Source organism: Crotalus tigris, unplaced genomic scaffold (assembly GCF_016545835.1).
Source record: "Crotalus tigris isolate CLP2741 ecotype Arizona unplaced genomic scaffold, ASM1654583v1 scf7180000023658.1318691, whole genome shotgun sequence".
In the NCBI taxonomy this organism is placed as follows: domain Eukaryota; kingdom Metazoa; phylum Chordata; class Lepidosauria; order Squamata; family Viperidae; genus Crotalus; species Crotalus tigris.
In genome coordinates this window covers 15,001-860,000 of record NW_024100104.1, presented here as the reverse complement: position 1 = coordinate 860,000, position 845,000 = coordinate 15,001, and the positions used below count along the sequence as shown (strand labels likewise).

The 845,000-nt window shown below is 37.4% G+C and overlaps 19 protein-coding genes and 1 long non-coding RNA gene across 58 annotated transcripts in view; 11 read left to right on the top strand and 9 right to left on the bottom strand.

Moving 5' to 3' along the window:
• GPC1 (glypican 1) overlaps positions 1-107,643 on the top strand; it is a 258,712-nt gene extending 151,069 nt beyond the window's left edge. The window contains exons 3-9 of the mRNA XM_039320553.1: positions 83,451-83,842; positions 94,793-94,958; positions 96,083-96,213; positions 100,489-100,608; positions 103,339-103,472; positions 104,957-105,132; positions 106,536-107,643. Of these exons, the coding sequence (XP_039176487.1) occupies positions 83,451-83,842; positions 94,793-94,958; positions 96,083-96,213; positions 100,489-100,608; positions 103,339-103,472; positions 104,957-105,132; positions 106,536-106,756 (1,340 nt within the window). The 3' untranslated portion in view covers positions 106,757-107,643. The remainder of the gene's footprint in view (positions 1-83,450; positions 83,843-94,792; positions 94,959-96,082; positions 96,214-100,488; positions 100,609-103,338; positions 103,473-104,956; positions 105,133-106,535) is intronic.
• Positions 107,644-110,930: 3,287 nt separating this feature from the next.
• Positions 110,931-147,720, bottom strand: ANKMY1 (ankyrin repeat and MYND domain containing 1). Of its 4 annotated transcripts, none has more exons than XM_039320580.1 (18): positions 147,490-147,720; positions 145,891-146,197; positions 138,293-138,439; positions 137,487-137,956; positions 135,918-136,134; positions 134,812-134,976; positions 133,427-133,788; positions 131,272-131,443; positions 130,200-130,352; positions 128,960-129,106; positions 128,272-128,379; positions 126,416-126,547; positions 125,513-125,626; positions 123,700-123,865; positions 120,763-120,832; positions 119,829-119,980; positions 115,015-115,065; positions 110,931-112,154 (listed from the first exon to the last, which is right to left on the bottom strand). In XM_039320580.1, the coding sequence occupies exons 1-18, from the start codon at positions 147,522-147,524 to the stop codon at positions 111,952-111,954; spliced, it is 3,171 nt and encodes a 1,056-aa protein (XP_039176514.1). In that variant the 5' UTR covers positions 147,525-147,720; the 3' UTR covers positions 110,931-111,951. The 4 variants fall into 4 exon arrangements, 3 of the variants coding, with proteins under 3 accessions (XP_039176514.1, XP_039176515.1, XP_039176516.1); XR_005553857.1 differs by having other exon boundaries at positions 112,062-112,154; positions 115,015-117,876; XM_039320581.1 differs by lacking the exon at positions 115,015-115,065.
• A 5,946-nt stretch (positions 147,721-153,666) lies between these two features.
• Positions 153,667-155,456, bottom strand: LOC120297677. Its single transcript, XR_005553858.1, has 3 exons — positions 154,705-155,456; positions 154,509-154,600; positions 153,667-154,387 (listed from the first exon to the last, which is right to left on the bottom strand). It is a non-coding gene; the product is annotated as an uncharacterized LOC120297677 (long non-coding RNA).
• A 10,880-nt stretch (positions 155,457-166,336) lies between these two features.
• Positions 166,337-183,601, bottom strand: MAB21L4 (mab-21 like 4). Its single transcript, XM_039320575.1, has 5 exons — positions 182,987-183,601; positions 176,413-176,626; positions 172,069-172,222; positions 169,930-170,286; positions 166,337-167,863 (listed from the first exon to the last, which is right to left on the bottom strand). The coding sequence occupies exons 1-5, from the start codon at positions 183,489-183,491 to the stop codon at positions 167,771-167,773; spliced, it is 1,323 nt and encodes a 440-aa protein (XP_039176509.1). The 5' UTR covers positions 183,492-183,601; the 3' UTR covers positions 166,337-167,770.
• Positions 183,602-188,963: 5,362 nt separating this feature from the next.
• CROCC2 (ciliary rootlet coiled-coil, rootletin family member 2) lies at positions 188,964-289,087 on the top strand. 6 transcript variants are annotated; one of them, XM_039320570.1, is made up of 35 exons: positions 188,965-189,177; positions 195,208-195,358; positions 196,545-196,690; positions 199,034-199,192; positions 202,214-202,297; positions 206,033-206,139; positions 211,209-211,347; positions 214,794-214,900; positions 215,436-215,633; positions 216,749-216,845; positions 217,042-217,131; positions 218,409-218,624; positions 221,607-221,806; positions 225,165-225,347; positions 226,439-226,583; positions 228,277-228,423; positions 232,194-232,424; positions 233,082-233,275; positions 235,438-235,565; positions 238,318-238,487; positions 240,845-241,024; positions 242,471-242,605; positions 252,348-252,491; positions 258,403-258,641; positions 258,751-258,910; positions 259,475-259,642; positions 260,667-261,018; positions 261,636-261,820; positions 267,608-267,728; positions 271,454-271,617; positions 273,795-274,235; positions 275,862-276,011; positions 284,619-284,693; positions 286,263-286,442; positions 287,946-289,087. In XM_039320570.1, the coding sequence occupies exons 1-35, from the start codon at positions 189,124-189,126 to the stop codon at positions 288,027-288,029; spliced, it is 5,724 nt and encodes a 1,907-aa protein (XP_039176504.1). In that variant the 5' UTR covers positions 188,965-189,123; the 3' UTR covers positions 288,030-289,087. The 6 variants fall into 6 exon arrangements, with proteins under 6 accessions (XP_039176508.1, XP_039176504.1, XP_039176503.1 ...); XM_039320569.1 differs by having other exon boundaries at positions 284,619-284,750; XM_039320572.1 differs by lacking the exon at positions 188,965-189,177 and adding an exon at positions 195,904-196,153 and having other exon boundaries at positions 195,221-195,358; positions 284,619-284,750.
• Positions 289,088-305,471: 16,384 nt separating this feature from the next.
• Positions 305,472-397,073, top strand: SNED1 (sushi, nidogen and EGF like domains 1). Of its 7 annotated transcripts, none has more exons than XM_039320584.1 (33): positions 305,475-306,241; positions 341,504-341,791; positions 342,491-342,631; positions 344,752-344,914; positions 346,881-347,006; positions 347,196-347,309; positions 347,878-347,991; positions 348,233-348,346; positions 348,665-348,781; positions 350,673-350,798; positions 352,272-352,376; positions 353,099-353,212; positions 353,915-354,034; positions 355,071-355,187; positions 355,269-355,385; positions 357,091-357,204; positions 357,862-358,035; positions 360,512-360,625; positions 365,543-365,656; positions 366,711-366,824; positions 367,000-367,113; positions 367,811-368,107; positions 375,167-375,350; positions 376,066-376,178; positions 376,972-377,250; positions 378,284-378,428; positions 378,558-378,640; positions 378,731-378,832; positions 378,973-379,089; positions 380,974-381,061; positions 381,551-381,634; positions 382,088-382,116; positions 397,005-397,073. In XM_039320584.1, exons 1-32 carry the CDS (start codon positions 305,759-305,761, stop codon positions 382,107-382,109), a joined length of 4,617 nt encoding a protein of 1,538 aa, XP_039176518.1. In that variant the 5' UTR covers positions 305,475-305,758; the 3' UTR covers positions 382,110-382,116; positions 397,005-397,073. The 7 variants fall into 7 exon arrangements, with proteins under 7 accessions (XP_039176523.1, XP_039176520.1, XP_039176521.1 ...); XM_039320585.1 differs by lacking the exon at positions 397,005-397,073 and adding an exon at positions 392,562-392,580; XM_039320583.1 differs by lacking the exon at positions 397,005-397,073 and adding an exon at positions 382,839-385,220.
• Positions 385,193-393,228, bottom strand: MTERF4 (mitochondrial transcription termination factor 4). Of its 2 annotated transcripts, none has more exons than XM_039320595.1 (4): positions 391,378-393,228; positions 389,026-389,527; positions 387,430-387,614; positions 385,193-385,907 (listed from the first exon to the last, which is right to left on the bottom strand). In XM_039320595.1, the coding sequence occupies exons 1-4, from the start codon at positions 391,411-391,413 to the stop codon at positions 385,563-385,565; spliced, it is 1,068 nt and encodes a 355-aa protein (XP_039176529.1). In that variant the 5' UTR covers positions 391,414-393,228; the 3' UTR covers positions 385,193-385,562. The 2 variants fall into 2 exon arrangements, with proteins under 2 accessions (XP_039176529.1, XP_039176530.1); XM_039320596.1 differs by having other exon boundaries at positions 389,026-389,157; positions 391,378-391,671.
• PASK (PAS domain containing serine/threonine kinase) lies at positions 395,102-432,301 on the bottom strand. Of its 4 annotated transcripts, none has more exons than XM_039320591.1 (19): positions 432,228-432,301; positions 430,419-431,542; positions 428,151-428,361; positions 427,234-427,469; positions 425,418-425,588; positions 422,448-422,588; positions 421,767-421,901; positions 421,249-421,560; positions 420,325-420,475; positions 414,943-415,114; positions 411,923-413,070; positions 410,723-410,904; positions 408,285-408,452; positions 404,897-405,022; positions 402,404-402,538; positions 400,458-400,657; positions 399,637-399,770; positions 397,542-397,688; positions 395,102-397,227 (listed from the first exon to the last, which is right to left on the bottom strand). In XM_039320591.1, the coding sequence occupies exons 3-19, from the start codon at positions 428,314-428,316 to the stop codon at positions 397,037-397,039; spliced, it is 3,915 nt and encodes a 1,304-aa protein (XP_039176525.1). In that variant the 5' UTR covers positions 428,317-428,361; positions 430,419-431,542; positions 432,228-432,301; the 3' UTR covers positions 395,102-397,036. The 4 variants fall into 4 exon arrangements, with proteins under 4 accessions (XP_039176525.1, XP_039176527.1, XP_039176526.1 ...); XM_039320593.1 differs by having other exon boundaries at positions 411,923-413,067; XM_039320592.1 differs by lacking the exons at positions 430,419-431,542; positions 432,228-432,301 and adding an exon at positions 428,897-429,390.
• A 93-nt stretch (positions 432,302-432,394) lies between these two features.
• PPP1R7 (protein phosphatase 1 regulatory subunit 7) lies at positions 432,395-459,580 on the top strand. The gene is made up of 10 exons (XM_039320549.1): positions 432,395-432,537; positions 435,715-435,837; positions 443,609-443,664; positions 445,524-445,589; positions 450,867-450,997; positions 452,045-452,207; positions 452,806-452,922; positions 453,692-453,796; positions 457,011-457,097; positions 458,683-459,580. The coding sequence occupies exons 1-10, from the start codon at positions 432,468-432,470 to the stop codon at positions 458,857-458,859; spliced, it is 1,095 nt and encodes a 364-aa protein (XP_039176483.1). The 5' UTR covers positions 432,395-432,467; the 3' UTR covers positions 458,860-459,580.
• Positions 459,581-460,741: 1,161 nt separating this feature from the next.
• Positions 460,742-516,161, top strand: ANO7 (anoctamin 7). Of its 7 annotated transcripts, none has more exons than XM_039320543.1 (25): positions 460,742-462,480; positions 465,113-465,167; positions 468,236-468,543; positions 470,131-470,191; positions 471,366-471,526; positions 476,302-476,409; positions 486,519-486,658; positions 489,372-489,429; positions 489,636-489,746; positions 490,925-491,090; positions 491,527-491,617; positions 491,961-492,057; positions 495,221-495,364; positions 495,441-495,578; positions 496,820-496,918; positions 497,087-497,189; positions 498,567-498,678; positions 500,880-500,934; positions 502,101-502,198; positions 507,283-507,422; positions 508,146-508,351; positions 508,984-509,126; positions 510,836-510,926; positions 511,568-511,687; positions 514,658-516,161. In XM_039320543.1, the coding sequence occupies exons 3-25, from the start codon at positions 468,277-468,279 to the stop codon at positions 514,718-514,720; spliced, it is 2,772 nt and encodes a 923-aa protein (XP_039176477.1). In that variant the 5' UTR covers positions 460,742-462,480; positions 465,113-465,167; positions 468,236-468,276; the 3' UTR covers positions 514,721-516,161. The 7 variants fall into 7 exon arrangements, with proteins under 7 accessions (XP_039176477.1, XP_039176475.1, XP_039176478.1 ...); XM_039320541.1 differs by having other exon boundaries at positions 470,128-470,191; XM_039320544.1 differs by lacking the exon at positions 514,658-516,161 and adding an exon at positions 512,312-513,067 and having other exon boundaries at positions 470,128-470,191.
• On the bottom strand, positions 515,511-585,709 carry LOC120297661 (high density lipoprotein binding protein). Of its 3 annotated transcripts, none has more exons than XM_039320538.1 (28): positions 585,614-585,709; positions 561,167-561,231; positions 551,517-551,629; positions 550,032-550,183; positions 549,246-549,461; positions 547,565-547,771; positions 545,692-545,907; positions 544,940-545,146; positions 544,347-544,454; positions 543,523-543,627; positions 543,018-543,096; positions 542,506-542,645; positions 541,348-541,452; positions 540,764-540,877; positions 539,507-539,593; positions 539,202-539,333; positions 536,328-536,546; positions 535,115-535,336; positions 534,786-535,004; positions 534,042-534,180; positions 531,434-531,588; positions 530,116-530,220; positions 529,283-529,417; positions 520,261-520,416; positions 519,892-520,077; positions 519,321-519,437; positions 519,066-519,194; positions 515,511-517,652 (listed from the first exon to the last, which is right to left on the bottom strand). In XM_039320538.1, exons 3-28 carry the CDS (start codon positions 551,590-551,592, stop codon positions 517,566-517,568), a joined length of 3,813 nt encoding a protein of 1,270 aa, XP_039176472.1. In that variant the 5' UTR covers positions 551,593-551,629; positions 561,167-561,231; positions 585,614-585,709; the 3' UTR covers positions 515,511-517,565. The 3 variants fall into 3 exon arrangements, with proteins under 3 accessions (XP_039176472.1, XP_039176474.1, XP_039176473.1); XM_039320540.1 differs by having other exon boundaries at positions 520,273-520,416; XM_039320539.1 differs by lacking the exon at positions 585,614-585,709 and adding an exon at positions 575,046-575,141.
• Positions 585,710-585,814: 105 nt separating this feature from the next.
• On the top strand, positions 585,815-607,336 carry SEPTIN2 (septin 2). Of its 3 annotated transcripts, none has more exons than XM_039320551.1 (13): positions 585,815-585,918; positions 589,630-589,659; positions 590,884-591,007; positions 591,401-591,487; positions 592,241-592,364; positions 596,984-597,118; positions 597,940-598,057; positions 598,398-598,499; positions 599,309-599,454; positions 600,939-601,022; positions 601,718-601,775; positions 602,865-602,977; positions 604,492-607,336. In XM_039320551.1, exons 2-12 carry the CDS (start codon positions 589,651-589,653, stop codon positions 602,967-602,969), a joined length of 1,092 nt encoding a protein of 363 aa, XP_039176485.1. In that variant the 5' UTR covers positions 585,815-585,918; positions 589,630-589,650; the 3' UTR covers positions 602,970-602,977; positions 604,492-607,336. The 3 variants fall into 3 exon arrangements, with proteins under 3 accessions (XP_039176485.1, XP_039176486.1, XP_039176484.1); XM_039320552.1 differs by having other exon boundaries at positions 585,885-586,012; XM_039320550.1 differs by lacking the exon at positions 585,815-585,918 and adding an exon at positions 585,920-586,050.
• Positions 607,337-615,043: 7,707 nt separating this feature from the next.
• FARP2 (FERM, ARH/RhoGEF and pleckstrin domain protein 2) lies at positions 615,044-683,759 on the top strand. Of its 2 annotated transcripts, XM_039320597.1 has the most exons (27): positions 615,044-615,198; positions 623,431-623,663; positions 632,282-632,386; positions 633,503-633,545; positions 636,303-636,381; positions 637,297-637,394; positions 638,812-638,926; positions 640,595-640,742; positions 641,424-641,519; positions 642,698-642,861; positions 643,018-643,086; positions 644,406-644,463; positions 647,298-647,550; positions 656,622-656,773; positions 659,111-659,200; positions 659,715-659,848; positions 661,705-661,783; positions 664,671-664,908; positions 666,648-666,778; positions 670,112-670,180; positions 670,283-670,372; positions 671,834-671,916; positions 672,488-672,606; positions 673,202-673,365; positions 676,504-676,611; positions 678,329-678,480; positions 680,369-683,759. In XM_039320597.1, the coding sequence occupies exons 2-27, from the start codon at positions 623,460-623,462 to the stop codon at positions 680,457-680,459; spliced, it is 3,132 nt and encodes a 1,043-aa protein (XP_039176531.1). In that variant the 5' UTR covers positions 615,044-615,198; positions 623,431-623,459; the 3' UTR covers positions 680,460-683,759. The 2 variants fall into 2 exon arrangements, with proteins under 2 accessions (XP_039176531.1, XP_039176532.1); XM_039320598.1 differs by lacking the exons at positions 678,329-678,480; positions 680,369-683,759 and adding an exon at positions 674,983-675,122.
• Positions 683,760-684,771: 1,012 nt separating this feature from the next.
• On the bottom strand, positions 684,772-699,909 carry STK25 (serine/threonine kinase 25). The gene is made up of 12 exons (XM_039320599.1): positions 699,721-699,909; positions 698,662-698,767; positions 693,408-693,638; positions 692,528-692,584; positions 691,586-691,694; positions 690,533-690,690; positions 689,906-690,091; positions 689,360-689,505; positions 688,279-688,393; positions 687,511-687,582; positions 685,596-685,732; positions 684,772-684,834 (listed from the first exon to the last, which is right to left on the bottom strand). Exons 2-12 carry the CDS (start codon positions 698,761-698,763, stop codon positions 684,795-684,797), a joined length of 1,353 nt encoding a protein of 450 aa, XP_039176533.1. The 5' UTR covers positions 698,764-698,767; positions 699,721-699,909; the 3' UTR covers positions 684,772-684,794.
• A 17,326-nt stretch (positions 699,910-717,235) lies between these two features.
• BOK (BCL2 family apoptosis regulator BOK) lies at positions 717,236-750,511 on the top strand. Of its 2 annotated transcripts, none has more exons than XM_039320562.1 (5): positions 717,236-717,504; positions 719,122-719,490; positions 729,623-729,751; positions 747,192-747,355; positions 749,127-750,511. In XM_039320562.1, exons 2-5 carry the CDS (start codon positions 719,268-719,270, stop codon positions 749,127-749,129), a joined length of 519 nt encoding a protein of 172 aa, XP_039176496.1. In that variant the 5' UTR covers positions 717,236-717,504; positions 719,122-719,267; the 3' UTR covers positions 749,130-750,511. The 2 variants fall into 2 exon arrangements, with proteins under 2 accessions (XP_039176496.1, XP_039176495.1); XM_039320561.1 differs by having other exon boundaries at positions 717,239-717,504; positions 748,964-750,511.
• Positions 750,512-752,463: 1,952 nt separating this feature from the next.
• On the bottom strand, positions 752,464-768,758 carry THAP4 (THAP domain containing 4). 2 transcript variants are annotated; one of them, XM_039320554.1, is made up of 6 exons: positions 768,610-768,758; positions 764,192-765,345; positions 756,989-757,148; positions 756,578-756,687; positions 756,297-756,400; positions 752,464-752,794 (listed from the first exon to the last, which is right to left on the bottom strand). In XM_039320554.1, exons 1-6 carry the CDS (start codon positions 768,690-768,692, stop codon positions 752,675-752,677), a joined length of 1,731 nt encoding a protein of 576 aa, XP_039176488.1. In that variant the 5' UTR covers positions 768,693-768,758; the 3' UTR covers positions 752,464-752,674. The 2 variants fall into 2 exon arrangements, with proteins under 2 accessions (XP_039176488.1, XP_039176489.1); XM_039320555.1 differs by lacking the exons at positions 764,192-765,345; positions 768,610-768,758 and adding an exon at positions 759,772-760,380.
• Positions 768,759-769,318: 560 nt separating this feature from the next.
• On the top strand, positions 769,319-793,650 carry ATG4B (autophagy related 4B cysteine peptidase). 2 transcript variants are annotated; one of them, XM_039320557.1, is made up of 14 exons: positions 769,426-769,465; positions 770,003-770,101; positions 773,129-773,227; positions 773,856-773,927; positions 775,165-775,263; positions 776,056-776,157; positions 779,451-779,523; positions 781,510-781,589; positions 782,120-782,316; positions 783,049-783,127; positions 786,415-786,560; positions 787,349-787,405; positions 790,436-790,529; positions 791,352-793,650. In XM_039320557.1, the coding sequence occupies exons 2-14, from the start codon at positions 770,071-770,073 to the stop codon at positions 791,423-791,425; spliced, it is 1,203 nt and encodes a 400-aa protein (XP_039176491.1). In that variant the 5' UTR covers positions 769,426-769,465; positions 770,003-770,070; the 3' UTR covers positions 791,426-793,650. The 2 variants fall into 2 exon arrangements, with proteins under 2 accessions (XP_039176492.1, XP_039176491.1); XM_039320558.1 differs by lacking the exon at positions 770,003-770,101 and having other exon boundaries at positions 769,319-769,465.
• On the bottom strand, positions 791,983-801,990 carry DTYMK (deoxythymidylate kinase). 5 transcript variants are annotated; one of them, XM_039320567.1, is made up of 8 exons: positions 801,483-801,990; positions 800,104-800,212; positions 798,397-798,487; positions 797,314-797,511; positions 796,918-797,096; positions 794,979-795,068; positions 794,655-794,835; positions 791,983-792,889 (listed from the first exon to the last, which is right to left on the bottom strand). In XM_039320567.1, the coding sequence occupies exons 1-5, from the start codon at positions 801,610-801,612 to the stop codon at positions 796,986-796,988; spliced, it is 639 nt and encodes a 212-aa protein (XP_039176501.1). In that variant the 5' UTR covers positions 801,613-801,990; the 3' UTR covers positions 791,983-792,889; positions 794,655-794,835; positions 794,979-795,068; positions 796,918-796,985. The 5 variants fall into 5 exon arrangements, with proteins under 5 accessions (XP_039176501.1, XP_039176500.1, XP_039176502.1 ...); XM_039320566.1 differs by having other exon boundaries at positions 794,655-795,068; XM_039320568.1 differs by lacking the exon at positions 794,655-794,835.
• A 601-nt stretch (positions 801,991-802,591) lies between these two features.
• ING5 (inhibitor of growth family member 5) lies at positions 802,592-818,852 on the top strand. Of its 2 annotated transcripts, none has more exons than XM_039320560.1 (8): positions 802,592-803,092; positions 805,250-805,321; positions 806,895-807,061; positions 808,264-808,375; positions 809,702-809,795; positions 813,084-813,219; positions 813,894-813,955; positions 814,641-818,852. In XM_039320560.1, exons 2-8 carry the CDS (start codon positions 805,294-805,296, stop codon positions 814,678-814,680), a joined length of 639 nt encoding a protein of 212 aa, XP_039176494.1. In that variant the 5' UTR covers positions 802,592-803,092; positions 805,250-805,293; the 3' UTR covers positions 814,681-818,852. The 2 variants fall into 2 exon arrangements, with proteins under 2 accessions (XP_039176494.1, XP_039176493.1); XM_039320559.1 differs by having other exon boundaries at positions 802,595-803,088.
• A 1,924-nt stretch (positions 818,853-820,776) lies between these two features.
• Positions 820,777-833,509, top strand: D2HGDH (D-2-hydroxyglutarate dehydrogenase). Of its 2 annotated transcripts, none has more exons than XM_039320576.1 (10): positions 820,777-821,527; positions 822,985-823,391; positions 823,766-823,823; positions 825,871-826,010; positions 826,612-826,805; positions 827,061-827,229; positions 828,834-829,006; positions 830,460-830,576; positions 831,945-832,110; positions 833,118-833,509. In XM_039320576.1, exons 2-10 carry the CDS (start codon positions 822,992-822,994, stop codon positions 833,378-833,380), a joined length of 1,680 nt encoding a protein of 559 aa, XP_039176510.1. In that variant the 5' UTR covers positions 820,777-821,527; positions 822,985-822,991; the 3' UTR covers positions 833,381-833,509. The 2 variants fall into 2 exon arrangements, with proteins under 2 accessions (XP_039176510.1, XP_039176511.1); XM_039320577.1 differs by having other exon boundaries at positions 820,780-821,527; positions 828,834-828,977; positions 830,434-830,576.
• The last annotated feature ends 11,491 nt before the right edge of the window (positions 833,510-845,000 follow it).

Genomic DNA, 845,000 nt, shown 5'->3' with positions numbered 1-845,000 from the left:
CTTTGCCATGAAAACCCCATGGACAGTACTAAAAGGCAAAAAGATATGACGCTGGAACATGAGCCCCTCAGGTCGGAAGGTGTCCAATATGCTACTGGGGAAGAGCAGAGGGCTAGTACCAGTAGTGCCAGAAAGAATGAAGCGACTGGGCCAAAGCCGAAAGGACGCTCAGCTGTGGATATATCTGGTGGTGAAAGGAAAGTCCGATGCTGTAAAGATTTTTTCTCCATAGGAACCTGGAATGTAAGATCCATGAATCAAGGCAAGCTAGACGTAGTCAAAAAAGAGATGACAAGACTGAACATCGACATCTTAGGAATCAGCGAACTAAAATGGACAGGAATGGGTGAATTTAACTCAGAGGACCATCAGGTATACTACTGTGGGCAAGAATCCCTCAGAAGAAATGGAGTAGCCTTCATAGTCAATAAAAGAATAGGAAAAGCAATACTGGGATACAATCCCCAAAATGACAGAATGATCTCAATTCGAATCCAAGGCAAACCATTCAATATCACAATAGTCCAAATCTATGCCCCAACCACTGGTGCTGAAGAGGATGAAATTGACCGGTTCTATGAAGCCCTACAGCACCTTATAGAATTAACACCAAAAAATGATGTCCTTATCATCATGGGGGATTGGAATGCTAAGGTAGGAAGCCAAAAGATAACCGAATAACAGGCAAGTTTGGCCTTGGAGTACAAAATGAAGCAGGGCACAGGCTAATAGAATTTTGTCAAGAGAATACAATGGTCATAACAAACACTCTTTTCCAACAACCCAAGAGACGGCTCTACACATGGACATCACGAGATGGTCAACATAGAAATCAGATTGACTATGTGCTCTGCAGCCAAAGACAGAGAAGCTCTATACAGTCAGTAAAAACAAGACCAGGATCTGACTGTGGCTCAGATCATGAGCTACTCGTTGCAAAATTTAGGCTTAAATTGAAAAAAGTAGGGAAAAGCACTAGGCCACTCAGGTATGAACTAAATCATATTCCTAATGAATATACAGTAGAGGTGACAAATAGATTTAAGGAATTAGATCTGATAGACAGAGTGCCTGAAGAACTATGGATGGAAGTTCGCAACATTGTACAAGAGGTAGCAACTAAAACCATCCCAAAGAAAAAGAAATGCAAGAAAGCAAAATGGCTGTCTGAGGAAGCTTTGCAAATAGCTGAGGAAAGAAGGGAAGCGAAAGGCAAAGGAGAAAGAGAAAGATACACCCAATTGAATGCAGAATTCCAGAGAATAGCTAGAAGAGATAAGAATGACCTTCTTAAATGAATAGTGCAAAGAAATAGAAGAAAACAACAGAATAGGGAGGACCAGAGATCTCTTCAAGAAAATTGGAGATATGAAGGGAACGTTTCATGCAAAGATGGGCATGATAAAGGACCAAAATGGCAGGGACCTAACAGAGGCAGAAGAGATTAAGAAGAGATGGCAAAACTACACAGAAGAACTATACAAGAATGAGCTTAACACGATGGAGTGGTCACTGACCTCGAGCCAGACATCCTAGAATGTGAAGTGAAATGGGCCTTAGGAAAGCTGAGCAACAACAAAGCTATTGGAGGTGACAGTATTCCAGTTGAGCTATTCAAAATCTTAAAAGACGATGCAGAAAAAGTGCTACACTCAATTTGCCAGCAAATTTGGAAAACTCAACAGTGGCCACAGGATTGGAAAGGTCAGTTTACATTCCAATTCCAAAGAAAGGCAATGCCAAAGAATGTTCAAACTATCGTACCATTGCACTCATTTCACATGCTAGTATGTTGCTTAAACTCCTACACGCTAGGACTCCAGCAATTATGTGGATCGAGAACTCGAGATTACAGGCAGGATTTCGAAGAGGTCGAGAACTATAGAATCCAATTGCCACATTACGCTGTGATCTGATAAATCTAGGTAGTTTCCAGAAAAACATCTACTCCTGTCTTCATTGACTAGCTAAGCCTTTTGATTTGTGGTCACAACAAATTGTGGCAATTCTTAAAGAGTGGGCAAATACCAACCATCTGTTTGTTCTCTTGAGAAACCTATATGCGGGTCAAGAAGTCAACGGTGAGAACTGGACACGCAACCACGATTGGTTCAAATTTGAAAGGAGTCCGGCAAGGCTGTATACTGTCACCCTGCCTATTTAACTTATATGCAGAGCGCATCATGAGAAAGGCAGGGCTAGATGAACCAAAGTTGGAATTAAGATTGCCGGGAGAAATATCAACAACCTAAGATATGCAGATGATACCACTCTAATGGCAGAAAGTGAAGAGGAACTAAAGAGCCTCTTGATGCGGGTGAAGAAGGAGAGTGCAAAAGTTGGCTTGAAACTCAACATTAAGAAAACCAAATCATGGCATCCGGCCCTCTCAATTCCTGGCAAATAGATGGGGAAGAAATGGAGGTAGTGACAGATGTTATTTTTCTGGGCTCAAAGATCACCTCACATGGGGACTGCAGCCAAGAAATTAAAAGACGCTTGCTCCTGGGGAGGAAAGCTATGGCAAATCTAGACAGCATACTAAAAAGCAGAGACATCACCCTGCCAACAAAAGTGCGTATAGTCCAGGCCATGGTTTTCCCCATTGCAATGTATGGCTGTGAAAGTTGGACCATAAGAAAGGCTGAGCGCAAAAGAATTGAGGCCTTTGAACTATGGTGCTGGAGAAGACTCCTGCGAGTCCCTTGGACTGCAAGGCGTTCAAACCGGTCAGTCCTAGAAGAGATCAACCCCGACTGCTCTTTAGAAGGCCAGATCCTGAAGTTGAAACTCAAATCCTTTGGCCACCTAATGAGAAGGAAGGACTCACTGGAGAATAGCCACAAACCTCCGTCTCTCACACCCGCCTTCCCCTAGGGCAGCCCCAGCCCGCCCCCGGCGGGACCCCTCCCCTCTCCCCCACTACCCACCCCCCTCCCCCTCCTACCCACCCCCCGCCCCCACCACCCCCCCCCCCCCTAGCCCCCCCTCCCGCTCACTCCTCCTCCGCCCGCACCCTCCCCCCCCGGCCCCCCCCCACACACTCACCCCCACCCACGCCCAACCCTCCCCCCCCGCACCATCCCCCCCCCCCACCCCCGCCAAGCCCCCGCTCCTCCTCCGTCCCTTACCCCCCACCACGCTCCCCCAACCAACTCGCCTCCCCACCCCCCCGCCCACCCCGCTCCCACCGGGCCTTACATTCTGGAAAGATTGAGGGCGAAATAGAAGAATGGGACGACAGAGAATGAGATGGCTGGATGGAGTCACTGAAGCAGTAGGTGTGAACTTAAATGGACTCCAGAAGATTGTAGAGGACAGGAAGACCTGGAGGAACATTGTCCATGGGGTCGCGATGGGTCGGACACGACATCACAATTAACAACAACAACATCGTATCCCAAACATGTGTGTGAAGCACAACATACTATTTAATCAAACAGTAATATGTAAAACACTGTTCTGTCACAATTATACATTCTAATAGGGCCCATGAGGACATTTTTTAACTCCATCATGTTTTGTTTCTGCTTGCTTAACCACTGCTGCAGTTATAATTTGGCTTGTGATTCAAGTAAGTCAAATAATGTAATAATATTTCATAAACAGATTTTCACTGGCTGACAGAGCCATACTTTTCTTTCTTTACAGTCTGCTAGATACTTTAGATGGAAATAACTGGATACTGAAAGAGGAATTTTGGACAAACACATATATATAAAACTCAAGGGAGAAGTCTATGCCAGACCTTTGCTCTTTGATGTGTGATCAGTATACTCAAAGAGTGGAGGGATGGCTACAAGTCCAGATCTTCCATTAAGCCTGAGTCTCCTCATCTGAGACTCCTTGTCTTCTTGCACTGCAAGAAAAATCCATTACAAACTCTTCTATATTGTCTTTCTCCTAAACACTTAGCACAAGTCATCCCTTCAGGGATGTCCAGATCAAGAGATAGACTTCACAAGAAGATTAGAACTGTGTTTTATTGATATAGGCTATAGTAACAATCTTGAAACTCTGCTTGTGTTTTCCCTTCTGATTCTCTTATACCCCAGAGAATGAGGGAGGACTCCATTTGAGTCGCTTTCTAATACCTTCCCTTTTCCCAGGGCTCAAGACATGCTTCTGCACATTTTATTGATGTACTATAGTGATTTCTGAGCAGTTTTTTTCCCCTAAGATCATCTTCATGGTTCTCTACCGCAGGGATCCTCAACCTTGGCAACTTTAAGACTGGTTGACTTCAACCCGGTTGAGGAATTCTGGAAGTTGAAGTCCACAAGTCTTAAAGTTGCCAAGGTTGAGGACTCCTGCTCTACAGCATAGTACATAAATTGCCAGATTAACAATCTTAAATTCTACCAATTACCTCCATAGTAGTCGCAATCCAGATACAGAAGGCAATAAAATGGTTGTTTTAACCTTGCTTCCATACTGCTTTATATAGGTGGATTCCTTATAGCGTGGTTTAAAATACTCATCTAGAAAAGAGTATTTTAGAAAAAAAAAGTCTTCCGATGTTTTCTGTGATCTGTTCACTCTTCTTATGACACCTGCTTGGAAAAGGGATTGGGAAAGGAAAGAGCAAAAGACCTTTAGCTAGTTCACTTTTTCTTTGGGGGGCTAACTTTAGAATCCAATGACATTAAGCTTTAGAAATTCTGACAGTATGCGATTAGTTTTTCCATGACAATGAATAATGGTTTCTTATAGTTTTTTTTTCTTTTTCTCATAATCATATACTTCTTAAGTGGTTCATTTTAATAGCAATTAAGGCATACATAATTTACATAGTAATTAATAATATTAGCAGAAGCATGGAATGATCTTTTTTTAAATGTGTTAAATCACAAATTGGAAGAAATTAATCAGATCACTGAATTTAACAGTTTATTTCTGTAATATTCAGTTAAAAAGGATGGATGGGTGAATTTGATAAGTGGATTCACAGAGATAGCTGCTTTTAACTTTTATGATAGGCTGGTGTGGGTTTATAATTTTTTGTAATTTAAATAAATAGTTAGATGATGGGAATTCTGAGCAGTTGCTGTTTACCAAGCTTTCCTAATCACATGTTCAGTAAAACAAAAATGTTATCTTAAAATAAAAAATTTAAAAGTACAATGTACTTTTTAAAATTTATCTCTCAAACTTATATATCAGTTTAGTCACAACCAACTCTAAGCAGTGCATGCTTTATATCAGTAAAAAAAGGTTGAAACAACTCATAGCAATATCTTAACATGTTAAACTTTGTCGGTTCCATTGTGTGGAAGAACATACGGTCAACCCTAACTAATCACTTATGGGATACATTGGGGGATAGATCTACATTCAGTCCCCAAAGAATTCCCAGAACAACCAGGTCTTAATAGTAACAGGTTAGGACCTGTCCTAATCCCTTGGGGAGCGAGGGGCAATTTGGTTCCAGAGAAGAGAGCCAGGTGCTTGCAGAAAGAAGTCAAATCTTATATATCTGTTTTTTGTTTGTTCCATTAAATTATATTTAGGTGCAGTATTGCTAACACATAAGAGCAGATCCTGCTGTCAGATTCATTGGTAGAGCAGAGTTCAATTTCATTTAGGTAGCAACTGTGTTTTGATACCTCAGTTTCAAAGAAGTATTTAATTTTCTCAGTCATTGTTCTACTTTTTATTTTGCTTTTTCATAGCTCTTTTTGGGTGGGGAAGCCTAGACTTTTGCTCTGTATACACAGGAGTAGCTGTACTTGTTCTCATCTTGCATGTACAGACATGAGCACAATGCTTTAGAATTAGAACGACATAGGATTCACCACACTCTTGTGCTGCTACTGTTGCTGATACGCAAAAAGCAGCTCTATTATTGCCACTTAATGATGGTAAAACCATCTTGACAACTAGAGCTTATGAAATAATTCTCAAACATTAGACAATTTTTCCTTTCCTGCTGGCAAATGTTTTCTGCCCACTTAGAAAGTAGAAATATTCAAGAGGCTACGGACAGTTCTAAGCTTAATGCTTATGTTTTCCTACATTGTGAACAAATTTAGAGAACTTCCTGAAAGTAATTCAGTAGGATTATTAAATACAATCACAAAATTTCTATAGTATGTAAAGCTGTAAATTAGTAAGAGAAACAATTGTGCCCACTTTAAATATAAACAAACCCCTCTTCTTTCCTCTCAAAAATTTCCACAAAAAGTGCTAAGTGTGCCCTCTGCTGGACATTGACCAGACCTTTCTATCGCAACTGTGCCATGCCCAATCAGTAAGCAACAAATTCTTAATTCTTTCCATTTAAGTTTGTATACTTAGAAATAAATAATTTCAGTTGTACATGCATTGTCAAAAGATTGTTTGGAGATGTAAGTTATGGATGGATAGACAGGCAGATAGCAGACAGACATTGCCTAGTCATTGGGGTATAGGCAGAAAATTTCCTAAGTTTGGAAACTTCTTAATATTTGCAAGATGATACATTTCCAGTAAAACTTTGCAATAATAACTTGGTTTTAATTTAAAATACAATTCAATTATTAGTATGAATAGAAAGGTAAGAAATTCAAAGAAAGCAAAGAAGTTTCCTAATCCTCATTTTGACTATAATTCATGGAACTAAGCCTAGCTAGATGGCAGCACCTGATCAACCATCCCTGATCTCAAATTACACAGCCCTGACTTTTATTAATAGTGGAATAAAGAATCATCAGGATTCTTACCAAGTTTATTGGCCAGTTGGGAGGGGAGGAGGAACATGGAGGAGGAGCATTTCCAAGTTGTTGCTGAGAAACCTAGATGGACAGGCCCATGAAATTAAAAGATTTGTTTATTCTAGGGACACTTTACTTTTATATAGGACTGAGCTTTCAATTATTGCTTCAACTATCTCTCTGTGGGCAAATGTTACTTTATGAAATTTTCTTCTGTATATATTGGTAGGACTGAAGTTTATCCAACACTATACAAGTTGTTTGGTTTTGTGCAATGAAAATCCCCTGTCCTTCCTTTAGTAGTTCCCACAATGCAAATATGGTTACAATGATCCTTCAGTTCCCTAAAGCAGTGTGCCTTAACGTCATCAACTTGAAGATATGTGGATTCCAACATCCAGAATTGGCTGGGGAACTCTTAAAGATAAAATGTATTTGGGAGAGTGATTAATCATTTGTACTCTTGGACTGGTCGTTGGATATTACTATACATGGTCAGTTAGTACATTTGGCATTTATCAAGAAGCAGGGACAAAAAGATGAACACATTGAACAGAACACATTGAACAGAACAAGGCTGTTATTATATTAATCAAAGCTTGATTGTTAAGTCTTAAAAGTGTTTCCCAGTTTCTTTGATTGTAATATTGTACTATTCCTCTCTCCCCACCATAGTTAACTTTACAGTATAATACCATAACTGAAGCTTGGAGCCAAGACACTTGTAATCCTTTTGAGAAGATATTAATTTGCTATTTCAAAAATATACATGATTTCTTTAAAACTCTGGGTAATTTATAGGATATGCTAATGTTAGTCCTTAAATTTTAAAGTATTTGTAAGCTTTTTTATTCTAAATTACATAATTATATATCCTTAGCACAGTATTAGTGGATATAATTTTGAAAGCTTGTTGATTTTAAATTGATGAATGAAGCCATTAACAAACAAAATGAAGAAAGTTTAAATCATGACTCTGGCATTTTATGCAGACAATTACATATTCTGAAAAAGTGGATCATTAATTCAGACTGTAAGAGGAAGGAAGATTGTGTTGGAAGTTGTCATTGTCTAAAAATTAACAGTCTTTCTTGAATCATATTTCAAACCCAAAGAAATGCTTATTTATAAGGGATTCACTGACATTAACAGTGTTTCAAACAGTGTTTCGTATTGAGTAGGTTCAGTATTGTCATACCACTTGTATAGACTTGACAGATTTACGTATGAAAAGAAAGCACTATTGAGCTGATATTTCAGTGGTTGGGAGAAACAAATAGCAGAATCTTTGCTTATGTTGGACTTTCAGATTAAATCCGCCAAGTCTATACAAAAGACAATATTTTATGAATTTTATCTTTTGATAGATTGCATTAAGTTGCATGATTATACTTTCTTCTGCTGTCACTGTTTGGGAAGCAGTTTTGGAATATGACAAACATTGTATATTGCCCCAGAGAGGAGCATGACAAAAGTAAAGAGCTGTGTTGAAGTGAAGAGCCTTTGAACAAAGGAAAAATATTTTTTATGCCTCTTGGAAGAAACAGATAATAGACAGCCTGAAGCATCTGCACTTTTTGTAGTGAAGGGGATGAGATCTGTATTAAGTGATCCTAAATATTTATTGTTCCATTCTAGGAACAATAGAATAGACGAATGGTGGTGCAGTTCTTAGAATGCAGCATTGCAGGCAAACTCTGCCCACAGTCTGGAGTTCAATCCTGACGGAGCTCAAGGTTGACTCAGCCTTCCATCCTTCCTAGGTTGGTTAAAATGAGGATGAAGATTGATGGGGGCAGTATGCTGACATTGTAAACTTCCCAGAGAGTGCTGTAAAGCATTGTGGGGTAGTATATAAGTCTTAAATGCTAGTATTAGTGCTAGTGCTTTTTCTGCTCTCTGAGCTTGGTTGTTTTCTTGCAGATGTTTCATTACCAAAACTAAGTAACATCACTTATTAGCTAACAATAAATAATCCAACCAAAGCACCCCCAAGACCAACATTGGCATGGCAAGCGCCAGAATATAAAATGAGAGCAAACCCCACTGCCTACTAGCATTGGCAATATTATTTAGTTTGGGTAATGAAATGTCTGCAAGAAAACAACCAAGCTCAGAGAGCACCAAACTTGGTGCTTTCAAACTTGAGCTACAAATATTCTCCTCTATCAGGTCTGTATTAGAAAAATAACCAAAAGTAATTCTGTTACTTCTGCTTTCAGCAGGAATCAAACCTTGTCAGAGAAACCATTCTTTCTCATACAGTCAGTAGCAGTGTCTCACCCAGTACTTCTCCTTTAAATGAAATGGTTTAGGTGTCCATCAAAGCACATTCCAGAACTTGGAGAGATTAAACCTGTCAAAGAGTAGCCTCTGGGAAGTAAAGACTTTTCTTCACCTGTAACAGCTTGAACATCTGAAGGTTTGCTTTCCCCTTAAATGGCTATTTCTCCCCTTAAATTTTTCAGCTTTCACTGTAGGTTCCCACACATGATTTTGGGTGTGCACAGCAGTTTACTTTATAAAAAGACAGGGATGCTATTTCCCTTCCCCGCTGTTATCTCTTTTTTATTTTTTTAAACCTGCCAAATAGATAAAAAGACAATGCTTCTGGGTTCATTGGACAAGGAATAACAAACCTAAAGCAGAGTACAGAATTTGACACACATCATGTGCTGCAGGGCTTAAAATAGCTGAGATTTAGGTTAGAAGAATACCGTGCTTGCTTGGTCTCTCTGCTCAGTGGCACAGGAGATGTTGCCATATTGGGTCTCAAAATGAATCAATGGTGCTCCAACAGAAGTCATATTATATCTGTTTTGGGACTTTAAAGTCCTGTTTTGGGACTTTAAAGCCCTGTTTTTGCTGTGATTGACAATTACATATGCTATCCTGCCCTATGGAGTAGAGAGTTGGTCTCTGACAGAAGGCCACCTGAAGAGACTAGAAGCATTTGAAATGTGCATTTACAGGCGTCTGTTACGAATAAGCTGAGTTGACAAGATCAGATATGAGGAGGTGATAAGCCGCCTGGGAAAGCCAAGGGAAATCATCAAAACAATTAAAAAACGAAAATTAGAATATTTCAGACATGCGATGCGACACCCAGAAAAATACAGCATATTCCATTTAATCCTCCAAGGAAATATTGAAGGCAAACAGGGTCCAGGCAGAAGAAGAACATCTGGGCTTCAAAATCTAAGGGACTGATTTGGACAAAACTCAACAGCACTTTTTCGTGTGGCTGCTGATAAAAACAGGATCGCCAACATGATCGCCAACGTCCAATAACAGATATGGCACAAGAAGAAGAAGAAGAAGTGATTGAAGTGCAGCCACGTTAGAAGGCTACTTTGGTGGATTTTGCTTTAATGTTCCATGAACTCAGTTCTAAATTCATTTAAACCTGTCTCTGTCCTAGAATATGCAATAAATCATACAATAACTTTGATTATCACGGCATGATAGACCATCAGTTACTGAAGAGGTCTTTGGATAAATCTATCCATAGCCATCCAGCTGGCTGGGATTCAGAACTGTAAAATGACATGGGAGTACCTACATTCCTTCTGCATCTTTTTACCAAGAAGAGTAAAATCTATATTATTCCTGATTTTACAAAAAAAAATATGGTAAAGTGTTTGACCAGGACTGTTAACTGGGAAGAGTAAGTTTCATATTTACTCTCAGGCATGGTAGCCAGGCATCGACAGATCAATGTACTTCACTGGATTATTGTGTACAGAAATTAGACAAGAAAGTGCTAAGTATGTATCTTGAGAAACCAGAAAGCAGGTTAGAATTCAAAAGCAACTTATATATAAGAATCTGATCTACTAATAGTCAAGGCAAATTGACACCAGATAAGAATCATCAGACTTTAAGATAGGCTGGATTTAGGTCCCTTTCAGGGGTGTAGGTAACTAACCAGCAGTGCATCTTCTAGCATCCAGATGGTCTGCTCTACTTAATAATAACCTTGCTCTGAATACATCAACTGATCATTAAACTGTAATCATACTGCTTAATCAATTTCTATATCTTGGGTCCTTAATCATTTGAAAATTTCAATATGACTATTTTCAGAGCTTCATTTCTGCAAAGCAGAAAGGATGTTGTACTATCTTTATTCTTGATTTTCATGAAACAGTAGTTTAAAAATAATGCTAAAATCAGGAATATATGTGCATTGTTATTGCATTATTCTTTCCTCATTAGGGCAATAAGAAAATTGGGGGAAAGATTGCTTGACTTTGTATTCACTAGTTAAGATATGGAAGTCCTATTGACTTTACACTAGTTTCTCATAGATTTTGGATCAGTATTCATCTGGAATAGTATCTTTCTATATAACACAATCTGGTACAGTTGTATGTTCAAATCACAAATGAACTATGATTTTGCTGGGTTCCATTCCATTCCATTCACTAACAAATGTGTGCATATAGGTACTGTCATGAAGCAGAAAACCTATAAGAATGGTGAAGTTCAGAAATATACTGATCTGTTCACATCTGCTACATCGTCTTGTCTTTCCATTACACATCAGGAAACTAGCTGAGATGTCCATTAACTTAATTAAAACAAACTTAATTAAAAAGCTGTTTGTTTTAGGATTTAAGTAAGAAGGCAAAATGTGAGAGTAAAGAATAAAGATTTCTTTTGTAACTTGCTTTTCTGAAATGCGCAAATGCAAATCTCCTAGCTGTATATACTTTATATCATATAAATTGAGTGGACAGTGTTAGATTTTTGTTAATAGCTAGAAATTCTCAGGCAGATTTAAGGAGAACATGGGAAATAGAAGATCAGTTTACCATTATGTAGAGCAGTGGTTCTCGACCTTTTTAATGCCGCGACCCCCAACCGGTCGTAAGTCGAGGACTACCCAACCGGTCGTAAGTTGAGGACTACCTAACCGGTTGTAAGTCAAGGACTTTCCCTGCCTGGAAGTGCCATGCATGCGTGGTGTCGCCCCCTGCACTGGCCGAAGCATAGCTGGCAAGCGGAAGAGACGGCACAGGACGACCACCGGCTGGGCGACCAGCTGGCCCAGCCCAAGGGAAGTAAGGCACCCGCCAGGCTCCACGCGCGCCAGCAACCCTCCCTGCGCCCGCTGGCCTCCCATCTCCCACCCCTGGCCCTCTTTTACTTACATTTTTAGTAGTTGCTCAGCAGGGAGGGGTGGAAACTTCCAGACAGCTCGCCTTCACTGCAGACAACTTGCAGCACCGTTTGCAGAATGGGGCTTTTGGCAGGCTCAGCAGGGCAGAGACAGCCTGGACAATTCCTGTTGGCTTTTGAAAGCCAATAGAATTAGACTCTATTCAAAAGCCAATAGAATAAGAGGGAGTAGCACAGATAAGGAAAAGGGGGAAAAATAGCGGACTGTGTTGTTTGGCGACCCCCGTGAAATGGTCCATTCAACCCCAAATGGGGTCCCGACCCACAGGTTGAGAACCGCTGATGTACAGTATATGTGGAAAGCAGGGGCACCAGATTGAACCCAATATATATATATATATATATATATATATATATATATATATATATATGTAGGTCTTTGGTTGTTCGGGTTTTCTCCCGCGTAAAATTGGAAGTGTCTTGGCGACGTTTCGACGAAGTCCCATTCGTCATCTTCAGGCTGGTGTTTTCAGCTTCGTGCTTTGAGCAGCAATGTGTGGTCTTAGCTGTTTCTTCCTTTTAACTGCCAGTGGGGGTATGAACTGATTGGGTGGGAGCTTGGCTGTGTTCTGATTGGGTGGAGGTGTGTTCTGAATGGTTAGGGGCTTGGCTGTGCTCTGATTGGCTGGGGGAGTGTTCTGTTTGGTTGTCCTCAGGTTAGTCTGAGTTGCAGAGGGGTTTGAGATTTGGGGCTGCCTTGCTATTTTTTGACTTCGCGTTCGTGGTCGTGCTTCCTCTTCATGGAGGGTGTCAGTTTGCTTCATGTATGGATTGGAGAGGTTTAAAGTGGCTAATGATGCCTGTGGTCTGGCTTCTGGTTTGTGGTCGTGCCTCGTCATCGGTGTGGCTTTGGGTTTGTTTTTTGCGTGGATGTGTGGTGGTGACATCCTGTGTGGTTTTTGTGAGTGTGGGTCTGTTATCCTTTTTTGTGTTAGGGAGTCGTTTGTCAATAAGGGTAGGTTTCCAAATGGCTGGTAGGCGGGAGGTATCATCTCGCTTGTTCATGCTGTGTGGGCGTTTTTCTATTTCGATGGCTTCTCTGATTATTCTGTTATTAAAATGTTCACTTTTGGCAATGGTTCTGGTATTTTTAAAGTCAATTTCATGTCCTGTGGCTTTAAGGTGTTGGACCAGGGAAGATGTTGGTTCCTCTTTTTTGACTGAGTTCTTATGTTCTTCAATGCGTGCACTTATTCTTCTGTTGGTTTGTCCGATGTATGTGGTGGGACAAGTGGTGCATGGGATTTCGTATACTCCTTGATTTCTAATTCAATTTTATCTTTGTGGGTTTCTAAGGATGGTGGATATTTTTCTGTTTGTGCAGAATGCTGTTTTGATGTTGTGTTTATGGAGGATCTTACTTATTCTGTCTGTGGTGCCTTTTATGTATGGGAGGAGGGCTTTGCCGTTTTCTTGTTCTTTGTCTTGGATTTTAGTGGGGGTTTCTTTTTGGATTAGGTTTGTAATCTTATTTCTATGGAATCCATTGGATGTTAGTACATTGGTGAGAGTGTGTAGTTCGGTTTTTAGGTGTTGTTCGTCAGCTAAGCGTTTTGTTCTGGAGATGAGTGTCTTGGCTACAGAGTTGATCTGTGCTGGGTGGTGGTGTGAGAGAGCGTGCAGATAGCGGTTTGTGTGTGTTTTCTTCTGGTAGATGGTGTGTCCTAGGGAGCCATTGGATTTCTTGTAGACTAAGACATCCAGGAAGGGAAGTTGGTTGTTAGCTTCTGTTTCCATGGTGAACTGTATTTTGGGGTGTAGGCTGTTGAGGTGTGTGAGGAAGTTGTCCAGTTTTTCTTTCCCATGTGGCCAGATTATGAAGGTGTCGTCTACGTATCTGAGCCAGAGTTTGGGTTTGTGATCCGATTTTTCTAGAGCTTGGGTTTCAAAGTGTTCCATGTAGAGGTTGGCAATGACAGGTGAGAGGGGTGATCCCATGGGTCCCTTATGCGACCTCCATTCCTACGCAACTGCCGAGATCAAAATCTAATCCCCACATGTTTCCAACTGAAATTCCACTCCAACTCTGCAGCCACCAAACGGATCCTGAAAAGAACAGAATTGGCCCTAATCAGAAATGAACTTCACACAAAAAGATTCCTCCTAGACCGAATTAACAAAGATCTCCTCACACTCCACCTCAAACTCAGCAACAAGATCCACCCCGCACTTTGGGACAAATCCAAACAACTCGCCGTCTGGAGAGCCCTAAACCTAGACCACCCTCATACAGATTAGACCCACACCCCCCAACTCCGATACACTAACAAGAACGCCAGAAACAAACCCCTCCTCCCTCACAGCCACACATGAAACAAACAGTGCATAACATCTCAGATAGGATCCTCACCAAAGCCGAAACCAATGTCCTTTCCAAAGGATTCAACTTTGCAGTCGCTCCCCAACACATCCCCACTGAAACCATTATATGTGGAGTTGAAACCAGCCTGACCAAAATCAACCCCGATGACGCTAACAAAATCAGACTCAAAATCACCAACATCCTCTGCAACAGCAAGCCACCCAAAAGCAACTTACCCAAAGAGGAACAGACAGCACTACGTAACCTGAAAGAAGACACCAGCATAATAATCCTACCAGCAGACAAGGGCAACGCCACGGTGGTTATGAACACATCTGACTACCAAACCAAATTACCCAACCTACTCCAAGACTCCACATACAAACCCCTAAATACAGATCCCACCACCTACCTGGAAAAAACCACCAGATCCAAAATAAAAGCCTCCCCCATTAGCGAAGAGATCCAGCAAAGAATCATTCCCAGAGAGAAATCATCCAGATGCCCCAAACTCTATGGTCTCCCCCAAGATACACAAAGAAGGAACCCCACTCAGACCTATAGTCAGCTCCATAGGCTCACCTCTACAAAACCTAGCCAAATTTCTCGCCAAACCACTACAGCCCTATGCAGAATCCATCACCTCACACGTAAAAAACTCATTCCAGTTTATAGAGATCATAAAGAAACAAAGCTTATGTTAAGGTCGCATAAATGGACCCCCTGTATCACCCCCCGCTCACCTGTCATTGCCAACCTCTACATGAACCTTTGAAACCTCAAGCTCTAGAAGAATCAGCATCACAACCCAAACTCTGGCTCGATCTAGACGACACTCATAATCTGGCCACATGGGAAAGAAAAACTGGACAACTTCCTCACACACCTCAACAGCCTACACCCCAAAATACAGTTCACCATGGAAACAGAAGCTAACAACCAGCTTCCCTTCCTGGATGTCTTAGTCTACAAGAAATCCAATGGCTCCCTAGGACACACCATCTACCAGAAGAAAACACACACAAACCGCTATCTGCACGCTCTCTCACACCACCACCCAGCACAGATCAACTCTGTAGCCAAGACACTCATCTCAAGAACAAAACGCTTAGCTGACGAACAACACCTAAAACCCGAACTACACACTTTCACCAAAGTACTAACATCCGATGGATTCCATAGAAATAAGATTACAAACCTAATCCAAAAAGAAACCCCCACTAAAATCCAAGACAAAGAACAAGAAAACGGCAAAGCCCTCCTCCCATACATAAAAAGCACCACAGACAGAATCAGTAAGATCCTCCATAAACGCAACATCAAAACAGCATTCTGCACAAACAGAAAAATATCCACCATCCTTAGAAACCCCAAAGATAAAATTGAATTAGAAAATCCAGGAGTATACGAAATCCCATGCACCACTTGTCCCACCACATACATTGGACAAACCAACAGAAGAATAAGTGCAGCGCTGATACATAAAGAACTCAGTCAAAAAAGGAACCACATCTTCCCTAGGTCGCAACACCTTAAAGTCCTACCTGACCAATAAAATTGACTTTAAAATACCAGAACTTGTCCAAAGTGAACATTTTATAACAGAATAATCAGAGAAGCTCTGAGATAGAAAAAGGCCACACAGCATGAACAACGAGATGATACCTCCCCGCCTAGCCAGCCATTTGGAAAACCTGAAACCTGCCCTGTATTTTACAAAACGACTCCCCATAACCACAAAAAAGGATAACCAGACCCACACTCCAAACACACAGGATGTCACTCACCACACTCCACGCAAAAACAACCCAAATCCACACCGATGACGTGGCATGACCACAAACCATAAGCCATACCACAGCTGCATCATTACCACTTTAACCCCTCCAATCCATACATGAGCAAACTGACCCCGTCCATGTAGAGGAATCCGACCACGACGCGAAGCCAAACAAATAGCAGGCAGCCCCAAAATCTTAAACCCCTCTGCAACTCATACTAACCTGAGCACAACCAAACAGAACACTCCCCCAGCCAATCAGAGCACAGCCAAGCCCCTAACCATTCAGAACACACCTCCACCCAATCAGAACACAGCCAAGCTCCCACCCACTCAGTTCATACCCCCACTGGCAGTTAAAAGGAAGAAACAGCTAAGACCACACATTGCTGTTCAAAGCACGAAGCTGAAAACACCAGCCTGAAGATGACGAATGGGACTTCGTCGAAACGTCGCCAAGACACTTCCAATTTTACGCGGGAGAAAACCCGAACAATATATATAATCAGCCTTAATGGCTTAGTAGCTAACAATTGATTAAAGAATTCTCTCTTGAAATCAGTATGTAGTCCAAGTCCTATTAAGTCTTCCGGAGGCTTCAGCCAAGTTTATGCTTGCTTTAGAGAAACCTGAAAGTTCAATGATTCCAAAAGAGAATTTGCCATAAAACAAATCCTTTTAAAATGACTTGCAAATTTCATGTCAATGTATTATCATCATCCTGGAAATCATTCTTCCTATCATGCAAAATCTGTTTGGATTCAGCGTTGAAAATGCTACAACAAATCAAGCTGTTATCATTGCCTCAAAGAGTGGAAAGGTTTCCTCGTAAAACATAAAGCCCAGTTCTAATGCCAGTAAAAAATGAATAAATTGTTCCTTGAGGAAAAATAAATGGCAATAAACATATTGTTCTGCAACATGTAGTACATTTGGTATTGAAATTAAACTCTGTAGGGAGTGAAACGTTGTTGCTCTAAAGGAGCAATATCAAACTGTTGTTCCATCATCCTTTCACTCTATAGCAGATGCTGCTATTCCTTTCCAGGAAAACACTTCACAGTGCCCACGGTCCTCTTATTGATGTCAGCTAGTATGCATTTTTCAGTGCCTGAGGCTTCTTAGTTTAGTTTTCCTTTTAAACTTCCAGACCGCTCTGATTCTCTTCCCATAGAGTTTTTGGAAACAAAACTTTAAGTAGGGTAATCTTTCCCTCCTTGATCTCCCTTTATCATTATGTCTCTTTCCCTCCCTCCACAACTGTTTAAAATCATTTAACAGAATAACAGAGTTGGAAGGGACCTTGGAGCTATTCTAATTCAATCCCCAGCTCAGGCAGGAAACCCTATACCATTTCAGACGAATGGTTGTACAATCTCTTCTTAAAAACTTCCAGCGTTGGAGCATTCACAAATTCTGGAAGCAAGTGGTTCCACTGATTAATTGTTCTAACTGTCAGGAAAGTTCTCAGTTCTAGGTTGTTTCGCTCCTTGATTAGTTTCCATCCATTGGTTCTTATCCGGCCTTCAGGCGCTTTGGAGAATAGCTTGACTCCCTCTTCTTTGTGGCAACCCCTGGGATATTGGAACATTGCTATCATGTCATCCCTAGTTCTTCTTTTCATTAAATTAGATACAGTATACTTAATTCCAGCAACCGTTCTTTATATGTTTTAGCCTGTAGCCCCATGATAATATTTGTTGTTCTTCTCTGCACTCTTTCTAGAGTCTCAACATCATTTTTGTATTGTGGCAACCAGACCAAGATGCAGCATCCCAACTGTGGTCCTACCAAGGCATTATAAAGTGGTATTAATACTTCGCATGATCTTATTCTATCCATCTGTTAGTGCAGCCTGGAACTGTGTTGGCTTTTTTGGCAACTGCAGCACACTGCTGTCTCATATTTAAGTGATTGTCCACTAGGACTCCAAGATCCTTCTTACAGTTACTACTATTGAGCCACGTACTATACCTGTGCATTTGGTTTTTCTTGCCTAAATGTAGAACAGTTGAGATTGTTCCCTATTACTTAAGCATGCTTTCCCTAGGAATAAAACAGCCATGAAAACAATTAGCATGGAGAAAGCTGCATACTGAAGAGGCATAATCTATTTGACACACCAATAGCTTTTCATCTAATTATTTCAACTGCATCTAGACTTATAGCTCCAACCTTTTGCTATTTACCAAAGCTTTGTCCATTGCCTCTCTATCCTTATTTGCTTTATCTAGGTCTATGACAGGGGTGTCAAACTGCCGGCCCGTGGACTGGACGCATCACACGGAAGCCGGCAATGGCAAAACTGTCCCGATACGTTGCACACCATCATGTGACATTGCGAGTTTGACATGTCTGGTCTATGTGGACATTTTCGCTCCAGAAATTTATCACTCTCTGTTGCCCAAAGCTTATATTGTCTTAAGCAACTTTATTTTTAGATTCATACATGTAGTTTATTTGGTTTTGGCTTAATGTGTTGTGTAGCTTTTAAAATTTAAAATTTAATTGATTAATTAATTAATTTAATTGTGTGGATATAACAACTTATAGTTTGTTAATATGCAGTAATTAAATAGACCATGATTTAATGTACCTGTTTTGTGTTATTGGCTATTGTACCCAGAACTACTGCTCTAAAAATATATATAGTTTCACTTTTTTCAAGGAATACTTCAAGCCAAAGGAAAAAAACTTCAATAAATGTAGATAGATTCCTTGATGTTACTGCATCGCTGCCCCTTGCCTGTTGTCTTTATTGTGTAAATAAAATCTGTTGTAAAACATTATATACGTGTCATGCAGCATTCTTGGAGAGCTAGGAAATTTTCCAATGTAATGTAACTGGGTTGAGCACAGGGAAGATACAAGAGGAGAGATGCTTGTTATCATACAACTTGACTTCAGTTAAACAACAGAATGTGAGTTTAATGTGATTCATTTGTTTTGGAAATTACCCATAACCTGTAATACTAGCCCATCTCAGCCCTAAAAATTATTCCTAGCCCTATATCCTTGATAAGGAGAGGCATCCCCAAGTGTGAAGTCTGACCCTCTCCCATACTTGTGTTAATTTGCTCCACCAGATTCCTTTTCCTTAGTTTCTTCTTCTCACTGAAATGTAGCCTGAGATGCAGTGTTTTGCATTGCCAACCTTTGATTACTTGTTCCTCCATCTAACTCTCACAGTAAAGGTTATGCTATATTGATTATTAAGAGAATAAGGCTTTATTGATTACCTTCCATGTGCTATACTATTCAATAATGTCTATGCCACCCTTCAGTTCTCTCAGTACACTGCTAAAATCAGTTTTGGTACACAAGAGCAACACAAATTTGTACAGGAATCTGTAGATCTAATAAAGAACACTTTACTACAGATAGTCTATTCTACAGTTGGCAGATTCACATTTAGGCCTTTTATAATGATGCATTTATACTATATAGATCCAGTCCTACTCCTCCAATGAAGTCTACATTTTTACTTTGATCCTATAAAACAGCCTTCTTCAGTCAGGTACAGTATTCATGAGCTTCTGTTGGGCTACAGCATCCATTATTTTAAACCAGAATAACCAATGTTGGTTGAGGGGGTCTAGCGAATTATAATCCAATATCACAAGAGGATATCATTTCAGAGAAGTCTGACAAATTCAGCCTCTAACATTTCATTATCTTCAATACATGATGGCTATTTATTTTTTATGAAGAACAAAGGACAAAAATTCAAGGAGATTTGATTATTAGGATTTGATTATTAAAGATCAACTCCTTTGAAAATTTTACCTCGCAATGGCTTAATCCACTTGACTAGTTTCAAATAAGAAACAGAAAATTGATGGTAGAAAAAAAACCCTTGAGGTCCATCAAGTCTGCCCTTAGAAGTGTTTGTTTTGTTTTCTTTTTAATGTATGTATTTATTTTTTATTTTACCTTTTATTTTTTATGGATCATGGACATGTGTTTATCCCAATAAATAGTATAATATTTAAAAAACTGCATAAAAAAGATGGAATAAGAGACTTGCCTGAACTTGGAAATCTTATAATACCTAATTTAAAACATGCTGGGCCTTATTTGTAAATTGCTGGAGAGTATGATTCAGAACCAAATAAGTCAAAGACTATGATTATATGGATGCAGAATTTAATAATAATAATAATAATAGGTTTGCAACAATGGAATTTCAATGGAAAAATATTAAATTAATGCCAAATATCCTTAGAAAAAAATGAGATGTTTTATTATTGTATATTAATCCAGTTCTGATGACTAAAATGAATAGTTCATATTCTAATAGTTGTAGGACATGTAATGATCAGATTGGATTCTTGTTTCATAACTGGTGACAGTGTTATAAAACTCAACAATTTTGAACAATGATTCATAAAAAATAAAACAACTCTTAATAAATTCCCATTTTAACTTGTAATATTTTTATGAAACTCCACTAAACCATATATTCCATCTAAGTATACTAAAATTAACTTTGTCAATGCTACCTGCTGTAAGATACTATAGGACTTTTATTGAGACTTTTATCTCTTCTATGGAAGAATGATTAAATTATGGGAGTATGCCATGATGGGTATTATCTTAAAAATAAATCTGGTATAGAGTTTAATTCAGATTGCACACCATTCCTAGGCTATAGTTAAATACATTGATTTGTGTCATATCCAAACTTTGGATTTGTCTCTGCCCAAAAACTATATTTCAATTTTGTAAGGTTTCTAAATTAGAACATACTTTTAATAGTGTTATACTTTATTCTTTCTTCATGATTTATATTATGGTGACTAGGTTTTAATAATAACAATAATAATAGAGTTGGAAGGGATCTTGGAGGTCTTCTAGTCCAACCCCCTGCTCAGGCAGGAATAGTTTTCTGATAGTTATGCTTTGCTTAGAACTCAGTAGAGATTTTCAGGTTTTTAAAACAATATAATATTCAATTTTTCACAAGCACTTAAGAATGCACTGGAAAAATACAGTCTGTATGACTTCATAAATTCCTTACGTATTCATTTGTATTCTACTCTTTTATCCTTTCCTTTTGTTCATTTTCCTTCCTTATATATTTAAAATTTCCAATAGACAGACAGACAACAAATCCTTCCTTAATCTGGAGAAGATTGCCACGTTCAATTTTTTAAATTAAATTTTATTTAAATATACAATTAAGATTACCTGCTTGAAGTTAATATACAGAAATTCATCATTCTGAGTACTCAAGGCCCAAATCTGATGGCTTCTTTGTTACTAGAAATAGTCTTCTCTCTCTGTCTCTCTTCAGGTTTTATAACCTTGCAATAAATTCAAAGTTTCTTGAAATAATGTTTAAATGATTTTAACCTACTCATCCACCAAAACAAAAGAGCGGTGGCGGGGGATGAATGTTGAACATGGCTTTAAATGGTGGCTTATTTTGCCTGCTATTCATTCCTCAGTTTTGTTCTCATTGTATGATTTGAAACTTTAATTACATCTCATGAAACCGGGCTCATCTCCAAGCAGTCCAAAACATTCAGATGACAAGATTTCCCAAATCTGCTACCCATAAGGAATGCTTATTGTCACTCAACTTTTGTTTTTAACCATTTCAAATATAAATACCTCTTTTGTTTATCTTTGGAATTGCCTCCATTTAAAACTTCTTTATTATGGTACAGTTTGGAAGACAACATTTACTGATTATTAAAAAAACACTTTAAACATCCCACTTTTTAAAATTTTCTTAGATTCTTAAGATAAGAACTTTTTTTAAAAAAAAAAATTACATTGCATTCTTATATTTTTGTGGGAAGGATCCAATTAAATTCCATGGGCATTCTGAGAAGAAATACACAGAATTTTACTGCTCTGTGTTAAATTGTCCTAAAGAATTACCATCTGGCATAGGCTATATTTGTACAAAACGTTAATGCTATTTGAATACATCTTGAATTCTTATGTTTCTTTTTCCATATGTGGCTGCTAGAGATTAGAAATAGGCACTTTCAACTAATCAGTGTGCTTATTGAGATAAATCTTAGTAAAAACCACCTATAATTCTGGTTGGTATCAAATGGTAGAAAATGTTTCAGATCACCCTGCATGGTTATTCCAGAAGAGAATTGACACACAGTAATAAACCAATTATTAATTAATTTTTAAGAATTATAAATCATCTGTGGCATGTATACCAATGCAATCCCCAGAGATTTTCAAAAACTAAGGCAAAATGTGTTGATGTACATTCTCCAGTACAGGAGATGGATAATCCACGGATGGGTTTTCTCTGTCTGCCTGCTCTTGAGACCAAGTAGCCAAAGCTTGACACGCCCCCACTTCCTGTGGAGTCCATTCTTAACTTGGTCTCTGCTCGGAGAAGACTCGTTTTGGCGTGGCTCTCAGCTTATCAGGTTAGACAAGAAATCCATTGATTGATTATCCCTTGATAATTGGCTTCCCCTTCCAAAAAAAAAATTGCCACCTATAGGAATTTAACCACAAAATTTTCTGGGGATCAGTCCTGATCTCAAACCTAAAATTAAAAAGGGGATTGGTGGGGAGGGAAATTTCCCCACAGATATCAGCCAGCCCCAGGGCTCTGGGGGGTGAAAAGGGGGGGAAGAAGGCATCAGCAGAGACTACTTGCTGAACCTTTTCCCCAACCACTAAGTTTTCCTTGGGATCATCCCTGATCCTATATTAAAATTGAAAAAGGGGGTGTGGGGGGGGGAAACTCCCCACGGATCCCAGTCAGCCCCAGGGCTCTGGAAGGGGAAAAGGGGGGGAAAAAGGCATCAGCAGAGACCACTTGCTGAGCTTTTCTCCCCAACCTTCCAAGGGATTTTTTCCTCAAATTGGGGGAAAAAATAACAATCTCCAGGTCCGGATTCAAACTTGAATTCGGATCATCGGAGATTCCCTAGCAGCCCAGGGCAACCGCGGGCGCCATTTTAGTTGCCGTTTTCAGACAACAAAGGCAATCCCTGATTGGGATTCCCTTAAAACGTCACAGCGCGCCAAATTTAAATCCCCGGGCACAAGCAGCTTCTGGGAGGCTGCGGAGCTTATTTCAGAGGGAAACGAAGCACAGGAAGGGAGTAAGCCCCAACCAAGAAACGGAGGCTAGAGAACCCTCCTGGGATCCGCAAAGCCCTTTTTCAGGGAGAAACGAGCTGTGGCTGCCATCTCTTGCCAGAGAAAGGCAAACCGAGCTTAAGGAAGCTCTACATCATATCTGGAATCACTGATAGAGGCGGAATAGGAGCACACAACCAGCGCTCCACCCCGATACACACATATAATAATAGGACAAAATATAATAATAATAAAAATAGATACATAAATTTTAAAAATAATAATAATAATAATTAAAAAAAAATTTTTTTTTAAAGCTAAAAATTAAGCGACTGCAGGGCCAACAGGCCTAAAGACAGAACACACAATATTATCATCATCACCATTATTGTTGTTGTTGTTATTATTATTTTATTATTGTTGTTGTTCCTATTATTAGTATAATAGTAATAGTATTAATAAGAATAAATTCCGCTCTAGGTGACCGCCATTTGATACCTGCTGTGTATTAAGTCAGGCCTACAGACCCTTTTGAGGTCGCCACTGATATTTTTTGCCTCCCTTTTCCTTTTTCTACTGGTGCACGTTGCCTGGTCACCTAAGGCCTCCGGGCGGAACCCAAAGAGTGGTTCCAAACGTGCCTTCGGTACCTCCCTCAGCTACCGTGACCTTAGCCCAGAGAGAATATTTTTGTTGTGGTCGGGTGATCAGGGGAACAGTCCTGGTACTTGTTCCAATTTCGCTCCCGCCAATACTTGCCTGCCTGAGCTTCTTCTCAGTTTTTCTGGGACTGCTCAAGCGGAATGGAGGGACCCTCGTTGCCTCAATCCATGAGCACGACCCCTCCACCTCCCAATTACGGCTGCAACACACCTTCTGACCAGAAGGCGGCAGGCAAGTGCAAAGCGAAGACAAAACACTCGCTCAAGAGGCCCTCCAAGTTGGCGGAAAAGCAAGCCAGCCGTAGGCACCAGGCCCTGGAGAAGGAGTTCTCCAGAGCGCAGAGGCAGGCCCAATTGGAATTGGTTCAAATAGCGGCCACCGAGATGGAATTACCATTGGGTCCATCCACATCAACCCAGAGCGCGTGGTCCATTCCAGGAACACCGCAACCACTGGATCCGCCATCTACATCAGCCCAACAAACAACCACGGCGGCAGGCACAACCACTGAGTCCAACTCTCCACCTGCGGTCACCACACCCAAAGGTAATGACATAGGGGACATCTGGGCAGATGGACGGCTAGAGGCCCTATTAACCAAAGTGGTGGACCGAGCCCTAGCACAGCGCTCCGCCCACCACGACCAGGGGCCCTCCATCTCAGCCATGCCACACTCGGAACTCCCCTCAGAGTCCTCAGGCATTCAGGAACCCGTCTCCCCGGCCCAGTCCTCCATGAGTGGTTATTCTTCACCACAAGAGGAGGATCAACCTGGGATCTCTATGTCAGAGGATGAGGAACTTCCCCTGAGCCCCCCTCAGGGGGATTATTTAATCCCAACCGCTTCCTCACGATACTACGCAAGGCCACAGCCATTGCGGACATGGGGACGGATCAGTTTTCTCAGCCGCAAGCGACACCGGCCACCACATCCAGACCCGTATTCGTAGAAAAGGTGACAACGCAACACCATATACCTTGCCCCGCCATTTTCCTGAAAGGGATCAAGAAGCCATGGGACTCTCCCGCTTCCTTCCCATCAGTGAGTGGTACGGACAAAAAATTATACAGCACTGCCACAGACCTCAATGAGGCCTTAGAAATTCCTAAAGTAGATGAAGCCTGGACCCCCTTGGTCTCCCAGACAGCCATGGCTGGGGACCTAGTGGAGGCCCTTAAGGCAGATGACAAAAAGTGGGAACAAGCCTTTCGCAAAACCCACCAGACAGCGGCATGGGCCATCAAAGCAGCCACCTCGGCCTCCTTTTTTGTCCGGGCCACCCTCATCTGGTTGCAACAACTACAAACCATAGTTCCTATGGAGGACATACGAACACACCAGGACCTGGCTAAGATGGTAGCAGCCACGGAATACGCTGCAGACGCAACGTTCCAATCGGCCATTTTTTCATCCAGATCCATAGCATCCAACATAATTGCCAGGAGAATGCTATGGCTAAAACACTGGCAAGCTGACACCAAGGCTAAGTGGCGGCTAGCGACCGCCCCTTACTCAAGCAACGGTCTGTTTGGGGAGGCCTTGGACCCCTATCTTGTAGAGAACAAAGACAAGCGGAAGGTCATGGCACACTTGAACAAAAGGTCAGACAAACGTACCACACCTTACTTTCGTAGGCAGTCCTTTCGCCAACCGACAACCACGCCTATCAGTCAGGCACCCAAGCCATTCACTCCCAGGCAGAACAAACCGTACGGCCGCCCCTACGACAGACCGGGGTTCCAGCCCAGACAACAAAACCAGTCGAGACGACCCTTTCGTGGAACGGGTCGTCCGTACCGGAAGACAAAATGACTCCTACATAGACCTACCCATTGGAGGAAGACTAGCTCACTTCTTCCACCAGTGGGAGCAGACCTCCACGGACAACTGGGTACTACAAACCATCCAGTCCGGGCTGTCCCTGGAGTTCCTGGTCACACCCCCAGACCGACTCATCAACTGCTCGGTCTCCAGGAACCCCACCAAACGCAAACTCATGCAGGAGGCCATCCAACACCTGTTGGACATTCAAGCAATAGAACCGGTCCCAGCGGAATACAGAGGCAGAGGATTTTACTCCATCCTCTTTGTGGTTCCAAAGACTTCAGGAGGATGGAGGGCAATCCTGGACCTAAAAAACCTCAACCGCTACATCACATACAAAAAATTCAAGATGCAATCCCTTCAGTCCATCCTGGGAAGCATCAGAGAAGGAGACTTCCTGGCATCGATAGACCTCACGGAAGCCTACCTTCACATCCCCATCCACCCAAACCACCGCCGGTTCCTACGTTTCTGTTACGGGGAAAACACTTCCAATACAGAGCTCTCCCCTTCGGTCTATCTTCGGCACCCAGGGTATTTACCAAGATACTAGCAGCGGTAGCCGCCAAACTGAGAAAAATCCCAATACGCATCCAATGTTACCTAGACGACATACTAATCCAAGCAACATCCCTACAGACAGCTCAGGCGGACGTAAGGACCGTCATTCGCGTCCTCCAATTACACGGATTCTCAGTAAACTTTCAGAAGAGCCAGACAGTTCCCTCGTCCAGGCTGCTGCATCTGGGGGCCATGATAGACACAACCAACTGTATGGTCTATCTCTCCCAAGACCGGGTGGCCGGCATCAGGGAACTGGCTCGCTGGGTTCACAGGCAACGTTCAGTTCCGATACTAACACTTTCCCAATTATTGGGCAAGATGGTATCGGCCATAGCCATTGTACCCTGGGCCAGACTCCACCTACGGGAACTACAGTGGTTTCTGCTGCCGTACCAACGGCAGAACACCAGCGCATCCAACCACCTAGTCAGGGTCACGGCACAAATCCGCAGGGCGCTACGCTGGTGGTGCTCTCGGGCCGTGACCAAGGGGTCACCCTTCAAGGAACCAGTCAGAGTTACCATCACTACAGACGCCAGTCTGTATGGTTGGGGAGCCCATCTGGACTCCCAGTTTGTACAGGGACGTTGGTCCGCCACGGATCTGAGAAACAACATCAACTGGCTAGAACTCAGGGCTATCCACCTAGCCTTGCAACAATTCAAAGACATAATCAGAGGCCACCACGTTCTAGTCCTAACAGACAACGTAGCAGCCAAGGCGCACATCAATCGGCAGGGGGGGACCAGATCAAAAACCCTGATGACAGAGTCACGACTCCTATTCAGCTGGGTAGAGCCCAATCTGAAGTCACTAAAAGCGGAACACATATCGGGGGTCAACAACCAGCAAGCGGACTTCCTAAGCCGCACCACAGTGGACCCTTCGGAGTGGGGGCTACACCCGAACTTGTTCCTAGACATCTCCCGCAAGTTCGGGTACCCGATCCTCGATCTGTTCGCATCATCAGACAATGCCCAGCTCCCCAGATTTTACTCTCGTTACTTCAACCCGCGAGCAGAGGGGACGGATGCTCTGAGAACTCAGTGGCCTCAGGGTCTGCTTTATGCCTTTCCCCCACTACCACTCATACCGGCGGTCATCCGAAAGCTGATTCAGGAGCGGGCAGAAGTGATCCTAGTAGCACCATATTGGCCACAGAGACCGTGGTTCGCCGACCTGATGAACCTGTCTCAGTCGCCCCCATGGAACATTCCCCCTCATCAAGTGTCCCTACACCAGGGAACCATCAGTCACCCGGAACCCCAATGGTTACAACTGACCGCCTGGCACTTGAGCGCCAGATAATGGCACAGGAACTATTCTCTCCCGGGGCCATTACCATAATTCAAGCTTCACGCCGTCCGGCAACAAACCGCATTTATGACTCCACTTGGAAAAATTTTTGCCTTTGGTGCAGGGAACGGCAGTTTGACTTACACAAACTCTACATCCCTCAGATAGTAGATTACCTCTTGGAGGGACTAGACAGAGGCCTCGCCCCCGCGACCATCCGCAGGCAAGTGGCGGCCTTGTCCACCCTCCTCACCTGCACGGATTCGGTTCCCTTAGCTCACCACCCCAGGATCCGCGCCTTTATCAAGGGCGCCTATAACACCAGACCTCCAGTAATTCACAGGTACCCGTCCTGGGAACTACCGCGAGTCCTTCACGCACTCACTTGGTCACCATTTGAACCATTGGCGACCGTTTCCTTGCGACATCTGTCGCTAAAGGTGGCGTTCCTGATTGCCATCACATCGGCCAGACGAATTTCGGAACTGGCCGCACTGTCAGTCAGAAACGACCTATGCATTTTCCACAAGGACAGGGTGGTCCTTAGGTTAGATCCTGCCTTCATACCGAAGGTGAATTCACTCTTTCACAGGACACAGGAAGTAATTCTCCCAAACTTCTGTCCAAATCCAACACATGACCGGGAGCGGCAGTGGCATACATTGGACGTCCGCAGAGCCTTGCGGCGTTATATAAAGCGTACAGAACCCTTCCGCAAATCGGAGGCCCTATTTGTGTCCTTCCAAGCGGGCACCTTGGGGCGGAAAGTTTCCGCGGGCACCATTGGAAGGTGGATCCGAAGCTGTATCGCAGAAGCTTACAATGTATCATCCCTGCCGCCCCCAAGTCATCTCACAGCCCATTCCACCCGAAGCGCTGCAACTTCGGCGGCATGGGCTACCCAGGCGTCAATCGAGGAAGTTTGCAGGGCCGCGACATGGTCCTCGCCTTCCCCGTTTATACGACACTACAAGATAGACCGCTTTGCATCGGCGGACGCCTCCTTTGGTAGGAGGGTCCTCCAGCAAGTTGTCTCAGAGATCAATCTACCGGCCTTACCTGTTTCCCACCCCTTGGGACAGTGAGGCTTTGGTACGTCCCATCCGTGGATTATCCATCTCCTGTACTGGAGAAGGGGCGTTGGTCTTACCTGAACGCCTTTTCTCAGTACGGAGATGGATAATCCACACCCACCCCAAGGCCAGCAGGCCGCTAGTAGGGAGCTGAGAGCCAATACCTCGTCAATCATCAGCCAATTCGCCCTCGTTAAGAATGGACTCCACAGGAAGTGGGGGCGTGTCAAGCTTTGGCTACTTGGTCTCAAGATTAGGCAGACAGAGAAAACCCATCCGTGGATTATCCATCTCCGTACTGAGAAAAGGCGTTCAGGTAAGACCAACGCCCCTTCTCTCAGTTTGTTAGACTGAATAGAAATAAAAAGCTATCTGAGTGGTTAGTCTGAAACATGGAAACATACAGCTAGAGAAATGAGGGAAAGTGTTTGCAAACAAATGAAAAATATTTAAAGGAATAATGGAGTACAGTAGCATGTTGCTGAGGAATGGTTCATTTTTACGAGAGGCAGCTATATTTTTTTATTGAAAGGATTAAATAGATTGGAATCAGGGCTCTCATAAAAAATGGTTGCCTCCCTCTTGTGCATTTGAAAAGAAAATAGCTCCAAGGTAACAGCTGGTATCTGTGCAGAACATAAAAGTACGACATGACTGAAATATTTTCTTACCAGACCAAAAGTGATTAACTGTAGCATTAGGTTCAATCACTTTGTCATTCCAGTTAGATTTTTTTTTGATACTTCAGTTTCTGTGCAGGTACATAAGCGTATATACATCAAACAACCCACAAATTCTGGATCCAAATGGCAGATTGATACCCTTGCAGTGCCAAGAATTAAATTTTATTGAGTGCACATCTTCAAAATAAGGGAGGGAGGGAGGGAGGGAGGGAGGAAGGGAGGGAAGGAGGAATTTTTTCAGTGTCCCTGCCAGCTTCCCACAAAAAAAAAACAACTCAATGGTGAAGCCAGCAGAAAATCAGGAAAAGCTCCTGTTCTTTCATATTAATATCTTGCCAATAGCGTCACAAAAAGTTTACCTTTCTTTATGCCTAACCTCGCTTATATCATGTTCGTCATCTCATTTATTTGCATAATTTGTAAAGTTTCTAAAAAATAAAGTAGCATTATACAGAAAGAAGATACATTCTTTATATGACATTAAAATTCTGAAGGTTTAAAAATATTTTCATGAAATATGACAGGTTTTTTTTAAGTTTAAATTGGCTACAGTTTAAATACAGACTACAGGCTCCTTAACTTATCTCTTAAAAGTATAATATGATGCAGGCCATATAAATATCTACTAGAAATTTCTTTCTGTCTCCTGCCCAGGTTTTGCACCTGCATTTCATTAGATTGATAATTTCTAAAACCTGAAAACTTTGAGAGTTTTCCTGCTTTTGTAATAAATGTTATACTATTTTTTCCCATCTGGACATGGGCCTAGTGAAGCAACACATATGGCTACCTTTTTCTAAGGACAAATAGCATCAAGGGTTTACAACTCAGCTAGGACTTAATTCAGAATAATTTGAAATTTGATTCACTATAAGAGTCTGCCATTGGTTATAATAGGAAAGCATCAAAATGCTTGTTCATGTGCTGTCTTGGCACAATGGAATAAAAACAGCAGGGATGGTAGACTAATTATAGGTCATTAACTCTGCAGAGTTTCAACCAGATACATCCAAAGATTTCATCCCATTATGTCCTTGAAATCTATATTTCCAGAGCCCCCAGATTTTCCAGCAAACAGCCCATTTAAATCTTTGATTATCTATTAGTTCAGTTTGTAAAGCTTCACTCTCACCAACTAATCCTAGGTGATTTAGAGAGGATTAAAAGAAACAAAATGAAAAATAAATAACCACAGTTAAAGCAGCTGTGTCATGGGTAAAGAGAGACTCAAATACATATTTAGCTGATATTCATAGATCATTTCAGCTCAGTGGTTGTAGGAAGAAACAAATCTGTAAAGGCTTTTAAGAGTTCTGATGAACTAATGCATAAAGCAGTGGCCCCCAACCTTTTGGGCACCAGGGACCAGTTCCATGGAGAAAGGTATGTCCGTGACCTGGAGGGGGTGTTGTTTCATATGCTGCCTGCATTCCACAGATGGGGCTTCACTTGTTTGGATGGCTCAGTTTCTGGCATGCAGCATCCTGGTGATGGTTCATGGACCAGGGACTGGGAACCCCTAGCATAAAGCATCTTGAAAGCTTTCAAATGTTTGTTTTTTAAATAAGCTCTTAACTGAAAATAGATATTTATTTATTTAAAAGATTTATATAGCCATCCATAACAAATGTGGAGGGGAGGCTTCCAATCAATAACTTAGTATCTACTGACTGCTGGCTTCTGGCTTTTCTGGCTTGACAATTGACAATCTTATTGTCATAATTCATTTGTCATGGTTAGCATCTTCTAAAAATTAGATTATGTTCTATTTGTGTAATAAAAACATTTGACTATGATAATAAATATATTCTAGACTGTGCATACTATCTCAAAATATCTCAAACAATAGAGGTTCATTTTTGGTGCAAGGAAAGACAGACACAAGTAACAGAATGAAACTAAAAAATTACAAAAAAAAGATAAAGGAATTGGAGGAATAAGAAATGGAAGGGTTGAACTGTAACCACAAAAATGAACAGGGATTGTACTTCAGGTGAAATAAATATATTGACATATAAGGAAGATAAAGCTAAAGTAGTATGCATTTAGAGAAAAATAAGGAAAGAACAACAAAGATTTTTTAAAAAATATCAAATTTTGATTTTTTTCCCCTCTCCCCTCCCACTGGTGAAAGTGCAAACTAAATTCTAGCAGAAAAATGTAATGCAAACAATTGTTAGCAACACAACTCTAATAGATGGGTTGTGAAGTGATAAAGACTACCCCAATGCCTGGCCAATAGCATTTCACATATACTGAATGATAACAGTATTTGAAACTTTACAAAGCCAGAAATATTAAAAAGTTTAATCTGTAAATTGACTTTGAATTATTGGAAGCAATTTAAAGGCAGCATATGTTGTATTCAAATTTGATGAAATCTTGCTTCTGCGTTTGTTAGATTTATATGCAAATGTTTATTTAAGAGCTTAAGGTATCATGCATGATGCTTCCTCTCTGGTTTTTCTTGATTAGCAATAACTCAGTGAAATATTTTGGAATACAACTCACTTGAATGTGCTTCTTTCATATTTTCACTCAGTTTGACAATCTGTATTCCTTCCATAGATATTTGTTTCTGACGTTATTTCTTCTAAAGTTATCATACAGATTCTTAAACATCTCTTCTCACTGCATTCACCCTACTTTGTTTCTTCTAATAACACTTTTTTTCTACTCCAAGACACTGTCTTCCAAGTGTCATTTGTCAGTGGCCCTTTAGATAATGATCTCTGCTACCTAATATGACTTCAGTCAATTGACATTTTCATATGATGCTCTTTAGTAATTTAGAGAAAGTAGAGATTAGGATATCACGGCTTGGAGCATTCTCATGTAATGGTAAGGAAAAGAGCAATTATTATTATACATTTTGTCCAGGATGTCACAAATACAATCAAACCTACCCAAGCTTATTTAGGCACCTACGCAAGCTAGGAATTTTAAATTAAGACACAGGAAGATGTATCAGATATTCTCAACTTCAGCATTAGGTTCTTATGTCTACATATTATGTTTATACATTAGAAGGTATCCAGTAATGTTCCTTTATTGGTGGAGGGCTATTTAAGTTATCATGAGATTCGGTGAGCTGCCCAGAATTGCTTGATCGTGAGATGGGCAGCAAGGGAGATGTAATTTCAACAAATTTACCCATTTATGCAGTCAACCTATTCTCTTCCAAGCTGCTCAAAAGAATCCACCAACTGTCTGAAACATTACATCCAACTCCCTGGAGGTATATGTGCAAAATGAAGAGAGAATCAATGCAACTTTCCTTTCTTTTTTGATAGCTTTTCAAGGATGGATTAAAGAATATGTTGTGAACTAAAAATGCCACTGGATGCAACCTGTAACACTTAAGTAGTTAGTAAATCTTTCTCAAAAATCTGATTGCTGTACTTACAGAGTCCAAAAAATGCAAAACAGAATTTATCTATGCTACATTAAGCTACTATAGCTTGAAATATCTTCTGTGGATATTTTTATTGCCGAGTCATGATGAGATACATGCTTTTACAACATCTTTTTAGGGAGTGTGTTTTTATAAATATTTTCTATCACCAATACTACTTTGCTTTATTTCTTTTATTGAATCTAAGCCCTTTTTCCCCCATGAACACAAAATTGATTGACTTGATTCTTTCAAAGGTTATTACCAGAAAATTTATCTCATCAAATGCAAGTTAAACATATTTCACTGTTGTGCAATTATCTTGTCTGAAAATGAAGCAATATGTCAGGATTTATCTGTATTTTATTTCACACTGTTCTGAAATGCTCACATCATGAAGAACATCAGGCTGGGAATGTTCCTGTAGATTCTCCCAATTTCAGCTACTTAGCTGTAAAAAAATCAGTGCCAAATTGTGTAATAACAATGCTTATAAGAATTGAAACTGTTACATAAATGGTTGTAACTAAATCATTTATTTTACTTTCCTGACTGGGTAACAGATGAAAGCTTACAGGGAAAAAAACAATCAGTAATCAAAGTACATACTGAAACAATCCCTCTTTTTCAAGGAGTCCAGCAAGGCTGTATTCTGTTGCACTGCCTATTTAACTTATATGCAGAGCACATCATGAGAAAGGCAGGGCTAGATGAATCAAAAGTTGGAATTAAGATTGCCAGGAGAAATATCAACAACCTAAAATATGCAGATGATATACTCTAATGGCAGAAAGTGAAGAGGAACTAAAGAGCCTCTTGATGCGGGTGAAGAAGAAGAGTGCAAAAGTTTGAAACTCAACAAAATCATGGCATCCGGCCCTCTCAATCCCTGGCAAATAGATGGGGAAGAAATGGAGGTAGTGACAGATTTTATCTTCCTGGGCTCCAAGATCACCACAGATAGAGACTGCAGCCAAGAAATTAAAAGACGCTTGCTCTTGGGGAGGAAAGCTATGACAAATCTAGGTAGCATACTAAAAAGCAGAGAAACCATCCTGCCAACAAAAGTACGTATAGTCAAGGCCATGGTTTTCCCAGTTGCAATATATGGCTGTGAAAGTTGGATCATAAGAAAGGCTGAGCAACAAAGAATTGAGGTCTTTGAACTATGGTGCTGGAGAAGACTTCTGTGAGTCTCCTGGACTGCAAGGCGATCATACCGGCTAGTCTTAGAGGAGATTGACCCTGACTGCTCTTTAGAAGGCCAGATCCTGAAGATAAACTCAAGTACTTTGGCCACCTAATGAGAAGGAAGGACTAACTGGAGAAGAGCCTAATGCTGGGAAAGATTGAGGGCAATACAAGAAGGGGACGACAGAGAATGAGGTGGCTGGATGGAGTCACTGAAGCAGTAGGCATGAGCTTAAATGGACTCCAGAAGATGGTAGAGGACAGGAAGACATAGAGCACTGGTTCTCAACCTGAGGGTCGGGACCCCATTTGGGGTCGAACAACCATTTCACGGGGGTCGCCAAACAACACAGTCCACCATTTTTTCCTCTTTTCCTTAGCTGTGCTACTCCCTTTCATTCTATTGGCTTTTGAAAGCCAATAGAATAGACTCTCTTGAATAGAGTCTAATTCTATTGGCTTTCAAAAGCCAATAGGAATTGTCCAGGCTATCTCTGCCCTGCTGAGCCCGCCAAAAGTCCCATTCTGCAAACGGTGCTGCACCAGTTGAGTAGTTCTCGACTTACGACCGGTTGGGGGGTCGTGGCATTAAAAAGGTTGAGAACCACTGACCTAGAGGAACGTTGTCCATGGGGTCGCGATGGGTCAGACACGACTTCACAACAAACAACAACAATAATTCCATTTTTACTTCCTCTATTTTTTATATCTGATTTTAAATTGTAAACTTTTTGAGAGCAGAAACATAAAGCTCCATGAATATTGATGGTGCAAAATGAATAGCCATAATAAAAGTATTGAGTCTTATAAATATGAAGTGCTGCTTTTCTCCTGACTCTACGGGAGATGGAAAGTTAAGAAATAATGAATAAATAAATAAATCTGAAATAGAAGCAGAAATAGAGATTTTTGTACATATTTTGTTGAAACAAGATTTACTAAGACATATCTTAAAAAAACCATTTTGGCTAAATTTAAAGCATAAATTATTTCATCTGATTTTCATAAGATTCTTTCATTCAAAGGAATAGGTACAACAGAGTCTTTCCAAATTAAAATTGTAGACAGGCTTGATTGCTGTGCTTAAAGGAAAAATTAAAGCTTATTTGAAAAATGAGAATAATCATCAGAGCAGTGGCTAACCCAATGCTCCTATAATGCCCTCAATCAGAGGAGTAAACTGGTAGCTGGCATTCAGTGGTATGCAACTGTAAACCAAGCCAGCAGATCATGAATAGGACCATTGACAAGGCTTAACATGAATTCAAATCCTAGATCAGACATGCCAAACACAAGGCCCGGGGGCCAGATGCAGCCCGCAAAGTAGTTTCATGTGGCCATGAAGCCATCCTGGAAACAGTGAGGGAATGGCCCCTGCTGCCTTGGCCCTGGCCCAGGCTGGCCGGGAACCAATGTACAATTTTGTGGTGGCCATCTATGCTGAAATGCATTCAGTCTTAGCTCCACAAGGCCGTCTAGAAACAGCGAGGAACCAGCCCCTGCCGCATCAGCCCCACCCCCTGGGTGCATGCTGGGGAGGTGTCACCCTTTGTGAGGTATGAAGAAATGGACCATGCCTTAGCGCTTGCCCTGGTCCCACCCCCTTCTGCCAGAGATCCTCAGATCTGTCCCACTTCTGCCCAGGCCCTCAAGGCACCCTTGACATGAACAATGTAGAGGTGGCCATGTCCACCAGTAGGCCACACCCACTCCATTCATGCCCACTCAGTAGGCTGCACCCACCATGGCCACACACACCCGCCCCCCCCCAAGGGCAACCGCAATGCTGATGCAGCCCTCAATGAAATTGAGTTTGACACCCCTGTCCTGGATTATTCTATACAATTTCATGTGGTCTGTATAAAGTTATTTTCATATCATTTATTCTAAACATTCTTCACAAACCTTATTTTAGTTTCTAACTTTCATTGAAATTCTCCTGCTACATATTTATAATCTCTGGGTTTTTTTTAGCCACCATGAAGACTAGGAACTCAACTGTTTTTGAGGGCTACTTAAAAATTGAACAAAAAGATGAAGAGCCACTTAATGCATGTATTTAACCTGTTTACATCAAGTGCAAAAGTCTTCTTAATGTAAACTGACCTACTTGTTACAGTTGTAAAAGAGTTGCTCCTTGCAATTATCTGGTTTCAAAAGAAACTGAAAATTATTGCAAATTAAAGGCTTAGCTAGAGCAGACTAGGGGTGTTATTGTAACCTCTATGGAATAATTGTTAGTTATTGTTTTTGAAGTGCGGTTTCAGTTTGTACTGTATATGGATACCAACCATTTGCTGTAAAACTATGTTATAGTTAAATTTCCTAGACTATTAGCATTCAAGGAGATTTCATTTTTTATACTTTCACTTTTAGAATGAGATTCCATTCATCCAGTAAAGAAAAACTATTTAATTGTCTGCCCATAATGTTTCATTCATGCAGGTTTTTGTAGTAGATCCAAACATTTGCTTTAAAGTCTATATATAACATAGTGGATTTCATATTTCAATATATATTAACTGTTAAGAAGAAACAATCTTGCTTTAAAAATTATTTTCATTTATATTTTATTTTAATTCAAATTATTTCAATTTTTCTGGCCTTTCAGCAAAATAATTTCATCTGCGGTCGTCAAATAGGAGAAACAGCCCTGAAAAAGTTGTCACAGTTCTTCAATCCTTGTTTATTTAAAACCAAAGTTCTTTGCAATGAATAAGGGAAGAATTGCTTAAGACTTCATGTGCAAGCATGCATATATGCCATGAGAGAATCAAAGCAGTTATAAACATTGCAAGCTTGATGGTCTAATAAAAAGGGCCAGTTTTATCAAAATGAGAACATTCTGTTGTTAGAGACTATCAGCAATCAGTATAAAATACTGGTGATCACAAATGCCACAATAACTTTTTAGAAGCAGAGTTTGCAACCGAAGGATTGTGAAAGCATTATTTCAGGAGTTAAAATATATTATTTTTATACAATAACACTTTATGTATGAAAAATTTAAATTCTCTAGAATGTGCTTATGAATCAAGTGTAAAATGATACTGAAAATGCATTCCACATGAGACTAATATGACCTTTGGATTGATTATTTCTTGACATGGAATATAAAACTGGGCTTCTCACCTCAGCTGAAATCTGCTGATACCTCACAATTTTTGTTATGATTAATATTGTTTTGTTACCAAGATTGGTTGGGTACTGTGATGGATAATTACAGGGAAGGTGGATTTTTTTAATCTCTCAAAGTTGGAAGTGAGAATTGGAAGCACAGTTTTGCAGTCCTTGGTTCAATTGAATGGATTGATTCCAGGGGCAGTTTCTGAAGAATTATTTAATAGAGCTATGCATTCTTCAAAAGTTATTTGGAAACAATCATAACTCCTCTCTGTTTCTCATTAAAACAACTTCCACATAAGCCTAGAAAACTGATATGACCGATTTAATTTTAATGAACTCCTTAGCATTTTATATAATGAAACATCTTAAAATAATTTAATTGCCATGGCAGCAGGTAGCTGCACCAGCTAAATTTATCTGATCTGAAAGCTAACCTTAGGTCACCCGAGGCATCATTTTATAATGCATGGGAAAAGGCAATAATGACCATAATTATATGGCACAAATGATAGACCCTTCAAATAGGATGACACTCAATAAACTACTAAGGAAGAGCTGAAGATCTTTCAAACTATTAATTGTCTTTATGTCACTGTTACATTAACATTTTCCACATGTCTAATTGCTGATATTGTCATATAGGAGAAGACAATTAAAAGCGCAAAGTAGGATCATGGAATATGGAAGCAGGAATATATGAAAGCTGAACACAGTTAAAAGTTTGAGTCAATTACAGTACATAGTGCCATCTTAGGCATCAGGTCTGAAATGGACTGAAATTACTGTAGATCAATCAATGATATGACAGTTACCAAAATTATGATCCAATCATTGATGCAGAGAAAGAGGAGGAACAAGTTTGAACTGATAATTAAGAAAACAAAAAAGCAATGTGTTTCTGGTTAGAAATAGGAATGCCAAAGTTAGAAATAATGAGGAAAATGTGGCTGGACTCTATGGCCAGGAAAAGGAATTAAGCAAGTGAGTGACTTAATCAGTTTTAACCATTCAAAACTACAGCTTTATAACTAACACAGTCGTGAAACAATAAAAGCAGTGCCTATATACATGGATGTTATCATATAGAACACAGAGAAGTCAAAATGATTGTATAATTGGTTTGGGGAATTGGAACAGCTCAGTTAAAACAACAAATAAGGCACATAGTATCTTTAATTTCACATGGTACCAAAATAACACTCATTCAACACAGATAAATGAATCATTCAATAAGGATTAATATTATAGATCCTTAAGGGAAAGGCCAAATGTTCCAGCTGATTGTAGAAAAGGCTGAGAGACAAAAGACACAATTGATGAAACACACTGGATCACTAAGAAAAAACAAAGAATACCAAAAACCCAAAAAAGTCAATATGTGTTTCATTGATTACAGGAAGGCCTTTGATTAACTTGAACATATCAAACTATGAAATGTCTTTGAGAAATTGGGAATCCCTGATCATCTCATTGTCCTCATGGAAAATCAACATACAAGACAGGAAGCCACAGTTTCTACAACACATGACAAAAGATTCCGGGCTGGCAAAGGAGTCAGATATGGCAGTATACACTCTATTTATTCAATTTATTTACTGAATATACAGCAAGGGAGCTTGGACTGAAAGAAGATGGGCATGGTTTTAAAATCAGAAGAAAAATCTTCACTATGCTGATAACATTTCTCTCCCAAGTAAAAATCTGAACGATCTACAAGCTCTAATAATATAAATTCAAGGATCACAATGAAAAAAAAAATGGGACTAAGATTAAATAGAGGCCAAACTAATGATGACAGGTATAGCAACCAACCTTAGAATTGACAATATGCATATGAAATAGTGGATAGCTTCTGCTTTTTACAATTAACTATCAACAATAGAAAAACTAGAATGAATATATTTGCCACAGACTAGCACTTGACAGAACAGCAGCGAAGGCCCCGAGAAAGATATGCAGATGCTGTGACAATTTCTAACTAAAAAGATCAATTTTGTGAAGGAACTAATTTTTCCTGTGACTCTCTACAGAAGTACAAGTAGGATTTGAGAAGTAGAATAGAAAGATTATTGATGGTTTTGAACCTTGATTGAAGAAAAGTTTTGAAATATCATGGATAGCCAAGAAAACAAATAGAGGAAGCATAAATCAATCTGAAGTTCTCATTTGAGATACATGACCAGGCTCAAATAATCTTATTTTGGATACATTATTCTAAGGCCTATCCTACTTGAAAATTCTATTCTGGGAAAAGAGGAAGGAAAGAGAAGACGAGGGCAACCAGGAGCAAGGCAGATGCTTTATTACAGCAGCATCAGGTGGACCATTGGAAGACTAAATTTTCAAAATCAGAAAAAAACAAAGGACATTAACTCCTAATGCTCATGGTTTTCATTGTCAATGCTCAAAATATAGGAAACAAACATGAGCTTCAGCTGTTAGAAAATATTTAAGAGGGGGCACCCAGTGGGATGACTGTCATGGAAATATAGTAATTGAAAGAGACATTTTTTTTCCAAAAAGAAGAAAAGCAATACAATGGAAGGAGGAATTGCACAGTATTTTAAAAATATCTATTCCTGCTCCAAAATTTAAATGTGTGTGCTAGGGAATGCTGTAGAGAGCATTTGAGTTAAAATAGTGGAGGAATCCCCTCCCTTCCCAAAAGCCACCCTGCTATTGTTGTTTTCTAGTCGCATCCTCCCAACCAAGGATAAAGTTGTGATAAATGATACTTTCCAGAGGCAAGTTGCTGATCTTCCAAAGAAGCATGAAATCATAGTGATGTAAGGCTTCAAATAATGCAACTGTCAGGAGAAAATTTCTGCCAAACTTGATTCTTCTGGTTTGCTTTGCTGATAATTTTCACAATAGTAAAGGAAAGCACATGAGGATTACCTATCTTTGACCTGATATTTATCAATAGTGAAAACATAGTAAAAACACTGTGGACAATAACCATGTAATCATCAAGTGTTTGATTTGAAAGTAAATGAAGTGAGCATAATCAGAATGTATTTTGGACTTTTTAAAAAAGTAATTTTTCATAAACTCAGAGCAGTGCTAAATTCCAGTTTGTTGATTCCAGACTGGTGGAAACTCCTAAAAATGTGGCCTTAAAAGCACAGTTGCAGGTAGTTGCAGTGAGGAGAACAGCAGAAGAAGTTACTGTAGCTACACAAAATAACTTAACGTATAGTATATATATATATATAAAAAAAGGACTCAAATAGTAAACGGAAATAGGCCTTAATACAAAAGAAGAATACAGAGAGGTAGAAACATATACTTTTCCAGAAGCATAGAGCTGATAAGAAAAAAAATCAAAATTTCATAATGAACTGAATTTAGCGAGAATGCTAAGAATAACACAATTGACTTCTTTAGATATGTTCAAAATAAAAAGAAAATAAAAGAATGTGAATGTCAGCGGTTGAGTGAAGGCAAATTTCCAACAGGTAATAAAGAAAAGACAGAGCTATTCAGTGTTCAAAACAAATTATGTGTTCCAAAAGGAAATTATAAAGGAAGAATAAAGTGGCAATATTGAAGTTTGAGAATATTAAGAATATGCTTTAAATGAGTTTAAATTTCTAAGACTAGATGTATTATAATATAGGATACTAAAGGATTTAGCTGATTATATGACAAATTTTCATGTTGTCCAGATGCATAAAACCACAGATCCATTAGATTGACATTGGTATGTTGGAAAATTCTACAACAGGTCATTAAAATACTGATTGAAAACAATTTAGTAATTTAGAAAAGTCAGTGCAGATTTGTCAAGAACCAATATTGCCAGATTGATCTTCTCATTTTTAATTGGGTAGCTTGCTTATAAATTGTTGGAATGCTGTAGACATAATACACCCAGCAAAGCATTTGACAGATTACTTTATCAGCTGCTAGTTAATCTTGTCACATGCCAATTACCAAGCTAATTACATGTGATTTGGTTGCTATGACAATTAAATATTTTATGGCTTGTTGAATAATTTTTATTCAGTGAGTACTCATCTATAGTTGTTCAATCAGGCCTAGAATCTTTATTCTCAATCTTTTCAGTAGTGGTCTGAATAAAGAAGTTGAAGATACAAAATTGGGCGATGATGGTACTTTTGAAAAAGAACTTGTAATAGTGCTTGATTGCAGATGAATATGAACCAGCAGCACTATGTGGCTGAAAATCCAATTTTAGCTATTTTAGAAGTATAACTTAGTTCCCAATGACACAAAGTATTTTTTTCTATAGCTCATATTCTGACTTACAAAAGTTTTATGTTTAAGTTATTAAGTAATACTGCTAAATTGAAAATCAAATTACTTAATTCATTGAGAAGTATTTGATCACAACTGATTAATGAGAAGAAGTTTTTTTAGGTGGGGGATGGGATCCAAAGAAACATGCCCACCAATATGCTTGTGATATAGGAAATGTTCAGATGTTACTTCCCTCATAAGTGCCTTGCTTCCTCAGAACACCCTTTGATCAGAAGCAGTTGGATTACCAATGTTCCATTAGGCATAGAGGGCTTCCATCAACAGCACTAATAGCCCCAGACTTCTATGGATGCAGAAGTTATTTTCACACAAATATATAGATGTAGGGGTTGGTTTTTAAGCAATGTGTAATTAATGCATCTTTCAATTATATTCATATAAGAATTATGGTGATACTGTAAATGGTTTTCAAAAGCAAGCTCTTGTGGTTTGTTTTATGTGAATTACTTAAAACATACTTCTACTTTAATACACACACACACACACACACACACACACGCACAAGAATATCTCCATCAATGTTTGGTTGAAGGGGCTCATTCTGAGATGACTTGTATATAGCTAAATAATGGAAACTCTAAATAAACTTTTGTTAGTATAGTCAGCAAATACAGCATTCTGCTCAGATCCAGCAATTAATAATGAAAACTCTACAGCAATTAATAACAAAAACTCTTATATAGGTATTTAAATATCTGGTGAAACGTTCATCATTAATAAAGGTCCACGGTAGATGTTATATTTTCCTGCTCTTCATTTTAAAAGCTTTCTCCATCTGCTATGAAAGGTACATAAATTTAATTGCTTTCTTAAAGAAGTCAAAGATATATGAATCATAGTAGGTGGGTGGTATCATGCCATGGTCTTTGTATAGCCAAGGGAGCAGATGTCACCAAGGAACATGAATCATGATGATGCCATGGTGAATAAAAGGATCCAAGACAAAAATAGTCACTCAGTGGCCTTTCTGGGTCACAGTCCTGATGCTGAGAATGGTGCCATTGTGTTGTATGTTAAGTTTGGGCTTGAATCAGTAGCTGTGTGAATCAGAAATTGAGGGGAAAATGCTTTGGGATATAAATTACTTTTTTATGAATAGTATGCATTCTAAGGCTTACTTTAAATCATTAGCATAAAATGTGATATGTTGCACAAGCATATGTCAACATTCCTTTGTTAAGCACAGGGGTCATAACCACTTTCCTAGCATTCTACCTCATTTTGTCATCAAAGTGGCTTGTATTTGGATAGGAGAAGCATCTTGGAAAAATCTAATAAATATATTCATGTGTCTGATTTAGAAACAAGATGCTTGTCTTTGTTCTCTGAAAAGATTTGTTTTCCCCTCAAGCAACCAAAGTAATTAAAGAAAGGAATTTTACTTTCTGAGCTCTTAATCCTAGTTTGGTAAAGTCCATTGCCCTAGACTAATGCTGGAATGAAGGAAAAAGTAGAAGACTCGGAATCTTATAAATCATTGTGGGTAGGAAAAGCCACACCCTTAGGCTTTGTAAAAACAAGCAACTGTAGCCCGAATTCCATATTCCAAACATCTGTATGGCAAATGTAGACTTTAAATAATTATTAAGATGGTTTTGCTCTTGTTTTTGTTGGTTTTAAATCCTGTTTTTGTTACTTTTAAAGAAGACAGGGCAGACATACTTTACATATTTTAGAAATTATGAGACCATTAATTGTATCTGTCATTCTAATTTTTATGTAATGTTCATGGGTAGAACATAGGTTGTGTTCTGTTAAAGCATGCTGAAAATATTTAGTCTATTGGAGGAATTCTTGATATTTGCAATATAAATATTGATTTTTATTTTGTTGGAACATCATTTAAGGCAGCACTATTTGTTTCAATACAGTAAACATATTTCTACATAACACTCTCTCACACATCCATTAGCAATCAGCTGTTTTCAGATTGCTTTTTTTCACTGTAACTTTTTAGTAAGCATTTTTTCTTAGTGTGAAGAACAACTCATTAAAACAATTAATAAGTTGGACCACTGTACAAATCCAGAACACAAATATGCAAACCTATTCAGTACTTATAGTTTTTCAGTTAGTTATTTCTTTCACAAAAATTAAGCAATACTCAGTAAAATAATTGTTCTTTCTTACACAGACCCTACCCATTGCTGGACAGAAAGAGAATTCACTGATGACAAACTAAAGAAGCTATGTTTGGACCTTTTCAAGAAAATCAAACTTTCAAAATTTAAACATTTTGTTGCTCAGTAGAACAGCTTATGGAGGATTGGGAGTTTTTGAAGGATTACTAAGGATAGTAATGGAAACAGTTGCTTCCTACACGCTTCCATTCTCAGCCTTAACAATCATAAAAGGCCTAAAGAGTAGACTGGAAAATATGTATCCCTCCCATTTTGAAGAAGTCATTGCTGTGACATTCAGACCTCAAACCGGTCAGCACTTCTCACGTGAAAGCTTTCAGTAGTCAGGTAACAGGCTAACATTGCCTATTTGAATTGGCAGTGACTCTTCATGAATTCAGTTCATAATCTGAAACCTTAAAACAATAAAGCTGGGGGTTAATCTAGGATGTTTTTGTATGTAAAACAAGGGCTCTGCCAGCAAGCTGTTGTGTTTCCCCACTTATATTGCCATTTGTCTTATTACAAATCAATTTTGAACAATTAGTGACCTACATTCGTTCCTCTAATATCCCATTTATGCCCCTCTCAGCATAAGATTAGTCAAGGCTCTCAGTCTAAAGATAAATCATAATGGGCCAACAAAATGACTTTGTTTCTTCAGAAAGAGGTAATAGTAATAGTAGTAAAGTTGGAAGGGACCTTGGAGGTCATCTAGTCCAACCCCCTGCTCAGGCAGGAAACCCTACACCATTTCGGACAAATGGCTGTCCAGTCTCTTCTTAAAAACTTCCAGTGTTGGAGCATTTACTGCTTCTGGAGGCAGGCTGTTCCACTGATTAATTGTTCTCACTGTCAGGAAGTTTCTCCTTAGTTCTAGGTTGCTTCTCTCCTTGATTAGTTTCCACCCGTTGCTTCTTGTCCTGCCTTCAGGTGCTTTGGAAAATAGCTTAATTCCCTCTTCTTTATGGCAGCCCCTGAGATATTGGAATACTGCTATCATGTCCCCCCTTGTCCTTCTCTTCGTTAAACTAGACATACCAATTCTAGCAACCGTTCCTTATATGTTTTAGCCTCCAGTCCCCTAATCATCTTTGTTGCTCTTCTCTGTACTCTTTCTAGAGTCTCAACATCTTTTTTACATCGTGGTGACCAAAACTGGATGCAGTATTCCAAGTGTGGCCTTACCAAGGCATTGAAGAGTGGTATTAATACTTCACGTGATCTTGATTCTATCCCTCTGTTAATGCAGCCTAGCACTGTGTTGGCCTTTTTGGCAGCTGCAGCACACTGCTGGCTCATATTTAGGTGATTGTCTACTAGGACTCCAAGGTTCCTCTCACAGTTGCTACCATTGAGCATGGTGCCACCTATGCTGTACTTGTGCATTTGGTTTTTCTTGCCTAAATGTAGAACCTTGCTTTTTTCACCATTGAATTTCATTTTGTTAGTTAGTGCCCAGTTTTCAAGTCTGTCCAGATCCTTCTGTATCTTAAGCCTGTCTTCTGGAGTGTTGGCTATTCCTGCCAGCTTGGTGTCGTCTGCAAATTTGATGAATTCCCCATCTATCCCTTCATCCAAATCGTTGATGAAGATGTTGAAGAGCACTGGGCCCAGAACAGAGCCCTGGGGCACCCCACTACACACTTCCCTCCATATAGATGCAGTTCCACTGAGGACCACTCGCTGAATATGGCCGGTCAGCCAGCTACGGATCCATCTGGTGGTGATTCTGTCTACCCCACATTTTTCTATCTTATCAAGTAGTAGGTTGTGATCTACTTTATCAAATGCCTTACTAAAGTCCAAGTAAATTATGTCCACAGCATTCCTCTGATCCACTAATTTTGTCACTTGGTCAAAGAATGCAATAAGATTTGTCTGGCATGATCTATTTTTGACAAATCCATGTTGGCTTTTAGTATGACTTTGTTTGCCTCTAGGTGTTCGTTGATTCATTGTTTGATTATCTTTTCTAGGATCTTCCCAGGTATTGAGGTCAGGCTGATAGGTCTGTAATTTCCTGGATCCATTTTTTTTTCCTTTTTTGAGGATGGGAACTACATCAGCTCTTTTCCAGTCCTCTGGTAGTTCCCCTGTGCTCCAGGATCTTTGAAAAATATAGTTCAGTGGTTCCGATATCACATCTGCCAGTTCCTTGAGAACTCTGGGGTGTAATCCATCTGGTCCTGGCAATTTGAACTCATCTAGGCTGGACAGGTGCTCACTTACCATTTTCTTGCCTATCTTAACTTGTGTTTCTATTTTGTTTTTTATGGCACTATTTTTGATAGGTTGGTCTGTTTTTTCCCTTTGTGTAAAGACAGATGCAAAAAATGAGTTAAATAGTTCTGCTTTCTCCCTGTTGCTTGTCACCTTCTTGCCACTTCCACCCACTAATGGACCAATCATTTCCTTCACTTTTTTCTTGTTTTTTACATGTTGAAAGAAGCTTTTTTGTTATTTTTGACTTTGGTCGCAAGCCTTAGTTCATTTTGAGCCTTGGCTTTCTTCACTTCATCTTTGCAGGCTCGGGCTATCTGCTGATATTCTGACTTAGTTATGTTCCCCTCTTTCCACTTTCTATACTTGTCCTTTTTATCTTTCAATTTGTCAGAGAGTTCTTTATGCAGCCATGCTGGTTTCTTTTGAGAGCTGTTGTTTTTCCTCTTTGTTGGTATTGTGCTAGACTGTGCTTTTATTATCTCATTTTTCAAAATTTCCCAAGCTTCTTGAGTTGTTTTCCCCTTGAGGATTCTCATCCATGGAATCCTTCCCAAGCCCTCTCTAAGTTTATTGAAATTAGCTCTCTTGAAGTCCAAGACTCTAGTTTGACTGTGTTCTATTGCTTGTGCTTCTATAATGTTGAATTCTAATATTGCATGATCACTTCCTCCCAGGGTTCCTATGGCTTCAACACCTTCTATCATTTCATCTCTGTTAGTGAGAATTAGATCCAAAATGGCTAATCCCCTAGTTCCCTTCTCTACTTTTTGGGAGACAAAGTTGTCTGCTAGGTTTGCCAGGAACCTGTTTGATCTTCCACTTGGTGCGGAGTTTGTCTGCCAGTTGATGTCAGGGTAGTTAAAGTCCCCCATTACTATTTGTGTCTTGTTGTCCAGTGCTTCTCCAGTGGATATACTTAATCCAAATGCTAAATTCTGGCAAAGATATCAGAGTGGTCCATTCTTGTAAGATGCAGTAAGTATTAGGGAGGTGTGTATTAAGAACTCAAAATGTCTGATACTAATTATACCTTTAGGCTGAAATATCTTGACTAAGTGGATAAAGAGGTAATGAAACACCAGAGGTGATGGCATACCTTTGCAGGCTACCCCTATCCAGAGTCAGGCTAATGGCAGCACCCTGGATTTCTAGCCTACAGTATATGTCTTTTAAATTGGAAACACCATTTCTTGTTTTGATTAGGAGCCCTTTTTATGAGCCCTGTTTTACAGGTCATATCTTTAAGATCTACAAGCATCTGAGTTCAGTTTTAGATTTACAAGAATTATTCATTGAAATACATTTATTCCTTGATCAGAGATGTATAGGTCATCAAAGGCTAAACCTCTTATACGTGGACTCCATTCCTGGTAGCTTGTCTTCATTGCTAAATTACTGAGAATGCTGTTCCTGTTTACATCTTTTAGTGTTTTTAAAATATAAAACACTTACACATTTAAAATAAACTGTGATTAGCCAATTATTAGGGAAACCATCACAGTGTGGTGCAGTTCTCTCTATCTTCCTTCTCCCATTTCTGGGCTTGACAAGAGAGAGTAGAGAGAAAGAAAAGGGCTGGGATTAACAATGTTCAGCATGGCTTGACCTTCCCCCAGATTTGCTCAGCACCCATAGCTTCTCTGTTCATGTAAGATCAACTCTAAGGGTCTTCTGCCCAGTCCTTCCCTGGAAACCAGGGCTTTGTCATCAATAGCCAACCTACTCCTTCCCCTTAGGTCAGGGGTTCTCAACCTTGGCAACTTTAAGACTTGTGGACTTCAACTCCCAGAATTCCTCAGCCAGCAAAGCTGAATTCTGGGAGTTGAAGTCCACAAGTCTTAACGTTGCCAAGGTTGAGAACCCCTGCCTTAGGTGAAGCTGCAGTCCTCTGCAGTCATTCAGGTCCCTCCTTCCCATTCTTGGGTCTTGGATTGAGCTCTCATCAGTCTGGCTTTTTACATTCCTTCTTCCAGGGAAATCACCCCTGGATCTTTATTCTCCCCTTCCAATTACAAACTAATGACTGCTCTGCACACTTGTCTCTCCAGCCACTCCATGCACAGACCTTTTCTCTCTTTCATCTTCTTTGTTTCTCCAATTTTTAGTCAGATTGGCAAAATTTTAGAAACTAAGGAAGTGTGTATCTCCTATAGCTCTAGTCCCCAACACCAATATACCAAGGTGAGGCAATGGGACCTCTGTCTTAAAATTACACACACACACACACACACACACACACACACCCCTCAACTGCTCTGCTGCCAAGTCCTCATTAGCCCTCATGACAGCACAGCTGTTTTTCCAGGACAGAACTGATAATCTTGCAATATTTGAGGGGCTGCCACAAGGAAAGAGGGGTTCAATTTATTCTCCAAAATATCTGAAGGCAGAGAAACAGCTTGTCTCCAGAAGTTGTGGGTGCTCCATCACTAGAGCTTTTAAAGAAGAGATTGGACAGTAATTTGTCTGGAATAATATAGGGTCTCCTGCTTGAGCAGGGGGTTGGACTAGAAGACCTCCAAAGTTCCTTCCAACTCTGTTATTCTGTAATTCCCTTCAATTTAATGTATTGGCTCACCACATCTGTAGAGCAACTACGCCAGGACATCAAAATCTGTATGCCACACTATTATAGATTTAGAAAAAGATTTGTTTAGTTAAAACTTTGACTTTTATGTTTAAACTATGTTTATACCTAATTGAGATTCAATGTCCTTTGACACAGTATCTCAGCTGAAAATAACCCTGGGGGGAGGATGCAGAAGATAGATAATAAAGTAGAGAGTTTCATTTTCAAGAAATATGAAAAGGGCTCATCTTTTCATAACAGTAGAAGGAATTTATATTCTTTCAAAATGTAGATCAGGGTTGACAATAAGAGCCAGACACCAACCTCTAGGCTAGATCTGACCGACTACCTGAGTGGGAGCTTTTCCTATCTATGTAATATAATTAATCATGTATTCATATTTTCTGTCTCTCTTGTAATCCTTTGCCAATCTGTTCTTAGGACTCCCAATCATTTAGGCTGGGAACCCAAGGATCATCCTAACAGGGAAACTGTTTCAGATTTCCATTATTTGGGTTCAAATTATCATGGATTGTTATTTTTCCACAACATTATGATTCATAGGAAGTGAAACAAACTACACCTCCCCATTTTTAAAAAAAGAATAACACTTGTAATTCCTAGGCTAATACATATTATTATTGCACTTCATTGGGAGTTGACAGTGTTCAGAGAAATCTGCAGACAGATTACAGGCAAATAGCAGAGAGGCATTCACTGAGCTGGGAATAATCATGTGGCAAACCAGTGAGGGAATACTAGTTTTTAAAAGTAGATATCATACATGTTCATTGCCTTGGGTAGAATATTTTCTTTAATGGTACCCAATTTATAAATGTCTGTTTTTATCACTTTTTCTCACCCGTTGGGGCTTCAGTTAAGATCAGATGTTTAAAATCGCTTAATACTGTTTTGTGGAGTCTTACATCCAAAATGTCACATCCACAAAACACTGCCGGACCTTTTCCTTGGTGAAATATTTCCATCAAAGAAAAGGAAGGAGTTACTAATATATATTCTTCAGTATGGTGACCTCCGATAGACCATGCTAACTGGGAATTTTAGAGATTGCCATCCAGTTTACTTGGTTTGGGCAAATATTACATAAATACTTTCTGACTCTCCTTACTTAATATTCTCTGTCAATGGGAAGAGAAGGCAGAACAATTTTCATATCTTAAAGAAACACTAGATTGAGTTTCAGTCCAAATTTTCTTCAGAATTTTGCTCTTGAATCTTCCCTATATGGTATACTATGTAAATGAAAATCATTGAATATAATATGGAAATCAGAGCTTTTCAATGAATTAAATGAAGATTATATGTATATCCCAATCTAAAAGTTTATTTTTTAAAAATATGTGGTGGTCAAATCTTGTGTAGTTAGCAATTTCTCTAGATTTTGAACATTTAAAAATGATATTTCTTTTATTTTGATTCCCTTAGAAGGAGCATCTGCAGTTCTCTCCCAAACTAAGTTGAGAACCAGACATATAAATCATTTAGCTTTATAGTTAAAATCTGTAATGATAGTTTAAATAATATCAGCATAACATTTTAAAACTTTTGAAGCCTCCTGGTCATTGTTATTCAAAGACTGAAATCGAAGAGTAAACTGGCTAGTTCTAATAAATGCCTGAAATTCAGTATTTTCTGCATTCCTTCTTGACTTTATCACTATTCCTTGTGGGAAAGTTAGTCTGCATTTTTAAAGTAAAGAAATGTTAAGGGGTGCTCAGGGATTAGGGAAGCGTGGCCCTTGAGCTACCCTTCTTCCACATGGCACAAAATGATGGGACAGCCAAGAACTACCTGAAGTCCCATACATTACTCACCTCTGATTGCCATTAATGAGAAGTTGCTTGATTGAACAAGGAAATAAATATTAGATTTATGATTGGAAGAGGAGATAAATATTGTAGCTTTTGCTATTCCCATATATTTTATTTAAATGATTAAGCACCAATGCATATAGGTCTGATTCTGTTAAAAAGATGATATCTTCAAAAAGCTTGTCCATTTCCTTGAGCTGTTAAAGAGCTTGTCCATTATTATTTCATTTCCTCTAGAACAGTGGTTCTCAACCTATGGGTCGCGACCCTTTTGGGGGGTTAAATGACCCTTTCACAGGGGTCACCTAAGACCATCGGAAAAAAAAATTTCCGATGGTCTTAGGAACCAAGACACCGCTCCACATCCATTTCCGCATGGCCTTCTCCTCCATTTGCAGAGAGAGAGACAGAGAGGCACTTTCGCTTCCCTTCTCTCTCTCTCTCAGGCAGACTGCAGGGCTCCTGAGGGCTCCTGATTGGCCCTGTGCCCGGGTGCCCCACCTCCTGGGAGAAGCGCGGCCAGGGCCTTCAGCTATAGAATTGCGGATTTTCACAATAAAACCTGCCTTTCACTCTGCAGGAATCACTTCTTGCCTTCAAACCAGAGAAGGGCCAACCAAGCAGAAGTGACGGACGTGATCTCAAACTAATGAATTGTTTACATGTCTGCTGAGCCCGAACCGCCCCCCCCCACACACATACAAACACTCCGGAGCACCTCTGCCCCACACCCACAACAGAACCAACACACCTGCTGTTGCTCGCAGTTGTCAACAACACCTCCAGCGGCCTCTGGGCCTTCCGAGGCTCCAGCCTTCCTGCCCCAGGCTTTGGGAGCAGAGTTCATGGGGAAGCAGAAAGCGCAGCACAGGCCAGTCCCACTGCTGAGCTCTGGCCGCGGCCCTCCGGAGCGATGGGCCATGGCCTCCCTCCACATCGCTGCCGAGCGCAGCCCCTTCTCACCTGACTCTCCCTGCAGCGCTCCCTCCCCCGGCGGCCTCTCAACGGATAGGCTGGCCCGCTGCCGGCCTTGGGAAAAGTGGCTAGGTGAGGTTCCGCGAGGCGGAAAACTGCGGCCTGCCCGGCACCCCCTCCCGCGGCAAGTTTGACGCGGGAGGGGGTGCCGGGCAGCTCTTCCAAAGGTCCCGGTGGCGGCTCTCGAGCAGCCCGGGAGGAACCTTGGCCAGGCAGGGCAAGAAGGTTGCCCCCTCCGGCGGGGGCATCCAGGAAGCTTCGGCTCCTCCCCATTGCGGGCCACTTCAGCCTCTCACCCACAGTCTCGCCTTGCCGAGGGCCTGGGACTTGCAGACCCCCGCGACTTGCCACCGCTCCCAGCAACTGGACTGAGCCTGCACGGCGGCGAGGCCTGGTGCCTGACCGAAGCTTCCAGCTGCATGGAGAAACGCACTGGGCAGCGCAACTGGCAGAGGTGGCTGTTCCCACTCTCACCGCTACCGCCCAGCCAAATCTCTTCGGGGCAAAAGAAGCCGCTGCTTCCCGTCCTGTTCCCCCCTTTCCTCCCATTCAGCTGAGGAGGCGGCGGAGGTCGTGCCAGGGGCAGCAGGGACCCCAGATGATGCCGTAAGAGAGAGAGAGAGAGAGAGAGAGAGAGAAACAGGAAAAGAGAGGAAAGAGAGAAAGAGAAAGGGAGGAAACAGAAAGAGAGAGAGAAAGAGAGATGAAAGAGAAAGAGAAAGAGAGAAAAAGAGGAAAGAAAAAGGGGAAAGAGGGAGAGAGAGAAGAGAGAGGAAAGAAAGAAAAAGAGGAGAAAGAGAAAGAGGAAAGAGAAAGAGGAAAGGGAGAAAGAGAAAAAGGGAGGAAAGAGAGAGAGGAAAGAGAAAGAGGAAAGAAAGAGAGAAAGAGAGAGAGGAAAGAGGGAGAGGAATGGTGCTTCTCCAACCAGGCTGGGCGGAGCAGGCGGAGTGGCCTTCCTGCCCCCCCTCTCTGGCCAGCTGGATGAGGGGTTGGGGGTCACCACAACATGAGGAACTGTATTAAAGGGTCGTGGCATTAGGAAGGTTGAGAACCACTGCTCTAGAAGTTCTTTCAAGTAAGCTTTCCAATCCTGATATTAATCAAAACATCATCTCTTTCTTTATGATTTATGTGAAAATTAAATATAAGCCAAAATTATCTCAAGTTTAGAAACTGAACTCTGCATATAATGCTCTTTTTTTGGTCAAGTTGAAATGCCTATACAGGTAGTCCTTGATATACCACAATTCATTTAGTGACCATTCAAAGTTACAATGGCACTTTGTAGCATCCCCATAATCATGTGATCAAAATTCAGATGCTTGGCAACTGGTTCATACTTATGACCGTTGGTTCCTAAGGTCATGTGATCACCTTTTGCAACCTATTGACAAACAAAATCAGTGGGGAAGCCAGATTCACCTAACAACCGTATTACCAACTTATCAACTGCAATGATTCACTTAACAACTGAGGGGAGAAAGGTCATAAAATGGGACAAAATTCACTTAACAAATGATTCACTTAACAACAGAAATTTTGAGCTCAATTGTGGTTGTAAGTCGAGGACTACCTGTACACTTCCCACTAGCTCAACTAATCGGTGTTAAAGGCCTCACAGTACAATGCAGAATTTGACAGGCAATATTAATGAAGTAGTTAACTAGAATAAAATATATTCATTTGTTATAGTGTTGAGTTTATTAAGAAATGTCTCAGCCTTAAAAATCTGGATGACAATCAAGATTGAGAATTTTTCCCCAAATCTAAACCTATAGCAGGTTTAAGATAAAAAGTAGCTGTAAAATGTGTATAAACATTAAAAATAGTACAAGTCATTTTGTTACCATATGACTACAAGATAATTTTCTGTTTGAGATAGACTTGTCCAAGATAGTTTGTTTCACATCCTAGTTGAATGGGTTATAACATTATATTGCATTCATCATTTTACCCAGGTTTTCAGGCTCTTCTTGGAAAAGAACATTTCTATGTGGGGAGTTAAAAATGGTGTACCTCAGCAATTCATGCGTGATTTTTATTAGAACTTATCTGCCTATATTTTTTTAAATCTAAAAAGCTGTATCACAAAACCAGATTGGGTTTGGGTTTGGGTTTGGGTTGCTTTTCTCTTTGTATTGTTCCATACTATACCATATGTTTGTTTCAAAAGCAAATTGCCATGAATCATAGAGAACTGCTAGTCAAAGAATTCTAAGGCTGTAAGACCCTTTATTTGGGAATAAAACATTAATGACCTAATAAAAGCATTGTCTCTATGGTTTGGATTTCTTTTTTTCCTAATGGCCAACGTAGGATTTAAATTAAATTCAGTGAAATTTGGTTTAAAATAAGAGTACAACTATGCATGCTACCTGGTCCATTTTGGCTCCTAGAAGTACTGTAGTGTCACAGTATTTGAACTGTAGTTCAGATATTTAACATTGTATTGTGATAACTTTTTGCTAATATATCATTCTTGCTTTATGGTTGTTGAAAGCAGTTTTGCAATCAATGGTACAAAGATACAAAAGTTTTGTAAAAAGCAATGAAATGGGGAACATTTATCACTTAAGCATGAGAATATGTGAATATTGAAAGGGATGTTATAAAGAGCAGAGTTACTGATAAAATTTTTATAAGTGCAGTTTATGATGCAATTGTTTTAACTGTTTAACTACATGATTTAATACATTTAACTTGAGATTTATCTATTTATCTATCATTTTCAGAATTCCCTCAGAAATTTCTTTTTGGGACAAAGAAAGGTTTCTGTTGTAATTTTGTGTGGGAAGGGATTGAAAAAAGCAAAGACACAAATCTTCATATGAAAAGACATTGAGATTAAAAATTTTTTTAATCAAATGTATATGACTACCCATTTCACTGGAAGTGACTCTGGACAGTATACAATAATTGAATAAGACAACACATATATGCAAACAATAATTATAAAATATTGAAAACCAGTATTAAAATTAAATAATATAATTAAATAAAATGAATAATCTGATCCATTGTTATTAGTTGCGAATTAGTGTCCGACCCATTGCGACCCCATGGATAACGTTCCTCCAGGCCTTCCTGTCCTCTACCATCTTCTGGAGTCCATTTAAGCTCATGCCTACTGTTTCAGTGATTCCATCCAGCCACCTCATTCTCTGTCATCCGTAGCTTCCATTAAAATAGACTCATAAAATCAAGAGCTGGTTCAATTTATATACACAGTGGCCAAATAGGGAAGACCAAAGCTATAGCTGCATTATGTGTTTATTTAGCTTTAGCCTTCTTTATGCATCAGTTGCTTAGAGGCTTTCACTATTTATGAATTATTACTTTTTCCCACTTTTAAAAAAGAAAGTTATCCTAGTCTTGCTTAGCAAAATTCTGTTACCAGTCAAGATAAAGAACTACCATTTAGGGGGAAAAAAACTTAACACAATTGAATTCTGCTTTAAATTCATGGATTTAAAGGCTTCCCAGCCACAACCAAAAATAGTGGGCTAGATATCACACCCCAAAATATAATAGTATAGTTACAGTAGCGTTTGAGGCAAATCTTATTCTCCACTTTATACATCTCCTTTATTATAGCAATAGCACTTAGGCTTATATACCGCTTCACAGTGCTTTACAACCCTCTCTAAGCAGTTTACAGGGTTAGTATATTGCCCCCAACAATTTTGGTCCTCATTTTACCGACCTCGGAAGGATGGAAGGCTGAGTCAACCTTGAGCCGGTGAGAATCAAACTGCCAAACTGCTGGCAGCCGGCAGTCAGCAGAAGTAGCCTGCTGTACTGCATTCTAACCACTGTGCTACCACTATTAATATTATTATTGGCAGCAGGTATTTATCTTTAGCAATTTCTACATATTCCTTTAAAGTATTATATAGGGATAAGAAAGTAATTACCAAACTACTACTACTACTACTACTACTACTACTACTACTACTACTACTACTACTATTATTATTATTATTATTATTATTATTATTATTTTGGTAATTACTTTCATCTCTACATAATGCTTTAAAGAATATGTAGAAATTGCTAAAGATAGATCCTACTGCCAATAGTGTATCAGTAGTTCATAAAAGTTTGTTTTTTCTGAACCAAGTATGGTAAAGGCCCCTATTCTTTTGTCCTGTCCCAGGGCATCTCAAAGATCTGACTGTAGAGTCTATAACATGGGTCAGCAACCCATGGCTCCGAAGCTGCATGTGGCTCTTTGAGCCTTCTCCTGCGGGTTCCAGCCTCCTCCACCATTTGCAGAGACAGAGACAGAGAGAGGCACTTGCGCTATCCTGTGTGTGTGTGTGTGTGTGCGCGCGCGCGCGCGCACGCGCGCGTAAGAAAGAGAGTGGCCTCACCCTGTTCTTGGACAAGCTGACAAGCTTATTGGGCGGGGCTCCTGCCTTTGCTGCATCTCAGCAGGAAGCAGCAGAAAGCAGCTTCCCTCTCTCTCTCTCTCTCTCTCTCTCTCTCTCTCTCTCTCTCTCTCTCTCACACACACACACACACACACACACACACACACAGAGAGAGAGAGAGAGAGAGAGAGTGGGGGAAGAGGACTGGCTGACCAAGGGCAGGAGAGAGCCAGCCTAGTAAGAATGTGTGTCAGCTGTCAGAGAACAGTGTGAAGCCACCTTGCCAGGTAAGCAGAAAATCGGACAGAGGGAGAGAGGGGGGGGAGAGAGGGAGGGAGACAAAGAGAGGGAGAGGGAGGGAGGGAGGGAGAGAGAACTCATGTACAGCAGCCTCTATTTCTTTTTAATTAAACTCTTCAATCAAGCCCCCCCACCTCATGCGCACACGCAGATTTTGTGGCTGCCAGTGTTTTCTTTTCTCTGGGAAACAGGTCCAAGTGACTCTTTGAGTGTTTAAGTTTGCCGACCCCTGGTCTATAGTAAAAAAACCTCAAATGTATTATTTATTAGCTATCTGTTGGAAATTGGCTTCATCTGTTACTGTATTTTAGCTTATTTTGAGATGGCATTGTGGAACTGACAACATCTCTATCGCTTGTTTATTTATTTAGAAAAATTATATTGCCACCTACTCACACATGGCAATTCAAGACAACTTATACAGATATTAAAACACCATATAAAAGAATAAAATATAACAAGCAGAAAAATAATAAAATAGCCCCCCCACCATGGTGACAACACACGTTCAAGGTAGCCATTTAATAGGTTCCATCCCACTCTGGGTTCCCCATACCCGCTGGCAGAATCAGTCTTCAGTGTTTTCTGAAAGAGTGCTAGAATAGGGGCCAGTCTAACCTTTGGGGGAATTATGTTCCAGAGAGAGGGAGCCACCACAGAGAAGGCCCTTCTTCTGGGTCCCACGAAATGTATCTCATTAGGGGATGGGACCCTCAACATTCCTTGCCTTCCCACTCTAGTGAGTCGGGTAGATGTGACCAGCAAGAGACGGTCCCTCAGATAATCTGGTCCCAAGCCATGAAGGGCGTTAAAGCAACTTGAATTGTACCCGGAAGCAAATCGGCAACCAATGCAGCTCCCACAGGAGAAGTGTCACATATGCACACTGAGGTCTGCACAAAACCGTGCGGGCTGCTGCAGTTTGCACCAACTGGAATTTCCAGATGCTTCCAGATGCTCTTCAGGGGCAGCCCCATGTAGAGTGCATCATTTAGTCCATCTTATCTAGGTTGTGCCAACACTTTTTTCCATCAAATTCAGATGGGTTCTGACATCCATAGATGAAATAGCACATTTTGGTCGGCATAGTGTTGATTGTTTCCCATTTCTCTGAGCAGTACATAATTTAGATCCTTTGACAGAGAGAAAAGCTAGGTTATTTCCTCTATTTAGATAGGCTGGCCATATGGCATCTATGTATGTATCACTGTGTAACATCTACTAGCCTCCAGAGTTTAAAGTAAATATTAAAAGTTAGCTAAGTCTCACAGAATCTGTTTTCACATATGACTTTATTACTATTTTTAAAAGTGTGATTAAAATGCATTGTCTCCTATGTATATGTTTGTACATAATTTATGATCATATGCAGATAAGTTGTAAATATTTTTCTTTCTTTTTTTAAAAGAAGGAAGAATTTACCTTCCTCAAAATATCTGCATATGCATGAACTAAGTACCCAGGAAGTTCCATAATGTCTTAACATAAGCAACAGAAGACACCAAAGAAATATTTCTAACGAACAGTTAACAAAAGAATTTACAGGAACAAAATAAATCATGTCAAATACATTATTCCATAATAGCTTTCATCCATCTGTCACTTTTTTAAAAATATAACAGTTCTCATGGGATTAAGGTTGAAAAAATGATATAAATAGTATCTAGTTTACTAAGTAACATGTACAAATATGTGTAGATAAAATATCAGTCTTTCTCAGTCTGGTGGCCTCCAAATAGCTTGGGTTTAGATTTGAATAATCCCCATAATACTATCTGGGTGATTCTGGAAGTTGAGCACATCCATGAACATCAACTAGCAGTCAAATAACATGATGAAAACTCTCTAATTGCACAACACTGTAGTTTCAACTGGGAGGTGGTGAGCATCCTACATCAAGGCAAGCCCAAAACATTATAAAATTCCTTAAAGCAGGCATATAAAGATAAAGAGCATCTAAAGACCATTCAAAAGTGAGAATCAAAAGTGGCAATCATTGAGAGACCACAATACCACCTGATCAGCAATCAACACCCAGATAAGCAGAGATTGACATTAAGCAGTAAACAATACTCCAGTCAAGGAACTACCAACTCAATAAACAAGAGCCTTATCAAGGATCCACCAAGAACATTTCCATCAACACTGATAGGGCAAACCACTTATCTATAAACAGAGGGAAACCCCCAGTTCCTTCTAGCATTAATAATGCCACCTAGTTGGGTAATGAAACATCTGTAAGAAAACAACCAAGCTCAGAGAGCATCAAGACCCTCACCATTCAACCCTGAGCTACAAATATTCTCTTCTGTTGGGATTGTACTTAATTATGTATAATCCCCAAAATATCAGTATGCTGAATATATCTATTGGTGCAACATGAAGACAGCATGTTTGTTTGTTTTTCATATTTCTAAACTGCCCATCTCCCTCAGATTTGCAAAATAGTCTCTAGATTAATGGTACAACCTTGCATAGAATAGCATGAGCATACTTGGGGAAAGGGACTATAGTTGTGCTTTGGCTTACTGGCCAAAATATGGCCAGTACATAGTCATTAACTGCAAAATGTCTATGGCATGGATAAATGTCTGGTAACTAAAAAAAAAAAGGTTGTGCAGAACCCTTGATTGACTTAGGGACATGGCAATTGGAGCGATAGAATGAGAACCATTCATAATATTTTTCAAGTTATCCATAAATTGAGATGTTAATTTATTTCCCTTTTTTGTCTAGCATTGCAGGTTCCATGCTTCTTACTTTACTCATTAATAAATCCTCCACTACAAGTTATTAATATTAATACAAGTGGAAATGCCAAGCTTACCCACTGGACTTTCTATCATTTTTCTCTCCTGCAACACTTTTTTTGGCATTTTAATAAGTTTTCTGGAGCATCACACTTACTTTTTATGTGCATAACAACTGTATTTATGTCATGTGCTAATATGATTATTTTCATGATTTGCAATCCAGATTTCAACAATACGTGGAATGAGAACTGCCAAATGTATAAGCTGGTTGAAGAAAAAGCAGAAATATCCAAGATTATATTGCTAACATCCTTTGGATAATGAAATATGCAAGGGAGTTCCAAAGAGATGTTTATTTATTATTTATTAATTATACAATATATTTTGGCTGTGAATAGCCCTGAAAACAAAAAAAAATGTGGATAGACCTAAAATCATGGATATAACTAGTGAATTTACCAGTGCATTGAAGAATTTGTGCAATGACCAGGAAAAATGTTAGAACAGAACAATTAAGAGGTTTAGAATTAAGGTAGCAATGCACCAATATTACATATTGTCATCTTATTTATTCACAATTTCTTACTTTATGCTGGAGTAGAATAAACAGAAAATGAAATTAAAATTGCTACAAAAAAATCAACAAATGCAGATATGCTGATATCTGGAAATGACCATAACTTAAAGATTCTCTTCTTGAAGGTGAAAAAGAAAATGCAAACCTTTTGAAAAAAATCAAAATGGATTTAAGGTAATCTTAAAAATTACAATTTATAAGAAAGAGATGGAAATACCGATGGATTAACTGCAATTTATTACAAGATGCTACTGGAAGAAATGATAGAACCATTGAAGGAACTTTTTAATGACATTTTGCTTGGAAAAGGGCTTTCATATCATTGATTCCAAAGGATGATCAGGACTTGTCCCAGCCTAGAAATTATAGGCCTATATCTTTGTTAAATACGGACTATAAGATTTTTGCAAAGATTTTGGCAAATAGATTAATGCAGGTTTTGAAACAACTGATTCATACTGATCAATCGGGATTTATAACGGGAAGATACATGAAAAATAATGTAAGACAATTGGTTAATATAATAGAATATTTGGATAAGAATAATCACATTCCTGCTGCCTTAATATTTATAGATGCGGAAAAAGCTTTTGATCAATTAGATTGGAAATTTTTATTGAAAGTGGTAGAGGAAATGAATTTTGGAGATAAATTCTTGTGTGCTCTTAAAGCTGTATATCAGCAACAATCAGCACAAATTATAATTAATGGGGGATTAACAGAGCAATTTAAAATAGAAAAAGGTACTAGGCAAAGTTGTCCTTTATCCCCTTTGTTATTTGTATTAACTATGGAAATCTTACTTATTAAAATTCGAGAATCCTCTAGATTAAAAGGAGGATCTTAAATAAGATTGATTATAGGTTGAAAGCTTTTGCTGATGATTTGGTGGTGACATTATCTTATCCAATAGATTCGGTTAATGAATTGGTTGAAATTTTAGCGCAGTATACACAGGTCTCTGGTTTCAAGGTGAATAAGAATAAAACTAAAATTTTACTTAAAAATGTGTCTATGAAGGGAAAAGATACTATAGCTGAAGCAACAGGTTATGATGTGGTTAATAAGGTTAAGTATTTAGGAGTATATATCACAACATCTAATGGGAAATTGTATAAGAATAATTATGAACAATTGTGGATAAAGGTACAAAAAGACCTAAATAACTGGCAAAAACTACAACTATCTTTGTTGGGGAGAATTTCAGTAGTAAAGATGAATGTTCTACCAAAGTTTCTTTTTTTATTTCAGATGCTACCCATTTTGAAAAAGGATGCAAATTTGGAAGAGTGGCAGAAGGGTATCAATAAATTTATGTGGGGTGGCAAGAAACCAAGGGTTAAATTTAAGATTTTACAAGATGCTAGAGAAAGGAGTGGACTTAAAACACCTAATCTGAAATTATATTATGATGCGGCCATTTTAACTTTAGTAAGTGATTGGCTCAATTTAACAAACAAAAATATTTTGGTTCTTGAAGGCTGGGATTTATTATTTGGTTGGCACGCATATTTAGTTTTTGATAAGAAAGTAGATTGGGTGTTTAAGTCACATATTTTAAGAAATGCCATACTCTGGGGTGTTAGTAGAATTGGATTCAGAAGCAGAATTAGTTAAAGAATGTATGGTCAAATAGGCACAAAATTTTGAAGAACTGGTTCTATTAGATATCTGGGAAATTATTTGGGTGAGGAATGTTAAATTTACACAAGCCCAAAATTTAAGGGAAATTTTTATAAAATGTTTTATAGATGGCACCTTGATCCACAAAAAATGTCTCGTATGTATCCTGACTTACAGCCTAAATGTTGGAGATGTGGATGTTTGGATGCTACTTATTATCATATTTGGTGGTCATGTAAAAATATAAAAGCTTTTTGGATTAAGATATGGTGGAATATCCAAAGAATTTTTAGAAGAAGGGTAAAATTTACCCCACAATTGTTTTTGTTAGGTATTGTTTCTGACTGTGATACTAAAGAGATTACATTGATGTTAAATTTAATTACAGCGGCAAGGTTGTTAGTAGGGCAATGTTGGAAGAAGGAATCTTTGCCCACCCTGCAAGAGTGGTTTTTTAAAGTTTCTTATTTGGCGGAAATGGCAAAGATTTCGGCTTTCTTGAAAGACCAATCGCAAGAGAAGTATTTTTTGGTATGGAAAAAATGGATAGACTTTATACAATATAAGTTGGATATAAAAAAATATTATTTAGCTTTTCAATAACTTATATTTAAAACTTAAGATATTTTATAGACTTCATAGACTTTTTTTTCTTTTTTTCTTTTTATTTCTTTTCTTTTCTTTCTTCCTATTTTCTTGTATTTCCTTGTATTTTTGTCTTTTTATACATATATTATTGTTAACTATTTTATAATTTGTTTAATTAGTGTATTTAGACTTGTTTATGGTTCATATTTATTTTAAGACTTTTTGGAAAAATTTTAATTAAGCCTGTATTCAACTCTGGGAAGGTCGGGGGAGGGTAGGGGAGGGTTGGGGGATTCGGGGAAGGGAATTGTATTGTTTTGTAAAATCTAAAAATTTTCAATAAAAAAAAAATGCCATACTCCGTGTCTGGAGGAAGTATTATTATAAATTGAACTATAAAATACCCATTTGGGGGATTCCTGGACAGGCAATTCAAGGGGTTTCTAAAGGAGTGAATTTTGACAATATTTCCTATAAAGAGTTGCTCATTTGGTCAGGTACAGATTGGCAATTAAAGTCTTTTGATTTGTTAAGGCAAGAAAATATTTTACAATCATGGTTTCAATATTTACAAATAATGGAGAGATGGAGGGTAGATAAGAAGGTGGGAATTACTTTAACAGATGAAAACTTGGTAATTCAGATTAAAGATCAGAAATTTGCTCATATCAAAAGAATTTATAATGAGTTGATAAAATTGGATTCAGAAACAGAGTTAGTAAAAGATTGTATGATCAAATGGGCCCAGAATATACAGGAACCAATCTTAATGGATTCTCAGGAGATAATCTGGGTTAGAAATGTTAAATTTACTCAAGCACAAAATTTGAGGGAAAACTTTTATAAAATGTTTTATAGATGGCATTTGGATCCTAAAAAGTTATCTTGTATGTATCCGAATTTGCAACCCAAATGTTGGAGATGGGGTTCCTTGGATGCAACTTATTTTCATGTTTGGTGGACTTGTAAAAATATTAAAGCTTTTTGGATTAATGATTTGGTGGAACATTTAAAAGGTTTTTAAAAGGAAAATTAAATTTACTCTCCAATTATTTCTTTTGGGTATTTTTGTGGATTTTGATGTTAAAGAAACTATTTTAATGCTGAATTTAATAACAGCAGCAAGACTATTGGTGGGTCAGTATTGGAAAAAAGATTCTCTGCCTTCTTTGGAAGAATGGGTGTTCAAGGTTTCTAATTTAGCAGAAATGGCTAAAATTTCTGCTTACTTAAAGGATCAGTCACAAAAGAGATATGTTTCTGTATGGAGAAGATGGATAGAATATATTCAGAAGAAGTATGGAACAACAAAGTTTCATTTTTTGTATGAATAATGGATTTTTATTAAATTATGAATTCAAGTTTGCAGAATGTTAAGGGTTATTAGGATTCCGGTGTATAAGTAGTAAATTTAAGTTGACTATGTTTAGTTTTCTTTTTTTTCTTTTCTTCTTCTTTTTTTTGTAACCCTGTACGGAGCTCTGGGAAGTCGGGGGGGAAGGGGGGGAGGGGAGAGTATGGGTAGTATGTTCAATAGTTCAGATTTTGGTGATAGAGGATTGCTCGGGCATTTCCCCGCAGACCACATCCGATTGAGAAGAAGAGGAGAGGGATAAGTAAGTAGAAAGATGGAGGAGAGAGAGAGGAGAGGAGAGGAGGAGGTAGAAGGAAGGGGGAAGTGAAGAGATGAGAGGGGGATGCGGTCTGGGGGGAAATGAGTGAGCAATGTCGGAATTTGTGTGTTGTATTTTAACTTCTTATGTATCTGAATTTTTTTTCTTATGATTGTAATGAAAATAAAATAATAAAAATTGGGAAAAAAAAGGAAGAGATGGAAATACTGAATTTGCAAGTGGAATTGGATGATCATTTAAAAATCAAAAAGCGTATACAAAAATTCACCTAAAGACTATCCTTTCAAATTGAAATATAAGAGACTTACTGGATTTATTTCATGGAGATTAAAAATTACAAATCGACAAAAGAAGCAAAAATATGAGAAGACAAGAATTAGAACTGTATCTATGAGGTTAAAGGAAAAAATATAAAATTGATTTATTTGATTGTGGTTAAATAATTAGTTGTTATCTTTGATGATGTTTAACTATCTGGCTTGGATATTTTCTGTTTTGGAAATGTTTAATGGTGCAAGGGATTAATTTGTAATATTTATGTTTCTATTTTTAGAAATCTAAAAAAGGAGTTATTATTTCTAGTAATTTTAATATTTTTTTTGCAGTGTTTAATTCTTAAGAAAAGAATGAGGGGGATTTACCCTAAAAGTAAGAACCTTTGTTCCATAGATGGCACTGAGTAATCTCTAGAGATTAGACATCTAATCTAGGTGTCACATTTTATTGTCATCTTTTAGAGAGCATTGTGTTCTAGAAACCTGTACAATAGTACTTTCCATAATTCTGGAACATTATTTTCATTTTCCTCTATTGATATTAGTAAGACAGTTCATGAAAGATTGATATAGAAGAGTTTTGTTGATAAAATAATCTGGAGGGTGCGCACTTCCTAGGAAATATTCAACCACCCTCTCCCCAATGTCACAGTTGTTTTATCAGAATTAAATAACCTTGAATATGTTCTTTCTTCCCTCCAAAGCTCTTGTGAGTGCAAATAAATAAATTCCATACAGTCTATGGATGCAATCCTCTACAATTTACCAGGGCATAAATCATAATTAACACAGTGGAGCTTATTTCTTAGTACATGCCCAGGTTTACATTCTAAGAAGATTAATGTGAGTTGTCATTTAGATGATGCCTTGTTAGTTTCATTGTTTACGTGGATTTAATTGCTTGAGAAACCATGAACCTTTTATTAAAAGGAAGATTTAATTTTTATGTGGCGTTAGGGTTACTTCAGAATGTTCAGGCTTAGATTCGTTGATGTCACAGTTGAACTATATTAGTTCAGAAATGCTCATTTTATGTGAGTGAATAAATTCTAATTCTTAACAGACAAAGATTATGGAATAGAATGACAGTCTAACTTAACAGTTGTCTCAGTATTGGAGAAAAAGAACACCAAAAAGGGAGCAGCTGTGTTGGGCAGCTGCAGTCAGTATGCAAAGCAAGATTATTATGATGTGAACAGATGGAAGGAGCTTTGAAAAGCTCCAGGTTAGAACTAACACAATTGTTTGCAAGAAGACCAGAACCAAAGAAGCAAAGCCAGCTGTAGCAATCCAGTTGACAGCTGCCCATCACAATTTCTTTTGCTCTTAGAGAACAGACAACTGTGGTTACATTCCTCTGCATGCTTCAAATTAAGACAAACATGTTTGATCTATTACCCAGGAATGTAGAATTCATCTGTCACTTACATTTATTCTGGTCTTTATATTTTCCACAATTGAATAAACAGTGTTGCCAGTATAAACAAAATGCAAGTCACCTCCTTTTTCCATCACTTTTTAGTTTTCCTTTTTAACATCTGTTTTAAAGCAAGCAAGTTGTTTCACTTTATTTTTCCTCGTTTGCTTCTAATGAATGTCATGGATCTAATTGTAAATTATATAAATACGGATACATATGTCTGTAGAGATGAAAGCAGCAATCATATTCTCTCTTAGTGGGTGGGATTTAGTTATGTATTTATTTATTTAATTATTCAATTTATGCGGATAGCCATCTCACCCTAGCGGCTCAGGATGGCTAACAGTAGTTAAAAACAGAAGCAACTACAAAATAAAAAACAACTGGCAGCTATTGTAAAAATAAATCAATCAAGAGTTAAAATAGTCCCTCCAGACTCTAACTGATAATCCAAGCCCCATGTCAATGAACATAATAATGTCTTCAGGGTATTGCAAAAGGCTGATAGTGTTGAAGCCAATCTAATATCTAAAGGAATGATGTTCCAAAGAACAGGAGCCACCATAGAAAATCCTCACCTTCTAGGTCCTGCAAGATGACATTCTTTAATTGATAAGATTCATGCTATTTCTTTTCTGCTGGATGTCACAGGATAGGTAAAAATTATTAGAGAGAGGCAGTCCCACAAATAACCTAGCCCCATTATTTAATTCAATGGACCTTAAGTCTAAAAAAATATTCACATGGCTCCACCCCTCTATGGCAAACATCAGGTATCATCACATAGTCTCATGTAATAGCAATAGCACTTAGACTTCACAGTGCTTTACAGCCCTCTCTAAGTGGTTTACATTGTCAGCACATTACCCCCAACAATCTGGGTCCTCATTTTACCGACCTCAGAAGGATGGAAGGTTGAGTCAACCTTGAGCCAGTCAGGATCAAAGAAATAGAACTCCTGCAGTGTGAGCAGAGTTAGCCTGCAATACTGCATTCTAACCACTGTACCACCACAGCTCTGGATAGATGTAATGGTTAATAGATATATCCCTGAAAAACTCAATGAATCACCCCTGAAATATATATCCTTATATTTTATACAATGTCAGTGTTTCCACAAAATTTTAATGAGATTTGGAATTTATCTCATGAGATAAGAAGTTTCAGAAGAATACTGAAATTTTGTAACTATCTAAATGTAATTCCTACCATGTATTGGTTAGGTTTATTATTTGATTTGGGGAGCTTGCTGATCTACATTGCCAATTGATAATTAAGAGTCCTTGAAAGGAAGCATAGTTGAAGACCAGGATATTAAACTTATGAATAAATATTCACAACATATGGTTCTATAACTACTAAAGGGGCTTTTAAATCTTGTTTTTTTTTAAACTGGAAAGACTGAAACATGATGTTCATTTTCCTATAGAAATCAATAGATATATTTAGTTTAACTAGAATGTGTCCCCTATATTCTGATACTGTTGGAACAGTCAGCAGTTTCCTGAATTACATAACATTTTTATATATATTATGGTATTGTTTTGGTTCATGGTACTAAGCATTGCATGAAGTTCAGATATCCTTTTTATCTGCTTTTTACACAAAGTTGCCCAGGAGCCCAAAAGTAAGGTTTTCTTGATCTAAGAGTTAAATGAAAGTACCTCACATTTTCCAAGTACCACCGAATAACCACAGGTCTTTCAACTTCGTATGGAGACCAGAAAAAGTTGGGTTGCTTTAATGAATAGCAGAGAAATAATGTTCTCAAGTTTGTGCAATTTCTAATATTTTTAAGTCATTACAGCCTAGTAAAATAACAGTCCTTTAGAGGAAAACATGTAGACTTTGTGTATTGTTATGTCTGTTTCCTGTAAGACAGAACATTAACAGAGGAATTGATCTGTGAAAATATAATATTTTTAAGTAGGTCTGAGTGGTTAAACACCCACACCCACATACACATACACAACTTCCTGTTTCTATGGTCATGGAAAATGTAAATCCTGTCCTAAAGAAAGGAATTCCCAATATCCTATAACATCATTGAATTCTCCCCACTTGTGATTGTTGTGACAGCAGATAGCTGTTATATGACCTTAGTACTTCCCTTATTGGAAAACATTCATATAGTTTGGTCTCTTTTAAAATAAATATAGGCTTGTTTTCTTTTAATTTAAAGCAATAATGTAGAATAAGCTTTTCTCATGTTCTGGGTCTCTTTGGTTTATTGTCTATTTGCGCAGCCCAAATTAATTCAACATGTTTCTGAGCCCGGAGAGACAACAGAGCTCCACCACACATCACTATCCAATTCAGTGGACAATTCCTTCCACTCCCCTTCACTAATAAAACATTAAAAAGGTCAGGTCAAAGAACCACTGGGAGAAAATTTCATATGGGCCTCTGGGAAAGAGGAAAATCTTGCAGCAGGCAGCATTACAGAATGAGTGGATTACCTTATCTTTTACTACTGGTATTCTCTCACCCGTTATACTAAGGTCTGTGTGAGAAAAAAAAAAAGATATTCCTTGGGTAAACTTTCCATGCCCTATTTTGATTTTTATGATTGGGAAAGGCAGGAGAGGAATGCTTTTAACAGCACTTTTCTTCTTAACTCTTTCTTATCATCTACAGTGGTTAGCTCATAACCCTACTGGCTTATCTCCACATCCCTTGGCTTGATCTAACCTATTTTCATATCTCTGTTTGTTGGCTTCTTCCCCTCACTTCAAATTTTAATTTATTTTGTTCAATTTTCTGAGTTATCCTATGATGAAAGAATTTTAATCCTTGTACATTCCAAGGGGTTGGGAAAAAAAGAAAAAAAGCTAAAACCACATAGAGTTTCAGATAAAATCATTTATAGTTAGCCGAGCTGTGAACAAGTTGCTGATCTTGAATACAGTCTTGGGATTTAGCACACATTTACTACAGAGCTGCTGTGTGGAGGGCTATTTCTGAACCTGGTACTTACCTGTTGTTTGAATATTTATTAGTCCTCCTGCTCCATTTATGATTTTTTCATAAAAACTTCTCAGTTTTATAAAATATAGGTGTGGGGGGGGCAAGTTAAAGGAAGTCAAGAACAGTGCTCCATCTATGAAATTCAACGGTGAAAAAAGTAAAGTTCTACATTTAGGCAAGAAAAACCAAATGTACTGGTATAGTATAGGTGGTACCTTGTTCAATAGTAGCAAATGTGAGATGGATCTTGGAGTCCTAGTGGACAATCACTTAGATATGAGCCAGCAGTGTGCTGCAGCTGCCAGAAAAGCCAACACAGTGCTAGGCTGCATTAACAGAGGGATAGAATCAAGATCACGTGAAGAATTAATACCACTTCACAATGCCTTGGTAAGACCACACTTGGAATACTGCATCCAGTTTTGGTCACCACAATGTAAAAAAGATGTTGAGACTCTAGAAAGAGTACAGAGAAGAGCAACAAAGATGATTAGGGGACTGGAGGCTAAAACATATAAGGAACAGTTGCTGGAATTGGGTATGTCTAGTTTAATGAAGAGAAGGACGAGGGGGGACATGATAGAAGTGTTCCAATATCTCAGGGGCTGCCACAAAGAAGAGGGAGTCAAGCTATTCTCCAAAGTGCCTGAAGGCAGGACAAGAAGCAACGGATGGAAACTAATCAAGGAGAGAAGCAACCTAGAACTAAGGAGAAACTTCCTGACAGTTTAATTAACCAGTGGAACAACCTGCCTCCAGAAGCGGTGAATGCTCCAACCCTGGAAGTTTTTAAGAAGAGACTGGACAGCCATTTGTCTGAAATGGTATAGGGTTTCCTGCCTGAGCAGGAGGTTGGACTAGATGACCTCCTAGTAAGGCCGCCTTTTGCAATTGACTAATAGTGAATTTGTCAATGCCAATGGTGTTCAAGTGGTGCCCCAGTTGTTTTGGGATTGCACCCAAGGAGCCTATTACTATTGGTACTACTACTACTACTACTACTACTACTACTACTACTATTATTATTATTATTATTATATTATTATTATTATTATTTGATGTCCTGGGTCTAACCACCAAATGAGGAATTATCTAGGGACTTCTTGGCAATCTTTGATGGAGTTATAAGGGCGCTGTCTGGTTTTCACCAGCTTTGCCTTTGTATAAAGGGAATTACATGGAAAATTTCATATTTGGGAAAAGAAAAACTGATTTCTATATATTCAGGTTTTTTTTCAGCAAGCAGTTAATTTAACAGAAGCTATAGTGAGCACTTTGGTACCATGATAAAGCTAGGGCATTGTCACAGGATCAAAAAAGCACAGGATCAAAAATAATAGTTAAAAGAAGCCTTTCATGAACTTTAAAAGATGAGACATTGCAATTTTAAACAGTGAGCAGATATCTTGAAAGCATCTAATGATTCTTTGAAACCTATAGCCTTCTCATAGTTGATTCTCATTTATGATATTGACCTGAAACAGAAACAGTATTTATGAAACCAAAAATAATTATGCAGTTCTGTATTATATTTTCCAAGAACAATTGTATTTAAATAAATTAGTAATGGTGATTACAGGGTACAAAAATATCCTTTAATATGAGGTCAAAGTATGATCATATCATTTTAAGTCATGTCCAACATTTGCACACCTCATCTGTGTAGTTCTTTTGCTTGCCAGGAATTGAAAGCAATAAAAGTAAGAGAAATAAATATTATCCTATTACACTTCCCCAAAGCCTCTTGACAAAGGGTTGGCCGACGAGTAAAAGCAAATAAACATGTAGCATATAAATACAGAAGTATGGACTTTGAGTAATTTAGGATTAAAAAGTTAAGGTGTGTGTGTGTGTGTGTGTGTGTGTGTGTGTGTGTGTGTGTGTGTGTAAATGGATGCATGGCAACACTGAAATCCCACAATATATTTTGTGCATGTTCCAAATCACTTTCCCACCATTCAATTCTTATGACAGATTATTTAAAATTAGGGAGATAGGTTTAGCTGAATTGTTCCTTTTTTCTCTCCTTTGTCAGTTTATAATAGTAGTAGTAGTAGTAGTAGTAGTAGTAGTAGTAGTAGTAGTAGTAGTAGTAGTAGTAATAATAATAATAATAATAATAATAATAATAATAATAATAATAATGAAGAAACAGTGGACCACTTGGTAAGCTGTTGCAAGAAGATTGCACAGACTGATTACAAGCAGCGACATGACAAAGTAGCAACAATGGTGCAATCTGCAAAAAATATCATTTGCCTGTAAGCAAAAACTGGTGGGATCATAAAATAGAGAAAGTCATAGAAAATTAAAATTAAAGGGACTTCAGAATTCAAACAGACAAGCACCTGGACTTAACAATTGTCGATAAGAAAGACAAAAAAGTCTGGATAGTTGTTGCCTAGCAGAATAGAAGAGAAAGAACTTAACAAAATACAAAGACCTACAAATAGAAATAGAAAGACTGTGGCAAAAGCAAGCAAGGGTAGTACCAATAGTCAGTTTGGGCGCAATCCCAAAACAACTACCACTTGAACACCATTGGCATTGACAAAGCTATTAGTCAATTGCAAAAGGCGGCCTTATTAGGAACTGCTTCCATCCTAGATACCTGTAATACCATCAAACATCCACATCTGCCTATCCCAGGTCCTGGGTAAGGACTCGATAGGTAGACAAAATACCAAATCCAGTCTGAACATCTGGCTGACTGTGCGATGATTGAGAATAATAATAATAATAATATTGGAAGGGACCTTGGAGGTCATCTAGTCCAACCTCCTGCTCAGGCAGGAAACCCTATACCATTACAGACAAATGGCTGTCCAGTCTCTTCTTAAAAAGTTCCAGTGTTGGAGCATTCACCGCTTCTGGAGGCAGGTTGTTCCACTGGTTAATTGTTCTAACTGTCAGGAAGTTTCTCCTTAGTTCTAGGTTGCTTCTCTCCTTGACTAGCTTCCACCCGTTGCTTCTTGTCCTGCCTTCAGGTGCTTTGGAGAATAGCTTGACTCCCTCTTCTTTGTGGCAACCCGTGAGATATTGGAATACTGCTATCATGTCCCCCCTCGTCCTTCTCTTCGTTAAACTAGACATATCCAATTCCAGCAACCATTCCTTATATGTTTAGCCTCCAGTCCTTAATCATCTTTGCTGCTCTTCTCTGTACTCTTTCTAGAGTCTCAACATCTTTTTTACATCGTGGTGACCAAAACTGGATGCAGTATTCCAAGTGTGGCCTTACCAAGGCATTGTAAAGTGGCATTAATACTTCACATGATCTTAATTCTCTGCCTCTGTTAATGCAGCCTAGCAATGTGTTGGCTTTTTTGGCAGCTGCAGCACACTGCTGGCTCATATTTAAGTGATTGTCCACTAGGACTCCAAAATCCGTCTCACAGTTACTACTATTGAGCAAGGAACCACCTATACTATACATGTACTTTGGCTTTTCTTGCCTAAATGTAGAACCTTACTTTTTTCACCATTGAATTTCATTTTCTTAAATAGCGCCCAATGTTCAAGTCTGTCCAGATCCTCCTGTATCTTCAGCCTATCGTCTAGAGTGTTGGCTATTCCTCCCAGCTTGGTGTCATCTGCAAATTTGATCAGTTTCCCATCTATCCCCTTGCCCAAATCGTTGATGAAAATGTTGAAGAGCACTGGGCCTAGATCAGACTTCCCTCCATGTAGATGCAGTTCCATTGAGGACCACATGCTGAGTACAGCCGGTCATCCAGCTACGAATCCATCTGGTGGTGATGCTGTCTAATTCACTTTTTTCTATCTTCACTATCTTTCTATCAAGTAGTAGATTGTGATCTACTTTATCAAATGCCTTACTGAAGTCCAAGTAAATTATATTCACAGCATTCCTCTGGTCCACTAATTTTGTCACTTGGTCAAAGAATGCAATAAGATTTGTTTGGCATGATCTATTTTTGACAAACCCATGTTGCCTTTTATTAATGACTTTGTTTTCTTTTAGGTGTTCCCTCATTCGTTGTTTGATTATCTTTTCCAGCATCTTCCCAGGTATTGAGGTCAGGCTGATAGGTCTGTAATTTCCTGGATCTATTTTTTTCCCTTTTTTGAAGATGGGAACTACATCAGCTCTTTTCCAGTCCTCTGGTAGTTCCCCAGTGTTCCAGGATCTTTGAAAAATATAATTCAGTGGTTCTGAGATCACATCTGCCAGTTCCTTGAGAACTTTGGGGTTTAATCCATCTGGTCCTGGTGATTTGAACTCATCTAGGCTGGACAAGTGCTCACTTACCATTTTCTTGCCTATCTTAACTTGTCTTAGTAATCTGGTTTTTATGATACTGTTTTTGATAGGTTGGACTGTTTTTTCTCTTTGTGTAAAGACAGATGCAAAAACCGAGTTAAATAGTTCTGCTTTCTCCCTGTTGCTTGTCACCTTCTTGCCATTTTACCCCACTAATGGACCAATCATTTCCTTAACTTTTTTCTTGTTTTTTACATGTGAAAGAAGCTCTTTTTTTGTTATTTTTGACTTTGGTCGCAAGCCTTAGTTCATTTTGAGCCTTAGCTTTCCTCACTTCATCTTTGCAGGCTCGGGCTATTTGCTGATATTCTGCCTTACTTATATGCCCCTCTTTCCACTTTTTATACTTGTCCTTTTTATCTTTCAATTTATCAGAGAGTTCTTTATGCAGCCATGCTGGTTTCTTTTGAGAGCTGTTATTTTTCTTCTTTGTTGGTATTGTGCTAGACTGGGCTTTTATTATCTCACTTTTCAAAATTTCCCAAGCTTCTTGAGTTGTTTTCCCCTTGAGGATTCTCATCCATGGAATCCTTCCCAAGCCCTCTCTAAGTTTATTGAAATTAGCTCTCTTAAAGTCCAAGACTCTAGTTTGACTTTGTTCTATTGCTTATGCTTCCATAATGTTGAATTCTAATATTGCATGATCACTTCCACCCAAGGTTCCTGTGGCTTCAACAACTTCTATCATTTCATCTCTGTTAGTGAGGATTAGATCCAATATGGCTAATCCCCTAGTTCCCTTCTCTACTTTTTGGAAGACAAAGGTGTCTGCTAGGTTTGTCAGGAATCTGTTTGATCTTCCACTTGGTGCAGAGTTTGTCTGCCAGTTGATGTCAGGGTAATTAAAGTGCCCCATTACTATTGTGATGTGTTTCCTACATACTTTAGTTAGCTGATTAGCAAAAAGTTCATCTATTTCCTCTGTTTGGTTGGGCGGCCTATAGTACACGCCTATGGCAATGTCATTTTTTCCCCTTTTATATTGACCCAAATGTATTCAAGACAGTTTTGATCATTGTTGTGCTCTATTTTTGTAGAGATGTAGTTATTTCTTATATAGAGAGAAACTCCACCTCTTCTTTTATTTGGTCAGTTTCTTTTAAATAATTTAAATCCCTCTAGCTGTGTGTTCCATTTGTGGGTTTCATCGCACCATGTTTCCGTAATGGCAACAATATCATATCTGCCCTCATTTACCTATATTTTATACTTTCTTTGTCAGTCTATACCTTAATTCTTTCAGCATCTTCTTTACATACTATTCATCATACTTGTTTTCTCTTATCAACAATGAAGGAAAGAGAGTGCCCAGAAATAATTCTTGCAGGTTTGCAATATAAAATAATCTAGGTTTTCATGCAAATATTTATAATTTACAATTACCTGAAAGTTGCTATTATAAAAAGGTTTTAAATGTAGTGAAAACTATATTAAAGTATAATTAACAGGATATGCATCCTAAGCTATATATTTAAAATGACCTGTATAATTTAATTTTGAAATGTAGTTTTCTGTAATGAAAATGTGGAAAAAAATCATATTCATGTTTTAAAAGTGACTCAGAAATTTGCATTACATTTCTCTAAAGTGCTTTTGAGCGTAAACATGTATTTTTAACTTAAAAAGTATGGATTGCTATAGCCTTTAAATTAATAAAGTATTTATAATGATATGACTGATGATTGGCTTGTGTTCTCTCTGGAAGCACAAATGAATTATCTAAACAGAAAAAAAAGCGGCCTGTTTGGGGAGAAAGTGGGATGGAGAAAGAATAATCTGTTGTGTTTATATTTCCAGAACAGCTGCTTGAAAACCAAAATCAAGATGCCTCTTCCCAAAATTTTATATAACAGACTTTAGTAGCTTAATTGTAATGCTTTTTTCTGGCAGGATAGATGCGGGGGGGGGGGAGTCATGAGTATGATAAAGTGCTCAAAAATAACATAATGATGCTGTACTTGAACAACATCTCCTTTAGGGTATAATTGGAGGCTTAATGTTCATCTACTCTAACAAAGAAGTGTGTTGGATTTTAAAGGAGGAAAGCTAATGGTTTTAATTACCAGCACTTAATGACCAAAATTGTCTAATTTTTTTTCCATTTTTAATTACGGGAAGAGCTTAGCTAGCCTCAGGCCATATCATTTAGAGATCTTCTGTCCACTGTATACTAGCTCATATTTCCATAGCAAGAATATTATTGTGATTTTTCATGGTATTTAAAGAGATTAGCTCAGTATTATAAGAACATGGTCTCTGCAGAAATAATTCTAGTGGTCCATTAATCACTGGTTCATGGACACTACTGTCCATGATTGTGAAAGTTACTTTAAAAATAATAATAATAATAATAATTCCTACGTTGAAAGGAAATCTGAATACTGCTGTTCCTCATTATAACAAAATGGAATAAATGGCTTGTTCTGAGTTCTTGGTGCGTATGTGTCTTTTAAATAAAGAAGCTACCTTAAAAGTATTAAATTAATAGTTGACCGTATAAAGACCTTCTTTCCATCCAAATCCAGTCCTGAACCTCAGGAAGACTTTGTGAATTCTTTTAAGTTGTTTAATTTAATGACGTGAGTGAACAGAGGAATTATTCCTCTCCATCAGTCATTGTTTTAAACTGACTCTCTAAGAAGATACCAATCTTCTGGAATGTTTAGCTATTTTTATATTTATGTTGAAACACGCACATTTTGATGAAAGACTTTTTCACAGCCCAGATGATTAAATGGCACACCAGTTGCTATTTGCTTAATGTTGTTTACCCAGGAAGAGTAACAATGTGTAAGTATTGAAAATCTGTTTTTTTATCCAAGTCTTAAGAAATAATGAAAACTTAAAGTAGCCTTTGCCAGTTTTAGTGGCCTACAAATTCCTACATTTCCCACTATCTCATAGAAAAAGTATCTATGTTTTCTCCTTCAGGGATTTTCAAACTGGGAGTGGCATGAAGAAATTTCAGGGAGGAATGCAAGAATGTGAAACTTGCATTAAAAAACAGTGAAAAAATGCAGTAAAGTTCAAATGATGATCAAATAGAATACTGTACAAAGGCTGGTAGGGCTGGGTGAACTGATGGGATTAAATATGACAAAGGAACATCAATGACTGTGCAACAGGAAAGCTGGAACTGGACAGGTTGAAGGGAAAGAGGGAAGAAATGTGCTATAAAGATTGACTTATACGTGGTCAGAAGATCACTCGTAGATTATTGGAAAAATGGAAGTGGAGGCCCAAAGTGCCCTTCTATATATGTATCAAATTTTCATTCGTTCGTTCATTTGTTCATTCAATTTCTATAATCATCCATGTCAGCCAAATAATTCTGGGAGCTTACAATTGTAAGCTAGCTATAAATAATTATAAATAGTATCATATATAAATATTATAAAAGTTAAAACAATTAAAGCAGTAGAAATATCCAAAAATACATACGTATAGCAACCAAGATAATTAACCAATTAACATCGGTAAAGCCAAGAAACAAGCCCTCAGCACATTAAGAGCCTTGGGCCCAGATACACAGCCAGGTTTTTATAGCCTTACAAAAGATCAATAGGGTTGTGAACATACTTAACAAATATTCAGCAAAGGAAATATGAGAGTTTCTGAAACATCAAAGATGGGGCATGATGCCAAAAATTCCTCATTTTTTTAGATTAATAGAGAATAAATCACAACACATCTAAAGAAAGACTGTCTTAGAGCAGTGCAAAACTTGCCCAAAACATATTGCCTATAACTTAAGGAAATTGTATCACTGTGTAGCTAGTTCACAGAACACTGCTCATTAACAACTGCAGGCTTTGGGAGCAATGAAACTATTTAACTTTTGAATTCCAGCTGATAAAGCTTTGGAAGGCTACTACTCCTTCTGCTTCACTTATAGTTAAAGCACTGTATACAAGAGCAAACTATAGGTTTCCAGATAGTGTTCATTTATTTACTAATCTTCTAACCAGTAATTAGTAAAGAAAAAAAAGGAGGGTGGTCATTAAACATAACAGAAAGAAAGCATTAAACTTTAAAGGGTCTGTGAAAAGAGAAGGCAAAGCAGATAGCAGTGTGAATGTCAAGCAAGCCATTTTAGGAGACCAGTCCACTGTACAATACAATTAAAAATTCCTCTCTTTTATAACTACATGCCTAACCTTCATTTGGAGATCATTCTGGAGGAGCACCTTCAAAGATGACATGGAGACATTTCCTTAAGGAGCAGCTCTCATCATTCCTGAGAAAATGAATTAAACAGGAAAAAAGTTTGTTTTTATGAGTGAACCACAAAAAAATTGTCCTGAGGTAGTAATAGCACTCTGACATGCATTGGATGTTTTTATTGCATTCAACAGAAACAAATAAAAAATTATGATGTTAGTCCTATTTGACTTTCCCACTCATCTGCTCATTTTGGGACATCTCTTGGGTTGGGTTGTTTCAGTTATTATGGTAATTCTTACTGTTAGTTACTTAGAATGAGAATTGTGCAACTTAGATTCCCGTTTAAATAAGAGCTGTGTAGTGTTTCATATACAAAGGCAAAAATTTGCTTTGAAATACATGGGGGCATAAAAATAGCATGCATCTTCAACTTCTAAAATCAAATTGTCTTTTCCCAGGATTATGCAGAAGCAAAACTGTTGTTATGCAAAGCTGTGCCATCTTGAGAAATGGAGCAATTGCTTTAACAGGTTACAGACAAGTGTGACATGTGTGCATTCTGAAGCATCCTTCAGATCATAAGCATTGTGCAACTCTATATATTTATTGTAACTGCATTTCCAAGGAGTGTTGTATACAACAAAGGAGTGGCAATCCTAGTCAAGTGGCTGATTAAAATGAGCTACAAAGAGTATGCCTAAATTGAAGTTTTTGCCAGTCAAATCTATTTCTGCAAGTTAATAACACAATACTGTATAAGGCAGCCTCCCCAGCTTGCTTGCCAAGTTTCCCAGCAAGTATAGCCAGTGCTGAGAATTACAGAAATTCAAATCTATATATCTGGAGGGAGATTTTAAAAATTGCATCGGGTAATAAACTCTGTTTATTATTGGATATAGTTTGGAGTGCTGTTCATTGAAGCCTATTAAAATTAGAGCTTTCCTACAGCTTTCTTTGAGCTGTTCCACTGTCTGAAATATGAATGGAAAATGAACAAAATTTCAAGAGAATGCTCAAAGAGCTCTCAAAAGCTGTTGCTTCAATAATAATAATAATAATAATAATAATAATAATAATAATAATAATAATAATAATGGCAAAATAAAGCATTTTTTGTCAAATTTATTTTAAAAATTTCAGATAACCAAATGTGGATTGCTTTAACGCTAACATGTCATCATAACTTTAATATGCTACCAGACATATCAGGGATTTGTGAAAGTGTGATAATATTATAGGGATAAATCTCCAGTCCACAAATATTTTCTGAAACACAACGTTAGGAGTTCTTTCCAGGCAACAAAGGAAATTGAATTTTTAGCATGGAGGAGAGATAAAATGTGACTACGGTAAGAACCTCTGATAAGGAGGATCCTGCCTGAAAATGAAAAGGTTATTCCAACAGTCAGTTTATCCTCTTCTTTCCTCTCAGTGGGGAAAATCAATATGTCAGATCCACTGTGCAGCATAAATCCCTTTAGCCTTTTTAGATGTTAGATGTTAAATAAACGGGGCCTTTCACATTCCAGATGGAAAGAAATATCTTAAAACAGGAAGGCTGCATAAAAACAAAACCATAGTTATTTTCATATTCCATTTATTTGCCATTATAAAGTATATATGTAGATAGTGTTACTTTAAATTTATTGCCTGAGAATTAGTGTCAGTCCTACTGACTGGAGCAACTTCAACATTTTATTTAATTCTTACTTTGCTTTCCTCCAGCTTTTCAGAAATACTGCTTTTCAGTAGGTCTCATGTTTATCCCTCCTTTGCAAAAAAACAAACAAATATAAAGCTCCTCCCTTTTACTAAAACAGCAATATACTTGTATATATGTTTTGTATATATTTCTTTGCATATATACTTCCTTCTGCAGTATGGCCTTTATCTTCAGGCAGGAATCTGTTCCCCTAAAGAATAAGCAAAAATCTTAAATGGCATAAAATAAAATTCAAAACAGAAAGGGCATGAAATTGTGTCAGTGGTGGTCTCTGGTATTCAAAGCTAGATAAAGTTTTGATTCATCAGTTTCTTTCTATAAACATAAAATTCTGCTTCATTCAAAGCAACTAATATTTGGGTTCAAAATCAATCAAATAGCTATTCCAGAAATAAATGGCAACTCTGGACTTATCTCTCTACTTACATAAAATAATCAAGTGTGGATGAAACGAGTTGGCTAAATTTACTGAAAGATGGGAACAAGCTTACTTGCACAAAATTATTGGGTGAAATAATTCCTTTACAAGTTCTGCAGTGGTCAGAGATTTGTGCCATTTGTTACTTGAAAACGGGAAACTAGGAATATGGGCTAGTTAATGGATCCCTTGAGAAGCTGCATCCTCTTTAATGCAATAACTCAGAATTACTAAGTCAATTGGAATGGTACTCATTCCCAAAAGATCAGCAATCACAATCTAACAACATTATATGGAATTCAAACAATATTATCTAGCAATAAGGCAAAGCACCTTGCTTTGTGCAGAAGAAAATGGGTTTGTTTTGCTGAGATGATAGTCTTTGAAAATCTATATTAAGATTCACACTGTCCATACTGCCCATTTGCAGAATCTGCTTACAATACTGTTCAATACAACATCTTCTCAGCAGACTGAGACATTGCTTTTAAAAACATATCTACAGTAAATTTCTTTGCATACATACATTCTCAGATATAAATACATATACAGACATATGCACACACAATTTAAATTTCTATTTAATTTGAAATTGTCTTCATAAAGCTTTAAAAATGGAGCTCTCCCTTAGCTAGTTAGGTGCCATGAAATTGTCTCAAATCCTGATAACCATAAGCCATCCATAAATTCTTGCCATCTTCATCTGCCCCCTTAATTAATAGCTCTTCCAAGGAAATTCTAATGATTTCTTTGATCCCACCTTTCCTTAATATTTGTTTTCTTCTCTTCTTATCAAGAACAATCTTTTTTTTTCTAGGCCAGCTATTCATTAACTAACCCTAAATAGCAGATAGAAGAAAACTGATGGTAAAGAGAAGAAGGAGGAGCTGCAGAGCCATAAATAACATACTTCAAAATATTTCAGAAGAAATATTTTAGGCTTCATACAATTCATACTGTGACCAATCTTCCTTTATTCATGAGAATTGCTAAAAGAGGGTTTTTATCCTACAGTTGGGAGTCTAGTGTATTTTGGAACAGCCTCTTACTTTAGACTAATTGTGGTCTGATTTTTATCAGTTTAATTATTTCTATTGGGCTGCTGATGGCTCCATATCATAGTTATGATATTGTCGTGGTAAATCCATTCTGAAATATTTATATCACAATCAGGGTCTTTACAACCATTATCTTCATAGGGCACACTTTGCATCTCAAAATTTTCAGTGAACTGGACATGAATTGAACTGGACATACTACACATGAATTCTCTAATCTCATTATTAGTAATAAGTTTTACATTCTCTCCAACCTCTAGTAGAAGGGACCAGTCATTAATCTGTTATGGCAAAGACTGCTTCCTAAACTTTTCCCATATGATAAAAGGAAGCTAATCTGAACCTAATATATATCAGCTTGTTTGTTACCTTCACATATTTCTCCTATGTTATTCCTTCTCTGCTTTTATATTAGAAGTAATATATTTTCTTGTTGTAATAACCTAGTTATTAGATCCTTGGAGACTTAATTTAATTAAAAGATTGGATGAATTTTCTTAAATCAGAGAAATTGTTCTCACCTGTTAGAAACTATTGTAGATATTGCATTAGTGAATGTAGAAGAGCTACTAATCTTTACAAACAAATTACACAAGAGAGTTAAAAGCAGTCTTTATAGTTGAAGTACATGCATAAACCTGCCTTGTGATATAGTTCTTTCAAGAGATGTCTTATTTATCTAAAAGAAGATTATGTCTTGTCCATTTGCATAGATTCTCCAAAATGATTTTCTTGGGGCACTTATTGTAGTTAAAAAGAGATCAATATATTGGAGAGTATTGAGTAGAGTACCATAAGGATCAGACCTGGGTCATATAACCTTCAATATTTTTGGGTGGTAAGAAGTAATAATCTTCATTAATTAGAGAAATAGTTCAAAGTAACATTGAAATTTAACAAAGACAAATATAAAATTCTTCACTTCAAAAACATAAATAATAGATGGGGGTAGGATGGAATAGCTGACCTGGTAGTGCTATTTGTGCAAAAAGATCTGGAATAGTAGTGTGATATGGCAGAGGAGGAAGAGGAGGCTATATCAACAGGTGAATGACTTCCAAATCACATGAAATAATAATCAAAGTTCTGAACTTTTAAAAAGAATCACATAATTTTAATATGATCAAAGAAGGGCAGGCAACAAGGGTTATCAAGCTATTGGAAATCTTCTATGAAAATAGATTGAAGGACTTGGATATGTTTAGTCTTAAGAAAAATCACATGAATAGGGATATATATATATATATATATTCATTCTGAGATTTTCGCGGGTGTTTGGTTATTCGGGTTTTCTCCCGCGTAAAATTGGAAGTGTCTTGCCGACGTTTCGACGAAGTCCCATTCGTCATCTTCAGGCTGGTGTTTTCAGCTTCATGCTGAAACATTGCTCCTCGAAGCACAAAGCTGAAAACACCAGCCTGAAGATGACGAATGGGACTTCGTCGAAACGTTGCCAAGACACTTCCAATTTTACGCAGGAGAAAACCCGAATAACCAAAGACCTACCTACCTACCTACCTACCTACATACATACATACATATATAAATATATTCTTCTATTCATATTCTTCTGTTCAATGTCTGATTCTCAGAAACTGCCTGAACAAGTCCCTGCAATTTTCTTGGAATTTGTTTTCAGTAGTGGCTTGCACTCATCAAATATCTGAAAGAATGCCATATAGAAATCAAAGACCCATTATCTATATTATTAGAAAGTCCAGAATACAAAATAATGGATAAAAGTTATAGGAAAGCAGACCGGAACTGATACCCTAATAATAAAAACAGATAGATGGTGGAACCAGTTTCCCAGAGAGGTGATATTCCACTGGATGGAATCTATTTAGAATGCTTTAATTTGGATTCCTGCATTAAGAAAGGAGCTGGAATCAATGACCTAAATGTATCTTTTTAACTGTTTGGTCCTCTGGTATCACCTATTAAGGTGATGGCCAAGCAATCTGCTCAATTTTAATGTAGTATATCAGCATTAACATTTAAGATACTGTGAAATATTTTCTCTTTTATGGATGGATTCCATCAATTCATCACCATCATCACCAGTTTGTGAATTGTTTAGCACTTACAAATGATTTTAACTGTTCCCTAGTTTGGAAATATTGTTAGAATGAATAGATTGTTTAAAAATTGCAAAAACAAATGAGATATACCATTTTAACTATTTGTTCAAGAAGCAGTGCTTTCTGAAGGACTACAGGAACTTTTTGCTGCTATGAATGATTTCTGAGCTGAATAATTTTAAGGCAAAACACTTCAGCCACCCCTTGAGCATGGCAGAAATATTAATATTTCTTCCTCATAATCTGCATACATAACTGCATAGGGTCTCTTTGTATTAGAAATATGATTGACCGACTATAGCAAAATTATTCTGGGGTCCCCAACAGGCTTAGGAACCCCAGAGTGATATGCAGCCCATCAAGCAGGCTCATTTGATGTTATTGCCAGGGGAATAGGGGGCTTATTTCTTTTTGTATTGGGGTTATATCCTTGTAAGCCCCCCGGAGTCAATGAGAGTGAGTTTGGCGGCCATATAAATGTTCTTAAATAAATAAATAGCTGTGGTCTGAAAGAGTCAAAAAGAATGGTGCTATTGTTAATTGATACTAATATCAGTCAATGCTGCTACTCCATTCAGATACTATTATATGTAAAAATACTTGGTCTGATTCAATAGAATAATACAGACTGGCAACTCAACATTTCATAATCTCTATGTCTAATTTCAAAGAAAAAATAGATATAATTGCATTTCACAGAAGAAAGTAGATAAGATAAACTAAGATAAGACTGTAATGTGTAGTAGTTCTTTAAAATAGCGTTACTTTTTTACCGTATATTCCGGTGTATAGGGCGACCCGGCATATAAGACGACCCCCTAGTTCGACGCCGGGTCACAAGACGATCGACGCCAAGTCGCATGCCTAGAAAGTCGTCTTATACGCCGGAAACTACCGGTATTTCCGGCGTATAAGACGACTCAGCGTATAAGACGACCCCCGAGTTCAGAGGCTGTTTCGATGCTCTCCAAAGTCGTCTTATACGCCGGAATATACGGTAATTGTGGCATCTTTCAACATTTTTTTCCAACTGAGCTAACTGAAATGAAGAATGCTTGGGATTCTAGGATAGTAACAGATTTCTGTGTGAAATGACTGAATTCAATGCAGTTGTAAAGCTAAAATCTTTTACAATGTCCTTTGAGATACATTTGTTTTCATTCTAGGTATGCATTGATGCAAGATTCTTATTTAACCATTCTTTTCCAAATAATCTACATTTAGCTGGAGTCATACCACATGTTTAGCTATAAATCATTGTTTACAAACCACAATGTTTATATTGACAACTCACTGAGCAAAACCCAAATAAACCATATCTGTGTGATTTCAGGCCAGGTTTGTGCTTTTTGCAGCTGATTCTGGTTGGTAGATATTGTCAAGTAACTGATAAAACTAAATAAGAGTTTCACAGATCTACAATTGGCTGCAACCTAGGATGATTCCCTTAATTTTGCGTAGGGAGTTCTTAGTTCTTATTTTTCTGTTTTACAAGGGAAGGCCTTGCACTAAGGTGTACTAGCATTATAGTATTTAGTGACCTGCTATTCTTAGTATAAATATTCATAAATAATATCTAAAAGGAAATAATGTCTTAGCACCATGGAAAAATGCTTTGAAAGGATATAGTATTTGCTCTCTTTTAGTAAAAGTTAGATCAGTGGTAATGAACCAGCATGTTGTAGCTTTAAAAAAAAATAAAAGTGTAAGTAGTCAAATAATTTTCTAAAGGTCCACTTTTAATATCAAGAGCAAATATTGAAACCTTTTAGTCTTCATACTTAGAACTTCTAAATGTATTTATTATTGTTACCGTATATTCTCTTAAATAGCATGGTAAGCTTATGCACATATGTTTCTGTCAGGACCTTTTATCATACTGATTTATATAGTGATTTGCATATGTTATATTGGGAATTAAGCAATATGATCAAATTTAAATGTAATTGTTATGTGTTACCATTTCATTTAAAATGTATTTGGGCATATTTCACATGGATAAAATTTCACCAATGCCTGATTTCCAAATATACAATAAATAAGGATGAATGTAGTGTTATATCTTACACATTCATGGGAATGTTGAGGAAGTATAATTTTGGACATGAGCTTTTTGGACAAATCTTTCACAGTTCTGAATGTGAATCTGGTTTTGCATCTATACAGTCAAACAACGAAATGCAAATGACACGTATTCATTTTCTGTGCTTAACTATATCAGTGCACTTAACATACCAGTTTTTTTATTTCCTTTTAGTAATGGTGCAATAAATTAATGTGAAGATGTCTTTAATTCTTGTTAATTTCATTCCAGAAATTCCTGATTCTTCTAGTGACTTATTTCTCCTACTTCTTTGATTTCAGGTTACTTCCAGGATTTGTTAAACAAGTCAGAGAAAGCACTTTATGACACATTTCCTGGTATGTATGGAGACCTTTATCTCCAGAACATAAAGCTTTTCAAAGACTTGTATAGTGAGCTGCGGCATTATTATCGAGGCCCCAACATCAACTTAGAAGAAGCCCTCAATGAATTTTGGACTCGCCTGCTAGAGCGGCTCTTCAAGTTGATGAATCCCCAGTACCAGCTTCCGGACGAATATATGGACTGCATAGTGAAGCACTCGGAGCAGCATAAGCCATTTGGAGAGGTTCCAAGGGACCTGAAGCTCAAGGCAACAAGGGCCTTTATTGCGGCCCGTTCCTTTGTGCAGGGACTTGGTGTGGGCAGCGATGTTGTCAGAAAGGTCTCTCAGGTAGGTCATTAACTTAAATTGCTGTGTGATCACCATTTCTGAGTAGTTTTAAAATACCTATTTACTATGAGAAATATATTTACCATTGTATTAAACAATACAGATAGATTCATTGATTGGTGCCATTTCTGCTTTGCATAAATAATTACTCCAAGCAGAGAGCTCCCTTCAGTGTGTGGGTGCTGTTCCTGAAGTTTGTCATAGCAGGATCTATCCTGCAATTCAGCAAAGCAGTGGGACCATTCTTTTGAATTTCTGGGAGATACCTTTTTTTTCTTTGCTATGTTACATCAAATCAATCTAGTATCTGGTGTACTGTGGGAAAAAACACAAGTGACTATCAAAGCTAAATATACTAGGAGGGCATGGCTTAAATCATAGTAGCTTCCTTATTACTGAAAATATTATGGGAAAGAGCCTTAAGGAAATTAAATATTTGTAGATTTGTTCCAAAACATGTCCAGCATCTTTTATTCTTGGTATTATAAAATGCACATGCACAAAGAAACAGTGTGCAGATTAGCACAGCAAAACACTGAGAGGGTGTTCAGAGATTATTGTTAGTTTATCTCTCAATGAAAAGTTACATGTTTTTTCCACACAAATGGCCTGTAAAATACATATTATCTTCAGATATAATAAAGAAAAACAAATAGCCTGAGTTCCCAAATGTTTTATGTGGTATTATAAATAATTTGAAAATGATGGAGCCTTTATGCACAGCCAGTAGCATTGGACTTCTGGTCCATCAAGCAGATTGAACACAGAGAAGAACATAAGCTATATTAGTAAGGTGACCAAGTTTTTTACAATGAAAAGGAGGACAAAAATAAATTGAAGAAAAAAATATCATAAATAAAATAAACATTTTATTCATTGCAACAATAATACAGACAACTTGCATGTGCAAAATTTGCCAGCCGGGTGTTTTGGTGCGCTCAGCAGCAATTCCCATTGGCTTTCAAAAGCCAATAGCGGGAGTAGCACTGCTCATGCAAAAGTTGAAAAAAAAACATCAAAAAAAAGTGCCGGAACGCCGTTCTGAGCATTCTATGAGAGGAAAAAAAGCCCTGCAGATTAGTCTTCAAATATTGAAAAGGAGCATATGTAGGAGGACACTTTTTGAGGGAGAACAGAACTTACAAAAAGAGGACCGTCCTCCCTAAAGGAGGACAGTTGGTCACCTTAATATTAGAACTTGGCACAATTCAGATAAAAATGTAAAGTCTTCTTGTTTTCCTTTTGAGTATTCAGTATGCTTCTGGTTTAAAATAATATTCCACTTGGGCCTGAAAGTGTGAACTAGCTAGTTTAACCAGTCTGTCTTCATTTCCCTTTTCCTGGGTGCCCTCAATTCAGAAGTGTTTGGTTCAAAAGTTTAGAGATTAAGTCATGCATTCCAGGACAAATGACTTTTCTATGTCAGTACAATGCATTTATCTCCTGATTGGTGGTATGTGAACAACAGCGTTATTTTGCAGAGTAAATTTTTGCATTAGAGTTTGCAAAGAAATGAGCGTAAGCATATTTGCCGTAAAACAACTGGCTGCACTTTTCGTCATGCTTGCTAAAATTATAATGAGTGGCAGAGTACAGTAACTATTCTCTGGAGTATGTCTGTGAAAGGAAGAGAAAAAAAAGATACATCTGAAAGAAGCTAGCCTGAACTAGTGGAGTAAAGTTGTTCAATATATGCAGCGAATGAATAGAAAGTGAACACAAGGAAAGAAGAGGTAGAAGCTGCTTGGAACATAAAAAGACTTGTGTTATAGAGTGCTGCAGAGGTACAATTAAGAAATATTCTATTTCTTGTGTTTAACCCTCGTCTCATTAGCTGTCCCTTTGCAAGTATTAATAAAATAAGCTTTAGTATATCAAAGAAGTGATAAATCATACAGTGCTGGAGAATAAACATTCAGAATCATTGTATTTCCTGTGCATTGTTTGCAAAGATTTGCCATCTAATTTCCTTTATCTGTGATAAAATACACCTAATTTGCGTGATTGCTGAGTCTGTATTCATATCTATCTGAAGATTTTATTTATTTATTTCATATTACTTAATATGGATACAGCAATCTATGCCATTCTTTTTGTAGCTGATCCTTATTCAGTAAAATCTGCTGTAGATAAAGCAAAGAAAAATACACAGCTCATAAGCCAGCCTTAGAGAAAGCCAGTAAATTACATAAAGACAACTATTTTGTTGGTCAGCTCAAGCAATATTTACATTTTTAATTACTACTGCTTCTTATTTTTGCTACAGTTTGTCCCAGCTTCCAGGACTTGTATCTTTTGAATATTTCAGCCATTTTCCTTTTCAGTTTGCTCTTCAGTTGGATCATTACATTCCAGAAGCTCTTGTGGACATAGAAAGTTTTGCATGTGGGCTGGACTGAAAGAAAAGAGAATGAAAGCTGTTTACCAAATTGCCCTTTAGCGGGGGGGGGGGGGGGGGGGGGGGGGGGGGGGGGGGGCTCTGCTCACAATCCTAAGATCTCTCTTTCCTGGAAATGGCATAAAGCATTACTGTACTTCTTCCGTTAGTCATCCTGAATGAAGAGTAATTGAAACTCTTCATGACTATTTTAAAATACCCTTATTTTAATATGAATGAAATATTTTGCTATTTGGTGACTCTGGGTAGCCAGTATGGAAATCTCTTACCAGTCTTTTCTTAGCATATATGAGACTTTACAACCTGCTAAGAAAGCATTTTGTATTATCCACAAGATAATCCCTGGTTAATATTTTCACATAGCACTTTAATTCTGCTGGCAGGTTAGTAGAATTAAGGAAAATGGGCTTTAGGAATGGATCCATGAGACTGCTTTTCACACACTGTAAGGTATTTTTTCAATAGTCACCCTGTGGTAAACACCTTATAGAGGTAGATCAGGTGAAAGAACCAACACAACAATATACCTTGGATTTTCTCTTTGACACACTGGATCAAGTGAACATTTTCCGCTGGTCTTCTAAGTGTATTGACTTCCGGATAGCAATTTTTGTCCAATAATTTGCTTTCTTTTCATAGTAGTAGCCCAAATTAGTAAACCACTGGAATAGGACTTTTTGTTCAGATGTAATAGAATTATGTCAAAAAGTGTACCAGTATAACAAACATCACTGTGAGATTAAACTGCATTATTCAGACACCAGATCTATTTTAAAATAGTGTTCCAAGGCCTATGGACAAGTTATAAAGCTGGGGGATCATGATTAAGTGATTTTTAATTACTTAATAATTAAGTTTACCCTGAAATTAAAATCATATTATATTTTCAATGGCTAATGATTCCAACAAAATAAACAAATAGTTACAGTATAATAATGTTAATAGTAATGTTAATAAAGGAATGCTTCTACCATTCATGCCTTCTATAAATTTAGGGTAGGTCTCTAGATTGCAAAGCATTGTTCTTTTGGAAGGCCACAGTTTCTAAGAGCAAAAGCTTGAAAGACATACCATAACAGATTTTTGCATTTTCATAATATCACAAAACCTTTCTCAACATGTCTTCAGGGGATCAGGTTGGGGAAAGCTGGAATTGGCCCTTAGGCTCAAACTAGATTGATGTGACAGACCCATCTGTTAAAACAGATGGTGGATTACCCCATAGCCCCTCTCCCTCCTCCCATTCCTTTATCCCCAGTGGAATTCCTCTCTGTCTTTGGCAGAAGAAATCAGTGCTTGAAGCAAAGAGTGTGGGAGGATGAACCAGGTTTTCTCATGGTCCATCAGCACACTTCCTTTTGGCCTAAGTTTTGAGGTAAACGTCAAAAGAAAGATAATATGTTGTTCTACACAGTGGAGAAATATAAATCCAATATAAATTCTAAATCATCCCCCCATGGATTTTTTTTTTCATTCCAAAGTTCTGTCAATATTTTTAATAAAGGAGAGAGTGAAGATGAATACACCAACTCTTCCTAGAGCCGGCCCTACAGAGTGCAACACACCCCAAGGCCCATCTGCTGGGGAAGGAAGGCTGTGACTGTAGGAGGCAGTTTTTCAGGTCCACATCTCAATATCCCCCCCATCATGAGGACAGAGAAAGATCTTGCTCCCAGAGCCAGTGAGAGGCTTGCTTAATGTGATTGTATTTCAGAACTGTGCAAGGGAGCAGCTCTTTGCTAGTCTCTCAGGGAGGCTTTGTTGACGCCTTATATAAATTGGATTTTGTCTTCCTTGAATAAAAATAGGATGGGGAAATAAAAGATGAATACACCAATTCCTTCTTCCCCCTCATCAGTCTGGCCCTCATCATCCTACCAAGCTCCCTATATGATGTAGGATCCTGGAATTTCCATATCAGCCAGACAACCAATTCTGAACCTTAGAACAGAGGAACTTCAGAAAACTTTTATGGAATCTCCTTTTCCAAATAAAAAAGGAGATAACTGCATATAAGAAGTGATTATCACAGAGAAATATTTTTTATTGATAATATTGTTACAGATTTACTGTACAGTTTATACATGCACATACATACGCAAAGACATTTCTGGTGGATCTATAACAGTGGTTGCGAACCTTTTAGAGACTGAGTGCCCAAACTGCAACCCAAAACCCACTTATTTATCACTGGGTGCTCGGTGGGCGTGGCCCACTGGATGGGCGTGGCTGTGGTGGTCATGGCAGAATGGGTGGGTGTGGCCAATGTGGACGTGGTCACCTTGATGTTGCTTGTGGGCAGGGACTCCTGCGGGGGCCGGACAGGGTTGGGGAGATCCAGGGGGTCTCTGGTGGGTGGGACAGTGGGCAGGAGGCTCATCCTGCAGGGTGAGGGGAGACAAGGCAGGGCGGGGGTGCCATTGTCACAGGGAAAGGCAATGCAGAGGCCAGGGTTGCTGCTGTCTGACACCATCGGCCCCCGCACACAGAGGCCAGCGAGCACATGGGGGCCGACGGTGTCCGTCAGCAGCCACAGCCTGCCGGCCCCTTGACTGGCACACTCTGGGGCTCCGCTGCCAGCAGTTCAGAGAAGCCGCCTCTGAGCTCAAGGCCAGCCGACAGCTGAGGAGGCGATACAGTGGATCGTGCCCGGGAAAAGGAGAGCATGAAAGGCCAGGAGGGACGGGATGTGGAGGGAAACCAGCTGTGCTGGGATGCATCTGGCCATGTGGGACCTCGGCGAGTTAGCGGGCGGCTGCTTGAGGGATGGTTGCCATCTCCAGGGCATAGCGCGTGTGCCTACAGAGAGGGCTCTGAGTGCTGCCTCTGGCACCCATGCCATAGGTTCGCCATCACTGATCTATAAACACATTCCCTTCAACTTAATTGACTTGAGCAAGCAGTTTGACAAAAATAAATATCACTTCAGTATAGAGGATTATAGTACATTCTCATTTTCATTGTCACACTATATCCAGATATCTTTTTTCCTCATGAAAGATCTGCTAGTTTTCTGTTTGTTTTTAAGGTGGAGGGTAAGTATATGTTGAGCAACAATTCTTGGAATATTAATCATTTTGCAACATAGGTGTTGTAACAATTAGAATTCTCCTTTTATGCTATGGATTGCGACTGACCATGGAGCAAGGAGAACACAAGCCTTAGTCTTGTTTTTGCTACCATCATTTAGATAGAGTAAATATATGAATCCAGTTTTATTAAGGATTATTGATTACCACATTAATTTAATTCTCTCTCTTCTCCCCACACACAACTCACAAAGGCATGTTAGTGCATATCTCAACTTAGACCATAATTACACAATATTGGCTGGTGACAGCTTTCATAAAATGTAAAAGATAGCACTATATGTGTGTTTGTTGCTTTCCATTAGACACTAAAATCCAATATATCCCTGTATTAAAATTACTTTCTATTTTCATTTTGTTTTGTATACTTCTGGGTATATGTCTGACTAATTCCCTGTCTTCAAGTTTTATAGAATTTATCAAAATATGAAGCTTTTAAAATCAAGACAAATCGCTCTACAATAGATAAAAAGTCTAAACTAATCCCTAATTCAGTGGAAATTGTATTCATCATTAAAGATTCTGACCTTTGTGTGTCCTTGATGGATAAAAATAAGTTGTTAATGAATTTCATTTGAATGAGTTGATTATAACTTAGCATATTTAAAGTATAAACAATTGTAGTCACATTAATTTAAAGGAGCATACCTATGAATAACTAAGTTTGAATAATTATAGTTAGCTCTTAATATGAGAGCTGGTGTTATACTTTCTGCTTATATATTTATCTGAGAAACTAGTAAATTCTATTTTCATATCAGTTATTAAATTTGCAAACTGCAGAGTTTCCTGGCATATTGTAAAATGTAAAAAATGTTTTTCAACATAAATTATATCAAATCTAGATGACATACTACTCTGATTTCCTATGAGATAATTATTTAAAAAGAGAAATAATTCAAAGGATTGTCTAGTTGATGTAAGTAACCTCTAGTTGAATTCTCAGCCAGAATACTTTGACATAGAAATAATAAAATAGATATTTTAAAAAAATACATCATATTATATTAGCCTTGATATCCCACTTATCTGTATTATTTATTCATTTATTCTAGAGTATAATGTGCATATTTCTTACAAGCAAAGAGATTATTTATCAGGATACTCACACAAACCTAAACAAGTCCTTAACCGTAACCACTTTGTAATATGGCCCTTGGAAAATACATCTTTAATATTCCTCAATTAAAGGTAAAGAAAGATCTTAAAAGTGTCAAGAAGAACGCTCCTCATTCATCTCTTTGATAAAAGCTTGTTGGAATACAACTGAATGAATGAGATAGTCAACCAACCAAAATTTAGCTCTCTAAAATTCCTGCTGAATGGGATCAGAAAGAGTAGTAATAAATCAAATTATAAAAAGCAGTGCTATTTTAGTAATGCATTTATACCAATAATTCAATTCTGCCCCATGTTGGGAAATTCATAAGCCAAAATGTGGTTGAAGGCCCAGTGAAATTAAATTATCTTTGAATATTTGAAAAGAATGAAGATGTATAGATGTTAGGGGTAAAGAATTCCACAGTATGGGAGCTGCCACACAGAAGCCTTGTTGTCTTGCTCATGGCAGTTTAGATACAAGGTAGACCTAACCAAGAATTGTTTATCTACTTGTTGCCTTGATACTGGTTCTGCCCTCTCTGAGTTAAGGTCATCCTCTATTTTTGGTCTCTTAGTAAGCTTACCAGAGAAATATTCTCAATAGATGGATAGATTCAACCCTGGCAGGATGGTGCTTGATATAATGAAAGCCAGCTGGGTGACTTTGGGCTAGTCCAGTGATGGCAAACCTTTTAGAGACCGGCCATGCCCACTGGGTGTGAGTGGCTGTGGTGGTCATGGCAGAATGGGTGGGTGTGGCTAAGATGGATGTGGTCACCTCGATGTTGCTTGTGGGCAGGGACTCCTGCGGGGGCCGGAGAGGGTTGGGGGAGATCCAGAGGGTCTCTGGTGGGTGGGACAGTGGGCAGGAGGCTCATCCTGCATGGTGAGGGGAGACGAGGCAAGGCGGGGGTGTCATTGTCACAGGGCAAGGTGATGCAGAGGCCAGGGCAGCTGCTGCGTGACACCATCGGCCCCGCACACAGAGGCCAATGAGCACATGGGGGCTGACAGTGTCCATCAGCAGCCACAGCCTGCCGGCCCCTCGACTGGCACACTCTGGGGCTCTGCAGCCTGCTGCCAGCAGTTCAGAGAAGCCACCTCTGAGCTTGACGGCCAGCCGACAGCTGAGGAGGCAATACAGTGGGTCGTGCCCGGGAAAAGGAGACCATGCGAGGCTAGGAGGGACGGGATGTGGAGGGAAACCAGCTGTGCTGGGATGCATTCAGCCATGTGGGACCTCAGTGAGTTACCGGGCGGCTGCTTGAAGAGGGATGGTTGCTATCTCCGGGGCATAGCACGTGTGCCCACAGAGAGGGCTCTGAGTGCTGCCTCTGGCATAGCACGTGTGCCCACAGAGAGGGCTCTGAGTGCTGCCTCTGGCACGCGTGCCATAGGTTCGTCACCACTGAGCTAGTCATTCTCACTCAGCCCATCTCACCTAACAGGCTGTTGTTTTGGGTAAAATAGGAGAAGGAAGGAATATTAGGTATGTTTTGCCACCTTATTTATAAAAATAATAAAGACAAGATACAAAAATCTAAATAAATAGTTCAGTGCTATGTTAGCATCAAATTTTATTAGTAACTTATAGCAGATAACCAAGGTAACAATGTCAGGAGAGTTGTTACCATGCTTTGGCTGGATTGATTTACCCGTAATCTCACTATACATATTCAGGATCAGCTGTAATTTTTGCATTACCTCTAAAGGCTACTCCAGAATGCATTATAGTAATCTAGCAGCTTGGTATCCAGCAGGTAGCATCTGAGTCTACTGGAGTTGGGGAGCCAATAGAATTTAATAAATAAACAAATACTTAAATAATAAATTCCAATACCTGTCTGTCCCAGTCCCATGTAAAGTGTAACATCAGGCAGAACTTTATTTAACTACAGCCTCCAGAAGGAGCCCCAAATTACACATCAACTCTTTTGGGTGGAATACTTCCCCATCCAAAGTAACTACCAAGACCAACATTCCTGGACATTATTGATGGACAATTCAGTCTTAGAGGCACTTAATTTGAGTTAATTTTGCCCCATTCAAAATCTGATAAACTCTGGACACTGGTTCAAGATTTCCATGGCATCTCCAGCCTGATCCAAAGTAGCAAGGTACAACAGTGTGTCATCAGCTTAGTAATGACAGGTCCATCCTCCCTCATGATATGTTCAGCATATAGATTAAATAAATAAGGAGATAGTATAAAACTTTATCTCAAATGAGACAATTTGGAGTCAGACTGTTTGCCATATTCCATCTAGAACAGGGCTTTTTTAGGTTTTTCAATGATGATAATGAAATGTTCTTGGATATCTACTTTTCTGAGAAGATTCCACATAGTTAATACAGTCATGGTCTTTCTATAATCAATGAGCTACATATTTGTTTCTTTTGGTATTCTGTGGTTTTTTCAGTTATCTGGCTCTTATTTTTCTGCCTTTTCTAAAACCAGTTTGAACATCTGGCGTCTGCTTTTCCATGTAATTTCTAACTTCTAATCCTAAGTATTACTTTACTAGCATGTGAAATTAAGGATAATGAGTGATAGTTTGCACATTATGTTAAGTCTCCTGGACTTTGGTATTAATATCTAAACTGTCCTTGTCCAATCTGTTGGTTGTTGTACCATTTATGCAGATTTGCTGGTGTCAGTTAGTTAGAATCTTTACACATTCTGAAACTATTCAGTGAGTTCCTGTTGCTTTCCAACTTGGTAATGATTGGAGTACTAATCTAACTTTATCTTCTAGTACAATAATTTACTATAAATTTCATTATCTAATTCTATTTGTAAATTGTCATCTCTTTTGTAAAGAATTTAGTAGATTCTTTACATTATTGATCCTATTTGAATCAGTTCATGTCTGTCCGTCCTTTAGTATGCAGATTTGTTGTTGGAACCTCCTTTGATGGTTACAATTCTTTTGGAAGGCTTTTCTTGTTTATCCATGTCCATTTCCATCTTTGGTGTCTTTACATTCTAATATTGTTTCTTGTATCTTCTAATGACTCTCTTAAATTCTGTAAGTTTTTTCTGAGATCATTGTCTTTCTTGGCTTTGGCTTCTTTTCTTGACAATTTCCACCATCTGTTCTGATTTCCAGCTTACTTTCTTCTGTCTATTGATCTTTGGCAGTCTCTTTTCCATTCATTCTTAACTTCTTTGATTTCATTCCATAGTTCCTCTGGTTCCTTACTAGTGAAGTTCAGGACTTCAAAGCAATTTCTGGTGATCTTGAAAATAGCCAGCATATGTTCAAGATCATATTGTAGAAATTGGATAGCTTTGTTCTTCTGCTTTAGTTTGACTTGGAACTTGCACATGATCTACTCCACAGCCAGTTCTTAGGTATGATTTTGTTATTATAACTAAACATTTCCAATTCCTCGTACCAAACCAATCAAAATGAAAGTATCCAAGTACAGTCCATTTTGTTTATCCTTTATACAGTACTTTCGGATAACCTGATCCAGTGTCATTGTTATGCTAATGATATGTCTATTGGTCTTTTGTGATCTTTGATACCAACATGTGATGACCCATGATAGAGTGTTTTAGTAACATTTCCTTTTGGAGACCATTTTAAAATAACGGCAATGAATTACGCATATACACTATAATTTTGAAAACCCAAGTTTTCGCACTCCCTGGAATAGTGTTTTGCACCCCCAGGGGTGCGAGCACCCCCAGTTGGGAACCCCTGCTTTATAGGTATCTTATTAGTGTAGCAGTTACGGCATCAGGCTAAAAGCAGGAGACAGTGAGTTCTAGTCCTGCCTTAGGCACAAAGCCCGCTGGGTGGTCATGGGCCAGTCACTTTCTTTCAGCCCTAGGAAAGAGGCAATGGCAAACCACTTCTGAAAAAATTTGCCAAGAAAACTGCAAGGATTTGTCCAGGCAGTCTCCAAGAATTGCACATGATTGAACAGAAGAAAAAAAAGGATTTTAGAACCATTGCTGGCATCTATAACATTTATCTGCTTGTTTCTTTATTGTTCTCACCTTTTTTAAATTGGCAAAACATCAAAGAAACAATTGTGGAGTAACTTACAAGTTCTATGCATTCAGACCTGAATATTACAGAATGCAAGGTTTTTAGGGATTTTGAAATATTTCATTATGAAAAGTAGTCCTACTCTGAAATTAAGTGGGCTATGCCCAAGGATTTCATATAAGAAACAAACTAGGTTTCTACTTAATGGATTTAGTTTTAAAATTTATATAGATTTTCTCTACACATGCACAAAAATACTTTTTCTCTTTTGAATACTATGTTGTGTTTTAGGTTACATGTTGTGTTTTATAATTGTTATATATATCTGCCCTTAAGAAATCATTGTTTGTTTGTTTTAAAGGTCCCTCTGAGCCAGTATTGCAATCGCGCTATTATGAAGTTGATGTATTGTGCACACTGCCGGGGCATGTCAAACATTAAGCCATGTAATAGCTATTGCCGTAATGTCTTGAAGGGTTGCCTGGGCAATCATGCTGACCTGGACACTGAATGGAAGAATATGATTGGTAAGATCTATAGATTTTTGCTTGAAAAAAATGCTTTCACTGACATTTTTTGCAGAGTTCTTGTTTTTCCTTTTAGTTAACTGATGCAAATTTGGAGATCAATTGAAACATGCATTAGAGGAATATTTTCAATATCTCTGAAGCATCACTTCTTCCTTTAGATGAGCCTTATCCAATATTATTCTCCATATGTTTTGGAATTCCATAGTTCCCATAACAGATTATAAGTTTTTCAAGTTTAGGATATCTACTTAGAAGACACCAGGATATAGAAGTTCCAAGTATACATCAGTATCACAGACTGGATGATTTTAAGCAGTTAAAAAATTAATAATGGCCTCAGAAAAGGTGGGGTTTTTTTTTACCAATGAGTAAAAAGTTCAGTCATCTTCAAACTGAATTCTATTTCTAGTAAACTACATGGACATTTTCATATAGAAAAAGTTTTAAAATTGAACAATGGTTCTCAGGCTTAATTATAAAATTTTGTTTTGTATTCTTAGATTTATTACATCACTTTATCCTTATGACTTCTTTTTCTGACTTTCAGGACCTAAACTGATCAATTGATTGAATGCTTTCGAGCCAGCATTGACTCTTAATGACACCCACATAGATTTATTTCATGATGATCTGTGTCTCGAGTTCTTCAGGTTTTCCAACAGTACATCCATTGCCATTTTAATTGAAGCCATCCACCATTACAGACTTCTCAAGAGACCTACAGTTTTCCATAATGTGTCTAAAATAGGAGAGGTTGAGCCTAGTCATTGTGCCTTGAGTGAGAATGCTGCGTTGATCCATTTGTTTAGTTGGCTCATTGTCCATAGTATTCTTGAGAGTTTTTTCCAACACCAAAGTTCAAAAGCATCAGTATGCTTCCAATCCTGCCTCTTTAAAATCCAACTTTTGCTTACATAATGCCACTGTTTGCACTATTCTGATCTTCGTAGGTATAGGTAAATCATGGTATCTGAATATCTAGGATATAAGTAAATATATAAAATATTCCATTGATATATATTGCATTTTCAATATTGGTTATAGCAATTACAAAAAGACCATCTCAAATGTTTGTTTGATATACTTCTTAATCAGTATCTTTTTATTCTTTTCCCCAATAGATTCATTACTGTTGGTGGCTGATCGTTTTGATGGACCATCTAATGTAGACATTGTAATAGGTACAATTCATGCTAGGATTGCTGAAGCCATTTCAAACTTGCAAGAAAACAAAGAATCTATAACAGCCAAGGTAAGAGCTAAATTGTGAAGTTCAGAATATAACTTTACCTCTTATATATTTAATTGCCTATATTTTTCTTATTCCTCACCCCCCACACACAAACACACCTTCATGGTATTTCCTGTAAACCATCACCTAAGCATGCCAAGTGACTTTGGATCATAACCCAGGAATTTTTAGCCAGTGACATTCAATGACAAGTTACCAGGAAAGGATCCCATTGTTTCTACTAATAAAAAATAGACTTGTTATGCTCGCCATTCTTCAGTGCTCAATAGGTGGAATGCCACTTTTACTGTCATACAAGAATTATTAAACCCAAGACTTCCAGTTTTGCATCGTAGCTACGCAGCCAAGGGATTAAGAGGCTCCACACCCCACAGCTGGTTTTGTCCTGCTAGGGGATCCTAAATGGGTCTAAAGTCACCCCGGAGAGGCAATGAAGAAGGGGAGGCCCCCCGTTAATCACAGAAAGATGGTGGTCGATCCGTTTCATCAGGGGGAAGCCCTTCAAACCAACAGGAGAAAGGCTAGCTGCACTCCGGTGACTAGCCAAAGCTACTGGCATCCGAAGTCCAAAAGCACCAACTAAGAACAACTTTGAACAGTGTGTTTGGAACTGGGTGAGAATATTGATCTTCTCGTCTCTAATTTGAAACTGATTTCCTGGAAAAGATTTCCAAGAAGCAAAAAATCTTCTAAAAGTGAGAAGGAAGGGGATTATAACCGCTCTCTTCCATAGATGAAAGCAGTAATTTAATTTTCATGGGAGACAGAAATATATTGAGATGGATTAATGTAAAACTATAATATGGATAAAACTGAAAATTATGGAAATTAAGATTTTCCATTTGAAAGAACATTGCTGAAAATACAAGAAAATAATATTTTCGTTACTGGGTTGTTTTTAAGTGGTTGAATATTTTGGACTGCAACCTTGGCTAGTTGATAATTGTAGGATCCCTGAGCAGACAAACTGTTATAAAATATAGGTGTTAGTGATGGATTGACAACTGGAAACGCATTGGACTATAAAGACTATACATAAAGATAAGAATTATGTAAGACTTTGGTGTTTGGAACTTAAGAGTGGTTGGTTTGAGGTTGCATACCCAACCAAAGGTGGCAGGAAACCACACTCAATATTATTTTCTAAAATCCCCAGTCTGGTATATCAGAGATCTGCAGGAGTAATACTTCAAGACAAGAAGTAGGAAATGCATGTTATGTTGCAATTAATTCAAATGACAATTGTTTCAAATCATGATGAGATTAAAAATAATTTTGATGATATAAATGAGCATATCCTTGACCTAAACTCACAATTTAAAAAACTCTCAGAAAATGCTGGCAAAGAATAAACAAGTAAATCAAGCAATAAAACAAAAACCAGAGGAAAGTGATCCAAAGACAGAGGCTATAAACGAAGAAAATCACAGCTTAATACAGACAAAGAAAAACCTGCAAAACTCTGCTATAATATTGGAAATGAAAAAGACATTCTATTTTTCAAGACTTCAAAACAAATCTGAGATAAGAAAGAAGTTCTGATGAAATGGATTATAGAGCTGTCAGAAAACCTAGAGTTTGGGAGACAAAAATGAAAAGAGAAATTGAGGGAGAAGTAAAATAGACGCTTCCTAATGAATATACATGGACAAAACTCCCCCTCAAAAGTGCTTCACTCAATTTGTCCTTCCCATTCTTAACAACACTCATAAAAATATAGGAAGAATCCCCTGGCAAACTGAACACACTGATTCGGAAAGCTGCTTGGCAAAAGAAGAATGTGAGAGCCAGACCCAAGAGAGATGATTTGACCTACCAGAAGGAGTACTACATGACTAAACATCTGTTTGAATATGGTTAAAAGAATAGTTAAATTTTGGATATGAATGGGTTCTATAATAAGAGAGATTTGACTTATAAGTAATATAGCATTTTCTTGTGATATGGGAAATGTAAAAATATTGGGATGATTTAAATGAACAAAATGTTTTGGATACTTAAATTAATCAATTTTGAGAAAATTATAACTGACAAGAAATGTACTGACCACTGAGGGGAAATTAAGATTAAATAAGAATAGTCAAGAGCCAGATTTAAGAGAGATGATTTGACCTACTAGATCAGTGGTTGCGAACCTATAGCACGCATGACAGAGGTGGCATGTGGAGCCCTCTCTGTTGGCATGCACCATAGCACACGTGGTCTCTAAAAGTTCACCATCACTGGCCTGCCAGCTTGAAGCCACCATTGAGGAGATGCCCCCTCCCCCCACAGCAGTGCAGCCGTGTCTTGCTTACGGGCGGACAGGGCAGGGCCTTGCGGAGGAGGAGGAGGAAGAGCTTGTCCCTCTGTGATAAACTGCAGCTGCGCTTGGCGGGCAACCTGTAGGAGCCTGACCCCATCGGCTGGCCATGTGGTTGCTGTTCACCCTGCTGCGCCTGCTGCTCCCGCCGTCCTCCAGTGGGTCTTCTCCTTCTTGGTGCTGGGTAAGGATGGGACATGCTGGCGGCAGCAAACTTGGCTGTGTCCCAGCTGCAGGAGAGGAAGCGCTGGCCAGTGATAATGGCCAATGTGGGGCAATGGGCTGATGGTTACAAAGGGAGTCTGAGATGAGGGCGGGAAGGCAGTTATGGTGCCCAGCTTGGCTCTTATTGGTGGCAGCTTGCTTTGCTTCATGTGGGGCTGCATCCCCAAACCCCGACTGCTCCAGCCCTCTCAGCTGGGGCTGTCTGCAGGCGGGAGCAGCCGGAGCAGCGGGCTCCTAAGCATATTCACAGTGCCACAGCTGCCACTGCTTGAGGTCTGTCAAGGTGGAGGAGAGGGTCACCCGCTGCTTCTCTCGTAGCCAGGTGCTGCCTGGGGCTTTATCTGGTGGTGTTGCTCAGGGACGGCTAGCTGTTTGGATATGGTTAAGAGAATAGTTATATTTTGGATATGAATGGGTTTTATAGTAAGACAGATAGGATTTATAAGTAGTATAGTATTTTTTATGATATGGGAAATATAAAAATATTGGGTTGATTTAAGTGAATGAAATGTTTTGGATATTTAAACATAATCAGTTTTGAGAAAATTATAACTGACAAGAATTGTTTTGAATACTGAGGGGAAATTAAGCTTAAATAAGAATTCTGAAAACAGGACCTATAGTGATTTACATAAGATGATTTTTTGCAAATGCAACTATAATATAAGCTGATTAGAAAAGATGCTACATACTGATGTTATTGTTATTCACACAAATATTAGAAAAATGTTTATATTCAATTTTGTATTAAAAGTACTAAGAACTATATTTGCTCAAGGTTAGTAAAAGGAGAACACTATTGGAAGAAGAGAAGATCAAGGAAATGTATTCCTAGTTAGTATGTTGATTATGAAATCATAGAAATTAATTATTATTGATTATTGTTAAATATATGAATTCAGACAACACAAGATTGTTATTTCCCAAAAAAATCAATAAAATATATTTTTAAAAAAAAGAATTATTAAACCCCAGACCTGTCATCTTTAATTGGTATGTGTTGGCTGGAATGTGTCTCCTTCCCAATATACTGTAAGAGTGAGCTCACTTCTCCTGAGACATTTGTCTATCTCTTCCTCATCACCTTTGATTTCCAAACATTTGTCCTACCTGTGTTCCTAAGCAGAGTGTGATATTTTAGCCCAGCATAAAAGAAATTTGCTCCATCGCAAATCCAAAAATGGCAGCTTCCCATCCAATTGACCCTGAACAACATAATTTGAGTTCCTGGAGCCCAGCTAATATTCTTATGGAACAGAAGAACTGTAATTAAAGCTGCTGAGAGAAAGTGCATCAGGAACTGACTAGCAAGTAAATAAGTCATCAATAGACTGGCAGAAAGAAAAAGAGAAGTCATAGTACTGCTGCCTAAAATATATAAAGCCATCAGTTCAGAGAGTGAACATGGCTTCAAAATCCATTAATCATTAGATTGTTAAGCCAATCAACAAAAGAAAACACTAGGCTGGATTTTTATTCACTAATTATTATGCTTATATGACATCACATATCGATACTAGTTTCTGAGAGCTTAAGTAAGTTAGAAAAATAGAGCTTGTGCTATACGTTTTTAAATCAGGCTTTTGAATCAAGCAAAACAAAAATATTAGTATCAAATATATAAGAAATCAGAATGTCCTCATATTTGAAATGAACTGTAAGTAAATTTAATATTGATGAGTAAATGTGCAGAGACTTAATAGAAATTACTTTTTTTTTTGAGATGTGGTTTTCTTTGATTTCCCCAGATTTTTCAAGGTTGTGGAAATCCCAAACTCAGTGCAAAAGCTGCCAATGTTGAAGATAAGAAGAGACGTGGAAAATATGTCCTTGAAGATAAATCTTCTGGGCTTAGTTCAGATAAATTTGTGAGTATAGAGGGTTTGTTTATTTAATTCTGCACTAGAACTGCTTGTATAACCTGTTAATCAAAATGCTCATAAATATGTTCATTATGTGAAGGAATACATATAAGCACCATTTAGTTTCAGTGTGGAGCTTTTATTTCATTGGAAGAATACACATCAGTGATCTGTAAAAATTAAAGTCAATTTAGCCAATCACCAAAATACACTTTTTAAATATACCAAATCCTTAACAGTCCTGCTTACCAATATAAGGATTTATTTTTCACATATTTAGACTCTCAGCAAGTAAAAATATTTCTATCTCATCTAGTAATCATGGGCATCTCAGACACATAGAAGACATACTTTACAATAACAATAAATTGCACTGTTATATCATGTATTTTAGAGATGTGCAAATCTCTAAAATTTTGCAATATACGGTAGGTTGTAATAATTACAAGGAGACCATAATAAATGATTTACTTGATGTGCTTCTGAGCCAGTACCTGTTTATTCTGATAGCTGCTGAGCTAGGGCTGGAAAAGGAGGGAAGATGCTGAAAGTTTGAGACAGAAGGAGCAAGGGATAGGATGTATTAGAATATGGTAGCAGCAAACAGGAGGGAAGATCACTGAGGACTGACCTACACATCATGTAAAGAAGGCAATAGTAGTACCATATGTTTGTTTCTAAAGGAAAGGAGAAAGAGACACCAGCCTTACTGTACTCCCTGTATAAAATCATCCTGGGATTCTTTTGCGGTTCAGCTAAACCACAGCTATTCTGGAACACTCTGAAAGAACATATTATGTTTGTAAAATGCAGACAGCTGATGGATTGAGTCTCCCCGGATCTTATCCAAGATCTAAACACTGCTAGCATTGGCAGCAAAATTCCTCTGATTATTAACATAAGATTCAGATCAGGTATATGTGATCTGCAGAAAGAAAGATACATAAATAGACTTTCTAAACTGAAAATTATTGCCTCAATGTGCAAGGAAAGTGTCTTAACTGTAAATATTTTAGTTTGGAGTAGCCAGTTTATTTTCCTTAATAGTGTCTTGAAACATAGCCTTTCTCCTGCTTTTGTTTTGGGATGTCTTTCAATAGCATCCAAAGTTCCATTTCCCTTGCTAGCCTTTATACTAGACTAAAGAATTCTCATAATCAGCTATATTCTTCAAAAGAAACAATGAAGCATATTTTCTCATTTGCTTTATTTAATTATCAGATTTGTTATTCTCTTTTCATTATTATTGTATGAATCCAAAGCAGGTACAAACTAGACATAAAATCATAAAATATGAAGTCTTCATCAGATATAAAAAGTTATCTTAGAATATTGTCCCTGAAAATTTGAGCTGTTAAAAGTTTCTTGGTCTGTATTTAATACTTATATATTCCCAGAGCTATATTTTCTTGTTTTGCCACCTATAATTTTTTTTGCTATCTTATTCCCATTCTTACATTTCTCAGTCAGAGCAAAAATCTGATCTATACATGCCCACCCTGGCAAAAAACCATAATGGTCTTCCAAATTTTGCTGCCTGTCATCTCTTGTATCCTTTTTGTCCCAATTCTTGCAAAATATCTTTCCAGCCACACGTAAACTAATCTTCCCGTAACATTTGCCTTTTTTTCTTGTGACTTACCTTTGTAAAAAGGAAGAAAATAGCATTCTTTCAAGACTCAGATGCGCAATCTTCACCCATTTAAAAAAAATCACACAACCATATTCATAAGCAAACTACATCCTTTACCATTTATACATACAACCTTATCATTTTCCAAATTTCTTGAAGCATTCCAAGCTTCTGTTTCATTCATTTTTTCTTCATACAAACAAATATAGCATCCATTCTTCAGAACATCCCTATCTTTCCCATATAAAATTCAAAAATGCTGCCTCCAGTGATCCTTGAGTTCAGTTTCCTTCTAAAACATCTTATCACTTTTATTTTTAATTGCATTCATTTCATCTGTTTCCTAATACTTTTTCCTGTAGGACTCATATTTTCTCTTCCTGCAGTTATCCTACTTCAACAGTTGTTTCTTTGATTTCTTTCTTGCATTTTCGTGGCCATTTCATGTCCTTCTGTTACTCTCATCTCCTTCATCCTTCGTCTTTCTTAGTTTCACAGTTATAATACGTAGCTATTATTTTCATTTCATTTCTTAATATAGTTCCTTTATCATTTACTCCTCCTCCATGTCACAATCTATTTGCCATTGTTTTCATTTCACCACAGATATTGATCTCTGACACCCATTATGGTTTTGGACAATCAAGGCTTTCAAATAACACTTTTTAATAAAATAGATGAGATGTAGACTGGTTTACTAGCCTTTGTGGTTTCCATGCCATGTGTAGTATTCCCAGCTAATGATAAGAGTAATATTGATCAGTTGGGACAGTATGTGATAACTATAACCAAAAATTAATTTTATCTCAAGCACAGCCATACCATTTTATGCAAGCAGCATTTCTAAGCTAGCGATTTCCTTACAAGCCAACTTATTATATAGTGATACTCAGGATATGATAAAATATCCTTTATCTTTAATTGTTGTTATATACTAAAATAGATAACACTTCAGGGTAGTCACTGCAGTCTTATTTTGTTTTTAGTCACATTACAATTGAATGCTCTTGGAATGAATTCTCATAATGCATAATGCACTTAGAATATAAAGCTGTTGATGTTAAAATGTTTTGTCCAACCTTAATTACTCTTCCTAATGACAGGTTTCAGATGCCAAAGGGAAGCTGAGGGAAGTAAGAGACTTCTGGGCTCTTTTGCCAACGACACTTTGCAATGAAAAAATATCATCTGGTTCTGTAAATGAGGATAGATGCTGGAACGGAATGACCAAAGGCAGGTAAGGGTAATCAGCTGTGCAATAATGAGACCGTGTTACTATCCCATCTGTGCTTCAAAATGTTTAGGCAATGCATAACAAATAAATATTTGAAATTTCCTTTTGTATTGTATTGCTGTGTTTCAAATGTATTGATACACAACAATAATTTTTTTCCATCTTTTTAAAGATGTAAAACATATTAAAACAGTGCATAAAATGTCTAATATTTGAAAATATTTGGCAACTTTTGGAAAATTGTTAATGAAAAAATTGAGATGGGTCACCTTTTCACATAAGTTATAGGGTATGACATAGTCACCAGAAGGTATTGATTATTCTTTAGTTCCAACTAAACAGGCCTTGGAGATTGTTGGGGTGTATAAGAGGGGCATCAGAATTGACTGACATACGAAGGTAAGTTGATATAGGGAAGGAACTCCTCAAATAACCATCTCAAAAACTATTCAGTGTTTTAGGGCTTATCAGAAGCAATTGTACCAAGCCAAACCACACTGGTAAACTCATACTGTCATCTGCCATTTTTATGAAGTTTTAGAGCTTGGAAAAATGAAATGCTATTACAGAGGTGGATAGGAAAGAAATCAGATGAGATGAGAATGTTATAATTCATTGAGGTCCCATCTTTTTCTTTATTTACACAAGATCCATGCAAGGTTCAGCAGGTGAAGCTCAAAAGAGAAGACTGGTGTAAAAAGGCTTAGGCAACTATCCACAACATTCACCTGATATTATACTTCCATTTCCCTAGGTCAGTGGTTCTCAACCTTTTCTTCACTATGGACCCCTTTAAATGCCACTAAGACTCAAGATTTAAATTGTAACATGCCCTCATGCCTTTGTGGACCCCCTGTGATGACATCACACCCTCCCATGGGTCTGTGGAACACAGGCTGAGAACCAGTGACCTAGGTCATTATAACTGCCCTTGAGAGTCTTCTAGGAAGGCTGCTGTCTAAACACTAAAATAAATTTGGCATTTATGAGAAGAGGAAGCCCAGTATCACAGCTATCAACTTGTCGGAACAGTGGAGGAATTTGTGACCTCTCACAAATTTGGTATCTCCCCTGAAAAGCTAATTCACTTTTAGAACTGAGCTCTCTGTCCTCCACGGACAAGTTTTCCACAGGCTCCAATATTTTCACTACATTACTGGGCTGAAGCCAAAAAAGCATCAAGCAGAGGTTCATAATTCATGTCTAAAGGATCATTGACTTGATTCATGAAATACAAAGATGAGATAGTGACTAAAACAATTAATTTTCATTTTCTTCTGTTCTTATTGCTCTATTGTCTCTCTTCTTTTGCTATTTTTCCTTGATAACCAGCTAGTAGGTAACAATAAGAAAAGAAAATGGGAAATAAAAAAAATTAAAAAAGAGTTGGTTAGGCTCCCACTCACCCAGTGAGTTCAGTTGGATCCCCATGAAGTCTAGTTCTCCAGAATTAGCTTTCAGCATGAACCTATACATTCTCTTTACAGATACCTTCCAGATGTGATGGGAGATGGTCTAGCTAATCAGATCAATAACCCAGAGGTTGAGGTCGACATCACCAAACCAGACATGACTATTCGCCAGCAAATCATGCAGTTGAAGATTATGACAAATCGATTGCGCAATGCATACAATGGAAATGATGTGGATTTCCAGGATACAAGTAGGTACAAGCTAAGAAAGTGGGATTATTCATAACATTTCATGTTCAATAAGCAAAGGACAGGTTCATAAATTGTGATACAGTGTTCAGAGCAGTGGAAAATTATCCCTCTGTTAATTTTCAATGGCTAGATTTTTAATCTGGATGAAGACATTGCCCAAGTGTTAAAAACATTAATGTTTATTGATAATCAGAATGCTTTTATTCTTCTCTGGCGTGCTGACTTACTATAGATATCCCCAAAAATGCATGTATCCACAATTCTCATACACTAATCAAAGTCAAGTGAGTGAGTGAGTGAGTGAGTGAGTGAGTGAGTGAGTGAGTGAGTGACAGTTCAGGCCATTATATAATGGATAATGAAAGTCCAGTGAATTATCCAGATTAATATGTAAAATAAATTCTGCCTCAAATGGAGCCCTATAGCAAAGAATTCTTATAATTTCAGAGGAAGAGAATATATATAGCTCAGGGTGAACTTAGAGTCTTCAATGTTCTTTGAGCTTGTTTGTTTGTTAGCAGACATTTGCAGACATATCAGTCAGGTTATGAAACATCTGCAAGCAAACAATCAAACTAGGAGACATAAAGACATAAAGTACTCCAAAATTGTAAGGCCTGAAAAATCAGGTCCACATATGAAGGTTCAATTAAATTGATTTATTGCTAAAACCTATGCACAGGAATCTTCTGAACTAATGGTCAACACCTGGTTAGAGTTAGATAAGGGCCAGAGGCACTCAAGGGGGCAGCAGGTTAGTTAGTTTGAGGCTATGTAACAATTCTAGGCTGATCCCCCTTTGCATTTCATCCCCAGGTTCTGTCATTCCTTCTACATTAATTCTTATAATTGATTTAAGAATAATTCTTAAAATTAATACTCCTACTGCAAGACTAATTGTAATTCTTTACTAATTCAAGATTCCCAAGCATTTTGGACCGGTAGGTAGATCTGAAGCTTGAAGAATATATCGTAGCATGTGTTTCAAAATTGCTACATTGCAGGGTATAGCAATTGTCTTGATAGGCATAAGTCAGTCATGAAATACTCATTTCCTAGGCAGAATAATTAGGTTGCTCCCCACCCTTCCCTGCGTCCTCCATGATGTTTCAGTTTTCCATTTGGTTCTGAGGAGATTAGCATACTTCCAAGGACATGTACTGGGATGTAGTATTTACCATTATAGCCCCCCATGATTGTTAAATTCTAGGACTAGCCAGGAAGTCAATCTAGGACCCACTAACATTTTTAAAAGGATATAATATACTAGAGATTAATCTAATTCTGCTTTTCTGCATTCTGCATGACAGGCAGTTGCAGATTAACTTCTACCAAAAACATATTGGCTACAATTCAGCCTTTTGAAAAAGTACCATACTAATTTGATTTTTGTCTTGGCCAGGTGATGACAACAGTGGTTCTGGAAGTGGTGATACCTGCCTGGATGAAGTCTGTGGCAAAAGACTGCCCAAGAATTCTAGCACCCGGCCACCAGAAATACATCCTATGCCTAAACAGTCAGGACAAGGCGTTGGTGGAAATAACAGCAATGTACTTTTGCCTTCATACTTCCTTTTATTACTTTCTTTGGCTGCTATAGCAGCCCAGTACCTGTGGCGGTAACTTGTTTGAGCAGCTGCAAAAGAAACTGTAGTGGCTAAGTCTTAACTTTGCCAAAATGGTGGACATATTTAATTCAACTTGATTCAACTTGGCAAAATGAGAGAGAGAGACAAAAATTCTTTATGGTTTGTGATAATCTGGCAGTGCTAGAGTTGGTTATTTTTCCTTTTCTTCCTTCTTTTCTTTCAAATATTGGGCCTTTCCTTCTGTCCTCCATTTAAACAAGCCTTTAATTTGCCAAAAAGAGATACCTAGGGGCTATGACAGGTAGGTTTAATGAACAGAAGAAATAACCCCCCAAGGCAACACCATTTTCATTGATTGGAATAAAATATGCAATATCTCATATTTTTATTTAACTGTGGCCAAGAGTGCATTATATTTGATTCAAAACAATACATCTCTTTAATTTATACATTTTCAGACTGCTCTAAAAGGGTTTTAGCTCAGCTCATAATTTTCTATTCACCAAAGGGAAAAGAATCTTTCCTTTGCATGGATGTAAGAGTATTATTTTGTATGATTTCAGTTAACAAAGGAATTCTTTATCCCAGAGTTTGGAATGAAGATCCTTAAGTTTTTTTTTCTAAAAGTAATCATTGTACCCACTAATATTATTCCCACATCCATGGGAATAGCAGTAAAAGATTAGTGTATTGCAGGATCCTGTGAAAATAGCTTTCAAACAATAATAATGTGGAACAGTGTACACAACATTGTGGTATAAAGAAAGACATGGGAGGATGTCATTCTAGAATGAGCTAGAGCAATGGTTCTCAACCTGTGGGTCGGGACCCCATTTGGGGTCGAACGACCATTTCACGGGGGTCACCAAACAACACAGTCCGCTATTTTTTTCCCCCTTTTCCTTAACTGTGCTACTTCCTTTTATTCTATTGGCTTTTGAAAGCCAATAGAATAGACTCTCTTGAATAGAGTCTAATTCTATTGGCTTTCAAAAGCCAATAGGAATTGTCCAGGCTGTCTCTGCCCTGCTGAGCCCGCCAAAAGTCCCATTCTGCAAACGGTGCTGCACCAGTTGAGTAGTCCTCGACTTATGACCGGTTGAGTAGTCCTCGACTTACGACCGGTTGGGGGTCGCGGCATTAAAAAGGTTGAGAACCACAGAGCTAGAGGAAGAAAAACTTCCTATTATGAATAATATGACAAGAATCAATATTTACCAAAAGAATAATACAAAAAATGTGTTTTCATGTGTGTGTATTATTACTTATCCTATAATTAAAACTAGAATTTGCATGAATTGATGAACTTAGGGCCAAGTTAGATACTGTCAAATATATCTAGAAATTTGTTTATCAAAATCTCTACTACCTGAAATTTTCAAGAAAACCTCTCAGAATTATGTTGGTGGAATGAGTAAGCAGACCAAAACTATCCATATATTGGTTTAATTAACGGTGGCTATCAGAGTGAGATGTCCAATCAGTTTTACACCAATGTGTATCTATGTGTATATTATATCAAACCAACCCTACCATTTTGACTGAATAATAGGAAGACCTTGAAATGAACTTTAATGTTAATTTACTTTATTTCATATCATAGTTTCTTTGAGAAGCAAGTGATGTGAAAGCATAACTTTTATTTAAAATACATGGGCTTTTCATAAATGCTGAAATGTTTCTATTCTTTGTCTTAAAGCAAAAAAAATTATTTTCTCCGGACAGCAGTCAGAGCTAGAAACTATTATCAATTCTGAAACATTCCATTTCTAGCATCTTAGCATTCAATAGGATGAAACAGAGAGTAGAAGCAAATGAATTCAGTTGAAGGATTCTGGTTCTATTTTGTTGATTACTGGGAAAAATTAGTTCTTTAATCAACCCATTCAGTATTGAAGGGTCTCCGAGATTTGAAAACTTAATTAACAAACAGCAATGCCAGAAGGAATTCTTTGTAGAAAAATACACCTAGTTTGGTATACATTGTTTAAATCCTTGTGAGTAAAACAGTACTCCCTTCCACTTTCATTACTGATTTGGTCTATTTAATACGTTTTTTATTTTCAGTTACACCATTCTTAAAATGAATGTATTCGTAAAGAGAATACAAACGAGGCGTGGAAATCAAATATCCTGCCTTCTTTGAACATGCTTGAATGCAAAAGAAAGTGGAAAGTGCCACATTGAATTAGTGTTGTAAATGTATGTCTGTAAAATACACAAAGAAATAAACTGCTATACATCATGTAGGGGAAAAAATATTTGCCATTTCCTTCTCTGAATGAAAATCTGCCAACTTGCTGGAGAGCTGTAAACTCAAAACAGTTTGGAACCTTTTCTAAAACTCAAACGATGTGTGATGTTGACAATGTATTGTATTTTAGAAGCCCGAAGCCTCCCTGAATCTAAAAAAAAGGAATATGACAAAAAATTGAGGTGCAAAGTTGAAGGACTGTTCATGCTTTAAAAATGATTTTCAAGGAGTCTTTGTGATATGTGGGAACATGAATACAATACCTCTTTAAGATAGCTGCATCATTTTTCAGGCTTTCCTATTAACTCGATAAAGCACAACTGTTTTAATTAGTTACATTAGAGTTGCACATTAGCATTACTTTAACAGGATAATTCATTAAAACAGCTAGAAGCATGAAAAAAAGACTGCCACTTTGAAGTTGTGCTGCACATATTCCCACACATTCTGAAGCACCTTTTTAAAATCATTGAAGGACACCCAACCCTGGAAAAGAGCAGAATGGACATGGGGATGTACATCCTTCTTCACTAGCTGAAAGATCAAATGAAATTAAATTACGGACAGCAAGAAAAAGGAGTATCCTGCCTTGCATATCCTTTATGCTCTTCAATCTAGCATCATTTTCTGCTTAATATAAAATTGGAGAGCCTGATTTAAATGAGTCTTCCACCATTGCCCATCATTTGAGCCCCAGTCTTCGGTCATAGCATCGTATTTTTTAAGGTTTATTTTTGTTATGGCAGTGCTACATTTTGGTATTAAAAGCATTATGCTACAAGGTGTGATCTGTTTCAAGTCCCTTGAAATAGAAATGAGTCATGGATGTATTTTTTCATGTGCCATAATGTCTGTTTCAGAAGGAGAAAAGGGTCAACAGAAGGTTTAAGAGCATTGCTATTTATCCTTTCAATGACAAAAACCTGTTTTTTTCTGGTGGGCTTGTTAAGGAGTTAAGATACAAATAAATCCAGACTATATCTTGGCTTTTAAAAAAGCAAAACAAGTGCAGTTCCATCTGCAAAATGTAAGACTTATTTCACATTATCAACAATCTTGATCATTTATATATATATATTTCTTTTGGTTACCAAGTTACTTGTAACTACCTTGCACTGTTGAATTATGATCTTTGAATTCTTGTATAAATAAAAAAAGACTGGAGACTTAAATAAGTATGAATACCATTTGGAACAGGATGCTGTATTCTTTTGCTTTATAGAATTTCAACAGTAATACTGCAGGTCACCAACTGGCTTCATGAAAACCAGAGTATGCGTTAGATCACTCATAATAATAGCATAGAAAAGTGTTTTGCCCAGTGTGGTGAAATTCCATCCCCAACCAATCAGCGTAACTATTCCACAGATGTCTATCGTATCTGAAAGAAATGGCATGAAGTTTATTCAGAAATAAGGCCAAGTAAAATTTAGAATTGCAGGGACAATGTAAATACTTGGAGGCAAGAATGAATCACTTGTTCTATGGGTCTACTGTATGTGATGCCCCCAGTTTCTGCAAATGGTATGGTTTGCTCTGTGGAAAACAATCTTTTATTGCAATGAATTACATACTTTGCCAGCTACTTGTGATAGAACTGTGGTTTTACCTTCAACAGATACCAAGCATTACTAAATAATGCACCTGCCAGAAAAGTCTGAGTCGTGGAACACTCATTGTGTATCAATAACTAAAAAGTAGCCATTGTTGAACCAATCTCTGGAAATGAAAATCACCGTTCTTTGGGAGGGACTGTTTACCTGGGAATACAACCTAAATAGGTTTACAGACATTTGACTCCTCTGTCTGGATGTATTCCTAGCTCCCCCCCCCCCTTATAAGGAATAGATATCATTCAAGAAACTCACTTCTAAGTAATTATACATATAAGTGCCATGTTATAAAAACATAAAATATTTTATTTATATTCACAACTAAAATAAGAAAACATGTTTTAGAAATAATTCAGTTGTTTAATATTTGAAATATATTACAGCAGAGGCACAGCAATAGGATACTTCAGTGTTGTTAACAACATCAGTAGCCTTAAGTGAGACAACTGCTAGCATTTTTTTCACCCTCAATTACAAGTACCGACACCACTAAATTCTACCCCAATTTTCACTGACTACAATAGGATCTATAATTGAAAAGATCACTAATAAATATTTCACTACCAGGCCTACGGGGATCACATATAAAAACAATAGTTTTCATTTAATAATACTGTACGTTTTCAACTAAGCTTCAGTTAAAATAAGATTGTGCTATTTTATTACTCTGAAAAGAAGCTTTTAATCATGAATTCTACTAATTTAATGCTGCAAATAAGATTTCAAGAATAGGGTGTTAAAATCACCACTCACAGATGACTGAGAGCTGGGTGTGTCTCAGAGCTTGTGACCAGCTTTGTTTCTGTCAACTGAACAGATGAAACAATTGCTTCGGTTCTCTACTCATACATTTTTAAAATAAAAACTGATTCTCCCTGCTTTTTGAAATTCCTGGAACAACAATGACAAAGATACATACATTTATGTTTGTACTAGAACCATCAACTGCTTGGCAAAAATTACATTGTTGTGGAAACTAAGCAACACATCAAGTTAAACAATTATGAGGGTTAATATTACCCATCAGGTGAGGAATTTGAAAGACCCGATAATGACAGAAATGTCTGTGCATCACCAGAAGAGTCATTCTATCTTCCCAAGTTAAAGTGCAGTAAACATTACTAGATTCTTTAAAAAATAATAATGCCATATTTATTGAAAAGAACAGTCTTTGGAAGAATATGGGCACTTCACTACTACATCCATAAATGAAAATACCAGCATTTATTTAAACTGGTTCCCCAAAATAACACAAAAATACACTATTTCTTAATTTGCCTTAAAAACAAGTCTTTTTGTATCCTTCCTTATGCAACATTTTGAACATCAAATTTACCAGACCTGCATCATGAAAAATAACATCTAAATGAAACTATAGTTCCCAGTGTAAGGGAGATCTGCTTGACTGCTAGCCTGCACAGGGGTTCGTCGTCTTCTATCGTATTTCCATTTTTCTATGTCTTCCTTTTTATGCTTGGCTACTATCTGTTTCTTTGCTTTAGTGTCCTTTGATTTTACAGATTGAAGAGTCACTTTTGTTTTAATGCTGGCTTTACGTTGTCGCACTGCCAGAAAGAACAGATAGACAATTAGCATTTTTAAAGCAGATTATAATAGTTATTTAATTATATTTCTAAGCACATATGCACCAAATTAGAAAAACTTATTCAGTGCACATTGAGAAAAATAAATCGTGCCTTCCTCTCATCCCCACTGTAGATTATACAGCTGAGTTATAAACTCATCCAAGTTTCAATAACCTCCATTTATAATAAGCAGTCAAAGTGCCTCCTGGTGGTCACTATAACAGGCACAGGCTGTCCTTTATGAGCTGATTTGATCTCACAACCGTGGAAGACAAGGTTGATATAATTGTCCAAGTCCTGTGGGTGGGTTAATCTTCAGCTGTCTCTTTACCTGGCCAATCTGTCTTCAACAGAATTTCTTTCCCTATAATACTCACCACCCCCATTCAACTTTCTCTTACCCAAACATACATACATACATTGCATTTATATCCCCCATATAGTCTTAATTGTCGCCTGGAAATTTAAGATCATCCCTTAATCATAAACACTTCCTCTTTAGAAGTCCATGAAGAAAAAGATAAATGGAAAACAAAAAATTATCAAACATATTTCAAAATTCTAGGAAAGCCCTCAATACAAAACAAGTCTTTTCATAGCTGCTGTTTTATTGGAGAGCAATAAGGCTAGGGAAGAAAAGCTAGGAAAGAAACAATAAAAAAGGCACAACGCAGATATGTGTACAAACAAAGCAGTCAGCATGACATGCTGACAGAATTAACTTCTTTATGACTGCTGCTAAAACATGTAGTATGGGCAGGATAATCTGAACAGCTGGCTAATTTTGGAAAATACAGGCTAAATCTTCACCATCCCTTTGATACAATCTACCACTTAGCAGACTTTACTGCATCTATAAATGTGTTCTACTTACGTTTATAATTTTCAAGTCAGCTTACAACATACACTATGAAGCATTAGTAAACATTTCACTTATTTGGAATATGGAATATCAAAATCTGACATAGCTTTGAAACCAACAGTAATAATAAGCAGTACTAGAGTATTAACGCAAACATCCTATGTATTCAGTTTAAACGCAGTTTATAAAGGAATCAAAGGATGGGATCATTTTAGAAATAATATACTGGAATTTCATACCATTCCAATTAGAGGGGGAAAAAAGGATGGGCAGCTTAGGTAACAGTTGTAGATGCACAGGGAGCTTCTGAATTAAAAATACATGTATAGGAAATGGAAAATAGGTACAGTATAATCACTATGGAAGAAATAAAAAATATCTGTAAAAATAAAGAAAGGCTACATCTGAGTTTCAAAGAAGCTAACAGATGTCATTTCTGATCTTCGAGAAATCATTGACATAATACAGGACCAGAGATGGACAAATTCTCTTCAAAAAAAGATAGTAAGAGATGGATAATTACTGATCAGTCAGCAAAACTCTGGAACTGTTGATTAAGCACTCGATGAGTATTTAAAAAGAATACATTAGCTAGCAAGAGGTATGGTAGGTTTATCAACAATAAATCACCACAAACCTGATATTTACTCTTCTAATAAAGAGAACAGTTTAATTGACCACAGAATAGTGAATATTAACTTGATGTTTGATGAAGTCTCTAATAAAATTCTAGTCAAGACCATGGCAGTATGCAGATGCTTGAACAACTATACCCCCCAAGTATACATGATTCTGTGTCAGAACTAGAAGCTTGGGTGCAACACCACTGGACTTTGCTTTAGGCCTTTTCCTGCTCAACATGGAATAGAATAGAATAGAATAGAATAGAATAGAATAGAATAGAATAGAATAGCTGGAAGGGACCTTGGAGGTCTTCTAGTCCAGCCCCTCACTCAAGCAGGAGAAAAATAAAGCATTACAACAAGCATTACAACATTACAGTAATGTTAATTGACTTGGATGAGTGATCATGTTGTATGATTATCACTTTTGCAGATAACACAAATGTAGAGGGGAAGGAATTACAAACTTCTTAAAAGACAGCATGAAGATCAAGATTCAGGAAGATCTTGACAAGTTGAAACTACAATCCTGTATCTGGCTGAGAAAAATCCAAGCCATTTGTATATGATGGAGACTACAATCCTGGGCAACCTATGTGCAAAAATAATTAGGGTGTCTTGGTGGATCACATGGCAAACATATGATGCAACTACAAAAAAAACCAAATGCAATCTAGATCTCATTAATAGAAATATGACAAGAAAATCCTTGCTCCTGTCTAATCAGAACTGATCATATTATAGCTAGAAACTGTCCAGCAAGTATTTTAGGAAGGACAATAATAAATTTGATAGTGTCCAGAAAAATCACATGGTTAATATATTCTGGAAGAAAATATTTATGAAGCACTGAATAAGTTCTATTTAGAGAAAAGATAAATGTGATGTGATAGTTATGTCTCTGAAAACCTGGATCTTTCCCCAGGCCTTGAGTTGGGCTACGTGGCAAGTCTCTTATAGGATTGCATATGCTAGTCTGAATAATTTATCTTATGGATGTACATCATTCTTTTCTTTCTTTTATTGCTCTTATTGTTATTTTTGTGTTGTACACAGGCTAAGAACCAATGTGTTTAAATTACTAAAGATTTTAATTGGACAACAGAAAGGTAAGAGTCAATGGAAGCAATTACTTTGCGAGGTGGGGAACTCTACTTCAATGGAAATATTTAAACGATGTATGGCCATCTCTTGGATATGTTGCAGCAATGGCTTCTGAACACAGGGTTGAACTAGATGATTACCAAGATCCCTTTCAACCCTATGTTCTAACACTCTGCATGAAACAGTAGTACTATGTAAAACAAAACCAAATGTGATTAATGAAAGAGGTTGGTAATGGGAATTTACTTACCCTCCCTAACAGGTGGGACTTCTTCTTCAGACTTAGGTGGAGATGTACTCTCTTTTGCATCAATAAAATAAGTTGGAAAGACATTTCAGAATGCTCAATAGTATAAAATAAGGTTATGTATGCCTCAAAGAACCTGTATTTCTGTGGTATATTAAAATCCAATGTGATTTATTTTTTATTAAATTAAAAGCTACAAAAAATTCTGATTCTCTTAAATACATTCCTAAAGTACAGGGCAATATTTTCAAAATACATAACACAGTAAATATTATCTTAGACATTAGATTTGTTTATACATTAAAACATTTTCTGCAGTTACCTTAATCCACATGCACATGAACAATTTATTGTCTTAAAACTTCTTAATTCCAATTATATTATTCAAAAGCAAAAGTTAAAATAAAATAGATGTAAGGATAGTCTTAAAGAGACAGACTATTCCTTGGAAGTAAATATTTCTATAAACCAGTAACTGACTCAAGCCAGTAGCATCCTCAGTTGAGAGTATATATACAACAGCATAGTAGAGCTTTATTCATGCTGCTATAACTGCCATCTCAATTTTTCAGTGTTCTCTAGGATGTCACCTCATGTTTTTTTTAATATTGTCCTCTTGTGGGAAATCTATTTTTGTACATAAACATGAAGACAATATAGATATGTACTGCTATCAGTGTTCATGTGTCCAGGTTTTCAGGTTACTACATCACAGATAACTGAAAATTCTATATTGTACATTAACATCTACAGTCTTAAAATATTTACTTTTTAGTAATTTAAATTATTTGAATCATATTCCACTAAAATCGTTCAGGCATTCATATGATGAGATTTATGTCCTTATTGCCATTCTGAAGAAGCACCAGATAATACAGCTTCCAAGCCTTAGCTGATCTGAACTATGGAGATCTCACTGTACCAAACATGGTGAAAAAGATGAACCACTGTAAAAAAAAATGAGTTCAAATACATGCCTCAGCATGACAATATTGATTGATCAGACTATTAGTTCCAGAATTCTGTATAGTGAAATTATCAGCACTGAAGGAGGTGTAATACTGAAAGACAAAGTAATTATAGTAAATGCTTCTGAAGAAAGCTGTATAATCTCAATCTTCTCAATCTTTTGTATTAACTGCTTTCATCTGACTTTCTTCTGATAAGAACTAGGATGATAACCAAACTCTTATTTGATTTTCAGACTGTCTGATGCCAGCTTGATCCAATATTTTTGTAAGCAAATAGATTTTATCACAATCTGGAAAATTTAACATTAACCTCAGTATTAAACAACTTCCTTCCATAGAGTATGGAAACTTCATTAATATTGTAAATAGCACACTTATGTTCATTAGCCACTTCTTAGCAACTGGGAGGGGGAAATGGAGGAATGAAGATCTAGTTGAAAAAAACCCAATACAGAGGGATGCTCTGTAACTCCCTTTAGGGGACATATCAGTTTCCCACGTTGTGAGATGATACAAAATTTAGGCTTGATGTGACAAAATGGGAGAAAACAAGTACAAAACTGATAGAAATATGAATGAATGCCACATTTTTTTGGGTATTTACTCAATTTGAATCCCTTTAGCTATAGAGATACACAAACTTGCTTTGGTAGAACAAAATGGTCTAAAACTGATACAAAATGTTGGCCATAATTGTGGTCAACATCATTACATTATTAATAGGTTGCTCTATAGCTTGAAGAGAAGTCAGTGAGCCACATTGTGTAGTAATAGGCAAACTATATTTCAGAGGCAAAAATAATACAATAATGGTACAAACTTTAACATAGATTTTGAATAAATGAAGCAACACTGCTTTGGTAAAGTTTTCTTCTAAACTCCAATCTAAAATGTTGGTATCTTCTGGCCATGAGGGACATAAAACGTGGGGTTGGTTGAACAAAGTAGAACAAAACAGATACAAATTTTTGGAACAGGCTTTGTGTTGAAACCAAATTTGGAGTTTAGAGTTAGCTGCTACATTTTTTTATTCATACTAAAACATGGAACATCCAATGAAGCTTGAAGCTGAATTTTGTTGATTTGAAGAAGCAACAAGGAAATGCCTCACATAGCACAATTCATTACAAGATGTTGTGAAGGCTAGTAATTTGGTTGGCTCCAGAAAGGGGCTACACATTTTTTGCTGGCTTTATTCCTCTTTCACGGAATGAAGAAGATGAAATCCAGAGGGTGAAAAACTTGGGAGGAAGACTACAGTATTATATTCATGTCCTGCTCAAGTGCTTCCCAGTCATACCTGATTGATCACTGTGGAACTAATCCTTTGCTTTCCAATATCCATTTTATAAGTAGACATGAAATTTCCTTATTTCAGTTTCTGAAAGCTTGAAAATGCTTTGCTTTAATTTCTCCATCCAAATGAGATTTTGATGCCATATTCTTCATGGAATCTTTTTTAAAAAATCTTCCTTAACCCATATCATTTTGAGAAATACACAAAGTACTGTAGGTTTCGAGATCAAATTCTAAATTTTAATCTAGAAACCCCTTCAAGAAAACACACGATTGTCAAAATAAAAAATATATATTCATGTACAGACTTGGCACTTTGGTACTTGGCACTGAGCTTACACACAGTCCATATATTAATAAGATTCTTCTTACATGGCTCTCTCATTGTTTCTTCATTTGAATGAAGACTTCTCTTGCCTTTTAAAATCATTCTCCTAACAATCTTTTGCCGTCTTTCAAATCCAGGTGTTCAATGAATCCTGCTTTATATTTCAAGAGTTCAGTTTTTCCTGCAACTTTGATCTTATATGTTTGTACATTAAAGTGGTCAGGAAAGTAACAGTTTGCAAATTATTTTTCTTGTTCTCTCTACCTTGTTCTAAACATGAGAGAAAACATATTCAGTCCAATTAAAGTAACTACATCAAATATTTTTTAAATAATTTGCTTCACATTATAAGCAGCAGTGTCCTTGTGTTCAATGTAAGGAGTTTTTTTGACACTACAAAAGTTAGCTGATTGCCAAAAACTGAAATAGATTGAAATCAGTATTTAATATAAACAGATTAAAAATTAACTTACGTTATACAATATAAGATGTAAGATAAATAATCTCACGAAATTTAAATATGTATATATGATGCACAGTGAATTAGAGCAGTATTAAATGTTTGTTAATACTATCAAAACATAATATTTATAAAGAAATTATCTGGGAATGAGAATTATCGATGAAGTAGAATAGCAGTCCCAAGTGCTACTTAAGAAGAATGAATGTGATATAGAGACATTTATGTCAGCATCTCAAACCACTACTTCAGGATTGTTCATATCTTCCCTATAATAGCACTCATGTGGGAACTTTAATGTCTGAATTAGATCTAAGTAATATAATTAGTATTTTTAATATAGTATGTAATTCTGCAGATGTTTCCCAGTAGGGCAATAAAATGGACCACCCATAGCTTAAAAAGCTACACTTTGGTGGATGCTGCTGGTATACACATCTGGATTTCTAAAACAAAAAGAGGGTAAAAGGGAGATCTGTGTATGCTAACTGAAATCCAAATGACACTGAATGTTAGCCCACAAAAGTTAGGTGAAATAAGCACAGAAAAAAAGATTGGGGCAACAAGTTCCTAAAAATACATATAATGTGCAGGAAAGGAATTAGGTTCAAGTGATATGAACTGTGAAATTATTATCCATTTGTCTTACATAATCTAACTCCTTCCAAATTCTGCCTAGGTTACCATCTTCCTATTAAGTACAGTTATCCATCTGAAATGAAGCCCAGGGAAAAATAAATGTTTCCAAAATTTAACTAGCTATAGTCTCATTTTTAAAAGAAATCTTTTATACTGCAAATAAGATGGAACATGAAACAAACTTCAATTCAGCAAACTATGTACTCAGAGCTGAAATAGAATATTATAGGAAGAACAATGGCACTATAGTAGTCAGTGATGGAATAAATCAAAGGGCATCACATTGCTCCAGAATGCAGTGGCCTGTGCAGTGTTGGGCGCATCTAGATTCATCCATGTTATATCTCAGTTGCGCAAGTTGCACTGGCTCCTTGTTTCCTTCAGGTGCCAATTCACAATAGTAGTTATTATCTTTAAGCCTATATGGCACAGGACCAGGTAATTTGCAGGATCATCTCTCCCTCAGGACACCTGTCTTCCCCACATATTAGATACGATAGGTACACTCTTGATCCCTTCCCTTAAATGCTGCCATCTTACGGGGCCTATGAAATGTGTCTTCTCCTGTCCTACGGAACGCCCTTCCTCCAAAGGTCCAGCAGGCCCTTACCCTTTTACCCACTTAAGACCTGGTGGTTTCCCCTAGTGCTGAAATGAGGTTGAAATTGGCATGGGATAAACTTGTTAAGAACTGCATGGGAAAGTTTAGCTGTAGTGCCAGGTCTTTTTTTGTTTTGTTTTGTTTTAATACTTTTCTTTCACTATTGATATATTTTGCTTTATTTTGGGGTTGTGAGCTGCTCAAAGTCTGGTTTAAGATAGGTGGCTGTATAAATGTTTTAAATAAATTAAGTAAGTAAATAAATTTTACTGCAGATTTTATATATGTATTGTTCAAGCTACTGTTTCAATTTAAGTATGGTTTAGCTGAGTAGTTTTCATAAAGATGAGTTTTCATAAGGATAAGTAACTGTTGACGTTTACAGATACTAATTAAACTAAATAAAACAAGATTACTTACCTTTTTAAGGACACTTTGTTTCTTTCTAAAATAAATTAATTGCAAAAATTTTTAATTCTATCTCAGTCCCACTTTGTTCTGCATGCCATCATCCCCACCTACCTGTTTGTAAACACTCTCGCTTATGCCGGTCATTCCAAGCCTTGACTTTGCAGGACTTGCTGCAAGTGAAGATCTCAAAACAATGTGGACAAGGTGTAAGGGTCACACCAACAGATCGCCCACACTGGTAGCAGTATTTAAAGAAGAGCAATCTGTTAAAAAAATGTGGTTACAAGAAAGATTACGGACATAACATATACATATGTTTTTTGGAACACACACGACAAAGAAATTTGCTCAAATATTAAAAAATTGGAATACATATGATCCTGTATATGATTCTGTACATAGAGTTTTGATCTTCAACACTTGTTTCTTTATATTGTCATTCTAAAGTTATTTTAATAATTTCTTCTCATATACCCTTGCGGCCCCTTAATCTTCTAATTAAGTGCCCCAAAATTTAGCTTCCCCAAATTAAAGTTCTATGGGTTTGTCAATATACCAGTCAATAAGCAATTTTTACTGGTGCTTATTTTCTTAATATTTTTTCAGCTAATCATTTTTACATCACACTCATAAGAAAGCTGAACACTGAATTTAAAGTTTAAAGAGATTCAGTAAGAGGAATGCACAATAAACCACTTATGCATTTTATCTCCAATGTATATATATCATGCATGTATGTGTGGGTATGTACACACACACACACACACATATATATATACATATACATATACTATATATAGACAACACACAGCAACAACATTATCGATACTAAATTTAAAATTAAAAAGGAGCTCAATATTTGGATTTAGGACATCTGTTTTAGAAGCTATATGTAGACCAATTGGCTTAAAGAGAACATCATTTTGAGTTCTGCAGCAAAATAAACATCCATTAGTGATGACAACAATACTAAAACCATCTACCACAGAGATAGATGTGACTATAATTACAACAAATAAATCATATTTTGATTCATAGGACTTACTTTGATGAATCTGTTTCTGGTAACTGTCCTAAAGCGATACCCATAGATTTCTTTCTTACGCCTACAGAAGCTGAAATGCAAATATTATTATTAATATTATTGATTTGTCACAGAGTCACTTGGTTAAATTGGATTTGCCATTTTTATCCACCCATCAAGTCCTTTCTAAGGACTTAGGATAGGCAGATGGTCTTGTGTGATCGTGTTAAAGGCTTTATGGTTCATTGTATAGTGAGCCAGATCTTTGTATTTGCCATTTTTTATCCACCTTTTGAATCCTTCCCAAGACTTGGGTTGGGTACATGTTATTGTTTGATGGTGTTAAACATATTATTGCAGGATATAAGCTGTTCCAAATAATTCCTTTTGCAATTGACTAATGGTGATTTTATCAATGCTGATGGTATTCAAATGATGTTCCAGAAGTTTTGAGATTGCACCCAAGGCACCTATAACTATTGGCACTATCTTTGCTTTCTTTTGCCACAATCATTCTATTTCTATTTGCTGATCATTGTATTTGTGATCTTCTCCAGTTCTTTCTCTTCTCTTCTGCTATCTCCAGGTATTGCCACGTCCACTATCCAGACTTTTTTGTCCTTCTTATCGACAATTGTTATGTCTGGGGCGTTATGTGGCAGATGCTTGTCTGTTTGAATGCTAAATTCCCAGAACACATCACTTCTTCATTTTCTATTACTTTCACTATTTTATGGTCCCATCAGTTCTTCCCTGCAGGCAAATGGTATTTCTTGCAAATATTCCAGCACACCATTGTTGCTACTTTGTCATGCCATTGTTTATAGTCAGTCTTTGCAATCTTTGTGCAGCAGTTAACTAAGGATCCAATGTTTCTTCAGCTTCTTTGCAGAGGTGGCTTTTGCTGTCTGTTGATGTCTTCTCCAATTCTGGCTTTGAATGCATTTGTTCTTAAGGCTTGGTCTTATGCAGCCAGTATTAGCCCCTCTGTCTCTTTCTTCAACTTTCCTGCTCATAGCCATAGCCAGGTCTTGTTGTTATTTATTTTTCCTGCTCTTTTTTGAAGTGTACTGGCTTTGCAAAATTTTGCCTTGCCATATCTCTTTCCTATTCTTCATTTGGTCTTTCTTGAAGGCCAGTTTGTCTCTCCACAACTCAGTAAGCCTACAGTACTGAGTATGCTAGCTTAGTATATCATCTTCACTCTCCTTCAGATATTCTTCCAATGCCCTTTTTTCTTCTTCAATTGTCTAGTGTGCTTGCAACATTCCATATTCACCTATTTCCTTGGTAAGAACAATCTATCAACATTGCTGTGTGTATGAAGGGCATAAGTCATTGCCATTATTTTTCTGTTCTTTCTATTTGGGGCTTTTAGTTATGCTTGATTCCAGTCCACTATTCAAGCTGTACATCTAATGACTGGAATTATCCAGGTGTTAATTGTCTTGGTACTGCCTCAACTGAGTGTTATGACCCAGATGGTCAAGACAAGGCAGGCCTCTAAAAAGTTCTTTATTTCTCTTAACCAGTGTTCCAGCCAATGGCCTTCCAACAACCAGTAAAGCTCCACCTTGATGCTACCCTGAAGGCATCCACCCTCATTCCCCCAAACAACAGCCCCTATAGTACAAAGAAAGCCCACAGAGTAGGAGCACGCTCACAGGGCAAGGTCCAGTGTTCCAAGTCCAATCCACCAGGCAGGGTCCAGGCACAAGACAAGGGCAGTTGAAACAGGTCCCAGAAAAGAAGCAGTTCCAAAGCCTCAGTGAAGCAAAGGCCAAACATAGGCCACAAGAGAAGGACGAGGTCCAAAACAAAATGCGAAGAGCAATTTTCCAAGCGAGGCAAGGCAAACAGCAACAGACATAAGAAGGGAGTGTAAGGAAAGTAAACAATTGCTCCTGGCAAAAACTAACTCCCCACGGCTTCTCCTTAAGTTACTTCCCTCCAGGTATTCCTTGTGAGGAGGAGGTGAGGTGACCTCCTCCCAAGTAGCCTTGCAGCCTTCTCTGAGCTTGCCTATGCTCCACTCTCCTTGCCTTTGGATCAAGTGGAATAGGCAGCTGTATCTCATCAGAGGAGATTGGCTGCCTAATAGCACCACTGGCGGTCAGCAGCCAATTCTTCCGGGTCTGTGCAGGGAGGCAGCTCTCCATTTGGTCGACCACATCTTCCAATGCCTGAGGGGCCTGGGACACATTGTCCTGAGACCCTTGCATGCCTTCCCTGTCAGATGGTCCCAGCTCCAACTCTTCTTCCTCCTCCAAACCGGCCTCTGAGGGGACCCTGACATTGAGTTTGGACTTTAAGATCTTCATTACTCTCATATTGTATTCATTTCTAACCTCCTTCTTGATTATAGGGTGCTTGATGTTGTCAGCTTGAAGTATGCCCCAGTATTTGTAGTGATCATCTTCACCCAGTCTCATTAATGTTATTTCATAGGGTATCTTGAGTTGTTCAGTTTTCACTATTTTTCCCCTATTATAGTTAGCTGCACAATCAACAAGATGGTTTATACTGGATTTGGTATTTTCATCCACCTATTATTAAAACTGATCTCATCAGAGCTGTTGTTGCTTTTCTAAACACCAGAGTCAATCATTTTTTCAGAATTGTTAGCAGTATTAGCCAATTTTTTAATTTAAAAAATTGAATGTCAATGTCTGAAAATGAAATTAAACATTAGAAAGATTTCATGATAAGTATCAGCATCCTTAGCCTCATCTCTTTGTCTCAACACAGTATATCTTGCGAATACAAAAAGATAACATATTACCACATTCCCCAGATGTTAGGAGGAAAGTTGACAATGAATCCCAAGTTTAACATTTTAGGTCCATATTTTAAATAATCTGCAGCTGCAAGAAAATACCTCTGCCCTAAGTATTCTAATCCCAATCTAGAACTATTTCATATTGGTTTTTTTTATTTTAAAATCTAATTTGGACTCACCAATTTTGATTTTCCTAAGTTCTTCTTCATCCCACTGTTTTTCCTTTTCAATGACACACCCACGAAGCCGGTCACTGAGAAAATCCAGCATCTTTCGTCGAAATGCATAAGTATCCCTCTCTACTGGTGACAGAGAATGGAGGGGAGTATGCAACAGTCTTTTATCCTGCAATACATAAGAATTGTTTTTAGTATGTAACTAGGAAATGTGCATAAAAATTATAGATAGCAATAGACTTATATACCACTTCATAGTGCTTTACCGCCCTCTGTAAGCGGTTTACAAAGTCAGCATATTTCCCCCAACAATCTGGGTCCTCATGTTTACCGACCTCAGAAGGATGGAAGGTTGAGTCAACCTTGATCCGGTGAGAATCGAACTGCTGCCAGTCGGCATAATTAGCCTGCAATGCTACATTCTAATCACTGTGCCACCACAACTCATGTGGTCAGATAGTCAGGTAGTCCTTGAATTATGACCATTCATTTAGCAATTTTCAAAGTTAAGATGAAGCTGAGCAAATGATAGTAATAATTGGTCCTTATAAATCCAATCATTGCAGTATCCTTACAGTCACATAATTGTATTCTGGGCACTAGGCATCCAGATTATGACATTGCAGCAAGTTGCAGTCATGTGATTGTGATTTCTGATGTCCCCTGCCAGTTTCCCACAAGAAGAATTTATAATCTATTTCTGATAAGAACAATGCCACCTATGTTTTTTTTCTAATTTTCCTAGCAGACACTTAGAAAGCCAGTCTCCAGAACATCCCTTTATGCATCTTCCTATATGCAAGGGAAATAAATTCATCAATGATTCTAATCCATGATGGCATAAATAAAAATATGCCTTTAACAGACAATGATAACATTGTTTCCTATAATGTAACAATATATTATTTGCAAGTAATTTATAAATAGAACTGTAAAACATAAAGTCAACATCCAGTGTATTTGATGAAAACAATTACAAATAACTATCTGTCAAACCCCAAGAGCTATTCCCTGAAACCCCACCTTTCTATCCATTCTATCCATTATCCACCCATGATAACGTAGCACAGATGTTTTGGCACATGTAGATCTCTGGGCAGAAGCACTGATAGTTACTGAAGCATCTCAACTACATTCTAGGTCATCTGTATGCTTGTGAAATACAGCAGGTTTACTTAATTCAAGACAATAACACCAAATGTTGATCAAAGTACATTGATCAAAGAAAATGAGAAAAGTTTTCAAATTTGTGGAAGTGTATATATAATACACTTCAAAATAAGCAATGTGTAAAATTCAAAAAAGAATAAGAAGTTAAGATAAATGACATTCAAGAAAAAGGGAAAGGGAAAGGAAATCTAAATAAATTTCATTTATAGTACATCAACACCATTCATTATACCTTTCCATTTACATATCAGCCTTGTTTCCATCACATTTACATTTCTATTGCCACATTACTTTTCTGTGCTCTCCTTATCTTGTCAAGGATCAGTTCCATCTAACTGTGACTTTTTCAATCGGTCTCTTCTTCTCAACCATACCTTCTTCAAGTATTGAATCTTCATTTTCTTCATATGATTAAATCACCTGAATTTAGTTCTTCTTAGTAGTTTTTTGTATTTGATCCATTAATTCAGCACCCATTCGTTCTTCACTCTCATCTTACCATAACATTTAAATACCTTATTCAAGTTACCTTTAGGTTTTTCTGACATACATGATTCTCATTGAACAGTAGCAAGAATTTACAATCCTCAAAACACAGGACTGTAGATACATCATATTTTGAATTTTCAAACACGGAAAAAGATACCTGATAATATTTGAAATATGCATAGTCCACAACTGTCCCCACTGCAGTTCTACACTCATCAATAAGAGTAATTGGCATCAACATCTCTGCACCTGCTGCTATGAGAGAATCAATCTAAGTAGAGAAGAAAATAAATGTAGAACATTTAGAGTCATATGCAGCCATTTCCACCAATGTTGCACATAGGCAAATCAATATAGTCCAACCTGAAGGCCATTGATTTATTGCTAGCATTTATATAGAAATAAGGCATAACTATACTACATGACCAACTTTTCTTTAAGAAGAAGCGTACAATTCAGTTAATGCTTAAAAGTGTCCACACACATGCATATAAACCTAATAATGTTACTTAATTACATTAAAGATATAAAAGCAAATTTATTAATGTTTCAGTATCTTCTTCTTAAGCCATTATGTTACAACGGGAAAATGAAGATCTGGATAATCAGATGTACAATTTAATTTGTGTTAAAACTGAACCACAACCAAAATTAATATGGGGCTATAGCATTTTTCACTTTGTGAGGTATAGATAGAGAATAAGCTTATATATATATATAAATAATTATTTATGTAACTAGACTGGAAAGACATATAGACAAATTAGAGCCATCAGTTTGCAATGCTATCTACTGTTCACTCAATCCCCTGCTCTCTCAGCCATCCAATATGCTGACCTATCTCTGTAACACTAAAAATCTGTATCAGCTCTATTTCTAATTCTTTGATCCTTGGGCCTTTTACAGCCTCTTTTTTCACCTTTTTCCTCTATTCATGGCATTTTCATCCTGCTTCACCATTATAATGCCTTATTTTATTTTACTTTTATTCTGGCAAGCGATTAGAATAGTTTATAATTTTTTATTTGAAAAGTAACCAAACATGCAAGACTTTTCTTACCAGTGCTATCTTAGTTGCTAATGTCCCATTCTGCTCATATGCAGGATTAATAACAGCACACAGGGCACTTGCAAGACTTTGGCTTAAAGGTAGATTTGGATCAGCTCCACCAGCCAGAAGTTCAGCAACTGCCTAAAGGTAGGAGAAAGACAAGGAACTCTCTTTTAACATTAATATTATTGATTCAGATATGTGTATAATGCCTTGCCTACGCAAATGTTGGGCATGGCTAAAAATTGCCAACATAATATTTTTGTTAGGGATTTAAAGAGAGAAATCGGTGTCCACGAATTGGCTTCCACATTCTTAAAGCAATGACTTCATCCATTAAAGATGACCAAAATAGGGAAGTTCTATATGGTTTCAGATAAAGACACAAAACTATTTTCTCTATTTCTTTCTTGTTCTTGTCCTTAGCAGCTAAATATGAGGCTCATATACCACACTAAGGGAATAATTAGACAGGACCGGTCGTCCAGCAGTAATGTCCTATTCTGGTGTAGCAGAAGGGTTCATACTATATGGTGAACTATAGCAAGAATGTGGCGAGAAATATCTAATCTCCCCTGTTTGCAGCCAAAGGCCAAAAAAAGAAACTGCTTTGCACTGAAACTGTTTTGTAAACCTGATTTTTTGTATATACTCTATTTTTATAAAAATAGCAAAAGTGGGTTAGAACTGGTTGAGGAAAGGATGGCACTGCCAAGCCTTTACACAGTCCATGTTAGGAGCAACTACATGTCTTTGGCCATGGGGTACACTTTTTGACTATTACTCTTATCAGCTTCCATGGGCTGCATCAGAAAATAAATACACATTAACACAAGGATATGGTGTCATGGCATGAGAAAAAGCTATTTTTGATCTGAATCATTCCTTTGCATCATCTGTTAAGGAATATCAAATAAATGTTATTTATTCATTCATTTTATCCATTCAATTAATACTGTTGTCTACCTGACTTATGATTCACAGTAGCATCATCCAATGCCCGAGAGAAAAGCCAGGTCTTTAGACACTTTCAGAAGATAGGCAAGCTTTCCATATTTCAGCAAAATGCTGTGGTATTAATTTTATTTGTATGTAATTTTATTGTATTTATGCTTACTTTTTAATATTTTCAATAATTTTAGGTGTATATATTTTAGGCAGTTTTTTTTTTCTGGCCTAAAGGCCATGGTAAAAGTTTGTATTGTTACTGAATATAACAAAGAACACAAAACATGTATTTTGAAATTAATAAATCCATAATCCAATTCACAATTAAAATACAAAAAATAGTTAAAAATAATTTGACATTTGTATGGCACTGTCCATTGTCAAATGAGGACTGCAGGAACAAGAACTCAACTTCCTCCTGCCCATGGAGACACCTGATTGAAAATCGATCTTCTAATATCACCAATTTCCTAAAGACAAAAACAAGCAAACTAACAAACAAAAATCCTAACCATGTGAATATTAACATATATAGATAGCATGATTGTAAATTGTTGTCATTTTCTGTTGATCTGTCCAACTCTTAATGAATTTTTAATAATAATTTTAAAAATCCAAATCAATAGATTTGTAGCTCTTACTAATAGGATTGACTATAAATAAATTATTTGAACAAAATAGCTGATTACTGAATCAGTATCAACATGTCTCAAAATATATGTATATATTTTAACTTTCTGTAAGCTTCAAGGAATCTTTAATGTCTATTTTATGCTCTAGCATCATTGTATATATTACCTACAAATGCTGACATAAGGATTGGAATCACTGCTCTGAGTTTGCCAAAATTAGGATGATTTTGAAATAATGTTTACGATTGTTGTTAAAAATGCTTGGAAAGACAGAATATTGCAAACCTGTTCATTTCCACTGGCAATTGCTAGTGAAAGAGGGGAATGGCCACTCCACAGAACATTTGGATTTGCATTGTGATTTAACAGATGATGAATAACTTTGCCAGCATTCTGATGGGGAGAATAAAACAAAAAGAGATCAGTACAGATACTGTTTTTAAAATTAAAATAAATAATAAGGACACATTTAAATAAGACATTTAAGTTAAGCCACATTTTTAAATTTAAAGCAAAAATATTATACCTATTTTATCTTGGGGGAAAAAAGCTGAAGCTGGTTGCAAATTGGGCATTTATTTATATCCCTGCATCTAACCATATTCAGACCAGAACAGCATATCACAAATTAAGGATCTGGTGCAATGAATACAAAGTCACAACAGTAAATAATATATTCTTAGACCGATTGGCAGATATGGGAATTTATGAATGCTGTTGTTATCAGAGATTACACCAGAGATCTGCATTAGATTTAATATGTCCAGAATGTCCATTTATTCCATATAATTGAAATTCCTCAATTTGAGCTCAGGCTTAAAAATTAAATGTCCATATTGATAAGCTGGAGCTAGTTGACCACAGACTTTTTCCTTTTACAAAATAAAACTCTTACCAATACAAAATGTGCTATTCAAAAACTGAGAAAAAACAATAGAATTTGTAAAAGAGAATCTCAATAACTATCACTTACCGTAAGATTGTCTTCCCTCTCACAGGCAATATGAAGAGGTGTCCTCCCACCTTCCTCTGGGACAATAGTACATTCTTTGTAGTAATGTTTGGGTGGTCCGGTTTCATTATTCATTTTCATGAAAGATACTGATTCACTAATATCAAACTAAAAAAGATAATTAGATAACTCAGTTGAGGAGCCATAAATTGTTGTTCCCTGTCATTTCCTACAAAGAAAAAATAGATGGGGATCGGAATTTTCTAAGGAAGAGGACAGTCTTCCCTTAAGCCTGTTCTCCCTGATGTTCAGCCTATTTTCACAAATGATCTCAGTCTATGGACCAAATACACACTCATCTGGCCTAAGATACAGTGATTTAACTGTTCTTAAGATTTAATAAGCAGGTGTTTACTACAGTTTCCATATGCCCCATGAGCTGTGTTTATCCATACATAGTTGCTTTATACTACATCATATTACTAATTAATCTCAATGCAGCAACTACTTAGTAGTGGTCTTCCACAGTAGCAGTTTAAGATGTTACCCAGGTATCCTCTTAATCATAGATGTTCAGCTCTATTAATTGTTGCTTTATAGAATCCAAGCAACACAGAAAGTAGTCAGTGAAATTTGCTATAAAATTATATTTATATCTATATTTTTGTTATTTTACCTTCAAAACTTTTAGTTATTATTATTAAATACTTTAATCTTGTTGTGTAAGCTGCCTAGAATTTCTTTGCAATCAAAGTACCATGCAAGTGACAAATAAAATAAGAATATATATTTGAAAAGGCAACTCTACCTAAATATGTATCATTGCAAGCTCACTTCTTAGAATTTGTTTGTTAAAACACTATTTCAGCATACAGCATACCATAAAGTAATTGCATTATGAATTTTATTTTATATCACTTTGTCATGTACAAGCTGTTTTTTTCTCAGCTCTTCTACATGGATTACAATATAGTATAGGCCTACTGTCATGGAATCTATTATATAGAAACTGATACTTGGACAGCAAACATGATAAAAGAATACTACTTCAAGTTGGAAATATAATTGAATAGGCCAAATTTATAGGTATAAGAAGCCTCTCTTCCCCCTCTCTATTTCACTCTCTTTTTCTGTGTGTCTGAGTCTGTGTGTTTGTATATAAACGTTGTTGTATTGCTTTTTGTCTATTATTCTTTATTTCATTGTTGTTTTGTGTGTGTTTTTCTCTTTGTTCTGATTTATTTAATAAAAAAATAAATACCTTGGTTGGAATCTTATCTAACCGGAATTTATCTTTCTCATCTTCTGCCCTTACATCAGGATCTGCAGCAGCATGAAGTAGCAATTCTGTGATTACAATCCCTTCTACACAAGGAAGGGCAGCAGCAATATGAAGAGGAGCCACACCCCGAAGCTGGAAAAACAAATGCTGCATTTATTTCCAAAGCAAAACACAAGTCACAAAAACATTTCACCATTGCATGCACTCAGTCCATTAAATGCTCATTATGACAAAAAGGTATTCCAGCTTTCAAATGATGCATATTTAGCTAAATTTTAAGAACTAAAGAGAATGAAACCTTAGGGAATATAATTGCCCAAGTCATTATTATCAAAAACTAAATATTTTCATCAAATATAATCAACCTTCTTTGTTATATGCCAGCTTAATACACTAAAAGTGTTTCTGAACCAAGCTACTAAAATGATTAATCAGTAGCAATGAAACAGGAACAGAGAACATGTTTTTTTAAAATTAATACAAGGCACCATAAACAATTTATGTGCAACTAGAGTAAGTTTATATGCTTAAAGCATAAATCATTGAAATAAGTGGGTTTCAAATATTTATCTACTTTTTTAAAACAATTATGAACTTCCAATAACACTGGAAGGATACACAGACTTTTACAACTTATTTTTATAGGAAAACACTTTTAATAGACCAATGCAACTTTACTGCAATATCTCATTTTGATACCCAATTTTGAATTAGAAAACACTCACTAGGCAATGTCCATACAATAGACTAGCTCTGAGAACAAGACAGGTAATCTCTAAATTTGACAAATAAATAAAATAAAAACTTATTATACACTAACTCAGTCACTACTCACTTGGGACTAAAATAACCCTTTTTATTTGCTACCTGATTCAGAGGACAAAAACAGATTTCATAAGTATCTGGCAAGTTAACAAATTCTTGGGCGTGGGCTACATTTGTGATGCACACTGCAAGTATTAAAATTTATATCAGAGCATTTACTTCCTATCATAAGCTAAAACTGTAGTTTTTAATTGAGAACTATCCCATAAAAAACACAGCATCCTACTCTGGTTGGAAGTCGTATGTCAGTCCGTGCTCCAGCTTCTAGAAGTATACGCACAGCCTCTGCATCAGCGGCTTTAACAGCAAAGAACAGTACATGCATTGGGATGTTGGAAATATTTGGATCAGCACCTCTTCTTAGGAGCACTTTAATTATAGACATTCTCTTTTTTTGCCTAAAATCCAGCAGAAAAAAGATCCATGTCAATACCTAAAAACTTAAAAGATTAGTATGCATAATGCTACACAAGCAGATAAGAAGTTCTATAACCACATGCTCATCTCTACAAAGATATTTTTTTTCTTTTGCAGGTTCTTCTAATTGATGGGATACAGGCAACAAAAAGATAGTTTACAAGGTTGTCTCTAAATAAGAGAGCCCAGCCTGCATAGATTATTATTAGCATATTTAAAGTACATACATACAGTATGTACATACTGTGACATACTGGCCGAAATCGCATAATTGGAATAGTATTCTAATTATTAGTAAGGAATATTGTATTTTTTCTGATAAAGATATTATGTGAAAGCTTCAACTGACAAAAGCCATACAGGAAGTCCTCAACTTATAACCAATAACTTAGCAACAGCTAGACTTTACAGCAGACCCTCCAAAACAGTGGTTCTCAACCTTTTTAATGCCGCGACCCCCAACTGGTCATAAGTCGAGGACTACTCAACCGGTCGTAAGTCGAGGACTACTCAACTGGTGCAGCACTGTTTGCAGAATGGGACTTTTGGCAGGCTCAGCAGGGCAGAGACAGCCTGAATAATTCCTATTGGCTTTTGAAAGCCAATAGAATTAGACTCTATTCAAGAGAGTCTATTCTATTGGCTTTCAAAAGCCAATAGAATAAAAAGGAGTAGCACAGCTAAGGAAAAGGGGAAAAAAATGGCGGACTGCGTTGTTTGGTGACCCCCGTGAAATGGTCGTTCGACCCCAAATGGGGTCCTGACCCACAGGTTGAGAACCACTGCTCCAAAAGGTCTGCTGTATTATTAATGCATAGGTTAATAATAACAGTTATATACTAGGTAACACTGAATGGTGAAAATGGAAGAATCAGGATGAATTTTGAAGTGGGGAAATGGGCAATATTCTATTAATGTGTAAATATGTCAAAGGAACAAATATATATCTAAACATTTGATTGTTTATGATAGAAGTTATACAAGAATAATGAGAGGTTCTGGATATGAGCTAGACATTTTTTTGGTAGAATCCTAGAATTCCTAGGAAACTAGGAAAGAATGGACATGAACCTATAAAGAACTGAAGGATATAAGAGCTGAAGCAGAATATTTCTAGTAGTGTTAAAAGAGGAACTTTGGAAAAATAGACACAGAAGGAATGAAAAACAGTGAAAGAAACTACAACAAAAGTAGAAAAACTGCATAAAGAAGGATCTCAAGTCCTAAGTGAATGGGAAAAGTTATAAGGAAAGAGGATGTGGAAGTGGCTTAGAACAGAGCAAAAAGGACTAAGTTTGCGGCAAAAGATAAAACTAATAAAAATATACTGCTTAATGTGTAATTGCAAACAATAAAGTGAAAGAGAGCAAGCAATGTTAAGATTTAAACACAGAAAATACAAAGTGATTTTTATGGAAACAAAAAGCTGTTTTTGAAGTGAGTGAAGAAGGCTAAACAAATTGTAACCATTAACATAATCTGTCCAATATTTCACACCATATTCAACGTTTGCAGTAAGAGAGAATTATAATACCATTACCAAGCGATCAAAAAGCTTTGCAGTATTGCTAGCAAGTTTTTATAACAGTATATATTGCATGATTTTCGTATCATAAGAGCTTCCTCAACCTTTATTTATAGAAACACCTTACTTACAAAATTACCGTAAATGCCGGCGTACAAGGCGACCCGGTGTATAAGACGACCCCTGTCTTTATAGCCGGGCCGCATTCCTAGAACGTTGTCTTATACGCCGGAAACTACCAGTATTTCCGGCGTATAAGACGACTCGGCGTATAAGACGACCCCCATCTTTGGCACCGATTTCAGCGCTCGCGGAAGTCGTCTTATACACCGGCATTTATGGTAACTTCTAACAATCTAATTATCTTCAAAAAAACACAGGGATTGCCTTGACCATGGTACTTCAGATGATTCATCTATGTTCTCCTAAAGTCACTTACTCTGTTAATGATGCTGCCATTTTCCTTAAGGTGCCTTCCTGATGAATAGAGTCCCCAGTGTCTGGGTAACTGTGAGTCTGTAACATATGCTGGCTAAGAACAACTGCACCATGATGCATAGTTTCTGGAGAAATCTTAATTTTGTAGTTGTAAATACCACAAATTGTCCCAGAGCCCTTTTCTCCATTATCTGTTTCATCTGATGACTTAATTTCAACATCGGGGACAAATTCTGTCTTTTCAGCTGAGAATGACAATGCTTCAACTGATACTGGGGTGGTAGCATTTGTACTCGCTTCAGATAACTGAGATATCTCTGACTGTATAGATTCTTTAGACGTTTCTTCAAGGACGTCTTCTAACTATATAAAGTAAAAAAAAAGATAAGATAATCACTTATAAAACTAACAACTATATCTTGTCAGGAAGACAATATATTATTAGGATATGTATTAATGTGCAGATACATATATTTCTATCACCAGGTTATTATGCAAAATAGTAAAGAAGTTAGGTAACATTCTACCAAAATTTTGCACATGTGATTTCATTATATCATCCTTCCTTCCTTCCTTCCTTCCTTCCTTCCTTCCTTCCTTCCTTCCTTCCTTCCTTCCTTCCTTCCCTCCCTCCCTCCCTCCCTCCCTCCCTCCATTATGGTACTCAAGTACTCTCCTGTCCATAAATACTCACCCGACTTGGATCTGGCCAACTTGCAGCTTCATATGACTTCAGACTATGCCTATATATCAGTTATACAACTCACTATAGACAGCAAAGATGAAAACATCACTATCTTTTAGTGGCAATAACTGCTATTTGGTTTTTGAAAACAAAACATCTAAAAATCATAAATACTTTTAAAAAACTTTCAATAAGCACTGGCTGCACTTTATATTATAAAACTAAAAGTGAGAGAAAAGACACTTAGGGACCAATCACTATAGAGAAGCTCTAATCCAAGTTATTTAGGGATTTAAGAAAGAGCAGTAGAGCAAATACCACAACACACAGAAATAAGCATTTTAAGCAAAGAACATTTGGAATTGTGGGTAACTCCATTCCTACTGTGCATAACTTGGCAACCAAATTAAACCCTTATTAGCAAATTTAACTTTCATTTGAGAAATGTAGTTTCACAAACACAAAGACCCCAGACAATTTCAAAAGGAAAATCCAATACCTTCCACGGAATTTAGCACAATGGTAACCAGTGTGGTTGGTTAATACAAATTATGGGGATAAGTTTACATCTCTTGCATATGCCTCTTTATTCCATATAATCAGCACAATTCGTTTAAGTGCATGCTCTCTGTATTGAAAATGAAAAGTATGAAACATTTTGCTGAATTTTATTTCAGATTTATATATTATGAAGGACTAACCTCTTTTATAAAGATATTCCTTTCAGCAATATTGGGATGAAATCCTTCTGCGGGGAAATAGTGAATAACACACATGGATAAAGTTGATAATCCTTCATCACTGCATTTATTCACATCAGCTCCACAATCTAGAAGAAGGTTGATGATGTCTTCTTGATAATTTAACTGCACAAACAAACTATTTCAGTTATTTTCACAAAGTTTTTTTTAAATTCCAGTCTGTGCACATTTTGAGATTATGAATTTGATTTCTCCAATGAATATGTATAATGAGTCCATCACTCCCTATCTGGTGCTCCAAATATATTTGGATTATAGTTCCAAAAATGCATAAATTACATGTTGGCTGAGAATTCTAAATCTAGTAATCTAACCAGTTCTCTAAGGTATCAAACTGGTCTACAATGACTGTCCAGTAACACTCTATTCTTTCATACTTTCAATTGCTTTTGACAAATAGCATAAATTCTTTTAAATCGCTCAAGCCACCCAGAGCTGTAATAACCACTGATTTTTTGCTAATACTAACATGCTGAAAGTAATTAAGTTGGAGGTAATAACTACGGTGGATCTTGAGGGTTATTGATTATTTAAATTCAGTTTAGACTAGGTTCTAGCCTGATTATATTACATTACCAGCACAGCATCTTCAGTTAATTCAGTCTCCCAGACATTTTAAAATCACAAGGACACCCTGCTTTCACATTTTCAGCTGGTGGTTACAAAAATGGCCTTTCTTTGCAGCGACACCTGCCCTATAGAGTAATGCAAGGCCCCAGTGCTGATCTATTTGAAGCATCTTTCAAAGACTTTTATTTTTATGTTAGTTTTTAATCCTTAACACCTGCTAATAGGTTTTTAAATGTAGTGTTGATAACCTGCTTTAATCCTATATCCATAGCACTTAAATTATTTTAAGATTGGGAACCAATGTGCAAATATTATAAATAAAAAAACAAATAAACAAACAAACAAATACATTAAAATAAAATAAAAATGGTACAATACTGTCACAATACAAAAAGAAAAAACTGAATTTAGCTATAATTTTACCCACCCTTCCAGCTTCACCATGCCAGAAAGCATAATATATAATAAGAACTTACAGCAGCAGCAGCAAGAGCAGTATATCCACTCATATCTGCTATATCTGGATGGGCTAGATTGTCTCTCAGAATCTCATACACTCTTTTATAGTCTCCTTCTGCTGATTTCTCAATCAGTTCTTCAGCAATAAGCTCTTTGGGACCTTTGGGTGCAAAACCATATCGGTTGCCTTTGATAATGGCATTAACATCCCCATCTATTTCATTCTGACAATGCCTAAAAGTAAGCAAAGACATAAAAAGCTAGAAATATAATAGAAGTACAGAGTGTTATTGTGGCATCTAAGTCAGATGGACATATAAGGCATGGGTTTTTTTTTCTTTACTTCTCCTTATCCATCTCTGGTCGCTTAGTGAAATGGTAATTCTGTTTATGGGATTTACTACAGACTAAAGACATGAGAAATCACAAGATTCAGTATCCCCCTACATTCAATATTCTATCTACCTAAAAAATATATTCCCTCTCCAAAGGAAATTAGTTAAGAAGAGAAAAGGCTTTAATCTTGGTCTCTCCTGAGCTTATTTATTTAATGTGAAGAACAATCATGTAAATGATCATTTTCAATCTAAAATGATATAAACAAATATTAATCATCCAAGCAAAGAAAGTTTTTTACTATTCCACTTTTTTGGGGGGAAAAGGTAAGAAAACAGCTGCAGGAGCACATAAGAATAAATCCTATGTGCATGTGCACATACACATGCACGCACACACATTTACACAGATTTTCTGATTATTTTCTCCAAATGACCACATTTTATAGAACTAGAACTAAACAATTGGGTAAACTAGATGCAAAGAAATTGAGGGCCAATAAAAAAAGTACTTTTTAGACACAGTACAGCTAGGGAACCTCACTGCCATAAGATCTAGTGATGGCCGCCTATTTAAATTTTAAATTTAAATGATTTTAAAAGTATCAACAGACATGTAAAATATTAGTTATCTTTAGTTATTAATCTTAAGCTCCTGAAGCACAGAAAACATCTAGTGAAAGTGGCTGTAGCCCTCCCAGCTTTGTTTGTGAATTTCTCAAATCCTCTTAAGTTGTTACTGTGTGTCAGATAATGCTGGACTAGATTGGATCTCTGCCTTTCTACCAGGCTCTTCTTATTTCTTATGTTTCTTTCTCTCTCAAGCCCACTGCCCAACCTTCTTAAACATTAAACTAATTAGAAGTAATTAAACATTAAACTAATGAGAAATAAAAGTATTTCTGATAACTGGAATATGGATGGGGTTAGAAAATTGGTAGAATCAATCAAGATTTCAAACAATATTTTAAATAATATTTATGAATATCTGATAAATAATACCTCCAGTAGACACAACGAGAAGGAATTGGCAGAATAATAAGTTGTGCAGGATTTTGGGGAAGAATTAAGGGCGTAAGTAAGGAAGAAGCTATATTTCATCAGCAGTTGAAAGGACAGAATGAAGCATATAGTATAAGCTTTTAAAACACACTTAATTCATTGAATTGTATAAACTATTCAGCTGAAAAGAGATATGTCAGAAAATAAAATTTCAACTACATTTTCATTTTATCAATTGTCAGTTCATACCTATACTTATATATGTTTTTCTGCATCTTGACCAGAATAGCAGTTGTGTTGGTTACATGCCATGGTTTTTCAGAAGCGGTATGTTTTCTTTTCTTAAAATATTGAAAATCAAACTCTTTCAAGAAGGATTGAGTAAGAGGAAGATTATCTGCATCAATTGAATATATATACATATTAGCAGGCAACGTATAGTTGTCATCATTTAGCAGAAGACGTTTGAATCTGTAGAAAAATGGATCCTTTTCTTCATTCAGGTCCCACATAGAAGTGCTTTCCTCTGAAATATACTGTTCTTTAGACTCAGAATCAAAATAGATATTGAGTTCTGGGAAATCAGAAATAGTAAAATGCTCATGAATTTCTGTACATAGTTTAATAATATGGTTTCGGTGCCACAGGCCAACATCTTGCCTATCATCTGGGTAAGTTTCAATTCCTGGTCCAAAACGCTCATCAGCCTTATAAAGCCCCTTTTGAGGAAAAAAAATGTTTAAAAACAAAAGAAAATATGACAGAATAATACAGACAAAATACAGAAAAGAATGCATTTTAATGTATTTGCATGTTTATTTATTCAAGGAATACTAAACATATTAAAAAGGATTAGCAACACTATGAAAAAATCAGCAGTCTATAAACCCTATAAATAAATGAATAAACTTTGTGCTATTCCTAAAAACATTCATAACCTTGAAAAAAAACGAGTTTCTCAAATATTTGTTGAATTTATTCATTTTATAAACATGATAGTATAGTGTTGTAATTATTATTAGAATTCATATAATATTTTAAAAGTTTGTGGTTACCTGAAATCGTTTTCCATCCGTAAATTCGATGGTTCCATAGCCTTCTTTACGATTAAGATAAAATGAACCTGTAAATCTGGAGCCATTAGGCCAAAAGTAAACTCCTTTGCCATGACGGTGATCTTTATAAAATTGCCCTATATATCTCTGCAATAAAAAATAAATAAAAAATAAATGTATTCTACTTTAAATGAATATATTCCAGTACATCTAGAGAATTTCTAAATATTAAGATAAGCAATACTGCAGCATCCATGGACATAGTTCATCTACCTTACATAATGTAGCATTTGTATGCATTTTTCTGCAATTATAGTATTTGACAACAGAGAACTATATTTTCATGACTAAATGATCCCCTGTATCAGGTACTTTGGAAGAAAGTTTCAGAGTGAAAAATTCCAGCTTGAACCACAGGTCATTTTAACTTTATAGTTCTTTAATCTCTTTCCAGAGGATTCCCCCAATTTTCCAGCAACAATTCTTAAGCTAAGTAGATGATAATTAAACTATTCTGAGAATAGAACGGGTTAACTTAATACCACCTTTCATTCCCATATGCCAGCTTTTCAGCTTTGTTGTGAATGAATGTATAAATGTGTAATTCTTAACTTCTACTCTAAATTTTAAAATTTCAGGATGGCTTTAACATCTATTCTTTCTAAATGTTTGAACTAGAGTCAAAAGTTCACATTTTTTAAAAAGTGTGGACACATTTATCAAGCATATAAAAGAGGTTAAGTTGAATATATAAGGAATTTTTATGCCAGCATTACACTGTCTGGCTTATTCTCCATTCAGATGATGCATGTCAAATTACCCACTAGGTAGCACTTAAATTAATATTAAATTATGTCACACTAGGACCTTATGTGCGAAAGAAGCGTGAACCACAATTTGAAACTTGAGCACAAAACTATTTTGAGCAGTATGCATTTTTCTACTTTATTCCTGGTAGTGTTTATACAATACATGTTGAACAATTAATACTGTGTTTTAAGAAAATTGAAGGAGAACCCAGGTAAGAAGATCAAGCATTAGAGATATCTGTAAATAAACATAAACTAACACAATGTATATAGTTATGTTTTCTAAACAAAAAGAGAAAAAATATAATTAATCCAATGAAAACCCCAAGTTAAATGCAAACACTACAAAAATATTTAGTATGTGTAAAAAATGAAAGAGCACTGAAATTTCAAAGAAAACCCAGCTATAAATGTGATTTATGTGATCTAAATTGTGTTGAGGGAGGCTCAGCTGAACATATATAAGGTGAACATGTATAAGAGGGATACTAAATGGGGCATGCACAGTAGGCCTTCTTGTTTCTCTCTATAATGTCCATCCATTCTGCTCCAAGTTTGAAGGAAAGCTGTATGTTAGAAAAATTGATTTGAAGACAAAGAAAATAATCTGACTTAACCAATATAATGATTAACACCATTTCTAATTTCATAAATAAATTATGCATTGATTTAAAGATGTGACAAGCAACAGGGAGAAAGCAGAACTATTTAACTCATTTTTTGCATCTGTCTTTACACAAAGGGAAAAAACAGACCAACCTATCAAAAATAGTGCCACAAAAAACAAAACAGAAACACAAGTTAAGATAGGCAAGAAAATGGTTAGGGAGCACCTGTCCAGCCTAGATGAGTTCAAATCGCCAGGACCAGATGGATTACACCCCAGAGTTCTCAAGGAACTGGCAGATGTGATATCGGAGCCACTGAACTATATTTTTCAAAGATCCTGGAACACAGGGGAACTACCAGAGGACTGGAAAAGAGCTGATGTAGTTCCCATCCTCAAAAAAGGAAAAAAAATGGATCCAGGAAATTACAGACCTATCAGCCTGACCTCAATACCTGGGAAGATCCTGGAAAAGATAATCAAACAACGAATCAACGAACACCTAGAGGCAAACAAAGTCATTACTAAAAGCCAACATGGGTTTGTCAAAAATAGATCATGCCAGACAAATCTTATTGCATTCTTTGACCAAGTGACAAAATTAGTGGATCAGAGGAATGCTGTGGACATAATTTACTTGGACTTCAGTAAGGCATTTGATAAAGTAGATCACAACCTACTACTTGACAAGATAGAAAAATGTGGGGTAGACAGAACCACCACCAGATGGATCCGTAGCTGGCTGACCGGCCGTACTCAGCGAGTGGTCCTCAATGGAACTGCATCTATATGGAGGGAAGTGTGTAGTGGGGTGCCCCAGGGCTCTGTTCTGGGCCCAGTACTCTTCAACATCTTCATCAACGATTTGGATGAAGGGATAGATGGGGAACTCATCAAATTTGCAGATGACACCAAGCTGGCAGGAATAGCCAACACTCCAGAAGACAGGCTTCAGATACAGAAGGATCTGGACAGACTTGAACACTGGGCACTAACTAACAAAATGAAATTCAATGGTGAAAAAAGCAAGGTTCTACATTTAGGCAAGAAAAACCAAATGCACAAGTACAGCATAGGTGGCACCATGCTCAATAGTAGTAACTGTGAGAGGGACCTCGGAGTCCTAGTAGACAATCACTTAAATATGAGCCAGCAGTGTGCTGCAGCTGCCAAAAAGGCCAACACAGTGCTAGGCTGCATTAACAGAGGGATAGAATCAAGATCACGTGAAGTATTAATACCACTCTTCAATGCCTTGGTAAGGCCACACTTGGAATACTGCATCCAGTTTTGGTCACCACGATGTAAAAAAGATGTTGAGACTCTAGAAAGAGTACAGAGAAGAGCAACAAAGATGATTAGGGGACTGGAGGCTAAAACATATAAGGAACGGTTGCTAGAATTGGGTATGTCTAGTTTAACGAAGAGAAGGACAAGGGGGGACATGATAGCAGTATTCCAATATCTCAGGGGCTGCCATAAAGAAGAGGGAATTAAGCTATTTTCCAAAGCACCTGAAGGCAGGACAAGAAGCAACGGGTGGAAACTCATCAAGGAGAGAAGCAACCTAGAACTAAGGAGAAACTTCCTGACAGTGAGAACAATTAATCAGTGGAACAGCTTGCCTCCAGAAGCAGTAAATGCTCCAACACTGGAAGTTTTTAAGAAGAGACTGGACAGCCATTTGTCCGAAATGGTGTAGGGTTTCCTGCCCGAGCAGGGGGTTGGACTAGATGACCTCCAAGGTCCCTTCCAACTTTACTACTATTATTATTATTATTATTATGTTGTTTTGTAAGCCTTGAATCTGCTTTCAATCAGTTTCACTGGATATTCTGAATTTTGGTATAATCTGAACCGTCATAGTCTTTTTACATCATAAACCAATGGTGGCGAACCTATGGCACATGTGCCAGAGGCAGCACTTAGAGCCCTCTCTATGGGCACACATGCCATTGCCCCAGCCCCGCCTCCCCTGCAGACCCCTCCTCACCAGCAGTCACCCCAGAGGAGAGTCGCCCCCGGGCCTGGCCCACAAAGAGCAGCGCAGCCAGGTAGCGGGGACAAGACTCCGCCCTCGCACCCCATCACATCAGATGATGCTGCGGGATGCGGGCGGAGGGCATGGCTGCCATAGCGTTGCTGGGACATCTGGGCGATCGGCACACTGTGGAGGTGGTGGGTGGCCCTCTGGGAGGGGCAGGTGGCAGAGCGGGGGTGAAGCGGGCAGGCTGGGGGGCAGGCAGGGGCAGTTTTTGAGCACTCAGTCTCTAAAAGGTTCGCCATCACTGCCATAAACCATCAAACACGAAAAACTTCAGCACACAGGGAACTAATAGAATTTGGTAACCAACTCTGAGTTAAAGGGAAAATCTGGTTCATGGAAACCTTTGTTTACCTTACTAAAGTATTAGAGTAAATTATAATTACTGAAAATCAGGAAACCAGGCAGGAAATTTAAACAGACAGAAAAAGAACCCTAATGGCCAAACCATCACTGAGGTTTAGTATCTGAAATAGACCAATCAACAAAAAGTCTGTATTTAAGAGATGTCCGTAGGTGTAATATGATGAATAATTATTTCAAAATATGTTACAAAGACTATCTAAAGATTTTAGGCCCAATTGTTCTAAGGCTTAAAAATAAAGAGGCTCTAAACACTCATAGGAGTGTTGTATATTCTGCCTTCTAAAAAGCTTCTCTGGGATGCCTCTACAGGACACATATGAAAGCAATCAATATATACAGTGCCTCATAGATGCACTGAATCCCAGCCTATATTCTAGACGTTGACAAATTTAGAGAAATCTGCAAGTTTTCTTAAAGTTCTCACAGAAAGTTGATAAGAAATAATTAAAGGACACTAGCAATTTACAACTGACTGCCAGTATATATCACAGCTCACAAGGGAACAAAAAAAAATATTTTAACTGATATTTTCAAAGAATTTGAATATAGTAGAATCATCTGCAAGCTTAGGAAATTTATTCCAGTTAGCTTCATCCATGGAAAATAACTACAGATTATACATATTAAGAATTACAACATTTAATAAAGAGAAATCTATGGAGAATAAAACTCAAACAAAGCTATAAACCCAAACCAATCCACGAATTTTATTCTTGGTAAATTTCATTAATATTGCATTTACTGCATGAATTACTGTCACAGTAAAAAAAACTGAATATCTGTTTTCAGAATGATATATTACATTATTCAGTATACAGTAAATAAGGTGAAGTAATTGACAAAATAAATAAATAACATATAAATTGTATCTGAAAGGAGCACATCGGAACTATATAGATTTGAGGTTATTATTAACTTTCTATCAAACTCAAACAAACTCAGTCTAAATATATAATGGCATTCAGACATTTATGAATTATTGTCTTCTCAATCTGATTCCCAGAAGAAAATAGTCTTATAAATAATCCCTTTAAAATCTACTAAGAAACTAGTAGCTTACAATATTATTTTCAGGGGAGGGTATAGGAATCTAATTTATTAGCCATTGCAAGCTAATAATTCAGAATCTGCATATAACATAGACTAATAAGGGACACGGAAAGTACTTGAAGAGCCAGTTTGACCTAGTGGTTAAGTCACCAGGCTAGAAAGCAGAAGATTGTTTATTATCTTAAATAAAACAAACCATAAACATTAAAGTAAGAATCAAATTACAGTACAGTTGCAGAATATTTCAAGCAAAAGATTCCAGGCATTTCGAGCTAGAAAAAAAAATCTGATTTTTCTCTCTAAAAAACTTGCAACTGTCTGCTAGAGCAGCGGTTCTTAACCTGTGCGTCGGGACCCTATTTGGGGTCAAATGACCATTTCACGGGGGTCGCCAAACAACGCAGTCCGCCATTTTTTTCCCCTTTTCCTTAGCTGTGCTACTCCCTTTTATTCTATTGGCTTTTGAAAGCCAATAGAATAGACTCTCTTGAATAGAGTCTAATTCTATTTGCTTTCAAAAGCCAATAGGAATTGTCCAGGCTGTCTCTGCCCTGCTGAGCCCGCCAAAAGTCCCATTCTGCAAACGGTGCTGCAAGTTGTCTGCAGAGAAGGCAAGCTGTCTGGAAGTTTCCACACCTCCCTGCTGAGCAACTACTAAAAATGTAAGTAAAAGAGGCCAGGGATGGGAGGTGGGAGGCTGGCAGGCGCAGGGAGGGTTGCTGGCGCACGTGGGGCCCGGCGGGTACCTTACCTCCCTTGGGCTGGGCCTGCGCCATCTCTGCCGCTTGCCAGCTACGCCTCGGCTGGCGCAGGGGGCAGCACCACGCATGTGCAGTGCTCCCAGGCAGGGAAAGTCCTTGACTTACGACAAGTTGGGTAGTCCTCGACTTAGGACTGGTTGGGTAGTCCTCGACTTACGACCAGCTGGGTAGTCCTCGACTTACGACCGGTTGGGGGTCGCAGCATTAAAAAGGTTGAGAACCACTGTGCTAGAGTAATGGGCTAGGTAGTCCAATAGTTTGAACTGATAAAAAGGCAGTTTCCTTATTGTAATAATAAAATTTCATAATATTAAACCTCCCACAAGAAGTCTTGCAACAGATTGTGAAAATTATCAAGCTTAGAGTTTGATGAATCCAGTAGAGTGGACAATTTTTTACCCTTAAAACATACAGTGCAACTCAAGGATCTTATGCCAGTTTGACTTGGGCATAACCAAGATGCACAAACTTATTTACAGGCATTTATGCAATGAGAAGTCTTTTTTATATAGACATGCACAGACATGGTTTTCAAAGGTTTACCCTGGGGGAACAAAGAAGGGTAGACTCCTGTTCAGCTGTAAAGAACTATGCAAGGATTGTTTGACAAGCCAATAGGAGCACATAAAAAATATAGGTTGGTGGCTTTCTTCAAATTACTTCTTTTGCTCACAACCTCTTTAAGATATAGTCTAGCCTTCTTTCTGTTTCATTCAAATCTATGCATAAATACTAAAATAATAACAAACCTAGAAAATCAAGGGATGAACTTTCAGCCAGGCCAAATAATCCCGACTGAAAAATAAAATTCAAGCTGTTTAAGGCAGGGATGCCCAACCCCTGAGCCACAGCCCAGTAATAGGCCACAGCCCATTCAGAACCAGACCATGCAAGTGGCGGATGAGCAAGTGAATGTATGCAGCTCCATTTGTGTGAGCTACGGGAAAGGTTGGGGACCGCTGGTTAGGTGATACCAAGAAATTCACAGCTTAATTGTATGTATACCTTTATCTATTTACCTAGCTAGTTAGCTATCTATCTATCTATCAATCAATCAAACACATGCTGCCCATCTCAATGAAGGTGACTCTAGGCGGCTTACAAACATTTAATAAAATGCAGAATAAAATATAAAAGCAATAAAGATCAAATTTAAAAAATTGAATTAAAACTAAGCAGAATGAAAAGGGAAGGTGCAAAGCGTGCACAAAGAGGCGATGGGGTGTTCTCTACTCCATTAGCCAACTCTAACACGTTACACACTCCATTAAGGCCCCAGGCTATGACTTCAGGGGGCAAGAGGTTCCAGAAAGTGGAAGCCATGGCAGAAAAGGCTCTTCTGGGCCCCGGCAGCCGAAATTCTTTGCCTGACAGGGTCTGAAGCATGCCCCCTCTGCTAGCACAATTATATACATGTATTTCTCACATGTATGTGGCTGCCCATCTCACATACTGATCCTGATGTAGAATTATCTCCTCAGAAGTCTCACAAAATTCAAAACATCTACTCCTAAAGACAATGCACATAAAGGCAGCACTTTCAGCTGTTCAGAGACAGTATAGTTTTTTAATCATAAAACAATGTCTCATGAAGCTTAAGAGAAGCCAAATTATGTGAAGAATCATTATCTGCCTAATATTATAAACAAAATCCAAGTTTCCAAGAATAAAATAAAAATTCAAAATAATTATATTGTGGAAGAATTTATTATAATTTGTACATATAAAATAAAGCTTTTAGAATTTTTTGAAAACTGTCATCTATTACAATAGTCAGAACACTTTTTCTGTCTTATGTATTTTGAAGGATATTGTGACAGATACCTCTGAGCATGCATGTTTGGGCATGAACGTTAACCTTGACGATTCCTTAGCTGTTTTTATTATGTAAAGTTGCAATAGTAATAATACTTTATATACAATACCAAAATAAGCACATTTTAAATATTAAACCAGTTTACCTCACCATTGTCCCATGCAAATTCTCCATATCCAAGTTTTAAATCAAATGAAAATTCGCCTTTATAGCAAGAACCATCTGGCCATTCTTGCACTCCAGATTTATACTCAATCCTATTATTGTTCAGATCATCTTCAACTAATATATCTCGCTGTTCATTACTCTCTTTCTCATAATCTTCTCTCTCTTCTTCTTCACCACACTCATAACCAACAGCAGGTATTTGCTCAGTCTCAATTTCACTTTCTTCTTCTCTTGAGAATAAATTATTTGCTGAGAAGCCATCTCCTGGTTTATTTTTCTTCTTTCTGAAATCATAATCAGGGACAGTTACTATTCTTTATCAACTAAATTCATCCAATACTACAACTTTTTCACACATAATGTCAGTAAGTAAATGTATGTAGTTTAGATTCCTATTCTTACCTATCAGGGAATATGCTTAATTTAAATAAGCAAAGTTTATTTTTCAGGAGACATGCCAAAGATATTGGAACTGTACCAATTCTGCTGCTAAACATAATCAAATACAAATTAGCAAAAAAAAGCAATTTTGTTGCTGGTTTATTTTGCACATTTAGAGAAATGGCAAATGACAGTAGCATCTTAAGATCACCAAATAATGTTGGACTATAAGCAGATATTACCATAACTATTCTAAATATCAATTTGTTGTTATCAAAAAAAATTAACTTTCAAGTCAAGTCAAAATAAGACATGAAGTGAAAGAACAAAAAACAATGGCCTGAAAGCTTTGTACACATTAAATAAAACAGCACATCTGCAATGGGTTGAGGCCCACACTATAATGTTTTAAACCAAATTATGGCAGGGAAATAAGTTTAGAAATACTTGCTAAATTTTTCAAGAAATATGTAACCTAGTGATTTTTAAAACTGGACAAACGACTAATGACATTCGTCCTGTCCAAGGATGTCCTCCTATTTTGTACAATCACCCTTCTCATTCACGTAGTTGTAAAGGAATCCCTGTTACAGTATCAGAAATTATTTTGTATTTTTTCTTCTTACCTATCTGAGAGGAAAAATTACCAAGAAGAAAAATAAAGAACTGCAACGCCTTTTGATTAATGACACTTAAAAGCCTGTGTCTGGATGTGATTATTTTTACTCATATCCAGAGGCTTTTAATACCCTTATACCTTGTCCCATCATTCTATAGTAAAAGCAGATTATAAACACGGTATTAACATAATATCGTAAGTGTACTTGTTTGCACTTTATAGTCGCATTCATAACGAATAGCGTTGCTATCCGAAGCAACAGATACTTATTTTTACAGCACCCGCTAGCCGTACAAAGCCTTCCCCGTGCAAAAAGATGTGCGCGGAGGGGGGGGGGACTTTCGTCTACCGGTACAAAAACACCACATTCCTTCCACTTCACACGTGAACGACACGCCGCTCCGCGGTCCACCTATTCTGCCTTCGCAGCCTCTGGTCAGGCCCCTTTCCCGATTCACGTGGGTGTGCATACTTGCCGCCGGCTTCCGCCAGAGGTCTGTAGAGATTAGGAATCTAGTTCTCATGGACCTGGGAGATCCGATAGTTTAGAGCCCCATAGAGAGCGGCACCACCCACCCAAGAGCCGGAGCGGCAGCCTGAATAGACTCCATTGGCTCTCAAGGTCGGAGAAGAGTCCTCCGGCCCCGCAGACGCCGCCTCATAAGGGCCGGGGAGGAGAGCAGAGACGTAACAGTCAGTGAAGACGTGCTCAAAGCGCTGCTCCTATCGCCCCTCACTAGCAGGGAAAAGGCGGGCAGGTCTCTCTCGGCAGCTCTGGATACTCCTCTCCTGCCTGGGCTGCGCTGCATCCCGGTTTCCATAGAGACCAAGGCGGAGTTTTATGGAGCGCGAAGTGGCTCCACCTCGCAGGGAGTTTTTATTTTTTTTTACTGGCGGTTCGGTTGGAGTAAATGCTCCGTTGTAAACAGACTATGGTAATGTTGTATGGTAATGGCTTACAATTGGTTTTCTCAGTGATCACATTAAATTCGGTGGGTACTTTGATCTAGATCAGGGGTAGGCAACCCAAAACACTCAAAGAGCCACTTGGACCCGTTTCCCACCAAAAACAAAACACTGGGAGCCGCAAAACCCTTTTGATATCTAAAATGAAGATAACACTGCATATATCCTTTCTAACCTTTATTATAGGTGTGTGTATGTGTGTGTGTGTATGTGTATATGTATATATACACACACACACACACACACACACACACATATACACATTAAAAATAAAAGTAAAAATATGACTCTTGGGAATATCCATACTATTAAAACAATGATCACCAAGAGAATGCTTTAAGAGAATAAAATTACATACACACACAGGTAAAAAAAGGATATATGCAGTGTTATCTTCATTTTAGATGTCAAAAGGGTCTCTCCCTCCCTCTCTATCTGCCCTTGGTCTGCCACTCCTCTTCCCCCACTCTCTCTCTCCTCTCTCTCTCTCTTTCTCTCTCTCCCCCCCCTCCTATCTGCTGCTCACCTGGCAAGCTTCAAGCTGTTGTCCAACAACCTCCGGGTAGGCAACCTCGTCTCTTTTATGACTCATGGACTTCAACTCCCAGAATTCCTGAGTCAGCCTAGCTGGGCTAGCTAGCTCTCTCCTGCCTGCTTCCTGCTTCCTTCAGAGACGCAGCAAAGGGAGGAGCTCCGCCCAGAAAGCTTTTCAGCTCCTCGGAGAACACTGTGAGTGCACTCTCTTTTACACATACACACACACACACACACACACACACAACACACACACACACACACACCCAGACACACACACAAACACACAGAGAGAGAAGCAGGGAAGTGCAATTGCCTCTCTCTGTCTCTGTCTCTCTCTGCAAAGGCAGAGGAGGCTGGGAGCCACAGGGGAAGGCTCAAAGAGCCGCATGCGGCTCCGGAGCCGTAGGTTGCCGACCTGTGATCTAGATTATATTCCAGGAATATTTTTAAATCTTAGCACTTCCTTGATGTTCAAAGTAAGGATGAATTCCTGTTTTGTTGTTGAACTAATTATCACCAGTTATGGTCCTGTGTAGTAGAAATGGTTCTCATACAAGACTTAATACCACCTCACCTTGCCTACTGCCTCTGTCCCTACGGAAAGAAATTCAAATACCTTAATTCCTCTAGAAATATAGTAAGTAAAAATATTGTGGGAATTCTAAATACAAACTGATAAAGTCTTGGCTCATAACATACAAGATTTAATTGTGATGGAAAACATAATGTGGATAATTGATGTGGCAATATCAGGAGTTAGTAGAATAGAAGATAAAGGATTAGAAGAAGACCTCAAAGTATTAAGGTATGAAAATCAAATTTGAGATTATGGCAAAAAGCGACCATGGTGGTCCCAGTGGCTATCAGCACACTGGATGTTATACCAAAAAATCTTAGACAGCACCTAGAAAATCTGTGCTTTGACAGAATGTCCAACTGTCAGTTACAAGGGCCACGCTGCTTGGATCCACATAGATAGTACAACATCTTATGTTCTTGGGAAGAACGGGATGCATATGAAGGCTAAAACCAGCTAAGAACTAGAAGCTGCGATTTCACACTTTTATGTACATGATACTAATAACAAAGAATTGAGGAGATAGCAAGAGACAGCAAATGCCACCTTGCAAAGAAGCTAAAGAAATAGTTAGTTAGATATTGCAAGAAAATTGCAGTTTGACTACAAACAACAGCATGACAAAGTAGCAACAATGCTGCATTGGAGTATCTACAACAAATACCATTTACCTGCAAGCAAGAACTTGTGTAACCACAAAATAGACAAAGTAATAAAAAATGAAGAAGCTGAAGTGCTCTAGGACTTTAAAATTCAAACAGACAAGCACCTATCACATCCCTAACAATTGTGAAATAAGAAAGACAAAAGTCTAGATAGTGGATGTGGTAGTACCTGGAGGCTGCAGAATAGAAAAGAAAGAACTTGAGAAAATCACAAATGAAAGACTGGAAGTAGAAATAGAAAGACTGTGGCAAAAGAAAGCAAAAGTAGTACCAATAGTAATAGGTGCTTTGGATGCAATCAGGAAAGTGGAACACCATTTGAATGCCATTAGCATTGATAAAATCACCATCAGGCAGCTTTAGTAGAAATAGTTTATATCCTGCAGTGATAGCTTTAACACCATCAAACAATATCATCTGCCTATCACAGATCCCTGGGAAGATAGGATAAGTGGATAAAAGTGCCAGTGTAAACACCTGGCTGGCTGTAAAACAAACTGGAGGGAAAAAAACACAACCTGAATGACTACCTTAAGAAAAGCCAAGAACCCTTGCTGAAGGAAGTCAATCAAAGAAAACAAAGGCTGAATATTGGGGGCGGGAGAGAGATTTTAAAAAATCCAATTTGTTAATTGGAAGAACAAGCCAATGCATGGTTAGTACTTGAAAGAAGGAAAAGCTGATAAAAAACGTAAATGAAGTTTGTTAAGGTCAGAAGCATTAAAGAAACTGAAAGCTTTGTTTTAATGGCTCAAGAAGATTTGCCAACTAATTGCATGAAGGCAAACATTCAACATGTAACAAACAGCAAACGTCATCTTTATAGTGAAACATATGAAACAATTGACCATTTATTAATGATTGAAGCAAAATTTCACAAACAGAAATCATGACCAAGTTTCCAGAATTATTCACTGGAAATTGCCAGAGGTGAATCAGAACAAGGAGCTCTTTCAGATAATTCCTTATCCATCTCACAAATGGATTATTACAATACACTGTATTGGGGGCTGCCCTTGAAGACTATCTGAAAGTTGCAGTAGGTCCAGAATGCAAGAGCACAGATAATGATGGGATTACCCCATTATGCACACATGACCCACTATACTATGAACTGAACTGGTTAGCAGTTGGCTTAATAGAATTAGGATAGGATGGGATGGGATGGGATGGGATGGAATAGGAATAGAAATAGAAATAGGAATAGAATAGAACAGAATCTTTACTGTCACTTTAAATGTAAGCTAAATCAGCATACATTAAAATGAAATTTCATTGCATTTAATTCTCAAAAAAATACCATTATGCATATACCCACATACACACACATATATGAACGACACAGAGAAACATCAGTCTAAGTCGAATGTATATATATATATATATGTGGTAAAAAAAGAATCCTGTGAATTTACAAGATGGATGGCATAAGGAACAAAGCTGTTACAGAATCTAGTAGTTCTGCTATAAATACTTTGACACCTCTTCCCCGAGGGAAGCAAAGGAAACACACTGTGAAGTAGGTGTGTAGCATTTATAAGCAATATCCTTAATAACGGGAAGCAAGCTTCCTATAATCTCAGCTGTCCTTACCACTCTCTGTATGGACTTTCTATCTGAGGCACTGTTGCCACCAAACCAAACAGTGATGCAGTTTGTTAAAACACTCTCAATTGTGCCTCTCTAAAAAGTGGCCAGGACAGGAGGAGAAAGATGTGGTCTCATCTGATGCAAGAAATGCAAATGCTGGTTTGCACGCTTCATTAAAGATAACGAATGAAGAGACCAGGTCAGATTGTAACTTATCTGCACCCTCAGGTACTTAATACTATTAACCACTTCCATAGCTGCAACTTTGATACAAAGTGGAATATGACTATGCCGGCTCTTTCTAAAATCAACAATGATCTCCTTTGTTTTATTAACATTCAAAACCAGGCTATTTTTATTTCACCACCAAAGCCTTCATCTCCTTCCTATTGCAGTTGGCTTCTTGGTACAATTTAAGATGCTGATTCTTCTTTAAGGCTATCTGAGGGACGTCTTGTCTCCAGTTGTTTTGCCCATCTGGTAAAGTCCAGCAGGATGCGTGTATTCTAGATCCTGTCAATTAAACAATGTCATGCAGTGGGACCCAGGAAGCATGCCTGCTCTTACAGCTCCTATCCTCTGGAATGATCTTCCTCCCCAGCAAAGTTTGTGTTAGGAAACAATTGAAGATCTTCCAGGGCCGTGGGAACACAATAAATGAAGAGATTTGTTTTGTTTTGTTTGGGAGTCTCTGTAGGTTTATTGTTTATATGTTGCTCCTCTGTTTAGCTATGTCATTTATATTATTGTTCTTTTTAAATTATAAATTTTCCAGAGTTGCTTTGGAATTGAATGGCCTTGGAATTTGATAAATACATTTTGATAAATAAATCATTGCTTTCTATTCTGTTTTGGTCATGCCATATTACATACATTTCTGGCTTCAGATTTTTAGAAAAGTTGTTCATATACTGGAGCATGTTCGGAAGAAATCAGGTGAATAAAAAGGGACTAAAAAGAGAACATTTATGTGGAAAAGGGATAAATTAGGCTGAAAAACTAAAGACTGGTGGACAGATTGTCTTGAGTCTGAAGGGCTCTCAAGTAAAAGATGGGTCAGAATTGATGCAATTGACTATTGTTACTGCTATTGGGGGATGTTTTAATGGGGGATCCTGCACTGGGCAGCAAGTTGGACTAGATGATTTCCAAGGTCTTTTCCAACCACTACCTTTTATTAGATCAATATGCCGATTGAAGACATAAAATGAACCCACCTGTTGAGTGTACACTGGAATGTCAGTGCATCTTGCTTTTCTGTGTATATACGGTTGAGAGAAATAGAAAAGAAAACTTAGATGAACTTCTAGAGAACCTATGACTTCAATAATGGATCTGGAATTTTTGATGTTTTGTTTCAAGCAGTTTGTTGCTATGGTCTCAGAGAAGTCTTAATCCTCACAGTATGTTAGACTGGAACTGCCTTAACTACTAGCCTCCATGTATTCTTCTGTAGTCAGTTGGACTAGGAAATGTATGAAGGTTATGGGGAAAATGAGATTTTAAGTGGAAGATTTTGAAAATAGGTACTTATGCATTTTTAAACAGTATTTGTGGATAATTCTTGATACATTTACACAGTACGTTGGCAGCATACTTCACTGCTTCCTTCATATCTAGTCTTAGTAATGTATTAAACCTGGATCTTGTTTACAAAAAAAAACCCACTTCACTTGAAACACAAAGGCTAAATTAGATACAGTGCTTTTTTGTAAAAATGATAAAAAAGGTGCCAGAACTCACACACATCATACAACCCACCTTGCCTACCCTACAAGGTTTACCTTTGTAGTTGGAAAAAAAAACCTTCAATTTTTAGTGTATCTAAAAGACTAGGATTTTGTTCAAGGCAACTCTGGAAAATCTGTCAAAAAAAGATGCTGGAACTCTGTTCCGGTGTGTTCTATGACAAAAAAAGCCCTGCATATTTTAAACATTTTTGCTAATCTCACCAGTGTTAAATGCCATCTATATAACATTTTGTATAAGTTTTCTTTATATGTTGCCGCTTTTGTTATTTTAGAGTTTCTTTCCCATAAGCTTTGCCACTTATATCCAAACTTCTTTGCCCATATTATCATTGTTTCTTTTACTTGTTCCTCTTCCATCTTTAGCAAATATTTGTAGTTTTTTATCAGTTTTTCATCTGTTTTCAGCAATATCTGGTCAAATTCTGTCTGTTCTTTGTAAAATCCCATTGTTTTAACATCTTTTTCTTAACTTGTTTGAATTTGAAAATATGACCACTATGATAAATCAATATCCTGCTCTTCTAAATCTTATCTGTACTTCAATTTCCCTTCATTGTCCAGAATATCTTTATAGGTCACAACTTCCTTGTAATTAATCAAGTTTGGGTAAGCAAATGCTTCCATTGTTGAAAGCCATCCAGGTATTTTAATATAAAATTTCACTTTTGTTTTTTCCCATTTTAAGAAAAGTGCATTTCTTATATAATGATTTTGAAAATATCTATGTATTTTATTCTTCCCATAACACAGAAAGGCATGCCATTCCAGTTGTAGGTCATCCCCACTAGGTCTAGTAATCTTTTGTCTAAGCATTGTCCACTCTTTTATCCATATTAATATAGTTGCTTGATAATATAGCATCCAGTCTGGCAGTCCAAGTCCTCCATTTTCTTTTGCTTCTTGTAACATTTTCAGTCTAATTCTGGCTTTTTTTCCTTGCCAAATAAATTTCAATATTATTGTATTTAGTTCATCAAAAAACGTTTTTCCCAATCCTATAGGTATTGTTTGAATAAAAAAAGTATTTGTGAATGTTGATTGTTGGTAGGGAGGTATCTTGACCATTTTGTTTCCTTCTTGGATTCTTAATTGAATTTTCAGAAAAAAGAAAACTGGAAAAAATCAGAGAGAAAATTTTTCTTTTCTTTTTTTTTTCTTTTTTTTTTGCATGACTCCTATGTAAATCTCCTATGAAACAACAGCCTGTCATTACGATTATTTCACTTTTGTCGAATAAACATAGCATCTCATCTTTGTCTATGTTGGTCGAACGTTTGTGAATAGGTGTACCTGGGAGCTCATCTCTTCTTCCTCCTCCATTGCCTCCATCTCCCATTGCCTCAGCCTCTCTATTAACGTTGTGGTGTCAGAGGTCAGCTGGGCAAGCCCTGGGGAAAAAATAATAAAATAACTTGTACTTGTGAACTTGTTAAACTTTACATAAAGCCAATCACTCTCATTTTAAAAATGAAAATGAAAATTAATTAAAATAATTAAAATAATACTCACTCTCCAGCTTTTTGGAGTTTCTTTTTAATCTCATAGTTTTCCTCCACAATATGTGCTAAATTGCTGGCAAGTGCTTTATTTTCTTCTTCCAACTAAGACATAAAAATGACCAGAAGCATACATCAGTCATAGAATAGAAATAAGCAGACCAAAAGAGAAGCTTAAGACAGGCTTATAAGGGAAACAACTGACTCACAGCGGTTATTCTGGCATTCTTTTCCACCAGCTCCTCCTGATGGCTTGCTGTTATTTCATGGAGATGCTCCTTCTACTTTCTTCATTGCTCTTGGTATTTCCAGAGACACATACCTGCCAAAAGAAGACACTGAACCCTTTGAACAGAGGAGGCAAATTTACTAAGCAAATCATAGTGTGGGACTGTCTCAAGACTCTATTGGTATTAAAGAAAAAATTACAAGACCCAGAAAACTGTCCTGTCTTCCCTCAATCCTTCTCACTAACCACTGTTAACCATTGTTAAGCAACAAACCTCATGACATCACCTGAATTTTTGCCTCTAGCCAGCTGCAGGGACAACTGAAGTTGCCTTTAGCTGCTCTACTGTTAAAGTGATTTTATAATGGCCGTTTTGTTCCAATTTAAACCTTGCTGTATGAACAATTGACACTGCCTCCAAGATAGTGTTGATGACAACATGGTCAGAAGCTAGGATCCTCCCATCTCTAGTTAGAGTAAGGTGACTCTGAGCCTCCTGACTTAATTAGGAATTAGGGATTTGAGGTCTCTAGCCAGCCTCACAACTGCTTTTCTCTGCACCCCAAGCAAAGCCACAGAGCTATGTTTCCCAGCCTTTCTGGAAAGCTGTCCTGTGGATGCATTTAAACTGAAGATATTAACACAGTTCATGAAGAAAGTGCCTGAAAGAAGATGTGCAGATACCGTATATGCTGGCGTATAAGGCGACTTCCGCAAGCGCTAAAATCAGCGCCAAAGATGGGGGTCATCTTATACTCCGAGTCGTCTTATACGCCGGAAATACTGGTAGTTTCCAGCGTATAAGACAACATTCTAGGAATGCAGCTCGGCGACAAAGACGGTCATATTATACGCCGGGTCGCCTTGTACGCTGGCATATACGGTATTTTTAAAATATTTTGGTTCAAAGGTTATTCTAAAAATTATTCTAAAATGTTTTTGCTTGTTCCTAGATTCTTTTGATTCCTGTTTTACTTCATCATTATCATTACTTATATCATGTTATCTGTCATATTACCTCTTCGAATTCTAAATCCTACAGTAAGACATACAAGCTGACAAGTAAATAAATAAAACCAAAGATCTCTTACCTCAAACAGGAGTTTCCCTGCATAATACAGGAATGTCTCCATTATAAATGAAATGTGCGAAACTAAGCTAAACTAAACTAATCCTAACTAAACTAATTCAACAAATATATGAAATATGATAAAAAATAAATAAACAGTATGTGTAAATAGGTATATTAAGTAAAATGAATAAACAAATAAATACTGTAAAATAAAACAAACCTAAGCTACATAAATACAGATAAATAAAAGCATAAGAAAATATAAGCAACCAAATAAAAGCAAATGAATCTAAGTGCCCACATGAGATAAAACTCTTGAGTGAATAGTTTTCACTCAGCCCACCCAAAAGTTGTATTTACTTCTTTGTGAGCTGATGCCGCTGTCAGCACCATTATGAGGCATGACCTCACAAAGAAAAAGCAAAGCAAACTGAGTGACTGAGTGAATGCTGCTCAGAGTTTTATCTATTTTTCAATATTGGTAGAAATGTAACTACAGAATTCTGCTGATGCATTTAGTGCAATCAAAGGATGATCTAATAAGAAAAATACACACAGGTGAGAGTGAAAAGGGGCTGCAGTGGTGAATGAGCAGACCTGGGGAGATTTCTCTGCTTGGCAGAGTAAATTGCAATAGGATCTCACTTTAAAGAGCTTCCACACATTGCTTCTTGTCCAGCTCTTAGGTGCTTTTGAGAATAAGTCAACCCCCTCATCTGTATGGCTGCCCCTCAATTATTGGAAGACAGCTGTCATGTTACCCCTAATCTTTCTCTTTGATAGGCTAGACAGAGCTAGTTCCCTTAACCAATGGTTGTACAATTTAGCCTCCAGACCTCTTATCATCTTAGTTGCTCTTCTCTGCACTCTTTCTAGACTCTCAGCATCTTTTTTGTATTGTGGCAATTTTCCAAAAAGCCCTTAAGAAGACCAGGTCCAAGTGTGATGGAAAGTGCACCTGAAGGAGCAGTGGGGGAGATTTTGGGCAACACAGAGTTCTCCCAGAAAGAGACCTGGATCAAGAGATTGTGCAGATCCGAGCTGGAAGGGGGAGCAGGAAAGAAGTTCAGTGTAGCTTGAATTCACACAAGATTCTCTCAGAGTATATCTAGTAAGTTAGAATTTGGCAAGATTCTATCGATTAGGTTTAAGCAAATAAAGGATTGAACTTAATTGGATTTCGCTGTGCCATTCCTGAACTTGGGCCTGACATTTCCTTCAACTATGGGATTTCTAGTTTTTTTTAGGATATCTATTATTATGGTCTTTTATATTTGTATTTGCTATTTTTCTCTCCCTAGTTTTTGAGTGGGTAAAAGTGAGGGATGGGAGGGATAGTTTCAGGCTTGCATAATTTTATTAACGTAACCTCAAACGTACATAGAACTAGCATTTCTGGTTCTGCTTCTTGTCTAGACACTAGAAATGTTAAGTTAATGTCAGGCCCATCATACATCTTGCAAATGAATTTAATGTCAGTTTTTGATGCAAGGATATTATATATTCTTATTGGAAAGTTTATTTGATTTTCACCTTGGAAAAATGGTTAAGCAAGCAAGGAAAGGTCGTTTTGATGTACAGAATAATTTTCTACCTTACAAGTAAATCTGATGTAGAATTCAGTTCTCAATGAAAACACCCTTGGAGTATACCGTAACTGAATTCATGGATTTATGCCTCATCCAAAATTTAATAGAATAACAGAGTTGAAAGGGACCTTGCTCAGGCAGCAAACTCTATGCTATTTCAGACAAATGGTTGTCCAATCTCTTCTTAAAAACGTCCAGTGTTGGAGCATTCACAACTTCTGGAGGCAAATGGTTCTACTGATTGTTCTAAGTGACAAGAAATTTCTCCTTAGTTCTAGGTTGCTTCTCTCTTTGATTAGTTTCCATCTGTTGCTTCTTGTCTTGCCTTCAGGTGCTTTGGAGAATAGCTTGACTCCCTCTTTGTGGCAACACCTGAGATATTGGAACACTGCTATCATGTCACTCCTAGTTCTTCTTTTCATTAAACTAGACATACCTAATTCCAGCAACCTTTCTTTATATGTTTTAGCCTCCAGTCCCGTAAAATTTTCCAAGGATAGAGTTTCCAAGGATAGAGCCTCCAGTAATTCTGCATATTAATGCAACTCTCTACTATTCTTTGCCAAAGCATGGTATATGTCATAAAGTTTATCAGTACATGATTTGAATCTATTTATTCCTGAAGTTTCCTTGACAGCATCACCTACTGATAATTCTAGTCTGTGATTAGCACAATGCCAAACTATAAGAGAAGGAAAACGTTCTGACAGCAAGTTTTTCATTCCACTTTTACACCCTAACATCACAGCAGCGCCATCGCACGCCAGAGAAATCAAATATTTTTTAAATAATCTTCTGTCATCCCATAAGAGTGAAGACATTGGAGGGATACTTCCGGTGGATAACGTCGATGATGGCGGCTACCTTGTAGCCATCCTCCTGGAAGAGCGTGAGAACCGTGGAGCGCAGCAGATATCAGCTGTCCCGCGGCTCGAAATCCCCTTCCCGGGCGAAGGGGGGGAAGAGAATCACCCGAATAGAGGTAGAGCCTCTCAAACCCCCCAGGAATTTTTTTCTTGGGGGGTGAAAAGAGAGCTCCCTCGGAGTTCGGGTTGCCTCCGCCTCCCAGCTGTCTTTGATCCTTTGGGAACAAAGTAAAACGCTGCTATCATCTCCGTTCTTAAAGAAACCTGGTGAGTTATTTTTAAAGCGGACAGAGCTGGGTAAAGGATTGAACTTATTGGTTTTTATTTGATTTTTAGTTTAGGTTGATTTTTTCTTTTTCCTTTTTTTTTGTTTGAGTGGAGAGTCAAAGTAAAATGGCGATTTGAAAGTTTTTTTTTTCCAGAAAAAAGTGAGTCAAACGGAACGTTATGGACTATATAGCTTTCTTTTAAACTTTTTTCCTTTTTTCTAAAAGGTGGATTTGAGATTTTTAAACTCTCCTTTGTTTTTTTTTATTCTTTTTGAGGATATTTTTATTGCTTTTTTTTAAGAAGGAAGAAAGAAGAAACAAGATTTTTTTTGTTTTTTTTTTTAAATGGCTTCAAAGAGACAAGCAGCTTCTACAGTTCCAAAGGTGTCTTCTTCTCCTGCAATTCTACCGGCACAACAACCTAAAGCTACACCACCACCTTCTCCTCCTTTGCCAACAATAATGGTACAAGATATGAAAGATATAATGGGAAATGCTGTATCTCAAATCAGAGGGGAAATGAAGGAGCTTTTAGAGCAGAATAAAATCCAAATCAGAGGGGAAATGAAGGAGCTTTTGGAGCAGAACAATACTATTCTGAGGCAAGACATAGTTATGGCATTAACAGGACTTGCTTCTGTGGTTGAGAAGCTAGATTCTAGAGTGGAAGAGGTTGAAGATAAGGTTGATATTCTGGAAGACAAGTTTGAAGGCATGGAAAAAAAGATGGAAATTTCACAAGATGATATTGTTATGTCTCAGTATAGGGAAATGGAATATGCTTTAAAAATTAGGGGGCTGAAAGAGGACATGCAGCAGGACCTGACAGAGATTGTGGTAAATGACCCTGCTGTTATTTTGAATAGAAATAAAGAAGAGATATTTAGAGAAGTGGAAAAAATTTACAGAGTTAACTCCTGGGTCGCAAAACAAAAAAACTTACCAAGAGATGTGGTGATTTATTTTGCAAAGAGATCTCTGCGTAATGAAATCATACAAGCTTTCTATAATAAGAGATTCCAGATTGCTGCTCAAGATGTCATTATTTTAAAGGAGATCCCATCTAAAATTTTAAGAAAGAGAAAAGACTTTGCCTTTTTAGCTAATGAGCTTAAAAAAAGAATGATGCCATTTAGATGGGAGATTCCGATGGGTATTGTTGTGAGCCATGCGGGGACGCGCTATAGACTTAATACAGTTACTAAAGCAAAGGAGTTTTACAGTTCGGTCCTGGGAGCAGGCTCACCATCATCTATGATGCAGAAAGGTCTGGATGATAAAGAGGTGGAACAGCAGTCTGAAGTATTAGGTGTGATGTTTGCTGTAAAGCTACAGGCGGAGTGGTCGCGACAAACAGAGATCAAAGAGCAAAGAATGACCCGTCAGCATATAGACGTAAGGAAAAGGAACAACAGAAGAAAGAAGTTAAAGAATCTCTTCAAGAAATTGTTTCACTGCCGGTGGGAGAAGCAAGACCTAAGAGTTCTGCAGCACATTCTTCAATGGCAGATCTTTAAGCAGTCTTCTCCAGGCTTCTGGTTAAGGGAGATGGTAAAGCTCCTGACCTGGAATGCTAATGGACTTAATTCCCCTCAAAAGAGAAAGAAAATCTTTCACTACTTAAAGCAACATAATAATGATATTATTTGTTTGCAGGAAACACATATTACACTTAAAGATCAAAAATATCTAGTTAACGCTCGCTTGGGATCTCATTTTGTATCTTCTGCTCCTGGGAAAAAAGGGGGAGTAGTTATTTATGGTAAGCAAAATTTATCAGCCTGTTTGGTAGAATCTGATCCTCAAGGGAGATATGTTATGATTGAAATTGCCTTATATGGTAAGAAAGTACTTATAGTGGGATTGTACGCACCAAATCAACAACAGGAACAATTTTATAGACTGCTACATCAGAAACTAACTTTGTTGGATTACAGACCTGTTATATTAATGGGAGACTGGAATGGTGTGTCAGATACTCAAAGAGACAAAAAAGGATCTTCTACTTCTTTCAAACAGGCTAAATTACCTAAAGCCTTCTTTGAGTTGAAAGAGGATTGGGAGCTGAGAGATTATTGGCGTGAACGCAATCAGGAGGAGAGAGATTTCACCTTCTTTTCAGATAGACACCAATCTTTTTCAAGAATTGATTTCTTCTTGATTACAACTGATTTATTTTTCAGGGTAAAGAACGTTAAAATTTTTCCTAGGACATTGACGGATCATAGTCCAGTTTGGATGGAGTTGGTCGATGAAAAAGAGGAGAGGAGATCGTGGAGGATGAATGAAAACTTATTTAGACAAGAAAAGAATGTCCAAAAATTAAAGGAGCATTTAAAGGATTATTTTGTTTTAAATATGCATAAGGGAACTTCAATGTCTATGGTATGGGATGCAGGTAAAGCCTTTATGCGAGGGATTTTGATACAAATTAATAATGCTCACAGACAGAAGCAGATTCAGAAACGTAAGGAATTGGAAAATGAGATTAAATTAAAAGAAAAAACTTTGATTCTAAATCCTACAGATGAGAAGGTTAAAGAATCTATAAAAATGCTTAAATCACAATTTAATATGTTGATGGCTGATCAAACTGCAACTAATTTATTGTATATGAAACAAAATACATTTTGTAATGCTAACAAACCAGGGAGATGGTTGGCATATCAATTGAGAAAGAAACAGAGACAGAGAATTATAGATAAAATAAATTATAATGGTAAATTGGTTTATCAGAAGGAGTTGATTAAGAAATCTTTTTTAGATTATTACCAAAAATTATATAAGAGTACCAAAGTACAGGTTTCAGATATAGATAATTATTTAAACGAAGCCAACTTCCCTAAACTAACAGAAGAGCAGAAACAAGAAATTAATGGTTTGATTACTAATGAGGAAATTGAGATGGTGATTAAAGAATTAAAATTAGGTAAAGCACCGGGTACGGATGGCTTGACATCTATTTATTATAAAACTTTGATACAAGAGATGGTTCAACCTTTAAGTGAACTTTTTAATAATATATTACAGGGCTTAGAGATTCCCCCGTCATGGGGTAGAGCCTTTATATCTTTAATTCCAAAAGAAGATCAAGACCTTATTTTACCAAAGAACTACAGACCTATATCTCTTTTGAATGTAGACTATAAGATTTTTGCGAAAATTTTAGCCAATAGGCTTATGAGGGTTTTGCATCATGTTATACACACAGACCAAACAGGTTTTATAACTGGAAGGTATATGAAGAATAATGTTAGACAAATCATTAATTTATTAGAATATTTAGATAAAAATAATCAAGTTTCTGCAGGATTGATATTTTTAGATGCTGAAAAAGCTTTTGATCAATTGAATTGGCAATTTATGTTAAGATTAATTGAGAAAATGAACTTTGGAGGAAAAATTTTACAAGCTCTTGGTCTTATTTATCAAAAACAAACGGCACAACTTATAGTTAATGGGGGTTTGTCAGAGGTTTTTACAATAGAAAAAGGGACTAGACAGGGATGTCCATTGTCACCATTGCTGTTTGTTTTAACCTTGGAAATATTGTTGATTAAAATTCGAGAATCACAGCAAATAAAAGGAATAGAAGTTAATAAAAAAGAATATAAATTAAGAGCCTTTGCAGATGACTTGGTGGTTACCTTATCACAACCTATTTATTCTGTAGTAGAGTTATTACAATTGATACATCAATATGGATGGGTCTCGGGTTTTAAAATTAATAATAATAAGACTAAAATATTACCCAAAAACATGACTAATCTCGATAAGCAGACTTTGGTTAATTTGACAGATTTTGAGGTTGTTGACAAGGTAAAATATTTGGGGGTTACTTTATCTGTCTCTAATGCAAAATTGTATAAAAATAATTAAGAAAGGCTGTGGGTCAAGATACAAAGAGATTTGAAAAATTGGGAGAAGTTGCAATTATCTCTTCTGGAAGAATTGTGGTGATTAAAATGAATGTTCTGCCAAAGTTTCTTTTTTTATTTCAAATAATACCTATTTTAAAGAATGAGGTTAATTTAAATGAATGGCAGAAAGGTATCAACAAATTTATCTGGGCAGGGAAAAAGCCAAGAGTGAAACTTAAAATCATACAAGATACTCGTGAGAGAGGTGGACTCAAGGTACCGAATTTGAAATTGTATTATGATGCTGTGGTTTTAACATTAATTAGTGATTGGGTTAATTTAACAAATGTAGAAATACTCCTCTTGGAGGGTTGGGACTTACTTTTTGGATGGCATGCCTATTTAATTTTTAATAAAAAGGTTGATAGGGTTTTTAAATCTCATATTATAAGGATTTCTTTATTTCAGGTTTGGAGGAAATATTATAGAACTGATTCTAAAATTCCATTATGGGCCATACCATGGCATGCGATAGAGGGGATAAGGAGAGAAGTTAAGATGGATAGTGTTTCTTATGCACAATTACTTAGATGGGATGGTAAAAATTGGCAGTTAAAATCTTTGGAAGATTTAGCACAAGAAAATATTATATATTCATGGTTTCAGTATAGACAAATTGTGGATAGATGGAAGGTAGATTGTAATGTGGGTTTGCTTAGAGAAGATGAGAATTTTTTTAAACAAGTAAAAGATCAAAGACGAACTCACATTAAGAGAGTTTATGGGGTGTTAATAGAATTGGATTCAGAAGCAGAATTAGTTAAAGAATGTATGATTAAATGGGCACAAAATTTTGGTGAACCAGTCTTATTAGATACTTGGGAAACTATTTGGGTGAGAAATGTCAAATTTACACAAGCCCAGAATTTAAGGGAGAATTTTTATAAAATGTTTTACAGATGGCACCTTGATCCACAAAAACTGTCTCGTATGTATCCTGACTTACAGCCTAAATGTTGGAGATGTGGATGCTTGGATGCTACTTATTATCATATTTGGTGGTCGTGTAAAAACATAAAAGCCTTTTGGATTAAGATATGGTGGAATATTCAAAGAATTTTTAGAAGGAGGGTAAAATTTACCCCACAATTGTTTTTGTTAGGTATCGTTATTGATTGTGATACTAAGGAGACTACACTGATGTTAAATGTAATTACAGCCGCAAGGTTGTTAGTAGGGCAATGTTGGAAGAAGGAATATTTGCCTACTTTGCAAGAGTGGTTTCTTAAAGTTTCTTATTTGGCGGAAATGGCAAAGATTTCAGCTTTCTTGAAGAATCAATCGCAAGAGAAGTATGTTGCGGTATGGAAAAAATGGATAGATTTTATACAACATAAGTTAGATATAAAAAATATTATTTAGTTTTTTAACAATTTATATTTAAAATGGAATATTTGGGGTTTTTTTCTTTCTTTGTTCTTCTTTTTTCCTTTTTTTCATTTTTCTCTTTTTTAAACATTTATTTTTTGTATTCATGTTTTCTTTATACATATACTATTGTTAATTATTTTATAATTTTTCTAATTAATATATTTAGATTTTTAACTAATGTTAGATTTATTTATGGTTTATATTTATTTTTTTTTTTAAGATTTTTTGATGAAATTTTAATTAAGCCTATATCCAGCTCTGGGAAGGTCAGGGGAGGGAATGGGAGGGTTGGGGAGGTTGGGGGGAAGATTGTTTTGTTTTTTGTAAAATGTCAAAATTTAATAAAAATTATCTTTGAAAAAAAAAAAGAGTGAAAACATTGGAGTAAAGAATCAAATACTGCTTCTGCTGTTTCTTTTTCAAGTTCTGCCAAATCCAAAAACAAATTTATCGGTGAATTCATTCCAACACTTTTGATACAGCATTGAACATATACTATTAGGGTAGTTTTTTTTCTTATTGTGGTTGATTCATCAGTTATCAATGAAATTTTATTATTGGATTGAACAATTTCTTTAACTACAGTTTTTCTCATTTCTTGACTTATATGATTATCAGTGTTAATACACACATTTGTAGAATGAAGAATATGACCCATTTCAACTCAGTTCAGTTCTTGAAGATCAATTTCAGTTTCAAAATGATGGAATGATTGATATTCCTTTGCAGTTATTATTTTTTTCATGAAATAATGAGGTTAAAACAACATTCTCAAGAGTCATTTTTTCGCTTTCAGCAACTATTTTTAATGCTGCTTTATGTGCAGCAGATTCTCTGTGATCAAAAAATTTTTTGGACGCGAGCTCAACTATTGCTTCCTATCTTTGCCAGAATAGGTTATCTTGTTGTTGGTCCATTGTTTGGAAAGTTTCATTCCAATTTTATTTCAATTCCAAGAGTTCCAACTTTTCTACAAGGCATACAGCCAACTTTCATTTTGTAAACACAGAACCATTCATTTTTCAAGCAAAAATCATTTTTTTGATCATAGGTCCAGCAGTCCGGCCAGTCATTTGTAGTTTGGCATTGCTTCTCAAGATCAGATTCAGAAATATCAACAGGCATCATTATTTCTGTGTGTTCTGTCATTGTGTCTGTTAATATTCTGGCCTTTTTATTAGCAGGACCGGTGGTTGAGAAGTAATTAGTAATTTTTTTCATTTTTAAATTTGGGGTCACACTTTTACACTAAAAATTAAAAAAAAATTCACCAATGATTTTTTAAAATAAATTATTTACCTTTTGCATGTAGTCAATCACTGTATACAAACCCACACACATCAATTGTGTATCGAAACAACGGTTGCCACCCTCAGTAAGCACTCAGCATGCAGTGACCAATCACAAGCCCAGCAGTGACCACCTCCCAACAAATCCTGCAAAAGGCGGTGTAAACATTAAGGGCTACACAACCCTTAAGCCCTTTGTCTTGGAACTGGGTTTGTCTGAAACCAATAATACTTAATCCATGTTTCACCTGCAAATGCAGCAGATGCCACCTGAGGGTTCCCCTTGCAGTTCTTTTTAGACCCAAATCTACGCAGAATTAAGTGCTGCTCCCCCCACCTCCCACCCCCAGTCCTCTCTTACTCACAAGATGGTGCGGTTGGGCAGCAGGGGGGGATGCAAAGATTCCACCAACTCGCCTTTGCTGCAGACAACTTTGATGCGCAGTGTTTGCTGGCTGGATCCCTTGGAGCACTTGGAGGGGCAGAGACAGCTTTCAACAACCAGGTCCAGGCAATTCCTGTTGGCTTTCGAAAGCCAACAGAGGGAATAGCACAGCCCGTGCATGCCGAGGGGACAGTGTCTCGGTTCTCCTGCATTTTGGTGGCTCTAAGTAAGAAGTGGTGGCGCCACTTATGGCATAGTCAGCATGCACAGCAACCTTCTGGCTGTGAAAGGGAGTCGCTATCCACCCTCACACCTCTGCTCCTCCTCCTTCTCCTCCTCCACAGTGGGTCAGAGACAGGAAGTGCTCCCTCACCCTTTCACCGTCGCTTCCTGCCGTCGAATCTCTAGGTGGACTACACAGCGCTTTTGTGCTGCCTCTCACCTTTTGGCCGTTGAAGGAATTACTTTTCTTAATTTTTTTTTCTTCAAATGTTTCTCGGGGGGGGGCAGTGTGTGCTGCCTCCGAGGGATGCTCCCCTCCCCTCAGGAGACAGCATCCGAGTCTGATGGTGCAAGCACATGAGTCGTGCCCCAGGACTAACCCATGCGCCAAAGCAGCATGAGCTGAGTGAAGAGCCACCTTCACTAGTGTTTCTGTGGAAGTTGAAAATCTGTTGAAAAGAGATGCTGGAACACCATTCTGTTCATTCTATGACAAAAAAAAGCCCTGATTATATATATTATGTATTGTATTGAAATTACGTTGGTTCCATTAGTAAATGATATATTTACAGTGTGATTAGAATAAAACTGAGCCATACACTGGGAAAAAATAATGTATGATACCAGAATCAGATAGCAAGTTTTTATATAGAATTGTATTACATTATTATTTTTCTCACATATATGAATTAATATACATAACATGGAATTAAAAATAACAGTGACTACATGGCAGCGCCATAAACATATATACCTTTAGGTATAATCATACAAAAAGATATGCTATAATTTTGTTACTTCATAAATTCTTCCTATGCAGAAAGAATACAGATACATTATATGGCTATAATTAATATTATATAGCATCTAGCATTGCTTTGTAAGTATGCTCTTCACAAAAGACCACATTCTACAATACAGATGGCAGCCATTTTGGCTCCAAGGGCTGCATGGGAAACAGGGTTTTCCAGATTAACATCCAGGTTTTCATAGATGTATGCATATGTACATTTATACAAACATGTTCACAAAATGTGCAGTTTTAAATTCATAGATGTACTACCAATCATCAGTAAGGGAGGACAGTGAACAAAAAACTGCTGAATTTCCTACTAAGGCAATAGATGACCAGAAGTTCTTACGCTAGATATGTTTTTCATCAGGTTTTCAGCCTTCAGAAACGAAGGATCAGAGGAAATCTGCAACAATAACATACTGTACTGTCCACATATACCTGAGCACTGAAAAAGCTATAAATACAATTTTACTTCCTTTTTAAATTGTTTTTTTCCTGTATTAGTTCTGAACATTGGCATTTTCTAAAGAGACTCAGAATATCTTAATATTTTCTTCTAATATAGGAGCATACTATCAGGGAGTATACTAGCTCCATTCTGTAGTGGTGAATGGGGAACAAAAAGAAAAACTGTGAGAGACCTGGACAAAAATGATACTAATTTTAAGTTACATTAAGTAGATTAATAGGATTACTCTGCATGCATTTAATAATTATTGCTATCATATTCACAATTACTATCTGGTAGCAACTTTTGGAAGAGTTCTGTTTATTCTTTCTAAAGTTTGAAAGACACCAGATTATAAATCTCTGATAAACAGTATGCAGACAGAGAATTAAGACCACTGTATATATTTTACTTACTGTATAAAAGATAGTAGTTACAAATTGGACCATCATTCTTAGTAGTGAAATTGAATTCAACAAGTGCTACCTTTATATACTGTAGAGCAGTGGTTCTCAACGTTTGTGTGACGGCGACCCCCGTCACACAAACGTTCTGCACATGCACGGCGCCGCACGCATGGGGGCGCCGCCCCCTGAGGGGAGAAAATGGCGGATCGCCTTCTTTGGCGACCCCCGAAAAATGGTCGATCGACCCCAAATGGGGTCGCGACCCATAGGTTGAGAACCGCTGCTGTAGAGTGATATGCTATATGTGCTTTATTTTCTTGAGCAAGAAACTCACAGTATCAGAAATGATGCTTGATCACAACAAATAAGCTAAATATAAAGCATATTCATCCAGGCAGGAAAGACAGAATTTTCAACTCTGGTTATGGACCATTTTCTTAATCTTTGATAAGATACTTGACATAGCAGAAATCCGTTGTGTGTCTTTAACCTGATATGCCTGAAACTGGAAAAAAAAAAAAAGTCAACCTATATCAAGTAACATGGTCATCACTGTAGAACTGGCTTTTAAGGAACTGTTCAGATCCAACAGGCTGCCAAGGTAAGGAGACTAACAAAAGCAGCATTGCCATGTGGTGTTATAAGTCCTGATCTCTTTGTGTGCTGTGGTGTCACAGGCACATCCTAAAGGGCCAAAGTATGCAATGTAACACCACGACACTACTCATTCTGACAAAAACAGCAAAATCTCATGCATATTGCGTCATCAAGTTATTCTATAATTAGGATGGATTCAATTTCCATACTTATTTAATGGAATGGTTAATTTGTCAGTAATTGTTTCTCACAATGGTTGGCAGTATTGTGGACAAGATTTACAAAAAAACCAGCTTCTTTTTTGCTAAATGCATCCATATTTAATGGCTTTGTAGTTGTTCTTCCTTAGACTACTTCATTTTTTCTTGCATATGTACACAAGAACCTTGCTAGACTTGCACAACTTATCAGTGCGGCAGTATATTATTATTACACACCTCTCACTCTAGATTTTAGATTCTATTGGGATGATGCTCCCTAATGTTTCTGTTCTCACACCCACATTGGTTTATATTTGTCCTCAGTCTTATTAGGCACTGCTGTATTGTCATATCAAACACTGCTGTATGTTTTGCCCAATCTGTTTTATTTTCTTTTGTGCTCTGTGGCTGGCTGGCTGTAGATCTTTAATAACTTATTAGCAACGATCTTCAATAGCATATAATTTATATCCTCTGCATAATGCTTGATATATAAAATATTGTTGATTTCTCAGTGGGAAGAACTGTTTTTCTTTATTTGAGCAATCAACTTTTCTGCTGTAAGATTTGGTGGGTTTTTTTCTTTAGTAAATCTACCAAGTCATAGTTAAAAGGCTAAAAACAGTACTTCATACTTGACTTTAAAACAATAAAGTAATAACTCAAGGAAAGAAAAGTAGTATTTTTTTTTTGTTAAATTGGCATTAACTGGAAAAAAAAACCTTAGGGCTAGGTAGAAGCCCAATGAAAAACAGGTAGCACCCTTAAAAACGATAGGTCCAGAACAAAGGTGTTAAACCAAATTAAGATGCAACTGGGAAATGTTTAACAAAATAAAAATACAATAAAATAGATAACATTGCATTTTAAAACAAAATAATAATAAATGAAACCACAACACTCTGGGTTTGTGACTTGCAAGGAGCACCGCACAAGTTTGCCATCTCAATTTAGCCGCTGCAGCAAAGATTGCTTGGGGCTGCCACAGTGCAGATTTGGCAGGACCATCACATGACAGGTATTCTCTCTCAGACTACGCTGCAGCAACAACAAGTAGCTTTGCTGTTGAGGTTAAATTGAGGGGTTAGATTGTGCTTTTTCCATGTGACTGACAGAAGGTAGGCAGCCTTGCACTGGTAGCTGACTGGCTCAAGATCTCCCTCCAAAACAGATTCAAATTCCTTCTTTGCTCCCAAACAGGTTGAATCTGTAAACTACCCAGAGTCATTTAGAATAGATAGTAAGATAGGTGCTGCCTAAATTGATAAATAAATAAACATGAATGTCTCTTTAGAAATTATCTCTAACTCTCAGGGCTCCTTACTTGTAAACACAAGTGTATTATTGCTTTTGAGTAAAGTTTTATCAAAGGCGATTTAAGCTCATCAGAGGCCCTTATTAGAGGATATAATCGAGGAGAGTGCTGAAATAATACTGAGTAAGCTGTAGAATGCCCCATTAAAAAGAAAACTATCCATATACTTATAGGATGCAAAGTAAAGGCTTAGCTCAGCTATCAGTGAATGCTAACAAAAATGTACTATATTGTATTTGTAGTGAAAATTACATATATGAAGATAGAAAAGCTTCACTTCTATTTAAACTTCAATTACAGTATATCTAAAGAGATGTACGCAGAAAATTCCCTTTTGTGTCTTTTGGTCTGATAAGGTGTTTCTAACAAAAGTAATTTTGCTTGGGAAAATCCTAAGATCTTACAGATAGGAAAAAGATCAAATTATAAATTTTAAACCTTGTATTTATAACTAATTACCTTGCTAAGCAGCATATCAAAAAAGGCAGTATCCCAGTAGTCTCTGTTTTCAGCTGGGAGATGAAATAAAGCTTTGAGACCATTATCCTTCTGATGGAATTTCTTGCCTTCTCTTTGGGTGAAATTAAACTTTAGGAAATGCTTAGGACTTATGGCAAAGCTTTCCACTTTGGGGTACAAAGCACTTAGGTCCAGACTATCATTATTGAACAGATTTTGCTCTGGATATAAAAAATGGGGAAGATCTTTGGTCACCAAGCAACAGAGTAAGATCACCAGCAGACGATATACTGATCCTTCCAGACTCAGCCAGTCTTCAGAGGAAGAGAAAAAATGAGTAGCCCACAGCAATAACATCTAGGAAGAAGTAAAAATAATTACTAAATGCAGTGCAAAAACGCCTTTCAAATATATGTAAAACCAAACATATTATTATTGTTCATTTTACATTGAACAAGAGAGGCAAGATAGCCATTGTCATGTAAAAAAAACTCTATAGATGATCAGAGGCACTTATCTGCAGAAAACAAGCTATGAAACCTTGTTTAAAAAGTTGAACTTACAGACAAGCTGGGAATGCTGCTGTTGTAGCAGCAGCCTTACCTACGTTTCCTGATCAAATACATGGGAAAATCTCATTTGGGGGCAAATCCACTTAGAGTTATGATTAGGTCACCGTGAATTCGGAGAGCAAAATGGACATCGCCAATGAATTTGTAACACATTGGTACAGTTAGGAGGACACTGACTTTGAGCCTACCTTATCTACGTTTCCTGGTGAAATACTTGGGAAATTCCATTGGAGGGCAAATTGACTTAGGGTTAGGTCTCCATTAATTCAGAGAGCAAAATGGATATCGCTTGTAGTGTGTGCTGAATATTTCAAGGACGGTGCTGAATATTTCAAGCCCACCTTATCTATGTTTCCTGGTAAAATGCATGGGAAAATCCCATTGGAGAGCAAATCTCTTAGAGTTTGGATTAGATATCCACAAATTCAGAGAACAAAATGGGCATTGCCATCAGATTCATAGTGCATTGGTTTACTTATGAGGGAGCTGATTTTTTGAGCCTGCTTAATCTACATTTCGCAGTAAAATATATGTACCACACAGCAAAGATTTTGTTTGAACTACTAGACATTGTTTTGGGAAGTGTAGTACAGTTCCCTGGGTAAATGGTGTGGGGAATAGTGCATTGAAGTAAGTTGCTTCTTTGATGTTTCCTAAGCTTAAGTTGCAATTAAAAAGAAAATGCAGGTACTGGAAGTTTTTTTTAAAAGCCATTCACAAAGTTAAGGCAAACAAGATAAACTTAATAAACTATTGTCCAATTAATAACAGAATTCATAAACAAAGCTGAACAAAAATAAATCATAAATCTTACTTCAGTTCATTCTGAAATTGGCCTCATTTCTGGAATGAACATATAGCTAACTTAAATTCAAAAGGTGCAATGATTAAGCTACATTCTATGCACAAACCCAGATTTTTGTAAAACACGTTTTGCTACTCCCATCTTTTCTAACCTGCAGTGGTAAGGAATGGATCACATCCAAAACATGAAATTCAAACTGCCCTAGCAGCATTTGAAATTCTGCTAAGTTTGTAAAAACTCTAGCCCTGCATTGAGTGAAAGCAAATGTACAGAATATTTCAGAATTGCTCCCTCTTACTGATTTGCAATCATGTTTAATTTACACAATATTCAGCAATTTGTTTAAGCCATATTTAATCTTTGTTCAATTACTATATGAAGCATAAGGACATAAGTGGGACTTACTAGTCCTGATCTCCAGTACTCTATGGCATTCCCTAGTAGCCTCCTCTGCCAATCAGAACTAGAGAAGATATATATAAATCTATACATATCTATAAAGAGAAGCTTTCCTATTTTCTGCCTTTACATAAGTACTTTCCCTACCTCCTCCCCTTAAAGATGCTGCCTAAATGGTTCCTTTGATTCAGAAAGTTGATGCCCAATATATCAGGAGGCTTCAGGGATGGGGGGAGACTGCTGATCATTCTGTTATCTTTTCTGTGTTTGCCAAGTATATAATAATGCTTGAACTACTATATTAATAGTTATCTATTTGAACCAAAATTAAGTTTTGCACTCCTGAAAAAAAATCCCACCAACCTTCAAATGTTGAAATGTGAGTCCTTTTTCCTTCCCTTTCTCTCTCCAATACTCATGGTTGATTTGATCAAGAAGACAGAGACTGTCCAGGCGATATCCCTTTAGGGTGCTTACAGTTTGAACAAGTTTTGAGATGGGACAATTGGTGGAATAGCTAACAAAAGAAATATGCAATTAGAAGTTAACACTTTATTTCAGACTTCAGTCTGCTTCATTGTAGGATTCATTCATCCACAATTCATATTAATATCCATGCTGAGAGTTACTGGAGAAATCAACATGCATATTAATATTTCAAACTGATTTCTTGAGGACATGGCCACCTAAAACAAGGCGACTCTCCACTTCCTAACACTCCAACTAGCAAAGGTAATGAAATGCTAAGAATGTAATTGAATATCCATAGAGCCAAGGACTTCCTAGTTGTTTTTAGGGACCTAAGAACTGTGGAGACCATTGACAGTTTTTGTGATTCTCAAGGAAGATGCACTGTTTCTAAGCTGAACATACATGACAAAGATCACTTCACAAAAATCAGTTCCTTGCATAGTTCCCACATTTTAAACTATACAGATTTCTGTACAAACAACATTAAAACATTCTTGTACACATTTGCAATCAGAATATAATATAATCATATGTTTCCTCCTAGGAAGGAAAACATATATGTACATGTGCATATGTATTTAGAGTCCAAAATGTTTCTATTTCATAATGCATTGGTTTATCCTCTCAGTTTTCATGGTAAATATTTGCACTAACAAGTGAATAGGATTCCACATATATACTATGGAACACCTAGGCAGGTCAAGGGTGGGATAGTCAGGTTCAGTAACATTTCCCTATCACATACTATATTGACTGTAGCCAGCGCTATCATTTTATATGCTATTTTTATTGCAAGTATGTAGATATTTCAGGCACTCCCTCATTTGCAGATATGTAACAAGTAAAATCAACCCATAGGTAACATTAGCAAATCTTTAGCGTCCCTCATTTTGTTGTCAACCTCTTGATAGTTGTGTGATCTCAAATGCAAGCAAGACTTTCCCACCTATTGTGTACTACACATCTGTTCTGGCCAGATCAAATAGGTTTTCTGCTTTGCTTCTGAAGTCTCTCTGAGGGATGCCTTATTTATATACCAAAAAGAGATAATTATTTTGTAAAATAAAACTTAAACGTAACTAGGAAAGTGGAATTCGGCTGTAACAAAATTCAATATTTCAATGAAGGTTCATTCTGGCACTGCATTATATAAATATTTAAATTTAAATTACAATTTTCCACTATGGCAGAACAATAATTGCAGATAAATAATTTTTCGAATTGACCAAATTGTAAACCCTTTCTTCAGAGTGATTTCTAAAGACTTCTAAACTAGATCTTTATTATTAATTGTGCTAAATATGTCCTGTAGTAAATTAGTTGACACCAATTGTCCTCTTCTCAAGATTACATATAGATTATTATATGTCATAGAAAGACTGAGAAAAAAATATAATCTGTACAAATATTAAACATAGCTGGCTACCTTATGTTGATGACCTTGATGGATCTGCCTTTAAATATTTGCAAAGAGCTTTTATTGGTCATAAATAATCCCAATATAAAAACAGTCAACTGTTAAATTCATTTTTACTATGGTTAGAATATGGACCAGAATGGCAACTCTCTGATAGAATGGTATATTAGATTACCCCTAAAATCTAAACAATTGCCAATCATATACCTAAAACTATTTTTTAAGTGCTCTGGCTATACAGCCAATTGTTGTATAGAAGATACAGTTCCTGTAGAAGATACAGTGCAGTTTGTCACTGATGCATCAGTATCTTATCTTCCTACCCAAGAGGACCTTTTCCCAGCTTCACCTGGTATGTCAGTTGGTGGCTTTCTCAAACTGGGATGCTGTTGCAACAGCAACTCAGTTTCCCATCTCTTCATATTTAGACTACTATAACACACTTTACAAGGTGGTTCCTTTGAAAACAACTTGGAAGCTGTAGTTGATTCATATTAACTATAGTTCAATTGCTGATGGCAAGGTATCAGTGTCATATTGCTGACCTATGTTGAGATCACTGTACTGGTTACCAATACACACTGCGACCAAGGTGTTATTTGAACCTATGAATTTTCAGAAGTGTATTTTGGCCAAAATGAGTTTGCCCTCTATGTTCATACTGCGAAGTACTGCTTTATGTCCCACTCCCTGTGAAGCTCAGTAGATTGGAATCCAAAAGCATGTCTTCCTGGTTGTAGCAGCTTCACACTATACAATACCTTACCTCTTGAAATAAGAGAAGCCCTGAATTTGCCAGGCATTTCGTAAGATAATAAAAATCTTATTCCAATGAGCTTTTAGAGTTAACAATGGATCTGTGCTGCATTTGAAATTTTGTTATTTATATTTGATGTTTTCTATTGTGTAAATGCCTAGTGTCAAAAGAATTAGGGCATTACGGGTAGTCCTCCCTTAATGATGGTAAGTAGGACCAGTATTGTTGTCACTAAGCAACACAGTTGTATGACATCACATGAGTATGGTTCTTGGTGATGGAAATTCCAGCATTTTTTGTTGCTGTTGTTAAGCACAACTTCATGTGTGATCTCCTGCTAACTCACCCATTGACTTTGCTTATAGAAAGCCAGCAAAAAAGGGTCACAATTAGTAATCGTGATCATGGAGAGACTGCGACCATCATAAGTACAATGTCTGGTTATTAGTACCACTCATTCATAGTATCATCATAAGTTTAAACGTTGCTAAATGAGTGGTCTTTAAGCGAGGACCATCTATATAGGCATGTAGGAATAAATAAAAAATTTGGTCTGTTTTTAGTACTCAGAAGCCCATACCTAAAACTATGCCATGAAGCAAGCAAGACAAACAAGTGGAGAAGTTTTGAGATTTAAGCTTCCATTTTGGGACTGATCAAATTACCAGTAGAATTTGGAGCTCAGATGGCAGTAAGAATGAGTCCCACAGAACTATTAGAACCTGATCTCTGCACAAGTGTTTACAATCTCTGCATGCCTTTGTGAAAAACACAGCAATTACTGACAACACCAGATTATATCTATTCCGGATGCCAACCTCTTTGATTTCTATCTATAGAGATTTTATGAGTAGATAATAGTACATATCATGCCTAAACAAGTTGCTTAAGAAAATTGCAGCAATACTTTGTTTGACAGCTTTAAACTATAAACATCAAACAAAGTTTTGGGTAGCCCAACAACTCTTTGACATAGTATTGTCTGTTCCTTATATCAACTATGAAAAGTTCACAGGTGAGAAACTTTAGTGGCCAGCAACCATACTTAATATTCTTGGAGAGTATGAAAACTGCAGAAGTAGAAGGAACACCTCAGAGATATAAATGGGACAGGATGTTAACTTTTCCTCTGGATTTTAAATGTTTTAAATAATTTATTTTAAACTTACAGGTGTTATAGGATGTTTATTGTGTTTCCCATCTCAAAATGATAGATTTCCATTCCTTTGATTTTTGACAATTTTATTATAAGAGGGCTCCGAGGGACTAGAAAGCACAAGTCTGGAGAGACCTGTAACCTTGAAATCTCATTGCTCTAGGATAATATCATAGAATTTTGGACAAAATGCTCTACTCCAAACTCTATTCTAAAATAATTGAGTCTACATCTAAGCAACCCCGACATACTGTATGTAACTAATGTTTTGTCTTTTCATTAGGGGATACTTACAGTTCCTTATAACATGAACCCAGAAGGAACAAACATTTCTCTTGCATTTTACAAAGCTAAATTTCCTATGTAAATTTTTGATATGTAAGTCCATGCTGCTGGGAATTCTGATCTGCCAAGGAAGGCAACCTAGCCTGTTTATTTTTTCTCAGAAAATTTCAGATTCACAAGAAGAAGGCAGATTACCTCCACTGCATTCATACTTGAATTTAAAAAGAAGCACATCTTCAGCCTTCATGAACTTGGGTGTAAAAATATGATAATATGTTAATAGGTATGAAATGGGATCCGGAGGCCATGTATATGATCTATCATTTTCCCTCTGTTACACTATACCAGGGGTAGGCAACCTTGGCTCTTTTATGACTCGTGGACTTCAACTCCCAGAATTCCTGAGCCAGCATGGCTCAACTTGGAAACCTCTCTTTCCCCTCAGCATGGCTGGCTCAGGAATTCTGGGAGTTGAAGTCCACGAGTCATACAAGAGCCAAGGTTGCCTACCCCTGCCTTATACCATAGGAATCTTCTTAGAAGTGCATCTGGAAAGAGGTCTTTATGTTAAAAAATAGGACTTTTCCCATAAACTAGCTTTCATAACAGCATCAGTTTTACCTCCAGTGATGGTAACTGGTAGGGATGAAAACAGCTTCTTGCGTGACTTTGCTCAGACTGCCTTTTGGGAAACCTCTTTCTTGCCAGTTGTTCAGAGTATCCTGCTTTCTCCTGATTACTGGAATAATATTGAAGCAGATAGTTTTCCAGTCACTGGACACCAACAAAGGCAGCTGCATCCCGTCTTCATTTAGCCTCTCAGCACTAAGTTCACCTGATTTAAGGTGAAAAAAAAACACAGTGAAAGTCAAAGGGCTATGGCAAACTAGTCCTCAACTTCAGCATCTTGAAGGAATCTTAACTCCTGGGTCTCAGCATCTTTGGCAAATAATGCTTCTGTCCAAAAGCATGAACAGGAAGCAATGCCTTAAATCACAAAGAGGGCAATATTGGAGGATTCCACTTAATGAAGAGTTCAGCAGAACTTAGGTACAATAAATCAAAATCAATATGAATTAGTTTTTTATGTTTGCAGAGTGACTTAATAGTAAACCCTTGCCAGTAAAAGTATTCTCCATATTATCTAACTAGATGAAGTACTTATATGTCATAAATTGTTAGGACTACCTATTCTTTAAAAATATGCTTTTTCTACTGATTTGCCTGAATCAGACACTGCATCCTAAATCTGATTGTGTATTTTAGCATTTTTGAATAGTAGCCTGCCTTCCCTCAAATTTTCTATACACCTTGGTAAAATAATTTGCCCCACCAACTCCTGGAATGATTGCAATGTGGTATTTCCAATTAAAAGATGTGAAGTCAGGTCATCTCCCAGAATATATTCCAAGAGAAGGAAAAAATAGAGCAGAGATTTGACAGGGGTAGAAGCAAGGATGAGTCTGGGGGCCAGGGCTATATGTCCCCTGAAAATAACTCTCCGTCTGGGGCACATATTAGGAATAATTTGTGGACCAGGGTAGGTAAGTATTAATGGAATATTTATACTTCGTGGAAATAATTGAATATTTACTAAAACAATGTTTAATTATTTAACAAAATTCCATCTGTCCCTTGGTTTCTAGGTAAATCAAGTGTATTTGCTATTTATAGCTTTTCCACATTCCACCCAGTTACATTTTATTAGAGTCTTAAAGAATTTCTAAAGCTAAAATAGGTGTAGTGGTGGCAGTAGAACAAAGAAGTAATAATAAAAGAAAAGACCTCCATAACAAGGAAAACAGGTGACACCTCCCTCTTCCCTATATGTCACTATTCATACTTCAAAGTATTCTCACATCTAAACAAAGAAAATTAAAGTGGGGAGAATAAACTTCTGTGGTATAAAAGAGAGACCTTCGCTGATTCTTGTTATTAGTTGCATTGTAAGTATCGCATTGTTTAGAAATTTTAATCAATATAGTTATTGACATTACTGTGACAACAGTAAGGCCAATACATAAAAGCTATTTTAAGGATAAAATTACCTTTGCAAGTAATAGCAGTTTATTCTGTAATAACGGTTAAATTTTGCAAAAAGAAAGTATCATGGTAGTTTCCCTCATCTTATCCAATAGTCAAGCTAAAAGTAGCTTGCTTTAACAGGTCTGAAGTATCTGATGATTGGCTTTCTATTTATCAGAATTCTAGAAATGGACACATGGATTTATAAATTTGCGTCTCTGGAACTGTAATTCTTTCATTCCTGTCCCAGTTTTGAAATTTTTAAAAAAAGTATTTCAGTTGTTTTTGCTCCAAGCAAGCATCCTCCTGATACAGGAACACAATTCCCCTTACTACAGATAACTCTGCTACCTGATGGTGATAGGAATTACAGTCTATTCATAGAGGGTACCAAGTTGTAGAAAATGAGCAGAAAAAAAATTAAATAGTGTTTTGAAATCAACATAAGTATCCATAGTAAAGCTAGTAGTGGGTGTTGACAGCCCATATGTGTTGTTGGAGTTCTTATTTGAACAATGAAAAATCAACGGCTAATTGTTGGGAAAGAGCTTGGAACTTGTTCAGACCAGTACCTGTTATGTCTATTCGCATAATGCAAACATGTTAGTTCTTTTTTTTAGAATTTAATGTTTATTCCATTTGTCTTCTAATAGCAGCATACCATTAGAAGGGTGGGGCAGATAACAAATTTGTATTGCCTTTTTCTGCCCTATCTCTGAATCCATAATCTTCATAATCTTATAAGTGAACATACTGCCTTTTCCTATATAAACCTATGAATAAACATTTTGCCAATTTTTAACAATACCATTCATAGTTTTGATTGTACAATTCAAACAACCATATTTAGTAATATTTTAGAAATTATATTTAACATTAATATAAACATTTCTCCTTGCCTTTAAAGTTTAACTTATCTAAACCATTATAGTGCTAACAATTTCTGGGTTTATATTGCAAGGATACCACTGTATCCAGTGGATAGTTGTATTCACATCTTATAGTGTAGTAAAACTTGAGGAAAAATATGTGGCTGGACTACTTTATTTACTTTACTTTACCTATAATATTTATATGCTACTCAATTTTCTGATAACTCTGAACAACATGTACCTTCCCAACATTCATAAATTATTATGAGAATGTTCAGCCCAACAACTCACCACAGTAAAGGAGCCTAGGTCTCAATCTTTCTCCACCATTACCAACTGGAACATTCCTTTTAAGAAGGGAACCACCACCAAATGATCATCACTCCCAAGCCTCAGAGACCATGACAAAAAGTGAAGGCTACCAGGCAAATTCAGTTGGACACATTTCTTCTATCCTATTATCACCAGACTTCCATAATACGAAATGATTTTTAATATGAATAATAAATTAAATACAAAATGAGTGAGGTTTACAACATTCTATGCTCTATTCAGACCAAGCAACAATGCCTTGTTTTATTTCCTTTCCCTTTAGTTTTTCACTTCCTCGCTGTGTTCAGCATTGTGCTCAATTTCTCTGGACCATTATGTTTTGGTTCTGGTTCTTCTTAATATTGGAAAGCTTATTCAAACCATTTATGTATTGCCTTTGATAAAAGCAAGGAGGATATGTGGAGTGTCATGTATTTGGAGGAGCAAATGTCACTGTTTTCAAAATGAACAAAGCAAAGATAAGTATGGCAGATTCTAGAGCCAATCATAATGAGATTTATCAATAAACTTTAACAATATTAAGCTGTATATTAATTTACACATATACATATACGGCAGAGCTACTTAGCAGTCTTCTCCACAATAAAATGCATGGAATAAAATGAGAAATGACTTAATGTTAACACTTGTGAAAAAGGTCTTAGAATTATAGTTGATTGCAAATGAAGTGAGTGTGTGACGTCACTGCCAAAAGGGCAAATGAACATTTTTTGTCTACATCACAGAAATATAGTTTCTAAATTAGAGAAATAACAGCTCCACATCTTTCTTTCTTTCTTTCTTTGTTTTGATCAGATACTTCATTGAGTATGGTATTGTATCCAGTTATACACAATATACTTTAGGAACTTGAAATAGGTTCAGAGAAGAGCTGTTAGGATGTCCTAGAAACTAAGTCTTCTAAAGAACTTGAAGGAGCCTAGTTTGTTTAGCCTTGAGAAGAGAGCTAAAAAGATCTATGGCCCTCTTTAATTACTTTAAAAGTTATCACACACAAAAGAAAATCAAGATAGGTGCTCCATCAGAGCAGAGTGCAAGACATGGAATGGTGGATTTAAAGTATAGGATTCCAAATGAAAGGTGGTGGAGGTATGGAGAATCCCAATAGTAAAACTCTTGTCAGTGATATCAATTGACATGAGGTGGTAATCTGCTTTCATGAAATATATGTGAATAATAGTTAGATAATTACACAGCCTGAAATACAAGTAGTCCTCAAGACTACAACTGAGCCCAAAATTTCTGTTTCTCAGTGAGACAGTTGTTAAATAAGTTTTGCCTTATTTTACAACCTTTCTTGCTGCTGTTATTAAGTGGATCGTTGCAGTTGTTAAATTAGTAACATGGTTGTTAAGTCAATCTGGCTTCCCTACTGACTTTGCTTGTCAGAGGGTCAGAAAAGGTGATCACATGACCCCAGGATGCTGCAACTGGAATAATATGAGTTAGTTGCCAAGTGTCTGAATTTTAATAACATGTCCATGGGGATACTGCAATGTTTGTAAGTGTGAAAAATGGTCATAAGTCACTTTTTTCAGTGTCATTGTAACTTCTAACCAGCACTAAAGAAACTGCTGAAAGTCAAGGACTACCTGTACTTAAAACTGGGTCACTGAGTAGAGACATAGACCTGCTGGGTGTAAATAGCCTATTTCAGTTCCATGACTCTGTAATCTGATCTGAAGTGAATAGAGACTAGGTATATATATCCCAGCCCTGTGCTGGCCCTTTAGTTCTGAATATCTTTCCTGTCTGTCCATGCTCAGCTTAAGCTAAAGAATTGTATTAAGGGAGAACACAGCCATGAAGCTGCCCGCTAATAATAAGAATCTGGATTGAACAGGAAAAATAAGTCAGCTGGTCATAGTCTGCTGAGATACACTTATGTAATAAAAATTATTATTTCACAATTTTTATAAATTTTTAAATTGTTTTTAATTTTGTATAGCCTACCATTTACATACTGTAAATGATATATTCAGATTATAGAAATCTGCAATCTGTTTTGTCTTTTAGTAATGTATTTCCTCTATATCAGAAATAAATTAAAATCCTGCCCTGGAAGATGTATATAGTATATATGTAAATATTCTTCAAATAGCAAATACTTTTCAATTTTTCTGGAGTTTTATTAATGATTATAATTGTTTGGTGTAACTGTTACTTTATGTTTGGTTCTTGCTGGGTTATGATTATTACTCTGCTTTTATGTTTTTTACTGTAAATTGCTCTGATTCAGTTTAAATCATTTCCTGTAATTCTTCCTGGCTTGATACAAGTACCTGAGAAAACATTGCTGTAAGGTGTAACAGCATCAAGCAGCATCAAGCAGATTGGAAATCAGCAATCACACGAGAAAAATGCATTCCCTTAAAAACAAGCAGAAACTAAGTCCCTCAAGCAAGAAAAAACTTATCCCAAGCAAAGTATAGTATCACATTAACAATTTGAGGCTGGATAACAACACAGTGCGAGTTTGGCTATTATAAGTGCAAATGAGAGCTGTAAAAACATCTGTTAAATTTACTTATAAATTTTAAAGTAAGCCAACTTGGGCAAAGCAACATATATGCTCATTTCCAGCCTACTGAACTGTCCTTAGATTATACACCATTAGAAATAAATAGTACAGAGCCATCTGAGTTGATTTGATTAAGAGCACCTGTACATTTTCAGGCTTCAGTGAGAGCTTGAAAAAAAGAAAGATACCACCATTTTAAGAAATCCACCCATTAAAGTCAGGCAGTGGTACTTTTTTTTATGTCACATTCCTTTAATGAATAACAAAGGTGCCATGCCAAAGTGAGGTATGAAGCATTTCTGATTAATGTTCAACGTGTAGGGCTTTGCCTTCTCCAGAAATGACTCAAAAAGAAGTTCTTTGGGATTCCTGCAAACATCACTACTTTGCTATTCTTAATGTAGCTGGGCTTGTTTCCAAGTTTCTATATAAGCCTGAAAAAAATGTGGGTGCTTCCCAAATTTATGGCAATTGAGCACTAGGTGCTTGCTATGTTACTATAATTTTGAAAACTGTGCTAATTCATGCTGGGATTTTCTTTGCAATAAATTTATGATGTTCATAAACTACCCAGAATCTAGGTTGCTGGACTATATAGACATGAACAAAATTAAATAAATCAATAAATACAAAATAATCTTCAAATTTCTTTCAAGTCTAGCCCCCAAAGTCAGCATTTAGTGAGTATTCATTGGAAAAATGAAATCAACCACATTATGGATTCATTGGTTTATGTATAATATAATAAAGTGAATTGTCAGTGATAATTAGTATAGCAGACACAGTTCTTTTACTAATGCTTGCACAATTTCTGGATCCTTTAATTAGGAGCACTGTTGAAAGTCTGTAATATGCCATGAGAGAAGTAATACTTCTTTTTTAAAAGAGAGAATACCATCAAGGCTTCTTTCTTTTATTTTATCTCCTTTTCTATAGCAATAGCAAGCAATTTTTTTTAAATGCTTAGCTTCAGCCTTATTAAACTGGCCATTGTGAACTCATTTCTACTACAGTGAAGTTACGAGTTACCCAAATGTCTACGGTTAATATTTATTATTATTATTTTGTTTTTAGCAGCAATATGTTAATCACCTTGTCTCATTTATTATATTAGAACAAGAGTGTATGCTGTTGCAGCAGCATTCTACAAATGCTAACCTTTTGTGAGTGCACACTTTAATTGGATACTAGCTTAAATTGTTCATCCTGGTTCTCTGGTGTATTTTATCATACACACTTGGAGGTACAGAATAGTACAACATATACATTAGATTTTTTTTTTAATATACCCTCACAAGATAGCATGCTGGTTTGATTAATGATTTACATCTAGCCTCTTGTATTCTTCCAATTCTCTCACTCTTTTCCAATGCTAATCCTGAAAAAAGATTTTAAATATTTTAAATAGTTTGCTGTCGTTCTCTCTTTACCTCTGAAACAGTACCTGGCTTAATAAGATTCTGGAGTTTGCAGTGAACAATGGCAGCAACTATCAGTTCTTTCAGGAGATGAAGGACTTTGCCTGGCACAATATGTCCCCTGGAATCAGCATCTTTCACAGCACTGAACACATCTTCTTTGGTCCAGTTTTCTAGGCTGGTTTCTTGCTTGGGTACCCTTAAATAGCATGGTCCTGGCATCTGGCAATTCCTATGAGTAACATTCTCAGAATTACTTTGTTCATCTGTACATAGTTGCATCAGGAGAACCTCGGCATTGACACGTAAGGGAACCTCCATGGTAACTTTATCTTCTGCAGCTGAGAGGGAAAATTCCAAGGCTTCCAGGTTTCTTGAATAATCCACTATAAATCTAGGATCCATTGTCTTGACTCTTTCCAGTACAATAAACAAAATGTTTTCTGCCTTCTGAAAATGCTGCACTCTCTGATATTCACGGGACTGAATCACCTGAAGATAGCTGTGCCAGTTAGAAACCTTTTCTGCCATGATGGAAGGTTGGCAGAGATGAAATTCCTCCTGTAAATCCTCTTGTTGCCCAAGGTAGCTCTGGAAGCAGACAAAAACATTGGTATAGCCCTGAAAAATCTATGATATGCATAAAAGTGGGAGGGGAAGGGTGTGGCCAGGAGGACTAGAGTAGGGAGGAGCTGCATATGCAGTAAAATTCCACTCATGCATTAAAAAACTCTTGTGTTTCCCTGTTTCATAGTTGATAGGGTGCCAAATTATTTTAAAACAATAAAACTGGTATGTTCAGGTGAGACAGCTGAGACATCCGGTTGTCTCAATATTATTTTCTGGTATATCAGACTTGTCCTAGCTAGCTAGCCTGAAAAACTGGGTTTACTGGAATAAATCCATACAAATAAAAGTGGGGCTAATCCAGCTGTACTGACCGAAATTCAATTCCTTCTAAGTCACAAAGCTCACTGCAACAGTTGTCAGCATCTCAACAAACTTTGTAATGAAGGAAAATTGTATACATCAACTCCTGGGTAACGTATGGGCTAATGAAATATAAACAGGCTAAAATTTGTGTTTATCAAAATAATACTGCCAATGGTAATTCTTCTATGATTGTGCAACACTTTGGGTGGTCACTCATGCCTTAGTGGCCTCACATTTGGACTCTACATGCAGCTGTCCTTGAAGTTTCAGTTGATCCAAAAGGCAATAAAGCAGGTAGTTATGGACACAACCTGTTACACCCATATGACACAATTACTCAGCAAGCTGCACTGGTACCCAGTAGGCTTCTGAGTGTAATTCAAGGTGCCAGTTATCACCTTTAAAGTCATACATGATATGAGGCTGGATTACTTGTGAAACTCCTCCTAAGAATATCTGTTCACCTCACACGCTTCCATTGGGATGGCACATTCAAACTTTGCCATCTTATTATACCTTTTTTATGGCTGTTTCTGTGCTCTGGAATGAGCTCCCTCCCCCTGCCCTGACACACAGTAGTCACCCCAAATCTGCTTGCTGTTGTATAAGCCATCAAAACCTAGGGGTTATTTTCTCCAGGCATTGAAGTCCTGTTGAGTGGAATCCCCTTTTGGTTGTTTAATTACTATGTTCAATTGCCATTTTAAATTTTATATGTTGGGTTGTTTTTTTAAATGTTGGGTAACTGGGTTTTTTTTTCTGCTTACTATTTGTTTTTGTTGAATGCTACCCAGTCTCATTGTTTGTTGAATGCCCTATAAAACCATTGAATAAATTAATGAAATGACTCATTAAACAAATAAACTCAGAAGTCTCACTTGAACTACAAACAACCAGGCCTAAATTATCCTGTTGTTGTTGTTAATTGCGAAGTTGTGTCCGACCCATCGCGACCCCATGGACAACGTTCCTCCAGGTCTTCCTATCCTCTACCATCTTCTGGAGTCCATTTAAGTTCACACCTACTGCTTCAGTGACTCCATCCAGCCATCTCATTCTCTGTCGTCCCCTTCTTCTATTGCCCTCAATCTTTCCCAGCATTAGGCCCTTCTCCAGTGAGTCCTTCCTTCTCATTAGGTGGCCAAAGTATTTGAGTTTCAACTTCAGGATCTGGCCTTCTAAAGAGCAGTCGGGGTTGATCTCTTCTAGGACTGACCGGTTTGAACGCCTTGCAGTCCAAGGGACTCGCAGGAGTCTTCTCCAACACCATAGTTCAAAGGACTCAATTCTTTGGCGCTCAGCCTTTTTTATGGTCCAACTTTCACAGCCATACATTGCAACTGGGAAAATCATGGCCTGGACTATACGCACTTTTGTTGGCAGGGTGATGTCTCTGCTTTTTAGTATGCTGTCTAGATTTGCCATAGCTTTCCTCCCCAGGAGCAAGCGTCTTTTAATTTCTTGGCTGCAGTCCCCATCTGAGGTGATCTTGGAGCCCAGAAAAATAAAATCTGTCACTACCTCCATTTCTTCCCCATCTATTTGCCAGGAATTGAGAGGGCCGGATGCCATGATTTTGGTTTTCTTAATGTTGAGTTTCAAGCCAACTTTTGCACTCTCCTTCTTCACCCGCATCAAGAGGCTCTTTAGTTCCTCTTCACTTTCTGCCATTAGAGTGGTATCATCTGCATATCTTAGGTTGTTGATATTTCTCCCGGCAATCTTAATTCCAACTTTTGATTCATCTAGCCCTGCCTTTCTCATGATGTGCTCTGCATATAAGTTAAATAGGCAGGGCGACAGTATACAGCCTTGCCGGACTCCTTTTCCAATTTTGAACCAATCAGTGGTTCTGTGTCCAGTTCTCACTGTTGCTTCTTGACCTGCATATAGGTTTCTCAAGAGACAAATAAGATGGTCTGGTACTCCCATCTCTTTAAGAACTTGCCACAATTTGTTGTGATCCACACAATCAAAGGTTTTAGCATAGTCAATGAAGCAGAAGTAGATGTTTTTCTGGAACTCCCTAGCTTTCTCCATGATCCAGCGTATGTTGGCAATTTGATCTCTAGTTCCTCTGCCTCTTCGAAATCCTGCCTGTACTTCTGGTAGTTCTTGATCCACATACTGCTGGAGTCTAGCTTGTAGGATTTTAAGCATAACTTTACTAGCATGTGAAATGAGTGCAATGGTGCGATAGTTTGAACATTCTTTGGCATTGCCTTTCTTTGGAATTGGAATGTAAACTGACCTTTTCCAATCCTGTGGCCACTGTTGAGTTTTCCAAATTTGCTGGCAAATTGAGTGTAGTACTTTTACTGCATCGTCTTTTAAGATTTTGAATGGCTCAGCTGGAATACTGTCACCTCCACTAGCTTTGTTGTTGCTCAGATTTTCTAAGGCCCATTTCACTTCACATTCTAGGATGTCTGGTTCGAGGTCAGTGACCATCTCATTGTGGTTATCTGGGATGTTAAGCTCATTCTTGTATAGTTCTTCTGTGTAGTTTTGCCATCTCTTCTTAATCTCTTCTGCCTCTGTTAGGTCCCTGCCATTTTGGTCCTTTATCATGCCCATCTTTGCATGAAACGTTCCCTTCATATCTCCAATTTTCTTGAAGAGATCTCTGGTCCTCCCTATTCTGTTGTTTTCTTCTATTTCTTTGCACTGTTCATTTAAGAAGGCATTCTTATCTCTTCTAGCTACTCTCTGGAATTCTGCATTCAATTGGGTGTATCTTTCTCTTTCTCCTTTGCCTTTCGCTTCCCTTCTTTCCTCAGCTATTTGCAAAGCTTCCTCAGACAGCCATTTTGCTTTCTTGCATTTCTTTTTCTTTGGGATGGTTTTAGTTGCTACCTCTTGTACAATGTTGCGAACTTCCATCCATAGTTCTTCAGGCACTCTATCTATCAGATCTAATTCCTTAAATCTATTTGTCACCTCTACTGTATATTCATCAGGAATATGATTTAGTTCATACCTGAGTGGCCTAGTGCTTTTCCCTACTTTTTTCAATTTAAGCCTAAATTTTGCAACGAGAAGCTCATGATCTGAGCCACAGTCAGCTCCTAGTCTTGTTTTTACTGACTGTATAGAGCTTCTCCATCTTTGGCTGCAGAGCACATAGTCAATCTGATTTCTATGTTGACCGTCTGGTGATGTCCATGTGTAGAGCCGTCTCTTGGGTTGTTGGAAAAGAGTGTTTGTTATGACCATCGTATTCTCTTGACAAAATTCTATCAGCCTGTGCCCTGCTTCATTTTGTACTCCAAGGCCAAAATTATCCTATGTTATACATATTAGGCAAAGACCGAATTTATTGGTGAAGATAATAATGTTAGGAAAGATGAAAGGAGAAACAAGAAGAGGATGATCAGAGACTCTAGAAAGAGTACAGAGAAGAGCAAAAAAGATGATTAGGGAACTGGAGGCTAAAACATACAAGGAATGGTTGCAGGAATTGGGTATGTCTAGTTTAATGAAGAGAAGAACGAGGGGGGACATGATAGCAGTGTTCCAATATCTCAGGGGCTGCCACAAAGAAGAGGGAGTCAAGCTATTTTCCAAAGTGCCTGAAGGCAGGACAAGAAGCAACAGATGGAAACTAACCAAAGAGAGAAGCAACCTAGAACTAAGGAGAAACTTCCTGACAGTTAGAACAATTAACCAGTGGAACAACCTGCCTCCAGAAGCGGTGAATGCTCTAACACTGCAAGTTTTTAAGAAGAAACTGGACAGCCATTTGTCTGAAAATGGTATAGGGTTACCTACCTGAGCAGGGGGTTGGACTTGATGACCTCCAAGATCCCTTCCCACATTATTATTATTATTATTATTATTATTATTATTATTATTATTATTATTATTATTATTATTATTATTATTATTATTATTGTGGATGGACTCAATTACAGTAACAAAGAGTGTATTGTTGAAGATCAGAAAGACCAAGATAGGGACAGGCCATCATAGACAAAATTTATGTGCTTGATTATGTGCACATAGTAAGTACTTACAACATATATTAATATAAAAGAAACTCAAAGATACAGAAAATTAAATCTAGTAATTTTTTTAAAAAGTTATCACAAGAAACAAAAGTATTTTAGTTCTGAGAAAAGAAGTCTAAGATTGCATTGTATCATATTGTCTTCAAGAATATTATAAACTGGTGATTTAGGGATTTTATATAATGTACTTAAAATATTTTCCTTTACATTTAGTTCAGGAAAAAATTTGAAGAATATAGCCTCATGGCATTGTTGATTCTAAAAAAATTACTCAAGTGCCATACCTTGGTGAATTTACTGCATTTTTTAGAAGGAAATGTTGCTATATCAAGAAAAAGGAAATACAGTCTAAAATTGATTCCTTAGCACAGCCTTTTCCAATCTGGTATTTTTCAGGTAAATTGGACTTCATCTCCCAACAGCTATTGCCTATGCTAATAAGATTTATGGAAATTATGGCTCAATAGAAAACATACATGGACCCACACATGCTGCCTTTTAAAAAAAAAGTTTAAAATGAATGCATTGCTGGAAGTACACTGATGTAATATTTATGTTGAAAACCACTTCACAAATACTACTAATAAATTCTTTGCAAATTGTCTACGTATTTAATTATTCCTATCATAAATATGGAAGTAAAATGCAGTATGATTAATCAAACATATTTCCTAGAATATCCTGCATAACTATGATGCATTAATAAGGAAATGAGATTATTTATATTGCACAAAAAAGTCTGTTTTTAAAAAAATAAAGATTAAATCACTAGAATAAAGTTTTTCGCAGAAATATGCTGCAGAGTAGAATAGTAAAATGTGCTGTTGTTGAATGTTTTGAGGATGTGATTCTTGATTCAGATTGTCTTCTAGAGAACATCCAACCATCTTCATTCTGAACAGAATAAGTCCCATTTTCGTTGCAGCCTGACTTAGGAAAACAGTTCGGTTTGTCGCGTCTCTTGTCACCGTGGCAACCCCGGGTGCATTCTATTTATATGGCAACTCAAGGGACTCGGCGTTCCTATTGCCTTAGCAACTGGAGTCAGGTCTCTTACACACCTCCTCCATTCTAAAAGGCAGCGAAGAAGGATCAACAGTCATTGACACCGGATTAGTTGGGACATAAATATGCATGCACTTCTCTCGTTCTGCATATAGCGCGAAGTCTTGCTAGGCTAGCGTTCGTTTCCCTCTTCGGGCTTGGCCCGGTTTTGAGCGATGAGCGAGGGAAATGAGGAGAAGCCAAGTTTAAGGTTGGAAGCCGCAATCCAGGTTAGTGAAAGAGCAGCTTTTTAATACCTCCTCTCGAATCCCTGCACCGGAGACAAATCCTTGTGTGACTAATCACACTTGGCCAAATAAAGTATTCTAACTGAATAATTTCAAAGCAAAACAGGGCTAAGCTCACTCTCTCCTACCTCTCAACATTCCATTCCTAAAGGAACACCTGCTGGGAGGAAAATACATTGAAGGCCTAATTCTGGTGTTCAGCTTGGGTAGTGGAATAAGGAGAGTGGAAGTGTTAGTGTCCTCCCCTGCACTTTTTTTTTTTATGGACAAAATACAGCTGATGGAATGCTAATTTTGCTTTTTTTTTCTTTAAGAACACTGTAATAGTTTTAACTGAATTTATTCGATGGGTTTCAATTTAAGTAGCCCCTTGATGCAAATGCCAGTGTAATATTTAGAATATTGACCTAGGAGTCAATAATTATACTCTCTCATGTCTGAAAGTTTGTTGGAGTGTAATGAGCTGTAATATCTTCTACCCCACCAGACTGTTGTGAGAAGAATGTAAGTAAAGGACCATATACATATTAAGGTCTAAGGCTTGGAAAAGGGAAATAGATTGTGGTTTCTTAAGTAGTTTCAAATTAAATGGAGAACTCTGTGAAAAAGATCATGCTTTTTCTATATGGAACATATAGAAAAAAAGTTTGATGTCATGGACAAATTAAATTGGAATGCAAGAAAGTTGTATCAAGTATTACAACAGATAGTTTATATAGAAACCATGAAGCCATACTTAGTAAAGATTCTGCAGGTCAGTATCTCAACCTAGAAAGTGGTTTAGTTGTTTGTAGTTTTGTTTATTGTAAGCAAAATTATTGTAATTTATCACTCAATTTATGAAAAAAGGGAAAAGTTTTTTTTTAGGTTAGTAGGGTTTATAAACCCATTCAATTTTGTCTATTCAATAAAGAATGATTAAGTAAACTAACCATAGGTTAATATGTTATGCCTACTATCATGATCCAGAGCCAGACATAGAATATATTATTTCTCCCCCTTCAGACTATTTGTAATCTAAAGAACACTGATATCTATTGCAGTCATAAGCTTTGCTACAAGTTGCATGCCCTGACATTTTAAAATATAATTTCAATTACATCAGTATCAAGTAGTTTTTCTTTTTTCATGCATGGTGTAAAGTTGCCTTGGATCTTATGGAGTTATCAACATTTTAAATACGCTAGAGGGCAGTAAGATTTAAGGATTGAGAATAAAGAACAAAAAAGTGGTGACTGCAAGGAAATTGCTTTCCAAGTAACTAAATAACAGCATTCTTTTATACAAGTTTACTCAGAAAGCCCCTTGTGCTTAATGGGACCCATTCCCAAATATGTATAGAAACTATTGCAGCTCTGGAGTGCAATTTCATAGTACTTTAAACTTTGCAATGATTTTTATTGAACTTAACTAAGACTTCTCAGTGAATATCTGTAGAATTCAGATACATACTGTTCAAACTTCTCCTTTCCTGGGTATAGTTCCATTGGGATTATAAAACTAGATCACCACAGAAGAAACTAAACATATATCATCTCCTAGAATAATTTGCAAAACAAATAATAACTCTGGAGGTTCCATTAGCTAATTTTAGCAGTATTCAAAATTTGTTTAGAAAGGCAGTTTTTGGATGCTTCACACACATTCCACTTTAAATAAGTGCAAATAAGTTGCAAGTTTTTCTCTCTATATCGTTCAGAATAAATATATATAGACTAGATCTCCTTAACCAGTATTCAACCAGTATGTTGTATAAACCCAGAAATAAAGCCATCATTTTCAATAGAAATTACAAAAGCAAGCTTTAGCTAATTGTGAAGATTCTAAAGGAGCAATTCTATAGTACTTAAGTTAGATTGTTCTTAGAAAAAGGTGACAAGAAATCTTTGAAATATAATTGAGCATTCTGCTGTATAGTACAATAGTACAACTTTTTGACATAAGAGCCAGTTTATGATTCCTATTCAAAGGGTACTTTCAAGAGTAGAACATAAAACCTTTTGTGCTGTAACTGGTTTTTCTATCCTATTTGAAATGTAATGCATTTGATATTAATAATGTGATCTCAGTTATTATTAATCTATGTTAATTGTAGAAAATAAAATGTCAGCTTTCTATTGTGCTGATCTACAAACTACCTAAGAGCATCCTACATTAGCATGTTGTATGAACCCCACCCAGAAATAGTTCACATTCTTCAGTGCAGCTAACAGAATAGGTTAATTACATAAGCTATGATTAAGTGAATGATTGGTAAGCCATGGGAATATCACCTCAAAGTCACACAAGGTTTATATTTGTGTGATATTTATTGGTGAGTAGCACTTTCTTTCACTTTTTGTGAGTGGACAGTATACAGTACTCTGTTACTTCAACCTGATTTTTTCCCATAGCTGCCCCATTTGTGCCAGCCTCTCCCACTGCAAAGGAAGCAGCTCTCTCCATGGTCCCTATTCAGAGGCTGAATGAACTGTAACTCATTACCAAGCTAGATTTTTTGAATTCATGCTGTAGCTGATAGGTAGCTTGATTGTTACAGTTATACAACTGGCATTTTTGCAACTCTTGCATTTTTTATATTCAAGCACAGCATCTGTTATGTTAAAAGGCAGAAACACTAAAATGATTTAGACTGAACAGTACAAGTTGCTAAAGGGAGATGATTCCTTTACAAAACTATGTATTCCTCAGGGTTCTTTTTCCTGAAAGTTTTATAACTTTAGCTATCACATGCATTATGTTGTTAGTGCAATGTTTCTCAATCTCAGCAACTTTAAAATGTATGGGCTTCAACTCCCAGAATTCCCCAGCCAGATTGTGGGATTTGAAGTCCACACATCTTAAAGTTGCTGAGATTGAGAAACATTGGTTATTGCAGTATTTAATTAGATCATAACATTTGGGTTATTTCTTTACAGTTAATTTTTTTACTCATATTTGAGAAAGATTAAGAGATCAAATAAGATGCTCAATCTGTTCCCATCCCATAACAAGAATGAGACCCAGAAAATATACACGAATTTTAAGATTAGGTATATAATTACAGTAAATAGCTTTCTTTCTTTTTCATGAGAGCACAATAAGCAGATAATACATCTATGACTACACATATACATGCAAACACAATGAATACAATCCTAACACAATGTGCTTCTAAGTTTCTCAGGGATAGTATTATGTCAACCTATTGAGACAAGTGAAATCTCCAGGTGCACAAGCAAAATATAGCAGAGATCAGACCTGGATAACAAACTACACCTAGATTGAGTCCAAATTTGCAATTACAGTAAAACAAACAATATTGACAGAAAACTCTAGGATATAGGGGTGTCTGAGCAAGAAATCAATGATCTGTTGGTTTTGCATATATCAAATCCTTCTCTTTAGCCTCTAAACACAAAACCCAACCACTTTTTTTCACTGCTCCAATTTTTAATAAATTACCACAGGCATTCAGTAATCATATGAGTAGAATAATGGCTGTGTTTGTATAGTAGTTACCATAAGCAGATGCATTTCTTATCTTTGTCAGGTGATGATGTCTGACTTGTGCTGGGAATCAATGTATTAAACTATTAAACTACATTCGGTGAACCTCTGGTTTGCCATATTATTTCTTTCACACTGCATATAGAAAGGCTTCCCTAAGCCTTCTCTTCTGATTTTTAGATTCTCACTTTTTAAAAACCTTTTATGCTGTCTATGTCTCAGATATACAGTATGTACCTTTTTAACTTTACATGTTTTACCTTTTTACTTTATTTTTCTTCCAATTAACTGTACCCCAATCCCTTAGGCTGGCCTATGATAATAAAAACCCAATTTGATTTGTTACCTTTATCATTTTAAGGGAGGTAATAGAAATCCAAGGAATGGAGAGATCATTAGAGACAAAATTTAGAATTACATAAGCCATAAAGCACATTTCCACCAGCCTTTTGACTTTATTTTTATTTTTTGAATTGAAAAGTCGTCCAGTAGCGCTAATCTGTTTTATTTATTTATGTATTTTTATACTTCAAAGACAGCAGAAGTTTATGATAGTGCCCAAAATATTCGTGCTCTATAAACACTAGTAGAGCTGCACCAGTGAAGTATTATTGTCTCAGTATCATTACACAGACAGACACCTGAATAGCTTCGGCAACAAGATGAGAAATGTTTCTATTCACTATTGACTATAATCTGCTTAAATACCAAATCTCATCTTATTTCATAAGAGAGTCATAAATTGCTAGCATCTCCTGGGATAAATTAAGCCCTTCTCCTGTACTTGTCCAGAACTTTAAAAGTATCACACACCAGGGAATAATATATTTCAACTAGCAGCAAAATTACTATTTGACCAAAAAATACACTCTCTGAAATTTTGCAGATTAAAAATAAAATCTAGAGCACAATTTTCAGTAGTGGTACATTGATACAATTTCTTGATGGGATACAAGGGAGAGAAGAATCCCAAATGCCAAGAACATTATTTCATTAGAGTCCAACATGTTATAGAAATGAATTCCTTTTCAAGAGCAGTCTAAAAGCAAAAAAACAACACAGAAGAAAACATTAGTATATAAAATGCTTACAATATGAATACAATAATATACCAGACAATATATGCCCTAACTGATTCAGTTTATGTGTGAAATAGGATTGCCTTAGGTTTTAATATAGGCAAATAAATGTATTTCTTTAAAAAGTGTTCTTATATCTATTTATTTAGCTTAATTACCACAAGAATTTTGCTATAATAAATACCAAGTGAGTGTCAACAAGGAACATGAACATTCTTCAGTATATTGCATGTGTTTTGGCATAGATAAAAAGTTAAAAAATGAAAAGATTCCTATAAATCCAAAACAAAGCACAGAGATTATTTTAACTTTGCAAAAATTTATAAATTGGCATAGTGTATGAAGTTAAATGAGTTGAAAACAACTCTTATGATTTATAGTACAAAAAATTGTGGACTGAAGGGGCAAAATATTTAATGAAAAGACATCTTTAAAATCAGAGGTAGATTCTGAATACCTTCATCTGGTCCCTTAGACTATTCTGTGATAAAATCCATTTGCATTTTTTTTTTAGTAAACAGTCTCAGTTTTGCTTCAAAAATGTTTTAGAGTCAAAGTATAAATCTGTAATATTTTGTCTAAAAATATTTATCTTAAGGCGCTCCTGTTTGGCATTGCCAAAATGTTCTTTTGTACTGATCATTAAAAGTTTAATAGTTACTGTTAAATAGGTACTATATGGCATACACAACATGAGGAGAGGACAATAAGAAAGTTGTTTGCCCTTCCTACTTTCTGTTTGTTTTTTAAATAATAATCTGAGTTCTGTCTAGTAATCCCTGGAGTTCTTTCATCTATTTACTTACTAGTCCTGACTCCACAAAAGACTTATTCTGAACAAACTCTAACTATGGCATGAGCATACCCCAGTAGGCCATCTATCTATCTATCTATCTATCTATCTATCTATCTATCTATCTATCTATCTATCTATCTATCTATCTATCTAATAACTTCATGATGTTTCCCTTTCTCTCCTTAGCTCATAGCTGTAGCAAACACTAACCTAACCCTAAGGTTAGGATGCTTCATCAACATGATAAGAGGCTGGGATCCAAATGGCCAGATCTTGTACAGTGTCTAAACTCATTCCTTTCAATGAGCTTAGACAAGCTGAATGCATACTAAACTGAGAGAGTAAAGCTAAGCTATAATACTGGGTCTACTTCGAGGCTTGCAAAGTTCCCCAGCACCACCTTCTGTTAGCTATATATTACGCATTGCTGACTGGGAAGGGGAGACAATGCAACTAAATTCCCATGAATCTTGGACATCAGATTGTGCAGCACTCCAGCAACTATAGAAACTTACATATGTAGGTTGCCTGTATATATTTTCACTCATGGGTATGGAGGAGTGTTTCCAAGTAATCCATCTTCTATGAATGGCTGACTAAAATCCAACATATTTTTCAGCCTGGCTTTGATGTTTGAGTGTATTTCAGACCCTAGAAGATACAGTGCTGCATCCCAGAGCAAGCAGAGATGACAAAGCATTGACTGTGCGAGGAGAAGGAGAAAAGGCTACACCTACAACAATCCCAGCCAGAATTCGACAGATTATTACAGAAAGCTTATCAGATCCATCATCTTCAGGTATGGCCTTAAATTGGACATCTCTTTAGCAGATAATGTGTGTAGATTCAAAAGCAGGAAAGTGGTGAGGAGGCTGAAACTCATAAATTGATATTAGAAATGGATTGACTTCCTAACCGGATATGTTCTGGATGTGTTGTTCCAGTAGCTCCCAGAATTTCCTTCACAAAGAATGTGAAAAGAGAGCTAGTCATCTATTCTTTCCAGTAAAATATTTGGTTTCCTCTGGTTCCCTGGCAGAGTATCAACTGAGCGGCTGTTGACTTGGAAAGGTGACTGGATTCATTTCCGCACTTCAGTCTCAATCACTCCTTAAACAAGCATAAGCCATTTCTATAATAGTTCACAAGTATCCTTATTGCACCAAGAGATGAGTAGCAGTGCCTCCACTTGACCAATGAGGGAGTGTAGAAATTGGCCAACATTACATCTCAGTTCTATTGTGGCAAGGAAAAAAATGTTGATGCTAGTATCCATCACATATTTTATAGTCATTAGCAAAACAGTTTTAGTGCCCAACTACTTCTCATTTATTTTTTTTACAGGAAGGCTAAAGGAGTTGTGATAAGAGGTACTATGAAACTGGAAACAGCAAACTCTTTCAGGGGCTCTTTCAAGAAGAATGTGTATTCAAAATAAGGAAGCAAGTCTTCATATACCATAGACCTGGAGGCTGGGTTGATTTTTTTTTTCCCCAGGCTTAGTTTTTCTTAGGTCCTCAATTTTGCAAATTTGAGAAACTATGTGAAAATGTCTATGGACATTTAACATCATTTCATGTGCATTTCTCTGTAGGTATGCATCCTTGTGAACATCCTTTCTACTATATTCATTTTCAAATTATTCTATATTCAAATTGTTCTATAAATTGAGGTGGCTTTTCTGTAGTCTGTCTAATCAAGTTCTGATGCAACAGATTTATCATCCATCTCTATTTATGTCAAATTTTTGCTAAATCCAAAATACCAGCTTATTCTTTTTGATATGACATACTGGAATTCAAATCTATTTACTGTTGGCACTACATTGCTAAGAGAATTACCCATGTTCCTGCTTTCTAAAAAGAATAGTACACGGTGTTTGTGCATATGCATAAAGCTACATCTCCAGCTAAAATAATAATACTGCATTGATTTTAAGTCACTAGTTGATTGACTTGCCATAATTTATTTGTTGATGTTTCCAGATTTATCCAAAACAGACTTTCCAGCCAATATGCAAGAAGAAAACCGCTTATTGCAGAAGGAACTTTCTCGTCTCGAAGACCTCTTGGCACACACTCGTGCAGAGAAGGATGAGTTAGCTAGCAAATATCAAGCTATTAGTGAAAGGGTAACTTAATAAACTAATTTTTGAATAAAGATCTATTGATAGAAAATGGGAACCTACATTCAAGTAATCATAAGTGCTTACTTGGCTGTGAGCACATTTCATGTATAACACACAGAGAGGGAGGGAGAGATACAAATGAAAGAGTATGTACAATATATATATTGTATGTATGTACAGTATATGTCAATAGAAATTTTTGCATTTCAACATTTATTTAAAGGAGAGAGTAATTTAAGTTCTGTCATGCCTGATGGATTGATATAACTTCTAAATGAAACTGAAGTCTCATTGTTTGGGGAGCTATAGTATAGTATAGTATAGTGGTTAGTAATTTAAATAGTACTTTAGATTTTAAGAAATCAGATTGCTGCAAATTATAATCTGTAATGGTACTGTCTATTTAATAATTAATTTAGGTTGTTTGAAAGAATGATGGTATACAGTAGGTTTGCCATATTTCTTTAAAACATATCAAATGGTGCAGGACAAGAAATTAATTCAAGTTTTGTTTCAAATAACCAGATGAATTATAGGAAACACAAGAAAATTAAAGAACATCTTTCTTTAAATTAATTTAGAGAAAAAAATAAACTGCTAATAAACTAGCACAGCAGCATAAAGTCCTGAAGATTAAATACTGTTTATATTTGCATTTGTTCTCTATTTTTCCTGGCAGATTAACTCTGTCTTTTTAAGCATTTGCATTAATTGATTCAATGGATGTGGCATATATTTATATAATTCTAAAACTATGTTTTCATTTGAATAATATCTTTGGCAGAACTTCTCCATTTCCATGAATAAATGTGTTCTTATGAGAAGAGTTTTTAAGAAAAGCTAATTATTTTTAAATTTGTTTTGATCTGTTGAGATGGCACGTGAAAGGTTCTGTCTGGATAAGCCAAGCAAATTATTTTCAAGAAAAAAGTATATCTGTCCTTAAGTGTGCATGCCATAAATATTATGGCATGATTGCAGAAATGAATAATTTATTTATTTTCTTTCAGAAGTGTTTCATGTACTGGTAGCCTCTAAAATAGAGAGAGATAATCTTTATTGTCATTTACCTGTATACACGATGGCACACATTAACATGAAATTTTAATGCCCCGCTCTTGAAAGAAGAAACCACCCATCGAATAATGCCACCATTCCAAAGATAACAATAATAATATTATAATGGCAGCAGCACCGAAAATGCCAAGTTATACAAAAATGACATTATATTAATCACCATCCATTTTGAATACATAGCAAAAAAAGGAATCTTGAGAGTTAACAAGGTTGACACTATATGGAACAAAGCTATTTCAGAATCTAGTTGCTTGGGATACGACAAAGCCTCCTCCCAGAAGGCAACTATGAAAACCGGTCATGGAGAGAATGTGTAAAGTCCCTGACAATACTACAGACCCTGGTCCAGCAGCATTTATATGCCATATCCGGGATAGAAGAAGTGAACTTCCAATAATTTTTTCCACTGTCCTCACCACTCTGCACAGCATTCCTGTCCAAAGCAGTAATACTTCTGAACCAAATTCAACAGGATGCTTTCAACCATCCCTCTACAGAAAGTAGTAAGGATAGGGGAAGGAAGATGTGCTTTTTTCATGTGACACAGAAAATGCAATTGCTGTGGTGCCCACTTCACCAATATGCACCCCCAGAAACCATCTCCATAGTCTAATCATTAATACAAAGAGGTGTATGTCTGTGCCTAAATTTCATGAAATCAATGATGATCTTTTTTGTTTTTCCAACATTTACAACCAAGCTGTTTTTTCACCAAACCCTCAGACTCCTCCCTGTAAGCACTGTCATTGTCATCCAAAATAAGGCCCATCATTGTTGTATCATCCACATACTAGAATGGCAAAGCAGCCACCTTTATATCCAACCAACCATAATAGTAACCCTTTGAAGGGAACAACCAGGACTCACATTCTGCAGTGTAAATTAGAGAGTCAATAGTGTGCAAAAATATCCCATGGACAGCACTCTAGATATGTAAGGGTAGATGAGATGTTAGTTCCATTTTTATAGGCTGCTGCTTCTAACTATGCAACTGCAGCTGGACATGGTATACGGAGTGTTTGAATATGATACTTTCCAAAGAAAATGTATTTTAGCAAAATCTTTGAAAGAAGCCTAAAATCCTCCTGGAAACAGACCTGTAATTTATTGTCAGAAAAGTGGTAAACCGTTTTTTTTTTCATGCATGAAATTGGATCCTGACACATTGTACTTACGTAACTTTTAAGAAACCAGCCCTGTATTTTTTGCTATTCCGTACCCAGAACCTTGTTTTGCCAATTGGATCACAGCAAGTATTTATTTCTGTAGCTGCAGCAAGCACAACGAGCAGAGGAGGAAGGAAGCACAGCACTCCTGCAGATGAGACAGCAGTTTAAATCAGATGAAAAAGCACATAAGCGTAAACTGCAAGTCTTCCAGGATGGGCAACAGCACCAGGCTCAGCTAGTACAGAAGATGCAAAACAAGGTGAGTGGTAATTTGCCATTTGTATCTATGACAGGACCCTTTTGATGGAGCTTATAAGGATTGAACTTATTGGGGCTTTTGCTGTATTTCTTTATTAATTTAGAATACAGACTCCTAGAAGGTCTGGCTTCCTTCTGTTGCAGTGCTTGCTAGCATAGGAGCAATATTCACAACGACAATTGTCCTGCTGCCATTTTCTTTCTTTCTAGCTCAGGTTATTGTTGAGTACGGCAGGCAAGTCATCTGAATTACTCATCATGAAACCATGTTCAACTTTGCAAGCCATCACAAACCTTAACACAGGAGAGATTAATCTGAATCTAGGATGAGTGATGGATTGGATAAAGGCAAACATGTTGAAAATTAATCTAGAGGAGATTAATTTAATCTAATTTACATAAGGTTTTCCTTCTACAAGATCAGAAGCCATAGAATTGCAATGGGATAGATATTATAATTTGATATCTAAGGAACAGGTGGTAACAACTTAGTATTTTTCTCATGAAATATAATAATAATAAATATAGTATTCATTATTATTAATGAATGATAGATAATAATTAACTTGTTAGGCTGATGTGCTCTGTTATATTTATATTTATTATATTTATTTCTGGAGAATGTGTTAATTGTTTTGCATTGTTCTGTCTCTTAAACCTGCCTCTTCTCTGAAATTAGAGGATTCTTTTAAAAACCCTGCCGGTTTGTTGGAAATGCCTGATAGAGTTCCTATACTTTCCAGACTTCAGTTTTGAACTGTTCTATCGTAGGTTCCACTCACTGATTACAGAAAAAATACTAAATATGTATTGTTTTATTACTTTTCAGAAACTTAAAAGTCAGTGCTTAAACACTGACTTAATTTATGTGTGATTACATGCTAAACTTTATTTTACTATTTTGCCTGTGTTGTTTCTTTATATTTATACATTTTCATTGATCTATTCTTTGTGAAATAGAATTAAAAACTGTAGTCATTTAATAAAATAAAATATTTTAATAAAATTGTGATGTTAAAGATTAGTTCTCATTATGAGCTGTTTAAATCAGCATTACTCATGTTGGTGTAGGACAGTGTTTCTCAACCTTGACAATTTTAAGGCATGTGGACTTCAACTCCCAGAATTCCACAGCCAGCAATGCTGGCTGTGGAATTCTGGGAGTTGAAGTCCACATGCCTTAAAATTGTCAAGGTTGAGAAACACTGGTGTAGGAGAAAGAAAGACAGAGCCTGGAGACATAGTCAAGATAAGAATTAGTCTGGAGTCATTAAGTTCCTACAAGCAGTCCAAATCTAGCCCCTCTTGAATTCTGTTAACTCTTATCTAGCACCAACTTAGTGCTGCCCATTCGTTGACTAGATTCTGGTGTATAGACATGAACAATAAATTAGCTTAACTGAGACTTAATCCATTGTCCTGATTCTTTGCACCTGACAGTTAGTGCCCTTCAGAATCAGAAGTACTCTTTAACCTATAAACTATGCCAATGATTCTCAACCTGTAGTCATCACAGAGGGTCTGCAAAGACTTGAAGACATGTTATGATTTAGATCTTTAATTAAGATTTGGAGGTCCATAGCCATGGTCCGTGGCAACAAAAGGTATTTAAAGGGGGTCTGTGGTAAAGAAAAGGTTGAATTATGCTATTTCAGAAATTATGATAATTGAAATGCAATATGTTTATGGACACCAAATTGGGAAAGGATGATTTAAATAAATAATTTGCCATATGAATCATACAATCTAGATAGATGTGGAATAGTAGCTTTCAATTGTCATATGGGTGATTTTTAAGATGTATACAATAGCTACTATTGTATACATAGTAGCTATTATACTGTTGTATTGAGGGGAAAACATACATTCTATCTAAAAAGCTCTGTGTAAGTTTTCAGAGAAGAATTGAATAAACAAGGTACCAGCGTTGCCTAGTTGTAGTACCAGCCCATTAAATCAAGAAACCAGTTTGGAGTTTATTTGGAAGCAGTTTCCATAGGAAAGTACAGGGTTCACACAACATGCGAAAAGAAATCCAAAAAAAAAAAAAAAATCCCACCCCACATTATGACTTAGTAGAGTATTTAGTCAGTCTGAATGCTAGCTAGATGTTTGGATCTTAACGAAATTCTTCCTTTCATCTCTGCAAAATTTTCTGGAAGAACTAAGAAATAGCCTTCCCAAGATAATACTCCTCAGTTGTATTCAATCAATTCCTATATGCACAAGATATTTATCCAAAATCTGTATCCCATAGGATACAGTGTGAGAAAAGATCTTTGAAAAGACTGGTTTCTAGTATTTAGAGAGTCATATTACTGAAAGTGAAAATTCCTCCCTATTGCATCTTCTGCTTAATATACACACTCATGGATTTTTCCCCCTCCTAAATCTTTGCTTTTTAAAATCTGTGATACACAGCCAAAATGTCTTTTTCTTTTTGACATTTTTAAAGGCTTTCCTCCCATAGTATGTTCCCTGTCTTCTCCCACTATAGTTTTGTCAGATTTCTGTTTTTCTTCTTACTTTTAATTTGACCTGGTTCTTAGCACAATCTATATTTTATATATTTGTCTTCCCCATCTTCGCCACTCCCCACAAAAACCTACAATATGTCAAATAAATGACTAAGTAGCAATTCAGGGAAGTTTTCATATAAAGATGAATATATTGTCTCTTAAACTGCCTGAGAAATTAGGGCTCGGCTAACAGATCTGATTTCAGGTCTTGCTGCTGGCCAAGTATGGTGGAGCCAGAATGAAAAAATATACATTGGATCTGATTGCATTTAAATGTAAAATTAATTGAAAATTGCAATTAAAATATTTTCATTCCTTATGCTTTAAAATTATAATTTTTGGAGAGGTCTGGCTTGACCTGGAATCTCAAGATGCACAACCCTGACCTCATGGATCAAACTTCTGCTTCTTTTATTTTAGTTAAATCATTTACCCTGAACTGCTCTTTTCTTTTCCTCTTGAATATTCTGATTACCTAAATCCCTTTCTCCATCATGGTATAGGTGTTGCAGTATAAAAAAAGATGTGGAGAACTGGAACAGGAGTTGCTGGAGAAAACCTCTGAGTGTGAGCGTCAGAAACAGATGGTCTGTATTTTATGTGAGGGTTTCCCCCATTAATGATGAAGCATATGGCAGGGGTCCCCAACCCTTAGTCTGTGGCCCATTGCGAACTGGGCTGCTCAAGTAATGGGCAAGCGGGCAAGTGCACAAAGTTCCAATTGTGCAAGCAGCAGGCGTACAGGTGAAACCATCCCCTCTTCCCCCCCCCCCATGCCACTGTTGCCGCTGCTGCCTCTCCACAGAGCCAGAAAGGTTGAAACCACTGGCATATGGCACAGACTCTCAACATTGTGTATAACCCTGTTCTACACTGCCACGCTCAATTCAGTGGAATGAATGTTTGGAAACTAGGCTAGCCAGCCAAAAATCATATCTGGTACACGTATTTGTTGTATAATTCATATCATTTAAAGATTCCCACAGGTTTCATTTCATGAATATCCAGTCGTTTCTTCCAGTAATCTATAGTTTTGATAAACAGCCAGCTGAGTTCTTTATTGTGAGACAAATCTTTTACTCAGTCAGCTATCAATGATAATTTAAGGCTAAACCAGTTAAGCAAGAAAAAATAATTTTTCTATGTATGTAGGTGGTGCCCCACAGAGGTTCTCTGGGTGGCTTTCATATAGTTACAATACAAAATATATAACTATTAAAACTTTTAAAAAGTTAAGCGCAAATTATAGGCTAAAATCATGTTATTTCAAAAGACAAAGTATATGGAAGGTTGCACTGTGTGACCCTGTGTTGTTAGCCATTGGAATACTTATGAAAGTTTCTAAGCTGCTGACATTTGCCAAAAAACATTAATATCTGTAGAAAAAGGCATCGCAGCAGTCAGCAGTCAGCAGAGATTACACAGAACACCCGGGTATTCAGTTTTCTACATTTATAGGCTTGGATGTTAAAGCAGCAGTTAATTAATAAATAAAAACCTTGTGAAGTCCAAATCTGTAATTGCAGTTCTCTTCAGACAGTTATCCTAGCAACCCCATATGATATATAGCAGGTGCCTGAAAATAACAGCCAAATTAATCTTAGTACTCTAAGTCTATATTGTTCATCCTAGAGGCACTAACTCTGGTGGTGTATAACAACTTCCCAACCTGGGTGTTCTAGCTATCTTGGATTTCAAGTTCTAGAATTTTTAGCATTTGCCATGATATATTGTCCATGTATCTGGAAGTCATCCAGGTTGAAGACAGTTTTAAAAAATTTCAGTTAAACAAGTTACAGTGTTTCTGAAACACTGCAAAACTTTGCAGAACCTGAACAAAGAAGCATATGGAATTAATAAGCAAGGATGTTTTTACCTCTGTTAACGCTTCTTTGGTGTTTTGGAAAAATATATACCTGATTGAGGCTTTTTTTCTGAATATATTATTTTATTGGCAGGACCTGCTTTTAGAATGGTCATATAATTTTTTATGTAAAAATACAATTGGAGGGAAAGAAATACCTAAATTGTCTGATATTGGGAGCAAATGCACCAAATTAAAAAAAAAAAGTTTAATCTGGATGTTAAAATTGCCAAAGCCTCAATGGGGATTTGAGCAGATTAAAGGAAAATCTTTAAACTGCCAAAAGAAAGACAAAAACAAGATCAAAACATACTGAAAGAAGAAAACAAAAGTGAAGTAAAAGCAAGTAAGAAAGTTTGTTCAAAAATCTGCCTCTTCGTGGGACTTCTAACCATGATAGTTCATGGGACTTCTAACTATGATAGTTAGAAGGGACAAAGCAGAACTATTTAACTCGTTTTTCGCATCTGTCTTTACACAAGACCAACCTATCAAAAATAGTGCCATAAAAAACAGAATAAAAACACAAGTTAAGATAGGCAAGAAAATGATAAGTGAGCACCTGTCCAACCTAGACGAGTTCAAATCACCAGAACCAGATGGATTACACCCCAAGGTTCTCAAGGAACTGGCAGATGTGATCTCAGAACCACTGAACTATATTTGTCAAAGATCCTGGAGCACTGGGGAACTACCAGAGGACTGGAAAAGAGCTGATGTAGTTCCCATCTTCAAAAAAGGAAAAAAAAATGGATCCAGGAAATTACAGACCTATCAGCCTGACCTCAATACCTGAGAAGATTCTGGAAAAGATAATCAAACAATGAATCAGCGAACACCTACAGGCAAACAAAGTCATTACTAAAAACCAACATGGGTTTGTCAAAAACAGATCATGCCAGACAAATCTTATTGCATTCTTTGACCAACTGACAAAATTAGTGGACCAGAGGAATGCTGTGGGTATAGTTTACTTGGACTTCAGTAAGGCATTTGACAAAGTAGATCACAACCTACTACTTGATAAGATAGAAAAATGCAGGTTAGACAGCATCACCACCGATGGATCCATGGCTGGCTGACCGGCTGTACTCAGCGTGTGGTCCTCAATAGAACCACATCTACATGGAGGGAAGTGTGTAGTGGGGTGCCCCAGGGCTCTTCAACATCTTCATCAACAATTTGGATGAGGGGATAGATGGGGAACTCATCAAATTTGCAGATGACACCAAGCTGGCAGTAATAGCCAACACTCTAGAAGACAGGCTTATGATACAGGAGGATCTGGACAGACTTAAATACTGGGCGCTATCTAACAAAATGAAATTTAATGGTGAAAAAAGTAAGGTTCTACATTTAGGCAAGAAAAACCAAATGTACAGGTATAGTATAGGGGGTACCTTGCTCAATAGTAGTAACTGTGAGAGGGATCTCGGAGGCCTAGTTGACAATCATTTAAATGTGAGCCAGCAGTGTGCTGCAGCTGCCAAAAAAGCCAACACAGTGCTAGGCTGCATTAACAGAGGGATAGAATCAAGATCATGTGAAGTATTAATACCACTTTACAATGCCTTGGTAAGGCCACACATGGAATACTGCATCCAGTTTTGGTCACCACGGTGTAAAAACGATGTTGAGACTCTAGAAAGAGTACAGAGAAGAGCAACAAAGATGATTAGGGAACTGGAGGCTAAAACATATAAGGAACGGTTGCTGGAATTGGGTATGTCTAGTTTAATGAAGAGAAGGATGAGGGGGGACATGATAGCAGTGTTCCAATATCTCAGGGGCTACCACAAAGAAGAGAGAGTCAAGCTATTTTCCAAAGCGCCTGAGGGCAGGACAAGAAGCAACGGATGGAAACTAATCAAGGAAAGAAGCAACCTAGAACTAAGAAGAAACTTCCTGACAGTTAGAACAATTAATCTGTGGAACAACCTGCCTCCAGAAGTGGTGAGTGCTCCAACACTGGAAGTTTTAAAGAAGAAACTGGACAGCCATTTGTCCGAAATGGTATAGGGTTACCTGCCTGAGCAGGGGGTTGGACTTGATGACCCCCAAGGTCCCTTCCAACTTTATTGTTGTTGTTGTTGTTGTTATTATTATTATTATTATTATTATTATTATTATTATTATTAATGTGTTGATAGCCATAGGAAAATCGTGAGGTGAAACAAAGACTTCTGCAAACTGAAGGTTTTTCCTTGACTGCTGAAAATTCAACTCAGAACACATTTCATTTCTAGAGATTGCTAGTTGATGGCATTTTACACAGTAACGTATCTTTTCTCTCAAATCATGAAGCTCAAATCGTTAAAGAAAAGTTTCAGGATTTTAAGTAAGCAAATAGTATGGTGTATGACACATGCAACTGCATGCATATCCTAAATCTGCTAATAAATCTTTCTGTACCTTAATTACTATTATAGTTCAGTCTGTGATCTTTTCTTCTTCCTAGCTGCAGACAAGATTAGACTCAACAGACTTTCATTTACGACGCATTGAACATGACCATAATACAGAGTTGGAGAACACTCTCATCCACCTAGAAAAAGAGCAGCAGAGGTAATATTGGTGTTTTTCTGGGATAAATTGTTTATTTTATTTGGAAGATCCCAGGTTGGAGAAGGCTAATTAGTTGCTTTAAACTGAAATGTACAATTGTAGGCCACTGAAATTTATGTGACATTAGCAATATGTTTTCTGTGACATATTATTGCAACTACGAGCAAGGCTTTAACCTCTGACTTAGATTTAATAATAATAATAATAATAATAATAATAATAATAATAATAATAATAATAATAATAATGGTGGAAGGGACCTTGGAAGTCATCTAGTCCAACTCCCTGCTCAGGCAGGAAACCCTATACCATTTCAGACAAATGGCTGTCTAGTCTCTTCTTAAAAACTTCCAGTGTTGGAGCATTCACTGCTTCTGGAAGCAGGTTGTTCCACTGGTTAATTGTTCTAGTCCCACTGGTTAAGAGCCAAGGTGGCGCAGCAGTTAGAGTGCAGTACTGCAGGCCACTTTAGCTGACTGTGTTCAGCAGGTCAGCGGTTCAAATCTCACCGGTTCAAGGTTGACTCAGCCTTCCATCCTTCCGAGGTAGGTAAAATGAGGACCCAGATTGTTGGGGGCAATGTAAATATATATATACATTGCTTACTGGTGTACACCGCTTAGAGAGTGGTTGCACTTAAAGCGGTATATAAGTCTCATAAATAAATAAATAAATAAATAAATAAATAAATAAATAAATAAATAAATAAATAATTGTTCTAGTTCCACTGGTTAATTGTTCTAGATTTGAGAGACCCAGGTTCCATTTTTTGTACTTTAAGCTTTCTTACTAAGATCTATTGATAACATGTAATCCTTAGCTTTCTATAGCTCTCCTGAAAAGAACTACACATCATAATTAGGAAGTTTCTTTCTCAGTTAACAACTTTACCTGTTCCTCTTCAAAACAATCCAGATCAACCATAATGAGAAATTCCATTCCAGGAATTTTAGGATCCAAGATATTATGCTGATTTTCTGTGGATTTTCTACCACCAGCAACAGAATCAGTTGTACAAAAAACATGCCCATTAACTGACTTTTGGAAAAAGCTAGCTGGGGCTATGGAAAAAAGGGGGGAAATGCAGGTTCAGAAACATTTGGAGGAATCCTGGTAATGATCAATCCAAAAAGTGAGAGCGATTTCCTACCAGCAGCAGAATACCATGCTTAGAATAATGGCTTATGGTTCATAGACTTTGATGCCTGAAGGGGAAAAAAGCAGCTTCTAAAATTGAGATCCCATTTGGCCTTAGAATACTCCCTTTCATATTTTTAAATCAAATACTAACCTGGGAAATCAAACATAGACTTCCACTCTAAGGAGTTATCAAATACAATATGGAAGAATACACAGAACAATATATAAGCAGGAATAAGACCCAGAGAGCATTAATATTACTGCAAAAGGGAAAGAAGAATTAACAGAAGCTCATGTAAAATAAATGAAGTGATTGTCACTAATGTCAATCTAGGCAACTAATAAGAATAAAATGGGATTATATGAACATGATAGAGGGATTTGTCTGTCTTAGAAGAACCCACTAGAGAAACTAAAATTACCCCAGAGTGAGAATCTTGCTATCTGCTATATAATTGAATTGTTAAGTGTCCAGGAATTAAAAAAAAAATCATGAAGTTCAGAAGTTATTTCAATAATGGAAGACAGATAGAATTGTTAAAATACAAATAATACAGTAATCATCTGGTAATACTTACTAAATTTAAAGCATTGGTGTAGAAGTAACTATGCACGCAGACAGGTCTTCTAGGTAGGAATGAAAAAAAGTACTGAATATAGGATTGCCTCAATTAGCCTTAAACACAAAACACAAAATTATTGTGTAAACAAATAGGAAAAGTCTACAGGAAAAAGTTACCAAGGGAGCTGAACAGGATGAGAGGACAAAGAAATCTATTTATTTATTTCATTTGTTTGCCATCTTCAAAGCAAAATTAATGACCAGAAAAGTATTGTGTGTAATTATTTATACATTTTCAGTATTTATTTATGATATGTATATATGTCCAATGTTTATAAGTCTATGTAATTGTGAGGGATTGTGTGATCAGCTGTGAAAGATGAACATGTCAACATCTGAATTGTTGCTGGTTGCAAGGATGGTGCCCCATGAGCTGTTCAAGTAGCTGAAAAACTGTTCATGACTCACAGCAGTTCTGGGATGTTTGTATTCCTACTTTCAATGTGTGCAAGCTTTTAGTGGGTTTGAAGAAATAGTCAAAGGATTAGAGCAGTAAATGGCCACACTACATTTAACTTAGGGAGGTCATCACATGTATTAGCGAATATTATTATGTACAACATGAAAGATGGTGCCTAGAAATGAGTCAGGGAAAATTGCATAATATCCTGCTTTAAGAATTCAATTTTATTTCTCCTGAGAGAAGTAAACATTTATCAGCACAAATAATGAAGGATCTACAGAAGGCCTGAAAAAGGAAACAATTTTCTTCATGGAAGGCAGTCTAGCAAAGAAGCAAGTTCAGGGTTTCAGTCAGAAGCAAGAGACATACATGTTACAGTGCTGGAATTCAACAACTGCTACGAAACATTTGGAACAGAAAAATCTACAGCCCTGCAGAAGAAACAGAGGCACTGAAGAACAGGTGACAGGAAGGAGGTCCCTGAAAGTAGAGAGGATTTAGAAGATGTAGTTGAGTTGCTTTTCATAAGGACTGGCAAAAATGAGTTTGATCAAAGTATGTCAAGGCTGACCGAGAGACTTTAAATTGAAGCTTGCAGGAGATGAAGAAGAAGAAAGCGCAGCAATAAAGGACTTCATACTCAGATTTGTTCACTGAAGAAGGGAATGAGAGTGTTGTTATAAATAGGACCTATTGAACTGTTCGCTGTTTATTATACTCATGGCATGAACATAAACTAGGGCAGTGATGGCGAACCTTTTAGAGACCGAGTGCCCAAACTGCAACCCAAAACCCACTTATCTATTGCTGGGTGCCAGGTGGGCATGACCCACTGGGTGGGTGTGGCCAAGGTGGGCATGGTCACCTCAATGTTGCTCATGGGGAGGGATGCCTGTGTGGGCAAGGCAGGGTTGGGGGAGATCCAGGGGGTCTCTGGCAGGTGGGGTGGTGGGTAGGAGGCTCATCCTGCAGGGTGAGGTGAAGCAGGGTGGGGGTGCCATTATCTCAGGGCAAGGCAAGGCAGGGGCCAGAGTAGCTGCTGCCTGACACCATCGGCCCCCACACACAGAGGCCAGTGAGTGCATGGGGGCCGACAGTGTCCGTCAGCAACAGCCTGCTGGCCCCTTGACTGGCGCACTTTGGGGCTCTGCAGCCTGCCACCAGCAGTTCAGAGAAGTGCCCACAGAGAGGGCTCTGCCTGCTGCCTCTGGCACGCATGCCATAGGTTCACCACCACTGGACTAGGGATACAAAAATATATAATAATCATAATGGCAACTTGGTAGTACATTCATGATTGAAATATAGGTAGTTTTCAACTTACAATCACAATTAAGCCCAAAATTTCTGTTGCTAAGACAGTTGTGAAATTAGTCTTGCCCATTTTATGACCTTTTTTGCCACAGTTCTTAAGTGAATCATTTGGTTGTTTAAGCAAATCTGGCTTCCCGTATTGACTTTGCTTGTTGGAAGTGAGCTGGGAAGGTTACCAGTGGTGATCATGGGACGTTGGGGCATCATAAATTCATGCTAGTTGCCAAGCTGCCAAATTTTGATCATGTGACCATGGGGATGTTGCAATAGTCTTAAGTGTGAAAAATGGTCATAAATCACTTTTTTCAGTGTCCTGTCATTTCAAATTGGTCACTAAAGAATGGCTTTCAGTCGAAGTTTCCTGTATTGGAACTGAAAGGTATAGTTTCTTCAAAACAAACAGAAGCAATAGAAAAAAAGTGAAGAGTTGCTCTGTAATTATTTATAAATATTCACATTTGCTTGGAAATCGAAGAGCAGAAGCTTGTCACTTTAAGGTTAATAGAAAAAAAAGGAAAAAGCAGGCTTGAGGTGTTCTCAGAGAAGACTGCTCTATGAGATAAGTAAAGCCATCTGGGGTTGAAATATTATAAAAAGATAAGAGTCAGATCTACAGCAGTAACTCTTAATAATTGCTTAAGACTGTTGCTCCCGTAGTCTTGATGGGGTAAGTTCTTGGGATTTAGACTAAGCCACAATTAATTCAGGCAAATCTCACCCCCTCCCCATCTAAAATCTGTCAGCAGTACTGGTCCAACAGGTGAAGTGCCCATAGTGAGAATGATTTCAGAACCTTGAGTATCGTATATTCCGCCGTATAAGGCAACCCGGCGTATAAGACGATCCCCGTCTTCGGTGCCGAGTCGCATGCCTAGAAAGTTGTCTTATATGCTGGAAACTACCATAATTTCCGGCGTATAAGATGACTCGGCGTATAAGACGACCCCCAACTTCGGTGCCGATTTCTGCGCTTTCAAAAGTTGTCTTATATGCCGGAAAGTATGGTATGCTGTATTACATAGTTTTGCTAAAGAGGCATATAGTCCTTTGGCAGGTTTAAGTGCTGGAAGATATGGAAAAAGCCTAACAGATTGTTTTCTTTTCAAATGTTTCTAGGAAAAGAGGGGGATTAAGAGCCTGAGGAAATTTTAAATATAATACAACTAGTCCTTAACTTACAACAGTACAACAGCACTGAAAAAAAGTTATTTATGACCATTTTTCACACTTACGAGCATTGCAGCATCCCCATGATCATGTGATCAACGTTTGGCCGCTTGGCAACTAGCTCATGTTTATGACAATTGCAGTGTCCTGGGGTCATGTGTGCATCTTTTATGACCTTCTGATAAGCAAAGTCAATGGGGAAGCCAGATTCACTTAACAATCGTGTTACTAACTTAACAATCGTGTTACTAACTTAACAACTGCAGTGATTCACTTGACAACTATGACAAGAAAGGTTTTAAAATGAGACAAAATTCATTTAACAAATGCCTCACTTAGCAACATAAATGTTGAGGTCAACTGTGGTCATAAGTCAAGGATTTCCTATAGTACTCTTGTGCCCTTTGTTTCATTTTCCTGTAGGAGTGCTACCCTTTCCCAGATGAACAGTCTACTTCAGGAACAGCTGGAAGAGGTGAAATGCTCAAAACAGAGACTAGCTGGGGAGCTAGAGAGGAATACTACTGATATGCACAGACTGAGAAGTGAACTAGAACAGAAGGTATCTCTTTGGTACAAAGGCAGGAAATATTGCTTGACTTTTTTTTTTGAATGGCTTACTACACTATGATTAAAGATCTATTAGTTCCATGTTACATTATTATAATGCACTGAGGTAAATTTGTTTATATTTTTGTTTGTGCATTTATTTATTTGGTGATTTTAATCAATTTAGTATTCAAGTTGGGTTAATGGTTTATAAGTTCATTCAGTCCCAAGATTCACCCTCCACTTTTCTTATCTTATCGTTGCTATTGAAAAAAAACAAGGCAAGAGGCATATGGAGTTAATTAAACTCAGCCTTTCTGATACCACTACACCCAATTATAGAAGAATATAATATTAACTATTATATTTATCCAGTTCCATTGCTTTGGAAAATGCTGCAGCCTGTATACTCTCTTCTCTAGTAATCTCACCATGCTAGTTGAAGCCTTCTGCACTATGTGCTAAGTAAGCTTTGGTGGTGGGAGTGATTTGGAAGGACTTAAACCAGAGGATTACAAGCATGTTTCTTCCCAATCTAATTCCAGTCTGGATTAAGAGTTCCTCATCCACTTTGTTTCAGCTTTAACAATAATTGCATGATTATTAATTGCATGATTATAATCATACCTGATTTTGTCCTCACTATTATTTTGTTGGAAGGATTGACTTTTCCTTTTCATGTGTTTCTCTTTTTTCAGTGAAATTTTGGAAAGGTTAGAGTTTCAATTTAGCACATAATGCAGATACATTTTATGTTTATTTCCCCTCATTGAATATAGAACTGTTGCTTAGAAAAATGAAGAATAGGCTTTAGTCCAACAGATAACTGACTCATCTCTCAGAATGGTCAAATGAACTCACAAATTTATTGGAGATATTGTAATATATATGAATTTGGTGAATTTAACAAGTTCATGAATTTCAATATGTTATTCCAAATCAGTAATTATACTATGGATTTGTTTTTATATGTATGCAATTTTGTTCAACTGTTTAGTGCAATGTTCCACCCATAGTTTTTACAGAGTTATGCAACAAAAGCATATATTTCTGGGGGGGAAACAAGGTAAAGAAGAAGAATGCATGTAAAGGGAGAAAATGACTAGTTCCTTTGATTTAAAAGAAACTATTATTTATGTTTACCAAATTAGACAAAAGGCAGAAAAAAGATGTGGACAATTGTTATTTCAGTGAAAGATACTTTCTACTTTTGCAGTATGTTGCCTACAAGTATTTTGTCTACTATAAAGAAACTCTGTAATAAAATACTTAGCCTTTATTACCATTTTTTTGTTGGAACAACATGTCTATTATTGTTTACATATGAGTTATATTATTAGAATTATATTTTTTTGATCTCCGATTATTTGGCATTGGTTCATAAATCTTAGACATATTGGATCACAACCTGAATTTTTCTATGTGTTCATTTTTGGAGGAGGATAATAGTAGTAGTAGTAGTAGTAGTAGTAGTAGTAGTAGTAGTAGTAGTAATAGTAGTAGTAGTAAAGTTGGAAGGGACCTTGGAGGTCATCTAGTCCAATCCCCTGCTCAGGCAGGAAACCCTATACCATTTCAGACAAATGGCTGTCCAGTCTCTTCTTAAAAACCTCCAGTGCTGGAGCATTCGCCGCTTCTGGAGGCAGGTTGTTCCACTGGTTAATTGTTCTAACTATAAGATTCCTCCTTCTTTTTCTGAGCACTAACTAGATTGATAAGATTTGAGTTTTTTACTATAGTCTACCCAAATCTGAGTTCTACTTTGTGGACAATAATCTTGGTCATTTTTATTCCATGTTAATTTCTGACATTATTTGAAATAATTTAAGCTAGGTATATTGCTTAATATAACTATATTATGCAAATATATTCATTTAATCTCAGCTTCCTAAGTAATTATAGTAGACTCTCATTTAAAGACTGCTATTTCTTAACTGTTTGGGGGAACTACATCCACTGATGAATAGTACAACTATTTCAGTGTTCTTAAAATCCCTTCTAAAAGATAAAACCTAAATCCAATAATAGAAAACTTTTCAAAAGCTAAGCAGTAAAGTTTGTTAACTAGTATTATTATCTTCAAAAGAATGAGCCTCATATAAAATTCAGATATATAACATAATATTAGCTCAAATTAATATTAGCCAGATTCTGAGTTCAGATTCTTCTTTGTTTAGCCAGAGAAGATGCTAACCTTACCACACAGAGTGGAGAATATTAGAGTTTTGTTATATTTGCAAGATGATATAGCAGTTTCTCTCTTCATTTCAAAGTATACAGGTAGTATATTTACAACAACTCATTTAGTGATCATTCAAAGTTACAAGGGCAATGAAAAAAATGACTTATGACCGTTTTTCACACTTACAACAGTTGCAGCATCCCCATGGTCATGTGATCAAAATTCAGGCGCTTGGCAACTGATTCATACTTATGACGGTCTCAGTGTCCTGGGGTCAGGGGATCACGTTTTGTGATCTTCTGACAAGCAAATTCAATGGGGAAGCCAGAGTCACTTAACAACTTTGTTATTAATTTAACAACTGTGGTGATTCACTTAACAACAGTGACAGGAAAATGGGGCAAAGCTCACTTAAAAAAATGACTCGCTTAACAACAGAAATGTGGGGCTTAATTGAGGTTGTAAGTCAAAGAATATCTGTAGTTTATTAGAAACAGAATGTTACTTTTTACTTGTAAGTAATGTATTTTTTCTTATATTTTTCTTCATTACTTATATCTTTTTCACTTAGACTTTCAAGATATTAAATATAATTAATGGCACAAAACCAAGTAATGCATTTTTGATCCTGCTTTTTCCAAAGTTCATAATATAGGTAGTCCACGACTTACAACTGTTCATTTAGTGACCATTCAAATTTACAAGGCCACTGAAAAAAGTGACTTATGACTGTTTTTCATACCTATGACAGTTGCAGCATCCCCATGGTCATGTGATTTACTTGATATCTGGTTCATATGTATGACAGTTGCCGTGTCCCAAGGTCATGTGATCACATTTTGCAATCTTCTGACAAGCAAAATCACTGGGAAGCCAGGTTCATTTAACAACTGCAGCGGTTCACTTAACAAATGTGGCAAGAAAAGATGTAAAATGGGGCAAAACTCACTTAACAAATTTCTCACTTAGCAACATAAATGTTGGGCTCAATTGCAGTGGTAAGTCAAGGATCCCCTGTACTTTGCCATGTTCCCCTTTCCAGGAATTTCAGTAAAATGTAGGTAAATAATGCCTTCAGTAATCCTACTATTTGGCTGTTCTACATTTCCTCTAGTTCATAAGTCTTGTACGGAATTCTGCAGTATTGTAGGAAATTGATTTAAAACAGTAATTATTAGTAGCGTGGGTGACCCCTTTTGCTATTCTCCATCAATAAAACATTAAAAGTGATGGAATCTGCTTTGTGCCACTCATATTTTTTCCATTGTTCTTTCTAGAGCTATGATTCCTATCTCAGCAATGAACACAGTGGAATTCTCCTTCTGTGGCGTCAAGCAGCCACACTTCGTGGTAACTTTGCAGAGCTTCGCACAACAGTGGAGAAGTGGGTGTTACCTAAATTTACCATTGCTATAAGAATGTTTCTCATTGTTCTGTGAAAAATTACCAGACAGAGGAATGCTCTGAAACATCAGATACCACAGTATTTATGCCCTTGTGTCGGAGCCCTATTTTTTTTAAAAAAAATGTGTGTGTGTGCACATGTGCATGTGCACATGTAAAAGGAGTATGCAAAACGTTCCGATCTTGAAATAATACTTTGTGACCTGATAGTTGTCCTTAAATTAGGAGATGGTTATCCTTAATAATAGTTATGTTCAAGTCAGGAAAATTGACACCGCATAGCTCTGAATGCTTCAGCATCCCTTATATGGCTAACATAATTGATATATCTGGAAAATGTGAGTATAATATATATTTCTAATTTAAATAGAGAAGGTTTTTCTGAATTCGAATTATTGGCAATTACCAATAATGTCATTATTGGCAATTACCAATAATGTCACCTGGAATGTTAAGTATTGTAATGGTGTATATAGAATTCTGAGTGAACAAAGATATTATTCTCTCATTCCCAGAGGACTTGCTGAAGCAGGAACTGACATGGCAAGAGCTTCCCGCCGCCTCCAAACTGCTTGTCTCAATTTGGATTCCAATTTGCGCCTTTCTGAGAATAGCTCTACCTGTTTGCTAGAGAAGCAGCTTCGAGAGAAAGTCCGAGAGATGATTCAGCTACAGAGTTCTTGGGATGGAGAAAAGGCCATTCTAAACTCAAAGTAAGAGGAAGACTTCTGTGTCTTTGATTTTTAGAACACAGATTATTAAAGGACAAGAAGATTTAAAAGGCCTGTCTGGGATAGGCAACCTTTTGGGTCTGGGGAATGCAGTTGGAATTTTGAGAACACATTATCCTATAAAATGACTGTCTTAGTGAGTATGGTTAGTCATAAAACATCTACTTCCCAGACAATAAATTAGCCCTCCAGGATTCCCTTTCTTATCCCTGTTGAATTTTTATGGGACTCAAGGCAACTGCAAATAAATATATTAGAGAATGGCACTTTAAAAGTCACATCCTGATTTCTTGACCTTGTTAACAAAAACAACAAAGACCATAATGACATCTTAAAGAATAAAAGACATATTATTGAATACATTTTTTATTGTAACCATCGTATGTATCTTACTTCTACATCAAAGTACAGCTGTGTATGTCTGCAAAACTCCTTTTTCATGACTATTTTACATACATCTGATTTAGTACAGTTAGCTGTATGAAAGTTTATATGATAATAAATGTATCTATCTTTAGGCATCTAGTTGAGACAGAAAGCCCAATGAGGCCAGGAGAGCCAGTGCTATAACTGAGCATACTTATGTACCCTGAGCTTGGGGACTTAGAAAACCAACACACACACACACACACGCACACTAAAAGATGGATTGTCCGCAGGGAACAGCATTATCAACAAAAGCCTTGCAATCTCCTATGCTCCTTGTAAATACAGGCAATATATCATGCAGAAAGTAAAAAGTAAATGTTGGAATGCTGGTTGAAGGACTGACTTTTTAAGTTTGCACTCCTTAAGAAAGAGGTTCCAGACCTTGCACTATATACACATGCTCTACATCCCCTTGAGTATTCATGTCAATGACACAAAGTTTCTTGCTGGATTTGCTTTTTTCTTATCATTCTGGGGTCTTGGACTACAAAGCATATTGTGATCTAATCACTTTCAGCTCTTTTCTCCAGCCTTTTTAAGATGATGTGTGAATTGCAACTGTTGTTTCTTTATAATGATCTCAAAGATATAAATAATATATCCTTTATGAGTTACTGATTAATCCTCCTGACTAATACATCATCTTTGTCTGGTTTCTTGTCTTACAGGATTACTGAATTGACCACTTTGGGTGATAAATTTAAGGAACAGAACACAAAGAAAGACAAGACAATCTCGGCCTTAAAAATGGACATTCAGAAATTGGTACAACCCCCCCCCCCTTCAACTCTACTTTCTGTCATTCTGTTAAACAAAACCCCAGTTGTTTACTACCACAAGCATTCTCAAAAAGGGCATAATAATCATGTTGATCTACAATACTAAATTGATTTGCTGTCTCATGTTTCTCTGTTCTTTCCCCATGTCCATTTCTGAGCAACTGTTTGTCTTTGAACTCTAGGAAGCCAGTAAAATTGGAGATCTAGAAGAAGTGAAGAATCTGAAAGAGGAAACTGAATCTTTGCATCATACTTTAAAAAGCATCACAAAGGTATGTGAAATATTAAATCATAATGTACTTTGTAGGTAAACAAGGTCTACCATTTACTTTGATGCATGGTACATATTTTATGGTATAGAGAAATATAAATAAGATACCATTTATTAGAAAATTCTGTAGCACAAGCCTTACTGAAATGAATGGAAGCTATGAAAGAATATAGTATTCTGCTGGTATAACATTTTCACAGATTGTGCCCTTGTGTAATAGAATTGAGTTATTTGGGCTGGTTCCTAAAAGCCATCCGGGTTTTTTTGGCACAAGCTTACTTTTTGGTTCCTAAGTCTTAAACCAACAGAATCGACAGCAATTATTTTTTTATGAGAAAAAAAATATAGATGTGAACTTTCTACCTGAACATTTCTTTTCATATAAGGAAAGTCCTACTGTATATCTAAAACTGTTCCCCTTAACTTGTAAGAAAGAGTGTCATCTTTTTTTTTTACCACTATATAGGGTGTGTGAGTGTTATTTGCTTTTCTTTAAACAAGCTTAAGGAAATGATGGTTTAATTCCCATTTGATATCAAATAGACACATATGTACTTTTAGTAACAATAGTATTTTTAAATCTCAAATTTCCATGACCTCAGATTGCACAGGCCACATATGTCCCTTGTCTCATACAAGTTAACATTGAATGAACAGAGGCTACTTCTTCCTTTAGAGGATGCCCTTGAAACAGACGCTACTAAATATCTATGAGCAGACCCAAACCCACATTGCTTTTTATTTGCAGATGGGTCTCCCCACTTGAGCAATAGTCCTTTGCTAGCTATAATAAAATACTCTAGGTCTGAGCTAAATTAGCTAAACATCTGTCCTTGTGAATGCAAAGTAGGGGGCTCTGAAGTACTGATCTGAGATGCCAACATGTTGAATAACTGTCAGTCAGGAGGCAAATATTTGAAAACCAATAGCCAACTACCCTAATATGGGAATGTTTTGTACTATATGTTATAATATTACTGCAACTGTAAAAAGCTATACCATAGAGAACAACAGTTCAAAAATACAGGAAAAGCAATGGAATTGTCATCCTAATATACTATTACCTAAGATGTGCTACCCTTATTTCTGCTTGTTAAATAAAATTATAAATTAGGACCTGCCTTTTAAATATGTTTGTTGTACTTCACAATGCCATATGAATTTAACTTAAGAGATACTGGAATCCAACTCTGACATTCTAGACAGCACTCATGCACCAGAATCTATTCAATAATATTCACTTGATTAGGATTTATTTCTTCTCTGTTTTCCTTTTAGTTGGCTCTTGCTGAATCAAAGAACATAGGATTTATCTCCAAAGATAATGCCAAAGCTGTACCAGAAGAAAATACTGTATGGCATACTTATCCCCTGGGCTTTAGCTCACCTCAGCACCAATGGACAACTCAGTCCCAGATACATTCTCCATCCTGCCAGAATGCATCAATACAAGCAGTGCAAGCCCTTATCCAAAATTCACAAAAACATGAGCAGGTTGGATACACGAGTGCTTTTATTTTATTTATCAAGCTTTTATCTACTTGCATGTTATCCAGGTCTGAGCAACCAACATACCTAAATCGAATAATAAAATTAAAACATAATTTAACAAAATAGCACAATATAATCAATTACCTCATGCACTGAGAAATAACCCATAATCCAGTAACCAACATTCCTCCTCCATATGAATTCTCAAATGTTCACAAAGTCAAGTTTTTATTCATTTCAAAAAGCCAAGGAAAGTGGGGCCCATCTGATCTCTATGGCAGCATTATTCCAGATAAGAGAGGTAGATAATCCAGCCCTTGTTTCCTCTGAATTATAGGGGTATCAGGTTATAGGATCAGATATGATCAAGTTTAATAATAATTCATATACATTTCAAATAATATTAAATATGTTTATTGAGGAGTTGTGAGTTTTATGGAGAATGGGTTAGTTGTGGTTTCCCCAACTTTGAAATGCAATTCTTTGTTATATTTGGCTGCAAAGGCAGTTAAGACAATTTGCAATCAATCTTCAGTGCTTGATATAGAGAAAGATGAAAGTTCACTGGAGTGGAAAGACTTTCACTTGGGGAATTCAGAAACACTTATTAATTCTCATATACTTTGATCTACAGTATTTTAGATCTGGGCTAAAATATTTGTCTCAGGATTTAGTTTTGTTTCTATAAAAAATTGAGAAGTTGGAGGTGATATCTGGAAGTTGTAACAAAAGTTTAAGTGAAGATGTTTGTAATTCTGTGGTTCATATTTCTTCTTTTTTCCTATAACAGCACCTAGGCCGCCATTTTAAGTGATTGTTTTGTTAAACATAGCCATGTGGCTGACCCTTTATGAATAAAGCTTAGATATCCTTTGGAATCAAGCATTATCACTTACTGCATAAACTTATCTTTTTATTGCAAAATTAAAAACAAAACATACTGAATAATGTCTAAGTACCACACAGATCCTCACAACAAAAAAGTTGGCAGTGTTCTTCCTATTTTGTTTAGGGAATTGGGGTAGAAGTGGAAGGCAGAGTTGCTTTGCCCTAGCTTAGTTATAAGTTAAACAGATATTAGAAATATCCCATTAATGTGCAATGTTCTATATTTTAATATATTTTGCGTTGGCTAGGCTTATTTTCTGCCCAAGAAGTAAGGAGCATAATGCTTGTACTTCAATTAATGTTAACATTTTAGTGGCTATTGCTATCCACGCATGAATGCTGGCCATCCCAGGTGGATTTTGTGAATGCTGGAAAGATATACTAGATCTACAGCCGCAGATTTATATCTTCCACTGTATAACTATAGTGGACTGTAGTAAACAGATGCAGGAGATAATTTCAGGTAGTAAAACAGTGACCAGAGAGCAGAACTGAACTCTTTCTGCACTTACAGCTGTTCTCCCCAGCTGCTCTTCTTCTGTGCAGGTGAAACTGAAAAGCCCAAATGGGATAGGCAGAATACCTTAGGGCAGGGGTAGGCAACCTTGGCTCTTTTATGACTCATGGACTTCAACTCCCAGAATTCCTGAGCCAGCTATGCTGGCTCAGGAATTCTGGGAGTTGAAGTCCATGAGTCATAAAAGAGCCAAGGTTGCCTACCCCTGCCTTAGGGATAGAGGAAATATTCAGCAATCTTTACCATCTCTCTGTGAATTCTGTTTCCACTTCCCATGCATAGGAAGTTTCCTACATTTAAACTTAATTACATCCAAAGCCTCTCCCTTTCTGTTTGAACTGTCATGTCCATTTCAAACAGCTTCCATTGTGGTATAGAAGTTAGTGTGGTAGATTAAGATTTGGAAGATCATAATTTAGATTTTGGCTATATAGTTTCTGGATGATTTAACCTGGGTATTGCTCTAAGCATAATGGAGCCTACCTAAGAGATTTGTGGTAAACATTAATAAAAAGAAAACCCCAAAGGATAAAGCTACATATTGAACCCATCAGCCACTAGATGGGAAAGGAAATTTGTGAATAATAAATTACCTTGGCATTTTTACAAACGCTCAATTTTCCTTCCTTAGAGTTATTCCCAACTCCCATTCACAAAGACACTCTGGAAAACCTCTCACCCATCCATTTTGTTGCCTTATAAGTTTCATGTATATTGAAAGCTATTTGAATAGTGTCTGCTTCTTTTCATTGCTCTGTATATCTGGGGAAAGCTATAGATCAGGAAACACAACCTATGACCCCCAACAAGGCAGCATTCAGCTCTACCAACCAACTACTTTTGGGAGGGGAAGTCTGCACAGCCACTTCTGACTATGGAGCTAGACTTCAACAATCTCACTACCAAAAATCAGAAACATCAATTTGTGGGAGGGAACATACACAAAGTATAAACAAGCTGGAAGATCCCAGCCCATTTTCTATCATTGTCCCATCCTCAGCATCCCCCTTTGAAATTATGAGTTCCTAAAAAATTATCCATTCCATTCTAGATAACTGCTAATTTACAAAACTTGTCATCTCTTTATTAATATGTATTCTCACCCACTTGCTTCGCTAGGTTTCAGTGGAATGCAAAGTTCCCAAGAGAGGAAGTGTATATCCAAAGTCTAGATTTCACCAATGGAAGTAAAGTTCTTGTTTTTACTCCTGTACCTTACTCCTTCATACAATTTATGCTAAAGAAAGAAAGAGGGGAAAACTATTCCCATCCCCCTATTTACATGGCAAAGAAATAGCTGCTATAACTCCTTCAACAACCATTACTATTGAGCACATTGTCAGTGACAGAAGATATCAGAAAGGCCAAGGGACTGATTTTGAGGCATAAGTTTCAGTGCTCATTTTCAAGGTTTCTTTTAGAAAAACCAAGATCCATTGTAGAGATTTGGCTGATTAGGATGGATGTAGATATTGATTGGAGCACTTGATTTATTTGTTTAATATGGGGAGATTTTTGTTTCCCTTGTGTATGTTTTGTGGCATTTGATGTGGAACTTCCTGTTTGATCTCTATGAACAGGAATTGCTTGTGCAATTGGAATCCTGCAGAGATATCCTGGGATCTGTCAAGAAGCAGCTTGTGGACTGCCAGCAGGAAATGAAGGCAGCTGATCAACAGCTGCAGGAACAGAAGCAGGAATGTGAAGAGCTGACAAGGACTCTGGAGGACTGCAGGCTGAAAGCACAGCATTGGAAATCCTCAGTGGAAGTTCTAGAAAGGTGAAGGTGGGGGAAAAAAAGGCTTGGGCTGTTACTGTAATGATCTCAAGGGGCATGGCTTTGACTCAGTTCTTTTGGCAGTTGCACTGGTTGTGACCTCAGAAGATGCATCATAGAACCTTTTTAGTGATTTGTCTCTTACAGAAACTCTTCTCGTTATGCAGATTCCCATAACTTCTGGGGAAGGACTTTGGCACAGTAACAGAGTATCTACTTTGCACCAGTGGTGGGATTCAAATATGTTAACAACTCGTTCTCTGTGTGGATGCCGCTTCCGGAATTCCATTCTGGGCCTGGGCAACAAAAAAAATAGCTACCGGTTCTGCTGAAGTGGTGCAAACTGGCTGAATCCCACCACTGCTTTGCACACAGAAAATTTCAAGTTAGCATTTCTTAACAGGACTGGAAAAGGTTCTGCTGGAGAGTTGTTGCCAATCGTTAAGTATAAACAACATTGTACTAAATCAGAATGAAGCATATGCTGCTCCACCAGAATGCTTTTTTGCAACCTTTGAACTCTGATTTCATTGCCAAAGTTCAGTGATAAGCTACCAAACAACAGCCCTTTTTGATGGGTTGCATGTTGGTATATGTATTTCTTTTTTAGAAAATAAAAAGTATGTTATTTTTTAAAAAAATAAAAAACCATCCAGTTGTGGAGGGAAAGGTCAAAAATATTGGTCTTTCCCTTCTGATGACATCTTCACATCAATTCTATGTCCCTGTAGCCCTTTGTCATTGAAAACATACTATAGGTTATTAAAATACTGCAGCCCCTGGTCCTGAGTTAGATAGAATTGTTTTTTGACCCAGTATAAAGCAGCCCCTTATGTCTGTCCAGGACATAATTTTAATGATTCAATTTGGTATTTACTTATGGGAGGATGAAGAAAAGCGTACGATTGATTTTTCCATGATATTAACATGGAAGGTTCTTTTGTTCTGATGATGTGATTTCACTCTTTAACATTATTTTTTGTTGTGATAATCAGCCAAGGATGTGAACAGTGATGATTAAAGTGATGATTAAAAGCTGGCTTCAGGAATAACACACATCAGCATTTGTTGTTGCCAAAGTTATCAAATATCTCCACTCATGGACTCAGAAATATTATACTGATATTATTTAGCTTTGATGTTTATAAAAGCATATGTACACAATTAATTTGTTCAGAGAAAGTTGTTTGGCAAGGAAAGGTATCCAGTAACATATAAAGCAATGGATATTTACAGATCCTCTAAAATAATGCAGACAGAATAGTGGACAAATGCAACTTCCATGCAAATACATTTTATAGCCTCACAACAATGCAAAAGACCCCCTTGTGGGTGCCATAACCTCTTACAGTAAAGTATATCTTCAAAAAGGCCTCTACTGCAGCATTCTGCTGTTAGATAGAATAATAATGATAAAGGCACACTTAGAACCATTTAGGATTTTAAAGGTTAATATCAATGCCTTAAATTGTTCCTCATGAGCAATATTTTACATATGCAAGATGGTGAAAGAATTTATTTCTTCTATGTTTCATCATTAACAAAATTTGTGGAGCCCTTAGAGTAATGCTAAGATATTTGCAGGAAAAAAAATTCTCTTCTCTAGGACTTCCTACAATTGCTATATGATATGGTGGAGTCACATGGCTATTCCAGTTAGCAGTGAAAGCATAGAGACCCCTATCTGCAATAAGCCTGGTGCTGCTATAAAGATTTTTTTTAAAGTTAAGCAAAGCCAGAAGAGATTTCTGGCTCAGATGACATAGTTTAAAAAAATAAATGTAATCCTTGTTCACTCCCAGCCAGTGAAATTAATATTTTTTGTAGAGTTTTAGAAAAATCCTTACAAAAATTGTCCATTCAAAATGGATAAGTAAAGCAGATTTTTAAAGATCTACCATCCCTTAATATGTAATGTATTCTGTTAACAATCCATTTGAATTTGGATTGCGATGTGTCATAAGTCTGCCTTTAATTGAAGATTAAGTAAATGACCTTTAATTCTTTCCATTTCAGTCATATGATGATGACTGAAAAAATAGTTTGAATTCTCATCTGAAAGCTTGTCTGCTTTTGATATGCTTTGAACTTAAAAAAAACAGTTCTAGAAAGATATTAGAAACAGCAGCTCAAAAACAGAAGAGATAAATATAACAGCTTTTCAGTAATAAACATGTACAAGAGTATATGCAGAAAAATAAATGTCCATTCTCCTACTGTCATAATAGGGGAGTGATCTCAGCATTTCCCTTGGTTAGGTAGTGTTGTGGAAATCAATTATGCTGGTTTCATCTATAACTGGGGTGCTTGTGAACCCCTAATTCACACATTCACTACATTCATTTATAAAGTTCTAACTCCTCGTGCTTTGCTTAAGACACCAGACTAAAAAGCAGAAGAATGTGAGTTCTAGTCCCACCTTAGCCAACTGGGGGACGTTGGGCGAGTCCTTTACTCTTAGCTCAACATATGTCCAAGGATAGTTATTGCCAGGGAATATAGGAGGGAGAAATTGTGTTGACTATGTTGCCGCCTTGAATTATTTATAAAAATAATAAAGATGGGATACAAATAAATAATAAATACAATTTCTGCCGCTTTCCCCCTTGGGAAAGAAAAGTCCTCTCAGCCCTTGGGGACTGCCATCAAACTGTTCCTGGCTTTATTTTCAGGACCAGCTGATGTCAATAGGGAGTCAGATTTCACTGGAGGGCATTTTTGCATCACCACATACATTTATCCAAATAATAGGAAGGGCCTACGAAACAATTGCTAGACCCAAACTCCCATTACTGCCAGCTAGCAGTAATGATCATAAATAGCTTTCCAGTCAGGAACCTGGGAAGGCAGTATGCAGAATAAGGACTTCATTCTTTACCATAATGCAAAAGCGAAATGTTTACTGCTGTCATCATGACCATGGTTTTTCAGAGAAGCAGTTTAAAGGAATTCTTTTGATCCTTATGTTAAATGAAATGTAGTTTTATTTATTTGTTTGTCAGTCTATTGTAATTGAATGTGTGGATTCTCAGAATACCATATACCCAGTCTACTATGAGATCATCTCAAATCCCGCCTCCCTTTTTCTTCCAACAAGTATTTCAGATGTACGGCTTTTATAATTGGACAAAGAGCAGAGGGGAAGGTAGTTGGAAAGGAAGGATTTTGATGGGGGAGGGAGTGAACTTGTTCCTTCTACATTTTCTGATAGAAAATGAATTATTCATCCAAACCCTATTTTGCAAAGAAGCAACTGGTCTTTAGAGATATGCAAAGATAGTTCCACTCTGACAGGCAAGGGCATGCCCATGGTCTGAATGATCTTGGCCCAAAATTGTTCATATTTCTTTTCATTTCTCAGAGAGAAGGAGGCCTTGGAGATAGCAATCGAAAGCCAGACTCAACAACTTGATGCCTCCCATCTGGAGGTAGAGCGCCTGAAATCGATGAACGGAGAGCTACAGAAACAGCGAAAACTCCTTGAAGAGCAAAAAGAAGATGCGATTAAGGAAAGGGAGAGGACACGGAAGGAATTGGAGCGGGGGTGAGATGCTGCAGTTGTGTCTCTAGCACTGTGTAATGAAAGAGGAATAGGACAAGAGGATATTGGTAGGTAGCAGTTAGTAGAAGAACAACTGAGACATTCCATTATGTGGGTGGGAAAATAATCTGTGAAGAACAAATCCTTTTCACTCAGTGAAAAGAAAGTCCTGTCAAATTGCTACAAAATTTCAGGGCTAATTAATTAGGATTAGGGTATAACTAAAAATAGAAAAATAGGCAGAAAACACTTATTTATGCAACAGTTGTGGAATTGGATGCTGCAATATATGAAGGCAATCATTTAAGATTATTTAAAAATGTAGATATGGAGAACACAGTCAACAATAAACTTAGATATGACTATAGTTAATTGTTATTCCACAATTAGACACAGCACAACTTTAATACTTGTTACTGAGCTGTCGTGACACAGTGGTTAGAATGCAGTACTGCAAGCTAACTCATTGCTCACTCCAGGAGTTTGATTCTGAATGGCTCAAGGTTGACTTAGCCTTCCATCCTTCTGAGGTTGGTAAATGAGGACCCAGATTGTTGAGGGCAATATGCTGACTCTGTAAACCACTTAGACCGGGCTGTAAAGCACTATGAAGCGGTATATAAGTCTAATTGCTATTGCTACTGGAGAAGAACAGTAAGAACATCTATTTGTCCTTAATGTCTAATCTGAATCCTTTCCAGAGTCATGGTTGCCTGGGATTTAAAATAAAATCCTGGAATGGGGGGTCCTAACAGATCTTTTACTTTCTCATTATTGCAATCTTGTCAATGACTACATCAGTATTTCTTGATAAATGTAAAGACAGTACAAATATGTTTTGGCATCTTTTGGCCAATATGCCAAAATCCAGTTTCCACACTGATATTCTCATTCTGTTTTATGCAAGTTATGATCTATAATCCAGAGGCTCTGGATTATAGCATAATTAACTTGCAAGTCAATATCCATATTTTCCAACTCAGATTCAGAATACAAACATGGTATCCCCACACATTCAGGATGCATCTATAATGTGTTCAGCATAATCTGCTATGGTTTATGCAAAGCCTAATTAGACTTTTCTCTTTTCACAGGCAAAGGTCTCAGGAGCAACTTGAGGAAAGAATGTCAGTCCTGAAGAAAGAGTTAGTGAATGTGAAGGAATCTTTGAACCAAGCCATGCTGGAGAAAGATGTCCTGGAGAGCGCAAAGGAAGGCTTGAGCAAAGCACTTTCCAAAGTAAGGATTGCTTGTTGATGTGTTTTCACATACCATTCGGCTCTATTTCCATCTCTTGCCCTGACTTGGCAGATGTCTCCACATTCAGTTCAGAAGTAATCCTGCTGCAACATTTCACATTGTCGCTGTATCTTGCTTTTCTAAAAAATATTTTATGGAGGATATTCTATGTAAAACGTTAAAGAAGTGTTAAGTGCTTCTTTATTTTACTAGTTTCTGCTTGCATAAACATAAAAAGATGTTGACTCCAGCATAGATGTGATGCTTCCAGCTAAATAAAAAAAGTGAGATAGTACTGACCTTAATTCTGTAGATTGGTATTGTACTTGAACCTGACCCTTGAACTGTTATTGCCCAGCTGAATGCTGACACCTCAGTCAGTCTACTCTAGACTAATATATAAACTTTGTCCCTGGAACAGTATATTTGACTGTGGTTATTTGTACCTTAATTGCCATTCTTATAAGCCACTCAGATTTGAACTGTTTGAATCAGCATAGAAATAATTGGCCATTTGGGGTGGGAGTTCCAAATGGAAACCATGAACACATAGAATGAAGAAAGCTGGCTACCTTAGTTACATCAGGTCTATATTACAACTTTAGAGAAGAGTGTTTGAAGCATCAGGTTTTCAAAAAATGCTAGAGACACCAGATTGGAGAAAGCTAGTTTAAAATACCTAGAATATATCATTCTCTAATCATAAAAATCATCAATTGCTTTCCTGATGATGAAAAAAACATACAATAAAACAATTAGCCTTTACTTTATTGCAAAGCAATGACAGAGGGGGGAAAATAGGAAATCTGAAACAGGCTAATGCTGTAGGAAAAAAACAGCCAAAGTTTATTTTTCACAGCTTTAGAGGAGAAAACAGCAGATCTGTGGATGAATTGCTTGCATGCTGTCATATTTTCAGAGTTTAACATTTCAAAAGAGCAATTTGTGTGCAAAGTTAGATCTCTTTTCTCAGAAATATTATGCCCACCAATCCTGTGATTCAATGAAGTCTTTGGGCAGATCCTTCATGAGTAAGTGTGTTGGTCAAAAACTTCAGTAAAAACTACTACAGCTGCTCACATTGGCTCAGCTTAATGAGTAGCAGAATTTTTTTGCCACCCACTCTTTTGGGGCCTGTTTAACATTTCTGGAAGAAAAATGGCATTTTTCTAATAAGAATATTTCTGATTACATAATGATCTTAAAGAGAAATAGCACTTTCATTTGTACTTATGGATGCCAAAAATCATTCTCTGTCTTGTTTTAGGATGCAGTTAAATTTGAGTAGCATTGAATAGGGAATGGCCTGATCAGATTTACATTTTTAAAATGTAATATTTTAATAACGTCCTTGATCTTTATGTTAATAATTTTGTACAACCTTTATTTTAATCTACATCTGATGAAACAACTAGCACTCAAAAAGTATGCATTTTCTCTCAGGAATCCATGCATTGTATCGAAGAGAGCAATCAAGATAGGACTAGACGGAGACATTGGAGTAAATATGCATTCAGAATTAAAGAATTATTTACCATGTCATGCAGATAGATGGATATTATTGTATTACTAATTAACTAGTCATTAAAAACTAATTGCCATGCTTACAGTTTATCCAAATAGTAAAAATGATAAGGTTTGATGACATTGTGAGTGTAGTCTAATCTGAATATGCCTACAATTTCCACCTCAGGTTGAAGCCAGCAACACTGAGCTTGAACTCTCCATACACAAAATGAAATCAGAAGATGCTGAACTAAGGGATTCGCTAGCCAGGATGGGAGCTCTGAATGAAGGACTAGCAAATGACAAAATCAAACTAAACCACATCATCCTACAGGTAACAAGATACTACAGTAATTGTGCTATTGTCAGGCGTGAAGAATCAGGACCAGTTCCAGTTGAGATTATTTATTGCTCATGCCTATACACAAGAATCTTAGTCAACGAACAGGCAGCACTAAATTGGCACTAGGTAAGAGTTAACAGAATTCAAGAAGGATGGGACTTGGACCTCTTATGGGAACATAACAACTCCAGGCTGATTCCTCTCTTGATTCTGCCCTCAGGCTCTGTTTCTCTTTCTTCTACAGCTATGAACAGACCTTAGCAAAGAGCAATAATTGTACACGTCAGCTTGTTTGCACTTGATGAATAACAACTTTCAAGATTTAAATATTGAATGAAAACTACTAACAGATTCGTAGATTGAAAATAAACATATTAATTGCACTTTATTCAAGAGAAAGGGCATAGTTACTCTTCAAGATAATAATAAAGAATACAGAATACAGAAAAGTGAGATACTGAAACAAAACAAAAGCAAAACAGAAAAATTATCATAAGGAGGAACTTTCAATAGCTCTCCTTTTCCCTTTCTTTTCATAGTCCGTTTCTAATCACTACATAAATATTTGCACTTTTCTTGAAATATTGGAGATTGTTATTTACATTTGTTTAAACCATTTCATTTGATATTTTTATAATTGATCTCATACCTCTTTTTTCTTTAAAAAAATTTCCCAAATGTCTAAGCCTGCCTTTTTGTATATTATAGAAAAGGGAGCAATTCTTGCATGAATTTAGTTAAATAAATATATAGAATGAGCTCTGCTCTTGCTTCATATTCTCTGACTTTAATCTCCCATTCTTGTATTATTGGCAGATTTTCACTTTTCTAATATTGTAGCAAATTGGTTCTGGTCACTGCCAGTACATATCTTATAGATTATGATACTTTTTGTTTATGTTGTCTGGAATTATTCCTAGTAAAAATATGTATGGTTTTAGTTAAAATTCTATTTTTTAAAAAAAACCCATAAAGTTTTAGTGTTATTTCCTTCCAGTATTTTGGACACACATACAACACAAACACACAAACATAAAACCAATGCATATGGTAGAATGTGTTTATATATATATATATATATATATATATATATATATATATATATATATTATTGTATTTCCCATATTGATTATAGTTAGATTCAGTGGTGGGATTCAGCCAGTTCACACCAGTTCAACAGAACCGGTAGCTAATTTTTTGTTGCCCAGGTCCAGAATGGACTTCTGGTAGCAGATCCCAGAGTGCCGATTATTCACATATTTGAATCCCACCACTGGTTAGATTTTCCCATTTTGGGAATCATTGACAGGGTTTTAAACTATCCATAAAACATTTTGTACCAATTGTTCCTAAAATTGTAATTTGGAGTCAGTTTTATTGATTTTTCTATAGTTCTTCCCATTGTTACAATGTAATTATGTCTTTGATATTTCACATTCCATTTTACTATGCTGTTTATAATTTATTCTATCTCTGTATCATATGTCAAAAAAACTTTATAGAAGAGTCCCAATAGATACTGATTTTGTATATTTCAAAATGTAATGTTTCAAATTCTGCTACCTTTTTTGAGGTGCCTCCTTCTTCCCCAATGTCACTTTAGGCACATTAACCTTGGTAAGTTTTTACCTTCATTAGCAAGTCTTGCTATGTCTCTGCAGTAATACGATTTCTGAATTCAGATAAGCCACATTAGCAGACATGATGTTTTATAGATAGTATACAGCTTTGTCAATTATTCCAAAGAGGGACAAATCGTACCATAATCAATGTGAGAAATGCAATAATAAATAGAACATTCTACCATGTGCATTGCTCTGTGTGTATGTTTGTGTATGTTTTATATATATACATATACACACAAACATACAGACAGACACACACACACACATATATATACTTTCATGTTAAATTACATCAGAATAACAAGTATTTGATGGTGATGCTAATGGGGAAATCACCAGTCTTATCGTCAGAAAGTTCCAAATTTTTTTTAGCAGACTTTCTTTCATAATATATTTTTGTTGCCGCAGCGGCGGCAGCAGCGTTTCTTTCTTTGTACCATTAATATCTATGAAGTCCATTGGCTAAACTGTCTCCTTCTAAAATTAATATTCTGTTATTTGAATATTTTATCCCTGTTATTATCCATAATAGACAATTTACTTGACAATATAGTTTGATCTTAGAAAAAACAAGTCTACTATCTTTTCAGTCTTGTAAGATTTTGAATCTTACTCTTGTGTATTCTCCATTCCATATTGAATCTGTTAATTATTCGTTTTCATTCCTACAAAATTTTATCTGAAATTTGAACTGCTGCAAAAGCTTGCAGAGAATAAGCCATTTGTGATAGTTGTTGTTTGACATTGCTATATAACAATGTTTTGAATTGTTCTCCTACATTCATTTTGTCTTGGGCCTCTACATATAGTCACTTGTTTTGTGAAATAGGCAGCTATATAAATTTGACAAATAAATAAAATTTATATAATTCCTAGGTCTGAGAGAAAGAGAAAGAGAGAGAGAGGGAGGGAGGGAGGGAGGGAGGGAGGGAGGGAGGGAGGGAGAGAGAGAGAGAGAGAAAAAGAGAGAGAGAGAGAGAAAAAGAGAGAGAGAGAGAGAGACTGTCTTTTTGTTTCTAATTTGGTTTAACAACCACACTAAACAAAGTAAATTACTGCAAATGTTTTTAAAATTATAAATTATATTGTGGGTTGCTCCTAGCAAGATCACAGGAGATGAGATTTAAAAAATTTGTTTTTTTAATGATATGGCTTCAATTATATGCACATGCATAGCGCACCTGCCTACACTATATCCATTGAAGTAACTTCATTAAGGCAATGGAAAATAGGAATAGTTTAAAACCCTGTGTAGTGATCCCACTGTTGTATCTGCCCTTACGATAATAATAATAATAATAATAATAATAATAATAATAATAATAATAATAATAATAATAATGCCAAATCCAGTCTGAACATCTGGCTGACTGTGCGATGATCCATAATAATAATAATAGTAATAATATAGTAGTAGTGGTGGTGGTGGTAGTAATAGTAATAATGTGGATATTAATTACATACATCTCAGTTGGCTCTTAGGATTGCAGGCTGGAGAATTGCAGATGGCTGGAAATGTGCAAGTCTGTGTATAAAATTTAAATCAAATTTTGCCTAAAATGTTTTTCAGCACAAATGCCAAATCTATATTGACTAGGATCCACAATCAAACCATCAATATTTCTGTCCTGTTGTTATTTTCCATTTGACAGTTGCACATTTGGTAGAAATTTGTCAATATAAAAACACAGAACTAGGTAAGCAGACAAACAACCTGACTTGGAAGAGAGGGCAAGGGAGAAAAGTGTGTTTGTGGGTCTGTGTGTCTCTGTGTGTGGGTCTGTCTGTCTCTGTCTTTATCTCTGTCTCTGTCTGTCTGTCTCTCTCTCTCTCTCTCTCTCTCTCTCTCTCTCTCTCTCTGTGTGTGTGTGTGTGTGTGTGTTTGTGTGTGTGTGTGTGTGTGTGTGTACACACCAGTATATACTTACATAGATGCAGCCGTCTATGCTTATAAAGTTGCTAATTTATTCTCATTTTGCAACTTACAAATAAAGTTACTGCAAGATTGCAATATTTCTGCATCATTCACTTTTGCTGGCATGACTACAAGTTAAGCCTGCCATTTATGTTCCTGTCCACCTTCTGTCCTCCCACTTCTAGAACTTGTACATCCCTGTGTTTCCTCTTCCTGTGTAGCTTGAAGATGAGAAGAGCAAGCTGGTAGGGAGGAAGCAGGAGCTGGAGCAAGAGCAAGTGGTTTGGCGAGAACAGCTTGCACTCTTTGAAAAGGAGCAGATGCACATGAGGGCAGAGAAACAAGAGTTGGAGCAGAGTTGCCAAGCCTTCGAAGAGAAAGGGGAAATGCTGGAAGGAGAAATAGCCTTGCTGAGAAGGGAAAGAGTCCAGCTACAGGACCAAATGATGCAGGTATGAAAAGATGAGGAGGCCTTTTATCACAGCAAAGTACAGTATGTACATCAGAATCAACTTGGATTAACTTGGTTGTTCTGATTCAGACTTTTGCATTTAGCTGGATAACTCTGGAAAGATGACAAGCAAAGCTTGGTAAACAACTAGACAAACTTACATTCTATAGCCAAAAGAAAATGAATTTATGCAAATCACCCAAACTTATTGTATTTTTTTTTCTTGATTGCTAACATTATGGGGAGAGTACGTTAATCTATAACTTTGCATCCCTATCACCAAGGACACTTTTTCCCCCTGTCTTTATATTCTGGCATGTTAGGTATATGGAATAGTACTAGGATCCAAGGATTGCTATGTGACAAGGATATAAATAGATCTGTAAAACCCCTAAAGGCTGTACATTTTAAGATATAAAGTATTCGGTTTAATAATAGTTTCTGTGAAGGAATTCATAGAAGACTTGCACTCAAAGTTGTAGCACAATGAACACAGGGCTGAAAGAAGATTCTTTTTAGAAAAAAAATTAATGGATCATTTTATTAATTATATTTATATCTTTTTTTTCTTTAGAACTTTTGCCTTTTTTATAAATTCTTCAGCTCCTGCTACTAGTATCTGTCTCTCTGATACATGTTTTTATCTATATTCTACCAGCTGAATAGCCAGAAACAAACTCTAGGTGAGCAACTGGCCCAGAGCCACAGAGAGATCGAAATGCAGACCGAGTCACTCATCCGTGTGCTACAAGAGAAGGAAGACATAGCTAAGGAAAAGGCACAGCTGGCTGTGGAGCTCACTGCATTGCAGAGACAGAAGAAGTTGTTAACAGAGGAGATGGACACTCTCAGGTAATGATTGTCTCTGATGAAATAATGGGATATGAAACAGAACAGTGACCTGGAGTTAAATGCATGCAAATTCTGAATGAACATTAGAAAAAAATTCTTAACAGTAAAAACAGTTATATATTGGAATCAATTACCAAGGGAAGTGGAAGTCTCCCTTTTAATGAATATATTCAAGCAGTGCAGCCATTTATCAGGAATACTTTAATTTGGATCTAAATCACTTGTAGGTTCCAAAACATCACTCCTTTCAATTCTATGATTTGATGATTCCCTAACAGTAACATTGTGGATTAACTTAAAGCTTAAGTTAACTTAATGATTCAGTTATGACTGGCCTCACATGAGATTAAGTTACTTTTATCAGGTAAGATTTGCTCTATTCTTGCTTAAACACACGAGTTCTGAACTTAAAACAGAGATCAAATGTTCACATGAATACAGGCTGTAGAGAAGTACCTCATAATATATTAAATGAGACAGGAAAGCTGAAGATTTTTTCCAGTTTCTTGTAAATGTATTCTGGCATAACTACAGTAAGTTTATATTTAACCCATCCCTGAATCATGTTTATTCATTATTTTACCAACTACCTGAGGAGCCAATTAAAATAAAGTTTCATGGTTTCACCATCACATAGAAAATTAATACTTTACAGGTTTTTTTTCCTGATCTAAATTGGATAGCTTTACTTTTGCTGCATTCTCTTTCAATTTAGAGTAGGCTGCTTGTCTCCCAAGATCATCCAAATCTTTAAAGGACACTGTTGTTCTGGCAAATGAATTATTTACTAATTGTTGGCTTTAACTAACTCAAACTTGGGTGGTGGTGGGTATTTTGGTTCTTACTTGACAAACAGAAGAAGAGATTGGTCTGAAATGGTATAGGGTTTCCTGCTTGAGCAGGGGGTTGGACTAGAAGATCTCCAAGGTCACTTCCAATTTTATTATTCTGTTATTCTATTAACAAGGTACTTCTCTATGGCTTATATCTCCAATTGTCCAATTTGCTGTTTCTATCTTTTTTTTTTTTTTTTTTTGGCTCTGCCTTGCTGCTACTGATTCTCCACATTCCATAGAAGCATGCTTGTTTGTATATTAATAATTATAATAATGCCTCTAGTTTTCCTTGCTTTAGCCACCCCAGTGTGATGAATGAGTCAGTTGGGGCAAAAAGTCAATTATGGAGGAGAATAGGAGAACTGTAGTTCAAAGTAAGATCTATACAGAAATGTAGCAGTGATGAAGACCTACTTGAAGAGAATTATTAGTTCCTGAACAGACTTTGCTTTCAGATTGACTTCTCCAGCTCCTACTGTTGCAAAGCTGGATTTCTCAATGTTCAATGCTCTCTAAACTATTGGTGTCCCATGTCAGATATTTATAAATGATTATAAAACTGTGCTTGCTAATTTCTGATCTTTGTTAATTTCTTGTCTGTCACTGTTATCATATAGCTCCTGCAAATCCATTTTTAAAATCTCAATGAAATAATGTTTAGTTCTGTATTGATTAATATGTCTGTAGTGATTGAAAAACTAAAGGAAATCTGAATAAATATGGTGATTTTCAACTTTTTCCTCATTACCAAGGCTTATGTTTTATTTTACAATTGTTTTAGCAGTAGTATCTAGCCAACATTGTCAAGTATGGGTTTAAATGCTAAGCAAGGTCAGGCCAGATTAATATTTAGATGAGAGAACATCAGAGAAGCCCAGGATATAGGCTAAACTGAGAAGTAAGAAAAAAAATCTTGAAAGAAAGCAATGGCAAATTACATTGGTACTACTGCTAAGAAAACTGCAGGATGCACTCTTGTAATTAAAACTAATATTTATGGTTCTCAGAGTATCTTTCCCCACAAATATAGTGCAGAAATCTTGCCTTCTGGATTTCACATGAGTGAGTGGTATCAGATCCTGTGGTGGGTTGTATTACCAGTGCCAACAAACATGTATATTACAGAAAGTCCTTGACTTATGACCCAAAGCTGGCTGGGAAGGTTACAAGCATGGTTCCGGGACAATGCATCGGTCATAAATATATGCCAGTTGCTAAGCTGAACAACAGCCTCTTTTTAAAGATCATTGCTTTGTGGATGTCTGCAGATCCAAGGTGAAGATAGTCTAATTGATTGGCACTGATTATATCCTAATGTGCTTTTAGAACAGAGAAGGAATCCCTGGAAACCAGCCTTTTTGAGGCACAAGAGCTGGCAGCTCAACTTGAAGCCCGCAAGGAACAATTAGAAGGAGAAAATCAAGGCATTGATCTTTCCAGGAAGGCACTCCAAGGTACAGTAGGCATAATCTGATTCAACAATACATTTGGATACAAAAATTCAGCAAGTCTGAGTTTTTCCACTGAGTTTATTTATTTTATATGGCCTAACAGAATACAGCATTAACTGTTGTATTTATTTTCGGTACTCATGCTGCTGCTTCTTCCCGGGAGATCCTTGTGAGGTCCAGCAGCCAGAATGTGTTGACTATTTAGCCACAACAAAGTCACATTGCCCAGGGTGCACCACGAGGAAGCATGTCTGCATTGCACTCATTTTTTACTGAGTGACAATATTTCATAAGAGGGAAATCTTTTATCCAATTCTGGGAATTTTAGCTGGATATTTTAAAACCATTTTATGCAAGGCAATTTTTAAAAAAAAAACTTTTGTGCTAACACAGCTTGGTTGTTAGCATTCTCATAATAACTAATAAAAACACAGAAAATAGAGAGCAGCAGTAAATAAACATTTCCAGGCTAGAACCATATGCAAAGTGAAGCCTTCAAGAAGCTGTTTTGATACCAAAACTTTTAGCCGTTTATCAGTTGGATTTAGGCATGAACAGTTAGATGAGCTATGAGATGATGCATCACAATGTTGCAGCCGCATCACACTGCAGACTCATTTTCAATTGGTAATTTTTTTACAGGTATTAATACCAAGCCAAGTGTCTAGCTTCCAATAAATAAGTTCTCCTGCTACCATATCACACTGCTAATTCATATTCAGTTTAATTGTTCTGGTGCTTTTCAATTAACAGTCATATTATTTGAACAGAAAAGATACTGACTCAATTTCATAAAGTACGGTAGCTGCAACTTTTTTTCTAAATGGTTTTGGAAGATCTACAATCAAAACTCATATTTACTACCTTTTCTGGGTGCAGTGCCCATTTCATTATTCATTTTGATCAAAAGCAAAGAAAATGTTCCAAGAAGCAGGAAAAATACTTAACAGTCTTCAATAATTAATATTAGTTTTATGGTTCTCAGGACATCAGATTCTACAACATTAGAAAATCAATTTTGCTGTAACAGGATATTAAAAAACTAAAGTACATCTTTCTTTTGGATCATCTTCATTTGTGAGAGATAATATTGGTTGAAAAACACAGCAACTCTGTGTCTTTAAGAAATGAAGCATTTTTAATGAAAGATTGTTCTAATCACATCTGATCTCCAGATTGCGCCTGTCAACAAATTATTTTTTGGACAACAGTGTTGTATATCGGCTTGCATATGTTACAATCTTGTGTATTTCTTTAAGATTATAAATGTACTTATATATTTTTTAAAAAAATGGAGAAGTAGATGGTCTTTGTTTCTTTTGTGCTTTGTATCTGTTACTCTTGTTCTTTGATTGGTTTTACTTTTCAAAGTTATTGAAATTAACATTATATTTTTTTAAAAAAATTGATGGGATATAGTCTTAATCCCATAGAGAGCTCTATGCTGACTTCTGAAACAGTAATTTTGAAATATCACTTTCTGGGAAGCCTTATATGCACATTTCTGAGGCTCTTGAATGCATTTGATAGTCCACTCTATGACACATTTAACGAAGAGAAGGACGAGGGGGGACATGATAGCAGTGTTCCAATATCTCAGGGGCTGCCACAAAGAAGAGGGAGTCAAGCTATTTTCCAAAGCGCCTGAAGGCAGGACAAGAAGCAACGGGTGAAAACTAACCAAAGAGAGAAGCAACCTAGAACTAAGGAGAAACTTCCTGACAGTTAGAACAATTAACCAGTGGAACAACCTGCCTCCAGAAGTGGTGAATGCGCCAACATTGGAAGTTTTTAAGAAGAAACTGAGCAGCCATTTGTCAGAAATGGTATAGGGTTTCCTGCCTGAGCAGGGGGTTGGACTAGATGACCTTCAAGGTCCCTTCCAGGTCCCTTCCAACATTATTACTATTATTATTATTATGGATTATCGCACAGTCAGCCAGATGTTCAGACTGGATTTGGCATTTTGTCTACCTATCGAGTCCTTACCCAGGACCTGGGATAGGCAGATGTGGATGTTTGATGGTATTACAGGTATCGTCGCAGGATGGAAGCAGTTCCTAATAAGGCCGCCTTTTGCAATTGACTAATAGCGAATTTGTCAATGCCAATGGTGTTCAAGTGGTGCTCCAGTTGTTTTGGGATTGCACCCAAGGAGCCTATTACTATTGGTACTACCCTTGCTTGCTTTGCCACAGTCTTTCTATTTCTATTTGTAGGTCTTTGTATTTTGTTATCTTCTCCAGTTCTTTCTCGTCTATTCTGCTGTCTCCAGGCACTGCCACGTCCACTATCCAGACTTTTTTGTCTTTCTTATCGACAATTGTTAAGTCTGGGGTGTTATGTTGCAGGTGCTTATTATTATTATTATTATTATTATTATTATTATTATTATTATTATTATTATTACATAATGCTGAATTGAATGGACCATTGGCCTGATCTAGAAAAACTGACCTTATTTGTAGTTTTCTTTATTTTATTCTGGCTTTCTGGCAGTTTTAGCAAGGTGGTTAGCAGTGGCTACAACCAAATTCAAAAGCAGATACCACAAAACATATCAGAGCAAACAATGTTTAAAAATACTGTTAATAAAGAATAATTAGAGGATGGGATTATTATCTTTTTGGAGGAATAGTATCAGTGAACTAAAAGACAATGGTGAAGCCTGGTATGATTGAAATCTTTTTCAACATTGTGTGTATTGGAGAATATCTAAGAATCTCTTCTAAGTAGAGTTTGTTTTCTTTCACAGTGGAATTAGGAAAGGTTCGGCAAGAATTTGAGCTTCAGGAGAGTACCCTGAGAAAAGAGAGAGAGATGTTGAAGCACCAGTTGACTCAAACAGAAGAAGAGTGTCAATTGTCTATGAAACATCAAAAGCAAGCTTTTGAAGAGGACCTTGGGACTCTTAGAAAAGAGAAGGTCAGTTATGTAGGTTCAAGAAATCAACAGTCCTAGAGCAATTTATAGTGGTTGGTATCAAATAGCCCTTGTCTCCCCAAACTAAGATCAATTCTAATACATCGTATCAGGCTCCATAGTTGGTAGCTGTGTTTGTTTTGGAGGTAAAAGCAACAAACCAACACATGGCAAAAAATTAACAGATTTATAATTACAGGAACTTTAATCAACCACACTTTCATCAGAATCCATTAAAATATTGTTTAAGGCACTACAAGAACAATTGTTGGATTTATAAGAATACATTTGCTTCATTGCTATAATTTAAATAATAAAATAATTTTGATTTTGTTTTTCAGCTGTTTACATGTATATCCGCTATGAGATCATTCTCCTTGCTAGGGTTGATAGATATTCATTATGAAGATACGGATTATCTCAAACTTTCTGAGAGAGAGTAGTATCTACTGTAATACTTTGCCATAGAGTTAACATAAACAACTTAAGATTTCCATTAAATAGACAAAATAGAATCAAAGAGCTTTGATGCAAATATGATAAATTCTCTTTGTCTATTCTACTGTCATTATTTAATAGTTCCTAATATATTTATCTTAAGTAACTTGGAGAAAATTATATAATTGCATTTTCCTCTGTCTGCTGTGAAGAATTACAGCTTCAACCTAGTTATATCAGTCATGTGTCTTTGAGAAGGATGATTGTGAGATGGGATACATTTCAAGTTGACCTCCCCTCTCCCCAGCCTTATAATTATAAACATAAAAGGTTCAAGATTTGTAAGAAAGTAAGGATAGTAAAGAGATACCATAATTAACATCTGACTGGCAATTTATTTTTCTTATGAATATTAGATTATAGATCTTCAGTTCCTGATTTTTGGAATGACAGATTGAAGAACATATACATTTGCTTAATAAACCATAAGATTGTTGCAGCTAAACATAAACCAGCATGAAGTTCAATATATATTCTCTTATGCTCAAGTCTTTTAATGTAATGCTTTTTAATAATATTTTAAAAAAGAGTAGACTAGGTTACCAGTTTAGTCCTCCTATACAACATGCAGCATTCCCAATTATGGTAAGGATACAATGCCAGTTTGGGAACATTTTGGCCATTATGTCACAGGTGCAACTAAAGCCCAGTTTTGTACAAGGTGTGCTTGTGCCATTCTATGCAAACTAAGGTCTCCAATCTTGCAAATCAACATATTGTTGCCAGTACCACAGCAACCAGAAGATACACTAGATGCCCTGGCACACTCAAGATTCTTTATTTTTTTTAATAAATTGAGGAAGTAACTGTATCTTACTAAAAATACAGAACTAGAATAGAATGAATTATGCAAAAGTTTGATCTTAAAATAGGTATCTTTTCTCTCTAGCTATGAAGTTCAGTGACTGAGTTCAGGTTATTAGCTATAAGTCAACTTATTTTAACCTATACTATAAAGTTATTAAGATGATAAAATACAAGGACCCACACAGATGATCCATGGAAAGAAAAGTGTAACAGAAACCTATATTAATACATCCATATACAATAATTCTTTATAAATTGCATATTATAATTTAGAATTTGAATAAAAGTGAATATATGTAGCTCACGGTTAAACTGTGAAGTCTTGGTGTTCTCTGAATTTGGTTGTTTGCTTGTAGACATTTCATTATCCAACTAAATAACTTCACCAATAATATCATCATCCACACTTCAAAATCATTTCCAAGCATATCATGCATGAATGATAGTCCATGGCCCAGTACTCCATTTGCAAATACCATGAGATTGCAAAATAACAAATTTCATCAATGCAAATATTTGTGCTTTAATTTCAAAAATGGACTAATATATGCAAAATCCAGCTGCACAATGTTCAAGTAAAAATGCAAATATAAGACTGCTAATAAGACTAGAAGGCTTTTTGGAAGTAAACTGCTTCTATACCTAGCTTTATGCCTCCTCATCTCAAAACTGATTAAGAATTAAGTCACCAATTTTCAGATCAACCCATTTGAGTAACGTTGCCCATAGAACTAAACAGCAGATCAGGAGGATGAATTCAGTAAAAGTTCTGGCTGAAGTTCTTGGATGAGAAGCAAAATGTCTTCAAGTCCAGTTGCCTTTTGAAAAAACTTCTTTGGGGTGCCTTTATTAAAAGTTTATTTTCTGTGTACTCTGATACTCTCTGAGATGAACCCAAAATGCATAGTTAAATGTCTATGAAGATTCTGGATGACTGAGAATCTCTGAGATCAAAATTTCCAAAAAGTCCCAGAAGACAGGCTTTTAATCGTATTGAGCTCATATTCAGTAATATTTTAGTTGATAAATACTGTACAATACACTGCTGATACCAGGAGATCCTACGTCTGGTCCTGATGGAGGAAAAAGATGAAAGTGTGAGCTGTCTTCAGCAAGAGAAGGAAGAATTGGTGTCTAAGTATGAAGCTGAGAAAAGGGAGCTCATGGAGGAAATCCTCACTTTGCAGCAGCGCAGAGATGAAAGTCTCCTTATGCTAGAAAATGAAAAACAAAAGGTGAGAGGAAATAGTTGAAAGGTTATACAAGATAGAAGGAAACTTTGTTCCCCATCTCTCCCGTGATATTATCTATTGAGGACATTACATACAGGGATTTACTCAGAGCTCAATGAACACGGACTGTCAAAATTCTCCATACTGGGTAATATTCAGAAGGGAAAAGAAGGGTATTTTCCCCAAAATATTTTTTGGAAGTAGTGCAGTTGCATCTGGTTCTATTATCTGAAATTGAAAACTTGAGAATTTGTTCAGGTTCATATTTTTAAGGAGACAAACCTCATTCACTTTTTCTGGATTAATAAGGAAATTGGGATATGTTTATCCTTTCTTTTTCATAGATTTTTTTAAAAGAAGTAATATTCTTATTTTAGCATTAAGTACATAATAAATATTCATATATTGTGGGAAAGTATGTTAAAATGCTAATTTTCATACTTTTAAAAATATATGCAGATTGAAATAGAAGAGAGTTAGAACATTGATGTGTAAGCATAAAAGAAACTGAAATAGACTGGAAAGAGATTGATCCAGGCATTCTTAATACCTAATAGTTTTCAGTATCCCTGAGGTATTTTGATATCATTCGCTACAGACCTTATTTTAATGGGAATAAAATATTTATTTATTTTACTAGACAGTATCATTCATGTAAAATGGAAAGCAGACAGTCCCAGTGCCATTCCATGGAATTACCCCTGACCCATAGAGTTATTGCAGCTAGCTGACCTTCTATGCCAGATCTCTCTTGCAGTTTGGTATTGTAACTGGACACATAATACAATCCAATTAGTGCTTTATTTTAGTTACACTTTGTTGAACAAATAAAGAGCTGCTCCATAAATCATAGTTACAAATCACCGTAACATCTTAGCCCAAACAAAACAAAATAGTATTGCAATGGCTTGAGTTAAGTGTAAATTGAAAATTGCTAGCCGCCGTTGTTGGGTGCAACAGAGAAAGGCAATTGAGGTAAATAGAAAAAGATATCAAAAAGAATTGCAGGACTGACAGGCTATGGACTTCTATAGAGGAAAAAGTAAACAAAATAGTCATGTTTCCTGCCCATCCATCAAATATGATTTTGTTTCTCCTGACAAACATCCCTGAGAATTTTGCTTTAGAGTAATCTTGAAAAAGTGTGCTGTCCTGATAAATCCACGGACACATCCCTGTAACATTCTTGGCAACAGCACAAAAGGGGTTTCCTATGTCCACTTTCTATGATGTTTTACACTATCCCAGTCTAGCCCATAGTTCTGATATTTCTTGATGCTTTTCCATCTAAATCCTAAACTGGTCAGATCTGGCTAGATTTCTGAGATCAAATACTATTTTAAATATGTTAATAATGTCAATATTGTTCATAAATAAAAGTCATAAACTATATTCAGGACAGTGTAAGGTTGATAAAGTGATGAGGATGTTTGTTCTCATCATCTTTAGGCAGTCTCTCAGAAAGAAGTTGAAAAGAATCTCCTTGGTGAAAAGCTCAGTGAGTTACAACGAGAGCTGAAATATGCCAGGTCTGAGATTGAACAGGTGAAACTTGATGCTCTGAAGCGACAAGAGCAGGATAAGGTGAGTATAAACTTTTTCCTGTGACATAAGGGCAGAATTTTATTCCTTGCAGCTCTTTCATCCCAAAGAACACCTAGGACCACACAAATCAGAAGATAACTTCTTATCCTTTCATGACTAGTGGGTAGAAGGATTTGCTTGTGGCTTTCCATATCTATGTCACCTTTTGTGGAACTCTCCCACAATAAAGCCAGCCTGCTTTGGTCCTTAAGGGATATTCAGAAAAAAGATGAAAATGTTTTTGTTCTGCCAGCTATATGGAAGAAGTGGATGTTTATTCTTACTGCTGTGTTGTTAGGCTTATTCTGTTGACCTTGATGACTTTGTTACTTTTGCATAGAATTCTAATGATAATGTTTCTTGAGTTCTTTTATAAGTAGAAAGAATGAACATTTAAAATGTGGTTGGTTTCTTAAGCATTTTTTAAAAGCTAAGTAGAGAAGTTTAAATATTTTTCAGTATCGTTATTGGAATGAAAGATAACAAGATTAATGGAAATAACAAAGCAATACAGGTTTAAAACCTAAAGTTTTGAAATCTATGTTGTGAAATTATTGGACAATAGTACAATATATTCGGCTCAGCAAGGACCACAGAAAAGGACAGGATCTGAGGGTTTTGTTTTCTTTTGCTTTGGTGGAAAAATGTAAATTTCAGAAAATTGAGACAGATTACTGTAAAGTTTTGTTTTCAAGCACAATTATTTAGCATCTTATAATATTGACATGCAGTGGATCCCTAGGCAGTATAGGATATTAGCATACATTTCATGCAATTAAAAATAAAGCATATAAAGAAAATTAAAACACAGAAAATATAAAAATACAAATTAGCAGTGGAGGGAGAAAATCAGCTGGAGAGTTCAAGTACGGATTAATAATGTCCTGGATTTGCCTCCAGTTCTCAGTCATGAAAATTGTACAGATGCCAGCACTTATTTAGGGCTCTGTTTTATTGACATCTGTGATAAAAGGTTTATTTCCAGCTACATACAAACTGAGATTAAGAAAATGACTACAGATTAAGTTTCCCAGCATTCATATCCCAACAGTTTCTAGAAAATCTATAGTGCCATAAGGGGGCAGTGTTCTTGCAGAAAATAAAGTCAGCTCTTCTCCCCCTCCCCTTCTGCCCAGCCAGATGGACTGAAAATGGCAGCTTATTCAAAGCTCCTTCTCCTTGATATAAATGAGGGTAACAGCAAAAAGAAAACATGTTTGTAAGCCATCTGTGTATATACATAGCAGCTATGAGAACTATTGAATACATTTAGTAGTATACAAATATATTAAATATTTTAACAATGTTAAATATTCAAGTGCATTTTAGTATTCTATATTTATCATCCCCCTTTTCTTTGGAGAATGAAAACAGTGAGCATGAGAAATTTAGTTGCACAAAAACAATATTGGGGTTGAGAAAGAGTGATTAGTCTACAGCTCTATGGTCAAGGAGGTCAGTTCCCTAATCCCAATGCAACAACTCACCACTCCCTGGGAGAAAGAAAATGTGGGAGAACTATAGCTCTGCCCACTTCCCCATTGTCATAAAGTATCAAGAGCTTCTCTGAGAGAAAACAGCTACTATGGAGAAAGGACAATCCACTTTTGCTCCATAGATGAGGTATAGAGATGTGGGATTGATACTGAGAACCAGTTTCTCGGGGCAGTACATAAACAACCAAAGGGCTCCTAGTTACAAGGCTGAAGTGTGCAAGGGAAAAATCTAACCAGGTGTGCGACTGACAGAAAAAAAGTGCTGCAGTATAAAAGGGGACTGGATTCTCAAGCTGACCAATGGCAATTAAACAGCATGGACAAATCGTTGTTAACATCTTTCCTGAACTGCTGTAGCCTTAATTTGAATCAGAATTATTATGGTTGCTTTTAATGTCTTCTTTTTTTAATGCAAGAAAATTGATCAGTGGATTTTGTGGTTCTAATGTCTTCAAGGTTGTTTTTTAAAAGCAAATCTGTATTTAGAAAGCATGGGAATGTAACTAATTGAAATTCCAATTACTTGAAATTAATGTGGCATAGCACCAAGGATGAAATACTAGCAGTTATAGGAACCTTGTTCTTTTTGTAAACATATAGAGAAGCATGGAAAGAGATAAGTAGATACTGGTGATGTCATGAGGACATCTAACATAGGGATGCTATGCTGACACAGGCATTCTTTGATTAGGCTCCACATTTTGTTTCTCATAATGCATCTCTGGATTTTTCCTTTTTTCAATATCCTTTGTGGGATTTGCTTTTAAATAAAAACACATTGGCAATATCAGCCAGAGCCCTCTTGTATCTCCAGAGAAATCTATTCACAAGCTTGTGAAGCACAGCCTCTTAAGACAAAGCAAACAAACAGCACAACAAGGGTGAGAAACCCCACCAGAACAAATCTGAAAAGCATTTCAGCTGGAAAGATTGACTGAGAACCAGAAGAAAGCCAGCTTTAAAACAAATACATTCCCTGAAGGACTGTAAACAGTAACTCCACCTCAATTGTTTTGAGCAGCACAGAATGACAGAAATGGGCCCTGTTGCTGTGATTTTCTGGAAATCTTATTTCTATCCCTCAATTTCTTGATTTATGAAACAACTTTAGGCTCATTGAAGATGACTGTGATCCTACTGAGACAGAGAGAGATTGGACCTGATTCAGTGAGCTATATTCTGCAAGGTACTACATGCAGAAACAGAGTAGGAACAGAGGCTGGAACAGAGAAGGGCGAGGTAACAAATGCAAGCCAGATGCTCCTCCCCAGGGCAAGGATGTTGCAATTCATAGCTGGAAGCCGCATGGCTGTGTTCCATACATGGTCCAAACTCCGTCCTCTTGGAGAAGCTTATGAGTGGCTTGCAAAGCAGTGAGCAAGTTCTTGGCTCCAGAAGAAAAGATCTTGCCCAAGAGCATCTCATTTCCTGGAGCTCCCCCTCTCTGAATCCCCAGAGGAGCTCCCTTCAGCCTAGATGGCAAAACACAGCTTCCCAAACACAACAATCATCCTGCTCTACTCTGGGAACTGCAGTGCCGCCAGGGGTTTCCTGCCCCCTCCCCTACACACAGAGGGATGGAGGCATTCTGTGATGTTACTTCTACCTTTTCTACTGCTTTCCTGTCATTGAAAAGACTGATCTACTGTATATGATTTATTCAAAGAGAATCCAACTGTTTTGTTAATAATAATAATAAAAATCATCATCATCCTAGGTCCGTAGAAAAGACTCGCTAGATGAATAGAAATGACTATGCAACTAATACAACAACAACAACAACACATTTCCCTTGTTTATTCTGAGTAACAAAACACAGAAACATGCATAAGTATGCTGGCTAGGAATTCTGGCAGCTGCATTACAAACACATCCAGAGATCACAAGTTTGGCAGTTGTCTTGAAGTGCTTCAAGATTTACCCAGTTAAAAGTTGAAGCAATGTATGCAATGAGGTGATGACAAGGAATATGCTGGCTAACCTTGCCTCACATGTAACATTCCTGTACCAGCACTGCAACCATCTATAGACATTATTTCTGCAACAGGAGAGTAATGAGCATAGAAACTGGGATAAAAGTCAGCAGGCAAAGCTAGTTAGCATGTCCCTGCTCTCTAATCACATTATCAGGCTACTTGAAGCAACATAACTACCTCTGAAATAAATTTCTCAAGAGATCACAGCTCTCCTTTAGCCCAGGAATTCTGGAAATTATAGTTCTACACAGCTGGAAGTCACAGGGTTGAAAAGTTTGGACTATCCTAAATCAGAGGATCAGAATGACAAGTGATGTTTCCTCCAAGAAGTCCTGTGATGTGGATGTTGTTTCTAATTATAAATGGGATGATTGAGGAAGCCAGATGTGTTCGATAATGTCCTGGGGCCAGTACCTCTGACACTCATTATTAAGTAATTGTTAAGTGAATTATTATGTATTCCAAAGTCTATTTTAACCCATGCCACTCGGTTAACTCTGGAAATGGTTTTGCCTTCCAGATGTATTGGATTACACCTTCCAACAGCTATAGTCAGGATGACTAACTATATTAGCTACAGATAATAAATTGTCAACACATCTGGAAGGTATAGGATTGGGAAAGATTGATGTTCTTGAGGAATCTTGGATGATGCACCTATCTAGATTATATCCTATCATCAGGATTGGGCCAGTGTCTCAGACTGCTGCTTCTTAGATAGCACTAGGTGGCACTCAGTATCCACAAGTCAATTCCCCATGTAGGCAAGTGACTTTTATTATAAGAATAAAGATAAAAATGGGGGGGGGTAAATATAAGCCCATGGCAGCAGCATCTAAGTCTTAGATAGCATAGGTAAAGCATATACAGTGGTGGCAGACCAGATTTCATCAGGATACAGATATACTGACTGTCCTAAATTGATCAGTATTTCATCTGCAGGTTGAAACAGTGGAATCTCTGATCTGAATAATATTTTATTAAAAAAAAAAGTATGGGCTCAGATGGATAGCTGTAGAGGAGACAGATAATATAAACATAGTTAAAATTTTGTGGAAATTTGGATAGTAAGAAGATATAAAATATATAGTAAACTATTCAGTTCGATAGCACTAGACAGTTAATTACTCTAAATGAAAGTAAGTTATTGTAGATTTTGAACAGTAGTTTTAAAAATGTTTTTTTACATATGGAAAATATGAATGTTTAATATGAGCTGGCCATAGAGTAATGCACAGGCTTCAGACCAACTTGCTTGATTTTTAAGCCTTTCATCTCTCTTTTCTGTGCAATTTCAATATGTAGAAAGGCACTACTATTTATGACATTTCATCAAAAAAGCAAATCAATTAACAAGACAATACAAATATATTCAACACTACATTACAAATACCCAAACTTCCTTTTCTGTTCTTTAGAAAGATCTGGGAAAATTTAACTCATGTCTTCAGATTTGCTATTAGGGTTGTTGTTTATTGGATTTATCAAGATTTTTCAAAAGCCTCTATGTGCCTAACACAGACTTCTTTTCCATCATAGCTAGTTGTTATTCCTTCAGTATTTCATACAAGATTTTCTTTCCATACCCATGGAAATGATCTGTCATGGTCGCTATGAATCCTGAACTACACCTGAACCCTGCCCAAAGTCCAGAAATTGAAGTCTCCCAGGGAGATGCCAATATATGCCCAAAGATGAGATCCCTGAGTCATTTTGTAGCAAGATGGTCACCTTCCCTCTTTTTTCACTCCAGATGACTATTGCCTATCTCTGTCCAAGGAACAAAATAATCACCTCCATGTCTTATCCCACTTCCCATAATCCAGTATATTAAACCTTGGACAAACCAGTCCACTAACAGTTGACTCATTTGCCCTCTTCCTTGTCTAGTTAAGTTTGCATATTTCTGGCTAGTCTTCTCTCTCTGTTTCAACCTGCTTCATCCTTCATGCAACTCCAACTCTTTATACATCCCTTCATTTTTGCCTTCTGCCTGTGACTTTTGCAATAGGCATTCTATTTCCACTGCTCCTCATACTGGCCACTGCCTTCCACCATGCTGGCCAACTGGTTTTTAATGGCAGCACCAATGGATAAAGCCATCCTTAAATATAACAATCACAGGATGGCTAGGACACCAGAACCCTAATTGCAATTTCTGGCCTCCTCAATCTATGTTTTGCATGCATAAGATCCAGGTTGACAAACCAAGAATAAAACCAGCAACATAAATTTCAATCCTTCCCACTAAAATCCCCTTTATTACTTTTGTCAGGCTACCAATTTACTTCCATGAGAAAGTAGAATTAAATAAGGAGGGGTTTAATGACACTTTCTCTTCAAAGGAAAATAGATTGGCCACTTCAAGTTCAACAGAAGCACACACAGAACTCCCCGTGGAAATCTGGCCTATGATACAAGTCACAGTGGGGCAGAGTCTTCTGCCAGGATAATGGAAAGTGCAGCTGCTTTCCATGAGGCAATCACAAAGGGTAGAGCCTGGGGGGAATAAAATGCCTTCACCTGTTCTCTCAGCTGCCCTACTTCCTTTGCTGAGCTCTAAGATGTTTGGCAGGAGCAATCCTGAATTTTATTTTGTTTTATTGGATAAATTGCTTATACACATCCAATGTTAGTCATCTTTATTGTTTATCTTATAGATAAACTGTAGGTAGCAGCACCAGCTAATTTTGACTGGACTCAGAGATTAAGGACGATTCCTTTGGTTGGAACTTGGATAGGAGAGTTCCAAGGAATCCTGGGCTATAGGCCAGATTGGGCAGGTAAATGCATCCTGGAAGAGGGTATAACAAACAGTTTCTATACGGTTGCCTGAATATGTTCAGATTGTCACCAGGAGTTGAATTCAATTTGAAGGAAGTTCACTTTTTACAACACACTTTTTACAATAATGTACAGTGTGTGTTGAATTGTATTACACTGCTGTACATTTTCAGAGCAACCAATGATTAGTTTTTTGCAGTTCCTCTCTTCTAGGTAGAACTACCAAAAGGAGAATCATAGGACTGGAAGGAGCCATTTAGCTGGGGTTTGAACTTCATACTTGATACAAAGTTCAAGCTAAGCTAAATGCTGGAATCATATTAAAATATCTCTTAACAGATATCCAGTGAAAAGTCCAATATTTCTATGAGTAATTGGTTCTAATGTCAAAATTGTCTTACTGTAAGAATTTTTCTCTAAAGTTTTCACAGAGTCAACTATACAGACAGTCCTCGACTTACGACCATACTTGACCCCCAAATTTCTGTTGTTAAGTGAGACACTTGTTAAGTGAGTTTTGCCCCATTTTACAACCTTTCTTGACATAATTGTTAAGTGAATCACTGCAGCTGATAAATTAGTAACCTGTTTGTTAAGTGAATCTGGCTTCCCCATTGATTTTGCTTGTCAGAAGGTTGCAAAAGGTGATGACATGATTCCGGGACACAACAACAGTCATAAACATGATTCAATTGCCAAGCATCTGAAAGTTGATCACATGATCATGGGGATGCTGCAAAGGTCGTAACTGTGAAAAACAATCATAAGTCACATTTTTTAGTACCATTGTAACTTTGAATGGTCATTAAATGAACTGTTATACCTCGAGAACTACCTGTATCTTCCAGAATTCCTCATTGCTAGTTGTGCTGGCTGGGGTTTCTCAAAAATAGTTCAACAGATCTAAAGGATATCTGGTTCTCCATTTGTGCTATATGCCAGTGATACAACTGCTATATGCCAGCATTGCAACTGCTAAGTCAAATGGCACTCCCACCTTAAATTTTGGATCACAGTCCACTAAAATTTGTTGTTAAACTGATTTTTTTAAAATGTAATTGATATTAAATATGAGGAGTAAATCATATTAACTGAATTAACCTATAATTCATTACTTTTAAGTTAATGATAATGTAAATAAAATGTAGTTTTAATAGGATACTGCTCCTTTGGTTATCCTGGCCCTGTTCTTGTTCTAGATTATAATCCTTGCTTTGTTACTCAAGAAATATAAGCTATATATTGCTGCTTTACTCTATACCTTAAAGTTAAATTTGAATCATTTTATAGAAATGTAGAAGAAGTAAGACTGTAAGCAGCCTATTGCTGCTTACACTTCCCAATTTCCATACAGCATCTTGGCTTAGTTTCCAGTATCTTCCTTTTCTCTTTTGCCAAGGGATTCATTTCCCATAAAAGAGACAAATGTTCTAATTAGTAGTTTTTACTAGATGACTAAGTTGCTTGTCTCAGTTTTGCTACATGATCCCATGTCATAGAAGAGGAAGAACACCTAATCCATGAGTTATAATAGGGAAATGTATGGGTATTTTTTATTTCTCATTTTCTGACCCCAGAAAGGGGCATTAATTCAGCCTACTGATATTTTGAATGTTTGTCAAAACTTTTGGACAATGTAATTTTAGAAGTAGAGTATAGGATTATGATTATTTAGTAGCAGCAAAAGACCAACTCATCAGTCTTTATGTTCCTGCTGAGCTTATTTGAGATCAAAACATATTCAAATAATACAATAACTCTATTGAGATTCAAATATTCTATATTTTGACCAATACGTTGCTGAGTTAAGCCAGGGAAACATAAATGATCTAATCACTCACTTTCAGTTTTGGTATATGATGACTATGAAATACAATTTCATACAATCATTAATTATCAGAAAGCAAAAACAAAACAAATCTTTCAAATAAGATTAAAATTATGGAAAGCAACTTTAGTATCATACAAAGTTCTGTTAGTGAAAGTTGTTAGCAAATGTTTAGGTTTAGAGCAACCTTCCCATTCTGGATCTAGGAACTTTCCAGAGATGTGGATTTCAATTCCTACAATTCCCCAGTCAGTGTGGCCATTGCTGAGAATTCTGGGACAAAGTCCACACTTGTGGGGGATATCCAAATTGAAGCCTTATAGGATCAAGAGCGGGCTTAATGGTATCTGCAATAGAGATTTGTGGGCTGTTTAGGAAGGAGTGGGACAGTCTAAGACCCTGCCTAACGCAAACAGTCAAACCAACTAGAAGTGTCTCCCAACTCAGTATGTTGCAAATATCATTCAGAGAATAGGAATAATTTTGGTTCTTTTAGTTGGTTCATATCTCACCTTAAGCCATAACACAGTTTGGGATAATTGAGATATTGTTATTTGAAAGTAACGGTTTGTTATGCAAACATAACATTATGGCTTCTTTAACCAATCTTTGATTATATAACTGTAACTTGATTATAACTGTAAATGATTATAAATTCAATCTTTATATAACATGATTAGTAGATTTTATGAAACATTGACTTGCAGAGCACTGGCACCCTTCGGTAAACGGTGTTTGCCTGATATTGGACTTCTTTCTTATATTCCACCAGTATGCAAATGAAACACTCTTGAGTATTTCAGTCTCCGATGTTGGAATTCACTTTCCAAGAAGAGAAAGAAGTTGTCACTGAAGAAAATAAAATTAATTGCTTTAGTAATGGTATTTATGGAGAGCAGTATCCTTTATTAAAAAGATTAGCAACCCAGATACTGTTTTATTCTATGACCATAAGGCTTCTTTCATGATATGGATAGGATAGCCAGATTTTACCATTCCAATTTCTTGTTTAATTTAAATAATTACAGTTTGTCTAAGTACAAGACCTACATTTCTAAGGGATGTACATAAATATCAAATATTGTACATAGTGATTGATAGATATCTCTTTCTATGCACAAAACACATTTTAGCGCTAAGAAAATGGTCACAAAGTTACTGAAACAGGCATGGGGTAGGATCTTTGTATACTAATACATTTAAAGGGAACCCAGCCTATACTGTAGCGATAGAACAAGCTGCTGGCATAATGATGCATTGTCTCAGCTCTTTTGGCTCTCCTTTGTGTTTTACTATTGGCTGGAGTTCTGTGATATAGAAAACAGTGAGATAAGGCTATATAAATCATGACCTGTGCTCAAGTGAAAGTGAACATCAGGGGAACAGAGGGTAAAAGTAGTTTTTCCCGGCCATTCTGAAGATTTTGTGAATCACTAAGAAAGAAAAGTTTACATTTCAGTTATGTAATGCAGTTTTCCTGCTCTAATACTTGAGTATCCCCTCTTGCAGGTTCTTATAATCTGTGCTGCTAAAGATCTTAGGAGATAGTAATACGGATCAATCCAAGTAATTGGTAAACGAGAGTGTAACTCTATTTAAATATGTATAAAGCAAAGCTAGATCATACCATACTTTTTCCTATGTTCTCTTCATTACAGAACACAATAACTAGCATCAACAAAGAACTACAGACCTTCCAGGCTCAATTTGAGGATGCAATGGCTGCACACCAGAAAGAGGCTAAACGCTTAAATGAACATATAAAGGAGCTGGCAAGAGAGAAAGAACTTAATGGGCGGGAGGTATGTATGCCTCTTTAGCTGTCACATCTGGTCATTTCCTCTCTATCCTTATTGAATATTTGTCCAAAAAAGTGGATTACATATCCACTTGTCAACAAAGGCTATCAGTGTAGGCTGGGAACATAGATATGAAATCTAAAGACTTCTGCTCCCATAGAAGATAAGAGTGCTAAATGTTAGGAGAAACATCTGACAAAACATTTTAGGAAGTCGATGTTGGAGATGCAGCATTTTTCAAATGTCAGAGTAATATGATTAAGCAGGAGTTTTTAATACGATATAAATTCATAACACTGCCACCTCTGGACAAACAAATTTAGCAAGCTTTGAAACCTCTGCAAACCTCTCTAAAAGGACAGCAGCTATGTCCAACAGCAGAATCAATCTACTCCTAGATTTGCTGTGCTGTATTTGAAACTGCAATGAAACTTTTCCTGAAGAACTGCTGAGCAGTCTGTTTCTCCTTTTGTAGAAATTCTTACCCAGCTTTTTTCTCTAGCATATTCTCTGATTTTCCAGGACAGCAGAACTTGAAATTATTATAGGTCAGTTTCACAATGTTTTAAGGGTTTAGGGAATGGAAATGATTATACAAATGGTGCCGTGTTGTTCCCTGTATGAGCTTAGACCTCAGGGGCTTTTATCATAGCACGTTGAACTTGTTGAAAAGCTGTCATCTGCCTGTATTCTGGATGGATGTGGCCTCCTGCAGAGCATGTGGAGTATCCAATGTGCTCCCAAGATGGGTATTGGCTAGAGTAATTGGAACTGATCCAGCTAGTCAGTGCCTTTACACCAGTTCCAACGCCGGCTTGTCATTGGTTAAATTGGAAGCAGAAATCACTGTCCACCCTGTCATGTCCCCTCTTTTTAATATCCAACTCTAGAGGGTGGTTTTTTACATTCTTCCAAATATCTACAACTCTGAAAAACTTCCCCAGATGGTAACCCTCACCCACTGCCAGATGTTTCCAGGGTTCTAATTCTTTACAAACAGCGAATGCAGAACAAAAATGACCCGAGCTTGAGGGAGGAAAGAGAAAGAAAGGGATGGGGCGAGGGGGAAATAGAAAATTAAAGGACATAAAAGAGGAAGAGAGAGTAATTTAACATGACAGGCTGTTTATTTTGGCAAAAAATGGCCTCCTTTCAACAGATTTCAAAGTCCAGCCCCAGGAGGGACCACACAAGCAAGAGAAGAGGGTTGTTTCAGAGGGCAGGGAGGCAGAAGGAATGGGGATGGGGCAAAGGGGGTGAGGAAGATCTTCAGAGATGGAGGCAGGATGGGCAGAGAAAGACTAACACAGGATGGGAACAGAGACAACAGCACGCGAGAGAAAGAGGGAGAGGGAAAGGGGAGGGGGAGAAGTAAGCTGAAGGACTAATATAACAAGCCGAGGGCAAAGAAACACAGAGCAAAATTCTCACAGGTGCCAGCATTGACCTACTTATCACCATGGGAACCATAACATTTTCACAGCCTTTTAACTTGAGGAAGTCTTGAGTTGAACAGAGCTGCCGTCCCATATGTACAAGAACACTGACGCGGACACTTCTGTGCATGTACACTCCACACAACAACAATTAAACATGGCAGTCCATTTTGGCAAGTTGCCAGTAGCATGTATTTGTCCATTGCTCACCTAGACATTCTTGTTGTCCAAGATTCTCATGTACATATCTGTTCTTATTATGTGAACTTAATTATTTGAATTCGCAGACTCTTGCATATCTTAAATCATTCTTAAGTCACACTTAAATGCATGCTGACTCCTATCCACGTACATACCACCCCTACCACCACACAAATATGTGCCTTTTTCTCCCACTTCGGATACCTTTTTCCATGTGTCTAAGCTTCAGCTGGAGGCTTGACAACCCAGGCAAGATTTCAAAAGATGCTGTTTATAAATGTTATTCAATATATAATTATAATAATTTCATTATGAGCTTAGCTGAAATGTTCTTGTGAAGGAGAAAACACAGAGGGGAATTAGCCAGGAAGGAGTGAATGTATTGGGATGGGGGAGTTTTGTGTGTTTTCTTTTCAGTCCCATCCACTGCAAACCCCCTCTCCTTATCCTGGGGAATAAAAACAGTTTATTTTATGATGGATCGCCCTTCTCTTTGGTCACTGACCTTTCTTTGTGAATTTCTATTGAGCTCAGCAGAAAAATGCTGAGTGCATTTGTGGATCCCATATGTGGGTGGGGGCTGGTAGAAAAAGGGTCTCACCCTAATCCTTCTCAAAAACAGAACAACAATAACACAGAGCTGGTTGGGATAAGCCAGGCCAACAGGGAGGATCTGGACAATGTTAGAGCTTTTCAGAGTAAAAAGAATTAAAAAGAAAAAGAAAACTCAAAAGAAAAACATAAAACATTGGGGTTCTTATACAATTCTCCTACCCTTCCCCAAAAATATACCAGGCATAGGTCATTGCACAAACAAGCACAGCTTTCCAAGGAAGGCTGAATAAAATCCAGACCATTCTTTCTTCTCCATTTTAATTCACACGGCAGTTCATGGGAAAGCTCTTAAGCTAATATGCTTCTGTGGCTGTCCAACTGAAGTTCAAATGGTACATGTGCACTGCTACCGGTTTAATCTAGGGATTTTATCTATGTTATTATTTGCAATTATTCAGATACTTCAAAACTGATTCTCCATTTTTACTGCTGTTGTTTTTCCCAACCTATTGCTGTCAAATCTTTTATTGGCAGACCCCATCCTCTCCTACAGACAAGGTAGAATTGGTCATCTTTTATGTCATTCAAGAGTGGGGGGAAAAATCAGGGAGAAGGAAAGTTTTAAGGACAGATCTGTAGACCACATTAAGTTAAGAAAGATTGCTATATTTTTGCAATATAATTCCCATAGAACAGATACAGTCAATCCTCATTATTTGCAGATTCCGTATTTGCGAATTCACTTACTTGCTTAAATGTATTTGTAACCCCAGACCAATACTCAGACCATTTTCATGGTCATTCACAGACATATGCAGAGTGGCAAAATAATTGATTCACTCAATATGCACATTCTCAACTGAATGTTGAACAGTTTAACAAGGTGATGCTCTGCCTTCTGGGCCCTGTATTTCTCTTATGAGCAATGGTTCGGTATGCACTAATTCAGTGCATGCAGCAACTTTATAGACCATAATTATCATGAATAATAAAAACTGACTGTACTTTAAAAAATCAGTGTAATTCTGTTAATATAAACATACAAGGTTTCTCAGTATAGAATATATGAAAAAGAAAAGCCTTAAGTTCACTGAAGGCCATAAGCTATTATTGTAATCAGTTTTCAGAAACATAATTCTACCAATTAATTCTTTATTTGCTTCCTTCCAGATACACAGTCACTTTATTCTTGCTCATTTTCACATTGAAATCTACATGCATGCAATACTAACATCTTCAACGATATATCACACTATCCTGATAACTAATAGCTGTTTACTGGGAGATACATAAGCTACAATTTTTGCTCATAAACACAAGGTCAAGCTGATTAAGAGTGCAGCACTGCAGGCCACTTTAGCTGACTGTGTTCAGCAGGTCAGCAGTTCAAATCTCACCGGCTCAAGGTTGACTCAGCCTTCCATCCTTCCGGGGTAGGTAAAATGAGGACCCAGATTGTTGGGGGCAATGTAAATATATATATACATTGCTTACTGGTGTACACCGCTTAGAGAGTGCTTGCACTTAAAGCGGTATATAAGTCTCATAAATAAATAAATAAATAAATAAATAAATAAATAAATAAATAAATAAATAAATAAATAAAATATAGATTTCATCATATTCACTCTTGAACACATTCCTTATTTAAAAGTAGTAAAAAGTTACAATTAACCAAGAGTTATATGAATTTAAAAAAAACCTCATATCTTAGTTTGTCAGCTAAAATTTATATATTATTTGGTGTTCTCAGTGCTGATTTGACCATATACTGCACCCCATCCACACTGACTTGGTGCCATGTCCCAAAGTGAAGATTTACAGTTTTTGAGTATTTTAGAGTTTTATTTTCAGAAGGAGGGGTGGTATTGGCACCTTCCAATGTTTGGCAACCTAAGTCAGTGTCTACTCAGCCTTAGCTTAAGACTGCTCTTGGATATCTTGGTCTTCCCTAAGTACTCAGAAGTTACAGGAGTAGCAGTTTCTACTCTGTTTCTTTCTCTTTGGAAGAAGTGATTATGGCAGAGTTTTGGCATTTTTATAATGTTTAGGTTTTGTTTACAAATACAAAATCTAAGCATTATAGGAAGCACCAAGCTGAGAACAGTAGAGAGTCATGTAATGTATCAGTGAGAATGTTGGACTTGAACAAGAGAAATATTCTGTTTCTAGTCCATAATCATGGAAGATTACTTGATATCTTTTAGCCACTCTTTCTTAAACCAGTTTACTCATCATGGTTATTGTTCTTCTTCAAGACCAGAATTTTGCCTCATTCTCTCCTTCCCTTTCTTATTTTTAGTTTTCCAAAACTAACTTCATTCGTTTTTTACATGAGCTGTTCTAACTGATATTATCCCTGCTAATGTGGGGGATGCACAAGAAAGTATGCCAGTTTAGAAGGAAATTTGTATCAGAAAACCATCTTTTAACAATCAGCTTCCATAACACAACGTTGTTGTTGTTGTTAGTTGCAAAGTCGTGTCCGACCCATCACGACCCCATGGACAACGTTCCTCCAGGCCTTCCTGTCCTCTACCATCTTCTGGAGTCCATTTAAGCTCACGCCTACTGCTTCAGTGACTCCATCCAGCCACCTCATTCTCTGTCGTCCCTTTCTTCTCTTGCCCTCAATCTTTCCCAGCATTAGGCTCTTCTCCAGTGAGTCCTTCCTTCTCATTAGGTGGCCAAAGTACTTGAGTTTCAACTTCAGGATCTGGCCTTCTAAAGAGCAGTCAGGGTTGATCTCCTCTAGGACTGACCAGTTTGATCGCCATGCAGTCCAGGGGACTCGCAGGAGTCTTCTCCAGCACCATAGTTCAAAGGCCTCAATTCTTTTGCGCTCAGCCTTTCCTATGGTCCAACTTTCACAGCCATACATTGTCCATTAATATTATTTGCCTGACAAAAATATTAGCTACAAACTACCTTAGTAACAGTATGAAAGGTAGGTCAAATTTTCATTAGAAAAATTTTATCTAATATTTCAGACAGTGAAATGTCATTATGACTCATTTCTCACTTAAAAAGGAAGTCAGTAAAATCCTACGGTATAAAATTACATTCAAAAGTAAGTCCTACTGAACAACTTTTATCTTAGTAGATATATATATAATTCTAGTATATGTGGATAATAGATTTTTTTACTGCTACTTTTCCCTTTAGATAATATATGTTACCAATTCTGTGTTAGGCTTTAGATTAGAATTATATTTCCCCAAAACCTGCATTTTAAATACTTCCTTTGTTTAAATATAGATAAAATAAAAAGATTGCTGAAGTTCAATATAGTTGGAGGGCATCAAGCAGGGGCAAATTATACTAAATTGCAGATGTGTGCCTTTCCCTCTGGAGATCAATTTTTCATCTGCATGTTTTAATCAGTCAAGACTGCAATCCGTTGCGTATTAACCATGTGATATAGATAGAAGCGAATATTTCTGTTTCAGGGTTGAACAATGGGGTCCTTGATACTTTCTGTGTTTGGTTGTTTTATTGCAGATGTTTCATTCCAACTAGGTAACATCATTGGTGCTAGTCCTAGTCCATCCTAGCACTGATGATGTTACCTAGTTTAGTAATGAAACATCTGCAAGAAAACAACCAAGCTCAGAGAGCACCAACGACCCCATTACCGTATTATTTCTGGATAATAGATGCCTAATAACATATGCATTTTCCAAAGTGCCTTAAAATTGATGTACTGTAGCTTTTTCTTAAAGGCAGAACAGCTCAAAGCCCAATTACGTTTGGCAGAAGATACCTATGCAGATGTTCACAAAGAAGTCACTGAGCTTCACCAGAGACTACAGGAATCGGAAGAAGCTTGTGATCAGCGACAAAAAGAGCTACTGGAATTTCACAGGGCTGTAGCAGATGAGAACAGAGAAAAGGAAGCACTTCAAAAGTCCAATGGTGACCTCAGAGCAGCTGTCAAAAAAACAGAGAATGAGAGGCTCAGGTCAGCAGATTTGGCACAGTGTTAGGCTGTGAGAAGAAGTTCATATACATTGATGGAACAGACATAGTGATTTAGAGATGACTGATAATAAACACTTGACCTCTTGTAGACTGCAGAGAATCAAGGAAGAACGAGAACAGAAAATTGCCATTCTGGAAGAAGCAAAAGCCACAATTGAGGGAGAGGTGGGAGAGCTCCGAGTAAATCTACGGGAAGTAGAGAAGGCACACATGGAAGCCCGAAGAGAGCTTCAGGAGCTGCGCAGAGAGGTAGCTTTCAAACAGACTTTCTCATGGTTCAGTTCAGGTCCAAGAATATAACAGGTTAATGGAGGGAAACACTTGACATGATCAGATAGAGGTTAGGAAGGATGTGTGCAAGATCATTTGACATTACTGTTAACTCCTGAGACTGGTACCTAAGTATGAACTATGGCAAATGCAGTAGCACCACTCCAAATACAATTCGTGCTATTATTTGAAAATATTTTGGAAAGTATCCTGATATCATTTCTGCATGTAATACCTCTCTCCTCTCTTCTATCTTCTCAATTATGATACAGTTTTGTCCCTATAACTTCTTTTTCCGTTTCAGGCCTTTCTGATATCATGATACATATACAACAAATAGGCAGCATCTTCTTGCTGAAGAATCTAGTAGCTAAATTAGAGCTAAATTATGATTGGGGTATGATATGGTCAGTCATGGTAGTTAGAAGCAGTTACCAAGCATGGCAATAATTGTTTTATGCAGAAGATTCCGCATATAATTTGGGAGTTTGAAACATAGATTCTGCACTGGAGAATGGCTGCACTCAAATTGTTTCTGCATAGGTAAAGTCCCTGGAGAACAAGAACAGCAAGAAAACCCAGGAAGTCACTGAATTACAACATCAGTTGCTGCAAAAAGAACAGCAGGAGCAGCAAAACAGCAAAGAGGTCCTGGATCTTAAACAGAAGATATCTATTCTGGAGATTGGCCATGATTCTGCTCATAAGGAGGTAACAATGGGATAATAGCAAGGAGTGATTATTTCATGAAAGAAGAATTGAAGAATAAGTTGAAACAATGAAAGAAGGCATGATTTTGTGAAAGAATGAAATAGAAATAAAATGTTTGGTAAACTGCATATTCAATAGGGTAAGGATGTAATTGTGAAGACCAACACATATAATAATACAGTATTTTTATGTGTAGTGAAGTTGACTTGGTGACTTAAAGAAAAATAGAAACATAGAAAACTGATGGCAGAAAAAGAATTATGGTCCATCCATGCAATTTTCTTAGCAATAGTATAAACTAAGAAATAATTTGCCACTATTTTTTCTCTATTTCCCTATTTAAACTACAGCTGTGGAAGTTTCTGGAATTTTTCCCATCCAAATACTTACCAAGCCCAATGCTGCTTTGCTTCTAAGCCCAGACAAAATCAACCAGGTTCTATTATCTGCTGAATTACAGGCAGATTAGATTAGATTAGATTAGATTACTTTTGCAAAGTCATTAATGGACAGAAAATAATACATGATTAGGGGGTTTATGGAAGATAGTAAAAGTATCATATACACTTATAACTATATGTATTTTTTTGTAAGTATAAAGTATAAAATTCGTTTTTTTATTTATGTCCAACTAGTTATGTATCATGTTCATTGCTCAAAAAATTTTTCTTACATTAGAAATAGCATAATATATTGAAAGAACATTCTTGAAGAATGATTTATTGCAAAATGTTACCTTGTGACTCACAATTAATGTTATAACAATCTTATTAAAACGTGTGTGGAAGTTAAATAAATAAATATTATTCAAACAGGATATAACCTCGGTTTACAATTGGATAAAATGTCAGGATTGTGTAACTGGTTAATAGTAGGTGGGTGGGTATAAATTATTGGATACCTTTTGGTAATATTACCATAGATTTGTTTGCACTGGCAGATATTGTCAAATTCCTGAGCCAGGGTCCTTGAAGAGATGGGAGCAACATACATGCATTGCCCTTGTGATTTTGTTTCCTTCCAGGTGTTGAACTTGCAGAAAAAACTGTCTTCTGCAGAGGTGAAGTTCCAACTTCAAGAGCAGGATTTAAAGCATAGCCTTACAGAGAGTTGCATCAAGGAGAAGAAGTGGAAGGATGATCTCCATAGCCTGGAGGTGAAGCTTCAGGAAGCAAGCAGGACAAACGAAAATCTCCAGCTGCGCCTTAGCACCTGTGAGGGATGCATCCATGGCTTAGAAACAGAACTAGCCAAAACTGAAGCAGCCAAGAGGGAGGTTGAGCTGAAGTTAGTGGCACTCCACTCCACTCTCCGTCGCACTCTGGGACTTGGCAGCCGGAGTCCATCTCCCCAACGATCCTCCTCTCCAGTCAAAGGTTATTTTGTAAATTCTCCTCACTGCTATGGGCTAAGTTAGGTTAGCCACTCAGAGCCTGTTGGAGTAGGTATTATAATAGATTAATAAATTTAATGAAATAACCAACCAACAAACAATTGGATAATGGCTATATTTTGATCTAACATTAAACCAACATTTTAGGTTAGTTTTTATATTGTATAATACCATAGCTTTAAAATATGATTTATTGAATAAATCATAATTGATTCATAGCACTAATCCATAAATCATGACTTACAAACTACAAAGAAAATTTGAAAAGTACATTAATTAAAACTATGTATTTAATAACTGCTTAAGTATCTTATTTTAAAAAGAAACATCATAGCTGAGAGGCAGTTTGAAAGCTTTTATGGACAGTGGTGCTATAGCCATCTGAAAAGATGTAGGGAGCTAATTATGGTAAAGTTCTCTCCTTAGGCAATAGAAAGCTCGTGGCAATCCAAAAATATCATCTGTTAGATAACCTTATTAACTAAATAAAGTAAATAAATCCTAAATAACGTTGTCTGTGAAGTCTTTTCTTCTTGAAATCCCATTCAGCCTTGTCTGTTGGCTGAGACCAAGCAAGTATTTGGTTGTTGTTTTTTATAGGAACCAGTGGACGCCAAACACCTGCATCTCGCACTGGATCACCTGAAAGGAGCCGCTCCCGTTCACCATTTCATCAACCATCTCATCTCAGGGGAGAGCAAAGCACAAGTGAAATTGATCCAGAAGTAGTTCGAGATGCTTTGAAGGACTTCCTTCAGGAGTTGCGGGACACCCAAAGAGAGAGGGTAAGCAAGGACCTCCCTTTCAAATATTTCTACCTCCATAAGGATCTGGAGAATATGGTAAGGATATTGAGATTTAGATGGTATAAATTTGTGAACTTTGAAAAACTCATAGCTATGAATTTGGTGTTTTATAAAACTATAAGAGAACATTCACTAATTTATCACAATTTGAGTGCAAATCAATTTTATTTTAATAAAACTAATGCTAAGGAGTTGTGGCAAAATAGTGCCTTTTTGCACTTCTGTTAATAATAATAATAATAATATAATAAAGTTGGAAGGGACCTTGGAGGTCATCTAGTCCAACCCCCTGCTCAGGCAGGAAACCCTACACCATTTCGGACAAATGGCTGTCCAGTCTCTTCTTAAAAACTTCCAGTGTTGGAGCATTTACTGCTTCTGGAGGCAGGTTGTTCCACTGATTAATTGTTCTCACTGTCAGGAAGTTTCTCCTTAGTTCTAGGTTGCTTCTCTCCTTGATTAGTTTCCACCCGTTGCTTCTTGTCCTGCCTTCAGGTGCTTTGGAAAATAGCTTGATTCCCTCTTCTTTATGGCAGCCCCTGAGATATTGGAATACTGCTATCATGTCCCCCTTGTCCTTCTCTTCGTTAAACTAGACATACCCAATTCTAGCAACCGATCCTTATATGTTTTAGCCTCCAGTCCCCTAATCATCTTTGTTGCTCTTCTCTGTACTCTTTTTATTTTACTGTACATACAAAGAATTTAATATAGATAAACATTAGTCCTCATATCAATTGAATGAGAAAAAAATAAAATCTACAATTAGGTGACTATTAAAAATAGGTTTTAGATGCATCATCCACTGATTTCCACTAGATTATCCATATTCTTTCAAATCTTTGTTCAGTTCCTTCATTCATTGGATCTATCGAGAAAAAGTGGACTATTCTAAGGTTGAAATTCAATGTACAAAAATTGAGACTTACTGAAGTAGTAACATTTAAGTACTAGGAAGTATGTTTAAGACATAAATAGAATAGATCTAGAATTATGCACTAGAGCAGGGATCTTCAAACTTGGCCCTTTTATGACTTGTGGACTTCAACTCCCAGAATTCCTCAGCCAGACACACTGGCTGAGGAATTCTGGGAGTTGAAGTCCACAAGTCATAAAAGGGCCAAGTTTGAAGACCCCTGCACTAGAGTCTCTGTTCTGCTATTCAGCATATGTACGAATGCATCCCTTAAGCATGTGTTTTAGGTATCCACTTGAAATAATATGCCATACTTTTTTTCAGCATCCTGTTAGTTTTAAGGGCGTTTACCAGAAATTATTATCAAAGTTTCAACATGATTATTTGAAAGCATAGAGAGCATTATGCACATAAATCTACCTAATCATTCTGGATCAAAGCCAATAATAGCTTAAAATATGTAACAAATAAATTAGTCCATTTCTTTTACTCAGAGCAAAAAGGGATTATTTTATGTAATGCTGTCTTAGCAGTGATAACCTCCATCTTTGTTATCATCATCATCAACATTCATAGAGAATCAAATCCTTAAGGACTTTTGATGATGTACAGATGATACATAAGAAATAATAAACAAATCTGCAATAAAAAGACCATATAAATAAATAAAAAGTACACAAATACTACTGGAAAATTAGTAATTATATTAAATGAATTAAACCAATAAACCAAATAAAGCAGGAAACTGATCTGAGGAGCTTCTAGAAGATAAACAGAGTGGAGGCCAACTAGATTTCCATTGGGACACCATTCCAAAAAACTGATGCAACCACTGAAAAATAGCATAATCATGTTTTGCCACTTTCATTCCCCCAAATTCCTTAACTACTATATTACTAGTAGTTTTTCCTGGTAAATCAAGCTGGTCAGGTCCATTCCAGTTAGAGAATGCAGTTCTGTAAATAACTAGGCACCAAATTATGTAAGGCTTTATGGAATAGTACCATGACTTTAATTTGCATCCAGAAGCCTATTAGCATCCAGTTTAGGGCTTGCAATGAGTTGCTCCCATCAGCAAACTGTTCAGTTGGAGGCCATTGTCACTGATCTTGTAGGCAACTGACCTTCAAAGTAGCCCGATGCAGAGCATGTTGCTACAATCCAGGGGTGTCAAACTCGCAACATCACGTGACATGTCGCAATGTATCACAAGTTTTTTTCCATTGCTGGCAATGGGGTGGGCGTGGTTTGGCATGATACATCCGGCCCGTGGGCCGGCAGTTTGACACCCCTGCTTTAATCTAAGCAGGTGGTGATGAGAACATGATCCCTCCACTCCAACTAAACTTATAACTGATTTACTAGCCAAAGCTAGGAAAAGTCTTCCCACCCTACCCCCAGCAGCCACAACATCGACTTGCTATTCCTGATCCCCAGTCATGAACCTGTATTTTTATGAGTAGTACTTCCCTATCAAGAGACCCTACTGGAGCACATAGTAAACCTAATGGAGAAATAATCATTCAATTTTATTAAAATTCTGTTTAACCTATTGTTCCCCAACCATCTTTCAGGGACTGAGACTTCAGTGGTAACACCAGCCTGGTGTAGCAATGTAGAACTGGGTATTATAAACATATTGATATTGGAGAATTGCCAACTAGGCTGGCAGGAGGAATCAAGTGAGGGCCTACCTTGGAACTCTTGCATAGCTACAAACAGCATAAGCATGATCTCCTCCCAAATCCATGAAGCCTTATCTGCTCAGTCCCAGGGGAAGGCAAGCAATCTGGTGAGATTCTTGTGGCACTGTTTTGCAGTGCAGCTGATGAACAATATATTTTCAATCTGAGGTTATTTATGAGTGTTCTGGTTGCTTGCACCTTACATTTCATAATACCAACCCCCCAAAACTTTTGATGATCTTGCCTGGTGCCTTCTTGTAAACATTAAATAGCAGATGGAGAAAACTGGCTCATGCAGCACTTCACAAGGGATTAAGCATGATCTCTCCTGCCCCACTAGCATTAACTGGAACTGTTGATAAAGAAAGTAGAGAAACCATTGAATACAGTGCTATTTATATACATGACATAAGATAATTTACATGCATAAGATCATGGTATGAACAAGAAGTAAATAAAATCTATAAAAAGAGCAGTGTTGTTAGGTACAAAATGTTACTTTGGGGATAAAAGACTTTTGTTCCAATCCAGCCTCTGCTATGGTTGGGTTGATATATCACACAATAGTATTAAAGATTTTGTTTGGTTTTGGCTTAGTATGAAGTATATATCTTTTCGCTATAGTTGGGGTTTTTTTTCAGCAGAGTTTATAAAGGAATATTGTTTCTTAAAAATTGCATCTGTAGTTTTGTGAACCAGAGAGCGATATTCAAAATTCCTTCCAGTTCATTTATCTAGAATGAAAATCATCTAACTATTCTAACTCCATTTTACAGGGATCATATGAGCCAGCCTAACTTATTGTGACCCCAAGTTGACTCTCAAGACATATGTTTAGCAACATTCAAGGGCAGTTCAGCCCTTTCTCTGTCATGTGCTATTTATTGCTCAAAAGCATGCCTCTTGTAAAAATGAATAAATATTTATACTGTACTAGAATAATTAAAAAAACATGGCTTGTCACAATAATCATAGCATCAGATCATCCAACAGCCTTTCTGACAAATGAAGAAATCAGTTAATTCTGGGCTACATCACATTTAAAACATTCCTTGCTTTGTTGTCCTGTCCACCAAGATCCTGGAATTTATTGTTAACTTGTGTAAACCAGAAAGGGGAAAAAAGCAAAAACTATCTACAAACAATAACAACATGTTTCAGTTAACACTTTATGAGCTATAAGAAACTTAGTGTTCTTAGTTTTACCAGGAAGTAAACTTAATTTGCTCAGGAAGTAAATTTCATAGCATGGGCTTAGTTGTAAAGAAAGCTATGTAGCCTCAAACTGAAGGTATTTTGATTGACTGAAAATATGTTAGTAGCAATTGTTTCCAAGGCCTCTAGCCTTGGATTCAAGAGGATTCAGAGATTTAATATGTACTTGATTTGGATTTAATTTGTACAGTGATAGTTTTTCTGAATTACACAGATTGAAATTGAGATATGCTGTATTTTCCAGTGCCTGTAAAAACTACCTCAGATAGACCCTTTCGGGCAGTTTATGCAATGAGGGGAGATGGTAGCTATTGAACCCTCACTTCCACTTTGAGGAAAATGGGAAAAGAACTAATTTAAATGTAAATTTAATCAATTAAGCAGGTAATATGAATTTCTCCAGGCACCAGGAGTCTGCAGATCTCCCTCTTTTTATCACTTCCAAATCCAAAGCATTTTGGCTAAGCAAACATTGATTATAACTGTTTTGGGGTAGGCAAGGCCGTTCTTTCAGAAAGGAAGAGTCAAATTAACAGTCTGACATTCATAGCAGGTAGTCTATTTCTGTCTAAGACTTGAGCAACACTAACATTTCTAAAATATTAAGGGCTACTTCTTTCATACCAAACAATTCAGTAAGGTGTCTTCAGTTACAGGTGTGAAACATGAAATCTGGGGTTTTTTAAGACAAGAAAACCATTTGAGTTAAGTTTAGAGTATGACAATATATATTTAATGCTTGCTTATGTATAAAGAACAGTAAAAGCAGTAAAAACTAGCTCATTTGCAAATTATTTCTCTGAGAAATCACTGGCAATATTGTGGCTGATGTTTATGATAATAGTCTGATTTCCAGTGATTTATCATTTGTTGAAAATGCAGTTACTTTGCTCTAATTTTAATATTTGTTTTATCTAATGTTATTGTTGATTTTGGGATATGTATTGTTTTTCAAGTTGTTTTTCAAGATGGATTATATAGTTGTTCAACAGTTGTCCATGTTAAAAATTACCCTTGTGGATACATACATTCACCCCTCAATTATTCTTATTGGGTATCTTTGTGGATTTAAATGACAAAGAAACTATTTTAATGTTGAATTTATTAACTGCAGCAAGGTTATTAGTAGGCTCGTATTGGAAGAAGGACTCGTTGCCTACTTTAGAAGAATGGATATTTAAAGTTTCTAACTTTGCAGAAATGGCAAAAATTTCTGCTTATTTGAAGGATCATACACAAGAAAGATATATTATTGTATGGAGAAGATGGATAGATTATATTCAGAAAAAATATGGGATTATAAAGTTTCATTTATTTTATGAGTAAATTTTATAGTAACTGTTGTAGAGATTTGTTTATATGACTTAATTTAAGGGGAGTTAAAGGTTAAGTATGATTTTTTTTCTCTTTTATTTTCTTTTTTATTATTGTTAACTTTCTTAATAATAACCCTGTATTCTGCTCTGGGAAGCGAGGGGGGAGGGTTGAGGGTGGGTGGGTGGGTGAGTGGGTGGGTAATGATAATATAGACATGATAAATGCTTGGGCATTTCCCTATGCTGCGTTCATGTGTGTGAGAGGGATGAGAGGGGAGGAAGGAGTAGGGAGGAAGTAGGATGGTTAGAGGAGATGGGGAGGGGAAGAGAGTAGGAAGGGAGGAGAGAAAGAGAAGGGAAGTGGGGAAGGATTAGAAAGGGTGGACGCAGCCTGGGGGGAATGGGCAGGCGGTAGCAATGGTTAGGAATTTAATTGTATTTTGTATGAATAAATGGAAAATAAAAACTTTTTTAATAAAAAATAAAAATAAAAAATTACCCTTGTGGCTCAATAAAGCAAATTATACACAGTATAAAATAAAATTAAAAAATAAATGTATCTTGGTTGAGTTTTATATCTTCCCTGGTGACAAGCCAAGGATATCATGAATATGTCCATATCTCTTGCTTCCAGGATGATCTAAGAATTCAGGTGATGAATATGAGTCATCAGCTGAATGAATTGGAGGCTGATCGTGACCGAACACAAAGCCGTATCCTGCAACTCCAGAAATTTTTAGCAGACAGTGAGGAAGGTCTGTTCTTTTTCTTCTTCTTCTCTTACTTTATACCTTCATTCATAAGAATTTCTTCGCCTATCTGTTTTTTTCCTCTAGTTCTTTGCTTGTTTAGTTGGATAAAAATTACAGTTATGAGGCAAGTTGTATAGAAAGCAAATTAAATGAAGCTCTAAATTTCTTTAAAAGCTGCATGGAGACTGCTGCTTCAAGTGAAAGAATATTGATATCAGGGCAGATGTTTGATCTCTATGCCAGATGTTTCTCTGCTCTGAATTTGCTTTTTTCCACATACGGATCAAGATTTTGTGGATTTAGACATTCATATCTGGACTGAGCAGCAGATTCAGGACATGGAGAGAGGTCAGGAAGAGGATTAAGCTTATCTCTGCTTTAATTGCTTTTCTTCTTAAAATCGTAGCTCAGAAAGCTGCTTGTCATTTAAAAAGCAAATGTTGGGAATTAGTCACATATACTTGTAAATCATGTCCACTCCTCATGACTCAAGTGGGCATTCCTAACATCTTTAAAAACAAAACAAAAGCAAATATTATATAGGGCCTGTGCTTTTAATATACCAAAATATTGTAAATCAATGTCAGGCAATTCATTTTAGATGGAAATTGTAATTCTACCACTGTTAAGCATGTGAAGCTCCAGCCTAATTTTCTAATGCAGGTAGTTAGCGACTTAACAACCATTCATTTAGCAACGGTTCAAAGTTGCTGCAGCACTGAAAAAAGTGACTTACAACCAGTCCTCACACTTACGTTTGTTGCAGCATCCCAATGGCCGTGTATTTATGGTGGTTGCAATGTCCCAGGATCGTGTGGTAGCTATTTGTGACCTTTCCAGATAGCTTCCAATAAGCAGAGTCAATGGAGGAAGCCTAATTCACATAACAATTACGTGATTCATTTAACAACTGCAGTGATTCACTTAACAACCATGGTAAAACTGCAACTGCACAACTCACTTAACAAACGCCTTGCTAGCAATGGAAATTTATTTATTTATTTATTTATTTACAGTATTTATATGCCGCCCAATCCCAAAGGACTCAGGGCGGCATACAAAGTTAAAAACAATAATAAAACAGTAAAATAAAGCAGTCATACCACAGTCATACCACGAGTCCGATCATATCCCGGCCCCCCCGGGGACATCAGCCCCAGGCCTGCCGGAACAGGAGGGTTTTAACAGCCTTCTTAAAGGCCGGCAGGGTGGGAGTTGTTCGAACCTCGGAGGGAAGTTGATTCCACCAGGTCGGAGCCACCACAGAAAAGGCCCTTCCCCGAAGGCCCGCCAGCCGACACTGTCTGGCCGACGGGACCCGAAGGAGGCCCACTCTATGGGACCTCACCGGTCTCTGGGAACTATGTGGCAGAATGCGGTCCTGTAAGTAACCTGGCCCTATGCCATGAAGGGCTTTAAAGGTGATAACCAACACCTTGAATTGCGTCCGGAGACCCACAGGAAGCCAGTGCAGCTCGCGGAGGATAGGTGACACGTGGGCGTACCTCGGCGCACCCACAATCGCTCTCGCGGCTGCGTTCTGAACCAACTGCAGCCTCCGAACGCTCTTCAAGGGTAGCCCCATGTAGAGCGCGTTACAGTAATCCAGTCTTGAGGTGACAAGGGCATGAGTGACTGTGAGTAAAGCCTCCCGGTCCAAATAAGGCCGCAACTGGTGCACTAGGCGAACCTGTGCAAAGGTCCCCCTGGCCACAGCCGATAGATGTTATTCCAGATTTAGCTGTGAGTCCAGGAGGACACCCAAGTTGCGTGCCTGCACTGAGGGAGGTAGATTTGCCCCCCCCCAGGACTAAAGATGGACCATCCAGTTGACCTTTGGGAGGCAAGACCCAGAGCCACTCGGTCTTGTCAGGGTTGAGTCTAAGCCTGTTCACCCCCATCCAGACCCTCACATCTTCCAGGCACCGGCACATCACGTCGACTGCTTCACTGAAAGGACACGGGGTGGAGATATATAATTGGGTATCATCCGCGTATTGATGATACCTCACCCCGTGTTGCCGAATGATCTCACCCAGTGGTTTCATGTAGATGTTAAAAAGGAGGGGGGACAGGACCGAGCCCTGAGGCACCCCATAATCGAGGCGCCTAGGGGTCGATCTCTGTCCGCCCGCCAACACCGACTGCGACCTGTCAGAGAGGTAGGAGGAGAACCACCGCAACACAGTGCCGCCCACCCCCACCTCTCCGAGACGACGCAGAAGGATACCATGGTCGATGGTATCGAAAGCCGCTGAGAGGTCAAGAAGCACCAGGATAGAGGAATGACCCTATCCCGGGCTCGCCAGAGGTCATCGGTCAGTGCGACCAAAGCAGTCTCAGTGCTGTAGCCGGGCCTGAAACCAGATTGAAAAGGGTCCAGATAATTGGTTTCATCCAAGGATCGCAAGAGTTGGGATGCCACCACCTTCTCTACAACCTTCCCCACAAAGGGGAGGTTGGAGACGGGACGAAAGTTCTTCAAAACAGCTGGGTCCAGGGAAGGCTTCTTGAGGGGCCTCACCACCGCTTCCTTTAAAGGTTGCGGGAAAGACCCCTCCATCAAGGAAGCATTGATTATCGCCTGGAGCCAGCCTCGTGTCACCTCCCTACTGGCAGAAACCAGCCAGGAGGGGCACGGGTCCAGTAAACAGGTGGCGGCATTCATTGCCCTCATGGCCTTGTCCACTTCATCAGGGGTCACAGGGTCAAACTCGCTCCAGATAACATGACTAAGACCAGCCCCTGGCAACTCGGCTGGCACTGCCCAGTCGGAGTCCAGGTCTCTCTGAATCTGGGCGATTTTGTCCGACAGAAACTGAACAAACTCCTCAGCTCTCCCCTGCAAGGGTTCCTCCGCCTCCTCCACTTTAAGAAGGGAGCGGGTCACCCTAAACAAGGCGGCCGGGCGAGATTCTGCGGACGCAATAAGTGCGGAAAAGTGAACACGCTTTGCCGCTCTTATCGCCACTAAATAAGTCCCAATTGTGGTTATAAGTTGAGAACTGTCTGTACAGGTGGGTGCTGAAAGGGGTTAGGAAAAGGAAGGGCCACCTGAGGGTCTTTTGCATGAATGGCTGCTTTTACCATTTAGCCTCATGAATAAATGAATGCCTCATTGGGGATTCTGCCATTCATGAGAAATGATTAATTATAATTTGACTATAATTATTCAGGTATCAGAGCAAGCTGCCTATGGTTTCTATAGTATACCATAAATTAAGAGTGTCTTTTTTTTCATAAAAGCAACCAAAAATGTCACTCCATTTATTCATTGATGGCCATAACACGATTTCACATGATATAGGAAGCCTTTGTTGTCCAGGAGTGTAATGCATTATTTCATATTCTAATCAATCAGGCATGTACAGTAATACTACTACTACTAGGCAACACTGTGTAGTGGATAGGCCATTTGATGTTCTTTTGATGCTTTGGTTTACAACTCCCAGAATCCTTTGTCATTCACATGTTGCTTGATGGGACTGGAGCCCAAAACCTCTGAAGGCCACAAGCTTTCCCATTCATACTGCAGAACAGGTTCTCTTAACCTCAACACTTTTAAAATGTGTGGACTTCAATCTCAGAATACCCCAGATACCATTCTGGGAATTCTGGGAGTTGAAATCTACATATTTTAAAGATGCTGAGGTTGAAAAACACTAATGTAGAATAAATGATTTCACTGCTTAATCCATATATTTTGCAATATTTTTTGCTACATTTAGGCAAAAGAGGAACAGATGGTCGTCTGAGCAGTGCACAAGTAGCCCTGATGCTGCAAGAGGAAACTATTCGCAAAACAGAACAGGAACGCCAAGCATCTGCAGAACAGGTGGTCAACCTGGAACACAACTTACGTATCTGTCAGGATAGGAACAAAGAATTACAGGTGGGCAATATTCGCTCTTTCAGTTAGGAAAAGTTATTTTAGTGTTATAACTCAGGACAAATCCCTTTTCTGTGATATTCTCCTTTTTATACAACAGCCCAGCCAGCTCTTGAAAAGTAAATAAATAACAAGATTTAGAGAAACCTCTAAAGGTTTAATGACTAAATGCATTATGAAAAGTTGTTATCCCACAAGATACATTGTGTGGCTAAAGATCCTTTCCTTAAAAAAAACAACAGTAGAATTTACTTTTGAGTAAGTCCATTTTGTACTGTAAAGAGGAGACTGAAATGGAATGATTAGTACTGATTTTGGGAAGTAATGGATACTAAAGAATTTTGGAAAAGCTAGTCCACAAGATAGATTTTAAAGAATTATCACTGTAAGAAAGTAACATTATCTCTTTGATGGGGAGATTGTAGAAAAGCAATTACATCCTTATTTCTAAGAGAGATTTGTACAAATTAATGCAAAAGAATCTCATAGAATAATTGCTGATTTTACCATTATATAATTATTTTTATTCAAATTGGCAATCAGCATAAACAGTTTGGAAGCAGTTTTATCCAGTATCATCTGCCTAACACTTTTTCTTCCTTTTCATTACTTTATTGCTATCATAAGGCTATTATATGGTAAGTTTCTGTATAAATTGTTGTATTGCCATGGTGGTCTTGGTTGTAGGGTAAACAAGAATGCTTTTATCTGGAAAGAAAAGGTAAAGGTGCAGTGAGAAGCTGGCTGAGAGGGGGTCACCTTGAATAGTCACTGCCCTTGTCTTCACTGCAAAGTTGTCTGGGGAATTCTTAAAGGGCCCCAGGTTGAGAAACACTGCTTTACTATATTATTCACTATTCATTGTGTTCTAATTTATGTAATATTCTTAATTTATAAAGAACAACAATATTGATGTAAATTTTAAATATTTCTAAAAATATATTGCAGTTAATTTATTTCAATTATATTTGCATCTATTGCTCATTTTTTAATTAACAGAACTTCCCGCCATTTCTCCTTTTTCCTAATTTAATTCCTGTTTATTACATCTTATATTCTTGTTTTGATCTGATATAGTCAAACCTTTATAATTTTACTACTCATATTTTACTCCCTCTTCATCTTTAAAATTAAGAGATTATGTCAGTGCACTGCATACAGTTTTAGAACTATCAAATCCAAGGTCACACTTGCTCTTCTTGTACTGTATAGCCAAACAGAATTGCAATTCCTAAAACCTTAACCATTAAGAATTATGTCCTCTCTCAATTACTAGTGGATAACTTTTATTATGTTGTCGTTTTTATGGTTTGTAAAGAATCCACAAAGAGAACTTCCTTATTAGGCAGATTAGGTAGCAAAGGTATTTAGCAACACAAACTGTTGCCACATCCAGGTTCTCCATGGCTAGTCCAGCAACTTCCTAAAAATAGAAACCAAGGTACCTACTAGTGGCCAAAAAACTTTGAGAGGACAGGTCAGTGGGGCAACAAATCCGCAGCAAGGAGAGATCCCAAAATTGCAAAGAGCCTCCCAGATACATTAAAAGAAAAAGGTTGAGTGGAGAGACTTTTGCCTCTGGTGTAAGATGAGGATGGAGATTCATTCTCCGAGCTTGTAGGTTGGTTTCTGAACATTTCATTACCAGGCTATGTAACATTTTCATGCTGAAGATGTTACCTAGCCCAGTAACGAAACGTTCAGAAACTAGCCCATAAGCTCAGAGAATGAACCTTCACCCTCACTTTTGCCTCTACTGGGAGACAGCCCATACGGATAATATCCATCTGGAGTGGGTAAAGACCAGGTTCTCTGAATTAGTGTTCTCATTGTTAGATGAGTGGGCATTGCACTAGTCTTTGTTCTTTGACTAGCTATTCAGTGGTGAAGATTGTGCCAGTAGTCAGCAGAATGAGGCTTTAAATGACATCTGTAGTAGCACTCCTAGATATAAGATGTTCCCATAATTTAATCCAAGGTCATCATGTGTCTCCTTAAACATGTTTTGCAGGAGAGGAGGCATTGATAGAGTTTAAAGGTTCTTCTACTTTTACATTCTAGGATTCTACTGTGGTAGTTTTGTAGTAAGGCTCTGATTTCACCTGGCTTTGGTGGCCAATCCACAAAGTTAGCTGCTCTTCTCCCAAGCTTCTGGTGTTCAAGATGTTTTTACATTATAGGAAAAAGTCAAAGATTTTAAAACCAAGGAAGCCAAACTGGAAACAGAAAAATGGAAGCTAAAAGAAGTTCTAGAAGCGGCAGAGAGCAGGGCCACCAAATTGGAGCTGAGCCGTAGAGCAGTGGAAGGAGAGTTACAACGAACACAAATGAGCTTGACATCAAGGGATGAAGAAATCCAGTCCCTGCTAGAGCAGATCCAAGAACTTCGATGCCAATTAGGGGAAAAGGAAAACAAAACTGCAGTACTGCAACGAGAGCTTGACCACCTGACTCATTCACTAGCCAGGACGGAAGGCACTGAAAGTCACTTCAAAGATCGGGTACAAACTCTGTCTCAGGCACTCTCCAGTGCTACTGCTGGAACGTCCTCCCTGCAGGAGAACATCTCACAACTCCAAAAGGCCCTGACAGCTGCAGAGCAAGATCGTCGGCTGCTCCAGGTATGAAAACTCAGTTACCTGCACATCTTTCCTGCACATATTACCTGCACATCTCAATTACGTATCTTACTATCTAAAGTTCAGCAATATTGTGCTGTGCAAATCAGTCCCTTTCCAATACTGGGATCTGTTACATATCCCCTGCTTTCTTTGAAAAAAAAGCCATGACTGAATCATTCAAAAGTATTTAAATGAAAAAGCTGATATCAGAATCCAAATTCAGTTCGGTAAGCCCCTGCAGCATCTCCTACATGTAACATCCTTTCAAAATTTCATTGATATCATGCTCTTTTTTTCTCCAATAACCCAGATTCAGATGTCTTGTTAGTGTGCTTTGTCTTAAACCATAAACTGTGATTACTAACTTTTAAAATATCCAAGAAGGTATGTAGTAGAAGACATATTTTGCAAGCATATTGACCCAAATTTAGTTCTTAGCATCTCCTAATAGAGCTGGTCCCCTCCTGAAACTTATAAGTTGCTGTCCATCAGTATAAGCAGTTATAAACTGGATGAATTAAAGATCTGACTAATTAATTTTGTTTGTTCCTAATAATTTCTGAAAGAATATCAGTGCAAAGGAAAAAAAACCACACTTTTCATTAATATTGCAGTACAATTTGTTCCTTTCAAATGGTCTGAGCTGTGGTGGAAGCAATGGAAGAGGCAGGCTGGTTTGCCAGATTATGTTTAATCATGGAAATGGTCACTAGAGCAGAACAGAATAGAACAAAATAATAACTTTATTGTCACTTTGAACATACACTAATCGGCATATATTAAAATGAAATTTCGTTATGTACAGTTCTCAAAGGGTTACCACCTCCAATATACACTACATAAATATGACAAAAATAAAGCAGTTGTGGGTCATCAAGGTGAACAGTAGCGGACTCAGGACACAGGCCTGTGAGGAACCTGTACTCACAGATGGAGTTGGAAACTTTCTTTCCAACTCGCACAAACTGGGACCTATCAATAATGAAATCAAGTATCCAATTACATAAAGGAGTATTAAAATCTAATAGGCCCAGTTTGTTCACCAGATGCTGAGGAATGATTGTGTTGAATGCCAAACTAAAATCAACAAACAGCATTCGCACATGAGTATTCTTCCTCTTCAGTTGCGCCAAGCTAAGATGAAGCACACAAGAAAATGCATCTTCTATAGAGCTGTTCTCTCGATGGGCAAACTGTAATGAGTCAAATGTAGGGGGAAGGCATGAAACCATATAATCCTTTACCAATCTCTCCAAACACTTCATCATAATGGAAGTGAATGTAACTGGACAGTAATCATTAAGGCATATGATTATAGTTTTTTGGGGCACTGGTACAATGATTGCAGTTTTAAAACATGATGGAACCATGGCCTGATGCAACAAGAGATTGAAGATGTCTATAAAGAACAGCGGCCAGCTGGTCAGCACACTCCTTAAGTACTCGCCCATGGATATTATCAGGACCCACAGCTTTCCAAGTATTGACTTTCTGCAGGACCTTCCGAACAGCAGTTGTATCAAACCTGCAAAATTGCTACAAGCATTATATTATTTAACCAAATGTCCTTGAATTATTCTTTCATTTCATTTCAGGTTAAATAACAATAATAATAATATTTTCCAGGATCGCTTTGACTCCATGCGACAGGCATTGTCAGACAGCAAGAGGCAGAATCATAGCTTGACTAATACTGTACATTTGTTACAAGATCGGCTGGCTGACATGGAACTGCAGTACAGAAATCTAGAGAAGGAGAAGCACCATCTTCATGAAGTAAGTGATGATGGGAGAGGAGGATTTATTTAACAAAATGATCTTATGGCTGCATATTATCTTGAATCAACTTCAAGCCAAGTGGGACTCCATCCTTAATTGAAGATTACATGGATTATAGCAAGCCAAGTGTCACAGAGAAGCTCCCTTTGAAAAGTGCATATGCCGTTATTGTTGAAAAATGGCAGAACCTTTTTCCGTAAAACTCTGCAATTTTATGAATTGTGTTTGCATTTCTAAAGTTATTGTGGCTCTTATTTTCCTTGTTGAAATACTCAACCAGAGAAAACCTTACCAATACTTTTTTTAAAAAGTAACAAATTGCATCCACCAGATTTTACTATAATATTTTATTGTATCATACCTTTCTTTATTCTTCATAGTTAACTTCTCCCAGCTCAAAGAGCATCTCCTGCACTGAAAAAAAAATATTTTTTTCAGGTTCTATGTTTCTTGGCAGAAAAGGCAACTTAAAGAATTTTACAATTCTTTTGTCAAGTATTGTGGTATTTCCCACCTTGGAGAAGTAAGACCCAGTTTTCTTGGAGGAAGACTGGAAGAGGATTAGCAAAAGAGTTCCACAATTTGAAGCCATGGTTTGTCCTGGGTATGCCTTTTGAATTGTTTAAGTCAGTGATGGCAAACCTTTAGAGACCAAGTGCCCAAAAACTGACCCTGTCCCTGCTCCACCCCCCCCCCGCCCCACCACCACTCTGCCCCCCCACCCTGCCTGCCCACAGGACCACTCATTGCCTCCAGGGCCCGTCACAGATCACCCAGGTAGCCCAGCAGTACTGTGGCGGCCACACCCTCTGCCCGCACCCTGCAGCATCAACTGCATGATGGGGTGTGAGGGCAGAGTCTTGTCTACGTGCCTGGCTGCCATGTCCTTGGCTGCACTGCACCATGTGGGCCTCGCTCGGGGGCGACTCTCCTTCCGGGGGGCTGCTGGAGAGGAGGAGGTTGTGGGGGGAGGCAAGGCTGGGGCAACAGCACGTGTGCCCACAGAGAGGGCTCCGAGTGCCGCCTCTGGCACCCGTGCCATAGGTTCACCACCACTGGTTTAGATAGTAAAGCGAACAGATGTAACCTGATAGTTCTTCATAACTATTGCTTTTTATTACAATTTTAAAACATAATATAACATATAATATACAATATACAAAAGGAAAAGGAAAAATTACATAATTATTTCTATACGTTTAGTGCCCTAACAAAAGGAAAATGGCAGCTAGAAGATGGGCATCTGCATGTGACTTACATTTCTGCTCAGTGCATAGTGCACAGACAAAGTGACTTATTCTCCATTTTCATTTTATTCTTAAGCACTATAAGATAGCAGCAAGCAATTTTAAAAAACATTATATTCCTATTTGAATCCCTTATTGACAATATCCTTATTGACAAACAGTATTGATTGTCATTGGGTTTGGGGGTTTGGTTATTTTTCTTTTCTTTCTTTTGTACCTAAACCCACCTAATTGTCTTTTGCATCATTGTAAGTCACTCAAGAGTCTTTCTTCAAATTGAGCAGCATATAAATTGCAGAAATAAAAAAGATAACTATTGTAAAATGTAAAATGTGATTTTTTAAATATTGTTTTAAAGAAAAAGATTTTTCAAAGAACTTTACAAAAGAAATTTTTTATGCCTACAGGAATAGAATTTCTATTCTTCCAGGCAAATGAAAATATTTGCAGTCTTTGTTTTGCAATTCCTCTCAAATAATTTTGCTATACATACTGTACATGATTACTGCTCTGATGTTCTTTGGATGTAATCCAAATAATGCACACAGTATTGTTCCTTAAAGTGAAGTTTCAGATTACACTTTAGGTTATCTGCTTTCCTTGTCTGTTCAGAGAAGTAACTAACATACAGCATCAAGGCACTGGTTCAAATTCACAGAACTCATTTGTTACACATGTGTTTGATATCAGCAAGGGCATTCTTGGATTAGCCTAATTAGCACTAGCAATGGAAATGCATAATCCAAACCATCCGGCAGGTCCTTCCACTGAAATTAATGTGAGCTTCTTCTAAGTGACCTTTGTACATTCCACATACAGCTCCCAAAAAAGGTTATTTCTACCATTACTCTTATCCCATTTTCCTACTCTAATGCCAATAAACCTGTGCAACAAAAAAAAATCAAGTGGAACAAATCCAGAGACACTGTTTGAATCTGCAAATGGATAATGCTAGCCCTGCCTTGTTCTAGTCCTCTGTTCATAACTGCTAGCAGTTTTTATTCTAATAGAAAAGAATGTAACTCAGGTTTTAACAGTTGGTTTCTTCATGCTATCTGAGCTAGGATGTTTTCTTATAGACTCAACTAGTTAACATCATCAGTATGGGGGTAGTGGAGCTTCCTGGTTGTTTATATACCATATATTAGCTTGCCCTACCAGTCTTGGTCAGAGTGTGGCTTCCTCCTTTAGGGTTCCTTGATAATAGTAATGTTTCTTCCCTATATTGCTTCATGCTTAACTGGGTGTTGGATGCTGATGCGGATGTGTTCTAGGCTGTTTCTTTCTTTCCTAGACTCTTGATTGTGTCTTTTAAATGGTATGTAAATAACATTCATTTTTACATGTCTGTTGATGGCTGATTTATCTGAATGCCAAATTTCCAGGAAATCCTTAGCATTTTTCGGGTTTGGTTTGGTTTGATAGTTTCCCAGTTGAAACTATAGTTGAGCCTGACCATGTGTTGCAAGATTAAGGAGCTTTCATCTTGTTGTGGCAGTTAGCCATTTGATGTTCATGGATACAGTCTGTCGGTCTTCTACCTGTCCTCCTATGTAGTAGCTGTTATTCTTACACTGCCATGTTTCCCCGAAAATAAGACCCACTCAGAAAATAAGCCCTATCCTGATTTTTTTTTGGGTGCTGTTAATATAAGAACTACCCCAAAAATAAGCTAGGGGCAGGAGTGGGCATCGCCAACACAGGAGGCAGTAAACCGGCAGTAGTCACAGCCAGCGCAGGTAAGTCCGAGCGCAGGTAAGTCCAAGCGCAGGGGAGGCAGCGAATCCAGTCTCCCTCTGGGCAAAAAGTGTTTGGGCACCTATGGGGGGGCTTGGAAACGGAGTGAATCACTCTTACCAAGCACCCATAGACACCCAAACACTTTTTGCCCCGAGGGAGAAATGACGGAAACTGGAAGTTTTGTCTGCTTCCAAATGGGGCACTTGGAAACGGAGTGATTCATTCCGTTTCTAAGTGCCCCATTTGCACCCAAACACTTTTCACTTGAACAGAGAACTGATGGAGACTGGAAGCTTTGTCTGCTTGTAAAAGGAAAGAGTGTGGCAGGCAGAGGGAGGCGGCAGGGGAGGCTTGTGCCGCCTGATCCTTCGGCTTCCCCTGCCTATTCGCGCTGCTCTCCTCCTCGCCTGAAGGTGCATTCGCTGCCACTGCCCTCACTTCCCGAGCATCTGCCCTAGGAAACCCTATAAGCCGTTGTGGCCATGGGCAAGCAAACAGTGGGAGGGAGCCAGCGGGTGACCACAAAGTCAGACATCCTCCGAAAATAAGTCCTAATGAATCTTTTGGTCAAAAAGAAAAAGACCTATTTTCAGGGAAACATAGTATATCTTGTAAATATCTTTTGAAACTGAGAGAACACTAAAGGAAGTAGGGTTCAGGCCTGTTTATCATACTGATCCAGCAATAGTTGCACTTACTGGTAATATTTGGAGCAGCGGTTCTCAACCTATGGGTCACGACCCCATTTGGGGTCGATCGACCATTTCACAGGGGTCGCCAAGCAAGGCTGTCCGCCATTTTTTCCCCTGTTCCACGGGTGCCTTACCTCCCTTGGGCTGGGCCAGCTGGTGGCCCAGCTGGTGGTCGGCCTGCTCCGTCTCTGCCGCTTGCCAGCTACGCCTTGGCCGGCACAGGGGGTGGCACCACGCATGCGTGATGCTCCCAGGGAAAGTACTCAACGTACGACCGGTTGGGTAGTCCTCGACTTACGACCGGTTGGGGCTCGCGGCATTAAAAAGGTTGAGAACCACTGATTTGGAGGGATCAGGGTGGTGACAGGTGGATTCATTTTGTCTCTTCTTTATATCTTACAGCCTTTGATACCATTAATTGTAGTACTGTAGTAGAATAATTGTAGTATTATTCTGGACTGATTTAGAGAGATGAAAATGGGAGATACAGTATTGCAGTGGTTTTTCTCCTATCTCCAGCATTTATTCCTTGTCTAAACATGTAAGATCTGGGATTTCACAAGGTTCTGTTGTCTCTCGAGTTTTTTAAAATATCTACCTGATACTGCTAGGTGAAGTCATATGAAGATAGAGGGTTAAGAATCATCAGTGTGCTAATGACATTTCATTCTACATCTCTGCCCCAGTAATAGTAAGTATTATTAAGTAATAGTATCAAATACCTGGCGAATAGGGCCTGGATTGGGAAGAACAGGTTCAGCTTCACCACTGGCATGACTGAGTGGCTATAAGTTTTGGGACTACTCACAGTCAAAGACTTATTTTTGCCACAGAATGGATTAACCTTCCTTTACGTTGAGCTGGTGTGCAATTTGAGCATTTTTTTAGACTCTTGTCTCCTGCTTGAGAGATACTATGGCTAGACGGGTCTTTCCATACCTCTATCTTGTGTGCCAATTGTGCCCATTACTGAACCAAGAGATCCTGCACTTTGGTTGCTTCCCATGTATATTAATGTAATCTGTTCTACATAGGGATACCCTTGAAGACCACTTGGAAGTTGCAGCTGATCCTGTATATATGTATGTACTGTGTGTGTACTATATACATAATTATATACATACATACATACATACATACATACATACATACATACATACATACATATGTTTTCTGAGGTTTTCGCGGGTATTTGTATGTAGGTCGTTGGTTATTCGGGTTTTCTCCCATGTCAAATTGCTCCTAGAAGCACGAAGCCGAAAACACCAGCCTGAAGATGACGAATGAAATTTCGTCGAAATGTCGTCAAGACACTTCCAATTTGACGCAGGAGAAAACCCGAATAGCCAAAGACCTACATAGATAGATAGATAGATAGATAGATAGATAGATAGATAGATAGATAGATAGATAGATAGATAGATAGATAGATAATGTAATTCCTTATGTTGTGTTACGTTACATTATGTTATATTATGTTAAACAAACTTATATGGCTGCCAAACTCACACACAACTCCAACAGCTTACAATATTAACAACATCAAACCATATAACACCTCTATTCTGCATGCTGTACTTGTTCCCAGCAGAATTCCTAGTGTAAATGAAGGTGCTGGTTGTCACCTGTAAAACCCTTCTTAGCATAAAGCCAAGTTATCTGTGGGATCACCTGTCTCTAATTACTTCTTCAATGACTGGCAGTGATTGTTTGATGCTCTTCTTATTCTTTTGAGTTATTTAAAAAAATGGAGCACTCTCTTTTATGCCCCTTTCAGAAGGAAGAAACCCCTCTCCTATTTTGCAGCTGTTCTTACATTCTCTGGGTCCAAAGGCAGGAAGACAAATTAGATATCATTATGTTTAGAATACATTTTAAAGAACAAGAACACAAATTCTGGTTAAGTACTGGTCCAATTTCACATGCTGGGCCAAAATAAACGTAGAGTGCCATGCAGAGCAAGTCATAGATATTCCTTACTACTGTGCTTCATATATGCTTAACTAAAAAAAAAAACTGATGCATTTTCTGTCATATGTGCTAATTTAAAGTTTTTTTACTTGTTTTTTTATTTAAAGTTTTGAACTAGAAGTTCTGGTGATTTTTCCTATGCTCTAGGTGTTGTGTCCTGAGCCTGCAAGAGCTGAAAGCAGGCTCAGAATTGTTGCAAATGGTCCCGGACAATCCAAAAGCTGCCCGGGATCAGACAGGGTGGCGCCAGCCGGGTGTGCATGTGCAAGGCGCGAAAATGGTCAGTTCCTATTGGTTCACACTCTCTGGGTTTCATGCCCTATAAAATGCCTGCGTGCCTTTTGCTGTTTGCTTGGTTGTAGAAGTGAGGAATAAAGAGCTTGTTGTTTTCACCATGTGTCTTCGTCAATTGCCAACGAACTGAAAACACAACATTGTGTGTATGATTTTTATTAAAAAATCTGTAGCCATGATTATTCTATTTCTAGCTGTTGTGAGCATTCCTAGAAAGGGTTAAAAAATTCCTGCCAGGTCCCTCCAGAAGTGATAGAAAGAGTCAGGCCAGGCATTTGTTGGAAATTATTTATTGTTCTTGGTAGATTTTTCTAGCTGGAGAAATGAAGAGGGTGACGAATGTGCTATTTTTCTGTTATGGCAAAATAATGTTACAAGCATTTATCTCTGCAAGCATAAAATAGCCGTATGTATAATGCCCCAGAATTCCCCCATGCAAAACTTCTTTCCCTGGGCTGAAGAAAGGGTAGTTTCTAGTTAATGAGTTCCAGAACATAGGCCAGCGGAGGTAATTCATATCAACCTCATAAAACCCTTTATTGATGTCTCCAGAGGGGAAATCCGGATGTGACCATTTATTTATTCTGGATTTTGGCCATGTATTTATTCTGGATTTTGCCTCTCTCCCCTCTATTTAACATTTGCTTCTAGTGAGTCTGTACATTGCTTAAAGAGACAGAAGATCCCTTCCTTCAAGCTGTTATTTGGAAGTTTTGTCATCTTGCATAGCATATGTCCATTAACTCTTGCAATCCACAGCCAATTCAATTCTCTCCCTATATGCTCTTATTCAGTTTGGGAGATATATTTTGCAAAATTTTGGGAGGGGCGTTTTTTCTTTTTCCCCACTCCCTTTGGATTAAGACCTCGGAAATTGTTAAGAATGGTTGAACTAATGCAAAAATACGGGTTGAGCTAGGATGCCACACACTTTTCCATTATAATGGTGTTATCTGTAGTGGTAAATGTATGGCTGCCTTTTGGGTGATTTATTAGAGCTATAATGCGTATTGCAAAAATCCAGCTATTAGAGTATCGCAGAGAGAGATATAAAAAAAACCCTTCTCTTTTCTTCAATACTCTGAAGTTTGGAAGCCCAAATACAATTGTTCTACATTTACTACATTTACTAAACTTGTCTCAACAGATATGAATCTAGATTTAACGGATGCATCCTACAGAAAGACAAGGCCTTTTTCCAAAACTTTCCTTTTTTCTCATTATTAAGCTTGCTTACTACCATAAACTGTCCAGCTTATGGTAAAACAATCCCTAGGCTAAACAATAAGAACAAATCCAGCAGAGAAGAGTCAAAATCACCACTTAAGTTTAAAATGAAACAAAGCAATAGACCTGGCTATTAACACTGATGAGACAAAAACACTTAGGAATGTTAGGGATTCTGATAAAGCAGTTCCATGAGATGCTTCAATGGGATCTGCCAGCCTTTTAAAGGGAAAACAAGTTCATCAAACAGGAGACCAGGAGCAGCATCCAAGGAAAAAAAAAAATAGATCAGCCAATTTTGATAGCCTGATCAGAGGTCTTCCAGGGGATGAAAATCAAATGGGGATATAGATTTATATAGAGCACAACAACTCCATTGCCAACATTCAAATAGTAGGGATCAACACAGAACAATCAGGCAGAAAACAATAATCAAGAAACCATTAAGGAAGAAACTACACCAATACCAAAACCGGCAGGGCAAGCTACTGTGTATAAACAGGCCGCAAACCCCATACCCACTTGCACTGATGATGTTACCTAGTTGGGTAATGAAATAGCAAACAACCAAGCTCAGGGACTACTAAGAACTCCATGGTAACTGAATCTGAATTACCTTTCTCATCCATGCAGCAATATCCACAGAGAGGGTCAAAACAGGAAAGGGTGACAGTTGTGGTATCATATTCAAGCCCTGCCCATTTATATATACACACAATGTTCATAAATGTACTAAAGCAAGGGTGTCAAACTGCCGGCCCGTAGGCCAGTTTCATCATACTGAAGCTGCGCCTACCCCATTGCCGGCAATGTCAAAACCGGCCTGATACGTTGCGCGACGTCACGTGACGTCGTGAGTTTGACATCCCTGTACTAAAGGAACAGTGCTTCTTAATGATGTCATGACCACCATGTTGCCTATTTTCACAGCACCTGCAAATATCCTTTCCCTGCTTCTCCTCACTATTGAGCATAAACAATCCATACTTCCTACATGTCATCCTATTCAGTGTTCATCTTTGTACCTTGAGTGCTCATTCCACTATCACACTTGCATCTAACATTCCCCTAATATGCAGTGGAAGAAAGATGAGATGGATGAACAGAACCAATTATGACCATTAAAAACCTGATGGAAAATAATTGTTGTATATTAGAGACTATACTATTAATATAGAAACAAGGAAAATGGAATTGCATGTGTTATGATCAATGCCAAAATAAAGCTACAGCATGTGAAAACAGCACATAGTGAATACAGATATTGGGTTCAGTCATGCTCAGTCAGTTTGATTCACACCAATGTTAAACCACAAATTATGGTTCATAAATAGTACCTCAAAATTGTGTTCACAGATTGTACTGAACAAGAACCAAATAATTAATAATTTAGCATTATCTTTGAATAAGGGATTTTGGTGTCTTTTTTGCAGGCAGAGCATGAGAAGTTTGGGAAAGAAGATGATACTTTTAGACTCAGTCAGATGAGAGGGCAGCTGGATCTATCGGTGAGTAGCCTACAGCAGGAGATGGAAGACATCATGATGCAAAATGAACACCTGCAGGTTTGTTGGACATTGAATCTAGAGATTACTGGACAGATTAATTATTCATAAAGTGGTGCGACAGAGAGCTTTGTAAAATAAAAATATTATGTGTACTTCTGCATTCTTATTTGCTAGTCTGAGAAACTTATACTGTACCTTGTTCTAACAGCCCATCCACCCTTTGGCTGGTGTGTTGATGAACAGCATAGTTTACTTTTTATCACCTCTTCACAGTTCTTCAAGCACAATAATTAGAGGAGAAAGCAGCCAAAGCTCATACCTAACATTTGATTTCTTTAAAAGGTCATGGATCATATTCTACTGCAGCAGAGAAGAAATAATTTCTCTAATTATTATAAACCACGTTATAAAGACAGGGTGAAATGAAATTTATGAGCAACTGGCAAGCAAAGAATTGTCTGGGTGTTTTAAGGAATATTTGGGGTAGAATAATATACATTCTGGGGAATTACTGAATGACAAGTTCCAGTTATGCTTTTTTCTTGTCTATTTTCCATTTGTTCTCCAAATGCATTAAGATCTGACCTGGAAAAGACACAGATTACAAAATCCAGCCATGTAGATAACTGAGAGAAGAAAATACAATACCTATTAATGTAGGTCTTCTTCTGCCACAAAAGACCAGTTTAGGCTCATGATGAACATGCCCTGTCCCTTACCTGCTACCTGCAAGAAAGAAAGAAAAAAACATTTGAGAAAAAGAAGAATCAGAAAAAAGAAAAGGGATTATCACAGACAAAAAAAATCCTTTAGCCCTACCCGCCACTTGCTTCAGGTCAGGCTATCATGTTAACAGAGTACAGGTAGTTCTCAACTTACAGCAGTTCATTTAGTGACTGTTCTAGGTTACAGTGGCACTGAAAAAAATGACTTACGACAGTTTTTCATACTTATGACCTTTGCAGCATCCCCATGGTCACATGATCAAAATTCAGCTGCTTGACAACTGGTTCATATTTATGACAGTTTCAGGGTCCGGGGGGGGTCATGTGATCACCTTTTGTGACCTGACAAGCAAAGTAAATGGGGAAGCCAGATTATTTAAGAACTTTGTTACTAACTTAACAACTGCTGTGATTCGCTTAACAACTGGGACAAGAAAAGTCATAAAATGGAGCAAAATTCACTTAACCAATGTCTCGCATAACAGAAATTTTCGGGTCAATTGTGGCCCTAAGTCGAGGACTACCTGTACCTTGTGGCACAGTGGTTAGAATGCAGGATTGCAGCCAAACTCTGCCCTGGCAGGCTCAAGGTTGATTCAGCCTTCCATCCTTCCAAGATTGGTAAAATGAGGCCCTGATTGTTGAGGGCAACATTGTAAGCCATCCAGAGATTGTTGTAAAGCACTGTGAAGTGGTGTATAAGTCCTATTGTTGTTGCTACCTCTGAGGACATGCGACCTTCAACAACAAAAACATTGCTAACCCCTGCAGTTATGAAGCTCTAGAAGCCAACTTTACTAATAGCCCCATGAAGGTAGGTATTATTTTTGTGCACTTATTCTAGGTCCAGATTGCAGAGCTGGAACAAACGCATGCCCAGCAACTAATGGAACTGACATCACAGCATCAGCTAGACATGGAACTAGAAGCAGAAAGACTACGCAGTGCTCAGCTCCAAACTGAACGGACATTGCAATCCCAGGAAAGAACCCATCGGCAAAGGGTGAAAAATTTGGAAGAACAGGTACAATATATGTGTAGACTGAGTATCTTTTTCTTAATAATCCTTATTCTATTGATGTCTAAAATCTTTAAATAGAATACTGACATGCACACTGAAAGATTTATATAAACTTCCTGTGGTTCTATGAGTTGGGATGGTGGTTGAAAGAATGAAGAAAATTCTGAGGATTTGGTTTGTTTAAAGGCAAAATAGTGAAGACATCAAGGAGAAAAAAGTTTGTTGCTTCTTCCAAATTCCTCTGTGAATGGACATCAGGCCAAAAATCTTAAAGCAGGACAGAAAAAATCATTCTGTCCATTGGATTTTCTAGATAAATAATAAAACTCTTTTAAGTATTTGAGTTTAGGAAATCCTAGTAGTGTAACGAATGGATGGATGGATGGATGATTGTAGTTTATTCAATATCTTTTGGCTAAACAAGCTTCAGTCCAATGAGCAAAACTTATTCTTCTAATTCATTTTTGTCTTCATCATGATTGGAACACGTCATAGTGGCTTGGTTTATGCCAAATATTGTCATAAAACCACAATGGCTGGATTTACACATGAACTTAAGCCAAAATCAAGCAAACCATGTTATAGTTTATGAATGCACATAAAGAACCCAGCCAATCTATGAGATAAGTGAAGGCTACCAGGATAATATCAGGAAGGAGATGAATAAAATAAGACAATTGATGGAGGGGTGCAAAGTTCAATTTTCATCTATGCTCAGCACAAGAATTTCTTATAATAGGAACTATAACTGTACTTGATGTGATTTTGTTTGACGATCCTAAACCAGAAGCATCAATGTACTGGCATTAAGAAAGTTTGTGAGTATTTTAATATTCACAGTACTTCAGCCATTTCCCAAAAAAAGAAAAGGTATAAGATTTCCTCCCACATTGTACTACAGTAAATCCAAATCTGAATTTATACCACCTTTTTTTATCTTGATCATACAGCATTTGATCAGCATTGCCTCCTAATCATAATTAAAACCAAACAGGAGAATCTTTCACATCAGGACTATATGTAAATAAATATGATTTTTTTTCTTACTATAATTTCCTATCTGAAGCTCTCTCATTCTTAAAACGTGTTTTTAGAAGCGAAGAAAGGGATGGAATGAAGTTGTAAAAAACAATTAAGGGTGTTAATTAAAACAATTGAAGATAGTGCTTATGCTATCCCCACAACTTTGATTTCTGGAAACTGAACTAATGTGAAGATGAAGCATTGGTTTAGACCAGTGAGAACTGAATCTAAATCCTCATTATGGTCATGAAGACTCATAGTAACTATGGCCTAGTTGCTATGTCTCAGCTTTAATACTTACTGGGCTTGTGAGGTCAAAAGCAGAAAACTTTAAGCACTAGAAGAATGTAGCAAGAAGGATGATTTGTCCCAAAAATTCTTTAGGCTGCTCTGATGACCCTGATACTGGTTGCAGTTGAAGTCAGAACTCTGAATTAAATTATCTATCCGTATGTATCTTTTGCTGTGCTTATGTTTTTGCAGGTGAATTCTCTGAAAGAGCAATTGGATCAAGAAGTGAGAAGACGACAGGTGTACCTGAGCCAGGTGCTTCATACAATAAAATGATGAATAAGCCAAACATTGCACCTGGATCTGAGATGCCCCAAAAGCAGATCCATCCTTCAGCATGATCCATACACTCAAGATTTGGATTCATTCATTTCTTGCATTAGGGCACTCAACTGATGCACAGAGAAACTGGAGATCCAAAACTAGCAATGCAAGCATGCAGTATTTCTCCACCCAAACAGCACATACTCTGTACACTTGGAAGGCACAGTAAAAATACCAAATAATTAGGCAGCAAACTGCCAAGAGGAAACCCTGCTGTGCGGGCAGCTGTTCCCTTTAGGATGCTTGAAAGCCAGGGCATCAGTGCTTAACTAATTCATTTAGAAAATCTGACAGGGAATTCTCATTTCTTGGGTCCTGGGGTAGTGTATCCCGGCATGATCTCTTGGAGCTTTCAGTACTGGCTGTACAAACTTTAAAATTCCAGGTGCCTGCTAGGAGCACCCTGCTATTTATATATCTCTGCATTTCCATCAGTTGTCAGATTGTTTGTCCCTCCTGCTGGCAAATATTGTTTGATGCACTGTGCAAAATTAAAGCTTCCTCTTCCTGCATAGTTACACATGTGGCAGCTATCTGGTTGCAGTCACTCAGTGCCACTATTAATCTGTACATCATATGAAAACATGAAATACACAGTTCTGCTGGCACCAGATTTATAACTCAGTACAGAGAAATTAGGAAGAATAGTGAAAACAACACCCAGGAACTGATCAAATCTTTTGCTGTGTCTATGAACATCAAGCCATTTTCATGGTGGCAGGTGGCTGAAATTAATTCAAACCTAAGTCATTGTATGACATGCTGGACTCCAGATATGTCAAAGTATTAACATTTGACATCCACCCACTCTGCCAGCTGACAGGCTCCAAGAAATCCCTTCTGGAATCAAACACTGGTTTCCCTGGGAATGACAAGAAGCCATCTTGGAATTGCTGTAAACATCACCTGTTATCATTGTTTCACATTTTTTCCTTCCGAATATTTGATTTTCCAAATCAAGTTGGAAAACGCATATTGTCAGTGAATAAAATAAAGATGTAAAAAACACATTTCCTAAATTGAGGAAAGTCGTTCGCATTGTTTTATAGAGAAATGTGGTGTACAGTATGTTTCCACTGGTTTGCAATAGGTAGTATTTAAGATGTAGCCCTGAAATGTGGACAACTTTTAACAGCAGAGAGTTTTGTGGCAGATTTCTTATAGTATAAGCTGTCAAGCCGGCTGAGAATCACTTCATGCATCTGATGATGTGGAGTGTAGCCAATAAAATGTTTGTGGCAAAACAATCTGTTTGTCCTTCTGATATCCCCAAATCTCTTTATTAAAATAGTCTTGCTACAACAGTTAAAATAGTCCCCCTATAACTCCCTATTGCGTTAATCTCCTTCTTGATTAAACACAGCATAAAGGACCCACTGTCCAAATTGAATCCCATACAGTGCGTCATACTTGTATTATAAAGTAAGATCCAAATTTATTCATCTAAACAAATAACCTGATACTTCCATAAAAGGAGACTAAGGATTGCTAAGAATTACTAGAATTCTGAAAATACTCTTCATGATTCTTTAGAGAAAATCTTTGATGGTTAAAATCTGCTTAAAGCTGACTTACCTGAGGTTACATGGTGCGCATCAAGAACCAGATGATGAAGTTTGCAGTCGTTTGTATTAATGTTGATTTGTATACATTTTGCTTTGACTCCAGAACCTGATCCATACTGTGGCATATAAAAGCACCAATATGCCTAATAAACCTTTTATTTTCTTTGGTGTGGTGCCTGCCAAATTTCAGGTTCCATTTGAAGTCTAACATCTAAAAAGCTTTAAAAGCAGGAAAGGTTAGAGTTAGGGAATATACCACTAGTAGCACAGTTATTTCCACAGATGCCTCTACCTTCTAGATGGATCCTGTTCAGTTGAGGCGCAGCTCCTTGCTTTGTTTTGGAGTATGTTCACCTACCTAGAAAAAAAAGAAAGGTAGAGATGGGGTAGTAGAGGCATTCTAGTGAACTGGTGCTTTTTAATCTATTGTATTATCTGTGACTTTAATTTTTTTTTTTTATTGAATTTTTTTCAAAAATTTTACAAATAAACATCCACCCCCCCTCCCAAACCACCCCACCCTCCCCCCCCGACTTCCCAGAACTGAATATAGGATTATTTAACAAATTTTAAAAAATAACGTATACAATTTATAAGATAATTAATAATAATAATAAAAATCATAATAATAATATATATAATAATAATATACGTAAAAAAAAAGTTAGAAGAAAAAAGGGAAAAAGAAAAGAGAGAGAGAAAGAAAAAAGAAAGAGGTAGGCGAAAAATAAAACATATATAGAAAAGTATATAAATAATAATACAGAAGAAGAAAAAAAGAAAGAAAAAAAAAACAATCATTACAAGTTATAAAAAGGCTAAATAATATTTTTCCATATCTAAATTATGTTGTATAAAATTTATCCATTTTTCCCATACCGCAAAAAATTTCTCTTGAGATTGCTCCTTTAAAAAAGCCGAAATCTTTGCCATTTCTGCCAAATACGAAACTTTATAAAACCACTCTTGTAAAATAGGCAAGGATTCCTTCTTCCAATATTGTCCTATTAACAGCCTAGCGGCTGTAATCAAATTTAGCATCAATATAACCTCCCTAGCATCACAATCAGTAACAATACCTAATAAAAATAATTGCGGAGTAAATTTTACCCTCCTTCTAAAAATTCTCTGAATATTCCACCATATCTTAATCCAAAAAGCTTTTATATGCTTACACGTCCACCAGATATGATAATAAGTAGCATCCAAGTGTCCACATCTCCAGCATTTCGGCTGTAAATTAGAGTACATAATGGACATTTTCTTTGGATCAAGGTGCCATCTATAAAACATCTTATAAAAATTCTCTCTTAAATTTTGCGCTTGTGTGAATTTAACATTTCTTGTCCAAATAAGTTCCCAAATATCCATTGAAATCGATTCACCAATATTCTGTGCCCATTTAATCATACAATCTTTAACTAATTCAGATTCTGAATCCAATTCCACTAAAACCCCATAAACTCTCTTAATATGGGTTGGCCTTTGATCTCTTACTTGTTTTAGGAGAGTTTCATCTTCTCTAAGCCAGCCCATTTTACAATCCATCTTCCATCTGTCCACTATTTGTCTATATTGGAACCATGAATAAGTTAGATTTTCATGTATTAGTTCTTCCAAAGATTTTAACTGCCAGTCTTGGCCATCCCATCTAAGTAACTGTGCATAAGAAACCATATCCATATTAACCCCTTTCCTTATACCTTCTATGGCATGCCGAGGTATAGCCCATAATGGTATTTTAAAATCAAATTTATAATACTTCCTCCACACTCTAAGCAAAGAGATTCTTATAATATGAGACTTAAAAACCCAATCCACTTTTTTATTAAATATTAAATAGGCATGCCATCCAAAAAGTAAATCCCAACCTTCCAAATGAAGTATTTCTATATTTGTTAAATTCACCCAATCGCTGATCAATGTTAGTACTACAGCATCATAATACAATTTCATATTTGGTACCTTGAGTCCACCTCTCTCACGAAAATCTTGCATTATTTTAAGTTTCACCCTTGGTTTTTTCCCTGCCCAAACAAATTTATTAATACCTTTTTGCCATTCATCTAAATTACGATCACTCTTTAAAATAGGTAACATTTGAAACAGAAAAATAAACTTTGGCAGGACATTCATTTTAATAACTGCAATTCTACCCATAAGGGATAACTGTAAATTGTTCCAATTTTTTAAATCCTTCTGTATCTCCGTCCACAACTTTTCATAATTATTTTTATACAGTTTTGCATTGGAAGCAGATAATGTAACCCCCAAATATTTTACCTTATCAACAATTTCAAAGTCTGTTAACTTAACTAAAACCTGTTTATCACCATTAGTCATATTTTTAGCTAATATTTTGGTCTTATTATTATTAATTTTAAAACCAGAAACACGTCCATATTGTTGGATCAATTGTAATAATTTTACCACCGAACAAATAGGTTGAGACAAAGTAACAACCAAGTCATCTGCAAAGGCTCTTAATTTATATTCTTTTTTATTAATTTCTATTCCTTTTATTTCTTGAGACTCCCGAATTTTAATCAACAATATTTCCAATGTTAAAACAAACAATAACGGGGATAACGGGCATCCCTGTCTTGTACCTTTTTCTATTACAAAAGCCTCTGACAAACCCCCATTTACAATAAGTTGAGCAGTCTGTTTTTGATATATATTAGATAGTACTTGTAATATATTTTGTCCAAAATTCATCTCCTTAATTAAACATAACATAAACTGCCAGTTCACTTGGTCAAAGGCTTTTTCAGCATCCAAAAATATCAAGCCTGCAGAGACTTGGTTATTCTTTTCTAAATACTCTAATAAGTTAATAATTTGTCTAACATTATTTTTCATATACCTTCCAGTTATAAAACCCGATTGATCCTTATGTATAATCTGTTGCAAAATCCCCATAAACCTATTAGCTAAAATTTTTGCAAAAATTTTATAATCCACATTTAAAAGAGATATAGGCCTATAATTTTTAGGCAATGTAAGATCTTGATTGTCTTTTGGAATCAGTGATATAAATGCATTACGCCAAGATGGAGGGATCTCTAACCCCTGTAATAAGTTATTAAACAATTCACACAACGGTTGAGTCATCTCTTCTACTAGAGTTTTATAATAAATAGATGTCAACCCATCCGTACCCGGCGCTTTGCCCAATTTCAATTGTTTAATAGCTGTAACAATTTCTTCCTTAGTAATTAAACCATTAATCTCTTTTTCCTGATCTTCTGTTAATTTAGGAAAATTAACTTTACCTAAATAATTGTTTATATCTGTAGTTTGAATATTAGTACTCTTGTATAATTTTTGGTAGTATTCTAAAAAAGATTTCTTAATCAATTCTTTCTAGTAATAGTAGTAAAGTTGGAAGGGACCTTGGAGGTCATCTAGTCCAACCCCCTGCTCGGGCAGGAAACCCTACGCTATTTCGGACAAATGGCTGTCCAGTCTCTTCTTAAAAACTTCCAGTGTTGGAGCATTTACTGCTTCTGGAGGCAAGCTGTTCCACTGATTAATTGTTCTCACTGTCAGGAAGTTTCTCCTTAGTTCTAGGTTGCTTCTCTCCTTGATTAGTTTCCACCCGTTGCTTCTTGTCCTGCCTTCAGGTGCTTTGGAAAATAGCTTAATTCCCTCTTCTTTATGGCAGCCCCTGAGATATTGGAATACTGCTATCATGTCCCCCCTTGTCCTTCTCTTCGTTAAACTAGACATACCCAATTCTCGCAACCGTTCCTTATATGTTTTAGCCTCCAGTCCCCTAATCATCTTTGTTGCTCTTCTCTGTACTCTTTCTAGAGTCTCAACATCTTTTTTACATCGTGGTGACCAAAACTGGATGCAGTATTCCAAGTGTGGCCTTACCAAGGCATTGAAGAGTGGTATTAATACTTCACGTGATCTTGATTCTATCCCTCTGTTAATGCAGCCTAGCACTGTGTTGGCCTTTTTGGCAGCTGCAGCACACTGCTGGCTCATATTTAAGTGATTGTCTACTAGGACTCCGAGGTCCCTCTCACAGTTACTACTATTGAGCATGGTGCCACCTATGCTGTACTTGTGCATTTGGTTTTTCTTGCCTAAATGTAGAACCTTGCTTTTTTCACCATTGAATTTCATTTTGTTAGTTAGTGCCCAGTGTTCAAGTCTGTCCAGATCCTTCTGTATCTGAAGCCTGTCTTCTGGAGTGTTGGCTATTCCTGCCAGCTTGGTGTCATCTGCAAATTTGATGAGTTCCCCATCTATCCCTTCATCCAAATCGTTGATGAAGATGTTGAAGAGTACTGGGCCCAGAACAGAGCCCTGGTAAACCAATTTACCATTATAATTTATTTTATCTATATTCCTCTGTTTCTGTTTCTTTCTTAACTGATAAGCCAACCATCTCCCTGGTTTATTAGCATTACAAAATGTATTTTGTTTCATAAATAGTAAATTGGTTGCAGCTTGATCAGCCATCAACATGTTAAATTGTGTTTTTAACAGTTTTATAGCTCCTTTCACCTTTTCATCTAAAGGATTTGAAATTAGGAGTTTCTCTTTTAATTTAATCTCCTCTTCTAAATCTTTACGTTTCTGAATCTGTTTCTGTCTATGCAAGTTATTCATTTTTATCAAAATACCACGCATAAAAGCTTTACTTGCATCCCACACCATTGACATTGATGTTCCCTTATTCATATTTAAAGCAAAATATTCCTTTAAACATTCCTTTAGTTTATGGACATTTTTTTCTTGTTTAAATAAATTCTCATTCACCCTCCAGGATCTCCTGTCTTCTTTCTCGGCAAACAGTTCCATCCAAACTGGACTATGATCAGACAATGTCCTAGGAAAAATTTTTACATTCTTCACCCTGTTGTATAAATCTGTTGTAATAAAAAAAAAATCAATTCTTGAGAAAGATTGGTGTCTATCTGAGAAGAAGGTAAAGTCCCTTTCTTCCTGGTTACGTTCACGCCAATAGTCTCTCAATTCCCAATCTTCTTTCATGTCAAAGAAGGCTTTAGGTAGCTTAGCCTGTTTAAAAAAAGTAGAAGAGCCTTTTTTATCCTTTTGTATATCTAAGACACCATTCCAGTCTCCCATTAAAATCACAGATCTATAGTCCAACAAGGTTATTTTCTGATGTAGCAACCTGTAGAATTGCTCCTGTTGCTGGTTTTCTTGCCATATAAACCAAGTTCAAGCATAACATATCTTCCATGAGGATCTGATTCTAACAGGATAGCAGATAAATTCTTCTTAACATAGATTACCACACCCCCTTTTTTCCCAGGGGCGGGAGATACAAAATGAGATCCCAAACGAGGATTGTTTAAATATTTTTGGTCTTTAGATGTAATATGAGTTTCTTGCAAACAAATAATATCGTTGTATTGCTTTAAATAATGGTAGATTTTTTTTCTCTTTTGAGGAATATTTAATCCATTAACATTCCAGGTCAGGAGCTTTGCCATCTCCCTTGGCCTTGAGCCTGGAGAAGATCCCCTCAAATTCTGCTACTGAAGAGTATGTTGCAGAGCTTTTGGGTCTTGCTCCTCCCACCGGCATTGAGACAATTTGCTGAGTAGATTCTTTAATTTCTTTTTCTTTTTTCTGTTGTTCTTTTTCTTTGCGTTTATGTGCTGCACAGGTCATTCTCTGTTCTTTAACCTCTGCTTGGGACATCCATACCACCTATCCAGCAGTCATCACACCTGTACCTTCAGGTTTCTGTTCCATCTCTTTATCACTCAAAACTTTGTGCATCATGGGCAGAGGTGAGCCTGCACCCAGGACCGTTTTGTAAAAATCCTTAGCTTTAGCAACTGTGTTAAGTCTGTAACGTGTCCCCGCATGGCTCAGGACAATACCCATCGGAATCTCCCATCTAAATGGCATCAGCCTTGCTTTAAGTTCATTTGCTAAAAAAGCAAAATCTTTTCTGCTTCTTAAAATTTTAGGTGGAATTTCCTTTAATATAATAATATCTTGGGCAGCAATCTGGAATCTTTTGTTGCAGAAAATTTGCAAAATCTGGTTTCGCAAAGACTTCTTAGCAAAATATATCACCACATCTCTAGGCAGATTCTTCTGTTTTGCAATCCAAGAATTAACTCTATAAATTCTTTCCACTTCCCCACGTAACTCATCTTTATCTATGTTCAAAATAACAGCCAAGTCATTAATCACCATTTCCATCAAGTCTTGGGTTTTATCTTCTTTCAGGCCTCTTATTCTCAAAGCATATTCCATCTGTCTATACTGGAACATAAGAATATCATCTTGTGAAGCTTCCACTTTTTTCTCCATATCTTGGAATTTATAATCCAAAAGTTCTACTGTTTCTTCAATTTCCTCCACTCTAGAGTCCAGCTTCACGACCACTGAGGCCACTCCAGATAAAGCTAAAAGTATATCATCCCTCAAAATAGTATTATTCTGTTCTAAAAGTTCCTTCATCTCTTGCTTCATTTCTTCCTTACTTTCAGATTTATTCTGTTCCAACAATTGCTTCATTTCCTCCCTAAACTGTGACACAGCATTTACCATTATTTCTTTAATGTCTTGTGCTGATGTACCAGATGGGGGAGGTGAAGGTGGAGTAGTTTTAGGTTGCTGCACTGAGGGTATTATTTTAAGTTGTTGTTGCCCAGTAGAAGTAACAGGAGAAGAGATTACCTTAGGAGCTGTAGTGGCTGGTTGTCGTTTTGAAGCCATTTTAATTTATCTTCCTTTCTTCATAAAAATACCAGTAAAAAATAAAAAATCCAAAAGATTAAAAATAAAATAAAATAGAATAAAATAGAATCAATTTAGAAAACTCCCAGAAGATAAAAAAAAACTTAAAAAAGAAAACAGTATTAAGCAATAATTCAGCCAGTCCGTCTTTCAAAAGAAAAACTTTCAAAACGCCATTTTACTTTCACTCTCACTTTTCCGCCCGCGAGAAAAAAAAAGAAAGCTCAAAAAATAAAAAAAAATCAGCACATACTAAATAAACTAAGTAAACTAAAAAAAAAAAAAAATAAAGCTAAACTATAAATAAAGTCCTTTAAACAGTTCTGTCCGGTTTAAAATTACTCACGGTTACTTTAAATACGGAGATGGTAGCGGCGTTTCGCTTTGTTTCCGAAGAAACAAAGACAGCTGAGAGGCGGAGAAGGCAATGAACTCCGAGGGAGCACTCTTTCTACCCCCCTAAAATAAAAATCCAGGGAAGGTTAAGAGGTTCTACCTCTATTCATGCGATCTCTACCCCTTCCCTTCGCCCGGGAAGAGGATTGCGAGCCGCGGGCCAGCTGATGAACGCTGTGCTCCGCGGATCTAACACCATCTCAGGAGGACGGCTACAAAGTAGCCGCCATCTCCACCGCCTTAACCACCGGAAGTCCCCTGTGACTTTAATTTTATGATTGAACAAGACTGCCAGTTTATAGGATTGACTACAACATTTTCTCCAAAGTCCTGACACTCAGTATAAAACAAAAGATGTATATACCCATAAGTTTAGACCTACTTCTATCCTGGTATGTAATCCCAATTCCACTCACTGTTTATGAAATGCAGATGTGCATGTGCCCATAATGGGGTTGATTTATTCATTCTTTAAACTTGTCTAAATCAGGATTAATTTAGCCAACTTCCAAGGACCATTTTCTACCTCTCTCCCATAGATTTGAGCACTAAACCAATAGGTGTTTTTTTGTTATTTTATAAAATAATATAAATCATTATCTTTAATGCTAGAACATTAAGTGCCAAGCAGCAAGAGGGAGTTTGTTCTGTTTCTAATTTCCACCACCTGCTTTTGAACTACGCATGGGCAAAGAGCTGGGAATCCCAGAAAATATGTATGCACTGCTAACAAAGTAAGTTCCAAGGAAGGAAAGTTTCCATGGGTGAATTTAGTTAATCTGATGTTGTTCCTTCTGAGCCCCACTGTTCTTTTTCTGCTCGGTTTCAGTTTTTACACAGGAATCTGTTCCTTGGCCTCCATTCAGCACTGAAACAGACTTTGCAATAATTACCACAGCAGATATTTCTATTGCTTTTTCAGTATTGAATGCAAGCAGCTTCAAAACAAGGTCCCAGTGGAAAAGAGCTTTATCTTCCAAACATTGAAAGCTAAACATTCCCCTTGTAGCTACCAACAAACACTGTAAAGTTTTTTGTTTTTCTACAAAATGTATCATAGCAGTTGCAATTGTGTGGATGTGTATTTTTTGAAGGGTAAAAAAGGATTAAAACAAATATCAGCTTTGTTAAGCCATTTCACACTCCTATTGGATCTTGTTAGTATAATTCATAGTTCAGACTAGTGGAAATGAAGTTTTAAGAGGGATCTGACTTACTTTACATGAGAGCAAGTCCCATCAAAAAGCAACCAGAACTACACGATACAAATCTAACAGCTTGTTGAATTTAAAAAACATCTTAACAGATGTGTTCCAGGAAGCATTTCCCAGTGGATTCATAGGATCTACTTTTGAGACTGTTCCTCTGAAATAACAGAATGGGCACACAACTATGTCTTACTTTTAATAATAAATAATGTCCACATTTCAGTAGGTTTATTTCTAATAAAATGTATGATTGCCATGTTAGTTGTGATCAGTTTAACTTACATAGTGCAACTTGTAAGTTGTTGAGTCATATAAAATATATTTCATAAGTGAACTACTCTGTCAATTTACTTGCTTATTTTGACAAGATAAAAATGCTAGTCATTGTAGATATTATATGAATATTGCAAACTACAAAAAACACCTATCTCCCTTCCCATCTTTTAAAAGGGAGAACTCTTTTTCAGGGATCTGAAAAACAGTGTATAATGGCCAAGAAGCATGACATGTAGTCTAAGAAGCATGTTATTATTTTGCCGCTTTGCCACATAGAACTCACATTTCCAGAGGAGTGGGGATGAAATTATCACCTTTTTCCACGGGGAAGGGTGGAAGACTGGGATGGAATGGAATGGCATGTTTAAAGGGACATGGGTGTATCCAACCTCACAAATTTAAAGCAAAGTTTTAAAAGTACCAAAATGTGAGGTCACCAGATATGGGTTCTGTCACTAAAATTCACCAGTGTGATATGCAAACATGAGGAAGGGTTACATATAATTCAGATGCTATGGATTCCGATTTTTTGCCGACCTAAGGGAACATTGGGATATAAGCGTCAACAAAATAGCTTAGCACCAGTGAGGATGATCTGATTTCCTCCTCTGGCATCTTTTCCAACTTGAATATGACAGCAATTTCTTGAAGTTTATAACAAAGATAAATGCAGGAAAAGAACAACACAGAGCAAACAGGAAAAGGAACAAATACTTGTTAACTAAAGAGGCAAGGATTAAAGATTAGTTTGTTCTTTGGAAACAAAGTATGTACTTACATAAAAGTTCACTGTTTATTCAGCTAATTCTTGTGCAACTTTGTCAATTAGTTTATAACTTTTATTCCCGAGTGGTAAGCTGCATGGATGGATCTTAATGAGCTTTTGTGTATCCTCTAAAATATGTCCCTAGATAAAGCCGGAATTAAATAGGAATAAGCCTCCCTTTATGTGGCAGGATAGCCGAGTGACATACATGGGCTCAGTTGTGACTCAATGAGAGGAGATAGTTGGGGGACTCAGCGGAAACTATTCCAGAGCTGTATGAATGACAAACAACATACAATGCCACCATGATATACAACAATATGTATGAAAAAGAAATGAGATGATCTGATACTCATGGCACTCGTTTCCCAGGAGAATGAAGCCACAGAATGGAAATATCTTGCTTTTTAAGTTAACTTTCAAAGAGCCGTATGTTGGAATGGATATGTTGTTTTAATTATTCAGTTTCCAAAACACTAATGAGAAAAATAATTGTTATATGTACAGTATGTTCTTAGCCAAGAACTTCCTATATGCTCTGGAAGATTGTTTTCCAACTTCCATGGGAAGGAATCACTTCTCAAAACGTGGATTGCCAACTTTGCTGTCAAGAAGAAAAATGGTCTAGCTGGCTGTGATGCTTCCTATTAAAATGTCGCAGGAAGATGGATAACCTAAGTAGTTGTTTATTTGAGAAGCTATATTTGGCCTCATGATCTAATCTGTTGAAAAATGAAGACCATCTCCACACTGAAAAATATTGAGCTGCTTCACACATAGCACTAAGCCATGATTCATTTAACCAAGATTTATTGCATAAAATATACTTGGCTAGGCTTGCACATCATATTAAGCATTAACAAACCACACAGGCTGGGACTATATCTCTTCCCATTTATGATAGATACACTGATCATTGTCTGTTAAGTCCATTAAGCTCTAAGATAATGATTTTCCAAGTTTTCCTTCATTACCCCAAACTGTTTATCAGAAAGTCTTTTTTAACCAATGTAGATAAAGCACTTTAAGTCAATTTAAATGCCCTGATTGTGATTGGGTAATGGTTCTTGTGTCATGAAGCAAAGGAAAACCAATTTTACCCAATTTGGGGTAACTTACCCAGGTTTGGGAAGCACTGCTCTAAGGCAGGGGTCTGCAACCTTAACAACTTTAAGACTTGTGGACTTCAGCTCCCAGAATTCCTCAGCCAGCTGTGCTGAAGTCCACAAGTCTTAAAGTTGTCAAGGTTGCAGACTTCTGCTCTAAGGGATCTGATTTTTTTATCATACTATATAAAATCATGGTATGTTTGGATTGGTGAGACATACATTATGTATGTTATATAATATATGGCTATAACAGTAAGACATTAAGAATCAATCCAGAAAGATAATCAAAAATCAAATTATGGACCCGAGCAATATTTTATACCAGTTACTGCAAAAAGATTCAATCAATCTGTGCCCAAGTAAAGGATAATTGCTTCCTTCATGCTATGCTTAGCAACAGAAATACACATACTTTGAAAATGTGATGAGAGTGGATGATGGTCTAAAAAAAAAATCCCAGCACTTGACAAGAAGTGGAAGTGCACAGATAAAGTGGATGGACTGGATTGAAGAAATTATAGAATGGTTCTGGGAAGAACTTCAAGTAACTTGCTGAAGACTGAAATAGATGGCAAGTAGCTATCTATGATGCCACCTAGTTAAATAATTGGTAGTACCTAAAATACTTTTAACTCTCTAGAATGAAGATAAGCAGACAGAATCGGTGATAACTTTTTGTACAAATATTTGTATTATTGTAGGTTGCTTAGAATCTAGTTTACAAATAAATAACCTGTAAATGGTTACATTCCTGCCTGAAGTTACCTGATACATATTTGCTCACAGTGATCCTTGAAGAAAAAGTTAGAGGATTGGAACAGTGAGTGCCTCCATTTCAGCTCATAGGCAAGGCTGAAGATCAGTCAAATAAAAAAAGAAGGTACTACAAGAGATTAGAAGTTCTCTATACAGGTAGTCCTCAACTTACAACAGTTCATTTAGTGACTGTTCAAAGTTACAATGGCACTGAAAAAAGTCACTTATGACCACTTTACACACCTACGACTATTGCAGCACCCCCATGGTCACATGATGAAAATTCAGACACTTATCAACTGACCCATATTTATGATGGTTGCAGTGTCCCGGAGTCACGTGATCACCTTTTGTGACCTTCTGACAAGCAAAGTCAATGGAGTTAATTTCACCCAACAAGAAAGCAAAGAGAAAAAATATTGTAGAGTGACTTTCTCTTAGAAGGGACTAAAGCAAATATAAGCTGACCAGACCAACTGACTGGTGAAGCACATTCTCTTCCAGAGTGAAGCTCAAAGAAATAGCAGAACAAATCACAGAAATGCTCTTGTTGCAAAGAACAGCTACAATACTATCAATGGACTTTGAAGATCTAGGAAGGGAGTTTTGCTCTTGTCAGTGTTCCTTCCCCATTCACAGTACTGTAGTTATTTGGAGGAAAAAAATAAACTCCTTACACAGGATGAAATTTAACAGACACAAATGGAAAGTTCATCACTTAGGAAACCAAAATTAAACAACAGCTTTAGGATGGGAAATACCTGATTTAAGGTTTGCGCTGGCACAGGAATAGTCCACTAATTGGTTTTTGGGATTTTTTTGGAGGACAAAAGTGCACATTATCCTCAACCTACCCACAGACCACCACGAAGATAACCTCCCTTTGTCTTTTCTAACTTCATCTTATAAATAGTTGTTCCAACTGTTGCTGGCAAAGTGTGCTGTGTGGTCCATCTGCTATACTTCACTGTAAGCAATTGCTTCCAATTGGCTACTGTGCAACAGTTGCAGAATGTCCACTTCCTTTTGATCACAGGTCACTGTCTTCCACAGCCATTTTGTCCCTTGTTATTTACTGCTTGCTCTTTATTGCTCACAATGCACCTTTCTTTTTTTTTTTTAATTGGTGGACTTGTAAAATAATGAAGCTGGGATTTTTGTTTGTTTCATTAATCTACTGTTGGACATTTTAAATTTTAAAAATTCCAAAGCATTAAACATCGGTGGTGCAGTGGTTAGAATGCAGTATTGCAGGCTATCTCTGCCCACAGCCTGGAGTTTGAAGCTGATTCAGCCTTCCATCCTTCCAAGGCCATTAAAATGAAGACCCAAACTAAACTGAGCAGAGTACTGTAAAGTACTATGCGGTGATATATAAGTCTAAGTGCTATTGCTATTGTTAAAACAATTACAAGGGAGAATCAACAGCAAGCAGGTTTATTCAAAAGATCTCTAAATGGCAACCATATGCCTGCAAAGCCCTGATGTGCACTGCTTTTGAAGCTCTAGGTCACTCGTTCCTATCTATATGCGTAAGTGCCTACCAATCATTAAGACAACCAAAGGACCAGCACACCACTTAACTTTGTAGAACATACACATTCCAGTGAAATGAATCTCCCTCCCTCTCTTCCTTTCTTTCTTCCTTCCTTGACGAGTTCTGCCAGTTCCCCCCAACTGCAACAGTGCTGTGATGCTACCCTGACACTTGACAAGCCAGGGCCTGATAAAAATGTTGATTGCATATTTGAACCTCTTGAAGCAATTGATTTTCCCTTATCAATGTAAAAGTGCAGTTCCTTCTTATATCCATCATATTTGAAATTTGGAACTCTTTTTCTCTCACTTTTCCCCACAGCTTACATCTTGATTTTAATTTCTCAGGCTTCATGCTAGGAAGCAATCAATTGTTCACACAGGCAACAGTCCTGCTCTGACAAACTGGAGATGAATATGAATCACCAGCGTAATATGGTTTTTTAAAAAGGGCATATGTAATTTTAGGCTGCATCAACTAAAGCATGGTTCCCAGTAATAGTTCTGTACTGATCAGTTGCTGCCTCAAATATTGTGATTGCCTGTGGACTATACTGCACATTAAAAAAAATTCAGATAAACTAGAACAGACATGGAAATTGTAGTGAGATGATGGGGGGGGGGAAGGACTAGGAATTATGTCCTGTTCAATGTGATGAAAGAAATTGGGCATGTGTAAGGGAGAATATGATATTACACTTCAAATATCTGAAAAGATGTCAAACAGAAAAAAGGTCAAGTCTTCTTTATCATCATTTAAGACATGGAATAATGACTTAAACTAAGAATGCTCATTAATATAGGGTATGGAATAATGAATTTAAGGCATTCACATTAGAAATACTGAAAAAAGTAAAAAAAAACCACTTCCCTGCAGGAAATGTACTTCAACAATAGAATCACTCACTATGACGGGTGATGGACACCACTTTAGTAGAATGTTTGTGTCAAAAATGCTTTGATTAGATTCCTGTACCAAGCAGAGCTGGACTTAATACATAAATGGCTCCTTCCAATCTGATGATTCTAAATGCCAATCTCAGGCTATTATGGCCTGTGACCAGCAGTCTGACATCCTTCTCAAGTACACAACAATTATGATTTCAGGGAATGCAAAGAGTACTGAGCTGAAAGTGGGTGGAACAACAGATTCCAAAAAGAAAAGTTGAGGGAGTATTTCTTTCTCTAAATAATATAGATTAAGATACACACATTCACACTTTTCATAAGTTTTCCATTGGGATATCTGCCTAAGAGGCCAAGAGTTGAAGGTACAGTGTTGATCCTGAAAATGCCCCCCACCACCAATGAACATGGCTATATTAGAAGACACAAAAATGGAATTTGAAAAATAGAATAGCCACAACACTTAACTAAAACACTGTTGTCTCTCAGATTTAATTAGTTGCAAAAGCCATTAGAGATTTCAGCATGTAGCACTTTCAACAAGCACCTTGAGTACTTCAATGTATTTCTCTATCTTTTTTATTCACACCACAATTCACAAGATCTTTAATAGCAATATTAATTCTCTATAGCAGAACTCAAGTGAGGATTCTTTGATAGTTGAAGATAAAGTAATACTTTCAGAATATGTGTTTGCATATTTTTCCAAGCTTTAGTTAACTAAGCTAACTACCCTGTCTTTTTGTAACACACAGTCATAAACTTTGTAATCTAACTTTTAGTGTAGTGGTTAAGATTCTGGCCTAAAAACCAGGAGATTCTGAGATACAGTCTTGCCTTAATTATGAAAGACAGCTAGGTGACATTGGGCCAGTCACTCCCTCTCAACCCAGCCCATCTCACAGAGTGGTTCTTGTGGGTAAAACAGGAAGAGGAAGGGGTCTTAGATATATTTATCACTTTATTTAAAAAGTAATAAAAGTGGGATAAAAGAATCTAAAAAAATAAAATGTGTTTTACAGTTGCAGGGCATGCTTGCCCGTTGTTAATACAACCATGTTTTATTCACTCCTATATGCTATTTTATAACAGCAAATAACAATAGGCTAATATGTTCTTGACATGCTTGCCAATTTAGACTAAAGTGGCTTAGATTTTAAATTCTTCTCAATTATTATGCACCTGTAACCACTGTTAACTTTATCATGCTTAACAACACAATTTTCATAGTTTCCATGACACTCTGAACCGTAAAAGGAATTACACAGAATGAGTTTTCACAACTTGCTAGGCTAAAACCTGTGGCCTGGATTATAGTGTAGTGGCTTTTGCACATCCACTGTGCTATCAGTAAACTGCAGGTTAATCTTAAAAAGGTTTTACATTTTGAAACACTAGAATCTGTAGCAGGGGCTTAAGGCCAAGAGAACACTGGCTTTGGGAATGCCCAACATTGGCCCTCCTCCCAAATCATTCCAAAAATACAGACCTTTGCATCATTAGGAGTTGGCGTCATCAGTCACTCTAGCCTAGGGGGACTATATACCCTTGAGCTAGCATTAGTTTGCAAGATCCAGAAAATAGCAATAAAGTGAAGAAAATGAGGGAGTTTCATCTTTTGCTAGAAAGGAGAATGTTCTTTGATAATTGATTCTGGGAATAGAAGAAAATATTTTTTACATACATCTTTGCTTCAACTAGATCATTGTTGTCAATGGTTGGGAGACACAGACTGTGAGATTTTAACCACCACTTCCGTAAAAATGAAATCTGGAAGCTTTTTCACGCAAGAAGCAGTGAGAAGTAGAGTCAGAGTATGGCAGGGGGGAAAAAAGCTCTCAATACTTTTTTCCTCTATCAGTCTTCCTAATGGCCGCATCTCCGTTTTTTTTGAGCACAAGGCTATGTTTGAGCTCCTATGCCCAAGAGACAGTGGAGTAATGTTGTCTGTAAGCAGGGTGGATTCATCTGTGTTACAAATTACAAAGCAAATTACTTCCAAGTGCTTAGCTAGTTTATGGATCGGTGTAGGCACAGAAACTCTGGTTTTGTATCCTCCCAGCAAGGCCTGCAGCATAAAACCAGTTTGGCTTTTTGGAGTAATAACTTCGAAAGGATGCCAAATGCTAACTAACCCTTGTGACTTACTAAAGAAGGAAAAGGTGCAAAGTAGCACGCAGTCCCATCATTCTTAGGAAACTCACTAGGGACTGCAGCTTAAGAAGGCAATACCGGGTACCTTGAACCAACTTGCCTGGCTGCCAAGCATTCTGCTGCTGTTGCTGCTGCTCCGCGAGTCGAAGCCTTAAACTATCCCCGACGGATCTTCATAGCGCTTTAAGAAAAGGCTGATCCTTCTAACTCCGCCCCTAAGGTCCCGGGACGCCTCCGTCAGATCCCATCCCAATTGGCTGACTAGGATATGAATATTTATGTCCTGACCTGTGTGAATGAGGCGCCGTGCCCTTCCTCACCGCCGCACAGAAAGGCTCAGGGAGCGTGCGGGAACTTTGCTGAGCCTTCGCTCTTCTGGTCGCTCGCCGAGCGTGTCTGGCGGCTCTGGAGCCGGCGTGGTCCTGCCACAGAGCCCAGGGAGCTCCTTGCCTCGCCGCTGCCAGCGCCTTCCTCCTGCCAGGCACGCTGCTTCTCAGCCGGCCCCGTCTCCACGCTCCTACTTGCGACGCCTGCCGAAGAGATGCGGGGCCTGTCCGGATGGATGGTGCTGCTGGTGCTCGGCAGCTGGTTCAGTCTGAGAGCCAAGGGCGCCGTGCCGCTGGCTGGCTTTTATCCCTTCGGGCTGGCGCAGGGAGACGCGGCCACCCCTCAACAAGACGACGGCGGCTCTGGGCTCCAGCCCATCGCCGTCAAGTTCCCCTTCTTCGGTGCGACTCACACGGCACTCTACGTGAGTAGTCATCCCGCCGGTGCTAAGGAAAGTGCGGACACCGCCGCGCGGGACTTTGCTCATCCCTTCGGTTCCTTAGTAAGAAGTGGTATGCTTAGAGCGGAGTAATAATGCCTTGACTATATGCCTCAGCCCTAGCCGGGGTAGTCCTTTCTAAAACATATTTTAGTTCTGGATATTTGTTAACTGCCATGCTTGCCATTGGGAAAAATTTTCCCATGATATGCCTGCCAATTAGATTATATTGCTATGTCAGATGCTTGCTTTTTTGCTTCCCGCTCTAGGATGCTCTGTCTTCAAAGCATTGAGTATCGATCCTAAGTGTCTTACCCAAACAATGGATCTGGGTTTGGCTAGCCTACAGAAAAGGAGGAGGACTGGGGGGGGTGGGGGAGAGACATGATAGCGGTATTCCAATATTTGAGAGGGTGGTCAATTTGTTTTCCAAAGCACCAGAAGGCAGGACAAGAAACAATGGATGGAAACTAATCAGGGAGAGAAGCAACCTGGAATTAAGGAGAAACTTCCTAATTAACCCATGGAACAGCTTGCCATCAGAAGTTGTGGGTGCTTCATCACTGGAGGTTTTTAAGAAGAAACTGAACAGTCACTTGTCTGAAATGGTATAGGATCTCCTGCTTGAGCAGAGGGTTGGACTAGAAGACCTCCAAGGTCCCTTCCAACTCTATTCTGATTGAAACTGTAGTACTTAGAACCCCAGCCTTTGAACCATTCAACTGGTTCCAAAGCGAACTCAGATATTAATTGGCTTCCTAAAGATTAGAGCTGGAGGCTGATAATAAAGTTTATGCATCATGTTTAAACTTCCCCACAATCCTCTTCTCCCCACATCCTTCATACAGGATGCTAGAAAGACAATGGGGTGTTATGAAAGACTACATACCAACCAGTCTTCCCTGAATTACTGATTAATGATCATGGACGATGTAATATAACACATTAGAAAAGAAAACAAATTAGGAAAGCTGCTGAATTCACACAGAATCACTCATATTAGCAGCCAGTGTTTTGATTGCTCAGCCTTACTAGGTGGTGACACATAGCTGAACTTAAAAATTTGATCTTAAAAAATTGAGTGGGGCCAGGTCTATTAGAATTTGGTTAGGAGACCATTAGGCAATCTCAGGGCTGAAAGTTGAACTGGATTTTTTAAATAAAAAAAAAATCCTGGGAAAAGACATGATACTAAGAAAATTACAAGGATGTGTCCATGTATCCAGTACTCAGGTTTGATTTGAGAGAGATTTTGCATTTATTGGATCCTTTGGATAGAGAGATTTTTCCACTAACTGTCAGTTAATATGACAACTTACATGCAAGGTATATAGTCAACTTTTATAATAAATTGTTCATAGTAAGAATAATTGTTAGCATTAATAGAATATATATATAAGAAATGGATAAGAAAAGCCATCAGTGGTTTACAGGGAGAGATGAGACAAAAAGAGACACTGACTACAAGTCCCAGTTTGTATTGAATAGTGCTAATTCTAGGGCAGTGGTTCTCAACCTTTTTAATGCCGCGACCCCCAACGGGTCGTAAGTCGAGGACTACTCAACCGGTCATAAGTCGAGGACTACTCAACTGGTGCAGCACCGTTTGCAGAATGGGACTTTTGGCGGGCTCAGCAGGGCAGAGACAGCCTGGACAATTCCTATTGGCTTTTGAAAGCCAATAGAATTAGACTCTATTCAAGAGAGTCTATTCTATTGGCTTTCAAAAGCCAATAGAATAAAAGGGAGTAGCACAGCTAAGGAAAAGGGGGAAAAATGGCGGACTGCGTTGTTTGGCGACCCCCGTGAAATGGTCGTTCGACCCCAAATGGGGTCCCGACCCACAGGTTGAGAACCACTGTTCTAGAGGTCAGTAGGTTTTGTTTTAATGTAACTTGTTTAAGTATCCCAGTTTGAAAATCTACTGTTTGAATAATGTCATTTTTGGTGCTCTAGATTAAAAGAAGCACATGAAGATTCTTTGCTCCTGAGGGAGGTCACTGCTCCAGATCTAGTTTGACCTATTAAAACAACTTCCTGGAATCTGCTTTTTCCTTTACTTGTGTTTTCTAATCAGAGAACAAACCAAAACGGTTAGAATTTATTAATTGTAAATAAAAAAACTGCTTCCTTTCAGTTATTTCAGAAAGCATCTGTAATCAGCTGAGATGTTATAGTTGGAGCTGGTAAGAGTTGTGCTCCAAAACATCTAGAGAACACCAGCTTAGCCAAGATAAGACAAGATGATGCTACAAAATCAGCTTTGTTTTTTAAGAGAAAACAAAAGAGGCAACATATTTGTCTTCTTGGCATCATGCATTCTGTATTTGTCATGTTATAACAGTTTTTCAACTGTCCAGTAATTATGGAAATTAAACTAGAATTCCCCATCTTCTCATACCCTAAAGCAGATTTGAGAATAAATATACTATGGAGTGCTTTGTAAATAATCTGGTTGACAACTGGAGGTTGTGCAATCAACAAAAATCAGTATTAATCATAGCTAACCAAATAGTTGGCATAGCTTGGTGTTTAGGTTGATTTTCACAAATTGGTGTCCTTCAAATGTATTGGAATCTTTCTGGTTGAGATTTGTAGCTCTTTTACAAATGGAAAGTTACTATATTTTAAACTTCAAGATTATTAGGAATACAATGTGAACTAATGAATCCTTCCAACAAATCTTATTTTCCAAATCCTTTAGCACTAATTGTCATCAGATGGAAAGGCTAAGATAGTTTATGATCTAATCCAGCTTGTTGGTAGCCACAACAATATTATGGCTTATATAGTACCTTTAGATATTCAAAACATTTCGCAAACAGCCCAGAAGATGATGTTCATAACTTTTCCTGGGAAAGGCGCATTTGGTCATGCTTGGAGCCATACCTCAAAAAACAATTGGTAAATCCAGGGCTGAAATTGAATTTGATTCTGTTCCTTTTAAATATACATTAATTGTAATACTGTATAATCAGAATAATTGTTTTTCAGTCAGATATTAATAGTTTTTGCCTTTTTTAAAAGTAAGAGTTTCAATACACCTTTTGGAAGTTTGGGAGAGCTGTATTTAAGGCTTTACGTTACCTGGTGCACAATCTAATCATAATATTATACAGCATATACATACTTGAGGATTCCCAACTTTTTATCTATATCTTGTCATCTTTTTCCAGGAAAATAGGTATTCATCTCTACTTTAGATAACTGAACTTAAAGAAGTTCACAGAAAGAATATTTTGTGATTCCTGCATAAGTGATCCTCGACTTACAACAGTTCATTTAATGACCACTCAAAGTTACAACGACACTGAAAAAAGTGACATGACCATTTTTCGACCATTTACAACTTTGTAGCATCCCCATAATCATGTGATCAACATTCAGACATTTAGCAACTGGTTCATACTTATAACCATTGCCATGTCCCAAGGTCACATGATCACCTTTTGCAACTTTTTGACAAAGTCAATGAGGAAGCCAGATTTAGTTAACAACCAAGTTATTAATTATGGTGATTCACTTAACAACGGTGGCAATAAAGGTCGTAAAATGGGGCAAAACTCACTTAACAAATATCTCACTTAGCAACAGAAATTTGGGGCTCAATCATGGCCGTAAGTTGAGGGCTACCTGTATTCGCCTTTTCCCTTCATTATTCCTCACCTTTCATTGTTGAAAGACCAAATACATAATCAGAAGCTTTTTGAGGTTTATGGAAGGATGGAGGAAAAAGAAAATTATTTTTTCATAGGTATCCTTAATGTAATTTATCCTAGGATCAATTTCTCTGGCATCCATTGTTTCTCAGGCTTCAGATTTAAATCAAAGGCCTCTACAATCTCCCTGAAAACTCTTGAAGAATAGGGGATCCCCACTCCCATTCCATGACAACTCCAATCTCCAATGTTAGAAATGAATAGCTTTATCTGCCTGCTAAGATTTTTGTCTCTGCTTTTTTTTGTTGTTGTAAAGTCACTTATATTATTCCAAAACCATCTGGATTTACTTGGGGACAGTCAAACAGTCTAATTTAATTTAAGGCATCAAAGCTGTAACAGGATGTTGAGAATCGGAGTGTCTTTGCTGTATTAGGCAATTATATTCTGCAGCCAAGGAGTCATAATGGCCTAAATATTTTGGGTTCAAGGAAAATCATAACATAGTCTTTCCAAATTCTTCTGCTACCCAGATTCATGGGCTGATGTAACTTGAGATTCTGTAAATTTGGAGATGATTTGCACTCCAGTATGATACTTTAGAATTGCCACTTTCTCTGCTTTTCCACATTGAAACTGGTTCCAACAGTGCTTATAACACTTCCTTTTTTAGGAACTTCTATCCTCTTTGAGCATCTTTTCCCACTTGTTTCCTTTGCCATGGAATGCTACTTATCACTGCTCAGGGAATAGTAGAATTTAGTTTCTTGAATTTTAAGATACTGTATATATTTTAATAATGAACTTTATATTCTTTAAGTACATTGCATAATCACATCCACCAATGTGCCTGCTATTTCCACCTCCTAAAGGATAGTTAATCTTATTGTGTTCCTCCATTATCTTACTGTTTTCTTTTACCTGCCATAATAGGAAATTCTTTTGTGGTGCTAATCAAGCAAAACTTAATTTCCTGGAAAAAATAATGAATGTTAACATTATCTCTGCTGAATCTGTTACTTTAACAATACACAAGGATCCTCAAGAGATGTCTCTTGCCTCATCAGGAAATAGGCCAGTGAAAGAGATTTCTTTGGCTGAGTCAACCCAAAACCTTGACTCTTGGATTCATTGTGATGCTTTAAATTGGCCCACAGATACTGCTTTTGTCTTGCTTTTGTGATATGTGACATAATCTTATATGACAAGCAAACAGATTTCTTGTTGTATTTGCATATACATACCCCAGTAAGTATTCCAATCAGTGATACCTATCAGGGTACATGAAATTTGAAAATCCACACAAAAAATATATCATTCTACAACAAGTTATTCAAAATATACTGCTCACAAAAATAAAGGGAACACAAACATATAGGATCCTATACGTTTGTGTTCCCTTTATTTTTTTGAGCAGTATATATTTTTGCAATGCTGTAATAACAATTGTAGCATCATAAATTGCACTGAAATATAATTGTTTAGCTATCCTCAGGCCCTTGAGGATTATCAGCTGGTTGATATTTTCTTTATAAATATGTTTGTTTAAAGAATAATTTTTGAAGAAGTTCAAGCTTGAAGGATGAGTTCAGCTGAAAACTTTCTCAGTTGACCCTCTTCTTGTGTTCATTAAAACATGACAACACAGTGAGTATTTGTGTTAACAGGGCTAGTTCAGACATAGATTATACTCTTATATAATCTGAATGTTTGACCTTATGCTAAATCTTTGAAATACAACATGGGACCATGAACAAACAAACAGGCACCAGAGATGAGTGACAAGAAAATGCTGACATACACTGACAGGTGACTATTAGTCAAGTCAGCAAGAAAGACATAGGAGTGTTAGAATATTTTCATTACTAGTTTTCATTCTGTAATGAGAGAGAGGATGTAATTTCCTATGAGCAATGTTATTTTGCCTGATCTATTTTGTTTTCAGATTCTGTGATGCATTTGGGGGTAGCAACGCAAGTAGATGGATGGAAATAAGATGATAAAAGAGATGGTTGTTTTAGGGACCCCTTTACTCTTTGGATTTGTCAACTCCAAAGGGCTTGATTTCTCTCAATTTTGCAAACAGTTCCAGAGCTTTATCTGTAATATTCCACCTCTGTGTGGACATTCTCAAAGACGACAGCCAGCAGTGTGCTGAGCTGCCAAAAAGCCCTAGGCTTCATCAACAGAGGAATAGTATCAAGATCACGTAAAATGTTACTACTTTATATTGGTAAGACCACACTTGGAATACTGCATCCAGTTTTAGTTGCCATGATACAAAAAATATGTTGAGACTCTAGAAAAAGTGCAGAGAAGTGCAACAAAGATGATTAGGGGACTGGAGGCTAAACTGTACAATGCATAGTTGCAGGAATTGGAAATATCTAGTCTAATGAAAAGAAGGAATGGGAGTTGTATAATAGCAGTTTTTCCAATATTTCAGGGACTATCATAAGAGAGGAGGAGGTCAACCTATTCTCCAAAGGCATCTGAAAGCAAGATAAGAAGTAAAGCATAAAAAAGAGAGATCCATTGTAGAACTAAGGAGAAATTTCCTGTCAGTGAGAACGATTAATCAATGGAACAACTTACCTCCAAAGTTGTGGGTGATCCAACACTGGAAGTTTTTTTTTTTTTTTTTAAAAAAAAGATTAGACAGCCATTTTTCCGGAATTGGATAGGATCTCCTGCTTGAACGGGGGGGGGGGGGGTAGACTAGAAGACCTCAAAGGTCCTGTCCAACTCTGTTATTTATTTATTAGTTTGCCTCAGGAATCCTGATAATGCACTATGTTTACATTTTAAAAAAACATAGAGGTGGAAGGACCAAAAGCTTCCAAGAAGGAAGGAGGTCATAAATAAGGCATCCCCTCCCTTCTCAGAGTCTTAGCATTTTAAAATGATATAATAGATAAGAGCATTTGATTTTTAAATACTTTCCTACACTGAAAACTCAGCTGCAGTTGGGAAGCTCTCTGTTTCATGGTTTAAAATGTGACAGAGCATTTAGAACGTCATCGTCTCCATACGTAACCTGAAAGAGAACTACATTTTATAATCTGTTGTCCACTAAATTATTATTACTCCTGCATTATTATTTACAAAATTCAGAGATGAGTGAACAACCTTTAGTTAACCAAAACACTAGCAAGCTTGGGGGGGGGGGGTAGCAAAAGGACAAAACAAAATGCATGAAGTAGTTTGATTCTAAATGTTGACTATTACCAAGACAGAAGTCATTAGGTTTATTCATAGGGATCACACAAACATATTTATTGTTTTAGAAGTCACAGCACCAGAAAGTTTGAGAACTTTTGGCTTAATGCAATATGTAAACCCTGTCATTCTGTCTACTAGGAATGTAGGTCATTGCTTTGCATGCAGCTTGGAAAAAAAATTGCCCCGCACAAACAGGTTAAAAACGTTTTGTAAGATAATAAAGCAAGACTCCTGGATGAAGCTTTGTGATTTAGCAGATCCGACATGGGAAAGCTGGTACACAGGCTGCGATTGAAGACCACCCAGAAATTTCAGTTGGTTCAGAATGCAGCAGTGTGCACAGTAATGGGGCTTCCTAATTTTGCCCATGTTTCACCTTTGTTGCAGAAGTTGACTGGCTTCCAGTTTCTTTCTGGGTGCAATTCAAGGTGCTGGTCATCAACTTTAAAGCCCCTGTATGGCAGAGGTCCAGGTTATCTGCAGGACCATCTTTTCCTAAAGACGTCTACCATCCTAGCAGATCAGATAGGATAGTTCTTTCCCCTAAATATTGAGATTTGAGGGGATCTAGGAATTGTGCCTTTTCATGGCAGCCCTTTTTCTGTGGAACACACTTTGCCCTCTGAAGTTTGGCAGGCCTCTACCTGCCTTACCTTCCTAAAGAGTTGAACCTGGCTTTTCCCCCAAGTGCTGGGATAAGATTGGACAGCTGCATATTAGAAGTTTGATTTGGTGCCTGGTTTGGTTGTTTTTAATATTTTAATGCGTTTAGTTTTATAATATGGTGTTATATGTTTTAACTTTTGATTGGGGGCAGTTCAGAGTTGGTTACCACCATCTATGCTATATAAATGTTTTAAATTAATGAAATAAATTAATAAAGGGTTAAAATATTTGCACCAAACCAGGTGCTCTTTGAAGTGTTGGGACTACAACTTCCAAAATTGAATGCTGAGAATGTGGTCTAAATGCATCTGGATAACATCTGTAAAAAGTGGAATCAGATTACATTATTTGTAATGTCTCCATTGAAATGTGTATTTTTAACTTGTTGCAACAATACAAGAAGTGCTTAAGTTTGAAAATTCTGTCTATAGATAGAACATTGGTAAGTTAGGCAAGGTTACTTATTGGTTGAAAATAGCCATTATGTGTATATATCGATCGTAAACTTCATGATGGACATTGATTGGGGAGGAAAACAGAGCTAAAGTTGGCATCTATATTCAAGAACTGTCAGCTGATAAAAGGGAAAGTAAACAACATCTCAACTCTGGGAAAGGAAAGAATATCAATGAGAAAGAGACACAAAATAATAGTATAAGGAGGGCAGAAGGAAACTGGCAGGTTTTCAAGATACTGTTATTATATTACTGTATAATCTACAAGAGTAAAGAGGTGTTTATTTATTTATTTTATTTATTTTTAAAATTTATAAGCCGCCCCACTCCTGGAGGACTCTGGGCGGCTAACAATAAAAACACATAAAACATAACAAAACAAACAGTACAAGAACAGTCATCCAGGGGTCAGATTTTATAAACCCCAGGCCTGCCGGAAAAGCCAGGTCTTAAGCAGCTTACGGAAAACCAACAGGGTGGGAGCGGTCCTAATCTCCGGGGGGAGCTGGTTCCAAGACGTGGGCGCCATCACAGAGAAAGCCCTCCTCTGCGGCCCCACCAAATGGCACTGCTTGCCCGACGGGACCTGAAGGAGGCCCAGCCTGTGGGATCTAACCGGACGAAGGGAACTATGAGGTAGTAGGTGGTCTCGCAAATAGCCTGGCCCTGAACCATATAGAGCTTTAAAGGTAATAACCAACACCTTGAATTGGACCCGGAGACCAATAGGCAACCAGTGCAGCTCACGGAGGATAGGTGTAACGTGGGTGTATCGAGGAGTACCCACTATCACTTGCGCGGCTGCATTCTGGACCAACTATAGTCTCTGAATACTTTTCAAGGGAAGCCCCATGTAGAGCGCGTTGCAGTAGTCCAGACGTGAGGTGACAAGGGCATGAGTGACTGTAAGGAGAGCCTCCCGGTCCAGGTAGGGTCACAACTGGTGCAACAGACGAATTTGTGCAAAGGTCCTCCCAGCCACAGCCGTCAAATGATGTTCCATATTCAGCTATGGATCAAGGAGGACACCCAAGTTGCGAACCCGCTCCGAAGGGGGTATATTTTCCCCCGCAAGAGTCAACACTGGACAGTTGACATGGTCCTTGGGAGGCAACATCCAAAGCCACTCAGTCTTGTCAGGATTGAGCCTGAGCCTGTTAACCCCCATCCAGACCCTCACGGCTTAGAGACAATGATCCATCACATCGGCCGCTTCGCTGAGAGAGCTCGGGGAGGAGATATATAACTGGGTATCATCAGCATACTGATGAAACCTCACCCCGTGCTGTCTGATAATCTCACCCAGCGGCTTCATATAAATGTTAAATAGGAGGGGGGAGAGGACCGACCCCTGTGGCACACCGCATTCAAGAGGCCTCGGGGTTGACCTCTGCCCTCCCACCAATACGATTGTGACCGGCCAGAGAGGTAGGAGGAGAACCACCGTAAAACGGTGCCTCCCACTCCCACTCCTTCAAGTCGTTGCAAAAGGATACCATGATCGATGGTATCAAAAGCCGCTGAGAGGTCAAGTAGCACCAAGACAGAGGAATAACTCCTGTCTCGGGCCCACCAGAGATCATCCATCAGCGCGACCAAAGCGGTTTCTGTGCTGAAGCCGGGCCTGAAGCCAGATTGAAAAGGCTCTAGATAATCCGCTTCATCCAGAGACCGTCGGAGCTGGAGCGCCACCACTCTCTCTACAACCTTCCCCACAAAGGGGAGATTGGAGACTGGACGGAAGTTATTTAAGTCAGCCGGGTCCAGGGTAGGCTTCTTGAGAAGGGGCCTCACAACCGCCTCCTTCAAGGATTGCGGGAAAGACCCCTCCCTCAACGAAGTGTTGATCAACACCTGGAACCAGCCTCGTGTCACCTCCTTGGCAGCCGAGACCAACCAGGAAGGACGGGTCCAATAAACAAGTGGAGGCGCTCATTGGTCCCACCACTCTGTCAACATCCTCAGCGGTCACAGACTCAAATTCATCCCATAAAACTGAGCTAAGACCTGCCCCAGTCATCTCAGAAGGCCCTGCCCAATCGGAGTCTAGGTGTGATGGTTCAGTGGCTTATTGATGCTGGAGATGGTTTCTGCTCCAGCAGTTTGAGTCCTCACTCAGCTTCTGTCCACTGAAGGCCAAATATGGCTGTTTCATGCTCGTGCCTCAGCAGGCATATTTCCAATGAGACAGACCAAGTCAGGAAGATCATTTTATTACAATTTATCAGAATATTCAGACAAAGGGGATTCCTCTCATTCAAAGAAGGAACCCCGATCCTTAGCTTACATCCCTTTTATAGTTAACATAACAAATTATGAAAAAGGAAAATTGGTTGAACAAGATAAAAGTAATCCCTCCTTGTCACAGTAAATCAATTGACACTAAGAAACTTTTTCTTGGGGGGGGGGGTGGAAATATACAGCCATCCTTCTGTTAGAAGCTATCTAATCAATCCATACAGCCATAAGATAAGACGTTTTCCTACATTCCAGTTATAAACTTTATCATTATTTTAAGAGACAAAAGTAAATAAAATCAAAATATAAAGTAATTAGGTTTAAAATACAAAGTAAAATATAAAATAACTATATTAGCTAACAAATTACGAAGTCCATGTCATTTGCCCCTCACCACCTAACAGTTCAAAAGTATGTTCTATGCAAATAGATAAATAGGTACCACTTCAATGGGAGACGAATTGGCACTTCATGCAGGCAGTCAGATTCCTACTCTCTGAACCTTCCTGGTTGTGACACCCATTCGTGAGGCAGTTCCAGGAAAGGAGAAGGCCTTGGATGCTGCTGCAGGAAGAGCTGCTTGTCTTTTTTCTGGTGCGAAGCCAGCTTGCCCCCTTGTGGCGCACCATGGGGAGCACATGAGCGTGTCCTAAAACAGAGCTGGTAGTTTGGCAGTCAAACTACTACTCTGCAATTGCATTGTAGTCTCCTGGCTAATATAACAAGAACATACGCTAATACTAATATATAAAGTAAAGTGGAGTCCCAGTAATCCTTGCAGTATCTGTTTCCTAATTTGGTCTCCCTCAAACAGCTGATATTGGCCAGTTCAAAAAAGGAAAATGACAAATTCTGAGACAGCAAATAAAAATTGAAAACAATAACTTTGATGTGATCAAAATCCTATGTATTTTATTTTAAAGAATAGGCAAACTTAGCTACATTCAGAGAAACAAAATCACATTGGTTGGACAATATTAGTTATAAATAAATCTGGATGGCCTGGAAATTTGACTTGATGGGGAATTATGTAACAAAAGATGACTTAATATTTCAGTAATTCCTTGACCACAGAGACAAAGTCTTTGCTGAAATTTAACCTCAAGAACAGCTATTGGAAGGGAATTAAATCTTGACAGAATTAGGGGTCTTCTGAATTTGAGAAGCATTATTTGGCTTAAATATTTTGCTGGCTTAAAAAAGAGTGACTACTCGAGAATACGTCCTTAGGTAGGGCAGCCACATCTAATCAGCTTTCCTAATCCATGGCTATTGTTTAAAGGCTATCACTACATGCTGATATCCCATCATCAAAATTGTGAGAAACTACATTTCAATTTCTCATGCAATGATCTCCTGGATGAACAAAAAAATAATTAAGATCAGGGAAAGAAGCCTATGGTTGAGAAAAGTAGTTTTAGGAGAAGATACATGTCAAAATATGAATTTCAGTTTTGTTCATGCCAGTCTTGAATACAAAATCATGTTAGTAACATGTTATTGAATTTGAAATATGTTTCTTAAGAATTTACAATCTTATAATTTAGATTAAATTTACCTCCTCTCCAAGAGGGAAGAAACTACAGTCTCATTTGGGCCTCAAACAGAAGTTGTGTCCAAACACTAGCAGAGAATTGTTTAAGTATAACACGTATGAATAACTCATCTCTAGATAATAGGAAGATTGCAGGCCTGTTGCTAATTTATGTGTATTTTGAACATGTTCCATACATGCCATGCATGAAAGACCCTTGTTAAATCCTTGAAAATTTTAACCTGTTCTGTCAAGTACATATTCAGTTGCCAGACATGAATGCTGAGGTATTTAGCAAAAGCTAAGATCTTAGATTTTGTATAATGAGTATTGAATACTTGCATGTGGTGTCTGTGGCTAAGATGTGCAAGGCTTTTTTTAGGCCGATTGGCAATATGTATGTGTGTATTTGTGTGTGTGTGTTTATGTATGTATGTATATTTGTATATCTTGATCAAGATGGCTATATTTAATTTGAATGTAATTAACACACAATTCAATATAATTAAAGAACAACTCTTCCCATCTAGAATATGGTATTCAGTTTGGAAAATTTTTCCCAGCTGAAAGGTTGAAGAAGAGCAAGATGACCTAAAGAGAGTCCGCAAGGATAGTTCTACTTCTCTTTATAGACAGTTGATTCAGTGAATTAGTTGAGTGGCAGGCAGAAGGTTAGGTTAATTTGATTGTCTTTTACATAAGAAAATGTCACAAGAAAGGTAAAGATGTTTTGAGAATGTCAAAAGATACAGTGACTTTACAAAAAAAAAGCCAGTAATAAAATATTGTAAATATCTTAGCTTTGGAATCTCTTTTCATGGAGATCATAAGAAAAATATGGGCATTTTGTATTTTCCTCACAAAAGAGGACACCCCATCCTCATCTTTTTAATATAATTCTCAGATGTGTCAAGGTTGAATTGCTAAGATACTTGCTAACTTCTATAGCTGCTCAACTTGCCATAGAAACAGGAGGGAGGGGGAGTCTGGGAAAGAAACGGGACACATTGAGTTCCATTCAAACAATGACAATGTAGTCTACATTTCTAGATATCTAATCTACATAGTCAGAACTTGACTATGTGCCCTGCTGTAGATTCAAATTGCCAGTGAAGATGTAGAATGCTTCTTGTTTCCCAACATAGCCTTTTGGGTTCAAAGATGCTTTCACATTCCCTTCTTTATTATGAATGTATATGTAAATGCAAATCAGTCTGTTAAAACTTTAAAACTCTAGGCTCAAAATATTCACAGTGTAAAATGATGAGAGCCAGTTTGCTGTAGTGATTCAAGCACAAGACTAGAAACCAAGAGATGGTGAACTCTAGTCCCACCTTAAGAAGAAAGCCAGCTGGGTGACCATCAGCCAGTCACTTACTTTCAGCCCTAGGAAGAAGGTAATAGCAAATCACTTCTGAAATCTTGCTGTTTAGAGACTTGCCCAGTCAGTCATCAGGGGAAAAGATTGATTCAATGCCATCCTTCCCATCAAAAAAAGTGTAATGTGATTCGGTGCTGTGTTCTAAGTTGCGTGGATTCCTCTCCACTAATATTTGTCACTGTATTTTTAAAATCTTAGTTGTCTCTCATGCAGCCAGATCCTATTCTGACAGTAACTGATTGATTAATTTGCTTACTTGCTCAATTTTTTCCTCTAAAAGTTCATTTCAATTGTTCATGTATATACATTTCTGCAGAGAGATTATAGACCCCTCCACCCCTGCCATTTCTTTTTAAAATGCCATTGTTCTCATTGAATGTGAGAACTGTTTATTTGGGATGGTCAAAAATGTTCTTACCCAACTATTTCTCTCATCTTATGTCTTTGTTTTACTAATTTGGTCCTACTCTGTTGTGTTCCTGATGCAGCTATTTGCGGCCTAATGCCCCATAGATGTGCTGTAATGGAACTCCCATAAATCACAGTTAGGTATCCTGCTGGTTAAAAGAGTTGAATTCAAAACATCCAGAACAGCAGTCCCCAACCCCTGAGCTGTGGCCCACTACTGGGGAATGACCTATTCAGAATTGGGCCATGAAAGCGGCTGGCTGGAGTGTGTGCACATGCAGTCAACTTGCATGACTAGCAGGCCAGTGTGTACTCACACATGCACGCCGGCCCACACCAGCCTGCCACTCGCACAAGGGCCTTGTAGCATGCACAGCCCAGTTCCCCTATCCCCCAGCCGGGCCACCAAGCCGCAAAGGTTGAGGGGTGCTGATCTAGAGAGCATCAGGTTGAGAAAAGTGGCCTCAATGTGAAACTCTTGAAGTTTCCAAAACTATTATGTAATATTTTTATAATCTGAGAACCTGCCACCTTTTTTTTATGCGTGTGGAGAACCAATGCTGACTTGTATATTCTTTTAAACTGCTTCTTTTGTCAGCAATTTCTTTTTCCAAGAAAAAGATCAAGGGGTAAGATTGCACATTGTTCTTGCATCATCAGTTCAACCCTGCCCCATCTAAACTACACTGGCTCAGCTCTAAATTCACACAGAATAGTTGTCAAGGACTCCTATTTTTTGTAACAGAGCCATATTTTTAATGGCTTGCTTTCGACTATGCTTTAAACAGCAATATCAAGTGCAAAGGCAAAAATGAATCAGGCTAAGAAATCTTGTGCTAGATAAATTTTCGAGTGTCATAATAAAGGCTTTTTCCTCCTTATGGAACATGAAAGGGTCACACTGAAGGGCTGAGGCACCCTTTCTTCCTACTCTGTAGCATTACAGGCCATAAAACTAGTCCCAACTTCCCATTACAACTGCTGTCCTTTTTCACAGGAGGCAATGGACCAACTCCTACTATCATGCATATATGCAACAACTTGGGCATCTCAGAGTACTTCTGCTTTTGTTCAGTACAAGAATTGATGGGGTGGGGTCTCCTTTAAGGAGAAAATTATGCTTGCAGTATGTGGGCGAAATTAATATAAAATTTAATTCCTAATATTTTCCAAAAACCAAACTCCTTTTGCTCCATATGACAGGCAGAAATTGTAAATGTTCTATTTTTATGTTTTAAATTTGAGCACTCATGAGAGTAGAAAAGTAGGGAATATCCTGAACAAATAAATGTTTGTTCAGGGACTTTATCTTAGTAATAGTTTATCTGCTGAAATGCATAAAACATACCATACCAAAGCTCCCTAAAGTATAATAATCACAATAAAGTAAAAGATGATGCCATACCGTTATTCTTCAAATACTCTCTGGAAAAGCTCTGTTTTAAACAATTTCTGCTGTGCCATCAGAATGGATGCCAGCTTAACTTCAGAAGAGAAACTATTCCATAAAATAAGGGCCATCACCAAAACATTGTTTTGTGCCCCAGCCTCCCTCCCACATTAAAGTGGGGAACTACTGCTAGGAAAAATGTTAGATTCTGATTTAAGGAATCTTTACTGGAGAACCTGGAATTCAAGCCACGTGGAAATTTACAGTATAGGTTAAAAGCAGCAGTTTGAATCGCATCATAATCTACTGGAACCCCACTACAGGTGTCATAGCACAGAAGCCAAAAGCTTACAACAGGTCTCAGTCAGAAATAGATGAGTTGCTGTATTTTGCACCAAGTACAAACTTTGAATGGAATTTATATATAAAAATGCAATATATAGAGCATTGCAGTAGTCTAGCCATATGGTAATAAGGGCATGAGTTACTATAATCAGGTCCCTCTACTCTAGAAAGAGGCACAGCTGGTACATAAATGGAAAATGGCCTAAGATCCCTCTGAATAGTGCCTCTCCCTGCTCATCCATCAATAGATGTGAGTCCAGAAGACCGCAAAATCATGGACTTGCACTTTCAGGGGAAGTGTCTCCCTGTCCTGGATTAACACCGGAACTGATTGCCTTTCTGAATGAATATTACTCCTGCCCCTAGACATCAAAACCACCATAGCATCTTCGGTCCAGTCTAAGGTTGAGATATATAACTGAGTTATTACCAGTGTATTGATGATATTCATCTGAAACTGACAAATACCTCTCTTAGCAGTTTTAGGTAGATTTTGAAAGATAGAGGGAGACAGTCAAACTATAGACATCCTATAGCCTCAGTGTACAATCCATAGGCCTCTCTCCTTGGCCCCTGGAAAGGGATTTCAGGGCTGCAGTTAAGGCAGGGGGAGGGTGTGTGAGATCAGAAACTTATCAATTCTGCTCCTCTGCTCTAATTGTGTTTAGATATTTAGCAATTCTAAAAGTAAGCTGTAAAGAAAAGAAAAATAGTTACAGAATGCTACCCTGTGTTGAAGGAAAAGTCTTCATCAGGGTTCAGTCCAAGCTGGGAATAACTTCATCACCTGCTTATATCATTTTTAAGTTAAAATGGATTACCTAAAATATGCATTGATGGTACCAGCATATGTACTGGTATTTATGATTTTTTAAAAAATAATTAGTTTGACAAATGCAAGCAGAGAACTGGCTCTTTAAAAATTCCACATACTGTATCTGGGAGATTATTGATTCCTTTGCCAGTACAAGGATAATTTAAAATCTGACTACAGTAGTGAGGCATTTCCAGCTCGGAACAAGTTCTTAGTACAGTATGCATATTAACTTGTGAGATAACACTTCAAGGATCGATTGCACAAGTAGATGAAAAGGAGGCAAATCATCTAAATGGTGGAAAAACAGAAGGCTTTTTCTCCCTATCCAGCCTCCTGCATCTCAGAACTTAATCAGAATACTAGATTAACAAATGATGCTGAAGAGAATTGAAACAAGAGGTATTGCATAAACCCATATCTCCTGCTGTAGAGGGAGATGGAATATTCTGCTTCCATTGTCATTAGAATTAAGAGCAGAAAGTTTAAGCCTTAGCTTCCATTTGTGAATGATTTCAGACCTGACCCCTCTGGTCTGTGTTACATATGTTCTCCTTAGCAATGTTTTATTTGGCAGCAATCACATGGGGATGACTCCAGGGAAGTGAGACGCACTAAAATGAAATAGTTTGATGCATGTCTCCTTTGGGAAGTGAGGGGTGTAACTTTAAAGGAGGATTTTTTTTACCTCATTAACATACTGAACTCTGGCTTCCACTGACAGCTGTAGTGGGAGTAGCTAAGTAGAAGATTGGCCAAGGCTTCTTTTCCACACAAGCATCAAAAGCAGATGTCTATGGAATCTTGCCTGGATTTTCCTGATGGGCAGTGTTGATGCCCATACAATTGTGCTCTGAAAGGCAGAACTAAGGATACAAGGGAGAAATCAGAGAAGCCAGTGAGTGCCCAGTGTCTCTCTCCACTCTCAAACTTGCTACTTGTGTACAACCATGATTATTAAGCAATGGGATTAAAATAAAAATCCTTCCTGGCATGTCTTATAACTTCTATGGAAGGTGCTATTGAGATAAAATGTGCCGTCCTAGAAGATCTGCTTTCCTAGTCCTTCAAATTGACAGAATGAAGAAAGATGACTCAAAACTGACTCCAAATGTAGCAGAAGATTAAAGTTTTAATCTTACTCTTAAAATTCCAGTTTCATTCAGTTTCGTAGGTTTAAATGACCTATCCTTTATGGAAGTGCTGAAAGAAAAATCATCAAGTCCAGTTCAAGCCAGGAATAAACAAAATGGAGGCTGTTTGGAAAAAAGCTTGTTGTTTATTGAAGAGCAGAACCAACAGCATGTAGTTCTGGGAAAACTGACAAAATGGAGCTGGGTGTGGTGGATTTTTATACCTGCTTGGGCTTTTGTGTTTGAAGTTGTTCCTGTTCCTGTGGCATGTATTTTGACCTGAGTTTGAATGTACCCTTTGGTATTTTAATGGTGGTAGGTTAATCCTATTATGTCCTAAAGGTCATGTCTTGCTTCTCTGGGCTGTGGCTGAAAGCATTTTGCTTATGAATAGGTGGCCCAATCTTTCTGAATGGGATTATCAAATCTGTATTTCTGCAGAGCAGGCTGCTCAATTTCTGCCTGGGGAAACTTGGGCAGAAAAGCCTTTAAAGGTTTTTTTTTCCCTCCATTATTCCTTTGGAGAAATATAATATTCTGCCTTTTTTAATATCCCCAAAAATATTTCCTTTTCTAGGAGGGTGAGTGGGTGCTGACTTCCAACAAAAGGGTGTATGTGTAGAGCTGTAAAAAGAGATAAGATATTATTATAATCACTATATACAGGAATATTTCTTCCTGGAATAAATAAATCTATTCTGGGTTCTTTGTTCTGAATAATAGAAAACAAGTCTTGACTCTCTCTATATTTTTCAGATATTTTTGAAGTGCTGTTATATCCATACATAAATCACTTATTCTCAAGGATAAACATTTCCAGTTCCTTCAATCTGTCTTCAAAGTTTTTGTTTATAATCTCCTGGTCATTCACACTGCCCTTTTCTGAACTTATTCCAATTTATCTAAATTAATTTTAAAGTGTGCTTCCAGAATTGAAAGGGGGGAGGCAGTTATCAGTGCATAATATTACAGTTACATCTCATGCTTTTGAAACTATTGAATAAGCCAAAAACATAATTTCCTTTTTTTTTGCAGTAACATCCTACTGATTCATATTCAGCCTGTAACCAACTAGCATTTCAAGACTATGTATGTGCACATGCACAAAATGGGTGCACACATGGTGGAAGCACCTGCATGCATGCACAAGTAGACCACGTGCACTCCTGGCAGTGCTGGTGCCTATGCGCATGAACAAACAGGCCACTAGTTCCCACGTGATGCTGGTGGCAGCACTAGCACCCTATGCATGTGCAAACAGGGCTGCTAGCACTCGCACATTGGCACTAGCAGGAATGGGGAGGGTGCATGCACATGTGTGTATACTCGCCAGCCATTCCCATGATCCGTTGGGGCTGGGGACCCCTGTTATAACTGATGTTACCAAGCTAGGTAACATAATTTTGCATTGTCTTGATTAAATATAGTTATATTCAGTTTAATCTTTCTATCTGATTGTTATGGGCTATTTTTAGCAGCATGATTTCCCGCCCCCCAAGTAGAATGGTCAGAGATAAGCTCTAGGAGGAAGTTAGCTCTCATTCCCTACCTCAAAGATAGTCCAAAATCATGCTATCCAAAGTAGGCAAGTTTGGATAGTATGATAGAAAACTGCATGAGGTTTTCTGTCCTCTCTTTACCAAGTGGGCCCAGTTTACCTGAAACAGGATTGTGGGGTATTGTGAAAATGCAATAAGAGCAGAGAAGCAATGTTAGTTGACGGACCACCTGTCTCCTGTTGTATTTACCTGATCAATCTGATCTGGCAGGATTGGGTGCTCTTGGTTCTTTCTTTTTTTTTTGGGTTAAAACTTTTTTATTAGTTTATAATATAAAATACAAAAGCAAATAGTGGGAAAAATAAGGGAAGAAAAGGGGAAAAGAGAAGTGTAGAAAAGAAGGGAGAAAAGAAAAAAAGGCGTTGACTTCTGACTCCCTTTGGTGCAGAATATGAAGTAACATCACACCTCAAGTTTTTACTTTTACATAAGAGTGTAAACTAGCCATTTTTCTAACAACAAATCTATCTAATCAGTAAAACCCAAAATCAAAGTTTCATTTTTTTCCCACCTCAAGTACAAAGTTCAGAAATGGTTTCCAAGTAGAAACAAAAGAATTTGTGTGTTTTTTCTTTGATCAGAGCAGTCATTTTAGCCATCTCTGCTAACCCCATCAATTTTTGCAGCCATTCGCCCATTGTGGGGGTTGAAATGTCCTTCCATTTTGATGCATAAAGTAGTCTTGCTGCCATCAACATATATAACATCAAAGTTCTAATTTCCCCCCCCCCCCAAGTCTTTTTCAATTAACCCCCCCCCACACACACAAAAATAAATTCTGGTTTTATCTTTATGTTCACTTTAAGAATTTTCTGTATTAGAATATGAATCCTACTCAGTATTTCTTTGCTTTAACACATAATAAAAGATACCTTCTTTATATTTTCATTTCCAACATTCATTTGAAATACCTTTATACATTCTGGATGACTTGTCTGGTGTAAATATCAGTGATACATCGTCTTGTAGAAATTTTCTTTTAAATTGCAATTTAATGTGAATTTTAAACTTTTCATCCACATATTCTCCCATTGTTCAAGCATAACATTATATCCAAAATTCCTTGCCCACTGAGTCATACAATGCTTTACATGTTCACTTTCCAAATTCAATTTCGGTAACGTTTTATAAACTTTAGCAATAATGTGTTCATCACTGCCACACAGTAAGATTTCCAATTCATTTTTAACAAAGGCAAATCCATACCTCTTTTTATCTAGTTTAAATCTTTCTTTCAATTGTAAGTATGTAAACTCTTGGTTCTTTCGATTAACAGGGTCATCTATCAGGATCCCAGAAGCTAGCCTTCTCAGTACTACCCTCTCGAATGAGATTCCCTCTAGATTTGAACCGTGTCCAACTCACTGGTGTTTTGGAGGACCCTCAAGGCCTAGCTCTTCATCCAGGCCATAGTCAAGAATGATTGATGCTCCTTTTTTTTCTTTTCCTTGTTTCCACCTGGATTAGTTATCTTTGCCATCTTTGTTCTTTTTGTTTTATGTTGTTTTCTTGTTTTAATTTTTTTATAAAAAATTGTAAAATAACCAAAATCTCTGAGAATTGGGAGGCGTATAAAATAATGTAGCGAAGCAGCCACTAAATGGCTTTAATGGCTACAGTGACCATGCATTCTTTATTATAAAGAACAGTCCGTTATTTTAAAAATTTGCTCTTCAGATTTATTTAACTTAATTGCTTATTTTCTTGGGTTTCTCCTGAATTTTTCTTTGTAAAACAAAGCTATAAATGTAAACATTTTTAATTCTTACAAACCTCTTTCAGATTTGCCTTTTTTCAGATTTATCCTTCATTTTTTCCAAGAAAATATGGTCACTGCACTTATGTCTCTTCCAGAATTGTTACTACATTACTGGACGGCCTTTTATGTCCCTTCCATTGATGAGACTGATCATTTTGGCCTCCAACCATAAAAATGTCCCATTGTTGATTTAGTATAATGGCTAATGTGACCCTGGATTGTGACTTATAAAGTATAAGTTTATTTATTTATTTAACTATTTATATAACCACCCAACTCAAACAGCTGCAGCTTTAAGCAGCATACAATTGTAGTTAAAATTGCTAACTATGTTGCCTAGTCAGTGCATTGTATAGCTACCAGTAGATAGTAGCTTAGCAGGATATGTTAAACTGACTTGAGCATTCCCCCCCCAAAAAAAATATTTAATAACATTTGGTTTGTTACTTTTCTACTAAAATCCTTAGAATCTTGTGGGAAAATTCAGGTGCATTGTGTATTTCATTTGTTTGTGCTATTGAAGCCACTGCTTGATGTGGAGATGGGTTGTTTTGGTTTTTGGTGGGGGTTTTTTTTGTATGTGTCTTAAATGTCAGCAGTGCATCATATGTTTCCCAACACAGTGATGTTTATTCTCTTTTTCATTTATGTTCCCTCATCATGAACATTAATAAGTTGCAGGGTTCACCCCAAAGATTGTAATGTTCTTTGCATCACTGCATGAAGCTTGCGAATATTCTATTTTTTATCTCTAAAGCCATTGGTCTGGCTGTGACTAAAGTTCATCTGGAGTAAGTAAAAAAGTACATTCACTTGTGAAACTAAGTTTTCCAGCTAGAGAAAAGTTCTTAGCTATAAATAAAAAATGCCTGTTATTCTGTATCAATACTAGCTGCCATTTTGCTGAGATGGATTTTGTTTTTTGCCTGAGTTACATGGGTGGTGCCTGGATTGGCTTGTGTATTGCTGGATTTTTTTCTCAAAGATCAGCTTGATTTGGCTTGAGAGTGTTTTTCCCTCTGTGACGTTTTCTGGGTTTAATTTAGATTCTCTCTCAGTGCCTGCATACATGCACGCACGCACGCACACACACACACACACACACACACACACACATTGTTCTGCTTTTATAGGTTGTGTTTATCATTTTACTTGTTAGTTGCTTTACAGTTTCTGCATGAAGGCATCATTCATGGCACATGTAATCAGCAGGTGGTTCTCTGGAGTTCTGACAAATGGCAACAATTAGAAATAGGGGCTTCTCTAGGGAAAGCCTGTGACCCCATTCCTGATGTGATTTCTTGGAATATGTGGATTTTGTGATTCATATACCTCTACTTTGTGCATTCATGAAATGCATCTGCATTTAATTTGAAAGTGCATTTTAAGCTAAATGCATGGACTTTCAGAAATGGTTATTTATAAACTGGAAATCACATCTTAAAAGCTTTGTTTAAAACTGTATACTGCTATTCAGCCAATTCTAATAGAATATAAATGATAAGAAGATCCACTATGCAACTTTCCTTGAGTCTCACTTAAGAGGCAATTATATTTTGGCCTGGAATAGATAAAAAGCTGACTCAATAGAGAATGCAGATATCTTTGCAAGTAAGGTTTATACTAGAGAAGCTTAGGAGAGAAATAAAGGTACGGTTTTCTATCAGTAACTCACTAACATCTTACAGTATATGCCTCTATAATGTCTATGAAAAAATGAAGCTGTTGAGTGACATAGATTAATATTTTGATAGCACACAGGGTTGTGACACATTATGCTAAAATATAGTTTTAAACAGTTTATTGAATACATCACAATTGGGCAAATTTATTGAGTATATTAAGTCAAATCATCCACAAATCAGTGATTAGATTCTATAGAATTCTAAGCCACAAACAAGACATCTTACTGGTTTAGCATACTGTGAATCCACTTTGCACATCTAGAAACTCATGAATGAGAACTGTCTTCATAATAAACGTGACTGAGCCTGGATTGGATTCCTGAACCTATGCACTAAAATGAATGTTTATTATTTGTTTGTTATTGTTTATCTTTGTATCCAGACTTACTTCCAAGTTCTTGTGGCAGTTTACATGGGGATCTTCCTCTCTTTTACTCCCCCAAAAGCATCTCTGTAAGGTAGATCAGCTGACAGAGAGTAACAGATCCAAAGTCATGTAGTAAGTTTCCATGGCTGAGGCTAGACTTAAATCTCAATCTTTCCCGCCCTAATACAGCACTTTAATCATTGTATCACAGCCATAACTGGGATATTGATCTTTGCCATTTAAAGCTTTGAAGAATGAATAAGTATCTTTGACATGGTTTCATTTCTGTGTTATGATTTTGTATTATGAGAGAAGTTACTTCTCCAATGTGTATACATAAAAAAAATATCTGCACATCTCTATTGAGAATTCCTGAATATATTAAGGATATATTTATTTAATATGAAGTGTAAAATTCTTTTCTACAGTAAGATGAGAGAACTTTAACAGCTCATAACATTCAAAGTAAATGTTACTAAAACCATATGCTTAACTATTACTTGTTAGAAGTAAATAGTTGGACTTACTACCATGTAAATATGCTGAAGCTTGCAATGACTGCTTGTTATGATCCCTTGTTTATTGTATGGATATGGTGATAGAATCTAAATAACCTGAATTGCTTTGAAAATCCAAACTAGTTTGAAGCACTCTTTCAAAAAAAATCTTGGCTTCTGCTTCATCCCATATTTCTTTAATAATAGGAAGAATGTTTCCATGTGGACATTAAAAGGTTACTAAGAATTTATGAAACACTAATCTTATTCCCCTTAGTCATGGCAATAACTCAACGTATGTTTACACAGAAGAGGTTGCCTCATACAAATGCTGACCTGAGGGGTTGCTATATCAAATTCTTCAAGAATATGTTGGGTAAGCAATGGACTTAATGTCCAGAGCATGTAGAAGTTTTGTTTTATTTTATGCCCCCGCCCCAAGCTAGGAAGCAAGATGACAACAAATAGCAGTAAGTTAAAAGTATGTTGGTCTTGAAATCCTTGTTAGGAAAAATGTGTGCCAGAGGGGTCCATCTGAATAACAATATCAAGAAGGCTCACAAGCCTAAATTTCTTAGCATATTTTGTAATTTATTCTCTGGTAGACTAAAGATCTGCTGCATTAAATAGATCTTAGTTATCTGCTATGAAGTTTCTTATTTATAACTATCTGAATTTGGGGCTCCTTTATACTACAGAGGCTAAATCAAATTCAAAGAATTGCTAAAACAGAATGGCACTATGAATATTTCTCAGTAAAACCCAGTAGAAATCACCTAAGAAAATTTTGGATGATTCAAATCTCCAGAGAAGAAATGGTGGACTGAAGATGGCTCTGCTAAAAGTGAAGCTGATAACCATGGTAGAATGAAGAGGAGATGGCTCTTTGTAATTCCTCTCTGGACAGGGAGAGCATTTGAGGTTGCCCACAAATGTTCCATACTGTTGCTCCTCACAATGGGTTTAGATCTCTGAGAGATGACAGAATAACCAAAAGACACTGAATTTGCATACTTCTTTTTCTAATCACTTTTGGAAATTTCTTGTTAACTGCTCTTTGGCTATTAGGAACTTTTGGATCAACAAGTTTTACACCATTGGGTGAGTTTCCTTCAATCCTTAGTGAAAGAAATTTTAAAAACAAATTTAAAGATTTAAAAATATTTTGAAATTAACAGCAAAAGGATGATTAGAACTTTGATTTTGGAAAGTTACACATGGACAGATAGATTTGAAAAAAGTTTTTGGAATTAATTGTAGAAATCCTTCCCATGGGACAATGCTTTTGTTTTCAATTCTCTTAAAAATATGATATCATAAGACTTTGGACACTGAAGTGAACTAGGAAGACCTGAAGATCAATTAAAAGAGAAAAACACTTCAATCAGGTTACAATTAGTTTGACTTACTAACACAGAATGAAGCAAAATAATTTAACATTGAGCATACTAAAGGCTATTTTGAATAGTGGATTCAGAAGTTAAATACAGTGGGGCAAAAAAGTATTTAGTCAGCCACCAATTGTGCAAGTTCTCCCACTTAAAAAGATGAGAGAGGCCTGTAATTATCATCATAGGTAGACCACAACTATGAGAGACAAAATGAGAAAACAAATCCAGCCAATCACATTGTCTGATTTGGAAAGAATTTATTTGCAAATTATGGTGGAAGATAAGTATGTGGTCAGCTATAAACAAGCAAGATTTCTGGCTCTCACAGACCTGTAACTTCTTCTTTAAGAGGCTTCCCTGTCCTCCACTCATTACCTGTATTAATGGCACCTGTTTGAACGTTATCAGTATAAAAGACACCTGTCCACAACCTCAAACAGTCACACTCCAAACTCCACTATGGTGAAGACCAAAGAGCTGTCAAAGGACACCAGAAACAAAATTGTAGACCTGCACCAAGCTGGGAAGACTGAATCTGCAATAGGCAAGCAGCTTGGTGTGAAGAAATCAACTGTGGGAGCAATAATTAGAAAATGGAAGACATACAAGACCACTGATAATCTCCCTCGATCTGGGGCTCCACACAAGATCTCACCCCGTGGAGTCAACATGATCACAAGAACAGTGAGCAAAAATCCCAGAACCACACGGGGGGACCTAGTGAATGACCTACAGAGAACTGGGACCAACGTAACAAAGGCAACCATCAGTAACACACTACGCCGCCAGGGACTCAGATCCTGCAGTGCCAGATGTGTCCCCCTGCTTAAGCCAGTACATGTCCGGGCCCGTCTGAAGTTTGCTAGAGAGCATTTGGATGATCCAGAAGAGGATTGGGAGAATGTCATATGGTCAGATGAAACCAAAGTAGAACTGTTTGGTAGAAACACAACTCGTCGTGTTTGGAGGAGAGAGAATGCTGAGTTGCATCCAAAGAACACCATACCTACTGTGAAGCATGGGGGTGGCAACATCATGCTTTGGGGCTGTTTCTCTGCAAAGGGACCAGGACGACTGATCCGTGTACAGGAAAGAATGAATGGGGCCATGTATCGTGAGATTTTGAGTGCAAACCTCCTTCCATCAGCAAGGGCATTGAAGATGAAACATGGCTGGGTTTTTCAGCATGATAATGATCCCAAACACCATGCCCGGACAGCGAAGGACTGGCTTCGTAAGAAGCATTTCAAGATCCTGGAGTGGCCTAGCCAGTCTCCAGATCTCAACCCCATAGAAAACCTTTGGAGGGAATTGAAAGCCCGTGTTGCCCAGCGACAGCCCCAAAACATCACTGCTCTAGAGGAGATCTGCATGGAGGAATGGGCCAACATACCAGCAACAGTGTGTGCCAACCTTGTAAAGATTTACAGAAAACGTTTGACCTCTGTCATTGCCAACAAAAGATATATAACAAAGTATTGAGATGAACTTTTGATATTGACCCGTACTTATTTTCCACCATAATTTGCAAATAAATTCTTTCCAAATCAGACAATGTGATTGTCTGGATTTGTTTTCTCATTTTGTCTCTCATAGTTGAGGTCTACTTATGATGACAATTACAGGCCTCTCTCATCTTTTTAAGTGGGAGAACTTGCACAATTGGTGGCTGACTAAATACTTTTTTGCCCCACTGTAACTATTTGCCTCTAAAGACAGACTGTGTTTAAGAGATGCTATGAAAGAGGATCAAGTTGTATCTGACAAAATTGATCTGATCTAAATCTGGATTTAAAAAGGACAGTTTACGAAAATGATATGGAAAAAAATGCTGCATTGAACATACGAAGTCTGATGTCTTAATAATTAAAAGGAATATACAAATAATAAACTAAGCAAGTGATCTGAATAATGTTTCTATATTGAATTTACAAAAGAGGCTTGTTAAATCTTTGAAGAATTTTGTGAGAAAATATAAAGAAAACATTAAAAGAAGTCAAATTCTAGCATTATTTGAAAAAACTAAAAACCGATTGTTAAAAGTAAAATATAACGCTTGTTTATTTGAACAAGGTTATGTCTGGTAACCCTTAGTGGACTTTTCCTGACATAAGTACTGAAAGCATGAGGCTTTAAGGATTTGTTTATAGATAAGAGCTGGAATAGAGGAAGAAGAGATCATTTATTTTATTTTAACAGAAGATTAGTTTTTCTTTCTTTTCTACTTTTATTTTTATTCTTTTCTGTACTTTCTATTTTCCTTTATTTTTTAATTTTTATTAGTTAAAATAATTAAAAAGATAAAAATTGTAAGTTTTAATAAATCTGCTATTAAAAACTTTTGAGGATTCAATTCAATTAGTTTATTAACTAGTCGTTTCAATGATATATGCATAATAATATTCTTGACTGCAATCAAATAATAAGTGATCAGTTGACAATGGGAATCCTAATGTTGTATAAGAGGTAAAATAGGAGAACATTAACTTTGATTCCCATTATTTAGAACAAACAGAAAATGCTGAGATGAAATTACTACAAATAGTACTAAGAGAGGAGCAAGTAGGGGGATAGTGCTAGGAATATATATAAGATGGATGAGTATCAATGGAAAAAGTGCTAATAAATCTGTAGAACTGAAAATGTTCTTAACTAATCCTATGCAATGTATTCAGTTTTACTTTTTTTTTTAATTGAACTTTTGTGTAGTAAATTATTTTTAGGTCTTTAATGGTGCATATTAGGCAGAATTCCAGAGATGAACAATTTAAATTCCACATACAAATGTGTAAAAGTATTGTATGTTTGATTGGGATATTACAAGTGTGTTGTCTGATTATAGATAAACTGTTACATTTGTAGTGGCTTTGTTAAAGCTGTTTTATGTAGTTTGCAAGATATAGAGAGGCATAGCTGCCACGGGCAATAATGACTAAAGAAACCAGGCACCATTAGGACATTGCATGGTCAGCTAAACAGATAAATGATACATGGAGTAATAAGGACAAAAAACTCTGCTTTCCTTGAAAATGGATCTTCTTCCTTTAGCTAAATCCTTACTCGTTGTTCACTCTCCACCCTTCTACCCACCATTACTTATTTCCTTCTCTAATATAAACAACAAAAGCCCATTGGGCTTGTTCCTTGTAGGATTTGTTTCCAGCTCTAAATCTGAAGTGCCAGTCTGAAAGTGGATTAAACCTAAAGAGATGTTATTTTTTTAAAGGCATGAGTGTTGTTTTAAATCTGCCCAGATAATGTTCTTAAACAATGCCAGAAATTATATTGGGCTTTTTCTATGTCAATTATTTTCCTTGGATCATGATTTTCTAGGTTGATGAGGTTTTGTCTCGTACATTTATCTCTTCTTTTTTTTCTTTTCATCAGGACAAGTTAAGTCCATATTTTAGCATGCTGAAAACTATTATTTTTTTAATATACTCCTATGAAGCCTAGGTATAGTTTATCTATTGTATTGCTCAGTATCCAAAGCCATTTAGGGGTTTCTGAGAGGAGCAATACCTTACTTGCTGGCATTTCTGAGTAAATTAATTTAGTAATCAAAATTCTATTGGTCAAATTTGTATAGCTGGCTATCTCACAAAACATGACACTTGGGCAGCATATAACAATCAAACGACAAATATCAAGAAAAGAAATATAAAAAAGTTCAGACTTTTAAAAAATATTTTAAAAACAGATATACAACCCCTCAGCAAAAGAAGGATAAGAATAGGAACCAAGCAATGAAGTCCCAGGTCTGTTTACATAACCAGATCTTGATGGACTTCCAGAATCTTAAAAGAGACTAAACTAATCTAATTTGAGGGGAGGGGGGAAGAGAAGATTATTCCATAAGGCAGAAGCAGTAATACAATTTGGAGGTGACAAGGGCATGAGTGACTATAAGTGGGGCCTGCCAATCCAGGAATGGGTGCAACTGATGCACAAGACAAAGCTGTGCAAAGCCCTCCAAAACCACGACTGCCACCTGTGAGCAGGATTCACCAGTGTAGAAGGCCTTCCAGATTGTACACAAGATCTTCCTCAGGTCCAGCTGGCATCTCCACTGGACGCAACAAGGCCACCATCTAGCAGGGAACAAATCCAAGTGATTTTATCCATCAGATGCTGTGCACAATCCTATACATGTCCCTGTAGGAGGTTTTCCATTCCTCCTTTACCCAAGAAAACATGAGCCACCCGAAACAGAGCTGTGGGATGACAGTCTCAAGAAGGATGGCAAAGTATTGATGTTTCACTGCCCTTATAGCCACAAGGTAGGCCTTAATAGTGGCTCTTACCAGTGTTCTCTTGAGTTTGTTCTTTGTTGAGTGTCAGCAGTGCTTCAGACATCTCTTCTCTGTTTTCAAATCGCTCAATTCCTCCATAAACCATGGAGAGTGGCTGGGTCCATGAGAGGGGAGAGGTTACACAAATATGATCTGATCCAAGCCTTAGCTACCTACGGTATTCCAAGCAATAATTAAACCTTCAAACAGACTGTGCAACAGACCAACAGGGGCAATCCCCCAGTTTCCTTTGAAACCCCTCCAGTCCATCAGTCACCAGGGGCAGACCAATCAACTTCTCTGACAGAAACAGCCAGGGCTTTTTTTGTCACAGAATGCACCGGAACAGAGTTCTGGCACCTTTTTTCGACGGATTTTCCAGAGTTGCGTTCTTTTCCTATTGTTTCCCTTCCTATCCTCGTTTGTTTTTGAAAATGCCCTGCTGGCGGCACGGTGTGGGGGGGTCCCCTCCGGTGCTGTATGCCTCCTCTAGGAGGGGCTATGAGGTGCTGGAGAACCACAGCCAGAGTGTGGCTTGATTGTCTGGGTCAGACCATGTGGTGTGGAAGCCGATGGTGGTGGTGGGAGACACATAAACATGGAGGCCAACTTTCATGAGAGGGTGACTGAGCCCTTTGCCTTCCCTTACAGAAGGTGGGATGTGAGGTTAAAAAGAGGCAAAGCGAGAGGAAAGAAAGGCGGCTGGCATGGAAGCTTGTCCGACAGCGAAACTTTGCTGTTTCGGTTCCTTAGGTAGTTCAAAGGCTAGGTTGTTTACGAAAATCTCTTTTTAGTCTTTTATACTTTATATTCAAACAGCAGAGAGGAAGAATAAGAAAAAAGCCAATGTTTTGTGATTTGGAGGTATTATTATTAGTAATAATATATATTAATTATGTATTGGTCAGATGTAAAGGTAGACCTACAGTATAAGGTTTAATCAGATCTATTTATTAAATTGGGTTTAACTTAAAGGTAAATTAAAAGTAATCTGTTCACTAACAAAGTTTCTAATTTGTTTCAAGTCAATATCCATATTAAACTCTAAATATAAATTTTTTCCACCTTGTTTGACAACTTTTTAAAAATAATTCAATCTTTTACAAGCAACCAAATTTTGTTTTATTGAGCCAATTTCATTCCACATAGAAAGCTGACATTTCCACTCATTAAACTAAATGGGTATGCCAGTAATAAATGTCCCAAAAGATTAATAAAATGCCTTCTTGTAATTTAAAGCCACACAGTGCATGGTAACATTAATAGTATTAACTTACCTTGAACACAATCCTAGTCTTTTAGATACACTAAAAATTGAAGGGTTTTTTTTCCAACTACAAAAGTAAACCTTGTAGGGTAGGCAAGGCAGGTTGTGTGACGTGTGTGAGTTCCGGCACCTTTTTTTTTTTTTTTCAAAAAAAAAAAAAAGCACTGGGAACAGCTAACTTGGCATCTGGCCGCTGTCCCAAGTTGGGTTCTGGGTGTCGTGGAATAGGCTTGTGGCTTTCATGAAAGCCATGAACTCCCAAGCCACCTCAGATGACATGCCTACGGAAAGTGGATTAAAGTCCCCCAGAACTGTAAATGTGGAGAACTCCAGTGCCAACTCAGAAGTGGTCAAGATTAGTCAGGGAAATTGTTACACAGTAGGGAGCAACAGCAACAGTAAGAATCCTAACTGATTCCTTGAGCCCAGTTTAATTAACAGGGTCTCACAATCAGTGTCTTTGAAAGCCGTAAAAGATTCTTTGATGACAATGACTATGCCTCCACTGCTGCCCTGGAGTCCCAGCTGATGCCACATTTAAACCAACCCTAGAATATGTAAATCTGTCAAATACTCTAATCAATTAGACCAGAGCAACAGATTAATGTTTAAAAGCCTAATTATTTCAAGTAAAGATTATATCTAATTAATTAAGCAGTATGTTTGTTGTTTTAAAGTAATTAAAATGCAGCAGATGGCAAGCATTATCTTTAATAAGTGCATCATTTATTTTATCTCAGATAAATGTAATGTTTACAGGTTTATGCAGTGACTAAAAAACAATTGCCTTGCTTCAAAACTCATTATTGCACCCAGCTTTTCCTCAGCCTAGTGCAGTGGTGGCGAACCTATGGCACTCGGAGGCCTCTCTGTCGGCACACATGCCGTTGCCTCGCCTCTCCCCGTGACCCACTCCTTTCCAGCAGCCCCCCTGAAGGAGATTTGCCCACATGCAGCACAGCCAAGGACATGGCAGCTAGGCAGTGTAGACAAGACTCTGTCCTCACACCCCATTGTGCACAGTTGATGCTGCAGGGCGCGGGACGAGGGGGACCGCCATAGCGCTGCTGGGTTGCCTGGGCGATTTGTGGCAGGCCCTGGAAGCGGTGAGTGGCCCTGCAGGTAGAGGGGCGGGGGATGGGGGTATGGAGCAGAGGTGGGGCAGGAGGTGGAGCAGGGGCGGGGCCAGTTTTTGGGCACTCGGTCTCTAAAAGGTTCGCCAACACTGGCCTAGTGCCTTGCTACGGTCTGAGATTCCCAATCAAGAAACTTTTCTGCAATGTTTCAGGTAATTCTAAGAGCTCAGATCCCTGAATACATCTGAAAGTGTCATGCCTGAATTCACATTTAAACCTGTTTAATTGTTTAAAACTTATTTAGCTGAGAAAGATTTTTCTAATAAGTTGGTAGCGGTAATAGACGATTGTGTGAAGGCTGCAACTGATTCTGACCGATTCTGTTAGTTATGTGAGTTCCCTGTTTCAGCCCTATATCTTCCAAAGTAAAAGGCCCACACTCCTAATATTGCCTGGTTAATCTGTGCCCTTTATCGGTTTTACATCTACATAGGCATTGTATCCTACCTTTACTTTTCCCTGTTCAGCCTCATAATGATGCGATTCTCAGGCTTTACTGAGATTCCAAGGACATGACTGATCACTTTGCGGAGCATACAAAGCATTTTTTGACTTCTGAGTTTGCTTACCAGAGTGAAACAGCCTCCTCCCCCAACAAATGTCACACCTGCATCTCCAGACCACATTCCTTCTATGCACAAAGGCTCAGCTTCTTTCCCCAGCAGAATTTTTTTCATGCTATTTTATGCACAGGCTAGAGTTCAGAGTTTTGAGGTTTCTTCTAATTCCAGAGAATTGAGTGATCTCTGTGTACACACTGAACATGAAAGAGTCACTGAATCAGAGGGGGCTTCCTGGCAGTGCAATGGCCTGATTTGAGCTGCTTTATCCTATAAAGATAATATTAGCAAAATGGTAGCATGTAAGACATGTCTTCACTGAATAACACCTTGCCTTTTGCCCCATACAAATATTGTTATTGTTAATGGGTCTTCATTGTTCGATTAAATGTACAACAAATTTATACCATCGTATTCTTGAATTATCACATCTTTAACTAAAACAGCCGTATATGAGACAGTACCAAAAGCAAATTCAAACTAATAACATTGTAAATTGTACTGCAGTGGCTATCTGACATTTAAATGCTATTAAAGCTAAGTAGATGACTTTAGATTGACATAGGAAATCTTTGGCTTTATTTTTTCATCCCTACTTAGCCAGCATTTCATATAGATTTACTAACCACTTCCTGAAATTGCACAAAACAGAGACAAGCTGGCAGCTGCTCCAACAGGCTTAGAGAGCTAACAACAGAGAATCTTATCTGGTGCTGCTAGATGAAAAATGTTCTACTTACGTTACTCTCTGGTTGGACCTTCAAGTGTCTCCCTGCATGAAAGACACTCTTTCTTACATGGAGATTGACTGTACTGTATATAGTAAAACTTCAGTTAAATGAACCATTTGTGAAGAAAGGTTTCTATTATATATGAATGTCCTTGGCAATCAAATTTACATTATTTGTATAATTATGTAATTGATATTTGACATCATTTGTACCAGTTTTCCAGATGATGCAGATTGACATAAATGACACAACGGTCATTGATATAGTATCAGTGGTATCACTTCATGTTCTAGCTCCTTGGTGTCAGACCCTATAGCCAGACAGCAGACCATAAGTGGCCTTAAATGCCAGGTTGGTTTGTAATAAGCCATTCTTCATCTGCGATTTGATTGTGCATGAGAGGGCTAACTTAGAATGATTTACTGAACTGGCTGGGTCCCAAAGGGAGGAGGCTTCCTCTCAGAGATGTGCCTGGGGATGTTTTAAGTATGGCATCAGCCAAGAACCTAGGCAGAGATGATGGTATGGCAATTGTCATCTGAGAATCACTTACAGCTTTCAGGAGTGCTGTTCCACAAGTCACTGGATATGACATCTTATTCATTAAGTTGGGCCTAGGGATCAGTTAGGACTGTTGCTCTTCTACCAGGTTCATTGCTGCATAGCAACCTCCCTGCCTGTTCCTTGCTTCCATCTCGAAATTGCCAATGGAGTTCCCTTGACCTGTGATCTTAGGGGACTTCCCAATTTGCCTTCCCTGAAAGTGGGATCTGAGATGACTCAGGACTTATCCCAGGTCATCCAGAGTGCAACAAGGTATCTGTAAACTGTAGCTGGTACAAAACAAATGTCACACCTCTGCTTCGTGAGCTGTGTTGGTTACCAGTTTGTTTACAGGTCCAAGGTGCTGGTATTGATCTTAAAACCCTTCATGGCATGGAACCAGATTATTTCAGGGGCCATCTGTTCCAATTTCAACTTCCCATCCTATCAGATCCAGCAGAGAGGGCATGTTGGGGGTTCTATTGCCTAGGGAGCCAACTTTGGTGGGCCCTAGATGATGGGCCTTTTCTGCTATGGACCTTGCACTATGGAATTTTCTCTCCCCTGAGGTGAAGTTCACCTTGTCACTGTTGAGCTTCCAGAGGTTCTCAAGACTTGGTTATGCTAGCAGGCCTGGGGACCCTAGGGGACAGGTGAACTAGTGAGATGATTCCACTATTTTTAACACTCTTTTGTCTATTATTCTTTGTTTTAGCTTGGTTTTCATGCTTTTTAATCTATTTATTAACTGTTTTTAGTTCTGTTGTATATCTCCCAAAGTTGCTTGTTTGTGAAATATTTGTTTGTGAGCTATATAAATTGGTTTAACAAACAAACAAATAAATAAATAAATAATAAGGCAATTTATGTAATTTAACTTGAATGACATTTAATATATCAGCTGCCTGCATTACTTTGAACACAATAAACTTTGCCTGTTTGGAAATGAAGTTGTTTGTGTCCATTGTAGCAGAAGTCCACATAGTGAAGATCCAAAGAACCAAGGTTTGACTTCATTTGTATATGGCCTCCCAAAAAAATGTTCTTCAAAGGCTTGAGGTTCTTAGGTGGTAGAGAAAACACTACTTTACGTATATCAGCAACTTTCTGCCTGGCTGAAGATTTAAGTGAGGGAGTAAGACAGCATTTCAGTCTTTTCTCTGTGATGCCGTTTCTGTACATGTAAGGAGTGTTTTCAAGGGAAAAGATAGCATTTGGAAGACTTTATTTTTACAATGGCATAAGACAGATTATAATTTACTTCATTAGTGTGTCTTCCACTGAGGATTTACAATGTGATTTTTTTTTCTGAATAAGAGATTTTAATTCTTTTACATAAAAATCATATTTATGATATTAGTAGAATGCCATAATATAACTCATACTTCTTTCTCTGTTTTTGAAATTGCTTTTGCTATAAATTTGGTTAATAACAACGATGTGTATCAAGGGGATGGAACTATATAGAACAGTAACAAATAAAATAGTGTGTCAGAACAAATTATCTCTGGCCATAAAGTGTTAGCTTCTACATGGATGGTATGGTTTGCCTCTTGATTTCATGGATCTGCTTCTAGTTCACCCCAGCAAATGCTGCTTTGATGGAAGAGTCTCACCTGTCCTCAGAAATGCTGTTTGTTTCTGAGCACCTTCAAAATATACTTTTCTACCTCTTTAAATCATGGGAGGAAATGCAAAGTTTGAGTGCATTTGAAGGTGAGACTGGCCCAAATGAACTTCACCTTGTTTGTTTAGATCACTGTGGCTGCTGCAGTTTTCTCAGCTGTTCCTCCTTCCTTTGGCCCATCTCCGGTAAGAGAACAGGGTATGGTTTGTTCTGCCTGCCTTCTTAGATCCTTGGGCGATGGCTTTCCAGCCCTATTATGCAGTGAGCAAGCAGAGAGTGTGGTTAGAGGAATATCTGAAGGCGGAAGCAGATCTCTGACTATTTATGGGTACACTTTTTCTTTTGGTTTAAAAGTTTGGAGAACGGCATACTTGTATGACAGGAGGAACAGATATTTAATTTCAAGATATGGTTTCTATAACATGGACCGAGACTTATATTGCGGTGTATTTTCTGGATTTTTATGTAATTTCTGCTGTCTTTTTGGTGGAAGGTCAAGTAAGGCAAGGGAGTTTGTTTTATTCCCAGTCTCTTTTCACTGAGTCTGTTTAATTTTTTTTACTATATCTAATTTTTTTTCCTGCCTAGGTAAACAACAATGGAATCATCTCCTTCTTGAAAGAGGTATCTCAGTTCACCCCCGTGGCTTTCCCTATTTCCAATGACCGACGTGTTGTTGCTGCATTCTGGGCTGATGTTGATAACCGGCGTTCAGGACAAGTGTATTACCGGGAAACCACAGACCATGCTGTTTTGGAGAGAGCCACTAAAGATATTGCACAGTATTTCCCAGAATTCCCAGAGTTCTCAGCCCAATGGATATTCATAGCAACTTGGAACAAGGTTACCTTCTTTGGAGGAAACTTGTTTTCTCCAGTAAGTATCAGAACCAGAATATTGACTGATGGGTAATAAGAATAAAAGAGTTTCCTCTCTGCCTTATTGTGATTAAGCTTGGGCAGAACAGAAATTGTAGTAAATTGTTGACTTATCAGCAGAGTAATCTTCATTTCAGACCCAAAAGTGCTTTTCCAAAAGGCAACTGGGTTTCTTGGTTTTTTTCCTTGAAAAAGTTTTGCTTCTCATCCCAGAAGCTTCTTCACTTCTGAACTGAAGAAGCTTCTGGGATAAGAAGCAAAATCTTTTCAAGGAAAAACCAAGGAAGTCCAGTTGCTTTTTGAAAAGCACTTTTGGGACAACCATGACCTGGATGATTGAGAATCATCTTCCTTCATTTCAGTCATCAGCATTCTATCTTTCCTATGATATGAGAGATCAGAGAATAAAATACAATACTCGTTCCATTGACAAAAGAAAAAAATACAAATTAAAACATTATTTTAAAAGATAGGAATTAGCAAAACAATAACAAGTTCAATATTCTTGGCATGCGTCTGTGTTCCTCAGAGCACTCTGACTCTCTTGCAGCCAAACAGCTCTTCAGGACTCAAAAGGGTTCAAGAATTATTGATGGAGACCTTCTTGAGAAGGTTTTACTTTAGTATTAACCAGTGCTGCAACTTGCTGAACATTGCCTATTGCCTTAATATTCTCTGTGTGTTTTTTTTCTTGCAGGTAAATACTTTCCAGATAGTCCTCATCACTGATGGCCTGCTTTCCTTCACTATCTTCAACTATGAGTCAATAACCTGGACCACTGGCATGCATGCCAGCAGTGGAGGAAATTTAGCAGGCCTGGGAGGGATAGCAGCCCAGGTAGATTACATGATCACGCTCAAACTAGTCTCCTTTCTAATACATGGCATACATTCGTGGAGATTGCTAAGGATGATGTTGATTGTCTTGATATGGCCATGGCCCAGATAATCCTTAGCCTCAACTTCTTAAATAATAATCTTATTTTTCCCATCCCTTCAGAGCTTAGACTACATAGGACCTTTAGTGAAGGAAACTGCAGCTCTTTATTTTGGCCAGTGCTTCTGAGTTCCTTCTCTTCATTAGCCACCAACTTATTTAAAAGAGTCACCCAGCAATGACTGCAGCAAGTACAACTTTCTCTTGGCATTTGTATTTCACCCTATATGTTGTTTTCTTTCTTTTAGTTGGTGGCTGTTCGGATGTGTGGATATACTATTAATTGATCTATGCTTGGCCAACTACTAGCAGTCATCTCCAGTAAGCAGGAAGTTGCAGGTGTATAGAAAATTAATCCATTTTCAGCCCCAGAAATTCAGGAGTGTAGGCTTTTATGATTGTAAACAGAGCAGTAACCACATGCTTTGGATACTGTACAGTGCTTTAGGAACACCCTGCCTTGGCTCAGCCAAAGTGGGAGAGAGAGGAAGTTGAAAAGTTTTTCACCAGGCACTGGCTTCTGACCAAATTTGTGAGAACTTGCTGCTGTAATTCACAAGATGATAGAGTGGCTCAGCAGAAGCACCTCGCAGCTCAGCATGGCAGAGGCTGCTGCTTGGCTTGAGCTAACAGAGCTGTGCTCATTTTGTGAAAAGCAGCAAAAGAGTCCAAAATTCTCTTGGATTCACCCTGTATAGATGAATGGGGATGAAAATAAGCTCAGTGTTTTGTGCGCTTTCCAGCTAGTGAGTCATGGATGAGTGGGGATTACTGGGGCCTTTTGGTGCCAAAAGCCATTTGGGAAAAGAGTTGCACTAAGTAGACCATCTGAACTCCCTCTTCCCCTCCCACCTCCTTTTTTTCCCCTTTTAATGATGACAGTTATCATGTGTTGTAGCCAAAGTCTTTAATCACAGATGACATTCAAAACAGTAGGAGATGGCTTCTAGACTATACACTGCTTATTTTCTCCTGGTCTGTCCTGAAGCAGCTGGAACAGGGGTCCAAATAAATGGTTGTCCTGGAGAAGAAATGCTTGCCTCAACATAAACTTGCAAGTAAGCCTCCAGATGTTGGTGGCCACAACAAAGTTTGCTAATTGTGAGCCAGTTTTAGTCATTTATGAACTGACGACTGTATGATTGCTTAGTCAAGAATTCTTATCCCAAGAGTCCTGACTCCTGGCTTACAAGGAGACTCAAACAGCTACATTCTGGCTACATTTATTACACTCATATCCCCTTTTCCCCCTGTGGAATCAACTTGATATATGCTGGGGTCTCCCATTTAGGCGTTGACAAGACCAAGGACCATAAAGTTCAGGCAACATGTTTCATCACAATTGAATGCCCTGGGAAGTGAATGTTTAAAAAGTCCAGAAAGTGGAGATAATCTAGGAACAAATGAAGCTGCCATATATCAAATGAGATCATTGGTCCCTTTTGCTGAGTTCTGTTAACACTAGCAATAGCATTTCAAGATTCCAGATCAGAGCCCTTCCCAGCCCAATTTGTAGAGTCAGAGGATGCTCCATATATACAAAACGTGTGATTTTTCACTGAACCATAGAACTTTTCCTTGTAAGTAATTTGTCAAAGAAAAACTTCTAGAACAGGGGTGTCAAACTGCTGGCCCGCAGGCCGGTTGCATCATATGGAGGCTGTGCCCACCCCAGCTCCGGCAATGCAAAAAAAGTCGCGATATGTCACAACATGTCATGTGACACAAGGAGTTTGACACCCGTGTTCTAGAAGAGCAACTATTATCTCCACTGAGGGAATCAGAGGAGTTGTATTGCGAGGGTTGCTAATACCTCCTATGCGAAATAGTAGCTATTTAGATGAGAAGCAGAAATATGAAGCAACATTCAGCAAAATTGGATGCTTCCCTTCCTTATGTTCTTGCAGTCCATTCCTCTGCAGGGCACTGGGCATGGTGGAAGACAGAGGTCCCTTGCATTTCCCCACAGCTGCCCTGCTTTCCCCAGCAAGAGGTTTCAGTCTCTGCCCTTGTCTTCCTAGGCAGGTTTCAATGCCGGTGATGGAAAACGGTATTTTAACATCCCCGGATCCCGCACTGATGACATTGTCGACGTGGAGATGACGACAAATGTGGGTATCCCCGGGCGCTGGGTATTCAGAATCGATGATGCCCAGGTGCAAGTGGGGGGCTGCAACAACACAAGTAAGAGGACAGCAGTTAGGTTTATTTAATGAAACCAATTCTCCCAGCCCTTCTCTCTGTCCCTGTGAAGGTTCTAGTTCTATGAAGGGCAGGAGCCATTGTGAGTGGCACATAAACTTCTGAATACTTTACTGAGTTGTTACATTAATGCAGTATAATAAATATGGGATGTACTGTGCAAGTTATAAATTTGGGGAATATGGCTATGCTACTCAGACTGAATCCCTTGGTGGCTGTAGATCTTTTCTGGTTGATTAAGAGCTACTTAATTATTTCTGAGAATGAAACTAGTAGAAATAAGACATAAATAGAATACCTCTGAGAAAGCAGGTCTTTATATGAAAGGATGATGATCCTGAAATTAAGATGATTCCATCTTTCCCCACAAAAGGTGGAGTGAGAGAACAAATTCATCCACATCTTTACTGTATTCTCAAGTAAATCCTAAACGATTCTCTAATTTTAACACTGAATTATTTGGGAGATGAGGGAAAGCTAGTTTCTTTTTAGTCAATACTCTGTTTGTTACACTTCATATCATAGCATTCATCTCAACCATGAGCTAAGAGTGGCATCTATGGTGCTTTCCTCTCCTGTTGGGCTGATAGAAATTGGCCCCCAATTACCTACTGAGGTTCATGGTGATCAGAACTCAAGTCTTCTCATTAGTTCTTACATGCCAAAGCTGTTGGTTTAGAAAAAAGACTAAAGACTCTTAAACTGTAAATTAATTCCATACAAGCATAAATCCAAGCATAATTACAAGCATAAATCCATAATGTTTTCTTAAATCAATTCAATCGTTTTTTTTATAGGACTGGGTCCCAGAAGTAGGCCAGTTTTCTCCAATCTGATGCCCCGAATATGATAAGACTGCAGTTCCCAGATTATTCCGCAAGAGCTGGAATTCTGAAAGTTGCAATCTCAGTGTAATATCCAATTGGATATATTAGATTCTATCCCAGGTTTAATTGCAAAATATTTAATGTGTGGAGCTCTGAGGTCACTAGTAGATATGTTTGCAAATCCATACGGGGAGTGAAATTAAACCTCTCCTAGGGAGGCTTAAACCATCACTAAAAGCTATCCATCAAGGCCGATATTATTCTCCTACAACGCTGAGGGTTTGTTCAAAAATTGAAACTTCCCACAATCTGTGTCCATCAGTTTTGCAGGGTCTGCATGGCTTCTAAATAAAAACATTTCAGATTTTTCCCAATCTTTGGCTCCATAGAGTTAAATGAGTTCTCTTCTGACTCTTTATCCTTAATTTAAATTTATCTATTTATCTTCGGGATATGCTTCTCTGGAGCTGTCTAACTATTGTTCCTTCTTTCTTCTCCCACCCCGATTTCCAAATTTAACAATTCTAGAGATTTAGTAGATGATTTTCTCTGCCTCTCTTTTATTTCCTTGAACACATAATTATGTTAAAAATATTAATAATGTTGGCAAAATTCTTTAATAATGGAAAATTTGTTGATATTAATGTAGTTCTTAATTCTTGGGGTTGTCATAAAAGTATTACAATATAGCAAAAGGCAACAAGATGCCATGAAGATTATAGAATTGATCAAAAGTATTTTGCTGTGAAAATGATTTAATAAGTTTATTAAAAGTTCACTTAATAAAAGGCTGAATATTGATTTATCAAAGATATTAATTTCATTATCTAGATTTTCAGAAAGATTGTAAAACTCCTACATAGATCAATAGAAGTACTGGCCTGGACAGCTGGGGCAATTGTAATTTTAAATCCAATTTAAATGTGGATAAAGTACATTACATTGTGTGGTTTTGAAACAAATGTGATACTTCTGTATATTAGTGATCTAAATTCATTATAGGGGATCATCTACAAAGACAAAGGAAGTTAGATTAGTGTGATGCTCCTATTGCCACATCATCTAACTTCTCCCTGATCGTGCTTCTAACTATTGAATAGTGGGTTTATTGCTTCATGCAGCTTCTGTATGTTTGACACTTCGTCCTTGCTTGAATGGAGGAAAATGTATTGAGGATTGCATTACGGGGAACCCTTCATACACCTGCTCTTGTCTCGCTGGTTTCACTGGAAAACAATGCCAAATTGGTGAGTCCTGCTTGTCTGCTGTGCACAATTGTACAGAGCAACTGTACTATTTCAGCAACAAATTAGACCATATATAGCTACTTGTTTTATTTTAGATGGCAATCTATAGATTATTTTTTTTCTCCCCTGGGGAAAGAGGAATTGAGTGAGTAAATCCTAATTCATAGCACCTCTCATTTTCTCTTCCAGATGTGGATGAGTGTGCTTCCAGTCCATGTCATAATAAAGCATCTTGTATTAGTGGCATCAACAGCTTCAGCTGTTGGTGTCCACCAGGATTTAAAGGAGCTACATGTGAAATTGGTGAGAAATATTGTGTAAGAGCAAAGACAAAAATCCAATAACAAATTTAAGGAGAAAATGTGATTATGATTTTACTATTAATAATATTTAGTATTTAATTTTTTGTATTGTGCTTTAATTTTTTTATCTGCCTTGGGTTCTTGCTTGAGCAGAAAGCAGATTAATTAGACACATAACAAAGACAAAGTCGTAGCAGAACTTCTTTGTGGCAATTACTTTAATTTTAGGAAAGCAGGTGCTTTAATGACATAGTATCTTCAGGGTTGTTGAATTACACTTCTCAGAATGCCCAGCTAGGATGACCAAAGAGATGAAATGGAAGTGTATGCCCCAGATAAGGCAGTTCAGTATGGCTATTGGTACCATGAAGCTTCCCATATTATTTTTCCACATAATTTTCATTACAATCTCCTTATCTTCCATTAAACAATATTAATTTCAATAGCTGGCCTGTGTGCATATTCAGAAGCTGAAAGATTCTATAGCTTATATGGTTTTCTCGGTGAAAAAAATATCTTAATGTCATAATTTAATTTTCTTTTTTGTTGTTTTTGTTGAAATATAATAGAGGAATCGCCATGTGAAACCAAAGAATGCCAGAATGGTGGGGAATGCCAAATAACAAACAGAACAGCTGTCTGCCTTTGTCAGCCAGGTTATACAGGAGAAGACTGTGAAATAGGTGAGCCAAAAATAAGCATGTGTATTTAATGTAATCACCATTTAATCTCCTGCTCATCTGATAGCAATTGCATTGTTTATTTCTGTTCTATGTTAATAAGTACTTCTGTTTATTTAATCAGTTAATTCCCTATTTATGAATAACAGCTCTTATACTGTTTGTGCAGTATAGTTTTATACAAAATGAACACTATACCTTCATTTCAAACTTAATATTTTTGTTCTCTTTCTTTTCTCTGCAGAAATAAATGAATGTGAGTCCAGTCCGTGTCTGAATGGTGGGCAATGTATGGATCTTGTCAACAACTATACTTGTGCCTGTGCAACACCTTTTACTGGACACCATTGTGAAATAGGTGCCTGATTTTATAACTGCGTGATGGCATCCTTTTTCCTACAAAACTAGTCTTGATTGTTCTTTCTCTTTCTTTGCTACTTTCAGGCCCTCAGCTTAGACCAGGAGTTTTCAAACTTGGCCTTTTCATGACTTGTGGACTTCAACTCCCAGAATTCCTCAGCCAGGCACTCTGGCTGAGGAATTCTGGGAGTTGAAGTCCACAAGTCATAAAAGGGCCAAGTTTGAAGACCCCTGGCTTAGACCCATCCTTGTATGTGTAATCTTCACTTATTCAGCTGCATTGATCTATACTGAGGCTTCCTCTTCTTCATTCTAGATCCTTCAACCTGTGAAGGCAGAAACTGCAGGAATCGACAGATGTGCAACTATATTCGTCCAGGGCGCTATGTCTGCACATGCTCACCAGGCTACTATGGGAACAACTGCCAATATGGTGAGCATATTTGGTGCTCCCCTGTACATCCTGCTCTCATAGAATGCTCCCTGCTAATTTTTTTTAATCCAGTGACTAGTTATCTTTGACATTCAAATGGTTCAGCTTCGTCTTTAGTTTATTTTTGGGAAATGGCAATTGTGTTTCATCCTCCAATTTCTGTTTATTCATTAAACAGTACAGCTCAAGGATAGGGAGCTTATTTTGACCAGAGGTTCAAGTTGACTGCATTTAGGTGACTGTCAGCATGAGTAATCCTGTTCCAGATGTACTTGCTTTGGATCCATGCTTAGACTGAACTAGTCACTTTACTTAAACCTTGCATAAAGGAATTCATTGCCCTCACCCCAAGCTCCTAGTTTTTAATGAAGCTTTGAAGTTGCCTTAAGTGATACCAATACAAGGTGAGTATTTTAAGAACTCAATGCCATACTGTATGGAAGTGTGTTTTGGAGAGGAGTCTCCCTATGTATGCTTACTGCACTTTACTCCTGATGTTCATAGCCCCCTTTGAACTTGAGTAATAGGGCATGTGTTATCTGATCATTAAAAAAAATCTTTATAAGAAGTAAGAAATATGTCATTACCTGATGGTACCAAGCTACTAATAGACCTTACCACTTTGCCTGATGGAATGAACACTGGCATCCAGACTATAAGTTTTTTTTTATTTCAGTTTTTAAATATAATATAATTCTAATTAACATTACATGAGAGAGCACTTAGGTACAAAGCCATTAAAACATCATCAATCAATAGAATATATAAAAGGGTAAAATATTTAAAATGGAACAATTAAACTACAATGAGTGATAAGTTCTACAGTCTTGGGATGACAATTGAAAAGGTCACTTCCAGGGAAGAAACAACAAACTGAGCTGAGTGCTTCAAAAAAATGGAACAGAAAAGCTAGCAAAATAAAGGACTGGCAAGAAGACTGGTTTTCATATTTCCTCTGCTAACGTGAAGAGGGTGCAGTCATGTGATGCCTCAGTGACCATGCTGTTAATAAGGTAGAATCAGTCTTTTGGGCAGAACTTTCCATCCATTATCTTATCCTTAGTAAAGCATAGCCCACAAGTGACCAAACTTTTTGCACTTCATGTAGGTCCTCCCAATATCCATGCAGTGGTAAAGAAGAGTTGATATGTAAAGCTGGACATACAGGAACTGCCTCCTAACTTGAAAGCCTACATTTTGGGGGTGCTAGATTGTGTAAAGTCGTCTGTGTTTATTTCGCATGTGTCCTCCCTATAGAATATTAAGAGAATAAATAATTTTTTACATAATCAAACTGAGTGGTTATCAGATAAATGCATACAGAACAATAAAATAAGACAGTAATAGAAACAAAGAAGAAAATATGGTAAAAATCAGGCAGCAACCAAGCAAACCCACATTGCCCTGAAGGGCACCTCAATCACTTTTGCCAAAGGCCTAGAATAGATGAACAGCAATGTCTTCAAGACTGTCCAAAATATCAGCAGGATGAGGGCTATCTGGATCTCAAGGGGAACCTCATTCTGGAGTCAGGTGCTGAACAGAGCACATTTATTTATCAATTTTATTTATTTATTGAATTTATATAGCCATTCACCTCACAAAATACAATTATGTATGGTGTACAACAATCTGTATATTCGTGATAGATAGCATTATTTAATCAAAAGAAGATGAAGCACATCAGCCCTGCCAGATGGGATTGGCTGGATGGATGCTATGAGAGATACCGGTAGGTGGTCCCAAAAGTAATCAGGCCAGATATCATGTAGGGCTTTATAGATAAAGACCAGCTTCTATATTTGATACTGAGAAGATGTTCTAATATTCTTTTTTATGCTACAGAAATATATCACTATTTGATTCATGATTCCTTTACTAATGTTTCTAGGTGGCCCCAGAATATCTAATGCCTGTAGCTCCAATCCATGCCAGAATGAGGGTACATGTCTTGAAAGCAGTCAAGGTTATATGTGTGAATGTTTAGAAGGATACACAGGAACTGACTGCAGAGATAGTAAGTATTAGAGTCAAACATACTAAACAAAATGTTTGTACTCTCCTTAAGCTTCATGCATGTATACTGTTTCCAAATTAGTAGTGGAGCGCTGCAGTCTGGGTGGGCAGTTCGCAGAAAACAAATCATTTTTTGTTTTCTTTTTCAAAGTGATTGTATCTGAGCAGATTTTAGCTCTATAAAAATTACTACTACTACTACTACTACTACTACTACCACCATTACCACCTTCTCCAATCATATTAAATTCCCAGTTGTTTTAGATTTATCAGTAATAATAATAAGATCCTGTCAGGAACCTGCAAAGGAAAACATTGACATAATTAGCAAAATAATAAGGGAATTGATGTCGCTATTTGCATGTGGTGGTACTGATGACATGGGAGATAGTGACATGACTTCAAAGTTAGATGCATGGTACAGTAGCTACTATTTCAGTTTTCTGTCATAGCCATCATACCTCCTTGCTTGAATTCTGCTCTCAGAATTTTCAGAATAGAGGTTTGTAATGTTTTTCTGCTGTCAAATTTATTTCAAAAGACTTGCAGATTTGGGGTGTTAACCATTTCAAACTGGGGATTAAAAGCCAAATGGGCTGCAGTAAAAGATTGTAAGCAGGATTTTAACATTTCACTTTTGTTGTATTTGGGGGGAATTTGAGATTTTTCTTTAACTATATAAAGTCTGTTTTAAGCTTTACACTTTCATCACCACCACCAACCCTGGTATTTTTGCCTAAAAATATTAGGAAATTGTATCAATGATTTTCAGCAATGGTAATATTAAAATTGGTGGTATGATTGAAGGGAACTCTGACTGATGTAAATAAAGGCTTTCAGCACTACATAGGGCTACCTGTCATTGTTACACAGAGAACAGAATCAGTTCCTCTCATGTGTTACTAAGCTTTGACATGCTAATACTTCTAGATGATTTTAATCCGGGGCATTTTTTTCTCGAATTTCTGGAGAACTAGTTTCTTTCATGCTCCCACTGTATCTCCTGTTGACCTCATTCATCTTCATTAAGCTTTTCCCACTCTGAAGCTTACAGGCACTAATTACTGGCTCATACCATCTTCTAGGAAGAGAATAGGCAGTGTTTGACATACCATTTTTTAAAAAAAGCAATAAAGCTCATTAGAGTTGTTGAACCAAGGACAGATACCACCACAAGGGAGCATTTAATAGGTAAAGTGTAATTACTCCTGTAGGGAGCACAACTGGTTTGTAATTTGCCATTGCTTGCGTAGTAATTAAAGAAAATAACTAATGTTACAAGAAAAGGAAGTAAAAGTTCTTCAATATAAGATGTATAGCCAACTCTAATTCTGATGTTTCCTTGCTGCAGGCTGCATCATCCTGCTTTGGTTACTGAATGGAGGTAGATTAATGCAGGTCTCAGATTTGCTGGCTCAGACAAGTCTAATTTGTCTTGATCAACTTTCTTCTTCCCTCCCTTGAATTTTTGTAGAACTCTCAGAAGACTGCGAGTGTAGGAATGGAGGAAAGTGTCTGGATGGAAATGTCACTGTGTGCCATTGCCCACCTGGATATTTTGGGCTTCTCTGTGAATTTGGTAAGAGAAATGTTTTCTAATCTATACAAAACATTTATTTCTTTAGATTCTTGCTGCGTGTATGGTAAGGTGACAGAGTATACTGCGGTACCTTTAAGTACAGTATAATCCATTTACTTCTGTGCAGATGTTTATGGATCAATTCTGAATCATGAAATCTTACATGACAATCAACTGGTGAGTCTTTAAGGTGTTATCAGATGCTACTTTTTGTGTTGCGAAAGATTACCTCTCTAGAAACTCCTAGAGTGTAATGTGATGTTATTTTTATTCTGACTGACATTTCCATTTGTGAACATGGGCAGATGAACTGTTTTCACCTAACTGCCCAACCAATGTTTTAATTCCTTCAGAGCCACTCCCTGGCATATGATTGCTAAAAGCACCAAGAACCAAGCTAACAGTCCAGATTTTGTGGGCCACAAGTAATAATCTGAGTCTTATCTATAGCTGGTACCTTCCAGTTCTTTTGGACTACAGATCATATCAAACCAGTGGCTGATAATCTGACCAAGTTGAAGGGTTTGTCTAAGGAAAATAATTTTATACCATGCAGCACTGTTCCTTCTCTATATTTTCTTACTTTGTAATATTATAGTTTTCCCGGAGCTGGATAATTAATTCTGCTGAGTATCTAATGGGTGATATTTCTCATCATTATCTGTAGCATGCTCAGCTGTGTAATAGAGAAGCATCCTATATGTGCTTTTGATCTATTGCAGAAGTGACTACTACACCTTGCAATATGAACACCCAGTGCCCTGATGGGGGTTATTGTATGGAGTATGGTGGCAGTTACCTTTGCGTGTGCCATACAGATTATGGCAATAATCACAGTAAGTAAAACAGACTCAGAAGACTAGAGTGTGTCCTGACTTTAAGAACCATGATGGGGAAGAGAGGAAAAATTCATGTAATGATGCCAATCAAAGGCTAACCTGGTTAGTGAAGGTTAAGGGATAGATTTAAAAATGAAAGAGGGAGAAATGCAATCTTGAAAAATGCAATGTAATTTATAAGGAACATGCAAGTGACATAGTGTGGGAAAATAATGGGCAAGTGACTTGTACTATCTTTGTTGCTGTTTATGCTTTCTCTTATAAATGGTAAAAATTGGTGAGAATATCAGGTGGGCTGTTAAGTTTGTGGTTTCTAAATAGTAGGAAGGAGAACCTGGTATATCTTTTTACATTCTAAAAAACAATTCTTTGAAACTGACATTTTCCAGCATCAGTTCCTTTAGAACATTAACATCAAAGAATAGAGGGGTTTTTTTTTCAGCCATGCAATATGAAAGAAAAGAGTTAGCCATCACTCTTTAGAGTATTGCAAAATCTCCAATCACACCTCCATCTTGACCCTGTGTATATTTAAGATGATGTCATTCCTATGTCTGCATGGCCTAGAATATCCGTGGGCATCTGAATTCAAAGAGATGTGTCCTCTTTTTCCATGTCATTTAATTGAGCTCCTCTCCATGGGGCAGGTGGGTTTTTCATTTAGCATCAGCCCATGTGAGGCCATGTCTGCTTTTGCAGCTGAGCCACCCTCTCCATGTGACTCAGAGCCCTGCCTGAACGGTGGATCTTGTGATGCTCATGAAGACTCCTACACCTGTGACTGTCCCCGAGGCTTCACTGGAAAACATTGTGAGAAAGGTACTTGACAACACAGAGGTGATTGAACAGAATCTACATTCTCAAACTTGTTTTGATGAGAGACAACCTTTTCACCCTAGAACAGGATTGGGTGAGAAACTGATTGCAAGGATTGGTACTTTTTCTTTCATATGATTGAATTAGTGTATAGTTCATCCTATGGCCAGCTAAAGTTGGGTGAGACCATTGAAGAAGTATACTCTCTCTAGAATAGGGGTGTCAAACTGCTGGCCCGCGACTGTTTGCATCATGTGGAAGCTGTGCCCACCTCAACTCCGACCATGTGAAAAAAGTCACGATACGTCACGCCACGTCGCATTACGTGGCAAGTTTGACACCCGTGCTCTAGAACATTCATTATAGGATCCTAATATGTCTGTATCAAAAAGTACCCGATACATTGGCCTTTGGGAAGTATTAGATTTTGGAGCTTGGTGTGTCTTAACCTTATCTAAGAAAGAAGTATTGGAGTAGTTCTTCTCAGTCTTGCCAACTTTAGGATATGTGGACTTCAACTCCCAGAATTCCTCAAATTGGCTGGGAAGTCTTTATTTGGAAAGGGGAAAAAATGGTTTTATGTGGACAATCTATATTGAAAATAATTTTGAGCATTCATAGGGACATGCAGAGTACTGCTGACAACTCCTTAAATCAAACACTCCTTTTCCTGGGGTCGGCAGACAGTTACACAGCCACCACTAGAGAGTGATCGTCTAAGTGTCGCCACATGCTCTATGAGACTTTTCCCTTTTGTCTAATGCCAGTTTGTTCACAAACCATTCTTAAAACAAAGATTGGTTTATCAATATTTGTGAACGTTATACATAGCAGAAATTGACTTTGGCAAAGTATTTGGTTTTTCTATCTTGAATTTATTCATAATCTGTATCTGTGGATTGGTTGCTGTAAGTTTAGGAATTAGTTTATTGTGATGAAAGAATTAGACCAGCAAAGAACAGACTATTCCTTTCATGCTACATGCATGGGTTTATTTTCAAAGGATATATAGCAAGTATCACTATTTTTCTCTTGCCAGCAAGACCCAAATTGTGCAGCTCTGGACCCTGCCGCAATGGAGGGACTTGTAAGGAATCAGACGGGGAATACCACTGTACCTGTCCCTACCGCTTTACAGGAAAGCACTGTGAGATAGGTACTCAATGACGTACTATTTTGTCCCATTGAAAGGCTTTGCAGTTGTACTCTTTGTAACTTAAATCTTTTATATTTATAGGTAAACCTGATCCTTGTACCTCAGGGCCTTGTCATAATGGGGGCACCTGTTTCCATTATATCGGCAAATACAAATGTGACTGCCTGCCTGGATACACTGGACGGCACTGCGAAATAGGTATTGGAATAGGAGGGATCTTTGTCTACTGGAGCTTAATTGTGAATCTGAAGACTTTGCCTGCAGCCTTTGGGTTGGGCAAGAGGTTTTTGTGGTTAGGTTCTTCACTCATTAAAAGCAACAAGTATTTCTACCCCCCAAAGAATAAAGTTAAGGACATGCCCACTTTGCATTAGTATTTAAAATATTTATCAACAATAACTGCCATGAGAGGATATTTTAAAACGGCATTTATTGTAACAGAAAAATGTGATAAGTCTTTGATAACAATTTATCTCTTCTTAATCCAGAGGATAGTGCACATCCCTTCAGTTGTTGCTGAACTATAGTTTCCAACATCTTTCGCTTTTGGCTTGTAGGAGTTCAAATCCATATTTGAAAGACAATACAGTCTCCATCCATATCCTAATCCCCTGAAAGTTACATTAAAATAAAAGCATCTGAAAAAGTGAGGGAAAGGTTATGTTCAAAAGCTTCATTAATTTTGATGTTGCTTGTGTAAAACTGCAAATATATAGTTTAACAACTCTTGCCTACTATACTTGATTAACCTCTTTGATAAAATTAATGACTTCTGCATTGAAGAGAGACAAGATATAAAATAAGTTGAAGTTTGGCTACTGTAACTCGCCTTTTAGTAAGTTTTTAAGATAATTTACTCTGTGGGTATTAATCATTTACCTCTTATATCCCCAAACAACCTGGATCCCACTTCAAAAAAGTTTACTTTTTTCCAAAAAGGACATTAATATGCTATCCTGTTCTGTTCTATTATGTTATTGATTCTTTCATCCTCAGTGTCATGATCATTATCTTCTTGAAAGCAGCAGAGAAAGGTTTCAGCCATATAAATAAATTTTGGGTCTTATGTCACATTAAACTCAACTGGATATAAGTTCTGAATAGGAACTTGATTGGCACTTCAAGACTCTACCTGCTTTATATACGTATAGTAGAAAATAATTTGATAGTTTTTTGCATGAATAGACCAAAATGATGGAAGAGAAAATAAAAACAGGTAAAGAATGAAAAGGCGATGTTAGGTCTACCTTATAAGTGACAAGTGACGTCATTATACTTCCAAGACTGAAAAAGCTATTTAATTTAATGAAATATACATCAGCTTAGATTCCAGGAAATTTTAAATTATTGCTTTGATCTGCAGATTTGAAGGACTAAGCTATATTAATGTTTAAGGTGCTGGTCTGAGACTAGAAGAGCCAAATGCAAATCTCCACTTGATCATGGAGCTCATTGGGTGGCTTAACTCAGTTCTTCATAGTATCACTGTAGTAGGATAAAGTTTCTCCATGTACAGCATATTGAGTCATCAGAGAAAAAGGGAATATACACATAATAATAACTACCTAAAAGATATATATTTGGCTACAGATTGGGTTTTCTGTGATATTTCCAATGGACACATAATATTATTGGATAGGGTCACACTAATGCCTCTTCAACAGCCAGCCCCTCCCTTCTCTTCTCTTCTTTCATGCCCTGAGATGCCCAGGCAAGTCTAATGTTGCCCTTTGTTTTTTCTTACATTGAGAAAAATGTTTCAACAGACAAAGCCTCCATCTAACCTCCAATTTCTGCCATTAGTGAAATTGTATTAGTAATCTCATGTTAAGGTCCTGCATAGAACCTTTTGTAAGCTGGGAATGGAACAGTTTACCATGCTGGAATGGAATCTGTTTTACAGCTCCTTCTCCTTGTTTCCTGCATCCATGTAAAAATGGGGCCACTTGTGAGGATTTTGGCAACAACTATGTCTGCATATGCTCTGCAGGTTACACAGGAAGACATTGCCAATCAGGTAACTTTAGAAAAGCATAATACACTCTTGAGAAGACAATTCCTTGTTGTAAAAGATAATAATTATCACCATGAGATTCATCTGTGCCAGGAAAGAGGGCAGTGCCTACATTTTTATTAAACAAAGCACCGGTTTTCTTTTTTGAATAGAAATACCAGTGTTCTAGAATATTCTACTTCACACATTTTTTTTTTATTTTTAGAAAAAAGTGTTTAAAACCTGGCAGCACAGCTAGGGTAAGGCATGCTGGAATTCACAGCCCAGAGCTTTGCAAATAATTTTCTTTTCCCTCAGAGACTAGGGAACTAAAGTTTGTATCCATACTGATTAGAAGTTGTGCCAAACTTGCATTTGTAACATTCTTTAAATAAGCATGCAAGTATGATTGCATTCTTCTGGATGCCAATAGCTGAAAGCCTGCCTGATGGCAAGCTACAATAAAATACCTTTTCTAAAATAACTCTGCACTCACGCATGAATGTGCCTTTATATTTACACCCAAAAGGCTCATCATTGCTGCAAGGCCTTTATTTATGCAAGTCAAAGATTATACTGGTATTCATTGCTTTTTATCTTTCTCCTACTCCCATTGTCTTTCTCTTCTCTGTCTCTCCATGTGTGTGTCACTCTCTCTCTTTATCTCTGTTTTTATTTTAGAGATTGACTGTGGTATCCCCACTGAAGTGAAGCATGCTCAGGTAGCATTTAATTCCACTAAGATGGGCTCCTTGGCAATATATCACTGTGCTCTTGGTTATATTCTGAGTTCCCAAAATAACCCTCGCCTATGTTTGGCACAAGGCATCTGGAGTGACCCACCAGAATGCAATGGTAATTTGATTCACTGTATATATGTGTGTACGTATGTATGTGATAGAGAAAAAAAAGTGAGCATTGTTTTTCTGTCAACTTCAAACAAGTATTTCTCTTTTGAGCCCTACTCTGTAACAATTAAACATATTAATCTTGAAAGAATGACTGAATGAAATCAATCCTCCTTTTGATTCCTATATATTCTTTAATTATGCTTTTAAAAAATATTTCATACTTAATTTATAATAGCTGGGAGAATGTAAACTAATTTCATTTATCAGTAGCACCAGGATGGACTCAAGTTTGCAGGTGTTTTGGAAGCTGGTATTTATTGATTTATTTCCATGTGTGACAATATATGAAATATGTATATGAAGTTTCCTTGCATTGAAAATTATTTTCTTGCCAATTCTCTACCTTAAGATAAAGGTAGGGAAATGAGACTTTTTAGTATAGAACTTTTCTTCTCAAGCATCTCCTCAATTTTGTACCTGCTTTGTGCTATTAAAAGAGAATATCCTAAATATAGGAGACATTGCCAGGACAAATAGTTATCCAGGACCAGGAACAGGCAATGTGGTGCTCTATACAGTTTTTGGGACTAGGTCTCCCAGCCTATTATTATGAGCCATGTAAGCCAGTTCTGATGAGAGTTAAAATGTGGAATGCTTGCAGAGCATCTGTTTGCCGTGGTCTATTCTGAGCAGTTTAGTTCAGACAAGATTCCTGCATTATGCCCAGCAAATATAGCACTTGCAAACTCAAGAAAAATATTGTGTGGATAATTCTTGACAGAAGAATAAGAAGTAAGATAATGCTGATATGGCTACAAGACGTAAAGATTGAATAGATAGGGTTTATTGTGAAGGAGAAGCAATTCCCTTCATCATCCCGTAAATATAATAGAAAACTCCTGTTATCTACTGTAATCAATGGCGCCTACAGATGACTGGTGTAATATCCTTAACTCCAAGAATCATTAAACTATTTAAAACAAAGTTTCTGGTTTGCTGCTGTATAAATCATAGCTTTATGCTTATAAAGATGCCTGTACCCTAGAAGCGATTTAGTCTAAGTTTCTGAAAGCCATACTTCATGTCCTTCATTGAAATGACCTTGTACAATTAGAGCTTGGCTGCATTTTTGGGGGGCTAGCCTGAGACTTTGCCATCTCAGATTTTGGCTGAAACACGTAGAAAAAAAGGGTGTTCCTGATTCATCACCTCCTACTAGATAGATTTTCCTCATCCCTGAAGAAATAAATTGACTCTGATGTAGCATATTGTGACTTTTCATTCCTGGCAGTATTGATGCTTGGGTCCAGATAAAGTCTTAATTGAATTTAAATAGAACTTTTGAGGTTTATAGACCTACAAAATGGTACAGTTACAATCATGCACCCTTATGGAATAATTGCAGGTTCTTCATGGACAATTCCTAGATACCTCTACAACATCTTACATGTTCCACATAGGGGATTTTTTTTAATCTTAGCTCAAATTGGCATACTACCAGATATACTAATATCCTGTACAATAACCATATGTGTATTTACTCTGATTTAAAATTTGAACCATGTATTGTTGCAATGCCAATTGTACCACCCATGATGTCTGGCATTCATAAACCTGATTTTCAAAAAAAACCTAAGTTATATGATCAAGAAATTACAATCTTCCTTCTGCAAGATTATAAAGGTTACAAGTTTCTAGCAATAGCTATCATTTGCAGAAGTCAGCATTTTTATTGTTTTTTATTTTTCTGTATGTTAAATATTGTATCCGTGTTTTAATGGAGTAAAGGGAGGAAAGAAGGAAGGAACTCATTAACTACATTTCCATAAGAAGTTTCTGCTCACATAATGACTATAATAACAACAATAACAATAATAATGAACAGTGATTCTTCCCTACAATAAAGCATTACGAATAAAATTCCAAAGGGAAGTAATCCTTCTTAAAGAAGGGATGAAGCATCCCTATTTTCTATGCTTCAAGTCTACCAAATCATCAGAAAAATCTTCCAGAATTTAGGAAGCTGTCTTTTAAAATGACATTATGTATACAGATATAAGGTCCATTTGTAACCATTTACAGTCACTTGTACTGAGTTGTAGCAGTTCTTCCTTATTTTGGATAGATCTCTTAGTTCCACTTAGGTTGTTAGGGTTTGAATCTATAACTTTTTGTATCAGATATGGCTTTTCCCAGTTATATGAAATGTGTTGGGGAGAAGAGAAGATATTGCAATTGTTTACTCCTTTTTGTCTATTTACCTACTTCTCTTAAAAACCATATTCCCTGTGTTCTGATGATTGGGAGGGAAGGTTATTTTTAAAATGCACAATTTTTGATGTTCAAGCTAATGATACTCAATATCAATACACTTATAATTTAAGAAACAAGAATGCAGCAGTCTCTTTCCAGATGCTTTCTAGACATCAGGTTTTCCATTGCAGATAGGTGATGGGTGCTTCTTTTACCTTCTTTTGCAGAAATCGATGAGTGCAGATCTCAACCCTGTCTGAATGGGGGGTTGTGCAAAGATCAAATTGCCCATTACCTTTGCTTGTGTAAAGCTGGCTATACAGGAAACAACTGTGAGTTGGGTAAGAGAATATATAAATATCTTTGCTAGGAAATTGTTTAATGTCATTGTTTATTAATGCAATACATTGCTAATTGGATCACAACTCTGTTAATACTTTGGATCCTTTGATCTCAAAAACAGGGCTACATCACATGGGGTGCCAAGGTCAGAATGACCCCTATGAGATGACAAAGAGATTCAGAAAACTCCAACACTTTCTTACCATCTAGTGCACTTCCAATTTTAGCAGCCCATATATGATAGCCATACCTGAAAGCTTTCCTAAAACGTTATATTGTAAGAACTTGACAAAAAGCTATGAAAGAATGGGCAAGATTCTTTCTGGGCAAACCACCCAGAGCCATCTGGTAGCCGCCCAGACTCATTGGACTAAGTTGGATGCCTATATAAATTGAATAAATGAGTAAATAAATACACAAATAAACAAACAAACAAACAAACAAATAAATATAAAAAATTGCATAAAAGTTCTTAGGAAATTTTTGTTAGTTTGTCTATCAGATCTTACTGCAATCAAAGGGCTCCTGGCATCTTCCAAGCAAAACGCTAATCAAAACATCTACAGTACAATTCAAAGTAAATATTTTAAAAATTTACATTTAAAATCATATCCTAATAAATCATCCACAACAATCACAATAACAAAAACAAAAAATGAATAGAATGTGGTTCCATGACATACTAAACTGAAACACTCTTCAAAAAGCTCAAACTTTCATCTTTGCCTAAAAGTCATCAGGAAAGGAGCCAGTCTAATCTTTTATAGGAGACCATTCCAAAACAACTGAAAAGCAGCATTTCTTGGCTTTAGTTCCTTGTCAACACCAGCACTTTTAAAGTATACTTAGAAACCAACCAACAACTGGTACAGGAGCTGACAGTATTGGAGTTATGTGTTCTCAACATTGGGTACAAGTCAAAACACAGGCCTCTACATTCTGGCTCAACTGCAGTTTCTGAGTGTTTTTTAAAGGAAGCTTTATATAGAATGCATTGCAGCAGCATGAGGGTATGCATTGCTGTAGTCAAGTCTTCCTGCACTAGGTAAGGCTGCATTGATTGCACCAGCTGAAGGTGGACAATGGCCCTTCTAGCACAATTTCCATTTGCTTTTGAAGCAGAGCTGTGAGTCCAGAAGGACTGTAAAATTGTAAACTTGTTTTGGAACCTAGAAGTCCCTTGGATGTAGTAGATATATTTGTTTGGAACTGCACTGTATTTTAAGTCATTATCTATCAAATGAATCAAACTACAGTTCCCAGAATTCCAAGCCACTATGAGTAATTGAACATATCTAGAGTATACTAACTTGAATAAAGCTAACATAAGTGAGAAATGTTGGCAAATTGTGTGAAACAGCTATATTTGGGGAGGGGATGCAGTGATGACAGCAAAGTATAATACTCTAATCATTTTTCATTGAGTTATTTATTTCACACAACTGTCTGTGCCTACATATGCAACTTTTCTTCTTCCTTGCTTGCTAATGTTCTATGGAGAGGAAATATGATTATCTAGAAAAGCATTCCATCATGTAATTAAATACTTAGCCCATGTTTCCTTTCCTAACAGACCTAAGGTGGCAATGTTTTATTTGCATGTATTTTAGGAAGGACATTTTGAACGCACTTTAGGACAGGAAGAACTAAGCGTTTGAGCACATCAGGTTTGGAATATTATCACCTATAGTATATTGTGAGCCATGGTGGTGCAGAGGTTAAGAATGCAGTATTGCAGGCTAATTCTGCTGATTGCTGACTGCCAACAGTTTGGTAGGTTGAGTCTGACCAGCTCAAGGTTGACTCAGCCTTCCATCGTTCCGAGGTTGGTAAAATGAAGACCTAGATTGTTTGGGGACAATATGCTGACTCTGTGAAGCACTTAGAGCAGGCTGTAAAGCACTGTGAAGCGGTATATAAGTCTAAGTGCTATTGCTATTGTGTGATTTAGCTGTAAACTACTGCAATTCCTTTCAGATTTGGATTCTTTTAAGATCTCTTGCCTAAAGGCTAGAAAGGGGCAAGGTCCTATTACTTCTCCATAGTGAGCTCTTCATATGTTCTGGAGAAGAGTTCTTCCTATAAAGAGTCCTAAGTAAATAAGGAAAACAAAAACATCACATCCCGAAATGTCCACAACAGATCAGATTAAAATGGAAAATTAAAGTGAATTCCATTTAAGTGCAATTTCACCAATCATTATGCACCTGACCTCCAGATGTTGGGGGATAATCTTAACAACTAAATTTGTGGTGTGTGAAATATCCTGGTCTCAAAATAAGATTTTTATCAGCTGGATCACAGTTGAATAGTTGTTCTTTTCGTTCTCTGCTTGGGAGAACAGCAGAACTTTTCAGATATGAAACTTCTGTTTGACAGAGATAAAGGCAAAACCCAAGCCATTAGTGCAATTCTTCTAAGAAGAATGAGAGGAATTAGTGCTGGGAGCGCTGCAAATAATTTATTCAGGAATGGAGTGATGCAAGCTTGAAATAATGCCATTGTTTACAAGGGGAGGGTTTCACAAAAAATGAAAGTAGCAAAATATTAACCAAACAAATAGAAAGTTATGTTATAAAATGATGGCCAACACATTCCACAGTACTTTTTCAAATTACAAAATAATCCCAGGACATTCCTTAACTATTGGATGTATTGAATTACATTTATATCTATTTCTTCATCGGGCTCAGTTAGCAAACTAAATAAATAAAAATAAAATCTGCCTCTTGTTCAATCAGTTCTCTCCTTATAGAATTATGACTATTGTCTTTTACCTACTGTGAGCAAGGACATCTGCTTTTGCTTGAGTCATATAAAAGCAACAACATAAAAATAGCTGCTTCCTTTGTTGTATCTGTTTATTCCTGGATAAGGTTGTCCTGTTCTTCTGTTGCTGCTGTCCCTTTTTAACATGTCATCAGACAGTGAGGAAAACAATGATGGTGCACTGAAGCACTGTGCATTGAGTGGCAATTCAGACTTGGCTCCTCTAGTATGATTTGTTTGCTTTCTATCCCATGCCCTGCAAGAGTACCACTTTTTTTCTGGGATACATGTCTGTCTACAAGTCAGTCTTGACTACTGATCACTGCCTGGGCTACACTCTGTGGTTTTCTTTGCAGATTTTCAGAAATAGTTTGCTATTGGATGCTTTCTGAGAGAGAGGGACTGGCCCAAAGTCATCCAGCTGGTTTTGTGTCTATGTGCCCCAGTGTACTCTGCAGCAGCCACCACCTGTACATGTTCATGCCACATAGTTCCATCCACCTGGGTACCCTACCACATTCCTCTGCAGCCATGCTCCTGCTTGGCTATGCTCACATCATGTCATGGTAGCCACCTGCATGCTCTCCCACACTCTGCAGCAGCCACCCTTGCCTAGCCACACTTGTGGTGCACTGCAGCAGCCATATCGTCACGGGGCTGCATTCTGTAACATTCAGCCACACACTGGCCTGCTTGCAAGCTGCCCAAAATTTGCCACTTTGTGCCAGCTTCCACGTTGACTTTGTTTGTTGGAAACCAGCAGGAAGCCCTTACTTAACAATCTACAGTCCTCTCTTAATAATGGCAATAGGGACTGCCAGGATTGCCATTGTTAAGCCATGTGGTCACATAATGTGCTTTACAACCACATTGCTTAGTGACAGAAATTCCAATCCCAATTATCTTAGTTAAGTGAGGCTACTTGTGTTCTGTTTCAAGGTTTGACATAGTATTCAAAGCTGTCAAATTTCAGGTTAGGTTCATGGCTTTTAACAACCTGTAATCATAAAAAATATGGCTATTGTATCTTATGGTACAGATACACTGCAGGATATTCTTAAAGTAAATTAGCAGTAACATCTCCCTTTTTTCTGGAGTGAAATTGTAAAGATCTGGTCCTCTCTCCTCTGCTTTTTGAGAGAAATTAGTGTCAAACGTAGTGTCAAAAGTGAGAGATTTGAAATGAAGTCAAGAAGCACAGTGCTTAAGAGAAGAGCAAATGCTAGGAGAAAAATGTCTGTAGGAAGTCTGGCTAGTTACCAGAAGGAGAGGATCTACTTGCATCTCCCAACACTCTAAAAACAACCTCTGATCACACACTGGACATTGGAAGGGGAAAGTAATACTTGTATACTGATACAGTTTATAACAACCTAAGGCTGTCTCATTCATTGACTGGGAATATGAGAAAAACAACATTTTGATGCAAAGTGGGGGATTGATATTGTCAAGGCATAGTTGTACTATAGCTATAGGCACATGACATATGAGTCAGTCATTCTTCCAGTCATAAATGACACCCTGTGGTGTTGTTTTTTGGAATTCCTCCTAGGAATTCTGTTGCTACTGCAAAATTACAATTAAGTATGACTGTACTGACACTTCTTGGCATATAATTCTAAGAAATGTATATTATCCTAAAGCATATCCTCATCTACACCAAAGTGAGGTATCTGCCAGAGCCACTTCCAAATATTTTCTGTCTCTCGTGGGCTTTTTGCCCTTTATTGTCCTGGCAAGGATTTTGCATATCTCTGTCAAGGCCACCTCCCTTACTCACTGTAGTGTAGTATTAATTATAATGCATCATTATGTTGCATATGTTGATCTTCATATTGTCTTGCTGTCCCTTTACTTGCACAAATAATTGTTTAATCTCATTAAATTTTGCACTATGTAGTTCTTGGTGACAATTCATTGCAATTCTTAAACTTTGAGGAGCTGCTGTGGCTATCAAGTATGAAAGTTATTTTGTAACTTTGCAAAAGTAAAACAGTAAGGTTTAATTGAAATGGTAGATAAGACAATTCACTTTAAACTTCATGAAAAATTATCCCATGGATGTTCAGTGGTGCTGGTTTTCTAGCACATCATTATTGTTGGGTTGAATAATCAATTAATTTTTAATTTTTCTTTTACACCTGCAGAAATTAATGAATGTCAATCTAGTCCATGCAAAAATGGTGGAGTCTGCAAAGACCAGCCAGGATCATTTATCTGTCATTGTACTGAAGGCTTCATTGGAACGCATTGTGAAATGGGTAAATAATGAATGAGTGAAAATGAAGTCTAAGAAAGTTCTTTAGAACTTCCAATATCACTTGTTACTATCAATGGAAGATAAGCATCGTTGTATTGTTTGATCTGTCTCATAAATACACTTTATTCAGTATAAATGTTAATTTAACTTACAGGAAAAATCATAGCTATTTAAAGAAGTTATTCCTTTTGACATTGGAAGGCCGGGTGTTTTTTCTATAATTAGTTTTTTCTATAATTAACCTTGTAGCTGATCTGTGCACAGCAGTATAAATTAGAACATATCACTGCTCTAATTCTTTAAAAATGCTGTTTAAAAATTTACAGATTTTATACATTCTGATAGATATTTTAGATGGCGTGAAGTAGTCACATAATCATCTCACTGATGATTATGATAATCTGCAGTGATTAGGCTATGTTGAGCCAGCTGTGATGTATTTCTATTACTTTTATATGTTTTTGTACATTTCCACTGTCATGATGCTATTCATTATAGACAGATTGTCATTTCAGATAATCACCCAAATGATATATTTCTTAATGAAATAGAAAACCTCGGAAAAGTTTGCTAAAAAAACAAATCTGAAATTGCAGTCACCTGGGCCCTTTAAGTATTTTACCCTTAATGTTTTCTTGAATAGATATAATGTTGTCATTATCTGACATAATTTCCCTCCACCAATTTCATGCTTATTAAAGAGAAAGTATACAGTGTATTCTCATTAATCTACACTTTTTAATAAATTTACAGATATTTCTAAAATTCTATTTTCACTTTGTTATTATGGGGTACTGAGTGTAGATTAATGAGAGAAAAAAAGAATTTCAACAAGTGTAGAATCAGGGTACAGCATAAAAAAATTGACAAAAGTGAAGAGGTCTGAATATTTTCTGAATGCACTGTATATTATCTGGATCCAGCCAAGGTGTGTTATTCACTGCATTACAGCAGGCATCTTTATAAAGGGCTATCCACCAGAAGCAGAGTCATCTTCTTAATTCCATGTGACACCTTCCTACAGATATCTGAGTGAGTGTATTTATGTTCCCCAGAAGTGGATGCCTGTAAATCAAATCCATGTCAGAATCGAGGAAGTTGTGAAAATCACAGTGGTTCTTATCTATGTGTCTGTCCAGAAGGCTTCTTTGGCTATCACTGTGAGTCAGGTAAGGTAACATGAATGCAAGGGCATTTAGTAAACTCAAAGGTGCTTATTTTCCAAGACAGTAAAAGGAATAGATAAATACTTTTTAATGAACTTCGGTCTTCCCTTACAAACATTTTCACTTTCATCTGTATAAACTGTGTTCCTCAATGAATTGTTTTGTTCTTCTGTCCTAGTTAGTGATCCCTGTTTCTTCAATCCATGTGGAAATAGAGGCTACTGTCTACAAACTAATGAATCTCACATCTGCACCTGCAAAGTGGGCTATACTGGCAGGAATTGTGAGAAAGGTAATCAAACTCATGCTCATCCTAGAAAATAGTAATTGTATGGATTGAATACATTTTCCTCCTCATTTTTTTCTTCATTTGGGAAGAAAAATTGACATCCATGTCAACAATTTAAATTGCTGGATGGAGTTTCATTAGGAAAGTGTCACTGGTTTTAGTATAGATACTGTAATTGCAAAAAACATCTTCTCATGATATTTTGTTGATTCTTCTGAGATAGCTAAATTCTATTATTTTATTTTTGTTTCCCAGTTTTCCTTCCAGGTATATTGTAATGTTGGCCAAGGAAATACGGGAAGGAAAACCTTTTCATTAAAAGGGCACAGTGTTAAAAAAAGTCAAGATGATCACCACAGCACAAAGATCCATCTCTTTATATATACATGTTATACTGATGGGCATATATATTGACTGGGACTTTGATTGCATTGCTACAACTGTTGTTGTGACGATTTACACAGAGAGAGAGGGAGAGAGAGAAGTGGGGAGAGAGAGAAGAGGCTCCTAGTATGGCAGTAATTTGAAACAGTCTGTCATGAATTGTAACAAATGGCTATTCTCAAACTAGGGTGCCTCCAATATGGCTACATATTCTGGAAGTTGTCTGAAAGAAATTAGGCAGTGGGAAGCCAAACTAACTCATTTAAATGAGTTATATATTTTCTTCCTTCTTTTTGTTGGCACTGATACGATGAAGAGCTGCTGCCACCAATGTCATTAAAGGTGGAAAAAGTGGAGGAGAATGGGTTGTCAATCTCTTGGCGCCCGCCCAAGGACCTGACTGCCAAACATATGATTGATGGCTACGCCGTGACGTACGTATCCTTCGACGGCTCTTACCGCTGGACTGATTATGTGGACCGAAGTCGTGCTGCCCACCATTTGCGGGCACTAGCCTCCGGCAAAGCCTACAATATTTCTGTCTTTTCAGTCAAACGCAAATCGAATAACAAGAATGATATCAGCAGGCCCATCATGCTCGTCACTCGTACTAGTGAGTAGCTCCTTTAGAGGAATAGAGTTGTGGGTACAGAAATGCCTGGCTGCAGTAGCTAGAATGCCATGCAAGTGTGCTCAAGGATCCTCAAGGCATTTTGCAAGATCCTTAACATATGTAACAGCCTTCCAGAACCTGGCTATTCTCCCTTAGAGTTCCACAATCTACAACTAGCATGGACAAAGGGCATTTGATTGGGGAAAGCTGTACAATAAGAATAGTGGGACACCATTCTTTAATTCATAGTAGAAATTTCCTCTATACCAAACTAGCATCATCACATTTAGACATGCTGCTTATCACAAGAATATCAATCTATAACTAGAGGGAAATGAATCGTAGCATAGGAATGAAAGGAAAAATGCTGCATTAATTTTGTCATCTTCTCCAAATATATTACCTTATAATCACAATCTGTAAAAGTCAAAGTTGCAACAAATAATTTGCAATGGCAGTTACAAAACTATAATCAGGCATTACCATGCTCATTGTAAATATTTTTTATATATGATGTAATCTTAGGTTGAATTAGTTCAGATTAATTGCATTTTCAGACAGTGCTTAAAACGCTTCCAACAAAGATTCAACTTGCTACTGCATGCTAGCTAGCTTGTAATATTTTGATTTCTTTAATTGTAATAAACAAAAAAAAATTAAAAGAACCTGAATTATTATGCTTGATAATTTATTAGTATCCTTTGGATATAGAAAGTGAATTAATTTTGATTATTACTCTTAAAGATATAGAATGTGTAGACAAATTATTTACAAGTTTATATGTGCTTTACTGTTTCCTACTTGTCTTTGATTTGGGATTTTTTTTTCCAAAGAAGAGTCCTAAAATAAATAACACTGAGAGTATTTAATAATCCAGGTGTATTAAAGAGTAGAATTCCATAGAATGGCAGAGAATAAAATGGTTTAAAGTATTTTAATTGGGTAGAAACAATTGATTTGAGCAAAATGACCTCTAGCCTATTAAATGACCTATTAATCTGCAATTCTTCCCTTCTTTTGTCCTGGTTTTTAGCAATTCAGTACATTAGGATAAATTAAGTGCAATTGAAAGACACCATATCATACCTTATTAAAAAAAAAAAAAAGCATGTGAAGCCATAGACAATGAAATATCCTAGGCCAGTGGTGGTGAACCTTTTAGAGACCGAGTGCCCAAACTGCAACCCAAAACCCACTTATGTATCGTCGGGTGCCGGGTGGGCGTGGCCCATTGGCTGGGTGTGGCCAAGGGTGAATGTGGCCCATTGGATGGGCGTGGCTGTGGTGGTAATGGCAGACTCGGTTGGACTAAAAAGTCCAGTCAATCAATTCCAACTTTGCAAGATCATTTTTTTCCCCGAGAAGTTGAAATTGATTGATTGAACCTTTCTTTTTTTTTGCACACGGCAGCGGAGGCTTAAAGTGAAAAGGTTTTATAAAACCCAGCTGAAGGCCTAGAACTAGGGCGATGGTGCGCGTGCCCACAGAGAGGGCTCTGCGTGCCACCTGTGGCACGCATGCCCTTGGTTTGCCACCACGGTCCTAGGCAATGCTGCTAAACTTGGGGTTCTTTTTTTAGTCTAGGAAAACAAGAGGAAAGTATTTCTTCCTCAAGTATATGAACTACAGTTCCTGAAAAGAATTGCTCAGAAGGAGGAGCCATAATATTTCTTATTATTATACAATGGTATCATTACTAATGTTCACAATTAAAGAAGACTTTTGCTTTTATTTCTTCTAAGAATTGGGCACTGCATCTGATACTTAATAAATTCCCACAGGACCATGCATACGGTATATTCCTTAAACCGTTGAAGGAACTGGGAGCTTAAGAGAAGACAAATGTCTTTCTGCAGTATTAAAAATCTCTAAAAATCTCCAATAGTTCTGTTGGAATTGTATTGAGCTCTAATGATACTTCATGTGAACAAAATTTATTTGCATTGTTCTCATACTAACTTACTAGCATGTATTGATCTCACTAACTTGTATCGATCTTCTACTTAAAACATTTTAAAGGGAAAGGCTTTTTCAAGTTTTATGTGCGCTGCTTTATAGCCATAATGATACAGATATTTTTCTTATTTATTTTATGGCTGTTGCTATTTCAAAAAGCAGAATAAGAACCAGTTGGATTACTAGAGTTGCTATGCCAATGAAATATTTGGGGGACTTATTGTTTATGAGTGATGCAGCTAAAAGTTTGAATATTTTTCTATGGGATTATGCTATAATATGAATGCATAAGACTTATAAAAGTCACATGGCTTTAGTACATTTGTTCCAGGGACTTCCCTACTAATATGAATTACATAGCACTAAATTAGCTCTGAAGAAAGTTGCTGAATAGATGGTGCTATTGTTCATGGACTTACATTTTCTATGCTCTTATGTTCATGAACGACTGGTGAGAGTATCTGTCCCATTGGTCCTCTCCAGAAGTTTGGAAATTATAATTCTCAGAAAGTCAGGAATACTAGCCCGAATGTAAAGTATCAGGTTGGAAGCAGCAGAACTAGAGCTTGCTATGTAAAAGGAATAATTGTGTGTATTCCTGAAGTATCTTTATTAATCACATTTATGTAGCCTCCCATCTCATGAAAAGTAACTCTGGGTAGTGTACAATAATTAAATAAAAACAATACCATTAGTCCATGACTTACAATCACAATTGAGCCCAAAATTTCCATTGCTAAGCAAGACAGTTGTTCAATTAGTTTTGTCCCATTTTATGACCTTTCTTGCCAGTTATTAAGTGAATCACTGCAATTGTTAAGTTACTAAGATGATTGTTAAGTGAATCTGGCTTCTAATTTTTGATCATGTGACCATGGGGATGCTGCAACAGTCATGTCACTTTTTTCAGTGCCATTGTAACTTCAGATGGTCACAAAACAAATGGTTGTAACTTGCAGATTATCTGTACATATATAAAAGCATTTTAAAATATTTAAAAATCAACATTTAAAAATTAGAATTTAATTTAAAAAAAATTAAAATATATAAATCCCAGGCAGAGAAGGATATCTTGCTGCTAGTCTCAAATACAAGCCACAAACAGACTTTCCTGGATACTGGTGTAAATTGCAGCTTCATCCTTTCTATGCCATTCACTTTATTTTTTTATGGGATGTTTCAGTGCTTTACTCTTTCCCCACTCTTTTTTTTTTTTTATTGAAAATTTTTAAATTTTTACAAAAACAAATCCCCTTCCCGTACCCCCCCCAACCCTACCTCACCCCCCTCCTCCCCAACCTCCCAAGCCCTCCCCTGAACTTCCCAGAGCTAAGTACAGGCTTAATTAAGAAAAAAACTTAAAACACTTTTAAAACCTAAACAAATTTAAATACAATCATCATTCTATATAAACTCCCTCCAAAAACGCAAATTTAAACATTACTTTCTTTGAATATCTATGCCTATAATATAAAATCTAATTTCTCCCTCTTTCTTTATCCTAATACAAAAAAATAAACATATAAACCTTTGTTATACCATTAAAACTAAATACTCTTAGAAAACTTAAAATAAATACATATTTCCTTCAATCTTCATAATCTTCTCACCTATCCAAAAAAAAAAAACTTAAAAATCCTAAACAAATCTAAGCAAATTATTTTCTCTTAAAAATATTAATAATAATATTTAAAAACTTGAAACACTTTTAAATCCTAAACAAGTCTAAATACAATCATCATTCTATATAGACTTCCTCCAAAAACACAGATTTAAACATTACTTTCTTTCCTAAACAAATCTAGACATTTAATTAAACAAATTATTTTCTCTTAGAAATATTAATAATAATATTTAAAAACCAAATTTAAGCATTACTTGAAACTTAAACAAGTTATACTCCCTTCGAAACACAAATTTATTAGAATCCCCTCACTGAAATAAACAAATTATAATCCCTTCAAAACACAAGTTTAAACAATATTATCATTAAAGGTTTAAAACTTAAAGCTGAAATATATTATTATCCCAAAACACATGTTTAGACATTACATAAGACATTTTCCAAAAACGATATAAGTTTTACTTCTCCGACAATCTCAATAGTAAACTTCTTGTCTAAAGTTCTCATTCAATGTCCATAATTTTCTGTCCAATAACCAGTTGCATCCACTATAAACACAAACTTCTTATCTAAAATTTTCATTCAATATCCATAATCTTCTGTCTGATAGCCAGTTGCATCTACTATAAGCACAATCCATATCAGTCTCTCTTGCCCGCAAGCATCGAAAAGAATGCGTGGAATTCTGCCCTTGAAGATCGCTCCAAAGAGTTTGTAAGTCCTGGTTGACCCCCAAGCTCAGGAATCAGTACCTGTGAAACTTCCTCAACCTCCTTCTTCTGTTGGTCTTTCTCTTTACATTTATATGTTACTTTTTCTTTACATTTATATGTTGCACCAGTCTCAAGGACCGATACCTGTAAAACTTCCTCAGTGAATTCCTCCTTGTGTTGATCTTCACAATTATAAGTTGTACAAGTTATCCTCTGCCCGTTCCTCTCTTGTCGGTGCCCCTCAAGCTGAAATTTCCCAATTTCCATTTCTGAAGATTGCTCCAAAGACTTTGTAGGTCTAACTTCCGAAGCCAATACAGGTAAGGATTCCTTAAATTCCTCCTTGTGTTGATCTTTACAATTGTAAGTTATACAAGTTATCCTCTGCCCGTTCCTCTCTTGTTGATACCCCTCAAACTGAGATTTCCCAATTTCCATTTCAGGCAGCAATTCCACCCTTGAAGATTGCTCCAAAGACTTTGTAGGTCCAACATCTCCCAGAGATTCAGAGACCACTGAATATGAAACTTCCTTAACCTTCTTCTGTTGCTGCTTTTCTTTGGAATTATGTGCTACACAAGTTGTCTTCTGCTCCTCAATCTGGACTTGTTGAGACCTAATAGATGGCGATGCACATACCCCCAGGACCGAAGTATAAAAATCTTTTGCTTGAGAAACAGTATTAAGTCTATGACATGTCCCCAGGTAGTTCACCACCATTCCAGTCGGAACATCCCATCTGAATAGAATTTTTCTCTTTTTAAGTTCATTTGCTAGAAAAGCAAACTCCTTTCTTCTTCTTAAAATTTTAGATGGGATCTCCTTAAAAATTATGACATCTTGTGAAGCAATTTGAAATCTCTTCTTATAATAGGCTTGCACAATTTCATTGCGTAAAGATCTTTTACCAAAGTAAATTACCACATCTCTTGGCAGATTCTTCTGTGCTGCCACCACAGAGTTAACCCTAAATAATTTTTCAATTTCACTAAGTATTCCCTCTTTTTCTTTATTCAAAATCAATGCAAAGTCCTTTGCAACCATCTCTTTCAAATCTCCTTGCAAAGACTCTTCCAGGCCTCTGATTCTTAAGGCATATTCCATTTGTCCATATTGAAGCATAAGAATCTCATTTTCCATTTCTTTTTCCATACTTTCAATTTTCCCCTCCATTATGTCCACTTTTTCAGCTACCTCTTCCACATGGGAGTTCACCTTTTCAAGAACAGAAGCAACTCCTTCTAAAGCCAAAACAAAATCTTGTCTCAAGATCTTATTATTTTCCTCTAAAATCTTTTTCATTTCTGCCCTAATTTGAATTATAACATCTCCCATCATGTTTTGCAAATCCTTCATAGTTATTAGCTGACCCCCAGAAGAGGGTGAAACTGTTGATTTAGAAGCTGTAGAAATCCCTGGACGCTTTGGAGCCATCTTAAAGAAAAACCTTTAGCCCTTCTTAAAAAATTATAAAAATTCCTTCAAAAATCATAACTCCCTCCAAAGAAGGTCATTATAATAAAAAGAAAAAAGGGGAAAAAAAAGGAAGAGAAAAAGAATTAAAAAAAAGCTTTACTCCTTCTTAAAAATTGCAAGAAATTAAACAGAAAAAAGTCCTTCAAAAAAGGGTCATTACCATAAAAAGAAGGGAGAAGGAAAAAAAAAAATTAATTAAATAGAAAAAGTCCGTTCCAAAAAAAATACTTAGAGATACCAAAAACAACCATTCCAATCATAAGAAAATAAAAAGGGAAAGAGAAAGGAAAGAAAGAGAAACACCAAAAAGCCTGCCGGTCAGCATTCTAACTTCAGAAAAAAAAACACCGAGAGATTTGCCGATCGCCATTTTACTTTCCCTTTCAACAAAGAAAAAAAAATAAAAAGAGAGAATAAAAATAGAAGCAAGTCTTAAAACTTAAAATCCAAATAAATCAAAGAAAGGAAAAACTAAATCCTCTACTCAGCTCTGTCCGTTTATAAAAAAACTCACCAGTTCTCTTTAAGCACGGAGGTGTTTGCAGCGGCTCGTTTTGTCCCTGAGGACAAAAACAGCTGGGAAGCGGAGACAAGTCTGAACTCCGTGGGAGCACTCCTTTCACCCCCCCCCCAAAAAAACTTGGGGGGTGCAAAAGAGGCTCTACCACTATTCAGACACTCTCTACCCCCCCCCTTTGCCCGGGAGGGGGATTTTGAACCGCTGAACAGCTGGTGTCTGCTGTTCATAGCGGTTCTTACACTTACCCAGGAGAGACGGCTACAAAGTAGCCGCCATCGCGCGCGCAAAATCCCCCCACTCTTTTTTAACATCTATATGAAGGTGCTGTGTCAGATCATCTGTTGACACGGGGAATGGTATCAATATGCTAATGATACTTAAATGTACATCTCTACTTTGACTTTACCAGGTGATGCACTCAGTTCTTTTCCATTGCCTGGAAGTTCTGAGAGTTTCAATAGAGGAGATATAAATGAAACAAATAGTTACTTGATAACTGAGCATGTCACAACTCTTGAGGGAGTCCTTTACTATAGAATAAAATGCTTTCTCTCCAGTACAGATGCAAGATGCCATGTCGTTTACTCCCAAAGGGGGGGATGCATTTTGTTGCAGAAATCCTGTCAAAATCCCAGAGCAACATTTGTCTTAGTAGAAAATAAGAAAAAGGTTTCTGATAGGACTGCTTCTTGAGGAAGATCAAGAGGGTGTGTTGTCAATTGCAGTGAGTTGTAACAATCTCTTGTACTTCCCTTCTGTCATCTTAACAGGACCTCACCCAGTAGAAGGATTTGAAATAGCCAATGTGACTTCCACAAGCATTACTGTGCAATGGGCTCTTCACAAACTCAAACATGCCACAGTCAGCAAGGTGCGCCTGTCCATATGGCAGCCAGAGGATGTAGAGGATCATGCTGTAGAATTAAACAATACTGTGACCAAATACACATTTTGGTGAGCAAGCAGTAAAAGATATATTGGGGTGGAAGAATGGAGGTAGTGGTGAATAAATAAAAGTAGTCCAGAGAGGTTTTTTGTAACATGGCTAAATAGCTGGCTTGATAGAGCAAAGATTAGGCCTGGGTAAACAATTTAATGAGAAAAACACTCATATAGATCCACTCCTCAAAGCTCCAGAAGAGTGATTGGAAAATTGGCATAGCTGTTTCAAAGGTCTCCTAAGCTTTTGGGGGCACTATCAGATTATTTACATAGGCCTAGCTGAGATTAGAGATTAAACAGTTGTATTTCTTGCTTAGATATTTTTTTTTGAAGCTTAGGAACCTCAGTGTACAAATGCTTTATCAAGAAATTAGCTCTAAAATTAGTTGTTCAGTCCATCATAAAGATGGGGAAAGGAAGAGAAATCAAGAAGACCAAGTGGCAAAAAGAAAAGGTAAGTTTATGCTTTCTGAACCCACCTTTATTTACTTCCATTAAATATAAAAACTTCTCAAATTAGAAGGACAATTGAAGCACATATGTGGCAGAAAATTGAAGCTGGCAATGATTCAAGTATTTATCTTATATTGAACAGCTGTGTGCGCATACATCTGACTGGGTTGTTTAACTAAGTTTCTGATTCCTCAGTAAGGAATAGTATGTTTTTTTCTCCCAAAATCCTAACCCTCTGATTAAGATTTATTCATCGTATTTAATCTTCCATAAGGGACCTACAACCAGGACAGAAGTATCTTATCCACATGTGGACCTTGAGTGGCCTTAGTAGTGAAGATCATCCCACAGAGAGCTTTCCTACATCTCCTTTTTACGTCTGGACCCGTGAGTTTTATTGAACATTTTCTGCTTACTTTTTGCTTTGCCATTTTGTAATTTATAATTAATAAATTATAATTATTATAATTTGTAATTAAAACAACAGAGAAAAACAGTGGTATAACTGTTTGTAGTCCCCTTGCTGATGCCATGGGAGAGCATCTGACCAAACTTTCCACTAATTCTGATTTGAATTATCATTTATTTATAAAAAAGGAAAGAGAGTTTTTTTTTCAATTCTAGTACATTTCTTTTCACATATAAAATGACTGAACAAACTGAAAGAGTGAATGACTTACCTTGCATGTCAATGTATACAGCTGGAATGAACCCTTACTATTCAGCGTACATGATTTTCTGCTTAATATTACATTATATCATTAGATTAGCTGATACAGAAGGATGGTTCAAATATTACTTAATAATTCCATATGTAATGAATTTAAAATCCATCTCTAGTTTAAACTACTTTGAACATTGTTCCTCCTCTATACTTCTTGTTATGAAAATTAGCAATCAAATAAATGCAATACTTTCATAGTATACATGGGACGCCTTCTTTTCTATGAATGGAATATAATTGGGGGAGGAGAGAGGATACAAATATACAAGAGGACACAAAGGTAATACAATCACAGGAGCCAGATAATTAGTGAAGTCCAAGAAGCTGCTTGCTCATTTATGAAAGCAGAGAAGTGAACCTAGTACTAATTTTGAGAGTTCCCCCATTTTCATAACTATTTATTTGATAGGCAGCTGAAAAGAATTCCAATCAAATTTCCTTCTTCTCTCTAAACAGGACCTCTTTCTCCTAGAAACCTCACTGCATCCAGAGTTGCAGCCACCTCTGTCCAGATGACTTGGGAACAACCCCTTGTGGGCTCAGTGGAAGGCTACATCATCAATGTCAGTACCAGCCAGAGTGTAAAGAGCCGCTATGTCCCCAATGGAAAATTGTTTTCCTATACAGTGCGTGACCTGAACCCAGGTCAAAGGTATCGCTTATCTGTGATGGCTGTTCAAAATACCGATCAAGGACAAGTGATGAGTGAGCCTGCCCATCTTTATATTACAGCCTGTAAGTATAGATCACACATTTTTCTTCATACTGCTATTGTTGTATGCAGAGGCAGCAGTAGCTTGTATCTGTCTATATCAGTGATGGCGAACCTTTTAGAGACTGAGTGCCCAAACTGCAACCCAAGACCCACTTATACATCGTCAAGTGCCAGGGGGTGTGGCCAATTGGGTGGGCATGGCCCATTGGGTGGGCGTGGCTACAGTAGTAATGGCAGACTGGGTGGGACTACAAAGTTCAATCAATCAATTCCAACTTTGCAAGATCTCTTTTTTTCCCGTGAGAAGTTGAAATTGACTGATTGAACCTTTTTTTTTTTTTTTGCACATGGCGGAGGAGGCCTAAAGCGAAAAGGTTTTATAAAACCCAGCTGAAGGCCTAGGACTGGCGCGTGTGCCCACAGAGAGGGCTCTGAGTGCCACCTCTGGCACTCGTGCCATAGGTTCGCCACCACTGGTCTATATCCTTCATGCATTCAATGATCAGCTACGTCTATTCTCTATGATCAAAGCAAGATGATTTTTTTTTAGCAAAACCTAAGAATCAATGTTTGCATCCTCTTTCCTTTGCTGTGCAAATGAAAGGCTTAGATAGCTTGCTTATCCTTTTGATTTAAAGCAAAATCATGCTGATACCAAGGAAGCAAAAATAGTTGTTGGAAATCAATTTTTGAGTATCTTTTTATAAAAAATAAATAAATAATTGGGAGGGAAATGGAATAAATCTGGCTGTGACTGCATCCCCAAGGAAAGTTAACCTATCTGTCCAAGATTATTTTTATGATGACGAATGTCACCCTTGCTGAATCTGTTCTATTCTGGGAAGATTTTTATTGGGTAAAATGGCCTAAAAGGAAAGGCTTAACTCTACCATCTGCACAACATCATAGTTACAATTAACATTCACCAGCATACTTTGAATTTTTTTTTTCCAAGACTGTGGCATACCCTGCTGAAAAGGAGACAGGCCCGGAGTTTTTTACCCAATTTTTGCATTGCATTCATCCAGTTCTGTTACCGTGTCTTGTATTTAGTGCAGAAAGATGGCACCTCTGAAAGACGCTGGAGCCAAACTGTGCATCCGCGGGTGCTGAGAAACAGAGTGCCCCCAGCCTTAATACCAGAATTGCATGTGCTTGCTGAGCACTCTGTCCCCGAAGACCCTTCACTAACACCCAGGTAAAGAATGAAACTAGATTACAATAATGAAACTAGAATAAAATAAGTATAGATGCACGGCGTGCTGAGTCTGTGCACATCATTTCAGCTTTGCAAATGGGAATGTCCGAATGTTTCTCTTTTTAAAAGATTTACAGAACTGGTGGATGGCAGAGGAAGGATCACTACTAAAATCAGCAGCTCTCCAAGTCGATCAGTTTCTGTGAAAACACGTATGTACTGTTCACCCTCCCTTCTTGGCTTTCTGTTCTGTATCATAGCACAAACTTTCTGGTTAAAATATCCTTGCCTGCTTCTTCTAGAACCAGAAGCTCCCATGAAAGTTGAAGAAAATGTGGAGGAATCAACTAGTCGGGCCAAACTAGCACTGCAGCTGTCAGAACCTGAGAGTACCAAGAGAGAAAGTATGTTTGAAGAAAGGAGATAGAGATGGTCCAAGATTACCCCCTTGCCTCTCCAACCTTAAGTAATGTTTGATTTGTACTGGATTATCAAGAATCTTAAAAATAGCCAGAATATTACACCCTTCCCTTTGCATTACCAGGTGAGAGGCAGAATTGTTCCATAAACTTCTGCAAAAATGGTGGGACCTGTGTTGCTGGCTTAGAGTCTTACAATTGTGACTGTACTCCAGGATTCAAAGGCAGATTATGTGAACTAGGTGAGTTAAGAGAATAGTGTGCTTTTCTGAACAATTTTGCCACGTGCTACTAAGAGGGAGAGAAAGAAAGGAAAAAAGGGGGGGGGGTTAATAGGAAACTGCCTGGAAATGCAAGCGTTGCTCCTCTTTTTAAAAGGGATGAAAAACTTACATACAGAATTAAAAGTGATGTTTAGCAGTGTACGATAAAAACAGCATAGATGTTTATCCATAGGCTGGAAGGATATCCTTCAGAGTCGAGTTAAAAATCTGCATGGGGAAATAGAGGAAGAAATAGATTTATGGGCTGTAGGAAAAATATCCTGCCGTACTAAAAAAAAAAAAAAAAACCTCTTTCTGGCCTAAAGAAGAAAAGTGCCCATGCCCTTGTCGTAAATGTAATGTTCATCTGTCTTCAGGAGCTAATAAAACCATTAATATAGGCCACTAATCCTTGCAAAGTATTGTTGACATGTCAGTCTGCTACATGGCTAAGGTTTGCCCCATGAACTGAAAAAAATATATTCTTGGAAGAGGAAGTAGGATTTGCGTAGTTATAGATTCTACATATAGAATCTAATTATGATTGCTACAGATGCATAAAAAATATTGACCTTGCAAGCTACGTTTATTCATGAAATCTATTTCTGGCCTATAAATTAACATTAAAAATCATACATGGGAGTACCAGTTTGGGGCATGATTGGAAAGTAATAATAGATATTGAAAAGATGAAATAAGGTGTGTATATAAACTTATGACAAATCTTGTCTCTTCCCTTACAATTATTTCCCAACTCTGCCCTTTCCTTTGTGTTTTTATATTGTCTATAAATCTGTTTAATGAAATTATGCCAAGAGTAGTCTAGAGAAAGGGGTTGTATTTAAACTAGATATAATAGACATCAAACATCTTACCTTAGAGTAAGTCACAGTTAATTAAGGAGGCTACTGTGAAGATTATGGAAGTGTTCCAGTCTGATAAAAGTTCAGATTACTCATTTTACAAAATATAGGTCTCCATCTTTTTTAATGGAAAAAAGAGACTATAGACATAGCTACTAGTTTGCATAATTAAGTAGACAGATATATGGATAGAAATTGAGCAAAGGTCGAATTGCTGCAAGCTTGCTTTATGGAGTGGAATTTATATTTCAGTATTGCCATTAAGAATAGGAACTACTGTATGTCTGCATTGCACAATTTGTAATTGTGTATCTGTGGCCAGAACTATAACTGGGAGGAGAGATTGAAGTTTTCATGGCTGTGTTGATTAAAATAATGCATAATTATGATGCTGAGGTTTATTAAAAATTCTAAACTTATGAGAGCCAGTTTAGTGTAGTGATTGAGGCATCAGGCTATAAAACAGACCTTTGTGTCTTTGGGCCAGTCAACATTCTCTCAACCCTAGGAAAGAGGTAATGGCAAACCACATCTGAAACACTTTGCCAAGAAAACTGCAGGGACTTGTCCAAGCAGTTTTTGAGAATCAGACATGATTGAACAGAAGAAAAAAAGAATTAAAACAAACATAAGGATGTAGAAAGCACCAAAATTCTTCATTTGAGATGACATTCACATGCTTTACAAAAGCTGTTCTTGCCTTGTTTGCTACAGAAATTGCAAGGTAATCCCATACAACTCTGTTGGTATAGCATATTTTATTATCCAAGAGCAAACTGCACTAACATATGGTACAATCAAGTTGTATCATGTATTTCTGTTATTGGTGTTTTCCCTCTTCATATCTCTTTCAAGATATACTTCCCCCCCCCCCACATAAGAACAGTTTAATTCCATGGCACTGCTCTAAATAATTTATCTGATTTGTGCAAAGAAAATTAGATCCAAATATTTATCTCTATTTATTGAAATGTCCTCAGTACATGTTTTTCCCGTTCAGCTTGTAAAAAGGTGCCTCAGCCTTGTACTCGGCTATACTCTGAAACAAAACCTTTTCCAGTCTGGGAAAGAGGTGTTTGCCATTATCTGTAAGTATTGTCTTGAGCATTTTTTTTTCTTCACATATCAAACTTCAGATTTTAGCCTGCTATCCCTGACGCCTCTGTTTTTTATTCCAACCCACCTGTTTGCTTTTTTCCATAGGAGCCCAGGGAGGAGGGGGGAGACATGTCTTTTACACTGAATTAAGGGTATTTTAGTTTTATACTAGAAATATCATTTTTCTGCCTCAAAAATAGCAATATTTTTATTTAACTTTCATCAGTTGCACCATCAAAAATTGGCAATATGGTTTTGAGGAAACTGCAGGTTGCCTAACTCTGCTGAGGCTTTAGGGGAAATGTGAGCCGTGTCTTTCTGCTAAGTGGTTTTATTAAGGCACTGGGGGATTGTTACTCTTGCACAGTAAAAAAAAATCCAAGAGATTTAAACTCTGGGATTTAACTTACAACCGACACTATATTTCTTTATGGTCAAATTTGCCTTCATTTTTTGATATATGTTTGTTTTCCTATCAGATACAAGAGAGTCTACAAAGTGCATCAGGACATTTGCTATAAGGAGAGTTGTGAGAGTACTGTAACAAATAAGGCACTCAGCAGGTAAAACAAATGTAGTTTTTATAAGCCATCATTTGGGAAGAAATCCTAAGAATGCCTAACCTCCAATTTCTCATAGCACCAATTACAATTTTTAACAGTATGGTGAACACCATACAATCTGGATGCTAATTTATGGGGGACTTCAGCCAATTTGGGTATTGTAAGCCAGCTGACCTTGAGCCAATCACTCTTTCTCACCCCTAGGAAGGAGGTAATGGCAAACCACTTCTGAAAAACCTTGTCAAGAAAACCACAGGGACTTGTTCAAGCAGTCTCCAAGAATCACTTATGAAAGATCCTTAATACTTTAGTCAATACTTTATTTGTTGTTTCTTTGTCCCTTCCTTTGCCTAACACACTGTTGGAATTAAGTAGCATCAGAATAATGAAGTTCTTAGAAATAAGTTACTGTGCAAGATAAATTGTCATATATTAAAACTTCTCTTATTTCAGAAAACAAATCAACAGGCACTGAAACCACAGTAAGTATCTTTATTGGGTAATGGATGGGAATGAGGATTCCATTAACTGATATACCAGTTAAACCATGGAGTTTAGATATTTGATAAATTAAGAGTTCCTTGGACAGGAAGTGTCCAGGCTCATTTTATAATTCCCCATAACTTAAACCATGGGTAAAGCATCATTGACAAGCAAATATTTATATCTCCTTTTTGAAGAACCTCTAAGATATTGATAGCCTGCCAAACACTAGAAGGAAATTGTATTTATATTCATTGAATGCCACAAAATATCTTGTGAATGGAATGGAATTAGCAAGGAATGCAAATAATGACTGTTTTTTAATTTAAAAAAATCAGGAATAAGAAAATTCATGAGAATATATTCAATATTTATATTTATGTAACATTATATATATGATACATTACATTTATATTTTATGTATTATAGAGCTAAGCAAAACTGAGCAAAATGAGGCTTCATAATATATAGGAATGTGTCTTTTCAAATCGGTAAAGCAGCCAAATTATTCATGCAGTTACTCTGAAAGATGCTCCTAGCTGCATGCATGTACTTGTGCAGACAGCTAGGAACAGCTCACAAAGTAGCCATGTGAGTCTTGCTAATGATTCATTGGTTCTGTTTGAAAACAGGTGCTTTGTATGTTCTTATATGCTGCAAATCACTTTTAAGATTTATTCACCCATAGTATGCCTCACCTTTTTAATATATTATATTACAGATTTTATTTCTGCTTCCCTATAAAGAAATGAAAAGTTAGTGCACATTTGATAATGGCTGGTGGAAAACAGTTTCTCATTTTAAGGTTGTTTCTCAATCCTTAAATGGAAGAGGAAGATTCCCTCCATTAATTCTTCTACTGATGAGTGTCAGAGTTGTTGTGCCAACAGAATTCCTCACCGTGATCCTACTTGCTTTTGGAGTACCAAGGAACTGCCCTCAAGAAACGCTGAATAACAGTGATCTGCTACAGATTTTAATTGCAACATGAATAGAGAACAAATCCATTTATTAATTTACAATCAAAATGCAAATATTTGGCATGAAATTGAGAATGATTACATCAGTATCTGCAATACTGAACAATCTAGATAGTCTTCAGCTATATATTTCATCCCAAGGATACAATAGCTTCATCATGTCTGTTGACTGATTTTTTTTAAAAGGGGGGAGGAACTTAGCTGGAACAAAGGACTTTCTACCTTTTTTGTTCAAGAGATGTTTGCCATATAGCCCCTTCTCTTCAGCAAGATTATAATAACACTTTCATTTTCAGCTTCTTTTCATCATAGGATTTAATTTCTTTATATAAGTTGAGTAAAAGTTCTTTTGCAAGCTACCCGCAGAACAGTACTCAAGCTTCACAGTATTTGAGATTTGGGCATATAATCTGATTAATGGACTGCCTTAAATCTGAGTCCTGGGAAAAAAGTGTTCTCTTTATAACCTAAAAACAAATCTTATTGCCTCAGAAATTGACCCCCTTGGGTTTTTTTTTTTGTTTGTTTGTTTCTTTGCAAAATTAACGTAAATGAAAAATTATCCCATTTTTTTCAGCCAACTCCCTCAATTCCTTACTAACAAATTATTAGCACTTCATAAGTTAGAATAATGAAGAAAAAACTGGCGGCGGCAGCAGCAGCAATAGAGCATGCTACCTGTCTTTTAGAAAAGCCAAACAGATTTTTAGTTGTTCTGCCTTCCAATGCTGTTTATGACAGTTTCTATGCTTTCATAAAGAATTTTCCTGAAAGCCTTAATGTTTAATAGGTAAAGTATTTCCTTTGATATTCTTAAAAGACAAAATTGTGATGCCAATGGGGGAAAAAAGCTTTCATCCATCTTCAGTGGTGTTTATTTTGCAAAACATGATGACTAGCCTTCAAAAAAGCCTTACTATTACCTAGCCTTTGTGAACCGTATGACTAGTTAAAACTATAAGGTTGTGTTTAAATAGACATATATTGTATTTTATAAAACAATACAACTAGAGAGTCATAGTTTTAAATTACTCTTCTGGCAGGTATTGGATTATTGCTGAAAAGGTGCACCCGTTGCCTGCAAAATAAGTCATGGCAAATTTTAAGAGCTGTAAATATTGTTTATTTAGCATAGAGGAGCATATTGAAAAGGGGATATTTTTCTAATTGGAAAGACAATAATCCTTGCTATTGGCAGAAATACCGTAGCACAAAGTGGTTCCAAAGTTCCTTCAATCTTTTAATATTTTAACTAGTTTTTACTTGTCTTATAACTTTTAAGCTGCCCAGAGTCACCTTGTAGGGTAGATGGGTGGTATAAGAAATAAATTTTAAAAACCTGGTAAGTCATCAAGAGATGCTTAGCTGCATTCCTATATAAGTTATTTATGTGTGTTGTGAGTAATGGATAATACTGTCCATTTGTGATTCTTTTCCCTGATGGGGATGGCACAACACTAAAGGGCTACAGATTAAAAATGTAGAATTACAACTTTTAAAAACCCAGTAATCTTCTGCTACAATCAATGTAGCTAGCAGAAATATTCACACATTTATATTACCTGGTTGAACTGGTGCATTGTTCCCTTTACTTCTGATGTTTAGATGTGCCCTACAGTAACATAACTTGCACACAAGAGAGCCAGCACCAGGCTTAAGAGAATTACTGTGTAAAAACTTAAGATTGTGGCAGAATCTGGAAAAAAATAACCAAATGAGAACTGAGTATGGTCAGCAGAAAGTGTGTGTTGGGAAGACTACAAGAAGGAAGAAGGAAATCCTTGAAATTTTGAACAACTACTTTAGCACTGCAATTACGCTATGTATTTGGCTTATGAGAACCATCTCACCTTTTAACGAGGATATTAAAGTTTCCAAGAATAAAGAGAATGAAAGGGTAGCACCAAAATATTACATTTTTCAAAATCCAAAGTAAATTTTTAAAATAGTATCTGCAAAAGACAAACGGTATGAAAGATCTTTATTGCTTGTTCCTTGTTTGTCACAATTTTTCCTAGAGACTGTCTTAAGGCAGAAGAGGACCTTTATCAATCCAGTATTCTGTAGTCAGATCAAGGCATATGTACTGCATCAATAAAGTAAAAAGGTTTTATTTTATTAAAGTTACCTTGTTTTTTTCTCATTTTAGACTAAATATATAATTTATTTCAAAATCATTCTGCTTTTTTTTTAAGAATGAAAGGATTCCTGGAGTTAGCTATAAAAATTGCATTTAAAAAAACATTTCTTTTCAAATAAGGCTACCATTTAGAAACTTTATTTAAAGCCATATTTATGAATTGATATTTTGAATTTGATTTCCCTACCTGCCTTTTATTTTTTAATCTCATTTAAAAATATTCATTTCTCTATTATCAGAAGTATCCATCAGCTCCCTCCTTCCTATCTTAAAAAGGCAAGCAAATACTACTACTACCAGATAGCAAAAACTTTTAATTGCAAAATTATTCAGAATCAGCTCCATTATCGTTCTCTGAATCTGATAATTCTTCCATTGTTTCCTTCTGTTGCTTCCTCTGCTCTTCTTCATCAGCCAACAACTTCTTAAAGACCTCATATTCTTCAATTGAAGAGCAGGCTATTTCAGTCACAAAATCCTGTTCAGATGCTCTAATAATTCTCTTCAGTTTGGGATTGACAATTTGGGTCTGTCCTTTCTTATCAGGAGTTTGATAGTGTCCTAAGCGCTCCAAAAACTGTATTCGTTTGTTTATTTCAGCCAGTGATGCTTGGAAGAAACCAGACTGCACTATCTCTGCATGTTTAATTCCCATCCTGAAATAGGCAAACTAAAAAACAGAGATTATTAAGTGAAAGAATAAACACTAACATTGTAGTACAAAGAATGTAAGTCAAGGACACAGTTCAACACAGAAGTACACAGAATTCAAGAAGGTTGTGCTCTTAATATATATAGGCACAACTTGCAGCTGCAAGAAAAATCTTTCTTTATTCAGGCATGAAATGTGAACAAAACAATTTGCTCTAGGGCAGGGGTTCCCCCCCCCCAGTCTGTAGACCGGTACCGGACCATGGCATGCCAGCAACCAGTCCACACAAACAAGCAAAGCCCCATCCATGGGATCAGGCAGCACACAAAACCACGCACTCTCCAGACCATGAAAAAACCTTTCTCCACGGAACCAGTCCCTGGTGCCCAAAAGGTTGGGAACCTCTGCTCTAGGGGGTATTGTCACATAAAATATACTTTTATTTTAAATCTGAGAATCAATTGGGATCTGGAGGAATTGAAACTGCTATATGTGTTAAAATCCAAGCATTATAATTAGTTATGATAATTGGTGCTAATGGAATTGAAATCCAAGTAACCAATCCATATTATGGTAGATTATGGATGAAAAATGGGGGGGGGCTCTGTTTTTTAATTGCAAACTTCCTCTAGCTGTATTTTTCTACTATTCCTTAGTATTCCTTACTATTTTCTGTATTTTGCCCCACTATTTTACAGCAAAATCAAGCAAATAACCAGCTTTCTAACTTCCAAGGCATTTGAGTGTTTATGTTCTAAAACTGAAAGGGAATTTGGCAATTTTAATTAAAAAAAATGGCTGTGGAAATAAAAATGTGAACAGAGTTAGCCATCCAGGAGAAAATGGGTTATTGTAAAATTTCACAGAATTAGTAAATCATAAACCTGGAAGGAGTCTGAGAACTCATAGGTTCCAACCCCTTTCTCGGTAGAGGATGTGCTAAAGCATTTTAGGTAATCAAGTCTCTATCTGAAGATCTCCAATAGGAAGAATTGTGCCACTTCATGAGCAACTAGTTCCATAAGTATAAAGTCTGACCAAGGCAGAGTAGAGTGGGACAATTACTTCCTATGATCTGGACTTTATGACTCATGTACCATTTTCAGCAATTGTTAGAAAAAAGGTGTAATAATGGAAGGTTCTAATTTTAAAAAATGACAGAAGGAAAATACAGTTAAAGTTTGGTGAAATCAAAACATTAGGAAGCAAGCTTCCCTGAAATAAGATATGAGGCCAAAGTCTTCAGCATTATATCTTCAAAAGCAAGAAATATAACATAGATATTTCTCAGAATCCATATAATAGATTTTAATAAGCAAAAAACAAAGTGCATAGAAACAAAATTTTCTCTTAGAAAATTATTTGAAAGAGTGGTAAATGCAACTATTAAAAAAAATCACATTCTGAAAACATATTGAAATTTCTTAATATATAAAATCTCTTAATAAAGCCTATTTATTTTCTGAATTGATCAAATTCAGCAATGGAAAAGTGTACCACTTTGTGGAATCTGACATCAGCAAAGTTGTTCTGCAAATACCTGGAATTTGTATTCTACATCGTCTAACTCTTCTAAAAGGAGCTGTGGACTTGTTCGTAGAATTTTTGATACTTGTGCCATTGTGAAGAGACATTTTTCTTTAAGGAGACTCTCTAGGGCTTTGATTCTCTTGTGTGGTATTGTAAAAATACTTGGAAAATGTACTGCCACATGGTTAACGCTGCCTATTAAAATAGGAGAAAAGAAATAAGATAGTGCTGACTAAAATCCTCTATTCTTTCTCTTTAATCAAACCCATGTATCCCTAGCAATATTAAGAGCAAACTAGTGTATTTTTAAGATATAATTTTTCCCATGTGTTTCACATAACGCCTAAGCACGTTCTCTCTAAATAACGCATTTGGAGTACTTCTGGGTCTATATTAGTAACATTATCCCAGTTATGTACTTAATTTACTGCTCTTCAGTGCAACAATAGCAATAGCACTTAGACTTATACACTGCTTCGTAATGCTTTACAGCCCTCTCTAAGCAGTTTAGAGAGTCAGCATATGGCCCCCAACAATCTGGGTCCTCATTTTACTGAACTTGGAAGGTTGGAAGGCTGAGTCAACCTTGAGCAGGTCAGATTGAACTGTTGGCAGTTGACAAATTAGACTGCAATACTGCATTCTAACCACTGTGCCACCATGGCTATTTCATGTGAAATATTTCCACGTTGGCCATTGCTTACAATTCCTTACTGATATATATATAGCACAAATGTTCTTTGTGTGTGTGTATTTACAAACAACCAAAAATAGAACTTTCTTTGATTATTCCATTAAAAAGAGCCTGAATGAAACACAAATTATTCTTGAAAGATGAATTATCCTTTTTCTATTTGATTTTAAAAAGATTTCACTGAGCAAACATTTTAAAGATACAAATCATTATTTTAATGATTTGATTTTCCCTTTTTTATAACCTATGCCATAAGCATTTGAAAATGTATAATTTTACTCTTACCTTTCAAATGAAGCTAGTAAACAAATCACCTTCACTAAGTATCTTTTTCCCCTATAGCCCCAGGACATTGGAGCTCAATCTTTTCACCACTGAATTTCAACATAATTTCAAAAAACAGCAAAAATATCAAAATAGATGTTTAAGGATAACAGAAGCTTAAAGCACTTGTTCAGCCCAATTCTAGGATCTCCCCCAGAAGTGTGTGTATGTGTGTGTGTGGCAAAATAATCCCATTTTGTCGCGTGACAGCACTACTCTAGACTCTTTAGTCCTCTGAGATGTCCACTAAACCTCCAAATGTTTATTCTGACAGCAAAAAAGATTATGCTGAAATGAAAGATGGTGGGTGAAATATCCTAATATTCTCTTTTGGCAAGCAATTGGCACTTATATATAAGAAATTCAGTGTAGGTTAAGGAATTGATCCAGAAACGTATGTAGCTATTTGGAGCAATTTGATGAATATCGGTTGACTGCGTATGATTAACTGAACATGAACATTTTCCTTAATATAAGGGACAGGAAAACTGAATATATTGTGGACAGAATCTAAACAAATTAGAACTAAATAATCCACTCAATTCAGTGTATAAATTCAGTAACTGTACAATTCAGGGAAAGCATTACCTGCATCTAAGCCAAATCTCCTCAGAAGATCTGCACGTTCCTTCAAATGTTTTGGTGACATTCTCAGCAGTTCAGGCTTCTTTTCTAAGGTCTTCAGTATTGTGGTTATGCTTAAACCCAATAGGAGTAATTCTGAAATTGCAGTCAATTTTGACTGAAATGGTACATCCAGCTGCAAGCTAAATAGCTGTGTTATCTGAGCAGGACTGAATCCCAGGTTAACATAAGCACTTGTGTCCTCTTCTAGTTTCAAATAGTCCACATCAGTTGCTTTTACTTCTTCTACTAGTATATTATTTAAAGTTTCTTGGGGCTTTGGAGAGCATTCATAATTTGACCTATAAGGGGGCAGACCTTTTTTGCTTTGTACAAAAGATCTGGTACTAATCAATCTGCAATCTAGGTGTTGATGAGACCACCAAAATGTAACTGGTAGTACACTGACAGACGTTAAATGGATATAGTCATAGGCAAAGAGGGGAAAGCTGTATTTCTCAAAAATCTGCAAAAATAGATTTAAAAAAGCAAACATAATTGTATTTTAAAGGAAAGAACATGTATAGTTGTCAGCAGATCAAAGGTGCTTGCCAAAACTAAATTAAAACCACTCTCACACCATAATTTATCAAATATTAAAGTTAACTGCCTCCCAATTTACCTTATTTGAGGTATTTAATTACAGTATCCCTGTATTTCAGACCATTAAATTTGTCACTACAGAAACAGTTGTTCAAAAAGTGTTACAGTTTATATTGAATATAACCACTTTTAAGCCTAATTTAAATCACAAAGGCCAAATATGTTCACAAATAATAGGTGGGAGAGAAACCTCTTGGTTTTGATCAACAAAACAAAAAGAAAACTTTTCTGCATAAATTATCAAACATTAAGTAGTAATATATATATAAAGTGCTTCATTTTGGGATATTTCAAAATTGTATTTAAATGAAAAATATTCTCTAGATAACATTTGAGAAGCATTTTTTCCAAATAATATTTCTGCAGCTTTTCAGAATAGGTTGGTGCCCTAGTCTGTTTGAAAGATAAAATGTTCCATATTAATACTTATAAAACATTAATTTAAAAGCACATCAGACTGTTCTATAATGATCTCACTGCATACTATCAAAATTGAAATGTAAAATACCCAGACTTTAATCTTGAACTATCTACAGTAAAAATAGTGATTCACACAAATGTGGCCCCAAGCTCAGGTTAAAACATTAAGATTGCTACATTCAAATGACATATTGTATCCAAACAAAGACTTAATCTGATTTACACATTTAAAAAACCCTGACTATTCTACAGCATATTAAAACACAGTGGCTCCATTTTAGCCAAGTCTAGCATATTGTGTACCCACAACCTACCCATGGCCAAAGAACATATGTAAATATAAACGCTTAACTCATCTGATACAGTATATGCTTCAAGTTGAATAGGAATTTTAAACTAGTTTGCTATCAAAAAAAGACTAATTTCATATTACATTTGCAATTCAGTGTACATTTACATAAGAAATAATCCCATTTTGCTTTTAACTTGTATGGATATGCAAAGTATACCAAAAATTGATCTTCATAAACAATTATATAAATTACATCAAATGTCATTTTCTTCTAAACACCATACATACACCCATATATGTAGTAAGTATATATTTTAATGTCTTTGAAATCTACATATACATTGAATGAATGAATGAAAACTAGATTGTGATCTTAACAGTCTGACAGGAATCCCTGCTCGAACTCGTCCCTTTACCATCGACAGGTAAGATCAACCTTTCCCTTTTTATGAAAGCCATCCTCCTCTGCACACATGACTATATACCCTGTGGATGAAGTGATAGCATCGCTAGAGCAAGCATTAGGTTGGAATGATTAAACAGACTTGAGTATGCTTCCCTCTCACCCATGCATAAAAGGGAAATAGCACTTAATTAAGCGATGGCTGGATGGAGTCACTGAAGCAGTAGGTGTGAACTTAAATGGACTCCAGAAGATGGTAGAGGACAGGAAGACCTGGAGGAACATTGTCCATGGGGTCGCGATGGGTCGGACACGACTTCGCAATTAACAACAACAAGCGATTATTGCCTGATGAGCCACAACTAGCTTGATTTATGTTATCACTCAATCGTAAACCATGATTACAAATTACACTTGCTGCGTTCATACAGGACACGATGAAATATATGCAAACTCATCGGGTGAGTACCTTTTCCTACGTCTGCTTATAATTCATGAAAATACAGTAATTCGCGTTTTTTCATGCTTATAATCCATGAAAATACAGTAATTGGCGTTATTTTTCGGTGGACAAACTGATAATACGAAGCGTACTCACGCGCCAATAGCGGATTGCTAATTTCATATTCAGCATTTCTCAGAGCTTTCGCTGCTTGGGCAAGTAGAGAAAACGAAAGAGGAAGGTGTTCGCGTAAACGCTTTCCTACCGAAACGGAAGCTGGAAACGGGAAAAAAATGTTCCGTAGAGCAACCGAAGGGCGGATAGAAATACCTTGAATTAGTTGTAAAAGGTTATGAATGAAAACCCGGCGGGGCCAAATCAGAAATGTGAACAGGTGGAGTGCTCGATTATCTTTCCCAAGAGTAGTTAAGGGCGTATCACACCTGATATTTGTAGAGTCCTACTTGAGTAAAAGTCCGATTCTTATGGATATTCATATTGCTTGTATAGGATCTACCCGAAAGAATCCGATTACATCTCCAGAAAACAAGTCGTTTCGGTCACTATATTGCAGAAAAATGACAAAAACTAACATTTGTGCTGCAGTCCCTTATGTATATTTCAATTTTACTTGGCAGCAACAGTCGTAGATTACGCCCATCTACTTACGTAAATTAGCATGATTATAGAACTGTTTCTGATATTGCCACAGCACAAAAATGCACTGAAGTGGTACCTCAGATCCACAATTTTGCACGACATAGGAACATTTTTTAAAAAATATCAGGATTTTTTTACTGTTATGGAAGACAAATGTGACCTATAAGACTTTGTGAATGTCCATCGCTTGAATCGGTTTTTTTGCAACACCAAAAAGCATCAGCTTTCTATGTCTTAAGCATTTCAGTGTGAAGGGAAAACATTAAAGAATCAGGGAAACCTAGCTTCAAATGTCCAATCATTGGAATGGTTCATAATTTTTTTAAAAGTGAGGTGAAGGGGAATTAAATTGAGTTAAATTATCGCTATTGTTTACTTGTGTCAGAAGCATCACAATTAAATAAGGCATACTATGACATAAAATTTAAAATATAAAATACAAGATTAAAATATGTACATTAAACATCTTGCCCCAAATTAATTAATTGCACTGTCACGCTGCCATGAGGTCCTCAAATGTGCACTGATCAGGACACAAAGGACAAACGTGCATATGTGTTGTCTGTATGTCCCCAATATTGCAAAGGGCAGAGGCCACCAGATAGGCCCGTTTGTTCAGAATATCTCTAGATTTTGTTCTATTCATGTGCAATCTATTCAACGATTTCCATACTTCCCAGCTTTTGACAGACCCTGCTGCAACTCCTCCAATGGTTCCATCCAAGGTTGGTTCTTTGTAGCTTTTCATAGGTCCTTTCTGCTTTTAAATTATTTTATATAATATCCCTATTTATATAAGTGATATAATTTATTCTGAGTTTGATTACATGTCTTACTGGGGCAATGTATTTCTGATTTAGCATGTTTGATTCTGATTAATTTTCCAAATTCTATCTTTATTAAGATTTGTGGATCTTATATATGTATCTAATCAATTTTTAACTGAAACTGAAAGCAATATAAAAGTGATACTAACCATCTGACATTTGAAATGAGATAAATATCTCAATTTAAAGATACTTTGATATTTTGAACCACAAATTCAAAATTTGGGTATTAATAGATTTTTCTTCACAAATATACATTTTAGAGAATGCTCTAGAGCAGGGGTGCCAAACTGCCAGCCCGCAGGCCAGTTTCATCATACTGAAGCCACGCCCACCCCATTACCGGCAATGCAAAGAGTCGCAACACATCACGTGACATGGCGAGTTTGACACCCATGCTCTAGGGATTAATTTGGAAGAATGAAACAATAAAACTAATGATGAAAGTTAGCCCAGAGAAGAAATATTAAAAAGGGCAGAAAAATATATTTTTCCTCAAAAGGACTTTTTAAAACCAAACCTGGCCCCAAATCTATCTCTCTGCCCCAAGCAAGACTTTAGCCCTATACAAATGCAGATGTAAAACCATCAGAAAGTTGAAGCCAGAGCAATCAAGAAGACAAAAGAGAAGATCTGCATACCCCACCCAAACTCTAGGAGTCAGCCCCATCACCTGGGAAGCAGGATATGATAATAGAATTAAACCACAGATATCAAGGCCTAGACAAACACTCAGAAACAGCCTCAAGGTTCATGCCACAGGAACAGGAAACTATTCCAAACAAAAGGCTAGGGGGGGTATAAAACCTACTGCCCATGTGCTCAATCTCTCTGTGTTCTTCTCTCTCCTCTGCACTTTCCTGAAGAACCATCTTTCTGCAATAAACTGTAACCTTCTTCCCAAAGCAGTCACCATGTTTGCTTATTTATTCCCGGCTTGGATGAACCAGGATGAAGACTTTACTTCTAACACTAACATGATTGGAACTTATCCTCCCATTACTACATTTTGGTCTAAAATGTAGTATACTTTTATCTGTTAAGAAGGCATATGTTTTTTTAGTTGTGGAACATACCAACTTATTAAATTTTATATTCTTTTAATGGATGTTCCAAAGAGAATTACTATACAGGATTAATTTTATTGTACGCAATCTTCAGATTGTAAAAATATTCTTTCTAAACATTTGAACTGTTCAGTCAATTCTCAAGTTTGTATGTAAAAAAAAGTAGTGTTCCCCTTTTCTTTTTAAGATGTATATTTATAATTTTTACTCCAATAAATTGTGTTTTGTAAGATTTAATTATGCTTATTCAAAAACATAATTTAAAAATGAAGTTTATTGGATTACTTGGAATGCTTTCTTTGTCCAGCAAGCTCTCTGTCTAACCTTCCTCACAGGGTTGTTGTGAAGATAAGATGTTTGTTGTGGGAAGCCCTGGATTCCTTGAAAGGAAATACAGAATAAAATTCTCATACCTAAATTAATAAGTATACTGAACAGGAGAAAAATATCCTGGGTGAAAAAATGTTACCCCATATTCTTCAAGCATGTCTATGAAAATGAAGAATTAGTTTTCAACTATTCTCTTTCTTTTCTAAGAAAAAGACATCCAATGCATAAATAGTCCCTGAGCTCTAGGACTAGTGAGACAAGTTCCGACTTTTCTGTTTTTAGTGTGTTCCAGCAGATTCTGCTAATTCAGTATTTTCACAATGAAATCAACAAAAACATTTATGGTCTGAATGAAGAGTTATTTCCCCTACAATTATTTCTCCATGAAGCATAATGTCATGTAGAAGGGGAGAAGATAACTCCTTTTCCCCTTTGTAGGCTGTTTTAACTCCTCCTTTTGAAGGAAAACAGACATATAACAGCAATATTGATAAACATAGAAAAATGAAGAAACATCTTAAAAACTGTAGCAGGCAGTCTGTCAAATTATGTCAATGAAAATATCTACACATTATATTCTAATCAAAGTGTTTTGATCTCCTCAAGGAATGTCCCTCCTTCCTTGTTTTGGTCAAACGATGCTAGAGATGACGTCCCTAAAAATATATTGTTATGATATTCCCGATTCTCTTTTAGTTGGCACTCACAAATTTAATTTTTTTAAATGTAAGTTTTCTTTTGATTGTTAATTTCACTGAGTGAATTTGGATAATTCATTCTCAACTGAATCTATTTTAGAAAAATGAGATTGGAAAGGGAGAAAAAAAAGGAGTCAGATATATCACCCTGAGTTCCCTAAAAATAGCAGGATAAAAATAATATATATCTCTATCCTTTTTCTGTAAATAATAGGAAATGTGCGGGGAAAAAATGCTGCAAAAAAAAAAAAGACTGGACTATAGCTGTTCATGAAAAGAAAATAATATGAGACATACATTAAAATACTGCTGTGTATTTCATTCATTTCAGCAAATGATTTAACACAATTACAGCAAATATAATTCAATAAGTTCTCATAGTCTAAAATAGAGTTTATGGCAAAAATTCAAGATTGATCCGATTATTATAGTTGTGCAAAAGAAGTGAATGAGGTGCTTCACAAAGTACATTAGCTAAACAAAGCACCTATTTTCCTTGAAGCATTAAAGCACCCAGCTCCTCTGGAATGTTCATAAGATTATGTTGAAGGTAATCTTAGATTTTCTGTGCATGCGTGCACAAATGTTTCCATTAGAATTGTCAACAAAACAACTATCCATGAAAATACATGTGCACATAGCCAGGAACAGCTTTTGAAAGGAAACAAATATCAGTTTCAAAACACCTTTTTGCATGTTTGCACAGCCTTACTTGGATTTAGTCTAACTTTATCTGACAAATCCAGATATTACGCCCAAGGGGGACATTATCTAGTGAGGCCTTCTCTTGGATTATTTTTCAATTGCATCCTTCTGTAATAATGTTATTACATAGGTCTCTTTAGCGAACTGGATAACATGGAATCATGTCAATCTAAAATTTTGCACTTTTCCCACACTACTGTGAAATACATAACCAGATAAACAGTAGACATCAAGGGATAGAATATATTAAATAGACTGATTTAACAGTAGTTGTTGCAAGCTATTGTTTTTTTCTGTACTACACACATACATAAAAACACATTCTTATTAGAATTCTTCCAAATATTTTCTTCTCTGTATAGATTGGGTAATAGCTTTCTTCATCATGAAAGAAAGGAAGTCACAACCTCATAATATAACCAAAAAAGAGCTGAAAATGTGTTCCACTGAAACACCCTCTAAGTCAGTGGTTCTCAAGCTGTGGGTCGGGACCCCATTTGGGGTCGAAAGACCATTTCACGGGGGTCACCAAACAAGGCTGTCTGCCATTTTTCCCCCTTTTCTTTGGCCACGCCCCTGGCACCCGGTGATGTATAAGTGGTTGGGGATCACCACAACATGGGGAACTGTATTATGGGGTTGCGGCATTAGAAAGGTTGAGAACCACTGCTCTAAGTGAACCCTAGTAAAATAACATTCAAAGTGGCATTAATATTAAGGATAGCTGCATTATTGAAGGAAATACTCCTTAGAAGAATTAGAGTCAAATACAGATGTTCACCTATCAAGTCATCAAGCAACACAATCAATAAAGAGAAGTAATTATCTGCTGTGCTAAACTAATCTGAAAGGTATTGTTCCTAACAGTTAAAAAAGAAATATAAAATGTTAAATTGCCAATTTATAATCCACAGAAATGTTTTTTTTTAAAAAAAAGAAAGAATTGCTCAAATCAATGGAACTTTCTAATGACTATTTCTTTCAGCATAATAAAGGTTTTTAAGTAAAACTCACCTGTCAGAAATCTCTGGCTAAGGTCGTTTGTTGGAAAATAGATACCTAGTTTCAGTGCCAGTTGTTGATTAACATAGTAAAAAGTTTTGTTTTGTCTTGATATTTAGAAGAAAATATTGACCTTGCATTTAAACTTAACATGTGCAATGTTTCCTCCATTGTGAGGATTTATCTGAAGAAAGACCATCCACAAAGCTAAAATACAGAGTATTATAAACTAATACTGATTATTCCTTTAGTTATGTATCAGCTAAATTTTGGAAGATGATCTCTCTTAGGGAGGTAAAATATATGCCCATCATTATATTTTCTTTTTTATCAGATATTTTATGTAGATAGGCACTAACTATGAAGACTAATTCCCCATATGTCGAAATTAAAGAATCATATCAGACGTGCTCACAGGAGGCAGAGTGAACTTGTAATTTTGCTGCTTCATTATGTTCATCACACTGATGTCCTTGTGGTATTTTTTTTTTTAGTTCTCAAGAAGATTATGTCCAAAGTTAAGATTTCAGTGATTCTGGCATTGGGAAGAGGTTGATGGCTCTCGTTCTGCAGAAGAGATAATTCCAGCTAGCTGGGAATTTGCTGGCTCATGATTATTGACCTCATCATTAAAACTCTGCTCACTCTCCAGGCTTGGGATTGCCCAGATACCACCATGATTGCAGTCAGTAGGATGATTTTTAAAACTGTTGTTTTCTAAAAATAAAATATTGTTATTAATATTAATAAATACCAAATTGCAAATACAGTTCACCAGCCACTGCATACTTTAGTGTGATTCTGTATGTGTAACAGAAGTGTCACTGAACAAAACAAGATTTGCTGATGACAAAACACACATAAATCTGCACTACACAGATATTTATTTCAAACACATCCCTTGTGTGCTAAGACCTTGAAATAACTGTGTCAAATGCAAAATATCTCATGTATAAAATTCTTTGTAAATCCCATTCATCTGAGAATTCATGGTAAATTAGGAATGCTCCTTTCAGAATCCTTTCTCATACCTGGTTTGCCACAAGTAAATACTTTCTCCCATGCATAGTTCATCAGGTTTACAGGTTGGATCACCCAAGGATCCCGCATGACCATTTCTAGAGTTATCCGATCCTGTGGAAAAGGCTTCAAGAGCCCAGACAGGAGACCCATCAGATCTAAAGAAAGAAAAGACAAACAACTCCATATTAGCCTTCAGCTTGCCTTTCAGTTATTCTACTTTCACTGAATGCAATTGTAAGAGGAATAATTTTTACAAATTGAAATCTAGCACACTTCAATATTTTTTTACTCCTTATTACCTTTCTTGGCTTCATTTGTAATTCCTTTTTTCCCCCAAGATGGCTTCTATTCAGTAGTGAAAACTACTGTAATAGAATCACAGTTTCAGGATCATCTGCTTTGAATAAGGCACACTGCACCTATGCACATATAATTTCCAAAGAATTATAATTTCAAATTATAATCCTTTATGACTACCTGAAGTGGACTTCTTTTTTGTTTTAAGATATTGCAATTCATTATTTCATCCAAATGCCATATGAAAATAAAATGATGCAAGACAAAAGCTATGCAAATGAGTATCACTGAAATGGCATGTGTTCATAACAAAAACCATGATGTATCTGTTTTTTCTCACAGGAAAGTCAACATGGAATACAAATTCAGAACAAAGAATTAGCAGGGCAATAAGAGCTAAGTGTTTCTTATCTTACACTTTTTATATACTTCAGATTCTCTTCCTGAAACTATCTAAGCCAGCCCATTGAATTGGATTTAGAGCCCAAATGACAAGAGCAGACATTCTGCAGTATTGATGTTACTCTGCTATACCAGAGCTGACCAATCAGGTAATGGCAGCTGATTTTTTTTAATCAGTAATTGCTTCCAAATCTTCGTGTTGACAGCCTTAGACCTTACCATGCCAAACTAAGCCAACACAAAGATATAGGAAGTTCAAACTTGTGTATTGGTAGATATCCAATCTCAGACTGTGTATGAGATAAGCCCAAATGGCTAAATATAAGATGAGCTATGATGCCAAGAAAAGTTAACGTTTAACCTATCTTGGAAAGAAACTGTAAGAAAATTCCTGATAATGAATAACTGGGCCCATGCAGTATGGGTAATATTGAGACCCATTCTACATGGGCCTCAATATTCATTTTTTTCTGAACTGTCCCTCCTTATGCATGGTATTTTACTATTGTACTGCTATTAGCAAACTGTCCAGGACAGCAGACTCCTTTTATCTTCTTGAATTTATCATCTGATATAAGTAATACATCTCCTTCAATGGCTCTAAATACTGCTAGATATTTATAACATAAGTATAAATACATTTAAATAAAAGGGAATAGCTGCTTAATTGTCTGCAAATATACAAAAAAGGTCTAGTATTTTATACTTATTAGATCAGGGGTGTCAAACTGCCGGCCCACAGACCGGACACATCATCGCAAAACCGTGCCCACCCCATTGCCGGCAATGGCAAAAAAGTTCCGATACGTAGTGTGACATCACATGATGTCGCGAGTTTGACATGTCTGTATTAGATGTTCTTTTATTAGATATTACAGTTTATGTATTATATCTTATTGCTATAAATGGTTGTGGAAATAGCATTGATCCTCTGTTCCATAATGAAGTGCCTAAGGACGCAAACCTTTCCTCCTTCACTAACAGCAACTGCAATTGCCCACTCAAGGAGTATCAAAACCAATGAAGAACAGTGCTTCAATCCAACTTTCATAGGCAATCTAGAAACAATTGATGGCACTGAACACTATTTAGAGATTAAGCAGAACAAAGGGAATGCACTCCTTCCATCTAAATCCAGATAAGTTACCCCAAAGGGTGACCAATACTATTTTCATCTTAACCCTCTATAATACTACCCTGATGTCCCCAGTGAAATTTGTAGAATCTTCTGGGAGTCCTATTTCTTGAAATGTATGACAGGCATTAAGCAACAAGGATTCCCTCCTCTTACGAAGGTGACGGGTTCAGTTTTTCTATAAATTGTATTACATAGAAAACCTTGCTGAAAAACCTCTTTCTTTTCCTTTGATTTATAATTTGTAAATACATTACTGAACTACTCACCAACTGACACACTGTAAGGAGGTCGTAGTACAGCATCAATTGTTTCTTCAAGCTCACAAAAAGGATTTTCTCCAAAGACTATGGTATAAAGGGTGATGCCTAGTGACCACATTTCCAATTCTGGTCCTGAGTATCTATAGAAAATTAAATAGTTAAGCTCATTGAGTTTAACAGGCAAAATTATTCAAATTCCTTATGTGTCCAATCACATTTGGCCAATAAAGAATTCTATTCTATTCTATCCTGTTCTTATTACAAACAAAAAAAATTACTTAAAAAGTAGTACCCAGATATAATTCCTTCTTTCCATGTTGTTCTGTCCTTTCTCATCTTTTTTCCTAAAGCTTTCTTTATTATTGAGAATAGATTTGATTAGGGGTTACATAAGTTTCCCAAAAGTGAGGGGGATTCAAAATTAAAAAGACATGTTATATTTCACTAACATTTCAATTTAATAAGCATGCTGGGTATAACCAAGAAATCTGCCACAAATCACAAATTATCATGTTGTTCAGGCTAGGAAATTATAATTAGCAGCTTAAAAACCCCAATGAGTTAAATGCATTTAAAATTGTGGATTAATATTCGCTATGATTTCCCAGTTTGACTGAACCTGGTATCATAAAAATTTCCTAGATTTTTACTTAGCTTACTTGATAGCTTGACAGCATATTCATAGATCATTTTATTAATTCTAAATATAATAAAACTCTTCCATGGTCTTTCCCTATGTGAATTTTGAAGTTAATGTACAGCCTCTCCCCTAAATCAGACTAATGTACTCTATTGAAACATAAATGTTATTTCAAAATCCTACATACGGATTGCCTGATAGCACTTCTGGAGAGCAATACTCAATTGTCCCACAAAAAGTATAGAACATTTTGCCAGGTTCCAAATAAGCAGCTGAGCCAAAGTCTATTAGCTTGATTGTGAAATCTTCAGCAATTATGATGTTCTCATCTTTTATATCTCTGTGAAGAATGTTCCTCGAGCGAAGATAGTTCACTGCAGATACGAGCTGATGCACAAATAAGATGAGATCAGAATAGCATCCACTCCAGATAATAAACTAACCCTAACCAAAGAAATAATTACATGTTCTGCTTAAAATCTTATTAGTTTTTTGCCTTGAAAAAGACATGTAATTAAGAGAATATGAAATTCACATTTCATTTTAATCCTGCTTTTATAGTGATTAAAACTCAAAATTGTCAGTACTGTTTTATGTATTACTAGAAGCAATATTTCATACAAAATTTTCATTAGAACAATTCCATGAGGAACATGAGTGTGGTAGTGCCTCTTCTGTTTATATAATAATCAAAGTTTTCTCATTCTGGCTAAACATTCATTCATTTATTATTATTTCCATTAGTTTTATTCCACCTTTCTTATATATTTTGCTCAATTCAAGCTATCAAACATGCTTAATATTTCTGCCTCCTATCTTCCCTTCAAGAACTCTGTAACGTAGATTGGGTTGAAAGAGAGTGACTGGTCTGAAGTCACCCAGCCAGTTTTCAGCCTAAGAATGGCCTATATCTCCTGGTTTCTAAGCCAATACCTTAACTACTACACCAGACAGGTTCCCTTTTTTCCAGTATTAAATATTTACTACTGTATAGTCCATAAATGCAGATCTCATAATATTTCTTCATTTAAGCAAGAGCAATTATTGCCTCTAGTTTTGGTGCAGCAGTTCTAGTGTGGAGAAAAGTACATCACAGAGATCAATTCCTTACCAAAGGGAGAGACTAGTGGGACCTATATAAAGAAGTTATAGCAAACAAGAAGAGTAGTAACCAATATCTTCTCATGTTTTATTTGCAACAATAACAAATAACTTCCACCACCACCCCCATTTATACATAAGTCTCTTGCTCTTCCATCTTTTTTTTTTTGTTGTTGGTCAATATGACACCTAGACCATAATCAGTCTTTCAACAGCATTAGTGGCTCTAAGGTACAAAATTACAGATTTCCTAGATATAATTTTTATTTTAATGTCACCACCTTTTCTTACATATCTCATTCAACAATACCATAGCACATAGGTCGTAATGGCAGACTGGGTGGGACTAAAAAGTTCAATCAATCAATTCCAACTTTGCGAGATCTTTTTTTTTCCGTGAGAAGTTGAAATTGATTGGTTGAAACTTTTTCTTTGTGCATGGTGGCAGAGGCCTAAAATAAAAAGGTTTTATAAAACCCAGCTAAAGGCCAAGGACTGGGGCGATAGCACGTGTGCCCACAGAGAGGGCTCTGCGTGCTACCTGTGGCACGCGTGCCATAGGTTCGCCACCACGGCCATACCATATTAACTCAGATATATTTTTTATTTCCAAAAAAACCACCTTATGATATATATAGAAAAACATACTGTAATAGTGAAAACAGATTTTTATTAAAATTTGATATGCAAATATATATATATATATATATATATATATATATATATATATATATATATATATGCATTCATTCCTTTTATTTTTCCATGAGTAAGCTTGGAGATCAGACCACATATAGAATGTACTTTGGAATACAGACCAAAAGACACATATGCAAGAAGCAACATCACAGCACTATTAGAAACTTTGTGATGTTCCTTTATAAAATATCACAGATATCTCAGATCAAGACTAGGGGTATAAGAAGAGGAAACTAACTCCTTGGCGTCTGCTTGAAATTTGTACCTGGATAACAATTTTTTTTTTACCTTTTATCAGCTCTTACAGCAGATTGCGCTTTCCCTAAGACTCACCTGCCGGAATATGTAACTTGCCAAAGGTTCATCCAAATCAGGTTGATTATCAATGAATGTGAAGAGATCTAGACCAGTTCCGTGCTTCTCCATCACCAGCTGAAAGAACTGCTGGTTCTCAAAAATATCTAGTACCTAGTGTCAAAGAATGTACTGTGAACAACTTTCAAAACCCACCCATAAATTTTGTATCCCACCGGACTATTCTCACTTCAAAAGGAATAAACAAGCTACTTTTGTTTATTTACTGGATTTAATTATATTATTTTTGGACCAATATCCTGCTGTATTCAATACACTCTCAGTAGTTTACAATAAATACAATGAAATGACAGTTTAGTTATTACACAGAATGCCAACATAAGTCATACTAAATAAGAGCGAAATAATAAAAGTGGCATAAAAAATTAAGTTACAGGATCATGAAAATGCTGTCTAGAATAATTCAGTTTTTTATAGCTTCCTAAAGTCAGTAAGAAAAGGGCTACAGTACAGGTAGTCCTCAACTTAAAACAGTTCGTTTAGTGCAGGGGTCACCAAATTTTCTGGGTTGGCGGCCCAGTGGGAAAGGGAGGGGCAGACATCTTTATGCACGCATGCGTACATACCCAAATGTAGCTGCGCGTGCATATGCATGAATGGGCTGCAAGCATGTGTAAATGGGGCTGCAAGCACCGGCACAAAGGTCGCACTGAGGCTAGCGCTGGCGCGAGATTCACACCAAGTCTAGTGCCGGTGCGAGTGTCACATTGAGGCTAGCACCGAGGCTAGTGCAGGCGTGAGGATCGTGGCAAGGCTAACACCAGCGCGAGGGTTGCACCGAGGCTAGCGCTGGCACAAGAATCATGCCAAAGGTCGCAATAAAATCCAATTAGGTGATAATGATGGTATGAATCATGGCTAGATTGCCTTGCACTTTCTTCACCTGCCGTCTCAAGAAAGGACACCCACATGAAGAACCTGCAAAACACTAACATCAACAGGAAAGCCTTGTGTAAAAACAGTAATTTCATCTTATTTAGGCTTCAGCTATAGTCTATTGCAGGGTGTCAAACTCGCAATGTCACATGACATGTTGCAACATATTGCAACTTTTTTTCCATTGCCGGGAATGGGGTAGATGCGGTTTTGGCATGACGCATTCAGCCTGCAGGCCGGCAATTTGACACCCCTGGTCTATTGTGTCCCATTCAGACCCTTATAGCATTCAAGCACTGAAGCTGGACCAACAGGATCTCTATAACTTGAGGTGATAAAAGTTGAATGACATCAGCATATTGATGGTACCACATCCGAAACATCAAATAAATTCATCGAGTGGTTTCATGTAGATATTTAAAAGTATGGGGGAGGGCTGAGCCGTTCAGTACTACATGTCATATGGCTGTTGGGCCTCCATCACCACTGATTGAAATGATACACTAATGAAAGAGCAGAACCACTGCAGAATTGTGCTCCCAATCCAAACCCTGAAGGGTGATCCAGTAAGGGACATAAAGCTGAGTGGGGCTGTGTGTATTGAGGTTAGGGTGTATCAAGCACAGGGATAAGAGTTCTTCTCATTGATCTGGAAAGGAACATTATGAGCTTATTCTAGGGCTAACAATATAATTTCCAAAATTTTCCATCTCAAAATTATGGGAAAGCGCAACTCTATACCTTATGCTTCCTACTTCTTAGAGAAATAGGTTAGACATTTTCATCTTACATTTCAGGAGAACTACTATAAAATGAGCAAACTTAGTGGTCACACATTAAATCCTGGCAAGAAGATAAGTCAAATCAAGAACAAAATACAAAAATGATGAATGATCCTATGGGAAGTCAACTCCCCCCCCAGAGAATGAAACATTAAAAGGGAAGAATATTATATTTCCTCAAAGGATCTTAAAGAGGCAGAAAAGCATGACCAGTTTTTCTTAATAACCCCAAGTCTCCCTCCCCCAAGCAGAAACCAGCTCTGTAGAAATGCTGATGTAATAATCCATTCAGGAAGGTTGGAGTCCTCCAGCTAGAAGCTTAGGAAGACAAAGACACCTAAAATCTACATACCCCACCCAAACAGAACACAATAGGATTAACCCACAGATGCCAAAGAGGCACACTCAGACTCAGATAGAAGTACATGACACAGGAAATACAAAGCCTCAAACAGGAACAGGAAACAACTCCAAACAAAAACCCAAGAGGGTATAAAAACCCACTCACTATTACATGTGCTTCCAGAGACATCTTTCTGTCTGGCTCTCCTCTTCAATAAACTACAACCTTCTTTCTAAAGCAATTGCCATGTTGTTTATTCCCGGCTTGGATTGGACCCCGATGAAGACTTTTCCCTCAACAATCCAATACTTGAATTTCCATGTTTGGAAATTTGCTATATTCTAAGATAATAGCCATTAAGACCAAATAAAATGGTTTCACATACACTAGTAGAAGGGGCTTAATTCCTGAAGTTATATTTTATATATCAGCTTAACGGGTCTACTATACCTCGATAATATTGGGATGTTGAAGTTTTTTCAGAATAGCAATCTCCTGAGTAACTGTCCCTAGGTCAGGATCCTCCACCCAGCAGTAGTCTAATACCCTTCCTTTCCAAATGAATTTCACTACGACCTATAATCATAAAATGCAAAGGAATAATTAAAGCAAATTTGGATGGGGCAGGATAGGAAGAAGTTAAACTTTTTATCTATATCTGTTAGTGTAAGAATAAAGCAGTTTTAAAAAATATACTTAAGCTGTGCAATGGCAGTTCAAACAGGCATGTATTTTATATTTCTTGTTTTGCTTAAAGAATTCACATATCATGATGGCATGGGAAGTGCTTTTGTACATGCATTACTTTTTCCTCCCAATAATTCAGTGATTTAACAGAAAATGGTCAACTGAATTTGACTTGCTTTGTTAAAAAGATAAGCAATGCTATCTGAGTAGGCATTTACTAGTTCATGTTTTCACTTCATTATTTAGATAGGGGTAGGCAACCTTGGCTGTTGAAGTCCACAAGTCATAAAAGAGCCAAGGTTGCCTACCCCTGATTTAGACATAGTGAATATTTAGATTTAAATCAGCATTTCCCAATTTTGGAAATTTCTTGAGGTGTAGGTTTCAGTAGGCAGAATCCCTTAGTCAACATGGCCATTGCTCAGAATTCTAGGAGTTGAAGTCCATACATACATTGCCAAAGTTGGGAAACACTGGTTTAAATCAATGTAAGATTCATCACCTGCAATTTTACAGACACTGCAGCTTATAAAAGTTAGCATAAACATTCTAACATAAACTCACTGATCCAAATACTAATGCAGTAACTCCCAATATTTGTTCTTAGACAAATATAAGAAAAGTGAAGATGCCACATATTTCTAAAGATCTGCTCCTCTGAATATTTCTCAGTATTGCTCAGTTTTCTTTTCATGATAAGATATTGCTTTAATAATTACAATTATTTCCACTTTCTTTAAAAAAAATCTGCTGTTTGTTCAAATTGCAAATCTTTTCTATTTTTTTAATTTCATTTTAGATTTTTATTTTACTGATGTTTTCTGCCCATATACATACTGTTTCAGTCAGACAACATTTATTATTCTTTTTCATTTTTCTTAATGAGTCTGCAATGGGAGTTTTTCAGGTTGTCTGTGATACAAACTTAAGCTGCAGAAGTTATACTAGTCCAGACACTATTAGGAAAAAAAATGAAAAATCTCACTGAGAAATAGATTCAAATCCACTGACTCTATGGGAAAAAAAGTTTCTTCTATCAGTAGCACTGTGAAGTTGCTACTTGAAGCATATATGTATACAATCACCAGAATCAAATGCCATATTCATCAGATTATCTTTTGTGCCAAGCTCCATTATATATCTAAAATATTAACTTTAATGTGGCTCCTAAGGTTATCTTGGAATCAAATTCACAACAGTGGCTCGCAAAGTCATTTAGCTTTTTTAGAATGAAAAAAAGTGATATCTTTGAGCTTAAAGTTAATCTAAGAATTTGTTTCAACGAAGCTCTCAGTCATATATAAAGCTTCTCCCATCTCCTACCTAAAAAGTCCTTCAATAAAATGCACTAATTTAAAAAGAGCAGGCTTTTTACTCTGACAATTATTAGATAACTTGGAATCCTAAATCTCTTACTCTACTGTAAAGATCAGATTTATCAGATTTATCCATCACAATTTATCACCTATGGAAGAAAATACTATTTTCCATTTTGTCTATGGATTCTCAATCATCCAGCTCATGGTTGCCCCAATGGTGCTTTTCCAAAAGGCAACTGGACTTTCTTGGGTTTTTTCCTTGAAAATGTTTTGCTTCTCATTCAAGAAGCTGAAAACTGAAGAAGTTTCTTGTTTGAGAAGCAAACCATTTTCAAGAAAAAAAAAAAAACACAAGAAGGTCCAGTTGCCTTTTAGAAAACCACCTTCAGGACTATTTTTTATTTTAGATTTTTTTTCAATCAGATCAAATTTACTTTTCTACCTCTGAACTAAAGCTCTGACAAAAACAAAACAAAGGATACTTTTTCTTCATTTTGCAAACAAAATACAGGTAGTCATCACTTACTGATCATTCAGCAGCCATTCAAAGTTACAATCAGGTTTATGATAAGAGTAATCAGATACACAATGAGGAATACACTAGCTGTGTCAAAGGCACTCATGGCTTTTGATATGCATTCCTTATTATATGCCTGCTTTGTTGTTGTTGTTAGTTGCGAAGTCGTGTCCGACCCATTGCAACCCCATGGACAACATTCCTCCAGGCCTTCCTGTCCTCTACCATCTTCTGGAGTCCATTTAAGCTCACGCCTACTGCTTCAGTGACTCCATTCACCCACCTCATTCTTGTTGTCCCCTTCTTCTATTGCCCTCAATCTTTCCCAGCATTAGGCTCTTCTCCAGTGAGTCCTTCCTTCTCATTAGGTGGCCAAAATACTTGAGTTTCAACTTCAGGATCTGGACTTCTAAAGAGCAGTCAGGGTTGATCTCCTCTAGGACTGACCAGTTTGATCGCCATTGCAGTCCAGGGGACTCGCAGGAGTCTTCTCCAGCACCATAGTTCAAAGGCCTCAATTCTTTTGCGCTCAGCTTTTCTTATGGTCCAACTTTCATAGCCATACATCGCAACTGGGAAGACCATGGCCTTGACTATATGTACTTTTGTTGGCAGGGTGATGTCTCTGCTTTTTAGTATGCTGTCTAGATTTGCCATAGCTTTCCTCCCCAGGAGGGTCTTTTAATTTCTTGGCTGCAATCCCCATCTGTGGTGATCTTGGAGCCCATGAAGATAAAATCTGTAACTACCTCCATTTCTTCCCCATCTATTTGCCAGGAATTGAGAGGGCCGGATGCCATGATCTTGGTTTTCTTAATGTTGAGTTTCAAGCCAACTTTTGCACTCTTCTTCTTCACCCGCATCAAGAGGCTCTTTAGTTCCTCTTCCCTTTCTGCCATTAGAATGGTACCATCTGCATATCTTACATTGTTGATATTTCTCCCGGCAATCTTAATTCCAACTTTTGATTCATCTAGCCCTGCCTTTCTCATAATGTGCTCTGCATATAAGTTAAATAGGCAGGGCAACAGAATATGCCTGCTTATTCTGCTCAAATCTCTTCTTCAATTATCATTTGACTGTGGAATGCTACACAGGTAGCAATTGGTTGTAAATTGGTTATTTTTTCAGCACTGTCATAACTTCAAATGGCCATAGAACAAGTGGTCAGTAAGTAAGGACTATCTGTATTCATCCAGAGTATAAAAGAAAGATATTTCTTAATAATGCACAGAACACGTAAAATAACATAATGCACAATGGCAAGCAGCTAATACTAACATGACTACCAATTTTAAGTGAATAGCTTTTTTACCTCTTTTTGGTTCATTTTGCACTTTGCTGTCCAGACAAACCCAAAAGCTCCTTTTCCAATAAAAGTAAGAGTATCATATTTCTCTGCATAGCCTCCTTCACAAGCTTTCAGTCTTTCTAATTCTTCGGCTCTTCGTGAATTCTCAAATAAGGGTGTGGTTTTGATTAACTGCAGCAAAAAAGAATTGATGCAACATCATAACAGTTTAGTGAACTGTTACAACCAAAAGAGAAAAACAAGGAAAAATGTGGAAATATATTAAAATAATCTTTAATCTGTGGCTGTCCTAAAATTGTTGATATTTTTGAGTTACTTCTGTATTTGAAATCACTAATTAATTTTGAAATAAATTCAATTATTACTCTAAACTCAAGAGGATGCTCCTGGAAATTAGCCCAAAGCAGGGTATCAATCAAATAAATAAATAAATAATGTAGATACTATTTAAAACCATCCAAAGATTAACCAAACATGCTCCAATTTTACCAGATACCTAGTAATCCTGCAAATGTGGCAGTTTCAGTTATTAGTTAAAATGGCAACACTTTGTATCTGTCAAAATTATCATCCAATTCTGTCTGCTTTTATTAGAGATTTCTTGCAAATTATGCAAAACTGCCAAGAAATGCCTAGAATACTGATGAATGTTCTGAAATGATGAGTTGAGATTATTCTTCTATTAAAAATTCCAGATACATAACTCTATGTGCGTGTGTGCATATGTGTGTGTGTTGGGGAGGAGTACAGGGAGAATCAAAAATAGGGAAAAATCAATGCAATCATGGCATGTTACATAGATAATGGGAAAAGAGCTAATTTTAAATTCAGTAAGGCACTTCTGAAGGCTACAACATTGGGAATCTGATGTGGTAAATATATATAACATTTCAGGAAGGTTAGACTGTCTCCATATATTGTGCAGAGCAGTATCTTTGCAAAGAAACCAAAATATTATATAAATGCTCTGAGTTTCCTATCTTCTGAGTTCCTATGTTTCTTTCCAAAGAGAACTAAATCTACCCCCCCCCCAAAAAAATCTATGCACAACGAAATGGAAATGCATTTTATGTCTGTTGCAAAAGGCAACTTTTCTGAAACTTTTCAAAGAAGAAATTTGTATTGTGTTATTGTTTTAAAACAAAAACATCATCCAGGACCAATGACCAAATCTCAAGAGACCATTGTTTTTTATAGTAATAATGGCACTACTGCAGCCACTATAACATGCTCATTTATAGAATGGCTGTCCTCATCTTGCTGAGATATTGAGCAACTAATTGCAGAAACTTTAGTTTTTTTCAAACAAATTAATCCTCCCAATAAACTCTTGGGACCTGACCCTAATTAGAGGATTTTAACAGTTTAACAGATGTGAAAGTTAATTGGATTATCAATGAAGGACTAGGGCCTAGGCAAATCAATGTCACATTAAGCAGGGCATATTCCCTGGTTTGCACTGCCATCTGGTGGTCTGAATTTCATCTTTTCAGGCGCTGAGTTTTGGCCAAAACCCAGTGGTCAAGTTAAAAGCACTGACCTCTTATTGCAATACACTCCCATTCAGATTTATCTTAGCCACTTATCTAAAGTAGAGGAGCCTTACAGATTGCTTTATTGCTCACCATAGTACCAGTGGCATACATACTCATATCATTAGGATATCTGCCTATTCCAATATATTGAGCCGAGGTGGCACAGCAGTTAGAGTGCAGTACTGCAGGCCACTTTAGCTGACTGTGTTCAGCAGGTCAGCGGTTCAAATCTTACCAGCTCAAGGTTGACTCAGCCTTCCATCCTTCCGAGGTAGGTAAAATGAGGACCCAGATTGTTGGGGGCAATGTAAAATATATATATATACATTGCTTACTGGTGTACACCGCTTAGAGAGTGCTTGCACTTAAAGCAGTATATAAATCTCATAAAATAAATAAATAAATAAAATATAATATAATAATTAGGACAGTCTGGGTTTTCCGCTATTGACAATACGAAAGTGTTTTGTGAACACAAACACAAAGTCAAACATGGTACATTATTCATTAAAACAATGAATAAAGAAACAACTCCTTAAAAGAAAAAGAAAAAAGGTCAACAGAGGAGCAAGAGGTGTTTATGAGCAATAAATTAAGAATTAGAGGAGGAGCTAAATAATCCATTCTGGGGAATGCCAGGGAATGTTTTTCAGCATAAACAGTAGCATTAAAATGTAGTTCCAAGGCCCCTGCCCTTTCTAGACTATAGCAATAATTTCCTATTGGATGATTTAATCATACCTCGTAGGTTTCACTCAACATTTTATTCCTACTATCGGTTAAACAAGAATTCCTGATAACGAAGGTATGTGGACTTCATCTCCCAGAAATCAGCAGTGAGCAGGGTTGGCTGGGCCAACACTAAGAAAAACTATAGTATAATTATATAGAACTCAATATACTTACTTCTGACAAATTAACAGCTGAGACTTCATCTAATGTTTGGCAGGAACTGGCCAAGCTAGAAAGAAGTAATTGTGTCTTTGCTGCTGCTTGTTTCTGGCTTTGAAAAAAGTCTCTCATAACCCAAATACAAAATAGAGCAGCCGGATCATGTAATTCCACACGTTTCACTTCAAAGAGTATGCCTGAAAAATTATTAACCAAGATAAAAACACATAAAACATATAAAACGAGATAAAGAAAAGAAGTACAACACTTACCTGAGAATGAGATTCTTAATTTGGGGTAGAGTCAGGGCAACTGGATGGAGCTGAGAGTTTATTGACCAGATGCCCTTCTGGATGCCTACATGGAGTTTCTTTGGACCTTAGGAGAGAAACATTTGCTGCTACTTAGGATTGAACTCCCAGCCTTCTGAGTAGGAAGCAAGTGTCTTCACCACTAGGCCACTACGCTGCTCAAATTCATACTCAACAATATTATCCTAAAATAAGTCATGGCTTTAATCAGCTTTTCTGAATATTGCGTGATCTAGAGTTGCTGGGATAGTAACTGTTAAAATTCTCAGTCAACGCATATTGGAAACTACCTGGTAGGAAAGGCTAACTTTGACTTTCAAAACACCTTGAGATTTGTTCAGTGCTGTGAGTCAAGATCATTAACTAATCAGCTCAAAACATTATAAATATAAATTTGATAAAAATAAGGCAAGGTTGGAATTTTGCCTAAGGGTAGGCAGATAGCCAAATTCTTGCAAACTCTTTCTCCAGCATCCCACCAGAAATTTAGATTGTCCCCCTAGCATCTTGTGTTTTCCAAAAGCTATAAAGCTATATTTATTTTATACCTACCAACAAAATAAAATCTATAGCTGGATTGTTGTTAACTATGATTAGGGATTTTAGATTATATCTGTTTATGTATTGTTCTTAATCCAGTTGTAGTATCTGTTTAGGTATGACACTCAAGAGTATACTATGATTGGTCTATAAGGAAGGAAGGAAGGAAGGAATACTATCAACCAAGAGAAATTAACAAAATCAGATTAACATTTAGTATAGTTAGATAGTGTGTTCATAAATTTTCTTTGGTATTCAATATCCATCCCTTTCATAATAAACTCCCATTCCCTGTAGCTTTCTAAACAATATTTATTAAAGACCAGAGAGAGAAAGAGAGCAGTAACAATTGCTTCTAACTTACTGAGTCGGGAACCATCTCGGTGGTAGCAGTTACCAGTATAACTGCCTTCTAGTATTTCAGTGTTCAAAGTTGTTGGAGATAGCACATTTTCTAGTTTTACAGGAGTTGATGTTATCTGTGCCAAATGCTGCTGCTTTAATGCCAGGAAGTCTTCTTGAGATTCAACATTACTTTTTAGTGAATTAATTTCTAGATCATCCCTCAAAGTTGGTACAGCACTTTCAAGTTCTGAAGTACAAAGTATAGAGAAATCACTGTCAAAGTACTCAGAAGACTTATTAACAAACAAGTTCTTCTGACTGGCTGATGGAGAGCTACCATTCAAGAGAAACTCCAACTGATCACTTGTAATATCATTCGCCTGATCCAGGGACTGGATGAGATTTTTCGCATCTAAGGAAAGTTTTATTGGTCCACAGGCAGCACATGGGTCAGATCTCACCTCTTCACTAATCCCCAGATTCATCATTCCACAGCAAACAGAATGGTTACTACCCACATTTTCACTTCCCATAATTATAGAGGCATCATAAAGTTTCGATGATCCTCCATATACAGGAAGACTATTGCTCTTTTTTGCAGGCAGAAAAACTGAAGAATCAATAGTTGAACTTTCTAAGGAATTATTCTCAAAAGTTAAGCTAATGGTTCTATTCATTAGAGTTCTGTGTGGAATTTCATGGCTTTGCGTTGAATTAGATGCTATATTGTCCTTTGACTCATCCGGTGATGGAGTTCCAAATGAACCATGAACAGCTTCACAAGGCACATTTGCCCCAAGTTGTAATTCAGCTTTTAATAATTTTTTATCAAATGTCTCACTGCCCAGGAGAGAATGTTTCCTTCCTCTTCTTATTGTGGAAGGCTGGTACTTCATGTCTTGCAGTGAAGTAGAATCCTGTATATTCAAATTATCATTTTCTTCCTGAATTAGGTCATAAGTATTTCTGGAAAGGCAATTATTTAGTTTACTTCTATCATCTAATACATTTGATTCTGAATGATTCTGTTTTAGAGAATGTAGTTCATTCATCTGATGAATAGCAGATTTTCCAGTCTCTTTTTCAATACCATCTTCACAATATAGATTCTCAGAAGATACAGCTTCATTAGTAGCTAGCACATTATTGCTAGGTATGTGGTTTCTGCTGCAAAAAAAAAAAAAAAAGATTATTTTATTATGTTGAAGAACCCAGTATCTTTCTCACTGTGTTCTCCCATAATTTATTTGTATTCTTTCTTTGAAATGATTCTGCAAACTATTAAAGTATAATTTGTATGGCACTATAGTAAGTTTGGCTAACTGTACTCAGAGAGACAGCATTAATAGCTCAATACTGTATTTGAAAGTAGGAACCAATGACTGTTCAGGGAGATCTGTTTTAGGACCAGTATTACTCAACATTTTTATTAACAATCTAGAAAATAGGATTGATGAGTTTATTATCAAATTTGGAGATGACACAAATTGGGAGATCTGACCAACACAGAATTAGCAAAAATCACACCTCAGATAAAATGATACATTCAATATGCCAGCAAATTTGGAAAACTCAACAATGATCACTGATTGGAAAAAGTCATTTACATTCCAATCCCAAAGAAGGGCAATACCAAAGAATGTTGAAACTACTGTACAATTGCACTCATTTCACACGCTAGCAAAGTCATGCTTAAGAGCGTACTATAGCAATAGCACTTAGACTTATATACCACTTCATAGTACTTTACAGCCCTCCCTAAATGGTTTACAGAGTCAGCATATTGCCCCCAACAATCTGGGTCCTCATTTTACCGACCTCGGAAGGATGGAAGACTGAATCAACCTTCAGCCGGTGAGAATCAAACTGCCAAACTGCTGGCAGCTGGCAGTCAGCAGAAGTAGCCTACACTATTGCATTCTAACCACTGCACCACCCCGGCTCAAGCTAGGTTTCAGCAGTATGTGAACCAAGAACTACCAGAAATACAAGCTGGGTTTTAAAGAGGCAGACGAACTAGAGATCAAATTGCCAACATTCACTGGATTATGGAAAAAGCAAGGGAGTTCCAGAAAACATCTGCTTCTGCTTTATTGACTGCACTAAAGTCTTTGATTGTTGGTTGATCACAATAAACTGTGGCAAGTTCTTAAAGAAATGGGAGTACCTGACTACCCTACCTGTCTCCTGAGAATCTATATGCAGGTCAAGAACAATTAGAACCAGGCATGGAACAACGGATTGGTTCAAAATAGGGAATGGAGTATGAGAAAGCTGTATATTGTCACCCTGCTTATTTAAATTATATGCAGAGTACATCATGCAAAATGCTGGGCCAGATGAATCACAAGCTGGAATTAAGATTGCTGGGAGAAATATCAACAACCTCAGATATGCAGACAAGACCATTCTAATGGCAGAAAGTGAAGAGAAACCAAAGAGCCTCGGGGTGACTTAAGCCATGAAATTAAAAGATGTTACATCCTTGCAGAGACATCACCTTGCCAATAAGGGTCCATAGAGTCAAAGCTATGGTTTTCCCAGTAGTAATGTATGGCTGTGAGAGTTGGACCATAAGGAAAGCTGAGCGCTAAAGAACTGATGCTTTCAAATTGTGGTGTTGGAGAAGACTCTTGAGAGTCCCTTGTTCTTCAAGGAGATCAAATCAGTCAATTCTAAAGGAAATCAACCCTGATTGTTTTTTGGAAGGACAAAAGATTCTGATGTTGGGAAAGACGGAAGACAAAAGGAGAAGGGGATGGCAGAAGATGAGACGGTTAGATAGTGTCATCGACACAATGAACATGAATTTGGGCAAGTGCAGGAGACAGTGAAAGATAAGACCTTCCATGGAGTCAGAAAGAGTCAAACGCAACTTAGCAATTGAACAACAACCATTGCTACTAGACTGCTTTTCTTGTAATATTAAACTCTCTACCTTTGTTATTTAAAGAGGCTGAATCTCCCACTCCTTCCATCCTATGATATAACTTTTCCAGCATGGGAACAGTAAAACAGACTCGTGCATATGAAACCTACCTAATTAGGGATGCAGATACCACGGCAGGAGGCAGCAGAGCACAGGACACATTTCCCAAACTTTCCCGCTGGATTTCCTTTTTAGGTGGAAGCTCAGCTCCATTCCTCCCTAATTCTTGTTGTTCCTTCAGATCTGGCAAATCCATGTCTCCAACAAAGAATGAACGGGTGACTGCATCAGAAGAAAACAATATGGGCAATAATCCTTTCAGCAAAATATGCCCCAAGAGGCTCTAATGCCACTTTACATGTGAAATATGGCACGTGTAATAATGACAATTAAACACTTACCATATATCCCGGCGTATAAGACAACCCCGTCTTTATCGCCGAGCCGCATTCCTAGAACGTCGTCTTATACACCGGAAACTACCAGTATTATACGTCGTCTTATACGCCGGCATATACGGTACATATTTATAATGCAATTTAAATTTAGGAAGGAAGTTTGAAAGCTATTGATGACATGCATTCCAACTTGGGTAAATAATTTCCCAAGAAAATCTTATGTTTTAAGCCAAACAAGGTTTATTTTTTTATTTATCTTATTTATTTTATAATAATATATTATAATTAATATAGAAATTAATAGAAATATTAAATAAGTGTAATAACAATAATATAAAAAGTGGAAAGAGGGGCATATAACTAAGGCAGAATATCAGCAAATAGCCCAAGCCTGCAAAAATGAAGTGAGGAAAGCTAAGGTTCAAAATGAACTAAGGCTTGAGACGAAAGTTAAAAATAACAAAAAAAAGTTTCTTTCAACATGTAAAAAATAAGAAAAAAAGTCAAGGAAATTGGTCCATTAGTGGGAGAAAGTGGCAAGAAGGTGACAAGCAACAGGGCGAAAGAACAACTACTTAACTGTTTTTTTGAACCCATCTTTATACAGAGGGAAAAAAACTGTCCAACCTATCCAAAAAAGTACCATAAAAAACAGATTAGGAATACAAGTCAAAATAGGCAAGAAAATGGTAAAAGAGCACTTGTCCACCCTAGATGAGTTCAAATCACCAGGACGAGATGAATTACATCCGAAGGTTCTGAAGGAACTGGCAGATGTGATCTCAGAACCACTGAATTATATCTTTCAAGGATCCTGGAGCACCGGAGAACTACCAGAGGACTGGAAAAGAGCTGATGTAGTTCCCATCTTTAAAAAAGGAAGAAAAAAAAAAGATTCTAGAAACTACAGACCTATCAGCCTGACCTCAATACCTGGGAATATTCTGGAAAAGATAAACAATGAACCAACGAACACTTAAGAGGCAAACAAAGTCATAACCAAAAGCCAACATGCATTTGTCAAAAACAGATAATGCCAGACAAATCTTATTGCATTCTTTGACCAGGTGACAAAATTAGTGGACCAGAGGAATACTGTGGATATAATTTACTTGGGCTTCAGTAAGGCATTTGACCACAACCTACTACTTGATAAGATAGAAAAATGTGGGTTAGACAGCATCACCACCAGATGGATTCATAACTGGCTGACCAACTGCACTCAACGTGTAGTCCTCAATGGACTACATGGAGGAAAGTATGCAGTGGGATATCCCAAGGCTCTGTTTTAGGCCCAGGGCTCTTCAACATCTTCATCAATTATTTGGATGAGGGGATAGATGGGGAACTCATCAAATTTGTAGACAACACCAAGCTAGCAGGAATAACCAACACTCCAGAAGATAGGCTTAAGATATAGAATGATCTTGACAGACTTGAACATTGGGCACTATCTAACAAAATGAAATTCAATGGTGAAAAAAGTAAGGTTCTACATTTAGGCAAGAAAAACCAAATGCACAGGTACAATATAGGTGGTACCTCACTCAATAGTAGTAACTGTGAGAGGGATCCTGGAGACCTAATGGACAATCACTTAAATATGAGCCAGCAGTGTGCTGCAGCTGCCAAAAGCCAACACAGTACTAGGCTGCATTAACAGAGGGATAGAATCAAGATTGCATGAAGTGTTAATACTACTTTATAATGCCTTGGTAAGTTTTGGTCACCATGATGAAAAAAAGATGTTGAGACTCTAGAAACAGTGCAGAGAAGAACAACAAAGATGATCAGGGGACTGGAGGCTAAAACAGAATAGTTGCTGGAATTGGGTATATCTAGTTTAATGAAGATAGATAGATAGATAGATAGATAGATAGATAGATAGATAGATAGATAGATAGATAGATAGATAGACAGACAGACAGACCTTTATTGTCATTTTCATTAAAAATGAAATTTAGTTGCTTGCTCTCAAAGTGTACACATACATAACAGACAAAGTGTACACTTAACACAGAGAGAGACGTACTGGGATGACATGATAGCAGTGTTCCAATATCTCAGGGGTTGCCACAGCGAAGAGAGAGTCAAGCTATTCTCCAAAGCACCTGAGGGCAGGACAAGAAGCAACGGATGGAAACTAAGTAACCTAGAACTAAGAAGAAATTTCCTGACAGTTAGCATCAGTGGAATCACTTGCCTCCAGAAGTTGTGAATGCTCCAACACTGGAGTCAACATTAGAAATGTTGCAGCTAAATAGGGAGTTGGCTGAATCTATTGCTTTTCTGGAAATGAACAAAGCTTCGTTCTTTCTAAAATTTCAAAATATTGTAGAGGAAAAGGAAGAAGATTTGGGAGAAAAGATGGCAGAGATGTTGGCGGAGATTTTAGGCAAAGAAAAACTGGAAGTAAGAAGAGACATAGATGAAATATATAGAGTATATACAAATTATGCACGAAGGCATAGATTGGCAAGAGATGTCCATATAAGGTTTACTAGAAGATCAATAAGGGATGAAATATATAAAAAAACAAGAGACGAACCAATAATATATAAGGGTAAAGAAATAATTGTACTAAAACAAATACCACGTAGTATACGAAATCAGAGACGAGAATACCAATTTTTAATGACTCAATTAATTAAATATAAAGTCGTTTCGTTAGTTAATACCTGAAGGCATACTTTTAACTTGGCAGGAAAAAAAATACAAGATAGATACACTTGAGAAAGTACAGGACTTTTATGAGAGTTACTTTTCACAAGGAGAAGAACAAGAAAGTAGGGAAGAGGTGGAGAGTAAAAGTTACGATGAAGATTTATTAGAGGAAGTTGATCGAAAGCGAGAAATACAAAAGTTACATGAAAGAGAAAGGTTAGAAAGAGAAGCAAAAGGAAGACTTATAGAGAAAAGAAGCATAAAAAATAAAAGATAAAAAAATAGATCAAGTAAAAAATGGGAGACGTAATTAAGCTCTTTTCTGTAAACATTAATGGATTAAATATATCAAGAAAAAGAGTTTAAAGGTTTAACAATTTAAGGCAGTGGTTCTCAACCTGTGGGTCGGGACCCCATTTGGGGTCAAACGACCATTTCACGGGGGTCACCAAATAACGCAGTCCACCATTTTTTTCCCCCTTTTCCTTAACTGTGCTACTCCCTTTTATTCTATTGGCTTTTGAAAGCCAATAGAATAGACTCTCTTGAATAGAGTCTAATTCTATTGGCTTTCAAAAGCCAATAGGAATTGTCCAGGCTGTCTCTGCCCTGCTGAGCCCGCCAAAAGTCCCATTCTGCAAACGGTGCTGCACCAGTTGAGTAGTCCTCAACTTACGACTGGTTGAGTAGTCCTCGACTTACGACCGGTTGGGGTCGCGGCATTAAAAAGGTTGAGAACCACTGATTTAAGGAAATTGGATGTAGATGTGATGTATCTTTAGGAAGTTTATATAAAATAGGATTATAGAAAACTACTAGAGAAAGTAAAATTTAGAAATATTATACATAATATTAGCATAAAACAAGAAAGGAGGAATTATTATATATGTCAAAGAAAAAATAAAATAAAATCAATATATTTGGATGAAAAGGGATAAATTTTAATGTTGGAAATAGTATTAGAGCAAAAACAGTATATGCACTAAATAATAATTAACATGAATCTTTTTTAAAAAAATAAGGTATATAAGAAGCTAGTGGATTTGGACTATGAGAATATTTGTATGATCACCAGGCCTAGATGGAATCCCGGTCGAGTCTTATAAAAAATACGAGAGTTACTACAATGAATAATGTTGGAAATTTAAAATGAGGCGTTGGTAGAGGCAATATGTGTATAATAATGTATAATAATAATAATATGAATTATTCCTAGTAAGTAGTAGAATATGAAGGAAGGAAAACGTAAATAAGAAACAATGGGGCAATAAGGACAAATATTTCAAAGAAGAATGAGGGGGGAAATGTAAATAATAGAAGAGTACTGTTACAAATTGCTGTTAACAAAAAAGGATATATTATGTGTGTATGTGTGTAATGTTTTGCTGTGTTTTGTTTTGTTGGTCTAAAATAAAAAAATTAAAAAAAGAAATGTTGCAGCTATGTAGTAGATGATCTGATTTATATTTGTTTGCATTACAAATAAAATCCTTAAAACTAGTAAATGTGAAACCCACGTTACTTCGTGTCAACTTTTTCTAATTAAGTCTAGATATACAATTCTCAGAATTATCTGTAGCCTGGTTCCATTGGGGATGTAAATTTAAATAATCTCCTTCTTTGTACAGGTAATCATTTACTTATGACCACAATTGAGCCTAAAATTTCAGTTAAGGAATTTTGACCCATTTGACCTTTTTGCCACAGTTGTTAAGTAAATCACTGCAGTTAAGTTAGTAACATGGTTTTTAACTTCCCCATTGGCTTTGCTTGTCAGAAGGTTGCAAAAGGTGATGACATGACCCTAGGACACTGCAAGTCATAGATGCATGCCAGTTGCCAAGCATCTGAATTTTGATCACATGGCCATGGGGAATTGGGGATGTTGCAATGGCTATGTAAAAAAAGGCTATATATCCCTTTTTTCATTGCTGTCGCAATTTTGAATGGTGACTAAACAAATGGTTGTAAGTTGAGGACTATCTGTAATCTATTCTTATATAACAATACTAAACCCTTTATTTTTAGTCAGAATTGTCTTTTAATGCAATTAGAGCTCACTGACAATCACCCTGCATTATATATCTCAAAGATACATTCTGATTCTAATATTGATGACAGTTCCCAATATCAAGAGTGCAACTACAAGTCAGTCTCCATATGAAAAAAAATCTTTTTATAAATGGATTTGCCTTAGAGAAATAAAATAAAAAGTAGGAAGTTAAATCCTGGATTATTTATAGATTAAATTAAATTAGATGCCCTGAAATCAATAGAACATAGCCATGACTAACTTAAATCCCAGTATTATTAATTTATATGTTCTGAATACAGTATGTTAACATTCTACCATTATAAAATCTGATGCCAAACACAATCTATTAAAAACATTATTTTGGGTGAACAATGTTATCTGTGAATAAAATTTACCTTTCCCAATAACACATCCATCCTTCTGCATTCCTTCGGAGGAATTCGTGTTTTCTGCATTCACATAGCTTTCTCTAGATTGTGGGAGTTGCAAAGAAGAATCAGTCTTATCCATGTTCTTGTAAAATCCAGGAATCAAGAATGTGATATTCTATAATAGAAAATGAGAAATTATAAAATTCATCCCTTTCCTCTTTTTCTGTGGCAATTAATAGTAACCAATTCTTTATTTTTTTTAAAAAAAACAAACATGTACATAGAGTGCTACTGTAAAATGCAACTTGCTGCTGGAAACTTAAAAGTGAAGTTTTCCCATCCTTTAACTAAAATGAAAAAAATATTTTGAGTAATTTAATTACCAAATACCTGGTATCAAAAACAGTCTTTCCCAATCTTAAACTCAGATTTTATCTACCTATATAGCTCATCAATCTCTGGCCATGGTTGTAAAAAAAAAATTGAGTGCTCAAGAATGAACTGCTCTAAATCAGCGGTCCCCAACCTTTTTAGCACCAGGGACCAGTTTCATGGAAGACAATTTTTCCACGGACTGGGGGGGGGGGAGAATGGTTTTGGTTTTGCTCACTCACGCATCGCTCACTTCCAGCTGTATGACTGGTTCCTAATAGACCATGAATCGGTACCAGTCGGTGACCCAGAAGTTGGGGATCCCTGCTCTGCAATTAAAGGCATGTCAAAATCCCCAATATTTATCAGCACTAATCAGTTTCCCAATTTAATGGGCCTCAAATGAATTGGACTCTAATTTGTAGAAATTCCAAACACCATGGGATTAGACAATGGATAATATGAAATACTAGAAATCTGGTAATTGAAGCTAAATATATTTTTGAAGAGGATATCCTTCTAGGAAAGACTGTACTTTACAAAAACTTTTTCTGTAGAGAAATATAAGATTTTTACCTTGCCTAATAGTTCTTTCTTCTCATAACCAAAAAGCATTAGGGAAAACGTATTGTTAATCCCATAAATTGTGCCATCTGCCTGAATGGTTACCAATCCACTGATAGTTGTGAACACCCAGATGGAAGCACAGAAACAACAATCTATTGGTAAAGATGTGCTGTTTTCCAAAGCTTCAGCATCCATAGCTGGTGGAGGGTCATCTGATACTGAAATAACTTCATCAACAGGAGGATTTACTTTCAGTTTCAAGCTGAGAGGGAATGTGGTTCCTTCCCTTGATCGACCAACAGATCTCTGAATTTTGATATTCTGAAAGAAGAAAGCTATAATCATATAACAATGCAAATCTAAGCTACTAAAATTTCCATTGACAAAGGCTAGAAAATGAAGAGTAAAGGTTTCAAATTACTATACAGTTAAAGTTAACCCAAACATTATTTTATGTAAAAATCTTTCCATTCTTTCATTCATTTATTCATTCAAGGCAATAATTGTCTATAATAAACTTAATGTACCTTTGGAATTTTTTTCCCAGGTGTAGGAAGTTGGATAGAAGGTATCAAATCTTTTATGTAGTGACCAATCACATCTTCTGATGATGAATATCCATGAAGGTGAGCAAAAAGGGGGTCACAAGAAGTAATTTCTCCCTTAATATGAGAGTTCAACATAATTTGTATTATAAATTCTAGGCATTCAGTTCTAAAGCACTGATTTTATAGCAGTATTAAAGTGATCAAACACAATATAGTTGGGCTGTTGATTTAGGGGATAGAGCCTAGAAAAACCACTTTGGGACAGATGAACTTCCACACTGATTCTATATCCTGCAATGTCTAATTTTTACAGTAATTTTACTTAAAATATTTATATCATGACTTTCTAGAAGAGGGCAATAATAACATTTAAAGAAAAAAGTCTCATTTACTTCCATGAATCATAGACATATTTGTTACAACTGCTTCACATCAACAAACATCAAGATAGCTGTATAGCTATCAAATCATTTATTTAAAGAATTTCAGTTCCACTGCACTATTTCAGGAACAATGGTTCTTGTGTACAATTATAAGACAACTAAGCACATTCCTGTTTTTTTTTTCTTTTATAAAGTTGCTAACATGAGGTTTGACATCCATATTAAAGGGCAAGCTTGTTTCTGTAATTTCCATTCAATTATTTTGTGGTTTACTCACATTACTTTTGAAGAAAACGGAAGCAGAGAGTCTTTCCACAGGCTCCAAAACAACAACACAGTACTGACTGCAATGGCCTTTGATTTTTCTTGTCCATATAGTGACAGGGATCTTTTCGTTATTTTGGGAAATGGCATCTACCTGGTGATAAAATACATGTTAGCTTTCTAAATTGCAGGTTTATACAGGCCATCTGGAAGCACTGTCTTTTAGAATGCGTTTCTATACTTCATCCATATTTAATGTTAATGAATATATGCACTGATATTTGTAGATATGAATTTTCATTAATTATATGAAAATTACTTTAGCAGGTTTTATCAAAGCAGTTTTATTTCCAGATGACTACACCATAATTAACTTTGTATATAAAAGTTTGCCATGGCTATCCAAGATTTAAGATGCTTGGGTGATGATATTTATATCCTGTAGATGATTTAAGACATATCCTGCAAGGAATTATATCAAAATTGTACATATTTGAATAGCAGTTTTTGAATATTTTAAGTCAATAGTTCTCAACCTTTTCCTCACCATGGAACCCCTTTAAATACCTTTTGTGGATACATGATTTATATTACAGCATTTCTTCAAGACTTCGTGGATCCCCTGTGACATCACAGCCCCCCAGGGATCCGTGGACCAATTTGAGAACCACTGTTTTAGATTAACTATACATAAATTCACAATAATTATCACTACAAATCTACAAATTATCATCAGTAATATTATCCCACTTCAAATTTATCAGAGAAGCAAGTATAATGTGAATTAAGTCAGGTACAAGCAATAACAATTAGGAATCTTAAGATTAGTTAAGGAAATTATAGGTAATGGAATCCAGGCAGCCAACTGCCAAAACATTTTGATGAAGAGCAGACAAGGAAATGCATTTATCTAAACAGAATGTGGAGGGAAGTAATGACACTTAATGTATAGATTATTGCCACAATTTAATGCATATTTTATTCAACCATTTTAGTACTGATGGCAGCTAATGGCAGAAGACAGGTATGCTTTGGGTCTATTTAAATCAAGCTTCGTAGTTGCCTTTTCATATAAAACTATCCCACTATTTCTTCTTTGATGTATTATTATAGTCAGAAGGGATGTGTCTTTCTTCTTGGAGAGAAGATATAGATGAACAATTACAGCATGCACTAATACAATGGGAAAAATTAGTCCTTCAGAGAGAACAATATGTAACTACAAGGCTTGATTGTGTACAAAAGTGGTTAAGAAAGTAAGAGTTTCTAATTGGGCTTTCCTGTTTAAAGGTTAAGAATAAATGTATGGAATCCAGGGAGATTTATTTCTGAGTAAGCAGGATGAACAGGACTGAATATTTTAGGCATATTAGTTAGCATAAAATAGAGTAAAGATTTCCAGATTGACCAATTTCTATTATATCTCTTACTGCATATAGTACACAAGTCAGAGACTAATTCCTCTTATTGTGGAAAGTTTATGCAACAAGTATGTCCTTCAGATGCCACAAGAATTTTTATTGGTTTTGTAGGGACACAGTTTACATCTTACATTTCTGACTAATATATCAAAGTAAATGTAGCTCTATGTATATGTAAAATTCTCAACAAAATAGCCAGTTTTTCAACTTGCTTGGTAGCACTATTTTTAAAAGCAAATTGATCTGCTATAGAAAAACTAGGGAATTTAATGTTCACAGTGAAATGCAGAAAAACAGAACAAGCCAATTCTGTCTGATTGTCATCAGTAGAGAAAGATTAAAAAAGGTTTGTTTTTCTTATGAACTACTCATGCTTCTTTATCAAAAAGGATCACATTATTTAAAAATAATTATTTAATATAGCTAATTCTGAGGGTATGATATATTTGTTAACAGTCTAGATTAGAGGTCCCCAGCCTTTTTGGTTTGACGGCCTGGAAAGGGAGGCAAGCACTGTTACGCGTGCGTGTGCACGCACAAATGGGCCGTGTGTGAGCCCATGCGCAAACAGGGCCACATGAATGCGAATGCCACAAATGGAGTGATGCTAGCGCCAGTGGGATGCTCGGCACAGTGTTAGTGTCAGAGGGACGCTCAGGGTGGCACCAGTGCTGGCAGGACTTTTGGAATGGGGCGGCCTAGCACTAGTGGGACAATCGGGGCAGGGTGGCACTAATGCCAGGATGCTCAGCGCGGTGTTAGCGCCGGTGGGATGCTCAGCACAATACTGGTGCTGGCAGGACACTTGGCATGGGGTGGTACTAGTGCAGTGGGATGTTCGGGGCGGCGCTAGCACCAGCGGGATGCTCAGGGCGGCACTAGTGCTGGCAGGATACTTGGCACAGGGCGGTGCTAGCGCCAGCGGGACACTTAGGGTGGGGTGGCGCTAACGCCGGCAGGATGCTCAAGAAGGCTCTAGTGCTGGCGGGATGCTCAGGATGCTGGCACTGAGGGACACTCGCAGCGGCACTAGCACAAGTGTGGAGGATGAGTGCAAGCACACACATGCGTGCACTGGCCATACCTTCACACGGCCTAGTGGCCACGGCCCAACAGTGGGCCATGGCCCACAGGTTGGGGATCCCTGGTCTAGATGAGTATTAATCACAGATATATGTCCTCTTGAATTATTTGTGCTCTGGTGATAATAAAAAAAATCAGTATCACATTGTATGTACTTACAATACATGATCTCCTATGTACAGTATATTTAAGCACATTCAGACTTTTCTAGCACGACAGAGAAATACTAAACAAAGGCACATTATCTTTACTACATGCCTGATGTATATATAAAGCAAACACATTGTTTTACTTCTATTATAGCTTTAGAAGTTTAAATGTCAAACCTTTAAATTCTTCATCAATAAATCTGAACATAGGCAAATCTATATTGAAACAAACAGGATTACTATAGATTCCTAAGGCTTCTGTGATAGAAAAGCAATTGAAATACTGATAAGCATATTTCTGGTATAAGATATTTAATTGAAATCACGCACCACTGTTCCTGGAATTACTGGTCCATGTTCTTCAAGATCAGTATACCCTTTTTTCAGACCTTCTACAATATCCCAGTTGGATTTTGAAATCATTTCAGATAATTTCCGTCCAATCATTTCCTGGGCACTATATCCAAGAATCTTGCAGGCTTTATCATTTGCAACTAGAATCTAAAAAAAACAAACAAGAAAAATTCTCTTCTGGTGGACTTTGAAACTAAGCATAATTGGGCTTTTTTTATATTTGGATAGGGGACCTCCAAGAAATACAGATACAGTACATTAGTTTGATAAGGCAAAACTATTCCAGAAGCAAATAGTAGCAAATTATTTCCATATTATAGCATTTCTTCAAGGTTTCGTGGACTCCCTGTGACATGACAGCCCCCAGGGATCTGTGGACCAATTTGAGAACCACTGTTTTAAATTAAAGATTCATAAATTCACAATAATTATCACTACAAATCTACAAACTATCATCAGTAATATTATCCCACTTCAAATTTATCAGAGAAGTAAGTATAATGTGAATTAAGTCAGGTACAAGCAATAACAATTAGGAACCTTAAGATTAGTTCTTTGTTTATTCAAAAGTAACAGTAATTGATAAATCTGATATTATATAAATCATTAGCATGTACAATAGATTTTAAAATAAATTAAAACTATATTCTAGTTTAGCATGCTGTGTCAGCCTAACTTTAGTTCATGATTTGTTTAGTTCATGGTCCAGAATTTCAGGTGAATTGGGCTGAATTAATCACTGTTAACTACGGGTAACATGAACATACGGTAATCTTAATAGTTTCTAGATAGAGTACAAGATATATCATGAGATGAACTTCAGTAATTATTGCTTATCATGTACATTTATGTTCACATATCTAAATATAGCTTGTTTATTGAACTAATAATAATTGGATGAATTTGTAGCATATACTAAGCCCAAGTCAACTGTGTAGCATAATATGTGAATCAAGTCACAGAATTTTTAGCCTACACTATTTTGCTCAGATGGTTTATTTATAAAATTAAAAATCAGTACTTATTAACATATCATTGCAGTTTTGTTTACAAACATGTCTTCAGTAGGTACTACAAGCTTAAATAACCACCAAATGCTAACAAATGAGTAATCAGACAACTGCAATTTTATGGGTGTTAAATCCAGGCAGTAGCATTTTGGTAAAAATACTTAATTGGCTTTTAACAATGAAGTGGCATGCCAACTATAGTTATTAACAAAGTAAAGCTAGCCCCATTTTAGTTTCAATTTTTGTACAGAGCTAGTTATAAATGTGGCACAAATTACTCCAAAATATCTATTATTGAAGAAATAAAAATTGACATGGATCTTATTCCATTTTCAAAATGGATTTGTAACAGATCCTCTGTTCCAAAATTAAATATATGAAACCTTCTCTAATTGCTTTTCCAAAGAGAACTTTCTAATGGTTAACTTAATATTGATGGGGAAAAAATTCTTAATATATCTTGTATATCATAAAAAGTTATAAGATTTACAAAGTGTCCTTTGAGAAGTATGAAATAAGATCTAATATTTTCTGCCCCTAATTATACATTCTACAGTATAATTAAATCAGTATTGTACAATGAGACCATAAAAGATGTGCTTTTTTTTTAATCTTTTCCCAAAAATTTTATTCCTAATAAAATTTGTGTACAAAAATCCCTAATAAAATTTGGGAATTATTCAAATGATTGTGGTACAATACATTCTGTAAATACAAGAGAATTTCATGTCTATAGAACCTGTATATATACACCAGTGACATTAAGCAAATCCATTTAGTACCTCAGTTGTTCTAACATCCACAGTGAAGATAGCTTTGTTTGGGTTACGGATACTACTTGACAGTGCCTGAATGGATTCTCCCCAAGTCAGTGCATTTAAGAGAGAACAAGAAGAGGTGCTGCATATGGAACAACAAAGGGAAGCAGTTTCCAAATGATCCCAAGAGTTATGAAGTTTGCCAGTGCAAATATTCCGGGCAGCTAATGAAGATAAGCAGTAGGAATTCCATCCATTTTCTAAGAACAAAAAGAAAAAAACATAGATGCAGAAAATATTAGAATTACAGCTTTCAAGACAATTTTGCAAAGTATCAACGTTATTAAAAACAAAATGATAGGAAAACATTGTTCAGACATAAATTAGGTAGAAAGTTTAGCAAGAAATGTTTGCCTCAGTTAATACCTTAAACCAGGCATATCAAACTCACGTCACGTGACATATTGCAACCTTTTCCCCATTGCCGGCAATGGGGTGGGCACAATTTCGGCATGACGCATCCGGCCCGCAGGCCAGCAGTTTGACATGCGTGCCTTAAACAGACAAAAATAACAGGACCGCCAAAAAGCACTATCAATACATCTGTGATTTAAAAATAGTTATTTGCTTGTTTGTTTACATTTCCTGTTTCTAAACTGCCTATCTCCTTCAGATCTATTTACACTCAGTTTCTTATATTCTCTAGTTTCTACTCCTTCGAAATGCTTTAGACAAGGCATTTAATGCATAATTGAATTATAGCATTATTCATAGTTTAGAAAGAATCCAGAAGTTTTCTACTGTATTTATAATCCTTCAGTCTTTTCCCAACCACTGTTATTTTCTTTCTCCAGAAAATCTGCTAAGAAAGAATATCTTCTGTTCAGTAGTTTTAATTAACAATTGATTTATATTCGTTGCTAAACAAAGTAATCAATCACCTGACAAAGATGTTTTTTTCTTACACAGCCTTGAAAGCCAACTCTTCCTTTTCTTATTTGTCCAGGGAAAAGATTTGCTCAGTTCTTCACAGATCCCAGGCTCAGTCACAGAGACAGAAGGGCCTGAAATGATTTCTTTAGAAGTTATATACTCCTTATCTGTCATGCTTGTAGGTGAACTATAGGAAGTTCTTCACAGAAACTCCAGGCTCTGAAACAGAACAGCATGTTATATCTAGGACTGGACATATTCTTTCAAATCAGCAAGATTCTGAGGTATTTATAAAAAGGAGATGTCAACGCTGCTAATATTGAATATTCTTGCTTTGACAATATATGCAGAACTACTAGTAGAGTTGAATTGCCAAAATAGCAAGCAAGTAGTGCTTCTGACACCACTTTTCAGGAAAAGAAAATAAGAAAAATAGTAAGCATAGCAGAATACAAAACCATAGGAAAAGAAGAATTAAGATATGCCTGAAAATATCATTCATTGCGAGTTGTATAATGTCAGAAGACAAAGAAAGCATGCGTTCAGGTTAATTCCAACTTAGCACAAAATTCATTACTAAATTTGTATTCATTTTCTAAGCATCCCAGCCAGGAATTTGTAGTGGGGCAGGGACTCCATTTCCCAGCCAGGAATGCATAGTGGGGCAATGACTTCAAAGATAGTTACAATCTGGAAAGAGATGGAGAATGGCACAGAGGTAATGCATTTGGCATCTCAACTAGTTTCTACTAACCTGACAAAGGTGAAGACCCCGAGGAGCAATTGGACAACTTCTGTCAGGAAAACACTAACACAAATGGAACTGTTTTCAAGTGCAAGTGTGGTTAGTTACACCAGAAGGCTCCTCGACAAGCGCAGGAGATGCCTCTTTGTGGCTGCTCTGATGGCTGCTAAACTAAGAAGGAGCAGCTCGGCACACATATGCTGATAGGATCCCTTTCATTGTATCATACGAGATTTTCTTTGATGCTAAAAACAAACCATAGAAGAGTTCCCACCTCCCCCCCTCGAGTCATCAGAACGACTCTACTCCTGCGGAATAATTTACCCAACTGCCTGCCCGAGGGGAGAAGTGTTCAGTCCGAGCCAAGTAGGCGGGGAATGACTACCCAGTTACATGAGGAGCCAAGCAACGCGACGGAACTAGAAGCCGACAGTTCGATAACCCAATCAATTCTGAGGGGTGGAATTTCCACGACGTTCAAAGACAAAAAGATCCCGCGCAAATTGTTGCTAGGGACGCGCGACAAGCGGGTTCTGTTCGGTAGAGCACAGAGGAAACTCATCCATTCAAATCTTGCCCGTATATTTCATCTCTTTCCCAAGAAAAAGGGCGGTATTCTTAACTATCCGTAGAGGGCTTATTATTTAATCTATTACAGCGTAAATAATAGTCGTGGCATTTTATAGTCTAAAAATATAGCTTAAACTATCGTGGAGCCTTATCCACTTTCTCTAATAAAATTAAAAGAACCATATCATATTTTTCAAAAAATTACAACATTGATTTTCTAGCCTTTCTAATAAAGACTCGAGATGTAATTGAGAATTTTTCACTGGGAATTTTCTTCCAATAATAAATAGTTTAAAAGAACAAAAGCATCCATAAAAAAAGTGGGGGGAAGGCTCCAAGTCAAATTCATTTCTTGGTGATTTTGTGAGCACATGACACAGCTTACTTAGTAATAATTGGCAGGTTGTTTGCCATTACCTTTCTCCTGGATTCCCCCCCCCCCAATTTAGTCAACATCCCTGTACCCGATTATCTTTCATCTAGGCCGCCACTGCTTCATTCTGAACTTAGACAAATGAGTAAAATGCTATCAGCTTCCAAAATAAGTTGTGTGTATATATGTTTACTTCTGTCATGTTCTCATCATACTCTAAATAAGTAATAAGCTTCCAAAAAATGCTGCGGTATGAAATTCTGGGGACCACTTCCAGAAAACTATAATTGGACCAATATTTCATTTACTATGAGTCAGCTTCTATGTTTCTTTTAATCCAGTACTGAATCATACTAGAACTGTTGTAAAGATCATTATTTTTTTAATCCACTCTTAATTATTTAATTCTTCAGATGAATTAACTTTTGGATGTAATACAACATGGTTATTTATTTCTTTTTTCCCTTTTCTGCATAGAAAATAATACATTTTAAAGTACTGAAAAGCAAACAAACTTAAATACATATAAAAATTAGATACAGGGTTGTCATGTACTTCCAATGTTTATTTTTAAATATTCAAACATACCTTAGTGTTCATAAATAGATTGCTTGATTAAAACCTCAGAAGCAGCACATTTTAGATTTGCAACAATGTTTAGATCATCTATCCAAATGGATTTTAATTACAGGGGTGGTTTTCCATTGCTTTCTTCTGTGCAGTACGAAACAATGCCTTTGCTGTTGTCACTCAAGTGATCATCTGCTTCAAGCATTTTCCTGTATTCTTGTTGCCCAATATGGGAGCCTCTTGCTTTAGCTGAGCAACTGTGATGGTTTTCACCACTGCTGGGAATATATATTGTAGTAAACACTTCCATGGTTCTTCATCATGCCTCCTCCTTACCACAATGAGGCAGCACAACAGGGCTGAAGGACCAGGTTAGGGACAGATCATCCTGGAGAAAATCCCTCTCTGTTGTTGTGATGAGCCCCACCAACTTGATGACACATAATCATCATTAGTCAATTAGGGTTCAAAACAAACTCCCATTTTTCTACCATACTGGAAACCTCTCATCCTAAATTTTACGTATGTATTTCAAAACAGTTCTTTTCCATTTCACACTCCAACTAAAATTTCCCCTTCAAACAGGGCTAGCTCGATCATAAAGGTTGATTTGTAAATTGCCATCACATGTAACTGGCATATCAACTGCCATATCAAAAGCAAAATGCAATTATTGGGTGTTAAGTTCCTTTCTACATGATAAAATTAACTCCAAGATGACTTGCCTTCTACAGCATGCAGAAAACCAATTGTACTTATTAGCTTTTCTCCAGACAGTACAGACTTACCACTAGCTTCATACATCACACCAATTCATTATGTGGCCGCTTTGATTTTTGCTTAGTATGTTATGCAAATTGTACCTAGCCAATTGTGACTTAGTACGAAACATGGAACCAATCATAGTGTGTAGACTAGAGAAAGGGATTTCTCACTGTAGTATCATTTACTAAAAACATAAGATTCAAGTCAGGCTCAAGTTCCGATAACTAGATGATCATGTCCATATGTTTTTTATGCTGTGGTGTTTTGCAGTTGCCTTCTTCCAGGTTGGTTTTATTTTATTTCTTACTTCTAGTGTATAGATTACTTGATGGTTATCTATCCAGGTACTACCAGTATAAGTATCAGTCACTGTTTAGCTGCAAAAAAAGCAAATTACAAATGTCATTGTCAATTTTGAAAAACTAATTGTTAAGCATTCACAGGAAGGGGATAGAATAATTTATTTTAACTTTTTCAAAATGATTGATGTAACAGATTTATAAAATGTTACAATACATTGCTTAAATAAAAGTTAGGGTTTTTTTCTGCCATCACAATATCTGTGGCATTAATATCAATAGCTAGCACTGTAGCAATGATGAATGATATTAAATTATTCATGTACTGCATGAGATATTTGGTTTTTTAAGTCTCAGAATTTATTAGTTGCTGGGGAACAGCAGTCACAAAGGTCTATTTTTCTGTTATGCAGAGGATTGTTAGAAGCATGAGGCTGGATCTTCCACTGGATACAGCATGATTCTTCTATGTTTAAATGACATTTAGAAAAGAAAACGATGTAAACAGAATATTTTTTAAAAAAAATCCATAGTGGACCACAAAAATAGATTATAGAGAAAATCCAATTATCTGGCAAAGGAAAAGCAGCAGCTTTCCACTAAAGGGGTCCAAGGATAGATAAGACACTAGAATAATAGCCTTTTTCTCTATCGTTCTATTTTATTACTACCGCTCTCTTTTTTTCTGTCTACTAGTTATTTCAGTTAATTTCCAATTAAATGGCGAGAAGGGCAGTACATGAATTACGATCACGATACACACCACACACAGACACAGAGCTTTCCTGAAATTCTTCTGCTCGTTCCCTTGGCAAGTTAACGTCTCTGAGAAAAAACTATATTTCCCAGGGAGCTACGGGGCTAGACGCAGGCGCATAATGTCATTGGTATCTCTGCCGCGAAGCTGATTCTGGGATTGGCTGGAGGAGAACCCGATTCCGTTATTCATTGGCTATTTCAGTGCCATGTCCGATGCCGGAAGGAGGAGGGAGCGGGAAGCGTTATGGCGACGACGACGACAACGACGACAGCAGAGCCAGAGAGTGGGGAGGGCGCTCAAGAGATGATGGAGGGTGAGAGACCGGATTGTAGCGCGCGATGTCCGAATCTAGGCTAGGATTGGCTCGGTTCCGCTCAGCGACTATAGAGAAATAGGGGACGCTAAGGTTTGGGAATGCTGGCCTTAATGTGGGAGAGGGAGATGCCGAAGTATTGGCGGGGCATCTATTAAGGGGATGATGAGCACAGTGGGCAGTGGGAGAAACCTCCGGGGAAGCGTTTTGGGAGAGGGATGTTGTAAGAAAAAGCTGAGGGCTGTTTCCCGGAGTCAGAATTGCTGTAGGGTCTCGTAATCCCCAGCTCCACCCTAATTCACCAATTAAATCAGCTCTTTTTACTTTCCTGCAAATTGCCAGGTTTGGCCGCTACTGGCATGGCATACAAAGCAAATACACGTTGTTATCATTATCTGTGAGATGATGATGCTGGAATAAGAGATTGATAATTTTGAGAGAAGAAGTATTTTATAAACCCTAACTTCCAGTAGCTCAGATGTCACCACTGACTCAGTGCAGGAGTTTTTGACGTTGATGATTTAATCTGCCACTGACTCATCAAACTTCATTTAAATCCCACTTTTTATTCACATCAAGATTTCTGGACTTCCATATCGTTCACTCATGCCTTAACTTCAATTTAGCAGTAATTTCCTGCTAAGTGTTATCTTAAAGAGAGAAAGGGTACATTATATCAATGACAGCAGTATAGGATGAACTTGCAACATGAATTACTGTTATAAATTTACTGTCGTGGGAGTGGTAATCTCACTGCCTGCTGTGGATTTGAGTAGAGTTTGTAGCAACCTAATCTAAATTTATCCACAGCAAGAGGGTTTTATTTGCATTTGTCAGGAGGTACATCTAACTTCAGGAATGGGAATCATGGTTTTGTGTTGCAGGTTTTATTTTGTTGCTGCTTACAGAGCAACAAAATAGTTTTATTAAAGCTATTTTTATACAACCTCTTTTTACTATTCATATTGTAGCTCCTCCAAATTTGAAGGAAGGTGTGTAACATATCCATAAGGAGACCATCCCCTACTCCTGTTCGATGCTTCCTAGACATCAGTGATAATAAACCAAAAGTACATCATATACTATTCATATTATCTTATATGAATTGACTCTGTACAGTCAATTATTCTGTTTCTTATAAAATGAGAGATGATGCTGACAGAATACCTAAAAATGCCCATATACTTAGCAAAAGATTGTTCTTTAATGTAATGTAATGAATTAATAATTGAGGAATTTTGTCTGGCAACTTCTCCTTATAGAGGTGAATTTAAATATTTTCCAAGTAAGTGAATCTATCTGTGCCAGAAGTGTAAGGTATGTATAGCAAGTCTAAATGGTGTGCATGGGGCTCATATAGAAAAGTGTACTTTGAGTAGCAATACATAATAATCTGGAACATAATGCAAGTACTGCCACAGATGCAGATAGGGTGCAAACTGAAGAATGGAGCTGTATAGTTCTTGTGATATTTTCAACATTAAGTAAATGGCTTACCATTCTTGAGTGTGGTTGTTACTACCTGTCATTGTTGAACTAAGGTTAAGCTGTCCATCTGATTTCATACTGAAAAGGAAGTTGTCAAAGGAGATTAAAATGTTGTTGGCTGGCCTGACAAGGCTTTTGTGCCATGCTTTTTACGTATCTGAGTACAGTACACAAATAAACTATACCAGAACTGCAGTAGCTCACTCACTGTAGATTAATTCTTGGGCATCTGATAAAAATTCAAGTTTGGGGCCCTTTGGGGGCCAAGAACTGAGGTAAATATATATTGACCTAGGATGGAAAACCCTGTGAAAACAATCAATCTCTTTGGAGCAGTTTAGGATATAAAGTTCTGATTTAAAGTTCTCTTAATAACTTGGCACATTTAGTGCAATTACCTAACTTTCACTGTGACATTCTATGGAAGCAAACATTGAATTTAAAGAAACGGGATAGGAAGAGTATTGATGCCTTTGAACTTTGGTGTTGGGGAAAACTCCTGAGAATACGGTGTACAACTAAGAAAACAAACCAATGCACAAATCAACCCAGAGTTCTCACTCAAGGCACAAATGACTAGGCTCCAGTTGTCCTATTTTGGGCACATTATGTGAAGATCCAGTTGTCTGAAAGAGGCTCTAATTTTGGAAAGGGTGAAAGGAAAGGGAAGAAGAAGATGACCAGCAGCAAAGTGCATGGTCTTAGTAACTGTAGCTATGAGTGCACTACTGAGAAAGTTGAAAGCACAGGTTAGAGAGATTCATCATTAAGAGTCGAAAACAACTTGATGGTATATACTAATCAACTGTTTAAATGCTCATACTTGTAAGAAAAAAGCAAAGTCATTGTGTGACATGACAAAGAATTTTTTAATATTTTAGTTCAGTAAGCCAAGATACGTCCAGATGCATATTTGTTCAGAAACAGAGACTATATATCTTAAATATATAGTGGTATTTTATGATTCTAACTAGAGGTGCATATTTATGCATATGTGTAATGTAAAAATAATTTATAGCCCCAAAGGTTTGTACACTAGTTTTATTCATGTTTAATTTGTTACAAAGTTATTGCATTTGTTGCAAAAACACTATCGAGGTTATCTCTCTGAAAAATTATCAAATGTAACTTAGTCTGACCTTAATAGTGTGTGCAAGTTAGCATTTGCTGTACCTCGGATATGTTGCATGTTTAACATTCCATTTAGCTGGGGGTTTTTAGATTTTGTTACTTGGGAGTAAATCTACCTTTGGTGGGCTTACTGCTAAGTAATCATGCCTCTTTCTAAAACTCTAGTCCATGGGTGTCAAAGTCGCCACGTCAAATGACGTGGCGCGACGTATCGTGACTCTTTTTGCATTGCCAGCAATGAGGTAGGCACGGCTTCGGTATGATGAAGACACTTCTGCTCTAATCTTATTTATTTGTAGAGTGTTAGCTCTGTTAAGCTGTTGTAACAAAAGTAAGTCATGTGTCATAACAGATTTATTATACATACACATTCACAAGATTTGTTTTAATCCATAAAAGCATATGCCCAAATAATTGTTTTTCTCTAGGATGCCACAATATGCTTTGTAACTCATATAATATCAGTTTTGTTCTCTGTTATACGTTATACTGTTCTCTGTTGTTATACTCTGTTTTTATACTGATCCTAAAATAAACAATTTTGTTTCTGTGCTACAGTTGATAAAAGGATTGAATCAGAAGAATCTGGAGATGATGAAGGGAAGAAGCAAGCAGTTTGCATAGTAACAGACCTCAGTCAACAAAGTCTAAAAGAAGAGCAGAATGGAGAGAATTTAACAGGTAAACTACTATTTGGAGCATGCCCTTTGTAGCATATATGACTGATTTACCGACGCCCATCTCTTTGAATCAGTAGAATGCAAATGAATATGTTTATGTTACATTTTCCCACTGCATATAATTAATGTTTTTGCATATTCAGTGTTTATTCATTGCATTGTTTTTAATTCTATTATAGCCCTTGGAAACACTGAGAACTTTTCCTCTTGCACTTTTTAAGTGGAAATGAGGTGCATAAATTAATAATACAAAGATTCTTGGCTGTTGTTTTTATTAGAAGTTTTTCTATATTTCCTTCTTGCATATGAATAATAAAAGATGGTAAGAGTCAGATTCCCTCTGCTTCTTAGAAATTATTTATAGTTACAGTGCAATAGCATATAGATGTTGAATATGAAAAAATACTTTATTTTAGTTTTAGTTTACTTACTCGGTTTAAGTGCTGCCCAGTTCCAGAATGACTTTGGCCAGTTTATAATTTAAAATAGAAAAACAAAAATGAACTAGTCTGTGCAGACAACAAATCCCACACAACAGAAGTCCCTCTCTGAGGGAGATGGGCAGTTCAAAAATGTGATAAATAAATGAAAACAAAATACAGTAGGGCTTCACAGCCACCATACATGAAAGCCTGGTAAGACGATCATGTTTTTAAAGACTTCCAGAACATCATTAGGGTCGGAACCACAGAAATTTATAGAGCAATATCATTCCAAAGAACAGATGCAGAAAAGCATCTTCTTAGATCCCAATAGGCGTCATTGTTTGATTGAAGAGACCTGAAATGCACCAACTCTGCCTTATCTTATAGAACAGGCAGAAACTATAGGAAATAGATGGCCCTTCAGAAAACCTGGTCCTATGCCATGAAGGACTTTATCGATGATAACCAGCACTTTGACTTGCCCTGGAAAGCCTACTGGTCATAGGACAGTAGAATTACTTGAACGTATTGCAACATGTCCAACACTGCCCATGCTGCTCAAATGTAGCTTCTGGGTGGTCTTCAAGGGCAACCCCATACGGAATGCATTGCAATATAGGTAGTTCTCACTTAATGGCAGTAATTTGGACCAAAATTTCTGTCACTGAACGATATAGTCATAAAGCACAACATCATACAATCCATTGCTTTGTGACAAATTCTAGCACTTCTGGATTGCCTTGTTAATCATCGTGGGTCGTTAAGCGAGGATGTCACGTGGTTGCCTTTTACGAGCTCGTGCTAGTTCCCCATTGATTTTGCTTATAGGAAGCCAGCAAAGAAGGTCAGAAATAGTGATCAAATGGCTGCAGTGCACTGCAATATTTATTTATTTATTTAGAAAATGTATATGGCTTCCCATTCACTCTCAGTGACTCTGGGCAGCTGTATTTTGTTTGCAGTCTTAAGAAGTCTTAACAGCAGACTGTTCAAGATTAAGGGTTTTTTTTAGTTTTTTTCTGTTATGTATGTTTTTGAGTTTTTCAAATCAAGTCATTTCAGATATTTATAACAGCCACCTACCATTCTATGTGAAAAGGAGCAGGATTCGTGTTTGCTACAACTACAGAAATACTGTTAAGCAGTTGGCAGATTCATTTAAGAACAAAAGAAGCAAAACAAAATTAAACACCCTGAATTCAAAAACATATGTAAAATATTCATTGCACATTCCATGCATACAAATTTGTGCATCTTCTGCTCATCCAATATCTTGCTAGGTTTATTGAATTATTTACTCATGTAGAAAATGCATTTTAGTCAAAAACTTGGTATAGTATCAGGCTGCATTCAGATTTGGCCTCAAAACTGTTTTTAGTCTAAATGAAACTTTTCTCTGCCAGCTGGTTTGACATAAAGTTGAAGCACTGTAGCCTACTTAGGCCCAATTTCTTTCTTTTTTTCATATTAAATATTTTGTTAGTTTATTAAAATATAAAATACAAAGAAAACAATAAAAGGAAAGTAAGAGGGAAAAAAGGGAAGAGGAAAAACTACAGGGAAAAAGGGGGAAAGGAAAGAAAAGCTTTAACTTCCAACTCCTTTTCTTCTTCTTCTTCTTGTGCCATATCCGTTATCGGACGTTGGCGAACATGTTGGCGATCCTGTTTTTATCAGCAGCCGCACAAAAAATTGCTACTGAGTTTTGTCCAAAACCAGTCCCTTAGATTTTGAAGCCATGATGTTCTTCTGCCTGGACCTCGTTTGCCTTCAATCTTTCCCTGGAGGATTAAATGGAGTATGCCGTATTTTTCTGGGTGTCGCATCACATGTCTGAAATATTCTAATTTTTGTTTTTTAATTGTTTTGATGATTTCCCTTGGCTTTCCCAGGTGGCTTATCACTGCCTCATTTCTGATCTTGTCAACCCAGCTTATACGTAACAGACGCCTGTAAATCCACATTTCAAATGCTTCTAGTCTCTTCAGGTGGCCTTCTGTCAGAGACCAACTCTCTACTCCAGCGGTTCTCAACCTATGGGTCGCGACCCCATTTGGGGTCAATCGACCTCTTTTCGGGGGTCGCCAAAGGCGGCGATCCGCCATTTTGTCCCCTCCGGGGGTGCGCCGCGCCTCTGGGGGGGCGGTGCCACGCACGCGCGCTGCGCGTGGGGGCGGCGGCGTGCCTCCGGGGGTGGCGCCGCGCATGCGCGCCGCGCGGGGGGGCCGCCCCAGGCGCGCCGTGCGCGTGGGGGCGCCGCGCATGCGTGCCACGCGTGGGGGGCCTGCCCCCGTGCGCGCCATGCATGCGCATAACATTTGTGTGACGGGGGTCGCCGTCACACAAACGTTGAGAACCGCTGCTCTACTCCATAGAGCAGGATAGAAAAAATATAGCATCTGACAAGCCTGATTTTCAATCTTAGGCTTATGTCGTGACTGCAGAAGACCTTTTTCATTTCGAAGGATGCTGTTCAAACTTTCTCTATTCTTGTCTTTACTTCAGTGGTCATGTCCCAACTTTCATGTAAATCAACTCCTTTTAGCACAGTTGAATAAGGTAATAATATTTAGCCTCAGCTTTTTGCTTTTATATAATAAAGTAGTCTCTTATTTTGGAGAGTCACCCACTCTTTAAGCCAGACCAAACAATAAGCATCAAAGTATAATTTCAAATCTGGTAAACTCAAACCTCCTCTTTCTTTAGCATCTTACGATAATTTATATCTAAGTCTTGTTTTTTCCCCTGGCCATATGAACTTAGAAATGTCCATTTTCCATTGCTTAAATGGAGTGTGAGTTATAAATATTGGTAATATCTGAAATAAAAATAACATCTTTGGTAAAGCATTCATCTTAATGAGAGATTCTACCTGATAAAATAGTTGCACTTTATTCCATCTTAATAGCTCTTTTTGATATCATTCTAAGAGGTACAGAATTGTTTTGAAACACTTTAGAATTTGTATTTGTCAGTGTGACTTCAAAACTCCTTTTCCTCCACCCTGAAGCCCAATTTTTTTGTTAATATTTCATAGTCCCAAGGGGTCATATTCTTAAAAAACACTGTTGTTTTTTCTTTGTGTTTAGGCCAAATTTCAAAGAGCCTTGAAAACTGTTTATCTGGCTACAGTGCTAGTGAGAGCTATATGAACAAATTATCATGGAAGAATAAATGAGTCTGAATATAAATGGAATAAATGAAACAGCTTTTGATACTTAATTGAACTGTTACTTTTGGTACTGGTACTTCATAAAAATGTGTTTTACATCACTTTTTCCCTGTTACATGTTTTTGAATTCTACGAATTCTAAAAATTTTATAATCTGCCACATAAAGTTCCAGTAAAGTTTTTTTATTTCAATAGATCTATTATTTTTAGCAGAGTTTGTTTGAAATTAGGAACTGCAGCCTATATTTCATCTCTTGCACATTAGCAATACAATTTGACCTCCTTAATAGTATTTTGCCTGATACAGGATTGACATAAATTGTTTTCAGTCTTTACAGTATGGTGATCAAGTTGTCAGTTAACTGTGGCTACAGTTTTAATTATGAATGTATTAGCATAAAAATTAGCAAGATGGTCAAGCAGTTGTTTTGAATGGATTCATTTTATTAGCAGAATGATTAAATCGTCAGAATGAATCTCACCTGCTGCTTTTTCCTTCAGAGTTGAGAGTTTCATACTGTTTCTCCTTAAAAAAATAATTCACTTCATTTTGTTCGGTAAGTGAAGATGGTGTATGGGGCAGAGTTTGTAATAATAGAAATTATTATTTAATCAAACTTTTGTTCAAATTCATACTTAATTGAAATATATTAGTGAAAAGTATATTAAAGTAAGCATCTATGTACACTTTTAAGAAGCTCAAGGAGCAAAATAAGTAGATGATTGTTTTATTGCACTTTCCTTTTCCTGTCCTGATCTCTCTTTTTTCTCTATAAGTATCCTTTCCTCTTTGTTCCATCTCCATTATCCACATTTCTTTAGCTTTTCAGTCAGTGTTGTCCTAAGTTCTAATGGTTGCTGAAGGGCCCGTCGCTAAGCAAAGACTATCTGTAACTAACTGGTGGTGCAGTGGTTAGAATGCAGTATTGCAGGCTAATTTTACTGACTGCCAGCAGTTCAATCCTAACCCGTTGAAGGTTGACTCAACCTTCCATTGTTCTGAGGTCAGTAAAATGAGGACCCAGATTGTTGGGGGCAGCATGCTGACACTGTAAATCGCTTAGAGAGGGTTGTAAAGCACAATGAACCGGTATATAAGTCTAAGTGTTATTGTTATTGCTATACTCACATTCCAGCTATAATTGTGCCTGTACTTAACTGGTTATGCTGAATTCCTTCTTTTGACATAAGAAAGGCATACTCATCATGGCTAGCAATAAAATTATCCTTAGTATAATTCATACATATTAATAGAATACTGTGGAGCTCAATGTTCAAATGATAGACAACACAAAATAGTGGAAGTGGAAAGAACAAATGAATAGGAAAAGTATAAGGATATTCAAAGTGATTTGTATATTACAAATGTACAAAGAATATTTTATTGCTTAGCTAACACTGATTATTCTAAATAGATGGCAGAACCTAAGTAACTGTGAGAGATCTCACAAAGTCAAGCAATATCAGTCCTGATTAATTCTTGAGTGGAAGACTGACTGGAAATCCATACCTATAGTTTAGACTGGGAAGATTAAAAAAACATTCTGGAAGACAAAAATGGCAAGCCATTTCCATATTGTTGCCAAGAAAACTACATGGTTATGTCCATGAAGTCTTTAAAACTCATGGTTTAATTAAGATGTTGGAAATACAAGTGGGGAGACCAAAGGAAAGAGTCACAGAAGCTGTCTGTGAGACTTTGGGCCAAAAATACTGTCTCAGCCCAACATGCCATATGACTATAACAGGTTTCTGTTCTAAAATATCCTTTACAAGGAAGCTATTTGAAAAGAAAATCCCACTCCTGGTCACTGCTTATCGATCAAACAAATTGGGGACTTAGAGATAGAAGAATCTTTTCATAAAGAACAAAATAAGTTTTTGCTGCTTCTTCAATCAAAATTTTAAAAAACGTGTCCCATACTTCAGTGCCTGGCAGTATTTCTACTAATTGTTATTGCTGTATCATATGCATACTTGTCACCCTTTACTTCTAGGCTTACCAAACATAATAATCTCTTTACAGTGGTTGCTCTGTGTGCCAGTAAATGTGAAACCTGTACCTTCTTTTATCCAAAACAATATTTTCAAAGGAGAGTGACTGTGCAAGCCTAAATAATTCCATGATATTTTTGGAGGGGGCAAAGCATCTTGGATCTTTTTATTTCAAAGTAAAATGTTGACTGCTTTCCCAAATAGAGTCATATGTTACTGTATATTTCTGCTGACCAGCAGTACTTCCTCTATTCTTCTTGAGAATTCAGAGAGAGAGAATACAGTTTCAACATTGCTCAATGTTACAGAGGCTTTTTAGGCTGTTTGACATCAGGATTACTCTGCCAAGTCTCCACTCGCATAAGGTTACTGTGAGCGATGACTCAGAGGTTTTCACTGTCAGACCTCCTCCTCCTCCTCCAGCTACCCCAGAAATAAAATTAGGACTCTCATTGTTAATATATAGAAGATTACCGAAAACACAGTTATTTGAGCAAACATTTGGGGAGAGAGATATAAATTATATTAAGTATCTTGGATCTACATGGACAGTGCTAGTGATGAAAGTTTTGTGATGTTATTGTGTTGATTGATATAAGTACTATACATTTATTTTATACTGCTTTTGTAAACTTAGCTTTTTTTATTAGTGACATAAAAACAGTTGTAATGAATATATTAACCTAACAAATACCCTTATAAATATAAGCCCTAATGACATGAAACAGAATTAATTTGTGATGGTATATAATAGAGATGGAAGTAGAAATTAAACCACATATATACACATGTACATATATACTTATATCTTTATTTTATTATTAGCTGGTAAGTAAGGTGTAAAAGTCAGTTTCCAGAAATAGATTTTTAAAAAAAACAGACAGCTGGTATAATGCAAATATATGAAAAGAAGTGTTAAAGAATAAGAGACTTCTTAATGTTCAATAGATATCTGCATATTTTTTTACAGAATACATAATCAGATACATGAAAAGAGGTCATTATAAACAATCCTCGCTTAACAACTGGTTTCATAGCGACCATTCTAAGTTACAATGGACCTCCCCCCCCCAAAAAAAAGTTATTTACAAGCCATTCCAGAATTCCAATGGCTGCACACAACTCACAGTAACATGACCACTTTTGGGGCATTTGGCAACTGCCTCATTTTTATGGCAGGTTACAGCACTCCATAGTCACATAACCGCAGTTTACACCAGGTTTTGCTTGTTCTGGCCAAAAACAGCAATAAGAATACATTGATTTGCTTCACAAACACCACCCAAAAAAATTATAAAATCTGGTCCAGTCCCATAGGTTTTTCAACTTATGACTATTTTGACTTAAGACAGAAATTCTGGGGTCCCTTACAGTTGTAAGTTGAGGACTACTTGTAAACTATTAACTTGCTGATGAATAAACTCTTTCTTCCATTGGGAATGATGAACAAAACCCAGTAGCTCTTCTATTGTTGGGTTTTTGTTTTTTAATATTATGTTCTGTGAATCAGTGTGTATATGCATGTTGCTCATTCACTGATAATCCAGGAAATTGAACAACATTGGCTTGCTGCTTTATAATGCCTAGCACTGTTGTATTTTGCTCAAAGAATATGTAGCAGCAAATCCACCCAGCTGCCAAATAAGAGCATGCATGAATTATTTAGCAGAAATCCCTGAGCTTATCTTCACTCAAGCACATTGAGAAAGAGAGAATTTATAAGGATCTTTTTGATTCCAGAACAGGAAAAGTTTTCATCAAATTGCTGGCAATATTTAACCCAGGAAGAACATGTATGCTATATCAGTCCTTTCTAGGACTGCAAAACTGAGATGATAACTAGAATGCAAGAGTAATTTAAAATTTCTGACACTTATTGTTTGCTCAGCTAACTATTAAGTCATTTGAGTTAGTTCTTGCTTCCTAATTCAATTCAATATTAGATAATGTACATTTTCCACAAGTGTGTTGGTATTTCTTCCTCTATATTTGGATTTAGCCAAAGTGATCATTAGCTTAGAAGGGCTTATATGACTTCCATTACAACAGTAAAATTTAAATCCATTAGCTTTTATTTTGCCCTAAGGCTTAATTTCTCTTGGAGAAGAGCTCACTTTGCAAATTTGCTTTTGGTTGGTGAACATCATGGATTTATGCAGGATGTGCTTGCTGTTTTACAGGTGAATCAGAAATTCCAGTGGATATGGAAACTATTAGCTTGGATCCAGAGGCCGAGGTATTGTAAATGTCACTTTCATACTGAAACCCACAGTTGCCCACAACCAGCTTAGGTGAAAAGCTTTGGAGATACATCTCTGAAATTTAGGAAAGAATAATTCCTGGGTTGTTATTTTTTAAACTACTTTGCATTTAATGTTTATTAAGAGTTTAATTACAATACTAAAAATTAATGCAAGCTAAACTTAATGAAAAAGAATAAAAACTACAAGAAAGAAAAAGTGAGAAAGAAAAATGAGAAAAGAAATATATAAAGCAGTGCCTTCCAGTCTTCATTAAAAGTTTAGACAAATTAAGTAACTCTTCACCCCCTCTAAAATTACAAACATTTATCTCATAAATAATAATAATAATAATAATGTTGGAAGGGAGGTCATCTAGCCCAACCCCCTGCTCAGGCAGGAAACCCTATACCATTTCAGACAAATGGCTGCCCAATCTCTTCTTAAAAACTTCCAGTGTTGGAGCATTCACCACTTCTGGAGGCAGGTTGTTCCACTGGTTAATTGTTCTAACTGTCAGGAAATTTCTCCTTAAAATCCATAAAATATCAAATTTTCAATTCTAGTGTCAGCAAAAAGGTTGTAAGAACTGTGCAAATAAATATCTTATTTTAATCTGGATCAAATAAACAGCTTTATATTCCTTTCTTTTATTTCTAATAGTCTTAATTTTAGTACACTCAAATATTGTCATAAGATTTGATTTTTTTTAATTCTTCTTTATCCCATTATACTTCATCAAGGATTTAACAAACCTCTTTTGTTAGATTCAATAATAAAACATTTTCTTGGTATGTCATTTGTATTTTCCTTTAAAATTTAAAACTCTAGCAAGCTTTTTTTTTTGTATATTCCCACCAAAAAAACATCCTTTTCCAAATTGTTCTCTTGACCCATTATTTTTAGTTCCATTTTCAATATTTTCTTTGTCTTGTCAGAAAAAAAAATGTTCCACATCTGTAATTCCCACGTTGATATCTGGCTTTATTCTTTAAAGATTTCTTTTATTATTTCCAATGTTATGACATTTTGTGCAATTTTGTCCCAGTTAACTAACACAGAACAGTTTTGATAATTTTATTTTATTCAAACCTCCTTCTATCTTCCCAGCTTCTTTAGTGTTCCCTGAAGCAGTCAGTCACATTTTGTGGCCACTAAATATGTTCCTTGCATTATAAGAGAAGGTTGGATTAGGAGGAAAAGCTGCTAGGCAGGACAAACCTCAGTAATATAAATAACTTCTTCTTTACTTCTTACTTCTTTTACCACTTCGGGTGGCGAGGGAATAACTTATTCATTGGCAATATGTGTAACATCTATGATGGGTTTATAAATAAATAATAGAAAGAAAAAATGGATTGAGTGGGAGAATAGGCAGTATGCATGATGAAGTAGGACATAACAATTTCTCAACAATTGGGACATAACAATTTTAAATTAAAATTGAAAGCAGTATCTATATATTTCTGTTTCTTCAAGAAATTTGATAGAATTCTCTCAAATGGGCAAGAGGGCAAATCCTGATTTTAAAATACATTTGTATATACTACTAACTCTTCTTCAAATGCTGAAAAGCTGTGAATTCAGTATGAATGTTCTTTGTTTAGATTAAACATTTATACCCTGCCTAATACATGAATAACAATTAATAAGGATGGATGGATTACCTCTTGTGGAGGACTTTAGCTGAAAATATTCTCATTGCTATATAATAAATGTATTTCTTCTGTCTATACCATCAATGCATTTGTTTTGAGTAAATTCCTTGACATATATACATTGGTAAGTCTGTGTATCTTCCTGATATAGAAATAAATTTGATTTTATGATCTTACATTTTTTTTCTGCCTTTTAGGATGTTGATCTGAATCATTTCCGAATTGGCAAAATAGAAGGGTTTGAGGTGCTCAAGAAAGTGAAGGTGAGATGCTTGTGGTACCCATCTCATCATAGGCATGACCTAATTACGGTTGCAGTGATCTTTATGTTCATTGAATTACATATATTCTTCTACTTGGTGGTCATAATCTAATGTTGTAATTGTTGAGAGAAGAGGACATCCAAACAATAAGGCAACTAGGCATCTCAAACCAAGATCCAGGATACCAAATGACCATCTGCAGACTGGCAGAGGATGGAAATAGTGGCTAAATAGGCTGGGTATCACCATATGAGCCAGCTGAGACTTACCAAGGTTTAAACTACTTATTGTGGCAAATTTAGATGCCCCAGGGCTCTGTTCTGGGCCCAGGGCTTTTCAACATCTTCATCAATGATTTGGATGAGGGGGTAGATGGGGAACTCATCAAATTTGCAAACAATTGCAAGCTGGCAGGAATAGCCAGAAGATAGGCTTAAGATACATGAGGGTCTCAACAGACTTGAACAATGGGCACTACCTAACAAAATGAAATTCAATGGCGAAAAAGTAAGGTTCTACATTTAGGCAAGAAAAACCAAATGCATGGGTATAGTATAGGTGGTAACTTGCTCAATAGTAGTAACTGTAAGAGGGATCTTGGAGTTCTTGTGGACAATCACTTAAATATGAGCCAGCAATGTGCTGCAGCTACCAAAAAAGCAAGCACACGGTTGCTGGAATTGGGTATGTCTAGTTTAAGAGAAGGACTAGGGATGACATGATAGCAGTGTTCCAATATCTCAGGGGTTGCCACAAAGAAGAGGGAGTCAAACTATTCTCCAAAGCACCTGAAGGCAGGACAAGAAGCAATTGATGGAAACTGATCAAAGAGAAGCAACCTAAAATTAAGGAGAAATTTCCTGATATTAGAACAATTAATCAGTGGAATAACCTGCCTCCAGAAGTTGTGAGTGCTCCAATACTGGAAGTTTTTAAGAAGAGACTGGACAGCCATTTGTCTGAAATGATATCAGGTTTCCTGCCTGAGCAGGGGGTTGGACTAGATGACCTCCAAGGTCCCTTCCAACATCATCATTATTATTATTATTATTATTATTATTATTATTATTATTACTATTATTATGGATCATCGCACAGTCAGCCAGATGTTCAGACAGGATTTGACATTTTGTCTACCTATCGAGTCCTTACCCAAGACCTGGGATAGGCAGATGTGGATGTTTGATGGTATTACAGTTATCGTCGCAGGATGGAAGCAGTTCCTAGTAAGGCCGCCTTTTACAATTGACTAATAGCGAATTTGTCAATGCCAATGGTGTTCAAGTGGTGCTCCAGTTTTTTTGGGATTGCACCCAAGGCACCTATTACTATTGGTACTACCCTTGCTTGCTTTTGCCACAGTCTTTCTATTTCTATTTGTAGGGCTTTGTATTTTGTTATCTTCTCCAGTTCTTTCTCTTCTATTCTGCTATCTCCAGGCACTGCCACGTCCACTATCCAGACTTTTTTGTCTTTCTTATCGACAATTGTTAAGTCTGGGGTGTTATGTTGCAGGTGCTTGTCTGTTTGAATTCTGAAGTCCCAGAGCAGTTTAATGTTATCAGTTTCTATGACTTTCTCTATTTTATGATCCCACCAGTTTTTGCTTACAGGCAAATGATATTTTTGCAGATCTTCCAATGCACCATTGTTGCTACTTTGTCATGTCGCTGCTTGTAGTCAGTCTGTGCAATCTTCTTGCAACAGCTTACCAGGTGGTCCACTGTTTCTTCAGCTTCTTTGCATAGGTGGCACTTACTGTCTGTTGCTGTCTTCTCAATTTTGACTTTATCTGCATTTGTCCTTAAGGCTTGGTCTTGTGCAGCCAGAATTAGTCCCTCGGTCTCTTTCTTCAATTTTCTTGCTCTTAGCCATTGCCAGGTCTTGTTATTATCTGCTTTCCCAGCTATTTTTTTAATGTATTGGCCATGTAGTGCTTTGTCTTCCCAATCTTCATTTGGTCTTTTTGTAGGCCAGTTTGGTCTCTCCAGTAGTCAGTAAGCCTTCCTGATATACTAATTTCAGTGCATCTTCATCATTGTTCTTCAGATATTCTTCCAAAGCCATTTTTTCTTCTTCAAACATCTGATGTACTTGTAGCATTCCACGCCCACCTATTTGCCTTGGTAGATAAAGTCTGTCAATGTCACTGCGTGGATGAAGGGCATGATTCATTGTCATTATTTTTCTGGTCTTCCTATCCATTGCTTTTAGTTCTGCTTGAGTCCAGTCCACTATTCCAGCTGTGTACTAATGAATGGAATTGCCCAGGTGTTGATTGCCTTTATGGTATTTCCTCCATTGAGTTTGGACTTTAAGATCTTCTTCACTCTCTTGATGTATTCACCTCTAATCTTTTTCTTGACTTCAGTGTGCTTGATGTTGTCAGCTTGAAGGATACCCAAGTATTTGTAGTAATCTTCCTCATCCAGAAATGTTATTTTCGTGGGGCATCTTGATTCCTTTAGTTTTCACTACTTTTCCTTGTTTGATAGTAAGTGTGGCACATTTGTCCAAGCCAAACTCCATAACAATATCTTGGCTATATATACGTACAGTGTTGAGCAGCGATTCTATTTCAGATGTTGTTTTTCCATACAGCTTCAGATCATCCATGTAAAGGAGATGGGATAGTCTGGTAGATGTTTTTGATGATTGATAGCCATGTCCTGAGTTATTCAGTATTGCTGACAGAGGAAACAGTGCAATCACAAATAGTAATGATGACAATGAATCTCCTTGAAATATTCCTCTCTTGATATTAACTTCTCCCAGTCTCTCACCATTGATCTGCAACTGTGTCTTCCATTGTGCCATCATTCTTTGCACAAATTTTGTGATGTTTCTACTGACTCCTGTTATTTCTAGGCACTTGATTATCCAGTCATGTGGCAGAGAGTCAAATGCCTTTTTGTAGTCAATCCATGCCACATTCAGGTTGGTCTTCCTTTTCTTGCAATTTTCCAAGATCGTTTTGTTTATTAGGAGTTGATCTTTTGTTCCTCTACTATTGGGGCGGTTTCCTTTCTGCTCAGGTGGAAAGAGATTGTTTTCAACTAGATTCTGTTGTAGTGCATTGGCTACCATACCAGTTAGTAATTTGAAAGTTGTTGGTAAGCAGGTAATTGGCCTGTAGTTGCCTGGTGTTGCCCCTTTTGCTGGATTTTTCATTATTAGGTAGGTTTTCCCAGTTGTTAGCCACTTTTCAATTGCTCCTCCTTGTAGTATATTGTTGAACTGCTTGGCAAGGAGTGGGTGTATAACAGTTAGATGTTTCAACCAAAACCCATGCAGTTCATCTTCACCTGGTGCTGACCAATTTTTGATTTTATTTGCTCTTTTTTTTACCATTTTTGTTGTTATTACTAGTTCTTTCATTTCAACTTCTGTTTTATTTGCATCCACCTCTTTTAACCAAGCCGCATCCTTGTTGTATTTCTTTGGGTTATCCCATATCAATACAACAAGGATGCGGCTTGGTTAAAAGAGGTGGATGAAAATAAAACAGAAGTTGAAATTATTATTAATTTAAAATTAATTAAAATTATTATTATGGATCATCGCACAGTCAGCCAGATGTTCAGACTGGATTTGGCATTTTGTCTACCTATCGAGTCCTTACCCAGGACCTGGGATAGATAGATGTGGATGTTTGATGGTATTACAGATATCGTCGCAGGATGGAAGCAATTCCTAGTAAGGCCGCCTTTTACAATTGACTAATAGCGAATTTGTCAATGCCAATGGTGTTCAAGTAGTGCTTCAGTTGTTTTGGGATTGCACCCAAAGAGCCTATTACTATTGGTACTACCCTTGCTTGCTTTTGCCACAGTCTTTCTATTTGTAGGTCTTTGTATTTTGTTATCTTCTCCAGTTCTTTCTCGTCTATTCTGCTGTCTCCAGGCACTGCCATGTCCACTATCCAGATATTATTATTATCGATCATCGCACAGTCAGCCAGATGTTCAGACTGGATTTGGCATTTTGTCTAAAAATTATTATTATTATTATTATTATTATTATTATTATTATTATTATTATTATTATTATTATTATTATGGATCATTGCACAGTCAGCCAGATGTTCAGACTGGATTTGGCATTTTGTCTACTTATCGAGTCTTTACCAAGGACCTGGGATAGGCAGATGTGGATGTTTGATGTTATTACAGATATCGTCGCAGGATGGAAGCAATTCCTAGCCTTTTGCAATTGACTAATGGCAAATTTGTCAATGCCAATCGTGTTCAAGTGGTGCTCCAGTTGTTTTGGGATTGCACCCAAGGTGCCTATTACTATTGGTACTACCCTTGCTTGCTTTTGCCACAGTCTTTCTATTCCTATTTGTAGGTCTTTGTATTTTGTTATCTTCTCCAGTTCTTTCTCGTCCATTCTGCCGTTTCCAAGCACTGCCACGTCCACTATTCAGACTTTTTTGTCTTTCTTATCGACAATTGTTAAGTCCAGGGTGTTATGTTGCAGGTGCTTGTCTGATTATTATTATTATTATTATTAATCATCGCACAGTCAGCCAGATGTGCAGATTGGATTTGGCATTTTTGTCTACCTATCAAGTCCTTACTAAGGACCTGTGATAGGCAGATGTGGATGTTTGAATTGATGGTATTACAGATATCGTTGCAGGATGGAAGCTGTTCCTAGTAAGGCCGCCTTTTGCAATTGACTGATGGTGAATTTGTCAATGCCAATGGTGTCCAAGTGGTGCTCCAGATGTTTTGGGATTGCACCCAAGGTGCCAATTACTATTGTTACTACCCTTGCTTGCCTTTGCCACAGTCATTCTATTTCTATTTGTAGGTCTTTGTATTTTGTTATCTTCTCCAGTTCTTTCTCTTCTATTCTGCTTTCTCCAGGCACTGCCATGTCCACTATCCAGACTTTTTTGTCTTTCTTATTGACAGTTGTTAAGTCTGGGGTGTTATGTGGCAGGTGCTTGTCTGTTTGAATTCTAAAGTCCCACAGCATTTAACATTTTCATTTTCTATAACTTTCTCTATTTTATGGTTCTACCAGTTCTTGCTTGCAGGCAAATGATATTTCTGGCAGATCTTCCAATGCACCATTGTTGCTACTTTGTCATGCCACTGCTTGTAGTCAGTCTATGCAATCATCATCATCATCATTATTGTTGTTGTTGTTGCTTTTGAAAGGTATTTGAAAGTTGCAGAATGCTGGCTTAGACTCTTCCATGTGAACTTTGATGAAAGAATCTTTACATATAATTGTTCTTTTTTAAAATTTCTTCCTTCTCTTTAGACACTTTGTCTTCGACAGAACTTGATTAAGTGCATTGAGAACCTGGAACAGCTGCAGACTCTCAAAGAGTTGGATCTTTATGACAATCAGGTTCGTAAGATTGAGAACCTGGAGGCCTTGACAGGTCTTGAGTAAGTATCTGGATAAACAGTGGGTTGCTATCTGAGTGGTTGATGGGAAACTGGCTGGTTCATTTCATAAAGGTTGCCAAATTGTTTTTATTTAAATAATAATTTTGGTTATATATTGGTCTTCAGGCAGGCTGGTTACTTACTAGAAAAAAATGCACCAAGAGAAAAGTGTACCACTTTAAAATAATAGTGGAGGTTTGGAGAAATAAAGCATCTTTATGTAGTATCAATTGGAAAAAATCAGACAAGTAAAGAATCATGGTTGAGATGGCCCCCTCCTTCTCAATTCTTCTCTCTTTTTCTGCTTTATTTGTTTTAGTATCCAATATGGGTCAATCACTGGGACCAGATGTTTAGTCTTCTAAGCTTTTAGACTTGTACTGGAGCCCATCCTCAGGGAAGTTCTCTCTTATCAGAATGTTAAATTTATTTGTTATATTTCTTGATGCTTTTTCAATGTCCAGCTTGTCAAAAAAAATTTTTAAAAAAATTATAGCCAGTTGAAGTTTGAAAATGGTGGGAAAAGATGCATTCATGAGCATATTGATTCTTCATAGGAAAATGGTCAGGATAAAATGGGGGTGGGAATACATGATAAAGAATGCAGCAAAATATGACAGAAGAAGGACATACATTCAATTTCGCAGCTAGTAAGATTGTTGACCAAGCAGGTACAAAATTGGCCAGGGAAATGAATGAAGCCTGGGAGACAGGCCCTGTGTCAGTCAATAGGAGTGCTGATTTGCCACCAGCTTATAAAGTACTTAGGAGACAAGCACTTGGCAGCACAAGGAAACAAAAGCCAATAGCCATCAACACACCAATCAACCACTAGGAAGCCACATCCAACCAGGAACTTAAATATGATGCATAGAACAGGCCAAAGCACACATTCCAGTAGACAGAAGTTCCCTGAAGATGGGCTCCGGCACAAATCCGAAAGCTTGGAAGGCTAAATCTCTGATCCCGGTAACCAACCCAGATTGTATCCTATGATAGAAGCTTTCTGGTTTTGTTTTTGAAATTGTTTTCTTTGCTTTCTATTAGGATCTTAGATATTTCATTTAATATTTTACGACACATTGAAGGTTTGGATCAGCTCACTCAGTTAAAGAAACTCTTCCTGGTCAACAACAAAATCAGCAAAATTGAGAACCTAAGCAACTTGCAACAATTGCAAATGCTAGAGCTAGGATCTAATCGAATCAGGGTAAGATTTGTTTTTCTCTAAACAACACAAGACTCAGCCAATATACAGGCAATGTTTCAATAAATGAATTGGAATGAATTGGAATATTAAGAACAAACTCCGTATCATGTTAATTATATACAAGGAAACTTGGAAAATATGAGCAGATCCTATCTGTAAAAAAAACAACAACAATCTATAGAACATTTTCAGCTGCAGAGATTTTTTATATAGCATGATTTTCCTTTCCTTAAATAAATAAATATTTATAGGTAATGGATTGATATGAACTGTGCTGTTAGAAAATCTTTTGTAACAAAGCAAATTCTATAAAGATTCAATGCAAAAAAATATCAGCAAATTTGTTACGAAGTATCTTTGAAATGTGAAGGCTGCTATTTTCCATCCTTATAAAGGAAAGTATGACAATATGGGTTTGCTGGCTATGGTACAGAGTTATTTACTGATTAATATATTGGAGGTTTATTTATTTGTAAATTTATTAGTCACCCATCTCACCACACAGTGATTTAACAAGGTTAAAAGATAAAACAGGTTAGTGATGTGCTATTTGCAGGAGTCAGAAATTGGAATCTTGTTCACTATCGTTGTTTTATAGGCAATTCAGAATATTGACACCCTGACTAACCTGGATAGCCTATTTCTGGGGAAAAACAAAATCACTAAGTTGCAGAACCTGGATGCATTGACAAACCTGACAGTGCTTAGCATACAGGTACCAGTCCTGTGCTTTCTATTTTAATTGTCATTATATGATTTAAGTTATTTGCCTTTCCTGTCTTTATAATTTCTAACTAAAAATGAAATTACAATTGCTGTTATCCCTTTGAATTTAAATATTTATTTAAATGTTTATTTTTCAGACCTTCATTAAATTATCATTGAAATTGTATGCTTTTTCTTTCACACACAGAATAGCAGTCAGGTACATATATTTCTTTTCTTTCTAAAAATACAGCAATTATGCCATAGAATAGCCTGGTAAAGTATGTATTTATTTTTTTTCCAACGTGCCAGTAGAGAATATGATCACTTATATGATCACATATAAGTTTCAGAAATCCTTAGGAAGTTCAGTAAATTTTAAAGACCAGACAATCTCATTGAAATGCAAATTATGTTTTTTCCTTAATAGAATCATAAATGTGCTTTCTTTGGAAGATACCTATTGCATTCCATCTGGCTAATTCAATGTTATAAAGTTGTGCATAGTTCTGACCAGAAAAGATTTAACTTAGCAATGGTCATCTAGTTTAACTTAGCAATGTTCAGCTAATACTTTAATCCATTAGTTCAATTCCAAACTTTATAAATAAAGTTTGGAATTGAACTAATGGGTTAAAGTATTAATGAAAGTGACAAGTAATATGTATTTGGGCCAAAGACTTTAGATATGTCTTCCAAGTGTGATGGGATTTTTTATTCTGAAATAACACCAGAATGATCCTTACATGGAATTAACTCAAATTTTATACCTATTCCAGAGCAATCGGTTAACAAAGATTGAAGGACTACAGAATCTGGTAAACCTGCGAGAGCTTTACCTTAGCCATACTGGTATAGAGGTCATTGAGGGCCTCGAGAATAACGTGAGCTATTTTTTATTTTTATTTACTTAGTGCTACTCTTGAACATAGCATTTTGTAAAGAATGAATGGACATTGTGAGAGAGCAGGTTGCCTAGAAAATGGCCAGCACCTGTGCAGCTGTTGTCCTCCCTCTTTAAGCCCTCTCCTGAGCCAACATAGCAAGTGTTGGCTATAAACACTGAGCTGAGAGAGAGTTGTTAGTGGTGTGGATGTATAGAAGAGAAGGAATGAGGTGTTGGGGTGGGGGGAATAAAACAGCTAAAAAGAGATTCTTTTCACTAGTAAGATGCACAAGGAATAGTAGTTGGAGCAGCAGTAGGAGGAGGTGTAGTAGCAGTAGGGAAGAGTGGAGTGATAGTGAGCAATACTAGCCTTTGAATGCTTGTGTGTGTGTTGCCTAGGGATCTATGTTGTTGTGTTGGTTGTTTTATGCTTGTGGACCCATTGACTCAGGTATACTTAAAAGAATCTGTGACAAAGTGGTGGTAGCAGTGGGATATCCAAAAAGGTGAGATAACCATAAAAAGATGGATATCCAACGCAAGGTGGCAACCACACAAGTTCAGATTTCGCAGGAATTGGCCAATGTCCTGGCTATAGAAACCAGACCTACACCACACAAACAGACATAGAAGGGACAGACTCTCCCTTACAAGAGGCTACTGCTTTAATAGAGACAGGTATCTAGGCCTGTGGTTAAACCAAAGCAGAAGGTAGATCCGCCAGAAATGGGGCTAGGTCCATATACTTGGGCTAATATCATTAGAGAGATATGAAAACAAGACAAAAGACTTCAATTAATTAAAAAAGAGAAGGTGAGCATCTTTGGATGGATACAGAAAGGAAAAAATAGGTGTGAATGGGAAATGAATGAGAGACAAGAAGAGAAAAGTTTAGAGGGTTGAGGGACCAACTTAAAGGGATGCAGTCACCAGAAGGATCACATTCAGCTCTCAAGTTTTCAGAACGTGTAGAGAGAAGGTAGTCCCAAAGACACAGAAATTCCCAAGCTGTGAGATGAAGAGGACATACAATCCTATTTTACTGCATTTGAAAGTGTGGCTACATCTTATAAGTGCCCTGAGACTGAATGGGTAGTGTTGTGATTCCGTGCCAGCCTGTGCTCACAACAGCTGAGTCTGAGGAATCTGAGGAGGAGGTGGAGGAGGCATTTGAAGGGCCATCAGGGGCAGAGGGAGGCTCTGATGAATTACAGGACTCACAGTTTGTTGCAGAGCCTGGGCCCTCCAGTCGTGTTTCTGATGAAGCTCAGCTGTGTGAGGAGAATGATTCAGACTCGGAAAAATCACATCTGATGGACTTGCTAATTGATGCACGCTCCCGTCATCAATTAGCAAGAGTAAATCAGCAGCAGTCAATGCGACTACTCCAGGGAAAAAGGAGAAGGCACTGAGAGGCAACGCCTTGGGACTGCTGTATAAAGAGAGAAGGTGTGGGCGGTGCTGGTTGCTGAAGACAACCGTTTGCAAAGTGTTTCTTGGAATCCTGGTCTGTTCGTCTTGCTTGTGATTTCGTGTTTCCTTTGGACTTGAGTTTTGCTGTTTGTGTTTTGGACTATTTGACAGGTTTGTCAACCATATTAAAAGAGTTTTGTTTTGTTGCAAAGTCTCCAGTCTATTGCATCAGCAGGGGTTTGGTCCTTGTGCCTTTAACAAGGACGGCAATAGGCTGGGATAGAACAGGTAGCCAGAGTATCTCCATGTTTAATGAGAAAGGCTTTGAGAGCTTATAACAGTCTTCCAGCAAGAGAATTAGTGGATTACTCCCATGTTAAAGAGATAATCTTATACAGATATGATGTCATTCCCTATGCCTATAGATGTAACACCAATCAGGAGTTACGCCTACAACAAGTATGAAGGGATTCATGAATTGTGGGCAAGGTTGAAAGACCTAGGCAGGAAATGGTTGAGGCCAGATGAAAGGAGCAAACAAAATGACATATTTCTACAAATAGAAAAGAATATTTGTAGTTCAGAGTTGAACTGTGGAGTACTTGGTGCTCTCTGAGCTTGGTTGTCTTAGTCCATCCTAGCACTGATGTTACTTAGTTTAGTAATCAGATGTCTACAAAAAAAAAACAACAACCAAACTTAGAGAACACCAAGGACCACACATATTTCTAAATCATAGGTTTACCAGGTAGAAATAGAGCAGAGATGGGAGAAGACGACTAGGGAAATGTAAATATTTGAAAAGAGGAAGAAAAGCATTGAAATAATTTAACATAGTGAAGTAGGAATAGGGTATGTCTGGATAGTTATTCTTACGAAATAAAAATTGTATGTTTAAGGGCATGCTTGCCCAGGAAAAAAATTAATACATAGGAGGCAATAAAAAGCATCCAGAATGCTAGAAGATACTCTCCAATTTTCCTTCTGATAAGCTGTATTTTCTTATTAACTGTGTCCTCAGTCAGCCATTTTATAAGAATACCTGCTACATGTTCTGAAAATTCCAAATGCATGAATAGACCCCAGAACATTACTATATTGTATGAGAAGATATTATGACTAGGGTGTTGTACGTAACTAGAGGCTTTGTAGGAAGGGTATGGACTTAAAGGAAGAGATGTTTTTAAAGAGGTAGTCTAGGAACAAAGGAGGGACAAGGTCATTTGAAGCAGCAGAAGCTGCAGGTCTCATAGGAATCTCCACTTTTGCTCTTCTGGTTTAAATAATAAGAGTTAATGTGGCTTTTTTAGCAGAAAGAAAGAGTAACATACTTTCTTAGTATTCATATATCTGAAGATTTGTAAAAAGAAGAAATGTATTTTAAAATATTGCTGTATCTTATATAAAGGTTTCTTAAGTTTTATCCTCTTCTCAGAGGATTAAGGATCTAAGAACATCTTTGATTCGATTCTCCATGAATTAAATATATCATTTTTATCTCTTGGTTTCTTTATTCTACTTGTCTAGAGTAGATATCATAAGGATATAAATATTTTAATCATATTTTGAACAATGAAGCAATGTGGAGATATCAGGAAGAAAAATGTTTTGCCTTTTCTGTAGTTGGATACGAACAATCAGTATGTTTATATATGGGGAAGACAACTAAGGGTCCAAATATGTAAAGCTGCTGAACACTATGTATGTTGCTGCACGTCCTTTAACTTTTAATAATGTTCTATGCAAGAGTATAAAATATGTGCGAAAACTAATGTCAGGTTTCTGTGTATTTGTTTTAGAATAAACTTACAATGCTGGACATTGCAGCCAATAGGATCAAAAAGATTGAAAATATCACTCATTTAACAGAACTCCAGGAATTTTGGGTAAGTCTGCAGTCTTAAACCTGTAGTAGCTTTAGTCAACAACATCTTTCTTCCTCATTTGTGTCAGCAACAGACTGAGAAAACACTATTAAATGCTTCTCAGTCTGATAATGGAATTCATTCCCCTGTGTTTATGATGGGCTTTAAATGGTTTCCTCATATTATTCTAGAGCAGTGGTTCTCAACGTTTGTGTGACAGCGACCCCCGTCACACAAACGTTCTGCGCATGTGCGGCGTGGTGCGCATGCGTGGTGCCGCCCCATGCGCGGCGCGCATGCGTGGTGCCGCCCCATGCGCGGCGGCGCCCCATGCACAGCGGCGCCCCCCATGCGTGGCGCCGCCCCATGCGCGGCGCACATGCACGGTGCCGCCCCCATGCGGCACCCTGAGGGGAGAAAATGGCGGATCGCCTTCTTTGGCGACCCCCGAAAAATGGTCGATCGACCCCAAATGGGGTCGCGACCCATAGGTTGAGAACCGCTGTTCTAGAGGGTTGGAAGCTGCTTCAACATGAATCCTTCCACTGCTGTCCGGTCACTTTGTGAAATCCTTGCTCATGTGAGACAAGCTCATACGATAATCTTTCATTTTTCTGTCCTTTAAAATTATGAAAGGTTAATATTAATGTCAAAATACAGACAAATTCCATCTGGCCACAAGATTCCTGAACAGTATCCACATAGCAAGTAAAATACAAACAGAAACCCTCCACCTCCTAGGGCCATCTAAATATATTAGAACTATTTCCCCCAGAATTTCTGATCATGCTTCCTGGGAATTCTGGAAGATTCCTATATATCACAATAGAGAAGGCTGGAATAAGCTTTTGTGCCAAATGGTAGGAATAGTTGCAGTTAAAGGCTTCCAACAAAGAGGAGGTTGCCATCATCTTCAGGACCTATACGATGTTGAATGACCTTTGCTTTTTGTGTTGCATCATGATTTTTCTCTTTTGTATGCAGATTTTAGAACAGGAATACCATTCTTTTAAATCTATATTGAATCTTTCATTTTCCAGTGTGAGTAAATTGTGAACTCCTGAGAGATAATACTTTTAAGGGATAATTGATTTTCACTGTTATTTCCTATCTACTATGAAAAATGGCCTTCAGAGCATACATGAACTCCAACATTATGTGAATAAATAGTTAATGTACAGGACTCTGGTTTCAGGACCTGTCAGGCTAAGCCCAAGAATGTGGAATAGTTCTTTATTTGCTTACACATAACAAACAGCATCTTGCCAAACCAAACCCTTCCTGCTCCCAGCCTAATGGATATACCGTGGGATATTCCGGGATTGGCTATCCTTACCCACTTTCTCTGTCTCCTTTTCAGCCTCTTATCTTACTCTTCTTTCCGGAATGTGCTCCCTTCTTTTCACTGTAGTCCATTGCCTTAGCTCCCCTTCAAGGGGCACCATCACTCACATCACCAAAAAATGGATGATGGGGCAGAATATGCCTCACCTTCTCAAGAATTTTCTCTTGCAGTAGAAGGAGCTTGAGATAATGATGACAGCTATGAACAGTTACTAACCTGTCTTAAACTTGTAGCAATTTTTATTTTCTCTATGCTTCCTAGATGAATGATAATCTTATTGAATGCTGGAGTGACTTAGATGAGCTGAAAGGAGCCAAGAAGTTGGAAACAGTCTATCTAGAGCGAAACCCTCTCCAGAAAGATCCCCAGTACCGTCGCAAAATCATGCTGGCTCTTCCATCCGTCCGGCAGATAGATGCTACCTTTGTCCGATTCTGAACCTTCCCTGGCCTTTTTCCTTTGCCTTTCTTCCTCTCAGAGTGTCACACTTGAGATTTTTATCCATATACTGTGCCCTCTGTCTTCAGCCTGCTGACACTTACAGAGGAAATGGCCAACCAGAAGCACTGATGTCAGACCTTGCATACAATGCACACACTATTGTTGTTTTGGAATATTGTTGTTATTATTATTATTATTATTAAATCCTAAGGTGTAAAATCTCCTGGTCATAATGGTGTCTGTCTGAATTAGGCAAACTATCAAATAATTTGTCTAATTTTTTTCAGTGCTCTGACAGCCTGCTTAGAACTAAATAGCCTCTGACAGGTTAATGTATTGAAACATATTCCTTTCATTATGTTTTCTTTCTTAAGGTGAACATAGAAAACTTAGAATCATACAGTAAACACAGAAGCAATCAGAACTATAGAATAAATTGCATTATATTGCCTACTGATAGTTTCACCTATGTACATTTTCTCTACCATGTAATTGACTTGCTCTTTTCAATGTACACATCCTTGTTTCTCACTATACAAACAAGGATATATTCAATATGCCTTTATTTACTTTGCTGATCACCTAATTTGCAAAGCTTTATGCTTCTGACATGCTGTTCTATACCTTGTTTCCGTTCTGCAAAAGATGATAAAGCAAGCTTGATAATTAACACAAAATGGATTTCAAACACTAATTATTAAAGGAAGAAGACACAATCCTTTAAATGATTGATTTGTTCCTAAACCAGTCAAATAATTACAGGTTGGCTAGAATGGTGTCAGTGAAATATAAATGTATGGGGGGGCAACAGTGCCTGTTAGGCAGAAAAACAGTAACTGACTTTTATAGCCAAGGATTGAAGACATGGTTTGTTTTCACAGAGGATCTTTAGGCATACCATTGCTTGGGAAAATGCTGGCAGTAAAGGTGTATGATTTTCTCTTTAAAATTCACATGGTAAACAGTTCTGAACAAAACCAGAGCAAATAGTCAAATTGTTTGCATTTCTTTCCAAGTAAGAGAGGGTGTTGTATTGATGAATACTACAGCTGAGCTTAGGTAAATGCTTTGAATGTTTTCTCTAGCAGAAAACCCCTGATCACTCCAAATATAATCAAGAATAATCAATTGTATTTCTCAAGATATTTGACCTTCCAGTTTCCATCCCTAGCTAGCATGGCAACAGTAAGTTAGCCAAATACATCCAGAAGCCATCAGATAGCCTGTCAAGGGTAACTGATGATAATGAGGTGGCTTTAAGTGTAAAAACGTTCATCTCTAGCCTCTGTACTAATATTGCAAAATGTATTGATTGAAATCTCTGGTCATCTAGACAAATTGTTCTGAAATCTATTTTTATCCCACAGTATTCCTTGAAAAACAGAAATTAATACCAATAAAGGAGAATATTTGTGGCTCAGGTTGAAATGAGGGATCGTTGGTGTTCTCTGAGCTTGCCTGGTTTCTTCCAGATGTTTCATTACCCTAACTAGTAATATCATCAGTGCTAGTAAGGAGTGCTGTTTGCTATCAGTTTATATTCTGGTGGCTTGCCCTGCCATTGTGGTGGGGGTTTGATCTTTGGAAATGTAGATTTTTCTAATGTCTACATTGAGACGCCTAATTTGAAAAAATTATGTGAAATCTATATCAGTGTCATTGATTTACTGAATGTATGCCCATTTAAAAATTGTCTTGAAATAAAGCATTCTTTGGAGAATTATTAATTATAATATGCTGCTGATACCTTTAATTTAAGGGAAATAATTGGGCTCCTTTTAAATGTTTTTCGGTTGTCTGAAGAGGAGCTCTAAACTTTTTGTTGGCCTTGCTTTGTAATCTTCCAATGCCAAGCACTCTACTCTTCAGTTATGATCTCATAAATGATGGCATTAGAACTCTTACATCAGTAACAGAAGGTGAGGCTTTAACAACTCTATAGGATAGATCTATTTACCTAGTTAAGGTGCAGTTTGCAATTTGAAACTAATATAAATGTTTTGACCTGCCTTAGGCTTTTTGACAAGTTTTAGTCAAATCACTAATTTCTGCTCCAAATTTTTATCTTTATATTAGTGGTCTATGCTTCTGAACTTCAGACAGATAAAACGATTTGGGAAATGCACTAAGATGATTAGACTATTTGTAATATTGTGTAAAGTTTGAGGGTGTTATGTCTTGGTTTAGGAACTTTGCATGCAAAGAGCCATTGACATCTCTCAGACTTTAGGTTTACAATTTTGTGCACTCCTTCTGCAAAAGCAATCCATTGAAATACCTAAAAGAAAATTAGGCAGTGCCAGAAATCCTGAGGCTTTTACATATTTTTCCTGACCAAAAAAATGGTCAATTATCTTTCAAATTTTAAATATAGTTTTCCCCTTCCCAAATGTCACTAATATGATAATATTTTGCTTGAACGTTATTCTTGCTCTACTTTATACTTTAAACTGCTCCTTACAATTCACAACCATAAAATTATTTTAAATGATTTTCCTGATTATTGTAAACTTGATTCTTTAATTCTCACCATTTCACTATGTTATTACTTAATTTTCATTCACTTTATAACATCAGAAGCTGCTTTTTTTTCAGTTGTGCACAAGTACACATAAACATACATACATGTATATTCTACTCAGGTTTCAGCAGAAAGAATACCACTGATGTGAGAAACTAGGGGAGCAATTAATCCAATGCCCCCAAATAGGAAGAGTACAAGAATAACTAAATGCAAACATTATGTAAATCTGTACCTACAAATGAGAAATAGGATTATTACAATAATGATGAATAGATATTCTACAACTTAGGAAGGAATACAACTTTGTGTTAAAAACCAGGATGATCTCTGTACTCACTGTCCAGATGTTCTCAGTAGGAACTTAAAAACTTGCTGTTTGGGAAGTTTAATATGAACCAGATATTTAATAACAATACAGTTCTATATTTTTATTGTTGAAGCTCAACAACTAAGTGCTTTATAAAAACTCTAAGTGAGATCAGCCCTTTCTACAGATTTATAATCTAATAAAATATATATTAGGGACGAGAATTTGAAAAGAGAGGCTAATCAGTGGCTTCTCAGCATCTTCACTTGTTACATTATTCTTATTTTTTTCTCCCTACATCTTTTCTTTTACACAGCAGGAAAAATTGTCTTTCATCTCCCTTTTTTATGCCTTTGTCTTTTATATATTTCTTTTAAGGAAAACTTTGATAAAATGTGTCTGCTTATATTTATATATGAATGTGCAAATTCACACCCTAATATCAAACAAAGGCAAGGTCTGCTAAAAGCTATTAAACAGGATTGCTCTGGGGAAACTGCTTGCAATTTTGAGATTACTCCACCTTATGCACACACCCATGTATTAACCAAAGCAGAACTCTGCTGGAGTGCATGTTAAACAACGTCAGAAAGGCATTGCTGAACAGTGGCATTCACTGTCTTCTAAAGACAAGCAAAGATAAAGGCAGGAAATAAGCAATACAATATACTTAGCATACTTTGCATTTCCTTGGAATCTCTCAGATTTGTCAAATGGATTTATCGGCTGATAATCATTCCACCAAGAGAAGGAGGGTACGAGTGCAATAAGCCCATCACAACACCAGGTACTTTTGTAAACAAGAATGTCTGTTATACATTATGCATAATTTGGAATGACCCAATGCAAAACAGTGTGTACAGAGCTGCTTCATCATCTTGTTGTATGATAGGCTTAAGAACCTGTATCTTATCCCCAATCCTATTTTCAAATTTTTACGTGACGTTCCCATCCCTGTCTCTAGCTGAAGATTTGTTGATAACGTGGAAAACTGAAAGGCATTTTTCTAGTGTTTCTTATGTAATGCTTTTTTAAAAAAAAAAACCCAATGATAGAACACTGGCCTCAGTATGTGATAGTTGAAAAATAACTATACCACATAAAATATCCCATTGTATCTTTTACCCAAAGTTGCAAATGAGCCATTTCATAATCTGCAAGGGACAATTGCAAATGAGCCATTTCATAATCTGCAAGGGACAGTAAAATACTTCCCAGGTAGCTTGCTAAAATAAATAATCCATAGTGGGAAATTTTGGGGGAATTCAGATCTGATTACCCCCACACCCAGAATGTGTAATTACCAACAGGTTGAGTAGTTTTTAAAAGTTGTTTAACTAGCAACAGCTCTGCAATGCTTTTACTGAGAGCAAGTATTTTATTGTATATTTTTTGTGTGTATGTTTGTTGTTTTTACTTCAATCTCTCATTTCCCAACACTTCCACTGTTGGGCTTTGGGGAGGAGTTATCTGGTTGGGAGAAAAAAAGGAAGAAAGAATTATTAAACTTTACCCCCCCCCCAAATAAAAAAAGAAATTGCAACATTACACAATTGCAAAATATTTTTCTTTACATTTCTCTGGACTGCGATCTGGTAAGTTTGCCTATTTTGTAGATTTCCTCAGTTTTATATTAAACTGTTCCTGGCCTGCAACAAAGTGAATGGTGAATGGAGGCAGGGAATAAGAGGTGATGGAAAACGAAATTTTGTGAGTCATACCATATAGGTTGTGTTTTAGCATTTTTGAAATGAGACTGCAGACTTCAGGTGTGCTATGCATTTCCAGGCTTGCAATAAAATTTTGTAAGAATTGACATTTGATAGAGGGGATGAGAACCATCTTGGACTAATTGTTTAGTTTAAATTTATATAATGCACCAGGATAAATTATAATTGTCCTTCTTTCTATCTTGATGTATTGTATAAATCCAGGTCAGGCTCCAGACAATTGAGTTAATTGAGTAAACTAATCTTCTTCTTGTTGTGCCATATCCGTTATCGAACATTGGCGATCATGTTGGCGATCCTGTTTTTAACAGCAGCCGCACGAAAAAGTGCTACTGAGTTTTGTCCAAACCAGTCCCTTAGATTTTGAAGCCACTATGTTCTTCTTCTGCCTGGACCTTGTTTGCCTTCAATCTTTCCCTGGAGGATTAAATAGAGTATGCCGTATTTTTCTGGGTGTCACATCACATGTCCGAAATATTCTAATTTTTGTTTTTTAATTGTTTTGATGATTTCCCTTGGCTTTCCCAGGTGGCTGATCACCTCCTCATTTCTGATCTTTTCAACCCAGCTTATACGTAACAGATGCCTGTAAATCCACATTTCAAATGCTTCTAATCTCTTCAGGTGGCCTTCTGTCAGAGACCAACTCTCTACTCCATAGAGCAGGATAGAAAAAATATAGCATCTGACAAGCCTGATTTTCAGTCTTAGGCTTATGTCATGACTGCAGAAGACCTTTTTCATTTTGAAGGATGCTGTTCGAGCTGAGTAAACTAGTGGAGAAGCTGTATTGTGCTAATACAATATTTGTTAGAAGAGACAGATATTCCTAAACATATTAGAAGTCTCAGTGAAGTCATGCATGTCATGATATTATTGTACAAATGATATAAATGATCTCTGTGTTGATAACAATGCTCATAGCATCATTTGCTCCCTCATCTTTCCTCCCTGCGGACACCCAAGCAGAAACCCTTAGCACATGTACTGCTGTATAAAAACTGAATTTAAAATATTCAATGGCTGCTAAATAATCTGCCTTCTGAAATGAGGCCTTTTAAAAGATTACTTAAAACCATAAAACTTTTCATCATATATCAACTGGATATGAAGTTTTTTAACTACTATACTAAGAGAATTCAGCAAATGGAGCCCTCGCTACCTCTTTCCACCATCTGGCAGAATTGTCTCTTGGAATCTTGAGAGAAATACTCCCACATGGTAAAATTCCTGTAATCTTATTCTTTTTACTCTTCTGACTAAACCTACATGCATATGATTTTGTGAATTGTAGCATATATTTTATTTATTAACAAAAAAAATATACAACCTCAGTGACATGACTGTGGTCAATACAATCCCTAAAGAACACATCCCCCCCCCCAAGCAAACAAATCTATGAAAGATGCTTAAGGTCGGTATCAACATCAAACATACATTCAAAAAGAAAGTTTGGTTTTTCTTGCCTATGTGTAGTGTAGGGCCTTACTTATCTCACCACTGAACTGCATTTTGTTGGCTAGAGCCCTGTGTTCAACTCAGGGAGAAATCAGGCAGAAATCTGCAGCTGCAATGAGAATGGAATATTACAGATACTTTGTTGCTTTTGTTACTTTGTGTAGACCTGAAACTGATGTGTAGCAGTGCTCAGTTGTATTCACTTTTGACTTTATGCTCTTATCTTTCTAGGTGTCTTTTCACTCACTCCAGCTTCTTCTGAGAATCAGAGGGCTAATCAGGATTGGTGAGTTGAAACAACAGATATAACGTCCTCCTTCTCCAAATCATGTTATTCCTGTCCCAAAATAAAAATCCGACCTTGCATGAAATCACTCTTATGATCTGAGGCAAGATTACCCAAGACAAGCTTACGGTCACCTGGAGGTTATGAAATTCTAGGGCTCATAGGCTCAACCCAAAAGGCATGGAGTTTAAAAACACTGATTAATAAAGATCGTGGCAAAATCCAATTTCACTCAATGAAGTTGAGGAGCCCCAGAAAGGTCACTACTGGACAGGAAGGCAGCCAGTACATTAGCAGTATCTTGAGCTGTCCCTGTATCCCACATCCATTTATCTCTGGGGCAGTATTACTAATTACTGCCAAGATCACATGAATTACCACAACAACTCCTTTTCCCAAATCTTATCATTATAGATACTGCAGAACATGAAATACAGCCAGACAGATTTCAGATAGGGTTATATCTCTTTCACTGCCCAACTAGATTTCACTAATTTGCATGAAGTCTGTATGTTTATCTGTTTATTTAAAAAAATATCAACACTATTTAAACACCAGTCCAATCCCAAAAACTTTGAGTAGTATGAATTGATTAGGTATCTCCTCTGTACAGAAGCTTTTACAGAGGCAGCATCCAAGGTGCCCAATGATTCAATTATTCAATCTCCTAGTTGGGGTTACTGGTTTAGAAAAAGGAACCTGCACCAATATGCACATCCTCCTTCTATAATATCATATTCCCCTCCCCTACCATATCTTCTTTGTCCAACACTATTGTTGTATGGTCTTTGACCTTCTCACCCCCAGAGCCATTGCCACATCTCAGACCTTTCTGGCAATCTCATTCAGCATCTCTTACCAGTGTCCATCTTTATTTCATATCGTTTTATATCATCTTCATTTTCCAGTAAATCATTGCAAAGCTTTGTGTTAATTATAATATTCAGTAAATGTACAGTACTGTTTTGTAGCACAGGTAGCCCTTGACTTACAAAAGTTCAAAGTTACAACGGCACTGAAAAAATGACTTATGACCATTTTTCACACTTACAACCGTTGCAGCATCCCCATGATCATGTGATCAAAATTCAGATGCTTGGCAACTGATGTTTATGACGGTTGCAATGTCCCAGGGTCATGTGATCACCTTTTGTGACCTTCTAACAAGAAAAAGTCAATTGGAGAGCCAAATTCACTTAACAACAGTGTTACTAACTTAACCACTGCAATGATTCACTTAACAACTCTGACAAGAAAGATCATAAAAGGGAGCAAAATTCATTTAACAACTTTCTTGCTTAGCAACAGGAATTTTGGTTTCAATTGCAGTTGTAAGTCGAGGACTACCTGCACTATATAGTTCAGTACTATATAATATTGTAAGGCCATGTATAATACTGTAAGGCAGAGGTCCCCAACCTTTTGGGCTCCAGGGACTGATTCTGTGGAGAAAGGTTTTTCCATGGACCAGAGGAGGCGTGGTTTTGTGTGCTGCCTGCATCCCATGGATGGGGCTTTGCTTGTTTGTGCAGACCAGTTGCTGGCATGCTGCGGCCCGGTACCAGTCCATGGCCCAAGGGTTGGGGACCCCTGCTATAAGGTACATTTTACATTTTGTTCATAGTGTAGTAAGATTTATATACAAATTCAGCTGCTGGGTTGAATATCCATTATTAGGGCAGGTCAAGAAGACCATTTGTCCAATGACTATATATTCAAAAACTTGTGAAACAGCATTTTGTCATGCAGTGGCATGACAAAGTAGCAACAATGGTGCATTGGAAAATCTGCAAAAAATATCATTTGCCTGTAAGCAAAAACTGGTGGGATCATAAAATAGAGAAAGTCAGAGAAAATGATAAAATTAAACTGCTCTGGGACTTCAGAATTCAAATAGACAAGCACCTGCAACATAACACCCCAGACTTAACAATTGTCGATAAGAAAGACAAAAAAGTCTGGATAGTGGATGTGGCAGTGCCTGGAGATAGCAGAATAGAAGAGAAAGAACTGGAGAAGATAACAAAATACAAAGACCTACAAATAGAAATAGAAAGACTGTGGCAAAAGCAAGCAAGGGTAGTACCAATAGTAATAGGCTCCTTGGGTGCAATCCCAAAACAACTGGAGCACCACTTGAACACCACTGGCATTGACAAATTTGCTATTAGTCAATTGCAAAAGGTGGCCTTACTAGGAACTGCTTCCATCCTGCGACGATATCTGTAATACCATCAAGCATCCACATCTGCCTATCCCAGGTCCTGGGTAAGGACTTGATAGGTAGACAAAATGCCAAATCCAGTCTGAACATCTGGCTGACTGTGCGATGATCCATAATAATAATAATAATAAAGTTGGAAGGGACCTTGGAGATCATCTAGTCCAACTCCCTGCTCAGACAGGAAACCCTATACCATCTCAGATAAATGGCTGTCCAATCTCTTCTTAAAGACTTCCAGTGTTGGAGCATTCACAGCTTCTGGAGGCAGGTTGTTCCACTGATTAATTGTTCTAACTGTCAGGAAGTTTCTCCTTAGTTCTAAGTTGCTTCTCTCTTTGGTTAGTTTCCATCCGTTGCTTCTTGTTCTGCCTTCAGGTGCTTTGGAGAATAGCTTGACTCATTCTTCTTTGTGGCAACCCCTGAGATATTGGAACACTGCTATCATATCCCCCCTCGTCCTTCTCTTCATTAAACTAGACATTTTCATATAAAGTGAAATATTCAGCAAGTGGGTGGTTGACTGAGGTTATTTTTACAATGACATTTGATTAAGATGTGAATTGAGAAGGCAGTGTCTATCTATTCTCAGAGAAGAGGCCTTAAATTCAAGTTCTGATCATTTATCTGCACTATATTTCCCTCCCCCAAGGGATATAAACTTACAAGGAAATTCTACCGCTTTTGTAAGTGACAGGACTGGTTAGGCAAGAGCAATTTGTGAACATGATCAGTAGGACTAGGAAATGGGAAGGGAGGAAATGAGGCTATTCCTTTTGCAGCGCACAATGCTACAGCTTCTCTGAGCTATAAGGGCAAATTCAGTTTGTTTTTTCTTACCATCCAGACATCCCAGATTTCTTCTTGTCAGTGGCATGAAGAATAAAGATGCAGCGAAGAAAGTCCAGAGAAGATGACAGCTTGATTACAGAAGAACATGATCTCAAAGAAGCCAATTATGGGAGCTTAAAGAAGAATCCTGAGTCAAAAATAAAGGAGTATATTTATGAAACCCTGGCCTTTGGGCCTGAGAAGATTGTAAAGTTGTCCAGTTATGAAAGCCTAGGGGGTGGCTCTGAACATAACTCAAAGGATGCTAACCAGTCCAAGCAGAAGAATGTGGAGGGTTCCACAACCTCTCTTAAAGTCCCACAGGTAAGTAAATGGTAGATGAATGGTCGATCTTTAACTCTTAAATCTTAAAAATCTTTAAAAAGTAATAAAAGAGCAAGATCCAGTTACATTAATGTTTGTATTTGAGTCAGACTGTAACTAGAAACTAGCATTTCTAGCAAAATTGTGCCTTGGAAAGGAGAGTTATAGAAAAGAATAGTAATAGGATTGTTTAGATTTTGAAAAGAGATGGGAAAAAATCTTAAATGCAAAATTGTTAAGAAAATTGTTGTGGAAAGAACTTGCTGAAAACTGTTGATTGAATTTGAGAAATATTTGCCAATGTTAGGTTTGTGCTAAAAATCAAGGAAAAAAAATAAGCAAACAACGAAGAATTGTCTTATAAACCAATAACTGTGTCAAAAAATATACCAAATGTCTAATAATTTGATTCATTTTAAACAGAGATAGCTTCAGTAAAAAGGAGAGAAAGAAAGGGGGCTAGTAACTTGAGCAGCAAGTTTGAGGGTTCCTCTTGGATCTTTCTCCCCAAGGAAGTCTCTCCATTAGAAGACTTCATTGTTTGTTTGTTTTTTAAAGCAGCATTCTTACTTCAGTATAGCCATTAGAGTAGGGACATATTTTTAGCTGGGTAGGCAAAAAGAAGAAAAGAGCTTTCCCCCTCATTTCTTCCTTGTCTGAAAGGAGGGGAAGAATGAGGCGTTATTTAGTTCTCACGCAATTTATTCCATTTCAGTCAGAGGCAGGATCTATTAGATGGGCTTTTCTGATGTAACTAAGTTTTTAAACACCAGCAGGATGAAATAAGCTTGAATTTGAGAATTACAGTATTCCAGTACATCATGATTTAAATATGATTCGTGGTGTTGATTTTTTTTTAAAGTCAACATATATAAGGAAACTAGAATTTGTGTGTCTGTACATACATACATGCGTATGTATTCATATACACAGTAAAAGTAACTTATTATTTATCCTTTCCTTTTACTTTAAATAGGAAAGTTAAAATCAGCATAGATATTATGTGGTGACTACTTCTGTTCTGTGGCTGTTGCAATAGAATAGGGTAGGTAGTAGGATATTTTCATAACTTAGAGAAGAAATCCCAAAAGGCAATGGCAAGCCTGTTTTCTACTGTTGCCATAAAAGTTGCCATAAAAATGGCCAAATTGATGAAATCATCTAAGCTAAACTCAAATCAAAAGAGACTTTATTTATCCTTCATTTATATTGTTTCTTGCCACAAAATGTTAAGAAACAATTCCATTCTTTTTCACAACAGTGGTCAGAGGAAACATCCGAGCTGTAGACAAGGAGCTCGAGAGTAGCTGGTTGCCCAACCCTCTGTAATATACCTGTGTAATGCCTCTTCAGAAGAAAATTCTCAGGAAATAAAGTAATAAACCATCCTAAACCTACCATATATTCTCACAAAGAGGATTTTGCTGCTGTAAAATGTTTTCAAACTTAAAAGAGGCCAGGAACAACCTACTGATCAGTAGAGTAATGATTGCAGTCTAATCTCCTTTTGCCATCAGTGCAGCTGGAGTGGGAAATCTGAGCCAATCTGCTTTTCCATTGATTGTTAATATTTTTTCCCCCCAGAAGAATAAGGGCTGCCTTGTAAACAGCACTGCAAACTTCTTCAGTGATGAAAAGACCAGGATAGGTAAGTAAAGAGATAGCTTACCCCAAAGCACAAAATACCAATATTTTCTTTCAAAGGATGACTCTATCTGGGTACTTGTTTTCTTTCATGCCCTTTCCATTTATCTGAAATCAGTTGTCTTGTAGCTATTGGTCAAATGTCTAGGTCTTAATCTATCATTATTCCTGTTCTTGCAGAAATGTTGATTTATGTCCAATTTAGCTATGGGGCTGTTTTAAGAATTTGTTTGGAAATTGGATTTGTATAGAATTATCTCTACATCCAAAAGGTTTAATGAAAAGTGTAGGTCCAAACCAGACATTGTGATGTGACATCTCAAATTTCATATTTTATTTGAAATACATATTAAAGTGACGGGTTTAACAGGTGCTCCTGTATGCTTAATTCTTTCCCAATCAACAGATTCTCTTTGAAAAGTCCTCTCTACCTTAGTCACAGCCAGTATTTTTCCTCCAGGCACAATATTTTTCCTTAGACATTTCCAATATTTTTCCTCCTTTCGTATACAGTCACCTTCTGGATAAAAGATAATTACAGGGGATGGCATTTTCAGTGGAAAACAATGTAATGAAAATGTACTGAACCTGTACATACTTGTGTCCAGTTATCTCACCAAATATAAAGCATTAAGTGGCCCATGGGACGGCAATAGAAACTGCTCCCCATTTTCTGGGAGTTTTTCTCTAATTAGGACTAAAAAGTTGCTCTACAGTTGATTTGATCTCAGACTCTTTAAGTTCTAATGATGACTCTTATATTCCCAGTGCATGAAAGAGATTAGAAGAATTCATTTTTTAAATTCCATTATTTGACATTTACTATGATAGTATTCAGAGAATCATAAATGTTCTGTCAAAACATTTGTCATGTGAAATACAACATATTTTGGGAGCTCTATTCCTTTCCTCTGGTACTTTTCCTTAGGAGTTAAATTATTGTTGCTGCAGTTTTCCTGGTGATTTTATATTGCCTAGCTGGCCAAAAAAAAGAGACACTTTTTAAAAAATATATTTCAAGAGGAAACTTAACAATCTTGAGGTTTCCTTTTGTCAATTCCATGTATTTCTTCATTTTTACAAATGCATATTAGATAATTATGGTATCTGATTTTACTTTTTTTACTCCTGAAAAATGACTAATGGAATATTTCTACTGTCTATGTGTTCTGCCGCAGACTTTATCCTTGTATGGGAATCAGATTGCCAGAATCCAGAGGGCCAAAATGAAGAGAAAGGCAATCCAAAATCCAAACAAAAGAGATCAATTGAAATGCACAAAGAATGGCGGGAGAAATTTCTGCATAAGCTCCAGATGAAGGGGATCAGTATTGAAAAGGCATGCAAAAAAAAAGTGGATTGCTGACTACAGAGGGGAACATTAACCACGAGAGAAACACTCTTCACTTTAATCTTTCATTGTATCTATCCTCAATTTTATTGGTCCCACCTTCTTTCAGAGAAGAAAGTGAGAATTTTGGCCTACCATAAGCCACTTTAAAACCCTCTTGTTCAGTATTGTAAACAGCTTTAATTCCTCACAAGGCTAAATATAAAGGGAAAACATGAATGAGGCTAGACTATTAGCAAATACAATATCCCTATTTTGCACCTTAGGTATTTACCTATATCTATACAATTCCTACTTTTCCTTTCCAGATTTTGCTTATATTATGCAAAGTCAGCTGACAAAATTTAAAGCATGAATACCTTTTCTATACTGTACATTCGTCTGTACAGTAGTGTCTGACCCATCGTGACCCCATGGACAACGTTCCTCCAGGTCTTCCTGTCCTCTACCATCTTCTGGAGTCCATTTAAGTTCACACCTACTGTTTCAGTGACTCCATCCAGCCATCTCATTCTTTGTCATCCCATTCTTCTATTGCTCTCAATCTTTCCCAGCATTAGGCCCTTCTCCAGTGAGTCCTTCCTTCTCATTAGGTGGCCAAAGTATTTGAGTTTCAACTTCAGGATCTGGCCATCTAAAGAGCAGTCGGGGTTGATCTCCTCTAGGACTGACCGGTTTGATCGCCTTGCAGTCCAGGGGACTCGCAGGAGTCTTCTCCAGCACCATAGTTCAAAGGCCTCAATTCTTGGCGCTCAGCCTTTCTTATGGTCCAACTTTCACAGCCATACATTGCAACTGGGAAAACCATGGCCTGGACTATACGTACTTTTGTTGGCAGGGTGATGTCTCTGCTTTTTAGTATTCTGTCTAGATTTGCCATAGCTTTCCTCCCCAGGAGCAAGCGTCTTTTAATTTCTTGGCTGCAGTCCCCATCTGAGGTGATCTTGGAGCCCAGAAAAATAAAATCTGTCACTACCTCCATTTCTTCCCCATCTATTTGCCAGGAATTGAGAGGGCCGGATGCCATGATTTTGGTTTTCTTAATGTTGAGTTTCAAGCCAACTTTTGCACTCTCCTTCTTCACCCGCATCAAGAGGCTCTTTAGTTCCTCTTCACTTTCTGCCATTAGAGTGGTATCATCTGCATATCTTAGGTTGTTGATATTTCTCCCGGCAATCTTAATTCCAACTTTTGATTCATCTAGCCCTGCCTTTCTCATGATGTGCTCTGCATATAAGTTAAATAGGCAGGGCGACAGTATACAGCCTTGCCGGACTCCTTTTCCAATTTTGAACCAATCAGTGGTTCCGTGTTCGGTTCTCACTGTTGCTTCTTGACCCGCATATAGGTTTCTCAAGAGACAAATGAGATGGTCTGGTACTCCCATCTCTTTAAGAACTTGCCATAATTTGTTGTGATCCACACAATCAAAGGCTTTTGCATAGTCAATGAAGCAGAAGTAGATATTTTTCTGGAACTCCCTAGCTTTCTCCATGATCCAGCGTATGTTGGCAATTTGATCTCTAGTTCCTCTGCCTCTTCGAAATCCTGCCTGCACTTCTGGTAGTTCTCGATCCACATACTGCTGGAGTCTAGCTTGTAGGATTTTAAGCATAACTTTACTAGCATGTGAAATGAGTGCAATGGTGCGATAGTTTGAACATTCTTTGGCATTGCCTTTCTTTGGAATTGGAATGTAAACTGACCTTTTCCAATCCTGTGGCCACTGTTGAGTTTTCCAAATTTGCTGGCAAATTGAGTGTAGCACTTTTACTGCATCGTCTTTTAAGATTTTGAATAGCTCAGCTGGAATACTGTCACCTCCACTAGTAATAGTAATAGTAGTAAAGTTGGAAGGAACCTTGGAGGTCATCTAGTCCAACCCCCTGCTCGGGCAGGAAACCCTAACCATTTGGACAAATGGCTGTCCAGTCTCTTCTTAAAAACTTCCAGTGTTGGAGCATTTACTGCTTCTGGAGGCAAGCTGTTCCACTGATTAATTGTTCTCACTGTCAGGAAGTTTCTCCTTAGTTCTAGGTTGCTTCTCTCCTTGATTAGTTTCCACCCGTTGCTTCTTGTCCTGCCTTCAGGTGCTTTGGAAAATAGCTTAATTCCCTCTTCTTTATGGCAGCCCCTGAGATATTGGAATACTAGCTTTGTTGTTGCTCAGATTTTCTAAGGCCCATTTCACTTCACATTCTAGGATGTCTGGTTCGAGGTCAATGACCATCTCATTGTGGTTATCTGGGATGTTAAGCTCATTCTTGTATAGTTCTTCTGTGTAGTTTTGCCATCTCTTCTTAATCTCTTCTGCCTCTGTTAGGTCTCTGCCATTTTGGTCCTTTATCATGCCCATCTTTGCATGAAACGTTCCCTTCATATCTCCAATTTTCTTGAAGAGATCTCTGGTCCTCCCTATTCTGTTGTTTTCTTCTATTTCTTTGCACTGTTCATTTAAGAAGGCATTCTTATCTCTTCTAGCTACTCTCTGGAATTCTGCATTCAATTGGGTGTATCTTTCTCTTTCTCCTTTACCTTTCGCTTCCCTTCTTTCCTCAGCTATTTGCAAAGCTTCCTCAGACAGCCATTTTGCTTTCTTGCATTTCTTTTATCCTTAGCTTACATAAAACTTATTTCATCCAGGGTGAAAACCCTTGTGTGGAAACACTTGTGGTGTGATAAAACTTACCCTTCAGAAGATTTTTAACATCTAGAAAATCACTAACAAGCAGCTTCCTAATAGATAGAATTTGATAGAGTTCTTTATTGACCAAGAATGGTTGGACTCCAGTGCATAAATTCTCCAGTGCATAAATTCTCAGTATACATACAAGCAACAAGTGATAAATCATGATCATAATCATAAAATACAATCATTATAAATCATAAGATATAACACTCAGTGATAATCATAGGATGCCAAGTAAGCAATATAAATCATACTAGGATGCTAAATAAACAGTCAATATAAATTATAAGATACAAGCAACAAAGTTATTGTCGTAAGAAGATAAGGAAATAGGTTATAGAAAAGATGAGAAGGATGATAGTAATACAATAGTTAGAGAGTAGGCAAATCCAGCGTTCATTTGAAGGCACCCATCCTCAGCTTAACAGGATAATTTTCTCCTAGAACTCAAATCCATTGGAGATTGCTATTTTTCTATCTCTTTATGGGGAATCTCTGTGTGGAGCAAGTGTGTGGGTGATCCTTGCCCTGCCCTTGATCCAGAGAGACGTTCCAAACAGCCTATCCATTGGCTTTGTTCTCATAGAGCCTTCTTCAATCCACCATTGCTTTCCCTAGAAGTCCTTATACACAGCAATGTATAGTATTAGTATTCTGTGCTCAAAGGTTCCCCTGATTAATTGTAATTAGAAATATACCTGAAATATATATGATTCTATATGTAATATGCCATACTTTGGTATTTAAGAAAAAGAAATACATAATAGAAAGACAGTACCAAAATTTATGGAAAGTGAAGAGGAATTCATGTGATTTAAAGAATCACCATGTTAGGGTAGAGAAGACTTTTCCTGCTCTGTATGGGATCCAACCTCTAGAGCAGCGTTTTTCAAACTTGGCCATTTTTAAGATGTGTGGACTTCCAATTCCCACCATGTTGCTTGGGGAGTTCTGGGTGTTGAAGTCCAGGCATCTTAAAGTTTGAAAACCACCATCCTAGAGATTTCTCTTATGGTTCTTTAAGCCACACTTGAACTAGCAACTTTTGAAATGGAATATGTTTTGACATAAGACTGTGCTTTGCACGGGAGGCAGATAATGAAAGTAGGAATAGGAAATAGGAAACAAGGGTAATATGGATCAGTGTTCAATATTCTAAGGCTGCCATAAAGAAGACGGGGTCAACCTTTTTTCCAAAATAGCTGAAGGCAGAACAAGAAGCAATGAATGGAAACTAATGAAGGAGAGAAATAAGAAATTTCCTGACAGTTAGAACAATTAATCATTGGAACTGCTTGCCTTCTGAAATTGTGGGTGCTCCATCACTGGAGGTTTTTAAGAAGAGATTGGACAGCCATTTGTCTGGAATAGATCAGGTCTCCTGCTTCTGCCTGGGGTTGAATTGAAGATCTCCAAGGTCTCTTCCAATTCTGTTTTTCTGTTAAATGCTATTTCATATTCTATTTTGAATGCAGTGATTACAAACATTTCTCTCCTAGTAATCTGGGACTGTTAATATGTTTCTGATATCAGAACAATGGCATTTAAAGTGGGCTGAAAAAGAGAATCATTTCAATCCAATATAGCTGTTAGCATTAATTGGGGTCAGATAGGACAGGTAATAAAAGCACTCTGGTTGAGACAAACTGCTGTTAAACTTATTTTGCTTGTGAGTATTTGGAAATATGTCGGCTGGCGGGCCCTCGGGGAAGGGCCTTTTCTGTAGTGGCTCCGACCTGGTGGAATCAACTTCCCCCCGAGGTTCGAACTACTCCCACCCTGCCGGCCTTTAAGAAAGCCGTTAAAACTCTCCTGTTCCGGCAGGCCTGGGGCTGATGTCCCCGGGGGGGGGGGGATATGATCGGACATGCTGTATGATTGTATTATTTTATTGTTTTATTGTTAGATGATTGTTTTAATTTTGTACGCCGCCCTGAGTCCTTTGGGATTGGGCGGCATATAAATAAAATTAAATAAATAAATAAATAAATAAAAGGAATATTTGCCTCCCCAGTTGAATACATTTTTTAAAATTTTGATGTAGCTGAGTGACTCTAATGGTCTGCTTTTGCAGCATGCAGCCCAACATACAAAGAAAGTGGTCCACTATATATTGTTGAGTGCTCCTTGGAGTGTGCTATGTTATTACGCTGAGGACCTCAGGCTGAGAGTTCCCTTGCAGGTAAGAATGTTGTGAAACCTAATACCCCTGGATCAAAATTTGCTGCCAGCTAAAATCATTTTTTATATTCTGATCTCAAGAAAGAATAGGTTGGGGATTTTAGTTGTTTATTAGCTGTCTTACATTAGACTGCAGTTGATTGGAAGTTGCTTATTTAAACATTACTTCATAAAAAAGAATGTCTCGATACAGAAACTACGAGCTTGACAGAAAGGCAGTCAATATCCCTCTTCTGCAGTATCTTCCTTTTGTGAACAGTGATTTTTGTTCATTTAAATGTTTTGTTTTTACTTACTTTTTGTAAACTGTCCAGTATTTTGGGAAGCTTGGCAGTACAATAAAAGTTTTTATAAGTAAGTACATAAATAAAAGAAAAAATATGCAAAATTTGTAGATCTGTTTTAACTATGTTACCAAAAAATCAAAAGCAGCCTGGTCAGCATCTTTTCTAACAGATGTTGTTAAAAGGCATAAGACTTCAGGAGCCATGTTTTACACAGCGACTGTATTTGTTTTTGCCCACTTAACAGAAATACTCAACTGATGGAATAAAAACAGTATTCACAAGACTGAACTTCCCACCCAGTGAGATCAATAGACAATAGTACAGGCCAATTCCCAAGGGAATTTATTAAAAGACAGACCAGAAAAAGAGAAACTGAAAGCCACTGGTTGACTCCTACAGTTCATGTTTAAATCACACTAATGCATTATTAATAAACTACAGCTCATACTAGAAAATGACACTGCACTTATTCAGGCATTGGGTGACAGGCCCCTATTTGCATACAGACAAGCATCCAATCTGAAGAATCTCACAAGCAAAAGTAGGATAATGCCAACATAGGTACCAGACTCTGCAAAAACCCTAGATATCTACCTTGCTCCCACATCTGTATCAACAGTCCCATCATAAGACCCAAATAGTACATACCAGAGATGGCTTCACATGATATTTCTCCAATATAATTGTTACTATCAATGATCAGTACTATCCCTCTAGATTCTATGTAGGACAAGAAGAACAAACTTTACAGAAAATAATTTATTGGATACAAATTTTACAGGATTCAAAAGGACATAGGTCCCATTCGTCATCTTCAGGCTGGTGCTTTCAGCTTCGTGCTTTGAGCAGCAATGTGTGGTCTTAGCTGTTTATTCCTTTTAACTGCCAGTGGGGGTATGAACTGATTGGGTGGGAGCTTGGCTGTGTTCTGATTGGGTGGAGGTGTGTTCTGAATGGTTAGGGGCTTGGCTGTGCTCTGATTGGCTGGGGGAGTATTCTGTTTGGTTGTGCTCAGGTTAGTCTGAGTTGCAGAGGGGTTTAAGATTTTGGGCTGCCTTGCTATTTTCTGGCTTCGCGTTCGTGGTCGTGTCTCCTCTTCATGGAGGGTGTCAGTTTGCTTCATGTATGGATTGGAGGGGTTTAAAGTGGCTAATGATGCAGCTGTGGTCTGGCTTCTGGTTTGTGGTCGGGCCTCGTCATCGGTGTGGCTTTGGGTTTGTTTTTTGCGTGGATGTGTGGTGGTGACCTCCTGTGTGGTTTTTGTGAGTGTGGGTCTGGTATCATTTTTTGTGTTAGGGAGTCGTTTGTCAATAAGGGCGGGTTTCCAAATGGCTGGTAGGCGGGAGGTATCATCTCGCTTGTTCATGCTGTGTGGGCGTTTTTCTATCTCGATGGCTTCTCTGATTATTCTGTTATTAAAATGTTCACTTTTGGCAATGGTTCTGGTATTTTTAAAGTCAATTTCATGTCCTGTGGCTTTAAGTGTTGGACCAGGGAATGGACCAGGGAAGATGTTGGTTCCTCTTTTTTGACTGAGTTCTTATGTTCTTCAATGCGTGCACTTATTCTTCTGTTGGTTTGTCCGATGTATGTGGTGGGACAAGTGGTGCATGGGATTTCGTATACTCCTTGATTTTCTAATTCAATTTTATCTTTGGGGTTTCTAAGGATGGTGGATATTTTTCTGTTTGTGCAGAATGCTGTTTTGATGTTGTGTTTATGGAGGATCTTACTGATTCTGTCTGTGGTGCCTTTTATGTATGGGAGGAGGGCTTTGCCGTTTTCTTGTTCTTTGTCTTGGATTTTAGTGGGGGTTTCTTTTTGGATTAGGTTTGTAATCTTATTTCTATGGAATCCATTGGATGTTAGTACATTGGTGAGAGTGTGTAGTTCGGGTTTTAGGTGTTGTTCGTCAGCTAAGCGTTTTGTTCTGGAGATGAGTGTCTTGGCTACAGAGTTGATCTGTGCTGGGTGGTGGTGTGAGAGAGCGTGCAGATAGCGGTTTGTGTGTGTTTTCTTCTGGTAGATGGTGTGTCCTAGGGAGCCATTGGATTTCTTGTAGACTAAGACATCCAGGAAGGGAAGTTGGTTGTTAGCTTCTGTTTCCATGGTGAACTGTATTTTGGGGTGTAGGCTGTTGAGGTGTGTGAGGAAGTTGTCCAGTTTTTCTTTCCCATGTGGCCAGATTATGAAGGTGTCGTCTACGTATCTGAGCCAGAGTTTGGGTTTGTGATCCGATTTTTCTAGAGCTTGGGTTTCAAAGTGTTCCATGTAGAGGTTGGCAATGACAGGTGAGAGGGGTGATCCCATGGGTGCTCCTTCTGTTTGTTTGTATTTTTGTCCATTATAGATGAAGTATGTGTTGGATAGGCAGTGGTTGGTCAGATCTAAGATGTGTTTGGGGGGGTTATATTTGTTTTGAATAGCTGTCAAGGCTTCTTTGATAGGCACTTGGGTGAAGAGGGATATGACATCGAAGCTCACTAGTAGGTCGCTGGGCTGTAAGTTTTGTTTCTTTATGATCTCTATAAACTGGAATGAGTTTTTTACGTGTGAGGTGATGGATTCTGCATAGGGCTGTAGTTGTTTGGCGAGAAATTTGGCTAGGTTTTGTAGAGGTGAGCCTATGGAGCTGACTATAGGTCTGAGTGGGGTTCCTTCTTTGTGTATCTTGGGGAGACCATAGAGTTTGGGGCATCTGGATGATTTCTCTCTGGGAATGATTCTTTGCTGGATCTCTTCGCTAATGGGGGAGGCTTTTATTTTGGATCTGGTGGTTTTTTCCAGGTAGGTGGTGGGATCTGTATTTAGGGGTTTGTATGTGGAGTCTTGGAGTAGGTTGGTTAATTTGGTTTGGTAGTCAGATGTGTTCATAATCACCGTGGCGTTGCCCTTGTCTGCTGGTAGGATTATTATGCTGGTGTCTTCTTTCAGGTTACGTAGTGCTGTCTGTTCCTCTTTGGGTAAGTTGCTTTTGGGTGGCTTGCTGGTGCAGAGGATGTTGGTGATTTCGAGTCTGATTCTGTTAGCGTCGTCGGGGTTGATTTTGGTCAGGCTGGTTTCAACTCCACATATAATGGTTTCAGTGGGGATGTGTTTGGGAGCGACTGCAAAGTTGAATCCTTTGGAAAGGACATTGGTTTCGGCTTTGGTGAGGATCCTATCTGAGATGTTATGCACTGTTTGTTTCATGTGTGGCTGTGAGGGAGGAGGGGTTTGTTTCTGGCGTTCTTGTAGTCTTCGGAGTTTGTTGGTGTGTGTATCTGTCTTGAGGGTGGTCTGTGTTTCAGCTCTCCAGACGGCGAGTTGTTTGGATTTGTCCCAAAGTGCGGGGTGGATCTTGTTGCTGAGTTTGAGGTGGAGTGTGAGGAGATCTTTGTTAATTCGGTCTAGGAGGAATCTTTTTGTGTGAAGTTCATTTCTGATAGGGCCAATTCTGTTCTTTTCAGGATCCATCAGAAATGAACTTCACACAAACGAGGCACGACCACAAACCAGAAGCCAGACCACAGCAGCATCATTAGCCACTTTAAACCCCTCCAATCCATACATGAAGCAAACTGACACCCTCCATGAAGAGGAGACACGACCACGAACGCAAAGCCAGAAAATAGCAAGGCAGCCCAAAATCTTAAACCCCTCTGCAACTCAGACTAACCTGAGCACAACCAAACAGAACACTCCCCCAGCCAATCAGAGCACAGCCAACCCCCTAACCATTCAGAACACACCTCCACCCAATCAGAACACAGCCAAGCTCCCACCCAATCAGTTCATACCCCCACTGGCAGTTAAAAGGAATAAACAGCTAAGACCACACATTGCTGCTCAAAGCACGAAGCTGAAAGCACCAGCCTGAAGATGACAAATGGGACTTCGTCGAAACGTCGCCAAGACACTTCCAATTGTACGTGGGAGAAAACCCGAACAACCAAAGACCTATATATATATATATATATATATATATATATATATATATATATATATATATATATATATATATATGGTGAAGAAATAAAATGAACACCAGGGTGATAAAAACTGTAAAAGTTTTTAATTAATTAAAACTATGAAAGTTTAATTAAAAGCGCCAAGCTTTCGCCGTCACCTGCCGGCATCTTCAGGGCTAGCGCGCCAGAGAATGAGGAAGTCCTTTATAGGCGTGTCAAGGTTTGCGCCCGGCTCCTTGACCTTGTTATCGGGCCTGATTGATTCAATTGCGTACGGTTAACCTGTTTTTCCTTTCTCTTTTTGGTTGCATTTCTATCTTCATCCATCCTTATTTCTCTCAACCTTGGGGTGGTTGGGTGGCAACTCCAGTTGTTTCGGTTGTCTTTGCATTCTGACCTCCCCCCAGGTTCAGGTGGTAGTGCACATTCCACGTTCCTTTCACAGCCATGTCCTACCCAATTGTTCCTTTTAAAGTAACTTTCCTTTTTAGTCCCAATACTTTCATTTTTGGTGCGCCCGTCATCCGGATGGTCTTGCGAGCTGTTACGAGTCAAATACGGCGTGGGGGGGTGTTCAGCAAGGTGGAGGGGTCGTTTCCTGGTCATCGCCATACCCAGCTGTCTTGCGCGTGTCCTGCTTCGGGTACTCGGTCCGGGGGGTGTGTGTGTGGTAGTCGAATCACGCTCCTTCTGGCTGTCATAACGTTTCTCTTCGGCTCTCCCCCTTTCTGCACTGTTGGTGTTCGTGTGCATTCCATGGGAGTTCTCAGGATCATCGGGTAGGGGGCGTGACGACTCAATCCCTCGCACTCCACCGCTCTCTGATCTTCTCCCCTCCTCTCCGGCGGTGCTCGGGGGTTCGTCGTTGGCCATATCCCGTGATCTATCCCCCCTAAGATCCGATCGCTCTGGCTGCGCGAGGGGGTCTTCTCCTCCCTTCCGGACCGGCCACGATGTTTCTTTTGGCGCGCAGGCGAGCTGTTGCGTTTGGCGATTCCCCCGCGCCTCCACCTGCCGTATCCTCCTTCATCTCGTTCTCACTATCAGAACTCCAGATCTCAGTTTCCACCACCCCCCTAGTCCTCTGGGATTGCGGTAGCCTCACTGGGATGGTCGGGGTGTCCCGCAGTTGCCCTTCCTCCTCCGGATTGCACCAGGTCTGTTGGGCAATTTGCCCTTCCTCTTTGGTATCACCGGGATTATTATTAAGCCATCGGGGGTGTTGCCGCTGATTATTAATGCTCCATGATCTTAAAGCCACGTATGCCGGGCATAGGTCAACATGCCTGTTAATAGATCTATTATCCGAGAGCCATGCCTCCCTAAGTAGGCGGCCCCCTTTGGTGTTATCATTCGCCAATACGCTGACGCCACTGAAATTAAACCTATGGCCCAGATCTACCGTGTGTGCCCATATCTGGGAGTAACAATCTCCCCTTCTCACTGCCAATCTGTGTTCGTGGACCCTGGTCTTAATCCGTTTAGCAGTCTCCCCAACGTAATTGCACTGGCAGTCCATGCAATCAATCCTATAAATGGCTGCCGATCTTTCACTGTTGGGGAGCGGGTCCTTGGGGCGCATTATAGCCGCCCGCAGTGTTTGGTTTGGTCTATGGGCTACCTGTATGTTATACGGTGCCAGGATCCTCGCTGTGGCTTCTGATACATTATGAATATAGGGGAGGGTGATGCGTGTAGTTGCCTGAGGTGTGGATTCTTGGGATGTAAGGTTATCCCGGGGTCCAGGTAGTTTACTGAACTGATTAATAAACTTTACCGGGTAACCATTACGTCTACACATTTGGAAGAGGTGGTTTCTCTCTTCCTTCTTGGCTCTGACGGTGCTGCAGTGTGTCTCCACCCGTTTGAATAATGTCCTGACACAGCTGACTTTATGGGCCATCGGATGATTGCTCCCAAAGTGGAGAATCCTGTCCGTACATGTTGGTTTTCGGTACACCCTGGTAGCCAGACATCTATCCACCTGGCGCTGCACTAATACATCCAGGAATGCCAAACTGCCCTGATCTTCCTCTTCCATAGTAAATTGGATGTCTGGGTATACCGAATTCAAAATGCCCATAAAGTCAGTCTTGTGTCGCTTCTTGATGACCGCAAACGTATCGTCCACATAGCGGGCCCAGAATTTTGGTTGATACCGGGCCATCGCTATGTGTTCCAACTGTTGGAGTACTATCTCTGCAACCACACTGGAGATCGGCGACCCCATAGGTGTTCCTTTAATTTGTTCATATATAGTACCCTGAAAGGTGAAAGGTATGCCTTAACACCTATTTCACCTTTCAGGGCAGTTTGGCATTCCTGGATGTATTAGTGCAGCGCCAGGTGGATGGATGTCTGGCTACCAGGGTGTACCGAAAACCAACATGTACGGACAGGATTCTCCACTTTGGGAGCAATCGTCCGATGGCCCATAAAGTCAGCTGTGTCAGGACATTATTCAAATGGGTGGAGACACACTGCAGCACCGTCAGAGCCAAGAAGGAAGAGAGAAACCACCTCTTCCAAATGTGTAGACGTAATGGTTACCCGGTAAAGTTTATTAATCAGTTCAGTAAACTACCTGGACCCCGGGATAACCTTACATCCCAAGAATCCACACCTCAGGCAACTACACGTATCACCCTCCCCTATATTCATAATTTATCAGAAGCCACAGCGAGGATCCTGGCACCGTATAACATACAGGTAGCCCATAGACCAAACCAAACACTGCGGGCGGCTATAATGCGCCCCAAGGACCTGCTTCCCAACACTGAAAGATCGGCAGCCGTTTATAGGATTGATTGCATGGACTGCCAGTGCAATTACATTGGGGAGACTGCTAAACGGATTAAGACCAGGGTCCACGAACACAGATTGGCAGTGAGAAGGGGAGATTGTTACTCCCAGATATGGGCACACACGGTAGATCTGGGCCATAGGTTTAATTTCAGTGGCGTCAGCGTATTGGCGAATGATAACACCAAAGGGGGCCGCCTACTTAGGGAGGCATGGCTCTTGGATAATAGATCTATTAACAGGCATGTTGACCTATGCCCGGCATACGTGGCTTTAAGATCATGGAGCATTAATAATCAGCGGCAACACCCCCGATGGCTTAATAATAATCCCGGTGATACCAAAGAGGAAGGGCAAATTGCCCAACAGACCTGGTGCAATCCGGAGGAGGAAGGGCAACTGCGGGACACCCCAACCATCCCAGTGAGGCTACCGCAATCCCAGAGGACTAGGGGGGTGGTGGAAACTGAGATCTGGAGTTCTGATAGTGAGAACGAGATGAAGGAGGATACGGCAGGTGGAGGCGCGGGGGAATCGCCAAACGCAACAGCTCGCCTGCGCGCCAAAAGAAACATCGTGGCCGGTCCGGAAGGGAGGAGAAGACCCCCTCGCGCAGCCAGAGCGATCGGACTTAGGGGGGATAGATCACGGGATATGGCCAACGACGAATCCCCGAGCACCGCCGGAGAGGAGGGGAGAAGATCAGAGAGCGGTGGAGTGCGAGGGATTGAGCCGTCACGCCCCCTACCCGATGATCCTGAGAACTCCCATGGAATGCACACGAATACCAACAGTGCAGAAAGGGGGAGAGCCGAAGAGAAACGTTATGACAGCCAGAAGGAGCGTGATTCGACTACCACACACACACCCCCCGGACCGAGTACCCGAAGCAGGACACGCGCAAGACAGCTGGGTATAGCGATGACCAGGGAACGACCCCTCCACCTTGCTGAACACCCCCCCACGCCGTATTTGACTCGTAACAGCTCGCAAGACCATCCGGATGACGGGCGCACCAAAAATGAAAGTATTGGGACTAAAAAGGAAAGTTACTTTAAAAGGAACAATTGGGTAGGACATGGCTGTGAAAGGAATGTGGAATGTGCACTACCACCTGAACCTGGGGGGAGGTCAGAATGCAAAGACAACCGAAACAACTGGAGTTGCCACCCAACCACCCCAAGGTTGAGAGAAATAAGGATGGATGAAGATAGAAATGCAACCAAAAAGAGAAAGGAAAAACAGGTTAACCATACGCAATTGAATCAATCAGGCCCGATAACAAGGTCAAGGAGCCGGGCGCAAACCTTGACATGCCTATAAAGGACTTCCTCATTCTCTGGCGCGCTAGCCCTGAAGATGCCGGCAGGTGACGGCGAAAGCTTGGCGCTTTTAATTAAACTTTCATAGTTTTAATTAATTAAAAACTTTTACAGTTTTTATCACCCTGGTGTTCATTTTATTTCTTCACCATGTATACTCCCAGGGTTCATATTTTTAACCTTTTTAACCATATATATATATATATATATATATATATATGTATATATGTAGGTCTTTGGTTGTTCGGGTTTTCTCCCACGTAAAATTGGAAGTGTCTTGGCGACGTTTCGACGAAGTCCCATTCGTCATCTTCAGGCTGGTGTTTTCAGCTTCGTGCTTCAAGGAGCAAGCACGAAGCTGAAAACACCAGCCTGAAGATGACGAATGGGACTTCGTCGAAACGTCGCCAAGACACTTCCAATTTTACGTGGGAGAAAACCCGAACAACTAAAGACTTACATCCTGACCTCCAACCTGACCTCCAACCTGACCAACCCTGAAACAGCTAACGGAGTAACGTATGACAAAATGCAAATTAGCAATGCAAAGAGGATAGGTGCTGATGTGGGGGGTGTGCTTGGGACTCAATTCGATCAGCTGGGGCCGATGACACGCTCCAGGAGCCGGAAACAGGCATTAAACAACTGTATATAAGACTTCCCCGGGCATTTGTCTTTTAACCCTGACGATGTCAAATGTATTTGACGAAAACTTGGTGGATTAAATTCTATTTTTGGATAGATATTCTCTTGGTGATCATTATTTTGACAATATATGTGTCTGTGTGTGTGTGTGTGTGTGTGTGTGTGTGTGTATACACATTGTATATATATATACAATGTGTGTGTGTATATATATATATATATATATATATATATATATATATATATATATACACATTGCTGCTCGAAGCACGAAGCTGAAAACACCAGCCTGAAGATGACGAATGGGACTTCGTCGAAACGTCGCCAAGACACTTCCAATTTTACACGGGAGAAAACCCGAACAACCAAAGACCTACATACAAACACCCGCGAAAACCTCAGAAAACATATATACATACATACATACATACATACAGATACACACACACACACACAATCTTAAATCTTTTAATGGAAATGTTAGTAAAGATGCTAGCAAACTCTTTCTGATTCTTTGCAAGTCATATTGTGCATTTTTCTCTAGAAGATAGGATAGCATTGACTTAAGCATTCTTCTATTCCAGCTAAGATAGTAACAACTTGTAGAGTATATGAACAGTGGATTCAACAAATAAGAATGCAGGGGAAAAACTGTGAAAATTGGAGGAAAAAAGGCATAGAAAGAAACAAGTTGTCTTGTCCTTTTCTCTTCACCCCACCTCTCCCCATCTTTTAATTTTTCCAGTGATAGTTTTTAATTGCTATTTCTTTTGATAAAATGAGAAATGAGCATTCTATTGGAACAAACAGCTCTTCACTAATCTCTAATGTCTATTTTCTGTGATTCGTGCACTGAACATTTTTATGTGTGAGTGTAAAAATAAATTATATATATTTAAAAGATTGAGGTGGAGTAAAGGGAACTATATCAGAAACTCTCCCTTCTTTTTTATGTTATGCTTTTGTTCATAAATTTAATAATTTTGATTTCCAATCTCTGTCTCTCTCTGTGTGTATGTGTGTGTGTGTGTGAGAGAGAGAGAGAGAAAGAGACTACAGAAAAAGAGGCCTCTTGTTTAGTATATTTCTTTTACTGTATCCCAGGCTATGCCCATTGACCCTGAAGTCAACTGGTCTCACAGGATTCTGATGAAACTGGGCATCCCTAATTTACTCTATGATGACGTTCCTGACATTCCCTTGGATAACTACACCTGTCATTTTAAAGCAAACAAGTTACGCTGGTAAGATTTTGGTATGAATTTTCTTTCTTTTATCTTTCCTCTTTTTAAACTATACTGATTTTTCCAAGCTTACAGTTATTATCCCCTATTTCATTATAATTAGATTACAACAGTAACATTGCCTAATGTTACAAATATCCCAATATTTGCTCTTTTCTCAAAAGGAAGTCATGCCGAGCATCAGTCTAGTTATATAAAGGAAAATCAATCTGTCTCTTGCAAATACTTTTATCAGAAAAACTCACATTTCATGCTTCATCCTTTTTAGGAGCTCAGCAGCATTTTGCGAAGCTAAAGATTTTTCAATACATCACTGCAAAATCTCCACAATTTGTACAGTGATGTTTAATATTATAGTGCTTTTTAATAATAATAAATAATTTGGGATGATTTCTATTATATACAGTGATCTGAACAGATTATACATACAATTTTATATGGGACTTTTTATCTTTTCATAAATGTATCTCCCCCTTGCATCCTGATTTATATAGGTATTCATGACTACAAGCTTATTATTCTTGAACAGCTTCAGTACTTTTACTTCTATGAGTTGCTTTTAACCTAGAGGGGAGGAAAGAAAGAAAATTAATTCTTGGCTGCTTGGAATTCTAGCACTTTTGCACTTTTCCCAACTGACATCTGGCTTGTACCTTCCAAATGCTGCCTCAGCCAGTCTGTCCTGTAGATCACAGCTTCTAATTATACAGGATTCCTTATACCCTGATTCCTCCTCCAAAGTGCCCGGATTCCACCAGTCCATGTAGTTCAAAAGAACATTAGCAACGTGCAATAATCTCTTCCATTGTCTAAAACAAAAGCCCTTTTTACATGTGCCTTTTAGATGTGCCTGCTCTTAGTGTGTTCATTAGGCAGGAGACTTCCAAATGTCTACATGGATATTTACACTTTGCAGGGATGGGGTAAATAAACATAGTCCCTTACCCTTGAGATTAGGCAGCAATAATAAATGTTGCAGAGAAGAAGACAAGAAGCAATGGATGGGAACTAATCAAGGAGAGAACTAACCTAGAACTAAGGAGAAATTTCCTGATAGAACAATTAATCAGTGGAACAACTTGCCTCCAAAAGTTGTGGGTGCTCCAACACTGGAGGTTTTTAAGAAGAGATTGGATAACCATTTGTCTGAAATGGTATAGGATTTCCTACCTGAACAGGGGGTTGGACTAGAAGACTTCCAAGGTCTCTTCCAATCCTGTTATTCTGTTTCATGCATGTCTGTCCCACCAACAGTAATACCCAGTATTCTTGAATGCTTTCTTGACATAGTAGAGAATTATAAATTTTTCCTAGAATTTTCCATGCTGTGTATATTGGCTTCCAGAATTCAGCGCTTTCCTACCTGTGCCAGAAATAGCCAAGCAACATCTATAGCAGCCTGATTAGCACATTACACTAAATATGGTTTGTTTGCTTATCACTTAGCATGAGGTACAAGCCTATCCCAAGACAGCTTTTTATTTTTCGCACTTAACTGTACTGTAGATCCACAGCTTAGAGGTTTATGAAATTAGCATGATTTAACCATCATATTGTTTTCTGAAGCAATCAAGGGCCATGCATTTTCCTAGTTTATTTCTGTTCTCAGCTAAAAAATGTGGACATGATGATAATATTGGCAAAGAATAATATGGGCAAAGAACTTTGGATATAATATAGAATTAGAAGACTGGCAAAAGTTATGGGAAAGAAATGTTAAATTAATTAAAGCAGTGGCATATAAAGAAAACATATATAAAATGTTTTACAGGTGGCATATGACACCAGTGAGATTAGCAAAAATGTTTTAAAATACTTCAAATAAGTGTTGGAAATGCAACCAAAGACCAGGTACTTACTATCATATCTGGTGGACATGCCCTAAAGCAAAAAGATTTTGGGTAAAAATACATTTATGGTTGGAGAAAATGACTAAAAAACAAATAGACTTTAAGTCACAATTATTTTTGTCAGGAATAATAGGAGCAAATTATGAGAAAGATTGTATATGTTTAATTCTATACATATTAACTGCAGCAAGAATTGGAAAAATGAAAATTTACCAACTGAAGAAGTATTAATTAAGAAAATTTTAGAATGTGCAGAAATGGACAGATTGACTTTAAAGATAAAAGAGAAAGAAGACAGTGTATTTTAGAATATGGGATAATTTCTATCAATGGCTAGAAACATGAGTTAAAGAGAAAGGAATGTGATATATAACTTTGAATATATATTAAGAAGAAGAAGACTATCGAGCGATTAATTAACATATTGTTTATGACATGAACCCAGACATTATGCTGTTTGCTAAATATTGAGAATGTTATTTGGAAAGAGCCTAAACCCAACCCTAATCCTAACCCTAACCCAAATCCCAACTCCAATCCTGATCCCACCTCATTCCTAACCCTATAAAAACTAGTAAAATTTATACAAAAAAATGAGGACATTGGAAGAAAAAATGGAGAGGAAACAGGGTATTATATTCATCAGTAAGACTAGAATCATACTTTGTAGCAGGCAACATGTTTTGAACAGCAATATGTGAAAAATTTATAGTTGCACATAGCTTTATAGTTTAACATTATGTGTAATGTCATTAACCATAGTTAAGGCAAATATAGCTTCATGCTAGGTGTTATCGCAATCTCTCTTTTATATAGCTTCTTTTTTATGTCTGGTAATTTATCAGTGGTTTTATTTCTCCCAGGTTCCGTGGGAGTGATGACCATGAGACCTTCTTCAGTAGTACACAACGGCATAGAATAGTAAGCCCAGAGTGAAACAAATGCAGGGTAACATGTGTATATATGTGTAACTAATCATAATGCTGTATGTTAATGTTAAGAAGTATAATTAAGGGCTGCTATTGGAGCTCTGTCTTCAGACTTTAAAATGTGTAATGTGGGTGATGTTGCTTTAACTGTGGAAATTGAAGTACGGCTTCCTTTAACTCTTCTTTGCTTTTCTTCAGCTGTATGAGATCCTGTCTACTATATCATATGGCAATCCAAATGCAGGGCAGGTTGGAATAGAAAGGCTGCTGAATGAGGAAGTCTTCACAGCAGCATTTCCACTACATGACGTAAGTTTGCAAGCATCGTTCCCAGTCCTCTCTCAGATAGGAACTCCTTAATCAGATTGGCAGCACTTGTATTGAAAGTATCTTTTGAGAAACCTGAAGTAACTTACCATCTAGTTACTTTCCAGACTAACATAATAGTTTAAGTGTTAGTGATTTGGGACAGTTTTATATCTTCAGTTTAATGAGACAAAGCCAGTGAGCATTGAAGAGTAATGGTAGATCTTTTGCACTCGGAGTATCACACATTCAGAAAATGACTAATTTGATTCTGCTGTTATGTCATACCTCACCTCCTAATAAAAGAGAAACAATTCTCTCTCTTCCCCCCCCCCCAATCTAGGCCACACTCAGCAGCAACACCAAGGCTGGGCCTGAAGTAGAGACTAGGCCCTTACTTCAGCTCTAGCACTACTATTGCCACTCCAAAAGGCTGCCTTGCACTATTCCCTAATGTGCATGAGCCTTGGGGAGTGGCGCAATTGCCCCATGGCCTGCCATTCCCCAGGATCTCCCATGTACTGCTTACCTTCAGGCAGGGTTCTCTTTCTATTGACAGGCCTCTGTGGCCTATCCAAGGCTGCTCTACATCCCACAAGGCTTTCTCCTTGAAGCAACTTCAAAGAAACTTCTGTGGCCTCTGCAGCCTCTGAACACCGTACAAAAGCACATTATTTTTGCATGATATTTGGAGGGTCTGGGGCCACATGAGTTCTGGAGGGTAGGGAGGCAGCACAAAAGCACATCCCACTCTAGCACAACTTTTGCAGCTTCCAAAAATTACACAAAAGCATGCCCCACTCTCACACAATTTTTGGAGGTTCCAGAGGCCACGTGGCTGGCTGTAGCAGAACAGACCCTCAGCCTTCGAAAATTGGGCAAGAATGGGGTGTGCTTTTGAGAGTAGTTGTCAGGTTTTGGTGAATGTTGACATGACACCCTAAACATCTTGTTGTGTCATCTTTGTTAAAAAAAAGTTACAAGTAAAAGTTTAAGAAGTATAATGTATGTATTCCTAAGTATTATATCTAATTATGATTATAGTTTTAATAAGTAATGGCTATCAGTATTAATTATTGCATTTTATAAAGTATTTACACTGTGTAAGAGAGTTCATGTAAAAAGCAACACACACTATACAGATTTGTATTTTATGTGGATAATATCATTCTCTGCCAAAGGGCCCATACAAGATGTCATCAGAAGAAGAGCCCACTAGTCTACTTAATCAGAGGCAGATTCTTTTCCATTATTGGGCCAAGTGGAGTAAATGGAAAAAATACCAGCCTTTGAATCATATCCGCAGGTACTTTGGAGAGAAGATTGCTCTCTACTTTGCCTGGCTTGGTGAGTACATACTCTTTCAATGGATCCATAGCTTCCTGACTTTTGAAATTATGTAGATGCTTTGTTTCTTTTCCCCCTGTGAATAAAGTTATCTTTAAATGTGTTTACTTGCTCCACAGGCAGAGTTATTATATATTTGTTTGTTTAATTTATCTGTCACCCATCTCACTGTGGTGCTATTTCTCTCTCATTTTTCTATACTATTGCTAGGAACCAGTCTGGTTGTCAGAAACTTGTTCACTAACTTGCTATTAACAACCACCCCCCCCCCCGAGTTGTAACATCTGTGATCTGTTATTTGGTTTTTGCTGTTTTGCAAAATATCACAAACTGGACTTAGATTTTCTGGAGAGCAGGCTGATAGTTCTCAATCACAGTGGGTGGGGCAGCATGGGTTCTGCTGAGTATGAGTATGCTGTTGCCTCTCTTCCTTTAGGTTTCTACACAGCATGGCTTCTTCCAGCAGCTGTAGTGGGGACACTAGTCTTCATAATTGGCATTTTTCTGATGTTTCATGACATTCCAACGTAAGTGGTAAACTTTCCTTTTTTTATCTTGTTTTTAGAAGGTGTTTAGACAACTTATATAGCAGCCTTTTCCATCAAGCAGCATGACTGACTAATCAGTCATCCTTTGCTTAAATATGTTCCTCAATTTGTAAATGACAGACCTATAGATTTCTAACATTTCACCCCCAAGACTTTCAACAGCACATTAGAGTCAGAGAATGATTTAAAAAACAAAACAAAACCCCAACCCCTAAAGAAATGAAACCCAGTAAGCAAAACCAATAGAAAAGTTCTGGGGGAGGGAATCTGGTACCATATTAATTATTTTTCCCCACTTTTCTTTTCTCTCCTTCTGAACTAGACAGGAGATCTGTTCCAGTGGTGACAAATATAAGATGTGTCCACTTTGCAAAGTCTGCCCTTATTGGAATCTATCTTCTGTCTGCCCCATGTTTCAGGTGAGGTTATAATGTTATGACTTGTTCATATGCTTTCTCTAAATCAACAAATTTATAATCAACTTCACATATTTCTTATTGACCTGACGAAGAACAAAAACCTGGTCTACAAGAACTCTCTCTGGGATAAAACCACATTGCAATTCCCATACTTTTATCACTGACATCTATCTACCTTTCAGTCAGAACTCTGTCATACTTACGAAACTAACTCACCTGTCATTTTTGTATTCACTCTTGCTGCGTTTCTTTTTGTAAGTGAGACCAGTTATCCCCCTATCTTATTCAGGCAGAAATACAATCTTTACAAGTTCTTTAAAGTTGCATAGCCACTCTGTAAACAAACCTGTATGTCTTTCCCTCTTCATCTTCTTATTGAGAACTCACAAGAATTTTGTTAATGTGAAGTTGTTTAAACATCCTTTCCTCAGTTGATTTCTTTCTAATATGTTGCTTGAAATTAAGTTAAGCTATATTCTTGTGGCTCAATCTTTTTTTTCCCCCAGTCTCCCTTCTTTGAATGATTGGTCATTGGTAGTTGTTTATAAAGTTAATAGTTTGCAGTATGTAAAGTTTATACTTTTAGCTATCTCTTCTAAAACAATATGATATACGTTCCATCTATTTAGCAATTCTAATATATGCATATGTTGCGACATTGGCAACTTGCAAGCTATTTTTGTTGCAAAGGCAATTTAGCTTACTTGTAGTTTTAGAGGCTAAATTTCAAACAGCTATAGGCCCATTTCTGTAACCCATGCTCAGTGAGTATGTATGAAATAAAGAATTGAAGGAATACAGATATGTGATAGTTAGCAAGAGACTAAGTAGATTCAATTAACTATGCCATAATGTGGCTTTGTTTTGGACTTTTAACATTAGTAATAGTAATTTATAGTAATAGTAGTAAAGTTGGAAGGGACCTTGGAGGTCATCTAGTCCAACCCCCTGCTCGGGCAGGAAACCCTACACCATTTCGGACAAATGGCTGTCCAGTCTCTTCTTAAAAACTTCCAGTGTTGGAGCATTTACTGCTTCTGGAGGCAAGCTGTTCCACTGATTAATTGTTCTCACTGTCAGGAAGTTTCTCCTTAGTTCTAGGTTGCTTCTCTCCTTGATTAGTTTCCACCCGTTGCTTCTTGTCCTGCCTTCAGGTGCTTTGGAAAATAGCTTAATTCCCTCTTCTTTATGGCAGCCCCTGAGATATTGGAATACTGCTATCATGTCCCCCCTTGTCCTTCTCTTCGTTAAACTAGACATACCCAATTCTAGCAACCGTTCCTTATATGTTTTAGCCTCCAGTCCCCTAATCATCTTTGTTGCTCTTCTCTGTACTCTTTCTAGAGTCTCAACATCTTTTTTACATCGTGGTGACCAAAACTGGATGCAGTATTCCAAGTGTGGCCTTACCAAGGCATTGAAGAGTGGTATTAATACTTCACGTGATCTTGATTCTATCCCTCTGTTAATGCAGCCTAGCACTGTGTTGGCCTTTTTGGCAGCTGCAGCACACTGCTGGCTCATATTTAAGTGATTGTCTACTAGGACTCCGAGGTCCCTCTCACAGTTACTACTATTGAGCATGGTGCCACCTATGCTGTACTTGTGCATTTGGTTTTTCTTGCCTAAATGTAGAACCTTGCTTTTTTCACCATTGAATTTCATTTTGTTAGTTAGTGCCCAGTGTTCAAGTCTGTCCAGATCCTTCTGTATCTGAAGCCTGTCTTCTGGAGTGTTGGCTATTCCTGCCAGCTTGGTGTCGTCTGCAAATTTGATGAGTTCCCCATCTATCCCTTCATCCAAATCGTTGATGAAGATGTTGAAGAGTACTGGGCCCAGAACAGAGCCCTGGGGCACCCCACTACACACTTCCCTCCATATAGATGCAGTTCCATTGAGGACCACTCGCTGAGTACGGCCGGTCAGCCAGCTACGGATCCATCTGGTGGTGGTTCTGTCTACCCCACATTTTTCTATCTTGTCAAGTAGTAGGTTGTGATCTACTTTATCAAATGCCTTACTGAAGTCCAAGTAAATTATGTCCACAGCATTCCTCTGATCCACTAATTTTGTCACTTGGTCAAAGAATGCAATAAGATTTGTCTGGCATGATCTATTTTTGACAAACCCATGTTGGCTTTTAGTAATGACTTTGTTTGCCTCTAGGTGTTCGTTGATTCGTTGTTTGATTATCTTTTCCAGGATCTTCCCAGGTATTGAGGTCAGGCTGATAGGTCTGTAATTTCCTGGATCCATTTTTTTTCCTTTTTTGAGGATGGGAACTACATCAGCTCTTTTCCAGTCCTCTGGTAGTTCCCCTGTGTTCCAGGATCTTTGAAAAATATAGTTCAGTGGCTCCGATATCACATCTGCCAGTTCCTTGAGAACTCTGGGGTGTAATCCGTCTGGTCCTGGCGATTTAAACTCATCTAGGCTGGACAGGTGCTCACTAACGATTTTCTTGCCTATCTTAACTTGTGTTTCTGTTTTGTTTTTTGTGGCACTATTTTTGATAGGTTGGTCTGTTTTTTCCCTTTGTGTAAAGACAGATGCAAAAAATGAGTTAAATAGTTCTGCTTTCTCCCTGTTGCTTGTCACCTTCTTGCCACTTCCACCCACTAATGGACCAATCATTTCCTTCACTTTTTTCTTGTTTTTTACATGTTGAAAGAAGCTTTTTTTGTTATTTTTGACTTTGGTCGCAAGCCTCAGTTCATTTTGAGCCTTGGCTTTCTTCACTTCATCTTTGCAGGCTCGGGCTATTTGCTGATATTCTGACTTAGTTATGTTCCCCTCTTTCCACTTTCTATACTTGTCCTTTTTATCTTTCAATTTGTCAGAGAGTTCTTTATGCAGCCATGCTGGTTTCTTTTGAGAGCTGTTATTTTTCCTCTTATTTATTTTATTCCTCTTATTATTTATTTATTATAAGATTTCTATGCCACCCATGTTGCCAAGATGACTTGCCATACTGTGTAAGCATTGTACAACAGGTTTAATTACTTGGTGTATTGGACACAGCTATTCAGCAAGCTTTTGGTTAAAACAATGTGTTGACAAAACATGGGAATTCGGCCACGGCTCTGCTCACTTGACTTAGTTCTCTTCCCTATCTGGGTATCTTGCCACATACATAAGAGCAATTCCTCCCTTTTTCCTCCAGGCTGGCCGTCTCTTTGATCATGGTGGCACTGTTTTCTTTAGCATCTTCATGTCTCTGTGGGCAGTCACATTTCTTGAGTATTGGAAGCGAATGAATGCTACCCTGACATACCGCTGGGACTGTTCAGATTTTGAGGATATTGAGGTACTGAATTTAGAGGCCTTCTAATCTAATTTAAAATCCAAACTGGCATAGAATATTCATATTCCTCCTGTTATAGGAACGTCCACGACCCCAGTTTGCTGCTTTGGCTCCCATGACAATTGTAAACCCAATTACTGGAGAGGAGGAGCCCTATTTCCCAAAGCGGACTCGATTCAACAGAATCATCACTGGATCAATGGTCATCATCATTATGGTGAGGGAGGTCAGAAACCCCAAGTAGACTAAGATATGAGCTCTTTCTTCTGCTATGCCAATTGAATCATAATTTATTTTGCAAAGCAACCTTCTTTCAGGCAAGGCACCTATGCAGCTTGTGGGGGCAACCTTTATTAAAAAAATGTATGTAAAAGAAATAATATAAACCTTAAATATCTAGCAGATGTCCCTATTCTCTTGAACTACTGTAGTCAAAGGGAGTATCTGAGGCATGATCAGAGAACAAGTGCTATTAGCCTAATGCCCCACCCCTTGATTTTCATGCATTTTATAAGAGCACTGAAGGAAATCGAATAATCCAACTGCTATTCTCCTAGAGCAGGCATGTCAAACTCGTGACATCACGTGACGTCGCATGACATATCGCAACTTTTTCCCCATTGCTGGCAATGGGGTGGGCGCAGTTCCAGTATGATGCATCTGGCCCGCGGGCCAGTAGTTTGACATGCCTGTCCTAGAGTATTCATCAAGCTTTGATTCTATTGAAGTAATAAAAACCTATTTGGCTATATTTAGTCTGGATTATTTCTTCTGTTAGAAAGTTTACCATCTGTTATTTACAGTTTTTCTATTTGCTATTAATAACTTCCATTAATTATGGTTATGAAAATATATGGACAAATGAACAATTTCACTTTCCCAATATTTAGTAAAAATTATTTAACAATTTGACTGGTTTGGACTAAGCAAAGGTACAAACATGTTTTAAAGCATAAAGTTACTTGTGAATCCAACCACTATGGTTTATTTAAAAATCCATAGTTAAAATTAACCTTGGCTTAAAGAATGTCAGTACCATAATGATACATAATGCCAAGCCATGTTAACCATGGTTTATTGAATAAACGACAATGGCTCGATTTACATATAATGGAAGCCATATGTGTGTTTACAATAACACTAAGCTAAATACAAATCTGTTATGGCTTAATATGTGTTCACATCTTGGATCTACGTAGAGAGATGAATTACTTATTTAGAGGAAACATATATGGATATTAAGGAAGATCAGCATTTTTTGTTTCAAATTCAAATCTAACCTTCCCCAACTCAGCATTCCTCCATCTATCACACCATATTTTATCAGTAGGACTCATTTTCAGCACATATGAAGAATAGTAGATTGGGGCAACTTAATCCAACTGGCCATGGTGACTAATTATTTGCAATAGTGAGACAACAAATGCACATTATTATTCTTCTTCTGCTTGTCTACAGATTGCTGTGGTAATAATATTCCTGATTTCCATTATCCTTTACCGGGCCATCATTTCAGTAATTGTATCCAGGTCTGGGAACGTCCTACTTGTATCTTCGGTAAGGAACTGTATGCCTCTATCCCAGGAGTAGGCAACCTTGGTTCTTTTATGACTCGTGGACTTCAACTCCCAAAATTCCTGAGCCAGCACAGGAATGCTCTATCCCCTTGAGTCTGGCTTTTGCTATTAGACTTCATTTGCATTTTAACTCCTTTTTTCCTCCTAGGCTTCTCGTATTGCCAGCCTGACAGGCTCAGTAGTGAATCTCCTTTTCATCCTCCTCCTCTCGAAAATTTACATTGCGCTGGCACTTTTTCTTACAAAGTGGGGTAAGTAAATTCTATTGGTTTGGACATCAAGCAAAACATCACTTCCAGCTCTATCTTTTAGCTCCTAGATAGAACATAAAACTAGGTTTTGTTTATAGAAATAAGGTGGCTAAGGAGATGTAATGAAAATGAGGGCATCTTGAATCCTGTATTAAATGCATTTATCAACAACAACTTTAAAGCAAAAATAAAATTTCTATAATGCAGTAAATTTCCAGTTTGAAAAAATTAAAGAATTGTAGCATATTTCAAAGAATTACACTGTCATTTATTCAGTAGCATCAGGATTATTCAATAAATTGTTAGAAATTTATACCCAATTTCTGGACACTCCAAAACATTTGTAGTTTGGCTAGTGGTGGCCAAGCAGGGAAAGTTTACAATTATTTTACATCATCTATCTCCCTTAATCTGTTTCTTGGAATGTTGGCAAAATGAGCCAATATGGTACCAAATCGAACTGCAAAATTCAAGATTAACTCTAGGTATTAATCCAAAGGTGCTTTTTCAAAAGGCAACTGGACTTCCTTGTTTTTCTTTGAAGACGTTTCGCTTCTCATCCAAGAAGCTTCCTCAGCTCTGACTGGATGGTGGGGAATGGAAGGATTTATATTCCTAGCAGACAGCTGGTCATTTGCATTCCTTTAGAGAGTCACTGAGCTGAAGAAGCTTCTTGGATGAGAAGCGAAATGTCTTCAAAGAAAAACAAGAAAGTCCAGTTGCCTCTTGAAAAAGCACTTTTGGGACAACCATGACCTGGATGACTGATAGACATCTAGATATTACCTTCTAATCAGATGGACTTTTGCAGCCTAGATTTGATAGTTCTTATGTTAGAAAGTATAATTTGTGACAAAACATTTTTCTCTGGGTGCTGAATTCTTAAAAAATGTCACCTCCACGCTAAATTCTTAACTGCATTATATATACATTTTGCACGTATAATCATTGTAGCAGTATGCAGATATTTTGTCCTTGCCCAGAACTAATGGTGTCCAACCCCTCATAGTTGCTTCATCTGGAAACTTTAAATTAGGATCCTTAATATCAAAAACATCCACTTGAGTATAGGTATATCTTGAAAGATATCTGCATTCAACTTTCATAAATCAAGGGAATGTCCCATCCTTTCCTCCAATAGGTCAGACTTAAGGTTTAAAGAAAATGTAAAAAACAATTTTAACCACAACTTATTCCAACTTGCTTTGCCAACTGAGCCATAATATATAATAACATGGAAATATTTTCAATGCACAATTTATCTGTACATTCAGTGATATGAAGACACATAAGAATAGATGACAAAAGTAAGGAATCATTCAGAGAAACTTGAAGGATAAACACTATTCTAAATGATACGTTCATTTTTTGCCACAGAAATGCATCGCACTCAGACCACATTTGAAGATGCCTTCACTTTTAAAGTCTTTATCTTTGAATTCATCAATTTCTATTCATCTCCCATCTACATTGCTTTCTTTAAGGGCAGGTAAATCTATTTATTTATTATATTTTATTTCTATAGCCATCCCTCTCAAACAAGTCACTGGTGGCAAACAATCATAAAAATCTATTAAAACGAAATACAAGATAGATAGAAAGATGATATAGATAGCTAGATGAATTGGATTACAATATCCATAATCCTAGGTAGCACATGAGAGTTAGATTTATAGGTGCTGTAGGTTCAATACATCATGGTAAGGTTATGTTCAGGAAGACTGTAGAATAACTATTAATATGATGCAGAAAGGGAAAGAAGTTTTATTTAAGTTCAAAAGATTATGTTTGGTAGGTATTTTTCCAGAGCATGAAGAGATGCAATAATTTAGAGAAATTATATGGCTGCTTACTCACTCTCAGTGACTCTGGGCAGCTTACAAAAATGTAAATTTATTGCCTATCTTTCATATATTGGAAATAACCAGAATTATATGTGCTTGTGTACAGTATGGTGTATTTATAACTCATACTAATCCTGACACAATCAATCTTGGATACAACAGACTTTTTAACACATATATATCTATACCTACACCTACACCAGTGGTGGCGAACCTATGGCACAGGTGCCAGAGGCGGCACTCAGAGCCCTCTCTGTGGGCATGTGTGCCATTGCCCCAGTCCTAGGCCTTCAGCTGGGTTTTATAAAACCTTTTCGCTTTAGGCCTCTGCCACCGTGTACAAAAATAAAAGGTTCAATCAATCAGTCAATTTCAACTTCTCGCGGGGAAAAAAAAGATCTTGCAATGTTGGAATTGATTGACTGAACTTTTTACTCCCACCCAGTCTGCCATGCCATGCCTACCCAATGGGCCACACCCACCCAATGGGCCACACCCACCCAGCACCCGACGATGCATAAGTGGATTTTGGGTTGCAGTTTGGGCACTCGGTCTCTAAAAGGTTCGCTGTCACTGACCTACACACATACACATATATGTGTGTATGTGTGTGTGAGTTACCAGTAAAAAATCTTAAACAAAACACAAATACTGTATATCAGAGGCGCCATTAAATTAGCCTAGCCAAACATCTGATGAAATAATGCTGTTTTGATCTTTTCAAAATACATTGAAAGGGTATTTTACCCTGGAGAGGAGAGGAGAGTGTTCCATTAAATGGGGACCACCACTGAAAAGGCTTGACATGTGGTTTAAGTTCCACAAAGCTGATCAGAAAGGGGACACACAACAGATTCTCTCTAAATAACCAGATTAGGGATATATATTCAATTTTGGCAATATGATGCCTGATATATCTTGATTTTGCACTATAATGTGCCTTAAAGGTAATAATTCTGACCTCTCCAAAGAGAAAATGCACTTGTCTCCTCTGCAGCATTCTTATTCCTGCCAGCCAGTTGATCCTTTGGAGCACATCCTACAGAATGCTGGACCATTGAGAGTTTTTCAGAACCTACTGATAGTGCAAGCACAATCTCTATAAGTGTCTGAAAAAGTAGATTTGGTCTTGTCCCAGAGCTTGCTGCTTGAGTGAAAACTGGAGGTTTTATTAACCTGGGAGGATAATTTCAAAAAAGTTCTTAAATATGTCATAACAGTAATTCAACAGGATTCTTCATAATAGCATAGAAAGATGGGGAAAAGTGAAGAATGTCTGCCATCTATTGTTCAGAAACAGTATAATAATGTAAATCTTAAATGGGTATTACAGGGTAGGGTGCATCTAACAAATATATTAACATCTGGAATCAACAAATGAATAATTAAACCCAATAGATCTGAATCACTACAGAAGTACAAGCTGTGAATGGTGATGTCTTTGGCCCTAGTTGAACATTACATTCAATCAAGCAGCAGTAAACCAATTTGTGTATCTGAGTGACTTTAAGCCAGTGTAGATACCTGGTAACTACCAGAACACATCTCTGCCATTTTCTTGGCAAGATTTCAACACTGGCTTGTCATTGCCTTCTTCCTAGGGCTAAAAGAGAGTTACTGGCCCAAGGTCACCCAGTAGCTCCATGCCTAAGGCAGGAATAGAATTCAGTCTCCCAGTTTCTAGTTTTGTGCCTTCATCACTACACTAAAATGGCTCTTAATAGTCTTTAAAGATAATTGCTTGGAGGGAGGCGGTAGGAATAGGAGTTTAAACTAGCAGTTTAAAAAAAAGCTAGAGACAGTTTTTTCATTTCTTGCCCTTGTGCTTTTCCTTCTTCCCTTTCAGGTTTGTTGGTTATCCAGGCCACTATGACAAATTATTGGGCATACGCAATGAGGATGTAAGTATTTCAGAAGAGATGAAAAAGATGGTTCTTGAATGAAAAAATGTGGAGGAATCCTTAGAGCAGCAGATTCCTAGGCAAGCCATGCAAAGTAGATTGAATTGCAAGGTGACAAATATATAATTATTAAGGAATAGAGTCAGGCTGATCCCAACCGGTCCAGAGATAAATAGACTGTGTTAGCCTCACACCAAGGAGTGGAATAGGTATCTTTTTTAGAGCTTAAAGGAACGCTCTGTCTATATCCACAACATATTTGTAAACATATTAGAAGAGTCCAGAATGTTCTGGGTTTCACCAGATGCATTTGAGAAGTTTACATGGATAAGAGGGAGATAGTTTTGTTGCCTTTGAATGCTGCCTGCATATAGCCATAATAAATGGGCTGGTTAGTCACTGAATCTGATCGGCATGAATTTCACTAGTTATGTATTGTGTAAAATACTTCTTTTTTTTCCAGCCTGACCCTTTTTGCTGGGTCAGGAATGGTTTACATATCTCTACCATATTTTGCCTTCATTTTAAGCAAAAATCTCAAAGTATGTGTTTTCCTCTATCATTTTCATTGCCTTTTTATGGCCCTTACAGTCCTATGATGACCTGAACTGTACATAGCTTTCTAAGCATGAACTCATCATAGGTTTACCTATTATATCAAAGAACCTTACTATAATAGTATATTCATTGTTAGTTCTCTTCTTAATAACTCCTCATTTATTTGTTTATAAAATTTATGAGACATCTCCCTTTTCTTTGTAATTATTCCATTATGGTAGTATGTGGTATTTCCTGAGGAAATGAGAGGACTGAGTCTAGTTCTCAACAAAAATGAAGAAGTTATAACCTTGGGACCCCACAAATAGGAATTGCATGGCTGAATGCTGCTCAGTCACAAATAGTCTCCTTATGTAGAAAGTTACATCTTGAGGGAAAGTATTCAGGCTTTCTGGTTTGGGTCAAGTTTTCCTTCCTGGTAGATATATTGCATTAATGAGGCCTTTATTCAACACTTCCAATAATGTTGCATGATGCTTCAGTACATGACTGATTGATAATAGATACCTACTGCATGCTACATATGAAACTTTAAAGATTTCTACAAAGGTATTCAGTGTTCATTAGGTAACCAGCCATATCCAAAAGTCTCTCTCTGTTTTGTCCAGTGTGCTCCAGGTGGCTGCCTCATTGAACTTGCTCAGGAACTTCTTGTCATCATGGTAGGAAAGCAAGTAATTAATAACATTCAAGAAATCCTTATCCCGTGAGTGCTATGCTTTGATTAGATACTTTTGCTATCTATTCATTCCAATCAATGTGCTTGTACAAAACCGGTGGGCAAACTGGGGCTGCAATGGAGGCTACAGCTTTGCAATAAATTGGTGCTGCATCATTGTGCAAGAGAAGGGATTTCATTTCTAATTTTCTTTTTTAAAAAACCCAACAACTTCCAGTTCCTTCCATATGTAATCATGGGCCTTAATGGTTCCTGGGAAGCTGAAACAATTAAGGACTGTCTCAACTCCTGCTCTGTATGAAACATTGCAAAGATAGTTTTGCCAACATTTCCTTAGAACTATAGAGCAGGCATAGATGAAAAGAATTTTTGCCTCATCCTTCTTCCCATTCTGGGGATTTTTTCATTCATTTCTATAGTGAAAGCATAATTGTACATTTGTTGTCCATATCCAGTTGTTCTGAGAGAAGACTTTGCCATTTCATTTCCACAGTGTAGGAGTTGGTGCTCTTTTTTTTTAACCCATTCTAAAAAAACAAACCCAGCAAGAGAAGAATGAGAACAGATTTGCCATTTTTTGTAGCTGCTAGGCTTGATCAAAGGAGGACTATAGTATTAAGAAAACTTGTCTGAAAACTTGTGTGGAAATGCTCTCTCTTAAGGCTGTTTTAGACTTAGTTTATAATTTTTATATTATCTTTTGCCTTAAAATGTCAAGAAACTCCACCCTTGATTTTTGGCAATCAAGCTACTGAATTTCGGAAATGAAGCTGGAGAGGAATGCGGGAGATACAAAAAGAGGCTTGGCAACTGCCTGAAGTCACAACCCTGTAAAATCTAGCAAATTTTTTTGTAAGAAATGCAAGTGTGGGAAAAGAGAAGCCACTCCCTAGTTTCTTTGGCAATTACAATTGTTTCACAAAATAATGTTTTGCATTTTTGCCAAGACATAATTATTTTTGAATATGTGCCTACAGCAGAGTTGTGCAAAATATTTTGCTCTTAGAAAACTTTTGGAATTGTCAGAATAGCATCAGAATAGATCCCTGTTTTATAGACAGATTTTGACTTTCTTAACAGTCAGGCTGCTAGGCAATAAATTTCCCCTTACCTGACCATTAGAGTTCCAATGCAGTTGCTCCCTTTTGCACTTTTGTTGCATAATGTCTCATTTCTAATTGAGATAGTTGTAAGACCCTGAAGAAGTGACTCAAATTGCCCCTCAGAGCTATCTGATAGAGAATAGAGATAGATTGCATTTACCAAATACCGTATTTTCTGGCGTATAAGATGACTTTCTAAACCATGAAAATCTTCTCAAAAGTTGGGGGTCGTTTTTATACGCCCAGTCGTCTTATACGCTGGAAAATATGATACATCAAAGCAAGCTCCCCCTTATCCTGCACCCCATGCTCCTCACCCCTTGGCGCGGGGATTGGCTGTCCGGATGAGAGTTTAAGAGTCCCACGCAGCCAAATAGCCCTAGAAAAGTGTCCCTCCAAGAAACAGCCGGGAGGAAGGGGTGAGGTTGGAGCGTTGGCAGACCAATGGCAGGAGAGGAGCGCTGGCGGAGAGCTAGCCGAGTAAGAATGCCCGTGTTGGGTCAGCAGCGGGAGCTTCCCTTGGTGCCGAAGTGCTACTCAGTGCTCGCAGAAGGCCAGCGATTTCGCAGAAGTGTCTACCCCCCGGGCAGGGATCCTGCCCCTCCCAGTCTAGGGCAGTGGAGGGAAGCGGTGCGAGCGGGGCTTTTCCTCCCCCGGGGAAACACCCCCGCCACCAGCCTCTGCTCGGGTGGCTGGCAGGAGCAGCTGGTGGGAGCCGGCGCCTGCGCAGAGGGTGCCGCTTCTTCGGGGTTGACCACACCCAGTGCCATTGCGCTGAGTGCCAGAAGCTCTGGGACCTCAACAGACAGACGCTCAGCATTTCCTCCTCCGTGCTTGGCCGCTTCTTTGGCAACCTGCTGCCGTGGCTGGTGCTCTTGCTGCGTAGATGATAGAGCGATCCGCCCATGGTCTGGCAGGCGCCTCCACCGACGGACTTTAGGATGCGCCGCCTTTGCCAGCCCCACCCAGTGTGGGCAGCCTTGGGGGTCGGGCAAGTGGGAGTAGAGGGTGTTTTCAGATCCATTTGGAGAAAATGGATCCAATGTCTCTACCTGTTGGACAGCTGGGCTTGGATAGCGCCGCGACCTGCTTTCCTCCCCCCTTCTGCTTCCCGCTATCCTTTAGTCCTCCTCATATACTGCAAAGCTTCATAAGTGCACCCCCATGCTTATTATGGGATGTTACTCAGCTACATTTTTCTTCAGCAGATCAGGAACAAGCGATGAAATATAATGAAATGCTAATGTGTTTAGGACTTACCTTACTTTTATTAGAAAGTTAAAGTACCCGTATTTTCTGGTGTAAAAGATGACTTGCTAAAACCATGAAAATCTTTTCAAAAGTTGGGGGTTGTCTTATACGCCCAGTCGTCTTATACGCCAGAAAATACGGTATGTTATTCACCAGTGTTCCAAGGTCTTTTTTCTCTCTCATGGATCTCCAAGTACAATTCATTGCTTTATTGAAAATGTTGAAACCCAGCAATAAAAGTTAACATCTGTTTTGGGTACCAACTAGCTTTTTTTTTTAAATGTTATTTTCAATTTTACATTACATTCATAAAAAATACTTCAGATAAAGAGTAAAATAAATTTATACACACAACTTTCGAAATTGCTCACTCATTTCCCCCCAAACCGCATCCACCCTCTAACCTCTTCTCTCACTTCCCTCTTTTCCTCTTCTTCCTCACTCTCCCCCTCTCCTCCTTCTCCTCAACTTTCCTACTTACTTCTCCCCTTCCTCCTGTCTTCTCACTCCAGATGCAGTCCAGGGGAAATGCTTAAGCAATTCCTCTCTCCAAATTAAAACATCAATATTATATACAATAAAACTATCTCTACTTATCTGAGCTATTTAACCTTCAACCCATCCTCCCCCCGCCCCCTCCCCCCACCCCCACCCGACTTCCCAGAGCCAAGTACAGGGTTATACAAACATATTAAACATAATCTATTTAAGTTTACTAATTATACAATAACCAAAATCATACTAACCCTTAACTCTTGAAACTTTAACATCATAATTTTATAAACAAATCCATTACTCATAAAATAAATGAAACTTTGTAGTTCCATATTTCTTCTGAACATATTCTATCCATCTTCTCCATACAATAACATCTCTCTCTTGTGAATGATCCTTTAAATAAGCAGAAATTTTAGCCATTTCTGCTAAATTAGAAACCTTCTTCTAAAGAAGGCAGAGAGTCCTTCTTCCAGTATTGACCCACTGTACCAACTAGCTTTAAGTCTAGAATATCTGCTGATTTATCTGATGAAGATGAATGAGGATTCTGTCTGGGAAAAATGTACCCATCCATACAGGCCCTTGACATTGTAACAATTATATTGTGTTAAACATCACATTCAGCTTTTGTCAGTATTTTAGATGGCATTCCTCCCAACACTCTACGATTTGGATGTACCTCTTTCTGTTGTCATTTTAGTATTGCCAGCAGGTTGCAGCCATTCCAGCATTAACTTAAGGATTGTTCCTTTTGCATCAATTCCAGTGATGTTACATTTCTTCTGTTCTATTGAGCTGTATCTATTCTTGTAACTATGTGGATAAAAGCTATCCTGTCTCTTCAATGGTGGGTTTCAAATACCTGAACAACTAGTTCTCTGTGTGGATGCAGGCCTGGGCATCCAAGGCCTAGAACGGATTTCTGGAAGTGGCATCTACACACTTCTGGTGGGCCATTCTAGGCCTGGAGGCCTCCTCCAACCGGTTCTCTGAACTGAAAAAAATTTAGCTACTAGTTCTGCCAAACTGGTGTGAACCGGCTGAATCCCACCATTGTGTCTCTTGCCATATTATACAATTCTTGCATCATGGATGTATTCCTTTAGCCTCCAGTACTCTATTTAGCCAACTCATGCACTCTTGGACTCTTCTTTTTCAATTCACTTTGCCTAGCATTACAAGTTTTTCCATAGCTGCTTTAACCTGCATGACTCCACTGCTACCACATAATAATTATTACAGTATCACTACAAAAATATTGTTTCTAAGATTCCATGTTATCACTGCCAGGTCATGATGGAGACTTTATGTGGAAAAGGCAAGAGAAAGTTGTATCCACTTACACTAGATCAGAGAAAGAGAGAACTGCTATTGCTGCTGTTGTTTTTCTATTGTGCATCTGTGTTAAGTCCAAGCTCATGAATGTACTCAGAAACCCTAATATTGACCTAAAGAATGGTCACAGTTCCCATCTAGTGATGCTACTAGATCTGAATCGTGTCAGATATTCAAGACCTAACAGAGGCACTAAGATAGGCGCTAAGGTGGCAAGCTCATGGTAGAGAGAAAGAAAATGAACTAGTTTGATGAGTGAGATTTGTAGGACAAGTCCTTGGAATACACTTGTCCAGGCCCCCATAAAACTGAAGCACCACTACTACTATTAGAATTTTTAAAAGATTATTTTTATCCTGCTTATATTATTTTTAGAAATAATTCAAACATGGCAAACATATCTAATACTCCTTGCTTCTCCTATTTTCCCACAACAATAACCTGTGGGCTGTGAGATGATTATGAATCAATTCTCAGAGGACACCAAGCTCAAAAAACTATCCTATGGCTAAATAATGGGGCACAAATAAAAATATGCCTTATCTAGATGCATCCAGATATTATTTAATCCATCTCTCTGTGCCTGAAAAATCCTTGATATTGTCTGTCTGTCTTATGCCTAAAAATATTTACCCATGTAGTAGGGCCATATTGCTATTATTCTTCACATATTCTTATCTTTCTCATCTCTTTATCTTTCCTACTATCTTCTCCTCTCGGTATCTTATGATTTATCACTTGTTTGTATCTTATGATTTATGATTGTGACTATGATTTATGACATATGACTTATCGCTTTGTTGTTTGTGTACATTGAGAGCTTATGCATTCGAGACAAATTTCTTGTGTGTCCAATCATACTTTGCCAATAAAGAATATTTTATTCTTCTATTCTAGTAACTACATTTTTTTTGTTCTCCATAGGAAGATGAAAACATGGTGGCATAAGCAAGATCTTTCTGAAAGCAATAAGGCAGGCCAAGACAACTTCATGAAGCAACTCTGGGAGAGCGATTATAAACTGCTGCCCTATGATGGGCTCTTTGCTGAATATCTGGAAATGGGTATGAGTCATCTGGGAAAATGGAAACTTAAGATAGTTCTCTGAAAATTTCTAATACTGTGGCCTGATTATGGAAACGGAATGAATATGTGTATTCTTGGAGAGATTGAAAATACAAGGATTAGAAGAACAGTGAGGAAAAAAAGCCCTAGGATAGAGGGAGAAATTAGGGAGGGGAATATGAAAATTTCTTTCTGAAGTCTCATGAATTTCCCTAATCTTTATGCAGTAAGACTTGGAATTTATAACTCGAACAAATGAAAAAGTGATGTGAGAGACTGAAAAGCCCTGTTATAGGGCTGTCAAACTGCCAGCCCACTGGTTGGTTGCATCATGTGGAGGCCGCGTTCACCCCAGCTCCAGCAATGCTAAAAAAGTTGCTATATATCGTGAATTTGACATCCGTGCCCTATTAGTTTTTCCAATATTTTCAAGCAATAAATGTGAATATTAAAGGCAGTGTATAGAATTTCTTTGAGCTGAACACCTCTGTATTATAGGTTCGCCAAACAGCTTAAAATATATGAAATGAAAGGTCTTTCATTTTTATCCAAATTAAAGTGGATGCATTTTAGTGAAAAAATAACAATTACTACATGGGGCTTCAGAAAGTACATTTCAGTCCTGCTTTGGCTGGAATCTCATCTTGATCCCCTCCAAATTACTTCTTGATAAGGTTTCTTTCCTCAAACTCTAGAAATTAAAATGTTTTATTCCCTTTTAGTTCTGCAGTTTGGCTTCATTACAATCTTTGTTGCTGCCTGCCCTCTGGCCCCTCTTTTTGCTTTACTGAACAACTGGGCGGAAATTCGTTTGGATGCTCAGAAGTTTGTTTGTGAATATCGACGTCCAGTTGCAGAGCGGGCCCAAGGCATTGGCATCTGGTTTCATATCCTGGAGGTCATCACACACTTTGCAGTTATTAGCAATGTGAGTTATACTAGAATATATGGTAAGCAATCAATAGAAATTGGACAAGCATAGCAGCTACAGCCCTATTCGATTACACCAAACTTACAGTTCAACCATATTTTAATTGAGTTTACTTATGTTGTAGTTTCCTGTTCCCAAAGCAGATGAGGATTTAAGGTGAACTCTTGGTGACAGAATTGGCTTACAGTTCCAAATAAAGAGTTATTGAAATAGCTAAGTGGTAAAGGAAAGGGGCTGCAGGTTACCGATAAAATGTATCATTGTGGAATGGGTTAGTTGGTTGGTTGGTTGGTTGTTGGAGAAAGGTGGAGTTGAGTGAGCAGATTTCCTGGTGAGAGGGTGCTCTGAGAGGCAGAAGTGCCTCTTAGTGTCTCTCTACAGTCCCAAAATTCCTGTTGGATATTCTGAATGGAAATTCTAGTATTTGGTCCCGATATAGGAAGTGAGCACTAGGTTGGGCTATGTAAGAAGCAGTGAACTAGATGCTTAATGATCTGGGGTAGAATGAGGCTGCTTGTGTTTCTATGACTGTTGCTGAAAATAAGTGCATATTGTGCCAAGAGTAAGAAGCAAGAGTTCTGTGTGTCACTCACACAACACTTAAAACAATGAACATGTTCTTCTTTTAGGCCTTCCTGATTGCCTTCACTTCTGACTTTCTTCCTCGACTCTATTACCAGTACACTCGTGCTAGCAATCTACAGGGCTACATTGACTTCACCCTGGCCTACGCCCCTAAATCTTTTGACTTGAACAACAATGCCACATGCAGGTGGGATCTCCTACTCTTGTAGCTGTTGAGGGTAGCTGTTTAAAGATGATTACTGAGTGAATCTATTGGAACGTAATTGCTTATTTAAAGTTCAAAGTAAGCTATCTCAAAATGTAATTTAGTGTCAGATTTTAATGTTTTTTTATCCTGGGTTGTTGCATATTGATTGACATATTTGTGTGTAAAATAGTAGTACACACCAATTAAGGTTTACCCCATAGTTGCCAAACATAAGAAAATATCTAGTTCTACATTTACTTAAAAAAAAACCCAGATGTCTTAACTGCATTGCTGGAAATGCAGTTCTTTACATGACACTTTCTTTGCTCATTATTTATTTATTTATTTATTTATTTATTTATTTATTTATTTATTTATTTATGAGACTTATATACCAGTTTAAGTGCAAGCACTCTCTAAGCGGTGTACACCAGTAAGCAATGTATATATATATTTACATTGCCCCCAACAATCTGGGTCCTCATTTTACCTACCCCGGAAGGATGGAAGGCTGAGTCAACCTTGAGCCGATGAGATTTGAACCGCTGACCTGCTGAACACAGTCAGCTAAAGTGGCCTGCAGTACTGCACTCTAACTGCTGTGCTACCTCGGCTCTTTTACAGGTAGTCCTTGCTTAACAACCTATCACTTAGCAGCCATTAAAAATTGCAACAGATCTCCCAAAAGCTATTTACAATCCTGTTTTGAAGTTACAGCCACTCAAATGCCTCGTCATGTGTCCTTATGACTGATTGCAGGGAGAATGCAGAAACCACCATTCTCTTTCCTCTACACTAAGTCCCTGCAGGCCTTGGGCCTGCTCCCATCTCACCCCATCCCATCATCCATCACACAGTTATCTTTTGATGATCTCTGGATCTCATGTTGAGAAAGGAGAGCAGGCAACTCATCCTTGGACCACATGGCTGCCTCCCGAAAACAATCACCATATTTAGCATGCCCACAATTCCTTGTAGTTGCACCACAATGGTGGCCACTTCTGGGAGGTTACTACTTGGCCCAAGGACCACTCCTGTCTGTTTCCTTGATAAGGTCTGCACAGTGCTAAGGAAAGTTCTAGAACTCCAGATATCTTCAAAAGGTAAGTGCATGATGGGAGACAGGAAATGGGAAGAAGGTTCAAGCTCTGTGTGGCCTCTATGGAGAGGGAAACACTTGCAGGATCTAGTGTGTAGGGAAAGCAGTCCAAGGGATGTGGAGACCCCAAGAGGAAGGAAGTGGATCATAGGGTGTTTCAAGAGGTGGCGGAGGCCTTGGGAGGGCCAGGACAGGCAGGCCTGGGACTGTACTAGGCCTCCCAGGATCTATTGCATCCTTGAGGCACCCCAAACTCTAACGACCTGTAAATTCATTTAACAACTATATCAGGGAGAGCAAGGGGTGGAGATCATTAAGTGAGCCTGTCTCACTTAATGGCCGTCACCACGTGCAACCGTAATGGGCAGGCTGTTATTGCCATAGGTCAAGGACTACCTGTAAGCAGGAGACACTGCCTTATATTAATTCATAGAGTAGCAGATAGAACGTAGTGCACTAAATTTCACCTGGGTTAGATCAACTAAAAAGAATTTGTGAACCTAGAAAGTGGCAGCAAGAGACATCAGAAATTAATCTGGAAGACTTGTGATTGCTAAGCTGATCACTGAATTGTTACTTAGCATGGATTTTGAAGCTCTTATCTCCATAGGTACCGAGCCTATAGAGAACAAAATGGCAGATATTCACTACCTTATTGGAATCTACTGGCAATCCGACTTGGCTTCATCATTGTATTTGAGGTATATTGCATTTCAGGATGCTATTTTCCATAAACATATTTCTTAGAGATCTTATATTGGCCATTGCAAAATTTAGCATATTTAAAAATCCTATTTCTAGTATTTCTCCCTTGTGTTAGCATTAGTATGTTAAAAATGAATCATCCTGCATAGTTTAGATAGTTTGAAGAAAAATTGTGCTGTTCTGAAACTAAAGAAAATTATTTGGCCATAAAATACATCAAAATTATGGTACAAGTTATGCTATTGGAAAGGAAATAGCACTAAAATTTTGTCTTAGTGATAGAAGTATTACAGGTTCATCAATGCCAGAAATTCTGTAAATTTTTGGAAGGAAAATTGGTGATATGGAGAGAATGCACATCCACGGTATCATGTTTTCACATTAAAAAAGAACCATCATCAAAAATGGCCAAACCAAGAAGAAGGCAGGCAATCTAAAGTTCACGATTGTTTTCTAGGGAGACATCTGTCAATTTTCACATTCTCTGGCTTAATGGAAAATCATAAACTTTCTGCATAATATCTTATCTAATTGGGGTCATTATAATTCAATATCCATAACGTTTCCATTTATATTCTGCCCAGCCTGCTGACCATTCACAATTCTTCCAACTTTCTTTCTTTTACCTCTTTCCTAGCATGTAGTTTTCTTCATTGCACGTATGATTGATATGATGGTACCTGACATCCCAGAAGCAGTGGCAATAAAAGTAAAGCGAGAACAGTACCTTGCTAAACAAGCCTTGGCTGAGAATAAGGTAAATCTTCCATTATTAGGAAAATGAAGACATTTTCTTTGAAAAACAAGACACAAATTGCTTAAGATCACGGTACTTTTATGGGTAATTGTTTTCTATACAGGTAGTCCTTGACTTATGACTACAATTGAGCCCAACATTTCTTAGGCTAAGTGAGACATTTGTTAAGTGAGTTTTGCCCCATTTTATGACTTTTCTTGCCACAGTTAAGTGAATCACTGCAGTTGTTAAATGAGTAACGTGGTTGTTAAGTGAATCTGGTTTCCCCATTGCCTTTGTCAGAAGGTTGCAAATGGTGATCACTGATCCCAGAACATTGCAACTGTCATAAATATGAGTCAATTGCCAAGCATCTGAATTTTGATCATGGGACCATGGGGATGCCACAATGGTCATAAGTGTGGAAAATGGTTATAAGTCACTTTTTTGATGCTGTTGTAACTTCGAATGGTCACTAAGTGAACTGTTGTAAGTCAAGGACTACCTGTACTGTATCTTCCAATTTCTTTTAGGAAAAAGTAATTTTTGTATTAAATTAGATGAAACTACAAGTATTGAGTAGTAAACTTTGTATGCAAAATTAATTATCTCTTGGGTTCTTCCTTCTCCATTTCCCTTCCTTAGGTCAAGTTACCAAGAACACTTTAATAACATAAAATAAACATGGAGGGTTAAAATGACTTATGTGAACCCTCACATTTCCATTGATGAAAACTTCCTACTATCTTTGTAACAATTTATACATTTTCAAACTGAGCTGAAGAGGTTTCTTAGAGAAGTGAAACGTCTTCAGAGAAAAACAAGGAAGTCCAATTGCCTCTTGAAAAAGCACCTTTGGCCCAACCATGACCTGGATCATTGAGAATCTCCATAGACAATATATACATTTCTTTACCGTATTTATTGTCATGGTTTATTTTAATTACATTTTAAAAATTATATAGCAATCTGGAGATTTTGGTTTTACAGTCATATTCATGCTATTACTCTGTAATTTATCATTTTTATGTCTTTTAAAAAACAGGTTGTTCCTAAAGTTATATAGTTTAGGTTGTTTTTTGTCTTTCCTTACACTGGTCAAAGGCTAAAATATAGATTCACTAATAAAAATTAGGACTTCAGTTCCTTTTCATCGAAGTCCATTTTTCTTCCCTTTCTCAATAAAACAACCTTGTAGTCTATGAAAGAGTATTATTTTCTTCTCCCCTTCAGATTGCTCCTGACACAGGCCTTAATTACAATTTCATAGAAAATTGCTCCCCAAAAATTAATAGAATCATAGGGCTGAAAGGAAGGGACTTTCGAGGTTTTCTAGTCCAACCCACTGCCCAAGGCAGGAGTCCTTATACCAGGGGTAGGCAATCTTGGCTCTTTTATGACTTGTAGACTTCAACTCCCAGAATTGTTCAGCCAGCATGGCTCAGCTTGGAAACCTCTCCCTTTCCCCTCAGCATGGCTGGCTCAGGAATTCTGGGAGTTGAAGTACACGAGTCATAAAAGAGCCAAGGTTGCCTACCCCTGCCTTATACCATCCTAGACAAATGATTGTACAATCTTTTCCTGAAAACCTCCAGCAATGGAGCACCACAGCTCCAGGAAGCAAGCTGTTCCAGAAATTAATCTCTCTCCGTCAGGAAATTCCTTATTTCCAGGATACTAACTATTCACACTAGCCATCAAACCACCAAACTATTACATTATCTGATAGTTAATCCTTCATTCATTAGGTAGACTCACTATTTATACAATGTTGGTCCAAATATTTGCATACATTAAACAATCCAACATTCAACATCCTTTTTGGTGAGAGCTTTTTTACATTTTCTGGAATGGCAGAAATATTAAGGAATAATTTGCCTGTGATGAGCCTTGTTAAAATATTTTATCCAATAACATCCACCTTCCCACAACCAGATGAGTATCAATTTTTGGAACAGAAATTGCAAAGCCTGGCACGTCCATTTACATGCCTGTGCTAAGGCATAACCTTAGCGTACTTTCTACATTTGCCTTTACTGAATTACCGGAGGCCCTGAGGGAGATGGGTGATCTACAACATGAAATACAAACAAATCAATAAAGGTCTTAAGATACTTATGTTATATTGTTGCTCATGTATGTATTTTTCAATTACTAAGAATCTACAGTAGAAAACTAAAGGACGCAATCAAATTAGCTCCATCACTACTTTTCAGACTACAGCATTTAGTCATGATGTCAAGTTAATAATTTTTTGCTATTTTTTAAAAAATTATATATTTGTATTTTTTGAAACTAATTTGTTATATTTCCTGCATTTTAACAGTTTCCAACATGGAGAATTAATCATAATTTGCTCTCAGTGAGGCCCAACCAACAAAACAATTACGATAACATTATTTTAAGTGTTTACAGATCAAAGCTTCAACCTTTGCCTGTTTTTTCCCGTTCAAACTTTTGATTATGAACAGTTTTGTTTTCCAAAACTGAATTACTATTTAGCCTGAAAAATAATATTGGCGAAGTCAATTTTGGTGATATTTGTCACCATAAACCAGTGTTTCCCAAACTTGACAATTTTAAGGCATGAGGACTTCAACTCCCAGAATTCCACAGCCAGCAACGCTGGCTGTGGAATTCTGGGAGTTGAAGTCCACATGCCTTAAAATTGTCAAGTTTGGGAAACACTGCCATAAACTAAATGTGGGAAATGCTTAAACTGCAAATTCTAAGCCTTTGTATAACTCGCATGCAGTTATATTTAGGTACAACTGAACAAGCAATTTTCAATGTGACAAACTAAGAAAATAATGGCTAAAACGAGATTGGGTCCTGTCAGATATGCATGTCACTGTATAAAACAGAATTTGAATAATAGACTTAGTTTTGTGTGTATTATAATGGTCATGTATATTTCTTTGATAACCTCCCTCAGCTACATTCTCTTTGGTGGAAAAATGTATTAGACATTTCTTTTTCTTTTTGGGACAGGCTCTCATTGAAGTGATAGATGTTGTCAATCCAACCCAGCCTGGGGAGAAGGTATCAAAATAAACATCTGAAGATCTGGAAGGATTTGGCTGAGATCAGATAATCAAGCTTCTACACAAGAGTAACCTTCATAGAGGAAGTACAATGTTAGCTGACACAGTATGGACATGGAGCTGTTAATTATGTAACATATTGCAGGTGTAGAATATGCCTCACATCTTTAAACCCTCAGAAATTTCATCCATATTTACCAAAGTAGTGATTTCATGTTTCTTGGAGAAAAACAGTACAGAGAAAATTACAAGACATAAATAAGAATTTTCAATCTGTTTCTCTCCTACCACAGAAGTGACTTCTAAATGTAGTGAAATTCAACAAGCTGTTTTTTATGATAGTATAGGAATCTCTGGGTTTAGAGGCAATCATTTTCCAAATAATAGGAATCTGCAACACTAGAATAGCTCATACTGGTTTGCTTTTTTGAAGCATATGCTAAAGTCATATGCTAAAGATTACTGCCATATATAAAGTCAATTATAAAAAGAAACTTGCTTTCAGCTATCCAAAAGGGGGTTTTGCCTACAAAAGCAACATGGGATAGTAATCATCTTCTTCACATCCAAGTCTCTTTCAGCTGGAATATGTTTCAACAATATGCATGTACCATGAACTTGTAATCTTTATTATGCTTAATCAATATGCCTGCTGGCAAAAATTGAATAAGCAGGTGAAATAGGTATAAATTTGCTTATTACTATTTGGAACAATAGAGAAGCAGGGGTATATATTTTATTAACAGGATAGATAGGAATTGTAATTTGGAGTGACTTTTTTTAAAATAAAAACACACAAAGCTGTTTCAGGTTTTATTTTTTAGAATTTATAAAATTCCAGTGTCATCCATACTCATGAGCCTTTATACACATTTGCATATAATCTCCAAATTCCAAAGTTAAGGCCAAGGGATCATTGCCATGGAAACGTAATATGGAAGACATTAAGAGAACATGGAGCACATCTCCACAGATCAACTGCTGCACACTACATGGGACAGAAGAGTGAAGTATTTTCAACAATTTGAACAGACGGCAACATTAGAGCCATGCTCAATGGCAGTTAAGCCCAAAACACATGTGCAAGTGATGTGTGACATTCAAACACCAGGTCCCACTGGCAAGGCATTAATACTTCTACCCTGTTTTAGACTCCTGCTCAGATAGTGATAGGGCTTCTCCTGTCCCAAGTGGAACCATCCTAGAGAAACAATTTCTCCTTCTTTCACTTAAGTTTATTTAAACAGAGAGGGCTTTTTTTCTCTTTTCTACTGGACTAAAAAGCTAGATGCTTTATAAACCATTTCTCAGCATATATTCTGGGACACAAAGGACCTTGGGGAAAGATACAAATGGCTCAGAAAAGCTCTTCAGAAGAGAGCAGGAAAGACAGAGAGCAAAGTTGGCAACAGACCCAGCGCTGCCGCCAGCACCTTCAGCAGAAAAGAGAATTGTGGCTAGAAGAGCAACTTTAAAATACAAGCAGCCTTGTATCAGTTTATGGTAGCAGCTAGAGTGCAGCAACTACTGGTGTCAAGACAACAGGACAAACACTTGTTGCCAACTACAGAAGGCTTTTGCTGAATATAGGTCTAATCTCCCACTCCTACCGCTGGCCATCTTTAAGAATGAACTGCAATCAAATTCTTCAATTTAAGTGAAAGCCACTCCTCACCTACCTCCTCCAAGGCTTAATCTTTGTTGCGAGACGAGAGGCCAAATTATGTGGCAACAGTTAAGATCATCTTTGCCAGCGGAGAAACTAACTGTCACATACATAGCTAAAGCCACACACATATATTCCTCTTCTCATAGAGGAACAATAATCATGATATCAGGAAGCAAAAGGAGCTATCTGAAGAAGCAGGCCACTGTCATACTGGCTTGAGGTAGAAAGAAGGCAATAGTAAAAAGCAAAAGACACACCTTAACCCTGGTACTTAAATGCCACCACTATCAAACTAGGGGGAAAAGGGCAATGCACTCTTAACACTGCACTAGTCACCCAACATCCTTTGTGTCATGCTAACATGGCACTTTTGGTTGAACCAAGTTTTCTTAGATCCAATAATACTGTCAGTTTTCCGGCTCTGTTTAGCCATACTACAGTTGGAAAGGAAGGATAATGCAAAAAAGTGAAGGGGGAAAAACTGATGATGAGTTGCAATTCAGTACTCACCCCAGTGAAAGAAGAATGTTTGTACCCTTAGTGCTGCAAATTAGCACGACAAGGACTGTGACCCTGTTAGTGCTTTCTGGTGTCTCAAACTCCAGGACAAACCATTGCTCTCTCAGGTAAGATTCATTATCTTACCAACAGTGGAATTAGATGGACAATTGGGGGGGGGGGAGAGGAGAGGCTAGCAGTGAAAAGGAAAAACTAATTGCACACTACAAAGGTAAGGCCTTGGAAAAACGGCAGGAAGGGGAAGAGCAAATATTTTGGCTTTTAGAAAGTCAAGGAAATGTGTTTCCTGAGGTTGAGAGACAGGAAGTATATTCCTAGATGCAGTAAGGTGATCTCCTAATGGGGGTTAGAGTGCTTTATATAACGTGCTTGGGAGGCTTGATACAACACAATGACCCACATGATAGGCTGAAATTTGAAAGAAAAACTGAATATATTTTTGGTTGCAATTAATATGGAAAGTTTTGTTCCAGATCAAGGGGAAGAAAAAATGGCAAACAGAAGCATAGCGAGGCCTGAGTATAAGGATAACAGAGGGAGTAAGCACTCTAGTTTCATTAAGAGACCCCTCATTAACAATCTTCACTAGATCCAGCCAGCAGGGCAGAATTCAGGAAATATTTTTTTTTGTGGCAAATGGCTGGATAAGATTGCGACTTTCATGTTATTATCGCTTGGGACCCCATGGCAGAGTCTTGGGAGCCACCTGAGCTCCAAAACTTGGAAAATCTTCAGAACTGCTCATATCCGGGGCCTGCAGGGAAATAAAAAGGAAGGATATAATTTGTACAGATACTAATGTTTGATTAATAACTATAAGAGTAATTTCACTTTTGCAAAAATCAAACCACTGAATTATTGAAAAGACATCAGTAATTCAGATACTATATTACTGTATAGACAATGCAGATATTGCAAAAGTAATTCCAACTAATAAAAACCTAAAACAACAAATACTCATTGGACTCAAAATTATATTCAGCAGTCTGCATCATACCCATACTACAAAGAGTCAAAAAATGAATCATGCTTCACAATTTTCTACAATTTACTACTGAGACTGTAATATTTCAAATGCTCTTGTGTGCAGGACAGAAGAAAAAAAATATGCAGGTCATGTACAGCAATAGCTGAAAAAATGTAGCTTATTCTCTCCCTATCAGTGCCAAATCAATGTAAATGGAATTAGTGGGCTATTGAAAAAGAGTTTATATCTTCCAAAATTTGGAATGATTTTTTTCAGATGTCAGATATAAATTTCATGCCCACAGGCCATTGTGTTTTTATGTTCAACCCATACAGGTCTTAAGTCCCCACTATAAATGTGGGTGTATTAAACCAACATTTATAACATCTTTATTAGTCATTGACTAATATTTTATACTAGTCTATATACTATGCTTATGAGAGTCAAAATGAAAATAAATGAATGTTTTTGGAAAGAATAAAAGTAAATAAAATACATACTATTAAAAATATAACAAGAAAAATACTAAAAATCTGAATGCTCAAGCAAGAAGTTTTAAGAACAGATTAGACAACCATTTGTCTGAAATGATATAGGACAGTGATGGCAAACCTTTTAGAGACTGAGTGCCCAAACTGCAACCCAAAACCCACTTATGCATCGTCAGGTGCCGGGTGGACATGGCCCATTGGGTGGGCGTGGCCCATTGGGTGGGCATGGCTGCGGTGGTAACGGCAGACTGGGTGGGACTAAAAAGTTCAATCAATCAATTCCAACTTTGCGAGATCTTTTTTCTTCCCATGAGAAGTTGAAATTGATTGATTGATTGAACCCTTTTTTTTTTGCACATGGTGGCGGAGGCCTAAAGCGAAAAGGTTTTATAAAACCCAGCTGAAGGCCTAGGACTGGGGCGACGGTGCGCGTGCCCACAGAGAGGGCTCTGCATGCCACCTGTGGCATGTGTGCCATAGGTTCGCCAGCACAGGTATAGAATTTCTTGCCTGAGCAGGGGGTTGGACTAGAAGACCTCCAAGGTCCCTTCCAACTCTGCTATTGTGTTAAATTAACAACAGACATGGTGGAAGAGGATTCTCTCTCATCATCTTACCTTGCCTTGGCTTTCATAGAGGCTGGAAGACTCAGGTGAGTCCCAATGTCTTCTTCAGCCCAAGAAAAGTTCAGAACATAAACAGCTCCTACCTTCTCAGTATTGCCTGCTGTCCACGGGGCATCTCTAACCACAAATCCCTTTGATGCACCCTTAGCTTCTTCATGACCAGGTGGCTTCATGTAGACTTGCATTGCCTCATTATCTACTACATCAGCCAACTGCAATGCCAAACAAATGCACAGCTCAGTTAGCAGAATATATACACAAACACAAGAGGGTAATGTTGTACAGAATAATTCTCCTTTATAATATTTTGAATCCATCTAATTAAGTAATACACATACATATTCCTCCTCCAGATTCAGAATATGATCAATGGCTTCCTCCACATTGTCAGGGAGTCCAATCACAGTCACGCAGTTGGGATCAGCAGCTCCACTTTGAGGAAAACGTATATCCACCTGGAGAGACAAAAATTATCTCAGATATGGTACCCTGATATATTTGCCTCTTTTGCCCATTTCCCTTGAAGTTTTATACCCCAAAATGATTATGTGACTAATATGGTTACAGAATGCAAGGAGCAATTGAAATTGTTTGGTTTCTCAAAGAACATTTAAATCAACAAATAATGCCATATTTATAGGGAATCTGTATGAATCATTAGAACCATGTCTGCTGTGCTTTGAATAGTATTCAGATCACATTCAGTGTTATTCTGGAAACTAAGGATGGAAAGATGCAACACAGAAGTTCCTTATACACCACCAGGGTCAGTATATGATCTTGCTTTTCTTTATTCAATCAATTTGTTTCTGTTTGATTCTCATTCATCTGCTGAAGCAAAAAATCCAAACAACTTTATTGATAAACTGATTTCTAGTCATTTACCAGATGGCACAATGTTTTAATCACCTTGAATTCATCCATAATTTTGCGGATAGCTTTCCCACGTGCTCCAATAATGCGGGCATGAACACGATGGTCTAGGGTGATGTCTTCAGATATCATCTGCTCCAGTTCACCAACAATCTTCATGATGGCATCTCGTGCAGATTCAGTATTTTTCTCATAGCCTGTTATGATAATCTGATCCTGGGCCTAAGGGAGGAAATGTTGATCATTAATGCTAGGCTCTTCAAGTTGGTAGCAAACAATACAAGCAAAATGTCTGAAAAGTCCTACTGTGGAGACAGCAATGGGAACAGACTAGGTAACATAACTATATGCTAAACAAGACAAAACAATTTTTTTTTTGATAGGTTCTCATCCTTTCTTCCATACCCAGTTCTTCACCTGAGATTCATCATCCTTGTCTGGGAATTGTATAGTCACATCATGTTCTGTGCGGATTTGAGTGATCACTGCCCCTTTTCTGCCAATGATTTTAGGATGGTATTTGGGGTCCACAGCAACAGTTAACTTAAAGTTTCGCAAAGCCTAGAACAATAAAGAAGTTTAGGTTTTAAACATTTTCTGCCTCTAATCAAGCACTTTTACTACAACTCTGACAATACAATATAATACAATAGATATTTAACAAGAGAGCTATCAATATAATAATATGTCTGTACTTATATGAACTTCCTTTCAAGCTATAGAGGCTCTGTTTATATGGCTACTTTAATAGACTTTTACAATGTTGATCATAAGACCCTGGGCCTTTTCTATAATGGCCTCAATTTTCAGAATATCTTATTGCAGGAGGACTGCATGGTTGTGCCTTAATTTATACTAGATCTCACTTACTAATCTCTAAAATGAATAGATATATTCATTTTTAAATGATTTTGCTATTATTTTACTAAACTGAATATTAGCGTATATTATTTGATCTTATAAACTTGCTCTCCCAGCTGGTGTCTAGTAGGAACAGGACACTGGTAATTTTAGGAGTTTTAATGATTTTGTTACATCAGGCTGGAAAAGGCGGTTGCTAAAATTCATATTAAGGAGGTTTTGTTTGGAAAGAGTGTAAAAATGATCTTGCCTAGAGCAATCTCCTCCAATTTGTTCCCCTTCAAATGGGTTGGATTGCATCTTGAATCACAACCATTAAATATTGTCTTTGGCTGTTGGTTACTCTTAATGGGATTCGTATTGTATCACAGCATACAAATCTCCACACAACAAATTTAGAAGGGGCGTTGTCTGTAGACTCCATGAATGGGTTGATTTAGTCTTCTAGCCCAATCAGACCAAACAATCAAGGTTGCCACGCCTCTGCAGGGTCTGACTATGCCCCAGTTTCGAAAGGGCGAAGCGAATGATTGTGTGACGTGATGGCTCCGAACTGCTGACACTAACCTAACTGCTAGTAATGATCAGGGAGGGGGTGGAGTCTACATTTCTCATGCTGAGAAAAGGCGTTCAGGTAAGACAACGCCCCTTCTCCAGCATGTAGAGGAATGTAGACTCCATGAATGGGACATACGAAAGCCCCTATGATCCCACAGGTGGGAAGCAGGTTGGTTAAGTGTCGGTGCTGAAATGGACCACTTGTTGTAAAACCCGACGGCCAAAAGCGGCCTCCGCGGAAGCAAACTTGTCGAGTTTGTAGTGGTGAATGAATGGTGAAGGGGACGACCACGAAGCCGCCTTACAGATGTCCTCTATGGACGCCTGAGTCTGCCACGCCGCCGATGTGGAAGCGCTATGAGTAGAGTGCGCTGTCAGGCGGCTTGGGACAGGTAAAGAGGAAGCCTGGTAAGATTGAGCGATACAGGCCTTGATCCACCTGGCTATAGTAGAGGAGGAAACCTTCTGTCCCTTGGAAGTTGAGTGGAAAGAGACAAACAATGCCTCCGATTTGCGAAAGGAAGTTGTCCTCTTAATGTAATGACATAATGCCCTAGTACATCTAGGTAATGCCACTGCTTTTCCAATGTGAGGAGGATTGGGACAAAAGTTTGGTAGTACAATGTCCTGAGCCCGGTGAAACAGTGTATTCACCTTGGCAATGAATGAGGGATCTAGCCTCAGCACCACTCTGTCCTGATAGAAGGTACACAGGTCTTCCCTAACTGAAAGAGCAGCCAGCTCTGACACGCGTCTCGCGGACGTGATGGCTACTAGGAAAGCCACCTTGTGGGACAAAATGTGAAGAGGACAAGACCTTATAGGTTCAAAGGGAGACCTAGTGAGTGCCTGCAGAACACGAGGTAGTTCCCAAGATGGATACCTGTGTACTACCAGAGGTCTGGTGTTGGAGACTCCTTTCATAAAGGATCGGACCCTGGGATGATGGGACAATGGAGTGGCATTGGCACAGGTGAACACCGTGGAAAGAGCGGCCACCTGTCTACGCAAGGTGTTGGGCGCTAAGCCCTTATCCACTCCATCCATGAGGTATTCAAGAATCACTGGAATAGTGACAGAAGAGATAGACAAACCCTTACAGGTACACCAGTCACAGAAGTTCTTCCAAGTGGCATCATAGATTCGGTTCGTCGCCGGCCGTCTGGAAGCTTGGATCATAGCTATCACCCTTGAAGAGTAAGATCCGCACATCAGGAACTGGCGCTCAGATGCCAGATGGCTAGTTGTAGCCACTGTGGGTCCGGATGGCATATGGCCCCTTGCGTTAGAATTATCCTCTCTGGAGGGATTTGCCAAGGGGGGGCTATGGCGAGGTTCACGAGATCCGCGAACCATGGACGCCTCGGCCAATACGGGGCCACAAGGATTAGCTCCGCCCGTTCCTGTAACAGCTTCCTGATGACGGCCGGGATCAAGGGAAGGGGTGGAAATGCATATAGAAGGCCCACCGGCCAAGGGCTGTGGAGGGCGTCTGTTCCTTCCGAACCCTGGGATAGGTACCAAGATAGAAACCGGGGAAGCTGGGAGTTCTTCGGGGATGCAAACAGGTCGACTTTGGGCCAACTGAAACGGTGAGTTATCTCCCGAAAGAGACGGGGATGTAGACGCCACTCTGAATGATCTATTATAGATCGACTCAGAAAATCTGCCTGGTCGTTTCTCACCCCTGAAATGTGTTCCGCCTTTAGGGACAACAGATTCTGTTCTGCCCATGACCCCAGATACTGGGCCTCGGACATTAGAATCTGCGATCGAGTGCCGCCCTGCCTGTTGACATGGGCCTTTGCCGCCACGTTGTCTGTCAGAACCAGCACGTGGCGGCCTGCCAACTTCTTGTGGAAATGGCGAAGTACTAGGTGTATGGCTCTGAGCTCTAACCAATTGATATTTTTCTTGAGATCCCGTTGAGACCACCATCCCTGGGCGAATTAGGATTGCAGATGTGCCCCCCATCCAAACAGACTGGCGTCTGTGGTCAAGGTTACCCAAGTCGGTTCTCTGAGCAGGGATCCTTTGGACAGTGCTGGGGACAACCACCAGATGAGGGACGTGAGTGTCTGTGGTGGGACTCGCACCCTCTGTGGAAAACATGCTACACCCCGTTTCTGGTAAGGGAGTAGAAACCACTGTAGTTGTCTCATATGAAGCCTGGCCCAAGGCACTGTGGCAATACATGAGATCAGTTTCCCTAACAGCTGTGACAGTAGGAGCAGGGTTACACGTTTCTCCTTGCGCACCCTGGTGACCATCGTATGTATGCTGAGCTGACGCTCCTGAGACAGGAAAACTCGGCACTGGCTGGTATCTATTATTGCGCCTAGGAGGAGCAAACGGTTTGTTGGGATCAGATGGCTCTTTGGGAAGTTGATCATAAATCCATGATCCTGGAGTGTCTTGATCGTCAGTGCCATGTCTGAACGGCGTTCAGTGCCAAGGACGACTGGATTAGGATATCGTCCAAGTAGCACTGAACGCGGACTGGTACCAACCTGAGCTGTGCGGCGAGAACCACCAGGATTTTGGTGAAAACCCTTGGAGCTGACGATAGGCCAAATGGCAGGGCCCTGTACTGATAGTGATGGTTGAAATACCTGAATCTGAGGAAACGCCTGTGATTTGGATGTATGGGAACATGCAGGTAAGTTTCTGTCAGATCTATGGATGTAAGAAAATCCCCCGGCCGAATACTGCCCAGAATAGAATGAAGAGATGGCATCTTGAATTTTTGGTAAATTAGATACCGATTTAGAGCCTTGAGGTCTAGGATTGCCCTCCATCCTCCTGAGGGTTTTGGTACCACCAACAGGATGGAGTAGAAACCCAGTCCCCATTGATCTGGGGGTTCACGCTCTATTGCCTCTATGTTTAACAGATGACAAATGGCCTCCTCCATGAGACCTTGTTTCACGGGATTTCTGGATAGGGGGCAGGAGATGAAGCGCTGAGGGGGGAGTGTGAGGAACTCCAGAGACAGTCCGTCTCTGATAGTGGTTAGAACCCAATTGTCCGTGGTGGTACTTTCCCATTTGTGGAAATATAGTGCCAGTCTTCCGCCAATGGGAGGAATCCGCCTCAAGTCACTTTGACTTTCGGAAAGGACGAGCTCCTCTGCTGCGAAAGGGCCGCTTAGCCTGGAATTGTGGCTTTGGCTTGTCTCTGTAGCCGGACCGGTCCGATGACCGGTCCGGCCCTGCTTGAAAGGGCCGATATCCGTTCCATGTAGTTCGGTCTGAGCCAGACCTGAACGACGGACGCCGGTTGTATGGAGAAAAACGTCTGCCCATTTTTTTGACAACATGAGCTAGTACTTTCAACTTTTCTTTGTTTTCAATCAGGTAAGGAGTGAGAGCCTCTCCAAAAAGGCGACCCTTATGGTATGGTACTGCAGCTACTCTCCATTTGTGCCTGGTATCGGCCTTCCAATTTTTTAGCCAGAACAACCGGCGTGCGGCCACGTTTGAAGCTATGGCCTGAGCCGAATATTTGGCCGACTGCAGACACATCCGCCATGTATTTCAGTGCGGCCCTTAGTTTAGTGACATCCTGGTGAACCCTTACTTTGTCTGGGGATAATCTGGCCTGTAATTCCCTGAGCCAGATTAATGCAATTCTGGCGAAAAAGGAGTTAGATGTTGAGGCTCTTATAGCCCAAGCCGATGCCTGATGGGTCCTTTTGAGGGAAATCTCAGACTTCTTGTCCTCAGCCTTAAGGGCCTCGGACATATCTCCTGGGATTTTGGTATCTGACAGTATGGGGGCGAGGGCCTCGTCTACACTCGGAACTTCGAGGACATCATTGAGGGAAGGGACCGTATCTAAGAGCTTACGATCTAATCCCCCAAGAGCAGAGAAACTTCCAGGAGATCCCCACTGATCCTGAATGGATTTGAGAAACATGGGGGGGGGGGGCAAGGTATCTGTAGGTTCTTCTTGACCGGTTCCAGAAACAGTGGGTCAGAACTCTGTCCAGAGTCCTGATCGGTCGTCTGTGGTTTCACGGGTTCAATTTTTCCGGTGACATAGGCCTTTTGTAAAAGAGAATAGAAGGAATTTGGATTAAACACCCCTACCATAGGAGTGGCCTCCGCCTGAATGTCTTCCCCGTCTGACCACATGCCTTCTTCTGGAATCTGAGCGGAAAAATCCAATATCTCGCTCCCTTCAGATTGAGGTGGAGAACTGTGATCTGAGATCACATACGCCCTGGGATGCATAGTTTCTGTGGGCGTAGGGGGGTTTGATGGTCCTTGGACCGGAATGGCCCTCCCTGAAGCCACCATTGCCTGAGCCACTGCCTGTGAGATCATGGCTTGGAGCTGGACAGTAAATGAAGGATGTTCGGGGCCCCGAAGACCTGGCGCCGTCGGCATGAAAGATGCTGACGGGATTGGGGGAGGGACGACTGTAGTAACCTCCCCCTGAGACCCAGAAGACACTGAGGAAGGTCCTGGCTCAGCAGCTGGAATTGAATCTCTGACCTGTAATCTCAATTCTCAATCAAAGAGGGACAGATGGTCCCGTTCATATCCCAGCAAAGAACCCTGGTCCAGGGTCTGCTCGGGAGACCAAGTCCATGTAAAAAGGGAAGGTCGATGCTCCCCTGATGTGGATGCAAGAGGAGGTGAGGGGATAAGCTGCGTCTCTCCTGTCTGCCGCTGGGCTTTGGAGAATTGTTGCTCCAGCGCCCTATGTCTGCTATCTGCTTGCTTGTCATCGGCCTTAGAGGTCCGTTTGACCTTGGCCTTGGCTTTTGCAGGTGTATCCAGACTGGATGGCTTGCGTTTTATATTTCCACTGGAAGTGGAAGTCTGTGAAATGGTGTTATCCGCCATATTGAAATAAACAATAGGAAATAAACAACAGGTGTTCATCAGGAGATCCCTGGATCTGGCCTGTACTGCAGTAGAAGAAAAGACAGGTTTTCACCAGGAGATCCCTGGATCAGTCCTGTTTTGCAGGAGAAGAAAGGGCAGGTTTTCACCAGGAGATCCCTGGATCGGCCCTTGGTCTGCAGGAGAAAGGAAGGCCACGGCCCACCTGGGTGGTACAGGCCTGCACGAGGGTCTGAGGTCCGGCCCGCCATTAAGCACGGAGTCACTACGCAATATAAGCCGCACTACGCTCAGGGGCTGTCCTCCCCGTTCAATTTTTCAGGCCCACTGTAATAGAGACAATTTGGCCGAAAAAGTATCAATTAAAGATAAGTCTATATATGAATATAGATATATATCTTGTTTAATTTAATTCTGTTTTATTTTAATTGATTATTTATTTATTTATTTATTGACCCTTGTGTCTCACTTAGTGACAGCTAGGACAGTAAGTGCCGACCACTATGCAGACAGCGGAAAACAGGCAAGGCAAGCAGCCGTCCAATCTGTTGGCACTGGATATTTAAAAGGTACTGGTAAGTCACACAGTCTGGAATATGGAGTGAGAAACTCAAGGTATTTTCCCTATGTCCACTAGGTAACCTGAGATGGTGCCTATTAGGCAGCTGAAGCACGAGGTAATGAAGATCTAAAGGAATGTAATTAGAACTCCTATTCCCCCTCCCCACTTAGGGAGAATCACCAAATAAGTAAGTTACTTCGTGACTGAAAAGGCTGTAATTAGGACAAAGCAGTCAATTTAATGTGTGTGATCGGGCGGAGCCCAAAATGGCGGCCAGACGATCTAATGAGAGATGAAACAAGCTGAGAGAAAAGATCCTCTCCTGCAAGTAATCTGGTAATAAGCTCTTTTAGTCAAACAGTTCACCTACTGTTTTTTGGGTAATTTACAGCTGACAATCAACAGTAACAAGGAAGTATTTGAGTAGTGTGAGGATCGAGCCTTCTAGAGGCTCAAAATGGCGCCTGCAGGTTGTTTGAATTGGTAATTGGTAAAAGAGCCGAGGTGGCGCAGCAGTTAGAGTGCAGTACTGCAGGCCACTTTAGCTGACTGTGTTTAGCAGGTCAGCGGTTCAAATCTCACCGGCTCAAGGTTGACTCAGCCTTCCATCCTTCCGGGGTAGGTAAAATGAGGACCCAGATTGTTGGGGGCAATGTAAATATATATATACATTGCTTACTGGTGTACACCGCTTAGAGAGTGCTTGCACTTAAAGCAGTATATAAGTCTAATAAATAAATAATGAACCCAGGAAGGTGATTTCAGTTTTCAGCCAAAAATTAGTAGTTTAAAGCTTCGCGTTCACAGCGAAGATCCTGGGAGGGGGTGGGGGAGGTGGATTGTAATGAGGAGGCAGCAATCTACGATCAGCTGTCTGCCTCTGAAAAACTCACAGAGAAGGGAATTGATTAAGAGAGAAGAAATGGTGCAGCACTGAGCTCAGAGCTGAACCAATCCCCCCCCCCAAAGAAGGAAAAAAAGGAAAGAGAATCCACGAATGGCAATAATTACCTTTCTGAATCTAAATTGGAGCCAAATTCTCACGTGTCCTCAGGGCTGAGACCAAACGAAACTGGGGCATGGTCAGACCCTGCAGAGGCGTGGCAACCTTGGTTGTTTGGTCTGATTGGGCTAGAAGACTAAATCAACCCATTCATGGAGTCTACATTCCTCTACATGCTGGAGAAAGTTGGTATTTTACAGGACACTGGTAATTTTAGGAGTTTTAATGATTTTGTTACATCAGGCTGGAAAAGGCAGTTGCTAAAATTCATATTAAGGAGGTTTTGTTTGGAAAGAGTGTAAAAATGATCTTGCCTAGAGCAATCTCCTCCAATTTGTTCCCCTTCAGATGGGTTGGATTGCATCTTGAATCACAACCATTAAATATTGTCTTTGGCTGTTGGTTACTCTTAATGGGATTCGTATTGTATCACAGCATACAAATCTCCACACAACAAATTTAGAAAGTTGGTATTTTACCCAAGATGACACCAAAATATTTCATTCTCTAGTCTCCAGTCATATATCTAAAGTTCTTTCAGAAACTGCAGCAAGAGTTGGTGAAAATAATGATGTCTTTGCTTATATTAATTGCATTATTATTATTATTATTATTATTATTATTATTATTGAGAAATCTCTTGCAGCATTATTTTGACCTCGGTGTAATTTGAGATGCCAATACATAAAAACTGCAAAAACTGCAATCTGATTAACTCTCCTGAACTTTGGTTAAAACATAATGAGTGTTAAAGGAGACAACAATGCCTGCAAAGATTATCCAAAATAATCTATTTTCCTATATTCTTCCTCAGTATCATGATTCTAAAATATCACCTGCAGTAGTTCTTAAACTGAGGGTAATTTGGGCGTATCCTAGAAATAATGGAGTAATTTGTAATTGTTGGTTTATGAGTCAAGGATCTAGTTTGGACTGCTGCTGCTGAGACACTTGGTTGCTTTTTTGTTTTACTACTCAATCCTTGATAATTGCTTTAGAATTTTATTTTAAAAAATTTAATGGAAGATAAAAACTAATACAAACCAATATAAATTAGTCATTTTTATTTGTCTATTATTTCTTGTGCTTCACAATATAGTATGTCTAATATACTGTAATGATTTTTAAAATCCACATTAACCTTGATTTTGTTCTGCCACCAGATTGAACTACTGCCTTAAAATTTCAGTCTTGCCAGGTAAACCAAATAGGAAACATATCCAGATCAGCTAAATCTATTTTCTGTCAAGCAACATTAACAGAATCTTGCAAGTCTGAAAGTATAATTTTCACATCAACTTCTTTATAGCTAAAACAACAACAACCTAGAGAAGGTCCCTCCTGAGGCCCTGCCCATTTTGGATCTACTGGCTATTTGATCTCTTATCTAACCACTTGCTAGGCAGTATCTCTTCCCTCACATCTCCCAAGGTCTTTCCTACATATCAATACATAAGGCTCCTGCAAAGCTTTTTCTCTACAGAAGCATCCTTAATTAAAGCATTTTTACTAATAATTGTTTTAAACTTTAACAAGGCAAATAACTGGAAGACACTGAAAAAAGCACTATAATTATTGTCCAATACATACCCGATCTTCTTGCTCAGCTTGCAGTTCCTTCACTCTCTCTAAAAGTCTGGCTTTGGCACGATCAAGATTAGCAGCAAGCCCACTTATAGAGATGATGTCAGATTGAAGCTCAGGAGCAGGAACTTGGATGTTTACCTAACAAATGCAGAAAAGGAATTGATATCATCATAAATGAGCATTTTACAGATGTCCTCAACCTTCAAAAATGTTATTATCCAGTGACATTTGGATCTGCCAAGCTCTTGAGTAAACACAATACTATTAAACATTAGACAACCCGTGATCCTCTGGGTCACTGTTTCAGAGATATTTCCTTACCAGAGAGAAACTCAGAGCTGTATCTGCCTTCAAAGTTAAACTATATAATACAGTCAAACATCGAAGGCTGACCAAAAGAAATGTTTTATGACTTTTCATATTATGCCATAAAGCATTTAATGATGATTTTTATCATAACCAAGGAGACATTCAACAAAGACATTACAAGTAGTCCTAGACTTATGACCAATTAATGATTGTTCAAAGTTACAACAGCTTTGAAAAAAATGGCTTACAATTAGGCTTTGCATTTATGACTGTCACACAATCCCTGCAGCCACATGATCAAAATGTAGGCAGGTATTTATGATGCTTGCAGCATTGCAGGGTCATGTGATCACCACCGACAACCTTCCCAAGGGGCTTGACAAAATCAGTGCTGGAAATCAGACTCACTTAATGACTGCGGCCAAAAAGGTTGTAAAACTGGGTGTGGCTCACTTAACAACTCCACTGCCTAGTGACTTAGTTCCAATCTCAATTGTGGTCATAAGTCAAGGATTACCTGTACTCACCTCAAATTCATCCATCATTTTCCGGATTCCAACACCCTTTTGACCAATGATAAAACGATGAAGATCAAAGGGAACTTCTACTTCAATTGTAACTGGGACCAAAGCCTGAAAATGAACATGAAAATCCTATCAAGTAAGTTATGACAAAAAGGCTCTGTCGCAGCACATGAATTAAACCAGCAATTAAAAGGCTAAAAAGGGGAAATAAAATAATTTATATACTATAATCACCACGCTGTATAGCTGGCATATATATCTAGGGATTTCAAACCTTTTTTAACTTTGTAAAAAATTTACAATGGTACATTCAGTATCTGCTACAACCAGCATAATTTCCTTTGGGAAATCTGAATATATTTAATTTGATATATGGGCAACTATAGGACAGAGATTGGCAGAACCATGGGAAGGAGTTAAACAAGGCATCAGAGTCTTATGTAGCCACAAAAGAATGAAGTCCAGCCCTCTCTTGAATGTCGATGACCCTTATCTAATTCTAACCAGATGCTAACTGTTAGTTGAGAAGATTCCTGTGCATAGGCTTTCAGCAATAAATCAGTTAATTTGATCCTTCGTGTGTGGACCTGGTTTATGGTAAAGATGAATGAAAAACGACATTAAGTGTTCAATTTGACTGGAGCTGGGCAGCTAATAAATTTAAATAAATGAAATGAAATGAATAAAACTTCCTATAAAAGGTAACATTTCCCTGTCCAGTTGTGTCCAATTCTAGGGCACAGTGCTCATCTCCATTTCTTGGCCGAAGAAATGGAGATGAGCACTGTCCCCTTTTTGTCCCCTTTGGAATGTCTTTGTTTTAAAACCATTCGAAGTTTCTCTCCCTAGTTGAGAGAAACTTGGAGAGTATCTTTGTGCCTACATGACAGAAAATTTCTCTCCCATGAAACCACTGATTCTATGTCTGGCAAGCAGCCTGTGCATATCTGAGATTATGGGTCGACCTTCACAACAGAACAGTTTGCCCAATCATGGCTGCTTAATTCAAACCATAAAACATCAAATAAATACTGAAAGAAACATTGGTATCTGGGATATCAAATGCTTTTACTCCATAATGTAAGTCACAACTCATTAGAATTCATTTTACTACATTTTTCATTTAATTTACTATTCTTTTTCTGCAAGTGGTTAACGCACATAACATACTGTATCTCCAGAAAACACAACATCTTGTGCAATAGCCCCTCGAGATTTAATATAAAGATCACTTTACAGTGCTTATAAACAAAACTGATTATACTTCTGTGTTTAGTTATGATAGGTCTCTAAGATAATACAGATATCCAATCTCACTTACCTGGAGGGCCTCTTTTGCTGCCTCACATTTCTCTCGACGACCAGAGATTATGATAGTATCACATTTCTTTGGGGAGCCAGGATCTATTTCTTTGTATTCTTTCCCTTCATTATTCTCTTTTTCATTCTCATGTGCTACCACCTCTGCAGCAGAAGCTGTGTTTATAGGAATAAGAATAGTAACTTAGTTACTATAGATGGATTACACTAAAAATACTTATTAGAACCTCCCTTCTTCTAATTTAAATCCACGATTTTGTATTCTACTCTTGTTATTCCACATTGTCTCGTAATTCAAGCTATTAGCCTGAGATCCCATTGAGATAGTTTACATATTCCTAGATATTCTGGGAAATAAATGGAAAGTCATCACAAGCAATAAAGAAGTTGGATTTTATTTCATCAGCTCTAATTAACAACCTGCATTCTTAAAAGAGATGTGAAAACGAATTAATTAGCCTTTTTCTTTTCTTTTTTTCAGGGGAGCTTAGACAGCAGTTTAGCGACATGGGTAAGGAGGAAAGTACTGTGATAACCTGCACAAAGTGCAAACTTATCTTGTGGAGGAGAAAATGGATGACCTGAATGCATGTCTGGCAACTCTGGACTAATCAAGGAAGATAAGAAATTTCTAGACAAAGCAGAAGGATGTTTGCAAAACAATCACGGGAAGAAGAGACTGCTACAAAGAAAAGACAGTATCTATTGGAGAAAGGTTAGCAGCTTTTAACCTTAAGGACCAAGAGAACAAGGAGACTCTTGCTAGAGTTGTGGAATTACTTTCACTATTCAATAAAAATGTTAGAAGAAAAAGTGCAGGTCAAAACAATCAAGGAAGAGGAAAGAAAACTTAGTTGCTTTCAGTGAATTCAAATTAATAGGCCAGATGAATTACATTTCAGGGTACTAAGAAAACTGGCAGCTGCTATCTCAGAATTATTAATTCTTTGATAACTCCTGGAGTACAGAGAAAATACCTGATGATGGAGGAAAGCTAACATTCTAATATTTTTTAAAAAGGAAAAAGACCCAGGAAATTATAGACCAATCAGCTTGTTGTTAATACCTGATAAAATCTTTAAAAAAATAATAATCGAAGAAGTGGTTTTAATACATTTAGAAAGGAACAAGATAATCACTGGAAGCTAGCATACGTTTGCTCAAAGACTAGGGTTGTTGTTTTTTTTACAAATTGATTAGATTAGTGGATTAAGGAAAATCTGTAGATATACAGTATGGCATTTGATAAAGCTGACTACAGCCTCCTTCTGAATAAAATGGAATAATGTGGGCTGGATGGTCCTACCACTAGATGGATTCAGTTTGTTGAACCCAATGCATGGCCCTTAATGGATCTGTCTAAATGAGAAGAGGTATGCAATGAGGCACATCACAATTGTCTCCTGTTCCCAGTGTTCAATATTTTTTATAAATGACTTTGATGAGGAAACAAATGAATCTCAATACATCTGAAGATGGCAGGAAGCTGGGACAGTTGCTAACTCTCACAAGACAAAATCAGGGTCCAAAAAGACCCTTGTTAATACTTAATCATTAGGCCTCTTTAATAAAAATGATTTAGTGATGAGAAATGTAGGATTCTGTGCTTTTTGTATATTCGTCTTCAAGTCAGTGTTAACTCCTGGTGACTGCCTAGACAAGTTCCTGCAGTTTTCTTGGCTAAGGCTGAGAGAAAGTAACTGGCCCAAGGTCACCAAATTGGTTTTGTGCCTAAGTGGGAAAAGATCTGGGTGCATTGTAGACTGCACATTAAATATGAGACAGCAGGCTGCTCAAAAAGTCAATGCCATCCTGGCTGTATTAATAGAAGTATAATGCCAAATCACACAAAGTAATAATTCCACTTTGTATTGAATAGGTCAGACCACACCTGGAATGTTGTGTCCAGTTTTTGTCATAATAAAAATAAATTAAGGGAGAGGAAAGAGAAGAGCAAAAAAATTAGTGAGTCGCTTGTAACCTAATCCTATGAAGAACAGTTAAAGAAAATCTAAATCATTTAGGATTTGCTCAATTTAAAGGAAAAAAACAACAACTAAGAGGAGGCATGACAGCTGCCTTTCACTATCCATTCTCTTGGATTTCTCTATATATTTTTAACATACAACTTCCCAACCCTTATTATAACTTGAAGTATTGCTATTTCCTAATCCAAACGTCTTTTTCTTTAAGCAGTGCATTGGGTTTGTCTTTGCTTCCTATGCATGGTTTGCTGTTTTCAGAAAAGAATATAAACATACCAGGTCCTATCTACAGAATCATCCTTATACATTTTATTTTCTATTTCTTGCATTATCTATTTTGAGAAATTTCTAGTGACCTACCTCTTAAATTCTACTGCCGATTTCCTATTAATTCACCTATCTATTCTGCAAGCACCCTCTTCTTTAATACAATAAGCAATTCAAGTCTGTCAGGTTTTGACTATCAAAACCTGCCTCATTTTATTCACATCCTATGCATACATAATAAAGTTAATTCCTGGCAAACAACAATATCAATACATACATAACTGTTATTGGATTATAGGATCATAGTGACCAGTGTCTCAAAGACATTCCTCCTAAGTAACTTGTGAGTTACTCTACCTGTACTTTCCTCTCGGTCTGGAAATTTGATCTGAACACCATAGTCACGAGTAATCTGTTGGATCCTAGAACCTTTAGGGCCCATAATGGAACGATGGTATTTCTGAAGAATAGTGCATTCTATTGTCACCTGGGCTTCCTATGAAAGAAAGTCTTACAATATGATTTACAGATTAAGTTATCCTTCTGAAAATATAATTCCAAGGAGAACATAGGAAAATCCCGAAAATGCATATGTAGCTGTGAAAGGAGCCAGTGATATAAACCAAGCTAGACCTATTACATCTGCTTGGTATTTGTCTTTTGGTATAAAAACCTGTTGAGTTTTTATCGACTTAATAAATTCTATCTTCCTTTTACAAGTTTTAAAGAAGCAAAGACAGCACTAATTCACAAAGATGTACTTTTTGTAAAACTAATACGTTATTTCCAAGATTAAGAAACACATGCAGAATGACAACAGGAATTAGCAGAATCACTAAGAGGGCTGAAATCACTAAAGCACAGAGGATGTCTCCAAGGTTAAAAAAAAATGTGGTCTGAAAAAGAGTTCTTCCCCCAATCACATGTATATATATCTTACACATCTGTGTAAGAATTTGAAATGCTATCACTTAGGCATGAAGAAAAGCTAAAATGAACCCAGCTTCTTTCTTCTGTTACAATAACATAAACTAAGGATATAAGAAACAAGGATCATATATTGTCTTTATTCTCTGTGATCCATTAAAGATAGATACTTACCAAATCATCGATGATTTCAAGGATACGTTTCTTTGCTGCTTCCACACAATCCTTTGCTCCTTTAAGAGTGACTTTGTCACTTTGTGTACCAGGTCGTGGGAAACTGACCATCACACCTCCATATTCCTCTGCAATGATCCTCAGTACCTGCCCTTTACGAATGACGAAGTACCGGTGATGCTTTGGATCCACAGTCATAGAATCTTCAACTACATTATCCTATAGACACATAAGACATATAATTGTCATATATAACAATGTTTTTAAACCCATGTCAATGTGGAAATGTAATTACTATATAAATAAGAAAATTAGGATGCGCTCCTTACCAGGTTCTTAATGAGTACCTCCAGCTCTTTCTGGGCTTCCTTGACAGCTTCTTCTGTTCCCATGATAGTAATCAGTTCCTGATCTTTGTCCTCTGAAGTAGGAAAGATAATCCGAGCCCCAGTGTTATCCCGCACCTTGCGAATATTACCACCACCTTTTCCAATCAGGAACTTATGATATTCTGGTTTGGCCCGCAAGTCCACAGTATAACTCTTGGTTTGCTACATGGAAGAAAGAAATGAAAGCTATTTGTTCAAATCCCCTTTGTTTTTGCAAAAAAAGAAAAAAGAAATGAACATGCCTACATATTTGTAAAGATTAACTGATTTGAGTAAGGTTAAAAGTCTTATATTAGAATATTCAAGGGAAACATCTACAAGAATGGAGCTATATACAAGAAAAGTCAAATTAAACTATGTCTACAAATCATGTGAAAATTAAATTATGTTTCCATTGTTTCATTCACCTTGAGTGGATTTCTCTGGACTTTCAAAAACATTCATGCACTCAGACCATGGGAGGGCACATCGTAAGTATACGTATGCATTATTAGTTTTCAAAGAAACACAGAACCATTGGGGAACACAAAAAGTTGCTAGTGATCCATGTAATTCAATACTGTCTATACTTGGACAGGTAGCAAGACTCTGGATTTTTCTCTGTTTATCAGGAAACTCAGCTATAAAACTTAGATGCTTTCCCTGTGAAGCATAATCTCTACTGAGTTTCAGCTTTTCTTAATAAGGAGATATAAAAGAGATTAAACTGAACTTGGATGAGGAAAACCTGCTTAGCTGTGAACCTCAGTTTATTTATGACCTTGGGTAAAGTACTTTCTTTCAACCTAATGTACTCTGTCCTTTCAGTTTATTCTACAATGAAAAATTGTAGAATAATCTTAGGGAAGAATGGGGACAAGCAAAAATGCAGATATCTGAAACCTAGTAGGAAAGGAGCAAGGCAACAATTCTCAGATGATTTACAGCTTTGATCTATTATAAAAAAGTCTGTGTCTGCTTTTGACACATAGTTTATTTCAAGCAATGAAGACTTATGTCATAGCCAATCAGAAGATAATAACTTCCAGTCAGTGAGGCAGGCAACATAAGGCATATTTGGTTCAGGCTTTAAAACAAATAAATCAAGCCACATTCTATAAAGAGAGAGAGAGAACATATGTGTGCATCAATTTTTCCAAATTCATATTATCACCTTTTCTTCAGACAATTGTAGGAGTTGTTTCTTTGCCTTTTCAACATCCTGAGCAGGACCCCTGATAGTGACTGTATCGCTACCTGAGCCTTCAGTGGGGAAGTGAATATGAACTCCACCACATTCTTCCATGATGGAGCGGATAAAACGGCCTTTGGCACCAATGAGTGAATTGTGCAGCTTAGAAGGAATGGAGACTTCCACCTCTGTGATATTAGCCTAGGAAGAGAAGTATTTTTAAAAATCCCACTCATACATAAAAATGTTTGGAAAGTACAAAGAGTACCATGCCTCTGAGAATGAACTTAGAAAGCTTCTAATTTATTTTTACTCAGAACTGATGGTGAATGAGATATGAGACAAATTGTGACTAACAGTCCTGAACTGTATCAGGCAGCATTACCATCATTTCTACTTTGTGTCAATTCTACTAAATTGTCCTTTTCACAATAAAATGGAATAATACCACCTAGCTAAAGAACTGGAAGATAAAAACATATACTGAAATTTTCAAATTCATACAGATCTTTAATTAAATTTAATTTAGTGTTCAGTTCACTGTATAACGAGCATACAGATAGTTCTCTGTTAATGATAATTTATTCAGTGACAATTCCAAATTACAATAGTGCTTAACAAGTGGTGGTAACTACTGGTCCTTGAAGTTCTGGTGGTCCCAGCATCTCCATGACCAATGATCACGATCTCGGTGGTTGGCAACCAGTTCACACTTAAGACAGTTGTAGCATTCTGAGGGTACATGATTACAAACTGTGACCTTCCCTGTTGGCTTCCACAAACAATGTCAATGGGAAAGCCAGCAGGGAATATTGCAAATTGCTCAGGTAAGTCTCTACCACTCGCACATCTTCACCGAGCCCCTCTGGGCTTGTGTGGCTTCTCACAGGCCACACACACACACTTTCCATGAGGCTTGCTGTGCCCACACTATGCTGCTCAGCCACTCATACACTCTTCTTGGTTACTTACACAGCCTCATGCACCCTTTCTTACTCAACAGTTGCCAATCCAAGGACCACTGTGGTTGTGCCATGACTTCCTGCTACTCAGCACTCTTGTGCACCCTCTCCCACCCAGCAGAAGCCACCTGAGCCCCACTGTGCTCACACCGTGCCTTCCCGGCCTTTTATGCACCCCTTTATTCCTTCTTCTACCCTGCAATAGCCATTTACTGCAAGTCTGCTTGTGAGCTGCCTGGGACTTTCTGCTGGTTTCCCCACTGATTTTGGCTGGAAGCTGGCAGGAAGTTGTGAGGAGGTGCTCACTTAATGATCCAAAATCTTCACGTGATGATGGTAACGGGGATTGCAGGGGTTGCCTTCACTAAACCATATGGTTATCTGATGTTATGATGTACAACTGCAATTCTAGTCCCAATTGCCATCGTAGCTGAAGGACTACCTGTACAAAATAATCTGTTTTGATCTTTTCCAACTACCTATAAATATGTAGGAAAAAAAACCCTAGAGCACTGCTACAGGAGAGTATTTGTAGCTCAGGACTGAAATGAGGAGTCCTTGGTGCTCTCTGAGCTTGGTTGTTCTCTTGCAGAGATTTCATTACCCAAACTAGGTATCAGCAGCAGCACCAGTGGGGAGTGAGATTTGCTCTCAAGACTACCAAAAGTTTTGATGAAAGCTCTTTAATTTCACAGCATATGGACAGAGTTAACCATAGTTTCAATTGGGAAACTGTGGCCATTGAGACCAAGCCAAGTCCAAAAATGTGAGATAATTCCTGGAAGCCTGGTACTCTGACAAATTGGCCATCAATAGTCATGTAGACATAAACAACATCTACATACTGTGCAAAAGAGAAAATCAATAAGCCAAAAAGGGAGCAATTAACCATCAGCAATTAACACCCAGATTAGCATGGATTAACACCAAGATTAACATCAGTCCAATAATCAAGAAGTAAACAATACTCCAGTCAAGGAACTGCCAAACAAGCTGACAGTAAACAGCCCAACCAAAGAACCACCAAGACCACTCCGACCAACACTGACAAGGCAAACCACTAGAATAAAAACTGAGAGCAAACCCCACTCCCTACTAGCACTGATGATGTTATCTAGTCTGAAACATCTGCAAGAAAACCAAGCTCAGAGAGCATCAAGGACCCCTCAGAACCTAGAGAAAGAAGATAACTGAAATTTATTGCTTCAAAAATTCATCCAGGAAGGAGGTTAGCAAACCTGTAACTGTGACCCCACAGGATCACGCCCACTGACTTTCAACATTAAAAATCTATACACTTTTGATGATGAAATAATAAAAACACCAGAAGATAGCCAAAATCTGTAAAAACTCTGAATGCCCCCAGAAGATATTGGGCTGATTTTTACAGAAAAGAGGATTGCTCTTTAAGGAAAGTAAGATCACATACAGTATATATGATCAAGTTCTTATGTTGCAGCTACATAGATTCTTCAATGCAATTTATACAAACCACATTGATGCGGACACTGTGTAAATTAAGAATTACCAAAAACTCATCAAAAATATGTTTGCTTTTCCCCACAACCCATCATTTGCTTGTGGAGTCTCCATAAAAAAACAGAGGCTTGTATAAGCTGGATGCCTTGGGAGTGGGGGAAGTCTTGGGAGGTTTAGAGTACGTGGGCCTGGGCCTGCACTAGGCCTCCAAGGGCCTCCCCTATCTCAAGGCATCCCATGCTCCACTTAATGACATGCATGTTCGCTTAACAATTGTACTGGGAAGAGCAGGAATAGGGGTCATTAAGTGAGATGCTTCACTTAGTGGCAATTGTGACATGCGACCATAAAAGGGCAGACACTGATAAGTCAAGGACTATCTACAACTACATCCCTTAACCCTTGTTTCTCCTACCAATTCTTTCTGGATGGAGAGAATCCGATGGCGAGCAGCTTCACAATTGGCTCGTTTTCCTGTGATGACAATTGTTTCGGAGTTACTGTTCTCTGCTGGTAGATCTATCTTAGTGTTGCATTCTTCACGGATCTACAGTGAATGTTTAAAAAAAGTTGAGTAGACAGGCATAGTTTATTTTCTAAGCAAAATGATGCAATTTTTTGCTATAAAAGTGACACACCATCACTATCAGTAGGAGATAGTATCAATGCTCTGGAGCAATGAAAAGTCTATAATTTCAAGGAAAATCCAAGTAATCTTACCTTTTTAATATTTGTACCTCCTTTGCCAATGATGTTCTTGTGGAATTGTTTGAAGATGGGAACAGAAATAGAATAGCTATTTTCAACCTTTTAAGAAAGAAAGGTTAGGATCAATAAATCAGAGAAACAGAGAAATATCAACAAATACCATTCCATTTGTATTTCATGGGATTATGACAAATTCTCATAAATTATCCTTAAACAAAATCAATAAAAATTTAAAATAAATATTAGAAATCAGTAGCAAAGGTCTTAAAAAGAATATTAAGTAACATAAGGCAAATTCAGCGAAAGATTATTTTTGCATATTAACAGCACGTACTAGACAATTTTAAAATGGGTGAGGTGATAAAAAAACTCATATGAGTTTGTTCTACTATTGCCCCATTTTGATTTGATATCCATATGTTTGTTGGTATGATGTTTCAAAAAATTAATATGATTAAAAATGTGAATGTACTTTTAAATCCTATTAGAAAAACTTGGAAATGCATCAGTATATGGATCTATCAAACATGGAAGGGGCAAAATAATACCACTTTTCAAAGTTGAAAAGATAGCATGAATCCAGATATAAAATAATTTTTCATTCACAAGCTGTCTCTCTTCTGATGTAATACTAAAGTCTGATCAATATTGCTTTGTGTGTCAAAAATTAATCATGTGCTCAAAAATTAGAATGAACCACTTCTTACATGTTTCGGCGAAGGGCTGTTTCTTTCTTTCCTCTCTTTTTTCCTTTTTATTTTTGTGAAGGAATGAAGGATTCATAATCATAAATAATATGACTGAAGAAAAAATTTATTTCTTTTACTAAAATGCATTAATAGCAGAATCAGGAAAGTTAAAGAAATCACTTCTTGATGTCTTCATAGTTAAAGCACACCCTAGCTTCCATATAGTATGTTGTGTAGCAAATTGGCCTAGATGATTTTAAAATGGAATTGGACATATTCATGGAGTATAAAACTATCAATAGCTATTAGCCCTTAGAATGAAATGTAAACTCTAGTTTTAAGTTAGGTACAATAGAAATTATAATCTTGTAAATATCAGTTGCATTTTATATTTCATACTTCCTGGTTATGTGGTTGATTAGCTTAATAATTTGTTCCCAAACATATGAATAAATCTAAGACACTAATATTATAAAATATAGCAAAGTATCTCCAATTATTTAAAAAATATTGATTTCTTAAGGTTAGCCACAATTCTGATGCAATTACAGAGGGGGGGGGAAATGTAAACATCACCTACCAAATCTGCCACCATTTTCTGCATGTATTTTGTGCATTTTTCCACTTCATTCTTGGGTCCTCTAAGTTGGACAATATCACTCTTGTGTGATGGATCTGGGAAGTTGATAATAACCTGCAAGAAAGCTCAATTTAAATGTTTTACTTGCAAAGACAACTGCATTTATTTATTCATTTGTGACACCAGAGACTATTTCTGAATTGTGGAATCCATGACACCCTGTTTTTCTGTGGTTCTTCTAGCTATGTGCTGTTTATTGCTATAAATGACGTCACTCAGATCCGATGGATTAAGATTGGATGTAAAGGAAGCAGAATGAAAAAAAAGCTGTAAAAAATATGAACAATCTATTCAGCCTATGGGCTAAATAATAGGCATGTCAGGGATGATGGTTTCTACCACTATTACAGAACCTTATAGAACCAAGTCATCAGTAATGATTCAAGCATTTATTTACATACATATTTGTATATGCATATGCATATACACATTTTAAAAAAAACTATTGTGCATAATTTAGGAGTATATTCTTTTTAAAAAAATCAATATTTATATATAAACACACATGTGTATAATTATGGTACCTCTGGAAATTTATCCCGGGTATCCCGAATCCTTTCACCTTTCTGTCCAATGATAGTTCTATGAAATTTCTGATCAATGATCAAGTCCTTTGTGCGTTCATTTTCCTAGGGGGTGGTGAGAGAAAGAAAAATATTCTGTATGATTAATACTACTAAAGAAAATACGTATGTAATACTACTGAAGAAAATACGTATCATCGACTATTCCCAAAATACAGTCTATTTGACCTATCAATTAATCAAAACACAGCAAACCCTTGGGTTAATTATAACTAGACAACCCATGACCCACTGGGTCATTGTTTCAGAGATATTTCCTTAACAGATTCTTAATGCCTTCAACAATGGCAGAGTTTCTAATATATTGGAAAAAATCTTTAAAAATCTGGGAAATATTTAGAGATGTATCTGCCTTGAAAGTAGCACATAATGAACTATATAGCACAATCAAACATGAGGAGTTGACCATAGGAAATATTTTATGACATTTTATATTAGGTCACAAAATGCTCCATGGTAATTCTTATCATAAAATGTTTTGTAAAATTTGCTAAACTTCAATTCCATGGGAGTCATGAGCTCTGGATTTTGAATGCATTTTGTAAGTTAGCCCATTTGAGGTGCTTTGTTTGGAAAAGTACTGCCCTGTGGTACACTGTTTTGCCCAGTTAAAGGTTACGGATATGAGAATTTTAGTAGTATATAGGTGGACCTGTCCTTTCAATTGAGAGTATCTGTTTAATCAGGGTATTAAAATAAGGGACACCATGATTTAATGGAAATCCCTCCCCCGAACAGTGAAACTGAGGCTTCACTATACCTTATTCAGACAATTTATACTTTCATAATACCTTTTTATTATTCAGGTACAGAATGTATGGCTAAGATTACACAATGCGCTTTTGCCCCCTTAAATTTATCCACTTTTGAGTACTAATACTACAATAAATCCCCAAATAACCAAAATAATCCTTCCCCCCCAAAAAATAAATCAAAGTTAACAAAGAACAGTTAGCTTGTATGTGAACACAGTTACTAGGGATCATCTGATCTAGTTAAGCATGCTGTATCAATATGTGTACTAAAGACTAGCAAAAATCTTCAATAATAATGAACTTTCTCTTCCTTCTCGTCACAGCCTGTCCTCCCATGGCTCACCATACGTGATGCAAGATCCAACAGCTCTCTCTTGGCCTCTTGAACTCCCTGAGGGTCTCCTTCTATTCTGATGAGATTGCTTTTCTCATTGTCCGGAGGGATCCGCACAGATACTTTATACTGATCCTTAATTCTGTTGACTGCAAATTAAAGAAAGTTAGTAGCACCACTTTGTATTTCTGAGTTTTAGGATGTGTAAGGGTTACTGTTGTCCTAAGGCAATATTCATAGAGAATAACATAGCAGAATTTGAAGTTTAACATTTAATAAACATAGAGGTTTTTAAATACTGAAAAAACACTGTGTATGTATATGTAAAAGAAAACTGAGAAGCAAGAGAAAAAAAGATGTTTCTAAAATATCTTTTCCCGAAATGTGTTTATTCTCCGTATCAAATTATAATTACAAATAAACAATTACTTTATAAAGGACCCCCATTGTTACAGTTGCCAAATATATAATTAATTCTCTAGGATAGCTCATTTCTAAGACCTAAATAACATTTAACTCACTATTGGCTCCGCTTTTTCCAATGAGGTGTCTGTGGAATTTGTGATCTATGTTGATTTCTGTGTAATCCATCCTATTAATCTGCAAAAGCAGAGTTTAATCAAAATTATGGACATTATAAGTCTCTACTCCAAAAGAAATATGACAGCAATATCAACGTACATAGTTAAGTAATCATTATTAAATCCATATGTTCATCTAAATTAGTATATACTATAGTACATACTATATATTTTAGGCTACTTTGCTTACTCAGAACTTGTTCTCATACAGCCCTTTACCCTCCTTTCAGCCATGCACTGAAAAGCTTAACAGTTACTTTTTATGTTCAGGACTGCAGTCATAAGCATATATACCACCAGCTGAAAATCCCACCGAACAAATCTTACTTTGTTACAATATTCAAAATAATATTTATTCTAAGAGAAGTAATCGTTTTCAAGCTGTATTGATAGCTTTTAATATTTTCCACTTGATAAACTTAAAAAGTATGGCTTCTCAACTCACCAGATCCTTGACCATGCTCTCAATCTGATCTTGAGCCACATTCACATCTTCTGTGGGTCCTTCCAGAGTGATTTTATCTTCCCCTTCAGTGAATTCTATATGAACCTTTAAAAATAGATGCAGTTCACTATCAGAATAAAAGCAAACAAATTAACCTGTGCTTTTTGTTTCTTCTAATCTGTAATCATAAACATCTAAAATCCTCTGTTGTCATTTTTAAAGATGGCAACTGAAATAGCCTCTCAGACAAAACAGTATGTAAACACCAACTGAAAAATGAAATGTAAACAACTACCAAAGTTAAGACCCCATCTATATACCCATGCTTCCAAAGAAGAAATGAACAGAACTTTCCCAGTGCTGACACCCTCTCTGTGGAACTCTATCCCTAAATGCGATGCAAGTATTGGCTAAAAAGTTCATATTTTTCAATGAAAATAGCTTGTTTTATTAACTTCAATTTGGTCTTGATGAAATACTTTGACTTTTAAAATGCCTAAGTGTTTTTGAAAATCTATCATTATTAAAACTGAAAGATGCAACAAAAGGAACCTATTTTCTCATTTTCAGTCTTGCTGTCAATTTTTATTCACCTTACTGCTCACAACAGACAACTTAAAGTATCCTAAAAAAACATTTTCCAAACTTCACAGTTCAACTCATTCTTCTCTATTCTTTGGGGGTGAACATTTTGTCAAATATTTTCTCAATAAATTTGGTATCAGCTGTACGAAATATATGTATGTACACCTCTTGAGCTACTCTTTCCAGCAATGTCTCAAATTCAAATGTTAATGTAAGAATCCATATTTATGAACTCATACCTTTGGCATTTGTTGTGTGATTTTGGCCAAGTTTTGCCCCTTCTTGCCAATGATGAAACGATGAAGCCAAGAGGGGGCTGAGACAGATGAGACTGTGAAACTGTTCGCCTATAAAAGACATTGGTTGTATGAAGAAATTTATCATTCCATAAGCAGTACATATTGATATCGACAACTGATTCTGATACTGACAATTTCAATTTCTCTCCCAATCCAATACTGTTGACAGCAATGTTCTGAAATTTATTCAAAACATGATACCGCAACCTTCATATGTCACAATAATAAAATTATCACATACAACTGGCTAGTGTTAGGTGTTGGAGTTTATGGACCATAGTCTAGAGAAAATATTTTCTGACATTTTGCTGGCCATTGTGGGTGGCATCTTCAGAGGCAATGTAGTCTGCTACACAGATCACAGGCAACTAATCACACAATTGATTTTGACTATTATTATTTTGTATTACTGCTGAGCACATTACTTGTATTCTGAACACTTATAAGTTAGAAATTTATTTTCTTATAAAAATCTAATTAGTCAAATCAGTTGTCCATAAAAGAAAGGCCTTGCTGAGTGGCACTCTTGATACCTTGGCATAAACTTCAGTCAATGCCTGTCCAAGCTTTTCAGGTTCGCCACGCAGTATCACAGTCTCTGAGCTGCTATCAGTGGGGGGGATTTCAACCGAGACTCCAGTTTTTTCCAAGATCTCCTGCAGAGAGTTCCCTTTAGGGCCAATGACATACTTGTGCTGGGACTTCTTCACCTCCACAGCAATCGTGGTAGTCTTCTTCTTCTGTAGGGAAGTATCAGCCAGGAAATGAAAAGTTACTTGAAAAGGCATTGAACTAAGGGAGCTAGATCAAAGAACAGAGAAACCAATTTTGCCCAAATAGGATCAAAATAGAGCAGGTACCCTACAGGCCTTTGATTTATATATGCTTTACAAATGAAAAGCTATAGTCTACCACAGGAAGTCATAGTTTATTTAATGCTGGAGCTGCACTATGTCTGCTAGAGCTGCAGGCATGTGACCAATCATGTCAGAACAGGCGAGACCAAAAAGTTTGGACTCTCATCGGCCATTTTGAATGGAAGTCAAACCCCAAGCTATAGTTCATCACATCCTCCTCAGTCACTTATTTCTCCAATCCTGGATGCAACAGCTAGTTTCCCTTGCACCTCTACGATGATGTTTGCACTGCTATTTCTTATTTATCAGTATACCAAATATTGTAACTTGGGAAAGGAATAGTCTCATGTTCTCACTTGTAATCCTAGTGTTTGAAATTAATTAAAATGAAAGGTACAGCTTTGTACAGATCCCATGAAACACCATACCTTCTCCTCATAGATCTTTTTAACACGAGCCACTGCTTGAGCCAGCTGCTCCTTCTCTCCAGTGAAGACGATCTCAGTTCTGTTGACGCTGGGTGGTGGGATATTTATGCGCGTTCCAGTCTCCTGCATGATTTCACTCACCAGCTTGTTGAAAGGACCAGCAATAAAAGGATGGTATACTTTCTCCAACTCAAGCCTCTCTACTGCACGCTTATCCTGGAAAATAAAATCACATTTTTATACATATATACAACACAACAGGACTGCAAGAAAAGAATGTGAGGCTTCTGCATGTGCTTCCTACTTCTGTAGATCCTCATTCTGAAACTTTATTTCACTTTACCACAAAGTATCTGTTCTAGGAATGACTGGCAGCGGTGGAGGGGGGAGTTACATGAGCAACCTTGCTAACTTGTTAGAAGTGCTAGGGAGAAATGATCTTTAAGGCAAAAGGAATTGAGAACAAAGAAGAAATAGAATAAAATTGAGGTGACGATGATGGAATAAAGTAATATGGTTTCATATAATTAAACTTGTAATCAAGTTTAACAATCCATATAAACACCAAGTACTTTGTGATTATGTACCAACATAGATTGAGAGCAGGTATAATATTATGGTGCTGGCCTAGAAACCAGAAGTCTGTGAGTTCTTTTCCCACCATAGGCATGAAAGCCAGCTAGCTGACAGTGGGCCAGTCACTCTCTCTCAGCCCAGCCCACCTCACAGGGTTGTTGTGGGGAATATAGGAGGAGGAAGGAATATTTATGTATGTTCACTGCCTTCAGTCAACTATAAGGTAATAAAGGCCAGATAAAAATGTAATAAAATAAATAGTCCTCGACTTACAACTGGTCACTTAGCAATGGTTTCAAGTTACAATGGACCTCCCTGGGGATACTTATGACCTGATTCCAAAATTCTAACAGGTGACCAATCCCTATGGTCACACAATCACATGCAGGGTGCTCGGCATCTGGCCCATATTTATGGCTGCTTGCTGCATCCCACCATCACATGACTGTGGTTTGTAATGGTTTTTTTGAAAACCAGAATTTCCTTCTGGCTTTTGGCTAAACTGGACCATAGTGAACCACTGGTTTGCTTTACAACTACGGCTACTTTATGACCATGGCAGCTGCTTAACAGCTACCACAAAAATGTTCCTAAATCAGGTCGGTCGCAGTGGTGAGATTCAAATATGTGAACAACCGGTTCTCTATGTGGATGCTGCTTCCAAAGTCCATTCTGGGCCTGGGCAACAAAAAATTAGCTATCGGTTCTGCCAAAGTGGTGCGAATTGGCTGAATCCTACCACTAGTCGGCCGTATGGATGAGCCATTTTATGATTGTGATGGGCAGGCTCCATTATGGCCTTAAGTCACTTCATTAACAACATCGCTTGACATATCATGGTATTTGCAGAGATTGAAATTATGAATGTGATCATTATCATGAAAAATTTGTAAATGGATGCATAAAAAAATAACTATCTCTCATTAAAAAAATCTAAGTAGGGAAGGGAGGGCAAATGGTCAGATTTTCAGAACGACTTTTTATATTCTTTTGCCTTCTAACAGAATCATCTAAATATTTAATCCCCAATAGGCATATCAGAAATAATTTTGATGAATTTTAACAGAATTTGATTTTAGACAGTTAGATGATTATAAATTGTCACAAACATTAAAACAGCAATCTTGTAACACGGACTATCTTTCTAAAACAGTGAAATTTGGGAAGTACTTTTCAAGCAATTTATGCTCAACATGTCTAAATGAACTCCAGCTTGGCCTAAGGAATGTTCTCTTAAAAAAAGGATTAGTGTTTTCAGAATCACTTCAGCAATTATGAAACCAAAAATATAGTTTACCTGCTCAGCAGAAATCAAAAGAATCTCATGTCGAGCTTTCTCAATCCCTTCCTTGGTGCCAGTGATCTTGATCTGGTTGCTGGGGTCATCCGGGCGGGGGATCTGAATTTTTGTGGCAGTTTTAAGCTCAAGATCCTGTAACTTCTCTCCATTTTTTCCAATGACAAAGCGATGATGTTCTTTGGGAATGGCAACTGTTGCTGAAGCCTATAAAAAAGTGCATGTACTAAAGTAAAACCACAGTTTTAATTTAGCAATACAGATGCATTTCACCAACCAATTCAGCATAGAATTTTGCTTTTAACTGTGGTAAGAGAGGAGGGAATCTTTCTTTCAATATTATAGAGTAGCAATGGAAAAAAGTATTTGTGAAATTTTACTATAAACAAACATAAGGGATATAAGGTTTGCTCATATGCTGCCCAGAAACCAACTGACACTTGAAGTAACTGGGAGGGAAACTGCAAGTTGCATTATTTCCCCCCACTTTAGAATAAATCAAAATCCTGCCCTGTCCTCTCATGTATATATCTAGTTACTGACTTACTCAATTGCATTCATACCCCTATTTCTAACACAACATTAATCCCTGCTTGTTTGCCTGCCTGCTGCCTATCTGTATCTATCGTTTGTCTATAGATCTACTCACAGTGATAAATTCCAACATAACTTTTATCGCTTAGTATATGAACAAGACAAATGAAAGTCAGACCTGTAGAGGAATATCACTTATTTGGTCACTTTACTAGCTAACTAATGGTTTCCAGGTAAAATCAAAGTGCTGATTACTACCTATTACCTATAATGCCTTTTATGGTTTAAGTCACCGTTACTATTGAGACTCTTTTCTATAAGCTGAATTTGCCCATCCAATGCAGGTAGTCCTTGACTTGAAATAGTTTGCTTAATGACTTTAACAAAAAAGATAGGATTCCATTCTTTTTTCTATCAGAGTACCAATTTTCAGAAGGGGAAAAGTTGGCACCCCTCAAAAGATCAGCTTTTAATATGAAAACTTAAACTATATCGAATATCCTAAAAAAGTCAGCTAAGCTTGAATAACTATCACTAAATTCATGCTTTCAAAACCCACTACTTGCTTTGGTGGCTCCTGGTAAGGTACATAGTCAGAAATAAAATCTGTGGAATGGAAGAGATATTTGAACTTTATTTTATGGGAAACCTGGCATTCTTTAAGCCTTCCTTATGGGCTCTTAAGATGCAGTACATATAATACCAATAGAAGAGAATATTTGTAGCTCAAGGTTGAACTGTGGAACTCTTGATGCTCTCTGAGCTTCGTTGTTTTCTTGCAGTCATTTCATACCATGCCTGCAAATGTCTGCAAGAAAACTAAGCTCAGAAAGCACCAAGAATTCTACAGCAATGGTTTCCAACTTTTCGGCCACCAGGAATCAGCTTCATGGAAAACAATTTTTTCATGGGTCGGTGTGTGCGTTTTTCGCATGCTACCTAGATCCCACGCATGCGCAGACAAAAATTTGCTCACTTGTGCGGCCCAGTTCCAATAAGCCCCAGACCAGTAGCAGTCCATGGCCAGGGGGTTGGGGACTCCTGCTCTATAGTACATGAGTTGGTTCACAACATATTGGCTCAATGGGCACTACATCTTTAAATCTCCATTGCAGAATAACATCATAGGGAGAATCAAATCACTCACCTGCGTCTGAAGCCGAGCTACAATTTCCTTCCGAGCCTTCATCACTGCTTCCAGTTTGCCAGAGACCATTATTGATAATCCTTGATCTTTTGCAAGAGATAGCTCCAGGTGAGCTCCTGTCTTCTGCATGATGTCTAAGCAGATTTTGGCTTGCTCTCCTTCCCCAAACTGGTTCATATCCTTGTACTTCCTCTCTTCTAGTGGCACATGGAATACCTGCTCATGTGAAACAAATGTTTCTTCAATTTGAAATTTCTAAAAGGACACGCTCCCTCTCTCAAATCTGCAGCCAGTTCTGCAACAAATATTTTTGGTACGATCTTAAACCTACTTGCCTGGGAGTAAATTCTGTTGAATTCATTTAAATTTAAAGGACCAAATTAGTGGGAACAAAATGTTGCATAAATATGGGAACCTACTATCCCACCCCCCCCCCAAGAAAATACATTTAACTTTTCAGTTTAAGTTATTTTATGAGGCTACCTTTTCTGTATATTTTAATACATTAGCATAGGAGTAATGTTGTAGCATCTAATTTGAGAGGCCATGTCTTTCACTAAAAGGGACCAATACACAGAAGATGCCTCACTCTATAATTATAGAATTCTACAGAACTGCCCAACACTTATCTGTTGATGTATTTCAGGGAAAGGCCTTAGGAGTACTCAAACAGTTCTTCTGCTTACATTTTCCCTCCCATAATGAGATAAACATCCTGAAGGTCATTTTTCTAAATGCCTGAACAGGGTTTCACACTGAAGGGGAGAAAATGTTCTTTGTACTGACCTGAGTGATAACAGAAGCCTTGATTGGTCTGATTTTACTCCAGGCACCAGCAGGTTCCTGGGCTGGCTCCAAACAAGCTTTCTCAGGGAGAGGGGGGAAGGCATCTTTGTATGTTGGAGGATCATTCTCTTCTTCAGCATTTAAAGCTGTAACTACAGTGGCAAAAGCAAGGAAACAAAGAATGATTTTATAGACAATGGTCAACAGACTATATTGTCTCTTCCCCCACCATCTGAATATTAACATACGGTATTCTTAATTTGTTAGTTAAAAATATAGACTAATACAATACTGAGAAACACCAAATTGAAACCAAGCTGTTTTCTATTTACTAATCCATCAGTAAGAGATAACTAGAGTTTACCCCATCCAGAGAAAACTATATCTATGACTAAAGCGTATTGTGAGGTAATTGTATCTTGATATGTAGGTTTGTTATAAATAATGACCAAATCAATTTCCTATAATGTCAAAACTGCCATACATGAGAATTAATTCCAAACTACTCACACTCAGTGGTTCTATAACAGACCTCAGATTGTTACTAAATAACAAAAGAATTGGAAGGTTAACATTTTTTTTCTTGTTTGAATTGTTGATATTTTATACTCCCATATTTTGTATTGATTCATCAGCCACAGATTCATCTGACATTTAACTACAATTGTGCACAAACTGAAATTCCATGGATTTTTAAATTCAGTGTTATTTTATTTACACAGTCCTTTATTTTATGCTATACAGTTGGAATGCCACTTTTAATGTCTTTTTTTCTCTGGATAAGAACTGAAATTATTGTACTAAAGAACAATTAAACATAATAATAAGAAATCAGACACATTTTAGCATGTCATGCCTTTCTGAACTCAGTACTATGAAGGCCAGATATGGGCACTGTGAATGGCAACTTGAAAATGCCTGAAGATAATTTTGGCAAATAACTTCTTCAAAACGAGAATCTCTATCCAATAATCTTGCCTCAAATTATGTTGTCAACAGAAGCCTTCCTCAGCTTGGTCTCTCCAGCTGACATTGGTCATACTAGTAGGATAGCAAAGAGTGGGATCTGTAGTCTAATATCTGGAGACTGTTACATTGGAAAAGAATGGTTTATTATATATAAAATAGTATATATTTTTAAATTATAAGCTTCTCAATGTCGCTTTAGATAACGAAATGGGCAGCATATAGATTTAATATGGAGAGAAAATGAATGAAGATTATAATGCACAGATGTTTCTAAAAGTAGTTCGGTAAAATTGAAAAAATTGGTATCTACAGATTATCTAACTTATGCTCCAAGAGCTTCTTAGCCCTTATATTATTATTAATCTAAATACTGATATTGTCTCTCCAGAATCAAAGAACAAGAAATCTTAACCATCCTTCCCCAAGTAACAAAGCAATTAAATAGCAGCAAGATACTATTTCTGTGCAGCTGTTATCACATGGGATTTTGTAATAACCTTGTTTTGTTTTTTTTACCTTTCACTTGCTGCTGAGCAAGGCCACTACGATGTTCAGCAAAACTTTCCTGGGTCAAAACTGCCACGGAGCTCATGGTTGATTTCCCACTCACACACAATCCGGGTATGCCACTGATGGTAGGAAAGAGAAACTGTCATGATAACTCCCAGTATGGTGCCATTAAAAAAGGAAAGAGACAGAAAATAGGAAAATACATTGTAACAGAGGAACAATTTTAGTCACTTCTTTTGAAGATGTACAATTGACCATGGTTGAGCAAACAAAGGAGGACTCCACACTACAACACAATTTGTCTATAGCATAGTACCTTTCCTAGTTTATTTAGTAAAAGATTGATATAATAAAATCACTGTTTCTTTTTTAATTGGTCTTCTTTTTACAACATCATTTTTCTGTTAGCAACAGACATGAAATGCTATCATTTTTTCTTCCTACTGGATTCAAGTCACAAAGCTGCAATAACATCTGCAGTTGTTTTTACATTAACGAATATCAGATGTTTAGCTTTACGAAATATGAAATGAAAAATGATGTCTGCAAAACATGCCACTGAGATATAAGAGGTCTGAAAGTAAACAGAGAACAAGGTTGCACACCCAGGCTCTCTCTCATCATCCTTCATATAGAAAGCAACATCCTGGATTACATAAAGAGGTTTCCTTTCATATAAGTCAGGGGTAGGCAACCTTGGCTCTTATATGATTCGTGGACTTCAACTCCCACAATTCTTGAACCAGCCATGCTGAAATAAGTGAACATTAGAGCAGCTCACCCTTCTGACTTTCCAACTAAACAAGTGGTGATATAGGGGCAGTTTCAAATCATTCCACATTCAGATAAATATTTGAAGATGATTTAAATCAATATCTACTATAATTAGTACCTTCCTACCTTGGCACTTTTCACATTTATGTACTTTAAACTTGCAGAATTGTCAGTGATAAAATTGACCATGGAATTGACCATCTAGAGAGTGATCAAGATAGGAAAGGCCATAGAAAGGCCTATATGAACCAAAGACTAATTTATACAACTATTTTATATATTTATTTATTATTTATTTATTAAATTTATTTGCTACCTAACTTGCCATGGGGCTACTCTAGGCAGCTTACAATAATAAAAAGGAAGAAATGAAAAGAGTGCAAACAAAACAGAAGTAAAATAATAGAACAATAAAATAAACAATGAAAGAAATACAAGAGTACATCAATATGATGTACAAAAAATACGACGCAATATGATGTACAAAAAAATAGATGGGTGGAGAGTAGAGAGCAAAGGGGGAGGTAGAATCTGCCATCAATCCAGCAGCCACCTTCAGCATGGAAATCTCTCATGTGATCGATCCCCAGACCAACCAGCAGAGCCAGCTCTTCAGGCTCTTGTGGAAGGATAGGAGTATGGGAGCAAATCTTACCCAGGGGTAAGATGTTCTAAAGGGCAGGCACTGCAGCAGAAAAGGCTCTTCTTCTGTATCCCAATAGTCAGAGTTCTTTGAATGACAGGATCCAAAATAGACTCTCTCTGTCAACAGGAATAGGGCCCTTTTCCAGGCTTGAATCTCTTCCCTGACTGTTTTTGTGCCTGCTCGTCCAACAATCTTAGTACAAAATTGACTGAAGCCTGGGAATGGGCCCCTCTTCAATCAACAGGAGTGCTGATTTACCCCTAGCTTATAAGTACTTAGGAGGCAAGGGCTTAGCAGCAGAAGGAAACAATAGTCAATGACTTAATAGCCAGACATCAGTACCCCAATCTACATCTAAAAAGCCATACACAACAGGCACTATATGAACACCAGACACAGAGCAGCCCAAAGCACACACACACTTGCAGAGAGAAGTTTCCTGAGGGCTCCAGCATGAATCCAAAAGCTCAGAAGTATAAACTTCTGGTCCCAATGACCAATCCAGATTGGATCCTGCAATGATAACTTAACCCATGGTGAAGAATGATCTCACCCAAAGGCTTTATGTGGATGTTAAACAAGAGAGGAGAGAGTACCAAGCCCATTAAACTTTAATAGCTAACAAAATTCCTGGCCTTCTAGATCAGGGGATTTTTCTATCAAAAACATTACAAAGCCTCTGCCAGCCATGAGATTTCTAATTCATGATCAGTTTTGCTGTATATAAAACAATATTTTGAATTAATTGACATCTTATTATCGAAACACTGAATTAAAGAAAATGGTTTTGCTAGCTTATCAGCCAGACTAATATATCTAGAAGGGGCGTTGGTCTTACCTGAACGCCTTTTCTCAGTACGGAGATGGATAATCCATGGATAATCCATGGATGGGTTTTCTCTGTCTGCCTGCTCTTGAGACCAAGTAGCCAAAGCTTGACACGCCCCCACTTCCTGTGGAGTCCATTCTTAACGAGGGCGAATTGGCTGATGATTGACGAGGTATTGGCTCTCAGCTCCCTACTAGCGGCCTGCTGGCCTTGGGGTGGGTGTGGATTATCCATCTCCGTACTGAGAAAAGGCGTTCAGGTAAGACCAACGCCCCTTCTCCAGTACAGGAGATGGATAATCCATGGATGGGACGTACCAAAGCCTCACTGTCCCAAGGGGTGGGAAACAGATAAGGCCGGTAGATTGATCTCTGAGACAACTTGCTGGAGGACCCTCCTACCAAAGGAGGCATCCGCCGATGCAAAGCGGTCTATCTTGTAGTGTCGTATAAACGGGGAAGGCGAGGACCATGTCGCGGCCCTGCAAACTTCCTCGATTGACGCCTGGGTAGCCCATGCCGCCGAAGTTGCAGCGCTTCGGGTGGAATGGGCTGTGAGATGACTTGGGGGCGGCAGGGATGATACATTGTAAGCTTCTGCGATACAGCTTCGGATCCACCTTCCAATGGTGCCCGCGGAAACTTTCCGCCCCAAGGTGCCCGCTTGGAAGGACACAAATAGGGCCTCCGATTTGCGGAAGGGTTCTGTACGCTTTATATAACGCCGCAAGGCTCTGCGGACGTCCAATGTATGCCACTGCCGCTCCCGGTCATGTGTTGGATTTGGACAGAAGTTTGGGAGAATTACTTCCTGTGTCCTGTGAAAGAGTGAATTCACCTTCGGTATGAAGGCAGGATCTAACCTAAGGACCACCCTGTCCTTGTGGAAAATGCATAGGTCGTTTCTGACTGACAGTGCGGCCAGTTCCGAAATTCGTCTGGCCGATGTGATGGCAATCAGGAACGCCACCTTTAGCGACAGGTGTCGCAAGGAAACGGTCGCCAATGGTTCAAATGGTGACCGAGTGAGTGCGTGAAGGACTCGCGGTAGTTCCCAGGACGGGTACCTGTGAATTACTGGAGGTCTGGTGTTATAGGCGCCCTTGATAAAGGCGCGGATCCTGGGGTGGTGAGCTAAGGGAACCGAATCCGTGCAGGTGAGGAGGGTGGACAAGGCCGCCACTTGCCTGCGGATGGTCGCGGGGGCGAGGCCTCTGTCTAGTCCCTCCAAGAGGTAATCTACTATCTGAGGGATGTAGAGTTTGTGTAAGTCAAACTGCCGTTCCCTGCACCAAAGGCAAAAATTTTTCCAAGTGGAGTCATAAATGCGGTTTGTTGCCGGACGGCGTGAAGCTTGAATTATGGTAATGGCCCCGGGAGAGAATAGTTCCTGTGCCATTATCCGGCGCTCAAGTGCCAGGCGGTCAGTTGTAACCATTGGGGTTCCGGGTGACTGATGGTTCCCTGGTGTAGGGACACTTGATGAGGGGGAATGTTCCATGGGGGCGACTGAGACAGGTTCATCAGGTCGGCGAACCACGGTCTCTGTGGCCAATATGGTGCTACTAGGATCACTTCTGCCCGCTCCTGAATCAGCTTTCGGATGACCGCCGGTATGAGTGGTAGTGGGGGAAAGGCATAAAGCAGACCCTGAGGCCACTGAGTTCTCAGAGCGTCCGTCCCCTCTGCTCGCGGGTTGAAGTAACGAGAGTAAAATCTGGGGAGCTGGGCATTGTCTGATGATGCGAACAGATCGAGGATCGGGTACCCGAACTTGCGGGAGATGTCTAGGAACAAGTTCGGGTGTAGCCCCCACTCCGAAGGGTCCACTGTGGTGCGGCTTAGGAAGTCCGCTTGCTGGTTGTTGACCCCCGATATGTGTTCCGCTTTTAGTGACTTCAGATTGGGCTCTACCCAGCTGAATAGGAGTCGTGACTCTGTCATCAGGGTTTTTGATCTGGTCCCCCCCTGCCGATTGATGTGCGCCTTGGCTGCTACGTTGTCTGTTAGGACTAGAACGTGGTGGCCTCTGATTCTGTCTTTGAATTGTTGCAAGGCTAGGTGGATAGCCCTGAGTTCTAGCCAGTTGATGTTGTTTCTCAGATCCGTGGCGGACCAACGTCCCTGTACAAACCGGGAGTCCAGATGGGCTCCCCAACCATACAGACTGGCGTCTGTAGTGATGGTAACTCTGACTGGTTCCTTGAAGGGTGACCCCTTGGTCACGGCCCGAGAGCACCACCAGCATAGCGCCCTGCGGATTTGTGCCGTGACCCTGACTAGGTGGTTGGATGCGCTGGTGTTCTGCCGTTGGTACGGGAGCAGAAACCACTGTAGTTCCCGTAGGTGGAGCCTGGCCCAGGGTACAATGGCTATGGCCGATACCATCTTGCCCAATAATTGGGAAAGTGTTAGTATCGGAACTGAACGTTGCCTGTGAACCCAGCGAGCCAGTTCCCTGATGCCGGCCACCCGGTCTTGGGAGAGATAGACCATACAGTTGGTTGTGTCTATCATGGCCCCCAGATGCAGCAGCCTGGACGAGGGAACTGTCTGGCTCTTCTGAAAGTTTACTGAGAATCCGTGTAATTGGAGGACGCGAATGACGGTCCTTACGTCCGCCTGAGCTGTCTGTAGGGATGTTGCTTGGATTAGTATGTCGTCTAGGTAACATTGGACGCGTATTGGGATTTTTCTCAGTTTGGCGGCTACCGCTGCTAGTATCTTGGTAAATACCCTGGGTGCCGAAGATAGACCGAAGGGGAGAGCTCTGTATTGGAAGTGTTTTCCCCCGTAACAGAAACGTAGGAACCGGCGGTGGTTTGGGTGGATGGGGATGTGAAGGTAGGCTTCCGTGAGGTCTATCGATGCCAGGAAGTCTCCTTCTCTGATGCTTCCCAGGATGGACTGAAGGGATTGCATCTTGAATTTTTTGTATGTGATGTAGCGGTTGAGGTTTTTTAGGTCCAGGATTGCCCTCCATCCTCCTGAAGTCTTTGGAACCACAAAGAGGATGGAGTAAAATCCTCTGCCTCTGTATTCCGCTGGGACCGGTTCTATTGCTTGAATGTCCAACAGGTGTTGGATGGCCTCCTGCATGAGTTTGCGTTTGGTGGGGTTCCTGGAGACCGAGCAGTTGATGAGTCGGTCTGGGGGTGTGACCAGGAACTCCAGGGACAGCCCGGACTGGATGGTTTGTAGTACCCAGTTGTCCGTGGAGGTCTGCTCCCACTGGTGGAAGAAGTGAGCTAGTCTTCCTCCAATGGGTAGGTCTATGTAGGAGTCATTTTGTCTTCCGGTACGGACGACCCGTTCCACGAAAGGGTCGTCTCGACTGGTTTTGTTGTCTGGGCTGGAACCCCGGTCTGTCGTAGGGGCGGCCGTACGGTTTGTTCTGCCTGGGAGTGAATGGCTTGGGTGCCTGACTGATAGGCGTGGTTGTCGGTTGACGAAAGGACTGCCTACGAAAGTAAGGTGTGGTACGTTTGTCTGACCTTTTGTTCAAGTGTGCCATGACCTTCCGCTTGTCTTTGTTCTCTACAAGATAGGGGTCCAAGGCCTCCCCAAACAGACCGTTGCTTGAGTAAGGGGCGGTCGCTAGCCGCCACTTAGCCTTGGTGTCAGCTTGCCAGTGTTTTAGCCATAGCATTCTCCTGGCAATTATGTTGGATGCTATGGATCTGGATGAAAAAATGGCCGATTGGAACGTTGCGTCTGCAGCGTATTCCGTGGCTGCTACCATCTTAGCCAGGTCCTGGTGTGTTCGTATGTCCTCCATAGGAACTATGGTTTGTAGTTGTTGCAACCAGATGAGGGTGGCCCGGACAAAAAAGGAGGCCGAGGTGGCTGCTTTGATGGCCCATGCCGCTGTCTGGTGGGTTTTGCGAAAGGCTTGTTCCCACTTTTTGTCATCTGCCTTAAGGGCCTCCACTAGGTCCCCAGCCATGGCTGTCTGGGAGACCAAGGGGGTCCAGGCTTCATCTACTTTAGGAATTTCTAAGGCCTCATTGAGGTCTGTGGCAGTGCTGTATAATTTTTTGTCCGTACCACTCACTGATGGGAAGGAAGCGGGAGAGTCCCATGGCTTCTTGATCCCTTTCAGGAAAATGGCGGGGCAAGGTATATGGTGTTGCGTTGTCACCTTTTCTACGAATACGGGTCTGGATGTGGTGGCCGGTGTCGCTTGCGGCTGAGAAAACTGATCCGTCCCCATGTCCGCAATGGCTGTGGCCTTGCGTAGTATCGTGAGGAAGCGGTTGGGATTAAATAATCCCCCTGAGGGGGGCTCAGGGGGAAGTTCCTCATCCTCTGACATAGAGATCCCAGGTTGATCCTCCTCTTGTGGTGAAGAATAACCACTCATGGAGGACTGGGCCGGGGAGACGGGTTCCTGAATGCCTGAGGACTCTGAGGGGAGTTCCGAGTGTGGCATGGCTGAGATGGAGGGCCCCTGGTCGTGGTGGGCGGAGCGCTGTGCTAGGGCTCGGTCCACCACTTTGGTTAATAGGGCCTCTAGCCGTCCATCTGCCCAGATGTCCCCTATGTCATTACCTTTGGGTGTGGTGACCGCAGGTGGAGAGTTGGACTCAGTGGTTGTGCCTGCCGCCGTGGTTGTTTGTTGGGCTGATGTAGATGGCGGATCCAGTGGTTGCGGTGTTCCTGGAATGGACCACGCGCTCTGGGTTGATGTGGATGGACCCAATGGTAATTCCATCTCGGTGGCCGCTATTTGAACCAATTCCAATTGGGCCTGCCTCTGCGCTCTGGAGAACTCCTTCTCCAGGGCCTGGTGCCTACGGCTGGCTTGCTTTTCCGCCAACTTGGAGGGCCTCTTGAGCGAGTGTTTTGTCTTCGCTTTGCACTTGCCTGCCGCCTTCTGGTCAGAAGGTGTGTTGCAGCCGTAATTGGGAGGTGGAGGGGTCGTGCTCATGGATTGAGGCAACGAGGGTCCCTCCATTCCGCTTGAGCAGTCCCAGAAAAACTGAGAAGACGCTCAGGCAGGCAAGTATTGGCGGGAGCGAAATTGGAACAAGTACCAGGACTGTTCCCCTGATCACCCGACCACAACAAAAATATTCTCTCTGGGCTAAGGTCACGGTAGCTGAGGGAGGTACCGAAGGCACGTTTGGAACCACTCTTTGGGTTCCGCCCGGAGGCCTTAGGTGACCAGGCAACGTGCACCAGTAGAAAAAGGAAAAGGGAGGCAAAAAATATCAGTGGCGACCTCAAAAGGGTCTGTAGGCCTGACTTAATACACAGCAGGTATCAAATGGCGGTCACCTAGAGCGGAATTTATTCTTATTAATACTATTACTATTATACTAATAATAGGAACAACAATAATAGTAAAATAATAATAATAATAACAACAACAACAATAATGGTGATGATGATAATATTGTGTGTTCTGTCTTTAGGCCTGTTGGCCCTGCAGTCGCTTAATTTTTAGCTTTAAAAAAAAATTTTTTTTAATTATTATTATTATTATTATTTTTAAAATTTATGTATCTATTTTTATTATTATTATATTTTGTCCTATTATTATATGTGTGTATCGGGGGTGGAGCGCTGGTTGTGTGCTCCTATTCCGCCTCTATCAGTGATTCCAGATATGATGTAGAGCTTCCTTAAGCTCGGTTTGCCTTTCTCTGGCAAGAGATGGCAGCCACAGCTCGTTTCTCCCTGAAAAAGGGCTTTGCAGATCCCAGGAGGGTTCTCTAGCCTCCGTTTCTTGGTTGGGGCTTACTCCCTTCCTGTGCTTCGTTTCCCTCTGAAGATAAGCTCCGCAGCCTCCCAGAAGCTGCTTGTGCCCGGGGATTTAAATTTGGCGCGCTGTGACGTTTTAAGGGAATCCCAGCCAGGGATTGCCTTTGTTGTCTGAAAACGGCAACTAAAATGGCGCCCGCGGTTGCCCTGGGCTGCTAGGGAATCTCCGATGATCCGAATTCAAGTTTGAATCCGGACCTGGAGATTGTTATTTTTTCCCCCAATTTGAGGAAAAAATCCCTTGGAAGGTTGGGGAGAAAAGCTCAGCAAGTGGTCTCTGCTGATGCCTTTGTTCCCCCCCCTTTTTCACCTCCAGAGCCCTGGGGCTGACTGGGATCCGTGGGGAGTTTTCCCCCCCCACACCCCCTTTTTCAATTTTAATATAGGATCAGGGATGATCCCAAGGAAAACTTAGTGGTTGGGGAAAAGGTTCAGCAAGTAGTCTCTGCTGATGCCTTCTTCCCCCCCTTTTCACCCCCCAGAGCCCTGGGGCTGGCTGATATCTGTGGGGAAATTTCCCTCCCCACCAATCCCCTTTTTAATTTTAGGTTTGAGATCAGGACTGATCCCCAGAAAATTTTGTGGTTAAATTCCTATAGGTGGAAAAATTTTTTGGGAAGGGGAAGCCAATTATCAAGGGATAATCAATCAATGGATTTCTTGTCTAACCTGATAAGCTGAGAGCCACGCCAAAACGAGTCTTCTCCGAGCAGAGACCAAGTTAAGAATGGACTCCACAGGAAGTGGGGGCGTGTCAAGCTTTGGCTACTTGGTCTCAAGAGCAGGCAGACAGAGAAAACCCATCCATGGATTATCCATGGATTATCCATCTCCTGTACTGGAGAATAGCCAGTTTTAGGTGCATCAATATATAGTTGTCCAATTTCTAATAAACAGCAATGCAGCCAACATTCGTTTGTGACATTTGTATCTCAAGGCCCTTAGATATTAGGATATATATATACAAATTCTCTCCAGCACTGCTTTGAACTCAATTAGACAAAGTTAGCATTCATAACCTCCATGTAGCGGGGATAATTACATGTGTGAATGGTACTTTTAAAAAATGTTATCACCTGTTGTAAGAATTAGGCAACATCTAAATATGAGAAAGGCTACGGAATGCCTTTCCACTTTCACTGAAAGTAAATGCATCTTTTCAATTCCCTTTAATTATCTTCTTTATGAGCTAGTCCCAGTATGTAAGATTTTCTCTTTAATTCTATATATTATATTTGCTGTCCTTAAAAAAACAGCCTGGAAATTGTTTTTAAAATGTAAAATGTTCCATAAGCTAACAGTTTTGCTTTCCTTCTCAATCAATACATTAGGAATGGAATACTTCAGTTTTTGTTCATACGATTCTGCAAAAAGGACTCAGAATGATTTTCCTTTTCTACAATGTTTCACATTTGGCTACGTTTTTCCAGTTCTGTGGAAAGGTAAGATGTGAGGCATAAATGCAAACTTTATTGGTTCGAACATAACAAAGATGCTATAAATATCCTACTTAAAACAATATGGCAGATTATCTATATCCTGTGGATTCCATAAAGAATCAATAGGCATACTAAGGCCAAGAGTTGGAAAGGCTCTTAGACCAAAGTCTGGGAATCATTTTAACAGAGAACTGCAAACTTACCAGCTAAATGGTCAGTAGCCAGAAAGTCCGTCCTGAGCACTGCCTATTTTTCAGCCTGCCAGCTTCTGTTTGAGAGAACAAAGGTATTCAGTTTTGGCAATATTATTACATATGCAATAATACAATGTAATTAGCCTGAAAATCAGTTAAATAAAGTTGAGACAGAGTAACACAAACTGTACATTATCTGTGATCTGTTTTTAAACAAGAGTCATTCTGCCCCAGCACAAGAAGACAGGGTGCCACATTTGTTCACTGACATTTCAATGCCCCATAGTTTTAAAATCCTGGCAAAAGTTTAGCTTTTTGGAGTTAATTTAAATGAATCTATACGGTGAAACGTGTATGCAGATTGAGCAACTGCAACCAAAAGTTATTTGTAAATAGTTCTGAATCATACTTAAGAGAGGTATCAAATAGGATTCTTCCGATTTCCATTCTCAACCAAGTTATTTTATCTCTTCTCACTAAACCTTTGACAACTTTTATAAAGTCCCTTTTGTAAATCTTATATAAAGAGTTTAGGCAGGTCGCTCTTCATATTCTCACTCTCTCTTCTCACAAATTTGCTGACAACTTTAACAAGTCACTTTCATTTGTATATCCAAGATTTCATCTTTTTGTTTATATCCACACTAAAATTAATTTCAATCTTTTTCAGAAGAGATTATACATTGCGAGAAATCTGGTCATAAATGTCAATGGGTGCCCAGGTCGCAATCATGTGATGTCAGGGGACGAGGAGTGTGACATTTTGCTCTGATTGGAAGACGCTTTACAGATCAGAAAGCACCCCTTTCCAGGCTTTCATAACTACAAACAGGTGTTAAGCGATTAGTCATAAGCCAAAGACTATCTGTGGAATGTTTCTCAAGTAAAATTGACTTCTTTTGCAAAAGAGACTTTGGACAACAAACTACTGTTTAAGGATAGAATATTGGGAAAGCAAATCAAAAAAACTGGACTGAATATTATAATAACAAAAAAACCCTAAATTTCCACATAAATGAAAATTATTAGAAATACAAAATGCCAAAGGGAAACTTAAACAATCAGAAAAAGTCTGCTCTGTAAAAATTTAAAATGGGATAGAAAACAATTGAAAAACAGAAAATGAAGTGGAATACTGGAGTCACAGGAAAGGGTTGTAAATCAATCAGTAACTTAAAATCCAAAGGTACATCTCAAAGTTACATAGATATAGGCTATTCGTATAAAACACAACTATTAATGTGAGAAAAAGATCAAAGGCAAAACTCACCAGATTAGCCAGTTGTGCACATCAAATGAGCACCTAGCTGGTCCAGTATTTTAAACCTCCAAATATTTGGTCTCCCCCCCACCCCCCATCTTACATACGTGACAAGTGAATAACTGTACATTCCATTTTATACTGTTCTGGAAAATATGGGGAGGTTGTTAAATTTTTCTCATATAAATTAAAGAATGTTAAAGAAACAAGAATGTCCCAAAGTAAGAAAAATATTAAAGGCAGAACCTGGGTTCAGTAAGAGAAAATGATTACTTATTCATTTATCTATTCTATTGAAAGAAGGAAGTGCAGTATGCTTTCTGGGTGAGTTACTGTAAAGCAGGGGTCCCCAATCCCCGGTCCGTGGACCAGTACCAGGCTGCGGCATGCCAGCAAACAAGTCCGCACAAACAAGCAAAGCCCCATCTGTGAGATGCAGGCAGCACAGAAAACCACGCACCCTCCGATCTGCGGAAAAACTTTTCTCCATGGAATAGGTCCCTGGTGCCAAAGGGTTGGTGACCTCTGCTGTAAAGGAATACTTGAGTAGATAGCTTATTTAGATACTGGAGGTACAATTAGAATAACATAAGTTCATGTGAAAATCTTAATTAAACTAACTGTATATTTTATAATAATTTTATTAAAGTTTATAGTTACAAAAATAAAAAACAAAAAACTAAAACAAATATAAAAATAAAAAATAAGTGTATAGAAACAAAATTTTAAAAGTATACATGTGTGTATGCATTTATGTGTGTGTGTGTGAATAACATATGCACTCATCACAACAAATACAATTTCAGTAATTACATCTTCTCTGTTATTGCAACAAAAGATCTCTTCTTCTCATATCTCATCTCTTATCTATGTACAAATTTTAAAGCCTCCTCTTCATAATCAGCAACAGTCCATTAAGAGTTACTAAAAATAACACCACCTATAGTTTAACTTTAATCCAATGAACCAACCCCATATCCCCTTTTCTGGCTTTTAAGGAAGTTGCTCTCTTCCTGCCCACCAGGCATTCCAGGCTCCACTGTCTCTTTGCCCTCCAGGAAAGAGCTCCTCCCTCCTGAGACACCAGACTACCTTTCACTACAATACTGGCTAGTAAAATGGCAGAAGTAGCTAAAACGTCTTGACATTTCACCTTTACCCTTCTCTCGTTTTTAACATCTACCTGTATTTTGGTATTATGGATAAAAGAATTTAGTAATAAAAAGGTTGTAGCAAAATTAATTTAAAACATTGCAGGGATGCATATCTTCCATTTCATCATATTATACTGTATTGTATAGAAGCTAGCTAGATATCCAAATAAATTGGACTTTATACTCATACAATATCAGAGTGGAATTGTGTTTTGTTTCTTTATATTAATCAGCAGAAAAGGAACTATTTAAAGGGTCAGAAACTGATATTATGTCAGCAGGTAGCTGGTCAGACCTCTGGGATTATATAGCTCCAAAATAACATACATAGCTCACTTATTTTCCACATTTGTCCAAATAGAGAGCAACTATTAGAAAGTTAGACACACTTAAAGGTACAGTTAATTATAATATTCTTTTATGAAAGTCTTACTGAGACAAGCAGCACTACTACCATAAAAGTCAAAAGGAATGTGGTATAAAACATCCTACCAGAATATATTTTTGTCTCCTTCAGGGCATAACCTTACTCTTTTCCTGATTACAGAACAAGCTCCTTAACATAAGGGACACAAATGACCCTTATGAAGAGAGGGTAGCTTTTAATGATGAAAGATAGAAGGCGGCACTGAAGTTGAAGTAGCCATTGTGTGCAATCTTCAAATGTAGCCTGCACTGAATTTTCTGCATCATAAGTCTAAAACAGCATCAGGAAAACATGACAGAACAGTTAAGTTCAAAAGAAAGGATACAAGCTTTTTCCCAACCTGATTAGTTTCAGGATGTTTTTGAAATATAATTCTAATCTATCTCAAAGCATAGCATGATAGCTAGTCAAAGATGATGAGCATAGTAACCTAAAAAATCCAGAGGGAAACTAGATTGTAGAAAAGTGAACCAATAAAGAATATTAAAGAGATGAGTAACTGGGCATTAGATTGCAGAAATCTCAAAGGGACTGGAGGATTTATGCACTGGTGCCCTTAAAACTGTGAAAAGAATCTGTAAGAAACTTAAAAAGTAGTAAGTCTAAAGAAACAAATAAATATTACAACCCTCACAAAAAGATACTACTATGCTGTTTAGCAATGACCTCTACCAACGGAGAGACTTCTATTATTTAATAAGAATGATTTGTGCTCAAAACATACACCTCTAACCATTATTTAGAATTTTAACAGGGTCAGCATTTTTAAAGAGCAAAGCAAATTATGTGCTATTTTAAATGGCTAGTCTAGTATTACATGTAATTAAATGCATACAAAAAAGCTGAAACAGTGCATAGCTATACTTTGAAGCTTTTATTACAAGATCAAATGGAACAATGATCTAAATTCCTATTAATTCTAAAAAACCAAAATATCCAAGAAACATCTAACACATTTTTCTAAATCCTTAAGTCACACAGACCACAATCTCACACTTCCAAAAAGGCAAAGACCATTGAACACCGTGTATTTACACCTATAAAAAATATGATATGCTCTAGATCTCAAACAGGGTAGGTTTTACTCAATACATTTTAAATATGTTGAATATATTTTTTAAAGAAATGGAGTTATAGTCCAGAAACCTAGTTAGATTTCTTTAAGGCACCATGGTGCATTTTACTCCCTCTATTTCTGCTATTTATACATCTTTTGACTCTTTTTCATATAAAATGATTTATCATTATATAAATATAATGATAACAAAAAACCTTACAATGAAAAAAAATATCTCAGGTTCCTATATAATTTCAGCATCCTTTCTTTAATGTTTAACACACCTATTTAAAATGATAAAAGCAAAATTCTCAAACATTTAAGATTCAATTTAGATTACAAACATCTGTAGGCATAACCTGTATTTTGCAAGAAATCATTTTCTAAAATACTATGCACGATCAAAAGAACAATGGTTAAAGATAAACAAAAGAGCAGACATGGCTGTTTGCTTGGATAAAGTCATCTTCATTCTGCTTTAGTTCTCATAAACAGCAGATGAGATATTAAAACTACATTCAGATGAATTCCAATGTTCATTTGGCTTACTTTGGTGTATGAAACCAGATCCTGTGGTTTATAAACTTTATGACTTAGTATGTATGAATTCAGCCAAGAATATGATTGTTTTAATCTTATTTTATTTTCTATTTGACCTATTAGCTGTGCACTACGCAAAACCTATTAGAATTGAATACATTAAAAAAATGCTAAATAAACAGTTTATTCAACTACCTTGATAAAACTCATTACAGACTAATATAATGTCCAACAAAAGACAAAACTGCATATACTTGACTTTCATCTGAGATCTCCATATGTGCCCAATCCCATCTCCTCAACCACTAACCTTAACATAAGTTTTCTATTATTTGTTTAAATATGAAAATAATTCGTAGTTCCTAACAGCTTCAGAGCATTCTTTAGATTAAAGGATAAAGACAGAGGAGTCATGAGTCAGCTGCCCAATTAAATTTATTATTGACAGATTAATAACCAATCCCACCTCGCCCCCTTGCTCATCCTACTTTCTTCCCTTCCCATGTTTTAGTTAAAGTATTTATATTTTTATTTTTATATTTTTATTGTACTTTGTTCGTATTGTGTATAAGTTTTATAACATTTTATCCTTTTAATACCATAAAGAGTCACTCTCGCCCGCTGCTTGCACTCTCGCCCGCTGCTTGCACAGCCTGGTTCCCAATGAGCTGCAGCCCAGGCTGTGGCTGGGGACCCCTGTTCTAAAGCATCAAATTCCACCTCAGCTAACTTCACTACTTTCATAAAAAAATTTGTACAGATAAAAATAATGCAAAGTATAAAAAATAAAAATTCAAAAATGCAGAAAAAGAAAGAAAAATGACTTCATCCTTTGTACCTAACAAGTGTTTTTGTGGAGAAAACTGGAGTAGAAAGGAGTATTATGTACATTCAACGCCTTGAGTTATTTGTAAAAATAATAAAGATGGGATACAATTAAATAAAGAAACTCATCACCATGTCTTATAAAACAACAAACCATCTCTTCATCCCATACATTGTATGCAAACAGATCTTTAAAGCATCACTCCATCTTAATCAGCAAAAATCCATTAAGGGTTATCAGAAATAGCAATAGAACTATTACAAGCTGTATCTAATAAACTCACTTTAAATCTTTCCTTTTACATTTATTAATCAGATAAACTTAAATTTTAACAAGTGAACTCTCTATCCCCTCTCTAATCTCTCATACATAAACAGAACCTCTAAAACAGTGGTTCTCAACCTTTTTAATGCCGCAACCCCCAACCGGTCGTAAGTCGAGGACTACCCAACCAGTCGTAAGTCGAGGACTACCCAACCGGTCGTAAGTCGAGGACTTTCCCTGCCCGGGAGCACCGCGCATGCGTGGTGCCGCCCCCTGCGCCGGCCGAGGCGTAGCTGGCAAGCAGCAGAGACGGAGCAGGCCGAATTCCGGCTGGGCCAACTGGCCCAGCCCAAGGGAGGTAAGGCACCCGCCAGGCCCCACGCGCGCCAGCAACCCTCCCTGCGTCCGCCGGCCTCCCACCTCCCACCCCTGGCCCTCTTTTACTTACATTTTTAGTAGTTGCTCAGCAGGGAGGGGTGGAAACTTCCAGACAGCTCACCTTCGCTGCAGACAACTTGTAGCACCATTTGCAGAATGGGACTTTTGGTGGGCTCAGCAGGGCAGAGACAGCCTAGACAATTCCTATTGGGTTTTGAAAGCCAATAGAATTAGACTCTATTCAAGAGAGTCTATTCTATTGGCTTTCAAAGGCCAATAGAATAAAAGGGAGTAGCACAGGTAAGGAAAAGGGGAAATAATGGCTGACTGCGTAGTTTAGCGACCCTGTGAAATGGTCGTTCGATCCCAAATGGGGTCGTGACCCACAGGTTGAGAACCACTGCTCTAAAACATCATCCCAGTTCTAGTCAGAAATCAATCAAATATTGCTAGGGATAGCAACCCATCTACTTTCAAATAAATGATTTTATATTTTTCCCCCTTTCTCCAACAATCTTTAATTCCCTCAGATAACGTCCTAGAATCTGCTTTTTTCATGTTTATCTTATCTCTTCTCACAAAACCTGACAGCTTTAATAAGTCCCTTTTGTAAATCTTATATAAAGAGTTTAGGTAGGTCACTCTTTATACCAGTGGTGGTGAACCTATGGCACGGGTGCCAGAGGCGGCACTCAGAGCCCTCTCTGTGGGTACATGCACCGTCGCCCCAGTCCTATGCCTTCAGCTGGGTTTTATAAAACCTTTTCACTTTAGGCCTCCAGCGCCGTGTATAAAAAAAAAAAATAAGGTTCAATCAATCATTCAATTTCAACTTCTTGTGGGGAAAAAAAAGATCTTGCAAAGTTGGAATTGATTGATTGAACTTTTTAGTCCCACCCAGTCTGCTGTTACCACCGCAGCCATGCCCACCCGGCACCCAACGATGCATAAGTGGGTTTTGGGTTGCAGTTTGGGCACTCGGTCTCTAAAAGGTTCACCATCACTGCTTTATACTCTCACTGTCTCTTTTCACAAAATTGTTGACAACTGTAACAAAGTTACTTTTATTTGTATATTCAATATGTTGTTTAAATCCATACTGAAATAAATTTCAATCTTTTCCAGTGAAGCTTGTTCCTCTTCCATGACATCATCTAATTTATCTCCAATACCAAATATCACTGAAATGCATCCACTGATGTATTTATTTCTTTCTGGTGCCCTCTACTGACCAAACCTTCAAAATATCTTCTCATAGTTTTTTTTTCTCAGATATAAACATGGAAAGTTACCCACAGAAAAGATTCTTAATTTCAAAGTCTTAACTCAAGTCCACCTGAACACATAGTCCATTTAAAACATTCTAAACTCAACACTCCAATCACTCTTTTGCTGCATATTCAAAAAAATTTTTTTTGTAAAATCTTAAAATTATTACTTCAAACACTTTCTTAAAGGATTTTTTTAAAGAAAACTCACCCAATGAGTACAATAAAACTTGCCATTGCAAAGATTCTCAATCTCTAAAAAGCAATAAAAAATAAAATCCAAAGAAATGAGGTTCAGCTGAACTTGAGTCCTATCAATTATTATTCCAGTCACAGACCAGCAAAGAACTTGAGGCCATATAAGCTATATTAAAGGCTATGAGCTTGGTGGATCCTGTGACTCCCAGCTGCATGCAAGGTTACCTCAAAAACATCAGTATCTGCTATCTACTCATGTAAAACAACTGTTTAGAGTACATATGGATGATATCAAGATCTCTGGAGATATTTTGGCAATCAAGATCCAGCATCCAGCTATCTTTTTCAATCATAATATCTCCTGCTCTCCACTGGACATCAGTTTGCTATTTCCTCACTGGAAGGCTAATATTTAACAAATAAATACTCCCTACCTCCCCATCTTTGAAATTAAGCCTGTATGTATATATGTATGTGTGTGTGTATATACTGTTTTAGTACATTTTTCTTATTGTATACTACTCAAAGTCACTATGGAATTGTGGCCTTATATTGATTGATCAATAAATAATTGTACTATCTTAATCATATTACTTCAAAAACGGTACCATTCAGTTTATGGTGTTCATTTTCTACTAACCAGGTATAGGATTACATACATTTCTAACATTTTAACTCAAAAAGTGGATAAAATCCCAACTTCCATTTATGTTCTTTCTCTTTCCTATAGCACCTATGCCCTCAATGGCCATTCTAGAAAGTTGAAAGACATTTTGGGAAAGATTCTAGAGCAGAGGTCCCCAACCTTTTGGGCACCAAGGACCGGTTCCTTTGAGAGAGGTTTTTCTGCAGAACGGAGGGTGTGTGGTTTTGTGTGTTGCCTGCATCTCATGGATGGGGCTTTGCTTGTTTGTGCGCCCCGATGGCTGGCATGCCGCAGCCCAGTACTGGTCCACGGACTGGGTGTACACTGTGTGCAAGTAAATGCAGAATCCCTCCTTCCAATTTCCTTATAGAAACTTCTTTGACAGAAACTAATAGATTCTTCCCACTCTAGTTAGATTTAGAAAATACATGAATATCCCTCAAGTTGTTTTTGACTCTGCATTACAAAGACATGTCCATGTAGATTTTTTGTAGCAATACAGAAATAATTTGACACAATCATCATCTTCAATTCTTTTCCCAACTTCCCTATCTAGTTTATAGTCCTGGGATTTTGGGCATAGCCAAATATATGCTCAAGTATGTCTTTAGAATTCTGAAATAATCATGGTGAAAGGTGGAGAAATAGAAAGAGATGGGGCTATGCTTGGCCAAAATGAGAAACAGTTAGAGCGAACCTCTGTTCGTTCTTTGCTCCCCCCCTTCGATTTAAAATAATAATCAAGAAATACGACCTGATTTTAACGCCTTGAATCTGGAGCCAAGAAAAAATATGTCTGTCCGGGCTTGAGACAAAGTCAAGACTGGGAAAAGGGGGCATCCCAGGAGGAGAGGTAGAGCAATAATTGGCTGACTTAGTCTACGGGCAGAAGACAAGCAGAACCCATTGGTGGATTCTCCACTCGTCATGCTGGAGAATTACATATGTGCAGACATATTCCATCCTCCATAATATTTGGACATAAGCCCATCAGAAAAAAAAGAGAAACTTTCTTTGGAATATCATTTCATAACTCTGTTAGGAAATGCTAAAATTGATCTTATTTTTGTATACAAATACATAAATGTCTCATAGATTTATGTATGAAAAATTGTAACATTTAATATAATTGCATGGATATTCAAACTCCAGGAAACACACAACAGAAAGAAATCAAAGTTCAAATTACAAATGGCTTCTCACAAATCTTTGAAAATGATTCAAGAGCATCCATTTCAATCACATCTGCAAGAGAAGATATTTTTGCTTATGGAAATAAGCTTTTATTATATCATAAACATTTATTTTTAATGAACACTCAAATAAGCAAGGATAGTGTATAATAATTCTGATTTGAGATATTAAAAATGAAAATCCCGATCTTCCCAATCCTGAATCTTTTCAACATTTTGACTCTTTTTCTTCTCTCCCATAAAAAAGTATAAATTAATACATGTTCTCAAATATGTTTGGAAGAAGGCAGACATACATCCGTATCACTTCAGAGTGTCTTTCACAATGTAAGTATTAGCAAAGCACTAGGTGTAATTTTCATAAATGCCACCTCAGCATTGCCTGTACCAGCGACCATTCACAGCTTTTGAGGGGGAAGGGAAATCATTTTAAACATCCAGTAACTCTCCATGAAGAACGAGAAATTATGAGTCAACCAAATGCAAAATAATGATGGGGTAATGATGATACAGGAACAGCAAATGTCATTAGATTGTTGCTCTTCATTAACTTCTTGAAAAGGCTAACTTTTATAAAGGTACGAGATTTATTGACTGGTTCATAAAAAGAGCCAATTATGATCAGCAAAATATAAAACCATTTCTATATCTGCAGAAACATTATTGAAACATTTTTCTGAATCATGTATTATGGTGGAAACATTTTGTGACTGACAAAATTGGAAATATTAAATCTATAGCTAGCAAATACAGCAATACTGCCTACAGAGATTTTACTTAATACAATCAAAAAACAGCACTATTTAACAACACTAGTATGACACAAAGAAATGTCACATATTAGTGAAATATAACAGTTTACAGTTTAATATCACAGGTGACTTTTATGTGAGACTGTCAGATCAGCAATAGTTATCAAATTGAAGAATATGTTCTAGGCATCATCAAATAAGATTTCAAGGTAACTGGAGTTATGCTTTACTATGTTTGTTTTTTTAAACAATTCTACAGATCAGGAAAAAAAAACAGCTCTTCCAGGCAGAAACAATAATGCTGGAATTCTAAAGAGCAGTTATTTCTTTAGTAATCTACACCTACAGCAGACTGAACTAATCAGGATTATATAGAACCTGATCTATATTAAACCTTAAACATTATTGAAATTACATAAAAAGGGAAAAGATGTTGAGAAATAACTTCAAAAATGAAAATATACTCAAAGATAAAACTGTAATAACTTAACTTTTCTTTAGAATACCATGAACCAAAAAAATACAAACATCTCCTTTCACAAATGTTTACTAGTTCACCCAACAGATTTATAAGACTTATATGGCTGTCCTATCTCATACAGTGACTCTACAGGCTCACAGCAATCCATAAATCATAATTAAAAACAAGGATACTCTTCTCCCCAGGTGCCAGACCAAACATTCTCACAGCTCAACCCCCATCCCAGCCATGCTTAGACAGAAGGAAGAACCGCCTTTAGAAGCTTAAAAGGATAGAGATCCCTCTGATGTCAGGTGGGAGGCTGTTCCAAAAGGCTGGGGCAATCACAGAGAAGGCATACCTCAGAGGTCCCATCATATGGCAACATTTAAGGGAAGGGACCACATCCACTTTATCTAACCTAATAGGATGGGTTGATCCACTCAGGGAGAGGCAAACTGAGAAGTAACTCGGCCCTTCAAAGATGATAACCAGGGCCATGGCTTTCAAAGGCCAGTCCATAAAGCACATTGCAGTAATTCAAACAATAAATGACTAAAGCATAAATTCTCAACTGCCAAACATATGTCACTGATCTCTATCTGGTGATGTCTGAAATCTTAACATTAATTCCAACACTTTAAAAAGGGGGGAAGTTATGAAAGAAAAAAACACAGCTTTCCATGCTCAGATCAAATCCAAAATGACATTAAAGAAATGGAGAGTTGCCAAATCAGCAAAATCATAAATATGCTTTCAGATATGACAACAATTCACTTCCAAATCTGTGGACAACCACAAAAAATATTGAAAACTGGATGAAAACATCCAATTCATTCACATGCTACTCTGACTTTTTATTGCTACATGCAGAAATATACACACCCATGTGAGACAACACCCAGTCCAAGAACATCAAAAGCGTAGCAAGGCCTCTAGGACAGACTTCAACACTATTTTTGCACGTGTACCACTTTTAGAGCAAGGACTTACTTGGTAAGTCAACTGTTCTCATTCTTATGCCACTAAGTAGCAGAATACAGATTTTGTAAGATGTATTCCCCCTTTCCTTAGATTTTTGTACACAATTCTTATGTATCTGCTGAAAAAAAGTCAAGATATATAATTAAACCTTGCAATAACCCACTTATGGTACTACACATTTGCCAGGAAGGCACAGGTTTTTTTGTGAAATGACTGAAGACTTTCAAGACTTATTTTAATGAATATTACAAAAAATGAAATTTCATAAACTCTGTGAGTATGTGTGTTTTGAATGATTCAAAATTCTTGGCATTTCCTACAGAAATCCCTGGAAAACTGCCCATATAAACTTAACAGCAATAGACAGTCCATAGAAAATGAATCTGTCCGTTAAGGCCAGGCCTGTATGTATGAGATCTGAAATTTTCCAACAGATATAGAGACTCGGGTTAAAGGAAACAGAATCAAAACTATCCAATATCCTCATCTTAAAGCTTCAGGAGGGCCAACAACAACAACAAAACCAATGTACAGTCGCTTATATGTTCTGAAATGCAAATGTGGTTGCACAGAACTGCTACTATCTCCAATGACTTAACTGCCCTCTCAGTTTGGAAAATGAAGCATAATGCTGCCCAGAGACTACACATCAGCATGAGTTATATTATACCCTATTCACCTTCTCTTTCATAAAAAGACAGGAGAGAATTTGAAACAGCTGGCTTTCTCAGAGTGTGGCAATCAGACTTGAACATTTCCACCTCTCTAGTCAGCACAAAAGAAATTAACTGATACATTACCAAAACACTTCACGCACAGAAAAACTATAGGACTCTGCAAGTTTTAGTAATCCCAGCTAGTGTGGCCTATGATGAGAACTGCTGGAAGTAATTCCAAATACTTGGGGTATACAAATTCTACATTCCTGCCCTCGATGCAAAAAGATTTGCTTCTGTAGAGCCAATCGTCTCCTTATTCTACCTAAAGAAAGAGTAAGATTCAGGAACAGAAACTACATTCTTGCCTGCTATTTTGCTTCTGGATCACACAGTGGTGAGGGATTGGAACTAATGTGGTATTATTCTTTTCTTTTTCAACTGATCTAAATACCAAATTAAACTGGTCAACTAAAGATGCTCGATATTGTGTCCAATTCTTACTCAATCTTCTGTGTCTCTAGTTTTGGGTTTGGAGAGCCTGAGAAGGGGAAAGCATTGCCAATTATCTTGTACACACAGCTGCCAGACAACTCCTAGCTTATTTCTCAATATTGGAAGGAGGTGGCAGAGAATGTTACAAAAGCAGGAGGCAAATACATGTCCACCCATCTTAAAACTTCAAAGTTATTTGGAAGCCGGTACTTATCATATTCATCAGATAGCAGTGTCATATGGGCTGTAAATTTGCTGGCAAATACAACTAGGCCCAAGGAATAGGTCCAACATACCTTCATCTTACAAGAGAAACTAAACTGCCTCACCTTGCAACCCTCATTCTCTGCTTTTGCCAATGCAGAAGAAAGTACATGCAGACTCATGAGGCTCAATTCCTACTCATATACCGCCTGGAGGGAGACTGCAGGTGATCAAGTTAGTGAAGGAAATGGCAGTTCCTTGTGCAAGCAATCACTTCTGCTTACTTGCATGCCAAGGCTGACCTTATCACAATGGTGAAGACAGCAAACAACTCCCTTACGAATTCTGGACAATATGCCATGCCTGAATCCAATCCTTTACTGCCTATTTGCCACGTTCTCTTTGTCACATCTCCAAGGGGAGGGGGAAGCCTTAGGAGTATTCCCTAATGGATGCTTCCAAGTCTGCTCTATGCTCTAGAACCAACCGTGGAAAGAGCCACGGGACTAACTGGCATGGTGGCTACTTCAAACTTCCAGGAGATTAGGAAAGCTGCCAGGGGCCCAGTCTAAAGTAAATCGAAGGAGAAAGACAGAGTGCAAACAAGTCCCAATTCGCGCTCCCCCTCCAGTTCTCCTAACTGAACAGCATAAACTAAACCCAGGTAGCTTTACTTTTCCCTCCACGTCTCCTCGTAGTACCAAGCTGCAAAGTTAGTGCAAAAGTTTTGCGGCTGAGTTGGGAGGGGGAGAAGATCCGGCTCGTGCGCGCCTATGACACGTAGTCCGATCCGTTTCCCCGCCCCCCTCGCCTCTTCAAGAGAGCGGCCAGACGCGAAGAGTGTGCCCGGCTCGGATTAGTTTCCGACTACTAAGGAAATAAGAGAGAGAGAGAGAGAGAACGAGGGGCAGCTATACTGGAGGACACCGAAGGGCACCCGGTGCCAGGACCTCCTCTCTACCTCCACGTCGGCAATCCCGCCCGACTCCTTTCCTCTTTCTACGGCACCGAGCAGGCTCTGTATTTTCCACAGCCGAAGCAATCGACACCCGGTTTCCTTCCCTCCCCCAGCGATATGATCCCCTTCTCTTTGGCCCACCCGATCGCCCCCTACGTGGCACTCACTCCGGCCCGTGCCTGCTAAGCTCGCTCTGCTTGAGAAGCCCCGAAGCGCTCCCGGGAAAGCGGTGAGGCACCTTCTCGTCTGCTATATCAGACAGAAATTGCCAATCCCGAACTCACACGTCAGAAAAGCCGAGCCCCTTCCCTTTCCTTCCCTGGGAAGGTCCAGCCCATCTGAGAGCAACCGCAAAGCTTCGGTGAGGGTGGAAGCAGTGCTTCGTAACGCTACACCACTATCCGACCCTGTCCGCTAGTCTGCTTTCCCCAGCTGCCCCGAAAGCACGAGTGGCAATGACATGTAAGCAAGCAGATCGCTCCAAGCTGTAATATGTGGAGACGCCAGCCATCTTTAGGAAGAACCCACTTTTGACAACAAATTACTTGATTTAGTATGCTTAAATGGGAAGTAAACCGTAGAAGCAAGTTACACGAGATTCGCAAGACCGTCTTACTAGCAAACACGAAGAATCGAACCTGCAACCTTTATTTTTAAATTCACTGGCTGGGTTCGCATATCCATGGTTAACCAGATTACAATTTACCTAATTAATTTGTCTGGGTTCACATAATACATTGTACTACAAATTAGTCCATTACGTTTTAATTTAATGTATTATGTGAATAGATTAGGGAATAGTTCCATAGGACTTGGAGATACTTTTTAGGTAAATATTCTTGGAGGATATGTCCCCTTCTGTACACGCTGAGAGTTCATTACTGGCCCTCAAGGTTTTCCACATTAAAATACTTTTTCTGGAATTCCAAGATACTCCTAATAGATAAAATCCTGTGGAAATAACTTGTCAACACATTTAACCACTGTGTGAAACATCTGAGGCTACGTTTCATAAGTAATTTGTAAGCAAAGGTGGACAAAACCATGGAAAGTAGCAGCGGTGAGGATAAATGGCACAGCTGTAAGCCACATTGCTGGAATGATGGAGTAGATTTTAAGCACATTTTAATTTTTAAGTATAATTTTTCTTTTGTTAGCAACTAATGGAATTACACTATTATTTATTCAATTTACCAGGCCTTCTAATAAATGAAGATTGTAAAAAAAAATCCATCCCCCTCCAAAATAGTCAAGCACAATAAAAACGGCATGTTGCAGGGAATATAGTTCAATCAGCAATCATTTAAAAATGATCCTCAACATGGCACTGTTCAAATCTGCTGGCTACAGCTCTCAATAAGATTCCAGTGGGAACTGCTTTTGACAACCACATTCTATAAACTGAAGGTTTTTATATTTCTGTAGTTCAGAGTTTGAAATGTTGGTGAGATTCACTTTAATAACCAGAATGCTAAGAATCATATCAGCATCTTCAGTTCTCTGCACTATACAATCATTCTTGAACCCATTTTTGAATGTTTGCTGGTACTCATCTAAATCTTCATTAATAGTTTATATGCCCCACTAAATCATGATACGATTTATGGCTAGCTTATGACTTATGTAACCATATTCTTGTCATTTATAAACTATGGATTAGTATATTATCTAAATCAGGTATTGTAGCTTACTTAATGACATGTAAGCAAACTATGGCTTAATATATGTGAATCATAACAGGCTGCATCTGGACTGCTTAAAGTTTCATAATTTAAGATGCCACCAAGAATATAATAAACTGTTATTTCCTAACTTCCTATCATGCATTCACTAAGTATAAGCATTTTGATTCGTATTATATCAGAATCTTTAATCCCCAACAGAGTATAATAATGAAATTTGTGTTTTTTGTGCCCCAAGTCAGAGTATGTTATGTAGGCTGAAAGAAAAACTAAAAGGAGCAGCCCTGGACCTAAACATGTTCTCCATTACATAAAAGATGAATCTGGGGCAAGTATCAAAATGAGACTACTGTAATTCCTTGAAAAAGTTTACAATAAACATGTAAAATATTCTACAAGGAAAATCATACAATTCATTGCCCTATATCAGGCAGGTCAAACTGCCAGCCCATGGGCCAGATAGGTCACACCGAAACTGTTCCCACCCCATTGCCGGCAATGGAGAAAAAATCCTGAAACGTCACGCAACGTCACATGATGTTGCAAGTTTGACATTCCTGCCCTGTATTGTTTAAACATTAGCAAGTTACAGATCAAATCCATCTGTAATCGATAAATACATCAGATGAAATGCTTCTCTACTTGTATGAAAGACACTTCTGAAATGTAAACAAACCTTTTATATTCAAAATATATGACTAAAGAGATGTGAAACTGAACAGGCCACCAACTTTATGCCTGAATACTTATAGTTTCTATTCCTAAAATAAAAATATCTATTTGCATGAAAAACACTTTTTCAGTAAAAATCACTTTTCACAGGAATAACGAGTCATTACTTGTACTTTCTCTATACATCATTAGATATAACTGGTAGGATAAAATGGAATGTGTATAGGAGAGGCAAGAAATTTTTCCATTCTTTCTCTCCTGCATATGAGATATAACCAGATGAAATAGTCATGTTCAAAAGAGGAATGGTAACACTTTCTGGCACTGAATGTTTGCGTTGAACAGATCTATCAAGGCATTACTAAAAGCCAACACGGGTTTGTCAAAAACAGATCATGCCAGACAAATCTTATTGCATTCTTTGACCAAGTGACAAAATTAGTGGACCAGAGGAATGCTGTGGATATAATTTACTTGGACTTCAGTAAGGCATTTGACAAAGTAGATCACAACCTACTACTTGAGAAGATAGAAAAATGCGGATTAGACAGCATCACCACCAGATGGATCCTTAGCTGGCTGACTGGCTGTACTCAGCGTGTGGTCCTCAATGGAACTGCATCTACATGGAGGGAAGTGTGTAGTGGGATGCCCCAGGGCTCTGTTCTGGGCCCAGTGCTCTTTAACATCTTCATCAACGATCTGGACGAGAGAATAGATGGGGAACTCATCAAATTTGCAAAGGACACCAAGCTGGCAGGAATAGCCAACACTCCAGAAGACAGGCTTAGGATACAGGAGGATCTGGACAAACTTGAACACTGGGCGCTATCTAACAAAATGAAATTCAATGGTGAAAAAAGTAAGGTTCTATATTTAGGCAAGAAAAACCAAATGTACAGGTATAGTATAGGGGATACCTTGCTCAATAGTAGTAACTGTGAGAGGGATCTCAGAGTCCTAGTGGACAATCATTTAAATATGAGCCAGCAGTGTGCTGCAGCTGCCAAAAAAGCCAACACAGTGCTAGGCTGCATTAACAGAGGGATAGAATCAAGATCACGTGAAGTATTAATACCACTTTACAATGCCTTGGTAAGGCCACACTTGGAATACTGCATCCAGTTTTGGTCACCACGATGTAAAAAAGATGTTGAGACTCTAGAAAGATACAGAGAAGAACAACAAAGATGATTAGGGGACTGGAGGCTAAAACATATAAGGAACGGTTGCTGGAATTGGGTATGTCTAGTTTAACAAAGAGAAGGATGAGGGGGGACATGATAGCAGTGTTCCAATATCTCAGGGGCTGCCACAAAGAAGAGGGAGTCAAGCTATTTTCCAAAGCGCCTGAAGGCAGGACAAGAAGCAACGGGTGGAAACTAACCAAAGAGAGAAGCAACCTAGAACTAAGGAGAAACTTCCTGATAGTTAGAACAATTAACCAGTGGAACAACCTGCCTCCAGAAGCGGTGAATGCTCCAACACTGGAAGTTTTTAAGAAGAAATTGGACAGCCATTTGTCCGAAATGGTATAGGGTTTCCTACCTGAGCAGAGGGTTGGACTAGATGACCTCCAAGGTCCCTTCCAACTTTATCATTATTATTATTCCACAGCCATTAAACTGTACATGAAACCTATTCCAAGGTGCACATAAAGTAAGAGAATTTAAGATTTGTTTTAGTATTGTAATCTATGTGGCTTTAAGAGTCAGCAAAGACTTGATAGCACGTACTGTAATCAAAACTTATTACAAACAAAACAACCCCAAGAACTCTGATAATATAGTTCAAAGTCTTCTTACCTGCTTCTCAGAAAAAAGCTATTTCATGTACTGATAGACAACACATCTACTACCCATTGCAACAGATCAGGTATAAGTTTCTCCTTCCAGACTGGTATAACATTTGCTAACTAGCTCCCATGCTGGAGAATCCAATTACTGATACTTTGATATGTTATAGACACTAGAAATATATAACAGGCAAAGCATATACTGTAACACACTATGATTGTCCAAAGCCATATTAACAATTCTGTTGATGTCAACCCAAATATTATATATAATAAGACAAGAACCAACCATGAGTTAATGTTCCAATTACTGGAAAGCAGTCCATCATTGTTAGTTCTGCACTTTTTCAGATAAAGGATGTAAAGGAATAATGATTGCAGCAGTTTCAGTGTGATTTTGTTCTAAAATATAAAGCATACTTACCCTCTTTGGGCAAAGCTATGTTTGATAGATATTTTTATCATTGCCTATGAGACCACAATATATAAAATAATTCAAAATAGAATAACAAAATCAGTGAACTAATAATATAGATAATCCTTGACTTACAACTTTTCATTTAGTGACTAAAGTTACAACAGCCCTGGAAAAAAATTACTTAATGTTTCTCATACTTACAACCACTGCAGCATCTCCATAGTCACGTGATTCAAATTTAGATGCTTGGCAACTGGTTTATATTTATGACAGTTCAGTGTCCTGGGGTCATGTGATCAACTTTTACGACCTTATGACAAAGTCAATGGAGAAGCCAGATTCTTTTACCAATGTAACAACTGCAGTGATTCACTTAACAATGGTGGCAAAAAAAAGTTGTAAAATGGGATAAAACTCACCTAATTGTCTTGCTTAGCAACATGAATTTTGGGCTAAATTGTGGTTGTAAGTCAAGGACTACCTGTATTAGTATGAGAGCAGCCACAATATATGATGTCATAATCTAAAGAAAAAAGAAATTAACATGACCCCGGGGCCCAGGTCTTCTATAAGGCAACTCTGTTCTCTTTCTCAGATAGCACTTTAGAAAGTTTAAATGTAATTCTATTAGAAGGCCAGAAAGGATGAACAGGAAATAAAGTATTTAAAAAATTACTGGCTCATTAAGAGGCCCAAGGACGAATTAGACTTTCTGGTCAGCATCTGTTTAAAAATGGTCTGATTTGAATACATGGATTAAACATGTCTATTCCAGTGCATAGCAAAAAAATGAATCTGAAAGCAGGATTCATTATTTATGATGAAAACTTGAGAGAATTAATAAAGATATTTGAGTAACCATAGATTCTGAATGTGGTTCACAGTATTATTTGGTATTATCAAGAATGAATCTTGAGAAGAAATGGATATAGAAGAAATGTAATAGAATGAGTACAGGAAGCACAGAGATAAGTTTGGTAAGAAAGAGTATTAAAATAAGCATTAATCAGCCACATAATATATGGAAAATGGATGAAAGGAACAGTAATATGAAAGTTGCTTGGAACAGAACAAAGGTAATTACATTACAAAGGGTCACAAAATTATACCAAGTTATACCAATAATGAAAAAGAAATGTCAAGGAATTATGAAGTAAATAAATTAGAAAATAATTACTGAAAAAAGTGCAATATGGCTTTGTATCTTGCACAAGGTGTATAAGACAGAAGTTTTGTTTTTCACCAATTAATTCAGAAAAGTATGAATGTAGGAAAGAAAGTTTACTTCACATTGTTAACTTTAGACATGTATGATAAAGTGAGTAGGCTTGAACTAGGAAATGTTTCATGTGATGTGGAGCAGAATATTATTGGTTGTTGAATGTGATTAGGCAATACTGTATATAATGGAAAAGCATGTGTGTAATTAATGCAGTGTATAATAAATTATTTCTTTTTGAACTGAAATGTATGATGGCCCTTTGATTGTTTAACAGATTATGAATAAATGTAAATGTATGGTGAAGTTAAAGGTGCATCAGTTAGGGACATTGCATGCAAATGAACTCAAGCTGTTGGATGAGAATCTGAATGCTGCAATCTATATATCTGAAAATAAATGCATCAAAGAATAAACTAGGTATATTTCATAGAGAAAGTGAACAGGTTCAAATCATATAATAAGTAGCAAAAAATAGAGAAAACACCATCTACCTTAATAATGTTTGTTGAAAGTGGGGGGAGGGGATATGTAGACAAATTTTAAATAATGCAATTGCTGGCAGACAACAAGTTATATTTTTGTATCCCTTTGAAATGCTATTGATTAAAAAACGAATTAGGAACAATTAGAAAGCAACTGTGAGATTCCTTTGACAATCATGATATTGGCATGGCTCCACTTTTTCTTTCTTTTTAATAATAAAAATAGAGGGGTGATACATGAATATTGAATGGATAGAAAAATAAATAACTAGAACAAAAAAGTGGTTTTATAATTCAGAGACAATGAGGATTGAGTAACAAAACAAATGTAGAGTTGAATGGGCTAAGAAAGAAGACAATGTTGACAATGTTGGGATTAAAAATCTCAAAAAGAAATAAGAATTTTAAAAACCAAAATTTAATCAATCTGTTTACATGTCATCAAGTTGTCACCTATTAGCAACCATATAATTTAGATCAGCAATGTCAAACTGCCGGCCGCGGGCCAGATGCGTCATGAGGAAACTGCGTCCACCCCATTGCCGGCAATGGGGAAAAAGTTCCGTAACGTCACGCAATGTCACAAGTTTGACATGTCTGATTTAGATATTCTCCATGATGATCTGTCTTCAGCTCTTCCAATAATGTAGTTATCACTACTTAACTGAATCTATCCACCTTGCTGCTGGTTGTTGTCTTCTTTTTCCTTCCATCTTTTTGTCTTAGAGCCTTATCCAGAGAGCTAGGCCTTCACATAATGTGTCTGAAGGAGAATAATATGTCTAAGTGACCTACATTCAGAGCCATATTTTTCTTGAGTTAGAGCTCTCTATTTCATCATGTACTGTTTGGATTGTGGCTTCCTGGCCTGTGCATAGATTTTGTAGGAGGACAATCAGATGCTCCGGAATTCCCATTTTCCTAAGCATATTTTGAACACCCTTTTCTAATAAATGAAGTACGCATTGACTTCTTTTTATTGTTTGCTTTCTCAATCATTTAGCAAGCATCACCAATAATATCCCATGTTCCTCGGTCTTTTCTGAAGCCAGCTTGAATATCCAGCATTTCCCTTTGTATGAAGAGTTCTAATCTGCATTGGATAACTCTATGCATAATTGTGCTAACATGTCAAATTAAGAATGCTGTATAGCAGTGGTTCTCAACCTTTCTAATGCCGCGACCCCATAATACAGTTCCCCATGTTGTGGTGACCCCCAACCATTTATACATCACCGGTTGCCAGGGCCGTGTCCAAAGAAAAGGGGGGGGGGAAATGGCGGACAGCCTTGTTTGGCGACCCCCGTGAAATGGTCGTTCGACCCCAAATGGGGTCCCGACCCACAGGTTGAGAACCACTGCTGTATAGTATAATAGTCTGCATTCTCTGTCATTTTTTTTCTTTTTTTGATACTGATGTTTCTATTAACCTCTCCCAATCTGTTGGCCACTCTGTCGTTTTCCAGATTTGCTGGCATACTTTGGTTAGAACCTTTACAGTTTTCTTCTTCCATTGCATTTTCTTTACATATTTGACAATTCCTGTAGCCTTCTGATTTCGAAATAACTAGACTGCAAATCTAACTTCACTTTTAGAATTACAGTTTCTTGTATACATGTCTTAATATTGACTTTTCTATTGTACAGAATTTCAGTATACTTTCATCTGTGATCTTTGAATCAATTATCTGTCCATTGGCAACCTTTAGCACACCAATTGAAAACTGGAATCGTCTTCTGAGTATTAAGATCTCATTTGGCTACTTTATCCTTAAATATGTTGTTGTAATATTCCTTCTTGTTTTTTATGTTTACTGATAGTTTCTGTTCTAAGATCTTTGGCATTCTTGGCTTTGGTTTCTCTTCTCTTCTTGGCAATTTCTGCCATTGGTTCTAACATTCAGTTTTCTTTCTTAGCCATGCCTTTGCTGTTATAACTGAGCTTTATGTAATTCTTGTTATTTTAGTTTCATAAATCATATGGTCTAACTACATTTTTCTCCTCAATATTTCTAACATTGGTATTCCAGTTTCCACCCATAAGTGGCACATCTTGCTTGCTTGAACTTGAGGATAAAGCAAAACAACCTCCCCTTTTGCTGCATCAGAAGATACAGCATGAACTTTATCAACATTGTTTCATGTTTTTTCTTGTTTGTGTGCTAAATGATAAACATTATGATCTTCTGACCAAAAGCATCCATTGCAACCCATTTCAATTTGCTGATGCTGGAGTGAAAGATGAAATTACTTTCACTGTGGTGATCATTCTCATATTCAGCTTCTTGCATTCCACATTCCCAATTATGCTTTTGCAGCTTTGAATTTTCTTTTCCTACAATGACATCTCTGGAAGCTTTATGAAGCTCTGTATCATAATTACCACTGGCATATTAAAAGCTCCTTAGCTCCTCCTAGTAGCATTTTCAGTGCCATCAGATCTGAGGGGCCCATCATCCAGTTCTATATCATCAATCATTTTATATTGCCTATCCATGTTTGTGTGTGTAATGTATAGAAGAGGTTTACCAGTGATTTCTTCTTTGCAGCATGAAATGATGCCTTTGCCAATATCACTAGAGTGATTATCCACCTCCAGCATTTTCCTGTATCACTCCTGCCCAATATAGAAGCTTGCTTGCTTTAGCTGGACAGCTGGGATTACCTTCATCACCTTGGGTGACCCTGCTGGCAGTATGTACTCTTAACATACACTCCCAGCTTGCTTCACATCTTCTCAAGATCACAGTCACTGCCACAATAAGACAGCAAAGAAGGACTATAGCCTTCTCAAAACAAATTTTTACTATTATCCCAAGGTCTCATTCAATATAACTGTTTTAGTGTAAATGGTTTAGATTTTTTTTGTGTCTTGAAGTCAGTGTCGACTCCTGGTAATTGCTTGGACAAGTATCTGCAAGGTTTTTTTTTTCAGAAGTGGCTTGCCATTGCCTCCTTCCTAGGCTGAGAATGACTGTTTGAAAAGTCACCCACGTGGCTTTGGCCTAAGCCACTAAGAAATGCCATCTGATGGACCATAGGAAGTGTACTTTCTCTGTCATGGTATCCCCTCAGAGATTCAGACTGCACCAATTTCATAAGCTTTTAAACAATCGTGGAAAATCTGTTTGCTTTCCCCAAAATTGGGGTGTGCTTATCTGGCATTCAGTGTCTGTTTTGGTAAGGAAATGTCTATTTTCCCCATTTCACTTTTTTTAATCTGTGCACCACCCTGCACTGGGTGGCCTTATAAATCTAAATTATAAATAAAGTGTATTGTTTTGAACCCTAATCCTGAGTTTACAACCATTCAGTGATCAAGTTACAATGCACTGAAAAAGTGGCTTATAACCAGTCCTCACACTTACAGCATACACAGCATCTTCACAGTAACATGATCAAAATGTTCACACTTGGCAACTGGTACATACCAGTATTTAGGATGGTTGCAGCATCCTGGGGTCATATGAGCTTATTTGCAACCTACCCAACTGGCTTCCAACAAGTAAGGTCAATGAGGGATGCCAGATTCAGTTAATGATATAATTCACTTAAGAATTGATTTGCTTAATAACTGGTGCAAAAAAAGGATGCAAAATTGGATATGACGCACTTAGCTGCCTTGCTTAACAACAGACATTCTGATCCAGTTGTGATAAGTTGAGGACTGCCTGTACTGAATATTCAATAAATATAGCAATAAATGTACAACATATATCAGGAAGCAATAATTGGCTCATGCTAGTGGGAGCGCTAGAACACTAAATTCTGTCATTAATTTCAACAGCACAATACTAAGATTATCTTTTAACACCACATAGATGTACCTATATTTTGAAATTAGTACAAACAAGTGCTGAATTCTCTGCTTTAGAAGTCTCCGACCATAGATCAGTTAAGAGAAAAATTATGTATCCATACCAGCTGGCCAATTAGTATTTTCAAAAACTGTATTTTGTTAGGTGACATGCTGCAGTGAAAAAAGCTAATGTGCCGCCTTCTTTTATGTCGACAGTAAAGATATCCGGGTGTTTCTTCCTTTGCCACTGAGCGTATGTAAGAAAGTTACAAGGTCGATTTGCTTCTATACGGCTGCTAAAGGCAAGGCCAAAATTCTTCGTCAAGTCCACACTTTTTGGTGAATTACACTGAAAGGTAAATAGGTACGATTCGTATTTTTCAAGAAATGCTTCTAATAATATATTTGCCTAAACCTTTCTACTGTGCAGGATGAGAATACCGCGAGAGACATCACGTGTCCCTCAGAAACCAATTGAAATTAAAGACACCATAGACTTACAATTGAGGACTACCGAAGAGTTCCCGCACTTGAAGGCCTATTCAGTAATTCGACCTTACAACAGAGTTTTATAAAAGCGATGCCCACGTAACAATTCTTCCATCAGCCTCTTACTAATTTATTTCTTTTATTGTGCTCAAAATGTGAAAAGCATACAAACCTACCTCGCATGGACTCGGAACACTCCTAAGCCGAATAGGAAGAACTTGCCGCCATCTTGGTGAAGGAAAGAAGATATCCGTCACCCACTAATATCCGAGGAGGAAGCTCCTCCTCCATCGTTGCCCTTTTTTTAAAATCACTATAGCAACCGGAAGAGGAAACGTGTTGGCAGGAAGGTAGCGCACGCGCTTTTGTTACCAGCAGCCTTGACGTTTTTTGTCGCGCGCGAAGCCGTGAAAGGCTTTTCAGGGGGGCGGAGAAATGATTTTGCCTCGTGAGCTGAGTGGAGATGCGTTTGTGAAGAGAGGCAAGCATGCGCATGCGTTGCGGGACCCTGTGAGGTGGTGGGGCGGGTTCGGAGATTCCTGCGGCGGCGGTGGAGACTTTGGGGCGGCTCCCAGGTGCGGCACCTTCTGTTGTGCGGTTTCTCCTAAACTAGGTAACTTGCAGGGATGTAGGGTGTTGACGGTGGCTGCAGTTTTTTATTCTGAGGGAAGCGGGGACCGTTCCTGCTTTTTCTAAGCAGACGCCTTATTTCGGCGGGATGATCTGCCCGTCCTACCCCCTAGTTCGCATTCCCTCAGCCCCCCCCCCTTCCCCATTCTCTAAAGCCGCCGTTCTTGCCGTACCCGGGTGTGCAGTAAAGAAAAAGAGGTGGAGGGAAGGGAGGCCGTGGTGTAACGGGCGTTATTTCGTTTACCAAATAGCGAGTAGCAGTGCATTCCGGAGTTTTCAGGGGACTGTTAGGAAACGGATCCCGCCTCTCAAAAAGTATAATAAGAAAAAGTCGCGGGGGAGGAGGGGAACGATTTGAATATACTTTCCTCTGGTCCATCTTAGACTCCAACAAAGTGAGGCTGGGTGTTGAAAGAAAAAGATACTCTCGGGTGCATGACTGGAGGACCCTCCCACCCTGTCTTGAGAAATGTTAAAGGATTCCGATGAATCGGATTTTGGTCTATTGTTCTTCTCACCCCCCCCCCCCGCCACAGTGATGATAGGTTGGATTCCATACATCTAAAAGTCACCAGAAATGCAAAAGAGTCCTGAAGAAAAGGCAAAGAGCCAAAGACTTTAAAATGCGTGGGGAGGAGAGGAAGCTCGGTATAAATGACATTCTCGGCTTCATGTTCGGGAGTTTACCTTTTGGAGGAGAAGGAAAGATACCGGTTCTCTTTCCGTACTTTGGAGATCTTGTTGATTACCTAGGTCATTCCTAAGGGGAGAAATCTTGATTATATTTATTTTACAGCTTAGGGCATCTTTCTTTTCCAGCATTTGAAAACATCAATGCCATTCTCACAGATCACCCAAAATTAATTTCCAACAGTAATAATACTGTGTCAGGATTTTCTCTTTCCCCATTTATTACTTTTGTGCTGGGTATCCTGGCACTTAAGAAAAATTCTCTGTAGCAGAGTATAGTTTCTGTATCTGGCACTGGACTATGTTGTTTCCCGCATTCCAGATTTTTTGAAGGAAGAAAATCACCTCTCAAAGGCTTCCTTTGTCCGTTTTGTTGTATAGGAACCCTTTGTCAGATGATTTCTTCTCTGGCTCTTTGTAAAGAAATCTAGAATGACTGATTGTATTCAAACTGATTTTCACAAAGGTTCATATCTTAATTTTACTTCCTCAATTTTTTATTAAATACTTTTCTTTTGAACAATTAGTAATGGTAGATTTGGCACTTAAGGATATATACTGAAAATCTGTCTCTTTAATTACTGGCATCCTTTTTGTTCTTTGTTTTTCAGTTTAAAGAACTGATATGTAATGTTACTCATTTTTAAAATATATATATATATACTATAACATTTGAGTTCTAATTCTATCAAAATGGATCTGCATCTGCTATGCCTTTTGTAGTCCTGTTTTTGTTCTCTTTAAATTCCTTGAAATTAACTTTTTCTCTCTATAAATGCATTATGCGTGATATATTGTTCATCCTGTTTTTTTCCTAGCAATTTTTGTATTTTTCTCATCCAGAGCCTTCATCATCACACCCAACATCATTTTTAATAAATATTTCCCATCAATTCCATATGTTTCTGTAACACTTTGCAACATATAGTAATTCTGCTTCAGGCAGGTTAATTATATATATATATCCATTCATTCTGCTAGGTGATTAATCTGCTTTCTAGTTTTTAGTATAGTACTTAATACTGCCTTTTGCTATTGTTTTGTTTATAGTTTTCACTTTTTTCCATGTACATTTTTTCTCAAGATCCTCTCTTGACCCTACAAGAAATAGTCTTTTCAGAAACTCTAACCACATTTGTTATTTCACTTGTTCACTCAGTTTTTGTTATAAAAAATCAAGTCAGTAAACTTTTAGATAGTACTAATTTCTTTGCTCTATGTACACATGAATAGACTTATGTTCTATGGATTCAAAATATATTCCTTTATGCAGATACTCAAATAGTCACAATTCTCATTCTCCCTTTGATCAGAGTGGCCCAGTCATTTTTTTCTGTACTCTTTCATTTCATTTCCCCTGCCCCACATCCATTTTTGTCATGTAACCATTTATTTCCCCTGTATAATATAAAATAAAAGACAACTCTGGTTCTGCAAATATTACCACTGGATTCCTGCATTAATACACACCCAGAACAACCTACGGTAGATGACATCAATACATATTTCTCCTTTCATAATTAAACTTACCTCATTAGCTCTACTGAATGAAGTCACACCACCTTCATTCAGTTCTATTGCATCCTTCTTTGTCATATTTTGATAATCATGCAAGAAATACATATTCTTTACTATTTACTTTTCTTACATTCATAGTCTTTTTGGTCTTCATATGCTGGCCCTATCCCTTGTCTTGGGATAGTAGTTTGTAAGTTACTGCTACCATCACCTGGCATTCTTCATCTAACCTTCACTATGAGAGATGGGGCTCTGTGCTGCCATTCTGGTGATTAAAAGTAAAAAATAATAAGAAAAAATGCAACTTACTGATCGTGTCACTAGAGCATTCATGGGAGATAGACCGGTCTTACAAGTTAAAATGAAGCTTTATATAAAACATGAAAAAATATTTCCTTTTTAAATATTCGAACTGCACTCTTTCTGTAGGGAGGGTGTTCAAGTACATAGTTGCAGGATCCAATCTGGTCAGTTACCATGGTCAGAAGTTTAGTCTTCCAAGCTTTCAGGCTTGTGCTAGAACCCATCTATAAGGAACTTCTCTCTAGAAGCTTGGGGACACATACTGCTAGAGAGAAGTTCCTGAAGATGGGCTCCAGCACAGGTCCAAAAGCTTGGAAGACTAAATCTCTGATCCTGGTGACCAACCCAGATTGGATTCTGCAACATTATCCCGGGACACACATATTCACCTTCATTCATAAACACAGAGCTGTTCAGAAAAGATCTGTAGTTTGACTTTTAGAAAATTAGAAAATAAAATGTAATGCTACCAGAAAATCACAAGATGTCACAGGTCTATTACAAATATAGCATTAATGCTAAGAAAGAAAGAGAAAAGGAAGGAAGGGAAGGGAAGGGAAGGGAAGGGAAGGGAAAGGATATAGAGTTTATAGATCTTGAGATCTGCTTCAGGTCTAAAATAAACACAATATCCTAATTTTTACAGAGAAATAAATACAATTTATACCACACAGAAAGAAAATATCTAAAACAATTTCTGCTAGGCTTTGTTTTCTTTTTTTTCCAGAAATAATGTTATCTGAAACATTATTCTGTTTCAGTTTTCCTGAACTTCCTGCAAATTTCAGTAAGTTAATTTTAGGTTTGTTGGGAAGTTTCCCAGCCTCAGTTCACAGCTTCTGCAGTTCTGATTATAGATTTGAAACCAGTTTTTTTCCCCTTTATCCAAGAGAGTGATGGGCTAGAATAATCTAATTTGTATATTTTAATTTACTAACAAATGAATCTTAGAATTCACTATCTGATTACTATACAAACATAATTTGATCATAAGACATACAGTAGGATCTGTTCTAACAAATAATATATTATTTTGGGTTTGTTTTTTTAGTTTGTACGAATCTACTGAAACATGTCTAAGGTAAGGAGTGTCTTTGTTAATGAGTATTTGTTGATTTCTACATATAATAGACAATTTGTATACATAAATTGTAGCTTATACTCTATAGTTCATTATTTTAGAGCATGTGAATTGAATTAATATGAGATAGACTTTTATAATTAATAGATTAAATATTAATATTTATATTAAATACTTAAAAACTAATTTTTCATCTTGTGGCTACTCATGTATTCATGTATGCATTCATTTAATATTGCTACAATCTATACTAGTTCTATATATTATACTGGCAATAAAAGAAATATATTTGCTCTTGTGGTAAGCAAAAAACCTCTAAAGAATATATGGTTTTTAAATTAGCTTTACAGGTGATACATTTTTAAAACAATAAGATTAATATGCTAGTTAAGATTATTTAATAATGGTTGAATTTCTTAAGGATTGATTGTTAGGAAACAAAGATCAGAAAATAAATGGTATTTAAATCCTCACATTTTTGCATTTGATATTTTTAATACAATTCCAATTAAAATGCTTTTATTCATTGAATCTGCATTGGGAAGCAGTTGAGCCAGATCATTAATTTTAAGAGTATCAGGCAAAAAGTATCAGGACCATTGGTGGCTCAGAAAGATTTATTGTTCATGCCTATGCACAAAAATCTGATCAACTAATGGTTAACACTAAATTGGTGGTAGATAAGAGCCAACAGAATTCAGGGGGTCTGGATTTCGATCTCTTGTGGCCACTGAAGGACTCTAAACTGATGATGCATTTAACTCTACCCTCTAGCTCTGCCTGCTCTTCTACAAAAAGCTAACTTTTCTTAAGGATAATAAATTCACTACTTTTTTGTATCCCTGCATTTAAGATATAATTTGTTTATATTGTGTAATAAAAATAGACACATTTCAGAAATGTCAAGACTAAACTGTTTTTATCAAGTTAGTCAAAATCTAAAATCATGTTTCTATTATACTTAAATATTTCCTAGGAAATGATTCACAGTATGCTCTATTTTCAGAAATCAATATGAAATAAATGGAACATGAGATTTCTTCTAATAGCTTGTTATTAATTACTAATTCTAAACCAATTTATTGAACTATACTTTTCAAATAACACCTAGTCATTTTAAATTTAGGGAATATAAGGACATCTGTAACTTTAACTATTTTCTCAATAATTTTAAAAACATAATTATAAAATTTTATTTAAATATAGTATTCTATTTTTTTTCAGCAACAGCCTGCTGAAAAGTTTGCAAATCCAGAAACCCCTGGTTATGTTGGATTTGCAAACCTTCCAAACCAGGTTCATCGGAAGTCTGTGAAAAAAGGCTTTGAATTTACCCTTATGGTAGTTGGTAAGATTATTAATTTTTTAAATTGATATATGCACTATTACCTTTCAAGGTGCCAGTTCAATTGTAGTAAAATGTACTCTTAATTTGTAAAAATTACTTGCGGTATATTCTGTTTAATCGATGCATCAGTATTTTAGAATGATAAATTTTTCAAAGAACCGAGTCATAGAGTCTGTTTTATAAAGAATTCATCATATGGTGTATAAATAATTGATCATTCAGAAATTTAGATCCATAACCAAAAAGGTATTTAGTTTTAAAATTCCTAAATCTGAATACTAAATATTGGCTTCAGTGCAGAATTTCAATGAGTTATAATAGTCCATTCAAATAATTAAGGTAATCTTTTTATGATTAAGTTTGTTTCTAACTTTATTTTATATTGTTTAATAGGTGAATCTGGATTGGGAAAATCTACTTTAATAAACAGCTTGTTCTTAACAGATCTCTACCCAGAAAGGATAATCCCAGGAGCAGCTGGTAAGATTAACTTTGTCCTTTCAGTACAGTCTTATTTTATTGGCTCTTAACATTGCAGTAGAAAAATTAAATAATGAAAACTTTTGTTGTGTGATGTGTTTGGAGGAGTGTAGTTTTTAGAAATCGTTTATCCATTGAATTTTTATTAATTTTCTCTATACAATTACAAATGTATTCATTGTAAACCAGGCATGTTAAACTGCCAGCCCGCAGGCCAGATGCGTCACACCGAGACCGCGCCCATCCCGTTGCCGGCAATGGGGAAAAAGTAACGTCACGAGTTTGACATGCCTGTTGTAAACCATCTTCCTTCAAAAAAAATGTTTATAATTCTTTAATAAAAAGTATAGAAAACAGAATATATTGCAATAATTTGGTGAAATCTGCCACCTGATCTACATCTTGCAGTACAAGTCTTGATCTTTTTGCTATTTCAGTTGTAGGGTGTTTTTCTTTTTATCAGTATTGGATTATTAGAAAATCATTCAGCTCAAACCATGCTCTTGTCCAAATCAAATAAGTTTGTCAACTGTGGGGTAATATCCATATTTTTGAATTAGATTGCCTTGGAACATTTCAGCTTTATAATTTTAGGGCATAATTTATAATTGACAATATATATTGGGTTGCAGCATCATAACTGATTTGTCTGTGAGGTATATCTTAATCAGCTATCTACTGAGCGTAATTGTTAATTCCTGATCCTGCCATAAAGGCTCAATGTCTTGAAATCCAGTTTTGTTCTTTTCCTAGAAAAAATTGAAAGAACTGTACAGATTGAGGCCTCAACAGTTGAAATTGAGGAAAGAGGTGTAAAGCTCCGTCTGACTGTAGTAGATACACCAGGATATGGTGATGCTATTAATTGCCGGGATTGGTATGTATTCAGTAGATGTATTAAAATATTTAAATAGAATATAATAATATAAATAGAGTTATATTGTTTATTATTCTTAGCTTTCATGTTAAGAATTGCTAAATTTAATTTCATATTTCATATGTTTTTATGTAAAGCTCTGGAATCAGTTTTTCTTGAAATCTGTCCTCCCTGCTCTGTGAGTAGTGTTTTGGTATTGCATATTGCAGTATAATCTGACTAAATAAATCCTACTTCTGTTTTTGTTTTGTCAGCTCCAGTCCTGCCCTATGGGTTCTTTTTAAGGTCTCTTCTATTATACAATTCAATGTGTAATTCTTACATTCTTTAATTTCTTTGCATATGGATGCATAGTCTCCTCAGATAAGTGATGATTAAACAATAACTGCAGTCTGGTGAAAGGTATATATTGCAGTATCTATCACTGCTTGTATTTATTTCATCAAGGAGTAATGCAATATGAAAGAAGAAGAAAAAAATTGCCCAGAGGAGCTTCACTTGTTAGTTATTTGAGAGACAGTTTGGTCTAATGGTTATAGCACCAGGCTAGAAACCAGGAGACTGACTTCTAAATGCCACCATTGGACCAGTCACACTCTTTCAGCCCTTTGAAGAAGACAGGAGGAAGAAGAAGTTTTAGGTATATCTGCTGTCTTAAGTTATTTATAAAAATAATAAAGGCAGGACAAAAATAAAATTTATTATTTGTTTCCAAAATCTCTGTATTTATATATATCTCCCCCTTGCAGAGCAGATTAATTTGAGAGAAAGGAATTTCAAAACAGCTGTTTGCAATGCAATTGCACCGGCAGCCCAAGACTGAGCCATACACACTTCGCAAATAGCTTATAGTACTCTCTTGAAATATCTTTCGCTCCAATCTTTCTGCTCTGTTGTATGGGGGAGGGGGGGGAAAGCAAGCAATATCTGTAAGCAATCTCTGCTTGATCCTTTCCTGTTGCTGTGCAATCACATTGCTTTTGATGTCTATAAGAGGAAACAGCTTACTCTCTTGAAATTCTTTTCCAATCTCTGGTTGAGGGAAAAGTCAGGAAAAGGAGATATTGCCTACAGCAGCGGTAGGCCACCCAAAACACTCAAAGAGCCACTTGGACCTGTTTCCCACCAAAAACAAAACACTGGGAGCTGCAAAACCCTTTTGATATCTAAAATGAAGATAACACTGCATAAATCCTTTTTTACCTTTATTATAGGTGTGTGTGTGTGTGTGTGTAAAGGATATATGCAGTGTTATCTTCATTTTAGATGTCAAAAGGGTCTCTCTCTGTCTCTCCCTCCCTCTCTATCTGCCCTTGGTCTGCCACTCCTCTTCCCCCGCTCTCTTTCTTTCTCTCTCTCTCTCTCCCTCCCTCCCTCCCTCTCTCTCTCTTTCTCTCTCTCTCTTTCTCCCCCCCCTCCTATCTGCTGCTCACCTGGCAAGCTTCAAGCTGTTGTCCAACAAGCAACCTCATCTCTTTTATGACTCATGGACTTCAACTCCCAGAATTCCTGAGTCAGCCTAGCTGGGCTAGCTAGCTCTCTCCTGCCCTTCCTGCTTCCTGCAGAGATGCAGCAAAGGGAGGAGCTCCGCCCAGTAAGCTTTTCAGTTCCTCGGAGAATACTGTGAGTGCACTCTCTTTTACACATACACACAGACACACACACACAGAGAGAGAGAGAGAGAGAGAGAAGCAGGGAAGCACAATTGCCTCTCTCTGTCTCTGTCTCTCTCTGCAAAGGCAGAGGAGGCTGGGAGCCACAGGGGAAGGCTCAAAGAGCTGCATGCGGCTCCGGAGCCGCAGGTTGCCGACCTGTGGCCTACAGAAATCACTTGTTTTTCCTCTTGTCATACCCCAAAAGACTTGAGGCTGTAATTGCTGCCAAAGGTGCTTCAACAAAGTACTGAGTGATGCCAATGTGATATTTCAGGGTTTTTTTTCTTTTTAATAAATTTAGATTTCTAAAATTCTGTTTTTACCTTGCCATTATGTGGTACTGACTGTAGATTTATGAGAAAAAAATGAATTTCAACAACTGTAGAATCAGGCTGAATACTTTCTGAATGCACTGTAACTACTGCTTTGCTTAGCAGAATTGCTCATCCCAATTAGGGTCCTTAAGCAAGCACTACCTGTAGATGATAGATTGCTAGATCAGCATGCATCTATCAGTTAGTAGGTTGCTGCAATTTGCACTAATTGCCTTTGATAGTTTATAATTGAAAGAAACTGAAAGTACTTTATGTTATTATCAAGAGTGAGTGAGGTTCTCAATTATACACAGTAGCTGGTTTGCCAGCAATGCAATTCTGTGGTTTGTTTTAATTAGTGCAACTATTTCACAATTTAAAAAAAATTAAAAGTTACTGTATTGGAAGTGAAGCTATTAATGAATTTATTTGATATATCAGAAGAAGAAATCCTATTTATTTGTTAGAATTCTAAAACTTTTGAATGCCAGAAATCATATAGAAGAACATTGATGGTTTCAGTACGCCCAGGTTATGAATATGATAATTTTGTTCTGTTGCCCTCTGTAGTTAGAGACCTCATTCCATATTTGTTTTGATAAGTTAGGAAGTGCTTGCTACTAAGGTGGCTGCTAAGACTTTTGGCGCATTAATTCTATGAAGTGGGTGTAAAAATGTTGTATGTGTGTGCATGCATATCTGTAATAAACAGTAATTTGGAATACCAATGGGTTATGGTCAGTTATAATTGAAAAAATAAAAATAAAATTCACATTAAAAAGACCAAAAATACTCTTAAAAGTTTCAAGAGTTTAGGTGAATAGACAGGTTTCAGTTCGTACGGAACTATTGCAAGCATCAAATATAATAACTATTTTGTCATATAAACTTTTAATAAATGAAATTGTTGAAAATATGATTTATTCAATTTCTATTAAAGAAGTGACTCTGGGTAGTGAACAACCAAAACCCAAAAACAGTTAACACCACAGTACAAAATTAAAATATATGGTGATGGAAAAATATGTCATAGATGTCAATACATGCAGGAAATACGGCTCTTCATACACTCAGGGCTACAAGTCCAGATACAAAGTTAGGTCATCCCCATCTCTGAAGGGAGAAATGTTCCAGAGGGCAGGGACTACAGTAGAGAAGGCACATCTCCTAGTTGCTGCTGACAGAACCCATAGCATGCCCAACGTACTAGATCAAATTGGTTGGTAGAAACCACGGGGAAAAGATGATCCCTCCGGGTAACCAGGTCCCAAACTAGGAAGGGTTTTAAAGGTGACAGCCAGCACTTGAATTACCTACAGAAGTACACAGGCAACCAATGCAACTCATAAAGCAGTAGTGTTACATGTGTTGAATTTCTGACACTACAAACTACCCATACTGCCACATTTTAAAACAGTCAAAGCTTCCAAATGCATTTCAAGGGTAGCCCCATGTAGAATGTAAGATGAGATCATGAGTGTGTGAGTGACTATGAGCAGGTCCAGGAACAGGTACAACTGGCACACAGCCTGAAGGTTCACCCAGGCTCTCTTGCCACAACTACCACTTGCTTTTCTAGTAGGAGCTGTGAGTTCAGGAGGACGCCCAGATTGTGCTCTGATCTGTCTGGGCAGTGCTATCCCATCCAGGACCAAAGGAGGAAGAATCTTGTCATTAGAGGGCTCGAATACCCAAAGCCACCAAATCTTGCTTGAGTTGAGCCGAAGCCCCTACATCCTCTAGGCCAGAGGTCCTCAACCTTTTGGGCACCAGGGACCGGTTCCATGGAGAGAGGTTTTTCCGTGGATTGGAGGGTGCATGGTTTTGTGTGCTGCCTGCATCTCGCAGTTGGGGCTTTGTTTATGCAGCAGCTCAGTTGCTGGCATGCTGCGGCCCAGTTCTGGTCCACGGATTGGTGATTGGAGACCCCTGTTCTAGTCCAGCGGCCCCCACCTTTTTAGCACTAGGGACTGGCTTAATGGAAGACAATTCTTCTATGGAGCGGGGGGTGGGGATGGTTTTGGTTTTGTTTGCTCATCTACCACTCACCTTCAACTGTGTGGTCTGGTTCCTACAGGCCATGGACCAGTACCAGTCCTTGTCCCAGGGTTGGGGAGCCCTGCTCTAGACACTGAGACAGGACCACCTTGGCACTACTCAGGCAGCTGTGAAATTAAAAAAAAAAAAATTACTAAGTTTCAGCCAACAACCAATTGGTGCATACTTAAAGGGCATTTTATAGAACGTGCATTGTAAGTATTGAAGTTTTAATGCTTGAATTAAATATCCTTTTTGAGAAATAGAGTTCCATGCAAGGCACACTAAAATACAACATGTTAGAATTCTCAGTCCACAGAGTCTCCAGATTACCATTCATGGATGAACAGTTAAAAACCAAAATTCTATAGAAAATATAAAATGTTAGGATTTGGGTTGTTATAAAGCATTTTAATGCCTGCTTATTTCTTTCTGTATTATGCATATACTGTAACATGAAAAAGATTTATGCCTGTCAATTCATTTCTTAAAATTTTGACAATTCAGTTATGGAATTATTTTTAAACATTATTTGCTTAGGTTTAAACAACAATTATAAAGCATCTCAGATAATGAATATTTAAACAATAGTATTTCATATTTGTTTTAATAGTTTCAGGACCATTATTTCCTATATTGATGAGCAATTTGAACGTTATCTTCATGATGAGAGTGGCTTGAACAGACGGCATATTGTGGATAATCGAGTTCATTGCTGTTTCTATTTTATCTCACCTTTTGGTCATGGGTAAGTACTATGATTGAGAAGTGCTCTTTGGATTCAATTCCAAAAAGGCATTTTATAAGCGATCAATGTATTCATGCCGGAAAAAATATATATTGAGCAATTTAACTTCTACAATTCTAAAATGGTTTGTTTACAAAAAGTTCATACAAATATACTTATTATGCTATTCCCTTTCAAGAAAAGTGATGTTAATGCAGAAAAGGATTAAAAATAGAAAGTCAAAAGAAACTAAGGCATGAAATCAAAAGGAAATATAGCTAAATTTATTTTACATAAAACCATTTACTATACTTCTCTCTGTTTCCATCTTTACAAATCATTCATCTTCCATGTCCATGCATAATTTTATACATTTTGCTTGTGTGCATGTCAGTACACTATGTATCTCCTAGCTGGGTTTTTGGGTAATAATGTATCTACTTGCAAATAATGTATCTACTTGCAATTTACATCAAGTACTTTGAGTTTGTTTGGTATAAAATTGGGCTTTGGTTGTATTTGTGGACATACTGGATATAATATACCAAAATTATTTGTTGCCACCCTTAGTGTTTACAGGGGATGCCCGTGTGGCATTGTATACTTAAGATGGTAGCCAAGACTATAATTTCTCTATTTTATAGAGTTACATTTAAAAAAATGAGTTACATTTTACAATAATAATGCATATTTCTTTCTTGATGTAACCAAAGCAGAAATTTGATCTGAGAATCTGAATGTTTTGGAAATGTTTAAGTTTCTGTGTTAACTGCTTCTGTTAATTTTTAGTTTGTGAAGAAAAAGGAGACTAAATCTTAGGATGTCATAATCTGTATTTTTAGTCTCAAGCCTTTGGATGTTGAGTTCATGAAAGCTATACACAACAAAGTGAATATTGTGCCTGTGATTGCAAAAGCTGATACCCTTACGCTGAAAGAGCGGGAAAGACTGAAGAAAAGGGTGAGGTTTTTTTCTTTAGTTTAAGCATAGTATAAATAGAAACATGATTCTTATATATTGTGCATAATAGGCCTTTGGTCAGAACCTAATGAACACTGAATTTTTAGATAGTGTGTACAGCTTTAACTTTTTGAAGTGAAGGAGACTAATTGCTGGCTTCTCCAACTGCAGCACTTTGTACCATGTGTAATTCTAGGGGTATGATTTCCTGGCATTCAGAAGCTGCTTGGGTTTAAGTGGGGAAAAAACAGATAAAAATCAGGCAAAAAATCCTTGTTGATTTTGCAGATGTTGAATCTCAGCTCATGTTTTTTTATATCTTACTGTGATTTGGGGACAGATTTTGGATGAAATTGAAGAACATAGCATCAAGATTTATCACTTGCCCGATGCGGAATCAGATGAAGATGAAGATTTTAAAGAACAGACCAGACTTTTGAAAGTAAGGACAATTTATTAAGTCAGAAATAGTTTATCCTGTCATTTAATTTCAAGAATTTATTATTTTTGCTTTATTATCATTGCTTATCAAAGCTAGTGTTTTTAATCTATTTTTAATCTCAGAAGAAGAGAATTCTTCACACCAAATGAATTTTGATCTTGGGATTGGAAAATGCTTTGTTATCCAAATTTAATAGCAATTTTTTTAAATATTATGCATTCAGAATGACAGTATGAAGCAGTAATTTGTAGCAAGAGTTCCTATATGTTTTTTTTTTCCTTTCTTTGCACCTTACTTCCACTTAGCACTTCCACTTAGCACTGCAGGGCACACAAGGTTCAGGTGAAAACAAGAGAGCCCTGAATTGAGTTTCAATTTTGACAGTGTAAATTGTAACAATTAAAAGTATAGAAAAGGAATGCAAGGGGGCAATAACAGAAATTTAGATGAGGTTAACAGAAGCATTAGAGTTAGATGAGCGCAACAGAAGATAATGAATGTAACCAGAATTTTTATCAGAAATCATTGTGGAGAAAGGATGAAAGCAGTAAGATTAGGCAAGTGACTTTTAACTGGAGAATGGTAGGATACAAGAGGTAATATATCTTATTGAAAAGCATTTAAAAAGGAAGATAAAAACTAAAAAGAATGCAAAAGTCCATAAGGGGTTTCCAGTCAATGGCATGTCTCATTCTTTTAACAAAATAGTTGACTTTCTTTTCAGAAATTTAAATTAGTGTTGATTGTTATCAAACTTCTAATTGCAAAGCACAGTGAGATTATATGATTATTTTTCTCTTCAATTCCAGACCAGCATTCCATTTTGTGTTGTGGGATCCAACCAGTTAATTGAAGCTAAGGGTAAAAAAGTTAGAGGTCGTCTTTATCCCTGGGGTGTTGTTGAAGTGGAAAATCCAGAACATAATGACTTCTTAAAACTAAGAACCATGCTGATGTAAGTAAAGTGCATTTATCCGTGTACTTTGGTCATTGTTCATCTTATTTTCTCTCCCACACAATACAAAGCAAAATCATTACTGTTTGTTGAACTGTTAAACAGGAGATACAGATAGTTCTTAACTTATGATCACAGTAAGGACTGGAAAATTAATTGTTAAGGAGTGTGATTGTGAAGTGAAACATCATGTGACTGGACCCACTTTTATAATCTTTTTTATTACAAAAAGTCTCTAAGTGAGACATCACGTATCAGCCTTTCCAGGTAAACCAGAAAGGAAATACAATTAGATGCAACTAATTTCATTTTATTGTAAGGCTGCATTAATAGAATCTTGCAAGTCTGAAAATACAAATCTTCCATCGCCACTTTTAACTGCCCAATCAATAAGACAGGTCTTTCCCAAATTTCTTCCTCTATTAAGTCACCGTGGCTCCATCGTTTCTTGTCTAATTGTTTCTTAAAGAGCATCTCTTCCCCTCATCCCTCAAGATCATCTTCATGAGTATATATTTTTATTAAAACTTTTAAATAAGAAGGTAAAAGCTAACACAGACTAATAGAAGTAAACAAAGGAGAAAAAGAAAGCAAAGAGAAAGCAAAAAAGTGCAAGAAAAGAATAAAGTTAAAAACAGAAAAGGACAAAACAATGGCTTCTGATATTCTTCACAGCAGCTATAAGAACAAATATATTTTGACCTGTAAAGTTACATCATATTGCTCTTTCTATAATATATTCTGTCTAAATATCAAAACTATAAGTCACAATTTCACTTTTTTTATTTTTACACCAAAGTCTATAAGAAGCTTGTAATCAGCAATAAATGTAGATAATGCCTTTTCTGTAATGAAAGAAATTATCCATTTTAGCAAAATCTATTAACTTTACCAACCATTCTTCCATAATGTTGAATCTTTCCATCTCTGTACCTAGAGTAATCTGGCTGCTGTGATCATATATTGAAATAATCTTCCATGACTTCTTTCTATTGCTAGAGTAATCTGGCTGCTGTGATCATATATTGAAATAATCTTCCATGACTTCTTTCTATTGCCTGTTAATCCTGAAATGAAAAGTTTTGGTTTAAATTGAATATTAATCTTTCAAATCATCTGTATCAAAATATGTATTTGGATCATTTTTTTTAATTTTTGTATATGTCTACCACATGATAAAAATGTACCTTCATGTTCATATTTCTGACATACATACAAAAGAGGGCAAATGAGATTCTAAAAAAAAAAGATTATTTGTGTTCTGTATGAAGTTACATTATATAACTATTAAAGGACTTGGGTAGCAAACACAGTAACAGTGTAGGATGTATGCATTTCAGAGCATTTTTAACCCATTGAGTTAGTCAAATTCTATATGCTGTTTTCCATTCCACTGCTTCTAATGCACAATTGTTAATTTGAGGATTAAAATGATATTAGTGATGCTGTATTAAATAATTATTATCATAGTTGTGTCATTCCAGCACTCATATGCAGGATCTTCAAGAAGTGACTCAAGATCTTCACTATGAGAACTTCCGTTCTGAAAGACTTAAAAAGGGTGGCCGGTAAGTATCTCTTACTAAATGGTCTATGGTTCCATCACATTTCAGGTTTTCTTGTCATGTTTTGATTGCTGTCATTTTGAATCTATGTCAGATACTTTCCCGGCATACTTAACAATTAATCTGTTTGGGTGTATTACTCAAGTACTTTGGTCACCTAATGAGAAGGAAGGACTCACTGGAGAAGAGCCTAATGCTGGGAAAGATTGAGGGCAATAGAAGAAAGGGACGACAGAGAATGAGGTGGCTGGATGGAGTCACCAAAGCAGTAGGCGTGAGCTTAAATGGACTCCAGAAGATGGTAGAGGCAGGAAGGCCTGGAGGAATGTTGTCCATGGGGTCGCAATGGGTCGGACATGACTTCGCAACTAACAACAACAACTCTTATTATATTTTTCTATACAGTAACAGCATTCTTTCAGTTATTACGAATAGATGTAAACTTCACACGTGTTAAACATGTTGTTTGCAGACTTCATATTTTAATGTTTTTCCAGTTATGCCATTTAAATCTGCAGCCATAATATTTTTTAACATGTCACTATCTTTCCCAACCAGATTTCTAAAATGTTCCTCCAGTATTCAGTCATTTGTATTTTTTATTCTGTTCATTCTGCTGAAGATTCTTTGTTAGAAGATGCTGTTTTTAAGTACATATTGCTATATATTTATAAGCCTTTTTTCCCTCCTACATATAGTAAAGTTGAAGATGAAGAAGTTAATAAAGATCAAATCTTGCTTGAAAAGGAAGCAGAAGTAAGGACTTCATTTTTAAAAAAATATACTGTATTTTGGATCTTCAAATCATGTGATATTCATAAGTGGTTCTGAATTCCCACCCCATAGGGATAGAATATTATTTAATAGGATTTTGCCAAGAAATTCCAAAGTTATTAGTTAGCTTTTTCTAAAGAAAATTTAAAAAATTAAAGGCATCTAGCACAAACACTTCTCAATGTGAATTCTCTGAAAGGTATCCTTCTACAGAGCCCATAAATTTAAAATTAAAACAATTACAGTCATTCATTGATTTTCATTTATAATTGATGAAAAAGGAGAGGCAAATGGACCTGAATGGCTCAATCCAGATTTAAAGGAAGCCCTAATTTGATGTGATCTACTATGGCTGTTTTCCAAACTGAATTTATGTATTTTGTCAGAAAATATTGAAAGCTGTGTAGATTAGATTTATATAGCAGCAATGGGAAAGTAGTCTCATGCAACTATACAATCAAAAGTATGGTAACTATTTGGATTTAGATATCAAGATATCCTGCTTTGGTAGCTGCATTAATACTGAATTTTGTCATTTTTACTATGGTTTATTGTTGCCTGTCAACATAATTGATCTGGTTGGTATCTCTTAGATTTGTATAATGCTAAATAAAGTCTTATTTCATGATGGTCTTGATGTTAATTCACATGAGTGAATCCATTGAACTCTATAGAATTTAAGAATCATACTAAAAATGTAAAAACTGAACCAGAAACTGGAAAATGTGCAGCCCCAATTGCTGAATTTCAGTTCTCAGCATCTATAACCAATGTCCCCACTGGGGGATATGATGGTATGTATAATTCAAAAATACCTGGAGACCCATAGATTTCCTACCTGTATTGCACATCATTTATGGGGAGTAGGGGATGAAAGTGGGAAAAGAATATGGCCTCATGATACCAATATCTCATACTGCAAAAGAAACATAGTTGTACGTGAAAGATATAAATTCTGATTTTTTAAAATTGGTGATATAATTCTGGTTTAATGTTTTTGTTGTAAGCTGCCAACACACTCTTAGTTGGAGGATGGCTAGCCAAGGTAGAAATGATATTCTTTTGTTTTAGCTTCGCCGCATGCAGGAAATGATTGCAAGGATGCAGGCACAGATGCAGATGCAGAGACAAGGAGGTGAAGGAGATAGCAGTGCAACTCATGGGTACAAAGTTTGAATTATTTGGTAAGAACACTTTTATACTAAAATGTGTGTGTGTGTGTGTGTGTGTGTGTGTGAAAATATTGCTTTGGAAATTACAGTGTTACAGATTTGATCTATTTATCATGATTTTGACTTTTAGGTAAGTAATTTTAAAATGATATAATTACTGCATTCTGAAACAAAAGGGCTTCCATTTATTTAATTATTTGCTCATTCAATTGTTACAACTGCCTACTTGCCATAAGGCTTAAATTCAAAAAACTAAAAATGCATATATTAATAGACTAAAGAACCAATTCTCATCAACTTTGCAAATGTTTGGATAGCATACATTTAGTAATGGTCACTGTATACTATATCCTGTTCTTCGGGGAAGAGTAGTTTTTAATATCAAGAAAAATGAGATAATGCTTTATCCAATTTCTGTATTTCCCAGCTACTGTGCCAGCATGTAATACAGTTTGACTTCTCTTCCTCACTTTTAAAGAACCAAAACAAAAGATAGAATGAGGCAGAGAAAAGAGCAGGCAGGGTTCTTTTTCCCCCTAAATGATCAAGCAAGTAATGAATGATCAAGCAAACAATAAACTACAACATTTAACACAGCATTAATGACCAATCACTTAGTGACCGGTCAAAGTTACAAAGCTACTTGTGATCCAGTTTCACAGTTCTGATAGCCATACTACCACCTCCTCCCTCCACGGTCATGTCATTACATTTTGGGAATTTGACATCCGGCTTGCATTTATAGCCATTTGTAGTGTCCTGCAGTCAGATGACCATGATTTTCATCATTCACTTCCCCTTTCCAGCAAAAAAAAAAAAAAATGCCCATTGGAAAAAATGGATTTATTTAACAGCTGCCACGTTTGCTTAATGACTGTGATATATGCTTAATAATTACAGTGTAATCTTAATGACAGCCGCAAAAAGAGGTCACAAAAACAGGCATGGTCATGTGTGTCATAGAATGTTAAGCAGTAACATCCCGTGACAATGCAATATTACTACTATGGCAGCCCAAAAAATTGAGACAGTGTATGCATAAATAGTCATGGATATTTTCTTTATTTTAAGCAATACATTGCAAAGAACAGGAAGGAGTTAACATAGGCCAGGGATGTCAAACTCGCAATGTCATGTGACGTATTGCAACATATCATGACTTTTTTTTCCATTGCCGGTAATGGAGTAGGCATGGTTTCAGCATTGTGCATCTAGCCCATGGTCCGCCAGTTTGACACCACTGACATAGGCTAACAAAAAAAGGGGGTGAATTACTAGAACAATATACTCTTATGTGGTTCCCTGTGGTCTTTATGCTGTAAACTTTCTTTATAATATATGTGTATAAGATGGTGCCATTATTTTATTAGTAAAATTTGTAGGAGGAATCTATAGGCATTGCTCCTTCCCAGATTTGTAATTGAAAAGTTTGGTTATCATTGTTGCTATATATATTAATTATAATTCATTTTTTAAAAGTATGCATAATCAGGTAACCTGTCAATATTCTCTTTTCATCATTGCAGATAAGTTTCATTAATTGGAATCATTTAAGATTTAAGACACAGAGCTTATTTTGTGGGGAAAGTTACTCCTTATCCTGCTGTGACTTGGAAGGTCTGTTAACATTCAGCAAACAAATATATAGTTGTTGTAATCTCTATTTTGTAAACAAATAAGATTTCTTTAATCTTTTTAAAATGTTGAATGCAATATGAGTTCGTTCAAATTTACTAATATTTTATTGAGCTGATTTTACTACGCAGACTATACAAATGTGTAGATTTTCCCTACCCTGTCGTTCCTCTCTAATACTATGGACTAATGCCACTGTTTTTGTTTTTGTTTTTGTTTTTTTTTTGCACTGGGTAATCAGTTGATTTCAACCACATTATATTTGTGATTTAAATTCTTATTCTTAATTTTCCCTGGTTTCCTTTATACAGCTTACATGTTTGTGTGAAAGTCCCTTTAAGTCACCTACTATATAAATATTACATATTTCCTATTTCTTGAAATGTCATTGTAAAGGTTTTCATAGGAAAGACTAAAGAAAGTCTTAAAGAAATGTTCATTTTTTTTTTGAAATAGAGACCTTTGCATGCAGACTGACCAACAAGAAAATAAGTGATAATATTTGCAATTTTTCAGTGTTGCTCTTTTTATATACAAGTAGTCCTTGACCTACAACCATAATTGAGCCCGAAATCTTAGTTGTTGAGTGAAGCAGTTGTTAAATGAGACATCACATAATCGCTTCCCTCAGTGACTACCATCCTGGCTCATTCATTTCCAGTTATTAAGTGACCATGCGGATCGTTCAGCAGAGTAAGGAGATACTGCACCAGGTAGAGAGGCCTGGGACCCACAGGGATACATAAACCTGCTGATGTCTGAGAGGTTTCAGCTGCTTCCCAATCCAGCCACTCAGCTACCTAGGGAGCCTCAGCCTGGCTATAGAAGCTACCATCATGTACAAAGCTGCTGCAGGTGGCTGGGTGAGTTGCTCCCCTCTGTCTCCTCCACTTGCAATCTTCCCTGCCAGTTTCCCTGTTGATTTTCTTGGGGAAGCCAGCAGAAAAGATAGCAGATGGCATTCACATGATTGCAGGGTGCTTGGAAACTGGTTGTAAGTGCAAATAGGCTGCCAAGAGTCTGAAATGTCATGTGGGGGGGGGGTTAGGGCAACACTTTACAATGTTTGGAAGTGCTTTATGAACAATTGTGAAATGGTCAGTCGTAAGTTGAGAATTACCTGTATGAAATAAAATATCAGTCTTTACGCCTGTACTATCTGTGGACTGCTGAACTTTACCCAGTGCTAAATATTTTCAAATAATTACCATGTGTGTGTAGCATTTTGTGACTTATGTGGGCTTAAAAAAAGTAGTACAGTTTAGAAAACAAATTCAATTATTTTTTCAGACTTTTTTAGGTGTATTCTTTTAGATTTTCAAATTTTTGTTTACTTTTTGAAGAAAGCAAGGTCAAATTGTACCTGAGGCATGTGTTTCTACAAAGGAAGATCATACATATCCATCATTGAAGAAACTAGCTATTCCCTGATGACCCCAGTATGCCCATGATGTACATACATACTGACAGACAGACATACTCTACTTGGAAATACTGGAAAGAGAGTGACTTAATCTAATGTCCTTCAGACTTCCAACATTAAAAAAAGTCATTATGGCATTTTCATCTTGACTGTTGTCACACATAGATTACTGAAAATCTGATGTCATCTGATGTCTGTATTTACTATGTTCAAAAATAAAATCCAAATTATATTTCTTTAAGTCTGCAAAGAATGATAAGATAATAAAACTGTTCTGCCATTTATTAATCCAGTATTTCCATTTTAAAAGGGGGATCACAGAAAGATTTCACTTGGATGTTGTAATTTATTTGGAAAATATTATACTAGTAATCTGAAGAGTTTGCACTAATAGTACTTTTTTTCCCTTAGAAAGGATAATTGTTCAACACCTTTTCTGCTCAGAAGTAATACCTACAATATTTTTGTGTCCTACATAGGTTATATTACTGGGTTAAATTATGCTACTTGATTTGAACACGTTTACCTAGAATGTTTTAGATCTGGGCTGATTTTGGTATTCTTTGTTTGAAGCTGTAATTATAATTAAATAGCAAGGAGAAAATTTCCTGGTATTTTGAAAAGTTGAAAATGTGAATGTGTGTGCCAAATAACTAGTATAAACTTAACCCTATTATATATTAGTTTTTAGTAACTGACTTTAAAAAGTTATTCAATTTTTTCAGATATATTCTATTCATCTGCATGTATTGTTTGCTGTAATTAGACCTTCATTATATACTGTAACTTAGTCTACTCATGGTGCTACATGTTAAGAATTTTGGCTTTTATGATCACTTATAAAATCCATACTGCTAAAACTTAGTTCCTGAACAACTGTAAATTACTAATTTGAATTGTAACTTTTTAAGTAAGGTTAAATATTTTTTTAACAATGTATTTCCATGAGATTGAATAGTTTTCCAGTTTGTGCCTGGTAGAGTTATAACAAAAGTATCTGGTACCTATTTCCATGAACTAAGCTACATTTTAATATTCAGACTAGAATAAAAAATGAATTTCTCAAGATTTTGGGAACCTGAAAAATGGTTAGCATCACAAATGATCTTTGTTTTCATTTTTGAACTAGCATAATTACAATTTTAAGAGTATATTGTTGTATTCTTTAACACTTTTACTGGATTTTTATAACTGGGATACTCAAAGGGCTATTTTTTTTGTATAAGACAGTATTAAACTATAATTGATTTCCTGTACCTTAATTTTAGCCCAGATTATTAATAAACCCAATAAACTGTTACGTACAAATCTGCTGAAATGTGTGGTTATATTAAGTGATGAAGGTGGCATGGTGGCTAATTAAAAACAGTTTCTTGCAAAAAAATGTTGATGACAGAGCTTAAAATAATATGTTCCATTACACAAAAACATTTACATCAGCAGTTGTTTTGCTGAGGACATGTGTTACCAAAATGTTGATGTTTTGAAAATCTACTTAAAAAAAAAAACTACTCATAGAAGTTAGGCAAAATGCACATGATAACATTTGGTTCTATATGAACCTCGCTGTATCACAACTGTTATTATTCCATCTTTCTTTTCAGTGGTATCAGAATCTTGACATGGACTTCCACTATTGTCATTAATGATATTAAAGGCTAATACTTAGTTCAACAATACTTGGATATGTACATAATAAGAACAGTTTCCCAAGTATTAGATAAAGATAAAGTTTATCTGCCTAGTCATTTCAGATTCTTGGGGACAGTGCTCATCTTCATTTGTTAGCCAAAGGAACTAACTTGTCCAAAGACATTTCCATGTTCATGTGGCCAGCATGGTGATATGCTGAGGCACATGGAACGCTATGATCTTCCCACCAAAGTCGTACCTGTTTATCTATTTGCACTTATATGTTTTCGAACTGGTAGGTGGGCAGGAGCTGGGGCAAGTAACAGCTCATCTGATCACACAGCACTTGAGTTTTGAACCTGGACTGTCAGCTTTCTAGCTGACAAGCTGAGTGTCTTTAAATGCTAGCCACCGCACACACACACACACCCAAATATAGATAGCCCTATATTTATTAATAAAAGCACCAATTGTCTTAATGTCAAGTGCTACTTTTTCAGATAATTTCTGTCTATCCCTCTCTGAGATCTTAATTCTTTCCACCACCTTTTACATCAGTTTTGTACTTCTGTAAATGAAAACTGTTCACAGAAAAGTGAATCTGTGGCAGAATGCTAGGATGTGTTACCTCATCATGAGTAGAAGTGGAGCTGAACTAGTGATAGTAGGTACTAGATTAGAAACGGGGAGACTGTAAGTTCTAACTCTCCCTTTGTCATGAAAGCTAGCTCTGATTTTGGATCAGACATGTTAAACAACTTCCAAGGCTGGATATAAATGTAATGGATAGGTCAAGTGAAATGATTTTTTTACTTGCTATGAATCACAAAGGTGAGTTCTTGTATTACAGGTTCTGATACTGTATATTGCATCTATTCTAGCAGGTAGAAAAATGAGAGAAAATGTTTACTGTAGAGCAGGGGTGTCAAACTGCCGGCCCATGGGCCAATTGCATCATGCAGAGGCTGCGCCCATCCTAGCTCCAGCAATGCGAAAAAAGTTGAGATACGTCATGATACGTCACATGATGTGGCGAGTTTGACACCTGTGCTATAGAGTATAATTCACCTTTTAAAGAAGAAAAAAATAAAATTGCACAGCCAATACAGGTAATCCTTGACTTACAACAGTTCGTTTACTGACCATTCAAAGTTAACATCTCTGAAGAGACTTATGACCATTTTTCAAACAAGACTGTTGCAGCATCCCCATGGTCACATGATCAAAATTCAGATATTTTTCAGTTGACTTATAGTTATGACAGTTGCTGTGTCCTGGGGTCATGCGATCACCTTTTGTGACCTGACAAGCAAAGTCAATGGGTAAGCCAGAGTCACTTTACAACCATGTTACTAACTTATCAAATACAGTGATTCAAATACAGTGACAAGAAGAAAGGTCATAAAATGGAGCAAAACTCAACAGAGTTTTGGGCTTAATTGTGAGTCAAGGACTACTTGCAATTAAGCAATTCTGCTGCAGGATTTCAACAACACAATCTGGGGAAGTCTGGAAGCTGCCAAATAAGGGAGGGATACATATCCCTGTAATTAGTTATGGTATATTTTGGTCATGGTTAACTAAAGACATCGAGGCTTGTTTTATAAATAATGCTAAGTATTCAGATAAAAATGAATAGGTGCACCCATGAAATCATAGCTAAAATTAAATGACTTAATTTAGCACTATGTTTAAATTAATCATGGTCCTGAAATGGCTACTTATACTTTATTCTCTGCATCTAATAACATTTCAATCTTCTCATTCAATTGTGTATTTAACTTTGTATTCAGTATGCTGCATCATAAGAGAAAGAAAATGTAATAAATGAAAAGCCCACAATAGATGTTTGTGCTGAAAAAAGTATTAAACCATATATTGCATTGGAAACTGATTTGAACATGAGGTTGTATGCTTTTATTTCATTAACATCAATATAAAGTTACAATGGCACTGAAAAAGGTAACTTATGACCATTTTTCATATATACGACTCTTTGAGCATTTCCATCGTCATCTGATCACAATTCAGATGCTTGGCAATTGACTCATTTATGATGGTTGCAGTGTCCCGGGTCACTTTTGGTGACCTCCTGAGAAGCAAAGTCAATGGGTCAAAGCCAGATTCACTTAACATCTGTGTTTCTAACTTAACAAGTGGTCATAAGTCAAAGACTATCTGTACTGATAGCTTAAAAACGAGTAAGTACTATTTATACCATACTACACTATATTGTACATAATAAGTATTTTCAATTTTCCCTTAAGATAGTATTTTCAGTGGAAGTCCAGCTAGTTTTCTCTACTAATTGCTATTTTTAAAAAATTCTTTGCATTAATATCATTTCCTGATTTATTTACTTTTAATGCTTTTATGCTGCTTCAGACAATTTTAATCTAAATAGCAAAATGAGCATACTACAACAAAAACAATAAAATAACATCTAGATTCACTGCAAGTATAACTTCACTAATACTCTTTGGAATAGGATGTTTTCAGCTATTGTATGTATTTCCTAAAAGTTGAGTGAGAGTATCAATCTTCTAGCTAGGGGCAGGATGTTCCACAACAGGGAGCACTTACAAAAAAATGCTCACCTGTGAGTGCCTTCCCATTATACCTTGTAAGAGATATGCATTCAGCAAGCAAGCACAGTTATCCGTTCCTTTCCATATTGATGCAAAATAAAAAGTATTACAACCTTTATTTTTTGTTGTGTTTAGGGTGAAACTAGTTGCCCATTGTAAATTTATGACAAGATTATTTCCCTATTTCAGCAATTTTAATGTGTGTGGACTTCAACTCCAATCTTAAAGTTGCTGAGGTAAAGAAACATAGAACTAGATTATGTAAATATTTGACTGCTAGTTATAATCAAAAGGTTCTACTGGCAGAATGGAATATTCCTTATACTGTTTCTTGCATCCCAGTTTTTCTATAAGAATTTTGTGTACAGATCTGGGCCACAGCAATAGGGATTGAAGGGGAAAGTAAACAAAAAAGTCGAACATTGCATAAACAGAAATCCATTATATATCTATAGCATTAGATGCAACTAAGAGACAGGTGTGGAAGTCAAGTACTATTCCTCCTATAGGTATAAAGCTATCTTCAAGACTTTAGGCCAGTCATTCCTTCTCAGCCATAAGAAAAAGGTATTTGCAAAATTGCTTGCCAAGAAAAAACAATATAGACTGATGTATCTATGACACACATGTCAAACATGACACAACACAACATTTTAGGTGACCCACCAGTTATTTATATGACTCCAGGGACACTGCAACAGTTTAAGTTAGTAACTTACTTCATTGAGGGTTAAGCAGATCTATATGTATTGGTTTTAATTTGACCTGTCTTAACAGTTGGCTAATTAATAATCAAATATTCATTTGGCATTATGTAATTACTAAATTACTATTTTGCATGTGTCTAAGCCTGTTTTACTTGTATTTCATTTTTGTAATTATAGAATGTTTTTTGATAGAATACATAGCACCACACATGATTGAACTATATTTGTTAAAAAAATAAATGAATATATAAGAAATTGTTCTGTTTTGTTCAGTGGGGGGGAGGTATGACGTAGTAGAGACAAGTTAGACATTTTCCGAGTTTTTGACATGACATGTCCAAAAGGTTCACAGACTCATAAATGCAATCACCAAGAATCAAGTCTAGCTGGAAGAATCTTACCAGAACATTTACCCTGGCTGAATTCATACATCCAAGCTACTGTAAACTCTAGCCATTTTTAAAATAATTCACAATAAGTACAACGCTAAAGAAAAGGAAAATAAAATCACACGCAAACTGAGTCCTGGCATTCCCATTTGATTTGGCTTTGTTTTGTTTTGGTGTTGGGAGTATGTGACTGTTGAGCTAAACTTTTGCTTTGATACCAGATACATTTGGTACCTTAATAGCTTCCTGTTCATCTTTTACCATATCTCTTTAGATGCCTCAAATTTTTGAGGAAATCTGAATGAAATTGAGGCAGAGGGGAAATGCTATATTCTCATCACATGCTTCCAAGAACATCCATTTCTGCATTCATTAATCTGCAGTTAAACGAAGCATAGAGTAGGCCAGTGAGTATATCACACCATTTACAGCTCTGATTTGCATCTATTCTCTGCAAATGTGTGTTAGAGAGATTCAAAAATAATCATTCAAGCTTGCCACATAATGTTAACTTTAGTATTTAAAAAGATTATTATACTCTTTAAGTTTACAAAGTTACATTGGTTCATGTGGACAGGAGCCCAAGTGTAGTTTGCAAGCAGTGCAAATTAGGGGTTTTAATACTGTGGTGGGATAAGAGAGCCAAAAAAAGACTGTTTTTGGCAACCAAAAAGCCATTTTATTTTCAGACACAATAACAATCTAAACTCGGGATAACTTTTTTGCCCTGTAATGGAACCATGTCAAATGTGTTTACACAACAAATACAATAAACAAAAAATGGATCCTTTTGATTACATGATGTATGGTTTTATATAGGTAATGTTAACAATTTCTGCTTCTTCCATAAACCGCTTGTTTACCTATGCTGCTTGATCAGACTATTGGAAGAAATCCTAGGACAAAGAATCCAATTCCCTGTCCAGTATATAACTACAGAAATTAAAGTTGAATACTTAGTCTCTGAATACATCTATTAAAAGGGAGTCTATCATCTTCCTACATAATTGATTCCAGTAATCCTAACTCACATTTTATTTGCTGTACCATTATTTAAAAATTATTTTACAATGTTGTTAATTTAAACACAAATATTACTTTAATGTCTATTAATATGCACAAATCAGAAATGATTTTTTTCAGTCCAAAACAAATACATCATGCTCAGTGAGTTCTAAACTTTTTTAGATCTGTCACAATTCAGTAGAAATAAAATCCCAAATGTTTTTGTTGCCCTGAGCTAAAAGAACCTGAAGTGATTATGGAACAAATGGAGCAAAGCTGGTATTCTGCAATCTTTCCTTCAGAAACAAAGATGATGCCACTGATACTTCTTCTGAATGGCCTGTATATGTATTTCTCAACTGTCTCAGCAGCTCCAAACACAATATATCCCACTGGCTATATACCTGCTGATCTTAACATCTTTCCTACCTTCCCTCCTTTCTCTCAGTCACCATTACTGGTATCACATCCTACCAACCCAACTATCTTGATTTTCTCAACACCTTTCCCTTTCATTCCTCACCATCAGAATGTTTAAATAGACGGTTCACTGGTTTGCTATTACAGAACAATTATCGTAAGAAAGGACTCTTAACGATGACTGAATTGGAATATTTTTCTTGCTATTGCTTACTAAAATACTGCATATTAGATTACATTCATGTGCCAGTTACAGCTGCAATCAGTGAGATATACTGTTACGTCCTCAGATATAAACAATTGAACACTTAGGAATATTATAACAAAAGAATTCTTGAAGGAAGGAGAAGCATACGTATTATGGTCTATAAATTTCAAATATACTTTTAATCTGAAATAATGAACAAAAATATTCCCTTAGATGGAAGACAAAGCAGAATGGCTATTATTAGGCTGCATTTATATCGTAAATGTATTATTGTTCAGTTAGGTAGAAAATGTTAAGATACAAGTCTGATGGGGAAAACTTGGGAAAAACCTGAGAGTGGCAGAACAAGCTAGGTATTATCCAAAAGTGAGATTTCACTGGTAGAAAAACATTAACAGAAGTATAGTATTGTGTTATGAAGTAACCATCCTATTCTGGTTTTGTATTATATCATGTTTGGAGTATATGGAGGCTGGAAACTAAGCCTAATGAAAAAGGTTGAAACAGCTGTATATATTTGCCCAAGGAAGAAAAGGTGAAGGAAATAAATAGCAATCTTCAGTAACACCTGAAAGACTAATATGCAAAAGATTGAGCAGGTTTTTCTTGTGTTGCTTCATGTGGCAACATCAGCATCATTGAATAGAAATTGCAGGGAAGCAAATTTTGGGAAAACTTTAGGGGGGGGGAATTACTAATTCTCAAGACATTCAATAATGTAAGATACTGTTCAAAAGGATAGTTGTATCCTCTTTGATAGAAGTATTTAATCAAAGACTCCATTGCTATTTACCAGGAATATGTAGTAGCATCCTACATTGTAGATCTTGCACTGAGTGATCATAGATTTGGATTGCGTTAGAATGATTTGATTTCCAAAGTCCTTTCCAACTTGTGAGTTTCTCATTAATGTTTAACAAAATCTAATCTTTGCTGTACTAAGAAAGCTGCCAGCATAAGGGTGAATTGTCCTGACTTTCCTTGATGTTATTTTGGTGGTGTTCTATGGGTGCTGGGTGGTGTTCTATGGTACAGAAAAGAACAGGATAAACCTGTGTAAATCATACTCTAGGAAATGAGACAAAGCCACATCACAAGATTAAAGTGAAATTGGATGGCTATAGTGTTCCATGTTATAAATACTGAATGAAAATGTGTAATGCTTTAATTTTAGTGTCTTTGAAAACTTTATTTTTTGGAATAAAAGTTTTTTTCCCTAAAATTCCACCTAATTTTTTAAACAAGAGAATTACAATATTTTTTTCTTTAGTTGGAAGCGTGCCAAGTATATTTTGCCTCCTCCCTCCTTTATTCCCGTTTTGGCTCTTTAGGTTACAAACTTGGCATCAGTTGGGGTTCATTAGAAAAACAAAGGGTCAGAAAAATCAATGAAACCACAATGTAGAAGCAGTTTAAGAACTGCAAAAATACCTGCAGTCATATTGTGTTTGACTCTATTGCTTAAAGGGGAACTTGCAATATATTAAATATAGCTGACCTGTTTCCCATTCTTCATCGCATTTGGCCACCTAGCAACAGCTGTTATGAGCGCTAATTCAGCACAGCTGAAACTCTGAAAGGCAGAATTTCCTCATTTGTTTTAGTGACCCATGCTGAGCCCATCTCTGAGGTAAGTAGCTCTAACAAGTGCACTTTCCCATTGCATTAATTGGAACGAGTGGGGGATTTTGAAAAGGAGTAACGCAATGGTCCATTTTTATAAGTATGTTTTCCTTATTCTATTTCAATATAATAAAAGCAGTTGAAAATATCACACTTCACAGGATGTCATGTTTATTAATTTAAGGAAACCTATCTTCCACCTTCTGTTCACACATTCTTCATTAATAGCGATACATGCCTCGCCCAACCCTGCAAGGTCCTGAATGCCACTAGGGATAACGCCCTTAGTTTCTTGTCGCCACGCATTTTCTGAGCTGCTCCCATAATCAGACGAACACCCCCGCGTGCTACTCCAGGCAGACTCCGCCTTCCTCCGAGGTTGCTGACTGTGGGCTCTTGGAGCGGGGGGGGGGGAATTGAAGCCCCGCCCCCGGGAAGTCTGAGGTAGCCAATAAAAACAGGTATCAGGCAAAAGGGGAGGCAATGATGGCGCTGGCCTTCTGAAGCGGGGAAGGGGCGAAGCAGGGAAGGCGCGAGCAGGCGAAGGAGTGACTGAGTGGCAGCGGTGGCGGCCGTCGGGGTTCTTTTTGGCGGCGGTTTAAGGTGAGAACGCGCTCGAGAAAACGGCGGAATGAACAAAGTGATGAAGGAATGATGTCCATAACAGAGATCTGTGTTGAGTCTGCTGGGGGGGGCTCACTCTTTCAGAACCGTGTTGAAAGGGGGCCTGTAGACGAAGCCTCTTCGCTTTTCCCTATTGTCAACCCTGTGGGTTCCTAGGATTCGTGGCCCAAGGATTTATGATGAAGTGGGGGCGCGAGGTCGAACCTGGGATGGATTAGCAGTCTTTTCCTGGAAAATATAAAACCACGGCCGTTTCTTTGGCCCCTGCCACTCCCTTTGACGATACCCATACCAGAGATGGGTATCGAATGGGATTCTTGTGACTTCTAGCCTGGAACCAGAGAGTTGCCATAATCTGTACACCCCCTAAATCTTTGCAGCCGAGATTTGATGCTGTAATTGTGTTAAATCCTGGTGATTGCTCCCAAGTATGCCGCACAACTTGGAACTTTGTAGCGAGGTTTGTTTTAAAACTCTTTTTCATTAGGGTTAGGTTATCTTTATCCTGATTCCATGCTAGCTGCTGAAATCAGCTGTGTATTTAAATAATTTTGTAATAATACAATGATTATTCTTCAGAAATTGCGTTTTAAAAGCTGACTCATGTCACTGTCATTTTGATAGATTTAATACAAGTCAGTTTTTTCAAGACGTTAAACAGCCTACTTTATTTTGCTTTTCTTCTAAAAAGCTTGTGGAACTCTTGCCTGTAAGTTTAAATGTTGTAATGAGTACAAACCATTGTTCCTGAAAATTGCTGCATATAGATAGCTATCTTTTCTAGTTTGCTTTAGCTATTACAGGAAACTTGGTTATATTCTATTTATTGTGTTTGCACAAGGTTTGCATATGTGTTTCTTTATATACTGTAAGGGCCACACAACGATTTACAATGTTACTAACCTGTTTCTGGTCAGTTTGGGCACAGGTAAAGTTTGTACATAAACCTCATACTTTTCTTGCAAAACATTTGCACTGATTGAGGTATGCTGAAAATATTTTCCAAATGGTAGATTCCTTTTCTCTAGATTCATATTGTAGTGTTAAATAGTTAAACTGTTAAAGGGAAAAATGTAATACAGACTTCCCTTTGCAACTACTTTGTGATGCTTCCCTTTGCAACTACTTTGTAGCTATTTTAACAAGTTGAAGATGGGCATTACATTGGTACTCTGAAGCCACCTTTTTAGAATTAAAACTGGAACATTACACAACCCTAAAACTTACATGAGCAATACAATTTTGTTTCCAATTCTGGTTAATGTATGTCACATGACCAAGCTTGACTGGTGGTTCAGTTGAGATAAGACACAAAGATAGTTACGATATCAGACAATATCAAGAAATAATTGAATGCTATTACAGCTATCACTTTTTCGTGAAGTAGATTTACAAATTATGGATACTCCAGTACAGGTAGTCCTTGCTTACAACAGTTCATTTAGTGGCCATTCAAAGTTACAATGGCAATGAAAAAAGAGACACATGACTATTTTCATAGTTACGACCTTTGCAACATCCTCATGGTCACGTGAACAAAATTCAGATGCTTGGCAACTGGTTCATACTTATGACCGTTGCTGTGTCCCAAGGTCACATGATCTCTTTTTATGACCTTCGTACAAAGTTGATGGAGAAGCCAGATTCACTTAACAACTAGTTACTAATTTATCAACTGCAGTGATTCACTTAACAACTGTAACAAGAAAGATCATAAAATGGGGCAAAATTCAATGTCTCGACAACGGAAATTTTGGGCTCCATTGAGGACTACCTGTAATGTATTCACCTTTGTTCAGGTAAGATTGCCATTCCCAGAATGTTGCCTTCATTTCCCCAGAATACACATATTGTATCAGCTCCTTAATGAGCCTTATGTTATTTGTCATAAAATATTGTATTTATTTTGGGATCCAGTCAAAAGTACTAACCTTGACCTTTTTAATTTCATCATGGACTAGTTTCCTTCTGACTAAATGGAATAAATGCCTACTTTTATATATTCCTCATCCTATACATTGAGACCAGCAGAGGCAGTGCTCTTGGAAATACCCAGTGCATATTTCTTGCAGGGTACAGTGATGTTTTAATAGTGGTGCATAGCTATGGAACTCTAGATAAGAATTAACTCTACAAGTTAAATAAAAACCCTTTCATCTGAAAGTATTTTTAAGTTTGGCAAGCTGCAGCCTTTTATCTATTATTCATTACTGGTTTTAGTTGTGTATTGTATTTAGCATTTTAATTGCATACTGCTCAGAAACTTACTGAGTGAAACCTATATAAATACAATTCAATTAGACCCCTTAATTTCTTACATAAATGTGTTTTATTGTTCTGGCATCTATAATCTTATTTTTCTTGCAAGGCTAGTAGTGCAGTAGAAGTTGCATGTAATTGTTATGAGTTCATCTTTTAAACTATTGCATTTAGAATGTTTTGTAGTACTGGTGGCCAATAAAAGTGATAGGAAGTGTCTTCATTTCAGTTAGCTTCCTAAACTACCATTTAAATTAAAAATCAAACTACCATTTAAAATTAAACTCGATATCAGGTAGTGGATTTATTTATCTCCGTATAAATATTATGAATAAGATTTTTAAGCAATTGTCAAAAACAATTTTGATGAATTGAACCTAGTTACCACACATATAACAATCTCTTCCAACTGTAAGAGTATTGACAACAAAAGGCAGATGAAAGAAGAGACTAGACCAGGGGTAGGCAACCTGGGCTCTTTTATGACTCGTGGACTTCAACTCCCAGAATTCCTGAGCCAGCATAAAAGAGCCAAGGTTGCCTACCCCTGAACTAGACAGTCACTTGTCTGAAATGGTATAACTCAGGGGCAGGCAACCCAAAACACTCAAAGAGCCACTTGGACCTGTTTTCCACCAAAAACAAAACACCGGGAGCCGCAAAACCTTTTTGATATCTAAAATGAAGATAACACTGCATATATCCTTTTTTACTTTTATTATAGGTGTGTGTGTGTGTGTGTGTGTGTGTTTGTGTGTGTGTGTGTGTGTGTGTGTGCATGTATACACACACACACACACACACACATTAAAAATAAAAGTAAAAATATGACTCTTGGGAATATCCATACTATTAAAATAATGATCACCAAGAGAATGCTTTAAGAGAATAAAATTACATATGCACAAAGGTAAAAAAAGGATATATGCAGTGTTATCTTCATTTTAGATGTCAAAAGGGTCTCTCTCTCTCTGTCTCTCTCCCTCCCTCCCTCTCTATCTGCCTTGGTCTGCCACTCCTCTTTCCCCACTCTCTTTCTTTCTCTCTCTCTCTCCCTCCCTCTCTCTCTTTCTCTCTCTCTCTTTCTCCCTCCCTATCTGCTGCTCACCTAGCAAGCTTCAAGCTGTTGTCCAACAAGATCAGGGGTAGGCAACCTCGTCTCTTTTATGACTCATGGACTTCAACTCCCAGAATTCCTGAGTCAGCCTAGCTGGGCTAGCTAGCTCTCTCCTGCCCTTCCTGCTTCCTGCAGAGACGCAGCAAAGGGAGGAGTTCCGCCCAGTTCCTCGGAGAACACTGTGAGTGCACTCTTTTACACACACACACACACACACACACACACACACACACACACAGAGAGAGAGAGAGAGAGAGAGAGAGTGCACTCTTTTACACACACACACAGAGAGAGAGAGAGAGAGAGAGAGAGAGCACTCTTTTACACACACACACACACACACACACAGAGAGAGAGAGAGAGAGAGAGAGAGAGAGAGTGAGAGAGAGTGTGTGACAGAGAGAAAAGCAGGGAAGCGCAATTGCCTCTCTCTGTCTCTGTCTCTCTCTCTGCAAAGGCAGAGGAGGCTGGGAGCCACAGGGGAAGGCTCAAAGAGCCGCATGCGACTCCGGAGCCGCAGGTTGCCGACCTGTGGTATAACTTCTGCTCATGCAGGGGCTGGACTAGAAAACCTCCAAGGTCCCTTCCACTCTTTTCTATTCTAAAGTATTGCAATAATAACACAAATAAAATAAATTCTAAATAAAACCTCCAAATAACTCTTAGCTGTACTGAATGATATTTCAATTTTTAGTCTGCATAAAACCATCAAGAAGAGCAGAGTTTGCTGGAGAAGATTAGCTCAAGACAGAATTGAAAGTGAAACAAAATCAAAGAATGGAAATTGAAAAGATATATTCCTGTTGAAAGTTTTTCTCTGCTATTAAAGGTGGGGGGTGTTTGCAGAAAAAGGCAAGATTATGTTCCCTTTATTTGAGAGAGGGGAAAGGCTCCATTTTGGAGATGGAAATCTTACCTGGAGATAGAAGGGAAGATTCAAATGGAAGATTGCCTTTCCCAAGAGTCTCACTGGACTTGCCTAAAAAATAGCTGGGCAGCAGAAGTAGCCTGGATTTAGGCCAAAAATAATAAAAAGTTCTCAAAATAGAACAACTCCATCATTGCAGAGCCTCTTCCTTATCCTTCTTTGAGAGGGATTTTGCTGCTGTAACATATCTTTGCATTGTAGTCCTTGAAAAACTTTTAATTGTATCCTAGCAGTGTTTCTTAGTACTCCCGGGAAGAGGCACAAAGACTTGGTCTTTTGAAGTAGAATATAGCTGTAATTTTATCTAGGAAAAACAGAAATGTATCTCTTGCCTTTTTAGGAGTCTTCCACTGATGAGGTGGCTTTGTTTTATAATCAACTTTTTCTCTGGAAAAGTTGGGCTAGTAGTAGACAGAGATTTGAGGTTCTCATTTCTGTTTATCTGTGCAGATTCTTAGTCATCCAGGTCATGGTTGTCTCAAAGGTGCTTTTTCAAAAGGCAATTGGACTGTTTTTGCTAGGAAAAACAAAGTCAAGTTGCCTTTTGAAAAAGCACCTTTGAGTCCCTTCTGTTTGGTTATCCCAATAGATCAGGGGTGTAAAACTGTCAGCCCACGGGCTGGTTGCATAATACAGAGGCCATGCCCACCCCAGCACTGGCAATGCGAAAAAAGTTGCAACACGTGACACAGCGAGTTTGACACCTATGCAATAGATGATATTGTCCAAGCAGAATACTTGGGTAAATGTCAAGTTGGTGGGGTTGGGAGGCTGCAGTTATTGAATAATTAGGCAGAAGAAACAAAAGCATATCTTGGTGTTAACCCATTGAAACAAAAAGTCATAGTGGAAGGTTGATGCTATAGTGGGTCAAGCTTTACAAGACAAATGATAAATCCTGACTCTTCAAACATTGAGAAAGTTATTTGTGGTAGAAATTTCAAAATCTCAACATGGCCGGATAGGCTGGTTTACTGCAGCAAGACATACCACTTATATAGATCTATTGCAGAAAATAGAAATTCAGCCCAATTTGTTTAAATCTTTAGCCTTTTCCTCCTGCCTTTGTAAATCAATGGACTTTACCCTGTTTTTCCTCAAGTTGAGAATCAGAAACATTTGCTGTTTATATAATGATTCTGTTTAGCTTGGGCATTGCTGGATTGCAGTTAGTTTAAGCCTTTACCCAGTGGAATGGAGGGTGTGTGTATTATCATTCAACATTTCTTGACCTTGATTGATCCCTTAGCTGGGAAACTAATCTTGTTGGTATTGGCCCGTTGGTAGGATTTTATGTATATAATAGAACACATAGATTGAAGACCCAAGTTCCTTTTTTATTTTCCAAACATATTAATATTATTTTTTAGAAATAACCAGAATTGGATTGTTCCACAAAGCACATCTCTTGACTACTAGGATTCAGTCAGAGCAAATTTCTTAGTTTTTATTGCCTTTTTACAAAATCATGATAGGAGAAATTTCTTTCAAAATGTAATTCATATATTAATATTTACTGTCAATAAACAATCAGTATCATTCAGAAGTATGGATGAACAATTAGTAGCTGTTTGCTGTTCTTTAAAAAGGATAACCTCAGACTTTCATTTAGCAAATTCATTTATTCATTTATTTATCTGTCAAATGTATATGTCTGCCCATCTCTCACAAAGTGATTTTGGGCAGTGTATAATAACATCTATTTAAAAAAAATATTATAAAACCAATTAAAATAATTAAAACAATAATCATGGATAAAACAAGACCATGATAAAGAAAATATTGTGGTACATATAATACAGCCAGCATGTGGGATCCCTAATACCAGAGGATTCCCAGACTTGCTGAAAAAAACATGTTTGGATTTTTTTCCAGAAGGCCATGAGGATTGGGCCTAACTTTATTTCAGAGGAGATTATGTTCTAAGAGCAGGTGTCATATGGCAGGAAAGACTCCCTTCCTAAGTCCTGTCAGATGAAATTATTTTGCAGACAAAACTTACAGTACACTTCTGTTGAACCTGATTGTATGGGTAGATGTAATCTTGAAGAGACAGTCTCTCGGATAATCTGGCTCCATGCCATGTAAAGCTTTAAAGGTCAAAACTGGTACCTTGCATTGACTGCTAAATGTGTTCAAGTAGCTTTGCTTCAGTAGTGCATTACAATCTATTCTATATCTTTCTTGAAAATGAATGTAGATTTCAAGCCTGAAATACAAATGGTAACTTCAGACATCATGTCCCTAACATAAAAATTAAGACATTAGTAATTAAAATAATAGCCTTTTTAAAAGAGATTTTAAATTAATGATTGACATTCATTGTATGTTCTGTGGACAGAGTGGACTCTGCAAACTCATGGAGCCATTTGGCTAAGGATTATGAGAATTGCCTATACTTCTGAAGGATGTATTGCCCAGACTGGGGAAAGTTCCACAATGACTTATTTTATCCAGTGAGGCTGCCAAGATTCCTTTCCCTTTTTTTAATGCCACAGACAACTATGGGCAAAGGTTCAGACATTCAGTAGGCTATAAATGGAAGAGTTATGAGATTATTGTCTAAATGGAAGAGTTATGAGATTATTGTACTATTTTCATTGAACTGAATTAATTGAACTAAAACATTAGTGGTGATTTTGATTTTTAAAAAACATTTCCTCTATATAATGACTATTACTAAAGACATGAATATAAATTTACATACTGTATTAGTTTTTATTTTAAGAATTGTAAAAATGTTTTAGGAGCAGTTATTTTGCAGTAATAACAGTTTTATGCAATCGGATATTAAGGCATTATTTGTAAAGCATGTAAATATGCATATAATTGCAATATTAAAAAGTATATAAAAGCAGGAAACTGTATGTGTGTGAAAGTGTAAAACTTTACTGGTATGAACTACATATCCTGTGAAACAAAATACACCTCAATTTACCTTTCTTTGAAATTGAAATAATGCTTCTTGGTTAGTTGTCATATTTTGCTCTGAATACATCTTCTTGCCACAATGCATAGAAGACTCCAATTGTCTATTTATTTGTATTTAACAATATTTATTGGCCATCCAATCCATGTTTGAAAATATGTTCCATCTATATTTAGAAATGAAATTAAGCCTCCAATCTTTGATTCAGTATTATGAAGTCAAGTCATTCTATTGCTCTCTGGTCTCTTATGAATATGCCTGGGGATTGAGCTGATGTTGAAACTTGAAATGAGCACGCTGTATCCTGAATGTGAATGGCATTTCATTTTAATATCTCAAATGTAGTTACAGTACATTGTTACAAACTTTCATCTAGATGAATGATGCACAGGTGGGATTAAAAAACATTCATTGGTTTGGCTACTGAATGTACAAGATAAATTACAGAACTGGTAGTTTGTGAATCTCATTTTTTTTACTCATTTATTTCTTCCAGAAAGCTGTCCTTCTTACTACAAAGCTAAAATTTAGCTTCCTATCTTTTTGAGATAGTAATGTATACAACTGTATTATAAAGCAAATGTTGCTTTTAAAGCTTTAAAATAATATAACAATAGAAGCTTAAAAGTAGCCTTAAAAGCCTTGCAAATAGCCTTTAAAGCAGTACAAAAGTAGTTTTAAAAGCCCAGAAAAAAATCCACACCTTGAAAGTTTAGAAGAAAAACCAGAAAATCCTGGCCAAGCTCATGTATATAACATAGCCCTACCCATCTTGTTTCATTGTTTTGCACACTAGCAATCCATCCTCCCCCCCTCCCCCATATGACAGCTAGCCCCAAAAGATTGGTTATTCTTACCATAAGATCACTTAATTATTTTATTATTGTACAAACTTTTTCAAGCCTGGAAAAAGCAGTATTTTGCTTTGTTCATTTTTAAGTATTCATATTAAAATCTAATCCCTGTGTTTCACTTTAGGTTATTTGGAGTGTTGCCTGATGTGAAAAATGGGAGAAATAGAAGGCACTTACAGAGTATTGCAAACTCCAGGATCTCGTTTGGGAATGCAGAAAAATTCTGGAGTGAGTACTCTGGAACCAGGACAGAATATTTCTTCTGCCATGGTCTCAACATCTCCTAGAACATATGAAAGATCTATACAAATCAAAGTCAAGCTTTTGGATAACACTCAGGAAGTACTTGATATTGAGGTAAGATTTCAGCAAGCTGTCATGTCCAAATGTTTAAACTTGCTTTTTGGAAAATGGATTCATTTGAGTGAGAATATATTGTTTGAATCTAGACTCATGGCTTACTTATTTAACATTGGAATTAAATGGTAATGAATGTTTTGTTTAAAAGGTGTATATGTATGTATACATATCTTGGGGAGAATTCTTTAAATTGTACAAGGCAAAGTATCCTATGTAATTTTGTAGAACTTGGAATTAAAAAAAAAGATGGGAGTTGTATTTAATTATTAAAAAGGAGATGACATGCCCCACTTGCAGTGAAATATTATATAAAATAATATTATATTCCTTAAGTACAACCAGGCAAGAAGCTGCTTAGCTGAACTAGTTAATTTTCTCCTTGCTCCTCTGTTCTGAGTTGCTTTGGATATACTGATATTGATAAATTACTAGATACTTTGTGGGCAATTTTCTGATTTTTGGATAATATGTTTTACAAAAATCTAAACAAATATCCCTTATAAATAGTGATATAATTAGTTCCTTTATCATAAAAAATACTATACTACTAATATGAAGTTCTTAAAATATAACAAAGTCTAATGAAGGTTTCAACCACAGAAGCACTGATTTTATCTTTAGTGTATGACTAAATGGAAGCTTCCCAAATGTATTTCAATAATTGTAAAAAGTGTCATGTTGTTTAGGCCAGGGGTAGGCAACCTTGCTGACTCAGGAATTCTGGGAGTTAAAGTCCACAAGTCATAAAAGAGCCAAGGTTGCCTACCCCTGGTTTAGGCTGTTGTATTGGCTGTAATGCTAAAGAACATTACCAGTAGTCAGTACAGATCAGTTTGCTACATTTTTAGCATTGTCAGAGAAAGCATTGCTCACTTGTCTCCAGAGTGGCAATTTCATAGAATCATAGGGGTAGAAGAACTTGAAGGTCATCCGGTCCAACCCCATATAATTTGTCTGAAGTATACTATTCTTCCTAAATCAGTAAGATATGTATCACCATTTTTTTGATTATCATCAAAACAAATGGTATTCCTAAAACTAATGTTTTATGCACAAACATTATGCATCAGTTGAGCACATTTTCAAGTAATACAAAGGGCATGGAAAATTCTATGTTTTCTTAAGTTTTGGGACAGTATTGCTGTTTTTCTTGGCTATCATTTTCTCTCATAATTGCCAGAATATTTTGAAATACTTACTGTTTGTAGAGAAAAGTACAGGTACTCCTTGACTTACAACAGTTCATTTAGTGACATATTTATGACGGTCGTAGTGTTCTGGGGCCATGCGGATCACCTGTTGCAACCTCCTAACAAGCAAAAACAGAGAAGACAGATTCACTTAACAACTAACTTAAGAACTGCAGTGATTCTGCACAATTAACAATTGTGGCAAGAAAGTTTATAAAATGTCTTAATGTCTCACTTAGCAACAGAAATTTGGGGCTCAATTGTGGTCATACATTGAGTTTCTGTATAAGTAAAGAAGAGTGAGATCGGCATTAACTTATAATTTCTTGTTACTTTAAAAACTGTAGCACAAATTCTCACATTATTCCATAGAGGCTTTCAATTCTACAAAATATTGTGTTACCTTGTACTATGTGAAAGAAAAATTGTTGCTGTCCCACCTGTTTGATCAATAGCTGTAGAACTTTACTGGATTCAGGTCATTTTTAATGGAGTTTAATAATCACTAAATATTTGTCTAGTTTTCCTGATATGTCATGAGAAATTCTGTGAATCCCAAAAGACAATTAGTTTGCTATTCAAAACAATTCGTTATTACTATCCAACTTTATTCATTTAGCATAGAATATCTATGTGAATTTTGTGCAGTTTTAATAGACAGAGTGTAAAAAATATTTCATCAATCAGTATTTATTTATTTGAAGTCTACATATGGTCCAATTTGCCACATTTTGAGAATGAAAGTCAAGAACTGCTCTTGGCTATTAGAACATCTTTTTACTGAACTATACTGAATAATCTGAATGTTTTTGCACTAGTTGTGATTTTCTGTGAATTTTAAACTTAATTATACAGGAAGATATAAATGATATAAAATTTATACACAGTTGAAACAGAATGTCTAAACAGAGATTAGTTTTGCCATTGAAAAACTGTGGGGACAAAAACTGGAATTTCTTGTGAGAGTCGGTTATAGTGGCAAGTTACAGAATAACAATCTCTTCATATTACTTGTAGCAGTTTTGGGACACCATTTGGCAAACACTCTGTTTTTAATTCTAGAAAGAAAGAAAATAAAGATGAAAATTATTTTTTTCTTTTTTCTAACAGCAAAGGGCTCATTTATATTTTGATTCTTTTTTTTAGACATTTCTTCATAAAACAATTTATTTCTTGAAATTTCTTCTATACAGTGGGAAAATGTGATCAGCTTTAGAAATGCGGGATTAATGCTTTCAAATCCTATTAGACATTGTTCTTCAATAGATTAAATACTGTTTAGCATAGTCTCCATCTTGTTGCCAGTCAGAAAAAAGACTAAATTCCAGAAAGAATTATTGCCAGATGTTTGTCATGACTCTGAATATTCTAAATTTGGCAAATAAACTGCCTGAAGCTTATTTTTATCTGCCCTCAAAAGAGAGTTAGTAATTCATGGCCGAGGATATTACAGGCTGTTTCTGCAAAAGCAATTTAGGTTTTGTGTTGCCCCTGTTATTTGATCTGAAATATGGTAAAACCTGTTATTTTGTTAATGGCCTGACTTTCCTTTGAAGAGTTTTTGAGAACAACAGTTTTACCTCTCATTTAGTATTAGTGAAATAAAACAAGAATGAATGCATCATCCAAGAAGTAAGATGCTTGTTCTTGATAAAGTAACACATTTTTAGTGATACTGATTTTCTAGTTCTGTTGAAAATTGAAGAATTGAAGACCATATAACTTGAAAGTCATATATTGGCCATTCTCGCTATAAAGTTTGGAGAGAGTGACAATATTTTATTTTTGAATTCGTTGATGGCATTTTGCCTGTAAGTACAGTTCAGTTGTTGCTGTTTTATACTTGTCCTAATCGTCAGTCTGGGTTTTCTGGAAATGGAAAATAGAAGATCTTAGTACAGTATTGAAGAACTCCACCAGGAAATGTTTTTTTAAACATTTTTTATTTTTATTTGCCTTCCTAAAGTACTAATTGAATTAGTTCTCCATATTGCTTTTTCCTCTAGTAAGAAAATGATTTTGTGCCTTCAAATCAGTCTTGACTCCCAGTAATATATGAACAAGCCCTTGCAGTTTATCCTGACACCATAAATACAATTTTCATTCATCTCCAGGTAGCCCTTTATCATGACCTGTCCCTCTTTCAATGACCTATAACAGGGGTAGGCAACCTTGGCTCCTTTATGACTCATGGACTTCAACTCCCAGAATTCCTGAGTCAGCATAGCTGACTCAGGAATTCTAGGTGTTGAAGTCCATGAGTCATAAAAGAGCCGAGGTTACCTACCCCTGACCTATAACAATGAATTTGCCGTATGTCATGAAGGATCTTACAATAACTCTTTTTCTTACAGAACTCATGGGAATTCAATGATTCAACTTAAATAGAGATTCTATTAGACATGTTATATAGGGGATCCTCATTCAGCAACTGTAATTGGGACAGCAAATTGGTCATTAAACAAAATGGTTGCTAGTGAAAATCACACAGCCACGACTGTGCTTATTATTTTATTTCAGCTTTCCTTTGCTTTAGGAAGGATACAACTCCAGACAGCCAGGTGAATTCAAATGGCAAGGAAATGTGTCTCACAAGGAAGCTAGGTTAAAAAAAAAAAAGCTCTAATTTCCATCACTCCAGTGCTGGGACAATTAGGGAGAAGAGAATTAATTTTTGTATTTAAATTCATTGAAGAGGAAGGGATTACAAGAGAGTAAGCAGGCATACAATGAGGAATACAGATAGAAATGTGCTAGCACTTGCTGTTTTCCTACCATGATTTTGGCAGTATAAGGCAGGCTGGAGGGGTCTAATTAACTAATTAAGGTCACAGAACTGAGCTTGTTAACTCCCAGTTAACACTTTTTATGGATGCCTTGTACTGCAGAGAAAAGCAGCTCAGGAAGAATAGCTTGTTTAGGCACTCTATAAAGGGGGGGGGGGTATCAGGAAAAAAATATCAGGTGCAGAATGATACATACTAGTTGACAGGTGAACGTGTAAAGGTTGTAAATGCTGGTATTGTTCTCTATGAGAGTGTGTTAGACTGGGATCTAAAATGGTACCATATTTACTCAAGAATGTGTAGTTATCATTCAGTTTCTGTTTATTTTTGCATTACATAGCTGAACCCCATACTATATCATTCCATGTAACAATGGATTCTTAAATTCCTATATACTGGTAATATTTGATCTATGACCGTAACTGAGGTTATAAATCAAGGACTACCAATATAATACTTAATTCAAATACAGGGATTCATGGAGCAACAGGAGAATGGTGTTTGAGAAGAAAATTCTCCTTGTGTTTTTGCTTGGTTAATGAAACATGTTGCTTACTTATTTTTGTCTGATTTGATTAAACATTGTAATTGCCCAAAACTAAAAGCACGAATGTTAGCTCCCATAACTTCAGAATTGAATTACATTGTGCAACACATTCAGATGGATTTCTTATTTGTGAACATTAGAGTATATACCTCCTGTATTAAAGAAATAAGAACTAACAGCTATAGAGATATTTGGATTATATTTCAGAACACAAAATGTGCTTAGAATGCATAAAACTTTACAAGTTAAAAAAGAGAAATGTTAAGTTAAAAGTTGATTACTGTAAATCACTATCACATTATTTTTTCAAATGTTCTTCTGTTAATTCTTTCAAAGTCTTCTCATTATAGATGGATCTGTCATATAGAAGAGATTGCCATTTGCCTATCTAAGAATAGGTCTCTAAGGGAAAAAAGTTACTGGAGAATTATACTGCTTGAAATAAAAAGGATACTAAAACAAATCATACAGAGGGATAAAGTAGAAATAAGCTATTGAGAGAGATTTGGTAGATTTTAGTAGGAACAACTGTATAGTTGACACAAAGTAATTGAGTGATAGACAGCTTTAATTTGATAAATCAGAGCAACATTACACAGCCAGGCAGACAGTGGCTTAAGTCAAATTTTAAGGCAAGCAGATAAAATATGATCCACCCTAGAAAATGAGAATTTCCAGTTTTTCTGGGCAATGTGAAGTTCAAAGTAGATCTAGTTCTTCTAGTTATTATTTTCTTTGTTAAAATTAAGATTGAAGGATCCAGCACTGTAATAATGTTGTAAGTCTAAGCTCTCAGCAATAAAAGATTGAAAAATAATTCAAAATAGGAAATTTGGGGTCTTTGGTGCAGTCTGACTTTGGTTGTTTTCTTGCAGACATTTCAATACCAGACTAGGTGACATCATCGAATGGACTAAGACTAGCACTGATGATGTTACCTAGTTTGGTAATGAAACGTCTGCAAGAAAACAACGAAGCTCATAGAGCATCAAGTTCAACCCCAAGGTACAAATCTCATCAAATGGGATAGAAAATTCTATTGCAACTTTATAAACTTTAAAGACTCTTATGGACTTTTAGCATTGTCATCAAGATTGCAACTATGTGAGACTAATGTATGAAACTTTCAGTTTACAGTATGTATCTTGAAAACTCATAAAATTTTAAGCTGAGAGTATAAAATACATTCCTGTTTTCTAAACAGGTATAAATTCTTTGCTTGAATTAATTGTATCTTGACAGATAAAATGAAAAATAATTAAAAATATAGTAAATAGTTTAAAGGCCTACTTGAAATTGCTAGAAGAAAATGTTATCATTTTTTGAGAATGTTAAAACATCATGGAGAGCCAGTTTGGTGCTGTGGTTAAAGACACTGGGCCAGAAATTGCGAGACTGTAAGTACTAGTCCTGCCTTAGGCATGAAGTCAGCTGGGTCAGCTAGTCATATTTCTCAACCCTAGGAAGAAGACACTGACAAGTTATTTCTGAAAATGTTGCCAAGAAAACTGCGTGGATATGTCCATGTCATTCCCAGGAGTCAATACTGTCTCAAAAGCACAACATGCAACAACAACAAAAAAACCTCAAGCAGAAAATATGACTAATTTGGATAAATATAAGAGTTTTGAGGATCCATTTTATTTAAGAAACTGGAGCTATTCTTGAAAGATTGAAAACCTAAATAATTGCAGCAGTGGCCATCCAGTTGAGTATGGGAAAGCCATGATCCCTAATAGCTATAGTTTGATGGTTAATCTCTAATTGATAGTCTGGTTTTACACGCAAACACACACACACAAACACACACGGTGGCTTCTTGCTTGCTTACTTTTTTGCTTTCTTCTACTTTTAATGTTCTAAAGCACTTGGAGTCTTTGTGAAGTTGCGTCTCCTTCTAAGTTGCATAAATAAATGTAGGAAGCTCTTTAAAACTTTAGTTCCCTGCATAAATCTTGAATGTTACAGTAGTAGTATCTTTGTGTTTTATAATAGTAGGGAGTTCTGTAAAATTACTAAACTGGAGCAAATAGAAATCAGTTTTTTTACTTATTGGGAAAGCATGTAAATATATAACTTATACATGTTATACATAAAATGCTGAATCACCTTATCTTGGAAGTGATTGATTTGAACAATCTATTTCATTTGTAATTCAAGGATGAGGGACCTGATTGATGGATAGCTCATTGATTCTTCTAAGGTACCTGTTTGAATTGAATTGAAGGTTTTACAGTTCCTTCCAGAAAATAGAACCCTATAATTTTGACTGCATACTTACTATTTAGATTCCCATGGATTTTCATTTTTTTTTCCATGCTTTTTAATATCTATGCTTAACTGCTAAAAGTGGCCACTTGCAAGTTTGGATTCTAATATTAATTTGTAGATGGTATATAATTCCCTTTTTCTTTCTAGATTTCTAATTCAAATGATATTGGGATGAAGTTTGCTTGAGTGCCTGAATGCACTAATAAATTCCATATATTTAGAAGATGAGGAAGACCTCACTACAGGATGTTTCCAAATAAATAATATATAAATACTATAAATATTATAATATAGGGATACTTATTGGTAACATAGATAATTTACTTAAGGCCATTCATTTAGTGACTGTTTGAAGTTACAACAGCACTGAAAAAAGTGACTTATTGTTTTTCACACTGATGACCAGTGTAACATCGCGCCATAGACACATGACAGTTGCAGTGTCCCAGGGTCATGTCACCTTTTGCAACCTTCTGACAAGCAAAGTTGTCACTTAACAACACTATTACTAACTTAACAGCTGTAGTGATTAACTTAACTGTGGCAAGAAAGTTCATAAAATGGGGCAAAACTCACTCAACTCCATGCTTAGCAAAGGAAATTTTAGCCTCAATTGTGGTCGTAAGTTGAGGACTACCTGTACAACTATAATTTAGTGTAGATGTGGTACCCTGGTACCCTGGATAAAGTGATTAATGATCAGAGAATTTCTTTGCAAAACTCTTAAGACTAGTTCAAAAGCTTCAGCTGATAACAATGTATGGTACTAGTAAGACTTTTCCTGGTTCCAGGAGCTGTGAATATATGCCAGAACTTTTTTGGCTTCATATTATTTGTTATTTATTTGTTAAATTTATTTGCTGTCCATCTTCACTATTTTTCTCTTTGGTTGATAGTAGTATATGATGCAGTGTGTGCTGCAGCAGTGTTTTGGGATGGCTTGTAAGAGGGTCCATTTCTGTTCTCTCATATCATGTTAAGAATGCTTGGAGTTGCGAACATTACCTCCTATTTATCACATAGTATATTGGTATAGCTCTCTGACACCAGGGTAGCATCCTTAACTTTGCAATTTTTATTTGGTAATATGATGGCTTCACTGTAATATTTTTGGAAGCTGGGCCAAATGCAATTGTGAAGACTGTGTCAGACAAATGTGACAATCCTGGGGGATAACTTCTCATTGGGGCATTTTTTTTGCTAATAATAATTGAGTTGATAAATTTTGCTTTATGTTCACCTATAAGTTTAATAACTGCTCAGAGTCAGTTGTTTTTTAATTGTTAATTTCCTGTCTTGAGTGCTATTAGAAAATTCCAAGATCCAGTTCACCATTAATATAAGTCCCTCCACCTTTATGAACTGTGGCAAATAAGGGATACTAAGAGTTATAACTCATTTTCCAGCTGCTGTCAAATTATAAGAAAGATCATGCTTCTGTGTATTATTGTTATATAATTTTTAATTTCCTTCCAGTCTAACATAAAACCTAAAGTTTAATTTAAAGTAATTTTGATTATGTAAATTTGACGGTTCCCTAAAACCAGATGATCTGTTGAAATATATGTATCTATTAAAGTACATTGTGAAATGGGAGGACTAAAGTACTCTAGAATTTTGTTGGAATTTATGCCACATGAAAATGATAATAGTATAACAAAAACTTACACTGTATTGCTGCATATACATATAGCAATATTTTTAATAGAACGGTTTAAACAATTTTTTAATGCAAACCTTTGAAATTAGCATTACAGTATTTCTAACATTTAATACACCTTGATTATCATAAAAATTAAGTTTAAATTTTTATTTTTTCAGTCAAAATGTTATGGCCAGAAACTACTGACAGAGATATTTAATCGTCTGAATTTGATTGAATCTGACTATTTTGGAATTGAGTTCCAAAACATGCAATCATATTGGGTATGTAGCGTGTTTTTATATTGTTTTCATTCTTTGATTTTGCTTGTTTGCTTAAAAAAGTCGGTAGTGAAAATTAAGTAAAACTTTTTTATTAATGTGATTATGAATTGCCTTCTTGCATGGCAGAAATGTTGTGCAGTGACCAAAAGTCCACATAAAGAAACATATATTCCGCAAATCCTCAACAGGCATATAAACTCACCAAGAAGTCCATGAGTACATATCCACAAAAAATATAGCCACCATGTTGTTTTGTATTTCATTTATTTCTTCAACATGTTTTGAAAGAATCAAGATCTTGGTTCACATAACACAGTAGGCAAACATGTAAAACAACTTGAAGTTTTGCTTCATGGAATGACCTAATACAGTGATGGCGAACCTTTTAGAGACCGAGTGCCCAAACTGCAACCCAAAACCCACTTATGTATTATCAGGTGCCGGGTGGGCATGGCCCATTGGTTGGGCATGGGCCATTAGGTGGGTGTGACTCATTGGATTGGCTTGACCCATTGGGTGGGCGTGGCTTCAGTGATAACGGCAGACTGGGTGGGACTAAAAATTTCAATCAATCAATTCCAACTTTGCGAGATCTTTTTTTTCCCTGTGAGAAGTTGAAATTAATTGATTCATTGAACCTTTTTTTTTTTTTGCACATGGCGACGGAGGCCTAAAGCGAAAAGGTTTTATAAAACCCAGCTGAAGGCCTAGGACTGGGGCGATGGTGTGCGTGTCCACAGAGAAGGCTCTGCGTGCCATCTGTGACATGCATGCCATAGATTTGCCACCAGGGACCTAATAGATTCAATTTTGCAACTAACCTATATTACATTCAGTATGCTATTGCTAATTGGATCAAACTCTAAAGTATTCATATGGACAGATTTTTCCTGAGATTAATTCCAAGAGTGTTCTCCTTTAATTAGAATATATTGCAATTCTTTATCCCATCTTTTTCACTATATTTCTGAAAAGTATGTTAACAGATGTTTTTATTTACTGGATATAGTTTAGCTAAATTAGTTTTTAAGTGAGAGATGCAAGCAGATAAATATTAGAATTGATTTAATTGTATGATGATATTTGCCCATTTATTTGTCTATGTTTTTCATTCAGATTTGGTTGGAGCCAATGAAACCTATTGTGAAACAAATAAGAAGTAAGTGTATACATTTATAAATCAATGTTTCTTTCAAGAATTTAAGTGAAACAACACTTTTTAAAAAACTGATGCTTCTCACATTCTGAAGTATTTATTTTAGAAACATGTTGGCACCCCCATTCCCAAAGGCTGAAGTTATTTTAAAACAATGATTAGCATTAACTCAGTTAATTATACTATTCTTTAAATTGCTTTGTATAACAAAAATAACAATTTAACAAATACAATAATACAAATGCTGATTATTTTGTTTTCATTCTTCTTTATAGACCATCTGTTTTTTTCAGATGGCAGAAGGCAGAACTTGTCCTTTTAACAAGCCTCAAAATCCTCTTTGTTTGTTTGTTTATTTATTCTAATAATGAAATGTCTACAAGAAAACAACTAAGTTCACTGAACATCAAGAACCTAACAATTCAACCCTGAGCTCTAATATTGGATTTATCTGGAGATATTCTAACACAAACCTGCTTAATGTACAGTAGTGATTAAGACACTAGGCTAGAAACTAGGAGACTATAAGTTCTAGGTCCTGACTTAGGCATGAAGTTATCTGGAGGACCATCAGGGTCAGAGGGAGGCTCTGATGAATTACAAGACTCACGGTCTGATGAAGAGCCTCGCCCCTCCAGTCGTGTTACAGATGAAGCTCAGCTATGTGGGGAGAATGAGTCAGACTTGGAGGATTCACACCTGATGGACATGATTGATGCTCGTAGACGCAGGCAATTAGCGAGAGTAGATCAGCAGCAGTCAATACGAGAACTCCAAGGGAGGAGGAGAAGGCACTGAGAGGCAATGCCTTGGGACTGCTTTATAAAAAGGGAAGGTGTGGGCGGTGCTGGTTGCTGAAGGCAACCATTGCAAAGTACTTCATGGGATCATGTTCTGTTAGTATTGCCGGTGACTACTTTTCTGTTTTGCATTGTGTTTCATGTGGACAATTTCCTCCATTTGGATTGTGTTTTGCTGCTTTTGTTTCTGGACTATTTGGCAGGTTTGTTACCCATATTAAAAGGGGTTTGTTTTCTTTTGAGTCTCCAGCCTATTTTCTCAACAGGGGTTTTGTCCTTGTGCATTTAACAAGGACGGCCATAGGCTGGGATAGAACAGAACCTTTTAGAGACTGAGTGCCCAAAAACCCCACCCCTGCTCCCCGCCCAGCCCGCTCACAGGGCCACCCACTGCCTCCATGGCCTGCCGTAGCAGATCACCTAGGCCTCCCACAGTGCCATCGTGGCTACACTCTCCACCCATGCCCCGCAGCATCATCTGCACGCGACAGGGCACAAAGGCAGAGTCTTGTCCCCACTGCCCGGCTGCCATGTCCTTGGCTGCACTGCTCCACACAGGCCACGCCAGGGGGCGACTCTCCGGGGGCGCTTCTGGTGAGGGGGCCACCAGGGAAGGCAGGGCTGGGTTGATGGTGCGCATGCCCACAGAGAGGGCTCTGAGTGTTGCCTCTGGCATGTGTGCCATAGGTTCACCACCACTGTTATAGGCTATGATGAAATAACAATGAATAATTGATTTATGAATGTTTTATTATGCTTTTTTGTCATTTGTAGGGAAATTATTTTGTTTTCATGTAAGTTATAATCAATAAGAAAATATTTATGAAATTCCACATACTGTCAAATGTGAGGGTTGAAATAGGACACAAGATTTTCCGTAGCAATAGCAATTATATAAATGTGCAACAATTATTTGGCTACAAGACTATCAGGCATTGTAAAAAGAGTCAATTATTTTGTGGACAGAGCAAGAAAACAGCAAATTTAAATACTTATAGATATAAGAGCAATGTGCACTAATGATATATAGCTGATTAGATCTGAAGTGAAAAGGAGGGTTCAGAAGAATTGTGGGTAGGTTTCTGGAATATTTTTTTTTTTAAAGAAAGCCATGCCTTAGTGTGGGCTTGCATATCAGTTGTACAGTTCCAAGAAAGCTTGACCTAAGAAGAGAACATCAATAAGTAAAGGAATCTGCACTTTGTACATCTTTTGGCTCATAAATCCTGTTGGCTTCCCACATAAACTTATGTTGTTGTCACTATAAGTTAGGTATTCACTGCTTATTTGAGAGTCTAGAGTTCAGTGGACAATCTTCCTGTTAATAAATTAGATCTTTGCAGTGGTTGCTGCTCTGTCATTGAATTATATATGGTTTATAGAAAATAAATTTGCTTTTAAGGGTAATCTCTGCTTCTAGAAGGAATTATAGATGCTTCCATCTGTTGATTTAAAGACAATTTCAAATAGATTTTAGCAAAGGGTAGGGCCTGATTGTCTCTCAATTGATAGCTTACATTATTTGTTCTTGTGTTCAAAATTCTGACTTTATCAAATATTAAATTAATGAAATTGTTTTAATTTTTAAAGGTACTTTTGGAAGATTACAGTGGTAAACATGTCTAAGAAATTTATTAAATATTGAATTAAAATAAACTATTTGATCCTGCCTTCTTCCCCCCAATAAATTTAATTTGATATTTTGTGTGTAATACCTCATATATTTTTATAAAGTGTTATGTACTAATGAATGTACTTTTATTCATTTGGGAACCCTCCCAAACTTTGAAAAATAGAATCAGGACAGTGGTCTGTAGGGCAGTGGCAATCTATTGCTAAAGTCATAATCCCATGATTAGTTTTAAAATTTATAACAATTAAAAGCATCAAACATGCAATTATAATAAAATAATAACATTTGTGAGCTGTTATGTTTTAATGATCTGTTGGCTTTCTATAGGACCAAAGAACACAGTGCTTCGTCTAGCTGTAAAGTTCTTTCCTCCAGATCCTGGCCAATTGCAAGAGGAATACACCAGGTAAAGACTTTCTATATTCCATAAAAAAATTAAGACAGAAACATTAGCTTTTATTAGTTGCAGGCACTATTCCAAAGGTTGGGGGAGTGGGGGAAAAGGAAAGCTGAAATAAAATTGTAAGCAAAGTAGTGTCATATGAATTTTACTGGGCAGTGAGTTAGTTGCCTGTCCCAATTGTCGCTAAACAATGATTATCAATATACAAAAATGAGAAAGCTCATTGTGGATGAATGAAACATTAAACTTTGGGCACATGAAATAGTATTGATCAGGTTTTTTATACTACTTTTACAACTGTCTTTCCCTTGTATAATTTTTTGCTATAGCCCAAGCTTGGTAAATTGACATATCTTTGCATGGTGATAAATTGTTGGTGTATAATTCACAATTAGATTCACGCCCTTAATCAGTGAAGATTGGAGATATAGTTTAACAGTATCTGTAGGTTAACCATAGAATTATGGATTTGGAAGTGACCATCTAGTCATCTAGTCTAATCTTCTGTAGTATGCAGTCTTGTGTCCATAGATTTGAACAGCAGCCCATCAGTTTTATTATTAAATCCTTGATGCATATCATTACTCGAATATGTTGCTTATATTAAAATATATTCATGCCAGATTTTGCACTCTTTTTAAAATTGATGTTAAAGTTTTCCAAATCTGCCTATTAGGATGGTAAGTAATAGTCACTAAGATGATGTAGCAATAAGCAAGTAGAACTCTGTAATTCTTATATGTTAGTTAGAGACATAGAGTAAAAGTAAGCAGCTGGTAATGGGCCTGTTTCAATCTTCATACTATAATTTATCTTTTGCTTTTTCTATGGCTTTTGCCAGATTGCATCCTTCTTTCCAGAATGTGTAATATTCTGTGGTTCAAATGACCAAATATGTTACTAATTCTTTCCTTTTAGATATCTGTTTGCACTGCAAATGAAGAGAGATCTGGCAGAGGAACACCTTACCTGCAATGACAATACAGCAGCACTCCTCATATCTCATCTTCTACAATGTTAGTATGTAATGTTCTTTTATAGATAAGAATGCATCAGCTTCATACTTGAGAAATACTGACATATGAAGTATTTGGCACTTTGTTTCTTTTGTTAAATGACATATATGAAGAAATGTTTTTACTTGTAATATAGCTTTGTCCAGTCATTTTTTTGTAAAAAAAAAAAAAAAGTGCCAAAAGTCACGCACAGCTCTTGTGGACTGGCAGAAGCCTCTAGCACTGGTTCCAGTCGAAAGCCCTTTACGGAGCTGGAGGGGGGGGAAACCACTTTAGGGAACTTCCAAGGCGCAGATCACATGAGCAGCGTGAGCTGGACGCCATTGCCACGGCTTTTGAGAGGGTGCTTGTTCGGAGCCGGGATGTCTTCTGTCACCTCATCCTCCTCCGCCTCTGATGACAGAGCCAGAGCAACCAAGGCGGCAGTTTTGGGAGCGCCCCTGGTCCCTTGAAGAGATTCACTCTAGGAGCAAGTCCTGGTCCCTGGTGGCCAACGCAAGGGTGAGGACAGACAGCGGTGGGGGAGCCCCGTGAACCAAGGCGGAGAAGAGGGTCTGACTTCAGGGTCGTGGAAGTGTTTCCGGGTCAAGCTTTGATGCCCCCGATTTCCCCGGGCAGCTTCCTTTCACCGAGCCAGAGCTTTACTCGCGCAGGCGGCTTAGAAGGAGCTGGTTCTTCCCTTCAAAAAAAGGTGCCGGAACGTCATTCCAGTGCGTTCTATGACAAAAAAGCACTGGCTTTGTCATTTGATTATATAGTCTTGACTCAATGCACTATTTTTGGACAAAAGATATAAATTTTACTGTGGTATTAGTTGTGTCTGTATCAGCCGTAAACAATGAGGCATCCATTCCCTTTCCATAAGCTTTAGTGATATTTATTTTTATACAGTTATGTCTGAGCCCTTTTGACAATGTAACGATTCACTTTAAATTCAGCAATCCTGTAGTTATTGTTCCAGCATAGCAGCATTTATGATATATACTAGATACTGAATGTCACTCAAGATTAAGTCAAGGGCTGTTTCTTTTCTAGTTTCTTCCATGATAAATGAGTGTATCTAGAAAATTCAGCTGAATTTGCATATTTCTATGTACCTCACAATTTAAATAGCAGTTGAAGTGAAACTGTTGGAAAAACTGAAAGCCTATTTGAACCCTTGAACTTATCAGAATCACATCTTTATCATTAGCCTATAAAAATCCTGTCAGAAAGCAAATAATAAATTTTTAGGATGAAATTTGTAAAATTAACAATTCTTATTTTTATGTATTATTTTAGTACATAAAGAGCTAATCTAATAAATTAATAGTTTTTATAAAATACTATAAAAGAATAATTTGCTAAGAGTTTCAAATAACTGTAATCTGAAATATTTAAGTATTTTGTTTTAAATATATTTTCTATTACGTCACAGCGGAAATTGGAGATTTTGATGAATCAGGAGATCACGAGCATCTTAAAAACAACCAATACTTTCCCAACCAAGAAAGACTTCAAGAAAAAATACTTGCATTTCACAGGAAGCATGTGTAAGTAAAATTATTTTATGATTTTTGTACTCAGTGCAACACTATACTGTATTGAAATTAACTTTGCAATAATGCTTGAAAGGTGGTTTGTTGCATGGCTCAGTTAGGGGTGTTTTTGTGCTTTAAGGCAATTTTTTTGCAATGTAATATTTGATATGTACAGTCTTAATATATTTATTGAGTGGCCAAATTTTAGGCAAGATTTTTAACAAACAGCTTTTGCTAGTTTGAGCAATATATTACAAAAGTCAGTATGAAGAGAACAGCTTTTGTCTGTGAGATGTGACGTTTTTACTTCAGCTAAATCAGCATAGATACCCTACATTGTCTGCTATGCAGATACAGAGGGGAAGCATGTGGTTGCATTTACTAACATTATAATCTGTCCATTGACATGATTTGCTGCTGTAATGATTTGGTGCTCTAATTGAGTGGGTACAGTTAATAGCCCCATTATATATCATGTTTGGAGTAGACTTCTTTCTGTAGGTGTATCTCCACATTTATCATGAAGTTCATGTATTATTTATTTAAATTTATATGCTGCCTAACTCAGGACTATAAACATTGAAAACAATAGAAGAGCAAAAAAGATCAAAATTAAAAAAGGAAACAAAAAGACCAAAACACCTCCTTGCCAGAAATCAATACCCAGATAAGCAGAGATAAATACTAAAATTAATAGGAAACCAACAATCAAGCAGTAAATAATACCCCAGTCAAGGAACTACCAACTCAGACAATCAAATAGTAAACAATAGGCTAATCAAAGTATTACCAAGAGCACCTCTATTCAACACTCACAGGGTAAGCAACTTATATATAAACAGAGAACAACCACCCTCCCTTTTAGCACTGATGATGTTATCTAGCTGGGTAATGAAATATCTGCAAGAAACAACCAAGCTCACAGTACCAAGGACCCAGTTTTAAAAACAAAAAAAAAGTGCAAATTCCTCATTCTCGCGCAGACTAGAACCCTGCAGTTGGATAACATTTAGATGCTTTCTATTTATGATTACTTTTTTAGGATATCAACTATCTTTTCCACTGAGTGCAAAGTTTGATTTAATGGCCTCTTTCAATTCTGATTGCAAAGTTTTTATTCTGAATAGATCTGGGCCATCCAATTAACTTCTTTTTAAGAGACAGTTGAGTTGTTCTCAGAGGATTCCAATTACCTTGATTGTTTTTAATTAGAGTTCAGACCTAGTTTTGAGGTAGAATCCATTTTGATTACTGTAATAGATGATGTTTTATAAGAGAATATAGAGGACTAGATGTTTCTCTGCTTACTCTTTCAGCATGTTTTAATATCATTGACTACAATACTGAACTGAAAATAAAAAAAAATCTTCCATCCATGTATAGTATAAATTATTCAGTTATGTATTATGCATTAGCCTCAGTCAAGTTTTTTATCAGATAATTGTATGTTGATTGAAATCCAGATACTAAATAAAATTAGTTAATAAAGAGCATCATTTTCAAGTCATTTTATACGCTGTTGTTAGATTAGTTCCCCCGTTTGACTTGATAAAGTAAGCCCATGCAGGAAAGGAGTATTTCTGTATGGTTCCCTTAAATCATCCCATTTTAAGACATTTTCAGAATTGTCATAAATTCATCATTAACTTCTGTATTTTGATTTTATTTTTACTACTAAAGGGGTGAAACTCCTGCCGAATCAGACTTCCAGGTGCTTGAAATAGCTCGGAAACTGGAGATGTACGGCATGAGATTTCACTTGGCATCTGATCGTGAAGGGACAAAAATTAATCTGGCTGTTTCAAACATGGGTGTATTGGTTTTCCAGGTAAGAAAGTAATTTTAAATATATCTTTTAAAATGTTCTAAGTTTAATCTTAAGAGCTTTCTGAATGAGAAATCAGAGTTCACTTTTACAAGTCTTGCTAACATACTGAGTCAGATTAAACTTTACGGCTAAATAAATATAAATGATTAATCCTACTATTTGCAAAGAACTGTTCATTTGGAGTCCATGTAGTTCATTTACCCATCAGTTTGCCAATGCTGGTGGTTTCAAGTGAAGTAGCACTATGACCTGGGCTAGTAATTTTGACATGTTTAAAAAAGGAAACATATTCTTTAAAAACTTGATTATGGCAGCATGACATGCTGACTAGCATAATTAAAATGGTCTGATTCAAGAGGGTTCATATATAACCTATAGCATCTCATCTCTTATCTCTGCTTAAGTCTTTTTACCAAAGTCCTGTAGAATCTTGTTCTTGGTATCCAGGAGAGAATAGTAAATACTTTATTTATTTAGACAGTTGTAGCTAAAAAAATAATCTGATAGTATATCATTATACATATTGTTTAAATCTTGTATTATCTAAAGTTTGTTTTATTTATACATTTACTTTTCACATTTCTGAATCACCCATCTCCCTCAAAGAGGGACTCTGGGAAGGGTGTTTAAATCCTCTATTATGTATATTTCTTCACTTGTTACATATTGCATTTAACGCAGGGCAATATAAAAATCAATACTTTCAACTGGTCCAAAATCCGAAAAATAAGCTTCAAGAGAAAACGATTTCTTATCAAGCTTCATCCAGAAGTTCACGTAAGTACTGTCATAATATATTTTCTATACTTTTATGTTGAGTTTAAGTACGAGTTGATATGCATACAGACTTCTGCAAATGAACCTGTTATTTTTGTGACATTATGTTCAGGAATATTATTTAATTAGACAAAGATGGGTTCCACTTATAATTTGAGAACACAACCTTTCTTTTGTATATGTTGATATTCTAAAACCAGTCATGTCTTGTATACACATGACAATGCACTCCTACGAGAGCCAATACACTGGTTGCCTTTTTCTGTAGTTGTCTCCCTAATATGAGCCATGCTTCTTCCTGAAGGCTCAAGCAACCCAGCATTCACTTCGTGCAAGGATATTATCTGTTTATAGTTGTACCTAATCTGATATCAAAATTTCTTGTAGTTTTCTTCGCAAGGTATTTTTTACTTCATGTGGCAATTATTCATGTACATTGAAAAATGTTGCTCAGCATAGAGTAGTGTGATTTAAGTAGTGAACATTTGACCTATAGTTGTATTATTGGTACTTGGAAGAACATTACAGTATTTCAGATATTGTCCTTTCTATTGATGCTAAATAGCCATTAGCTGAAGCACACATAAACTTTTTCCCCAAAGATGGTATTGTGCCACAAATGCCTAACACATGTCTACAGAAGTTTTGGGGCAAAGTTTGGGGACACTATACGTATGCTTTATTAGCAATAGGAGACACTAGTTTCATCCTTGTTGGAAGTTCTCAGGCTTAGAGATCTTCATACTAAATTGCTATGTTTAACCATTTCACAGACCTATTTTGTTAACATAGTATCCTAAAAATGCTGTGACCAGTAACTTCTTAACATTTATTTTTAAGACTAAGAAATTACTTTTATTTTACTCCTGCTGGTATTTATTCATATTGATGAATGATTGTCTCCAGATGAATTTTGTCTTCATTTTTTTTTGTTCGAACACTTAGTGCAATTCAAATAGTTTCTATTTCCCATCCAAATCATTATAGTATAAAATTAGAGAAAGGGCTATGCATTAGCTTATTTCTAGCAAGAACTGTTTAAATTACTCTCTCTCTTACCTTCCCACAATGATAAATTAATGGCTACTCTATGTAGTTTAGATCTGCATTATAATATCTGTCTGACTGGATGAGAATTGAAATAGTGTGCTTGAGCCTTGTTTGTTTTGTGATACTAGGGTCCATATCAGGATACTTTGGAATTTCTTTTGGGAGGTAGAGATGAGTGCAAGAACCTCTGGAAGATATGTGTTGAATATCATACATTCTTTAGGTTATCTGATCAACCAAAAGCAAAACCAAAACCAGTCTTCTTCAGCAGAGGATCATCTTTCAGATACAGGTATAATAATAACTCATTTTCTTTTGTTCCAAAAAATTTCTTTTTCTCTCTTTTTTAACCTAAAAATTTAGGATCTTATTACTACAAAAATTAAAAGCACAGATTTAAATATGTTCTCATGAGGTTTTTAAAATATTTATACTTATTGTTTTACAGTGGGCGAACACAAAAACAATTGGTGGATTATGTTAGAGAGAGTGGGTTGAAGAAAATTCCTTATGAAAGGTAATAAGCAGCAAACTGTTACTATTTTGGAATTTGTCTTATATGTTCCTTAGTCTTCTAAAATAATAGTGTTCTACTATTTATATTTAGAATAAATTTATAGCTGTACAATTAATTTGACTTTGGTTTTCATGTTTTTAGCAACAATTTGATCTTTTTGAATTCAAAATTCATTAAATTTAGTGAAGTTATTTTGATAATTGAATGTTGATTGATTTAAACACTTTCACTTCAGATAATGTCAATTGGAGGAATATCTTACAATTATGCTTTATATATATTTGTTCATTATTACAATAATCACAGCAAATGGTTATCTCTTATGTGGAGTAATATTTGTAATGCTTTGAATGTCTTAATCGCTTAATCCCTTGTTTGTTGCTGCAAAAATAAGTTTGGACACTATCTCATCTCCAATAGAAAAAAGAGTTGTATTGGGTATTAGTAAACATATGAAATTGTAATATGCAAGGGCAGGTTACTAGTCTTTTAAGTTCATTGTTATTTTACCTGATAAAAATTGTTCCAAAATTCCCACTTTGTACTCTGCAATGTTTAGCTGGAAATGTGGGTAATTTAATCCCAGACTTACTACATGAAAAATATTTATTTTAATGTTAAAATATTAAGTTAGACGTTCTTAAAATGCCTAATACTTTTGAAGTTGTATGAATACTATGTTTGGTATATCTGAAGTGAAGAAACAAACTTCATAATCTATACTTAGCTTCTTAAAATATACATTAGAATATGGGCTGTTTAGAATGTGACTGAATCTTTTCAGAATGTGCAACTAGAAGGAATGATTTTAATTGCTGGACAGGTAGGTTGGAGGTCAGAGCCATTATTTTCCTCCATCTGGACATTTGGTAGTTTAAACTTCAGAGATCCTATTGCGTGTTCAACCATCAACAGAGTTAGGATGATGGGAAAAGGAGATAAAATGAGATGGAAGGAACTCTCTAAGCAAGTCAGATTGCCCCCATTTTTGCTTAATTATATTTAGGGTTTAGTTGGCTTTTACATTTTTTTCTTAAGCAATGTTATTTTAGATATTTTAATGCTGGGTTTACTTTATATAAAAACTAGTAACTTTTATATTTGTATATTTTATATTCTTAATATTGCAGTTCTGATTTGTAAACAATTTTTTAGGAAGTTAAATTATGAATGTAGAAAGAGAAAGTTCTGAGTTTCATATTTTTACACATTAAGTAAGCTTGAAAGAATCTCTTTTGTAAAATCTTTTTAACTTGTATACAGCAGAAAGGGAGCTTGGATTATTTCTCAGTTGCATGTATCAACTTCTTTATTTACAGGAGGCATAGCAAAACTAGAATGTCTGCTCACACCTCGAGTCCTGATGCACCCAAACAGGTTAGTCTTGAAATTAACCTGTTTTAAATAAAGTATCATGATTAAAAAGATTATGAAAATCACTTGATGCTTCTTAAATTTAAAATACGTATTTTCTTTTTTATTTCTGGTAATGGTAGATAATTATGCATTATGTATCTTATAGATTATATAGCACTATGTGCTACATTAACCAAAATGTAGTTTGTAAAAGCCTACAAAATAGGATTGTCTTGACAGCATGAAGATTCAAGTTTTTTCTCTTTCTTAATTTCCCTCATGTTAAATTCCATATGCTCCTGCCATAACCAGCTCTTAGTTTTAGGTTTGCTATGGAGGTTGAGAAAAGTGTGTACTGTTTAAATCTATCAGCAAAATATAAGTGGATGGAACTGTGCTGTTTGTCCAAGTTCTTTTGCTAAATATTGGATATTACCTCTTTTCAATAAGAAATTTAATTAATGAGGGGGCAGGTATTACCAGTATACTTACTTTTCAGTAAGTGTAATTTCTGATAGGAATGTGGATTTGTGTGATTGCTGGAATATAGTTAGCATAGTCGCATAGTCATATAATTACTGATCTTAGTCATCTATCAAGTTCAGAATTTGGAGCCAGCATAGTTTTCCAGTTAGGCCTTGAATGGAAGTATATTTGTTAAATTTGAACAGCTGCTGATTTTCAGCGGAGAACCTCTCATAGTTATAGGCTACTCTGACTACCATCATTCCTTTAAAGCTGTATCATTAAAATTAGATAAATTCATTTAATTGTATGAGAATAACTTTCACCTCCCAGTCATAAAATAAACATAATCTGTGTTTTGCTCCTTAATAGGATCCAAATAAGGTGATGTCTATACAAAGGAATCATTTAATGAACACATGCCAGACACTTAAAATATCTAAGATCCATTTAAAATAGCTGGGATATAATTTATCAAATTAACACAAAAAAAATTGTATGCAAGATCCTACTTTCAAGAAACTAGATAGTAATGAAAAAGAAAAGTCAGACAAAAAATTAGGCTAGATGTTTAAAATCACGAGGTTTGCAATTTCAACTTTATCTTAAGATGGACTGAAAAAATACAGTTTAGATCTTATAGGTATCATGTTATAATATAGTTGTGAGAGAAAAAGGAAGTAGCACCTGTAACCCACTCAAAATATATATCACCTCTCAATGGTGACACACAGAAGTGCCCTGGCTTGGCATACCAAAAGGACTGAGTAATCTATACAATCTTCTTATTTGTCTCTACTCTTAACTTCGACTGCATGCTTTAAGTAAGAATTTCTGGCTATTTCTCAATAAAATCACTATCCCTGCTTGGTGTGAAAATGGCATCATTTGTGCACATCCATACACACACGTGTATTTACATTGGACAAACACAACAACTTCAAAGATGCAGATTGTGTATGAATATTTGCAAATCAGCTGTTACTATTATAATAGTAATTTACTATTACTTGATTTGCAAACTGTTTGACTTTAATCTCTCATATTTGCCAATATACAGATATTTATCAGAAAATTGATAGAGCAGAATAATGTGGATTCAAAGAAACATTTTTTTCTACATTGTTCTGTAGATCAGATTTCCTCACGAACCTCAGTTTTAAACCTATAATTTTTTTCTGCCTCCACCAACCATCTCTCTTTGCTCCATGTACTTCCCTAAGTATTGCCACCAATATAGTCTTACAATGAAAATTCAGGAGTTACCTGTGGCTTTATATGGTATGAAAAGCCAGTAGAACTAAAGTTACAAAAACAACATTGTACAGGTAGTCCTCGACTTACAACAGTTCATATAGTGACTGTTCAAAGTTACAATTGCAGTGAAATAAGTGACTTACAACTGTTTTTCACTCTTACGACCATTGCAGTATCTCCCCAGTCATGTGATCAAAATTCAGACACTTAGTTGTGGTACCTGGATCATGTGATCACCTTTTGCAACCACCTGACAAGCAAAGTCAATGGGGAAGCCAAATTCACTTAACAATCCATGTTACTAACTTAAAACTGCAGTGATTCACTTAACAAGTAGGGCAAAAAAAGTCACAAAATGGGGCAAAACTCATTTAACAAATGTCTCGCTTAGCAACATAAATTTTGGGCTCAGTTATGGTCATAAGTCAAGGACTATCTGCATGTCATAAAATGTATGCATATACTCATACACATTTAAGGTGAAATGCATTTAGTTTTCAAATATTTATACCGATTTGTATAGCCTTCTTTTTAATTGATGTAATTCTGGGTGGCTGACAAAAGTTTAAAAATATAATACAAATACTGTATAAAATATATTTCACAATGAACTAAAATATAAAGCCACTGTCACAATATGCCAGTAGTATAGACTCACATACTCTTTTAACCCCCATTCCCATGAAAATAGCCACGTCTTTCAAGACTTTCTGAAATAATATAGCATCTTTATGTGTGGCTTGTTTTGATAGTTACGTCAACAAGCTGTCAGATAAGCAACCAACAATTGTCACTCTGCCATGTGTTGATAATGTTACTAAGAACCCAATATTTGATTATATTGACATTTGGATAGTAATGTAATGTAATGTAAAAGTCACATATCTTTCCTAGTTACAGAAGACATGCAGCTTTTATATTTCTATGCAATATAACAAAAATAAAATGGGCTGCTAAAGCCTGTAAATGCAGCAAAGTTAAAAATTATTTCTTTGCTATTGAGTTATATATGTTATTCTAGTTTCATGATTTTAGAGAATAAGTTCCTCAACTAATTTATATATTTTATGTCTGACCTTCTTAGATTCATGGTGAAATAATTGATCTAATAATAAATTTTCTTTTTTCTCCAGAGTGTCTCATTTACAGAAGGGTTAAGAATCCCAGCATCTAGTGCATGCACATATGCCTCCTTCCATATGGATAATTTATTGTCTTCAAACATTGCCAGCTTGTCTTCCTTGACAGAAAGCAATTCTTTCTTTTTGGAACCCAGAATGTCACATGGAGGGAGCTTGTCAGCAGAAGGAAATAGTGTAATATCAGAAGAAACTGGGAACAAAGTGGTACAACAGCCTGGATCACCAAACCTCCAGTCATTCCAAGGTGTTGGGATTTGTAATGTTGAAGAAAACTGCAGCCCCATTTGTTCTGATGTTGAGAATCATTGCGCTTTAGAAATAGCAGTAGACAAGTATAGCAAACAAGGCAGGATAACTTACAACAATGACAATGATGAGGATGATGATTTTACCACAAGCATGATCATTGCTGGTAAACAACATCGGCTTCAAGGTAGGGATGCCCCTCTTGTAAAGCTAGTTAGTTCTCAGCTTCATGTTTCAGAGGAGTTCATTGATGATGATCCAGCTGAAATCTCCTTTTTTGCTGGAGGCTCTGAAGCTTTTTCTTATTTGTATGATGGCCTAGATTTAAAGGATTCAAATCTTTCTAAGTATCTCTCAGAGTCACCTACTTTAACTAAAGAAATTTTGCAACAGAATATAGTATCCTCTCATTCAAGTCCTGATAGATATTCAATTGAAGCAGTAGATATGAATGTGGATGATGAATTTGAAGGAGATAGTGATTTCAATGGAAATCAGCAGCCATCAGATACATCAGAATTATTTGAAGTTAAAGCACAGGCAAGCAGAATGCAAAGTCTCCTGAGTCCTTCTGAAACTAGTTCACTGATTAATAACCAATCTGAAAGTAGCTCTCTCAACAATTTAACATTAAATGGCACACCATTTATGCATACTTACAGCTCTGCTAATCAGTCTGAAGCTAGTTCTATGGTGAATTTTCCAGCATATTCAGTTCGTTCTGAATCAAGCACAGCTCTTCAGTTCACTGACATTATTGACCAGTTAGAACAACTGAGTTACCCACCTACCACTACAGAAGACTCTAGTAGTTCTGATGATTCATGGGATTCAGAATCTGCACCTCCATTAGATATAAACCTTTTTTTTAGTAATCCTTTTGCTCAGGCTACAGTTGAAAATTTCTCTCTTGACTTTCAGAATAATCTCAAAAATCTCACTAAGGAAGATAAATCAGAAAATACGTGCACAAACCATTAATATTTGGGATGATACAGCACATTAATTTATGCTGATTAGAATCAGATTTTAAAAAAGAATCTGAGCATTTTTCCTGATTATTTTCAGTCATTGGAATATAAATTTGTAGACTAGATCACTTTTGTTGATTTTCATCATTCCAATTTTTTTAAGGCATCAAGAACAAGTTACATTGCAGTGAAGGCATCAATAGTAAATACAAGGCACTGTAATATATATTCATTTATTAAATATTTTTAAACTTTTTGTTATAAAAATAATAATGTAGGTAGGGGTGTGTGAGAGACAGACAGACAAAAGTCCTGAGTTATATTTTCCAGAAATCCTTAAAACATTATACTTAGCCTATTTTTTCAGTAACTTGTTACTGAGGCTAATTCTATTATCTTACAAAAAGAAGCATGATTTTCGGGACTGGAATGAAAACTGAGGTCCATCTGCAGTTTTGAAGTAAGCTAGCCATAGGAAGATGTATAATACTTACATTCTTGTCCTTTGTATTTCTAGAATTTACAAATTACATGTTTTTTTAAAAAAATAAGTGCAATTATTAGTATATCACATTGTTTGCATTTTCAGTATGTAACAGAAACTATTTTTAAATTCTCAGGTATTAGAAATATGTGAATTTATTGGTACGTTTTATAGTAACAGTTATAAATACTTTACAGTATAAACTTTATAAACAGCTATAATCACTATAAATTCCAGGGAATGAATGAATGAATGAATGAATGAATATAATATATCACAGCATTCTTGATAAAAGCAAATTGAACATGTTGGATAAACTACTTTCTTCACTAGCCTTTAGAAAAAATCAGGATGTGGGCAGCATAGTATGCAATGAAATGCTGATTTGGGTATTGAAACTAGAGATTCATGGTATTCAATAGAACTTTGCATGGAAAAGTGTAAATGTGTATGAATAAATGTCCAATTCATTCTGTTGTTTAAAAAAGGAAGTTTTCCCTGTTTTCATGATTCTTATTCTGTTTCTTTTAACAAAGTTATAGTTCAAGAGCTGTTTGTTCATTCTTAAACAGTCTATGCTGTAGAAGTCATTTTTTTCATCTTACAATAGTCTGAATTCCTCAAAGCTCTTATGTTTTAAAATTCCTCAAACCTCTTATGTTTTATAGAAAAAAAACTCGATGTTACATTGGTCCTCTAAAGGTCAACAATCAAGCAGGAAAACATAGTGGGTTTTTTTTTCCAGATAGGAATATTAAAGATCCTGTACAAAATAAGTATGTTTTCAGATAGTTGCAGCAGCCAAATCAGTCCATAAAATTCCATTATATACTGATAGGGTATTTGATTGCAATAGATGAGATGTGATCTGATTAGGTATATATCAGATACATTCATTTTGTATAGTATATTATTATAGATCTGTATTCATTCTGTATTAAATAGTTATTTTGATCAATTTAAAAATAGTAAGAAGATTGGTGGTGTTGTGTAACTAAAGAGCCACACATAGTCGAGCTTTGGAGGAACACTATTTGTGTTACTACGTGGGTGTCATAGCAAGTGGCGTAGCTGATGGATTGGCTGATTTTGCATGTATTAAATAGGGTCAGAGTTGGTTACTGCTTGAACAGGAGATTACAGAACTAGATCAAGAAGTCTTTTAAAAAATCTGAAAGGCAGTGGCAAATCTTTTTACAAAAACCCAACATGGACATATCTCTATTCACCAGTCAAGTTTAACCAAAAATGTATTTTACTGTTGTTTTTGTAGAATCAAATATTTCAGCTCTAATCTCAGTTTTAATCATTATTGTTATCTCTTAATTAGGTAGAATTACACTTATTTAACAGTCTTGTTCACCTGAGATAAATACTAATCATTATTAGATAATACTATAAGATAATAATACATATCTTAAAATATTTATTTAGGGCATTACTTAAAATATGTTCATATTCTCACTTTTTCATTTTGTAAATTTTTAAATATTATATGGAATGATTAGACTTTTATAACAAAATTCTTAATATTGACTGTTGGTTACTTACCCTTTAATGTTAAACTTCCTCCCAAGAAATGTTGCATATTAGAGGGCGCAAGGTGACTAAATAAATACTGTGGACTTTTTTTTACAAGTCTTTATGCTAACCTTAAGGAATAAATTATATTGGTAAAATTTACTTGTAGCATATTAGGAGACTCAACCACTAAATAATGAAAAAACATTCCTAGGTACAGTTCTTTGAGAAGCTGTCATAAAAAGAATGAGGGTGTTCCTTCAGTAGGTGGAATATATTAAAAATACATTATAATTCCATTAGTGACAAAGTATAACAGGTTGCCTTCACAATATACTGTAATTACTTTTATTACATGTTTTATAATGCAAATTATTTGTGCCTTGGTATAAGCAATTTCATGTTATTGGTGCTTACTTATTAGGAAAAATATTCTTAGACTGGAAATTCTTAATTATTTATCATGATCATCTACATAATATGAATGCTTTATACATCATTGTTTCTGTTGAAATTGATTTTATATCTACAGATTTGTATTGATAATTTTGAAATTACATATCCAATAAAATTAGAAGGTATTCAATATAAATAAGAACACATGTTTTAACTTTTTTTCCTTGCTCTTTCTCAAAAGAGAATCATTATTAATTTTCTCAGGCTTTCCTCATTTGCTGTCCGATATTTACAGTAGGAGTAAATTTTTAAGCAAATATGAAATACAACAAATGTTTTTTCTAAAACATTTTGTTTTTTTATATTTAGTATTAGTTACGACTTTGGTGTGATATATTCTTGCTCACAGTTAAAATTTACTTTACTCATGCAATTAGATCATTGTTAGGTACAAAAAAGAAAACAGGCCTAAACAAGTGATGCCAGTTCTATACCAGTAAGATAATCTGCATATCCATATTGCTTGAATTTAAAGTTATTATAATTGATTTATATTTTTATTTATTTGATTTACATGGTCACCAGCTAATATTTAGGTCTCCTTCCTTATCAACAAATCTCTGGAATCAAATGTCCTTAAAATTTCCCATGGTAAACATGTAGAGCTTTTAAACTTTAAGCACACTTAACATTTTTCGTTCTTACTCTTGAATGTCATCATATTTTGTGTCCCAATTCAGGTTATAATTGTAGGAAAAGATGCAGCAGGGAAGTACTTATAATATATGTTCAAACTCTTTAAGTATCCTGTGCCCATCCACCCACATTTTCCAGTCAAGCAGAAGATTACTATAAGCATCTAAATATCTTCATTGATTACCTTTAGGTGACATGTTTCAGTGATTAAATCAGACTTCTTTCCAATATTCCTAGGTTTTCGGAGCCATTCGGATTCAGCCATATGATCTTAACTGAGAGCAAAAGTTAATGAGAAACCTGAATCTTCAGTCTAAATTAGCTTTGTTCCTTTCAATAATGGCATTACAAATTTAAATGTAGATACTGTTTTTTCTAGCTTAAGAGTATAATCATGTAATAGTTAAAACTTAATGTTAAAATGTGGTAGTACTTCTGTTATTTCAGGAACACTTTGCAATGCTGCTCACAAGTTATTTTTAGAATAACACCAATACCACAGTAGCATAGTCACTTACAAAAATGTTTACATTTTTAGAGAACTTCATATAATATCCACCTTCCCATATAACTGAACATTTATCATTGATTGGGAAATTACTTATTTTCAGTATTTCTTAATATATTAAATTCCCCTTAAAGATGTTATTTTAATCAGGACATGTTTTTAATATCATTGGCATTGTTGATCAATGTTAGAGAATTATACTTTGCGAATATGAAGTTTCAGAAACAGATCTTGAGGAATTACTATTTCAAGTAAGTAAAATATTTTCCTTGGGATATTTATCTATCCCTTTTAATCTCCATGTACTACTATACGAATATATGCCACATCCTGGGAAGAAAGTTTTTGGATTTTTATAGTGAGCAGGTTGCGAATTCCCTAGTTCCCTTGAATTGCACTCAGCTTTATTCTGATAATTGGTGTTACACCATTATGACTAATATTTATAGTTATTTGTAGAAGGCAAAAAGATAAATGGCAATTACAATTTTCCAACCTTCAGTATAATTTAATAACTGAACTGACTGGTTTTTAAGCAACTTTGCAAATGTAATGTTACATTAATAGTTTTGGTTAAAAGATTTCACTAGACAATAAAGCACCTGCACAAGATACATGCTTCAGTCTGCTTTTGATGCTTTTATTAAAAGTAAAGATATATTTCAGAATTTGTAGTTTTCATTGAGAAATCATTTACATTCCTTTTCTTAGTAGCTTGTTATTGCTTAATATTTATACAACTTCCTGATCTCAGAGCATTTTCTATACTCGTTTGATATCTTCTAATAGATCCTATATGTTTGTCAGCACTTATTTGATAAATGGGGGCTTAGGTTGATACAAAGTATGATTCAATAAAGCTCAAAACTGAGTTCAACTTTTAAGGTGAAACTTCAAGGATATGTTATTAACCAAATACTGCATCAGAATTTTATTTGGTTCTGCACTTAAACTTTGGACAAAACATTGGAATTCACTAAAGTATCCAAAAAAATGACCCACAAGGCTAATATTCACATTCATCCTTCTTAGAACTCCTTTGTGTAATAAACTTTTTACACAGAATAATTAATGATTGTTCCCATACTAGGAATCCCAACATTAAAAAAAATATTCTTGCTGAAGAATAAGAACTATTTTCAATAATTCATATCAAAATATAGGAAGTAGAAAGGATGAATAGATTTTAGAAAATGCATTTCTGTTCAAAGTATATAGAAAAAGGATCTTGCACATAGGACGATTCAGCTTTTTTAGAAAAAATTCATTTCTATAACTTTTAGTTCCTGGTATTAAGCCATATGTGGGCCTGGAATGTGACCTTTGTGTATGTGTGTGGTATGTCTTTTTTCTTAGAAAGATGAAATATATAATAAAGAGTTGCCAAGTCCTCTGTTTTGCAGCAACAAACAGTGATTGTGATATATAATTTGTGAAGCAGTGGAGAAACATTAGGGGATCAATTCAATATTATAAAGTAATTGATCTTTGTTTAGAGACCTTGGTTTTTAATGTTCTCATATGATGAGGCAGTATTTTAATAAATGTACTGCTTTTGCTCACTTCTAAGTAGATTAAATTAAGGAAGAATGGGGAACAGAGACTATTGGAAATCTGAATGGACATTAATAATGGAATAGCTTCCTTTTTCCCTGAATGTTTCCAAGTGGGCAAACATTGAACAAATGTATAAAACAAAGCAAATTTGGAGTTGAAGAGGAAGGACAGCCTTCAGTCTAAAAAAATAGCCATTTTTGGAACTGATGTAGCTATAATATACATGTTAAGTTTCCAGAATATTAACCTATTCATATTTTAACAAAAAGAGTGTATTGTGATACACCTAACAGATATTCTATATGCATGCTGACTCCCAATTTTTTTAAAGATTTAAATAATAGTTCAAACTAGACTTTGCTATGTGTTTGTACTGTACTTTGGCATTAATTTGCCTTTTCCAAGTATTTTATTGGTGAAATGCTTATTGAGCTATAGATGATTAAAGGACAGCTAAAATTACTGGATCTTTTCTTTTAACTAACAGATGTGTGTGAAATTAAAGATATAATCCTGTATCATTTTGGTATACCTGTGTTCCCACTTCTTTGGCAAATAATTTCTATTTGTATTTTAAACAATCTTCTGCTGCTAAAAACCTTCACATAACTTCACTGTCGTGATGCAGGCAAAACAAGAGGATACAGTGGCAATGGAAGACACATCTCTTACATGCTCAGAATATTTCATCCACAGATACAAGGCCTTAGGTAATTGGGAGACAGGGTATCGAAACTTCAGGACGCTAGATTGTAATACTCCTCCTAGGCCTACACTTAAACTAGTGGTTTTGCTCAGGTTTTGAGTCTTTTTACAAAGGAACCTGTATACATTAATTTTATTAGATTTTTTTAAATCCCACTTTTATAAATGACTCAAGGTGGCGAACATACATAATACCTCTTCTTCCTCCTATTTTGCCCACAACAACAACGATGTGAAATGGGTTGCACTGAGAGAGAGTGATTGTCCCAAAGGCACCAGACTGAGTTTTCATGCTTAAGACAGGCCTAGAATTATGAGTCTTTTATATTTTAGGCCAGCGCCTTAACCACTACCATGCTCTCATACATATTTCAATTAGACACTAACACCTTCCTCAATTTTGTATCAAAATACTTCTATCAATTGAGTTCTTATAGTAAAAACATTTTGCAGAGAGTAACATTCTGAGATTATATATTTTAACTTAGATAAATATTCATGGCATTTTGTGCTCTTTGAAATAGCTTAAAACAAATAGCAAAGAAAAATATTTTCTCCTGAAAAAGAACAATAAACTGGACTGGTTGCAAACTGCATAACAGACAATTCATTTCCTTCTTTAAATTTAATTTCTTGAACTAAAACAGTTTTCCAGTAAATGGTTTTTCCTCCAAATAACAAATGTCAGTAATTTTCATTCTTGCGGATCTTACAGATGCTGGCACAAGTGGAAAATATTATATGAGCTAATGTATAGTGCAGATATGCAGTGGTTTGGCATAGAAAGTTAATAGTTAACTTCTTCCCTGAATCTCTTCCAGGTGACTAAGTGTAACATTATTTAGCTTCCTCAGACTGTGCAAATACTTGTACTGAAACGTCCTTTCCTTCTCGTGCTACCTCCCCCTTACTTCATTCATGACTTTTTAAACAGCTTTACTTCCTGAGTCAAAAGACCAGCAGCCAATATTGTAGCAGAAAGCTTGCAGTTGGCTCTTTCCCAGCTTTGTAATCTACTTTGAAAGTAAGTCTTGGAAAAACTCTGCACGTCTGCTTATTTGTATCATTACTGTACAGTGATGTTTTTGGACAGTTTGACATAACTTAAAAAAAAATCATACAATTAAGAATAAATGTCTCCCAGAGCACAAAGATACATGTTGTTTTTCTAAGAATACACAGGATGGAATTTGGAGTGGGAGTGGCAAACTATTTGAAAGCATTTTTTCGTATCAGCATCAGCGTAGGAGACTTCTCTGGTAAGGCCCTCTGCAAAACAGTTCTGTCATGGGAAACCAAGCAAGATAGTTATTAGTTACAACATCAAAAATGTCAGCCAAATTGAAGGTTTAAATAACGATAACAATTTGTTTTCTGAATAATAAATAGCAATTTATTGTAAAATCTGCGACTCTTGAAACTGAGTAATATAATTGCTTGCAAAAGGAAAACTTTGGGCGTCAGCTACCGACTTTCTGTGCATAGCACTTGATATGTTCCAAGTTTTAGAGGGAAAGCTAGAAAAATTGGACTAGATATTTTAGCTTGGAATCTATAATTAGTAATCCCTTTGACAAATTTGTTGCTTCTCCGGTTGTCTCTTTCTATTTCCTTGGTCTCTTTTCTTGGCAATTATCTTCTTGTGGATGACTCTTCTTCAAATGCTGATTGATAACTGAAAATTATCACTATATAATTAATGATGCCAAGGTTGTGCTAATAGTTAGCTTAAAGTTTTTCCAGAGAGTTTGAAGGGATTTCAGTCCTTGGTCTCTTTTTCCTAAAACCACATTTCCTGTCTCTGCAAAAAGTTTCTCAGATTAGTTGTACTGTATTCTGAAATCTATTTATGTTTTTTTTTTTTTTGCTTTTCATTTCCACTTTTCCAGAGGCATTATGATTAGCATGTTATAGAAGTGATTCATCAAAGGAGCATGTTAATTCAGTTCTGCACAACTTCGATTATTTAAACATAAGAATTGCAGGTGGTGGTGGGGATTGACTTCATTTTTTTTATCTAGAATTCAAATTTTAGCTAATACTGGTTTGAACTTGAGCAAATCATAACATTTTCATGGACTACTTAAAATATATGAGGGCTTGTTAATTTACTTTAAAGTTAAAGGAGACAAGAATTGCTTTTAATTAGATTTATACCTGCTTTGGTATTTTATAAAAGGAGATATTGTTTCACTATTTTCTTTTCCCTTCCTTTCTTATGTGATGCTTAGGTCCTCAACTATCTTCTTTTAAAGTGAAGAGTCCCGTGTCCATGAGTCCCCCATTACAGGAAACTGTGAGCCAGGGCTCATCTCCTGTGCTGAGTCCTGTCCTGAGTGATGTTAGTGAAGCCAGGTTTGAAGAGGATGAAATGAGACATAAAGTAAGTGGGTAAAAAGCAGTTGACAATTTCCATTCCTCCTTATTGCATTATTCCCAGCTTGTCATTTTCTTTGTTACATGTTAATATTATTTCTGCAAGTTTGCCAATGCCTGTGATAGTAGTCTTACTGCAAAGGATGCAGTATATTGGGGCCACTTCGCATATGATATCTTTGTTGTGTGGCTTCCCATCCAAAAGAGTTCAGGACAAATAAGTACACTACAGTTACCAAAAATAACAAATGCTGTATTATCTTTTCATAGCCAGGAATCAATAAAAGTCTGTTCTTATCTTATGAGCTCATGATATTTTTACATTGAAGTTAATAATGTATAAATTAAATTCAATTTAAAAGGTAAATACATTCAACAGTTATTCATTTTTAAAACCAGACTATTAGAATAAAGCTCATAGTTACAGCAAAGTAAGGGCTTACACAAGATTTTAATGCTCATTTTGCAAATTTAACAAATCTCTTAGGTAATTTACCTTTATTAACATTACTGATTATATAACTATCATGTAAATGTTCTAAAAGTTTTCAAGAACAAAAGACAAAGTCCTAAGACACAAATGGAAAACTTCATATCTTGAATTGAAAGAATATGGTCAATTTAGGCCTATACTTTTTCCTTTTGCTCAAAATCATGTAATAAGATGTGCAAGATGGGGATCTACTACCTAAATGGATAATTTATTATATATTGAAAAATTTCCGGTATTTATATTATGGTTCACTGTGACTAGAAAATTATTCACTGCATGATTTTGTACAGTACTGGTGTCACGAACACACTCCCAATATTAAGATGACCATTTGTTGAAGACATGTCCCCATAACACAGTGGTTCTCAACCTTTTTAATGCCGTGACCCCCCAACCGGTCGTAAGTCGAGGACTACTCAACCGGTCGTAAGTCGAGGACTATTCAACTGGTGCAGCACCGTTTTCAGAATGGGACTTTTGGCGGGCTCAGCAGGGCAGAGACAGCCTGGACAATTCCTATTGGCTTTTGAAAGCCAATAGAATTAGACTCTATTCAAGAGAGTCTATTCTATTGGCTTTCAAAAGCCAATAGAATAAAAGGGAGTAGCACAGCTAAGGAAAAGGGGAAAAAAATGGCGGACTGTGTTGTTTGGCGACCCCTGTGAAATGGTCGTTCGACCCCAAATGGGGTCCCAATCCACAGGTTGAGAACCACTGCCATAACAAAACCTTTATGCTAACCTGCTAAAATAGATTGAAGCTAAATCAAAATCATCCATCAGGAAAATTGTGTTTTCACAACTTTCTGGAAAATGTAATATTAACTTCTAAGTGAACATTCTGATTCACTTGGAGAAAACTCTTGAAGGAGGTTATTAACTGCCAGGCTCACTTTGGCCTGTTGCAGGACCATTTCCTTCACTCTAGCCCTGGTGTCTTTATGGCTGCCAAAGAGAACAGAAACTGCCAGAAAATCAAATTTTGTTTTTTTCCGATTCATTTTTTTAAAGCTCAGATAGAAATGGTGATCTTGAGGAAGATTGCCATTCCTATTGAACACCTCTATCTTCAGGTGTTTGGTTTTTTTCTAGGTAAGGCTCAGCATTTTCTAGGCGAACAGCTAAGGAAGACAGATCCTTCACTCTCCCTGCTTCTTTCTTTTCTATACCTGCCCTTCTCTCCACACTTTCCTTACAATCGCTTCTAAGACTGCCCCTGTATGACAGCAGCAATTTTTGGGCCTTGTTTTGGAAGTGAAGCAAAAAAAACATTATGAGCAATATTTTTTAAACTGGTATAATTTATTCCTATCTTGGAGTGAGGAGGAAGGCACAATGTGAGGTGTGGGGAGAAGCCCACTGACTAGCATTGTTTCCACTGCTGCTTGAGGCTAAAAGGAAGTAGTATTCTGTCATGTTATCCCATACATTTGGTTCAGAAAATAAAGGAACTAGAGAAATTATACTGGCTAGTTTGCCTAACTGGATAAGGATTCCTGTATGTAAACACCAAATGGATGAAGTCTGAATACAGTGTAATTCTCTTGGACATTCAGTCTGCATTAGAGTGCACATTTTTATCAGCCTTAACTCCCATTGGTAGTGCATTCATGAATTAGGCAAAATCATTTGTATTTCTTGGTTGCAGGTAAAATGTATTGAAAGCAGTCAGTTTGGACGTGGGATATATATGTATTTGTTCAGGTCTGAGAACTAATTGCCCAAACAATACTTATGGGCTTATTTATCTCAATATATATTTTAAATGTTAAAGCAATTTGAATATAGTAATACCACATGTTTCATGTAGCATTTCTACTTTATTTACTGGGAATTTGTTTATTTCTTTCAGAAATGCCCTACAGACAAAGCATATTTCATTGCAAAGGAAATCCTTGCTACTGAACGAACATACCTAAAAGACCTGGAAGTTCTAACTCTAGTAATTCATTTAAACCTACATTTATTAACTATTTCCTCTTTCCTGAAGAATTATTCAAACAATTATACTATATGGAAGAATATCTTTGAATCAGTTCTGTTTTTTTAATCTGCCTCTGTTACTCATTCAAAGGAGATGCTCAAAATTCTATGGCCAATGTTTGTGCCTTTCCATCTTCCATCTGTTCTGATATAGTTTTGTATTTTAGGAATTGTAGGATTGTTGCAGCAGGTCAGATGTGAAGGCAAAAGATGTTTCCAAGTGAATGGGGCACTTATCTAGTCTGTATTTTTTTTCTTCACAATAGGGAATTGATTTATAGAGTTTCATTTTAAAGATATTTTATAAATGTCCCTACATGCTTTTCTAGATTCTTTCATATTAATTGATCACATAGTTAGTTGTAAAATAAATATTTGATCATGCTTCCAGTGGGAGTGGTTTTGGTATAGAAATAAGGTAAATGAATAAATAGCTAAAACCAAGCACTACAATTCATTTTTTTCTTATGCAGTGGTTCCGCAGTGCAATTGTCAAGGAGAATGCAATGCCTGAAGGTCTCATGACCTTATTCTTCTCCAATATAGATCCTATCTATGAGTTTCACAGAGGCTTTTTGAAAGAGCTTGAGCAAAGACTAGCACTCTGGTAAGCATTATTAATCATATTACTATGAAAATTGGATTTCTAGAATTCTGTGATATCTGACAAAACTCCTTTCCTGTGAAGCTGCATGAATACATATTTGAATACTGTTTGCTATCAATCTGTTCCATGAAATCAGTTTTCTGAATGGCACTGATTCGTATACCAATTGTATAATATAAAGTCTCTGTTTGGCGATTGCAGTTATTCTAGTGAGCAAATCATTGTTGTATTTATGAGATAAATGTTTATTTGGATGTATTTAAAAATACACTACATATACTTTCTTCCTTATATTTTAATTGGTCAAAAACGGTCTCCAGAGAAAATCTAATATTTTTCATAACCTTATAAAACATACTGTTGAAGGAAGAATACAATAAGCTCAAACATTCCCCCTCTTGCTTCAAATTAAATGTTTATTTTTATGAAGAGGAGGAGAAAATTTGTTCAGTGGCAAAAAATAATGATTTGTTTAGATAGCAAGATCTGATAGTTAATAAGTCGAGGATGAAATTGTTTGATCCTCTTAATTCACAATGGATTAATTCACGAGAGGGGTTTCAGAAAATCAGAAGGAATATGGTACATAACTGGTTGCAGTATTTTCAAATGACTAACATAGCATTGAAAGAATTGCAGAAAGAAGGGTGAATACTTAGAAACCTGAGTGAAGTTGAAACGTCTGTTGGGCCTTATTTATAAACTGCTGGTGAAATGATTCAGAAACTGAACAAGTCAAAGACTTGTTTTGGTAAGGCCACACTTGGAATACTGCATCCAGTTTTGGTCACCACGATGTAAAAAAGAAGTTGAGACTCTAGAAAGAATACAGAGAAGAGCAACAAAGATGATTAGGGGACTGGAGGCTAAAACATATCATGAACAGTTGCTGGAATTGGTATGTCTAGTTTAACTAAGAGAAGGACGAGGGGGGACATGATAGCAGTGTTCCAATATCTCAGGGGCTGCCATAAAGAAGAGGGAGTCAAGCTATTCTCCAAAGCACCTGAAGGCAGGACAAGAAGCAACGGGTGGAAACTAGCCAAAGAGAGAAGCAACCTAGAACTAAGGAGAAACTTCCTGACAGAACAATTAACCAGAGGAACAACCTGCTTCCAGAAGCGGTGAATGCTCCAACACTGGAAGTTTTTAAGAAGAAACTGGACAGCCATTTGTCCGAAATGGTATAGGGTTTCCTGCCTGAGCAGGGGATGGGACTAGATGACCTCCAAGGTCCCTTCCAACTTTATCATTATCATTATTACTGCATGCTCATATAGATGCAGCATTTGTATGTAGTATAAATATGCAATAATGAATTTTGCTGAAAGAACATTGTCAGATTCACCCCAAATGTTATACTTTACCCATTTACTCATTTGTATTTTATTCTTTTTTCCATTTTCCTGTTTTTTTCTTGTTTGCTTATATATCTTATTCAAAATGTTGAATTTAGTGGATAAAATTATGTTAACAATTTGCCCAGTTTCCTTTTTTATATTTTTTTATTACATCTTAACATTCCATTATGAGGTATAAAATAGAAGATGACACATTAAATATGAAAAGAGATACATAAGGACTTAGAAAAAATATTTCTTTTCGAGTTTCGATAATTCAAGATGTCTAATATATTTCAGAGAGAACCTCTTTGCTCAGGGATGATTTTTGGTGAGTTCAGAGACAGATTTCAAATTCTGAATAGAAAAGGAGAAAGAAACAGTGTTTCTTTCAAAGTTACTGTGGGTATCTTATTAGTTTTGGAAGAAGAGCTGTTATATCTATTGGCTGGCTCTGAAAAATAATTTTAGACTCAGTTTTCCCTAGAGCTCACTTTTTTACCCTCTCAATTGCAGGGAAGGACGATCAAGTTCAGATAAAGGAGATTGTCAGCGGATTGGTGATGTCATGTTGAGAAATGTGCAAATATTGAAGGTATTGAATATAACTCAGAGGAATCTTGTGTTCCTTTCCCCCCCCCACTCATTCTCATTAATATGGTGCTTATGTGTTTTAATGATAAAAAGGGCAAATTTTATGTAGGAAATTTAGATACTGCAGGATCCAATCTAGGCCGGTCACTGGGATCAGAGGTTTAGTCTTCTGAGCTTTCAGACTCATGTTGGAAATTATCCACAGGGAACTTCTCTCTCACCAGAATGTGTGCTTTGGGCTATACCAGACATGTCAAACACAAGGCCAGGGGCCACATGCAGCCCGCAAAGTGGTTTCATGTGACCCGTGAAGCCATCCTGGAAACAGTGAGGGGACGGCCCCCGCTGCCTTAGCCCTGGCCCAGGCCAGCCGGGAGCCAATGTACAATTTTGTGTTGGCCATCTATGCTGAAACGCATTTAGTCTTAGCTCCACAAGGCCATTTGGAAACAGCGAGGAACCAGCCCCTGCTGCATCGGCCCCACCCCTTGGGTGCATGCTGGGGAGGTGTCACCCTTTGTGAGGAATGAAGAAATGCACCATCGCCTGGAAGTGGCCAGCAAATGGCCCTATCCGGCTTGATGGGCTCTGGGGGAGGGGTTTCGGCAGGCAGTGGGGCGCTCTCCTCACAGTACCAAGAAGCTGAGCTGGGCGGCGCAAATCCCAAAAGAAATGCAAGGCCTCCCAGTTCCCAGCCTGCCTGGTTTCAGCAGGCGGCAAGGCGCTCTCCTCACAGCGCCAAGAGCTGAGCCGGGTGGTGCGAATCTGATGAGAAGTGCAATGCTGCCTAGCCCCCAGCCTGCCCAGTTTCAACAGGCAGCAAGGTGCAAAGCTGGTGAGCTTCGCATTGCCCGGCTCAACCTCTCGGTGCTGTGAGGAGAGCACCCCGCTGCCTGCCGAAACCGTGCAGGCTGGGGGCTGGGCGGCATTGCGCAGGTAACATTGACTCTCACGCTGCTCATGGCATCCCCTCCCCCAGAGCCCACCAAGCCGGATATGTGAAGTAGGTGAGGGCCATGTGCTGGCCACTTCCAAGTGATGGTGCGTTTCTTCATTCCTCATGGTGACACCTCCCCAGCTGCGTTTCTTGCCTGTTTTTCTCCCTCCCTCATCTCAAATATTTTCTTACCACTCTGTACTTAGGAAGGAAGGAAAGAAGGAAAGGAGAGGGAGAGTCTGAGGGGAGTCCTGCCTTAGTCCTGCCCTGCTGCCCTTTCACCATCCCCTTGCCCCCTTCTCCTGGCCTATCCTGGGGTCTCCCATCCTATTGCTAAGGAAGCTTTGGATACAAAGCTGGGTCTCCTCCCATGGAGAGGGAATGGGCCTCCCTCTGACTTTGCCCTCGTACCCATCATGAGCAACCTGGGTAAGGAGAGCAAGCACAGCAGCAGCAGCCTTGAGGAGGAGGTAAGTGCAGCTGGGTGCCCCCTTGGGGAAGTGGGGCTGGGCTTGGTGCTGCGGGTGCTTGAGGGCCAGACTGGGCATTTGACCTCTGCTGTCCAGGGCTCCCGGCAGCCCGCACCACCATCCAGCCTCCCCCATCAAGGCTCCTCCAGTGGACCATGCCTTGGCACTTTCCCTGATCCCATTCCCTTCTGCCAGAGACCCTCAGATCTGTCCCACTCCTGCCCAGGCCCCCACAGGCATCCTTGACACAAATGATGTAGAGCTGGCCACGCCCACCCAGTAGGCCACACTCACTCCATCCACACCCACCCAGGCCAGACACCCCCACCCTCCAGGGGGCAATCGCAGTGCTGATGCGGCCCTCAATGAAATTGATTTTGACACCCCTGCGCTATACTATGTGTAGTAGTATTTATGTGGTACCTGGTTGTGCATGGCATTGTAAAGATCGCTTGGAGTGGAAGATACTTCTGATGTAATCTACCAGATCCCTTGCATGGATTGCATCTGTGATTATGTAGGACAGACGGGAAGGAAGCTAGCCAACAGGTTGCAAGAAGACAAGTGAGTGGTCAGACAAGGAGATCCAAACTGATTGGTAGTCTCACATTGCAATAAATAAGGACAGACATTTAATTTCACAGCAGCTAAGATCGTTGGCCATGCAGCTACACAGATAGCCAGGGAAATGATTGAAGCCTGGAAAATGGGCCTCTTGTCAGGAGTGCTGATTTGCCACCAACTTATCAGGAATTTATGAGCCGAAGACTTGGCAGCACAAGAAACAACAGCCAATGACTCAATAGCTGGCCAACAACACCTTGATCAACAGCTAAAAAGCCACACATATCCAGGCATCACATAAATATTACGCATAGTATAGCCCAAAACACACATTTCTGTGAGAGAGAAGATCCTTGAGGATGCACTTCAGAATGAGTCCAAAAGCTCAGAAGACTAAATCTCTTGTCCTGGTGACCACCCCAGATTGGATCCTGCAACATTATCCTGGAGCGCGTATATTTGTCTTCATTTGTGAGGAAAAATTGCAATTTAAATATCAATAGACTGTCTAAAAAATTAACCTGCATGCTACCACATATATAGATAAAATTATAACTATATATGATTATATAAAATTATATATTACCACTTTGAAAATTAAATATGTCATATGTTATAGTGACTCTAAAGTGCAGCAAATTCTAGTATTCTCCAATGAATTGTAGGCTATAAAATTTCCATTGTTCATTCATATATTTATTGAGATTCTGAAACTCACAAAATTTGTCTAATATTTTGTCTTGAATAAAGATAGAATTCACATTTCTAAAGATTTATTGTAAATAAATAATTGTTGCAGACTGATTGATTGAAATTCTTTTTTAAAGAAGTATTGTTTTTTCAATAATTGAATATTTCAGATAAAGAGATTGCATGATTTTATAATCTTTATAACTGTGTCTTCTGTAATCCCACAGGAATTTATCAACTATCTGCAAAAACATGATGAAGTCTTGATGGAGCTTGAGAAAGCAACCAAACGTATTAAGAAACTGGAAATAGTTTATAAGGAATTTGAACTCCAAAGAGTTTGCTATTTACCCCTTAACACTTTCTTGCTTAAGCCTATCCACCGGATAATGTACTACAAGCTGATCTTGGGAAGACTTTGTAAACACTATCCAGCAGATCATCGAGACTACACTGACTGCAAGAGTAAGTAATAGATTAAGCAAATGCTTATAAAGCATTTAGCTGACATTTTTGTTTTCTTATTTTATGTTGCTAACTGAAATTGAGTTGGTGAAATTATATGGCTACGGAATTAGTTGATTCAATTTTGTCACCTGAGTCTTTGAGTAAAAAATAATAAAATACAATTTAACACCTTCCTCACAGTCACCCATTTTTAGTTGCCTATTTGGATCACTGCAATGCGCTCTACATGGGGAAGCCACAATTGGTCCAGAATGCAGCAGCACACATAGAATGCAGCAGCACACACAGTCCCAAAGGTGCTTTTTCAAGAGGCAACTGGACTTTCTTATTATTCTTTGAAGACATTTTGCTTCTTATTCAAGAAGTTTTTTCAGCTCTGACTGGATGGTGGGGAATGGAAGGATTTATATTCCTTATATATCGTATCATATCATATCATATATCACATCATATCATATATCATTATTATATTCCTGGTCATTTGCATTCTTTTAGAAAATTATTGAGGTCACTTGGAGGTTTGTCTGTGTCCTCAGGGTCACCTGAGTAGTGCAAATGGGTGTGGAGCCTTCTTGGAACTGCTGAAAGGACTGTGTTGTGGAGCTGTACTTTCTGCAGGATGTTTTCTGCCCTGTGTCCCTTCACTGTTGAACACAGGCACAGGCTGTTGGGGATAAGTCTGTGTTGTCTGCATCTCAAACTGAAGCGTAAATGGTTCCTGTAGAGTGCAATTTTTATGGAAATCCATTCATACTGCTGTAGCATTCAAGGGTATTCATCCCAAAGTGCATAGTAAATGTTTATGGAGATTCTCAGTCATCCAGATCATGGTTGTCCCAAAGGTGCTTTTTGAACAGGCAACTGGACTTTCTTGTTTTTCTTTGAAGACGTTTCTATTCTCATTCAAAAAACTTCTTCAGCTTTGAAAAAACAATTTTGGGACAACCATGACCTAGATGGCTGAGAATCTCCGTAAGCTTTCACACACAATTTTGGTGCCCAACAGTTCACCCAGTAATATCACTGCTACATGAACTACATTGGTTTCCAGTTGCTTTTGGGGTACAATTCAAAGTACTGATTATCACTATTAATGTCCTACATGGCACAGAGCCAGCTTACTTCTGGAACTGCCTCTCTGAGGGTATCTGCCCATCCTACTAGGTTAGATATGATGTATGTGCTCTAGGTTCTCTCCCTTGAATTTTGCATTTTGATGGGACGTTGAAAGCATGGCTTCCCAGTGGCTAACCCAGCCCTTTGGAACAGCCTCCCTTCCAATATCAGGGGAATCCTTACTGTTTTAATCTTCCGAAGGACTGTGAAGACCTGTCTCCATGCGTGTCCTCCCCCCCCCCCTCCTGGCCACAGCATTGGGCTAGAATGAGAGGTTGAGCTGTGAGGATATTTGGTCTGGCATTTGGAGATGATTGTTTTTAATTATGATTTATGGATTGTTGTGAGCCACTGAGAGTCATTATATGAGATAGAGGGCCATGTAATTGCTGTAAACATTTTGGGTATGCAGGTAAAAATAAGTAGTTAAATTATATAATATCTTAGAATTATGTTTCTCAATAATCCTCACGTTTAATAGCTTTGTATGTGTTTAATTCAGAGAAAATTTGAATTTTTTAAAATAAATGTACTAATGATATCTTAAAGTATGCTGAAACTTCATCCTTGATGTTCTGATTGTTTACCCTTGCGTGGGCATTTTGGGGGTAATTCTGTAGATGCACTGAAGGAAATCGCAGAAATGACATCACAACTTCAAAGCAGTTTGATCCGGTTGGAGAATTTTCAGAAGCTAATAGAGCTGCAGCATGATCTTCTTGGCACTGATAATCTCATAGCACCTGGAAGGGTAATCAGTTCTCTTCTGTGTTGCTGTCTTCTTTGTTTTTACACAGTATATTGAACTGTTGCTGCTTACTTATATCCTATATCCTTACTGTAAGCATTTGTTGTGTTACTTTAGAGTTAACTTAGGCTAAAGTTTTGCTGCTTATCATGCTTATACTTGCATGTACCTCTAAAATATGTTTCTAATATATTTTAACCTTATCCTGAGAAAGGCTCATTGAAAGGCTCATGTTGAAGATATCAAGAATATTATTTTAATGTTTTGTTCCATGTTAGTCTGCAGAGGCAATGAGGACCAGCGTGGAACTACCTTCATGCTTCTTTTTTGCTTTTTGGGGGGACATTTTCAGCACTCCTATGTTTATGTTGAGCCAGTTTGATTAAGGCACCAGACTAGAAAGAGACTGTGAGTTGTAATCCTGCCTTAGACGCAAAGCCAACTGGGTGACCTTGAGCCAGTTACTGTGTCTCAGCCCTAGCAAGGGGCAGTGGCAAACCACTTCTGAACAACCTTGCCAAAAAAACTGCAGGGACTTGCCAGATAGTCTCAAAGAATTGGATATGATTGAACAGAAAAAATATGTTGTCACAATAAAAAAATTCAAATGCTTGGTCATAATACAACTACATGTAGCTATTCTTAGTGATACCAGAATGTTCAGAAGCTAGTTTGCCAAAGCTAAATAATTTTAAACAGCTCTGCTCTTCTGGTATAAATTTATGTAAAATTGGCAATTATACTATAAGATAACATTAATACATTATTGAGTTGTAAATGTAAATTGATAACAACTGCTATGTTCCATAGAAAATGAACACAGAGAGCTGATCAACTTTAAGAAACATAAATTCTTCACTTTGATTTCTGTAGTTCACACATATTGGTATGTGTAGAATCCCATTAGGTGTAGGATGGTCGCGTACCACCTGCCAAGTGCCAGTGTACCACAGGTGGTACCCGTACCACTGGTTGAAAAGCCATGGTCCAGTGGTCTGATACATAAATAAATGAGGAAATACAACATCCACCCCCCATTTTGTATTTTAGATCATGGGTCTCCAAACCCCAGTTGCTCCATTTGTGCACACGGTGGGTGCACATGTGAAACCATTCCCTCCTCCCTGCTGCCACTGCCACAGCTACCAGTCCACAGAGCCGGAAAAGTTGGGACGCTGTTTTAATAACAAATTTGGCACTGGTGTGTCCATCATTCCATCTTCATCCTTGCATTCCATATAATGAGCCATTGTAGTGTAGTGGGAAGATCCAGATTCTCATCTTCAGTCATAGAAACTTACTGGGTGATTCTGGACCAACCCTTCTCTCTTGACTGTACCTTCTTCACAAGGTTGTTGCTATAGGAGAAACAGGAAGCAGCAGTGCTGTGTATGAATGAAAGAAGGCATATAAACCTACATAAATAGATCTTGCCTGGCAAGCAACCATACCAGAATGGCCACCTGCAAAAGGAAACTGTTTCTATCAGAGGTGCCCTCAACAAAATCCATATCAGTTTATTTACCTCACAGGAAACTAAGCATTCCCCAACATTTTGCAGAAATGGTAGAAAAGATCTCTCTGTGATTTGAATAGCAATTGAGGCTGGAATTTCCATTGTTAAGCAATGCAGTTATAAAGCACAATGTCGTGTGACTGCATCACTTAGCGACAGCAATTCTTGCAATCCCCTGTTGTCATTGTTAAGCAAGGATTGTGAGTCATCTCCTTGCAACTTCCTGCCAGCTTCCAACAAAAATTTCAGTGGGGAAGCTGGCAGGAAGTTGGAAATCCTAGGTGGTTCACAAGCAGGCTGTCATGGTCAGCTCAGACTTGGAAAATGGAGTGATAATCATCAGTCTGAAGGGATTCAGTTGGAAGAGTTACACACAGGGAAAATAACATTGCCTATCAACCATGAGAAGCAGCTGTCATTGGCCTCAGAAGATGAAGAGGCAAAACTAATACCTCCCCCTAGTGCAAGGGCCTGCAATTAGGAGAAGAGGCTGAACAAAAGCAAGAGCATTAGTCAGAAAGAACCTTGTCCTATCAAAGAATTAGGGTCATGCCGCCCCTTTATAAATGGACCCATGTGCCTCACAGATCCGTTGGTGACAATTGTCTGTTTGCCTCACCACCATACTCAGCCTACTTTCTCATCCTGGACCCTCATAATGTTGGTTTGACCCTCTATACCTTGTCCATAATTTAAACTCTATTTTCCTTCTAATTTAAGCTGGTTGAGTTTTTGTAGGTGGGTATTTTGGGCATAAGGGATTATGATTGCTTGTTCAAATCTTTTTTGCTGTTAGAATTCTGTTTGGAAACCTTTTTAGTAAAGATATGAGTTACCTGTGTGTCTGTGGTGGACCAGAACAGGATAGGTGCTGCTAGGTAGGAGAAGAAGCATGGAAGTGCACCAGTGGTGGGGAGCTGTGGTGCAAGTACAGCAAGACTTAGGATGGTTGATGCTGGGGGAAAGGGAAGTGCATAACGGTGCATGAATGGCTGATGTCATCCTCCCAAGTAGACCAGACAGGAAACACAAGAAAAAGAACTATATTACGTTATGTTATGTTACATGATGTTATGTTATGTTATGTTATGTTATATTTATTCTATTCTATTCTATTCTATTATTATACTATACTATATATTATATTATATTTATTATATTATTATTATATTATATTATTATATTATATTATATTATATTATATTATATTTAATTGCTACATTAACAGAATCCCGCAAGTAAAGAAGTACAAATCTCCCACTATGTCTTTTTACCACCTGATTAGTTAGGGCAGATTCTTTCTAAGTTTCTTTTTCCAGCCATTGCTCGGTTGTGGGCTCCTCCCCTTTTATCTGATCATTCTCTAGACAGCATCTCTTCTCTTGGCCATTCTCATATTCCACCTGAGTGCAGCTGGACTTAGAGTGACAGTTGCTGGGAGGGAGAGAGTACACAAGGGCATGCTGGTGGCCAATGAGCAGAATGCAAGCACAGTGTGGGTGGGGAAGAGCTGCCCAAGTAGCTTATAAACTTCCCTGCTAGCTTCCCCATTGACTTCTTTTGTGGAAGGTCAGCAAAGAAGGTCGCAAATTGCAATCCCGTGACCATGGGATGCTACAATTGTCATAAGTACAAGCTGGTTGCCAAGCATCCAGATAGTGATCATATGACTGTGGAATATTAAGGTCACTGGAATTTCAAGAATCAATTGTAAACCCTCACTAGAGTTCAGCACTGTTGTAATTTTGAACTGTTATGGAATCAATAGTTGTTATGCGAGGACCGTTGGAGCCAATTTTTCTTGTTTAATTGTTCCACAGGAATTTATTCGAGAGGGTTGTTTGTACAAACTTACCAAAAAGGGCTTACAGCAAAGGATGTTCTTTCTGGTGAGTTGATATCTTTGCTCAAGGCTGTCACAAAATACAACTTTATTCAGAGGTTGTTTTTAAAAGACAAAAATGTTTGACAAACAAAAATGCCTGCCTCAGTTTTCAGATACATTGCTGTATACAAGTAAAGGCGTAACAGGGACCAATCAGTTCAAAATACGAGGACATCTTCCTCTGCATGGGATGCTGGTGAGTAGCTCTTCATACAGCTGCCAAACATTACGATAGTATGATCTCTCTCCTCTTAATTTATACTTTTTCATTATAGTTAACTGTTAAACTATTATGTTTAACTATTAAGTTATTTGTAAAAATAACAAAGGTGGGATAGAAACAAATGAGATAAATAAATAAATAATCATTGCCAATTGGATATTCCTGGTGGCTCTGGAATTTTTTTTAAATGTTCTTATAATTTTTGTATGAAATAGAAGAGCAAACTTTGTCAGTTTTCTGGTGTCAGAACAATTAAGAAACTAAGGATGAACTTATCATTATGCTGTTCTTTGTACACCTACGTGGATGTTGCAATTTCTGTTACTCCCACACCTGGACATTGCATGCTCTTTTACTTTCCAATGAAACTTTTTTTCTGTGTTTATGTTTAATTTCCAGCTGATAGTTCTGGATCCTCCGGTAAGTAATAAGCAAGACAAATAGGACTGCTATGTTTAGATCTATTAAAGTGGCAATGTAATTGTAGCTACTAGTTTTACCCTCTAGAACAGAGGTCTCAAACTTTGGGCAACAGGCCAAGTATGTCATTCAGTTCAGTCATTCATGAACTCATACAACAGGGGAGACAGAAGTAGGGCAACAGCTTATAAATCTTCCCTTAGGTTAACGAAGGAGCATACTGTACATGAGACTCATATTCACAGCTCTGGGGAGGCCAGGCAAAGGAATGACAGCCTGGGACTGGCTGTAGTAGGAGCAAGAAGGGAAGGCGCTTTTGCTGCTCCTCAATTCAAAAGCCAGATGTCTCTTATCCAGAATGAATGTCAACCACCTGTCATGATTGCTCTTGTGTACCTTTAAATCTCCTACTCTTCCTGGATAACCCTAACCTCAGTTGCTTAGGAATGTGTAGTTTTGTAATTCTCTGCAGCTGTGTTTTTGATGCTGCTTAGAGGCTTTTGTATTAATGTAGGAAAATGTTTCCTTATTGTGGATGTCAGGCTAATGAAGTATGTCAGTCGTCATGAAGCCCCATGATGATAAAAGTTTGTGTCAGCCTTACTAGATAGACCAGACAGGAAACAAAACCAGATGAGCTAATTCTACTTTATTATAAAGAGACATTAACAGAAACTTGCAGGTCTGAAAGTGCTTCTCTTCCCCATTCACTTTTCAGCCCAAAAAACTAGGGAAGGTCTCTTCTAAGCCTCTTGCCCCACTCACACTCCTTCTGTGAGCTAAGCTGCCCTTTACCTGACCGGTCCTTTGTATCTTGTTACCCTGTCTCCCAAGATCATTCCCTCCTAAAGTTACAGTTTGAGACCCTCAGTTAGAAGGTAAATAGCCATTAAATTAACAGCGCTTTTAAAAAATAGCTGATGAATAGATTGTCACAATTTTCATGCCATTTCTTTTAATTCAGAACACATGGCATTGTACATTGAGTGACCAGGCATGTTTCTGTTGTTACAGGTGGAAGAGAGTGAAAATGAATGGTCTGTCCCTCATTGCTTCACAATCTATTCAGCTCAAAAAACTGTAGTAGTGGCAGCAAGGTAAGAAGCTGCTCAGTAGATCGTTGGTGCCAAGGAAGTGATATGTATGTTAATAGTTCCAAATGAATATGGATGCATGCACAGAGAATACAGGCATACCATCCCAACTCTGTTCCAGATTATGTAAAGAAGACTCAGATTTCATGCTTCTCCAAGTTATGGCAGAGTGGATGCATTGAGACAAAGTTTCTACCTGGAGGAACATCCAGAGAAATAAATTGCATCCCGCACCCTAAATTTTGATATTTGCTAATATGATTGTTGTTCCTTCTCTTCCTTTTGTTACCTCAGATTTCAGAAGAATTGGAAAAAATATTGAGATGTGTGGTTGTGTTTCAAAGTAAAATTTTTAATAATTATATTTGAATGTAAAATGTTTATGGCAAGATTCTGGAGTAGTCAGGATTTTAGTATTGATTCCAGACCTTTCTATTACAGTATTCTTTCCTTTCTATGAAAAGGGCGGAAAGTATATTTATATATTGGATAAGCAGTGTTTCTTTTAAATGCAAAATACATTACAATTTATCTATCAACACATGATGCTTAATGTTTTATCTGTGCTGCTCAGCACTCATCTGGAAATGGGAAAATGGTTGGAGGACTTGAATATGGCAATTGAAATGGCCAAGAAAACTGTTGAGAAATCGGGCATGTTCCTTGAAAATTCTCTATCCAACCGTTCTAACAGTAAGTACCATGTTTGTGATTTATGATAGTACACTGTGCCTGCTTTCTTAGGACAGCAATAATATGACTACAGTAATAACAACTAAAAGGTTTTTGGCTAAATAAACTATACCCTCTCAGATGCTCCTAATAATGTTAGTCTTGGCAAATAAGAACTTCCAATTGTTAAATATTAGTAATGAATTTTGTGGTACGTGATCTTTTTTCTCCATTATTTATATTAAAGGTAGCTCTGAACCCAGTTTTACAGTAGCTACAAAACAGATTTTTGAGAGTTGTATACTCCTGACTGACTTATTTTATTGTTATGAGATCCCATATGATATCTCAAGAACTATAGCATTGTTATGCGATTTTTTTGTATACTTTCCTCACTGAAAATCTGATCCAGCCAGGTTGGTTACAAATTTGTGACTTCCTCTATAATAATGGTAAATTATTATCAGTTCCAAAACATTCTGGATTGCACAGGTCATGGATGCTAGAAACAGTTAACTGATGGATGACATCTTTGAGAGACCTTCTTAAGAGATTCTCATCACTATCATTATCCATGTACCACAGTCTCTTAAATGTTTGCTCCCTTCTCCTTCAGGATCCTCAGATGAGGTTTCTCTAGAGCAGGAGTCCGAAGAGGACATTCATTCTTCTCGTAGCTCCCTGGACAGGCAGAGCCACCACCGTGCCAACACTACCATACATGTTTGCTGGTACCGCAATACCAGTGTCTCCATGACTGATCACAGTGTGGCTGTCGAGGTACCCAGCAGCAGTTCATGCATCACTTTCACTTACCATTCTTTTTGGTTGCTGGTTTTTCTAACTCTATACATGCATTTGCTTCTAACCTTTCATCCTCTTCATTGCCTTCAGTAATTTCAGTAGCCATATGAAAAAAAATTAAATTGCAATAAGATTTTTGTGGTGTGTATACCTCTGCATGTTCCATTACAAAGTAGAGCTTTGAGGGCAGATTTTAAAACGAAAACAAAATGAGGAAAGCAGGTAAAGTCTGGCCTCTGGAATTTTTTCCAACTCTTTAATAGTGACTTTATTCTGAGTCATTTCTCCAAGACGAAGGAGCCTTATATTGGAACAATCAATAACATTGAGGTTGCTGCTCAACTGTCTCTCCTATGAGAGGAATTTGGGGAGATTTTCTTTGTACGCTCCAGCCTGATCTTCCCCATTTTTAATTATGTCCTTTCTTAGAGTGTGATTTCTCCCCCTAGATTAAATTTCTTCTCATTGTGTTCAGCTTCCAGGGAGTTATGGAACTGGCAGGCAGACATACTCCTGAGCTCTCTCACATAAATGTCCCTCTACCATTACATTTAATTGAAAAGAATTAAAAAAAGCATTTCCACTATTTATAATCTCTTGATCTATGGACAAATCTAGATTTGCAGAATGTCCTATTCTCATAAAATGTCCCCCAGCAAATGTTATTGGAAAGGAGTGATCTGTGCTTCAAGATATCATATATGCACAGCATTTTAAGAGTTATAAAACTATAATCTGTCATTACTTCTTTTTAAGACATAACAAACATATTCAACTCTTCTGACAGAGCCCCTGCTGTCTCTCTTTATAGTTCCTTCTTTTTGGTACATCCTTTTTCATAGAATGTCTAAGGGAAATAGTACAATCTGGAGGAGTTTCCTGCTGGAGAAAGGAAGCTCTTTCATGGAACAAACTCAGAATGGAAAACAAAACAGTCTTCTACAGCCCTTCCTCTCAGATACTGATGAAAGGGAAAGGAATATCTATATATACCTTAGTTTTCAATAAAAGATATGTGAATGCAGTAGTATACACAAAAGTAGATTCTGGGATAGGATGTCCAGACTTAGGTTGTTTGTATACAACTTTGTGTTGGCTTTGTAATTTTAGTTACAAAGATTTACAACTACAATGGATTTGATAATTGATTGACAACATTCACTCAAGAAATATAGGAATATAAATAGCAATGAATGTAGATCAGTGTTTTCAACCATGGAAACTTTAAAGTCTGTGGACTTCAATTCCCAGAATTCCTCAGCCAGCATGAACAAATAATCATTTAGCCTTCCCTGCCCACTGTGAAAGAAATCAGCTTTCTGACTGTGGAACCATAAATGTACTGTCATGTTCACTCACTAATTCTAACTAACATTTTGCTTTGGTAAATGCATTAATCTTCTTTTCTCATTAAAGCCTTATGACCTCTTTGCACCGCTGATTTTAAGACTCATCATTCATGAGCCTCACACATCTTCAAATCATTTATTTTTACTTTTTATCTTTCATGCTATTTTAATGATTTTTCAGATACCACCCTTATTCTAATTTTTTTCTTCCCTTTTCTGCCTTGCACCTCCTTCCTCTGCTCAGTTTGCTGCTCTGTTGCTGTTTCTCCAGAGCTTCCTCCTCGCTATTTACTGGGCCAGACTCATCGGCCTAACACAATCACCCATGTTTGCTGGTATCGGAACCAGAGCCTATCCCTGTCTGATTATCTATGCATGATTCAGGTAAACTGCTTTTTTCGGTCTTAACAGGCAGGTATATTTTTACACCACCACTATTCACTCACTCTCTGAAATACTCTTCTAGTATGCATCAATAAAAGATCTAGCATATTGAGCCAATGGTAAGAAATCATTTGTTTTGTGAAAACCAGAACAATCTGTTTTGTTGATTATATGCACATTTACACACTTGCTCAGATGCCAGGCCATTTTTTTATTCTTTTCCTGCAGCCCTCCAGATGTTAAATTACATCTGCCACCAGTAGAGTACATTAGGTGCTGGCAGCTCTATTTCACCAATGCCAGATTCTAGAAAACTGCTTTATACTGTAATTTTGTTCCTAACAAACTAGTCTTCTTTTCCAATAGTGCTTTGGGGAGTGGTGCAAATTACTCTGCATAGCTTTGTCTTCTACTTCTTTTACTCTGTGTTTTCCCCCCAATCTATTTACCATATTGTCTCCTTACCCAGATTCTGTTTAATTCTTTGCATGATGTGAGAACTAAGCGACTGAGGGAGAAAGATTTAACTGGAGAAACTAGGGTTGGAGATGGTTTGAATAAATTCAGTGGTGATTACTTTATTGGGATTGTCATTGGTTATTATTCTATCCTGGCTAAGGAGGAAGTTCAGAATAGATCTATGTATTGGGGAGGTATTCATATATACACTTTTTAATATGAATATTAAAAAATTATAGTAATATACCTTAGAGCAATCTTTCCCAACTTGATTCCCCCCAGTTATGCTTGAGGGATTCTGAGAGTTCTGAGAATTCTGAGAGTTCTAGTTCAGTACATCCATAAGAATGAAGTTGGGAAAGGCAGACTTAGTCTTTTTTGTCATTCTTCAAAATTAGACTTAAGTCTGAGCAGTGTGGTGGCCTTGTGGTGAAGACACTCTCCGCCCACTCAGAAGATTGAGAGTTCAATACTAGATAGTGGAAAATGTTTCTCGCTCAGGACTCAAAAAAAAAAAAAAAGTATCTGCTGGAAACTCCACATAGGTGTCAAGAAGGGCATCTGGTCAGTAAATACTCAGCTCCATTCAGTCACCCTGACAGTATCCTAAATTAAGAGATTATAGGGTCGTAAAAAGACAAAAAACTTAGAATCAATCAACTTTGTACCTTTTATGCATTTCTCCCTTCAAATATCTCACTTTCAGCATTAGAAGCTAATAGATGTAAGCAGGAAAGAAGCAGCCTTGTGAATGAAGAAACTGGTGATACAAAAATCAGCTGTTCACAATGAATGTTATGTAACATTTCTCAGCCTAAGAGAATCAGGTCTCAAGAATAGCAATTTGTTTTTAAACTACTATAAGCAACAGCAACAGACTTTTGCTGTGGTATCTCATAATATTATTTCTCCTCCTTTATAGAACCAGCTATCAGGGTATCTGCTGAGGAAGTTCAAAAATAGTAATGGTTGGCAGAAGCTATGGGTTGTTTTTACAAATTTCTGTCTGTTCTTTTACAAAACACACCAGGTAAGATAAAAGTTGCATATTTTCAAGATGAAAATATACTGGAATACTAGAGAGAGGACTTGGTTACCCATATAGCATAATGATCACCCGTGAATGCACATAGTTCTGTGCCTTTATGGGTAATCATTATAGATCTGTAAACAATTTTGCATGCCTGCAGTTTTTGATAAGCAATTGTGATCTATATGCCATTTAAGAGTACTCATTCAATCACTAACTCAATTTCCTAGCCATCTGAAGTGTTTTTATGATCAACCACTTTCTTTACTTCCTCCAGAGTAAATTTTATTTATTTAATTGTGGCTCTGGGCAGTGCACAAAGGATTAAAACCAGCAGCCAAACATAATGTGTCAAAAGGAAAATACTAATGTTATGCTGCATTGCATTATTACAAGAATTAGGTTCTTGGGTAGGGGATCTTCATGTGTATGAATGCCAACACCAGCTAAAGAACTGGCAGTTATGATTGAACATGTTTGTATTTATAATAATAATAAGCACTGCCACTTAACTCCCTAAACTTAACAATTGTTGTTAAGAAAGTTGAAAAAATCTGAATGATGGAAACAGCTGAATACAAGAGAAACATTGATAACCACACCAAAAATATTGGACATTGACAAAATTTCCATCTGTCTACTACAGAAGACAAATACTGTTTGGATCTGTGCATATACTACAGCTATCTGTTAAAACATCCTAGGTTCTTGGGAAGAACACGATGTGTCTGAAGGCCAATAGCAGCTAAAAATTGGAAGTGTGACTTCACATTGTCATGAACAGAGAATAATAATGCCAAACAACCTGTGCCTATCCTGGGTCCTCAGGGTGGACTTCATAGGGAGATAAAAATATGAAATCCTGTCTAAACATCTGGATGATTATGCGACCAACCATAATAGTTGCCGGTATCTAAAAAGATTCCAAGAGCAGAGCAACCAGTTGATTTTATTTCATTCAGTTCAATTTCTATGCTGCCCATAATGATTCTGCAGGGAATGGCAAATATTTGCACAAAAGGTTGCCTTTGTAATTTAGTCCTTTTTTGGAGTTGTGAAAGTTGTGTAGTTTTACCATGTGAAATATCCAACCACAAACATTGGTGTAAAAGTTTCAGTCTCCATGGCTATTTCTTAGACTATAACCCCATGAATAATGAAGTATTCTTATATATGGATATGTTTTTTAATATAACTAGTGATTGTTAATTTTTATTGCCTCAGAGTTTAATATATACATGTTAGACCTATTCAAAGAACTGGAATTTCCAACTTAATTAGACTGGTCTTTCCAGATATGGTACAAAACTCATGATCACAATAGTTTGCTCAGTTTTTGTATGGCTGTGTTTTTCTCCCACCTGCCTTTCCAGTAATATAGCCCAGATAAGCCATGTGGCCTTCCAAATATTGCTCACATCTGATTAGAATCAGCTTCTAGCAGCTTGGCCAATGGTGAGGTATGGCAATTATCACTGTGGAATCACACATTATCTCATGATTTAGAATGATGGCAATCTGCTGGCTAATTTTATATTTTGTGGATTTTTTTCCCATGGACTAACTTGGTCTGTAGTTAGAGATTGAGATACACCTTTCATATGCATTCTTTAAATGATGTGGTATTATTTTATTTATAACTTTATAAATAATTGTGTTTGTAAAGAATAGCATAGAATTGCCTAAACAAACAAATAAATAAATAAATAATTTCCAGGATGATTATCCACTGGCAAGTTTACCACTTATTGGTTACACAATCAACATGCCCACAGAGGCAGATGGCATTCAGAAAGATTATGTCTTCAAACTGCAGTTTAAATCTCATGTCTACTTCTTCAGGGCAGAGAGCAAGTATACCTTTGAAAGGTAAGTATGTACCTTAATCAAAATCTATTCGAGGAACTGATTATCCCAAGTTGTTACTTTAGGGGTACTTGTATATTGGCCTGGTAATCCAATAAGAAATACACTTGTCTTTAAGAAATGGAGTCCTGCTTTATGCACCCATTTTGATAATCGCTGAAAAGAAATATATAATAGATGCTAGATTCTGCTGGGGCAAAATTGGCCTGAATCCATAGAAGAACTTTTCTACGGAGAGGTAGAAAGTGAACAAATGCATATTGTCAAAACACATAGGAGCAGCTATTTAATGCCCGATCAGCCTATAATAGGCTGGTCTCATTCATCCATGGACTGGCTGGATACTCGGCTGACCTTTATGTATCACTGACATATGGTAGGGTATTTGGGCGGTATTCCTTTCAGGTCAGTAAATGAATGAAAGAAAATGAAAACAATTTTTGCTATGTTTAGAATAGAGGCAGATAAATGTATAACCCCATGATTCTTATTCATTATTAAAAAAATACTTTCCTCAGTTGATCTAAGTAGTTAAGCTGTATAAACATCCAGATTCAAAGGGCAAAATGTATTACAGAGCTCTTACGGATATGCATGTAGACCTGCTAGGAACATATTAAGCTATGCATGACTTTCCCCAAAAATACATATCAATTCTAGAGAATAGCTGTGAAAGCCCAATAAAAAAACAGTCATTTTACAGTGTTCCCCACAGGCTCTACCTGCACATCCATAAGTGCTCAAGTCTTTCTTTTCTTTTAAAATTTGGATCTCTGTAAAAAGATCTCTGTTAGATATGTCATCTAATCTCTGTTAAAAAAAAATTCCCCTCATCAAATTTGATGGATCATTTGATATAAACAGACAATGGTGTAGTTTCATTAATGAGTAATATATTTATTCAGTGCTATCTTTACTTTCTGGTAATATGTAATATTTATTATAATTTATTACAATCTATGACAGTGGTTCTCAACCTGTGGGTCGGGACCCCATTTGGGGTCGAACGACCATTTCACGGGGGTCGCCAAACAACGCAGTCCACCATTTTTTCCCCCTTTTCCTTAGCTGTGCTACTCTGTTTTATTCTATTGGCTTTTGAAAGCCAATAGAATAGACTCTCTTGAATAGAGTCTAATTCTATTGGCTTTCAAAAGCAATAGGAATTGTCCAGGCTGTCTCTGCCCTGCTGAGCCTGCCAAAAGTCCCATTCTGCAAACGGTGCTGCACCAGTTGAGTAGTCCTCGACTTACAACCGGTTGAGTAGTCCTCGACTTACGACCGGTTGGGGGTCGCAGCATTAAAAAGGTTGAGAACCACTGGTCTATGACCAACATACTGTATATACATAAATGCATATATATTTATGTATTGTATATGTACATAAAATTCTACATTATTGATAACAATTAAAATAGTAAAAAAGAAAAAGGTGGGGGAGGGTAAAATATTGAAAATATCAAATAAGTGCAATTTTCTTGAACAATATGTGCTGGGTGATATGAAATCATAACAGCACGGAGAGCCAGTACAAAAATTAGATTAGTTTTAAAAAATATTCTCTATGTAGTATTCTCCAAATATTCTCCATTGTGGAACTTCTTTTTAATATGATGTAATATGCATTTTACAATGAGGTAAGTAGCTATTGTTAATCTCTTGTTCATAAAGAATATCGCCATTAATATTCATCCTAGTATTCTCTATTATGCTCTGCCCCTAGAAGTGAGCAGCTGTAATACTACAGTTGCTGTTCTTTTCAGTAAGGCAGTAAAAAGGGAAACTAAGATGATACGAAACCAACTATGAAAAGCTACTACATAGATCAAGAGTCAAAACCTCATGATCTTCAAATGCTAGTTAAACCGTTGGATGTTGCTTTTCTCTTCAGGTGGGTGGAAGTAATAAAGAGAGCCACAGGTTCTCCTGGAAGATCCAGCCTTCTGACCACAAAGGATGAAAAGGAAAGTAACACAAACTGAAAAAAGGTAGAGCTGGCTCTCTGTTGTAAATTATATGCAACAATCTGGTGGAAGACAGGAGTCTGACTTTGGCAACAATCAAAGGAGAAGACTTCTGTTATTTACTGTAGACCGTGATCAATTTTACTGTAGTATGAAACATGGACTAAACTCCCACTGGACTCAAATCCAAAGAGAAAACATGGGTGCTGGATTTATATATGGCTCAATGTTATTGTTTCTATTTATAAGAACAGAATAATTGGAAGTGTTTGGTTGGTTGGAAATCTTGTGATTTTAAATTGATTTCCTAAAACTCTTGAATAGTTTGTATTTAGTAATAATCTTTGTGCAACATGCACACCAGATAGGCACCCCCATCTTGCAAGCCATCGTTACATTGTTTATATGGTATTTCAACTTGCAGTAAAATGGAGAGTTCTGAAAATTGCCAGCAACATAAATTTTCATTTTGCAAAACTGATATGATGCTTTTCTTTTTGTAGAGGAAGTAAGCGAATTGACTGGAAATTTTGCTCAGAGCGTGCAGTTAATTCTGATACAAAGGAAATCATGTCTGTAGCACTGCAGTTAATATTTTGAGTTCCCTATGTCTGGATATTGTTCTCACTGGTTTCCTATACCTTTGTGTTTCTCATGCCTTTTGAATAATATTGCTCTATTTTCTTTCTCTCCGAGTTATAAATATGGACACAACCTGGTGGAATAGAAAAGTCAGTTTAAAAAAACAGCCTGTTCCCTTTGCAGCAGAAATAAATATCTGCCAGTTCATGTCTGAACAAAATCAATCAATTTAAAAAAATAAATTTGAAGCTGGGTGTTTGACCATTAATTATGGAAAAATAATAAGGTACTAATGAATTTGTATTCAAAGGAATACATAAATGCCAAGGATTTACAATGTAAAACTGGAACAGGCATAACTTCAAATGTACGGTATATATTCTGTTATTATGATGGTTCATCTAATTTAGATACACAGGTACAAGTCAGAAATAACAGATATCCCATTCACAGTTGTCTCCTGTAACTTAGTGAAGTTCTCCTATGCCATGAAGTCAAAGTTGATGTGTCTGTCTATACGGTATATTTCAAGGAAGATGAAAAAACTACCCTGGCAAGAAGGCTCCATGCCATGGTAGCGCAGTGGTTAGAGTGCAGTACTGCAGGCTAACTCGCTGCTCACTCCAGTTCGATTCTGAATGGCTCAAGGTTGACTCAGCCTTCCATCTTTCCAAGGTCGGTAAAATGAGGACCCAGGTTGTTGGGGAAAATATGATGACTCTGTAAACTGCTTAGAAAGGTCTGTAAATCACAATGAAGCAGTATATAAGTCTAAGTGTTATTGCTATTGCTATTCTTACATGGCACAGAGCCTCATATTGTCTTTGGGTAGCAGTGGAAAGTAGCTGTAGAGGGCTGGTGTTAATACACCTCTATTTCTGTTAGATTGAGCAACAGTGTGGTGATGGGTGATGTACTGTAGGGGAAACAGTGTGGGGTGAAATGTTATCTTAAATTTTGTATTTTGGTATGTGAGAGGCTGAAAATAAGACGACAAAAATTCTGATTCAGTTCATTACTCATGGAATTGATTCAAAAACTATATAAAATTAGGGTTTCTTTCCTACGAAGGGCAAAGGGAAAATTCTGAAATCTTTCTTGATGAAGAGCAAATTCCTAAAGATGGCTATTCATTGTATCTTCTGTCTTTATTTATTAGTCTGTTCTGGGAAATAAACTATTATAGATCTCTTAAATGTGTTTCACTTGTAATCAATCATGCATAAACTGGGCTTTTTAATGGTTGATAGGATTTCATGAATAACACGTGGCAACAGCAACTCCTTTGGGGGGGCAGAGGTTGTTGGATTTTTATTTATTAAGAAAACTCATCAAAGTATATTAGCTCTTTCAAATTCACCATATACCCTAGTAAGTTTTAACAAGGATTTACTGCTAGACAAGATCAGGTCTTCTTCTCTCCCTGCTCTTTATCCTAACCATTCAATAGATTCAGATTAAAAAGACATAACTTTTTTTCCTGTGTTTGTGAATATCTGATCCTAAGGTTTTTCTAACTGCATATATGCTTGCAAGCTATGAAACTGCTTTAACATGCATGTGCACCTTGGTGTTTAAAATTATGCTACTTTCTGTACGTCCCTTTAAAGATAAGGGTAAAAATGCATTGTTTTCCCTCTGCCCTCATTGACACCTGAGCTATTATCTGCAATGAATAGAAAAATGTCTATGGCACAGCCTCTTCTTGACTCTGGCAGAATTTTGCAGATTTTCCATGTCGGATGCTCCCTCCCCCCAAGAAAAAAATAAAACCAGTCATGTAATAATATCCAATCCTTTTTGAGTCTCTTTAAATATCATTTGCTTTATGTTGCTAATAGGGTTACAACATATAGTTGTCTATAAAATCAGATGACTAATTCTTCTCACTTACCTAAGATCAAGCTTTACCTCAGACTAAAAAAAAAATAACCTAAGGAAAGTGTACATTAATTAGCATCAACTTGAAACCCTGCATTCATTCCATCAAACAATACCAGTTATCTTTGACTGGGGAGACCTAGATTCAAGTCTACCCCATGGCATGGAAGTTCAGTGGGTGACAGATCACTAACATTCAGCCCAAACTACCATATTGGATTGTTTGTGGAAAAATTAGATGAGCAGGTACTTATCTTGAGCTTCTGGAAGAAAAGCAAAACGTAAATCTAATGAATAAAGAAGCAAAGTCAAAACTTGTTTTACAAGTTAATTTTATTGGAAGTGGCAGATCCCTTTTGCTGCTTATTTGAATAGCAATAATTATTACTTTGAGTATTGGAGTCAATTTGGGAAGATTTTGGCAATACCGTGTGGATTAGCATAAAGTACCTTTTATGAACAGCACAAAGTAGCAGCTTCTGTTCTCCATTAGTATACTTTTATATGTTGTGTAAATAATTCGGAGAAATAATGGTAAAGAAATTGGATTCATATTCTGAATCCCAGATATTTCTTAAGAGCATTATGTTCCAGCATAATCTGCATATTACCAACCAACCATTTTTCAGGGAGAATAAACAGAACTGGAAGATCTACCTCCACCCACAACTGTAATTATTAGGCAGTAACGTCTTTCTCAAGTCATCCAGGGCACTATCAGATGTTACAGAATTAGAAAATGATACTTGAAGACCTCCCACTTCCATTTTTAATACTGCTATAGATCTGCTAACTTCCTACTTAAGAGTTTCAAATTGCTTAGAAAACGATAGGATACCTCCTAAAACTATTCAGGTCCAACACAGAGTAAACAGTTAAAGAGACAGAACAAAGAACACATTTCAGGAACATCACCTAGAATATTCTTCACTGGTTGGCACCACACTTTATTTCAGTTTAACAGAAAATTTTAGCCACATTTCACAAACAAAGCTCTAAATGTGTAGAAACTTTGGAAGGACTCTGTTTCTCTAACTTGTGGGAGTAGTTGATGTCTCTCCTCTTTAGTAAGTCCATAATACTTTGCTTGTCAAAATTACTGAATCAGATATGAATTGACAGTAACGAATACTGTATAGCAGCAAAAGGCCTTGCCACACTAGAAGCATTTCTGCTTTGAGCTATTGTCACTGAAACGTGGCCAAGGGCAGATTACAGCAGCAGACAAGCCTGCCTCACAAAAGGGGCAAGCAGACTGAGGAGGAAAATATAACCTGTATAATTAAATTGAGAAAGTCTAAAGAAGATTCTCTTGAGCAGTGTTTCCCAAACTTGACAATTTTAAGGCATGTGGACTTCAACTCCCAGAATTCCACAGCTTCTGGGAGTTGAAGTCCACATGCCTTAAAATTGTCAAGTTTGGGAAACACTGCTCTTGAGTAACAGCCTTCTATTGCTATCTAGCTGATTGGCAAGAGATCATCTATGTGCTTAAGTAAACTTTGCCTCTGGCCAGAGGAGAAACCCACCAGCATCTCCTTCCTTCTTGGAATGTGTTTGTCTTAACAGTTTTGATTTTCCAGCAATCAGGATTTTGCTTTGAAACAAGGTCTGACCTGAGCAAAATTGATTATTGTTTAAAAACCTTCATGAAATGCATTGTAGAAATTACCCTCCCAGTACTGCAAAGTAGTCCATGACCATTTGCTTTACAAATCCCATCATGGGTGCATGACACATACAGACATAAAGGCTCTGAAATGACTGGGAATTCATAGCACAATGTTAACATCCAATAGCAGATAACAATTCAAGATGTAGTTCTGGTGGAGCTGGTGGGGCTGGGGGGGGGAGGTTCACCCTTTTCATAAGCAAAAAAGAGCAGACTCATCAGCGTGCTGAAGACAGATGGTTCCTACTGTGTGAGAACCTGAGGATGAACAAGAGAAATCTGTCAGGCTTTTCCACCGTAAGTTATTAAGCCCAAAATAGATAGCATCACAGGCACGTATGCTGCACGTGGGGGATTTCCTTAGTTAGGTGAGTACAGTCTTTGTATGTCTCTATGTTGCACTTTTTCATATGTTCTGTGCCTCACAATAGTGGCAAGCTGAAATTCAACAGCCAAGATGGGAGAGCTTTGCATGTCACCTGTGGCCCTGAAGTCTCAGATGGCTCACCTTCACTTTATAGATATATATACAGGTGTGTTATGTACACCAGCAATCCCCAACCTTTCTGGCTACACAGACTGGTGGTGGGCATGGGGGAGGGGATGGTTTCGCATGTGTAACCTAATACTGCCCATGCACAAATGAAGCTTCATGCACTTGCCCATTTGCATGGCTTGGTTCCCAACAGGCTGAGGACTGGGGGCTGGGGACCCCTAATGTATACCATAATCTTTCTTTAGATTCAAAAACAGGCAGAACATTGCTTTGGGCTAAATATTCAGTCATGTGTAGCCAAAATTGGTGTGGATTAATACCAGAAGGGATTTTTAGTATCCTGTCCAGAGACCATTCAAAGGACTAAGTTATAGAAACTGACTTGTACAGGAAGGAATCCACAATCTATAGCACTTACTTAAATATTGTGGGCACAAACAAAAAGCAGCATATATTAGAAATAGGTAGTTGCTCTTTTGACGCTATTAAGTTTGATCAGGCTAACAGCTCTTGCTGATTTTACCTTTGCACTCGTTCCACCATATATGCAATTAGTTTATCTGAGATTCCAGGGCAAGACTCTTCAGCTAAGCTAAAAGCATTTTCAAGTTCTTCCATGGCGCCTACGTTTCCTCCAGTCTGCTTGTGCTTATCTTTCAGCTGCCAAAAAAATAAAATTAACATTTTGTTTGGAACAGTCAAAATATTTATTTTAAATTTTCATTTTATGTCAGAGATGATAGTATATACTGCATAATAACAGTCTCAATTTTAATATGTAAGTTTATTGCTTTCCACCCATATGAAAAAGGGTGTCATAGACAGATAATCCTCAATTCACAACCATTTGTTTAGTGACTGTTCATTCATTTAGTATTTAGTGATGGGCACTGAAAAAAGTGTATTATAACAATTTTTCATACTTAGGACCATTGCAGCATCTCCATGGTCAAATGATCCAAATTCAGATTCTTGGCAACTGGCATGTATTTATGCAGTGTCCCAGGGTCATGTGATCACCTTTTGAGACCTTCTGACAAGTAAAGTCAATGGGGAAGCCTTTCATTTAACAACTATGTTACTAACTTAACTGCAGTGATTCACCTAAAACTGTGGCAAGAAATGTCATAAAATGGGGCAAAACTCACTTAACAACTATCTTCCATTAAAAATAGCCTGCACATCTACCACCCAGTAAAAACATTTTTAGCGTGGCTTTTCATTTCTCCAAACAGCACAATCTCTGGAATCTCCTATTTAAGTTTCAGCATACTTGGCATTTACATTTCAGAAAAGTGTTTGCTTTGGATAGACTCTGGCAGCATAAGATTTTTTTCTTTAAGAAATTTCTCCAAAAGAAATTGAATAGCTAACTGAAAAGCAAAACCAAAAGCAAAAAATATCAGTAGAAGAGCAATCAGTCTATAACCAAAAGGTTGTCTGGCTGAGTATCTTTCCCCTTCAGTATCAGTATGGCCTATATACCCGTAATGCAGGGGTTCTCAACCTTGGCAACTTTAAGACTTGTGGACTTCAACTCCCAGAATTCCTCAGCCAGCTTTGCTGAGGAATTCTGGGAGTTGAAGTCCACAAGTCTTAAAGTTGCCAAGGTTGAGAACCCCTGCTGTAATGTGTCCTGAAGAGATCCTTAGCTAGTCCAGTTACCCTTTGCTCTATGCCTCTCACATAATCAGGGTGCAAAACAAGGCAAAGCTGAGCACTGATTGTGGGAGAAGAACAGCAATGTGTATTACTCCCTCTGGAAGAAAAATCTTTTTACTAGACAGAACACACTGAAAAGATGCCAGACTGGCACCAAAGAAGCAGTGAACTGATTTTAAACAGATACTGTGATGCTAGTTTGTTACCACTTCTTTTGGTTTTGAGTATTTTTTGGCTTGCAAGAGGTATTCTGTACTGAATTGGATGTGTCATAACCAGAAGGACCCTGCAATTCATCTGCATGCTCTACCTGACATCTAACTTTTTTTTTGGCATTGTGAACCACCATAAATACTTGCTATTTAAATATAAAAATAAGCCCCTATGCATGAGCCAACAGTACTGGTAAAAACTATTTAGAAGCCTTAGTGAGTATTGGATTTAGATACCTGTATAGAACTTGTATCTCATTCCTCCTTTCAAAAATCATCTTTTCCTATGCACTTGCTTTTCAGATTCCTATCTATTTCAGAGAGCCTCACCTAGTTATCCAAGCCCTCTACATCAGAGGTCCCCAACCTTATCAGCACCAGGGACCGGTTCTGTGGAGAGAGGTTTTTCTGCGGACTGGAGGGTGCTTGGTTTTGGATGGGGCTTGGCTTGTTTGTGGGGACCGGTTGCTGGCATGCCATGGCCCGGTCGACTGGTTGGGGACCCCTGCTTTACATGTTACAAAGAAGTTTACAAAAACTGCTCAGAATGTGCCAGAGACTCACCTCTCTAAAGACAGGACGGACAAGAGTAGAGAGACACTGGGACCGGGGCTGCCTCTTGATAGGTTCAGAAGCCTGGAAAGAGAAAAAAAAACAAGGTTGCCAGCTAGTGTTTCCCTAAGCAAGAACTCCAATTGTTAGAACAAGAATATTCAAGAACTGGTTCATATATTATGCTAAGCCAGGGTTTGCTTTAATCAAGATTTTGTTGAAAATGCCATATGGCCTGATTCATAATGCTGAGCGTACATGAGGATCCACAAACCAAAATGTTGTTGTGCCTACATCATGCTAAATGAAAATCAACATCTTTATGGCTAATGTAATGTACAAACCTAGCCTGAATGTTTTGGATTACATGTTCCATAATCCCTGGCCACTTGGGCTGATGCGGGTTGAAATCTGGGGTGCACTATGTTGCCTACCACCATCTACATTTGCTTTTTATCCACAAAAATGTAGTGTATTGCCAAACATCATGAACCTATATTGTTTTGAAAGAAACAAGTAAACAAACATCATTAACTGCTTTCTATTCTTCCCTACAGACTCTCAGCAATCCCACTCTGATTTCAAAAAAAGCCTAAGGCTGGAATGACATCCTATTTGCCACTTGTATCTGGTACTAATGATAAAAAGGAAAAAGCAGCCAAAGCAAATGTTTTAATACTGTATTGTTTTAGTACAGAGAAACATTAAAGTTCTTCCAGACCTACTATCAATGGTTTGGTTCTTCTCAGCTGCAAAAAACAACAACAACCCCAAACTGACCTTTTGAGACCCATGATGAGGCATCCCTTTATGCAATTTGTTCAGGGAACTGGGTCGAATAGTTGGAGGGAAAGTCCAGATGGGCCCTTGATCCCTCTCATCTGCATCTCCATCACTAAGAAATAAAAAAAAACTTGTATTCAAAAAAATATGTTGAACTGGAGAAATTACATTACAGATCAAAAATCAGAGAAGAGTTTCCCCAACTGCTTCTATGCCCTCACAATTGGCATGGTGTATCCTGACAGTCAGAACAATTAACCAGTGGAACAACCTGCCTCCAGAAGCTGTGAGTGCTCCAACACTGGAAGTTTTTAAGAAGAGACTGGACAGCCATTGTCTGAAATGATATAGGGCAGTGATGGCGAATCTTTTAGAGACCGAGTGCCCAAACTGCAACCCAAAACCCATTTATGTATCATTGGGTGCCGGATGGGCGTGGCCCACTGGGTGGGACTAAAAAGTTCAATCAATTCCAACTTTGCGAGATCTTTTTTTTTTCCCGCAAGAAGTTGAAATTGATTTAACTTTTTTTTTTTTTTTTGCACACGGCGGCGGAGGCCTAGAGCAAAAAGGTTTTATAAAACGCAACTGAAGGCCTAGGACTGGGGCGATGGTGCGCATGCCCACAGAAAGGGCTCTGCATGCGACCACGGGTATAGGGTTTTTTGCCTGAGCAGGGGGTTGGACTACATGACCTCCAAGGTCCCTTTCAACATTATTATTATTATTACTACTACTACTACTATTACTATTATTATATATTATCAGGGGGCTAACATTTGATGTGATATCACATGCACTATTTTTTCTGGCAGGTTCCCAACAAGGAACCAAGTTTGGATATTCATTTCACTTTAAAAAAAAAATGGAAGCATCTAACATTAAAATAATTAAAATAATATATGTTATTCCTTTCTCATCCACACCCAAAAAGCCACATCAATTATATTCATGTTAAGATCTACAAAAGATTATTTTCCATGAAACAAAATTTATACAGTTCAGATTCCTCTCACTAACATCTAACTGTGAGTTATTCTTATCTGGAAATGGAGCAGGAGACAGGGAGTATACATACATGTCAGAGTCATCTGAGCTGGAGTCCTCACCGTGCCCCTCTGATTTCCACCGTTTGTACCGGTCAATGAGTTCCATGAGAAATGATGTTTTCTTTGTGTAACGTGTAATAAATTTGTGCTTTAGCAATTCCTTTGCAGTGGGCCTCTGTGCCAACAAAAGAGACAAAACAAGGAGTTTCAGCTAGCAGAAACCCAAATAAGAAGTGGACATCATTTTTGGCTTTCTGAAGAGCATTTTGGTTTAGAAAATGACTCGGGCAGACTTACTTTTTAATTAATCTTACATCCACACTTCCTCCAGAAGATCAGAGCAGTATACATAACATTTTTCCATCAACAATGTTGTAAAGTAGATTGGGCTGGAAAGCTGATAGCATGACTGGCCCAAAATTACCACAATCTTCTGTGAAGGATAAACCAGAACTCAACTCTTCTCTAGTCCCTTAACTCATCTCCAAAGGTCAAGTATCATATTCTTTTAATAACTTTTGCCAGATATTCTGACACAGTACTCTGTATAAAGTCAAGGAAAAAAAGCCACTTACAAATCTGGGGTCCTTGTTAAGGCAGGCTTCCACAAATTCCTTAAAAGGCTTACTGTGGTGCCCTTCTAATGTTGGAGGGTTGTTCTTGGGAATCAGGAAGAGAACCCTCATTGGATGCAGGTCAGAATTTGGAGGCTCTCCTTTTGCCAGTTCAATAGCAGTAATGCCAAGAGACCAAATGTCTGCCTGGAAGAAAAACCAAAGGATATGAACTCAGAATATTCCACCTTAATTTGCCCATGGAAGCCAACATTGTGTGGTCATAGACTTTGAGTCACATTTCCAGAATACAATAGTTCAATTTACCTTCTAGAATGATTCTCTCTCTCTCTCTCTCTCTCTCTCTCTCTCTCTCTCTCTCTCTCTCTCTCTCTCTCTCTCTCTCTCTCTCTCTCTCTCTCTCTCTCTCTCTCTGGTGTGTGTGTGTGTGTGTGTGTGTGTGTGTGTGTGTGTGTGTTGATATATGTAAGTAGGAGCAAAACTCTGCTAGTATACTCAAACATTACCATGGGCAAAGGATGTGGATATAACATACTGTAAATCTTTTATTTTTTCTACATAGGGCAATTCCCTGGTGAGATAATATACTCATGGTCTTTTTACTTCTAGTTGCTCCTCTCAGCTCACCTTGAAGTCATAGGCTGATTGCTTGATGACTTCGGGTGCCATCCAAAAAGGAGTCCCAACAAAGGTGTTTCTCTTGATTTGAGTGTCTGTCAGTTGGCCAGCCACACCAAAGTCAGCTAGTTTCACATCCCCTTGTTCCGAAAGTAACACATTGGCAGCTGTTTATACAAAAAGGTATACAAGTAACTTAATCAAAGGGGGGTTATTTCTCTTGTGGAAAGATAGTAACTTTTGAAGATTTGGCATATAGTTTTCAGTTAATTTTCAAGAAAGAGAAGATGACAAATAATTATTTAAAGAACTGTAACAGGAAAGCAGAAGACAGCCAGAATTTTGATTCAGTCCTTAAGTCTACTTCTCGGACAACTTCCTTATAAATTCAGAAGCCAAACAATGAGATATTATAATTGTCCTACCTGAAATATTTAATTCTATTTTTCATTCTCTGTTCTTTCCATGTTTTATATCTTTCCTTTCTATATTCTAGTGGAAAAACCATTGTAATTAACCCAAATGTACCCTATATTCTGGTTTAAAAAATCACTATCCAGAAGTACTGTACTGAACACAATTTGAAAGTAACTGCACAGTTTATACACAAAGCATAAATCTCATCAAAAACCATTATTAATAAGATTATACTAGTACCATCCTTTTATGAAAGGGAGTCACTTGTTTCTATAGTATACTTACTATAGCAAATGGATTCAAAGTTGTAAAATTTATGCTGATTTCAAATTATTTACATTTATTATTATTCATTACAAACATAGTGCTTGGCACAGTAAAATAATATGCTTTCTGTTTCATAATCCCCTTTTCCTCTTAAAAAAACATTTTCCTCTTAAAAAAACATAAATGATCTTCATTAATCTGTTGCAGATTTATGTCAGCATTCAGACTCCTTAGTTTAATACATGATCACATAAAGGTATATACTTAGCTAGATTCTTCTTCCTAGGATATTAGTGCAAACAAGCAACAAATATGGATTCATTGATCTCAATAAAGAACTGCCAGGAATGAACACAACGTGTAGTCTGTGTGCCTTACCTTTGATGTCTCTGTGGATTTTCCTCTCAGAGTGAAGGTAGTCCAGACCTTTAAGAATTTCTCGCAGGATTGTGGCAATGTAGATTTCTTCCAAGGGACCAGGCTTGAGCTGAAAGACAAGGGCAGAAATAAGTCCATGAAATATATAAAATGACTTTGGCTATCAAGTTTTTCACTCCTCCTCCTGGCTTCCCATTAGAACAGAAAAAAGAATGTATGTGAAGATCTATGAGTACCAAAAACTATATTTTAAGTTATCATTTATATTTTCTACAGGGGCGGTCATGATAGTCAATTTCACCCAAAATAAAGTGGCAGTTTGACTACCACCAGATGTAAAAAAATACACACACACACACACATACACACACACACACACACCAGGAGAGTATAAATATAAAAAATATACTTTACTAAAGGCTGCCAAGCCTCGGCCGGTTAATTAGTGTTCCAGATGTTTATGCAAATTTTCCAGCATATGTGAGATATCACATATTGTAGGAATCTAGGCTGGATCTCCCCGCCCTCAAAAAAAATTGGAAATGGCTACGAGAGGAAGAGGAGAGCACTACAAAACAGTATCTTCCATTTCCAATCCTTGAAGCCAGTCCAGAAGGATACCATGGTTGATATTAAAACATGCCAGCTGATCCAAAAGTGTCAGGATAGTTGCACCATTTCCATCCTAACCCCCCCCCAGCCCCCCCCAACCCCCATGAGTGGGATCAATACTGTCTCGATACATTAGCCTAAACCCAGATTGAAAAGGATCCAGATAATCTACTTCATCCAAGGTCAGAATATCAAATCTGCTGACTTGATGGCGCCAAATACCAGTTGGGTTAGGTAGATGGTCATAACTGATTATATGAAATCTTGAGCTGCTCCTGAGTTGGCAATTCTGTCTGGTAAGTTAATAAGCGAAACAATAAAACTACTTACTAGATCCAGAGCTGAGCCACCTCCCAAATACTCCATGATTATCCACAGTTTGGTGCCCTGTAGATTAAGTCAAGCAGATATGTCAAATTATCATAATGTTTAGTTAAATCCATCTACTGTATTAGAAATATTAGACAAAATGGACTGCCCTTCATCTCATATATAGTTTCTTAATACCAGAAAGACCTAGCTGTCTCATTGACCTTTGTAACTAATTCATGGTGATATTTTTTATAGTTTAAAAATTATATAAACAGTACCACGATAACCAGTTTCATACAAGAATGTTAGCATAAGGAAATACAAGGAAACTTTAACTTTGCTGCACACAAATTGAAACTCTCATAACAACCCTTTAGGCAAGAAGATCAGCATTTCAGAAGCAAAGTTCATCCACCACAATCAAGCACCTTCAATTAAGAAATGACAACAGTTTTACAAAATTATTAAGAAAGTCTAATTTAGAATCAGTAAATTTAGAGAGGGACCATTGTATGTATTATACATTCACTACATTGATTACTTAGACTGAATTTCATTCAGATTACTAGATCTTTGAAAGATTAAATATTGATCATGAGTATTTTTATTTCAACAAGAACAGAGAGAGGATTTTGAAGGAAAATCTTCCCATGTTCACTGATATTTATCCATTCATACCAGTATCTTTACCACAAGATTTTGTGCTGCAGATTGAAATATAAACAATTATTGGAAAAAAGGGAGGGCTTGTCTAAAAAAGAAGCCATTTTACTGTGCTTGAAGACAGAAGGGTTTGTGCAGCAGTTGCTTTTTGTTTCCCTTCAGTTTTATAGATAAATTGCAACATAGCTTGCAACAAAAGCATTGCAGTTCAGGCTATTTTTCTAGCTTCAGTTACCTTCAAATAGGAGCCATAGTATCGGGTGATATACGGACTGTCACACTGACTAAGAACTGTTATCTCTTGCTGGATGTCTTCAATTTCATCCTCTGCCTCTTCCAAGTCAATTATTTTGATAGCTACTACCTCCTTGGTACGGTTGTCAATTCCTTTGTACACTTCCCCAAATGATCCTTTACCAATTCTCTCCAGCTTAGTGAATAATTCCTCTGGATCAACCCGAGAGTGCTAAGTTGGATAAAAAACATTGGGGAAATGAAGAAGTGAGAGGGAAAGACAACACATTAAGACAAATTATTCAGAACTCTAAAAGGCAGAAAACAAAGGGTAGTTATTATTATTATTAGCTAGTATAACAATTCTAAATAAACCCTCCATAGGAGAGTTCATTATAAGACAGTGCAATAGTGGCTTCCCATTAGAACAGAAAAAAGAATGTATGTGAAGATCTATGAGTACCAAAAACTATATTTTAAGTTATCATTTATATTTTCTACAGGGGCAGTCATGATAGTCAATTTCACCCAAAATAAAGTGGCAGTTTGACTACCACCAGATGTAAAAAAAAAAAAAAGTCAAACCAAGAAAGTTACATCTTAATAAATTGAAAGCCTTTTATGTGTTGCAAGACTCTATGTTTAATTACACACACAGAGAGACAAATATCAATACCATGTCAATGCATAGTAGTCAATAAACGATTAACCATATTCATAAATGTGAAAAGAGAAACTGTATGCTCAAAATAGAACAAAGCTTGAATTATCCTCCCCTCTTTTGCATGTCATGAGTTCTATGACTTAGTGTAGTATAGCCTTCCCCAACCTAGTGTCCTTCAGTTATGTTGAAAATGCAAATCTTAAAAGTTACTCTGAAATAAGCCTTGAATTTGCACAGCCCTCTTCACATTCCGTGCTGGAGATTGCCAGAAGGATCGATTTTACATTTCCTGAAACTTTGGCTTATTGCTGTCAATCAGCCAAGAGTCCACATATGAAAACATCAAGTTCAGGAGAATTTTTCTAAAAGTAATTTTAATCTTACTGGTATAACATAATGCATAACATATTTCTCATCAATTTAAAGAAGAGGAATAGGAAGACTACAATATGAATACTTTCTCCAATAGTTCTGTAGTGAAACAAAACATTTGCTTTCTCTCTTGTGTTTATTTCATTTTAGATTGATTTCATAAAGTGGCAATAATTGGCTGATCTTTTCCCAGTTTATGAACTAATATGAGTATATGGAATTCTGGAGTATAAACTAGACTGGGAAATTGAAAAATATCTTGAAAAAAGGCATGCATCTATGAAGTCATCAGCTCAACCCAGAGCCGTTACTTTTTTTTTTTCAAAATAAGTCAGTGAGTGATTCATACGTAGTGACAAAGCAAACGGCAGTAAGTCCAAACCAAGCAAGCCAGGTTACTTAGTGTGACATGTGAACCAGTAATGTGGTTAATTCAGAGGACTGGCTTAGCAGAATGCCAATGAATCAGTAAGACTAATGCATGCATTTAAAAAGACAGCAGTAAGTGAACTAACCAAATGTACGATTTATGTAACAGATTAACTATGGATTTAGAAATTGAACTGGTAAGTCAGTGTTAGGTTTGCAAATAAAGGTGATATCAACACAAATCTCTCAAAATAGGAGTAACCCAGTATAGTTTTCTAAGGTTAAATTGTTCAACATGGATTTACCTTTTTTCTACATAATGTATCTAAAAGAGGAAAAATAACACTATGTAGGAAGACCGTCTGGAACTTGAGTCATTGCAACTGGACTTCTTTTTTGGTTTGAAATGTTTCGCTGCTGATCCAATAGCTTCTTTAGTCTGAGCTCAGACTGAAGAAGCTACTCGGATAAGTAGTGAAACGTCTCAAACCAAAAAGAAAATAAGTCCAGGTGCTATGACTCAACTTCCAGCAACTCTACCTGGATGACTGAGAATCTTCATCAACATATGCAAAAAGAGTTTCTGGCTGTAAATATCTTGAGTATTGTTCAACTTGTAACAGATCCTTAGAATTTCAGGGTTCTACTCATATCAGGGCTATTTAGATAAGAGATTATATTAATTTAACACCCTAAAAAACGTTTCTGAGAACCTTTCATGATTTACTTTGTAAATCCACAGGACACCCTGTGAACATCAATCTATATAATCATTATATATATATATATATATATATATATATATATATATATATATATATATATATATATATATATATATATATATATTAAAATTAACAGAGGTAGAAGGATGTATCTATCTTGCCTTTATTATTTTTATAAACAACTAAAGGCAGCAAATATACCTAAAACTCTTTCCTCCTCCTGTTTTTCTACCACAACAATTTTGTGAGGTAAGTTAGGCTGAGAGAGTGACTGGGCCAAAGTTATCCAATTTGCATGCCTAAAATGGAATTATATCTCAGTTTCCTGCTTTGTAGTCTGGTTTCTTAATCACTAGACTCGCGTGGTATTTGTTAATACATCAGTTTTTTCTGATGCAGTCTTAGATAAATGTCTCTTCTATATTGGAGATTAATTTATATGTCATCAAATTAGCTGTAATCTTTCATCAAAGTTTCTTCCACCTTGAGAATTAATTATAAAGGCTTGAAGTACTGAAGAACACTTGAAATTGTTCGTTTCCATTCTGAGTGATTTGAAAGAGGGTCAATTTTAGATTTTATCCAAAAGGAAAGCGTGCAAGATCTACTATAAAAGAATCTCAGCTTAAAACATTCTTATGAGTTGAAATATTTATTGAAGTGAAGTAATTAATGGACTCATGTTTGTGAAAATAATTTTGAATGCTGAAGAATTCAATCTTAGCTTTCATATTTTAACAAAATTTCCAGAGCTATTTCCATCTGATCTTCTGCAGCTCCTGTAAGTATAACAGTATCATAAAAATGGTAAGATATTTAAGAGCCATGTACATCTCTTACAGCTGACCAATATCAAAAGAATAGGTACATTCTGTGTCTACTTTGCGTAAGAAGCTCAATCCAGAAATGGCTGTTCCATATAGGTAGTAGAAAGCACATTAATATGGAATATGGGCGGATGAGTATCAATTATTTTCAGAGAATTGTCAATAGACTATATTATTTAAATAATAATAAAATCCATAGGTGTCCAGAATTATTATTAATACATCATCCAAGATCAAACCAGCAAACTTTCATATATACTGATGCAGTAGTTATCCTCTCACAGTGCCTGAAGGCAGTGGGGGTTTGGATGGAGGATAATTGGCTTCAGCTGAACCCTGGTAAGACACAGTGGCTGTGGGTTCAAGGAATCTCAGGGTGTTTATCATCCTTAATTCCGGATGGAGTTTATTACTCCTGACAGATTTGGTGTGCAAGCTGAGGGTTTTTCTAACCCTCAAAGAGCAGGTGACAGTCATGGCTAGAAGAGCCTTTGCGTGACTTCAAGTTTGCACCAGTTGCACCTTTTCCTGGATTATGAGGCCCTGCTTGCAGTCACTCATGTCCTGGTCATCTATTGGTTGGATTACTACAATGTGCTCTATATTGGATAATCCTTGAAGAGTATTTGGAAGCTACAACTGGTACAGATGCGGCATTTTCAATTGGTTATTATCTATAAAGCCCCTTATGGCATGGGGCCAGGATATCTAAAGGACAATTTCATCCTGAAGGGACTAGCCTACCTCACTTGTTCTAGTAGAAGGGCCTAGTTTGGATCCTCTCTGCCAAAGAATTTAGGCTGGTGGGATTCAGGAGAAGAGCCTTCTTTGTTGCGGCCTCCATCTCTGGAATATTTTTCCACTAGAAGTGAGGTCCTCCCCCCCACAATCCTGGTTTTCTAAAAGAGTTTGAAAACTTGGTGTGCCATTTGGCCTGGGTGTCTGGCAGGGACCCAGCTATGTTGAGGGTGGCTGACCAGGTAGAGAAGACCCAGACTGCCCATTGCCCGGTTTTCAGCTTTTCTATTTAATTCCTCTACTTTTAATTGACTTCAAGGACTCTTTTACTTTTTATCATATTGTTAGCCACCCAGAGTTACTGTATCAGTGAGATGTGCAGAATAGAAAATTAATAATAACTTAAATATACAAATTACATAAAAGCAAAATATTAAAGATGCGAGGAAGAGACCAGTCACCTCCCAGAAACTAAGCTACGTAAGTTTTACTAAAATTAATCAAAATATGATGTGTGCAAGCATACAAGTACAGAACAATATGACTAGAAATGCTTTCCTTTACAACAGTGTTTCCCAAACTTGACAATTTTAAGGCATGTGGATTTCAACTCCCAGAATTCCACAGCCAGCAATGCTGGCTGTGGAATTCTGGGAGTTGAAGTCCACATGCCTTAAAATTGTCAAGTTTGGGAAACACTGCTTTACAAGAGTAACAGAAGCAGCAGAAATGCCAGACAGCTAGGAGCCGAAATATTAGGACTATTTTTCCACTTCTTTTCATTTTCATTTTCAAGATGACAGACCATGCCGAAGAGGTAATTTGAGCTAAAAGCTCAAATTTCTTAGAATGGTCTTATTTTTTTGAAACCAGATTATACGCTCCCACCTTCCCATTTATATTATCTTAATCCCTATGTGTATGTTTATCACTTGAGAAGATATGGTACAGACTCACCCATCACCATCAAGGCTTGTACTAGTTTCAATTTCTGTTCTAAGGCTTTTGAGTTAAAGACTTTTGCTCTTACTCTTAATAGGGCAACCACCGGTACTGTATGTAAATTCCACTAAGAAACTCTTTGACAGGTACAGAGTACAAGATGTAAGCAACTTTTCATACAATGCCACAACATCCATGCATGCTCTCAAAAAAGCAAGCCTCACACTTGATTTCTGCATTCAACTAACAACTATTAGCAAATACATATTAGAAATATAAATAGAATATAAACATAAAAAGAAATATAAAAAGGAAAAAAAGTATGAGGGGGCAGATAACAGGCTAGAAAATCAGCCAATCCCTCATAAACATAGGAAAAATTGTGGAAAACTGGAACATATAAAGATGTATACAGCATAATGCAAAATGGTAGAATAAATCATCCAGGGAAACTGGCCTGGTAAACATGGCAAACTGGATCATGAAAACTGATGCCATCATGGACTTTTGCAACAACAAATGTCAGAATGTAATGTAAATGTGGCCACATGCAGAAGTTTGTTTGGATATTTCAATTTCGTGTAAATAATTTAGAAACAGCCTCAAGTTCTCACTCACCTGATTGGCAAATTCCCTCAGATGAGCCATGGCTGAAGACTGGCACCACACCCATATACCAATTCTTCCACAGCAATAAAAAATATACCTTCTATTGATCATTTAGCTACAAAAAGAGAAAAAAAGTGCAGCCAATTAATGAGTTAAGATACAAACATGCTTACATTTTAACACAGACTCAGGAACCATAACAATTTAACAATCTCTATTAATCTCAGAATAGGCAACTCAGAACCTGATATTCTCTCTTAGTCTATCAATTCACAAGTGTGCAAGGAGTTGGGAAAAATTCAGCTGTATGCAGATATATATCCAGAACTGTTTGAAAAAGAATGGGGTGAACACCTGCTTGTTTAATAAATAAGAAAGAAACTCTCTTTTTTAGTAACAGTTTGATAAAGCACAGATTTCACAGTGTGGCTTTGCAAATGGAGATGTCATGAGAATTTCAGCTTAAAGCACAGTATGAAGTTTAACTTCATGATTAAGCCCAGTATGAATTATTTCCGATTCCATCCGCTCTTATGGATGTTAAGATACCAATTACGTTGGATAATGGGAACGGTACTCCAAGAAATACAGAAGAAAGAAGAAGCGGGGAGGGTTAATTACAAAAAAATCAAACCAAACCGTACAGATAACATAGACGCTTTTCCAGCGCGGGAAAAAACGACCCCTCTTATTCCCCCGTCCAGATTTATTAAGCACGACGGGGCTGCACAGAGAGGAACGTTTAGGGCGGACTGCAACGAGAAAGCAAAAAACCATCTGAAGAAACGCCTTTCCTACCACCTGCGTATAAAAAAAAAAAAAAAAGCCTAGCGGAGATGGAGATTAATTCGGAGAAGATCCCTTGTGGGTGATTTCCATCAGGTATTTCCAGATGGGCAGTCAACTCGAGATGGATATAAGGCCAAAATCTTCCCTGCCCTACTGCTGCCACCAAAGAGAAAAGCTTCTAGATACACCTGCCATGGCAACGGTTGCCGCGGTCAGCCTTACTCCCAAAAAACTTGCTCCGCCTCTGCCACCAGGCGTGTCCGAAGCCCTTCGCCTCACCTGCATCCCGAGGGTCTCCCCAGCCCAGCTGCCCCATTGTAGCTTGGCGGGCGCCAATCCAGCCTAGCGAACTCAGTGAGAGTAACTGCAGGGAGCAAAACGAAAAACAATCATGCGCAGGAATCCGACTCGCCGCGGAGTCTACTGGGAAGACTAGTTCTTGAGCCAAGCGACTTGCTAGAAAAAGGTAGGAACGGAGACTGCAATGACTATGATACATTTCAGGAGGGCAGGGCAGGAAACTCGGAAAGCGAGGATTTCTGGGAAAGGTAGTGTATCAGGCTTCGTTTTCGGCTCTCAGGAAGAAATAAAGGCTGAAGTTCCTACTGTTTGCGGCGCTTTGATTCCTTCTGGTGGTCGGATTAAGCAGTACAATTTTTGCATAAAGCAAAATGTCATATGAACTCCTCTGCTAAACCGATGTGACTAGATTCTTTTATGCAAGAAACTCGTGGAATGTTTTAAAATCAACCTTCTATGATAATTATTTAGAATTCTGAGGTAGCCATGAAGTTTAACAAGGAGCAGAAGGTTCACAAAGCAGTTAAAATAACTTTTCTTTTTATTGTAAAGTAAAATTCACAGATGAGCCCTTTCAAACTGAAAGCGATCATTTTTTTTTCATCCATTTTTTATATTTCATTGACTTGTGCAAAAATATATTTCAAGCAAGCTTTAGAACTATATAAATTAGATATTAATAAGACAATGTTGGAAAAACTACACAACACTGGAGCAGGGGAAGTGGGACTTATCCCCAAATAACCGTTAGGAATTGCACAGTAATAGATAAAGATGATTGGTCAGCATCATCTAAGTGATAAATTATTATTAGAGAACTCAAGACAGACTGATAACTTGTTAGGTTTATGCATTCTAAAATCACTTTTAGAATGTTTGTTGGAAAGATAGCTTTGTTTCACTGATGCCCAAGCAATTTGATACAATGCAACATGCAAATGTCAGTTATAAAATAAGAGCATTGACAGAAGAACCTTAAACAGCTGTTATCTAAAAGGTTTGCTCTCTGGAAGTCTGGAAATATTTGAAAAACAAATAGTTCAGTTCAAATACATGTTAACAAAGTTCCAACATATTTGCTTGGAAGTTGTATTGTTAATTAAATTTACCGGTTATAATTTGAAAGATACTCGAGAGTCAACTGTCACAGAATATAGCTGGATGTTCATATAGAGATTTCCACAGTAAATAGTTAAAACTTAATATGTTGCATTAGCATAAATCAAATGAAATATATAATACTGAATGGTCCAACCAGCAATTTAAGAATGTATTAGTAAGCGACTTAATTACACACTAAAGTCTAGCTTCAAAAGATAAAACTCAGTTTGGGTTAAATAAAATTTAACGGGAGGTATAACTGCTTTGGCCCGTCATGCTGGTTCTTAGTTTATAGCAGAATGGGAGTGGTGTCAGATTTTTCAGGTGAAAGGTGGTATCCAAATAAATATTCCAAGGGGCTCAAACCTATATTAATCTATTTAAATAATAATATTACTCTTTTTGTATTTAATCCCAGTCTATTCATAGTTTCTGCCACTGCTTTAGAAGTTACCTTAACCTTGCATTTGAATCTGAAGGTAAAGTATAAACTAGGTTTAGCATAATATGACAGCTGTATAGGTTAGGAATTACAGTTCTGAAATAAGATCTTTCTTAGATATAGACACTCCACTTCAGTATAAAGTTTATTCCTGGAAACATTCTTTTTTTTTATTTCACTCATTCCTTCTAGCAATCCACTCCAGATTACACCAGGCAATGTAAAATATGATGACTTTCTATCAGATGAAATTGGCCACGCAGAGGTGTGAATTCAAGCACAGGTCCCCAACTTTTTGGGCACCAGGGATTAGTTCCATGGAGAGAGGTTTTTCTGCAGACCGGAGGTGGCCTGGTTTCATGTACTATCTGCATCCCGCGGATGGGGCTTTGCTTGTTTGTGTGGACCGGTTTGTGGCATGCCTCATTCTTTATCTTGCTGTTAATATAATAAGAACAGCTTATGTTGAACTTCCACTGGCAGGTTGAAGCTATTATAGACATATTCATTCCCTCTAATAATTGACCTCTGACTTCCACAGTCACTTTGGCTTGAGTTCAATGAGATGCTGGATACATGATTTCTGTGGAGTGATATGCCTGAATAATATCTGGCCCATGCTTTGCAAAGTACCATTCAAGTCTTTTGGAAGACAGTTTGATCTATTGTTAAACACATGTTCAGCAATATTTCAAAAGAACAGTAGACCTGTTTGTAAAAAAAAAGACTATTTAAACTGAGAAAGAGATGAATTGCTTGTTTTGTCTCAAATCAGTGCATTACAGAGTGATTATTACTTCTGCTAACAAAAGTTTTCCTGCGGTCATGCTTTTTATTGTTTACTTTACTTAGGAAGGAAGCTGCCATTTTGTCTACTCCAGTGCCATTTGGTATGTCCCAAGGGATAAATATCTAGATACTGCTAATCATAACTGCCTTTCCCTTGCAGCACTTATTAGGTGGGATATTTGAAAGTTGGAATGAAATTGATGAGAATTCTGCCTGTTTGTCCAACAACCTGTATCTCTATGCCTGGTTGAATAATATAAATCCCTGTGCAACCTCCTCCATTTCATGTTAAGACTGTGACTAAATAAGATACTGATTTTTTATATTAAAAATATCTATGATATATTTATAAATGGAAGAAACTGCACTCGGTATAATAAAATTTACTCCCAAGCAGGTAGTTTTCAACAGTCCTCATTTACATTTTTACCACATTTTTCTAAAACAATTCATCAATTAGCAGGCAAAATTATTTGGACAATTCTTCATAATTTGAAACACAAGGAAACACTTGTGTTTCCTGCCTGAGCAGGGGGTTGGACTAGATGTCCTCCAAGGTCCCTTCCAACATCATCACTATCATTATTATAATTATTATTATTATTATTATTATTATTATTATTTGTTTTCATGTCTTGTATAGATACCTCTTTAGTCTCTGAAGCATTCTGGACTCTACACTAGAGCCATTCCTTCTTGGAACTCGCCTGATGTGCCTTCCTTTATAAGCTGCATCGTTATCCTAGATTGTCCCTGGGGGCCCAATAGGATTCCCCAACAGACTCTACTCCTTAATTATACAGTAAAAAAATTCAATTTTCCATTGCAAGACAGATTCTTCACTGTCATGTTTCAGAAAAACAACTGAAACTAGTATGTAACAATAACAATAATAGAGTTGGAAGGGACCTTTGAGGCCTTCTAGTCCAACCCCCTTCTCAGGGAGGAAACCCTATACCATATCAGACAAATGTCTGTCCAGTTTCTTCTTTAAAACTTCCAGTGTTGGAGCATTTACAACTTCTGGAGAAAGGTTGTTCCATTGATTAATTGTTCTAACTGTCAGGAAGTTTCTCCTTAGTTCTAGATAGCTTCTCTCTTTGGTTAGTTTCCATCCATTGCTTCTTGTCCTGCCTTCAGGTGCTTTCGAGAATAGCTTGACTCCCTCTTCTTTGTGGCAGACCCTGGGATATTGGAACACTGCAATCATGTCACCCCTAGTCCTTCTCTTCTCTATGAATGTGGGCATTCATAAATTATTTGTAGGTCAACATTATAGGGGTCAAATGCTTTCCATTAGTTTCTGGCAACACACATAAGTCACTTTAGATAGATGTTACTAGAGATCATGACTACTGCACTCAAACTCATCAAGCATATACTTGTATGGTGAATAGGAAGTGTTGTGTTCCAATCCACGTGCAGCAGCATGGAGGCAGTGACTCGGTTCATTAAACTGCCAAATCCAGCATCTTCTTTGTCATGTTGCAAGTCTTTGCCCCAAAGATGCTTTTTGGATTGTCTTGTTTTTCTTTGAAGATGTTTCACTTCTCATCCAAGAAGTTTCTTCAGCTCTGACTGGATGGTGAGAATAGAAAGATTTATACTCCTTGTAGACAGCTAGTCATTTGCATTCTTTTAGCAAATTGTTAGTGCTGCCTGGAGGCTTATCTGTGACTTCAGGGTCACATGAATAGTGCAAATGTATGTGGAGCCTTCTTGGAGCTGTTGAAAGGACTCGAGAGAGATGATGTCGTATCCCTCCCAATCTGTTAAGAGAGGGCTGTTCAATTTTGACATAGATGGCTTCTTTGACCCCTCTTTCAAACCAGCAGTCCTATCTGTCCAAAATGTGGACTTAGCTGTATTTTAAATCAGATGGACTGCTAAATCTTGTCCAATGGTTTTGCTCTCCTATGTTGTGCCATACATTTATGAAGTTGTTTTGATTCCCCAATGTACAGATCTGCACATGGCTCACTGCATTGTACTGCATATACCACGTTGCTCATTTTGTGTCTCTGTGTTTTATCTTTGGGATGGACAAGCTTCTGCCTTAGTGTATTCTTGGGTTTGAAGTGTGCACATATGTTGTGTTGGCTGAAGATTCTCCTGAGCTTTTCCGATATTCCTGCAACATAGGGAATGACTACGTTGCTTCGTTTATTGTTTTCTTTGTCTGCTACGGAGGAGCTCCTGCTAGATCTTTTTGAGATTTGATAAAGGCCACTTGGGATAGTCACAAGTTCTGAGGACTTTCTTGATATGTTTTAGTTTTTTTACTTTTCCATCTTTGCTGATAGGCAGGCCTTCAGCTCTGTGGTGTAGAGTTCTGATAACTCCCATTTTGTGCTCCAATGGTTTGTGTGAATTAAAATGTAAATCTATGTGTGTGGGTTTCCTGTAAATTTCAGTGTTAAAGCTTCTGTCTTCCTTAATGTATACAGCACAGTGCAGGAAGGCTAGACTATTTTCCTTAACATTTGTACATTGGGGAAACAAAACAACAGCTTCATAAACATATGGCACAACATAGAAAAGCTAACCCATCAGGACAAGATTCAGCAGTCCATCAGCATTTAAAAGGTAAAGGCCACTCTTTCGAAGACAGCTAAGTACATTTTGGACACAGAGAGAAAACCGCTGGTTTGAAAGAGGGGTCAAATGCCATCTATGTCAAAATTGAACAGCCCTCTCTTAACAGAGCGGGAGGATACAACAGCATCTATCTCCAGTCTACAACATAGTCCTTTCAACAATTCCAAGAAGGCTCCACACACATTTGCACTACTCAGGTGTGTTCACAGGTTGTTATAGCAACTCATTAACTTCCCATACTCTATATCAGGGGTGTCAAACTCTCAATGTCACATGACATGTTGCGACATATCACAACTTTTTTTCCATTGCCGGCAATGGGGTGGGCATGGTTTCACTATGACGCATCCGGCCCAGAGGCCGGCAGTTTGACATCCTTGCTCTATATCATAATTTTTCTCTCTTAGACTGAACCTCTCATCTGACAGAAATTAAAAACAACACATTTTCTCAAAAGATACTACAGCTATTCATAATTTGAGTATCTGACAAATTTTATAACATACCTCCCATTCCACCCCATGCTGAGTCATGATTACCGTAATCACGTTATTTGATAGAAGATTTTAATAGAATACACATACATAGACATACATTTCTATGAGAGCCAGTTGATGCAGTGGTTAAAAGCACCAGGCTAGAAACTGAGAGACCATGAGCTCTAGTCCTGCTTAAGCACAAAACCAACTGGGTGACTTTGGACCAGTCACTCTCTCAGCCCTGAGAAGGAGGCAATGACAAACTACTTCTGAAAAAAATTGCCAAGAAAATTGTAGGCAGTCCAGGCAGTCACTACGGTAGGTGTCAATATTGACTCCAAAGGAGTGCATGCACACACTATGCTACCCCAGTTCTAGCAGTTAAACTGGCATAATATTCCCAAAGAAAGTTAATGCTGTCAAGTAAAGGGATTCTATATCTCTATGCTGCCATCTAATGGTGATACAGAGTTTTACAAGCCAATCAAATAGCCCTTCTAATTGACTGACTATGTGTCATCAAGTTGGTATCAACTCTTGTGAGCATATTGCTAGATTTTCCCCTGAATGATCCTTCCTTATCCTGGTCCTTCAGGTCTTCTAGCAGTGCACTTATTACCAAAACTTAATTTTATTCTTTTGATGATCCATTCATTTGTTTTTTTGGCTGTCCATGTTATTCTCAAGAGTTTTTTCCAGCATCAAAGTTCAGAAGCATCAATACTCCTTCTATCATGCACTTTTAACTTCCACATCTGTAGAGTTTCACACGGAATGGTTTGCAAAAATCTGATCTTTGTAGCTATAGCTACATCATGGAATCTTTTCTAAGATCAAGACCTTTTGATGGTCAATCCAAAAAGGCAAAAGCTATCTACTACAGTACTGTGATATCTTCATTGTCATTTTTTTAGGCTGGTTATTCTACCTGTGGTCATCATTTTTTATTTAGATTTATATTTATTTTTAGTTCCATTTTTTCACTGTTCTCCTTAACCTTTATTACTGGAATTTACAAATCATTTGCATTTTTAGCTTTCAGGCCCTTCTGTTTAGAATACTTCACTTAGTAAGCATCCCATCCAAAACAAAGGCTAATGTTTAGGTTAAACTTCAAATGCATGTTGAGGGCCACATCCCAAAGTAAACAGGGACAGGATCCAAAATGGCCCTGAAGGATGTTGGCTTAAGGAATGAAATGAGCATCAATTCTTTAGACTTAAGATACCCATTTTCCTTTTTAAGAAAAGGAAATTGAAAAGAGAGAAATACATTTTAAGGGGATTATGGGCCTGCAAAATAGTGCTGATGAACCATATGCAGCCTAAGACTCATACTTTTGTACTCTTGACATGGGAAGTATTAACCTTAGTCATGTATTTTCTTTTATTGCCATGCGAGGGCAGTAACTGCTCACCAACACTATCCTAATTGTGTTATGCTCCTGTTTTATGTTTCTCAGTGCTGAGCTGAAATGCTCTTTACCCATCCTTGAATTGGCAAAAAAGCATGACATTTTCTGACTTCAGTCCTACTATTGTTGCTTCTGTTTTAAATCACTCCAATTACCTGACTTCCTGCAAGGCGATGGGTGACAAAGCTGGAGGGTATATCTTGGATGTCTCAGACTCAGGGGTGAAACCTATAGCACTGCTAAGAATGGCTTAGGTATATTTCTCTAGCACAGCTGGAGAATGGCTTCAGCCAATACAAGCATAGCTAAGAATGGCTTAAGGATATTTCTCTCATGGGCATGAATCATCCACCAATCAAATAGTTCTGAACAACAGTACTATAGTGCATGCTTTTCCCAAGATGGGGAGAAACCTTTGGGGCTTAGTGGGCCATTTGAAACATTGAGAACATATTGGGGACACTCTAGTCAAATGGCTGCTGCAAGAGGGTTTCATCATTCACAAAATGGCTGCTGTGAGCAATACAACCACCTACGAAGTATTAATTTACCAGAATTACTGCCAGCTACTGCTTCCCTATTTTTTCTGTCCATACATGCCTGGACGTGTAAGACCTCTTACAAGGACTATCAAATCTTAGTTGCAATTATCCAGAACATCACTAGAGGGAAGCAAAGGGTTAGCATTTTCTGTATCATTTTACTGTCATCTTCTAGTGGTTTTCTAGATTTGTGCACAACCACTTATAAACAAATTTGGCTGCAGCCAGTGAAGCTTTTGAGAACTCTTTAGGGGTCAAAGTCATTACTGGGAAATAGAGATGATACAGGAATCAGGTTAAAAACTCCAGCCCTAAAAAATATTTAACATGTCTATTTAAAACTGCTAATGGAAATAATTCAATAATATGATATTTCAGATAATGTGATAAATGTGTGGAATGGAACCAAGCTGGTCTTCTTCTCATGATAATGGCCTGTGTTGATAGCTGTACTTTTCTGGGGTAGTAGAGATTATACACCGAGTTGTAGGTATCATATGTTTTAAAGTCTTCAGATTGCTTATGCAATGAGCAAACATTTTCCAATCTGATATCCTCCAGACAGGACAAACAACATTTTATTGGTTATATTAACTTTAATTTCTAGAAACTATAGTCTAGTATATTTCAAAAGCATCAGCCTAGGGAAGGTTGTAAAGCTGTGGCATTTACCTATTATTCTAAAGGATCTATTTATACATCAAGAAGTTTCAGTCTGAATCCCAAGTGCTCAGATACACACCTAGGCAAAAGACCTTTCAAAGGTATTCATATGTGCTTGCTAGCACAAATTATTTAGGTAAGCAAAAACAACAACAACCAGCCACCAGAATTACCTGATTTTAAGGAGCTAGAATATCCAGTTAGGAAAGCTGCTGCCTCTGCTGCCTCTCCTCTCCCTGGGGCTGCTGCCCAGCAAACCTTGGTTCCTCATTCTTAAAATGATTTTACACATTCAAGGTTCTATTTATTTCTCTCTGCACAGGGGCTGGCAAAATGGAGGAAAACTCTTTTAAAAAGGAAACTGCAATGTATATTTGTTTTATGTGACATAAAGAATTGATGTGATTAGCGCTTTTAATGTCCTATTTTGTAACCTTTAATTTACATAAAGCAATGTAGGTAAGATCAGGGCTTTTTTTCTCATAGAACGCTCAGAATGGAGTTCCGGCACCTTTTTTTGGATGGAACCTTGTAGGGCAGGCAAGGTGGGTTGTATGACGTGTGTGAGTTCCAACACCTTTTTTTTTTTTAGAAAAAAAGCACTGGGTAAGATTAAAACAATTTTTTATCTATTAGCAATCAAAATGTGTTAATCCACAGAAGCTAATGCCTAAGCATAAAGAGCAAAATAGGGCTTGGAGTACTAATTCCAGGGCTTTTCTCCAATACTTAGCAGAATGCTTGCCATGCACCCTTGACACACCAGTAAAAGCATATCAGCATGACATTTGCTGTCCTTGTTGCAACCCCTATCCTTTCTTTATGGCATCTTTTTCTAATCACTGCACTCCTCTTAACTTCCTTCAAGATATTAGGAATCCCCTGCAGATTTTACTCTGCTAATCATTGCTGACTATAGGGCAGTGGTTCTCAACCTATGGATCGGGACCCCATTTGGGGTCGATCGACCATTTCACAGGGGTCGCCAAGCAAGGCTGTCCACCATTTTTCCCCCTTTTCCGGTGGGTGCCTTACCTCCCTTGGGCTGGGCCAGCTGGTGGCCCAGCCGGTGGTCGGCCTGCTCCATCTCTGCCGCTTGCCAGCTACACCTCAGCTGGCACAGGGGGCGGCACCACACATGTGCGGTGTTCCCGGGCAGGGAAAGTCCTCAACTTACAACCGGTTGGGTAGTCCTTGACTTACGACCAGTTGGGGGTCGCAGCATTAAAAAGGTTGAGAACCACTGCTATAGGGGGTGGTGCTCATCTCCATTTCAAGGCCATTGAGCCAGCGCTATACAAAAACATTTCTGCGGTCATATGGCCAGCAGGATGTCATGCAACACTGTTACCTTCCCACCAAAGTGGTACCTATTTATCTACTCACATTTGCATGCTTTGGAACTGCTAGGTTGGCAGGAGCTGGGGCAAGGACAGGAATTCACCCTATTGCGTGGCACTTGGGTCTTGAACCGGGGCTGCCGGCTCTCCAGCCAACAAGCCCAACATCTTAACTGCTGAGCCACCACGCCGTCCCTCAAGATAATAGACAGTAGTCTAAAAAATGTTATACATCTTTGTGCTTGCCCTTGCATAGGTTACATTAAGGGGAAATCTTACTTTAACCCTACTACAGTTAAAATTCCTTAAGCCTGAATCAGAAAAAAAAGGTGTTGCAAAGACATTTTGGCCCAGTGTTTAGATTCAAGGGGGGGAAGGGCCCCAGAGTGGGGCAATCTATAATCCAGCCTAACATTGACCACAAGTAGAAGTCGTTCCTTCTTCTTTTGTCCCACCCACCCACCCACCCACCCACCAGAGAGAATTATTTTTTTTAAATAATAAGCTGGTTTTTCATTCCATAAATACAACAGTTTTATTTTAACTTAAATCAATTGAACAAATATGTTTCTAGTTGGGTTACATTTTCAATTCATTAAAATTAAAATTGTGGATCATTTTTTCTAATTCAAATATAAGCATACATTAGTAAATGTTTAAGCAATTTCTGTAGTTGCCTATCTCACCGTAGCAAGTCTAGGCAGATTACAAAAAACTAAAACCACACAACAAAACACAGTTTAAACAATATACACAATATGTAGGGGGAAAAGTCATATATAACATGCCTGAGTTCCAAAGGAAAAAAAATGTTCCACTTCAGTCACAAAGACAAAATTAACTATCACCCAACTGCCTGGTCCAAATACATGTGGGAATATCCAGATCTTTAATGCTTTACAAGAGGCCAAGAGGGTTGGGGCCAATGGGATCTTTGAGGAAAGGTTGTTTCATTTTTTAAATAATAATTTTATTAAATATTACAATTCATAAAAACTAATAGAAGCTTAAAGGAATAAATTTAGAATGTGCAGAAAAAAAGAAAGTAAAATAGAAAAAAAGAAAAAGAAGAATTTGGTAAAGAAGAAGAAAAATAAATAAAAGTACTGTTATAGTACTAACATGAAATGTAAGAAGATATAAGGTATTAAAAATCACTATCACTGTCTAATTTTTCACTAGCAAAAAGCAGAAATTATCAATTTTCATGCTTTTTACCATTTCATTATTTAATATATCTTTAATATTATTAATACATCAGAGTGCCCCTGTATCTTTAAGACGTAGTGGGAGAAATTGTTCTGAGAAGCAGCTGATTCATCTGATCTAGTCATATTCCTAGGAATCCTAGAGTCTTAGTAAGTGGTTAAGGATCACAACAACGTGGGTGGCCAATTTTCTCCCCCAGGCTATAAATTCCTACCAATCTTGTGGGGAATAATTCAATTCCATTTCACAATAAGATTGGTAAGCATACTATGTTCAATAGTTATTAGGAATTATTTTTCTCCAAGACATTTTATAATAGGCAGTTTCTGTTGTGGATCTTCCTACTTGTATATAGTAAGAATAGAAATTGACAACTGTCTTTGTTAATTTGATATTTAGATTGTTTTAGAAAGGAAGAAGTGAAGTGGTTTGGATTCTTAACATTTCTGCTCAATGCTTATTGTGTCCTTGATTAAGTAAATCCCGCCCTATACTCATCTGCTTTTCAGTGAAACTCCAGAAACAATTCTTTTATTTGTAATTCATATATTGTACTTTCCACTTTGAAATCTAACATTGTAATAACGTATACGTTTTCAGTTTGAAAAACTTGTCTTGCATTCTTGTATTGTTCATGAGTGCCACCATTCCTCATGTACCCAAACTTGTAATCCTTGAAATTTTTTCTGCAGTTCCTCTGATCTATAACGGTATATTCTTCCTATCTAAAAGTTTCCTTTACTAGGCATGTTGCTTCAATTTGTATTAGAATGAAAGAAGTAGAATCCAAGACTGGGGAGGCAAAATTATCTGCAAGTTTAATAGAGATTCATTGTGTCCCAGTCTTGACAATTGCTACCATAGACAATATACTATATATCATACATCAATTTCAGTCCATATTTACAACTATGTTCTTATTGGTGATTACAAATATGTTTTGAAGGACATTTCAGAGACTTAAACCAAAACTGACTGAAACTATTCAACCTCATAATGGTAAACATACTATCTTAAAATAAAATAAATGTAATATGCCCATCCATGCCATGTGTTTGCTTTATTTTAATTAAAAGATGTAAATTAATCTATTTATCATTTATTTTTAATATTGCACAAAATATTTTAGCCATACATTAGAAGCTTTGAAATTAGCATTGTATCATTCAACTTCAATTAAACTATTCTGCTATTGTATTTATTGCCTCTCTTGAACTGCTATAAATCAAGTACAGCATTAGTATTAGAAGCCACCATAGAAAATACTGTAACTATAAACTATGTGTCACTCCACATTGATGGTAGATTTCCAAAATATAATTATAATCACATAAGTAATACAATATATTTATTACATGCTGAAACTATAATGTGAGCATGAGGCATAGATGCATTAAATAAGAGAAGAGTAGGAGGTGATTTTAAAAATGGTTTTGGGTTTTGTAATCAATAACATTGTACTTGTTGATTCAGATGTTGTTATGTATGCTGGCTTTATTTTTTAAATCCAGATTTTTATCTGTAAATCTGAAAGAGCTTGAACCGTAGGTCCTTCATTCCAATGCCTTTCATTCAGATTGGTTTTTTTAAAAAATAGATAATATTTTTTATAAGAGTCCCCGAAGGAAATACTGACTCTAAAGCAGAGGTCTCCAACCTTTTGGAGGTTGGAGGGACCAGTTCTGTGGAGAGAGGTTTTTCTGTGGACCAGATAGTGTGTGGTTTTGTGTGCTGCCTGAATCCCACAGATGGGGCTTTGCTTGTTTGTGGAGACCAGTTGCTGGCATGCTGTGGCCCAGTACCGGACCACAGACCGGGGGTTGAGGAGCCCTGCTCTAAAGTATGCCTTCCTGCTTATCCTGTCCATGATGAGAGACTGACTGAATATGTGCCATCAAATTGGTGTCACCTCTCACTGACCATCTAGATTTCAGTGAGGATAATCTGTCCTTCCGGTCTTGCATCAGTCACTATAATTAAGTCCATCCACCTTACTGCTGATTATTTTATTTTTTCTTCCAACTTTCCTAGCTTTATAGACTTGTCTAGAGAGCTAGGTCTTTGCATAATACCAAGTCATCTGCAAATGTTTGCAGTTTATAAGTTTCACCTTTTATTTCTAGTCCTTTAATTTCTGGGTCTTGTCTAGTATTTCTATTTAAAACTTCCAAGGTTAAAATAAATAACAATGGAGATTGTGGACATCCTTGTCTTGTGCCTTTTCTTATGTCGAACTTCTCTGTATAATCTCCATTTACAATCACTTTTGCTATTTGTTTGTAATATATTGTTTTAATTATATTTATAAAATTTTGTCCAAAGTCCATTGTTTTTTGTTGTTGAGTCATAAACTGCCAGGAAACATTATCACATGTCTTTTGAGCAATTGTTTCCCTGGATGTATTTCATAATATTCCAATATGTTCATTATAATTCTTGAATTATTTTTTATTTTTCTCTTTGGTAGAAATGCATTTTGATCTGGATGTATAAATTCAGTTAGAAATCTTTTCAGTCTCTCCGCTATTATTGAAGTGAAGATTTTATAGCCCACATTTAGTAAGGATATCGGTCTATAATTTTTTATCTGTGTCAGGTCTAAGTCCTTTTTTGGTATCAAAGTAATATTTGCTTCTGTCTGTGTGTTTGGGAGTTTAGCCTCCAATAAAAATTCATTACACACATCTTTCAACAGTGCACTTAATATATCTTGTAGACATTTGTAAAGCTCTGCTGGAAGCCCATCTGGTCCCGATGTTTTTTTTTTTTTTTTTGGTCTTTTTATAGCCTCTGTCAGTTCCATCATTGTTATTTTCTCATTTAACATGGTTTTAAAGTTTTCTGGAATTTTTAGTAAATTATTTCTTTCCATATATTGAATCATTTTCTCCCATGAAATTTCTTCTATGTCAGGGGTGTCAAACCGGCGGCCTGCGGGACGGATGCATCATAGTGAAACCGTGCCCAGCAATGGCAAAAAAGTCGCAATATGTCGTGATATCACATGACGTTGCAAGTTTGACACCCCTGTTCTATATCATACATTCTTGTAATATTCTTTAATTATCCTTTTAATTCTTGTAATATTCTTTAATTATCTTTTTATTGCTTCATTTTTAAATTGTAAACAGCCTTTTTCATCTACTAAGTTGTTTATCAATTTTTTCTCCTTCTGTTTTTTAAGTTTGTAAGTTAGCCATCTCCCTGGTTTATTTACATTTTCAAACAAGTTTTATTTTGCTCTTTTAATTTTCTGTGCCAATTGTTCTGATTCTATTAAATTTAATTTATGTTTTATTACTTCCATTTGTCTTTTCAGTATTTTCTTTTGTGGATTTATTTGTAGTTCTAATTCTAGTTTTTTTAAATACTTCCCTTAACAGTATATATTGTTGTCTTTTTTCTTTGTTTTTTTTTTCCACCATGTATGTTATGGCTACACCTCTAAAGTATGTTTTGGCTATATCCCATACATTTTGTAATGTTATATCTTTTTTTTTATTTTCTTTACAAAAAGCTCATTTCTTTTGTTGCTAATTCTATACATTCTTTCTCTTTTAATATGGATTGGTTCAAGGTCCATCTTAATTTTTTTTGTATTCCTTACAGGATTATGGTCTGTCCAAGTGCCTAATTCTATCTCAATCTCCTAAATATTAGTTTTTAATTCAGGCATCATCCAAACCATGTCAATTCTGGACCAAGATTTATGGCTATTCGAGTAGAATGTATATTGTAGTTTTGCTGGATTAGTTTCTCTCCAAGTATCTTGTACACCAATTTCCTCTACCATGTTAAAAAAAAAGTCTTAGGTAATCTTTTTCTTCCTCATTTTCCTGTTTTGCTCCTTTTATAGTCTAATGTCCCATCTACTATTGCATTAAAATCCCCTACTAGGCAGCTGTTTTGATATTCCATTTCTGCTATTTTTCTATGAAGATTTTGATAAAATTCTTCTTTGATAAAATTGGTGTCACCTCTCAGTAACCATCTAGATTTCAGTGAGGATAGTCTGTCCTTCAGGTCCTGCAACAGTCACTATAATTGAGTCCATCCACCTTACTGCTGATTATTTTATTTTTTTTGTCCAACTTTCCTAGCTTTATAGATTTGTCTAGAGAGCTAGGTCTTTGCATAATGTATCCAAATTTGAGCTGGACATTTCTTCCTTCAATGAGAATTTTTGGTTGATGATTCATTTGTTTGTTTTCTTGTCTATCTATGGCAGTGATGGCGAACCTTTTAGAGACTGAGTGCCCAAACTGCAACCCAAAACCCACTTATGCATTGTCGAGTGCCGGGTGGGTGTGGCCCATTGGGTGGGCGTGGCTGTGGTGGTAATGGCAGACTGGGTGGGACTAAAAAGTTCAATCAATCAATTCCAACTTTGCAAGATTTTTTTTCCCCGCAAGAAGTTGAAATTGACTGATTGATTGAACCTTTTTTTTTTTTTTTTGCACACGGCAGTGGAAGCCTAAAGCGAAAAGGTTTTATAAAACCCAGCTGAAGGCCTAGGATTGGGGCGATGGCACACGTGCCCACAGAGAGGGCTCTGAGTGCTGCCTCTGGCACCCGTGCCATAGGTTCGCCACCACTGATCTATGGTATTTTCAGCAGTCTTCTCCAACATTAAAGTTCAAAAGCATCAATATTCTTTTTATTCTGCTTCTTAAAACATTTGCTTCCATAGAGTATCACAAAGAAAATCTGATCTTTGTAGGAACAGACGCCTCAGAGGTGTATTTTATAAGTTTACTCAATCTTAATTCTTTATAGTTTGTCCATCTATTCTAGTTAAGTTTTACAATGCTTAATAGGCCTCATAGTAAACAGAAAAAAAAGGGGACTGAGAGGAAAGAAAAGAGGCTGCTTTCAAATCATGGTTACAGTCTAAGGATGAAATGAGGAAGGCAATGTGAACATCAGTAAGATGGTTCCTGGAAAGTCACATGTTTGTTTAGAATTGACACAGTATGCTGTGGTGAATACAACTAGTGTGATTTATATTTTAGTGCATTATGCAAACCCAGCTAGTTAAAAGTTACGCAGGAATCCATGGTTAAAACATACTATGGCTTAGAATAATGTATGAACTTAGTCACGCAGAATAGACTTTATTAGTGGCTGAATTAACTACTGTTTGCAGTTAGTCTGTCCAAGGGCATCTGGGAAATAAAACACATGAGCAAACTCAAAACAGTCATCCTGTTTTTCCCTATCAGCCCCTAAAGAAAGAGAATGTGTCTATCAAAGTCTATGCAACATTTAATGATAAGGAGCTTCTTACCCTATCTGACTAGTCCATGTGGCAGTGGAAGTTAGTAACTGTAAAATGCCATCTTCTCTTGAAGCCTACTGGAAATGCGGCCTTCCTCTGAGATATATTTGAATTGCTATCTTTGATGTAAGCAAGTGTGGACCAGGACTCAGTTTATTATTTGAAATATATAGGGACAAATTCTTTTATGCTGAAGCTGTTCAATGCAGGTGTGCATACTTGTCAAATGCTTTTTGGAAAATAGTGACATTACATTGGATACAAAAGGGGTGAAAGAAGTGTCAACCATTGCATTACAAATGGATAATGGATAAATGCCAGCTGAATGCTCATGGCACGGGTGTCAAATTGGATCACATCACGTGACATATCGTGATATTTTTTGCCTTTGCGGATCTGGAGTGGGCGTGGCCTGCAGGTGACATGTCCGACCCGTAGGCCGCCAGTTTGACATCCCTGGTTCATGGCTATTGCACAACAATTGGTACATATTCATAATGAACAGAGTTATGCTGCCTCTAAGTTTTGCTAGGCATAGGCAATGAACATCATTTAAGACAGGGGTCTTCAAACGTGGCCCTTTTATGACATGGATTTCAACTCCCAGAATTCCTCAGCCAGTGTGCCTGGCTGAGGAATTCTGGGAGTTGAAGGCCACAAGTCATAAAAGGGCCAAGTTTAAAGACCCCTGATTTAAGACTTCAGGGGCCAGTTATGTTAGTTGAATACATAAGTGGTTGGTTCACAAACATGCTGAACTTAAAACAGAAATAGCTGGTTCACACAACAGAGTGAGAACAAATATTATGGTTTAGTCTAACGTCTGACCCCAATAACTGAGAAGAGCAGAGAAGCAACTGAGCTAACAGCTCCAGCTTTGAGTGATTGGCTGATGTAATTGATGTAGGAGTGACACAGCCAAATAGGTTTAGATGGCAGATTCAGTATGAATTATGAGTGGAGTGGATGGGTCTCATTTCAGTAGGCAGGGCCAAAAAAACTACTCTTCAGTCCTTTGAGGAATAATAAGATTTTGCTCTAAAACATAATTTCTTTGGGGCATAGACTCTTTTGAGAGTATGAGACTAATGGATTTCTTTTCAGAAAAACACGAGTTTTAAAAAATAAAATAAAATAAAATAATAAAATAAAATATGCAAGACTACAAAGGAAGCCAATTCTGATTAGCAAAATCTAGCTACAGCCCTACCAGGTTGAAGAAGCCATGCTCAGAAGTGTATAGCACATCACCTTTATGCCTAGAGCTATCTATACATCTTCAAGACTGTTTTATTGGCAGATGCTTGTTCAATATGCAAAGTCATGTTTTGCTTCAATAGAGCTTACTTAATAAACCACAGTTGGATGGCTTCACCACAAAATAAGCCTATATTGGATAAATTCATAGAAGCTAAGCCGAGACCCAAGAAACCACCTTTGATATAGCACTTTAAAGGAAACGCTCTCAGTTTGAATGAGGCAGTGCTTGAACACCCGAGGACCAGCCGGTACCTTAAGCACAAAACAGCCTTCAATCCTCTTCGGCCCAGCTTCCTGGTGCCTCCTTAAGAGAAAGGAGAAAGGGGCGGGCGAATTCTTTCACGCTCCTCCTCCTCCTGGCTAATTCACTTGCCTTACAAGGCTATAGCAAGAAGGTCTTTATCCACGGAGGGAATCGAGCGAGCGCTGGAATCTCTGAAGCTTCGTGAAGGCAGAAGGAACAACGGCAGGAAGTTTTTGGGAAGCATCAGGGCTTTCTGCGGAATTTCAACAATCAAGAATCCTTGGGATCTCTGCCCAGCCTGTCCCAGTAGGGATAATCAAGGAACTCTCCACAACTAAAGCGGAGCACGCAAGGAACATTCTGCACTGCAGACCATCACTGTGGAGTGGAAATGCCTTGGAGAGGTACATCGTTGGAAAATTTTACGGGTGGACGTTGCTGTTGCCTTTTTATTGATTTAGAACAGATTGAATAAGATTAACTGCCCCGTCGGAAGCTTTGTTTATAAACATAGTGGTACACTTAATTATGGTTTATCGGTTAATTTGATTTTATAGGTTCGCATGGCACAATGGAACATAGATAATTTCTCCTGGTTCTGGGTTTGCAGAAGAGACTAGGCTAAAATATGGTTGGCACATTTGTGTTGCTGTGTGATTTGTGAACAGAGCTATAGTGTCTAATCCCTAAGTAGGTTTCTAATTCCCTGTATCATGTTCCAGCGGGAAAGTTATGTATTTTGGCTACATGCAGTCCCTGTAGAAATCGGTATAGGGTGGCATTGGATGCTGTTATGCTTTAACTCTCAGTTTAGTGGTACGTGTGTTTGAGGACATTCCTTGGATATTCAGGGTTGTTCTCTTTACCTCAATATTGATTAAATATTATTTTATCAGTGATGGATTGGCTGGAAATGTTTTCTGTGTCCTGTGAGAAACTTTTAAAGTAACTCTTGGTTCCTGCGTTAAATATTCAAGTCACACCATTAAAAAGATTACCTTCTGACTAAGAGGAGTATTTGAGTATGTTAAAACATAAAGTCAGTAGAAATGGAAGTCAAGGAAACGTATATCCTTGCAGAACTGAGAAATAATGTTGTATAGCCGTGTCAACTTATTTTAGATGGAGATAAAAAATTAAACAAAAAGGCTTGGGTGTTTTTTTGTCTCCTAAAAGATGACGTTGATAGAATGTCATCTTTGGTGAAGAAACTGTCACTATTCCTTTTTTTTTTGCTTCGGCAAATGATATAATATGGCATGCCTATTTCTTTTGATGTCATTACCATTGAACATTGGTGTTTGCCTGTCTGTATGTTTGCAGAAAACAAGATGCTTTCAAATGTTATTTCAAGATTCCATTAATTTGTTTTTATAACTGCTGATTTTTAAGAGTGTGTGTGAGGCTGTTTCCAGACTCATATGCCCTGTTCTATCATTAAAAAAGATACTCTGCAGCTTTTCTGTCTTAATGGATTTTTTTTCTGATTTTTCTTTAAGCAAAAGGCAATTGAAATGGAAATACATAGAATAGTGACAAAACAAATACATCATGTTTTGGATCTCCTGTAAAAATTCCATCTTGAAGGCAAATGATAAAAGTTTGTCTGGAAACACCCTTCAGAAAATTAAGTTTATAAAAATGTGTGTTTGCGTCTTCCATTGTTTTTGCAGAAATCTTGAAGTCCACCATGTGATTGTGTATTCAAAAGAGTTTACTTCCATATTTTCAAATGCTGATAAAATTGCAACCATGAGCACATTTATCTATATGTAAGCTCCACAGAAAAACAGTTTGATTCAGCCTTCCTTGATTGGGTTCCTTACTAATGCTGGTTTGGAATTCTGGGAGTTATAATGCTAATACAGCTGGAAGGCATCAAGTTAGAGAAAGCTACTTTGAACAACCAGGCATCAGATAATGCTGCACATTGATTTCAGCATAAACTAACCTTTATCAGGAAGCCAACATGAACAGCTATTGATTACAGTTGGATAATTTCTTGTTCATTTGTCAATCAGAGATCTCCAACGAACATCTTTACTGAAAATTGCAGCGAAGCAGTATCCCGCAAACACATTCTCTAGGTATAGATTCCTCTCCAGGTGACCCAACCATGAAATCCTGAAGAAGACTTTACCCAGCATGTTTGAAGATCAGTGATAGGATGGAAGTGCTCCGACGTTCTTCTGTCTTTGCTGCAGAGGTGATGGAAGTGTTTGACCGGACTCCCACTGACAAGGAGCTTGTATCTCAAGCCAAGGTGCTTTGCAGGGACTACATTCACTCCAGGCTTATTCGGGCTGGAATTGGCTGGAATAAGCCTGAGCACAGCTCACCTGTTCCAGTGGGCAAGTTAGCAGAAGTGTCCAGCATACTTTTAAGGTTGGGTAAGTGCAAAAATGGACAAAAGCTATACCTGGCTAGATATGTTAGAATGGCATTGTGCTTGTGATACTTCTGCTCTTTTCTCCAAAAGTTACCTGTAGTCTTATTAATCCCTTATCACCTAACAATTTTTTGCCTCTGTCTCTTTCTATCCCTGTGACACAAAGGCTCTCTCTTCTTCTCAGGGTCCAAAATGGCAAAATCTATCCCACCCTCCCCTGCATTTAGTGAAAAGAGGCAAATGTACATGATTTGTTAATAAAGACATTTGCCTGTATTTTTGGCACCCTTCCTATTTTCTCACCATGGAAAACATGTCTATCTGATCTGTAGTGCTAGTTGGCCAAGGGCTGCATTTCGTGGTCCTTTACCCATCATGTATGTATGCCAATATTTGAAGAAGTACTTAAAAACAGTCTTTTCTTCAGTTATGGAAGAGGGAGAAAAGAAGGATGAGGCAACATGTTTTTTTATTCTTGGCATGTATGTCTGCTTGAGGAACAAAGGTGTAACATAAGATATAAATAAAGCAAGCTTTTGTCAGGCTTCAAAAAATATTTAACTAAAGGCAACATCCAGACTATGAATATGTGTGTGTGTGTGTGTGTGTGTGTGTATGTATATAATTATAATCATATATTCTAATATCTTGTATTCCTAAATCAGGTATCCCCACCTTTCAAGTCCTTTGAAATAATTTGTTACTGGGTTCAAGGAATGTATAAAACAAAATTCGTCCGGGCTGGAATCCTCATGAGTATGCCTATTCATTATCTGTGCATGCAGAGGTTTGTCATGTAAGATAGAGCTGCAACCTTATTTATTTTTAATACTGCAATTTATAGGCTGCTTGGATCTGAAAAGGCTCTTATGAGCTCACCTAAGGTGCAAAATAGCCTACTTACATTGTCTTGAGAGAGATATTGAGTAGAAATACACATTTCAATATCATTGCCATATCAGAGGTATCTCTTCAGTGTCTAGGTTTTCTGGACTTCTCTATAATAGATCAGACTTGTATCTGTTCTTGCCAAGAGCAAACTAGCTTCCAGTTCTCCTTGAACCAAGCTGTGATAAGCATCACATGTGCTGATGGCAGTTACAATGGACACATCTCACTATAGCATACAGGCTATCTGCTTTCATTTGGTCTGAGTTTGTGAGTCCATTTTGTTGAGTGCCTTCTTACACCTTCCTACAGTTTATTGAAAACAAAGGTATAGTCTGTTCCTCATGCTCTCGGACTGGCTTGGGCTGTGCCAGGACTAGCCCTAAATTAGCCAGGAGTAAGAGATGGCTTCTAGGGTTTCAGGTGTCATGCAAGAGCAATAAGTTATTTTCCCAATTGTTCGTATGGATGAAGAGGGAGGTGTATGTGCTGGATTTTATGCACTGAATTCCAAAAGAGCTTTGTTAACCCTTCTTTATTCCCAGACCAAGAGGGTTGTGCATGAGAGTTCAAAACAAGACATCAATTTGGTTAGAGGTGTTTTAGGCTTTATTTCTTGAGCTGAATTTGAAATTTGCTGCTTTTGTGAGCACCTATTAGCCAATACCTAGAAAAGCCATTTTATTTTCTTCTACAAGGGTTGAAGGGGAACAGAAATTATTTCTGGTGTTGTTATTGTTTGTCCAGGTTTTTTTTTCTGTGATATTAAACTTCAGTGGTGCTAATGATGTACACAAAGAGGCCAAATAGCCTTTCTCAGCATGTTTATTTGATTATTATCCTACCTCACACTAATGACCTTTATTAGTTACAACATCCCCCAAAAAAGTGGCCATAGGATTAAAGCAATTTATAATCCAAATTGCAAAAACAAAATGAGAGAGAAAAATAATAAGGAGTACTAGTGATACTACTAAGACGTTTTTTTCTCTTTTTTATATTATTTTTTATAAAACACAAGTAGTACATTATATTATTTGGATACAGTGGTATTTATACAATATTGATTAGAAATTAAGATCACTCTGATGGTTAGATAACTAACTTTTAAAGATAAAGAAAAAATATATTATTAATTCTAATTTCTAAATGTTATAACATTGCTTACATTTTACATTTAAAGCTGAATTTGTAATAAATATGTGCAAAGTACATTAAATTATTTCATATACATGATTTCATGAATTGGTCCAACCTTTTGTGAAGCTGGCCAAGGTGGTAGCTACCCCGTATTCTTTGGTACCAAATTCCTAAATTTAATTAATGATATCCTCGGTTTGGAACATCAGTTTTAAGAGTTGAACATGCAATAACATCTTTGTACAGTTGATTGTTATCCTCCACTACTTTTAAACTCTATCCTCCAGGATGAGAGTTATATCATAAAGCAGTGGTTCTCAACCTTTTTAATGACTCAGCCTTCCATCCTTCCGGGGTAGGTAAAATGAGGACCCAGATTGTTGGGGGCAATGTAAATATATATATACATTGCTTACTGGTGTACACCGCTTAGAGAGTGCTTGCACTTAAAGCGGTATATAAGTCTCATAAATAAATAAATAAATAAATAAATGCTGCGACCCCCAACCGGTCGTAAGTCGAGGACTACTCAACTGGTCATAAGTTGAGGACTACTCAACCAGTCGTAAGTCGAGGACTACCCAACCAGTCGTAAGTCGAGGACTTTCCCTGCCTGGGAGCGCCGCGCATGCGTGGTTCCGCCCCCTGCGCCAGCCGAGGCATAGCTGGCAAGCGGCAGAGACGGAGTAGGCCGAACACCAGCTGGGCCACCAGCTGGCCCAGCCCAAGGGAGGTAAGGCACCCACCGGGCCCCACGCGCGCCAGCAACCCTCCCTGCGCCCGCCGGCCTTCCACCTCCCACCCCTGGCCCTCTTTTACTTACTTTTTTAGTAGTTGCTCAGCAGGGAGGGGTGGAAACTTCTAGACAGCTTGCCTTCGCTGCAGACAACTTGCAGCACCGTTTGCAGAATGGGACTTTTGGCGGGCTCAGCAGGGCAGAGACAGCCTGGACAATTCCTATTGGCCTTTGAAAGCCAATAGAATTAGACTCTATTCAAGAGAGTCTATTCTATTGGCTTTCAAAAGCCAATAGAATAAATGGGAGTAGCACAGCTAAGGAAAAGGGGAAAAAATGGCGGACTGAGTTGTTTGGTGACCCCCGTGAAATGGTCGTTCGACCCCAAATGGGGTCGTGACCCACAGGTTGAGAACCACTGTCATAAAGGGTCAGAGAGCTTGATATGTCATTTTTAGTCCATCCTGGTGATAGTAGCAATTTTAATTTTTTTCTACAATATCCTTTCCGGCAGAATTTGTGTTTTAGGGGAAGGGGTGAATTAATTTTATTTCCTTCTTACTGTTGTTCTTTCCATCTATTTTCTTAGTCTAATTGTCCTCTTATTTTTCTTGGATTTTGCACCCCTTCGTTTAATTGCTGCACAGAAATATCGAGCTTACCTTCCATTGATTATGTTGGTGTTAAATATTTAAACAGGAGAGAGATGTTGATACAACACTTGAAGGTATCTACTTGATAATCATCTTAACTATTAAATCCAGTTAAAACTGGAATGAAATGTACAATAGATTGAGTTAGGATTAGCATTAAATGAAATCAAATTCACACTGAAATACATATGCTACCGAATCCCCTGTTCGGTAAGTCAGACCTGCTCTAGTTTAATGCTGTTTCTCAAACCTGGCAACGTTAAGGTGAGTGGATTTCAACTCTCAGAATTTCAGTTCTTCTGAAAATTGAAGCCCAACCATCTTAAAGTTGCCAAGATTGAGAAACACTACTTTAATGAAAATAACTGAGAATTGCATGGTGGGCAAAAAAGTATGATGGTGATTGCTGTTTTCCCGTTACAATGACCTCAATAGACTTGGTGCTAATTTAATATTTTTAAATTATTTTAAGGCAATTATTTAGAAACATTTCAGTACTAAAACTTTGGCTGATACTGTAAATAATGTACATGACAGTAAGCCAAAACTTTTCTTCTGAGTGAACTTGTGATAAAAAGTTGTACTTGGATGACATATTCATAGTTACATTAAACTTAGTTAATGGAGAAAATATATAAGATTTGGGGGTCATCTAGTTTGTGATTCAACACTTCATGCAAATCCAGTCATCAAAATGTTCCAGTACAGATTTCAGGAAGAAAAGCTCAATCTATCTTGAGTGAAAATCTCAGTGTCTACTAGATATTTTCTCAGCCTACACTCCCCCCTCTTATAGCCACTACTACTTCCCAGATCAGATAATCACCATGACTACTAATAATTTAAAGCAGGGCAACCTTGGCAACATTATTACTTGTAGACTTCAACTATCAGAATTCCCCAACCAGCGTGAGCTGAAGTCCACAAGTCTTAAAGCTGCAGCTTGGACATCCCTGATTTATAATCTTTTAAACTTATCTCAGTTGGTGGTCATTATTATAATAAATTACAGTGAAATCACAGAGTTTCCCAAAGTCTTTCCTTTTATTTATCCAGAATGTCTTACCATTCAGCTTCAATGGATAATTTGTATCATATGTCACTTCCTTTTTTTTTAAAAAAAAAACTAAAAATCCAGAAATACTGTAACTTTCCTTATAAAGGCACTGATTCAAGCTCTCTTATTGATTTAGTTTCCCTTTCTTGAGATTGATCATCAAACAGTATTCTTAATAATGATTATACTTAATATTCCAGATCTGATTTCAGACAGCTTTGCTAAAGAGTTACGGTTGTTTTCTTTGCTTTCTTACTTCCCTAACATGGAGTTTGCCCTCAGCTGGTCTTTTTCTGAATTTGTTGATGAATGTATGATATTGGATCCCCACTATGGTCCGACTAGGCCAGTGACGGCGAACCTTTTAGAGACTGAGTGCCCAAACTGCAACCCAAAACCCACTTATGCATCGTTGAGTGCTAGGTGGGTGTGGCCCATTGGCTGGGTGTGGCCCATTGGGTGGGCATGGCCGCGGTGGTAACGGCAGACTGGGTGGGACTAAAAAGTTCAATCAATCAATTCCAACTTTCAAGATCTTTTCTCCCCCGCAAGAAGTTGAAATTGACTGATTGAACCTTTTTTTTTTTTTTTGCACACGGCGGTGGAGGCCTAAAGCAAAAAGGTTTTATAAAACCCAGCTGAAGGCCTAGGACTGGGACAATGGCACATGTGGCCACAGAGAGGGCTCTGAGTGCCACCTCTGGCACCCGTGCCATAGGTTCGCCACCACTGGACTAGGCAATTGGTGTGCCTGCTAAGATGCATTTTTTGACACCTATCAAATTCCCTGCCTTCCCTGTTTTTTGATTTTATTGAAATACTGCATTGGAATCTGGCATGCTACAAAGCAAAATGTAGCTTCCGGTATAATCTGCATTTCCAAAAATGCCTATAAGTCATAAATAAATCCTAGAGGCATTCTTATAAATTTAATTAAGAGGCGACTGGAGCACAATGCTGTTTTTTTATTTGTTTGTTTTTTTCTGTGTGGAACTTCCACACCTGATTGTCACAGCAGATGTCAGAAATCATTTTGAAAGAGTTACAATACAGTCTCAGTATTCCAAATGTGCTCAAACAGCCTAGGGAAGCCTGATCTCAGATTCTCTTAGTCACCAGCTGTCAACTCAGACTCCATCAGTGTATGAGTGAATTTAGGGGTGGGGGTAGGGAGTATGCAATCCTTGTAGACTTGTACTGCAGAGTGCTTGCTGTTTTATTCCCACACCTTGGAAATTAGCTTTTTGGAGCTCTCTGCATTGTCTTTTTGTACTTTTTTACATTCTAAAATTATGTGTGAAAGGACCACCAGCAGGAGATTGGTGCTATATTCACATTCATGGGAAAGTGAGTGATGCAGATACGTAAATATTTTAAAGCTTTGGGTAGTGACATAGGCAGTCTGCCACAATTAGAAGGCCTTCTCTCAAGCAAAATAATCAACTTATATGACAGCAAAGAGCTTTCCCTAGGAGTTTCAGTTATATCTCATCCAAATGTGGTTTTATTTTTCTCAGAAGCTGCCATCCTTGATTTCCTGCCTTTTTTTGCTTTATTTCATGAAGGAGTTTTACACACTCTGGGCAGAAAGTTCTTATTCTCAGAAAAAGCTAAGTTCCTTATCAGGCTGTGCATGTATATGCCATGTTTCCTTTCTCTCTTTTTTATCAGATTACATGGAACAATTTAGCCCTTCAGAGGGTCAAATGTTACAGCTTTCTGCCAAATATTTCATAAGTTGGTTTAAATGAGATTTCCAAAAGATTGTGTAAGTAACACATAAAACAAAAGAGAGGAATGGAGGAGAAATGGCTTTCATGTAGAGAGCGATTTATTTTATTACTTAAAAAAAACCATTTAAGCCACTCTTCAAATATAAAACTCCCAGGATGTTATTCACTGTATAAGATGAATAAAATATAATACCAATAGATTTTCAAAAAAAGAAAGCATAAGACTTTTCAACCAGCAACTTATTTTTTTCAATAAGTATACCATTTTTCTGTTTAAGTGAGAAGTCAAAGCAGCTGGCAACAATTAAAATATAGAATATTAAAAGCTAGAAGAACTAATGCTAAATTAATTAATAATGAATTATCATGAACTAAAATACATTTTGGTTTCTCTGTAAAAGCTAGTGATGGCCAAGCACAATTTCTGAAGCAGTACATTCCAGATGTAGTTAAGATTTAATAATTCCTGGGGTTGAGCTTGATTATTGGTGACTACATAACCATGTTGATATAATATTTTTGGCAGCATGCAGAATGGTTTGCCATTGCTTTCTTCCAAATTCCATATAGAAGACAAGATTTTAATATTAACTGCAAATGCCTGTTAGAGGAAAGGAGTTCACATTGATTTGATGCTGAAATGAAAATATAGATAAATCTTCGTATTAATGAATAATGCTCTGGTACATATGAAAGAAGAAATAAATGCATATTTACCATGTTCAGAACTGGCTAGTAGCTAGTTCAAACTGGTGGTGAAGATGTAGGATCCAAGACAGGGAAATGAGTGGATAGAAAATGGCAACAGTTTATCAATGTTTGTACAATGGGAACAGATAGGTGTGGAACACAATAGCTTCTCATCTAGCAAATCTAACAGCTGGTCCATCTAAGTGTTTTTTTTTTTTATACACTGATTAGTGGTGGCTCTTGAGAGTTGTAAATTAGATTATTTTCTGGTTGTACTACAGTAATAGCTGTCAGGACCTGAGCTTCTGACCTTTCACCTGCAAAACAAGAGCACTAGGCCTACTGAGATTGTACTTGCAAAATGTCTGGAGAAGTTTGTGGAATTGATGGAGCTGGAGATTTGTCCCCAGAGATTCTCCTTTTGCAAAGATAACAAACATCCCTGGCTACTTCCAACCTCTTTGTGCTCACTCCAATTTTTTAAAAGTATTTGATGATGTTGAGAAAGTTGATGTTAGATATGGCCTTTTCTGTGTAAGATAATCTTTCTCCTACGCTTCTGTGGGAAGGGTATATTGAGGATTAAGGAGAGGCTGCCAAGCTAGGGAGGAGTCAGAGAAATAAATAAGGTTCCTGATTTTAGCACCTCACGTCTACTCTAGTGTGAAATAGCTAGTGACACATTAGTCTGCTTGATGAATGTTTCACAGCTTCAGGCAAGCCATAAACTTTTATCATGTTCCAACCATGGAAATCTTTTTTTTTTTTTTTTTGCTTGAGACGAGGTTGACAGATTGCTTTAATAGGATACACCCTTTTTTCAACAATGAAAAGTTAATCCTCATTTTGTCTGGGGTCCTATGTGGAAGATTATCACATTTTTTAGCCATATCTGAAGCAAAACAATACCACATTTCTAAAGATATTGGGGGCAAGTTTGAACAAAATATTATTTTAAACATTTGAATCCAGAATAGCTTTAAAGATGATTAAAAACAAAAGCATAAGCAAAAAAATCTGGTAAGTCGTAACCACACAACTGAATAGTAAAAAATATACCAGACTAGCATAATATAAAGCTGATGTACCCTCCCCCCATCCGGTTGCTCTTAATCCTTTTTTTTTAAATAGCATCTAGTGAATCACATAAAATCAGGATTAAGACATAGATTATATTGTCTTTTGCTATCCATGCTAACATAAGTGCAGAAGGGCACTTTGCCATTTTTCCAATAGAGGAAAAAAATCTTGCTTTTTGAATTGAAAGTAGCAGCCTCATCTTAAGAAATATCATGTTTGCCTCTTTCAGCTTGATAATCCTTTTGTTGTGTTGGGAGTATAAACATCAGAGTTCCCAGCACAGAGGCCAGTTGTAGGAAGGGCTGCCCTGATCTTTTAGAAAATTGTCAACAGCCTTTTTTGTTACTTCTTTTTTTATTTATTAGTTTATAATACAAAATACAAAACTACAAAAGAAAACAGTGGGGAAAAAGGAAGGAAGAAGGGAAGGGAAAAGTGTAGGGCAAAGGGGAAAAAAAGAAAAGGTGTTACTTCTCACAAGAACATGCACACACACACAGTATGAAGGTCAAAATACATGACTCGGTTTCACTTCTTGTGGATGTTTGTAATTGCATGTCTACTTTTAGATGTAAATACCACATTAGGGCAACACCTCTTTAGGTCAAGTCAAAGTCGCAAAACAATTCTCTGAAGGATCAGAGGAATGAAGAAATAAACAGTGATTGACTTTCAAGTCCTTGATCTGATGTGATTTGTAGAAACATTTTTAGAGCTATTTTTTTAGTTTATTTACAAAGTGTTTGCATTAGAGGAATATGCATTGAATGTATAACTTATGAACAAATATATGAATATGCAATTTCAAAAGAAGAAATAGCCTGAATACCATCCTTCATAAACATCTGATAATAATACTGTTTCCTAATTCAATGTACTTTTTAGTATATTAAACAAATCTTAATAAGAGAAATAAGCAGTTCTTCAAATTGTATCCATTGGTATGGATGGAGGGGACAGATGGTATCTGACTCCATAATGGGGAATAGATGCTTATGAAGCACTGGCTAAGGAGGTCACCCCAGAGTAGGAAACAACGACACTCACTGCCAAAAAGCATTATACAACTGATTGAATTGAAAATATTTTCAACTATTTTAATTTGGGTACTAATGTTAGGTACCTGTTGTTTAATTTGTATCTTTTCTAGGTTGGCTACAGGTCTATCATACTATATTTCATCTCATGATAAAAGTCAACTCATGAAAATGACCACCAGATATCTTAGCTGTGCTCATTTTGAGAGGATGTATTGCCTTTCTAAAGCACAGATTACTGGTCTCCTGTTTTTTCTTTATCCTTTGATATTCTCATTAAGACTTTATTCTCAGGGCTACCCAGGGAAATCTATCTGTCAAGGGCAATGGTTCTCAACCTGTGGGTCGGGACCCCATTTGGGGTCGAACGACCATTTCACGGGGGTCGCCAAACAAGGCTGTCTGCCATTTTTTCCCCTTTTTCTTTGGCCACGCCCCTGGCACCCGGTGATGTATAAGTGGTTAGGGGTCACCACAACATGGGGAACTGTATTATGGGGTCACGGCATTATAAAGGTTGAGAACCACTGGTCAAGGGAAACACATCAGGTAATAAGGAGAGGTGTGGTTTTCTACTAATGGCACACAATCTGTGGCACATTATCCTTCCTAGTTCGCATTGGGAATGGTCCTGTCTCTGCTGAAAATTAGACACTCCCACTAATGATATTACCTATTGGGTAATGAAATATCTGCAAGCAAACAGTGAGGTTCAGAGAGCTCCAGCGACTCACTATATGTATTTATTTAAAAGATTTGCTTTGCTGCCCATTTTAGAACTGTAACTCTGGGTGGCTCACAACAATTATATAAAACCAACATCATACAAAAAATAAAGCTAAAAAAGCAACACAAACAGAAACAAAGAAATCTGGTGCCACAACAAATTCCCTTCGATGGTGCCAATAGTGCTATATTCCCTCTTTGCCTTCACCCAGTCCCAACATTTTAGCTATTCTGTAACAACATGTTATTAGCTTTATGTTTTCATCCTGTAATTTTATTGATTTTTGTGAATTTGCATCCAGTGTGAATGTCTTAACAGAAAGTAGGTTTCAGATATTTGAATAAATATGTTTTGCATGTGTATAAAATGCTTTTTTATGTTTCTTTTTTTAGGGGATGAACTGGAGTATATCAGGCCCAATCTTTATCGAAACATAGCGCGGCAGCTAAACATATCTTTACATTCAGAAACTGTGGTGACGGATGCATTCTTGGCTGTGGCCACTCAAATCTTTTCTTCAGGTGATGTATTAAAATGCAAATGTACGGGCAGAGGAAAGAGAAATTAGAGAAGGCAGTGTGTGTGGGGCATAGCAGTTGCTGGTCAGTGGAGTGAGTGGAGGCCACTTGGCAAAGAATACCACTGGCATAGCAACGAGGTAACGGATGTTGCACTAAAGATATAATGTAAGCCAAATGCACATTTTTCTTGGGTAAAGAAATATTTTGATCTCTCACTGTTTTCTGTCTTCCAGAAAGGGAGCCTCTTTAATGTCAAGTGGTTATTTTTATATGTTCCTGGCAACTGCTATGTTTGCTACAGACAGTTCTGTTTTTTCTCCTCTCTTTGGTTTGTGAGATTGTATATGCTCCTGGCTACAGAATGAGCTTCATTTTACTCTGTTTCTCAAGTACCAAACAGTAAGAAAAATTCTATGTGGAAAATCAAGGAGTATCATTATTTGAGCTTCTTATCTTTATTCCAGAGACTCATGTTTTTGCCCTTCTCCTTTTCTAATATATATCGCAACACTGTGAAACAGGCTAAGTTTTGTGTCACTCTTGTGTCCCATTTCAGATCTGATTTATAGCATTACATTGGGTGTTCATAACAGTGGGATTAATTTTTTCTCTAGCTCTGCACCAATTTATTTGAAATCAGAACAAAGCTAGTCTTGAAATGATAATGTAGCCCTGCAAGGCAGTGTATATTTCTGACTGGAATGGAGTAGATATATTCAGCCTCCAGTTCCTGAGCAGGCTGTTCCTTGCCATAAAAAATTTGGTGTTGACTTCCTGAAGACTGTCTGCAATGGTAAGAGTTTATCTCCTCACACGCAAATTAGTGGTTGCAAAATGGCTGATAAGTTGTTCTTTCACGTTCAGAGCTATTTCAGAGATTAACATAAGGAAATGCTTTTTCACAAGCACAGGGTTACTGTGAAATTTATTCTCAGTGTTATGATAGCCATTTGGCTGGTTAGAATAAGACTGGACATTTTCATGGAGGATCAGACTTATCAGTGATTCTTGTTTACTACCTGCTGAATTATAGGCAGCACAGCTTAAATTCTTGTTGCTGAAAGCAACAATCATTCTTCAGTCTAGGTTGGGAACTTATCAATACATCCAGCTGTGCCAGATAGAACTATAGTAGATGTGCATATGACTTGTTCTAGCAGGGTGGTTATTTCCATGCATTTTTCAGTGCAGCAGAGACAAGTCATTGTACTTATGTTAAGTTTAAAAAAATACATTGAACTTTCTCTTACATCAGGGGTATCAAACTGCCAGCCCGCAGGCCAGCTGCATCACGCAGAAGCAGCGCCCACCCCATTGCCGGCAATGGCAAAACAGTCCCGATACGTTGCGCGACATCACATGACATCGCGAGTTTGACACAACTGTCTTACACTGTTTCCATCATACATACATGGGAGGTGGTAGAGATTCAATGTCATTCTTTCACTTTTCTGCATGTCGTATGGGGGGGAATAGTGATTGATTCAAGATGATCCCTGTGTATCTCAGCATTTTGAGGATAACAAGTGAAAAATATCATTGATTAGTTTCAAATTTCTTTATGAGAAGTGAAAATGGTATGGAAGTAGCCATAAAGGTTTTATCTACATAACATACTCAGCAGGGCTCTGTCTTCATCATGATTAAGGTACTGATTTATCAAACATTAGACAAACTGAAGGTTCCCTTGGTTTGCTACACCCACTCCTTTTGGACCTCATAATTTGTGATGATTATCACTTTCTATTTTTAATTTTTTGTAAATAACAAAAACCTGTAGTTATCTGACCCAGAATGAAGTAATTACATATGGGGTTCAGGAAAGCTATTATTATGATACCAATCCCCTTATTTTCAAAATATTAATGCTTATATGGCCATAGGGCTTTCATTACTTTGTACCTAACTATAGTACAAACATGCTGGCATTTTTTCCTATGTCTCTAGCATGTAATTCTCATTTCATCCCTAAGACATGAATGAGATGGGTTTAACTTTAACTCCTTTGCTGTACTGATAAGTTCAAGTAGAGTTTTCTCCCTTAAACTGATTACATCCAATGGCAGCTGTAATGTATGGTGTGTAAAATCTGTTATTGTTCACCACTCATTATGTTGGAATAGAAACTAAGGAAGATGACTTTGCCAGAGATTTGCAGAAACTGTTACTTAGGCAAAAGCTGATAACTTCCTGGTTTGTTCTAACTGCTGGGGCAGACAGTCAGGGGCAAAATTAGGTGTATGGTATCAGGTGAAAGTGGAAATGTGCTTATTGGCTGTTTCAGACTGATATAAGCATGCCTTTCCCTAAGGATCCCCTTCCAGCCTCCTCTGTTGCCATTCTGCTGTTGTCTGCTGAGGTAGCCAGATAGAATGGTGTGTGAAATCTGAAGGAAAGTGATGTAACAATTTGAACTAATTTAACACTGAAATAAGGGGACCACCTCTATTTTCATTGCCTCCAAAAGGTCCATGAAGGGATCTGAAAGCTTTTATAAAGAAAAGGAAGAGTGGAAAAAGTGTAAATGAAAGTGCTACTCCTTTTGTGACTTGATCCATTTTTTTAAAAAAAAAACTTTTATTTAGAATGCAGTGTACGAAAAGCAAAAGAAAAAAAGGTGAAGAACAGAGTCTGTAGCCACCTCATTCCTGATGATGATGGTGGATGAACATTAATGATCAATAGAATATTTTTTCTTATTAGCTGGTGATGTGTGGAGGAGGGAGGACAGCAAAGCCAGAGGAATCAACCTATCCCTTTGATTTTTGTGCTCTTTATACACAAAATCAGGCCAGAACAGAGGCAATAGAGTCAGGGTAGGAATCAACAAAAAAGGCACCAAATATCATGCCAGAATAGTTTTATGCCAATTCAGGATTGGGTTGATAGTAATTTAAGTCAACAGTTAAGTGTAAAAACAAAACAAAAAATGGAACACAAGAGTCCATTTTACTGCCACCTGTGCATGCTATTTTGTTTTTCTATAGATCTAGTGGCTGTTTAACTGTAAGCTAACATGTAGTCTGAATTGTATATCATAGCTGCTTCTTCTTAATAGTTATCCATTGTGATTAATGTAATCTTATTTAACCATAAAGTTAAGACCAAAAAGTTTCTATGCCAGAACAAGATAGTACAACAAAGTACCATGTGGCTTAGCATATTGCATGAATGCCAGCAGTGATAGTTCAGCATGGCCCACGAGTCTGATGAATTTGAAACTGGCTTTCCCTAATCCCAATGACAAACCAAGCAACTTGACCATATTGATTTAGCACTGATGAACCTTTCTGTACAAATGTGCTTCAGGCTTTCTTGAATCTTTTAATACATATGCAGTTTAAAAATGTATCAAAATGTATGTTTATAAAACATAGTTGTTTTGTTCAGATAGGCCATTTTTTAAAAAAACAAAGAATATGTTTTAAAAATAATATTTTTTTCAGTGCCTCTTTGAGAACAGGGATCATTTTTTAAAATCTCCTTTGTCAGAAGGGATATATTGCATAAGACACAATATCAAGAAAGTGGGAGGTTGTGGTTGCTCAGGGAGGGAGGCATTTAGTATTTCTGAAAAAAAAAAGAGAGATTAAAGCTGAAACCCTGTATATGCTTACTGGATTTAGCTTTGTTGAATGGAATAGGTATGATTTATTCCGTTTCTCTAGAATTATGTGACAATATAACAAAGCACTGGCTCTGTTAAGAAATGAAAAGCTTAGGTATCAGTGGAGAACCAAATTCTCATACTTTCCAAACCGTGCACTTAGTATGGTAATTTCCCAGGTACTGTGTATTTTGCTTTTGTATTCAGTAGAAAGGGAAGTGGGTAGGTCTGCCTTTGGATTTTTGTCACTTGTGCTCACATCCACATGCAGTGCATATGTAAGTGATGCCATCTCTTTCTCTCACACAGAAAAACACATACAGAAGCACATTTAGTTCTTTCACAGTAGTACAGGACTTGTTCACATTATAAATGACCATTCTCTTGGGTCTTTGAAAATGGATGTACCAGTCTATGGTATTAAGTATAAATGGGGAGGTAATTATATGGTCTAAACCTCAATACTAGACATCAAGTTGCCTAGCTAATGTGCTGCATACTTTTAAAAAACTAACATAGCAATCTACTAAAAGGGCTGGAATGCTAACATTATTTAAAAAAACCTAATTTCCACTCTCAATTGAAAATCATCTTTCATGATGGATAATACATTTTCTCATTTGCCTAAGCTCTGTGGGAATGACAGTGGTAGACAACAAAAATATTTCCTTAGTAAATCACAATACAAAACCATTTAACATTGTATTGTTTAGTTGTCACAACTTGGCAATTAAAAAAAACAGGCTTTCCTAAATCCAGAGGTTAAACTATGAGTGATAGTCTTTTAATGTCACCTTATCAGTTTTTATTAAACACAGACAAAAGTATCCTGCAAATATAGCTTATGACTGGGAGTAGACATTTTGTGGCTGGATTTGCACAACTTGTGGGTTGTTGTATAACATGAAGAGGCAAGGGTATCTGCCAAGGTATGGTAAACAAACATACCCTGCTGACTTTCCTGTGAAGAGACAAACCCAAACAAGTCATGTTTAGTCTAAGGTAACTTCAAGGACCCAGAATTATCAAGTCTTTCATATGGGTGCTCATTTGAGGTGTCATCTCAATTACTTTAAGAGGCAGTTGGAAGAAATGGAGAGAAACTGCCTTATGTTATAAGCAAGATATTGTATAAACTAGTATGTAACAATAACAATAATAGAGTTGGAAGGGACCTTTGAGGTCTTCTAGTCCAACCCCCTACTCAGGCAGGAAACCCTACCATCTCAGACAAATGGCTGTCCAGTTTCTTCTTTAAAACTTCCAGTGTTGGAGCATTTACAACTTCTGGAGGCAGGTTGTTCCACTGATTAATTGTTCTAACTGATAGGAATTTTTTCCTTAGTTCTAGGTTGCTTCTCTCTTTGATCAGTTTCCATCCATTGTTTCTGTCCTGCCTTCAGGTGCTTTGGAGAATAAGTTGACTCCCTCTTCTTTGTGGCAACCCCTGAGATATTGGATCACTGCTGTCATGTCACCCGTAGTCCTTCTCTTCATTAAACTAGACATATCCAGTTCCAGTAACCGTTCTTTATATGTTTTAGCCTACAGTCCCCTGATCATCTTTGTACTGATCATCTTTGTACATCTTCTCTTTCTAGAGTCTCAACATTTTTTTACATGATATTTTATGTGATATTTGGTGCTTATTTTAAGATGAAACTACATATACTCAATCTCTTTGCAACTGCTCTTCTCTGTCAAATAAGTAGCAAGGCGCAAGGAGTTGACTCTAGACCAGTGGTTCTCAACCTGTGGGTCAGGACCCCAGTTGGGGTCGAACGATCATTTCACGGGGGTCGCCAAACAAGGCTGTCCGCCATTTTTTCCCCGTTTTCTTTGGCCGTGCCCCTGGCACCCGGTGATGTATAAGTGGTTGGGGGTCACCACAACATGGGGAACTGTATTATGGGGTCACGGCATTAGAAAGTTTGAGAACCACTGCTCTAGACTAACTACTCCCTAGTTACCAGTTTTGGTAGGATGGAGATGACCTTCCACATTCTCTATCTACTGATCTATTTTGATATTTCCTATATCTATGAAATATAACTGTTGTGTCCTGAGCCTGCAAAGGCAGGCTCGGGACGTTGCAATGGTCCCGGGCAGTTGCAAGCTGCCCGGGACCAGACTGAGTGGCGCCGGCTTCGCGCGCATGCACGAGATGCGGAAGCACGCCAGAATGTTACGTTTTTGCCCGGGGATTCTATTAAAGGAGTCAGAGAGGCCTGTGAGCCTCAGAGCTGTGACGGAGAGAGAACTACTTAAATAAAGGGCTGTTGGAATTACAGAATGTGCTGGATTCATTCGCCATTGACTCGAGGACTTACAAAAACAAAAAAGAAGAATTGTAAGCTTACCCCAAGAGTCCTGGAGAGAGGAAGACGGTGTTAAACTCAGCACCTGGCCAGCCAGTACAGCGTCGCTAGAGGTAAGCTGGCTGATAGACCCCTTCCTAACATAGCAGCAAGAATGGCGAAGATAGGGAGACTGTCTGAATTTGATGTCACGCACCCAGAAAGATGGGAGTCTTATGTTGCCAGAGTAGAAAATTACTTTAGAATAAATCAAGTAAGAGAAGATGGCTTGAAGGCCACTACTTTGCTGTGTGTCTGTGGTTAAGATGCATTTGAAATTGCAGAAAATTTGGCAGCCCTCTTGAATCTGTCACTTACACAGATTTAAAAAAATTATTGAAGGAACACTTTCAGCCCAAGTTGTCTGTTATTGCGTGGAGACACACTTTTGAACAGAGGGATCAAAGAGCTGGTGAATCAGCTAAAGAATACATTGCAGCCTTGAGAAGAGCAGCTAAGCCTTGTGATTTTAAAGACTTAGAAGAAAGGTTGAGAGACCGATTTGTATGTGGGCTTAGGAACAGAGACTTGCAACAGAGACTCTTTGCAAAGGAGGACATTTCATTCCAAGATGCTTTGAGAGAGGTCACTGCAGAAGAGGCAGCAGGTGGGGCAGTCAAGAACATGAGGCCTATCAGGAACAACCCAGAAGCCATCTCCATGCACCATGAGGGAGTCCAGGAGAGCTCGGAAGAAGATCCTGAAGATGAGGTGGATCATCTCTACCCAGCCAAAGAAAGGAAGCAGAAGGAAGGCAAAGAAAAGTCTTCAGCTGTACCCAAGTGCTTCGGGTGTGGAGGTCGCCACAAGAGGACCGACTGCAGGTTCCGTTCTGCAATCTGTAGAGCATGTGGGAAGCAAGGCCACATAGCAGCTGTGTGTCTGGGCCATCAGAAGGTACAACCCTGAGAAGAATTTCACCTGAAAGGTACCAGGGTCCCCAGCCAAAACAGGGTGGGTTTCTGTGCATCACGTAGAAGCATTTATAGGACAGGCACACACAGGCCACTTAAAAAGAAACTGTCACTTAAGGTGAAGTTGCAAGGAGTTCCATTGGTTATGGAACTGGACACTGGGTCTGCCCTTTCAATCATTTCTGTTCACACTTTCAGAAAGATTTGCTCTAGCAGTGGGTTCCAGGCCAAGCTTAGGCCATCCAATATAGTCTTAACAGACTTCCAAAATTCCAAGGTGTGTGTTAAGGGGGAGGCCACCCTTAAAGTACAATACAAGGATTTTGAAGGTCCATTAGATGTATTGGTAGTTGGGGGTGAATTCACGAGTCTCATTGGACTCGATTGGTTTGAGGCCTTGGGAATACAAGTTACAGGGCTTCACAATTTGCAAACATTAGGTCTACAAGAAGTCTGCAAAGAATTTGCAGATGTCTTCAGCCCCCAGCTGGGAGCAAACAAAGGCCCCCCAGTTTCCTTGAAACTGGACCCCACTGTCACTCCCATTAGAGTGAAATCAAGGAGAGTACCCTTTGCTTTGAAAGGGAAAATTGATGCTGAATTGGACAAATTGATTCAGCAAGGTGTCTTAGAACCTGTTGACTCAAGTCCATGGGAAACTCCCATAGTCACGCCTCTCAAGGCTAATGGGGACATTCACATCTGTGCAGATTACAAATGCACTCTAAACAAGGCATTGCAACAGCATGCATATCCTGTACCTGTAGTCAGCCACATTTTGCCTCCCTCAAAGGGGGGCGCGTTTTTGCAAAGCTGGATTTAGCACAGGCTTATCAACAGTTACCTGTTAATGAAGCTGCTGCTGAAGCACAGACTATTGTAACTCATTGGGGGGCATTCAAAGTCAAAAGACTACAATTTGGAGTGAATGTAGCTCCTGGAATTTTCCAAACACCCTGAGAGGTATACCAGGGGTTTGCCCCTATTTTGATGATGTCCTAATAGCAGGAGAATCCACTCAAAATTTAGCTGAGAGATTGAGGGCTGTTCTGGTGTGTTTCAGGAAAATAGGTCTCAAGCTTAAAAAAGACAAATGCAAAATTGGAGTGTCTTCTACAGATTTCCTGGCATTCAGAATAGATGCCAGGGGCATTCACCCTGCTGAGTCTAAATTAAAGGCTATACTGCAAGCTCCTAGGCCTAAGTCTAAAGCTGAATTACAAGCTTTTCTGGTCCTCTTGAATTTTTACAATGCATTCATACCTAACAAAGCTAATGTAGCTGAGCCACTTCATAGACTCTTAGACAAACAGGCATTGTGGCAGTGGTCACAAGCACATGAAGAAAGCTTCAATGAGGTTAAGGCCTTACTTACATCAAATGATGTGCTTGCACATTTTAATGAAACTCTTCCTGTGTGCATCGCTTGTGATGCTTCCCCTTATGGGGTGGGAGCTGTACTTAGCCATTTAAGAACTGATGGAACTCAGGTTCCCGTTCCATATTACTCCAGAACCTTGTCCTCTGCTGAGCAAAACTACGCTCAGATAGATAGAGAAGCCTTGGCCATTGTTGCTGGAATTAAAAAATTCCATGATTTTCTATATGGCAGACACTTCACGGTCTATACTGACCGTAAGCCTCTGTTGGGGTTGTTTACTACAAACAAACAAACTCCCCATATCATCTCCCCTAGAATGCTGAGATGGTCCATCTTTCTGTCAGCCTATGACTTTTCCCTGGTTCACAAACCTGGCAAGGAAATGGGCCACGCTGATGTCCTTAATAGATTACCTTTACAAATGGTAGAGGCTGACCCTGCCCCTGCCATCAACATTCTTTCCATTCAGGCGTTGCCTGAGTCTCCCTTAAATGCCAGGGATGTGGCTGCTGAATCAGCCACGGATCTCACACTCACTCGTGTATTGTCCTGAGTCTTGTCTGGATGGCCTGAGAGTTGTCCAGGTACTGAGTTTCAGAGTTTCTGGCTCAAGAAGCATGAGTTATCCACTTTTCAGGGTTGTCTGTTGTGGGGCAGCAGAGTTGTTATTCCTACCTCAATGAGACCTAGGCTCTTGGCTTCCCTTCATGAGGGCCATCCTGGCATTGTCAGGATGAAGGCGCTTGCGCGCAGCCATTTATGGTGGCCAGGGTTAGACAGGGAGATAGAGGCTCAAGTGCATGGATGCCACTTGTGTCAGCGCTCACGCCTGGAAATGCCTCAGGCTCCTGTACATAGATGGGAGGAAACACAGTCACCTTGGTCTAGGGTGCACGTAGATTACGCTGGGCCCTTTTAGGATCAATTCTTCTTGGTCCTTGTTGACAGCTATTCAAAGTGGCTTGAGGTTGTACCTGTCTCTTCCACCACTGCTGCCAAGACCATTCAAGTACTGAGAGGGATTTTTGCTGCACATGGGCTCCCAGATGTCCTGGTGTCTGACAATGGTCCTCAATTCAGTTCTTTCGAGTTTCAGGGTTTCTTGCAGGCCAACATGATTCGTCATGCCACCTCTGCACCATTCCACCCTTCCACCAACGGTATGGCTGAGCGGATGGTCCGCATCACCAAGGATGCTTTAAAGAAACTGACCTACGGGGACTGGCATCACAGGTTGGCAGACTTTCTTCTTGCTTACCGCACCACACCTTCAACTTCCACTGGGAAGAGCCCAGCTGAACTCCGTTGGGGGCGCAAATTGATCACCAAACTTGACAGGTTGCACCTGGACAGACTGCCTCCTAAGGTCACCCAACCCAGGGCACTGCGGTGTCTACAAGTGGGTGCCCTAGTATGGACCCGGAACTATGGGCCCGGTCACTTGTGGGTTCCTGCCGTAGTATGCAAGGTTACTGGTCCATTGTCCTACGAGGTCTCCTTGGATGATGGCCGTGTCCTTCGGCGGCATATCGATCAGCTGCGTATGAGATTGGACTTACCCTCTGCAACTCCTGGGCTTTCTCCAGGGGGGGGAGGGGGACCACTATGGGCAAAGGGAAGGGTGTTGGCAGCAGCTGGGGCCAAACAGAGAGGCCAAAGACAGCCTGTTCCAGGGTTCCGCAAGTGTTCCAAACAGGAATTCAGGGGAACAAGAAATAATACAGGCACCAGTGCCTACTCCAGCCAGGGAGTCACCCAGGGGGCATATTCATCATTCACAACTACCATTCAGTACTCCAGTCAGGGAGAATAATCGGGAGCATCCTAATAACCCAAACATTGCAAGAGAACTGGCACACAAACAGTCAAGTTGGCCCAGTACTGCTGCTGCTTCCAAAAGGAAGTCTTCACACAGGGAGGTGGTCAGAGAGGCAAATCCCAATTCTGGCACCTCCGGCATAGATTGGGGGGCAACTGAGTATTGGGGCACTGCAGAAACCCCAGACAATCCCGTTACGGGGTTTGGGAGTGAAGGGATGCGTTCCCTTGATAGGTCCATTGTGGACTTGGAGAGTTCTACAGAAATGCCAAACATTGGCAGGCATACAGAGGGGCCCGAGAGCCTACAGTTAGGCAGGTCAACCAGGTTCATGGGGGAGCAAAGTCCTGGTCTGACGAGCCCGGTGGGCAAGCAAGCAGACAAGGCAACGGGACACAGTTCACGGGGACCACCAGGGTTTGAAAGAGGGGGCAACTCCACTTCATCCTCTGTACAAGAGGAAGTTGGGGGTTTTCAGAACCTGAGGAGGTCACAGAGAGTAAAAAGATCTCCCAAGTATCTTGAGGACTTTGTAACCCTGCTGTCAAAGCAAGGAAAGTGAGAGGGTGCCTGCTGTTGTTGGAAAACTGGGAGTGTGAGTATTGGGTAGTTAATTCCAAAACAATAGCCCAGTACCATTTGTGGTGTGGTTAGTGCACAGCTACAACAGATGTGCAGGTTTTGGGTTGGCACACCACACTCATGTTGAGGTCGCGTATAACTACCAATATAGTTAATAAGTCTCATCCGGGGGGGAAGGGGTGTTGTGTCCTGAGCCTGGAAAGGCAGGCTCGGGACGTTGCAATGGTCTGGGCAGTTGCAAGCTGCCTGGGACCAGACTGAGTGGCGCCGGCTTCGCATGCATGCGCGAGGTGCGGAAGCACGCCAGAATGTTACTTTTTGCCCGGGGATTCTATTAAAGGAGTCAGAGCGGCCTGTGAGCCTCAGAGCTTTGACGGAGAGAGAACTACTTAAATAAAGAGCTGTTGGAATTACAGAATGTGCTGTATTCATTCGCCATTGACTCGAGGACTCAACAATAACAGTAATCATTCCGGACTAAGACTGACTGAAATTATTTTCCATCTTTTTATACCCAGGCTGCCAATCCCAAAATGACTAGCATTTGCCATCACAATTTATTGCTAGCTGAATGATTCATGTAAAGTTTATAAGGTGTAACCATTATATATAAAGCAAGGGTTTCTATGCTATTAAAAAGCTTTACTGAAAATAAACCATTGACCATTGACCTCTACGTAAACTCTGTCTGTTAAACAGGATCTTTCTGAGATTCAGAGTCTTGGAACAGAATTTTCATCATAGGCCTCTCCTTGATGTTTTCTTGTTATTGTGTCTTCTGCCAGAATATAATTTCTCTATTAAAGAAGCTGCTGAAGTTTTATATAATTGTAAAACAATCATCTGTATTGACATTAGAATTAATACAAATGTGTGTTAAAACTGTATGCCTTAATATGGAATGAAAAAGATTGTTTTGATTTAGTTTTACATGCAAAATGTAAGACACCTACAAACTGTCATATTTTTCATGTTTTTATAAACTATTATGAGCAATGCTTACACATAATTACAGTGTATTTTTCCTGACTTATCACACTGAATATGGATAAACATTATTTTACTTTCAGCCTAAATTCAATTACATTCTATTTCTCTTTTTTGACGTGATTTTCAACACATTTTCTGTTGAACTAAACCACTGGAAAGCTTGCATACTTGTTAGATCCACTGAATGCATTATCACAACTTTCCTTTATTTGCTTGATGTTAAATAGAGCAAGATAAAAGCTAATTTTTACTGTTGGAATTACTGTAAAAGAGAGGCTGGAGTTAAATGCTATTATGTTCTGACTGCTGTGGCCTCCTGCTTGCCATTCCAGGAAACACTTGTCAACCACATTCCTTTCACTGGGCAGATTTTACTGGATATAAATGCTTTTATATGTATTTGCACATATGCATACAAAAATAAAAATTTGTGTATGAATCAGATGGGCTGTTTGGGAGCCGGAAGTGAAACTCTTCTATCTCAGACATCTGGAAAAATTATAAGAATTATGAAACAGTGCACTGGTAGATTTATTTTTTCAAAACCCCAATAGAAAAGTATATAACCCAGGAAAAAGAATACAGATAGTCCTCAACTTATGACCACAATTAAGCCCAAAATTTATTTTGCTAAGTGAGAAATTTGTTAAGTGAATTTTGCCCCTTTTTATAATTTTTCTTGCCACATTTGCTAAGTGAATCACTGCAATTGTTAAATTAGTAACACCACTGTGAAGTGAATCTGGTTTCCCCATTGATTTTGCTTGTCAGAAGGTTGCAAAAGGAGATCGCATGACTCTGGGACATGCAAACATCATAAATGTGAGCCAGTCAAATGTAAATCATGTGATCATGGGGGTGCTACAATGGTTGTAAGTATGGAAAATGGTCCACACTGTTGTAACTTCTAATGGTCACTAAGCAAACTGTTGTAACTCGAGGACTATCTGTAGTAATAACAGTATATATTGCTGGGTTCAAAAGAATTATTCTAGACAAGTACTATAACCCCTGTGGAATGAGAGAACTACAGTACTGATAAAGTTAACTCCAGAAGACATTGTAGACCTGGGCTTTTCAACTGGTGGTACGCATACCACCTGTGGTACATTAGTACGTGGCAAGTGGTATGAGGCACTGCCCACCCAAGTGTAATGGGGGAAGGAACGAGCCAGTGCCGCACAGAACTTACTGTGAGAGAGTCCTCTGGAGCTGCAGAGTGGCTAGGGCTAGGAAAGGCCCCAGGCTCACTTCTGGCTCACCCGGGAGAGAAAGGAGGAGGAGGGAGGTGGAGACAGGATAGGCTGTAAAAGGAGGCAGTTTGGGCAGGAGAGGGAGAGAGAAAAAAAGAGGCAGCCTTGGGAGGAGGCGGAGTCAGCTCTAGGAAAGAAGGCGGAGGGTGGGGGGAGAGGAGAGGAGATCAAACAGGCTGGCCATGAGCCGATCTACAACTTCTATGGCAGCCATCTGTGCTGGCAGCAACAAACAGGCAAGAAATGCAGCAGGGGAGGGGTCGCCCTCCACGAGGAATGAAGAAAGGCAGCAGTGAAGAAAGGCAGCATTGGCTGGAGGTGAGGCACAGAGGGAGGGAGGGAGGGAGGGAGATGGAGAGTGGAAGGATTCTTATGTGCTTTTGTGACTTTGAAGTTCTGGGATTTGTGCAATGTGGGCTTTGTGTTCTTATGGAGTGTTTGGCAATTTCTATTTGGCTGATGGCTGATGTCTCGTGTTAGCTTCTATTACTCTGCTATTGTTAGCTGTAAGTTTTGCTGCAAGTGATTTTGAAGTATTTTTCTCCTGAATGGATTTTGCCTGTAGCATTCCTTTACTTATTAATGGAGCCATTTGGGGAGGCTGCCTTAGTCAGCAGCCAGTACTTACTGCATTTTTTTTCTTCCTTAAGTGCCGGCTGCCGGCTCCTTAACTTTCCTTTCTAGTCAGTAGCTAATTCTTAAAGGGGAATGCGCCTTTTTAAGTTAGTTCCCTCAGCGGCTTGTCTTTTCTGTCTCTGGAGGCTTTTCCTTGTTTGATGAATATATGGAAGAGGGAAAATACTGGGGGGGGGGAGGTTTCAAATTCTTCCTTCAGAGGAAGAGGAAGGCAGGGAAGGAAGTCCTGCCTTAGCACTTGGCCACCAACAGCCCTGCCATTGACTTTGCTTGTCAAAAGGTTGCAAAAGGGGATCACATAATCCTGGGACATTGTGACCATCATAAATATGAATCAGTTGCCAAGCATCCAAATATAAATCACATGACCCTGGGCATGCTGCAATGGTCATAAGTGTGAAAAATGGTCATAAGTCATTTCAGTGCAATTGCAACTTTGAACAGGTTTTTTTTTTTGGTCATCAAGTTTTTGACACCTTGCTAGGTGATACTCGAATATTGCCATATCCTAAAAGTGGTACAGTTGGTGAAAAGGTTGAAAAGCCCAGTTGTAGACCATAAAAATTATTGACTAAATTGAGGACTATTTCTCCCTCTACACAGTCACTAATCAAAGTGAAGGGGTTTGCCTAGAACAAAGCAGGTAAATCTTGAGCTGGAACAAGCCAGAAAATCTCACTTTCAGGAAAACATTGGCAGAAGTTACATTTATAGTAGCTGGAGGTGAACAGAGGATTACAACATCCATTCCAGTCCTCTAGAACTATGGATGTCCCATACTCACCATAGGTGAGGGCCATGCAGACCTGCCCTCTCTCAAGTGATACTAAATTGAGCAAGTTCTGAATTAAAACTTCAATTTTCAGAACATGCTAAGTTAAAATAGTTGACTTATTTGTGGCTTATTATCTTGAGAAATCCTGGACTAAATTAATAAAACATGGTTTGGTTATTCAAAGTTAGTGAGTATGTTATCCTTACTATTGTCATTTGCAAGTGGTGCAAAGGTGGTGACATTGAAGAGGAAAACACACTAGTTCAGCTTTGTCTCCCTACCCCCTTCTTGTAATAGAGCCCATCACAAGTTTGTTTTGGACTGGAATAGAAAGCTGTGCACTTTGATCATCAAGTGGATAGGTTTATTTGTACAGTGAAAGGAAGTGTAGTTTTGTGAGCTCAGAAACTCTCCAGACACTTATCCACATTGTTTCTTGGAGATTTTCCAGCAACTAGGAGACTAAAGCAGGGGACCAGTTCTCATTTATTTTCTCTTGTTTTGCTCCATTTGGTATTTACATACCTCAGCTCGGCAGATGGCTTCCATCTGTCTGCTCTTAAAAAATAATTCAGCAGGATCAGCTGTTTTTCTGCTCTCTCTCATAGTTTTGTAATAGAGATTGGTTTTAGAACCAGTTCCTTTGAGCTATATGGAGCTTGTTCCCCAAGCTGATTTCGTTTTTTGCAGCTGTTAGGAAGATGCTTATATAAAGAATGACAGCTTTGCCTAGCTCAAATCTGACCTGGTGGCATTTTTATTAGATGCAGTTTGCCCCCACTGCTCCCACTGCCTGCTGTACGTGGGTGGGCAAAGGGAAGGCAAAGTAGCAAGCAGTTTATGCCCACTTTATGTAAACAGGGTCAGTGGAAGGAGAAGGTGGGGGTTCTTCCTCTTCCCAGCAATCTTAAGAAGAATGGTGTGTGTGTATATGTGTGTAGTTCCTTGGCTGACAACTTTTGTGGCCGAAACACAAATTTTGAACTTCAATCTAGTATAATCATTAGAATCAGATACTAATTTTATCTCTAGAAATAACTCTTTGGGGATAACTGGCTTCTATTTTCTTTTTCTGGCCTTCTTTTTATTAATCATATTGCAGCTTTATATAATATGTACATTTAGAAAATAAGCAGGGGCAATTGTGCTGGCATATTAATCACTACTTAGGCATAATCCTTTAAAAATATATGTAGATTTTTAACAACAACAAAAGAAATCAATGATGAAGGCAATAATAATAATGCAGGAAAAAAGGAAATCAACCAGAAAATGGGTGAAATGTGGCAAGAAAAAAAGAACAAAGAAAAAATAAATATCAAAACCTTTTGTATTTATGATACTCAAATCTTAAGCAACAAGTTAAACTCTAACCATGTGGAATTATATTGTATTATATATTACCTGTAATCGATAGTGATGTGTGACTAATGTAGATGTAAATATTCAGTCAGATATCATTAAATCATCCATTTATTTATTTTTTGCTCTAATACATGAAATCAAAATTCTTCCTACTTCAATATGTTCCTAATTTTCAGAATGTAGAATGCTGAAATACATTTCTATTACTTTTTTTAAAAAAATAAAATTCTTGATTCTGTTCTCTTCTGAGGTACTGATAAAAGTTGATTTTCTGAATTATTGGGGAAATAAGATTGTACCCTGATAATATCCTGGGGTGTTGATGTACCGTATATTAGGTTTTTTTAAGTCTAAAAAATGAAAATGACAATTTTGGCAAACCTCACCTGAAATGCTTTACATTGGGCTAATATTTTCTAGAATGCTCTTGTGTCTTGCCCTTAGTCTGGGTTTAGCTCTTTCATATGTAAGACAAAGTTTGTTTGCTTATTATATTTATATACCATCCCTCTCATTGATGAGGTGACTCTGTATATGCTGTATCATGCTTTATATTTGTTAAGAAAATGAATATTAATTGTACTGTAAAATCTGTAAAATCCGAATCAGTTGTTATTTCATTTAAAACTTTGGAAAAAGTTCAGAGAAGAGCAACTAAAATGATCAAAGGCCTGGAGACTAAAACATATGAAGAACGGCTGCAGGACTTGGATTTGGCTAGTCTAAAGAAAAGAAGAAACAGGGGTGACATGATAGCAGTATTTCAGTATTTGAGGGGCTGCCACAAAGAAGAGGGCATCAAACTATTCTTAAAGCACTAGAGGGCAGGACAAGAAACAATGGTTGGAAACTGACCAAAGAGAGAAGCAGCCTGGAATTAAGGAAAAACTTCCTAACAATGAGGACAATTAACCAGTGGAACAGCTTGCCTTCAGAAATCATGGCCGCTTCATCACTGGAGGTTTTTAAGAAGAGACTAGACAGTCACTTGTGTGAAATGATAGGTTCTCAGAGGGCTGGACTAGAAGACCTCCAAGATCCCTTCCAGATTCTATTCTATTCTATTCTATTCTATTCTATTCTATTCTATCCTATTCTGTAATAAGCAATTTTGTAAATAAATGTTTAAAAGCAAATTGAGATGGTAGAAGGGGATAAGAATGGAGATTGGGCTGTCCCATGATGACTTTAATTCTTCTCTATATCAGAATCAAGAGTGGGCCCTAGTAGTTATGTGTGTCCAGATTTCTTATTGTAGCAAACACACAAGAGGACAGAGAGGGCAATCTAGACCTGATCCAAAGCAGGATATTATATACATTTATGCATACTTTTATAAGCTGTGTGAATGGCATCTCATCTAATTGGGAACTTTAAAGGATTGTTCTTGAGCTTATCCAATGGTAGCTATTCAGTCAATGCCTATCCCTGGGGAGCGATTACAAAATAGGCAATGTTAATATACCAATTGGGCAAGTGACACTGGACAACAGTTGCTCTATATACTGTCTACAGTCTGGGTCAGACTATGTGACAATAAATTATGTGTACACATAATTTGATATAGAATCTGGCTACACATTTATCCAGCTCAACTGTCTGGTATATGATGAGAGAAGAGTGAGGGGAAAGAACAATGCCAAATAAAAAAAAACTTGCCTGATGAGGTTACCTAAATGCACAGGCTATAGCTACCCAACTTCACCATTTTCCTGCCAGCTTTGGGCCAACTAAGTTTGATTTTTTTTCTCCTTCCTGTAGGAATAACATGGGGTAAAATTGCATCTCTCTATGCCGTGGCAGCAGGCCTTGCTGTGGACTGTGTGAGACATGCCCAGCCAGCCATGGTCCATACCATCGTGGACTGTTTGGGAGAATTTGTACGCAAGACTTTGGTGACATGGATGAAGAGGAGAGGAGGCTGGGTAAGTGGTCCTATAGAGTTACACCTTCCTTAAAAGCATGAGAGGACAGGCTATGGGACTGTTACTGGCAGGAATCAAATTAGGCGGGTATTTCACAGGAGGACAAAAGTTGTCCTTTAATAAAAAAAATTTCTGTCAGGCCTTCTTGCCACCCTTGATCTGAATTTTGAGTATATTAGTTTCCCTGTGTAGCTTTGAGTCTGATCCATTGGGACTATAGCTGCCTTTCTTCTCAAGTTTTTAGCCTCATTCCATTTGCTTAATTTGCTACTGCTGACTTGTAATAATTGTTTATATGAATCTAGCCTTTGTGCTTTTAAGAGAGATAGGTAATGACACAATAGGAAACCTTGGCCAGTTATTAGTCACCTGATGTGTGTATATACGTATCAGGGGCACCTTTCTACATTGGTCAGATACTTTGTGGTAGATTGGAAGATACCCCTGCCCTTTTTAAACTGCCATTTTCAGTGGCCAGGAGGGTAGTATAATGCTGTACAAGGAGGTAGAGCTGATTCTGTGCAGTCTTATATAGGTAGTCCTCAACTTACGACCACAATTGAGCCCAAAATTTCTGTTCCCAAGTGAAACATTTGTTGAGTTTGCCCCATTTTACAACCTTTCTTGCCACAGTAGTTGTAGTTGTTAATCAAACTGTTGTTAAGTGAATCTGGCTTCCCTATTGACTCTTGCTTGCCAGAAGGTCAGAAAAGGGGATCATGTGACTCTGGGCCACTGGAATCATCATGAATCAATTGCCAAGCATCTGAATTTTGATCACGTGACCACGGGGATGCTACAATGGTCATAAATGTGAAAATTGGTCATAAGTACAACCATTCAGTGTTGTAACTTTGAATGGTCTCTAAATAAACTGTTGTAAGTCGAGGACTACTTGTAGAGGTACAGGTAATCCTCAGGCTATAACCATTCAGTCAATAACCATTCAAAGTTCTGAAGGCACTGAACAAGCAGGCCTTACAACTGGACTTCCATAGTCACAACTTCTGATGTTCTCTGCTGGTTTCCCATAAGCAAAGTCAATGGGAAAGGCATCAAGACATCAGGAGCACTCATGCTTCTGCTGCTTTTTCTCCCACCTGTGTTTCCCTAGTGCCTGTCCATGCCATCAACACCCTGAAAATTTAAATCTTTGAGATAGTATTCAGAAGTGGGATTGCAGTGGAAAAGCTCTTGGGCAAGCATGGGGAGATATATATTTTGGACAAGAAACCTATTGCCGTAGGAGGAATTTATAGAAGGGCAAATGTTTTTTCTGATAAATGGTTGCTACATACATTTGCTTAATAAATAAATGAATAGCTAATGGTGGTGGACCATCCATTCTTTGGAGTCCTGATTCACATTTCATGTGGCAGGTTAGGACTGCTTTAGGCAGAGATCAGAATCAAAGGCTTCCTGAGAACTTTTGAGAAAAGTTTAAGATTTCCAACAGGAGATTTACTCAAAGCTTTCCAAAGCTCAGATCAATGGAAGTATTTTAGGGATTTGGGTAAATCCTTCACCAGCAATCTGCCAGGAATCATGCAAAGCTTTATTATAACATATGCAAAAATGCTGATCCTCTTTTTCTTCTTTCCACCACAGACAGACATAACAAAATGCGTAGTGAATACTGATCCCAACCTCTGCTCCCATTGGCTTGTGGCTGCCATTTGTAATTTTGGGCACTTTTTAAAGGCCATCTTTTTTGTGCTCTTGCCAGAAAGATGATATCTAGTTATCAAATGATGTTCCATTTTCTTCTCAGTGACAGACACAGTGAAGAAGTAATGAGATGACTTTCCTCAACGTTTTTCCAGCAACGGGAAGCCTTTTTTCAGTTCTTGTCTTATACCAAACAGCTTTTGTACTCTGAGATTTGCATAATCTGTTCACAAGCCTGAGCAATGGAAGAACTTGCCACCCAGTTTATTGTTTATAAATTCTGTCACATTTTAATGTACTAAAAAAAAAAAAGGAAGCTGATTTGGAGTTGTGCAAAGAGGAAAACTATCCTAAACTACTTTTATATTTTCCAAGTCGTGATTTTTACAGTGTTATTCATCCTGGATCCTAACTTCTTGATTAATGATTGTTAAATAAAGAAGGGAGGGGTTTCTCCAATATACTTAAATTTAGTTTAAATACCACTTCCTGTCTAAGAAACTAAACTGGGATTATATAGCATACATATCCATCTTTATATTTTCACACCTGAGGCACCAAAATAAAAGATCATGATTTTTTTTTAAAAAAGCTACGTTTATGTTGAATAAAAGAATCCAGAGACATCAACCGTAACAACTTTTAGAATACAGCAAAAATCTATATGAAGCATAGAATCTTTTAATGTAAGGTGCAATTGGCAAATTGTGTGATTTGATTTTAATCCTACTCTAGCTCATGTATGATAGATAACAAGCATGATCAGGACAGAAGGAAATCTAAATCTGCTTTGATGCCCAAATGCAAACAAAGAACAAATATAGACAATGAAGTGTATAAACATCTTAAAGATACTTTAACTCATTTTGTTTCTTTCTACTTTGTAACTTGCAGTGTGCAAAATACTGGTAAATGGGACTGGGATTAGCAATGAAGATTATCCCTGAAATTTGTGAAAATAGCAAAGCTTCGGGCTTCTGGCGTTAAACCATTGAAACAGAATTTGAACACTGTATATAATGAAATGACACCTTGAAGAGGTTGGTTGATTTATTGTGACTAAATAAAACACAACAGAGCATGAAGAACATGACTTCTGGAACTCTTTCTAATCACTTGATCATAGTTCTGCTCTGGGTCAAGTGGTCAGGAGTGGATCTTAGATTTGAGGCATCAGCAATATTCCAAGTGGTTACCTAACTGCCTTTTCAAAAAGGATACATTTGGGGATTTTTCAAGAGTTTTTTTTTCTCTGAAGACTCCATCGGGACCTAGCCTGTTTTTTTTTTAACTCAATCTTCCTTCTACAAGGAAGGAAATGGAATTATATTTCCAGGAGTGAAAATTGAGTTCCGTTAGCTGGACAATGTCTTGCCTTCCTTTATGGATTTCTTTCCACCATTTTATGATTAAAAAAACATATTTGTATATACTAATATGTTTGTTGACAGAGTCCTTATAAAGCCAAAATGATGCAGGCATGAGGAACAGGCCTGAAAGATCCATCACTAAAAGAAGAAGAAATATATATGTAGGGTGTGGAAAGTGGGAGGACCCCTCAAAACTGTATTTAGCATACTCTGAAAATACATAATATTTTTGGTGGGGAAATGGAATATTTCAGCTCCAGAGCAGAAACAATGTACACTGCTACATTTTGTAAGATCTGTTGCCATAGATACAATCAGAGCTCTAAATAAAATGTATATAAAGGAGATGTGGGAAAACTCTAGGTTTACAGAAGAAATATCCCAAGAAAACATGTGCATTAAGTGTTCTTATATATTATATATATGATCATCAAGCAACATGACAATAACTACAAGAATTATCTTCTGAGTTAAGGAATGAAGGGACAAATACAACAGGACTGTTCTGTCAAGATTAGATAAAAGAGCAGCTGGATTTCTACAATTAAAGAGCAAGCAAGTTACCAGTGTTAACCACCTGCATTTACAGAGTTTTCAAACTTTATATACAGTAAGGTAACTCTAAATATTAAATACATTCAGACTGGTGGTTATTTAGAGTTTGACTGATGGTAAGTGTAAAGTGTTGCATGAGAAAAGGGAGAAGAGTGCCCTATGCTTATTGAAGTTTCACACAAACATGTCATGTGAGTATGGCAAACAAAATCAGTATCAATCCAGATTAGCCATGATTACAGGGGTGCATTCTACAGAGAAGATTCTGATAATTATTGTTCCATGACATGCATTTATTTAGATGTATGCTCTGCCCTACCATCTCATGGTGCTCAAGGTGCCTTTCAATGATACATAAAAATGGCTTGAAGATTTCAAACATGCAAACAAAAACATCAACAATGTAAAACTTGTAAAAATATTTTAAATCAATTTCAGTGGGCCCATTCATATTTCAGGAAATGACAGGGTAATCATACACTTAACTGTTTCAAAAAATCCTCAGGCCTGTTGAAAGTTCCAAGCTCTGGAACTACTATGGATGTCTGCCAATTCATCTTTTTTACAAATGGGACTGGCATCAATCTTTCCTTAGTAAATCTCAGATTGTGGATATTATTAGGCAAAATGCTCTCAGATATCCTGGTTCAGAACTATTTAGAGCTGGGTAAATAAATGCCAACATCTTAAATTAGGTTGGGCAGCTAATATAATGCTTGCGAAGTAGTAGTAACATGCTCCTGTTTTCAGAGCCAACATCTGTTTTTAGCCATAACCTCCTGCAGCAGCTGTAATCTCTAGATTTTTATAACGTGTACAAGTGAGGTCATGCTATTTTTTCTGGCAAAGAAAGAGTTGAATGCCAGCCAAATCTGTGCATCTTTCTAAACAAAGATCATATGCATCTCGTGATAGTTTGACTTCCCAGAGCTCCCCAAATTTGTTCCTAGAGGGAAGTGTTAACACCAGGAAAAACCAATGAATTTTTAACTGGGTCCATTTGCCTTCATCTGGTTTGTCACCATTTGTAAACACTGATCAAATATAGGCTGCTTTTTCAAAACCATTTTAAAACTGATTTAGTTTTTGAAGAATTCGGAAAAGGAAAATTGACTCACCCCAACACTCAAAACTATATATTCTTTGAAAGGGGAAGTAAAGATAGAAAAGCAATGATTCAGTTCTTAAGGGTTCCAGCATCTCCCTTTCATTTCATTTATGGACAGGATCTTCGGTGTGGGTTATTTTGGGAAATAGGGACTTCCATATGGACTTCAAGCTAGAGGATTCACAAGCTGTATTTGGACATGAAATAGAGATTCATCACTGGTCATTTAACATTAAGCAGGTAGTGGTTCTTCTACTATACTATCATAAAGGAATTAATAGATTTGGACTTTGGGTTGCACTGAAGTAGTGTCATCTGCAATACATTTTGGAAGTCATCTGCAATACATTTAATACATGCCTTTGCAAGCATTTTTAAAGCAACAGAATGCCACTCCAAGTCATATCTTTAAAAATAAAAGCTTTTTTATTGGCTTTTGATTTTGTTTGGTTTTGTAAATCTTCTATTACAGAAACTCAGAATAAACTCATTCAGCAACTGCAGTTTCTACTCTTGGTTATGAATTGGGTTGTGAAGATGCAAAGTCATATTTTGCTTTCAAGCTATTTCAGTTCTCTCCATGCAATATATTTTTCTTGATGAAACAAATCTTCCTTTTTAAGGAATCACTTTTTTGTACGTTATATGAAGGTGCTGAGTCATTGGTTGCGTAGTAGTTGACATAGAGACAGTCTGTTCTAATTTTCCCTCAGAATTGAGCCTGAATTTTCTAGTAATCTAAAAAGAAAATAAAAAAGACATTATGTATTATTGGATTCTGTTTAGAATTCAAGAAAATGGCAAAGCAAATTAAGATGAAGGAACATAAATGAATAAAAATGTTCCTAAGTAATACTGTAATATGCATATTTAAAATCATTGCAAAATTTCAAGCACGATATTGAGGCTTATTTCAATGTTTATCTTTTCATTTTGACACTTATTGGAAGGAGGAGGAGAAAACTTTTTAGAAGGCTTCTGAACACAAACCAGAATTCTGGTATGTACTATATAAAGCACAGACTAATAGGTACCTTTAGAATAAGATACAACTCAGACTTCTAACAGAAATGGGGGAAAAAAATCATATATCAAATAATAAAAATATAGAAATCTGTCTATAAATATGGTGATCTCTTTGCTTGTATATGCTTTGTCTGAAACCTATATTTGAGAGTAATTCTTAAAAAGAGAGGTAGCAAAGAATAGTTTATGATTAAATATTTTTAGAAATTATCGGATATTGTGTCAAAGAGTTTATTATCAGCCCAACTCACCTCACAGGGTTGTGGGGAAAATAGGAGGTGGAAAGACTACAGTATTAGGTATGTTCACCACCTGGAGCTACATATAAAAATAATAAAGGCTAGCTAAAAATAAATAAGTAAAATAAATTATCACATAGCAAACCCAAACACCGTACCCCTTGGCACTGGTCCCCTGCATTTCTCTTCAAATTGTTTCTAAAAAAAAATTCTATTTCTCATCTAGGTTTTGAATATTTTGGTGCCCTTTGTCCTTTGAAATAGTTAGTTAGAATGGGAATGAAATATCTGGGATTGCAAAAACTTCCCCAGAAAACTCTGCCAAAAATTGTTCTTTGGGGGCAAGTGTTCAAAACAAGTTAAAAAACAATTTGCCCGGTACCAATCAATAATAAAAATCGCACAGCAATAACATTAACAGACCAATGTCTGTTATGATCTATTAATGGACCAAATATTTTGAGGTATATATTATGAAAAAAGACAACTACTGCAATAAAATCTGTTTCTTATCTACTCTTCTTATTCTTATGTCAAATCAATCCACTGCAAGATAAAGGCCTCTTCAGTAAAGCTTATGGGCTGTAAACTACAAGGCTAGTTAAGTGCAGATTGGCAAATAGGTGTCTTCCAGCATCCCAATCCAGGGCTAAGACTCGAAGAGTAAAATTTGGGGATCTGGCTCCCAATCCAGCACCTTAATCACTACACCACATTTTCAATTTCCAAAAGGACTTTTTTGGTATGTGGGCATGAAATTAATTGTTGTTACGTATTGTTACCCAAAAATAGTAAAGTAAATATCAAAACAGAGTGCTTCACTTAAGAATTGAATATCAAAGATATAAGAAGGGGGAGACCTGATTCAGAGTAATAGCTATGAAAAAGATTTTGGATTAGCAAGTTATTTCAAACTTTGAGACTATTAATGTGGCTGCAAGTGGCTGCAAAAAAAAAAAAAAAGCAAATGCAATTTTGGATTGCATGAACAGTACTTTTATACGGTACTCACAAGAAGTAACTGTTTCAGAAAAAAGTCAAACTCTATCTTGAATATTGTGTCCAGTTCTGGGTACATCACTTAAAGAGACTTCAGACTATTTAAAGCTGGTCTAGAGGAGGGTAGCAAGAAAGATCAGGAAGACATGAACTAAGTCCTGTGAAGTGACATTGAGGGCAATGGGGCAATTTGATTAAAGATTTTGGCTAAAAACTGATAGCTGCTAGAAATCTCTTTGCTCTTCCTCAACTCTAGAAAACCTTTGGTCACTAGGCTAAGGAGAAAAAGGATGCTATTACTCAACTCAGAGAGGAAGAAGATAATTTTAAAGTAAACCTTTTAACTTAATTGTGAAAGCCACTTGTCTTTTGGGGATAGGCAAGGATATAATGTGATCAAGTTGCTATCAGTGTTTTCTGGATTTATCAACAGTTTTAGAATAAACCTTTTTATATTTATGTTTTGAAGGTAAAAGTATTTTTGTTCGTTGGTTTTGCGGAATTGGTAAATTAGCACATACTCAATCTCAAAGATTCTCATACTTTAACTAAGATTTATATTACATATCATAAAGTTTTGTGAAGAACAATGCCAGTACCTATTTTTATTTAACTCAAGCCCTATCTACCATTTGTATTCACACAGCCGGCAAGGTCTTTCTTGCTATGATTATTTAGCACCTTCTCTATGGGATTCAGATTTGTGCTTTTATAAAATGTAATATCATAAAAGCTTTCCAGTCCAAGTTTTTGAAAGCTATCTTTGCAATTCCAAACTGCATCAACATTGCTGGCTTATGGCTAGAGACAGATTTGGTTTCTGTGGGTGCCATAGCCTGGTATTACTTTTTGCTAAAAAAATTTTCCCTGTGCATCTGATCCCACTGTTTCTCAGATACCATTTTAAATCAACTTATCTAGCAAGGGATAAAAGCAGTCTTCAATTTCTAGAATTCTTTTAGGAGCCTCTTCCCATTTGTGTGTGAAAATGCCAGGAGTCTTAAGCAGAATCTGAGATACTGATTTTGAAACCAATCTAAGTCTAGTATCCAATCTCAAAGTCCACGGATTCATCTTGACCAAACTGAACACAGCCATCCATTGGAAAACAGTGTGGTTTGGGGACATGCAAAATTCCATCAGAGCATCAGAATCTCTGGGAAACAATACAAAATAACCTCTGCTCTACCAGTCTTAAAACAAGGAGGACTAGATCACTGGATCAGATGAAAAATCCTAACAGTGATGCAGGGATATGAGTAAAATTACTATTTGAAGAGTTTTAAATATTATAATAGTACTAAGAAACCTTAGCAGGGATGAAAAACTAAATGGAAAGGGTCAAATTATTACAAAATATTAGAAGCACAATCTCTGATGATTCAATTAAAATTCATATGTTTACAAAATAACTAGTCATTTTCCACAGTAGTAATATAGCTAGGGCTTCAGAGAACACACAATAGATATGACAGCTGAGTTTTCTGGCTCAATCCACCCAGTCATTGGTGTAAGTCCCAAGTATTACTAATAAATCATGAAACAATCTGACTGCTATCAGACTGCTTAATTTGACAATAACCTAAAAAAATAGTTGTGGTTCAGTTGAATAGAAAAATAAACTTTTAAGTAGTATTAGAGGCAATTGTTCTCACATCACTTGGTCCAAATAGCATAACATTACATTCTTCTCTCTTTAGGCCTTCTATGGTGAATTCACCAACCCTTCGTTACTGTACTAGATTCTTCAGAAATTACAAAGATTCATTCTAAATACATCTTTAATCACCTTTTGTGTCTTGTAGTTAAGAAAAAAAATTATGCTATAGAATGAATAATTATAGAAATTATTACAAACAGAACAGAATTGATCAGAAATATAACAGTTTCTGGGAAATGAACTAGCAGAATTATATTGTTTGGGCTAGCAACAGGAGTACATATTCATCAACTAAATTACAAATAATCATACTCACTTGCTCTACATGAGGTTTCTTGGCAAAAGAAATCCTTGCTACTGAGTGGGAAGCTATAGAAAGCTCTTGCCCGTTTACCTCTCCCTCTTCTACTTCCACCAACCCTACACAAAACAAACAAACAAACATTAATATCTATATCACAGAACTATATGAACTATACCTCCAAACTAATCATTTACAAAAACAAAAGGGTATGTTCCAGAAAATTTTCTAAGTGCTTTCAGGCAAATCAAGTTCAAAACTGGGATTAAAAACAACTAATGCAATAAGATTAATACCTGTGTTCTGAGCACTAATGAAGGCCACCTTGTTAGTGTCAGGTTGGATGCGGATAAAGCCACATTCTCGATGCATTGGTTTCTTAGTGTCTGGATGGAAAGCACTGAAACTGTTGGGATAAAAAACAGTACTATCTGCATTCTTCTATTATTAGTTTCCTATACCTTAATTCCACCATGCCACACAAAACAAGGATAGATGTTTATGTCTAGCTTAGATGGTTCCTAAAAAGCTATGCAAATAATTTAAAAACCAATTCCCTCAAGCTAGCCCACAAGAGTTAAAATGTTTCTAATTATTAACAATTAACAAAGAGCTAAACAAGTCAAGTTCTATGTGGCAGTGGTTTGGGGGCTTATAGTTTAGAAGGGGGTTTTCTTCTAAAAACATATGAAAAAAAGAAAACTCACGAGAAATTCAGCATGGGTTGACCAACATGAGAGATGTGCACTTCTTCAAGGTATTGGAAGGGCTTCATTGAAGGGAAGGTACCATCTCCTGGTGGATCTGAAAGCCAAGTGCCCAGCATCCATGAGAGCGGCTCAATCACAGGATTCAGCTGTGCAGTTTCTAAAGAAATAAACCATCTGAGAGTATCAAACTGCACTAGAGTTTTTTTGAAAGTAGGAATAAACAGACATCATAAATTAATAGATCCTTATATCATCTTTTTAATTGCAAAATAAAATGATTTATAATAATGTATTCTAAAAGCTTTATTAAAAATGTATTCTTTTGAATTTGGAGAAAACCTGAAAAAAAAATCAATGGAGTGGTAGTAAAAATTTTTTTCCCCAAGCTAATATTCTTAATTTCACAGATAGCAGGTGGGGCTTTGAAGCTACAATAGACAACTATCTACTTTAAAAGGATCATCTTAAGAGTCTAAGGAAATTTCTTTTGATCATGTGGAGCTTAGATAGTGCTGAATTTGGAGTAAAATAGTATTTCCACGGAATAGAAACTAAAACTTTTTTTTTGGGGGGGGGGGGAATGAATTCAAATAACAAAACTTGAAAATGAAGGGAGGCTAAAGAGGTTTTTTTACTACCATCTAGTGGATTAACTCACATTATAGTAACTCAAAATATAAACATACATAGCACACTATTACTTTTCAAATTAAGCAACATTTTGCAAAATGTTTAATTTATATTTACTTATGGAACTGCAACCAGAACTGTGCCATCATGCACAATAGAAAGGTATTCATGGATTCAAGTTAAATATATGCTCTGTAGGCATTACACTTCCATTCATTCTCATGGACACATACCCATACATAAACAAAACACACTAACTCAAGGAGGGAATGAAGAGGGTAACTAAGTCACTAATAACTCCATGGCATTAGATTTTTAGGTACCAGAATGAAAAAAAAAGAAAGAAAACAGATTGGGAAGGGGAATAGAATGGATTAGAGTTGATAGCTGTTAACAATGAATACAGAAGAGAATGTATGAGATAAAAGGATGGATTGAACTATGTTATTGTTTGAGTAAGCAATCTGCAATCACACTTAAAACTATTTTAAAATTTCCCTAGGGATGAGTGTGAAAGCTACCCACAAACATTAATGGAGAAATCAGATAATTTAATGCAGCTGAGTACTGACATTGCTACTGTATTTCCCCTTTTTGTGGGTGGAACAAATAAAGGAATAGAAAACTTATTAAATATATTTTCATACAGTAGAAATTTTATAGCATGATTCACACAATTTAAATATAAAAATTGGATCTAAAAACCAAGATACATTTTTATTAGATTTGTTTCAAATCATTTTGATCATAGACAACTTGATTTATTCTCTTATATCAGTGGTTCTCAACCTTTTTAATGCCGCGACCCCCAATCGGTTGTAAGTCGAGGACTACTCAATCGGTCGTAAGTCGAGGACTACTCAACTGGTGCAACACCGTTTGCAGAATGGGACTTTTGGCGGGCTGAGCAGGGCAGAGACAGCCTGGACAATTCCTATTGGCTTTTGAAAGCCAATAGAATTAGACTCTATTCAAGAGAGTCTATTCTATTGGCTTTCAAAAACCAATAGAATAAAAGGGAGTAGCACAGCTAAGGAAAAGGAGGGAAAAAATGGCAGAGCGCATTGTTTGGTGACCCCCGTGAAATGGTCGTTCAACCCCAAATGGGGTCCTGACCCATAGGTTGAGAACCACTGTCTTATATTATAATTTAACTAATTTTCCAAACTGATCATGAAAGCTTTATTTTTATTTTTGGATTGAATTAAACCAAAGAGAATGGTGAAATATAAATAGTTCCCTAACTTAGGAAAATGATGAGAAACAAAATATTACATATTATTAACCAGTAGCCTTCTCCAAAAGCCACAGTGCCTAAGCCAGTTCTCTTCTTGCTCATTCTCACCCTCTTTTTAGTACTATGCTAAATGCTGTTTTGTGTAACTCAAAGCTCCTATTTTACATTGCAAATGCTGCAATAGTACTTAATTGAACAGCTTCAAGGAATGCATACTTTCATTGAATGTGTATTGTTTTCCAATAAATTGGTATGGTTACATGATTTAATTTTTTTTGATATCTATGTTCCCACAATTTTATAATTATCTGATGATTCTATATATTTTGAAAAGGAGAAACTCGTGGAACTATATTTAATGATATACCGGTAGTTAAAAACTAATACACTTTATAAATGTTTCAGTTGACCTATCAACTTCATAATCCCCTTCTCAATAGTTCATCTGATAGTTGTGCTGTTAGATGCAGTTATTAATAGTAAATAGTATAAAAATAATAGTGTTTAAAAACATATGAATGTATCATAGTATTTAATCAGGCCTTAATTACTGAGAAATGATCTGTCACAGAAAAAAATAATATGCTATACATTTTTTAATTGTGTATGTATTTTGAATACAAGAATATTTTGGTCTCTTCTTAACACTACCTTAACATTAACAAAGCAGGAGAAAGAGTGTGTAAATCTGGTACTATCATGCGTTCAGAAACAATCAACAATCAGCACAAACTGAAACATTATAGAATTTAGTGTCCGTGCAGCACTGATTGAAATGTTTTCTACATGCAAAGGAAAAAGAATATAAATCAGCAGTGTGATTTAATGTACAGCACATAAAACATAACCCAAATCTCCATATTCAAAATGTATTAGTACTTCAGTTTTAAAAAGTAACTCTTTTATAAAGTACCTGTTTGGATTTCACTGCTGGCCATATTTTGCAATATTATTTATAGCTTGCGTACGTAAGAGCACTAATCCTACCTCCAGACTCCATGAAAAGTTACAACACTCTAAGACCAAACAGGAAACAATCTTTGGACTCTATAAAGGTTACTGCAGTGTTTTCTGGGATTTGTAGTCAAGTTTAAAAAAGTTATGCAGAATTGATATAAAACTTTGGCATAGATTGTGACTCATAGTTCTTTTTGGTTGCTTCTGCTCTTTCATAAAGATAACGCACATACTGGCATCCCTTAAAACAAAGGCAAGCATTCAGTACTGTTTTATCTTGTAAAACAAGACAGAAGCAAAGAAGGAGGAAGTGAACAGCCAGACTGAGAAATGTTAGTATGACTAAATACAGTAGTTCTTTTGCTAATAAAATCTAATTTGCCAGGCTTTCCTTTTTATAAGCTAAGGGATAGAAATGGTGGCAGCCTATACACATTTACAAATGAAAACGCACCTCAACAATATTACAGTTCATTATCAATGATATATGAAAATAAATTTATGTTCCAAGCATAAATTAGGGGTCCTGGGTGCTCTGTGAACTTGATTGTTTCCTTGCAGATATTTCATTACCCAAACTAGGTAACATCATCAGTACTAGTCCATCATCACTTGCACTGATGATGTTGCCTAGTTTGGCTAATAAAACATCCGCAAGAAACCAACTCAGCTCACAGAGCACTAAGGACCCCTCATTCCAACCCTGAGTTACAAATATTCTCTTTTATCCTATATAAACAACTAATATAATTAGGGAATATTAAAAAGGCAATGTGGCCCTGTGAGTTCTTTTGACAAGATTTAAACTGTAGCATCAGGTAACTGTAGCCAGTACAATATAAATGTAATTCTTGATTTCTTGTTTGGAAAGTGCAATATGGCATTGACCTAAAGCAGGTGCACATGGCCAAGGTTAGGTTCAAATCCTGAATCCTTCTCCAAGCCCAGGGGTGTTATCTAAATTAGGCAGCAATTTATTCCAATTATCATCTGCAACTCTCTTTTGCCAGGCAAAAATCTTACCCAGTTTCATTTGTTAAACCCTTGGGGAAGCTGTGGGCTGTGCTGGTTTAGTGAGGCCCTGTCTGCCACACAGGACTTCCAGTCACTATTGCTCTCACCTGTAACCCATGAAGATGTGGCCCAGCTAAGCAAGCAGCCTGGAATCTCTCACAGGCTAATCCAGAGACTAGCAGCCCAAAGACTATGAAACAAACCACCATTATCACTGGAGCTAAAGCAGCAATAGGACCTGTATCAGGTGTGCCACTTTAGTCTGTCATTTTAACAACTGGTTCTCACAAACAGAACTCAATGCCTGTGTACAAGGCCCTCTGAAGTTGCACACGAGGGCAGGAGCCAAAACAGTTGATACAATCCATTTTCCAGCAAAGGCATCAAGACCATTGTAAAGCAGATTTAATTATAACTACCCTACATTCCCCCCCCCCGCCCCCGAGAAATCTATAGAGAGGGAAAACAGAGCAACTGGCCCTTGAAAATATTCTATGCTAAGAAACTTTGTTAATTATCTGACTGTGTCTACCTCTTTTTCAAAAGGAAAAATCTGATGCAGCAGAGTTCTATCCTGCATCCTATGCTCTTTAGCATAAATAGGAAATCAATGGGCAGATCACTCAGAAACATCAATACACTGCTGTATTTTAATTCTTCTTGAGCCAAGACCAGAAAAAGATGAAAGTCAATGCAGATCTTGTAAGTAAGCAATGTGTAGAACAAAATCCATTAAAAAGTTGATCCAGTCTGTTTCTGACACTTAGTTCCTTCAAAATGCTTTGACTATCTGGTTTTAAATGTTATCCATATTTTCTTCTTTTGAATGTTTTTCCTCTGGGAATTTCTTTTTTTATTCATTATGATTGGTGCAGGATACAAATTTTGTTAAATAAATTGACAACTCGTTCCTATTAAATTCTACCCTATTTTAAAAATAAATTAAAAGGATTAGGTAAGAAATCAGAATAAACATTATATAAAAATCTGAAAGCAGGCAACAACTGTTATCTAACACACACAAAAAAATCAACACACAATTTCCCCTACAGAATACCAAAAATATATCTTTGTGTTTTTTAATCTCTTTAAACAAGTAATAAGCAACAGTAATTGTCCCTCAGAAGTATGAAATCTGTTCTTCAGTATAGCACATATAACACAAGTTTAGTAGATCATTAAAATTACACTAATAAGGATTATCATAATGCCAAATCATAACAGTTCTTTGGTGCTTAACTCACATTATATAAAAATTCTAAATGTTTCCATCAGAATCTCAAATGTAAACATTTGTTCTTTTAACGTAAAGTACATGGCTTTCATAGATTATTTTAGGACAACAGCTGTAATCAGTGATATAATTGAAATTGGGACAAAGAATACCCACCATTAGGAGGTCTTAGAACGCAGGCAAGGAAAGCATTCTGACCTCATTTCAAACATCCTTTTTTTTTGCCCATATTCATCAAGGATGACTGCTGTTCTAAGTCACTGTTGAGGAAAAAAACCCTCGGTCCCTAGTGTTGATAACCTCAATATTAGGAATAAAAGGCAGGATTTGCCTATTCCCAACTGGAAGGTTACAGGCCTACTTCACCTGGCCATGTTTGTAGGTGTTAGTAAATTTACATTACTAAATACAATTTACTTCTAAAGAGCATAAGAAATGGACAGGAGGAAGAATCACTACCAAAAAACTGAATTGATTGACAGAGGATTGAGTCTGGCCAAGAAACTAATTTGAAAAAACAAACCCCTCTAATTCACATCAAGTTAAAGTGAAGGAGGGAGGCAACACATTCAGACTTGTAAGATTCTGTAACTACAGCTGTTACACATAGCATTGTTTCTTAGTCTGGTCCAGCTTGTTCGGCTGACAATATGAGAGCAAACCCTGTCATTTGTATTACATACTAGGGAAATGACAAAGCTTGCATAATTTAAGATATTTATTTTCTAAGTTATTTTAGGTATAATTTATGTTTGAAACTTCATTCAAATGCTGGCTGAGCTGTAGTTTTGGCATGACCTATTTAAATAAGTCTGTATTCCATCATTTGGGAGCCAAGTCTCCAGTTCAAACAGAATTAATTTTATCTCTTAGGAAATGCTATACTAATCAAGTGATATTAATTTCTTGAATTTAAATATGAGAACATATTAATAATGAGGAGAGAGTAATTCTGTAGCATCATGAAGTGGAAGGAAATTAAGATTAGCAAAAGTGAGCTGGTGAACTATGGGTAGATGAGAAGATGGAAGCATTAGTATGTCAGCTTATTGGAAAAGAAAGAACTCAGTTGAAGAGAAAATGGAAGGGAAGAAAGACAGATTGAGATTATATGCAACAAAGGAAAATCTAGGTGGGAACATTAGTTAAACATGGGAATGGTATGTTGAAGGGGCCATATAGTAGAAGACACTGATGGCATGCAAGGAGTGAGTAGAATAGTGAAAGTGGAATGAAAGTGAGGCAACTGGTAAAGATTGGATGAATAACCCAGAACATTATAGGCAGCATAAGTAGAACCTATCCTTTTGGAAGAGTGTTGCCACCTGTTCAAGCCTCATGGTTGATTTGGCTGGGAATATCCACAAGAACTATTCTGTGAGGTCATTTGTTTGCCTTCACCTTTGGATAAGGAGAAGACAGGTAGGAAATGACATGACTTCAACTATTCCATGAGGATTACTGGCTGGTTTTGGTAACTGAAATCTGTTTTGTGGAAGGCTATTTGGAAAAACAATCTATTTGAGGTGAGGATAGGGAGGATAAATTGATAAAAATGGAATATGTGGTTTGGCTCTATTGATAAAGAAAATGATATATGCTCTTTTCCAGTTGTAAGACAAGAGAATAATCAGAGTAGGTTTGGGGAGACAGAAGTCAAGACTGATATTTTCCACCAATTATGGATACCAGAGGAGTCTATTTGGGGAGAGTGGAAATATAACTGATCTTGGTTGGGATTAGGGTAATTAGAGGACATTTAGTCAGGATTTCTGCAACTAGTAGTGGCTGCTGAGTAACTCAGGCAAGGGAAGCCAAATGATGGGGAAAGGACATGGGTGAGAAGTGTAAAAAGACTTGGGAGTGTCTGATTCGTATAATTAAAATGAGAGAGTGATGGGTGAGAATCCTTTCTAGGTAGGCAGGACCAGATCTTGAGAGGAATAGCATTGGAAGAGGATATTGAGGAAGGAGTAACAATCATGATAGTATTGAGAGAAAGAGATACGGCAAGAGCAAGTGCGAATCTTTCTTGAACAGAAAAAAAAAGAAAAGCATATTGTATGCGAGATATCTGCATATTTTGCGATCAATTTTTCTCAGCTGTGAAAGTGCAGAGAATACTAACCACAGTCCTGGGACAACAGGTTGCTCAAGAAGGGGACATTAATCCTTTTCAGCTCATCCAGCTTTTCCTTCAGCTTTCTAACCTGGCTGTCCGAGCGGCTGATCTTTTGCCTCAGCTGCTTTAGCTCTCCGTTCTTCTTTTCTACTTGTTCTTTCAAACAACACACTTGGCTTTTACTTTGCCTAGAGGAGAAACAGTATGAATGAAGGGAATCAATGAGCTTGCATGCTCCTGAAGCAGACATGATGACCTCATTGATTGACATGAGGTTGGCATCAGTCTCTCCCTTCTGACCTACTACAGCTTCTGCGGCTGGTTTAGGGGTCAGATCTGCAGGGGATGCAGACATACTTTGGGAAGATTTCTGGGGGATAGCAGTAAGAGAAGAAGTAGAGGAGGCTTCTCTAAACCTAGTGTCCTGCTCCATAGGGTTGTTACTACAGTTTGATTCCACACTTCTCCTTAACCTTTTTCTTTCTAGTTGTTCCTTTGGAAATGATGATTTCTCTCTAGTATGTTTGGAGAAAAAGCTGTAAGAATGAAGGGATCCAATAAATTTACATGCACCTGACACCGGAGGTGTGAAGTCATCTTCTGATATACCATTTTTATCAATTTTGAAACTTCCTGGATGGATAACCATTTCAGAATGGTCCTCAATAGAATGTGCTTCTGGCTTATTCTGAGTAACCTTTGTAACTAAGTTATCTGCTAACATCCTTCTAAGGGAACCTTCAAGTTGGACCTGAAAACTCGCTCCCTGCTCAGTCATTGATCCAATTTCAGCTTGAAGAGTCATGTGCTCCATTTTATTAGTTCCTTCCACAAGCAAGTCTTGACCAGATGATAAGGTTCCTTCATCTATTTTCCCATTTTCTTCATTTGATTGATTGGCATTTTTTTGTAGAGTCTGGGTTATTATTTTTCTTTTCCTTCTGACATAACCCCTGCCGTTGCCCCTTGTTTCAGAAATATGGAATATAGTTGGGATGGCGGTGGGTTTCAGTAACCGATGCTGGTCTTCCAACCGTTTTGAAAAGCTGTCCTTAGTGAAGTGTTCACTGCAGAGAAAGGAATATTTGGTGGGAATCCAATTGTCCCGTTGTACTGCTTTCAACCACTGGATTAGTCGCTTTGAATCCTTTAATGGAAACCTTTGAAAAAGTATAAAAAGAGAAAGTTACTATATACATTTCTTTTTCTTTCTTTCTTGGAATCATGAAAATACATTGATGAGGTTAAACTAAAAAAACCTCAATCTTCTAAAAACGTTAGATATAATATACAGGTATAAATAGCATTCATTACATTTTTAGAACCAGTATTTCATAAAGATGCTGAGCTGTTTTCGATTTTGATCTATTCAATAGCTATTTTTATGAAACAATCATTTCCAAAAAGTGGTTCAACAATCAGATTTTAATACAAAATTCATCATCCAAACATTAATCCCAAGTGAATTTATGCCCAAAGGTTTTTGCTCCGTTAACTGCATATGATTGAACTACAGACTAAAAATGACAAAGAATTGGGTGATATAGCTAATACAGAAATACATAATTAAATATTCAGAATGGTTTTGTTAGGTTAGAAAAGCAGGCTATAAATAATAGAATTAAATTTAATAGAATCAAACACAAAGTTCCCTTCAGAAACTACAATCAAATATTCAGATAAAAGATTGAGGATGCTTGACTCCGTTATATGTGAGAAATTCCTATAATGCTGTAAACTGGTTGAGTCATCAAGGAGATACCAAACACTTTAGGCTACAACAAAAGGAATCGTCTCCAAATCATGGGATTATAGCTTCACTTTATTTTGAGTGGTCATACCCCCACTTCAAATATTATGTTCAATTATGGATATATTTTAATAAAGATTCAGAGAAACTGGAACATATTCAAAGAAGATCAATGATAACTATTAAGATACTAGAAATCACAGTCTAAAAGAAAGAAAGAAATAATTGGGTCAGTTTAGTTTAAAAAAAAAACAGAGAAATTATGAAAGCACTATTCAAGTATCTAAAAGGAGGTCACATACAAGATTAAACCTGTTCTCCATCGTTTCAGAACGCAATAACATTTAGCTTAATACACTAAATAATATATTAAAGTCAAAGAAAAGTATGTTCCAATTGAATTTTACAACTTTTTTCTTAGCAATAACAGCAGTTTGAAAGCGGCATCAATTAGTAAGAAGAACTGTGTGTTCCACATCGTTGAATATGTTAAAGTAGAGGTTAACGTTCCATGTAATGGGATGGTTGTATTGTGTTTTTAGATGGATGTTTTTCCACAACTCATTTGACAATATATAATAGAAAGAAATTTTATTTGGGTGGGAAAGGCATAGACCTCCTCTCCAAAAATGAAAAGTTTCCTCAAAACAAGGAACAAAACATGTCCTAAATAGCAAAAAAAGTTATTCAATAAAGCAGTTTTTTAAAAAATGCATGGAAACCAGCAATAGCATCAGAGGTTTATATGGGGAAACAATGCAAGGTTCGACAGTAAGGAAACAGGAAAAAGATATTAATGAAAAGACTTCTTGAAGAAGTTATCCATGTATAATCAGTCCCTCCCACCTTGATCCCAGAAACTAAACAATTGACACAATCAAATACTATAAACCTTATTTAAAATATGGAGACAAGCGAAAATAATTATAGTGCATATCAAATAATTACACATGAAACTCTCCATAGATTTCTTCAGTTCATTAGAAACCAATGACCATTTCTAATCAACTCATATTTTAAAATAGCATATATTTATACTATTTTTCAGAAATATAAATTCATTTCACATGCACAGAAAAATAAATCACAAAACAATTGCAGAAGAAAAATCTGGGACCCAAAGAATACTCACTGCTCGTAATAATTGAATCAAACTCCTATGCTGAAAAGGGAATATATTTTTTGAGTAGCAAACAGGGCCCAGACTTTGTCCTTGCATTATACTTGGGAATTTTTAGATGCAGCTCATTTGATGCTTTTAAGCAGAGTCACTATCCAGCATCCAACCCTTATCTTAAATTCATATAAATTTCTTCAGCTGAATTAAATTAATCTTGCATATTTTCACCTTTGGACTACTTTCACATTTTAATTTTTTAAAATTAATCTTAGGTAGGAAATAATGGCTACTACTGAATGTTCGAATTCTTAAAATGTTTACATTTAACACCAATTAGGAACCATTCATTGTAACAATAAACATATATTTGTTTTCTGCTGTATGCAGAATAAATAAAATGAGAATGCCTTCATAGTTGCTTGAGTATGCAGAGTTGACATTTCTTGTTTTATATTAACAGTATACTAAACAGTACTGTCACTTTTTTTGCTTATTTTCTCATAGCTGTAATGTGTTCCTTTTCTAGTTTAAATAAGGATTTGCGCACAATTGTATATATTGGATAAAAAACAATCAATATTCAATTGATACTTCTAGAATACAATCTATCTCTTGCAAGGATTGGCAAATATGCCACCTCTCAGAGCAAATCAGAGATTAGGATGTGACAGGAAAAGCAATCCTCAGTTTTCTCCTTATGAAAGTGGTTGCTCCGCAAGCCATCTACAGACAGATCTGCTACTGAATAAAGTTGGTTTCTCCAACGGGTGTATACTTGCAAAACTCAGACAAGACAGAACAGGTAAACTTGCAAACAACAGTAATACTGCTTACTCATGCATCAGTGTCCTACATATGAAATTTAATAACTAAATAAATAAAAACCAGAGCTAAACTTTGAACCACATCTTAACACTGGAATGCTTCAACTACAAATCTATGGTGGAGAGTGGCAGTGGATGATTAGAGATGATGTCACTATAACCAAGCAAGTATAGAGTCCTTGCCTTCCCCCCTCAAGCAAAAAAGCAACTTTTAGTTTAAAACATGTACAGTCATTTTCACAGGAGTTGCAGCCCTCTCACTATTTTATCTTAAACTGTGCACAGATGGCAAGAAGAATCGGGTGAAAGAATAAGGATGAGAAAGGCAAAAAATGGGTTTTGACCTTGCGCGCGCTACTGTGTGTGTGTGGGGGGGGGCTTCTGTGTGTGGGGGTAAAGTTGGTCCCTATTGTTGGGGGCGGGGAGTTGGTCTATTGTTGAGGGGATGCTCACTTGGCCTGTCTGGGAGGGACCCGTAATGAGGAATGCTAGTCGGCAAAAGAGAAAGAACCTGGTCCAACTCCCCAGAAGCCAATGTAAAAGGTACGTGAAGGGGGCAGCCGGGCAAGCGCGAGGGGCATCAGCCAGTCACAGAACTGCGAGCGGAAGAGAAACGGAAAGCTCTGCGTCGGTCTACCCGATCGAAAAGATGCGCCTCGAGAAGCCCCGTGTCGAGGTACGAAGCAGGAGACGGGCAGGTGCGAACGCTCCTTTCCCTCCCCCTGGTTACCTGTGGAAAGAGACGGCCGCTCGGCCCCGGGCAGCTTTGCCCTGCCGGTTGGAGCAATTCAGTGCCGCGCAACAGATCACCATCGCTGGAGGCCGCACGGGCGGCCCTGCCTCAACCCCCTCTCCGCCCCCCCTTCAGCCGTACAACAAGATGGCGAAGCCAAGCAAGTCACACAGCTGTCTCGCCACACCCTGCAAAGTAACTTCCGTACGGAAGACGCTGTCATTCAGTTACACCCCCATATGCCTTCGGCGGTACAGTATATGAGCGAAGCGGCTCTTACAACCACCAGCAACGCTCCTTAATTCCCTTTTTTCCCCTTTGCATCTCACCGATTGACTCGCTGTCAGGCAGACTAAAAGCAGCGAAGAATAGCTACTCTGTTGTTGGGCCAATGTTGTTAAAACCACGCTACGCTGCGAATTACTTGAGAGCGCCATATTGGGTCAAGGGGGTGGTGTTTAATACGCCGTACAAGAATATGGCGGCTCCCTTCTACTTTCTACTCCTGAAAATACCCTATGTCATTTAAACTACTCCGAGGGATGGAAAGCAGTAAATGGTAATTAACGAAATTTTTTCCTGCTTCAGAAGCAAAGCAAGGCCGATTTAAGTAACCTTGTTCACCCATCGCTCTCTCCGTAAAACAAAATGGCACCTGCCATACAGCGGGAGAAACCATTGCATCTGAAACTAACCAATCGTCGCTTAAATGAATGGTGAACAATTCCGCGATTGGGTGAGAGCAGCGCTATGGGATGAGAAGTATAGAGTGCGCCGCTTTGGAGATCTGTGTCAGTCGGGAGACAGCCGTGGGCCCCCGGAGCTTGAGAGGGCGGGGGCAGGATGGACGCGGGTGAGTGGGGAAATGTTTGGTGGGGGTAACTGGGAAAGCTGCGTGGGTCGACATGCAGCTCTCTATATTTGAGGTAGCGGGCAATGGGTGTGGAAAAGAAGGAGTCGGTTTGTTTTTCAGCAGAGGGCTAAATTGCGGACTGGGCTAGTCGATGGAACTGTGAGCATGGCTTGCCTAAAAGGGAGAGGTCGATGAAGGGTCCGTTATGTTGCCTTGGGAACTGTGTTTTCTTACATTTTTTTCTTTGTTCAATGACTGTGATCAATAGAAGTTGTTAAAGCAATTTGGCTAATATGGTACTTTGTCTTGTCTTCTCTTTTCTAATAGAGGCAACTATACTATAACAAAGCCTGTCAAGTTTAAGATATGTTGTCCAGCCTACCCATTTTTTTGCGTGGTTTATAAAGCTTAGTGCTGGTCATTCAGTGCTTAGATGTATGGAACTAATCTTAAAGTTTTCTAACATTTATAAGGACCCAAGGTTCTTGTTTAAGTAGTTAAAGTGAATGCACTGATTCCTTATATAATTAATTATAGTGACCTGAGATGTGATGGAAGAAAAATAATGCTGTTTTAATGCTGCCTACCAATGTGCCATAGCCCATATGGGAAAAACTAAGAATCTAAGGCAAATGGGTAATACTCTTCTTTTCATCCATTTCTTGATTTTCCCCAAAGAGATAAACAAATAGCATTTTATATAAAGATTTGTACTTGGTTTTACTGTCTGAATAAGATTATGAAGACAGGTACAGTGTTTTGTAGTAGGTCTACACCAAACTGAATTCTTATTGAAACTCTCAAATACATCTTAGTAAGTGATAGTTAAGGATTTTTATTTGTTTATTAATTTGGTGTCTTCAAATCAGCCTGACGATTTCCTGGAAGGATTTTTATTTATTTGTTTATTAATTTGGTGTCTTCAAATCAGTCTGATGATTTCCTGGTCAAAAACTTCCTGAAGTTTTCTTAACGAAGTTTTTCTGAAGTGGTTTGCCATTGCCAGCTTCCTAGGGCAGAGAGAGTGTGACTGGCCCAAGGTCACCCAGCTGGCTTTGTGTCTAAGGCAGGACTGGAACTAATGAACTCCTGGTTTTTAGCCTACTGTCTTAACTATTACATTAAATTGGCGCTCTAGTTAAAGAATGAATTTTGAAAAATCTCTTTTATTTAGTGATATTTCATATATAATTGATAATTGATTCTAAAGCATATAAAATACATGTTTTTTCCATATATCAATACTATTCCCATCAAATTACAATGTTACTGCAATCCTATATGATATACTGTACTTAGGGAATAAGGCCCAGATAGAATGCACTTCTGAGTAAATATGTTTTGGATATTTAAATAAATGTATGTCCAGCTTGGCTCCTTTAACAGTTGTTTCCATCTCATTAGTCATTTTATGTTTTGGCCATTAGCAGAATAAATCTTTATAAACTTCCTTCTCTCCATCTTTATTTGAACTTATGTTAATATTATATAGATGGCTGAGTAATATTAGTTTGTTTTTTAAGTTCACTCCTGAAATTTGACATTCCCTTTTTCTGTTTTTATTTTTATTTCCCATTTAATCTCCCGTGTTAATTCTGATATGATAATTTAAATGTTGGAATATATGTATTAATAATGTTTTAACTTCATGTGAACAGTGTATTGAATGCAACAAACTTGAGACCTCACAGCAAGTGCAAAATGAACTTTGTTATATATTTATGACTAGACTGAGGAAAAAGGCTTAGCAGTCTTTTCTTGGAACCTCTCACATTAAATGCCATTCTGAATCACATGGTGTATGGGACATGATGTTCTCTAAGGCAAGGTTGCAGAGTATGTGAAATTTGAACTGAATGGGTTATCTGGGCAGTAATTTTTGGATTTAACAACTATGAGGCAAATAGAGGGATGTGATGTAGATTTACATTAGAGAGCGCTGTACTGATTCTCAGTTCTTTTTTTTTTTAAAAAAAAATTAAGGACAACAAACTTTAATCTCTGAAAGCAGAGAAGCAAATAGATGCCCACAGTCAATTTGGGCTTAAAGTAGAGTGGAATGAGCTACAAATATTCTTTATTGGCAGAGTGGAATATAATCATTTAAGAGGTTGTGAAATGAAAGGATGAAAAGAGCCAAATATAGCAAAAGGAGAAACTTGTTCTAAAGCAGGGCTTTTCAACCTTTTCACCCATTGTACCACTTTTAGGATATGGCTACATCCGAGTATCACCAGTCGCCTAGCAAGGTGTCAAAAACTTGGTGACCCCCCCCCAAAAGGAAAAAACTGATGAAGTACAGATAGTCCTCGACTTACAACAGTTTGCTTAGTGACTGTTCGAAGTTATAATGGCACTATAAAAAGTGCCCCCCAAGTCACAGCTGAGCAAGACACCTGCCTGCCCACCCGACAGCGCTCTTCCTCCTGTCTGAGGTTTTCAAAGTTGTGAGCATTCCTGTTGAGGATTGGCAACGGGGGTGGAATGGGGGTGTTTGGTTTTTATTCCCCCCATCTGCTGGGTGGTTGCAGGTTTTGGTTACTTCACATGACCCTCGGATACTGTGACCGTCATAAATATGAATCAGTTGTCAAACATCTGAATGTAAATCATAAGACCCTGAAGATGCTGCAACATTCCAGCTGCTCGGTACTTTGTTTGGGTTCAGCAGAAGGGCCAGGATCAGCACCATGCTCCAGCTGGAGCCTGCCACTGATCCTGGCACTTCCACTGAGCCCTGACAGTCCCAAAGAAGCACTGATCCTGGCGCTTCCGCTGAGCCCTGACAGCTCTGCAGCTCCAACCATCTCTCGCTCAGGCTTGTGTGGTGCTGCCACCAGTTCAGCTCATTCCTCTCCCCCGCTACCACTTTTCTAGGATGGTCGTGTACCACCTGCCATGTGCCAATGTACCACAGGTGGTACCCGTACCACCGGTTGAAAAGCCTTGTTCTAAAGCATGTGTGCTATTATTAAGAAGACTTCCCATCTAGCCCATGCCCTTTATGCTTGAACATCTGCACATATTTATACCAGTCTTGATTTTGGAAAGGCAGTGCCTGATGTTTAAAGATGCTGAAAAGAATATTGAATCTTGAGCCTAAGTAGAAGGTTAATGTTCCGTCTGATGCTTCTTGTTAATAACCCATTTAATTACTATTAAGGTCACTTGAAGGTAGGCAAGGAATCAAATGTAGTTTTAGTGTAGTAAATATGTAAATTGTTGTCATAGTACTGAATCGTTGCTTTACAGAGTGATGCTTTTTTGGTAGAAAGCATGATCATGTGATCACTGCATGCTCTGAATAAAAAATGAAAAATTAAGGGTAGTCTTTCAGTTCCTTCATACCATGAAGAAAATGGTTATTACTGGCATTTGATTATGTGCTAATTTTCAAAACAGAGTTGGATCAGACCTACAGTAATCTAACAACCCTCCTCCCCAATCTTAGAAAATGTCTAAGAAAATGTGGGAAGGAAAATATTGCTTTAGTTTAATTAAATCACAATATTTTCTGCCTCTGCTGTTTGATGTTAGAACCTGGAACATAATTGCTATTTTTCATCATCTAAAACATTGTTGAAAAAGAAAACTTTTTTAAAAATTTTGAATGGCAGATCCTGAAAAGTGTTTGAGACTGCTTTGTTTGTTTGTTTTGAGCAGCTACTCTCACTTACGATACTCTCCTGTTTGAGTACGAAGACTTCCCAGAAACCAAAGAGCCTGTTTGGATCCTGGGAAGAAAATACAGCGCACTAACAGGTATTTCTTCTGCTAATATTTCAAGGGCTTTATGATTCTGTACCATGACTTGAAGTCTGCTGTCTCTTTATTGATTTGATATGCCTTAGAATGCATGTAGGCTAGTTTCCTGATCTTATTCTGGATCAGCTCTGCCATCCTAACAAACACTTTGCTTTCTGCTGAACCTTTTAGAGAAAGCATGTATTTTGCAGATAATAGATGCTAGATGGTGTTCTACTTTCCTATTGATATGAGAGAGAAATCCAAAAAATCTTAAATTATTCCCATCCCCCCAAAAAACTAAAGTTTGCTATTTTATATGTGCTATATCAGAGGTCCCCAACCTTTGGGCACCAAGGACCGGTTCCGTGGAGAGAGGTTTTTCCGGGGACCGGAAGGGGCGTGGTTTTGTGTGCTGCCTGCATCCTGCGGATGGGACTTTGTTTGTGTGGATTGGTTGCTGGCATGCCACGAACCAGTACTAGTCCACAGACCAGGAGTTGGGGACTCTTGTGCTATGCTATTCTTAACTTTAAATGTTGAATAAGACTAATTAAAAATAAATATATTTCAGTTAACAGTTATTATTGAAATCATGTAATCTAAGTTCTGCAAGTGTATTGAAACATTGTTTTTATCCCTTCAGAGAAAGAAGAGATTTTGTTGGATGTCACTTCTCGTCTTTGGCTTACATATAGAAAAGGTTTTCCAGCCATTGGTAAGCACCAGTTTTCATTTTCCAGATTGTTGTGGAAATGGTGCTTATTTATTTCTAAAAATCAGATTTACATTTACAACCTAAAGAAGCCAATTAAAATATTGGTATGGCATATTCGCTGGTTATGAGATGGGCGGCATATAAATTTCATAAATAAATATTCCATTTAGTGTCTCTTAACCATCCTGACATTTGAGTTTGTACTCAATATCTAGGTTTCAGAAAATAACATTGGCTAATAGTCTGTTGCAGACCTCTGAATATATTTTCACTTTATTGAAAATAAGATTCTTCCACTTTTAAAATAGTATGGAAGGATGGAAATTGCAGAAAATAAAAAGGTGTTCTTTTTTAAAATCAGAGTTGTATATTTATTTAAAATGTATAGCCACCCATCTTTCAAACTTTATATCATTTAGATCAGGGGTGTCAAATTGTCGGCCACGGGCCACTTGCATCATGCAGAGGCCGGGCCCACCCCAGCTCTGGCAATGTGAAAAAAGTCGTGATACGTTGCGACACGTCATATGACGCAGCAAGTTTGACACCCGTAATTTAGATCAATTATTTTTTTCCTTTCTATTTGCATGAAGATTAAAAAGCAAATGATAAAAATAGAAAAGTCTTCAAGTTTGAAAAGAATTTATCTGTCTTTCTTAAAATTCTCATATAGTTGTTGTTCCTGCATATAAACATAGAGGCTGAAAAGTATGTAAAATTCATGTTTTAAATAACCATAGTGCACTTGGGCTGCATATTTAAAAAATGTCATGTCTAATATTTTGGGACTTAATTATTCATCTATAAGTATTAATATATAGGAATTGATCATATTTTTTGAAATGGTTAGGAAACTTTAAAATTATAACCATATACACATAGATTTATATTTAATAACATCTTTTTCTAAACTGTGTATATTTATGTTCTCTTTTTATTTTCCTCTCTAATTTACTGACTTGATGAGTAGACAACAACACAAGAGAAGGAAACAAAGTATTAGCCACATTCAATAGGATATAACCCTGTATACAGTATGTAGTTGCATGTTCCCTTATATTCCGAAGGGTATAACATCAGAGCAGCATATTTATATTTACAATCATTTTGACTTCTGTCCGTCCCCCCCCCCGTCCCTCCCAATCTTATTCAGGTACATCATAAAACTCAAATGCTTCAAATTATTAGTGATTAATTGTCAAAAATTTTGGTTTGTGTTATCTGTTTATGGCTGCAGGGGGAACAGGTCCGACATCTGACACTGGTTGGGGTTGTATGCTAAGATGTGGCCAGATGATTTTTGCCCAGGCTTTGGTTGGCAGGCATTTAGGCAGAGGTAAGTCGCACTACTGTGACAATTATAATGCAAAATCAGGATGCTCCGTATGTTCAACACAAGGTCCGGCATAAAGGTGTTTTTCATTGTAAAGGAATGCATACTGAAGCAGGCCTATTTGCATATATTCCAGTTCCCCTTGGTAGCATCAAAATCTATAATTCTTATCATGGGAATAAGATAATTAGGACACTGGGTTGACAATCACGAAGTCTGCGTTTAAATGCTGAGTGCTGCTGTGTAATTAAGCTCTTATCATTCGCTCCAGCTGACTTCGCAGTTTCAAAGTGTGTAAAAACGCAAGTAGATAAATAGGTACCACTTTGATGGGCCCGTTAATGGGGACATGAAAAGGCCTTCCAATCGGGCATCTCCTGAACAATGGTGATGTCACCGGCTAATCCTTTCACTCTGAAAGTGCCACCAGCACAGATATGATGACAACTCTTCTCATGACTAAAAGGGCTGTGGTAATTGATATGTTTGATGATTAGATCAGTTTACTTCTTGCAGTGTAAACTATATTTTGAACATACATTTTTCCATAGAAATTAAATATTGGTAGTGTTGATTGTGAAATACAATAAAAATAGCAGAAAAATGTTTGTCATTTTACATGCAGATTGTATTTGAAGTTATCTTTTCAAGCAGTTTCAGACCATATTCATCCATCTTTTGTATTAGAAAGGATTTGTTTAAAGCAGGCTGATTATTTTGGTATGAATACCTTGAAAATGTAAAGGTGGCAGTTGATTTTCTTTTGTTTTTTTAGCATTGCCTTTTGTTTCTTAGATTGGAGGTGGATGAAAGGGAAGAAACAGATAGACAACTATTACAATGTTCTCAATGCTTTCATTGATAAAAAGGACAGTTACTACTCAATCCACCAAATAGGTAAGATGATTACCAGCATTGTGGGCAATCAAATGCTTCAATCTGTATCTTCCTCTTTAATAGAAGTAGAAAGGTTCTGAGTTTATTAGTTTAGGTAGCCTATTTAAAATTCATGTTTCCATATGAGAATATGTCCATTTGCAAATATAGTATAAATTACTATCTGTTTTATTATTAGAAATTGAGTTAGGGAAACAGTAATGTAGAAACTAGTGCTGCCTCTGGCATGCAAAAACCGGGGGGCACAAAAATGGGCCACTGTGCTGCAAGGCCGCGGGGTGCAGATACCATGCAAGAACGGAGCAGGGCTAACGAGTATCACGCAGGCACTAACCCCACCCCATTTGCAGCGCGTGCATGCTCGTGGCCCCTTGCGTGCATGCACGCATGTAAAATGTTTCCCCCTCCCTTTTCTTCCAGTCCACCAATCGACAATGGTTGGTAACCTCTGCTCTACCACCTCTACTCAAGCTTGCTAGTCGGCCGCTTTGCCTCCTTTGTGTTAGGCAGGGCTCCTGCTCTGGGTGGCGGCGGCAGCCTGATGGACCTGCTGCTGGCGGCGGTGGCGCACGTGCCAACAGAGAGGGCTCTGAGTACCACCTCTGGCATGCGTGCCATAGGTTCGCCACCACTGATCTAGGTTATTTAGGTTAAGGAGCCGTAGTGGAGCAGTGGTTAGAATGCAGTATTGCAGGCTTGAGTCTCACTGGCTCAAGATTGACTCAGCCTTCCATCCTTCCGAGGTCAGTAAAATGAAGACCCAGATTATTGTGGGCAATATGCTGACTCTGTAAACCACTTAGAAAGGGTTGTAAAGCACTGTGAAGTGGTATATAAGTCTAAGTGCTATTGCTATTATCTAGGAACAAGACATTTCAGAATAAAACTTAATTGTATAAAAGCCAACTGCTATACAAATTAGAAATGAATTCCATTTCTTTTCCTCAGTCATGGTACATTGGTTTTTTCCACTGTTTTTCTTTTATTTCTTGACCATTGTCTCCAAAGATTCCTTCCTGACACAATAAAAAATGGTTTGCCTTATATACAGAATCTCTTTATCACCATTCTATCTTTCACTCATTCTCTAATCTTTCACCATAAACAATCTAATAAAATCAGTCATGCATGAATAGCCTTCTGCCTTAAACTATCCATTTGAAACAAACTTTTTCCTAAGCAAATACTTGCTAAATAGCCACTATTCGCATTCATTCTTTGGTCTCCAAATGGCCCAGTTGCCTGTTCCTTTTGCATTCTTTTATTCCCACCCATCCATTCATGTCACTTAACAAAATAATTTCATTCATTTTTCCTAAAACTCATTCCTGCCTCTTCCATTGTCACCATTCATTGGAGTAAAATACTCTACTGCTACTAATCTATGGATTTCAAAGCTGTAGCTGGTGGGTGCAAGGTGGTATACTCACGTAACACTTCTCTTGTATGAGCTGTACTGGCTCCCAGCAGGCTTCCGGTGCAATTCAAAGTGCTGATGTCACTTTTAAATCCCCGCCTAGCTTAGGACCAGATTATTCCCGATGGTACTTGTCTTAGGGAACATCTTCCCCTCCAGAGATATGGATGATCCCAACTCTGGCGGCCTTTAGGAAAGCAGGGGGAACATGGTTTTCCCCATTCCGGCATTGATGCCAATATGTTGATTCAGCTCATATGGGGTGGTTTATTAATGGATGCATTTTATTGGGGCCACAACATTGTTTTTTGTTTTAAATGTTTTTTTTTTTTACTCTCATAGTATTGCAATTTTTTTTTGCTACTGCAGTTCTTTCTGCTAGATGAGTAGTCATATTATTAAAGTTTATTAAACTTTGTTTAATAAAGAAATAATAATGTAATTACTTTCATATACATCTAGGTACAGTAACCAGAAATTGCCAGTTTATTTCTTCTGTCCATTCAAATCTTCCCTTCCCTTCCTAGTCTGTACTTTTTTACCATTTCCCTATACAATATCAGACCTCCTTCCTTCAGATCTATTATATTCTTTCCCCTTTTTCTTAGTTTCTTACGACATGCAAGCTCCTTCCTTCTATCCCTCTTTTCCCCCCTTTACTTTGATGCTTAGTTCTAGATAATAAAGTCTTCTTTGAAAAAGATACAGCAAGACATTTTAGTTAAGATTCATTTTAAACTAGCAATTTGTTCACAATAGCTATTTAATAATTTTGCCGAAGTGACTTCTATTATGTAAGGCTTTTTTGTCACAATTTTGTCTGTTTTTTCTCTCTATGGAGAATAATCTCTTGCTGTGAGAATCATTTTTGAAAAAATCTGTTGAGACATTAGTTTTAGATATGTTTTTATCTGATGCAGAATCCTTTAACTTTACTAGCAATCACGAAGAGAAATAAATGACTGAAGGACTTAAGGATCCATAATGAGAAAAGATGGCATTTTATCTTAAAGGAATTAATGGAGAATACAGGAAAACATGTTCTGTGTTGGATACTAAAGAGAGAAGTTGCATTTCTACTCAGTGGGAACATCTCTCAGAATAGGTTGTTGTCCTGCACCAGAATGAGCCATTCACATTAAAACTCATAATCTGGAATGTATAGCCCCCAGATTGCACCAAAAATGGCAAAATAAGGTATTACTACTTTTTTTTTCACTTTTTAAAGAATTACATCTTTGCAAGGCTTCACCTATATATTTCCAACCATTAAAATTCTTCCATATCTCAACAAATGAAAAAGGCCAACAGTTTTCAGCTATGTTCCCTCAGCAAGATCATCATTTCGCCAGACATTTTGCTTGCAGCCTCAGAGATCAGATTTTTAAATGCTCCCCAAGAAAAAAAAAATCTTTGCCCTAATGAGCATAACGATTTTATAGTAGCAAGGGATGGCAATAAATCAATGTTTCTCAACCTTGGCAATTTTCAGATGTGTGGATTTCAGTTTCCCAAATTCTGGGAGTTGATATCCCGACTTCCTAAAGTTACTAAGGTTGACAAACATTGCAATAGACTAATATGCCTGGAATTATTTGTTCTTGTTTTGAAGCCTTAGGGGGATTTCGTATTCCAGACAAGGTAGAAAGATTTTCCCTGATGAATTATGTGTGATTTTCCAAAAAATTACTGTAGTACATTTCTCCAGTGTTCTCTGCTAGGTAGGTAAGTTATAATTTGAAATATTTCACATTTTTAATAGGACTTTAGTTCAATACTCTTAAGAAGTCTAAATACTTGTCCAATTAAGTTTTGTAAGTGATTAAGAAGTAATCCTGAATGATACTATGGAGCAATTATAATGTGTTTGTTGCAGCCCAGATGGGAGTTGGAGAAGGCAAATCCATAGGCCAATGGTATGGACCAAATACAGTTGCACAGGTACTCAAGTAAGTATTCAGTAGCTCCAACAGTTATGGTTTTAGATATAAAATAAAGCAATTAAATAACTACCTACCCCAAAGAAATTTTAAAGTTGAATTTCTACTCTGCATGTTTCCAAAATTCTATGTCTAGATATTAAATTCCATGGGAGATTTCTAGAGTTTGTGGGTAGTTGACCAATTTTCCAGATGTTCTAGCTTGTGCCCCGAACCCCCCTCAGCAATTGTATTATTCTTTGCAGCCATATTTGCTCGGTTTTGTGCTAGGCTTAATGTTACTTAGGGTAGAGCTATACCTAGAGAATCTTATCACACTATCTATTAATATCTGTCTGAATTAGTTTCATTACTTGTTTTGTGAGGAAGTCGATAACAGGTTTTCATTCTGTTAATATTACTACTTGCCTAGAAAAACGTTCCTCAGCCTCAAGCAGTTCTATCCTGACAACGATAGATTAGTTTTATATTAAGACAAACTGATGGAGAAGACAGTAGCCTTGTAATTTCAGGAATATTAAATGAGATAGTTTTCCTTGATCCTTTCGTCTCCGGTTTACATGTGGTGATGGTCTCGATCACTTTTTTTGGATATTCTGTACTAGGAAAGAGAGAGAGGGAATAGGATTCTATTGGATCTTTCTGTGAATTTTGATATTGTTGACCACAGTAACTTGTTGGAGTGCTTATGATAGCTGGAGGTTGAAAGTTCCATCTGGTACTTCCGTTTCAGTCTCTCTGGGAGGAAATAAAGTGATACTGTATTGTAAGGTTTTCCTTGGGAATGGGCCTATTTGTGGGGGAGGGGCTCAGAAGATTCAATTTTGTCTTCTATATTAGTGCCAACATGAAGACTGCTGGAAAGATAATTCACAGTTTGAGCTAATTGTCATCAATATACTGAGATACTATTTCTTGTAGACCGTTAATTGGATATCACTAGAGTTTCTGTCTCATGATGTTCATTTATTCTGTCTTCATGCTAGAGGAATTTATGCAAGCTATTATGCCAATTATATGTTTATGTTTAGCTTTCCCTTTATATCATGCCTTGAAACATAGTTGTCTGGGCAATTTATAGAATGAATAGCTTTTCAAATGCTACCAATATGTATATTCCATATAGTTCACTATTTCCAAGAATTTTAGAAAAGCCACTGAGACTCAATATTGTACTGAAATGTTAAAATTAAGTTCATGTAACTCCTATAATATTGATTATACCTTTCTTCTGCCTGTTTTTCTCACCCCTTCTCTGTGACCTGCTTGTTCAGGCCAAACACTTATCTGATTCAGCATCATACACACACACACACACACACACACACACACACACACACACACACAAAGATCATAAGCAGGAAATAAGTTTTTGTCTAATGAAGAAAACAATATTTTTAGCTCAAAAGACCCTTGAAAGAGTATAATTATTCTGTTTTTTTAAAAAAGTTTTATATACATCAATTGCACTATATAAATAAATATTGATAGCATTACAAATAGAACAAATTTGGTATAGTAGTTAAAAACGCTAGACTAGAAATAGGGAGAATTGAGTTCTGGGGGAAAAAAAAGGTACTGAGAAACCGTTTTCAAAATACTGCCAAGAAAGCAGCATCTCATCAGGAGTCAAGGTACTTTGAATGACTATAACAATATATTAACCATAGGTGGGAAGTCCTGTTCTCTATAAGCTCTTTCTTCTGTGTTGGTCAAAATTATAAAAAATTAAGTATTATAAAATTGTATGGAAAAGAAGAATGCAGGTAATTTGTAATACATATTTAAATTCTCTTTATAACTTTTTATCATTTTGTGTACTTTATTAAAAATATGACAGATTAAAACTTGGGATGTTGGGTTGATTCACTGATATTGTCCCGGATGGTATGATTGCCCTTGGTGACTTTCTAATGTGCACCTTATTCATTTAAATGTCTGTCTTTAATGTGCACCTTATTCATTTAAATGTCTGTCTTTAATTTTTATCCTTAGAAAACTTGCCACATTTGATACATGGAGTTCTTTGGCAGTGCACATAGCCATGGACAACACTGTTGTGATAGAGGAAATAAGTAAGTATCATTGAACTGTTTATAAAAGTATGTGCCTATTGTTGAAGGGATATGGTTTTTAAGATAATTGGGTTTAGGAGCCATAAGACATTAGGTTTACAGGATCCTGTTGCAGTGTATCATATCTCTAATAGATTGGTTTGAGTAAGTTTTTATTGGTACTGTTGTTAGAGGTGGATTTCGGAAATAGCGCAATTTTATATTTAAGTATTTACTGTTATATCTGGAAAAAATTGAATTGTTGAGCTCTCAAAGCTAGAATATTCAGATCTTTTCTACTTATGAAAAATAAAGTTTTACTTCTGCAGTTTTATGATAGAATAGCAACAGATGTGTGGAAGAACCTGCTTCCAGGCTTTGAAATGTTGATTATAAATATTTCCAGTACAATAAAATAAAAATTATATTAGCAATAATAGATGTAAGTAATATGTGGTAGATGTACTGTATGTAGTTCTATTTGCTGGTCAACAGTAAATTAGACTATATGGGCATAAGGCTCTTTCTGCTTATTTTTCATCTTTTGGCAGGAAGGTTATGCAAGCCCAACTCTCCATGTCCCGGAGCCTCAGCATTTCCTTCTGCAGAATCAGATTTTCTTTCTAATGGTTATCCAGATGGAGATGAATCTACAGACTGTTTATTGCTTTGGAAGCCACTAGTGCTGCTGATACCTCTTCGCCTTGGTCTCACAGACATCAATGAAGCCTATATTGAAACACTGAAGGTATAAAATAATTTTAACTACCTGGATATCTGAAACCGGGTGGTTCGGTGTATGCATTTTTAATATTCATAATTGTGGACCATATTCATACAACAGAAATAGTGTGCCAAGATTAAATTCATTATAAGCTCAGAATGTCTGAAATATATGATCTCCATGTTCAACTGTGCTATCCAGAACGGTCATTAGAGCAGCTCACTCTGAATGGATAGAATTGTTTTACTGCTTTTGCAGTGATTTGTATATGCAGGTGCCTAATGCACATTTGTGATCATCCTAGTTCTATTTAATAATTCAAGGGCATATATTTTTCTCTGAGCTAATTCTGAGCAATTGCTTCTTCACTGACTAATTAATATGATTAAACTACAAACTTGTATAAACATTTGCCTGAGAATAGGACTTAGTTTTGAGTAAATACTGTGTATAGAATTGTGCTGGTGGGTATTGTGTGTAGGGAGCCAAGCATTTCATACTACCATTGTCAGTCATCCTTTGTTGGAGTTTAGTAATTATATAAAGTAGCTTTGACACTGTTATTTTATGAAAACTATGCACTGTAAATGACTTCCCCCTTTGGTTTCTTGTCTTAAAAATGGCCAGTGCTGAATTAACTTGTTTGAATGTTCAGTGGATAGGTATAAAAGAACTATTCTGAATAGCTGTGTAATGCTTTTTATTGTGATGCTGTTGTTTTCCACTGTGCTTAATTGTGCATTAATTACTTTCCAGCATTGCTTTATGATGCCTCAGTCGTTAGGTGTGATTGGAGGAAAACCCAATAGTGCTCATTATTTCATTGGATATGTTGGTAAGTTTAAGCTGCATGTATGCTGAATATACCGGTATTAATGAGTATGGTCTGTAAGATATTTCAAACCATTTTCTCAAGTGCAAACCAGCTGCTGTGAGCCAAGATAGGCTGATCAAGGCTTAGTGCTATTTATTGACATATGTTCAAGCATTCTTCTTAAGAGGATGCACCCTGGGGAGTCTTAAGTTTCTGTTTATATTATGTAGGAAACATCTGTTTTTGTTCAAACATAGTCATCTCTAAAATCTATATACCCTCAAACTTTGATCTGTAAAAAGGTAATTTCTTTATTCTTACATGAGCATGCAAAAATATATTGAATTTTGTTTTCAGCCTGTACTATGATAAAGTGGATTGACAATCTTTAGCTTTTGGAGACTTTTTAAGATTATATAACAAGTTTTATAGTAACACAGAATTACATCCACACAATTGAAGGTAGTCCTCAAATTTACGTGTTTCCCCCCAAATAAGACCCAACTGGAAAATAATCCGTAGCATGATTTTTCAGGATGCTCGTAATATAAGCCCTATCCCCAAAATAAGTCCGAGTTAAGATTGTCAGCCAGACGGGGGCATTTAGAACTGAATTTCCCAGAATATAAACCCTAAGCAGAAAATAAGCCCTAATGCATCTTTTGGAGCAAAAATTAATATAAGACCGATTTTTATTTTTTGGGAAACACGGTAGTAACTGTTTGAACTTACATTGACATGCAAAAAAGTGATTTATGATTATCTTTCACACTTAAAGACTGTTGAAGCATCCCCGTTGTCATGGGAACAAAATTTGGGCACTTGGCAACTGGCATGCACTGTCCTGGGATCATGTGATCATCATTTGTAACTTTCCCAGTTGACTTCTGATGAGGAATGGTAGAAGCCAAATTCATTTAACAACCAATGATTCACTCAATAACTGCCAGAACAATGTCAGAAAGCAGGAATTGCACATGTTAGTAAATCCTATTACGTTGTTCAAAAGTGGAATAAGAGTACTGCAGAAATGTCAATATAGGAGAACATGCTTCAACCTATTCTGCGTCCAAGGGCATTGTCACGGCAGATACAGTATTTGCTTACATCTTTCTTCTAGCAATGCTGAGGGGAGAGCATTACATAAGACTGGAGTGAAAACCCTTCTCTGAGTTAGAACATTTACATAATATTTCATATATCTCTTATTAGCCATAAGAAACAGAAGTATTAACAGCATTGATTTGATGGTTCAGTTGCTTCTTAAATGTTGCTCTTACTTGTTCATAACCTAAATAAAATTAGGTAGCAAAGTGAAAGTCATAGGAGCAAAAACTTGTGAATTTGCTTGGTTCTACTTGCTTTGAAATCTGTCCTAAGCCTGATGGAAGAAGTGTTGACTTCAGCCAGTAATTTAATGTGGTCTGCACATTCTGGTCTCCACACTTGCCATTCCAGCCCCATATGCATTAGAGATACAGTGGAGGACTCAAAAATTGCCCTTAGAAATTTGGACTGGATTTCTTCCAATGAAGAAAGATTGAAGAATGTTCCAAACTGTGCCCCACATAGTAATTATGCTAGATGCTTGCAAGCGTTTATATTGGCCTTTACTAGTAAAATCTTAAAATATCCACTGCGCTTTTATGTGCATTCTGTGTAACATAATTAGCATCAGCCATTTTCTTTCCATTATCTTGGAGGACTTCTGCTAGGTATTTAAAGCAAAGCACTTGTTCAGTGGCATTGTTGTTGATAGACTTGGAGAACCTTTTGGGTCAATTGGCAAATGCAGTAATTTTGGGGGGGCACTGTAATTAATTTCCAGTTGGTTCTTTTTTATTTAGTTGTACAAAAGCATTTAAGTCCAATAGGGGTCCTTGAGAGGATTACTGCTTCAGTATCTTCATAAATGACTTAGATGAGGGAATTGAAGGGGAACTCATCAAATTTGCAGATGACCGGAGTAGCCAACATCCCAGAAGACAAACTCAGGATCCAAAAAGATCTAGACAAGCTTGAACAATGGGTCCTACCCAACAAAATGAGTTTCAATGTGGAGAAAAATAAAGTTTTATATTTAGGCAGGAAAAATCAAAGGTACAAGTATAAATTGGGCGAGACCTGGCTTAAAAGCAGCAACTGTGAGAGGGACCTTGGAGTCCTAGTGGACGATCACTTGACTATAAATAGTGTGCAGTAGCAAGCAAAAAAGCTAATACAATCCTGAGTTGTATAAACAGAGGCATAGAATCAAGATCGCTTTATAAAACCCTAGTAAGACCACACCTGAAATACTGCAGCCAATTTTGGTCACCATGTCACAAAAAAGATGTTGAGAGTTTGGAAAAAATTCAGAGAAGAGCAACTAAGATCATCAAAGGCCTAGAGACTAAAATATACGAAGAACGGCTGCAGGACTTGGGTTTGGCTAGTCTAAAGAAAAGAAGAAATAGGGGAGACATGATAGCAGTATTCCAGTATCTGAGGGGCTGCCACAAGGAAGATGGGGTCACGTTGTTCACCAAAGTACCAGAGGGAAGGGCGAGAAACAATGGTTGGAAACTGATCAAAGAGAGAAGCATCCTGGAATTAAGGAGAAACTTCCTGACAGGACAATCAACCAGAAATCGTGTGCGCTCCATCACTGGAGATTTTTAAGAAGAGACTAGATATTCACCTGTCTGAGATGGTATAGGTTCTCCTGCTTGAGCAGGGGGCTCGACTAGAAGACCTCCAAGGTATCTTCCAGCTTTATTCTTGTTCTACCAAGTATTCTAACTGAATGAATAATTGACTGAATAAATAAACAGAATAGCAATATGCCTCTCTATGTTTGGCTGGTTGGAAATTCAGATTGCCAAGCCAATCTACCACTTCATTTAAATAGAGTTTAAATACAAGGGGTGCTGACATGCAGTTCTGTTTTACAGCCTTGGCAGCTGGAATGGGTACTGCCAAATATCCTTGCACATAACATATAGCATTAGAATGATATTTTCTCATGGTTCATGAATAAGAAGTAACAGTCAGTGATCAGTGATGGTATTGTACACCTTTTATGATAGTTTTGTCTGAGACATGGAATCAAGATAAAGGCAGGGAAGAGATACTACTCTCAAGGGGCTCTATTTCTCAATAAGATGTTCAAGTATGAGGCATTGGTCAGTTGTAAAGTGACCTTCTCCAAAGCGGCTTGCTCTTCTGCAGGTACTCTTGTAACTTTCCCATGGATATGTCTCGCGTAGAGTTTACTGATAATATTAAGGAGCTTATAGATACTGATCTTTCCATTGATCTTTGCTTAGGTGAAGAACTAATCTATCTTGACCCGCATACTACTCAGCCTGCAGTGGAACTTGTAGACAGTTACCACATCTCTGATGAAAGCTTTCATTGCCAGCATCCGCCTTGCAGAATGAGCATTGCAGAACTGGATCCTTCTATTGCAGTAGTGAGTATGCATACCTGAAGTTCACTTTCCTATCAAGGGAGTGCTATGATCTTGGACAATCCTCTAGTTCAGGGGTCTGCCACCTTGACAACTGAGGAATTCTGGGAGCTGAAGTCCACAAGCCTTAAAGTTGTCAAGGTGGCAGACCCCTGCTCTAGTTAGCTACTGATTCCTCTCTTTATGAAGATATAATGTTGTGCTCTCCCTTTTCATTGCATAGATTAGATATATTCCTGTTCTGAAGCATGAGAAATAATTATTTCCAGATTACAATAGTTGAGGCTTTCAGATTACAATGTAACAGAAGAGAGACAGGTATCCTAGACAAATCTTTGTACATGTTGTGTAATGAATGGTCAGATGCCATATTGTTTATATTGTGTTGATATTACAAGTAAAGATCATCCATTGAAATGTAATGTAGGGAGATTCAGGAGAGACATAATTTCATACAGAATCTAACTAAATATGGAATTTTCTCCCTGTTAATATAATGGCAATATATTGGGGTGGTTTTAGAGGAAACCTGGTCAAGTTGATGGACAATCAGGCTATCAGTGTCTTCTAATGTGGATGGTTATTTATTATCTGCTGAATCACAGGCAGCAGGCCTTAAATGTTAGTTACCGGGAATTCATATTGCCCTCCAAGCTTGTGAGCTTTCCAAATAGACCTATTGGTCACTCTGTAATATTGAATGCTGCAGAAGGACCCCTGACTTATCTAATAGGAGTCTTCTTAATTTGAATCTGTTTTAGAATAATAAAACTATTGCCTTTTCTTTATAGGGATTCTTCTGCAAAAAAGAAGACGACTTCAGTGACTGGTGCCAGCAAATCAAGAAGGTTTGTATGCAGCTTTTTTTGTAAAAATGCCAGAACTTATGACTAGGGTAACATCTGATTTTTTTTAAAATATAAAAATGAATGCATTTGGAAGAATTCAAACTGAAGAGTTATTTTAAAAAGTACACTAATCTTGTCAAGGTATCTGTTGCCAATGTCATCTTATGTTAGCTGTTAGATATCTTTCTTAGAGCTTATAGCTTTTCTCGATTGCCTAATTATTAGCATTTTATTATAGTAGGATAGATGAATCTGTGGGCTGTATTTGATATTGACAATGTTTTATCTCCTTCATTATTTTGTCCTTCGGAGATACCCATTGGAATATTTGTTTTTTAAAAGTGATAAAATATGGGAAATGTCTAAATAAAAGTGCTTCTGTTAACTTGAAGAATCTGGTAAACCAGATTCAAAGCTTATTGATGCTTACCATGGAATTATTTGTTTGTTCCACCCATGAAGAGACACGAAATTTGGGAAAAAACTGTTAAAAAAATAGGAAATTGAATGTTTAATGCCTAACTTTTATGTATAATGTACTATGCAAACTGGTCCTAGTAGCTGGGTGGAAAATCTATCTTCCACCATCTCCCAAGAAGAGAGCTAGTTACCTTAAACAAGATCACTGGCCAACAGCTCACCAACACAATCAAAGAGGAAAATAAATTCCTCTTCATGCTCTTTAGACCAATGGTTCTCAACCTTTTTAATGTCGCGACCCCCAACCGGTCGTAAGTTGAGGACTTTCCCTGCCCGGGAGCGCCACGCATGCATGGTGCCGCCCCCTGCGCCGGCCGAGGCGTAGCTGGCAAGCGGCAGAGACGGCGCAGGCCGACCACCGGCTGGGCCACCAGCCCCCCACCTCCCACCCCTGGCCCTCTTTTACTTACATTTTTAGTAGTTGCTCAGCAGGGAGGGGTGGAAACTTCCAGACAGCTTGCCTTCGCTGCAGACAACTTGCAGCACTGTTTGCAGAATGGGACTTTTGGCGGGCTCAGCAGGGCAGAGACAGCCTGGACAATTCCTATTGGCTTTTGAAAGCCAATAGAATTAGACTCTATTCAAGAGAGTCTATTCTATTGGCTTTCAAAAGCCAATAGAATAAAAGGGAGTAGCACAGCTAAGGAAAAAAAATGGCGGACTTTGTTGTTTGGCGACCCCCGTGAAATGGTCATTCGACCCCAAATGGGGTCCCGACCCACAGGTTGAAAACCACTGCTCTAGACATTACTTTGGCCTCTTCACTTACCAGGAGCTCCTCAGTCCACTAGGGGGCCATCTGCCAATAGAGAGAGGCTGATCAAGAGTAGTGTCTGCATCATTCCCTATTGCCTGTGAGCACCAGGTACTCAACAACTGCCCACATGATAACTGGGGAATTCTCCCAAGTTCCTGCTTGAAATAATGTGATCCATAAGGCACCTGAAGCAAATAATCTTAACTCTGAAACATTAAATGATAAAACATGACATAACCATATCCCAATTAGTCATATTGCAAGTTTCAATAAAATTAATAGGGCCTTGGCTAGCCACAATTATCCATCCTATTCACTTGAGATTGAAGTCCAAACTTTTTCTGCATTTCATATAAGGCACGTTAAAGTCAAACTAGGTCCTAAGCATGGAACTTTGGGAATGTAGTTTCAAGAATAGATGTAGAAAATAGGGTGGAGAGCTGGATATTGTGATAGAAATCCTGTAGTGTGCTAGAAACAGTATTTCCATGCCAGTTGTATTTAGTGCAAAATAGGTTTTTAGGTTGCACTAAAACAATTGGATAGAAAGTCCAACAATGAAATATGAAGTTGTAAAATAATATTGATTACTAGCTTAAAATCTGTAGGATAGCTTTGAACACTAGCTCATTGTAGCACTTCTAGCACTTTCAAGAAGCTAACATTCTTTGGTATGTAAAGAAGATGGAACTAGAAAATATTACACAGGAGCAAAGTCTAAATGACCTAATTTCTTCAAAAGTCATGCAGACTTGATTTGTGATAGTAATAACTTCCCTACTGCAGGCCACTTTAGCTGACTGTGTTCAGCAGGTCAGCGGTTCAAATCTCACCGGCTCAAGGTTGACTCAGCCTTCCATCCTTCCGGGGTAGGTAAAATGAGGACCCAGATTGTTGGGGGCAATGTAAATATACATATACATTGCTTACTGGTGTACACCGCTTAGAGAGTGCTTGCACTTAAAGCGGTATATAAGTCTCATAAATAAATAAATAAATAAATATTAAATCATTAATAGAAAAAAGGAAGGAGAACCTAGCTGTACATTATAGGAATGGGGCAAAAGTTTTAAAAAATTAAACTCATCCAATGTCTCCTTTGGTGAGATAGTGGATATAAATTTGATGAATATAAAAGCAATAATAATAATAATAATAATAAAAGCAAAATTCCTGGTTTTCCAGCATCTGCACTAATCCTCATTTTTAGAGGTAATTTGCAATACAACAATGCACATTTAAAGAAAATTGCATTTGCAACTGTGCATATTAGGGAGAAATGCACATGTCATGGTTCCGATAGATAAAACCCATCAAAAGAACTTTGAGGCAGAATTCTCCCTTAAAGAACATTTTATTTGGGAAACAAAGTATCGGCGCTACATAGCTAAACCCAAAACTAAATTCCCTTCCCCCCCATACAAAGTAAGAAAGTGCAATTCCCACCCCCAATAAGCTGTCATAAATCACATTCTCCAATTAGCTTAAAACATGGACTTTCTCAAAAACAGTATATTTTCTTGTGCTTTTATTATGTTGTTCTTTTTTATTGTTGGCAGCTGAAGGGAATTATACCAAATATGTAAAACCACTATACTTTTCAGAAGAACATTTTTGAGTATTGCAGTATGCTGTGCATTCACACCTTTTAAGCAAGTCTTTACAATCATAAAGACTAGAAATTAATCTGTTCTGTACGTGAAACTAAATTGAAGATGTATTATTTATATCAAATGCTTGACACTCCTAGAGATAGCAAAGAAGTATAACTGGTTTTAATACATTTCTAACAGTTGTCACTGATTAGAGGAGCCCTTCCCATGTTTGAGCTAATAGAACATCAGCCTTCACACTTCTCTAGTCCTGATGTCTTGAATCTCACTCCAGGTAATGTTCATTTATTTGGTTGTAGAAGGAATGAATGCTGTATGAATAAAAGAGAGTTTTAATATTTGGAGATATTTTTTTATTCCAGATAAATAATTATGATAGCATTTGTTTCTTCATTGCCTAAGAAATAGTACCAATTTTCAAAATTGATATTTGATCTTTAGAAATATTGAGATTGTTTTTACATGCAGTTCCATACTATGATCTTGTAATGTCAACTGTTTCAGATAGACTGGACTATCAAACAGACATTGTTCAGATCTAAAGTTAATTTATTGAAACAGGTATAGTAACAGAATCCTGCAGGTTTAAGAAATGTTCCCTCCCTTTTATTTTCATGAAAACTGGGGAGGGTGGCTGTCTGAGGCATTTTCTCAAAACAATCTTCTTCACCTGGACTCACATTTGGTGAGGGGAATCTTCCGTCTTGGGAGTCATCCTTTTTATTCACTACATTATTATTATTTCATAAAATGCAGTGATTTATAAAACAATTACTTCTAAATCCTGCAAAGCAGAGCTGCTCTTGCAGGATTTTTGTTGTATGATACTTTTTATCCCTGTGAAAACCTCTGAAAATAGATAAGGCTAAATTATCATGCTACCTATGTACTGTGGCTGATGCAAACTGAACTACCATAGACCGGGTTCAAATTTGCTAAAAAATAATAGTTAAACTTTCTGGCATTACTTAAAGTGTTTTTATTATTCAGATTCTGGCACATCACAGCTGATGTTTCACATGGTTTATATTTAATTATGATTAAGTGTGTTGTGGGAACAGTCTAAGTGTAATACTGAAGCATTCATGTCTTGTAGATTCTTCTGATGCAGACAGATTGGAAAGATTCTTTGATTCAGAGGATGAAGATTTTGAAATCTTATCACTTTAACAAAAGAAACTACAATAACTGCCAATTTGGGTTGAGTGGGGGAGGGGAGCTCCTTGGAGAGCCTAGGGCTACCAGCTTTCATAGGTGCTTGTTGACATCCTTGCCTCCCATTTACCCCAGCATTCTGTGCAACCTTGGAGCAGAGTGGATTTTTGCAGTGGGATCAAGAAACGGGTCGTCATTAAGGCCTTAATAGCTTTAGTTACTTTCTCAGTGCAAGAATATCCATGGGAAAGGGATGCAAAGTTTTCTAGGAGCTGGAAATTATTTTCATAGGAACAGGAACAGGCACAAAGGCTTGACTATAATAGTAAAAGCTCTTCAGAGTGTTTGGCCTAAGTTCTCTCTATTATTAGGGAGTCTTGTTACTTCTGTTCCCATTTTTATAGTGTGAAATGAAAACCAGCATAACAGCTGTAAGACAGGTATCTGCATTATGTCTCCCTAATCAGCTGGCCATATTCTGAATTATTTGGGGCCACAAGCTCTCTCAAGATTGACAGCACCAAATATTCCAACTTGTACTTTAGATTTTCTCCAATACAGTGCTTCCATGGTTTTGGTTTCAAAGTTGCAATTTATTTTTTAAAATATAATGTTCTACATTCTAGCAATCACAAGAGCATATCATACAGAACATGTTAAAATATGTTCTAAAGATGACAAGAGAACATCAGTAGATAATATAGGGAAGGCTCTGACAGTTACTTTTCTCACAGTAAATGCACAAACAGAATGGTGTAACTCAGATTTTGCTTTGTTATTTTTATTTGGATATTTTTCTATTTTGTATTAAAAATATGGCTGCTATTTCATAAAATGAGGTGAAAACATCCATTAGCTGATAAATTAAAAGTGCTTCCGATTCCTCCTTTTAATAAAATTTAGACTGTACATGGGCACAAATCTTGCGTTAACAGCTATTTTAAAATCACGATTTCAGGCCAAAGGTGTGTTCTCATCTCCCCTTTTGAAAGTACCACACAAAGCTATTTCTATTGTGTGTCTTTATTTGTTTTTCATTTGTTTCAGTTCTTAATATGTAATTTTAAAGAAAGTTAAAGCAAATTCTTCATCCCTTAAATCATTACCTTTCTGGCCAGGATTTCCAGCCCATTATATTCCAAAATAGCAGAAAAGTTCCTCTGTTTCTAAAAGATAGGAATGGCGGGCAAGAACCCCATCAGTTCCAAGCATTAGCTCAATCAATGGATGTTGCAGTGGCAAATATGTTTACAAAGCATTCTTGCCAGCATTTATAAGCAGAACTGTCAAACTACAGATGGTACTATAGCCATCTATAAAGTAACTGCATATAGTAGGTCCTGTTGCCTATTTAGCTACTAGAAATCAGATTTGAACCATGATGCTTATTTGTCATTGTTATAGCTTACTTTGCTTCTCCTTTTGGAAGAAGAGCATAGTCAGATTGTGTTTCATTCATCAACTGCTTTCAATTTGTATCTGAATAAAACAAATTTAAAAAGGCTTTTGTATTCCTGGTACATTTTTCTGCACCACTGATTGAAAATAAGACAAAAGAGAATCATAGAGTTACTTTCTAATAAATGTTCTATTATGTATTTAAAAAAACGATACACATTCTAAATATTGTAATATAGCCTTTCCCAATCTAGAATATAGTACTTAGGTTTCCTCATTAAATTTTGTGCATAGACATAACAAACATTATATAGGATTGAGTAACTGATTGACACATACAGCTCTAAACGAATGTTAGTTATATTATACAGTATTAAAGCATTTCCTTTTAAAAAGCATTAAAAAACTGATGGAAAAATAACTGAATTTGAAGAACATAGAACTAAAAACTACAAACAATTTAAAACTTGAAAACATAATTTAAACACATTAAATGTAAACCAGATATATATAATTCATAAAAAAGTACCAACAAGAGTATAGAAAAATAAGAGCAACTCACTCCATGTGCAAGTGCTAATTTGAAAGTATCTCATAATCAAATCACTCTTTTTGAGGAATTTTCAAGACAGACAATGGAGTAACGCACAAACAAAAATTAAAAACAAACGTAGTTACCTAAGAATTCTATAGAACTTGGGGAAAGTGGTTTAACCTCCATTGAAAACTATATGCTGAAAACCTTGCTCTTTGTCCAACTCAATAGTTTTTAACTATTAACTGATTAAATGAACGAAATATTCCTCCAAATACAAAACGTTCTGCATGTGCTTTGCAAAAAATTGAAAAGAATTAAAACAAAAAATGAAAGAGCTAAAACAAGGAATCAGCTATCCTCTTCCAATAGAGGGCAATGAAACTGAAATGCAAACCAAGCTCTTAAATCATCTAGTCATTCAAAATATTTCAGTTCAAGCATTTGTTTTCAAGAATTCAAATCGGGTGTCAGAATCCATTTATATTTCATTTCTTTCTATCTACTCTGATCTAAAACCAAATCTCACCTTCCCCTGGATTCTGCCATACTCCCAAGGGGGAGGGGGGATATGCCTGCGGGGTTATGACTTTCACTTCCTCTATTCGCTACAATGTAACCTTTTGTTTATTGCGGCTGGGTCTGCAGGCTATTACAATGTAACAAATTGCCCCCTTTAATATGCATCTCTCTGAACTTTCTTCTCCCTAACCGGGCAGTGAGGAAAGGGGAGGAAAGAAGTCTAAACATCCAGAACCTGGCTTATTTCCCGGTCCCAAAATAAGGTGTGAAGAGCTGTGGAACATGTACTACAAAGGGAGACGGACTGATGCTATCTTCCCTTTCCCACGATGGACTAACCACCTGGGAATTGGCCAGTCTGAACCGTCTGGATGAACTGTGGGGTAGAGTTTGTTTAGGGATCCTTTAAAGTATTGTAAAGAATCCCCCAGATCCTGTCTATTATGCCTACTATCAACTACTCTTAATAAAAGTTCCTGTTGGAAGAAATTGTTTCCAAGAGTTCTGCTTTCTTAAGATGTGGGATTGAAGTGGGTCCTTACATTGGGCTTGAAATTGGAATAGAGAAAGTCCTTTATTTTAATAAAAGATTTAATAGATATGTTTGAGAGAATTGGCAAATATTAGATATTACTCACCAAGTAAAGTTTATAAACAAAGTGTTAAAAATGCCTGTAATATATAGTAAAGATTGAGCAAGCTATCACTGAGGTTAAAATAGTAAATAAATAAAAAATAAAATAGCAAATTTTGAAGTTTGTAACAAATGAAACTAGCAAAAAAGCTTACAATGATATGATGGATTACATAGCAATACAACTTCATGATCTCTTCACAGATGTACATTACATGAAGTACAGAGTTCAAAATTGCAGGCTCGCAAAATTCAACCAATCAAGGACAGTACTTGTTTTAATGAATGTACTGGAAATGAAAATATTCAGGAAGCATCCAAGCTGAAAGAAATAAACTTGAGAGGAAACGAAAGCTTTGTTTTATTAAGATTGTAGCCAAACTACTTTACAATAAAGTTGAATTTAAACCTATTGATAAAGGAATTCAATATATTTGGGGATTTCCATCTAAACATAATATTGAAATGGGGCAACTCACTTAACTGTCTTGCTTAGCAATAGAAATTTTGTACTCCATTGTGGTTGTCAGTTGAAGACTACCTGTAAAGATTCCAGATGATAGAAGATTCTGATAGTAAATCAAAAAAGCAAAAAATATTAAAATGAACTCTAAATTTCTGAATGCTTAGTACAGTATTAAAACATTAGCTTTTATTAGAATTAAGTTGTAACTACATGAGATAAATAAATATTTAGAAGAGAAGCAGGCAGTTATATGGGAAGAAGTATGAAAATATAGTTAAGAAACAGTAAATACTCAATTCATGGTGTGGAAAGCAACAAAGAACTTATACCAGGAAGTGGCTGAACTTGTGAACCTCAAAGTCACATAGGAAGGGGAAATGAAAGCTAGAACTAGAGGGACTATTGGAAGGGAAAGACTATGGGTAAGGCCGAGGTAAATTTAAGGGAAAAAGCATGAAGAACCAGATTTACTATTGGTACTAGTCATATAAAATTTATAATAGGACTATATAAAATTTGATTTATTTTATAGGATACAGGAAATTAAAAATAGTAAAAAAGGTATTTTATGAGTGACAGTTCTAACCCTATTTGTTTTAATCTTAGGGGTTTGGGAAAACAATGAAAACATACAATATATTTATATAATTAGGTAATTTCTCACCTCAACTGTTATGCTGCAAGAAACTTACAGGACAGTGTTAAAGATTTTTTTTTAAATTCATGTTCATTAAAGATAATTTACTAATTGCTATTGCTTTAATCTATAACTAATCTCTGTTTAATTGTTGAAATGTCAGAGGTTGCATTATGTGTAAATAATCAAATTCAAGGAATTAAAATAGAGGGGAAAATTATTAATTGAATCTAGTTGCTGATTATTACAATCATCTGTAATGCAATATATTCTTACTCATTTAATAAAATGCTTTAAGAATCTGCTTGAGTCTAACAGACAATTTTTAAAATTCTATAATAGTATATGAATAGCATTCATATTTAGCCTTGTAAGGAAAAATTATGTACAGTATTTTAGAAATTCTCTTTGAACATAAAATCGATCACATAAAATATAAAATAAATAAAATATAAGAATTAACATATTAAAGAATTTAAATAAGCTATTCAATAATAATTATGGCTTTGCTTGTTATAAATAAGAAAGAATATAAAAAAGTGGAACAGAAATTATATTAGAATTTAGGCCATGTATCAGCAATTAAGATATTATTCCCAAAATTGATCTATTTCAAACTTTCAGTAGATATTCCTGACAAAAATCTTATCAATTGGGACAAAAAAGTTTATTATTTTGCTTTAATTCAAATACAATACAATAAAATGCTAATTTAAAATGATGCTACCAGATTCTGTCTTCCAAAGACTAACTTGGTTCTCTTCCTACAACAATGCCTGGAAGACTCTGTGTCAGCTTGGAGGATTATTACCAGCATCTATACATACAGGCACCATATTTTAAGCTGTTACAACAGTGGCATCAACTTCCTTATCTCTCTCTCTCTCTCACGCGCACACAGAGTTAGTACCTCAAGTTATTGTCATTAGCCAAACATGCCCACTGCATGTTTGAAAACATTTTATTGATAGACATACTCTACATATTACAAATGAAATTATTTTACTCCACACACACATAAAACCTTACTGTAGTGAGAAAAAGTTAATGCATTCATACACATGATTACATTCAATATATTTATAGTAAAATTATATTATGGAACATTTCAAGTCTTATCTAAGTGGAAGGTATCCCATTCACGCATTTCTTTTCCAGGTGTGAGACCCTGCAGAACTGCTCTCTAAGGAAAGGACAAGCTTCACTCTTCTAAAACTCCACAGTCTATAGAGAAATAGAACTGATAAATAGTAAAGACTAGCAAAAGAAACGTGCTTGGCCTCTCAAATATAGATACACAGACACACAGACTCACAGAATATGTGAATGCAAATATTGCAGAATTTGATTAAGTAAGCCCTGATTTTAGGAGTTAAATAAATTTCATTTCCATAGTTCTCCTAGAGGTTTGTGCTGAGCTTCTTGCATAGCCTCTTCTGCAAGGGATTTAATTTCTTTGTGCAAATCTTCTACATTCTTCGAAGCATCAATCAACTATATTCAAAAATAAAACATACAGAAATAAAATATTATTCAACTAAGAAAAATGTGTAATTGAACGAATGCCCTAAATTCAGCTTTTCAGCTAGAGAGAAATGACTCATTTCATCTTCTTGTCATAAAGTTAAAACAACCAACAGCTTATGGTTAACTAAAAACCAAAGTACTACTACCTAATTCTAATTGTTTTTTTTTATATTTAATTTCTTACCTTCCAATTTAAAGATTTATCTTTTATCAGATGGTAAAAGCACTGTAGAACTTTCTCCTGAAAAGACGTATCCTCATAGCGTTCATTTCCAAATTCTCCTCGTTTGGCTGCTTCCAATGTGCTCAGTTGAAGAAAAAGGATCAAATCTGGCTTTGGAAGCCCCACATCTGGCTGCTTACACCATTCCAAAGAGAAGTTCTGTTCAGAGAGAATTAAGAGATATAGTAAATAGTTAAAAGAAAACAAAACTATTTGATAAGATTGTAGGAAGATAAATTATTGATCTATTTGTTCACTATTGTCCATACTTTCAGTTCTCAACCAATAAGCACTATTGTCCATACTTTGTTCTCAGCCAATAAGTTTGTATCATGTAAGTTTATATCTTGTAGAAATATTTGAACATAAGACCTTTACATACAGTACGAGGTGTGATATCAACTACTATCCTTCCCCAAGGATATTGTCTATTCTGCTAAAATTCCCATAATATTTAGGTATTTGACTAAGACTGGAGCTTTTGAGAACAGTAGCCCAATATATTTGGATAAATGTTACATTCCCAGGGAGTTTAAATAGGCTGTTTCAATTTTATGCAAATTTATTCAATTTAATTTTATAACTGTCTTTAGCAGTAAATAAAGCAGAAACAAGAGTCAAAATAAAGACAAATACCGTATATGCCGCCGTATTAGGCGACCCGGCATATAAGACGACCCCCGTCTTTATAGCCGGGCCGCATTCCTAGAACGTCGTCTTATATGCCGGAAACTACCAGTATTTCCGGCGTATAAGATGACTCGGCGTATAAGACGACCCCCGTCATTGGCGCCGATTTCAGCGCTCGCGGAAGTCATCTTATACGCCGGCATTTACGGTAAGCATATACAACAAGCCATCTTAAATATTAAAATGGATTTCCTGCCAAAGCCTTTATACTAAATAACAAAACTTTGCAACACTGTAAAATATGTTAAAAAAAAATCTTATCAGCAAGCAGAAAATTGACATAAACTATCTGCTAGAAGGGGTAAAATAAAAAATTGATACAATGCTAGGCTAGTACATTTCTGATTTACTTACTTCTTTTGCACCTGTGAAGGCTACTCCAGAAAAGGCATATCTGTCCACTATTAGAGTGACACCTTGGCTTAATTTTTCTTTAATAGCTGGCCTGAACAAAAGAATTGCACGTTATTTACCAAAAATAAAAACTAGATTAAGTTACTATAATAGCATTCCATGACTATTCATTTAGTATGTGGCGGAGGGCTTATTGTTCACACATCTTAGGGAAGAACTCCAGAAGAATGCAATGGTGCAAAATGGGAGATTTCAGTCCTTCTCCTTTATATAGATTACTTTAAGACTGCATTGCTTCGTAACATCTTTTGATATAATGAAAATAATATACCAAATTGGACTTCAAAATTATAATTATAAATTAGCATATATAATCACTGGCACTTGGGCAGTTTAAGGACAGTAAAATGTGTTTGCTAATAGTTTTCAGTGCCTTCATTTTGTTACTTATAGCTCAAAAACTACATTATGTTTTTAAGAGTCAATTTGATGCAGAGTTTTAAGACCAGAAATTGAGAGACCATAAATTCTAGTCCACCATAGGCATGAAACCAGCTGGGTGATCTTGGGCCATTACTCTCTCTCAGCCTTAGGAAGGAGACAATGGCAAACCACAAGAAAAACCTTGCCAAGAAAACTGCGAGGGCTAGTCCAGGTAGTTTCCAGGTGTCAACATGTCTCAAAGGTACAAAAAGAGATCAGTCTTTACAAGAATTTCAGTACAAATCTTTGGAGAAGTTTATATAATACTGCACCAGTGAGTTGCAATCTTATGACCTATGGAACAGTGTTATAATTCAAAGTTGATTTTGTCCCCTTCTCTTTACATTACCATGGCATTCTGTACATACCTGTACCAGGTTTAATTGGGTGTTAGAATCTAATTTTAAAAAAACTTTTGGAGCAATATAATTTAAACTTCTCGTGTTAGTTTGTACCTGCTTCATTATTCTATAACATTTCTTTATTTCAAATATTCTATCAGCATTTCTTTACCATAATTCTGAAATAAGAAAAGTCACTCTGCTTTTTAAGCAGAAATAATGCTTAACCGTTTGAAATAATTCTGCTAATTGAATTACATGCTAGTTTATAGTAACAAGTGGTTGATATCAATAATCAAATTCCAACCTCAAATTCCTTTCATCTTTTTCTAAAAAGAACTACTGTTGTTTTGAATGTTCTAGGAAGAAGGAACTTTATGTCCAATTTCCTTCTTTGAAATCAGAGCTGCCTCTTCAACCTGAGAAGGGCACCTAAAAAATATTTTGAATCTTGGGACATTCTACACCAGGCATGTCAAACTTGCGACGTATTGGGACGGTTTTGCCATTGCCGGCAATGGGGTGGGCACGGCTTCCATGTGATGCGTCTGGCCCGTGGGCCGGAAGTTTGACACCCCTGTTTTACACAGACCATACGACTGCAACTTAACACAATATTTGAAACACAAATGATCAGCTGTCTGCAATGAATACAAATCCTTCCATTCCCCACCATCCAGGCAGAGCTAGAGAAGTTTCTTGGATGAGAAGCAAAACGTCTTCAAAGAAAAACCAGAAACTCCAGTTGCCTCTTGAAAAAGCACCTTTGGGACAATATTTGAAAGTCATACATTCGCAATTTTTCCGAAGTAAAATATGAAATCAAATCGGATTTAATGAGAATTATTTGGACCCCCTAGTACTAGACAAAAAATTATTTTACACTTGCTCCCAACGATTAGCAGAAAACAGTAGATGCACTGTGTGGTCCTCCAAGTTGTTTTTCTTTTCCAAGTAAGAACTTATTAGCTGTCCAGTTTCTGTTGACCTTTCTGTAATAAACAAATAGGAAAAAATGAAATATAACAGACTTCCTCAGTGTCCGCAAATTCTTTCTCTTTTAAACATGCACTTTTGAAATAAAATGCAACTGCTTTATCTAATAATTTTCATTTCTCTCAAAATTCAGTTAAAAAGTATGGCATGATTTCAATATACAATTAAAGTACTGATAAGTACATACAAAGACTATGACTAGGACTGCATGTTAGTTATACTTCATGTCTTGAAATGTAAGAAATAAAGCTGTATATGCTTTTTTCCTCTTTATTGCCATAACACAAGTAAACATGCAAACAAGATCCTAATGGAGAATTAGTTTAGTGAAATACTGTACGTACAGTGGTGCCTTGATACTCAATTGCTTTGAAACTTATCGAATTTTGTAGTCAACGCATTTTGACGTGAAAATTTTGTCCCAGTACTCATTGTTTGTTTGGTAGTCAATGCACAAACTAAAACTTGTTTGTTTCTTTATGGGAAAAATTTGGTAGTCATTGCTTTTGGTACTCATTGCGATTCCTGGAACCAATTAACAATGAGTACCAAAGTACCAAATAATTTGCAGTGGAAATAAATGAAACATTACTGCAGGCCACTTTAGCTGACTGTGTTCGGCAGGTCAGCGGTTCAAATCTCACCGGCTCAAGGTTGACTCAGCCTTCCATCCTTCCGAGGTAGGTAAAATGAGGACCCAGATTGTTGGGGGCAATGTAAATATATATATACATTGCTTACTGGTGTACACCGCTTAGAGAGTGCTTGCACTTAAAAGCGGTATATAAGTCTCATAAATAAATAAATAAATAAATAAATAGCTTAAAATTTCACTAGTATGCTGAACATGATTAAATGTAAACATATTCTGTATAGAACCAGCTGCTGAAAATGGGGGTTCCACATATTTCAATACAAGAGGAGTTTAAAGAAGCATAGGACAGGATTACTTTTGAGCATTTATTAACTATAGATTAATCACAGATTATAACAAACCACAGACAGTGCACAACACTTCCCCTATCAATAGCACCATGGCAAAACTCTTTTAGTGTTATCATTTCTTTCTTTTGCTATAATTTTATTGCTAAATAAAAATAAATTCAACGATGTCATCTAAACCCTAGTTGTCTGGTTCTGAAAGGCTGTATCCATTGAGTTTCAATCTGCTCTGCGACATTCTATTAAGATCATTTTTCTCTAACGAAATTGGGGCGACGCCATTCCTGCATTGTGTACCCACTCCGAGGTCTGCATTCCACTTACCGGGAAACCTAAGAAGTTCGGCCTTGTGCCCTCCTGCCCAGAGAGCCTCCACCAGCCTTCGGCTCTGTGTGCTTTTGCCTGCTCGATCAACACCCTCCAGAACAATCAAAGCTCCTCGTCGGCCCGCCATTGATAAACCCTTCCAGTCTCTATCCGAGAGAAAGAAAGAAAAAAAGATCACCGAATTTTCAACTCCCGCGCTCGACAGTCATAAAAATGATTCTTCCGGCGTGCAGAGCGGCTCTACTATCGCTGAAAAGGTGAAAGCGGAAGCATAGCTCGCGCGCGAACCTTTTTTTTTTTTCACGAGGCCCTAGAAAAACTCGTTAATTCCCAAGAAAAAAGTGTGATCCAGGAAGGGGCGGGGAACGAATTTTTTCTTGAGTACTAAAAAGAACTACGAATTAATGAAAGGCGTGAGAGCGGAAACCGGTCGTCCAGTGCTTCGTCGCTTCTCTAGGCTCGCTAATATTAACTCTAAACCTACCGCCAAGTCTTTTGGGGCCATCTTGTAGAAAATTCTATACAGTGTAAACAGTCGCTGATCAGTTTGTAGGGGGAACTGGAAGCTGGGAACTGCATGTGCTGAGAGGAAGGTTTTAGAAATTATTTTTAAAAATACGGGATTGATGGTGGTAACCCTTTCATGACAATGGAAGAAGCGATCGTAGAACACTCTCATACGCAATATATTTATTTAGTGAGAGAACGTCCCAAGCTCATTTGGCTGTATTTCCGAGGAATTTTATTCATCCTTACGTATGCCAAACCTCTGCTTCGGATGCTGAAGGCTGAGCACGTGGCACTCCCTCATTTATCCCCACAACGATCCTGGTACGAAAGTGGCTGGCTTCAACGAAGCAAGCGGGTAATTGGATGGACTTCTACCTGGATCTTTTCAAACCATTTTTGCAGGTTCACCATGAAAAATAAAGCACCACTTTCAACTCCCCCCCCCTCCATTTCATTGGAAAAGAACCCTCCCAAGTAGCACGCTTTGCTTTATCTGTTGTGAAAATATCTATTTTCATTCCACGGGTTGACAAACGGGATAAGCAGTTCGCAATCCGTTTTAAGTTCATTTCTATCTCTTGGGTGTGTCTTAGAGAAAGGGTACTGGGTAGAATAGGACAAGGAAGAACTCCCTTTACTTTGAAAAACAAATACGAATGAATTCGTCAAAGAAGCATGAAACATTAGTCAAAGTCTTCGAGCCGAGAACACTATAGTCATCCAAGCTGCATTTGATATTAAGCAAAGACTTTAAGGAGGTGCTGTTTCCTGGCAGGCGCGCCCCGGGCCATCTGCTGCAAACTTTCTAGCATCCAGCCAACTTCGCCCGCTGGGGGAGAACCAGTGGCCGGACGGCTCCGGCGTTCCAGTCCTCGTCACCGCCCTCTCATTGATAGGCGGCACGGTGGCGGCGCGACCAATCGGTGGCGGCGTCTCATGATTATGCGATGAAAGCTTGGCCGGCCATTGCAAAGGCGCTAGGGTGACAGCGCCGAGCGCGCGACGGCTGAAAGGTGGGCGTCGGCCGGTTGGTTGGCGGTTGGCTGTCTCGAGATGGCGGCAGCGGCCTTGTATTTGGAGCACTACCTGGACAGTGAGTGAGTGCGGCGTTGGGGGAAGGGTTGAAGCGCCGCGTGGTCTTGCCGGCTGTTGCAGCTGCATCATAGCCCCGATATGTGTTTGTGCCGGGGGGGGGGGGCGAGAGAGGAACTAACCGGCGGGGTATTTTTGCTGCGTCACACCTCTTAACTGCGAGCGGAAAAAGACATTCAGTCGGGTCTGGGGTTGTAGTTGATGGTCTTCGCCGGTAGGGGCCGCTTCCGCGCTCCTCGCCATCAATGCCACCTGTAAGCTTGTTAGAGAAACATTCTCCTCGTCTTTTTTAAACCTGAAGCATTTTCCCGGCTGACTGCCCCGTGTACAACAGACCCCATCTTCTCTTTGAACAATCTCGTGGCCGTGAAAGTACTTCCTTTTTATGCCTCGCTGCAGGTCTGCACAGTTACTTAAAACAGTTAGTTTAAAACACTTGCAAGAGGAAAAGCGAACCATCTTTACAGATTTTGCTCTTGAAACTATTGAGCTATCCCTCTCACCATCTACAGGTAGCCCTCGACTTACAATAGTTCATTTAGTGACCATTCAAAGTTACAACGATGCTGAAAAAAGGGACTTGTGACTGCTTTTAACACTTATAACAATGCAGCATCGCTGTAGTCACAGGATCAAAATTCAGATGCTTGGCAACTGGTTCATATTTATGACGGGTGCAGCATCCCAGGGTCATGTGATCCCCTTTTGTAACCTGACAAGCAAAGTCATTGAGGAAACCAGATTCACTTAACAACCATGTTACTTAATTAACAACTGCAGTGGTTCACTTAGCAATTGTGGCAAGAAAGGTCGTAAAAGGGCAAAACTCAATTAACAAATGTTTCACTTAGCAACATAAATGTTGGGCTCAGTTGTGGCCATAAATCGAGGATTACCTGTATAAAGATTGAATTGAGTTGAGATCTGGTCTGCCCCCCATGTTAGGCTTATCCACACATCTACTGAATTATTGCACTAGAAAAGATTAGTGATCAATAGTTTAATTACAAGAGGAAGGAAGGAAGGAAGGAAGGAAGGAAGGAAGGAAGGAAGGAAGGAACATTGATATATTTTTTTCTCTTCAGCAGCCAGAACAGAAATGACTAGGAAATAACAAACTCCCATGGCTGGATGGGATGAATAGTCTTGCAGCAGACTAATTGGAGTATTGCATGTTACTGATCTCTCTCATACTCCTCTTCAGTGTAACAGGGAGTGTTCACATAGAACATTTTAATGCATTTTCCAGTAGAAGACCGCCTGCAAACCCCCTTGCTCAGTAACAAGCTGGTGAGATGGAAGGACCGCTGTGAGGATAAGGAATTCTCTCAGATGCCTAACAACATTGATAAAGGGTCCATAGGATTAGAATGTGAAGTGTCAGAGATACCATATGTATGGAAAAAAAAATTCATAATGGAAAGGGTATACCCTTCTGTGCCAAAAATGTATTATAAATGCTGGTGATAGAAGTAAAGTTGGTGAAAGAATTCTCAGCAATATCTTCTGCCATTATCCATAATATTGGTAGAAAACAGGGAAATTGCATGGTGACATCTCTGCAACTTTAGCTTTTCTGCTTTATTTCTGCTAATATTTTCTGATAACAGAACATTCAGAGACAGCAAGAATGTTAGTGAACAGAACTAATGAAGTGAGCTATGTTTATGAGCCACAATTAAGACTTTTAAGTCTCATTTGGAGATTTTAAAGTATCTTAGGCTCTAGCAATGTTTGTTTTCCAACCTTAAGCACTGGGACCTATGAGACCAAGAAGGATGGAAATGAGGTATGGTGGGAAGAAATCATCATGATAGTTACAAACTTTTTGTGGTTAGAAATTTAATTTGAAAAGATTTGTGGTATGAAAATAATTCAGTCTTTCTATATCAGCGGTTCTCAACCTGTGGGTCGCGACCCCATTTGGGGTCGATCGACCATTTTTCGGGGGTCGCCAAAGAAGGCGATCCGCCATTTTCTCCCCTCGGGGTGGCGCCGCGCATGCGTGCCACGCGTGGGGGTGGCGCCGCGCATGCGCGCCACGCGTGGGGGCGGCGCCACACATGCGCGCCGCACGTGGGGGCGCGCATGCGCAGAACGTTTGTGTGGCAGGGGTCGCCGTCACACAAACATTGAGAACCACTGTTCTATATCTTTTTCAGGCATTGAAAACCTGCCCTGTGAATTACAGAGAAACTTCCAACTTATGCGCGAACTGGATCAGAGAACAGAAGGTATATTCAAATATATTAACTCTCAGATCTTTTTCAGATAATGCAGGAATACAACCTATTGTTCTAGGATCACATGTAGCCTTTGGTCTAATTTAAAAAGCCCTTTGCAAGAGATCAGTTCAGAATCATGGTAAGTGATTCATATCCTCTCCTATACTTTATCCGTGGAAGAGAGTTGAAAGAGCAACAGAAAGAGAATGAAAGAAAAAAGAGGCATTAGGAAAAAAATGACTATGTACTTTTGGTGCGAGCCCCATTCACTGTTTATTTTAGCTGTATCTCTCATGTTACTCTCAAAGCAATGTATTTCTCATGTTGACCCTAAAGCAATATAGCCTTTAACAGAAAGAAAGGTTTTCCATTTTTGATGTAATGTATACCTGGTATTAAATTTAGACAGATCTGAGAAGACAAGTTTAAGGATTCGTCATACATATTTAAAATAAAAGTCAAACAATTAAGATTATTTTCTACATCTTGAAAATAATTAGTGATAATCAAATTATTTAATATTTTATTTTTGTATATGACAAATGTTTTAAAGGACAAACAGTACAATTTCCCAAAGGACAAGAGGCAAATGGACTTCCTTGTTTTTCTTTGAAAATGTTTTGCTTCTCGTCCAAGAAGCTTCTTCAGCTCTGACTAGATTGTGGGGATTGGAAGGATTTATATTCCCAGCATTCTTGGGGTTAAAGTGTGCCAGTTGCCTCTTGAAAAAGCACCTTTGGGACAACCATGACCTGGATGACTGAGAATCTCCATAGACAAACAGTATGATATTAGAAGTAGCCCATTTCTTTAACTTTGGTTCTCTGCTTGCATATGGGAAATAAGTTATGCATTTGAATTTATGAGATATTGTTGGAAAACATGTTTAAATCAAACTATTTCAGAGGACTGAATACAAAGGGATGTTTCCTTCCACCAGCAGAAATTTAATGTTTTGATCCTCAAAATTATTATACCAGCCATTTACATTCAAGAGAGTCAAATAATACACCACTCTCTTTCTCTAACTAGCTGATTTCTGGAGGCAGAGTGAGATATTTTGTTTAGCTCTCTTCTAATACTAGCTAGCATCCCAAATCACATATGAGATATTCAGTAAATACACCATACATCTGGTAGTATGCTTAAGGATTTTGTGGTAAAGAAATGGCTGCCAGTGAGTTAGTGGATGAAGTAAATTCATTGGAGATTGAGGTACTGAAATTTTAGAAATTGCTGTACTAAAGACTTTTAAACACATGTCAGGTTTGGAATTTCCATCCTATATTTTAAAATAAACACATTTGTATTTAAAATGAGAAATAGGTTTTGTTTTGTATGGTTCTTGAAACATTTCAGTTATAAAATACAATTAGATACTTATTGTGTTTATGTGAAACTAAATGCCAATGTGATCAGTAAAACATTCCCTAGTAAATGAGCTAACTGCAGCATGAAAACACAATTTCTTAGTTCTCTATTTAAACAAAATCCTCATTAAATTTTTTTAGGCTTTTCGGTATGATAAAGTTTGGATTGCAGTTTCAGTTTTATACTTATACTGTTTCTCATTATTCTTCAGACAAGAAAGCAGAAATAGATAGTCTTGCTGCACAATATATTTCAACAGTGCGGGATCTGTCATCGGAGCAAAGAGTGGAAATCTTGCAGAAGATCCAAAATGCTTATACAAAATGCAAAGAATATAGTGATGACAAAGTGCAGTTGGCCATGCAGACCTACGAGATGGTAAGATTAAATAGAGGAATGATACTGCATAAGACTGCCTATGTTTATGATATCTCTTATCTAACCTTTTAGCTTATGTTTCAGATGGCAGCATTTTTTTAATATTTAGTAACTGATTTCTGGACGAATGGAGGTGCTGTGCTGGACTTCTGCTTAACACCAATCATTATAATTTTTCTGCTTCAGAGCTTGTGTATAAGATTGTACTATTTCCTCATTTAATCTTTTACACAATGGAAGGAGTAGTAAAATTGTGAAGTCTAGAGTGAATGTGTCTGATAAGTAACTATATTTGTCAGAAATACATTTATCAGAATTGTCTCTTCAGCCAAGTTTCTGAAGTGGATTTATTGATTAGAATTTCACTGAGGAATATATTAACAGCTATGACACAATAGGTACTCACACATTGTACTAAGCCATGATTTTTGACAGATATAACTATATTGTGCACTTGACATTGAGCTGTAGCTGATAGATTCTGTTTAGTAAAAAGAATTGCTATTATGATAGTGTTCCCTTGTTTCTGTACTTACAGAAAAATGTTTCCAATGTTGTCTTAATTTTTTTTTCATAATTATTACATATTTGTTACCACTACGAAGCTTCACAACAGCTTGCCAGCAGCCAAATTTAGTGTGCCTGCTAGCTACACTAGCAAATGAGAAAAACATAAAAGTATTTTGGGGTGGTTTATAAAAATTATAAAAATATATACAATATATGAATATTGCTTACAGTATTCAGTTATTTAAAACTAATTAATGAAATAATGAAAAATGAAACCTAATTCTATATTGTTCATAAATTCAGTATTAATCGATTTGATGCTTTCTTTTTTCCCTTTTCTTAAAAATACCTAATTAAAAAAAATAATATAGTGGCTGGAAAGGACATTATCAATCATCTAGTTTAAGAATCCCTTATTTATAACATCAGAGCCATTCTGGCTATTTTTATATCCTTGCAGTGAAGGAGAGTGTGCTGCCTCTTGAGACGGTTTGTTATGATTAGGAAATTCTCCTTGATATCCAATCAAAATCCTGCTTCCTTGTACTTTAAACCTATTCTTGTTTTACCTTCTAAACATGTATACCAAACTTCTAACATTTTATTACAGAAAAGGAGTCTAATTAGAATTAAAATACTATTTAAGAAAATTTGTTTTCTTCAGCTCAGTGGTGTCTCTGTCTCTGTTTCAGGTGGACAAGCACATTCGACGGCTGGATGCTGACCTTGCCCGATTTGAAGCTGATTTGAAGGATAAGTTGGAAGGCAGTGATTTTGAAAGTCCTGTGACACAAAACTTAAAAAGTATGGATATTGTGACTAAGATGATAGAACCTTTAGAACTTGAATTATTTTTTTAAATCTGTCTAAGCCATCAATCTTGGTCCTTGGGTTGTGTATACATATTTGTGTATGGAGAAGCTTGGAATATGAGAAAGTATATGATTGATGATATAATTATCATTACACTTAAATACTGGAATGGAGAAAGAAAAGACTATTTATTTGACCAAAAATGATTTATAAGAAATTGTCCTCGGGAAAGAAAAATGAGAAAGATCCAGGAATGCAATTTTTCTGATTTGCCATGTCTACTTTTGTTTAGTGACTGTTCAAAGTTACAATGGCACTGAAAAAAGTGACTTATGGCCATTTTTCATACTTAAGGTTGTTGCAGCATCCCAATGGTCACGTGATCAAATTTGGCCGTTTGGTATCTGGCTCATATTTATGACTATTGCTGTATCCTGGGGTCATGTGATCACCTTTTACGATCTTTTGTCAAGCAACGTCAATGGGGAAGTCAGAGTCACTGAACCGTGCTACCAACTTAACAACTATAGTGATTCACTTAATAACAGTGGCAAGAAAGGTTGTAAAATGGGGTAAAACTCAATGACTGTCTTGCTTTGTAATGGAAATTTTGGGCTCAATTGTGGTCATAAGTCAAGGACTACCTGTATTTCAAATTAATACTTTCTATTAGGCAGATTTTGTGAAGAGAAGTTGTTGGAACTAGACTTATCTATCTTTAACAGGACTCCTGATCTGCCAAGGAAGTAATAGTCCCTGAAACAATTTGAAAGAATCTGTGTTCTAGAGATCATCAGGATTCTTGCAGAATCTGTTTGTTAAAAGAAGCAAGCAATGAATAATAAAAATTAAGAATAAATAAATAAGCAATAAAATTATGGATTAAACCCTTCAGCCTTACTCATTGCACCAATTTGTATTTGATGTCCTGCCAGAGGGTGATGCTGGGTAGGAGAAGAGAAAGATTTGGGAATCTACCAAACACTGTTTTGAAGTTATACCATATTAGCGTCAAGGTAACAGCAATGCCTGATCCCATTGCTATGGTGCAATAATCTATAGGAACAGCTTGATTTATATCAATATGCTTTCCTTTATGATTGGAGAGGAGGAAAGTGTATAATGTGGCCTTGAGGAAGTGCCTTATGACAGCCCTATAAAAAAAGCTTACTCTTTGCCTGGATGCCTATGAGATTACTTAATTGAAAATGGCATTGGAGAAAAGCCTCCTGTGATAATATTAGTACACATGTTTAAAAATAAAAATCATACTATTTTCCTAAATAATGTAGTTAATGAAAAATACTTGTGTTTCAGAGGGGAGAATTCCAAAGGATAAGAAAACATCTCGTGGTCGAGGCCGGCGGACATCAGAGGAAGATGTTCCAGTGAAAAAGAAACCAAAACGAAGGTTAGAAATTAGTACAGACCATAGGCAAGAGTTCTTGGGTTTGGATTTTTCCCCCCAAAAGTCAACTTGCAGTAGAATCACATTTTCATTCCAGAGTCCATATAATGTTTTGGATTGTAGCTTTTAGTGAGAAGGAAAAAAACCCATTCAGGCACAAAAGATTTCAAGATTATTCAAATTGGATCTGTCAGTCTTGAGAATGGACAGAAACGAAAAAAAACATAGGAAGCCAACCACTAGTCAAAAGCAAGAAAGTTCTTTTCCAGGTAGGCCTTAAAAAGAGAGAAAGGAAACTCCATTTTGTCTTTGTTTTTTGCCTTCGGTTTTGGGAAGAAATCACATCTCTTACCAGACTGGCTTCAAATGGGTTTAAAAAAACACCCAATCTGGAGAAGGGTTGGAGAATGAACAGATAATAACTATTGGGAATAGCAGTCTCTAGATATCCTAGCTCGCAGAGGGTAGTGCCAGTGAGCTTGGGATAAAAATTGAGCATTGGTTGCAGTTGTAGCATATGGGCAAAATGTGCCCAAACTAATTAGTACTGTCTGTATCTTTAGCAGGAAATACTTTATGTGACACGAGTGTCATTGAGGGGTTCATCTAGACCAGGGATGTCAAAACTGCTGGCCCGCGGGCCGGATGCGTCATGCCGAAACCGCACCCACCCGATTGCTGGCAAGGGAGAAAAAGTCGCGATACGTCATGTGACATTGCTGATCTAGACTTTACTCTTAACCACAACTCCAAAATGGCTTGTTTTCCTTTTTTTGAAGACATAGTAGACCTCCATTTTGGTGCCAGCCTTTGGTAAGGCAAGTTGAAACCAGATCAAAGCTATCTGGCAGGAAAATGGCATTTTTTATCAGAAAACTTTCACATGGTGCATAGAGAAATAGGCCAAGAGAGTACCATGGCTGAGGTACTTTCCAGCAAGGTTAGAGGTAAGGGAAGATGCATTGAAAGGAAGAGGAACAGAGGAAGCAAAAGCAATGGGCTAGGAGGAAGAGGGAGGCAGCAGAAGAGGGGAGGGGGAAACTCTTATTCTTCCCTGCTCTCCAACTACAGCAAGCACAAAGGAGTACTCCTGTGTAAAGACTGTGTCTCTACCTGCCTAATCTGAGGCATGACAAGTGGATTATGTGAGAGGGAAGAAAAACACATTCTTGGGGGTTGCCTGGAGAAGTCATTCAGCTGGTAACCTAGTATATGCCTTCCCTATAATTCCTAAAAACATGTGAAAGCTTTGTTTGACCAAAGCCATGGTGGGCAGCAAAAATTAATGTCTGTGGGTGAATCTGATGATGACCACAGCTTACAGAAGATTGTAGTTTGGAATGTACAAGGAATAAATGATAAAGAGCAAGCATTAAGGAGTAACATGAATGAAAGAACGTTAATAATTATGTAATTATTTGAATGAAAGTGGTCTGATCTTGAACAATGGGGCTGATGGATACTACAAGGAGGTGAAATTGTAAGTTTATGAATGAAACCGTGTAGGTATCATAAAGGAACCAATAGCATCATCTAGATGATTGCAGATGCATATTCAAGTGGAAAACCATAGGTTTGTGACTGCTTTGTGTTATGCTGCTTTGAATATAGTGGAAGAGAATAATTTTATTGGGTGATATGAATTTATGAGTGGGAGCAAGACAAAACAGTACAGAAAAAATGTTTAAGCTATTCAAAAACCCAAGAGTAGTATCTTTCTGCTGTGTATCATCTTTGAAAAATATCAGTTGATAATTACATTTAAACATAAGATCATACATATTTGTGTCCTGGAATGTTCTTCCAGAGATTTGTAGAGACTTGTCTAGTTCATCTTCTGCCTTTTTTTCCCCTAAAGAATAAAACATAGAGAAATAGTCTCTCTTCATAGAATTTACTTTCCCAGTCCTTTGATCCTTCTTGTAGTCTTTCTGAACCCATTCTAGTATCCTGAACTTTTCTTGTTTATTAATATTGTGTTAAATTTTATTTCTGGTTTTGAGGCATTATTAATACAGATAATCCTAACTTATGATCACAATCAAGCTTAAAATTTATGATGTTAAAGAGGCCGTTGTTAAGTGATTGCCCCATTTTACAACCTTTCCAGTTGTTAAGTGAATCATTGCAGTTGTTAATTTAGTAACACGGTTGTTAACTGAATCTGGTTGCCCCATTGACTTTGCTTGTTAGAAGATGGTAAAAGGTGATCACATGACCCCAGGACACTGCAACTGTCATGAGTCAGTTGCCAAGCATCTGAATTTATATTCTAGTGATCATGGGGATGCGGCAATGGTCATAAATGTGAAAACGGTCATAAGTCACTTTTTTCAGTGCTGGTCACTAAAACGGTTGTAAGTCAAGGACTACTTGTACTATATTGTTTTGTCTGCAGGCTTGTTAAGCATGTTCTCATCTGTTCTTTCAAGTCCTTAATAAAAATGTTGAGAAATAGAACGGATATTGCCCACTTAATTGTTAACCCATCCAGACCTTGTCAATTTGCTAATCAGAATATCATGGAATACTTTGTCAGATGTTTTTCTGAAATCATGATTTGCTCACAATTTATTAAGGATGTTTCTTGATTAAAAATGCAATAGAGTTAGTCTGGCAAGACTTGTTCTGACTTTTGGTTTGATTGTAAATCTTTATTATTCTATTCAATTCATGGTATTAGAGAAATCAAACAATTTATCTGGAATGCACCTCTCTATTGATTATTACTCAAAAAGCACTATTTAAAAACTTATCTGCAGTGTTCAAATTAATATTTGCACTGTACAGCTTCTGTTTCATTGTAACAATTAGAACATATTGCCTGCTTTCTGCTCATCACACAACCACTTTTATGCACATTTATTTTAATTTAAGTGGTTACAAGTGAGAAAGACTACCATCTCCACTAGAATTTCAGCATGGAAAGAGTTATTTCTAGAGTTGTTACTTGTTTAGGATTTTTGAAAAATAACCCTATGTTTAATGGTTTCAAAGAATGGGAACTAAGGAACATTTTTTACTCTGGGAGTGGCAGCTTCTCATGTTGATGTATAATTGATTGATGGATTGCTTTATCTGATTGAAAGTGAGAATAAGTGTGCTAGTTGAACAGCAAAAATAGTTTCTAAATTTCCTTGAGAACTGACTGGTATGGATACAACAACTTTTTAATATTTCAATTTTTGAACCCCTTCTAGTTAACGACAAACTCTTACATTCTGAATCACTGACTCTTACATTCTGAGTCACTGACATTCACCCAGTTCCATTGAATTTATATCATTGCAGATCTGAATTAGCTGATACCATCATGTCAGTTCACCCTTCTGATGTCTTGGACATGCCAGTGGATCCCAATGAACCCACATACTGCTTGTGCCATCAAGTATCTTATGGAGAAATGATTGGGTGTGACAACCCTGATGTGAGTATTGAAATAAAACAAAGTATGACAAATCCATTTGTACTGTGGGATAAAATTTGCAGTCTAAACCAAAAACAACTGCCAATCCAGTATAGGATTCTTCATAAAATCACAAACCCATCCCTGATTCTTACAAAGTGTTGGAACATTGAGTCATCTTGTACCCTTCCAGGAAATACAATTTATTTTACAAGAATTTGTGTTGCAAATGTGGAGGAAGCAGCACTGCGGTAGCTATTTAAAATTACACTGATTTATAGGCTTAAAGGAAAGAAAAAGAAGATGCAAAGAAAAAAAATCACAGCCCTAATAGCACCATAGAAGGATTCTGTAGACTTTTTGTTACACAATTTTGGAAAAGTTCAATTATTATATTTGTTTAATTTGAAAAATCCATACATTAACATTCTCCGCATATCATTGCTCCATATTTCATATTATGAAATATGGAATACATACTACTATGAAATCATGAATATATCATCAGCTAATGTGCTCCTGTTTTCTTTGCTGTAAAAAATAAGCCCTGTACTTCTACAATGTAAGCATTTTACAAGAAAGAATATTGAAATAAAATTTGCTACTTCTGCATATGATTCAGAAGGACTAGGTAGCTCATAAGAATGATAATGAAAAAATTATGCCATTCATCTTTTTTTCAACCCCAAATATAGTGTCCAATTGAATGGTTTCACTTTGCTTGTGTGGATCTCACAACCAAACCCAAAGGGAAATGGTATGTACCGTGAATTATTTGCTTTTTGTTCTCCTAGATCATTTGTCCCAAGAAGGTTGAAAACACTGTTGCTAAGATATATTTGATTCAGTGCTTTCTAAATTATTGTGGAAGAGCTATCTTTTGATATCTGAGCTTATAATATAAGACAACCCTTCCTCAATCTAGCAACTTTCTGGATGTGCTGGAAATTATAGTCCCAACATATCTGTCAGGTATCAATTTAGGGGAAAGTGGTCTGATGCAATTACTGTAAGCATATCTGCTGGGAAACATATCCCACTGAATTTAGAAATGTATATCATTCAGCAAACTGCTGTATGAAGAAATTACTGTTCCTTTATTTGAAAATATCACTGAAATCTGAGATTTTAGAATTTATACATCTGTCTATTTGCAAAGTGACTTTAAATTGTCAAATTAAAAAACTACGCATCCACACACGTAATATACATATCATATGTGGGTTTAGGACATTTAGGCCAACATGCAAAGATATGTGTATGTATTGGATCAATGGATGAAAATAAGGGAAGTGAATATGTCTGTGATTATATTAATAGGGGGCATGAGATCTCCAGTGGTTTTCATGTTAATCTATTCATAAATCAATTTATTCCTTTGTCAAATAGCAGTGGTTTCATAGAAGTGTATTGGGCTAAATATAACGCTTTTCTTTTTTTAGGTATTGTCCTCGCTGTGCGCAGGACAAGAAGAAGAAGTAGAAATGATGTACAGTATGAAAAAAGTTTAATATATTCATAGGTTGCAGAATTTTGTTTTCATCACCAACCCACCTTGTTTGGCCTGAAACAAAGCAGTAGCCAAATGTTCTCTTTATTAGCCATGCTAATGATAAAAGTGGGGTATATAGGAAGTTCATTAGTGATGATTATTTGGGTTACAAAGTACAATTCTTTGTCACTGTAATCAAAGGTATGAAATACTTAAAAAGGTGTGAAGGTCTGCACTGGAATTTCTGCTAATATACTGAACCCTGCCTGTGGCCTTTCATGTGAAGAAGATAGCATTTTTTGTTGTCACAAAATGTAGTCATTTTGGGAAGCTTTCACCAGTGTCATTTCACTGGCAGAATGACATGTTTTCTCTTGTATTTCCCAATGCATCCTCTAAAATTATTGTAGAGATTTGGGATGAGCATTGGGAAACACATTCAGAGTGAAGTATGAATCCTGTTGCGTGAGAAGGCTAGACTTGCATAATTTTTGATGCAGGCCTTTGCTTTGCACAATATTTATGAAGTCTTTTAAAGCCAGTATCAAAATCTTTATCATTGTTGATAAGGTATGGAATCTTGTAATTCACTTTTGCAGGTAGAATTTCCATTTGTACAACATTGGATTCTGTCAAGGAGCTGAGAATTTCCATGTGCAATTTTGCCTCTTTGGAAATAAGTTTGCAGAGTTATATTTTACACAAAGAACAAAGAAAATTTGTTTTTGATTAGGGGAGCTCACACATAAAATAGAGGAGTTTCAAAATTGTTATTGTTTCGGTGTACTGCTCCTTCTGGGCTTCATTCTGATTTCACTGAAACTGAAGGCTCAGAGAAATAATACCTGTGTTATCAGTATAGTATAAATCTCTCATAAAATAAAGTAAGATTTAATATTTTAAAATAAGTTTGGATTAACAAACAAAGGACCAGGAAAGCTAGTTTTCAGGGAATAAAGTTTTAGAAAAGGAGAAGTTCCCATAACTGCACAAAAGTGTTTGATAGAAGGTTATGCAGTTCTAAGGCTTACCTGATACGAAATGCTCATTTTCTGACTTCACTAAGAAATTTTCTACTGCCCACTGTAAACGTTAGCATTCTTTTCTGAGTTTCTCATGTAAGTGATCGGCATTCCCCCATCAAACACACACACACACACACACACTTTTTGTTGCTCATCTGTCATTCTCTCATAGTTCAAAGTTTGCATGCTTTTATATAATTCATAAACCTGACAATTCTGTTCAGCTAGATAAAAACACACTTGTTCATCAAGGACTCTGTCATACAATCTTCAGCTTTTAAATAGTATGTTTTAACTTTTTAAAAATAAAAAGTGAAGGCAATTTAAAAGAGAAGCATACCCTTTTACAAATAGCTAGTTGTCTAATTTGCTAGAATTGGTTTTAGGTTGTAATGTAAAGATGAGTGCAAAAATGTTAGCAATCAATCCCTTTCTTTAAACCAGAGACCACCAAACTTTATTGGTTGGCGGACTGGAGGAAAAGGGAGGGGAAGCATTTTATATGTGTGCACGCATGGGGCCGCGAGCACACATGTGCCACAAACGGGGTGGGGCTAGCGCCCATGTGATACTAGCCCTGCCTCGTTCTTGTGTGGTGCAGCACCTTGTTTCAATGCGGCGGTGCCATTTTTGCTCCCTGCAGTGCGGTGATGGCCTGTTTCCGCTCCCTGTGGTGGCCATTTTTGCGCCTTGCAGTGTGGTGGTGTCCCATTTTTGTGTGGTGGCGGCTCTTTTTGCACTCTGGTGGTGCAGTGGCCCATTTTCACACTCCGTGGCATATCCCATTTTCACACCCCGAGGTGCGGCGGCTAAATTTTACCTGTTTTTGCGCCCCACAGCCATGGCACTAGCACAAGTGAGGGGGTGCGCGCATGCACACACGTGTGCATTGGCCAGCCTATCCTGCAGCCCGGGTGCCAGTAGGCCACGATCCACTACCAGGCTGCGGCCCACAGGTTGGGGACCCCTGCTTTAAAAAACTGCTACCGTTATATCTGCAGCATCAAAATGAATCCGATTTCAGTATGGAAAAATCAGATCTCTAGATTGCTGCAAAACACAATTGTTAGTTTACATTTAAAAAAAAACTTCAAGAGTTTGGTTTTTATTATGTAAGAATGCAAATTCTTATAGTTTTATACATACAATTTTGTAGTTAGTAATGCAGTTCAGTTGCAGTATTCTTTGTACCATTTTATGTTTTCTGTAACTGTACTTGCTTTCTAAATGTGCAAACTGCATTATTTTCCTAAGAAGGAGAGAAGAAATAAAATTGTAATATTCATGCTGTAGGGTTCTTATGTGCTTCTGGAATGTCGTATTGCTATACAGTGGTACCTCAGTACACATCATTAATTGGTTCCAGGAAGCGTGATGAGTACCAAAAAGAAATTTCAATACATTCCCAAACCAAAAACAATGCACATTTTAAGGCAATATGTTAAAAGTTTTCTCATGTATACTTTACATGACAAACAAATCTAAAAATTAATACTTATATTAAATAAAATAAAAAAATCAGTTTAACTGTACTGATGAGAAAAAAAGTGCAAATATATTCAAAATTACCACAGAAACTAAGATAAGACTGAAAGGGGATGTGCACAAGGCAAGGACTACCATATGATTAACAGATCACCCTTTGTTTTGGCTGGAAAAAGTAGTGAGTCATGAGGCATCAGACACTGACAAGTTCTAGTTTGCAAGTTCTAGCTCTACAAATGACAAGTACCAGGACAAAATTTTTCCTTCAAAATGCATTGAGTACCAAATTGGATGAGTTTCAAAGCAGTTGAATACTGAAGTACCACTATATAGTGTTGTTGTCAATGCTTAAAAATTTTAGAAGACAGATTTTGTCCTAAGTCAGATTCTTGCAAAAGAGATGAAAAAAAGCACCGATAATATTTCTTTTTACAAAAAGAGCAGGAGTCATTGGTGTCCTGGAGTCACAAATGAGTAGTCTGTTCCCACATAAATGCTATTTGATAATTCCTATCATCTAATACATTGTTCATGCTGATTAAAGTTGACAGACATCAGGAATCAGCAGAATCTGGAGGATTATATTGTATCTATTCCTGCCCTAAGTTGAGTTCCTAGAAGAGAACAAAAGATAAATGTGAAATTGGGGGTGTACTATACTGATCTTCTATAAAATAAAGTGTGCCTCTGTAGGTAGTGATGCATCAATTGACTAATTTTTTAGTCTGTCAGATGCTTGGTAATTCTGTTTCACAGTCCCAGTTGTAACATAATAAAATTATATCGAGTATCTTACAGGATTTTTGATCAATGTTACATAGTTTTTATAACCCGAGTCACAGATTTTCTAGCCTCCAATAAAACAGTATGCATTCTTATTGACAGCAGTTTTTGTAAGAATTCACAGATCAGTAGTTCAGTTATTAACAAGTAGTAATTATGGCTTTTAACCTTCTATTCCAGATTTAGAAGAATGTGACATAGATTATAGTATAATAGCAATTACTTTTAAATTATGTTTTTTCCTGTCAGTAGAGTACAGTACTCTTTGATAGTAAAGGCTCTTTTTATGTAATATCAACAATTACTGCTGCTATATAGTTCCTGAAGCAAATTTAACTTTATCATAAATAAGATTTAAACTCATCCTTAAGTTCCAAGGAATTAGGTATTTAGCATGAGGGAGTAAAATTTCATCATCCAATTTTTGAAAAATGGTATTGGACTGAGCAATTTTTCCATGTTGACATACCTATTTTGAAAGAAGCTTTGCATTGATACCAACCAGATTATATTTGAAGCTTTAAAATCCTTATTGGTTTTGAACTTGTCATCTTGATTCCTGTCTTTTGAGAAACTATTCTAAATGTGATTGTACAGTATCCGGTTTCATTATTGAAACTTGAACATGAGCTGAAACATGTTTTTAAAAAATGAACTCCATTTTTCGAAAAGAAATGTTATCTTCATCCCATTGTTCCTCATAAATAAATGTCACAGCCTAAATTTTCTAGTCGGAGCTTTAGGTTTATGTTTCCTTTGTAAATGAAGAGAATATTATAAATCTTTTTATTAAAATGTGAAATGTATTTTTGATCATGTTATGGATATATTAGGTATATTATTATAAATAAAGTATTTTTGAGAACAAATATATGGACATGTTTGTTTCTGAGAAAGAAAATAGTGCACAAACTAGAGTGAAATAAAATTCTGTCTATAATCTAGATTTTAACTTTTAATTTGTGCTTCAAAGTTCTGGGGAAGAAAACTCAGTTGTGTAGCTGATTTATATTTTAAGCTCCATTCCAGGAGCCCTTTGAATGATTTGCATTTCACTTATGCTTTACACCAAATCTGGAGTATAACTAATACTTGAAATGCAATTAACTCACTTTCACCACTGTATCACAGTCATTGGCTTTGACTAGTTTCATTCCATTCTTATTGTTCAAAACATCTAGCTCAGACATGTCAAACACAAGGCCCGGGGGCCAGATGCAGCCTGCGACGTGATTTCATGTGGCCCACGAAGCCATCATGGAAACAATGAGGGAAGCTCCCGTGCCTTGGCCAGCTGGGAGCCAATGTACAATTTTGTAATGGCCATCTATGCTGAAACCATTCAGTCTTAGCTCCACAAGGCCGTGTGGAAACAGCAAGGGACCGGCTCCTGCTGCGTCGGCCCTGCCCCCTGGGTGCATGCTGGGGAGGTGTCACCCTTTGTGAGGAATGAAAATATGCACCATCTCCTGGAAGTGGCCAGCAAATGGCCCTCGCCTACTTCACATATTCGGCTTGATGGGCTCTGGGGGAGGGGTTTCAGCAGGCTCTTCCAGTGGACTATGCCTTGGCGCTTGCCCTGGTCCCACCCCCTTCTTCCAGAGACCCTCAGATCTGTCCCACTCCTACCCAGACCCCCACAGGCACCCTTGACGCAAATGATGTAGAGCTGGCCATGCCCATCCAGCAGGCCACACCCACTCCAGCCACGCTCACCCAGTAGGCCGTGCCCACCCTGGCCACACCTACCCGTCCCCCCCAAGGACAACCGCAATGCTGATGCGGCCCTCAATGAAATTGAGTTTGATACCCCAGATCTAGCTTAAAGGTTGCACATTTGGCAGCATAACCACTTTAAATTCATCCACGCTTCTAGCAGTTGTTTCAGTCACAATGTTTAATTTAATGTCCATTTCTATAGACTAAAATTCAACCCTATTCTAGTAATTAATCTCCCTGCATTGGATGATTTATCAGATCAATCCTTTCTTAGGTGATTAGAGGATTTTGTAATCCTCCACTAAAACTTTACATTTCTAAATTTGGCCTTGATTTTAGTTGGAGATTTTAAATCCAAGTGAAATCCTGATAACAAATCTCTACTTTTGCAACTCAGTTCAGTTCAATGGTAGATCTAATAATAAAATTTGAATTAAATTTGAAATGCCCAACTAACATCTCACTAGGACCTGGATGAATGACATCACTGTATTTTCAAAAATACATTACATTTATAAAGTTGTTTACAAATCATGGTAGCAAAAACAAACAATCACATATTTTATGGTACCATTCGGCAACAAAATCATGATCATCAGTTCTGAAAGGGCTGAGCTGGCTACCTACTTCCTTTCTAGTCCACGTTAAGTGCAAGTGCATATTAAATGCAGATTAATTAAAGCAGTGCGGGATAGAGAGAATCCTAGAACAGGTGACACTATCATTATCTTACAACTTCTTGATTTTAATGGCATTACCTTAACCAGAAATGCTAGCTTAGTAAAATCTTGCATGGTAGCTACTATCCAGCAAGAATGATATAACAGCACAGCTTCTGCCAACTTTGTGCCTTCCAGAAAGACTAGAATTCAGGGGATTCAAGAAATAGTTCCAGCACATCTGGAATCATCAGATGATTGCAGTTTGAATTTTGACTCTTGACACCGTAATCCAGTGGTCCCCAGCCCCTAGTCCGTGAACCAGTACCGGTCCGTGGCATGCCAGCAACCGGTCTGCACAAACAAGCCAATCTGTGGGATGCAGGCAGCACACAAAACCACACACTTTCCGGTCCATGGAAAAACCTTTCACCACAGAACCAGTCTCTGGTGCCCAAAAGGTTGGGGAGCTCTGCCTTAATCCAGTGTTTCTCAACCTCAGCAACGTTTTAAAATGTGTAGACTTCAACTCCCAGAAAGACCCAGCCAGCAAGCTTGGCCAACGCCTTAACCGCTCTTCCTAAATTCCTGAGTCTGAACTGAGAATGAGAATTGGTGTTATTTACTGACTTTCCAGTTACATTTTAAAGTCACAGAAATGTGGGAAATTGAACACATTTCTCTCTCCCCCACTTTTCTATTACGGCCAAAAGTCGAGTGAGAAGGGCAGGATAATTTCACTTTTAAGACTCTTTCCCGAAGCATCCGCTATTTTAATACGAGCGTTAACCAGCATATTAACATGTCAACTTTTACCATTTTTTTTAAAGAAATGCTTCACATTCGTTAAATTTTCAAACGGCAAAGGATTGTATTTCTGCTGCCTCTGACAGCTTTGGGAGGCGTTAGGCTGTGGCGGATAGATTGAGAAGCTTCTGTTCTGAATCGGCGGAGCGGATACAGCATCTTAAAAGGCAGAGATGCCGCGCTGCGAGGAAAAAGTCGGCAAGCAGGAACACCACCGGCATCTGTATCCGATCGATTCAATCGCTCTTAGGCGACGAGCGTGGCGTGTCGCTTCTTTACTCGTAAAGATGGGGCGGAGCGAACAAGGGACTGCCTAATTCTACCCGAGAGGGAAAGGTCGGCCCTGGTCTGGTGCAAAAGTGAGTACATGGCAATGACTGCTGCCTGCGAGGCGCACAGAAGAAACTTCCGCCTGGTGACACTCTTCCCTTCCTTTCCCCTCCCTAACACTTTGCTACAGTGGATCAGAATTTTCTTCCAGGGCCTGCGATTCCCGTGCTCCTTCTGCTCTAAACGCCTGATATAATTTTCTCGACAGCTCGAAAAAAACGAGCAGCGAGCTCTGGCTTTGCCCCCCTCGTTTGTTCCCTTTCCTATTTAAGTCCTAGCAATCGTAAAAAGAATAATAAATCCGATTGCAAGCCAGTTCGAGGTCACAAAAGAGAGTGCAATTTTTGAAATTTTCCAGTTAGCAGGAAGTGGGTTAAAAAAGGGATGTTCAAGCCAAATGTCAAAGTTCGTTTTCTGGATTTCAGCTAGCAGAATTCTCTGCCACAATGACCTGCCAAGTGGAGAACTCCAAAGCACCTGGAATTAATGTACTATATTCGGAAATTGTCAAGATTGGGAAACACTGCTGAACCTGTATTCATTTAACTACTGTGTTAAGTAAAGTGATGAAATAATTTGAAGATAGGAAAAGTAAAACTTAGAAGGCTTATCTGATTTAGTCTCATTTATGGTTTGCACCCAAACAGCCAAACTTCCATGCCCATTTCTGGGGATATTTTGCACTTTGTGCATGCTTTGTTTGTAAAATGAGTTTTCATATTTATTTCTTCTATAGTAAAAATGTCATTTCAAATACTGAACTGTATTTTGAATGAGGACCTTTCATGTATGGGAGCACAGGCGATTAATTATTCACATCACTCAACTTGCAGAATTAATACAATTACATTTTATTGAAAATGTATTTTCTCCTACATAGCAATGTAGAAAAAACAGGATAGGTGAAGTCAATTGTGATTTTTAGTCTCTGACCCCCTAGAGCAGTGATGGTGAACCTTTTACAGACCGAGTGCCCAAACTGCAACCCAAAACCCACTTATGTATCGTAGGGTGCTGGGTGGGTGTGGCCCATTGGGTGGGTGTGGCCCGTTGGGTGGGCGTGACTGCAATGGTAACGGCAGACTGGGTGGGACTAAAAAGTTCAATCAATTCCAACTTTGCGAGATCTTTTTTTTTCCTGCGAAAAGTTGAAATTGATTGATCGATCGTTTTGGGGGGGTTTTGCACACAGCGACGGAGGCCTAAAGCGAAAAGGTTTTATAAAACCCAGCTGAAGGTCTAGGACTGGGGCGAGGGCGCGCGTGCCCACAGAGAGGGCTCTGGGTATCACCTGTGGCACATGTGCCATAGGTTCGCCACCATGGCCCTAGAGTAACTTAGCAAATTGTTGTATCATGTGATCTGTGTATGACTATGACTTTCTAAATGGTCTTCATTTGAAATGGTCTTCATTTTTTAAAAAGTGAAAAATGTGATGGGAGCTTTTTGGAAAGAGGGATTCAATCTGGTTATTTTTGTGTTTCAGGTTGATTATGGCTTTTTCCAGCCTTGTCTGGCATTGTCTATTTCAGTACATTGGAACTGTACCCAGGTTGGCTACCAGATGCCAGAGAAAAACTAGGAGCATATGGACTAGGATTGCTGCTCTATCCAGAATCGAAAAAAAAGCCACAGAACCAGTGAAGACACTTCTGCTCTTACCTTCTCTCCAGTGGAGCATCGGCAACATAGCGAAGAGAAATCTGCACACCAGCCAACTTCATCTCCAGGAAGTAATGCTCACCTGTGAACGGTATGGGGTAGAGAGGCTGCCCTTTGCCCATATTTCTGATTCTGATTTAACTTTCTTTGAGCACCTTTTGCCTGGGAGGGTCATTACTGATGCAGAGGAACTCAAACCTTTCAATGTGGACTGGCTAAAGTCTGTGAGAGGTAAATCATTTTAATTTTTTTTTACAACTGGACATTGCTATAGTTGCCATCCTGATAAAGCATTCTGCAAACAACATAGGACAGGTCTTTAGTTCAAAGCATTATTTAAGGATAAATCTGGCATTGAAGAGGAAATTATAGTGCATAGGAGTATCCATAGTGTAATACCAACTAAATTACATTACGTAGCTATCTTTTTTTTTTAATTAAGAAATAAGTGATGGGAAAACCGGAGGGGGGTTAAAATTAAAGATAACACTGAACTTCCCTCTCCCCCATCCAACCCTGCGCATGAAGGGTTAGGTAATTGGATTAAGAAAAAAAAAAACTTAAATCATGCTTGTAATAGAATTCTCATCTTATTTCCATTGCAGGCTGCAGTACAGTACTGCTAAAGCCACGGACAACAATGGAAATGTCTCAGATTCTCAAGTAAATATGTTTCTTTGAACATAGTGTACAGTGTTAGAAATTTTGTTATTTAGAAGAACGTGCCTTCTGTATTGTTCATACACGTGTGAAGAACAGAGTATATAATGAAGCAAAATGGGCCACGTCCTGTTACATTTCTGAAGACTGAATGATTCAGGAGTTAGGATTGTAGTTTTTGAAGAAAAGTTTTCTTTCCATTTTTCTCTCTCTCCCCCCCCTCCCTCCCTCTTCCACAGCCTCCTTGACTCTCCTCCCTCCCTCTCTCCCTCCCTCAATCACTTTGGTAACTGAACTATCAGTGTAAAGACTGGAGCAGGTAAAGAACAGTTAGTATTGTTTAAGGTGCATTAAGTAGGAAAAACTCCTCATAATAAGCAAGGTCTTATATGATAAATGAATTGATGTTTAAGAGGATAGAAGAAAACTTTTAATTACTGCATATAGAGAATAAAATATCACAGTAATTTTTATCTCCTGGATCTTGTCATAGTCTCTTAATTGATGAACAAGTAATTTTTATGTGGGAACACAGAACAATTCTCTGCACTTTTCAGTTGACTCAATTGTTCTTTAAAAAGAAAAACTGAGACAACACTAAGGAATCCTCCGAGTATATCAGCCTTGTGCTTTTAAGAATATCTTATAACCTTAGAACAGATAAAAAATACTGTCAAAATTGTGCTTCCAGATAGATGGATTTTTCTACCCTAGATTGCTTTCAGACTCAGCATGCATTTGTTTAATCCCCTCCCACAAACAAATGGTTTTTATAGAAGATTTAAATATTGTTGACTATAATCTTTCCAAATTTCCCAACATTTTAATCTTTTTTTTTACTACTGTAGCCTTTCCTCCAAAAGTGGAAAAATGATGGAATAGCTGCTTGGTATCTTTGGACTGGAAGCAGTAGAAGCCTTCAGTCAGGAAGCATTTATACATCTATAGTGTATAGAAGCATCTAGAGCAGTGGTTCTCAATGTTTGTGTGACGGCAACCCCCGTCACACAAATGTTCTGCGCATGTGCGGCGCCGCGCGCATGGGGCGGGGCCGTGCATGTGCAGTGCGCATGCGTGGTAGCGCCCCCATGTGTGGTGCGCATGCGTGGTGGCGCCCCCCGTGCGTGGCGCGCATGCGTGGCGGCGCCCCCTGTGCGTGGCGCGCATGCGCGGCGCCACCCCCTGAGGGGAGGAAATGGTGGATCGCCTTCTTTGGCGACCCCTGAAAAATGGTCGATCGACCCCAAATGGGGTTGCGACCCATAGGTTGAGAACCGCTGATCTAGAGTCAAAGAGAGCTCTGCATATCAACTCTCCTAGAAAACAGCTGCAGATTCTCCTAGGTCATATTTGCACATCCATGTGTGCAAGCACATCACCATTTGAAGAAGCAATATCAACTAAATATATACCAAATGCTGAAAGCCTTTAGTACAAATGTGTACTGAATGCTGACAATTACAGGTGGTTCTCAACATATGGCCACAATTGGGACCAGAATTTTTGTTAGTAAGCAGGGTGGTTGTTAAGTGAGTCACACTTGATTTTACAACCTTTTTGACATGGTTGTTAAGTGAATCACTAGTTGTTAAGTGAATCACATGGTTATTAAACAAATCTGGCTTCCTGCATTAATTTTGCTTCTCAAAAGGTGACGGGGAAGGTCACCAATGGCAATCACATGACCCCAGGACACTGCAACCATTGTAAATACATGTGGGTTGCCAAATGCCTGAATTTTGATGACCATGGGGATGCCTCAATGGTCATAAGTACAAGAACTGGTGGTAAATTACTTTTTTCAGTGCTGTTATGACTTTGAATGGTCCTGGTTGTAAGGTGAGGACTAGCTGTAAATGTTGACAATCATTTCCTGAATTTTGGATGAACTCCCACTTCTAGCCATCCCCATGTGTTAATAAAGGAATCATATTGACTTTCTGACTAGAAGCCAGAAAGTTTATTCTGACTTGATCTGGGGAGACCTAAAATAATCGTGTCATGGATGCAGCATTTTTAACTTCTAGAATAGTAAAATGTTCCTTTTCAGATACTGCAATGAGAAGAACTTGGCCGTGAATCCTCAGGGAGGCAATACCGGCCTTGTTGGTGGCAGTGTTCCTGTCTTTGATGAGATCATTCTTTCCACAGGACTTATGAACCAGATCATCAGTTTTGACCATATTTCTGGTAAATTCTTGTCAAGGTTTGAGAGGCAAATCTGGTGGCTTGATAGAATTTTCTTTTCAGGGAACATGGTTTCCAGACTTAGAAAGCCTGATAAAATTGTTCTCTCCCCCCTCCACGCCTATAACAACAGGAAAAAAAAAATCTAAGTACAGGAGATAAAGCTATTTAAAAGTCTGCATCCTCAGCCATACCTTTGAAGACTTCAAAGTGTTCTCTAGTCTAAGAAAGGATCTTGCATATATAATAGTCACCTTACTATTATAAGGAAGGTTAGTTGAAGAGATAGTGACCTACTCAAGGTGATCCAACTGAGTTCATACTACACTTTTAAATTTATTTCCTTTTCTTGTTTTGCCCAATATATTGAGCCATAAATTCACCAGAGACTGCGTTAGGCAGCATGCTAAATGAAAATAACTGGGTCAAATTAAAATTAATTGAGCTTAGCCAGTTGTGAAGAAGCAGCTGCTAGATCTTTGATTATTAATTGTATCCCACAAATCCAACTAGCTTGTTTTATGCCTGAATTTTGAGAAAACTTCTCCATTAGAAAGAGAATTATTTTTATCTGACATACTGTAACTTGATATTTATGTCCCAGGAATCCTGATTTGCCAGGCTGGCTGCATTTTAGAGAACCTCAACCAATATTTGGAGTCAAAGAGTTTTGTCATGCCTCTTGACCTTGGAGCCAAGGGCAGTTGCCATATCGGAGGAAATGTAGCTACAAATGCAGGGGGCTTGCGCCTCCTGAGGTATGGGTCCCTTCGAGGGACAGTTCTTGGATTAGAAGTGGTAAGTTGAAATTCAAAAAAGCGCTTTCTGTTTTTTAATTTAAAAAAATAATAATTATTCTCTACCATTTATTCTTTATTCTATTGCAAAGGTAGTACTACCTTTTTTTCTACAAAAATACAACTTAGAATATACTGTTTCTTTAGTTCAGCCTGTGTAACCATCATAAACAAAATTTAAAATAAAAACATTGTATTGATCTATTTGAAATAAAGCTGATTCATTAATGATGGACCAAAGTTTGTCCTCTTTTAGGTGCTGGCTGATGGTTCCATCCTGAACTGTTTGGCATCGCTGCGGAAAGACAATACTGGCTATGACTTGAAGCAGCTTTTCATTGGCTCAGAGGGGACTTTGGGGATGGTCACTGCTGTGTCCATTCTCTGTCCACGGAAACCAAATGCTGTGAATCTGGCATTTCTTGGTGCGAGTCATTCCTGTCTCTTGTTTTTAGATGCACTTTTTGTACTTCCAAGAGTTGCACAGGAAGAATGCATCTGAGGCAGCAGTTAGTTTATCAAAGCTACTTTCTTATATTTAGGTTTTGTAACTATTTGATGTGATCACCAGTGTTATTCATAGAAACAGGGATGAGAATGGAGAAAATTTATGCCATTAGCAAACTGCTTTTTACTATTGGCATGGAAGCCACATGCAGATGTAAGAAATCAGGGCATCCTGAAATAATAACTGAATATGAAATGAAATTATCATGAATCTTGTCTAATTTATAGATGCCACCTCAAAACTGTGTCAATGACAAATCACAGCTCTGATGTGAAATAAACTAATTCCTTACTTGTACCTAAAACTACAACAAAACCACATCTGGCTACCTCCTTTTTTCCTCTGTGCCTTTATGAGTTGCCTTTACTATACCTTCACTCCATTTCTGGGGCACCTTTAAGTTGTTCTTAGTTGTACTGGTTTTGAAGTAACACTTTCCTCCTTATTTTGACATAGGTTTTGCCACGTATGTAATATAATGTGTTATACCAACTAATTTGTTGGTGATGCAGTCGAGTGGCTTCTAAGGGATGGGTTCAACCTGGGAATCTATTGGTCCTATTAGTTCTGGTGCCCTTTGAGGCCTGGCTACTTTCTTCTGGGTCCATTCTGATTTGGGCAATGGGTAAGTCTAGGTCTTTAAAACCAGGCTCTTGCCCAGTACCTACCAAATCTCCAAGCTATTCCTGGTTGCAAAACTTGAATCAGCCTGAATAGCTGCTGATAGGCCGCAGGGTGGGGGCAGTGCATGATGATGTTGGGAAGAGAGAAGATCTTGCTCTGATGTTTCATAGTGTGTCTTTTCCCACACCTGTTCAGCTCTTGTCTGGGATGCTTTTGAACATGACTTTAGTACTTTTTTGGAATGGCACACATATCAGCAAAGAGTCATATTCCCATTGAACACATTTACAAAACACTTGGGCCTAAACAGAGCAAATGTCAGAATTCAGCTTTTCCTCCAGCTCTGTTTCATCATATTAAGATGGATAGTGGATGTTTTCAGTTGGTGATATTTGTTTGGGGAGGGGGAGTGTCAAGCAAAGCTAGGGGGTCCAATCTGGGTCAGTTACCGGGACCAGAGGTTTTGTCTTCTGAGCTCGTGCTAGAGCCCACCCTCAGGGAATTTCTGTGTGTTCCCTGAAGTCCCCTGAGGATGGGGACTCTGGCACAAATCCGAAAGCTTGGAAGACAAAACCTCTGGTCCTGGTGACTGATCCAGATTGGATTCTGCAACATTGTCCTGGGATACGTTTGTTTGCCTTCGTTTGTGAAAGCTAGGGGAATCGATTAATTTCTGCTTTTCATGCACTCTAAATGAGAACAGTTAAATTTCTATTACCTATTTTAGTTTTGTAGAAATGACTCTGTCAGTTTCATTTTCTTTTATTAAACTTGGAGTAAAGGTAGAATGAATTAAGGTAAAATTACATATTTAAAGAAAAAGAAAGAATAGATACCATTTTTTATTTTTATGTGCCTTCTTACTTATTTTCTGTGGTTTTTGCTTTCACCATAAAGCTTGCCCAAGTTTCTCTCAGGTCCTGAGAACCTTCACAATCTGCAAGGATATGCTGGGAGAGATTCTGTCTGCTTATGAGTTCATGGACAATGGATGCATGAAGTTGGTAGAGAGACATCTGAAACTGACCAACCCAGTAGCAGGTACCAACTGCTCCCAAATGGATTCCTATGTATGCATATTTATTTTTGCTTAAATAATTTGATGGCTGGCTTTAAATGTACTAGATTCATTTGTACTTAATTTGCTTCCCTGTTACCTAAATTAATTTAGTTCTTCAATATATTTTGCTCAGAGTTACATGATGATGTAGATATTGTGATCTTGCATGAGAATATTTATTGTTTTTTAAAAATCATTATTAAACCTATGACTTTAACAAAAGTCCAATTTATTATGATATCAGGGAAAAGTGATTGCCAATTTCCTTAATTTATAGTTTAAGTTAATGTAGAACAGTTAAGAGACTTAGGAGGGAGTTTATAATCTCTGAGTACGCTTAAATAATACTTGATTTATTAAAAGCATCTCTCTGTAGATGTTATACTTTAGTTCACATGCTTTCAAAATGTGATTTGCCATTGTTCTGTGTTCTGGACCTATTTCTTCATTCTGCTAATTGGAGCCAGAGATTCTTGAAATTTGATCATAAAGATTATATTAACCATTGTTCATGATCTTGGCTAAAATGTAAGGGTCATTGATGTTATAGAATTACAGAAGATAATTTGGCATAACATGTAGTGAATAAAGAGGATGATCTTTATGAAGAGAGAGAATTTCCATTCTCCAAGCAATATGTTGATAATAGGATAATTTGAGCCAGGCTATTTATGCCCTGAGTGAGAACTTTGGGTTGATTTATTGATGCTCCATTGGTTTTCTAAGCTATGCACAATATTCTCAGGTGTCTTTACCAACCCCAAAGTTCAAAAGCATCAATATTCTTCCCATCCTGTTTTTTTAAAGTCCAACTTTTGCTTCCTTAGAATGTCACTGGGAATACTATGGCTGGCATGATTCTGATCTTTGTAGGTATAGACTAGTGCTTCCCAACTTTGATAACTTTAAAATATATGGGCTTCAATCCCCAGAATTCCCTAGCCAGCATCACGGTATTTAAATATATTTTCCAAAGTCTTCACGGCTGCTCTACCAATTACTGGTGTGGGGTGTATTTCTTGACTGCTTGTTCCTTTATGGTGATGGCTGATCCCATACTTCAGTATCTTCATTGTTAATTCTAAGGCTGGCTGTTGTATCTTTTGTCATTAATTTGGTCTTCTTTATATTTAATTTTAGTCCTATTTTTTCACTGTACTCTTTGACTTTAGCTGGGCAGCTGGGATAACTTTCACACTTTGGGTGACCCTGCTGGGAATATTGGCATACACTCCTGACATTCTTTGCTCATCTCTCCCAGCAACATCCCATCCCTACAGTAGGACTTTGAGTGTATGTGTGTGTCCCAACTCTATATTATTCAATTTTCATAATCTAGGAAATTTAACTTGATTTTTATATATAAATATCAGAGCTCCAGTAGATGTATTTGTTTGAAACTATATGACTCTTTAATTCTGCTTTTTGTAAACCTAGAAAGTCCTTTTTATGTGTTAATTGAGACTTCAGGCTCCAATTCTACTCATGATGAGGAAAAACTCAGCCATTTCCTGGAACATGTAATGGGCTCAGATTTGGTAGCAGATGGAACTCTGGCCTCAGAAGGAAAAAAGATAAAGGTATTTTTTTCCTTTCTTACTAACATGTTTGGTTTGGATTCAAATATGATTTAAATTTGAAACATACATAAATTGAATTTGCAACTACTGGCCATGTAGTTTTAATAAGTGATCATTAAATGCTAAATTCAAACACTACAATGTGGCTCAGTTGGAGTCTCAGAGAACTTTCTAGATCAAGGGTCCCCAACCTTTTGGGCACCAGGGACCGGTTCCGTGGAGAGAGGTGTTTCTGCAGACCAGAAGGTGTGTGGTTTTGTGTGCTGCCTGCATCCCGTGGATGGGGCTTTCCTTGTTTGTGTGGACTGCTTGCTGGCATGTCGTGGCCCAGCAGTGATCCACAGACTGAGGGTTGGGGACTCCTGTTCTAGATTATCTGAGGGAATGTTATTTCCAAATCTTAATGATGTTCTAGTATGATCAGGCACAGTAGATGCACTTTGGGTTCCATCGCTCAAAGAAAATCATCTTATAGGACCTGGGAGTGTGACTGCTCTATTGCAGAAATTACCCTCAATCTGTGGGTCTTGTGTGACTACCAGTACCCATCTATAATCCTCAGAATCCCACAGAATGAGTGAGTCTAAAATTTACATGTTTTGTATTTTAAAGACTCAGTATCATTGGCCATCATCTCCTAAACCCTCAAGGAAGACAAAAGATCATAGTGCAGTTTCTAGATTTAAAAAGTTGTCCCATCTTTGCTTCTAGTCTAATGTTTCATACAAGAATGCCTCTAAACCCCTTATCAGTCCCATATACTATATGCTACACAATTAAAAAAAGTGGTTGAAAGGCTGCAATTTAATGTTTTGTTTGGAAATAGGCCCAGAGATAGAAAAAAGACAAAAGACAAAGATAACTTGAGTTGCAGAGTGAATTTTGGGTCTAAAGGAGATGGGAGCTATTTCATCAAATTGCTTTTTAGTAAATGGAGGTTTGGGGGCCAGGCCACATAGAATGGTACATATTTTGTGAATAAGTAATTGCCTTTCTCTATAGAAGGTATGTCAGTCATATTGGAAGAGTGTAATTCCAAATGTGCCTCCTATCCCTGATTTATACACAAGACCTTTTGGCCCCAAATCCTATAGTGCTGATGTTTTCTGTGCAAGCATTGCTGCTCAATGTGCTCATCTAAATGAATATAATGTAAATTACTTATTGTATGTTCTTTTTAACTTGGTTTTCATTAAAAAATAATCTAAAGCAGAATACAGTGGAACAAACCAATAAAAATAATACAACATTCAGAAATGAGAACAACATAAAAACACAGTTAAACCTATAACTTTTGTCAATCATATGTTCTTTAAGAATGCCAGTGTGGTATTGTTTCTTCCAAACAATATATCTGGTCGATTACAGGCATTATGGGCTTTACGGGAACGGATCACAGAAGCCCTGACATGTGATGGAGTTGTTTATAAATATGACATTTCACTCCCTGTCGAAAAACTCTATGATCTTGTGACTGACATGAAAGTACGTCTGGGTACAGCTGCTAAGAATGTCGTTGGCTATGGACATCTAGGTGAGTTCCAATATGGTGATAAAAACCTTAATTATGGATTATTTGGATTTTGAATCATTGTAGCAAAATCACTGATTGTGTTTCAGTTCTGGATTTAAATCTCACTTCAGTTTTCAATTGTTAGATAATTTTAAACCATTATCTTTTGGTCTCAGTCAAGTTGGTGTATTTGTGTGTGGTTCAGGCATCTGCAGCAAAGATATAATATTTGCTGACCTGACATAATTACCATAAGCATGCATATTAGATGAGGAAGTGTTGTTGGCCCAGAATAAATTATGTTTTAAAAATTAAAAATGAAATAATCCATTGCCAGATTGTAATAATTTGGGTGATTTTCTCTGGAAATGCTGAAGTCATACGAGTTCTTTGGGCAGGAAATTTCAGAAAGAGACCACTCAACATGGATATAGGGCATTATTTCCTAAGACCATGAACAAACCTTACGGAAGGTGCAGATTGGCAGTGTTGTTCTAGCAGCTTATAGGGAGCGTTTTTGAAAGGGACAGAAGGCCAGGCTTTATAACAAATATGGATAAAGATCTAGCATGATAACTGAAAGTGAACATGCAAAGTTATGCACAAAGATTAAACACAGATGCCTGCTACCAAGAAACTAGTGTCCCTCTGTATTTTTTTCTATCTTTGAAGAATATGATAGTTATATATTTTAGTTCTTTTTTGTTCAAAAATAAAGCTATGAACTATGGTAGACTGGTATGATCCCATGTTTAGAATAGATTTCAGCATTTCCAGAGAAGATCAAAATATTGCAACATGTTGGCTTACCATTTCTACCATCTCCAGTTAACTGCAAAGGAGTATGGAAATTGGTGCATTTTAATAAAAAATATTATTGCATATCACAGCTAAGGAATTAGTAAAGTATTGTCTGCTTTCTCTTTTGAAACCAATTCTCAGTATTATGCATATCACAGACAGAGAATAACTGTATTGTCTATTTTCTTCTTTTGAAATCAATTCTTATTTCTGGTTTGCTTTGACAGGAGATGGAAACTTGCACCTGAATGTCACAGCAGAGTCCTATAGTCATTCTCTTCGGGATGCCATTGAGCCATATGTGTATGAGTGGGTGTCACAATATTATGGAAGCATCAGTGCAGAACATGGCCTAGGTTTCAAGAAGAAACATTATATCCATTACAGTAAGCCCAAAGAGGCAGTTCTTCTCATGCAGCAATTCAAGGTTATGTTAGATCCTAAAGGAATTTTAAACCCTTATAAAACATTACCGTCAAAGGCTGTATGATGATTCTTTTGAAAGAATTGATCTGTTGCTTGAAGTATGGTGTATCAGGTCTTTTTATAAATGAACTCTGAAGCCAGAGCCAATTTTCTATTTTTTTAAAAGAAGGAATAATAAAACAATTGAACTGTATTAACTTCCCAGACCACAGTTTTACTTTCTAATCTGAATGAAAATGTTGGCAGCTTTAGAAGAAAAAGTCCAGTACCTAATTAGTAGAATACGTAACAGGCCAGTTATGCCGCTCAGAAATTCCTTCTTTGCAGCTGAGTTTTTTACAGGTGGTAGCTGTCAAGGTCAGATAAGTTTTTTCTGGAGTCTTCTGGGCTTCAAGCCAAGTCTCTTTTAGGCAATAAGAAGTTGTAATACCATACTTCACTAAGATGTCACCGATGCTGTGTAAAGCTTTTTAAGTCCAAAGTTTTTATGATGGTTTTTCAAGTCTTATTTCTTTTTTTTTTACATAAAAACAAATGTCTCCAATAAGAATAGTCCCCAAGTTTCCAAAGCATATACATCCAGTTGAATTAAAATTGTTCTTATAGTTGCTCCCCTGGGTAGTTAGTCACCGCTTTTTTAGAGGGTGGGGTAGAAATTCCCTTCCCTCTCTCCTCACAGGGGGAAAAATACTTTGGGCAGCTTTTACAGGAAAAAATATTTAAAGTCTTAAAGAGAAGATCAGATCTCACCTAGTTTCATCTGTGCTGCTTTAAAGATGCTTGATGGTGATTTTGACTTCAGCTGTCAGCAGTGATGAGCCATATTACTATGGCCGGTCTTTCCTCTGCTGGTTTGGAGGGCTTCCCTGGATCAAAAAGGTTTGCCGCCCTGCTGCAATCAAACGGGGGTCCCCTCCTTGCTCGTCGCCCCTACAGGGTGACTTTAAACCCTTTCCGGGGTCCCCTAGCAGAACGAAAGTGGACACAGAAGACAGAGCTCGCCTTCTTGCCTCCGCAGATGCCATGATGGCAAACCAGAAGTCCACAGGGAGAGTCTCATTCTTTTGTCAATCTGAACCAGTTTATTTTACCATGATCTCTCATATTGTGATTTTATAATCTCTTTGTAGATTTTGATGAGGACAATGAGATATTCTAGATTCCCATTTTTAAAGCACATTCCAATTTGACATGACTGACAGAATCAAAGGCCTCCTATAATCAGTAATGTCTATAAGTAACAATGAGTTGTTTCACTTACTCAATTATCCAGTGTACTTCAGCAATGTTTTGTGATTCTCAGTCTTTTCTAAAGCCAGCCTAAACATTTGTCTTCTACTTCATATAGAGCTCTAAAGTTCCCAAGTTTTGTCTTATAGTTTGTACACTGTTAAGTTTTTCTTTGGAATTGGTATGTAAATTTATCTCTTTAAATCTATTCTCTATTTTTCTTTTGTTTGGCTGGTATGGCTTGGTTAGAATCTTCATTAACTGAGAATTTACTAATTTTTTTCTTTTGTTGTTATACAGGTTTCTGTAGATATTCTATCAATATTCTATCAATAGATATTCTATCATTACCAGGCCTTTCAACCTGGTAATGACTGGAGTAATTAAGTTCATTTTCCAGTACTAGAGATACATGAGAGTAGGGAATATCTTCCAATATATATTTGATGTTGACATCTCTACTGTATCATATTTCATAACTTTTTCCATCTTTCTTTGGTCTTCTTTGAATCAGTTACTATGCGTCCACTGGTGTCTTTTGGATAGTAGAGAGATAAGCAAGCCATAGGAAGCATGTTTCATCCTTGCAGGGATTGCAGGGATTTATTTATTTATTATTTAACACATACACTAGTTCCATTAATATGTTCTATGTCTATGCTTACTATGAATGTAAACTTCCACTGACTTTCAGAGCTATATGTGGGGAATTACTTTCCTATTTCTTTACATGAGAAGTATATGTTATACGAGATGATGGAATACGTTGGACTATAAACTCTTACTCAACAAATAAGTTCTATTATAAAGACCACCTATCACACATGAAATAGATGTCCCATACCTAGCTTTAAAAAACAAAAAACTATTCTTAACATTTGATTTTAAAGTCTTCAACTTAACATACTATCGAGAGAATAGGATGAAGATCAGGAAAAAATCGTTTCTATGTTGAAATCAATACACGAAACCATTATTTAAGCTTGTGACAAAATAAGATACAATATAAAGGAACAAGATGCCAGCTTAAATATACAAACCCAGATTTTGACTACAACCAACTAAACACTAAGACAGAGGACTCAATTGATCAACAGATCCAGCCAATGGAAAAAATCAGAAAAGGGAGTGACAACACTGAAAAAAAAAGAATCAAAAGAAATTTGAGGAAAAGGAAGAAGAACAGATTGAATGGAAAATAAACCTATCAGGACAAATGTGGGAAATTGGAGTAATAGGGAGGCAATTTAATGAATACAAATGGGCTAGTTGTTCCAAAAAAACTGCAATTAAATGGTCTTTCTTATTCCAAAGAATATAAATAATAATGGAGAACTATTTGATGATTCAAAAGCACTGGCATGGAAGGTTAGTTGGCAAAGGAAGAAAGCCAGAGTAAGGCTGAAGAAAATAAGGGTTTTGAGTTATTAGAGGGGATCTCATATTTCTAACTAGAGGGTTAAATATGATGGAAAATAGATAATTTTTAGAAAATAAAGTAACATTATAATTGACTATATTCAAATAAGATGTGTATTTCGAATATTAGATTTTGTTATGAAAATGGAAAAAGGAAGAAATTGAGATAAGGGAAACTTTGGTTACCTAAAGTTTGGAAGTTATAAATACCAAATGTTAATTTGAATATTGATGGGAAATTAAAACTTGTGAAGAAAGCAATAACAGGACATTGATGGTATATATGCTTTTGAAGTTTGATGTTTATTATTATTTTCAATTTATAAAAATGATTGGCCACCCATCTTACATCAAGGTACTTCTGGGCATCTTTCATTCATAAAAAATAAAAGCTATACAAAGATAAAAGCATAAATAAAATAAACAGAGCCAAATACAACAGCCCAATTAAAAGTTGGGAAGGGTGGAGGTAGGATGAGGGGAAGTTGGGATATGTTGTTAATTGATTAACTACCTCGTCGCGATGCTCCCCTCTTATGGAAGATGGAAGATCAGGAAGGTTGAAGGACAACCTCACTGGAGGGGGGGGCAAGGTGTTCCCAGAGGGCAGGCGCAGTGCTGCATGATATTGGAGAGTACTTCTGATTATTCCATGGATAGCTAGCAAAAGATATAAGTGGATCATCAAACAAATCAATCCAGAGTTCTTACTCAAGACACAAATGACCAACTCAAATTTCCATACTTTGAACATATTATGCAAAGACCAAACTCTTGAGAAATCTATAATATTGGGAAAGATGGAAAGAAAGAGAAGAGGATGACCAGAAGCAAAGTGGGTGAACTTATTATATAGAATCAGTAAAGCACACACTTTTGAAAGACCTGAGACACTAGGATGGGGACAGATCATTATGGAGAGAATCTATTCTATGTGATTATTGAAAGTTGAAATTGACTAGATGACACATAATCCCATGTTTTCATATATAAATGCTCTTTTTTTCAAATTGCTTTCAAGTACATTTAACAATGTAACAAAAGCTTGCACAAAGAAATGTACTTTTTTTTTTGTAGAGAAAGCCTATCATCATCTCAGGTAGTCCTCAAAATTACAAGCATTTGTTTAGTGACCATTTAAAGTTACTGAAAAAAATGATTTATGACTGGTTTTCATACTTACGAGTGTTGTAGCATCCTCATGGACCTGGCAACTAGCATAGATTTATGACAGTTCCAGTGTCCCTGGGTCATGTGACCACTATTTGTAATGTTCCCTGCTGGCTTCCGACAAGCAAAGTCAGTGGGGGAAACCAGATTGATTTAATCACCTCATGATTCACTTAACAACTGTGGTGATTTGCTTAACTACTGTAGCAAAAAAGGAAGTAAAATGGGGCAAAACTTTCTTAACAAATTTTGGCTTAATTGTGGTCATTAAGTTGAGGACAACCTGTTTTATTGATTAGGGTTCTTTTCCTTTTCCTTGAATGACACACTTGTAATCTACAACTAACTTTACAGTTTACTTACACAAAAGCTTTCACAAGTTTCTTTCAAAAATGAGAATCTTATGTAAATATTTGAGGACTATAGATTTACAGAAGCATCTGACAGATGATTCCGAAGTTCATGTAATCAGATTTTATGAAAATATTTAAAAAATGATTCCAAAGTTCTTTTTTTTTTATTGAAAATTTTTAGGTTTTACAAAAAGAAAAGATTCCCCTCCCCCACACCCTCCCACCCCTCCCCTACCCTCCCCCAATCTTCCCAGAGCTGAATACAGGCTTAATTAAAAAAATTTTTAAAGAATCTTGAAACACTTATAAACCATAAACAAATCTAAATACGTTAATTAAACAAATTATAAAATAATTAACAACAATATATAAAAAAAATACAAGAAGAAAGAAAAGAAAAAACAAAAAGAAAAAAAATAAAAGAAAAGAAAATATCTAAGAAATATCTTAAACTTTAATTATAAATTATTCAAAAACTAAGTAATATTTTTTATATCCAACTTATATTGTATGAAATCTATCCATCTTTTCCATACCAGGAGATACTTCTCCTGCGATTGATCTTTCAAAAAAGCCGAAATCTTTGCCATTTCCGCCAAATAAGAAACTTTAAAAAACCATTATTGCAATGTAGGCAAAGATTCCTTCTTCCAACATTGCCCTACTAGCAACCTGGCCGCTGTAATTAAATTTAACATCAATATAATCTCTTTACTATCACAATCAGAAACAATACCTAACAAAAACAATTGTGGGGTAAATTTTATCCTTCTTCTGAAAATTCTTTGAATATTCCACCATATTTTAATCCAAAAAGCTTTTATATTTTTACATAACCACCAGATATGATAATAAGTAGCATCCAAACATCCACATCTCCAACATTTAGGCTGCAAGTCAGGATACATACGAGACATTTTTTGTGGATCAAGGTGCCATCTGTAAAACATTTTATAAAAGTTTTCCCTTAAATTTTGGGCTTGTGTAAATTTAACATTCCTCACCCAAATAATTTCCCAGGTATCTAATAAAACCGGTTCCTCAAAATTTTGTGCCCATTTAACCATACATTCTTTAACTAATTCTGCTTCTGAATCCAACTCTACTAACACCCCGTAAATTCTCTTAATGTGAGTTCGTCTTTGATCTTTTATTTGTTTTAACAAATTCTCATCTTCTCTAAGCAAACCCAAATTACGATCTATCTTCCACCTCTCTACTATTTGTCTATACTGAAACCATGAATAAATAATATTTTCTTGTATTAAATCTTCCAGAGATTTTAATTGCCAATTTTTACCATCCCATCTAAGTAATTGTGCATAAGAAACACTATCCATCTTGACTCCTCTCCTTATCCCTTCTGCCGCATGCCATGGTATAGCCCATAATGGAATTTTAAAATCATTTCTATAATATTTCTTCCAAACCCAAAGTAAAGAAGTCCTTATAATATGAGATTTAAAAACCCTGTCAACCTTTTTATTGAAAATTAAATAGGCATGCCATCCGAAAAGCAAATCCCAACCCTCTAAGAGGAGTACTTCTACATTTGTTAAATTAACCCAATCACTAATTAATGTTAAAGCCACAGCATCATAATACAATTTCAAATTCGGTACCTTGAGTCCACCCCTCTCACGAATATCTTGTATAATTTTAAGTTTTACTCTTGGTTTTTTTCCCTGCCCAGATAAATTTATTGATACCTTTCTGCCATTCATTTAAATTAACCTCATTCTTTAAAATGGGTATCATTTGAAATAAAAAAAGAAACTTTGGCAAAACATTCATTTTAATCACCGCAATTCTCCCCAAAAAAGATAATTGCAGCTTCTCCCAATTTTCCAAATCTCTTTGTATTTTGACCCACAGCCTTTCATAATTTTTTTTATACAATTTGGCGTTAGAAACAGATAAAGTAACCCCCAGATATTTTACCTTGTTAACAACCTCAAAATCTGTCAACCTAACCAAAGTCTCCTTATCCAAATTAGTCATATTTTTAGGCAATATTTTAGTCTTATTATTGTTAATTTTAAAACCCGAAACCCGTCCATACTGATGTATCAATTGTAATAACTCTATTACAGAATAGATAGGTTGAGATAAAGTAACAACCAAGTCATCTGCAAAAGCCCTTAATTTATATTCTTTTTTGTTAACTTCTATTCCTTTTATTTGCTGTGATTCTCGAATTTTAATCAACAAAATTTCCAAAGTTAAAACAAACAGCAATGGTGACAATGGACAACCCTGTCTAGTCCCCTTCTCTATTGAAAACACCTCTGACAAACCCCCATTAACTATAAGTTGTGCCGTTTGCTTTTGATAAAAAACACAAAGAGCTTGTAAAAATTTTTCTCCAAAGTTCATTTTCTCAATTAATCTTAACATAAATTGCCAGTTCAGCTGGTCAAAAGATTTTTCAGCATCTAAAAATATCAATCCTGCAGAAATTTGATTGTTTTTATCTAAATATTCTAATAAATTAATAATTTGTCTAACATTATTCTTCATATACCTTCCAGTTATAAAACCCGTTTGATCCATATGTATTACATGATGCAGGACCCTCATGAGTCTATTAGCTAAAATTTTCGAAAAAATCTTATAATCTACATTTAAAAGAGATATAGGTCTATAATTCTTTGGTAAAGTGAGATCTTGATCTTCTTTTGGAATCAAGGATATAAAAGCTCTACCCTATGATGGGGGGGATCTCTGAACCCTGTAATATATTATTAAAAAGCTCCCTTAAAGATTGAATCATCTCTTGTACCAAAGTTTTATAATAAATAGATGTCAATCCATCCGTACCCGGTGCTTTACCTAATTTTAATTCTTTAATTACTGTCTCAATTTCCTCACTAGTAATCAGACCGTTAATTTCTTGTTTCTGATCTTCTGTTAGTTTAGGAAAATTAGCATCTTTTAAATAATTATCTATATCTAAAACCTGTACTTTAGTACTCATATATAATTTTGATAATAATCTAAAAAAGATTTCTTAATCAACTCCTTCTGATATACCAACTTACCATTATAATTTATTTTATCTATAGTTCTCTGTCTCTGCTTCTTTCTCAATTGATAAGCCAACCATCTCCATGTTTTATTGGCATTACAAAATGTATTTTGTTTCATATACAATAAATTAGTTGCAGTTTGATCAGCCATCAACATATTAAATTGTAATTTAAGCAATTTTATAGATTCCTTAATCTTCTCATCTGTGGGATTTAAAATCAGAGCTTTTTCTTTTAATTTAATCTCATCTTCCAACTCTTTACGTTTCTGCACCTGCTTCTGTCTATGAACCTTATTCATTTGTATCAAAATCCCCCGCATATAAGCTTTACCTGCATCCCAGACCATTGACATTGAAGTTCCCTTATACATATTTAAAGCAAAATAATCCTTTAATTGCTCCTTTAATTTTTGAAAAAAATGATTCCAAAGTTCTTGTAATATATTCAAATTAATTCATTTTGGGTAATACATTTGAATTAATTCCCCCAAATGCCATCTTCTTCTCTTTTATTATGTTTTTCTGTCTCACAAATGTGAACATGAATTTAACAGCATTAATAATTGAACTATAGTTCTCAATAGATATATTCCAAAATGGATTATTCTACTTAATTTTCAAAATAACCTGTTTCGTATAACCTGTTTTAGGTAAGTATGAACTGCTTTCATAATCAGTTATGTTAATATTGACACTGAATAGCTTTTTTGTATATAGAACTAAATTTCTTCTTCAGTCAAGACCAATAAAATAAGGAATAAAATTTTGATTTGCTGAAATTTCAGGTCAGCGTATGTGTAAAAAAATCACATTGCATCTGTATCATCTATGCCAGTGGTGGCAAACCTATGGCATGGGTGCCAGAGGCGGCACTCAGAGCCCTCTCTGTGGCACGCGTGCCATTGTCCCAGTCCTAGGCCTTCAGCTGGGTTTTATAAAACCTTTTCGCTTTAGGCCTCTGCTGCTGTGTAAAAAAAAAAAAATTCAATCAATCAGTCAATTTCAACTTCTCACAGGAAAAAAAAAAGATCTTGCAAAGTTGGAATTGATTGATTGAACTTTTTAGTCCCAATCAGTCTGCTGTTACCACGGCAGCCACACCCACCCAATGGACCACACCCAGACAATGGGCCACACCCACCCGGCACTCAACGATGCATAAGTGGGTTTTGGGTTGCAGTTTGGGCACTCGGTCTCTAAAAGGTTCGCCATCCCTGATCTATGCTATAATAGATGTGGAAGTCAATGGTTACTGTGAGTCTGACTGACTGTTCTGAGTATCAGGTTTCTTTCTTTCCCCTGCAGTGAAATTACTGTCAATCTTGGTAATTTTTTTATTTGTGTTTCACAATGTTGTTTCTTTTTTCTTTTTTTCTACTGGCAGTGGCTTTCAAATAGCCTTCATTTCTAAAGGCCTTTGGAAAAGTAATCAAAGCCAAGGTAGTAACCCAATAATATAAATAGCAGGGATGTGCCTGTGCATGAACTATGGGTGTAAGAGAATGTGTGACCTTGGGACCACTAGTCCCATTCTCATAATTACCTTGCTTTATGCTCTTCCTTCCTACTTTCCTGACTCAGTGATAAGTAAACAAGCCGAGTGGATATTATTTGCACACTACCTGAGTGAGAGAAATACCAAGAACACTCCTCCCCTTTCTGAAGTGAGTATGGGGAGAGGGATCAAGAAGGGACAGGCTCCATTTTAATTTAGCTGTCTCCCTAAATTCAGTGCTATATTTACATATGAATTGTAATTGTTTTATACATACCCTATTACAATACCAAGCATCCATCCATCCATCTTCCTCTCCCTCCTCTCTCGCCTCCCTCCCTCTCCCTCCCTCCTTCCCTCTCTCTCTCCTCCCTCCCTCCCCCCCTCTCTCCTCATGCCCCTCACAAAGAGACTCTGGATGGTATACAAATAAATATTAACACTTAAAAAACAGAATATACTATTTAAAATGAGGCAAGGAAGATTCTCTGTTGTTTTAACCAACTGGTGGTTACACTTTTAGTATCCTGACCCTCCTCCTATCTCAGCGATGGCGAACTTTTTAGAGACCGAGTGCCCAAACTGCAACCCAAAACCCACTTATGCATCATTGGGTGCCGAGTGGGTGTGGCCCATTGGGTGGGTATGACCCATTGGGTGGGCAAGGCTGCGGTGGTAACAGCAGACTGGGTGGGACTAAAAAGTTCAATCAATCAATTCCAACTTTGCAAATTCTTTTTTTTCCCATGATGAGTTGAAATTGACTGATTGATTAAACCTTTTTTTGTACATGGCGGCAGAGGTCTAAAGAAAAAAGATTTTATAAAACCCAGCTGAAGGCCTAGAACTGGGGGGATGGTGCACGTGCCCACAGAGAGGGCTCTGAGTGCTATCTCTGGCACCTGTGCCATAGGTTCGCCACCACTGTCCTATCTCATTTTTTGTACTTGAAGGTTTTCTCCATAAATAAGGATTATTTCTTAAACCAATACTCTTTAAAATTTATTTTGAATCTTTTTGGTTGACCCGCACCCACCATGCAGATGGACAATGAATTTTAAAAGTTTTTCAGCTCTGTGATTTACATGATATCACAAAATAAATCATACACATCAATGTATTAAAAGTGTTTTTTATTTCTGAAAAGGCAACTGGACAACTGACAAAGTGGATGTCTTCTTCCTCAAAAAATTAGTCCTGTTGCCTTTTCAAAAATAAAAACCACGCTTGGTACAACTGTGACCTGGATGACTGAAAGTCTTCATAGACATACACATCAGTGCTTTTTTCTTTATTTTTTCAACCAATTATGTAAAACGGAGGCATTTTATTACATGAGATCCAAAGCTGTAATTTCCTGAACTTGTGCCTAAGCTGCACAGATGTCATTTAATGCAAGATTTTACAATCATCATCGTTTCTGCTTCAGATGGTACAGTAAATAAAAGGGGGAGAGAGATTTAAGGGTCATTCTGTCACATTTATGGTGTAAGTCATAAAATAGCAATAAAATATAATAGGGACTAATCAATGTGTAAGATAGTAGAAAATCAGTGACTAAAATAAAGGAAGTAATGCAATTTGCTCTAGTTACAGACAACTTAATGAATCAAGAATCAGGTCCAAGTGCACAGGTTTTATATCACGACAAAGGGAAGGGCTAGATAAGATAAGATAACCTTTATTGTCATTTTTTTTACTGTGGGCACAAGGGCACACATAAAAAATGAAATTTAGTTGCCCGCTTTCAAAGTGAAACACATACATGACACACACCTAAACATACTATATACAATATATGTATAGACCCACACCTCTACATATACATAACAAATAAATATTCAATACTGTCCATCTTGAATATATAATGGAAGGAGGAAGCTTGAGAGTTCACAAGGTTAATGCTGTATGGAATAAAACTATGGCTAAATCTGGATGTTCTGCTTTGGATACCATGAAGCCTCCTCCCAGAAGGTAACAAGGAAAACAGGTTGTGAAGAGGATGTGTAGTGTCACAGATAATCTGGGACCCTGCTCAAGCAACGCTTCTGTGCTATTTCCTGGATGGAAGGGAGGAAACTTCCAGTGATCTCTTCGGCCATTCTTACCACTCTGCACCGCCTTCCTGTCTGAAGCAGTGATGCTTCCAAACCAGACTGTGATGCTGTATGACAGGATGCTCTCGATCATCCCCCTGTAGAAAGTGGTCAGGACAGGGGAAGGAAGATGTGCTTTTCTCATGCGACACAGAAAATGCAGGCACTGCTGTGCCCGCTTCACCAGTTTCTCACTGTTGAACAACCAAGCCAGTCTACTCGTTAGCTGCATACCCAGGAATTTGATGCTGGTAACCATTTCCACAAGTGAATCATTAATGCACAGAGAAGTGTGGCTGTGCCTGCCTTTTCTGAAATTGACAGTGATCTCTTTGGTTTTTCTGGTATTTAAAATTAGGCTGTTTTCCTTACATCAGTTCACCAATTCCTCAACCTCCTTGCGGTAAGCTTCCACTTTGTCATCCTGAATAAGGCCCACTATCTGTTCATCTGTGAATTTCACAATATGGTTGGTGGCAAACCTATCACAACAGTCATGGGTCAACAGGATGAACAGCAGCGGACTTAAGATGCAGCCCTGAGAAAAACCTGTGCTCAAGAAAATGGTATTAGAGGTATTTGTTCCAACTCGCACATATTGGGGCCTGTTGGTAAGAAAATCAAGAATCCAGTTGCACAAAGGAGTGTTTAAGCCTAAAAGACCCAGTTTGTCTACTAGATGCTGGAGAACGATTGTGTTAAACGCCTAACTGAAGTTGACAAACAACAAATGCACGTGAGTATTTCTTTCCTCTAAGTGCTTCAAGCTCAGATGGAGAATGGAAGAAATAGCATCCTCCATAGAGTGATTTGGTCAGAATGGAGGTAACATTGTTTGCCATATTTGAATACACAATCTGACGAACTTGGGGTACAAAACTGAGTTGTGA

Coding starts and splice junctions, on each gene's coding strand:
- ANKMY1 (XM_039320580.1), bottom strand. CDS start 147,524: ATGGAGTCTATTCAGGCTGCCGCTCCGGCTCTTGG. Junction 138,440..145,890: donor TTGCATGGGACAATGGTGAG/GTAAACTGGTTT, acceptor TTTTTATTGCAG/AGATATATAGGGCAATTTTA. Junction 133,789..134,811: donor GGAATATCTTTATAAAAGAG/GTTAGTCCTTCA, acceptor TACTTTATATAG/TTAGAAGACGTCCTTGAAGA.
- MAB21L4 (XM_039320575.1), bottom strand. CDS start 183,491: ATGGCAGAAAAGGTTTCTAACTGGCACAGCTATCTTCAGGTGATTCAG. Junction 172,223..176,412: donor ACCAGTTACCATCACTGGAG/GTAAAACTGATG, acceptor TTCTTTTGTTAG/CTATTCCACCAATTGTCCCA. Junction 167,864..169,929: donor TTGATATGCTGCTTAGCAAG/GTAATTAGTTAT, acceptor TTTTTTTTCCAG/TTTCAGGCATATCAGGTTAA.
- CROCC2 (XM_039320569.1), top strand. CDS start 189,124: ATGAGCGAGGGAAATGAGGAGAAGCCAAGTTTAAGGTTGGAAGCCGCA. Junction 258,911..259,474: donor TTCAGGAGCTGCGCAGAGAG/GTAGCTTTCAAA, acceptor GTTTCTGCATAG/GTAAAGTCCCTGGAGAACAA. Junction 259,643..260,666: donor ATGATTCTGCTCATAAGGAG/GTAACAATGGGA, acceptor GTTTCCTTCCAG/GTGTTGAACTTGCAGAAAAA.
- SNED1 (XM_039320584.1), top strand. CDS start 305,759: ATGAATATTTATGTCCTGACCTGTGTGAATGAGGCGCCGTGCCCTTCC. Junction 348,782..350,672: donor TGGGAACAACTGCCAATATG/GTGAGCATATTT, acceptor TAATGTTTCTAG/GTGGCCCCAGAATATCTAAT. Junction 353,213..353,914: donor AGATTATGGCAATAATCACA/GTAAGTAAAACA, acceptor CTGCTTTTGCAG/CTGAGCCACCCTCTCCATGT.
- MTERF4 (XM_039320595.1), bottom strand. CDS start 391,413: ATGCTGAATATGAAATTAGCAATCCGCTATTGGCGC. Junction 389,528..391,377: donor TAGCAATCCGCTATTGGCGC/GTGAGTACGCTT, acceptor CTATTTTTGCAG/ATTTTTGAGAAATACAGCTT. Junction 387,615..389,025: donor GAGATTTGGCTTAGATGCAG/GTAATGCTTTCC, acceptor CTATTTTAATAG/GCAGCGTTAACCATGTGGCA.
- PASK (XM_039320591.1), bottom strand. CDS start 428,316: ATGACAGATAAGGAGTATATAACTTCTAAAGAAATCATTTCAGGCCCT. Junction 427,470..428,150: donor GAAAAAAACATCTTTGTCAG/GTGATTGATTAC, acceptor TTTTGTTCTTAG/AAAATGGATGGAATTCCTAC. Junction 413,071..414,942: donor GTATCTGCATCCCTAATTAG/GTAGGTTTCATA, acceptor TTTTTTTTGCAG/CAGAAACCACATACCTAGCA.
- PPP1R7 (XM_039320549.1), top strand. CDS start 432,468: ATGGCGACGACGACGACAACGACGACAGCAGAGCCAGAGAGTGGGGAG. Junction 452,208..452,805: donor TAGGATCTAATCGAATCAGG/GTAAGATTTGTT, acceptor GTTGTTTTATAG/GCAATTCAGAATATTGACAC. Junction 457,098..458,682: donor CAGAACTCCAGGAATTTTGG/GTAAGTCTGCAG, acceptor TATGCTTCCTAG/ATGAATGATAATCTTATTGA.
- ANO7 (XM_039320541.1), top strand. CDS start 468,277: ATGCAGCGAAGAAAGTCCAGAGAAGATGACAGCTTGATTACAGAAGAA. Junction 495,579..496,819: donor CAATGGTCATCATCATTATG/GTGAGGGAGGTC, acceptor GCTTGTCTACAG/ATTGCTGTGGTAATAATATT. Junction 509,127..510,835: donor AACAACAATGCCACATGCAG/GTGGGATCTCCT, acceptor TTATCTCCATAG/GTACCGAGCCTATAGAGAAC.
- LOC120297661 (XM_039320538.1), bottom strand. CDS start 551,592: ATGAGCTCCGTGGCAGTTTTGACCCAGGAAAGTTTTGCTGAACATCGT. Junction 545,908..547,564: donor TTTTGATTTCTGCTGAGCAG/GTAAACTATATT, acceptor TTTATTTTCCAG/GATAAGCGTGCAGTAGAGAG. Junction 535,337..536,327: donor TACAATTGTCTGAAGAAAAG/GTGATAATATGA, acceptor TCTTCCATGTAG/CAAACCAAGAGTTATACTGT.
- SEPTIN2 (XM_039320551.1), top strand. Junction 598,500..599,308: donor AACAGACCAGACTTTTGAAA/GTAAGGACAATT, acceptor CTTCAATTCCAG/ACCAGCATTCCATTTTGTGT. Junction 601,023..601,717: donor AGACTTAAAAAGGGTGGCCG/GTAAGTATCTCT, acceptor TCCTACATATAG/TAAAGTTGAAGATGAAGAAG.
- FARP2 (XM_039320597.1), top strand. CDS start 623,460: ATGGGAGAAATAGAAGGCACTTACAGAGTATTGCAAACTCCAGGATCT. Junction 637,395..638,811: donor CATATCTCATCTTCTACAAT/GTTAGTATGTAA, acceptor ATTACGTCACAG/CGGAAATTGGAGATTTTGAT. Junction 641,520..642,697: donor AGCTTCATCCAGAAGTTCAC/GTAAGTACTGTC, acceptor TTGTGATACTAG/GGTCCATATCAGGATACTTT.
- STK25 (XM_039320599.1), bottom strand. CDS start 698,763: ATGATCAATAGAAGGTATATTTTTTATTGCTGTGGAAGAATTGGTATA. Junction 688,394..689,359: donor AGCTCAGATGACTCTGACAT/GTATGTATACTC, acceptor TTTATTTCTTAG/TGATGGAGATGCAGATGAGA. Junction 687,583..688,278: donor CTCATCATGGGTCTCAAAAG/GTCAGTTTGGGG, acceptor TTCTCTTTCCAG/GCTTCTGAACCTATCAAGAG.
- BOK (XM_039320561.1), top strand. CDS start 719,268: ATGGAAGTGCTCCGACGTTCTTCTGTCTTTGCTGCAGAGGTGATGGAA. Junction 719,491..729,622: donor CAGCATACTTTTAAGGTTGG/GTAAGTGCAAAA, acceptor TTCTTTTTTTAG/GGGATGAACTGGAGTATATC. Junction 729,752..747,191: donor CACTCAAATCTTTTCTTCAG/GTGATGTATTAA, acceptor TCCTTCCTGTAG/GAATAACATGGGGTAAAATT.
- THAP4 (XM_039320554.1), bottom strand. CDS start 768,692: ATGGTGATCTGTTGCGCGGCACTGAATTGCTCCAACCGGCAGGGCAAA. Junction 765,346..768,609: donor GCGGCCGTCTCTTTCCACAG/GTAACCAGGGGG, acceptor ACTTTTTCAAAG/GTTTCCATTAAAGGATTCAA. Junction 756,688..756,988: donor CAACCCATGCTGAATTTCTC/GTGAGTTTTCTT, acceptor TTATCCCAACAG/TTTCAGTGCTTTCCATCCAG.
- ATG4B (XM_039320557.1), top strand. CDS start 770,071: ATGGGAAAAACTAAGAATCTAAGGCAAATGG. Junction 773,928..775,164: donor AAAAGGTTTTCCAGCCATTG/GTAAGCACCAGT, acceptor TTATGGCTGCAG/GGGGAACAGGTCCGACATCT. Junction 786,561..787,348: donor TGGATCCTTCTATTGCAGTA/GTGAGTATGCAT, acceptor TTTTCTTTATAG/GGATTCTTCTGCAAAAAAGA.
- DTYMK (XM_039320566.1), bottom strand. CDS start 801,612: ATGGCGGGCCGACGAGGAGCTTTGATTGTTCTGGAGGGTGTTGATCGA. Junction 800,213..801,482: donor CGAACTTCTTAGGTTTCCCG/GTAAGTGGAATG, acceptor TGTTTATTACAG/AAAGGTCAACAGAAACTGGA. Junction 797,512..798,396: donor CCTTCACAGGTGCAAAAGAA/GTAAGTAAATCA, acceptor CTCTCTGAACAG/AACTTCTCTTTGGAATGGTG.
- ING5 (XM_039320559.1), top strand. CDS start 803,049: ATGGCGGCAGCGGCCTTGTATTTGGAGCACTACCTGGACA. Junction 803,089..805,249: donor TTTGGAGCACTACCTGGACA/GTGAGTGAGTGC, acceptor TATCTTTTTCAG/GCATTGAAAACCTGCCCTGT. Junction 809,796..813,083: donor AAAAAGAAACCAAAACGAAG/GTTAGAAATTAG, acceptor ATATCATTGCAG/ATCTGAATTAGCTGATACCA.
- D2HGDH (XM_039320576.1), top strand. CDS start 822,992: ATGGCTTTTTCCAGCCTTGTCTGGCATTGTCTATTTCAGTACATTGGA. Junction 823,392..823,765: donor CTGGCTAAAGTCTGTGAGAG/GTAAATCATTTT, acceptor TTTCCATTGCAG/GCTGCAGTACAGTACTGCTA. Junction 830,577..831,944: donor CAGAAGGAAAAAAGATAAAG/GTATTTTTTTCC, acceptor GGTCGATTACAG/GCATTATGGGCTTTACGGGA.